The 1,153,433-nt window shown below is 38.4% G+C and overlaps 7 protein-coding genes, 5 long non-coding RNA genes and 1 pseudogene across 89 annotated transcripts; 8 read left to right on the top strand and 5 right to left on the bottom strand.

The window, feature by feature from the left end:
• Window positions 1-37,039: 37,039 nt before the first annotated feature.
• ZNF280D (zinc finger protein 280D) lies at window positions 37,040-163,072 on the top strand. 14 transcript variants are annotated; one of them, XM_086321146.1, is made up of 21 exons: window positions 37,040-37,419; window positions 52,705-52,750; window positions 60,981-61,127; window positions 64,140-64,205; window positions 64,306-64,445; window positions 76,965-77,082; window positions 86,700-86,870; window positions 87,007-87,116; window positions 97,690-97,913; window positions 101,145-101,302; window positions 102,087-102,187; window positions 103,413-103,559; window positions 112,793-112,927; window positions 114,745-115,052; window positions 115,588-115,728; window positions 121,497-121,559; window positions 125,732-125,850; window positions 126,001-126,037; window positions 138,471-138,516; window positions 158,554-158,609; window positions 161,139-163,072. In XM_086321146.1, the coding sequence occupies exons 2-21, from the start codon at window positions 52,738-52,740 to the stop codon at window positions 161,761-161,763; spliced, it is 2,925 nt and encodes a 974-aa protein (XP_086177272.1). In that variant the 5' UTR covers window positions 37,040-37,419; window positions 52,705-52,737; the 3' UTR covers window positions 161,764-163,072. The 14 variants fall into 14 exon arrangements, with proteins under 14 accessions (XP_086177272.1, XP_086177276.1, XP_086177273.1 ...); XM_086321145.1 differs by lacking the exon at window positions 37,040-37,419 and adding an exon at window positions 45,863-46,004; XM_086321147.1 differs by lacking the exon at window positions 52,705-52,750 and having other exon boundaries at window positions 37,042-37,419.
• A 363-nt stretch (window positions 163,073-163,435) lies between these two features.
• On the top strand, window positions 163,436-166,850 carry LOC147364500 (uncharacterized). Its single transcript, XR_015134605.1, has 2 exons — window positions 163,436-166,057; window positions 166,093-166,850. It is a non-coding gene; the product is annotated as an uncharacterized LOC147364500 (long non-coding RNA).
• Window positions 166,851-230,708: 63,858 nt separating this feature from the next.
• MNS1 (meiosis specific nuclear structural 1) lies at window positions 230,709-363,391 on the top strand. 9 transcript variants are annotated; one of them, XM_086321113.1, is made up of 12 exons: window positions 230,709-231,005; window positions 238,501-238,619; window positions 240,337-240,487; window positions 279,248-279,469; window positions 303,848-303,975; window positions 320,797-320,899; window positions 333,115-333,344; window positions 333,708-333,924; window positions 334,014-334,121; window positions 352,624-352,881; window positions 360,228-360,353; window positions 361,710-363,391. In XM_086321113.1, exons 4-12 carry the CDS (start codon window positions 279,368-279,370, stop codon window positions 361,797-361,799), a joined length of 1,362 nt encoding a protein of 453 aa, XP_086177239.1. In that variant the 5' UTR covers window positions 230,709-231,005; window positions 238,501-238,619; window positions 240,337-240,487; window positions 279,248-279,367; the 3' UTR covers window positions 361,800-363,391. The 9 variants fall into 9 exon arrangements, with proteins under 9 accessions (XP_086177239.1, XP_086177245.1, XP_086177238.1 ...); XM_086321112.1 differs by lacking the exon at window positions 230,709-231,005 and adding an exon at window positions 236,254-238,112; XM_086321115.1 differs by lacking the exon at window positions 230,709-231,005 and adding an exon at window positions 237,106-237,750.
• LOC147364499 (uncharacterized) lies at window positions 233,510-236,440 on the bottom strand. The gene is made up of 2 exons (XR_015134603.1): window positions 236,198-236,440; window positions 233,510-234,289 (listed from the first exon to the last, which is right to left on the bottom strand). It is a non-coding gene; the product is annotated as an uncharacterized LOC147364499 (long non-coding RNA).
• On the bottom strand, window positions 362,400-593,608 carry TEX9 (testis expressed 9). 33 transcript variants are annotated; one of them, XM_086321139.1, is made up of 16 exons: window positions 593,248-593,558; window positions 565,958-566,066; window positions 533,046-533,233; window positions 488,803-488,884; window positions 452,813-452,876; window positions 451,190-451,269; window positions 435,464-435,568; window positions 432,276-432,321; window positions 431,466-431,542; window positions 428,616-428,794; window positions 425,858-425,940; window positions 425,427-425,547; window positions 424,747-424,920; window positions 398,124-398,258; window positions 363,170-363,304; window positions 362,400-362,601 (listed from the first exon to the last, which is right to left on the bottom strand). In XM_086321139.1, the coding sequence occupies exons 11-16, from the start codon at window positions 425,881-425,883 to the stop codon at window positions 362,527-362,529; spliced, it is 666 nt and encodes a 221-aa protein (XP_086177265.1). In that variant the 5' UTR covers window positions 425,884-425,940; window positions 428,616-428,794; window positions 431,466-431,542; window positions 432,276-432,321; window positions 435,464-435,568; window positions 451,190-451,269; window positions 452,813-452,876; window positions 488,803-488,884; window positions 533,046-533,233; window positions 565,958-566,066; window positions 593,248-593,558; the 3' UTR covers window positions 362,400-362,526. The 33 variants fall into 33 exon arrangements, 22 of the variants coding, with proteins under 22 accessions (XP_086177265.1, XP_086177255.1, XP_086177249.1 ...); XM_086321129.1 differs by lacking the exons at window positions 435,464-435,568; window positions 565,958-566,066; window positions 593,248-593,558 and adding exons at window positions 468,903-468,994; window positions 485,058-485,171; window positions 536,459-536,598; XR_015134590.1 differs by lacking the exons at window positions 425,427-425,547; window positions 435,464-435,568; window positions 488,803-488,884; ... (1 more) ...; window positions 565,958-566,066; window positions 593,248-593,558 and adding exons at window positions 364,444-364,484; window positions 365,255-365,281; window positions 468,903-468,994; window positions 469,098-469,148.
• On the top strand, window positions 589,159-734,860 carry RFX7 (regulatory factor X7). 6 transcript variants are annotated; one of them, XM_086321108.1, is made up of 10 exons: window positions 589,159-589,173; window positions 594,243-594,408; window positions 661,571-661,604; window positions 689,855-689,937; window positions 692,418-692,540; window positions 721,116-721,236; window positions 722,541-722,621; window positions 723,727-723,934; window positions 726,946-727,241; window positions 728,693-734,860. In XM_086321108.1, the coding sequence occupies exons 2-10, from the start codon at window positions 594,248-594,250 to the stop codon at window positions 731,969-731,971; spliced, it is 4,386 nt and encodes a 1,461-aa protein (XP_086177234.1). In that variant the 5' UTR covers window positions 589,159-589,173; window positions 594,243-594,247; the 3' UTR covers window positions 731,972-734,860. The 6 variants fall into 6 exon arrangements, with proteins under 6 accessions (XP_086177234.1, XP_086177232.1, XP_086177231.1 ...); XM_086321106.1 differs by lacking the exon at window positions 589,159-589,173 and adding an exon at window positions 591,484-591,622 and having other exon boundaries at window positions 594,246-594,408; XM_086321105.1 differs by lacking the exon at window positions 589,159-589,173 and adding an exon at window positions 591,484-591,622.
• LOC147364496 (uncharacterized) lies at window positions 593,314-593,852 on the top strand. Its single transcript, XM_086321144.1, is given in 4 exon segments — window positions 593,314-593,358; window positions 593,361-593,452; window positions 593,454-593,562; window positions 593,565-593,852. Coding segments are annotated over 4 exon segments (534 nt in total).
• Window positions 728,591-729,052, bottom strand: LOC147364495 (uncharacterized). The gene is made up of 2 exons (XR_015134601.1): window positions 728,914-729,052; window positions 728,591-728,795 (listed from the first exon to the last, which is right to left on the bottom strand). It is a non-coding gene; the product is annotated as an uncharacterized LOC147364495 (long non-coding RNA).
• A 386-nt stretch (window positions 734,861-735,246) lies between the features above and the next one.
• Window positions 735,247-737,858, top strand: LOC147364493 (uncharacterized). The gene is made up of 2 exons (XR_015134602.1): window positions 735,247-736,053; window positions 736,357-737,858. It is a non-coding gene; the product is annotated as an uncharacterized LOC147364493 (long non-coding RNA).
• Window positions 737,859-796,460: 58,602 nt separating this feature from the next.
• Window positions 796,461-941,803, top strand: NEDD4 (NEDD4 E3 ubiquitin protein ligase). 14 transcript variants are annotated; one of them, XR_015134584.1, is made up of 31 exons: window positions 796,461-796,564; window positions 811,109-811,836; window positions 817,193-817,266; window positions 823,684-823,762; window positions 823,855-823,893; window positions 842,041-842,094; window positions 889,708-889,758; window positions 891,395-891,456; window positions 894,207-894,309; window positions 899,073-899,239; window positions 901,447-901,564; window positions 901,651-901,818; window positions 906,491-906,556; window positions 909,606-909,725; window positions 910,932-911,135; window positions 912,564-912,644; window positions 912,871-912,925; window positions 913,024-913,082; window positions 914,138-914,203; window positions 918,653-918,882; window positions 919,591-919,712; window positions 928,473-928,543; window positions 930,020-930,115; window positions 930,470-930,543; window positions 930,819-930,879; window positions 934,456-934,515; window positions 934,601-934,708; window positions 935,464-935,560; window positions 938,176-938,248; window positions 938,807-939,180; window positions 941,336-941,803. XR_015134584.1 is itself a non-coding variant. In XM_086321093.1 (31 exons), exons 4-30 carry the CDS (start codon window positions 823,718-823,720, stop codon window positions 938,907-938,909), a joined length of 2,553 nt encoding a protein of 850 aa, XP_086177219.1. In that variant the 5' UTR covers window positions 796,461-796,564; window positions 811,109-811,836; window positions 817,193-817,266; window positions 823,684-823,717; the 3' UTR covers window positions 938,910-938,916; window positions 941,336-941,803. The 14 variants fall into 14 exon arrangements, 11 of the variants coding, with proteins under 11 accessions (XP_086177219.1, XP_086177215.1, XP_086177218.1 ...); XM_086321093.1 differs by having other exon boundaries at window positions 938,807-938,916; XR_015134582.1 differs by lacking the exon at window positions 811,109-811,836.
• On the bottom strand, window positions 809,590-811,936 carry LOC147364492 (induced myeloid leukemia cell differentiation protein Mcl-1 homolog pseudogene; annotated as a pseudogene). The gene has a single exon (XR_015134586.1). The product of XR_015134586.1 is annotated as an induced myeloid leukemia cell differentiation protein Mcl-1 homolog pseudogene (transcript).
• A 7,975-nt stretch (window positions 941,804-949,778) lies between the features above and the next one.
• Window positions 949,779-1,153,180, top strand: PRTG (protogenin). Of its 6 annotated transcripts, XM_086321097.1 has the most exons (22): window positions 949,782-950,008; window positions 956,733-956,841; window positions 958,536-958,762; window positions 1,009,653-1,009,955; window positions 1,078,390-1,078,534; window positions 1,079,782-1,079,921; window positions 1,081,400-1,081,537; window positions 1,081,795-1,081,953; window positions 1,082,571-1,082,730; window positions 1,083,526-1,083,773; window positions 1,085,963-1,086,127; window positions 1,089,911-1,090,216; window positions 1,093,001-1,093,189; window positions 1,129,692-1,129,787; window positions 1,130,447-1,130,633; window positions 1,131,281-1,131,408; window positions 1,136,988-1,137,158; window positions 1,145,136-1,145,318; window positions 1,147,028-1,147,148; window positions 1,148,403-1,148,568; window positions 1,150,712-1,150,816; window positions 1,151,300-1,153,180. In XM_086321097.1, the coding sequence occupies exons 2-22, from the start codon at window positions 956,825-956,827 to the stop codon at window positions 1,151,702-1,151,704; spliced, it is 3,759 nt and encodes a 1,252-aa protein (XP_086177223.1). In that variant the 5' UTR covers window positions 949,782-950,008; window positions 956,733-956,824; the 3' UTR covers window positions 1,151,705-1,153,180. The 6 variants fall into 6 exon arrangements, with proteins under 6 accessions (XP_086177225.1, XP_086177223.1, XP_086177227.1 ...); XM_086321099.1 differs by lacking the exon at window positions 956,733-956,841 and having other exon boundaries at window positions 949,779-950,008; XM_086321100.1 differs by lacking the exon at window positions 956,733-956,841 and having other exon boundaries at window positions 949,808-950,008; window positions 958,536-958,674.
• On the bottom strand, window positions 961,341-962,433 carry LOC147364490 (uncharacterized). Its single transcript, XR_015134587.1, has 2 exons — window positions 962,167-962,433; window positions 961,341-962,084 (listed from the first exon to the last, which is right to left on the bottom strand). It is a non-coding gene; the product is annotated as an uncharacterized LOC147364490 (long non-coding RNA).
• Window positions 1,153,181-1,153,433: the final 253 nt, after the last annotated feature.

Raw genomic sequence — 1,153,433 nt, 5'->3', positions numbered from 1 at the left:
ATCAGTCCTTCCAATGAATATTCAGGACTGATTTCCTTTAGGATTAACTGGTTTGATCCTTGAAGTCCAAGGGGAATTATACAACATGTAGCCTTTGCTTCCTTCACTTTAGTCAATCAGTCAGTTCAGTCACTCAGTCATGACGGACTCTGCGACCCCATGGACTGCATCATGCCAGGCCTTCCTGTCCATCACCATCTCCCAGAGTTTACTCAAACTTATGTCCATCAAGTTGGTGATGCTATCCAACCATCTCATCCTCTGTCATCCCCTTCTCCTCCTGCCTTCAATTTTTTCCAGTATCAGGGTCTTTTCTAATGAATCAGCTCTTCGCATCAGGTGGCCAAAGTATTGGAGTTTCAGCTTCAACATCAGTCCTTCCCTTAGTAATATGCATTTAAGTTTCCTCCATTTCCTTTTATGGCTTGATAGCTCATTCTTTTCAGTGCTATTCCTTTGTCTATATGTACTACAGTTTATTTAACCATTCACCTACTGAGATACATCTTGGTTTCTTCTAAAGTTCTTGCAATATTAGCACAGCTACTATAAATATCCTTGTGCAGGTTTTTGTGTAGACATATGTGTTCATTTCATTTGGGTAAACACCAAGGAACATAATTGCTTGATTGTTTAGTTTTATAAGAAACTGTCAAACTATCTTCCAAAGTAGTCATACCATTTTGCTTTCCAATCAACAATAAATGAGAATTCCTTTGCTCCACATTCTTGCCAACACTTGGCGTCATCAGTGTTCTGGATTTTGACCATTCTAATAGGTTTGTAGTGGTATCTCATTGTTTTAATTTGCATTCCTCAATGACATCTGATGTGATGAATCTTTTCATATGCATATTTGCCATCTGCTTATTTTCTTTCGTGATGTGTCCGTTAAGGTATTTGGCATATTTTAAAATCAGATTATTTTCTTATTGTTGAGGTTTAAGAGTCTTTTGTGTATTTTATATAACAGTTCTTTATCAGATATGTCTTTTGAAAATATTTTTCACTTAGTCTGTGACTTGTCTTCTTACTCTCTTGATATTGTCTTTCATAGAGCAGAAGTTTTAAACTTTAATGAAATTTAGTTTATCAATTGTTTCTTTCATCAATTGTGCCTTTGTTGTATCTAAAAAGAGATCATCCTGCCCAAGGTTATCTAGGGTTGCTCCTAGATGTTTCTTAGTAAAAATAGTATCTTCTATTTTTATATCCATTTCATAGTTTTGCATTTTGTATCTAAGTATATGATTCATTTTGAATTTATGTTTGGTAATCTTTGTCTAGATTCACGGTTTTCAAGTGGAAGTCCAGTGGTCCCAACACCATCTGTTGAGATGGTATTGACTGCTTTTCTCCATTGTATTGTCTTTGTTCCTTTGTCAAAGATCAGTTGACTGTATTTATGTATGTTTACTTCTGGGCTCTTTAGTCTGTTCTGTTGAACTACTTGTTCTTTCACCATTACCACCCTGTCTTGTTTGCTGTTGCTTTATAGTAATTCTTGAAATCTGGTAGTTTCAGTGTTCCAACTTTGTTCTTCTTCAGTATTGTGATGACTATCCTGAATTTTCTGTCTCTCCAGAAGAACATTAGGACCCATTTGTCAATATCCAGAAACTAATTTGTTGTAATTTTGATTGGGATTTCACTGGATCATAGATGAAGTTGGGAAGAGCTGATATTTTGACAGTATTCAGTCTTCCTCAATGTTGAACATGGATTATTTCTCTATTTATTTAGTTTTTCTTTGGTTTTTATTCATAAGAGTTTTTAATAGTTGACTTCAAGTAGATCTTATACCTATTTTATTAGTTTTATACCTAAGTATTTTGCTTTTTGGAGTGCTAGTGTAAATAGTATTGTGTTTTTAATTTCAAATTCCACGTTTTCATTGCTAGTATATAGGAAAGAAATTAACTTTTGTACGTTAATTTTGTATCTTACAACTTTGTTGTAGTCATTCCTTAGTTCCAGAAGGTTTTTTTATCATTTCTTTTGGATTTTCTTCATAGACAATCATGTCTATGAAAGAGTTATAGAAGGATAGGCGTTAGCGCTTCTCTAAATGTCTGATATAATTCTCTTGTGAAGCCATCTGGTCCTGGGCTTTTGTTTTTTGGGAGATTTTTTTTTTCATAGCTTCAATTTCAGTGCTTGTAATTGGTTGTTCATAATTTCTATTTCTTCCTGGTTCAGTCTTGGAAGATTGAACTTTTCTAAGAACCTGTCCATTTATTTCAGGTTATCCATTTTATTGCCATATAGTTGTTCATAAAAGTCTCTTATAATCCTTTGTATTTCTTCATTGTCTGTTGTAACCTCTCCTTTTTCATTTCTAATTTTGTTTGATTCTTCTAATTTTGATTTGCTTCTTCTAATTTTGATCTAATTTTGATTTGATTCTTCTCTCTTTTTTTCTTGATGAGTTTGACTAAAAGTTTGTTAATTTTGTTTATTTTCTCAAAGAACTAGCTTTTAGTTTTATTAATCTTTACTATTGTTTCTTTCATTTCTTTTTCATTTATTTCTGCCCTGATCTTTATGATTTCTTTCCTTCTGCTAATCTTGGGTATTTTTTTTTTTCATTCTTCTTTTTCCAGTTGTTTTAGGTGTAAAGTTAGGTTGTCTATTTGATGTTTTTCTTGTTTTTTGAGATAGGATTATATTGCTATGATCTTCCCTCTTAGAACTGCTTTTGCTGCATCCCATAGGTTTTGAGTTGTAGCATTTTCATTGTCATTTGTTTCCAGGAATTTTTTGATGTTCCTTTTGGTTTCTCCAGCAACCTGTTCCTTATTTAGAAATGTATTGTTTATTCTCCATGTGTTTGTGTTTTTTACATTTTTTTCTTGTAATTGATGTCTAGTTTCATAGCCTTGTGGTCAGAAAAGATGCTTGATACAATTTCAATTTTCTTAAATTTACTGAGGTTTGATTTGTGATCAAAGATGTGGCCTATCCTGGAGAATGTTCCATGTGCACTTGAGAAGGTGTATTCTTCTGCATTTGGATGGAAGTCCTGAACTTATCAATGAGATCCATCTCATCTAATATATCATTTAAGACTTTTGTTTCCTTATTAATTTTATGTTTTGATGATCTGTCCATTGGTGTGAGTGAGGTGTTAAAGTCTCCTACTATTAGTGTGTTACTGTCAATTTCTCCCTTTATGTCTTTTAGTGTTTATGATATGTATTGAGGTGCTCCTATATTGGGTGCATAGATATTTACAGTAGTTATTCTTCTTCTTGTATTGATCCCTTGATCATTATGTAGTGTCCTTCCTTATCTCTTGTAATATTCTTTAAAGTCTATTTTGTCTTATATGAGGATTGCTACTCCCGCTTTCTTTTGCTTTCCATTTGCATGTAATATATTTTCCCATCCTCTCACTTTCAGTTTATACATGTCTTTAGGTCTGAAGTGGGTTTCTTGTAGGCAGCAAATATATGGGTCTTGTTTTTATATCCATTCAGTCAGTCTGTGTCTTTAGGTTGGAGCTTTTAATCCATTTACAAGTAAAGTAATTATTGATATATATGTTCTTATTGCCATTTTCTTAATTGTTTGGGGTTTGTTTTTGTAGATCTTTTTCTTCTCTTGTATTTTCACTATATAAGTTCCTTTAATGTTTATTGTAAAGCTGGTTTGGTGGTATTGAATTCTCTTAACTTTTGCTTGTCTGTAATGCTTTTGATTTCTCCATCAATTTTGAATGAGATCCTTGCCAGGTAGAGTAATCTTGGTTGTAGATTTTTCCCTTTCAGTACTTTAAATATATTCTGCCATCCCCTTCTGGCCTGCAGAATTTCTGCTGCAAGATCAGCTGTTAAACGTATGGGGTTTCCCTTGTATGTTACTTGTTGCTTTTCCCTTGATGCTTTTAATATTCTTTCTTTGTGTTTAATCTTTGTTAGTTTGATTAGTATGTGTCTTGGTGTGTTTCTCCTTGGGTTTATCTTGGATGGGACTCTTTGCACCTTTTGGACTTGATTTACTATTTCCTTTTCCATGTTGGGGAAATTTTCAACTATAATCTCTTCAAAAATTTTCTCATACCCTTTCTTTTTCTCTTATTCTTCTGGGACTCCTATAATTTCAATGTTGGTACATTTAATATTGTCCCAGAGGTCTCTGAGACTGTCCTCAGTTCTTTTCATTCTTTTTACTTTATTCTTCTCTTCAGCAGTTATTTTAACCATTTTATCTTCCTGCTCACTGATCTGTTCTTCTTCTTCAGATATTCTGCTATTGATTTCTTCTAGAGTATTTTTAATTTCAGTAATTGTGTTGTTTGTCTCTGCATGCTTATTTTTAATTCTTCTAGGTCTTTGTTGTTAATTGAGTCTTGCATTTGCTCCATTCTATATTCAAGGTTTTTGATCACCTTTACTATCATTATTCTGAATTCTTTTTCAGGTAGTTTGCCTATTTCCTTTTCATTTATTTAGATTTGTGTGTTTCTAGTTTGTTCCTTTATTTGTGCAGTATTTCTCTGCCTTTTCATTATTTTTCTTAACTTACTGTGTTTGAGGTCTCCTTTTCCCTGGCTTCAAGGTTGAATTCTTTCTTCCTTTTGGGTTCTGCCCCTGTAAGTTTGGTCCAGTGGTTTGTATAAGTTTCATGTAGGGTAAGATTTATGCTTGCATTCTGGTGGGAGGAGGTGAGGGTTTTTTTTTTTTCTCCCTCTGATGGGCAGGGCTGACTGAGGTGGTAATCCTGTCTGCTGATGATTGGGTTTGTATTTTTGTCTTGTTTGTTGTTTGGATGAGGCTTCCTGTACAGGGTGCTACTGGCAGTTGGGTGATGCTGGGTCATGTAAACAAGTGGTTGCCTTTGTGGGAGTTCTCACTATCTGATAATCCCTAGGGTTAGGAGTTCTCTGGTAGTCTAGTGTCTTGGAGTCAGCACTCCCACTCCAAAGGCTCAGGCTTGATCTCTGGCCAGGAATGGAGATTCCAAAGGTGGTTTGTTATGGCATTAAATGGGATTAAAACAAATACCCAAAAACAAGAAACCAAAGATGAAACCCAGACAAGTGGCAATTACAAAATCAGGAAAATAATAATTAAAATAATGGAATATGCACATATACATAAATACCCATAAGCAAAATCAAAACAGTCCAACAAAAATAAAGTACAATAGATTGACCTGGCAAAGAAAGGAAACCAAAAATGATATCCACCAGTTATGAACAAAACTAACTAAAGCACAAACTGGAAAACAAAACTAAAGCAAGGTGCCAACTGGGGAATAAAGCAATGAAAACAAAACTAACAAATATGGTGAGAAATAGAAAGGAAAGAAAGAATAGAAACACAAAGTTAAATAGAGGTAGATAAAGAAGATTTACATATATTAAAGATTAACTGCAAGGGGGAAAGGAGAATAGGAAAAGCAAACAAAGGAATAAATGTAGAAAAAATAATAAGTTAAAAAAAGAAAAGAAAAAGGAAGAAAAAAAAGGAAAACTCCACAGAACTGAAGAAGGCCAATGGAGAGGCAGAGGTTTATAACAGCAATAAAAAGTGATTGTAAAAAAAAAAAAAAAAAAACTTAAATAGATTTCATAATACTATCACATTTCTTTTATTGTCTTTTTAATGTCTGTGGACTCTGTAGTGATGTCACCTCTTTTATTTCTGAAATTAGTTATTTGTGGCCTCTCTTTTTCATCATTAGCCCGGTTGCTGCTGCTGCTGCTGCTGCTAAGTCGTGTCAGTCATGTCCGACTCTGTGCGACCCCATAGACGGCAGCCCAACAGGCTCCTCTGTCCCTGGAATTCTCCAGGCAAGAATACTGGAATGGGTTGCCATTTCCTTCTCCAATGCATGAAAGTGAAAAGTGAAAGTGAAGTCACTCAGTTGTATCCAACTCTTAGCGACCCCATGGACTATAGCCTACCAGTCTCCTCCATCCATGGGATTCTCCAGGGCAAGAGTACTGGAGTGGGTTGCCATTGCCTTCTCCGAGTTAGCCTGGCTAGGGAATTCAATTATGTCTAAAGCTGGTTATCTTTTCAAAGAACCAGCTTTAGACATAATTGAATTTCTTTCTCTTCCTTTTAAGGCTTTTAAATATATTGTATGTATATCTGGATTCTTGTTTTACAGATTAATTGCTTTATTAACTGTTTAAGTCCATGGCAAATATGTGATCAAATTTTTATTCTGTTTCATGAAAATACTGCCTTGATCAGTATTCATTGGCATTTGTTTTCTTGTTCCTTTTCTCTTTTCTTGTAATACTTTTATATACATTCTAAAATGTTTATTTTTGATTTCTCATGTGGATTAAGTGGGATTTTCCTTGACCAGCTATTTGTAAATGTTTTATATATTAGGGAGGCTAGAATTGTGTCCAAGGCTTCCAGCATTCTCTGTAGAGCCGGTAGTTAAGAGTGAGAGTCTGTTTAATTCTTACCTCTTCCTGGCCAAAGAAATAGACAGCTTGTAAGACTCATAGCATTCAGAATTTTTTCTAATCTGCTGCCTCACCAATAGACTGTTTCTTAAAATATGGCTCATCCTATTAGTCCTTGTTGAGTCCTGTTAGCTCTGCTTCTCAGAATCAAACTAGTACACGGATGCTTCTGTCACTGTTCCACACACCTTGTCCCAGTTAGGACACATGAGGATTTTGGTTCTTCATTTTATGCTCCTCATCTTGGGGTAGTGCCAGGTCTCTCAGGGATTTGCATTCACAGGCATCCCCTTCTGCTTCCTCCCACATCCTGTTTGATCTTCACTGTTTGGCATTCCTTCAGTCTATTTGTGGCTTAGGATTTCATATGCATCCTAGCTTGTATTTCCCTCTCATTCTCCCTCAATGTGATTTCCTAGAGGGGAAAGAGGAAATGACAGCTTTATTCCACTGTTTTCAAACTGAAAATCTGTATCCAATTCTTCCATAGTTTAGGATCAATCATTCTCAAGTAAATGCTTTACTGGGTTTGTGAACTTCCAAGTTAAAGAACAATTTCAGGTATTCTTATGGATTTTTGAAGCAAGGAAACCCAGCTCACATTTGCAATTGACAGCATTATGTTGAGAAGGCAAAACAGGAAGCACCACTCACAGAAGGAGATCTGAAATTGATCATTTCTACTTGTGTATGTTATATACAACATCTTTATATCTTTTGATTCTATGATCAGGACCATCGATTTCTTTTCTATCACCCAATCATTCCCGTAAGTTTCAGATTTGAAGAAAAACAGCTGTTCTTAACTGATACTGAGATTGTGATCTAAGAACTCCCGTTCCTTCAGCTAAATACACTCACCATGCAGCTCTGCAAGTCAGTTTTTTATGTCTGTGGACTACTAAGGGCTGCTTTACTATGGAAAAAATAGCTTAGATTCAGGAAGGCTCTGAAATATACCTGTGGTCTATATACACTGTGAAATTTTATCGCATGTGCTTAATTGCTCAGTCATGTCCAATTCTTTGCAACCCCATGGACTGTTGCCTGCCAGGTTCCTCTGTCCATGGAATTCTCCAGGCAAAAATACTGGAGTGGGTAGCCATTCTCTTCTCTGGAGGATCTTCCCAATCCAGGGATTGGACCTGGGTCTTCTGCATTGCAAAAAGATTCTTTATTGTCTGAGCCACCAGGGAAGCCCTGAAATTTTATAAATAACAATTTATTACTTTGTGTTATTATGGCCTCTTTTTAAATGCCTATATTTCTTTGAAAATAAGAAAGTTTTCATTAACTTCTTTGTGTAAATTACATTTTTCAAAATATTGTTTTTAGAGGAAGGAACCCTGGTAAAGGAAACAGAGGAAATGAACATTAAGGAACACCCAAGATAAACATTGGAACACCAAGATAAACATTGCCACTTAACAATTTGATCTTGCTGGACTTGTGTAAAAAGAATGCAAGTCATTTGTTATTCATATTTTATTAATAGTTAAAATTATATAAACATATCTGTATGTGAACCAAACCTAAAGTTTAGTATATGAGCACTTTCTGGTGAGATGGCAAAATCTTTTTAAATGTCTATAGGTAAATTCTTGCTTTCCTTCCTGATTTTATGAAATTTTTAAGGCTTGCATTCCACATAAGTCCGTTGACTTTATTGTTCTTTCTGGAGCATACCTCTGTTCTATTCAGGCTTAGCTGCTGTTCTTTTTATATCTTATAAAGCAGTATTGGCCATACCTCACAAGTTTAAATTCAGTCAAAAAGAATACCACCTTAGGATTTTGAAATATCAACTGCACTTATGTTATATACAGAGTGATGTTAGGATTAAATTTAAACTTTCCCCTACCATGGCTGGCATGGAGAGTTGTTGCTCTAAGTCAGAATTATCAATCCTTTCATTTTTAGAAATGAGTTTTAAAAACATGTTGACAGGGAAATGTGGACATTCAATATGATCTAAGCCCAGCAAGGATTCTAATGTAAAAATACATTTTGTGAACTGGAAACTATCTCCTGACAGAAATGTGGCTTTGATTGACATTCTCATAAGGGTATAATAGGATCATCCATATATTATGTATAAATTTACCATCATTTCCATAGCCACAGAGAACACATTGTTACTTCTCAAAAGTACTCTTAATCCCTTGGCTTAAACAACTGTGGTTATACTGCCAAGACAACCATTTCAATTTCTTACCCCATAAACAGAAGCACTTAGACAAAAATACTTGCCATAAGAAGATATTTCGAAAGGCATTTCATTAATGGTGGTGGCTTTGGAAATGATTATTTAACAGAAGTCATGCCCATACTGAATATCGTGTTTGAAAACTCCTTTATTCAGTCATCATTCACCTAATTGAGATAATTTTCAGAATTCAATTCTTTTTTTCTTCTTGTCTATCTTTTAGTCATTCCATTTTAATACTAATTTCAAGAAAAAGAGAAATGATAATAGGCAAAAAATGGGAAAAAAACTCAAATGTGTATCAGACTGGTAGAATGGACAAAATGTGGAATAGCCACAGAATGAAATGTCATTTGGCAATAAAAAGAAATGAAATATTGATGCATACTACAACTTGCAAGAACCTTGAAAGCATTATGTTTAGTGAAAGAAGCCAGTCACAAGTGACATATATTGTATGCTTCCATTTATATAGAATGTCATAATAGGCAAATCCATAGAGACAGAAGGTAAAGTATTGCTTAAGGCTGAATAGTGGGGAACAGGGTGAGAGTGACTGCTAAAGGAAACAAGGTTTCTTTTGGGAGCAATGAAAATGTTTTAAAATTTACTGTGATGGTGGTTGCATTGCTCTGTTGAATGTACCAAAGATCATTGAACTGCATACTTAAATTTTTTAATTGTTATATAACTGATATGCTGCTAAGTCACTTCAGTCGTGTCTGACTCTGTGTGACACCATACAGCAGCCCACCAGGCTCCCCTGTCCCTAGGATTCTCCAGGCAAGAACACTGGAGTGGGTTGCCATTTCCTTCTCCAATGCGTGAAAGTGAAGTCGCTCAGTCGTGTCCGACTCTTAGCGACCCCATGGACTGCAGCCTACCAGGCTCTCCGTCCATGGGATTTTCCAGGCAAGAGTACTGGAGTGGGATGCCATTGTGTTAATTTCAGATGTACAACATAATGATTCGATACTTGTATATGCTGCAAAATGATCACTACAATAAGTACAGTTAATATTTGTCATCATACATAATTACTGATTTTTTTTCTTGTGATGAGAACTTTCAAGATCCACTCTCCTAGTTACTTTCAAATATGCAATATAGCACTGTTAACTATAATCATAATGCAGTATATTACATTCCCATAACTTACTCATTTTATAACTGGAAATTTGTACCTTCCCCTTCATCCATTTCTCCCATCTCCTACCTCAGGCAGCTACCAACCTATTCTCTATATCCATGGACTCATTTTTTTGTTTGTCCTGTTTTGGTTTTGGTTTTGCTTTTTGACTTCACATATCAATGAGATCATAGAGTATTTGCTGTTGTCTGTCTGACTCATTTCACTTAGCAAGTTCCTCAAGACCCATCCATATTGTTGCAAATGGCAAGATTTTCTCCTTTTTTATTTTATGGCTGACAGGTATTCCAAATAATGTGTGTGTGTGTGTGTGTGTGTATATATATATATACACATATATATACACCACATTTTTTATTCATTCATCTGTTGCTGTACACTTAGGTTGCTTGCATGTCCTGCTGTTATAAATAATGCTGCAATGAATATGGGGGTGCTAGATCTTTTCAAATTAGCTTTTTATTTTCTTCAGATAAATACCCAGAAGTGGAATATTCTGACCAATGGTAGTTCTATTTTTAAATTTTTGAGGAACCTCAATACGGTTTTCCATAGTGGCTGTACCAATTTACAGTCCCACCAACAGTGCAGAAGGGTTCCCTTTTCTCTAGACCCTCTCTAACACTTGTTATTTCTTATCTTTTTGATCATAGCCACTCTAACAGGTGTGAGAGGATATCATTATGATATTTTCATTTACCTGATAATTAGTGATGTTGAGCATATTTTCATGTATCTATCTGTGCCATACGTATATCTTCTTTGGGAAACTGTCTTTTCAGATCTTTTGCCCACTTTAAAATCAGATTATTTTTCTGTTATCAAATTATATAAGTTTTTTATATACTTTTGATTAACCCCTTGTTAGACATATACATTTGCAAATATTTTCTTCCACTTCATTGGTTGCCTTTTCATTTTGTTGATGGTTTCCTTTGTTGTGCAGAAAATTTTTAGTTTGATGTAGTCCCACTTGTTTATTTTTAGTTTTGCCTTTCCTTTTCTATCAACCCCCCCAAATCCTGCCAATATCAAGGAGCTTTCTGTTCTCTTCTAGGAATTTCATGTTTTCAGGTCTTATAGTCAAGTCTTTAATATGCTTGAGTTAATTTTTGTGTATCATGTAAGACAGTGGTTCAGATTCATTCTTTTGCATGTGGCTGTCCAGTTTTTCCCAACATTCCTTATTAAAGATTAACAGTTATTAACTGAGAGTATACTAAAGTTACAGATATAGTTATAGTTAATCTACTCTACAATGCTGCTCACATGGGAGAAGCAAAAGGGAAGAGAAGAAAAGAAATATGAATGCATACTTTGTGCTATGTTCTAAGGCCTATGCCATAACTTAATACAACAGTCTTGCAAGGTAGGTAATGCTTTCCTTGTTTTTGATAGATAGCAAACTGAAGCTCAGAGAGGTTAACAACATTATCCTAGGTCACACAGCTAATAAACAGAGAAGTCTTTGTCCTTCCCAAAGATTGTCTTCATTCTTGGTGCAATTCAGTTCAGTTGCTCAGTCGTGTCCGACTCTTTGTGACCCCGTGAACCACAGCACACCAGGCCTCCTGTCCATCACCAACTCCCAGAGTTCACTCAAACTCATGTCCATTGAGTCAGTGATGCCATCCAACCATCTCATCCTCTGTCATCCCCTTCTCCTCCTGCCCTCAATCTTTCCCAGCATCAGGGTCTTTTCCAATGACTCAGCTCTTCACATCAGGTGGCCAAAGTATTGGAGTTTCAGCTTCAGCATCAGTCCTTCCAATGAACACCCAGGACTGATCTCCTTTAGGATGGACTGGTTGGATCTCCTTGCAGTCCAAGGGACTGTCATTCTCAGTAGTCTCAAATAAACGGAAATAGAAACTTTCTGACCTCAGTCCTTGTAATTGGTGATCAATTTCCACTTTCCTAGGACCTCTCAAGCATGCCTTAGCTCCCATGTTTCAGCCTTATCTGAAAGTGGTCTGGCTTCAGCAACAGCATTTTGTGATGTAGCAAAACCTGGGTTGCTGTACTTCCCTACTCTCCCTGAGACTGTCTTGGCCATAGTCCAGGGGACAGGTTGTCTAATTTAGCTACAGAATCTGGTTTCTTTCTCAAAGCACAGTATTAGTGAAGTTCACTGAAATTTCTGAAATTAGCAATAATGCCTGAATTTGGCTCTATTTCTACTCTAAGTTTTTTTATTAGGTATGATGAGGTATGCACATAGATATTTATAATTCCAGGCAAGTCCCCACATGTCACAAAAGCTGGAATAAAACTTTATGATGACTTGGAGGAAGAATCCAATGAATTAAGGCTGAGACTTAGATTTGCTTTGATATTGGGTATATGATGGTGTAGTTTTTCTAACGGAGAAGGCAATGGCACCCCACTCCAGTACTCTTGCCTGGAAAATCCCATGGATGGAGGAGCCTGGTAGCCTGCAGTTCATGGGGTCTCGAAGAGTCGGACACGACTGAGCGACTTCCCTTTCACTTTTCACTTTCATGCATTGGAGAAGGAAATGGCAACCCACTCCAGTGTTCTTGCCTGGAGAATCCCAGGGACGGGGGAGCCTAGTGGGCTGCCGTATATGGGGTCGCACAGAGTCGGACACGACTGAAGGAACTTAGCAGCAGCAGCAGTTTTTCTAAGACTGAGAAGCACTTTATTGGGAAGGTTGCCAGGAAATGTTCTGTTTTGATTTTTAAACTCTTCTCTCATACCCCGTATCCAATCCCTCCTCAATCCTGTAATTTCTGCCTCAAAATATGCCCTCATTCCAACACTTCTTGCTGATCCACCACCTCCCTCTGCATCAGTCCAGGCTCACCCAGGCAGAAAATCATTTAAAACAGAGGGGATTTAATGTAAGGAATTGTTTGTACAACTGATGTAAGAAGTGATTAGCCAAACAGAAGGTGGGGTGACCCAGAGATTAACAACTGTGGGGAGCTGCTGCCTTTTCTAGGCTGGCAGGACAAAAGGAGAGGTCATGATCACCAGAAGAAGCTGGATCCACAGTGATACCATATGGCAGAGCTGCAGCCATTCTATCCCTGCTGGAAATGCTGCTTGTAGCAGAGATTGAGAGATCGAGAGATTGAGAGAGACACACACAGAGATAGACCTTCTTTTCAAGGTTTATCCATGTTGTAGCATGTATCAGTACTTCATTTCTTTTTATTGCCAAATAATATTGCAGTGTATGAATATATAGGCATACTTTGGAGATATTGCAGATTTGGGTCAAGAACACTGCAATAAAGCAAATATTGCAATAAGGCTAGTCACATGAACTCTTTTGGTTTCCTAGTGCAAATAAATGAAGAAGGAAATGGCAACCCACTCCAGTATTCTTGCCTGGAGAAGCCCATGGACAGAGGAGCCTGGCAGGCTATAGTCCATAGGATTGCAAAGAGTCAGACCCCATTGAATGACTAACACTTTCACTTTCAGTGAAAGTAAAAGAAGGATAAATTAAGAGTCTGGCATTAGCAGATACAAACTACTACATATAAGATAAGCAACAAGGTCCTGCTGTATAGCACAGGGAACTATATTTAATACCCTGTAATGAAGCTGAGCACCGAAGAATTGATGCTTTTGAACTGTGGTGTTGGAGAAGACTCTTGAGAGTCCCTTGGACTTCGAGGAGATCCAACCAGTCCATTCTCAAGGAGATCAGTCCTGGGTGTTCTTTGGAAGGAATGATGCTAAAGTTGAAACTCCAGTACTTTGGCCACCTCATGCAAAGAGTTGACTCACTGGAAAAGACTCTGATGCTGGGGGGTAGGGGGTGGGTTTGGGGGCAGGAGGAGAAGGGGACGACAGAGAATGAGATGGCTGGATGGTATCACCGACTTGACGGACGTTGAGTTTGAGTGAACTCTGGGAGTTGGTGATGGACAGGGAGGCCTGGCGTGCTGCGATTCATAGGGTCGAAAAGAGTCGGACATGACTGAGCAACTGAACTGAACTGAATGAAACATAATGCAAAACAATATGAAAAAGAATATGTGTGTATTTGTATAACTGAATCACCTTGCTTTAGAGCAGAAACTAACACAAGATTGTAAACCGACTGTGCTGTGCTTAGTTGCTCAGTCATGTCCAACTCTTTGTGACGCCATGGACTATAGCCCACTAGGCTCCTCTGTCCATAGGGATTCTCCAGGCAAGAATACTGGACTGGGTTGCCATGTCCTCCTCCAGGGGAACTTTCTGACCCATGAATCAAACTAGCGTCTCTTGCATTGCAGGCAGATTCTTTACCAGGTGAGCTACCTGGGAAGCTGATGGCTCAGATGGTAAAGAAATCAACTGTACTTCAATAATAAAAAAAAAAGTTGTCTTTACACTGTAAATGTATAATAGTATTATGTCTAAAAACACAATGTACATACCTTAGTTAAAAACTACTTTATTGTTTAAAAAATGCTAACAAGCATCTGAGGCTTTAATGGGTTGTGATCTTTTTGCTGGTGGAGGCTCTTAAATCAATGTTGGTGGCTGCTGACTCATCAGGGTGGTGGTTGCTGAAGGCTGGGGTGGCTGTGGCAATTTCTTAGAATAAGACAACAATGAAGTTTGTGGTGTTAATTGACTCTTCTTTTTAGGAACAGTTCTCTTGCATGCAGTGCTATTTGGTAGCATTTTACCCACAGTAGAAATTCTTTCAAAATTGGATTCAGTTCTTCCAAACACTGCCACTGCCTTATCAATGGGGTTTATGCAAAACTCTAAATTATATCTTGTCATTTCAACAATCTTCACAGCTTTGTTACTGGGAGGAGTTTCCATCTCAAGAAACCACTTGCTTTGATCATCCATAAGAAGCAGCTCCTCATCCATTTAAGTTTTATCATGAGATATCAGCAATTCAGTCACATCTTCAGCTCCATTTCTAGTTCTCTTGCTGTTTCTACCACATCTGTGGTTATTTCTTCCATTGAAGTCTCGAACCCCTCAAAGTCATCCAAGAGGGTTGGAATCAACTTATTCCAAACTCCTGCATATTTTGATATTTAAACCTCTTCCCATGAATCACGAATGTTCTTAATAGCATCTAGGATGGTGAATATTTTCCAGGTTTTCAATTTACTTTGCAAAGATCCACCAGAGGAAATGCAATGGAAGCAATAGTCTTACAAAATGTATTTCTTAAAGAACAAGATTCAAAAGTTGAAATTACTCTTTGATCCATGGACTGAAAAATGGATATTGTGTGAGCAGGCATGAAAACAAGATGAATCTTATTGTACATCTCCATCAGAGCTCTTGGATGACTAAGGGCAATTAGGCTTTGATTTTCAAGCTGATCTTCATCCATTTATCCTTTTGATCTATTCTGAGTTAAATTTTGTACATGTTATAAGGTAAGGGTCCAACTATATTTTTTTGCATGTGGATACCTAGTTGTCCCAACATCTTTTTTTTGAAATGACTTCCTTTCTCATTGAATTGTCTTGGCACACTTGTTGAAAATCAATTGACCATAAATGTGAGGGTTTATCTCTGAACTTTGAATTCTGTTTCATTGATCTCTATGTCTCCTTCTTTCAAGGCTTCTATACTTTATTAACTAGTGTCCATTTGGTCATATATTAGTGCCTACTTACTGCACAAACATATGCTTTATTCTAAAGTGATTTTATCTGCTTTTTTTCCATTATATAACCAAAAAATCATAGTCAGTTTCGCCATCTTCAGTTCAGTTCAGTCGCTCAGTCGTGTCCGACTCTTTGCGACCCCATGAATCGCAGCATGCCAGGCCTCCCTGTCCATCACCAACTCCTGGAGTCCACCCAGACTCACGTCCATCGAGTCAGTGATGCCATCCAGCCATCTCATCCTCTGTTGTCCCCTTCTCCTCCTGCCCCCAATCCCTCCCAGCATCAGAGTCTTTTCCAATGAGTCAACTCTTCGCATAAGGTGGCCAAAGTACTGGAGTTTCAGCTTTAGCATCATTCCTTCCAAAGAAATCCCAGGACTGATCTCCTTCTGAATGGACTGGTTGGATCTCCTTGTAGTCCAAGGGACTCTCAAGAGTCTTCTCTAACACCACAGTTCAAAAGCATCAATTCTTCAGCTCAGCCTTCTTCACAGTCCAACTCTCACATCCATACATGACCACAGGAAAAACCATAGCTTTGACTAGACAGACCTTTGTTGGCAAAGTAACGTCTCTGCTTTTGAATATGCTAGCTAGGTTGGTCATCACTTTCCTTCCAAGGAGTAAACGTCTTTTAATTTCATGGCTGCAGTCACCATCTGTAGTGATTTTGGAGCCCCAAAAAATAAAGTCTGACACTGTTTCCACTGTTTCCCCATCTATTTCCCGTGAAGTGATGGGACTGGATGCCATGATCTTAGTTTTCTGAATGTTGAGCTTTAAGCCAACTTTTTCACTCTCCGCTTTCACTGTCATCAAGAGGCTTTTTAGTTCCTCTTCACTTTCTGCCATAAGGGTGGTGTCATCTGCATATCTGAGGTTACCAACTTAGGGGAGAGGAAAACTGAAACTTATAATAAAGGCAATGTCCACTACTTCAAATGAGTAGAAACTTTTCTGAATACGAAAAGAAGAAACTGGATGGTTTCAACCAAGATGGTAATGTTAAAATTATGATTGCCTCATCTAGATCTCAAATGTAGTAGCTATTTCCTTCTTAGAAAAGAGAGACAGACAAGAAGTTATAGGCACAAAGTAGCTGAAATATTTGGAGACAGTTTTATTACTTGGTATGTGTTAGTAAAAGGTTTTAATATTCTGATGAAAATTTAGCTGGTTAGTTTTCCTGCCTTTCTGACAAAATAAATTATTATACTTGGGAAATTGTAGTACTACATTTCACCAACAATATTTCACTCACTCCCACCCCCGCTATTCTCTTGTCCAAGATCCCAGAGTTGCTCCCATATGAGCTATTTATGCCAATGAAAACAATTATTTTCTCTCTTGCACCAGAAGAAAATGATTAATTCTACCTGTTATGAAAATGAAAATTAATCTCATCAGATGTAGCCTTGGACACCACTCTAAAGTGATTTTATATCTACAAAATCAAACATGTCAGATATGCTGTGGTCAGTATTTTCCTTCTAGACAGAGAGAACTTCAAGTGATAATACTCTAGTATCTTAGTGGAGCTTGCCTCATTTGGAGGAGCATTATCTTTAAGAGTTTTAATTTAATTGTGCACAGGAGATATTTTTTTCCAAGTACATTTTCAGTTTTCAAAACCATGTGTTATTTACAGAAAATAGAATTCATATGTTTTTGATTCCTTTACACTTAACTCATTAAAAAATTCCTGTTAAACCACTTGGTATTCAAAGACTTTCCAGCTTTCTAAATAAGTTTCCAAAAGCCTTCTTAAAGATATGAATGGTGTTAAATAAATATGTACATGAGTTTCCAAACCTTGTTCATAATTTCTCTTTAAAATTTTGTGCCTTTAATTAGTAAAATGTGCTTTTCTACTATTCAGAAAGAGATTAATGTATGAAAATATATCATTTTTAATGTGAGAAAAACTAAATTTACAAATAAAAAGTTTTAGATATCATTAGATAACAATAAGTAATTTAATGACTCATATATACATTGCAAGGGCTTCCTTGGTGGCTCAGCTGGTAAAGAATCTGCCTGCAATGCAGGAGACCTTGGTTTGATCCCTGGGTTGGGAAGATGCCCTGGAGAAGGGAATGGCTACCACTCCAGTATTCTGGCCTGGAGAATTACATGGACTGTAAAGTCCAAGGTGTTGCAAAGAGTTGGACATGACTGAACAACTTTCACTTCACTTCATATATGTTGCAAATAAATATCAGATAAAATCAGAAACTAAGGAGGAAAAAAGTGAATTAAGAATTATTAAGCAATTCTTGGGTGCTATGACTGGGCTTATCTATTTATATATAGAATTTAATCCTTTAGGAGATAAATATTTTTATCGCATTTTCTCAGATGAGAAAATTGAGACTCAGACCAGCTAATCTTCTGCAAGCCACATAGCTAGTAAGATAGAGTCAGGATTCAAATAAAGGTGTGATTCTCAAGTCCATGTTATCTCTGCTGTCTTTGAGGATGAGATGGCTGGATGGCATCACTGACTCGATGGACATGAATTTGAGTGAACTCCGGGAGTTGGTGATGGACAGGGAGGCCTGGCGTGCTGTGATTCATGGGGTTGCAAAGAGTTGGACGTGACTGAGTGACTAAACTGAGCGGAGCTGATGCATCTCACCAGATTTGAAGTTAAGAGATCTGGTTTCAAATTATTGTACTTTTACCCATATACTAGTATTAATGCACATGAATAAATCTTAGCTTCCTTGACTATAGCAAGGGAAGAATAATACCCACCTTATAAAACTTCTGTTGCAGTAAATGAGATAAACGAACATATGAACACACCTAGACTGAGTTGAGGACTTCCTTGATAGCTCAGTGGTAAAGAACCCTCCTGCGGATGCAGGAGACAGGGGTTCAATCCCTGGGTCTGGAGGATCCCCTGGAGAAGGAAATGGCAACCCACTTCAGTATTCTTGCTTGGGAAATCCCATGGACAGGGGAGCCTGGTGGGCTACAGTCCACAGGTTGCAGAGTCAGACATGACTTAGCAACTGAAGACAGATGCGTGCAAACCGAGTTGCATTTGTTCTCTTGACTCCAGCCTTTCTCCACATCAGTTAATTTCTCATATAGCACAACTTAACACATTGAAGTTGCAAATTTCATGTTTTCCATCTTCCAAAATTTTCAATGATTCCCCAAGACCTTCTACTATAATTAAAAGTTCATACTTACTTTGTTCTAAATTAACATAGACAGCTTCATTACATTTACTCCCCCAATAAAACTTTAACTTTGTCAGATTAATTTACCCCTACACTTATGAATCAACATGTACACTATACTTTTAAAAAACTTCGGTAAAATACACATAACATAAAAGTTACCATTTTAACTATTTTAAGTTGACAATTCAGTGGCATTAAGCAATTTACATTGTTGTACACTATCGCCACCATCCCACACTATACTTTTCCAAGCAGTATTTCACCATACCCCACATTGAAAATTTCTTCCCAATTTTATTTATCCAACTCTTAGCCCTCTTCTAAGCTTGGACTCACCTTGCATCATCTGTGAAATCTTCCCTTACTGTGCTTACCTGACTTGAATCACATGGTGAAAGCAGTTTAGCATAATGGTTAAAGGTATAGACTTAAGCATTATTGATCATATTGTTTGAGTGTGAAAGGAGAAATCAAGAAGGATTTGAACTGAAGGACAACATTTTTAACTGAATGAAAATGAAAACACAATCAAATTCATTAGATGCAACTAATTCTATAGTTAGAAATTTACAGTGCTAAATATTTATGTTAGAAAATAAGAAAGGCCTCAATTCAGTGACTTCAGCTTTTACCATAAGAAATTATGAAAAGACAAACTCAAAATAAGTAGAAGAACCACCAGTGGGACTTCTCTGATGATCTAGAGGTTTGGACTCTATGCTTTCACTGCAGGGGGCCTGAGTTTGATCCCTGGGCAGGGAACTAAGATCCTGCATCAGCACAGCATGGCCAAATAAATAAATGGAAGACATAGAAGATACAAACAATAGACAAAATCCAGGAAAATTTGTCTCTTTGGGAAAATTTTTGAAAGAATTAATAAGCCCCTAGCCAGACTGATTAGAAAAAGAAAAAGGATACAAGTTAACAACACTTGGAATGAGAGAGGAGACATTAATGCAGTCTTCAGATGTTACAATGGGGTGAAAAGAATGAGCAACTTTATGCCAATAAATCTGACAATTTAGGTGACATGGATGAATTCTTTCAAAGTCAGACTGCCACAGCTCGTCTAAGAAGAAACAGATAACCTAAATGTATGTGTATCTATTTAAGAAATTGAATTTGTAATTAAACTTTCCCACAAAGAAAATCTCAGGCACATATTCCTACACACATAGCTTCCCTGGTGAATTCTACCAAACATTTAAGGAAGAAAATATGCCAATTCGATATAAACTCTTCCAAGAAACTGAAGTGGTGTGAATACTTCTCGATTCGGTGGGACCAGCAGTTTTCTGTTACCAAGACACAGACATTAGAAGAAAAGAAAACCTCTCCTCTTTTTAAAGTTGTATTATTTTTTCTATTCTCAACCCTTCCACAAAGAACCTAAAAATATTAGCAAACAATATTAACTTTTTCCCCTTAAAAATCAATGTAGAGCTCTCAAGGTAGTAAGGAAATTATGCATCAAAATCTGAGAAAACAAGAGAATCTAGAGAGGTAAGCGGGCAATGGATGCACCTAAGATGCTTTTATTCTGAAGGAACTTACTGTCCATGCAGATTCGTGCTTTGGTTTTAGCAGTTTCATGCATGCAGGAATCAGAGGTCAATACCCAGGGCCTGGCCAAGATGGGGAGTCTAACAGTCTTCCCCATTGAAGCAATGTCACTTTCAGAGTAAAAGAAAGCCTGCAATATATCTACCCTCTCACATATCCAGGGTACTGAAGGGGAACGTTATTCTGGCACCAAAAGGAACACTTGTCAATAGAATAGGGGAGAAACCCCTCCTTGAGAAATGTGGCTGTGGACTCATAATCCCCAGGAATTTTAGATCTGGATTTGGATGGTCCAGGGAACATGGAGCCATGAACTTGGTAATTTGGTCCTGAAATGGTAGAAGAAAATTCTCTCTGAAAGAAGGAACATTCATCCTAGACCTGGAAGAACTGTTTCACATAATACTTAAGCAGTGCACAGTGAACACACACACACAGAAAAGATCTCATGAAAAAAACTGCAGAAATAAAATACAGCAGATACTGGTATCCAGCAGAGGTTCTTTTTAAAACCTGACTTACTATATTTCAAGAAATAAAAATGGAAAATAAATGAATATTCCAAAAAGTGACTGTACAGATTTGAAAAAGAAACAGTATTGTACAGAAATGAATACAGTATGTGAAATTTCAAAATGAGTGGATAAATATAAAATCAAGTTGGAAGATATTTTAGAAGAATGACATAGAAGGTAGCATAGACAGACACACACGAAAAAAAGGAAATACAGAAGAAAAGTTAAGAAACATGGAGACCAGGAGATTTAATTAATTTAATCAGAGTTCCCAAAGGACAAAGGAGAAGAATAGAATGGAGCAGAGGCAATACTTGAAACAATAACCAAGGATATTCCAGAACTGATGAAGAGCCTTACTTCTAATGACTTGGCCATCTCACTATAGCTCTGAAATGTTTGCAGTGTGGGCTATTTCATTTAAAAAATACTGCTTCCTCTGTGCTATAAAAATTAGAAACTTCCCTTATGTGTTGCTTACCAGATATATCATTTAAAATGCCACTTTCATACTTGATAAATTGTCACTCTAGCCATCTTGGACCAATATTATATTCAAAACACAGGCCAAGTGTCGGGACTATTCTATAATACGAAAATAATAGTACTTACAGCTTGATGCTGTATGGATATTTTAGTATAAAAAACATTTTAATGGCAATGTGTGGTGGTGGTATTTACCGTTTTCCAGATGGTAAATTATCGTTGCCATGCTTTATGGTGTGGTACTCTAGAATATCAGTTATCCATTTGTCTATAGTTTAGAAGGAACACAAATGAGTTTCTAAAAACAGTCTCATTTTATTCGTAGTACTTTATTTCTTTGGTGCAACTCCAAGTACCAGGTGGAATCACTTTCCGTACAGACAGAAAACATCAGTGCTATCCCCAGCTCTGCTGACTGTTAAAACATAAGGCTCTGTATTTAATTATTGACAATGAATAGCTGTACTGTATTCTCAGGGGGTTAGTCCTAAATTAAGAGTTGTTCGCTATTTTTCAAAAGCTCAGGTTAAAGAAACACTTAGAAGGAGTGCCTAAAGGATTTGTAATTCATACATTTCTCCAGATGCACTGAAATCTACTCCTGGATTAAGGCATACCACCATATATAGAATCTTGCCTATGATGACTTGATAACAAAATTATTTTCTGGTTTGAATTCAAGCATAGTTTTGCATTCCTAAGGAGTTGGTTTGCTTTATGCATTAGGACAGTATGAAACTTGCCTCGCCTCTCTCTTTTAACTGATTTTCTTATTTTTAACTTGTTTGATTTTGCCATATTGTTTGTATGTTTATATACTTTCTTTTTTGAAACAAAGCATTGCTTAGATATATTTCAAAACATTAATTATCTAAATATTTTTGCACTCAACATCAGAGCATCTAAATATATAAAGCAAATACTAACAGAACTAAAAGGAGAAAGAAACAACAGTACAATAATAATTGAAAACTTTAATACTGGATAGGTCAGAGAATTGATATGGAAACAGTGGATTTGAACAACACTATAAACTAAATGGACCTGCTGCTAAGTTGCTTCAGTCGTGTCCGACTCTTAGTGACCCCATGGACTGCAGCCCACCAGGCTCCTCCGTCCATGGGATTTTCCAGGCAAGAGTACTGGAGTGGGGTGCCACTGCCTTCTCCGAATTGGAGTATACAGGAGGAAATATTTGCTTAACAAACTCATATATACAAAGCGCTGTTGGAGAGAGCAGAGAGGGTATTACATCAGTCAACATTCTTGGTCGTAAACAATAGAAACAGACTCTGGCTTATTTAAACAGAAAAGGAATTTATTAAAGAGTTATTGGTTAGTACATAAAGTCTCTTGGAAGGTTTAAAAACCAGTTGCAGAGACCATGCATCCAGGAACAATTTTCTAAATCACACAGAACTAGGCTGGAAAGGAACTAGCACAGACATTCCAGCTAACTGTCCGTACCACTATCGCTATAACTACTGGCACTATTGCCTCGAGAGGGCTACCCTCATAGCTCAGTGGTAAAGAATCTGCCCACCAATGCAGGAGACACAGGTTCAATCCCTGGGTTGGGAAGATCCCCTGGAGAAGGAAATGGCAACTCACTCCAGAATTCTTCCTGAGAAATCCATGGACAGAGGGGCCTGGGGCCTACAGTCCATGGAGTCGTAAAGAGTCAGACACAACTTAATGACTAAACAACAATTGTCTCTAGAACTGATGTTAGGTGCCGTGCCTACTGCTACACATTGTCAGAGTTCTGCCAACCCTCCCCCTCCAAATCCATGCTCTTCAGTGCCATTAACTTCTAATTTGTAAACTGGGGTAGAGGTGCCTGAAAGTGAAAGTGAAAGCGAAGTCGCTCAGTCATGTCAGACTCTTTGTGATCCCACGGACCCTCCATCCATGGAATTTTCCTAGGCAAGAATACTGGAGTGGGCTGCCAGTTCCTTTTCCAGGGAATCTCCCTGACCCAGGGATTGAACCTGAGTCTCAGCACTGCAAGCAGATGATTTTACCATCTGAGGCACCAGGGAAGAGGTGCCTGGCAGATTGTAAATCATGTGCACATTCTCTGACCACAAGGGAGGTGAGAAAGTTAGTAGCTGGCACTTTCAGTTTCTGTGGAGATGGAAACCTCTGTCCCATAAGAACGGGGAATATTTCAAACACAAGTAGGGGATTCAGATGCTGTTGTTGTTGATTAGTCGCCCTATTGTGTCTGACTCTTCACTACCTCATGCACTGCAGCACAACAGGCCTCTCTGTCCCTCACCATCTCCCGAAGTTTGCTCAAGTTCACGTCTATTGCATTGGTGATGCCATCCAGCCATCTCATCCCCTGATGCCCTCTTCTCCTGCCTTCAATCTTTCCCAAGATCAGGGTCTTTTTCAGTGAGTCAGCTGTTTGCATCAGGTGACCAAAATATTGGAGCTTCAGCTTCAGCATCAGTTCTTCCTATGAGTATTCAGGGTTGATTTCCTGTAAGATTGACTGGTTTGATCTCCTTGCTGTCCAAGGGAATCTCAAGAGTCTTCTCCAGCACCACAGTTTGAAGGCATCAATTCTTCAGCATTCTGCCTTCTTTACAGTTCACCTCTCACAACCATACATGACTACTGGAAAGACTATAGCCTTAGCTATACAGACATTTGTCGGCAAAGTGATGCCTTTGTTTTTTAACAGACTGTCTAGGTTTGTCATAGCTTTCCTGCCAAGAAGCAATCGTCTTCTAATTTCATGGCTGCAGTCACCATCAGCAGTGATTTTAGAGCCCAGGAAGAGGAAATCTGTCACTGCTTCTACCTTTTCCCCTTCTCTTTGCCATGAAGTAGTGGGGCCAGATTCCATGGTCTTAGTTTTTTTAATATTTAGTTTTAAGTAAGCTTTTTCACTCTCCTCCTTCACCCTTATCAAGAGGTTCTTTAGTTCCTTTTTGCCTCTGCCATTAGAGTGGTATCATCCATATATCTAACTCAGATGCTATGTGGCAAAAAAAAAAAAAAAAGAAGAAGAATGAGAAGTTTTTATTACAAGACAAATGAGGGCAGAGTTATCAGGGAAGGTTTCCCAGAATAGATAAGATTCAAGTTAAATCTTCCCAGAATAGATAAGGTTCAGGTTAAAGAATAAATAGGAGATAGAAAGCTGAAGAAGGGTAACATAAGGAAAACATGGTACATTTGAGAATCTGAAAGGAGTTTGGTATGGCTCAACTACAATGCATAGGGGTGGATGTAGATGAAGTGGCAGTGAGATCAGGTTAGCGAGAGAAAATGAGGAGACATCAAAAAAAGCCTCATGCGTCAGTTAATTCATCAGGTTGTGGTATAAGAAACAGAAGCTACTTTAGGTATTTAAGACAGAAAGGTATTTAATGTAGGAAAATGTAATTTTAGGAGAAAGGGTGAAGGAATACAAGTCAAGGGGCTGCTATGATTTCAAAGCTGAGATCTAGGATTCAGGAAGCTGTTGCTTCCACCACTGATGTTGCCTCAATTGCCTCTCATGTCTGTGGGGCTGGTGAATAGATACTAGAACATAGCTACTGCAATTGCCTGTAGCAGTCACCTCTTCATAACCTTGCTTGTCTGGAGAAAATACTATAACAGAAGATAACTTCTACCTCATTTTCTTCCAGATTCAGTGCAAGTGCATCAAACTGGCAGAACCTACTACACGTAGAACTCCAGCAACAAGGCTATATGGGGAATATAATTTTTACCTTTCTATCTTCTTCAACTAGAATGAGAGTAGAATGGCAATTTAAGTATCTAATCCACAGTATCTAGCACACCATGCTAAGGAGCACAAATGTTTTTTAAGAACGATGTAAAAAATTGATGTATTTTTAAAGGCTGGGTGTTGTGTACTTAGATTTGCTTTTTAGAGAAGTGTTTTAATGACACTGGAGGGAATTAATTTGGAAGAATTCAATAGAAGATTTTCTCACTCAAATGAGATAGAGTAGAGGAACTAGAAATCCCAAATAGGGGAAGGATCAGAAAGTAGAGAAGGTAGACTCTCCCAAACTCGGTACAGGATTGATGATTATGGTGGGCTCTAGAGAAGGAAAAGATAAAGGTTACTCCCAGGTTTTAGGGTTGGAAAATTGGAGGGATTGTGATATGGTTCAACAAAATGGAATGTGTGTATGCATGCATGCTCAGTCATGTCTGACTCTTTAAGGAAAAAGAGAGGGAGCATAATGGATTAAGTTTTAAAACCATTGACTTTTTTAGTCCCTGTTAGACATCCAAATGGGATTGTCAACTAAGTGATAAGATATATATAGCTCTGATGCTTTGAAGATATAAATTCATGAATCATGAAATGAAATAGAAATGAAAGTCACTGTGCTAGGCAAATTCAGTAACAATGTAGTTGGATAACTCACACTAGCTACCCAAACAAATGACCCCCAAATCTCAGTGACTTCACATATTAAGGTCAATTTATTATTCACCTCATGGTCTAGTGTAGACTAATGTGTTTAGTGGGGGAAGTGTTTCTCTTCCATCAGTCATTCAGAAATTCCAGGTTACTTATGCCCAGTACAGTCTTCCAGGGATTCAGAATACTCTAGTGGATCCTCTGTACCAACTAAAGAACAACAAGATCTTAGAAGATCTTAAGTGATTTCAGGAACTGGGCTAGAAGTGATGTTAGAATAGAGCTCTTCAAACTAACTGTAGCAAAGGACAACTTTTTAAAAAGCTTTCCAATCTGTTACAGACTATTTTGTAAAAGGCAAAAAAAATGTTGTGACACTGTAAAATTTCTATAAAGGTTTCTTTTTAAAATTTTTTATTTATTTAGTTTTGGCTGTGCTTGTCTTTGTCGTTGCTTTCAGGCTTTCTCTATTTGCTAAGAGTGGGGGCTACTCTTCACTGTAGTGTGAGGGCTTCTCCTTGTGGTGGCTTCTCTTACTGTGGAGCACAGGCTCTAGGCAAGCGGGCTCAGTAGTTGTGGCACATGGGTTTAGTTGCGTCATGGCAGATCCCACACCAGGAATTGAACCCATGTCCTCTGGATTGGCAGGTGGATTCTTAACCATGCCTACTAGGGAAGTCCCCTTAAAGGTTTCTAAACACTTTCATTTGCTGTACTTACCTTGTATGGCTCAGAAACGAACAAGTCATAGAATGACTCTGATCTCTGAACTACACCTTTAGTAGCACTGATGTAAATTGCTTTCGATGACATTCCATTGGCCTAAACAAGCCATATGCTGCCACTTGAATGTAAAATAGGAAATGTTCAAAGGAAGAAATGAAGTGATGGTCTCTAACTCAATCCATACTTCTAGTCCCAAATATCCATTTTTCCCTTTCTCCCTTATGCTAACCCATCTCCAAAGTATATAATCCAAAGTTTCATCAAGTTATTGTATGTATCTTAAAATCCTAGATGGTATATACATCTCTCCATCAGATCTAGATGACTTCTTGTGGTCTGGTAACCTATAAACAAACATTATACTTCTCTTACCAGACTTACATCCAACATACAATGGTAGATGTGAGGAGGGATAACTGCAAGACACCTTTGTTAGGAACGGAGAAGAACAAGAGACACAGCAGCCGCTGTTTCATAGCAATTCTGAAATCCTGGTTCCAAACCATTCTGAAGGACCTCTATTCCAGGAGTGAAGAAATTTCCTTGATTAGGTGATTAAACTCTAATTCTTCTTTTGGGGAGATTCTGTATTAGGGTCTAGAGACAGAAACAATATAAAAAACTCACATCTATCTAATAAATTCCCATGTATGATATCTATATATCTGTATATATAGCCAGAGAACCAGGAAAGCTGGTGATATAATTCAGTCCAAGAGTGAAAGCTAAGAACCAGGAGACCTAATGGTATAAGTCATGGTTTGAGTTCAAAGGTCCAAAGCTGATATCTGAGGGTAGGAAAAGGTGAACCTTCCAGCTCAAGCAGGTGGCAAATTGGCCCTTCATCTGCCTTTCTGGTTCTCATCAAGCCTCAGCAGATTGGATGATGCCCACCTACATTGGTGGAGGCAGTCTTCTTTATTCAGTCTACTGATTCAAATGATAATCTCTACTAGAAACACTTTCACAGACACACCTAGAAATAATGTTTTTTAGTTATCTGGGCATCCCTTATCCAAGTCAGGCTGACACACAAAATTAACCATCACATACACTTTCTTTACCTCCTCTGGCTCTACCCCTGGGAGGTTTTTCTTGTCTGTAATCTTCCTTGGCCATATCTGAATGAGAGTGTATAGCTCTCATTAGAGACTGTATAGCTTTCATACTTGAAGAGCCTAGGGTCAACCAAAGATGGCTTTATAGCTTAATCAATTAAAAGTAATTTCAGATTAGGTTTATAGATAACTTTGGCAATACAATTTCCTCAAAAAATATAGTAGAAACTTCTGATCCATCTGTTTCCACTCAGTTCAATATGTCATTAATAACATCTGAAGTTCTTTCTGAGCCTTAGACTGAGTTCCATTGGATCATACAAAAGCAAGGGAATTCCAGTAGAAAAATTCTACTTCTGCTTCATTGACTACACTAAAGCCTTTGACGCTGTGGATCACAACAAACTGTGGAAAATCCTTAAAGAGATGGGAATATCAGACCCCCTTACCTGCCTCCTGAAAAAACTGTATGCGGGTCAAGAAGCAACAGTTATAACTGGACATGGAACAACAGACTGGTTCCAAATTGGGAAAGGAGTACGTCAAGGCTGTTTTTTTATTGTCACCCTGCTTATTTAACTTACATGCAGAGTACATCATGAGAAATGTTGGGCTGGAAGAAGCACAAGTTGGAATCAAGATTGCTGGGACAAATATCAATAACCTCAGATATGCAGATGACACCACCCTTATGGCAGAAAGTGAAGAAGAACTAAAGAGCCTCTTGATGAAGGTGAAAGAAGACAGTTAAAAAACCTGGCTTAAAATTCAACATTCAAAAATGAAGATCATGGCATCCAGTCCTATCACTTCATGGGAAATAGATGGGGAAATAATGGAAACAGTGACAGACTTTATTTTCTTAGGCTCCAAAATCACTGTGGACAGTGGCTGCTGCCACAAAATTAAAAGATGCTTGCTCCTTGGAAGAAAAGCTATGACAAATATAGACAGCATATTAAAAAGCAGAGACATCACTTTGCCAACAAGGTCTGTATAGTTAAAGGTATAGTTTTTCCAGTAGTCAGGTACAGATGTGAGAGTTGGACCATAAAGAAGGCTGAGCACCGAAGAATTGATGCTTTTGAACTGTGGTGCTAGAGAAAACTCTTGAGAGTCCCTTGGACTGCAAGGAGAGCAAATCATTCAATCCTAAAGGAAATCAATCCTGAACATTCATTGGAATATTCATTTGTGACCATGGGGTCCCAGAGAGTTGGACTTAACTGAGCGACTGAACAACAAAAAGACTGAGTTCCCCAGAAGCACATCCTGAGAAGAGAGTTTGTGAACAATGACTTATTAAGAGCACTGCATAGGAGTAGGAAGAGCAGAACAAGGGAGAAGAGGAAGCTAAGTGTATCACCCAGGATCCAGTTAGGTGGCAGAAGCCTACTAATTATTGTCACAAAGAGAATTTAAAATAAAGAATTGTTAAAGCAAAAAGAGAACATTAACTATTATGGATATAACAACTACAGGAAGCAGCAACCACCTCTAGGACTGAGGGAACTAAGAGAAGATGTTTGAATGACTCACACCATTTTGTTCATTTGGGGCTGCTATTACAAAAATACCACAGACCAGGTAGCTTAAACAACTAACATTTATTTCTCACAGATCTAGAGGCTGAGAAGTCAAAGATCAAGGTGTGGCAGAGCTGGAGTCTGGTGAAGAACTGCTTCCTCACTTGTGGACAGCTGCCTTCTGGCCGTATGGAGCGAGAGGGAGGAAGGGGAGAAGGAGAGAAGAGGAGAGAACAAGAGAGGCACCTCCCAAAGGCTCTATCTCCAAATACCATCACACTGGGGACTAGGGTTTCAACACAGGGATTTTTGAGGAGGTACATATATGCAGTTCATAACAAACTCTCTGAAGCTTGAAGGATTGGCTCCATGGAGTTCAAACTCAGTCTCTGAGAAAGGTGCACTGCTCACCTGGTGATCTCTGGTGATCTCAGATCACTGGAATCTCTGAGCTTGGAGGAGAGGAACCACAGAACTGGGACCTTTGGGGAGGGGGTGATGGCTGGTGTTGATATCTCTATAGGGGTGCAATGAGACTAGTTCTGCGAGTGCTGGGAAAACTGTAAACTGGATTCAACCTCTGCTACTGGAATGAATTATTGCTGCTGGGACTATAGAAAGTTGCTGGATACATCATGGCAGGAACATAAAACAAACAGAAGTAAACAGGAAGGAGCAAAGCCCTCTTCCTTCTCCAGCCTTGCAGTCTCCTTCAAGTGTCCTCTGTTGGCTGAATATAACAGGGAGCAGCTGGTAAAGCACAAAACTGATTTGCAGGTTCCCAGCTCCTGCATCACAAAGCTGAGTTAAGAAGGGTAGCTTTGCATCTAGGGTAATACTGTAAAGTGCACATAAGCAGGATAGTTAAGTTGCACATAAGCAACTTTAGATAAAAAGCTACAGAAGTAGCTTCAGCATGATCCTACAGGGGAATTCAGGAGTGTAAAAGATGTCTCAGAGTTTCCCACCCAAGACAGGGGAGCTAGGGCTTTCATATGCCTACATTTGTCAGTCCTTGGTTAGGAGCTTGCTCTAAAGGGTATGTACCAGGCTACTTCTAGTCTCTGTGAAGGCAGGCAAAGTGGCTCCGGTAGGCTAAGCACAGTCCTCTGAAAAAGAGCTGCAGGTCTCGCTGTTGGATGCAAGAGTATCTTGAAACTTGGGCAAAAGGAGCACCTAAAAAGATGGATAGACATCCAAGAGTCATGGTTGAAGTACCAGAATATTCCCTCTGGAGACATCGTTCTAAAAGCTGCCTTATTTCTCTACTTTCTTGATCAAATCTCTCAATTTAATAGCTGCTACTTTGGAGACACCAGAAAAACATCTCTTTCTGCTTTATTGACTATGCCAAAGCCTTTGACTGTGTGGATCACAATAAACTGTGGAAAATTCTGAAAGAGATGGGAATACCAGACCACCTGACCTGCCTCTTGAGAAACCTGTATGCAGGTCAGGAAGCAACAGTTAGAACTGGACATGGAACAACAGACTGGTTCCAAATAGGAAAAGAGTACATCAAGGCTGTATATTGTCACCCTGCTTATTTAACTTATATGCAGAGTACATCATGAGAAACACTGGGCTGGAAGAAGCACAAGCTGGAATCAAGATTGCCGGGAGAAATATCACTAACCTCAGATATGCAGATGACACCACCCTTATGGCAGAAAGTGAAGAGGAACTCAAAAGCCTCTTGATGAAAGTGAAAGTGGAGAGTGAAAATGTTGGCTTAAAGCTCAACATTCAGAAAACTAAGATCATGGCATCTGGTCCCATCACTTCATGGGAAATAGATGGGGAAACAGTAGAAACAGTGTCAGACTTTATTTTTGGGGGCTCCCAAATCACAACAGATTGTGACTGCAGCCATGAAATTAAAAGAGGCTTACTCCTTGGAAGGAAAGTTATGACCAACCTAGATAGCATATTCAAAAGCAGAGACATTACTTTGCCAACAAAGGTCCATCTAGTCAAGGCTATGGTTTTTCCAGTGGTCATGTATGGATGTGAGAGTTGGACTGTGAAGAAAGCTGAGTGCCGAAGAATTGATGCTTTTGAACTGTGGTGTTGGAGAAGACTCTGGAGAGGGTGCAAGGAGATCCAACCAGTCCATCCTAAAGAGATCAGTCCTGGGTATTCATTGGAAGGACTGATGCCAAAGCTGAAACTCCAATACTTTGGCCACCTCATGTGAAGAGTTGACTCATTGGAAAAGACCCTGATGCTGAGAGGGATTGGGGGCAGGAGGAGAAGGGAACAACAGAGGAGGAGATGGCTGGATGGCATCACCAACTCGATGGACATGAGTTTGAGTGGACAGGGAGGCCTGGCGTGCTGCAATTCATGGGGTCGCAAAGAGTCAGACATGACTGAGCAACTGAACTGAACTTTGGAGACATGCTGGTTAAAGGGTCAGTTCTGGAGATCTAATGTACAGCATAATAGTGTAGTGTATACTAGAAATTTTCTAAGAGGGTAGATTTTAAACTTTCTCACCAGACACACACACACAGAATTACTACCTGAGGTATGAATGTGTTAATTAACCTGATTGTGATAATCATTTTACAATGGTATGTATATCAAATCATCATGTTGTTCATTTTAAGTATATAAAGTTTTGTCAATTATGCCTCAGTGAAGCTGGAAACAAACAAAAAAAATAACAGCTACTAACTTGAGGCTATCAAAAGAATAAGTGCTATGCTTATCTGAAATAAAGGAATAATCTGTTCTTACCTAAGGTCTGAGTCATTTTTTTCAAAACTTACTCGGGCTTCCTTGCTCAAAGCCTTTTTAAATCACCTCCCTTTCTCTTTGGAATGTAGAAGTATTGTGTTTTCAAACCCTGCAAGTCCCCCAAATGCTAGATTCTCTATATTCCCTTTCATTTCTGTTTGTAAATTGGTCAATTGTCTTCTATGCTAATCTCTTTCTGGTAAATCTCTTTCTGGTAATACCCTTCTAATCACATAAAGAAATCACCAACATCCACCATTAATACTGCTTTCTGAGGTCTTCCCTTAGAGCTACAAATGATTTACTTGTTCTGATCTGCTTTCTGACATATTATAGGCAACAGTTTCGCCACTGCTTGATATGAATCTACAGTTATTCAGCCTACTATGTTTCATTTTCCACAGTTTATTGTGATCCCCACAGTCAAAGGCTTTGGCATAGTCAATAAAGCAGAAATAGATGTTTTTCTGGAACTTTCTTCCTTTTTCCATGATCCAGCAGATGTTGGCAATTTGATCTCTGGTTCCTCTGCCTTTTCTAAAACCAGCTTGAACAACATCTGGAAGTTCACAGTTCACATATTGGTGAAGCCTGGCTTGGAGAATATTGAGCATTACTTTACTAGCATGTGAGATGAGTGCAATTGTGTGGTAGTTTGAGCATTCTTTGGCACTGCCTTTCTTTGGGATTGGAATGAAAACTGACCTTTTCCAGTCCTGTGGCCACTGCTGAGTTTTCCAAATTTGCTGGTATATTGAGTGCAGCACTTTCATAGCATCATCTTTCAGGATTTGAAATAGCTCAACTGGAATTCCATCACCTCCACTAGCTTTGTTCATAGTGATGCTTTCTAAGGCCCACTTGACTTCACATTCCAGGAAGTCTGGCTGATGACACCACCCTTATGGCAGAAAATGAAGAGGAACTAAAAAGCCTCTTGATGAAAGTGAAAATGGAGAGTGAAAAAGTTGGTTTAAAACTCAACATTCAGAAAACTAAGATCATGGCATCTGGTCCCATCACTTCATGGGAAATAGATGGGGAAACAGTGGAAACAGTGTCAGACTTTATTTTTGGGGGCTCCCAAATCACTGCAGATCGTGCTGCAGCCATGAAATTAAAAGACGCTTACTCCTTGGAAGGAAAGTTATGACCAACCTAGCTAGCATATTCAAAAGCAGAGATGTTACTTTGCCAACAAAGGTCCATCTAGTCAAGGCTATGGTTTTTCCAGTGGTCATGTATGGATGTGAGAGTTGGACTGTGAAGAAAGCTGAGTGCCAAAGAATTGATGCTTTTGAACTGTGGTGTTGGAGAAGACTCTTGAGAGTCCCTTGGACTGCAAGGAGATCCAACCAGTCCATTCTACAGGAGGTCAGTCCTGGGTGTTCATTGGAAGGACTGATGCTAAAGCTGAAACTCCAATACTCATGTGAAGAGTTGACTCATTGGAAAAGACCCTGATGCTGGGAGGGATTTGGGGCAGGAGAAGGGGACAACAGAGGATGAGATGGCTGGATGGCATCACCAACTTGATGGACATGAGTTTGAGTGAACTCTGGGAGTTGGTGATGGGCAGGGAGGCCTGGCATGCTGCAATTCATGGGGTCACAAAGAGTCGGACATGACTGAGCGACTGAACTGAACTGAACGTTTCATTATTTCCTACATCACTGCTCTGCTAAACTAATGCCACATATTTTAGATTTTTGTTACAGTAGGCCACCATTTCTATTATTAATCAGGGTAGGTGATTATTACTAGTGTAACCAACAAGTCTAAAATCCTAGTGTCTTAACCCAATAAAGATGTATGTTTTGCTGTAAACAGTTCAATGAGGATTGATGAAGTGACTGTGCTCTGTGCAATTATTAAGAGACCCAGGGTTCTTCCATTTAATATTACTGCCATTCATTAGTTCCTCAGAGTTTTCCGTGTATGACTGACTGATGTATGAAAAACAAAAGAGAACTATAAATCATTGGAGGTTTTAAGGGTCAGGTTTAGATTAGGCAATCACTGCTTCTGTTTATATTCCACTGGCCAGAAACAGTCACACAGCCTGAAGTAGAAGTAAGGGAGCTAGGAAAAGTGGATTTCCTGGATACACAAAGGAAAATAAGATGGTAAATATTTATCCTTGTCCCTACCGTTAGGATGCTTTCAGTTACAGATAAAGAAAACCAAACTAATGTGGTTTTGTCGGGTAGGAAAGCCAATTTCTCTACTCTCTTATATTTAGTTTTGGAGGGGCCTGCAAGTTAAACTGGGGTTCCCAGGTGGCTCTGCTGCCGCTGCCAAGTCACTTCAGTCGTGTCCAACTCTGTGCAACCCCATAGACGGCAGCCCACCAGGCTCCCCTGTCACTGGGATTCTCCAGGCAAGAACACTGGAGTGGGTTGCCATTTCCTTCTCCAATGCATGAAAGTGAAAAGTGAGAGTGACGTTGCTCAGTTGTGTCTGACTCTTAGTGACCCCATGGACTGCAGCCTACCAGGCTCCTCCATCCATGGGATTTTCCAGGCAAGAATACTGGAGTGGGGTGCCATTGCCTTCTCCACCCAGGTGGTTCAGTGGTAAAGAATTTGCCTGCCAATGCAGAACCCACAGGATACATGGGTTCTATCCCTGGGTTGGGAAGATCCTCTGGAGGAGGAAATGGCAACCCTACTCCAGTGTTTTTGCTTGGAAAATTTCATGGACAGAGGAGCCTGGTTGGCTACATTCCATGGGGTCACTAAGACTTGGACATGACTGAACAACCGTGCACACTTGCACACAAATGAAAGTGACAAAAGACAGGTGAGCAAGAGAAAAGATTTTAAACACATACCACTTTATGGGAGTTCACAAAGAGATGTGACTCAAAAGGGTAGCTAAAATTTGGGGCTTATATGCTATTTTAATAGACAAAGGAGAGGTGGAGAAAGGTACTACTTATATGAAAACAACTTCTTAGAAGCGGGTTGGGGGAGAGAAGGCATTTAGGGGAAAACAAACGACTTTTAGGAAAGATAAATGGGTTCTTAAGAGAATAGATAGAAGATATGATGGTTTTGTGACAATGTCTGTTTAGGTGTGGTGACATTTCTCATAGTCTGCAGTGATGAGTCAGTCTTCCCCAGTTGCTTCCTGGGAGGAGATACATGACAATTGACTTCTTTTGGGAGGTTCTGCTTTTAGTTAACTAAGGGATTTCAGGAACTTAAACACCTTTAACTGAAAATAATTTTTATGCCACAGTGGCTTATTTTGGAACCCTTTAGCCTAAACAGAAAAGGGAATTCATTGGCTCATGTAACAGAGAAGTCTAGCAATAGAATGGGATTCAGGTTAGGTTTGATTTTGGAGGTTTATGATGCTCTCAGGGATTGACTTTTTTTGGTATGATATATTTGCCCAGCCATTCCTCCTCCATCTGCTAGCTTTACTCTCAGTTGGCTCTCAGTAGCACACACGTGAGAAAAGTAGTACCTCTTCTGGTATTCACATTCTAATGCCACATCATCCAGAGAAAGAAAGAACTTCTCTTTTGTTCACAATCAAACAAAAGTCCTGGTTTTTACTCTCACTGATTTATGAAACAGTAACTGGTTCAAGGCAGGGAAGGGTATTCTGATTGTTTTAAGTTAGAGGCAATATTCTTGGAGTTGGGGTGGTGATTATTCTGCCCAAATTCAGGTGAACACAATGGAGTTGTGGAAGAGGTGGGAAATCACTTATAGCCATTACAGTTAGGGAAGAGTGGCATATGATCTCACTTAAGGAGGATGAGTACTATGAGGATACTTAGCATGTACAGAATGTAAAGGGGCAGAAAATACAAGTCAGAGGAAGCCCTTAAAAATGATGGGAAGGTGTGCACAGTGTCAAGAGAACCAAGACAGTTGTGTTCTAGATCTTAGCCTGGAGTTTTGAGGATGAATAGTGAAATACATCATCCAGTTTGTTGATTTCCTACTCTCACCAGGTAACCTTTAAAACGTGGCTTCTCATGGAAACATTCCTTTTGAGTAAAAATGTGTACAGTTTTCTGGTTTTCATTGCAGCTTTGTTTTTCACCGGAGGCAGGGGAGGAATAAATAGTATTTTTTGTTTATACATCAGTCTTTAGTAAGTTTAGTTGGCATAAATCATTCCATTGGATTTAAATTAGCTCTGGAGGTGAACAACATTAAGTTTCTGTCTCTGCAAACTGAGGATCAGACTGTAGAATACAGACTGAAATCTTAAGTTCACTATCATACTGTAACACCCTTTGCTAACCATTAGGAACTATATTTGAAACATTTGAAATATGAGTTACGAATGCCCCAAGATTTTTGAACTTTCAGCTTTCTACGTTTGTCATTTTGCTTATTCTGTCTTTTCCTATAAAGCTTATTTTCAGTGCCTACAAGAAAGGGAAAGCTGGGTAGACTGTTCCTGGCCCAGCTGGGAGAGGAGTCGGTCATAGTCGTCTGTAGCCATTCCAGGTTTCCAGGGCTAATCCAAGTAGTTTTGGAGGAAGACTGACCTGGGAGTGGTAATCAATAAGGAAAAAACTGTAACGATAAACGCTAGAGAAAAGCTGGGGACAGTCTGGTTGAGAAAGAAGAAACTGATTCAAATATGCAAGAAGAATTAGTACGATCCAGTGGCTGAATCGGAGAAGGCAATGGCACCCCACTTCAGTTCTCTAGCCTGGAAAATCCCATGGACGGAGGAGCCTGGCGGGCTGCAGTCCATGGGGTCGCCTAGAGTCGGACACGACTGAGCGACTTCACTTTCACTTTTCACTTTCACGCACTGGAGAAGGAAATGGCAACCCACTCGTGCTTGCCAGGAGAATCCCAGGGACGGGGGAGCCTGGTGGGCTGCCGTCTATGGGGTTGCACAGAGTCGGACACAACTGAAGCGACTTAGCAGCGGCAGCAGCAGTGGCTGAATGGTGAGTGCAGTGATTGGTGTATATTAAGGACCTAACGAGGCAAGATTTCTAATTCAGATCACTCATGAGAGCTAGATCACTACTGTCATCGATCTTGTGAGGACAACTGGGAGAAGAAACTTTCCTTACAGATCAGTACAATGTTTTGCAAGTATTTGTGCAACCAGTATCTTAGCAGGTGTTCTTGTAAATGCACTTATCTTTTGTATTTGTTTTCGTTTTTTAAGTTATTACAAGCACCCATGGAAGCTAGGAATTAAAGGAGACAGAAGCAAAAATCGCGTGTTTGAAACAAAATTGGCAAAATTAACCAATTATTGAAAGAACCTTCTCTATTTCTTTTTTTCATCTTGTGTGTCGTCTCCGCTCAGGCACAGTACTTCTTTTTAATGGCGCCTCTCTTCTTAGACCTTCTTACTTTCCAAGCTTACGGAAAACTAGCTGTTACACACAGGGAGGTCCTGGAACTCGCTTTTCCACGTCTTCAGATTCGATGCGGCCCCGGTTTCGGGATTGCTGGCCAGGGAGTAGGTGGCACCCACGACCGCTCCGACCCCGACCCAGTCCCTGGCAATCGGCGGCGGCTCGCTCGTGGAGAGCCACCGGATCCTTCGAGGGCTCGCGACGCGGTGCACATGCCCGCGCCCGCCTCCCGCGTCGGCGAGAAGAAAGGGAGTCCGGACGCGCAGAGGCTGACCCGGAGCCTACCCATGAGGCAGCGCGCTGGCTCCACGAGAGCCCCCCCCTGCCCACGGCTCGGCCGCCTGCTCCGCAATGGGAGCCGCCGCCGTCGCCGCCGTGTAGTTTTTCGTGCTCCTCCTTTTCCTCCTCCTCTTTCTCCTCCTCCTCAGGGCCCCAGTCAGGCCGATCCGCTCCGCTCACGGTAAGCGCCCCCCGCCCCCGCCCGCCCACGCCCGCCCCGCGTTGTAGCAGGCAGAGGCCCTCCCGCGCGGCCTGCGCCGTCTCACTCCGGGGGCGCCGGGCTGGGGGTGTCGAGGCCGGCGCGGGTCGCCGAGAGCGCCCAGGGCGCGGGGGAGGGGACCGGCTGCGCGGCGACGGCCGGACCGCCATCTTGCGCCGGCCCCGGCGGGGGAGGGACACCGGCGCGACGCGGAGGCCGACTCCGGGTGGCGGGCCGGGGCCGCGCAGGCCGCCGCTGTCGCCTTCCAGCCCCGCCTCGCCCCCCAGGGCTTGTTTGCCCCTGGCCTGGTTTGGGTTTTTCTCTCTGGAGGCTCCTCCCTTGGCCTTCCGTATATTTTGTGCTGCTGTTTGCCAGGAACCCGTGCGCCTCTCGCTTCGGCTCTACCCCGAGTCTCTTCAGTCGGAGGCAGAGAGACCAAAGGGGCTGCCGAACCTTGAGGCCTCCTGGGCCTTAGGGCCCAGGTTCCCCCGCCCAGGTGACCAGTCATTCCCCGTTCACATCCGCCTTCTTGTCAGAGGGCTTCCCCGCTCTGCCCTAGACGTCCCGTTATTGTCTACAGGAGAGGGGCGCTGAGGAGAGACGTGGACTTGATACACAATTTCCTAACGGAGCTTGCAGGTTGCACTTCTGAGATGGAAAGAATGATCTCATTCTGAGGTTTTTATCCTGCTCTAGAGATGGAGGGAGTTCGGAATTCCCGACTTAATTTCAAGTGTTAACGTTTTTATGGAACGGTTGACTAGAGAGGAGAAACGTCAAAGCAAGCACGCGAGACCTTCGTCCGGGGGGTTCTCTTTGTTTACCAAGAGTTGTTAGTTTAAAAAAAAAAATTCTGTGAACCTAAACCTGATTGATTTATTGTTTTCAGTTTGTAACTGTATATTAAGAATTTGACGTCTTTTAGCGGCATTAAACCATTAAACAAAAAATTGAAACAGAGGACCGATGGAAAGCACAAAAGCCACCTTTCTGCAGTTGTGAGGAGTCCTGCTTTGGGGGATTGGTTTTCCTATTCAGGCTGTCTTTAAGCAGAAACTTACTGTGCTCTGTGACCAAGGCACTGATGTGTTTAGAGAATTAAATTGGGGCTTTGTGCTCTCAATGTTTTAAAATATCAGTACAAATACCAGTGTAATTGTGTCCTGCATTTGTATCGATCATTGCTACCACCTTCTGATATGTATCTCCTCCCTTCTATACTGATCTGTGATGCTGGAACTGATTTTGCAGGTGAGGAAGGAGAACTCAGGTGAGAGATCTTGAATGAAGTCATGGCTAGGAAGTGATAGAGCCATTTCTTGAATCTTAGGTCTTCTTATTCCTCATTGAGTGTGCAATTAACTTTAATTTTTTTGTGTGAGAATGAGGTGAGTGAGGAAAAGAGCATAGGCTCACCTGCAAAATTTAAGAAAGAATATTCAGTTGCCCTTTCCTTTGCATTTTTAAGAGTTCATTTCTTAGCTTTATAACTTTTCGTTAATGTAAGTTTTCATATTATTTTTCCCCCCGACCCCACCATTGAAGAATTGATTGAATAGCCCGGTTGAGCCCTCATATTACTACCTAGTTTTTACCGTTGTTACTATTTTGCCACATTTGCTTTATCTACTTATCTCAGGGTTATTTTTGGTGAACATTTTCAAAGCATATTTCATACATCATGGCAGTTCACACTTACGTACTGTGTCAGTATGTATAGACAATATCATAATCACACTTAAAGTTAAGAATAATTCCTACATAATCCCTGATAGTATTCTTGTCTAGAGAATCCCGTGGACAGAGGAGCCTGGTGGGCTGCTGTCCATAGGGTTGCACAGGGTTGAACACCACTGAAGCGACTGAGGATGCATGCATGCATTGGAGAAGGAAATGGCAACCCACTCAAGTGTTCTTGCCTGGAGAATCCCAAGGAGAGGGGAGCCTGGTGGGCTGCCATCTATGGTGTTGCACAGATTCCGACATGACTAAAGGGACTTAGCAGCAGCAATCCCTGATAATATAATGTGTGTAGGTAATATGTATTCTCATGTTCTTCATATGTTCCCTGTTGTCCTCAAAATTTTCTTTTTAGTCATTTATTTCGGAACAAGTATCCAATCATGCATTCCATTTGTGTTAGTTTCTTTTAATTTAGTGTAGTTCCTTTTTTTTTTTTTTAATGGCATTGACATTTTGAAGAGACCAGGCCATAGGCTTGTAGAATAACCTACGTTCTGTATTTTACTGACAGTTTCTTCCTCATGGGGTTTAATTGTATCCTGTATTCCCTATATTTTCTATAAACTTGAAGTTAGGTCTAAAGGCTTGAGTAGATCAGGCTAAATAATTTTGGCAAAAATACTTCACAAGTCATGCAGTGTGCTGCACATTATACAACATCAGAAGGCACATAAAGTGGAGTTATCCTGTTGGTAATCCTAAATTTGATCTCTTGGGTATGATGGTGACAGACTATCTGTCCATTGTAAGCATTTCCCTTTGTAATTAGCAGATAATCTGTGGGCTGATATTTTGGCATTAGTATTTGGTATGAATTTAACTGCAGTGATCTGATAACACAGAGCAATCCTCTAGAAATGGATGTTTGAGAATGAAGGAGGGGAGCAGTTTTGAAGGATAAGACTGACTTACCTAGTTTAGGGATCTTGGAATTGCTGCTCCAGTTGGCATCAGAGCCTATAGTGGATAGGGAAGAGGAGACAGAAAGTAGATATTAGACTTCGCTTCCTTTGAAAGTTTGCTCAAAACCCTCATAGCAGTAGTGAGCTTTGAGAAATAGAAAGTTATGTGTTGAAAGACTACAAACCACAGCTTTCCTAGTTAAGCTCATTCTTTCCAGTTAGGCTATCTGGTCCAGTCCTGCTTCTTAGTCCAGTGTTTTACTACTCAGCATTGGCTTTCTTAGTAGGGGCAAGAAGGTCAAAGAAAATAAATAAATCATTCTGTGCACTTCTTTACCACACTGTTCTTTTTTAATTTAGAACTATACCAAGATTCGGAGAAGGCAATGGCACCCCACTCCAATACTCTTGCCTGGAAAATCCCATGGACAGAGGAGCCTGGTGGGCTGCAGTCCATGGGGTCGCCAAGAGTCGGACACAACTGAGTGACTTCACTTTCACTTTTCACTTTCATGCATTGGAGAAGGAAATGGCAACCCACTCCAGTGTTCTTGCCTGGAGAATCCCAGGGATGGTAGAGCCTGGTGGGCTGCCGTCTATGGGGTCGCACAGAGTCGGACATGACTGAAGCGACTTAGCAGCAGCATACCTGCGTGGAATACCAATTTTTTTTAAGTAGAAAGTAAATGAGATTTTTAGATGACAGGAAATTGGAGACTGTTGACAACATATTTTGTTATTTCAGAAATAACTTTTGAGTGATGAGAAATATTTATGACATACTCACTAATTAAATATATAGTCCTGAATAGTTTATTTTTCCTGCTTTAGGATACTCAAAAATACTTGATTTTTCAGTCAAATTGTTTTAAAGATATATATAATGACTTGATTTACTTGGTAACTTCTATCAAAAATGTGTGCTTGAAATTTTTGCAAAGTAGTTGTTTTAAGGATTCTTTTAATTCTCATTATACCAGGAAAAATTATTATCAATCTTTATTTTCTAGATCAAAAGGAATTATTTTTTTAAACATTTAAACTATTTTGTATAATTTTATATCATCATGTAATTTGAATATAATTTACAGAAGGATAGAGGGGTAATGTGGGCTTATCCCCATTGACTCAATGGTAAAGAACCTGCCAGACAGTGCAGAAGATGCAGGTTCAATCCCTGGGTTGGGGAGATCCCCTAGAGAAGGAAATGACAACCCACTCTCGTATTCTTGCTTAGGAAATCCCATGGATGGAGGAGCTTGGTGGGCTACAGTCCATGGGGTTGCAAAAAGTTGGACATGACTGAGCAACTAAACAGCAAAGTAATAATGTAAAACAACTTATTTGAACTTTTAATAAGAATTTCAACATAACATTTCTTTGTGTGTACTTGGAAATAAGAAATAAAAAATACATTTCATGCATCTAATTAAATACTACCCCTACAATTAATATGTATCACATTTGAATTCTCTTGACAAATACTGTGTTTGTAACATGATTTTTTTTTTCCTGTTTTTTATTCACACGCAGAGCATCTTCCTTTATTCTTCCCGCTTAGACCGTAGAATATTTTGGTTAGAGGGTGAAATAGAATTGTCTTATAGTTCCCATAAGTGCTTTTCCTAGTTGCATGAGGAATGTTCTTGGTAACTTATGGTTTTGTAATTGAAGCTTTCTTCATATAATGATAGTAATATTAGTCATTGGCCATCATCTTCAAGTCATTTTTTAAGTATGCTGCTGCTAAGTCACTTCAGTTGTGTCCAACTCTGTGCGACCCCATAGATGGCAGCCTACCAGGCTCCCCCGTCCCTGGGATTCCCCAGGCAAGAACATTGAAGTGGGTTGCCATTTCCTTCTCCAATGCATGAAAGTGAAAAGTAAAAGTAAAATTGCTCAGTTGTATCTGACCCTCAGCGACCCCATGGACTGCCGCCTTCCAGGCTTCTCCGTCCATGGGATTTTCCAGGCAAGAGTACTGAAGTGGGGTGCCATTGCTATTTTTAAGTATAGTTGACCCTTGAACAACATGAGTTTGAACTTCAGGTCCATGTGGATTTTCTTTTTCAGTAAAAATGCTGCAGTATTACATGATCAGCAGTTGGGTTGAATCCATGTATTTGGAATCATGCATACAGAGGTGTCAACTATTACACACTAATTTTCAACTGAGCAGGGCCTAAACCCTGTGTTGTTCAGCTCATGGATAGGTCCTGACTTTCTTAATCAGTATCTATCCCTCCTTTAGTCTTTTTATATAATATAACTCTCTCCAGGTTAACTTATACAGGGTTTTAAAAATTCATTGATACTTGAGAATGCATTAAGCTGAGAAGAGTTCTAGATTGTTTTTTTTAATTTTAAAATTATTTTATATATTTAAATTTTTTGGTTGTGTAGTGTGTGGGCTTTCTCTAGTTGTGGCATCTGGGATCTTAGTACCCCACCCAGGGGTTGATCCCATGTCCCCTGAGTTAGAAGGTGGATTCTTAACCATGGGACCACCAGGGAAGTCCTGAGAGTACTAATTTTTCTTAGGGCAGTAAGAATCATTAAATATGTTTGAAAACCAGATTATATGCAATTAACTTCTCTTGCTTTTCCTGTGTGAAATTTCACAGAAGTTCAACCTTGTTCTTTCTGATACTGCCAACTAAGGAAAGTTTCTTGATAGATAATACTAAGCCAATTATAAACTTAAAAAAATTTGTCACAAGTTGTATTTCTGATAGAATTTTCAGATTCTTTTGTTAGTTCTTGAGATGTTCTTGGTTCTGCTCTCATCCCTTTTCTGAATCACTCTATGCATTTTTCAAGCTTACAGTGTCACACTGTCATATGTTGCCTAGAGTTTTAGTCTGTGTTTTCCAGTTTGAAGTTTACTTAAAATAGGCAACATTGTCTGCATATGACTAATTCTTCAACTGTCATACATGAAGCTGGAACATAGTGATGAGATTTCAAATATTTCCCTAGTAGGTTCATTCTTATCATTCCTTCTGGGTCTTCTTTTTGCAATGTGCATCCTCTAATGCAATACTTCAAGAAGTTTTTGAAAACTTGTATGGTTCAAAATTTTGCTAAAGAGAAGATGGCCATCTTTACTTCCTAATTGCAAGGTATTTCCAGTTTTAGATTTGTAGACACCAATTAGAATAATTCAATGAATTAAAAAATTCTCTGCATTGCCTGTTTCTTTCTAGTCACCATTGTATACATCTGCATTTAATACTTCTCCACTCAAGAACTGTATCAAGTTAAATTTTAGCCCACAGACATGAAGAATGAAAGAGTACTGTCACGTGTCCTTTTGCATTCTTATAAAAATTTTGCATTCTTATAAAAATTTTGCATGATGAAGCCTTTCCTGCTGAATGAGAATACTGTATTTCCTTTTAGTTTTTAGAAATATATTGTTTACTCATTTTTGAATTTGAGAAAATCTGTTTAGGGATTTAGTCTAATCTAGACTTAGCCTAAGAGTTCCCAAATTTCACTGTCATTATTGCAGTCTGAAGTGCTTCTTTAGGTTCATCTAATAATTTTGAAATGTCTCCTCTGTCAGTTTTCGTCTGTTCAGTATGGACAGAAAATTAAAAGTTCTGAGTTCTTTATTTATTGGCTGTGCTGGACCATTGTTGCTTCGAGGGCCTTTTCTCTAGTTTCACTGAGTGGGGGCCAGTCTCCGGTTGTGGTGTGTTGGCTTCTCATTGCAGTGGCCTCTCTTTGTTGCTGAACCTGGGTCACGTGGGCTTTGGTAGTTGAGGTTTCCAGGCTCTAGAGCACAGGCTCAGTAGTTGTGGCACATGGACTTTGTTGCTCAGTGGCATGTGGGATCTTTCTAGACCAAGGATCCAGCCTATGGCTCCTCCGTTGGCAAGTGGATTCTTTACCACTGAGCTACCAGTGAAGCCCCCAAGTTCTGAGTTCTTAACCATAGTCAATGAAAACTAGAAGCTGATGAAAGGATCTGCCCCCTAAAATACGCCACTTTGACAAAAGGATTATTTTGAGAGGAAGGTAATTGAGAATCAACAAATGTGGAATTGCAGTAAGAGCTGCCACCAACCCCCTCCCCCTGCCCCCCACATCAACTGCCTAAAAGCAGGGCATACATTTCTTTTTTGAAGGTTTTCCCATCACCCTGCCAGAAAGGGAAGAGTGACTCTTAATATTTAAGATGGAGAGTTGATACTGAGATGAGTTTGCATAAACAGACTCAACTAAAATAACCCTTACCTTCCATTAGTTCTACCACATAGTTGCTAATCTCCCCCGCCCCCAATTTATTGTCTCTTAAAGCCCCAATTCCCTTTCCTTTGTTTAAATGATATATACTCTGAATCTAACTGCTTGAGTTTTACTTCTTTTTTGTGAACTCTAGTGTATGTAAATATTAATAAAAATTAATGTGTTTTTTCTCCTGTTGACTTGTCTTTTGTTAATTTAATTCACAGGCCACAGATATTGTATCCTAAAAGGGTAGAAGTAAAGTCTTTCCTTCCTGACACTGCAAAGATAATGCCTCTAGTCTTCTATGCCTTTTTGGAAGCTGATGTAGTATTTTGTGCCAAACAATAGGAAAACTCAAAAGAAGAGGAGAAAGGCAAAGCATAATGTATTAGTGATGATTTATTTCACTTTTGCATTATCCTTCTAGGCAGTTAAATCATTCTTCTGTTTTATTATTTTAGTGTTCTTTTTAAAAGTATAGTTGGGAAAAATTGATGCTCAGCAGTGAAATAACACCTAGAATGAAGGAATTAGCAAAATATTTTAAGGTGCAGGAAAAATAATACCACTCAGATTCCATAATGTATCTTAGATTTATAAAAGTATTCTATGGCTCACATAGTAATCATAAGATAGAATGAGTTTTATTCTATTTTAAAGTAATAAGTAAATTTTCCCTTTGTTGTTTGAAGATCTCTCGGAAACAGTAGAATTCATAAAATGTCAGTTTTTAAAACTAGAACTGCTAAAGAAAGAAAATTAGAGCTGAAACTGTTCCTATGGACTCTGATAGTATGCCGAAGGTTGATGGTTAATTTGGATGGTAAGATACAGAGTTCCACTGCTTTCCAACTCACACGTGAAACCTTCTTGCCTCCTACTACCATTATAGGTTTTCCACTTCTTTGCATTCCTTCGCTAATGGAGTAAGGGTTCTACAAGGCCTTCCCTTTACCATGTATCTATTAACATCCTATGAAGCTGGATTTCCCTCACTTCAACAGAACAAGGTAGTATAACAGATTGAATACAGAAGCAGATAAGGGAATCCAGCTGTCTCTGAACACAGGTATTAAAATTAATAAGATTTGCAAAAATGGAAAACAGTGCCATCCTCTAAATTTTTGTTTTGGAAAAAACAGCTATTTTTCATAAAAGTATTTGTGTTAATATGCATTGTGTTTGTTACAGTCACTTTTAAGTAAATTAATATATATTTCTTAAATTTCTCAGGTTGAGTTTATAGGTTTCATCCTTAGAAAATCAGCTGCACTGTTGGGTTTTATTTTGGCCAGATTTCTTCAGCATGATGTGAATGTCTTTGTATTGAGGGATTTTAACCAATGCAAATATCATTAGTCTATGACATAATTTGCTCCTTGTTTCTAAGGCTTTATCCTGTATTCCTTATTTTGTAGGTATTTGTTCTTAACCTTTGGCAAGTTTGAGAAGCAAAACCTGGAGGGTTTGGTAGCAGTCTGGGAATTTTAGATATATCCTAATCCCTATCTCTTTTGTTTACTCATTTTGCTTTTCCTGTTTAGGGTTTAATATCTGACTTTCAACTTTCGGATTGCTGACTGCTGATAGAAAGGTCCTTATGGAAAAAAGTACAGCATGGAAGTGGCTTTGTTAAATTCCATGAGGAAAAATAAATAATCTCCCAACTTTATTGAATAGAAAAAGGTAAATAAGAAAATTGACACTACATTGTTAGTATTCATGTTCTTTAGAGAGGAAGATATCTTTCTAATCTTTCATTTCTTTATTTAAAATTTTTTAAATTATGAAAATATAATAATGCATTTATAGGAGACTTGAAAAATATAGAATATAGTTCTACTGTACTTTACAATTTTTTTTAAATAGATAAAGTAAGATTTTTAGTTGGAGTTTCAATATCAAACTCTCAAAAATTAATAGAATAAATATATAGAAAAGTAGAAGAATATAGTAGACCTGAAAAGCACCATAAACCAGTTCAACATAATTAAAATTTATACAATTTTCACAGAACAGTAGGATACAAATTCTGTTCAAGTTCCCATAGACTCTAAACTGGGAGACACTAGAACATATTCAAGGACATAAAATAAGGTGCAAGGTTCATTTCATTTTTTTTAATGTAGTATTTTATTGATTATAATGTGTTTCATGATTATATTTCATCCTCAAAACAAATGCTCTTTGGAGATGGATGGTATTATCATCATCTGTCCTTTATAGATGAGAAAATTGAGTCTTAGAAAAAGTTTATTTCAGTCATTGTAATAATTCCTGGGTACCAGACAGTGCATATTTTTTGTAAGATGTGATGCTTTGGCCTTCCCTCACTTCAGCTTCAGTCTTTCTTTTTATTTTTTTATTTTTTTTTAAGTCGCTCAGTCGTGTCCGACTCTTTGCGACCCCGTGGACTGTATAGCCCACCAGGCTCCTCCGTCCATGGGATTCTCCAGGCAAGAATACTGGAGTGGGTTGCCATTTCCTTCTCCAGCTTCAGTCTTTCTAGCTCAGAATTATGTGTTCTCTTCTTGGGTTAGACAGTGCAAGCCAAGCAGCACAACTTCTAGTGGAAGTGTCAGGTCCTAGAGCATTTGGCTTATTCTGTGCTTCGTTGCATTCTGGAAGCCTCTGGCACTGGGATAACCCAGCTCTGCCTGTATTGGTGGAGTTATTGAGTTTGGAATTGATAAGTGACACAATAAAAGCATTATTTCAGGGAATTGATAATTTGATGATTTTATATTAAATGGATGAAAGCAGATCTGGATGCTGAGAGACAAAGTGAATCTTGTAAATCTGTTGCTATAGGTGTGCAGTTTTTAGGGCCTGAACAAGTACTTACAAATGGAAAGGCAAGGTTGGCTGTGGGAAATATTTTGAAGGAAGACTATAGAACTGAGGACTTGATAAGATATGATGAATGAAAGAGGGAAACACTGAAAAAAGTGCAAAAGGATGACAGTTTCATTTGTTACATTGTACTTGAGAGTTTCTGGAAAATATTTAGGTATAGTAGGTAGAGTACTAAAATTCTTCATTTCTAACTCCTAAGATGAACTTTAATAATTCAACTTTTTCAATTAGAGCAGTTTGTTTTTTTTTTAACTGAAGTAATAATAAATTCCCCTTTTCCTTCAGTCTAGGCCAAAAATTTTTGTATACTAGATGTTTACAGTATTCAAGTTGGAAGGATCCTTAGGGATCTTGAAAGTGATTATTTTCAATTCATAATGCTTGAATTTTTCATTTTTCTTTAGTGATCTATCACTCTCAAGTTCATCTAATTTCCTGATATTTTAATTGCTGATTGTTTCATATATGTAATCTGCCTCCCTATTATTCTGATTTTGTTCTTGTTGTAGGCAAATAGTATGTGGTTGAAATCTTCGGCCTTTGAAGTGTCTGGGTTTGAATCCTTGCTCAGCCACTTAATTGTGTTTCTTTGGGGCCGGTACTTAACCTCTATAATTGGATTTCCACAGCTATAAAGCAAGGATAGTAATAGTGTCATAAAGGTTTTTGAGGATTAGATGAAATAATGAGTGTTTAATTAATTAGCTAATGGTAATGATATTATTATACATAATAACTTATAATTATTATAACTTATAGTTGTATGTAATGAACTCAGTAGTTGTTTTTAAGCTCAAACTAGAAATGAAAATCTCTGGTTTACTCAAAAACAAGTAAATATTAGCAGTGTTGTTATTGTTGTTATCATCACTTGAGCCACAGGATCAGGTCTTCCTCTTGCCTTTTTTCTTATGACAAACTTTAAAATATCTGTAAACACCTTTCATTTTTGCCATGCCTGCCCCAGTCTTATGTTTTTTCTATGTTAGAAATCTTAGTCTTTTGATTGGGACAAAGCTTTAATTCTAATTCCTGCTAGTGGGCGTTTGTTGTTCTTGCTACTCAACATCCATTCATCCTTAAGTCCCTTACCTTGGTAACATACATGTTGATTTTCCCTTGGGGAACCACCCCCTCCTCCAGTAGTTAACCTTGTGGTTGTGTGTCTATTACCAGGGGGATCAGTAGTGATTGATTTAGGGAAGGGCATATGACTTTAGCCAAGCCAGTCAACTTGAGTCAGAGCTGGTCCTCTTATCATTGTCCAAGTCTTGAATGTTGGAAGGTGTTAGTTGGAGCTGCGGTTTGTTCTTCGTGATGATGGGGTTTAGTCACTAAATCATGTCCTACTCTTTTGCAACCCCATGTAATTTGCCAAGCTCCTGTGTGCATGGGATTTCCTAGGCAAGAATACTGGAGTGGGTTGCTGTTTCCTTCTCCAGGGGATCTTCCTGACTAGGGATCGAACCCGTGTCTCCTGCATTGTCAGGTGGATTCTTAACCACTGAACCACCAGGGAGGTCCTGAGCTGCTGTAGTCCTTCACAATAGAAGGACCCTTTCGTAGGGTAGAATCAGAATAAAGGAAGTGAAACCTAGAGGTGGAGAGAGAAACACTAGGTTTACCGATCATTGTTTAAAATGTGCCTACAACTAATTCTGTAAAGGAGTCTATAAGTTCTCTTTTCCATAAACCAGTTTGTTGTTGTTTAGTCGCTCAATGGTGTCTGACTCTTTGAGACCCCATGGACTACAGCATGCCAGGCTTCCGTGTCCCTCACCTCTTCTGGAGTTTGCTCAAACTCAGGTCCATTGAATTGGTGATGCCATCCAACTATCTCATCCTCTGTCATCCCCTTCTCCTCCTGCCTTCAGTCTTTCCCAGCATCAGGGTCTTTTCCAGTGGTTGGCTCTGCCCATCAGGTGTCCAGAGTATTGGAGCCTCAGCTTTAGCATCAGTCCTTCCAATGAATATTATGGATTGATTTCCTTTAGGATTGACTGATTTGATTTTCTTGTTGTTCAAGGGACTCTTAAGAGTCTTCTCTAGCACCACAGTTCAAAGACATCAGTTCTTTGGCGCTCAGCCTTTTTTATTGTCCAGCTCTGACATCTGAACATAACTACTGGAAAAACCATAGCTTTGACTACACGGACCTTTGTAGGTAAAGTAATGTCTCTGCTTTTTAATATGCTGTTTAGGTTTGTCATTGTTCTTCTTCCAACGAGCAAGCGTCTTCTAATTTCATGGCTGCAGTCATTGTCCACAGTGATTTTGGAGCCCAAGAAAATAAAATCTGTCACCGGTTCCATCATTTCCCCATCTGTTTGCTCTGAAGTGATGTGACGGGATGCCAGGATCTTCATTTTTTGAATGTTGAGTTTTAAGCCAGCTTTTTCACTCATCTATTTCACCATCATCAAGAGGCTCTTTAGTTCCTCTTCTCTTTCTGCCATAAGGGTGGTGTTATCTGCATATCTGAGGTTACTGATATTTCTCCTGGCAATCTTGATTCCAGCCTGTGCTTCATTCAGCCTGGCATTTTGCATGATGTACTCTGAATATAAGTTAAATAAGCAGGGTGACAATATACAGCCTTGACTTACTCCTTTTCCTATTTGGAACCAGTCTGTTGTTGCATGTCCAGTTCTAACTGTTGCTTCCTGACCTGCATACAGGTTTCTCAAGAGGCAGGTCAGGTGGTCTGGTATTCCCATTTCTTCAACAATTTTCTACAGTTCTTCATCATAACTGTGAAATAAATATATATATATATATATATATATATACACATATATATGCATATATACATAAATGTGTGTGTGTGTGTGTGTATGTGTATGTAGGCAGGGTACAGAGATTACTAACTTGGCCAAGGTCATATAGCTAATAAGTGGTTGAGTCAGAGTTTGAACCTGTTGTTCTCCACTGAGTTTTACTATTTCATAGTTAGTAAATATTTAAAGTATACAGTAAAGTATAAAAAGCTGAATTTAGCCTTAGGGATCGTTCAGTTGAACTGAGAGCTGAGACCCAGAATTGTGAGGTAACTGGACTAAAAGTTGTGGTAGTGCTGGGGCTATGACTTGGTTCTTCTGACTTCTAGCCTAGTCCTCTTTTTATGTGTAGACTCTACAGCTGTGGTTTGTGGAATGGCTTAATTTTTCCTTTTTCAGAGAGTACGTAGGACTAAATTCATTACCTTTATTATTTAACAGTGACATCACATGAGGTGATATCTGTCAGTGGCTAAAAGTAAAATTTTCAAACAGTTAAAAATTTAAACCTCACATTTCCTTTGACTTCCTTAAGATATAGTTTAATTTTAGATACATAAAATCTGAAACAAAAAATAACAAAGTAGGAATTATTTATGCAAGCAGTCTCCAAAAGACAGTGATATAATCTAAAAAGTCTTATAAGTCATTTACTTGGAATTCATTTGGAAACAAGTGTATTAAACATGATCATGAAATTTCTACCTCTGTCAGTAGCTGAAGTGTAGTGTATTCTCTTTTTCTAGCTGTTTTGGAGCCAAGTCTGAGCTGTAGAAGCTGTAGGAGCTTTGAGATTTCCACTGCATATCTTTGTTGGATATTTCATCTCAGTGGTAGCTGATTTAGCCTTCATAGAATTCTATGGCTTACCACCAAAATTCTGAAGTAGTGACTTACAAGATTTTTACTTTGATAGTTTTGGCATGCTCCAGAGGCTGACATGCCAAAGGAATCCATGAAAGTATATATTGATCAGAATGAAATATGGCAGTGACTCTTTAGACTAACGTTGTCCAATAGAAATGTTCTGTAGCTGCACTTTCCAATGCAGTAGCCACCGGCTGTTTGTGGCTTTGAGCATTTGCAGTGTGGTTGGTGAAACTGAGGAACTGAATTTTAAATTTTATTTAGTTTTAATTATATAGTCACATGTGGCTAGTAGCTACTGTATTACACAGTGCAGCTTTTGACTGAAATTGCAATTCTAATTACCAGTGTTTTAGTGTCTTTGCTGGTGTATCAGTGGAGGTTCCTAAGTAGCTACTACGATCCTCAGGCCTTTAAAGTAGATCATCTTAAAGTCATCTTTATAGTCACGTGTGCATACTCTGTCACTAAGTTGTGTCAGACTCTTTGCAGCTCCATGGACTGTAGCCTACCAGGCTCCTCTGTCCACGAGGTAGTGGATATCTTGTTCACATGGACAGGTCATTTATTAATTGAATATTTGTAAATTGCATACTGATTTTAAAGTTCTGCTAAATGATGTTTTTATGATCACTTAACAAAAATGTTATATTTGAGTTTCATAGGCTGTGTAATTGAAGCTGTTAAAGAATATTCTGTATTCTTGATACTAGTAGGTCCTTAATGTGAGCAAGAATTGTATGTATTATCTATACATACCTCTGATGTTAGTATAGGGGCAGGCTACAACTATTCAAATAACTGAGTTAAAGAATAACCTGAGAACCTGGTGAATGTAGTTGATATTAAAATTTACTGAATTTAGTTCATATTTAATATTATATAAATATTCACTAGAGTCTCTTGTTCTTGTATTTTAAACATTTAATAGCAATAGATTCTGAAATTAAAAAAATTTCTTCATAGGGTCTGATTCAATCCAAATAACTTGAAAATTATTGGATAAAATGCAGGAAAATTTGCTTTAGTCAGCCTGAGAATAAAGAGGAATGTGAAGATTGTATTAACTGTGTATCTCAGTATTTTAGGTTTCTGTTATCTGATTTTTTCCTTTTTTTGCTTTATAACTATAACATGAGGTTTTTAAAAATATCTGCATATTTAAAAAATATGTATGCTGCTGTGTGTGTGGGAATCCAGAAAACAGATTGTTTTAAATAAGACGGTTCAAAATTTTGAAAATTTATTTTAGCAACATTTGTTTTGAATTTTAGACATAATAGATTATGAATTTTTGGAGGCAAGTACTATGACTTATTTATCTATGTTTTTCCCCAAGAACTTAGCCCCATTACCTTACATATAGGAAAAAATGACTGTGATTAGTTTGAGTAATTATTTGAATGAAGTAATCTATGATAAAGTACTATATCCAACTAGTTTTTGTCCTTTTGAGTTCATTGATTAGAAAACCCAGAAAAACATAAACTAAAATTGATTTATGATTATGTTTTCTTATGGAAACAGTTATATTTATATCTGAAATGTGAAGACTCAGCAACAGTTAAAGGTTAATGTCAGCATCTGAATGTTCAGATTTAATACAATACTATACTATGAGGTGATTATTCATTTCTACAGAAGGATGCTTTTAAAAAACTTTATATATAGTAATTTCAGACTTGCTCAAATATTAAGGGCTTAATGGAATCACCATTTTACTTAATAAATTTGAGTTCATTCAAGAATGAACCAATTATGTAGAGTGAATTAAATATTTATATTAGACTTATCAAATTTAAACTTGAGCTTTTTATATGAAAAAAGGTTAAACATGTGTGTATTTAATGAAATCCACTTTAATGCTAGTTATCTTTATTTTATAGTAAAGAAAACTGAGGTATAACTTGCTGCCTTGTATGGAGTCACATGGTGAGTTTGAAGATCAAAATTAGATCCAAGAACTTCTGAATTTCAAGTTTCATTTTTCAGTATTTGGCTTTACTTAAAGAGACTCATAAAATTGACTGATATCATGTATCAGTACTTAGATAACAGTTTACAGAAAATCAACTTTTCATCTTGATTGGTGGCAACCTTTTTCAGCCAAAAAGTAAGTGTTGTTGCTAGGATAGATACTAGTGTTCAGTTCAGTTCAGTTGCTCAGTCATGACTGACTCTTTGTGACCCCAGGGACTGCAGCACGCCAGGCTTCTCTGTCCATCACCAACTCCTGGAGCTTGCTCAAACTCATGTCCATTGAGTCGGTGATGCCATCCAACCATCTCATCCTCTGTTGTCTCCTTATTCTCCTACCTTCAGTCTTTCCCAACATCAGGGTCTTTTCCATTGAGTCAGTTCTTCGTATCAGGTGGCCAAAGTATTGGAGCTTCAGCTTCACCATCAGCCCTTCCAATGAGTATTCAGGACCAATTTCCTTTAGGATTAACTGGTTGGATCTCCTTAATGTCCAAGGGATTCTCAAGACTCTTCCAACACCACAGTTTAAAACAATCAATTCTTCGGTGCTCAGCTTTTTTTATGGTCCAGCTCTCCCATCCATACAGGACTACTGGAAAAACCATGGCTTTGACTAGATGGACCTTTGTCGGCAAAGTATCGTCTCTGCTTTTTAATATGCTGTCTAGGTTTGTCATAGCTTTTCTTCCAGGGAGCAAGCATCTTTTAATTTCATGGCTGCAGTCACCATCTGCAGTGATTTTGGAACCCAAGAAAATAAAGTCTGTCACTGTCTCCATTGTTTCAAGGTAAATTAAATGTGTTCAAGCAGGACATGGCAAGAGTGAACATTGATATACTAGGAATCAGTGAACTAAAATGGATAGGAACAGGCAAATTTAATTCAGATGACCATTATAACTACTTCTGCAGGCAAGAATCCCTTAGAAGAAATGGAGTAGCCCTCATAGTCAACAAAAGAGTCTAAAATGTAGCATGTGGGTGCAGTCTTCAAAACAGCAGAATGATCTCAGTTCGTTTCCAAGGCAAGCCATTCAGCATCACAGTAATCCAAGTCTGTGCCCCAATCACTGATGCCAGCGAAGCTGAAGTTGACCAGTTCAATGAAGACCTACTTCTAGAACTAACTCCAAAAAAAGATGTCCTTTCCATCATAGAGGATTGGAATGCAAAAATAGGAAGTCAAGAGATACCTGGAGTAACAGGCAAGTTTGGCCTGGGAGTACAAAATGAGGCAGGGTGAAGGCTAACAGTGTCAAGAGAACGTACTGGTCATAGCAAACATCTTTTCCAGCAACACAAGAGATGACTCTACATATGGACATCACCAGATAGTCGGTACTGAAATCAGATTGATTATGTTCTTTGCAGCCAAAGATAGAGAAGCTGTATACAGTCAGCAAAAACAAGACTTGGAGCTGACTGTGACTTAGGTCATGAGCTTCTTAGTGCAAAATTCAGGCTTAAATTGAAGAAAGTAGGGAAAACAACTAGGCCATTCAGGTTTTGGGCATTCCCAAGTAGCACTAGTGGTAAGGAACCTGCCTGCCAATGAAGGAGACATAAGAGGCACAGGTTCGATCCCTGGGAAGACCTCTGGACGAGGAAATGGCAGCCCACTCCACTATTCTTGCCTGGATCAACTCCCTTATGATTATACAGCAGAGGTGATGAATAGATTCAAGGGATTAGATCTGGTAGACAGTGCCTGAAGAACTATGGACGAAGGTTCATAGCATTGTACAGGTGGCAGTTTACCAAAACTGTCGCGAAGAGAAAGAAATGGAAGAAGGCAAAGTGGTTGTCTGAGGAGGCTTAACAGATATCTGAGGAAAGAAGAGAAGCGAAAGTTAAAGATATACTGCAGTGAATGCAGAGTTCCAGAAAATAGCAAGGAGAGACAAGAAGACCTTTTTCAATGAACAATGCCAAGAAATAGAGGAAAACTATAGGGAGAGACCAGAGATCTCTTCAGGAAAATTGGAGATTACAAGGGAGCATTTCATGCAAGGATGGGCATGATAAAGGACAGAAACGGTCAGGACCTCACAGAAAGAGAAGTGATTAAGAAGAGGTGGCAAGAATATGGGTGGTAAGAGTCAATTCTTCTCATCAGGTGGCAGAAGTATTGGAGCTTCAGCCTCAGCATCAGTCCTTCCAATGAATATTCAGGACTGATTTCCTTTAGGATGGACTGGTTTGCTCTCCTTACTATCCAAGGGACTCTGAAGAGTCTTCTCCAACACCACAACACAACTTCGGTGCTCAGCTTTCTTTATGGTCCAGCTCTCACATCCATACATAACTACTGGAAAAACCATAGCTTTGACTAGACGGCCCTTTGTTGGCAAAGTAATGTCTCTGCTTTTTAATATGCTGTCTAGGTTGGTCGTAACTTTTCTTCCAAGGAGCAAGCGTCTTTTAATTTCATGGCTGCAGTCACCATCTGCAGTGATTTGGAGCCAGAGAAAATAAAGTCTGTCACTGTTTCCATTGTTTCCCCAATCTGTTTGCCATGAAGTGATGGGACTGGATCACCTGACCAGATGCCAGGATCTTTTTTTTTTTAAATGCTGAGTTTTAAGCCAGCTTTTTCACTTTCCTCTTTCACTTTCATCAAAAGGCTGTTTCTTCTTCCCTTTCTTCCATAAGGGTGGTGTCATCTACATATCAGATTTTTCTTTTCTTTTCTTTTTTCTTGAGGATAAAAAGGAGCTATTTATTTGTTGATAAAAAGAAAAATAGGTGAAAGATATGAACAGATATTTTACCAAGAAGACATACAGATGCCAAATAAACCATGTGGAAAAAGGAAGATCAACATTATGATTCCTTGCTGCTGCTGCTAAGTCACTTCAGTCGTGTCCGACTCTGTGCGACCCCATAGATGGCAGCCCACAAGGCTCCCCCGTCCCTGGGATTCTCCAGGCAAGAACACTGAAGTGGATTGCCATTTCCTTCTCCAACACATGAAAGTGAAAAGTGAAAGCGAAGTCGTTCAGTCGTGTCCGACTCTTTGCGACCCCATGGACTACAGCCTACCAGGCTGCTCTGTCCATGGGATTTTCCAGGCAAGAGTACTGGAGTGGGGTGCCATTGCCTTCTCTGTACATAGCAGATTTTTCTCCTGGCAATCTTGATTCTAGCTGTGCTTCATCCAGCCTGGCATTTCACATGATGTACTCTGCTTGTAAGTTAAATAAGAAGGGAAACAATATACAGCCTTGATGTACTCCTTTCCCAATTTAGAACCAGTCTGTTGTTCCATGTCTGGTTCTAACTGTTGTTTCCTGACCTGCATACAGATTTCTCAGGAGGCAAGTCAGGTGGTCTGATATTCCCATCTCGTGAAGAATTTTCCACAGTTTGTTTGATCCACACAGTCAAAGTCTTTAGTGTAGTCAATGAAGTAGATGTAGGTATTTTTCTGGAATTCTCTTGCTTTTTTGATGATCCAGTGGATGTTGGCAAATTGATCTCTGGTTCCTCTGCCTTTTCTAAATCCAGCTTGAACAATCTGGAAGTTCTTGGTTCACATACTGTTGAAGCCTAGCTTGGAGAATTTTGAACATTACTTTGCTAATGTGTGAGATGAGTGCAGTTGTGTGGTAGTTTGAGCATTCTTTGGCATTGCCTTTCTTTGGGATGGGAATGAAAACTCACCTTTCCAGTCCTGTGGCCGTTGCTGAGTTTTCCAAATTTGTTGGCATATTGAGTGCAGCACTTTAACAGCATCATCTTTTAGGATTTGAAATAGCTCAGCTGGAATTCCATCATGTCCACTAGCTTGTTCGTAGTGATGCTTTCTAAGGCCCACTTGACGTTGTACTCTAGGATGTCTGGCTCTAGGTGAGTGATCTCACCATCATGGTTATCCTGGATCATTAAGACTTGTTTTTTTGTATAGTTCTTCTGTGTATTCTTGCCACCTCTTCTTAATATCTTCTGTTTCTGTTAGGTCCATACCATTTCTGTCCTTTATTGAGCCCTTCTTTGCATGAAATGTTCCTTTGGTATCTCTCATTTTCTTGAAGAGATCTCTAGTCTTTCCCATTCTATTGTTTTCCTCTATTTCTTTGCATTGATCACTTAGGAAGGCTTTCTTATGTTTCTTTTATGCATAGGCAAAATCTAATTATTTCTAAAAATATTATAAAGCTGTCATGTATCTTCAAAAATTATTTCTCAACAACATATCCTGAATATATTGACAATGGCAGTGCCATGCTAAAGAGTGAGGTGGAAGACCTTTGTTTTCTCCATGAGTTTGATAGATCTGTCATAGCAAAGTATTATAGAGTAGATGACTTAACAGAAACTTATTTTCTCATATTTCTGGAGGCTAGATGTCTAAGATCTAGGTATTTTTGAGTGACTTGAAGGAAGGATATATTTCAGGCCTCTCCTTTGCTTATAGATGGTCATCTGCTTCCTATGTCTTCAAATGGTCTTACCTCTGTACATATATATGTGTCCTGATCTGCTCTTCTCTTATGGACAATGATCATAATGTATTAGCGCCCACTCTCATAATCTCACTTTAACTTACTTCTTTAAAGATTCTGCCTCCAAATATATACACATTGTGAGGTACTGATGGTGAGGACTTCAGAATATGAATTTTGGAGAAACTCAGTTTAGTTCGTAGCATGTACCAACTAGAAATATAGGATATTTTTAATATTGGTATTTAATGAATTTCCCTAATCTTTTAAAAGTAGGCATTGCTTGACTTCACCTACTTTCCTGGTTTTAGATTATTATATATGTCTGTACTGCCTATCTTATATGTAGAGTGAAATATACTGTCAAGGAGCTCATTTTGCCTTAAATGTAGTAATGTTTTTAATCATTTGACTTGAAGAATTCTATATAACTATTAAAACAGTATAGTTTAGAAAAGAAAGGGATCATTTCATGATATTGATGACATTTGGGAAAATGAGAAGGCCTTATTTATTTATATATTTTTTGGTAGGTGGACTACTAAACATTTAAGTAATTATAGACCAGGAAATGATTTAAGGTACATTTATAGAAGGGAAAATTCTTTTAAATTTGTAAAAGAATGGCACCTACTTTAATAAGGTATTTCCTGTGTATGACATCTCCAAAGTACTGTTTCAATTAGCACTATCTTTTAAGACGGTGGTAGAACATTGTTTTAAGTTTGAGTCAAAAGAGAAATGGCATTGCTTTATTATAATAAAAAATGACCTCTAGAAGTTACCACCTTTAATTCATAATGATATCATTGTCTAAGCCAGAACCTTTGAGCCCTGGAGGTTTTTTCCTTTTGAAGTCTCCCTCTGTCCTATACCCCCACTCCAGTACTCTTGCCTGGAAAATTGCATGGACGGAGGAGCCTGGTAGGCTGTAGTCCATGGGGTCGCTAAGAGTTGGACACGATTGAGAGACTTCATTTTCACTTTTCACTTTCCTGCATTGGAGAAGGCAATGGCACCCCACTCCAGTACTCTTGCCTGGAGAATCTCACGGGTGGAGGAGCCTGGTAGGCTGCAGTCCGTGGGGTCGTGAAGAGTTGGACACAACTGAGTGACTTCACTTTCACTTTTCACTTTCCTTCATTGGAGAAGGAAATGGCAACCCACTCCAGTGTTCTTGCCTGGAGAATCCCAGGGACGGGGGAGCCTGGTGTGCTGCTGTCTATGGGGTCGCACAGAGTCGGACATGACTGAAGTGACTTAGAGCAGCAGCAGCATCCTGTCCTATACAGACAGACAGATAGACAGACAGACATTTTGTTGTTTAGTCGCTCAGTCATGTTCAACTCTTTGCAACCCCATGGATTGCAGCACGCCAGGCTTCCCTGTCCTTCACTATCTCCCTGAGTTTGCTCAAGCTCATGTCCATTGTGTCAGTGATGCCATCCAGCCATCTCCTCCTCTGTCGCCCTCTTCTGCCCTCAATCTTTCCCAGCATCAGGGTCTTTTCCTATGAGTTGGCCCTTGTGTGTGTGTGTGTATATACACACACGCATATGTATATATACCCTCTTTATATATCACTTGTACCCATCTCCATTCCTATTACTTTAGTTTAGAACTTTAATACTGTATCTCTTTTTTTCCCTCCTCTGCTACTCTTACTCTTCCTTTTTCTCCTTCATCTCAGCTTAAAGTATACACATAGTTTTAAATAAAGCAAACAACTTAAAAAGACTATGTGGTTTAGCCTCAGTTTCTTAAAAAGTGCTTATGTGCGTATATATTTGTGCTTTCCGTTGCATAGTCAGTTTTAACCATTTTCTGGTACTATTCTGTCATGAGGATTTTTGCTTTTTACAGCTATCCCTTCCTTCCCTCTAAGTGTCTCCCAATTTTTGGTTAAATCTGTATTTGATATTTTCATTATGATGTCCATATAAACACTATTTACTGATGAGCATGGTAGTATGCTATTCATATGCTATTATATATAGAATAGCATGTGAGGGAATACATTTTTTACTTGTTTGTTTACCCAGCAATTAATACTTTTCATGTTTTTTGATTTGCTAACTTTTATTAACATCTATAGCTAAATCTTCTCACACCCTCAAGAACCTCTCAGTTCAATTTTCAGTATGTTGAAATCTGTCAGGTAGTATAAAATTTTATATTTTAATCATCTTTTCTTTGGCCTCCTGGAGATGTTCCTCCTGAAGGTACTGTTCTCAGGCGTTAGTCTAGACTGGCTGTTCTTTAGGCCTGCTGAACTTCTGTTGTCCTGGAACTTTGTACTGTGTTGAATGCCATGTTTTCTACATCCTGTGTCTTCCTCTTTCTTTACTGAGTCTCTTGTTTTGGTGGATTCTATAGTAACTTCAGGAGAACGAGTGCCTGGGAAGTAAATTTTGTGTGATGTTGCTGATCCTTACTCTTAAACTTAAATGAAAAGTTTGGATTTTCTAAATTGAAATATAATTTTGGTAAGAATTTTTAAAGAATTGTTTTACTGTGTTCTAGTTTCTGTTCTTATTACTCTTAATCTTTTGTATATGACCTGTTTCTGTTCCCTAACTCCCAATCCCTGAAGATATTCTCTTTATCTTTTTTGTTCTGAAATTTGGCAGTGATATGTCCTGGTATAACTTTTTTCTTGATTGTTGTATTGAGTGTTAATGGGATCTTTCAGCTCAGAGATTATTGTCTTCTGATCTTGGAAATTTTCTTGCATTATTTCTTTGATAACTTACCCCCTGCTTTCTCTCTATTCTCTTTCTATAAATTTAAGTGTTGTACCTTTAAATTGATTTTCTAACAACCTTGTATTCTCTGTTTTGTTTGTGTGTGTGTGTGTGTGTGTTTATATACATTTTTTTTTTCAGTTCTGAGGACATTTGTTTTTTTAAGTGAATGAAAAGATTTTGGCTATTGTATTTTAAATCCTATTTTGTCATTACTTTTTATAACATCATTTTTGGTCTCATATCTCTGAAGATGCTAACTATGTTTTCTCTAATATTTGTCTTTCTTTTTGTACCTCTTTTCCTAAAGGTTCTTTCTCTGTTTTATTGATTTTGGTCTGGAAGACAAGAGGTTTTTCTAAAATTTCTGGTGCTTATTGGTTGTATATTTAACACCAAGGCACTAAAATGCTTCTATGCTTGGTCAGAACTTCTAGGATGGTGATATTTTACTGTATGTTCTTTGGTCTGTTTCTTCAGGCAAGAAATTTTCCCTGATTGGAATAAATCTCACTTTGTTCTTTTATTTTAGTCTAGCATCTCATCCTTTCTTTGCTATGTACCTGACATACCTGAATTGGGTTCAGTTTTTCTGTTCTCTCTCCCATCTGTTGCCTTTTATTCTTAGTTTGTCTCTCATTTGTTAGTACATTTTTTCCCAGATAATGGTTCAGTGCAATCTTTTTCATAGATAATCATATTCCAGGTGTATGACTGAAACTGACTTTGTTCCCAAATGTTCTGTCCACTGTAAATAACTACTATCAACCATTATCTATCAATCATCTCTTTATCTAAGTTTTACTAGTTTAAATCTTAGAGAGTGAACTCTGAGTTTCTCACTATTGCTGCCATGTACTAACTGTGAATATCAACTCAGAAATTGCTATTAGGATTATTAAAGTAGATCTTAAATCTCCTACTATGTATTACAAAAATGTATTTATTTTTCTTTTTGAAAATAAGGTTTGCTTCTCTCCTTTTGAAAATTAGATAATTCAAAAATGGCAGAGCTCTTTATGGAATGTGAAGAAGAAGAGTTGGAACCATGGCAGAAGAAAGTAAAAGAGGTTGATGATGATGATGATGATGAACCGATCTTTGTTGGAGAGATATCAAGTTCAAAACCAGCAATTTCAAGTGAGCATTTACTTTCAGTAAACCCCAGTTTTCTAAGATACCATTTCTAATGGAAAACCTTGTGAACTCTCTTATACGCATTTAATTAAGTCCTTGTTCCTTTGTAAGGAGTTAAGGATGAAAGATTGGGTGGGAAATTGGTAAGAATTTCAGAATTAAAGTTTTAAAATCAGGAACTTGTGGAAGGAGCTAAGAAGTTAAAATATCAGATGTGAGAAAACTAAATGGACTAAGACAAACTGGTGACATCAGAAGTTTTTCATAATAGAAATCATAATTTTTAGTGGAGCCAAGTAACCTGTTTATCTTTTTGTTCATTTTCTTTTTTTTCCCCCCTCACTTAAAACCCAGAAACAGAAGAGTTTAGAATATTTTGCTTAAAATGTTAGAATACACTAAGTATGTTTAGGTTAGTCTTAGATAGGGGTTCTCACATGCAAGCAGCTGCCTCATTGCAGTGACATTTATAGTAGCTACAAAATTCATAGGCAGTGAATGATTTCAGTTAAGAGTAATTGGATTTGCCATTGTTATAATGTTAAAGACAAATGGCTCTTGTCATCCACTCAGTAATGTATGGAAGTACAGAGAAGTAATGTATACATTTCAGGGGAGAAAGAGAAAATAGATCCCTTCCCATTGCACTTACATGTGTTTTGTTTGCTTAAGTCAGGAGAATTTACCAAAGCTCATAACCAGCATACTAGTGTTTTGTTTTGTTTTGCCAAAATCAGTGCTTAAAAGTATAGCAGAGAGACTGCTTTCAAATTTTCTGAAAGCCTGATTCTTTCTTCTATTGCCTCTAAGCTTGGAATGACACTTCTTTTTTTTCAGTTTTATCAGAGGGAGACTAGCTTAACTGATGAAATTCTGAATAGCATTTTTTGTGGAAGATTGATAATCACTCAAAAGAGGTTCTGAATGGAGTGCTACTTTGATTATAAATTGAACTAGGTGTGGTGGCATACTTGTTGCTGATAGTGGAACATAATTATACATTCTCTTAATTACTGTTTCTAGTTGCTATAATTATTTTATATGGGAATATTACCATATTGCAAAATTGTTACTCAAGTTGTCTTACTGAAAACAAGACAATTAAGACTTAAATTGAATTTATACTGATTTTTAGATGACTCTTAACAGTGTTCAAATAGAAAAATGTATGTTAATTTTAAAATAATTGTCAGAAGGAGACTGATCCCAGTAGAATTTCTTTTCTGTACTCTTAAGATGCAGAATTTAAATGATTGTATTGTTGCTTTTGTATAAGCCATAAAATATTTTAACATATGGAGTATGAGCTAAATGTTTATATATGTCGCCACAAAGGAAGGTAAAAAATTTTTTATTGTAGAATACAAAAACCAAAACATACTTGAGCAGTAATCCTTTGAAGGTTTGAATAAATACTTAATCTTGAATTTATGCATGAAAGTAGTGTCAAGTTGTTTGAGCAGATTGTTCTCCTTTCAGTTCAGTTCAGTTCAGTTGCTCAGTCGTGTCCAACTCTTTGTGACCCCATGAATTGCAGCACGCCAGGCCTCCCTGTCCATCACCAACTCCTGGAGTTCACTCAAACTCACGTCCATCGAGTCGGTGATGCCATCCAGCCATCTCATCCTCTGTCGTCCCCTTCTCCTCCTGCCCCCAATCCCTCCCAGCATCAGAGTCTTTTCCAATGAGTCAACTCTTCCCATGAGGTGGCCAAAGTACTGGAGTTTCAGCTTTAGCATCATTCCTTCCAAAGAACACCCACGACTGACCTCCTTTAGAATGGACATCTCTAATACTTAGGTATAGAGTACTGCACTGTCATTTTCAGAAAACAGTCCTACTTTTATATGGCCCTTTACACTACAGAATTGGAGAAGGCAATGGCACCCCACTCCAGTACTCTTGCCTGGAAAATCTCATGGACGGAGGAGCCTGGTAGGCTGCAGTCCATGGGGTCGCTAAGAGTCAGGCACGACTAAGTGACTTCACTTTCATTTTTCACTTTCATGCATTAGAGAAGGAAATGGCAACCCACTCCAGTGTTCTTGCCTGGAGAATCCCAGGGACAGAGGAGCCTGGTGGACTGCTGTCTATGGGGTCGCACAGAGTCAGACATAACTGAAGCAACTTAGCAGCAGCAGCAGCAGCAGCAGCTAGTAGCTTGCACTCTCTCTCTCTGTCTATACTACAGAATTAATTTATGGAGGCTTGTTCCTTTCTATTATTAGGGGAAATGAGGAAATTGTTTTATGAGGTCTGGTGTTGGTCCTTTTACCTTTTTCTAAACAATAATTTTAGGCAGATCCTTAGTCTTCTGAATTTTAGTTCTGTCATAGAAAAACCTGTAAATTATTGAGTTCACATGCATGCATGCAATTAGAAACTTTAAACTGATCCTGAAAGTCGTATTAGGCTCTGACTGACTTCTGGTATAGTGATAAATATGAAGCCCGTTAAGTTGCAAGATATTCTGGTAAACTGTATGTTCACTTTAGTCTGCATTCTCTAATAGTTTCCCTTTCAGGACTTGAGTAATGGTGGAGATAATCCAATGAGGTCCCTTATAATGATACTTTAGGGCTTATAAGGGTGTGAATTGGATATGGATGTTGGACAGGATTTGATTTTCAGTAAATAGGAACTTGAATGCATGTATGTACAGCCCTTTCATCTCTCAAAGCAAGATATATACTTCAATTTTAGTTGTATATGAATATATTTTTGGAATATTTTTGCCAATTATGTGAACTATTTCTTTGCCATGCAGAAGATTTTACTTATGGGTAGTCATATTTATCAATCTTTAACTTCTGGGTTTTGGATTTTGAATTACAGTTAGAAATATTATTCTTATTCTATAAGAATTAAGATACTATTTTTAGTAGATAAAGATATATATGTTAACCTGTATACTCCTTCCAGAAATCTTTTCAGTTGTTTTCAGTGTATGATTTCTATTTATATATATACATATAATTCAAACAATGAGCTTTAAAATAATGTAATCTTTTATAGATATTTTGAATAGAGTAAACCCCAGCTCATATTCGAGGGGAATAAAGAATGGTGCACTCTGCCGAGGTACAGTAGTATTTTACTATTTTTATTTTAAAGTGAAGTATTTTGACATCATTGATTATATAGAAATATATTCAATTTGTTGTGTAATTTTAAAATACAGGTATTACTCCTGCATTCAAGCCTACAAGTCAACATTACACGAATCCAGCATCAAATCCAGTGGCTGCCTCGCCAGTAAATTTTCATCCTGAATCTAGATCTTCAGATAGTTCTGTTATTGTTCAGCCTTTGTCTAAACCTGTAAGTGTTTCTGAAACTACACAGTCAGCTCAGGGATATGTTGGGTATTATTTATCTGTGTCAACAATGCACAGTGAAAATTCTGTATTTCCATGGCTAATCATTCAGTGGAATCATTATCAGCATCAGAAAATATCACCATCTTTATGATAGTTTAACCAGTACCCAAATAATAATTGTAGGAACAAACTACCCAGCCTGTTTTTAGATCTGATAATATGCTTAAATAGGCTACAGTATTGAAAACTGTGCTATTAAAACATGAATAAAAGTATATTTAGTAATAATGGCAAGCTATTTCAGATTGTAAACTGGACTAAATGTTCTTAGTTCTTAACTGGGAAAATTGCTAGAGGCTATTGTAGCCTTTTATTCTGAAAACATACCTTCATAGTTTAGTTTAACTTTTATAGAAAGTAATAGTTAATATTGAGTTGTTAATGTGTGTAAGGTTTTGTGCTATCATGAATTAATCTCTTTAAATTCTTAAATGTTCCTATGAAGTAGGCAGTATTATTTATTTTTGTTTTATAGTTGAGGAAACTGAGGCTCACGTAGTTTAAATAATTCACTCAAGGTGGCACAGCTGGAAAATGGTAGATCTGGGATTTCAGTCCATTGCCTTAGTGTAAAAATTTTCAAAGTGTAGTCATCAGTCCCCTGGGGTACCCCTGAGACTGTTTCATGGGCTTTGGATCAACAGTATTGTCAAAATAATGCAAAGGAACTGTTTGCTTTTGTCACTGTGTTGACACTTGCACTGATGATGCAAAAGCAATGGTGAGTAAACTGCTGGGGTGTTAGTATGAATAGTAGTTTTTGTACTAGTCATCATCATGTACTCAAAATAAAAATTGTTTCAGTCATACTCAGTTACTTTGATGAAATATTAAAATGTCATTAATTTTATGAACTCTCTACCCTTGAATATATGTCTTTTAAAATGTTTCACGTATGAAATGGGTAGTATGCATAATATACTTCTATGTCTGAGGTATGATGATTAGCTTGGGAAAAAGTTCTAGTGTGGCTTAATGTTCAGCTAAATTACCCAGAAAACCATTTTTACTTGAAAGGATGACTGAAACCATGGTGTATATTACTATTAACTTAGTGGTTTAAAACCACATACTTCTATTATGTCACAGATTTTGTGAGTTAGGAGTCATGTCATGTCTTAGCTGGATCTTCTGCTTCAGGGTTCCTCCAGGCTTCATTCCAGATGTGAAGCTCAACTAGGAAGTGTCTACTTCCAAGTTCTCATGGTTATTGGTAGCATTCTGTTCCTTAAGGGTTGTCATATTGAGCATCTCAATATTTTACTGGCTTTTGGTTGGCTCCTTGCCGGGTTGAGTTTTCCCACCATGGCTCTTACTTCTTCAGAGCCCACAAGGGAGAGAGAATGCTTAGCAGGATGGCATTATCAGATCAGATCAGATCAGATCAGTCGCTCAGTCATGTCCGACTCTTTGCAACCCCATGAATCACAGCACGCCAGGCCTCCCTGTCCATCACCAACTCCTGGAGTTAACTGAGACTCACGTCCATTGAGTCAGCGATGCCATCCAGCCATCTCATCCTCTGTCGTCCCCTTCTCCTCCTGCCCCCAATCCCTCCCAGCATCAGAGTCTTTTCCAATGAGTCAACTCTTCGCACGAGGTGGCCAAAGTACTGGAGTTTCAGCTTTAGCATCATTCCTTCCAAAGAAATCCCAGGGCTGATCTCCTTCAGAATGGACTGGTTGGATCTCCTTGCAATCCAAGGGACTCTCAAGAGTCTTCTCCAACGCCACAGTTCCAAAGCATCAGTTCTTTGGCGCTCAGCCTTCTTCACAGTCCAACTCTCACATCCTTACATGACCACAGGAAAAACCATAGCCTTGACTAGATGAACCTTTGTTGGCAAAGTAATTATGTAATGTAATCACATAGAAAAAGTCATATGTATCCCTGTCACTTTTGCTCTACTCTGTCAGAAGCAAGTCACATGACTTGCCTTCACTCAAAGAGAGAGAATCACACAGGACATGAATTCCAGGGAGTGGGGATCATGGAGGCTACTTTTAAGAGTCTGTCTGCCACACACAGTGAGTTCTTCACTTTTTGTTGTTTGGTAGACAGTTCTTCAGAATTGAATAAAGTGCACTTGTCAACCTAAAGGAAAACAACTGATAGTATTTCTTGCCACTGATGAAATTTGAGCTATCAAGTAAAAATTAGAATTATGAACAACTTGTATCAGTCATCATGATCTTAACAGCTTCTCAGTACATAAAATCTTTTCTTATGGTTGGTAGTATTAATAAATATGATTTTTTTATATTGTGTAATGAACTCTGTCAACATTTGGAAGATTATGTAATTCAAAGAAATCAGTATTTTCAAAATAATGTATGATATAATAAAATCATGCATGAATAAGATTCATTCAAAGTGCAAGATAATACATTTTAATGTAACAGTTCAAAAAGCTCAGTGATAGGGAGTCAGATTCCACTTTGCAGCAAACCTTTAAGAAAATACTGACTGTTGAGTTTTGGTATTGTATCAAAGAAATATATACACATTTATTGTAATTTGCTATTAAAATACTCCCTTTTTTAGCTGTTAATATTTATGAAACCAGAGTATCTTGATTCTTCAACCAAAATATTTTAACAGAATGAAAGCAGAAGCAGTTATGAGAGTATAGCTGTTTTTTATTAATCTAGACATTAAGGATATTTGCAGAGATGTAAAACAGTGCCACTGTTTTCTCTGATTCTTTTGTGTTTGCTAGATAGCCATTTAAAAAAAAATGTTATTCATGTTAATTTGTAATGGGTTTATTATTTTGAAATTTTCTGTTTTAATCTGTAATATGGTAAATATCAGTAAATATAACCTACCTTTTGATTTTAAATATTTGAAGGGGTTCTGAAATCAAGGACTTAAGAATCCTTAAACAGAAAGTTACCCAAAATTTGACGATTCTTTGCTACTGGAGTTGAATTAACTCAGTAGTTTTTTTCATGCCATCATAAGCTCTTTGACATTGGCCTTACAGAATTAATAAATTTTCCCTAAAATATTTGTTCTTTTTACAATAAGTGAAACAACTGCTGAAGCACCTATAGATTTTATTACAAATATTCAAGTTCAAAAACAGAATTGAATCTAAATATTTTTAGAATAATCCATTTTCCCTGTATTTCATATTACTATTAGGTAAATTACACATATTTGTTACCACAAAAAATTTACATTTTGAGATGTTTCTTTCATAGAGGACCTATTAAATTTAATTTTATATTCATGAAAAGGAAAATCTATGCCTAAACAAAGTCAGCTCCCAATTATGTTTTGAAGAGGTCATATATCATAAAAAGTAAGAGTATCTTTAGGCAAATACCTTCCCCTCCCTGCCTCCAAATCTTTTCTGTGGTTTTAGCATTCTGAAATAATAATACTGATAAGAGTCCAGGACTAGTTGTCTAGAAAACTTATATTGAACCAAGAGACTTGAATGATGATTCTGCCTTTTTTAAAACTAGAGCATTGTCAAAACTTCTCTCAGCCTCATTTTCTTCCTTTCTAAAATGAGAGCTAACTTTCAATCTTGGATCCTAACATGGCAAGCTACCTAAAATGTAAAGATTCTTTGTTATTAGTAGAATCAAATTAACTTGGAAAGTTTCTCATACTTATTATAAGCTGTTTGGCATTTGAGGGATAGAAAATCAGAAAAAGAAACTATTATTTAATTTAGTTTGATATATAAAAATCTTCACAACATTGGACTTAGGGAGAATAAAAAATAACAGTGAGGGGTGGTATCTTTGGTGTTAAAATTAGAAACTGGAGCTTTTTCTAGCTGAAAATATTTTACATCCGTAGGCATAGTTTTTGTTTTTTTTGTAATAATTTTATTTACTTTTCACTGGGCTAGGTCTTCATTGCTGCCTTAGCTTTTCTCTAGTTGTGGTGAAAGGGGGCTATTCTCCGCTGGTGTCTCATTGCTGTGGTTTCTCTTTTGGAGCACAGGTTTTGGGGCCTGTAGGCCCCAGTAGTTCTGGCACGGGCTTGGTAGTTGCAGCTCCTAGGCTCTAGAACACAGGCTCAGTAGTTATGGTGCACAGGCACAATTGCTCCACGACATGCGGAATCTTCGCCGATCAGGGATCGAACATGTGTCTCCTGGACTGGCAGGTGAATTCTTTACAGTTGAGCTACCAGGGAAGTCCTATAGGCATAGTTTTTAAATCAAAACACCTCAATTCACGGTTCCCAAACTTGGGGAAGTTTTTTAAAAAATTTTGTCAGTTGGTCTGGGTGGATGTGTCTTAAAAATAATACATTTAAAAACACTCTATGTGATTCTATTGTGCACAGTTAGGAATGACAGATATTATATACTCTGGAATGAATTGAGAATCCTATGTAAGGGAACTTACTCTGAATTTTAGAAGCTACTGCGTTAAATATATTACAATTTTTCATTTTATGTCATGTTTTCTGTATATGTATATTTTTACTTTTTCATGTAATATCTTTATACTTCTGTATCTCTTTCAAATCTCAGGGAGTGAGGATATACTATATTTTAAAAGTCAATGTGATATAGCTTAAGGGCATAGGCTTTGTAATTAAACAGACCCAGGTTCTAATTACAGCTCCATCAATAATAAGTAGGATTGAATTGGGAACCTTGTGTAACCACACCTAACATTAGTTTCAGTTCAGTTCAGTCACTCATGGACTCTTTGCAACCCCATGGACTGCAGCACGCCAGACCTTCCTGTCCATCACCAACTCACGGAGTTTACTCAGAATCATGTCTATTGAGTTGGTGATGTCAACCAACCATTTCATCCTCTGTCGTCCCCTTCTCCTCGCACCATCAATCTTTCCCAGCATTGGGGTCTTTTCACATGAGTCAGTTCTTTGCATCAGGTGGCCAAAGTATTGGAGTTTCAGCTTCAGCATCAGTCCTTTAGTGAATATTCAGGACTGATTTCCTTAGGATGGCGTGGTTGGATCTCCTTGCTGTCCAAGGGACGCTCAAGAGTCTTCTCCAACACCACAGTTCAAAAGCATCAATTCTTTGGCGCTCAGCTTTCTTTATAGTCCAACTCTCACATCCATGCATGAATACTAGAAAAACCATAGCTTTGACTAGACAGACCTTTGTTGGCAAGGTAATGTCTCTGCTTTTGAATATGCTATCTAGGTTGGACATAACTTTGCTTTCAAGGAGCAAGCATCTTTTATTTTATTTTATTTTTTTTAGCATCTTTTAATTTCATGGCTTCAGTCACCATCTGCAGTGATTTTGGAGCCCTCCAAAATAAAATCTGTCACCGTTTCCCCTCTTTCCCCATCTATTTGCCATGAAGAGATGGGACCAAATGCCATAATCTTAGTTTTCTGAATGTTGAGCTTTAAGCCAACTTTTTCACTCTCTTCTTTCACTTTCATCAAGAGGCTCTTTAGTTCTTCACTTTCTGCCATAAGGGTGGTGTCATCTGCATATCTGAGGTTATTGATATTTCTCCCGGCAATCTTGATTCCAGCTTGTGTTTTATCCAGCCCAGCGTTTCTCATGATGTACTCTGCATATAAGTTAAATAAGCATTTCTTCTAAGGGATTCTTGCCCACAATAGTAGATACAATGGTCATCGGAGTTAAATTCACCCATTCCAGTCCATCTTAGTTCACTGATTCCTAGAATTTGAACATTCACTCTTGCCATCTCCTGTTTGACCACTTCGAATTTGCCTTGATTCATGGACCTAACATTCCAGGTTCCTATGCAATATTGCTCGTTACAGTGTCGGACCTTGCTTCTATCACCAGTCACATCCACAACTGGGTGTTGTTTTTGCTTTGGCTCCATCCCTTCATTCTTTCTGGAGTTAATTCTCCAGTGATCTGTAGTAACATATTGGGCACCTACTGACCTGGGGAGTTCATCTTTCAGTGTCCTATCTTTTTGACTTTTCATACTGTTCATGAGGTTCTCAAGGCAAGAATACTGAAGTGGTTTGCCATTCCCTTCTCCCGTGGGCCACGTTTTGTCAGAACTCTCCACCATAACCCATCTGTCTTGGGTCGTGCTACAGGGCATGGCTTATAGTTTCATTGAGTTAGACAAGGCTGTGGTCCATGTGGTCAGATTGTTTAGTTTTCGGTGATTGTGGTTTTCAGTCTGTTTTCCCCCTAATGGAGAAGAAGAAGAGGCTTATTGAAGCTTTCTGATGGGAGAGACTGACTGAGGGGGAAACTGGGTTTTGTTCTTATGGGCGGGGCCATGCTCAGTAAATCTTTAATCCAATTTTCTGTTGAAGGGCAGGACTGTGTTCCCTCCCTGTTAATTGACCTGGGGCCAAACTATAGTGGAGGTAATGAAGATAATGGCTGCTGCTGCTGCTAAGGCACTTCAGTCGTGTCTGACTCTGTGCGACCCCATAGATGGCAGCCCACCAGGCTCCTCTGTCCATGGGATTCTCCAGGCAAGAACACTGGAGTGGGTTGCCGTTTTCTCCTCCAATGCATGAAAGTGAAAAGTGAAAGTGAAGTCGCTCAGTCGGTCCGACTCTTAGTGACCCCATGGACTGCAGCCTACCAGGCTCCTCCGTCCATGGGATTTTCCAGGCAAGAGTACTGGAGTGGGGTGCCATTGCCTTCTCCAAGATAATGGCTACCTCCTTCAAATGGTCCCATGCATGCACTGCTACACTTAGTGTCCCCAACCTTGCAGCAGTCACTGCCGACCCATGCCTCTGCTGGAGACTCCTGGACACTAATGGGCAAGTCTGGGTCAGTCTCTTGTGGGGTCACTGCTCCTTTCATTAGTTTACTTATTAGGTAAACATTAGGAGAAGGCAGTGGCAAGCCACTCCAGTACTCTTGCCTGGAAAATACCATGGATGGAGGAGCCTGGTAGGTTGCAGTCCATGGGGTCGCTAAGGGTCGGACACAACTGAGTGACTTCACTTTCTTTCACTTTGCACTTTCATGCACTGGAAAAGGAAATGGCAACCCACTCCAGTGTTCTTGCCTGGAGAACCCCAGGGACGGGGGAGCCTGGTGGGCTGCCGTCTATGGGGTTGCACAGAGTCGGATGACTGAAGCGACTTAGCAGCAGCAGCAGCACCAGCAGCAGTTTACCTATTTATAAAATGGGATATAATATTAGGTCTTTGTTAGTACTGTGTGACAACTACTTGTTTTAATAATATAATGTGCCTTGAAGTGCAGGTTTATTTAAAATATGACTGTGACTTCCAGGCGGTGCTAGTGGTAAAGAACCCTGCCAATGAAGGAGACTTGAGAGGAGGGTTTGATCCCTGGGATGGAAGGATCACCTGGAGGAGAGCATGACAACCCACTCCAGTATCCTTGCCTGGAGAATGCCTTGGATGGAGGATCCTGGCAGGCTACAGTCCATAGAGTTGCAGAGAGTCAGGCACCCCTGAAGTGACCTAGCATGCACACTTATGGCTTTTTTTAAGTGTGAAAGGTGAATAACTTCAAGTTCAGAAATGACTTGCCCAAAGTTTTGTAGCTAAATAAATGTGTGGATCTTCTGGAGCCCAGTTGTGTTGATCTTTCTGAACTATTTAGAAGACATTAAAAGTTCTATGTTAGATAATTATTTTAATCTGTTATTGTTGAATAATATGTACCTGCTCTCTGAAATTGTGAGTTGTTTCCTAAGAAAGCATTTAACAGTATTAACTTTATACTTCTGTTAACTGTTTTAGAAAATATAAGTGAATGTTTTACCTTTTTAAGTGTAAATATTTGAAGAAAATATTTATGTTGAAGCAATGTCATGTTTGGTTGCAATTAAGTAATGTGGCATCACTGATTTTTTTTTGTATTACACATTAAGGTTCAAATGCAGGTATCTGCCTCTTAGGGCTTAAATTCTAAGAGTGGGTTTTGGTTACTTCTGTACTTGTTTCCATAACAATTTTTTTTTTTAAACAACAGTAATAATTTATTTAGTGACAGATTGGCCATTTGTGAAGGGTGTGGTAGGGAAGGCTTATGTCTTTTCAAAACTAAGAAAAATTTTTATTGAGGTGTAGTTGACGTACAACATTCTATTGGTTTCAGATGTTCAACATGCTATTAGTTTGAAGTGTACAGCACAATGGTTTAAAATTTGTGTATATTGTGAAATGACTACCACAGTAAGTCTGGTTCTAGTCTGTCACCATATGTCATTATAGAATTTTTTTCTTGTGATGAGAAATTCTAAGATCTGTCTTAGTAACTTTCACATATGCGCTACAGTGTTATTAACACAGTCACCATGCTCAATGTCATGTTTTCATTATTTTATAACTGGAAGCTTGTATATTTTAACTCCTTTCACCCATATTTTTGTTTCTGTAACTTTTTATGGACAAACCCGTTTCAATAGAAAAGTTAGTAGTAAACCAAAATTCTTAAAACTTATTTATACCTTAATTTATAAGCACAGAACAAACAAAACCTTTCTGTTTCTATTTTGAAATACTGTGTATTTTGGTGGGAAAATTTAGAAAGAGAGACGAGTGCATACTGTACTTTGATTTTTTTTCTCACCTGCAAACAGTGTAGGTTATATCAATCAGAAGCAGACTGTATACCCAGATACGTATTCTCTTTTATCCCTGAACATTCTACTAAGAATGTATCATTGGCTTTTTCTCAAAATCATGATATTAGTGGTTGTATGATAGTCTGTCATTTTATTTAGCCATTCTTTCATTGTTGGACATAAAGATTTTTAATTTTTACTGTTAAAAATGCTATAATTACCCAATAAGCATTTTCATTTCTGTACCATAAAATTTTAAAGTAAAATAGTTGAACAAAAGGATGTGAACTTATATAAAGCCTTTGATAGCTACTGCCAAAATTTTCATGCAGAAAAGTTATACCTAAATATAGCCTCTATTTTGCCAGTAGTATGTGTTTTCATTATTTTTTAATTCATAAATTTTAATTCATACTAATTTTAGATTTATAGGGAAAGTAATACAATATACCCCTAACGGAAAGTAGTTTCCTGTATTGATGTCATCTTACTTAATATAACTAAATTGCAGATCTTATTCAGTTTTACCAGTTTTTTCATTAATGTCTTTTTTTAATTCCCAGGATTCTGTTTAGGATCACACCTTACAGTTTGTTATTTCTTCTTAGTCTCCTCATATTTTTCTACAATTACTTATTCTATGTCTATTATGAGCTTGATACTTTTAAGAGAAGTAGCAGTTATTTTGTACTGTTTAACTGCCATTGTCTTTATTTGCATTTCTTTGGCTAAATTGAAAAAAATAGTTTTTGTATATATTGGTCATTGTTTTTTGTTTTTGAAGTGCCTCAGTTTATGTCCTTTGCCCATTTTTCTCTTAAAGTGATTTTTTCTGTTTTAGACTTTAAGTCTTGTTAATCTTTGAGCTTTTACTTGCTGTATATTATGACCCATAGAATAGTCCAAAAATCACTCTAATGAGAGCTCACTCTTCAGTGGTGATCTTATATATACAGCATTGGGATCTATTTTTTTTGTGTGTATCAGTGTATTTAATATATAAAAATTTTGGAGTACATATATACATCTAAATTATATTGACCATATTTTTCATGATTCAGTTCAGTTCAGTTCAGTCGCTCAGTCATGTCCAGCTCTTTGCGACCCCATGAATTGCAGCACACCAGGCCTCCCTGTCCATCACCAACTCCCGAAGTTAACTCAAACTCACGTCCATCGAGTCGGTGATGCCATCCAGCCATCTCATCCTCCGTCGTCCCCTTCTCCTCCTGCCCCCAATCCCTCCCAGCATCAGAGTCTTTTCCAATGAATCAACTCTTCGCATGAGGTGGACAAAGTACTGGAGTTTCAGCTTTAGCATCATTCTTTCCAAAGAAATCCCAGGGCTGATCTCCTTCAGAATGGACTGGTTGGATCTCCTTGCAGTCCAAGGGACTCTCGAGTCTTCTCCAACACCACAGTTCAAAAGCATCAATACTTAGGCGCTCAGCTTTCTTCACGGTCGAACTCACATCCATACATGACCACTGGAAAAACCATAGCCTTGACTAGACGGACCTTTGTTGGCAAAGTAACGTCTCTGCTTTTGAATATGCTATCTAGGTTGGTCATAACTTTCCTTCCAAGGAGAAAGCGTCTTTTAATTTCATAACTGCAATCACCATCTGCAGTGATTTTGGAGCCCCCAAAAATAAAGTCTGACACTGTTTCCACTGTTTCCCCATCTATTTGCCATGAAATGATGGGACCAGATGCCATGATCTTAGTTTTCTGAATGTTGAGCTTTAAGCCAACTTTTCACTCTCCACTTTCACTTTCATCAAGAGGCTTTTTTTAGTTCCTCTTCACTTTCTGCCATAAGGGTGGTGTCATCTCCATATCTGAGGTTATTGATATTTCTCCCAGCAGTCTTGATTCCAGCTTGTGCTTCTTCCAGCCCAGCGTTTCTCATGATGTACTCTGCATATAAGTTAAATAAGCAGGGTGACAATATACAGCCTTGACGTACTCCTTTTCCTATTTGGAACCAGTCTGTTGTTCCATGTCCAGTTCTAACTGTTTCTTCCTGACCTGCATATAGGTTTCTCAAGAGGCAGGTCAGGTGGTCTGGTATTCCCATCTCTTTCAGAATTTTCCACAGTTTATTGTGATCCACACAGTCGAAGGCTTTGGCATAGGCAATAAAGCAGAAATAGATGTTTTTTTGGAACTCTCTTGCTTTTTTGATGATCCAGTAGATGTTGGCAATTTGATCTCTGGTTCCTCTGCCTTTTCTAAAACAAGCTTGAACATCTGGAAGTTCACGGTTCACGTACTGCTGAAGCTGGCTTGGAGAATTTTGAGCATTATTTTACTAGCGTGTGAGATGAGTGCAATTGTGTGGTAGTTTGCTGCTGCTGCTGCTAAGTTGCTTCAGTCGTGTCCGACTCTGTGCGACCCCATAGATGGCAGCCCTCCCGGCTCTCCCGTCCCTGGGGTTCTCCAGGCAAGAATACTGGAGTGGGTTGCCATTTCCTTCTCCGATGCAGGAAAGTGAAAAGTGAAAGTGAAGTTGCTCAGTCGTGTCTGACTCCTAGCGATCCTGTGGACTCCAGCCTACCAGGCTCCTCCATCCATGGGACCTTTCCGGCAAGAATACTGGAGTGGGTTGCCATTGCCTTCTCCATCCAGTTGCCAACTCTGTGGGAGTTTGAGCGTTCCTTATTAATACTAAATAATCTATTTAGTATTTTATACTATTACATACCCTATATCTTTGTGCTAACGTATAAATTTATACTGTCTGATGTTTGACTATGTTATGATTCTTTTCATACTTCTCACTCTTCTTTTCTTGGTATCTTCCTGCTGAGACCACCCTTTGCCCTGATGAAGGACTGAAGCTTTCCTTGAGCCCTAAGGCCTCAAGAAATGGAGCAGATGTCCCAGATCATTCCTATAAACAGCTTCCATTCTAAACCCTGTGTGCCTAGCTTTCTTATTTGTTCATCCTTCTGACAGTTTGTATATTTGCCCTATAAGATGGGAGATTGCCTGGCCCAGCATGACTTTGCATAGGATGGTGGGAAGAGTGGGGGATTCATTCTTTCTCTTCCTGAGACTTGGCTTACAAATTTTGCCAATAAAAGTGATTCCAAAACTCGTACCATGTGATGTGTTCATCCCTAACCTTGATGCACCGTACTACAGAGTAGTTCCCAGTTTGTTTGCCCTTATATTTTATCTATGGGGTTTATAGAGGAATAGAAGCTTTTGAAATTGTACTTAGGTCAGTATGTTTACTTATTTTTTCCTTGCTTTTACCCAAAGATTTTGATAACCTCTGTTATTTGCTCTTTGATAGGAATCCTACATTTTTAGTGACTCTCTGAAGTATATCAATCTTACTGATTTAAAATGGGTTTGTATGTTTCTTTGACCTTGAAAAAAAATCAGGCTGGGATTTTTCCCTAATTGTAACTGGCTAGTCAGGGATAAGCCAACTCTCAATAATAACTTGGAGAAGGCAGTGGCGCCCCACTCCAGTACTCTTGCCTGGAAAATCCCATGGATGGAGGAGCCTGGTAGGCTGTAGTCCATGGGGTCTCGAAGAGTCGGACATGACTGAAGGACTTCGCTTTCACTTTTCACTTTCATGTGTTGGAGAAGGAAATGGCAACCCACTCCAGTGTTCTTGCCTGGAGAATCCCAGGGACGGGGGAGCCTGGTGGGCTGCCATCTATGGGGTCGCACAGAGTCGGACACGACTGAAGTGACTTAGCAGCAGCAGCAGCAGTAATAACTTGCTTTCAGTTTTAGTAGATATTAATTTTGGCATAATAGTAATAATTGCCTTGTGTTTTTTAGCTCATTAGTAATGGAGTCATTAAAGGTTATCCTTGTAATATTGGCATACAGTTACATTTCCGTTTACAAGTTTGTGAAGCAAAATAATTATAACTTTGTTTGACTACATGTAATGTTCTTCCTTTGAAATATTTTAACAGGGTTATGTAACGAACTCATCACGAGTTGTTTCTAATAATTCTTCAGAGTTACTGTTTGACTTGACCCAAGATTCAGGATTACCACATTACCAAGCAGGACCAGCACTTTCTATAACAGGTTGGTTTCAGCACTTTTTCAAAAAATTAGAAAAAGAAAACTTGGTGAATAAGCATATGAAATTGACTTTCTGTTTTGAGGTCTGTGTCTTCATGTTAAGTTTTTCACATATTGTAAGGTGTAATGGCACTAACAATTCTTGAATGCCATTTTGGTGGTTTTAAATGAAATCTTATTTAGTAATATTATATTCGTTTATATATTAATTAATTAATATATATTGTATATTAGTAATGTTATCTTTCTTCCTGTTAATTTAGTATGCTAACCAGCTTTGACCTTGTTCTCAGTTGGCATTAAACGTGGGCTGAGAAAAATTTTTATTTTATTTTTACTTTGTTTTATTGGAGTATAGTTGATTTACAATGTTATGTTATTTTCAGGTGTATAACAACTTGATTCAGTTATACATTATATATATTCATTCTTTTTTAGATTCATTTCTCATATAGGTTATCACACAATACTGAGTAAAATTCTCTCTGCTGTACAGTAGGTCCTTGTTGGTTTTCTGTTGTATATGTAATAGTGTGTTTGTGTTTATCCCAAGCTCCTGGTTTATTTCTCTGTCCCCACATTCCCTTTTGGTAGCCATTAGTTTGTTTTCAGTATCTGTAAGTCTGTTTCTGTTTTGTGAGTAAATTTATTTGTATCTTTTAAAAATTATATTCCACATATGAGTGATATTTTATATTTGTCTTTGTGTGACTTACTTCACTTAACATGATAATCTCTAGGTCCATTCATGTTGCTGTAAATGGCATTTTTTTGTTCTTTTTATGGCTACTATTCAATTGCATATATGTACCACATCTTTATCCATTTCTCTGTAGATGGACATTTAGGTTGCTTCAGTGTTTTAATTATAGTAAATAGTGCTGCAGTGAACATTCGGGTGCATGTATGTATTTGAAGTATGGTTTTCTCCAGTAATATGCCGAGGAATCGGAGAAGGCAATGGCAAGCCACTCCAGTACTCTTGCCTGGAAAATCCCATGGATGGAGGAGCCTGGTAGGCTGTAGTCCATGGGGTCACTACGAGTCGAACGTGACAGAGCGACTTCACTTTCATTTTCACACAATGGAGAAGGCAATGGCAACCCATTCCAGTGTTCTTGCCTGGAGAATCCCAGGGACAGGGGAGCCTGGTGGGCTGCCGTCTATGGGGTCAAACAGAGTCGGACACGACTGAAGCGACTTAGCAGCAGCAGCAGCAGCATGCCGAGGAATGGGGTTACTGGATCATATGGTATCTCTGTTTTGAGTTTTTTAAGGAACCTCAATACTGTTCTCCATAATGGTTGTACCAATTTACATTCCCATCAACAGTGCAGGAGGGTTTCCTTCACACCTTTTCTAGCATTTATAGTTTGTAGACTTTTTGATGATGGCCTTTCTGACTGGTGTGAGATGATACCTCTTTGTAGTTTTGATTTGCATTTCTCTGATAATTTGTGGTATTGGTAAATCCCTTGTTTGTTGGTTTGTTTAAAAATATTTTCTCCCATTCTCTTGGTTACCTTTTCATGTTGTTTATGGTTTCTTTTGCTGGACAGAAGCTTTTAAGTTTAATGAGGTCCCACTTGTGTTTTGTTTGTTTTCATTACCAAAGGAGGTGGATCAAAAAAGACATTGCTGTGAATTATGTCAAAGAGTGTTCTGCCTATGTTTTCCTCTGAGTTTTATAGTGTCCAGCCTTTCATTTAGGTCTTTGATCCACCTTGAGTTTATTTTTTCATGTGGTGTTAGAGAATGTTCTAATTTCATTGTTTTACATATAGCTGTCCAGTTTTCCCAGCATTACTTACTGAAGAAACTGTCTTTTCTCCATTGTCTATTCTTGCTTCCTTTGTTGTATATTAATTGACAATAGGTGTGTGGGTTTATTTCTGGACATTCTATCCTGTTTCATTGATCTATAGTTCTGTTTTTGTAAAAAATCTTCAAAGTAATTTCTTTAAGTTAAGGAAGTTCTCTGATACTCTAAATACTGTGTAAAAAGATATATTTATTAGGTTCTGTAGCTACTAGTATGGAAGAGTATATGATTATAGTTAATAATTTCTCAATTAGGTTAGTATGTTTATATTCAATAAATGATTTAGACGTAAAGTACGATTATAGAGTGCTGTTATAAAGTGGCTGCACTAAATTCTTCTATAGTCAGTACTCAGTAAATGCCCATTAAAGGAGTAATGAAGTTTCCCTGTTGAAGAAGAGTTACCTTTATTATATACTATGATAAAAGTGTCCAATATGCTACTGGGTAAAAGCAGAGGGCAATTACTTGTAACTCCAGAAAGAATGAAGTGGCTGGGCCAGAGCAGAAACAAGGCTCAGTTGTGGTTATATCCAGTGGTAACAGTAAAGTCTGATGCTGTAAAGGACAACATTGCATAGGAACCTGAAATGTGAGGTCTGTGAACCAAGGTAAATTCAATCAGTTCAGTCACTCAGTCGTGTCTGATTCTTTGTGACTGTATGGACTGCAGCATTTCCTAGAGCTTGCTCAAACTCATGTCCACTGAGTCAGTGATGCCATCCAACCATATCATCCTCTGTCATCCCCTTTCTCTTCCTGCCTTCACTCTTTCCCAGCATCAGGGTCTTTCCCACTGAATTAGTTCTTCCCATCAGGTGGCCAAAATATTGAAGCTTCAGTTTCAGCATCAGCCTTTCCAGTGAATATTCAGGACTTATTTCCTTTAGGATTACTGGTTGGATCTCCTTGTACTCGAAGGGACTCTCAAGAGTCTTCTCCAACATCACAGTTCAAAAGCTTCAGTTCTTTGGCACTTAGCTTTCTTTATGCTCCAATTCTCCCATCCACATATGACTACTGGAAAAACTATAGCTTTGACTAAATGGACCTTTGTCGGCAAAGTATTGTCCTTGCTTTTTAATATGCTGTCCAGGTTTGTCATAGCTTTTCTTCCAGGGAGCAAGCATCTTTTAATTTCATGGCTGGAGTCACCATCTGCAGTGATTTTGGAGCCCAAGAAAATAAAGTCTGTCACTGTCTCCATTGTTTCAAGGTAAATTAAATGTGTTCAAGCAGGACATGGCAAGAGTGAACATTGACATACTAGGAATCAGTGAACTAAAATGGACAGGAATGGGCAAATTTAATTCAGATGACCATTATAACTACTTCTGCAGGCAAGAATCCCTTAGAAGAAATGGAGTAGCCCTCATAGTCAACAAGAGTCTGAAATGTAGCATGTGGGTGCAGTCTTCAAAACAGCAGAATGATCTCAGTTCGTTTCCAAGGCAAGCCATTCAGCATCACAGTAATCCAAGTCTGTGCCCCAATCACTGATGCCAGCGAAGCTGAAGTTGACCAGTTCAATGAAGACCTACTTCTAGAACTAACTCCAAAAAAAGATGTCCTTTCCATCATAGAGGATTGGAATGCAAAAATAGGAAGTCAAGAGATACCTGGAGTAACAGGCAAGTTTGGCCTGGGAGTACAAAATGAGGCAGGGTGAAGGCTAACAGTGTCAAGAGAACGTACTGGTCATAGCAAACATCTTTTCCAGCAACCCAAGAGATGACTCTACATATGGACATCACCAGATAGTCGGTACTGAAATCAGATTGATTATGTTCTTTGCAGCCAAAGATAGAGAAGCTGTATACAGTCAGCAAAAACAAGACTTGGAGCTGACTGTGACTTAGGTCATGAGCTTCTTAGTGCAAAATTCAGGCTTAAATTGAAGAAAGTAGGGAAAACAACTAGGCCATTCAGGTTTTGGGCATTCCCAAGTAGCACTAGTGGTAAGGAACCTGCCTGCCAATGAAGGAGACATAAGAGGCACAGGTTCGATCCCTGGGAAGACCTCTGGACGAGGAAATGGCAGCCCACTCCACTATTCTTGCCTGGATCAACTCCCTTATGATTATACAGCAGAGGTGATGAATAGATTCAAGGGATTAGATCTGGTAGACAGTGCCTGAAGAACTATGGACGAAGGTTCATAGCATTGTACAGGTGGCAGTTTACCAAAACTGTCGCGAAGAGAAAGAAATGGAAGAAGGCAAAGTGGTTGTCTGAGGAGGCTTAACAGATATCTGAGGAAAGAAGAGAAGCGAAAGTTAAAGATATACTGCAGTGAATGCAGAGTTCCAGAAAATAGCAAGGAGAGACAAGAAGACCTTTTTCAATGAACAATGCCAAGAAATAGAGGAAAACTATAGGGAGAGACCAGAGATCTCTTCAGGAAAATTGGAGATTACAAGGGAGCATTTCATGCAAGGATGGGCATGATAAAGGACAGAAACGGTCAGGACCTCACAGAAAGAGAAGTGATTAAGAAGAGGTGGCAATACCTACAGAAGTATACCAAAAAAGTCTTAATTACCTAGTTAACCATGGTGTAGTTAACCATAGATCGCTCACCTAGAGCTGAACATCCTGGAGTGTGAAGTCAAGTGGGCCTTCAGAAGCATTACTACGAACAAAGCTAGTGAAAATGATGGAAATCCAGCTCTACTATTTCAGATCCTAAAAGATCACCCTATTAAAGCGCTGCACTCAATATGCCAGCGAATTTGAAAACTCAGCAGAGGCCACAGGACTGGAAAAGGTTAGTTTTCATTCCAAGCCCAAAGATGGGCAGTGACAAAGAATGCTCAAACTGATGTACAGTTGTGCTCTTTTCACATGCTAACAAGGATATAGTCAAAAATCCTTCCAGCTAGATTTCAATAGTACGTGAACCAAGAACTTCCAGATGTGCAAGCTTAGGTTTCAAAGAGGCAGAAGAACCAGAGATCAAATTGCCAACATTGGGTGGATCATGGAGAAGGCAAGGGAGTTCCAGAAAAATAGCTACTTCTGTTTCATTGACTATGCAAAAGCCTTTGACTGTGTGGATTACAACAAACTATGGAGAATTCTTAAAGAGGTGGGAATGCGAGAGCACCTTACCTGCCTTTGGAGAAATCTGTATGTGGGTCAAGAAGTAACACAACTGGACATGGAACAGCTGACTGATTCAAAATTGGAAAAGGAGTATGACAAGGCTGAGTATTGTCACCGTGCTTCTTTAACTTAAATGCAGAGTACATCATGCAAAATGCCTGGCTGAATGAAACACAAGTTGGAATCAAGTTTGCCAGGAGAAATATCAACTACGTCAGATATGCAGATGATAGCACTCTAGTGACAGAAAGTGAAAAGGAACTAAAGAGCCTCTTGCTAAGGGTGAAACAGGAGAGTGAAAAAGCTGGCTTGAAACTCAACATTCAAAGAAACTAAGATCATGGTGTCCAATCCCATCACTTCATGGCAAATAGAAGGGGTAAAAGGAAGCAGTGAAAGGTTTTATTTTCTTGGGCTCTAAAATCACTGTGGACAGTGAGTGCAGCCGTGAAATTAAGAGACGCTTGCTCCTTGAAAGCTATGACAAACCTAGACTGTATTAAAAAGCAGAGACATCACTTTGCCACCAAAGGTTTATATAGTCAAAGCTATGGTTTTTTCCTGTTCAGTTCAGTTCAGTCACTCAATCGTGTCCGACTCTTTGTGACTCCATAGACTGCAGCACACCATGGTTTTTCCTGTAGTCATGTATGAACGTGTGAGTTGGACCATATAGAAAGTTGAGTGCTGAGAACGGATGCTTTTGAATTGTGTTGGAGAAGCCTCTTGAGAGTCTCTTGTACTGTAAGGAAAGCAAACCAGTCAATCCTAAAGGAAATCAGCCCTGAATATTATTGGAAGGACTGATGCTGAAGCTGAAGGTCCAATATTTTGGCCACCTGGTGCGAAGAGTGAGTCATTGGAAAAGACCTTGATGCTGGGAAAGACTGAAAGCAAAAGAGAATGGCACAACAAAGAATGTGATGGTGAGATAGCATCACTGACTCAGTGGACATAAATTTGAGTAAACTGTGGGAGATAGTGGAGAACAGAGGAGTCTGGCATGCTACAGTCCTTGGGGTTGCAAAGAGTCAGACACAATTTAGTGACTATAAAAAACAAAGTTCTTCATTAACTTAAATAATGTAGTGTGTTATGAAACAGTTTTATCTAATTGAAAATTCTTTGTACAGGGAATTATGCTTTGTATACTAGTATTTTGATATATTTCAAATATTTAAAATAGTGATTTGAATACAGATTTGGGGGAGTTTTTGGCTTATTCACTAATAAGTGTGGAAAATTTAGGAAACGTTTCCCCATTTTTATAGTAATATCAGTACCTAAAATGTCTTTCCATTTATATAATATTTAGTTGATGTTCATTTCTTTGGGTGTTTCACCTACATATTTTTAGAAATCTAGTTACTAAAATAGGTAATAACCAGAAGAAATAAGGAGAAAAATTATTGTCTTAAGTCTGGTTTCACGAAACACATGGACTTGTATTTATAGAAAAACCTGAGTTCTTGAAATGACTTGGGACTAAGAACAATGACTCCTGCTCTACTAGCGTTTTAAAACTGCAGAGCGACTTAAAGCTGTAGTGTTAAGCTGCTATTAAGATTTTTGTCGTCTGTAGCATGTCTTTACACTTCAGTTTTCTCAGATTATTGAAATGGAAATGTTATTTTTCTTATTTAATGCATTGATTCTCCAGACCTGCAATCAGCTATTTATAGATACAATTTTAATTCTTGCTCTCTTTCACTTAGGACTTTCTGAAAACCAACTAAGATAAATAAAATGTGAAATGCTTTGTAAGCTTTAAAGGGCTCTACAACAAATATTTGTTATGAATAGTAACAGGTGTATGTTCTCTAGGATGATTAACTGATCAAGGTCAAGTGATCATGGATGTTTGGAAAGAACTGAGTTTGAGTTTGATTTTGAATGAATAGAATTTTTACTGGCAGAGATAGAGCTATTGAGTGTAGGAAATAATGATAGCCAAAGATAACAGAGATAAGTTAAAGGGTCAGAATTTAAAACTCTCAAATTCAGAGTAATTTTGTTTCTCGTGTTAAAAAAATTCTTATCATAAAACAGTCTGTTTGTACTATCTAGCTGTTACATAATCAGAATTTTAATCCAAAATATCCCTATTCATTAACTTTTCAAGTAGCCTAAGCATCTCACAAGAATGCTACTCTGATTATACAGAAGCTTTCCCAGGTACTTATAATAGCCATCAGTAATCACATGCTTTCAAGTTAGAAAAAAAAAAATCATTTTTATGTTATCTCAAAGGATGAAACAGAGGAGCTAGGTATTGTAATACCCTTGTTTTCTGGGCATATTTTCCCTTATTAAGCAGACAGATGAATCTGTTAGAATAATTTTTGCCCTCTAAAGTATGTTAAGATATAAAATATCTTATTAATAATGACAATGGATAAGGCAATGGCACCCCACTCCAGTACTTTTGCCTAGAAAATCCAATAGACGGAGGAGCCTGGTAGGCTGCAGTCCATGGGGTCGCTAGAGTCGGACACGACTGAGCAACTTCACTTTCACTTTTCACTTCCATGCGTTGGAGAAGGAAATGGCAACCCACTCCAGTGTTCTTGCCTGGAGAATCCCAGGGACCGGGGGAGCCTGGTGGGCTACCGTCCATGGGGTCGCACAGAGTTGGACACGACTGAAGCGACTTAGCAGCAGCAGTAATGACAAGATACTATTCCTTTATTATTGAATGCTTTCTGTGTGCCAGATGTTGTGTTGGTTGCTCTTAAAAGTTAAGATATGAAAGGTTTTTTTAGTAATGATAGTAGCTTGCATTTATTATTAAATGCCTTCTTTATACTAAATACTGTGTTGCATGCTTTATTTTTAAATGCACTATAAAGCACTGGGTAAAATAAGGTGTTATAACTCTTACTTTACAAAAGAAGAAACGGAGGCTCAGAGAAGTTAATTAAATTAGCCAAGAATACATAACTTATCAGTGACAGGGCTTTGATTTGAACTTAACCTGTCTGATTTGAAAGCCTGGAGTATTTTTTGCTTCTACTTTCAGTGTACAGTTGTGAGAGCATTAAAATATGTGCAGTTTTAAAATCCTTGTTACCAAGTACAGTGTGTTTTATTTTCAAAAAGAATTTTTACTCAGCCTACGTATAGCCTATTTCCATTTCTCTTGCTAATCCTCTAAGGCTACAGTCCTTTAGGCTTTAAGGTTATAGTTTTCAAAATAAAACTTCACTTAGGAATGAAATCCTTATAAAAACAAAATTTTATTCAAAAGTCTAATAAATAGCATATAAAATCACAGCTTCTCTGTCAAACACACCCAGTATATTCCCTAAGGAAGAGCCCTTTAGGCTCTGGGGAAGCTAAATTTAAAACCGTTGTATAATCCTAACTCTATTATGAGCCCTTTCACATGAATGTGTGAGGTTTTATCATTCAAGATTAGCCATTTCAACTTTGTGTGTAAGAATAAATGGACAATATAACCTAAAGCCATGAATTGTTTAGTCACTCAGTCATGTCCTACTCTTTGCGACCCCATAGACTGTAGCATGGCAGGCTTCCCTATCTTTCGCCATCTCCCAGAACATGCTCAAACTCATGTCCACTGAGTCAGTAATGCCAGCCAGTCATCTCCTTCTCTGTCGTCCCCTTCTTTTCCTGCCTTCAATCTTTCCCAGCATCAGTCCTTTTCAATGAGTCAGTTCTTTGCATCCAGTGGCCAAAGTATTGGAGCTTCAGCTGCAACATCAGTCCTTCTAATGAATATTCAGGATTGATTTCCTTTAGGATTGACTGGTTTGATCTCCTAGCAGTCCAAGGGACTCTCAAGAGTTTTCTCCAGCACCACAGTTCAAAAGCATCAGTTCTTTGGTGTTCATCCTTCTTTATGGTCCAACTCTCACATCCATACATGACTACTGGAAAAACCATAGCTTTGACCAGATGGACCTTTGTCAGCAAAGTAATACTGTCTCTGCTTATTAATATGCTGTCTAGGTTTGTCATAGCTTTTCTTCCAAGAAGCAAGCATCTTTTAATTCACAGCTGCAGTCACCATCTGCAGTGATTTTGGAGCCCAAGAAAAAAAAAGTCTGTCATAGTTTCCACTGTTTCCCCCTCTATTTGCCATGAAGTGATGGGATCAGGTGCCAGGATCTTCATTTTTGAATGTTGAGTTTTTTGAAAGCCATGAGTAGACCACCTCTTTGTTAAGTGGACAAAACTAACTTTTCATTAGACATTTTAAGTTGTTAAAAGCTTCTGAAGTGTCTCTCTAAAATTTTTTTTTTAAAACAAACTCATTTACTTAAGCATCTAAAGTTAATTTATTTGTGGGAACTTAGTTTGGCATACGCTTTGTGTTTTAAGTTTTTTTTTTTGCTTGACATATTTTATTTTGCTCTGCCTTCTTTCATAGTCATTATTTATATATTTATTTGAAGCTGTATTTATTATTTTCCCACATTGAAAGGTATTTTATGAACTATTTGAGTGTATATTGTATATAATAGATATTTTGTAGTTTCTTTTTATCCCCTAACTTTAGATCACATCAATTTTTGCCATTATTTATTGTTACTTGTATGATATGTTGATTATATTACTTTTAATTTGACTCCAAAGTATTTTTTAATTTAGCTCCAAAGTATTTTTACTTAGTTGTAAGCAATATTCTGAAGACTTTAAAAATATTTTTCCACTATTTAAATCATTGTAGGTATGAATGAAAGTTCATTTTTATCAAAACGTCCTTCTACTTCTGAAGTAAACAGTGTTAACCCAAAAAAGTCTAAACCCAGTGAAGGTGTTTCTGGAACAAATTCCTCAGCTGTATTTTCTTCAGTTAAATCTCTTTCAGTGACATCTCCCCAGGCTGTGTCATCAAAAGGTAAATATGAAATGTGGCATATATAAAGAAATTATAGTATTTATATATGAATTATAGAAATTGTAGTACAAATGATTAATAGTGGTTATTGAAGGTTAAAAAGTGATGAATCACATATATTTTGAATTTATTTTAGGTTCAAATACTTCATCAAATCAGTCTAAAAATGGAACACCTTTTCCAAGAGCCTGTCCAAAGTGCAATATTCATTTCAATCTTTTGGATCCTTTGAAAAATCACATGAAGGTAAAATTTTTCAGAATTTAATTTTAAAAAGGTTTGTAAATCCTTAAAAATACTGATTGATTTGTAGTAAATAATGATTTGTTCAGCTCTTAAGATAAATATTCTTGTAATATTTTCATATAAGGTAGAAGTTCATATTCATAATCATTGTTTTCATGTAAGATGAAGATCCCCTGGAGGAAGGCGTGGCGACCCACTCCAGTATTCTTGCCTGAAGAATTCCTATGAACAGAGGTGCCTGGTGGGCTACAGACCATCAGGTTGCAAAGTGTTGGACGTGACCGAGTGACTAAGCACAGCACAGGAAAAGATTTAAAAATTTCTTCTGAGTCATCAAATTTTAAAAACCAAGTTCATATATATTATGCCTACTTATCATATTCTAATTTTAAATGAAAATAATGCATTATTCAAAATATCTTATTTACTACCTTACGCATAGTTGAAACTTTTTAAAAATAGGCATTTTATAATGTGTTTAATGTTTCATATAATGGCTTCCCAGGTGGCTCAGTGGTAGAGAATCCACCAGAAGACTTAGGAAATGTGGGTTTGATCCCTGGATTGGGAAGATTCCCTGGAGAAGGAATGGCAACCCATTCCAGTATTCTTCCTGGAAAATCCTGTGGGCAAAGCAGCCTGGCGGGCTATAGTCGATGGTGTCGCGAAGAGTCTGACACTACTGAGCACTCATGCATGCAGTATTTCATATAAGTTAACAGTTCCTTTAGTTATCTTTTTTGTTCATGCTAATATGTGCATGTCACATTACACAATGAATATCTTAGTTTTACATTAATTTCAACACCCAGACATAAACTTCAAATGGTAGAGCATTTCATATGAAGTCATTGTTTTAACTCAGTCCAGAATATAGTTTGTGTAATGATTATAAATTAATTTGAGATTCTTATTGATACAAGAAGCTTCTGAAATTGGAGTTTAAGAAATTTTCAAAGTACAAATGAAATAGGTTTAGGTAACACTTCACTTAAAATATTTTAGTAGGTATTATAGTACCCTGCTATGTCTGTGTAAAGATAGGCTGTATTCCTCTTCTGTGCTGGGTATAAATGGAAGGAAGGGGTAAAGAGAAGAGACAAGACAAAAGGCAGTGTAGATCATGTGGAGAAAAGGAAGAAGGATGCAATGGTACAGAAATATCTCAGGAAAGATTCTTGCTGTTTTAGTGATTGACAGATCTCTTGAGATGGAGTATTTTATGAAAAACAGAAGTAGAAAAAAATAAAGGAACTTCTTTAGAAATTCAAACATTGTCTCTTCATTTACATACAAAACTGTATTTGGTCTGTCACTACTTTTAGCTTGCAGTATGTACTGTATGATAATTGCACTTTGTGCTTTGTTTTTATATGAGAATTAACCTGTAGAAATGCTTTCAATTTTACTATTTATGTAATATCTTCAGATATCTGGGTGTTTTGTTTTGTTTTGTTTTGCATTTTGGACATAGGGGAAAAAAGAAAAGTGTAAATTCTTTAGTTATCTTTAATTATTTGAGTAGGTAATATATGATTCAAAATTTAAAAGTTCAAAAGTACAGGGCAGACAAGTAAAAACTCTTATCCTTGTCTCTTATTTACCTGGTTTTCAGTGTGACTCTCAAAGAAAATAATAGTTATTAGTTTTTTTGTTTTTAAATCTTCCCTAGTCTTCTTTCTGCATAAACAAGTGAACACAAATGTTCTTATTTCATTTCTGTTTCTTATACAAGCTGTAGCATATTATATATATTGTACCTGGTGAGACTGGCAATTATTTTCCAAAATGTAGCTTTACTTCCAAAACATATTATACCCTTGTTTGTGATTACTCATATTAGAAGTAATCACAACTTCATATAATATTCTATAATAAAACACTATACAATATTTTTTAAAAAGGATGTAATCTCTTGAATGGGAAGATATCTCTAAGACATATTATTGAACTGAGTTGAATGTAATATGAATAATTTATGATATATTTATGTCATAAAAAATCTTACAGACTAATCACTAAATCTTGCTCAGGGAAGTATAAAATTACAAAGACTTTTTATGTTCTAGATTGTGTATTTTATACACAAACAATAATTTGTAATAGTAGTTTCCATTTTGAAAAAATAAGTTTTTTAGATTATTTGTAGATGATTTTATTTTGCTTTTTTAATAGATAAATAGATGACTATGCCTCAGAAATATTGTTTTCTTTCAATGAAAAATACCTAAAACATAATTCAAATATGCTATAATAATAAGAACCATATACTTATTTGAGACCATGGAGAGACTACTAAGCTTTAAAAACATCATTTAATCTTTAGAAAATTATTTTTCTTTTTTTTTAGAAACTAAACATATACTCTATCTTCTTTGGCTGCTCTTTGTTGCTGTGCATGGGCTTTCTCTAGTTGTGGAGAGTGGGGGTTACTCTCTAGTTGCAATGTGCAGACTTTTCATTGCAGTGGCTTCTTGTTGCAGAGCACAGGCTCCAGGTGTGCAGGCCTCAGTAGTTGGAGCACACAGGCTCAGTTGTTGTGGCTCGTGGGTCCTAGAGTGCAGGCTCAGTGGTTATTGTTTATGGGCTTAAGTTGCTGCATGCCATGTGGAATCTTCCTGGACCAGGGATTGAACCCATGTCCCCTACAATATCAGGTGGATTCTTATCCACTGCACCACCAGGAAACTAGAAAATTCTTTGAGATAGACATTTTTATCATTGTTTTAGACCTAGTTAGTTGGTGTAACTGATGTTCAAAACTTTAAGGGTAAGCTCAAGTTCTCAAATACTTTTTACCACCTTTTGACAAATGTATGGGCTATTTAACTTGAAGACAGATATATTAGTTCTTTTTTAGGGTATGGAATTAGATATTTATCAACCAGATCTAGATTACTAATCACATTATTTAGATTTCTGTGTCTTCACTTAGTTTTTGTCTACTTGCTCTGTCATGGATTGAGAAATAACATCTCAATCCACATCTTTCAGTACCAATATTTTCTTTGGTATATTGCAATTCTTTTTTAAGATTGTTGATACTGTTTGTGATACAGATGAATCTCTTTTATAACTATACTGTGAACGTATCCTTTAGGATTTTTATAAAGTGTCCTTTTTTGTCTTAAAGTTTGACGCGTTTTAGACTCACAACCTTTGTTTTCTTCTGGTTTCTATTTACCTAATGTATTCTTTGTTTATCCTTTTATTGGTATTTTCAACCCTTCTGAGTTGCTTTGTTTTAAGCACGCCTCTTGCTTTAAGTAGAGAGTTGTAATCCTTAGTAATCCTACATGAAAATCTTTTGTTTCAGTAGTTGATTTAAATTTCCTTATTTTCATCGATGTGATAGGTTTCTTTGATCTTGGTTCTGTCCCAATTTTTTTTAACTAAGTTGAGTTATCTTTCTTTCTTTCACTCTGTGGTTGCTTTATATGTATGTAGTTTGGATTTTTAGAGAAGTTGTATGTTTGTTTTCATGTTTATCCTCATCCTTCAAGTTTGAATGTTATATGATTCCAGTAGTCTTCTATTCTTATGGCCATTCTCTCCCGTTAAAATGGATTAAAGTAGCTTTAAATTTCCTATTCTTAACCCCATTCATACTTTTTCCTCTGCTACCAGTATTAGTCAATATTAGCATTCTGAATGTAGTATTTCTTTGTACTATTAAAAATGCTCATACCTATACGTCTTTATTTGGTAATTCTAAATTATATTCCTTGATGTGCTGCTACCATGTGGAAGCAATCTGTGAACTTTCTTGATCTCGTATTTATTGTCCTTTTACTTCCTTTCAGTTTTTATTTGTTGGTTATATCATTTTTCCATTGTCAAGGACATATACCATTTTCAGTATTCTTAACCTTATTTTTGTATTTGTTTTAACCCTTTTCCACAGTAAATAGATTCAGTGTTCATCACCAGTCTTTTTGTCATGGTTCCTTTAGGGATCACTTGTTTGATTAAAGTTCATTTAGTAATTTCTTCAAAAAGAGCCTGGAACAGTATTCTTTGAGTTCTTTCATGTTCAAGACATTTGACTATAGTCCTCTAAAACTTTAAATCTTAGCCTGGTTCTCATTTCTGAATTTTGCATTCTGTCTTTTGTATATTTTCTATACTTTGCTTTCCTCTCAGTTGCTAAATCCCCCAACCTTCTTCAGTGCACCTTTTTCATTTTTGGTTATTGGTGGTTTGTCATTCAGCTTTTTTTAATAGGAGTATGAAACATTGTTTAAAAGATACTTTGAATGAGATTTATATGTTTATTTTAAAAATCTGGTCCTACCTTAGTTTTCTGTAGAAAAAAAAGAAAATGGAAGAACAGCAAGCAGTTGATGATCAATTATGGATTTATGAGTATTTAGGATAATAAACTTTTATAGATGTACTAAATTAGACATTTCTGAAGAATATGAATCTTGCAGCATATTTTACCATAGATTACGTAGATTCTTTTGTAGATTTCAGAATAGCCTCAATTCTCAAATATGACTCAGAATAACTCTTCAATCTGAAAGCCAAATTTTTGAGTATAAAGATTATCCACAATTGTAATTAGAGACACTATTCTTTGTATTATAATTTTCCTGATGTTTGAGATCCATCCCCATAGTAAAACCACAGATAAGCTGAGAAGTTTTGTCTGTCAAAATGATGTTACAGATGTACATCATTTGTAGTAAGACACATATTTTAAATCATTTTTCTAATAGTGCTGGTGAGTTTACTCTGATTGATCTTTTTCTCCATTTTTCCTTAAAGTCAAACCCAATGTTTTTAGACAGAACTTAGCTTTCTAAAGTTCTTTTAACAGTTCAAGTTTCCTCAGTTTGAACTCTTAAATATTATGTGTGTCTTAGGAAGAATCGATAAATATAGGTAGCAAAACCTTTGTCATTTCCCTCTTTTTATTGTGGTTTCATTTCAACTGTGTCTTTCAGAGTATAGACCACAGAGGATCATATTGTATTAGAGAACTAATGTACTTATCCTAGTTCAGCTTATGGGTGCAACCTTAACTCCAGAAACAAATTATATCACTTTTGGTCAGTTCATTTTATTTAGTATTTTTTTCTCCTCTCTTTTAGAGGATCTTTTTAAGATTTTTTTGGTGTGCCTTTTTTTTTTTTTTCCCCTTTAAAGGTTTCAGAATTGACAAGTGAGCAAAATAAGTGCAATCAAAGGAAATGTTATAGGTCTGTCATATCAAAAGCCCAGTTTCTCATGTGACATACAAAGTTTCACCAATAATGTAGCATTTCAATATGGCAGGAGAGGAAGATGTTGTTATTTTTATAAATGGAATAGAGTTGTGTTTAGATTGTCAAACTTTCTTATGATGTGACTAAGTTACTAAATAACATGTTTAGGAAGAGTTTAGGAGAAGGCAATGGCACCCCACTCCAGTACTCTTGCTTGGAAAATCCCATGGATGGAGGAGCCTGGTGGGCTGCAGTCCATGGGGTCGCTGAAGAGTCGGACATGACTGAGTGACTTCACTTTCACTTTTCACTTTCATGCATTGGAGAAGGAAATGGCAACCCACTCCAGTGTTCTTGCCTGGAGAATCCCAGGGATGGGGTAGCCTGGTGGGCTGCCATCTATGGGGTCGCACAGAGTCGGACACGACTGAAGCGACTTAGCAGCAGCAGCAGCAGCAGGAAGAGTTTTAAGTCAATGGTTTAAATTGTAAAAGAATTACATAGTTGTTTTTGTTGTTCAGTCACCCAGTTGTGTCTGACTCTTTGTGACCCCATAGTTTGTAACATGCCAGCCTCTTTGTCCCTCACCATGTCCCAGAGTTTGCCCAGGTTTGTGTCCATTGCATTAGTGATGCTATCCAGCCATCTCATCCTCTGATTCCTGTTTCTCCTTCTGCCCTCACTCTTTCCCAGCTGAACTGTGGTGCTGAATAAGACTCTTCAGAGTCCCTTGGACTGCAAGGAAATCAAACCAGTCAAACCTAAAGGAAATCAGTCTTGAATATTCATTAGGAGGACTGATGCTGAGCTGAAGCTCCAATACTTTGGCCACCTGATGCGAAAAACTGACTCATTGGAAAAGACCCTGATGGTAGGAAAGATTGAAGGCAGGAGGAGAAAGGGACAACAGAGGATGAGATGGTTGAATGATATCACCAACTCGATGGACATGAGTTTGAGCAAGCTCCGGGAGTTGGTGATGGACAGGGAAGCCTGGTGCTGCAGTCCATGGGTGGCAAAGAGTCAGACATGACTTAGTGACTGAACTGAACGGATGAATATGCAGTGGAGGTAAGAAATATTCAAGGGATAAGAACTTGTGAACAGTATGCCTGAAGAACAATGGAAGGAGGTCCACAATACTGTACAAGAGGCAGTGAATAAAACCATCCCAAAGAAAAAGAAAAGCAAGAAGACAAAGTGGTTATCTGAGGAGGCCTAACAAATAGCTAAAGAAAGAAGTGGAAAGCAAGGGAGAAAGGGAAAGGAATATCCAACTAAATGCAGATTTCCAAAGAACAGCACAGAGAGACAAGAAGGTCTTCTTCAATGAACAGAGTATAAAACTAGAAGAAAACAACAGAAGGGGCAAGATTGGAGATCTCTTCAGGAAAACTGGAGACATCAAGGGACCCTGTGCCCGAAGATGGGCACAATAAAGGACATAAATGGTAAAGACCTAGTAGATGCTGAAGAGATCAAGAAGAGAAGGAAAGAATACCCAACAGAACTGTATAAAAAAGATCCAGATGAACCAAATGACTGCAATGGTGTGGTCAGCAACCCAGAGCCAGACATTCTGGAGAATGAAGTCAAGTGGGGCTTAGGAAGCACTGCTGTTAACAAAGCTAGTGGATGTGACCAAATTCCAGTAGAACTATTCAAAACCCTAAAGGATGATGCCATCAAGATGTTGCATTCAATATGTCAGTAAATCTGGAAGACCAAGCAGTGTCCACAGGACTGGAAAAGGTCAATCCTCATCTCAATTCCCAAGAAGGATACTACTAAAGAATGTGATAACCATCAGACAGTTGCACTCATCTCCCATGCTAGTAAGGTCATACTTAAAATCTTGCATGCTAGGCTTCAGCATATGTGAACCAAGAACTTCCAGATGTCCAAGCTGGGTTTAGAAAAGAAAGAGTAACCAGAGATCAAATTGCCAATATTTGCTGGATCATAGACAAAGCTAGGGAATTCCATAAAAACATCTACTCTGTTTCATTGGCTAGGCCAAAGCCTTTGACTGTGTGGATCACTAACAAACTATGGAAAGCTCTTAAGAGAAGTGGGAATACCAGACCATCTTACCTGTCTCCTGAGTAACCTGTAGGTTAAACAGTTAAACCCTGTATGAAACAACTGATTGGTTCAAGACTGAAAAAGGAGTACAGCAGGGCTGTCTGCTGTCACCCTGTTTGTTTAATCTATATGCTGAGCACATCATGAAAAATGTCAGGCTGGATGAGTTAAAAGCTGGAATCAAGACAGGTGGGAGAAACATCAACAACCTCAGATATGTGGATGATACCACTTAATGGCAGAAAGTGAAGAGGAACTAAAGAGCCTCTTGATGAGGGTGAAGGAAGAGAGTGAGAGCTGGCTTAAAACTAATATTAAAGAAACAAAGATCATGGCATCTGGCCCCATTACTTCATGGCAAATAGAGGTGGAAAAGGTAGAAGTAGTGACAGATTTCCTCTTGTTGGTCTCTAAATCACTGCAGATGGTGAATGCAGCCATGAGATCAGAAGACGTCTGCTTCTTGGCAGGAAAGCTATGACAAACCTAGACAGTATGTTGAAAAGCAGAGACATTACTCTCTAACAAAGATCTGTATAGTCAAGGCTATGATCTTCCCAGTGGTCACATACAGTTGTGAGAGCTAGATCATAAAGAAAGCAGAGTGCCCAAGAATTGATACTTTCAAACTGTGGTGCTGGGCAATACTCTTGAGAGTCCCTTGGAGAGCAAGGAGATCAAACAAATCAATCTTAAGGGAAATCAACCCTGAAAACTTATTACAAGAACTGATGCTGAAGTTGAAACTCCAGTATTTTGGTCATCTGATATGAACAGTTGACTCATTGGAAAAGTCCCTGAATGGGACTTTCTTTGGGATGGTTTTATTCACTGCCTCTTGAACAGTATTGTGGACCTCCTTCCATTGTTCTTCAGGCATACTGTTCACAAGTTCTTATCCCTTGAATATTTCTTACCTCCACTGCATATTCATCCGTTCAGTTCAGTCGCTAAGTCATGTCTGACTCTTTGCCACCCATGGACTGCAGCACCAGGCTTCCCTGTCCATCACCAACTCCCGGAGCTTGCTCAAACTCATGTCCATCGAGTTGGTGATATCATTCAACCATCTCATCCTCTGTTGTCCCTTTCTCCTCCTGCCTTCAATCTTTCCTACTATCAGGGTCTTTTCCAATGAGTCAGTTTTTCGCATCAGGTGGCCAAAGTATTGGAGCTTCAGCTCAGCATCAGTCCTCCTAATGAATATTCAAGACTGATTTCCTTTAGGTTTGACTGGTTTGATTTCCTTGCAGTCCAAGGGACTCTGAAGAGTCTTATTCAGCACCACAGTTCAAAAGCATCAATATTCATATTCAGAGGGGATTTAATTTAAGTCATACCTGACTCGCCTAGTGGTTTCCCAAGCTTTCTTTAGTTTAAGCCTGAATTTTGCTATGAGAAACTGATGATCTGAGCCACAGTCAGCTCCAGTCTTATTACAGTTTGTCTAATTTGGCTACAAAGAATGTAATAGATTTTATTTCGGTATTGGCTATTTGCTGATGTCTATGTGTAAAGTCATTTCTTGCCTTTGCCCTGCTTCATTTTGTTCTCCAAGGCTAAACTTGCCTGTTATTCCAAGTATCTTTTGACTTCCTACTTTTGCATTCCAGTCCCCAGTGATGAGTAGAACTTCTTTTTTTGGTATTAGTTCTAGGAGGTCTTCTGGGTCTTCATAGAACTGATCAACTTTTTTGGCATTGGTGATAGGAGCATAGACTTGGATTACTGTGGTGTTGAATAACTTGCCTTGGAAATGAACTGAGATCATTCTGTCATTTTTGAGGTTGCACCCAAGTACTGCATTTCAGACTCCATTATTGATTATGAGGGCTACTTCATTTCTTCTAAGGGATTCTTGCCCACAGTAGTAGGTATAATGGTCATCTGAATTAAATTCGCCCATTCCCATGCATTTTGGTTCACTGATTCAAAAGATGTCAGTGTTTATTCTTACCATCTCTTGCTTGACCGTGTTCAGTTTACCTTGATTCGTGGAGCTAACATTCCAGGTTCCTATGCAATACTGTTCTTTGTAGTGTCAAATTTTACTTTAACCACCAGACATCCACAACTGAGCATCATTTCCACTTTGGCCAACTCACTTCATTCCCTCTGGAGCTATTAGTAGTTCTCCTCTGCTCTTCTCCAGTAGCATATGGGACACCTTCAGACCTGGAGGACTCATCTTTTGGTGTCATATCTTTTGTCCTTTTATACAGTTCATGAAGTTCTCATGGCACATATACTGGAGTGGGTCCCTCTTCCAGTGGATCACGTTTTGGCAGAACTCTCCACTATGACCCGTCTGTCTTGGGTGGCCCTACATGTCATGGATCATAGCTTCATCAAGTTATGCAAGCCTATTTGCCATGACAAGGCAGTGATCCGTGAAGGGGGAATTACCTAGGTGGCCTGTTAAGGAATATAGATTTCTGGGCCCTACCTCTAGACATTGTGGTTTATTGGTCTGAATTGGACTCAGCATTTTGACAAGCATTTCTGGTTTTTCTAATGCAAGTCTTCCCTGGATTGCCCTCTTTGTAAAACTGCCTTAGAGAAATTCTAAAACTGAAAATTATGTAGAATAAATTATCTTGTTGAAAGAAAAAGGTTCATATGTGAAAGTATTCTACCTTAGAACTAGTTTATATGACACCTTGATTTTACTCACTAGAAACTAAAGTTCCCCTTCAAATATATGAGCATTCTAGATTTCAAGATGTAATTGCTGAAGCTTTCAAGATGTAACCGATGCTTCTTTATTTTGTCCCTATATATTTTCTAGCACCTTGAGTCTTGGGAATGGCAGATTAACTGTACTCAGTGTCCAGTTCCAACCAGATATTACAAAATATAGTATATCACTTGATAATTAAGCATATACATTGTGGCATGTAAAACTACGTTTCCTTTCTATACTCTTTATGACATGGATATGAATAATTGTTTATTTAATTTAAATATTATTAGATATTTACATATGAAAAAGTACATTATAAGGAAAAAACTATTAGATCAATATCCAAGTCCTGCTTTTAAGATTTTTCTTTTCTTTCTTTAAAAATTTTTTTAAATTTATTAAGATCATAGATATTTATTGTTTGAATTTTTTAGAGTATGTATATGCAGGGTAAACTTCTGGCAAAAATTTTTCCATATATATTGCCAAGCACAGTTTTATATGATCTTACCTTAGTTGTAAGGTAACAAAGAACCGTATTTTGGTTTCTATTTTTTAAAGTGATAAATAAGGTTTCTGCTTTTTTCTCTTGCAGTACTGTTGTCCAGACATGATAAATAACGTCTTGGGGCTGGCTAAAACAGAAATTTCAAGTACAGCAAATAAAAATAAAACTATTGATTCAGAAAAAGGAAAACTGATTATGTTAGTTAATGACTTTTATTATGGGAAACATGAAGGAGATGTCCAGGAAGAACAGAAGACTTACACAACCTTTAAATGTTTCAGTTGCTTGAAAATTCTTAAAAATAATATTAGGTATGTAAGCATTTATTTTTATTTCTATTTGAAAATTGGAATGCTACAGGTTGTATCTTTATCTTGCATTTTTAATGTTATTCTAGATAAGTAATTTTAACACTTTGAGCTAAGCACAAAGGCAAATTCTTTTGTTGAAAAGCTTTTGTTCTTTCTTAGATATTAGACTTGACTCTTAGATCCAGTTAGTTGTGTTTCTTTAAAATAGCTTAAAAAGGACAAACTATATTTCCAAAAAAATTAATTTATTTTCCCTGTATTATCAGTGATCTAGTAATTTTCATGAGATAATTTTCCTAGTTAGCTGCCTTTGAATTTTACTTTTTTCATATCACAAGAAGAACTACTTACTGATATTTTGTCCAGTTTGACTTCTTATATACTCATGCTCAAATCTTGCAATTTATAATTTTTAGAACATTTATCTTATAGTGATCTTGGGAGAAGTACAAGTTCTAGGAAATATGACTGCTTTGATTTTAAATTTAAGCCCTTTAAGAATTAGAGATTTAATTTCAGTGGAATTTTGAAATTTGTACTCATAAATACTTTACATTTTAGGAATTTATGCTTTGTAATCTTTGAATTACATGGGATATTAGTAACTGTCATCCCATAAATAAGTTAGTTACAAGATTAAAAAGACATATTGATTGATATTTTTCATTGGTTACACAGCTTGACATTTATATTTGGTAAGGTTTTTTAACATCATTTTATTATAAAAATTTTCAGCATTCAGCAAATTTAAAAATATTTTATAATGGATACAACTGTATACTTATCATCTTGATTCTACTGTTAACATTTAACTGTACTTGTTTTATTGTGTATCTAGTCATCCTTCCTTCAAACTATTTGGGGTTTTTTTATATGTTTCAAAGTAAGTTGCAGATGTCTGTGTATTTCTTCAGGTGAGATGTGTGTGTACAAAGATAAAAAGGCATACGTTTTTTGTTTATGCCTCATGACTATTATTATATAAGCATTCTTAGGCACCTATAGGTTACTTCTAGATCCAGTATTTATTTTATTTTCCTGTGAGTTCTTAAGGTCTGAAAAGAAGCATATAGAAAAACCCTGAAATAAACTGTGATAAACTCCTGTGATAATAATTTTTTATGATAGTGCTTTATAGTTTTAGAAATTCTTTTACATATATTATTTCATGTGAGTTGTCACATTTATCTCCTTTCATCAAATTTTAACAGCCATTAATAGCTAATGGTCCCAGTAAGTTTAACAGAATGAGCATTGTACTTTGTGATATAATACTGAAGTAGTCCCCTGGAGCAGGAAATGGCAACCTGCTTCAGTATTCTTGCCTGGAAAATTGCACGGACTGAGGAGCCCAGTGGGCTATATATATAGTCCATGGGGTTGCAAAGAGTCAGACACTGAGCGTGCACACACATTGAAACAATATTACAATAGAACTTGGCCTCCTACTTTTATATTTTTACCACTTTAATAGTAAAACATACCAGAAGAATCATGTTAATATAAAATGCATAGAAATATGGTTTCCTGGCTTAGTTCTTTGTTATACTTAAATGTTATATATATGATATTAGAATATATTTCAGTAGTTGTTTTTTTGGATTTTCCTTTGAGATTAACACAGTAATATTAAACATATGAAGGTAAATTTTCTTTTTTGTTATTATTTTAGAATACTAGTTACATATTTCTAAAGAGTCCTAATACTAGAAATTTTAAGCACACAGCATCTGGGAACATCCAGGAATTGAATGTTTTTGAAATACTGATTATTTAGTAAGCATAACCTTAATAGAAAACATTTTATGACCAAAGAAGTTATACGTGTTAAGTAATATTTCACCTTGACAGTAGAAACTGGGAGGGTAAATTGATGTTTGTAGAGGAATGGTAAGAAACTGATAACTGTAGATTTTTATTCTCTTCCCTGTCAGTGTATTGTGGTATGGTTTTTTCCTCCCCTACATTGAGTGTCACACAAAACATGTTTATTTTATTTTGTGAATATATTTGCAAGATGTTTGTGTTTTTTGTTTTCCTTGTTTCCATTTGTTGGTTTAAGTAGTATGTTTAAGTAGTATGAGATCCTGATGGGGGCTCATGTTGAGAGAAAGCATGCTCATTAAGAGATTATATTATATAGATACACTTTAATTTTGAAAATTGTAAGCTGAGAGGTTAATGGCTTATGACATTTTCTCTATATGTAAATATTTAGCCAAGACTAGGATTTATAATAGGTGTTTGTAGAGCTGGTGTTAAAACCAAAGGAATACTAAAAGATATTTCAAAATATACCATAACCTGTACTAAAGAGTAGTGTTATGTGAGATGTGAAAAAAAAAATACTGTAACATTTATGATGATTGCTATCCAGATGGATAAGATCACTTAGTTTTCAACATTATTTCCTTTAGTGTCTCAAAGTGAGTAATTGTTAATAGTTGACCCAGTCTAAAAATTGTTATTTTGATTGAATAACTTTACTTTCAAATTCACCAAAAAGCTTCAGTAAGCTCTTTTAAATAGGTATTCCCATTTATATTGTACTCTCTGCCATTGAAGGTCATAGTTCCTGCTCATAAGAAGCCTTTTAAGGAAGCTGAAATAGCAGAATGTAAAACTGAAAAATGGACTTTGCCTACAAAGGGCTCAGTCTGCAAGTTAAAGTGAAGTCTTCGCTAACAGTAAACCAGTATCATTAAATAAAACAAAAGGTTCTTGTAATTGTAGGCATTAAAATTGCTGTTACACGCATTTAAAAACCAAGACACAAGTAAAAATGCCAGTAATTTGTCTTTTAAGCAGCTGGAATCTATTGTATATCTTCAGAGCCTTAAAAGATTTCTCTCATGATTCTAGCTGATTTTAATGGTAGAGTTTCCTTCCTTTCAGTATTTTATTTTAAAATGTAAGTAGTATTTCTTTTATGGAGAAGAAATCTGCTGTTTTATATTTAAAAAATTTTAATAATCTGAAATGATTAAAATAAATTTCTGATATTTCAAATTAATGCTAATAACTATTTTTAGACAAAGATGAAAACGTGTTTACTTAGCTACTTAATGAAAGTCATTATTTAAAGTGCACACTCTTCTAGAGGACTTTAAGGCTTTTGAAATTTTATTTTCATTAATTTATCTATAATTTTAAGATTTAGATTCAAGTACTTATTAGTGAGATTTTTGTTTTTAAATCTGAATTTTTGCACCTGTTGACAATCATTGATAGGTTTATGAACCACATGAAACATCATTTGGAACTTGAGAAGCAGAGCAGTGAAAGCTGGGAAAACCACACCACCTGCCAGCACTGCTACCGTCAGTTTCCCACACCATTTCAACTGCAGTGTCACATTGAAAGTACACACACACCCCATGAATTCTCTAGTAAGTTACAGTTTCATTTAAGTATTGCGTATTTGTTGATTTTTAACAATATAAACTCTGAAAAGAGTTTGTTACTGAACTCTGAACAAGTGTGGTAGAAAAACAAGAATAAAAAAAAACTTTGGAATTTGAGAGTAAAGTTGAAAAAGTTAATTTTTAACTTATACAGTTTTTTAATAAAATTAGTTACTGAAATTCCATCTTAATAAATAATTCATTATGGTAAATAACTTGTGCATTACATGTGGAGGACTAAATTAGAAGGCTCAGATCATAGTTTTCAAAGTGCAATCAATGCCCTTCTTTTAAACTTGAGTAAGAAAAGTAAATACAGTGTTAGTTAAAATCACATACTTTGGATCAAGACAGCTTGGGTTCATATCCAAGCTCTGCCTCGTAATATGTGATTCTAATGTGATCTCTAGCAGGTCACTTAATATTTGAATAATGGGGATGATAGAAATACCTGCTTCATAATGTTATGATGGGAATTGAGTGAGTTAGTCAAGTCCTTAGAACTGTGCTTGGCCACAGTAAACAACTATGGAACTGTACACCATCACCACCACTGCCAATATTACTACTACTATTGTTGATATAGATATACAAAATGAATTGTAAATGTATGTATCTGATTTTGTTTCTTTGCCTTGAGAGGATTTTTTCTTTTAAACTGAAGTGTAATTGACATTTAACATTGTATTAGTTTCAGGTGTACAATATAGATTGAATACTTATGTGTATGTATATAATGATACAATGTCTTTCCCCCCCCCACTTTTAGCCATTTGCAAAATATGTGAATTGTCATTTGAAACAGAGCATATCCTTTTACAACATATGAAGGACAATCATAAACCTGGTGAAATGCCATATATTTGCCAGGTATATACATATTTTATTGTATATGTTGTGTTTGGTTGGTTTGTTTGTTATTTGTTTTGGTTACAAGATTTAAACCTATTAAGCCAGGCTTCCCTGATGGCTCAGATCATAAAGAATCTGCCTGTAATGTGAGAGACCTGGGTTCGATCCCTTGGTTGGGAAAATCCCCTGGAGAAGGGAATGGCTACCCACTCTAGTATTCTTGCCTGGAGAATTCCACAGACAGAGGAGCCTGGCGGGTTACAGCCCATGGGGTTGCAAAGAGTTGGACACGACTGACTTTTACTTTCAGGCCAGGCATCAGCAAATTTTTTGTATAAAGGGCACGATAGTAAATATTCAGGTTTTGATGATCATAGGTTTCTGTTGGAACAAATCAACTCTGCCATTGTAGCACAGAGGCAGTCATAGACAATAAGTAAACGAATGGATGTGACTGTGTTTCAATAGAACTTTATTTATGGACACTGAAGTTTGAATTTTATATAATTTCCTTGTGTTATGAAATATATTCTTTTATTTTTCTAACAATTTTGATAAAATTAGTTACTAAAATTAAAATCTATTTTGTAAATAACTTAGTAGAAAGTCTGTTGGCATAACTCATATATTGTTGTGTGGGGTCAGCAGAGAGTTGGAATTGACCCATAGGCCATTGTTTGCACACTCCTGTATTAGACAAAGAAAAAGCCCTGTGGCAGAAAGACAAACATAGACTTATCTTAACCTACAGGGAAGAATATAGGCATACAAAGGGGAATATGAAATGCTTTTAATTCAGAGGACCCTACCAAATGCTTTGGGACAAGTTCTTTTCCAGAATTTGGAGAAATGGGAAAGTAAGGTAAAAATAAACTGTCATTCCATAGCCTGGAGACCATTTATAATCTAAGGAAAGATGCTGTTTTATGTAGCAATTAAGAAGGAACTTTATAGGACCAGAGGTGTCAGAGTTAGATAATTCAAGTCAAGATTGGGGGTGATAAAAAATATCTGATAAAAGAGAATCTAGTTATATTTTGAGAAGTATCCTTAAGCTTTGAAAACTAACTCTTCTGTTTCAAAGATTATCTTTTGATGTTTTTATTAATAGGATTCTAGGTTATGTAGGCATTAGACAGAATTAATAGTACATAGTGTTCTTCTGAACAAATGACCTATCACTGTTACTTTGAAATTGGATATCATTATAAATTTTCAGACTAAATCAGATTTTTTTTTGTAGGTTTGCAATTATAGATCATCATCATTTTCTGATGTAGAAACTCATTTTAGAACATCTCATGAAAACACCAAGAACTTGCTATGTCCATTTTGTCTCAAAGTTATTAAAATTGCAACACCCTATATGCATCATTATATGAAGCATCAGGTGAGATCTGCTAGTTCTTATTCATTTATGTTGTTTTAGAGAAAGGATAGATTATGACTTAGAACATTGTTTAGATTTGTTCTGCAAGGGAAGCAGCATTGTTCCAAATGACATGATTAAGTTACAATTTATTCTAAGTTACTGGTGAAACTCCCACTTCTTTTCCTTGCTTCCTTTCTGATGATACTATGGTTCATACATGATAATTTTGAAAGATAGCTAGAAATACCAGGAAATCTCGAATTGAAGGAAAAAAGAGAAGATGAGTGGAGGAATATCCAAAAGAATGGGTATTTCAGAGGCTAAGAGTAGGACTGGGGAAGGTAATTATCATGAGCAGGGGAAAAGATGAGTTCGAACTGATAAAGAAAAGGTTGATAACTCATAATCGTGTTTTATTCTTTCTCTTCAAACTGTATTTCCACTTTTAGCCCCCATATTATAAGAAGACATGTTGGCATCATTGACCAGGAATGGTCTTTTATAGCTGCCCAGAAAATAGTAGTGACACTTACTGCTGATACATGAACTCTGACAGAGAACTCTATTTAGTTCTACTATGTAATTTTGGGGACCCAGTATTAGTGCTTATACCTGTGTCTTGAATTCTGATATTATGCTTACTGGTTGTTTTCCTGAAGCAATTAAGTCATCCTTTGTTTGGGCTGAAAAGTTCAATGCAACACTGCTCCTGTTCTTTTTTTTTTTTTTAATTTAAATTTATTTATTTTAAGTGGAGGTTAATTACTTTACAATATTGTATTGGTTTTGCCATATATCAACATGAATCTGCCATGGGTGTACACATGCTCCCCATCCTGAACCCCCCGCCCACCTCCCTCCCCATACCATCCCTCTCGGTCATCCCAGTGCACCAGCCCCAAGCATCCTGTATCCTGCATCGAACCTGGACTGGCGATTCGTTTCTTATATGATATTATACATGTTTCAATGCCATTCTCCCAAATCATCCCACCCTCTCCCTCTCCCACAGAGTCCAAAAGACTGTTCTATACATCTGTGTCTCTTTTGCTGTCTCGCATGCAGGGTTATTGTTACCATCTTTCTAAATTCCATATATATGCATTAGTATACTGTATTGGTGTCTTTCTTTCTGGCTTACTTCACTCTGTATAATAGGCTCCAGTTTCATCCACCTCGTTAGAACTGATTCAAATGTATTCTTTTTAATGGCTGAGTAATACTCCATTGTGTGTATGTATCACAGCTTTTGTATCCATTCATTTGCTGATGGACATCTAGGTTGCTTCCATGTCCTGGCTATTATAAACAGCGCTGTGATGAACATTGGGGTACACGTGTCTCTTTCAATTCTGGTTTCCTCAGTGTGTATGCCCAGCAGTGGGATTGCTGGGTCATAAGGCAGTTCTATTTCCAGTTTTTTAAGGAATCTCCACACTGTTCTCCATAGTGGCTGTACTAGTTTGCATTCCCACCAACAGTATAATAGGGTTCCCTTTTCTCCACACCCTCTCCAGCATTTATTGCTTGTAGACTTTTGGATAGCAGCCATTCTGACTGGCGTGAAATGGTACCTCATTGTGGTTTTGATTTGCATTTCTCTGATAATGAGTAATGTTGAGCATCTTTTCATATGTTTGTTAGCCATTTGTATGTCTTCTTTGGAGAAATGTCTATTTAGTTGTTCGGCCCATTTTTTGAGTGGGCTGTTTATTTTTCTGGAATTGAGCTGCAGGAGTTGCTTGTATATTTTTGAGATTAGTTGTTTGTCAGTTGTTTCATTTGCTATTATTTTCTCCCATTCTGAAGGCTGTCTTTTCACCTTGCTTATAGTTTCCTTTGTTGTGCAGAAGCTTTTAATTTTAATTAGGTCCCATTTGTTTATTTTTGCTTTTATTTCCAATATTCTGGGAGGTGGGTCATAGAGGATCCTGCTGTGATGTATGTCAGAGAGTGTTTTGCCTATGTTTTCCTCTAGGAGTTTTATAGTTTCTGGTCTTACATTTAGATCTTTAATCCATTTTAGGTTTATTTTGGTGTATGGTGTTAGAAAGTGTTCTAGTTTCACTCTTTTACAAGTGGTTGACCAGTTTTCTCAGCACCACTTGTTAAAGAGATTGTCTTTTCTCCATTGTATATTCTTGCCTCCTTTGTCAAAGATATGGTGTCCATAGGTGTGTGGATTTATCTATGGGCTTTCTATTTTGTTGCATTGATCTATATTTCTGTCTTTGTGCCAGTACCATACTGTCTTGATGACTGTGGCTTTGTAGTAGAGCCTGAAGTCAGGCAGGTTGATTCCTCCAGTTCCATTCTTCTTTCTCAAGATAGCATTGGCTATTCGAGGTTTTTTTGTATTTCCATACAAATTTTTTATTTGTTCTAGCTCTGTGGAAAATACCATTGGTAGCTTGATAGGGATTGCATTGAATCTATAGATTGCTTTCGGTAGAAAATACTCATTTTCACTATATTGATTCTTCCGATCCATAAGCATGGTATATTTCTCCATCTGTTAGTGTCCTCTTTGATTTCTTTCACCAGTGTTTTATAGTTTTCTATATATAGGTCTTTAGTTTCTTTAGGTAGATATATTCCTACATATTTTATTCTTTTCGTGGTGAATGGAATTGTTTCTGATTCTGTTCTTAAATACTTGAAAGAACACTAACAGTGCTTTTGCCAAAACCAGAAGTTAGTGGATTTATTGAATCTGATCATTTTACCAACTTTTGCCACCTCTCGAATTAGCTCAATGCATTTTCTTGTTACTGATTAAACTGACATGTCAGTTTTTTCAGCATTGGTGCTCACCTTGCTTTCCACTCTAGTCATTAGATAATCATGAAATTGTCTTGTGGTTTTTCATTGGAAAAGATCATAAAAGTAGAATTTCCTAATAAATTTGGGATCACCTGTGCTGTGACTGACAAAATGTAACGTGTGTTTTGACAAAATGTGGTCCACTGAAGAAGGGAATGGCAAACCACTTGCCACAAAGTATTCTTGCCTTTATAACTCCATGAACAGTATGAAAAGTTAAAAAGATAGGACACTGAAAGATGAACTGCCCAATATGCTACTGGAGGTCAGTGGTGAAATAACTCCAGAAAGAATGAAGAGATGGAGCCAGAGCAAAAACAGCACCCAGTTGTGGATGACTGGTGATGGAAGCAAGGTCCAATGCTGTAAAGTGCAATATTGCATAGGAACCTGGAATGTTAAGTCCATGAGTCAAGGCAAATTGGAAGTGGTCAAACAGATGAAAAGAGTGAACGTTGACATTTTAGGAATCAGCAAACTAAAATGGACTGGAATGGGTGAATTTAACTCAGATGACCTTTATACCTACTACTGTGGGCAAGAATCCCTTAGAAGAAATGGAGTAGCCATCATAATCAACAAGAGTCCAAAATGCAGTATTTGGATGCAATCTCAAAAATGAGAGAATGATCTCTCTTTGTTTCCAAGGCAAACCATTCAATATCAAGGTAATCAAAGTCTATGCCCCAACCAGTAATGCTAAAGAAGCTGAAGTTGAATGGCTCTATGAAGACCTACAAGACCTTTTAGAACTAAAACCCCAAAAAGATGTCCTTTTCATTATAGGGGACTGGAATGCAAAAGTAGGAAGTCAAGAAACACCTGGAGTAACAGAAAAATTTGGCCTTGGAGAACAGAATGAAGCAGGGCTAAGGCTAATAGAGTTTTGCCAAGAGAACGCACTGATCATTGCAAACACCCTCTTCCAACAACACAAGAGAAGACTCTACACATGGACATCACCAGATAGCCAACACTGAAATTGGACTGATTATATTCTTTGCAGCCAGAGGTGGAGAAGCTCTATACAATCAGCAAAAACAAGACCGGGAGCTGACTGTGGCTCAGGTCATGAACTCCTTATTGCCAAATTCAGACTTAAATTGAAGAAAATACGGAAAACCACTAGACCATTCAGGTATGACCTAAATCAAATCCCTTACGATTATACAGTAGAAATGAGAAATAGACAATAGAGTGCCTGATGAACTATGGATGGAGGTTTGTGACATTGTACGGGAGACAGGAATCAAGACCATTCCCAAGAAAAAGAAATGGCTGTCTGAGGAGGCCTTACAAATAGCTGTGTAAAGAAGAGAAGTGAAAAGCAAAAGAGAAAAGGAAAGATATAAGCATCTGAATGCAGAGTTCCAAAGAATAGCAAGGAGAGATAAGAAAGCCTTCCTTAGCGATCAGTGCAAAGAAATAGAGGAAAACAATAGAATGGGAAAGACTAGAGATTTCTTCAAGAAAATTAAAGATATCAAGGGAACATTTCATGCAAAGATGGGCTCACTAAAGGACAGAAATGGTATGGACTTAACAAAAGCAGAAGATATTAAGAGGTGGCAAGAATACACAGAAGAACTATACAAAAAAGAGCTTCACAACCCAGGTAATCACGATGGTGTGATCGCTGACCTAGAGCCAGACATCCTGGAATGTGAAGTCAAGTGGGCCCTAGGAAGCATCACTATTAACAAAGCTAGTGGAGGTGATGGAATTCCTGTTGAGCTATTTCAAATCCTGAAAGATGATGCTGTAAAAGTGCTGCACTCAGTATGCCAGCAAATTTGAAAAAGGCAGCAATGGCCACAGGACTGGAAAAGGTCAGTTTTCATTCCAATCCCAAAGAAAGGCAATGCCAGAGAATGCTCAACCTACCACACAATTGCACTCCTCTCACACACTAGTAAAGTAATGCTCAAAGTTCTCCAATTAAAATAAATAAATTTATATAAAAAAAAAATTCTCCAAGCCAGGCTTCAACAATACTTGAACCATGAACTTCCAGATGTTCAAGCTGGTTTTTGAAAAGGTAGAGGAACCAGAGATCAAATTGCCAACATCTGTTGGATCATCAAAAAGGCAAGAGAGTTCCAGAAAAACATCTATTTCTGCTTTATTGACTATGACAAAGCCTTTGACTGTGTGGATCACCACAAACTGGGGAAAATTCTGGAAGAGGTGGGAATATCAGACCACCTGACCTGCCTCTTGAGAAATGTGTATGCAGGTCAGGAAGCAACAGTAAGACTTGGAACGACAGACTGGTTCCAAATAGGAAAAGAAGTATGTCAAGGTGTATATTGTCACCCTGCTTATATAACTTATATGTAGAGTACATCATGAGAAATGCTGGGCTGAATGAAGCACAAGCTGGAATCAAGATTGCCAGGAAAAATTATCAGTAACCTCAGATATGCAGGTGACACCACCCTTATGGCAGAAAGCGAAGAAGGACTAAAGAGTCTCTTGATGAAAGTGAAAGAGGAGAGTGAAAAAAAGTTGGCTTAAAGCTCAACATTCAGAAAATGAAGATTCTGGCATCTGTTCCCATCACTTCATGGCAAATAGATGGGGAAACAGTGGAAATAGTGGCAGACTTTATTTTTGGGGGGTTCCAAAATCACTGCAGTTGGTGACTGCAGCCATGAAATTAAAAGACGCCTGCTCCTTGGAAGAAAAGTTATCACCAAACTAGACAGCATGTTTAAAAGCAGAAACATTATTTGCCAACAAAGGCCTGTCTAGTCAAGGCTATTGTTTTTCCAGTAGTCATGTATGGATATGAGAGTTGGACTATGAAAAGAGCTGAGCACCGAAGAATTGATGCTTTTGAACTGTGGTATTGGAGAAGACCCGAGAGTCCCTTGGAGTGCAAGGAGATCCAGCCAGTTCATCCTAAAGGAAATCAGTCCTGAATATTCATTGAAAGGACTGATGTTGAAGCTGAAACTCCAATACTTTGGCCACCTGATGTGAAGAGCTAACCCATTTGAAAAGACCTTGATTCTGGGAAAGATTGAAGGCGGGAGGAGAAGGGGATGACAGAGAATGAGATGGTTGGATGGCATCACTGACTCAATGGACATGAGTTTGAGTATACTCCTGGAGTTGGTGATGGACAGGTAGGTCTGGTGTGCTGTAGTCCATGGGGTCTCAAAGAATTGGACACGACTGAGTGACTGAACTGAACTGAACTGAACTTTGCTGTGACTGGGATGCTACCTATCTTTGAGAAGTTCTGGCAAGATCTCTCTATTTTGTATTTCCCCAGCAGTGTTCATCAGGTGTTCATAGATGTCCCCCTCCAGTTGCTACTGGTAAATAAATTTGGCGAAGCACAGATTTACAAAATTAAATTGTTCTTTTTTAAAATAGGACTCCTCGGAAATTTTAATATGCTAATGGACATTGTACATCTCTAAACAGGGATATAGTGTTTATTCCCCAGACTTATTTGGCCATTGAACCCTTTATTTGCACAGTATTTATTAACATTTTTTGAAGAACAGAATTTGAGAAGTGCTATTCTTGGCACTCTATATTTCATCTTTGGCCTTTAATTTTGAAAGGGAGAATGAAATATAAAACAGTTTTATTTCATTATGGGGCTTTTAACATCATTTTCCTTTATGTTTTATTAAGCTCCAGAGTAAGATTAATATTAAGAATAGGGAAGAATAGTAATTATGAAAGAGGTATGTGGGCCGACCATGTGAACTGTGTGATTTGTAATCAGTTTTTCTACCCTAGGGTTTATGTCATCACTTGCCATAGGTGTACAGTTTTTCTTTTTTGTTTATTTGGAGAGCCTAGGAATTAGACAGCCAGAAGTTAGGAAGGTGAAAATCTATTAATAAGAAGGATCATCAGGCATCCTTCAAGATATTTATAATTTGTATGATTATTTACAAAAGATTGGGAAATTATAGCTGAGCTATTAGTCCAATATGAAATAATGAGAATTGTTGACTTTTTATTGTTTTAGATGACTTTGGTTGTAACTTCTGTCTAAGGCAATGTATTATTATGTCTTGGGTGATTTTAGAGCTAACAATCCAGTTTTTATGACTTTTAAGAAATAATGAAAGTGATTTTGTATGTGTTAAATATGTTCATTATATCTTTAATGAAAACAGTTAAAGTATGCAGTTAACATCTATGCAGTCATTTACCTTCTACCAGTAACAGGTACTTTACATGTATTATCTTATTGAATCCTCACACTCAATTGTGGCTAGAGCAGAGTAGTAAAGTAATAAGAGGGAAAGTCGTAGGAAATAAGGTGGTAGCAATAGAATGCAGGCCAATGCATATAGAACCTTGTAAATCAGAATCAGGACTTTGGAATACTGTCAACATTTTAAGCAGGTGAAAGATCTGCCATGTTTTAAGATCATTGACCACTGGGAGGAGAATAGACCATAGGGAAGAAAGAACATGAAAGGGAGAACAAAGGAGGTTATTATTAGGCAAGATGTGTGTTTTGGATAAGTATGGTAGTGGTGGTTGGAGGTAATAAGTGGAAATACTATGACAGTTTTTGAAGGTAGAGCCGACAGGTTTTACTGATGGGTTGGATATGGGATGTGAGAGAGAGTGACCCAAGTTTTTTGTCCTAAGCAGCTGCAAGAATGGAATGTTCATCTATTGTCATGTGATGAAAATTGAGGAGTAGATGTATTTTGGGGGGCAGGAAGGGAGGGAGGAAATATGGAATTCCATTTTGTCCATGTTGGTTTAAAATGCATACAAGTAGTGATGTCAAGTGGGCTTTCCAAGTGCCACTAGTGGTAAAGAACTTGGCTGCCAGTGCAGGAGAGATGTGAGACCTGGGTTCCATCACTTTGTTGAGAAGATCCTCCCTACATGTAATGGCGACCCACTCCAGTATTCTTGCCTAGAGAATTCCCATGGACAGAGAAGCCTGGCAGGCTACAGTCTGTGGGGTCACAAAGAGTCAGACACAACTGAAGCACTTAGCACACACCCACACACAGTGATGTCAAATAGGCAGTTGGATACAAGATATTTAAAGCCATGAAATGAAGAGAGAACCTAAGGAGTGATTATACATTTTTTTTTTTTTTTAGGAGTGATTATACATAGAGAAAAGATTTCTGGGTACTGAATTCTGGAGAACTTTTTTCTGTCATTGTAACTTGGTATCTGTTTCTTGTCCAAGTTTTCTCTTTCTCTTCCTCCTCTTTCAGTATATATGAGTGAATTAAAATTGCCCGTATTTCCAATATAATCTAATGCATCACATTTCTAAAATAGTCTTAATTTGTACCTAAAATAGTAATGCAAACATATTTATATATTGCTTTGAACTTTGTAAAGAACTGTATGAAATATCTGATGTGTGCCAGTACTGTGCGAGGTACTTCTCAATGTATTATCTGTTTGAATTTTGTAGATGATTGATTGTGTAAATGGAAGTAGTGATATATCTGGCAGATCATAACTTCAGAGAAACCATTCTTCTGAGTTTATATGTTGCTTCAGTTTGTATATATATATACACACACATATATACTTTTTAAATTAATGAGAGCATAAAGGTAAAGATTGTAATTGATATTGTGTAGTAGAAAGAACATTGGATCAGGTGTCTGGCCTTGTCACTGAATAGCTATGGGGAAGGGATTTAGATTTTTCTTGGGTCCTGTTTCCCATCTGTGGAAAAATAATAGGATTAAGTTTGAGGAGGGATTCAGTCAAGGGGTCTCAGCCAGTAAGTAGATTGGTAATAGTTGTTTTGATTTATGCCTCTATATCCACACTATTCAGTGCTGTAGCCTCTAGCCATATGTAGCTATTTAAAGTTAAATTATTTAAAATTTGATTGCTCAGTTGCACTTGGCACATTTCAAGTGCTCAATAACCACATATGTCTAGTTGCTACTGTTTTGAACAGTGCAGCTGAGTTACATTTCATCATTGAAGAAAGTTTTTTAGACAGCACTGCTTTATACATCCATTGTTCTAACAGGTTTCTTTGAAATGTGTAGTTTATTTGAACTTATTTTTCCATCTTGCCAACGAACTGGAAATAGCAAAAATTAAAAATAATTTATTCTTTTATGGGATAAAAATGCATGTAGCTCATTTTCACAGTATCGTGTGTCTAAGTACTTAAAAATTATAACCAGAAGAGCTTTCATAGCACTATTAAGAAATTTTCATTAGAATCTATCGATGGCAACCTTTCATGTTCAATTTCTGTATAGAAACAAATGTTTTTGAAAACTAAATGCTAATAATTAAAAAAATAGTAATATTTTGCTATTATGTGTGATAGGAGATGTAAAATACTAGTTTTAAAATGATTTAGTATCATTAAAATTAAAGTGGCTTCAGAATGCAGGATTTGTGGTTGTAGAAACTATTTTTCTCCCCTCTTTCTGGTTCCTGAACAGAAAAAGGGAATACACCGTTGTACAAAATGCAGACTGCAATTTTTAACATGCAAAGAGAAAATGGATCACAAGACTCAGCATCATCGGACATTTATAAAACCTAAACAACTAGAAGGATTGCCTCCTGGAACAAAAGTGAGTTCAAATATGTTGTATTTTAACATTTTGTATGATAATAGACATTAACTCCTGCCTGGTTTTATTTGTTGGATATAATACTTTAAAAATGATTTGTGATTTAATTAAGACTTTAATTTTAAATTTCACTGTTCTATGTTTAGGGAAAAAACGCCTAACCATTGCTTTTTGGTCAATAGTGTGTGCAAGTCTAGAGCGGTATTCCTTTGTAAAAAGTGTAACTAGATTAACTATGCTGGAGGCAATGGGTTGCATCAGTGTTACATAGGCTATTTTTGAGCTATTCCTGTTGGCAGTGTATTTGTCATTTTTATCTGTTGAACTGTAAGATGCTTGAGGAATCATGTTTTATTTATCTTTGTATCCTCAGCATCTGGTATAGTGCCTGTTGAATGCTGTAGGTTCTTAGGTGTTTATTGAAGGTATTACTGATTCTACTCTTAGAGATGCAAGTTCTGCTGCTGGATAGCATTATGTTTTAAGTGAACCAACACATGTCTGACTGCATACTGATGATTGTAATTTACTTTTCCCTTTTTGCCTTATATACCTCTGTTTTCTCTGACTTCTTTATATACAGTCAGCTCTTGAATATTTGCTCCAGTGGAGGGAAACAGAGGCATGGATAATCCAAAGTGAAATAATCCCCAAAACATTTATATTTGGCTTTGGGTACTTACCTTTGAATGTGGGTATGTCTGTTATTTGAATTAACTATAACAATATTAAGCCATGCTCTGAAGACCTAGAGCAAGAGAAGCTATCCAGCATCCTTCCCTGCAGTCCATTCATTCCATGCTGGGACTAGACATGCAAAACACTAATGTAAGCAGGGCAGTCCTCTCTCATATTTTCCCTTAATAATAATAATAATAATAATAATAATGATACTAAATGTTTTATAGCACCTTAGAATTAGGCTTTTGGTATACTTTTTCATATATTCTATTATTTAATCCAGGCAGTAATCCAGTAAAGTAGATAAGGCAGATATTGTCCCTTATAGATAAAGAAGCTTAGAGAGGGTAAGTAACTTAATCAAGGTCACATGGCTAGGAAGAAATAGTCTTAGCTTTAACCTCAAGTCTTTCATTACTAGTCCAGTGCCTTTGTATGATGCCAAAGCACGTATTTTTCATGATATTTCCTCATAGGCTGTTTCTCAAATACATGGGGTATGTATAGTCAAATGGTTAGTGTGGTAGGCAATTGTGTTTTCCCATTGTCCACCAGCAAATATAATTTCTGAATACCTAATGATGTCTTATATTAGCTCCCTTTAAGGAAATTCTCAGTATTATTAAACTCTCCATACAGTGTAATGAATTTATATAACCCCTCTCATAATCTTTGTAAACATATATCCTGCCCAATGAGCCCCTGAAAAGAAGAAATCATGTTTAGCATAGATTTGCTTGCTTTATAGTTGTTGGTGATGCAGTCCTTTCTAGGTTTTGATATATAAATTTTGACCTTTGTGTTTGTGAATTTCTAAAGTTGAATCAGAGCATAGAAATAGCTAGGGAATGTACTCTTTTAATATTCATATAATTTGCTTTAACTGCTAATTATCCATTAATAACTTAACATATAACTGATATCAGTACAAAAATGTAAGATTACAAGTGAGTAAATATCAAGTTTAATTTCATTTAATTGGTATGAACATTTAACATAAATGAAAGACTTATCCAGTTATAGTTTATACTTGCCCTTTCCAAATACTTGATGTTTAACTTTTTGTTATGCAGTGATATTTTAACAGTAAGGTAATGATTAATTTTCTAAAGCAGATATTATCTTCATTTTTGTAGGTTACTATTCGAGCTTCAGTTGGACCTCTTCAATCAGGATCTTCAACCACACCTTCCATTAGTGCAAGCACTTCTACCCTTCAGCTCTCACCTCCGAGGACTAAAAATATAACTGCTAAAAGTCCCACAAAATCCAACACAAGTAAACCTAATATAACTAAATCCATTGCAAGTAAACCTAATGCAAGTAAGCCTAATGGAAATAAACCTAAATACAAATCAAAAATATCTAATCTGCAAAAGAAACAAAGCACATTGGCTAGTAGCAATAAAAAAAGTAAAGTCAATACAGCATTGAGGAATTTAAGGTAAACTTTTATTCTTGATACCCAATACTAATTTAATCTTAATTAGTAACTGAGCAGGAACATGATAAAAGTTTCATTTAATATAAATTTTACCCTATTATACAACTCTCTTGTATATTTATATGCTATCACTTAATGCCAACAAATAATAAAAAATGTTTTTATAGCTATTGAACAGTACTTGAATTACTATCTTTTTATATTCATTATAAAAAATTATAGTATTTTTTACTATATAAAAATATAATATTTTTAATGTTCATTCAACATAAAACACTGGGATTTTGTGTTGTGCTTATGTCTTGTGATCTTTGAATGGTTAATTTAATCCCTTTTATTCCAGTAAAAAACACTAGCTAATATTAAATTATTTATACTTATTCTAGCTGTTATTCTATAGCAGATTTTTCAAATTATAAATCCCTATTTGAAGTTGTAAACACCTTAGCTTTAATTAACAGACCGTTAATAAGGCTCTCCTTTATTATATTTGTTTTAAAATATATTTTTATCATTTTCTTTGTATCTCTATAAGGTATCGTCGGGGAGTTCACAAGTGCATTGAGTGTTATTCTGAAATAAAAGATTTTGCAAACCACTTTCCTACATATGTCCACTGTAGTTTTTGCAGATACAACACTAGCTGTAGCAAATCCTATGTGAATCATATGATGAGGTAAGATGAGTTAAACAACTATAATTGCCAATTAAAATTACAGTTTAGCAAGTTTGTTCTTGAAAACAGTTGGCCCTAGTATAAGTCAGTTTTGCTCTGTGAGAAATAATTAGAGAACTTCTAAGATGATTCCTCGTACTATTTTTCAACATAGTAATTCATAAAGTTCCTGGAAACTTGAATTGTAAGAACAGTTAGACTAATGAAATTAAGATAGATTTGTTAGGGAAAATAGTTTTCCTATGGGAATTTTTTATCCTATAGAACTTTGAAACACCATTACTTCCAAAGACGGAAAAGTAATGTCACGTGGTAAAGAATAAAGAGTTGGACACAATTGAGTGACTAACACTTTCACTTTTCACTTCCTCGTGAAGCATACGTGTAATCTCATGAGTGTTATTTTCTTCAAAGCAGTCACTTTGTGATTCCAGGATTTTCAGTGATCTTAGATATTTTACTGGATCTTGTTTCTCTTTCTTTCTCTCTCTATTTTTCTCTATAATCCATTCTGTCTGTCTGTCCATCCATCCATCAGGCCATCCATCCTTGCATTCATTCAGTGAGATGAGAGACTATTTCATTATTGCCACTGTTGGAATTATTTTTCATTAATTCATTCAGTTTAGATAACTTCAGTATTTATTCCATGCAGAGAAAACTTTCACAGCCTATGTTATCTTCATTGGTGTCGCATTAGTTGAGGTATCCTTCAGGATGGATTTTTATTTTTAAAAAAATAGTCAAAAATTGTTCCAATATAAGCCAGTTAGGTTGATTATTCACTGAAGTTTTGCTTCCCCTCCCCCCCAAAAGTTAGAATTAGAGTATAACTAACAAAAGTGATTTTTATACAGATCACAATATGACCTTTGTGTTACTTTCAGGTCATAATCAACTGCTCCTTTACAAGGACTCTGCCATGTTTCTTGGTGGCTTTAGCACCTCTCTCACAGTGTTTTAACCCCCTTGATATCTAGCCTGACTTCATGATCCCTGACTTCTTCAGTTGTTGTGCTCCCTTTCTTACCACAATACTATTTTAATCTTATATATGCTTCATTTCTTTTGAATTCCCATTTCCCTGTGACTTTCTGGGCTTTGAAGTCCTTTTTCTGGACCAGTAGCACTCATCTAACTTTATAGTCATCCTTACCCTCAGGGTCATCTGTTTTGACTGTTGCTTTGTTTTTGTTCTAGAATCTTTTACACATTTAGTCTTGCTTACCTGGCTTAAAGGCCAAAGACTTGAACATCATCTTCTACTGAACTTTATGCTCAATTCTAAACTACCAAGTAGTGCTTGATTCAGATCAACTCTGATTCATGATCTTTAACTTGAATTGGGACCTGTCTTTTTATTTTTAAAAATAATAAGTATACTTTTTTATTCTTATCTGTAGTACCTCCAGTTCAGTTCAGTTCAGTCGCTCAGTCGTGTCCGACTCTTTGCGACCCCATGAATTGCAGCATGCCAGGCCTCCCTGTCCATCACCAACTCCTGGAGTTCACTCAAACTCATGTCCATTGAGTCAGCGATGCCATCCAGCCATCTCATCCTCTGTCGTCCCCTTCTCCTCCTGCCCCTAATCTCTCCCAGCATCAGAGTCTTTTCCAGTGAGTCAACTCTTTGCATCAGCTGGCCAAAGTATTGGAGTTTCAGCTTTAGCATCAGTCCTTCCAAAGAACACCCAGGACTGATCTCCTTTAGAATGGACTGGTTGGATCTCCTTGCAGCAAGGTAGTATCTTATTAACGCTTTATCTTAAATTCTCTTAGTTGTCACCCTGGCCTACTATAATTACACAGTTGGAGTCCATCATTTTAATTAATCTTTTCAGTCTCAAGTATTTTTCCTGTTACCTTCATCCAGGCATTGATCTCAGAAATCACACACGTTGCACTTCGCAGTTAACTCTGCCCCTTATCTCCTCTAGTTCTTCCCCAGCTTCTTTCAGTTAATTTACAATTTCGTCTCTTATCTGTCAGGTTCCTTTTGCTTGCACCTATAATCAATCCATTTCCTCTAAACCAGGCCCTGGCATCCTTTGTGAAGAATACTTCTGTGTGGAAAGTCTTTTGTTCTTTGACCAATACATTGCCGCCCCAGTGCAGCTTTAATTCTGCACTTAGTTTGTAGGGGATCGAGTCAGAAAATATTTTATGTTTTCTTAGGCCAAGAGTCATTCTGTTCCTCCCTCTCCCATTTATCACAGGCTTCTCATTTGTCTTATAAAACCTACAAATGCATTCTGTTCCAAAACATTCCCAATTAGCCTGTCTCCCTTTATTATGTTTAGTTGTGTAATACAACTATTATCTCCTTGAGAAGTAGCTCTTTATGTTTACCATGTCACCTAGCACATTACAGACAGCAAGTGAGAGTCATTAGTATAATTACAAAAAAAGGCTCTAATAAAATCTCAAGAGTATATTAAAAAAATCTTACACAGTTGGAACATCTTTGAAATAAGACTCTTACAAAGAAGAGCATCATTAACATTAATTTTCAATGGTTTTTTTGAAGTAGCATTATTTAGGTTTGATTTTTTAAATTATTGCACCTTATTTGCTAATAGCTTTTAGGTGGCAGTAGAAGTCATTTGCAAAAAACTGAATTGCTGTGTGATGTTGCTATTCTTCAACATTATGAATAAGAAAGAAGGCTTTTTCTCTACATGTAATAGAATTGTGGTCACAGACAAGTACTTAATATTTTTTTCTGGCAGAGTTTATTTACTGTTTACTAAGAAGTATGGTAAACTGATGGTGAAGAATCTGACAAATCTGAATTTGAAAACAGAACTCACCATTTATTGCATGTGTCACTTTGGGCAAGTTATTTAACTGATTCCCATTTTTCTTTTCTTGAAGAAAAAGTTACTGTCATTATTGGGGAAATGTACTTAAAATGTTTAATAAAATCATTTGCACTTAGGAGATATTCAAGTAATTATAGGTATTATTTCTAAATTGTCATTACTAGGTATTGTAGATAAAGCTCTTGCCTTTAATTTTCACAATTTAGTAGGAGAGATATATTTACCTAGTTTAATGTGATAAATAAATGACTGTTTGAGCCCAGAGAAGGTAAGGATGAAGTCTTTAAACAAGAAATAAGAAGGTATTGTATAAGTGACATTTCGTTTACGATTTGAAGGATGATTTAAAAATTTTCCAAGGAAAAAGCTGGTATAACAATTTGTTCCTATACAATAAATAAGATTACTGAATTAATTTTTATAAGCTATGCTTTAGTTCATTATATATTTTATATAGATTCATTGGCATGAAATAATAGTCATTAGAAGAACAGATTATTGTGATTACTTCATAAATGGTCTCCTGTCCACAATCCACCACTTGGCCCCTTTTCCATTTTTTCCTTTCTTTTGTTACTAACATCTGGTCAGGTCATTTTTTGGCCTGAAATCCTTCACCTACCTAATATTAATAGGATGAAGTTCAGATTTTCTGGAGAATATGAGACTTTTTAATATCTAATTCCTAACGACTTTTCCAGTGCTTTCAACTCTTATTTGCTTTTCTTGGAGTAAGTCAGTATAGAGACCTTCCTAACTGAAATATACTCCTGACTGTTAGCTGACTTCTCCATTTACCTTCAGCTTTCCCTCACGCAACCACAAAACTATATGTATTGCTGTTGATGTTTATCTTGTGGCAATTATATATTTATGCATATGTACTCATATGTTAAGCCAATGTTTATTAGGCATTTCTTCTGAGCCAGCTGCTTTTTGACTACCTTCCCCTGCTAACCCTGGAACATGATATTCTAAGGCAGACAACCTGCCTTTCGTACTGTATTATTAACTTCTAGTCTAGTGTTTTAAATAGTAGGCATACTGTCAGTATTGTTGGATATTTAGGAAACTGATCCCTTTTGTATTTCTTTGGAAGTAAAGTTTTCACTTATACCAAATCAAGATTGCTAAGAAAAGATGGTCAAAGGGAGTTTTTTCCCCCATCTAATCTTATTGAGGTCTAATTTATATACAATAAAATTCACTTATTTTTAGAAAACAGCTTAATGAGTTTTGATAATTATATATAAATATAAACAGGTGGTGATTTTTCAAAACTTAGATTTAAATGTTATATTTTACTGTATTGTAATAAAAATCTTAACTTTTTTTCCCCTTTCTTAGATTATTTACATATTGTTATTAACTTCACGCAGGTCTAGAAGAAAGGTAGTTTTTCCCCCTCTTTATTTATGAGCTACAGATTCACTTTTCCATTCCTATAATACACAAAACTAGAAGAATGGAGTTTGTGTAATAAATAATAGAGAGTATAATTCATTTTTATAGATTAGGAACTTAAAACTGAATTCAGATGATGAAAATTTTTAAAGTACCAACATTTTAATAAGGTGTAAGTTAGACAGAAGTGGAAGCCATCAAAATACCCTAAAATGTAACTTTTTCCTCTCCTCTTACCAAATAAAGCAATCTGTTTGAGGAGAAGGAAGAAAGAGCTTTTAAAAGTTACTTTAAAATCTCATTTAAAAAATTAATTTACTTGGTTCACCTTCTCTGGTAATCAGATAAAATCTTAGACACACTCCTCTGAGAAAATAACAGTTGTATGAACACATTTTTGCGTATAATTTGTGTTTCCCAACCTCCCTGATGGTCTCTTCCTAAAATAATTATTCAATTATTTTTGTCATATTACATTGAATTTATAAACTCTATGGTAGTAATTATCCCCAGATTGAGGAAATGACTTAGAAATCTTCTGAGGATGTTTTCTAGGGATTAAAACTGTCAGAGTATTTCTTTTCCCATACATACATGCTCTGCTTGTGGTGATTATTTCTATCTGAGACTGAGAATTGACCTGGTGTGTTGGCTACTTTAGATCTATAATTGCAAGCTCCTGCTCTTCAAACTTCAGCTTGCATAAGAATTACTGAAAAAGCTTGTTAAAACAGCTTCCTGGACCTCGCTGCCAGAGATTAATTCAGTAGGTGTGTGTGGGGCATAGACTTTGCATTTCTAAATAAGCTCCTAGATGATACGATGTTATTAGTCTATGACTACATTTTTATATGTGCTAAGTGGTACTGTGCTAAGCTAATCCTGGTTTTCTAGTATAGAAAAGCTTTCCTTATCAGATTAAACGATATAAAAGAAAGCTGTTATCATTGGCTGCAAAGCTTGGTTAGGGGTTTTCTATTCTGTGCTTAGCGGGAGCATTGTTTTAGCTCAAGAGTTCTGCTTTAATTTGTTTTTGTTTTAAAGTCTACTGATAATTGCAAAGAGCTCTCTAAATGCTTGATTTTACAAATGGTATACAGTGGCCTTTAGCTCAAGTACTGTTACTTCCAAGATATTTGGGTTCTTCTCCCCTTCCTCAACACAAACATGTTAAGTTAGAAGAAGATTTTTCTAAATGATTATTATCGGTAATTGTTCATGTTATGGGCAAAAATGTTATTAACAAAATTTTAAATTGTTTTCAACTCTTTTAACAATTCAAAAAAAGAATTTCATGTGACTTTTTTCTTATACTCTTGAGTATGTGAAAGTATGGTACTGATCAAATGAGAATATGCTTAGTAAAATACATTTCACTGGAAAATGGATAACTTTATGTTAAAATACTGAATTAAACAGTATTATTTATATCATGATATTTTATTCAAAACTAGAAATTTAAGTATAGACTTGATGTATAGCTATAAATTAATATGACTTACCATATAGTAGAATTAATAAAATCTATTTTGTCTCTTTCAGCTTTCATAGTAATCGTCCAAGTAAAAGGTTTTGTATCTTTAAGAAGTATTCAGAAGATCTCAGGTAACTAGTTGATCTTTTAAATTTTTTTCTGTTGAAAAATTATATGACTTAAATATGCTATATATAGCATTTTTATCAAGATACAGTTCATATATCATGCAATCCATGTGTTTAAGTTGTACAATTAATAGTTTTGGGTATATTCACAGGGTTGTACAGTCACCACAGTTAATTTTAGTACATTTTTGTCACTTGAGGAAGACACTCTGTACTCATTAGTGGTTATGTTTATTTCCTTCCAACTCCTTTTATCCTTAAGCAACTGCTAATCTACTTTCTGTCTATATAGATTTGCCTATTCTGGACATTTCATGTAAATGGAATGATAAAATATATGATCCTTTGTGTCTTCCATTTAGCATGTTTTTAAGAGTTATCCATATTGTTGTGTATGTCAGTGCTTCTTTTTCTTATTGCTGAATAGTATTCTATTGTATGTATATTATAGTTTGTTTATCCATTTAGGTTATTTTAAATTTGAAGCCATTATAAATACTGATGTTATGAACGTTTGTGTATTATTTTTGTCTGGACATATCTTTTCATTTTTCTTTAGTTATGTATCTAGGATTAGAATTGCTGGGTTATATGGTAACTCTATGTTGAACTTTTGAGGAACTGCTAGACTGTTTTACAAAGTACCTGATTAGTCTATATTCTGTCACTAAATTTGTTTCAGCGGTGACCAGTGGTGTCAAAATGAAGCTTTCATGTATTTGCATTGTAAAATGAGAACAAAAAGTAGGGCTTTCCAATAATATTTGAATAGTGAAAAGAGGCCTAAAATATGCAATAAAGTGACACTTTTTCAGTTTTGAAGTAAATTTCTTAAGCCGCTGAAATTCTTGAAATTAGTACATAGTCATTTTAAATTTTACTTTTTCAGATTAAGGAAAGTGTGCTACTTGCTTACTGTGCAGAAAGAACTGTTGGTGAATATTTCTAAAAACATTGGTTTTACCACACGCTTAATTCAGAATCCACTGAGCACCGTGTTTTTCATATTCTTCTGCATTGTTTAGAACCCACTGCTCTTAATTATTTTGTCTAGCTTGCCAATGCTACTTGAAATATCAGTATCTTTGCTGCACCAAGCTAATATATACAGATATGGTTAACCAGTACTGGTTTTGATATGTTGGGTTAGTGGAAAATCTGGAAGAGAGGATGATACTATGTCTCAGAGCCTTTGTACTTACTATTCTCTGTGACTAGTTTGCTCTTCCCCAGACTTCTGTATGGTTAGCTCCTTTATCGCTTTTGGGTCTTCTGTTGTATCCTCTCTCCTATGCTTTACCCTAGAGTCTTTTATCTCCCCTTTATGGATCATTTTTTTCTGGATTATATTTCATCATCTCATACACTGTATACTTTATTTTCTGTGTCCTCTCACTAGAATGTGTGTGGTTTGGATTTTTATTTTTGTAAGGCATTGATAGTAATTAGGCATTTGGTAGATATTTGTTGAATAAATTAATGATATATTTAAAATGACATATTTGGCAATAGGTCCCATTGATTATTTTGGAACAGTGGTTCACAGGGAGAGGAAAATTTGATTGTTTTAAAAAATATATTAGTACCAATTTTAAAACATTTACTAACTTCAAGGTAATAGATTAAGTCATATTAGGTGTTGCTTATATTGAAAATTCTTATAAGAATGAAGAGTGTTATTACATTCAGAAGAGGTTTTGTTTGATTTTTACCTCACTGTTGTGAAGCTCCATTGTGTGTTTGGTTTTTAAAAAATGACTTACGTGATTTTAAAGTTCTGGGATGTTTTTCTCTCAACTTGAATAGTTCTCAGGTTGAAAATTTGTCAATTTCTGTGAATGGAACATATAAACTTACAACTACATAGAACAGTAGTTTTTGTAATTATTCTTTTATTGGAATGGAATATTCATTTTTTATATATTTACTACATATTAGGTCTGTAATATAGCAGACTCTGTAAAGATAATAGTAATAATGAGGAAGTCTTGGAACCAACCTTCAGAGAAGGTGCATTTTATTGGTGGGAGATAAGAGGTGAATGTAAATAACCACAACAAATCAAAAGGGAATTTAATAAGTGCACTGAGGGTTACTTTTTTCAAAGAGGAGTGAGATTACTTTACTTGGAATGATTTACATAGGTGTTAAGTTACTTGGTTTTCAAGGATGAGTATTATTTATACTGATAGAAGAGTTTGATAAATTTCATTTAAGCTGAACAGACTAAATTTTATTAGTTTCATTTGTACTTCAATTACCTTTAAATAATTTAACGTCATTTATATGTTAAATCTTATTTGATTTTCTTTTAAATAGTTCTTCAGATGCTTGATCCACAAGCTCCCATGTGCTTAACTCTAAACAACATAATAAACATAGTGGTTTTCTAAGTTCTCTGAAACAGTCACATATTTTTGCAGGCTTAATAATATTTTAAACCAAATTAAAATGTTTAAGCACATTTTAAGTTAGAGTCTTAATTTTACATACTATAATATGAAATTGTGTTTAAATACTTCAAATAGCAAATGCTACACAGTTTGATTCAATAACTGTAAAAACTATTGCTGAATTCAACAAAAAGTATTGATGACTATGGGAATTGTTTCCTAACCTTTTTGAAAATTTATAATCACTACATATTTCATTTAAGAACTACATTACCCAGTGACGTTTTGTTAAGGGAACCAGTAGTTTAGGTTCAAGCAAGTGGGCCAGTTGACATTACTGGGATGCTGAAGAACTCAGACTTTGGACTTTGGTAGTGACTTAGCCCTTCAGTTAATTAAGTGTTACATGAGTACCATACCAACCTTGGATGCTTGTGGTGAGAATAAACTAAATTATGTATGTGAAAATCTTTAACACATAGTATACAATGATAAGTGGTTCAGTGGTAAAGAACCCGCCTGCCAAGCAGGAGGCGTGGATTCAATCCCTGGGTCAGAAAGATACCCTGGAGAAGAAAATGACAACCCACTCCAGTATTCTTGATGGGGAAATTCCATGGACAGAGAAGTTTGGTGGGCTGTAGTCCATGGGGTCACAAAGAGTCAGACATGACTTAGCAAGTAAACGGCAACACCATGCAATGGTAGCATCTATTACATGATATATTTTTAGAACCTTCTCATTTCTAATTTTTTCCTCTCCTAGATAAACACTAGATCAGTGTTCTACTAGAGACAGACTATATTTTTTAGTCATCATTATATTCACAATACAATATACTAGTAGTATGCTGCTGCTGCTGCTGCTAAGTTGCTTCAGTTGTGTCTGACTCTGTGCAACCCCATAGATGGCAGCCCACCAGGCTCCCCCGTCCCTGGGATTCTCCAGGCAAGAACACTGGAGTGGGTTGCCATTTCCTTCTCCAGTGCATGAAAGTGAAAAGTGAAAGTGAAGTCTCTCAATCATGTCCGACTCTTAGCGACCCCATGGACTGCAGCCTACCAGGCTCCTCCGCCCATGGGATTTTCCAGGCAAGAGTACTGGAGTGGGTTGCCATTGCCTTCTCCGAAATGCAACCTTAGTAAATATATATTGACCTGTATATATATTGTACATTTATATATACTATACTTTTGTTTTGAAGATGGGCACAGGCTTCCCTGGTGTTTTAGACGGTAAAAAATATGCTTGCTAATGCGGGAAACTGGGATTCAATCCCTAGGTCAGGAAGAACCCATGGAGAAGGAAGTGGCAACCCACTCCAGTATTCATTCTTGCCTGGAGAATTCCATGGACGGAGAAGCCTGACGGGCTATAGTCCCATGGGGTTGCAAAGGGTTGGACATGACTGAGCAACTAACACACACATAGGCACAGATAGATTGTGACTTGTCAAAGTGACACATGTTAGTGCAACCAAGACTAGACTGTAGGTCTCGACTTTTTAGCTATTAGTAACTGGTATGAGGGAGAAAAGTTTATAAAACGAAAATACTTTCTGTCAGTAAATGGTAGTATAATTTGAATATGAAGAGTGACAGACACTTTCATGCCATTTTCTAAAGAATCATTTCAGTTCTGTCAGGTTTATATAACAAAAATTGGAGTGATCGTTATGACACAAAGAGCAAATCGTGAAAAACTATTCATTGAGCTGGTATGTAGGTTTTCATAAAAGATAAAAATGTTTTCTTTTATACTATTTGCTTTGTTTTTTATAGGGGCATTACTCTAGTGTGCCTTAATTGTGATTTCCTAACTGATGTTTCTGGCTTAGATAATATGGCTACACACTTAAGTCAACATGAAACTCATGCTTGTCAAGTTGTAATAGAGAAAGGTATGTATATATAATTGTGTTACTTCAGATTTTTGCTATTTATTCTAGTATTTTTGGTCAGCCACAGTATGTTCTCTTTACTAAATCGTTTTTCTCACTCATCATATTTCATATGCTGTTTTAAATATAAAACTTTTCTTCTAATTTCAGTTTCTGTTTGTATCCCAACTTCTGAACATCTTTCTGAGTAAGTTTAATTTTTATTCAGTGCATTTTACTTTGATGGATTTTAGCACTACTGCATTTTTAAACGTATCATTAATAGAAATGAAAAATATTAAAGTATTTTGTTTTTTTTTTTTAAAGCTGCTTGTTGAAATAGGTTCCTGCTCTTTGGAGCTCGTGACCTGGTGCAAGACAAGTTGGAATTTCCTAAGTTCAAAGTTCTGAGATGTTTTCTTACACAAAGGCAGTTAAGCAGCCAAGTTCATGACATTAGCTCTCATTATTCAGCTCTTTTCAGCTTCAAATGGGACTAGGTTCTTATTCCACCTTATCTTTGTGTCAGGTTGACATATCTTAACATTCATTTTTTCTTTTTTTCTCCAGTTGGCTCTCTCCAAAAATAACTTTTGTTGCTTTGGTCATTTCTTTGCTTAAAATAATTTGTGTTTTTCTCTGCTGTACTTGCCTTCAGAATAATACGTTCCAAAAGATATGGCTGTCTGTCTTTTTGTCTGTTTTGTCTGCTTTTGTAATTTCTTATAAATCTTAAGTTTTTAGGCCGGACGATTGTCTTTTCCTCATTCGTTGTCTGTCATTGTGCTATTTTTCTTATTTTTCAGATGGAGAAGCAGCCCAGAGATTTCAAAAAATGTCCAGGGTACACCTGGACAGTGTCCCCCTTCGATGAACACAACTGATGCCTGTTCTCTCTTTCCAAGGAATGTGACTAATTTGACTGTGGGGCCTGCTCTAGGTTGTGGTCTCAGGAAATCCGATCTTGGGAAGACTCCCATCCTTCATGGCTGGCCTTCCATAAGGCTGATGCTGATATAGCCAGTGATGGTCTCAAGGCCCACCAGTTGAGCATAGCTTCCCACTGGGGGCTTTGGCTCTTGATCTTAAGCTTGTGGGTCACTTCTGGCCAAAAAATAAAATCTGTGCTTCAACGTTGTGGTTGAAGTTTAGTCATTTTGGCTGCTGCCCTTTAATCTTTCTCTAGCATGACTACATCCAAGGAGTACAAAAGCTCTGGTTATTAGGAAATGCTTATTTTCATGTCCTTGGAACAACAGGTCTCTACAATTATGTTCCAAAATTTTACTTGCTTTTATTGTTATTTAAAATATATTACCCAGGAGTAAGTTTATAGTTTTTCAGCAATATCAATTATCAAATTTTTTATTTTAAAAAAATTAATTTTAATTTTAATAGATTGGTTTTATGTTCTCCAAATTTATTGATGTCTATTTTTATATTCTTTTCTTTAAAAATGTTGTTCAGTGTTTGCTTTGTTTTGTTAAGAACTTCAAAATATCCCCTAGAATTCTCTACAGATTTCCTATAGCTGCTTATTTATAGCTTTTTAATTTAATTTGGATGTTGTTCAGACCATTAAACATTATAATATGTTCTTTCTTATTTCAGAATTATTATTATTAATATTGTCTTAATAATTGTGAATTCTAAGGTATAAAGAATTGACAACACCTCTTCTTCCAGACCTTAAAACACGTTTTAAAGTTATATATTTGTACATCTAATACATAATATCTATTTAGCCATTTTAATAGTTCATCTGGTAATGTTAATATTAAAAACTATGGAGGCCAATAATCCATTTGTTTCTATCATATATAAAATGTATTTCTACATAAATATATTTCAAAAATTTGACTTTTGTTTATTTTACTTACATGGACTATAGCTCTAATGAACAGTTTTGATGGTATTATTTTCTTTTAATAAAAATTATATTGTTTAAGTGCCTCAGGAATTATTTACTAATAAAGGATTTCAGATAAAAGGTATAGATTTAATCATATAAATAGCATTGCTTTTGTTGTTTCATGGAAGTCCTATTACTTGGCCTGCACACTGAGAGCTGTATCTACTTAGTGAATCTTGCATTTTTTTCCCCAGCACAACTGAAAGGTCATTTCTTTATATTATACTAGTTTACTGAATTTTAAAGACACACAAAGTACCTTTTATGATCTTATTTGTCATAAGGGTTAGGCAGGCTCTGAAAGTGTGACTCAATCATGTTTTTTACTGTAAAATCAGAACTTCTTCAGTTTTATTTTGAAACAGATTTGAAGCCAATTTAGATGACTACTTATTCTGTAATGTGCTTCTTGCTATTAATGATAGAAAATTTGAACCCATTAATTTAAAATTTCCAAACTAATTTTTACTGTAAATGAATAATTTTTCAAAAGCTCTGAAAATGGCCTCTTAGTAGGTGGATTTGGCGTTAATGCTTTGTTTCCTTACTTGTCTCTAGGAGGTTTTGTCATTTCACCCTCTATTCTACTCAGTTTTTTAAAAAATTTTTAAATTTTCCCCAGAAACAAACTTTACATTTTTAACTTAAGTTCCTTTTTCATTTATGTATATTTGTTCTACCTTGGCTATAGTTAAAAAAAATATGAGAAATTGTATTCTTGGTATAATGATGTGGGAGTACCGATTTGTGTTCTTCCATAGGACTGTATCTTATAATATCAGATTCATTTTCTTCAAGTTTAAGTTCTTAAAGTTCTATCACGGATAACTTCATTTAAAAAAAATGGTTCAAATAAAACACCTTAGGCAGTTAGTACAAAAACGTGTTCATTATAGGCAGTTGGTCAAATTTTAATTTTGTGCTAACAAGTTTTATCTTGAGCCTAATCCCGCCTTGCTATCAGGTTATTCTGACTATTTTATTCACCTGATCAGAAATTACCATTGCATGCATGTGTGCTTTTGGTTACCATTAAATAAAACGTGAAATTGGCTCAGGTTAAGTCCATTGCTATTTTGAGACCCTCAGTTACCCGGTTTGTAAAATGTGAGTGCTGATTGTTCCAGAGTTCTGAGATTCTGTTTTTCAATATTGGTTATTCTTACATTCCGTTATTTGTTCTTATGATGAGATGAATTTAGAATGCTACTATGTATCCTTATCCCCATTAGCAGAAATAGGGACTCTGTGACCTTGAGAAAATTAAATGTTCATGTTATTCCTTAGCACATTTAACTCCTTCATGTACTCTTATAAAAGTAGTTCTCTTACACTTATATTAAAGAAAGTAATTAGGTCAGTTTTTCCCAAGTTCTGTACTGTAGAACTAATGTCCATAATTTATTAAGTTGGGGGGAAATTTTCCATGGTCAAATAAATTTAAGCAATGCAAGTTAAAGTTAAACTGATTCTTTGACATGGAATTTTTCATGCTGTATGTGGCTTGTGAATGTCTAAAGTGAAAAAATGAAGTGAAAGTGTTAGTTGCTCATTCGTGTCTGATGAACTGTAGCCTTCCAGGCTCCTCTGTCCATGGAATTCTCCAGGCAGTAGTACTGGAGTGGTTTGCCAATTCCTCCTCCAGGGGATCTTCTCAACCCAGGGATTGAACCCAGGTCTCCCCGAAGCCCCCTAAGAGAAATATTTATTTGACCTTAGAATTTTTTTCTTTGAATAATTATGAACTTCTTAATCTCCTTGGAATAGTGTGTGGAATACTCATCTGGAGTCCTTCAGATTTTATGAACTGGGAAATAAAAAGCAGCTGTGTAGGGTGTTGCCCAAGATGGGTTTCTAGACATTTCACTTAGGTTATGAATCATTTGTAAGATAGAGTTTGTAAATAGATGCTAGCAATATACATTTTCATATTTTTAGAAATTTTATCAGAAAAATGATAACCTCCTTATTATGTTTGTAAAATCTATTAACTGCATAACAGAGACCAGTTAATAGTTTATTCTGCCTCTGATTACAACAGTAAGGGATTTTTTTTTGTTGGAGAGTATGGTTACTTTACATGATTTAACACTAAGAAGCTTAAGAATCTTTCATTTATTTCTGGCTTCTATCTGTAACTCTTTATGCTTAGCTTATCAGTCTACCCACTCACCTACTTTTCTTGAGACTTATTTTCAGCCTTTTATATTATCTGTTAAGGAGTTTCCTATGTAGTAAAGTTTTACTTCCTATTTAAACAGCCTCAGGAGGTCTTCTTTGACAGAAAGATTAGATGATTTGAAACCCAGCTTCATTTTAAACCCTCTCAGACCCTTAAAGGTACAGTATGGTATAGTAAGCACAGGCTCTGCAGTTGGTTGCCTAGTTTGGAGTTCCTACCCTGCTGTTTATCACAACATGTGTGACTTTGGGTAGGTTACAGATTCCTGTGCCTCATTTCCCATTTGTAAAATACATATAAACAACTACCTGTTCATAAACTGTAGAGGGAATTAAGTGAGTTAATATATGTATATGGTATTTAGAAAATGATTGGCACATAGGAAGCAGCACTATGTAAGTGTAAATTTATCTTCTTCTTACGACTTTTCATGATTTCACCTGTCTGCATTTTATTCAGATAGAATTATCCTAATCTTCAGCCTGCTTTTCATTCTAACTCCTCATACCATTTTCACAAATCATTTATATTAAGTGCACCTAACCCAGTAAATATTTCTTAAGAGCCAGTCATCTGAATCATGTATTAGTTATAACATTAGATTTTTAGTGTCTAAAGCTCAATAAACTTGTATTTTTTAAGGAATGGTTATGAATGCTCCTAGGTTCACCTGTCTTAGTTTCCCCTAAATTATACTGCCACACTATATAGTTCATTTCATATTTTCAGCCTCCCTTGCTGGTTTTGAGATCCTTGTAGAGCCTCACTCTAATCTCTTTGGTACTTATCCACCTGGAAGAGCTTACCTTCCTCTACAAACATGGAGAAGCTATTATGCTTCTCTTTTTCTATATCATTTATTGAAGTGTAGGAACCTACTGTTTTTAATCTTCCACACTGAAAGGTATCTTTATCCTTACTTCTGTATAGTGTTGAGAAAGTAGTACAGCTTTGAAATAAGGCAGCTCTGGGTTTAAATCCTAGTTGTGTATCTAACCAGCTCTGTAGCCTTGTGAAAATTACTTCACTTTATCTTCCTTATTTGTGAAATTTATGTAACAGTCTTGCAGGGTGGCTATAAGAAATAGAGATAATCTGTGGACATTAAATTATTAATTTAAATTATGTAAATAAAATTATTTGGCACTATCCTGACTAAAAGTAATCATTCAGTAAATGCATGCTCTTGGTGCCATTGTTGCTCTACTGCTGCTGGTGCTATTACCACTTCTAGTTACTGCTGTTCCTGCTGCTGCTCCAGCTGTTACTGCTGTTAATAATGTTATTACAGCTACTACTTTCAGGAGACTGGGAACTGCGTATCAGTGAAATCTCATTATTGAGAGTTTCAGTAGCAATCCATCTGTACAGTTATTTGTAATTTGGGTTGATAGTTCACGGATCTTGGAGTATATTCCTCCAAACTGCTGGATGGATGGCATTTATTGCAGTGTTCACTTGCGCTTTATATAATTCTCAAATTTTAGAATTTGATTGTACTTCTGACTTTTCCTGTCTAAAGACTGTGAAACAACAAACACCCTTGTTGTAAACTAGTATGTAATCTCTGTTTAAAAGGACAGCTTTTTTTTTTTTTTTGAGCTTATAGAAGCTCTTTTTTAAAGAAAACCTTTTATTAATTATTAATCATTTTGAATCATCTTGGTTACTTACCTAGTATTACTAAGTTTATGAAAATGTGTAACTATGCTAGCTATCAATAGTAAAGGGGCTCCTCCTTTTGTAGACCTTTGAAATATTTTTATAAACCTACTTTTCTCATATGTGACATTGTAACTCAATCATGGAATTGCCCTTTTCTATGTGTTAATCTCCTATTGTATTTTTCCCTTTCTTCATCTTCTTCTATATATCTACCAAGATAGATTAATTATAACATAGATTGGAAGTAAAATTTTAAATTTTGCAACATTTGTTTTCTTGACAAAAAGTTGAGAATAGGATTTTCTCTTTAGCAGTCTTCAGAGCATAAGAATCCATAGTAAGGCCGTAATAAATCAAGCTTGGAAAACTTGGCTATTTAGCCAAAGTGTGTGTTTATTGACTGAAATAAATGTCCTAAAAGCCACAATTTGAAGTGACTATCAAAGTTGTTTTAGTTCCCTCAATGACTTCCAGTTGTGTTCTAAGCAGAGTATAATGTAAAGGCACTGACCGGAGTCAAAATATCAGAGTTCAAAACCCAGCTGTCTCACTTCATGTTCAAGTTACATAATTCAAGTTCAAGCTCTCTCATTTCATGTTCAAGTTCAGTTTATTCATCATGTAAATAATCTGTACATGATTATTTTGAGGATTTGAAAGAGGTAAAATGTGTTTTATAGATTAAAATGTTTTATATTTGATTAAATTCCCCTAATATAAAGAGTACTAGGAAAAATGGAAACATAAAGCTGACTTTCCTTGAAACTGAATTTCTCGTATTTCTGGCTACTAAACTTTATATTTAACATCAGTGGTAACTACATGGCTCTTTCATAGTATAATATAGATATTATTATTCACATATTCATTGATACCAAACATTGATTCCCTGCCTTCAGTGTGCAAGACTCTTTGTCAAGTGCTGGAATTTGAAACATGAAAAAGATATAGTTCATGCCACCAGAATAACTGCAGGATAGGCAATCGGAAATGGAGACACGGAATCCACATCTTCACAGGGCCACACAGTAAACTGATTTCATAATTAGTTAAACCCCCAATACATGTATATATATCATTATATGATTTTTGTGAAATGCTGTACCAGAAGAGAATAGGACTTGTTCCAAAGAGAAATATCATTTTATTATACCGTTGTCAGCTAAACCAGTGTCATTAACTTTCATAAATGCAAACAGATAGTACTTTTAGAAGCAGAATGGCACCCTTTTAAAAATAAGTTTTATATTTGAAAATAATATATCTGTTAAAAAATGTTTACTTCTACTAACTTTATTTCCATTGAATTTGTAAAGAGTCATTGCATTATTTTCCTCTGAAGTTCTGAACTTACTTGGAGGAATTATTGATCATAATCCAAGTCACTAGGCATTTTAAATGTTCAAAATTGTCAGTGTCATATTTCATATATTTAGTTTAGCAGGGAAAAAAAACTGATTTCATCTATGAGATACACAGAATTTATTTTGGGCTTTTTTCTTTCTCTAAACTTTTGAAATATAACTGGGATTGGAGATAATAAAGGGTCATACCCTTAGATTATTTTATCCTACCATGGATGTTATTATCTCATTACTGTCTCAAATCAGATCTTTAGTAACTGTAAAGTTGGGTTTCCTTTTCAAAGTGGATACAATATACTTGCCCCTGGTATATAATTGCAAGTTAGTAAGTAGAAGCTGTGTATCAAAACACAGTGGTTTCTGGCATTTCAGACTTCTGCCTGTGATAGCTGTTAATCAGGAAATGATGGGAGACCCATTGAAAGGGAAAGATAAATGAGATTTGGGGTCATCCTTCATTTAGGGCAAACTCTACCGACTTCTATCAGTGTTTCTGTGTTTACTACCATTTTTTCAGTTTCCTGATTCTGAGGATAGTTTGTATATGCATTATAAGTATTCAGGGCCTAATTCAATATTGTCATAAAATTCTTAAAAAATGAAGTAAAATTATAGCCCAAATAGGTATTAGAATCTGCCTCCACTGAGGGTCTTATCTTTTGCTTCATGTTATTACATATAAGTATTTTGTTTTTCTTAATTCTTTGTCTTTACCTGGTTCTTTCCTCTGTCCACCTGAAATGATTTTTTACTCTTATCTTCCCTGGTGACCAAATCATACCCATGTCTTTAGAAAAGGGTAGATAATTTCATACTAGAGTAAATTGATGAATGAGCAATGAAAATGAATACCTAATATATTTTGTTTGAGGAAGGGGGAAGTATGGCAGAAGAATCTCAAAATATAGAAGATATTTAGGTAAAAAACTTGAAGAGCCTGTGTAGCACACTCAAATTCTAGACAGTAAGATTGATTCCTGACCTCAACCCATGGTTGTAATAATAGCTAACATTAAGTACATACACTGTGTCTTTTACATTTATTTGTTTAATTCTCACAAACCAGTGAGATATACACTGTTCTTGTCCCAATTTTATGGATGAGACAGCTGAGATACAGGTTAAGTCATTTGCCCAAAGTCACATAGCTGTTAAGAGCCTCAATTTAAATTATGGTCATCTGTCTTGAGAGACTAAACTAAAAAGTACTATAGCCTATTGCTTCCCTGATTGTGCTTGTGGTTCCAAATGTACTTTCCTGCCTTGTTTACTCTCCATGAGTGTATGGATGGGCTTGAGCTTCAAAGTGAAGGCCCTTTGTTTCCCCAGAAGGGTAGGCAACAACTGGTACAGTTGTAACATTGGAATCAGAATCTAAATCTAGCTTCCCAATCTTAGAGTAGTATTTCTATGATACATGGACAGTAGGACATTTCAGCAAACAAATTAGGCATAAATTAGTCTCTTTAGTAAGACTGGATTCTTTGGTAGCTCAGACGGTAAAGAATCTGCCTGCAATGCCAGAGACCCAGGTTCATTCCCTGGGTCAGGAAGATCCCCTTGAGAAGGGAATGACAACCCACTCCAGTATTCTTGCCTGATCATATCTGAGTAAGCAAGCATTAGGAGTGCCAGTGACTTTAAACTATTTGTAGTTGTGGTATGCCGTGCTGTGCTTAGTCACTCAGTCACATCTGACTCTTTTGAGACCCCATGGAATGCAGCCCGCTAGGCTCCTCTGTCCATGGGGATTCTCCAGGCAAAAGTACTGGAGTGGGTTGCCAGTCCCTTCAGGGGATCTTTCCAACCCAGAGATCAAACCCAGGTCTCCTGCATTGCAGGCAGATTCTTTACTTACAGCCACCAGGGAAGCCCAGTTGAGATGCTGTGTGACTTCCCAATTTCTGTGGCTTTTTCATTGACAACTTTGTGTGTCTAACCATTATTTTTTTTTTGAGTCAAAAACTACATCCCATGTTTTCATTAAAAACAAAAACAAAAAACAGCTTAGCCACTTTGTTGTTCTTTATTCAGTCATTAAATGTCTCTTATCTGGGCTCCTTGACTGGAGCTTATCCTCTTCTGATACTGCCTTTTTCTTTTTCTGATGCACAAATCTGATCATACTTTCTTGTTAACCTTAGAATGAAGTTCTTAGCACACTTTACTGTGACACTCAAGACCTTTCCTAAAGTAGTCCTTGCTATTTCTTCAGTTGCATCATTGACTACTCTTTCTTGTTCCCTACCTTCTAGTCATGAGGTCACTCAGTATTATATCATCATCGTCTTGTCATATTCCTTTGTTTTTTCTCTGCTTTGACTTGCCTTTCCCTGCTTTGCTAGCCTCACCTCCTGCTGCAAAACCACGTTCACTGTAGTATCTTCACTGCTTTCTTGCATCTTTCCCCTTCATAATGTCTCAGTCCTTTGTATAGCCACAATATAGATGTCTCTCCTTTTGAACACTTCACAGTTCTGTAAACATTCGCTTCAGTGCATTTCCTTGACAACTTTGGATTGAAACTCTTAGCACAGTACCTGATGTATGTGCTACCTGGTAAATGTTTAGATCATCCTTTCCACACATCTGTTAACACCTCTCAGAATGAACTATGAGAATGGTGCACTGGGTGTTTTATTTGTGGATGGTTAGTGTGAATATGTAAGTGGAAGGTCTTGAGAACTGGTTGACTTTACTACTGGCTTGTTGTAAACCTCCTTTCAGCTTTTTTAGTTGCTTATAAATATTTTTAAAGATTACATTTTAAAAATCAGTAATAAAATTTTTGACTTTTAAGTGGTGTTAGAAGAAAAGAATGTGGTCTGACAGAAATGAATACAAGCATTTCCCCCCTTATAACACTTCCCTCTACTTCATGGTATGTTTATAGTGAATGAAACCTCAAATGAACACAGTGATGTAATTTACCTGTAACTTTGGATTGGTCATGTCATCTGCAGAAAAATTGCAACTAGGGACATTTATTTCATTTTGAACTTTAAGGGGGAAAGTAGGTTTACATAGCAAAGAAAAATCATTTACAATCTTGATCTCTAGTGGTAGTTATTGAAATCCATGATGACCAGTCCTTCTGTTTCCTTAACATTGGAATCTTAAATAGTGTTTGTTTTGAATGCTATGCAAAATTTATTTTAAAATATTGCAGAATTCACAGGTGAAAAGTGTAATTATCTAATGGCAGGTCATTAGCTCAGAACTTTGAGCTTAGCAAATTTCACTGTCTTCTACCAAGCAATTGAATATCTCAAATGATGACTATTTCAGCAGGCATCTTTAATGAGTAAGATTAAAGGTAAGAACATTTTTTCTTTTCAAAATGTTAGTGATGTATTAGTAGTTGTTTAAAAATTTATTGATCTCAAGTATGCTTTTGTACTTACAAGATTGTGGTGTACATTTTAATGATGAATTTTGTAATTCAATGAAATTTCATGTAGTGTGCTTTTTCTAATTTTTTAGATTTGTTTTTCTAATATTTTCACTGGTTATTACAATTCTGTCCCTTAAGCAGAATACCAGTATGGTTAAAGCCACAAAACAAGATTGGGAACATAAGCCTCTTATTGCTAGTTATTTCAATAATTTATTTTATTCTCATCTACCAGTTTCTTAGCCAGTAAAATGAAGAGTAATAAAAACTTGTCACCAACCTCCTTTGCAGAGATATTAAGAAAATTCAGTTTCCCCAGTTGAAATACCAACAATAATAGTAACACATGCTTAATAGCTTTCATTTTAATTGCTGCATAAAATCAGTTTATTAGAATAGCTATATGTGAAAATGATTAGCATGGTAATGTTTCTTTTGCAAGAATTTGAGATCAGTCTTTGATAACATTTCCAGTAATAAGCTGAAAAGGAGAATTCTTTTATGAAATATTTTTAAACTTATTTTATAACCAATAGTTATATTATTTCACCTGTATGAATACTCTTGTTCACAATTAAATACCTGAGAGAATTACAAAACCTTTAACCTGGAAATGATAGACATTTATGTATTTTGTCACTTTTTTGTGCAAATTGTATTCATGTAGATTTTTTTTAGCAGAATTAGTTGAAAATTACTGTAAACACTGCCATATAGTACTTCAACTAAAAGGACTTGTCCTGTTTTAAATTATTTACATCTTCATGTAATAACTAAAATGTGCTTAAGTAATTTTGCTTAGTTATTAATATCTAGAAAAATAGCATCTATAAACCTAGTTTTTTTAATGTGCCCTTGGAGAATGGACAAGGAGGGGTGTTTGCCAACTCCATATTTCGTTAAATAACTATGGGATTAGCTTTTAGGATGGTTGATAATGTCTGTCCTACTGCTGCTGCTGCTAAGTCGCTTCAGTCGTGTCCGACTCTGTGCGACCCCATAGATGGCAGCCCACCAGGCTCCTCTGTCCATGGGATTCTCCAGGCAAGAACACTGGAGTGGGTTGCCATTTCCTCCTCCAATGCATGAAAGTGAAAAGTCAAAGTGAAGTCGCTCAGTCGTGTCCGACTCCTAGCGACCCCATGGACTGCAGCCTACCAGGCTCCTCCGTCCATGGGAATTTCCAGGCAAGAGTACTGGAGTGGGGTGCTGTTTCCTTCTCCGATGTCTTCATTTTTGTCCATGAAATTTAAGTCAGTATAGTTGTTGCTTATGTTGAATATGTTAATCCTTAAGTACAGTTTAAGCCTTTATTAAGTTATGAATCACTTAACTATTTATTAATAACATTTCTGATCAGGTGGACATTCTACATACTCAGACTAAAATTGTTCAATATATCATCAAATAGTTATCAGCAATTTAAAACAAAGCTAGTTTTTATGTTAAATTGATATTAAAAAGATTTTATAGATGACATGTGCCTTTATTAATATTGTAATGTTACAGTTAGTATTTTTTTAGAAATAAAAGTTTACAAATTTATATTTAATATTTGAGCTATGCTTATGAATTTTTAAGAGAATGCATCCTTCAAAATTCTAAATTATTTCTGTAATTTTACTACCTCTAAAGTTAGTTAGTTGTAACATATATTGAAATGACACATTACTATTTCAAACTTTATTAATAGATAAAATATTTATTTTCTCTCACTTTTTGAGTCCTTTAGTAGTAAATACTGATGCATGTTATATATATTAGACATATAAACTTGCTTTCATTTTTTAAAGAGTAATGTCTTTTTGTCACATAGCTAATGTGTTATGTCTTTTTTTGAATTTGTACTTAACATGGAGAACATTTCTTAAGTGCTCTTGTTTTTAGAGAAGGAAATATTTATCTGTATTCATTTATTTAGAACATATATTGAACCTACTATTTATTCTTGTGCATTTTGTTTTTCCCTTAAAGTATTTATTATAGAGGTAATTTACTGTTATAGTATAAATGTACATTAATATGGATCTACATTTAAATTATTTTAGGCATGCAAAAAATTTGTTTCTTGTTTCTATATTATAAACATAAAATTAAACGCTCAATACTTATTTTGTTTTCAAGATTAAAAAATGAAGCTCCCACAAAGGAACAAGAATCTGTGTCTGAGGTAAATTATGTTGTATTTCCTACCTCTTAAAGATTTATACAATTGAAAGTATTGTTGGTGTGATTTATAAAACTTCAATTCAGTGTGTGTACATCCCTAGGAATTATTGTCATGTTATCAAAAAGAAAAATAATTGAGATTTTTGTTTTCGTTAAAAAATATCTAACTCAGTAAAATTATAAAGTGGTTTATTTTGACAAAGACATTATTACGTTTCACATGCTTGTTATTTATTTCAATTAGTAAGTAATGGAGATAATTTTATGACTTAAAAATTCTGAAATCATTAAAATATCACATATTTGACAGATTGGAAAATCTTTTTAGGAAATTCTATTTTCTGAGACTCAAGATTTAAATAATTTTTAATATAGAAATATTTTGAATACATTTTAGCTATCTTAAAAAGGCAATCTGAATATAACACTCAGAGTTATCATATAAATTTTTTACTGGGCAGTCTGGGCTTCTCTGGTGGCTCAGTGGTAAAGAATCCACCTGTACTTCAGGAGACATAGGTTCCATCTCTGGGTTGGGACAATTCCCTGTCAAGGAAACGGCAACCCACGCCGGTACTCTTGCCTGGGAAATGCCATGAGCAGAAGAGACTGGCTGGGCTACAGTTCACGGGGTCACAAAAGAATGGGACATGACTTAACAACTAAACAACAACAAAACTGGGCAGTCTAATGTATGAGTGTAGAAATAATTTTGCTTTTGTAGTTGCTTTCTTGATGTCAGTTCTTAAAATATTGCATAATATAGCTTGTCTCTTTCTGAGTAAAAGTGAAGCAAGGTAGGTTCAGCATTTATTTTTTGAGTAGCATTTCTATGTTGTAGAGTAAATAAGTGAAACCTAGGCAGTACCAGCCTTCTCCCATGTGGCTGTCTTTTACAGAAAGTTTTCTTTTGTTTGATAGATTTTTAGCTACAAATAAATGTCTTTACTAGATATATGATTTCTTGGTTACTGGTTTGTGTTTTTGAGGAATTGGTACATTTTATCTATTATGAATTTATATGTATACAAATGTTTCTAGTAGTCCCTTATTATTTTGATGTCTGTTGGGTCTGCAATGATAATCTCTTTTATTCTTGATGTCGATATTTTATGTGCTGTTCTTGTTTCTAATGTTATCATATATTTTACTTTTAATCTGGTTACAAAGACAATACAGTGTTACTATTTTTGTTTTAAATAGTCTTTTTTAAAGCAATTAAATACTTAAACAATTTTTGTATTCACCTTTATTCTTACCATTTCTAGGGCTTGCTCTTTCTTTATGTAGTTATTGGTTTCTGTCTGGTATCACATTCCTTTTGCCTAAACTTCATTTGAAATATCTCATGTTGCAGATCTACTGGTAATTATTTATTCCATGCTTTTTTCCTTCAAAAAAATCTTTTGTTTTTCATTTTTGAAAATAAATTTTTGATGAGTATAGAATTCTGGATTTACTGTTTTCTTTCAGCAGTTTACAGACATCATTTATTGTCTCTTGGCTTATATATTTTCTGATGAGATGTCTTACTATAATTTTTGTCTTTGTTTCTATACGGGTATGTAAGTATGATTTTCTTTGGTTACCCTCAAGGTTTTTTGTCTTTGTCTTTAGTTTTTATCAGTTTGAACAAGATGTGTCTTAAGTCTGGTTTGTTCATTTGTTTGTTTATATGTTTATCTATTTTTTTTGACATTCATCCTGATTGGTATTCTCTGCCCTGTCCTGTATCTTCTACTTCTGGGGTTTCAATTTCACACATGTTATACCATTTGATGTTAATTCCTGTTCTTAAATGCCCTGTTCTAGTCTCCCACCTCACCTCCCCCCATACTTTTTTTTTTTTTAAGTGTTTCAGTTTGGGTAATTTTTGTCTGTTGACCTGTTTACTGATTCATTTTTTTTTCAGTTGTTTAAGGTCCGTTGATGAACCCATCAAAAAATTTTTGCATTTCTTTTCTGTCATTGTGGTTTGCTTGGGTTATTTTCCCTAGCATTTCATTGGTTATTACAGTTTCTGATCTTTTGATAAAGTTTCCATCTGATCATGCGTATTTCCTCCTTTTTCTACCAAAGCATATAACATAGTAATCATAATAATTTAAAATTTTCTTTCTAGTAGTTCTAATAGCTGGGTTATATCTAAGTATGGTTCTGCTGATTGTTTTATCTTTTGACATTACAGATTTTTTCCCCTTGCATTTTCTGTGAATGTGTGATTGAAAGCAAGGCATTATGTGTTGGACTAAGATAAATAGTATCTGAAAATGGGCATGCCTTTTCTCATCTTAGGCCATTAATGTGAGATTTGGTCCACGTAGTAGTGAGTTGGGAGAAGGTAGTGACACCCCACTCCAGTACTGTTGCCTGGAAAATCCCATGGATGGAGGAGCCTGGTAGGCTGCAGTCCATGGGGTCACCAAGAGTCGGACACGACTGAGCGACTTCACTTTCACTTTTCACTTTCATGCATTGGAGAAGGAATTGGCAACCCACTCCAGTGTTCTTGCCTGGAGAATCCCAGGGACGGCGGAGCTTGGTGGGCTGCCGTCTATGGGGTCACACAGAGTCGGACATGAACTGAAGTGACTTAGCATCGGCAGCAGCAGTAGTGAGTTGACTTGGGTTTATTTTTTATCTCTATGGCTACCCTTCATATACTGCCAAGTTCAATTCCTGTAGTATTTCCTTGTGCTTAATGTGGAAGTTATGTTACTGGAGGGTTTTTTTTCCTCAGTATCCTTGCTCCACACTCAGCTTTAGTCTTTTTTTTGTGGGATTGAGCCATAGAGATTTTCTTTCTCTCTCTTTGCACTCTTGCCTTTCTTCCAACAGTACTGCTCTTGCTTATTATTTGATGTTTGCTATCCTAGTGGGCTTCCCTGGTGACTCAGATGGTAATCAATCTGTCTGCAGTACAGGAGATGTGAGTTCAATCTCTGGGTTGGGAAGATCCCCTGGAGAAAGGAATGGCAACCCACTCCAGTATTCTTGCCTGGAGAATTCCATGGACAGAAGAGCCTGGCAGGCTACAGTCCATGGGGTTGAAAGAGTCAGACATGACTGAGAGGCTAACACTTTCACTTTCTTTTCATCCTAGTGGTGGGTGGTAGGGGTTGGTGTGATGTTCTCTGTTGTCCTGAGGTTTTCAAGCTGGCTCTGTAGAATAGAAATGTTTTCTTCTGTCACCCAGCCACAGTTGGCCCCTATGCCCTGGGGACAACAGGGTTTGCCTCTCTTTTTTCCAAATATGTAAAGGCATGGACATAAAGAAAACCTATGAATTCATAATTTCTAACAACATCCATTGACTCTTTCCTGATATATTCATGTTGAATAAACTCATCAGACTCTTACTTTCCTTTGATTGCCCTGTTGCATCTGTGTCAAGTAAAACCAACCTTTTCATATACATCAACAAACTTCCTGAAGTTTATTTATTTATTTTTTCATTAAAAGCAAAAAAGCTTATGCTAAAAATTTAGCAGGCCATAAGCAGAGTTAAAGGAAGCCATATTACATGGAAGGCTACATAGAACAGTTTGGTCTGGGTACTTCTTTCAAGCATATATGTGCTGTGGATAGTCCCTTAATAGACCCAGGCATTTAAGTACACATGTAATATGGAGGATAGCTTGGATCAAACTTCAAGGTTTTGATCTGATACACTGGAGTGGAATCAGTGTTAAAACTCAATAGTATTTTCCTGTTGTCATATTTTCGTTTGTATAGTTTTACATTTTCTCCATCAAAATCAATTCCTTTCATAGTATATAGACTGTATATGGGAATTCATATTGTATAGTGGTTTTCTAAAACAGCCTCTGTTCTGCTGCTCTGTATACTGCTTTCATATCCTCACTATATGTATACCATAACCCTTCCCCTGTAGTCTTAGAGTTAGTTTAGTTTCATTATAACTAAGTAAAGGCTGAGAGAGAGAAGGTAGGTACAGATTCTTTTCTCTTTCCTTGCTTCCTTCCTTGGCTATTAGGGAACACTGGATAGCAAGTTCTAGGAATTTGTATTGGCAGCAAAGATTAATAAAATTATTTCCCTGTCCCCAAGGTGGTCAGAATCTAGTAGGACAATTAGACATGAAAAACTTATAATCCAATATTTTAAGTGTATCAGCTGTGGTAGGTTCACATGAAAAAGTATTTCTCCCTTTTTTAAAAATATTTTTTTCTCAATTCAAACATACACATAAAAATAGGGGTTCCCTGTTACTTCATTAATGAAATGACAAATTGGTCTATTCCTTTAAGGCTGCTTGGGGATATCCATAAAGAATTTCTAAGGTCTTTGTTTTTCTTTTGTGTTATGTTTTGGTTCTTTTTTTTTTTTTTCTTGGCTTTGTAAGTTTTTCAGACATAAGAGTTTGAGACTTTGTAAAATTACATTTTATCTTTATCAAATTAAAAGTTAAAAATTTGTGTGCATAGTTTATCATAAAAGTAGTGACTCATCTCCTTCACCCTTTTCCATTCAGGTCTTTAGAGGCAGCCATTTTCAACTCTTTCAGCTATTTGATCTCGTATTTATTTTATTATTATTTGTTAATAATATAACCGTATTTTGATTTGTCTTTTTTTGAACTATGACTGATTGTTAATAGTAGTTAAGGATTTACTTCTCTAGACCACCATCCCTACTTTCCTCTTTCCTCCTAACTGCAGCATCCCAACCAGGGCCAGAATTAGAGTGAGGCAAGTAAGGCCTCACCTCTGGCGAAAAATTTAAGGGGGCTTCAAAAAAATTTAATAATCAGATAAACATTTTCATTTATATTTTTAAGAACAAAAATTAATGCAAAGTAATCCATGATGAGCATAATTTCAAAGCTGTAATTAAAGACAGCATCCAGCCCTGCCCTTCTGTGACCCTAGAGTCATGCACATAGGGAACATAAACACAAGGTCTCACTTCTGTTTTTTTTTTATGATCCTTGTTCAGTCATGAGGGAAGGTGACACATTTTCATTGCTTGTAACTTCACGTTACTGCTAAGTAAAAGGGAAAGTTATTATTAATTACAAATCTATGTTTGTGATTTTTTTACATTATTAACAGCACTAAGGTAAGTAATACCGATGTTAGTTATTAATATATTTGACCTTTCATAAATAAGATTGATTTGATGAAATGTGAAAATTTTCTGAAAAAGTGTTTTCTTACCAGGAAACTTTATACTTTCTTCACTGAAAACAGTGAAATTTATTGTTACTCACTTGTTTATATAAAAAATATTTTTCACTACTTTTTTCACCACATTGGTCTGGAAATCTGGTGTATAGTTTTCTGTTGTTTATAGTAACTGATTCTTGTATTTTTCATACAAACATTTGTGTAGACCTGTTTGTTAAATATCATAACAATATTCAGTGTGAAATAATACTGAATGTGTTAATTAAAAATAAGTATTTAAAATTTATACTAAAATTCTTTAAATATAACATCTAAAAACTCAAGTGGTCTATTGTTTAGAAGAAGAAAAATGCATGTAAATGTAAAGGTTAATCAGAATTATAGGGAAGAGTAACAGGTTTGGTATAAAAAAAATTTCAGCTACTTGAAATCTAATGTTAACACTATTAGAGTAGAATTACTATGAAATTTAGAGTTAAATAAAGAATTTTTTTAATTGTGTGAAAAAGACAAGAAAATTAAATGTTAGAAATTTCAGAAGCTAGTAATATAAGCATGTGCAATAAAATAAGAAAATGCCATTGAATTAAAATTATAATTCATTGCAGCCACCTATTTCTAATAAAGTAAAATGATTTTAATAGAGCATAGGCCCATCCAAGAACAAAATGCAAATTTTAAAGTATGTCTTTCACCTGGTGGGCACAGGTTTTTCTAAAGCTGAGTCTTTTAAAAGCAGTCTAGTGGTGAGTTAGTTAATTGTGATTGGATTATTTATTCCAGAGAATCCTTGTCTTTAGTTTTTTTTCCTGTGGATTCTTTTTGCAAAAATGCAACGAAATTAAATATTTGCAACTCAAAAAATGGTTTCAAAGGTTTGAAAAATTTAAACAGAATTTGTGATAATGAAAATTTCATATTTCATCATGATGCTTTTTTAAATGGACATGTTTTTTAATGTGTATCCAAACTGATAGTTTAATAGGTAATGCTTTATAAAATGTGATAAAATACATGAGTGACTTTACATATGTATGTTTTGTACAAAAAATAATTTCTCTCAAAGGATCACAAGAAATTATTGGAAGTTCAGATCCTGAAATACTCTAAATTCAGTTGAACTAAAAACATTAAAATCATATAGCTAATCATTAAAAATATTCTGTGTTTCATTTGTATAGTAAAGTTCAAAACATTTATAGTGTTACTAGGAAATCCTGTTGTCTGAAATACTATGGAGAATGAAAGAAGTAAAACAGTCCTTTTTACTTTTTTATTATAAACCAGGTATAGTACATCATGAGTGAATGTTTTTGATTACCAGGTATATTTACATTAAGAATGATATCATTGCAAGAGAAGAAAGTTTCAACTTAATTGAAATAAAACAAGTTGGATAATTATACCTCAATAAAGCTATTATTAAAAATAAACTAGACATGGTCTAGATTATCACATTTTGATAAGGTAGAAAGGGATACTTATATAAAAAAATGGTCATGGCCAGGATATGATAATGGAATAGATATGGCAGATGTATACAAGTTTATATAAGCCAGTATTTCTCTCCCTAAATAATTATGCCAAATTTGTGCCTTTCTCAGCTCATAATCATAATTTAATATAAAAAATTATACATCTGTAAATTTAAATATCTTTTTTTTAGTATTGTACAAAGGATATATATTTTAGGAGTAGGGTAATATAGCGAGCAGATGAAATATTCTTGTCAGTTCTGAAAACAATATTAAAATCACATACAGATCCCTGATAAGCATCAAGATTAAACTCAAGCAAGATACTTGATACTTTACACACAAATTATAGACATTTATCAGCTATGAGAAGAAATAGTTTCAAATGTCAGAATACTTTATTTTGAGATCAAAAACATCTTGGTAAAAATACATTACAGATTTTTATAAAAATTATCTGTATTTTGAACAAAGTGGCAAAAGTTTAATAAAGTTTTACAGTTAGAAAACATGACCGTGTATAAATCTCCATGCTTTATAAAAATCCTATTCTTTTGCTTTCCACAAATGAGAGAAAGTAATGTTGAAAGTGTGTCCAGTGAATGTAAAACTTGAGCAAGAGATGTGAATATTCTCCCTGAATTTGAAAATAAATGAAAAAGAAATTGGCAATGTATGATTCACTAAATGAGACTATTGATAATTATGGGAAAAGTGATTATTAAGTAAACATTCAGGTTATAAATGCCCTAACTTCATATTCGAAATAGATATATGAAAAGTTAAATAAAATGTCTTCAGATTTTGAACTTTTAAACTGGAGCAAAGTTATTTTCTATAAATTACATCTGATTTACAAAAAGTAGCTGCTGACTCAGTCCTTAAATATTTTGACAATAAAAGTTCTATAGAAATTTCGTATGAAGTAGTTGAAAGCAACATAGAATATAAGCAGTATATTTGTGTCTTCTAAAACTGATTAACAAAGTGATACCCAGATTTTAAAACAATGCCACGGTCACGGTAAAATGAAGTTTCAGTAAGCTAATTTTAAATTATTTAAAATTGTCATTTGATCAAGACAAATTGCCAAATATGATAGTTTACTTATTTGAAAACAAGATAAGAAAAAATTAGATTTTGAAAATATTATTGATGTGCTTGCTTCCACTAAAACCAGTAAAATAAAATAGTAACAAATTCTGGTTTTTGTTGGAATAAAATGTTTAAACTTAAACTACTGTTTGAGTTTAATATACTTACTTTTCAAGTTTTCAACACTTTTCATCTACGTAAGTGTTCTGTGGGGAAAAACTTATAAACTATACAGAGAGGAGGATTCTGAGAAGATGGCATAGTAGGAAGCACCGGGGATCTGGCTTCCCACCTAGACAGCAATTGCACAGGCTGAATCTATCTGATATAACTTTTTTGAAACTCTTGAGTCTGTTAAAGGCTTGTAACTTCCAGGAGAAGACTTGCAGAGTGAATTTCAGTTAACTTACATCAATTTAAGCACTTAACACTGTAGCAACCATATGGCAGGCAACTGTGCCCATGTTCCTAGAGCAGCTTGCATGCAACTTACGCGAGCTAGAGTGGGCAAAAAAGACCTTGTCCTCCAGATACTGGGAATCTGTGCTGTTATCATTGATTGCTGCTTCTTAACACAGAGTTTTGAAGACAAGGAAGTGGGCTCAGTATTGCTGCACCTCCTCCCTTTCTTGCAAGCACCTTCCCCTCCAGCTGAAGTGACTTCCAAGGGATTTAAGTGCACAGTCCTTTTTCTTCCTTCATCTTTCTCTTTTCCCCCTTTCAGGAGCCAGATATTAACAACTTATTGAACAGTGACACAGTAATACATCTTTTATTACCCAAACCTTATTGGCCAAAGTCTTTCAACATTCACTTACAGAACAAATTGCCAGCCACTGGCATTAGTTTCTGCAAAAATCCCCTGGTCAATAATGTGTTTGGGGATTGTCCTAACACATTATTGTCCTAGTCAATAATGTGACTAGGACATTCAAAATCAACTGTATATGTGGGTAAAATTAGAAGTGATTGTATATGCCAAGGGAAAGGCTCAGAAAAGACATGAGAAGACCTCAGGTTTACACCTCAGGCTGATTTGGGAACAGAGATAGCCTACAACAATAAAAATGTTTTAATTAAAATAAAACCAGAAAACGCTGGGCTAGGGGGAGAATCTGATTCTCAGAGTTACTACATTATTAGACTCAGAGTACAACACTCTAGTGTTCAAGAAACAATCACAAGGCGTACAAAGAAACAGGCAAGAATGGCCCATTCAAGAGAAAAAATTCAACAGAAACTTCTGAAAAAGACATGTGCCAGATATACTAGACAAAGACTTTAAAGCAACTGTCATAAAGATGCCCAGAGAACAAAAGAAAGGTGTGGTGAAAGTCAAGAAAATAGTGTATGAACAAAATGGAAATATAAGTAAAGGGATAGAAAACCTAAAAAGAAATTCTGGAGATGAAAAGTGCAATAACTGAAGTTGAAAAATTCACTAGAGGATTCAAAGGCAGATTTGAAAAGAGAAGAATCAACAGACTTGAAGTTAAGACAGTAGAAGTTACAGAGTTTGAGGAACAGAAAGGAAACAGCTTGGAGAAAAGTGAACAGAGCCTACGGGAAGTATAGGCCACCATGGAGCAGACCAACATGCACATGATGAGAGTCTCAGAAGGAAAAGAGAGAGAAAGGGGCAGAGAGACTATTTGAAGAAAAAGAGATTGCAGACTTCCCAAATTTGATGAAATACATGAATATAACCATTCAGGAAACACAAAGAATTCCAAGTAAGGTGAATTCAAAGAGACCCACACTGAGACATATTATAATTAAACTTCTAAAAGGTAAAGCAAGAATCTTGAAAGCAGGAAGGAGAAATGAATCGTCACATACAAGGCATTCTTAATAATATTATCTACAGACTTCTAATCAGGAATGTTGGAAATCAACAGGCAGCGGGTTGATATATTCAAACCACTACAAAGAAAAAAAAGTATCAAGAATTCTATATCCCACAATACTATCCCTCAGAAGTTAGAAATTAAGACATTGTCACATAAACAAAACTAAGAGTTCTTGACCACTAGATCTGCCCTACCAGAAGTGCTCAGGGAATTCTCCATGGTGAGACAAAAGGGCAGTACATGAAACTCAGCTCTGTAGCAAAATAAGTATCTCAATAAAGGTAAGTGCATGGGCGGTTTAAAACTACTACTCTGTAACAGTGATTTGTAATTGTACCTAATACTTTTTGTTTTCTTATGTGGGTTAAGAGATGAATGAACTTAATAAAAACAATTAGTGTAAGACCAAATATTTCTCTAACTCTGCAACTCTAAATTTTGTTTCCTACATAAGTTAGGGTACTAATGCATTTAGTTTATATTTAGGTATATAATGAATAAAGTTGTAATTTTGTGACATTGACAAACAAAAGGAATGGGCATGGAACTATAAAGGAACAAGAGTTTTTGTATTGATATCTTATTGAAATTAGTGGGTATAAATTTGTGTTGGAGAGTTATAACTTAAACATAATCCTCAAAGTAACCACGAAAACAGCTGTAAAATATACACAAGGGGAAATGAGAAAAGAACTTAAACATTTCACTACAGAAAATCAGTTAAACAGAAAAGAGGTCAGTAATGCAGGAAATGAGAGCCAGACAAGTTATATAGAAAACAAACAGCACAATGACAGATAAGTCCCTCCTTATCAATAATTAATCTGAATGTAAGTGAATTAAACTTCCCAATCAAAAGATGAGGTTAGTGGAGTGGATAAAAACACATGATCCAACTACATGCTGTGTACAGGAGACTCACTTGAAATTCAGAGACACAAGGGAAAAGTGAAAGGATGAAAAATAGTCCATGCAAATAGTAACCAAAAGAGCATGGATGGCTTTACTAATAGACTATTAAAATAGACTTTCAATCAAAAAAGCTTATAAGAGAAGAGAGATATTATATATTAATAAAAAGTTTAATACTGCAAGAAGATATAACAGTTATGAATATTTGCACACCTAATAACGGACCATCAATTTATATGAAGGAAAAATTCAGAGAGTTGAAGGGAGAAATAGACTATTCTGCAGTCATAGTTGGAGACTTCAATAACCTACTTCCAATAATTGATAGAATAATCAGACATAAGTAGGGAGCTAGGAAGTTTATTAATAAACCTATTAGATTTTGCATACATACACAGAACACTGTACCCAGCAATGACAGAATACACTTTCTTGTCAAGTGCACATGGGACATTTTCCAGGACAGACCATATAGTATAAGCCACAAATTAAGCATCAGTGAATTTTAAAATATAGATGTCATACAAAGTATCTTCTCTGATCACATCAGGACAATATCAGGTATCAAAAAGGGAAAATGAAAAATTCATCAGATCATAGAAATTAACACACTTTAAAACAACCAGTGGATTAAAGAAATCACAAGGGAAGTTAGAAAATACTTAGATCTAAGAATGCAAGCAAAAACACAACATAACCAAAACTTTAAAAATTCAGTGGAAGTGATACTGAAGGAGAAATATATGGCTGTAAATCCTTACATTAAAAAATGAGAGATCTCAAAGCAACAACCCAACTGTACAACTTAATGAACTAGAAAAAAAAAAAAAAAAAAAACGCAAACTAAACCCAGAGCTAACAGAAGGAAAAAAATAAGATTAGTGTGGAAATAAATAGAGAATAGAAAAGCAATAGAGAAAAATTGGCTTATTGCAAAGACCAATGAAATTGAGAAACCTTTAGCCAGAAATACTTAAAAAGAGAGAAGATTTAAATTATTAAAATCAGAAATGAAAGTTGGGACAGTAGAACTGTTTCTATAGAAACAAAAATGATCATAAGAGAGTACTGTGAACCGTATGCCAGTGAATTGGATAACCTACATGAAATGGACAAGTTGCTAGAAACTTGAAACAGCAGGACTAAATCATAAAGAAATAGAAAACCTGAATAGACACATAACTAGAGTGAATCAGTAAGCAAAAATCTAACAAAGAAAACCTCTTGACTTGACAACTTCTTTAGTGAATTCTAAAAAACATCTAAATAAGAACTAACACCTCTTCTTTTACACTTTTCCAAGCACTGAAGTGGAAGAAATAGTTCTAAACTCATTTTATGAGGCCAGCATTACCTTGATACCAAAGCCAGAAAAAGACACTAGAAGAAAGAAAACTAGACCAAGTTCCTTATGAACATTGATGCAAATATCCTCAACAAAGTTCTAGTAAACAGAATTCAGCCACATACTAAAAGGATTATATACCATGAACAAATGGGATTCATTCCTGAAATGCAGGAGTGGTTCAATATATGAATATGATCAATGTAATAAGCCAAATCAATGAAAGAAAGCAATAAAAGCCACATTATCACCTCAATTGATGCAGAAATTGTGTTTGACAAAATTCAACACACTTGAATAATAAAAATGCTCAGCAACCTAGGAATAGAAGGAAACTACCACAACATGATAAAGCCATATAAGAAAAACCCCACAGCAAACATCATACTCAATGGTAAAAGACTAAAAGATTTAATTCTTAAGATCAAGAAGAAGGCAACATGGCCACTTTCACTACTTTCCAACATAGGAAGTTTTAGGCAGAGCAGTTAGTCAAGAAAAAGAAATAAAAAGCATCCAAACTGGAAAAGAAGTAAAATTATATATGTTGGCAGATGGTATCATTTTATATATAGAAAACCCTGAAGATTCCACACAAAAACCATATTAGAATTAAAGTTAATTCAGCCAAATAGTAGGATACAGGGTCAACATACAAAAATTGATTGTATTTCTATACACAAGAAATGAACAATCTGAAAAGGAAATTACAAAACAATTTGCAATAGCATAAAAAACTAAAGTACTTACGAATTAACTTATCAAAGAGTAGTAAAAGACTTATACAAAGAAACTATAAAACCTTGCTGAAAGAAATTAGAGAAGACATAAATGGAAAGACAACCCATGTTCATGAATTGAAAGACTTAATATTGTTAAAACACCAGTACTACTCAAAGCAATCTACAGATTTATTGCAATCCTTACAAAAATCCCAAAGATTTTTTTTTTTGCAGGAATAGAAAAACTCATCCTAAAATGTATATGGAAACTCAAGGAACTTCAAATAGCCAAAACAGCTTTGAAAAAAAAAAAAAAAAACACAGCAGTCAAACATCCTGATTTTAAAATTTACAACAAAGCTACAGTAAACAAAACAGTGTGGTATTAAGACAAACCCATAGACTGGTAGAATAGAATAGAGAGCCTCGAGATAAACCTTTATATATATAGGGTCAAGTGATTTTTACAAGGATGCTAAGACCAATGATGAAAGGACAGTCTGTTTAATAAATGATGCTGGCAAAACTGGATATTCACATGCAAAGAATTAAGTTGAACTTTTACCCAGCACTATACACAAACACTATATACAAACATTAGCTCAAAATTGATGAGGGTCTTAAGTGTAATACCTAAAATGATAAAACTCTTAGAATAAAACAAAGGACAAAAGCTTCATGATGTTGAAATTGGCAGTGAGTTTTTGGATATTGCACAAAGGTACAGGTAATGAAAGAAAAAAATTGTACAAATTAAAAATTTTGTGCATCAAATCAAAACCACAATGAGGTACCATTTCATGCCAGTCAGAATGGCTGCTATCCAGAAGTCTACAAGCAATAAATGCTGGAAAGGGTGTGGAGAAAAGGGAACCCTATTACACTGTTGGTGGGAATGCAAACTAGTACAGCCACTATGGAGAACAGTGTGGAGATTTCTTAAAAAACTGGAAATAGAACTGCCATATGACCCAGCAATCCCACTGCTGGGCATACACACTGAGGAAACCAGAATTGAAAGAGACACGTGTACCCCAATGTTCATCACAGTGCTGTTTATAATAGCCAGGACATGGAAGCAACCTAGATGTCCATCAGCAGATGAATGGATAACAAAGCTGTGATACATATACACAATGGAGTATTACTCAGCCATTAAAAAGAATACATTTGAATCAGTTCTAATGAAGTGGATGAAACTGGAGTCTATTATACAGAGTGAAGTAAGCCAGAAAGAAAAACACCAATACAGTATACTAACGCATATATATGAAATTTAGAAAGATGGTAACGATAACCCTGTATGCAAGACAGCAAAAGAGACACAGATGTATAGAACAGTCTTTTGGACTCTGTGGGAGAGGGAGAGGGTGGGATGATTTGGGAGAATGGCATTGAAACATGTATAATATCATATGTGAAACGAATTGTCAGTCCAGGTTCGATGCATGATACAAGATGCTCAGGGCTGGTGCACTGGGATGACCCAGAGGGATGGTACGGGGAGGGAGATGGGAGGGGGGTTCAGGATGGGGAACACATGTACACCCATGGTGGATTCATGTTGATGCATGGCAAAACCAATACAATATTGTAAAGTTATTAGCCTCCAATTAAATAAATTTATATTAAAAAAATTTGTGCATCAAATATTCTACCTGGAGAATAAAAAGGCAACCCATAGAATACGAGGACATACTTGCAAATCATATATCTGTAAGGGATTAATATCCAGAATATATAGAGGATTCATAAACACAATAACTACAAAAACCACCCAACTAAAAAATGCATAAAGGACTTGAACAGACATTTTTTTCAAAGATTTATCAATGGCCAATAAACACATAAAAAGGTGTGCAATGTCACTAAATATTAGATAAATGCAAATCAAAACTACAGTGAAGTACCATTTCACACCCATTAGGCTGGTTACTTTTTTAAAAAAGAAACATAAAAGCCCCACAAAATCTCCAGAACCAGAAGACAAATGATGATGATGATGCGAAGATATTGGAGACCTTGTGCATTTAAGTGAGTGAGAGAAAGTCGCTCAGTCATGTCTGACTCTTTGCAAGTCCATGGCCTATACAGTCCATGGAATTCTCCAGGCCAGAATACTGGAGTGGCTAGCCTTTCCCTTCTCCAGGGGATCTTCCTGACCCAGAGATCAAACCCAGGTCTCCTGCATTGCAGGGTGAATCTTTACCAGCTGAGCCACAAGGGAAGCCCAAGAATACTGGGGTGGGTAGCCTATCCCTTCTCCACCAGATCGTCCCGACCCAGGAATCGAACCGGGGTCTCCTGCATTGCAGGCAGATTCTTTACCAACTGAACTATCAGGAAAGTTGGTGGCAAGGTAAAATGGTATATCCATTGTGGAAAACAGTATGGCCGTTCCTCAGAAAATTATATGGTCCAGCAGTTCCTCAAGAGTTGAGATATTTGTACCCCTGTTTTCATAGCAACATTATTCATAATAGCTAAAATATGGAAGTAAACCAAGGGTCCATCAACAGATGAATGGATAAAAAATGTGGTATACACCCCATTTGAAGTAAGAGAATTCTACAATATGGATGAACTTTGATGACATTTTGCTAATCAAATGTTAGTCACAAAAAGATATATGATTTCATTTATATGAGGTACTGAGAGTAATCAAAAAAGAGTATAGTGGTTGTTTCCAGAGTCTGGGGGAGGAGGGAATAGGGAGTTATTGTTTAATTGGTATAGATTTTTCAGGTTTACAAGATGAAAAAAATTATAGGGGATGGATGGTGGTAATGGTTGTGTAACAATGTGAATGTATTGCTATTTAATACCACTGAGCTATACATTTAAAAATGGTTAAAATGGTAAATTTTATATGTATTTTGTCTCTGGTAACTCTGTGGCTTGGCATAGCACTGATCTCAGCCCAGTTAACAGCACAACTTTTTTATTTTTAAAAATTTTTAACTGCTAGGTTTTCATTGCTGTGCAGGCTTTTCTCTAGTTGCAGAGAGTGGAGCTACTCTCCAGTTGGAGTGTGCAGGCTTCTCATTGCAGTGGCTTCTCTTGTTATGGAGCACAGACTCTAGAACATGAGGACTTCAGCAGTTTCAGCTCATGGGCTCAATTGTTGGAGCTCCCAGACTCTAGAGCACGGGCTCACTAACTGTGACACATGGGCTTAGTTGCTCTGCAGCATCTGGGATCTTAGTTCAGGGATCTAACCTATGTCTCCTGCATTGACAGGCTAGTTCTTTACCAAAGAACCACCAAGAAATCCCAACATCACAATTTTTGGTACCACTATACTGAGCGACTTCACTTTCACTTTTCACTTTGATGCGTTGGAGAAGGAAATGGCAGCCCACTCCAGTGTTCTTGCCTGGAGAATCCCAGGGACGGGGGAGCCTGGTGGGCTGCCGTCTGTGGAGTTGCACAGAGTCGGACACGACTGAAGCGACTTAGCAGCAGCATACTGAGCTAGGAAATGTACAATAATTTTCTTTCCTATACTTCATTTTGTTTTTCTGAGGTAAAATTATATTTTTACTGATTTGTTTACTCTTCTGTGTACCTAATGCTTTTTTTAAATGCTGCAGTTTGTTCAGTATCTGGAAGTATTTTTTTCAGAATGTTCACACATATCCAAAAAAATTGTTGGAGGATCTGGAGATCTTCTCTCCAGTCAGCTTTAAACTAGTTACTCTCTAAGCTTGATGCATAGTTTGTTGATCAGGGTTTTACTTTGCCACTTTGTTGTGTTGGATGTCCTGTTTCCTGAACTGTGAGTCCTTTTATTGTTTTACTCCTTATTTTGATGAAATATGTCCTTTAACAATTTCCATAGAAAGGTTGCGTCTTTTTTCACTTCATGTAAATTTATAACTATTTATTCTAATGATATTAATGGTTTGGCTGAATTCATAGAAAACATTTTTCCTATGCATTTTTAAAAGTATTGTTTTCATTATGTCTGATGCCATTTTTGGTCCACTTGGTGTTTATATTATTTTGTTCTTTGGAAACTTTAATGTTTATCTCAAGTGTTTTGAAATTTCATATGTTCACCCATCATCCTTTTTTCTTTCATTATGGTACAAATTTGATAAGCCTTTGTAATCTTAGATATTTATGTTTGGGGGAAATTTTCTTGTTTTATTTCTTTGGTAAATTTTCACTTTTATTTTCTTCTCTGTTCTCTCTCTCTTTTTTTTTTTTTGGAAACTCCTATTGATGACAGCTACTTTCTGCATCAACTTCTCTGATTGTATGGCATTTTCTTTCTTGCCTTCCATCTTTTTGTCTTTTCATTCGGTCTTACAAAAAAGATTTTCTAAACTTAATTACTTATTTTAGTTGCCATATATTTATTTTGAATTGCTCTTTAGTTTTTTATTTGTTCTTCAGTTGTTTTCAGTTTTTTTTTTTTGTTCTTGTTTAATGTATATAATAATATATCATATCTCCAGGAATATTGAATATATATATCATATATATTTATTTTGTTTCCGGCAAAGTCTCTGATGTCTCCTAGCCTCTTTCTTTATTCTCTTGTTTATTTTAATCTGTGTAATGTAAAGGATGTCTACACCTTGAATGTTCATTCATGTTAAAAATTAAAGCACAAAAAAGATGATCAAAAACCCTATGTTTGTACAGGGACAGGTTGTGCAGTGCAGCATACCACAGGGTACATTCCTATTTTATCTATCTATTCCCCCTAGTACTCCTAAAATTTATTGATGTTTATGGTACTAGAAAATAAAAATATGAAATTTAAAAAATATTGTTACTTAAAATATATAAATATTTTCCTGAAAAATAACTATTTGCAAACAAAAAGAAATTTATTTAGAATAAATTGTTCTACACTTTTGCTTATCTTTTTAATGTCTAGTTAAGCAGAAGGAAACTAGATTCTTGTGTTTCTGCATTCAGTCTGTTGTGATATATTTTGATTGAAATATATAAAGAATACCCAGCTTCAACCAGTACTTTAATAATCTCAGATAATTATGATATTCTTTTTATGACATCAAAATTAGACATGTGGAAATTTTCTTAAAGCTTTGTTGCAATGTGGAATCTGACATCATATCACTGAACATTTTGTACTCTGCGGTTCATTAAAATCTACTGGTCAGGCTTGCACTTTGTTTGGATCTTTTATCCGTATGTGATTTTATAACATTGTTCATTAGTCATTTAGAGTATATTTGTTCTATATATTCAATATATAGAATATATACAAGTCACATAGATCCTCCAAGTTTTGCCATGTTTCATATTACAAATCAGGTAATCACATTCATTAGTATTAGCATTTATCTCATGAATAGTAGATACAAGTTATCCTAAGATTTAAATTTTTCTTGAATTTTATTCCTGGCAACAAACACTGTTTGATTGTTTACTTTAATGTGACGTACTCATTTTGTCATTTTTGAAGAAAATACCTTCTGAATACTCAGGTCTAAATATTCATAGTTTGACAGTCATTCTTTAAAAATAAAAATGATGTTCCATGAAAAAAAATTTGGCCAAGTTCATCTTACAACTAAATCACAGACCCAAGTGTTTTTGGTGTGCAGCAGCAGTACTTTATGCATGCTTGGTATTTCATTACACAGACTATTCAAAAGACATATACTCAAGGGTTGACATTTAGTAAAATTAATTTTACTGCTGGTGTATGCCAGTGGAGAATACAGTGACTGGTTCAATGTCAGTGCCTTGATTTGTATTAAAATGTCAGCTTTTTTACTCATTACTGCTTCGTACCAAGAATTTTAACCTCACATGCCTCCTAAAAGTGTCTTGGAGGCCCCATATGTCTGTGAACCAACTTGGAGAACTGCTGACATGGATTATGTTGTGAAGGTTGCTTCATGGATTACTGTGCTGTATGACATGCTCAGTCTGCTTGGCAATTTTTTAGACTTCAGCATAGGAAAATCAGATGCTGAGGTGACTTATTCTTTGGTAGGAAGGATGCTCTCAAAGTTTTTGAGGCTGATAATTTTCTTCAAAGAGGAATCTCCTAGATTCCAGCTGGGGTTGGTGGAGTGATGAGTGGTTCCTCTGGCTGCTAGCATTCTGGGAGCCAGGCAGAGAGATAAATGAGGATCACTTTATTCAGTTTATGGACCTTTACTAAATTTTTCTGTTTTCTTTCAGTACCTCTTACCTGCCCTTTGCCATTCCTGGTGTTCACAAGTCCATAGACAGTCTCCAGTTCAAAGACTTGGCCTTTGGCCTAAGCAGTAGAGGAAAGAATAGGTACCTGTTGTGTGAGTTGGGGAGAGTATTTAGATTTCTCAGCAGTATTCATTCTTTATTTTTACCTTTTATGTATTGAATATTGTACTGAATTTCTCCAAATACCAGATCTGTTAACTTCTCTGGGAAAATTGATTCTCTTTTCCTTGCACTCCCCTGTTCAAATGTTTAGTTATCACTTCCTCCACACTGTGAAGTTAATTTCTATTCCTCCAGCTACTTTGCATCTACAAATTTGTTGACATCTCTTTGACAGTTAGTATGCTTTGATGCTTTCTTGGTCTTTATGAGCGGAAATTGTTTTATTTCCTTGCCCTCATTTTAGTAGTGTTTTTGGAGAGCAGGGAAATACATGTATGTGATTAATACACCATGATCACTTTCACAGACTTGAATCAATCATTCTAGTGACTAAAAGTTGGACCTAGATTTGAAATTTCACCACTTACTGTGGTTTTGCCTTGGGTTTTCTATTGATGCTTAACCCGCACAGTCTTTATTCTCATTTGTAGAAATGGAGTTTATAATATCTAATAATGAAGATTAAATGAGACAGTGAATGTAAAGTTCTTAATATACTACTTCATGCATCGTAAAGTCTCAATAATTTCTAATTGTTATAAAATGTTAAGCTTGCCTCTTTATTACTGAGGTTTTATTATATTCTTTCCTCCCCAAAAAAACATTTGAAATAATCAAAATACTTCATTTGTATATTATTTAATATTACTTGGTTTGACAATGGAAGGGTTACCATGACTCCAAATATAAAATCATAGTTTCATAATGTTTTACCTAAGTACCTGTTTTTAATATGTGTGTATAAAATACTGTGGATGAGACTTATTCAAATTCAAGGTGTGCTTTACTAGTTTTCTAGTAATTACAATTATGGTTCACACTTAGAAGAATCTAAGGAAAGCAGGTATTGTTATAACTGGGTAACTGTTTCATATCCTTGCTTCAAAAACTTTTGGTACACTGAAATTCTTATGAGTTTTTTAAAAAACAATTTTTGAAATCCTGTTTTTAGTTTTAAGAGTCATTCTAAAACATACTTTAAGAAATTGTTTTTTCTCTTTCTTTGGAATACTAGGCAGCACACAAGTTCTTTTTATCTAGAAAGTTTAATAAAAGTAGCAGTTTTGAATATAAACATAATTTGAATGTAAGCTTAGTTTTGAATATAAAAGAAAAATGTTATTAATCATTTCAGGAAATTGCAAGATCTAATTTGGCTGAAGGAGAAACAGAAACATCAAATTCTGAAAGGTAAATATAAGGAAAAGCTGAATCTCTTGAAATTTGTGTATATAAAATGATATTTGAGCTGTATATTATTTCAGTTATTTGGGAAAGGGCTATTTAAATTTTATATATGGTGTTCCTTTTAGTAATGACTTTCAATTAAAATCAAATTTTGAAATTTTAATACAACAGAAATATACTACAGATCCTTAGTTTTGAAGCCTTTTAAATATGTAGAATACATTTTATAAGTTGTTAATTTTTTAGAGTACAAGTAAGTAAAATGGTAATGGATTGTAATTGCCTCTGTTAAATGAAAATAGTTACAAGATGCTGCAGGTTATAAGATGGTGACAATTATTGCAAATAGTTTTAAAATCTTATTTTTAAAGTATTTTTTAAAAGCTATAAGTTACTTGTGTGGTAGGATCTCAACATAAAAGTTTCAAAATTCAACGTGTTTTTTTTTTTAAATTTAATTCTTGAGTAGAACACTTAGAACACGAGATTTCACTATTTTTTAGCAAAAGAGAATCCAATATTCTAATTAGAACTTTATTCCAGTTAAAGATGATTTTGTCTTTTAATTACTTTCCCCATTTCTGTCTTTATGCTGTGTGTTTTACCATAGTCTGCTTGTTAACTTGATGAGATTAATCAATCTATTGCCTCTAAAAAGAAAATTATGGAATAAGACCTTTTGATGATGTTTCTTAGACTTGACCAGGACAATTATCTAGCCCTTTCTTTATCTAGCATTTTTCCTAGAATTTTGGATGAAAAAAGTTAACAGAATTCAACTAAGGACTTAGGAGAAAGACTAGACACATCTATATTATTTAACATTTTCTGTAAATTATAATTAGTTCAATAAGATCTGAACAAAAATAAGAATTTTACAAATTTAAATGAGGGAACTATTATAACTTTTTGAGATAATGTAATTGACCTGTAAGACCCAAGAAAATGAGCAAAGTATGACTGAAATTAACCAAAGTATTAATTAAGGCAGCAGAACCATTCTTATATACCCATAACATGTCATTACAAAATCTAATGCATAACATAGTTAATTCACAATAATAACAATGAGAAATGTGCAATTTAGAAGATTTTAAAGAAAAAATTTACTGAGATACAAAATAATTTATTAGTAACTTACGTGATAGGTCATTTTTTCCAAATTATGGTTAATGAGCACTTAATTGAAAATCCAAATTGGATTTGATTTGGAAATTAGTGGTGTTTCAAGTAGGATTCATATTTTTCTATTTATTAATACCACAATTTAAAAAATCATAGCTGTGTTAGATATTAGATTGTTTCTGTATTCACTATTTTAAACATTGTTTTAATGAGCATCCGTGTAGAAATATCTTTTACTTCTTCAAACTACTAATTTAGGGAGAAGAACAGTAGAATGTAGGTGATTTAACCTATTAGATAATGAAGTACAATGTTAATTTCTAATTGTTAAAACTGGATGGTATTGGCTTGTAATAGTCTAAAGACACATCAGAACAAATTAAATAGCAGAGAAACAGCCTTACAAATATAATTTAGTAAATAATAAATGACTATTTGATAACATTGCTTTGATATATGGGTACTTCATTACAAAAAAGTCTAAATTCCAGGTGGATTAATGTAAGAAATAAGATAAATGTAATCATTAAAATTCTTTTTAGTAAAATAAGCATTGTTACATCTATATAAGTGACCTGAGATCATCTTGGAAATCTGTTTCTAAGGCTTGCAGACATTGAAAACAAACTATGGTTACCAAAAGGGAAAGAGGGTGGAGGAAGGATAAATTAGGAGTTTGGGATTAACATATATATATGTTATTATATATAAAATAGATAAACAGCAGGGTTCTACTATATAGCATAGGAAATTATATTCACTGAATAGTTTCTGTTAATACATCAGAGTTTCTGTTAACACATCAGCGTAACACATCTTACTTACGTATGTCTGTATACATACACAGACACGTATACACGTAAACTTACAGGTATTCAAGTTTTATGCTTACATATTTCTTAGACATGTGTTCATGTTTTTCTAAGTTAGGCTGTTATGAAATTAGTAAAATCTTTGTGAATGCTTACTTGCTTTTGCTTAGGAAAAACATGCTAATCCTAAGAGGACATGTAAATCAAAGAAAAAGAAAATAGGATTTTTCCCACATACATTCATTCCTTATTTAAAGTACTCTTATGAGCTAATAAGCACACTCACATTTTAACTAAAATCAAGCAAGAGTATGAACAGGTAAAGTAATGATAACGAGGATCAAAACTAATGAGTTAACTCCTCAGGACTCCTTTGAATATGTGACTATGGAGTTTCTCACTCTGCTGCCTAAGAAAATGGCCACTTCCTAAATTGTAACATCATGGCAAGGACTGGGGACTTTGATTTTTTGTCTTTTTTGGGTGGGCAAGTGTGCCTTTTTTTCTTTTTCAGAAAATGTCTTTACTTTGAAAGTAAGTATTCAAATACATTGTATTATGAAGAAATAGATAATAAGTAGCTTTATTTTTTCAGTAAACAAGATGAAGCTTCTTCAGAGGAAATAAAAAATGGATGTGATGTGCATTTATTTGAAGGCTCATCAACAACAAAAAGTGAAGAAGACATATCCGTTTCAGATAAAGAAAATGATAACTGTCTTGAAGATCAGGAAACTGGCTCAAAGAATATCTTCGGTTATGATTCAACTATTGATGCAGATAAAGTGGAAAAGGAAAAACAAGTAGAGCACATATGTCAGGAAACAGAGTTGAAGATGTGCCAAAGTTCAGAAAACCTCATTGCATGTGATCAGATTGAGGATCGCAATGCTGGTGAAGCTAGATTTTCTTCCAAGAATATTAAAGATTTGCGGTTAACATCTGGTGATGTTAGTATTGATCAGTTTTTGAGAAAAAGAGATGAACGTGAATCTGTTAGTTCTGATGTCAGTGAGCAAGGCAGTGTTCATTTGGAACCTTTGACTCCATCAGAAGTGCTTGAGTTTGAAGCCACAGAGATTCTTCAGAAGGGTAGTGGTGATCCTTCAGCCAAGACTGATGCTGTAGTGTCTGATCAAACAGATAACGTTCCTGGAGAAAATAGTCTTAGCACAACAGAGACAACAGGAGACCTGGTAGATGAAAAAGAAAGAAGTTGAAATTAACTAGGCATTCTAAGTTTTAGTGTACCAATAGTAAGACCATTTGGAACAGTGCTATCAGGTGACCTCAGTGGTGTTGTTGCAGAGTGCAGACATAGAAAAATGTAAGGGAGGCCATTCATATATTTTACCTGTATGTTGAGCCTAGGTTATTAAATCAATCCATCATTAATAGCATGACTAGGTATGAATTTCCAAGAAGTTTTTAAAACATGAGTAAGATTTAATGAAAGTTAAGTTTGCAATGAAAAAGTCATTTCGCAGTTTTCAAGGACATGGAACTTGGTGATCAATATGAATTGATTATTAGAATATTAGTTATGTTAATGAGGCTTTTGAAATTTCCATCAGTCCTAAGCTAAAAGTCCTTATTACCTGTACATCCTTTTCAATTAACTTAAAGGAAGAAATTTGGAAACCACATGCCTTTTGGGAATAATTGATTTAAAATAATAGCTGATTGGCGTTGTTAATGAGAGCTTCATTTTGAGTATGATTCTGGTAAATGGAGCATGTTTAGAATGCTAAATTAGTTGATCTAATGAGAATTTGGATGAACATAAACTTAATTTTGAATATAATATAACATTCCAGACTGCCAGAAGCATGTGAACAGAATATTTGAATCTGTGTACCTCCGTACAAGTGTTAGCCTGCCAGGCTGTAAGCTTACCTTAATTAAACTTTCAGTGAAAGTGAAATTATTAAAATAAAAATTTATATTTGTGCTTTTTGTCAGTGTGTACGCTGTGCAGAAATCCCTTGATGAACTAGTTGTATAAAGTAGAAATCCATTGTTGAAAATCCTGTAGCTATTATGCTTTTAATATTGTTTTAATGATCTTCTTTAGAAATAGAACCATAAACATGGTCTGGAAACCAAACCAAAGTACAGATTAATGTAGATATTTGTAAAGCAGTAAACTGGCATGAATTCAGCCATGTTTAAGTGACTTTTTCTGTAATTGTAAAATAGAAACTTCAAATGGGACCTAAAGCAGGATGTAAAAAATTGGTTTGGGATATTTAGCCTAATTTATCCTTAAGATGGCTGCTAAATTGATTTTTTCAGTTTTTTTATCATATAGAAAATAATAGATACAGAAATGAATAATATGAATAAGAGTAGTTTGCTTTGAAGTACTAATAAACTTTTATTTAAAATGCTACATTTTTACTTCTTAAAATGTGCTTTGAATTCTTAAATTTTGTTTCACTGTTAAATGTTTTAAATGGGTATTAAAATTATGCTGTATATAGTAGTTTTTTGAGTAAATATTTGCAATAAAAATCTGTCCCTGAATAATTTTATTTTTCAGAAAGCTGCTTGAGTCAGATTACCTTTGGCGCCTCTAGAAATTGTATATTGTTCAAGGAAATTTCATGTTAAAGCTACCGGTAGATTGCATTCTGTTTTCTTTAATTGATGCATGATTTATTTTAAATTGACACTTAAAGTACAGAGGGGAAACTGCTAATATTTACAGAGAATAGATTTACTTTACAAATTCTTCTACTTCAAGAGAATTATAATTTAAAATAGTTTTCTATCTGCTCAGTAAATTAAAGAGGCTAAATGGGCAAAATAAATTATTGACTTATTTTCTTGAATATTTTTTGGGGTGGGGGTAAATATTTTTATAGTTCCTGCTCCTAAGAAAAAGTGGGGAAATAAAGACTTATTAACTGTCATCCTTCACCTTGTTGAAACATAAATCTAGAGCACAGAAGATTTTTGGAGTAACATATTCCTTAGGAGAGCAAGAAGATTGAGAAAGTCTATGTAAGGACCATTTTCTGAATCTGATTCAAATAACCGCCAAGCCTGCTGCCTAATGCTGCAAAAACCTGGAGCACTGTGCCAAAGTAGGTCTGTAAATGATACGGTAATTCCTTGTGAACTCTGAGTAGTTCCTCCTCCTGATTAGATACCACTTCTGCTTATAGTAGTGAAAGTACCTAATCAATGAATTGTTCATACCTATCCACTATGAGAAAAAGAACCTGTACCAGACTATAAATTCTTCACTGAGAAAATCTAGCAATGAAAAAAAAAACAAACAGTAGTTTAAATAAATATTGTACTTGGTAACATAATTGGTTTATGTTTTCACAAAATCTCATTTCTCATTGGGAACAAACAATTCAGATATGCAAACCAAACCTTTGAGAAGTAGTGCCTTAGCACAGTGGTCAGTAGACTTCTGTGTAGAATCAGATAGTGAATAATTGTTGACCATGTGGTCACAATTATCCAACTCTTCCTTGTAGCTTAAGAGTACCTGTAGACAGTATGTAAATGATGGCCAGTTTGTGTTCCAGCAAAACTTTGTTTACAAAAACAGAATGTTGGTTGGGGGTTGACCAGTGGACTGTATTTTGCATTTATGTGCTTTAGAGTGCTATTTTGTCTGGGAAAATGGTGTTCAGGGACTGAAATTTTCTTTGCCAGTAATTAATTTAACACTAGTTCACTGTGAGAATTATAGTTTATAATAATAATATTTCACAAGCCAATACCATATAGAATAATGTCTGTTAATAAGCTAATAAAGAAATAACATGCTTCAAACCAATAATGGTTGATTACACTATTGTTCCAGGCAAAGAAGAGATGAAAGAAGTAAAGTCCAAATCTAGTTGAGGTATACCTCTCTCTGAATTGGTTGTCTGAAGAGTCAGTCCTTCCAACTAAAAGCTGGATATCAGTTGACAGCTTAGGTCCCTTGCTGCTGGGGTACATAGTTTGGGGATGACAGCACGCATGTTGGTAGGCAAGCTTTGCTGCCTCAGATGTTATAACTGCAGGGGCCATTGCATGACTTGCACCACTGCCTACCAGGAGGAGCCTTGTCAAGGCAGGAACAGATGTCCCTTCTCTTCCTGAGACTGCTGCACAGTTTAACACTGCTGAGGACCAAGAGTGGCCTGACCACGGCAGGAACAAGTGTCTCAAGATCTTCAGAGAGCTGTTTTCAGCAAAGAGTAGCCTTGCCCAGGCTAAACACTCTCTGTAAGTCCTCACAGATTCTTGGTGGTTGAAGTTTAAATGTCCATCGCTTGATAGTTGCTCTTCCATATGTTTGTATTGATTAGTACCCCCAGAGGCACCCCTAGTGAGTGAGCTACTGAATACTTAGCTACAACAGCAGATGTCAATCACATCATCCCGGCATACCTTCCTTAGTGTAAACAAATTCACCCTTAGATCAAAACAACTTCACTTAAGTCATAAACAAGTGGATTTGAAATAATAACAAACCAATACACAACAAGCACTTAGACTTTCTTGATTGACTATGAAAGTCAGAAATGCACTCTAGTGACCCTTTACCTAAGAGCTAACTACCAAAGTGTCTTACCATTTTACAGTCCCCTGTTACCTAACAATAGGATTATGATTGATTCCATGTACAGTTAAGTGATGTTAAGAAACTTTCATTTTGCAGATGCAACATTTAATTTTCATTGAAAATCTGAATGCCATATTTTTGTTATTTTTTTCCCCTTTGCATCTCTCTAATGTTTTAGGGAGGAAATTGTAAAATTTTTCACCCTATAAATTTTTAAAGAACTATTCTCAACATTTTTAAAAGGAGTTGACAAAATACAAATCATACTGTTTTAGCTATAAGTAAAAAGATGAGGAAACCAAATATCTGGGCAATTATTTGCCTAAGGTTACAAGCCAAGATTTGAACGCACCACATCTGTAGTTCCTAGCTTTTATATTGAATGTCCCTTTTAAAAATACATGTGTTTGCAAATAACCCTCCCATTGATGGTACTAATTACAGTCTTATCATTCCTACAGTGATTATATGTATATGGAATGGAGGCCCTCTTAACATAAAGAAGAGGACCTACTGATCTGTTTTATTAATAGGGATTGAGGAATTTTACCTTAAGAGGAAGGGTTAGTGAATATTCTATTGACAGGAAAGACAGCATGTGATTTAAAGATATACTTTATTTAATAATTATAAATGTTTTGACATCATTGCGCTTTTAAAGCCTTCTGTAATACCATATTGTTGCTTCATGGTTGACATGATCATTTGTGTTTCATCAAACTTTTTACTCCAGGATCACTCACTTGCTGTGGCTTCAGTGAAATAGGACTTTTGTATGTATCATAGGCACTAAAAGGGCTTCCCTGGTGGCTCAGATGGTAAAGAATCTGCCTGCAATGCGGGAGACCTGGGTTCAATCCCTGGGTCAGGAAGATGCCCTGGAGAAGGGAATGGTAACCCATTCCAGGATTCTCGTCTGGAGAATCCCATGGACAGAGGTGCCTGGCGGACCAGTCCATGGGGTCGCACAGAGGTGCCTGGCGGACCAGTCCATGGGGTCGCAAAGAGTTGGACACGACTCAGTGACTAACACTTTAGGCACTGAAAAGAATTGCAAGTGTTTTATTTTTACTAGATTACTATAACACTAAGACTTCTTTTTCAACTAGGAAATGAAACACAATTTACTGTGTCTAAGCATTAAAAGAGAAATGACTGTCTTAAAAATATTGCTTACTAATGAGGCATATCTGCTAATCCATGTACACAAAAATGAAGTGAGATAGATTTTTTTTAAGTCATGGTAATGTTTAATTTTCAACTCAAAATCTGTAAATTCAAAGGTACTTCACTTGGTTCATCTTTAAGAAATTCAGCACATCTGAAGTAGCATCTGTAATATCATCGAGGGATGAGGTATCCTGGGTGAATTACTTTTACAGTTAGCTAAAGGTAACTTTTAATTGCTTGTAAAAGGTATTATAAAATCACTTGTTATTTACAAGAATATATGATGCATAATTTAGTCTTCTTTGATGACACAGTGAGTCATCATTATGAAGATTTTTGGACCAAGATATAAATGAAGCTATAGTTGCAGATGTTAATGGCCTGAATAACTGCTGATCACAGAAGTGATCTTGGATTTTGATTTTCAGAAATATTTCAGGTATACCTAGGGTCATTTGACTTTTCCAAAAACAAAGCAGGAAAGCTGATTGCATTACTCACCCATTCAAACTTCTTTGTTTTATATTTATTTTTTAATTAAAGGATAATTGCTTTACAGAATTTTGTTGTTTTCTGTCAAGCGTCGACATAAATCAACCATAGGTATACATATATCCACTCCCATTTGAACCTCCCTCTGATCTCCATCCCCATCCCACCCCTCTAGGTTGATACAGAGCCCCTGTTTGAGTTTCCTGAGGCATACAGCAAATTCCTGTTGGCTATCTAGTTTACATATGGTAATATAGGTTCTCATGTTACTCTCTCCATACATCTCACTATCTCCTCCCCTCTCTCCATGTCCATAAGTCTATTCTTGATGTCTGTTTCTCCATTGCTACCCTGAAAAAAAATTCTTCAGTATCATTTTTCTCGATTCCATACATATGTATTAGTATATGATTTTTTCTCTTTCTGACTTCACTCTATAATAGACTCTAGTTTCATCCACCTCATTAGAACTGACTCAAGGATATTCCTTTTTATGGCTGAGTAATATTCCACTGTGTATATGTACCACAACTTCTTTATCCATTCATCTGTCAGTTGATCATCTAGGTTGCTTCCATGTTCTAGCTATGCAACCAACCTCTTTTTAAAAAGACTTTTCCCTCCTAAATATTAAAGTAAAACCTGCCCTTTGTGGAGAATTTGGTGTAACTATAAACTCTAGTTTTTAACTTTCAAAACATTTTAAGCATTTAGTCATTGCCTTAAAATCTTGATTTTAATTGCTGATATTAGAGGCTAGCAAACTATGACCCGCAGTTGGCCACCTATTTTTACAAACAAAATTCTGTTAGAAAACAGCTATGTCATTTGTTTATATATTATCTGTTGTAGCTTTTGCACTGCAACAGCACAGTTGTACTGTCAGAGACCATGTGGTCCGAAAACCTCAAGGATTTACAATCTGACACTTTAAGAAAAAGTTTGCCAACCTCTGCCATATGCCTTTGTATGGGTATGTCATAATTTTATAACCATTCTTTTGTTTTCATTATTATAGACACTGCAGTGAAGTTATTTCCTAAATTTTGGTCCATATTTTATTTACCTGTACTAAAATTCTAAGTGTATAATTTATTAGATTCAAGAGTATTTACTTTTTAAATTGAAAAATAAGAGCCACATACTTATTTTAATTATCTTACAATAATACTTATGGAAAGCTTCTTGGTCCAGCTCTTTAATTGTAAGAGTTTATTCATCTAGATTTTTTTTCTTTGACTCTTCAGCTTATTTTTAGCCTACTGTGGACTTTTTATTCCTGCTACTCACCAAATATTTCTAATGTATGGCCATTTGACTAGTTCCTGGCCAGTGAGTTGTGAGTGAAAGTGACTTCCAGGTTTGAGCATTTGGTTGTTAATTTGAGACTCTTTAGAATCCTCTTTTCCTTCAAACATGATAATTTTTTTACTATTGTGATAATGATTGCTATATCAGGCTTGGTTCCTGAGGGACTATGAAAAGAGCCTTCCCATTTATTTAAATGGACATACAGCATGAAGAAGAAAAAGCTATTGCAGTTAGAGAATTTTTGTTCTGCAGCACACTAAGTCTCTTCCCTACTGATACAGGAATTCATCCTGAAAGTAGATTGTGGCCATTAGGAGAAACACCACTAAACTACATTACACCAGTGCATTGCATAGGCTTAGGTGACAGATGGCAAGGCTACCTGAGGTGATCCACATTCAGCTATAGTGAAAGATTTGGTAAATTTGTAATACTTCAAAGACAAATAGTATACTTAATGAAGTTGTATCTTTTTTGGAGGAGTTTGAATAACAGTGTTAATAGCATGTTTAGTTACTATATTGGCTTCATTTAACAATGTACTTTGAGAAAGAAGTGAACTCAGACAAGAAATGGTAGGATTGAAAGTGGGAACAAAAGAGTATAGAAAAAGTCCATAAATTTAGATACTTGCAGGATTGGAACAGGCCAAGCTTCTCGCCTCCAACCAGTAAAGGGAGAAGGAAGGGCTAAGCAAGAAAAGTTTAATTAACAATATGGTCACCATACCAATTGTTTGGGGCTTCCCTAGAGAATGAAATGGCAACTCTCTTCCAGTGGGTTAAGGAGAGGCCCCAAAGTGTTTCTATGTGGAAATTCCTTCACAGCATTTCTTGGGAATCATATTTTTTCTGAATTTCAAGAAAAACCAGTCAACAAATTGATGAAACAAGAAAAAATATTGTAATTCTCCTATGAGAATTAAAGCTTAGTAATGAAATTAGAGTACATCATGAGAGATGCTGGGCTGGAGGAAGCACAAGCTGGAATCAAGATTGCCAGGAGAAATATCAATAACCTCGGATATGCAGATGACACCACCCTTATGGCAGAAAGTGAAGAAGAACTAAAGAGCCTCTTGGTGAAAGTGAAAGAGGAGAGTGAAAAAGTTGGCTTAAAGCTCAACATTCTGAAAACGAAGATCATGGCATCCGATCCCATCAGTTCAGTTCAGTCGCTCAGTCGTGTCCGACTCTTTGCGACCCCATGAATCGCAGCACGCCAGGCCTCCCTGTCCATCACCAACTCCTGGAGTTCACCCAGACTCATGTCCATCAAGTCAGTGATGCCATCCAGCCATCTTATCCTCTGTCGTCCTCTTCTCCTGCCCCCAATCCCTCCCAGCATCAGAGTCTTTTCCAATGAGTCAACTCTTCACATGAGGTGGCCAAAGTACTGGAGTTTCAGCTTTAGCATCATTCCTTCCAAAGAAATCCCAGGGCTGATCTCCTTCAGAATGGACCCACCACTTCATGGCAGATAGATGGGGAAACAGTGGAAACAGTGACTGACTTTATTTTGGGGGGCTCCAAAATCACTGCAGATGGTGATTGCAGCCATGAAATTAAAAGAGGCTTACTCCTTGGAAGAAAAGTTACGACCAACCTAGACAGCATATTAAAAAGCAGGGACATTACTTTGTCAGCAAAGGTCCGTCTAGTCAAGGTTATGGTTTTTCCAGTAGTCATGTATGGATGTGAGAGCTGGACTATAAAGAAAGCTGAGCACTGAAGAATTGATGCTTTTGAACTGTGGTGTTGGAGAAGACTCTTGAAAGTCCCTTGGACTGCAAGGAGATCCAACCAGTCCATCCTAAAGGAGATCAGTCCTAGATGTTCATTAGAAGGACTGATGTTGAAGCTGAAACTCCAATACTTTGGCCACCTGATGTGAAGAGCTGACTCATTTCAAAAGACCCTAATGATGGGAAAGATTGAGGGCAGGAGGAGAAGTGGACGACAGAGGATATGATGGTTGGATGGCATCACCGACTCAGTTGACATGGGTTTGGGTGGACTCCGGGAGTTGGTGATGGACAGGGAGGCCTGGTGTGCTTCGGTTCATGGGGTCGCAAAGAGTCGGATGCGACTGAGAGACTGAACTCAATGAGTTTAGAGTCATTACTGGTTTGCAGGAATCTTCTGACAGCAAGCTCAAAAATAAGATGAGGGAATGCTGACAGGTGGAGTCCAAGAGTTAAGTCAACATTTCCAGGAACAAGAATAAGAGCCATGGAAGAGAAGTAGTAACAATCTGATCACTCAGTCATACTTATTATACCTTTTGCCATGATATAAATGTGTATTCATATCCCTGTCTGCTGCTAATGGTAATTCATTTTTTCAAGTAAAATAAAAATCAGTAGGTTTATATGCCTAGGTTTTTATACTTTATACAAATCTCATCAATGTTATTCCAAAAATAACATGTTGAGGAAGCAAAATAATTCCATAAATTATCAATTTTGACTTGTTATTCTCTGTAGTGTTACTGTTCTCAAGAGGGGATCCAAATGTAACATTATTCAAGTAACTACCAAACACATTTATTGGTATTTCCCAGTGTATGATTATTTAGCAAAGGGTGCTATTCTTTCCAAATACTTTTTCTTAATCTTAATTTCATCAGATGGTTGGAACCTATGGATTAATATTCAGTGGGAGTTTTTTCCTCTTCTCTTGTGCTCACCTATTTGGCAGTTTTGTTGCTGCCTTCCTCTACTCATCCAGGGCACAAGTCCAGCTAGACCTCCATGGCGGTGCTGCAGTTGGCCCTGTATCAAAGGCAGCATGCAGCTTTGCTAAGATCTCTATGCAGTTTTCTCTGCTTATCATATCAATAATAAAGTTACACAGGTTTATAAAAGAAGTAATGTCAAGTAGTGATCACCAGATATTTTCACAGAGAGCCTAACTATACCATGGTTCCATGCCACATTTGGAGTGATTTTTCTCACATTGAAGGAATAAACACTCCCAGTGGCTTCTGGCTGCTTCCTGGATCTAGGAATCTCCAGGACTGTAGATTTAGCTACATCTTTCTACTTTGTTGCCTTCTATTTATGACCCAGAGAAATGCTTATTTTGTATTTGAGCATGAGTCAGTCTTTTTCTTATTGTTAATTGAATCTATAATTCACATATATAGAGAGCAGAAGAGGAGTTTAAAGTATGGATTTATAATACTCTTGACCTAAAATGTCCCTTTCACATTTCTCTAATTTTATTTTGTTGTCTTCTTTCTAGCTGCTTTCTTTGGATGCTTAGATCCTATTGAATCATTTTTGTTTTCTTAAAATTAGGTCAAGGTGCTTATTTTTTATAACTAACATTTACTAACCATTTATTATATGCAAGACATTAGGGTAATTATTTGCTATAATTGTCCCCCAAATCTTATGAAATAGGAACTATTAGTGCCATTTGTAAATGAGGAAATTGAGGCATAGAAAGAATAAGAAATTTGCCAAAGCTAATCATACAGGTAATCTGTTTCTCAAAAGCCTGAGCTTCTGACTAGAATTAGATCAACAAATGATATATATATATATTAATTAAAAAAAGTAACATTTTCTTTCTCAGTTTTTTACCTCTTACCCAAAAGACACAAAGTAATCGATGATAACCTGGTATGTATCATTCCATTCTGTATGCTCATATAAACATACAAATGCACACATGTGTATGCATGCAAATACATACACATACAGATTTGATCTTATATGCACAAAATAGTTCTTTCAAAGCTCTTTAATCAAGAATTGCAGTAAGGCAGGGAAGTAGATGCCTGGGAGTCTGAGTTGAGATGAAAAGTTTTAACTTTATACCTTTACATACCTTTGGCATTTTGAACTGTGTTAGTGAATTGCCTATCAAAAATCAATTTAAATAAAATACTTATTTTAAGCCAGTAAATTTATAGTAATCTATTATGCAGTGAAGGAAACCAGTAAAGGTTGCTTTCAATTTTTAGCTCTAGTAAGCTGCTCTGAGCTTTGTAATCTAAGTCTTTTTACAGACATATGTTTTCATTTATTTTTGATAAATACCTAGGAGTGGGATGATGAGGTCACATGGTAAATTGCTTAATTCTTTAGGAAATTGCTAAACTCTTTTTCCAAAGGGGCTACATTGTTTTATATTTTCATCAGCATTATATGAGAGTTCTGGTTGTCCCAAATTGTCACCAACAGTTGTTATAGTCAGTCTCTAATTTTATCCACATTACTAGGTGTGCAGTAGTAGTGTCTTTATTGTACTGGTATATCAGAGAATATAATCTACATAATTTTAACCTTTGAAATGTGATTGTCTTCATGGTTTAGTAAATGTTAGTTTTGGTTAATGCTTCCTATGTACTTGAAAGGTATATGTATTCTGCAGTTGTTGGGTACAGTGTTTTATATATGTACACTAGGTCAGTTTTCCTAATTTTTATGATTCAAATCTTTTACATCCTAACTGATTTTGTCTACTTGTTTTATTGCATATTGGGTAATGTTAATTAAAATCTCACTCTGGCCCACATGTTACTTTTTCCAGTTCTTCAGTTTTTTGCTATATTATAACCACTGACATGGTCTCTGTTACTACAGTTTTGTCTTTTTGAGACAAAAGAGAACACACCTTACATAACCTTTTGAGACTGGCTTTTTTCACTCAATGCAATGCATATGAAATACATACAAGCCGTTCCATATATTAGCAGTTTGTTCTTTTTTATGGCTGAATATCCATTAACCTGTTGAAGGACATATGAGTTATCTCTTGTTTGATGATTATAAGTAGAGTTGGTATAAGCGTTCGCATACATATTTTTGTGTGACCGTAAGTTTTCATTTCTCTCAGATAAACACCTAGGAGAAAGATTGCTGGGTCACATTGTAAGTGTATGTTCAACTTTATAAAAAGCTAAAAATCTTTCAGAGTAGCTACACAGTTTGCATACCTAACTTTTCACCTTTTACTTAGGATAAATATTTTATCTCTTAAGGTGAAATGCAGAAAATTTACCACTATATTTCCCATTATCTTCCTTGTGTTGTAATTGTCCAATATACTTCATCTACATTCGTTAAAAACTCCACTAGTGTTATAATTTTTGTTTTTAAACATCAAATACATTTTAAAGATTTCAAGAGAGAATAGTGTATTCTGTTCACTAAGAAATTTACTCATTTCTTTTGCTCATCTATTATTAATAACATGCCAAGTTTCCTTCAGGTATCATTTCCTTTTTGTCTGAGAAACTTCTTTTAATCATTTTTTAGAGTAGATTTGATGACAACAGTTTCTCTTAGTTTTCCTTCATCTAAGAATGCCTTTATTTAACCTTGGTTCCTAAATAATATTTTAATTGGATATAGCATTTTAGGAAGACAGATTTTTTTTCCTGTACTTTAAAAAATGCTGTGCCATTTTGTTTGAGTCTCCATGGTTTCTAGTAAGAAATCAGCAGTCATTTGAATCATTGTTCCTCTATCCTAAGGTGTTGTTTTTCTTTGAACTGCTTTCAACTTATTTTCTTTGTGTTTGTTTTTTAGCAGTTTGATTATGATGTGTGTGGGTGTGGATTTCTGTGGGATTATCATATTTGGGATTGCTAGCTTCTTGAATCTGTAGGTTTCTATCCTTTGCCAAATTTTGGAAGTCTTCAGTCAGGGGAAACCCTTTTTAAAAAATTTTGGGTAAAATATACATAACATAATGTTTACTGTTTTAACATTTAAAGTGTACAATTCAGCATCATTCAGTACATTCACCAGGTTGTACCACCATCACAGCTATCTATTTCTAGAACTTTTTTATCTTCCCAGACAAACTGTACCCATTCAGCTTTGCATTTTTTCCTCCCCCTAGTCTCTGGTAACTTCTATCTACTTTCTGTCTCAATGAATTTGTATATTCTAAATGCTTCATATAAGTGGTATCATATAATATGTGTGTGTCTGTATCATTTTATTTCTATATTATTTCACTTAGCATAATGTTTCCAAGGTTCATTTATGTTGCAGCATATTCCAGACCTTAATTCCTATTTATGACTGAATAATATTTCCTTGTATGTACTTACCACAATTTGTCCATTTATCTGTAAAAGGACATTTGGGTTGTTTCCACTTTTTTTTCTTTCCTTTTTTTTTTTGACTGTGCTGGGTGACTTTCACCAGGGATTAAACACTGAGCCATAGCAGTGACAGTGTCAAGTCCTAACCATTGGACTGCCAGGGAACTCCCCAGGATTGTTTCCACTTTTTGTAGCTACTCTGAGTAATGCAGCTTTGAACATTTGTGTACAAGTATCTGTTTAAGTCTTCCTTTTCTGTTCTTTTGAGTATATATCTAGAAGTGGAATTGCTGAGTCATATTGTAGTTGGATATACAACATTTTGAGACATTGAAAATCTTTTCTACAGTGGCTGCCCCATTTTACAATACCATCAGCAATGCATGTGGGTTCCAGTTTCTCCACATCCTGGCCAACACATGTTAATTTCAGAGTTTTTGATAGTAGTCATCTTAGTGAATGGTTTTAGCAGTTATTTCTTTCTCTCTCTGTCTGGAACTCTGGTAACACAAACATTACACCTTTTTGTATTGCCTCACAGGTTCCTTAAGCTCTGTTTGTTTTAAGAAGTATTTCTGTCTCTGTTTTCAGACATGATCATTTCTATTGATCTATATTGTCGAGAGCCACGGTAGGAATTACTGACAAAATGGAGGCATGGCCCCAGACCCCTCTCTTCATTCCGCAGGCACAGCCCCGGGATGAAGGAGTTAGGCCTTGTAATTCTGATTTGTCTTTTCCTCTCCTCGGCTGAGTTGACTGAAAAGGAATATTAAGGTGCTTATTGTTCTTGAGAGGAGCATGAGAAGGCACAAAGCCTTCTGCAGCTGTGCTCAGAAAATAATTCATAAAGTTAATCATTGACATTTGTTCAAGGACTTTTACAAAAAAGTGTTCTAGGATGAGCACATAGGCCGTAGCTTGAGGCCATGGGAGGAATTGCTATCTGAAGCCTATTTGTGAGGAGAATGTTTATGGCAAAGGAGTTTACTGAATTTAGGGCTTAGAAATAATTAAAACAGAAGTTAAAGATTTAAGGAATGTTGTAGAGTTAGCAAAATTTACTATAGCTTATAGAAGTTAGGAATTTTTAGAGACACTATAGCTAGAAGCCTTTTTAAGAGAGAGTGAGCTCAGGATGTTAGGGGCAAACAGGATTTAGGAAGATAAGTAGTAAACTGAGAAATGTAGCATGAGTTACAATGTAATCATAAGTTAACTATAGGACACATTAGAGGAGGTAGATAATAGATGATAAGGCTGATTCCGAGAGAATCACTGAAGCAGGAACTCTGAAGAGCAACAATAATTTATGGAGATAATAAATCTGGGAGAGGGAGGACTGAAAATGTCAAACCTCTGGCCTAATGTTTTTGTAAAAGTATAAAAGAGAATCTTAAACTTGAAATAAACAGTCCAAAAGAAAACTGAGAGGCTGCCTCATCGCCGACACGGTCCATCTCTTCAGGTTGAATCCCTGGCTGCTAGAGCTGGACTCCGGCGCTATATGCTAATTGACTTTTTTGCCATCCATTTCCACTGAGTGAGATTTTTTAAAATATAGTTATATTTTTTGTATAAAATTCTCATCTGGCTGTTCTTAATATCTTTTGTTTCTTTGCTGAGACTTTATGTCTGTCAACTTAAAAAAATATTTACAATCTAAAAGTTGAGAGCTGTATTTTACTAGGTAGAAATTTTTAGGACTTAAAGCCTGGGAGGCAGCATCTCACACAACCCTGAGAGAACTGCTCCAAGGAGGCAAGGGGGGAGCTAGAATATATAGGAGCTTTGCAATAAATGGCAGGTAGTCAGGAATATGGAGAAGGCAATGGCACCCCACTCCAGAACTCTTGCCTGGAAAATCCCATGGATGGAGGAGCCTGGTAGGCTGCATTCCATGGGGTCGCTAAGAGTCGGACACGACTGAGCGACTTCACTTTCACGTTTCACTTTTATGCATTGGAGAAGGCAATGGCAACCCACTCCAGTGTTCTTGCCTGGAGAATCCCAGGGACGGGAGCCTGGTGGACTGCCATCTATGGGGTCGCACAGAGTCGGACACAACTGAAGTGACTTAGCAGTAGCAGTCAGGAATATCAAAAGATTGTGGTTAATTAAAGAAAACCAGGTATCCCACATTAAGGAATTAAAAATACCCTTCTTTGTATGGGTAGATGCAAGAGTCTGGGCTCACTGACATCATTCCTTTGATGTGTATCTCACCTATCGGGGACAATATCCTGTGTTTTCACATCCTGAGCTTCCTTAGGGCTCACTGTCAGAAGTGGCTGCTGTCTGATGGATGCCTGATGGCAGGTATTTTTTCCTTCCTGAGTTTCCTCAGAGCTCACCAACTCGTGTTGGAGGGCTACAACCACTGATGACTGTGACATCCTTTGTTTAATGATTTGGCAGAAAATACTCCATTTCTCATATCTTTCCACTCACATTGGGAAGGTTTGCCCTTACTTCCTGGAATACTTTTTAATAGCTTCTTTAGTGCTGTGTCAGATAACCGAAACACCTGCATCAAATCAGCTTTGGTAATAAAATAGATAAGAACACAGATATATTGTATAGCACTGAGAAATACAGCCATTGTTTTATAATGTTAAATGGAGTATAATCTACAAAAATATTTAGTCACTATGTTGTACACTTGGAACCAATATAATCAATTATACTTCAGTTTAGAAAATCAGCATTGGTATGTGTTGATTGTGTTTTTCTCATATGAGTTCAGATCTGTCTGGTTTTTCATTTGCTGTAATTCTAGATGGTATGCAGGATATTTTGAATATTATGTTATGAGACTCTGGGTTTGTTTAAATCCTATGGAGAATGTTGATATTTTTATTTCAGCAGGCAGTGAACCTAGTTGGGTTCAGGCTGCAAGGTCCAACTAGCCATCTTTGAGTTTTAGTTTCAAGGTCAGTTCCCCACTCCAGTATTCTTGCTTGGAAAATCCCATGGAAGGAGGAGCCTGTGGGCTACAGTCCATGGGGTTGCAAAGAGTTGGACATGACTGAGCAACTTCACTTTTCCATTTTCAAAGCCTTTAGGTCATATTCAAATCTGTCTCACATGTATACTGATCACTAGCCAATCTGAATCCTGGGCATTGGTCTCTCTCTTAGTTCAGTTCTCAGTCTTTGGTATGTTGTTTATGATCAGAGCCATAGGTGCATTCCTCAGAAGTGATACCAGGAGTATTGTAGCTAATTGTCAAATGTTTCTTATTATATAATTGTCAAAAACTTCTCTTCTTAAATATTCTCCTGAGCACTCCGAATTTCATGGGCCTCCCTTTTGATCCTGGTTTTTTGTTTTTTTTTTTAACTTCATGCTGTCACACTCTTACCATAACTGCCCTTAGGTCCAGAGTTAGGTGGAAGGAAGTCCATGAGAGCTAAAAAAAGCAATGGGAATCACCTCACCCTCTTGAGACTTTAACTCCTCTGATAGGAAAGTGTTCCTTCCTCAATTTCGGGTGCTTATGTGGTCCTGCAGCTACCAGGAGACCCCTATCTTGCTCTTTGAGAGTGATCTGGAAGCTTTCTCTATAACTTCTCTTGGACCACACCAGTGCCTCATTTCAGGCTGCTTTAAATCCAGGCTGAAGGATACCAGAAGGAGAAAAATAGTTTACTCACCCCTGATTAGGTGATACTTTGAATCTGTCCTTCTCCAATCTACCTGCTACTATTCACATTTCAGAGTTTTCAAAAGCTGTTACATGCATTCTGTCCAGGTTTTATAGCTGCCTTCAGTGGGAAAGTCAGAATGAAGTGTGTTTATTCCATCTTACCAAGAATTAGAATCCTTATCATAATTTTGTAATTAGAAATGTTAATAGTAAGGGATACTGTTTATTCCTTAAAAAACAAATAACACAAATCAAGCAAATTTATAATGTAGCACTTACAATACTAGGCCAAAGTTTTCTTAAAACTTTCTATAGATATTTAAGGAAAATTTCAGGTAGAAACCAATGTTAAAATTTTACCAAACCAAGAGCAAGTGAGAGATGCCTTCTTTGTCAAAGAGGCTTCTTAGTTATAGATCACAGAGAAGCTACTCTGATTTAAGATGAAAAACAGCTTACAAAACAAGTATTATAAGACAAAAATGACCAAATAAGAAATGAAAGTGGGACCATAAATACTGACCTAAAAAAAATGAAAATAAAACAGTACTAGGAGAAGACTCTCTAAGAGTCCCTTGGACAGCAAGGAGATCAAACCAGTTAATCCTAAAGGAAATAAACCCCGAATATTCATTAGAAGGACTGATGCTGAAGCTCCAATACTTTGGCAACCTGATGCAAAGAGCCAACTCTTTGGAAAAGACCCTAATGCTGGGAAAGATTGAAGGCAGAAGGAAAAGGGGGTGACAGAGGATGAGATGGTTAGATGATATCACCAATGATGACATACTCAACATCAGAGTTGAGTGGATGCAACAGAGATCATACGTAGCACTCTGATTTGAAACGATGCAGTTATAGCTGAACAGTGTTTCAAGTGTCATGTGTACCTCCAAAGTACAATGTTTTATTTTACTTTTATTACCAGTGCGTCCTCACTCTGTCGAAAGCAGGTTAGGCAGGTGAAAGTGGATTCTAAATGTTACATTTTTTAAGGCAGACTGGAGTGTGAAATATTTTGTTGTCAAATTAGATGGCAGATCATTGTGTTTATTATGCATTAGCATTATAATTGTCCTATAATAGACCCTTGATTTATGACAAAGATGCTATTCCAGATGAGAGGAGAAAGCCCCATCAGAATGAAAAAAAATATGAATCTGACCTTACCTCACATTATACATGAAAACATTTCAAGGTGGATTATAATCCAAGTGTGAAAGACCAAATGATGAAACTTTGAGAGATAATACAGAAGAATGACTTCATGTCTTTGTGGTCTGGAAAGTTTTCTTGCTTGAACAGAATACAAAAATGGAAGGTTGATAAATTTGACTACATTGTACTTAAGATCTACTTATAAAAAGATAACACACAGAGAATAAGGCAAGCCAAAAATCTTTAGAATGTAAGTGACTAATCTTATGACACTCAAGAGTTCAATTAAGTGATCCTTGTAGATATCAAGTACCATTAAAAACATTAGCAGTTACAAAGCTCTAAGTTTGCAGAAAAGAGGGCTAACAATCTTACATTTCTAGTCACAAAAATGTATACTAAATTTTTAATGCATATAAAAGTTAATTTCTCAAATTAGCAATACATAACTTGATACTTATTAACACTGTTGAGCAGTACTTTGAAAAGCACACACAGATGGTGTGAGAACTAATATGTTCAAACATTTTACAATAGTACAAATATATTTTCTTTCATTCATATTACACCAACCACAACATTTGTAAAGCACTAGTTATGTCAAACACAAGTGAGTGACTAACATAAACACACACACACACACACACACAGAGTTATGTGACATACAGAATTAAACCTGACTAATGTGAAAAGAGGGCTGCCCAGTGGCACAACCGGTAAAGAACCCACCTGCCAATGCAAGAGATGTGAGTCACAGGTTCGATCCCTGGGTTGGGAAAATCACCTGGAGAAAGCCATGGCAGCCCACTCCAGTATTCTTGCCTAGAGAATCCCATGAACAGAGGAGCCTGGTGGGCTACAGTCCATAGGGTCACAGAGAGTCAAGACACAAATAAAGTGACTTAGCATCACACAAAGTGAAAAGAAAACACATTACAATGCAATTATCTATATGGTTTTCATTTAGAGTCCTGGATTTACTGAGATAATCATTAGACTAGTAAATAAACCTCAACAAAACCAGCACACTATTTGATGTTAGTAGATGTGTTAGTTTTATTGTAGCTGGTGGGCAAAGACAATTTGATGAAACTCTTGGAGGATGATGTATTTCACAGCAAAATATTTTTGCATCTTTTGTTTCATCTGGTAAGTATAGGAACCATTAGGAATTTAAATGTGGCCAGTTTGGTCAATTAAAAGCAATGAATAAAAAAATTTAAGGTCATTATTTTGAGGTCAGGGGTAGAATCCAATAGACAAATGTTAATGAGACTCAAGTGATTCTATGATGTTCATATATGACTACTAAAGAAAGAATCATTTCAGGAGTAGAGCATTACTCATCAAAATTCCCTTCATGTGTGACCTACTTCTTTATCCTAAAAAGAAGCTTTCAAATCATTCTTCAGCAGAAAGTATATGGGGAATTCACTACCATTCATCTCAGTTTTGCTGTGGACTTAAAATGTGGCTGTGGCACTTAAAAAAATATCTTTAAAAAAATGGCTGAAGACGGCACTCTCCTTTTAAGGACATTTATATTTCCTCACACTTCTATTTCAAGTTATGAAAGGGGAAAAAAACCTACAATCAAGAATACTCTACCCAGCAAGGTTATTATTTAGATTTGAAGGAGAGATTAAAAGTATAAAAGACAAGCAAAAGTTAAAACAGTTCAACTTGATGAAGTCAGCTATCCAAGAAGTGTTAAAGGGTCTTCTCTAAGCAAAAGGAAAAAGCCACAACTAGAAATATGAAAATTACGAAAGGAAAATTCCTGTTGGTAAGGCAAATATGCAGTAAAGTTAGTAAATCAACCACTTACACAGCCAGTAGAAAGGTTAAAAGACAAAAGTAGTAAAATGAATATAGTAGGAGAAAATGTTTTATTTTCATTCTTTTACATGTAGCTGTTCAGTTTCCCCAGCACTACTTACTGAAGAGACCGTCTTTCCCCCATTGTATACTTTTACCTCCATTGTTGAAGATTCAGTTCAGTTCAGTTCAGTCGCTCAGTCGTGTCCGACTCTTTGCGACCCCATGAATCGCAGCACGCCAGGCCTCCCTGTCCATCACCAACTCCCAGAGTTCACTCAGACTCACGTCCATCGAGTCAGTGATGCCATCCAGCCATCTCATCCTGTCGTCCCTTTCTCCTCCTGCCCCCAATCCCTCCCAGCATCAGAGTCTTTTCCAGTCAGTCAACTCTTCGCATGAGGTGGCCAAAGTACTGGAGTTTCAGCTTTAGCATCATTCCTTCCAAAGAACACCCAGGGCTGATCTCCTTCAGAATGGACTGGTTGGATCTCCTTGTAGTCCAAGGGACTGTCAAGAGTCTTCTCCAACACCACAGTTCAAAAGCATCAATTCTTCAGCGCTCAGCCTTCTTCACAGTCCAACTCTCACATCCATACATGACTACATGTTGGAGATTAATTGACCATAAATATGTGGATTTCTTTCTGGGCTTTCTATTCTGTTCTATGGAACTATGTGTCTGTTTTTGTGGCGACACCATGTTGTTTTGATTACTGTAGCCTTACAGTCTGAAGTCAGGGAAGGTGATTTTGCCAGCTCTTTTTTACCTCAAGATTGTTTGGCTATTGGGGGTCTTTTGTGTTTCCATACAAATACTTAAAGTTATTTGTTCTAGTTCTGTGAAAAATGCCCTTGGTATTTTGATAGGGATTACACTGAATCTGAAGATTGCCTCGGGTAGTATTGTCATTTTTAACAGTATTAATGCTTCTAATCCACAAACACAGTATATATCTCCATCTGTTTAAATCATCTTCAATTTATTTCATAAGTGTTTTATAACTTCCTGAGTACAAGTCCTAGGTTTACTGCTAGATAGTTTATTTTTTTTGATGTGATGTTAATTAGGATCGTTTCCTTAATTTCTCTTTCTGATAGTTTGTTGTTAGTGTATAGACATAAAACAGATTTTTGTATATTAATTTTGCATCCTGCAGCATCACCAAATTCTCTGATGAGCTGTATTATATTTTTGGTGGCATCTCCAGGATTTTCTATGTATAGTAACATGTCATCTGCAAACAATAACAGTTTTAGGTCTTCCTATCTAATTTGGATTCCTTTTCCTTTCTTTATTCCTTCCTTCCTATCTCCCTCTTTCCCTCCCTTTCTTTCTTTCTTATTCCTGTGGCTAGGACTTCCAATACTTTGTTGAATTAAAGTGGCAAGAGTGGGCATCCTTGTCTTAATCCTGATCTTGCTTTCAACTTTTCACCATTGAGTATGTTTGCTATAAGCTTGTCATGTATGACCTTTACTATGTTGAGGTATGTTCCCTCTATGCCCACTTTCTGGAGAATTTATATCTTAAATGGATACTGAATTTTGTCAAATGCTTTTTCAGCATCTATTGAGACAGTCATATTTTTTTTCAATTTATTAACATGGTATATCATATTGATTGGTCTTTGAAAATACTGAAGAATCCTTGCATCCCTGGGATAATTCCCACTTGATCATGTTGTATGAACCATTCAGTGTATTGTTGGATTTGGTTTGCTGATATTTTGTTAAGGATTTTTGCATCTATGTTCATCAGTGATATTGTCCCATAATTTTCTTTTTTTGTAATATCTTTGGTTTGGGTATCAGTGCAATGCTGGCCTTATAGAATGAGTTTGGGAGTGTTCCTTCTTCCCTATGCAATTTTTGTTAATAGTTTGAAAAGGATACATGTTAACTCTTCTCCAAGTGTTTATTAGAACTCAACTGTGAAGCCATTATTCATGGACTTTTGTTAGGAGTTGTTCTATTATAGATTCAGTATTATTACTGGTAGTTGATCTGTTCATATTATCTATTTCTTTTTGGCTCTTGGGAGGTCATACATTGGGAGATGGTACATTTCTAGGAATTTGTCCATTTCTTCTAGGTTTTCTCTTTTATTGGCATATAGCTATTTGTAGTGGTTTCATATGTGGCTTTGTATTTCTGCTGTGTTGGTTGTAACTTCTTTTTCATTCCTGATTTTATTGACTTAAGCCCTCTTATTTATTTATTTATTTATTTTACTTGATAAGTCTGGCTAAAGATTGATCAATTTTGTTTTTCTTTCCAAAGAACCAGATCTTAGTTTTATCGACCTTTCCTTTGTTTTTGGTCTCAACTTCGTTTACTCCCCTCTTGAGTCCTTCTAGTGTATTTTTTAATTTCAGTTATTGTATTCTTTATCTCTGTTTGGTTTTTCTTTATATTTTTAAACTCTTTGTTAAAAACTAACTTCTGACTCTGTGGGTCCATTCTTCTCCTGAGTTCTTTGATCATCTTAATAATCACTACCCTGAACTCTTTCTTATGTAGATTGCCTATCTCCACTTCATTTACTTCTTCTGGGGTTTTATCTTGTTCCTTCATTTGGAACATGTTGTTCTCTCTTCCCAGTGCAAGAACCCTGGGTTGAGGAGCCTAACATGTGGTTTGTACCTTTTACTCCTTTGAGATAACTCTCTGCAATTATGATTATTATCCCATTTGTGAGTTACCCACCCAGGGGTATGGGATTTGATTTGATTATACTGTATTCACCCTTCCTGTCTATTTTGTTGTGGTTCCTTCCTTATATTTTTATCTGTAAATCTTCTCTGGTAGTTCCAGTCTTTTTCATAAATTGTTATTATGCAGTAGTTGTGATTTTAGTGTGCCTGGGAAATGAGGTGAGCTCAGGGTTTTTCTATTCCACGAACTTAGCCAATCCTCCATCAATTTGTATTCTATCTCTATAGATTTCTCTATTCTGGGTATTTAATATACATATAATCATGCAATATGCAGTCTTTTGTACCTGGGTTCTTTGACTTTTCATAATATTTTTGAATTTCATTCATGTCATAGCTTGTATCAGTGCTTTTCTCCTTTTTATCACTGAATAATATTCTATAGTATATATATATAATAATGTGTTTATCCCTTCGTTTGTTGATGGGCATTTGGGTTGTTTTCACCTTTTCTCTATTGTGAATAGTGCTGCTATGAGTGTGCATGTACATATGCTTGTTGAAGAAAGTATTTTCATTTCTTTCAGGTACACACCTAGGAGTGGAACTGTGGAACCACATGGTAATTCTATTTTCAACCTTTTGGGGAAACCACAAAACTGTTTTCCACAGTGACTGGACCATTTTACTTTACTGCCAATAATGTGCAGAAATTTCCAATTTCTCCACATCCTTACCAGCACTTGTTATGTTCCATTGCTGTTCTTTTTGTTCTTGTTTTTATTATTATTATTGCCATTCTGGATGGCATGTGAAGTGGTACTTCATTATAGTTTTTATTTGCATTTTCTTAATAGTTAAAGATATTGAGCATTTTCATGTCCTTCTTGGCCATTTGTATATCTTCTTTGGAGAAATGTCTGTACAAGTACTTTGCCATTTAAAATATTGGAGTGTTTTTCTTTTGTTGTTGTTGTTGAGTTGTAAGAGGATTTTTTTTTTTTAGCTAAGAATCCATTGCGATATCCAAGATTATGAAGACTTACTATATTTTCTTCTAAGAGGTTTAGTTTTAGCTCCTATACTGATCTTTTTTGAATTAATTTTTGTATATAGTGTGAGGTAAGAGTATAATTTCATTCTTTTTTTTTTTTTTTTTGCATGTGATATCCAGTTGTCCTAGCATCATTTGTTGAAGAGACTTTTCCCCCATTGAATAGTCTTGACTCTCTTGTCAAAGATTAACCAGTCAATAACACCAAAGACACACGCAACAAAATAGACAAATAGGACTATATCAAAATTTTAATATTCTGTTCATCAAAAGATACTGCAAACACAGTAAAAGACACCCCACCAAATAAGAGAAAATGTTTTCAAATCATATATCTGATAAAAGATACATATCAACAGTATATAAAGAACTCCTACCACCATATGACCCAGAAATCCCACTCCTAGGCAAATACCCTGAAGGAAACCAGGGTGGAAAAAGACACACTTAACCCATTGTTCATTGCAGCATTATTTACAATAGCTAGAACATGGAAGCAACCTAGATCTCCATCGACAGATGAATGGATAAAGAAGTTGTAATACATATACACAATACTCAGTCATAAAAAAGAATGCATTTGAGTCAGTTCTGATGAGGTGGATGAACCTAGAGCCTGTTATACAGAGTAAAGTGAGTCATAAGGAGAAAGATAAATATTGTATTCTAACGCACATATACGGACTGTAGAAAAATGGTACTGAAGAATTTATGTACAGGGCAGCATTGGAGAAACTGACATAGAGAATAGACTTATGGACATGGGGAGAGGAGAGGAGAGGGTGAGATGCATGGAGAGAGTAACATGGAAACTTATATTCAGTTCAGTTCAGTTCAGTCACTCAATCGTGTCCGACTCTTTGCAACCCCATGAATTGCAGCACACCAGGCCTCCCTGTCCATCACCAACTCCCAGAGTTCACTCAAACTCATGTCCATCGAGGCAGTGATGCCATCCAGCCATCTCATCCTCTGTCGTCCCCTTCTCCTCCTGCCCCCAATCCCTCCCAGCGTCAGAGTCTTTTCCAATGAGTCAACTCTTCTCATGAAGTGGCCAAAGTATTGGAGTTTCAGCTTTAGCATCAGTCCTTCCAATGAACACCCAGGACTGATCTCCTTTAGAATGGACTGGTTGGATCTCCTTTCAGTCCAAGGGACTCCCAGGAGTCTTCTCCAACACCACAGTTCAAAAGCATCAATTCTTCAGTGCTCAGCTTTCTTCACAGTCCAACTCTCACATCCATACATGACCACTGGGAAAACCATAGCCTTGACTAAACGGACCTTTGTTGGCAAAGTAATGTCTCTGCTTTTCAATATGCTATCTAGGTTGGTCATAACTTTCCTTCCAAGGACTAAGCTTACATTACCATATGTAAAATAGATAGCCAGCAGGAATTTGCTGTATGCCTCAGGAAACTCAAACAGGGGCTCTTTTTCAACCTAGAGGGGTGGGGTGGGGAGGGAGATGGGACTGAGCTTTAAAAGGGAGGGAATATATATATGCCTGTGGCTGATTCATATTGAGGTTTGATAGGAAACAATAAATTTCTGTAAAGCAATTATCCTTCAATAAAAAATAAAAAGAACTTTTACAACTCAACAACAAAAAACAACCCACTTAAAAATGGACAAAAGAATAGACATTTCTCCAAAGACGATACTAAATTATCAAGAAGCACATGAAAAGATGCTCCACATCACTAAAATGCTGGCTTAAAACTCAGCATTAAAAAAAAAAAAAAGAATCATGGCATCTGGTCCCATCACTTCATGGCAAATAGAAGGGGGGAAAGTGGAAGCAGTGACAGATTTTATTTTCTTGGTGTCCAAAATCACTGCTCATGGTAACAGCAGCCATGAAATTAAAAGATGCTTGCTCCTTGGAAGGAAAGGTATGACAAACCTAGATAGCATATTAAAAACCAAAGATATCACTTTGCTGACCAAGATCTGTATAGTTAAAGCTATGGTTTTTCCAGTAGTCATGTATACATGTGAGAGTTGGACCATAAGGAAGGTTGAGCACCAAAGAATTTATGCTTTGGAATTGTGGTGCTAATGAAGACTCTTGAGAGTCCCTTAGTCTGCAAGGAGATCCAACTAGTCAATTCTAAAGAAAATAATCCCAGAATATTCATTGGAAGTACTGATGCTGAAACTCCAATACTTTGCTCATCTGGTGCAAAGAGCTGACTCATTGGAAAAGATCCTGATGCTGGGAAAGATTGAAAGCAAAAGGATAAGGGGGCAGCAGAGGATGAGATGGTTATAAAGGATCACCAACTCAATGGACATGAATCTGAGCAAACTCCAGGAGATAGTGAAAAACAAGGAAGCCTGGCATGCCGCAGTCCATGGGATAGCAAAGAGTCGGACATGACTTAGCGACTGAACAACAACAACTCAAACTCACAATAGGATAGCACCTGAAATCCATTGGGATATCTGCTGCCCAAAAAACAGAACATAGCAAGTGTTGACAAAGTTGTGGAGAAATTGGAGCACTTGTGGACTCTTGGTGGGAATGTAAAATGGTACAACCACTATGAGAAATAGTGCTTCCTTAAAAAATTAAAAATAGAATTGCCGTCAGATCAGACCAGATCAGTCTCTCAGTCGTGTCTGACTCTTTGCGACCCCGTGAATTGCAGCATGCCAGGCCTCCCTGTCCATCACCAACTCCTGGAGTTCACTGAGACTCATGTCCATCGAGTCAGTGATGCCATCCAGCCATCTCATCCTCTGTCGTCCCCTTCTCCTCCTGCCCCCAATCCCTCCCAGCATCAGAGTCTTTTCCAATGAGTCAACTCTTCACATGAGGTGGCCAAAGTACTGGAGTTTCAGCTTTAGCATCATTCCTTCCAAAGAAATCCCAGGGCTGATCTCCTTCAGAATGGACTGGTTGGATCTCCTTGCAGTCCAAGGGACTCTCAAGAGTCTTCTCCAACACCACAGTTCAAAAGCATCAATTCTTCGGTGCTCAGCCTTCTTCACAGTCCAACTCTCACATCCATACATGACCCTTGGAAAAACCATAGCCTTGACTAGATGAACCTTTGTTGGCAAAAGTAATGTCTCTGCTTTTGAATATGCTATCTAGGTTGGTCATAACTTTCCTTCCAAGGAATAAGTGTCTTTTAATTTCACGGCTGCAGTCACCATCTGTAGTGATTTTGGAGCCCAGAAAAATAAAGTCTGACACTGTTTCCACTGTTTCCCCATCTATTTCCCATGAAGTGATGGGACCAGATGCCATGATCTTACTTTTCTGAATTTTGAGCTTTAAGCCAACTTTTTCACTTTCCACTTTCACTTTCATCAAGAGGCTTTTGAGTTCCTCTTCACTTTCTGCCATAAGGGTGGTGTCATCTGCATATCTGAGGTTATTGATATTTCTCCCAGCAATCTTGATTCCAGCTTGTGTTTCTTCCAGTCCAGCGTTTCTCATGATGTACTCTGCATAGAAGTTAAATAAACAGGGTGACAATATACAGCCTTCATGAACTCCTTTTCCTATTCGGAACCAGTCTGTTGTTCCATGTCCAGTTCTAACTGTTGCTTCCTGACCTGCATACAAATTTCTCAAGAGGCAGATCAGGTGGTCTGGTATTCCCATCTCTTTCAGAATTTTCCACAGTTTATTGTGATCCACACAGTCAAAGGCTTTGGCATAGTCAATAAAGCAGAAATAGATGCTTTTCTGGAACTCTCTTGCTTTTTCCATGATCCAGCGGATGTTGGCAATTTGATCTCTGGTTCCTCTGCCTTTTCTAAACCCAGCTTGAACATCAGGAAGTTCACGGTTCACATATTGCTGAAGCCTGGCTTGGAGAATTTTGAGCATTACTTTGCTAGTGTGTGAGATGAGTGCAATTGTGCGGTAGTTTGAGCATTCTTTGGCATTGCCTTTCTTTGGGATCGGAATGAAAACTGACCTTTTCTAGTCCTGTGGCCACTGCTGAGTTTTCCAAATTTGCTGGCATATTGACTACAGTACTTTCACAGCATCATCTTTCAGGACTTGGAATAGCTCAACTGGAATTCCATCACCCCCACTAGCTTTGTTCGTAGTGATGCTTTCTAAGGCCTACTTGACTTCATATTCCAGGATATCTGGCTCTAGGTGAGTGATCACACCATCGTGATTATCTGGGTCATGAAGATCTTTTTTGTACAGTTCTTCTGTGTATTCTTGCCACCTCTTCTTAATATCTTCTGCTTCTGTTAGGTCCATACCATTTCTGTCCTTTATCGAGCCCATCTTTGCATGAAAAGTTCCTTTGGTATCTCTGATTTTCTTGAAGAGATCCCGACTAGGGATCTCTTCAAGAAAATCAGAGATACCAAAGGAACTTCACAAAAATCAGAGAATTGCCATATGATCCTGCAATTCTACATCTGGATCTATACCCAAAATATTTAAAGGCAGGATCTTGAAGAGATAGATGTATTCCCAAGTTCATAACAGCATTGTTTACAATACCCAAACGGTGGAAGCAACCCAAGTGTCCACTGATATACACATTCAGTGGAATATTACTCTAAAAAAGAATGAAGCTCTGGCACATGCTACATCATGGATGAACCTTGAGGACATTATGGTAAGAGAAATAAAGTGATTACAAAAAGACAAACATTATATGATTCCACCTATATAAGATACTTAGAATGGGGCTTCCCTGGCAGCTCACGGTAAAGAATATGCCTCCAATGCAAGAGACTTGGGTTGGGTCCCTGGGATGGCATGGGTCCCTAGTGGAGGGCATGGCAACCCACTTCAGTATTCTTGCCTGGAGAATCCTATGGACAGAGGAGCCTGGAGGACTACAGTCCCTGGGGTCACAAGGAGCTGGACATGACTGAAGTGACTGAACACAAACACAAGGTACTTAGAGTAGTCAAAATAAACAAACTGAAAGTAGAATGGCTGTTGCCAGAGAGTAGAGGGAAGGGATAATGAGGAGTTATCATTTACTGGGTATAGAGTTTCAATTTTGCAAGATGAAAAGTATTTTGGAGATTGATTACTCAATAGAGTGAACATATATAACACTACTGGACTACATATGCTTAAAGATGGTAAATTTTGTAATGTATGTGTGCATGCATGCTAAGTTGCTTCAGTAGTATCTGACTCTTTGAGACTGCATGGACTATAGCCCACCAGACTCCTCTGTCCATGGGATTCTCTGGGCAAGAATACTGGAATGTGTTGTCATGCCTTCCTCCAGGGGATCTTCTTGACCCAGAGATCGAACCCTCATCTCTTTACATCTCCTGCACTGGCAGGCAGGTTCTTTACCACTAACGTCACCTGGGAAGCCCTCTTAATGTATGTCTTGTTTTAGTCACTCAGTCGTGTCCAACTCTTTGTGACCCCACAGGTTGTAGCCTGCCAGGCTTCTCTGTCCATGGAATTCTCCATGCAAGAATACTGGAGTGGACTGCCATTCCCTTCTCCAGAGGATCTTCCTGACCTGGGGATTGAATCCTGGTTTCCTGCATTGCAGGGAGATTCTTTACCGGTTGAACTACAGGGAAGTCCTGTAATGTATACATTACCATAATTTTTAAAAACTCTATACAATAGGTGACTTTTGAGAGGTAGGATGGGGTTTTGGTGAGGAAGAGCCATACCCATTTGTTGTCATTTTACCCATTTTCTACAATGTTAATGGAATTTTGGGAGTTCAGCAAAATTGTAAATTTAAAGTGTTGTATAGATATTTGTTTTTTGACTTTTTGGAAGGAGATAATATTCAAATACCAATGTGGGAAGGATAGGGTGAAATCAGGAAAACCTGATGGCAATAGAAAGCTATGGGGAACAGTTATAACAGTCAAATTTAATCAAACTCATGGGGTTGGACTCCAGCCTCTAAGAATATTTGCAAATTAGCTTCAATAATTTATCAAGGAAATCTTTCTCACTTTTCCAGTGTCTCTAAGATTGAGAAATACAGCAATAACTCAATTCAAACAACTGACATCTTGGTATGCTCACATTATTGTGATTCTCAAGAGCTTTCAGTTTACCTGGACTCACTGTACCTCTCAGTTTATTTTGTATCCAGTATTGGAACTGGACATGGATTATTTTCTTTCTCCCGTTTTAGGTCAACCTCAGCCTCATACTATTACATAGCATTATCCAACTTACAGATTTAGACAAGTGAAGTCCAAAGTGCATTCTACCTGGGGAAGAGGAAAAGTGGTAGAAAACTGGAAGAGAGATGGAGGGAATGAGCATCCATTGAGTATATCTCTAAAGCGGTACTGTTGATTTTAAAAATGTTGTATCATTTAATATTTGTGAAAACCCTATGAGGTATATATTGCCATTTTCTGTTGTATAAATTAATAAAAAGAGACTTGGAAAGCTTCAATAACATTCCCAAAGTTAACTCGAACAGAATAAGAAAATTGAATTTAGAATTCAGGTGGTCTAAGTCTGTTCAGAGGTTGTTTTCTGACCTTCCAGGGGTGGTTAGCCCTGAGCTTAGCTTAATTTTAACCAGAATATTGTCAGAAATTGACTTTTGATTAAGATAAGAATGTATCACTAGATTTACTAATTTCTTCATGCATATTTTTCCAGTTGCTGTGACAAAGATGCTTTACCAAGTGGAGAACTGATCCACACTTTGCCAACAGGAAATAGGATTCACACTCTACAGTTGCTTCTAGTGCCTAACTATACTATGAGAGGATAAACAGATTCAAATTCTGTATTTTGAAATTTAGAGCTGTAGGATAAAACATCACAAATTCAGTGCTGATTATGTTTAGATGTTAAGTCTATTCTTGCTGCCAAATGACAAAACAAAATAGTGATGATCGTTGAATTTGCACCAAGGCACTCTTTGTGCTTACTTATTCATGAATGCTACACTGATTTTTTTTTCCCAACTCATAAAAGGTTTATAAGAATACAAGAGGGAACATACTGAAAAGTTTTTAAATATTTAGTAATCGAATGGCAAGTTTTCAAATTATGCAAGAAAATTAAAGCCGTCTTTCTTGTTCAATGCAACAAACCTGCATTAAAATTTTGAAGTAGTTCGTTGCTTAAAGAGATCAAACTCCTGTGTTTAGAATTTGCTTCTTTTATGTGGGGATTTGGAAAAGAGTCAATATGTTTCTAAATCTACATAAGGCAAGCGTTTGTTAGAATATCACTTCCTCCAATTTCTCTATCCCAAGCTGACCTATTTAACTGACCACTCTCTAAACTTGTGTTTTCACTTATTGTGAGAAGCACTTGACCATTGAGATGACTGTTAGCTACTAATACTTGAAGAAAGAAAGATACTTCAAACTTCATTCTTTGCAGTATCCAGAGCAGTGCTTCTCAACATTGGTTACAGGTAGGAACCAAATTGTAAGTTAATTATATGTGTCATCTTGACTGGGCTGTGATCCCCAGATATTTGGATAAACATATTTCTTGGTGTGTCTGTGAGGATGTTTCTAGACAAGATTAACATTTTATGGATAGATTGAGTAAAGTGGGTTGTCCTCCCCAATATGGGTGATCCTCATCCAATCCACCAAAGGCCTGAATAAAACAAAAGGTAGAGATGGAAATCTTTCTCAGCTACCTATTCTGAATCAGCTAATGTTCCCTGAGCAAATGTAAATCTCTGAATTCTTATCCTCTATTCTCAATCTATATCTAGTATTTCTTCAATATCTTGTATATTTTTAGATGCTTTTAAGAATCTAATTTTTTTATTGTAGCACTTTTAAAGTTGTCTTCAATAGGAAGATTGATTAATCTTCTAGTTCCCCAGAAGGGGAACTTCTGTTGACACTTAAATTAGGAATTGGGGTTTTAATGTTTTTACAGTGGCTTGGCTAACTTTAGGATACAGCCTTGAATTCAAAAGGAACTGGAACTAAGCACTCTGAAAAAATGTAGGATAACACAAAGGGGACCATAGTTTATATTTCTATGAAAAGGAAACTAGAAAAACTTCATTCATGAAATTTTGGGAGGATGCAAAGTAGCTAGTCACTTGCCTAGTTTTATGACTTGGATATGCTTCAAATTTTAAGAAATTGAGATCTTAACACCATTCCCACCAGTGGTCCCATTGAGGGGTAGTATAGAGGATTGAATTTATAATATCCCATAGGTGGCTCAGTGGTTAAAGAATCCACTTGCCAATGCAGGAGACACATGAGACATGGTTTTGATTACTGGGTTGGGAAGATCCCCTGGAGAAGGAAGTGGCAACCCACACCATTATTCTTGCCTGGGAAATCCCATGGACAGAGGAGCCTGGTGGGTGACTGTCTGTATTCCTGCTCCTGTGTGCTCAGTCCTCTCTGATTCTTCACGACCCCATGGACTGTAGCCCACCAGGCTCCTCTGTTCATGGGATTTTTCCAGCAAGAATACTGGAATGCGTTGCCATTTCCTTTTCCAGGGGATTGTCCCCACCCAGGCATCAAACTCGTGTCTCTGGTGTTTCCTGCATTGCAGGTGAACTCTTTAATGCTGAGACACACAGGGGAAGCCAAGGCTACAGTCCATGGGGGTCACCAAAGAGTAGGACATGGCTTAGGGACTAAATAACGACAATATAGTGTAAGACCTTAATTTAAAATTATCCATAACTATTACAATTTGGGACACCCAGCAGGGAAGAAAAGAAACTGTAAAATTGCTTCATGGAAACCTTTTCATGTTACCAGACACAATAAACTAGAGAATTAACAGGCTAAGAACTTGAGGTAACAGAGCAGTTTTATAAAGTCTACAAATTTGTTTTAATGATCAAAAAAAGGAAAGGAGTAGTAAAAATCACATTGATGTACAAACCACTGTGAAAAAGAGGCAAATATTTAAAAGAACCAAGTATATCTTTATTAATGAATATAGTCATTACAGTCATAGGAATTTAAAACACAGAAATTGTTTAAATAGTGAAAAGAGAACTAGTGACCTAAAAATAAATCTCTGGATATTATGAAAACACAGATTAAAAATGTAGAATGCACAAAAAAGACAGGTTATAAGACATGAAACGTATAATTAGCAGGTCGAACATATCTCAAACAGCTCCACAAGGAAAGAAAACAGATGCATCAATGTTTGAGGAGAAAACGTCTGCAAATTTTCTAGAATTGAAGTAAAAACACACACACACCAAAAGAAAAGACATGAGTCTTCAAACTGAAGGTACACAAAGTTCCCTTTTCTGTAATTCAAATGAAATGCAGAAGTAGAGAATACAAAAGACAGATGGAAAAATTTAGAATATACCAAAAATGAAACCACAGAGAGAAACTGCAAGATGAGGGAGCAGAAGGACATGCACTCATATTCTCCTATGAGAACTCCAAAATAGCAACTAATCTCTGAACAACCATTGACAGGAGAATGTTCAGTTCAGTTCAGTTCAGTCGCTCAGTCGTGTCTGACTCTGCGACCCCATGGACTACAACACGTCAGGCCTCCCTGTCCATCACCTACTCACAGAGTTTACTCAAACTCATGTCTATTGAGTTGGTGATGCCATCCAACCATCTCATCCTCTGTCATCTCCTTCTCCTCCCACCTTCAATCTTTCCCAGAATCAGGGTCTTTTCAAATGAGTCAGCTTTTTGCACCAGGTGGCCAAAGTATCGGAGTTTCAGCTTCAACATCAGTCCTTCCAGCGAATATTCAGGACTGATTTCCTTTAGGATAGACTGGTTGGATTTCCTTGCAGTCCAAGGGACTCTCAAGAGTCTTCTCCAACACTACAGTTCAAAAGCATCAATTCTTCAGCACTCAGCTTTCTTTATAGTCCAACTCTCACATCCATACATGACTACTGGAAAAACAATAGCCTTGACCAGGTGGACTTTTGTTGGCAAAATAATGTCTCTGCTTTTTAATATGCTATCTAAGTTGGTCATAACTTTCCTTCCAAGGAGTAAGTGTCTCAATTTCATGGCTGCAGTCACCATCTGCAGTGATTTTGGAGCCCCCAAAATAAGATCTGCCACTGTTTCCACTGTTTCCCCATCTATTTGCCATGAAGTGATGGGACCAGATGCCATGATCTTGCTTTTCTGAATGCTGAGCTTTAAGCCAACTTTTTCACTCTCCTCTCTCACTTTCATCAAGAGGCTCTTTAGTTCTTCATAAGGGTGTTCTTTAGTTCTTCTGCCATAAGTGTGGTATCATCTGCATATCTGAGGTTATTGATATTTCTCCTGACAAACTTGATTCCAGCTTTTGCTTCCTCCAGCCTAGCATTTCTCATGATGTACTCTGCATTATAAGTTAAATAAGCAGGGTGACAATGTATAGCCTTGACGTACTCCTTTTCCTATTTGGAACCAGTCTGTTGTTCCATGCCCAGTTCTAACTGTTGCTTCCTGACCTGCATATTGGTTTCTCAAGAGGCAGATCAGGTGGTCTGGTATTCCCATCTCTTTCAGAATTTTCCACAGTTTATTGTGATCCACACAGTCAAAGGCTTTGGCATAGTCAATAAAGCAGAAGTAGATGTTTTTCTGAAACTCTCTTGCTTTTTTGATGATCCAACAGATATTGGCAATTTGATCTCTGGTTCCTCTGCCTTTGCTAAATTCAGCTTAAACATCTGGAAGTTCACGGTTCACATACTGTTGAAGCCTGGCTTGGAGAATTTTGAGCATTACTTTGCTAGTGTGTGAGATGAGTGCAATTGTGTGGTAGTTTGAACATTCTTTGGCATTGCCTTTCTTTAGGATTGGAATGAAAAGTGACCTTTTCCAGTCCTGTGGCCACTGCTGAGTTTTCTAAATTTGCTGGCATATTGAGTGCAGCACTTTCAGCATCATCTTTCAGGATTTGAAATAGCTCAACTGGAATTCCATCACCTCCACTAGCTTTGTTCATAGTGATACTTCCTAAGGCCTACTTGACTTCACATTCCAGGATGTCTGACTCTAGGTGAGTGATCACACCATCCTAATCATGTGAGTCATGAAGATCCCTTTTGTACAGTTCCTCTGTTTATTCTTGCCACCTCTTCTTAATATCTTCTGCTTCTGTTAGGTTCATGAATCAAGGTAAACTGCTGCTGCTAAGTCGCTTCAGTCATGTCCGACTCTGTGTGACCACATAGATGGCAGCCCACCAGTCTCCCCCATCCCTGGTATTCTCCAGGCAAGAACACTGGAGTGGGTTGCCATTTCCTTCTCCAATGCATGAAAGAGAAAAGTGAAAGTGAAGTCGCTCAGTTGTGTCCAACTCTCAGCAACCCCATGGACTGCAGCCCACCAGACTCCTCCATCCATGGGATTGTTGAGGCAAAAGTACTGCAGTGGGTTGCCATTTCCTTCTCCCAAGATAAACTGGACATGATCAAATAGGAGATGGCAAGAGTAAACATTGACATTTTAGAAATCAGTAAACTAAAATGGACTGGAATGGGAGAATTTAATTCAAACGAGCATCATATCCACTACTGTGGACAAAAATGCCGTAGAAGAAGTGGAGTCAATGAAAGTCAATTAAAGAGTCTGAAATGCAGTTTTGGGTGCAGTCTCAAGAATGACAGAATGATCTTGGTTTGTTTCCAAGGCAAACCATTCAATATCACAGCAATCCAACTCTATGCCCCAACCACTAATGCTGAAGAAGTTGAAGTTGAATGGTTCTATGAAGACCTACAAGACTTAGAACTAACACCAAAGGAAAGATGTCCTTTTCATTATAGAGGACTGGAATGAAAAAGTAGGAAGTCAAGAGATACCTGGAGTAACAGGCAAGTTTGACCTTGGAATACAAAATGAAGCAGGGCAAAGGCTAACCGAGTTTTGTCATGAAAACGCACTGGTCATAACAAACACCATCTTCTAACAACACAAGAAACAAGTCTACAAATGGTCAATACCAAAATCAGATTGATTATATTCTTTTCAGTCAAAGATGGAGAAGCTCTATACAGTCAGCAAAAACAAAACTGGGAGCAGACTGTGGCTCAGATCGTGAACTCATTGCCAAATTCAGACATAAATTGAAGAAAGTAGAGAAAACCACTGGATTATTCAGGTATGACCTAAATCAAATCCCTTACGATTATACAGTGGAAGTGACAAGTAAATTCGAGGGATTAAATCTGATAGAGTGCCAGAAGAACTATGGATGGAGATTTGTAACATTGTACAGGAGGTGGTGATCAAAACCATCCCCAAGAAAAAGAAATGAGAAAAGGCAAAATGGTTGCTTAACAAGGCCTTACAAATAGCTGAGAAAAGAAGAGAAGCAAAGGTGAAGGAGAAAAGGAAAGACATACCCATCTGAATGCTGAGTTCGAAAGAATAGCAAGGAGAGCTAAGAAAGCCTTCCTAAGTGATCAATGCAAAGTAGAGGAAAACAATAGAATGGGAAACACTAGAGAGCTCTTCAAGAAAATTAGAGATACCAGGGGTACATTTCATGCAAAGATGGGCACAATAAAGGACACAAACAGTATAGACCTAATAGAAGCAGAAGATATTAAGAAGAGGTAGCAAGAATACATTATATAATTATTATTATATATTATAATATATCCTAAAGAAGGAAATGACAACCCACTCCAGTACTCTTGCCTGGAAAATTCCATGGACTGAGGAGCCTGGTAGGCTACGGTCCATGGGTTTGCCAAGGGTCGGACATGACTGAGCGACTTCACAGAGAGAGCAAGAATACACAGATGAACTAAACAAAAAAATATCTTAATGACCCAGATAGCCATGATGGTGTGTTCACTCACCTAGAGCTGGACATCCTGGAGTTCAAAGTCAAGTGGACCTTAGGAAGCATCACTACAAACAAAGTTAGTGGAGGTGATGGAATTCCAGCTGATCAATCTCAAGTCCTAAAAGATGATGCTGTTAAAGTGCTGCCTTCAATATGCCAGCAAATTTGGAAAACTCAGCAGTGGCCATAGGACTGGAAAAGGTCAGTTTTCATTCCAATCCCAAAGAAGGGCAAAAGAATGCTCAGACTACAGCACAATTGCACTCATCTCACTTGCTAGCAAAGTAATGCTAAAAATTCTCCAAGCCAGGCTTCAGCAGTACATGAACTGAGATCTTCCAGATATACAAGCTGGATTTGGAAAAGGCAGAGGAACCAGAGATCAAATTGCCAATATCCGTTGGATCATAGAAAAGGCAAGAAAATGCCATTAGAAAAGCATCTACTACTGCTTCATTGATTCCACTAAAGCCTTTGACTGTGTAGATCACAAAAAATGTGGAAAATTCTTCAAGAGATGGGAATACCAGACCACCTTGCCTGCCTCTTGAGAAATCTGTATGCAGATCAAGAAACAACAGTTAGAAGCAGACTTGGAACAACTGACTGGTTCCAAATTGGGAAAGGAGTACTTAGGCTGTATATTGTCACCTTGCTTATTTAACTTACATGCAGAGTATATCATGTGAAATGCTGGACTGGATGAAGCAAAAGCTGAAATCAAGATTGTAGGGAGAAATATCAGTGACCTCAGATATGCAGATGACATCATCCTTATGAAAGAAAACGAAGAGGAACTAAAGAGCCTCTTGATGAAAATGAAGGAGTAGAGTGAAAGAGCTGACTTAAAACTCAACATTCAAAAAACTAAGATCATGGCATCTGGTCCCATCACTTCATGGCAAATAGATGAGGAAACAGTGACAGACTTATTTTCTTGGGCTTCAAAATCACTGTAGATGGTGACTGCAGCTATGAAATTAAAAGATACTTGGTCCTTGGAAGAAAAGCTATGACCAGCCTAGACAGCATATTAAAAAGCAGAGATATTACTTTGCTGACAAGGGTCTGAATAGTCAAAACTATGGTTTTCCAGTAGTTATGTATGGATGTGAGATTTGGACCATAAAGAAGGCTGACTGCTGAAGAATTGATACTTTTGAACTATAGTGTTAGAGAAGACTTTTGAGAGTTGCTTGGACAGCAAGGAGATCAAGCCAGTGAATCCTAAAGGAAATCAGTCCTGAATATTCATTGTAAAGACTGATGCTGAAGCTGAAGCTCCAATACTTTGGCCACCTTAGGTGGAAAACTGACTCACTGGAAAAGACCCCTGATGCTGGGAAAGATTGAAGGCAGGAGGAGAAGAGTACAACGGAGGATGAGATGGTTTGATGGCATCACCGACTCAATGGACATGAGTTTGACCAAGCTTTGGGAGTTGGTGATGGACAGGGAAGCCTGGCATGTTGTAGTCCATGGGGTCACAAAGAATTAGACACGACCGAGTGATTGAACTGAACTGAACTGAACAAGAAAAGACAGTGTATTTATAGTGGAAAAAAATTCAACTGACTGACTGAAGACTTGTTATATTGAGGGTCATAAGATGATAGAATAATAATTTCAACATATTGAGAAAAAGTAACTGTCAGTCTATAACTCTTACCCAGATGAATTATCTTCAAGAATAAAGAAAAAAGAAAATCCCTTTCAAACAACCAAAGAATAAGTTTACTGCACTCAGATCCTTGAAGAAAATTTTATAAAAGTAAATACTTTAGGAAACTAAAACCAGAGTAAAGTGTGGGCTTGTAAGAATAATATGAGCAAAACAATATATAAATTAATAGTTGACTATATACAAAAGAAAAGGAAGCATCCCTATTATGGAGCTTGGAAAACAATACAGTGAAACTTGAGAAACAACCCAAATTAACATGGATAGTAAGGCTTGTAATCAGAGTCCTTACATTCTAAGGAGGAAGAAACATTGACTAATTTTAGATTTTCAGTCAAGTACAATCAGAATCCCTTAAATCCCTAGAGGGGAAATGTGAGTAAAGAAATTTCAGTCAATCAAAAATAAATAAATAAAAGAAAATAGGCAAAGTCAGAGAGGGAACAAATAAAAAGCCCAGGAACAAGAAAATATAATACAATATGGTAGGAATTAAACCAAATATGTGAGTGATCATGTTAAATGAAAATGGATTAAACTGGTCTTTTGAAATACAAAGATTATTAAATAGGATTTCAAAATACAATCTAGCTATATGTTTTATACAAAGAACTCAACTACAATATTATGACACAGAAAATGAAGAGGACTTGAGGAAATTGTTGTGATAATGACCCCATTAGTAAGCAGGCTGGGGAGGTCATGGAAAACTCCTAATCTGCTGGATTTGTAGACAAATGGTGATTTTTGTTTACTGACCTTGTGACTAAAAAAGATTTGTTCTCCAGCCTTCCAATTTTAACATATTCATTTAGAACAGAAGCATTATCAACTCTTCAATATTTGAAGGAATGACTATGGACAAAGGGTGTCTTTTGGGTTTTCACACGCCAGTCTGGAAATGGTACCAAGGTTCATTTACTACTTGTACCCTTCTGTAGTCTAATTCAAAATGTGCAAGCTCATTCTACTCAAAATGTACAAACTCATTCTACCTCAGTCCTAATGAACTAGATCTGCAGTGCAATCAGAAAATAATTACCAATCATTCCTTGGAGGATGCCATAAAACTACAAAAAGATTTTGTTATGTTAGAGGTTTTAAATAGGGTAGCTAAATATAATACTGTTAAGTTCATTTCACTGATGCTAAAAGATTAAATTTTCTTAGTATCCTATGTAATTATGTTTTTTACTTGGAGTTATTTTCACCTAATATAAATATGACACAGGTATTAAATAGTCTATCTGAAATAGTGATACTTAGCATTTGGTTTATTACAGTACTAAGCTGAGCAATTACTTATCTTTCTCAGGATGAGATACAGATAGAAGATAGATGCACATTCGTTTCTCAGGACAAGATTCAAATATTATCAACTTAAAAATATTATTACATATGACTACAAAGATTAAGGGAATAAAATACTACCTATCAGTTCAGTTCACTTCAGTCACTCAGTCGTGTCCGACTCTTTGCAACCCCATGAATTGCAGCATGCCAGGCCTCCCTGTCCATCACCAACTCCTGAAGTTCACTCAGACTCACGTCCATCCAGTCAGTGATGCCATCCAGCCATCTCATCCTCTGTTGTCCCCTTCTCCTCCTGCCCCCAATCCCTCCCAGCATCAGAGTCTTTTCCAATGAGTCAACTCTTCACATGAGGTAGTCAAAGTATTGGAGTTTCAGCTTTAGCATCATTCCTTCCAAAGAAATCCCAGGGCTGATCTCCTTCAGAATGGACTGGTTGGATCTCCTTGCAGTCCAAGGGACTCTCAAGAGTCTTCTCCAACACCACAGTTCAAAAGCATCAATTCTTCAGTGCTCAGCTTTCTTCACAGTCCAACTCTCACATCCATACATGACCACTGGAAAAACCATAGCCTTGACTAGATGGACCTTTGTTGGCAAAATAATGTCTCTGCTTTTGAATATGCTATCTAGGATGGTTATAACTTTTCTTCCAAGGAGTTAAGTGTCTTTTAATTTCATGCCTGCAATCATCATCTGCAGTGATTTTGGAGCCCCCCCCAAAAAAAGTCTGACACTGTTTCCACTGTTTCCCCATCTATTTCCCATGAAGTGATGGGACCAGATGCTATGATCTTAGTTTTCTGAATGTTGAGTTTAAGCCAACCTTTTCACTCTCCACTTTCACTTTCATCAAGAGGCTTTTTAGTTCCTCTTCACTTTCTGCCATAAGGGTGGTGTCATCTGCATGTCTGAGGTTATTGATATTTCTCCTGGCAATCTTGATTCCAGCTTGTGCTTCTTCCAGTCCAGCGTTTCTCATGATGTACTCTGCATATAAGTTAAATAAGCAGGGTAACAATATACAGCCTTGACATACTCCTTTTCCTATAGGGAAGCTATATTTAGTGCCTAATAAGAATCTGGTCTTATGTTTATAAGCAGCCATAACAATCCTCATAACAATCCCATGAGCTTGCTGTAGTTATCCCAATGAAGCTAATGAAACTAACTTAAAGGGAGATTAAATAAATTCTCCAGGCTCACACGTTAATAAGGGACAGAGCCAAGATTTGGCCCCCAAGGCCTAGACCTCTGATCTCCCCAACATAGACAATGTTGTTTCTCAGAGGTCACACCATTTAGGATTTATAATACTTGGCAGTGGCCCTCTCTCCCATGGCAGGTACAGGAAGATAGGAGAAACTTTTAAAAGGCTTATTAATAAGAAAAAGTCACTGTCATAAAATAAATTTTGAACATAGCTTTAGAGTCAAGGGAAGCATCTTGTATATCTTCACTTGCTGTAGGGAAATTGATCCAAAGAAAACGAAGGCATTGGTGCACATAATATTTTTTTTTTTTAATTTTATTTTATTTTTAAACTTTACAATATTGTATTAGTTTTGCCAAATATCGAAATGAATCCACCACAGGTATACCCGCATTCCCCATCCTGAACCCTCCACCCTTCTCCCTCCCCTCCCCTCCCTCTGGGTCGTCCCAGTGCACCAGCCCCAAGCATCCAGTACCGTGCATCAGAACCTGGACTGCACATAATCTTAATAATAGATTTTAAATGATCCTTAGGCCACCAAATACTACTGAAGTGCTTCTAAATTCTAAAATGCAGGTGAAGTTATTTTAAATTTTTCAATCAATTTACAATACATCATTTATATTTATATTCTTAATGTGCTGTGTTTATAATTTATGATATGTTGTGATTCCCTGTGTTAGCAATATGTTTACAAAAAATGTCTTTGGTACTTGGAACATGGTGGGGGTTTAGTCGCTAAGTTGTGTCTGACTCTTGTGACCCCATGGACTATAGCCTGCCAGGCTCTTCTGTTAATGGGATTCTCCAGGCAAGAATACTGAAGTGGGTTGCCATTTCCTTCTCCAGGGGATCTTCCTGACCCAGGAATCAAACCCAGGTCCCTGAATTGCAGGCAGATTCTTTACTGACTGAGCTATAAGCAAAGCTCACTTGGAACATAAGTTTTCTGTTTTAAAATACAAAGAAAAGTTATAGATATATATATATATATTGCAGGCAAATAAAGCCTTAATCACAAAGCTGTTTCTAAGTGAAAATACTTATGTTAAAATTCCTAGTATCTCATTGTACAGCAATGGCCCAATTTCTCCTTTTCAGCTGCTCCCTGATACCTTTCTGATATCTTAACAACAAAAAAGTTGTAGATTTAAAAATAGTGACCTTTACTTTATAATAAGTAGCATTCCTGTTCTTAGACTACTGAAAACACTTAATGAATATAGTATGTAAGTATAGTTAAGTAAATGACAAAAACTCAATGACTTCTCATTACTTTATAACAAGTTTGATTAGTTTTTTTCCCTCGCAGTTAAAAGAGAAGTCTTAGCAGACTTCTCCAAATATATTTTTAAATATGCTTTTTCCTGTTTCCATCATTTTACTTGGGATTTTCAGAACAGTTTTGCTCTCAGGATCTCATGACCTTTAAAAATGAGACCCTTCACTCCCTGTGTCCTATGTCAAAAAGTCTTCTGTGTATGAATTCTACCTCTATAAATAATTGAGAGTCCTGGTGGCTTTGTTACTCTGCTTGTTAGTATTCAGCTCTCACTAACTTCTCTCTGCCAAAATGGGTTAATAACAAATTGGCTATTATACACTTAAGTGAGTTCTGCATATGAAAAGGATTTTAAAATGTTACAGGAGATATAAATTCAAAAAGTATACAATTATACTGAAAAGCAAGAATATTGCTAAAATACCACTATACCCACTGAATAAACAGGAAAGACATGTCTGAGCTTCACAGCTTTGCTGCCACTAGCAGCCATGAAGTCAGGAGAAGGGTTGGTACTTCAGTAATAATATCCTTGGGGGCATCCCATATACAGGTCACAAATAATTAGACCTGAGTTACAAAGCCACTTGGCCTAACCTACATAATATCAGGGCATGTGACATTTAATAACAGTGTAATTATGCAGCCTTTTAACCTTTTTGAATGCAGCTTCAATTTGAGATAAGAAAAATGACAAATTTACATATTTTTCTTCTGTGAAATTTGCATAAAGCTGAAGAGTTGTATCTGTCATGAATTAATATTGATAGTGAGAGAATAAAATGTTTCATTAGGAACAAGACTGGCTCTAATTCTACTGATTCATTTACTTCTTTTGTACATCTATGTCACACCTTATTTTACCTTTGTAATTTTTCACTTCATTTTAAACTACACAGCAAATTTTCTTAGTGAATCTGAGGTCAGTTAGTTTCTTCATCTGCAAAATGGAAGGATAGTAAAACAGATTGTTTTTTGTTAAATTGTTATTAGAGTATAGTTAACTTATAATGTATTACTTTCAGGTATACAGCAAAGTGAATCAGTTTTCACTGATTCAGGGAAGCCCCAAATGGCTCAGTCGGTAAAGAATCTGCCGGCAATGCAGTTTCCATCCCTGGGTCAGGAAGATCCCCTAGAGAAGGGCATGGCAACCCACTCCAGTGTCCGTGCCTGGGGAAGCCTATGGACAGAGGACCCTGGTGGCCTATACTATGGAGTTGCAAGAGTCAGACACAACTTAGCGATTAAAGTGAAGAAAGTTTTAGTTGTTCAGCCGTGTCTGACTCTTTGCAACCTCACGCACTGTAGCCCACCAAGGCTCCTCAGTCCATGGAATTGTCCAGGCAAGAATACTGGAGTGGGTTGCCATGCCCTTCTCCAGAAGTGACTAAACTACTACCATATACATATTCCAGGCAGATTCGTTACCATCTGAGCCACCAGGGAGGGAATTCTCCAAAATATATTTATTTTGTTGTTGTTGTTTAGTCACTAAGTTGTGTCCAACTCTTTGAGACCCCATGAACTGCAGCATGCCAGGCTTCTCTGTCCATCACTATCTCCGTGAGTTTGGTCAAACTCATGTCCACTGAGACAGTGATGCCATCCAACCATATCATCCTCTGCTGCCCACTTATCCTCTTGCCCTCAATCTTTCCCAGCATCAGGGTCTTTTCCAATGAGTTGGGTCTTCACATCAGGTGGCCAAAGTACTGGAGCTTCAGCTTCAACATCTGTACTTCCAATGAATATTCAGGGTTGATTTCCTCTAGGATTGGTTGATCTCTTTGCTGTCCAGGGGACTCTCAAGAGTCTTCTCCAAAACCACAGTTGGAAAATGTCAATTCTTTGGCACTCAGCCTTCTGTATGGTCCAACTCTCACATCCGTACATGACTACTGGAAAAAAAAATAACTATCACTATATATACCTTTATCAGCAAAGCGATTTCACTTTATATATCCATTCTTTTTCAGATTCTTTTCCATATAGATTATTAGAGAATATTAAGTACAGTTCCCTGTGCTATATAGTAGGTCCTTTTCAGTTATCTATTTTATCCATAGTAGTGTATATATGTCAATCCCAATCTCCTAATTTATCACTTCTCTCCACATTCCCCTTTGGTAACCATAAGTTTGATTTTAAGATCTGTTTCTAATTTGTAAATTGCCGGGAGCCAGCGTGAGGAGCTCCGCCTGTGGCAAACGTCATGAGGAAGGAGGCTCGACATATGCAAAGGTGGGATCGAGCCTCAGGAGTCCCCCTGGAAATTCTCGAGCGTCTACCCCCATAACCAGAGCCTGCCTACTTTACTACTTTGTGCTCTCACCTACACCTCTGACTTTACGGGGGGCTGTCCCCCACCACCTCTTTCAGAGAAGGAGTTAACTTACAGCTCCAGTTAATAATAATTCCTGGGCTTGACAGGAGTGTTTCAATCTACAAACTCCTCTGAAGGTTCTCTAGCCTGCCTGACAGGCTTGTCTGGCCACATGTGATTGTTCACAGCCTCCCAACCGTGAGAGGCACAAGATGCTTTAAACCTTCTAAAAACAGGTTCTTTAGAGAAGTTAGAAAACTATTAGTATAGTATAGTGGGCTGATTAGAAATTATATTGGTGAAGGGTTTTTCATTTGTTGAGCCAATGTTTACTGCTAAGTCTCCACATCCCCTGCCCTTATACACATTAATGAATATATAGAAGAAATAAGTATTAACCTTTGGTATTAATCACGTTGGACCTTAGGCTAAGCAAATTCTTTTCTTAATTAAAACCCACTGCACCCTCACCCTATAGGAATGTAACTTTATCTGGTACCTTTGGAAGGTGGCGTCTGTTTTAAGAATAATCACCCCTGGAGAAATAAGTGTTCTGGTTGACTGACCGCTGTCACAAGGAGAGGGTCATAAATTGTCAGCAGGCCTCCTGGCCAGAAGGTGATGTAACACCTCTAAGATCTCTGTATACATTTGTATGAAGCACCTGACTTTAATAAAAGTCAGGACTGCTGACCCCGCGTGACTTTTGTATAACATCTCAGTGTATAAAAACAGACCCTGGAAAAATAAAAAATGGGATCAGTTCCTCGAAAGACTGGTCTCCCCATGTTGTTCTTTGTCTCACCTTCTGGCTGAACCCCCATCTGGAACGTGGAGGCTCATCAAGCCTACTAATCATGCCTGGGCTTCTAAGATCTGACCGGGGAGGCCTTAGTGTCTCCTCTCCTTCGGGAGAATGGGAGGACACCTGCGGCCTACATAGGTGACGTAAATTCCTTGCCTTGGAATTTTACTAGCTTTCCACACAAACCAAGTTTTTCAGCCTCTTTTCTCCACTGAATTTTCCTACTGAGCTATCCTCATTCTATTACTCTTTATATCTCTAATTAATATTTAATTAAAGCTATCGTATCCTGATCACCGAAGCCATCTCTCCTTTGAATTTCCTTGGATCCACCGGGGCTTGACTCCAGCAGTAAATAAGTTCATTTGTATCATTTTTTATTAGATTCCACATGTAAGTGATATATGATATTTGTCTTTCTCTGTGTGATTGACTTCACTTAGTATGATAATCTCGAGCTCCATGCATGTTCCTCCAAATGGCATTATTCCATTCTTTTTCATGGCTTAGTTATAGTCCATTGTATATAGGTGCCATAGCTTCTTTATCCATTCTTCTATCAATGGACATATATGTTGCTTCCATGTCTTGGCTATTGTATACAGTGCTGCAATGAACATTGGGGTGCATGCATCTTTTCACATTATGGTTTTCTCCAGATATATGTCCAGGAATGGGATTTATGGATCATATTTTAGTTCTATATTTAGTTTTTAAAGGAAACTCCATATTGTTTTCCATAATGGTTGTACCAGTTTACATTCCCATCAACAGTATAGGAGGATTCCATTTTCTCCATACCCTCTCCAGCATTTATTGTTGGTAGACTTTTTTGTGTTTCCAGTATGCTGCTGTGTTTGTAGACTTTTTGATGATGGCCAGTCTAACCAGTGTGAGATGATACCTCATTGTAATTTTGATTTGCATTTCTGTGATAATTAGTGATGTTGAACATCTTTTCATGTGCTTTTTGGCTATCTGTATGTCTTCTTTGGAGAAATGTCTATTTAGATCTGCTCATTTTCGGATTAGGTGGTTTGTTTTTCTGATTTTGAGCTGGATTTGCTGTTTGTATATTTTGGTGACTAATCCCTTTTCAGTCTCTTCATTTGCAAATATTTTCTCCCATTCTGTGTTGGGTTGTCTTTTCAATTTGTTTATGGTTTCTTTTGCTGTAGAAAAGCTTTTAAGTTTAATTGGGCCCCAGTTGTTTATTTTTGCTTTTATTTTTATTACCCTAGGATGTGGATCAAAAAAGATATTGCTGTGATTTATGTCAGAGAATGTTCTGCCTATGTTTTCCTGTGAGAGTTGAATAGTATACATTCTTACAGTTAGGTCTTTAATCCATTTTGAGTTTATTTTTGTGTGTGGTGTTAGGGAGTATGCTAATTTTTTCTTTTACATGTGGCTGTCCAGTTTTCCTAGCATCACTTATTGAAGAGGCTGTCTTTTCTCCATTGTCATAGATTAGTTGACCATAGGTGCATGGGAAAATAGATTATTTGTAATCGATTCCTTTTAATGTTGAAACTCAACATACCAAAAAGATAGAACTAGAGCTGTTATGGCTGCCACTGCGATAGGGAGGAATTTTCTCCCAAAGAGAACACTGAATCATCTCCTTACCCTCCACCTTGGTGGCTGCTGCTGCTGCTGGAGAATCAAGTAAAAACAAAACAGAATGTTTATTAGAAATAAGTGAGGCCACATGATACAATATTAATAAGCAATCCAGTGATGAAATTAAGAAAATATTTCCATTCACAGTAGTATACACAAGAATAAAATACTTACAAATAATGTTAATAAAAGGACAAGACCTATCCACTGAGAACTGTAGTCATTATTGAGAGAAACTAAAGGCCTAAATAAATGGAGATATACACTAAGTTAATAAATTGGAAGAGTTAATATTGTTCAGGTGGCAGTATTTCCCAAATCAGGCAATAGAGTAAATAAAATTCCTATCAAAATCTCAGTAGGTTGAGAAATAGATCCTAGAATTTTTTATGAAAATGAAAAACACCTAGAATAGCACTCGTCCTTAATAAAATCAAAACTATCAACAACCATATTGAAAAGAACAAAACTGGAGGACTTATCCTATTTGATCTCAAAACCTACTACAAAGTTTAAGTAATTATTATGTGTTGGCGTAAAGATAAACATACAAATCAATGTGAAGAACAGTGATTTCAGAAACAAATGCACATATTATGTTCAGTCAAGGCCTTCCCTGGTGGCTCAGAGGTAAAGAACTTGCCTGCAATGCAGGAAACCCAGGTTCGATCCCTGGGTGGGGAAGATCCCCTGGAGTAGGAAATGGCCACCCACTCCAGTATTCTTGCAAGGAGAATCCCATCGACAGAGAAGCCTGGTGGGCTACAGTTCATGAGGTTGGAAAGAGTCAGAAACGATTTAGCAACTAAACCACCACCACCAAGTATATTCATAAGTTAAGACTTAAAATAGTTAAACTAATATAATTTGCTACTACATTAGTCACTGATGAATATGAGCCAGTTTGGGAATAAATGCTATGAAAACAAACACTATGAATAGCAAGAGTGGAACCTTTTGTTCAGTGCTTTGTAAGATCAGAATTTACATTTTATAAACCTGCATTGATATTGTACCTTAAACAAATTAAAAGCATTTTTTAGGTCAATTAACCTTAATCTAGTTTGATTATTAATGAGATTATGTTAGTCAAGCAACTACTATGTGTACATTATCATATTACTTGAAGAACCCTCTTGTAATCATTGTGACAAGAAGTGAGCTTGCAATAAAGATAGTTGAACATAAGGCAGGACATTTTCAGCTTTTTAAAGATATTTAAAAACAAATTTGTATGGAGATTTTGTAGCATAGATATAGATGTGTCAATATATACAAAAGATAAAACAGTTGGCAGTGGTTAGGTATGGTTTATGGGATTATATGGTATCATTTTCTCTTTTTGTTTATTTGCATTTTTTGAATTTTTGACAATAAAAAATTTTAAACAGGAGAAAAACTAACATGTTAAGTTTAAATATTGTTTTTCTCCCAAACTGACTATTAATTGAAAGGCAGCTAGTTGAAGGCGGAAGTAATAGTTGTAATAGAACATGAATACATACTCTGAACTGGTTTTACTTTTGTAAAGGAAGATGAGAAACAACTTCCAGAGTCAAGAGCGCTCTTTAGCTGTAAACATGCCTTTGACTATAGTCAACTCTATTACCCCTGTGAAGGATGGTGATTTTCCACAAGAGCCTAAGATTAAAATGGGGAATGGAAGTGACTGTGATGAACTAAGATGTATTTTTAGGATACCTGACAGTCCAGAGAAGAGCTGACAAAATAACCCAGTGGAGATGTAGGAATACCCTGTAAAGTACAGCCTTAAAATCTGAGGCAGGAGTGTTTGCTTAGGCAGAGCTGACAGGAAAGGCACTTGGAATAGGCTCCTAGGGGACGCTCCAGATCAGAGAAGTGCAGTCTGGACTCAGAACCTGGAGTCTTTTCCTGTGAGGAGAACCCAGGGAAGACTGGCTGAGCTGGGAGCAAAGGCAGCTTCCAGCATGGCTGGTGCAGAAGCCAAGACCCTGCTCTGAGATTTGGAGGGTTAGAAGGAAAGGAATGTGGTGAAATACGGAGATTAGTAATCCCATAGGTTGAGCCGAGAAGAGCACTCTCTGGACAGAAAAAAAAAAAAAGGCACCATCACTAGGGAAAAGCCAAAAAAAAAAGTTCCCAGTTTTACATCAAAGCACTGTGAAATTGCCTCATTGTAAGTTTAAATTGCCTGTCTCAACTGTGTAACTATATGGAGAACATACCTCCATCTGTTCCCCTGGAACAGGAAGTTGTATCTGTAGACTGACACACAGTGCACCCTGATGGGAAAAGAAGCCCTGGTGGAGACCAGAGGGTCAGAAAAGGAAGCATACTAACATCAATGGAGAAAATGCTGCTTCACAAAATTTGGCTACAAGTGTTAAGCATGCAAGCTTGTCTTTAAATTTTCACAAGGACCTTGTGGAGTCAATCTTATTGTCCCTGTTTTACAGACATGAAGAGAAAGGAGTTTGATCATTTGTGGCCTGTTTGACCAGTCAGCTTCACTCTGCTCTGAGCCCAGGCCCGTATTTCTCATTTCACCACACCCATAAGTGCTTTCTGACTTGGAAATGGAGATTAAATTTAGGTGAGTCAAGACAGATAATTCAACTGGGAAGAATCATCTGTTTGGCATCATTATTATTGGATGGTGTGATAGTTTCAGCATATTGCCTAATTTCCCAAAGATTCCCAAGAAGCACTTTGCTACAAGCTATTATATATTGATATAAAGTTAAGTTATAAGGATATATTGTACAACAAAGCCAATACTTTATGATAAGTATAAATGGAGTATGCTGCTGCTAAGTCACTTCAGTCGTGTCTGACTCTGTGTGACCCCATAGACGGCAGCCCACCAGGCTCCCCCGTCCCTGGGATTCTCCAGGCAAGAACACTGCAGTGGGTTGCCATTTCCTTCTCCAATGCATGAAAGTGAAAAGTGAAAGTGAAGTCGCTCAGTCGTGTCCGACTCTTAGTGACCCCATGGACTGCAGCCCACCACGCTCTTCCGTCCATGGGATTTTCCAGGCAAGAGTACTGGAGTGGAGTATAGCCTCTAAAAATTGTGAATCACTGTATTGTACACCTGTAACTTATATAATATTTTACATCAAGTATACTTCAATAAAAAAATCTCAAAAAGAGATACACCTCTCAAGACCCCCAAAAAACAGAAACATTCCGTTCTTCCAATGAAAAATATTTAAGAGGTATTTTTAAAATGCAGCATCATTTTATTGTGGTGCTAATGGAATTAGATACACTCAGCTATATAAACAGGGCACACCATGTCCAACTGGCCTGAGAGGGTGAGGATAACAAATATTATTCAAAGCAATTTAGAGATGTACAAAGATAACTCCCAGAGAGGAAGCCATTAGCAGGTTTATACCATGTCTAGATTTTTCTTTTCTATTTTTGTATTATAGCATAGCTGTTGATAATCAAGAAAGATTACTTGTTTCCAGGGTGAAGGAAAAAAAGCAGCCAATTACACTGAATCAGAAGTGTCATTTGGTGGGGAATAATAACTGATATGCATAATGAGTGACTTAATTGAAGTTCCAACAAAGAATTTTAATGAGGACATTTTTACTCATTCATTCGCTCATCATTTGTTCATTCATTATTCTTTTTTTTTCCTTCCAATGCCAGGCCCTGAGAAGTGTCAGAGAAAAGATAATGAGTCAGGCACATTCCTTCCCTCAGAGAACTTGCAGTCTAGTGAGGGCAATTGATATGCAGTGCTACTACCTCGAGGTGATGGGCTTTGCAAGGACAGGATAAGCAAAGGGCTGTACAAGCCAGAAGAAAAGAGGCCTCTAATGCACCTACAACCGTGTGACTGTTAAAGCGACCCAGGGGCCAGAGACCAGTCCTGATCCCTACCATGGCTGCCAATGTAGCAGCTGCAGAGCTGCAGTTACACTGTGATAGCAACAGCCAGAGAACAAGGTGAAGCCAGGACTGGCAACCTCAGTGTTGTGGTTAACAGGTGTTAAAGCAAGTACAAAGAAAATGTAACAGCAAGCCACAACTGGGTTTTGAAAGGTAAGCACTCTATTAAATGCATAAAGAAATAACACAAGCAGGCAATGATGGTATTTCACAGAAGTTTAAATCCATCTTCAATTACCAGGATCCCAAAACTTTCCCTATGGTTTTTCTAAGCCTTGACACTTATTTTGGCTACAGCTCTGATTTCGGAAGGATGGAAGTGTTCAGAGTTAAATGTTTGGAAGTAAAAGATGAATCTTTGAAAGAAAAAGGCTGGAATTGTGATTAGAGCATCATTTGGAACTTTCTTACCTGCTAATTCCACACACTGTTTTCTTCATTTTTTAAAAATTGCAGTGCTCCATTCATCCACTAAATACACGAGTGTGTGCTAAGTCGTTTCAGTCATGTCCAACTATTTGCAAGGCTATGGACTGTAACCCACCAGGCACCTCTACCAATGGGATTCTTCAGGCAATAATACTGGAATGGGTTGCTGTGCTGTCCTCCAGGGGATCTTCCTGATCCAGGGATGGAACCCTTGTCTCTTATGTCTCATGCATTGGCAGGCAGATTCTTTACCACTAATGCCACTTGGAAGCCCCAACAAGTGCCTGCTGCTGCTAAATCGCTTCAGTCATGTCCGACTCTTAGCGACCCCATGGACTGCAGCCTACCAGGCTCCTCTGTCCGTGGGATTTTCCAGGCAAGAATACTGGAGTGGGGTGCCATTGCCTTCTCCCATCAAGTGCCTCAGATCAGATCAGATCAGTTACTCAGTCGTGTCTGACTCTGCAACCCCATGAATCGCAGCACGCCAGGCCTCCCTGTCCATCACCAACTCCCGGAGTTCACTGAGACTCACGTCCATCGAGTCAGTGATGCCATCCAGCCATCTCATCCTTTGTCGTCCCCTTCTCCTCCCGCCCCCAATCCCTCCCAGCATCAGAGTCTTTTCCAATGAGTCAACTCTTCACATGAGGTGGCCAAAGTACTGGAGTTTCAGCTTTAGCATCATTCCTTCCAAAGAAATCCCAGGGCTGATCTCCTTTAGAATGGACTGGTTGGATCTCCCTGCAGTCCAAGGGACTCTCAAGAGCCTTCTCCAACACCACAGGTCAAAAGCATCAATTCTTTGGTGTTCAGCCTTCTTCACAGTCCAACTCTCACATCCATACATGACCACTGGAAAAACCATAGCCTTGACTAGACAAACCTTTGTTGGCAAAGTAACGTCTCTGCTTTTGAACATGCTATCTAGGTTGGTCATAACTTTCCTTCCAAGGAGTAAGCATCTTTTAATTTCATGGCTGCAGTCACCATCTGCAGTGATTTTGGGGCCCAGAAAAATAAAGTCTGACACTGTTTCCACTGTTTCCCCATCTATTTCCCATGAAGTGGTGGGACCGGATGCCATGATCTTAGTTTTCTGAATGTTGAGCTTTAAGCCAACTTTTTCACTCTCCACTTTCACTTTCATCAAGAGGCTTTTGAGTTCCTCTTCACTTTCTGCCATAAGGGTGGTGTCATCTGCATATCTGAGGTTATTGATATTTCTCCCGGCAATCTTGATTCCAGTTTGTGTTTCTTCCAGTCCAGCGTTTCTCATGATGTACTCTGCATAGAAGTTAAATAAACAAGGTGACAATATACAGCCTTGACGAACTCCTTTTCCTATTTGGAACCAGTCTGTTGTTCCATGTCCAGTTCTAACTGTTGCTTCCTGACCTGTATACAAATTTCTCAAGAGACAGATCAGGTGGTCTGGTATTCCCATCTCCTTCAGAATTTTCCACAGTTTATTGTGATCCACACAGTCAAAGGCTTTGGCATAGTCAATAAAGCAGAAATAGATGTTTTTCTGGAACTCTCTTGCTTTTTCCATGATCCAGCAGATGTTGGCAGTTTGATCTCTGGTTCCTCTGCCTTTTCTAAAACCAGCTTGAACATCAGGAAGTTCACGGTTCACATGTTGCTGAAGCCTGACTTGGAGAATCAAGTGCCTACTGTGAGCTAAATAAACCTTGAGGATACATAGGTGAGCAAGTGCCATCATTGCTCTCTGAGAGTTCCATCTTGATGAGGGGGAAGCGCTCAAACAAGATAATACATTCCCATACAAGATAATAAATGGATGGGACATACCCTGGATAATAAATGGGTGGGACATACCCTGGAAACACAGTGGAGGGACTGACTGATCTACTCAAGAAAGATATCACAGAAGACAATACCTTTGAGCTTCATTCCAAAAGATAGGCAGGAGTTTTTAAATAGAAGATGGCAAAGAGCTGTCTGAAAAGCCTCAGCCAAGATATGAAGGCATGAATTTGCATGAAATGTTAACAAAGGTGACCAGTTCTAGGTAAGAATTAGAGTGACAGGAGATGAGCTGGAAAGGTAAGTTGAGATTCTTCTACAGAAAAGGGGGGGAAAGTAATTGCTTAAAAGTTTTAGTGGGTTCTTTCTGCAGAGAGAGAGGGAATTGCTTCTAGTAGACCTTGGTTTCCCAGGTGGGCGAGTGGGAAAGAATCTGCCTGCCAACGCAGGAGGCACAGGTTCTATCCCTGGGTCAGGAAGATCCCCTGGAGAAGGAAATGGCAACCCACTCCAATATTCTTGCCTAGAGCATCCCATGGACAGAGGATCCTGGAGGGCTAGAGTCCATAGGGTCACAAAGAGTCAGTCACGACTGAAGAGACTTAGCACACTCGCATGACTTTAGCTTGGCATCTGCCTGTTGTCTACTAGCCCAGTCATTTTCAGACAAAATTTTGAAGCAGGCAGAGCGCACATAGAATGTCCCTCTCCACCTTGCTTCTGCTTCCCCTCGTTCATTCCTTCCTTCCTCATTCCTACCCTCTGTCTCCAGACTCCTTTCTAGCTTCTTTTACTCTGGGGATCTAGTCTGCAGCTAAAGACTCCCTTCCTCCTGGCTTTGCTCCAGGCTCAAACCAATTTGATAAACATTATTTTAAAAGAAAGACACAGTAGCTTCACTGTGTCACTTCTCAATACAATATATTAATAGCTGACTCTCAGCAGAATTAATCTTTGTTGTATATACATTTTTGGATCTGGTCAGTGCATGCACACGTGTTTGTGGATGTGTTTGTGAAGATTTGGGGAAGGAGTAAGCAGGTGCCTTTTGGGCTACCAAGGTCATCACCTGGATTCTCATTTCAGTGAAAGTAAGGAGCTGGCCACACCTAGCCACCTATTGGCTGGTGTAGTTATTGCCCTATCACCCATAATCCAGTGGTGAACAGTGGTGTTGATTTACCTTCAAGGTACAAGGTCCCCATGTTTAAAATATTTATAATCAGCACTTGCTAAAGATGTACAAATTACTTATATTAGCAGAACAACCATCACCACCACAAGAGTTCCTTCATAAAGTCCCACTGTATCTTGATGAATCTGTAGGCTTCCTGCTTTAAGGATACTTGGTGTTTGATGAGATGCTTTGAACAAATTAAAGAGAGAAAACATAAATAGATAAAACTATAAATTATATGATGGTTTTATTGTTAAAACTGATTGATGACCTATGAACAGAAGCATCACTGTCATAATCTATTAAACCAAAGATGGTTCCAGGATCTTCCTATTCTTTATTTTACACACAGCCCATTATAGTTGATATAGATTTCTAATATAGTCTCCATGTTCTAAGTGAGTGTTCTAGAAGGTATTGGGATGACAAGAGTGTTTAATATTACCAGTATGGCTAGAGGAATATGTTTATCAGTGCAAGCAAAAACCTGCACTGTGGCAGTTAAGGAAAAGCCATTTGCCTCGCAGTGTGTGTAGTCTAAGATTTTTACAGTCTCTGGTGGCAGCATTAGGAGGCAGAAGTAAGAGATGATACTAATAAGCTCTGATCTTGCAGATGCAGAATGCTGGGCCAAGAATTGACTATAAAAGGCTTTGCCAACTGGGGATCCAGGACTGGCAGTTAAATTAAAATATGAGAGCTTCTCTTTCTCTCTTTTTGCATGACCTCTTTCTTCCCTATAAAGAAACAGAGGCCAATAGCATTCTCTTCCTAATTCTACTGAGGCTGTTTAGCTTCATGAACAAAGGGAGATGGAAGTTTTCTTTTAAACCAGTATCTTAAGCAGGTCAGCAGAGAACTCTTCTACATCTCTGGGGAAAGGTAGAAATAGTAATGTCCTCCCAGGGTCCTCGAGGGAACCATGTCACAAAGCAGGGGTGGGTGTATTGCACAGGTGGGACTTCAGGACAAGTATCACCATCTAGACTCTGGCTGAGAGGAAATATTTAAAATGCTCATTGCCAGAGGTGATGAGGCACCTCCATGCAGTCATGGGGAACAATTGTTGGAGGCTAGAGGAGTGGAGTCTGGAGAGTTTTGAGCATTCTCTCTTCTCCTGAGTTGAAGTCCTTCCCCTCTTTGACAGTTGCTGTGTACAAAGCAGGTTAGCCCATCGCTTTGGGGAAAGGAAAATCCAAACTGAGGGACCACAGAAGCATTATCCATCTGCAACTTGAGCAGGGCTTTTGCATATTAGTACAGAGCTCAATGATCAGCAAGAGGGTTGTTTGTGTTTGGCTTATGTTTGCTGTGTTACAAAACTAAGGTGAAATCTGGCCTGCAATCCCCGAGGTCTAACTAATCCAGTAATGAACTGAGACAGCTTGATAGGCGATGTGTCTACCCAATTCCCAGACTGTTCTGTTCCGAGAAGATATTTTCTAAGTTGAAAATGGGATAATGTAATGCGCCCCACTCAAAAATGACAGATCTCGCTGTAAAATCATCTATGAATGAGTCGAGCTGGTGATGCCTTAACTGTTCCTAAAATTATATTCAGGAGTCTTATTTTTAAGAAGACATGGTAGGTTTATTAAATACCCTATAGAATAATGTACTTGAAGCGCCTGCCTTATGCAGTTTTTTTCTGTTTAATCTGAGCTGTATGTATGCTACTACAGCTTCAAAACATCTGGGCGCAGCAATTTTTTCTTTCCTGCACCTGCAAGGGTAAGAACACACACAAACAAAAAAGAAATTAAATCTTCCGCAGAGCTGGGGAGAAAAAGAACCCGACCAGCCGTGAAGCTCAAGGGAGCAGTGTGACAAGTGCTGAGCTGTAAACAAGCTTGAGAGGGATTAATTCTTATGACAAGTGCCAGTGGTGGCGTCTCACATGGACACAGCATATGCACACATTTCAGAGAGGAGCCACACAGGATTTAATGCAAATAGAAGAGAAGGGGAAAAAAAGAAAAAGAAAAAGCTCTCAGTGCATCAGCTTCTCCTCATCTGTAAACAGCCAAGCAAATCAGGATGAGCTAGTGTTGTAATTATCTTGATTTTTCAGAATTTTGCCACCCAGAAGAGATTTTTTAGAGTTTCCTCCCTGCTCTTTATAATTATAGCTGCTGTTTCAACCTCTGCCAAGGGTTGGTGGCTGCAAAGTAATATTCACCAGGTGGCTGCTTTGCAGCAGAGAAAATCACCAAATTTCCTTGGTTGATCTGGTTTTGTCACTTAGGATTCAAATAAAAACTTCAGAGGGCAGCCATTCATCATCTTGTGACAGCCACTTTCACTTGTACCTTCTTGACTCCGGCACCATGGGGCCCTCCTGCACTTGAGTAAATGACAGGACTAGGATACCAGGTAGCTGTGTTCCAATTTGCTTAGAATCACAGACACCTGTGTCAGGAGAGATTTGAAACCGAGTCTGAGCCCAGAAGCTAGACCCCTTCCAAATGTGAAATGCCATGTTTGCTGATCCCTATTCTCTTTGTGTGTTCAAGAACTAGAATGCAGAATGGAAAACGGGAGGAGAGAGTGATTCTTGAAAACAGACAGGTAGGATGGGAGATCTTGCTTGTTGCTTACCTATTACCTGTCTCCTACATCAAGAGTGGGCAGACTAAGGTCCATAGGCTAAATCCAGCCTGCTGCCTGTGTTTATAAATAAAGTTTTATTGGAACACAGCCTCATCATGTGTTGCCTACAGCTGCTTTCATGCTGCAAGGGCAGAACTCAGCAGTGGCAACAGAAACCATCTGGCCCACAAAACCTAAAATATTTATACTGTATAGCCCTTTACAGAAAAGGTGTGCAAATCCCTGTCTTATACTATCAGAGCCCCATTTTGACTGTGACAGTCATGTGCCCTTAAAAAAAAAAATCACTTTCCTGAAGCTAGGGGTGGACATGTGATCCTGTTCTGCCTAATGAGATGTAAGAAAAAGTGAACTGGGTGGAGGTGGGCTTTAGGAAAACTATTATTTTTCTAGATTGTAATGGGAAGGCTCCCTGAATCTCTTTCCCAATAGTCTTCTGCCTTTGTGGCATACATTAGCTATTCCCAGCAGTCAATAGTAGCTTTACATGATGGTGTGATTCTCTGACTTAGTGGGTAAATGTGGTGGAATTTAGGATGTGGAGAGAAGTGGGACAAGGTGGAATTCTCTCTAGTTCCATATTAGAAGATCTTTTTATTCCATCCATGAGGAGGTTAAAACCATTTCTTAATGACTCCCCCTAGCTCTTCCCGCAGGATTTCTCCTCTCCCTACTCTCTACCTTCTCTCTGCTGAGGTTCCCATGCTTGATATGCAGGGGATGGGCGTGAGATGAGACAGAGGAAAGTGGAAAGGGCGGAGGGTTCATGGGACACACAATGCAAATGTCCCTTACCCTTACTGCCTCCTAACCTCATCAAACTACATCTGTTAATGGACTTTACTCAAAAAGTGATCATCACAGTACAAAATAAGGCCATGCCAAAATGATAGCTTCAGTGGGGACGCCACCAAAACCATCCCATGGCTTTCTCTGCTTCCTTCCCTGGGTTTCAGTAGGACAGCAAAGATTCCGAAAGAAACCTTGAAATTTCTAATCTTTTCTCATAAAATCCAAACAAAATCCAAAGAGACAAAATGAGGTCAATATTTTAATGGAAGATAATACACCTGATACCTTCCTCTGTAGAGTCCTAAAAAGTCAATTATCTCATCTCGTGTAAGGCCCATGTTGGCTTTTAAGATACAAAGAAGGTAAAGTTCCGGAGTTGAATTCCTATTAATATTTACCAGTAGGAATTTTAAATGAAAAAAATCTTTAAAAGGATTCTAATGGTGTCATTTGCATAAATGTTTCTATCTGAGACATATCATTCAGGAAAGCATCAAAAATACTTTTATTTTTGGTGTTAGGTTTCAACATGGTTTGGTAAATTGCCTATACTTGGTTTAACTTTTCATGGTTTTTTCTAAAAATTATCGTAGACTCTGGCATCCAGGCTTGTGAAGTTTTAAAGAAATATGATTGCATATATATGGAATTTAGAAGGATGGTAACAATAACCCTGTGTACAAGATAGCAAAAGAAACACTGATGTATAGAACAGTCTTATGGTCTCTGTGGGAGAGGGAGAGGGTGGGAAGATTTGGGAGAATGGCATTGAAACATGTATAATATCATGTATGAAACGAATTGCCAGTCCAGGTTCGATGCACGATACTGGATGCTTGGGGCTGGTGCACTGGGACGACCCAGAGGGATGGTATGGGGAGGGAGGAGGGAGGAGGGTTCAGGATGGGGAACACATGTATACCTGTGGCGGATTCATTTCGATATTTGGCAAAACTAATACAATATTGTAAAGTTTAAAAATAAAATAAAAATTAAATGTTATAATCTAAAAAAAAAAAGGAAATATGATTGAATCCATAAAGCACGTGGTACTTTAGAAATCTCATTTCCACAATTTAAAGCAATGATTCTCACCTCCTTCTTCTTTGGGGAGTGACATCAGATCCGCCAAACCCCTTCACCAGAAACGGCTCTAAAACACAACCATAGATATGGCTATCCCAGCCTTCTCAACATGCATCTCTGAAAATATAAATGGCCTGGCAATATTGCCAAGTTAAAACATAACAAAACACTCCAGAGTTTAAAGATTTGAGGTCATTATGACAAATGTAAACAGACTGTTTACTTGCAAAAAAATATCTAGGAACTTTGAAGAGCACTAGAATTTGCATCATTGTGGAAAGCAGAAATTTGCATCAGCTCCCAAAATTCCAGCCCCCTGGGGTACACACCCTCCATATATCTTCTCCCCTTGACTACAGGCAGAAACTGTGAATATGATGAGATATTAAATGTCAGGTTACTAATAAATAAGTTGCCTTTGTTTAATCAAGAGGGAGATTGTGTAGGTGGACCTGACAGATTGGAAGTGTGAGAGGACTTATGGGAGAGAACCTTGGAGCTAACCAGATGGTGTCACTGACTCAATGGACATGAATCTGAGCAAACTCTGGGAGACAGTGAAGGACAGGGAAACCTGGTGTGCTGCAGTCCTTGGGGTTGCAAAGAGTCAGACATGACTTAGCAACTGAACAACAACAGCAAGTAGCTAAATTTGAGGACATCCTCTACAAACTGAGAGCAACTGCTGGCCAATAGCCAGCAAGAAGCGGAGGCCTCATTCCCACAGCTGAAAGGAGATGAATCCTGCTAATGACTTGAATATGCTTAGAAGAGGCCTCCAATCTCTAGATGAGACCCCAGCACAGCCAATACCTTGATTTCAGCCCAGTGGAATCCTGAGCAAAAAATCTAGTTTACCCACGCCTAGAAACTTAACCCATAGAAATAATACATTTGTGTTGACTGATTTCGCTTCCCTGAACTCTCACTCTTACAGACCCTGCCTCATGCATGCTGACCACTCAGGGCTCAACTACTCCTTCTGGAACCCTGACCCGAGGAGTCACTCCAAGTCTCTGCTGTGAGGTCTTCTCACCAGTTCCAAGGTATGCCCTCAAGGCCCTCAACTCAGAACTAGGGCACGTGGGAACAAAGGCTCTAGTTTCTTTCTGTTGTACCCCTTCCTGCATTGTACATGCCCCTCAGTTTACTTGGTGTTTCCTTAACCACCCTGTCTTAAAGCTTTGCCCCAAGAAGAGAGGAAAAAAATAAGAACTCCAGTATCCACTGTCTTTGATTTCCTTTTTCTTAGTATCCTCTTAAAAGTAGGAAGTCAAGAAACACCTGGAGTAACAGGCAAATTTGGCCTTGGAATACGGAATGAAGCAGGGCAAAGACAAATAGAGTTTTGCCAAGAAAATGCACTGGTCATAACAAACACCCTCTTCCAACAACACAAGAGAAGACTGTATACATGGACATCACCAGATGGTCAACACTGAAATCAGACTGATTATATTCTTTGCAGCCAGAGATGGAGAAGCTCTATACAGTCAGCAAAAACAAGACCAGGAGCTGACTGTGGCTCAGACCATGAACTCCTTATTGCCAAATTCAGACTTAAATTGAAGAAAGTAGGGAAAACCACTAGACCATTCAGGTATGACCTAAATCAAATCCCTTATGATTATACAGTGGAAGTGAGAAATAGATTTAAGGGCCTAGATCTGATAGATAGAGTGCCTAATGAACTATGGAATGAGGTTCGTGACATTGTACAGGAGACAGGGATCAAGACCATTCCCATGGAAAAGAAATGTAAAAAAGCAAAATGGCTGTCTGGGGAGGCCTTACAAATAGCTGTGAAAAGAAGAGAAGTGAAAAGCAAAGGAGAAAAGGAAAGATATAAGCATCTGAATGCAGAGTTCCAAAGAATAGCAAGAAGAGATAAGAAAGCCTTCTTCAGCGATCAATGCAAAGAAATAGAGGAAAACAACAGAATGGGAAAGACTAGGGATCTCTTCAAGAAAATCAGAGATACCAAAGGAACATTTCATGCAAAGATGAGCTCGATAAAGGACAGAAATGATATGGACCTAACAGAAGCAGAAGATATTGAGAAGAGATGGCAAGAATACACAGAAGAACTGTACAAAAAAGATCTGCACGACCCAGATAATCACGATGGTGTGATCACTGACCTAGAGCCAGACATCCTGGAATGTGAAGTCAAGTGGGCCTTAGAAAGCATCACTACGAACAAAGCTAGTGGAGGTGATGGAATTCCAGTTGAGCTATTCCAAGTCCTGAAAGATGATGCTGTGAAAGTGCTGCACTCAATATGCCAGCAAATTTGGAAAACTCAGCAGTGGCCACAGGACTGGAAAAGGTCGGTTTTCATTCCAATCCCAAAGAAAGGCAATGCCAAAGAATGCTCAAACTACTGCACAATTGCAGTCATCTCACACGCTAGTAAAGTAATGCTCAAAATTCTCCAAGCCAGGCTTCAGCAATATGTGAACCGTGAACTTCCTGATGTTCAAGCTGGTTTTAGAAAAGGCAGAGGAACCAGAGATCAAATTGCCAACATCTGCTGGATCATGGAAAAAGCAAGAGAGTTCCAGAAAAGCATCTATTTCTGCTTTATTGACTATGCCAAAGCCTTTGACTGTGTGGATCACAATAAACTGTGGAAAATTCTGAAAGAGATGGGAATACCAGACCACCTGATCTGCCTCTTGAGAAATTTGTATGCAGGTCAGGAAGCAACAGTTAGAACTGGACATGGAACAACAGACTGGTTCCAAATAGGAAAAGGAGTTCGTCAAGGCTGTATATTGTCACCTTGTTTATTTAACTTATATGGAGAGCACATCATGAGAAACGCTGGACTGGAAGAAACACAAGCCGGAATCAAGATTGCCGGGAGAAATATCAATAACCTCAGATATGCAGATGACACCACCCTTATGGCAGAAAGTGAAGAGGAACTAAAAAGCCTCTTGATGAAGGTGAAAGTGGAGAGTGAAAAAGCTGGCTTAAAACTCAACATTCAGAAAATGAAGATCATGGCATCTGGTCCCATCACTTCATGGGAAATAGCTGGGGAAACAGTGGAAACAGTGTCAGATTTTATTTTTCTGGGCTCCAAATCACTACAGATGGTGACTGCAGCCATGCAAGTAAAAGATGCTTACTCCTTGGAAGGAAAGTTATGACCAACCTAGATAGCATATTCAAAAGCAGAGACATTACTTTTGCCAACAAAGGTTTGTCTAGTCAAGGCTATGGTTTTTCCAGTGGTCATGTATGGATGTGAGAGTTGAACTGTGAGGAAGGCTGAACGCCGAAGAATTGATCCTTTTGAACTGTGGTGTTGGAGAAGACTCTTGAGAGTCTCTTGGACTGCAAGGAGATCCAACCAGTCCATTCTAAAGGAGATCAGCCCTGGGATTTCTTTGGAAGGAATGATGCTAAAGCTGAAACTCCAGTACTTTGGCCACCTCATGTGAAGAGTTGACTCATTGGAAAAGACTCTGATGCTGGGAGGGATTGGGGCAGGAGGAGAAGGTGCCAACAGAGGATGAGATGGCTGGATGGCATCACTGACTCGATGGACATGAGTCTGGGTGAACTCCGGGAGTTAGTGATGGACAGGGAGGCCTGGCGTGCTGCGGTTCATGGGGTCGCAAAGAGTCGGACACGACTGAGCGACTGATCTGATCTGATCTTAGGGTGAGATGCGGAGAAGGCAATGGCACCCCGCTCCAGTACTCTTGCCTGGAAAATCCCATGGGTGGAGGAGCCTGGTAGACTGCAGTCCATGGGGTCGCTAGGAGTCGGACACGACTGAGCAACTTCACTTTCACTTTTCACTTTCATGCGCTGGAGAAGGAAATGGCAAGCTACTCCAGTGTTCTTGCCTGGAGAATCCCAGGGACGAGGGAGCCTGGTGGGCTGCCATCTCTGGGGTCGCACAGAGTCGGACACGACTGAAGCGACTTAGCAGCAGCAGCAGGGTGAGATGGGTCAGGTTTTTCTCCTGACCTATATTTTTCTTCTTTCGGGGCCATGCTGAGTCACTTCAGTCGTGTCTGACTCTTTGTGACCCCATGGACTGTAGCCTGCCAGGTTCCTTTTTCCATGGGACTTTTCAGTCAAGAATACTGAAGTGCATTGCCATTTCTTCCTCCAGGGGGTCTTTTTGACCCACAGATTGAACCTGCATCTCCTGCTTCACAGGTGAATTCTTCACCACTCAGCCACTGGGGAAGCCCATATTTTCACTCTTACCACAGAACAATGGTTTCCTGATATAGCTGCCTTAGTGGAAGGAGTATCTTCTCTGTAATATGAGTGAACTGTTTGGGTTCATTCATCCTTACTTAGTTTTTAGTCTGATCAAGGGGAAAAAGGAATTTTGAGAATCTTATCTTGAGAAAATAATCTTTTTTGTAACATCTTTCTGCAAAATTATTTTTTAAATATTAAAAACTGAGTATTAACTCTTTCACTCTCTTGATATGCCTTTTGGAGCCATCACTATCAATAAACACACAATGCCTTTAGTAGAAATACAAGATTAGGGGGGATGTCTTGTATTCAGGAAAGCCAATAAGAAAAGCACATTAATGTTTTTTCCTAAATACTACTCCTGCTACATGGGCAAACTCTGGGAGATGGTGAGGGACAGGGAGATGTGGCATGCTTCCGTCCATGAAGTTGCAAAGAGTCAGACATGACTGAGTGACTGAACAAAAACAACAGTCCCTATTATAAGGGAAAGCAGAAGCAGAATGAAGAGCTGTGGAAGAGTCACCAGAAAAGCAGCCTCATTCCTCAGTAGTTGTTTTATCTTTCTTTCAAATCGGTATGGATTATTCACCTTTCTTAGTATGGGGGCTCCAAATGACTCTGGGCCGTTTATTCTTCAATATACTTTCAGAAGCATTTCCTACCCAAAGATGTCAGAAACATATACTGGTGGCTCTGAGGCACTTTCTGAAAGAGAGGTATGGAATGGATACATGAACCTATGATTTGGAATCTTAGGGAGCCATGTTCCCATCTCCACTTTGCCATCCAAGTGCCATGAAATCATGGAAGAGTGTTTTACAGTTTCTGAGTCTTATGTTTCTTATTTCTAAAATGAGCTTTGCAATATGTAATGAAAATACAACTGCCTAGAATAGGTCCTGATTATATAGTACATGTTCAATATGTGGACTTGGATAGCTAAAGCTATTATCAGAAGTCTAAATTGTCTTTAATTCAGTCATAGTGGTGGATAGTAACAACTCTGTTTTGTAAGCTTTGTGTTCTTGTAAAGCATTTTTTCATGAGTTGAATTGAACTTGGGTTGAATTGGACAGTGTCTACATAAATCTTTTACCTTTGACTATTTATTCACTCATTACAGATGACCTCCAGTGGAGGAAAGCACTAATAAGTTTGTTGGTACTGGATTTCAAGTACATTTTTTTTTTTACACATAACTGTCTTTTCTTTACAATATTTTTTTTTTGCCTTTTCATTTTAAAAATCATAATTCTTGGTTGGCAAAGAAAACACCACCAGCGGAATGTAACACTTTAATTGGCCAAACTGACATTTAGATCCTGTAGTTCATTCAAGAAAGGAGTGGATTTCAGATGTGTGTGTGCTTAGCCATTCAGTCATGTCCAACTCTTCCCAACCCCAAGGACCGTATCCCACCAGACATCCCTGTCCATGGGGATTCTCCAGACAAAAATACTGGAGTGGGTTGCCATGCCCTCCTCCAGGGTATCTTCCCAACCCAGGAATCGAACCCACTTCTCCTGCATTGCAGATGGATTCTTTACTGACTGAGCCACCAGGGAAGCCCTGGATTTCAGATATGTATGTGCAATTCAATAGCTGTGTTTAGTACTGTTTGTCTCTTTTGCAACAAACAGATGAGAAAAACCTGTCTCCACGACCCCTGTTTTTTAGCTTTGTGCGTAACACTTTCTGGGAAATGAATTGTTAAATGAGGTCAAATAATAAATAGGTACAGAACTGTTTAAAAGTCAATACCAATTGTTACATTTCCCATAACAACGTCACACCAGAAAATAATTAGATTCAGTAGCAAGCTCACTGATGCTGAGTCTTACTCCACTGATTCCTATTCTCCATGGAGAGGCAGACTCAGTGTTATTGCCTGAAGATTGTTTTATGGATTTTAGTTTTTTAATTCCCATGAGAGCATTCAAATGGCCACAGCTGCTGGGCTTATCAAAGTGTAGCTGAAGACATCTGCACTGTGTTTCCTGCTGTTTTTTATATTCTCCATGCTTATTTAAATGTAATGTAACTGACCTTTAGTCCAATCAGTTTAACTCTACATTGAGAGTTTATTGTGGATAGTGGAAGTGGGGAGCAGAGTGAGTTTCATGCTGAAAATTCATGCAAGGAGGTTAAAAAAGACATCTTTGGGGAGACCCTTTGTCTATGAAAATGAGGAAGTAGGTCAAAAAAAGGAAAAAGCAAACCCACAAAGGTTGCCCAGGTGAGAACTCCATAATGAGAATGTTGTTGTTGTCCAGTCACCCAGTCGTGTCTTTGCAACCCAAAAGACTGCAGAATGCCAGGCCTCCCTGTCCCTCACTATCTTCTGAAGTTTGCCCAAGTTCATGTCCATTGCATTAGTGATGCCATCCAGCCATCTCATCCTCTGATGCCCTCTTCTTCTTCCCTCTATCTTTCCCAGCATCAGGGAGAATGAGAATAGAACTATGAAAAATAAGAAATAAATTTGAGAAGTTATTAATATGTGCTTGGTCCACCTTATGCCTGTTTTCTTTCCTTTGACTGTTGACATTTTCTCTAGTGCTTTCCTGGCTGTCCATTTCTGGTCCAGGGACACTTTCCCTAACTTCCTGCTCCTTCTTACCATGTCCTTAATCCTCATTAGGATGTACATACTTCCTCTGCATCCCTGGCCCAGGTAACGGAATTGCTAATGGGATGGTCTGAAAATAGGCGTAAATATATTGGTTTCTGCAAGGCACTGTCTTTGAAGTCTAGAGTGAAGGTTTGGGTAGCCTGGGACTCGTCTGACTCTAGTGGAGAGTCATGTCATTGTCCTACTTCAATCATGGAAGTAGGACAGTCAGGGAGATCATTGTGGGCAGGAAGCTGCACTGAAAGATCAGAGCCCCTCAAGTTATATCTGCTTACTCTAACACACGTAACAGAATATAAAATTGAAGTTTGATGAGGATAAAGTTGCAGGACTGAGGGAAAGTGGTAGGGTTGGAGGACCCAAAGGTGTCAGCAATCACAGCAGCATCCCACTGTCGGAAAATTAGGAGATCAGAGATGCTAAGAAAGCATAGCTCCTCATTTGGTGCCTGCTGCTATTTATTTGTAGCATGCTGCTGCTAAGTCACTTCAGTTGTGTCTGACTCTGTGCGACCCCATAGACGGCAGCCCACCAGGCTCCCCCGTCCCTGGGATTCTCCGGGCAGGAACACTGGAGTGGGTTGCCATTTCCTTCTCCAATGCATGAAAGTGAAAAGTGAAAGGGAAGTCGCTCAGTCGTGTCTGACTCTTAGCGACCTCCTGGACTGCAGCCTACCAGGCTCCTCCATCCATGGGATTTTCCAGGCAAGAGTACTGGAGTGGGGTGCCATTGCCTTCTCCATTTGTAGCACAGTAGACGTGAAATTCCATGAAAAGAAGGAAGAGGAGCAGGGTTATTGACAAGATGGATCTTCCCTGCAATTTAGCTCCACAACTCTCCCTCTCTCATTACTCCAGTCTCCATAACAGTACACATTGGTGTTTTTGCAACACTTCTTTAAAAGGGCCTCATTAGAAATCTCTGCAAATTCCCATCACAGAGTATGCATTCATTCATTCAATTATAGTTATAGGAAGCCTGTGTTTTTTAGGTGTGTTCCAAAATAAGACAGACTCTTTTCTCAAGGAGCTTGTAATCTAATCCAGGAAAGATACGTGAGCAAGTAATGGGACAATGCCATGCTGTGTCACAAGTGCCCAGTAGATATATGTGTGGTAGAAGAGCAGGTGAAAGAGGATAAAAGGCAAAGAAGGTGCTCACAGCAGAGGTCATGTTGAATGAATAGGAGTTTACAGGCTAGACAAGTTGGGGAAAGCATCCCAAGCAATGGAAGGAGCTGGTGTAAAGATACAGAGTATTGAAGTAATCTTGTGCCTCCTTAGGGGACAGATAGATTGAAGTTCAATGAGATAGAAGAGAACAGGGGGAAGATGATGAGAAGTTCTGAATGTATTGCTAAGGATCTTGGGTATTATTTTATAGGTGATGGACAAATTGAAGAATTCCTGACACCTTGGATGGTGAAGTAAGAGAGATTTGCCCCAGGACTCTGCACTGTCCCTTTCTACCTTTCTATGGACTTGTTTCCCCCCAGATGACAAGAGCTGAGTTAGTCACACTCTGGTTCATGGCACTCTGTTGACATAGGTTTATGCACATCCCTTCATTTATTTCATTGTGTTATATTTTAATTTTATTTCATTTTCCCTCTTCAGCCATGATCCCCACAGCCATTCCATCCTCTTCACAGAGGCATCCACTCTGGTGGATTTGCCAGATGTCCTTAGATATTTATGTATCCTTGTAACTTATGCTGTGCCTTTTTGTATGTGTATTTTTCTTGTTGAATTTATTTATAAATTGTAAAAACAATTAACATTTTTTATTTTATCAATACATTGGAGTATAGTTGATTAACAATATTGTGTTCGTTTCAGGAGTACATCAAAATAATTCCATTATACATATGCAGCACAGCGTAGAACACATTCTTTTTCAAATTCTTTTCTCATTTAGATTATTACAGGGTATTGACCAGAGTTCCTTGTTTTTTTAGCTCACACAGACAGTATTGTGATGTAACTTGTTTTCATTCAGCACTATGTTTCATAATCTATCTTAAGGCTTTATGGGTACTTGAATTGTTACTTCCTGTGCCAATGTGCTAAGTGCTCAGTCATGTCTGACTCTTTGTGACCCCATGGACTGTAGCCTGCCAGTTTTCTCTGTCCAAGGGATTTCCCACCCAAGAATTCTAGAGTGAGTGGCCAGTTCCTCCCCCAGGAGATCTTCCCAACCCAGGGACTGAACCCACGTCTCCTGCATTGGCAAGCAGAATCTTTACCACTGAGCCACCAGGAAAGCCTTATTACTCCCATCGAATTACAGAGTCAGAAAATACTATATGTTGGTGAGGATGAAGGGATGTGGTGCTCTCATGTATAATTACTTGGAGTGTGAACTGGTATAGCTGTCCTAGAGGGCAATCTGCCACACTGGTAAGCCAAAGATACATACAGCTCATACCTGCAATCCTAATCTTGATTCCATATCCCCAAATAATTCCTATCCAGATCCATAAGGGGACATATAGGAGGGTGCTTATTGCTGCATTGTTTGTTCTAGAGGACAGTGAATTTCTTGTTCAACTTTAGGGGAAGAGATCAGGAAATGTGAATAGATGTTGTGGGGAAAACTTATATTTTTAAAACAAATAAGTCATTTCATCCATTAACATGAAAAATCTCTACATTTATTTGGGGTCTTTTTTATACCCTTTAATACCCTTTATACCTTTTAGATTTTTCTCCATCAAGGCTTCTTATGCATGCCTTAGTATTTCATTCCTAGATATTATATAGCTGTTGTTGTTATTGTGAGGAAGGCTGTTTGTAAAATTACATTTTCTCTTCAATTGCTATTAGTGTAATGAAACCATTAGCTCTCTTATCATGACAGATTGTTGCTTTTGACGGTTTTCCAAGTAGGGAATCATGCTATCAGGAAAAAATAATATTATTAAGTCTTTTCCCTCTCAAAACTTTTAGTTCTTGCTTTGCTCTTTTTTGTTACAGTGGCCAGGACTTCCAAAGTTATGCTGAACAAGAGTAGTGATAGCTGTTTTCTTTGTTACTGATTTTAAGATGGCTACATTTAGAGTTACTCTAGTAGGTATGAGGTTTACTCCAGGTAGCAACAAACAGACTTTACCAAGACCCAGACGTTCCCTTCTATTCCTAGTTATCTGAGAGTTCATATTTTTATATTACAAATAGACATTGACTTTTTTTCAAATGCTCTTTAGGCTTCTATGAGATAGTGGTTTTTTTTTTCCTTTTTAGTTCATTAATGTGGTGATCTACAAGGACAGATTTTGTTATAAAAGCATTTTTCATCCCTAAGATAAATCTTATTTCATTATAATATATTATTTTTAAAAACTCTGCCAGGTTCTGTTAGCTATTTTTTTTTTTGATTTTACATCTATTTTCATATATGAAATGGGTATAATTTCCTTTTACTATCATCATTTTGTATTGGAATCCAGATTATACAGATTTCATAAAGTGAATTGCCTAGCGTCCTCTCTTTTTCTACATTCCGTAACAACCTACATATGATTGTTACACATTTCTAGAAAATTTGGTAGAATTTGAACAGTCTGTGGCTAGAGGATTTTTATTATTTTCATGAAAAGGTGAATTCTTATTTTTCCAATTTCACTAGTGGTTTTAGTCTATTCACATTTTAGACTTCATCTTACATCATTTTTTGGCATTTGTATATTTTCAGAGACATTTGTTCATTTTGTCCAGGTTTTCAAACATATTGGCTATGCATATCTGGGTGTACAATTTTAAATTTCTAATTTCTTTCTGTATTCTGTTTATTTGCAGTTTCTGGTTGTCACTTTTCCCCTTTAACATTCTTGCCTAAAGCTCTTCTGTTTTATCAATCTTATTAAAAAAATTCTGGTCTTCGTTTAGCTAAATTTTTCTTTTTTGGTGTTTCTGTTGTTCAGTGTTTTATTGATTTTCATCTTATATGTATTATTTCCTCCCTTTGTATATCTTAGGGCTATCTCTGTTGTTCATTTTCCAATTTCCTGATGTAAGCACTTAGCTCATTGGTTTTAAATCTTTCTTATTTTCTGATGGATATGTTTATTAAATCTATAAATTTCCTTCTAAGCAGTGATTTAGTGTGTCATACAAATTTTGACTGGTATATTTTTAATACCATTTAATTTTAAGTTTCCTATTTAAACAAAGGGTTTGGACACATATTTTTAGTTTCCAGACAAGTATATTTTAATATTTCTTTTCTTGTTACCTATTTCTTATTTTATACATATTTCAGGTAATACTATATCATCTGATTGATTGGAATTTATTGTGACTTCTTCTGGGTCCTATTACATAGTTGGTTTGTGTAAATGTTTTATATGTGATTGAAAATAAGTATATTCTCTCAAAAGGATAATACATAGATACACGATCAGTAGAAAGATCCAAGTTCTTAATTTTGTTCTTTGACTCTTTTTTATATTTGATTTTTAAAAATCTGAACAAAATTTGTCCATATGGACTTCAAATTTCCTAATCCAGGGTTGAATGAGTGTCAGTGAAATAAGATTGGGCATGAGCTGGGTAATGGAGGAGGGAATTTTTTTTTTCACCCTTTGTATCTAATTTGAGTGTACTATGCTAGCAATTTCCTGGAGGAGGTCATGGCAACCCACTCCAGTATTCTTCCCTGGAGAATCTCACAGCAGACGTGCCTGGAGGTCCATAGGGTCGCAAGGAGTTGGATTCAACTAAAGCAATTTAGCATGCATGCTTGCCGGTTATTTCTCATAGAGACACATATTTTATTTACAGTTGGTGTAAGAAGAGGGGAGAATAAAAGAACGAAATGAGTGAGATTTGGCTGAGTGCTTCCCCACAGTGGAAGGAAAATTTAAGAAAGTTGCTCCAGTTTGGACCCTGTGGATGGCTTATAACTTGGAGAAAGGTAATGTGTGTGTGTATGTTTGAGTGTGAGTATGTGTGAGTGTGTGTTTGTGTGTATGTATGTGTGCAGGTACCTTTCATGAACTGGAACATTTGGGGGGCTTTGGGACATCTTAGATGGAGAGAAAAAACAAAGTAGAGAGAACATTTTGCTATCACCTCCAAATTTCTCCTTCCTGAACAAAACAAGAAATCTCTGTGCTGTGATGGCAGGAATAGGTAATTATATTGGAACCTTTTTTTTTTTTTTTGGTAATTATTGCTTTGTATGAACAAATCTCAGAATTACCATAAAGGTAGATGGGAGTTATACATTAATTCAGCCATTGGGTCTGAGACTAATATTTGTATATGCATGTGAGCTCCACTGGGGCTCTCAGAAATATTTTGGGAAATAGACTTTGTAAAAGACTGGATAATCAAGCAGGAGAAAAGCTCATGGTCATTGGATTTGGGGCATTAAGTGTTAAAATGACTTAATTTGTACTCATAGGATGTGTGTCTTTGTGTGTGTGTGTATTATGAGATTATATGTTTTTTGAAAATATGTATAGCACGGATGTAACTTATTTTTCACAAGTAGCTTTGTTAACCTGCTTCATCCATTCAACCATATGTCATTGGTAGGGTATAACAGCCAATAAAAATATTATTAGTAATACACAGTTGGAAAGAATTAATACATTTGAAAATTGGAGGTATTCACTACTGGCTTGTCTGATCAGGCCCAGTTTACTTAGCAAAGAAGTATCCAAACATTTAAGTATGCAAGTATATAAAGCCAAATGAGACATCATTTAATTCCTTTATTGTCTTACAGTGAAAGACAGCAAATGAGCAAGTTGATGGCTTTATGCCAATTATTTTTACTACGATTTCTTTTATGCTAAGGTATAGCTGAAGGCAAGCCCTCAAATTCTAGCACGAACATGCAGCAGCAATAACATGAATATTTTAGGGGCTATAAGATTCTTTTCATGGGTTGGAAATAAAAAATTTAAGTTGCAACTGCTTTGCCAAGTGTCATAAATGACTGGGACTAAATGTAAGAGTGTGTGTGGCCTCGATCCCAGACTCACTTTTAAAAGACCCAAGTACGAGGTGGCTCTGTTGCACAATGGATAGCGCATTGGACTTCTAAAAGACCCAAGTTCTAGGTGTCCAAGGCCCTCCACAGTGCCATCCTCTTTCTTCCTATCTTTCTCATCTTTTACCATTCACCATACTTAATGCAGTTCTGCATCTCCTTCCAGTCACATAGACTTACCTAACAGAACATGCATTTTCACATTCAAGGAATATGGCCTAAGGACCATCTTCAAATATCAAAGCCAACAACCTTGCAGGACAATGATGGCAACACCAAGAAACTCAGACAACTGAAGCTGACTAGCTGAGTCCCAGAGAACAAGGCTATTGTCACGACACCCAGCATGACAGCATGACCCCCTACATTTCCTCTGGTCCTCTACCAGACTGCACACTTTCCTTCCCATAGTCCTGCTGCAGATCGTGTCTATTGGTCGGAACAGTGACCACAGCAGGGACCACACAAACATACCTTCCCTGTCCGAATGTGGGAACATCCTGTGCTTGTTGGGGGCGTCCATTCCCATTGAAAGGGAGACATGATTAATCTTGAGGAGAATTAGAGTATTTAACCTACTTGTTGAAGGGTGATTTTTCCCATTCTAGGGAAAAAAATAAATTACGGTATTTCAGTGTTTAAAGCACATCAAGAATTAATGAACATCATTCTTTTTTTCTTACCAAAGGCACATCACTGCTTAAAACCACAAAGTGCTGACCTAGCCAGTGATTCCAGAACCCAGGGCCTCAGCATAGCATTTTAAAGACTCATCCTCATAATAAATTACTATTTTAATGATAGCCCTGGTAACACATGGTAAATGGAAAGCACTTTCTGTAGCTTAAGCAACATAGCTCCCATTATTGGTTTAACTATACTTGAGACCTTAAAAAGATTTAAATAACTGTTAATTTGATGCAGTTTCTGCTGAATTATTTAAAAACACCTCCTTACTGCTTTAACTTTGAATCTGCATTAGAAAGTATAATGCCAATTAGGATTCCTCCACTGCCTCAAATGCTCTAAATATAAATACAAACTGAATCTACCCACAAATACAATTTCTCTCTTTACACTATGATCTTTCATCCTAAACTTAGGCAAAAAAAAGCCCAAAAGTTTACAGGAGAGAGTCAGAAAATTAGGAAATAATTAAGGTAACAAAAATTAAGGCCTAATGGATAGCTTTTTGGGAGTGCTAAAGACACATGGTTCAGAGTTGTGCATTTAGATAGAAAACTCAGTGTTTACATTTGACTAGTACAAGTTCAAGAATTACATAATGTAAAATATAAATGTAAGTACTTATATAAGTACTTATATAAAACCAGAAATGAAAGATATTGGCTCAGTTGGTTGATTTGAATTTTATTTACTGTAATAATCAAAAGTGAAAATCAGATGCAAGGCATACCTTTGGTTGACCATGTTTTATTTTTGTTTAGTTTTGCAAAGCTGAATGTTTCTCCTGCTCCCCTTGCCTGCCCCCGCCACTTACTTCCCATTAAATGAAACTTAGATATTAACTTTAAGCCTCCATCAGATGTTTCTCAGAGTAGACCCAAACTGTTTCATATTCCTTATACATACTTTGGCTCCCAAGAAACCTTTCTACAGCCCACTTCTCCTACCTGGAATGCTTGTTTCTTGCTGCCTCATGTCCCTTCCTCTCTATTCAAAGCACTCTACTTAAGGAAGCTCTTCCACAAAAGAATTCTCAGTGAATCTCTTCTGGTTCCAGGCATTCTTATCTCCCTATTAGGATTGCGCCTTATGTGGTTGTTCAGTTGCTAAGTCACGTCCAACTCTTTGTGACCCCATGGACTGCAGCACTCCAGGCTTCCCTGTCCTTCACTCTCCCGGAGTTAGCTCAAACTCATGTCCATTGAGTCGGTGATGCCATCCAACCATCTCACCCTCTGTCGTCCCCTTCTCCTCCTGCCCTCAATCTTTCCCAGCATCAGTGTCTTTTCCAGTGAGTCAGCTCTTCGCATCAGGTGGCCAAAGTATTGGAGCTTCAGCTTCAGCATCAGTCCTTCCAATGAATATTCAGGGTTGGTTTTTAGGATTGACGGATTTGATCTCTTTGCAGTCCAAGTGACTCTCAAGAGTCCTCTCCAGCACCAGTTTGAAAGCATCAACTCTCCAGTGCTCAGCCTTCTTTATGGTCCAACTCCCACAGCTGTGCATGACTGCTGAAAAAAATAATAGTTTTGACTATATGGACCTTTGTTGTCAAACTGATGTCTCTGTTTTTTAATATGCTGTCTAGGTTTGTGCCCTGTATCCTTGTATTAATACATGCCAACTCTCCTAAAATAGGTTGCCAGTATGGTTTTGAACTATTTTGTTACCACATATTTTCACTTGGATACATCTCAGCTGTTTTGCACACTCTCTCAGCATTACTGCTCACAAAGCGTCTCTGCTGGGCAATTGGAAGCTTAGAATATCAATTTGAACCAGAGTGCCATCTACTGGTAGGAAGGCTATAATATGTCAACATGACTTGTTCAGTGGCTAAGTCGCACTCAACTCTTTGCAACCCCTTGGACTGCAGCATGCCACTACCTCTGCCCAATGTACACACACAGAAACCAGCTCTCACAGTTTGATTAAATAAGGAATATGCTATATCAAATAAAAACCTTGCTCCCACCTTTAGTAAGATCTATGTATACAGAAAGCAATGACAATGAGATAAGATTCCCATTTGGATCCTCTAAATGAAATTGTCATCTTCAAAAGATGGGTGTGAATTTTAGACTCTGTCCTCTGGCTTTTCTGTAACTTTTGCTTTCTATTTATCAAAAAAATCATATATGAAATGAGGAACTGGAGCAATATACAACAAAATGTCTGAATGCCATTAAGTTTCTATGGAAATGGCACTGTTTTATGAAGAAGACTAGTTCTTTGTTTTACTTCAAGAATTTAGGCCTTCCAGAAGGTGAACCAGCCCTCTAGGATGGACCATAATTTTAGATCATGAGGCTCTGAGTGACCATGCTTTCTCAGCACACTGTGGAGGGACTGTATAAAGGAACAAAATGAGAAATATTTAGTCCTTGTGTATCAGGCTGACATTTTAGCCTATTAAATAACTCTTCAAACCCTTTAATAATACCAATCTTTCTACTCACTATAAAGCAAATCACATTGTGGGCAAATTAAATTGCACAGAAGCAGGCCTGTAAATTAAGAGAGAACTTTTCTTTCCCTGCACAAAGGCTGATTTAGATAGCATGGGATCATTAGTGACCAAACAGATGCCCCTCATCTATAACCCAGAGACAGCTCTCAGCTGTACAGAGAACCTTTCTTTTCCTACAGAGAGGTGAACTCAAAACTTGTCACTGATTTTTGCACCCTCTTAATCTTCCTGTTTATTCTGTGCTTCATTAAAGTCAATCTCCATGGGGCAGACTGTCATCCGAGCTCAGCCTGCCCTGCTGTCTGCTCTCTCCAGAGAGCATCCTTCATCCTGATAAACGGGCTGTGAGCTGAACACGTGACTGAGCTCCTTAAAGTAAACAGATTACAGAAAGCAACCCCTTCCACACTCACTCAGCAGAACTGGATAAGTAGGAGCTCTGACGTGGTCGTCGTGGTGGAGACAATGCTTTCCCGATAGATGGGGTTTCAGATTTACTGTTATAAAATGATATAGAGGATATTTATCTTTATCACTGTGTCATCCCATACCTTTAAGGCTGCATTAGCTAATGTCATTCATTGGCCAAATGTTTCCCTCAGGATTTGGCATTGTTATAGGATGTCTGCTGAAGCCAAGCTCTGTGCTAGGCATCGCAGGCACAAATATACACAGAGGAAGAGACCATGATGACTGCAATGGGAAACACAGTGAAGCTCTGTGGGAAGCCAGAAGGCACGCCACCATCACAAGACCAGCCGTGTTGTAAGCTTAGCTTCTGCCTATTTGTTGGACTCACAGACCATATTATCCCGGAGCAAGTGTTTTATCTGCATGAAAAGGCAACACTGGAGCCCACGACTGGTTTTCAGGCAGCTCTGCCTTTACCCTGACTTATGTTGACAGATAAGACTGGAGGGCTACCCGAGGGTGCTTGAGTCCTTCCTACCTAGGAAACCAAATGCAGACGAGACTCCGGAGAAGGAAAGTCTCATCTCTTACAGAGAAGTTCTGGGGCATCTCGGATGCCTGAGCTGAGGACAGTGATGTTCCTGTGACCACCAGCTGAGCATCAGAATCATTCCCCAGTATCTGGATGATGGGAACCTTGAAAAAGACACCCCCTTGTCATGGCAAGGGTTGAGGTCTTGGCAGTCCCACAGGACTTTCGAAGCATCCATCCTGGACGACCAGGGCAATAAACACCTGTTTTGAGTTAAGAGTCAGGATAAATTCAAGGGAGACTCCCAACCACCACACCTCAGTTTTCCAAGGTCTGAGCAGCAGAAATCCAAGAAGGGTCCTGATTATCAGCGCTTCTTAATCATGACTACAGCTTCTGCCTGGGAGGTTTGAAGATCAAAAAGAAAACACGACTCCAAGGAGATGGAGCCCACCAGAGGCTGCTCTGGGCTCCTGACTTGCCTCTAGTTTACTTAGTGAAAACAACAGCAATGAAGAGCTTGCATAGGCAAGGTGTCAAGGGCAAGGGTTGAAATGGCTGTGGGGCTGTGAACCTGTGCAAATCCACCCACCATCAAAGCTCAGTCCAACTACTCTTCCTCTTGGTTCTCCAGGCCCTCGCTGGACCACATGCGTCTCTCCCTCCTCTGAGCCCCTCTCACAATGTGCAGTTTAGCATTTTATTATATTTAGTCTCATAATCTAATTGTTCGTTGTACACTGAGTTACCACAACAAAATCACATTTGTGTCTTTCAGTTCTTTGAAATGAGAGTTACAGTAGCAGGCGTGCAGCAGGTGTTTAATACTTAATCTAATTGGGGATCAGAAAATAAGAGCTTGTGGAAACGTTCATATAACTTCCTCCTTTCACAGAATAGTACACAGATCCAGAGAATTTCTGCTTTATCCATTTCACAGGTGTCTAATGAAACTTTCAAGCCCGTACTGGGTGCTGTGCAGGAGATAGAGATGCCCAACAGAGGGGCCTGGCTCTCATGGACCTTTCTGTGAGGCATGGGTAATAGGATGCTTGCCCCAATCACCAAAGGGGGAACCCCATGAGGAAAGTAAAAATAAGCCTGAGGGGTCTCAGGTGAGGGAGATAATGGGGCTTCTGAGGGACTCCAGGTGGGTTTATGAAAAAGGTGGCAGCTGAATTCCATGTGGAAGGATGTGCTCTGCAGGAACGGGGAAGGGGCATCCAAGTGGGAGTACGCCGTGGCCTTCACCAAGCTTTACATCCAAGTCAACACCAGCCACGGGAGTCCACTGGGACAGGTGTGACTGCGGCTGCCCTCCACGCCCAACCTTCTGGGGGTTCTGCTGAGGAAGAACATGCCTGTGCACCAGACTCAGAGCTCAGAGTTCCTCTTGATGTGGTCACCCAGCTCTCCACACCCAAAGAGCGCTGCCTCTCTCCTCTTCTCAGTTCTATTTACTCCTTCTGGAGCTTCTCTGGTGGCTAAGACTGTAAAGAAGCCTTCAATGAGGGAGACCCGGGTTTGATCCCTGGGTGGAGAAGATGCCCTGGAGAATGGTATGGCAACCCACTCCAGCATTCTTGCCTGGAGACTCCCATGGATGGAGGTGGACTCTGAGCCTCCAGGGTGGGCTCAGCCCCGGAACTCCAGACCGAGGCCCAGCTGTGTGTAGCGCCTCGGCCCACATGTGCTGCGCATTAGCCTCTCCTCTCAGGGCTTGGCGGGTCATCACAAGGTTCACATCGCGCCCCGGAGACAGATGCTGCGGGCTTCTCTCTCAGCTTCTATTCTGCCGGCGCTCCGCCCCAGGGTCTGCTCTTCTGCTAGGGAAGCCAGGCTGGGCCCTGTTTCTGGGAAAAGCAGTGGGTGGCTGAACGAACTCAGACCCGACAGGCCCAGAGCTTCCAAGCTTTCCCCGGTGAGTCCGCCTGCCCCCTCCACTGCTTGCCCCCAGCCCTGCCTTCAGATGGCTCCACACGACCCTCCCACCTGCACAGAAGTGTCCTTTCCTCCAACCCTGCCAGCGATTCAGTTCCGCCTTCCCCACCCACAAGCGTAGCACCCGGGCTTCTGCTCACCCGGCTCCCCTACACTGGGCTTGTCCAGTGGCCAAAGCAGTCTCTCCAGATCTGCTTGCTTTCTTGTGTCTCCTGTTGTTTGTTCCCTTTGGATTTAAGGGGAGAGGGACAGCATCAGGATACCAAGACAGCAGCAAGGGGAACGGAACAGACAGATGCAGATAAAGTGCTTCTCTTGTCTTAGCCTAACAGCCTGCCTCACAAGTTCCCCTCCATTCCTCCCTCTAGGCCTGGATTTTCAGCCTCCCACCTTCAACCTGACTTCTAGCTTCTGATGGCCATGTCAAGGGGAGCTCTGAAAATGGCATCTGGAGGAAAAGGGAGCCTCTTGGGCCCTCCAGCAGCTGGTGAGGCCCTCCTGCCTTGTTTTTATTGTTGCTCACTCGCTGAGCCTCGTTGACTCTTTGTGACCCCATGGACTGCAGCATGCCAGACTTCCCTGTCTTTCACTATCTCCCAGAGTTTGCTCAAACTCATGTCCATTGAGTCAGTGATGCCATCCAACCATCTCATCCTCTGTCGTCCCCTTCTCCTCCTGCCCTCAACCTTTCCCAGCATCAGGGTCTTATCCAATGAGTCGACTCTTCACATCAGGTGGCCGAAGTATTGGAGCTTCAGCATCAGTCCTCACAATGACTATTCAGGGTTGACTTCCTACTGATTGGTTTCTGATTGTTTGCATTTCCGTCTGGTGGCACTAGGGTAGGTACTGTGGGAAGATGGTCCAAGCCAGGGCACCTAAAGTGCTCTCTCTTGGCTGTGAGGCCTCTTGTCCCTTTGGCTTGGGCGAGCTTTAAGTCACTGTTGCTTTAGAGGTATGATATCCTTTTTACCTTTTACATTTTTAAGCTCCTCTGTCCCAAAATTTAGTTTAAATGAACATTTATATATGGCAAAACTATGATTCAGTTCCTATCCTTTTGCAGCTGTGGGTTTCACACTGTCTCATGTCACCCTGTCTGAGGTAGGGCAGTACATCAGGGCTGTACTTGATTTTCTTTTTTCCTCCTTCCAACTATACCTTGTTCTTATGCCCATGGATGGGGGCCTCTGTTTTCCCATCCGTTTGTCTGTCAGGCAGACGTGGGCAGTGTTGATGCTGGCCATACTGAGCTCACACGGTTGCCTCAAAACTTCCAGGTCCTTTTAAACACTCCTGCTTAGGGCTCTCTGTGGATCTAGACTGAGAGAAAAGGCTAGAGGGGTGACTTCTTTGCTGTAATCTGCCACAAAGTCCTCATATTTGAACATACAAGGGCAGCAACCTCTGGTCACCTGGCCTGACAATGTGACCGCCCTGGAAACCAGTGGTCACAGACCACCCAGCTTCAGGCCAAGTCACTGGACAGGGTTTCACTGGTCTTTGTCTACTCCCGGCTCCAAGAAACCACACGAGCTCACAGTTAAGACTCAGGAGATATTCATGGACAAAGAGGACATAAAATATACAGACATAAGTACTTAATATTGATCTCCTCAAAAGAGGTTTAACATTAGTAAAAAAAAAAAAAAAAGAGAGACTAAAAATAATTTTCCTTTTAGAAATTGTCCTGTGGAAGCATTTGAATGTATGATAAAGAATAGCCTTCTCAATCTACTAAGCAAATGTTGTAGAATCTGTGAACCCAAGGCTAACACCCTGGAAGCTTTCTCTCCAGTCTGCAGGCCTTGGCTCCCTCTAGTGTCCCTGACTCAGCCTTTGTTTCAGGCTTAAAATGCCCAAGACCTAAGGAGTCTCTTTATATGGAGATTCAAAGGCAAGTTCAAGGAAATTCTCTTCCTCTTAACCTTCCATGGCATCTCTTGACCAAGTTTATCTCCTCCCTCCATGCATTCCTTTGTTGTTTTCCCTTGCTTACAATTAACATTTTATTCTGTTTATAATTCTTTCATGTGTAGTATTGTCTTGACCCCTGCCCCCCAAATGTGTCTGCAATTTCAGGCATGCAATAAGTAATACTTTAAATTTGGGCATCAAAATAGTAGAGTCTAGGAAAGCTGATATAGCTTCTCTCTTAGAATGGGAAATGGATCCAGAGAATTGATGCTGTATTTACTCCACAGGTGTCTAAGGAAACTTTCAAGGCACTGTGCCATGCCCTGTGCAGGAGACAGAGGTTCTCAAGAGAGGGGCCTGGCTCTCCTGGACCTTTCACTGAGGCATGGAAAATAGGATGCATGCCCTAATCACCAAGGGAGGGAACCCAAGAGGAAGGTAAGAAGCATGAGGGGGTCTCAGGTGAGGGAGTGATGGTCTCCTGGGGGACTTGGTGGTTTTACAGAGAAGGTGTCACTTGAGCTCTGTCTTGAAGTATTTGGATATGAGGGGATAGAGGGATAGTGTGGTGGTGTGAAAGCACATTCAGGAAAGGAAACAGAAGGAAAATATAAGAAACTAGGACTGGAATGCCTCAAGGTCAAATAATAGCAGACCTTGAATGCAAGCCAAGAAGCCTGCATTCTAATGAGTAAGCAAGAAGCGTTATGAAGGAATAACTTCATAAAAATGGAAACTTCTTGAACATGTTTTGAACTCTTTCAAAAGTGAATTTTCCATCCTCAGAGGTTTAAGTACCAATTGGATGTACTTTTATCCAGTTTATGATTATCCTCTTCTGATTTATAGAGATTCATAAAGGAGATTCATGCATAGACCAGGTAACTGTTGTGGTTACTGTTGATTGAGATTACAGACTCAGGATTTTGGAACTAGAAAGTGACCCTAACATCATAGGAGGGGAAACTGAATTTCTTTGTGTATTTAGTAAGCGCTAAATGTATACTTCCACAATTAATGAATGACATGAAGAGAGTTGTGCTTTGTGTGTGTGTACTAAGTCGTTTTAGTCATGTCTGACTCTCTGTGACCCTGTGGACTGTAGCCCACCAGGCTCTTCTGTCCATGGGATTCTCCAGGCAAGAATATTGGAGTAGGTTGCCATGTCTTCCTCCAGAAGATCTTCCTGACCCAACAATCGAACCCTGTCTTATATCTCCTGCATTGGCAGGCAGATTCTTTTTGTATTTAGTAGGTGCTAAATGTCTGCTTCCACAATTAATGAATGATATAAACAGAGTTGTGCTTTAGGAAAAGGAATTCGGCAGCAAGGTTTAAACTATATTAGCAAGAAGGGAGAGACTGGATATACAGAAACTGGTTAGGACACTATTATTCATTTTCAAGGCCTAAACTAGATTAGTGGAAATGGGAATGAAGATAGACATTGTGGATGTAGAATCAAGATGACTACTTTGTTGCAATTATTTGTGACTTGCTTCCTCAGCAGACTGAAAATTCCATGGGAGCAAGAAGCATATCTTATTTTACTCTCTGTCCCCTCTGCCTAACACTAGCACATGTAAGTGCTCAATAGGTATTGAATGAGTTTGTGGAGTCAGTGTTGACTGGCTGTGTGAGCAAGTAGTTGAGATGGTATTATTTGATGGTCTCTGGATACACAAGCTTCTGGACAAGGGGCAGCCAGGGTCTCTGGATCTGAGCCCAGGACTTGGGTGGGGCAGAGCAGACACAGGGGGCAAAAGTGTCTCTCCTGCCTCACTCTCCAGTCTGTCTAATCTATGCTGGGCAGGCCTCCATCTCCACAACCCCACCAGAACTTTTCACCTTTAGGGCACCCCATCCTTGCCCTGTCTTCCTTCTTTGACTTTGCTGCTCATTAGCATTTGACACAGTTAACCATTTCATTCCTGGAACATTCCCTTCACTTAACTTCTAAGGCATTACTTTCCTGGTTTTCTTCCTACCTTGCTGATGGCCCCCTCCATTCTAATCATTTTATTCCTAATCATTTGAATCAATGGTTCTCAACCTGAACTGCACATAAGAATCACTAGGAGCTTTTAAAACTGTAGACTTACTCTAGCTGCACCCCCAGACCAATTAAATCAGAATCTTTGAGAAATGAGTCCAAGTCCAATTCTTATTTAAAGTTCTCCTGATGATTCCAGTGCCATAAACTCTTGTTCCAAATATTAGCATTCCTCAGAGCTTAATCCTAAATCTCTTTCTTTTTTTTAAATTTTATTTTATTTTAAAACTTTACATAATTGTATTAGTTTTGCCAAATATCGAAATGAATCCGCCACAGGTATACATGTGTTCCCCATCCTGAACCCTCCTCCCTCCTCCCTCCCCATACCATCCCTCTGGGTCGTCCCAGTGCACCAACCCCAAGCATCCAGTATCGTGCATTGAACCTGGACTGGCATCTCGTTTCATACATGATATTTTACATGTTTCAATGCTATTCTCCCAAATCTTCCCACCCTCTCCCTCTCCCTCAGAGTCCATAAGACTGTTCTATACATCACTGTCTCTTTTGCTGTCTCATACACAGGGTTATTGTTACCATCTTTCTAAATTCCATATATATGTGTTAGTATACTGTATTGGTGTTTTTCCTTCTGGCTTACTTCACTCTGTGTAATAGGCTCCAGTTTCATTCACCTCATTAGAACTGATTCAAATGTATTCTTTTTAATGGCTGAGTAATACTCCATTGTGTATATGTACCACAGCTTTCTTATCCATTCATCTGCTGATGGACATCTAGGTTGCTTCCATGTCCTGGCTATTATAAACAGTGCTGCGAGGAACATTGGGGTACACGTGTCTCTTTCCCTTCTGGTCTCCTCAGTGTGTATGCCCAGCAGTGGGATTGCTGGATCATAAGGCAGTTCTATTTCCAGTTTTTTAAGGAATCTCCACACTGTTCTCCATAGTGGCTGTACTAGTTTGCATTCCCACCAACAGTGTAATAGGGTTCCCTTTTCTCCACACCCTCTCCAGCATTTATTATTTGCAGACTTTTGGATCACAGCCATTCTGACTGGTGTGAGATGGTACCTCATAGTGGTTTTGATTTGCATTTCTCTGATAATGAGTGATGTTGAGCATCTTTTCATGTGTTTGTTAGCCATCTGTATGTCTTCTTTGGAGAAATGTCTATTTAGTTCTTTGGCCCATTTTTTGATTGGGTCATTTATTTTTCTGGAGTTGAGCTGTAGGAGTTGCTTGTATATTTTTGAGATTAGTTGTTTGTCAGTTGCTTCATTTGCTATTATTTTCTCCCATTCTGAAGGCTGTCTTTTCACCTTGCTAATAGTTTCCTTTGATGTGCAGAAGCTTTTACGGTTAATTAGGTCCCATTTGTTTATTTTTGCTTTTATTTCCAATATTCTGGGAGGTGGGTCATAGAGGATCCTGCTGTGATGTATGTCGGAGAGGGTTTTGCCTATGTTCTCCTCTAGGAGTTTTATAGTTTCTGGTCTTACGTTTAGATCTTTAATCCATTTTGAGTTTATTTTTGTGTATGGTGTTAGAAAGTGTTCTAGTTTCTCTTTCTACTTCTGGGTTTAGTCTTAGTCCCGTGCGATTCATGAGAATCCTTATCATGTTGACATGTAGATCTATATTTACAGCCCCAACTTCTCTCTTGACTGATAGGTGTGTATGTGTAACTGTCAACTCAAGAGCTCCACTGGGGTATAGACATCTCAAATTTAACAGGTCCAAATAGGACTTTTGATTTTTCATGGCTTCCAATTCTATTCCTCCCCAGCATCCTCCAACCCAGTCGATGGCATCATTGTTCATCCAGCTGTGCTGGCAAAGAAAACTTGGGAGGTATCCTTGAGTAAATGCTTTTTTTGTCGTTCCCCACATCTAACCCATCATCAAGTCCTGACAGTTTATTTCTAAAATACATTCTAGACCCAACCAGTTCCCATCACTTCTGCTACCACCATTCTCAACTCTCACTGCTCCACAGCCATGGCTTCCTGACTGTTCTCCCTGACTTCACTCTTGCAGTTTCATAGCGCAACAGCCCTTAGAGGACTCTACAAAAACTTACATCATGTCGTATTTCTTCCTATTTAAAAATCTGTCCAGTGGCTTCCTATTACATTTATTTATTTTTTAAACAAACAAATGTTTGTTTATTTATTTGGCTGTGCCGGTTTGTTAGTTGTGGTTTGTAAACTCTTAGTTGTGGCATGTGGGATCTAGTTCCCTGACCTGGGATCGATCCTGGGAACCCTGCATTGGGAGGGTGGATTCTTAGCCCCTGGACCACCAGGGAAGTCCATTTCCTATTACATTTAGAACAAAATTCAAAGTCTTTGGTCTAGCCCTCGATGTTCTTTGTGATCTGACCTTTCCAACCCCTCCCTCCCTCTCTGCTTCATTTGCTCCATTTGCTCCATTCCTGGTGTACCTCCTTTTTGTTGTTTGTGGAATATAGCCTTTGCATCGGATGGTCTTTACCTAAAGCTTCACATGGCCTGATATTTACTGTTCAGATCTCTGCTCACAAGCTGTCTCTATTTTTTTGTTTTTTGTTTTATTTATTTTTAATTTTATTTTGTTTTTAAACTTTACAATATTGTATTGGTTTTGCCAAATATCGAAATGAATCCGCCACAGGTATACATGTGTTCCCCATCCTGAACCCTCCTCCCTCCTCCCTCCCCATACCATCCCTCTGGGTCGTCCCAGTGCACCAGCCCCAAGGATCCAGTATCGTGCATCGAACCTGGACTGGCAACTCGTTCCATATATGATATTATACATATTTCAATGCCATTCTCCCAAATCATCCCACCCACTCCCTCTCCCACAGAGTCCAAAAGACTGTTCTATACATCAGTGTCTCTTCTGCTGTCTCGTATACAGGGTTATTGTTACCATCTTTCTAAATTCCATATATATGCGTTAGTATACTGTATTGGTGTTTTTCTTTCTGGCTTACTTCATTCTGTATAATAGGCTCCAGTTTCATCCACCTCATTAGAACTGATTCAAATGTATTCTTTTTAATGGCTGAGTAATACTCCATTGTGTATATGTACCACAACTTTCTTATCCATTCATCTGCTGTTGGACATCTAGGTTGCTTCCACATCCTGGCTATTATAAACAGTCCTGCGATGAACATCGGGGTACACGTGTCTCTTTCCCTTTTGGTTTCCTCAGTGTGTATGCCCAGCAGTGGGATTGCTGGGTCATAAGGCAGTTCTATTCCCAGTTTTTTAAGGAATCTCCACACTGTTCTCCATAGTGGCTGTACTAGTTTGCATTCCCACCAACAGTGTAATAGGGTTCCCTTTTCTCCACACCCTCTCCAGCATTTATTGCTTGTAGACTTTTGGATCACAGCCATTCTGACTGGCATGAAATGGTACCTCATAGTGGTTTTGATTTGCATTTCTCTGATAATGAGTGATGTTGAGCATCTTTTCATGTGTTTGTTAGCCATCTGTATGTCTTCTTTGGAGAAATGTCTATTTAGTTCTTCGGCCCATTTTTTTGATTGGGTCATTTATTTTTCTGGAATTGAGCTGTAGGAGTTGCTTGTATATTTTTGAGATTAGTTGTTTGTCAATTGCTTCATTTGCTATTATTTTCTCCCATTCTGAAGGCTGTCTTTTCACCTTGCTTATAGTTTCCTTTGTTGTGCAGAAGCTTTTAAGTTTAATTAGGTCCCATTTGTTTATTTTTGCTTTTATTTCCAATATTCTGGGAGGTGGGTCATAGAGGATCCTGCTGTGATGTATGTCGGAGAGTGTTTTGCCTATGTTCTCCTCTAGGAGTTTTATAGTTTCTGGTCTTAAGTTTAGATTTTTTAACCATTTTGAGTTTATTTTTGTGTATGGTGTTAGAGAGTGCTCTAGTTTCATTCTTTACAAGTGGTTGACCAGTTTTCCCAGCACCACTTGTTAAAGAGATTGTCTTTAATCCATTGTATATTCTTGCCTCCTTTGTCAAAGATAAGGTGTCCATATGTGCGTGGATTTATCTCTGGGCTTTCTATTTTGTTCCATTGATCTATATTTCTGTCTTTGTGCCAGTACCATACTGTCTTGATGACTGTGGCTTTGTAGTAGAGCCTGAAGTCAGGTAGGTTGATTCCTCCAGTTCCATTCTTGTTTCTCAAGATCGCTTTGGCTATTTGAGGTTTTTTGTATTTCCATACAAATTGTGAAATTATTTGTTCTAGCTCTGTGAAGAATACCGTTGGTAGCTTGACAGGGATTGCATTGAATCTATAAATTGCTTTGGGTAGTATACTCATTTTCACTATATTGATTCTTCCAATCCATGAACATGGTATATTTCTCCATCTATTAGTGTCCTCTTTGATTTCTTTCACCAGTGTTTTATAGTTTTCTATATATAGGTCTTTAGTTTCTTTAGGTAGATATATTCCTAAGTATTTTATTCTTTTCGTTGCAATAGTGAATGGAATTGTTTCATTAATTTCTCTATTTTCTCGTTATTAGTGTATAGGAATGCAAGGGATTTCTGTGTGTTGATTTTATATCCTGCAACTTTACTATAATCATTGATTAGTTCTAGTAATTTTCTGGTGGAGTCTTTAGGGTTTTCTATGTAGAGGATCGTGTCATCTGCAAACAGTGAAAGTTTTACTTCTTCTTTTCCAATTTGGATCCTTTTATTTCTTTTTTTGCTCTGATTGCTGTGGCCATAACTTCCAAAACTATGTTGAATAGTAATGGTGAAAGTGGGAACCCTTGTCTTCTTCCTGACTTTAGAGGAAATGCTTTCAATTTTTCACCATTGAGGATAATGTTTGCTGTGGGTTTGTCATATAGAGCTTTCATTATGTTGAGGTATGTCCCTTCTATTCCTGCTTTCTGGAGAGTTTTTATCATAAATGGATGTTGAATTTTGTCAAAGGCTTTCTCTGCATCTATTGAGATAATCATATGGTTTTTATTTTTCAATTTGTTAATGTGGTGTATTACATTGATTGATTTGTGGATATTGAAGAATCCTTGCATCCCTGGGATAAAGCCCACTTGGTCATGGTGTATGATCTTTCTAATGTGTTGTTGGATTCTGATTGCTAGAATTTTGTTAAGGATTTTTGCATCTGTGTTCATCAGTGATATTGGCCTGTAGTTTTCTTTTTTTGTGGGATCTTTGTCAGGTTTTGGTATTAGGGTGATGGTGGCCTACTAAAGGATATTCTCTAGACAGGAAACACAAAAATGGTGTATAAATTCGAACCCAAAACAATAAAGTAAATGGCAATGGGATCATACTTATCAATAATTACCTTAAACATAAATGGGTTGAATGCCCCAACCAAAAGACAAAGACTAGCTGAATGGATACAAAAACAAGACCCCTACATATGCTGTCTACAAGAGACCCACCTCAAAACAGGGGACACATACAGACTGAAAGTGAAGGACTGGAAAAAGATTTTCCATGCAAATAGGGACCAAAAGAAAGCAGGAGTACCAATACTCATATCAGATAAAATAGACTTTAAAACAAAGGCTGTGAAAAGAGACAAAGATGGTCACTACATAATGATCAAAGGATCAATCCAAGAAGAAGATATAACAATTATAAATATATATGCACCCAACATAGGAGCACTGCAATATGTAAGACAAATGCTAACAAGTATGAAAGGAGAAATTAACAATAACACAATAATAGTGGGAGACTTTAATACCCCACTCACACCTATGGATAATCAACTAAACAGAAAATTAACAAGGAAACACAAACTTTAAATGATACAATAGACCAGTTAGACCTAATTGATATCTATAGGACATTTCATCCCAAAACAATGAATTTCACCTTTTTCTCAAGCACACATGGAACCTTCTCCAGGATAGATCACATCCTGGGCCATAAATCTAGCCTTGGTAAGTTCAAAAAAATTGAAATCATTCCAAGCATCTTTTCTGACCACAATGCAGTAAGATTAGATGTCAATTACAGGAGAAAAACTATTAAAAATTCCAACATATGGAGGCTGAACAACACGCTGCTGAATAACCAACAAATCACAGAAGAAATCAAAAAAGAAATCAAAATTTGCATAGAAACGAATGAAAATGAAAACACAACAACCCAAAACCTGTAGGACACTGTAAATGCAGTCCTAAGGGGAAAGTTCATAGCAATACAGGCATACCTCAAGAAACAAGAAAAAAGTCAAATAAATAACCTAACTCTACACCTAAAGCAACTAGAAAAGGAAGAAATGAAGAACCCCAGGGTTAGTAGAAGGAAAGAAATCTTAAAAATTAGAGCAGAAATAAATGCAAAAGAAACAAAAGAGACCATAGCAAAAATCAACAAAGCCAAAAGCTGGTTCTTTGAAAGGATAAATAAAATGGACAAACCATTAGCCAGACTCATCAAGAAACAAAGGGAGAAAAATCAAATCAATAAAATTAGGAATGAAAATGGAAAGATCACAACAGACAACACAGAAATACAAAGGATCATAAGAGACTACTATCAACAATTATATGCCAATAAAATGGACAACGTGGAAGAAATGGACAAATTCTTAGAAAAGTACAACTTTCCAAAACTGGACCAGGAAGAAATAGAAAATCTTAACAGACCCATCACAAGCATGGAAATTGAAACTGTAATCAGAAATCTTCCAGCAAACAAAAGCCCAGGTCCAGACAGCTTCACAGCTGAATTCTACCAAAAATTTAGAGAAGAGCTAACACCTATCCTACTCAAACTCTTCCAGAAAGTTGCAGAGGAAGGTAAACAAGCTGTCTCTTTAGAAGAATGTTCACTGACCTAGTTTCTCACAGCTAAAATAGTCAACATCCTTACTCCTAGTGGTCCTCCATCTTTTAACCTTGCTTTAGTCTCTTCTTAGCTTTTATTATGATCTGAAATTTTGTTTTTGTTTATTTCTGTCTCTCCCTAATAGAAGACAGGTGACTTGTCTGCTTTGTTTATTACCGCTAGGTTCTCAGTAATTATCTGTTGAATGAATTGTTAAATCTAGGCTTGAAATTCAAACTGATAGTGAAGTAGCCTGTACTACCAAGCTGTCACTGTGAGGTAGATGAATAATCACAGCATGAGGTATAACTAATTAAAGACTCTATCAAAGGTGTTTTAGGAGAGTATATGGCTTAGCCTATAGCAGACTATCTGCCTTATATTTCCTTCCTTCCTCTAGTCAAGGTGTTTGAAACTCTTCTATTGGCAACTCAGATTCATGTCTCTACATTGAAAGCTTTTCACCTTCTCTTGAATTCTCTACCAGAATTCAAATGCTTTCAACATTTGGCTAGTAAAAGAATAAAGAAGGAAGATTTTCTGAGACACCAGACCAAGATAGCGACTAAGAATAGAGGGAAGGCAAATGATGGTCATACTAAATTTTCTTCACCGTGCCATCATGGCTTTGACAGAGTCCGTGGAGGGAATCAGTCCTGTAGAAAGCCGGATGGCTTTAGGCCTTGACAAAAAACTTTCCCATTGGGTTCGAATGGGACTAGCAAACTCCTAATTTCTCTCTTTCCTTTGTACTTCTTATTCCAATCCTCAGTATAATCTCCTGCATGTGGGGACTCGACAGTTTTGTATTCTATCCTCCTGATTGTTTTTCTGTCACAATAAATGAAGCAACCCAACCTATATCAATGAGAAAAGTGATTTTTAAATGCCTAAACAATACATTATAGTATTCTTAAATGCTAATTAAAAACATATTTCCTTATAAGGTAATATTTATATTTTAATAACACATTAGAAACAAAGAATTTAATTTCTCTAGTATTCAAATTTGGGTTCCCTGAGAAGCAGACTCAGAGACAAAGGTTGGCATGCAGAGCATGTATCAGGGATCACTCTTGGGATTGACGTTTGTGGAAGGGAAGGAGGCAGGACTAGGCAGAGTGAAAAGTGAGCTCAACCGCCACAAGGGCCTCAACTCAGGCCCTGGAGAGCTTCTCAGAAGAGCGGGGAAGGCCCTTTAGAGTTGACTCTCTTTGTAGTGATGAGGTGGGGCTTTCATACTCCCACATCAGGCAGACATTAGATGCAAGCTGGTCCCCTAAGAGAGAGGGCACACTGTGGCCAAGGACAAGTTCCCGAGGGGACTGACAGCTGAGGGTTATCTAGTGACAGCACTCCTAGCATCTAGGAAAATAAAGTCCTTAGACCGGAAGACAGATCTGGGCAACACGACACAGCATCCATTACATCTACTGTTTTCATGTTGATGTCACTTTTTGGTCTCTAACACTATTCTGGGTATCTATTGCAAAGCAACTGGGCCTTAGAAAGCATCACTACGAACAAAGCTAGTGGAGGTGATAGAATTCCAGTTGAGCTATTCCAAATCCTAAAAGATGATACTGTGAAAGTGCTTCACTCAATATGCCAGCAAATTTGGAAAACTCAGCAGTGGCCACAGGACTGGAAAAGGTCAGTTTTCATTCCAATCCCAAAGAAAGGCAATGCCAAAGAATGCTCAAACTACCGCACAATTGCACTCATCTCACACTCTAGTAAAGTAATGCTTAAAATTCTCCAAGCCAGGCTTCAGCAATATGTGAACCGTGAACTTCCTGATGTTCAAGCTGGTCTTAGAAAAGGCAGAGGAACCAGAGATCAAATTGCCAACATCCGCTGGATCGTGGAAAAAGCAAGAGAGTTCCAGAAAAACATCTATTTCTGCTTTATTGACTATGCCAAAGCCTTTGACTGTGTGGATCACAATAAACTGTGGAAAATTCTGAAAGAGATGGGAATACCAGACCATCTGATCTGCCTCTTGAGAAATCTGTATGCAGGTCACGAAGCAAAAGTTAGAACTGGACATGGAACAACAGACTTGTTCCAAATAGGAAAAGGAGTACATCAAGGCTATATATTGTCACCCTGTTTATTTAACTTACATGCAAAGTACATCATGAGAAACGCTGGACTGGAAGAAACACAAGCTGGAATCAAGATTGCTGGGAGAAATATCAATAACCTCAGATATGCAGATGACACCACCCTATGGCAGAAAGTGAAGAGGAACTAAAAAGCCTCTTGATGAAGGTGAAAGTGGAGAGTGAAAAAGTTGGCTTAATGCTCAACATTCAGAAAACGAAGATCATGGCATCTGGTCCCATCACTTCATGGGAAATAGATGGGGAAACAGTGGAAACAGTGTCAGACTTTATTTTCCTGGGCTCCAAAATCACTGCAGATGGTGACTGCAGCCATGAAATTAAAAGATGCTTACTCCTTGGAAGGAAAGTTATGACCAACCTAGATAACATATTCAAAAGCAGAGACATGCTCTGCCAACAAAGGTCCGTCTAGTCAAGGCTATGGTTTTTCCTGTGGTCATGTTTGGATGTGAGAGTTGGACTGTGAAGAAGGCTGAGTGCCAAAGAATTGATGCTTTTGAACTGTGGTGTTGGAGAAGACTCTTGAGAGTCCCTTGGACTGCAAGGAGATCCAACCAGTCCATTCTGAAGGAGATCAGCCCTGGGATTTCTTTGGAAGGAATGATGCTAAAGCTGAAACTCCAGTACTTTGGCCACCTCATGTGAAGAGTTGACTTATTGGAAAAGACTGATGCTGGGAGGGATTGGGGGCAAGAGGAGAAGGGGACGACAGAGAATGAGATGGCTGGATGGCATCACTGACTTGACGGACATGAGTCTGAATGAACTCCGGGAGTTGATGATGGACAGGGAGGCCTGGCGTGCTGTGATTCATGGGTTCGCAAAGAGTCAGACACGACTGAGCGACTGATCTGATCTGATCTGATTGCAAAGCAGTAGGATTACTTAGGTACTAAGAATCTCCATTGAGTTGGCGTTACTATTGAGGAATCTTTTCTTGTTAATGCTGTGCTTCTGAAATACTTTCATATTTCTGTCTACTCATACCATATACATATGCAGATAAGATTGTTGGTTTTTTATGATTTTGTCATTCTTTTTTTTTTTTTTGACAGAGAAGGGTTTATTGCTTGGGCCAAGAAGGGAGAATAGTCAATTCATACTCAGAAGAACTCAAATCCCTGGTGGTTTTCAGAGAAGAGGGTTTTTGGGGTTTTTCTGTTTGTTTGTTTTGGTTTTAGTTATTTGTTTTTGGCTGCACTGGGTCTTTGTTGCTTTGCATGGACTTTCTCTAGTTGCACAGAGTAGGGGCTACTCTTTGTTGCAGTGCAAGGGTTTCTCGTGGTGGCTTCTCTTGTTGCGGGACACAGGCTCTAGGCATGAGTGGTGGATCTTGTCATTCTTATTTAACATTTTGGGAAGCATTCACAGGATGTACTGGGTCCTCACATTGTTTCTTGGCCATCTGTATTGGTCAGTCTGGATTAAAAAGGTAAGATTTGACTCTTACTAATCCTGCAGTCTCATTTGAATCTGTATCCCAGAAGTTTTCTTTAAAATAAATAAATGAACAAAATAAACCTCTCAGTCTGATGCTGGAGGAACTACTTATTCAGGCTTCCCATTATAGTTTTGTCTGTGTAAGGACTGTAGATAGAGGCCCTGAGTAAGCATATTTGAGAATTAATGTGTTCTGTGGCTCAGAAGTGGGAAATAAAATTGAGATGGCCCACGTGGTTTTTTTCCCACATGGGGGGAAAAAATGATTCTTATTATGTAAGTGAGGCAATAAGGACCCATGATTGTTGGCTTTATTGCTCAGGTGAAGCCTGTGGACAAAGACAAAAGGACCCTGTTTCTACTACAGTTTTTCAAAATGGCAAATTTGGTCTCTGAAATGAGACTAAATTATAACTTGTTCATTTCTGCAAAAACATGGACATGAAAGAGCAAAGTTATACTTAGTAAATCTGACATATGTTCAAGCAAGCACTGAGCAGATAATAGATTCCTATTAGAGATGGTCTGTTGCTGCTGTTAAGTCACTTCAGTAGTGTCCGACTCTGTGTGACCCCATAGACGGCAGCCCACCAGGCTCCTCTGTCCATGGATTCTCCAGACAAGAATACTGGAGTGGGCTGCCATTTCTTCTCCCAGTTTACTGCTAGGCAGGCTCTACTCAGTGTTTTTGTGTGGATGACAATAGGGTCCAATGGCTTGACATGTGACTCCGACTCCTGGCTTCATCATTTAGTAGCTGTATTATGTTAGGCATCCTAAATTATCTGCTTTGATCTTCCTCTCTAAATTTATAGTGACCATAGTGCCTACTCCTGGAGTTAAAGTGATTAAGCAGTACATATAAGGTGCTGATGGTACCTAGTAAAACCAGTAAATATTAGGTATTTTTATTTTCTAGGAGTGAATTTAGAGGTATAAGGTTGAGAGTCACTTGGACAATTTTAGGACAAAGAGAGGGGTGGATAGATGTTTACTGAGTTGATAATTCTCTTTTTTGTTGTCTGAAAAAGTTTTTGTTTCTCCTTCACTCTTTTAATGTTAAGTGAATCCCGTTTATTTACATAATACATATTTTGCCATGCAGCTCACTGAATTGCACTCAGTGTAACAACAACAAGGACAAGCACTATCTATTTGAAAATGGTTTTCTAGAGAAAGATAATTCTTTTAAATGAGTTAACTACAACCTTACAACTCACTATAGACAATTTTAAAAAGCCATGAATAGATAATTCTTTGACTATTTTATTCCTTCTAATTTATTTCTTGATTGTAAATAAAGTAAGTACATTAAGTAAGTAAAACAGCAACAAAGAAGTTTCCATGCAGAGTTAAAACCAATAAGATAGATTCCCTCTTTAAAGCTAAATGCAGCTATGAGAGCTACACCTACAGATTAGATAATTTATTGGTAACAAAGGTAGTATTAAATGTTAAATTAGGAGTGGCCATTGCTGTCTCTGAAAATCCAGGCATAGCTATTTCTGTCAACCACAAAGATATGTCAGTTAAGGAATTGGATTTTCCTACATCAAAATGCCTTCTCTAGCTGAGCAGAACAAGATGTGGACTCAGCAAACTCAGCAAACCATTTTTCTCAAAGAAAGCATTAAAAAAACTTTAACACAATTTCAAATTTTGATCTGATAGCCAACCTAGGCCAACTTAGGCTCTGCCCATCTAAGGTATTAATAACTGGGCAGGAAGAATGGGTCTCTGTGAAATCTAAAACAATTGTAGCATTCTTATACCATGATCTAAGTATTTTAAGTTTAATGTTTAACTTCTATGTTAGAAGACCTATTGATTTTCATGTGTGAGAAAAGTGTCTCTTAAATACCATATAGTTTTTTTCCGGTTGAACATGCCCCATGTTTGATTATCAACAAGTATTTACTGTATGCCTACTATGAACCAATTATATACTGGGTGGATGTTCTGAGTAGGGATAAAAAGGGAATTAAAAAGATTAATAGGCAAATGTCTTTCAAAAAACTATTGAAAATGTGCATTATTTTTATACTTTACATTCATGAGTCTGAGTGAACTCAACTCTTTGTTTCCTTAAAAGCCACATCTCCATGGTATTTTGGTAAAATTTCCATTATCTCTGACAAGCATCCACTTGACACATTTGTTAAGTGATACTGAAGATTGCTGTAGTCAGTAGGGAGGACAGTAATTCTAAGGGCAAGCTGATGACTAGTAACGTAGTTTCTCTTATTAGAAGAAAGTTAGTTACAGGTATAAACTCAGACTGAATGAATGATACAGTCTGTTTTCTAGACATCAGGCTTTAAGAAAGGTTTGAGGAGTTAAGCTTTATTTATTTAAAATGAAACACAAGAAAATCAAGCTGCAATAATCAGAAAAAGGAAAAATGGAATAGTTAGAGGAGGGAAGTTAAAATAAAAACCATTGCATCTCTCTGAAATTATAACTACGTTGGTAAAGGGTTTGGTATCTTGCCCACTACAGGTGAGAATAATTTCTAAAATATAAAGTCAAGGTTTCTCTGAAGGCATCTGGAAAGATTAGCATTCAGTAGAATTGAAAGTAATCAAGCTTTGGTTTTTAATTTCTATTTCATTCCACTATTGCTTCTTCCATCTCACTTCCTTCTCTATCTTTAATGTTTATTTTTATTTATTTGGCTGTGCCAGGTCTGAGTTGTGGCATGCAGGATCTTTGATCTTCACTGTGGCACATGATCTTTAGTTGCAGTATGTGGGATCTAGTCCCCTGACGAGGAATTAGACCTGGACCCCAGACACTGGGAGCTTGAAATCCTAGCCACTGGATCACCAGGGAAGTCTCCATCCTACTTCCTTTCACCTAAGGAAATCTCAATTTATTTTGGCTTCTCTGTGAAGACTGTGAGAGGGATGTGAGGGGCTCTACCCATAATTTCCTGAATCAGACCATCTGGAGGGTGTAATTCATTCACCTGCACATTTTTTGGTAGTGAAATAAATGCAACATATTTTAAACATTTTTAGTGTACAGTTCATTGGCATTAAGTGTATTCACATCATTGTATAACCATTGCATCATCCATTTCCCAAACTCTTCTTCTTGTGAAACCGAAAGTCTGTGCCAAGTAAACAGTAACTACCCACTCTTGTCTCCTGCCCCATGCCCTGGCACCCCTCCCATATCCTAACCCTGGCTTTATGACTGTCACTCTTCTAGGTATCATACACAAGTGAAATCAGATCGTATTTGTCTTTTTGTGCCGGGCTTATTTCACTTAGGACAATGTCTTGAAGATTCATCCATGTTGTAGCATGTGTCAGAGTTTCATTTCTTTTTTAAGGGTGGATAACATGCCCTTGATTTAGGTCATACCTGAATGGTCTAGTGGTTTTCCTTACTTTCTTCAATGTAAGTCTGAATTTGCCAATAAGGAGTTCATGATCTGAGCCACAGTCAGCTCCCGGTCTTGTTTTTGCTGACTGTATAGAGTTTCTCCATCTTTGGCTGCAAAGAATATAATCAATATGATTTCGGTGTTGACCATCTGGTGATGTCCATGTGTAGAGTCTTCTCTTGTGTTATTGGAAGAGCGTGTTTGCTATGACCAGTGGGCTCTCTTGGCAAAACTCTATTAGCCTTTGCCCTGCTTCATTCTGTACTCCAAGGCCAAATTTGCCCATTACTCCAGGTGTTTCTTGATTTTCTACTTTTGCATTCCAGTCCCCTCTAATGAAAAGGACATCTTTCTTAGGTGTTAGTTCTAAAAGGTCTTATAGGTCTTCATAGAACCATTCAACTTCAGCTTCTTCAGCGTTACTGGTTGGGGCATAGGCTTGGATCACCGTGATATTGAATGGTTTACCTTGGAAACGAACAGAGATCATTCTGTGGTTTTTGAGATTTCATGCAAAGATGGGCTCGATAAAAGACAGAAATGGTATGGACCTAACAGAAGCATAAGATATTAAGAAGAGGTGGCAAGAATACACAGAAGAACTGTACAGAAAACATCTTCACGACCCAGATAATCATGATGGTGTGATCACTCACCTAGAGCCAGACATCCTGGAATGTGAAGTCAAATGGGCCTTAGAAAGCATCACTACAAACAAAGCTAGTGGAGGTGATGGAATTCCAGTGGAGCTATTTCAAATCCTGAAAGATGATGCTGTGAAAGTGCTGCACTCAATATGCCAACAAATTTGGAAAACTCAGCAGTGGCCACAGGACTGGAAAAGATCAGTTTTCATTCCAGTCCCAAAGAGAGGCAATGCCAAAGAATGCTCAAACTACCGCACAATTGCATTCATCTCACACGCTAGTAAAGAAATGCTCAAAATTCTCCAAGCCAGGCTTCAGCAATACGTGAACCGTGAATTTCCAGATGTTCAAGCTGGTTTTAGAAAAGGCAGAGGAACCAGAGATCAAATTGCCAACATCTGCTGGATCATGGAAAAAGCAAGAGAGTTCCAGAAAAGCATCTATTTCTGGTTTATTGACTATGCCAAAGCCTTTGACTGTGTGGATCACAATAAACTGTGGAAAATTCTTAAAGAGATGGGAATACCAAACCACCTTACTTGCCTCTTGAGAAACCTATATGCAGGTCAGGAAGCAACAGTTAGAACCGGACATGGAACAACAGACTGGTTCCAAATAGGAAAAGGAGTATGTCAAGGCTGTATATTGTCACCCTCCTTATTTAACTTATATGCAGAGTACATCATGAGAAACGCTGGGCTGGAGAAAGCACAAGCTGGAATCAAGATTGCTGGGAGAAATATCAATAACCTCAGATAAGCAGATAACACCACCCTATGGCAGAAAGTGAAGAGGAACTAAAAAGCCTCTTGATGAAGGTGAAAGAGGAGAGTGAAAAAGTTGGCTTAAAGCTCAACATTCAGAAAACTAAGATCATGGCATCTGGTCCTATCACTTCATGGGAAATAGATGGGGAAACAGTGGAAACAGTGTCAGACTTTATTTTGGGGGGCTTCAAAATCACCGCAGATGGTGATTGCAGCCATGAAATTAAAAGATGCTTACTCCTTGGAAGGAAAGTTATGACCAACCTAGATAGCATATTGAAAAGCAGAGACATTACTTTGCCAACAAAGATCTGTCTAGTCAAGGCTATGGTTTTTCCAGTGGTTATGTATGGGTGTGAGAGTTGGACTGTGAAGAAAGCTGAGCACTGAAGAATTGATGCTTTTGAACTGTGGTGTTGGAGAGACTCTTTCGAGTCCCTTGGACTGTAAGGAGATCCAATCAGTCCATTGTAAAGGAGACCAATCCTAGGTGTTCATTGGAAGGACTGATGCTGAGGCTAAAAATTCCAATACTTTGGCTACTTCATGTGAAGAGTTGACTCATTGGAAAAGACCCTGATGCTGGGAGGGACTGGGGGCAGGAGGAGAAGGGGCCAACAGAGGATGAGATGCCTGGATGACATCACTGACGCGATGCACATGGGTTTGGGTGAACTCCGGGAGTTGGTGATGGACAGGGGGCCTGGCGTGTTGCAATTCAAGGGGACGCAAAGAGTCGGACACGACTGAGCGACTGAACTAAACTGAATATGCCCTTGAGTGTACATATCACATTTTGTTTACTCATTCATGCATCCATGGTCAGTTGGGTTGCTTTCACCTTTTGACTTTTTTGAATAATGCTGCTATGAATTTGGGTGTACAAATTTCTTCAAGACTTGCTTTCAATCATTTTGGGTATATGCCCAGAAGTAGGATTGCTGGATTGTATGGTAATTCTATTTTAATGTTTTAATAAAGAATCAAACTGTTTTTCATAGCAGCTACACCATTTATATTCCCACCAACATGAGCTCTGACTTGCCACATCCTCGCCAACAATGGTTGTTTTCCTATTTTGTTTTTTTAAATAGTAGTTACCCTAGTGGATGTGAGGGCGTATCACACTGTGGTTTTGATTTGCGTTTCCCTAATGGTTAGTAATGCTGAGGGTCTTTTCCTGTACTTGTTGGCCATTTGTATCTCCTTGGAGAAGTATCTATTCAAATTATTTGCCCATTTAAAAAATTGGTTGGGTTGTGTTATGGTTGTTGAATTGCAAGAGTTCTCTATATATTCTGGATATTGACCCCTTATCAGATAGATGATTTGTAAATATTTTCTCCTATTCTCTGTATTGCCTTTTCACTCTGTTGATAGTGTCTTTTGATGCACAGATTTTTATTTTGATGTAGTCAGTTTATCTATTTTTTCTTTGGTTACCTGGGCTTTTGACGTCATGTCCAAGAAAAAATTGCCAAATCTGCTGTCATAAACCTTTTACCCTATGTTTTCTTCTATGAATTTTACAGTTTTAGCTCTTAGGTTTAGGTCTTAGGTTCATTTTGGATTAAGTTTTGTATATGATGATGGAAGGATCCAATTAATAAAACTGCATTCTCATTCAAGACTAAAACTCTTCACAAACAAAATAAAACACCTACAGTGTGAAAACCAGTTTTCAATATGCAACTTTTACGTTACAGAATATGCAGTACAGTCTCTGTTAAAATCTTTATATATGTGGGTGATTCACCAAGGTGTTAATAGTCATAATCTCTGGGTGAAGAAATATAGTGTTGTGTTCTTATATTTAGTTATCTATATCCTTATGTTCTAACAATATACATATAATGCTTTTGTGATAATAAAGCAACAAACAAAATATTGTGCCAACATCATACTTAGAGATAAGATGTCAAGCCTGTAAGTTAAGGTTGCCACTGGTAGTTCTTCTAGTTGATATTTGATTGTAGGTTCGGGTCAGTTCAATAAGGATAGAAAAAATTTTAATGGTTTAAGGAAAGGAAAAACATAAATATGAAAACTTAAGGGGATCCACAGATAAATGATAAGAATTACAAGTGGATTCAGCAAGACTAGTGGATATAAAGTCAATATGCAGAAATGTTTTGCATTCCTATACAACAGCAATAAGCAGAACATTTTGTAAAAGATACAGGGATGGATGTCTGTCTCTGCCTCCAGATTTACTATTCACTCTTATCCATGGTTGGTAATGACTTATTGACTTGTGATGAGAGGCTTCTCATTAACCAGTGGGAGATCAAGGAAGGGTAAAGAAGATGGGTTTTATATTGCCTCACCTCTTCTCCCTGTGATATTGTTCCTGGCTGACTGTATACCTTGACCAGAGATGCCAGCTCCCATCAGGAGCTCTGTCCGTGGAGCAGTTTTTGGCTCTGGGTTCTAGAAAATTGCCTCCTCCTCTTGCCTGTAGGTTTAGAAGTGGTAACAGTTCCCCTTGATACTGAATAATTTCTGGCTTCCCTTAACCCTGCTTGTATCTTTGTAAATTACCCAAATGAGGGCACTGTTTCCTACTTGAACCTTAAATGATATAGATATTATTTGTGGCAGCAACAAAGTAATGAGGAACAAACCTAACAAAAAGAGGCATGAAATCTTTATAAAGAAAATTACAAAACTTAATAAAAGATTTCTTAAAAGACATTATAAAGATGTACCATGTACTAGGATGGCAAGGCATACTCTCATAGAGATGTTGGGTTTTCTCCAAATTGATCCATAGATTATATGGAATTCCAGTCAAATTCCAAATAGTTTTATTTTTTCATGAAACTTGGAAAGGAAATCTAAATTTATATATACAAATTGAGGACAAATAATAGCCAAGAAAGTTTTAAAAACAGCAAATCTGGTAAAGTATTATTATAATTCTATATAATTTTACATTAAAGTATTATTAGAAACATACAGTAATTAAAACCATGAAATTGGTGCATTGTAAATTATTAGGTAAAGATTGTGATGCTGAGACAATGATTATCCATATGGACAAAAGAATAATAAAATTGTGTACTTATGTAACATAAAAAGAGATGTAAATCCTAGCTGAATTATAGATGGTTTATGAAAAGTTTTATGAACTTACATCATTAAAGGATTGCTTAAATAAGGCAACCCCCCACCCCCCCATAAGAAATATAGGAAATAATTGATAAATTTGACTGTAGTAGATTTAAAATTTCTGGCATTAAAAAGGATTTTAGAGCAAGTAAAAATATAAGCCATAGCTTGGAGAAAACAAAGTAGATGTACATGTCCTACCGTGGAGTAATCTCACAAACATGATGTGGAACTAAAAGCAATGTGCAGAAGTATGGCTGTTTTATCATTAAAGTATGCAAAATAATATTACATATTTTTTAGAGGTAGATTCCTGGTATTAGGAGTGTAAGACCTACATGAGAATGGTAAATGCTATTAAATGCAGTGTTATCTCAAGAAGGAAGAAGGATGCAAGTACACAAAACACCTTCCATAGTTTTTCTTATGTTGAGTTATGAAAACTTGGGTGTCATATTATTCTCCATACTTTTCTGTATGTCAGGATTATTACCATTGCAAGTAGCAGTGATATAAAAGTAGAAACTAGATATCAGAAGTCAAAGTTCTATAAATTAAATGTTATGGGATTTAATTTTTAAAATCTAAATTAGTTACTAACTAATATTTAAAGGAAAATAGGAAAATATAGCATTGTCTAAATAAAAAGATGTCAAAAGGGGATAACATTAACTGGAGATCAAAAAAAAATTTTTTTTTTGCTAGAAAATTAACCAACATCTTTTCTACTAATAATTCAGTGTTGACCCAAGGTAAAGGCTATGTAAAGAAACACAGAAGCCAAAAAAGAAAAAGAAACACATGGAATTAGCTGAAGTAGGTGTGGGCAGAAATAAAATCCCTGATCAGATGTCCTTGAGCACTTCAGAAATCGGTTAAGAGTTTCACAAAACCACTATCAATTTATAAAACTCTGGTAGAGTGTCTGATGAGATTCTTAATGCAGAAAAATGTCAGCACAAGGACTTTTTTTAATGGAAAAGAATGGCCTTAGTGTTATGATATGTCTGTCAGGTCAAATTCCTTGCCCAGAATGCTGTTGAACCTGTTGTGAAAGCATTAATTTGTAAATCTTAAAAAATAGTGCTGGACTTAAAGTCAACATGAGTTGGTGAAGATTAAAATCTGTCAGTTGAGTAATTTTCTTCTGTGATGGGTCTGTTAAAGGGCAGCAACAGTGTAATTAATTGCTTGAGGCTGAGAAACTCAATTAATCTCTAAGTTGACTTTTATTTCATATACTGTTAGAGCTAGAAGAGGCCTCAAGGATCATCTACCCCACTCTCTTTGTTTTATAGATGAGGAAACACACATCAGGGAGGTTAAATGACTTGTTCAAGGTCAAAGATTTGTCTTTGCCACTGCATCCTGTAAATAAGTTCAGTTGCTTTCGTGAGTTTATAGTTGCTTTTATGAGTTTCTTTGCAAGTGATCATGAAATACTATTTGATTTGGCATTTTTTTGGCCATGCCATGAAGCTTGCAAGATTTTAGTTCCCCAACCAGGGATCGAACTTGTGCCCCTTGCATTAGAAGCACAGAGTCTTAACCACTGGACTGCAGAGAAGTCCAAAATATTGTGTGAACACGGTTTTCTTCTGATAGTTCATCTCATAAATATCTCCTTAAAAGAGTTTCTAAGCCTCAGTTTTTAAGATTTAAAGCCTGTTTCATAATACTTATGCAGCAAAGGGGTGTGGGGAGGGGCAGACGGTGTCCCAGTCTGCACACTGAACAGGGGAACCCTGGAAACCAAGGACAGCCCTTTTGTGGACTTGTGGAAAGACAAGGGTCTCCATTTGATAGGGTGAATGACACCTAGTCCTGACGGTAACTTGCAGGCCATGCCATTCCCCAAGGATACTATGGGCCTGATTGTAAGATGTAAGTAGAGAAAGCTGGTGTGTAGAGTATTTTTGGAGCCTGGAGGGCTACATCCCATAGGTTCACAAAGAGTCAGACACGACTGAAGTGACTTAGCCCATACACACTACATGAATAGGGTAGCAGTGACAAGAAAGATAACCTGTAAGAAGATCAGCAGATGGGACAGCTACTGAAATGTGGGAAGCATGGTGGCATGCCGTTGTCACTGTGGCAGGACTCAGTATGACAATGCTCTCCTGAAGCTGCTCCCAGACAATGCCTGAGTATTTTGAACCCAGCATGGGAAACCTCTGATGTAAAGTCTTTGCTTGGGGACTGGCAGAGACTCTCAGTTGTGCTACAGTTTGAGGCTCCTCCAGTCTTGCTTATTCTCTCCTTTTACAGGTGTCAGACCTGTAACAGTTCTGAAGCCTCTCGCTGCTTCCCTCTACTTCCCTTCCTCCTTCATCCTTTATAGACCCTTCCCAAAATAAATGTCTTGACCAACCAATTCTGTCTTGCCATCTGCATCTCAGAAGACCCCAGTTGATGCAGAGTGTAGTTATTGCCCTGGTTGATGCCACAGAGGGATAAAAAATAACTTGAAAAAGAATTAGGATTCTACTCTGCTGGTGAGGGTTTCATAGTAATGGTTTCTCTTTGGTTGTTGTAGTTCCCTTTATTACAATTCGTTAACTCTGCTCCTTTGTGGGAAACAAAAATCCATGTTTCACAGATGCTAACATATACTTTCTTTTTTCATTTTAACCTTTCTAAAATTGGGATAGCTCTTAAAATTGACAATGTGCCAATTTAACTGGAAGAGCTTTTTCTTCTTTACTGATGAATAAAATAACAGTGCATCCTACCATTGATGTGTCACAGATTCAATAAAATATATTAGCTTGGTTCAGGTCATCAGATGCCAGGAACTATAATGGATTTTGAAGAACTCAGGGGCTGGATTAGCCTTAGAGGGTTGTAATTTTGCTATTTCTTAGGTATACGTACAAGGAAAGGAAAACCCTAAGGAACAGGATTGTATTATGAAGAGCTGTACAGCAGATAATTGTGGCCATGGATGAATTAATATAGAAATAACTAGAGATCCAATGAAACATCGAGCAATCACAGAACACAAGGCAATATGTTCTTTCACTCTGGCTCTATCTACTCTTATTCTTCCTTTTCTGGCTGCTTTTATGACTGGTATTTCCTCGTAGGCCAGAGTCACCTTGGTTTTCCAGTTGTTCTGTCTCCCGTTAGTACCTTATACACTGAAACCTATGATAATAAAGGTTTTCCCGTTTATGTGTTGAACCCCAAGTTGGTATGTGGGCAAGAAACACTGCACGGAAGACCAGACAAATTCAAGCTTACCAGCAGTCTCTAAGAAGAAAGGTTAGATGAAAGGATCTGGTGCCTGGATTCCCATAAATGTATCTGTTTATCTAGAATTGGATTCCTTGGCACCGACTGCTTCTAAAATTAGGACTGAAACCATTGTTTCCTTTCTCTACAGACACAGCCTTTATGCCTATGAGTTTCCCCTAGCACTCTCCATATTTCCAAAGTGGGGAAGGCTCTGCCTCTGAAAAAAAACATAATTGTTATTCCTTATGTGAACACAGATCAACCAGTACTGGGTACTCAGTAGTTACTATTCTTGTTCCATAAATACTGTGTAGAATATAAATTGTATAATGTGTATACCACTAGTATATTACATATTTTATTGTGTGTAAATTAAAAGTATATAATTTATGATGTATTGCTAACACGTGTGTTTTATTATAGTAATAAGTTATAATGCAAAACTGAAGGCTAGGTTCGCATAGGAAAGAATAAATGAGGATCACTGATACATAATTCATAATCATTGAAAGGATTGGTATAGTTTGTGGAAAACATTCCATAAAATGCAAAACTTGCTGTAATTCAGAAGTGAAGAGAATCTCCCTAAGATTAGAAAAGAGAGGCAATGTGATCTAATTCCGTTTTTAAACTTCTTTGACCTTGACCCATTAAATAAGAAACACATTTTAGGTTATGATCCAGTTTATATACATCCATTCTTTCTTTCAATAACTAAAACGTTTCACAAAACAAAACAACAGTACTAGATTTGATGCACTCGAATATTTTCTATGCTATTCTATTTTTATTTAAATACTATTTGTGATCCACAGTTTGAAAAATACTGAGCTCATGAAAAGAGCATAAGCTGGGGAGACAGACTGGGTACAAAAACTCTGTCCCAGTACGGGCCCTTTTTGTGAACTTGGCAAGTTGTTTCTTTTGAACCTTTTTTTGGTAAAATGAACTGGGTTGTTCTGATGATTATAGACAATTATATACGAAGTGACTGGCATATAGTAGATGGTCAATAGATGATAAGGTAGCAGGATAATACTTCTGATATTGACTGTTTTCCACTGCATTTCCTTATACATGTTGCCATCTATTACCTTAAGGTGGCCCAGTAATAAAGAATCCACCTGCAATGCCAGAGACACAGGCAACGCAGGTTCGATCCCTGGGTTGGAAAATCCTCTGGAGGAGGATGGCAACCCACTCCAGTATTCTTGCCAGGAAAATCTAATGGGCAGAGGAGCCTGGCAGACTGCAGTCCATAGCGTCACAAAAGAGCCAGACATGATTGACGTGACTGAGCACAAGCACAGGGTTGTTACAGAATTTCTGGCCCCTTCTTTTCTGTTAGCTGTATCACTTGATTGATACAGCTTCTCTCTTTCTCTTTCCCTCTCACACTCCCTGCTCCTCTCTCACCTCTGGGAATGGAGAAGCCGGGCTGGGTCTGAAGGCAGAACTATGGAAATATCCTTGTACTTATACTTCTCTGCCTGGCTCCAAGGGCTCACAGCCAGCTTGGGCCCTTTGACTACCTCAGCAGGTAGCTCCCTTCTTCATCTGCCATTCCCCTGGAGGGTGGTTGAGTCCCTCTTCTTCTCCCAGGACCTTAGAATTACTCCTTGGGTTTCAAGTGTCCAGTCATTCTCCTTTCCTGTGAGGGTGCTTCCCACGAACCACCTCTCCCTGGCCTGCTCTCCAGTGCTCTGGACACACCTACCTTTCTCTAGCTACATAGCTGATGTGCTATTATGTACTTAAATCATTCCTTTATATTTCAACCACCCCTGATTTTTTGCCAAATTTAGAAAATTTTACAGTGAATTTGGGGTATCCCTGGTGGCTCAGTGGTAAAGAATCCATCTGCCAATGCGGGAGATGGGGTTTGATCCCTGAGTAGGGAAGATTTCCTGCAGAAGGAAATAGCAACTCACTCCTGTATTCTTGCCTGGAAAATCCCATGGACAGAGGAGCCTGGCAGGCTACAGTCCATAGGACTGCAAAAGAGTCAGACATGACTTAGCAACTAAATACCACCATCAACAACAGTGAATTTAGTGATGCATTTAGTGGTTTATGATTTTGGATCTTACTAATTTTTAATTAGAAAAAATTGCCATAAATGTACCAAATTTGATCAAAATTTCTCACTTTTTTTAAAGTTAAGGCATGAAAAAAATACCTTTATAAAGGTAATTTATGTACATATGTATTAGTGATACATATATTTTAAAAAATCATTAAGAGCTTTATAATTTAGAAGGGAATGCCTCTGCCGTTCACAGTGAGTTAAGTGTGGTCATCTTTCCTTTACCACTAACAAAATTATAGCCTCTGTGCAGCACAGGACAAATTCCTAGGTAACTGTTACTTAGTATCACAAGTTTTATATTCTGTTTATGTATACGTGATTTTTAATATATTCCTGTCCCTTCTTTTACTACTAATTTACATCACTTTCATTCAATTCTGTGCCTATACCTATTTGGCTCCACTTTGCTTTTCTCCTATGCTTAGAATTTGATATTACAAGTGCATAAAAAAGGACAGTTGAGGCAATTGTCTGAGTGAAGGTGATATTTTTCCAATTATATGATATTTTAAGTGAGAGTGACTTTTTACAAAATTACTCAGGTAAACTGTGTTCACATCCACAAAGAATAAGCCTTCTTTCTTTGTAGTGTTCCCCAGCCCTGGAAATGAGTGTATAACAATTCTGCAGTTATTTTCCAGTTTTGCTTGAGAATTCACCAAGTCAGCACCTTCCTGGCCCCTGTACACTTGGTGAGGGTACCTGAGCAGGAGTAAAAGTGGGAGAGCAGGAGAGGAAGAGACCCACTCCTCTAGGTTTAAATGAGGCAACAAATAAGCCATTTAATAGTGCCCTTCCCCCACCAAAAATGATTTGGCACTTTATCCCATCATCACATGGTCAATGTGAGTCCCAGGTTATGGTGGCTAAAATACCCAGAAATAGATTTCATTGTCTCAATGAAACAATCAGGTTCAACATATGGAAGCTGGCCTATTCTGAAGCAACCAGAAAGTAGTCATTTCCTAACTGCATATAAAGGAGAGAAAAAGTACAAAAGGAAGTTACATACAATGAAACCATTAAATGTAGATTTGCCACAAGGCAAGATGGTAATGCTTGAACATTATGAAGAGCAAAAACTGCACAAACACATTATATTTTAAACACTTCATCTATTTAACAAACTATGTACACTCTTTAGCTAAATGAGATGAATTGAGATTCAAGAGGCAGCACCGTACTGGCAAATCTCGTCCTAAAGGCATCCATTAATATAAATCAACAGTAGCAATTTGGTTTGATCATTTATTTGCAAGAATCATTAAGGTTTATTAGCATAATTATTCCCTGTGGGATTTCATGTCGAGGAAATGAAAAATGGCATTATCAATATTTAAAAGATAAGTGTGTAATGTTCAGAGTACTTAAACAGTCATCTGCAGGTGGTGTCCAGCTGCAGCAAATTAGATTAGATTTGGGCATTTTTTCTGAACAAAAGAAAAATTGTTTTGTTCTAATTGCTTCATTTTATAAAGCAATACGATTTTGTAAATAATTTCTACAGTATAGTTGGAACTTACAGTGTATACCTATTAACATGCCTGATTTCCGATCAGCAACTTTGATATGTTCAACCTTGCTATGCTGTAACTATTGGGGAACATTAATCAGCATAATCCATCATTTATTATTAGGGAAAGCTCTTTTCCATCTGATATCTAGACCATTAGTCTAGACCTGTAAGTGAAAAGCTGTATCCCAAAGGGAAATGAACCAGAAGATTTCTCCTTAATTCTGGGAGAGCATAAATCCTTCCTTAACAATGAAATATCATTTATGATAGTAATAGTTTATCATGACACATCTTTAAATGTGATAGTTGTTTTTTTTAAGTCATACAATGAAATGGTATTCAGTGATAAAAATAAGTGTGCTATCCAACCATAAAAGATATTGAGGAACCTTAAATGCATACTGCTGAGTGAAAGAAATCAGTCTATAAAGGCTACATACTGTATGATTCCAACTATATGATTCCAGTCATACATACTGTATGATTCCAGTGTCATTCCAATATGACATTCTGGAAAAGGCAAACTATAGATATAGTAGGAAGATTAGTGGTTTCCAGGGTGTTGAGTAGAAGGAGGGAGAGATGAATAGGTGACCACAGAACCTTTTAGAGCAGTAAAACTATTCTGTGTGACACCATAATGGTGGATACATGACATAATGCAATTGTCAAAACCCATATAGACTTGCAGAAGACAAAGCGTGAACTCTAATGTAAGCTATGGTCTATAGTGAATAGTGTATTAATATTGGTTCATCAACTGTAACTAATGTATGGCACTAATGATAGTGAAAATTGTGGAGGTGGGAGGGGAGAGGGGACATATGGGAACATTCTGTATTCTGTCAGTTCTCGTGGAAACCTGAAACTGCCCTAAAAAAACAAAGTCTATTATTTGTTAATTTTAGGGTAATTCAGGTAAAACCAGCTAATTGTTGCAATTGATTAAATTTGTCTTTGCTTTAGAAGAACAGTCTGGCCAAAATCTCTGCCAACCCCCTTAATAATTGCATAAATTATTGTAGAATCTTTCTACAATACTCATGTGTGGACTGGGCACAAAGAGCTGTAACTAAAATTGCCTTACAATCAAAAGTCCTTAGAGAAACAAATGCATACATGTTTGCTAAAATACTTGCTGCATGACATTTTGCTGTTAGGAACTACTGAATCTGTTATATCCTAAACTTGTCCTCATCTCTTACTCTCTCTATAAAGATCCTAACACTTTGAGGGGAAGATTAAGCTAAGAAATCTGCAGCAGGCTTCGGTTCAGTTCAGTTGCTCAGTCATGTCTAACTCTTTGCGACCCCATGGACTGCAGCACGCCGGGCCTCCCTGTCCATGACCAACTCCTGGAGTTTACTTAAACTCATGTCCATTGAGTCAGTGATGCCATCCAACTATCTCATCCTCTGTTGTCCCCTTCTCCTCCCACCTTCAATCTTTCCCAGCATCAAGGTCTTTTCAAATGAGTCAGTTCTTCACGTCAGGTGGCCAAAGTATTGGAGTTTCAGCTTCAGCATCAGTCCTTCCAATGAATATTCGGGACTGATTTTCTTTAGGATGGACTGATTGGATCTCCTTGCTGTCCAAGGGACTCTCAAGAGTCTTCTCCCACACCACAGTTCAAAAGCATCCATTCTTTGGCACTCAGCTTTCTTTATAGTCCAATTCTCACATCCATACATGACTACTGGAAAAACCATAGCTTTGACTAGACAGACCTTTGTTGGCAAAGTAATGTCTCCGCTTTTTAATATGCTGTCTAGGTTGGTCCTAACTTTCCTTCCAAGGAGTAAGCATCTTTTAATTTCATGGCTGCAGTCACCATCTGCAGTGATTTTGGAGCCCCCCAAAATAAAGTCTGTCACTATTTCCACTGTTTCCCCATCTATTTGCCATGAAGCGATGGGACTGGGTGCCATGATCTTAGTTTTCTGAATGTTGAGTTTTAAGCCAGCTTTTTCACTCTCCTCTTTCACTGTCATCAAGATGCTCTTTAGTTCTTCACTTTCTGGCATAAGGGTGGTGTCATGGCTTCATCTCAGTTCAATTTATACACAATACCTAAAGGGCAACCTTCTCTCTGTTCCTCTCAGACAGTATTGCCAATGGGTAGAGCAGTGGAGGTAATGTTGATATGCAGTCATGTGATCATTGACCCAAGGAGAGAGGGGAGCAAAAGGTTTGCAGCTCCCAGAAACTCTTTCAAGGCTCAACTGAAGCTTTTTATTTGTACTTTGTATTTTTTTCTCATGGCCTGTCTTTGCCACATACAGTGGTTTTGGAGTATCTTCAAGGAATTGTTCTAGGACTTATCCTGGATACCAAAATCCACAGATGTTCAAGTCCCATATACACTCCTTAGTATCCATGGTTTTGCACCTGCAGATTCAACCAACCAGCAATCCTGTGGTACTGCAGTACTGTATGTATTTATTGAAAAAAAAAAAAAAAAAGCCTGTAAAGTGGACCTTTGCAGTTCAAACCCATGTTGTTCAACGGTCAGTTGTATATACCTTTTTGAACAGAATTTCCTTCCTCCATCTTACCTAAAGATGGAGGTCCCTTTGCTAGGGCAACCAGGATTGCAGTGTAAGGACTGTATGACTGAGAACTTGATTTCTACTTGGTCAGAATGCTGTTGACTTTTGTTGTTGTTCCCCTCACTATTGTGGATAAAAGCATAGCAACCAATTTACAAATCCTTTTTTTTTTTCTCTCATAATTTTTGATAACCTACATGGTTTCTCCTTAGTTTATTTGTACTAACTAAATGTAGTGCTTCCCCCTCAATAGATTCCCCATTTGAAGCATCCTTCTGATCATCCTAACATTCAGACTGCTACATTCTAAATGTAATGTTAATCTTTCAATGTTTGTTTATTAAGCTATGCTATGTTCAGGGTTCAGTTAGACAATGAGTATTGCATTTAAACTATTGCTATGTGTGGTGTTCTGAAATATTAATTGCTTATTTTAAGAAGCAAATAGTATTGATATATTTAACTGCCTGATGAAACAGATAATCTATGTATTGATGAATGAAATACTTTGTGTATTTGATTAATGAGTAGTCTTAAAGTTACAAATTTTGTTGTTCAGTCGCTGAGTCACATCTGACATTGCAACCCTGTGGACTGTAACCCACCAGGCTCCTCTGTCCAAGGGATTTCCTAGGCAAGAATACTGGAGTGGGTTGCCATTTCCTTCTCCAAAGCTACAAATATTTCCTTGCAAAAACTAAACCACTATTGTGATTTAGAAGTCCATTGTCATGACAGAGCTTACCTTCATCAAGTAACTAAATATTTAACGATCAGGTTTGTACTCTTTTAATGTTTCAAAAAATCTATATTTATTGACCTGTGAACATTTAAGATATATAATGTTGACTTGAGTCTATCCATACAACCAAAGAATTTGTCATTTGGATGCCAAGCAATCAATTAGATTGTGTTAGGTAGTTAAGGAAATGAAGAAATCATAATGTATCTAGACTTTAGAGAAGTGTTTTTGGAGAATTCCCTCAGTATATTCCTATAGAAGGGTCTGCAAATATTGGTAGTATATTAGTAAAATTTGAGCTTTGGTAAATAGTTGAATGACCTTACTCAAAGTTTGCTGATCTAGTTCCACCTGGAGAGAGACTCTTGTAGTGCATGTCAGGGCTCTGTGTTCTCCCAGTCTTACTCAACATTTTTATCCATGAAGTACTTGAAAATACAGAAGACATTTTATCCAATTTGCAAATGATGTTGACTGAAAATATGCACCATGTAAGAGTTGTGATTTCAGTTTTATTTGGGGCAAGATAAGGGCTATACTCTGGGAGACAGCATCCCAGATAGCTCTGCGGAATTGCTCTGAAGAGGTAGGGAGAAGTTCAGTATTTTATGTGATTTTAGTGGAGGGGGTACATGCAGTCAAGCACACATGTAGAAGGTTACTGCAAGTTTCATGAATGTTGCTGCTAGTCATGTGGAGCACATGTCTCCATTAATGATTTTATTGCTTACTGCATATGAGAAGATGCAGGTATCAATGCTTGAACTCATAAAATCTTCTGAAAATATCTATCTGAAAGCTTGTTCTGCCAGTTGTTCCCAGAGCACAGAGTGCCTCCTTTCTTATCTGCATTCTAAACTCCTTTTCAGGATGTGTTGCAGGTCAGTGACCACAATGGCTGGTGACTTAATCCTTGTGCCAATTTTAGATAACAATTTAATGACTCGGGATTATCGAATTACTGGACAAGCATGCTACATGGATATCCTGGGGTTTTTTTTGCGTGTGTAGTTTTTTTTTTTTTTTTTTCCAATCATCTTTTTATTTGGCTGCACTGGGTCTTAGTTGAGGCATCCGGGATTTTTAGTTGCACCATGCTCTTAGTTGTGGCTTGTGGGACCTAGTTCCTGACCAGGGACTGAACCCAGGTCCTCTGCACTGGCAGCACAAACTCTTAGCCATTGGACCACCAAGGAAGTCCCTGCATAGATATGTTGGAGGAAAAAACAAGAATCAAAAATTGTGATCAAAAAAATAAAAAATTCCTGACTCCAAGATTGCAGGGATTAAGGAAGGAAACTGGCTAGTAACTTCTAAAAGATAAAGAAGGAAGAGCGGCAAATGTGAGGAAGGAAATCTAAATACTCATAATCGTTAAAATCAAACATTAATTTAAAAAGGCAAGGAATACTTCAAATGTTTTGTTTTTCTTCATTTTCACTCATGAAATTAACCAGAGATAGTGATTGTATCAGTTAGGAATTACATTTGGATAGCTAATCGAATCCCAGTGGAACAGAGGACACAGAAGCTTAGACAGATGAGTTTACTTTTCTTTCAGACATGAAGTGCTGAGCTAGGCAACCCAGGGCTGGTGTGGTAGCTCCATGATCATAAAGAACCAAGGTTCCTTCTATGTTTCTGCTATGCCATTCAGAGCATGTGTTAGCTTGTTGGCAAGAGAGCTGGTGGACTTTCAGTCATCACATAGTCTTATTAATAAATCCAGATATACAAGCCCCCCCCACCCCCCGCCAACAAGAAAAAGCTCAGAGAAATCCATTTTGGCCAAAGTTTGAAGAAGAAATCTGAAGGGGTAGACATATAAGCTGTTACAGTTCAGGTTGATGGTTTCAGACTTTCTTTAAAGGCTAAGAGAAAATAGTGAACACTTACCATTAAGAAAAGTTTTTCCAGTATATGAGACCCCCCCAAACCAGAGATCTAGTGTGCCAAGGTCTGTCTAAAGTGCTGAGACTGGATCAAGATAACAGAGGACCCCCTTCTTACCACTTCCTGGCTAGCAAGCAGGAGCCACCAAGAAGAGAGATGTGCTGCTGGGGGAGGAGAAGAGTATGGAGAGACCCTCTGACATGCAGGAACCCAGGAAAGGCCCAAAGCTAAGGGTGAGTCAGGAATGTTGAGAGAAGCTCTCTGGAAAACCAACCCCCAACATAAGCACGAGATAACAGGAGAGAAATTTGAAGATACTGTGTACTGAAGATAATGTTCAAATCCAGTTTAATTTCTGACTCTACAAACTCAGCCTCCTACATTAATGGTAGGAGAATGGACATGCTTATTACCAGGCATAAATATGACTTAACTCAGTCTTTGCTTTCTTACACAAGATGTCTGTCATTCAAAAAGTATGACACACACACCTGCATAAAAAGTACAAAAAAATTATAAAAAGTATATTAAGATGAAGCAATCAACAGAACAAAATTCACATGACCCAGATGGTGAAACTATCAGAAAAAGTTAAATACTATAATTAATATATTAAAGTCTCTAAAGGAAAAGATAGACAATATATGTGAGAAGATGAGTACTTTTAGATGAGAAGATGGAAACTAACAGCTAATGGAAATACTAAATACAAACAGAATGGTAATGAACACGAAGAATGCCTTTGACAGGCTCATCAGAGGACTTAATGCTACCGAGGAATGAGTCAGTAAATTTGAAGATGTAAAAATAAAAATTACCTAAACTGAAACACAAAGAAAGATTGGAGGAGGGGAAAATTGAGCATTTGAGAGCTTTGAGAAAATATCAAACAGTCTAACACTTGTGGTAACATATATATTGTGGATATGATATGTAAAAGTAAAATATATGATAATAGCAGAAAAGATGGGATGGAGGAATTGAAATTAAACTGTTTTAAGGTTTACACATGACAAGTGAAGCAGAATTACAATATCTGAGTATTTAAATATACATATTCATAGTAAATCATAGAGAAATCACTAAAAAAATTAGAGGCATAAATAATAAGCTGATAATGAAAATAAAATGGCATCACAAAAAATGATCAAAAGAAAAAAAAAGAGAAAAATGAATATATAACAGATGCAACAAATATTTTAAAATTTGCAAAATTGTAGATATCAATCCATACATACCCATGCTGCTGAGGCTGCTGCTAAGTCACTTCAGTCGTGTCCGACTCTGTGCGACCCCATAGACGGCAGCCCACCAGGTTCCTCCATCCCTGGCATTCTCCAGGCAGGAACACTGGAGTGGGTTGCCATTTCCTTCTCCAATGCAGGAAAGTGAAAAGGGAAAGTGAAGTTGCTCAGTAGTGTCCGACTCTTAGCGACCCCATGGACTGCAGCCCACCCGGCTTCTCTGTCCATGGGATTTTCCAGGCAAGAGTGCTGGAATGGGGTGCCATTGCCTTCTCTGATACATACCCATAATGATATGTAACTGTAAATAGTATAAACACACCAATTAAAGGATGGTGATTGTCAGATTGAATAAAAAAGCAGCACCCAACTATATGCTATCTACAGACAATCCAATTTAAATATAAAAGATTAAAAGTAAAAGCATGGAGAAAGATACATTATATAAATATTAGTTAAATAAAAACTGGAGTGCCTATATTAATATCAAAAAGACTTCAGAAAAAAGAATATTACCAGAGAAAAAGAGGGTAATTTCAAAATGTTAATGTCAAAATGTTTTTAGGACCTCATAATCCTAAAGATGTATACATCTAACAATAGAGCTTTAAAATATATGTAGCAAAAAAAAAAAAAAAAGAACTGAAAAGAGAAATAAGCAAATTCACAGTTATTCTTGGCTACTTAAACACTCCTCTCAGTAATTGATAAAGCATTTATCAATTGATAAAGCAATTACTGAGAGGAGTTTTGAGGATATAGAAAGCTTGAACAGCATTCCTAGTCATCTTGAACAGCGTTCTCAGTCACCTTGACCTTGTTGAACACCTCACCACAAACACCAGATTATGTATTCTTTTCAAGAACATATGAAACATTCACCAGAACAGACTATATTCTGAACAATAAAACAAACCTCAATTAAAAAGATTTGAAGTCATACAAAGTATGTTCTCTGACCATAATGGAGTTAAACCAGAAATCAATAACAAAAAGACATCTGGACAATCTGAACTGTTGAGAAAGTTAACAAAACGCTCTTAAACAATTCATGGGTCAAAGAAGTCTTTGACTATTTTTAATTGAACAATTGAGAATCACAACACATCAAAATCTGGGGGAGGCAGCTAAAGTTAGGCTTAAAGGGAATTATAAGTTATATATTCATATTTGAAAAGAAGATGGTCCTTTATTTTTTGGCATGTGGGATCTTAGTTCCCTGACCAGGGATTGAATCCTTACCCCCTATAATGAAAACTTTGAGTTTTAACCCCAGTGTGTGTGTCTTAGTCACTTAGTCATGTCCAACTCTTTGCGATCCTATGGATTGTGGCCCACCAGACTCCTCTGTCCATGGAATTCTCCAGGCAAGAATACTGGAGCAAGTAGCCATTCCCTTCTCTAGGGGATCTTTCCAACCCAAGAATCAAACCCAGGTCTTCTGAATTGCAGGCAGATTCTTTACTGTCTCAGCCACAGGGAAACCCTTTAAAACTCTGACCTCCAGGGAATTCCCAAGAAGGATAGTCTTAAAAATTTAAGTTTTCACCTTATGAAACTATACAATTAAGAGCAAACTAAGCCCAAAACAAACAGAGAAGAAAATAATGATAGTAAGAGCAGAAAAGAATGGACTTGTAAATTAAAAAAAAAAATAGAAATGATAAAACCAAAAGTTTGATCTTTGAAAATATAAATAAAATTGAGTTATAGCTGGTAGAGCTTTCTCCTGTGTGCATAACAGTAATACAATTTCAATAATTTGTTCATTTAACAAATATTTATTTATCACTTACTATATGCCAAGTACTATTTTAAATGCTTGGAGAACACCAGTGTTCAAAATAACAAGAACAGCAAAAAATTTTTGAAGAGTACTTGTTGAAGTTGTTAGAATAATGGGATTAAATGCAAATAGTAGTTGCATCCTGATTTCAAAATATTTTGTACTGTACACACCCTATCAACAGTTTTAATTTTGTAATAACTGAGTTTATAAGACTCCCAAAAGACAGAAACATAGTGTTCTCCCTACACACACACATTCACTCACACTCATATAAGTCCTCTTCTGATGTTAGAGAACAACTTGAGTCTAAGGTGAGGTCTAAAAGCCTATTAAGATTATCTATTTGCTATTCATCTCTGCATTTCAGTTTGGGAGGTTTCTACTGATGTATGTTCTAGCTCACTGATTCTCTTTTCAGTGGTGTCCACTCTACTGATATCCTATTAAAGGCATTCTTCATCATTACAGTGTATTTGATTTCTACACTTTCCTTTGGATTCTTAAGAGTTTTCATTTCTCTGCTTAAATTACTCTTTCATTTGTATGTTGTCTGCTTTTTCTGTCAGATCCTTTAGTATATTAATCGTAGTTATTTTAAATTCTTGTTTAATCCCAAATGTGTGTGATGGCTGAGTCTAATTCTGATGCTTACTTTACTTTTCAGAGTGTACTTTCCCTTCCCTCTTAACAGTCTGCCATTAGCCTTCTAATTTTTTATTGAAAGCTGGACATGGTATATTGGGTAACAGGGACTGAGGTAAACAGGGCTTTGGAGTGCGGTTTCTTTATTATATGGCTATGAGTTAGACTGTGTTTAATTTTGCTGTAGCTGTAGGTTCCAGAGGCTTCAAATCCCTCTCATGTTTTTGTCTCCTGTTGTCTTTGGATTCCCTACAAATCCGTTGTTAAACAGAGGGAGCGTTTTCATGTATTTGTCGGGGGGGATGGCCATCTTCCCGTCTTCCTGCTCTGCCATCTTCTGTCTCCCAGAGTGAGTGTTTTGTAGGACTTCAGCTGCAGTCAGCTGTTATACACGGGAGCATTGTTGGTGTGGTGATAAAATGTGGGAAAGGGGAAGCATTCTATGATTTTATGATTAAATCTTTCAGTAGAGCTGTGTCCCTGGGCTATGACCTTCACAAATATTTCTTAGATCCCGTTTTGTCCACTTAGATGAGACAGGAAGGCTGGAGGAGGCTGGAGGCAGAGAGATATCCTTGCCCCAGGTGAAATAAGGTGCTGGTGAAATCTTTTCCTCTGGAAAGTAGGTCTTTATTGCAGACAAGGCTCTAGACATATTTCCAGAGGGTTGAATATTAAATTGTGAAATGCTTCTTCTTCTCAAGCCCCTGTTTGAGCCATGGGAGCCCATTCTTGGTTTTTCATTGTGAGAACCTGCTGAGATTACTGGATGCAAAACCTATGGAAGTGTGGGGACATCTCTAATACTACAGTCCCCACTAGTTTTACTGACTTTAGTTCATACTCGGTCTCTAGAAATCCATAAAAATTAAAATTTAATTATTCCTAATTCATGGCTTCAGGGGCTCCTGGTCCAGATAAGCAGGTCTTGACTGTGACTCTCTGTATTTACCTCTCTCCAGATTTCAGGGTGGTGGGTTGCCCTTTGACCTCGGCTGTATGATGAATGCAAGAAAAGTCATTAGTTTCAACTTTACCAAGCTTTATGTGGTAGTCAGGAGGGAAATGAAAACTTCCAAGTTTTTATATTTTGGAGCTTAAACTACAAGTCTTATTATTAATATTTAAGCAGACATTGCTACACAAGATGGACTTTAATTTGATAGCACAGACTAAGCCAAGTTCACACACTGCTGCTGCTGCTGCTAAGTCACTTCAGTCGTGTCCGACTCTGTGGGACTCCATAGACCGCAGCCCACCAGGCTCCCCTGTCCCTGGGATTCTCCAGGCAAGAACACTGGAGTGGGTTGCCACTTCCTTCTCCAGTGCATGAAAGTGAAAAGTGAAAGGGAAGTCACTCAGTTGTGTCCGACTCTTCGCGACCCCATGGACTGCAGCCCACCAGGCTCCTCCGTCCATGGGATTTTCCAGGCAAGAGTACTGGAGTGGGGTGCCATCACCTTCTCCGAGTTCACACACTAACTACCTTAAATTTTTTTTTAAATTTTAGTTTTGACAAGATTTCTATAAATGTCATCTTTAAAATCAATATATTTGACTAATTTCTCGGACCCATTCCTGTTCTTAAGTTCTTCCATTTAAAACGGACTTCACTGTCTAACTTGCCAGTAAAATAAACATGACCAACATCCTGCCATTATATATCTGCTCTCTTATTGGTTCCTGGAATGAAATCCATGTGGTCATGTTTTTATTCCTTCAGTTTACCAACAGCTTCTGTGGGCCACCCACAGTGTTTATTAATCAATAATTATGCACCGTGACTGTGCCTCCCATTGCTGAGGACATAGGCAGTCATCAGCCCTGTACAACATGCAGTAAAGTGCCTTTGCTCTCATGTCTTACATAGGTGCTTAGTTGCTCAGTCGTGTCCGACTCTTTGCGACCCCAACGACTGTAGCCCACCAGGCTCCTATGTCCATGAGGATTCTCCAGGCAAGAATACTGGAGTGGGTTGCCATGCCCTCCTCCAGGGGATCTTCCCAACCCAGGGGTTGAACCCAGATCTCCCGCATTGTCTTACATAGGAGTTTGCCGTATTTCTCAGTTAACAGTTTCTACATTTCAACTTGGTTCCAAACTCCACTAAGCCCACACTTCGTCCCTTGAGGGGAATCTTGGGCTCCTAACAGACTGCAAAGGTCTTGCACCATGATACATTTGGAACTCCCGCCTGCCTCCTTTAAACCTGTGGAGTAGCCCTCCCTGCCAGCCTCTCAAGAAGCTCAGTACTGATTGGGTGCTGCTGCGTCCAATGGGAAGCTGCGACACTGCGCGTAGTCAAGGTTCGAGCGGGCACTCCGTGGTGGCGGTTGCTGGGAAACCGCGTAGACACCAGAGAGCCCTGCTGGTGTTTAGGTTTGCCGCTGGAGGTTGTAGCCGCCCGAGAGAGAGAAGGGGAGTTTCGTCTGCCGAGATGGTAAGCATTGCCGAAACGACTCGGTTGTATATTGATTTAATTCTAGTTTAGAGCCAGCCTGCTTCTAAAAAAGGATTTGAAGTGCCTAATCTGAGAATTAAATGGGAAAATCGTATCTCAGAGACCTCAGGTGCTGGTATTTAAGCGACGCGCGTGCTGGCTGCCCCGCCCCGCCCCTCTTTAGATCTGCCCGGCAAAAAATTTTGCTTCCCACGTTTCTGGAAATTTGGGAGATGTTTAAGAACTGCTGAACAAATGAGTGGAAATAAAGCTCCAGAAGACAGCGAATGAATAAATATGGGTTGACTTATTTAATGTGTATTGGGAACACGTGAGCAGCTTTTGAACCGCACTTCACGGCCAAGGGGGAAGGAGGAGAGGATGGAATGAAGTTAGCGGTAAAGAGCTGGATATGTAGAACTCAGCTGCGCGTCTTAGAATTCTAATATGGCTGTTTATTGGCTGAGGAAACCTGAGTCAAGTTGTTTTAACTTTCCATGCCTCATCTATAAGATGGGGAACACAAATAGTACCTGCTTCATTAATACATCTTAAAAAAAATTTTTTTTTAATCTACCACATTGCTTTTTTGTTATGTCTCTGAATTTGGAGAGGAAGCCAAACGCCTTTCATTTATTACAGTTTCATTTGTTTCTGGGGCTACATCAATGTATTTTTACAAATTAGATCCTGGAATACCAAAGTATGCTTTTTTTTGTTTTGTTTTCCCTTCTCCATTTTAGGCTTCCATAAGGAGAACTTTGAGCTTCAGTGAAAGGCATCAGAAATTAGTAGATATAAACTATTGCAAAAAATTGCATGTCGAGGCACTACAAAGGCTACAGAATCAAACCAGGGACCAAATGGTGCAGAACGAGAATGATGACCGGGCTGAGCGCAAAAGGTTCCTCAGATTATTACAGGATGAACAATTTGAGCTGGATATGGAAGAGGCCATTCAAAAGGTAAGTTTTACTATTCATTTTCACATCATTTTTCTCTTCATTTTCTCTTTGGAAACAATGAAAGCCAACTGTTAATACTGGAATGGAGCAGATAGGATAAGCATCAGGCAAAGGATGCCTCCCTGTGAGTCAGCCCAGTGTAGTGGTAAAAAGCTGAGGTTTTGGAGCTAGACTGGTGCCTTTGAGTCCTGGTACTGGATATGTTAGCTATGGAACCTTGAGTAAGTTGCTTTTACTTTGTCTGCCTCATTGAGAAAATAAGAATAATAATAGTACCTATGTCATAGGATTGTTTAAATAATCAGTTAGTACTGTTTTAATAATTAACATAGGCAAAGCTCTTAGAATAGTGCCTGGAAGAGTAAGCACTCAGGATTTTTTTTTTTTCCTTTTAAATATGAAATCTCTAATTACTGACTTCCATGGTTTAAGTCTAGTTCTTTGCCTTCCATAAAATTCTAAAGACAAAAATTTAAGAACACCTGTTTTGAATTTACAGATATTAAACATGTATTTTAAGTGGTAGAAAATGAACACATATATTAGCTATGAATTTACTTTGTCTGGAACTACATGGATTTGATCCCTGGTTGGGGAACTAGGATGCCAAAAAATGCTTCCCCCCCAAAAAAAGAAAGAATTATGGTGTAATACATAAGTATGTAACTACTAAAGTTTGGAGATAGCTTTTGAGTGGATTTTTCTGAATATTTTAGAAGATGAGGGAGGTAGAAAAAGGGAAACCAACAAGAAAATAAAGGAGTTCTTATAAATGTGAAAAAGGTATCTGATATTTATGTATTCTTTTAGTGTCTGCTGTATGGTCAACATTTTTGTAAGATATCAGTTCAGTTCAGTCGCTCAGTTGTGTCCAGCTCTTTTCGACTCCATGAATTGCAGCATGCCAGGCCTCCCTGTTCATCACCAACTCCCGGAGTTCACTCAAACTCACGTCCATCGAGTCGGTGATGCCACCCAGCCATCTCATCCTTTGTCGTCCCCTTCTCCTGCCCCCAATCCCTCCCAGCATCAGAGTCTTTTCCAATGAGTCAACTCTTTGCATGAGGTGGCCAAAGTACTGGAGTTTCAGCTTTAGCATCATTCCTTCCAAAGAAATCCCAGAGCTGATCTCCTTCAGAATGGACTGGTTGGATCTCCTTGCAGTCCAAGGGACTCTCAAGAGTCTTATCCAACACCACAATTCAAAAGCATCAATTCTTTGGCGCTCAGCTTTCTTCACAGTCCAACTCTCACATCCATACATGACCACTGGAAAAACAGATGTTGACTAGACGGACCTTTGTTGGGAAAGTAATGTCTCTGCTTTTGAATATGCTATCTAGGTTGGTCATAACTTTCCTTCCAAGGAGTAAGCGTCTTTTAATTTCATGGCTGCAATCACCATCTGCAGTGATTTTGGAGCCCAAAAATATAAAGTCTGACACTGTTTCCACTGTTTCCCTAACTATTTCCCATGAAGTGATGGGACCAGATGCCATGATCTTAGTTTTCATGTTGAGCTTTAAGCCATCTTTTTCACTCTTCTCTTTCACTTTCATCAAGAGGCTTTTGAGTTCCTCTTCACTTTCTGCCATAAGGGTGGTCTCATCTGCATGTCTGAGGTTATTGACATTTCTCCCGGCAATCTTGATTCCAGCTTGTGCTTCTTCCAGTCCAGCATTTCTCATGATGTACTCTGCATAGAAGTTAAATAAGCAGGGTGACAATATACAGCCTTGATGTACCCCTTTTCCTATTTGGAACCAGTCTGTTGTTCCATGTCCAGTTCTAACTGTTGCTTCCTGACCTGCATATAGGTTTCTCAAGATATAGGGAATGGCAAAAACAACTTTTAAAAGTGGTATTCCTCCTTCTGAGTTTCAAATTTCAGACTCTTAGACATGACTTTTTAACCCTGGGCAAGAATATTCTTAGGGATTAGATTTTTTTCTCCCGTTCTTTTTATTCTTATTTTTTCTTTAGTTTTTAAGAAAATCCCAGGTATTGTATCAAGTCTCTCTTGCATACTTCAGTATACATCTTATAAAATATGGATTTTTTTAAACATAGCAGCAAAGTGCCACTATCTTACCTAATAAAATTATCAATAAATAAATTCTAGGCATCATTTAATACCATTCCATAGTCAAATTTCTGTGATTGTGTTAAAAGACAGATTTTACAATTCAGTCAAGATCCAAACAAGGTTCAAAAACAGCCCTTCCCTTGTACTTTATTTCTTTAACTTCATGTTCTTAACTTGTTTTTAACATGTGTTTAACTTGCTTGGTCAGTTGTTTAATAGGATATCCCACTTTCTGTATTTATTTGTTTGCTTTCTCAGTAGTTCCTTTACTTTGTTCCTCTATCTCTTATATTTCCTTTAAATGAAAGTTAGCCCTAAAGGCATGATTAGATTTCAGTTCAGTTGCTCAGTCATGTCCGACTCTTTGCAACCCCATGGACTGTAGCACACCAGGCTTCCCTGTCCATCACCAACTCGTGGAGCTTGCTCAAACTCATATCAACTATCTCATAATAGATTTATGTACAACTTTTTGGCAATCACTCCATGGTGGTGCTATCCTTGATACTGTAATCCACTAGCTGGTGCTAATGTTGATCAGTGGATTTAGAGAGACAACCTGGTTCCTCTGTTGTAAAGAGAGGAACTTGAATCTGTGGTTTCATCAATTAATCTTTTTCCTTTATTAGGGGTTGCGAAACACTGATTTTTAAATTTCGTTGTTTAAAAACAACAACAAAGGGTAATTTAGTACACTAAAATACAATTTTTACTTGAAAGGGAGATCAATAGTTAATTATCAGAGTAAGAATTGGTTCCTAGTTACTTCCATTGGTGTATGCCTGTGTTGTTTTTTAAAATTTTGTTTTCTTTAGCTTTGGACTTTTTCTCTTTTTAAAATTATCTCTGTGGACTCATGGGTCTTCATATACTTGAATTAATTGTATTTATTATTCATTTTCATGCTCAAATTGTTCTACCTTTGGCCAGTAGATGCCTTTTTGTTGCTCTGTGTCCTTTTGACAAGACTTCCTTATCTGTGGTAGCTTCCTTGCTTTTTGTCAGAACAAAATGTTACAGCCTGCTGCTGCTGCTGCTAAGTCACTTCAGTCGTGTCCGACTCTGTGTGACCCCATAGACGACAGCCCACCAGGCTCCCCCGTCCCTGGGATTCTCCAGGCAAGAACACTGGAGTGGGTTGCCATTTCCTTCTCCAATGCATGAAAGTGAAAAGTGAAAGTGAAGTCGCTCAGTCGTGTCCGACTCTTCCAGACGCCATAGACGGCAGCCCACCAGGCTCCCCCGTCCCTGGGATTCTCCAGGCAAGAACACTGGAGTGGGTTGCCATTTCCTTCTCCAATGCATGAAAGTAAAAAGTGAAAGTGAAGTCCCTCAGTCGGTCCGACCCTCAGTGACCCCATGGACTGCAGCCTTCCAGGCTCCTCTGTCCATGAGATTTTCCAGGCAGGAGTACTAGGGTTGGTTAATTTTATGTGTCAACTGGACTGGGCCATGGAGTGCCCAGATATTTGGTCAAACATTATTTTGTGTGTTTTTAGATGTGCTTAACGTTTAAATTAGTAAATTGGGTAAAGCAGATTTCCCCCCTAGTGTGGGTGAGCTTCATCCAATCACTGAAGGCCTATCAGAACAAAAAAGCCAAGTGAGAGGAAATTGCTCCTCTCTGATTGCCTTCCAGCTGGATCATTAACATTTTTCCTGTCTTCACACTTGGACTGAAATATCAGCTCAAGTCTCAAGCCTAAAATCCTTCTGACAGGAGCTACACCACTGGCTCTCCGGCCTTTGAACTTAGACTAGAACTAAACTAACTGGCTGTCCTCATCCAGCTTTCCAACTCACCCTGCAGGTCTTGGGACTTGCCCATTTCCAAAACTGCTTGAGCTGATTCCCTATTATATTGTTTCTGTTTCTCTGGAAAACTAATACAAGGCTCATCTTATAAATTTCTTTATTTATACCTGGAATTGACCATTGTACTAAGGAATTCTATTGTTTTTTAGTGGAAATAATATTTAGAGACAAGTTGGGTTTAGATATGCTTATTATTCTGAATGTTAGATATGCTTATTATTATATTGGTTCCAGGTCTTTTCAGCAGACATAACTTGGAAATAGGTGTATTTTTAACTTTCGGAGATAAAGTTAGGCTTATGGAATAGTTGCAACAATAGTATGAAAAAATCCTGTATCCCCTTAACCTGAGTTCCCTTTATGTTAATGTCTAACATAATCATAGAACAATTATCAAAATGAAGAAATTAGCCTTGGCACAATACTGTTAACTGAATTGTGAGATTTATTCAGATTTCATCAGTTTTTCCACTGACATCTTTTTTGTGTTCCAAGATCACAAGTTTCATTTAGTTGTCAGGTCTCTTTAGTCTCCACCAGTCTTAGTCTCCTCCATTCTATGAGAATTCCTCCCTTTTTCTTGCCTTTCCTGACCTTGACTATTTTGAATACTATAGTTTTTTTTGTTGTTGTTACATTAGTGTTTCTGTTGCTGTGTGTCAAGTTGCCACAAATTTCGCAGCTTGAAACAACACCCATTTGTTACCTCACAATTCTTGTTGGTCAGAAGTCCAGACGTGGTGTAGCTGGATTGTCTGCTTGGTCTCACAAGGCTAAAATCGAGGTGTTGCCTGGGATGCATTCTCATATGGAACTTGGGGCCTCTTCTCAGCTCACTTACTCAGCAGAGTTCGTGTTCTTGTAGTTGTAAGACTGAAGTTTTCATCTTCCAGAGGTTGCTGACATTCCCTGCCACATGACCCTTCTCTACACATGAAGTTTACTTGCTTTCTGGCACCAGAACGTGTTCCAGACTCAGCTTATTCTTTCCTTGCCTTGGAATCAGCCAGTTCTCTAAGGAGACTTGGTTCTTTTCATTGGAGAATGATATTTAGAAACCAAGGTCTGAATGATAGATGTGCTCATTATTAGTGTAACACTCTAAGGGGAAAGAACTAGAAAATAACCACACACACACATCTGTGTTTACATTTACGTCTGTGTCTATCTGCACATATTTATTAATAAAACAAGCCATGAGTCTGTTGGTACTGCTGACTCCAGTCTGCCTCTCCAGGGCTCACTTTTGTCTTTCCCCTTTTGTTATTTATTTGTAATTGCATTCTCCCAACAAAAAGAAATCTGGCTCTCATTATCTGTAATATATTTACTTATCCTTTCAACTCCAGAATACAGATAGTTTCAGAATTGGTAATCTGCACCCTTGTGAACAACAAATTTACTTACTATATTATAGATTTGGGTACAGTTCTTTGTGTCTTTTGCTTTGTCAAACACTTTTTTACAGTTATTTTGGTCCACTACTGCCTGTCTACTTCATTGTGGTTATTTGATTAATTTTTATTTATTTTGTGATTATTTTTTAATACAATTAATTTGTTATAGTCAACATTCATTGTTCTCCCCACATCTGATTCATATATATATATTTCTTTAAATGTTGAACTAGTTATAAATCCTTGGGAAGGGGCAAAGATAGTATGGAGTACTGTCCACTGGCCCCTGAACAGTTTCTTTCATTGATTACATCTTTTATAACTGTACTACAATATCAAATCCTGGAAAGTGATATTGCTGCATTATGCTTATGTACTTCTGTGTCATTTTATCAAAGGTGTACGTTTATGCAACCATTACCTCATTCAAGAAACAGAGCTATTCCATCCCCACCACGACCTCATTCATGATCCCCCATTATAGTCATACTCTTCCTTCAATCCCCACTATGCCAGCAATCACTAATTTGTTTTCCATCTTTATAATTTTGTTATTTCAAGAATGTTATTAAAAAAATGTTGTGTAAACAGTAGTGTGTGATTACATATATATATGGAATCATATGTCTGTCACTTTTGAATAGGCTGTTTTTATTGCACATCATGCTCTTGAGATTCATTTTTTTAAATATTTATTTTTGATGATTGGTTTACAGTATTGGTTTGATTTGTCATACTAGTAATCATTGGTGTATGTCCCTTCCGTCTTGAGTCTCCCTCCCGTTTCCCGCCCATTCCCATCCCTCTAGGTTATTACAGGGCCCCAGTTTGAGTTCCCCGAGTCATACAGCAAATTCCTGTTGGCTACCTATTTACATGTGTTAGTATATATGAATCCATGTTGCTCTCTCCATTTATCTAACCCTCTCCCTCTTCTACCTCACCCTTATCCTTAAGTATGTTCTCTATATCTGCATCTCCAGTGTTCTCTATGTAAGCAGTCTCCAGTGCTGCTGTGCGAACAGATTGATCAATACCATCCTTCTAGATTCCATATATATGTGTTAATATATGATATTTTTCTCTTTCTTACTTACATTACTTTACTCTGCATAATAGGTTCTAGGTTCATCCACCTCATTAGAACTGACTCAAATGTGTTTCTTTTATGGCTGAGTAATATTCCATGATACATATGTGCCATAGCTGCTGCTGCTTTTTTGGGGGGGGACACTATGTTTTAATTGAAGGATAATTGCTTTACAGAATTTTGTTGTTTTCTGTCAAACATCAACAAGAATCAGCTATAGGTATACCCATGCCCCCTTCCTGAACCTCCTCCCATTTCCCTCCGCATCCCTCTCTTCTAGATTGTCACAGAGCCCCTGTTGGAGTTCCCTGAGTCATATAGCAAATTCCTGTTGGATATCCATTTTACAGATGGTTTTGTAAGTTTCCATGTTACTCTCTCCATACTCTCCCTTCTTCCCTTCCCCCGTGTCCATAGGTCTATTCTCTATGTTGGTTTCTCCATTGCTGTCCTGCAAATAAATTCATCAGTACCATCTTTCTAGATTCCATATGTATGTGTCAGTATATGATATTTGTATTTCTCTTTTTGACTTACTTCGCTCTGTATAATAGGCTCTAGGTTTGTCTACCTCATTAGAATTGACTCAAATGTGTTCCTTTTGATGGCTGAGTAATATTCCATTGTATATACGTATCACAGCTTCTTTATCCATTCATCTGTCAGTAGACGTCTAGGTTGATTCTGTGTTTTGTTTATTGTAAATAGTACTGCAATGAACATTGGGGAATATGTCTCTTTTTCAGTTTTGGTTTCTTCAGGGTATATGCCTAGAAATGATATTGCTGGTACATATGGTGGTTTTTGAAAAGTGAAAAGTGAAAGTCGCTCAGTTGTGTCTGACTCTCTGTGACCTCATGGACTGTACATATACAGTCTATGGAATTTTCCAAGCCAGAATACTCGAGTGGGTAGCCTTTCCCTTCTCCAGGGGATCTTCCCAACCCAGGGATCAAACCCATGTCTCCCACATTGCAGGTGGATTCTTTACCAGCTGAGCCACAAGGGAAGCCCAAGAATACTGAAGTGGGTAGCTTGTCCCTTCTCCAGCAGATCTTCCCGACCCAGGAATTGAACTGGGGTCTCCTGCATTGTAGGTGGATTCTTTACCAACTGAGCTATCAGGGAAGCCCTATGGTGGTTTTACCCCTAGTTTTTTAAGGGATCTCCAGACTGTCTTCCATAGTGGCTGTATCAGTTTACATTCCCAACAGCAGTGTAGGAGGGTTCCATTTTCTCCACACCCTCTCCAGCACTTGTTTGTGGATTTTTTTTAGTTGCAATTGTAAATGGGATTGATTCCGTAATTTCTCTTTCTGATTTTTCAGTTGTTAGTATATAGGAATGCAAGTGATTTCTGTGTATTGATTTTGTATCCTGCGACTTTACTAAATTCACTGATTAGTTCCAGTAATTTTCTGGTAGTATCTTTAGGGTTTTCTACATACAGTATCATGTCATGCAAATAGAGTTTTACTTCTTCCTTTCCAATCTGGATTCCTTTTATTTCTTTCTTGTCTCAGATTGCTGTGGCTAGGACTTCCAAAACTGTTGAATAATTGTGGCAAGAGTGGGCATCTTTGTCTTGTTCCTGATCTCAGAAGGAATGCTTTCAGTTTCTTCCCATTGAGAATAATGTTTGCTCTGGGTTTGTTGTATATGGCCTTTATTAGGCTAAGGTAGATTCCTTCTATGTCCATTTTTTGAAGAGTTTTTATCATAAATGGGTGCTGAATTTTGTCAAAAGGTTTTTCTGCTGGAGGTTATCATATGGTTTTTATCTTTTAATTTGTTAATTTGTAAATATGTTTAATATGTTAAACATAACATATATGCAATAATGCATATATTGAAGAATCCTTGCATACCTGGGATAAACCTGACTTGATCATGGTCTATAATCTTTTTAATGTGTTGTTAAATTCTTTTTGCTAGAATTTTGATGAGGATTTTTGCATCTATATTCATCAGTGATATTGGCCTGTACTTTTCTTTTTTCATGATATCTTTGTTTGGTTTTTGTATCAGTGATTGTGGCCTCGTAGAATGAGTTTGGAAGTATTCCTTCCTCTGCAATTTTTGGGAAGAGTTTCAAAAAAAAAAACATTAGCTGTCGTCTAAATGTTTGATAGAATTCCCCTGTCTGGCCCTGGGCTTTTGTTTTTTGGGAGATTTTTAATCACAGTTTCAATTTCAGTGTTTGTAATTGGCTTCTTCATAATTTCTGTTTCCTCCTGGTTCAGTCTTGGAAGCTTGAACATGTTTAAGAATCTCTCCATTTCCTCTAGGTTGTCCCATTTTATTAACATACAGTTGCTCATAGTACTCTCTTACGATCCATTATATTTCTGTGTTGTCTGTTGTAACCTCTCCTTTTTCATTTCTAATCTTGTTGATTTTTCTCCCCTTTTTTCTTGATAGGTCTGGCTAATGGTTTGTCAATTTTGTTTATCTTCTCAAAGAACCAGCTTTTAGTTTTATTAATCTTTACTATCGTTTCCTTCATTTCTTTTTCATTTATTTCTGCTCTGATCTTTATGATTTGTTTCCTTTTGCAACTTTGGGTTTTTCTTTCTTCTTTTTCCAGCTGCTTTAGATGTAGAGTAATCTATTTGATGTTTTTCTTGTTTCTTGAGATAGGATTGTATTGCTATAAACTTCCCTCTTAGAACTGCTTTTGCTGTATCCCATAGGTTTTGGGCCATCCTGTTTTCCGTGTCATTTGTTTCTAGGAATCTTTTGATTTCTCTTCTTATTTTTGGTTAACCTCTTTGTTATTTAGTAGTGTATTGTTTAATCTTCATGTGTTTGTGTTTTTTGCAGTTTTTTTTCCCCCCTGTAGTTGATATCTAGTCTCATACCATTATGATCAGAGAAGATGCTTAATATGATTTCAATTTTCTTAAATTTACTGCTGCTTGATTTGTGGCTCAAGATGTGGTCTGTCCTAGAGAATGTTCCATGTGCATTTGAGAAGAAAATGTATTCTTCTGCATTTGGATGGAAAGTCCTGAAGATAGCAATTAGGTCCATTTGGTCTAATATTTCATTTAAGGTTTGTATTTCCTTATTGATTTTCTGTTTTGATGCTCTGTCTATTGGTGAAAGTGGGTGTTAAAGTACCCTACTGTTATTGTGTTACTGTTGATTTCCCCTCGTATGTTTGTTAGTATTTGCCTTATATTGAGGTGCTCCTGTTGGATGCATAAATATTTAAAATTGTTATGTCTTCTTCTTGGATTGATCCCTTGATCATTATGTAGTATCCTTCTTTATTGCTCATAATATTCTTTATTTTAAAGTCTACTTCGTCTGAAATAAGAATTGCCACTCCAGCTTCTTTTTGATTTCCGTTTGCATGGAATATCTTTTTCCATCCTTTTACTTTCAGTCTGTGTGTGTCTGTAGGTCTGAAGTGGGTCTCTTGTAGGCAGCAAATATATGGGTCTTGTTTTTATATCCATTCAACCAGTCTGTATCTTTTGGTTGGTGCATTTAATCTGTTTACGTTTAAAGTAATTATTCATATATATGTTCCTGTTGGCATTTCTTAATTGTTTTGGGTTTGTTTTTGTAGGTCTTTCCTTTCTCTTGTGTTTGCTGCCTATATAAGTCCCTTTACTATTTGTTGTAAAGCTGGTTGGTGGTACTAAATTCTTAATTTTTGCTTGTCTGTGAAGCTTTAGGTTTCTCCATCCATTTTGAGTGAGATCCTTGCTGGGTAGAATATCTTGGTTGTAGATCTTTTTTCTTGCAGTACTTTAAATATATCCTGCTGTTCCCTTCTGGCCTGCAGAGTTTCTGCTAAAAGATCTCCTGTTAATTGTATGGGTTTTCCATTGTATGTTACTTGTTTCTTTCCTTTGCTGCTTTTAAAATTCTTTCTTTGTGTTTAATCTCTGTTAGCTTGATTAGTATGTGTCTCAATATGTCTCTCCTTAGGTTTATTCTGTTAAAGGACTCTGCACATCTTGGACTTGATTGACTGTTTCCTTTCCCATGGTGGGGAAGTTTTCACCCATAATCTCTTCAAAAATGTTCTCAGTTCCTTTCTCTTTGTCTTCTTCTGGGACCCGTATAACTCAAATGTTGGTGTGTTTAATATTGTCCCAAAGGTCTCTTGAGTCTATCCTCAGTTTCTTTTTGTTCCTTGTCCTTTATTCTATTCTTCAGCAGTATTTCCACCATTCTCTTTTACAGCTCACTTATCTGTTCTTCTGCCTCAGTTATTGTACTATTGATTCCTTCTAGAGTATTTTTAATTTCAATAATTGTGCTATTCATCTCTCTTTACTTATTCTTTATTTCTTCTATGTACTTGGTAATTGTATTAATTGTGTTGATGGTTTCTTTTATTTTCTTCATTCTACTTTCAAAGCTTGGAACATCTTTACTCTCATTATTCTGAATTCTTTTTCAGGTAGTTTGCTTATTTCCTCTTCGTTTATTTGGTCTTGTGAGTTTCTACCTTGTTCCTTCATTTGTGCTATATTTCTCTTTTTATTTATTTGTTTACTTTCTAACTTACTCAGTTTGAGGTCTCCTTTCCCTTTCTCCTTTTAGGGTTATATTCCTTCTGCCCTTGGTTTTTGCCCTCAGAGGGAAAGGTTGCTTCAGTGGTTTGTGTGGACTTCTTTTTAGACGTTATTTGTACCCGTGTTCTAGTGGGAGGAGGTGAGTTTTTTTTCCTTAGATGGGCAGGGCTGTATGAGGTATATTTCGGAGTGTCTGTGGGACTCTGTATGCTGGTGATTGTTTTCGTGTTTTTGTCTTGCTTGTTGTGTGGGTAAAGTGTCCTGCAGAGGATGCTGCCAACAGCTACGTGATACCAGACTTTGTGTCCAGGTGTTGAAGTGCTCAGTAATTAATACCCTTGGGGTTAGGAGTTCTCTGGCAGTCTGGACCCAGTGCTCTCACCTCAATGGTTCAGATGTGATCTTACAGGGGATCCCTACGTTTTTTGTCATAGTATTAAAAGGGGTTAAAGCAAACACACCAAAATAAAAAGCAAAACATGACATGAAATGAAAGATAGATGGTCAGTACAATATCAGACATGTAATTACAAAAATAATGGAGCATTTACACACTCTTACACACACAGAGATAAATAGCCAAAGTATTCTAAAGAAAAGAGAGTACAGGAGATTGACTTTGTGAACAAAGGAAACCAAAAGTGATATCAGCCAATTAAAAGTAGAGCTCACTAACACTCAGTCCAGAAAACTGGAGCCTGAGCAGAGTGCCAACTGGGGAATGTAGCAAAGAGAATACAACAATTTAACTTACATGGTGAAAAAAGAAAGACTGAAGGAAAAAAAGAGAAAGAGAAAAGGAATGGATGGAAGAGGAAGTTAAAAAACAGAAAAGCAAAGATAAATAGACGTATGTGAAAAAGATTTATATATATTCAGGAATAGCTACAGCAGGTAAAGAACAATAAGAAAAACAGAACTAAGACAAAGTAAAAAAAAATCACAAAAGAAGGAAAAAAATCTTAAAAAATTTTTTTAACAAGAGAAAAATTCCACAGCACCGCAAAAGGCTAACATAAAGATAGAAATATGTAGGAGAAATAAACAATGTGACTTTAAAGGACAAAAAAAAAAAAAGAAAATTCTCAAGTTCATAGTTCTTAGTTGTGGAGTGTGCCCCTGTGGATGGGGTTGAATTAGTGTCCTGTGGTGGTTTCCTGGTTAGGGGGACTTGTGCCTGTGTTCTGGTTGATGGAGCTGGATCTCATCTCTCTGCAGGGCAGCAGAGTGTCTAGTAGTTGGTTTTGGGGCGTCTGTGGATTCAGTATGACGTTGGACAGCCCTCCTGGCTTTGGCAGTGTTAGACATGTCTGTTTCTGCAGCCATGTCGAAGTGGCCCTCAGCATATCCTCACTGCTGCCAGGCCCCTACTTGTCCCTTTAATTTTTGCTGAAGCTTCTGTACCCTGGTCCTGCCCTGCACTGCAGGCTGATGCTTGCTAGGCAGGGGCTTGCATGGCGTTTTTCTCAGCTCTCCAAACCTGCGTTCTGCATCGCAGAGACTTGTGTGGGTTTCTTTCCACACCCTGAGCCCGCCCTCTGCACCTCGGGACTTGTGAGCCTTTCTGTCGGCACCCTGGGCCAACCCTCTGCACCTCGAGGTTTGTGTGCACTTCTCTTGGCACCTTGGACCCACGTTATGTGCCGCAGGACTTCTGTGAACTTCTTGGTTCCCTGAGTCTGTCGTCTGGTCGGGGCCAGGGTCTGTGAGCTGCTTATGGGCTGAGAAATGCAGCTTCTCTGAATTCTGCCCTCTAGGTCCCCCACTTTGCCCAGCTCTCCAAGATTCTGCAGTTCCCCCTTGGTCCAGCCTGTGAGGGAGCTTCCCAGTGCATGGAAACTCTTCCTCCTTCACGACCCCTCCCTTCCTGGGGACACAAGCTCCCATCTTGAAGTTCTCCATCTCTTCCGTTTTTATGTCTTTGTTCTCTGTCCTACCTCATTCCAGGGAAGTTAGCTTGCCCCCTTCCCCCCAGAGGCCTCGGGTCAAGAGGTTGTTTTGTAGTTGTTCCCGATCTCAATGAGTTTTTGATGTATCTCTGGGGAGGCTGGCAATCTCCCTGTCTTACTCCTCCTGCCATCTTCTTCTGCTCTCTGAGATTCATTTAAGTTGTTGGATGTGTCAGTAGTTTACTCATTATTAAGTAGTGGTATATGGTATGGATGTGCTAGTTGATTTCTTTTAAAATTTGCATATTATAAAATTCATTCTGTACAGTTCTGTAGATGTGCAGTTCTGTGGATTTTGGCAAATGGATAATTACTGGTTCCACCATTACAATGTCATACAAAGCATTCCTTTCCATTCCTTTCCTTCATGCTTCCCCTTTGTAGTCAACCACTCACACCCACCCAGTCCCCATGCTTCCCCTTTGTAGTCAACCACTCACACCCACCCAGTCTCTGGAAACCATTGATTTCTTTTTTGTCCAATAGATTTATCTTTTCCATACTAACATATAAATGCAATTATGTAATATGTCACTTTTTGGGTCTGACTTCTTTCACTTAGCCAAACAAATTTAAGATTTTGTGTTGTTTCATGAATCACTCATTTTAATTGGTGAATGGTATAATCGTGTTCTGGCTTCCCAAGTGACACAGTGGTAAAGAATTCACCTGCTAGTGAAGGAGATGCAAGAAATGTGGGTTTGATCCCTGGGTCAGGGAGATCCTCTGGAGTACAAGTGGCAACCCACTCCAGTATTTTTACCTGGAGAACCCAATGGACAGAGGAGCCTGGTGGGCTACAGTCCATGGGGTCGTAAAGAATTGGAAATGACTGAGCAACTGACCCATATAAGCCTCTAATAGTATTGTGTTATATGGATGTACCACAGTTTGTTTGTCCATTCACAGGTTAAAGTTGTTTGAGTTGTTTCCCGCTTTGGGCTAATATGAATAAAACTGAATATAAATTTTGTATGAACATAAATTTTCATTTCTCTTGGATAGATACCTGAGAGTAGGATGGTTGGATCAAATGGTATATGTTAGTTTCATTTTATAAGGAACTGCCAAATCGTTTCCCAGAGTTACTGCTCTACTTTGTTTGTCCTTAAGTAATGTATAAGAATTCCATTTGCTTTGTGTCCTCACCAGTATTTGTTGTTGCTTTTTGTTCATTGAAATTTTTATTGAGATGATAGATTTATATATTCATATAGATAATTAAAGATTCATATGCAGTTATAAGAAATAATATAGAAAGATCATATGTATCCTGTACCCAGTTTCTCCCAGTGGTACATCTTGGAAAAGTATAATACAATATGACAAGCAAGATATCAACAATGATACTGTATGCTAGTCTCGTTCAGATTTCCCAAGTTTTACTTTGTGTGTGTGGGTTTAGTTCTATACAGTTCATAACGTGTCGTCATCATTGTTCAGTTGCCAAGTCCTGTCCGACTCCTTGACTACCATGAACTGCATCATGTCAGGCTGCCCTGTCCTTCACTATCTCCCAGAGTTTGCTCAAACTCATATCCATTGAGGTAGTGATGCCATCCAACCATCTCGTCTTCTGAGAGATGAGATTACTCCTCCACCATCTTCTTCCACTCTCTGAGATGCATTTAAGTTGTTGGATGTGTCAGTAGTTTACTCCTTATTATTAAGTAGTAGTATATGGTATGGATGTGCTAGTTGATTTCTTTTTAAATTCATGTACTATAAAATTCATTCTTTACAGTTTTGTGGATGTGCAGGAACTGCACCTCCTTCTCCTCTTGCCCTCAATCTTTCCCAGCATTAGGGTCTTTTCCAGTGAGTCAGATCTTTGCATCAGGTGGACAAAGTATTGGAGTTTTAACTTCAGCATCATTCCTTCCAATGAATTGTCAGGGTTGATTTCCTTTAGGATTGACTGGTTTGATCTCCTTGCTGTCCAAGGGACTCTCAAGACTCTTCTCCAGCACCACAGTTTGAAAGCATCAATTCTTCAGTATTCAGCCTTCTTTGTAGTCCAACTCACATCCATATATGACTACTGGAAAAAGTATAGCTCTATATAGACCTTTGTCGACAAAGTGATGTCCCTGCTTTTTAATACACTATCTAGGTTTGTCATAGCTTTTCTTCCAAGAAAGAGTGTCTTTTAATTTCTTGGCTGCAGTCACTGTCTGTGTTGATTTTGGAGCCCAAGAAAATTAAATGACACTGTTTCCACATTTTCCCCATATGTTTGCCATGAAGTGATAGGACCGGATGCTGTGATATTATTTTTTTGAATGTTGAGTTTTAAGCCAGCTTTTTCACTTGCCTCTTTCACCTTTATCACCTTTCACCTTTAGTTCCTCTTCACTTTCTGCCCGGAGAAGGCAATGGCACCCCACTCCAGTACTTTTGCCTAGAAAATCCCATGGACGGAGGAGCCTGGTAGGCTGCAGTCCATGGGGTCGCTAAGAGTCGGACACGATTGAGCGACTTCACTTTCACTTTCATGCATTGGAGAAGGAAATGGCAACCCACTCCAGTGTTCTTGCCTGGAGAATCCCAGGGATGGGAAGCCTGGTGGGCTGCCGTCTATGGGGTCGCACAGAGTCGGACACGACTGAAGTGACTTAGCAGCAGCAGCAGCACTTTCTGCCATTAAAGTGGTATCATCTGCATGTCTGAGGTTGTTGATATTTCTCCTGTCAGTCTTGGTTCCAGCTTGTGATTCATCCAGCCCAGCATTTCACATGTTTTTACTCTGCATATAAATTAAATAAGCAAGGTGACAGTATACAGCCTTGACATACTCCTTTCCCAATTTTGAACCAGTCCATTGTTCCATGTCCAGTTCTCCAGGATGTCTGGCTCTAGGTGAGTGAATACACCATTGTGGTTATCTGGGTCATTAAGAGCTTTTTGTGTGCAATTCTTATGTGTATTCTTGCTACCGCTTTTTAATCTCTTCTGCTTCTGTTAGGTTCTTTCCATTTTTGTCCTTATTGTGCCTACCTTTATATGAAAGTTTCCTTTGGTATTTCCAATTTTCTTAAAAAGATCTCTAGTCTTTCCCATTCTGTTGTTTTCCTCTTTTTCTTTGCCGTTACTCACTTAAGAAGGCTTTCTTATCTCTCCTTGCTAGTCTTTGGAACTCTACATTCTCTTGGAAATGTTTTTCCTTTTCTCCTTTGCCTTTTGCTTCTCTTCTTTTCTGAACTACTTGTAAGGCCTCCTCAGACTTTGCCTTCTTGCATTTCTTTTTCTTGGAGATGGTTTTGGTCACCACCTCCTGTACAATGTTATGAACCTCCGTCCATAGTTCTTCAAGCACTATGTCTGCCAGATCTAGTCCCTTGAATCTATTCATCACCTCCACTGTATAATCATAAGGAATTTGATTTAGATCATATTTGAATGCCCTAGTATTTTTTCCTACTTTCTTAAATTTGAGCCTGAATTTTTCAATAAGGAGCTGATTATATAAACCACAGTCAGCTCCAGGTCTTGTTTTTGCTGTCTGAATAGAGCTTCTCCATTTTGACTGCAAAGAATATAATCAATCTGATTTTGGTACCATCTGGTGATGTCCATGTGTAAAGTCATCTCTTGTGTTGTTGGAAGAGAGTGTTTGTGACCAGTGCATTCTTTTGGTAAAACTTGGTTAGCCTTTGCCCTGCTTCATTTTGTACTCCAAGGTCAAACTTGCTTGTTAGTCCAGGTATCTTTTGACTTCTTACTTTTGTATTCCAGTCCCCTATGATGAAAAGGACATCTTTTTTTTGGTGTTAGTTCTAGGAGGTCTTGTAGGTCTTCTCAGAACCATTCAACTTCATCTTCTTCAGCATAGACTTGAATTACTGTGATGTCAAATGGTTTGCCTTGAAAATGAGCAGAGATCAGTCTGTCATTTTTGAAATTGTACCCAAGTACTGCATTTCAGACTCATTTGTTGATTATGAGGGCTACTCCATTCCTTCTCAGGGAGTCTTGCCCACAGTAGTAGATATAATAGTCATCTGAATTAAATTCTCCCATTCCTGTTCATTTTAGTTCACTGATTCATGAAATATCGATGTTCACTCTTGCTATCTCCTGTTTGACCACATCCAATTTTAATTCATGAACCTAACATTCTAGATTCCTATGCAATATTGTTCTTTACAGCATCGGACTTGGCTTTTATCACCAGATACAACCACAATTGGGTGTTATTTCTCACTCAGCCCCTTCATTCTTTCTGTAGCTATTTCTCTGCTCTTCCCCAGTGGTATATTGGACACCTACTGACCTGGGAGGTTCATCTTTCGGTGTTACATCTTTTTGCCTTTTCATCTCTTCATGGGGTTCTCAAGGCAAGAATACTGTAGTTTGCCATTCCCTTCTCCAGTGGACCACGTTTCATCAGGCCCTACCTAACAGGGACATACCCTTCAGCTGCTCAGTGTAGCTGGATGACGTGCCTGGTGCCCTGGCTGTCCCACTGATAATCTTCGTTGAGCATTTAAACCTTCACTGGCTGTCGGGTGTCAGTCAGTGTGCAGCCAGGGATCATGGAAAAGGCCCTGCTGTTGTGGCTTGGAAGTGGGTCTGGGGAAGGCTGGAGCCGACGTTGGCGGATACCCAGGAGCAGAGAGCACCCCAGCCTCACTGCTGCTGCTGTCAGCTGCGGAGCCAATTCTCCACTCAGGAGTCTTTGGCTAACAAAAGCATTCCATGATCACAGGGATCCCATATTATGTCCTTTTATAAGCATACCCATATCTTTCTTGTCTGGCCCTATCTTATCCCTAAGTCTAATAATCACTAATATGTTCTCTATTTCTATAATTTTGTCACTTACGGAATGTTCAATGTTCAATTCATCAGTAAACAGACAAAAAAAATTAATGAGGAAGGAATTTCAATAGCCATTACTCCAAAGAATATATATAAATAAACAATATCCCAAAAAACTGCTCAGCATCATTAGTCATTAGGGAGATGCAAATGAAAACCACAATGAGATACCACTTGAGACCCATGAGGAGTGCTACATTTGGGGGAGAAGAGGAAAAAAAGTGTTGGAGCTCTTGTACATTTTGGATGGAAATGTGAAATGGTATAGTGACTGTGCACAGCAGTTTGGTAGTTACTTAAAAAGTTAAACATAGTTACTCTATTACATAGCAGTTCCACTCCTAAGCATATGACCAGGATAATTGAAAATCTATGTCCACACAAAAACTTTTACACAGATGTTCATATTGCAGCATTATTCATGATAGCCAGATAAGTGGAAACAATCCAAATACTCATCAGTTTGTGAATGGATAAATAAGATATGTTGTGTCTATACAGCACAGTAGTATACAACCATAAAAAGGTATGCATTACTGATATGTGCTATAGCATGGGTAACCTTGAAGCATTACGCTAAATGAAAGAAGCCAAACACAAAGAGGCCATGTAATGCATGTGACCGAAAGTGGCTCAGTTGTGTCCAACTTTTTGTGACCCCATGGACTAAACAGTCCATGGAATTCTCCAGGCTAGAATACTGGAGTGGGTAGCCTTTCCCTTTTCCAAGGGATCTTCCCAACTCAGGGATTGAACCCAGGTCTCCCACACTGCAGGCAGATTCTTTACCAGCTGAGCCACAAGAGAAGCCTCATGTATTGAGTGATTTCATTTAAATATCTAGAATAGGCAAATTCCCACAGCTAGAAAATAGATTAATGGTTGAGGGGTAAAGGGAATGATGATTGCTAACAGCTGTGAGGTTTCTTTTGTGGGGTGATAAAAATGTTCTGTAATGTTAAAAGCTTACATCTACCCAAAAACCTGCATGTGGATGTTTATGGCAGCTTTGCTTATACTGGCCAAAACCTGTAAGCAACCGAGATGTCCTTCAGTAGATGAATGAAGAAATAATCCAGAAAATAGAATATTATTCAGTGCTAAAAGAAATGAGCTATCAAGTCATGGAAAGACATGGAAAAATCTTAAATGTGTATTAATAAGTGAAAGAAGCCAATCTGAAAAGGCATATGATTTCAACAATATGACATTCTGAAAAACATTAAACAATGAAGATAGTAAAGATTAGTGGTTGCCAGGAGTTTTGAGGAGTGAGGGATGAGTAAGCAGAGCATAGAGGATTTTAAGGGTGGTGGAATTCTGTATGATACTGTAATGGTAGATACATATCATTGTACATTTGTTCAAACCCGTAGAATATATAACATCCAAACTGAACTGTAAGGTAAACTGAACCCTGGGTGATGATGTGTCAGTGTGGGTTTATTGATTGTAGCAAATCTCCCCGCTGGTGTGGAATGTTGATCGTGAGGGGGACTGTGCATGTGTGTGGGAATAGTGTACATGGGAACTCTGTTCTCAATTTTGCTGTGAACTCAGTACTGCTCCAAATAATAGTCTATCTTTAAAAAGTTCTGAAACTAGCCAGTGGTTTTGGATGTGCAGCACTGTGAATATACTAAAAACCTGCTGAGTTGTGAATTGTGAAATACAAATTGAATGCTATGTGAATTATGTTTCAGCCTTAAAATAGAGCATGTTCCAAGAACATTATATAAATAGAATCAAACAGTATGCTACCTTTTGAGATTGGATTTTTTTCACTCAGCAAAATTTCTAGAGGTTTAGCCAGATTGTAGCTTCTATTAATGCTCATTCCTCTTTGTTGCTGAGCAGTGTTCCGTAGTATGGATATACCACAGTTTATTTGACCTTCACCTGTTAAAGAATGTCTGGGTATTTTCAATTGGCTATTTTGAATAAATCTGCTATAAACATTTTGGGTATAGGTTTTTAAATATGTGTTCTCATTTCTCTGGGATAAATGCTTAAGAATACAGCTGTTGAGTTGTAATTGCATGTTAGCTTTATAACAAACTGTAAAGCTATTTTTCAGAGTGACTGTACCATTTTACATTACCACCCAGCAATGTGTGAATTATCTAGGTTCTCACCAGTGTTTGGTTTTGTTACGACTTTTCATTTTAGCTGCTATTCCAGTATGTATGTAGTGATAAATCATTGTTTTAAATTGAACTTCCTGATGTTTAATGATATTGAACATCTTTTTATGTGCTTGTCATGCCGTACTCAGTTGCTCAGTTATGTCTGACTCTTTTACAACCCCATGGACTGTAGCCTACCAGCCTCTTCTGTCCATGGAATTTCCCAGGCAGGAATAGTAGACTAGGTTGCCATTTCTCTGTCCAGGGGATCTTCCTAACCCAGGTATTAAACCCAAGTTTCCTGCATTGGTAGGCAGGTTCTTTACCACTGAGCCACCAGGAAACCCCTTTTATGTGTTTATTCTTTCCTAAATATAGCATTTAATCAAGGCTCTAGATCTTTCAACCATTTTATAGGAAATACGAAAAAGAAACAAGATAAGTGATATCTTGGGGAAGCAATTGGTCAAATTCAGAATGTGGGGCATCCTGTGGGTCATATGTCGTAATTTCTACAAGTCCGTGCCTTGTTAGGGGGAGTAGGGTGGAGGGGGGAGGAACTGTGTGAGGAGACTTAAAAAATGAAAGAGACTTAAGATAAATAATAACTAGATACAGTATGTGGGTTGGCTTGGATTTTGATTTGAACAAACCCAAAAAATAAATAAACAGAAAAAGGATCTTTGAGACAATTGGGGAAACCTGAGTATGGACAAGTTATTAGGCCTTTCTAAAGAATTATTATTAGGGTGAGGAGATACCCCTCGTCCAAGGTAAGCAGCAATGGCTGTGCTTTGCTGGAGCAGCCGTGAAGAGATACGCCACACCCAAGGTAAGAGAAACCCAAGTAAGACGGTAGGTGTTGCAAGAGGGCATCAGAGGGCAAACACGCTGAAACCATACTCACAGAAAACTAGTCAATCTAATCACGCTAGGACCACAGCCTTGTCTAACTCAATGAAACTAAGCCATGCCCGTGGGGCAACCCAAGATGGGCGGGTCATGGTGGAGAGATCTGACAGAATGTGGTCCACTGGAGAAGGGAATGGCAAACCACTTCAGTATTCTTGCCTTGAGAACCCCATGAACAGTATGAAAAGGCAAAATGATAGGATACTGAAAGAGGAACTCCCCAGGTCAGTAGGTGCCCAATATGCTATTGGAGATCAGTGGAGAAATAACTCCAGAAAGAATGAAGGGATGGAGCCAAAGCAAAAAGAATACCCAGCTGTGGATATGACTGGTGATAGAAGCAAGGTCCAATGCTGTAAAGAGCAATATTGCATAGGAACCTGGAATGTCAGATCCATGAATCAAGGCAAATTGGAAGTGGTCAAACAAGAGATGGCAAGAGTGAATGTTGACATTCTAGGAATCAGCGAACTCAAATGGACTGGAATGGGTGAATTTAACTCAGATGCCAGCAGGAATCCCTCAAAAGAAATGGAGTAGCCATCATGGTCAACAAAAGAGTCTGAAATGCAGTACTTGGATGCAATCTCAAAAACAACAGAATGATCTCTGTTTGTTTCCAAGGCAAACCATTCAATATCACAGTAATCCAAGTCTATGCCCCAACCAGTAACACTGAAGAAGCTGAAGTTGAACGGTTCTATGAAGACCTACAAGACCTTTTAGAACTAACACCCAAAAAAGATGTCCTTTTCATTATAGGGGACTGGAATGCAAAAGTAGGAAGTCAAGAAACACCTGGAGTAACAGGCAAATTTGGCCTTGGACTACGGAATGAAGCAGGGCAAAGACTAATAGAGTTTTGCCAAGAAAATGCACTGGTCATAGCAAACACCCTCTTCCAACAACACAAGAGAAGACTCTACACTTGGACATAACCAGATGGTCAACACCGAAATCAGATTGATTATATTCTTTGCAGCCAAAGATGGAGAAGCTCTATACAGTCAGCAAAAGCAAGACCAGGAGCTGACTGTGGCTCAGACCCTGAACTCCTTATTGCCAGATTCAGACTTAAATTGAAGAAAGTAGAGAAAACCATTAGACCATTCAGGTATGACCTAAATCAAATCCCTTATGATTATACAGTGGAAGTGAGAAATAGATTTAAGGGCCTAGATCTGATAGACAGAGTGCCTGATGAACTATGGAATGAGGTTCATGACATGGTACAGGAGATAGGGATCAAGACCATCCCCATGGAAAACAAATGCAAAAAAGCAAAATGGCTGTATGGGGAGGCCTTACAAATAGCTGTGAAAAGAAGAGAGATGAAAGGCAAAAGAGAAAAGGAAAGATATACCCATTTGAATGCAGAGTTCCAAAGAATAGCAAGAAGAGATAAGAAAGCCTTCTTCAGCGATCAATGCAAAGAAATAGAGGAAAACAACAGAATGGGAAAGACTAGAGATCTCTTAAGAAAATAAGAGATACCAAAGGAACATTTCATGTAAAGATAGGCTCGATAAAGGACAGAAATGGTATGGACCTAACAGAAGCAGAAGATATTAAGAAGAGATGGCAAGAATACACAGAAGAACTGTACAAAAAAGATCTTCACGACCCAGATAATCACGATGGTGTGATCACTGACCCAGAGCCAGACATCCTGGAATGTGAGTCAAGTGGGCCTTGGAAAACATCACTACGAACAAAGTTAGTGGAGATGATGGAATTCCAGTTGAGCTATTTCAAATCCTGAAAGATGATGCTGTGAAAGTGCTGCACTCAATATGCCAGCAAATTTGGAATACTCAGCAGTGGCCACAGGACTGGAAAAGGTCAGTTTTCATTCCAATCCTAAAAAAAGGCAATGCCAAAGAATGCTCAAACTACAGCACAGTTGCACTCATCTTACACGCTAGTAAAGTAATGCTCAAAATTCTCCAAGCCAGGCTTCAGCATGTGTGAACCGTGAACTTCCTGATGTTCAAGCTGGTTTTAGAAAAGGCAGAGGAACCAGAGATCAAATTGCCAACATCCGCTGGATCATGGAAAAAGCAAGAGAGTTCCAGAAAAGCATCTATTTCTGCTTTATTGACTATGCCAAAGCCTTTGACTGTGTGGATCACCATAAACTGTGGAAAATTCTGAAAGAGATGGGAATACCAGACCACCTGGTCTGCCTCTTGAGAAATTTGTATGCAGGTCAGGAAGCAAAAGGTAGAACTGGACATGGAACAACAGACTGGTTCTAAATAGGAAAAGGAGTACGTCAAGGCTGTATATTGTCACCCTGTTTATTTAACTTCTGTGCAGAGTACATCATGAGAAACGCTGGACTGGAAGAAACACAAGCTGGAATCAAGATTGCTGGGAGAAATATCAATAACCTCAGATGTGCAGATGACACCACCCTTATGGCAGAAAGTGAAGAGGAACTCAAAAGCCTCTTGATGAAGGTGAAAGTGGAGAGTGAAAAAGTTGGCTTAAAGCTCAACATTCAGAAAATGAAGATCATGGCATCTTGTCCCATCACTTCATGGGAAATAGATGGGGAAACAGTGGAAACAGTGTCAGATTTTATTTTTCTGGGCTCCAAAATCACTGCAGATGGTGACTGCAGCCATGAAATTAAAGGATGCTTACTCCTTGGAAGGAAAGTTATGACCAACCTAGATAGCATATTCAAAAGCAGAGACATTACTTTTGCCAACAAAGGTTTGTCTAGTCAAGGCTATGGTTTTTCCAGTGGTCATGTATGGATGTGAGAGTTGGACTGTGAGGAAGGCTGAACGCCGAAGAATGGATGCTTTTGAACTGTGGTGTTGGAGAAGACTCTTGAGAGTCCCTTGGACTGCAAGGAGATCCAACCTGTCCATTCTGAAGGAGATCAGCCCTGGGATTTCTTTGGAAGGAATGATGCTAAAGCTGAAACTCCAGTACTTTGGCCACCTTATGTGAAGAGTTGACTCATTGGAAAAGACTCTGATGCTGGGAGGGATTGGGGGCAGAAGGAGAAGGGGACGACAGAGGATGAGATGGCTGGATGGCATCACTGACTCAATGGACGTGAGTCTGAGTGAACTCCAGGAGTTGGTGATGGACAGGGAGGCCTGGCGTGCTGCGATTCATGGGGTCGCAAAGAGTTGGACACGACTGAGCGACTGATCTGATCTGATCTGAAAGAATTATTGTTAATTTATTTCAGTTTGTTAATGGTATGTTTATGTAAGAAGAAATTCTTGTCAAAGATCAATATTGAACTATTTACAAAGCAATGATATATCTACAATTTGTTTTTGAATACTCTGGCCAAAATTAAAAAATGCAGAAAAAAGTAGGAGTGGAGTAGAAGAGTAGGGAAACAAGATTGGGAAAATATTGATAATTGTTGAAGATGAGTGATGGCTTCCTGAGGGCGTGTTTCAATAGTCTTCTTTTCGTGTTTGATGTTTGGAATTTTCCATGACAAAATGTTCAGAAAAATTATTTATGGAAATAATGTTTTGTATTTTAAAATAAAATGTGAATAGTTGACTCTTCAGAAGGCACTTGTAGTTTTCTACTATAAAACAAATTCAGCCTTTATGAAAAAATATCTGATTTTGGAGGACAAATGACTAAAGTTTTGTTTTTTTGTTTAGGCAGAAGAAAACAAAAGATTGAGGGAGCTCCAGCTTGCACAAGAAGAAAAATTGGCTACGGAACTGGCAAAACTAAAACGTGAAAGTCTAAAGGATGAAAAGTTGAGGCAACAAGTAAGAGAAAACAGGTATCTTGACTTCCAAAACCTTTATTTATTTTGTCTTTATCTTTAAGTTTTATGTAATGCTTATCACCTAAGAGTGAAATTTCTTTCTTTATGTCATTGTATTTAGTTAATATTTTGACTGGAAATACTTACTGCTTTAAATCCTACATATACGTGTGTGTGTGTGTGTGTGTATACACATATATATATTCATTTGAGAAAAGAGGCCATATTCATAGAAATAAAGTGATAATATTTGAGGTGAAAATTAATATCAATTCCCTCTTCTCTTTTCTCTAAAGATAATTTTTTAAATGACCTCTTTAAAAAAAAAATAGACTCGTGAATCTAACTCTTAAGAGAAATCTTAGGTGATGCCTAATTTAGTTTTATGCCCCTACATAAATTTCCTACAGTATTTCTGGAAGATGGCTGGTCATCTGTGGTTCAGCATGTCTAGTGACTATAATAGAAACTTTCTTTTTCATTCAGCTCTTTGAATACTCCTTTTTCCTCTGTTTTTTCAAAGTTAATTTCCCGGTAGTTGTCTTAGTTCTGTTATCTGACTGAAAAAGAAATAGAGTTCTTTAGGACATCCTTTCCTATTCCCTGGTGGTTCAGTGGTAAAGAATCTGCCTGCCAAGCAGGAGACCTATGTTTGATCCCTGGGTTGGAAAGATTCCCTGGAGAAGGGACCAGCTACCCACTCCAGTATTCTGGCCTGGAGAATTCCTTGAACTGTATAGTCCATGGGGTCGCCAAGAGTCAGGCACGACTGAGGGACTTTCACTTTCACTTCACTTTCACTTAGATATTTATGAATTCACTAAACATTTCCTTCTATAAGTTAAATATCCTTCATTCTTTCATCTGTTCCTTAGATAACATGACTTCAAGCTTCTTCCCCATCCTGATTATCTTCTGTAGATGTGACTTAGACTTTTAATGTTCCTTAACAAAATATTGGGGGCTTTCCTGATAGCTCAGCAGTAAAGAATCCACCTGCCAATGCAGGAGACACGGGTTCGATCCCTGCGTCAGGAAGATCCACTGAAGGAGAACATGGCAACCCATTCCGGTATTCTTGCCTAGAAAATCCCATGGACAGAGATGCCTGCCAGACCATAGGGGCACAAAGAGTCAGATGCAACTGAGCACACACGATCAAAATACTGCTCCCACAATTCTGTGTAATACTCTAGGGTGTTGTTCAGTACCCCTAATAGTGAGACTGTTAACCACATTGTTCTGGAATATGTTCCTTAATGTTGCCTAAGATTACTTTTCAGTGGCAGCCTATCACACTGTTGATTAAAACTGAGGCTAACTAAATGCCCATGCTGTACTTACATAGTTGAATATATTTGGAATTTACTTTGATAGTAGTTACATTTTGTCTTGACTGAACAAGGCTTCTGTAGAATACTATATGACCCGTGGATGAGCTTCAGAGGTTTTGAGCTTATTTAAATTACATGTAAATATATTTGGAAAATACACCCATGTGTATTTTTCTGTGTCCACAACTTCTATCAAATTCTCTAGAAATTACTATTCTAAAAAAAAAAAAATTTAAAATGACTGCCAGTGTCTTCATAGTGTTCTAGTCTCAAGCTGTCTTTTTTGATCCTAATTCTCCAATCATTGTTAGTTATTATGATACTTTTATGTTATCTGAAGATGAAGTAAATGTTCCGTTATTTCATGGCTTTAACTCATTGATAATAAGAATTAAATGCAGGAGCTTTGTAGTAGTTGCAAACTACTTGATTCAGATAGATGCTCCCTCTGAGAACAGACTATCTGGAGAAGGTATAACAATAAGACACGGGAGAGGAAGGAAACCAGAACAGTGAGCCTGGCATTTGTAGCTACATTTCTTCTGGAAGTTTTTGCAGGTGGCACAAGTATGGCTAAAAGTTAAGTGAAGGTGAGCTTGACCAGTAAGCATATAGCAAGATGGTCAACGTCATTTTACGTGATACGTGCTTGAGAATTTTCTACTTTAGTGTATGTTTTACTTTAATAATCCAGAAGCTAATTAGATTTTACTGGATAGATACAGATGAAGAGATACTATGTGAGCAGATCAGTTGAACATATCCAGAATAAGCATAGAGAAACAAAAGGATAGAAGAATACAAAAGAAAGCTTAAAAGGGATAAGGGCTGTGCTGGCAAGTTCTACCAGATGTATAATTTTAGTTCTGGTAGTAGAAATGAATGAGGATGATGCAGAAATGCAATATTCAAAGAGATATAGGCTGCGAATTTCCAAAAATAGTAAAAGACATAAAGTCACAGGTTAAGACATAATAAATAATTAAAAACATATTTATGCTTGTTCTAGTCAAACTTTCAAAATCTAACAATGGAGAAAAATCATAAAAATGTAGAAAAGTAACCACACAAAAAAGACTGTTGCCGTCAAAGGAACAATAGTAAGAAGTCTGACTGAACTTTGAGCAGCAATGTTAGAAGATGAAAGACAGTGGATTTAAAGGGCCGAAAGAAAATAAGAGCCCATTTAGAATTCTATATATTGTGGAAATTTTCTTAAAATGTAAGACAAAAGTCATTTGTTGAGTATTCTTTCAAATAGAGTATATGTCTTCTCAGCATGGTAAAATAGTGACTGACACAGAGAGTGGGCCATTTTCCGATCAGTGTACTCCTGTGCAGATTGGCAGGTCTAAATTCAAGGAGTGTTTGCTTTAGTCCTTGAAACGTAGCTGAAATAATTGAAAATCATCTCAATCATGATTAGGCTCTTTTCACTTAATTTTTAAAACCCAGGGCAAATTTTTAAGAATCATTGAAATTTATTTTGAAAAGTTCAAGTTCAGAAGTCATGAGACTTTTATTTTGAACACATGATTTTGTTTAATTCAAAAAGATATTTATAAGTTTAATTTTTTCACAGCTTGTAACTAGAATTGAGAAACTGTCTAGTTTTAAAAATCCCTTTTTAATTACACCGTTAGTCAATAATTACAATTAGTAACAATTGTTTACTTATTAGAATTAATTGTATAATTATGACTGAAATTTATAGTTATTAAATAATGGGTAACTATAGATTATATAGTTAACCTATAGCTTCATGAAAACAAAAACAAGTACCTTATTTATAACTTGTATTAGTTCAGCAAAAACTAGCTCAAAGAAGAGTCAGAGACAGCCTTTCCTTGTTAAATGTACAGCCAATTCCTTGCCAATGCCAGTATGATTATAGTCCAGACTGATAATCAAGATGTTAATTATAATAAACAAAGATGAGATGGATTTTAAAAATAACATTTTTAGTCAAACAAAGCAGAGACTTGATTACTGATAACCCTGCATTAAAGGAAATACTAGTAGTTGTTCTGGAAGTAGAAGAATAGTCTCAACATTAATTTCAGAACCTCTGGGAGGCAAATGTGTAGTAACTCCAGGTGAAATTTGAATGTGTTAATCATTTATTGGAATAATTGGATTTGGAATTTAAAATATATGAAGAGTTAAAAACGTTGCTGTTGGTCATTCACTGTTGTGTCTACTCTGAACTGCAGACACAGTGAATATCCTTGCTGTCCAAGGGACTCTCAAGAGTCTTCTCTAGCACCATAGTTTGAAAGCATCAATTCTTTGGTGCTCAGCCAGCTTTATGGTCCAGCTCTCACATCGGTACATGACTACTGGAAAAAACAAAGCTTTGCCTATATGGACCTCTGTTGGCAAAGTGATTGATGTCTGTGCTTTTTAGTACACTGTCAAGGTTTGTCATAGATTTTCTCCCAAGAGCAAGACTCTTCGTGTTTTCAGTCTCCATCCACATTGATTTTGGAGCCCCCCAAAATAAAGTCTGTCACTGTTCCATTTTTTTCCCCATCTATTTGCCATGATGTGATGGTATAAGATGCTGTGATCTTAGTTTTTTGATTGTTGAGTTTTAAGCCAGCTTTTTCACTCTCCTCTTTCACCTTCAACAAGAGGCTCTTTAGTTACTCTCTACTTTCTGCCATAAAGTGGTATAATCTACATACCTGAGATTGTTGGTATTTCTCCTGGCAATCTTGATTCCAGCTTGTGAGTCTTCCAGTCCAACATTTAGTTACAATGTACTCTGCATATAAGTTAAGCAGGGTGACAATATACAGCCGACGTACTCCTTTCCCAATTTGGAACCAGTCCGTTGTTCCATGTCCAGTTCTGTCTGTTGCTTCTTGTCCTGATACAGGTTTCTCAGGAAGCAGGTAATGTGGTCTGGTATTCCAGTCTCTTCAAGAGTATCCCACAGTCTGTTGTGATCCACACAGTCAAAGGCTTTAGTGTAGTCAATGAAGCAGAAGTAGATTTTTTTTGGAATTCCCTTGTATTTTTTCTGTTATCCATCATATTTTGGTCATTTGATTTCTGGTTCCTCTGCCTTTTCTAAAACCAGCTTGTGCATGTGGAAGTTCTTGGTTCACATACTGCTGAAGCCTAGCTTGAAGGATTTTGAGTATTATTTTGCTGGCGTGTGAAATGAGTACAGTTGTGTAGTAATTTGAACATTCTTTGGATTTGCCTTTCTTTGGGATTGGAATGAAAACTGACCTTTTCCAGTCCTGTGGCCACTGCTGAGTTTTCCTAATTTGCTGACATATTGAGTGCAGCACTTTCACAGCATCATCTTTTAGGATTTGAAATAGCTCAACTGGAATTCCATCACCTTCACTAGCTTTGTTCATAGTGATGCTTCCTAAGGCCCACTTGACTTCACACTCCAGGATGTCTGGCTCTAGATGAATGATCACCCCATGGTGGTTACCTGGTCATTAAGAGCTTTTTTGTACAGTTCTTCTGTGTATTCTTGCCACCTGTTCTTAATATCTTCTGCTTCTACTAGGTCCTTGCTGGTTTTGTCCTTTATTGTGCCTGTCTTTGCATGAAATGTTCCCTTGGTAGTTCCAGTTTTCTTAAAAAGATCTCTAGTCTTTCCCATTCTGTTGTTTTTCTCTACTTCTTTGCATTGATCGCTGAAGAAGGCTTTCTTATCTCTCCTTGCTATTCTCTGGAACTCTGCATTCACTTGGGAATATCTTTCCCTTTATCCTTTGCCTTTTGTTTCTCTTCTTTTCTCAGCTATTTGTAAGGCCTCCTCTGACAATCACTTTGCCTTCTTGCATTTCTTTTTCTTGGAGATGGTTTTGATCACCACCTCCTGTACAATGTTATGAACCTCCATCCATAGTTCTTCAGGCACACTGTCTACCTGATCTAGTCCTTTGAATCTATTTGTCACCTCCATTGTATAATCATAAGGGATTTGATTTAGGTCATACCTGAATGGCCTAGTGGTTTTTGCTGCGTTCTTCTGTTTGAGCCTGAATTTTGCAAAATGGAGCTGATGATCTAAGCCACAGTCAGCTCCAGGTCTTGTTTTTGCTGGCTGTATAGAGCTCCATCTTCAACTGCAAAGAACTCATTGTTCAATCACTCAGTCACATCCAACTCTTTGCAGCCCCATGCACTGCAGCAAGCCAAGCTTCCCTGTCCTTCACCATTTCCTGGAGCTTGCTCAAATTCTTGTCCATTCAGTCAGTGGTGCCATCCAACCATCTCATCCTCTGTCATCCCCTTCTCCTCCTGCCTTTAATCTTTCCCAGTGTCAGGTCTTTTCTAATGAGTCGGGTCTTCACACCAGGTGGCCAGAGTATCAGAGCTTCAGCTTCAGCATCAGTCCTTCCAGTGAATATTCAGGATTGATTTCTTTTAGGATTGACTAGTTTGATCTCCTTGCATTCCAAGGGACTCTCAAGAGTCTTCTCCAGCACCACAGTTCAAGCATCAATTCTTTGGCGTTCAGCTTTCTTTATGGTCCAACTCTCACATCCTTACATGACTATTGGAAAAACCATACCTTTGATTAGATGGACCTTTGTTGGCAAAGTGATGTCACTGCCTTTTAATATACTGTCTAGCTTTTTCATAGCTTTTCTTCCAAGGAGCAAACATCTTTTAATTTCATGGCTGCAGTCACCATCTGCCGTGATTTTGGAGCCCTAGAAAATAAAATCTGTCACTGTTTCCATTGTTTCCCCATCTTTTTGCTATGAAGTGATGAGACCAGGTGCCATGATCTTGGTTTTTTGAATGTTGAGTTTTAAGCCAGCTTTTTCACTGTCCTCTTTCACCTTCATCAAGAGGCTCTTTAGTTCCTCTTCACTTTCTGCCATAAGGGTGGTGTCATCTGCATATCTGAAGTCATTGATATTTCTCCCAGCAATCCTGATTTCAGCCTGGCATTTCCCATGATGTACTCTGCACATCAGTTAAATAAGCAGGGTGACAATATACAATCTTGATGTACTCCTTTCACAATTTTGAGCTGGTGTGTTGTACTATGTCCAGTTCTAACTTTTGCTTCTTGACCTGAATACAAGTTTTGCAGGAGGCAGGTAAGGTGGTTTGGTATTCCCATCTTTTTAAGAATTTTCCACAGTTTGTTGTGATCCACACAAAGGCTTTAAGGTAGTCAATGAAGCAGAAATAGGTGTTTTTCTGGAATTCTCCTGGTTTTTCTATGATCCAGTGGATGTTGGCAGTAAGCCACAGTCAGTTCCAGGTCTTGCTTTTGCTAACTGTATAGAGCTTCTGCATCTTCAGCTGCAAAGAATATAATCAGTCTGATTTCAGTACTGACCACCTGATGATGTCCACGTGTAAAGTCGTTGCTTGTGTTGTTGGAAGAGGGTGTTTGCTATGACCAGTGCGTTTTCTTGGCAAAGCTCTGTTAACCTTTCCCCTGCTTCATTTTGTACTGTAAGGCCAAACTTGGCTGTTATTCCAAGTGAAGTGGAATAACACTTCTTCACTTCCTCCTTTTGCATTCCAGTCCCCTATGATGAAAAGAACATCGTTTTTGGGTGTTAGTTCTAGGAGGTCATGTAGGTCTTCACAGAATCGTTCAACTTCATTTTCTTCAGCAAAACTGTGATGTTGAATGGTTTGCCATGAAAATGAACAGAGATCAGTCTGTCATTTTTGAGATTGTACCCAAGTACTGCATTTTGGACTCATTTGTTAATTATAAGGGCTGCTCCACTCCTTCTAAGGGATTCTTGCTCACAGTAGTAAAGTAACGGTCGTCTGAATTAAATTCACCCAGTCCTGACCATTTTAGTTCACCAATTCCTAAAATGTTGATGTTCACTCTTGCCATCTCCTGTTTGACTACATCCAATTTTCCTTGATTCATGAACCTAACGCTCTAGGTTCCTATGCAATATTGTTCTTTACAGCATTGGATTTTACTTTCACTACCAGATACAACCACAACTGGGCATAATTTGTGCCACTTTGGCTCAGCCTCTTCATTCCTTCTGGAGCTGTTTCTTTGCTCTTCCCCAGTGGTATATTGAACAGCTACTGACCTGGGGGGGCTCATCTTTCAGTGTCTTGTCTTTTTATCTTTTCGTACTGGTCATGAGGTTCTCAAGGCAACAGTACTGAAGTGATTTGCCATTCCCTTCTCCAGTGGACCGCATTTTGTCAGGCCCTGTCTAGCAGGGACATGCCCTTCAGCCATTCAGTGTAGCTGGGTGACATGAACTATAACAAAAGTCAGGTAGGAAGTACATACATGGAGTTAAAGTGTCAATAATCTTTTATTATTTAGTAAAAAATAATGAAGAAATTTTTTAGACTTCAAACAAACATCTCTAATAAAAGTTGGAAAAGAACACATAATTAAATTAATGGAGGGAAAATGTTAAAAAGCAGTTGATGAAGCTGTGCAGGCAGGAGATAACCTAGCACACTTCAGACTGATATCTTTAGGAAGTCCTGCTTTTGCAAGTTTGGTCCTTGGCTGATATCTGGAAATTTGGATTTCAGGGTTTCTACCACTCTCTGATAAGAGTGCCTAAATTGTTTGAAGAAACAGTACAGTTTATGCTGAACTCTGTTTCTTCTGGTAGTCGGTAATTTGGTATTTAGTTGGCAGAGGATATGTGTATGATCAGCCCCTAATAAAAACTGTGGGCCCTGAGTCTCTAGTGCAATTTCCTGGAGACAGTTTTCACATACTGTTAAAACTCATTGCTCGGGAAATTAAGTGTGTCTAGTTAGCCTTACTCCACTGGGAGAGAGGACTTTTGGAAACTTGCAGCTTATTTCCTCCGGACTTTGCCCACATGCTTTTCCTCCATTCTGATTCTGCTCTGTATTTCACTATGATTTATCACAGTGAAATAATAAATATAAATCATATCCATAGACTTAATAGAAATTATATCCAAATAATAAGTATAAAATCATATCAAGGAGTTTAACTATATGCTGAGTCCTGTGAATCCTCCAAGTGAGGGATCAGACCCAGGGGTGCGGTGTGGTCTTGGGGACTCCGAACATAGAGACAAGAAGAAGAGAGAACACAAAACAGGTAGGACAAATAGAAAATACTAAGACTGTAAATTTAAACCTGGCTATATTTGTAGTTTTAATAAACATATTTGAACCATTTATGAACAAAGACCATGTGTTATGTCAGAACAGATCAACAGATTTTCAACACATTTAATTCATAGGTATGTACTCTGACCACAGTGGAGTTAAACTAGATATACAATAACTACCACCCCCCCAAAAAAAGAAAGAAACTAGACAATCTTTGTATGTTTAGATATTTTGAAATATGCTTTTAAATAACCTCAGACGAAAGAAGTAATCAAAATTGAAATTAGAAAGTGTTTTTGTTTTTGTTTTTTTTCCTTAGTTTATTAAATTTTTAAAAGAAAATCCATCTTGAACCCTCCTCCCTTCTCCCTCCCCATACCATCCCTCTGGGTCGTCCCAGTGCACCAGTCCCAAGCATCCAGCATCGTGCATTAAACCTGGACTGGCATCTCGTTTCATACAATCATGAAAGTGCCACAGATTAACAGTTGTAAGATTGGAGTGACATCTAGGAAATAGTGTAGAAGCAGCTCCAGGTTCCTGCCCTTTCAGTCAAACTAGCAGAAACTGTCAGAAGCAACTCTGTAAGAACTCTGAACAAGAAAATTTTATAGCAACCAAGTGAATGCTGAAACAAGAAAAAGGCAAAATTAGCAATGGTAGCAAAAGTTTGTAATGTTTTTACTTGTCCTTGCTCCATCCCCTCCCTGCTCTGAGGCAGTCTTGAAGGCAGCAGCCCATACTGCGAGTACTGGTTCTGGAAGAAGAAAAGCAGATATTACAACTTACTGTGTCTGTATATTCTAACCTACCTGGGATCTACCTGAAGGACTGACAGAAGGTGCTCATCTGTGTTTCTCCTAATTCAAAAATCAAACCAGAAAAGTAAATTGTATCTCTGGTTAAGATTTAAGTTCCAGAGTATATAAAGGATTTCTATAATTCAGCAACAGAAGACAACCCAATTTAAAAATGGGCCAAGTACTTTAAGATTTCTCTAGAGAAGATACAGTGGGCAGTAGCACATGAAAAAGTACTCAACATTAGTTATTGTGTCTATGTGCTCAGTTATGTCAGACTCTGTGACTCTATGGACTGTAGCCCGCCAGGCTCCTCTGTCCTTGGAATTCTCCAGGCAAGAATGCTGGAATAGGTTGCCATTTTCTTATCTGGGTATCTTACCGACCCAGGGATCAAACCCACATCTCTTGTGTCTCCTGCATTGTCAGGTGGGTTCTTTACCATTAGCGCCACCTGGGAAGCCCAACATTAGTTATTAGGCAAATGCACATCAGAACCACAAAGAGATACCATCTTAACACCTGTTGAATAACTGCAGTAAGACCAATGGAGAGTAAGTGTTGGTGAAGATGTGGCCAAATTGGAACCTTCAGATACTGTTAGTAAGAATGTTAAATGGTGCACTGTGGAAAACAGTGGTGATTTCTCAAAAAGTTAAACATAGAATTACCATATGATTCAGCAATTCCACAGTTAGGTATACACTCAAGAGAACTAAAAAACAGGGACTCAGATACTTGTATGCCAATATTCTGTGCAGCATTATTCACAGTAGCCAAAAGGTAGAAGCCAGCTAAGTGTCTATCAAACAATGAGTAGATAAATGAATTGTGGTGTATACATTCAATAGAATATTGCTCAGTTATAAAAGGGAATGAAGCTCTCATATATGCTGCAGTATGGTTGAACCTTGAAAAGCATTATCCTGAGTGAAGTAGGTGCAGAATACATCATGCGAAATGCCAGGCTGGATGAAGCCCAAGCTGGAATCAAGATTGCTGGGAGAAATATCGATAACCTCAAATATGCAGATGACACCACCCTTATGGCAGAAAGTGAAGAGGAACTAAAGAGCCTCTTGATGAAAGTAAAAGAGGAGAGTGAAAAATCTGGCTTAAAACTCAACATTCAAAAAACAAAGATCATGGCATCTGGTCCCATCACTTCATCGCAGATAGATGGGGAAACAATAGAAACAGTGACAGACTTTATTTTTTGGGCTTCAAAATCACTGCATATGGTGACTGCAGCCATGAAATTAAAATATGCTTGCTCTTTGGAAGAAAAGCTATGACAGACCTAAACAGCGTATTAAAAAGCAGTGACATCACTTTGCCGACAATGGTCCGTCTAGTCAAAGCTATGGTTTTTCCAGTATTCGTGTATGGATATGAGAGTTGGACCATAAAGGTACAAAAAAAAAAAAGCTGAGCACCGAAGAATTGATGCTTTTGAATTGTGGTGTTGGAGAAGACTCTTGAGAGTCCCTTGGACTGCAAGAAGATCCAACCAGTCTATCCTAAAGGAAATAAGTCCTGAATATTCATTGGAAGGACTGATGCTGAAGCCTAAGCTCCAGTATTGTGGCCATCTGCTGTGAATAACTGACTCATTGAAAAGACCCTGATGCTGGGAAAGATTGAAGGTAGGAGGAGAAGGGGACAACAGAGGATGAGATTGTTGGATGGCATCGTTGACTCGATGGACATGAGTTTGAGCAAGCTCCGGGAGTTGGTGATGGACAGGGAAGCCTGGTGTGCTGCAGTCCATGGGGTCGCAAAGAGTCTTGACATGACTGAGTGAACTGAAGTGAAGTAAGCCAGAAACAAAAGGACAAAGACTATATAATTCCACTTACATGAAATATATAGGGACAGATTTATAGAAACAAAAAGTAAACTAGAGGGGAGGGGATGAATGGGGGGTTATTGCTCAAATAGGAAGAGCACTTCTTTTGGGGAGAAAATTTTTGGAAATAGTGTTGATAGTTGCTGAGCATTATGAATGTAATAACACCACTGAATTTTACACTTAAATTGATTAAAATGGCAAATATTTTAAATGTATATTTTAACGCAATAAAAAATTCTAGGATTTAAAAAAAAAACAAATTTATCCCCATAAGTAGCTAAAGCTCTTTCCTTGAGGTTAGCGTATAATCTAAAAAGACTATTAGGAAAGAATACTCCATATGGAATTATTTGAAAACAAAGAGAAAATTCCCATCTGGAGTGATTTAAAACAATGTAGCAGATACAGATAAGAACAGAAATGAGCATTTTAGAATGTAAACATAAAGTAGAATCAACAAAGCCAAAAATTGTGCCTTTAAAAAGGCCAGTAAAATTGGCAGTCTCTGACAGGAATAATAAAGTGTAAAAGAGAATGCACAAATAGCCAGTTCTGGGAATGGATAATGGGATAATGGATAACTTTAGATTGTACAAATGGGAGATCACTGTAGATCATAGGATATTGTGAACAATTTTATGTGAATTTGAAAATTTAAGTAAATAACTTAGTAGCATATTTGCTAAGCTGACTGGCATAGTAAAATTGGAAATTGGCTCTGTAATGCCAGTTTTGTCAAAAAGTAAGTGTGCATACATGCGTGGATCTGTTTTTGGATTTTTCTATCCCATACTTCCTCAATTGGAGTTCCATAAGAGGATTAAGCCTCACAGAAAGTTGAGTGATTGTATTTTTAATTTTCTCAAAGACAGTATATAGTTGATACTATTTCAGATCCAGAGGAACTAAGTTAATCCATTGTATATAATAGATGCCTAAGGGCATTTGGAAGGAAAGTTATGACCAACCTAGATAGCATATTCAAAAGCAGAGACATTACTTTGCCAACAAAGGTTCGTCTTGTATGGATGTGAGAGTTGGACTGTGAAGAAGGCCTGAGCGCTGAAGAATTGATGCTTTTGAACTGTGGTGTTGGAGAAGACTCTTGAGAGTCCCTTGGACGGCAAGGAGATCCAACCAGTCCATTCTGAAGGAGATCAGCCCTGGGATTTCTTTGGAAGGAATGATGCTAAAGCTCAAACTCCAGTACTTTGGCCACCTCATGGGAAGAGTTGACTCATTGGAGAAGACTCTGGGGCTGGGAGGGATTGGGGGCAAGAGAAGGGGACGACAGAGGATAAAATGGCTGAATGGCATCACTGACTCGATGGACATGAGTCTGAGTGAACTCCCGGAGTTGGTGATGGACAGGGAGGCCTGGCGTGCTGCGATTCATGGGGTCGCAAAGAGTCGGACACGACTGAGCGACTGATCTGATCTGATCTGATCTGAAGGGCATTGGAGCTTACTTAACACTTCTGATTGAGAAGAACTGGTCTATTCCATTGATCCATTTGTTCATTCCTGTGTTAAAACCACACTTTCTCAAATATTATGACTTTATAAAAAGTATTCATCCTGAAGAAGTCCCCCAAAAGATTGTTTTAGCCATTCCTACTTTGCATTTCCATATATGTTTTAGAATCACTGCAGAGCATTCAGAAATAAACATTTAAGAAAATGATACTGAATCACTTAGATTCCCATATGGAAGAAAGTGAATTTGATTTCTACCTCACAACACATGTAAAAATCAGTTCCTGAAGGATTATAGTCTAAAAATTAATGGTGAAATAGCAAAGCTTTGAGCAACTAATACAACTAATTCCGTTTGTGCGTTGGGCAGCATGTCTTAAAACATGACACAAAAGTCATTGACAATGAAGAAAAGATTAGTGGATTAGAAAACTTCTCTCCATCTGAAGAAACCACTCTGAGAGTAACTACAGACCTGGAAGGAAATATTTACAATGCAAATAACCAACAAGAAACTTTTATCCTCAATATATAAAGAACTTTTATGCTATAGTAAGAAGTAGACAATAAAAATGAAAAAAATTTAAATACTGAGCAAGAATGTCCAAGAAGTTATATAAATGAGTCAAACTTATAAAAAGATCTCATTTCCATTAGTAATAGAGAAACAAAACCACAATGATAATTACATCACCACAAGAACAGTTAAAATCTATGACAAGACTAAAGCATTACCAAGGATTTGGAATGGTGGGAGTGCTTAGGCAGTGTTTATGAGAATATAAATCTGACAAAGCTTTGAAAAAATGGCGTTATATACTAAATTTGAACAGTCTTACCCTATGACTCAAATTTCACTTCTAGGTATATATCCAATGAATATGTGTTCCCTTGTCTTTTAAATAGTCATTTATTTGAATGTTGGTTGCTTGCAATTTCTGTTTTATTTTATTAATTTTTATTGCAGTATATTTGCTTTACAATGTTGTGTTGGTTTCTGCTGTACAGCAAAGTGATCAGCTGCAGTATACACATATTCCTTCTTTTTTGGATTTCCTTCCCATTTAAGTCACCACAGAACATTGAACAGTTTTCTGTGCTATACAGTTAGTTCTCTAAGTTACCTATTTTATACATAGTGGTGTATATATGGGGGCTTCCCATAAATAGAGTGGGTAGACAATCTGCCTGCAGTGCAGGAGATGTGGGTTTGAACCCTGGGTTGAGAAGATCCCCTGGAGAAGAAAATGGCAACCCGTTCCATTATTGTTGCCTGGAGAATTCCATAGACAAAGGAGCCTGGTGAGCTAGAGTCCTTGGGGTTACAAAAGAGTTGGACAAAACTTAGTGATTAAACAAGAACCACAGCAGCCATGTATATATGTCAATCCCAGTCTCCCAGTTCATCTCATCCCTCCTTCCTCCTTCAGTATCTATATGCTTGTTGCTGCATCTTTGTCTTTATTTCTGCTTTGCAAATAAGTTCATCTGTATCATTTTTCCAGATTCCACATATGGTCAATGTTGTATGATATTTGTTTTTCTCTTTCTGACTTCGCTCTGTATGACAGTCTCTAGGTCTGTCCATATCTCTGCAAATGGCGCAATTTCATTCCTTTTTATGGCTGAGTAATTTTCCATTGTATAAACCACATCTTTATCCATTTTTCTGTTGATGGACATTTATGTTGCTTCCATGTCTTGGCACTTGTGAATAGTGTTGCAGTGAACATTGGGGTGCATGTATCTTTTTGAATTATGGTTTTCTTTAGATATATGCCCAGAGTGTGACTGCTGGGTCATATGATAGTTCTGTTTTAAGTTTTTTGAAGAACCTGTTCTCTATAGTGGCTATATCAATTTACATTCCTACCAACAGTGTAAAAGGGCTCCATTTTCTTCACACCATCTCCAGCATTTGTTTGTAGATTTTTTGATGATGGCCATTCTGACTGGTGTGAGGTGATACCTCGTTGTAGTTTTGACTTTCTCTTCTCTAGTAATTAGTGATGTTGAGCATCTTTTCATTTGCTTGTTGGCCACCTGTATGTCGTCTTTGGAGAAACATCTATTTAGGTCTTTGGCCTATTTTTTGATTGGATTGCTTTTTTGATATTCAGCTGCATGAGTAGTTTATATATTTTGGAGATTAATTCCTTGTCAGTTGCCTCATTTGCAAATATTTTCTCCCATTCTGAGGGTTGTCTTTTTATCTTATTTATGGCTTCCTTTGCTGTGGAAAAGCTTTTAAGTTTAATTGCAGTGCTCAGTTGTGTCCAACTCTTTGTGACCCCATTGACTTTAGCCTGCCAGGCTCCTCTTTCCATGGAATTTTCCAGGCAAGAATACTGGAGTGAGTTACTATTTCCTACTCCAGGAGATCTTCCTGACCCAAGAAGAATGATGCAGCCTTCTGCATCATTAGGCAGGTTCTTTACCACTAGCACCAGCTGGGAAGCCCTTTAATTAGGTCCCATTTATTTTTGTTTTTATTTTCACTGCTCTAGGAAGCGGGTCAAAAAAAATCTTGCTGTGATTTATGTCAAAGGGTGTTCTGCCTATGTTTTCCTTTAAGAGGTTTATAGTGTCTGTCCTTACATTTAAAGCTTTGATCCATTTTGAATTTATTTTTGTGTATGGTATTAGTGAGTGTTCTAATTTCATTCTTTTACATGTAGCTGTTTCATTTGTCCAACACCACTTACTGAAGAGACAGTTTTTTTTCTGTATTGTGTATCCTTGCCTCCTTTGTCATAGATTAGTTGCCCATAGATGCGAGGGTTTATATCTGGGCTTTCTATCCTATTCCCTGGATTTGTATTTCTGTTTTTGTACCAGTACCATACTGTTTTGATTACTGTAGCTGTGTAGTATAGTCTGAAGTCAAGGAGCCTGATTCCGAAGTCAGGGAGCCTGATTCCTCCAGCTCTGTTTTTCTTTCTCAGGATTACTTTGGCTCTTTGGGGTCTTTTTGTTTCCATACAAATTGTAAAACTTTTGTTCTAAATCTGTGAAAAATGCCATTGGTAATTTGATAGGAGTTGCACTGAATCTTAGATTGCTTTGGGTATTATAGTCATTTTCACAATATTGATTCTTCCAATCCAAGAACATGGTATATTTCTCCATCTGTTTGTGTCATCTTTGGTTTCTTTTATCAGTATTTTATAGTTTTCTGAATACAGGACTTTTGCCTCCTTGGTTGTTTTCAATTTAATGCACATTTTTTTTTTGTAGAGACAGTATTATAAATTGATGGGTTTATGTGTATATTGGTGCATAATCATTATTGTCCAACTCTAACAAGAATTTTTGTAAATGTATCTCAACCCCTTAGTGTGGAGCAGAATATATAAGGCTAACCTGGAAACTTATCCCTCGTTTATAACACTATTTTTATGAAAGACAATAATCTTGTGTCATATACATTTGCATCTATAGTAGTAAGGGCAAGAAGGATCCACACCATAATACCAGGAGTATTGCTCTTCCCTTACCCTTTATGACTGTTTCTTTGTAGGTACCGAGTACCTGTAAGTTGAGTTTATAGGTAGGTGAGTGCCTCTTTGTTCCAGTAAGAATTAACCTGTACATCTTGATGACACCTCACAGTCCTTCCAACTCAGAATTCTCATATTCTGTCATATTCAGAATTATGACTGGCATATTAAAATAAAAAATTTTATGTGGCATATTATAGTATTTCAGAGAGTATCTGAAGTCAGTCCCCATTTTTTAATAGATAAATAAGCAAGCTCAGAGAAGTGAAGTAAACTTGCTCATGTTACTCCCTCTTCATCATCATCAAAAAATAGTTGCCATATGTAGAGTTTTTAGTGTTATACACATTTACTCATTTAATTGCCAAAGCTACACCTTTTATAGATGGCAAAACCAAGGTACAAAATATAAGAAGTAACATGTATAGGTTTAAACCTCTCTGCTGTAATTATCTTTTAGCCTAATAGTATTGGTAACTGCACAGAAATTTTAACCTATATTGATATAGCACCTTATCTGAGCCAGGCACTAGCGAAAAGATTTTTAGTGATGATTATTGACAATAAAAAGGTTGTTTTGTCTAGAAAAATTAATTATAATGTCTCATTTCACATGCATTCTGATTTTCTTGGAATGACTGGAGAAAGGGGTATTTTTTCCAAAATATCTAAAAAATAATGTAAATATCTTTTATACATTTAGAAAAAAATTCTTTTAAATTGTGGATATTATTTTTACAATAGTAGAGATGTATGGTCCTCAAATTTAAATTTCTGTCTTTTTTAAACAGTGCTGAGCTCAGAGAATTGGAGAAGAAATTAAAAGCAGCTTACATGAATAAAGAAAGAGCAGCTCAAATTGCTGAAAAGGATGCCATTAAATATGAGCAAATGGTAATCATGTTTCTGGTCATAATGTTTTCCATATTTTTAGCTTCATTTAGAAAAGCAAAAATATAGCAATTTTTAGAAAATTGTTGCATTCTATAAAGAATTTACACTGTTTTATTTCTCAAGTAATTTTATAGTTTTTAGATTCTTATGGTATAGCAAATTATGGATATTGAGCTCTGTAATTTAATATTAGAACCTTTCAGAGACACACAGAATTAGGTTGCTGGTTAAAATGAACATCTGTATTTGGTAACTCCCAGCATTCTTGATGGTGTCTAACTGATTATTCTTTGTTAAACCAATACAGGTTGTTAGTATGATCAGTTCAGTTCAGTTCAGTCACTCAGTCGTGTCTGACTCTTTGCGACCCCATGAATCGCAGCACGCCAGGCCTCCTTGTCCATCACAAACTCCCGGAGTTCACTCAGACTCATGTCCATTGAGTCAGTGATACCATCCAGCCATCTCATCCTGTGTCATCCCCTTCTCCTCCTGTCCCCAATCCCTCCCAGCATCAGAGTCTTTTCCAATGAGTCAACTCTTCTCATGAGGTGGCCAAAGTACTGGAGTTTCAGCTTTAGCATCATTCCTTCCAAAAATCCCAGGGCTGATCTCCTTCAGAATGGACTGGTTGGATTTCATTGCAGTCCAAGGGATTCTCAAGAGTCTTCTCTAACACCAGAGTTCAAAAGCATCAATTCTTTGGTGCTCAGCCTTCTTCACAGTCCAACTCTCACATCCATACATGACCACAGGAAAAACCATAGATTTACTAGACGAACCTTTGTTGGCAAAGTAATGTCTCTGCTTTTGAATATGCTATCTAGGTTGGTCATAACTTTCCTTCCAAGGAGTAAGCGTCTTTTTAATTTCATGGCTGCAGTCACCATCTGCAGTGATTTTGGAGCCCAAAAAAATAAAGTCTGACACTGTTTCCATCGTTTCCCCATCTATTTCCCATGAAGTGATGGGACCAGATGCCATGATCTTCGTTTTCTGAATGTTGAGCTTTAGGCCAACTTTTTCACTCTCCACTTTCACTTTCATCAAGAGGCTTTTGAGTTCCTCTTCACTTTCTGCCATAAGGGTGGTGTCATCTGCATATCTGAGGTTATTGATATTTCTCCCGGCAGTCTTGATTCCAGCTTGTGTTTCTTCCAGTCCAATGTTTCTCATGATGTACTCTGCATAGAAGTTAAATAAGCAGGGTGACAATATACAGCCTTGATGTACACCTTTTCCTATTTAGAACCAGTCTGTTGTTCCATGTCCAGTTCTAACTGTTGCTTCCTGACCTGCATACAAATTTCTCAAGAGGCAGGACAGGTGGTCTGGGATTCCCATCTCTTTCAGAATTTTCCACAGTTTATTGTGATCCACACAGTCAAAGGCTTTGGCATAGTCAATAAAGCAGAAATAGATGCTTTTCTGGAACTCTCTTGCTTTTTCCACGATCCAGCAGATGTTGGCAATTTGATCTCTGGTCCTTTGCCTTTTCTAAAACCAGCTTGAACATCAGGAAGTTCACAGTTCACATATTGTTGAAGCCTGGCTTGGAGAATTTTGAGCATTACTTTACTAGTGTGTGAGATGAGTGCAATTGTGCGGTAGTTTGAGCATTCTTTGGCATTGCCTTTCTTTAGGATTAGAATGAAAACTGACCTTTTCCAATCCTGTGGCCACTGCTGAGTTTTCCAGATTTGCTGGCATATTGAGTGCAGCACTTTCACAGCATCATCTTCCAGGATTTGAAATAGCTCAACTGGAATTCCATCACCTCCACTAGCTTTGTTCGTAGTGATGCTTTCTAAGGCCCACTTGACTTCACATTCCAGGATGTCTGGCTCTAGGTCAGTGATCACACCATCATGATTATCTGGGTCGTGAAGGTCTTTTTTGTACAGTTCTTCTGTGTATTCTTGCCACCTCTTCTTAATATCTTCTGCTTCTATTAGGTCCATACCATTTCTGTCCATTATCGAGCCCATCTTTGCATGAAATGTTCCCTTGGTATCTCTAATTTTCTTGAAGAGATCTCTAGTCTTTCCCATTCTGTTGTTTTCCTCTATTTCTTTGCATTGATCGCTGAGGAAGGAATTCTTATCTCTTCTTGCTATTCTTTGGAACTCTGCATTCAGATGCTTATATCTTTCCTTTTCTCCTTTGCTTTCGCTTCTCTTCTTTTCACAGCTATTTGTAAGGCCTCCTCCAGACAGCCATTTTGCTTTTTTGCATTTCTTTTTCTTGGGGATGGTCTTGATCCCTGTCTCCTGTACAGTGTCATGAACCTCTGTCCATAGTTCATCAGGCACTGTGTCTATCAGATCTAGGCCTTTAAATCTATTTCTCACTTCCACTGTATAATCGTTAGGGATTTGATTTAGGTCATACCTGAATGGTCTAGTGGTTTTCCCTACTTTCTTCAATTTAAGTCTGAATTTGGCAATAAGGATTTCATGATCTGGGCCACATCAGCTCCTAGTCTTGTTTTTGTTGACTGTATAGAGCTTCTCCATCTTTGGCTGCAAAGAATATAATCAATCTGATTTCGGTGTTGACCATCTGGTGATGTCCAAGTGTAGAGTCTTCTCTTGTGTTGTTGGAAGAGAGTGTTTGCTACGACCAGTGCATTTTTCTTGGCAAAACTCTATTAGTCTTTGCCCTGCTTCATTCCGTATTCCAAGGCCAAATTTGCCTGTTACTCCAGGTGTTTCTTGACTTCCTACTTTTGTATTCCAGTCCCCTATAATGAAAAGGACATCTTTTTTGGGTGTTAGTTCTAAAAGGTCTTGTAGGTCTTCATAGAACCGTTCAACTTCAGCTTCTTCAGCATTATTGGTTGGGGCATAGACTTGGATTACTGTGATATTGAACGGTTTGCTGCCGGGGTCCAGCTCCTGCTGATCCAGGGTATTCGAAGGAGAGATGGCATCGGCGACCTATTTATTTAAATATTCATCAAAGATATAAAGAGTAATAGAATGAGGATAGCTCAGTGAGGAAATTCAGTGGAGAAAAGAGGCTGAATAATTCAGCCAGAAGGTGAGAGAAAGAACGACATGGGGAGACCAAGTTTCGGTGAACAAGGCCCGCACTTTATTTTTCAAAGTAGTTTTTATACCTTAAGTTATGCATAGAGGATAATGGGGGAAGGGGTAGAGTCATGCAGTAAGCCAGGCTTTCTTCCTGCAAACTTATCATATGCAAAAGTTTAGGTGATTTGCATCATCTGCTGGCCCGGAGGCCTGTTAACATTTTAAGACCCTTTCTTCAGAAAACTTATTTTTCTCTAAAGGTGATTAGGCAGACGCCACCCTCCAAAAGCATTGGATAGAGTTGCATTCCTATAGGGCAAAGGTAAGGTGGGCTCAGTCAAGAAAAGAATTAACTCAAGGGTCCAAGGTTACAAACATTGAGGCTACTACTTACATTTCTATACACCCATTATATCAATCAATACACTGCCAAGGACACAGTAGGTAAGGGGTATGGAGACTAAGCAGCAAACATTGGCCCAATAAGTGAAAAATCCTTCACCAATACAATTTCTAATCAGTCTTTTAACTACTCAAAGGAATCTGTGTTTAGACAGTTTAGAACATCTCCTGCCTCTCACAGTTGGGAGGCTCTGAACAATCACATGTGGCCAGAAAAACCTATTCAGGCAGGCTAGAGGATATCCAAAGGAATTTGTAGGTTGAAACACTGTCACACCCAGGAATTATTAACTGGAGCTGTAAGTTAACTCTTTTTTCAGAGAGAGGTAGTGGGGGACAGCCCTCGTAAAGTCAGAGGTGTAGGTGAAAGCACAAAGCAGAAAGTAGGCAGACTCTGGTTTGGGGGTAGATGCTCAAGAATTTCCAGGGGGACTCCTGAGGCTTGATCCCGCCTTTGCGTATGCCGAGCCTCCTTCCTCATGACCTTTGCCACGGGCGGAGTTCCTCACGCTGGCTCCCGGCAGTGATAGAATTCCAGTTGAGCTATTCCAGATCCTAAAAGATGATGCTGTGGAAAGTGCTGCACTCAATATGCAATATGCACTCAATATGCAATATGCCGGCTCCCGGCAGTTTGCCTTGGAGACGAACAGAGATCATTCTGTCGTTTTTGAGATTGCATCCAAGTACTGCATTTCAGACTCTTTTGTTGACCATGATGGCTACTCCATTTCTTCTGAGGGATTTGTACTCGCAGTAGTAGATAGAATGGTTATCTGATTTAAATTCACCCATTCCAGTCCATTTGAGTTTGCTAATTCCTAGAATGTCAGCATTCACGCTTGCCATCTCTTGTTTGACCACTTCCAATTTGCTTTGATTCATGGACCTGACATTCCAGGTTCCTATGCAATATTGCTCTTTACAGCATTGGACCTTGCTTCTATCACCAGTCATATCCACAGCTGGGTATTCCTTTTGCTTTGGCTCCATCCCTTCATTCTTTCTGGAGTTATTTCTCCACTGATCTCCAGTAGCATATTGGGCACCTACTGACCTAGGGAGTTCCTCTTTCAGTATCCTACCATTTTGCCTTTTCATACTGTTCATGGGGTTCTCAAGGCAAGAATACTGAAGTGGTTTGCCATTCCCTTCTCCAGTGGACCACATTCTGTCAGATCTCTCCACCATGACCCGCCCTTCTTGGGTTGCCCCACAGGCATGGCTTAGTTTCATTGAGTTAGACAAGGCTGTGGTCCTAGTGTGATTAGATTGACTAGTTTTCTGTGAGTATGGTTTCAGTGTGTCTGCCTCTGATGATCAGTGTATTTTAGAATGCTGTTAAATTTTTTATTTTTTAAATGTTCAAAAAATCAACTATAAACAGTGCTGCAATGAACATTGGGGTACATGTGTCTCCTTCAATTCTGGTTTCCTCTGTGTATGCCCAGCAGTGGGATTGCTGGGTCATAAGGCAGTTCTATTTCCAGTTTTTTAAGGAATCTCCACACTGTTCTCCATAGTGGCTGTACTAGTTTGCATTCCCACCAACAGCATAAGAGGGTTCCCTTTTCTCCACACCCTCTCCAGCATTTATTGCTTGTAGACATTTGGATCGCAGCCCTTCTGACTGGCGTGAAATGATACCTCATAGTGGTTTTGATTTGCATTTCTCTGATAATGAGTGATGTTGAGCATCTTTTCATGTGTTTGTTAGCCATCTGTATGTCTTCTTTGGAGAAATGTCTGTTTAGTTCTTTGGCCCATTTTTTGATTGGGTCATTTATTTTTCTGGAATTGAGCTATAGGAGTTGCTTGTATATTTTTGAGATTAGTTGTTTGTCAGTTGTTTCATTTGCTATTATTTTCTCCCATTCTGAATGCTGTCTTTTCACCTTGCTTATAGGTTCCTTGTTGTGCAGAAGCTTTTAAGTTTAATTAGGTCCCATTTGTTTATTTTTGCTTTTATTTCCAATATTCTGGGAGGTGGGTCATAGAGGATCCTGCTGTGATGTATGTCGGAGAGTGTTTTGCCTATGTTCTCCTTTAGGAGTTTTATAGTTTCTGGTCTTAGGTTTAGATCTTTAATCCATTTATGAGTTTATTTTTGTGTATGGTGTTAGAAAGTGTTCTAGTTTCATTCTTTTACAAGTGGTTGACCAGTTTTCCCAGCACTACTTGTTAAAGAGATTGTCTTTACTCCATTGTATATTCTTGCCTCCTTTGTCAAGGATAAGGTGTCCATATGTGCGTGGCTTTATCTCTGGGCTTTCTATTTTGTTCCATTGATCTATATTTCTGTCTTTGTGCCAGTACCATACTGTCTTGATGACTGTGGCTTTGTAGTAGAGCCTGAGGTCAGGCAGGTTGATTCCTCCAGTTCCATTCTTCTTTCTCAAGATTGCATTGGCTATTCGATGTTTTTTTGTATTTCCATACAAATTGTGAGATTATTTGTTCTAGCTCTGTGAAGAATACCGTTCGTAGCTTGATAGGGATTGCATTGAATCTATAGATTGCTTTGGGTAGTATACTCATTTTCACTATATTGATTCTTCTGATCCACAAACATGGTATATTTCTCCATCTATTAGTGTCCTCTTTGATTTCTTTCACCAGTGTTTTATAGTTTTCTATATATAGGTAGATATATTTCTAAGTATTTTATTCTTTTCATTTCAATCGTTCATCGCAGCATTGTTTACAATAGCCAGGACGTGGAAGCAACCTAGATGTCCATCAACAGATGAATGGATAAGAAAGCTGTGGTACATATACACAATGGAGTATTACTCAGCCATTAAAAAGAATACATTTGAATCAGTTCTAATAAAGTGGATGAAACTGGAGCCTATTATACAGAGTGAAGTAAGCCAGAGAGAAAAACATGAATGCAGTATACTAACGCATATATATGGAATTTAGAAAGATGGTAACGATAACCCTGTATGCGAGACAGCAAAAGAGACACAGATGTATAGAACAGTCTTTAGGATTCTGTGGGAGAGGGAGAGGGTGGGATGATTTGGGAGAATGGCATTGAAACATGTATAATATCATATATGAAATGAATCGCCAGTCCAGGTTCAATGCATGATACTGGATGCTTGAGGCTGTTGCACTGAGACAATGCAGAGGGGGATGGTACAGGGAGGGAGGAGGGAGGGGGGTTCGGGATGAGGAATATGTGTACACCTGTGGCAGATTCATGTTGATGTATGGCAAAACCAATACAATATTGTAAAGTAATTAACCTCCAATTAAAATAAATAAATTTATATTTTAAAAAATCAACTATAACTTTAGGTGGGTAACTTTTCTGTTTTGTAAACAGAAATCTTTTCTTTTCATGATTTCCTCTAATTTTATCCTCTTTCCTTACTCCTGACCTACTACCCATAATTATTGGTAGTAGTTACTCTTGGGCAAAGGAGTTTCAAACACACTCAGCAGTAGTATTACACAGTTTAAAATAGGGTTTATTAACCCTTACAAGCTGGATGTACATCATCACTTGAATTTTTGTTGTCACTCAGAAAGGCTAGACATAGATGAAGAAGTCTGATGGCAGTATTACATAGTCTTTTAAGTTCCCTCACCCTCATTTCTCTATTATTTTGTAGCGCATTTTAATAGCAGAGTTCCCTCTCTCCTAGATCCCTTTCAGAGATGTTTTACAGCTATTAAAAAGAAGGGCTTCCCTGGTGGCTCAGCAGGTAAAGAATGTGCCTGCTAATGCAGTTGGCACAGGTTCAATCCCTGGATTGGGAAGATCCCCTGGAGTAGGAAATGGCAACCCACTCCAGTATTCTTACCTGGAAAATCCCATGGACAGAGGAGCCCAGCAGGCTATAGTCCATGGGGTCGCAAAGAAATCAGACATATCTGAGCACAGACACACACAGAGAGAGAGGTAAAGGCAAATATTCTGGCTTTTAAAATTGGCCAGAATATATTCTATATTAAGAGGAAAAAAAGCAAGTTGTGAAAAAACATGTTGGAAAATAATAAATTTTATTGACCATTTTATAGACCATTTTTATTTTTGAAAACCTGTGCAAATAGGTATGTGTATACAACATCTGTGGATACCTGTATACACACATACATATGTGTTGTGTATATCAACAAACACATACAGTTAGATGGGTGATATCAAAACACTTAACCAGTGCAGTGTTATATAAGCCTCAGATAAGAACAGTTTCTGGCTGTTGTGACACAAGTGTGCATGTATGTTAGTACAGAAAAAATCTATAGGGTTGTACAGCATGCTGTTAACAATGATAGCCTTTGGTGTGGCAGATGGTAAGAGAGGCTAAGGAAATGTCACTCTAAACGCCATATTCTACCCTTTCAAAAATAAAGTAGAACATGATGTACAGTTTGAACAGTAGATAGCAGTTTTAATTATTTTGATAATTGAAGTTATTCAAGGCAATTGTAGATATTTACTCTGGCTATTGAAATACTTGTTATTTTCTAAATAAAGTTGAGCCACAAAAATTAAATCAAATACTCTTAGACTTGACTAGGTGTCAGGATATTTAGGTGCTAGTTTTGGCTATGTCTCTTAGCCTTAGTTTTCTTATTTGTGAAATAAGATTATTGTATTTCTGTAAGTGTGTGTACATTTGTACAAACATGTTTTGTCATGTCATATTTTTCCTGTAGAGCCTAGTACAATATGTGTTAAGAAAGCAGAGGAAAGAAAGAATTTGAGTCAAGTAACATTTACAGTGTATATGTTAAAGGCATCAATTAGATCAGGAACGGCATTTACATCAGTTCAGATACTCAGTTGTATCTGACTCTGCGACCCCATGAAGCTCAGCACACCAGCCCTCCCTGTCCATCACCAACTCCTGGAGCTCACTCAAACTCATGTCCACTGAGTCAGTGATGCCATCCAACCATCTCATCCTCTGTCGTCCCCTTCTCCTCCTGCCCTCAATCTTTCCCAGCATCAGGGTCTTTTCGAATGAGTCAGTTCTTCACATCAGGTGGCTAAAGTATTGGAGCTTCAGCTTCAGCATCAGTCCTTCCAATGAATATTCAGGACTGATTTCCCTTAGGATGGACTGGTTGGCTCTCCTTGCAGTCCAAAAGACTCTCAAGAGTCTTCTCCAACACCACAGTTCAAAAGCATCAATTCTTTGGCATTCAGCTTTCTTTATAGTCCAACTCTCACATCTATATACTACTGCTAGAAAAACCATAGCCTTGACTAGAGGGACCTTTTTTGAACAAGTAATGTCTCTGCTTTTTAACATGCTGTCTAGGTTGGTTATAACTTTCCTTCCAAGGAGTTCAGTTCAGTCGCTCAGTCATATCCAACTCTTTGTAACCCCATGAACTGCAGCACACCAGGCCTCCCTGTCCATCACCAACTGCCAGAGTCCACCCAAACCAGTGTCCATCGAGTCGATGATGCCATCCAACCATCTCATCCTCTGTCTCCCCTTCTTCTCCTGCCCTCAATCTTTCCCAGCATCAGGGTGTTTTCAAATGAGTCAGCTCTTCGCATCAGGTGGCCAAAGATTTGGAATTTCAGCTTCAACATCAGTCCTTCCAATGAACACCCAGGACTGGTCTCCTTTAGAATGGACTGGTTGGATCTCCTTGCAGTCCAAGGGACTCTCAAGAGTCTTATCCAACACCACAGTTCAAAAGCATCAATTCTTTGGTGCTCAGCTTTCTTTATAGTCCAACTCTCACATCCATACATGACCACTGGAAAAACCATAGCCTTGACTAGACAGACCTTTGTTGGGAAAGTAATGTTTCTTCTTTTTAATATGCTGCCTAAGTTGGTTATAACTTTCCTTCCAAGGAGTAAACACCTTTTAATTTCATGGCTGCAATCACCATCTGCAGTGGTTTCAGAGCACCCAAAAATAAAATCTGACACTGTTTCCACTGTTTCCCCATCTATTTCCCATGAAGTGATGGGACCAGATGCCATGATCTTCGTTTTCTGAATGTTGAGCTTTAAGCCAACTTTTTTACTCTCCTCTTTAACTTTTGAGAGGCTCTTTAGTTCTTCATCACTTTCTGCCATAAGGGTGGTATCATCTGCATATCTGAGGTTTCTGATATTTCTCCTAGCAATCTTGATTCCAGCTTGTGCTTCCTCTAGCCCAGCATTTCTCATGATGTACTCTGCATATAAGTTAAATAAGCAGGGTGACAATATACAGCCTTGATGTACTCCTTTTCCTATTTGGAACCAGTCTGTGTTCTATGTCCAGTCTAACTGTTGCTCCCTGACCTGCATACAGGTTTCTCAAGAGGCAGGTCAGGTGGTCTGGTATTCCCATCTCTTTCACAGTTGTCCACAATTTATTGTGATCCACACAGTCAAAGGCTTTGGCATAGTCAATAATAAAGCAGAAATAGATGGTTTTCTGGAACTGTCTTCCCTTTTCCATGATCCAATGGATGTTGGCAATTTGATCTCTGGTTCCTCTGCCTTTTCTAAAACCAGCTTGAACATCTGGAACTTCACGGTTCATGTATTACTGAAGCCTGGCTTGGAGAATTTTAAGCATTACTTTACTAGCGTGTGAGATGAGTGCAATTGTGCGGTAGTTTGAGCATTCTTTGGCATTGCCTTTCTTTGGGATTGGAATGAACTGACCTTTTCCAGTCCTGTGGTCACTGCTGAGTTTTCCAAATTTGCTGGCATATTGAGTGCAGCACTTTCACAGCGTCATCTTTCAGGATTTGAAATAGCTCAACTGGAATTCCATCACCTCCACTAGCTTTGTTCATAGTGATGCTTCCTAAGGCCCATTTGACTTCACATTCCAGGATGTCTGGCTCTAGGTGAGTGATCACACCATTCTGATTATCTGGGTCGTGAAGATGTTTTCTGTACAGTTCTTCTGTGTATTCTTGCCACCTCTTCTTAATAATTTCTGCTTCTGTTAGGTCCCTACCATTTCTGTCCTTTATTGAGCCCATCTTTGCATGAAATGCTCCCTTGGGGTCTCTAATTTTCTTGAAGAGATCTCTAGTCTCTATTTTCCTCTATTCTTTGCATTGATCGGTGAGGAAGGCTTTCTTATCTATCCTTGCTATTCTTTGGAACTAAGTGTCTTTTAATTAGCATTAACATTAGCCTTTATATTTTATTTTTTTAAACTTTTTATTTTTTATGGTGTGTAGCCAATTAGCAAGTATGATAGTTTCAAGTGAAAATTGAAGGTACTCAGCCATGCATAGACATGTATCCATTCTCTCCCAGACTGCCCTCCCATCCAGGCTGCCACATAACATTGAGGAGAGTTCCTTATGCTATACAGTAAGTCCTTGTTGGTTATCCATTTTAAATATGGTAGTGTAAACATGTCCACCCCAAACTCCCTAACTATTCTTTCTGCTGCTGCAACCATAAGCTCATTCTCTGTGCGTCTTTTTCTGTTTAGTAAGTTCATTTGTAATATTTCTTTTTAGATTTCGTGTATAAGGAATGTCATATGATATTTTTCCTTCTCTGTTCAACTTATTTCACTAAGTATGACACTGTCTAGGTCCATGCATGTTCCTGCAAGTAGCATTATTTCATTCTTTTTAATGGCTGAGTAATATTCCGTTGTATATATGTCCCACATCTTTATCCATTCCTCTGTTGGTGGACATTTAGGTTGCTTCCATGTCTTGGTTATTGTAAGTAGTGCTTCAATGAACATTGGGGTGCATGTATCCTTTTGGATCATGTTTTTCTCCTGAAATGCGCCCAGGAGTGGGATTGCAAGGTCATATGGTAGCTCTATTTTAGTTTTTTAAGGAACCTCCATACTGTTCTCCATAGTGGCAGCACCAATTTACATACCCACCAACAGTGAGGAAAGTTCCCTTCTCTCTACACCCTCTCCAGCATTTATTGTTTGTGGATCTTTTGATGATAGCCACTGTTCACCTTCATACTTTTATCTGTTTCTTATTTTGTGTTTGATACTGCTAACCATTCTAGCATTTGGGATGTGATCATAATGGTAAAGGATAACTTTTTAAGCTGCCCCAGTGTATATACGTTAAACCATTTTGTTAAATGATTTCAAAATGCTCAAAAAAATCAAGGTAACTCATTCAAGATGCAGGATTGTGTCTCATTCAGAAGGAATGGTCTTGAAGAGTGAATTAAAACCTCAGAAAACAGACACAGTATTGTATGTGACCCTTTTTTTAAGTTAAAGTTATTTCAAAGGGCCTTTAATAAATGAGAAAGGGGACATTTCAAAGGCCACTGGCAGCAAAGAAAATTTAGGCTGAGAGAACTTGAGTTGCTCAGAGCTATATTTAATAGCAGACAGGTATAAAAAAGATAGCACCATCCTTACTCCAAATAGCAGCCAGTACCCAGTGGAGCTAAAATTTGTGAAAATTACCTACATCAACTTTTAAATAGATGAGGAAGATGACTGTTGCTTTAGAAACTAACAAAATTATTAATGAAGCACTTCTAATCTTACTTACTGTTTTTCAAGTGTGGAGTTATTCTCCTTATTGCCCTGAGAGCTACTTGAAGAAATAGGAAAGCCTTTAGGGTTTGCTTTTCATTCAAACCCCACTTTTCATTCAAACTCTTATTTCATTCATTTGCTTTTCATTCAAACCCCTCAGGTGACAGTGACTTACCTTTGCTTTTTATCTACACAGATGAAAATATTTTATGAAATAGGCCTTATAGTATTCAGTTCCATGTGCTAAAAGTATTCTGTCATATTTTGCTCAGGTTTGATAATGGAAAGATGAGTTTTGTTTTAATAACAGAAACGTGATGCTGAAATAGCCAGAACTATGATGGAAGAGCACGAGAGGTTAATAAAGGAAGAGAGTGCTGCAGAGGACAAACGAAACCGAGCAAAAGCACAGTACAGTCATGACTTAGAGAAACAACTGGAGGAACAAGAGAAGAAAAAGCAGGAAGCTTATGAGCAGCTGCTGAGAGAGAAACTCATGATTGATGAAATTGTTAGGAAAATCTATGAAGAAGATCAATTGTAAGTTTGCCCCAACTTTCTTACATGCTTAAACATGCTTAAATATTTGTTAGATTTATCTCAGGCTTGTCATGAAGAATAAACCACCTAAGAAGTGCCTGATACACAGTAAGTCCTCAGTAAATGTTATGACCTAAACTGAGACCAAGTCTTATTTATCTTTGTTAGTATAACAATTAATTGATAATTAAGAGATACTTATTAAGTAACAGTGACTAAACCTTTTTTTCCTTAATGCATATCAGGAGAACTTGTTTTCTGTTCAGTTTCCTTGGTAGACAGCAAAAGGAAATGACACTCATGTTTTTTTTACTTTTTTATTATTTCTGTTACTATAGAACTGCACTCACTATTACTTTTTAGGGAAAGACAGCAAAGGTTAGAGAAAATGAATACAACTCGAAGGTATATAGAAGAGTTTCAGAAAGAGCAGGCTCTCTGGAGAAAAAAGAAACGGGAGGAGATGGAAGAAGAAAATAGAAAAATAATAGAGTTTGCCAAGTTGCAGCAACAAAGAGAAGAAGATCGAATGGCAAAAGTTCAAGAAAGTGAAGAAAAAAGACTACAGCTTAAAAATATGGTACTAAAATAATTGTTTTAACACTGGAGAAATTCTTAAATATTTGTCATAGAATTTGATTCCTATACATGTTTTTTTTTTTTTAATAGCTGACTCAGAGGTTGGAAGAAATGCTGCGGCAACGTGAAGATTTAGAACAAGTGCGACAGGAATTATACCAGGAAGAACAAGCTGAAATATATAAGAAGAAACTAGAAGTAAGTTTTGGAAATTGAAGGAATGATTAACATAGTGAAAGTGAAAGCTTTAGTTGCTCAGTCATGTTGACTCTTTGTGACCCCACTGACTGCAGCCCAGCAAGCTCCTCTGTCCATGGAATTCTCCAGGCAAGAATACTAGGGTCACCATTTCCTTCTCCAGGTTAACATAGAGAAGAGTACTATTTTGAGATGAAGCAGTAGAAAGGTAATAGATTTAAACCCAACTATATTGATAGTTACATTACATGTAAGTGTTGTATAAGTGCTACATTTAGAAGAGAGATTTTCAGGCTGGATAAAAGAGCTAGACCCAGACAACATAAAAAAAAACTGCATCAAAAAGCATGATGCAACTATATTGTCTACAAGAGACATAATTTAAATATGAAGACATATATGTTTTAAAAACAAAAGGATGGAGAAAGATATGCAGACAAACACCAATCAAAAGCATGTTAGGGTAGAAATCATGATGATAATAGGCTAAATTCATCTAGAGGATATAATACCCTAGAAGTGTATGAACTTAAATAAAACTTCAACTACAATACCTGTAGCAAAACTGAAAAAACTGAGAGGAGAAAGATAAATCCGTAATTATATTTGAATATTTCAATACTCCTTCTCATTAATATATAAAATAACTAGTCATAAAACCATGGGATATAGCATTGAACAATTTGACCTCAAGTTATGACAATTTGTCAGTTTTCTAATTGGGTGTTTTTTGTTAATTTATTATAGGATTTTGAGAGTCCTTTATGTATTCTAGTTCTTTGTCAGGTGTGTGGTTTACAGATATTTTTTCCTAGTCTACATGTTGTCTTTTCATTCTCTTAATGGGGGTCTTTTCCAAAGCAAATGTTTTCAATTTCTGTGAAGTCTAACTTAGCAATTTCTGTTTATATGGACCATAACTTTAGTATCAGTTCTAGGACGTCTTTACCTAGAACCCAAAGAATTTTCTTTTTTTTTTTTTCCTTAAAAGATTTCCTCTTCAGTTAATTTTTGTTTGTAGGTTATGAAACTTAGGCCAGTTTCTGTTTTGCTTTTCTATGTCCAGTTGGTCTAGTTGCAACTATTTGTTGAAAGGTTTTTTCTCTTCCACGCAGTTGCTTTTGCTACTTTGTTTAAAACACATTTTAAACAAAGATGAGCACATTTGTGTGTATATTCCTGGGATCTCTGTTTTGTCTGTTGATTTATGTGCCTATCCCTTCAGGAGGACCACACAGTTTTGATTACTGTATCTATATAAAGTCTTCAAGATCGTTTTAGTTATTCTAATTCCTCAGCCTTTCCATATAAAGTTTAGAGTAATCTTAACTCTATCTACAAATAGTCTTTGGGGAATTTGATAGGAATTAAATTAAATCTGAATATCAATTTGGGGAAGGTTGACATGGTCACTGTATTGAGTCTTATAGTCCAGGAACATGGTATGACTCTTCATTTACAATTTCCCCTTGAACAACACAGGTTTGAGTTGTGTGAGTCCACCTATATTTGGATATTTTTCAGTAGTAAAATCTACTGTTTACACAGTCCATGGTTGGTTGATTCCACAGATATAGATATAGATCTATGGATATATAGATATCCACAGATATAGAACTGTGGATACAGAGAGCTGACTAAATTTATGTGGTTTAACCCCTGTATCGTTCAAGTCAATTCTGTTTAAGTCATCTTTGAATTTTTTCATCAGTGTTTTATATTCTTCAGCATACAAATCCTGTACATGTTTTGTTAGATTTACATCGAAGTATTTCAGTTTTTTGAATGATTGTAAATGGAATTTAAGTTTTAATTTCATTGTCTACATACTCATTGCTAGTGAATTGACTTTTAAAAAAAATATATTTACCTTGTATCTCATGACCTTGCTGAATTCACTTAGTAGCTGTAGGAGTTTGTAGGAGTTGGTTTGTTTGTTTTTCCATACATAGTCATGTCTTCTGCAAATAGGAACAGTTTCATTTCCTGGTTTCTTATCTATACACTTAAAAAAAATATTTATTTATTTAGCTTTAGTTGTGGTACATGGGATCTTTACTTGTGGCATGTGGGATCTAGTTCCATGACCAGGGATCAAACCCCAGGCCTCCTGCAGTGAGAAGGCAGAGTCTTAGCTGCTGGACCACCAGGGAAGTCCCATCTCTACACTTTTTATTTACTTTTTTGTTTTATTGTACTGGCTAAAAGTTTTAGCACTGGCTGGCACTATATTGGATGAATGATGAGAGTAGATGTCATCTTTGTTATCTCTCAGGGGAGAAGCATTATGTTAACTGTAGTTTTTTGTAGATGCTCTTTTTATAGTTGAGGACATTCTCTTCTATTTCTATTTTTCTGAATATTTTTATCATAAAGAGGTGTTGAATTTTGTCAAAAGCTGTTTCTTCTTTAGCTTGGTTGATTGCATTGATTAACTTTGGGAGTTACTGAACCACCTTGCATCACTAGAATAAATCCCACTTGGTCATGGTGTGTATGTCTTTAAATATGTGACTGGATTTTAATTTTCTAATAATGTGTTTCAGGGTTTTTGCATCCATATTCATAAAGAATATTGGTTTTTAGTTTTCATTTTGTATACTGGTGTCAGGGTAAACTGCCTTCATAAAATGAATGGAGAAGTTTCCTTCTATTTTTTATTGTTTAGAATTGATATTAGTTAATTCTTTAAACATTTGGTAGACTTTTCCAGTGAAACTAGGCTAGGAATTTTATTCTTTTAGTGTTTAAAAATATTTATTCAGTGTTTTATTGTGTATTTTAAGTTAATTTTTATTTTATATTGGAGTATAGTTGATTTACAATATTGTGTTACTTTCAGGTATAAAGTGATTCAGTTATGCATATACATACATCCATTCTTTTCCTGATTCTTTTACTACTTAGATTATTACAGAATAATGAGTATATGGTTCCCTGTGCTATATAGTAGGTCCTTGTTATCTATTATATATGTGTGTGTGTGTGTGTGTGTGTGTATACACCTTTCTCCTTTGGTAACCATAAATTTGATTTTGAGGTCTCTTTCTGTTTTGTAAATAAGTTCATTTGTATCATTTTTTTAGATCCCATGTGTAAGAGAGATATATTTGTCTCCCTCTGACTTTTTTTCACTTAGTATGATAATACCTATCATGCCAGTTGTTATAAATGGCATTATTTCATTCTTTTTTATGGCCAAGTAATATTCCACCACACACACACACACACACACACACACACACACACACACACACACACTCTTCCTTCTCTGTTCCTTTGTTGATGGCCATTTAGGTAGCTTTTATGTCTTGGCTATTGTAAATAGACCTGCACTGAAAACATTGGAGTGCCTATATCTTTGAATTATGATTTTCTCCAGATATATGCCTAGGAGTGGGATTGCTGGATCATATGGTAGTTCTATTTTTAGTTTTCTAGAGAACCTCCATACTGTTCTCCATAGTGGTTGTACCAATTTACATTCCTGTCAACAATGAAGGAGGGTTTCCTTTTCTTCACACCCTGTCCAGCACTTAACTGTTTGTAGACTAATGGTGATGACTATCATCATTGTGACTGATGTGAAGTAATACCTCATTGTAGTTATAGTGATGTTGAGCATCTTTTCATGTGCTTTTTGGCCATCTGTATGTCTTCTTTTGAGAAATGCCTCTTTATGTCTTCTGATTGAAATTCTCTGCAAGAGATTTCTGTGTATTTACCCATTTTTGATTTTTTTTTTTTTTTGGTGTTAAACTGCATGAACTGTTTATACATTTTGGAGGTAAACCCCTTGTTAGTAACATTGTTTCCAAATATTTTCTCCCATTCTGTGGGTTGTCTTTTCATTTTGTTTATGGTTTCCTTTGCTGTGCAAAGTCTTTTAAGTTTAATTAGGTCTGAGTTTTGTTTTTATTTTCATTACTCTAGGAGTTGAATCGAAAGACCTTGCTGTGGTTTATGTCAAAGAGTGTTCTGTATATTTTTTCCTTTAAAAGTTTTATGTTATCTGGTCTTATATTTAGGTCTTTAATCCATTTTAAGTTTACTTTCGTGTAAGGTATTAAAAGAATATTCTAACTTCATTTTTTTTTAACATGTAGCTGTCTGGTTTTCCCAGCATCACTGATTTGAGAGACTGTCTTTTCTCCATGGTATATTCCTGCCTCCCTTGTTGTAGATTAATTGTTTGCAGGTGCAAGGTTTATTTCTGGGCTTTCTGTCCTAGTCCATTGACCTGTATTTCTGTTTTGGGGCAATTACCATACTTTGATGACTAAAGCTTTGTAGTGCAACCTGAAGTCAGGTAGTCTGACTCCCCCAGTTCCATTTTTATTTCTCAGGATTATGTTGGCTTCAGGATGTTTTGTGTTTCCATACAAACTGAAAATTTTTTTCTAGTTCAGTGAAAAATGCCATTGATAATTTGACAGGGATTGCATTGGATGTGTAAATTCCCTTGGGTTGTTTGGTCATTTTAACAATATAAGTTCCTCCAGTCCAAGGTTATGGTATGTCTGTGTATCTGTTTGTGTCATCTGTGATTTCTTTCATCATTACCTCATAGTTTTCAGAGTGCAGGTCTTTTGCCTCCTTAGGTGAATTTATTCATAGGTATTTTATTCTTTTTGATATGATGGTAAATGCAATAGTTTCCTTAATTTCTCTATTTTTCTGTTTTTAGTGTATAGAAATGCAAGAGATTTCTATGTATTAACTTTGTAACTTACAATGTAATTGATTCATTGATGAGCTCTAGTAGTTTTCTGATAGCATCTTTAGGGTTTTTTATGTGTAGTGTGTCATCTGCAAACAGTAACAGTTTACTTCTTTTCCAGTTTGGATTCCTTCTGTTTCTTTTTCTTCTTTGATTGCATGGCTAGAATTTACAAAAGTATATTGAATAAAAGTGATGAGAGTGAACATTCTTTTCTTCTTGATCTTATTGGAAATGCTTTCAGTTTTTCACTGTTGAGATTGATACTTGCTGTGGATTTGTCATATATGGCCTTTATTATGTTGAGGTAGGTTCCCTCTGTGCTCACTCTCTGAGCAATTTTTATCATAAATGAGTGTTGAATATTGTCAAAAGCTTTTTTATACAACTATTGAGATGGTCATATATACAGTTTTTTTATTCTTCAGCTTTTTAGTGTGGTGTATCACATCGATTAACATATGTTGAAGAATCCTTGTATCCCTAGGTTAAATCCCACCTGATCATGGTGTTTGATATTTTTAATGTGTTATCGGATGTGGTTTGCTAGTATTTTGTTGACAATTTTTGTATCTATATTCATCAGAGATATTGACCTGTAATTTTCTCTTTTTGTGTGTGTTATCTTTGGGATTGTGATGGCCTCATAGAATGAATTTGAGAGTGTTCCTTCTTCTGTAGTTTTATGGAAGAATTTCAGAAGCACAGGTATTACCTCTTCTCTAAATATTTTCTAGAATTCACCTATGAAGCCATCTGGTCTTGGACTTTGATTTGTTGGAATATTTTTAATCACAGTTTCAATTTCAGTAACTTGTAGTTGGTCTGTTCATATTTTCTATTTCTTCCTGGTTTGGTCTTGGAAGGTTCTACTTTTCTAAGAATCTGTCTTCTTTTCTAGGTTATCCATTTTATTTGCATACAGTTGCTTGTAGTTGTCTCTTTACTGAGTCCCTGGTGTCTCAGACTGTAAAGAGTCTGCCTGTGATGCAGAAGACCCGAGTTCAGTTCCTGGGTTGGGAAGATGCCCTGGAGAAGGGAATGACATATTCCAGTATTCTTGCCTGGAGAATTCCATGGACAGAGGAGCCTGGTGGACTACAGTCCAAGGGGTCACAAAGAGTCAGACACAGCTGAGCGACTAACTCTAACCATCCAGCTAGTAGTCTCTTACCAAGTTTGTCTTTTCAAAGAACCAGCTTTTAGTTTCATCAGTCTTTTCTTTTGTTACCCTCATCTCCATTTCTGCTCTGATGGTTATGATTTCTGTCCTATTAACTTTGAGTTTCATCTGTTCTTTTTTAGTTGCTTTAGGTCTAGTGTTGGATTGTTTATTTTGGATTTTTCTTGTTTCCTGAGGTAAGATTGTATTACTGTAGACTTCTCTCTTGAAACTGTTTTTGCTGTGTCCCATAGATTTCGGATTGGGGTTTCATTTTCATTTATCTCTAAAATGTTTTGATTTTGATTTCTTCAGTGATGCATAAGTTGTTTAGTACCATATAGTTTAGTCTCCATGTGTTTGTTTTTTGTAGTTTTCTTCTTAGAGTTGATTCTTGGTTTTTTTTTTTGGCAGGGCTGGATCTTCATTGCTGTGCATGGGCTTTCTCTAGTTGTGGCGAGTGGGAGCTACTCTCTAGTTTTGGTGCATGAACTTCTCATTGTGGCCGCTTCTCTTGTTGCAAAGCATGGGCTCTAGGGTGCACGGGCTTCAGTAGTTGTGGCACACAGGCTCGAGAGCACGAAGGCTTCAGTAGTTGTGCCTCGTGGGCTCTAGAGCCCAGGCTTGGTAGTTGTGACACATGGGCTTGTTGCCCCTAGCATGTGGAATCCTTCTGGACCTGGAGTTGAGCCTGTGTTCTCTGCATAGGTAGGTGGATTCCTAACCACTGGACCACCAGGGACATCCCTTGTAGTTGATTTCTAATCTCATAGCATTGTGGTCAGAAAATATGCTTGATAATGATTTTAAGTTTCTTAAATTTAGCTTCTTTTGTTGCTCAGCATATGATCTATCCTGGAGAATATTCCTTGTGCAGTTGAGAAGAACATATATTCTGCTTTCAAATGGAATGCTCTATAAATATCAGTTAAGCCTGTCTGGACTAATGTGTCATTTAAGGTCTGTGTTTCGTTACTGGTTTTCTTTCTGGATGATCTGTCTGTTGATGTAAGTGGGGTGTTGACACATTATCAACTGGGGGAGTTTTGCAGAGACTAACTCCTGTGGCCAGCGATTTGTTATGTAAGTAAATATTGAAACACTAGCGTTTAAGTAAATATCAACAACTCTTTTTGCACTTGATGTATTTATTTGAAATTCTGTACATGTCTCACTAAAGCATTCTAATATTTTGTTACAGCATGATAGGAAGTATAGCAGCACCTCTGTGCAGGGAAATAGAATATCTGTTACACATATACTGCGTGTCACTGGGCTTTCTCCTGGAAGAGCAGACCCTACACTTTCTGGCAGCATTTGCTTAGTCCTGTGGGTATTATTTCCTCTGGAATGTGTTCTTTTATTTTACTTGATAGTCAACAAAGTGGATCTTTGTAGGGAGCTCTTTTAGAAATGCCCCAGAAGGACCAGATGCAAGACCACCACTACATTCACCAGAATTCTCAGTTACTGATTGTTGAGCTACTGCTAACAGAAGTTGCCAGTAAGTCCTTTTACTCTGTGCATTAAGGCTATCATAAAATCTAACTGTATTGTATAAGTCACAGTTACTCAAATAGAAGCCCACTTTCTTACACCATTTTTGAGTTTTCTGGAGGATATTGAAGTTTGCCAGATACTGATCAGATCAATCAGCTCCTTCCATGTATTTAATTATACTCTAATTCTCAAGTGGGCTTGGTTATCCAATGTCCAGTCCTCCTGTCTTCCTTTCCTGTAGATTTTATGGAGGAGTCAGGAACAGTTGTCACCATGCAGACTCGTGTCTTTCCATATAAGAAAAATCACTTCTCCCTTCTGTAAGAATGCCATTTCTCCTCTGTGTAGATTTTAGATTTCTCCTTTAACTGGCTTGGTCGACCCGTGATTCTCTCCTGTAGTCCCACAAGCTCTGGTTTTGTTTTTCAACCACATTCTAGATGTGGACACACTGTTGCCATAATTATATTGGTAAATTATAGTGCCATGGACTAAGATAAGGTTGTACGACCAATAAATAATACTGTTTCTTGCAGTTTTTTTTTCCTTCACTTGTGTAAATCTCAAGGTTTCAAATATATTCAGTTTCACTTCTGCTAACTGTCCTGACCAAAATTTCATATTTTGTAAGTTTCTGGGATTACAGGTTTTGAATTTGAGCTGTTTTCTCCACTTTGCATTGCCTCAGCAAGTGATAGCTCTTGTTTGGGTATATAAATTTTGGTAGAAAATAATCCAGAAGAGGTTTAACTCTTACATTAGGATTTATCTGATCTTTTTTTAAATTAGCTTCCTTGAGGTATAATTGCCATATAAAACTGTAAGATATTTAAAGTGTATATCATGGTGACGATAAATATTTACATTGTAAAAAGATTCCCCCATCTATAGTTAGTTAACACATCTATCACTTCACATATTTTTTATGAGAATTTTTAAGTTCTACTCTCTTCAGAAATTTCATTTATACAATGAAGTGTTTTCAACTACAGTCACCATGTTTTATGTTAGAGCCTCAGATCTTATTTGTCATAGAGCTGGAAGTTCGTACCATTTTACCAACTTTTCCTATTTCTCCCACCCACCAGTCTCTGCCAACTACTTTCCAACTTTCTGTTTCAATGAGTTTGACATTTGTTTTTAAGATTCCACGTGTTACCAGGCAGTATTTGTCTTTCTTTGATCAGCTCATTTCATTTAGCATAAAATGCTCAAGATCCATCTGTGTTGTCACAAATGGCAGGATTTCATTATTTGATGATTTTATGGCTGAATTATATTCCACTTTATATAGCTCTACCACGTTTTGTTTATTCATCTCTTGATGGACAGTTAGGTTGTTTCCATATTTTTGCTATTGTGAGTAATGCCACAATGAACACGGGAGTGCATATACCGTGTTAAGATCCTGTTTTCATTTCCTTTGGATATATACCTGGAAGTGGGATTGCTGGAACATATGGTAGTTCTGTCTTTAATTTTTTGAGGAATCTCCATTGGCTATATCAATGGCTATACCATTGGCTTTGCTTTTCTACCCACAGTGACAAGAGTTCCCTTCTCCACATACCTACCAACTATTATCTCTTTTTTGATGATAGCCATTATTACAGATATCTCTTTGTGGTTTTGATTTGTATTCCCTGATGTTTAGTGGTGCATTGAGTACCTTTTCTTGTCCCTGTTGGCCATTTGTATATCTTCTTTGGAAAAAACATCTATTCAGATCCTCTGCCCATTTTTTAATCAGATTTTTTTTTGTTCTTTTCTGTTGAGTTTTGTGTCATTTTTATATATTTTAGACATTAACTCCTATCAGATACAGAATTTGCAAATGTTTCTGCCATTCCATAGGTTGCCTTTTCATTTTGTTGATGATTTCCTTGTCTGTAGTCTTCCCTGGTAGCTCAGATGGTAAAGAATCTCCCTCCAATGCAGGAGACCTGGGTTCAACCCCTGGGTTGGGAAGATCCCCTGGAGAAGGAAATGGCAACCCACTCCAGTATTCTTGCCTGGAGAATCCCATGGACAGAGGAGCCTGGCGGGCTACAGTCCATAGGATCACAGAATGACACAACTGAGTGACTTTAACTTCATTTTCTTGTCTATACAGAAGCTTTTTAGTTTGATGTAATCCTGTTTGTTTATTTTGCTTTTGATGTCAAATCCAAAAATTCATTGCCAAGGCTGATTTAGAGGAACTTATTCTCTTCTTTTGTAGGAGTTTTATGGTTTCAGTTTCATTAATTTTTTTAAAGAGTCAGCCTTTTGCCTCATTTATATTGTCTATTAGTTTTCTGTTTTCAATTCCATTTATTTCTGCTCTATTTACTCCCTTCTGCTTCCTTTCTATGGGTTTCTGAAGTGTAGTAGCTTAGATTATTGATTTGAGATGTTTCCTACAATGCTGCTGCTAAGTCACTTCAGTCGTGTCCGACTCTGTGCGACCCCTTGGACGGCAACCCACCAGGCTCCCCTGTCCCTGGGATTTCCCCAGGCAAGAACACTGGAGTGGGTTGCCATTTCCTTCTCCAGTGCATGAAAGTGAAAAGTGAAAGTGAAGTCGCTCAGTCCTGTCTGACTCAGCGACCCCATGGACTGCAGCCCACCAGGCTCCTCCATCCATGGGATTTTCCAGGCATGCCCCTATAAATGCATTTTACTGTATGTATACATTTGGTGCTATAAATTTCCCTCAAAGCTGTTTTAGTTGCACCTCACAAGTTTCAGTGTTGTTTTCATTTTCATTATCTTTGATGTTTTCATTTTCTTGAGCCTTTTTCTGACCAATGGATTACTTAAAACTGTTACGTAGTCCCTAAATGTCCAGAAATTTTTCTTTAAAAATAAGTTACTTATAGTTTGATTTCATTGTGATCAGAGAACATGCCCAATATGATTTTATTTCCTTTAAATTTGTTCTGTGGACATTTGAAAAGAATGTTTTCTGCTACTTTGGGTGAAATGTTCTAGAAATATGTTTAAATGTCTAAAATTTCTATAAATGCCAATTAGATTCTATTGATTGATTGTGCTGTTGAATTCTCCTATGTCCTTGCTGATTTTCTGTCTAGTTGTTCCATCAGTTGTTGAGAGAGGATTGTTGATGACTCTAACCATAATTGTGGGCTTGTGTTTCTCCTTAAGGTTTTTTTTTTAATTGAGGCAAAATTCATGTAACATAAAAGTGACTGTTTTAAAGCAGCATTTAGTACATTCAGAATATTGTGCAACCACCATCTCTGTCTAGTTCCAAAACATTTTCATTACCCCAAAAGGATACCTTGCATTAAGCAATTACCACTCTTTCCATGTTTTCCAAGACCCTGGCAACTACTAATTTGCTTCCTGTCTTTATGAATTTGACTATTCTGAATATAAGTGGGATCATGCAATATGTGACCTTTTGCATTGTGATTTCTTTCCCTTAGAATAATATTCTGGAGTTTCATCTGTTTTGTAGCATGTGTCAATAATTAATCCACCCCCCACTTTTTTTTTTGGCTGAATAATAGTCCAGTGTATGGATATACAACATTTTGTCTATCCATTCAATAGTATATGTTTCTACCCTTTTTTTTTTTTTTTTTTTTTTTTTACTATTGTGAATGTTACTGCTATGAACATTTGTGTACAAGTTTTGTTTGAGTATCTTTTTCAGATCCCTTTGGGTGAATACCTAGCCCTGGTATTGTTGGGTCACATGGTAATTCTGTGTTTAGTTTTCTGAGGAACTTCCCAGCTGTTTTCGATAGAGGCTGGACCACTGTGCTCTATTACTGCCTATGTAGAGAGTTCCAATTCCTCCACATCCTTGCCAGCACTTGTTATACTGTGTCATATTATAACATAAAAAGAGCTGAAGCTAAAACATTTCTAGAAGAAAACATGAGAAGGTCATTATGAACTTGGAAATAGCAAAGATTAAAAATTTTTAGGATAAAGGCATGAGCCATAAAAAGTTTATAAGTAGGCATCATCAAAATTAATAATTTCCTAACATTGTTAGGAAAATGAAAATGCAAGCCACTGTTGGGAGAAAACATTCCGTATACATGCATCTTACAAATAACTTTTATCCAGAATATGTAAAGAACACTCAATAAGTTGACAACAGAATATAAAAAACCCAAGTTTTTTTTTTTTTTTTAAACAAACCGGAAGTTTCAGCACTTTGTTTTGATCATGTTGCACGGCTTGTAGGGTCTTAACTTCTGACCAGGGATTGAACCCGCACCATCAGCAGTGAAAGCATGGAATCCTAACCACTGAACCACTGGGGAACTCCAAAAGTTTGAACACTTTATAAAATAAGATATATGAATGTTTATAACAATTAATAGTATTATTTGTAATATTATCAGCTATATTAAAACAACATTGTCTTAGATACACAGTTTCGTCAATGAGGAAGAAATAGATACTGTGTAAAATATCAAAACTTATTTCATTTGAGTCCTTAATTATTAACTGCAGGAACACATGTATACCTGTGGTGGATTCATTTTGATGTTTGGCAAAACTAATACAATTATATAAAGTTTAAAAATAAAATTAAAAAAAGATTGTAAAATTGTCCAGTTCTTTTAAAGAAACATCTTAATAAAATTCTCTTATAGATACCTAATGTCAAATAACCCCCAAAGCATTAAGAATAAAATGATGGATGAAGGCTAACAGGCATATATGAACAAATGGGAAGCAGGTAGGCAGCGTTATTACTAGGTACGTGGAACAGCAAATGAATCCCAGGTATCACAGAGAAAAGGTATAATCATTAAGGGATGTATAATGAACATTTTATCTCCCATGTAACATTGTTGTACTGAAGTACGTAACTGTTATATCTCCAAAGAAAATTTATTGGAAAGGGGAAACGGTGTTTAAACACCACTAGAACTTAATAACAAATAGTTTAACTTACTAACTGAAAATCTGTAAACATTCAATTATTATTGGTTGAAGAGGATATTTGCAGACAATTTAGAGGAGGAAATTATGACATCAAAATCTATTAGGCAATTAAAAAAATTTTGTTTGTTTATTTTTGGCTGTTGTCTTTGTTGCTGTGCTTGGGCTTTCCCTAGTTGCAGTGTGCAGGCTTCTCACTGCAGTGGCTTCTCGTTGCGGAGCACAAACTTTAGGATGCGCAGGCTTCTGTAGTCGTGCTGCACAGGCTTAGTCGCCCTGTGGCATGTAGAATCTTCTCAGGCCAGGGATCGAACCTGTGTCCCCTGCATTGGCAGGTGGATTCCTTATTTTTTTTTTTCTTATTTTTTAATTTAAAAAATTTTTCATTCAAGTATAGTTGACTTACAATGTTTCAGGTGCACAGCAAGTTGATTCAGTTGTATATATACAAATATATTAATTTTTGAAATTATTTTCCATTATAGGTTATTACGAGATACTGTCGTTCTCTGTGCTATACAGTAAACTTTTGTTGCTTGTTGCATATGTTTTTTAATTAGAAATATAGCATTCTACTGATATTAAGTCAAACAAGTGGAATCAAAATGTCATACATTTTTTCATTAGGCAAAAATTCATGTTTTCTAAAATATGTTATACATATTATTTCTATATAGGTATACAAAACTTTTCTACTATGCTTGATAAGGCTGGAGAAAGAAAATTTTTAAAAAGATGAAGAAATTGGAAAACAGAGTAAATGGGAGCACTGAATATGAAATAGAAAAAGTGAAACTAGATGAAAGGAAAAGATCATCGTACAGCCATTAAACATGGCTGTTCATTAGAAATACATCTGGAGCTCTGGAGAAAAAAGCAGCACCTGGGCTTTCTGTTTTTCAAAAACTCCCAAGATAATTCTGATATGCATCTGGAATTTTAAAAGTGATTACAAGTTTTTCTATTAAATTGTACTTTTGGTGATACAGAGTTCTATATTATTTTTCTGTTGACCAATCATCATACAATGGCAGTAAGTGAGTAATAGTTACATAATCACAATAGTAAAAGATGTTTATCAGTTTTCACAGTCAATAGCCAGACAAAAATAAAAGATAATTACAATTTCAAGTCATAATGGGAACATGATTAACCTAACAATATAAAATAATTACATATAATCTGGGGGGTCAAGCAGAGTGATGTGGTAAGTGGAAGTGCCTCCATGCACACGTTTTCATCTGGCCAGCCAGTCTGTGTCTTTTGGTTGGTGCATTTGATCCTATTACCATTTTCTTAACTGTTTGGGTTAATTTTCTGTAGGTCTTTCCTTCTGTTGTGTTTCCTGCCTAGAGAAGTTCCTTTAGCATTTGTTGTAAAGCTGGTTTGGTGGTGCTGAATTCTCTTCACTTTTGCTTGTCTGGAAAGTTTTTTATTTCTTCATCAAATCTGAATGAGAGTCTTTCTGGGTATTCTTGGCTGCAGGTTCTTCTCTATCCTCACTTTAAATATGTCATGCCCTTCCCTTCTAGCTTGTAGAGTTTCTGTTGAGAAATCAGCTGATAGCTTGATGGGAGTTCCTTTGTACGTTATTTGTTGTTTTTCCCTTGTTGCTTTTAATATTTTATCTTTGTCTTTCATTTTTGTCACTTTGATTACTATGTGTCTTGCTGTGCTCCTCCTTGGGTTTATCCTGCCTAGGACTCTGTGCTTCCTGGACTTGTTTGACTATTTCCTTTCCCATGTTAGGCAAGTTTTCAGCTCTTAATCTCTTCAAATATTTTCTCAGATCCTTTCTCTCTCTCTTCTCCTTCTGGGTGCATTTAATGTTGTCCCAGAGGTCTCTTAGGCTGTCTTCATTTCTTTTCATTCTTTTTTCTATATTCTGTTCTGTGGCAGTGATTTCTACCATTATGTCCTCCAGGTCATTCATCTGTTCTTCTACCTCAGTTACTCTATTGATTCCTTCTAGTGTATTATTCATCTCTGTTCTTTAATTCTTGTAGGTCTTTAGTAAACATTTCTTGCATCTTCTCCATTGTTTTCCTGAGATCCTGTATCATCTTCAGTATCATTATTCTGAATTGCTTTTCTGGAAGGTTGCCTATCTCCACTTCATTTACTTGTTTTTCTTGGGTTTTATCTTGTCCTTTCATCTAGGACATAACTTTCTGCTTTTTTATCATGATTAACTTTCTATAATGTAGCTTTTGTTCTAGCCAGCTATGAGACTGGATCTTCTTGCTGCTTCTGTCTGCCCTCTGATGGAGTAAGCTAAGAGGCTTGTGTAAGCTTCTTGATGGGAGGGACTGGCGATGGGAAAAACTGGGACTTACTCTGGTGGGCAGGGCCTTGCTCAGTAAAGTTTAATGCAATTATCTGCTGATGGGTGGGGTTGCACTCCCTCCCTGGTAGTTGTTTGGCCTGACCCAGCCCTGGATTAATGGTGACCTCCAAGGGCTTATGCCAAGTGGGACCTTCCTGGACTGCTGCTGCCAGTGCCCCCCTCCAGTGGAGCCCCTGCTGACCCACCGTCTGCAGGAGACCCTCCAGTACTAGCAAGTAGTTTTGTTTGTGTCTCCTGTGGGGTCGCTGCTCCTTTCCTCTGGGTCCTGGTGCACATTCCAGGACTGGAATCTGTTTCCTGCAGTCCCATGGAAGGCTTACAGTCAAATCCCACTGGCCTTCAAGGTCAGAGTCCTGTGGATTCCCAGTCCCTTTGTCAGATCCCCAGGCTGGGAAGCCTGACGTGGGGTCCAAACCTTCACAACAGTGTGAGAAACCTCTTTGGTATTATTGTTCTCCAGCAGGTAGGGGGTTGATTTTATCATGAATGCACCCCTCCTGCCATCTCGATGCAGCTTCTTCTTTGTCTTTGGACATGGGGTATCTTTTTTTGGTGGGTCCCAGCATCCTCCTGTTGATGGCTATTCAACAGCTAGTTGTGATTTTGGTACTCTTGCAGAAGGAGACAAGCACATGTCCTTCTACTCCACCATCTTGAACTGGAAGCTAGCAGGTGGATTCTTAACCACTGGAGCACCAGAGAAATCCACAGGCAATTATTAAGTGAGAAATACTGGGAAAATTGTGTAGGCAGCCAACTCAGTAACTGAGAAAAACATTATAAATCAAGTATGAGGGAAGAATATGGAAGGAAATAATAAAGATACAAGTAGAAGTAAACTAAAAATCAGGAGAACACATTAGCATTTTTAAATCTAGTTGCTTAATATTTGAAGGGAAAAAGGGTCTGTGAAGAGAAAAGATTAGGAAAATAATGAAAGATTACTCAGTTGTGTCCTAAAAAAATGAAATTTTCAGTGGTGCAATTTTCTGAATTAAAAATGCAATGATTTCAAAAGATGTAGGGAAAAAAAGACAAGATTATTAAAGCCATTTTCCTCTATCAGAAGATTTGTGTGCCCTGTTTCGCATCCTGTCAGCAGGCCCTCTGATTTGTGACCACTGTGGGGAACGGTTGTGAGGGCTTAGACTGACCCCTTGCTGAGAGCTTCCTAACATGTCGGGGTGGGGACAGGGAGGTGACACCCTTTGGGGCATCCCTCAGCCAGCAGTGGACAGGAATTGAGAGATAATGCTTCTCTACCTCTAGCAGGCTTTTGGGAAGGTCCTGAAAGGCACCCCATGCCTTCCTCACAAGGTCCTGGCAGAGTGAAGCCTCAGTTGTCCAAGGTGGTGACCAGTTCAATGATGCACCCTTGTGTTGGCTTCTCTTCCTTCACTTCTGCTTGTCCCTCACCTCTGCTTCCTGAGATTACCTCCATGATAAAATATCTGTATACAAGTCCTTGTTTAAGGCTGTTTTTCAATGGAGAACCCAGACCAAGACATCTCCAAAGAGTTTCTAGACTCAGAGTAGTTCTATAGCAAATTAATCCAAACTTTCGGAGAACAGCTATTCCTCAAACCACATATTGGGTTTTAGAATATCGAAAACTATTCAGTTCATATTATATAACTATATAATCCAGATCCAGACACATCAAAGACTATATGAACACTTTCCTAGTTCAAAAAATATAATGAATGGTGTTTTGTTTTGCCAAAATCTTTCCTGTTCTTTAGCCAGATGTCTTCACCATTGGATTAAACTAAAATTGGTATGGGATATGGATGCCAGGAAATGTCAAGAATTCATTTGGTTCAGTATGTACTGAATCTCTTTGCGCAAGGTATTATTATAAGCTCTGGAGGAATTCAAAGCTAACTGACACAGCATGTCTGCCTTTAATGAGTCTCTGACTTCTATGCAATAGATGGCAAATAAACACAAACTTTTTATTATAAAAAACACTATGTGTCCAGCATCCCAAAGGAAAATAAGATGTGCCTTCTATGAATTTTAGTGAGATGGGGTGTATATTTATGGAATAAAATTAAATGATGAAAGATTAAATGGTATAAGACCCCTGAAAGAGGTAAGAGTGATTAGAGAGAACTAAGAAAAAGATAAGATTTGAAAAGAGGATTGTGTGTGTATGTTAGACACTCAGTCGTGTCCAACTCTGTGACCCTATGGACTATAGCCCGCCAGGCTCCTCTGTCCCTGGAATTCTCCAGGCAAGAATACTGGAGTGGGTTGTCATTCCCTTCTCCAGGGGATCTTTCTGACCCAAGGATTGAACCTGGGTCTCATGCATTGCAGGCTAATTCTTTACCATCTAAGCTACCAGGGAATAGAGAAGACTATGAAAAAGAATTTGGAAAGATAGGGATAAATGAAGAAAAAGAGATTGAATGATCAATATAATTAACAAAGTTGCTGTAACTGATACTTGCAGATTGGCTCACTTAAAACCCATTCTGCCATTTCCAGAAGGAAATGGCAACCCACTCCAGTATTAATCCCATGGACAGAGGAGCTTGGCAGGCTACATAAAGTCCATGGGGTTGAAAGAGTTGGACACAACCTAGCAACTACACAACCAACAACAACACTGTAATAGAGTATTTCATAAAGGAATCAGGATCTGGTGGGCCTCTGAGATATTGTTTTCTGAATTCTATTTTTGTTCTCCTGGATGTGTTACTGATGTGATGCCTGTTAATACAGGGATAAACTAGTTATTTGGGAAAAGCCTTTGGCAGCTTGTCAGGTCCCTAGCTATTTTGAATAGCTATTTGCATAATAATGAATACATTTTCTGTCTCAAAAAAAAACCCATTCCTACCCTTACTACATCCTACCCTGTTGTAAATTCATTTGTCTTGCTTTATTGCAGAGAGAAATGTAGTTAAAACTACATTTATCTCTTACCTAGAATTCTTCATATGAACTAGGTTATCTCCAATAGCCATCACCCTCACTTCAAGGTGTGAAGATGGAAGATGAGATAGTAGTCGGTCACCATAGACAGAGTTACCATGAGACTTGAGCAGTAGGATGAGAGCTTGGTTCCCTGGCCTTCCTGGAAGTTCTGTATGTCTCTGATGGCCTGTAGTAAATCCCTTATAGTTTGTTGTAATCTGTACCCTTGGCCACATGGGTGTTAAGGCAATATTTTGAAGATACTGGCCTACCTGGAACTTGTATTAGAATTGAGCAAAGTTGGTTAGATTAGCAAATGATTTAAAATTTACAACAGTCCTAATTCAGTAGATCAATGATAAAGCAAATATGGGTGATCCCTGTAAAATTTTTGGTTTTGAAATCTTTCATAATAATGTTGGGAAAATATAAACCTTGTAGGAAAGGACTTTTAACTGCTTCAAGTAAATTTGAATTTCTCTAAGCTTCTGATTCTCATTGCTAGATTATTGTTCTGAAAAATATTTATCAATGATTTGAACACAAGGTTCTAGAATGATTCATAGTTGGTACTATGGATTAAACTAAAATTATATAGTTGACAGATTTAATAAACTCACATATACAAATTTTTATACAGCTCTTTTCAAAGTTAATGTGTTAATTCTGAATACAGAAATAAGATGGTAAATATGTATTAGTTAAAATTTAAATAATCAGCAATCCAAAGGTAACATCTACTTTATTAGTTTTTAAAGGATGGGAAAAGTGTTACCTTGAAAAGGTTTAAGTTTTCAGTTTTATTTCTTATTGTAACATTAAGCTTAACCAAACTCTATCTGATCCTATCTTTATAAATCTACTGTAAAGAAACAATTACTGAATTAACTTTTACAGGTTAATTATTAAATTAACTTTTAGATGTACTGTTATTTAGGAAGAAGCAGAAAAGAAATTGAGAAAGCAAAAGGAGTTGAAGCAAGATTTTATGGACCAAATGGCCTTGAAGGAATTAATACTTCAGGCTGCAAAAGAGGAAGAGGAGACATTTAGAAAAGCCATGCTGGCGAAATTTGCTGAGGATGATCGAATAGAATTAATGAATGTGCAGAAGCAAAGAATGAAGCAACTAGAACACAAGAGGGCCGTGGAAAAACTTATAGAAGAGCGCCGCAACCAGTTCCTTGCAGACAAAGTAAGGAAAACTTTTTTAAAATTTTTCATTGAATAGCAACTGGCTAATTTATCCACTAAATAACTGAGAACTGTTTATGTGCCAGATGTTGGAAATCCATTCCCTAATCATATGATATATACATTTTCTGACTACTCATTAATTAATGAATTAGAACATATTTATTGATGCTTTCTATGTATTAGACATTGGTTGGTGTTGAGAACATAAATATGACTAACTCCATGTCATCTATGAGCTTTTAGTGTTGGTTAAGAAAAATACATTAAGATATGTCAAATGTATTGATGATAATCATATAGAATGGACATGTTGTATGGCAGAGAGGAGACTGATCATGAATGTCTTGGCTGCTGTTTTAAAGGTGGATTTTATTCAGGGGGGATCCACTGAAGAATTGAGCTGCATGATGAGATCTGCACTTGGATAGATGATTCAGGTAGCAGTGTTGCAGACAGACATGAGCGGAGTACGACTGGAGGTGGAAGATCAGTTGTTTTTGTTTAGTTGTTCCGTCATGTGCGACTCTTTGCGACCCCATAGGCTGCTGCATGCCAGGCTACCCTGTTTTTCACTGTCTCCTGGAGTTGGCTCAGACTCATGTCCATTGAGTCGATGATGCCATCCAACATCTCATCCTCTGTCGCCCTCTTCTGCCCTCAGTCTTTCCCAGCATCAGGGTCTTTTCCAGTGAGTTGATTCTTCACATCAGGTGGCCAAAGTTTGGAGCTTCAGCTTCAGCACCAGTCCTTCCAGTGAATATTCAGGGTTGATTTTCCTTTAGGATTGACTGGTTTGATCTCCTTGCTGTCCTAGGGATTCTCAAGAGTCTTCTCCAGCAACAGTTTGAAAGCATCAATTCTTTGGTGCTCAGCCTTCTTTATAGTCCAGTCCTCACATCTGTACATGACTACTGGAAAAATCCAGAGCTTTGAATATGCAGATCATTATCAGCAAAGCGATGAATCTACTTTTTAATATGCTGTCTAGGTTTGTCATAGCTTTTCTTCCAAGGAGCAAGCATCTTTTAAAATTTCATGGCTGCAAGTCGCTACAGTGATTTTGGAGCCTAAAAAAATAGTCTGTCACTGTTTCCATTGTTTCCCCATCTAATTGCCATGAAGTGATGGGACCAGATACTGAGATCTTTGTTTTTTGAATGTTGAGTTTTAAACCAGCTTTTCACTCTCCTCTTTCACTTTCATCAAGAGGCTCTTTAGTTCCTCTTCACTTTCTGCCATTAAGGTGGTGTCACCTACATATCTGAGGTTATGGATATTTCTCCTGGAAATCTTGATTCCAGCTTGTGCTTCATCCAGCCCAGCATTTACATGATGTACTCTGCACAGAAGTTAAATAAGCAGGGTGACAATATACAGCCTGATGTACTCCTTTCCCAATTTTGAACCAGTTCATTGTTTCATATCCAGTTCTGTTGCTTCTTGACCTGAATACAGATTTCTCAGGAGGCAGGTCAGGTGGTCTGGTATTCCCATCTCTTGAAGAATTTTCCACAGTTTGTGATGATGCACATAGTCAAAGGCTTTAACGTAGTCAGTGAAGCAGAAGTAGATGTTTTTCTGGAACTCTCTTGCTTTTCTATGATCCAGTGGATTCTGGCAATTTGATTTCTGGTTCCCCTGCCTTTTCTAAATCCACCTTGTACATCTGGAAGTTCCCGGTTCACATACTGTTGAAGCCTGGCTTGAAGGATTTTGAGCATTACCTTGCTATCATGTGAAAAGAGTGTGGTTGTGCAGTAGTTTGAACATTCTTTGAGTATCAGGATTGGAATGAAAACTGACCTTTTCCAGTTCTATGGCCACTGCTGAGTTTTCCAAATTTGCTGGCGTATTGAGTGCAGCACTTCCACAGCATCATCTTTCAGGATTTGAAATACCTCAACTGGAATTCCATTACCTCCACTAGCTTTGTTTGTAGTGATTTTTCCTAAGGCCCACCTGACTTTGCATTCCAGGATGTCTGGCTCTAGGTCAGTGATCACACCGTCATGGTTATCTGGGTCATGAAGATCTTTTTTGTACAGTTCTGTGTATTCTTGCCACCTCTTCTTAATATCTTCTGCTTCTGTTAGGTCCATACCATTTCTGTCCTTTATTGTGCCCATCTTTGCATGAAATGTTCCCTTGGTATCTCTGATTTTCTTGAAGAGATCTCTCTACTCTTTCCCATTCTGTTGTTTCCTCTATTTCTTTGCATTGTTCACTTAAGAAGACTTTATCTCTCCTTGCTAGTCTTTGGAACTCTGCCTTCAGATGGGTATATCTTTCCTTTTCTCCTTTGCCTTTCACTTCTTTTCTCAGCTATTGTAAGGCGTCCTTAGGTAACCATTTTGCCTTGTTGCATTTCCTTTTCTTGTGGATGGTTTTGGTCACCCACCACCTGTACAGTGTTACAAACCTCTGTCCATAGTTCTTCAGGAAGTGATTATAATTATCCCAGAGAGAGGTGATGAAAACCCTTGTGAATAGAGAAGGAATCCATCAGTGAAGTGGTAGGAAATTAAAACTGATGGGTCCCGATGACCAATTAGATCTGAAGAGTTGAGAGGATTCAGTTCAGTTCAGTTGCTCAGTTGTGTCCAACTCTTTGCGACCCCATGAATCACAGCACGCCAGGCCTCCCTGTCCATCACCAACTCCCGGAGTTCACTCAGACTCAACGTCCAGCGAGTTGGTGATGCCATCCAGCCATCTCATCCTCTGTAGTCCCCTTCTCCTCCTGCCCTCAGTCCCTCCCAGCATCAGAGTCTTTTCCAGTGAGTCAGCTCTTCGCATGAGGTGGCCAAAGTACTGGAGTTTCAGCTTTAGCATCATTCCTTCCGAAGAACACCCAGGACTGATCTCTTTTAGAATGGACTGGTTGGATCTCCTTACAGTCCAAGGGACTCTCAAGAGTCTTCTCCAACACCACAGTTCAAAAGCATCAATTCTTCAGCGCTCAGCCTTCTTCACAGTCCAACTCTCACATCCATACATGACCACTGGAAAAACCATAGCCTTGACTAGACGGACCTTTGTTGGCAAAGTAATGTCTCTGCTTTTCAATATGCTATCTAGGTTGGTCATAACTTTCCTTCCAAGGAGTAAGTGTCTTTTAATTACATGGCTGCAATCACCATCTGCAGTGATTTTGGAGCCCCAAAAAATAAAGTTTGACACCGTTTCCACTGTTTCCCCATCTATTTCCCATGAAGTGATGGGACCAGATGCCATGATCTTTGTTTTCTGAATGTTGAGCTTTAAGCCAACTTTTTCACTCTCCTCTTTCACTTTCATCAAGAGGCTTTTTAGTTCCTCTTCGCTTTCTGCCATAAGGGTGGTGTCATCTGCATATCTGAGGTTATTGATATTTCTCCTGGCAATCTTGATTCCAGCTTGTGCTTCATCCAGCCCAGCGTTTCTCATCTACGACTAATGAGTAACGCTGTCACACACTTCCATATTCAGTGAGTGAGTGGTGATGTATGTATGAAGATGTGTGAAGAAAAACAGATTTTGAGGGGGTAGATATATAATTCCATTTTGTCCACATAGATTTTTGAGGCCCAGGGGAAATTTTCTTAGTTGGAAATGTGTATTTAAGAGTTGGTGAGGAAAGTAGGTTTGGGACTTGGGCACATTGAAATGTCTATACTTCATCCATAAAACTGAACTACTACTTTAAGAAGCAAGTAAGATAATGTGTAAGTGCTTTGGAAAGATAAAGAGCTCTAAATATGAAAAGCACTGATAAAGCATGTGGTAAATATTTTTAAGTAGTAATAGAAGTGGAGTAACAATAACATTTATTGTTTTCTTATGTCATTCACTATTCTATATTTATTACAAGCAAATCAATAACTTTTAACTTTCAACTCTGTGATTTAGGTACTGTTACTACCCCCATTTTAAAGAACTGAATTTTGAGAGATGATATATGTTGCCCAAGGTGTCATAGCAAGTTAAATGGTAGAGCTGGGATTAATATATTATCATAATGATTTTCCTGAATGGTGGACAAAAAGAAACCCCAAAATACTCTTATAATCAGCAGATACTCATTAGCTAGCATTCTGCTGAGGGAACCAAAAAAATAAAGCTCATTCTGGTAGCTTTTAATCTAGCAGAAGAAAATAAGGTCTAGATACCCCAAAGACTTGATTATATATACTACTGTACTAAGAATATGTTTCTTAAATGTAAACATTTGTAGAATGTGATAGTGTGATATACTAATAGTGCAATACATATATGGCAGAACTATGAGATTCCCTGGTGGCTCAGATGGTAAAGCATCTGCCTGCAGCGCGGGAGACCCAGATTTAATCCCTGGGTCCGGAAGATCCCCTGGAGAAGGAAATGGCAAACCACTCCAGTACTCATGCCTGGAAAATTCCATGGGTGGAGAAGCCTGGTGGGCTACAATCCTTGGGGTCTCAAAGAGTCGGACACAACTGAGCAACTTCATTTATGTGGATTTATCTAGAAATACATAAAAAGTGAATAAAAGAAGACAGGAAGGCTATTCTTAGTTGGCAGCTTATGGAATTACTACATGGAGAAACATGAATGATAGGCTGAGGAGTTTGGCCATGATACAGTAGAAACTGGTTATTGTACTATGCTCTTTAACAAGAGGAGAAAGGGCACATGTACACAACGGAATATTACTCAGCTATTAAAACGAGCGCATTTGAATCAGTTCTAATGAGGTGGATGAAACTGGAGCCTATTATACAGAGTGAAGTAAGTCAGAAAGAAAAACACCAATATAGTATATTAATGCATATATATGGAATTTAGAAAGATGGTAACAACGACCCTATATGCAAGACAGCAAAAGAGACACAGACATAAAGAACAGACTCTTGGACTCTGTGGGAGAAGGTGAGAGTGAGATGATTTGAGAGACGAGCACTGAAACATGTATATTACCATATGTGAAACAGATGACCAGTGCAAGTTTAACACATGAAACAGGGCATTCAAAGCTGATGCATTGGGACAACTCAAACGGATGGGATGGGGAGGGAGGTGGAACGGGAGGTTCGGGATGGGGGACACATGTACACCTGTGGCTGATTCATGTCAACATATGGCAAAAACCACCACAATACTGTAATTAGCCTGCAATTAAAATAATTAATTAAAAAACAGGTGAAAAAAACAGGTGCCTTAAGAGTTGAAGTGATGATGGCCTGGAGTAGGTTGGCAGAGCAGTGGAAGGAGAAAGGGAAGAGTTTAGATATTTTTAAAGGAAGAATAGATGAGACTTGCGTGATTTTTTTTCTTGGACCATATAGGGTAGAGTGGAGGAAGGTATCAAAATAACTCTCAAGGTTTCAAAAAAGTTATCAAGACAGCTATAAAGGGAAGAAATATGAAAACATTACCTAAGCCATAGATACTTTTCTAAGAAATGTATATCTTAATTTTGAAAAAAATGTGTATGTTCCCAAAATGAAGCTGTGGGGTTAGTTTTATTGGTATCAGTGAGACTGGGTCACATTTCTGCCTTGGCCTAAGGAAAAGGATGGAGTTCATGTTCATAGAATCATGAATCCATTTCATTATACAATCCTGTAAGGCATGCTCTCTTTTTTTTTTAAGATTTCATAGATATTCCTAAATAGCTATCTGTCTACCTCTAATATAAAACCACAGTCAGACAAAATCTGAAACTCCCCAGGAGATACTTTCTACCACCAGAGCTATTCAGAATTTGCCCTCATAGACAAATTGGCTTCATATCTTGCTAAAATATTTACCCTAATTTACTATAAAAAGTTTTTTTATGGTAAATAGTTAATGTGGTCTACCTAAGAAGGAAAACCCAAATTAGAGACCATGCACACAAGTGGACAAAAATCTAACAATGAGCTTTCCTCACAGCAGTAGATAACTTGCTTACACCCCCATTAGAAGGAATAGATCAGTTAGGATGATGTTTGTCTACAAGTAGAGTCTCAAGGTAACAGTGGCTTAAGAGTTTACTATTCTCTCGCATGGAAGTCTAGAAACTGAGGCTTTATTCATAGTCTTCAGGAACCCTGTCTCCTTCTGGGTTTTGTTATGGCCCCTGTAGGGTATAGCCCTCATTTTCATGGTTTAAATTGGCTCTTCAACCTCTATAGCCATGTTTCAAGCAGCAGATGGAAGAAGTGCAGAAGGAACAAAAGATGTAAGACTGATTCCTGGAAACTGCCATACAACATTTGTTTATTTCCTTGGCAAAAACCTAGTCCTGTAGTGACCACATCTGACCCTTTAGCCTTAGAAATGCAGTCTAAAAAAAATTCAGATATAGTGATTCTATAGCAGATTCTGTTACCCCGTTTCATCTTAGAGATAAAATATTTAAGAGCAATTCTACCCTTTGATTCAGTAGCAACATGGGTGAAAGTATCTTCTCAATTAGCTGTTGGTGATACTTCTAATTCTGTAATACATCTCACATGATAGTAGACAGAGAAGCAATTCCAAGTTTAACTGGCATTGGATATGGGTGTGTCCTAGCATTCTTCTTTATTTTCATCCAATAATGAAATATTAGGTGATATAGAAGCAGCTTATCTCTGATTGTAACAGAAAAGACAGACATCCTGCTTTCTGGTTTATATGACTTAAACTGATTATTTCAAAGAAAAGTTGAAACATTAATACTATTTTAACTAATTATTGGCAGAAATTCATCATTATTTCAGTGGCCTGCCTTTAGCATCCTTTGCCATTTAAAAGTCTTATTTGGATGTATTTCTGTAAGAGTTCTTTTAAGCCCTAAAATGAGTTAAAGCTAGTCATCTCTTCCATATTTTCACAGCTCAGAAGTTTGGTGTGGTTATCAATCAGAACATTTCCCTGAGAAATACTGGTTCTTTTGCTGGAACATTTGCTGCTGCTCTTGTACCCTCACACAGGCTTTAAGAAACTTAATGCGTATGGCAGTACTTATCTTTTAGCTATCCTTGTTGTTTTATCCACCTTTTTTTTTTTTTTTTGTCTTATATTGTAAGCTCCCTTCAACACCTGGGGTCTGGTAAGCACTCAATAAATATTTGTTGAATTAATTGGGAAATCACTTCTTTGAACCTTTTTTCCTTGGTAATGAAGATGACTTGTCCTGAAAATATGTACTTGCCTCCCTAACATCAGTCATAACTATTTTCCTTATAACTTTAAAGGAAGAATGACAGTAATATATATATATATATATTCTATACATAATATAATAGAAGATATATAATCTATCAATTTTGTCTTAATTTACTGCAAGAATAGTTTCGTTTGCCACATTCTTAAAAGATTAATGTGTTTTATGAGAATAAGTTCTGTTTACATTTCTAGCAACATGAACTGGAGGAATGGCAGTGGCAGCAAAGACGACAAGGATGTATAAATGCAATTGTTGAAGAAGAAAGACTAAAACTTCTCAAAGAACATGCTACAAAACTACTAGGATATCTCCCTAAAGTGAGTGAGATTTAATTCATAGCCTCTAAGAGTTGGGGGAAGACAGGCGTTAGGATTTCAGAGGGCCTGGGTTTCACTCCGTTCTTGCTGTTACAAAGCAGCAATGTTAAGTGAGTCAGTAATTGAACATCTCCAAAATGAGAGAGTTGGTCTTGGCACTTTCTATTAAATTTGAGCTGGAATTTCTGTATTTAAATTTTAGAGGTTCTGTTCTCCAGTGTAAGAAGTTTAAAACTAAAGCAAATGTGATACGCTGGACACCAAAGCAGGTGATACACAGGTCAGCCTTGTAATCTGTAACGGTAGTAATAGATACAAGCTTGAACTGAGTCTGAGATCTGCTCTGTAACAGGGGGTTACATTATATAACTAGGTAACCCTTTATTTTAAAAATATTACTTCCAGAGAATACATATGAAAATTTGCTATCTGAAATACCTTATGACTATAAAAATAACAACTTGAGTTTCAGAGGCCACATAAACATATGAACTAAAGTAAATAATATTTCTACCCTTCAGATACAGAAATTATGCCATTTGATACTTTATTCTGTCAAAAGAATCAAGTGTATATTTTGTTTAGTGCAAAAGGAAGGAGAAAGAAATGAGAAATTATTACCTGTCCATAGGACCTGATAGTCTAATTGGTTAGAATGAATACAAAATGATATATTAATAACAAAAGCCGTATGGAATTGATAAATAAACTATAAATTCTGAGCATGTCTTAGGGTTTAGATATTTGTGTAGCAAAATAACTGTGGAAATGGGAGAACCTGATAACCTAAAATGATTTTATCCTTTAGATCCTCGTGGCTCCAAATGACCTAAATTAGTCTTTGGATTCTTTAGATAAGTAAATATTTAAGTTTAATTTTGTTTTAAAGGGATTAAGATTAGCTGACTTAACTTTACACCTGGATTCTTTCCTGAAAGATCGAAGTTAGCTGACTAGAGACAGAACTGATGCAAGAGCCAGTCCCATGCATAAATCTGGTGAAGCTCATTTCTTCCCTCATATACTGCAGGGCTGTTTCAAAACAAAAACAAGGGTAGGAGGGTACAGTGTGGATTAAATGGATTCCCGTTCAGTCCATCTGAGCAGTAGTACTTGTAGTAGTAAAGCAGAAGAGTCCAGATTCCTATGACGAGTTCTAACAGGACATCAGGTCAGTCTGAGAATATTCAGTATGTATGTACAGTAAGTCAAAATTACAGAAAAAAATTTTTTACTAATTAATTTCATTATATTAGAAATAACTTTATAAATTTCATGTCTGTATCTCTTAGTCTTGTGAACATTTATTGAAATATTCTGGCATTCAAAGTAACCCACAAAATATTTTTCTTGTAGGGAGTATTCAAAAATGAGGATGATATTGATATGCTTGGTGAAGAGTTTAGAAAAGCATATCAGAAAAGGAGTGAAATTTGTGAGAAGTGATACCGTCAAGGTTTGGTAAAACCTGGGTTCTTCTGTACGTTACCACTAGGTGTCACTGTGACTTTTGTTTTAGAGTTCAGTGAGTAGGACTCCTCCAGTGTCTCTGGATTTTCTAAAACATTTCTGTATCATTTATAAACAATTAGTTGTAAGAAAACATTTGTTTTCTGATAAAAATTAATACTTGTAACTGCAAGTTTTCTTTCAATCACTATTGTTTTTGTACTGATAAAATTGAAGATCTGAATTCTACACCACCCTCCATATATTGAGTTGGCCAAAAGTTTGGATTTTTCTGTTACACATGGATCCCTGTACCTATCAAAACAACCCAGGAGACTAAACTCTTCATACCACGTCTATGTTTGTGTCTAGGAACTTCACTTCCTTGATTTGGCTGGGGAAGACTCTTCCTATTATGAGAGGAGTAAAGTACAGTGAGGAATTTCAGAGTGCTTTATTACCTAATGCAGTTATCAATAAGAACATAGAAACAGTTTCTCTCAGGTAAACATCGTTTACAAACTAAAGCTAAGTCTCTAGAACATATTTTCTATGCATATGCAGCTGAAAGGGGCTAGAAGGTCATAAAAAAGAAAGTTCAATTTCTATTGCTTTATTTTATAAAACATTGCTAATAATTAGGTATCAATTTTATATCCCCAAACCTAAATTTACTTTAAGAGTATATCCACCACACACTAGAGGTTTAAAAGTAGATCACTTATTAATTTCCCCATTCAAGTGCCTTCATAAATTCCTCTTCAGTGAAAGACAGCATCTTGGCAGCTTCAATATGCATCTGTGTTTAAAGAAATCAATATTGTCTAAGAGTAGACCACAGAACAATAGGAAATTTGTGAAAGTGCATGTATAATTCTAATTACAGTAAACAGGTTTAAATAGTAATTTCATTCAGTGAGTAGCCACTAAAAACCCTGCCCACTGGTGGTATTGCACCAACCTGTTTAGAGAACAATTCCATGTTGTAATACCTAATCTTTGCAAAAGGTGACAGTAGCAAAAACATGAATTCACATCCTCTTAACCACAAGGCAAACCTGTGTGGTGACCACAATAAAAGTGGTTTGGAATCAGTTTCACTCCAAGATTTCAAGAGGCAAACTGATCCCTTTTTAAGATAATAGTTATTTTTTATATTTGGTATTTTCTTTAGTTAGGGAGTATCCATACTGTATGGAAAAAGAACTAGTAAACGTTTCTAATTTACTTGCATCAATGTATAGATAACATTTTGTGACTAAGCATGGCAATAAAAACTATACCTGAAGGAGAAATACTAAATGTCTTAGTAGAAAGAGCCAAATAATATCCACGATTTATTTTAACTTTGTTTAAGATAAACTCACCTTCTGCCTTTTTAAAACATCAATTAATTTTAACTGTTTCTTAAATCCTATCATTAATTCTCCTTTTTGTTTTTCTAGCTTCTTGTTTTCTGATTTTAATGCTTCGATTTTTTGGTGTTCTTCATTTGCTATATCCTGCAAAAGGAAAAAATCCCATGTATTCTTTACAGTATTTTAATGGAAAAATTATATCAACAATAAAAACTTAGGTTTAAGTTTCAACAATGCTCACGCTTCTACCATTTTAAAAAACATTTAAAAAATAACAACTTGGTTCTAATTCCAACAATGCCAAAGTAGCTTAGATTTGAAAGCAGAGATGTCATCAGTAGTAAGCAGAAACGAGGTGGTTATGATCCTTGAAAGCATACTGGTTGAGATCCACATTTAACTGGCTCCTGAAAGCATTTTTCATTTCATGGTTCACAAGGGATAAACCCAGAGCAAAAAGTAGCAGTCATACTGGGCTGAGGAAGGGACAGCAGTGCTGCCACGATGGTAGAAATTTCCAGGTAGGAAATCCCTCAAATCCTTTGCAGACACCTAAATAACATGACTCCTAGGAACCTATGAGAGACAGCTGAGATTTAAAGAGCTGAGCAAAGAATTCAGCCACTGCCTATGACAAGGAAGACCAAGTTTGCAATTGTGGTAAAAATCCACTGGATGAGCTCTGTAGCAACTTGGATAATGGAGAAAAAGGACCAGTGAACTTTAAAGACAAGTTAGTAGAAATCATTAAGCATAGGAAGGTCGTGTACTTGGAAAAAATGTTAAAGGACATCTTTCATGCAAAAGGGAAATGATACCAGAAGGAAATCTGAATCTACATACACACTTAAGTATCAGAAATAGTAACGTGGTAAATGTTAGTAGAGTTTTTATTTTAAAACTTGAGAGTAGCTAAGATTTTCCTGCCAAGATGGCAGAATACAAACATCCTGGGCTCACCTCCTTTCACAGGCACACCAAAATTACAACTATTAATGAGAAAGATCAGAATCTAACAGAAACTAAGGATATAAAAAAGGAACCATAGCAAGATGTAGAAGGAACATAGGTGCACTATTGTCAAGACCCATAGCCCCAGATAGAAACCCACAAGTAGGAGGATAATTACAGTTACACAGGTTCTCTGAGCAATGGGTCTAAGCCCCACATTGGGCTCCCTGGCCTGGGCAGTCTTGTACTGGGAAGACAAGCCCCTATGTTTGGCTTTGAAGACCAGTGGGGCTTACTTTCAGGGGACACAGGTGTGGGAAATAGACACTCACCTCCTAAAGGGCACATGTAAAACCTCACATCCTGCAGGACCCTAGGAAGAGGCAATAATTTTTGAAAGGAGCGGAGTCAGACCTACCTGCCGATCACCCAGGAGGCAACTGAAGTTCATCCTTGGGACACAGGCATTGGCAGAAGCCATTTGTGGAGCCTGCTCTATCATGTGGACACCGATGCTGGGAAGCATCACTTCAGAATCATCCTCTAGTGTACTAGCACTGGAACACGGCCCCACCCACCAGCCTGTCAGCCCCAGTACTGGGAAGCCTCAGGCCAAGCAAATTGCTGGGTCAGGACAAAGCCCCACCCATCACTGGCAGGCAGGCTACCTTAAGACCCTGAGCCTTCAGCCACCCTGGAACACAGCCCTGCCCCATAGGAGGGCACAGGCACTAGCTCTGTGATCCCCAGGGCCTTGCAGACAGAGACCCTGGGACCCAGCTCCACCCACCATCGGGCTGATACCAGCCCAGGACCCCTGCAGCCTGCTATGGCAGGATCCAGCCCAGCCACCAATACTCCCCTCCTGCGACCCCTGCCCCCTCACCCCCCATCCCCCCACACACCGCCAGACACTGGCCCTGCCCACCAGCAGGCTAATACCACCTCTGAGACACCTTGGGATCTGTGGCAAGATTCAACACACTTTCATGATTAAAAACAATTAAAACAAGGAAGAAAAGGATTCTACTTCAACACGATAAAAGCAATATATGACAAGCCCACAGCTAAAAACAGACTCAATGGTAAAAGACTGAAAGCTTTCCCTTTAGGATCAGACAGGACAAGGATGTTCACTTTTACCTACTCTGCAGGTTCCGGTCACAGCGGCTAGGGAATAAAAATAAAAGGCATGCAAATCAAAAAGTAGAAGGAAGATTCTCTCTCTTCACAGATGACATTATCTTGTATGTATTAGAAAACCCTACAAGTTCCACAAGGAAACTGTCAGTATAAATCAATTTGGCAAAGTTGCAAAATATAAAATCAACACATAAAAAAAAATCAGTTGTGTTTCTATATACTACTAATGAACATTCTTAAAGAAATTTTAAAAATTACAATATCATCAAAAAGAGTGAAGTACTGAAAAACATCTACTTCCGTTTCATTGACTATGCTAAAAGCCTCTGACTGTGTGGACCACAATGAACTGGAAAATTCAAGAGACCCTACCTGTCTCCTGAGAAACCTATGTGTGTGTCACGAAGCAACAGTTAGAACTGGACATGGAACAACTGACTGGTTCCAAATCAGGAAAGGAGTACATCAAGGCTGTATATTGTCACCCTGCTGATTTAACTTCTACACAAAGTACATCATACAAAATGCCAGGCTGGATGAATCACAAGCCAGAATCAAGACTGCTGGGAGAAATATCAACAACCTCTGATACGGAGATTATACTACTCAAATGGTGGAAAATGAAGAGGAACTAAAGAGCCTCTTGATGAGGGGGAAAGAGGAGAATTAAAAAGCTGGTTTGAAACTTAACATTCAAAAAACCAAGATCATAGCATCTGGTTCCATCACTTCATGGCAAATAGAAGAGGAAAAAGTGGAAGCAGTGATAGATTTTATTTTCTTGGGCTCCAAAATCACTGTGGACAGTTACTTTGTTCAGTGGCCAAGTGGTGTCCAACTGCAGCATGCCAGGCTCCTCTGTCTTGCAGTCTCCTAGAATTTGCTCAGATTCATGTCTGTTGAATCAGTGATGCCTTCTAACCATCTCATCCTCTGTTGTCCCCTTCTCCTTTTGCCTTCAGTCTTTCCCAGCATCAGGGTCTTTTCCAGTGAGTCAGCTTTTCGCATCAGGTGGCCAAAGTATTGGAGCTTCAGCATTAGTCCTTCCAATGAACATTCAGAGTTGATTTCCTTTAGGATTGACTGGTTTGATCTCCCTGCAGTCCAAGGGACTCTCAAGAGTCTTCTCCAGCACCACAGTTCAAAAGCATCAGTTCTTTGGCACTCAGCATTCTTCATGGATAGTGACTGCAGCCAAGAAATTAAAAGATGCTCCTTGGAAGGAAAGCTATGACAAATCTAGACAGAGGCATTAAACAGCAGAGGCATCATTTTGTTGACAAAGGTCCATATAGTCAAAACTATGCTTTTGCCAGTAATGATGTACAGATGTGAGAGCTGAACCATAAAGAAGGCTGAACAATGAGGAACTGATGGTTTTGAATTGTGGTGCTGGAGAAGACTTGAGAGTCCCCCTGAACTTCAGGGAAATCAAACCAGTCAATTCTAAAGGAAATCAACCCTGAATGTTCATTGGAATGGCTGTTGCTGAAGCTCTAATACTTCGGCCACCTAGTGTGAAGAGCCAACTCGTTGGAAAAGACCTCAATGCTGGAAAAGACAGAAGAGAGAGAACAGGGCAGCAGAGGACGAGACGGTTGGATGGCATCAAGCAACTCAATGGACATGAATCTGAGCAAACTCCAAGAGACAGTGAAGGAAACAGGAGCTTGATGTGCTATCATGGGATCGCAAAGAGTCAGACACAACTTAGCAACTGAATAACAACTACTAACTTAGGAATAAAAGTAACCAAGAAGTGCAACAGTTTTACACTGAAAACTTCAAAGAACTGGGATGACCCTGAGGGATGGGATGGGGAGGGAGGTTCAGGATGGGGAACACATGTACACCCATGGCTGATTCATGTGAATTATGGAAAAAACCACCACAATATTGTAAAGTAAAAAAAAAAAAATATTGTAAAGTAATTAGCCTCCAATTAAAATAAATACATTAAAAAAAAAAACTGATAAAAATGGTTAAAGGCAAAAAAATGGAAGGATATTCTGTGGTCAAAGATTGGAAGGCTTACTATTATTAAGATATTAATACTACTCCAAGAGATCTACAGATTCAGTATGATCTTTATCAAAACTCCAATGGCATTTTTAGAGAGACAGGTCATGCTAATATTTATATGGAATCTCAAGGGAACACAAATAGTCAATCAATGAATAACAACAGTTGAAAGTCTCATATTTCTGGATTTCAAATTTTATTACAAATCTATGGTAATTAAAGTAGTGTAATATGGATGTATACAGAGCCCTAAAATAAACCCTTGCATATAAAGTCTAATTATGTTCAACAAAGATGCCAAATCTATTCACTAGGAAAATATGGCCTCTTCAACAAATTGAACTGGACAACTAGATATCTCCATAAGCAAGAATGAAACTGTATCCCTATTTCATATAATATACAAAAATTAACTCAAATTTGATCAAGACCTAAATGTATACCCTAAAACTGTAAACTATTAGAAGAAAATGTAGGTGAACTGCTCATGACACTGGATTTGGTTGTGAATTCTTGGATATGAAATGAAAAGAACAGGCAAACAGAAGTTAAAGAAAAGAAATTGTATTACCTCAAAGGAAACAATCAACAGAGTAAAAAGGCCCCTACAGAAAATATTTGAAGATCATATATCTGTTAATATTGAAAATACAGAAATAACTCCTCCACAATAACAAAAACACTATCACTTAATAAATGGGTATCCACAGTCTCATGAAAGGCACATTTCAAGTGCTCAACAGCTACATGTGGATAATGGCTACTGTATTGGGCAATGCAGATACAGAACCTGTCCATCACCATAGAAAGTTCTATTGAACAGCAATGTACTAGAAGCTCTTTCAGTTGACCATTATTTAACTAATTTGCCATGTTAACTCTGTAAAACGTATCAACTGATGCCCAAAACATACTGAAATTTAATGGATAACCACATATTTCTTCACTCTCCAATTTAACTGTTTGCTTATAAACACAACTGATGAGTTGTGTTTGTTCCCAAACCTGTGTATCCCAGTCTATACTGTAATTATATAACTTATTTTTTTAATATATAAAATGTGGATGGGAAAAGTAAAAAAAAAAAAATAATAATAAATGGGTAAAGAACTTGAATAGACAATTCTCCAGAAAAGATTTACAAATGGCTAATGAGCACATGAAAATGTGGTCAACATCACTAACATTTAGGGAGATACAAATCAAAACCACAATGAGATGCCCTTTAATAAACATTAGGCTAGGATGATCACTATAGAAAAAAAAACAAAAAAAATTGGCAAGGACATTGAAGGAACTCTTGTGACTGTTGGTAGGGATGTAAAACAGTGCAGCCACTATGGAAAAATAGTACAGTGGTTCCTCAAGAAATTAAAAGAATTATATGATCCAGCAATTCCCACATTTAGGTGAATATCCAAAATAACTGAAAGCAGAATCTTTAAGAGATATCTGTACACCCAAGTTTATATCAGCATTACTCACAATAGCCAAAAGGTGGAAGCAACCCAAGTTGCTTTATTTAAATAAATGTATAAATGAAACTTGTTACATATATCCAATGGAATATTATTCAAAAGGAATACATTCTGATAACATGCTACAAAGTGGATGAACCGTGAGGACATTATGCTAAGTGATATAAGCCAGTAACAAAAAGGCAAATAGTGTATTTCACTTACATTAGGTACCTAGAGTAGTCAAAATAATAGAGATAGAAAGTAGAATTGTGGTTGCCAGGGGTCATGGAGAAGGGGATGGGGAATTATTTTTTAATGGACATAGGTTTTCAGTTTTTGCAAGATAAACAAGGAGTTTTGCAGTTTGATATGTAACACTACTGAATTCTACACTAAAAAATTAGGGTAAATTTTATGTGTACTATAATACAAAGGTTTTTTTTTTTTCTTTAATTTAGAAAGTTCATTAACTCTTCAAAGCAAAAAAGTAACTATGTAGAATGTGTATATAAGTACAATGTATGATAACAACAACAGAAAGGGGAGGAGAGAAGTATACTGCTGAAAGGTTCTTTCTTTATTCATAAAATGCTATGTTACTTGAAGTTAGATAGCGCTAAGTTAAAGGTGTATCTGATAAGTGGAGATATACACAAAAAAGTGGAGATAATAAGCCAGTAAGATAAAATGAAATCATTAAAAATATTCAAAAAGAAAAACAAGAGGAAGAAAGAATAATGTATGTGAATGAAAAATATAAAAATTAATAGAGTTAAACACAACCATTATTAATAATCATATTAAATGTAATGATCTAAGCCTCCTAATTAGTGTCAGAGATTGTCAGACTGAGTTAAAACAATAGGAAAACTCAACTGTATGCTGCCTGTAACAACATACAAAGGAGTTACAAATAAAGGGAGAGAAAAGCCAATACTGATGTCAGCAGTAACTAAAAGAAATTACATGCTTTATGGATTTATTATAAAGATGTAACAATCAAGACAATGCATTATTAACATGAAGACAGACATACAGATGAGTGGAACAGAATAGTGATCCCAGTAATAATACATCCACACACATCTAGGCAACTGATTTTCAACAAAGATGCCATGGCAATTCAATAGTGAAAGGATAATCTCAACAAAATATTCCTGCACATGTTCCAATAATGAACCTTGACCCTTATATCATGCACAAAACTCAACACAAAAGATGAAGCTATGCAACTTCTGTAAGAAAACCTAAGAGCAAATCTTAGTGACCCCTTAGGTTTAGCAACGAATTCTTAAATAGAACACAAAACCATAATTATAAAATTCAAAATATTGTTGCTCTTCAAAAAAAAATGTTAAAAAAATAAAAGCCAAGTGATAAGATATTTGCAAAGCAGGCGTCTGCCAAAGTTTTGTAATTAGGATATATAAAGAACTCTAACAAGTCAACTCAGTTCTTAATAATGAACCAAAGAGACTAAGGAAATATGAATGAAGTGTGGTCTTTAGTTAATGAGTCATAATTATTGATTCATTAATGGTAAAAATGTTCTATACTAATGTATATATTCATAAGAAACTGGATTCTAGAAATTTTCTGTACTACACAATTTTATATAAATTAAAACTATTCTAATAAAGTTCATTTAACAATTTTTAGAAGAATAAAAGACTTATAAAGAGACACTTCAAAGATAATATCAGGACTTTCCTGAATAACCAATGGATGAACAAAGAAATCAAAGAGGAAAAAAATGATCTTCAAATGAAAATGGAGACACAACATACCAAAATTTATGGGATGTAGCAAGAGTGGTTCTAAGACGAAGTTCATAGTAACAAATGCCTACATTAAGAAAGATCTCTGAATTTTCACTCCTTCCTGCATGTTTAATGTTTTTGACATTATATGAGATTTTGACCAATGAGATTTTTCCTTTTGTAATTTCCATATTTCTAGTTGTGGTTTTTTCTTTTTCACTTAGAGAAGCCCCCTTTTAACATTTCTTAGGAAGCTAATTTAGTAGTACTGAGTTCTTTCAGCTTTTGCTTCTCTGGAAAACAACTTCTCTCTCCAAATCTGAATGAGAGTCTTGCTGGATAGAGTATTATTGGCTGCAGGTTTTTTCCTTTCATCACACATGTTGTGATGTTGTGTGATGTTTCATCACACATATGTTATGCCATTCCCTTCTGGTCAGCAGTGTCTGACAGTCTTAGAGGAGTTCCCTTATACATAACTAGTTGCTTTTCACTTACTGTCCTTAATATTCTCTCACTATCTTTAATTTTTGCCATTTTAACTTTAAGTCCCTTGGTGTGGAACTCTTTGTGTTGATCTTCTTCGGGATTCTGTTCTTCCTGGACTTGGTTGTCTGTTTCCTTTCCCATGTTAGTAATGTCTTTAGCTATAATTGCTTCTAATTTCTCTGCCCCTATCTGTCACTCTTCACCTTCTGGGACCCAAATAATGTGAATATTAGTATGCTTAATGTTTTCCAAGAGGTTTCCTGAACTCTTCATTTCTTCTAAATTCTGTTTTTCTTTTTCTATTCAACTTGGGTGATTTACACTATTCTGTGTTCCAGTTTAATGATCCATTCCTCTGTATTAACCAACCTAATGTTGATTCATGCTAGTGTATTTTTTATTTCAGTTACTATATTTTTCAGCTTTGTTTGGTTCTTCTGTTTCCTAACTCTTTGTTAAAATTCTCCCTGTATTTACTCACTCTTCTTCCAAATATGTTGAGCATTTTTATGGTCATTACCACAAACACTTAATTGGGTAGATTGCTCATCTCCAGGGTTTTCAGAGTGTGTTCAAACTTAAGACATCATCAACTTTAATATTCACCAGTATATGCTGCTGTATATAAACCTCATGATAACAACAAACCAAAAATCTATAATAGATACACACAAGATAAAGGAATCCAAATATAACATTAAGATGGTTATCAAATCATAAGCGGAGAGGAAAACAATAAACAAGGACAGTCCCCAAACAATTTAATAAAATGGCAGTAAGTACCTACCTATCAATACTTACTTTAAATGTAAATCTACTAAATGTTCCAATGGAAAGACGGAGTGGCTGAACAGATTCAAAAATAAAATCTGTAAACATATGCTGCCTATAAGAGGTATCTTATCTTATCTCCAGATCTAACTACACACACAGACTGAAAGTGAAGGGATAAAAAAGTCTAAGACAAAGAAGGACATTACATAATGATAAAGGGATCAATTCAACAAGAATAAATAACACTTGTAAATATTTATATGCACACAAACTGGAGCATTTAAATAAATACAGAAAATATTAGCAAGTATAAAGAAACATATTGACAGTAAGGACAGTAATGTCAGGGGCTTTAACACTCCACGTACGTCAATGGACAGATCATCCATACAGGAAATGTAAAAGGAAACACAGGCCTTAACACATCAGATGAGCTTAACAGATATATGTATATAACATCCTATTCAAAAGCAGCAAAATATACATTGTTTTCAAATGCAAATGGAACACTCCATAACAGATCACATGCTAGGCCACAAAATAAGTCTCAGTAAATTTTAAAAGACTGATATCATACCAAGCCTCTTCTCTGACCACAATGCTATGAGACTATAAATCAACTATAAAAAAAAAAAAAAAAAACCACCAACATGGAGGCTAAACAATGTGGTACTGAACAACCAAATGAGTCACTGAAGAAATCAAAAAGGAAATAAACAAGAGAAACCCATGGAGACAGAAGCAAAAACACAAAGATCCAGAATCTATGGAATGCAGGAAAAGCAGTTCCCAGAGGGGTTTACAGAAATACAAGCCTACATCAGGAAACAAAAATCCCCAAAGCCCTAACCTAATATCCAAATTAATTATAAAGAAACACCTAGAGTTAGTAGGAGGAAAGATCAGAGCAGAAATGAATGAAATACAGATGGAAGAAAAAAGGGGAGAGAAAGCAAGCAAGAAAGAAATTAAGAGCTGGTTCTTAAAAAGATGAACAAAATTGATAAACTTTTAACCAGATTCATTACGAACAAATGAAAGTGGATCCAAATAAAATCAGAAAAGAAGTTAGAGTTGATATTGCAGAACTACACAGGATAAGAGATTACTCTGAATAATTATACACCAATAAAATGGACAACCAAGAAGAAATGGAGGAATTTCTAGAAAAGTACAATCTCCTAAGACTGAATGAGGAAGAAATACAAAATGTGAACATACCTCAGTTACTACTAATTAAATCAGTAATTAAAAAAAAAAAAAAATACTTGCAACAAACCAAAGTGTAAGACCAGATTGTTTCACAGATGAATTACATACACTGAATATTTAATGGATAATGCTTATCCTTTTCAAACTATTCCAAAAAACTGAAGAGAAGGAAGGTTTCCAAAGTCATTCTTTGAGGCCCACATCACACTGATAGCAAATCAGATAAAGAAAGACACCGCAAAGTATGAAAACTAAAAGCCAATAAAACTGGTGAACACAGATGCAAAAATTCTCAACAAAATATTAGAAAGTTAAATTGAACAGTACACTAAAAGGATTATACATCATGATCAAGTGGAATTTACCCCAGGGAAGCAAGAATAGTTTAGTATCTGCATATCAGTCAATGTCATACATTAACTCATTATTGACCAGGGGATTTCTGCAGAAACACCTGTGGCTGTTGATTTGTTATGTAAGTGAATACAGAAACATCTCTGATAAATAATATTTGGGTAACAAAAGACATGTTAATATGTGTCTCTGGTGAGTAATATGTTAATAGAATGAAAGAAAAAAATCACATAATCATTTCAATAGACAGAGACTAAGCATTTGACAAAATTAAACATCCATTCATAAAATATCTTAATAAATTAGATTTAGAAGGAATATACTTAAATGAAAAAAGGTCATATATGAGAAGTCCACAGCTAAAATCATATGCAATGATGAAATGTTGAAATCTTCCTTTAAGGTCAGGAACAAATCAAGTGCCCATTCCCACCTCTCCTACTTTACAAAGTACTAGAATTCCTAGTCAGAGAAACCAGCAAGAAAAATCTAAAGTACCAGAACTGGAAAGGAAGAAGTAAAATTTCTATTTGCAGTTGATATGATTTGGTATTTAATACATAAAAAATCATATATATGCCACCAAAAAACTGTTAGATCTCATCAACAAATTCAGTAAAGTTGTAGGATGCAAAATTAACATTAAAAATTCAGTAGAGTTTCTATTAGAACACTCCTTAATATGATACACAAAATAAACTCAAAATGGATTAAAGACCTGAATATAAGGTCAGACACTATAAAACTCTTAGCAGTAAACACAGGTAGGTGAGAATTCTACCACTGAACCACCAATGTCATAACCGTTAGTGGAAAACACAGGCAAAACATTGACATAAACTGCAGCAAGATCTTTTTTGACCCACCTCATGGAGAAGGCAATGGCACCCCACTCCAGTACTGTTGCCTGAAAATCCCAAGGACAGAGGAGCCTGGGAGGCTGCAGTCCATGGGGTAGCTGAAGGTTGGACACAACTGAGTGACTTCACTTTCACTTTTCACTTTCATGCATTGGAGAAGGAAATGGCAACCCACTCCAGTGTTCTTGCCTGGAGAACCCCAGGGATGGGGGAGCCTGGTGGGCTGCCGTCTATGGGGTTGCACAGAGTCAGACATGACTTAAGTGACTTAGCAGCAGCAGCAGCATGGAGTAATGAAAATAAAAACAGAAATAAACACGTGGGACCTAATTAAATGTAAAAGCTTTTGCAGAGCAAAAGAAACCATAAAAAAAGATGAAAAGATAACCCTAAGAATGGGAGGAAATATTTGCAAATGAAGTAACCGACAAAAGAATTAACCTCTAAAACATATAAACAGCGCGCAGCTCAATTACCAAAAAAAAAAAAAAATGAGTGGAAGACCTAAAGAAACATTTCTCCAAAAAAGACACACAGACGGCCAAATAACACATGAAGAGGGGCTCAATATCACTAATTATTAGAGAAATGCAAATCAAACCTACAATGAGGTATCACCTCATACCAGTCATGATGGCCATCATCAGAAAATCTACAAACAAATTCTGAATAGAGTGTGGAGAAAAGAGAACCCCCTTACATTGTTGGTGAGAATGGAAATTGGTATAGCCACTATGAAAAACAATATGGAGTTTCCTTTAAAAAGCTAAATATAGACCTATCATATGACCCAGCAATCCCATTGCATATACTCAGAGAAAACCATCATTCCAAAAAACACATGCAACCCAATGTTCATTGCAGCGGTCTTCATAATAGGCAGGACATGAAAGAAACCTAAATGTCCATGAACAGATGAATGGATAAAGAAAATGTTACATATAGGTATAACGGAACACTGCTAAGCTGCTAAGTTGCTTCAGTCATGTCTGACTCTGTGCGACCCCGTAGACGGCAGCCCACCAGGCTTCCCCATCCCTGGGATTCTCCAGGCAAGAACACTGGAGTGGGTTGCCATTGCCTTCTCCAACACGGAAAACTACTCAGCCATAAAAGGAATGAAATTGGGTGACTTACAGGGATGTGGCTAGACCTAGAGATTGTCATACAGATTAAAACAAGTCAGAAAAAGAGAGCAAATATATATTAACATACATATGTAGAATATAGAAAAATGGTAGATGATCTTAATTGCAAAACAGAAACAGACACAGATGCAGAGAACAAATGTATGGACACCAAGTGGGGAAAGTACACAAAGGTGGGGTGGGATGAACTGGCAGAGAGTATCCCTATGTATAAAATAGATAACTAATGAGAACCTGTAAAGCTCAGGGAAGCCTACTCAATGCTCTGTGGTGACCTAAATGGGAAGGAAATCCCAAAAAGAGGGAATGTATTCATACATATAGCTGATTCACTTTGCTATACAGCAGAAACTAACACAATACTGTAAAGTAACTAAACGTCAATAAAAATTAAATATAAAAAATCATATAAACTATCATTATCTTAGTTTCTATACCTTAGCAGGAAATAATCTTAAAAAGAAAATTCCATTGATCATTATATCAAGAAGAATTTAAAACTTAGAAATGATTTAATCAAGGATGTGAAAGATCTACACTGAAACCTTTAAGACACTGGTGAAAGGGATCAAAGAAGGCACAAATAAATGGATTGGAAGAATTCATGGATTGGAAGAATTAATATTTTTTTAAATGTCAATGCAACCAAAGCCACCTATAGGTTCAATCCAATTCCTATGAAGATTCTGAAGACATTTTAAACAGAATTAGGGAAAAAATCCTGAATTTATATGGAATCACAAAAAGCCCCAAATAGCCAAAGCAATACTGAGAAAGAACAAAGCAAGAAGCATCATACTTTCTGATTTTAAGCTACATTATAAAGCTACTGTAATCAAAATAGAGTGGTACCAGCATAAAATTGGAAACATTGATCAAAGGAACAAAATCAACGGCCCAGAAACAAACCCCAGCATATACAGTCAACTAATGTTAAGAGTTTTGCCAAGAGAACACACTGGTCATAGCAAACATCCTCTTCCAACAACACAAGAGAAGACTCTACACATGGACATCACCAGATGGTCAACACCAAAATCAAACTGATTATATTCTTTGAAGCCAAAAATGGAGAAGCTCTATACAGTCAGCAAAAACTGACAAAGAGCGGACTGTGGCTCAGATCTTGAACTCCTTATTGCGAAATTCAGACTTAAATTGAAGAAAATAGGGAAAACCACTAGACCATTCAGGTATGACCTAAATCAAATCCCTAACGATTATACAGTGGAAGTGAGAAATAGATTTAAGGGACTAGATCTGATAGACACAGTGCCTGATGAACTATGGACAGAGGTTCATGACACTGTACAGGAGACAGGAATCAAGACCATCCCCAAGAAAAAGAAATGCAAAAAAGCAAAATGGCTGTCTGAGGAGGCCTTACAAATAGCTGTGAAAAGAAGAGACGTGAAAAGCAAAAGAGAAAAGGAAAGATATACCCATTTGAATGCAGAGTTCCGAAGAATAGCAAGGAAAGATAAGAAAGCCTTCCTCAGAGATCAGTGCCAAGAAACAGAGGAAAACAACAGAATGGGAAAGACTAGAGAGCTCTTCAAGAAAATCAGAGATACCAAGGGAACATTTCATGCAAAGATGGGCTCAATAAAGGACAGAAATGGTATGGACCTAACAGAAGCAGAAGATATTAAGAAGAGGTGGCAAGAATACACAGAATAACTGTACAAAAAAGATCTTCGCGTCCCAGATAATCAAGCTGGTTTCAAAAAAGGCAGAAGAACCAGAGATCAAATTGCCAACATCCGGTGGATCATTGAAAAAGCAAGGGAGTTCCAGAAAAACATCTATTTCTGCTTTATTGACTATGCCAAAGCCTTTGACTGTGTGGATCACAATAAACTGTGGAAAATTCTGAAAGAGATGAGAATACCAGACTACCTGACCTACCTCCTAAGAAATCTGTATGCAGGTCAGGAAGCAATAGTTAGAACTGGACATGGAACAACAGACTGGTTCCAAACAGGAAAAGGAGTACATCAAGGCTGTATATTGTCACCCTGCTTATTTAACTTCTATGCAGAGTACATCATGAGAAATGCTAGGCTGGAAGAAGCACAAGCTGGAATCAAGATTGCTGGGAAAAATATCAATAACTTCAGATATGCAGATGACACCACCCTTATGGCAGAAAGAGACAAGAACTAAAGAGCCTCTTGATGAAAGTGAAAGAGGAGAGTGAAAAAATTGGCCTAAAACTCAGCATTCAGAAAACCAAGATCATATCTGGTCCCATCACTTAATGGCAAATAGATGGGGAAACAGTGGAAACAATGGCAGACTTTATTTTGGGGGGGCTCCAAAATCACTGCGGATGGTGATTGCAGCCATGAAATTAAAAGGCGTTTACTCCTTGGAAGGAAAGTTATGACCAACCTAGACAGCATATTAAAAAGCAGAGACATTACTTTGCCAACAAAGGTCCATCTAGTCGAGGCTATGGTTTTTCCAGTAGTCATGTGTGGATGTGAGAGTTGGACTGTAAAGAAAGCTGAGCGCCGAAGAATTGATGCTTTTGAACTGTGGTGTTGGAGAAGACTCTTGAGAATTCCTTGGACTGCAAGGATATCCAACCAGTCCATCCTAAATGAAATCAGTACTGAATATTCACTGGAAGGAGTGATGTTGAAGCTGAAACTCCAATACTGTGGCCACCTGATGTGAAGAACTGACTCGTTTGAAAAGACCCTGATGCTGGGAACGACTGAAGGTGGGAGACGGGGATGACAGAGGATGAGGTGGTTGGATGGCATCACCGACTCAATGAACATGAGTTTGAGTAAACTCCGGGTGTTGGTGATGGACAGGTAGGCCTGGTGTGTGTCCATGGGGTCGCAGAGAGTCAGACATGACTGAATGATTGAATTGACCTGAATGTTAGACAGAGGAGCCAAGAATACTCAATGGGGAAAGGATAGTCTCTTCAGTAAATGGTGCTGGGAAAATTTGATACTCACATGTAAGAAGAATGAAACTAGTCCTATATTATACCACTCACAATAATGAACTCAAAATGGAATAGAAACTTACATGTAAGACTAGAAACCATAAAACTCCTTAAACACACACACACACACAGGAAAAAGCTCCTTGATATGCGTCTTGGCAATGATTCTTTTGAATGATACCTTTATCAGAAGCCACAAAATAAGAAAAAAAACCCCACAAATTGGACTATGTCAAGTAAAAAGCTTCTGCACAGAACAAGAAATGATCAACAAAATGAAAAAGCAAGCCATAGAATGAGGAAAATACTGTAAACTATATATCTAAAGGATTTAATAATATCCAAGACATAGAGATTTCATATAATTCAACAACAAAAAATCAAATCATCCAATTAAAAAAATGAGCAAAGGACATGAATATACAATTTTCCAAAGATTTGCAGATGGCCAATAGGTGCATGAAAAGGTGCTCAGCATCTCTAATCCTTCAGGAAATGCAAAATAAAATTGCAATGAGGTATCACCTCACAACTGTTTGAATACCTGTCATCAAAAAACAGTTGAGGTTGTGGGGAAAAGGGAACACTGGTACACTGTCGACAGTATTGTACATTATATTCCAACCACTATGGGAAACAGTTTAGAGGTTCTTCAAAATATTAAAAATAGAACTACCATATATCCAGCAATTCCACTGCTAAAAGTATATCCAAAGAAAATGAAAATACTATGTCAAAGAAATATTTACATACAATGTCTGCAGTATTTACAACAGCTAAGACATAGAAACAACCTAAGTGTCTGGTGACAGATGAATGGATAAAGAAGCTATGAGATACGCACACACACACACACACACACACACACACAAAATATTATTAAGTTATAAAAAGAGAAGTAAAACCTGCCATTTGCAGCATCATGGATGAGGACATTATGCTAAGTGAAGTAAGTCAGAGAAAGTCAAATACTATATGATCTTACTTGTACATAGCATCTAAAACAACAGCAACAACAACAAAATTAACAGAAAAAGATAAAGCTTGTAGTAACCAAAGGTGAGGGTAGTAGGAGGTAGAGATTTTGTCAAAATACATAAACTTCCTGCTATAAGAAAAAGCGGTAGCTGTTCTATGTAATATACAACTTGATGCCTAGAATTAACACTGCTGTCTGGTTGGTTTTTTTTCTCTTCTCCTGGCTGTGCCATGACTGCAGCATACAGGATCTTTGTTCCCTGACCAGGGATCCAAACCCATGCCCTCTGTAGTGAAAGCACAGTCTTAATCACTAGACTGCTAGGGGAGTCCTTGTATGGTATATTTAAAAGCTGTTAAGAGAGTAGACCTAAGAGTTCTCAACATCAGGAAAAAAAAACATTTTTTCTTTTTCTTTTTGTAGATATGTATGAGATGATGGGTATTAACTTATTGTGGAAATCATTTCACAAAATATGTAAGTCAAACCATCATGCTCTGTACCTTAAATTTATAGAATGCTGTATGTCAATTATATCTCAATAAAATTGGGCAAAAGATATCAAGATGGCAGATAAGCACATGAATATGCTTATCTAGTCATTAGGGAAATGCAAATTAAAACTATAATATGAAATACCAGGAGGTACCTATTAGAACAGCTAAAATGTAAAAAACCAACCATATTAAGTGGTATTGAAGATACGGAACAGCTGTAACTTTCATCCAGTGCTGTTGAGAATGTAAATTGGTACAACCATTGTAGAAAACAGGTTGGCAGTTGAACACACACATAAAATACACCCAGAAACTGACTCCTAGGTATCTACTCACAGGAAATGAAAAAATACGTCCACAAAAAGACTTATACATGAATGTTCATGGAGGCTTTACTTGCAATAGCTGAAAAGTGGAAACTTTTGGGTAAATCTCAAAAGGAGTCACATTTTTAAAAAGAATATGAAATTCTGGAAAATGTAAATAAGTTACCTGGAGATAGAGGTTGGGAGAAGGGCATGATTATAAACAGGCACAAGGAAACTTTTGGGAGTGATAGATATGTCTATTGTGATTTTTCACAGGTATACACATAGTTACAAATCAAGTTTTATACCTTAAATATGTGTGGGATTATTATGTCACAGTGTGAAAAATAGAAATAAAATACATATAATTAAAGATATGCAAAGAAAAATTGTGACACACAGCTGAAGTTTCATTTTGAGGAAAATTATAGGAAAATAATACAGCATTTGAGGAAAATGCTGTATTAGAAAAGAAAGTTGAAAAATCAGCAATCTAAGTCTACAATTTAAGAAACTGAAAAGGTAGCAGATTAAAAAACAAAGCAAGTAGACAAAATTATATAAGGAGAATTCAGTGAAAATAAAAAGACAATAGAAAAAATAAAACCAAAAGTTGAAAAGATTAAGTAGTAACTGGGTAGCAAGACTTATCAAGGGAAAAAACCTGAAACATGAATGAACTCAACATTATGTCTAGTGAAAGAAACCAGTCATGAGAGAGTACATTCTACGCAGTTTCATTTATATCAAAATCAAGACCAAGAGTATCAGAACATCTTTCACTTACAGAGGATGGAGTCCTTGGAAAGGGAATACAAGGGAACTTTCTAGGGATGAGAAAAACAATCTATGTACTGCCTTACATGGTGGTTTCACAACTGTATAAGAGCCCAAACTCACTCAATTATAGATGTAGTATCTTTCATTGTCTTGTATATAACTAATTCAATTTTTAAAACTAACCCAATTCTTTTATGTCCCTCCAGCTAAGCTTCCTGAATTACACACATCCTGTGTCTCCATCTCCTCACCTGCAATCATTTTTCATCCACCTTGAATTTAGCTTCTTCCCTATCACTCTACTAAAACATTTCTGGCCAAGGTCACTTCTGTGCTTTTAAATCCAATACAATTTTCCCAGTTCCCCCAATAAACTTGACTTCTCAGGAGTATTCGGGTTTGCTGACCACTTTTGAGATGACGGAATTCTTCAAGGCTCAGCTCTTGGCCCTGGCTTCGCTCATTCTCTCCCTCTGTCCCTTCTCCCTGGTGAACACTAACGGCTTCTTCTACTGTCTCTGTGCAGGCTTCTCTCCTACACCTTGACATCTCCCCTTGGATTTCTCAGAATATCTCCAAGGTTAACATGTTCCAAAACAAGTCAGTCTTCTTCTCCAGACTTACTACACTGTTTCCTATTTCAGTGGATGGCACTCTAATTCTTAAAACTTGAAGTCAAAATATCCTTCCTTAAGCTTCCCTTTCTCACAAGCCTAATATCCGGTCCATCTCCACATCATAGTGATACTCTCTCCAAGGTGTATTTTTTGATACTTGGTTTCTCTCCGTTTCTCAGTTTAGTCCAAGCTATATCCTTATCTCTCACTGACACTGTTACTCTGATGCAGCCTACTGCATCCATTCTGGCCTCCTTCCAAATTGATTCTTCACAAAGAAACACCAACAAAGAAATGCAGCTGGCCTTCTGTATCCCCAGGTTCCACATCAATGGATTGAATCAAGTGAGAATGGAAAACAGTCTGGGTAAAAATTTTCCAGAAAGTTCCAAAAAGCAAAACTCAAATTTGCCATGTGTCAGCAACTACTCACATAGCATTTACACTGTCTTGAGTATCATATGTAATCTAGAGATAATTTAATGTATATAGAATGTATGTAGGCTATATGCAAATACTGCACATTTTATGCAAGAGATTGGAGCACCTGTGGACACTGAGAGATGACTATACTTTCCACGTGCACGCCTGATCATGGCATCATCTCCTGTCATCTTTTTCAAAATAACCGTGCAGTGGCTTTACCACTGATCTTTGGGTAAAATCCATAATACTTAACATGGCCTAAAGGATCTGGATGGTTTGGCCCCTAGCTGTGTTTGAAGCCTCACTTTGCAACACTCCCTTCACATCCACCCCTACCTTCATTACCTTGCCTTCTTTCTTGCCACAGAGCCATTCCTTCTGCCCCAATCTCTCCCCTGCTATATAACTCCTATATGATTTTTTCAGATCTTAACTTAGGATTACAGTTTTTAAAATGCACTCACTGATCTGGTTACCTGCTTAAAGCACCATGAACCCTCCTTCATGGTATTCATCACAGTTGCACCTTAGTTTTGCTTGATCTACTGTCGAATTAACATCCAACTTCTCCACTATAAGGTGCATGACTACAAGGGCCACATTCACCTTTTATCTCCTTTGTGTCTCCAGCCTCTAGTAAAGACCTGACAAGTACACGGCAGGACTTCATAATATTTTTAAATGAGTTAACGAAGAATTAGAAATTATCTGTTCCTAAATGAAGTAACATGTAATTGGTGACATATTTTCAATGAGCTTAAAGCGACCATCAGATGCACAGTTAAACCATCACACATTTGTCTTTCATCATTCCTCCCTTCAGCTTGTTTCAGAGGCAATTATTATGTTGCTATTATAATAATTATAATTATGTTCCAGGCACTGAGGCATAGCAATGAGTAAGATTGGCTCCCTGCACTCATTCAGCATCTGGTTTAAGTTGAATGACTTTTCATTTCAAAAGTTACTCTTACTCTAAACCAGTTTAACTTGTTTCTTAAGCTCTGTGCAGAATGACTTTACCATTATTTTTTAAATAAGTCTTTAATTTTCTGATGACTGAGGAAATATTGTTCTATTTTACTATTCTATATTGTTCTATTACTATTACTATAGTAAGGAATCTTACTATTCCTTAAACACATAAACATGAATAATTTTACTTGTCTACCTAACTATGTCTAATCAGAATGAGAAGCAAAGTACAAAGATTTATTAAGGTAGAAAAAAAAATAACTGGTCATAAAAGAAAAACTTACATATACAGATTAGACCCCAAGGAAAATCTTACTGATTGTCTTGAAAACTCCCTCAAAGTTAGAAACAAGGCAAAATGACTTAAAAATCAAAAAGATGCATACACATTTTTCATAAATTTGAAATAAGTTACATTTAAGAATGATGATGTCAAAATGTCTACTTGATACTAAAGAGTGAGTAATATATATTACAAAATGTCTTCCCACTATGTTTTAATCTATCACCTAATGTAGATCTAGGGTCAGAACTTTGTCTTAAACACATCTGAGTTGTTTTTACAGTGTTGATGGCTTTGAACTGAGTCGTTCACATACCAAAGTCTCACTACTTGAGTTTGCAGAATGGCTGGCTAGAGTCATATGTTGTCATGGAAACAAGTTTTTCTTTCCATTTCTCTAATGTATGTGCTAAAATAGAGTTCAAATCTGGAACCAGAATTAGCAAATACTGCAGTTTACATTTACATGATTATTTCATTTTATTTTCTTCAAAATCACTTTAGAATGCATGAAAATTAAAAATAATGCTCTAACAGCATGACAATTATTGGCAAGTTTGTAAAGCTGACTTCCTAACTTGTTCATTAAATACCTTCTATTAATAAATCCCAGTTATCATACCATTGAAAGCTCTTAAATGTGAACACTGTCTGATCGTACAGCATATACTATGGGTCTCCTGCACTGCAGGCAGATTCTTTACTGACTGAACTATAAGGGAAGACCCTAAGTATGGTGGCTCAGTGGTAAAAAATCTGCCTACCAATGCAGGAGATGTGGGTTCAATCCCTGGGTCGGGAAGATCCCCTGGAGAAGGAAATGGCAACCCACTCCAGTATTCTTGTCTGGGAATTCCCATGGACAGAGGAGCCTGTCAGGCTACAGGTCCATGGGGTCGCAAAGAATTGAACATGACTGAATGACTAAGCACACATGCACTTATTCAGTTCAGTTCAGTTGCGTCCGACTCTTTGCGACCCCATGAATCGCAGCACGCCAGGCCTCCCTGTCCATCACCAACTCCCAGAGTTCACTCAAACTCACGTCCATCGAGTCAGTGATGCCATCCAGCCATCTCATCCTCTGTCGTCCCCTTCTCCTCCTGCCCCCAATCCCTCCCAGCATCAGAGTCTTTTCCAATGAGTCAACTCTTTGCTTGAGGTGGCCAAAGTACTGGAGTTTCAGCTTTAGCATCACTCCTTCCAAAGAAATCCCAGGGCTGATCTCCTTCAGAATGGACTGGTTCGATCTCCTTGCAGTCCAAGGGACTCTCAAGAGTCTTCTCCAACACCACAGTTCAAAAGCATCAATTCTTCGGCGTTTAGCCTTCTTCACAGTCCAACTCTCACATCCATACATGACCACAGGAAAAGCCATAGCCTTGACTAGACGAACCTTTGTTGGCAAAGTAATGTCTCTGCTTTTGAATATGCTATCTAGTTGGTCATAACTTTCCTTCCAAGGAGTAAGCATCTTTTAATTTCATGGCTGCAGTCACCATCTGCTCTGCCTCTTGAGAAATTTGTATGCAGGTCAGGAAGCAACAGTTAGAACTAGACATGGGACAACAGACTGGTTCCAAATAGGAAAAGGAGTACGTCAAGGCTGTATATTGTCACCCTGCTTATTTAACTTATATGCAGAGTACATCATGAGAAACGGTGGACTGGAAGAAACACAAGCTGGAATCAAGATTGCCCGGAGAAATATCAATAACCTCAGATATGCCAGATATGCAGATGACACCACCCTTATGGCAGAAAGTGAAGAGGAACTAAAAAGCCTCTTGATGAAAGTGGAGAGTGAAAAAGTTGGCTTAAAGCTCAACATTCAGAAAACGAAGATCATGGCATCTGGTCCCATCACTTCATGGCAAATAGATGGGGAAACAGTGGAAACAGTGTCAGATTTTATTTTTTTGGGCTCCAAAATCACTGCAGATGGTGACTGCAGCCATGAAATTAAAAGACGCTTATTAAGCACTACTAATTTAATCCAAAATAGTATCATCTGTGTATGTAATGAGACCAACTCCTAAATTCATCATCCAGGGCACTGTTAAATAACTTAAATATTGTCCTAAGGGAGAGACTCCAGTGGAACATCAATTTCAGGCTGACACAAAACCAAAAACTAATAGCCAGTATTTATAGTGTATACAAAAGGCTTTCACACACATTGATATTTGAGCCTTGATTTATTCTACATATATTCCAGGAACTGAATGTTAACTTCAATGCCAATCACTGGCAAGATGCTAGAGACACAATGGTGATCCTTACAATAACTGTTTAATGGTGGTTAGCAAAATGTCATCTCAGAATCAGTAGCATCAGCATCACTTGGGCAGTTGTTAAAATGGACATTCAGACTTTCAAAAATGGCAGAGGAGAAGGAAGATATGGAGTTCATCTCTCCCCACAGATGCATCAAGAATACATCTACAAATGGAAAAATTGTCACAGAGCACCTGCTGAACACTAGCAGAGAACCTTGGACACCGAAAAGGATGAGAAGGATCCCTGCATAACCAGGTAGAATGAAAGAAGGAAGAAGGAAAAGGAGAGGAAGCAGAACAGGACCTGTGCATCTGATGGAAAGTTGAAGGTGAGGAGAGGGTCACACATCTGGGGAAGCCCCTTCACCAGTGCAGAAATCACCCAGGACAGAAGAGGAACTCCAGGGGCTCAGAAGACAGACCAGAAACTTGTCTGTGGCAGGCAGGGCCAAGAAGTCCTACGTAAAGGGTCCCTAATAGCTGGGACATGGAAGCAATCTAGATGTCCATCAGCAGATGAATGGATAAGGAAGTTGTGGTACATATACACAATGGACTCTTACTCAGCTATAAAAAAGAATTCATTTGAGTCAGTTCTAATGAGGTGGATGAAACTGGAGCCTATTATACAGAGTGAAGTAAGTCAGAAAGAGAAAAACCAAGACAGTGTATTAACACATATATATGGAATTTAGAAAGATAGTATCGATGACCCTGTGTGCAAGACAGCCAAAGAGACAGAGATATAAAGAACAGACTTTTGGACTATGGGGGAGAAGGTGAGGGTGGGACGATCTGAGAGAATAACCAGTGGAAGTTCAATGCATGAAGCAGGGCACTCAAAGCTGGTGCTCTAGGACAACCCAGAGGGATGGGGTGGGAAGGGAGGTGGGGGGGCGGGGTTCAGGATGGGGTTCAGGATGTACACCTGTGACCAATTCATGTCAATGTACGGCAAAAAATACCACAATATTGTAAAGTAATTAGCCTCCAATTAAAATAAATAAATTAAGAAAACAAAACAAAGGGTCCCTGCCACAGCCCTGTAGGCCCCAGCCTAGGATGGGTGTTCAAGGTGTGCCTGAAGGATAGGTGCTGGAATGTGAGGTTTGGAGAGCAAATCCCGGATGGGAATGGCTCTGAGCTTTGAGGAAACAGCCTGAGGGGGTGGGAATGAGGAGCTCCAAAACTAGGAATGCTTGTGGAAGAAGCCTGGATGGCTGCACAAAGTGCCACTGTTTAGTAATGCACAAAGGGTGGAGTTGCTACCGCAGCTTTTCCCCTCGTGCACCATCCGCTCCAGCCACAGGCTCTGCAGGAGACAGCCTGCGCGCCACTGTCATCACCTCTTCCACCCCTTCCCCCAGCCTGGGTGATCCACTCACCCCAATCACTGCCTAGTGGGTTTTCACTTTCCAGTCGCTATCCCAGCATCCTCCTGCTTGGGTGGCCCTCTCACCCTGATCACTACTTCGGTTCCTTCCGGCCTGATGGGCTTATGTGCCCAGGCTACCTCCAGAGCAGACTCTGATAGGAGACACACAAACAGAGGTGGGGCTGAAACCACAGCGGAGCCCAAAGGGCCATGTGACTAAGAAGTAGAGCTGAAATCTCTCCTGGCCTCTGCGTGAACCTCAGAGTTACACCTCCACTGACAGCTTCCTAAGTTTAGTACCTGCAAACATCTGAAAGGACAGCAAGTGCTCCTGCAGCTGGGATGGGCTGGCTTTAGCTGCTGTAGACTTTGTGGGCACACACTGCAGGGGTTGGGCCAGGCCAGAGTCTGAGCTGCCTCCACAGCCCCCACACCCCCCACAGCAGGTTCAGGTACATAAATAATCACTACAGTCCTGGGACCTGACCTCAGTGGATCTGCATCAGTGGCTGGTGAAAACAAGACCTCAGAGTCACCAGGGCCAATTGTGAGCATACCCATAGTTAAGGTGGGACTGAGAGCAGTGCCAATGACAGGGTATTTTGTGAGTTCACACAATGGATGAAAGGGAGCACAACAGAGCACACTCACAGGTGAACAGCTCCAGAGAAGGAATACTCAGTGGCTTCTCTCCCAGTGGAAGTTGTCCGATCACACCTAGCTAGCACTACAGATCCGAAACACAGCTAAGAAACAGATCTGGGGGTCTCTACTTCCAACAACCAGGGAGGAAACCCCACCCCTGACAGGGCAATGACAACTACAGAGCAAAGAGGAGGCCCTGCTAAATGTCCAGAGCAAGCTCTGGACACCACACCACCAGTCAAATCCCCTATCAAAGGGATAATGGCACAAATCTCTGGACCAATCTCACCCACCACGGGGCAGACACCAGAAGCAAGAGGAACTACCATCTTACAGCCTGTGGAAAGGAGACCAAAAACACAGTTAAGTTGGACAAAATGAGAAAAGAAGTATGTTGCAGATGAAGAAGCAAGATAGAAACCTTTACAAGAACAATTAAATGAAGAGGAAACAGGCAATCTACCTGAAAAAGAATTCAGAGTAATGATGGTAAACATGATCCAAGAATCCAAAAAAAGAATGGAGACATGGATCAAGAATATGTAAGAAATGTTTAACAAATCTAGAAGAACTAAACAAATAAAGACAAACAGTACAATCACTGAAAAAAATACATCAGAAGGAATCAACAGCAGAATAACTGAGGCAAAAGAATGAAAAAGTGAGCTGAAAGAGAAAAATGGTGGAAACAGATGCTGTGGAACAAAACAGAAAAGAAATAAGGACCGTCTGAGAGACCTCTGTGATAACATTAAATGCACCAACTTTCGAACTACAGGGGTCCCAGAGGAAGAAGAAAAAGAGAAGAGCCTAAGGAAATACTTGAAGAGATTACAATGGAGAACTAACCTGATATGGGAAAGTAAACAGTCACCCAACTCCAGGAAGTACAGAGAGTCTCATACAAGATAAACAGGAACACACTGAGACACATTATAATTTAACATATATTAAAAAAATATTAAAAGCAACAAGGAAATACTCATAAGGTTATCAGCTAGTTTTTCAGCAGAAACTCTGCAGGCCAGAAGGGAGTGGCATGATATATTTATTTAAAGTGATGAAAGAGAAAAACCTATAAAAAAGAATACACAGCAAGAATCTAATTCAGATCAGCAGAGAAATCAAAAGCTTAACAGACAACTAAAAGCTAAAAGGATTCAGTACCACCAAAGCAGCTTTACAACAAATGCTAACAGAACTTTGGGGCAGGGGGTCGGCGGGGTGGGGAGGAAGGGACGCAACACCACAACTAGAAACAAGAAAATCACAAATGGGAAAGCTCACTGGTAAGGCCTTTGGGTTCGATCTTTGGGTTGGGAAGATCACCTGGAGAAGGGAATGGCAACCCATTCCAGTATTCTCACCTGGAGAATTCCATGGACGGAGGAGCCTGGTGGGGTCGTAAAGAGTCAGACATGATGGAGCAACTAACACCTCAATTATTCATATTTATATATATATAGATTACTTTATCAAAACCTCACAGGAAATACAAACCAAAAAAATATAATAGACATACACACAAAAAAGAAGCAACCCATATACAACAAAGACAGTCATCAAATCACAAGAGAAAAGAACAAGAGGAAGGAAAAAGACCTACAAAAGGAAACCCCAAAAATTCAGAAAATGGCAATAGGAACATATATATTGATAATTACCTTAATTAAATGTAAACAGATTAAATGCTCCAATGAAGAGAACAATAACAAAGATCAGTGAAACTAAAAGCTGGTTCTGTGAGAAGATAAAATTGTAAGAATTTAGCCAGCCTCATCAAAAAAAAAAAAGGGAGAGGACTCAATAAAATTAGAAACAAAAATGGAAAAGCTACAATGGATGCTACAGGAATACAAAAAATCATAAAAGACTATAAGCAACTACATGCCAATAAAATGGACACCTAGAAGCGGACAAATTCTTAGAAAGATACAACCTTCCAAGGCTGAACCAGGAAGAAAGAGAAAATATGAACAGTTCAGTCACAAGTATTGAAATTGAAATTGTGATTAAAACCTTCCAACAAACAAAATTCCAAGACCAGATGGCTTCAAAAATGAATTACATTAAACATTAAGAGAAGAGTGAACACATACCCTTCTGAAACTCTTCCACAAAGCTGGAGACAAAGGGAACATTCCCAAGTTCATTCTACAAGGGGACTATCAGCCTGATCCCAAAACCAGACAAAAGACATCATAATAAAAGAAAATTATAGGCCATTATCACTGATGAACACAGATGCAAAAGACTTCAACAAAATACTAGCAAACAGAATCCAACAACACATCAAAAGAATCACATACCATGATCAAGTGGGATTTACCTCAGGTATACAAGGATTGTTCAATATCTGCAAATCAGTATGATAAACCACACTGAATTGAAGAATTAACAACATATCATCACAATAGTTGCAGAAAAAGCTTCTGACAAAATTCAACACCCATCTATGATTAAAACAAAAAACAAAAAACAAAAAACACCTATCCAGAAAGTGGGCCTAGGCAGAATCTTATAGTTGTTTAGTCTTTAAGTTGTGTCCGACTCTTTTGCAACACCAAAGACACTGTCGCCTGCCAGGCTCTTCTGTCCATGGGATTTCCGAGTTAAGACTACTGGAGTGGGTGGCCATTTCCTTCAAGGGGTCTTCCTGATCCAGGGATTGAAACCACATCTCCTGCATTGCAGGAAGATTCTTTATCACTGAGCCACCTGGGAAGCTCAGAAAGAACCTAATTCAACATAATAAAAGCAATATAGACAAGCCCACAACAAACATCATTCTCAATAAGTTCAGTTCAGTTGCTCAGTTGAGTCCTACTCCTTATGACCCCATGAATCACGGCACTCCAGGCCTCCCTATCCATCACCAACTGCCGGAGCTCACTCAAACTCATGTCATCGAGTTGGTGATGGCATCCAGCCATCTCATCCTCTGTAGTCCCCTTCTCCTCCTGCCCCCAATCTCTCCCAGCATCAGGGTCTTTTCCAATGAGTCAACTCTTCGCATCAGGTGGCCAAAGTATTGGAGTTTCAGCCTCAGCATCAGTCCTTCCAATGAACACCCAGGACTCATCTCCTTTAGAATGGACTGGTTGGATCTCCGTGCAGTGCAAAGGACTCTCAAGAGTCTTCTCCAACACCACACTTCAAAAGCATCAATTCTTTGGCGCTCAGCTTTCTTCACAGTCCAACTCTCACATCCATACATGACCACTGGAAAAACCATAGCCTTGACTAGATGGACCTTTGTTGGCAAAGTAAGATCTCTGCTTTTGAATATGCTATCTAGGTTGGTCACAACTTTCCTTCCAAGGAGTAAGTGTCTTTTAATTTCATGGCTGCAGTCACCATCTGCAGTGATTTTGGAGCCCAGAAAAATAAAGTCTGACACTGTTTCCCCATCTATTTCCCATGAAGTGGTGGGACCGGATGCCATGATCTTCGTTTTCTGAATGTTGAGCTTTAAGCCAACTTTTTCACTCTCCTCTTTCACTTTCATCAAGAGGCTTTTTAGTTCCTCTTCACTTTCTGCCATATGGGTGGTATATTCTGCATATCTGAGGTTATTGATATTTCTCCCGGCAATCTTGATTCCAGCTTGTGCTTCTTCCAGTTCAGCGTTTCTCATGATGTACTCTGCATATAAGTTAAATAAACAGGGTGACAATATACAGCCTTGACGTACTCCTTTTCCTATTGGAACCAGTCTGTTGTTCCATGTCCAGTTCTAACTGTTGCTTCCTGACCTGCATATAGATTTCTCAAGAGGCAGGTCAGGTGGTTTGGTATTCCCATCTCTTTCAGAATTTTCCACAGTTTATTGTGATCCACACAGTTATAGGCTTTGGCATAGTCAATAAAACAGAAATAGATGTTTTTCTGGAACTCTCTTGCTTTTTCCTTGATCCAGCAGATGTTGGCAATTTGATCTCTGGTTCCTCTGCCTTTTCTAAAACCAGCTTGAACATCTGGAAGTTCACGGTTCACGTACTGCTGAAGCCTGGCTTGGAGAATTTTGAGCATTACTTTACTAGCATGTGCTGCTGCTGCTGCTAAGTTGCTTCAGTCGTGTCCGACCCTGTGCGACCCCATAGACGGCAGCCCACCAGGCTTCCCCATCCCTGGGATTCTCCAGGCAAGAACACTGAAGTGGGTTGCCATTTCCTTCTCCAATGCATGAAAGTAAAAAGTGAAAGTGAAGTCGCTCAGTTGTGTCCGACTCTTAGTGACCTCATGGACTACAGCCTACCAGGCTCCTCCGTCCATGGATTTTCCAAGCAAGAGTGTGAGATGAGTGTGATTGTGCAGTAGTTTGAGCATTCTTTGGCTTTGCCTTTCTATGGGATTGGAATGAAAACTGACCTCTTCCAGTCCTGTGGCCACTGCTGAGTTTTCCAAATTTGCGGGCATATTGAGTGCAGCACTTTCACAGCATCATCTTTCAGGATTTGAAATAGCGCAACTGGAATTCCATCACCTCCTCTAGCTTTGTTTGTAGTGATGCTTTCTAAGGCCCACTTGACTTCACATTCCAGGATGTCTGGCTCTAGGTCAGTGATCACACCATCATGATTATCTAGGTCGTGAAGATCTTTTTTGTACAGTTCTTCTGTGTATTCTTGCCACCTCTTCTTAATATCTTCTGTTTCTGTTAGGTTCATACCATTTCTGTCCTTTATCAAGCCCATCTTTGCATGAAATGTTCCCTTGGTATCTCTAATTTTCTTGAGGAGATCTCTAGTCTTTCCCATTCTGTTGTTTTCCTGTATTTCTTTGCATTGATTGCTGAGGAAGGCTTTCTTATCTCTCCTTGCTATTCTTTGGAACTCTGCATTCCAATGCTTATATCTTTCCTTTTCTCCTTTGCTTTTCACTTCTCTTCCTTTCACAGCTATGTGTAAGGCCTCCTCAGACAACCATTTTGCTTTTTTGCATTTCTTTTCCATGGGGATGATCTTGATCCCTGTCTCCTGTACAGTGTCACGAACCTCCATCCATAGTTCATTAGGCACTCTATCTATCAGATCTAGTCCCTTAAATCTATTTCTCACTTCCACTGTATAATCATAAGGGATTTTTTAGGTCATACCTGAATGATCTAGTGGTTTTCCCCACTTTCTTCAATTTAAGTCTGAATTTGGCAATAAAGAGCTCATGATCTGAGCCACAGTCAGCTCCTGGTCTTGTTTTTGCTGACTGTATAAAGCTTCTCCATCTTTGGCTGCAAAGAATATAATCAGTCTGATTTTGGTGTTGACCATCTGGTGATGTCCATGTGTAGAGTCTTCTCTTGTGTTGTTGGAAGAGGGTGTTTGCTATGACCAGTGCATTCTCTTGGCAAAACTCTATTAGCCTTTGCCCTGCTTCATTCCGTACTCCAAGGCCAAATTTGCCTGTACTCCAGGTGTTTCTTGACTTCATACTTTTGCATTCCAGTCCCCCATAATGAAAAGGACATCTTTTTTGGGTGTTAGTTATAAAAGGTCTTGTAGGTCTTCAAAGAACCATTCAACTTCAGCTTCTTCAGCATTACTGGTTAGGGCATAGGTTTGGATTACCGTGATATTAAATGGTTTGCCTTGGAAACAAACAGACATCATTCTGTTGTTTATGAGACTGCACCCAAGTACTGCATTTCGGACCCTTTTGTTGACCATGATGGCTACTCCGTTTCTTCTAAGGGATTCTTGCCCACAGTAGTAGATAAAATGGTCATCTGAGTTAAATTCACCCATTCCAGAAGCACGCTGGCTGCAACGGACCATGCAGAAGCATGCCAGCTGCAACAAACCGTGCAGAAGCGCAGCCGAGAGGAGCTACCCCTTGCCCAAGCTCGGGGGGGCAACCGAGAGTGCCAGGCTGCATCAGCACAGGAGCGGCAGAGAGGAGCTACCCCACGTCCGAGGTCAGGGGAGGTGGCTGAGAGGAGCAACCCCACGTCCAAGGTCAGGGGCGGTGGCCGAGAGGAGGTACCGCGTGCCCAAGGTCAGGGGAGGCGGCTGAGAGGAGCAACCCCACGTCCAAGGAGCAGTGGCTGCGCGGGCGCCAAGGGCCGAGAGGAGCTACTCCACATTCAAGGTCAGGAGGGGTGGCCGTGAGGAGATACCCTTCGTCCAAGGTAAGGAGCAGCGGCTGCACTTTGCTGGAGCAGCCGTGAAGAGATACCCCAGACCCAAGGTAAGAGAAACCCAAGTAAGATGGTAGGTGTTGCGAGAGGGCATCAGAGGGCAGACACACTGAAACCATAATCACAGAAAACTAGCCAATCTGATCACATGGACCACAGCCTTGTCTAACTCAATGAAACTAAGCCATGCTGTGTGGGGCCACCCAAGATGGATGGATCATGGTGGAGAGGTCTGACAGAATGTGGTCCATTGGAGAAGGGAATGGCAAACCACTTCAGTATTCTTGCCTTGAGAACCCCATGAACTGTATGAAAAGGCAAAATGATAGGATACTGAAAGGGGAACTCCCCGGGTCGGTGGTGCCCAATATGCTACTGGAGATCAGTGGAGAAATAACTCCAGAAAGAATGAAGGGATGGAGCCAAAGCAAAACCAATACCCAGTTGTGGATGCGACTGGTGATAGAAGCAAGGTCCGATGCTGTAAAGAGCAATACTGCATAGGAACCTGGAATGTCAGGTCCGTGAATCAAGGTAAATTAGAAGTGGTCAAACAGGAGATGGCAAGAGTGAACGTGGACATTCTAGGAAACAGTGAATTAGAACGGAATGGGTGAATTTACTCAGATGACCATTATATCATTCTCAGTGCTGAATACTAAAAACATTTACTGTAAGATCAGGAACACGACAAAGATGTCTACTCTTGCCATTATTATTCAACATAGTTTTGAAGTCCTAGCTATGGCAATCAGAGAAGAAAAAGAAAAAAAGGAATCCAAATTGGAAAAGAATTGTAAAACTGTCACTGTTTGTAAATTACGTGACACTATACATAGAAAATCCTAAAGATGCTACCAGAAAACTACTAGAGCTCATGAATGAATTTGGTAAGCTGCAAGGTTAGAAAATTAATACATAAAAATATTTTGTATTCCTGTACACTAACAATGAAAGATGAAAGAGAAATTAAAGAAAATATTCCACTTAGTGTGGCATCAAAAGAATAAAACATCTAGGAATATACCTACCTAAGGAGACAAACATGGATAGAGGAGCCTGTTGGGCTACTGTCCATGGGGTCGCAAAGAGTCAGACATGAATAAGCAACTAAGCACAGCACAGCACAGCAAGGAGACGAAAGAATTGTACTAAGAAAACTATAAAATACTGACGAAAGATATCAAAGATGACACACAGATGGAGAGAGATACCATTCTCTTGCATTGGAAGAATCAATATTGTGAAAATGACTATACTACCCAAAGCAGTCTATAGAGAGTCAATACAATCCTGATCAAATTATCAATAGCAATTTTTCACAGAATTAGAACAAAGAATTTTACAGTTTGTATGGAAACACAAAAGACCTCATATGACCAAGCAATCTTGAGAAAGAAAACAGCTGGAGGAATCCAAGCTGCATGAATTAAGACTATACTACAAAGTTACAGTCATCAGAACAATATGGTACAGGCACAAAATCAGAAATATAGACCAATGGAACAGGATAGGAAGCCCAGAGATAAACCCACACACCTATGGTCAGCTAATCTATGACAAAGGAGCAACAATATACAATTCAGAAAAAACAGTCTCTTCAATAAGTGGTGCTGGGAAAACAAAACAGCTACATGTAAAAGAATGAAATTAGAACACTCCCTAATAACATATACAAAAATAAACTCAAAATAGATTAAAGACTAAATAAATGTAAGGCTTGATACCATAAAATTCCTAAAGGAAAACATAGGCAGAGAACTCTTAGACATAATTTGCAGCCAAGAACTTTTTCAATCCACTGTCTATAGTAATGAAAATAAAAACAAAAATAAATAAATGGAAACTAATGAAACTTAAAACCTTTTGCACAGCGAAGGAAACCACAGACAAGAAGACAACCCTCAGAATAGGAGAAAATATTTGCAAATGAAGCAACTGACAAGGGATTAATCTCTGAAATACAGAAACAGCTCATGTAGTTTTATAACAAAGAATCCAATTAAAAAAAAAAAAAAAAGACTGGGGGACTTCCCTGGAAGTCCAGAGGATAAGACCTCACCTTCCACTGTAGGGGGTGCAGGTTCCATCCCTGGTCAGGGGGCTAAGAACCCACAAGCCTTGTGGAATAAAGAAACACAAAAAATATTTAAAAGACGCAATATTGTTAACAAATTAAATAAACACTTCAAAAATGGTTCAATCAAAAAAAAATTTTTTTAATGAGTGGAAGTTCTAAATAGACATTTGTCCAAAGACATACAAATGGCCAAGAGGCACATGAAAAGATACTCATCATCACTAATCAATAGAGAAATGTAAATCAAAACCACAATTAGGTATCACCTCACACTAGTCAGCATTCAGTTCAGTTCAGTCACTCAGTCGTGTCTGACTCTTTGCAACCCCATGAATTGCAGCACACCAGGCCTCCCTGTCCATCACCAACTCCCAGAGTTCACTCAGACTCACGTCCATCGAGTCAGTGATGCCATCCAGCCATCTCATTCTCTGTCGTCCCCTTCTCCTCCTGCCCCCAATCCCACCCAGCATCAGGCTCTTTTCCAATGAGTCAACTCTTTGCATGAGGTGGCCAAAGTACTGGAGTTTCAGCCTTAGCAGCATTCCTTCCAAAGAAATCCCAGGGCTGATCTCCTTCAGAATGGACTGGTTGGATCTTGCGGTCCAAGGGACTCTCAAGAGTCTTCTCCAACACCACACTTCAAAAGCATCAATTCTTCGGCGTTTAGCCTTCTTCACAGTCCAACTCTCACATCCATACATGACCACTGGAAAAACCATAGCCTTGACTAGACAGACCTTTGTTGGCAAAGTAATGTCTCTGCTTTTGAATATGCTATCTAGGTTGGTCATCACTTTCCTTCCAAGGAGTAAGCACCTTTTAATTTCATGGCTGCAGTCACCATCTGCAGTGATTTTGGAGCCCCCCCAAAAAAATCTGACACTGTTTCCACTGTTTCCCCATCTGGTTCCTCTTCTATTTCCCATGAAGTGATGGGACCGGATGCCATGATCTTCATTTTCTGAATGTTGAGCTTTAAGCCAACTTTTTCACTCTCCACTTGCATGGCCATCATCAAAAAAATGTACCAACAATAAATGCTGGAAAGGAGGTATAGGAAAGGGAACCCTCTTGCTCTGTTGGTGGGAATGTAAATTGTTACGGCCACTATGGAAAATAGTATGGAAGATCTTTAAAAAACTAAAAATAGAGCTTTCATTTGATCCCATTCCTTGGCACATATCCAGAGAAAACTATAATTTAAAAAAGATACATGTACCCCAGTGTGCACTGCAGCATTATTTACGATAGCCAGGACATGGAAGAAGCAACCTAAATGTCCCTCAACTGAGGAATGGATAAAGATGTGGTACATATATATAATGGAATATTACTCAGCCATAAACAAGAATGAAATAATGCCATTAGCAATGACATGGACAGACCTAGAGATTATCATACTGAGTAAAGTAAGCAAACACACAAAGACAAATATCAGATGATGTCACTCATATGCAGAATCTAAGAGAACAAATGAACTTATCTATAAAACTGAAACTGAGTCACAGATCTAGAAAACAAATTTATGGTAATGAGGAAGTAAGGGGTGGGGAAGGGATAAACTGGTAGACTGGGACTGACATATACATACTATATATGAAATATGTAACTAATAAGAACCTCCTATTAGCTCAAGAAACCCTACTCAATACTTTGTAACAGCCTATATGGGAAAAGAATCTAAAAAACAGTGGAGATATTATATATATATATGTATATATTACTCACTTTGCTGTACAGCAGAAACTAACACAACATTGTAAATCAATTATACTTCAATAAAATAAAAAACCTCACACATTCTCAAGTCTCACCCCATACTACCGAATAATAAAATCTGTGGCTGGGACCCAGGAATCTGTTTTAATAAGCCCTCCAGGTAATTCTGACATGTGCTCAAGTCTGACAACCAGTGCCCTGGTAATATAGCCCCTTGTGTTATATATATATTGGAAAACTGATGTTCAGAGAAGGATTTAAAAGACTTGAGAGACAAGAAACATTTTTCCGCCATTTATTCCCACAGTGTCTGGCATGTAATATGGGCATACAATAAAGATTTGTTGGAGGAAAAAATGAATGCCTCCTCCAAAGAGTTGTGCTATCACCTAATGATGGTGCTAGTCCAAACAATATAAACCTAACTTACCAGAAATATACATATTCCTAATGAGTGTGTTTCTTTGAAAAGATATGTTCACCATGACATCAAGAATTATAATTTTTTTTAATTTTATTTTATTTTTAAACTTTACATATTTGTATTAGTTTTGCCAAATATCAAAATGAATCCATCACAGGTATACATGTGTTCCCCATCCTGAACCCTCCTCCCTCCTCCCTCCCCATACCAATAATTTAAAAACTATTACTTTTGAGTGTTGCGTAAAAAAGGAAGTTACCAAAGGTGACCACTAACAAAACTATTCCGTTTTTCCATACCTTGTTATTTTGCCGTAGTTTACTTAACTCTAGTTTATACTTTTCTGCTTCTTCTAGAGCTCTATTTAAGCGAACTTCCATGGCACTTTGACTAGCAACAGCCTGTTTTTGTAGTCTTCTTTTATTCTCTAATTCCTGTACAGCAAAAGAAACAGATAAAACATTTATAAACATAAGTTCTCTCTGATATTTTCAATATTTTCCATTTCTATATTCCTCGCTTTCTCCTAAATTATACACAGACACATAAACGGCCAGAGACTGAACACTGAATGATAGAGGTTTCAGGGAATTCCCACGCTGAATTGGTTTTAGGAAAATATATCCTTAAAGATATAGTCACAAATCAGGCTTTCAGATTGCTTTTTGTTTGGAATTTTCTGCCTCTTTTTACTGATCCCAAGATATAGTATACATTTCTTCTGTATTTACTTTATAAACAACTTTTTATAACCATAGTTCTCTTGGAAACCTCCCAAAACACCAATTTAAGACATAAATTCTCTCATTAATATTGTGCTTGTGTAAACCCGATAAAATATATCATTTAAGAAATATCTGTTAAATACAGAACATTCTACATTAGCCAGATAAGAAAACCCCAATTCTGAGCAAAAACAACAGATTTTAAGGATAATTTTTCACATCCTGGTGTGGGTTTAGACCTGCACTTCTTCAAACAGACTAAGAGCTGCTGTTGAAGAATCTACAGGCCACACAGGAAGAAACATGAACATACAGAATAAACTCCAAATTCCATCCCAATCTGGCACCATAATCTCATCTACTCCTACAAATGTACCTTCAGCTCTATGGGCAGTACTTGCTTGGATCTCTCCTGAAGAGTCATGATGTTTCTTGCCTCTGACCTTTTGCTCATGCTCTTCCTTCTGCCCTGATTTCTCTCCACCCCTCATTTTTAACTCGCTAACACCTATTCATCCTTTAACCCTCAGTTAGGGCTATACACTAGGGTTTTACCTTCTCCCAGGAGCCTTTCCTCACTATCTTCTCAGGCTGGATGAAGTACCCTTTCTTCAGAGATTCTATGGCACATTGATACATGTATCATAGTGCCTGCTTGTGTGGAACTGATCTCCATTTACTTAATTTCCCTCACTATCCTGTAAGCTCCTTGAAGATAGGAAGTACTTTAATTTCTATGTTCCTAGCACTTCGGTGGCAAATAAAAAGCACTAATACCATGTTTACTGAACTGAATTTATTTTGTAATACTTAACTCACTCTACTTTGCATGCCCTACAATGTCTAGTACATCGCATTATACAAAGCAGATAATAAATATCATGGAATTGAAATGATGCAGTTAATAACAGAGTTGTCTGTTTTCTTCTAATTTTTTCTCCTGGCTATATCACTATGTTTTATTTGAAAACTGATCTCCTTGGCTCTGAGTAATTAAGGGGAAAACAAAACAAAACACATGCTGCTCTTTATGCAGGTTTCTAAACAAATCAAACTGTGTCTGGATACCATCTGCTCTCACCAGCCTTCTTCACAGCTTTGTGGGTGGTAGCGACACTAAGAGCAGCCTGACTTCTCTCACTGTTCACATGGAAAAGGCAGATTCTCATTAGCTACCAAGGCCACAGTTCTTGCTGCTTCATTTCAGCCTCTTCTCATAAGAATACAGAAATCAATCTTTGCCCTTCTCTTTCTTGCTAGAGACTCTGTAACCTACTCCACAGAAAAATGAAAACCCTTCTTTACCACATGATGGTCCCCTATCAATAAATCAATACTAAATCAATACTGCCCCATTTCTTGGGAAAAGTGAAAAAGAAAAAGGATACAAGAATAGTAAAGTAGGAAATAAAGTTTTCCTATATGAGAAAATCCACGAAGCAAAGGGTTAATCTTATCAAAAACTTGAAAAGCTTTCTGTTTTCAGCTATGCTTAAGTACTTTTTACAAAAGAAAGTACAGACAAGATACCAATGTTATTATTGAGTATTTTTAAGATGAAAACTCTCTCCTACAACAAGTTTATTATTACCCTATAAATTAAGAAGTTTACATGTTGCTAGAGAAAAATTTTATAAAATCACAAGTCCTGAAGTTTATACTAACTTTAAAAGGAAAAGCTGGATAGCTTATAGAAAATCAAGTCTAACTTTAAAACTCAAATACTAAGATATCCAAGAAGAAATAATTTGTGATTGTTCCATAATTTTTAATGCATTCATAAGGCACTGGGAGAGTACAAAAAAGAGGTATATACTGGTAACCAAGTGAAATGAAAGTCACTCAGTTAGGTCCCACTCTTTGGGACCCCATGGACTATAAAGTCCATGCAATTCTCTAGGCCAGAATACTGGAGTGGGTAGCCTTTTCCTTCTCCAGGGTATCTTCCCAACCCAGGGATCAAAAACCCAGTCTCCATCGAATTCTTTACCAACTGAGCTATCAGGGAAGTCCTAGGTAACCAAAGTACAAGTCAAATATAGCAAATGCTTCAAGAGTCACACAGCCACAGTAATTCAGATGAGGAATAATCAGATAAGGACAAATAAATGAGCAGACAAGGATCTAGAAACAAGTGGCTGAGGCTCAAAACACAATAAATTTGGAACAGAAAACCTGACAGCTGTGATCAATTCAGTTCCTACATCTGAAATTGGGAGTAATATATATGTCTAATAGGTTTTACTTATTCAACACATTTATCCAGCACTTACTAAATTGCCAGTATTATACTACATGATGGGGTGTCCCTGATAGCTCAGACAGTAAAGAATCTACCTGAAATGCAGGAGATCTGGGTTTGACCTGCGTCAGGAAGAACCCCTGGAGAAGGAATTGCTACCCACTCCAGTATTCTTGCCTGGAGAATTCCATGGACTGGGGAGGATAGCAGGCTATAGCCCAAGGTGCTGCAAACAGTTGGACATGACTGCGTGACTAATACAACAGCAACAATACTACATGATGGACACATGATAATTAACCAAAGTTCTACTCTCATAAAGGTTGCACTCTAGAGGAAGATACAGATGATAAACACATACCTACTTACTCATATGTAACATCTTATAGTAATAAGGCCTATGAAAAAAAGGGTAAGAGGACAGAGTAGGGAATTTCCTGGCAGTCTGGTGGTTAGGACTTTGTGTTTCCACTGCCATGGGCCTACATTTAATCCTTGATCAGGGAACTAAGATCCCACAAACAGCTTGGCATGGCCAAGAAAAAAAAAAAAAAGAGGACAGAGCAATGGGTAAGAGACATAATTATTTAAGATATAGCAGTTAGGGGAAGGCTTCCAAATGAGGGAATGATTCATGTCTAGATCTGGAGGAACAAATAAGACAAAGAACCTGAGGTAGAAATCCATGTGACATATTCAAAGATCACATTCAAAGGTCAGTGTGGCTTCACATGAGTGACACATGCAGTTTTAGGCCTTGAGATCGCAGAAACAGTCAGGGAGATGTTAGACAGACCTTGTAAACCCTACCTCAAAGTTTGGATTTTATTCTGAATGACATGAAAAATCTCTGGAGTGTTTTAGTAGGGTGTGTGTGTGTGTATGTAGATCTAAGTTTTTCTAAGGATTGCAATTAACCCTTGAACAACATGGGTTTCAACTATGTGGATCCATTCACATGTGGAAACTTATCAACATTAAATACTACAGGAATACATGGTCTACTGCTGGTTGAATCTGTGGATGTGGAACTATGGAGACACAAGTACAAAGGAACTGAGAACACACAGGGCCTGGGGCTCAAAGAAAGATCACAGCAAGAAGTGGAAACATGGAAGTGATGAACATATGGATGGTACACCAAGCCTTGGAAATGAATGACGTATCTCAGAACTGGATGAAGAAAGAGAAAAGAGTCAAGGACTGAGCCTTGGATACTCCAACATGGAAAGGTCAGGAAAACAAGGAGGCAAATTATGAGTGTGATGCTCCATAAGTTAAATCAAGTGTTTAAGGAGGAAGAATGTTGGTATCAATTACTATGAATAACAAAAACTGACTAGAACTGTCGATGTGAATTACTGAGAAGCAGAGTAGAGATGGAAGTCTAATTTTTAATTTCAAGAGAATGGCAAATGATGAATAGAGAAATTGAGCATAGATAACTATTTTAAGAAGCTCTGCTATAAAGTGGAGTAATGATACAGGGCTAGAGATAATTATGAGATCTAGGGAAGTTTTTAAAAATATACATATTGGAGATCCTATGGCATGTTTGTATGCTAATGCAAATAATTACACAGAGTAAATTTGATTTTTGCAAGAGAAAGAAAGATAGGACAATCATAGGAGCAAAGTCCTTGAGTAACAGAGACTGTATGGGATCCAGTGTACAGTGAGGTGATAAGCTTTAGACGAAAGAGGGAGTAATTCATCATAATGAGGGGGAAAGCAGAGTAGATGAGGGTACAGAGACCAAGAGACTGACAGTAAAATTTGCTGTTTTCTTAGTAAAATAGGGGGGAAAAGTCATGAACTGAGAATAATAACATTGGAAGAGGCACTGGATACATGAGGGGAAAATATTACCTGTTTAAAAATCAGCTCTGACAATGGGAGAGGAAACTGACTTCTCAGAAAGTAGGAAAGGACAGCACTACACTTGATATTTATAAATAAAATTAAAGTAGCACCCATCTGGTTGGCTGTACACTTAGGCAGGGAGTATGGGGGGGATTAGGTTGGGTTTTGCCACACAGCAGTAGCAGGGAAATTAAGAATATATTCAATAGATAACATAAGTCATGTACCATGGAACCAAAGTTGGGGAAGAAGGATATAAACAACATGGGGGAAGGAGTAGAGCTATGTAATAAAATATATAAAAATGAGACTACACAAATATTAATATATATGTTGCTGCTGCTATTGCTAAGTCGCTTCAGTCATGTCCGACTCCGTGAGACCCCAGAGACGGCAGCGCACCAGGCTCCCCCATCCCTGGGATTCTCCAGGCAAGAACACTGGAGTGGGTTGCCATTTCCTTCTCCAATGTATGAAAATGAAAAGTGAAAGTGAAGTCACTCAGTCATGTCCAACTCCTAGCGACCCCATGGACCGCAGCCTACTAGGCTCCTCCGTCCATGGGATTTTCCAGGCAAGAGTACTGGAGTGGGGTGTCACTGCCGTCTCCAAATATATATATATATATATGGTAGATATACAAATATTAAACCAAGCCAAGGGAAGAATCGTATCATGATTTTACAGGACACATATAGGCAAACATGCAAAAAAGCTTTCTTTGCAAGATAAGGAAATGACTTGAAGGAGGTGAGAAAATGCTTTTGAGGAGTTTTTATTATGAAAGCAGAAAAGAAGAAAGAAGCTTTAGGAAATGACACAGAGATCATTTTTCCTGAAGCAAGGTAACTAAAGGGCAGACTTTTTTTTTTTTTAAGTGAGTTACTAATGTTAATAGGAGTGTTAATATGACATATTCACAATAAGAGAAACTTGTGGAGTGTACCAGCAAGTTTATTTTAACCAAAAAACAAAATAAAACTGAGATTAAGTCTTCCAGCCATGAAGAAATAATAAATAGCTAATATAAAAAGGCACTGTAAACAGCTAGAAATAATGACTAAAATATGTTAAGTAACTATTTACAGATACTGGAAAACAGTAGGGTTGTGATTCCTGAGAAAAGGGAAACAAATGAGTTTTACAATCACCCCAGCATTCCTTTGGGAGACAATTTTCACACAGTACCTACAGGGAAGAGAAAATGCAAAAAGAGTCCAGAGGTCCACTGAGTTGAGGAAACAGATCAGAGTTGAGGAGACTGAAGCAGCTGGGAATTTATATGAAGGTTCAAGTAAGGAGGAACTACATTAGGAGAGAGCGTCACAAATCTACATAGGAGGTCCCCTGAGTCTACTGTGGACTAGGCCACACCTTAATACATGAAAACCCAACAAGGCCAGACAAAAAACAATTGGGGAGCTGTAAATACAGCAAATCCCATAGGTCATACAGGGCAGGAAGACATTTGAGCTCTAACTAGCCAGAATGGACAGTCCTCAATGATCATCTGGGGTATTTGGTGGAGATCATGAAAGGTCTCTTGTGTTGTTGGAAGACGGTGTTTGTTAGGACCAGTGCATTTTCTTGGCAAAACTCTATTATTCTTTGCCCTGCTTCATTCCATATTCCAAGGCCAAATCTGCCTGTTACTCCAGGTGTTTCTTGACTTGCTACTTTTGCATTCCAGTCCCCTATAATGAAAAGGACATCTTTTTTGGGTGTTAGTTCTAAAAGGTCTTGTAGATCTTCATAGAACCATTCAACTTCAGCTTCTTCAGCGTTACTAGTTGGGGCATAGACTTGGATTACTGTGATACTGAATGGTTTGCCTTGGAAACGAACAGAGATCATTCTGTCGTTTTTGAGATTGCATCCAAGTACTGCATTTCGGACTCTTTTGTTGACCATGATGGCTACTCCATTTCTTCTGAGGGATTCCTGCCCGCAGTAGTAGATATTATGGTCATCTGAGTTAAATTCACCCATTCCAGTCCATTTCAGTTTGCTGATTCCTAGAATGTCAACATTCACTCTTGCCATCTCTTGTTTGACCACTTACAATTTGCCTTGATTCATGGATCTGACATTCCAGGTTCCTATGCAATACTGCTCTTTACAGCATCGGACCTTGCTTCTATCACCAGTCACATCCACAGCTGGGTATTCTTTTTGCTTTGGCTGCATCCCTTCATTCTTTCTGGAGTTATTTCTCCACTGATCTCCAGTAGCATATTGGGCACCTACTGACCTGGGGAGTTTCTCTTTCAGTATCCTATCATTTTGCATTTTCATACTGTTCATGGGGTTCTCAAGGCAAGAATACTGAAGTGGTTTGCCATTCCTTTCTCCAGTGGACCACATTCTGTCAGGTCTCTCCAGCATGACCCAGCCATCTTGGGTTGCCCCATGGACACAGCTTAGTTTCATTGAGTTAGACACGGCTGTGGTCCTAGTATGATTAGATTGACTAGTTTTCTGTGAGTGCGGTTTCAGTGTGTCTGCCCTCTGATGCCCTCTTGCATCACCTACCGTCTTACTTGGGTTTCTCTTACCTTGGGCGTGGGGTATCTCTTCACGGCTGCTCCAGCAAAGCGCAGCCATTGCTCCTTACCTTGGACGAGGGGTATTTCCTCACCGCCGCCCTTCCTGACCTTCAACGTGGGATAGCTCCTCTAGGCCCTCCTGCGCCCATGCAGCCACGGCTCCTTGGACGTGGGGTTGGTCCTCCCGGCCACCACCCCTGGTCACCAGATGGTCAACACCGAAATCATATTGATTATATTCTTTGCAGCCAAAGATGGAGAAGCTCTATCCAGTCAGCAAAAACAAGACCAGGAGCTGACTGTGGCTCAGACCATGAAATCCTTATTGCCAAATTCAGACTTATATTGAAGAAAGTAGGGAAAACCACTAGACCATTCAGGTATGACCTAAATCAAATCCCTTATGATTATACAGTGGAAGTGAGAAATAGATTTAAGGGCCTAGATCTGATAGAGTGCCTGATGAACTATGGACAGAGGTTCGTGACACTGTATAGCAGACAGGGATCAAGACCATCCCAATGGAAAAGAAATGCAAAAGAGCAAAATGGCTGTCTGGGGAGGCCTTACAAATAGCTGTGAAAAGAAGAGAAGCAAAAAGCAAAGAAGAAAGGAAATATATAAGTATTGGAATGCAGAGTTCCAAAGAACAGCAAGAAGAGGTAAGAAAGCCTTCTTTAGCGATCAATGCAAAGAAATAGAGGAAAACAACACAATGGGAAAGACTAGAGATCTCTTCAAGAAAATCAGAGATACCAAAGGAACATTTCATGCAAAGATGGGCTCGATAAAGGACAGAAATGGTATGGACCTAAAAGAAGCAGAAGATATTAAGAAGAGATGGCAAGAATACACAGAAGAACTGTACAAAATAGAGCTTCACGACCCAGATAATCATGATGGTGTGATCACTCACTTAGAGCCAGACATCCTGGAATGTGAAGTCAAGTGGGCCTTAGAAAGCATCACTACGAACAAAGCTAGTGGAGGTGATAGAATTCCAGTTGAGCTATTCTAAATCCTGAAAGATGATGCTGTGAAAGTGCTGTACTCAATATGCCAGAAAATTTGGAAAACTCAGCAGTGGCCACAGGACTGCAAAAGGTCAGTTTTCATTCCAATCCCAAAGAAAGGCAACGCCAAAGAATGCTCAAACTACCGCACAATTGCACTCATCTCACACGCTAGTAAAGTAATGTTCAAAATTCTCCAAGCCAGGCTTCAGCAATATGTGAACCATGAACTTCCTGATGTTCAAGCTGGTTTTAGAAAAGGCAGAGGAACCAGAGATCAAATTGCCAACATCCGCTGGATCATGGAAAAAGCAAGAGAGTTCCAGAAAAACATCTATTTCTGCTTTATTGACTATGCCAAAGCCTTTGACTGTGTGGATCACAATAAACTGTGGAAAATTCTGAAAGAGATGGGAATACCAGACCACCTGGTCTGCCTCTTGAGAAATCTGTATGCAGGTCAGGAAGCAACAGTTAGAACTGGACATGGAACAACAGACTGGCTCCAAACAGGAGAAGGAGTACGTCAAGGCTGTATATTGTCACCCTGCTTATTTAACTTCTATGCTGAGTACATCATGAGAAACACTGGACTGGAAGAAACACAAGCTGGAATCAAGATTGTCGGGAGAAATTTCAATAACCTCAGATATGCAGATGACACCACCCTTATGGCAGAAAGTGAAGAGGAACTCAAAAGCCTCTTGACAAAAGTGAAAGTGGAGAGTGAAAAAGTTGGCTTAAAGCTCAACATTCAGAAAATGAAGATCATGGCATCCAGTCCCATCACTTCATGGGAAATAGATGGGGAAACGGCGGAAACAGTGTCAGACTTTATTTTTCTGGGCTCCAAAATCACTGCAGATGGTGACTGCAGCCATGAAATTAAAAGACACTTACTCCTTGGAAGGAAAGTTATGACCAACCTAGATAGCATATTCAAAAACAGAGACATTACTTTGTCAACAAAGGTCCGTCTAGTCAAGGCTATGGTTTTTCCTGTGGTCATGTATGGATGTGAGAGTTGGACTGTGAAGAAGGCTGAGCGCTGAAGAATTGATGCTTTTGAACTGTAGTGTTGGAGAAGACTCTTGAGAGTCCCTTGGACTGCAAGGAGATCCAACCAGTCCATTCTGAAGGAGATCAGCCTTGGGATTTCTTTGGAAGGAATGATGCTAAAGCTGAAACTCCAGTACTCTGGCCACCTCATGCGAAGAGTTGACTCATTAGAAAAGACTCTGATGCTGGGAAGGATTGGGGGCAACAGGAGAAGGGGACGACAGAGGATGAGATGGCTGGATGGCATCACTGACTCGATGGATGTGAGTCTGAGTGAACTCCGGGAGTTGGTGATGACAGGGAGGCCTGGCGTGCTGGGATGCACAGGGTCTCAAAGAGTCGGACACGACTGAGCGACTGATCTGATCTGATCTGATCTGATGAAAGGTCTCTTTAGGGGAAGCATTAAGGGTAGAGTTGAACTATCTCTGAAGGCTGCTCTAGACACACTCTCATAAAACTGAAAAACAGGCCTCAAAAGGATTAAACTGGCAAATAACTACCTATAAAAATCCAACACTGTCTTCAAAAAGCACACTAAATAGAATCATTCAACAATAGCATTCAGTAAAAAAGCACTAACCAAGCCAAGAACCCAAGGCAAATATGACCAACATCCAGAAGAAAAAAATCAGTCCATAGAGACAAATCCATAAGTGAGAAATATAACGGGTCCAGCTAACAAGGCTGTCAAAGAGCTACTTTAATTATACATAAGTGGTTAAAGCAAAACATTAATTTAATGAGAAGATAAATTGAAGATGCAAAGGAAAGTCAAATGGAACTTCTATAGATGAATATATAAAAATGAGTATCTCTGCTTAGGTATAGGGGCATACTAGACATTACAGGTAGCCCAGACAGTAAAGAATCTGCCTGCAATGCAGGAGACCCGGGTTCAGTTCCTGGGTCAGGAAGATCCCCTGGAGTAGGAGATGGTAACCCACTCCACTATTCTCACCTGGAGATGAGCCTGGTGGGCTACCGTCCATGGTGTCACAGAGAGTCAGACACAACTGAGCAACTAACACTAACAGACAGTACAAAGAAAAGATCAGTAACCTAATGAAGATAGCAATAGACTATCCAAATAAAGAACATAAGAAAAAAAAAGGCTAAAAGAGCTCATCAGTAACCTAAATACCATTGATATTATTAATGTGGAAATATCAAGTAATTTAACAGAAGTATAATTATAGTCTCAAGTCGGGGAGTGAGGTAGGAACCCACAGATTCAAAAAGCTTAACAAGGGCTTCCCTCGTAGCTCAGTGGTTAAGAATACACCTGCCAATGCAGGAGACATGGGTTCAATCCCTGGTCCAGGAAGATCCCACATGCCAGAGGGCAGCTAAGCCCATGAGCCACAACTACTGAGCCTGTGCTCTAGAGCCCAAGAGCTGCAATTATTGAGCCAACATGCCACAACTACTGAAGCCTGAATGCCTAGAGCCCAGTGCTCTGCAACAAGAAAAACCACTGCAATGAGAAGTCCATAAGTTCAGTTCAGTTCAGTTCAGTCGCTCAGTCGTGTCCGACTCTTTGCGACCCCATGAATCGCAGCACACCAGGCCTCCCTGTCCATCACCAACTCCCAGAGTTCACTCAGACTCACATCCACCGAGTTGGTGATGCTATCCAGCCATCTCATCCTCTGTCGTCCCCTTCTCCTCCTGCCCCCAATCCCTCACAGCATCAGAGTCTTTTCCAATGAGTCAACTCTTGGCATCAGGTGGCCAAAGTACTGGAGCTTCAGCTTTAGCATCATTCCTTCCAAAGAAATCCCAGGGCTAATCTCCTTTAGGATGGACTGGTTGGATCTCCTTGCAGTCCAAGGGACTCTCAAGAGTCTTCTCCAACACCACAGCTCAAAAGCATCAATTCTTTAGCACTCAGCTTTCTTCACAGTCCAACTCTCACTCCATACATGACCACTGGAAAAACCATAGCCTTGACTAGACAGACCTTTGTTGGCAAAGTAATGTCTCTGCTTTTGAATATGTTATCTAGGTTGGTCATGCACTGCAACAAAAAGTAGCCCCCACTTACTGCAACTAGAGAAGTACCCACACAGCAATGAAGACCCAGCACAACCAAAAATAAATAAATAAATAAACTTATTTAAAAACAAGTTAGGGAAGAAAAGCTCAACAAACTTCAGGCAGAATACAAACTCCATACTGAGAAAACTGAGAAAGCACATCATTATGACATTGCTGAAAACCACCAACAAAGACAGTGTCTTAAAAACAGAGAAAAAAGACACACTGCCAAAAAAAAAAAAAGACACACTGCCTACAAAAACTGGAGAAGGAAATGGCAACCCACTCCAGTGTTCTTGCCTGGAGAATCCCAGGGATGGGGGAGCCTGGTGGGCTGCCGTCTATGGGGTCGCATAGAGTCAGACATGACTGAAGAGACTTAGCAGTAGCAGCCTACAAAAATAGAACGAAAAGAATTACTGTGGACTTTTAGTCAGAAACTATACAACATATAAATCAGAGTATATCTTTAAACAAAGAAAACAAAAAACAGTCAATTGATAATTCTATACCTTGTGAAAAATACCCTTCAAAAATTAAAGCACTCAAAAACACACAAGTTTATACAAAAACTGATAAAATCTGAATAATGTCTATGGATTGTACCAATGTCAGTTTCCTCATTTTAATGCTGTACAATTATGTTAGGTATTAGCCTTGAGGGAAACTGAGTGAAGGGCACACAGGACTTCTCTGTACTGTTTTTGCTACTTCACATCAATCTATAATCACTTCAAAATAAAAAGTTTTTGTTTTTTCAGGTAAGGAAAAACAGTCTTTTACAGAGAAACAAAAAAAGAAATAGTGACTAGTAAACTGGCACCACAAAAATTGAAAAGGTAGTTATTTCAAAAAAAAGAGAAAAGGTACGTATTTCAAGCAGAAGCATGGAAAAACATCCAGAGTGAAGAATACAAGAAATGGCAAATATCTTCATCTCTTTAAAATACAAATGACTGTTAAAAGAGAAAATGTTGTGTGATATATGACATTTAAAGATAAATGTATGACCACAAAAGAAGCAGATAGAGTATACTGTGAGAGTGTTATGTTATATGTGAAATACTATAACATGATTTGAAGGTAGACTGTAATATGTTAAATATGTATATTATAAACCTTAAATCTAAACCTAGCTATAGCTAATGTTGGAGAAAAATGGAATACTAAAAAATATTCAATTCAAAGGAGGAAAAAGTAACAAAGAACAGTTCAGAAAAATAGGAAACAAATAGGAAGATAGCAAATTTAAATCTAAACACCAAAAACTGTATTAATGTACATGAACTAAACATTCCAATAAGAGACAAAGGCTGTCAGAGTGGATAAAGAAGCAAAAGTCAATTATGTGGTTTCTGTAACAAACTCATTTTCAGTAGAGACAGATTAAAAGTAAAAAGATGACAAAAAGTCAAGATGGAGGAGTAGGAGAATGTGGAGTTTATCTCTCTCCAGATGCATTAAGAATCATCTATAAATGGAACAGTTCTCACAGAGCACTAGCTGAACACTAGCAGAGGAACTCAGACACCTAAAAGGACATGAAAGATCCCCACATAACCAGGTAGGACAAAAGAAAGACAGGAAAAGGAAGAGCAGAGGAAGAGGGACAGGACCAGCACTTCCGGGTGGGGAGCTAAAGCAGAAGAGAGGTTCCTGCACCTGATGAAGCCCCCTTATTGTTGGGGAAATCAGAGGGGAAAGAAGGGGAGCTTCGGGTGTTATTCAAAGGAGAGCAGAGCAACAGTCTGAGGCAGGCAGGACCAAGTGAGACCTACAGGGAAGACGGGTTTGGTGCTGGAACTTGGCATTTAGAGACGAAACCTGGGGAGAGGACTCTAGTTAGTTGCAGGGAGATGGTCTGAGGGGACAGGAGTGAGGAAATCCACAACCTTGAATGCTTGTGGAGGAAACACTGAAGAGAGGCGTCATTGTTGAGTGATGAGAGAGGGGTGGAGCCATTTGTAGCCTCTCTCCCCAGGCACCGGCCTTTCCTCCAAAGGCACTAGGAAGGGCTCTGGCTAGGGCCAGCTCTCTCATGCCATGGTTGCCAGCTTCCCTCTGAGCCCCTCGTCCCCACTGGGGCTCCAGCAACTCCAGCTGCTGATGCCTCCACACCCCTTCCTCACTGAGGTGGATTCCTATGTTCTGGGGCAGCCTCAGGAGCAGACTCCTATGCGTGGCCCACATGCAGAGGTGGGGCTCAAACTACAGCTGGGCCCCAGGGGCTGTGCAACTAAGAAACCTCTCCTCCCAGCTGGGCAACCTAGAACCGACACCACCACAACAGCCTTTGTATACTAAGTAAGTACCTACAGAACATCTGAATGGATAATGAGTAGTTGTGCAGCCAAGACAGGTCTTACCTTTAGCAGCTTTACACTTTGTGAGCATATACATGGGGGCTGGGCCAGGCCAGAGGATGAACTCCCCTCATCGTGCCTACAGTGGATCCATATCCATGATAACTGCATCCTGCGACCTGACTTCAATGGATCTGTGCTGGTGGCCTGGTGAAAATAACATCTGACAGACACTAGGGCCAACTACCAGCATATCCACAGTTAAGGTGGGGCCCAGAGCAGTGCCAACAGCAGTGGACTCTGAGAGCTCATACAACAGGAATGACATAACAGCCCATACCCACTGGTGAACAGCTCCAGAGGAGGAATACTCAGTGGCTTTCCTCCCAGTGGGAATGCTCCAATTCCAATTTCTTACATATGCAGATCAAAAACACACCTAAGAAACAGACCTGGGGGCCTCTAATCCAACAACTACGGAATAGAACCCACCTCTGACAGGGTAGCGACAACAGAGCACAAGGGAGGCCCTGCTCAACATCCAGTGCATACGCTGGTTACCACAACGTAATCACACCTCCTGTAGAGGGGGTAACTGCCAGCATACACAGCAGAAAGAAGTGGCAGACACCTACACTAAAAACAACACACGCACCAAGAAATAGTACACCTACAAAGGCTACACAGGCATGTTTCTACATAAAATAGCCCTCAAATACAGTCTGAGGGTCTGGCACTGGGTGGAAGAACCCTTGGGGCATAGTCTTAAAGGCCAGCAGGACTTTAGGAGTGTAGGAATTCCACAGGGCTGGGGAAAACAGAGATTCTACTCTGGAGGGTGCACACAAGGTCTCACGTGCACTGGGATCCTGCAAAGAGCAGTACCTCAACAGGAACCCAGGCTACACATACCAAGGGGTCTGAGGTCAACTACGACTCACCATGAAGGCAAAGACACTGGTGGGGGAAGTCCCAGGGAAACAGATCTGAATGAGCTCTCTTGGAGGTCCACATTTTGGCACCAAGATCTGGCTACACCCAACAACCTGCAGGCTCCAGTGCTGAAAGCCTCAGACCAAACAACCACCAAGATGGAACACAGCCCATTACAGAAAATAGGATGCTGAAAGTCATACTGAACTCACAGCCACTGAAAAACACACCCCATGACATGGCCTTGCTCATCACAAGGGACAAGAGCCACCTCTACCCACCAGTGGGTAAGTACCAATCCCTCCCACCAAGAAGTCTGCATAAGCCCCTAGACCAACCGCACCCACCAGGGAGCAGACACCAGAACAAGATGAACTAAGATTCTACAGCCTCTGGAAAGGAGACCTCAAACACAGAAGGTTAGACAAAATGAGACAACAGAGTAATACGCTAAAGAGGAAGGAACAAGCTAAAAACTCACAAGAACAACTAAATGAAGAGGAGACAGGAAATCTACCTGAAAAAGAATTCAGAGTAATGATAGTAACAATGATATCCAAAATCTTAGGGAAAAAATGGAGGCAACCTGAATACACCACCAAAGATCAAATCGCAGGAGAACAAAAGAGGAAGGGAATAAAAAGATCTACAAGTTCAGTTCAGTTCAGCCGCTCAGTCGTGTCCAACTCTTCGCGACCCCATGAATCACAGCACGCCAGGCCTCCCTGTCCATCACCAACTCCCAGAGTTCACTCAGACTCACATCCATCGAGTCAGTGATGCCATCCAGCCATCTCATCCTCTGTCGTCCCCTTCTCCTCCTGTCCCCAATACCTCCCAGCATCAGAGTCTTTTCCAATGAGTCAACTCTTCGCATGAGGTGGCCAAAGTACTGGAGTTTCAATTTTTATATCTTCTTGGATTGATCTCTTAAACATTATGTAATGTCCTTCCCTGTCTCTTGTAATAGTCTTCAAAGTCTATCCTATCTTATATTAGTATTGCTATTCCTGCCTTCTTTTGATTTCCATTTCCATGGGATATCTTATTCCATCACATCACTTTCAGTCTATATGTGTCCCTAGGTCTGAAGTGGATCTTTCATAGGCAGCATATATACAGGTCTTATTTTTTATCCATTCAGCCAGTCTATGTCTTTTGTTTGGAGCATTTAAACCATTTACATTTAAAGCAATTATGGATGTGTATACATACATACACATAAATAAAAATTGTATATATGCTTCCCTGGTGGCTCAGACGATAAAGAATCCACCTGCAATGCAGGAGACACGAGTTCGATCCCTGGGCTGGGAAGATCCCCTGGAGAAGGGAATTGCTACTACTCCAGTATTCTTGCCTGGAGAATCCCATGGAGAGAGGAGCCTGGCAGGCTAAAGTCCATGGGGTCGCAAAGAGTTGGACGCACTGAGTGACTAAGCACCTCAATGTATAAGGCAAATGCTAATAGCCACAAAGGGGAAAACCAACAGTAACACATTAGTAGTGGGGAACTTTAACACCTCACTTACACCAACGGACATCATCCAAACAGAAAATTAATATGGAAACACAAGTCTTAAATGTCACATTACACCAGACAGACTTAACTATTAACTATAGGACATTCTATCCGAAAGTAGCAGAATGCACTTTATTCTTAACTGTACATGGAACAATCTCCAGGATAGGTCACATCTTGGGCCACAAATAAAGCATCAGTAAATTTAAGAAAGATGAAATCATATCAAGCATCTTTTCCAACCACAACTCTGTAGGATTAGAAATCAACTACAGAAAAAAAAAAAAATATATATATATATAAAACACAAACACAAAGAGGCTAAACAACCAGTGGATCACTACAGAAATCAAAGAGGAAATCAAAAAATGCCTAGAGACCAATGAGAACACAACAACCCAAAACCTATAGGAGGCAGCAAAAGCAGTTTTAAGAGGGAAGTTTATAGCAATACAATCTTACCTCAGGAAACAAGACAAATCTCAAATGAACAACCTAAACTTAAAGCAACTACAGAAAGAACAACGAACAAAACCCAAAGTTAGTAGAAGGCTAGAAATCAGAAACCTCAGAGCAGAAATAAATGAAATAGAGATGAACAGAACAATAACAAAGATCAATAAAACTAAAGGCTGGTTCTTTGAGAAGATGAACAAAATTGATAAAGCTTTAGCTACATTCATCAAGAAAAAAGTGAGAGGACTCAATAAAACTAGAAATGAAAAAGAAGTTACAACAGACATTATAGAAATACAAACGATCATAAGAGATTATTACAAGCAACTAAACAGAAATAAAATGGACAACCTAGAACAAATGGACAAATTCTTAGAAAGCTGCAATCTTCCAAAATTGATCCAGGAAGAAATAAAAAATATGAACATATCAATTACAAGCACTGAAATTGAAACTGTTATTAAAACCTTCCAAAAAACAAAAGTCCAGGACCAGATGGCTTCACAAGAGAATTATATGATGCATTTAAAGAAGAGTTAACACACACTCCTCTGAAACTCTTCCAAAAAGTAGTAGATGAAGGAATACTCCCAAGCTCATTCTATGAGGCTATCATCATCCTGATATCAAAACCAGACATCTATCACCAAAAAAAAATTATAGGCCAACAACAAACAAATGAAAAGATGCTCAACATCACTGATTACTGTATTGTAAAAATACAATGAGGTATCACTTCATACTAGTCTGAATGGCTACCATCAAAAAATCAACAAACAAATGTTGGAGAGGGTGTGGAGAAAAGGGAATGCTCTTGGACTGATGGGGGAAATGTTAATTGATACAACCACTATGGAAAACAGTATGGAGGTTCCTTATAAAACTAAAACTATCATATGACCCAGCAATCCCACTACTGGGCATATACCATGAGAAAACCATAATATAAAAAGATGTTAATACATGTACCCCAATGTTCACAGCAGCACCATTTATAGTAGCCAGGACATGGAAGCAACCTAAATGGCCACTGAGAGATGAATGGATAAAGAAATGTGGTACATACATACAATGGAGTATTACTCAGCCATAAAAAGGAATGAAATTGGGTCATTTGTAGTGATGTGGTGAACCTAGAGACTGTCCTACAGAGTGAAGTCAGTCAGAAAGAGAGAAACAAATATTGTATATTAATGCATACATATGGAATCTAGGAAAATAATACCAATGACCCTATTTGCAGGGCAGGGATAGAGATGCAGACTTAGGAGAACAGAATTGTGGACACAGTGAGGGGAAGGAGAGAGTGATGAATTGAGAAAATATCACTGACAAATATGCACTACCATGTGTAAAATAGACAGCTAGTGGGAAGCTGCTGTATAGCATAGGGAGCTCAGTCCATGCTTTTTGATGACCTAGAAGGTGGGATGGGAGGAGGAATTGGAGGGAGGCTCAAGAGCAAGGGGATATATGTATACATATAGCTGATTAACATCACTGCACAGTGAAAATGAACACATTATAAAGCAATTACACTCCAATGTTAAAAAAGAAAAAATAATTACATACTAATATCACTAAAGAGCACTAAACAACTGAATTCAACAACACATTAAAAGGATCATTCACCATGGTCAAGTGGGATTTATCCTAGGGATGCAAACATTCTTCAACATAAGTATATCAATCAATGTGAAAAACCACATTAAAAACTGAAGAATAAAAACCACATGATCATCTCAATAGATGCAGAAAAAGCTCTTGACAAAATTCAACACCCATTTATGATAAAAACTCTCCAGAAAGTGAAGGGTTTCCCAGGTGGTGCCTGTGGTAAAGATCCCCCCCCACCACCTGCTGCCAATGCAGGAAACATAAGAGATGTGGGCTCAATCCCAGGGTCAGGAAGATCCCCTGGAGAAGGAAATGGCAACTCACTCCAGTATTCTTGCCTGGAGAATCCCATGGACAGAGGAGCCTGGTGGGCTACAGTCCACAGGGTCAGAAAGATTTGGACATGACAAAAGCAACTTAGCATGCACTCTAGAAAGTGGGCACAGAGGGAATCTACCTCAACATACTAACAGCAATATACAACAAACCTATAGCAAAAATCATATTCAATGGTGAAAAACTGAAAGCATTTCCTCTAAGATCAAGAATAAGACAAGGTTGTCTACTCTCACCACTATTATTCAACACAGTTTTGGAAGTCCAACTACAGCAATCACAGAAGAAACAAAAGGAACCCAAATTGGAAAAAGAAGTAAAACTATCATTGTTTGAAGATGACATGATATTGTACATAGAAAATCTTGAAGATGCTACCAGGAAACTACTAAAGCTCATCAATGAATTTGATAAAGTTGCAGGATACAAAATTAATACACAGAAATCTCTTGCATTCCTATACACTAATAACAAAAGGTCAGAAACCAAAATTAAGCAAATAACCCCATTTTCTGTCACATCAAAAAGAATAAGACACCTAAGATTATATCCATGTAATGAGGCAAAATTTATACTCATATAAGTATAAAATACTAATGAAAGAAATCAAAGATGACACACAAACAAATGGAGAGATGTACCAAATTCTTGGATTGGAAGAATCAAAATTATCAAAATGAGTATATAACCCAAAGTAATCTACAGATTCAACGTAATCCCTATCAAACTACTAACAGCATTTTTCACAGAATTAGAACAAAAAATATTTACAATTTGTATGCAAACACAAAAGACTGCGAATAGTCAAAGCAATCTTAAGAAAAATGGAGTTAGAGGAATCAGGCTCCCTGACTTCAGACTATACTACAAAGCTATAGTAATCAAAACAGTATGATATAAGCACAAAAACAGAATATACATCAATGGAACAGGATAGAATGTCTAAAGATAAACCCACACACCTACAGTAACATAATCTATAGCAAAGGAGGCAAGAACATACAATGGAGAAAAGACAGTCTCTTCAATTAAGCAGTGTGGGGAAAATGAACAGCTACATGTAAAAGGATGAAATTAGAACATTCTTTTGGAGAAGGCAATGGCAACCCACTCCAGTACTCTTACCTGGAAACTCCCATGGATGGAGGAGCCTGGTAGGCTGCAGTCCATGGGGTCATGAAGAGTCAGACACGAGTGAGTGACTTCACTTTCACTTTTCACTTTCATGCATTGGAGATGGAAATGGCAAACCACTCCAGCATTCTTGTCTGGAGAATCCCAAGGATGGAGGAGCCTGGTAGGCTGCCATCTACGGGGTCACACAGAGTCAGATACGACTGAAGCGACTTAGCAGCAGCAGCAGAACATTCTTTAAAACTATATGCAAAAGTAAACTCAAAATGGATTGTTGTTGTTGTTCAATCACTTAATTGTGTCTGACTCTTTGTGACCCCGTGGACTGCAGCATGCCAGGTTTCCCTATCCTTCACCATGTCCCAGAGCTTGCTCAAACTCCTGTCCATTGAGTTGGTGATGCCATCACCATTAAAGACCTAAATGTAAGCCCAGATACTATAAAATTCTTAGAGGAAAACACAGACAGAACATTCTCTAACATAAATTGCACCAAGATCTTTTTTGATCCACCTCCTAAAGGAAATTAAAAACAAATAAATAAATGGGGTCTGATTAAACTTAAAAGCTTCTACACAGCAAAGGAAACCATAAAGAAAACAAAAATACAACCCACAGAATGGGGAAAATATCTGCAAATGAAGCAACTGACAAAGGATTAATCTCCAAAACATACTAACAGTTTATGCAGTTCAATATTAAAAATAAATAAATAAAAAATGGGCAAAAGATCTAAATAGACATTTCTCCAAAGAAGACATATGGAAAGCCAAGAGGCACATGAAAATATGCTCTGCTGCTGCTACTGCTGCTAAGTCGCTTCAGTCGTGTCCAACTCTGTGCGACTCCAGAGATGGCAGCCCACCAGGCTCCCCTGTCCCTGGGATTCTCCAGGCAAGAACACTGGAGTAGGGTGCCATTTCCTTTTCCAGTGCATGAAAGTGAAAAGTGAAAGTGAAGTCACTCAGTCGTGTCCGACTCCTAGCGACCCCATGGACTGCAGCCTACCAGGCTCCTCTGTCCATGGGATTTTCCAGGCAAGAGTACTGGAGTGGGTTGCCATTGCCTTCTCCGAAAATATGCTCAACATCACTAATTACTAGAGAAATGCAAGTCAAAACTACAATGAGTATCACCTCGCACCAATCAGAATGACCATCATCAAAAAACTCTACAAATAGTAAATGCTGGAGGGAATGTAAACTGGTATAGCCACTATAGAGAAGAATCAGGACGTTCCTTAAAAAAACTAAACAAAGAACTATCATATAATTCAGCAATCCCATTTCTGTGCATATCTCTGGAGAAAACCATAACTCAAAAAGATAGCTGCACCCCAATGTTCACTGTAGCACTATTTACAATAGCAAGGCCATGGAAGCAACCTAAATGTCCATCAACAGAAGAATGGATAAAGACGATGTGGCACATATATACAATAGAATATTACTCAGCCATTAATAAGAATGAAAGGATGCCTTTTGCAAGGACATGGATGGACCTAGACAATGTCATACTGACTGAAGTAACTCAGCCGGAGAAAGACAAATGTCATATGATATCTGTTATATCTGTAATCTTAAAAATGGTACAAATGAACCTACTTAAAATGTTTTGTAAATACAGATGTAGAAAACAATAGGTACCAAGGGGGCAATTTTAACAAAGAATTCAGCACAAGCACTCCTCTCTCAATAGCTGATAGAACAATAAAGACAGAATACTTGAACAATACTGTCAACAAATTTGACCTAATACATATTTATAGAAAACTACTCAGTATAGAATAACACATACTGTTTTCAAGGGCACATTAAGCATTTACCAAGAGAGGCCAAATGCTGGCCTACAAAACTATATGGAACAAATATTCAAAGAACAAAATCACACACCACATAATTCAATTAGAAATCAATTTACAAAATGACAGGAAAAATAATATTTAAAATTAAACAACACATACTTTTAATAATCCAATTGTCAAGAAATATCAGGAAGGAAATTAGAAAATACTTTGAACTTAATAAAAAGCACCAAAATTTGTGGATACAGATAAAGCAGCACTTAGAAAATTTACAGCTTTAAATTCTTATGTGACAAAAGTAAAAAATCAATTATGTAAGCTTTTGCCTTAAGAATCCTGAAAAATAAGAACAAATTAAGCCCAAATAAGAATGAAGGAAATGGTAAAGTTTGTTGTTGTTTAGTTACTAAGTCGTGTCTGACTCTTTTGTGACCCCATGGACTATAGGACTCCAGGCTCCTCTGTCCATGGGATTTCTCTGGCAAGAACACTGGAGTGGGTTGCCATTTCCTTCTCCAGGGGATCTTCCTGACCCAGGGACTGAACTCATGTCTCCTGCATTGGCAGACAGATTCTTTACCAATGAGCCACCAGAGAAGGCAAAGGTAACATTAGAAAGCAATATAGTGGAAAACTGACAAATAGTACAGAAAAATGAACAAAAGTCAAATACTGATTCATTGAAAAAGTCAGTGAATTTGATAAGTATGTAGCTAGACTAATTAAGAATAAAACATAGAAGAGACAAATTATTAGTGTCAAGAATGAAACAGAAGTCATAATCACAGAGATTAAAAATATAAGTAAAAATATAATAAATGATGGGGCTTCCCAGGCGGCACAGTGGTAAAGAATCTGACTGCCAATGCAGGAGACACAAGAGACACAGGTTCAATCCCTAGGTTGGGAAGATCCCATAGAAGTGGCAACCTACTCCAGTATTCTTGCCTGGAAAACTCCAAGGAAAGAGGAACCTGGCATGCTATAGGCCACGGGGTCACAAAGAGTTGGACACAAGTGAGTGACTGAGTATGTACGTATGGACACATCTATACCCATGAGTTTAACTACTCAGCACTGTAAAACTTTCTTAAAAACACAAATTACCAAAACTGATTCCAAAATAATGGAAAATCCAAATAGACTTACATACAATAATTAAATTTATGGGCAAAGATTTCTCAAATAGGATGAAAAAGAGCACAAAAAATGTATTAGAATTCATCAAAGTTTTAAACTGCTACCTTCTGAAAGATACTTAAAAAATTTAACGTCAACTCAAACTGAGAAAAACTATTCACAGTACCTTCTTTCTAGCAAAAAAATTATATAAGAAAACATTAAGGACTCTTAATACAACCCAATGTTTCTAATTTGGGCAAAAAAATTGAACATATACATAAGAAGAGAAGATAATATGAACAGCTAATAAGCCTATGAAAAGATACTCATGATCAAGTTATCAAGGAAATACAAATGAAACTACATTGAGATACTACTTCTGGTCCTCTCAGTTCAGCTCAGTTCAGTCGCTCAGTCGTGTCCAACTCTTTGCGACCCCATGAATCGCAGCACGCCAGGCCTCCCTGTCCACCACCAACTCCCGGAGTTCGCCCAGACTCACATCCATCGAGTCAGTAATGCCATCCAGCCATCTCATCCTCTGTCATCCCCTTCTCCTCCTGCCCCCAATCCCTCCCAGCATCAGAGTCTGATCCTCCAGAGTGGCTAATATTAAAAATGACTGATAATACCAAGTGTTAGTAAGAATACAGAGTAACTAGAACTCTCATACAATGCTACTTGGAATGAAAAATGGTATAATCACTTTAGAACACAGTTTGACAGCTTCTTAAAAAGTTAAACATGCGCTTTCCATAAACTCAGGAGTTCTACTCCTAGGCACTTCATCAACATGATGAATGATACTGAATATGTTTACACAAAAACATGTATCTACACAAAGCACTTGTACGTGTAAATTCATAGTGGCTTTACTTCTCATAGCCTAAAGCTGAAAACAACTCAAATTCCCATCAATTGGTGAACAGATGAAATGTGGTAAATCCATAAATGAATACCACTCAGCAATACATGAAAATGAACCATAAAGCAAGCAACAACACTGATGAATCTCAACATCATGCTGAAGAAAACAGATGCAAAAAAGTACATACTTAGGTTTCCATCTATATGAAATTTTATAACAAGGAAAATGAACCTGCAGCAAAAGAAAGCAAATCAGTGGCTGCTTGGGGTCATGATTAGAGAGACTGGGGACTTATAGGGAAGAGACAAGGGAAACTTGGGGGAGTGACAGAAATTTTATCTTAATCATGGTGGTGGTTACAAGGATATATTAACTTGTCAAAACTCAATGAATTGTACAATTAAATCAAGTATATTGTGTTTAAGTTATTCCTAAATAGAGTTGGTTTGTAAACATATTATTAATAAAAAAACAAAATCCAAAGATGGGGTAAAATGATTTCTGATTTTATATTTTAAGAATGACTCCATCTGTTAGAATCAACAGCTAAAATAAGTTAACATGTATAACAATGTTTTAATAGTTGATTTTTCCAGGTTTATAGAAGCAGCTACTTAAGCTCTGTTTGTATTTCTCTGAACTGTACACTAAGACTTATTTTGAGATAGAGAAAAAATGAATAGAATTAACAAAGAAAGATTCAATCTTGAGTACCACATAACCCAGGAAAACTATGTTTTGTCTGTTTGGCCAATAGGCAGATAGGAATTAAAGCTGGGGAGTTCAGAGTCAATGCAAGTCTTCATAAAATCTTCAGCTAGCCAATGTATCATAATGCCTTTATACATTCACCATGAAATAAAATTTTCAAATACTTAACCCTAAACAACAATGAAATTTTAGAACAGCTATGTGTTTAAGTCCATTTATTAGGGGGTTGGAGAAAGAGTCTACATGATTTGCAGAGTCAAATAAACACACTTTGAATCCTACTCTGCCAATCCTGTTTGACCACAGGCATTCTGCCTGACCTCTCAGATTCAGTTTCCCAGTGTGTTTTACCTGACAGACAGCACTCAAAAATATCAATTCCTTTCCTGCCTACATAAAAGTAGAGTTATAATCAATGTGGTCCTTTGAGAATATTAATCTTTTGACAGAGTACAGGATACCATGGAAAAGAGAAAGAACCCCAGTGAAGAGGATTCAGAAATAAGATATAATAGCTTGAACCAAGAAGTAGCAATAGGAAATGAAAACAAGAGATGAGTGAAAAACATTCAGAATCAAGAAAGCATAGGATTGGGTATGAGGGCCAAGAACAAGAAAAGAATCAAAGATTTAGGCAAGTTACATCTACTTGAGCAGTGACATGATCACAGCTTGGATGCCTGATGACAAATCGTAAACTGACAAACAGTTGTTTCCCAGATATAATAGTTTGTTCTTTCTTAGACCACTTGGCTTTATTTCTTAAAGCAACAGAAATATAGTACAAACTACGTATGTAATTTTAGATTTTCTAATAGCCACCTTAAGAAGAAATAAGTAAAATTAATTTTATTACTATATTTCACTTATCCCAGTATACCCAAAATATTACCATTTCAACATGTAACCAATATTAAAATATTAATGAGATTTTACATCTTTCTTTGTATTTCATCTTCAAAATTAGATGCTGATTTACACTCACAGCACGACACAATTTGGACTAGCCTCACGAGTGGCTATCATTTTCAAAAGCACAGGCTTAGACTACAAGATACTATAAGTAATTTTTCTTCCTAGATGAATAGACAAACAAAATGTGGTATATTCATTCTATGTTACAATCAATAATAAAAAAGAACAGATTATAACATGGATGAATCAGAAATGCATTATGCTAAGTTAAATCAGACTCTAAGAAGTTACTATGTATTTCTATTTATATGACATTCTAGAAAAGGCCAAAATATAAGAATCAAAAACAGAAGAGTGGTTACCTAAGACTGGGAGTAGGGAGAGGACTAAATTCACAGAGAAATTTTTGGGGATGATGAAAGTCTTCTACAACTCAGTTGTGGCAATGGTTATATGATGATGCCCTTGTCAAAACTCACAGAATGGTATACAGTCATCCCTCAGCATGCACAGGGGATTGGTACTGCCAATCTAACGTGTACTCATAGGATGTGGTGAAACTGGAACCCTTATACACTGCTGTTAGAAATGTAAAAATGGTATAGGTGATTCGGAAAACAATCTGAAGTTCCTCAAAAGGCTAAACATAAGGTTGGGACCTCCCTGGTGGTCCGGTGGTTAGGAATCCACCTGCCAATGCAGGGCACGCAGGTTCAATCCCTGGACCGAGAGAATCCCACACGCTGTGGAGAAGCTAGGCCTGTGAGCCACAACTACTGAGCCTGTTCTCTAGAGCCCAAAGGACTGCATGCCACAACTACTGAAGCCCATGGGCCTAGGGCCTGTGTTCCGCAACAAGAGAAACCACCTAAACAAGAAGCCTGCGCAACACAAGGAAGAGTAGCCCCTGCCCGCTCCAACTAGAGAAAGCCTGCACGCAGCAATGAAGATACAGCATAGTCATAGATAAATAAAATAAAAAACAAACAAATAAAACATAAATCCAGTGATTCCACTCCTAGGCAAGAAAAACAAAAGAAAAACAAAAACATATATCCACACAAACACTTGTATATGCATGTTCATAGTACAGCATTATCCAAAACAGTTCCAAAACAGAAATAACTCAAATGTCCATAAACTGATAAACAGATAAATAAAATGTATTTTATTCATATACTCTATAACAAGGAATATTACTCTATAAAAAGCAATGGAGTCCTAACATATGCTACAATGTAGATGAAAAAAACATTAAGCAAAAATGTTGGTTTTGAAGTATCACACACTGTATGAGTCTACCTGTCCAGAAATGTCCAGAATAGGCAAATCTATCAAGACAGAAAATAAGTGAGAAGCCGCCTAGAGCTTGAGGGGATGGGGTGAAGTAGGTTGAGGTACTGTGGCTAAAGGGTACAGGGTGCCTTTCCAGGTGATGAAAACGTTCCAAACTTGACAGTGGTGACAGTTGCACGACTCTGTGAATACTCTGAAAGCCACCGAATTGTATACTTTAAAGGGTAACACGTATTGTATGTGAATTATATTTTAGTAATGCCACTAAAAAATACTGTTCTAATAACAGGGGAAGAGGTTTTAGGAAACACTAACAAAATAACTGTACCATGAAAAGTGGTGTCTAAGCAAACATGTGACTTTTGTGTTTTTGTGCATCTTTGGCATTAGGTTAGGAAAAAATAGAAAAATTATTACCCTTTCCACTGAAGACAACTGTTGCTGTAATCCATCACATTTTTTGTTTGCTTCTTCAAAAAGAGTTTTAAACTTTTCTGTTTGAGATTGTTGCAAATTAATTGTCCGCTGCTGTCTCACACAATCTTCTTCAAAATTTTTCAGTTGAGACTTTAAATCCTGAACTTCATCCTCCTATACAGTCATGAAATTATAGATTATATGAAGAAACACACAAGATTTGGTATCAAAACACAAAAGTAAAAATCATAAAACTGAAAACAGAAAGTAGCTTCATATGATCTTTTTATTTTAAAAGAAGTAATTTATTTTTAATTGGAGAAAAACTGCTTTACAATGTGTTAGTTTCTGCTACACATCAACATGAATCAGCAATTGCTTCCCTCTCTCTTGAAACTCCTTCTCTCCTCCCATCCCATCCCAGACCTCTTGGTTGTCACAACAGAGCGTCTGGGTTTGAGCTCCCCGCATCATCAACAAACTGGCTATCTATTTTACATGTGGTAATGTATATGTTCAGTGTTACTCTTTCAATTCGTCTGCTCCCTCCCCTTCCCACACTGTGTCCACAAGTCTGTTCTCTATGTCTGCATCTCCATTGCTGCCCTGCAGACAGGTTCATCCATATTATCTTTCTAGTGCATTAATATACAATATTTGTTTTTCTCTTTCTGACTTACTTCACTCTGTATAGTAAGCTCCAAGTTGATCCATTTCATTAGGACTGACTCAAATGTGTTCCTTTTTATGGCTGAGTAATATTCCATTATATGATCTTTGATGAGATATTTATACTCATTTCTTAAAGAAAAATAAATTACATTCCATTTTCTGCCTCAAAAATGGAATTCAGATATTTTATTTCTGTTTAATATTATTAGCTTACACATCTCAGTCTAATATACAGCATTCTAATTGCTAACATAAAACTCTTCAGCTCTGGAAATTCAACATCTCAGAACAAAGTTCAGTATTTATACACAATTATTGAATGTAAAAGTTAACTGTGAATTATACCTCAGTGAAGCTATTTTTAAAATAAAATTGAAAACTGCTCCTAAAATGTCTTTGACTATAAGAGCATTTATTCTGAAAGGTTTTAAAAACTTACCGTTTTATTGCGTTCACAGACAACATTATCCAATTCTTCCTGCATAACACGGAGTTTGGCCTTCAGAAATCTAATCTGTGCTTCTGCATCAATAATAATATATATTGTCTTTCATTGAATCTAAGATGCCATCAATTGTAAAACAGACTATTATTTTATGAAGGAAAAAAGTGCTCAAGATGAAGAGTCTAATAGGAGATCCCTTTTAGGAAACACTGAAGAAAACACTAAAGACACAATCCCTAATGTGGAGGCAAATGAAAAATCTACCCAGGTATAAAAGGAACTATATATATCTCAATATAAAAAGAGTAAAGAAAGAAAGGGGGGAAAAATCAAAAATCTTTCCTGAGAATCGGAACTAAAAGCCAGTAGTTTACAGACTGAATTCATACTTACCTATGTCATTCAAAACACCTCAAGCAGAATTTAAAGTGGTTTCAGGTCAATAATGCTCCCAAAGTGTTTGGCAGAAACAAACACAAATCCTCTCTAGCAAAACTCAACTTCAGTCCCAACTACTGCAATCATCAAATGCCACTGACTGCAACACACATCCCAATTTCACCTAAGTTAACATGTAGTGTATGTGTCTGAGAAGCAGAAAAATACACAAATACCTTACTGCTGAAGCTTTTTTCCCCACAAACCCCTAATTAAGATCTACTTTTAGTATTTCATTGCTAGCAAAAGTTCTTTATTCAATAACATCAGTAAACCTTTGCAGTTTTTAGGCGTATAAAAGTACATAAAGTGAAAACTGAACTTGGAACTCACTCATAATTCATCCAGTCATTAATTTAAAAGATATACATTAAGTCTCTACTACATTTCAGGCATAATACGGATATTGTTAAGACAAGCTTTGCCTTCATGAAGCTTATCTTAAGTAAACAATCTTAATATTCAGTCTCTGAAAGATCATTAGGACAAACCCCACAGAGCACACACGTCTCCACACATACTTCCTGCTTCAAAGCTCTTGTTATAAACTGTCCCCAGCATTACTTGGAACTGATGAACTATGGTTGGCTCTAGCCACACCTAGATTTCTCCAGCCTTGACTCTCTTCTAGCCTCCAGGTTAGCAGAGGACAGAAGGGAAACAATCCATCTCTTCTCTCCCCAACTCTAACTTCAGTAGTATCATCAAGGAGCTGAGTGCTCTGTCTCTGGAGGTACACAGCATTAACCTCCCTCTCATCGCACTCCAACTTTAGTCTTACAAAGCAGTGCTTTGTATACTTAATTACATTTTGTACACTTACACAACTTTAAACTTACAAAGGAGTCTTACAAAGTTTTGTGCTACTAAACTACTTTTTTATTGCTTCCTTCCACACATAACCCAGCCATTCTAGGTAATCATGTGGAATAGGCAAGAACTCCCTAAAAGGGGAGACACCTTGGTCAAAGACTGTGAACAGAGAAGGATGCAAAAGTGGCAGAGAGGTCATTAAGCAATAAGAAACAAAGCAGCAATTTAAGGTAGTCTGTGCCAGTTCTTATACCTGGGCGGAGGAACTCTCTAACAAGGCCATGAGTGACTATTAACTGAGTAACAGCCAATATCTGACCACTTAGTCCTTGAAGGCATCTTGAGGCATGAAGGTAATTTTTTCTTTCACTTGCCTTCATTCTTAATGATTAGCCTCAGAAAGCTTGGATAGGTTAGTAAACGTAACAAATGCATAAATGAATTATTCCTCATTTATGACTAATTAGCAGCAGCAGCATAATAATCATTATACATGTAAATCAATAAGATTTTCACAGAATCAGAATATTAAACATAAACTTCATGATCATCTAATATTAATACAAACTGCTAAATTTTCAAGTGAAGACATTGCTATTATAGAGGGACTAAGCAGTATCCCTGAACCCAGTTAATTACAGTTCAACATTAACTATGTTCATATAAACTCAACTGTATTGTTTTTTATGTAAATAGAATAGGTGGCACGTCATAAATTCAACAATTTTAGAGGCACTACCGGTAACTAACATAATGTTTTTGATGACTCAGACTAAGTATTTTTCTAGTGGTATGCAGAGAATGAGTTTGTAAGAAAGAAATCAGTATCAGGGCTAGTGCACTGGGACGACCCAGAGGGATGGTATGGGGAGGGAGGAGGGAGGAGGGTTCAGGATGGGGAACACATGTATACCTGCGGTGGATTCATTTTGATATTTGGCAAAACTAATACAATTATGTAAAGTTTAAAAATTAAATAAAATTTAAAAACAAAACAAAACAAAAAAAATAAATAAAAGCATAAAAAAAATAATATTCATTAGAAAATTCATTATTTTACTTGATGCTAATCAATAATTCATTTATCCTTTAACACATGTTAATTTAATACACAATAAAGAGAATTCAGTAACATCAAATGAAAGGAATTCAAAGAGACATTTTTAAAAAATTATTTCAATGTTTTAATAATAAGCTATGGGGCATTTATTTAACTTTAGTTGAAAATGGGTCAATGAAACTAATCCTAGATAGTTCTTTTTAGTTTTACTTTTTATAATAGAAAATATCAAACATATATAAAAGTAGTGAGACGGGTTCAGTGAAACTCTGCTTACCCATCATCCATTTTTAACAATTACAAACTTAAAAGCAATTTTATTTCATCTATCAAACAAATGCAAAACATCACAATACATTTTCTAAATACAAGAAAAATTGTTCTCAGTGTTGCTTTTTTAAGCAATTGTGATAGAAGAATAAATATAAACAAAAAACCTACCTGTTCCAATGTCTTCACTAACACCAGAAAAAATATCATCATTTATAAAATCAGGTAAGCCTTCTTCCTCTAGTTGCCCTTCAATCTTGCTAATTGTTTTTGCAAGAGAAAAGTCTGAGAAATCCTCTGGAATGGCAACATCACTGGCAGTCTGCACATGAGAGTATTTCAATTTTACACTAAAAAAAAAAAAGAAATATATATATATGTGTGTGTGTATATATATATATATATATAAAATATAAAAAGTAGATACGATTCCCAGATATGACCTTTATTCAAATTAAAAAGCAGATCAAAATTATTATTATAAATTTTAAGTTTATCATGATATCTACAATTGATACTTTCAAGGACTATACTACAAGAGATTTAGTAGACTTTTAATCTTTATGACAATCACAGAGCTGGAGAAGGCTTTATGATGCCAGTTACTCTAGACATTGACAATGTAAAAAAAATAAACAGAAACCTCAATTAAACACTATGGCAAAACCAATACAAGATTGTAAAGTAAATTAGCCACCAATTAAAATAAATAAGTTTACATCAAAAAAATAAATAAATAAAGAGAAGACTAAAATCATAAAAAAAAAAAAACACACACACACACAGTCAGGAGACCAGGAGGGGCAACTTTCACACCATGCGACAACAGCAAAGCCCAAGAGTGTAAAGAAAGACTCCTCTTCCTTTCCAGCTACAGCTCCGCTGATGAAAAGCCTTTGTTCCCTACAGCCTTCCCAGCTTCCTTTTCCCCCTAAGAAAGAGTTACCCTCGCCTTGCTGTGCAGGGACTTGCATGTGGCTCACCATGGTGACAGATCCCAAAGTGCAGTTCTCTCCTGATTCCAAACAAACCCATTTTTTGCTAAAGAATTATGTGTTTTAGGTCAGCACTCTCAACCGAACACCAAAACTAAGAGTACTGAACTTGGCCTCCCAGGTCAAATACAGACTATGGCTTTTAATTTTACCTGCTGCTGGAAAAGAACTGTACAATTTGATATCACTCTAGCCATAAGTCTGCAAACACTGAAGAACAATACGTCTTGAGAAACAATTGCAGAGTAAAGACTTCTTAGCTCAAACTCCACATATTTTTCCACCTAAAGAAACATTATAAGCAGGATCAAAATCTACCAAAAAGTTGTGTTTTGATTTTAAGGGGAGAAATATGAAATAAAAGTCACTATCAAAGGCATTGAGGAATGGGCCAAGACTAACTCATTCAGTCTGTTTCTGAAAGCCTTACTTTTAACTTTAAAGCCTAACTCACTTTTAACACATAAGCAAAGGCTTTACAATTCTTTTGGGAAAAGAACCTTTTATTTAAAATGTAAACTTGAAGTCTGAAAATAAGATAACCCTTTCCAGTTATGTATGTACTTATGTATTCAGCATATGTTCTCTTTTCTTCTATCCATTTTAGATTTTTTTCTTCCTTATCCTTTCACCCTGTGTTTCTGGTCTCTTATATTCAAAAAACAAAAACTTTACTTGGCTTTTCTTGGTGAAGGTGAAAGAAGAGAGTGAAAAAGCTGGCTTAAAACTCAACATTCAAAAAACTAAGATCATGGCATCAGGTCCAATCACTTCACGGCAAATAGATGAGGAAAAAGTGGAAACAGTATCAGATTTCATTTTACTGGGCTCCAAAATCCCTGCGGACAGTGATGGCAGCCATGAAATGAAAAGATGCTTGCTCCTTGAAAGAAAAGCTATGACATACCTAGACACCATATTAAAAAGCAGAGACATTAGTCAAAGCTATGTTTTTTCTAGTAGTCATGTATGGATGTGAGAGGTGAAGCATAAAGAAGGCTGAGTGAGCACCAAAGAATTGATGCTTTCAAACTGTGGTGCTGGAGAAGACTCTTCAAGAGTCCCTTGGACAGCAAGGAGGTCAAACCAGTCAATCCTAAATCAACCCTGAATATTCACTGGAATGACTGATGCTGAAGCTGAAGCTCCAATACTTCGCCACCTGATGTAAAGAGTCAACTCACTGGAAAGGACCCTAATGTTAGGAAGATTGAGGGCAAGAGAAGAAGAGGCCTCAGAGGATAAGATGGTTGGATGGCATCACTGACTCAATGGACATGAGCTTGAGCAAATTCTGGGAGACAGTGAATGACAGGGAAGCCTGGCAAGCTGCAGTTCATGGGGTCGCAGTCAGACACAACTTGGCAACTGAACAATGACAAAAATACACAAGGATTAACAAAGATTTTCCAGAATTATAATGCAGTTATCAGTTTGAATAAGCAATAGACATGTAAAATTAATAATTTACTGTGAATTAGAAGCTGGTTGGTACAATCCACTGCAGGTGTGAGACTCCTTTTCAAGAAGGTCTACTATTCTAAAGAATCCCTTGGGTCTCCTTTTAGTGCTTAAAGTACTAAAAATAGTCTTGAAAGTTTTTTCACCCAAAACAATAGAATGTAAATTACAACTATACTGTAGTTTTATTGAGAGCATGCCAAAATCATTCTATATCTCAATATACACAATAATGCATGGTGTTCAAAAAGTATAAGACTATTCAGTCTATTTGAGAGAACTAGGCAGAAACAGCATCTAGGTTCTAGTTTCTGATCTAAGAAAATAACTAGCTAAAAATAACAGTTAAAAATTTTGAAATGTGGCATTTTTGCTTATCTAATCAAATATTTCTGATTAGAAGATGCTTTAAATTACTAACTGTGGAGAAAAATGTAGAGTGTAATTTTGTATCTTTTGGGATATAAAAAGATCCAAAGAAACAAAACTTACTAGTTAAGAACAATGATACTGTAAATTATGAAACTAAAAAAAGAAAGTAATAATTTAAAAAACTGTACTATACCTTGATTTCCTTCCTTTACTTGCAGAGTATAGTTTGTTTTGAACTTTGTTTATGGGATCAACATTTTTGGTCTTTGGCTAAAGGATAAGAATTTAAATGACTGATTAATTAATTACATTCTAATCAGTTGCCTAGGAAGGCAATTACGTAATACACAGAATCACTAGTTTGCTACATAGAATTCCTATTTTCACATAATTAATAAAACTGTATTTTAAGGAATCCAGAATTGTATAGCTAGAAAAGACCTAGTTATTACTAGGACCAAGAGATTTAAAGATAAGAAAATGAGTCCCAAAGATTTGAAGATATTCAGCTAGTTAGCAGAATGTTCAACTGGATGTTCTGATTTACAGAATTTACTTCTCATCAATTCTTGTTCGGACACGTCTCCACGTATACTATTCCCTGGGTCAAAGATCCCCATGGGTGGAATCTGTACATCCCAGTATGCCCAGCACCTGGAATAGTGATCTCTACACACAGTAAATATTTAAACAAACAAATAAACCTCCCAAATTGCCTTCATTGTATATAAATTCTTTTCTTTTTCAGATCTTCCATCTAATAAATTTGGGCTTCAGAGAGAAAACTAAAAATTAATGTATCTTCAAACTGTTCAGTGAAACTATGAGACAAAAAAGGATTCAATTTATTTTATGAGCAATATTTCATAAACGCATATCTTTTAAATAACAAGGCTAATATTCTATTTCTATAGAATCATACGGTTTTGTCTAAGAAAAATACTAAAAGCCAACCTATATTCTACAGAATGTAATCACATTTCCAAAAAGTTTAAATTCATACCTTAGTTTCTGAATGTAAATGAACTGTCCCTTCAGATAATGGACGTCTACAGATAAAAAATAAACATCATATATTAATAGTAGATGGTACTAAACTGAGACAGAATAAAATTCAACAGCAATTATATCTGAAAGGAAAATATATAAAACTATCAAGTAGACTTTGCTATAATTCTAATTATACACATGTTAACTTACTTTGAGTGAGTGTCACAAACAAGAAAAGTGCTTTGGTCAAATAATTCGTCTTTGGGAAGAAACACTAAAGTGCCAATTTTTTTGTAGGAAAATGTAGCACAAATTTTAATGAATTGAAATCACAATGAGTGATACTGGCTTCACACGGGAATCATCTATTTTACAAAATGATTCACCACAGGGCTTTACATTGTGAAGTCACTCAGTGTTATTGTTTGTCTCACACATTTAAAAACGTAAAAACTTGATCAGTGTGTTCTTCCCCACTATATCATGAACTCCACGAGGGTAGCAATCATACTTCTGCCTGAGTTCACTGCTCTACGTCTAGTCCTTGGCATAGTACCTGGCACATAAGCTCTTAAATTGGCACTAAATAAATATTTGTTAAGTGTATAAATAAATATATCTAAAATACATTTTTTATGCAGTTTGGGGAATATGTTTGTAGCTTAAAACACATAATGTTTATGGGAGTCTGCAAACTACAGCCCAAGGTTTAATCACCCACATCCATTTACGTACACACTGTCCACATCTGCTTTCGCACTACAACAGCCAATCTGTAGTTGTGACAAAGACTGTATAGCCCACAAACCTAAAAATATTTACTATCTGGCTCTTTATAGAAAAAATCTGCCTACCCATGACCGATTTTCCAGATCATCCCCAACACATGTATTAATATTTCTAAAACCCAACCACTTCAGTACCTATCATTGCTATTAAAAAAAACCAAAAGCCCTCTGTATATTCTGAGGACTCCTAACCAAAGTAGAGAACATACAAACAAAATTACTTTCTATCGGATGCCACCTACAGTCACCTAATAGCTATACTTTTTGTTCAATGCTAAACACAAAGATATACTTAAGATAGATATTAAATACAGCCTCTTAAAGAACTAGAAACTGCTCTGTAAAGGGGGGGAAAAGGCCTTCAAATATCTTAAAATTAGAGACCAAAGACTCATTCTCATATATGACATGAAAATGCTTCCAAACTTTATTTATTTGGCTGTGCCAGGTCTTAGGTGTGGCATGCAGGGCATTAGGGATCTAATTCCTCCACCAGGGATTCAAGCCTGACCCCCTGCATTGGGAACATGCAGTCTTAGCCATTGGACCACCAGGGAAGTCTGTTTCCAAATTTTATACAAGATTAAGTGATCTCTTTAAATCATTCTTATTTTAAATCAGTATTTGCCATTTCCTTACATTTTTCTACATCTTCCATCTCCCCCTGCCCACCTACCATATACATATTCATAAGGACCAAAGACATTTAACAGTTATCTGTCTCCCTCAGGTTTAGCAGAGTGCTACTACTTTGTTAGTGTATTTCATGAAAGATAATTTCCACAGTATTCAGATTATTTTTGGTAAACTTCTTGTAAGATTTGTGTGTAATGGGATTAAAATAACTTGTGTGGTAAACCCTGCTTCCAGCAGACTGAAGGACAGGCATGCTATACTATCAGGAAACTGAGGTCTGGTTTACCTACCATATTCACACAGGGGAAGTAACCCTGGATGTTGAAGACCTATTACAATAAATAGTCTGACTACAATAATTTAATTCAATTATCACTGTTCCAAGCTGAAACAGATTGTCGCTTCACAGAATTATCTCCCATCTTTAATTTCCAACCATCAAGTGCCATGTTTGACATGGCAAAAGCCATCTGTTCAAATACTAGCATTAAAAAAAAATGGCCACCTGATCTAGGTAAGCAGAGGTGTTATCACCACTTTGCACTTAAGGAAAATTTAGTGAAAGAAAAACAACAGATTTATTTTCATGCTTGTAAAATCAGTCTCTCACTTGTTTCAACAGAAACCAGGGATTAGCAGTTGTTAACATTATTTCAATCTTTTTTATTTACTGGATAAAAACTGTAATTAATGGTAACTGAATTTTGGAATTTTGGTAACTATTAAACACTATGTTCCATAAAATATCAGAAAGCATTATGTACAATATGGATATGTAGTTTCATGTTATATATTATATATATACACACACAATGTATATATCAAATGATGATATAAAGATATCTTTATGGAAAAAAATTTTAATTTCAAAACATATTAAAAATATGTTCTTTTAATACATTAGGCATTAACTCCTTGGGAGCAGAACCTAGTCTGTTTATTCACCCCAGTGTACCACCAATACATTAATTGTTCAAAATTTGTTATGACCTAATTTATTTTTGGCACTAATCAGATCAGATCAGATCAGTCACTCAGTCGTGTCTGACTCTTTGTGACCCCATGAATCACAGCACGCCAGGCCTCCCTGTCCAACACCAACTCCTGGTGTTCACTGAGACTCATGTCCATCGAGTCAGTGATGCCATCCAGCCATCTCATCCTCTGTCATCCCCTTCTCCTCCTGCCCCCAATCCCTCCCAGCATCAGGGTGTTTTCCAATGAATCAACTCTTCGCATGAGGTGGCCAAAGTACTGGAGTTTCAGCTTTAGTATCATTCCTTCCAAAGAAATCCCAGGGCTGATCTCCAGAATGGACTGGTTGGATCTCCTGGCAGTCCAAGCGACTCTCAAGAGTCTTCTCCAACACCACAGTTCAAAAGCATCAATTCTTTGGCACTCAGGCTTCTTCACAGTCCAACTCTCACATCCATACATGACCACAGGAAAAACCATAGCCTTGACTAGACGACCTTTGTTGGCAAAGTAATGTCTCTGCTTTTGAATATGCTATCTAGGTTGGTCATAACTTTCCTTCCAATAGTGTTCATTATTTTTTTTCAGGCTTACTGAAATAAAATTCATACATGGTAAAATATACCTCTTTAGGTGTACATTTCTATAAATTTTACAAAATTATATGTCATGTAACCATCACCACAACCAAGATAAAGAACATTTCCATCATCCCAAAAAGTTCCCTTGTGCTCTGCTGTAGTTAATTCCTTTCCCAAGTCCCACATAACCACTAATTCAATTTCTGTCCCTATATTTTTACCTTTTTCAGAATGTCAAATAAATGAAATCATACAGTATATACATTTTTCAGTCTATCTTCTTTTACTCAGCATCCATGTTGTTGCTGTTATCAGCAGTTCATTGCCTTTAATTGCAAAGAAAGACTCAATTACATGGATATACCATAATTTGTTTATCCATTCACCACTTTGATCGATGTTTGAGTTGTTCCCAGTTTGGGCAATTATGAATAAAATGGCTATAAATGTTTGCATGCACGTTTTTTCTTGGACACATGTCTTCATTTTTCTTGGGTATATAGCTAGAGAGGAACTGCTGGACTGTATGCAATAATTATTCTTGACTAAATGGATAAGGTCTCAATATTTCAAATATGAGCCAAATATACTGCCACTTAAGTAATACGGCTTTGCTGTTTCTAAGGCCTTTAAGGTGTTTAAACATTAAAGTCTCTCTGTGCAACTCTCAATGTCTGCTTCTTCATCTTAGAAGACTGGGAGATCTCACAGCTATTCTAAGATTTAAAGAATCACAAGCAGGTTTAGTCCACCATTCTTAATGTTCTTTTGCTGATAACGCTCTCAAAAGTTTCTTACCCATTTGATTCCAGTCAGTTACATGTGCCATTACCACACTCATAACTCTAAGACTGCTTCTTTACCCTAAACTCCTCTCTCTCTCCCTTCCTCCCACCTCTTCCCCCAAACTCAGTTGAAAAATAGTTTACTTTGAGGTTGTCAAGTTTCTATAAGGGGACTACTACCTTTAGTTAGATCTTTAATCTGAGACATTTTATCCAAATGGATAGGTTCACTAGGTGTAATTTAAAATGATCCTTGCCCTCAAAAACCTTAATCCACTGGCAACTTTTATCAATAGTTGTGATAAAAGTTTTTTATCACTTTATTTTAAGTCTGACCTTTGCCACAAAGGTGAGCTTTAATATTTAATAGACTTTTATCCCTTAAACATTTTTTCAATTTTATCTCATAATTTTTTAGGTCTAAAAGCAGTTAACTGGGAGGAGCTAAGATGGCGGAGGAGTAGGACAGGGAGAACACTTTCTCCCCAACAAATTCATCAAAAGAGCATTTAAACATCGAGTAAATTCCACAAAACAACTTCTGAATGCCGGCAGAGGACATCAGGCACCCAGAAAAGCAATCCAAGTCTTCGAAAGGAGGTAGGAAAAAATACAGAAGACAAAAAAAGAGAAAAAAAAGGGAAGGACGGAGTTCCGTCCCGGGAAAGAAGTCTTAAAAAGAGAGAAGTTTCCAACACCAGGAAACCTTCTCACTGCCGAATCTGTGCCAAGCCTTGGAAGCACAGAGGGCAACATAACAGGGAGGAAAAATAAACAAACAGTTAAAACCTGCAGATTGCAAGCCCTATGGTAACTCCCCCAGCAGAGAAGCAGCGCAGACGCCTGCACACGCCACTAGCAAGTGGGGGCTGGGCAGGGAGGCGCGGCACGGGCTGCATAGCTTAGAGTAAGGATCTGGCCTGAATACCCCGAGGGCTATCTGAGCGAAATAATTTGGGCTAGCAAACCAGACTGTGGGATATCTACCACGCGAAAAGCCAGCCCTAACCTAAGACACCGCCAGGCCCACGCATGGAACAAAGGACTGAACAGAGATAGCCAGCTGCAGACCATCCCCCTCCACTGACAGGCAGCCAGAGCTGGAAGGGGGCAATCGCAGCCCCAGAGAGACATTATCTATAAAACTGTAAGCAGGCTTTTTTGCTAACTAAAACTTCCTGGGGGTCTGGACGGTCAACATCCGTCTGAGAAGGTGCGCCGGTTGTACACCTAGATAACCAAGCGGCAGGGAGGCGATAAGTCGCAGCAATCGCGCTCGCCAAACACCTCATCACCTGAGCTGCTCGGACCTGGGAAGGGCACAAAACGCAGGCCCAACCGAGTCTGGGCCTCTGAGGACTACCCGAGTGCCTGAACCTGAGCGGCTTGGACCTGGGAGGTGCAGGCAGCCCAGGGCCGGCCTCGGATGGTTCCTGGTGGAGCAACCTAGAGCCTGAGCAGTGTGGGCAGGGAGGCTACACGCGCCATGAACAGGGCAGACCCAGTGTGTCTGAGGGCACTGCAAGCACACACCAGTGTTATTTGTTTGCAGCGTCCCTCCCTCCCCACAGCGCGACTGAACAAGTGAGCCTAAAAAAAAAAAAAAGTGTCCACCACCGTCCCCTTTGTGTCAGGGCAGAAACCAGACACTGAAGAGACCAGCAAACAGAAGAAGCTATAACAGAGGGAACCACCTTGGAAGCTACAGGCAATAGATTAAACCCTGTGGTTAGTACCAACTACATAGGAAGGGGCCTACAGATCTTGAGAAATGTAAGTGGGACCAAGGAACTAGCCGAAAATGAACTGACCCCACAATACTCACAACAAAACCAGAGAAAGTCCTAGATATATTTTTACTATTTTTACGATCATTCTTTCTTTTTTTTTTTTAATTAAAAAAAATTTTTAAGTCCCCTATTATTCCTTTAATTTTCACTTTTATGACCTATTACTTAGCAAAAAAAAAAAAAAAGACCCCTTTTTAAAGCAAACTTCATATATATATTTTTTATAATTTTTGTGACCTTGTTTTTTTTTTCTTCTTTTCTTTAACACTGTATTTTTGAAATTCCAATCTCTACTCTAGATTTTTAATTTTAGCTTTTTGGTATTTGTTATCAATTTTGTACCTATATTTTTTTTTATAATTTTTGTGACTATTTTTTTTTTCTCTTTCTCTTCTTCTTTTCTATAACATTGTATATCTGAAATTCTAAACTCTACTCTAGATTTTCAATTTATCCTTTTTGGTATTTGTTATCAATTTTGTACCTATATTTTCTTTATAATTTTTGCGACTTTGTTTGTTTGTTTTTCTCTCTTTCTTTTTCTTCTTCTTTTTTTTAACATTGTATTTTTGAAATTCCAAACTCTACTCTAGATGTTTAACTTTTGCTTTTCGGTATTTGTTATCAATTTTGTACCTATATTTTCTTTATAATTTTTGTGACTTTGTTTTTGTTTTTGTTTCTCTCTTTCTTTTCCTTCTTCTTTTCTTTAACACTGTATTTTTGAAATTCCACACTCTACTCTAGATTTTTAATTTTTGCTTTTATGTATTTGTTATCAATTTTGTACCTTTAAGAACCCAATCTTCAGTACCCATTTTTCACTAGGGAGCAAGATTAGTGGCTTGACTGCTCTCTCTCCCTTTGAACTCTCCTTTTTCTCCACCGGGTCGCCTGAGTCTCCTCCCTAACCCCTCTCTACTCTACCCAACTCTGAATTTCTGTGTGTTCCAGACGATGGAGAACACTTAGGGAACTGATTATTGGCTGGATCTGTCTCTCTCCTTTTCATTTCCCCCTTTTATCCTCCTGGCCACCTCTGTCTTCTTCCTCCTTCTTCTCTTCTCTGTATAACTCCGTGAACATCTCTGAGTGGTCCAGTTGTGGAGTGCACATAAGGAAGTGATTACTGGCTAGCCCACTCTCTCCTCTATTGATTCCACCTCATCTCATTCGGGTCACCTCTAACTCCCTCCTCCCTCTTCTCTTCTCCATGTAACGCTGTGAACCTCTCTGGGTGACCCTCATGGTGGAGAAACTTTTCATCTTTAACGTAGATGTTTTATCAATGGTGCTGTATAGAAGGAGAAGTTTTGAAACCACTGTAAAAATAAGACCGATAACTGGAAGCAGGAGGCTTAAGTCCAAACCCTGACTCCAGGGAACTCCTGACTCCAAGGATCATTAATTGACAGGAGCTCATCAAACGCCTCCATACATACACTGAAACCAAGCACCACACAAGGGCCAACAAGTTCCAGGGCAAGACATACCAAGCAAATTCTCCAGCAACACAGGGACACAGCCCTGAGCTCCAAGATACAGGCTGCCCAAAGTCACCCCAAAACCATAGACATTTCATAACTCATTACTGGATACTTCATTGCACTCCAGAGAGAAGAAATCCAGCTCCACCCACCAGAATGCCAACACAAGCTTCCCTAACCAAGAAACCTTGACAAGCCACCTGTACAAACACACACACAGCGAGGAAAAGCCACAATAAAGAGAATCCACAAACTGCCAGAATACAGAAAGGACACCCCAAAATCAGCAATTTAAACAAGATGAAGAGACAGAGGAATACCGAGCAGATAAAGGAACAGGATAAATGCCCACCAAACCAAACAAAAGAGGAAGAGATAGGGAATCTACCTGATAAAGAATTCCAAATAATGATAGTGAAATTGATCCAAAATCTTGAAATCAAAATGGAATCACAGATAAATAGCCTGGAGACAAGGATTGAGAAGATGCAAGAAAGGTTTAACAAGGACCAAGAAGAAATAAAAAAGAGTCAATATATAATGAATAATGCAATAAATGACATTAAAAACACTCTGGAGGCAACAAATAGTAGAATAACAGAGGCAGAAGATAGGATTAGTGAATTAGAAGATAGAATGGTAGAAATAAGTGGATCAGAGAGGAAAAAAGAAAAACTAATTAAAAGAAATGAGGACAATCTCAGAGACCTCCAGGACAATATTAAACGCTACAACATTCGAATCATAGGGGTCCCAGAAGAAGAAGACAAAAAGAAAGACCATGAGAAAATATTTGAGGAGATAATAGTTGAAAACGTCCCTAAAATGGGGAAGGAAATAATCACTCAAGTCCAAGAAACCCAGAGAGTCCCAAACAGGATAAAACCAAGGCGAAACACCCCAAGACACATATTAATCAAATTAACAAAGATCAAACACAAAGAACAAATATTAAAAGCAGCAAGGGAAAAACAACAAATAACACACAAGGATATTCCCATAAGGATAACAGCTGATCTTTCAATAGAAACTCTTCAAGCCAGGAGGGAATGGCAAGACATACTTAAAGTGATGAAAGAAAATAACCTACAGCCCAGATTACTGTACCCAGCAAGGATCTCATTCAAATATGAGGGAGAAATCAAAAGCTTTACAGACAAGCAAAAGCTGAGAGAATTCAGCACCACCAAACCAGCTCTCCAACAAATACTAAAGGATATTCTCTAGACAGGAAACACAAAAACGGTGTATAAATTCAAACCCAAAACAATAAACTAAATGGCAATGGGATCATACTTATCAATAATTACCTTAAATGTAAATGGGTTGAATGCCCCAACCAAAAGACAAAGACTGGCTGAATGGATACAAAAACAAGACCCTTACATATGCTGTCTACAAGAGACCCACCTCAAAACAGGGGACACATACAGACTGAAAGTGAAGGGCTGGAAAAAGATTTTCCATGCAAATAGGGACCAAAAGAAAGCAGGAGTAGCAATACTCATATCAGATAAAATGGACTTTAAAACAAAGGCTGTGAAAAGAAACAAAGACAGTCACTACATAATGATCAAAGGATCAATCCAAGAAGAAGATATAACAATTATAAATATATATGCACCCAACACGGGAGCATCGAAATATGTAAGACAAATGCTAACAAGTATGAAAGGAGAAATTAACAATAACACAATAATAGTGGGAGACTTTAATACCCCACTCACACCTATGGATAGATCAACTAAACAGAAAATTAACAAGGAAACACAAACTTTAAACGATACAATAGACCAGTTAGACCTAATTGATATCTATAGGACATTTCATCCCAAAACAATGAATTTCACCTTTTTCTCAAGCGCACATGGAACCTTCTCCAGGATAGATCACATCCTGGGCCATAAAGCTAGCCTTGGTAAATTCAAAAAAATAGAAATCATTCCAAGCATCTTTTCTGACCACAATGCAGTAAGATTAGATCTCAACTACAGGAGAAAAACTATTAAAAATTCCAACATATGGAGGCTGAACAACACGCTGCTGAATAACCAACAAATCACAGAAGAAATCAAAAAAGAAATCAAAATTTGCATATAAATGAACGAAAATGAAAACACAATAACCCAAAACCTGTGGGACACTGTAAATGCAGTGCTAAGGGGAAAGTTCATAGCAATACAGGCATACCTCAAGAAACAAGAAAAAAGTCAAATAAATAACCTAACTCTACACCTAAAGCAACTAGAAAAGGAAGAAATGAAGAACCCCAGGGTTAGTAGAAGGAAAGAAATCTTAAAAATTAGGGCAGAAATAAATGCAAAAGAAACAAAAGAGACCATAGCAAAAATCAACAAAGCCAAAAGCTGGTTCTTTGAAAGGATAAATAAAATGGACAAACCATTAGCCAGACTCATCAAGAAACAAAGGGAGAAAACTCAAATCAATAAAATTAGAAATGAAAATGGAGAGATCACAACAGACAACACAGAAATACAAAGGATCATAAGAGACTACTATCAACAATTATATGCCAATAAAATGGACAACGTGGAAGAAATGGACAAATTCTTAGAAAAGTACAACTTTCCAAAACTCGACCAGGAAGAAATAGAAAATCTTAACAGACCCATCACAAGCACGGAAATTGAAACTGTAGTCAAAAATCTTCCAGCAAACAAAAGCCCAGGTCCAGACGGCTTCACAGCTGAATTCTACCAAAAATTTAGAGAAGAGCTAACACCTATCCTACTCAAACTCTTCCAGAAAATTGCAGAGGAAGGTAAATTTCCAAACTCATTCTATGAGGCCACCATCACCCTAATACCAAAACCTGACAAAGATCCCACAAAAAAAGAAAACTACAGGCCAATATCACTGATGAACATAGATGAAAAAATCCTCAACAAAATTCTAGCAATCAGAATCCAACAACACATTAAAAAGATCATACACCATGACCAAGTGGGCTTTATCCCAGGGATGCAAGGATTCTTCAATATCTGCAAATCAATCAATGTAATACACCACATTAACAAATTGAAAAATAAAAACTATATGATTATCTCAATAGATGCAGAGAAAGCCTTTGACAAAATTCAACATCCACTTATGATAAAAACTCTCCAGAAAGCAGGAATAGAAGGAACATACCTCAACATAATAAAAGTTCTATATGACAAACCCACAGCAAACATTATCCTCAATGGTGAAAAACTGAAAGCATTTCCTCTAAAGTCAGGAACAAGACAAGGGTGTCCACTTTCACCATTACTATTCAACATAGTTTTGGAAGTTTTGGCCACAGCAATCAGAGCAGAAAAAGAAATAAAAGGAATCCAAATTGGAAAAGAAGAAGTAAAACTCTCACTGTTTGCAGATGACATGATCCTCTACACAGAAAACCCTAAAGACTCCACCAGAAAATTACTAGAACTAATCAATGATTATAGTAAAGTTGCAGGATATAAAATCAACACACAGAAATCCCTTGCATTCCTATACACTAATAATGAGAGAACAGAAAGAGAAATTAAGGAAACAATTCCATTCACCACTGCAACGGAAAGAATAAAATACTTAGGAATATATCTACCTAAAGAAACTAAAGACCTATATATAGAAAACTATAAAACACTGGTGAAAGAAATCAAAGAGGACACTAATAGATGGAGAAATATACCATGTTCATGGATTGGAAGAATCAGTATAGTGAAAATGAGTATACTACCCAAAGCAATTTATAGATTCAATGCAATCCCTATCAAGCTACCAATGGTATTCTTCACAGAGCTAGAACAAATAATTTCACAATTTGTATGGAAATACAAAAAACCTTGAATAGCCAAAGCTATCTTGAGAAAGAAGAATGGAACTGGAGGAATCAACCTGCCTGACGTCAGGCTCTACTACAAAGCCACAGTCATCAAGACACTATGGTACTGGCACAAAGACAGAAATATAGATCAATGGAACAAAACAGAAAGCCCAGAGATAAAGCCACACACATATGGACACCTTATCTTTGACAAAGGAGGCAAGAATATACAATGGAGTAAAGACAATCTCTTTAACAAGTGGTGCTGGGAAAACTGGTCAACCACTTGTAAAAGAATGAAACTAGAGCACTTTCTAACACCATACACAAAAATAAACTCAAAATGGATTAAAGATCTAAACGTAAGACCAGAAACTATAAAACTCCTGAGGAGAACATAGGCAAAACACTCTCTTGACATACATCACAGCAGGATCCTCTAAGACCCACCTCCCAGAATACTGGAAATAAAAGCAAAAATAAACAAATGGGACCTAATTAAACTTAAAAGCTTCTGCACAACAAAGGAAACTATAAGCAAGGTGAAAAAACACCCTTCAGAATGGGAGAAAATAATAGCAAATGAAGCAACTGACAAACAACTAATCTCAAAAATATACAAGCAACTCCTACAGCTCAATTCCAGAAAAATAAATGACCCAATCAAAAAATGGGCCAAAGAACTAAATAGACATTTCTCCAAAGAAGACATACAGATGGCTAACAAACACATGAAAAGATGCTCAACATCACTCATTATCAGAGAAATGCAAATCAAAACCACTATGAGGTACCATTTCACACCAGTCAGAATGGCTGCGATCCAAAAGTCTACAAGCAATAAATGCTGGAGAGGGTGTGGAGAAAAGGGAACCCTCTTACACTGTTGGTGGGAATGCAAACTAGTACAGCCACTATGGAGAACAGTGTGGAGATTCCTTAAAAAACTGGAAATAGAACTGCCTTATGACCCAGCAATCCCACTGCTGGGCATACATACTGAGGAAACCAGAATTGAAACAGACACGTGTACCCCAATGCTCATCGCAGCACTGTTTATAATAGCCAGGACATGGAAGCAACCTAGATGTCCATCAGCAGATGAATGGATAAGAAAGCTGTGGTACATATACACAATGGAGTATTAATCAGCCATTAAAAAGAATACATTTGAATCAGTTCTAATGAGGTGGATGAAACTGGAGCCTATTATATAGAGTGAAGTAAGCCAGAAAGAAAAACACCAATACAGTATACTAATGCATATATATGGAATTTAGAAAGATGGTAACAATACCCCTGTATACGACACAGCAAAAGAGACACTGATGTATAGAACAGTCTTTTGGACTCTGTGGGAGAGGGAGAGGGTGTGATGATTTGGGAGAATGGCATTGAAATACGTATAATATCATATATGGAATGAGTCGCCAGTCCAGGTTCGATGCACGATACTGGATCCTTGGGGCTGGTGCACTGGGATGACCCAGAGGGATGGTATGGGGAAGGAGGAGGGAGGAGGGTTCAGGATGGGGAACACATGTATACCTGTGGCAGATTCATTTCGATATTTGGCAAAACCAATACAATATTGTAAAGTTTAAAAATAAAATTAAAAAAAAAAAAGAAGTTAACTCTCCAAAGTTAAGAGTAATCAAGACAGTGTAGTGCTGGCATAAGAACTGATACACAGATCAATGGAACAGAACTGAGAGTCCAAAAATAAAACCATTTTGTATGTCTCCAGTCAGGTGATTTTGACAAAGATGCCAAGACCATTCAACAGAGGAAATAGAATCAAAGCTGACTCTTATCTCACACCATGTAAAAAACACTAACCATATAAAAAACATTAACCCAAAATGGATCAGAGATCTAAATGTAAGAGCCAGAATGATACAATTTTCTTAGAAGAAAAGATAGTAGATCTTAATGACCTTGGATTTAGCAATAGATTCTTTGATATAACTCCTAAAGCACAACGAGCAAAAGAAAAATAAAAGACCAGACCTCATCAAAATTAGAAGCAGGTGACTTTTTGAACATTACAAGGCCTGTAATTCCTAGAATTTCCATATTCCCTTTCACTTCTACTTACAAAACAGCCAATTCTTTCCTAAACTTATCTTTCTCATAATACAGTGTCAATATAGCTAATAACAAGAGCATATACTATAATACTCTGTTTTCTAACCTCTTCCTTAAGAACACTGGTTCATCAGACATTCATTCAACCTTGCAATTTATAAAAAGTGACAAGTTTTACTTAATTCACTGCCACTATTTAACAGCACTCTTATCTTTACAGCCTCCAAAATCAAGTGTCTTTGCTGGTACCGCCTAACCACTAAGTGAAAACCACACTTTTAGAATATTTGTTGTACAGCACCTGACTCAGTAACAACTGCTTTACTAGTTAAGGTAGGCTATGATATTAACCCCAAAATTTCAGTGGCTTACCATACTCAAAGTAGTAGAGAGGGAAAGAGGGCCCTTTTTTCCAATGTTCCATGGCTGACACCCAGTTTATTCATAAATATTTTTTTTGTTCCCTAATTTCTTTAGACATATCATATGAAATCTTTGGGGGGGGGAGATCTAATATATTTTATATCTATTAATTTATTTACTTTTACCTAATTTCACATGCAATTTTAAAAGAAAAAAGGTACAGTTCATGAAGACAGGTTTAGAAGTCTTATCAACTGTAGTCTGGATCTCAGTGAAATCCATCCATCTGTGGGTCCTAGATAAGCTTAAACTTCTTTAAGCTGCAGTTTTCTCATTTATTTTATTTGTTTTGCAGTTTCCTCATTTTTAAGAGGAGGACAGTAACACTGATTTCAAAATAACACTTTGAGAACTAAATGAAATAAAGTAGGTAAAAGGTTTACATTGTGTCTGACTGGTATAAGCCCCCAATTATTAGTATTTTTATAACTTACATTATTCTTCAAATTATAGATTTCCAATACTTACATACAAAAAGATATTATAAACAGATCCACATACACTATCCAGTAAAAATGGTGTTATCCCAGATTTCAAGCTATTATACAAAGCTACAGTAATCGAACAGTATGGTATTTGCATAAAAACAGACACATAGGTCAATGGAACAGACTACAGAGCCCAGAAATGAACTTGTTCAATCAATTTATGACAAAGGAGCCAAGGGTATACAATGGGAAAACAGTAGTTTCTTCAATAAACAGTGTCAGGAAAAATGGACAGTCACATATAAAAAAATGAAAAGAGACCACTATCTTGTACCATACACAAAAAATAAACTCAAATGGATTAAACATTTGAATGGAAAACCTAAAACCACAAAACTCCTAGAAGAAAAACATAGGTGGTTAGCTCCTCGAGACTTGTCTTAGTGATTTTTTTTTGGATTTGACACCAAATGCAAAGGTAACAAAAACAAAAATACACCCATGGGACTTCATCAAACTGAAAAGCTTTTGCACAGCAAAATTTAAAAAAAAAATCAACAAAATGAAAGGTAATTTACTAAATAGGAGAAAATATTTTCAAATCATATATCTGGCAAATGGTTACTATCAAAAAATACATTTTTAAAATCTCATTAAACTCAAAATAATCCAACAAACTGATTTAAAAATGGGCAAAAGATGTGAATAGACAGTTTCTAAAGAAGACATATAGACTGCCACAGATGCATGCAAAGATACTCAATATCACTAACCAACAGGGAAATATAAATCAAAACTTCAATGAGATATTATATCTGTAAGAACAGCTATTATCAAGAAGATAAGATAACAAATGCTGGCAAGGCTGTGGAGAAAAGGGAAACCTTGTACACTGTTGTCAGAAACATAATTTGGTACACTCACTTTGGAAAACAGTATAAAAGTTTCTCAAAAATTAAACATAGAACTATCATATGACCCAGAAATCTCACTTCTAGGTATTTATGCAAAGGAAATAAAAACACTATATATATATATATTTTTCTTTTTTACATATATACACCTCCATGTTCACTGCAACAGTATTTACAATAGCCTAAACATGGAAACAACCTAAATGTCCATCAAGGGATGAACAAGCAAAGAAAATGTGCATGTTCTCTAATATTATATATATGCATATACTAAACTATAATATATATATATATATATAAATATTATTTGGCCATAAAAGAGAATGAAATCTTGCAATCTGTGACATGAATGGACTCAAAGGCAGTACACTAAGTGAAATAAGTCAGAGAAAAACAACTACAAACTGATCTCATACGTAGAATCTAAAAGCAAGCAAACAAAAGGTGGTTGCTAGAGGCTGGCTGGTTGGGAGTAGGTGAAATGGGTGAAAGGAGTCAAAGGGCACAAACTACCAATTATAAAATAAATAAGTCACAGGACGTAATGTTCGGCATGGAGACTACACTTAATAATACTGTACTGCATACTTGAATGCTGCTAAAAATAAAAGGTAGATCTTAAAGGTTCTCATCACAGAAGAATGGTTCAGGATAGCTGTGCAGAGGGACATGCATTCGTCTCCTCCTGCAAGAGGAGGTAGCTAGCTGTTCAGCTAGCTGAAATTGTAGCTAGCTGTTCAGCAATCACCGACAGGAGCATGCTGCTGCTGCTGCTGCTGCTGCTAAGTCACTTCAGTCATGTCCGACTCTGTGTGACCCCACAGATGGCAGCCCACTAGGCTCCTCTGTCCCTGGGATTCTCCAGGCAAGAATACTGGAGTGGGTTGCTATTTCCTTCTCCAATGCATGAAAGTGGAAAGTGAAAGTGAAGTTGCTCAGTCGTGCCCAACTCTTAGCGACCCCATGGACTGCATGCTGGAACCCACCAAAAAAAGATACCCTATGTCCAAAGACAAAGAAGAAGCCACAGTGAGATAGAAGGAGGGGTGCAATCACAATAAAACCAAATCCTATACCCGCTGGGTAGGTGACCCATAGACTTGAGAACAATAATACCAAAGAAGTTCTCACACTGATGTCAAGGTTCTGAACCCCACATTAGGCTTCCCAGCCTGGGGATCTGACAAAGGGACTGGGAATCCCCAGAAAATCTGCTGTGAGGGCCAGTGGGTTTTGATTATGTGACTTCAGGAGGACTGGGAGAAACAGAGATTCCAGTCTTGGAGGGCACAAATAAAATTTTACATGCACAAAGACCCAGAGGAGAGGAGCAGTGACCCCACAGGAGACTGAACCCAAACCACCTGCTAGTAGTGTTGGAAGGCCTCCTATGGGGGTGTGGGTTGGCAGTGGCTCATCACAGGAAGGGGGTGCTGGAAGATGCCCCTTGGCATAAACCCTCTTGGAGTTCACCATTAACCCAACCATAGAGCCCATAGACCCCAGGGCTGGGTCAGGCCAAACAACTACCAGGGAGGGATGCAACCCCACCCACCAGTAGATAACTGTACTAAAGCTTTACCTGAGCAAGGCCCAGCCCACCACAGCAAGACCCAGTTTTTCCCATCGCCAGTCCCTCCCATCAAGAAGCTTACACAAGTCTCTTAGACTCATCCATCAGAGGGCAGACAGAAGCAAGAGGAAGCATTGTCTTACAGCAGCAAAACAAAAACCATATTACAGAAAGTTAATCATGACAAACGGAGAAGGCAATGGCAAGCCACTCCAGTACTCTTGCTTAGAAAACCCCATGGATGGAGGAGCCTGGTGGGCTGCAGTCCATAGGGTCGCTACAAGTCAGACACAACTGAGCGACTTCACTTTCACTTTTCACTTTCACACAATGGAGAAGGCAATGGCAACCCACTCCAGTGTTCTTGCCTGGAGAATCCCAGGGATGGCAGAGCCTGGTGGGCTGCTGTCTATGGGGTTGTACAGAGCTGGACACGACTGAAGCAACTTAGCAGCAGCAGTAATCATGACAAAAAAGTGGAAAGTTACCTCCCAGATGAAGGGACAAGATAAACCCCCCTCCCCCAAAATTAAATGAAGTAGAGATAGGCAACTTCCAGAAAAAGAACTCAGAATAATAGTGAAGATGATCCAGGATCTAAGGAAAAGGATGGAGGCAAAGATTGAGAAGATCCAAGAAATGTTTACCAAAGATCTAGAAGAACTAAAGAACAAACAGAGATGAATAATACACTAGAAGGAATCCATAGTAGAGTAATTGAGGCAGAAGAACAGATAAATGACCTGGAGGACAGAATGGTGGAAATCACTGTCACAGAACAGAATATAGAAAAAAGAATAAGAAATGAAGACAGCCTAAGAGACCTCTGGGACAACATTAAATGCAACAACATTCGCATTACAGGAGAATGTTGGGTCCCAGAAGGAGAAGAGAGAGCGAAAGGACATGGGAAAATAATTGAAGAGACAGTAGCTCAAAACTTGCCTTAATAAGGGAAAGGAAATAGTCAACCAAGTCCAGGAAGCACAGTGAGTCCCAGGCAGGACAAACCCAAGGAGGAACACACTGAGACACATAGTAATCAAACTGACAAAAATTAAAGACAAAGATAAAATATTAAAAGCAACAACAGAAAAACAACAAATGACAAGGAAACTCCCTTCAGGCTATCAGCTGATTTCTCAATAGAAACTCTGCAAGCCAGAAGGGAAGGGATGGTATGTTTCAAGTGATGAAAGGGAAGAACCTACAACAAAGACTACTCTGCCCAGCAAGACCCTTCTTCAGATTTGAAGGAGAAATCAAAAGCTTTCCAGACAAGCACAAGTGAAAAGAATTCAGCACCATCAAACCAGCTTTACAATAGATGCTAACGGAACTTCTCTAGGCAGGAAACACAAGAGAAGGAAAACACCTACAGAAAATAAACCCAAAACAATTAAGAAAACAGTAACAGGATCATACATATCAATCATTACCTTAAATGTAAGTGGATTAAATGCACCAACCAAAAGACACAGACTGGCTCGGTGGATGAAAACATGTGCATGTATGCACTTCCACTTACCACATCAGTCTGCTTAACAAACACTCAAACACCCAAGTTGTATGTAATTATTTTATACTGTTAAGTTAATCATATTTCCATTATGGCTTGGAATTATAATTATCTTTTATTTTTTGTCTGGCCATTGATTGTGAAAATTGATAAACATATTTTACCACTGTGATTATGTAACTATTACTCATTTACTACCATTGTATCATGATTGGTCAACAGACAAATAATAGAACTCTGTATCACCAAAACTAGGATCTAACAGAAAAACCTGTAATCACTATAAAATCCAGATGCATTTCAGAATTATCTTGACACTTTTTGGGGAAAAAAAAAAATGCTCAGGTATTGCTTTTTTTCTCCAGAGCTCCAGATATGTTTCTATGAGTAGTCATGTTTAAAAACAACTGGACTATCTGATTATCTTTTACTTTTATCTAGTTTGTTTCACTTTTTCTATTTCATATTCAGTGCTCCCATTTCATTTAGTTTATGTTTTCCAATCTCTCCATCTCTTCTTTTTTTTTTTTTGATGTTTTTTCTCATGCTATCAAGTGTAGTAAAAAAGCTTTTGTGTATATATATATATAAATATGTATAATATATATATTTTGGAAAACTTATGAATTTTTGCCTAACTAAAAATACTATGACATTTTGATTCCACTTGTTTAACTCAGTTGAATAGAATGCCAGATTTCTAATTAAAAAACAGATATGCAACAAGCAACAAAGGTTTACTGTATAGCATAGAGAACTACAGTCAATATCCTGTGATAACCTGTGATGGACAATAATTTCAAAAACAATATGTGTATTTGTATAACTGAATCGTCTTGCTGTGTACTTGAAACATTGTAAATCAATTATACTTCAATAAAATATATATTTTTTTAAAAAAAGGTTATCACAAGGAAAAAAGATTCTGTAATTGTATATGGTAATAGATATTAAGTAGACTCATTGTGGTGATCATTTCACAATACATACAAATACTGAATCATGCTGTATACCTAAAACCAATATAACACTGTATGTCAATTATACCTCAATTTAAAAAATCTTAAAGCATTTACCCAGTAAAAAGACACTTTTAAGGTGTTTGAGAATATAAGTCACTTACCTAAAGCTGTAATCATCTTTGTCCTCATATGATTTAATTTGTGCTGAAACAGACTTAGATCGGACTTCTTGCTGATCTCTCTAAATAAAACAAAGGTAAGTCATGAAGAAAAAAAACCTCACAAAACTAGGATATATTCAAGTGCCTTTCTGATCATTAATCATTTCAAAATTGTTCACAATTTCTATAAAATCAAAGCACAGAATTCTAAAAGCTATGGTATCAAAATAAGGTCTGTAACAATGTAGTTTCACCTTTCATTCATTCTTGGTTAGGAAAGTCACTCTAAGGGAAAATTCTAAGAATGTTAATGCCTCTAAATGATCTTAGCTGACTTCTTCCCAACTATATTAGGGCTTCCATCTTGTGTAACATGCAAAAGAAGTAAGGTTCACAAGAAATGAAAACATAAATCCATTTAATGGATAGAAAAATTTGTCTCAAATCAGACAAACTTCAATGTTACGATGACCACACAGAACTTAAAGTACTAAAAATGAAGCAATAAGAGTGAAAGCTTTTGAAGATGATGTATCAGTATGAAAGTAAGAAAACAAAAATTCAATATGGCAAGAGTTATATCCATCAGAGGACTAATGGATTTGATCAGAATACATAATGAATCCCTCATTCTACTATAATGTGGGGTTTCTTTGTTCAAACTATTTTCCAGCTCTTCAGAACAGACACAAACAAAAGATGTAATAAAGTATTTATTTTTAAATAAAATATTTAATTACAAATGCAACTAACAAATCTTTAACCATTATCTCCATCTGTTACCTGAAATGTTATGTTCCTATACTAACAAATAATGATAGTTCTGTCTAAGGCATTAAAATATTACCTATTCTTCAGTGACCCCATCAACTCTAAAGTGAGATGGGGATGGGGTTTAAATGAAAGAGAATTATAACTAATTAAAACAAAAAATGAAACAAGTTTGAAAGCAGCTCTAAGGAGTACTATTATAGCCTATCAATTAGGATATTTATTCCTCTAAGGAATACTACTATATCCTATCATTAATAATGGGAATGCTGATGCTTACAGAGGGGCATTTAAAGAAGGAATAACCAATTTGGTAGTCAGAATGGGGCAAATATCCTTATATTGTCTAGTAATATAGCCTCACCACATTTTCCTGACTATAAATCTGATTATGGACTAGCCCTAAGAATTTGAGTTACATCTAACTGCAGAGTTTAAGAAACAGATTACCATCTGAGCATTAGTGATAATCGTTATCCTTTATTCAACTTCTGTCCAGAAACCATATCCTTACTGAACTACTAGTACTAATTCAATATAGCTACTCACAAAACATTAATCTTAAAATACTAGGAAATATTATTAAATATTAATGTAGCTATTAATTAGATGATTGGAATATCAAAATGGAAAACACTTTTTCAGTAGCTTTTAGAAAATGTGTGCTTCTCAAAAAACATATATATGCATATATACACATACCTATGCACATATTGATTTTCAATTTATAATAATTCACTGAACTGAAAATTTATGTTTTGGGCACTTTTTTGTATGTATGTTATACATCAAATTAAAAAGCTAAAAAATTAACACTGACGTGGAAATACTAATAATTGTACATTTACTTACTATTACTTCCTCAGCTTGTCGAACCAGATCAGCTGTTTTTGCCTCTAATTCTGCATTTAAACGTCTAAAAGCAGAAAATAATTTAATAGCTGTGATATGCTGAAGACTGTAACACAAAGCTAAAGAAACTGAATTTCAATAACTACACTTCAGTTAAGTCAACAAATACCAAAACATACACATGACATTTTTACTTAAGAATTAACATAACTATTAGATTATTTCCAAATCCCTATGATTCCTTCTTCTTCGTGGTGGAAATTCAAGTGGTGTAAATATTAGCCTCTCCATATACTAGTACAAATATTTCATTACAAGTGCAACTAATATTGCCCTTACTTTAAGTAGAATGATTTATTTGGAAAGAATAAACTGGGTGAGATCACCTCAGTTTCACTCTTCATGTTCTTGGGATTCTGAGGGGGCTCACTCGTTATATACTTCAGTATAAGCTTCATCAGAAATACAGGCAATTCCTTTGATCTACACCTGCCATTTCTCTTTCTTCCATCTATTTGCAATCTAGCAAAGAACAGGAATACTATTTGGTCCCATTAAGACTGTAAGAGTACCAATGCCATTGAAGGAAACTGTTTTGAAAGGAAAAATTGCCCATAATCCTACCACCATTATCAGATGATTTTTAGTATTCCCTTCTAATTATCATCTGTAAGCACATACACAATATTGTACTGTTCCCCCATAACAACATAGATGGAATATATTTACCTGTATGTAAGTTTTAAAATTAATGCCTTCAGATCAGATCAGATCAGTCGCTCAGTCGTGTCCGACTCTTTGCGACCCCATGAATCGCAGCACGCCAGGCCTCCCTGTCCATCACCAACTCCCGGAGTTCACTGAGACTCACGTCCATCGAGTCAGTGATGCCATCCAGCCATCTCATCCTCTGTCGTCCCCTTCTGCCCCCAATCCCTCCCAGCATCAGAGCCTTAAATGGCTACAAAATATGCTGAAGAGTTGAATTTAACATAGTGTACTAAACTGTTCCTCTTGTTAGTTCAAGTTCCCTTCTCTGTTTTAAAGGTTAACACTATAATAAACATCTTCAAAAGTATATAACTTCTCAGTTCTATTCATAGGTCACATTTCTAGATGATGTAGGCTCTTCTGAAGTTTTATGAAGAAAATATGCAAAACAATTTTTAAAATGAGATATCTTGTGTTTTTTAGATATGTAATTCAGAGGTAATGCACACCAGTGACAACCCCCAGAAAGAAAAAAGCAGTATCATATCCCTTCTTAAAACAGTCTGATGTTTCAAGAAGTATTTTTATACCCTAGGATGAGTTAATCAAAAGAAATAATATCTAATGCAGTCTTAAAGTTGTATTCAAGATGCCTTTACCTTATTTTCCACATTTCCCTAACAAGAACCATGATAAGTTTCTGGTCAACATAGTAGACTGAGGTAACTCAAAAGACTACTCTTCTGCTCCAAAACCCATAGAAATCCTGGATAAACTGTAATAAAGGAAATGTTGCTAAACTTAAACTCAGGCAAAGAAAACACCCTGGCACTAAAAATACAGCAGTAACTCAAAGTTAGAGCAGTAAACAGGAACAGAAGCCAAAACAGCTTAACAGCTAGAAACCAATGCACTTGAGGGAGTCATAAAGGGCTACACCTGTGAACCACAGACTACAAAAACACCACCCACAACCTTAGGTGAACGGAAATGAAACCAAAGCCATGTGTGGAAAAGATTCTCCTATGAGTAATTAGAGCACACAGAAGTGTATTCCAAGTTCGTCTTACCCAGATGGTATAGGGACACTAGGCCAAAACTTTAATATAGAAAGTTGGCTTAGAACCAGTGAAAACTGATAAGCTAATAAACTGAAATGCAAAACCACCCTTAGGAATATTTAGTCATCTAGAACAAATGCAACTCTCTCAGAAAGCAAACTCTAATACTAAAGATGCCTTCACAAAGATAATAAATTGCATTAAGAAATAAGTTTCCAGGATGGACAATCAACAGATACAAACAAAATCTGCACCAAAAGACCTGGAGATAATAAAACAACCTAAGAAAGAATTTTAAGTAACATTTTTCAATAAGAAAGAAAAAAAAAGAATAGAAACCATTAGGCAAGAACCAAGCACTGTAAACATATATTCAAAAAAACACTGAATTTGGAAAACAACCCAACAGAAATTACATAATGAAAATATAGTCAATGTAAATAAAACTCAAATGCAATGGATAAATTGAACAATAGAATGAAGAGGGAATGGATGAATTAGAAGACAGATATGAGAAAATTACCAACAAAAAGGTACAGAGAAACAAAAAGATAAAAATGCAAGACAGAGTTTAACATCTATTCAAGATAGACAATAAGACAAAGATAGATTATAGCAACCTAATAGACACTGCAGAAGAAAATCCCAGAAAGGGAGGAAATGCCAAAATTTAAAGAGATATGCTGAGTATAATCTAAGGAAGTATGACACATCCAGCTCTGTTCTTTCTCTGGATTGTCCTAGCTATTAGGGGTCTTTTGTGTACCTATACAAATTTTAAAGTTATTTGTTCTAGTTTTGTTAAAAAAAAAAAAAAATCCCATTGGTATTTTGATAGGACTGCAACGAATCCATAGACTGGTTTCAGTACTATGGTCATTTTAACAATATTAATTCTACTAATTTATGAATACAATGTATCTTTCACCCTCTTCGTGTTGTCTTGAATTTCTTTCATCAGTGTCTTATAGTTTTCTCAGTACAGATCTTTTACCCCCTTAGATTTATTCCTAAGTATTTTATTATTTTGATGCAATCATAAATGGGATTCTTTCCTTAATTTCTGTTTCTAATAGATTGCTTTTAGTGTACAGTGGTGGTTGGTGGTTTAGTTGCTAAGTCATGTCTGACTCTGGTGACCACATGAGCCGTGCCCACCAGGTTCCTCTATCCATGGGATTTCCCAGGCAAGGATACTACTGTGGGTTGCCATTTCCTTCTCCAGGGAATCCTCTTGACCGAGGGATCAAACCTGGGTCTCCTGTATTGCAGGCAGTCTCTTGCATTGCAAGCGGATTCTTTTACCAACTGAGCCACCAGGGAAATGAGTATTAATTTTGCAACTCTACTGAATTCACTGATGAGCTGTACTAGCTTTCTGGTGGCATCATTAGGATTTTCTATGTATAGTATCCTGTCAGCAAACAGTGACACTTTACTTCCCTTCCAGTTAGATTCCTTTTCTTTTGTTCCTTCTCTGATTACCATGGCTAGGACTTTCAATACTATGCTGAATTAAAGTGCCAAGAGTGAGCATCCTGATCTTAGACGAAAATGCTTGTTTCCGATCTTAGATAAAATGCTTTTAGCTTTTCACCACCAAGTATTATGTTAGCTATGAGCTTATACGTGTGTGTTAGTCACTCAGTCGTGTCTGATTCTCTGTGACTCCATGGACTGTAGCCTGCCAGGCTCCTCGTCCATGGAAGTCTCCAAGAAAGAATGGTGGGGAGGGTTGCCACACCTTTTTTCAGGGGATCTTCCCAAGCTAGGGATTGAACCTGGGTCTCCTGTATTGCAGACAGTTTCTTTACCATTTGAGCTAAACTGGGAAGCCCATGAGCTTATATATGGACTTCATTATGTTGAAATATATTCCCTCTACACAAACATTGTGGAGAAGGAAATGGCAACCCACTCCAGTATTCTTGCCTGGAGAATCCCATGGACAAAGGAGCCTGGTGGGCTACAGTCCATGGGGTTGCAAAGAGACACGACTGAGCGACTAACACACACACACACACACAAACATTGAGGACAGGAGAGTTTTTATCATAAATGGATGTTGAGTTTTGTCAAATTTTTCTTTTGCATTTGATCATATGATCTATTCAGATAAGCATATGATTTTTATTCTCCTTTTGTTAATGTGTGTATCACATTGATAAGATTCCCAGATATTGAACCACCTTTGCATCCCAGGATAACACTCACTTGATCACAGTGTATGATCCTTTCAATATATTACTGGATTCAGTTTGCTAATATTTTATTGAGGATTTTTACATTGATGTTCATCAATGATATTAGCCTATAATTTTCTTTTTTGTAATATCTTTGTATAGCTTTAGTATCAAGGTGATGCTGGCCTCATTCAATGAGTTCAGAAGTGTTCCTCACTCTGCAACTTTTTGGAATTGTTTTAGGATAAGCATTAACTCTTTTCTAAATGTTTGGTAGAATTCTTTATTATTCTTCTTGGTTTGATCCATAGATCATTCTACTACAAAGCTAGGGCAGGTGAAACAGTATGGTACTGGAACAAAAGCAGACACATAGATCAACGGAGCAGAAGGGTGAGCCCAGAAACAAACCTACACTTATGTGGGTAACTGTGACAAAGCAGAAAAAAATATACAGTGAAGAAAAGACAGTCTTTCAGTAGGTCATGCTGGGAAGATGGGCTGCTACATTTAAAATAAAATAAGAACTTTTTTCACAGCATACACAAAAATAAACTCAAAATGGATTAAAGACCTAAATGTAAGACCACAAACCATAAAACCTGAGAAGAAAATATAGGTAGAATATTCTTTGACATAAATCACAATAATATTTTTTGGATCTGTCTCCTAAGAAAATAAAATACATACATACATGCACAGGACCTAATTAAACTTGAAAGGGGAGAAAAAAAAAAAAGGAAAGGAAACCACTGACAAAATGAACATCTACTGAATGGAAGAAAATGTTTGCAAATGATATGACTAACAAGGGTTTAATATTCAAAATATATAAATAGCTAATACTACTCAATACTAAAAAAAACACAAAACAAATAATCTGGTTAAAAAATGGGAAGAAAACATGAAAAGGCATTTTCCCAAAGAAGAATACAGATGGCCAATGGGCACATGTAAAGCACAACATTGTTAATCATCAGAGAAATGTAAAGCAAAGCTATAATATGATCTCATACCTGTCAGAATGGCTATTATCAAAAAGACCACAAATAACAAATGTTGGCAAGAATGTGGAGAAAAGGGAACCCTCCTACACTGTTGGTGGGAATATAAATTGGTGCAGCCACTGTGGAAAACAGTATGGCAGTTTCTCAAAAAATTGAAGATGTAACTACCATATAACCCAGTAATTCCACTCTTGCATATATATCCAACAAAAATGAAAGCACTACTTTGAAAAAAAAATATGCACCCTCATGTTCATAGCAGCATTTACAAGAGACGAGATATGTTCATCAACATGTTCATCAACAGATGAATGGATAAAGAGGATGTGGCATAAAAATACATACATACACACTATGATATACTGTTCAATTATGAAAAAAATGAAACTTTGCATTTGCAACAACATGAATGGACCTGGAGGGTATTCTGGTTAGTGAAACACGTCAGACAGAGAAAGACAAATACTGTGTGTTATCACTTATGTGTAAATCTAAAAAATAAAGCAAATGAATGAATATAACAGAATAGAAACAGACCCACATACATAGAGAACAAACTAATGGTTACCAATGGGAAGAGGGAAGAAGAAAGGCATATGATAGTCGTGAAGAATTAAGATACACAAACTGCTGTGTATGAAATAAATAAGATACAAGGATATATGGGCTTCTCAGGTGGAGCTAGTGGTAAAGAACCCACTGGCCAATGCAGGAGATGACGTAAGAGACATGGGTTCGATCCCTAGGTGAGGAAGATCCCCTGGAGGAGGGCACAGCAACCCACTCCAGTATTCTTGCCTGGAGAATCCCATGCACAGAGAAGCCCAGCGGGCTTGTGTCCATAGGGTCACACAGTCAGATATGACTTACCACAAACACATAAAGATATACTGTACAAAACAGGAAATACAGCTATTATTTGACAATAATTTTAAATGGAATAAATTCATAAAAGTTTTGAATCACTATGCTATAAACCTAAACTACTATAATATTGTAAATCAAGTATACCTCAATAAAACAAAAAGAAAAACAAAAATTATCTGAAACCTGAAGAATACAGTAAGAGACAAAAAACAAAAGATACTACTTTTTATAAAAAGAAATAATGCTGAGAATTTTCCAGAAATGAATAATTACAGGGATCCCAGGCAGAATCAAGAAAACAAATCCACACCCGTACACACTGGGTAAAACTGTATAACTTCAAAGACAAGGAAAATATGCTTTAAATTACAAACCAAACATTTAAAAAGAAGAGAGAAAAACAGTCTCCCAACATGATTATCTTAGAAGCTGACAGCAGATGGCTTATCAATATCTCTAGATTACAATGGTACCTTTGGACAACCAAATGGTACTTTTAATGAACTGTCAGGAGGTGGGCTGCAGGGACTAGCCATTTCAAGTTCTATATTCAGCTAAACTATCTTTGAAGAATAAATACAAAGTAAAATTTTCAGGTAAGACTGGTGAATTTAAGACTCAGATTTTCACATAGAAAAGTAATGAATGCTCTATGCTTCATAAAAAAAGGAAACTGAACCTAGAAAAAAAAGGAATCATGATGCAAGGAAATGACAAAACATGATGATAAATCTAAATTAGCACAGAATATGAAAACACAGGTAGGGGTATGCAAAACAAAGGGGAAGTAACTAGTATTTAACTTGCAAACAAGGGAAACCAAGTTAAACTATTCTGAGGTCTTTCCAAAAACAATAAAGGGAAAATAAAGATATAATGAAAACTCATTCAACAAATAAACGACAGAAAAGAACCAAAGAAAAGGCACAAATAGAAAACAAAACATAAGATGACCAAAACAACTTCAAATCAACAAACAAAATACCATAAATTCACTTATTAGAAGGCAGAAATTATTAGAGAGTAAAAAAGAAATGTTCTTAATAAAGCTACATGACATACAAAGTTTGAAAATAAAAGAATGAAAAAGATGTAAAGACACTACAAATAATGACAGGAATTATTCAAGAGGTTTTAAATAAAATGATATAGCTCCCAAACAAAAATGGACAAATTAAAAGAAATTTTTAAGTTATAATTATAGCTGATTTTAGTACACCTCTGCTGCTGCTGCTGCTGCTGCTGCGTCACTTCAGTCGTGTCGGACTCTGTGCGACCCCATAGACGGCAGCCCACCAGGCTCCCCTGTCCCTGGGATTCTCCAGGCAAGAGCACTGGAGTGGGTTGCCATTTCCTTCTCCAATGCATGAAAGTGAAAAGTGAAAGTGAAATTGCTCAGTCGCGTCTGACTCTTAGCGACCCCATGGACTGCAGCCCACCAGGCTCCTCCGTCCATGGGATTTTCCAGGCAAGAGTACTGGAGTGGGGTGCCACTGCCTTCTCCGTAGTACACCTCTAACAGAAGCCAATATAGCTACTGGAGAAAAAAATGATGAGGGTACTGCTATTATGGACAGCAAAAGTAATTACCTTGATCTAAGTTATTAGTCAACAAATAGTAAATACACTTTCTATCAAAGAATACACTGAATATTTACAAAAATTCCACATGTACCTGGTCATAACTAAGTTTCAAAATGCTTTTGAAAATAAATCATACATACATTCTCTGACCATAGTACAATTAAAAATAAAATTTAAAATAACAAAAATAAAACAAGCAAACAAACAGATGCTTGGCAATTACAAAAACACACTTCTAAAATAAACACTATGAAAATCATAAAATATTCAAAACTAAATAATCAGAAAGAATAGACATATCAATACAGACCTTGAAATACAGATTAGCTATGGTTGCAGAGAATATTAAATGTATTAAATTTAAATGCAAAATTTAAATGTATTAAAAAATTAGAAAACTAAACTAAGAAAAACTAAATCCACAATTAGAAGAAAAAGAAACTATAAAGATAAGGCTAATGAAAAAAATTTTAAATCACACAGAAAATTAGCAATAAAACCAAAAGTTAATTCTCTGAAAAGACCAATAAAACATATACATCTCCCAATAAGACTGACAGAAAATGCCCCAAAAGAAGATATGTATTAAGTTACAGATATAGTAAAGACTTAAAATATAAGAGCATAATTAGAATAAATGTATGTTGCCTCTTGAGAAACTTACATGCAGGTCAGGAAGCAACAGTTAGAACTGGACATGGAACAACAGACTGGTTCCAAATAGGAAAAGGAGTACGTCAAGGCTGTATATTGTCGCCCTGCTTATTTAACTTAAATGCAAAGTACATCACGAGAAATGCTGGGCTGGAAGAAGCACAAGCTGGAATCAAGATTGCCGGGAGACATATTAATAACCTCAGATATGCAGATGACACCACCCTTATGGCAGAAAGTGAAGAGGAACTCAAAAGCCTCTTGATGAAAAGTGAAAGTGGAGAGTCAAAAAGTTGGCTTAAAGCTCAACATTCAGAAAACGAAGATCATGGCATCCGGTCCCATCACTTCATGGGAAATAGATGGGGAAACAGTGTCAGACTTTATTTTTGGGGGGCTCCAAAATCACTGCAGATGGTGATTGCAGCCATGAAATTAAAAGACGCTTGCTCCTTGGAAGAAAAGTTATGACCAACCTAGACAGCGTATTGAAAAGCAGAGACATTACTTTGCCAACAAAGGTCCGTCTAGTCAAGGCTATGGTTTTTCCAGTGGTCATGTATGGATGTGAGAGTTGGACTATGAAGAAAGCTGAGCACCGAAGAATGGATGCTTTTGAAGTGTGGTGTTGGAGAAGACTCTTGAGAGTCCCTTGGACTGCAAGGAGATCCAACCAGTCCATTCTGAAGATCAGCCCTGGGATTTCTTTGGAAGGAATGATGCTAAAACTGAAACTCCAGTACTTTGGCCACCTCATGTGAAGAGTTGACTCATTGGAAAAGACTCTGATGCTGGGAGGGATTGAGGGCAGGAGGAGAAGGAGATGACAGAGGATGAGATGGCTGGATGGCATCACTGACTCGATGGACGTGAGTCTGAGTGAACTCCGGGAGTTGGTGATGGACAGGGAGGCCTGATGTGCTGCAATTCATGGGGTTGCAAAGAGTCGGACACGACAGAGTGACTAAACTGAACTGACACATACAGGAAATGGACAGTTTTCTAGAAAACTAGCAAATAACCAAAATTTATTCTGGAAGCAATAATTATTAAAGAAACAATTCACAGAATGAAAAAAAAAACCTCACACTAGACTCAGTTTCACAATTTTAATCATAGGGCAGATGATCTCTGATTACAAGAAACTTCCAAGAACAGAATAAAACAAAAAAGGAAAGCTGCTCAGTTTATTTTATGAGGTCAGGATAATAATGATATCAAAATCAGAAAGGTAAAGAACTAGAAAAAAACGTAGGACCAATTTCATTTTGTTTATAGATGAAATAAAAAATCTACATAAAATTAAAGCAATCTAACACAGGGGACTTTCAAAGAAAACAATAAACCTGTCTTTGTAGTTCAGTATGTTAAAACATTAGGTGACAGGGTGACAAAATTTTCATTACCTACATAAATTTGGGGGGGGACTTCGTTAAAATTTAACATTCATTCAAAATACAAAAAAGGATATAATATTGTCAATGTGAGAGACCTGGGTTCGATCCCTGTGTCGGGAAGATCCCCTGGAAAAGGGAAAAGCTACCCACTCCAGTATTCTGGCCTGGAGAATTCCATGGACTATATAGTCCAGGGGAGGTTGCAAAGAGTTGGTCACGACTGAGCAACTTTCACTTCACTTCACATCCTAGACTAAAAAATAAAGAATTAATGGAAACTGTGTCCTTAAGCCTGATAAAAAATATTTAGCCAAAATTCTACATCATGATGGGAATGTAAACTGATACAGCTATTATAGAACACAGTATGAGATTCCTTAAAAACTAGCTAGGCATAAATCTAGTTATTGAAAATAGTATGGAGAGTAAGAAACTAGGAATAAACCTTATGACCCAGGAATACCACTACTGGACATACACACTAGAAAATAAATGGATTAGGAAGTTGTGGTACATTTATACAATGTAACATTGCTCAGCCATAAAAAGGAACGATTCTGAGATAGTTGTAGTGAGGCGCATGAACCTGGAGCCTCTTATGCAAAGCAAGATTAAAACAAGGAAGAGAAGAAACACGTATTGTATATTAATGCATATACATGTAATCTAGAAAAACAATACTGATAAATCTATTAGAGAATGGACTTGTGGACACAGCAGAGGAAGGTTAGGGTGGGACAAACTGAGAAAGTAGCATTGACATATATACACTATCATACACTGAAATAGTTAGTGAGAAAGCTGCTAAATAACATAGGGAGCCCAGCCTGGAGCTCTGTGATGACCTAGAGGGGTGGGGTGTGGGGACAGGAGGGAAGCTAAGGAGGGATGATATATATATAATTATGACTGATTCACATTGTTGAACAGCAGAAACCAAGGCAAAATTGTAAAGCAATTTTCCACCAATTAAAAAATAAAATTTTCAAAACATGGATAACCAACAAGGATCTAATCTACTGTACAGCACAAGAAACTCTATTCAATGTTATGTGGCACTCTGGATGGAAGGGGAGTTTGGGGGAGAATGGATACATGTACATAAATGGCAGAGTCCCTTTGCTGTCCACCCAAAACTATCACAACATTGTGTGCTGGGGGCTTCCCAGGTGGCACAGTAGCGAAGCATCTGCCCAATAATGCAGGAGACCCAAAAGACACGGGTTCCATCTCTGGATCAGGAAGATCCTCTGGAGTAGGAAATGGCAACCCACTCCAGTATTCTTTTTTTTTTTTTTTCAATATTTATTTTCAAACTTTAAACTTTTTATTTGTATTAGAGTATGGCCAATTAACAATGTTGTGGTAGTTTCAGGTGAACAGTGAAGGGACTCAGCCATTTTTTATATATGTATCCATTCTCCCTCAAATCTCCCTCCCATCCAGGCTGACACATAACACTGAGCAGAGCTCCACATTGGTTATCCATTTTAAATATAGCTGTGTGTACATGATCTTTCCAGACTCCCTTAAACTATCCCTTTCCCCTGGCAACCATCAATTCATTTTTAAGTCTGTGAATCTTTTTGTTTTGTAAGTAAGTGCATTGTATCATTTCTTTTTAGATTCTACACATAAGGGATGTCATACAATATCTCTCCTTCTCTGTCTGACTAACTTCACTCAATATGACACTCATCCATTTTGCTGCAAATGGCATTATTTCATTCTTTTTAATGGCCAAGTAATATTCCACTGTATATATGTACCACACCTTTAACCATTCCTCTGTTGATGGACATTTAGATTGCCTCCATGTCTTGGCTATTATAAACAGTGCTGTAATGAACACTGTGGTATGTGTATCCTTTCGGGTGTTTTTCTCCAGATATATGCACAAGAGTGGGATTGTAGAGTCATATGGTAGGACATACAGATGGCTAATGAGCACATGGAAAGACATTCAACATCACTAGTTATTAGAGAAAAGAAAATCGAAACTACAATGAGAAATCACCTCATACCAGTCAGAATGGCTATCATCAAAAAATCCACAAACAACAAATACTGGAGAGCGTGTGGAGAGAAGGGAATTCTCCTACACTGTTACATGGTACAGCTACTATGGAGAACAGTAAGGAGATTACTTTAAAAAAAAAAAAAACTGCTCCAGTACTCTTGCCTGGAAAATTCCATGGACAGAGGAGCCTGACGGTTTACAGTCCATGAGGTCCCAAAGAATTGGACACAACTGAGCAACTGAGCACAGCACATACAGCACAAAGCCGATATGGCTGATACTGCTGTCCACCTGAAACTATTACAACACTGTTAATCAGCTATACTCCAGTATACAATAAAAAGTTTTAAAAAAATTCTATAGCAAATCTCAATTGTAGTGACACATTATTAAATGCAGACTAGTGAAAATCGTAACTAAGATGATAATGCTTACCACCATTTTTTCTATTCCATATTATACTGGAGGTTCTAATCAGATCAAGAAAAAAGATGCAGAAGAAATTGTAAAGGAACAAAACTATCACAATTTGCATATGATATAACCATCTTTACAAAAAGCTCAAAGGACTCTGCAAAATAAGAGAGTTCAGCGGTGCTGACACTCTTGACAAATACAGGTGTAGGATCAATATACAAAAAATCAGTAACGTTTCTATACATACAACCAATTAGAAAATGTAGTAGGAAAAAAGCCATTCATTATAACAAAACTATAAAGTACCTTGAAAAGAATATTTAAGACTTTATGTAGTAATATGAGAAAATATTATTAATGGACACCAAAAACCCCTCCATGTAAAATACAGATATATCATATCCATGGAAAGGCAGATTCAATAATATAAAGATATCAGTTCTCTGCAAATTAATCTATATGTCCAATTTAGTTGGCATTTAGCAGCAAGAAGTTTGGGGGAAGGCTTGCCCTGCAAGCTATCAAGGTTAGATAAAACAGATGCCACATAATCTTACTATTTAGCTTTCTCATTTTATGATACAAGCACATGGCTTGGAATATCTATTGATTTGAGTGATTAACATATTCCTTGGTTTACTATCTCATACAGAGGAGCCTGGAAGGCTGCAGTCCATGGGGTTGTTGAGGGTCGGACACAACTGAGCGACTTCACTTTCACTTTTTACTTTCATGCATTGGAGAAGGAAATGGCAACCCACTCCAGTGTTCTTGCCTGGAGAATCCCAGGGACGGGGGAGCCTGGTGGGCTGCCATCTATGGGGTTGCACAGAGTCGGACACAACTGAAGTGACTTAGCAGCATAGTAATTATTTCCTCCAACTATGTGACAAGAGCTGATTGTGAAAGATTCTACATTGGGATCCCTGGGAAGTGCTGTGTTCAGTTAATTAAAACAAAATCCCCATATGCTTAACACCAAGAAAACATGTAGCAAAATACTGTGTTATGATCTTATATTCTTGCCTATAAAGATGGCCAAACATTTCACCTTTATCCATAGTGCTGAGTGATCCACAAACTTCAAGCAGTACCTGGGAGCTACTTTGTTCAAACACCTCAGCACTGCACACCTCAGAGTATGTAGAACAAGTAACAAAAGGAAGCCTTTACCGCAAAACTTTTGCTAAAACAGAATATAGATGCCTGACTTTAAGCTGGACTCAGACATTCTGGAATGTGAAGTCAAGTGGGCCTTAGAAAGCATCACTACGAACAAAGCCAGTGGAGGTGATGGAATTCCAGTTGAGCTATTTCACATCCTGAAAGATGATGCTGTGAAAGTGCTGCACTCAATATGCCAGCAAATTTGGAAAACTCAGCAGTGGCCACAGGACTGGAAAAGGTCAGTTTTCATTCTGATCCCAAAGAAAGGCAATGCCAAAGAATGCTCAAACTACTGCACAATTGCACTCATATCACATGCTAGTAAAGTAATGCTCAAAATTCTCCAAGCCAGGCTTCAGCAATGTGTGAACCGTGAACTTCCTGATGTTCAAGCTGGCTTTAAAAGGCAGAGGAACCAGAGATCAAATTGCCAACATCCGCTGGATCATGGAAAAAGCAAGAGAGTTCCAAAAAACGTCTATTTCTGCTTTATTGACTATGCCAAAGCCTTTGACTGTGTGGATCACAATAAACTGTGGAAAATTCTGAAAGAGATGGGAATACCAGACCACCTGACCTGCCTCTTAAGAAACCTGTATACAGGTCAGGAAGCAACAGTTAGAAGTGTACATGGAACAACAGACTGGTTCCAATAGGAAAAGGAGTACATCAAGGCTGTATATTGTCACCCTGCTTATTTAACTTAAATGCAGAGTACATCATGAGAAACGCTGGGCTGGAAGAAGCACAAGCTGGAATCAAGACTGCCGGGAGAAATATCAATAACCTCAGATATGCAGATGACACCACCCTTATGGCAGAAAGTGAAGAGGAACTCAAAAGCCTCTTGATGAAAGTTAAAGTGGAGAGTGAAAAAGTTGGCTTAAAGCTCAACAATCAGAAAACGAAGATCATGGCATCTGGTCCCATCACTTCATGGGAAATAGATGAGGAAACGGTGGAAACAGTGTCAGACTTTATTTTTCTGGGCTCCAAAATCACTGCAGATGGTGATTGCAAGCCATGAAATTAAAAGATGCTTACTCCTTGGAAGGAAAGTTATGACCAACCTAGATAGCATATTGAAAAGCAGAGACATTACTTTGCCAACAAAGGTCCGTCAAAGGCTATGGTTTTTCCAGTGGTCGTGTATGGATGTGAGAGTTGGACTGTGAAGAAGGCTGAACGCCAAAGAATTGATGCTTTTGAACTGTGGTGTTGGAGAAGACTCTTGAGAGCCCCTTTGGACTGTAAGGAGATCCAACCAGTCCGTTCTGAAGGAGATCAGCCCTGGGATTTCTTTGGAAGGAATGATGCTAAAGCTGAAACTCCAGTACTTTGGCCACCTCATGCGAAGAGTTGACTCATTGGAAAAGACTCAGATGCTGGGAAGGATTGGGAGTAGGAGGAGAAGGGGACGACAAAGGATGAGATGGACATGAGTCTGAGTGAACTCGGGGAGTTTGTGATGGACAGGGAGGTCTGGCGTGCTGCGATTCATGGGGTCACAAAGAGTCAGACACGACTGAGTGACTGAACTGAACTGACAGCCTTAACAAGAGGCTTCCCAGGTGCTTCAGTGGTAAAGAATCTGTCTACAATGTAGGAGACACAGATTTCCATCCCTGGGTTGGGAAGATCCCCTGGAGAAGGAAATGGCAACCTACTCCAGTATTCTGTTTAGGGAAGTCTATGGACAGAGGAGTTGGGAAGGCTACATTCTATGGGGGTTGTAAGAGCCAAGACTTAGCAACTAAATATTAGCCTTAATGAAGGGCCAGGTGCAAAATATACTTCGAAATACCCAGATGAATTAACCTAATGCATGGTAATGAAAACAAATGTTTGTGGTTTAGCTGACTCAGAGCTGTACTGAACAACAGATCCACTGATCAAGTACACTGTTACTAGAATAATAGGCCCATTTTATCAAACAGTGGAAGATGATTATGTTTCTACATGCTATGGGAAGCCAACATGTCTAGCTTATCTAAATACAGTACACTTCAGTTTTAACTCTAAACATGGTTTCATTTTAGGTACAGATCATTTGGTAACTACATTTAACCATCTGAGGAATTGCTGGGATGTTTTGCAAGTTTTAAATTACATTACTTTAAATTAATTAAAAAGAAAGTAAACTTTTAAAATATTATTTTTTTGGTAAGGGTATACATGAGGGCAAATAAAAGACATGGTCTGTGACCTCGTGGAACTCAGTTCAGCACAGAAAACAGACACAAAGTAAACTAACAAATGAATTAACGGTAACAAGTTACACTAATAGCAAAGAAAATTTAATCAGACAATAAAAGAGTAATAGGAAGCCTACTTATCATAGGCAAAAAAGGCCACTTTGGTAGACAGAAACGAAAGAGGTCAAGATTACACAAGAGGTAGAAACCAAGTGTGACAGAGCTTTTGAAGTGCAACTGGAAACCACTGCAAAGTTTTAGGCAAGGGAGAGACAAGATCAAATCAACAAGATTACTGACATCTGCATGACAACCGTGGGATGAAGAGTGGAGTGGTCCAAGAGTGAAAACACGTGATGTCAGGATATCAGTAATTACACTGAGAATAGGTAAGGAAAGGAAACCCTTCCAACTCCAACAAACGTGGATAAGAATGAAAATTCCAAATGCCCTGAGAAACATGCTTTGAGTTTAGAAACCAAACCTAAAAGAAATTTACATACGTAAACTCCAGGAACCTGAAATTAAGTGGAATTCCTTTAACTAGAAACTGAACCATTCGCTGGCAATTCGCGCTATCCAAACTACTTCTAGAAATATCATCTTGCTGACGAACAGGTTTACTTATTTGGGTAAAATTTTCTCCCACTTCCAACACCTACGAGGACGCGGCTCAAGTTAAAGACAAAAGATGAAGGGCAAGTAAATGGGCTGAGAAGAAAATGCTGGACAATGAACGGTCTGAAAGATCCAGTCACCAGGAAAAGTACTTGTAAGCAGCCTCATTTAGGTGAAAGAAGAAAAAGCTGAACCGCCGAAGTTCTTACTTATATTCTTCCTCCTTGGCGAGGAGGTCCCGTCGAGGCGTGGCAGGTTGCTGAATGCGTGGCGGGAGCAGAGTCCCTGAAACGCCCGGTCTCTGTAAAAGAGGCAGACACTTTCAGAACCAAAGTTCAATGAATTTTGGTGTTCTCAGGACGCTGAAACCTAGCTGCTACCCAGGAGAGGCCAGTTGAGCTAACCTTGAAACTTCTCCCGGCCATCTTCCGCGACCACGACGCCGTTACCGCGGCAACGACGCACTTTCCCGCGAGAGTTATCACAACCCCGGCGGCCTTCCAGCTAAGAGCACGATTGGGACCACGCCCCAACTCTCGGCAGAAAACAGCGCGAGCTTAGGACCGGGCTGAGAACTAGGGAGTGTGCGCTGCTGTCTTTGTACCAGACTTGTGGTAAACGCTAACCGCAGTCTTACAGGAACTGAAGAAGCCAAAGTCGTGGACTGATTTATAGAATGGGAAAAACTAGAGATGTCTTCAAGAAAATCAGAGATACCAAGGGAACATTTCATGCAAAGATGGGCTCAATAAAGGACAGAAATGGTATGGACCTAACAGAAGCATAAGATATTAAGAAGAGGTAGCAAGAATACACCGGAGAAGGCAATGGCACCCCACTCCAGTGTTCTTGCCTGGAGAATCCCAGAGACCGGGGAACCTGGTGGGCTGCCGTCTATGGGGTCGCACAGAGTCGGACACGACTGAAGCGACTTAGCAGCAGCAGCAGCAGCAAGAATACACAAAAGAACTGTACAAAATATCTTCACGACCCAGATAGTCACGATGGTGTGATCACTCACCTAGAGCCAGACATCCTGGAGTGTGAACTCAAGTGGGCCTTAGGAAGCATTACTACGAACAAAGTTAGTGGAGGTGATGGAATAGTGGAGGAGATGGAATTCCAGTTGAGCTATTTCAAATCCTAAAAGATGATGCTGTGGAAGTGCTGCACTGAATATTCCAGCAAACTTAGAAAACTCAGCACTGGCCACAGGACTGGAAAAGGTCAGTTTTCATTCCAATCCCAAAGAAAGGAAATGCCAAAGAATGCTCAAACTACTGCACAATTGCACTCATCTCACACACTAGTAAAGTAATGCTCAAAATTCTCCAAGCCAGGCTTCAACAATACGTGAACGGTGAACTTCCAGATGTTCAAGGTGGTTTTAGAAAAGGCAGAGGAACCAGAGATCAAATTGCCAACATCCGTTGGATCATAGAAAGCACATGAGACTTCCAGAAAAACATCTATTTCTGCTTCATTGACTATGCCAAAGCCTTTGACTGTGTGGATCACAATAAACTGTGGAAAATTTTGAAGGAGATGGGAATACCAGACCACCTGACCTGCCTCTTGAGAAATCTGTATGCAGGTCAGGAAGCAAGTTAGAACTGGACACGGAACAACAGACTGGTTCCAAATAGGAAAAGAAGTACATCAAGGCTGTGTATTGCCACCATGCTTATTTAATTTATATGCAGAGTACATCATGAGAAACGCCGGGCTGGATGAAGCGCAAGCTGGAATCAAGATTGCTGGGAGAAATATCAATAACCTCAGATATGCAGATGACACCACCCTTATAGCAGAAAGTTAAAAAGAACTAAAGAGCCTCTTGATGAAAGAGGAGAGTGAAAAAGTTGACTTAAAGCTCAACATTCAGAAAACGAAGATCATGGCATTGGGTCCCATCACTTCATGGCAAAAAGATGGGGAAACAGTGGAAACAGTGGCAGACTTTATTTTCCTGGGCTCCAAAATCATGCAGATGGTGACTGCAGCCATGAAATTAAAAGACACTTGCTCCTTGGAAGGAAAATTATGACCAACCTAGACAGCATATTGGAGAAGGCAGTGGCACCCAATTCCAGTACTCTTGCCTGGAAAATCCCATGGACGGAGGAGCCTGGAAGGCTGCAGTCCTTGGGGTCACTGAGGGTCGGATACAACTGAGTGACCTCACTTTCACTTTTCACTTTGATGCATTGGAGAAGGAAATGGCGACCCACTCCAGTGTTCTTGCCTGGAGAATCCCAGGGATGGGAGAGCCTGGTGGCCTGCCATCTATGGGGTCACACAGAGTCGGACATGACTGAAGTGACTTAGCAGCAGCAGCAGCAGACAGCATATTAAAAAGCAGAGACATTACTTTGCCAACAAAGGTCTGTCTAGTCAAGGCTATGGTTTTTCCAGTAGACATGTATGGATGTGAGAGCTGGACTATAAAGAAAGCTGAGCACAGAAAAATTGATGCCTTTGAACTGTGGAATTGGAGAAGACTCTTGAGAGTCCCTTGGACTACAAGGAGATCCAACCAGTCCATCCTAAGGGAAACCAGTCCTAGGTGTTCATTGGAAGGATTGATGTTGAAGCTAAACTCCAATACTTTGGCCACCTGATGTGAAGAGCTGTCTCATTTGAAAAGACCTTGATGCTGGGAAAGATTGAAGGCGAGAGGAGAAGGGGACAACAGAAGATGAGATGGTTGGATGGCATCACCGACCCGATGGTCATGAGTTTGAGTAAACTCCAGGAGTTGTTAATGGACAGGGAGGCCTGGCGTGCTGCAGTCCATTGGTGTCGCAAAGAGTCAGACACGACTGAGGAACTGAACTGAACTGAAGGTGGCAATGGAAGAGTCTCAACCAAAGAAGACAGGTCCATTTCTAATAGTAGGAAGTAAGCTGGTAAAACACCTACTCTTTTGTGCAAACTCTGCTGTGATTTCCAAACTAAGTAGCCAATTTGATCTTTAGCTTGTTTTGTTTAAAATGAACTATTTGTTGGAATTTCAAGTTTTGATTCCTCACGTTTATTTACAGCATAGTTGAAAGTTCAGGCTCTCAAGGCAGTCATCTTAAGTTCATGTCCTGGGTCTGCCACTTACTAGCTTGGGAAAATCATTATCTCAGCTACTTCATCTGTAAAGTAAGGGTAAGAATAGTGCCCATCTCGCAGAGTTACTTTGAGGAGTAAATGAATTTGAGCTTAGGATTGTTCCTGGAACAAAGTAAACAATAAAAATTCCATTTGGAGGAGAGGGGAATCCAGAAATAAACTTCACATTCAGGGACGCTGGGAGGGATTGGGGGCAGGAGGAGAAGGGGACAACAGAGGATGAGATGGCTGGATGGCATCACTGACTCGATGGACGTGAGTTTGAGTGAACTCCGGGAGTTGGTGATGGACAGGGAGGCCTGGCGTGCTGCGGTTCATGGGGTCGCAAAGAGTCGGACATGACTGAGCGACTGAACTAACTGAACTGATCTGATCTTCAGCAAAGGTGCCAATACCATTCAGTGGGGCAAGTCTAATCTTTTTTGAAAGTGGGAGGAGAAGGGGATGCCAAAGGATGAGATGGTTAGTTGGCATCACCGACTCAATGGAAGTGAGTTTGAGTAAACTCCGGGAGTTGGTGATGGACAGGGAGGCCTGGCATGCTGCAGTCCATGGGGTTGCAAAGAGACAGACATGGCTAAGCGACTGAACTGACTGACTGACTGACTGTGGAAAACAATCTCACATTTTCTCAAAACCATACACATAAAATTACCACGTGATCCAGTAGCCCACTCCTAGCTATATGCCCAAGAGAAATGAAAACATATACCCTTACAAAAAGTTGTACACAAATGTTTATAGCAGTATTCAGAAAAGACAAAAAGTGAAAATGACTCAAATGATACACTGATTAATAGGTAAATAAAAAGTGGTGTATTCATCAATGGAATATTATTCAGGGCCAGAAAGGAATGATGCATACTACAATATGGATGAACCTTGAAAACATGCTATGTGAAAGAAGCAATTCACAAAAGACCACATATTATATGATTCCATTCTATTAGGACCACATATTATATGGAATGTCTAGAACAGGCAAATCTATAGAGACAGAAAGCTGTTCAGTGATTGCCTAGCCCTGAAAGATAATGGGGAACTGACTAAGGTGTTGCTGGATTTTTGGCAGAGTGGGGCGAGGGTAATGAAAATGTTCTAAAATTGATTGTGATGATGGTTGCACAAATCTGTTAATACACTAAAAGACAATTGTACACTTTATATGGATAAATGGTGAGTATGTGAAATACATCAGTCAAGTGGTTAAAACATTAAAAATAAAATTATTAAAATAAAAATGTCAAAAGATGGAGGAAAAGTACACCATACTAACACTAATCAAAAGAAAGCTGGAATAGCCACATTAACTTCAAACAAAGTGACCTCAGAACCGGAAAAACTATCAGAGATAAAGAGGAATATTACATAAAGGATAAGAAGATCAACTCTTCAAGGAGATATAACAATCCTGAATGTGTATGAACCAAACAGTTGAGTGTCAAAATGTATGAGGCAAAAACTAATAGGAGTGCAAAGAGAAACAGATAAATCCACAAGTACATTTGGAGATACCAACACCTCTTTTTCAGTCATTGATAGTTCATGGAGGCAGACAATCAGTAAGGATGGAATTGCCCTCAACAGCATTTTTAGTCCCAAGGAATCAGCAAAAATCTACTTGATCTAATTGACATTTAGAGAATACTCCATCCAACAACAGCAGAATACACATTCTTATCAAGGTCACATGGCACATTTACCAAGATAGACCACATTCTGGGCCATAAAATGTACATTAATAAATTTAAAAGAATAGAAATTATATTCATTTCCTAGAATTGCTATAAGAAAGCACGACAAACTGGATGGCTTAAAACAAAATAAATTTATTGTCTCCCAGTATAGAGACTGGTAGTCCAAAGTCAAGATGTTAGCAGGGCAGTGCTCCCTTTGAAACCTGTAGGGGAGAATTCTTCTGTGCATTTTCCTAGTTTCTAGTGGTGGCTGTCACTCCCTGCCATTCCTTGGCTTGTAGCTGCATCTGGCCAATCTCTGCCTCTACAATCATATAGCATTCCCCCTGTGTGTCTCTGTCTACACATGGCATTTCCTCCAGTCATACTGGATTAGACCCACCTTAATGACCTCATCTTAACTTGATTACAGTTGTAAAAGACCCAATTTCCAAATAAGGTCACATTCACAGATTAAGGGGAGAGGTGTGTGTATGATGGGTTAGTTCAGTTCAGTTCAGTCGCTCAGTCATGTCCGACTCTTTGCGACCCCATGAACCACAGCACGCCAGGCCTTCCTGTCCATCACCAACTCCCAGAGTTCACTCAAACTCACGTCCATCGAGTCAGTGATGCCATCCAGCCATCTCATCCTCTGTTGTCCCCTTCTCCTCCTACCCCCAATACCTCCCAGCATCAGAGTCTTTTCCAATGAGTCAACTCTTTGCATGAGGTGGCCAAAGTACTGGAGTTTCAGCTTTAGCATCATTCCTTCCAAAGAAATCCCAGGGCCAATCTCCTTCAGAATGGACTGGCTGGATCTCCTTGCAGTCCAAGGGACTCTCAAGAGTCTTCTCCAACACCACGGTTCAAAAGCATCAATTCTTTGGTGCTCAGCTTTCTTCACAGTCCAACTCTCACATCCATACATGACCACTGGAAAAACCATAGCCTTGACTAGACGGACCTTTGTTGGCAAAGTAATGTCTCTGCTTTTCAATATGCTATCTAGGTTGGTTGTAACTCTCCTTCCAAGGAAGGACTTCAGCATATTTTTGGAGGAATATAGTTCAATCTGTAATAATAGAAATTATATAAACTATCTTCTGAGGCATAACATAAAAAAGCTGGAAAACCCAAAATATTTGGAGATTAAACACACTTTAAAATAATACATGGATATAAAACATTAAAATAAAATATTTAAATGAAATAAATATTATTTATTTCATTTAAATATTATTTATTTAATAAATATTTATTTAAATTAAATAAATACTTATTTTATTTAAATAAAATAAAAATATTTTAATAAAAATCTATTAAAATAATTAAAAAGTATTTTGAACTCAATGAAAATGAAAATACAATCTACCAAAACTTGTAGGATACAGTGAAAACAGCACTCAGAATGCTTAGCATTAAATGTATATATTAGAAAAGAAGGCAAATCTAAAATCAACAATCTAAGGTTCCACCTTAGGCAATGGGAGAAAGAAGAACAATTTAAGCTTAAAGAGAGCAAAAGAAAAGAAATAATAAAAATTAAAATAGAAATTAATGGAACTGAAAACAGGAAAACAGAGAAAATCACAGAAACCAAAATCTGGTTCTTTGAAAAGATCAATAAATTCAATAAATCTCTGGCCACATTAACCAAGAAAAAAAATGAAGGCACGTAATTACCTATTATATGTTCTTTTATGTGATGCTCAGGTGCAACCACAAGAAAAGGTACAGAAGAGGTTCAAGAAAATAAAGTTCATTATACTCATAAGTTCCATAATAGGAGGTACAGAATGCCATGCAGGGCTCCATGGGAAAGCCCCATGGTAGTAGGAGGCAGAAAACATGAGTCAAGGGAAAACCTAAGCTACCCTGCAAAAAAAGCAAGGCAAAGTGAACAGTTTAGGACTGGCTCAGTTTGAATCATTTGAGCAGGCTTTAAGCTTTAGGGGCTGTTCCTAGCTGTCTGGTATCTGGCCCTGGGATGATTAATAAAACAAAGGAATATTGCCTCCTAAAGTGTACAGGCCAGGTAGAGGGGGTATGACTCCACATTGGTCAGTTGGCATATTTAAGGTATACTCCTGGCTGAGCCCTTTTGCTATCTCTGAGAATTGGCTAGGTCAATAAGTTTCATCATCCAGAAAGGTTATTTTTTTTTTAAGATGTCAAATCATAATAATACACAGAAAAAATTTAACTAAATAATTTAATACCATTATTAAAATGGGATCAGGATCATTATTAATTATCCCATGAACACTGAAAGGAAAAGAAAGGAGTACTATCAACAACTACATATGCAGAAATTTTATAAATTAGGTGAAATGAACCAATTCCTTGAAAGATGCAAACTACCAAAATTCATATAAAGAAAAATAGATAATGAGTAATTAAGGGTGGAGTCAATAATTTTCTAAGGAAGAAAGCAGCAGAACCAGGTTGTTTCACTTATGAATTCAACTAACATTCAAGGATTAAATGATACCAATTCTCCACAATCTCTTCTAAAAAATGGAAAGAAAGGGGATACTCCTAACTCACTCATGAGTCCAGCATGATCCTAATACCAAAAGCAGTTAGGGACATATATAAGAAGAAAAAACTATAGACAATATCTCTCATGAACATAGTTATAAGTCTTTAACAAATAGTAAATTGAATCCAACAAAGTACAAAAAGAATTATTCAACACAAACAAGTGAGATTTATTATAGGTGAGTAAGACTAGCTCAGCATCATAAAATCAATCAGTACAACTCAGTACATGAAGAGAATAAAGAAGAAAAAACACAATCATATAAATTGATGCAGCAAAAGCTTTTGAGAAGATCCTGGTAAAAGTTCTCAGCGATCTAGGAATAGAGGGGAACTTCCTCAACATGATAAAGGACATCTACAAAATAACTAAAGCTGGCATCATACTTAACAGTAAGAAACTGAATGCTTTCCTCCAAAGATCAGTAACAAGGCAAGGATATTCTTTCTCATCATTTTTATTTACTCTCACACCTAGAGACCTAGCCAATAATAAACAAGAAAAAGAAACAAAAAGTATATAGATTTAAGAAATAAAATACCTTCATTTGTAGATGACATAAGAGTAGATGGAGAAATCCAAAGGAATCAGCAAAACTCTCCTAGAACTAATAAGCAAGACTGATAAAATGTTGTATATACATACAATGAATTTGAATATACACTATAAAATGGATGAACCTTGAAAACATGCTAAGTGAAATAAGCCAGACACAAAAGAACAAATACTGTGAAAGTGAAGTCGCTCAGTCGTGTCCGACTCTTTTCGACCCCATAGACTGTAGCCTACCAGGCTCCTCTGTCCATGGGATCTTCCAGGCAATAGTACTGGAGTGGATTGCCATTTCCTTCTCCAGGGGATCTTCCCAACCCAGGGCTCGAACCCGGGTCTCTTGTATTGTAGACAGATGCTTTACCGTCTGAGCCACCAGGGAAGTCCAGAACACAAAAGAACAAATATTGTATGATTCTGCTTATAAGAAGTATCTAGAATAGACAAATACTGAGATAGAAAATAGAATACAGTTTGCCAGGAAATGGGGAGAGAGGAGACTTGTGTGTTATTTTTCTTTAATGGGTACAGAGTTTCTGTTTGGGGGGATCAAAAAATGCTGGAAATGGATAATTGTTATCACTGAACAACATTATGAATATATTTAATGCCACCATATTGCATACTTCAAAGTAGTTACAGTGGTAAATTTTATTTATGTATATTTTACTACCAAAAAAAAAAAAAATCCAGTCAGGACAGTCTACAAAATACCTCATCAGTACTCCTGAAAACCATTAATGTCAGGCAAAGCAAAGAAAGTTTGAGAAACTATCACAACCAAGAGGAGCCTAAAGAAACATGACAAGTAAATGTAAAGTGGTATCCTGGATCAAATCCAGGAACAGAAAAAGACATTAGGTCTAAAACCAAAGAAATCTGAATAAACTGTGGCCTTAGTTAATAACAATGCATCAATAATGGCTCATTAATTGTAACAAATGCATTAGACTAATGTTAATAATAAGGGAAATTGAGTGGAGAATATATGGGAACTCTATTCTCAGGTTTTCTGTAAATCTAATTGTTTTTTTTTTTAAATAAAGTCTATTTTTTAATAAGCTAAAAGAGACTCTGCTCCAACAGAATTGTAAATTAAATCATCTGGGGACACCCTTGTACTGCAAAACAACCAGATTATGTTAAAAAATTCAGAGAAGTATATATGCATTGCTGAAAATTTGAAGGAAGCAGAGAAAATTTCCATGTGTTTTGCTAATGTCTCCCCCTCTAGTTCTTTGCCCTCTCAAATAAAACAAAACTGATTGTGTGAATAGGCAATTAAAAATAAAAGGACTAATCAGAGAAAATGCCCATTAAAGAACTGTGCTCAGAAAATAAAGTCTGCGTTTGGTCAACAATAATATGGAGGAGCTGAAATTGAGACCCTTGCTCGAAGCTTCTAAACCAAATGAAAAAAAGCTAAAGTAGTTCCAGATTGGTAGTGCCCCCAGGCTCCCAGCAGAACCAAAACAAATCCTCTTTAGAGAAAAATATCTCTAATTAATACCCCCAGATTCCTGGAGTAAGATCAAGAAAATGTGTGAGTTCACCAACAAAACTCACCAAGCAGAAAGGAAACAAATCACCATTAGTGAAAAATGAGAAGAAATAATAAATATTTAGAACTCCCAAATGAGATTAAAATTGTATTAGCTGTAAAAAGTAGAATATCTATTTAGAAAATATTTAAAGAAATAAGGGATAAAATCATAATGATGAGCAAACAACAAGACCAAGCAAATGTGACAAATAACCAGATGAAACTTTCAAGCTTTAAATAAATGTTTGTTAACTGATCCAAGTCAATTTTCTGGACACCTAAAACTAACACATCACTGCATATGAACTATACTCCAGTAAAATTTTTTTAGATAAATACATATAATTTGTTGAGATAAAAACACTCAGTGGATGGGTTGAATGGCACAGATAATTTGTAAAGCATAAAATATCTAAGAAAATTATCCAGAATGAACAGAGAATGATAAAAACATGGGAAATATGAAAGAAATGTTAAACAATTATAGAAGATAGACTGAGAAGATCTGACATATAAATAATCAGAGTCCAAGGACAGATTTTTAGAATTGAGAGTGATATTACAAAAGTTAATTGCTTAGAATCTCCCAGGGTTTAGTAAAGAATCTCCCAGGGTTTAGTAAAGACATGAATGCACAGATTCAAGAAGCACAGAGTGTCACAAGAGGATAAATTTAAAATTTATTCTTATGGCTGTTATAAAATCCAAGACACCAATAAAAAAGAAAAGATCTTTAAAGCAACCAAAGATAAAAAAGACAGGCAACCTACAAAGAAGCAATTAGGCTGAAAGCAGATGATTTAATAGCAATTGTGGAAGCTAGAAGACAGTAAAATAATGAGTGAAATCCTAGGATAATAAGCCCTATTTATAAGTGAGAATTTGAGTCAAATATGGTTGGTGATTAATCACCAATTAATGATTAATGATTATCTGCCTTTTATCTAATCCCAGATTGGTTGAGATAAACTTTATCTTCTAGGATAAGGATGTGGATGAGGTGTAGGACATGGAGGAAAGGGTAAAACTGTGTGTGAAAAAAGTAAGCTCACTATCTCAGGAAACTGGGAGGCAGGGATCTTTTATTGCCAATATTCTTCTAGCTCAGTATCTTTTGATTAGACTGACCTACTGGGCCCCAGCTGAACACTGTGTTACTATAAATGCTGGCACTGACCTGGAAGTTCCAGCCAGTGAGACAGGATCCAGAAATGGCACCTCTGATGCTTATTTTGAAGCAGACAGCCACCACCAAGTAGTATTAACCACAACCAGAATGAGCAAAGATTTTAATTATAGAGCTAGACCATTAGAACTTCTAACCAATCAGCTAGTCAGACTCAGATGACTCATTTCTCTTTAATTTTTGCAAAAAGCCCACTCTTCTTTTTACACAATTGAAAATTTTCATCTTCATGAATTTTATTATGAGAGGGTTTTATTATACCTTCAAAGTTATCAAAGAAAATAATTTCGGTCTAGAACCATGTACTCAGTCTCTAATATTATCCTGCGAGAGAGAGGAGAAATAAATATATCTTGAGATAAATAAAGCATAAGAAATTTACCACCCACATACTCATGCTAAAGGAACTTCAAAATGATGTACTTCAGGAAGACAATAGTATCAGAGGTATATTTTGAGGTACCAGAAGACTGTTGTTGTTCAGTCAAAAATCACGTCAGATTCTTTGCAATGCCATGGACTGTAGTCTCCCAGGCTCCTCTGTCCATGGGATTTCCCAGGCATGAATACTGGAGTGGGTTGCCATTTCCTTCTCCAGGGAATCTTCCCAACCCATGGATAGCACCCACGTCTCTTGCATCTCCTCCATTGGCAGGTGAATTCTTTACCACTAGTGCCACCTGAAGAAGCCCCACCAGAAGAACAGTAATCAAAATAAAATGATAAATATGCATGTAGGTCTAAAATAATTTCTCTAAAATTCCTATCAACAGTAATGCCTACCTTGTGGTGTTTAAAAAAAAAAAAAGACTAAAACATTGTATTCTCATCTAACTGGGAGTAGAAAGAAACTTCAACCTGATAAAGAGCATCTCAAAAAAAAAAGAGAGAGAAAAAGTACATCTAACTTCATATTTAATGATGAAAAACCAAATTCCTTCCTCTAATATGAGGAGTAAGACAGGGATTTCCACTCTTACTACTCCTATTCATAATCATACTGGAGATTATAATGATGGTTCTATCCTGCACAATAAGGTAAGTTAATTAATCAATTTTGGAAAGGAGGAAATAAAACTGTTTCTTTTAACAGATGACATGATTATCTATTTTCAACATTCTGAAAACCTACCCCCACAATCTACAGAGCTATTTAATAAGTTTGACAAAATTGTAAGATACAAGGTCAACTTACAAAAACTAATTGTAGTTCTATATACTAGCAATGAACAATTGGAAATTAAAATTTTAAATGCAGCACTATTTACAATGGGACCAAAAGAATATGGAGCTTCCCTGGTGGCTCAGACGGTAAAGAATCCACCTGCAATGCAGGAGATCCGGGTCTATCCCTGGGTTGGGAAGATCCCCTGGGGAAGGGAATGGCTACTCACTCTGGTATTCTTGCCTGGAGAACTCCATGGACAGAGGAGCCTGGCGGGCTATAGTCCATGGGGTCACAAAGAGTCAGACACAACTACAAAAGAGACACCTCTAGGGACTCCTAGTAATAATTAAAGGACACTGCAAAAGTGAGTAATGTCCTCTTTAAGCAGGTGGAGCAAAAGCTAGCCCCATCTAGGTATTAATGTATGATTAATGATTCCCATCCCTGACCCCAAGTGACCTAACTCAGGACGCAAATGTACAAAGTATATAAACATATTTAAAAGCCAGGAAAGATTCCACTAAAATGTCAGCCTTAGTTACTACATAGGATTTTTTTTTAAGTCTGTATGTTCTAATTTACTAAAAAGAACACACATTACTTATGTAATATTTATAATGCTAAAAATAAAATGAAACAAATATGAGGTTACCCATCTAAAATACAGTGCAAAGATTGAGCAATAGGCAAACTGGGAAAAGTTCTCTGGATTTGGCAAGAAAGAAGCTACTGGTCAGGAAGGAGGCCAGTATATTTAAAAATAGAGCAGAAGAAATAGAAATCATGCTATAAGGGAACGAGTGGAAGGCAATTACTATCAACAATAGGTTTGAGAACTTTGGTTCCACAAGATGGGTGCAGAACTCTTTTGAATCAATCCATATCTCAAAATCTGAAACGTAGGCCTGACCAAGTGAATTGCCTCATGCTGCTTTCTTTACGTATGGCACTTTCAGTTTTTAACACATCACCGCTTTTTGCTATATTTTCCCCATTTTTGTTACATTTTATTTTAAATAATTCATTTAAAATCACAATGTTAATCATGGTCTAAAATTTTCTTTTTAATAATTATTTGGTTCTAAGTTAATGTTAACTTTAAAAGAAGCTATTATTCACAACACAGAAAGCTGTAGGTTATAATTTTCAAAAGTGATCTCTATTCATCATAGTTTTATTATTTTTCCCCCAATAGTTGGATAGAGCTATCAGAAATTCAAGAATAATTGTTATTTTCATTTTTTTACTTAAAAATATCCAAAGCTGTACATTTCCTTATGGCATCATTGGGAAGTGACCATTCATTTTATAACCTGGCTGTCTTGAGAGGAAATAAGCAGAACCCAGAACAGCATATACATTAATTAAAACAAGCTTATAAAATCTGATTATTTCTCAACAAACAATCTAATAAACTGAATATATGTTAAAAGGTATAAAGTAGTCATAACTTTCCTTCCAAGGAGTAAGCGTCTTTTAATTTCATGGCTGCAGTCACCATCTGCAGTGATTTTGGAGCCCAGAAAAATAAAGTCTGACACTGTTTCCCCATCTATTTCCCACGAAGTGGTGGGACCGGATGCCATGATCTTCATTTTCTGAATGTTGAGCTTTAAGCCAACTTTTTCACTCTCCTCTTTCACTTTTCACCAACAGGCTTTTTACTTCCTCTTCACTTTCTGCCATAAGGGTGGTGTCATCTGCATATCTGAGGTTATTGATATTTCTCCCGGCAATCTTGATTCCAGCTTGTGTTTCTTCCAGTCCAGCGTTTCTCATGATGTACTCTGCATATAAGTTAAATAAGCAGGGTGACAATATACAGCCTTGACGAACTCCTTTTCCTATTTGGAACCAGTCTGTTGTTCCATGTTCAGTTCTAACTGTTGCTTCCTGACCTGCATACAAATTTCTCAAGAGGCAGATTAGGTGGTCTGGTATTCCCATCTCTTTCAGAATTTTCCACAGTTTATTGTGATCCACACAGTCAAAGGCTTTGGCATAGTCAATAAAGCAGAAATAGATGTTTTTCTGGAACTCTTTTGCTTTTTCGATGATCCAGTGGATGTTGGCAATTTGATCTCTGGTTCCTCTGCCTTTTCTAAAACCAGCTTGAACATCTGGAAGTTCACAGTTCACGTACTGCTGAAGCCTGGCTTGCAGAATTTTGAGCATTACTTTCCTAGAGTGTGAGATGAGTGCAATTGTGCGGTAGTTTGAGCATTCTTTGGCATTGCCTTTCTTTGGGATTGGAATGAAAACTGACCTTTTCCAGTCCTGTGGCCAATGCTGGGTTTTCCTAATTTGCTGACATATTGAGTGTGGCACTTTCACAGCATCATCTTTTAGGATTTGAAATAGCTCAACTGGAATTCCATCACCTCCACTAGCTTTGTTCATAGTGATGCTTCCTAAGGCCCACTTGACTTCACATTCCAGGATGTCTGGCTCTAGGTGAGTGTGAGTGATCACACCATCGTGACTATCTGGGTTGTGAAGCTCTTTTTTGTACAGTTCTTCTGTGTATTCTTGCCACCTCTTCTTAATATCTTCTGCTTCTGTTAGGTCCATACCATTTTTGTCCTTTATTGAGCCCATCTTTGCATTAAATGTTCCCTTGGTATCTCTTAATTTTCTTGAAGAGATCTCTAGTCTTTCCCATTCTATTTGTTTCAGTATACAGCAAAGTTAATCAGTTCTTATTTCCATTCTTTTCCCATATAGGCCATTACAGAGTATTGAGTAGAGGTCCCTGTGCTATACGGTAGGTCCTTATTCATTATATATTTGTATATAGTAGTGTGTACATGTCAAGCCCAATATTCCAAATTATCCCTCCCCCCAACCAACAACAGTGTTATTGACTTCTTTGACTTTAATTGGAACTCACCATTAAAAACTAGTCTTTCATAATTCAATTCTGCAATTATTTGTAAAAAAAATTAGCAATATAATTCTATGTAGCCACTATATTTGTTGTGAAGTGATGTTTTAGGGTAATGAGAAGATATAAAACAGAGCATTTAGCTATGGAAACATTATGAAAACAAACAGGAATTCAAAGGATGTTGTGAATTCTGGACCTTTATCCAATAACGTTCATCACTTTGTGAGTCAAATAAACATTTGCAGTTTTTCCCATGGGGTTGCAAAGAGTCAAACACGACTGAGTGACTGAACAGCAACAATAATATGGACCTTGAAACTAGATACAGAAAAGGCTTATTGAAGGGTGGTTAGCTAATAAGAATTCAGTTCAGTATGTACATGAAGCAAACATAACTTGGTAATTGTGAGTGTCTAAGGTATCTTTTTTTTTTTTTTTCTTAAAATATCTTTCATTTGTATGCAAGGCATGTGGGATCTTAGTTCCCCAACCAGAGATCAAACCCAATATCCCTGCACTGACAGTGTAAAGTCTTAACCACTGGACCACCAGGAAATCTTTAAGATTTCTTTAACATTAGCTAGAATAGAATTCCAATCTACTTAAAGTATTTTTAAAATTTCAGATTAAATTATACTACAGAATCACCAAATTTTAGAGGAGTATATTACTTAGCATAGGCCCTTCACTTTCAGTAATTACGAAATCAATTTTTAGAGAGATTTGGTTACATGGTTCATTAACACTAACTTTGGGGTTAAAAGCCAGGTTTTATGACCTTAACCCCATTGCTTTTTTAAACAACAAACTTTTTAAATTAAAGTAATATTTTAATTTTATAACCAATAATTTATTTTTCTGTAATGTGTTTCAAAATCAGAATTTAACCCTTAGACATGTTAAAAGTGCAAATTTTAAGAAAAAATCCTGCTCTGACACTGTGTCACAGCCAGCTATAAAATGTATAAAAATAAAATTCATGCTATTTCAGAGGTATAAACTGGGCTGGATAGAAAAATCCATTACATGTAAAGCTATATGTTAGTAGTTCATAAAATTTTTAAATGATGTTGGAGGAAAGGAAGCCGAAAAAATATAATAGTCAAGACAACAATATGACAGAATATGTAATCCCAAAAGGGCTAAAACATGTAATAGATGCTATAGGAATTCAGGAAGAGAAAATTCCTGAAATTCTCGAGAATAAGTAAAAAGTTCAAGGGGAAGGAAAAGATACATTTGAAGGATTTGATCTGGGCCTTGAAGAACCTATAACATTTGGCAAACACTGGGGAATAAAAGAATCATTTTGGGTTGGAGGGAAGGAAAAAGGAGACTGGAATGTCCAGAATTGTGGTTAACAGTGGGTAGTAGGGAGTAATAAGGAGTGAAAGATAGTCAGAAAATATCGAAGGCTCCTTGAACCTGGAAGAAGTATTATGTATTTTTTTTAATTATTTCATTCAACAGCAGCAAATAAAAAGAATAGGAGGAGATAAACTGTGCAGAGGCCTCAACTAAGAAACTATTTTGGTAATTAGACATTTAAAGCATTTGAAGAAAACAAAATCATACTTTAAAAGAGTATTAGGCAAAGAACACCCAGTTTAGACTCAGACAGATCTGGGCTAGATTCCTGGTTCTACCACCTATTAGCTGTGCAAACTTGGATAAGTAACTTACCTACCCTGAGTCTCAATTTCTATTTGTAAAATGGAGAAATTCATATTGCAGAGTTGTTATGACAATCACAATAGGTGGTAAAGGTGCTTCCTTGGTGGCTCAGTTGTGGGGTATCCACCTGCCAATACAGGAGACACAGGTTTGATCCCTGATCCAGGAAGATCCCACATGCACCTAAGATCCCACATAAGCAACTAAGATCTCACATGTTGTGGTACAACTAAGCCCATGAGCCACAACTATTCAGCCTGTGTTATGGAGCCTGGAAACTGCAACTACTGAGCCCATGTGCCACAACTACTGAAGCCTGTGTGCCCTAGAGCCCATGCTCTGCAACTAGAGAAGCCACTGCAGTGAGAAGCCTAAGTACCATGGCTAGAGAGTAGCCCTGACTTGCTCCAACTAGAGAAAAGGTCATGCAGCAAGGAAGACCTGGCACAGCCAAAAATAAATGAATAAATAAAATTATTTTTTAAAATAGATGGTAAATGACTATTTTTAAATCCTCTGATTCATTGCTTTTGCACATTTAGATTAGGCTCCACTTGTAGTTAGACCTTGCCTTTGGGAGACCTCATAACCAGAGTTATTCACTAGTATAATGGACAGTCTTATATTTTTTATCACTAAAAAGCATCCACTCAGAGGCTGAATGAGATCACACAGCAAAGACACTGTAGATAAAGATTCTGGCATTGACTGAGACATTTATCATGAACTAAAAAAGTGTGTCCTCCCAAGATTCATGTGTTAAAACCCTACCTCCCAGAGTAAAAAGTGATGGTATTAGGAAGTGCACTCTTTAGGAGGTAATTAGGACCACATGAGGTCATGAGGGTAGGGCCTCATGAATGGGATTAGTGCCCTAGTAAGAGACATTCTAGGAATCAGCTAACTAAAATGGACTGGAATGGCTGAATTTAACTCAGATGACCATTATATCTACTACTGTGGGCAGGAATCCAAGAAGAAATAGAGTAGCCATCATGGTCAACAAAAGAGTCCGAAATGCAGTACTTGGATGCAATCTCAAAAACGACAGAATGATCTCTGTTTGTTTTCAAGGCAAACCATTCAATATCACAGTAATCCAAGCCTATGCCCCAACCAGTAACGCTGAAGAAGCTGAAATTGAACAGTTCTATGAGGACCTACAAGACCTTTTAGAACTAACACCCAAAAAAAGATATTCTTTTCATTACGGGGGACTGGAATGCAAAAGTAGAAAGTCAAGAAACACCTGGAGTAACAGGCAAATTTGGCCTTGGAGTACAGAATGAAGCAGGGCAAGGGCTAACAGAGTTTTGCCAAGAGAACGCACTGGTCATAGCAAACACCCTCTTCCAACAACACAAGAGAAGACTCTACACATGGACATCACCAGATGGTCAACACCAAAATCAGACTGATTATATTCTTTGCAGCCAAAGATGCAGAAGCTCTATACAGTCAGCAAAAACAAGACCGGGAGCTGACTGTGACTCAGATCATGAACGCCTTATTGCCAAATTCAGACTGAAAGTGAAGAAAGTGGGGGAAACCACTAGACCATTCAGGTATGACCTAAATCAAATCTCTTATGATTATACAGTGGGAGTGAGAAATAGATTTAAGGGCCTAGATCTGATAGATAGAGTGCCTGATGAACTATGGATGGAGGTTCGTGACATTGTACAGGAGACAGGGATCAAGACCATCCCCATGGAAAAGAAATGCAGAAAAGCAAAATGGCTGTCTGGGGAGGCCTTACAAATAGCTGTGAAAAGAAGAGAAGTGAAAAGCACTGGAGAAAAGGAAAGATATAAGCATCTGAATGCAGAGTTCCAAAGAATAGCAAGGAGAGATAAGAAAGCGTTCCTCAGCGATCAATGCAAAGAAATAGAGGAAAACAGCAGAATGGGAAAGACTAGAGATCTCTTCAAGAAAATTAGAGATACCAAGGGAACATTTCATGCAGAGATGGGCTCAATAAAGGACAGAAATGGTATGGACCTAACAGAAGCAGAGGATATTAAGAAGAGGTGGCAAGATACACAGAAGAACTGTACAAAAAAGATCTTCACGACCCAGATAATCATGATCACTCACTTAGAGCCAGATATCCTGGAATGTGAAGTCAAGTGGGCCTTAGAAAGCATCACTACGAACAAAGCTAGTGGAGGTGATGGAATTCCAGTTGAGCTATTTCACATCCTGAAAGATGATGCTGTGAAAGTGCTGCACTCAATATGCCAGCAAATTTGGAAAGCTCAGCAGTGGCCACAGGACTGCAAAAGGTCAGTTTTCAGTCCAATCTCAAAGAAAAGCAATGCCAAAGAATGCTTAAACTACCACACAATTGCACTCATCTCACACGCTAGTAAAGTAATGCTCAAAATTCTGCAAGCCAGGCTTCAGCAGTACGTGAACCGTGAACTTCCAGATGTTCAAGCTGGTTTTAGAAAAGGCAGAGGAACCAGAGATCAAATTGCCAACGTCCACTGGATCATGGAAAAGGGAAGAGAGTTCCAGAAAAACATCTATTTCTGCTTTATTGACTATGCCAAAGCCTTTGACTGTGTGGATCACAATAAACTGTGGAAAATTCTGAAAGAGATGGGAATACCAGACCACCTGACCTGCCTCTTGAGAAATCTGTATGCAGGTCAGGAAGCGACAGTTAGAACTGAACATGGAACAACAGACTGGTTCCAAATAGGAAAAGGAGTATGTCAAGGCTGTATATTGTCACCCTGCTTATTTAACTTATATGCAGAGTACATCAAGAGAAACGATGGGCTGGAAGAAACACAAGCTGGAATTAAGATTGCCGGGAGAAATAGCAATAACCTCAGATATGCAGATGACACCACCCTTATGGCAGAAAGTGAAGAGGAACTCAAAAGCCTCTTGATGAAAGTGAAAGAGGAGAGTGAAAAAGTTGGCTTAAAGCTCAACAATCAGAAAACGAAGATCATGGCATCCGGTCCCATCACTTCATGGGAAATAGATGGGGAAACAGTGGAAACAGTGTCAGACTTTATTTTTTTGGGCTCCAAAATCACTACAGATGGTGACTGCAGCCATGAAATTAAAAGACGCTTACTCCTTGGAAGGAAAGTTATGACCAACCTAGATAGCATATTCAAAAGCAGAGACATTACTTTGCCAACAAAGGTTCGTCTAGTCAAGGCTATGGTTTTTCCTGTGGTCATGTATGGATGTGAGAGTTGGACTGTGAAGAAGGCTGAGCGCCAAAGAATTGATGCTTTTGAACTGTGGTGTTGGAGAAGACTCTTGAGAGTCCCTTGGACTGCAAGGAGATCCAACCAGTCCATTCTGAAGGAGATCAGCCCTGGGATTTCTTTGGAAGGAATGATGCTAAAGCTGAAACTCCAGTACTTGGGCCACCTCATGCAAAGAGTTGACTCATTGGAAAAGACTCTGATGCTGGGAGGGATTGGGGGCTGAAGGAGGAGAAGGGGACGACAGAGGATGAGATGGCTGGATGGCATCACTGACTCGATGGTCGTGAGTCTGAGTGAACTCTGGGAGTTGGTGATGGACAGGGAGGCCTGGCGTGCTGCGATTCATGGGGTCACAAAGAGTTGGACACGACTGAGCAACTGATCTGATCTGATCTGATCTTATGGATATATGAGAAGGGGAGGTCATTGAAAGAAATGGAAATGGTCTCAACAGCCATATAGCTAGGCCATGGAGAACTGGGATATCATTAAGGAAACAAGAGAATTTTAGCAATTTGCTACTTAATCACAGACAACAGTAGACTTTTGTTGCTCCACATTCTAGTGCTCCATAACTCAGTCACTGTCTTTATTGCTACTGCTCCTGGAAAAAATAATGAGATAACCCTTTCAAAGAAGGTAGGTGTCTCATTCAAACTCTCTAAGAGAAGCTTTTGTTGGTATTGGCCAGTTATGGGGCACCAGGGCACCATTCTCAGCCAAAGCTCTCATAATAGGCTCACTCATTTCCTTGCCAGGTCATTTGATACCTTTTGTTCTTGTTGTTTAGTCGCTAAGTCATGTCCAACTCTTTGCAACCCCATGGACTGCAGCATGCCAGGCTTCTTTTCCTTCACTATCTCCTGGAGTTTGCTCAAATTCATGTCCATTGAGTCCATGATACCATCCAACCATCTCATCTTCTGTTGCCCCCCTGCCCACCCTCAAAACTTCCCCACTATCAAGGTATTTTCAAATGGGCTGGCTCTTCACATCAGGTAGCCAAAGTATTGCAGCTTCAGCATCAGTCCTTCCAGTGAATATTCAGGGTTGATTTCCTTTGGGATTTAATGGTTTGATCTCCTTGCTGTTCAAGGAACTCTCAAGAGTGTTCTCCAGCACCACAGTTCAGAAGCATTAATTCTTTGGTGCTCAGCCTTATTAATGGTCCAACTCTCACATCTGTACATGACTACTGGAAAAATCATAGCTTTGACTATATCAAAGCTATGTGTGATTGAGCTATCAAGCTCAATCAAAGCTTGACTACTGTGTCAGCAAAGTGATGTCTGACTTTTTAATACCTTGACTAGGTTTGTGATAGCTTTTCTTCTAAGCAGCAAGTGCCTTTTAATTTCATGGCAACAGTCACTGTCTGCAGTAATCTTGGAGCCCAAGAAAAGAAAATCTGTCACTGTTTCCACTTTCCCCTCATCTATTTGCCATGAAGTAATGGGACCAGATGCCATGATCTTAGCCTTCTGAATGCTGAGTTTTAAGCTAGTTTTTTCACTCTCCTCTTTCACCCTCATCGAGAGGTTCTTTAGTTCTTCCCTTTCTGCTGTTATATGCCATATATTCTGCATATATGAGGTTGTTGATATTTCTCCTGACAATCCAACTTGATTGATTTCAACTTGTGAGCCATCCAGCCCAGAATCTGACATGATGTACTGCATATAAATTAAGTAAGCAGGGTGACACCATACAGCCTTGACATACTCCTTTCCCAATTTTGAACTGTTTGTTGTTCCACATCCAGTTCTAACTGTTGCTTCTTGTCCTGCATACAGGTTTCTCAGGACACAGGTAAGATGGTCTGGTCATTCTCTCTTCAAGAATTTTCTAGTTTGTTGTGACCCACACAGTCAAAGGCTTTAGTGTAGTCAATGAAGCAGAAGTAGATGTTTCCTTGGAGTTCCTATTTTTCTATGATCCAACAGATGTTGGTAATTTTACCTCTGGTGAAACTGATACCTTTGGGTCTAATCAACTGTGGTTATGGTATTGAGATCCTATACACCTGAGCATTGTCACCTCTGCTTAAGGGCTGCCACTGGTCTTTTTGTTCAGAAAGGGGTTGTGAGCAGGCCAGGTACCCAAATATTATGCCCTATTTTATAGGAATCCAAATATTTAGTTACCAGTTTTGCATAAGAACAGGAAAGGACTTACCTTAGGTAGTTTAGATAATGAGTTGAACTGGAGATAAAAATGTAAAGGGGAAAATAACGATTCAAAGATATTTAGAAATGTAGTTTCCAAGCACTCTCATATAGTGTGAAATTAAGTAACAGAGCTTAGTCTTTATTAACTATCTTATTTTAGAGTTTGGGTAGAGTAAATAAAGGCATATTTTTAAATTCCAAAATAATATATTTCTGAAGTGACAGCAAACATGTTTCCTGCTATTCAGTGACCTCATAAAAAAGCATCATATTATGGCAAGAATACTGAAAACAACAAGAGATAATAAACAAGAATGGAAGTGCCATCAGCCACTGCACTGTCAGGAGATGTAATAATTTTAATAGGTTTATACTAATGGAAGACACACGGCAGAGCTTGAAACAGAAATGTAACAGCTAACATCTGGATGTGCCTTTAACATCTCATCACTCAACACTTTTCAAACTGCTTCATCTGGGAGACCTTATAAACCTCTACATGCTAACTTCCCAGAATAAAATTAACTCTCCAAAGTACTGAAGTTGTTTCTTTTTTAATCTTGTTCACTTTATAATAGCTTTAAGCTCACTCACAAGGATGGTACCTTCACACTTGGTCATTATGTACTTATCATGCATGCTCTTCCACTCATCTTAAGTACTAAGGAGAACCACAACAGTGTCTAAAGCACCTCATTAACAAAGTTACACACTAGGACTTAGAGAAACCAAGTGGAAGCATATTCCATACCTCAATTTAGGACTATACCTGAAATAACATTTTGAATGATTAAAGAAATATGCAGTACCACATAAAACAGTAGTTCTCCCTTTCACATATAGGGCTTCCCTTGTGGCTCAGCTGGTAAAGAATCACCTGCAATGGGGGACACCTGGCTTCAATCCCTGGGTTGGGAAGAGCCCCTGGAGAAGGGAAAGGCTACCCACTCCAGTATTCTGGCCTGAAGAATTCCATGGACATCCATGGCGTTGCAAAGAGTGGGACATGACTGAGTGACTTTCACTTTCACATATAACTCAATCTTTGTGACTATATTTTAAATGATTTTTTGAGGCCAAAAATTATTTGAGCTCAATATTTTGGCAACTGCTAACTGATTGCTTCGGAGAAGGCAATGGCACCCCACTCCAGTACTCTTGCCTGGAAAATCCCATGGACAGAGGAGCCTGGTAGGCTGCAGTCCATGGGGTCGTGAAGAGTCAGACACAACTGAGCGACTTCACTTTCACTTTTCACTTTCATGCACTGGAGAAGGAAATGGCAACCCACCCCAGTGTTCTTGCCTGGAGAATCCCAGGGACAGGGGAGCCTGGTGGGCTGCCGTCTATGGGGTCGCACAGAGTCGGACATGACTGAAGCGACTTAGCAGCAGCAGCAGCAGCAACTCTGATTGCTTAAGATATTTTTTGAATCTAGAGTTATGCCCAGCTAAAAACCTAGAGATCAGTCAAGGATTACTCTGCCATCCCTTCATTTTTCTCCATTCAAAACAATATGACACAACATGCAGATACAATCACACTGGCTGCAACCCAACTTTTGTGCAGTTTTAGTTCTCTGCTTGGACATAATACTTTAATGTTCAAGTGAAACTACACATTCCTCCTACTCCTCTCCTCATTTCTGGGGCAAATCCAAAGGATTTTTCCTACAATCAGATATGTTCCTCAAAGTAGAATGAGTTCTAACTCTCTTTTATAACTGTTTCCTGGGCTGAAATGTTCAATAATGACAGTCTCCTGTCATAACTCTATTATCTCATTTGAGACAAGTTATTAGGCAGGTTTTTCTTTGTCCTTTACTAGATACAATAAACAGAAACCTGGCATAAATTTCAAACAGTTACTTTGTTTTTTTGTTTTTTTTTTCTAATTTTATTTTATTTTTAAACTTTACATAATTGTATTAGTTTTGCCAAATATCAAAATGAATGTGCCACAGGTATACATGTGTTCCCCATCCCGAACCCTCCTCCCTCCTTCCTCCCCATACCATCCCTCTGGGCCGTCCCAGTGCACCAGCCCCTTCGATGATTGTTATAATGTGCAATTTGTCTTTTATAGAAAAGTATACAAAACCTTTGTAAAACTTATAGAACATAGTTAATAGTCACAAATGATTTTCATCTTTTTCTCAAGAAATAGGGAAAACATTGTATCCTGAGGGCCTGGGCCTTGAAAGTCTATGATGGACAAGGGTCCCCTGAAACAACACAGAAATGTTTTACTGTTGCCTTTCTTCTGTCTTATCCACTCCACTGCCACACATCCTATAGACTATTTAAACTCATCATATGGCACATTCTTGCCTGGTCTTGGTCTCAGTAAACTATCAGTTAATTGACTATCTTCTAAACTGTTACTCCTTCCACTAGTATTTTCATTTTAGTTAGGGCCCTTTTAAGGATAAATACAAGCTTAAGGCCTAATGAAACTAATCAAAAAACATGACATTTCTGGGACAAGGATTGACATGTCCCCTGGAAGAAATAAACTTTAATCATTGAAGATCACCAGACTTAAGGTTCAACTCAGCCAGTGCCAAGGCTATTGCAGACTAGGTGAGGAGAATCTGGAATCAGTTGCTGTGAATGAGATAAGAACCTCCAGGCACCTACCTGCAGGCCCACAATGTGGCTAACTTACTCTCTTGTCCCCACCATCAGTGCCTACTAAATAGGACATAGATTCTATCTCAGTTTATAGGTGGAATTGTCATTCCCACTGCTGGATCTAAAACCCTTTCTAAGACTCCACACTACTTGACTGTCTCCATAACCATCCTACCCTACTACGCCAAGAAGTAGATTGGACATGTCACTTTTAACTCTGTGATTTGAATATCTGGACACTATATCCTTACACACGTGATTTGAATATCTGGATACTATACCCTTACACACTTAACAACAGGGATAGAATAATAAAAATCATATCTCATGGCCTATCGATACAGAATCAATTCAGTATCAATATAGAATATTCAACAAAATATTTAGCTCATGTACTGGATCCTGTACTGGACACTAGGGATATGAAGATAAACAAACAAAGTACCTGAGGTCAAATTATTGCAGTCAGTTGGAAAAAAATGCATATACATAAGTAAGTTCACTAAAATCTAAAAAGTGTATAATCAAATTTGATACAAAGCCCTATGAAAGCCCAAAGAGGGAACACTTAACTAGTTCTTAGGTAGCTAACTAACTTTCAACCTGAAGGAGGTAGGTAAAAGGGAAGGTTTCTCTGAGGAGATAATATCTTAGCTAATTCTAGACAAATAAATAAATGTTCTTTGGTATCAAAAAAAGGGAGAGAGAGAAAGAGAGCAAAGGAGCTAAAATTCTTATATGACCAAGTAATCTACTGTACCAATACATCTGTAGTTTATAGGAGCTATAAGGTCTAAACACAAAATAATCACCTGTAGGCTTTAGAGAGTGATCAAAAGCAGGCAATTTATGGAAGAAAAAGTATAGCTGGGTGAAGGGAATGGCATGGAGTTCATTTGCCGTTTTTATACCTTTTAAACTGAGGGCAAACTATAGTTGGAATAACATAGGTTGGCTAAAACTGATAGAAAACTCACAGTATTTCTGGCCTGAATAACCAGAGGATAGAATTTGGAGCAAGTGGAAAACAGAACCAGAGACAAAGAATCCAAAATTCTGTATATAAATTCTATCCAATTCTTTAATTGACTAATGAATGATACATGCATGGACAGGCTTCAAGCAGCTCAGCTAATGATGGATATATGATCTGAGATATTTCCCAAGACACAAAATTTTCAGATTGAGTCTAACAAGCTTAATTTCATGTTAAAACAACTCTTTGGAGGAATATAGTAGAATCCAGAGTCTCCATAACATTATTTTAGTATTTACATGGTCTAAGTTATTTCTGCTTTATTGACTATGCCAAAGCCTTTGACTGTGTGGATCACAATCTGTGGAAAATTCTGAAAGAGATGGGAATACCAGACCACCTGACCTGCCTCTTGAGAAGCCTGTATGCAGGTCAGGAAGCAACAGTTAGAACTGGACATGGAACAACAGACTGGTTCCAAATAGGAAAAGGAGTATGTCAAGGCTGTATATTGTCACCCTGCCTATTTAACTTATATGCAGAGTACATCATGAGAAACGCTGGGCTGGAAGAAGCACAAGCTGGAATCAAGATTGCCAGGAGAAATAGCAATAACCTCAGATACACAGATGATACCACCCTTATGGCAGAAAGTGAAGAGGAACTCAAAAGCCTCTTGATGAAAGTGAAAGTGGAGAGTGAAAAAGTTGGCTTAAAGCTCAACATTCAGAAAATGAAGATTATGGCATCTGGTCCCATCACTTCATGGGAAATAGATGAGAAAACAGTGGAAACAGTGGAAACCGTGTCAGACTTTATTTTGGGGGGCTCCAAAATCTCTGCAGATGGTGACTGCAGCCATGAAATTAAAAGACGCTTACTCCTTGGAAGGAAAGTTATGACCAACCTAGATAGCATATTCAAAAGCAGAGACATTACTTTGCCAACAAAGGTCCGTCTAGTCAAGGCTATGGTTTTTCCAGTGGTCACGTATGGATGTGAGAGTTGGACTGTGAAGAAAGCTGATCGCCAAAGAATTGATGCTTTTGAACTGTGGTGTTGGAGAAGACTCTTGAGAGTCCCTTGGACTGCAAGGAGATCCAACCAGTCCATTCTGAAGGAGATCAGCCCTTGGACTTCTTTGGAAGGAATGATGCTAAAGCTGAAACTCCAGTAGTTTGGCCACCTCATGGAAAGAGTTGACTCCTTGGAAAAGACTTTGATGCTGGGAGGGATTGGGGGCAGGAGGAGAAGGGGACGACAGAGGATGAGATGGCTGGATGGCATCACTGACTTGATGGACATGAGTCTGAGTGAACTCCGGGAGTTGGTGATGGACAGGGAGGCCTGGCATGCTGCGATTCATGGGGTTGAAAAGAGTCAGACACGACTGAGCAACTGAACTGAACTGAAGTTACAACCCAAAGTTACTTGACATATGCAGAAATATGAAAATGTGACTCAGTCTGAAAATAAAAAGACTTCAATGAAGGGTGACTTTGTGATGATCCAAATACTGGAATTAGCAAACAAGGGGAGAAGGCAATGGCACCCCACTCCAGTACTCTTGCCTGAAAAATCCCATGGACACAGGAACCTGGTGCGACGCAGTCCATGGGTCGCTAGGAGTTGGTCATGACTGAGGGACTTCACTTTCACTTTTCACTTTTATGCACTGGAGAAGGAAATGGCAACCCAATCCAGTGTTCTTGCCTGGAGAATCCCAGGGACGGGGGAGCCTGGTGGGCTGCCATCTATGGGATCGCACAGAGTCAGACACGACTGACTTGACTTAGCAGCAGCAGCAGCAGCAAACAAGGAATTTAAAGCAGCTATTCTAACTATCATTAGTGAAACTTTAAAAAATTCATTAGATGGGCAGAACAGTAGAATAGAGATGACAAAGGAACTTCAGGCAATTTTAAGACAAGTCACTAGAAATTATTCTGTCTGAACAATAAAGAGAAAAAGGTTAAAAATATGAACAGAGACTCAAGGACCTATGGAAAATATCAGTAGCTCTAACATATGTGACATAAGAGTTATTGAAGTTACAGAAGGAGAGAAGATTTAGAATGGAATAGAAGAAATATTTTTAAAATAGTGATTAAAAACTCTCCAAATCTGGGTAAGAGAAACAAATTTACAGCTTTAAGAAGTTCAGTGGCCACCACACAGTATAAAAATGAAGTAAATCATGTCTACTCCTAACAATCAAATCTCTGAAAATTAAAGATAGAGAAAAAATCCTGAAAGTAAAGAAAACTGACACATAAAGGACAACAATAATTTGAATTACTACTGACTTCTTTTCAGAAATAATGGAGGAGTGTGGACAATGGAACATCTTTAAAGTGCTAAAAGGAAAAACCCTTAACCTAGAATTCTTTGTCCAGCAAAAATGTGTTACTAATGAGAGCAACATAAAGATATTTTCACATAAAATCATGCAATCCTGGCACCAGGAGACCTGTGCAAATTTATCATCAGGAGACCTAAATGATAAAACGTATTATAGAAGTTTTTCAGGCAGAAGTGAAATAACACCAGGTAGATCTTCAAGAAGGAACAAAAAGCATCAGAAATGGCAAATACTGGAGTAAATATAAAATAGTATTTTTCTCTGTTAGTATCTTTTTAAAATAAGGTGAAGGGTATTTGAAGCAAAGGTAACAGCATAAACAAACGCCTGAAGACAGAAAAATAAAAACATGGTGTGAAAAGGAATTACAAGCAGTTCATTTCTTGTAATGTTAGGTGTGATAAGAAGACTGATGGCATGCCTGCCATGTTAAGGAACCTGGTCTTAATCTTTATGTGAAGGTTCTCAAGTCTGAAAATGAAATAGTGAGATCTGTATTTATGTGCATCACTCATGTACTCAGTGAAGAGGCAGGAAACTCACACTATTGCTGCAATCCAAGAGAGATATTAAAGAAAGCAAATCACGAGAACTTGATCTAAAGAAGTAATAGCACAGAAGTTCGAGAGAAGAGAGTTAAGAAGTATTTTGGAGGTAAGATCTGTATTAAATAGAGGTTGTGAATAAAGTAGAAGAATATCACTTGGATCATTAAATATAATTAAGGGAATTTTCCCTCATTATAGACCAATTTACTGCCTAAATTTCTGGTAATATTGTATTGGACACTAATTCCTGCTACTTGTCTCATTCATGACCTCTATTTATAGCTCAAACCTCCTATTTAATACCAACTGACTGTGCCCCAGCATCACCTTGACAACTATTTTGACTAGGCTGCATGGTAGGGAGAGGAAATGGACAGTCAATGCATAAACCTAGCAAGATCCTATGACATATCTAGTACCAACAGATATGGCTCAATGAACTGAGTCAATCAGATTTTTCTCTCTTAGAAATCTGAACCAAGAAATCCCAGAAGAATAGGTCATTTAACAATGAAAGCCAAGGCTAAAACTTCATGTCAGAGAGAGACTCTAGAGGACTTGTGAAATTCTAAGAACTGAATAAGAAATATGGAAAGAAGCAGGCACTCTCAGAAGAGAGTGACACTATAGTTACAGAGAGATGCAGAAGGAATAAGCTGCTATGCTAGAGCTTCCTTGGTTTCTGTGTCTGGCATATAATAAAGACTAAATAAACCTTTTGTTGTTATATGGAGGAATAAATAAATGCAAAAACAAATTAACAAATGAATGAGGCTGATTTTCTAGTGCCAGTTTTCATAAGGCAAAATTTCTTACAGTCTTGTTTTCCACTTCCTCAGAGATCACTATTCTCCCTAGTGCTCCATTTCTATTCCTGAACTACACTCATCGCCACTGCATCACATTTCATGAAGATCCTTGAGCATCTGTATTATTTTAAAATTAAAATGCTGAACTAAATGACTGCCAATTTTGTTGCAATTTTTTTCAGCATCTGTCTTCCAAAAGATCAGAAATTCTCAGTATGTACCCATAACAGTGATGAATACATTTTTTATTCTGAACATGAAACAGCTTTTATATAAGTATTAACAGATTTATAGCTTGAAAACCTTCTGCAGTTTTGATTACTCAAAATGTGGAGGCTGAACCCCTTCTGGAATCATTCTCATCCTGCTGAAAGCATCTGTGCTCTCTGTAGGTATCAAGCTTTGAAGGCATCTTTGGGTAGCTCTCCAGGATGTTACCTTTTATAAAGTTTTGGTAGACCAGGTGTTTTGTTTCAGTCAGAGCCTAGGTGGATAAAGAATGATGACAGTACCCAATCATCACTACAGAAAGACTTCCTATACTCAAGCTCTGAAACTTGGCCACATTTATTTTAGAATAACACAGCAAAATGTCTAAACCAAGAGCAGAGACATCTAGCACAGGATTTCAAACTACAGTAGAAAAGTATTCCCTTTTGCACCACTGAGTTGAATAGAGGAATACAGAAAAGTTTTTTCCAAAAAAAAAAAAAAAAAACCACTTCTAAAAACTCTTAGGAGGAAGAAATGGCAACCCTATTCAGTATTCTTGCCTGGAAAAGTCTATGGACAGAGGAGCCTGGTGGGCTACAGTTCATGCAGCCACAGACAGTTGAACATGACTGAGTGATAAAGCTCAAAAACTCTTAAAAAGAAAGGAGATATTTTCTCCCTTCTTCTCCTTAGAACTGCATTCTGCTTGAAGGAGGAAATTAGACAGATGAAGAAGGAAACAGAGGTGATTACCCTGTCACTGAAAAGGAATATTAAAAGGATGGGAAAATATAGAACAAATGTGTCAGTTTCTTAAATAACCAGATAAAATAATTGTATTTAATTGTTTCTGAATTATTTAAGTATGACATGCATTCAAATCCTAGTATTCTTAAGAAAGCCACATTTGCCCCAGAGGATAGTATTTCAGTCCAACGTAATTTTCTTGCTTATTTTCTTGTACAGAGGCTTTTTAAGAAGTAACTTACTGTCTCTTCAGTAGGACACAACTGATGAGACTTAGCACACATGCATGCATAGGCACATGTGATAAACTGAGGTCAATATGAACTCATAACTGTTTTAAAAAGAACTATCTTTTCCATCTCTGCCTCTTAAATTATCAGCATTTTTGCCTACCACTAGCTGTCATGTGAGAGATGGACCATAAAGAAGGCTGAGCGCCAAAGAATTGATGCTTTTGAATCCAGGTGCTGGAGAAGACTCTTGAGAGGCCCTTGGACAGCAAGATCAAACCAGTCAATACTAAAGGAAATCAACCCTGAATATTCACTGGAAGGACTGATGTTGAAACTGAAATTCCAATACTTTTGCCACCTGATGCATAGAGCTGACTCACTGGAAAAGACCTTGACGCTGGCAAAGATTGAGGGCAAAAGGAAAAGGGGGTGACAGAGGATGAGATGACTGGATGGCATCACTGACTCCATGGACATGAGTTTGAGAAAACTCTGGGAGATAGTGAAGGACAGGGAAGATTGGCGTGCTCCAGTTCATAGCATCACAAAGAGTTGGACATGACTTAGTGACTGAACAACAAATCTCATGTGTACCTAGAATTAACATTAAAGTTGTCCTATTAACGTGGACATTTTATATTTATGATGTTTTTATATACTTTATATTAACATATTAATTTTTTCTTTTGGATACTCTTCCACTCACTAACTTTAACAGACTCATGTTTTTCATCAATTCTTAGAATAGTAATGATTAATATCATTATTCTGCTGCTCAAATATCACAGCTTGACCAATGGGAATATTTGAGGGACTATTGACTTTTGGTATTAGTATTACTCTCCAATAAACTTAACTAGGAAGGGACTTCCCTGGTGGTCCAGTGGTTGAGAATCCCTCTGCCAATGCAGGATACAGGAGTTCAATCCCTGGTCAGGGAACTAAGAACCCACATGCTGGGGGACAGTTAAGCCTGTACTCCACAAGAGAAGCCCCTGCTTGCCGCAATTAGAGAAAGGCTGCATGCAGCAACCAAGACACAGCACAGCCAAAAAATTAAACACAAATAAAATAAATAAAAATTTAAAACACTTTATTTTAAAAAATTAACCAGGAAATCTCAGAAGACAGTGAACAGCAGGATGGGCCTGAGGCCACTTTTTTATAAAGTTTTCCAAATTTCAAATTACTGTTCAAAGTACAAAGTAGGCATTCCAGGTACATAGGTTAGTGTCTGGAGTGTTAGTAAATGACTGACTTAAAAGTCTAGAAGCCTGACCCTCTCGCCTCCAGCTGGGAAAACTTTCAGTGTGATTTATATTCCAGAGGGCCCAGCCCCATTGTCAAGTCAGACTTGACCTGCAACCACATCATTTCATGTTCTTTCCCCTTCCTCTCCTGCTTCCTCTATTTCTTTTATTTTTTCTACTTGTATTTAATATAGAAAAATCCAACAGATTTTATTATATTTGAAAACTTTATGAACTCTATGTTGTGGTATCCATAGCAATCTATTCTATTTAATGTCCTTTTTAAGTTAAATTGTAAAACTGAGCTATTTTTCATCAAATTTTTTATTCCATTAAAAAGTCTGCTCTTTTTTGATGTTAGAAGAAACTGTTCTTTACTGACATATGACTTAAAATACATACTTATAGGAGCTTCCCTGGTTGTCCAGGAGTATGGATTCAATCCCTGGTCGGGGATCCAAGATTCCACATGTGTTTTAGCCAAAAAAAACAAAATACAAAACAGAAGCAATACTGTAACAAATTCAAAACTCTAAAACTGATCCACATCAAAAAAAATCTTTAAAAAATAAAATAAAATACACACTCAAACAGTTATTGTGCTGAAATTCAAATCTTTTAGATTGTTTCATATTCATAAGAGTTGTTCAAAACGTTTTCACAGGAGACGATTTTCAGAATGGGTTCAGGTTTCCTCCAAGCTAACATAAAAGACACAGGAATTCTGGGGGGTAGGGTCCCTTAATTAAACGCATATCATTTGTAATGATTTTCTACATCATTATCCCAAACAACCATGGAAGAACAGAGTTTTAGATATAAGTTTTCTTTGGAAAATGCTGAAATCTCTGCCCAGACTCAGTAAAAATACTTCATCATTTGTATTGTTAAGCATAGAACAGAGCAAATTCATGACTGGAAATAGCACAGGAACCAGTGCCTGGGTAGAAACGGTGACTGACAAATTGCTGGAGGCTTAGTGCAGACAACTCTGAGAGTTAAAAATTCCAATGGGATTCAGTCATGCAGGGCACCCACAAGACTGTGAGATTTATCTCCAAGAGTCTGACCAGATTCCCACAGTATATTCTAGAGAGAAATCCCCTTGGTTTTCCTTCAAGGGGAGAGGAAAAGGAAGCATTTTGAAATGCACCAGAGCATTGCCCTTCTCTCTCTTTTAAGTTGCTTCCTGAAGTGCACTCTTTCCATATGTCACCTGTGCACCTGAAACCTTGTCTCAACTCTTGCTCCTAGGTAACCTCAGAATGTGTTAGGAATGGGGTAGGTAGCAGGCCCTAAGGATGGTATTTAGGAGCCGAGTCACCTGCTGGCCGGCTGCCAGTGAGGACTTCATCACTCTAGGTAGGTAGAGTATTGGTAGTACTGGTATGCTGAAGAAGTAAAATCATTGAAAGTGAAAGTAAAGTCACTCAGTCGTGTCTGACTCATTGTGACCCCATAGACGGCAGCCCACCAGGCTCCCCTGTCCCTGGGATTCTCCAGGCAAGAACACTGGAGTGGGTTGCCATTTCCTTCTCCAATGCATGAAAGTGAAAAGTGAAAGTGAAGTCGCTCAGTCGTGTCCAACCCTCAGCGACTCCATGGACTGCAGCCCACCAGGCTCCCCCATCCCTGGGATTCTTCAGGCAGGAGTACTGGAGTGGGGTGCCATTGCCTTCTCCAACAAAAAGGGCTTAGCTGGTCATGAAGTAAACTCTCTTAAGGAAACCAATCGAAAAAGTGGGACATCTGGGAAAATTAGTATTGGTTGCTTCTGAATGCTAAAGTAGATACCCTGATTTATATGGGCCATCAGGACTTTAAACTTTGTCCAGTTTGGTAGCACTACCCATATGTGGCTTAGCACGGCTTGTGGTAACTTAGTTTCCCAACCAGAGATCAAACTTGAGCCCCCTACATTGGAAGTGCAGAATCTTACACTGGACTACCAGGGAAGTCCCTAATTTTACACCAAGATTAGATAAAATTAAGCAAAATTTTTAAAATTGTTTTTTAGTCACTCTAGCCACATTTCAAGTAGCCACATATAGTTAGTAGCTGCCACACTGAACACTACAGTTGTAGAACATTTCCATAATCAGAGAAAATGAATGAGAAAAGAAGGCTCAACTCAGCCTCTTCTAGTTGGAAAGCTACTTTTAAGACGTAGTAAGGTAGAAAAAGTGTTAGTCACTCAATTGCGTTCCACTCTTTGCTACCCCAAGGACTGTAGCCTGCCAGCTTCCTCTGTCCATGGAATTCTCCAGCAAAAATGCTGGAGTGGGTAGCCATTCCCTTCTCCAGGGGATCTTTCTGACCCAGGGATTGAATCCAGGTCTCACATATTGCAGGCAGATTCTTTACTGTCTGAGACACCAGGGAAGACTGCTGCCATGAAATTAAAAGATGCTTGTTCCTTGGAAGGAAAGCTATGACAAACCTAAACAGCATGTTAAAAAGCAAAGACATCTCTTTGCTGACAAAGGTCCGTATAGTCAAAGCTATGGTTTTTCCAGTAGCCATGTATAGATGTGAGAGGTGGACCACAAAAAAGGCTTAGCCATGAAGAATTAATGCTTTTGAACTGTGGTGCTGGAGAAGACTCTTGAGAGTCCCTGGTCGGCAAGGAGATCAAACCAGTCAACCCTAAAGGAAATCAACCCTGAATATTCATTGGAAGGACTGATGCTGAAGCTGAAACTCCAATACTTTGGCCACCTGATACAAAGAGCCAACTCATTGGGAAAGACCCTGATACGGGCAAAGATTGAGGGCAAAAGGCAAAGGGGGCAACAGAGGATGAGATGGTTGAATGGCATCACTGACTTAATGAACATGAATTTGAGCAAACTTCGGGAGATAGTAAAAGACAGGGAATCCTAACGTGCTGCAGTTCATGGGGTCGCAAAGAGTTGGACACAACTTGGTGACCGAACACACACACACAGACAAGACAGAGAACAGACTTGTGGACACAGTGGGGGAAGGAAAGGGAGGGACTAATTGAAAGAGTAAGATCCTACAAGGCAGCACTTAAGTCATCATTGGCTCAGGACCTAATCATAAGAGAAGCAGAATTTCAGAAAATATTGCATTTTCAACCCTAGAAAGTTTCCTATGCCAAAGTCAGGGCCCTGAGATGGAAAGAATGAGACCCTGAGACTTGGGTTAAGGATTCTAGCTAGATCCTGCTCAGAACCTTGAACCCCTGTATGTCTGAATCCTCTGAGCCTGCAGAAATGCTTCATTCATTCTTGTTAGAAGATGACACTGTTTTGCTTGAAGCATACGCAGACGTTTCACACAGATGGGCGAGCTACAAAACAATACTTGCCCTTCTCAGGATCTGCCACCAACTTGTGTCCTGGAAACCAGATTAATAACTAGAGTAAAATCCCAACATAATTGGGGAGGAGGGACATTGGATTTGCTAAGATAGGAGAGAAATTAGGAACAAATGAGCTGTAGCATTTCAGTAACAATGCAGAGGTCCAAAACTGGGACCATGTGCAAGGAAGAAGATCCTGAGGATGCTGAATCTCAGGGAACAGGATACAAAGCAGCCTAAGGGAGAGTTGTTGATACAGAGGCACTCTCCTATAACATTGGATTTAAAACTTACTAGTAAGGATCTTGACATTCAGTTCTAATAAGTTTCTGCGATGGTTCTTAGAAGCTTTCTAAAAGGAACGTACTGTGTTAAATGAAGTAGAAAATTCAACAGCTAATTATATTACCTGAGATGGCCCTGAGGACATTCCATTTACCAAAACAACACAAAATGTAATGGTGAGGATTGGCTGCAGCAGCAGGAAGATGCTCAGTTCTCTGTAAGAAGAGGCTGACAGTTAGAAATTGTGTAACAGAACTAGGCTACTAGGCTCCCTAACAGCAACTTTATAATCCTGGAATAGGAGAGGCCAGGTGGCAGCACCTAATTGTCAGGAGCAAGGCAGGTGTAAGTATTCTCTTGAGTAGCAAGGGACCAGCACCTAGGGAAGCCTAGCCCACAGTAATCTATAGAACATGGTATGTCCAGGAGCAAAATAGGGATCTGACAAAGGTTTAACCTAATTTAAACAATTCATCAGTGATATATATTACTGGATCAGCAAAATGTTAAGATTAGTGGCCCCAGTGGGAAGAAATAATCCCTTACCTAGTTTCCAGATCTAAGACAGTTCTCAGACTAAGAACCCATCAATTACAGAACCCAGATACCTTAAGAACACTGCAATACAATAGCAAGTGTGTGCCATGGTTATTTCCCCAGTCGTTCCCCAGACTTTTCTTAGGAATATTATAAACTGAGGAAAGGGAATACACACAAGGTTTTCAGGGATGTTGGATATAAAGTCTGAATGAATATTGAGGTGGATATCCCATGGCCTGAAATGTAATCACACCTTTGTTAGAATATGGAATCGAATTCTGTTAGAATAAGCAGGCCAGGTAATAAATAGAATCTTGGCCCAAGTCCATCTCATAATGACTTCATTAGTTCCAAGAATTAAAATACACATAAGATGATCTAATGGTGATTTCCCTGGTACATAAATACATTGTTGGAGTGGACATACTCAGCAATGGGCAGAACCCTCACATTGGTTTCCTGACCTATGAAAGAAAAACTATTATGACAGGTCCAAGTGCAAACCCTTGATATTCCTTCCTCATCCTTGGAAGACTGTAAAATAAAAACAATACTGCTCTAGTGGGAATGACAGAGATTAGTACCATTATACGGTACTCATTGTATTCATATGTATTTGTCTTGTCTGACCTCTAAAATACAAGAATAATATCTCAAACTTAACTAAGTAGTAATCCTAGTTGTAACTAATGAAACGGATGTGATATCATTGTTATAGCAGATTAACACAGACCTTATTAAGTGGTATGTGGCTATTAATCTGACAAATGTATTGATTTTCAATACCCAGCAAGCAGGAGGAGCATTAGCAGTTTGCTTTTACATGGAATGGACAGTAGTATACATTAATGGTCTTGCACCAGAATGAAGTTAACTCTTTCACACTCCGTTATGTTGTAGTTGTTCAGTCACCAAGTTGTGTCCAACTTCTTGATCCCATGGACTGCAACATGTCAGGCTTCCCTGTACACTCCATTATAACATAGTGGAAAATACCTAGACCATCTGGACTTCCCACAGAACATCTATCTCATTGTTCTATGACATCAGACATTTCATGTTAGTTGAACTGACTGTGTAAGAAATGGGCAAGTACTCTGTACACCTCGATAAGACACATGCACTCCAGAGTATAGGAGACAAACCCTATGAAAATTCAGGTCTACCCGTGTTAGTGAAGTTTTCAGGGGTCCAGTAGTTGGGGGCTTGCTGAGACATCTCCTCCAAACTAAATATTGAAATCTATTTCAGGTACAGGTTTAATTTTCCTGCCTAAAGTGCCTTAGACAACACCACTATACAAAGAATCACTGTCTCAGACGAAGTGAGCAATATTACCAAAGAGATCTGATAGCGGACCCAGAACTATGAGCGTCACTGGCCCTGTTACATACTACACTCCTCCAAACCTGCAGGCTGGATACAGAAGTGAAACAGATTTACAAATGCACAGTATCATGTACAGATGGGCATGATTCTTCAGGATTGGTCTCACACAAATCAATGGCCATTGTATGGGGACAGTTTCCAAATAGGGAAAAGAAACCCAGGTTATGGATGTAGGAATCTCTCTCTCCAGTAATACCCCAAGTACTTTCTGTCACTGCAACTCCATGCTTTCTTTACAGGCTTGGCATTTCTATATAGTTTGCTTAGAGAAAATGCTTCCAGAGAGGAACACAGTATTAAAAATCTTATTATATTTTACTACGTGGCTGCCACATGGTCATTTTAGAGTTCTTGTGTGAAGAAGCAGGCAGGCAAGGAAACGAGGCCCTGTACTGGGACCTCCCTTGGTCCAATGGCTAAGACTCCATACTTCAAATGCAGGGGGCCTGGGTTCCATCTTTGGTCAAGGAACTAGATCCTACATGTCACAACTTAAAGAGCTCACATGCCACAACTAAAAGATCCCACACACTGCAACTAAAGATCTCATGTGCCCCAACTACATCCCAGCACAAAAATAAATAAATATTTTTTTTAAAAAAGAGTCCCTGTACTGGTGGGGTAAAGAAAGTTGGATGAGATAGCATTCATTGTGTTATATCATTAGGGGAAAGGAAGACTATTCAGCACCCATTGGAATGTCCTTTGATAACTTCCCTAGGGCTTCTCTGATGTCTCAGATGGTAAAGAATCTACCTGCAAGGCAGGAGGCCTGGGATTGATCCCTGGATCAGGAAGATCCCCTGGAGAAGGAAGTGGCTACCCACTCCAGTATTCTTGCCTGGAGAATTCCATGGACAGAGGAGCCTGGCAGGCTACAAGTTGCAAAGAACTGGACATAGCTGAGCAACTAACACTTTCACTTGAAGGCATTTTTAGATAGCAAATGGACAAAGCCTATAGATACCTAGCCAAGCAGAAGGGCTAGTTAAATGTAAAAGGGATACAGGATGTGTGGAAAAGGAGAGAGAATGAGTTTCTGGATCAAATGCAATGTCAGGATTTGAAGTTTTTCCTACTAGCCTTGTAAATTTCTCCAGGAAATAAAAAAGAGTAACACACACACACACAAAGTCCTTTCCATCATAGGTGATTGGAATACAAAGGTATGAAGTAAACAGATACCTGGAGTAATAGGCAAGTTTAGCCGTGGAGTACAAAACGAAGCAGGGCAAAGGCTAAAAAGAGTTTTGCCAAGAGAACTCACTGGTCATAGCAAATGTCCTCTTTCAACAATACAAGAGATGACTAAAAATGTGGACATCACCAGATGGTCAACACCGAAATCAGATTCATTTTATTTTTTGTAGCCAAAGATGGGGAAGTCTATACAGTCAACAAAAACAAGACCTGGAGCTGACTGTAGCTCAGATCATGAGCTCCTTATGGCAAAATTCAGGCTTAAAAATTTAAGTAGGGAAAACCACTAGACCATTCAGGTGTGACCTAAATCAAATCCCTTATGATTGATTATACAGTTGAGGTGGAAAATAGATTCAAGGGATTAGATCTGGTAGACAGAGTGCCTGAAGAACTATGGACGGAGGTTCGTAACATTGTATAGGAAGTGGTGACCAAAACCATTATCAAGAAAAAAATCCATGAAGGCAAAGTGGTTGTCTTGCTGAAGTAAAAGAGGAGGACTTGCTGAGAAAAGAAGAAAAGTGAAAAGCAAAGGTGAAAGAAAAAGATATACCCAACTGAATGCAGAATTCAAGAGAATAGCAAAGAGAGATAAGGAAGCTTTCTAGGTGAACAGTGTAAACAATTAGAGGAAAATAATAGAATGGGAAAGACTAGAGATCTCTTCAAGAAAACTGGAGATATCAAGGGAACATTTCATCCAAAGATGGGCACAATAAAGCACAGAAACAACAAAGACCTATTAGAAACTGAAAAGATTAAGAAGAGGCGGCAAGAAATGCACAGAGGAACTATACAAAAAAGGTCTTAATGACCCAGATAACCATCATGGTGTGGTCACTCACCCAGAGCCAAACATTTTGGAGTGTGAAGTTAAATGGGCCTTAGGAAGTATTACTATGAACAAAGCTAGTGGAGGTGATGGAATTCCAGCTGAGCTATTTACAGTCCTAAAATATGATGCTGTGAATGTGCTGCACTCAATAGGTCAACAAATTTGGAAAACCCAGCAGTGGCTACAGGACTGGAAAAGGTCAGGCTTCATTCCAATCCCAAAGGCAAGGCCAAAGAACGTTCAAACTACTATACAATTGCACTCATTTCACATGCTAGTAAGGTAATGCTCAGAATCCTTCAAGCTAGGCTTCAACAGTATGTGATCTGAGAACTTCCAGATGTTCAAGCTGGATTTAGAAAAGGCAGAAGAACCAGAGATCAAACTGCCAACTTCCACTGGATCATAGCAAAAGCTAGAGAATTTAAAAAAAAAAAACAAAAAAACTACTTCTGCTTCATTGACTATGCTAAAGCCTTTGACTGTGTAGATCACAACTAACTGTGGAAAATTCTTAGAGATGGGAATACCAGACCACATTACCTGTCTCCTAAAAAACCTGTATGAAGTACAAGAAGCAACAGTTAGAACCAGACATGGGAAGGACAAACTGGATCAAAATTTGGGGAAAGAGTATGTCAAGGCTGCATATTGTCATCCTGCTCATTTAACTTATATGCAGAGTACATCATGTGAAATGCTGGCCTGAATGACTCACAAGCTGCAATTAAGACAGCTGAGAGAAATACCAACAACTTCAGATATGCAGATGATACCACCCTAATGGCAGAAAGTGAAGAGAAACTAAAGAGCTTCTTGATGAGGGTGAAAGAGGAGCGTGAAAAATCTAGCTTAAAATTCAGCATTCAGAAAAATGAAAATCATGGCATCCATTCCTATCAGTTCAGTTCAGTCCAGTCACTCAGTTGTGTCCGACTCAGCGACCCCATGAATCACTTCATGGCAAACAGATGGGGAAAAAGTTGAAACAGTGACAGATTTTATTTTCTTGGGCTCCAAAATCACTGGATGGCAACTGCAGTCATGAAATTAAACGATGCCTGATCCTTGGAAGAAAAGATATAACAAACCTAAACAAAGTATTAAAAAGTCAGAGATACCACTTTGCAACAAAGGTCTAAATAGTCAAAGATATGGTTTTACTAGTAGTCATGTATAAAGAAGGCTGAGTGAGCACCAAAGAATTGATGCTTTTGAACTGTGGTGCTGGAGAAGGCTCTTGAGAGTCCCTTGGACTGCAAGGAGATCAAACCAGTCAGTTATAAAGGAAATCAACCCTGAATACTCACTGGAAGGACTGATGCTAAAGCTGAAGCTCCAATACTCTGGCCACCTGATGCACAGAGCTGACTCACTGGAAAAGACGCTGATGCTGGGAAAGATTGAGGGCAGGAGGAGGAGGGGATGACAGAGGATGAGATGGCTGGATGGCATCACTGACTCAATGGACATGAGTTTGAGCAAACTCTAGGAGATGGTGAAGGACAGGGAAGCCTGGCATGCTGCAGTTCATGGGATTGCAAAGAGTCAGAAAGGTCTTAGTGACTGAACAACAACAATCAGAATCCAGGATAAGATGTCTCCAGATGAAGTTTCTCAGAGTGTTTCTGAGCCTACGCCCCATTAAACCTCCCACAGGCATATCTCCATCTCAGTCTATTTCCCCAGAAACCTAACTTAAGACGGTATCATACCTGCTCAGCAAGCTGAGACCATGGGTATATGAGGCATAATTAAGCACTGCCTTAAACTAACAAACAACAAGGGTTCTGAGGAGAAAAGTATTCCAGCTATATAACTGCCCACAGGAAGCCATGATAGCTCTGGACTGCTGGTACTCAGCTCAAATATAAATTAATTTTTGTAAATGTAAATAAATGGATCCTAATTTGTGGTTGTGGTGTTAAATTCATGAAGTTGAATTTCTATAACCTAAATGGCTGTCTCTTGTGATATAATCACAAGGTATAATACAGTATTTTGAATACAAACTTATCTGAGCTATTATTTCTAAACTGCAAAGAAAGTATGAATCATTGGCATTTGAATACACAGTATTCTTTCCCACAGTTTATGTCTTTAAAGAATATTATTATAATAAACATACAGTTGAGCATCAGCTGAACCAAATATAAATTCACCATTCAGTGAGACTGACACAAAGCATCTCCCTTAAGAACTACAAAAACCTGGAACCAATCTAAATGTTCAACCAGAGAATTAGTTAAATAAATGATCGTAGAGTATATCGCCATTAATGATGATGTGAATAGATTTATATTTATTGTCATAGGAAGATATGAAATACTGTATTACTAAGTATCAAAGCAGGCTGCAAGTTAATATTGCAGAATGACATTATTTTATGATAATTTATATTCAGATAGAATTACATCAAAATTTTATTCTTTAATAATTATCATTATTTTGTTCATTATCCCAGATGCTGTCAGTGTCCTATGCAGTATTGCAGCCGACTTCTAATGGCTTCCTCTGTGCCTGAGAGCTTTTTATTTCAGAACTGTGGGAGACAGCTTGTCTGGGAGCAGGCTGGAAATGCTGAGGTAGCAGTTCACCCCTAAGGTGGAATCATTCTGAGGCATTTATTTTACATCATTTCCCAGGATTTCTCTATGAGATTTTTCTCTAGTGGCCCACTGTGATAACTGGCTTACCAACATACCCTGCACTGGTTGGATTCTCTTCCTTACGTTACTCCTCCATTCCCATAAGAATTCTGCATTTCTCAAATAATGTGCTTACACTCAAATCCTTGTTTCATCTGTTTCTGGACTTTCTCATATTACGTATCTATTTGTAATTTTCAAATACTTCTACCAAAGCTCAGATCATTTCTGTAAAAAGTTAATAAAACATTTTACACTTGATGTTTTATACATCAGATGTACAGAAACATAACCATGAGAAAAGAGTTCTTTCTCTGTTCTTCAATCATCTTTAAAGCTGTGATGGGGGCATGAAAGCTTCTTTCAAATAATTAAAGGGCTGATAAGTAAAAGAAAAATTAGAGGTATTCATCATGATACTAAAGAAACCATAGAAAAAGAGGCCAGTGAAAGTCACAAGAAGAAGTATTTCTAATTAAATAAGAACTGTCTGGGGCTTCCCTGGTGGCTCAGTGGTAAAGAATACGTCTGCCATGCAGGAAATGGATCAAGCCCCGGTCTGGGAAGATCCCACACGCCATGGGGCAACTAAGCTTGTGCACCAAAACTGCTGATTCTGCACCCTAGAACCTGGAAGCCACAACTATTGAGCCCACACACCCAAACTACTGAAGCCCATGCACCCTAAAGCCCACGCTGCACAACAAGAGAAGCCACAGCGACAAGAAGCCCAGGCACTGCAAGGAAGAGTAGCCCCTGCTCGCCGTGACTAGAGAAAAGGTCTGTACAACAACTAAGACCCATCATAGCCAAAAACAAATAATTAAATAAAATTGTTTTTTAAAAAAGAAAAGAACTCTCTGGCAGTTAAAGCTGCTTCAAATTGGAATAAATTGTGACTGGTTGAAGAGCATTTTCATTAGTGATAAGTGACAGTGTAAACAGAACCTGGGTGAGTCCTTGACAGGGACAGTTTTCCAGAAGGATGTTTAATATCTCTTTCAACTTAAAGAGTCTCTAATTCTTGAGTTGAATTAATCAAACTATGTGGATATCAGGGAATCATTTATACTTTCTAACTAACGATACTTGGAGTATTGAATTATTTGGAACCATATGCTCGTTCCTAGACATTCAGACATGACATATGAGATCACTGTAGCACCTTGCGGTAAATACACATTCATAAAACATAGAGGGTAGAAAGATTTAGGAGTCTGCATAAATGTGGGTCCAAAAACATTGATCAAAAAACTGACATTACTGAAACTGACTATAGTCAAACCATGAAACAGGTCTTGTTTCATACAATTTTCCAGCATTTGAAATATGTATGCCAGAGACCATCAAGAAGTGGTCAGCTTGAATAAACAGGAAAATTCATTGTGCATCCTAAGGCAAAGGAAACACACTTTTTCCTTGGCCTGCATTATGAGAGTGTAGTAGCAGCAGCAGCAGAAATGGAAAGAAAGAGTCATTGTGTAATATTGTTGGCATTCACCTCCCCAACTTTGCTAATGAGTAACTTCCTAGTGGGGTTTGGGCTTCACTTGTGGCTCAGCTGGTAAAGAATCCACCTGCAATGCTGGAGACCTGGGTTTGATCCCTGGGTTGGGAAGATCCCCTGAAGAAGGGAATAGCTACCCACTCCAGTATTCTGGCCTGGAGAATTCCATGGACTATATAGTCCATGGTGTCGCAAAGAGTTGGAAACAACTGAGCGACCTTCACACATACACAACTTCCTAGTGCTGTTAAAGGAAGTTAGAGAAAATTGGATTATAGAAGCTGGAATACGGGTAAGCACAGAGCAGTAAAGATGGCTGAAAGCAATGGGAGTGTTTTGTTAGCCCCGCTGGGGTCCCAAGTCTTCTGTCCTATCAGCTCCCTAAGTCATATCAGACGTTCTGGGTCACAATCTCATGTATTTTTGTTTGGAAAATATTACTCCATTATCATGGCAAGTGAGCATTCTCGGTCATTAGACCCATGACCCAGTCCCTCCTTCACCACTAATGTGTACACTAACCTTGAGAATGTTACTTAATTGTTCTGGGCCTAAATTTCTCCATGTTTAACATAAAAAAAGCAGACTATATGATTTTGTTTGAACTTCTTTAAGGATGGTACTCAATGCTACATTGATGGAGAGAGCACATACTCATTTACCAAAGAACTAAACCCCTTATAAAGCAGGCTGCTTTACCTAGTATATTTCCAAATTGACTTAAGCCAGTTTAATTATTCCTGATTAGTAGGTTTTATTGGAAGCTTCCAATGGTTACAGGTACTTGAGGTCAGTCAGCCTCTTCCTCCACAACCTATCAAATGGATTTTATAATACCATTAACTGCTAGGTCAAATTCTGCCACACTTTTTTTTTTTTTTAGTAGTAAGAAAGAATAAAAATGTTCATGTCACTTGCAGTACAAGCTTTCTAAAACCCTAGCTTTCTGTCCTCTTAAGCACTTGAGCAAGTATCTTGGATGAAAGATTCACTTAAGGCAGATGCAATATGACTGAACAAATTATCTAGCTGATTTCAGGTCACAAAACCCTTAAGAGGTTGTACACAGGGTGAATTGAAATTCTAAGTACGAATGCCATTCCAAAGGGGAGAGACTAACAGGTTCACTAGGTTTTCATAGCCTGTTCTTGTTCATGCAACTGTGAAAGGGCCAGTATAATATTCCTAGACAATGCACATCTCTTTATTTTTATTTTTTTAATCTTTTTATTTTGTATTGGGGTATAGCCAATTAACAACATTGTGATAGTTTCAGATGGACAAAGAAGGGACACAACCATTTATATACATGTATCCATTTTTCCCCAAATTCCCCTCCCATTCAGGTTGCCATGTAACAATGCACATCTCTTGAATACTATTTATTTTACCAATAAAAAATAATCTGTAATACATATTATGCTAATTAACTGGCCCTCTGTGTTGATTAAAGAATATTAGAATGTGAACTTTTTCTTTTCTTTTTTGCACACTATTCATGTATATATACACCCAACTCAATATTAATTAGCCTAGGGTATAGATTAAAATTATACACACACATATCACACTGTCCTTAAGGAACTATTCTAAAGTAAATTACAGATATGTAACAATATGATGTGAAGAATTCCAGGAAGGACTACTCTCCAAAAAAATTAAAAAAAATCTGAAGTTCTACCATTCATAATTCATTTTTGTTAGATAGCACCTTTTGACATGCTTTCTTTTCCCCCTCCTTCTTTCCACCCTCTCTTTACCATTTCTTTTACTGTCCTCTTACTTTCCTTTATACCTTCCCCTCTTTACCATATAATATTCTTCAGAGTGAAGAAAGTCAGAAAGAGAAAAACAAATACCATATACTAAAATGTAGATACAGAATATAAAAAGATGGTACTGATGAAATTATTTGCAGGGCAGCAATGGAAAAACAGAGATGGAGAACAGACTTATGGACATGGGTTGGGTGGGGAGGAAGGAGAGGGTACAGTGTATGGAGAGAGTAACATGGAAACTTAAATTACCATATGCAAAATAGATAGCCAGTGGGAATTTGCTGTATGACTCAGGGAACTCAAACCAGGTCTCTCTAACAACCTACAATGGTGGGATGGGGAAGAAGATGGGAGGCAGGTTCAAGAGGGAGCGGGGCACATGTATACCTATGGCTGATTTATGTTGATGTTTGGCAGAAATGAACACAATTCTGTAAAGCAATTATCCTTCAGTTTAATTGTGTCCAACTCTGCGACCCTATGGACTACACAGTCCATGGAATTCTCCAGGCCAGAATACTGAAGTGAGTAACCTTTCCCTTCTCTAGGGGATTTTCCCAACCCAGGGATCAAACCCAGGTCTTCCGCATGCAGGTGAATTCTTCATCAGCTGAACCACAAGAGAAGCCTGATTTAAAAAATAAATAAATTTAAAATGAAAAAAAATTATTTGAGAACAAATTCAATGCCTAGATTAAATTAACAGTCTTAGAAAGACATACTACCAAAACTGACTCAAAAAGAAATAGAAAATCTGAATAAAATAATTATATGTAAAGATATTAAATTAATAATAAAAACCCACCTAGGTCCAAATACTTTACCAATGAATTCTACTCAGGTTTTAAAGAATTAACACTAGCCCTTTTAAAATTCTTCTATTAAAACAGAAGAGGAGGAAACGTTTCCAAGCTTATTATATGAGGGCAGTATTACCCTCACATCAAAATCAGACACCACAGAGAAGCAAACTACAGATCAATGTCCCTTATGAATACCAAAGTTAAAATGTTCAATACTAGCAAACCAAATCCAGCAATATATTTAAAGGATTATACACCAAGTGGGATTTATCCTAGGAACACACTGTCAGATTAACATTGGAAAGCTAATTAATGTAATATGAATCAAATAAAAAACAAAACCACATGGTCACCTCAATAGACACATTTAAAAAACTGTCAATTTTCAACATCCTTTCTTAACAAAAGCACCCAAAAAAAACTAGAAAAAGAAGATAATTTCCTCAACTTGATGAAGGCCATTCATTAAAAACCTATCATACTTAACAGTGAAATACTGAATGCTTTCCTTCTAAAATCAGGAACAAGAATAGTATGTCTGCCTTGGCCACTTTACCTCAAAATTGTATTGGAAATGCTAGCTAGGGCAAGTAGTTAAGAATAAGAAATAAAAGGGGGACTTCCCTGGAGGTCCAGTGATTAAGAATCCACCTGCCAATGCAGGGGACACGGATTCAGTCCCTGGTCTGGGAACTAAGATCCCACATGCTGTGGAGCAACTAACCCTGCGTACAACTACTGAAGCCCACGCATCCAGAGCCCCACAACAAGAGAAACCACCACAGTGAGATGCCCGTGCACCACAATGAAGAGTACTGCCCACTCTCCACAACTAGAAAAGGCCTGTGCACAGCAACGAAGACCCTGTTCAGCCAAAAACAAATAAATAAATACATTTTTTAAAAAGGCATTCAGATGAAAAAAAGAAATAAAAATTTTTCAGATAAAATGATCTTGTACATAGAGAATCCTAAAGAATCTACACAATGTACCATTAGAACTAAGTAAAGAATTTGGCAAAGTTGCAAAACACAAGATCAATATTAAAAAAAAAATCAATTCTACTTCTATATACTAGAAATAAACCATCCAAAATTAAAATTAAGAGAATTCCATTTAAAAGAGCCTCAAAAAGAAAAAATACACAGAAATAAATTTAACAAAAGAGCAATATTTACACAATGAAAAATACAGGATGTTATTGAAAGAAATTAAAGACTTAAATAAATGGAAAGACATTCTACATTCCTGGTTCAGAAGACTTAATATTGTTAAGATGGCAATACTCCCCAAAGTGATCTACAAATTTAACACAATCACTGTCAAAGACTTGGGTAGTCTTCTTTTTTTACTTTTATTTTTTGCAGAAATTGATAAGCTGATCCTAAAATTCATATGGAAATATAAGGAATCCTGAGAAGCCAAATTAATCTTGAAAATGGCCAAAGTTGAAGGACTCACATCTTTTCAATTTTGAAACTTACTACAAAGCTATGCTAATCAAGACAATGTGCAGTGGCATAAGGATCAATGGTACAGAATTAAGAGTCCAGAAAAAAAAAAAAAACTTCTAGTTATGGTCAATTGATTTTTGAAAAGGGCACAATTAATTCACCATGAAAACAATAATCATTTCAAAAGTTGGTGCTAGGACCACTGGATATCCATGTACAAAAGAATAAAGTTGAACCCTTTCTTCCCCCAGTATACAAAAATTAATGTAAAAATGGATTACAGACCTAGAAGTAAGAACTAAAATCATAAAACTATTAGAAAAAGCATAGAGATAAATCTTCCTGACCTTGGATTAGACAATGGTCTCTTAGATATGATAACAAAAGCACAAGCAACAACAAAAAATATATAAAAACTGGACTTCATCAAAATTAAAAACTTTTATGCCTCAAAGAACACAATCAAGAAAATGAAAAGAAAACCTACAAACTGGGAGAAAACATTGGCAAATTATGTAGTAACTGATGAATGGCTGCTGCTGCTGCTGCTAAGTCGCTTCAGTTGTGTCCGACTCTGTGCGACCCCATAGACGGCAGCCCACCAGGCTCCCCCGTCCCTGGGATTCTCCAGGCAAGAACACTGGAGTGGGTTGCCATTTCCTTCTCTAATGCATGAAAGTGAAAAGTGAAAGTGAAGTCGCTCAGTCGTGTCCGACCCTCAGCAACCCCATGGACTGCAGCCCACCAGGTTCCTCCATCCATGGGATTTTCCAGGCAAGAGTACTGGAGTGGGGTGCCATTGCCTTCTCTGCTAGTATCCAGAATAAAGAACTCTTACAAGTCAACAATAAAAAGACAACCAATTAAAAATGGACAAAGGATCTGAATTGATATTTCTCCAAAAAAGACAAACAAATGTCAAATACACACATGAAAAGATGTTCAACATCATTAGTCATCAGCTGCTGCAACTCAAAACCACAATAAGATATCATTCCAGACCCATTAGGATGGCTATAATCAAAAAGGTAGACAGTAACAAGTAACAAGACCTTGACATTGGAATACTGATACACTGCTGATAAGATATAAAGCAGTGCAGTCACTTTGGAAATCAATTTGGTGGTTCCTCAAAAGTTAACAGGGCCTCCCTGGTGGTCCAGCAGTTAAGAATCTGCCTTGCAATGCAAGGGACACTGGTTTGATCCCTGGTGTGGAAAGATGCCACATGATGCAGAGCAACTAAACCTGGGCACCTCAACTACTGAAGCCTGTGCTCTGCAGCCCGTGCTCCACAGCAAGAGAAACCACTGCAATGAGAAGTCCATGAACCACAACAAAGAGTAGTCCCCACTCCCCACAACTAGAGAAAGCCTGCTCACAGCAATAAGACCCACCACAGCCAAAAAATAAAATGAATAAATAAATAAATCTTTAAAAAAAAGTTAAACATAGAGTTATCATATGAAACATATTTTCATTCCTAGATTTATACTGAAGAGAACTGAAAGCTCATGTTTACAAAAAAAAGTTCTACACAAATGTTTGAAGTAGTATTATTCATAGTAGATAAAAAGTAGAAACAATCCAATTGCCCATCAACTAATTAATCTATAAATAAAATGTAGAATATTAGTAGGCTATTAAAATAAGTGAAGTAATGATGTACACTACAACACAGATGAACATTGGGAATATTAGGCTAACTTAAAAAAGCTTCTGCACAACAAAGGAAACTATAAGCAAGGTGAAAAAACACCCTTCAGAATGGGAGAAAATAATAGCAAATGAAGCAACGGACAAAGAATTAATCTCAAAAATATACAAGCAACTCCTGCAGCTCAATTCCAGAAAAATAAAAGACCCAATCAAAAAATGGGTCAAAGAACTAAACAGACATTTCTCCAAAGAAGATATACAGATGGCTAACAAACACATGAAAAGATGCTCAACATCACTCATTAACAGAAAAATGCAAATCAAAACCACAATGAGGGACGATTTCATGCCAGTCAGAATGGCTACTATCCAAAAGTCTACAAGCAATAAATGCTGGAGAAGGTGTGGAGAAAAGGGAACCCTCTTACACAGTTGGTGGGAATGCAAGCTAGTACAGCCACTATGGAGAACAGTGTGGAGATTCCTTAAAAAACTGGAAATAGAACTGCCTTATGACCCAGCAATCCCACTGCTGTGCATACACACCAAGGAAACCAGAATCGAAAGAGACACGTGTACCCCAATGTTCATTGCAGCACTGTTTATAATAGCCAGGCCATGGAAGCAACCTAGATGTCTATCAGCAAATGAATGGATAACAAAGCTGTAATATAGATACACAATGGAATATTACTTAGCCATTAAAAAGAATACATTTGAATCAGTTCTAATGAGGTGGATGAAACTGGAGCCTATTATATAGAGTGAAGTAAGCCAGAAAGAAAAACACCAATACAGTATACTAACACATATAAGAAAATGGCAACCCATTCCAGTGTTCTTGCCTGGAGAATCCCAGGGACAGGGGAGCCTGGTGGGCTGCCGTCTATGGGGTTGCACAGAGTCGGACACAACTGAAGCGACTTAGCAGCAGCAGCAGCAGCAGCAGCAACACATATATATGGAATTTAGAAAGAAGGTAATGATAACCTTGTATGCAAGACAGTAAAAGAGACACAGATGTATTGAACAGTCTTTTGGACTCTATGGGAGAGGGCAAGGGCAGGATGATATGGGAGAATGGCATTGAAACATGTAAAATATCATATGTGAAATAAATCGCCAGTCCAGGTTCGATGCATGATACAGGGCACTCAGGGCTGGTGTACTGGGATGACCCAGAGGGATGGGATGGGGAGGGAGGTGGAAGGAGGGTTCATGATGGGGAACACATGTACACTCGTGGCGGATTCAAGTCAATGTATGGCAAAACCAATACAATATTGTAAAGTAAAATTAATTAATTAAAAATAAATATAAATAAATAAAAATAATAAAAAAGCCAGACATAAAAGTCTATACATTATTCCATTTATGCCAAGTGTTCAAAATAGGCAAATCCATAGAGATACAATATAAAGTAGTTTTCTGTGGCTGGAGGAATGGAGACAGGAGTATATGCTAATGAGTACAAGGTTTCTTTTTGGGGTGATGAAAATGTCCTGAAATTAGAGAATGGGGATGACTGCACAACTTTACAAATACACTAAAAGCCACTGAATTATACATTTTAAAAGGGTAAATTTATATATGAATAAAACGTTTTTTTTAAAAAAAGCCTGGCATACAGTGGGCATTTAAAAATGTTGATTGGTTGGTTTTCCCATCAGCCTAAATTTAGATAACGGATCTGAGGCTATGTCCTGTCCAGGGTTTAACAACTTTTATCCCCTTCAGCATTGGCAGTGGTCAGGTGGGACGGACTAGGGATTGCCAGTAAGGGAAACTAGAAACAGCTGTCCAAGTAGCTGGACTGGGACAGGAGCTGTGATAAAGAATGGGGAACCAAAGATAGGCAGTTATACATATACATATATCTCTCTTTTTTAGATTTTTTCCCCATTGCTTGCAAAGTTGCTTCAGTCATGTCCAACCTTTTGCAACCCTATGGACTATAGCCCTCCAGGCTCCTCTGTCCACAGGATTCTTCAGAAAAGAATACAGGAGTGGGTTGCCATACCCTTCTCCAAGGGATCTTGACCTGATCCTGGGATTGAACCTGCATCTCCTGCATTGGCAGGCAGGTTCTTTACCACTAGCACCACCTGGGAAGCCCAGGTCCTTACTAGTTATCTATTATACATATATATGTGTGTGTGTGTGTGTGTGTGTGTGTGAGTTGTGAGTGTGTATGTCAATACCAATCTTCCAATATATCCACTCCCCCATATATACCATATATGCAATATTCCTCAGCCATACAAAAGGATAAAATAATGCCATTTGCAGCAACATGGATGGTCCTAGAGATTGTCATACAAAGTGAAGTAAGTTAAACAAAGACAAATATCATATAGTATCGCTTTATATGTATAATCTAAAGAAATGGTACAAATGAACTTGTTTACAAAACAGAAATAGAGTAACAGATATAGAAAACAAACATGCTTGATTTCTTCTAGAGAAGGCTGGTATCTTACTGCTTATAGTCATAGTTGACGGAGGTTTTTTCCCTGCCAGGAACCTAGATCATTTTTCCTGAGATATTATTATTGATATATTATTAAGATATATTATTGAGATATACCTGACATATAACATTGTATTTGTTTTATGTGTATAACAAATAACAATGTATGTATATACTGCAAAATGGTCACCCCAATAGGTTTAGTTAACATCTATCACCTCATATACATTTTTTTTCTTGTGATGAGAATTTTTATTATCTACTCTCTTAGAAACTTTCAATCATATAATTTTATTAACTATAGTCATTGTGCTGCACACTACACTCCCAGAACTTATTTATTTTATATTTCAGCTAAATAATTATATTAATCAGAATGGAAATGAATTACAACAAATCAGAGTTGAATTTCTAAACTACTGGGCCCCATGATCTGGATATGAGTGAAAAAAACACTATTGAAATGCACTGTGCTATATTAGCAACAGGAAAACCAGGACTGCATAAATTTTCATTTGACTCAATCTTTTACACAGATAAAGAATACTTTATATTTAATCATTCAATCAATAACATTAGACAAATCTTGTGGGAAAAGAATTAAAATGCATTAAGAATTGACTGGTTACTGGGCACTGTGATAAGCACTGTCACAAACATGACCCAGAAAAATAAAGTGTAAGAGAATACCTCTGAATCTCATGACTGGACAAGAGTGACCTTTGAAAAGCAGTTTCATTAGAGAGGTGAACCAGAGCTAGGATTAGAATGAGCGAGCAGTGAAAAAGTGAAAGCGGTAATGTGTGTGGGCTCTTTCCCAAGTGTAGCACCAAAGAAAGGGATAGATAAGATAGCTTGAGGAAGAGGCAGGGTGAAAAAAATTTTAATTACTTATTTTTCTGATTATAAAATGTGGGCCCAAGATAGACAGCTTGGAAGAGGAGAGAAGTGTAACAGAGAAAAAATAAAATGGCTTATGAATTTAAATTTTTAAAAATGGTTTATGATCTTTAAACAAATCTACATTTTCTGCATAACTTCATACCAAAGACACCTGGATACTAAATTTAAAATTTAGTATACAATTAATATTTCTAACTAAACAAAATATATTTCCTTCAAGGGAGGATAAAGAAGGAAAGGTCAAAAAGTGACTTTTGTTTTAAGGCAGATGTTTAATTTGAAGGAAAAGTATTGAAGTGACTGAAGCAATGTGGTATATTACTTAGAGATTATTTTCCTTACTGATAACAAGAAACTTGTTGACAGAAGATCTATCACTTTGAATAAAAACAGAGTGGCACTCCTGGGGATACAGTTTGGCATGGTGACTACAGTTAGTAATACTGTCTTGTTATGCTTGAAATTTGTAAGACAGTAAATCTTTAAAGTTCTTATCACAAGAAAAATATTTGTAACTGTTCACTGCAGATGGTGATTGCAGCCATGAAATTAAAAGACGCTTACTCCTTGGAAGGAAAGTTATGACCAACCTAGATAGCATATTCAAAGGCAGAGACATTACTTTGCCAACAAAGGTCCGTCTAGTCAAGGCTATGGTTTTTCCAGTGGTCATGTATGGATGTGACAGTTGGACTGTGAAGAAGGCGGAGCACCGAAGAATTGATGCTTTTGAACTGTGGTGTTGGAGAAGACTCTTGAGAGTCCCTTGGACTGCAAGGAGATCCAGCCAGTCCATTCTGAAGGAGATCAGCCCTGGGATTTCTTTGGAAGGAATGATGCTAAAGCTGAAACTCCAGTACTTTGGCCACCTCATGCGAAGAGTTGACTCATTGGAAAAGACTCTGATGCTGGGATGGATTGGGGGCAGGAGGAGAAGGGGACGACAGAGGATGAGATGGCTGGATGGTATCACTGACTCGAAGGACCTGAGTCTGAGTGAACTCCGGAAGTTGGTGATGGACAGGGAGGCCTGGCATGCTATGATTCATGGGGGTCACAAAGAGTTGGACATGACTGAGCGACTGAACTGAACTGAATGATGGATGTTAAGTAGACCTATTATGGTGATCATTTTTGCAATAAATACATCTATCAAATCATTATGTTGTGTACCAGAAACTAATGTTTTACATCAATTATATCTCAATTTAAGGAATGATAAAATGAATACATAAGCAAACAAAAATTATATTCCCATGTAATAAACAAAATTATAAACTTCATTTATATTTTAGACTTCTGCTTCCTGTATCTAGCTCAGACTGGCTACATCCAGGGCAGTCTGCAGTTAGAGAAGCCAGGAGTCAGGAAAGGGAATGTGATTCACTTCTCTTCCTTTTCATCGCACTTCTCCTCCCACAGTTTTATTATTCTCCAAGGCTAGAGTGCAGAGGGAGAGGAGAAGAAAGCAGGGCAAGAAAATTCTTACTTAACTGATGATGGTGCAGATTGCGGTTGGCTCCTTTTAGACTTGGCCGCTGTTTACATCTGGCTCTTTCTCTCCTAGATGATGTTTGGGTTATTTTGCAAACCCTATCACCACCACCGCCCCTGCTGCATATCTCAAATCCATCTCTACTCCAGCTGGCCATTTGTTTTTTATTCCACACCCTGAGGGTTCAGCTGGTTTACTTTTGGCCTCCTTTTACTGAGATTTCCTCCAGGGCAGGAACTAAGACAACCCCAAGCTGACTCTCTGTCACATTACCCATCCAGATCTGGTCCATGGGAAATGTCACAAGTCTTGTTGTGATAGACTCTAAAGGGCACTGACTTCTCAACTATAGCCATTGACCACTTCCTCTTAAGCCCTCATTTTTTAAGACTTTTCAAATATAATTCTGACACCGGTCTTGTGTGTCCCCCAAACTGCAGGAATGCATATTAAGCTCTTTCAGTGGTTTCTCTAAGTTCCTCTTTCTCATCCTGAAGTGAAGCGGAAGCACCCAGACTCTCAGGCTCTTCCCACTGTGGAAGAGTGGGAGATGTATATATTTATACGTTTATATTTTCATATATTTATAAATCTATGTATATATTTATAAATGTATATAAAATAATGTGCATATATTAAAATTTTAAAATAAAGAAATAAGGTATTTAAAGAGCCAAGCATAGCGCTGGGAAGATGAATGTTAGTTATCATTGCTAAATATTAACTCTCCTGAAAGGTCATCAATGTGATTGCTAAGAAACCAAAGAAAAGAGTCATTTCTTAAATGCCTAGCTAGCTACATGCCAGCAAATCAATTCTCGTTATTAAAATAAATTAGTCGTTCAATTGCTTAGTCGTGTTCGACTCTTTGCAACCCATGGATTGCAGCATGCCAGGCTTCCCTATCCTTCACTACTTCCTAGAGTTTGCTCAAACTCATGTTCATTGAGTCAATAATGCCATCCAACCATCTCATCCTCTGTCTCCCCCTCTCCTCCTGCCCTCAGTCTTTCTCAGCATCAAGGTCTCTTCCAATGAGTCAGCTCTACGTATCAGGTAGCCAAAGTATTGGAGCTTCAGCATCAGTCCTTCCAAAGAACATCCAGGACTGATCTCCTTTAGGATGGACTGGTTGGATCTCCTTGCAGTCCAAGGAACTCTCAAGAGTCTTCTCCAGTACAATGTGAAAGCATCACTTCTTTGGTGCTCAGCCTTCTTTACAGTCCAGCTCTCACATCTGTACATGACCACTGGAAAAATCATAACTTTGACTATACAGACCTTTGTTGGCAAAGTAACGTCTCTGCTTTTTACTATGCTGTCTAGGTTTGTCATAGCTTTTCTTCCAAGGAGCAAAAGTCTTTTAATTTCATAGCTGCAGTCACCATGCACAGTGAACAAGTCTGTCACTGTTTCCATTTATTCCCCATCCTGTCTGCCATAAGGTGATGGGACTGGATTCCATGATCTTAGTTTTTTGAATGCTGAGTTTTAAGGTAGGTTTTTCACTCTCCTCTTTCACCTTCCTCAAGAGGGTCTTTAGTTCCTCTTTGCTTTCTGCCATCAGGGTGGTGTCATCTGCATACCTGAGGTTATTGATATTTCTCCCAGCAAACTTGATTCCATCCAGCTTGAGCTTCATCCAGCCCAGCATTTCATGTGAAGTATTCTGCATATATAAATTAAATAAGCAGGTGACAATATACGGCCTTGATGTACTCTTTTCCCAATTTTGAACTAATTCATTGTTTCACGTCAGGTTCTAACTGTTGTTTCTTGACCTGCATACAGGTTTCTCAGGAGTCAGGTAAAGTTGTCTGGAATTTGCATCTCTTTAAGAATTTAGCACAGTTTGTGGGGATTCACACAGTCAAAGGTTTTAGTGTAGGCTTTAGTATAGTCTATGAAGCAGATGTTTTTCTTTTTCGAATTCGCTTGCTTTTTCTATGGTCCAGCAGATGTTGGCAATTTGATCTCAGGTTCCCTTGCCTTTTCTAAATCCAGCTGAGAACTTCTGGAAGTTCTCAGTCCATGTAATGCTGAAGCCTAACTAGGTTAAAGGATTTTGAGCATAACCTCACTAGCATGTGAAATGAGCACAACTGTATGGTAGTTTGAACATTCACTGGCCTTACCATTCTCTGAGACTAGAATGAAAACTGACCTTTTCCAGTCCTGTGGCCACTGCTGAGTTTTCCAAATTTGCTGGCATATTGAGTGCAGCACTTTCACAGCATCATCATTTAGGATGTGAAATAGTTCAGCTGGAATTCCATCACCTCCATTAGCTTTGTTCATAGTAATGCTTCCTAAGGCCCACTTGACTTCACACTCCAGGATGTATGGCTCTAGGTGAGTGATCACACCATCATGGTTATCCAGGACATTAACACATTTTTTATACAGTTATTCTGTGTATTCTTTCCACCTCTTCTTAATACCTTCTGCTTCTGTTAGGTCCATATCATATCTGTCCTTTATTGTACCCCTCTTGGCATGAAATGTTCCCTTCTAACGATGTTAAAATAAGTACAGTTAGAAATGTAAAGGACTATCTCCTGTGTCATATATGTATGTATGTGTATGTGCTCAGTCGTGTCTGACTCTTTGCAACCCATGGACTGTAGCCTGCCAGGCTCCTCTGCCCATGGAAATTTCCAATCAAGAATACTGTAGTGGGTTGGCATTTCCTTCTCCAGGGGATCTTCTCAACCCAGGGATCGAACCCACGTCTCATACATCTCCTATAACAGCAGACAGATTCTTTACCCCTAGCACCACCTGGGAAGCCCTATACACACACATATATATACATGTATATATTTGTGTTGTATATATTTACAACAAAGATGGCATGGCATAGTTAAATGAGAGCAGTACATCTGCTGAGGCAAAGAAAGTGTTACCAAATCATGAACCACTATGAAAGGAAAACTGAACATACATGGCACAGCATGTTGCAATGGTTAGGATCTAAAAGAAAACCCAATTGAACAAGTGGCATGGTCAATAAAGCAATTCCGGTGCCATCTAAATATTTTTTGTGAACAAGTTAGACTATAAATGAAGTAAATTATAACAGCTATAACTGTTCTTGCAGATCACACAATTAACATGGCAGAGGCAATCTGGTGGGGCAGTAAAACTGCTGAAACGATCAAATTACTGTGTTCTTGTTATTTGGGGCATCCAGACTTAACCAGAGATACTCATGCATTCTGTATTCATGCCTTCACTCATTCAAAAACAAACACTTACTATGTGCAAGGTGTTTCCCTAGAGCCTGTGATGGGTATAAAGATCTACGAGAGAGTAATTTGCCTTAAGGCATGTACTGTCTAGTTGGAAAGGTATAAACAAAGTATTCTGTCTTTTAGTTTAGAAATCCTGTGGCAAACTAAACTCACTAGGTAGAGTGTTAGGTACTTACCATTAAGAGAAACATTTGCTGTTACTGTCAAATTCTATATATTTTCAAGGAGATCCAACCAGTCCATTCTGAAGGAGATCAGCCCTGGGATTTCTTTGGAAGGAATGATGCTAGAACTGAAACTCCAGTACTTTGGCCACCCCGTGTGAAGAGTTGACTCATTGGAAAAGACTCTGATGCTGGGAGGGATTGGGGGCAAGAGGAGAAGGGGACGACAGAGGATGAGATGACTGGATGGCATCACTGACTCGATGTACGTGAGTCTCAGTGAACTCCGGGAGTTGGTGATGGACAGGGAGGCCTGGTGTGCTGCGATTCATGGGGTCGCAGAGTCGGACATGACTGAGCAACTGATCTGATCTGATCCGATATATTTTCAAATTCAAGGTGTCTATTTTCAAGTTTGTTGTTGGGTAGTAAAAGATACATACGGTTAAAAAAAACTATTCAAATGATACAAAAGAGTATTTAAAAAAATATTGTGTATACGTGCATTTCTCACATACTAGGGCATGACTGAGCGACTTCCCTCTCACTTTTCACTTTCATGCATTGGAGAAGGAAATGGCAACCCACTCCAGTGTTCTTGCCTGGAGAATCCCAGGGACAGAGGAGCCTAGTGGGCTGCCGTCTATGGGGTCGCACAGAGTCGGACATGACTGAAGCGACTTAGCAGCAGCAGCAGGACATAAGAAATGCCCCAGTCTTTAAAGTTTTTATTTCATTAGTTCATTATTTCACTTTCTTCTCCAATTTACCTCTACTTCCTTGATGTGCAACATGCAGAATTTGGTATGTATATTCTAAGCCAACATAATACTGGGCAAGACATCATCCCTGTTCTATTTACAGAATTTCTGCATATTTTCTCTAATTTTTCTTTCTATGGCATAATCCATCTTCCTTTTTCGTTGTTGTTTCCCAATAGGGATCTAAATTTGTAACCCAATAGGGATCTAAAAATCCCTACTTCAGCAGCTTCTAATCTGCTACAGAATTCTTCCCAGACCCATGATTTAACATCTGTGTTCAATATTCTAATCTTCCAATGAGGAATATAGTTCAGCTTAACTTGCTTCTTTTAACCTGGGAAAGCAACTGAAAAAAAAAAAAAAATTGAACACATCAACTTCCCTATTTGAGATCTTTATAATGCAGCTTCATTATTTTGACACGAATTCCCTAGACATCAGACTCACTCATATTCAAATTTAAGAACAAAAGCATCCAAAAGACAAACATAAATTCTTTTTGGATTACTGAACCTCTGCTTCTCTCATTGCAGAAAAGTGAGTTGATGTTGTATTTTACACAGTGAAAACTGATATTTTTGGCTAGCAATTAGTTTTTTATATAACTTTGAGATACTGTAGACCAAAGAGATAGAGACTTTTTTTTTTAAACTTTACATAATTGTATTAGTTTTGCCAAATATCAAAATGAATCCATCACAGGTATACATGTGTTCCCCATCCTGAACCCTCCTCCCTCCTCCCTCCCCATACCATCCCTCTGGGTCGTCCCAGTGCACTAGCCCCAAGCATCCAGTATCGTGTATCGAACCTGGACTGGCAACTCGTCTCTTACATGATATTTTACATGTTTCAATGTCATTCTCCCAAATCTTCCCACCCTCACCCTCTCCCTCTCCCAGAGTCCATAAGACTGTTCTATACATCAGTGTCTCTTTTGCTGTCTCGTACACCGGGTTATTGTTACCATCTTTCTAAATTCCATATATATGCGTTAGTATACTGTATTTATGTTTTTCCTTCTGGCTTACTTCACTCTGTATAATAGGCTCCAGTTTCATCCACCTCATTAGAACTGATTCAAATGTATTCTTTTTAATGGCTGAGTAATACTCCATTGTGTATATGTACCACTGCTTTCTTATCCATTCATCTGCTGATGGACATCTAGGTTGCTTCCATGTCCTGGCTATTATAAACAGTGCTGCGAGGAACATTGGGGTACACGTGTCTCTTTCAATTCTGGTTTCCTCAGTGTGTATGCCCAGCAGTGGGATTGCTGGATCATAAGGCAGTTCTATTTCCAGTTTTTTAAGGAATCTCCACACTGTTCTCCATAGTGGCTGTACTAGTTTGCATTCCCACCAACAGTGTAAGAGGGTTCCCTTTTCTCCACACCCTCTCCAGCATTTATTATTTGTAGACTTTTGGATAGCAGCCATTCTGACTGGCGTGAAATGGTACCTCATAGTGGTTTTGATTTGCATTTTTCTGTTAATGAGTGATGTTGAGCATCTTTTCATGTGTTTGTTAGCCATCTGTATGTCTTCTTTGGAGAAATGTCTATTTAGTTCTTTGGCCCATTTTTTGATTGGGTCGTTTATTTTTCTGGAGTTGAGCTGTAGGAGTTGCTTGTATATTTTTGAGATTAGTTGTTTGTCAGTTGCTTCATTTGCTATTATTTTCTCCCATTCTGAAGGCTGTCTTTTCACCTTGCTAATAGTTTCCTTTGATGTGCAGAAGCTTTTAAGGTTAATTAGGTCCCATTTGTTTATTTTTGCTTTTATTTCCAATATTCTGGGAGGTGGGTCATAGAGGATCCTGCTGTGATGTATGTCAGAGAGTGTTTTGCCTATGTTCTCCTCTAGGAGTTTTATAGTTTCTGGTCTTACGAATAATTCTTTTTAATGTTACCATTTAAAATAACTTTAAAATTGGGTCATAAAGAGTGATTCTTGAAAAATCCCAATTATTTCAATGCCCTAGCTTTAAATAATCCTGAAACACAAAGGCTTCATCTTGAAAATCTGACAACCAAATTGATACTAATTAAAACAACTTGTGCAATTTTCCTAGGGCTCTAAAACAAAATGGAATTTGCAACTCAGTAACAAACTAGAATGACTGTCACAGAATTAGATAATTGGAAGATTTTAAAAGAACACATGTAATACAGTAGATAGCAGGCAGCTCTACAAAGCTCTATATAGAATGTAATTTATGTGAATTTTTAAAAGATATAATACCTGAGTGCATTTATCAATCCTGACGCTTATATGAGTTTGACCCTGAGGTACACTGGGTCATGAATCCAGGAGGCAGTAGGAGGAACAGATCTAGGTATAGGTTGGGTCATGGGGCTGCAAGCTAGTGTTCAAATAGCAAATTCCTCACTGACTCACACTGGCAGTGAGAGTTGGTCCATTTCAGAGGGTAAGGGTATAGAAATGAGAAAATAATGAACTCAGAAGAGGTGGTGGTTTGGGGTCTTGGGATGAGAAAACTAACAAAGCCTTGGTTTACGGAGCACAGGATTCACACCTCAAGGGTAGGCTCATAGGGTCTCATTCACATGGATTTGGTTTAGTGCTCCTGTTCCAAAGGGGAACTAGAGATCTGAATAGTTAATAGAAGCAGAAATCCAGTCAAATGGCCTGGAAGAACACAGAGAAATAAGCAGAGCCTGGGCTTTAGGGCATATGAGAAGCCAGGACTCTTCCCAGGCACACAAAATCCAGGCTTAAGGCAATAGGACTAATCTCGTATTCCAACAACTCTGGTTTGAATCTGATTTTTAAAATTACCTGTTAGAAACAAAGATAAAAGCAACGGCTGCAAGATGGTCAGGAACCTGGTGGAGCTGAACGGCAGGTTGAAAGTATTGGTGCCTTCAAAAGAGTGGGGCCAGCAGAGGCAGAAGCCTATAAAAGCTCAATCCTCAAGAAGTAACCCATGATACAGAGAGGATGGAAACCCGAAAGGAATGGTGTGTACTTGGATACATTCAAAAAAGCATTCTGATTAACTGGTACATCCAATTAGGATGCCAGAGTGGTGTCTCCTTAAGAATACTTGGTGAGATTATTTTTTAAACTCAAAATGTTATGAGAGCTAATAGTAATAACTACATTTACTGAGCACCTCTACTGGCCTAAGTGCTTTTCATAAATTATCTGTAATGCTCCCAAGAGCTGACAGGATACTTAGACTTACTGCTGTTTTACAGACAGGAAACTAAAACTCAAAGACGTACAGTAAAGAGTCCCAAGACACTTAGCTAATAAGGTGCTGAACTGGGTCTGTTGTCAGTAAAGCAGTGGAGGAAAAAATCAGGCTTATATTATGGAATAAAATATATAGATTTATTATCAGTTAAGCAAAAAATTCACTTATGTATATATAGTTAAGCTTACTTTAATATATGTATAGGAAAATGAAAATAAAATACAAGTCTTTGCTACTGTGATGTTCTAATGCTAACCAGTCCTTTCTCATTCAGAATTGAAATCTTTCAATAATGTCAACTCTTCTCAATCTGTGTCTTAGTTTCTTAGTGTCCACTTTTTTACTCTCTCAATTGGTCTACAGAAAATTACCCCAGTTCCTAAACTAAATCCTAAGTGAAAGAGAACTTGTGTTTAAAATCTGCTGGTATTCAAATTCCAAATTAAATTTCCTTCATATCTTTGGGAAATAGTCATGAAGGCTTCTCCCAGCTCCCAACATCAACTAATACCTGTAACAGGGGAAACTAAGGATGAAGTGATATTATGAACTAGGATAATAAAAATTTATAAGAAAATTACCACAGATCTTTAAAAATTATAAACACAATCCTATGGATGCCATACTACCTCTACACAGAAATTTCAATGTAACAAAACACTTTAGAAACTCAATGTCAGAGATAAAAATAGTATAGGAGTTATATCTTTGCATCAGATAAACAAAGATTCAATACTAAGACATCACTGATTTTCAAGCAAAATAGTATTAGATGTGTCAATAAAAGCATACATTGGGCATCTGAAAGGAGGGGGAGTGTCTGTCCCTGATGCAGGAAAAAGACGAAAGTAGAGGAAGCAGCATCAGCAATAATCTGAATAGAAAAGCCAACTTCAGTCTGGGCAGGGCAGATGCCATGTCCCAGAAAATGCTGCTGAAACTAAATATCTCTTTGTCCACTCTGCCAATTGCCCTCCCTCCCAACTCCAATCAAATGTACTGCTGGGTGGCATTCACTTAGCCCTAGTGATGATGGTTCCAGAGGTGGAGATGAGATTCAAGCCAGGTATGAGAGTTTAGCCAACTGAACACTTAGGACGAACAGTGTCCACACAAGACAGCTGCCACTTAGGGTACCAGCTGCAAATGTGAGGAATTCCCCTAACCACCCTCAGTTTTGATAATTCACTGGAAGGGCTCGGGATGCTCCGAAAGCTACTACACCCACAGTTACAGATTAATACAGGGATTAAAATCAGCCAAGGGAAGAGACACATGCATAGGGCAGAGTCCAGGATGGGTCCAAATACAGAGCTTCTGGTTGTCCTCTTCACAAAGAGCCATGGACGGTGTTAACTCTTTATGGCTGTGGTGTGCGACAATATGCACGGCCAGCCATGGATGCTTACCCCAATCTTTGGTATTTAGAGTTTTCTTTGGGGCTCCATCATATACTGTCTATGTGGCTGACCTTTATTCCTCAGCCATTTCAAGAGGTTGGGCTGTTATGTTTAATCTCCAGTCCCTTCTGGAGACAAAACTGGTATCAAGCAGCCCAAAGCTCCCAACAAAAATCACATTTTTAGATTGCTAACTTGTGGGCCAAAACCCTCAGACAGAAACACTTCTGTCAGGCAGGACATTCCAAGGTCACCTCCCTGTGGTTGAGGGGAAAGGCCAGATCTCTCTTTGTGTGTGTGCATGCTAAGTCACTTCAGTCATGTCCAATTCTTTGTCACCCTATGGACTGTAGCCCACCCCGGCTCCTCTGTCCATGGGGATTCTCCAGGCAAGAATACTGGAGTGGCCTACCATGCCCTCCTCCAGGGGATCTTCCTGACCCAGGGATCAAACCCCCATCTCTTACATCTCCTGCATTGGCAGGCAGGTTCTTTACCACTAGCACCACCCAGGAAGCCCCTGACCTCTCTTCAGGTAAGGTTAATTCTCTAATGCATACCAAAGCATACCAGACCATTAAGAATTCTTCCCCAGGAATTTTCTTTCTGGAGATACAGAAGAGGAGACGGTGTTAGTTGGGATCCCTAGAAGCAGAGCAAGGACTCTTATGTATGTGATTTACTGAAGAAGTGTTCTCAGCAGAAAGCCATCAGGATGTGAGGGGGGCACGGTAGTAAAAGGGAAGATGCTAAGCAAAGAAATACTTTCAGGGGACTTCCCTGGTGGTCCAGTGGCTAAGACCCCAAGCTCCCAAAGCAGGGAGCCCAGGTTCTATCCCAAGTCTAAGAACTAGATCCCATATGCTACAACTAAGAGTTTGCATGCTGCAACTAAAGATCTCACTTGCCGCAACAAAGACTGAAGATTCCACACCCTACAACTAAGACCCAAAGCAACCAAAAAAAAAAAAAATATATATATATATATATACACATATATATACATATATCAGTTCAGTCGCTCAGTTGTGCCCGACTCTGAGACCCCATGGACTGCAGCACACCAGACTTATTTATCCATTACCAACTCCCAGAGCTCGCTCATCGAGTCATTGATGCCATCCAACTATCTCACCCTCTGTCATCCTCTCCTCCTCCTGCCTTTAATCTTTCCCAGCATCAAGGTCTTTTTCAATGAGTCAGCTCTTTGCATCAGGTGGCCAAAGTACTGGAGTTTCAGCTTAAGCATCAGTCCTTCCAATGAATAGTCAGTACTGATTTCCTTTAGGATGGACTGGCTGGATCTCCTTGCAGTCCAAGGGACTCTCAAGAGTCTTCTCCAACACCACAGTTCAAAAGCATCAATTCTTTGGTGCTTAGCTTTCTTTATAGTCCAACTCTCACATCCACACGACTACTGGAAAAACCATAGCTTTGTCTAGATGGACCTTTGTTGGCAAAGTAATGTCTCTGCTTTTTAATATGCTGTCTAGATTAGTCATAGCTTTTCTTCCAAGCATCAAGTGTTTTTTAATTTCATGGCTGCAGTCACCATCTGCAGTGATTTGGACCCCCCCCAAAATATGTATATAAATATTTATATACAAAAAATAAAGATATATACAAAATATATACATATATAAAGAAATGGTTTCAGCTAAAGTACTGCACATAGACACAGACTAGGCACACAGCACTGACTGCACCTGAGACCTGACCCACCTTGAGAAGAGGCTTTGTATCTCCAAAGCAGTCAGTCACTGGTTTTGGGCCACCGCAGGGGAGGGATTCCTTCCCACGAGTTACTGGATGAGGCTGCAACTAGTGGCCCAAGGCAGTTCTCCAGGGTTGGGTGCAGCTGTGAGCAGTATCAATCACACTGGCAGCAGCTCAAGGCTAGACGCACTAACCTGGAAAAGCACAAATGCATGGGTCGTCAATAGCAATGAATGTCATCCACACCTGGTACTGCTCAGGTTCAGTCTGCTGTCATGGTGAGTTCACACCATCCAGTCACAGCTTCTCCTACATTCTGGTGCTCATAATCCCTGGGGAAAGTTACAAAAGGAAGGTCAATGTGAGGCTACAGCCCTCTGCTGCTGCACTGGATCACAAGGTCAGATATTCATAATCTCCCCACTTTACCACTCATTCTAGATTTCCCTCTGCATTGGCAAAGGTTTCCATTGCTATAGATTTGCCTGGTGTAGTAACACAGACCCTCCATGTGAACAGGGCTAAGGTCATTCCCAGCCTATAGTTGCTATTTTCATCTATTTACAGTTAAACCAGGCAGGAAAATAATAAGAGATGCCATGGCTGCTGCTAAGTTGCTTCAGTTGTGTCCAACTCCGTGCGACCCCATAGACGGTAGCCTACCAGGCTCCTCCATCCCTGGGATTCTCCAAGCAAGAATACTTCAGTGGGTTGCCATTTCCTTCTCCAATGCATGAAAGTGAAAAGTGAAAGTGAAGTCGCTCAGTCGTGTCCGACTGTTAGCGACCCCATGGACTGCAGCCTACCAGGCTCCTCCGTCCATGGGATTTTCCAGGCAAGAGTACTGGAGTGGGGTGCCATTGCCTTTTCCGGAGATGCCACGGCAGATCACCTGAAAAGCAAACCCATTTCTCCCTGCTCCTTTAGATATCAAGTTCTACCTCTTTGTGATGATGAAAGGCATTACCCCTTTCCACTGTGCTAATTATTTTCTTTGCCTACCAACTGCTGAAGAAGGACAAGGATCACAAAGTGACCAGGAAGCAGCTGTAGCTTTAGGTTTAGAGGTACACTATGCTCTTTGGTGGGCTCCCCTGGTGACTCAGTGGAAAAGAACCTGCCTGCCAATTCAGGAGACATGGGTTCGATCCCTGGGTTGGGAAAATCCTCTAGAGAAGGAAATGGGAGCCCACTCCAGTATTCTTATCTGAGAAATCCCATGGACAGAGGAGACTGGTGGGCTACAGTCCATGGGGTCACAAAAGAGTTGGACACGGCTCAGTGACTAAACAACAATGTTCCTTGGTGGAAGGACCCACCCTGCTGGAAATTTAGAATTCCCAACCTGCAGATTCTAAAGATGCAAAGATAGGAAAAGAAGTTCCCCAAGTGGGTCTTTTGGATGGCTGAGCAGGAATATACTACTATTTCTGTTCCTTAGTTCCTGAACATATGCATTCTAACAACTTGTGACATAGCTCTATACAATAATCATCACTTTAAGATATATACAATAGTCTGAAGAACAGTAACCCTTTCTCACCTGGGAGTCATCTCCCAGCTAGCACCTCAACAAAAGGTTCAAAAAGCCATTCCACCACATTATCAGTCTGACAGCTCCTGGTTTGTGCTATATATGGTAGAACCAGTGGATTCTATATTCAACTACAAGTTGTCTCATCTCCTTTGCCATAAAGTGGGTCCTTTGGTCTAAGGAGATATTATGTGGGATCTCATATCAGTTAATCAAAGTCAAAGAGCTCTCAAAGAATACAGTTAGTGAGTGGTTAAGCCTTGTACCCAACAACACACAATGACAATGGAGCTGATACTATGATACTACGAAGGAGGAGACTTCCACCAGAATTCTTCATATACAGCCTCACCCACGGTGAAGGTCAGGATATGCTATCTAGATTCTCGCTCATGGAAAGAGTTTGTAACTCCAGCTGCTGGAAGCACTGTCAGCAGGCAGTCTTCAGCTATCAGCACTCATGGGATCAGCCTCAGGTACAGATAGTGCCTAACCCACGGTCATGCCCCTTCCAGGGAAGCTCACAGCCATGACTTATTAACAGGGGAGTATAAAGGCCTTGCCCTCTGGGCCCAATAAGGAAAACTCTGATGGGCTATTTTAGCTCCAGAGCTCCTCCCTCCCTTCCACAGGTATCTATCACAATGGCACTCCCTAATAAACAACCTGCAGCCTAAATTCCAATTCAGTGTGCTTCCCAGAAAGCCCAACATGCAATAATTAGTGCCAGGAGTGGCCTAAAAACACAGATAAGATAGGGGTTTACAGTTAGTTCATTCACTACCCGCTTGGTAAAGAGGAAGCCATCACTGATAGTAAACGAAGCACAGCCTTGGAGGCAGGGAGCTATGCAATGGGTCATATTTACCCTCGTAATGAACTGGGAAGGCATATCCGTGGAAAGAAATAACCTAGCTGGTCTGATGTATTAGACATTGTAGAAATATAGATATGTTAGTAAGTACAAGGGCAATGGAATTTTGTACCTAATGCAAAAGAGGATTGATGCTATAGAAAAATACAAGATGCTGAGAACAATTAATACTCAATTGACAAGTGGAAAACCAGGGGGCCCCATAGCAGCATATAAAGTGGCTTCCATTTCCTGCAGCAGGGGGGCAGAGAAAACTTAGGACAAGGCCCAGAACTTAAGAGTAGGTACTTTCCAAAAAAGTTCACCTTTCAAACAAGACTGGTCAAGACACTATTTGAGAAAGAACTGGACCTTATACTTAGAATGAGGAAGTTTGGGAATTTCAAAATTCCTTGAAAATATGGAATTCTCAGATTTCCTGAAAGCTGTCAGCTTTCATAGAGAGCCCAACCTTCCCTATTCAGAGTTATCATAACTCTCTTGCTTTAAGAAAATGTAGATTCCTCTCTCCTACCAAACAATGTGTGCTCCTCTAAGAATCTGTACGGTAGGTAGGTAGGTAGAGGATGATTCTGATGGGGTTAAGAGCAAAACTCAGCTGGGGATGTATTGGGACTAATAAGGACAGAAAGAAAATGCAGGATCCAGCCAGCATGTGCTGGAAAGAGCTGGGGAAACATGCCTGGGACTGTATTCTGGGGACTTGGTCAAGAGACTAGGACAAAAGATGGTAAATAGGGTTATTTATTAAATCCTGAGACACAGGATTTAACAACCATAGGAAAGATCCCAAAAGAGAGTATGAACTAACTGGACAGCACATATAAGCAGAAAAATGATGGACCAAAAAAAGGATATCAAAATGTCAGAATCCTTGTGGCAGATGGAAAATGGGAATGAAAGCAAAAGGGAATAAGCATGCTAGAGTAGGTAGACCATATCAAACAAAGAACAAACCAAAGAAACCTCTAATAACATTCAAGGGGAAGACCTGAAGGATAGACAATTTACCAAGACCACTGGGATGTGCTGGTGGCAGAAGAAAAGCATCACTTGTAAAATTCACTGTTGGTTCTCTTCTTTATGCAGGCACTCTGAGATGAGCGCTTCCAGGTGGCTCAGTGGTAAAGAATGTGATTGCCAAAGTGGGAGACACAGGAGACACACGGGCTTGATCCCTTGGTTAGGAAGATCTCCTGGAGAAAGAAATAGCAACCTACTCCAGTATTCTTGCCTCGGAAATTCCATGGACAGAGGAGCCTGCCGGGCTAAATATAGCCCATGGCGCCGCAGAGAGTCGTAGGCGACTGAGCATGCCTACGCACGCGCGCTCTTGGAAGACCAGGCTAACTCATAGCAATAGAGACATAAGGGCCCTAGAAAGATAGAGGCCAGGTGGTAGTATTCAATGATCAGAAGCCAGGTTGATGCAATTATCTTAATAACTAGCAACTTCAAGCAGGAACTAAAAGGAACTGGAGAATTATGGAGAATTATGGAGATGGTTAGTATAATATAGCATCCCTAGGAACAAAAAAGATGGACAAAACTAAATGTACTATTCAATTTGTGCCATCAGAAGACATCAAAGATAACTATTTAGGAGACAGAGGACAGTTGTCTCAATAAAAATTCATAATTTTTCTTCCCACTTTTCAAAATTGAACCAGTTTTTTAGACCCAGAGGATACCAGCTCCTCAGAAGGAATAGCTCAGCAACAGCAGGGCAGATGTACATGGTAAAAAAAAATCTTTTCCACTAGGACCTATAGTCATTTACTCAGGTATATATGTACTGGGAAAAGGGAACTGTCCCAATATTTAAGAGACTACTGAGTATTGTTTTAAGATGAATATAGCATCCTAAAGAACAATCCCCTTTTCTCACTTGGTAGTCATGTCCAAAAAGAGCAGAGATGGCAGCTGAGGATGACAAGCATCTGGACTGAGACAAGTTGTAATTTTGGGGGCTGCAGTTCATCTCACACTCCTCTTCTAAAGTGTTTTCTCCAGTAGGAGCGATCCATCAGGATCCTAGAGGAGCTTCATTGGGGTTCTATTTTAAGAAGCAGATTTGAGCCATTCAGAAGGTATACAGTGATGGACACTGTGATGCCCAGACCCTTTTTTAGAGAAGGACTTTGCTGTCCAGTCACTGGGTTTTTTGGACCCAGCTCTTAGCTCTTTCCAGGACTGTCTCAGTTGCAGAAAAGTCCCTCACCTAGGTTACAACCCTTCTCAATGGCACACATCCAATGACTGACTGACACTATGGGTAAGGCCCCATCATTTCCACCCAATACAAGGCAACTCAGACAATTGGCTCCAGAGCTCTCTGTGGCATTGGCAAAAGTGTCATCAGGAATGCATTACTGTTTGGATTTTCTCTCTGCATCTACCTGCTGCTTTTTTACCCCCCTTCAGGTATTAAGGGCTTTCCTGGTGGCTTAGTAGTAAAGAATCTGCCTACCAAGCAGGAGACATGGGTTGGGAAAATCCCCTGGAGAAGGAAATGGTAACCCACTCCAGTATTATTGCCTGGGAAATTTCATGGACAGAGAAGCCTGGTGAGTTAAAGTCCATGGGGTTGCCAAGAGAATGACACAACTGATTGACTAAACAACAGGTATTAATCCCAAAGGTATTCTGTAATAAACATCTTGCACTCTAAACTCTGACTCAGCGTCTATATCCTGGAGGATCCAGCCTGCAGTACTGACCTTCTCCAAATCAAATGGAAGAATACAGATATTTTACTGAGATGAGGGTTGAGTGATTGGTGGCAGTAGAAATGAGGCACTGGGTTCTTGGGTTTTGAAATCTGCTCTGTTTTCCATGTAAGGCTTCACTGTTTGGACCTTCAAATGGTAGTTGGAAACTCCAACCCCCTCACTTTGAAAATGTCCCTATCTTTAAACTGGTCTATTTCCCTCTGCACATTCTGTAGTGTTTGCCTCTCCATTTCCTTGGAGTCTGTCACCTGTCCCCACAGAACTCATCAACTCCTAACCCTTTCTTGGGATCCACTGCATATCTACTGCATGTACAAAAATCTACTTGCATCACTTTCATGGTACTTGGCGGGGTGGGCGCGGGGGATGGTAACCACAAAAACGGAAAGCTCATGCTGTCCACTGTGCATACATGAGTAAAATGTCCTTTGTCTCTGACCCAGGAGTCTTGCGTCCTCTGAAGCATCCCTGAAACTTTCAGGTTGACTTTTAGCATGCAAGTAAGGTTTGATCTCAGATCACACTTCACTGTCCCTGACACTTTTCTCCCATGGAAAGTTGGGAAAAGAAGTTGCCACTCTACTGGTGACTTCGATTCTTCTCAGTAATCGTAATAATCAAACATCCATCAATCTTAAAGTTTAATTTTTTAAACACATCTCTCTATACAAAAGATTTCCATTTCTCCTATTGGCATAACTTTGAGTTCTTGCCTGGAGAATCTCAGGGACGGGGGAGCCTGGTGGGCTGCCGTCTATGGGGTCGCACAGAGTTGGACACGACTGAAGCAACTTAGCAGGCCTTACCTTAAAAGAACATAAAATCCTCCTTGACCTGGGCTAAACACTCTGACATTAAATAACGATAAGGGACACTCTGCCCATATTGCATTTCCCTATTTCTCCCCTGATTGCAGGAAGAAGAATACAGAGGTAATTGTCCCAGCTGGCTCTGCCACAGTGGGAATATTAGTGGTATGGTAATATGTAAGCCAAATTTGAGGTGACAGTGGAATACATAACTAGAAATTTCCAGTAAGAACTTGGACGGAACTTGAGGAAAATGTCAGCATTAGAGATAAAGATGAGGTCATTTGAATGTCAGTCACAAACTTGTATAAGATATGCCACTTACTTTCTTTTTTACATCTTTACTTTCTGATCCTGATTCACTTTCTGACTCCATTCCCGTGAGCTGATAGGAAAGCTGATCTCAGCTTTTTTTTAAGGATGCCCTTTTCCCTGGGTTGTACCATAATTTCAAGGTCTTACATAGTGCCAGCGCATGGAGGGGAATTTACACAGTCACCACTGGAAGTTCATTGTCCTGTTTCCACAAACCTTCCAATTCTAGAAGATCTCTGCTGCTTTTGTGCCAGTGTAGTGCCTGGGGATCTTTTTTAGACTACCTACGTTTCATCTGTCTAGATGCTGCAAGAGCCACTTCTCTCTGGCTGTGCTCTTTCTCTGCTTTCTCCTTGATGGTACTAGCTGACAGTAGAATGCCAGTATCTAAGCTCTGGACTTTACAGATCGCCTTCTTATTCCTGCTCTCCAAGAGAATATCTGTTTAGTCTGAGGTCGATCTTTGTTCTTTCATGTTTCTTCTGAGACATGCCATTTATGCCTAGGAATTTTATCCCTGCTTCCTTTTAACTTCCCCTTTAAGTCTTTCATGTGACACTTTTGGAATGCAAAATCCAAGGAGACTTGTGGTCAATTTCTGCTTTCCCTTCTGCTGCATACCTTCTTTAAGGCAATGATCATGGAACAACATGCTTGAATGAGAAGTAAGGAGAATGGAAATATAGAGATGAAAACCCAATAGATTTATATCTCACTGCCACATAGATTTGATCATAAGTTAAAGAAAGGTGAAGCCATGAAGATTAATGAAATAATTTTTATCCAATTACATCAAAATCTATTGGTCTAACTTGCACTTTAAATCACTTCTGCTATTAAACTTGTCAAACTATGGTGATTTCATTTTTGTCTGAACTCAAAAGAAATAACTATCACCATATTCATTCTTTCGGTTATGATCAGTGCTAACTGTGACTTACCTTGCTCTTTAAATATCCTGAGATTTTGCCCATAATTTTTTTAAATTGCAAAACTAATATGTGTTCATTATAAAGAATTTGTTTGGGGATCTAATTTTGTGCAATGGCAGTTAAGTATTTTAACTAATGTTTTAACTGAAAATACCCCCCAAATGCTGAATATATATGTTTTCATTAGGAGCACTAAGAAACTGGTGAGATCATTAGGAACCACTGGGACAAAATCCAAGAGAAAGCTGAAATGTAGAGAGAGAAGGCACAAGAACAAAGCAACTTTTGGCCTGAGGGTGTTGGCATTCCTGGAAATTTTGATTTGACTTGGAAAACTTGCAGGGTGGTGAGGACAGATGTCAAATCCTAAGTGGGAGGGTTGTTGTTATTTAGTCACTAAGTCATGTCTGACTCTTTGAGACCTCATGGACTGTAGCCCGCCAACCTCCTCTGTCCATGGGATTTTCCAGGCAAGAATATTGGGGTGGGTTGCCATTTCCTTCTCCAGAGTATCCTCCCCACCCAGGAACTGAACCCGCTTCTCCTGCATTGGCAGGAAGGTTCTTTACCACTGAGCCACCAGGGAAGCCCAAGTGGAAGGGAGGGGGAGACGAATAGAAAACTTACCCAAATTAAACTGAGGAGAAGGAGAAGAAAAGGGGGATGGAGAGAGGAGGAAGCAGAAAAAAAGAAAGGATTAAAACCCCTAAGAATTTGTAACTATGCAGTGTATCTTCCCATGCATGAGCAGCCTAGATTTAAATCACAAAATGGTCAAGAAAACCTCAAGTCATAAACTTATTTTGAGAGACGGTCCTGGATAGGACCTTGGCAGAAGCAAACACAAATACTCTGTGGAGAAGATACTGTGGTGAGTAGAATCGTACCTCTCCCTGTTCCCCAGAACAAAAGGTGTACATGTTCTAATCCATGGTGCCAGTAAATATGTTAATACTTGTCTTGGTAAAAGGGACATTGCAGATGTGATTAAGTAAGAATCTTGAGACAGGAGCTTAGCCTGGATTGTCCAGGTAGATCCAGTGTAATCATATGGGTTCTAATACAAAAGATGCAAGAGGATCAGAGTCAGAAGTAGGAGATGTGGTGACGGAAGCAGAGTTCGAACTGTGCAAAGAAAGAGGTAGAAGTCAATGACTACAGGCAGCCTCGGAAGCTAAGAGACAAGGCAACAGATTCTTCCAGAGTCCTCAGCAGGAACACAGCCCTCCTGACACCCTGATTTTAAAATTCAGAGCTATTAGAGAATAAAATGTGTGATTTTAAGTGATTAAATTTGTGGTTATTTGTTATAGCAGCAATAGGAAAATTTTACAAGTACCTTAACTATTGTTGTTTAGTCAGTGTCATATCCAACTATTTTGTGACCTCATGGACTGTAGCCCACCAGGGTCCTCTGTCCATGGGATTCTCCAGGCAAGAGTCCTGGAATGAGTGCCATTTTCTTCCCCAGTGGATCTTCCTGACCCAGGGATCCAACCCGCATCTCCTGCATTGACAGGCGTTGGCAGGCCCATTTTTTACCACTGAGCCACCAGGGAAACCCACCTTAATTATAGGTCCCAAAGAAACCCCATCAGTAATTTGCAAAAAGGGTCATACACAATTTTAGAAAAAAAAAAGAGCATAGAAAAAGGCAAAGAAACAATTAATGAAAACAAGGGACTTCCCTGGTGGTCCAGTGGTTTAGACTCTGCATTTTCACTGCCAAGGGCCCTGGTTTGATCCATGGTCAGAGAACTAAGTTCCCACAAGCTACGATCTGCCATCACACAAAATTAGATATCCAAATAAATTCTTTACAATGAACATATATTAGTTTTGCAATTTAAAAAAATTATGGGCAAAACCTCAGGATATTTATGTGATGTGGCCAAGGAGAAAAAAATTAATGAAAACCAGCAGAAAATACATAATAAATAGATGTAGAAATACATAATAAATAGAATACAAAGTATTCAGATATAAACTTGAAACCCCTCTATTCCTACTGTGTTTAAAGAAAGAAAAATATGTTTGAAATTTTATCTATAATGGCACCCCACTCCAGTACTCTTGCCTGGAAAATCCCATGGACAGAGGAGCCTGGTGGGCTGCAGTCCATGGGGTCGTGAAGAGTCAGACACAACTGAGCGACTTCACTTTCACTTTTCACTTTCCTACATTGGAGAAGGAAATGGCAACCCACTCCGGTGTTCTTGCCTGGAGAATCCCAGAGACGGGGGAGCCTGGTGGGCTGCCATCTATGGGGTCGCACAGAGTCGGACACGACTGAAGCGACTTAGCAGCAGCAGCAGGACAAAATAGACCTCAAATGACCAATCAGAAATTTCTAGAAAGAAAAAATACATACTGATCACAATAAAGAATGTAATGGATGTCCTTATCAGCCAGTTGGTTCTAGCCAGCTGAAGAAAGAATAAATGAATAAAAAAATGTTAGAAGAAATTATCTAGAATGCAGCATATAAGAGAAAAACATAGAAAAATTTGAAACAAACATTAAAAAGCATGGGGATGGAGTGACAAGGTCTAACATACATTTGTCAGAATTCTAGGAGGAAGGAAAGAGAGGGTGGACAGAGGAAATATTTGTAAAACTCATAATCATGGCTAAGAATTTTCTGGAACTCATGAACGACAACAATCCACAGAGTCAAATAGAATAAGCTAAATAAAAAGAAATCACAATCTAGGTGCATCATGGTGAAAATGCAGAACACCAAAGAAAAAGGAAGCCAGATATAAAAGATCACCTTAAAGGTCAGCTGTTGACTTCCTTTTCAATAGGAAAAATGGAGGCCAGAAGACAGGAGAATATCTTTAAATGTTCTTAAAGGAAATAATTGCCAACCTTGGATTCTATGTACCAAGACAAAGGTACATTCTAAAGTGAAAGTGAAGTCGCACAGTTGTGTCCAACTCTTTGTGACCCCATAGACTGGAGCCTACCAGGCTCCTGCTGCAGCTGCTGCTAAGTTGCATCAGTCGTGTCCGACTCTGTGCGACCTGACAGACGGCAGCCCACAGGCTCCTCTGTCCCTGGGATTCTCCGGGTAAGAATACTGGAGCGGGTTGCCATTTCCTTCTCCAATCATGAAAGTGAAAAATGAAAGTGAAGTCGCTCAGTCGTGTCCGACTCTTAGTAACCCCATGGACTGCAGCCTACTGGGCTCCTCCATCCATGCAATTTTCCAGGCAAGAGTACTGGAGTGGGGTGCCATTGCCTTCTCCAGGGTATCTTCCCAAACCAGGGATCAAACCCAGGTTTCCTGCACTGCAGGCAGATGCTACTGCAGGCAGATGCTTTACAGTCTGAGCCACCAGGGAAGCGGCTTTATTCTGAAGGCAAATTCTAAAAGATGTACTTCAGGCAAAAAGAAAAAAATCTCAAATGGAAGATCTGACATGCAATAAGGAATAAAGAACAAAAAAGGTGGACATAATAGGTAAATCTAAATGTGAACAATGACTTAATAAAAGTCATTTTACAAGACAATAAAGTCTTGTAAAATTAAAAAAAAAATCACAACACAGAATTTTAAAATTCTACAATATTCCATGGAGATGGAAAATGAACTTAATATGCTCTCAAAAATTAGATAGTGTGCTGGAAAAGACTAAAGGAATTGGTTCATTTTGATAAGTTAGGCACATATTTTCAAATTTCTAGTCACCAGTAGGAGAAGAGAAGCCTAATGTATACATTTCAAATACTTAAGAAGTCAAAAAGAAGGCAAGAAAGAAGAGAAAAAGAAACAGAAAGAGTGAGACAAGTAGAAATCACAGGTAAAATGACAGATTTTAAACCCAAGTATGTCAGGAATTGTGTGACACAGACTTAATGCTCTAGAAAAGAGATTCAGGCTAGGTAAAATAACATGATATAAATATATGATATTTACAAGAAACAGGTCTAAAACAATAAAATTCAAAGAAAAGCACAGAAAAAGGTATGCCATGCAAATACTAAACTCCTTCTTAAAAAGCTAGTGTAGGAGGAGAGAGAGGGATGGACTGGGAGTTTGGTTAGTAGATGCACACTATTACATTAGGATGGATAAACAACAGGGTCCTATTGTATAACACAGGAAAATATATCTGGGATAAACTACAATGGAAAAGAATATTGAAAAAGAATGTATATACGTATATAACTGAGTCACTTTGCTGTACATCAGAAATTAGTATAGCATTCTAAATCAACTATAGTTTTTTAAAAAACTGTTTAGCTTTTTGCTATGTTAATATCAAACAAATAAAATGCCAATACAAAAAACATTACAAGAGACAAAAAGATCATTTCAGAATGAAAAAGGTGCAACTGGCCAGGACAATATAAATGTTTTAAATTTGTATAATCCTAAATAGTATAGTCTCAAAATTTTTAAACAAATATTTGCCAAATAGGCACACACAAAATAAGTATTGATATATAGAAGACATGAATAAAATTAAGGAAAGTGAAGGTATTCAACTCTTCGCAACCCCATGGACTGTAGCCTGCCAGGCTTGTTTGTCCACGGGGTTTCCCAGGCAAGAATATTGGAGTGGGTAGCCATTCCCTTCTCCAGGGGATCTTCCCAACCCAGGGACTAAACCCAGGTCCCCTGCATTGCAGACAGATTCTTTACCATCTGAGCCACCAGGGAAGCCCCCAAATTAAGAAAACTGACCTAAATAAAGGATTAATGTAAAACATACACATTTTTTCCAAACACACACAAAATATTACTTTAAAATTAGGCTATACTGTAGCTCAGACAGCAAAGAATCTGCCTGCAATGCAGGAGACCCGGGTTTGATCCCTGGGTCAGGAAGATCCTCTGGAGAAGGGAATGGCAACCCATTCCAGTATTCTAGCTTAGGGAATTCCATGGACAGACTATGGAGTCGAAATGAGTCAGACAACTCAGAAAGACTGAGCAACTAACACATAACTATAAAGCAAGTCTCAACAAACCCAACATGGTTAAAATTATATAGACAATTATTTTAATTAATAAATCTTATATTTTTAAAGTCATTTTAAGTTTATAGGAAAATTGAGTGGAAAGCAGAGATTTCCCATAAATCTCTTCAACCTCCTCTCTCATCACTCAGTTTCTACTATTATTAACTTAAAAAAAAAAAATGAACACATCCATCACCTCACAGTTGCCATTTTTTGTGTGTTTGTACCCTCGTCACATGGTAAATGGCACTCCACTCCAGTACTCTTGCCTGGAAAATCCCATGGATGGAGGAGCCTGGTAGGCTGCAGTCCATGGGGTCGCTAAGAGTCGGACACGACTGAGCGACTTCACTTTCAATTTTCACTTTCATGCATTGGAGGAGGAAATGGCAACCCACTCCAGTGTTCTTGCCTGGAGAATCCCAGGGACAGAGGAGCCTGGTGGGCTGCCGTCTATGGGGTCGCACAGAGTCAGACATGACTGAAGCGACTTAGCAACAGCAGCAGCAGCACATGGTAAAGAATCTGCCTGCCAATGCAGGAGACGCAGGTCCGATCCTTGGGTCAAGAAGGTCCCCTGGAGAAGGAAATGGCTACCCACTCTAGTAGTCTTGCCTGGGAAATGCCATGGACAGAAGGAGCCTGGCGGGCTACAGTCCATGGGGTTGCAAAAGAGTCAGACAGGACTTAGCAACTAAACAACAACCCTCTTAACAACTTTGAAGAATACAATGCAATATTTTGAACTATAGTCACCACACTGTATACTGTAAATCCAGGACACATTCATCTTATAACTAAATGTTTGTACCCTTTGACTAACATCTCCCCATTTCCCCCATCCCTCAATCCCTGGTTTAGCTAACAATCTACTCTCCGTTTCTATGAGTTTAGCTGCATGTGTAAATGAGATCATACTGTATTTGTCTTTCTGACATTTCACTTAGCATAATACCTTAAAGTTTCATTCTTGTTGTTGAAAATGGAACTATTTCCTACTTTCTTACTGCCAAATAATACATATATGCCACATTTCGTTTCTCCATTCAACCATCAATGGATACTTAGGTTGTTTCCATATCTTGGGTATTGTAAATAAGTGAACATGGGAGTGAAGATATCTCTGAGACAGTGATTTCATTTCTTTTGGATGTACATCTAGAAGTCAGATTTCTAAAACATATAGTAGTGCTAGCTTTAACTTTTTATGAGTCGCCACACTGTTTTTCATAATGGCTGTACCAATTTACATTTTTACCAACAGTGCACAAGAGTTCCCTTTTCTCCACATCCTTGCCACCACTTATTATTTCTTGCCTTTTTGATAAAAGCCATCCTAGCAGGGGTGAGGTGATATCTGATTTTCATTTTCCTGACGATTACTGATGTTAAACACCTTTTCGTGTACCTACTGTCTGTTTCTATGTCTTTTGAAGTCCTTTGCCATTTAAAAATCAGATTATTTGACTTTTTGCTATTTATATATGGGTTCCTTATATATCTTGAATATATGGCTTGAAAATGATTTCTACCATTCTGTGAGCTGCCTTTTCATCTTGTTGATTATTTATTTTGCTACACTGAGGCTTTTTAGTTTGATATATTTCCATTCACTTATTATTTTGTTGCCTATGCTTTCAGTGTCATAACAACAACAAAAAAAATCATTCCCAAGACCAGTATCATGGAGATTTCCCCCTATGTTTTCTTCAAGGAGTTTTATGGTTTCAGGTCTTACATTTAAATCTTTAACCATTTTGAGTTTTTTATGCCAGAACCATACTGTTTTAGATGTTCACATAGTTAAATAATTCCCTAATTTTTTCTATTGCTTTTCAGCTATCTCCTTCCAAAAGTTTGATAAATATTCACTTCTGTTCTTCTTGTTTTAAATTGCTTATATAAATTTGACTCAAACCATCTGGAATTTATTTTGATGTTTTTTTAAGAGGTAAAAATCTATGATTTTTTTTTCCAAATTGCTAAACAATTGCTCCAAAATAATTCACTGAATTACTCCTTTTTCTGTTGATTAATGATATGTCCTTTATTGCTTTCACTTTATATTCAAGTTTATTTCTGAGCTATCTTGTGCCATTGATTATTTCTTCTTGGCCCAGTATTTAGGCATGTTTATAACTGCAAGTTATATTATATTCTTTAATTTTAGTAGGACCAAACTTAACAGATGGTTTTCAAACATATTTTGTTGTTTTTCTTCTAGAAATATTTTCATTGGGGATTATCTGCTAATTGTCTCTGTTTCAAAACAGTGCTATAAAAAATTTACAACACAGTCATAGAAAAATGCAAATAATATTGAAGAGTATAAAGCAAATAAAACAGCTCCCTTCCTTCATGTTCCTTTCAAACTCTCAGTTCTGCTCTTTGACAGTCACTGTTTACATTTTTTTGTGTGTGTGCATTCTTCCAGAAATTGTCCATGTATATATTTATAAAAACACATATAATATCTAGCTCCCCATTACCAATTTTTACACAAATTGGTTCATATTACACATTCAGTTCTCAAACTTGTTTCTTCCTTTCACTAGTCATAATAGTGGCACATTCCTTATCCAGAAAGGACTCTAAAACAACTTGTGAAGTTCCAGAACATTCCATTGAAGTTTTGTCTGGAATCGCACCAACTCCTACGCAAATAAACAGTGAACTTCCTTGACTCCCTCAGGCAGCAGATGCCTCCTCTTGCCCCTGGGTCTTACCAAGGAATTCAGTTCCTGTTTGTCCCACTTCACCTTGGTAACTCTTAACCACCCTTCAGGTATCAGCTTGTGATTTCTCCCACTTTCCAATACACATTTTTCTTATACTCACTGCTTTAATAAAATCATATTAATACTAATGGTTTAGGAAATTCAAATGAAGTTTCTTGATGTAAAATAATATAATTTGCAAATAATGACAGTTTACCTATTTCTGGTTCATCTTTATAGCACTAACCAGAACTTCCAAATCAATATTAAGTGGTAATACCATAATATCATGCCCACTTTTAATAAATATTCCTTTTCTGTTTTCACTTAAAATCTGATATCTACTGGTGGTTTGAAATACACACGCTCTACCTTATTAAGGAAGTGACTATCTCAGTTTAGTTCAGTTGCTCAGTCGTGTCCGACTCTTTGCGACCCCATAAACTGCAGCACACCAGGCCTCCCTGTCCATCACCAACTCTGGGAGTTGACCCAAACCCATGTCCATTGAGTCGGTGATGCCATCCAACCATCTCATCCTCTGTCATCCCCTTCTCCTCCTGCCCTCAATTTTTCCAGCATCAGGGTCTTTTCAAATGAGTCAGCTCTTCGCATCAGGTATTGCCAAATTATTGGAGTTTCACCTTCAACATCAGTCCTTCCAATGTACACCCAGGACTGATCTCCTTTAGGATGGACTGGTTGGATCTACTTGCAGTCCAAGGGACTCACTCTCAAGAGTCTTCTCCAACACCACAGTTCAAAAGCATCAATTCTTTTGCGCTCAGCTTTCCTCACATTCCAACTCTCACATCCATACATGACCACTGGAAAAACCATAGCCTTGACTAGACGGACCTTTTGTTGATAAAGTAATGTCTCTGCTTTTGAATATGCTATCTAGGTTGGTCATAACTTTTCTTCAATGGAGTAAGCATCTTTTAATTTCATGGCTGCAGTCACCATCTGCAGTGATTTTGGAGCCCCCCAAAAATAAAGTTTGACACCGTTTCCACTGTTTCTCTATTTGCCATGAAGTGATGGGACCGGATGCCATGATCTTCGCTTTCTGAATGTTGAGCTTTAAGCCAACTTTTTCACTCTCCTCTTTCACTTTCATTAAGAGGCTCTTTAGTTCCTCTTCACTTTCGGCCATAAGGGTGGTGTCATCTGCATATCTGAGAATATTGATACTTCTCCCAACAATCTTGATTCCAGCTTGTGCTTCCTCCAGGCAAGAGTTTCTCATGATGTACTCTGCATAGAAGTTAAATAAGCAGGGTGACAATATACAGCCTTGACGTACTCCTTTTCCTATTTGAAACCAGTCTGTTGTTCCATGTCCAGTTCTAACTGTTGCTTCCTGACCTGCACACAGATTTCTCAAGAGGCAGGTCAGGTGGTCTGGTATTCCCATCTCTTTCAGAATTTTCCACAGTTTATTGTGGTCCACACAGTCAAAGGCTTTGGCATAGTCAATAAAGCAGAAATAGATGTTTTTCTGGAACTCTCTTGCTTTTTCGATGATCCAGCAGATATTGGCAATTTGATCTCTGGTTCCTCTGCCTTTTCTAAAACCAGCTTGAACATCTGGAAGTTCACAGTTCATGTATTGCTGAAGCCTGGCTTGGAGAATTTTGAGCATTACTTTACTAGCGTGTGAGATGAGTGCAATTGTGTGGTAGTTTGAGCACCCTTTGGCATTTCCTTTCTTTGGGACTGGAATGAAAGCTGACCTTTTCCAGTTTTGTGGCCACTGCTGAGTTTTCCAAATTTGCTGGCTAATTGAGTACAGCACTTTCACAGCATCATCTTTCAGGATTTGAAATAGCTCAACTGGAATTCTATCACCTCCACTAGCTTTGTTTGTAGTGATGCTTTCTAAGGCCCACTTGACTTCAGATTCCAGGATGTCTGGCTCCCGGTGAGTGTGAGTGATCACACCATTGTGATTATCTGGGTCGTGAAGATCTTTTTTGTACAGTTCTTCTGTGTATTCTTGCCACCTCTTCTTAATATCTTCTGCTTCTTTTATTATTTTAGAGAATATGAATGGTTTGAGTTTTATTAAATGCCCTTTTGGCATCTGTTGAGATGATTGTGATTTTTATATGACTTATTTATATAATGTATCACAGGAAAAGCTTCCGAATGTTGAATCTTGATTTCTTTCCTGGAATACAATCTTTTTGGTCTGGAAGATTAAAAACACACATTGTTGCTTTCTCTTTCTCACATTTTGTTTAGCATTTTTTGCACTTATACTAATGAGAAAGGTTAATAATATTTTTTTTATGAGTTGAGAGAAGTAGCTTAGAATGAGAGAACATCAGCATTTAATGGAGTAGCTAGTCTCTCAACTTAGGTCAGAAATGCCTTATATTATAAATGAAAAGCAACTGATAATCTAATTGATAAGAAAGTACCCTGTGAATCTTATTAGCATGAATCCATATCATCTCATCATCTGTGGATAGATCAAATTTCCCAACCTGTAGTTCTTAGAAGGAGGAGCAGAAGTATAAAATATAATAGGCATGAAGACTGCCTATATGCAGTCAGCCATACCAATTGCCACAAATTCCTAGGTCAAAGACCGTCCTTATTTTCAACATGCAAAAATATTACAAAATTACTTCATTATAAAGATATCACAGTTTTCTTCTGCTTTTTAGTTATTTTGACTATCTGAGGACTTAAAGTAAAAAGGAAGTCACTCAGTCATGTCCGACTCTTTGCGACGCCATGGACTGTAGCCTATTAGGCTCTTCCGTCCATGGGATTCTCCAGGCAAGTATACTGGAGTGGGTTGCCATTTTCTTCTCCAGGAGATCTTCCCAACCCAGGGATTGAACCCAGGTCTCCCGCATTGTAGGCAGACACTTTACCATCTAAGTCACCAGGGAAGCTCCCATCTGAGGACTTAAACCCATATACTAATATCTTTTGGGGAATTTGCTTTTCATTTGCCTTAAAAGGGTTCTATTTTTCTTTTTCCCATTCTGTGACACAAATATCTTTAAAGGTCTGTTGTTTTAGGACCTCTAATATTCAGGAACACCAGCACTTTTGTAATGCTGAAGGTAATATGCAAATAACTCAGAGGTCATTCAACCTGTTCAATGCAAGTTTTCTATCACACACACAATAACTTTCTTAATAACCATTTAAAAAAGAATTCCTGGAGTACCTCTAAACTCAAAAGAATTGAAGTCATTCAGTCTTTCTGAAGCTATAAAGGGACAACTTTGCTTTGATTTCTGGCTTAATTCACTGACTGATACCCCAACACAAATCTTTGGCTGAAATTACTTTATCAGATCTATGCCAGGCATTAGTTATTCATGTGGCTTTGTAGTAACATTTGTTTTTCTAATTAATGTTCACTCTTAGGCATAAAATCTGGGTTGAGAATTTAAATGATTCAGCCAGTGACTGACAAATGTGGAAATCATTCCTAGCTCCAATGATTCTGTTACATCTCTCTTCATATAACTTTCTTCAGGACATTGGTTCTCTAAAATTAAAAATATCCTGAGGGAGTTACTTCTTTTGTATCCTTCTTGTGGACAATGTTTCCTTTTCTTGTAAGTCTACTTGAAAATGGTCAAAGTAGGCATAATGTTACTTTTATTTATAGCAGCGAAATTATACATTATTTAACTTGGCTCACATAATTTATCCCTTATGCACAGAAATTACATCTATCATAATCACAACCCCATCTTTGCCTTTGGGTACAATGGCACCCCACTCCAGTACTCTTGCCTGAAAGATCCCATGGACGGAGGAGCCTGGAAGGCTGCAGTCCATGGGGTCGCTGAGGGTCAGACAAGACTGAGCGACTTCACTTTCACTTTTCACTTTCATGATTGGAGAAGGCAATGGCAACCCACTCCAGTGTTCTTGCCTGGAGAATCCCAGGGACGGGGGAGCCTGGTGGGAGGCCGTCTATGGGGTCGCACAGAGTTGGACACGACTGAAGTGACTTAGCAGCAGCAGAATATTCAGAAGATAAAAGGGGGTTACCCCTTCTGTTAAGATTATTCCTGCATAAGAATATGTGTATTTTTCAAGAGTTACACAATGTGAGGGTTTAACAATAAATAACAAACGTCATTTCCCTAATGCCACAGGTACTTCCTGCAAGGCCAGCTAAAGTTATTAGTAAAGATCATAGAAGAGAAATGCCTCTAAATTATCTCTCAATTCTTATAGCACATTTTCTGCTTTTCCGTACACACGTTTAACATTCCTGAGAAGTTTGCTACATGTTAATAGAGTTATCCCCTTCACAGATCACTGCCTCATTGTGGTGGAGGGGCTTGTGTAGCTCAATAAAGTTATGAGCCATGCTGTGTAGGGCCACCCAAGACAGACAGGTCATAGTAGAGAATGCTGATAAAACATGATCCACTGGAGGAGGTAATGGCAAACCACCGTAAGAACCTCATGAACTGTATATACAAAGACAAAAAGATACAACACTGAAAGATAAGTCCCCTCAGGTTGAAAGGTGTCCGATTTGCTACTGGGGAAAAGCGGAGAACGACTACTAATAGCCCCAGAAAGAATAAAGTGGTTGGACCAAAGTGGAATCAACACACAATTGTGGATGTGTCTGCTGATGAAAGTAAAATCTGATGCTACAAAGAACAGTATTGCAAAGGAACCTGCAATGTTAGGTCCATGAATCAAGATAAATTGGACATGTTCAAGCAGGAATAAACATTGACAACTTAGGAATCAGTGAGCTAAAATGGCTGGGAATGGGCAAATTTAATTCAGATGACCATTATATCTATCTACTACTGTGGGCAAGAATCCCATACAGAAAATGGAGTAGCCCTCATAATCAATAAAGTTTCAAACTCAAAAGAGTTTGAAATGCAACACTTGGGTGCAACCTCAAAAATGACAGAATGATCTCAGTTCCTTTTCAAGGCAAGCCATTCATAGTAATTCAAGTCTATGCCCCTATCGTTGATGCCAAATAAGCTGATCAGTTCTATAAAGACCTGCAAGACATCCTAGAACTAACACCAGAAAAAGATCTTCTATTCATCATTGCAGATTGGAAAATAAAAGCAAAAGATACCTGGAATAACAGGCAAGTTTGGCCTTGGAATACAAAATGAAGCAGGGCAAAGGCTAACTGAGTTCTGCCAAGAGAATGCACAGGTCAGAGCAAACACCCTTTTTCAACAACATGAGAGACCATTTTACACATTGATTGCATTCTTTGTAGCTGAAGATGGAGAAGCTGTATACAGTCAGCCAAAACAAGACTTGGAGCTGACTGTGGCTCAGATCATCAGCTTCTCATAGCAAATTCAGGCTCAAACTAAGGAAAGCAGGGAAAACCACTAGGCCAGCCAGGTATACTCTGAGCACATCATGTAAAATGCTGGGCTGGATGAGTTACAAGCTGGAATCAAGACAAGCAGGCGAAACATCAACATCAGATAGGCAGATGATACCACTCTAATGGCAGAAAGCAAAGAGGAACTAAAGAGCCTCTTGATGAGGGTGAAGGAGGAGAGTGAAAAAGCAGGCTTAAAATTAAACATTAAAAATACTAAGATCATGGCATCCAGCCCCATTACTTCATGGCAAATAGGAGGGAAAAAGGTTGGAAACAGTGACAGATTACCTCTTCTTGGGCTCTAAGATCAGAGGATGATGACTGCAGCCATGAAATCAGAAGATGATTGCTTTTTGGCAGGAAAGCTATGACAAACCTAGACTGTGTTGAAAAGCAGAGACACCACTCTGTCAACAAAGGTCCATGTAGTCAAGGCTATGGTCTTCCCAGTGGTCACATACGGTTGGGAGAGCTGGACTGTAAAGAAGGCTGAGTGCCAAAGAATTGATGCCTTCGAACTATAGTGCTGGAGAAGACTCCTGAGAGTCCCTTGGACAGCAAAGAGATCCAATCAGTCAATCAAAATCAACCCTGAATATTCACTGGAAGGAATGAATATTCCTTCAGCATTCCAAAAAGCTGAAGATTCAGTATTTTGGTCATCTGATGTATCTGATGTGAACAGCTGACTCACTGGAAAAGTCCCTGATGCTGGGAAAGATTGAGGGCAGAAGAAGAGGGCATTAGAGCTTGAGATGGCTGGATGGCATCACTAACGCAATGGACATGAATTTGGGCAAACTCCAGATGGTGAGGGACAGGAAGGCCAGTATGCTGCAGACCATGGGGGTCACAAAAAGTCAGACATGATTGGGTGACTGAATAACAATATATTTACATTAAGAAAAATATTTTTATATTTGTAAATAAAACAAAAGGATAGGTACATACATTTTTACTATGTTGACTGGGAAAAAAAAAAAACCACAACCTGAAAGTTAAGAAATATGTTTTATTCAGCAGACTTACTAAGAACTTAAGCCAAGGATATAGCCTCTCAACAGCTTTGAGGGACTGTTCGCAACCAGTAAGGGAGGAGCCAGGATATATAGGAATTCTGGCCAAAAACAAAACAAAAAACCCAGGTTGTCTAACATCAAAAGATTGCTGCTAATTGAAGAAAAACTAGACATCTCAAGTTAATGCGTTTATTACTTTTCTATGTATGGGGACATGCAAGATTCTGGATTTACTGAAATTATTCTTCAGATATGCACCCTAACCAGGTGACGTGTGTAGGCTCCCCACCACTGCCCTTCCTCTGCCTCCAGAATTGGACCATAAAGAAGTCTGAGCATTGAAAAATTGATGCTTTTGAACTGTGGTGCTGGAGAAGACTCTTAAGAGTCCCTTGGACTGCAAGGAGATCCAACCAATCAATCCTAAAGGAAATGAAACTAAAACTGAAGCTCTAATACTTTGGCCACCTGTTGATGGGAAGAGCCAACTCATTGGAAAACACCCTGATACTGGGAAAGATTGAGAGCAGGAAGAGAAGGGGGTGACAGAGAATGAGATGGTTGGATGGAATCACCGACTCAATGGACATGAGTTTAAGCAAACTCCAGGAGATAGTGAAGGACAGGGAAGCCTGGTGTGTGGCAATCCATGGGGTCACAAAGGATCGGACACAACTTAGCGACTGAACAACAGCATGCACCTTAACTACTCGAGCCAGTATCCCGTTTTTCTCAATCCTGAATCCCCTCAGGGTGCACCACTGGGTGGGGGTTCGGGGTGGCTACAGGTGCTGATGGCTTGGTAGCTCAACATCCTTTGTTTACTGATATGACCTAGATAGGCATATTCAAAAGCAGAGACGTTACTTTGCCAACAAAGGTTTGTCTAGTCGTGGCTATGGTTTTTCCTGTGGTCATATATGGATGTGAGAGTTGGACTGTGAAGAAGGCTGAGCACCGAAGAATTGATGCTTTTGAACTGTGGTGTTGGAGAAGACTCTTGAGAGTCCCTTGGACTGCAAGGAGATCCAACCAGTCCATTCTGAAGGAGATCAGCCCTGGGATTTCTTTGGAAGGAACGCTGCTGACAGCTGAAACTCCAGTACTTTGGCCACCTCACGCGAAGAGTTGACTCATTGGAAAAGACTCTGATGCTGGGAGGGATTAGGGGCGAGAGAAGAAAGGGACGACAGAGGATGAGATGGCTGGATGGCATCACTGACTCAATGGACGTGAGTCTGAGTGAACTCCGGGAGTTGGTGATGGACAGGGAGGCCTGGCGTGCTGCGATTCATGGGGTTGCAGAGTCAGACACGACTGAGCGACTGATCTGATCTGATCTGATTCTTTGTCTTTACCTGTTATTCTAAAGCACTAATGGCTCTATCCAAATATTATTTAATTCCTGATTAGGGAATTATATTTTTGCTTGACTTACTATTTGGTCTTCCCAGGTGGTGCTGGGAAGTGGTAAAGAACCTGCCTGCCAATGTAGGTAGATGTAAGAGACACGGGTTCGACTCCTGTGTTGGTAAGATTCCTTGGAGGAGAGTATGGCAACCCACTCCAGGATTCTTGCCTGGAGAACCCCATGGATAGGGAGCCTGGCGGGCTACAGTCCATAAAGTCTAGAAGAGTCAGACATGACTGAAGTGACTGAGCACAGCACAGGAGCTAGATTCTATAAAATTAGATATTAATTTTTGATTTCTCTCTGGAAATAAAGGTAACCCCAGTTGTTTAGGTTTTCTTGCCCTGCGGGACATTAACTAGTTTATCAGATCAGATTAGATCAGATCAGTCGCTCAGTCGTGTCCAACTCTTTGCGACCCCATGAATCGCAGCACACTAGTTTACAGCTGTAAGCAAATTCTTTTCAGCTTTCCTTTCACCGGAAAGGAAAGGAATCTTGAGTTCCTCAGAATCTTCCTTGAATCAGCTTTGCCATCTTCATGATTTCCTCAATAATGGAGGAAATCCTCCTTGACCCATCTTCACTATAATACTTGTATAATAAACAAGTCTTAATTTTTAAAACTTTGATAATTCTCATGTTTAATACAGTTTACTTTTGAATCCAAAGCGTCCTATATGCTATTCTCCTCCTAAAGCTCTTCTCAACACAATATGAAGGCAGGTAGTTTCAAATACTGTAAAACACAAGAACTATAACCCCCTGAGGCATATTTCTAAACACAAACATCAAGTAAACCTTTAAAAAAAAAAAAGTCCTATCCTTGCTAAGCATATGAACAATGTTTTTTCCCCTTAAATTAACAAACTATAAAGTTATACATACAATTTAATAGGTTGCATTAGGCCAATGTTTCAGATGCAACAATTAGAAAAATAAAGAAATTCTTTAAATTGTATTGTTAAAGACATTATAGTGATGTGGAAGAAAAAAGGGCTGAACAATACTCCAAAGCTGGAAGAACCCCTTCAAAAAAGTCATGCTGGCAAGCAGTTTTTTCCCTGGATGAATTGGCTAGTTCTTGGCTTGGATTACAGATTAGATATGGTGCAGGTATTAGAAGTAAAATGGGTGAAAGAAAAACTCATGGGTCTTTGGTGGTTATAGAAGCTGGCATAACAGATTGGAACCTGAGGAGCCTATACAAATACTAATCAAAAGAAAGCCAGGAAGGCAATACTCATATCAGAAAACGGACCTTAGAACAGGAATACTACCTGAGATAAAAAGAAAAATTACATAATGACTAATTATAAATTCACTAAGAATACATCAAAAAATATTAAGTGCACATGGACATACAGAATACAAGAAGCAAAGAGAGTAGAATTGAAAAAATAAAGAAAAATTCCAAGTTGTGATTGGTGATTTCAATATTTTTCTTTCTATAATCAACAAAACAATTACACCAGAAGTCAGTAAGAAATTAGAAGACCTAAACAACAGGTCAAACAAATTAAACTAATTAATTTTCATAAAACATTCAACCAAAAACAACATATGTCATATTTACAAGAAAATATGAAACATTCATCAAGATAAATGATATTCTGGACCATAAATCAAATAACATATTTAAAAGAATTAAAGTCATATAAAATAAGCCTTCATAACATAATTTAAAAGATTTCTGAAAAAAATCTTCTATTTGGAAAAACTTAGAAGTCCTCCTTTTATTTTTTTTTTTTATCTCATGGCTGCAGTCAGATTCTGCAGTGATTTTGGAGCCCAAAAAAATAAAGTCAGCCACTGTTTCCACTGTTTCTCTTTCTATTTGCCATAAAGTGATGGGACGGGATGCCATGATCTTCAGAAAACATTCAGTTGAGCTTTAAGCCAATTTTTTCACTCTCCTCTTTCACTTTCATCAAGAGGCTTTTTAGTTCTTCTTCACTTTCTGCCATAAGGGTGGTATCATCTGCATATCTGAGGTTATTGATATTTCTCCCAGCAATCTTGATCCCAGCTTGTGCTTCTTCCAGCCCAGCGTTTCTCATGATGTACTCTGCATAGAAGTTAAACAAGCAGGGTGACAATATACAGCCTTGACATACTCCTTTTCCTATTTGGAACCAGTCTGTTCCATGTCCAGTTCTAACTGCTGCTTCCTGACCTGCATACAGATTTCTCAAGAGGCAGGTCAGGTGGTCTGGTATTCCCATCTCTTTCAGAATTTTCCACAGTGTATTGTGATCCACACAGTCAAAGGCTTTGGCATAGTCAATAAAGCAGAAATAGATGCTTTTCTGGAACTCTCTTGCTTTTTCGGATCCAGCAGATGTTGGCAATTTGACCTCTGGTTCCTCTGCCTTTTCTAAAACCAGCTTGAACATCAGGAAGTTCACGGTTCACATATTGCTGAAGCCTGGCTTGGAGAATTTTGAGCATTACTTTACTAGCATGTAAGATGAGTGCAATTGTACGGTAGTTTGAGCATTCTTTGGCACTGCCTTTCTTTGGGATTGGAATGAAAACTGACCTTTTCCAGTCCTGTGGCCACTGCTGAGTTTTCCAAATTTGCTGGCATATTGAGTGCGGCACTTTCACAGCATCATCTTTCAGGATATGAAATAGCTCAACTGGAATTCCATCACCTCCACTAGCTTTGTTTGTAGCGATTCTTCCTAAGGCCCACTTGATTTCAGATTCCAGGATGTCTGGCTCTAGGTCAGTGATCACACCATCGTGATTATCTGGGTGATAAAGATCTTTTTTGTACAGTTCTTCTGTGTATTCTTGCCACCTCTTCTTAATATCTTCTGTTTCTTTTAGGCCCATATAATTTTTGTTATTTATTGAGCCCATCTTCTCATGAAATGTTCCCCTGGTGTCTCTAATTTTCTTGAGATCTCTAGTCTGTCCCATTCTATTGTTTTCCTCTATTTCTTCGCACTGATCACTGAGGAAGGCTTTCTTATCTCTCCTTGCTATTCTTTGGAACTCTGCATTAAAATGGGTATATCTTTCCTTTTCTCCTTTGCTTTTTGCTTCTCTTCTTTTCACAGCTATTTGTTAAGGCCTCCTCACACAGCTATTTTGCTTTTTTGCATTTCTTTTTCTTGGGAATGGTCTTGATTCCTGTCTCCTATACAATGTTGTAAACCTCCGTCCATAGTTTTTCAGGCACTCTATCAGATCTAGTCCCTTAAATCTATTTCTCACTTCCACTGTATAATCGTTAGGGATTTGATTTAGGTCATACCTGAATGATCTAGTGGTTTCCTCTACTTTCTTCAATTTAAGTCTGGATTTTGCAACTTGGAGTTCATGATCTGAGCCACAATCAGCTCCCAGTCTTGTTTTTGCTGATTGTATAGAGCTTCTCCTTCTCTGGCTGCAAAGAATATAATCAATCTGATTTTGGTATTGACCATCTGGTGACATCCATGTGTAGAGTCTTCTCTTGTGCTGTTGGAAGAGGGTGTTTGCTATGACCAGTGCATTCTCTTGGCAGAACTCTATTAGCCTTTGTCCTGCTTCATTCTATAGTCCAAGGACAAATCTGCCTGTTAGTCCAGGTGTTTCTTGACTTTCTACTTTTGCATTCCAGTCCCCTATAGTGAAAAAGACATCTTTTTTGGGTATTAATTCTAGAAGGTCTTGTAGGTCTTCATAGAACCATTCCACTTCAGCTTCTTCATCATTACTGGTTGGGGCATAGACTTGGACTACCATGATATTGAATGGTTTGTCTTGGAAATGAACAGAGATCATTCTGTCATTTTTGAGACTGCATCCAAGTACTACATTTCGGACTCTTTTGTTGACTATGATGGCTACTCCATTTCTTCTAAGGGATTCTTGCCCACAGTAGATATAATGGTCATTTGAATTAAATTCACCCATTCCAGTCCATTTTGGTTCGCTGATTCCTTTAGGATCAGTTCTTTGGCGCTCAGCCCTCTTTATAGTCCAACTCTCACATCCATACACGACCACTGGAGAAACCATAGCCTTGATTAGACAGACCTTTGTTGGCAAAGTAATGTCTCTGCTTTTGAATATGCTATCTAGGTTGGTCATAACTTTCCTTCCAAGGAATAAGCGTCTTTTAATTTCATGGCTGCAATCACCATCTGCAGTGATTTTGAGCCCAGAAAAATAAAGTCAGCCACTGTTTCCACTGTTTTCCCATCTATTTGCCATGAAGTGACAGGACCAGATGCCATGATCTTAGTTTTCTGAATGTTCAGCTTTAAGCCAACTTTTTCTCTCTCCTCTTTCACTTTCATTAAGAGGTTCTTTAGTTCTTCTTCACCTTCTGCCATAAGGGTGGTATCATCTGCATATCTGAGGTTATTGATATTTCTCCCAGCAATCTTGATCCCAGCTTGTGCTTCCTCCAGCCCAGTGTTTCTCATGATGTACTCTGCATAGAAGTTAAATAAGCAGGGTGACAATATACAGCCTTGACATACTCCTTTTCCTATTTGGAACCAGTCTGTTCCATGTCCAGTTCTAACTGTTGCTTCCTGACCTGCATACAGACTTCACTCTTGTCATAGCCTGTATGCAAATGTTCCTAGCAAATCTATTCAAAATCACCAAAATTTGGTAGTAAGTTATAGGTGTTATTCGTAATAGTGAAAAACTGGGAATAACTTGATTATTTATCAACAAATAGGGAAAGATTCACTGCAAAGAAGCACAGGCACAATTCTGGGAAGAAGTGTAGAAGTCATGTAAGAATGTGAGAGCAGGACCCTAAAGAATGCTGAGCACCAAAGAATTGATGCTTTCAAACTGTCATGCTGGAGAAGACTCTTGAGAGTCCCTTCGACTGCAGGGAGATCAAGTCAGTCAATCCTAAAGGAAATCAACCCTGAATATTCACTGGAAGGACTGATGCTGAAGCTCCAGTACTTTGGCCCTCTGATGGGAAGAGTCAATTTATTGGAAAAGACCCTGATGCTGGGAAAGATTGAGGGCAGGAGGAGAAAGGAGCAACAGAAGTTAAGATGGTTGGATGGCATCACCAACTCAATGGACAGAGTTTTGACAAATTCTGGAAGATAGTGAAGGACAGGAAAGCCTGGTGTGCTGCAGTCCATGGGGTTGCAGAGAATCGGACACAACTTAGTGACTGAACAACAACATATAGGCATGCCTATTTTATCGTGCTTCACTTTATTGTAGTTTACAGATACAACATTTTTTACAAATTGAAGGTTGTGGCAACCCTACATTGAACAAGTCTCTTAGTGCCGTTTCTCCAATAGCATTTGCTTTCATTTCTCTGTCACACTCTGATAATTCTTCATATATTTCAAAATTTCCTGTTATTAGCATATCTGTTATGTTGCTCTGTGATCTTTGATGTCACTGTTGCAACTGTTTGGGGCACCATGTACTACACCCATGTAAGAGAGCAAAGTTAATAAATGTGTGTGTTCTGACTCCTCTACAGACCTGTGTTTCCTCTATCTTGCTCCTTCTCCTCAGGCCTGTTTGCCAAGACACAACAATCTTAAAGTTAGGCCAATTAATAACCCTACAAAGGCCTAAACGTGTTCAAGTGAAAGGAGGAGTTGTATGCTTTCATTTAAAATCAAAAGCCAGAAATTATTAAGCTAAGTGAGGAAGACACACAGAGAGCTGACACAGGCCCAAAGCTAAGCCTCTTACATCAGTTAACCAAGTTACAAATGCAAAGTTCTAGAAGGAAATTAAAAGTGCTACTCCAGTAAAGGAATGAACGACAGGACAGCAAAACAGCCTTATTGCTGATATGGAGAAAGCTTCAGTGGTCTGCATACAAGATTAAAATGGCCACAACATTCTCTCCAGTGGAAGCCTAATGCAGAGCAAGGCCCAGTGTTCTGCAATTCTGTGAAGGCTGGGAGAGGTGAGGAAGCTGCAGAAGAAAAGTTTGAGGTGAGCAGAGGCTGGTTCATGAAGTTTCAGGAAAGAAGCCATCTTCATAACATATCAGTGCATGGTGAAGAAGCAATGCTGATATAGAAGCTGCAGCAAATTATCCAGAAGATCTAGCTAAGGTCAGTAATAAACATGGCTACACTAAACAACAGATTTTCAGTGTAGACAAAACAGTCTTATACTGGAAGAAGATGCCATCTAGGACTGCCCGTTAAAGAAAACAAGTCAGTGCTTAGCTTCAAAGCTTCAAAGGACAGGCTGACTTTATCACAGGCTAATGTAGCTGGTGACTTTAAGTTGAAGCCAATGCTCATTTACCGTTGTGAAAATCCTAGGGCCCTTAAAAATTACGCTAAATCTACCCTGTCTGTCCTCTATAAACAGAACAACAAAGCCTGGAGAGCAGGACACCTGCTGACAAGATGGTTTACTAAACATTTTAAGCCCACTGTTAAGACCTACTGCTCAGAAAAAAAAGATGCCTTTCGAAACATCACTGCTCACTGATAACACACCTAGTCATCAAGCTCTCTAATGGAGATACATGAGATTCATGTTGTTTTCATGCCTGCTAACACAACATCCATTCTTCAGCCCACTGATCAAGGAGTTGTTTCAACTTTCAAGTATTTTATTTTTTAACGAATACAATTTGTAAGGCTATAGCTGTCATGGATAGGGATTCCTTTGCTGGATCTGGACAAAGTAAATGGAAAGCCTTCTGGAAAAGATTCACCATCCTGGATACCATTAAGAACATTAAGGATTCATGGTAAGAGGTCAAAATATCAACATTAACAGGAATTGGACGAAGTTGATTCCAGTCCTCTTGAATGACTTGGAGGGGTTCAAAACTTCAGTGGAGGAAATAATTGCAGATGTGGTAGAAACGGCAAGAGAACTAGTATTAGAAATTGAACTTAAAAATGTGACTGAATTGATGCAGTTTCAAGATAAAACTTTAACCAACGAGGAGTGCCTTCTTATGAATGAGCAAAGTAGTTTCTTGAGATGGAATTTACTGATGGTAACAATGCTGTGAATATGTAGTGGCAAGGTTTTGAAAGAACCTTCTAATTTTGAAAGAAGTCCTACTGTGGGTAAAATGCTATCAAATGGCGTCACTGCAAGCTACACAGAAATTGTTTGTGAAAGCAAAAGCCTACTGATGCAGCGAACTTCATCTCTGTCTTATTTTAAGAAATTGCCACAGCCACCCCAATCTTCAGCAACCACCATTCTGATCAGTCAGCAACTTCGCGGCATGGGCCTCCCTGATGGATCAGTGGTAAAGAATCTGCCTGCCAAAGCAGGAGACATGGGTTCAATCCCTGATCCGGAAAGATGCCACAAGCCATACAGTGCAAACTAAGCCCAGGAACCACCACTACTGAGCCTGTGCTCTAGAGTCCAGGAATGAAACTACTGAACCCATGTGCCATAACCACTGAAGCCGACACACCTAGTGCCCATGCCCCACAAAAAGAAAAGCCACTACAATGAGAAGTCTATGTAACACAACTAGAGAGTAGCCCCCACTCTTCCATACTAGAGAACAGCCCATGCAGCAGCAAAGACTCAGCACACCCAAAAATAAACAAATAAATAAAACTACTCTTTAAAAAATAATTGAGGCATGACCCTCCACCAAAAAAAAGATTATGACTTGCTGAACACTCATGTGATGGTTAATATTCTTCAGTAGTAACATATTATTTAATTAAATTCAATATATTTTTAAAGATATAATGCTATTTCACACTTAACAGACTATCAGATCAGATCAGTCGCTTAGTCATGTCCGACTCTTTGCGACCCCATGAATCGCAGCACGCCAGGCCTCCCTGTCCATCACCAACTCCCGGACTTCACTCAGACTCACGTCCATTGAGTCAGTGATGCCATCCAGCCATCTCATCCTCTGTTGTCCCCTTCTCCTCTTGCCCCTAATCCCTCCCAGCATCAGAGTCTTTTCCAATGAGTCAACTCTTCCCATGAGGTGGCCAAAGTACTGGAGTTTCAGCTTTAGCATCAGTCCTTCCAAAGAAATCCCAGGGCCGATCTCCTTCAGAATGGACTGGTTGGATCTCCTTGCAGTCCAAGGGACTCTCAAGAGTCTTCTCCAACACCACACTTCAAAAGCATCAATTCTTCAGCACTCAGCCTTTTTCACAGTCCAACCCTAACATCCATACACAACCACAGGAAAAACCATAGCCTTGACTAGACGAACCTTTGTTGGCAAAGTAACGTCTCTGCTTTTGAATATGCTATCTAGGTTGGTCATAACTTTCCTTCCAAGGAGTAAGCGTCTTTTAATTTCATGGCTGCAGTCACCATCTGCAGTGATTTTGGAGCCCCAAAAAATAAAGTCTGACACTGTTTCCATTGTTTCCCCATCTATTTCCCATGCAGTGATGGGACCGGATGCCATGATCTTCGTTTTCTGAATGTTGAGCTTTAAGCCAACTTTTTCACTCTCCACTTTCACTTTCATCAAGAGGCTTTTTAGTTCCTTTTCACTTTCTGCCATAAGGGTGGTGTCATCTGCATATCTGAGGTGATTGATATTTCTACTGGCAATCGTGATTCCGCTTGTGTTTCTTCCAGTCCAGCGTTTCTCATGATGTACTCTGCATATAAGTTAAATAAACAGGGTGACAATATACAGCCTTGACGAACTCCTTTTCCTATTTGGAACCAGTCTGTTGTTCCATGTCCAGTTCTAACTGTTGCTTCCTGACCTGCATACAAATTTCTCAAGAGGCAGATCAGGTGGTCTGGTATTCCCATCTCTTTCAGAATTTTCCACAGTGTATTGTGATCCACACAGTCAAAGGCTTTGGCATAGTCAATAAAGCAGAAATAGATGTTTTTCTGGAACTCTTTTGATTTTTCCATGATCCAGCGGATGTTGGCAATTTGATCTCTGGTTCCTCTGCCTTTTCTAAAACCAGCTTGAACATCAGGAAGTTCATGGTTCGCATATTGCTGAAGCCTGGCTTGGAGAATTTTGAGCATTACTTTACTAGCATCTAAGATAAGTGCAACTGTACGGTAGTTTGAGCATTCTTTGGCATTGCCTTTCTTTGGGATTGGAATGAAAACTGACCTTTTCCAGTCCTGTGGCCACTGCTGAGTTTTCCAAATTTGCTGGCATATTGAGTGCAGCACTTTCACAGCATCATCTTTCAGGATTTGGAATAGCTCAACTGGAATTTTATCACCTCCCAACTTTTATATGCACTAGAAAACCAAAAAATTCACATGACTCTACTGTGGTATTCACTTTATTGTGACAGTCTGGAACTGAATGTGCAATAATATCTCCAAGGTATGCCTGCATCTTGATAGTGATGGTATTTGTAAAAACTCAAAGAACTATATAGTAAAAATGGTGAATACCTCACTATTTTTATTCAGGTATACCTCAGTAAGCCTGAATTTAAGAAAAACTAGTGAAGAAATAATTTTTCATTGTTTAGTAGCTAAGTTGTGTCTGACTCTCTTGCAACCCCATGGACTGTAGCCTGCCAGGCTCCTCTGTCTATGGGATTTCCCAGGCAAGAATACCGGAGTGGATTGCTATGCCCTCCTCCTGGGGATCTTACCAACCTAGGGTTAGAACCCATGTTTCCTGCATTGGAGGCAGACTGTTTACCACTGAGGCACCTGGGAAGCCCAAAGAAGTAATACTGAATTAAAAAAAATTAATTCTAAAAAATAGGAGAGAAAGAAAAAAGAAAGAATAGACGAGAGAAATTAAAAGAATAAGTCAATTATATGAGTAATTATATGAAGTGCAAATGGATTAAACACTTCAACTAAACGGCAGATTTCCAGACCAGATTTTAAAAAAAAACTCAAAGTGTGTGTTGTTACACTTTAAATACGAGTACACAGATTGAAAGCAAAATAATGAAAATATATATCATACAAACCATAATGTAAAGGAAGCTTGTGTGGTTACACTAATATCAGACAAGGTAAACTTCAAGGCAAGAAGTGTACTAGAGATATATGGTAGCATTTCCTAAAGATAAAAGCATAAATTCATCAAAGCAACAATTCAAATCCTGACTTTTTACATCCAAAATAACATAGTTTCAAACATGATAAAACAAAAAACGGAGAAATAGACATAACCCCAATTTTAGTTTAATATACCCTTCTCTGGTATGTTAGACTAAAAAAAAAAGTTATATATGTTATGTAGATTCTTTGAACAAAATTACTAACAAATTTAATCAACTGTATACACTAATCATAAAAAGTGTGTGCCACATTCTGGCCACCTACCTGTGCCACGGACACGGCAGTAGCTAACTGTCCAGCCAGGCAGCAGGGGCAGCGGGAGCTGCTAGGTGCAGAGACCAGTTTTCTCAGTTGGAGCTTCTCACCTCTGTGCCTGGAAGGAGTTTCAGGCATGAGGAAAGAGTGGTCATCCACAGCCACCAGTTCAGCCCCGGGCTCCGAGGCCTCCCTACATCTATGTCAATATGTCTATAACAGGATGCCCCCACAGCTATGTCATACATCATTACGACTGTGATTCGGGAGTCCCCGCAGGCACGTCAGACGTCACTGTGTCCGATTCAGGCGCCCCTATAGCTACATCACTCATCACTACTTCTGATATGGGAGTCCCCACAGCCACGTTAGACCTCACTATATCTGTGATACTGGCATCCCCACAGCTACATCAGACGCCACTACGTCTGTGATACTGGCGTCCCTTGAAGCTACGTCATACTTTGCTACGTCAAACGTCACTATGTCTGTGATTTGGGTGTCCCCACAGCCACGTCACTACGTCTGATATGGGCGTTCCCACAGATACGTTACACGTCACTATGTCTGATATGCACGCCCCAACGGTTACATCATGCGTCACTTTGTCTGTGATTCCGGTGTCCCCAGAGCTACGTCATATGTCACTGTGTCTTTGATTCAGGCATCCCCACAGCTACGTCATACATCACTATGTCTGTGATTCGGGTGTCCTCGCAGCCACATCAGACATCACTACATCTGTGATTTGGGCATCCCCACAGCTACATTAGACGTCACTCTCTGTGATTCGGGTGTCCCCACAGCCACGTCAGACGTCACTACGTCTGTGATGCAGATGTCTCCACAGCTACATCAGATGTCACTATGTCTGTGATCTGGGCGTCCCCACAGCTACATTATAGGTCTATGTTAGAGGTGTCAGGGGGTAATGAGGCTGCTTATAATCATCATCAAGAACTGCCTCCTGGGTCCCTCTGAACCACTGCCACATGTGCTATTCATGTGTCGCTCAGGACTGTGGGGCTGACCGAGCTCCAAGACCAGCCAGCCTTTAAGGTGGGACTCAATTTAGCTGCAAAGGGGGACATGTGGGGGCAACAAACTTGGTCTCCAGTTCCGCCCATCAGCAGGCACCCCAGGCCTTTCCCAGCCTCTTGTGCCATTTGGTTACTACTCAGCTGCCTCATCACTTTGGGACTTCCTGTCCTTGGGGTCTTGCTTCCCAGGCCTGATGCCAAGGATCTTGGGCTCTTTCTCCTACCCAGAGCCCTGGGTGCCATCTGCCCCCAGTGGCTCTGGCTCCTCAGAGCTGTAGGATCTGCTGACCAAATCTCACTAATGGATCTTTCTGGCCATTCCTGTTCAGCTGCAGTCCAGCCATGGTATGGTCTTGTTGGTCATGGAATCTGGAAGTAATTAAGGTTTTATTAGGAATGATAGGGACAAAAATGTCACTTATATATGGAATCTAAAAATGTGATACAAATGAACTTACTTACAAAATAGAGTCAGACATAGAAAACAAACTTACAGTTACCAAAGGGGAAAGGGCAGGGTCATGGGGTATAGATAAATTAGAAGTCTGGGATTAAACAGATATACATTACCAAATAAAAAATAGAAACAAATGAGGTCCTACAGTACAGCACAGGGAAATATGTTCAGTATATTGTAATAATCTATAATGGGTCACAGCCTTATCGTGCCAAGGGGGCTTGTGTAGCTCAATGAAGCTATGAGCTATGTAGTGCAGGGCCACCCAAGACAGATGGGTCATAGGGGAGAGTTCAAACAAAACATGATCCACTTGAGGAAGGACTGGCAAAACACCCCAGTATACTTGTTGTGAGAACCTCATGAACTGTATAAAAAGGCAAAAAGATATGACACCAAAAGATGAGCCCTCCAGGTCAGGAGGTGTCTAATATGCTACTGGGAAGAGTGGAGGACAATTACTAATAGTTTCAGAAACAATGAAGCCTCTGAGCCAAAGTGGAAACAAAGCTCAGTTATGGATGTGTCTGGTGATGAAAGTAAAATGCAATGTTGTAAAGAGCGGTACTGCATAGGAACCTGGAATGTTAGGCCCATGAATCAAGCCAAATTGGACACAGTCAAGCAGGAGATGGCAAGAGGAAACATCAACATCTTGGGAATCAGTGAATTAAATGGACGGGGATGGGTGAATTTAATTCAGATGACCATTATATCTACTACTATGGGCAAGAATCCCTTAAAAGAAATGAATAAGCCCTCATAGTCAACAAAAGAGTCTGAAATGCAGTACTTGGGACCAACATCAAAAACAACAGGATGATCTCGGTTCATTTCCAACACAAACCAAATAACATCACAGTAATCCAAGTCTATGCCCCAATGACTGATGCTAAAGAAGCTGAAGTTGATCAGTTCTATGAAGACCTATAAGACCTCCTAGAATGAACACCAAAAAAAGATGTTCTATTCATCACTGTGGATTGCAATGCAAAAGTAGGAAGTTAAGAAATACCTGGAGTTACAGGCAAGTTTGGCCTTGGAGTACAAAATGAAGCAGGGCTAAGGCTAACTGAATTCTGCCAAGAGAATGCACTGGTCATAGCAAACACCCCTTTCCAACAACACAAGAAACGATTCTACACATGGACATCACCAAATGGTCAACACCAAAATCAGATTGATTACATTCTTTGTAGCTGAAGATGGAGAAGTTCTATACGGTCAGCAAAAACAAGACCTGGAGCTGACTGTGGCACAGATTATCAGCTCCTTATAGCAAAATTCAGGCTTAAGCTAAAGAAAGCAGGGAAAACCACTCAGCAGTCAAGTACAACCTAAATCAAATCCTCTATTTATACAGTGGAGGTGGCAAATAGATTCAAGGGACTAGATTTGGTAAACAAAGTCCCTGAAGAACTATGAACAGAGGTTTGTAATACTTCACAGGAACCAGTGAACAAAACCATCCCAAAGAAAAAGGCATGCAAAAAGGCAAAGTGGGTATCTGAGGAGGCTTTACAAATAGCTGAGGAAAGAAGATAAGCAAAAAGCAAGAGAGAAAGGGAAACGTATACTCAACTTAATGCAGAGTTCCAGAGAATAGCAAGGAGAGACGACCCCGAATACTCATTGGAAGGACTGATGCTGAAGCTGAAGCTCCAATACTTTGGTGACCTGATGCAAACAGCCAACTCATTGGAAAAGACACTAGTGCTGGGAAAGATTGAAAGCAGAAGGAGAAGAGAGCAACAGAGGATGAAATGGTTGGATGGCAACACTGATTCAACAGACATGAACTTGGGCAAACTCCAGGAGATGTGAGACTCCGAGAGACCTGATATGCTGCAGTTTGTGGGGTCACAGTCAGACAGGACGTGGTGACTGAACAACAATAAGCAACTGTAGAATACAATCTCTTTTCACGTGCTCATGAAATATTTACCAAAATGTACTATATGGTATGCATAAAACAAGTCTGAAAAAACTTCAAAAAGTTAAAATCACCTAAGGCATGTTCTCAAGCTATGGTGGAATAAAACTAGAAATCAATTAATAGATAACTAGAAAATCTGATAACATTTAGAAATTAACCAACACTCTTCTAAATAACCCAGTAGTCAGGAAAGCACAATGAAAATCAAATATTGAAAATGAAACACACCAAAATATATAGGATATAGCTAAAAAAGCATGTGTTAGTTATTATTTATTGCCTTTCCCTTCCAAGTTCCACCTATTAGGTTGTTTTGTGAAAATAGGTTTGGGCCCTTTATATATTTCCCCTTGCCAACTGGAACTTTGCCATCAGAGGGCACTGTAAATACACTGCAGGAGGAGAGTTTTTGCTTCCTCGTTCTGGTGTGCTGGCTGAGCAAACTTTGCCAGGATTCATTGCTCTCCCCTACTCTAAACTTGAATAGTCCACTGTGGCAGCAGCATTTAGCAGCCAAGAGCTTCCCCTGGCATGTTCTGTAGCAAAGGCCCTTCGGTGAGACATGTCTGTGAAGTTGTTTCTGGCACCCCACTGGGTGGATTTCCAGGGTGTATCTTAGCACGATGCACCAGAGTAACTTTTCTGCCATCTAGTGAGCCACACTCTGCCTTCTACAGAAAGGTCTGGGTCTCAGGTCTTAGTGGGCCTCCTCTTTGGTGTGTTGTCTCAGTTCTGGGTGAGGGGGAGAAGTGGGGGGGGAGATAGGTGGTAGGAGCTATTCCTTGTATCTACTATTTCCGTATTCTTTAGAATCCTCTTTACTTCTTGCTAACCAACCCCTCATTACTGCAATCCCTTGGTATGGCTAATAAATTCTTTACTGTCTGAGCCACCAGTAAAGTCCAGTAATACCTTATATTATTAATAAAATATTTCTGTTGAAATTACCGTGTTCTTAACTCTCTCCTGAATTGACCTATTGATTCACAGTGCTTAGAATGAAGATGACTTTAAGTGCATATATTGGCGGGGGTGGGGGGAGTTAAAAATCAATTTCTAAGTTACCATCTCAGGAAGTTAGAAAAAGAATAAAAATATGGAAAGAAACTAATAAAAGTGAAAACATATATTGAAAAAAACAGTAAGCTCAGGACTTCCCTGGTGGTCCAGTGGTTGACAGTCTGCCTTCCAGTGCAGGGAACACAGGTTTGATCCCTAATCAGGAAACTAAGCTCCCACATGTCACAGGGAAGCTGAGCTCATGACCACAATTAGAGAGAAGCCCACAAGCCACAACAAAAGATCCCAAGTGCCACAACTCAGACCTGACAAAGTCAAAAATAAAAATAAACATTTTTTAACAGAAAAAAAAGCTCACATAAATAGACAAAAATAAAAAATCAACAGAGTCAAGATTTGTTCTTTCAGAATATCAATAAACTTGATAAATTCTTGGCAAGACCAATCAAGAAAAAGAAAGTATAAACTGCTAACCTCAGAGAAAAAGGAAGACATCACTGCAGACCCTATAGACATAAAAAGATAATGCAGGGTCATGATGAGTAGTTTAATATAAATAAATTTAACAAACTAAATAAAACTGATGCTTTTCTTTAAAATCACAAGTTATCTAAATTGACAGAAGAAAAATTTTTTAAAAATCTGAATAGTTGTTAAATATAATAAATCCAGAGGGGTCCAGATCAAGATGGCACAGTAAGAAGAATAGATTTTCTACAATTAAGAATAGAAAGAAAAGGCCACATCCAGACAGGTAGAAGGGACAGAGACTTGGTCTAGTCAGAATCCATACCCACTATGCTGTGACCCACAAGTGGGAGAGATTTCACAACCACAGAGGTTTCCCCTGAGAAGTGTGGGGTCTGAGCTCCCCACACTAGTCTCCATGGCCCAGAAAATCTGCACCAGGAAAATGAGCCCTCATAACATTTAGCACTGAAAACCAGCATGGATTATGTCTGGGAGAGTTGGTGGGCTTTTGGGAAACCAAGACTTGGCCCTGAAGGGCTCATGCACAAAATCACTCACTCTAATACCCAGTACAGAGGCAGCATCTTGAAAAGCACCTGGATCTCACAAGAAGGAGATTTAGTGACAAGTTTTAGGGCATCTCACACACTAGTAAAGTAACGCTCAAAATTCTCCAAGCCAGGCTTCAACAATACGTGAACTGTGAACTTCCAAATGTTCAAGCTGGTCTTAGAAAAGGCAAAGGAAACAGAGATCAAATTGCCAACATCTGCTGGATCATAGAAAAAGCAAGAGAGTTCCAGAAAAATATCTATTTCTGCTTTATTGACTATGCCAAAAGCCTCTGACTGTGTGGATCACACTAAACTGTAGAAAATTCTGAAAGAGATGGGAATACCAAACCACCTGACCTGCCACTTGAGAAACCTGTATGCAGATCAGGAAGCAACAGTTAGAACTGGACATGGAACAACAGACTGGTTCCAAATAGGAAAAGGAGTACGTCAAGGCTATATATTGTCACCGTGCTTATTTAACTTCTATGCAGAGTACATCATGAGAAACACTGGGCTGGAAGAAGCACAAGCTGGAATCAAGATTGCCAGGAGAAATATCAATAACCTCAGATATGCAGATGACACCACCCTTATGGCAGAAAGTGAAGAACTAAAGAGCCTCTTGATGAAAGTGAAAGAGGAGAGTGAAAAAGTTGGCTTAAAGCTCAACATTCAGAAAACTAAGATCATGACATCCAGTCCCATCACTTTATGGCAAATAGAGAAACAGTGGAAACAGTGGCAGACTTTATTTTGGGGGGCTCCAAAATCTCTGCAGATGGTGACTGCAGCCATGAAATTAAAAGATGCTTACTCCTTGGAAGAAAAGTTATGACCAACCTAGACAGCCTATTAAAAGGTAGAGACATTACTTTGTCAACAAAGGTCCATCTAGTCAAGGCTATGGTTTTTCCAGTAGTCATGTATGGATGTGAGAGTTGGACTATAAAGAAAGCTGAGCACAGAAGAAATGATGCTTTGAACTGTGAACTGTGGTGTTGGAGAAGACTCTTGAGAGTCCCTTGGACTGCAAGGAGATTCAACCAGTCCATCCTAAAGGAGATCAGGCCTGGGTGTTCATTGGAAGGACTGATGTTGAAGCTGAAACTCCAATACTTTGGCCACCTGATGCAAAGAGCTGACTCATTTGAAAATCCCTGATGCTGGGAAAGACTGAGGGCAGGAGGAGAAGAGGATGACAGAGGATGAGATGGTTGGATGGCATCACCGACTCAATGGACTTGGGTTTGGGTAGACTCCGGGAGTTGGTGATGGACAGGGACGTCTGGCATGCTGTAGCTCATGGGGTTGCAAAGAGTCAGACATGACTGAGCAACTGAACTGAAGTGAACAGACTTAATGCAATCCCTATCAAAATACCAATGGCATTTTTCATGGAACTGGAACAAGTAATTCTAAAATTTGTATGAAAGCACAAATGAGTTTGAATTGCAAAAGCAATTTTAAGAAAGAACATGTTCTTGGATATGGAGACTCCATTGGATAAAGATGTTGACTACTCCAAAATTAGTTCACTGACTCAATACAGTCACTGTCGAGTTCCAATCAAAATTTTCTGTGGATATTTATTAAGGAATTCTAAAATTTATATGGGCTTCCCAAGTGACTTATCTGGTAAAGAATCTGCCTGCAATGTGGGAGATCTGGGCTCAATCCCTGGGTTGGGAAGATCCCCTGGAGAAGGAAAGGCTACCCATTCCAAAATTTTATATGGAAATGCAAACAACTTAGAAAGCCAAAAATCAGAAAAAAAAATTGTTGGAAGATTTACAATGTCAGATGTCAAGACTTAGCATAGACCTATGATATTTAAGAGCGTGTGATACTGGTGCAGTGATTGATAAACAGACAGTGAAACAGAAGAGAGAGTCTGGAAATGGCTATGCCTACACAGTAGCCTGATATACGACAAAGGTGCTACTGCAATTTTGTGGTAATGAGATTTTATTTAAAAAAACCGATGCTGAAGCAATTGGATAATTCATATGCAACAGACTTTAACCTTATTTTACACCATTTACAAAACTTAATTCTGATTGGATTATAAGCCTAATATGAAAGTAAATAATTTTTTAGAAGAAGGGTTAGTAAATTTTTCCTGTAAAAGACAAGATAATCAATATTTTCAACTTTGTGGGCCACATGGTCTCTGTTGGAACTACTCAACTCTGCTGTTGTAGCATAAAGTAGCCATAGAGAATACATAAATAAATTGGAATGGCTGTGTTCCAGTAAAAATTTATTTACAAAAACAGGTGGCAGGCCACATGAGCCATATTCTGCTGATCCTTGTTCCAGAAGACAACACAGAATAATACCATGACCTTGATATAGGCAGTGATTTCTTAAATAAGAGCAAAAAAACCATGAACAATAAAAGACTTACAAATTCTGAAATTCTATTTATCAAAGTACACCATCAAGAGCGTGAATCACCAAGACATGGACTAAGAGAAGATATTTGTGATACATATGCATATATATATGCATGTATATATAAACATATCATAGATATAGCATATATATCCAAAAAATATATCTGCAATATCTAAAGAATGTCAACAAATTAAAAAGAAAAAGATAAAACAACTCAATGGAGAAAAACAGCTCAAAGAAAATGAGAAAAAACTTGAGCAGCCATTTCACAAAAGAGACTATCAGCATGGACATAAGTACATGAAAATATATTCCATATGATTAATTATCATGGAAATGCAAATTAAAAAAACACAATGTGATATCAGTACACACTTATTGAAATGGCTAAAATGAAAAGAATTGACAGTATGAAGTAGTAGCCAGAATATGGATCAACTAGAACTGGAACTTTCATATACACTAACAAAAATGTAAATTGTAACAACCACCCTGAATCACTCTACTAAAACCCCCTCTATGACCCAGGAGTTTCAGTGCTAGGTATATGAGAGAAATGCACAAATACTGCAGAAGATCTGTACAAGGTTGGCCACAGCAGTTTTCTTCCTAATAGCTGGAAATAACTCTAATGTCTGTCAAGGGAGGATGGATAACTAAATTGTGGTATATTCAAACAGTGGGATACTACAAACAATAAAAAAGAACTGATAACATGGATTAGTATAGTAGACATGATCTGTAACAAAAGAAAGCCAGACACAAAATTGAAGTAAGCTGTATGATTCTACTTCTATGAACTTCTGGGACAGATAAAATAATCTGTGGTGGCAGGTACAATAGAGGAGCACAATGGAGTATCCTGGGGAGAAGAAATATTCTACATCTTGATCTAGGCAGTGGCTACGTAAGTAATACAACGTGTTAACATTCACTGGGCTATATATACTTTTGGTTTTGCACTTTAGTCTCTGAATGTTAAAACTCAAAAAAAAAACTTTAATAAAACAGAAAAATTTACAGGAATATATTTTCACTGAAAGATTCAAACAACACTGAAATAGAGAGACTAAGCCATTAGCCTTACCTCTTTCCTGTCCCTCGTTCTTGCTGTCCTCCCAAAACAATCCTACTTCCAAATTATTTTTATGCATTTACATGCACATATATGTGTAATATTTAAAAATTCATGCTTTATAATAATTTTATTTTTATCCTAAAAATTCATCTCTCAGCCCTTTCTGTTGAATACATATCAGTTTCATTTTAATAGCTGGATAGCATTCTATTGTATCAATGTAACATAATTGAGTAATTTCCCTACTAGCGGATATACAAATTATTTCTAATTTTTCATTATTTGAAACAATGCTGCAACAAACTTTCTTAAAATTTCTTGGTGCACACAAACAAATATTTTTTGTGCATTATGAACAATTAATTTTGTTTGGCTAAAACAGCAGCAACAAAACTGTTGAGAAAAGAAAATTGTAGAGTAAAAATTTTGGTAAATTCTGCTAAATTGCTTTCTAAGAAAGCCTTACAAATTACATTCTGACCAACTATATATGAAAATACCTGTTTCCACACATCTTTAATAAACACTAGATATTATCAATCTCTTAAAAAGTTGCCAGTTCTAAGGGGGAAAAATGCAATTCTTTGTTATTTTAAATTATTTTTAGTCATTATTTAAATTTCTTCTTACTGAAGTGGTTATTTAGATCCTTGGCACATGTCTTTATTAGGTTGTTTACATTTTTTCTTATCAATTTTGGAGTGTTCCTTATTAAATGTAATAATACATATTTTGAAAATATTTCCTCCTTGTTTGCCATTTCTTTCTTTTTCTTATTCCATAGCATTAGCCAGGACTCTCAGAACAATACTGAAAAAACTTTAGTGGGAAATCTTGTAATATTTTATTAGGTATGATGCTTGTAGCTCAGATGGTAAAAGAACCTGCCTACAATGCAGGAGACCCATGTTTGATCCCTGCATTGGGAAGATCCCCTGAAGAAGGGAATGTCAACCCCCTCCAGTATTTTTGCCTGGAGAATTCCATGGACAGAGAAGCCTGGCAGGCTATAGTCCATGGGGCTCCAAAGAGTCGGACACGACTGAGCGACTAACACATACTCAAAAATTGTGTATGCAGATATCTTTCATTAAAACAAAGAAGTTTCTTTCTACTTCTGGTTTGCAAAGGTCATTTTCTTTCTAATCAAAAATAGATGTCAAATTGTATCAAATGCTTTTTGCATTTCTTAAGATAATTATATCACTTTATTTTGAATGTAATGATTTGCATTAATATATTCTGAATTTCGAAGCAGTCTTGAATACCTTAGATAAATCCTTCTTTAGTTCAGTTCAGTTCAGTTCAGTCGCTCAGTCCTGTCCGACTCTTTGTGACCCCATGAATCGCAGCACACCAGGCCTCCCTGTCCATCACCAGCTCCCGGACTTCACTCAGACTCATGAGCATTGAGTCAGTGATGCCATCCAGCCATCTCATCCTCTGTCGTCCCCTTCTCCTCCTGCCCCCAATCCCTCCCAGCATCAGAGTCTTTTCCAATGAGTCAACTCTTCCCATGAGGTGGCCAAAGTACTGGAGTTTCAGCTTTAGCATCAGTCCTTCCAAAGAAATCCCAGGGCCCATCTCCTTCAGAATGGACTGGTTGGATCTCCTTGCAGTCCAAGGGACTCTCAAGAGTCTTCTCCAACACCACACTTCAAAAGCATCAATTCTTCAGCACTCAGCCTTCTTCACAGTCCAACTCTCACATCCATACATGACCACTGGAAAAACCATAGCCTTGACTAGACGAACCTTTGTTGGCAAAGTAATGTCTCTGCTTTTGAATATGCTATCTAGGTTGGTCATAACTTTCCTTCCAAGGAGTAAGCATCTTTTAATTTCATGGCTGCAATCACCATCTGCAGTGATTTTGGAGCCCAGAAAAATAAAGTCTGACACTGTTTCCACTGTTTCCCCATCTACTTCCCATGAAGTGATGGGACCGGATGCCATGATCTTCGTTTTCTGAATGTTGAGCTTTAAGCCAACTTTTTCACTCTCCTCTTTCACTTTCATCAAGAGGCTTCTTAGTTCCTTTTCACTTTCTGCCATAAGGGTGGTGTCATCTGCATATCTGAGGTTACTGATATTTCTCCCGGCAATCTTGATTCCAGCTTGTGTTTCTTCCAGTCCAGCGTTTCTCATGATGTACTCTGCATATAAGTTAAATAAGCAGGGTGACACTACACAGCCTTGACATACTCCTTTTCCTATTTGGAACCAGTCTGTTGTTCCATGCCCAGTTCTGTTGCTTCCTGACCTGCATACAAATTTCTCAAGAGGCAGGTCAGGTGGTTTGGTATTCCCATCTCTTTCAGAATTTTCCACAGTTTATTGTCATCCACACAGTCAAAAGCTTTGGCATAGTGAATAAAGCAGAAATAGATGTTTTTCTGGAACTCTTGCTTTTTCCATGATCCAGCGGATGTTGGCAATTTGATCTCTGGTTCCTCTGCCTTTTCTAAAACCAGCTTGAACATCAGGAAGTTCATGGTTCATGTATTGCTGAAGCCTGGCTTGGAGAATTTTGAGCATTACTTTACTAGCATGTGAGATGAGAGCAATTGTGCGGTAGTTTGAGCATTCTTTGGCATTGCCTTTCTTTGGGATTGGAATGAAAACTGACCTTTTCCAGTCCTGTGGCCACTGCTGAGTTTTCCAAATTTGCTGGCATACTGAGTGCAGCACTTTCACAGCATCATCTTTCAAGATTTGAAATAACTCAACTGGAATTCCATCACCTCCACTAGCTTTGCTCGTAGTGATGCTTTCTAAGGCCCACTTGACTTCACATTCCAGGATATCTGGCTCTAGGTGAGTGATCATACCATCGTGATTATCTGGGTCATGAAGATCTTTTTTGTACAGTTCTGTGTATTCTTGCCACCTCTTCTTAATATCTTCTGCTTCCATTAGGTCCATACACACATGTTGCTTGTTGTTTTAAGGTGAACATTCCTCCATGGGTCAATTTTGGTGATTTCTGTTTTCCAGAAACTTTTTTAGTCTAGATTTTTCTGATTTATTATCTTAAATTTAGAATTTATCTCAGACTTTTTAAGAATCTACTCTATATTTATAATGTCCCTTCTCATTTCAAATGTTGATAATTTTTTTTTAAACCTTGATTAGACATACTAGACTTTTTATATTTTTTATTCTTTTCAGTTTTATTAAAATTTACTCATTTCATTCATTTCTGTTTTGTTTTTTTTAGTAGTACTTTCCTGGTATGTTTAAATTTTTATCCCTTTAGCTTCTTGAGCTATATGTATGATTTGCTTCTATTCACTCTTTTCTTATTTTCTAACGTATGCACCCAAGGCTATATATTTTCTCTGAGTATGTATAGATTTTGAATTGTATTGATCTCATCGTTCTTCTTGTTGTAGTGGTTAAATACACTGGCTCCAGACTATACTGCTGCTGCTGCTGCTGCTGCTAAGTCATGTCCGACTCTGTGCGACCCCATAGACAGCAACCCACCAGGCTCCCCCATCCCTGGGATTCTCCAGGCAAGAACGCTGGAGTGAGTTGCCATTTCCTTCTCCAATGCATGAAGGGAAAAGTGAAAGTGAAGTCGCTCAGTTCAAACCCCAAATCTGTCATCTATGTGCCCTTGGGCAGGTTATTTAACAGAGTTCTGTGTTTCAGTTCCTCATCTGTGAAAAGAGATGATAACGGAATCAACTTCTCAGGATTATTGCAATAATAAAATGAGACAATCCAAGTAGATCACTCAGCACAAAACTGGTTGTATAATAATGTTGAATAAATTTTGGTATCATTATTTTTAACTAATCAATAACTTCATTTTACATTTCTTTTCACTACAGTTATTCTAAGTTAAAGATGTGGGTTTTTATTTCCAAGTTATAAAAACTGTATTCTTTTGTTTACTAATTTCAAATTTTATTGCAGTGTGATCAAAGAATGTGAACTGAATGATTTCTTATCTGGGAATTTATTAACATTTTCCTTGTGTTTTAGAAGGTAGTTAATGTTGCATGTGTGTTTGATGAGATTATGCATTCACCATTATAGTGTACAAAGTCCTTTACACCTATTCAGTCAAGTTCCTTTATTGTGTTATTCAAATCTTCACTACTCTTGCTTACTTTTTTCCTACTTCATCTGTCAGTTTTTGAGTTGAAGTCTTCCAAAATAGCTGTGTATTTTTCATTCCTATCTGTATTTCTATCAGTTTTTACTTCATATATTATAAACATGACTTTTGGTGTTATATTGTTAGGTTTGTAAAGATTCATTATTAATTGGCCTTCTTATGGAATTGTATCTTTTGTCAACATAAATGTTCTTTATCTTGTCAAATCCTCTTTACATTAAATTCCTTTTTCTTAGTCTGACATTAATATGTTACCACACGTGTTATCTATTTTTAGTTATTAGGCTTATTTCTCTTTGTATGTTTTTTTCTTTTCAAACTTCTTTTTAGATGTATTCTAAATATCTTATGATTAGACATGTTATTATTTTACAAAATTTGAAATTTTCTGTCTTTGCTTAGGAAATTATATCCATTTGTCATATATTTTGATTACTGGTGATTTGACATTTTTCCTGCCATCTGGTTGTGTGTGTTTTACACACTTTCAGAACTTCCCTCTTATCTCTTCATCATGCCTTGTCTCTGCCATCTTTATGTTGTCTTCATCCAAAACAGAAGTGTCCTACAGGCCAAATCTGTCCTGCTTCCTGTTTTGTAAATAAAGTTTTATTGGAACAAAACAGGCTCATTCAATCACATATTATCTATGGCTGTTTTCACACTATAGAGCAGAGCTGAGCAGTTGAGTCAGAGCCTGTATGGACCACAAAGCTGAGAAAATTTACTCTCTGGCCTTTTATAGAAAAAGTCTGCCAGCATATAGTATAGGTTTTAATTTTATGTTATTAATTTTAAACATATACCATAATTAGGCAAGTTAACTAGTTTCTTTCCTCTTCGCTGTTCCTTTAATATCTTCATCTTTCTTGGATTCATTACTTATTTTATTAAACTTCATCCAATAGCCAGTTATCCTTTAAAGAAATTTCTATTGGTGATACACATCTGTTGAGTTTTCTTATTTTGAAAATCTTGTTCTTAATCTCTAAGATCACTATTTGCTTCCACTAATTTAATAACATCCTAATCTCTTTGAAGAAAATTGTTATAATACTTATATGTATTTTACTTATATTTTTCTGAAAGTTATAAGATGAAATTTATAAAACAAATGTCTACATATCTTTTCATTTATCTTTCACAGGTATTTTTTCAGTATTTAGAGAGTTTGATACATGTACAAACTTGTATTATTATTATATCTTGCATTGATTATTCTTGTACTTTGTAAATGAAAATTCCTGTTAGAGCTCTACTTTCACTTAATGTGAGTTGACTCTGGTGATTATAGGAGAAGAGAAGGACATTCTGCTGGATTTCAGAGTGAGGGGTCTTCCCACCCCTCCTGAAGTCCATTGCTATTGTTCTATCTTTAGCTCCCAGGACTTATGGGCTCACTGCTTTAATCTGTGGACAGTTCTAAACAGGAAAAGGGAAGATCAGCAGTCCAGCTACTACAAATGCAGTATCTCCATTCACTGCCCTAATCATTACCCCAGCACCCTCTACTCATTGAATCTCTTTGAAACAGAAGCATCACTGAAATTGCTTCTATTCCTGTAGTAGTTTTAAGCTTAGGAGTGTTTGAGGTTCAGGTGCTCTAGTTTATTTCCCTAAGGCCTGATGTTACTGCTGGTTAGTTGCTAAGTCGTGCCCAACTCTTTAGTGATCCCATGGACTGTACTCCACCAGGCCCCTCCATTTATGGAATTTCCCAGGCAAGAATACTAGAGTGGGTTGCCATTTCCTCCTCCAGGGCATCTTCCTGACCCAGGGATCGAACCCAGGTCTCCTGCATTGTAGGCTGATTCTTTACCTGCTGAGCCATCAGGAAGCCTGCCAAGGCCTGATACCATCTCCTAAAATTTTCTCATATATTGATGATAATTTTTTGTCCTAGAACCTGTTACCAGTTATTCCACTCCCCACTTCCCCTCTCCCCTCTCTCTTAGTCATTTCTGTCATTTCATAAGATTTGGTAGAGGTAAATTTCCTTCAGTCTAATGTCTTCATTTAATGTTCATGTACAGGATTTTAAAACCAACTCTTCTAAAACACCATTAAATATAATTGCTTTGTGGGTGGTGACATGATATTACCATTTTTAAAATTTCAAAACCTTTAAAAATATACTCAGAAAGAGTATTTGTGACACAGAAAGAGCAAGGAAGCCGTACTCCAACAGCATCTGAGGGGATTCAAAATGAGAAAAGGATGTTCACCAACTATAATGAAAAGGGGTACTTAGTCTCGAGTCTCGTGCCTTTAAAAATAGATTAGGTGGTCCATTCAACTAAAAAGTGTTCCTTCATGGGGGTAGGAGACAATGGTTACTGCAAAGCTGTAATCACTTAGCCACGTTTTCTACCTGATAACAAATGACACATTAGGCAGCGATCTGACATCTGTGACATTTGACTAACAAGCTCATTCTCCTGTGGAATTCTACCCTTATCCTGCCATTTCTTGATCCCTGCCTGCCAAGTAGTAGATTTCAGAGTACACCATAAGCTAACTCTAACAGTTTTTAGTCCTGATTTAAGGGTCTCCTCCTAGAACCACTGGAAAGCATAAACCCTGATATACCCTCCCCCACTCATTCACATACATTATCTGGGCTCTTAAGTCCTTCAATAGACTAGCTGGTCTCATTGGGCTTTCTTTCAGGACCTCAGAAGGAGCAGATGTGTTTGAAATTCCTATTAATACTCTTGAGATTTCTCAGTTGACTACTAATACCTTCCTCTCTTTCTCCATTTCCAGCCTTGGGTTCATTTGCAGGGGTTACTGTCAACCTCTGTACACTCTCAGAGCTCTCTGAGACAGCACTAGGTGAATCTCTAAATTTTCTCTGCTTGGAGTAGACAAAAACTTTTTTCCTTGCCATCAATGGTATCTATCTCACCATCAGTTGTGCCCCAATTTCAACCTGGCAGGGACTGAATGTACTTCCATGTTCTGATCAAGGAATCTCCTGTGGCAACTGTCACAGGTGCACTGTGGCTTTGGATGACTAAGACCTGTGCTTTATCAGATTTTCAAGTGGTGGCACAAGGTCCCTAGGCTGCTAGCCCTTTTGATTTTCAGGACTCCTGCTATCGTTAGGGCCCTTGTCCTCTACCATCATCTTATGGCTTTCCTTCCTTTCTTCACCTCCTCAGGAATAAAATACACAGAAATTCACATTTATGTAGCTCTTACTAAGTATAAAACATTGTGCTAGGTATTTTCACAATTATTTTTCAGAAAACCTTCAGCATAACTATGAGGAGTCCTTATATAGTCCTTATAGTTATAGTCCTTAATAAAGGAGTCCTTATTTCCCCCATTTCTACCACCTCAAAGCTGAGGCTCAGAGGGTTGTGAGGGACTTGTCTGGGAGTACAAAAGTGGCAAGGGGTAGGGCTGGGATCTGAGCCCTGGCTTCTCACCTTGGAAGCCCAAGGGATCACCCTGAGAATCAGCCTTGAGCCTGGCCCACCCAAGCGCATGGATCTGAATTCAGATAAGAAACTAGAGGCTAAAGGGAGAATGTAGCCGACTCTTTCCCTTAAAAGGAACAGGGCTGGCCAAGGTACCTTTAAAACTGGAGAATCATAGCACCAGATGTCTAGCTGAACAGACAAAATTTGGCTGCTTGGGAAATTTTTGTGTAGAGACATGGAGACATGAATTTTAAGTATGAAGACCACCTGATCTGCCTCTTGAGAAACCTATATGCAGGTCAGGGAGCAATAGTTAGAACTGAACATGGAACAACAGACTGGTTCCAAATAGGAAAAGGAGTACGTCAAGGCTGTATAGTGTCACCCTGCTTATTTAATTTATATGCAGAGTACATCATGAGAAACGCTGGGCTGGAAGAAGCACAAGCTGGAATCAGATTGCTGGGAGAAATATCAATAACCTCAGATTAGATGACACCACCCTTATGGTAGAAAGTGAAAAGGAACTAAAAAGCCTCTTGATGAAAGTGAAAGAGGAGAGTGAAAAAGTTGGCTTAAAGCTCAACATTCAGAAAACAAAGATCATGGCATCTGGTCCTATCAGTTCATGGGAAATAGATGGGGAAACAGTGGAAACAGTGTCAGACTTTATATTTTGGGGCTCGAAAATCACTGCAAATGGTGATTGCAGCCATGAAATTAAAAGACTCTTACTCCTTGGAAGGAAAGTCACGACCAACCTAGATAGCATATTCAAAAACAGAGATGTGATTTTGCCAACAAACGTCCGTTTTTCCAGTGGTCATGTATGGATGTGAGAGTTGGACTGTGAAGAAAGCTGAGCGCTGAAGAATTGATGCTTTTGAACTGTGGTGTTGGAGAAGACTCTTGAGAGTCCCTTGGACTGCAAGGAGATCCAACCAGTCCATCCTAAAGGAGATCAGTCCTGAGTGTTTATTGGAAGGACTGATGCTAAAGCTGAATCTCCAATACTTTGGCCACGTCATACGAAGAGTTGACTCACTGGAAAAGACTCCGATGCTGGGAGGGATTGTGGGCAGGAGGAGAAGTGGATGACAGAGGATGAGGTGGCTGGATGGCATCACCGACTCAATGGACGTGGGTTTGGGTGAACTCTGGGAGTTGGTGATGGACAGGGAGGCCTGGCGTGCTGCGATTCACGGGGTTGCAAAGAGTTGGACATGACTGAGCGACTGAACTGAACTGAACTAAATTCTTAGTACCTGCACTCTTATTATGGATAAGCTTTTGAGTTTTTTTATTAGCCTATTCTGCTTTTTCTGACATTCTGCCTTTTTTTTTCCCCTTGGTCTAAACAAAAGGAGCTCTCCCTAATTCAATAATTCAACAAACGTTTATTAGTTGGCTACTTTATGATAGGGTCTATTCTATATGTAGGAGATACAGAGAATAAAAACACACATCTTGACCATATATACTGGGAGTCAGTACTGGGAGCCAGAGGTGGGAAGGGTAGGTACAAAAAATTGACAAGTAAATCTCCAATTACCACATAACGAGGTAGTATCTGTGATATAAGGCCGTGGAAGGTCCTAAAGAATAACAAAAAGGGACAGTTAACTCAACCTGGGTGCAGGTGAGATGAAGAATGGATAAGCTAAGACTTCCAAGAGGATGTAATTCTTGCCACAAGATTGCGCCCTTGAGATGGTCAGGACTACAACTGCATGTGTAAGACTCTTTTGGAAAAGAGAGATTCACACCAAAATAAAGCAGCAATGGAAACCTTCTCTTGGAGATCTGAGGAGATAAATCATTTGCTAGAACTTCACTGGAACCTGAATAAACTTATAGTTCCCTAGCTCTCTTCAAGTTACTGCTGCTGCGGCTGCTAAGTCGCTTCAGTCGTGTCTGACTCTGTGCGACCCCAGAGACAGCAGCCCACTAGGCTCCCCCGTCCCTGGGATTCTCCAGGCAAGAACACTGGAGTGGGTTGCCATTTCCTTCTCCAATGCATGAAAGTGAAAAAGTGAAAGTGAAAGTGAAGTTGTGTCTGACTCTTAGCAACCCCATGGACTGCAGCCTACCAGGCTCGTCCGCCCATGGGATTTTCCAGGCAAGAGTACTGGAGTGGGTTGCCATTGCCTTCTCTGATTCAAATTACTATGAGGTCACTTATAAGTCTGCTCCTGGGTTTCTGGGCAGTTATTCTGAATTTCCCCAAAGCCTGGCCAATAACCTGCTCTTTCTCATTTGTGCCCTTACTCTGGAGCTCCATCAAAAAATCTCCTTAGTTTCTTGACTTTCCTAGTGGTCCAGTGGTTAAGACTCCACATTTCCAATTCAGGGTGTGAGGTTTGATCTCTGGTCAGGGAACTAAGATCCCACATGCTGTGCAGTATGGCCAAAAATAAAAATCTCCTCGGTTTCTATCCACCCCTGGGCCTGTTGCTCTTACCATGACTAAGCAATTATCTTATCTTCAGAAAGCCTTTTTGACTTATCTACTCACAGTTGCTTCTTACTTATTATCTCTACTGGCTGCTATTGTCTAATGATATCTGAGGTCTGCCTCTCTTGTCTTTTTGTGTACTTTTTTTGTTAACCACCAACTACCTAACTTTCTCCCTTAATCAATCATACTTATATTCTCCAAAAAAAAAAAAAAGTGAAGTTGCTCAGTCGTGTCTGACTCTTTGCGACCCCATGAACTGTACCCTACCACGCTCCTCCATCCATGGGATTTTCCAGGCAGGAGTGCTGGAGTGGGGTGCCATTTCCTTCTCCAGAGGATCTTCCCAACCCAGGGATCAAACCCGGGTCTCCCTCATTGTAGACAGACGCTTTACCGTCTGAGCCACCAGGGAAGCCCTATAATCTCCAAGAAAGGAATCAATTTGTTAATTAATTACTAACCTCTTGCTTGGGCAAAGATCTTACATTTAGCCAGTTCACAGGTCACTGTCCAATCAGGGGACTGGTTGCCCTTATGTTGGATGCTTAGCCCTGTTCCAGCCAGGGACCCAGGGTTACAAGTCACAAGGATGGAGGCTTACATTGACTGAGCCCCTTAGAGGGTTATAGAAGGCAGAAATCTGAGGCCTTGGTCAATTCAGGAGAATGATGCTAACAGATAACATTAGAGGCACTATAAATAGGAAAAACAAAAAGATTTAAAAAATACTAATATCAAACCATAATTCTTTCTTGGCACAACAACAGATAATGGAAGGGGAAGAGGATAAAGAAAAATAGAAAGTTCCTGGTAATACATATATTTATATACAAAAAAAGCATAGAAAATAAATATACCCAAGGAAGGAACACAGGTTGGCCTACTTCATAGGAAATGATCTTTCCTGAGGTTCAAAGACTTCTGTCTTCTCAGATACATGAGGGATGACATAAAGAGTGTAGTGAATGTGACTGTTAGTTTTAAGTGTCAACTTGACTATGCGAATGTTCCAGTTATTCAATTAAAAAGGTAACCTCGGTGTTGCTGTGAAGGAATTCTGTTACATGTGGTTAACCTCTACAATCATTTGACTTTAAGTAAAGGAGCTTACTTTACTTTGGAAGGAAAGTTATGACCAACCTAGACAGCCTATTTAAAAGCAGAGACATTACTTTGTCAACAAAGGTCTGTCTAGGCAAGGCTATGGTTTTTCCAGTGGTCATGTATGGATGTGAGTGTTGAACTATAAAGAAAGATGAGTGCCAAAGAATGGATGCTTTTGAACTGTGGTGTTGGAGAAGACTCTTTAGAGTCCCTTGGACTACAAGGAGATCCAACCAGTCCATCCTAAAGGAGATCAGGCCTGGGTGTTCATTGGAAGGACTGATGTTGAAGCTGAAACGCCAATACTTTGGCCACCTGATGTGAAGAGCTGACTCATTGGAAAAGACCCTTATGCTGGAAAAGATTGAGGGCAAGAGGAGAAGGAGATGACAGAGGATGAGATGGTTGGATGGCATCACCGACTCAATGGCCATGGGTTTGGTTGGACTCCGGGAGTTGGTGATGGACAGCACAGGTGTGCTGCAGTTCATGGGGGTCACAAAAAGTTGGACACAACTGAGTGACTGAACTGAGCTGAAAGGAGGTTATCCTTGATATTCTAGGTGGGCTCCATCTAATCAAGGGAAAGGCCTTAAGAGCAAAACTAAGATTTTTTCTAAGGAAGAAGAAATCCCACCTGTGAAACTGTAGTGCCTGTTCCTGCCCAAAAGTTTCTGGCCTGTTAGCCTGCTGCTTGCCTTACAGAGTCTGAACCTGTTAGCTCCCACAATCATGACAGTCAATTCCTTTATATTACCTAATAAAATAATTACAATAAATATTACAATAATAAAATAATTACAATAAATATTATGATAAGTATATGATGATAATCAATATTATAAGAAATTTATAATATATCTACTGGTTGTTCTCTGATACAACCCTGCCTTATTCAGTGAGGGTGGAAGAAGACATTTGGAAATTTCATACTCAGCACAACCTTTATCATCAGCTCTTCACTCTGACTGAGGCTTCCCTGATGGCTCAGTGGTAAAGAACCCACCTGTCAACGTAGGAGATGCAGGTTTGATCCCTGGGTAAGGAAGATACTCTGGAGGAGGAAATGGCAACCCACTCCAGTGTTCTTGCCTGGAGAATTCCATGGACAGAGGAGCCTGGCGGGCTGCAGTCCATGGTGTCGCAAAGTTGGACACACACACACATTCACTCCAGTTAGGCCAGTCTCCTGTTTATCTCTTCATAGTGATTCTCCTTTCCCTGCTATGCTCACATTGCTTTTCCGTATGACTTGCTGCCACTCTGTCCCCCACTTTCAAAAACTCCTTTCCTTTCCTTACACTCTAGCTCTGTCAGAAGCCCTCCATAAAGTCACCTCCTTTTGCTTTAGCTCCATTTGCTCTTTTCTTTCTCTTAATTCCCTCAGCAGATGTTAGTTGTGCCATTCACTGTGATTCTTAACCTTACTCTCTCAACACTGTTTTGTATGTTGTATTCACTGCTAGTTAGGTATAAATCTGTAAGAACAAATTTGATTGTGCAAGAAATGTTATGCTTTTTATTTTGTTTAAATCAAATCAAATTCACCTCAGACTTAAGTGATTCCAGCCTTAATTCTGCTTAAGTAGAAGGAAATCCAATCCCAGTTATTACCAGGCTTCCCTCCCTTCCTCCCTAGGAATTCACCAGAGTCTGGAAGATCTATGTTGAGCCAGAAAATGGGGGAAGATGGACTTTGACATCTTCACTGTTTAGGGATGTATGGTCCCCACAAGCCAGACAACAGCTCTGCTCATGGACTGAGTAGCAGTGGCAGGGGGATCCAGTCTTATTGGGGTCACCATGCATCTATCTGATGTTTGGCTAGCTCTTGGGCTCCTTCAAGGAGTCAAGGCTGGTATCCTCACTACTGAAACCCTGACTTTGACTCTTTTCCAGTCTGGGAAATGTTTTCTTTTGCAACAATTCCACCTACGCACAACCCCTCCTTCCCTCTCTCTCTTTCCTCCTTTCCCTCTCTCCCCAGATGCCCCTATCTCTTGAATCCCCTGGCAAAATCATTTTGGGAGCAAGAAACCTGGAGGGCAAATCGCTGGGCACAACTTCAGGGATACCATCGATGTTGCATTCTAAGGAGCTGTGTCCAGGTGGCTTCAATGACAATGCAAGCAGTGCCTCCTGGAGTTGTCTAAGAGAGAATTCCTGTCAACTTCTTTCTGCCTAGAAACACAAACTCCCTAGAAGCCTGTTTGGAATAGAGGGGAGGGAAAATATAAGAACATAAACCAAATTAACATCTCAATAAATTATCCTGTCACACACTTGTTTTTTTGTTTGTCCCCTGTATTTTCACTTGGTGTTTAAAAATATGTGTGGGCTGATATGTGTTCCAATTAGATTATGAACTTCCTGAAGATTAGAATAATACTGTATTTACCGATTATTTTAAAATCTTTCTCAGTGTAATAATTAGTATATGAGGAGGACATAAGTGTGTCTTGAACCACAGAACGATGAGTCTGTGGATTACTGACTAGGCTCCACCAGTTCAAACTGCACCAGGGCTGACCTCCTTGTTGAAGGACTGGCTCCAGTGTCTTTTCACCGTCACTTTTAGGGTTAGGTAAATATGCTTTTACTTTACTGGCTTCTGTTCACAGCTGCTGCTGGCCTGAATTTCCAAGATATCACATTTCTACTTGGGACCTTTCTGGTCCCAAGTAAAAGTAAACATTTCTTTTAAAATTCAGACAGATGATATTAACTTGAACCTTCTTTCACATCAAGAGAATTCAGGTCACAACATAAACACGTCTATGGTAACAACAATGGAGAATTTCTAAATGAAATCAAAGCAGTACCTGGTATGCATTTTCATAATACCTTTCACCTGAAGAGCCAAGTACATTAGGAGAACTTTATCTCAATAATCCTTAGAGATAAGTAAAGGGACCTGACAGAATGACTTGTATAGATAGGGTAACATAACTAGGTTGTTAACACCCTGTTGCCTTGCCTAGTATTTAAATAGCCACCCATGGACTGTACCCACCAAGATCCTCTATGAGATTTTCCAGGCAAGAATATTGGAATGGGTTGCCCTTCCCTTCTCCAGGAGAACTTCCCAACCCAGGGATCAAACCCAGTCTCCAGAGTTGCAGGCAGATTCTTTATCATCTGAGCCACCAGGTAAGGCCATGAATAGTTAGGCTACTTTGCCTTAACAAACCATTGTTTTAATGACATAATGGAATATTTGTGCTCTGACAGGAGAACTCACATTTTCACATCACACTAACATTAGTAAGCACAGTATGGGGAAAGTTTAACCAAATTTGCCAATATGCACTTGGCTTTGAACTTTCCAACCTCTCTCTTTTGTAATCTTGCTTCCTCTTTGTTGTCTGTCTCCCCATTGCCCGCACCTCCCTTGCTCTAAAGCTAGTAAAAGACTGAAAACTCAATTACATTACAGCATTGGAACTTAATAGATCAGCTCCCCTAGGACTCCATGCATTTTGAAAGACAACAGCTTAGCCCAAAGAAAGTGGTTACACCACTTTCTGATATGGTGAAAGATTTTTTTTGGAGGTAGAAAGCTTTCCATTCCTGTTCCCCTAAATAACATGTAGATGATTACATATTCTACTTTCAGCTCTAGAGGGAAAAGTTTGCAACTAAATAAGGCAGAGAAGAGTAATGGTAAAGGAAAAGATGAGGAGGGAAGACTTCGTTTTCAAGGAGAGAAGGAAAAGAGAGTAGAATCTTATCTTTTCCACAACTGTAAATCACCGGAATTTGTGGAAATTAAATGTACACTTTAAGCACTTATTCAGTATTCACCAATGATGAAGCCTATTTGGGTCTCATCTTTTGTCAGAACAATTGTAACTAATAACACAGAATAACATTTTGTAAAATGGGCTGTGTCTCCATCCCCTCCTTTTCCTCCCCTACACACTCTATTAAGGATCTGAGCACAAAGCTAACATTGCATTATGCGCTCATCCCATGTGTCTTTTCATGGCTTCACACCAGTGTTTGCTCTGCTCCTTGGTCTGAAAACATCTTCCCTTATTGCTCTGCCTGTTGAACGTCATTCATCATCATCATTCACCCGATGAGACCCCATTCAAATGCTAGCCAAGAGGTCTTCTCCAAAAGCTCTTTTTGCCCTGAGTAGGACCAATCCCTTCCTCCACTATACTCATCATTTTGTGTAACTAATATGTAGTAATAGGTCTCTCTGCTCCCCAGAATGCGAACTATTTTAAGTTGGGACCAGGTCTTACCTATCTATTTATATTTTCAGTATCTGATGTTCTTATGTATTGGGTATAATAAATGTATGTACAGTTATCATATAAGAAATTTAGTTTCATAAATGACACAAAATTTAGACAGAAGAAAGCAAGATGGCATGACGTACTGGGCTAAGAAAATTAAGGTTAGGTAACTACTGAATTCAACAAATATTTACTTAACACCCAGGAGTAAGGAATTGTGTCCCAGGACTACTAGGATAAATAGAACATGAGGCTTTGAGGTGCTCACAGTCCACCTTATAGGTTATCTTTCTCTGTGCATAGCAGTACCCTGGTTTAGGTATCACCTTAACATGTTTCTCACAACCTGTGAGGTAGGTCATGATTTTCATTTTTACCAAGATGGAAATAGGGGGTTTGAATTTTTAGGTTTTCTGACTCCCAGACTGGAGTCTTTCTTTCCCACTACATCAGGGTTTCTCAACATTTTCCACAGGAGTACACTTTCACAGGGAGAACAGACTTACAATGTTCAGAAACAGAAGCTCAGAATCTAGCATGCTCTATTGAAAGTTCATGATTACTATAATGTTTTCCATTACTTCTCAGTGAGTCAAACAGAAGGTCTGAGGAAATGAACCACATTGATTCTGGGTCCCTGAGGGGCCTTAGTACAGTTTCCTAACAAGAGGGGGGCAAAATTTCAGAAACACCATGGCCACACTGCTGCCTTCACTCAAGGTGTCTGGGTTTGGGTTGAGTCCTCACCCACGATTCTGAGTAACTTCATCAGATTTCTTTAAGGTTTCTACTAGTATAATTAACTATATTGACTGCCCTGTCCGAAAACGGTAACAAGACTGCACACTCTACTCCCAGATTTTAAGTAAGTAGTGGAGGGTGACCATTTACAGCCTTCCAGCAAGGATGTCCATTCTAGCAGTAAGATCTCTTCAATCTGATACTATTTGCCAATCCGTTCTTCTCATTGCTTGCTGAACCTAAGAGTTGGAGATGGCTCTTTGAACCGCCTGTGGGTCTTTGAAGGCCCCATAGGTTCAACGACGCCCTTTCGTCCGCACCGCCGCTAGAGGGCAGCCCAGGATTGCAGCTCTGCTGTGCCCTCTAGTGGCTGGTGGGCTGACATGCTCTTTTATGGAACCTATAAAACCCTCAAAAGTTGCACTCGGGAAGTCAGCCTGTGTGACACCCGGCAGCGAAATTTTAAAAAGCGTCCTGGTTCTCAGCTTCCTTTTCTTAAGGACTTTGGCAGACTCAGATAATTTCCCTTCTTGGACGAATCTCTCACTCCCTAGGGTCTCCCCCTCCCAGGGTGTGGCAACGTGGAGCCATCATCACTCTCTCTTGGCAAGGTAAAAAGTTAGAACCTGGGGGACTTGGCGACTTTGCCCAAAGTCTTTTTACTTCCTCCATCTTCTGCATGGATATAGAGCTTATATAGGCATCCAAGGTCTTTCGATATAACCTCTTTTTCGGCATGAGACTTCAGGATTCAAATCCTGGCTCCCTCATTTACTCTTTGGGTCACTTTAGGACAGTTAACCTCACTAAGCTTCTGGTTCATCTGTAAAATTGAGAGAATAGTACCTACGTTATACAGTTTGCAGATGGTAATGTATAGAAAGTGCTAGGTCTTGCACAGTGAAAGTGTGCATTCATTATTAGCATTAGCTATTTTTATTCCTCAAAGCTTCTGTCTAGTGCACACCTCGTCTTTCAATTTGGTACAGGAAAAAAAAAAGCCTGCCTTTACATAGGACCTTAATTTTATAAAAGTGGCTAAGCTAACAGTGACCTTAGCTTATGGAAAGGGGGGCTCGTTGTGTGCTAGAATCAGTGCCATGGGCTTCAGAGTGCAAAGGAATCCCACAGGCCTAAAATCCTCATGAAAGAGCTATTTTGCACACAGGTGTCCTTCCTCTTTCCTAGTCCCTGTGCTCCCACCACGTGTAAGAATTCAGCGAATCTGGGAGTGGATTCTGTGAGTTAGGCCTGGGGGCACGGTGGTGCAAAAAGCAAAACGGTTCCAGGCCAAGGCAGGGAACTGAGAACTCCAAAGGCCAAGAAACCCAAGCCAATCAGATTCCCCACACCCAGGAGTCTAAAAGGTGGCAGAGACTCGCTGCCCAAAGTCCAAGCAGGGCAGGAAAGTGGCCAGAGAATCTGACAGGTAGAAACACGATAGAAACTGTCAGAAAAGTTAAAGCTGAAGAGCTCATAACACCCACAGGCCCAGAGAAAGGTCAGTATGAGCTGAGCAGCTGTTCCATCTGGTGCCAGAGACCTTGGCTGTAGTCTTCTACACCAGGCAGTTTAGGCCTCCCTGATCAGCCCCACCTAGAAAAGCCAATTCTTCTGCTCTTAAAGGGGACCTGCCTGTTTCTGGCAGGGAATCTTACTCTCAGTGGGCAAAGCTAGCTCTTAAGGATGAGTAGCGGGGGAGGGGGCAGAGAGGACGTTCAGGGGTTCAACTGGATCCAAAAGGAAGGCGCTTGTGAATGGAGCCTGAGCCACCATGTTGTGAGAACTACATGCGTTTCTTTCCGAGGCAGGCAGGGGCCTTGGCAGCCAGGGACCCTGACAAGCCGCGACTTGAGCTGCGCCTTGGAGACTGGGTTGGCTGGAGAGCGGTATAGAGGAGGAAGGAGGGCGTTCCTGCAAAGGGGGTGGGGTGTGGAGGGAGGTGAGAGGAACAGCAGGAGCAAAGGCACGAAGGAAGAATGAGTCTGCTGCGCGTTGAGAATGGCATGGAGACTTCACTGATTGGAGCCGAGAGTTCTTGCAGGGGGATGGAGGCAGCGATGATTGGATAGCTAAAGTGGGGCCAGATTTGGAGGGCTTTGAATGCCCGACCGAGGAGCACTCAACCCAGCTCCTGCCTCGCGATTTCCGTTTAAGACTGAATTACCTAAAGGGTGGTTAATTCCAACGGGTGTTCTTCTTTGGGGGCTTCTGAAAAGTCAGCTTATCCTCTTACCTGATTCAATTCTGTTCTTTTCACCAAGGAGAAAGTAATCCTCACTTGTCGAGGGGAGAGGGGGTAATGTTGACTGATTTCACTTTACTTGCTTGGAGGATGCAAAAAAAAAAAAAAAAAATCCCATTTCCACGCCAAATATTAAATTTGGTTTCTCCTCCTCACGCAAGTTCTCTTTCTCTCGCCAGCACCTCCCCCACGTTTTTCCTGCTCTCCACCAGCTCGGCCAGTTGCCTCCTCAGCCCCGGAGGCGCGCGTTCCGGGGCCAGCGCTCGCCCTCCGCGCCCGGGCGCCCCCACCTCCCAGCCCCCCTCCTGCCCGCGCCCGTACCCCGCACACGCTGGTCCACGCCCCCCCCCCCGCGGCCGAGCGGTAGGTGTTTTGCCGTCTGCGCCGGGCCGCAGTGCGGCTGCGCGCATTGGGCTGCCTCCGGGGCTGGCAGGGCAGCGGCAGCGGCGGCGGCGGGGCCGGGAGCGAGCGGCGGCGACGGCGGCGGCGTGGGGAGTGGCGTGGAGCCGAGCCTGGGGCTGCAGCCGCAGCGCGGGGCCCCCGGAGTAGAAAGCCCCGCGGGCAAGAAAGGAAAGGCCGGGCCGTCGGGTCCCTGAGCAACCGTTCTCCTTGGATTTGGGGGAGCCTCGCCCCCACCCCACCTCATCTTCAGACGCCCCCTCCTCATCCCCCCCCCCCCAAGCCCTGGCCGCTGACGGGAGGAGGCGGCGGCGGCGGCGGGGGGCTGAGGGGAGCCGCCATGCCTCTCCCGCGGTGAAGCGCCCCGGCCGTAAGGAGCCGCTCGGTCTCCCCGGTGATGTCCCCCAGGCGGCAGGCGAAAGCGACTCACTCGAGCCCTGGGGTAAAGGCCTAGCTTATCCAGCTTCCTTCCTCCTCCTCCTCCTCTTCCCCTCCCCGTTCCTCTCCCCCTTCGTCCACCCCTCCCCGTCTCTTCCCTCACCCTTCCCCGCGCCCCCATCTTCCCTCCCTCCCTCCCACCCCTCCAGCAGCGATGGCAGAGGAACAACAACAGCCGCCACCACAGCAGCCTGATGCCCATCAGCAGCTTCCCCCCAGCGCCCCCAACTCGGGGGTGGCTCTGCCAGCCCTTGTGCCCGGGCTGCCAGGGACAGAGGCCAGCGCGCTGCAACACAGGATCAAGAACTCCATCTGGTAAGAGGATCCTCCATCGCTGGGGTAGAAAAGCCCAGGCACATTTCTGCTGCAAAGAGGGTGGGGGGCGGCGGGCTGGGGAGCGGAGGAGGAGGCTGATACATTCATTCAATGTGGGTCTCCGAAGTCGGGTGCGTATTTATAGGACCTCTGGAGGTGTGGGGACTTTGCATCAGCCCCTGGGCTCCGGAGCCAGAAAATGCTTTTACCCCCTCCTCAATTACAAGTGCAGATAAACAAGTCATTTGTGTTTTTCACTTATGTGTAAGAGGAATATGGGTCGAAATTAAGTCATGTTGCACGATGATAGCATGAATTTGGGACTGAGAAATGTGAAATGTGTTTACTCCTTTTTGCAGTCATACTGGGAGGAAGCAGTGTATTGTGAATTTTCACCAAACAGACATTGTGCATAAGACTATTAATATGCAGCACAAAACCTAATGTGTCTCTTTCTTTCAGTTGGCTTAGCTGCTGTTTCTGGATGTTTTTGCCTTCTTTATTCTGAGATTAAATTTCTCTTCCAGGGACCTTAATCTTTTTGCATTGATTGTGAAGAAAGGGTTTCTGTAGTATGGGACATTTTAAGGTGGTAGTTTACACTGTAAAGTGATTTTCTAATTTTAAAGGATGCTTTAATTTAAAATAAATGTGTTGCCATTTCGTGTCTTTTTTTAGAAACCTTGGATGAAATATCCTTTGCTATTCTTGTACTTTCTTGTATAAGAATTTACAATATTTCAACATTAAACTCTGAAAGACTGGTGGCAGTCTTTTAATAATTAAATACACTGAGTTAAGTCTATCCTCTGTTAGAGCCATTGGAAATATTCTTTAAACATGAACTTGCATTATTTTTGTAGGATTCTTCATTAACTTCATAACATACACTTATAAAAAGTGTAGTGCTATTTTTAAAATGGAAAGCATTATTTGGAGTTTGGTCTAAGACTGCTTTTAATAGATGATTAAAAATAGAATTAAATGTATTTTAAAAAGCTCTGATTTTGTGAAATCTTACATGTTCATCATTGAATATGATTACTGAAATACCAAATCTCCTTACTTTTTATATTGCAATTAAAAAATAAGTGTATCATAAGACAACTGGCATTGTAGTACATTTACACATTTAAAAACTGACAATTTTTAAATGCACAATTAAAGTTTGTTATATAGTAATTTTCATTAATTTCTTGGCACACATCCATATTGTCATGATGCTAATATGAAGTAGGTCAGTGCAGGCTTTAATAGTTTGATACTGCACAGTATTTGGCAGATGAGTATCTTGCTTTCAGTTTTCATTTTTAAATGAAGTTTAAATATTTTTAAAAGAGAATTTTTTAGGATTGACAATAGTCATGTTGTCGCAATTTGAATAGGTCAGATAAATAGGATTATGTGTGTGTGTGAGAGAGAGAGAGAAGGGTTTATTCTTCAATGGATGCCCTCACCCCCTTTTTAGAGCTATAATTTAAAGGAAGAGATACTCAATATCCTGATTATCATCAAGGTTTTCAGAAACCAGGTTTCTTCCCCCTAACTTAATGTTACCAGTATCTCTGAAGTCTGAATTGAGCACTTTGGTTTTTACATTCAGGTAAGGGACATCCAAGTTAAAGGACTAAAATATTTTAAGAAAGGCAAATTTTGAAAGTTGAATTAATAATTATGTTTTGAGTTATTGTGAGAACAATAGGGGAAAGGAGCATTCACCTTATATTTTTAAAGTATGAGTAAGTTGTATAGGCTGCAGGCTGAAGTGTTTAATAATGTAGTGGAGTGCTCTTTTGGTAAATCATGTGATTTAATTATTCTTTAATTGATAATTTATATTTACACATCTATTACAACTTAACCGCTGATTTTAATGTGAGGAAAACTTCTAAAGTACAATGTACTTCAGTTTTTGGTACTTACTCTGAAAAAACAAAATGACAACAAACACCTTAATCCCCAAATGTACACTTTTATAACTTCATTTTAAAATTGTACTGGCACACTAGCATTTAATTTTCAGCTTTAGAAATCCTATTTGCAAAATTATTTATTTATATTTAAAACTTTAAACATTCGTGGATCATAAACAGTGTTAGTGGCTATATTTATGTATAGCCTCATAGCCCCTCCTCCACAACACTGGATGTATGTTATTCATTAAGTGACTATATAAAATAAAGACATTACAAAGTGAAAGCTCTTTCACTCCCATCTCCTCCTAAGAAATAGTATGTGTATGTGTGTATGTATAAAATTAAAATGACTTAATAGATAAGATTGCAGTTATTTAGATATCTCATTTCACATTTTTTGAAGCAACAGTATCTTTTTACCAATTATTTTATCACTTGATAATGTTCTGAAAGATGATCAGTTTTGGACTATGTCCTATATCAACCTTTGGTATCATCACTAATGAGACTTTAAAATTACATTATACAGAAGTGTGGTACTTAATAATTATCAAATGAGCTTTGCATTTAGGTTGATCATAGTTTCTAAATTATTGGACTTCATGTCACAAACAAGTCTGAACTTGTCCTCATATTTTACAGATACATAGTATGTAATGTAGGCCTTTAGCTAGAATTATTTATTATCTGTTCATAATTAATCTATTCTGTTCATTAAAGTAAAATACTGTTAGATAACAGTATGTCCATGGTTATTTCAAGCATTAAATGAGTGTTTGGAAAAAATATTGAGTATTCAGAGTTGAAATCATGATGTTAATGATTTAACATCAGGAGCCATATTTCTTAAGATTTGGAAATACGTGTTTTTCAAGATAGTTCTACAAAATAAAGTTACTAACTTGTTAGTGTTGTAATATTTGTATAATATATTTATGGGTACCTTCAGCTTAAGTCCAAGGTAATGAGCATGCACCTTTCTTGATCTCATTCCCACTCCATAGACAGAGATCCAAGTCACTTCCCTTACACAGATCACTTGAGAGTTATTTTCAGAGGTATGTTTTAATACTGAATAGGCTATACAATCATTTTTATAATTTGTAAATAATAGAAAATAATTCTGTTATAAACTTCTCATTAAAAAAGGAAAGCTAGTAGCATGCATTTTTTTTCTTCCCTAAATAAAGACTCATACTGGCAACCTAAAACAAAGCCACAATCTAACCTCACTGTACACTCTAACTTACATTGCACTCCTCTTTGGTTACCTAAAAAGAGTACCGAAGTAAGTTTTTCCTTCCTCTTATCTACCAGTGTCTTCATAGTTTTTTGTTTTTTTTTTTTTAATTTGTATTTTAGACCAAAAAACCTGTGATTTTCTTTCCCTTTAGAAAGTAGTTTTTCTTGAAACCCTGATAGAATAAAATTACTGTGGAAAAATTGCATTTGAAATCTCTCCTGCCTGTTTGTGATTAGTTATGTTTAAGAATAATCATACCTGCATGGTTGGGAGTGATTAACATATTTGAAATTAGATGGTATCATAGATGACAAACCTTTACCTATAAATTCAAAAGAAAGTCTGATGTTCCATTGTAGAAAATGTTCTAATACTGTATTTACCCAACAAATTCAGGAATTCTTAAAAGTATTACCGATTATCCATTATTATTTTTATTTATATACCTCTGTTTGCAAGTAAGACCTATAAACCAAAAGCAATCCTATATGATGTGTTATTCTACTCACTTTATGGAAGGAGATAAATTGAGTGACAAGGAAGCTGTAGGATTCCTCTGATTTCATTATCAGATCCTAGAAGTGGTACTGTGGCTATAGTTCCTTGTCTTGATTTAATCGTGTGAATCATACAGAGGTCTGAATTTGGTATATTTTAGATTTAGAATTTAAACCCAAATTGAGCAACTTATTTCTTAGTTGCAGTAAGCAAAGTATGGCAGTCCCTAAGTTTTTCAGCAAAGTGTGGCGATCCATAAGTTTTCTTCTTAGTGCCATATTTGTCCTCTTTTTTGTCCCTGTGAAAGAACTCGGTAGTTAGTTTTGTCCTTGGTTCTGGTTTAGGCAATTTTTAGCTCTAAGAAATAGTTATTGTTTCTTCAACTGCAGTGGAAAACATTTACTATAAAGCTCATGACTTTAGAGTTTACTTTAACCATAAGCCTAGGATTTTCATTTTGCTTTAAAATTAGAGACTGACCAGTAGTAAATCATCTGGCTCTTAAATATTTTGAGTAGTTGTTTGACATGCTACCTGCCCTGAGTTGTCTGTCTTCCATACCTACACCAAAAATTTAGAGTTCTTTTGGCTTGTCTATATTGAGGCCAGCTGTGATGGTGCATCCTAGCACTGTTTCTGGTTCCAGAAAGAAGGCAGTTCCTTGCTCTCCTCTATAATCTAAAACTGATGTAATTGTCTTCCCCTGTGTTCAGAAAGCAAGTTAAGCAGTTTCAAGCCCCTCAACGTTACAGCCTTATTTAACTTAGGTAATGGATATATGTGTGTATAAATAATTGACCAATTTGCTCTCCCCAGTGAGAGGTGTCTTGAATGATGTAATGTACAGAACTGATTTGGTTTCTGTCTCACTATTAGTTTTTGGTATTATTGAGGGAAATGAACTTCACAGTGGTAGGAAAGACAGAAGTATGGCTTGTTGTTGTTAAAGATGTTTTGAAGAAGAACTTAGGTTAAATCACCTTTTATATTAGAAAAATGTTACACACTAAAATTATACAAATGAAAATAATTAAAATGAGCATTGTCGTTCACTTAAATTTGAACAAGAACAGTGTGTTAAGTGCTCACCTGAGTACCTGCTGTGTATAAAGTAGTGTGCTGGAGACTGGCATTTGAGGAATGCCCATTCACTTGTCATATTAACCTTGTAATGTTAACCTAAGCAATAATGTGTACTAAAACCTCTCTTTTATTCAGTTCAAGGCCAGGGAATGAGGTGACAAGTGCTAAAGCATGGGGAAAGTAGACCCCTTAGTTTCCTTGCGGATAAAATGCAAAATTTATACTAGATGACCTTGCAAGTTCCTTTAGCTTAAATTTCTATGACTCTGTTTCAAAATTAATATTGACAGCGATAGAAAGTATACCATAAGTACAGAGAAAGACTAACATTTAACTAATCAGCAGTCAGCAGAACATTTTCATTGGACGAATTACTAGGTCTTGCTGGTGTTTCCTTGGGTGCTAGCCCATGAGGACTACCTGAAGGTGTAATTCACTTGTTACCTGTGCAAGACTTCTCTTACATGAGATTCAGTCTGCAAATATTTATTGAGTATATATTACATTTAATGTATTCTAAGAGCTGTTGTTGATTATGCAGAAATATGTAAGACTATGTAGTACTCCCTGTTGTTGGGGAGTTTACTAGTTGTTGGTTAAGAGATTGTACTAGTAGGTTGTTTGTGTGACAGTTTTATTTATAAAGAGGTGCTCAATACTTATAAGCACCTCATAGGAACTTTTTTTCCTGTAGTAATATTTTAAGGCAGTGGTGAGTGTTATATTGTAAATTTGGTTATGTAAATAAGCTGTGTATGTTGAGTTGAGCTTCACAGCTTTATTCATCAAGGGTGGACATTTTAATTCATAGTTGTGACTGAGCGTTCTTTATAAGTACTATAAAGTACAAGACAATAAGATACTCTGACCAAACTAGACCACTATGTCCAGTGCCTCCTTTTCCATCAGTCTCTCTGCATTTGGTCTTTTTAGTTGCTTTCTCATCTGCTTCCTTGAGAGTTCTAAGAGTTCAGGTTAAAGATGAGCAGTATGGACCAATAGGAGGAAGACTCTTCCTGTCCTGAGCAGAATATTAAACAAGGAACAATAAGCCTTAATGCACTTGATTGCTGACTCTGAGATTAAGATAGTTAACACTTAACCTTATCCTACATGAATACAAACTTTAAAACATGATTTAATTCCTCTTTCTTGAGACATTTACTTTTTTCTGTTTCATGGACTGTATACTTCCTATTTGTAAGAGGAAATAGAAAACAGTGGTTTGCCTAATTATGCACCTCTATCAGGCATCTATTACAGGAGCTCCTATATGTATTAGAAGAATGTGTGGGAGGTGAGGTTTTATATCTTAGAACAAGCAGAAAACATCCAGATATATTCCTTGCTATTTGCACGCTATTTGGTTTCTTGATTCAGAGAGTGAGAGGTCAGAGTGACAGATTCCAATCTGTTATGTTTTGAAATTTGGGAAAGCAAAAGTCCATATGCTGTGAAACACCATCTCCTCCAAATAGCTTTATCTTGAAAAAAAAATTACCCGAACCCATTCCTGGTCTGGATTTGAATAGGAAGGGTTCAGATAGCAAAAGATACCTTTACACTCATTGTGACACTAGATTCAAATTGACTGGAACTTGCAGATGCTACAAGTCTGATTGATGAGTGATGCTTACCAAGGGCATGGGAATAGGAAGTGATGGTACATATGCCTATAGTTACCACCCCTTTTCTTTCTGAAATCTGTGATTTTTAGAATTTGAGCTCGATTATAGATAAAGCCTCAGAACTATTGGTTATCTTGGAGGGTGGTCCCTAGAGCTTTATAGGATGATTGCCAGTTTTGATGTCTGATTTTAAGATACAAGCTAAGCACGGAGAACACTTGGGTTTGTGTTTTTCATTCTTTTCTTGTCATTTTATTTTTCTATGACTTGCCTAGTTTGATCATCTTTTACTGCCAGGTGGCTTCAAGATGGGAATAGGGAACTACTATATTAAGTGGCTACTTCAGTTTGTATTATCCATAACCCTTATCTTTGCTTTTATTGTCTTGTTTCTCTGCTTAGGTCTGTGCAGGTTTTTTTTACCTGCTACCTTAAAAACCCATTTCATTTTTCTGGTGATGCATTTTAACTTTAAGATCCAACTCATGTGCCACTGCTTCCGTGAAACTTCTTCCTGCTCCTGAGTAACAATGATCTAAGGTGTATAAATTAATTTTTTTCATTAATTTAGACTGGCCTTACCTGAGACAAATCCATTTTAGTGACGTTTTAACTGAATTTAAATGAAATATTCTCATTTTCCAATACATAAAGTTTATAGGAATCCAGAGACTGGGTATACCTGAGACAGAGCAAACACTGCATAATAAGTAGTTTACAATGTGACAGTAAAATTCTATTTGTTATATGGACTAGCCAAGAACTTGCTGTTGTTTTGCAATATACATAATATTTTTAAAATGTAATTGGATAAGAATGTCACTTCAGTGATATCTTGCTTGCAACAAAGCTGGTGCTTCTGAGAGGTTGGGAAATGTATTAGAACAAGGTGCTTCAGTTAAACGTAAGTGAATACTTCCTTACTTTGATTGCATTCATTAGATTTATTAATTTGCATTTGTGTAAAAGCAATCTATGATCAAAAAATTAACTGTCAGATTATTAAATGCATGATCCCTTTTTCTAAAGCAGAAGATATTAGCAAGCGTTATTAGGGCAAATTCTGTACACACGAGTTTCAAAACAGTGAGAAAATCAACGCCTTTCCTATGTTTACATAATCAATTCAATGCCCATTTGTTTTAATGTCTAGTACATACTGGCATAAGTAAGTAAGTGTTAGTCACTCAGTCGTGTGCGATTCTTTGCGACCCCATGGGTGGTAGCCCACCAGGCTGTTCTGTCCATGGATTCTCCAGGCAAGAATACTGGAGTGGGTTGCCATACCTTTCTCCAGGGGATCTTCCTGACCTAGGGATTGAACCTGGGTCTGCTGTATGGCAGGCAGATTCTTTACTGTCTAAGTCACCAGGGAAGCCCACATACAGGCCTAGGAAGATTAAAAAGCAGTTAAGACACTAGCTCTGCCTCACATTCACCCTGTGTGTGTGGTCGTATGCAACAGAATTGAATTTAATAAAGGTTAGATTTTGTGAATGCAGTGATGATGTAATCGATAGTATAAACAAATACAGAATTTAGATGAATGAGAGATTCAGTGAGGACATAATAGTTTTATTGGCAAAATGCAGGATCATGGCCTTAACAAAATCGAAGGATTAGCTTCTGATCCAAATACGTTTAACAGTTTGCTTACTCAGTTCGGTTCAGTCGCTCAGTCGTGTCCGACTCTTTGCGATCCCATGAATTGCAGCACGCCAGGCCTCCCTGTCCATCACCAACTCCCGGAGTCCATCCAAACCCATATTCATCGAGTCAGTGATGCCATCCAACCATCTCATCCTCTCTCGGCCCTTCTCTTCCTGCCCTCAATCTTTCTCAGCATCAGGGTCTTTTCAAATGAGTCAGCTCTTTGCATCAGGTGGCCAAAGTATTGGAGTTTCAGCTTCAACATCAGTCCTGCCAATGAACACCCAGGACTGATCTCCTTTAGAATGGACTGGTTGGATCTCCTTGCAGTCCAAGGGACTCACTCTCAAGAGTCTTCTCCAACACCACACTTCAAAAGCATCAATTCTTTGGCGCTCAGCTTTCTTCACAGTCCAACTCTCACATCCATACATGACCACTTGAAAAACCATAGCCTTGACTAGACCGACCTTTGTTGGCAAAGTAACGTCTCTGCTTTTTAATATGCTAAGTTGGTTATAACTTTCCTTCCAAGGGGTAAGCGTCTTTTAATTTCATGGCTGCAGTCACCATCTGCAGTAATTTTGGAGCCCCCCAAAATAAAGTCTAACACTGTTTCCACTGTAACCCCATCTGTTTGCCATGAGGTGATGGGACTAGATGCCATGATCTTAGTTTTCTGAATGTTGAGCTTGAAGCCAACTTTTTAACTCTCCTCTTTCACTTTCATCAAGAGGCTTTTTAGTTCTTTGACTTCACTTTCTGCCATAAGGGTGGTGTCATCTGCATGTCTGAAGTTATTGATATTTCTCCTGGCAATCTTGATTCCAGCTTGTGCTTCCTTCAGTCCAGCTTTTCTCATGATGTACTCTGCATATAAGTTAAATAAGCAGGGTGACAGTACACAACCTCGACGAACTCCTTTTCCTATTTGGAACCAGTCTGTTTTTCCATGTCCAGTTCTAACTGTTGCTTCCTGACCTGCATACAGGTTTCTCAAGAGGCAGGTATTCCCATCTCTTTCAGAATTTTCCACAGTTTATTGTGATCCACACAGTCAAAGGCTTTGGCATAGTCAATAAAGCAGAAATAGATGTTTTTCTGGAACTCTCTTCCTTTTTCGATGATCCAGCGGATGTTGACAATTTGATCTCTGGTTCCTCTGCCTTTATCTAAAACCAGGTTGAACATCTGGAAGTTCACAGTTCACATACTGCTGAAGCCTGACTTGGAGAATTTTGAGCATTACTTTCCTAGCGTGTGAGATTGAGTGCAATTGTGTGGTAGTTTGAGCATTCTTTGGCACTGCCTTTCTTTGGGATTGGAATGAAAACTGACCTTTTCCAGTCTTGTGGGTACTCCTGAGTTTTCCAAATTTGCTGGCATGTTGAATGCAGCACTTTCACAGCGTCATCTTTCAGGATTTGAAATTGCTCAACTGGAATTCCATCATCTCCACTAGCTTTGTTCGTAGTGATGCTTCCTAAGGCCCACTTGACTTCGCATTCCAGGATGTCTGGCTCTAGGTAAGTGATCACACCATCATGATTATCTGGATCGTGAAGATCTTTTTTGTACAGTTCTTCTGTGTATTCTTGCCATTTTGCTTACTGCGAGATCTTTATTCCCACTATCAGGAATTAATTGTTGATGATGGTAAGCCTTGCCAGTAATGAGTCTAATTAGAGGAGAATAGCTTAGGACACAATTTGCTTGACTGAAGAGTGGGGTTTTCACCGGTCACAGTCCTCTCATGTAAATTTTAACGCACAAAGGTAGAAACAATAACATAAAGTAATAATAGAGAAGAAAAGGATGAAGGTGGGTGGAGCTGGGCCAGGGGACCAGAACTGTTCTGATAGCAGTCTTGGCAAGGAACTGTGTATCCTGCATTGACTCAGTGAATGATGCTACTTCATGAAGAGGATTAGAATATTTAATGTGGGGTCCCTCATGTATCTCATTCAGCCCATATCTTGGCTCCTGTATCTATGTACTTTTCTATTATTGGAGGCAGTTTGCTTTCCCCTTTGGATTCATGTGTGTCCGTATATTTAGGGAATTTGTTTTTTAACACATACCCCTTTTCTGTCAGCATCATCAAACTGTTCTTTTCCACAGGCTGCTTTTTCTGTGACTTTATACATGATTAGGACTTCCTTAAGTCAGCAGCAAGCAACCTTGGAGGTTTTGCAGTAAAACAAACAGTTGATCTCTGAAAAACCTAAGGAGCTCATTCATAGTTGTAAGAAAAAAGTCATTAGGTAAATGAAGAATGTAAATGCTCATTTTAAAGAAAGAATAACATAAACTATTAACAAATATTCAGAAATCTTTACTTGCAATGATGAACACAAAAGTGTTCATAGCAAAAAAAAAAAAAAAAAAGTGTTCATAGCAGAAAAGTACTGATTTTCTGACTACTAAGAAAGGATTTAAGAAATATAGTGATCATCGCTAGCCAGTCTTACTATTTCCTTATCCCTTTACCTTCCTCTAGTCCCTTAGATATTCCATTGTACGATATGCAATTGCACTCAGATTTTTGGTGGATTAAGTTTGAACATATATTTTAAATGCGTTAACTGTGCCTGCACTTAGGTGGTGGAGCAATGTGTGATTTTTTCCCCCTCTGCTTTATTTTCTCCAAATTTTTAAAAATGAGCAAATATTTTTAGCTTGAAAAAATATCCAAACAACTAAATGAATGCCCTTTATCTACCCTGCTGTTGCCTCTTGCTGCTGTCTTTCCTTCAGATCTTTTCTCTGTTTTACCCTTTTTAATTCCTGAAGTCTGGCTTCCTGCTCTCCTTGCCAATTCAGTGACCTTTTTTTGAGTCTTTATTTTTCATTTTGTCTCTAATTTTTCTTCTTATTAAGATTGCTTCATACTTGGGAAATTTTCATTTGTTCATTTTTGAGAGTCACCTTTGGATCGGCTACTCAGAGGCCAGGCACTAGGGGTTCCATGAGCAAGGATGTAGGATCTCCGATTTGGGGACATTTCTTCTTATTAATATTTTATCTTTTCTGTGTCTTTCCTCTAGATACTTTTTAATTATGAATATACAAACACTTATTTCTCAGCCATGCATTCTTTTTTTCTTTTTATGTCTTTGCTAAAGTCAAGAAATAGGCTGATAAGACAGCTCTAACCACATCTGTTCGTTCATTCACCAGAGTACAGGTTGCCCCCAGTGTCATCTTAAACTTGGCCTTTTCACGCTAACCCTTCTTCTGTCCTATGATGCCTTGCCACTTCAATTTGCTTTCTTTTCCAGTTACTCTAGTCCTTTGGTAGCAGATATCACTGTTCCTTCATTCTGTCAGGCTAGCAATATTGGTTTCATATTTGATTTTGCCCTCTTATCCCTTACCCAGAATTTTAACATGTTGCCAAGTTTGCCTTGTCACTTAAGTTTTTCCCTGTCTTCCCATTTCTACTGCCAGGACCATAGCTAAGTGCTTTACCATCTCATTCCTGGATTATTACAGCAGCAAAATAGCTGTTCTCTGCCCCTAGCCTTTCCCCTGCACTCAAATATGCTGTATATTGCTGCCAAAGTAAGTCTTCTGAAACATCTTTTTTTATGTAGTCCCCTTCTAAAACTTATAGTAATTTCATCTTGCCTGCTGTATCATGTCTGAGTGTTTGTCAGGTTTCAAAGGCCTGTGTAGGGACTTCTCTGGTGGTCCAGTGGTTAAGAATCCCCCTTCCATTGCAGAGGACGTAGGTTTGATCCCTAGTCAAGGAACGAACATCCCACATGCCTTGGGGCAACTAAGCCCATGCACTTCAACTACTGAGCCTGAGCACCAGAACTAGAGAGAAGCTGGGATGCTGCAAGAGAGATTGCATGTGCTGCAACTAAGGCTCAATTCAGCCAAATAAATAAGTATTTAAAAAAAAAAAGCCTGTGTAATCTAGCCCTGTACAATCCATCCAATGCTGTTCCTTACTGTTTGCAAGCATTTGATCCACTTCAGTGCAGGAGGCACTTTTCTATTTGCCTTATGTCTTGTGGTCCTGTTTTGTATCTTTTCTGGAATCTCTACTCCCCTGTGTCCAAATCCTGCTTAATCACATTTCAGCTAGCTTGAAGTCATATCTCAAGTCATTGTACTATTCATCATTCTTTACTCTAGTCCACGTATGCTTTTTCTTGACCTCATTTCATATATTGAGGTCTGTACAATTTAGCAGTCAGTGTTAATTTTTTTCTTATGCTGTTTATTATTATTATTATTTTCCTATGCCATTTTATTATTATTATTATTATAGGTCTTCTTGCCTTGTGTGGGCTTTCTCTAGTTGTGGTGTGGGGGTTTCTCTTGTTGCAGTGTGTGGGCTTAGTTGCCCTGTAGTGTGTGGACTGTTAGCTCCCAGACCAGGGATTGAACCCACATCCCCTGCATTGGATGGTGAATTCTTAACCACGAGACCACCAAGGGAGTCTCACCTGTGCTGTTTTAGTAAAGAACAAGTTCTTTGAAGCTAAGGGCAACATCTTTTGCATCTTTTTATTTCTCATGTGACAATAGGTACTATTGCATACCATTTTGTTTACTATATTCTTAAAGATAATTTGTTTTTTCTATATATTAATGTTTCTATATTTGATATATTTAATGTCTTAATTTTCACCCCAAACAAGTTACTAAACTCATGCTGCATTTTATATAGTAGAGGCATTATATCAGTTGCTTTTTTTAAATAATGTTGGTGAAACTGGAAAAAATCATGTATTTTGAGTTTCAGTTCTATTGGTCAAATATTTTTTACTATATTTAGATTTAAAAAAATGTATATCCCAAGTGAGATATACTCATTTAGGTATCTCATTTAAAAAGTGCTGAGCAGAACTTCCCTGGTGACTCAGTGGTAAAGAATCCTCCTGCCAGTGCAGGAGACACAAGTTCAATCCCTGATCCAGGAAGATCCTACATGCCGTGGAGCAACTAAGCCACGTTCACCACAACTGTTGATCCTGTATATCTAGAGCCCAGGAGCCATAGCTGCTGAAGCCCTCACACACTGCAGCAAGAGAAGACACCTCAATGAGAAGCCTGCACACCACAACTAGAGAGTAGCTTCTGCTCACCACAACTGAAGAAAAGCCTGAGCAGCAGTGAAGACAGCACAGCCAAAAATAAATAAATAAAATTATTTAACAGAAAATACTGAGCAGGTAACTACTACATAGTTAAGTAGCCTTTCGTGAATCAGTGTACTGCTTGATTAGTACAGTAGTCCAGGGTATGAACGACTTGGGTATGAACTGGGCAGGTCTACATTTATATGGAATTTTTTCAATAAATACATGATATAGTACTACACCCCATGGTTGGTTGAATCTGTGGATATAGAAACACAGATACTTAGGGTGACCGTGTAAAGTTTTACTCAGGTTTTTGATTGCATGGGGGTAGGCTTCCTTGACCTCTGTATTGTTCAGAGGTCAACTGCATTTAGTTAGGGTTTTCTGGACTGATCAGCTATGTCCCAGCTTAGTTCCCAAGAGATCAACTTGGACTTTTGAAGATTCCGTTAACATTAAAGCTATCTCCCTGGAGATAGCTTCTTGTAAGTTTGGTCCCGGTGAAAGATTTGACCATCTTATTGTAGGAGCCAAGATCAAAAGCTAAAGTAACTTGCTGAGTCATAGCTAAAATCTGAAAACAGCAAAGGAAACCTGTGAGTGAGGGCAAGTAACTGAGGGAGGTGGATTTAACTGGGAATTAAGGAGGGAATGACCAAAATAGGAAAATAATTCTGAGGAATTGAAGTGTTTGCAATTCATAAACAGGCTACTCTGCTGAGCCTATTTATCTGACATAGAGCCTTTTTTGTTTATTTGGTCTGATATTCTTTCAGAGAGGTACAGCAACTACTTTATCTTTAAAAGACCCCTTAAGCTTTAAAATTGCATTTATATGATGCTACTTGGTTTATTGAGCTGAGAAGAGAAGCAAAAGGCAAAGGAGAAAAGGAAAGATACATCCATCTGCATGCAGAGTTCCAAAGAATAGCAAGGAGAGACAAAGCCTTCCAAAATGATCAATGCAAAGAAATAGAGTGAAACAATACAATGGGAAAGATTAGAGATCTCTTCAAGAAAACTAGAGATACCAAGGGAACATTTCATGCAAAGATGGGCACAGTAAAGGACAGAAATGGTATGGACCTAACAGAAGCAGAAGATATTAAGAAGAGGTGGCAAGAATACACAGAACTATACAATAAAGATCTTCATGACCCAGATAACCATGATGGTGTGATCACTTACCGAGAGCCAGACATCCTGGAATGCGAAGTCAAATGAGCCTTAGAAAGCATCACTACAAACAAAGCTAGTGGAGATGATGGAATTCCAGTTGAGCTATTTCAAATCCTGGAAGATGACACTGTGAAAGTGCTGCACTCAATATGCCAGCAAATTTGGAAAACTCAGCAGTGGCCACAGGACTGGAAAAGGTCAGTTTTCATTCCAATCCCAAAGAAAGGCAATGCCAAAGAATGCTCAAACTACCGCACAATTGCACTCAATCTCACACGCTAGTAAAGTAATGCTCAAAATTCTCCAAGCCAGGCTTCAGCAGTACGTGAACCGTGAACTTTCAGATGTTCAAGCTGGTTTTAGAAAAGGCAGAGGAACCAGAGATCAAATTGTCAACATCCGCTGGATCATCGAAAAAGGAAGAGAGTTCCAGAAAAACATCTATTTCTGCTTTATTGACTATGCCAAAGCCTTTGACTGAGTGGATCACAATAAACTGTGGAAAATTCTGAAAGAGATGGGAATCCCAGACCACCTGACCTGCCTCTTGAGAAACCTGTATGCAGGTCAGGAAGCAACAGTTAGAACTGGACATGGAACAACAGACTGGTTCCAAATAGGAAAAGGAGTTCGTCAAGGCTGTATATTGTCACCCTGCTTATTTAACTTCTGTGGAGAGTACATCATGAGAAATGCTGGGCTGGAAGAAGCACGAGCTGGAATCAAGATTGCTGGGAGAAATATCAATAACCTCAGACATGCAGATGACACCACCCTTATGGCAGAAAGTGAAGAAGAACTAAAAAGCCTCATGATGAAAGTGAAAGTGGAGAGTGAAAAGGTTGGCTTCAAGCTCAACATTCAGAAAACTAAGATCATGGCATCCGGTCCCATCACTTCATGGCAAATAGAGAAACAGTGGAAACAGTGTCAGACTTTATTTTTTAGGGCTCCAAAATCACTGCAGATGGTGATTGCAGCCATGAAATTAAAAGACGCTTACTCCTTGGAAGGAAAGTTATGACCAACCTAGATAGCCTATTGAAAAGCAGAGACATTACTTTGCCAACAAAGGTCCATCTAGTCAAGGCTATGGTTTTTCCAGTGGTCATGTATGGATGTGAGAGTTGGACTGTGAAGAAAGCTGAGCGCCGTAGAATGAATGCTTTTGAAGTGTGGTGTTGGAGAAGACTCTTGGGAGATCAGCCCTGGGATTTCTTTGGAAGGAATGATGCTAAAGCTGAAACTCCAGTACTTTGGCTACCTCATGCGAAGAGTTGACTCATTGGAAAAGACTCTGATGCTGGGAGGGATTGAGGGCAGGAGGAGAAGGGGACAACAGAGGATGAGATGGCTGGATGGCATCACTGACTCGATGGACGTGAGTCTGAATGAACTCCGGGAGTTGGTGATGGACAGGGAGGCCTGGAGTGCTGTGATTCATGGGGTTGCAAAGAGTTGGACACGACTGAGCGACTGAATTGAACTGAACTGAAGGTGAAGCTACTGAGTTGCAGAAAGGTTGAGTAATTGCTGAAGGTCACACTCAACAGTGGCTACATATTTGAAGATATATACTACAGAAGATAGTGAAGGACAGGGAAGCCTGATGTGCTTGCATTCATGGGGTCGCAAAAGCGGACACGACTGAGCAACTGAACTGAATATTTGAATATAATTCTGCTATAGCATTGTTTACTCTGCATTGCAAAAGATTTCCACTAAGTCGAAATCTTTAGTTTCAGTGATGAATTGATGAATAAAAATGAAACAGATAGTGCTTAGTCATCATCGTACTCAGCCCTGGTTGACAATTAAAAGACACACAAACACCCACAGACACAATGCGAGGGACCACGTGTGCAAGAAAATATGAGATGTATAATCCAGGAGTCAGCAAGGTTTTGCTCCCAAGGGCTTAATATTAAATATTTTTTACTTTGTAGTACATAGTCTCTGTTGCAACTACATTACCCTGCCAGGGTATTAGGAAAGTGCTGCAACAATATATAGATGAATGGATATGGTCAAATTTATCTCACTGCTGGCAGGATTTGGCCCTTGGCAGACATTTGTAGACCCTATATACCACTGCTACCTGAGAAAACTGTGCAAGGAATATAGATAACTGTTTTCAATCTTCACTGTCTTACATTGACAAAGAATGGACAGTAGTCAGGTATTAATTGTCTTATAATTCTACCTTTGGTAAAACCAGGATTATATGCAAATCATAATAGAATGCTAATGAGAGTTATGTTTCGGTTATAGTCTTACCTCACCTCCCAGTGATGATAATAAAGTCTGTTGACTTTTGATTTCTGGTCTAACATATAAAGAGTTGGAAAGTCTTCATTCCTGTTGTCACAAGAATAAAAGGAGGAGAAAAGTAGCTATTTTGAAATACATCCAGAGCTCTCTGTTCTCTTTAACAAGACCTGCCTCAAGGGAAACTTTTACCAGAGCTAACCACCTGAGACTTTGTTGTTGTTTAGTTGCTAAGTTGTATCCACCTCTTCTGTGATCCCATGGACAGTAGCCGGCCAGGCTCCTCTGTCCATGGGATTTCCCAGGCAAGAATACTAGAGTGGGATGCTATTTCCTTCTCCAGGGGATCTACCCAATCCTGGGATTGGGCCCATGAATCCTGCATTGACAGGTGGAGTCTTTACCACTAAGCAACTTACTAAAGGTTAACTGACCAGAGGGAAAGAAAATACCCAACTTTAGCCCCCTCTAATCTTCCATGTGGGGGAAGGGAAGTATCCCCACTCAAGCCCACTAAATGACCTGAGACCTAATCATAGGACAATAGAATCCGCCTCACCGCCCCCCCCCCCCGAAATTTTACCACATCAGTAGGGCTTCTGTATAATAATGGGATTACAGCTAAAACAACTGTAAGCCTCAGACCTTATTTAGTAAGTACCCTATAGGTACTCTTAAAAACAACACAGGAGACAAAAACAAGTAAGTTAGAGAAAATTTTAGCTTCAGACACCACAGCCGTGGCAAATTAATGCAGCCTAACTTCTAGCCATACGTACATAAAACCTCACAGTAAGGCGCTATCTCAATTACTTTCACCAACATCATCATGTCTGTCTTTCAACAAAAAATTGTAAGGCATACTAAAAGGCAGAAGCCACAATCTGAAGAGGTAAGCCAAGTATCAGAACCAGACTCGCACATGATACAGATTTTGGAATTATCAGACTGAATTTAAAAACACTAGATTAATATGCTAAGGGTGCTAATGGAAAAAATGACTAGCATGCAAGAACATATGTGTAATGTAAGCAGAGAGGTGGAAACTCAAAGAAAGAACCAAAAGGAAATGCCAGAAGTCAAAAATACTGTAACAGAAATGGAGAATGCCTTTGATGGGTCCATCAGTAGACTGACCGGACTTGACTGAGGAACAAATCAGTGAGTGTGAAGATATGTAAATAGAAATTTCCAAAACCAAGATGCAATATGGAAGAAAGAATAAAAAAAAGATGTCACAGAATATCTGAGACTGTGGGATGATTATGGAAAATGTAACGTGTAGTTGGAATACCAGAAGAAGAAAGAAAAAAAGGAACAGAAAAAAATATTTCAACATTTTAATGGCAGAATTTTCTCAGTTAGTGACAGATACCATACCACAGATCCAGGAAGCTCAGAGTAACAAGCCAGATAATTAACAAGAAGAAGGCTGAGCACCGAAGAATTGATGCTTTTGAAGTGTGGTGTTGGAGAAGACTCTTGAGAGTCCCTTGGACTGCAAGGAGATCCAACCAGTCCATTCTGAAGGAGATCAGCCCTGGGATTTCTTTGGAAGGAATGATGCTAAAGCTGAAACTCCAGTACTTTGGCCACCTCATGCGAAGAGTTGACTCATTGGAAAAGACTCTGATGCTGGGAGGGATTGGGGGCAAGAGGAGAAGGGGACGACAGAGGATGAGATGGCTGGATGGCATCACTGACTCAATGGACGTGAGTCTGGGTAAACTTGCGGAGTTTGTGATGGACAGGGAGGCCTGGCGTGCTGCAATTCATGGGGTCGCAAAGAGTCGGACACGACTGAGCGACTGAACTGAACTAATGAAAGTGAAAGTGAAAGTTGCTCAGTCATGTCCAACTCTGTGACCCCACGGACTGTACCCTCCATGGAATTCTCCAGACCAGAATACTGCAGTGGATAGCCGTTCCCTTCTCCAGGGGTTCTTTCCAACTCAGGGATCGAACCCAGGTCTCCCACATTGTAGGCAGATTCTTTACCAGCTGAGCCATGAGGGAAGCCCAAGAATACTGGAGGGGGTAGCCTATCCCTTCTCTAGTGGATCTTCCCCACCCAGGAATTGAACCGGGGTCTCCTGCATCGCAGGTGAATTCTTTACCAACTGAGCTATCAGGGAAGCCCCACACCTAATATCTATATCTAAGCTTATTATGTTCAAACTGCAGGAAATTAAATACAAAGAGGACATCTTGAAAGAAGTCAGAGGAAAATAACCACCTTACCTACAAGGAACAAAAGTAAGAATTGCATCATTACATCAGACTTCGCTTCAGAAACCAAATAAGCAAGCAACCAACAGAGTAGAGTTAAAATATTTAGCGTTGAAAGAAGAAAATTGGAATTCTGTATCCAGTGAAATTATCCTTCAAAAGTGAAGAAGAAATAAAGGCTTTCTCAGACCAACAAAAATGAGAGGATCTGCTTTGCAAGAAATGTTAAAGAAAAGTCCTTGAAGGAGAAGGAACGTGATATAGACCAGACACTCAGGTCTTCATAAAGATAGGAAGAATAAGTAATAAATTAAGTTTAAATAAAATCTTTTATTTTTCCTTAATTGATTTAATGGCTGATAGTTCAGAATAATGTGTTTGGTGATTATAGCTGTGGATAAGTGTAATGAATGACAATAATGTTATAAGGGACAGAAGGGAGGAACAGGGAATACTCTTAGAATGTACTTGCACTAACTGTCAAGTGGTATAGTGTTACTTGGAAGTGAACTTAGAGTAGTCATAAAAATTACCTGGGGTAACCAGTAAATAGATTTACAAAGGAAGTATAATTGACACACCAAGAGAGTATAGAAAATAGAATCATAAAATACTTGAAAGAAGGACCAAAGAAGGGAGAAAGTGGAGAAGACCAAAAAAGAAAAAAAGAAGAGGCAATGAATAGTAAACAGTTACAAATATGGTACATATTAATTCAACTGTATCGGTCACTTTAAATGTGAATATTCTAAATTAAAAGACAGAAGCTGTCAGAGTAGATTAAAAAACAAGCAAGCCCCAACTGTATATTGTCTACAAGTATTATCTTTCTTATACTTTGGTACTTTATCCTTTAGTAACCAATTACTTGTAAAATATCTCAGGAATATGTTGTAACACTAAATTCAAGAAACTTTGCTATAAAAGTTACAAGCAAAAGGTGAGCAATTTAAGTGGTAGAGCTCAAGGGAGAGTAGCCTTGTTTTGTGCCCAGTTTTGTTTATAAACTATTTAATATTCTCTATTTAAAATTAATTTTATAATAAATAATTATTGAGCATTTCTTGTGTAGATTCTGATTTTATTCTGATTTTTACATAGCTTTAATGAGATAATTTGCATACTGTTAAGTTCATCTGTTTTAAGCATACAATTCAGTGGGTTTGTAGTATATTTGCAGAGTTTTCAATCACCATGATCTGATTTTAGATGTTTTAATTTTTTTAAGCAACTGACAAATGAACTATATTGACTAGAAGTAGAAAGATGAAAAAAAAAAAAAAAGAAAGATGGTTTCTCTAATTGTAATTCTGAAGAGTCAAAGGCAGTAGGAGCATTTGAGGTAGTGTTTTTGTTTTATATGTTGATAGATACTTAACAGTAGGACATGGGTTTCTAAAAACTCAGAGATGAAGTTGCATTTGTCTCTACTCTTTTTCTCCACAGTCTTTGCTTGTCTTCATCCTGTATGGACCAGTCTTTCATTACTTTAGGTGTTTGTCTAAGTATTGCTTTGAGCTTCGTCATAACTGGTTAAATACTTGTGTGGGTCTTGTTATGGCACACATTAAGACATCACTGTTTTATGTATTTGTAATTATAAAGCACTGTGTGTCAGTTTTCGCTTTTTTCTTTAACATACTTTTTAAACAAATGAGGTAGTTGTACTATCCTAAATTAATTTTCTCTTTAAGATGGTTAGAAAATTTCTCTGCCAGGCACAAAAACTTACAAAATAGAATAACTTTTAACTTTAAAATCTTACATATTTAACAGTTTTAAAGTGAAAATAATCAGAATCACAAAGAGGCAGTCCAGTGCAGTGATATAAGTCATTATATGATATTCTGAAACTAGTTGCCTTGGTTTGCCACTTAAGTCATATAACCTTTTGAAGTTTTCTCCTTAATCAGTGAAATGAAAACAGTAATAGGTTTACCTGCTAGTATTGTAGTGAAGATTAAATGAGATAATTCATGTGAGACACTGAGTATGAAATCTGGCACATAGTAAGTACTCAATATATGTTGCCTGTTATTTTTTAACCACAGTAAAATTCAAAGAGCTTTTCAGTTTAACACGTAATCAGTTTACACAGAGAATTTGGATTACTTCCTGATTCTAATTACTGAGTTACTGTACTGTAATAGAAGGAACCATATTTGAAGGAAGTTTTCCAGGCTGAGGGAACAGCAAATGCATAAGTTGTGAGAAGGCCACCCCAAGCAGGCCAAGTGTTGACAGTGCCTCAGAGTGTGCAAGTGAGGTCAGAGATAGAGGGGGTGCAGATTTGTGTAGGGCCTTGCAGGCCTAGTAAGCACTAAGACTTAGGCTTTCCCTCTGAGTGAGATGGAAGGCTCTTAGCAGAGGGGTGACATGACCCTACTGATGTTTTAAAAGGCTCACTGCTCCACTGCTTTCCCAACTCTTAACACCTGCTTGGTAAATTTCTACTTATCCTTCAGAACTCAACTCAGTAATCCCAGAAGGAAATGATCTTTCCTGAATAGTTAAGGTAAATCTAAATCAGGTTCATAATCACTCTCCTCTTAGGTTGTAATTCTAATTACCAGGCATTACAGTTATAGTAAAATAATCAGATAACTTCATAGTTTCCTTTGTTAGAGTATTAGCACCATGAAGCCAGGGACTCTATCTCTCAGAAATATTTCCCGAGTGTGGTGAATGCATGCATTATATACGAGCTAACTCAACAGCTATGCCCCGAACTTCTTTTACACTTCAGTCAGAGGTCTTGTGCAGTTTTCCTCCTCTTCCTCCTCCCACCTTCCACTGTCTACCTCTCATGTCATGTTTTAAGTTATAAATTACCAAGTGTAGAAGTTGTAAATAAAAACGGAAAATTTAATCTTTTTACCATTTAAAATCTTGTTTTCTTGATAAACCATTTTCATCAGTATGAAAATATTAACTTATTTTAAGTTTCTGTTTAGAGATGACCTTTTTGAATGCCTAATTTAGTGTTAGTATAGACAGCATTACCAAAATTAGATCATTTTATCAGAATTCAGATTGGTTTGTATAATCTCAAGTTGGTGTTTTTTAGCATGAAGCATGAAACATTTTTCTGAAACTGACCAACATATTCTCTTTTTCCTCAGTGTGGTAGTATGTACGTAAAAATATATACATGTGTATATATACACATATATATGTGTGTGTATGTATATTATGTTTTATTGCGAGGAAGTATTAAGTGCTCTTAATAGAAATTTGTTAAATTTCTTATTGGGGAGGAGAAAAAAATGACTTTGTGTCACTGGCCCACTTGTTTATTTTTAGCCTCTGGAAATGATGGCATGTCAGATTAGTACAGCCTGAACGTATTTATCGGTATGAGGGAAACAATATAAGGGAAAGTTGGGCATATCAACAACCTGTGCACTTAGCTGTGATTCTTAAGGCTTAATTCTCAGGTGATGTGTCTTTCTTGAGGGACACTTCCAGGGAATGCAAGATTAACTAGACACTTAAGTTTTTATGTCTATCTCAATTCTTTAAAAAATCTTTCTGATCACTTTTTTTTCCCTCCCTTGTAGAGTAATGAAGTTTTTTATTCACTGTTGATTGCTTGAGGATTTTTAGAGTTTTGTTTTGTTCTTTTTAAAACAGAGAATTCCAAAACAGTTTCCCCCAGGTAAGATGGATCTGTGAAAGTGAAGTTGCTCAATCATGTCCGACTCTTTGTGACCCCATGGACTATAGCTTACCAGGCTCCTCAGTCCATGCAATTTTCCAGGCAAGAGTACTGGAGTGGGTTACCATTTCCTTCTCCAGGGGATCTTCCCAACCCAGGGATGGAACCCTGGCCTTCTGCATTGCAGGCAGCCGCTTTACCGTCTGAGCCACCAGGGAAGCCCCAAGATGGATCTGAGGAACCTCCAAATATTAAGAAAGCTCTCTTTGTTCTTAGCTTGTGGTTCATCATGCTTACTCCAGTCCCAGTGTTGGGTGCCACTTTTCTTGGGGCTGCAGTCTTGTTTTTATGCTCTTCCTCTCTGGAGGGTTTCACACAGTATGTGCTCAACCACTTTTAGCTTTTCATTCTATGTATCATATATGCCATAATGATAAGGAAATCTTTGGGTATGGACTTGAATTTGTTGTTGTCCTTTGGTTACTAAGTCATGTCTGACTCTTTGTCACCCCATGAGCTGAAGCATGCCACTGTCCTCTGTCATCTGCTATCTCCCAGAGTTTGCTCAAATTCATGTCCATTGAGTCAGTGATGCTATCTAAACATCTCATCCTCTGCTGCCCCCTTGTCCTGTTGCCTTCAGTCTTTCCCAGCATCAGAGTCTTTTCCAGTGAGTGGACTCTTTACATCAGGTGACCAAAGTATTAGAGCTTTAGCTTCAGCATCAGTCCTTCCAATGAATATTCAGGGTTAATTTCCTTTAGGATTGACTTGGTTTGATCTCCCTGCTGTCCAAGGGACTCTCAAGAGTCTTCTGCAACACCACAATTTGAAAGCATCAAGTCTTCGGTGCTCAGCCTTCTTTGTGGTCCAGCTCTCATGGGTCCAGTATATCAGAGTCACACTTTTGTTATCTGAAAGAGCAGGTCTTAACACAATGTGTAAGCATTTACAGTTTTCTCTCTATATTACCTTCTTGTTCCATCTTTGCTTCTAGCTCATTTAGTCTGGGTTTTCATTCTCAGTTTCTTTCATCACTTTCTTTTTTCTCCCAGTCTTACCTCTGCAGTCAGCCTGTAACATCTGATAATCATTCTTCCCAGAGCTATTCCTTGCTCTCTATCCTGCTCTAGTTGATTTCCCTCAGTATAAGTAATGGTGAATATCTGTTCTCCACCACTTCTTAATTTTTATAATCACCAGTTCCTCACTTCTTCTAGTCATTTCTTCAGTCAGACTCTCTGTGGCCCCAGAATATTTGTATTGGTCAATTATTACATTTACTTCTTTAGACTTCTGTCTTATAAATGTAGATCATTTCATCTAAAATAAGATGAGATAATTTCCAGTAATTGGTGAAAAGAAATAATTTCCTCACAGTTCTTATATTAGTACAGTACAAGGTATTATTCATAACAACTAATTTGGAACCTCCTTGTTTGTATCCCTCGATTTTTCTCCATTCTCCCTACCTTTTTTATTGTTTTGTTCTTATACTTTTCTTTTTCCCCCTCTTCTTTTACTTTTTTTTCTGTTTCTTACCTTTCTCTCCCCATCATAAAAGAAAAAGTTCATCTGTGTAATTTGTATGTCTTCTTAAATTTAGAATCTGAGAAGTTGATAGCTTTATTTTCTGTTGGGTTATTTTGAAGCCTAGTCAGGTTTTTATCCTTTTTCCTTTTGGCCTCGTCACCCTGCATTTCGGATCTTAGTACCCCGACCAGGAATGGAATCCATGCCCCTTTCAATGGAAGTGCAAAATCTTTTTTTTTTTTAAGTTGGAGGATAGTTGCTTTACAGTGTTGTGTTGGTTTCTGCCATACATCACCATGAATCAGCCATATGTGCCTATGTCCCCTCTCTCTTAAACCTCCCTCTCGCCCACCCTACCCCTTTAAATTATCACAGAGCATCAGACTGAGCTCCCTATGTTATACAGAAACTTCCCATTAGCTGTTTTACATATGGGAATGTATATATTTCAGCGCTGCTCTCAGAATTTGTCCCACCCTCCTCTTCCCCAACGGTGTCCATAAATCTGTGTTTGAATCTCTATTCTTGCCCTGCAAATATGTTCATCAGTACCATTTTTCTAGCTTCCATGTATATGCATTAATATATTTGTTTTTCTGACTTATTTCACTGCGTATAACAGGCTCTAGGTCCATCTACCTCACTAGAACTGGCTCAGATTCATTCATTTCTATGGTTGAGTAATGTCCCATTTTATATGTGTACCACAGCTTCTTCATCCATTCATCTGTCAACAGACATCTAGGTTGCTTCCACGTTCTGGCTGTTGTAAATTGTGCTGCAGTGAACATTGGGTTACATGTGTCTTTTAGAATTATGGATTTCTCAGGGTATATGCCTAGTAGTGGGATTGCTGGGTTATATGGTAGTTTTATTCCTAGTTTTTTAACATCACCATGCTGTTCTTCATAGTGGCTGTATCGATTTACATTCGCACCAGCAGTACAAGGGGGTCCCCTTTTCTCCATACCCTTTCCAGCATTTATTGTTTATAGATTTTTTGATGATGGCCTTTCTGACTGGTGTGAGGTGATACTTCATTGTAGTTTAGATTTGCATTTCTCTAATAATAAGTGATGTTGAGCATTTTTTCATGTGTTTATTAGCCATCTATATGTAGAAGCACAGAGTATTAACCACTGGACTGCCAGGGAGTCCCTAGTCAGATTTTTAAAGAAAAGATGTGATGAGCCTTTGCTGTGGAAAAGATTATGCAAAATTATTTACTAATGTACTGTAGAGAAGGTGTGAGTCAGCAGGCGAGTATAAAAGGGAAGGACCATGCTTGGCTGATTGCTTTCTTGCTTTAGTCTCCATATATAAGGCTACCAAATTGCCACCAGTTGAAGACAGATAAGAATTGACAAAGAGACATTTTGGGATACTTGACTCCTGAAGTGAGATGTGAAATGTTGTGAATTGTCTAAAATTTCAACCTATTTGGGTAGATATGCAGCTTAGTCTTGCTTTATTTAAATAATATAAGTTCTCTGTAGCTGTTTAAAATCTTTTTTTTTTTTTTAATAAGTGGGAAGTTGTATTCCACCATTGGTAATGCAATATGAAGAATTTAGATTTTGCTCAGACAGTTGCTTTTCTGGATGAAGACAAAGAACTGTGAGGGACTATAACTAAAACCCAACTGTAGAAATTCAGTTTTATAGGAAATTGTTCTGGATGTCAGTATTGCAGTGTGTTTGCTATTTGAATATATAGCTGAGGTTACATGTGTTTAATCTTTGTGATAATTTAAAGAGATGAAAAGGCTTTGGAGTGATCGTGGCAGATTAAAAAACTTTATATTTTGGACCTGTAATATTTGGCTGTTTTGGATTGCAGCTGTTCATCCATTGAGTTCCAAATATAAAACTGTTACGTACATTCATAATAAATTTTTTGTTACTGTCATTTATATTTTTAAAAATTTAAAATCATAATCAAGTTTTTGTTTCAGTTATAGTGCAAGTACCTGATAAAAAGGGCATCACAAATGAGCAGGAGGACTATTTAAGAAATGATATTAGTGTAATTGCTTAAATTTAGAGCCTCAGCTCATAGCAGTGATTAACACATTAGAGATGAGTAAATGGTTAAATGAAAAGAAAAAAATCAAATGGTTAAAAGACTAGAGCAAAATAGAAATTAATTCATGTGGCGTGAAAGATGTGTTCCTGTTAGAAGTAGTAGAAGACATCTCAGAAGAAATTAAAAGAAAAAAAGATTTTACTATTTAAGATAAAAAACAAAAAGCTTAGTAATTTTCCTTACCTCCTAGTCTAAATTAAAACCCAAACAGAACAGAATAAAATTTAAATGGTTATGCTCCCATTAAAAATGGTTGGGGAGAATAAGTGAATAAAACCTTTGATGGAGTCTTAGTGGAATTTTAAAAAAGCGATATAGTTACACAATGTCACAAATATAACCAATCATACAAACACATGCATGCACATAAGCACACACCCACACACAAACCCTATCTTAGAAGAGAAAGTGAAAGAAGAACACAACAAAATACTGCTTTTCATAATGTTGTGAGTGGTGGTGTGGGTGATTTCCAAAATAATTTATTTTTTTAAGATGTACTTTCTAGCCTCTCTGAAGTACGTGCTTACTTTACTTTAAAAAATGTTCCTTACAGGATCAAGTCTAAACACTTCCTAATTTGTCAGCTTATCTTCTCTGTCTTCCTTTCTCTTACACAGTATCTCTATTATTGGGACTAACACAATGCTTTTTATAAAATTTTATAGAAATTTTAATGTGAATACCTTCAGTTTCTTTGATTTCACAATATAGCCCACCACATCCTGTATTAGGTCCTACTGTATCACACATTTAGCTTATATGTCCAGCCCTGGAAGATAGCCTTGCCATGTGCCTCTTACCTGATAGGTGTTTTGCAGTTTGTGCTATTCTGTAATAGGTCTGTCATATAGTCTCTGCCCTGGTTTTGACTTCCTTCTTCCCTCTGCATATTCAGAGACAGTTTTCAAGACCATAATTGGGTCACCCCTGTTTACTGTATTCTTTCCAGTGTTTATTTTCCCCCATTTTACCTATTACTTCCAGTATAGCAATTATCACAGTTTGCTTGTACCATATATTTTTACTGTGTATGTCTTTCTTTCCCAGTAGATGTTGGGCCCCTGATGGGCAACAACTATATCTTATCCATTCATCTTTGTATCTCCCACAGTGCTATGTTAGTAAATATTTATGGTCTTAAATTGATGTAAATAATAATTTGTCATAGATTAAATCACTAGTCAGAAAGATGTTTTAGTTCTTTTTTACTTATATGCATTTATTCTTATTTGATATGTAATCTAAGTACATTGTCTTTTTTAAAAAGATCATTTTTTAGATTTTAAAAGCAAGTAATATTATTTACAAAAACCTTATAAACATGTTTCTTTTTATCCTGTTTTCCTATAAATAATTTTTGTTTATTTTGGTCTAGTTGAAATCATATTGTATATTGTGTCCTTCTTTAATAATCATATAATGATTCATTCATTTAACAAATATTAGTAAGTGCCTGTTGTTAGGCAAGGATTCTTTGAGAACTCTGGGCTTAAAGCAGTAAACAAAACAGTAAAAAAAAAAAAAAGTCTGCTTTCTTAAAGTTTGTATTGTAGTTGTGGGAGACATAAACAATAAAATATATTGTGATATAATATATCACACTAAGTGATATGCTGGTAGGGTCTTCCCTGGTGATATGATGGTAAATTATATATACACAACAATAAATAAATACATATACACTAAGTGATATGCTGGTAAATTATGTATACACGTGTGCCACCATTTCTTTGTTCATTTATCTGTCAGTGGACACTTAAGTTTTCTTCCATAACTTGGCTCTTGTAAATACTGCTGCAGCGAACATAAGGGTGAATATATATTTTTGAATTAGTGCTTTTGTTTTCTTTGGATAAAGACTGAGCAGTTGGATTGGTGGATCATATGGTAGTTCTCTTCTTAATTTCTTCAGGAACCTCCATACTGTTTTCCATAGTGTGCCTGTTTACATTCACCAACAGTGCCTAGGATTCCTTTTTATCCACATCTCTGATAATACTTGTTATTTCTTGTCTTTCTGATAATAGCCATCCTAACAGGTATGAGATGATAACTCATTGTGGTTTTGATTTGCATTTCCCTGATGATGAGTGGTGGTGTGCATCTGTCCATGTGTCTGTTGAGCATCTGTAATGTCTTTTTTGGGGGAAATATTTATTCAGGTCTTCTGCTCAGTTTTTAATTGGATTGTTTTTTGGTGAGGGCTGTAATCCTGAAGAAAAGGAAAACCCAGGAGGTGAGCTCACTCTGACTTTCTAAAGTACAACTCGGGGAAGTAGAGCCCACACAGAAACCAGAGGTTTGTTGAGATGGTGGAAACAGTGATTGATGTGCATGGCTGCTGAAACAGCTGGAATTGGGAGTACTAGAAAGGAAGAAGCTACTTAGAGAAAGAGCTTTAAGAATTTCCACAGGGGTTGTCAGATCCTTCAACTGATAAGTGAACTCCACATGTGCAGGACAGGTCTTTTTTCAGAGAACAGCTACTAGGACCTTTAAGTCAACAGGAGATTCTGAAGGTCACATGGTACTGAGAGAATTTCAACCAGCCAAGTTGGAAAGACCTTGCTGAGTACCTTGGGCATTAGTGGAGACCCCAGAAAATCTTATGTTTTAGGAATAGGGCTATTTTACCCATAGAGTAAGGGCTGTTCTAGACTGTTCTAACAAAGGTTAAAACTACACTTCAACAGAATCAGGTTGAGTTGCCAGTACATTAACTTCCTGCCAAAATAAAACATACTTTGAAGGAACTTCAGACACTCCATGGTATAGTACCCACAACGTCCAGTTATTTAAAAAATTGCTAGACATATGAAGAAGAAGGAGAATACAACTCATCTCTAGAGGATAAAACAATAGGAACAGACCCAGAGGTGACAAAGATGTGGCATTAGCAGGCAGATTTAAAAATTATCTCTGGTAAGTATCTTCAAGGATTTAAAGGAAAAGATGGGCATCATCCATGTGTACAGAAAGGGAATCTGAACAGAAGTAGAAATTTAAGTAATTATAAAAAGAAAAACCTAGAACAGAAAATTCAATATCTGAAACAAAAAATTCACTAAGTATATTTAATGGCAATTGGAAACTTACAGAAGAAAGCTTGAGTAAACTGGAGCATGGAGAGACAAGAAGAGGAAAAAAATGAGCAAACCACAGTGATCCATGGGCCAATGTTGACTGGTAATGGAGTCCCAAAAAGAGAAGAGGCTGGAATAGGAAAATATTTGGAAATAATAATAGTTGAAAAATGTCCAATTTGATAAAAATCCACAGACCTGTGGTGGTAAACAAATTCCAAGTACAGTAAACACAAGGGAAACCATACTAATATTTCAAGTCAAATTGCTGATAACCAAACATAAAGAGAACATCTTACAAGAAGCTAAAGGGAGAGAAAGACAGTTGGATTTTACATAGGGGAACAATAATAGGAATGAACACTGACTTCTCATTAGAAATAATGGAAACTAAAAGGCAACAGAATATATTGTTTAAAGTGCTAAAAGATAAAAATTCAATCTGAAATTATAAATCCAGCAAAAATATATTTTAGCATTGTAGGCAAAATAAAGATGTTTTCAGATGAGCAAAAGCTAAGAGAATTCATCACCATGAGAAGTCACTACAGGTAACACTTGAAGTCCTTCAGGCAAAAGGCAACATCAGTCAGTTCAGTCACTCAGTCGTGTCCGACTCTTTGTGACCCCATGGACCACAGCACACCAGGTCTCCCTGTCCATCACCAACTCCCGGAGTTTACCCAAACTCATATCCATTGAGTTGGTGATGCCACCCAACCATCTCATCCTCTGTCCAGTATTCCTTTTCCTATTTGGAACCAGTCTGTTGTTCCATGTCCAGTTCTAGCTGTTGCTTCCTGACCTGCATACAGATTTCTCAAAGGCAGGTCAGGTGGTCTGGTATTCCCATCTCTTTAAGAATTTTCCACAGTTAATTGTGATCCACGTAGTCAAAGGCTTTGGCATAGTCAATAAAGCAGAAATAGATATAGTCAACATATCAGTCAGAAACTCAGCTCTAAGTAAGGGAATGAAGAGGGCCAGAATTGGTCTTTATTTAGGTAAATATAAAATAACATTTTTCTTGTTTCTTATTATCTATAAAAATTCTATTTAAAATGTTAATGTATTGTGAGTTTATAACACAAGTGAAAAAAATGGGACAGTAAATAGCACAGGATAGTAGGAAGGTACTTTGAATTACATAGTTGCAAGGTGATGCAATGGGGTTGATATAATATTAACGGAAGGTCGACTGTGATATTACCAGATCACTAAAGCAATCACTCAGCAAAGTGGTATGGTATGGCTAAAAAGCTGATAGAGGTGATAAAATGGAATACTAAGCGATACCAGATGAAGCAAAGCCAACCGTAGTATTTACCTTAAGTGTAAATGGACTAAACACTACAGTGTTTTAGAATCTGCTGGCAATGCAAGAGACCCCTGGTTCAGTCCTTGAGTCAGGACCCCTGGAGAAGGAAATAGCAACCTACTCCAGTATTCTTGCCTAGAGAATTCTGTGGACAGACCATAGGTTTGCAAAGAGTCAGACAAGACTGAGCAACTAACACTTCCACTTTTCACCCATTTTAACACAGTTGTGCCACACAATAATGGCACAACAAGCCTTTGAGTCAGGAAGACATAAGTAAATATGTTACTGTATTTCAGACACTGTACTGGGCTTGCTTTTCTTACCTACTGTGAGTTAGGTGGTAACATTCCTATTTTAAAGTAAAAAAAAAACAAAACTGAGTAAAGAAAAGTAAGTATTGTAATTTTTCAATTAATAACCAAGAAATTTAGGTTTTTATAGTAAACTTTAGAAGGGTATTATTTTACCAACCTCTTTTTATCTGAACTTAAGTTCTTTCTCATATTTACATTAGCTTTTTCTCTTTTAAAAAAAAAATTATTTTTTAATTGGTGGAAAATTGCTTTACAGTTTTGTGTTGGTTTCTGCCATACAACTGTGTGAATCAGTCATAATTATATATGTATATATGTGTGTATCAGAGAAGGCAATGGCACCCCACTCCAGTGCTCTTGCTTAGAAAATCCCATGGATGGAGGAGCCTGTTAGGCTGCAATCCATGGGGTCGCTAAGAGTCAGACACAACTGAGCGACTTCACTTTCACTTTTCACTTTCATGCTTTGGAGAAGGAAATAGCAGCCCACTCCAGTGTTCTTGCCTGGAGAATCCCAGGGACAGGGGAGCCTGGTGGGCTGCCGTCTATGGGGTCGCACAGAGTCGGACACGACTGAAGTGACTTAGCATAGCATGTGTGTATGGACCTAATGGAAGCAGAAGATACTAAGAAGAGGTGGCAAGAATACACAGAACTGTACAAAAAAGATCTTCATGACCCAGATAATCACGATGGTATGATCACTCACCTAGAGCCAGATATCCTGGAATGTGAAGTCAAGTGGGCCTTAGAAAGCATCACTACGAGCAAAGCTAGTGGAGGTGATGGAATTCCAGTTGAGTTATTTCAAATCTTGAAAGATGATGCTGTGAAAGTGCTGCACTCAGTATGCCAGCAAATTTGGAAAACTCAGCAGTGGCCACTGGACTGGAAAAGGTCAGTTTTCATTCCAATCCCAAAGAAAGGCAATGCCAAAGAATGCTCAAACTACCGCACAATTGCACTCATCTCACACACTAGTGAAGTAATGCTCAAAATTCTCCAAGCCAGGCTTTAGCAATACATGAACCGTGAACTTCCAGATGTTCAAGCTGGTTTTAGAAAAGGCAGAGGAACCAGAGATGAAATTGCCAACATCCACTGGATCATGGAAAAAGCAAAGAGAGTTCCAGAAAAACATCTATTTCTGCTTTATTGACTATGCCAAAGCCTTTGACTGTGTGGATCACAGTACACTGTGGAAAATTCTGAAAGAGATGGGAATACCAGATCACTTGACCTGCCTCTTGAGAAACCTGTATGCAGGTCAGGAAGCAACAGTTAGAACTGGACATGGAACAGCAGACTGGTTCCAAATAGGAAAAGGAGTACGTCAAGGTGGTATATTGTCACCCTGTTTATTTAAACTTATATGCAGAGTACATCATGAGAAACGCTGGGCTGGAAGAAGCACAAACTGGAATCAAGATTGCCGGGAGAAATATCAGTAACCTCAGATATGCAGATGACACCACCCTTATGGCAGAAAGTGAAGAGGAACTAAAAAGCCTCTTGATGAAAGTGAAAGTGGAGAGTGAAAAAGTTGGCTTAAAGCTCAACATTCAGAAAACGAAGATTATGGCATCTGGTCCCATCACTTCATGGCAAATAGAGAAACAGTGGAAACAGTGTCAGACTTTATTTTTTAGGGCTCCAAAATCACTGCAGATGGTGACTGCAGCCATGAAATTAAAAGACGCTTACTCCTTGGAAAGTTATGACCAAACTAGATAGCCTACTAAAAAGCAGAGACATTACTTTGCCAACAAAGGTCCGTCTAGTCAAGGCTGTGGTTTTTCCAGTGGTCATGTATGGATGTGAGAGTTGGACTGTGACGAAGGCTGAGCACCGAAGAATGGATGCTTTTGAAGTGTGGTGTTGGAGAAGACTCTTGAGAGTCCCTTGGACTGCAAGGAGATCCAACCAGTCCATTCTGAAGGAGATCAGCCCTGGGTGTTCTTTGGAAGGAATGATGCTAAAGCTGAAACTCCAGTACTTTGGCCACCTCATGTGAAGAGTTGACTCATTGGAAAAGACTCTGATGCTGGGAGGGATTGTGGGGAGGAGGACAAGGGGACGACAAAGGATGAGATGGCTGGATGGCATCACCAACTCTATGGATGTGAGTTTGAGTGAACTCTGAGCGTTGGTGATGGACAGGGAGGCCTGGCGTGCTGTGATTCATAGGGTCGCAAAGAGTCAGACAGGACTGAGCTACTGAACTGAACTGAACTGAACTGATCTGATAATGTGTATATATGTGTATGTATCCCTTTGCTTCTGAGCCTCCCTCCACGTTAATTTATTCACTGTTTTAGTGTACATTAACTCTCTAATTTTGCAATTAGGACTTTCTATTACCTGGCATTGGTAAAGAGTGAGTGTATACTTTTGTAATAAGATAAACCTACACTTGAACTCTGGTTCTTTTTCTAGATTGTATTTCTTGTACCTCATTTTATAAGCAACGAATAAAATACTATGTATTGACACTTAGTACATAATAGCATTGGGCTTCCCTGATTTCCCTGGTGGCTCAGTGGTAAGAATCCACTTGCCAATGCAGGAGATGTGGGTTCTATCCCTGGGTCAGAAAGATCCCCTGGAGAAGGAAATGGCAAGCCACTCCAGTATTCTTGCCTCAGAAATCCCATTGACAGAAGAGCCTGGCAGGCCACAGTCCATGGGGTCACAAAATAGTCAGGCACAACTTAGCCACTAAATAGCAACAACAACAACGTAATAACATTATTATCTGAGAGGGTTTTTGTTGTATTTGTTATAATATTATTTTGGTTTGTTTGTTTTGGACGGAGGTGATTAGTTCTTTCTTGTTGCTCACTGTACATGCTCTCTACTTCCTTCTCAAATAGAGAATAACTGTACTTTATCATCCCTTCTTGTCACTAGAGGCCCAGGTACTGTAGTTCCATAAACCAGGCTCACTGTTTTCTCCAGTTGGCCAGGTAATCAGCCTGAGTGAATTGCCCCAGCTGTGGTTTCCAGATGGACTATTCACAGCCAAGGGACACTATGTTTCTTCTGTTTAGGATTTAAGACATAACAGACTAATGATGTAGAATAGTCAGTAGCCAGTGAACTGTTGAAGGACTCCTTAAAGATTACTCTTTAGGGAGGATGTATAAAAAGATTCTTAGTCATTACTATACCAAGGAGGAAGGCAGGATTAAGGAATATTGATATTCCTTTTTAATATGTGAATTGTTCAAGCTGATGGTTAAACTCTGTGCTGTTACATGTAATAGCCGTTGGTGCTGGTTCATTACTGGAGAAATAATAAAAATGAAAGAAAAACTGACAAATAGGTTTCACTGAGTAAAAGAATACTAGTTATCACTTGTGAGCTATTTAGCATTTGTGTCTGAATACTCTGCCACAAAAAATACGCATATCGTTAAATTTGGGTCAAATTAAAGCTCTAATCAAATAAATCTTACATACTGTACAGTTCAGTTAGTGTGTTCTCAGATATCCTGACTGGTGCAATTATATGGACATTGACTCATAACTTAAAATGTTTAATGGAAAAGATAAAGTATTTACTATAAAAAATGCAAGTATTCTTTGCATTCACTTGTGCCATCAGGAGGAAGCAGTCACAAAAATCCAGAATACGTGACTCTCTCTAGTCAGCTGTCGTACACTCTTCAAAAAGTAAATGTCATAGGGGAAAAGTGGTAGAGAGATTGTTCTAGGAAAAGATACGAGAGACACCTATAATGCATGAACCTGGATTTGATCTAGTTCTGAGATAAGAGCTATACCAAGACAGTCTTGAGATAATTAGGGAAAATGGGATGTGGGCTACATGATATATTGTGAAAGTATTGTTAATTTTCTTAGGTGGCATTTGAAATTGTGGTTACTTAGGAGATTGTGCTTATTCTTGGAGAAGGAAATGGCAACCCATTCCAGTGTTCTTGCCTGGAGAATCCCAGGGACGGTGGAGCCTGGTGGGCTGCCGTCTCTGGGGTTGCACAGAGTTGGACACAACTGAAACGACTTAGCAGCAGCAGCAGTAGGAGATTGTGCTTATTCTTAGGAGATGTGTGCCAGGCTCTTCAGGGATCAAGTGTCTACAACTTTTATTTTTGGTTAATTAATTAATTAATTTTAATTGGAGGGTAATTACAATATTGTGATGGTTTTTGCCATACATCAGTATGAGGTATATATGTGTCCATAGATATAGATGTGTCCCCCCATCCTGAACCCCCCCACCCCGACCCTGTCTCTCTGGGTTGTCCCAGAGCACTGGCTTTGGGTGCCCTGCTTCATGTGTTGAACTGGCACTGGCCATCTACTTTACATATGGTAATGTACATGTTTCAGTGCTATTCTCTTAAATCATCCCACCCTCACCTTTTCCCACTGAGTCTAAAAGTCTGTTCTTTACATCTGTGTCTCCTTTGCTGCCCTGCATGTAGGATCATAGGCACCATCTTTCTAAATTCCATATATATGCATTAATATACAATATTTGTCTTTCTCTTTCTGACTTACTTCACTCTGTATAATAGGCTCCAGGTTCATCCACCTCATTAGAAATGACTCAAATGCGTTCCTTTTTATAGCTGAGTAATATCCCATTGTGTATGGCAATCCACTCCAGTACTCTTGCCTGGAAAATCCCATGGGTGGAGGAGCCTAGGAGGCTGCAGTCCATGGTGTCGCTACGAGTCGGACATGACTGAGCGACTTCACTGTCACATGTCAGCGACTTTCCCACTACTTCCTTATCCATTCATTTTCCGATGGACATCTAGGTTGCTTCTGTGTCCTAGCTATTGTAAGTAGTGCTGCAATGAACATTGGGGTACATGCGTCTCTTTTAGTTCTGATTTCCTCAGGGTGTATGCCCATCAATGGGATTGCTGGGTTGTATGGCAGTTCTAGGGGCTTCCCAGATGGCTCAGAGGGTAAAGGACCTGCCTGCAATGCAGGACACATCAGAGATACAGGTTCAGTTCCTGGGTAGGGAAAATTCCCTGGAGGAGGGCACGGCAACCCACTCCAGTATTCTTGCCTGGAGAGTCCCATGGACAGAGGAGCCTGACAGGTTACGGTCCATAGGCTGCAAAGAGTCGGACACCACTGAAGCGACTGAGCACAGCACAGCACTCGACAGTTCTAGTCCCTAAGGAATCTCCACATTGTTCTCTGTAGTGGCTGTACCAGTTTGCATTCCCATCAACCGTGTAAGAGGGGTCCCTTTTTTCGAACCCTCTCCAACGTTTGTTTGTAGACTTTTTGATGGCGGCCATCTAACCGTCGTGAGATGACACCTTATTGTGGTTTTGATTTGCATTTCTCTAATAATGAGTCATGTTGAGTATCTTTTCATTAGCCATCTGTATGTCTTCTTTGGAGAAATGTCCGTTTAGGTCTTTAGCCCCCTTTTTGATTGGGTTGTTCATTTTTCTGGTATTACAACTTACTTTTAAATGGTATAGCAAAATGCATGTGTTATACGTGCTATCTGTGTGTATATGTAGAAAGAGAAAATAAATTTGGCAGATAATTATTATTGAATCTAGGTGAAGCCTATACAATTAATTGTTGGTTGTACTTTTATTTTTATTTTTATCTTTTTAATTGGAGACTAATTATTTTACAATATTTGTTGTACTTTAAAAATGTTTTGCCTTAACTGTTTTATAATGAAACATTTAAGAATACCTCTACACATTTAGCAGTTTTACAGTATCTTCAAAGAAGAAATCATAATGAACATTAGAAAATATTAAGAACTAGATGATAATGAAAAGATTCCCCATTAGAACATATCAGTGTAGCTAACTGGTACTTAATAAAGATAAGAATAGACATCAGTTGGATAGAAAATTAAAATATGATAGAATCCAAAATAAGGTTTCTTTGCAAAATCCTGTTAAATGGTCAAGACTCAGAGAATTAGGGATGAAAAACAAAAATAATTATAGGTGCAGAAGAGATCACAATAAAGAAATTTGAAAGCAACCTTGATGTCAGTAAATTAAAAATTAAATGCAGTGGATAATTTTTTTTTAACTTTAAATGACTTCAATAATATTTAGAAAAGCTGGTTGCCCTTTAACTGTTATGGAGGTTGAATCATTTCTTTAAAAACTGCCTACAAAGAAAATTTTTTGTTGTTGTTTTAATTACTAAATCATATCTGACTCTTTGCGACCCCATGTACTGTAGCCTGCCAGACTCTGTCCATGGAATTTTCCAGGCAAGAATATTGGAGTGGGTTGCCATTTCCTTCTGCAGGGTATCTTCCCAACCCAGGGATCGAACCATCATCTCCTACATTGGCAAGTGGATTCTTTACCTCTGAGCCACCTGGGAAGCTTGCAAAGAAAATACCAAGTCACAATTGTTTTATAAGTGAAACCTACCAAATATTTAAGGAACATATCATTCCAATCTTAAACAAATTTGGAAATTAGAAAAAGAGGGAATACTCTGTGGTCATTGTTAAAGATGTTAAAACTCTTTTGGTGCTCTTTACTTCAAAAGGTAGAGCCTAATTCCCTCCCTTTGAGAGTGGGCTGGACCTGTTGATGCAGCTTTAACAGAATGAAAGCAAAAGTGATGGTGTGAGACTTCAGAGAACAGTTCATAAAAGGAACTGCAGTTTCTTCCTCACTGTGTCTGTTAGATTACTAGTGGGCAGTTAATTATCATGGGGACACTCAAGTCTGTGAAGGAACTCTGTGAGAGGACGTGAGGCCTCCCACCAACAGCATGTGATTGGTCCATCTTGACAATGGGTACCACAGCCCCTCTTGACATCCTGACTGAAAGCCCATGAGAAACACTTAGACACCACCTAGTTAAGCCACTCCCAAGGTCCTGACACATAGAAACTTAGAAATGTTGGTTGGTTTAAACCACTAAGTTTTTTGGCAACAGTAGTATTATACAGCAGTATAATACAGCAGTGGAGAAGGCAATGGCACCCCACTCCAGTACTCTTGCCTGCAAAATTCCATAGAGAGAGGAGCCTGGTGGGCTGCTGTCCATGGGGTCGCTAAGAGTCGGACACGACTGAGTGACTTCACTTTCACTTTTCACTTTCATGCACTGGAGAAGGAAATGGCAGCCCACTCCAGTGTTGCCTGGAGAATCCCAGGGACAGAGGAGCCTGGTGGGCTGCCATCTATGGGGTCACACAGAGTCGGACATGACTAAAGTGACTTAGCAGCAGCAGCGGCATAATACAGCAGTAATTAATATATACCCTTACTCATTTTATACTTTGGCCACCTGATGTGAAGAGCTGACTCATTAGAAAAGACCCTGATGCTGGGAAAGATTGAGGGCAGGAGGAGAAGGGGACAACAGAGGATGAGATGGTTGAATGGCATCACTGACTCAATGAACATGAGTGTGAGCAAGCTCCAGGAGATGATGAAGGACAGGGAAGCCTGGCGTGCTGCAGTCCATGGGGTAGCAAAAAGTCTGGCCTGACTGAGTGACTGAACAACAATGTTTCAGCCAGCTTGAGTTTTGCAAAGTTAGTTCATTAGAAAATTTTTTCATAAAACTGATTGCTTTAACAGATGCAGAAAGACAAATTATTGATTATCTGTGGTGCAGGAAAAAAATTTAATAACATGCAGTACCTGTTTATGATAAAACTTAAAAAGCTTGGAACAGAAGTTTCTTAATGTGATAAAGGGTATCTAAAAAGCTACTTGAAACATGCCTATTAGTGGAAAAGATTTGAAATACCCTTTTAAAAATTAGAAACAAGATGAGGATGTTTCTTATCACTCTTATCCACATTGTACATTCAGAAATAAAGAAAAAAATAGAATGAGTTAAAGTTTGGGATAATTATAAGGAAAAAAGTAAATATATGAGTTGGTTTGTAGAGAAAACTTAGTCTACATAAAAATTAACAAAATTATTAGGATAGTCTAGCAAGTCATTTGCATTCTTATATACAACAGTAATTTTAATCTAAATATATACATAAGTATAAAATTTAATTTAAAAACATTCAATAACAAAACCATTTCTTGTAAATAAATCTAACAAGAAATGTGCAAGCCTTTTTAAGATGGCTTTAAAAACCTAACTGAAAATTTTTAAATAATTTAGAACTAAATAAATGGGAAAACATGTCATGTTTATTTAAACAAAGACTACTATAAAGATTTTTTTCTCATTTCTTACCTAGTAGTTCTACAGATTCAATGCAATTTGAATCAAAATAGTGTTTTTCAATAAATCTAATAATAAGTATTATTTATTATTATTATTTGTTATAATAATATTTATTATTATTTGTTATAATAATAAATAATATTATTTATTATTATTATTATTTGTTATAATAATAAATAATACATATAATTTTAAGCTTTTTGTGAAAGAGAAAATGGCATAGAGTAGTCAAGGTACTCCTAAAGAAGAAGGACAAAGTTAAGAACCAGCAATACCAAATACCAAGGCTAATTATAATTATGACTATAGTATTTATGTCATGAGGGTTCTAATTTCTTCATATCCTTACCAACACTTGTTATTTTGTTTTGTTTTGTCGATACTAGTTATCCCAATGGCTATGAGATAGTATCTCATTTTTCAACCTATGAAATTGCTCCAGCACCATTTGTTGAAAATCTGTCTTTCCTCCATTATTGCTTTTGCACCGTTGTCAAAAGTCAGTTGAGCCTGTTTGAATGGGTCTTTTTAAAGTGCTGTCTTCTATTTCATTGATCTGTGTGTCTGTCACTCTGACAATACAATGATAATCCAAGCTTCATAAAATGAATTGAGAACTCTTCCCTCCTCTTCTATTTTCTGGAGAAGATTGTAGAGTTGGTGTTAGTACTTAAGTGTATGGTAGAGAGCATTTATATTTAATTCTGAAGTTTTGTGATTTAATAGATTTAATTCTGTTAGTCTTGTGTAAACATAATGAAAGTGAAAGGATGAGTCACAAAAAGAAGATGGTTTCCACATAACTGAAAGATTAATGTTTGAAGTGTATAAAGAAATCCTTCAGATTACTAAGAAAAAGAAACAAGTAAATAGAAATTTAGGCAAAAAATGTAATCAGGCATTCTGTAAAAAGGAAACGTGGTTTAAAAAGAAAAAGAAAAAAGACTACTAGACGGGGCTCAGACTTGTTTAGTGCTCAGGGAAAGACGAATCAAGACAACCTTTTCACATCCACCAGACTGGCAAAAATTAAATGTCTCTTCCACAACTGTCCTGAATACTTTGTCTTACCTTTGTTTTATTTTCTTTCCTTTGATCATGAAAGGAGGAACTTTTAATCCAGATTAGGGATTTGAAGAGATCACAGAATATTTTTTGGAGTGTGTTCCTTGTTTTATAGTACTAATGATACCCTCCATAAACCACAGAAAAACCTCCTTCTTTCAGGGAAATAACTTACTTTTGTCCCTTCTTAATTGGCACTCTTACAGGTATTTTAAATTCCTTTTCATTCTAGACAATGTAGCTGTTTCATGTGTTTCAATGACATTAATTGGTCTTGTTGCTTGTTTAACTTTGTGCTGTGAGCTTCACAAAGTTCTTAACCATGCCTGATTTCAACTGCAGCTTTAGAATCAGATTATTTTTTGACCTTCACTCCTATTTAATTTCATAAAGTTTCTCTTTTGTTTTGCAGGAGCATAAAGAACAAAAGATTTGGGAGTGGTGGTGGTAGGATTTTAATTTAATTAATCTTGTATTTCATAGCCATTATGAGTTGAATATAGAAAGAGGGTAGGTATTATAGCTCTCTAGACAGATCAATGCCTTTTATACTTGACCAAAAGATGCTCCTGATAATTTAGTCCTTAGAGTTTATGTTAGAATATTGTTAGGAACCAGACCTTCAAAGCCTTGCCTAACAATTCAGTATACTCTGTTCTTAAAGCCCTTACCAACACTCTAGCATTGATTCTCCCTGGGGTTGTGGGGGGAATCTTTCTTACTTGTGTTTCTAGATCAGTATTTTACAGCTTGAGATGCTAGTTTCTTAAGGTGACCAGTGAGAATAAAATTTCTTTGTTAAATTCGTTTGGAAATGCTGCTTACTATAGCCCTCTTTCCAACCTGCTATAAGATGGAGACAGTGCATGATAGCATATTAAGGTCCATGAACAGTCCTGTATTAAAAAGATGGGGGAACCTAGAACATGTTTAATTTTATTTAACTCAGCAGTTCCTAAATTTGCTTGAACATTGGACACTTTTCCCATGGGATATCTATTTATATTGGGAGGAACAGTCCTCAAAATGCAACTCTAGAATAAATGCCAGCAGTATGTCAACTAAGGTATACTGACCTTTCAGTTATTTCTAGATGTATTTTCATACACTTTTTTAATTTGACAACTACTTTCTCCCTGTATTATGTTATAATCCCTTATTGACTGCAAAACATAAATGGTTTGTCCATCTGTGCCTGTGATTCTTGGTTTTAAGTGAAGTACAGCGGAATATTAGCTTAGTGGCTGCTTTTGTTAGGGACATATATTGGGATACTGATTACTTTATTGTCTTAGTAAGATCTAGAAAAGGAATTATTTCATATGAATTGTGAAGGGAGTCTCCCCAAGAGATTGACAGTTTCATGTACTTTTTAAGGAGTGTGTTAGTGTTAGTTGCTCAGTCGTGTCGGACTCTTTATGACCCCATGGACTGTGGCTCGCCAGGCTCCTCTGTTCATGGAATTCTCCAGGCAAGAATACTCGAGAAGAATTCCCTTCTCCACAGGAGCTTCCCAACCCAGGTCTCCTGCATTGCAGGCAGATTCTTTACCATCTGAGCCACCAGGGAAGATAGTGTAGTCATAACTTTTATGTGTCCTGGGAAACCAAGAAATCTGTGTGACTTCCTTTACTATAGTGGCCTGGAACCAAACCCCCAACAACTCTGAGGTGCCTGTATTTATGGAGAGTTTGAAAACATGTCTCTAAAGGACAGTGCAACAGGTGGGTCATGTGGAAATCGCAAGGAGATGTCAGCTAAGGAGGCACCAAGAAGGAAGGGCCAAGAGGAGCGAGACTGTTGTTATTGCTGTTAGTCACTAAGTTGTGTCTGACTCTGCGACCTCATGAACTGTAGCCCGCCAAGCTCCTTTGTCCATGAGATTTCCCAGACAAGAATACAGGAGTGGGTTGCCATTTCCTCCTCCAACTTTGTAAGGAGTAAATATAATTAAAGAGTAACAGATGACCTATTTGGTCTGTTTGCTTACCTCTGAAGTGAAGTCGCTCAGTCATGTCTGACTCTTTGCGACCCTGTGGACTGTAGCCTACCAGGCTCCTCCATCCATCCATGGGATTTTCCAGGCAAGAGTACTGGAGTGGGTTGCCATTTCCTTCTCCAGGGGGATCTTCCCAACTCAGGGATTGAACCCAGGTCTCCCACATTGTAGGCAGACGCTTTTACTGTCTGAGCCACCAGGGAAGTTGCTCACCTCTGAAGCCATCATCAAACTTGCCTGTGTTCTTTTAAGTGTAGCCCATGAGACACACTGTGCCATTGTTGTTTGGTCACTAAGTCGTGTCCAGCTCTTTGTGACCCCATGGACTGTAGCCTGCCAGCCTCTCTGACCAGGGGATGTTCCAGGCAAAAATACTGGAGTGTGTTGCCATATCCTTCTCCAGCAGATCTTCCCAAGCCAGGTATCAAAACCACGTCTCCTGTATTGGCAGGTAGAGTCTTTACCACTGAGCCACCTGGGAATCCCACACTGTGCCACACCTGTGCTATCCAGGACACTAGCCACTGGCTGCATGTGGCTGTTGAGCAATCAATATATTGAGTCATATTGAGATATGTGAAGTAGAAAATGTATACTGGATGTCAACAATTTAGTAATACTAAAAAATAACTAAAATATTTTGATGATTTTTATATTTAAATACTGAAATTTTAATGTTTTATGTATTATATTTAATTAAAATTAATTTCATCTTTTTTTTTACTACTTAATGTGACTGCTAGATAATTTAAGATTACTTATGTGGCTTGTATTATATTTCTGTTAGACAATGAGGCTACAAATACTTTTCCCATGAACTGACAGGTCTTATTATTTAGATTTTTATTACTATAAAGCTTTCTGGCCCAGGGGAGAATTCTGGTTTTGTTTTGAAAACTTTTGACCTAAGATCAAATGATTCTTCATTCTCTAAATCTCTTTCAAGTATCTGAAGAAGAGATTATTATGAGACCTTAATGGAATCATTCTTTAGGAATAGGGAAAAAGATGAAAACTGTAGACATTTCTAACTATCATTAATAAATTATTTTACCTGTTTCCATTGACAACTATTCTACCTTTAAAATATGACTTTATGTCTTGGTGTCTTCCTCTCTAAAACATCTTCTGAGCATCGAATGTCTTTATCCTCCTTGGATAATCTTCTACTTTATAGATTGGAACAATGTTCTTAGGTTAGGCTCTCTGCTTTTGGTTCTTTTAGTGCTTTGGGGGAAAGAATTTTAGTGTTAATTATAAAATTTTTATTTATGATTTTTGCCTTTCTGACAGAAGTCCTATGATTCTTGAGGTTAAATGGCAGACACTAGGACATTGCACTTGGTGTCTTTTTTATAACATGCTGGTGTACTGAACCCTTTGCAGTCATAAATATGACTGTAGAATAAAATGTAGGAAAGAATAGTAGTAAGTCATGTCTCAAGAAGGCAGTATGCATGAGGGTCATTTCAAGTACAATTTTAAGAACACATCAAGCGTCATTGCCTGCATCTGTTATCTTAGAGGAAATTTCATTTTAAGTTTAGTCATTGGTAGCCATCCTCAGCTTGGTTTCCTTCTTTTAGAATCTCAGTTAAGCAAATATATAGTAATGAATACTATAGGTTGGATAAATGCTTTTTAGTTTAAAAAGACTTACACATATGTCACCTGTTGATCACACATAAGGTGCATTCAAGGAAAATTAAGTTACTTACCTTTATCTCTCTTTTTTTTTTTTTCAATTTAAAGATCTGCCTTATCTCTGACCCAGCCTTTTCATAATATAACATAAGAAGATATGAAGCTGCATGGCTCTATACTCTTTTTTCTGAAACTATGCACAAGGGGAGAAGAATAGTTTTTCCTATTTTCCTATTCCTATGATTAGTTTTTCCTAACATGTGGAATGCCCACATGATTCTGTCTTTTTCATATTTTTAGTTTGTTTATGTTTGTTTTAAAAATTCAAACAAGAACAGAAAGTGTAAAAAAAAATTTTAAGTTTGCAAACAAAGTAAACAGATTTTGATGCTTCTCAAAATCTCATCTCCAAAAGAAAACAGAGTCATCTTTATAGATAGATCTCTCTTTGCATGTGCCTGTCTCATGTTTCATTTCATTACCAGTGTGGGCATTGTTACCTGGTCTGTAGACCAGGAAGGTATATATGCCTGTCTTTGGAACCTAAGGCTGCCTCTTCAAATCAGCACTAGAGGGCATTGAAGCCCAACAAAGAGTATACTACTTGAGAGCTAGCCAAAGCCTTCATCCAGCTCACTCGATGGCCATTCCTAATGTTTTTTGGAGAAGGAAGTTCCCAAGTTATGAGATGAGGAAGCAGTTTTTCTTCTTTTGAAAGTATCAGTGTAAAATAGGGGCATTATTATCAGGTAGTATTTTTACTGTATAATGGAATAAATAAAAATGTATGACCTTGCACAAGGCATTTATTAACCTCTTTGATCTTTAATTTCCTTATTATAAGTGAAAAAGGATTAGAGTATTTGGTTTCATTTAACATTTATCAGTAGTCTGTTACTTGCTTGTTATTGCAGTATGGCTTTTATGTAAATCATCTTGTTTAATCTTCACAAAAAGCTTTGGAGCTGTCATTCCTGAAAAAGAAAAACTAGTTCATCTAATTAACAGGCATAACACTGATAGTGGCAGAATTGGAATTCTTTCTTTCACAAACCATGGTATTTTTTCCTGCTACATGTGTCATAGTGTTTCTTACTACATAAATTTCTTTAAAGGAGTCTTTTTAATTTTAAAAAGTATATTGTATGAGCAAATGTTTTCCCGTTATTTGACTGCACATTTGCATCCTGTTGGCTATTTGAACTTATCAACCTGAAAAATCTGTTTGCATCGAAAAAACTGGGAAAATGCATAGATTGAGACTAAAGAGAATAGCCAATTTTGTTCAGTGCTCTGCCTCTCCAAAGTACAGATTTTTACAGTCTTTTTAGAGCAAATTTTAATGGTGAAAGTCAGCATTTTAATCAACTAGACACGTATAATGAGAGATGCCTCTATGTGGAATAACAGCAAAAATGGGAAAATAACTCATTAGAAAGTTTTTATGAAAATGAATCATTATAATCTAAACTTTCTAATATAGTTGTTCTTCATTATCTTTGGAGGATCGGCTCCAAGATCCCCCCTCAGGTTCCAATATCTGCACCACTGAGGTCCCTGATATAAAATGACATAGTACAGTCGGCCCTCGGGTACTAAAGTACTCAGGGCCTCAGGTACTGAGGGCCGACTGTACTACTAACGTATTTTTTGGTATCACTTAGTGGCTGTTGAATAATGCAGTAGCATTGGTTATAGTGGATGAGTCTGTGATTTTAAGTATGGTGTATAGTCTGCTGCTGCTAAGTCGCTTCAGTCGTGTCCGACCCTGTGCAACCCCATAGACGGCAGCCCACCAGGCTCCCCTATCACTGAGATTCTCCCGGCAAGAACACTGAAGTGGGTTGCCATTTCCTTCTCCAGTGCATGAAAGTGAATAGTGAAAGTGAAGTCGCTCAGTCGTGTCCAACTCTTAGTGACCCCATGGACTGCACAGCCCACCAGGCTCCTCCGTCCATGGGATTTTCCAGACAAGAGTACTGGAGTGGGGTGCCATTGCCTTCTCTCTATAGTCTACTCTTAGAATTTAAATTGTAATCAACATCAGAAGGTTTTTAGGTGTCAAACTATTCTCTTGGCTTTAATACTTAGACAGTTGAACTTGCTATTCTTTTGAAAAGGATCTACAAAGTACTTCCACTTTCTAAAGTTTGTTTTGAAAATTTTCAATTGTATACAAAAAGAGAGAAAATACAATGAACTCTGTTGTCTTTATTCAGTCTCAACAGCTAGTCTCATAGCTAATCTTATTTTTATGTAGCCTCCATTTATAACTATTGATTATTTTGAAGGAAATCTCAGGCATCATATGATTTAATCTTTAAATAAGTAGAGGTATATAATTAACACAAAAATAGTAATTCCTTAATATTAGCAAGCATACAGTCAGTGCTCAAATTTCCACATCGCTTTTTTTTTTCTTTACAGTTTGTTTGAATCAGCACCCATACTCTGCTCTTCGTTGAAATCTCTTAATCTATAGATATTCTTTTAAATTTTTTCTAGTAGTTTTTTGTTTGTCAAAGAAACTGGATCATTTGTCTTCTGGATTTTCCCATGGTCTAGGTTTTGCTGGTTCACTCCTATGGTGCTTTCCCTCTTTTTCCTATATGTTGGTGGTTAGATGTGTATATGGTTCAATGTGTAGACATGGTTCAGTATTTCAGCAAGAATACTCATGGGACATACTTCTTCTGTACTGAGCTAGATACCATAATGTTGCTCTAGGGAGCTATTTTTCTATTGAGGACCACTGAGACAAAAGTCATTCTAGGTCTCATTTTTATTTTGTTTTCTCTTGTCCTCCCTAACCCTCATTTGACCTTCAGGTTAGGAATGGTTGGGAGGAGACTATTCATTCACCTGTTGATTGTTACTGGATTATTTATTTAAGGATATAGAAGCCACATGACTTCCTGAATAGTAGTAAACGCAGCTTACTTTTTAATAACTTTTCTAATCTGTAGACTTCTGTGGTACCTATAGCCACCTTTCCTGCAGGAAAAATTCAGCTCAAGTTACATTAAATTCTTGGTATATCTTTGCCCTTTATACTTAGGCTTTGATGAACATTTTGCAAAGACTTAACATAATCAAGTGATATTTACAAAACATCATGGTTTTCTGGATTTTTGAACCAATTTAGTGCTGCTGCTGCTGCTAAGTCACTTCAGTAGTGTCTGACTCTGACCCAGAAACAGCAGCCCACCAGGCTTCCCCGTCCCTGGGATTCTCCAGGCAAGAACACTGGAGTGGGTTGCCATTTCCTTCTCCAGTGCATGAAAGTGAAAAGTGAAAGTGAAGTCGCTCATTCGTTCCCGACTCTTAGCGACCCCATGGACTGCAGCCTACCAGGCTCCTCTGTCCGTGGATTTTCCGGGCAAGGGTACTGGAGTGGGGTGCCATTGCCTTCTCCGATTTTAGCACTAGCAAGGCCATATTCTCATCCTGGGAAAGAGAGAGCAGAGTCAGTATCAGTTACACATGAGCAATATCTTTGCCTCTAACTTTCCAGAGTTCTGGAAAGTTCATCTTCCTGCAGACCACTCCTGTTTTTCTGGTGGGTTTGTTTTTTGTTTGTTTGTTTTTGGCTATGCTGAGTCTTTGCTGCTGCGCAGATTTTCTCTAGTTGCTGAGAGCTGGTGGAGGGGGCGGAGGTGCTGCACCTTGCTGTGGTGCGGGGGCCTCTCATCAGGTAGGTCTCTATAGTTATGGCACTTCAGCTTAGTTGCCTTGTGGCATGTGAGATCTTCCCGGACTAGGAATCAAACCTGTGTCTGCTGCATTGCAAGGCGTATTCTTAACCGCTGGACCACCAGGAAAATCCCCCGAATCTGTTTTAATACCCTTTGACTTGTATGGTTCTGATATTTAGTTTTCACCAATGACCATGATCTGAATACTTAACCCACACTCCCATCCCCATGTTGCCTTCTTTTCTCTCCTTTCTCTTCCATCTTTTCCTCCTTGTATTGATCACATACTTATAACCACCTATAATAGGCACCAGGAAAAGTGCTTTTAAGAAGCAGATTAATAAGACATAGGCCTTGTCTTCAAGTGAAAAGGTGTACTACTGACCTCTAGTTCTCTGTATGAGAAAAAAACAAAACACAATGTGTATCACATGCAGAATCCAGGGAAATTTAACCCCCTAAATATAAAAAGCAAACACTTAAAAAAAAAAATCTCTGTGGCCTCATGATAAAGAAGACTTAAGACACCAAAAGCACTTCTCATGAAGAAAAATAGTAATAAATTTGACTATATTAAAGTAAAAGCTTTCTGCAAAACCATGAATGCCATAAAAAGATAAACGAGCAGCAAATGGGGAGAAGATACATGTAATTCAAATAACTGGCAAAGGATTAGTATCCAAAGGATAAGAGGACACTTCTAAGTAAATAAAAATATATGTTAATATTAATAGTAATAATATTTATATTGGCAAACAACCAAATATAAAACTGTGTAAAGGATTGAGAGGCAGTTGACAGTAGAAAGATTAATGATCAATAAACATAAATATGTTCAGCCTTACTAATAGGGGAATGAGTATTAAACAACAAAATATTTCACACACATGAGATTGGCAAAAGTCTATCATTACCACATTTTGGAGAGGATAGAAATCATTTTCATACACAGCTGATGGAGTGTACTTTGAAGGGCAATTTAGCGATAATTGGAAAGTTGAAGATCAACCATTCCAGAATTCCCCTGCAAGGTTTGTCTCTGTTTGTTTGTGTATGTGTCTATCTGAGGAAGAGTCTTGGCAGTGTGTATAGTAAGATCTGTGTGCCAAGTGTTTGTTGCAATATTATGTGTTACAAAAATAGAGCTGGAAATATCATAGAAGTCTTTCAGTGAAAAAAGGTGTAAATAAATCTAATATGTTCAAATAATGGACATACCGTGGAGATTTGATTCCAGACCACTGCAATAAAGCAAATATCAGAATAAAGTGAGTTGCATGAAGTTTTTGGTTTGCTAGTGCATATAAAAGTTACATTTAAATATACTGTAGTTCATTGTGTTCAATAGCATTATGTCTAAAAATGTATATACCTTAACTTAAAAATACTATATTGCCAAAAAATGCTAACCATCACCTAAGCCTTCAGCGAGTCTTAATCATTTTGCTGGTGGAGGATCTTGCCTTGATATTGATGGCTGCCAACTGGTAAGGGAGTGGTTGCTGAAGGTTGAGGTGGCTGTGGCAGTTTCTTAAAATTATAGTGAAGTTAGCCACATTGATTGAATCTTTTTTTCAAGGCCAAATTCTCTGTAGTGTGCAATGCTGTCTGATAGCACATTGCCTATAGTAGAACTTTAAAAATTGAAGTAAATTTTCCCAAACCCTGCCACTGCTTTATCAACTGTTTATGTAATATTCTGAATCCTTTGTTATTTCAACAAATCTTCACAACTTCTTTATCAGAAATAGATTCTGTCTCAAGAAGCAACTTTCTTTCTCATCTGTAAGAAGCTACTGCTCATCCATTGAAGTTTTCTTGTGAGATTTCAGCAATTCAGTCACATCTTCAGGCACCACTTCTAATGCTGGTTCTCTTGCTGTTTCTACCACATCTGCAGTTGCATCCTCCACTGAAGTTTTGAACCCCTCAGAGTCATCCGTGAAGGTTGGAATCGCTTCTTCCAGCTTGAATCATGAATGGGATCTGGAATGGTGAATCTTTTCCAGAAGGTTTTCAATTTAGTTTGCCCAGATCTGTAAGAGGAATCACTGACTGTGGTAGCTATAGCCTTACAAAATGTATCTCTTAAAGAATAAGATATGAAAGTAAAGATGACTCCTGATTCATGGGCTGCAAAATGGTTGTTGTGGTAGCAGGCATGAAAGCAACATGAATTGTATCACATTTCCATCAGAGCTGTTGGGTGACCAGAGCAGATAATGACCAGAACATTGTCAATAAGCAGTAATATTTTGAAATTTACTTTTTTTTTTTTTTGAGCAGTAGCTCTCAATAGTGGGCACAGGATGTTCAATAAACCATATATAATAGATGTGCTTCCATCCAGGCGTTGTTGTTCCATTTATAGAGCACAGGCAGAGTAGATTTAAGGCCTTAGGATTTTCATAGTGGTAAATGAGCATTGACTTCCACTTAAAGTCACCCACTGCATTAGCTCCTAACAAGAGAGTCAGCCTGTCCTTTTAAGCCAGGCATTGACTTCTCTCTAGCTATGAAAGTCCTAAATGGCATCTTCTTCCAGTAAAAGGCTGTTTTGTCTGTGTTGAAAATCTTCATTATTGATTTTAGGTAGATCTGGATAACTTGCTGCGGGTTCTACATCAGCACTTACTGCTTCACTTTGCACTTACATGTTATGAAAGTAGCTTCTTTCCTGAAACTTCATGAACCAACCTCTGCTAGCTTCAGACTTTTCCTTCTGTGGCTTTCTCACCTCTTCCAGCCTTCATATAATTGTAGAGCGTTGGAACCTTTCTCTGGATTAGGCTTTGGCCAAAGGGACTGTTGTGACTGGTTTGATCTTCTGTCCAGACCACTCACTCCAGCTTTTTCCATATCAGCCTTAAGGCTGTTTTGTTTTCTTATCATTCATGCATTCACCAAAGTAGCACTTTTAATTTCCTCCCAGAACTTTCCTTTGCATTTGTAACTTGGCTAACTGGTGTAAGAGGCCAAGCTTTGGGCCCTCAGCTCTCTATATGCCTTCCTCATTTAGCTTAATCATTTCTGTCTTTTGATATTAAGTGAAGATCATGGTATCCAGTCCAATCACTTCATGGGAAATAGATGGGGAAACAGTGGAAACAGTGTCAGACTTTATTTTTTTGGGCTCCAAAATCACTGCAGATGGTGACTGCAGCCATGAAATTCTTACTCCTTGGAAGGAAAGTTATGACCAACCTAAATAGCATATTGAAAAGCAGAGACATTACTTTGCCAACAAAGGTCTGTCTAGTCAAGGCTATGGTTTTTCCAGTGGTCGTGTATGGATGTGAGAGTTGGACTGTGAAGAAGGCTGAGCGCTGAAGAATTGATGCTTTTGAACTGTGGTGTTGGAGAAAACTCTTGAGAATCCCTTAGACTGCAAGGAGATCCAACCAGTCCATTCTGAAGGAGATCAGCCCTGGGTGTTCTTTGGAAGGAATAATGCTAAAGCTGAAACTCCAATACTTTGGCCACCTCATTCGAAGAGTTGACTCGTTGGAAAAGACTCTGATGCTGGGAGGGATTGGGGGCAGGAGGAGAAGGGGACGACAGAGGATGAGATGGCTGGATGGCATCACTGACTCGATGGACGTGAGTCTGAGTGAACTCCAGGAGTTGGTGATGGACAGGGAGGCCTGGCGTGCTGCGATTCATGGGGTCGCAAAGAGTCGGACACAACTGAGCGACTGAACTGAACTGAACTGAGGGGCATAGGATTCTTCCTTTCCCTTGAACACTTAGGCCATTGTTGGATTATTTATTGGCCTAATTTCAATATTGGTGTGTCTTAGGGAATTGGTACCATTGACTCAATGGACAGGAGTTTGAGCGAACTCCAGGAAATAATGAAGGACAGGGAAGCCTGGCATACTGCAATCCACAGGGCCGCAAAGAGTCAGACACGACTGAGTGACTGAACAACAACAGAGAATAGGGAGGCTTGCAGAGAGGGAGAGAGAGAGGGATTGGCGGGTCAGTGGAGCAGTCAGAACTCAAAAAACTTTTATTGATTATGGGTATTTCATACCTATGGAATCATATAATATGTGGCCTTTTGTGTCTGCCTTCTTTTAGCATAAAGTTTTTAAGATTCATCCATGTCAGAACTTCAGTTCTTTTTGTGGCTAAAGAATCCCATCGGGTGACTGTGACTCATTTTGTCTATCCATTCATCCATTGACGGACTTTGGGGTCGCTTTACCTTTTGGCTCCTATGAATAGTGCATCTGAATATTTATATACAGGTTTTTGTTGACATAGTTATTTTCATTTCTTTGGTTATATACCAAGAAGTAGAATTGCTGAATTATATGGTAATTTGGTTTTTAACTTTTTGAGGAAATCCCAGACTGTTTTCCACAGCACCTCCACCATCTTGTATTCCCACCAGCAGTTTTTCCATGTCTTCACCAACAGATCCCAGTTATATTTAAGATGACATACTGAGTGAATGAATCAAAATGTCTAGATACTGGGATCAGGGTAGTTTCTGTTTTCTTTTTTATATTTTCTGGCTACACTTTTTAATCTTTATAAAATTAGCTTTTACTATGGTTATTTTTTGTGTGTTTAAAATTTTACTTGTTTTCATTTTAACAAATTAAAAGTAAATGTTTCACATTCATTATTGACAAATATAGGGTAAAAATTTGTTTTCAATGATGAACTGTGAGCTGAGTTGTAATCTACAAAAAAGATCTGAAGTCTTAAAATATTTTAACAGAATTATTTTACAAGACAACAGCGTAAGAGTTTGATTTGTTCTGGCAAGACTAGAATGCAAAAGCTTCTTATGGTTGATGGATTACACAGTACCTCCGCTACCTCACATTTTCTGTGGGTGAAGTCTAGTATCTGGTATTCACAAATCTCTATTTCTGCAACACAGGAGTTTTGAATCAAGTATACTGAAATTGTGAGTCACTCTGAATTCAGATTTGGGGACGCTAAATAAATTTAGAAGTAGTAGTGAACTACTACTTGTAGTGAACTACAATTTGGATGGAGGCCAAATTGGTGTTGGAAGAGATGAGTGGGAGTCTCTTAGAGTGATATCAGCATTAAACAGATTATAAACAATTTGTTGAAAGTGGGGGAAACAGAGGCTCTGAAATGTTTTTAGCTAGAGCAGTGTTCTTTCAGGCATCTTGTTACTTACAGTGTATTATATACTAGTATTTTTGGCTGGTGACTGTTTATTTATTGTATCATATTTTTCTGAAGAAAGGGAAATGCTATACTGTATTTTTGTAAAGTGTTTTGAAATAGGCTTAGATTAAGTTGATTTGTTTTTGTTTCTGTTTTTTAAAAACATGCATATGTTTATTGTCTCTTTTGTTTAGTCCCTCTGGGAAAGAAAGTTTTCCACAGCTTCACTCTGTAATTTGATTTTGTTGTTGCTGTTGTTTAGTCACTAAGTCAAGTTGTGTCCAACTCTGCTTTGACTCCATGGACTGTAGCTTGCCAGGCTCCTCTGTCCATGGGATTTCTCAGGCAGGCATACTGGAGTGCGTTGCCATTTCCTTCTCCAGGGCATCTTCCCAACCCAGAACCAAACCCATGTTCCTACACCAGCAGGCGGATTCTTTACCACTGAGCCATCAGGGAAGCCCACATAATTTGATTTAAGGGAAACAAAACATGCTTTCTCAAACTGTACCTGTTATATGCCCTTCTTGCTGGTGGGTTTTCCCCTTTTTCCTACTCCATTGTTCTAGGATTGAGCTCTATAACATAGTGGTGATCTGACTTGATATGCAAAGATCGAACTAAAGATTTAGAAGATGAATGACTGGCATGTTTCATAATTACAATAGTGTTTCAGTAATTACAATAACAGGGCAAAATTGTGAGCCTGATATTTTGTTTTTATGTAATACCAAAATACCAAGTTGATACTGTTTAATTAAAATGTTTACAAAAGCAATGATTTTTAAAAAATCAGTGACACATTAAGTTTAATGAAACCAGTTGTCATTAAAAATAATCAATTATCAACAATTTAGAAAATATCAAAAACCTTAGAAAAATATTAATGTTAAACTTACATTATCATTTGAATGTAAGTTATTTGTAGATAAAATTAACAAAATAGTTTTATTCAAAAATAAAAATGAAGACCACTTAAACAATGAAATATTTAAAAGTCAAATATTATCTACCTTTTTTTAAACTTCAGATTCATGTATGCATCAGTGGTTCATTATTGAGTAGTGACCATATTTTTGTAGTAGTGCATATTTTTTCTGCTGCTGAAAAAGTGTTCTTAAACTTAACAAGTTGAAGTAATGGTGAAAAAATAATTATATCTCCAAATATATCCATAGATAATCTCATTCCTTATTTGATAGCTTTGAGATGTTTTACTTTAAATTTTATATATTTAATTTTTCATTTTTGAAATGCTCATTGTTTTAAATGATCATAGTTTAATGAGTCAGAATAGGTCTTACAAGACTTGCTAAGAAGAACCACAGGCCCTAACCCTAACTCATGGCCTCATCAGAGAAGAAAGCCAAGTGAAGTAAATACCTCCTCTGTCTTTTGCTGTCTTACCTCCTCCTGGTGACTAATATCAGCCCACTGGAAACCGCAGGGGAAGGAAGCCATACAGATACAGTGCATACAGGCCAGCCTCCTTTTGCAGAGGGTAGGAATTGGATCTGGAAGGGCAAACAGGAAAAATGTAGCCCAATAGTTTTAATTTCTAAGACACCACTTTTTAGTAATATGGTATCTTTCTGTGTGTGATATAGCATCCAGTTTTTGTTTTTGCCCTTTGTGGGGATTAAATTTTTTTTCCTTCTTGCATGATCTTCTTTCTTCCCAGTGAGGATTTCATGCCCCCTTTTTAAGGGGAATGTCCTGTTTTTCATATTAGAGGTTTTCCTCAATTGTATACCCATCTGAGTCAATGTAAGAGTGAGGTACAAAAAGCTAATAGGAGGGGCTTTTGCTTTCTGATTCTGTAGGTGCGAAGTGGGCCCTACAAATTTACATTTCTAACTAGTCCCAGGTGATGCTTGTCCAAACGTCATATTTTAAGAACCATTTTATTAAGGAATGCTCTTGAGAATCACATCTGTGAAAGGAATGGATAGGAAGGAAACAGAGAGAAAGTTAAGCTGCAGTGTGAAGAGTTCTGAAGCAGAAATGGCCCATCAGAGATGTCCCAAAGACAAAGAGCTGGGTCTTTATTTCCCGCATGCTGTGCAGCTCTGAATGTGAGCTGCCCCTAGAAGGAGATATGACCTTAGGGAGTGAAGTTTTCTTCAGCATAGCTATCCCCATTTGTTGTTGTTGTTGTTGTTCAGTAGCTCAGTCCTGTCTAACACTTTGCCACCCCATGGACTGTAGTACACCAGGCTTCCCTGTTCTTCACCATCTCCTGGAGCTTGCTCAAATTCATGTCCATTAGTCAGTGATGCCACCAACCATCTCCTCCTCTGTCATCCCCTTCTCCTGCCTTCAGTCTTTCCCAGCATCAGTCTTTTCTAATGAGTTGACTCCTCACATCAGGTGGCCAAAGTCTTGGAGCTTCAGCATCAGTCCTTCCAATGAATATATGTGTCCTTAGTTGCTCAGTCGCGTCCGACTCTTTGTGACCTCATGCACTATAGCCTGTCAGGCTCCTCTGTCCATGGGATTCTCCCGACAAGAATACTGGAGTGGGCTGCCATGCCCTCTTCTAGGGGATCTTTCCAACACAGGAATCAAACCCAGGTCTCCCACAATGCAGGCAGATTCTTTACCATCTGAGCCACCTATCCAATGAATATTCAGGGTTGATTTCCTTTAGGATTGACTGGTTTGATCTCCTTGCAGTCCAAGGGACTCTCAAGAGTCTTCTCCAACATCACAGTTCAAAAGCATCGATTCTTTGGCACTCAGCCTTCTATATAGTCCAACTCTCACATCCATACATGACTACTGGAAAAACATAGCTTTGACTAATGTCTCTGCATTTTAATATGCTGTCTAGGTTGGTCATAGATTTTCTTCCAAGGAGCAAATGTCTTTTAATTTTATGGCTGCAGTCATGATCTGCAGTGATTTTGGAAGCCAAAAAAATAGTCTCTCACTGTTTCCATTGTTTCCCCATCCATTTGCCATGAAGTGATGGGACCAGATGCCATGGTCTTAGTTTTTTGAATGTTGAGTTTTAAGCCAACTTTTTCATTCTCCTCTTTCACTTTCATCAAAAGGCTCTTTACTTCCTCTTCACTTTCTGCCATTAGGATGGTGTCATCTCCCTAGCTGAGGTTATTGATATTCCTCCCAGCAGTCTTGATTCCAGGTTGTGCTTCATCCAGCCTGGCATTTCGAATGATGTACTGTGCATATAAGTTAAATAAGCAAGGTGACAATATATAGCCTTAATGTACTCCTTTCCCAATTTGGAACCAGTCTGTTTCCATATCCAGTTATAACTGTTGCTTCTTGACCTGCACACAGATTTCTCAGGAGGCAGGTCAAGTGGTCTGGTATTCCAGTCTCTCTAAGAATTTTCCGCAGTTTGTTGTGATCCACACAAAGACTTTGATGTAGTCAATGAAGTAGAAGTAGATGTTTTTCTGGAACTCTGTTGCTTTTTCTAAGATCCAACAGATGTTGGCAATTTGATCTCTGGTTCCTCTGTCTTTTCTGAATCCAGCTTCAACATCTGCAAGTTCTCGGCTCACGTATTATTGAAGCCTGGCTTGGAGAATTTTGAGCATTACTTTACTAGCATGTGAAATGAGTGCAATTGTGCAGTAGTTTGAACATTCTTGGGGCTTGCCTTGTAGCTCAGTCATTGAAGGATCTGCCTGTAATGCAGGAGACCAGGGTTGGATCCCTGGGTTGGAAAGATCCCTTGGAGGAGAAAATGGCAACCCACTCAGTATTCTTGCCTGGAGAATCCCATGCGCAGAGGAGTCTGGCAGGCTACAGTCCATGGGGTTGCAAGAGTTGTACACGACTTAGCAACTAAACCACCTTGAACATTCTTTGGCATTGCCATTCTTTGGGATTGGAATGAAAACTTTTTCCAGTCCTGTGGCCACGGCTGAGTTTTCCAAATTAGCTGGCATATTGAGTGCAGAACAAAGCTAGTGGAAGTGTTGGAATTCCAGTCAAGCTATTTCAAATCCTAAAGGATGAAGCTGTTAAAATCCTGCATTCAGTATGCCAGCTGTCCCCAAAGGGGGCTGATAACTGAGGGCCTTTCTGTTCGAAAGTCCTGGCTCTGCTATTTCGGGATTTCCTGGTGGCTCAGATGTAAAAAATCTGCCTGCAGTGCTGGAGACTCTGGTTCGATCCCTGGGTCAGGAAGATCCCTGGAGAAGGGAATGGCAAACCATTCCAGTATTCTTGCCTGGAGAGTCACATGAACAGAGGAGCCTGGCAGGCTGCAGTCCATGGGGTCCTAAAGAGTTGGATGCAGCTGAGTGACTAACACTCACTTTTTCTGCTGGAAGCACTCCTAGCAGGTGGGGGACAGTGTCCTTTTTTCCTGAAAAGGGAAAATGGGGCCATCTATTACAGAGTCCCGGAGAAGGCAATGGCACCCCACTCCAGTACTCTTGCCTGGAAAATCCTATGGACGGAGGAGCCTGATAGGCTGCAGTCCATGGGGTCGCTAGGAGTCGGACACGACTGAGCGACTGAGCGACTTCACTTTTCACTTTCATGTACTGGAGAAGGAAATGGCAACCCACTCCAGTGTTCTTGCCTGGAGAATCCCAGGGACAGGGGAGCCTGGTGGGCTGCCGTCTCTGGGGTCGCACAGAGTCGGACACGACTGAAGTGACTTAGCAGCAGCATTACAGAGTCCACACATACTCTTCTTCCAGTCAGCCTCCCACGCCTGTCCCAAGACAGCCACTTTTTCTAATTTTTCTTACTCCATTGATTAATTTTGCCTATTCCAGAACATCATATAAATGGAACTGTACAGAGCAAACTTCTGGGTGTTGTCTTGGCTCAGTATAATGTCCTGTGGATTCATCCATGTTCTTTTATATGTCAGAAGTTGTCACTACTGTTGTTTCTTGTTACTGAGTAGTATTCCAATCTATGAATATACAGCATTTTTATCCATTCTTACGTTAACTGCCACTTGGATTGTTTTGAGTTTGGGGGCATTTTTACTAAAGATTCTGTGAACACGTTTGTAAGAGTCTGTTTTGTGGACACAGTTTTGTTTCTGTTGGATAAATACCTAGGGACAGAATTGTTGTGTTATATAATAGGTTTATATTTACTAAAGTTTTTCAAAGTGATTTTACCTTTTTCATTTCCATCAGATATGACAGATGTGATTGCTCAATCCTTGCCAACTTTTGGTGTTTCCAAGTGTTTCTAATTTTAACCATCCCAGTGCATATATAGTATATCCTGATGACTAATGGTGAACATCTTTTCATGTGCTTTTATTAGATGATTTGTCTATCTTTTCTTTGTGAACTATTTCAGTTGTTTGCTCATTTATTAATTGGATTACTTGTCTTGATTTTTGAGTTATAGGAACTCAGTATATATTCTGGGCATAAGTTTCATCAGATATATTTTGCAAATATTTTCTTCTGATTGGTGACTTGTTTATTTTCTGACATCTTTATATATTTTCAGGTCATGATCTTCTTCTAGGCATTCTATAATTTAAATTTTTATGGTTAATTTTATGAGCCAACTCAAATTTTTCTACAGAATGAGATGTGTTCACTTGTTTATAGATATATCCAGTTATTCCATCAGCCTTTGTTGGAAAGGTTTTTCCTTCTATCTTTTGAATTGCTTTGGTATGCCTATTGCAAATTGGTTGACTGTATAGAAATCAGCTATCATTTATACCACTTTTTTTTTTTTTTAACTGTAATAATGTTACTTTACTCTGGCTGCCTTCAAGATTTGTTTTCATCTTTGTGTTTTCACCCCTTTAATTGTGATGTGTTCGTGTGTGATTTTCTTTCTAATTATTCTGCTTGGAATTTGCTGAGCTTCTTTGAATATGTAAGTTTGTATTTCTCACAAAATTTGGAGAAATTTTGGCCATTATCAGATATTTTTCTGTCTCATTATCTTCAGTTGTATATAACTAGACCGCTTGTTATTGTACTATGAATCTCTGAAGCTCTATTTATTATTTTGAAGATCTTTTTCTTTCTCCTTTAGAATCAGTAAAATGTACTGATTTATTTACTGGTTTAGTGACCTTTTTCCTGCTGTATCTGATCTCCTTTAAAGAAATCCAATGAATTTTGCATTTCAAATACTGTCAGTTTTACTTCTAGGATTTCCATTTGGTTCTTTCACTTCTACTCTCAGCTGAGATTCCTCCCATGTGTACATTTATTATGACCATATTTTCCTGAAATACTTGAATGTATTTATAATACTTGCTTTGAAGTCTTTGTCTGTTAATTCTGAAGTCTAGATCATTCAGGGTTTGGTTTCTTTGAGCTGCTGCTTTTTCTTGACTCTGGGTCTGTCTTTCCTTTTTCTTTGTTCTGGCAAATTTTGCTTGTATGATGGGTATCGTGAGTGATATGTTGTAGACTTTGAATTCTGTTATTTTTCTCTGACGAGGTTTTTTTTTTGTCCTGATAGACAGTTAACAGGGCTGAGTTTAAATGCCCCAACATTATCATTCGTGTGTTAAGTAGCAACAGAAGTCTCCTCTCAACTCAGGTCTTTACATGTTTCAGCTGTTGCTTTTTGCTGGACTCCTTGGAGCCTTCCCCAAATGAAGGCCATCTAAATATTTGGGCATAGTTTACACAGAAATCTTGTGGCGCTTTCTAGCCCTAGACTTCATCCTGTGGCTCCTCAGCTAGCAGGAAGGCGCATTTTTGTTTCAGTCCCTACTGATTGTTACTGTGTCTGTAATAAGTGACCTCAGGCAACAGCCCTGTAAATACAGATCCTATCTGGTGCAGTTCCTTCTTTTAAGGTTGATGTCCCTCCAGTTACTGCCTGCTTTTGATCATATCTGTTTTTATATTTTATCCATAGTATATGGTTGTTAAAGATGGAAAAGCTACTCTAAGTTAGCTTGTCAAAAGCAGAACATTAAAATGTTGAAGCTTTATTTTATTTTAATTGAGTCAGTCAAACCATCCATTATTCAGAGAATATTTTAGGAAATTGTAAAATATCCACTAAATGGAATATTGCAATATATTAAATTTTTGAAGCAAAATTTGGAAATGGAACAATGATGTCTGCTGTCACTGCTACTTTTTACCGTTAAATTAGAGATTTTAGTCAAAGTAATTAGATAAGAAGCAGAGGTGGGAGGAAATAGAGATTGGAAAGGAAAAAAATATTTTCACTATCATAAGTGAAATTATATTCTACAAGAGAATCTATATACAATTAGAACCAATAAGAGTTCAAGAAGGCTGCTGGATATAAAGTCAGCATAGCATACCAATAGCATAGAATACCAGTACCAACATTCACCACATCAGAATGTACATTAGCAGAAACCAGTTGGAAAAGATATTAAGAAAAAAGAGATACAGTTTATAATACCATCTATAAGCTACCTAGTACTCATTAACAAAAGATAATAGAGAAAATTACATGACATCTTTAAGGACAGGCAAGAATAAATTCAAATTATCAGTCAACTCCCCCATTTCTGTGATACCTATAGTATCAGTACAGTTGTTGAATATGGAAAAACTAAAAGCTCACCTGGAGTTAGGCATCCAAAAATTATCAGGACCATTCCAAAAATGGTCAACAGGTGTCATGCACATTCAAAGTGTGGTATTGACTCAGATATAGACAAGTAGATTAGTAATAAAAATGAAAAAAGCTTGAAACAGATTCAAGCATGTATGTAAACATGTATGTAAAGCATGTACACATAGTAAAGTGAAAGTCACTCAGTCATGTCAACTCTTTGCCACCCCATGGACTATTCAGTCCATGGAATTCTCCAGGCCAGAATACTGGAGCGGGTAGCCTTTCCTGTCTCCATGGGATCTTCCCAAACCAGGAATTGAACCCAGGTCTCTTGCATTGTGAGTGAATTCTTTACCAGCTGAGCCACAAGGGAAGGCCAAGAATACTGGAGTGGGTCGCCTATCCCTTCTCCAGCAGATCTTCCCAACCCAGGAATAGAACCAGAGTCTCCTGCAATGCAGGCAGATTCTTTATCAACTGACCTCTCAGGGAAGCCCAAGTAAAAGTCGCTCCGTCGTGTCTGACTCTTTGTGGTCCCATGGACTGTACAATCCATGGAATTCTCCAGGCCAAAAGACTGGAGAGGGTACCGTTCCCTTCTTCCAGGGATCTTCCCAAGCCAGGGGTTGAACCCAGGCCTCCCACATTGCAGGCGGATTCTTTACCAGCTGAGCTGCAAGGGAAGCCCATAGTAAAATAGGAAACAATTGACCATACAGAATAAACTATGATTAAAATCAAAATCAAAAAAACTAACTTCAAAAATTTTAGAGCAAAATATGGAATGTCTTTAAAACTTGGCTAGATAGGATTTCTTACAACAAAAAACACAGGTCATAAAGAAAAAAATTAATAAATTTTACTAAATCAAGAATTTAAACTTTAGTAAGTTACTAAAATGTATCCCTAGCAAACTTAAGATGAGAAGACTAGTATCCAGAATATATAAAGAACTACTCCAATCTAATAAGAAATCATCAACTCCACTTAAAAATGGGCAAAAACAAGAACCAGCAGTTTATGGAGGAGAACCCATACAGTCAAGAAGCAAGTAAAAAGTATAAAACATTGCTAGTAATTGGGATGATGACAATTTAAAAGTTTTTTCATACCCATTAGAATGGCAAGTTTTTAATGTATATATTATATGTATCATGTATAAATGGCATATGCATGTACATTTTTTGCACAATAGGCAAATTAACTCAAACTACCACACAATTGCACTCATCTCACATGCTAGGAAAGTAATGCTCAAAATTCTCTAAGCCAGGCTTCAGCGATTGTGAACTATGAACTTCCAGATGTTCAGGCTGGTTTTAGAAAAGGCAGAGGAACCAGACATCAAATTGCCAACATCCGCTGGATCATGGAAAAAGCAAGAGAGTTCCAGAAAAACATCTATTTCTGCTTTATTGACTATGCCAAAGCCTTTGACTGTATGGATCACAATAAACTGTGGAAAATTCTGAAAGAGATGGAAATACCAGACCACCTGACCTGCCTCCTGCGAAATCTGTATGCAGGTCAAGAAGCAACAGTTAGAACTAGAAATGGAACAACAGACTGGTTCCAAATAGGAAGAGGAGTACGTCAAGTTTGTTTATCATCACCATGCTTATTTAACTTATATGCAGAGTACATCATGAGAAACGCTGGGCTGGAGGAAGCACAAGCTGGCATCACGATTGCGGGGAAAAATATCAATGACTTCAGATATACAGATGACACCACCCTTATGGGAGAAAGTGAAGAACTAAAGAGCCTCTTGATGAAAATGAAAGAAGAGAGAGGAGAGTGGGAAAAGTTGGTTTAAAGCTCAGCATTCAGAAAACTAAGATCATGGCATTCGGTCCCATCACTTCATGCCAGATAGATGGGGAAACAGTGGCAGACTTTATTTTTTTGGCTCCAAGATCACTGCGGATGGTGACTGCAGCTATGAAATTACAAGATGCTTACTCCTTGGAAGGAAAGTTATGACCAACCTAGACAGCATATTAAAAAGCAGAGACATTACTTTGCCAACAAAGGTCCATCTAGTCAAAGTTATGGTTTTTCCCATAGTCATGTATGGATGTTAGAGTTCGACTATGAAGAAAGCTGAGCGCCGAAGAATTGAATCTTTTGAACTGTGGTGTTAGACAAGACTCTTGAGAGTCTCTTGGACTACAATGAGATCCAACCTGTCCATCCTAAAGGAAATCAGTCCTGAATATTCATTGACAGGAGTGATGCTGAAGCTGAAGCTCCAATACTTTGGCCACCTGATGCGGAGAGCTGATTGATTTGAAAAGACCCTGATGCTGGGAAAGATTGAAGGCAGGAGGAGAAGGGGTCGACAGAGGATGAGATGGCTGGATGGCATCACCGACTCAATGACATGAGTTTGAGTAAGCTCCAGGAGTTGGTGATGGACAGGGTGGCCTGGTCTTCTGCAGTCCATGGAATCGCAAAAAGTCGGACAGGACTGAGCAACTGAACTGAATAGGAAAATAGAGACCTATATATTCTACTTATGGAAGTATGAATGTATACAGGAGCTTTTGGGAGAGGAATTCTGTAATACATAATAAAACTGAAAATATATATTCATGAATCCTAGAAAATTGACTTCCAGACTTATAACTGGGAAGTTTTTGATTGTGTATACCAGAAGACATGTACAAAGACATTGCAGCATTGCTTGAAGAAAATCTGAAAAGTACCTAATTGGCTTTCAGTAGAGGAATGGATGAATAAGTGTGATATAGTCATTCAGTAAAATACTTTCAGCAGTTAAAATAAATGGACTTCATCTAAAGTGTATCAACATGGAGAGATCTCAAAGACATGGTTGGGTGAAAAAGACATTTGCAGAATATATACAGTGTAATGGCATTTATATAAACATTTAAAAGCTTCTGGTAGAAGGGGAATATATTTAGATCTATGGTTTTTTAAAAAAAAAATCACATTTTCACTTTGATGCAGCCATGAAATTAAAAGACACTTACTCCTTGGAAGGAAAGTTATGACCAACCTAGATAGCACATTCAAAAGCAGAGACATTACTTTGCCAACAAAGGTCCATCTAGTCAAGGCTATGGTTTTTCCTGCATTACTTTGCCAACAAAGGTTCGTCTAGTCAAGGCTATGGTTTTTCCTGTGGTCACGTATGGATGTGAGAGTTGGACTGTGAAGAAGGCTGAGCACCGAAGAATCGATGCTTTTGAACTGTGGTGTTAGAGAAGACTCTTGAGAGTCCCTTGGACTGCAAGGAGATCCAACCAGTCCATTCTGAAGGAGATCAACTCTGGGATTTCTTTGGAAGGGATGACGCTAAAGCTGAAACTCCAGTACTTTGGCCACCTCATGCGAAGAGTTGACTCATTGGAAAAGACTCTGATGCTGGGAGGGATTGGGGGCAAGAGGAGAAGGGGACGACAGAGGATGAGATGGCTGGATGGGATCACTGACTCGATGGACATGAGTCTGAGTGAACTCCGGGAGTTTTTGCTGGACAGGGAGGCCTGGTGTGCTGCGATTCATGGGTTTGCAAAGAGTCAGACACAACTGAGCAACTGATCTGATCTGATCTGATGCTTTCCTAAGTGGTCCCAAAGAGTTTTCTTTATATGGGGGACTAAGTGTATGTTCCATCACTCATTTGTTCAGTGGGTTTTATTGAACATCTAACATGTGCCACATGATAATACAGCAGTGAGCAGAACAGATTGAGCCCATTTTCATGGAGTTTAAATTCTAGCCAAGGAAGATATCCAGTAAACAAATAAATTAATAAAAATACAGAATGGTTAGGGCAATAGTGAAAAGTAAAGCAGGACAAAAGGAATAGAGAGTGATGGAAAGTATTTTGCATGAAGAAGTAGTCAGGGAAGAAGTGTCTGTGAAAGATAATATCTAGCAAAGTCATGAGGAAAGTGAACAGATAAGTTACATGGAGGAAGGGTCTTAGAGGCTGACTGAAAAAGCCAGTGCAAGGCCCTACTCCTGCCTTGAGAAGCAGCAGGGAGGCCAGCATGGCAGGAGCTGAATGAATGAGGAATAGACTAGTATGATATGAGACTAGAAAGATAGCAGAGGACTGGATCCTCCAGGAACATAGGACTAACGTGGATGGTGTTGCTTTGAACACTTGGTTGAGAATAGTTCACAGGACTGATGCTGGAGGGTGTAAGGATAGATGCGAGGAAACCAATTAGAAGGTTATTATAACACTTTTGAAAAGAAATGACGATGGTTTAGACCAAGGTGGTGAGAAATGGTTGTATTTTTTATATCTTATTTTTTAGCAGCAATTCTTAAACTATAGAAAACCCTCTTCAGTTTAGTCACTCAGTTGTGTCCAACTCTTTGCGACCCCAGGGACCACAGCACGCCAGGCCTCCCTGTCCATCACCAATTCCTGGAGCTTGCTCAAACTCCTGTCCATCTAGTCGGTGATGCCATCCAGCCATCTCATCCTCTGTCATCCTTTTCTCCTCCTGCCCTCAATCTTTCCCAGCATCAGGGTCTTTTCTAATGAGTCAGTTCTTCGTATCAGGTGGCAAAGTATTGGAGCTTCAGCTTCAGCATCACTCCTGCCAGTGAATATTCAGGACTGATTTCCTTTAGATGGACAGGTTGGATCACCTTGCAGTCCAAGGGACTCTCAAGAGTTTTCTCCAACACCACAGTTCAAAACCATCAATTCTTCAGCACTCAGCTTTCTTTATGGTCCAACTCTCACATTGATACACGACTACTGGAAAAACCATAGCTTTGACTAAACATACCTCTGTTGGCAAAGTAATGTCTCTGCTTTTTAATATGCTGTCTAGGTTGATCATAACTTTTCTTCCAAGGAGCAAGCGTCTTTTAATTTCATGGCTGCAGTCACCATCCGCAGTGATTTTGGAGCCCAAGAAAATAAAGTCTGTCATTTTTTCCATTGCTTCCATGAAGTAATGGGACTGGATGCCATGGTCTTCATTTTTTGAATGTTGCGTTTTAACACAGCTTTTTAACTCTCCTTTTTCACTTTCATCAAGAGGCTCTTTACTTCTTCACTTTCTGCCATAAAGGTGGTGTCATCTGTGTATCTGAGGTTATTGATATTTCTCCTGGTAATCTTGATTCCATCTTGTCCTTCATCCATCCTGGCATTTCACATGATGTACTCTGCATATAAGTTAAATAAGCAGGGTGACAATATACAGCCTTGACGTACTCCTTTCCCAGTTTGGAACCAGTCTGTTCCATGTCTGGTTTTAACTGTTGCTTCCTGACCTGCATACAGATTTCTCAGGAGGCAGGTAAGGTAGTCTGGTATTCCTGTCTCTTTAAGAATTTCCCACAGTTTGGTATGATCCACAGTCAAAGACTTTGGCATAATATATAAAGCAGAAGTAGATGTTTTTCTGAAACTTTCTTGCTTTTTCGATGATCCAACGGATGTTGGCAATTTGGTCTCTGGTTCCTCTACCTTTTCTGAATCCAGCTTGAACATCTGGAAGTTTTTGGGTCACATACTGTTGAAGCCTGGCTTGGAGAATTTTGAGCATTACTTTGCTAGCGTGTGAGGTGAGTGCAGTTGTGTGGTAGTTTGAGCATTCTTTGGCATTGCCTTTTTTGGGGATTGGAATGAAAACTGGTGGTGAGAAACAGTTGTATTTTTGATATATTATTTCTTTGCAGCAATTCTTAAACTATAGAAAACCCTCTTATCTCAGAGAAACTGTGGGAGTTAAGAAGTGAGAAAGATAGCATGCTTTAGCTGCTAATGAGTGAGAAGCTATACACACAATCCCAAAATCCCCCAAAATTTTAAGCTTCTAAAGATTTTCTATGGAACTGTGAGGAGGGGATTTCAATTCCTCTTACCAAAAGGTATCATTTACTTTTCTTTTTCTGTTAATGATTCTGAGTTTTGCAGTTGAGTTTAATACAGTCACAGTTTGGTCTTTAAATAATGAAATTTGAAATTGAAGTACAGGGGTAAAGTTTTGAGGTTACTGATTGCATTAACTGAATTGTGATTTAAATACTTAATTTTGCTTACTCCACAGATTAAATGTATAGCTATATATAAAGGCAAATAACCATTTTTTGCATTTATATGGCTCTAGAACCTTTTATTGAAGATAATATGGTTTGTAACATCTTTTATGATTGTATATAAACTATCTTTGAACTTTTGTATGATTTCATTGTATTTGCACTTTTGATGTGTTAAGTTTCAATTATTAAATTAGTTTATACTGGCTTCATTTGGTTTATATATATATTGTTCACTTTTTTCAGTAATTCAGTTAAATTTATATATAGTGGCTTTTGTGTTATTTCTAAGTATAGTCTTTTTCTTCAACTTAATTGTCATATTAGCTAATCTTTTTTATTTTTATGTCTAGGGAGTCCATGTTTGTGTGTGTCTGTGTGTGTATGAGAGAGGAGGGAGAGAGAGGGGAGGGGAAGAGAATCTACTTTTTTTTTTTTAATTAAAAAAAAAATTTTTACAGCTCAACAAGCTGTATGTGGGATTTTAGTTCCCCAACCAGGAATCGAACCCACACTCCCCTACAGTGGAAACAAGAAGTCTTAATCACTGTACTGCAGGAAAGTCCCCAAGAGAATCTGCTTTGTAACAAGTCTTTAGATATACTGATAATATTACACCATTATGGCTTTTAAATCCTAAACAAATCATTGTCCAAAGTAGCAGGCATACAGTAAAAATCACAATTCATTGTAAACTCTGTGTTCCATTTCTATATGTACTAATACATCTGCACTTTTATGTATGACTAGAAATTTAATTGTTTGTTTAAAATATCTGTTATAATGATAGAGCATAACAACAATAAGATTACTATAGCAATGAACTTAGAAAATATTCTGATCATGTTTTAGGATTGAATTTAGTACGATGAGTAGGAAATAGGTTTTTGTTTTGTTTTGTGAAAAATGCAGTTTTAGGCTCCAATGCCTAATCTTAATAAAAAATTTAACTTATTTTTTTCATGGATATGAATAGTGAATTACCATGTCTGTTTGAAAATACTTTGAATATTTAATAAATTTAAATTTATTAGTCTTACTAATTTAACTTTCTTTTTCTTTTAGCAAAACTATACAATCTAAGGTGGACTGCATTTTGGTAAGTAAAATAACTAATTTAAAAGTTTTTTTATGATAAGGCTTTTCCCACTACATAAAATATATTATTTTTGAGTAAATACTTATTTTAAATATAACTGAGTTTTAGTGAGTAAAATTTGACGTTTAATTACAACCATGGGGTGAACTGGCTATATGCTGTCTATTTTCCTATATGTCATCAATAATGAAATCATAATCTGAGGTAATTGCATGTTTTTGAAACTTACTGGCTTTTACTAAAGATCACTTCAGCATCTAATGAAGTGAATGTTTAGCTTTCTACTATAGTAATTCTTAAAGGATTTGTTAAAGAAAAAATTTAAGATGTTTGATAGGGTAGTTTTCTTGTGGTGAGTGAAGTGAAAGTCGCTCAGTTGTATCTCTTTGCGATCCCATGGACTATACAGTCCATGAAATTCTCCAGGCCAGAATTCTGGAGTGAATAGACTTTCCCTTCTCCAGGGGATCTTCCCAACCCAGGGATCAAACCCAGGTCTGCCACATTGCAGGCGGATTCTTTACCAGCTCAGTCACCAGGGAAGCCCAAGAATACTGGAGTGGATAGCCTCTCCCTTCTTCAGGGGAATTTCCTGACCTAGGAATCGAACTGGGGTCTCTGCATTGCAGGCGGATTCTTTACCATCTGAGCTACCAGGGAAGCCCTTTTCTTGTGGTAGTGTGTTTTTTATATTTGGGTTGCTAGACTTCAGGAATTAAAGCCACACTAATAGTTTACATTTAGATTGGACTTATGGACTATAAGAATTTGTTTAAATAAAAGCTTTTTAAAATACTTATTGTCTTAGTTTTTGTTGCTATAATGTACTTTCCGTGTTTGGACTGCTGGCCTTTGGGAGTTAAAGCCACAAAATGGTTTAAATTTAGATTGTATTTTCAGTTCCATTGATCTTCTCTTAAACATATAAGGGAAGAAGTATGCAGCTACTGAGACTACTGGAATAGTACTGACTTCTTTCATGGAAAGTTTATTAATGCAATGTTCCCTGAGCTCTAAAATATTCAGTGACTGCACTGTTAGAGTCCCCAAAATGTCACTGTTGTTAGTCCTCTTTCTCTCTTGTGACATTAGGACTTTCTTACTCAGGTTTGTGTCTTCATTATAAGCTACCTTCTTTTTGTTAGGGAGCAGGGGTCTGCAGTGTCTGGTGCTGAAATAGTATATGATCTTATTAGCTTATGATACTAGTTTTTAGGTAGGTGAGTAAATAACATTACTTCATAGGAGAACAGATATGAAAGGTTCTCCTATGCTTTTCTAACCTAATGTTTGAGAAACAGTACTTTGTGGGGATGTTTTCCCCCCTTTTTCCTTTTTTTTCAATACTCTAAAGTAAATGATCTTATTACTTCCCTTTTACAAATGAAGAGACTGATGCTCTTGCATTTACTAAAAAAAAAAAATTATTGGGCCAATGCTAAATATTTGGGAAACAAAAGGACATGTTGCCTTGCCCTCAAGAAATCCAGTCTGCTAAAATAGATTTAATGATTCTCTTAAGACCTAGGAAGGTAGTGATTGGGGATGGAGGGGTAACCTTACCCCCACCCCTGAGAGCATTTTCTGTTTCTCTTTACTCTCAAGAGTTCATATCTACTCTCAGTTGTTTATATCTATCACTCAGTAACTACTGCATAATTACTCTTTGCTAGACCCTGTCTGGGTGTCAAAATGCAATGGTAAACAAGACAAATACAGTGGCTATCTAAGACTCTCGGCTTTTTTTCTTTTAGAATCTGAGATAATATTGGAGGAATATTCAGTTTTTATTTTCATTGAGAAAGTTGAGACAGAACACTGGTATAATTTATTAAATGTAGCATTTATAAAATACTAAATAAGAACAAAAAGGGTTTTTAATCTTTTAAGAATTCAGAAGTGTTTATATTTTAGCATAAATTTTAAAGTTATATATATATTTGATGAACAAGATAGTAAGATCTGTATCTTCATAAAGCTTACATTTTATTGAATGAAGTAGACATTAAATGAATGGTAAAATAAGTAAGCTTTACAACTTCAGATAATAATAAATGCTATTACAAAAATTTTAAAAGGCAAAAGGAGACAACTGACGTTGTATAGGGAATCTTTAGATTGAGTGATTAGGAAAAGTATCTGAGGAAATGACATTTGAAAAGAGACCTGAATGAGAAGCAGCCAGTCTTGTGTAAAGATCTGCCTGTGACAAATACTAGGCAGAGGGAACAGAAAGTACAAAAATTCTGAAACAGAAATGAACCTGGAATGTTTGGAAAATACGAAGAATCCAGTGCACTGAAACTAAACAAAGGGAGGAGAGGATGATAGGAGAAAAGAATAGCTATGGCAAATAGTATGTGTTTTATTCTAAGTGCATGGAAGCCAATTGAAAGATTTATGATCTAGTTTTCTTTTTTTTTTTTTTTTTAATGCCCTAGCAGTTGTTGGGAAATAGGCTTTTAGGGGGATAAGAGTAGAAGCAGGAAAATCAGGCTATTGGAAGAGTCGAAATAAGAATGCAAGGCGGTTGCTTGCTTGGAAGGGGAAGATGGGGAAAAAGTACAGAAAATGGGTTCAAGGCATATTTTGGATATAAAGCCAGTAAGCCTTGCTTGCTGATGTATTGATTGTAAAGGGAGAAACAAAGGAATTAAGGATAATTCCTTTTGGTCTAAAAAATATCCTTTAGTATTTCTTATAAGGCAGGTTTGCTCACGATCAATTCTCTTGATCTGTATTTGTCTGTGAGTGGCTATTTTACTTTCAGTTTTGAAGAATAATTTTACTGGATATAGAATTCTTGATTCATAGGTCCCCCCTCTCCATAGGAAGCTGCCATTACACATAAGTTTAAATGATTGGTTTTATCCTTCTAGTCTCTGGGATTTTGTTCCTTTTTTGTCTGATTATCTTTCTTTATGTTCTATTTTCTCAATTTTTGTTGAGATTCCTTGTTATTTTTTTCATCGTCATCAAGTTTTCCTTGTCATGTTTAAACATAGTCAACCTCATCCGTGTGGAATAGGTCATGGGAGAAGCACCAGACAGGAGTACAGCTGACTCTCGCAGTTAATACCTGAAGTTCAGCAGTTTTTAATGATCCAACACTTCTCAATGTGTTGCCGTTAGTCAGTTTCCAAAGCCCTAAAATCATTTTTCCATCATTTTAGAGTTATTTGGGTGCGGGTGGGGGTCCTGGCCTATTCATTCCATTTGTTCTAGGTATCTCCGCTTTCTCATGTTGTTTTTATCATGTTTCTTCTAGAAGTTTTATGGTTTTAACTTTTTGTATTAGGTCTGTGAGCCGATTCGATTTAAATTTATGTTTGGTATAAGATGAACCTCAGTGTTTATTTTTTTAACCAAATGGATAGATATCCAGTTGTTTCAGCACTGCTTATTAGGAAGTCTGCCATGGGTCTTTGTCTAGTCTCTCTTTTCCCATCAGTTGCTATCTGTCTTCATGACATCACCACACTGTCTTGTTTATGGTAGCTTTGTCAAAAGTCTTGCCATCAGGTAATGTAATGATTTGAATTGGTTTTGGCTTCTCTGTACAAATTTCAGAATAACCTTGTCAATTTCTGTCAAAAAAAAAAAAGTCTACTGGAATTTGTTTGTGTTTCAGTGAGTTTATTGATAGATTTGGGGCCAGTGGCCATCCTAATGACACATTTGCTAATCTATAAGCATGGTGTATCTCCATATTAGTTGATTTCTCTATAATTTCTCTAAGCAGTGTTTTCTGGTTTTCTGTGTATAAGTTTTCTATATATTTTGCTTAAATTATTCCTAAATAAGATTTTGGATTTTATCACAAATGGCATTAAAGAGTGTTTGTTATGTTTTATTGCTGATTTGTATATTGACCTTGTAAGTATGTAGACTTAACTAAGTTCACATATGTTATGTCAAGTTTTTGAATTCTCCACCAAATCAATCATATTATCCCTGAATAAAGAAAAGTTTAATCCCACTTCAGTCTAAATGTCTGTTCATTTTTCTCACCTTATTCGCAACTACAACCTCCAGCTCAATTCTGAATAGAAATGGTGAGAATTGGATTTCCTTTCCCTTGTTCTCAGTCTTAGGGGAAAACCATTTATTCATTCACCTTATAATGTGATATTAACATTAACTTTTATATGAATGCTTTTTTTAAAGTTACTCCCTTCTGTTCCTTTTTTGTTAAGAGACTTTTTATCACAAATACACACTTGATTTTATCAAATTATTTTTTGCACTTACAGAAATAATCACATGGTACTTCTCTGTGGTTCTGTTAACTTGATAAATTATACTGATTGATTTTCCAAAGTCAACCATCTTTGCATTCACCTGGTAAGCTCCATATGGTGCATATACTTCCGTATGTTGTGTTATACTTTTATATACTGCTGCATTGAATTAGCTATTTTTTAAGACTATTTGTGTTAATTATTAGGGCTTTTGATCTGATGGTTTCTTGTAGTGTCTTTGTTTTTGATATCTGGGTAACATTGGCTTCATTAGTATTATTTCTTTTTTATTTTATTTAATTTTCTGGCCACCCTGCACAGCTTATGAGATCTTAGCTCCCTAACCAGAAATTGAACCTGGATCCTCACCTAGGCCCTCAGCAGTGAGAGCATGGGGTCCTAACCATTGACTGCCAGGGAATTCTCTCTTATTTTTAAATATTTACGGTAGAGTTCACTAGTGAAGCCATCTGTGGAAAAGGTTTTCGTTATGAAATCAGTTTCTTTAATTATTATAAGGCTAGTACATTTTTTCCTGATGCAGTTTTGATATTTGTGTCTTTCAGGGAATTTGTTCATGTTTCCTATAGTAGTGAGTTTGTTAGTATAATATTGTTTAATAATATTCCCTTATCATCCTTTACTATCTATAGGATTTTTAGCAGTTCCCTCTCATTACTAAAATTAGCAATTGTATTTTCTTTTATCTTAATCAGCTTAGCTAGAGGTTTAATAACTTTATAAATAAAACTAAACTTTTGGTTTCATTTACTTTCTTTCTTGTCAGTTTTCTGTTTTCTTTCTCCTTTAATGTACATTTTTTTTCTTATGCTTAACTTGGCTTTAATTGACACTTATTTTTCTAGCCCCTCAGTAAAGAAATTTTAAACTTTTTTGTCTTTTCATTGTAAACATATAATGCTACAAATAATCCTCTAAGCACTCGTTTAGCTGCATTCCATAATTTTTTTGTGTGTTTTCATTGTCATTCAGTTAAGTGAAACTTTTTTTTAATTATAATTTATTCTTGTTACCCATAATATAGGATGATCAGTTTCCAAGTAGATGAGTATTTATTGAGGCTCATTTTTGGTATAGCTTAGTGAATGTTTCATATGTACTTGAAAATAACATATATTCTACTGTTATTGGATAGACTGCTCTTCTGTCTCTGTATGTCAACTATTATCAGTTAGGTCCAGTTGGTTATGGTTTTTCAAGACATATTTATCCTTACTGATATTTCACTTTTTCAGTTATTGAGAGGGATGCTAAAATCTTGTATTTGTGATTGTGAATTTTTTTTCTTTCTGATCCTGTCATCATTAGCCTCATGTATTGAAGCTATTAATAGGAGCATAAACATTTAAGATTTTTATGTATTCTTCATGAATTGATTCTTTTATTATTATTTTTTGTTTTTAATCTCTAGTAACATTTGTTACTTTCAAGTCTGCTTTCTCTGATATCACTGTAGCCCTTCCATCTTTCTTATAATTAGTGCTTGATTGTGTGGCATATCTTTTTTCATCCTTTTACTTCTAAGCAAAGTTATATAAACACTTTATAGTTAAAGTGTTTTGTTGTTGTTGATGACATCATATACTTAACCAATCTGACAAGCTTTGTCTTAGAACTGCCTGTAAGGTTGAGTGTATGTATACCATTTTGCTATTTATATTCTTACATTGTAGGTCTACTGTTGATTAATTTGCCCAGTTTTAGTTTATTTGAAAAAAGTCTTTCATTTACAAAAGGTATTTTCACTGGGTATAGAATTCTAGATATTTTTTCTTTCAGCTCTTTTTGCAGTCTAGATCTATTTTCTTTTTGGTTTGCATAGACTCCATTGAGAAGTTTGTTTTCTTTCTTGTTTCCCTATGTGTAATGTGTTCTACTTTTCTCCTCTGGCTTCTTTCCAGATTATTTATTAGTGATTTTCATCAATTTTATAGCCTTATGGCCTTGTTTTTCTTTGTTTTTGACCTGCTTGTGATTAACTGAACTTCCACAACCCTGTGGGTTTACAATTTTACATCAGCTTTCAAGTTTTCCAGCCATTCAAATACTCTTCTTTGCCCCCTTCCATCATGGGTCTCAAAGTTTATTTATGTTACGTTCCTCAGTAATTCTCACAGGTCACTAAGGTTATGTTTAGTCATTTTTTTAATTTTTACTTCATTTTGATAGTTTATATTTCATGAATATTATTATCACATTCCTTAATCTTCTTGACACCTGTGATCTCTAGTTCTATTCAATGAATTGCCCATTTTAAACCTTGTATTTTTTAAGTTCTAGAAATTTCACTTGGTTATTTTCTTTTATATCCTCCATTTCTTTTGTTAAATCCTTGAGCATGCTCATAAGAACTCTTTTAAGGTCTTTGTTTTCTAATTATCTCTTAAGTCTCTTTACTGAGTTTTTGTTGCAATTATGAGATCATGTTTTTCTGCTTCTTTACATGTCTAGTAATTTTTAGTTTAGTAATCATTTAGAATGTCTAGATTTTGTTCTCTTTCTTTAAAATGTATTACAGTTTTCTTTGGCTGGCAGCTAAAGTACTTGCAGATTATCCTTTTGAGGTTGTGTTTAAGCTTTGTTGGGGCAAGTCTAGAATAGCTAGACTTTAGAGTTAGTTCAGCTTTTATACCGGAGAAGGCAATGGCACCCCACTCCAGTACTCTTGCCTGGAAAATCCCATGGATGGAGGAGCCTGGTAGGCTACAGTCCATGGGGTCACTAAGAGTCAGATAGGACTCAGCGACTTCACTTTCACTTTTAACTTTCATGCATTGGAGAAGGAAATGGCAACCCACTCCAGTATTCTTGCCTAGAGAATCCCAGGGACAGGGGAGCCTGATGGGCTGCACAGAGTGGGGTCACACAGAGTCGGCCGTGACTGAAGCGACTTAGCAGCAGCAGCTTTTATACTAAGGTGTTACTGCTGTGGTGTCTATACTGAATTTTTTGGGGTGTTGACTGAGATCTCTCAATGCTGTCTGATTGGAATTTGAACATGTCGTAGTCAGTTGCAATTTTTTGGTATTTCTCTGCATTATATCTGTATTTGCCCATGGTGACCTCATCTACTTTGATGATGTCAACTAATCTCAGTATGCTGATGACTCTTAATTATACATCCCCAGTATATGCTCCAGACCCATATAGCCAGCTACTGTCTATTGATCAATTTTACTAAGATGTCACATAGGCATTTCAAACTCAACTTTTCCAGAACTAGTCTCACTGTATCACACCCCAAATTCTGAACCTATTTGTTTTGTTTCCTATTGCAACTGTAACAAATTATCATAAGTTTAGTGGCTTAACCCAAGTTTATTATCTTGTCATTCTACAGATCAGCAGTCTGACACAGGGCTCACTAAGATAAAATGAAGGTGTCAGGAGGACTGTATTCCTGTTGGAGGCTGTAGGGGACAATCTTTTTCTTGGTTTTTACAGCTTTTAATGGCTGCGTCTTCAAAGCCAGCAATGACTCCTCACATCTTACACTGTGTCACTCTGACATGTCTCTCTTTTGTAGTCAAATCTCCTTCAATTTCCCTCTTATTAGGACTTTTGTGATTTCATTAGGCCTGCTAGATAATACAGGATGCTCTCCCCATTTCAAGGTCCTTAATGTGATCACATCTGGAAAGTCCCTTTTACTGTGATGTAACAGATTCACAGTTCTAGGGATTTGAGGATTAGGACATGAACATATTGGAGGGCCAGTATTCTTTCTGTCATATTATCTTAGTGAATATACTCACTCAGTCAACCTAAAAACATGGTAGTCTTTCTTGTTTTCATCCTCTTTCTCACCTACCTCACATCTAGTCAAGTCACCGCATCCCATCACTTCTGCCTTCAAAATTGCTCCATTTTTGTGTATCCTGACTGCTTCTACATTAATGCATACCATCATGTTTGTTGGAAATAATGGCAGCTATTTTTCTGCTTCTCATCCCTCCTCTTTTATTCCATTCTTCAAAACATCATTACAACATCTTTATGAAATGTGAATCTTTGTATTTTATACACTTGGTTAAGACCTTTTACTAGTTCCCCATTGTTTTATCTTAAGGCATTGAAGATCCTTCATACTAGGCTTTACTTCTCTTATTCAATCTCATCTTTCTCTACTTCCTCTGCAGGCTTGTCAGCAAGCTGTAATAAACGCTTGTGAAGTTAGAGAAGAGAATATATACCCTCTTAGTCTAGAACAACAATGGCCATTAGAACATTCTGCATTGGTAGAAATGTCCAGTATATGTGCTGTTCAGTCTGGTAGCCAGTACAGATGTGACCATTTATTAAGCTCTTGAAATGTGGCTAGTGTGACCGAGTAACTGAACTTTTAATTTTATTAATTTGATTTTAAGTTAAATAGCCAGAAGGTGCTAGTGGCAGCCTTTTTGGATAGCGCAGTTCTAGAACAGTTGTTCTCAACTGGAGGCAGTTTTGCCCCCAGGAAACATTTGACCACATCTGGAAGCATTTTTGTTTTTCACACTCAGTGAGCTACCAGTTGAGTGAGTAGAGGACAAGTATGCTATTTAAACATCCTGCAAAAGTAAAAGTGAAGTCGCTCAGTCGTGTCCGACTCTTTGCAACCCCATGGACTGTAGCCTACTAGACTCCTCTGTCCATGGGATTTTCCAGGCTAGAGTACTGGAGTGGGTTGCCATTTCCTTCTCTAGGGGATCTTCCCAACCCAGGGATCAAACCCGGGTCTCCTGCATTGCAGGCAGACGCTTTACCATCTGAGCCACCAGGGAAGGCACAGGGCACTACTTTATAATAGACTTCTCAGCCTAAAATTGTCAGTAGTGTTAGATGATGAAAAACTCTGGTCTAGACTATCCACTCTCTCTCTCTCTTTTTTTTCTTTTTCTATATGTAGCTCTATTTTAAGATTCATCTTAGATACTACCCCCTTGGAAAGCCATCTGTGATTCTTAGGTCTGAGTCTGATATATCTTCTTTCCCCTAATATCCTGTGCTTACCTTCATTTGTTTTTTGTAGTCACCTCTATGATAGTCATAATTAGTATTTTTACTTGTTCTTGGCTTCTTGAGTGTAGGAACATATTCATTGGAATATGCCCACAGGTACATGAGGATGATCAATAAATATTTGTTAAAGTTATGAATGAGTATAACCTAATGACTCAATTATTAAACATATTGTGATTTAAAGTATCAAGAAGTGTTAACACCTTCAGTTGAGACCTTTCAGAGACCATAGACTTGTTAAAATATTTTAATTTCTTTTTTGGAATTACTGAATACTTCACAGTTTGCCCATAAGAACAGAAACTTTTCTCATTCCTTTAGAGAGAAAGACCAATTTTTTTTTTTTCTGGCATTCTCCTCTTTCCCCCTGTTCTTCTTAGCTTAGGTGTTTCCCTTCCTCACACACTAACCTGCTAAGAGGTAACCACCCCTACTCATCCCCAGAGTACACATGGGGAACTGAAACTTTATTGCATAGATTCAGGAAGGATTTAAACAAGTAAAGTGGAATAAATAGGTCAGAAACTAAGAGTAACTGGCAATAGAATGGCTCAGAGCTGAGACTATAGAATGACACAGTCCTGAATTTGTATCTTTACCCCTTCCTTTATTGCCATTATTGTCTGATTTTGGAAAATTTTAACCTATTTTAGTTGTACTTTAAAAGGTGATAATAATAGTTTCTAATCCACTGAGTTGCCGGGAGTATTAAAGGAGATAACAACTGTACTTGTTACTGGCATGCCTCAGAGATACTGAGGGTTCAGTTCCAGACCACTACAGTAAAGTGAATATTGCAACAAAATGAGTCACACAAATTATTTGGATTTGCAGTACATACAAAAGTTATGTTTACAGTATACTGTAGTCTATTAAGTGTGCAATAGCATTATGTCTAAAAAATATTGTACGTACCTTAATTAAGAGACTGTATTGCTAAACAACACTAACATCATCTGAGCCTCTAGCAAGTCTTAGTAGTAACATCAAAGATCATTGATAACAGATCACCATAAGAGATATAATGATAATGATGGAGAAGTTTGAAATTCTGTGAGAATTACCAAAATGTGACACAGAGACACAAAGTGAGCGAATAAGACTGGAGAAAACATCGCCAGTAGATTTGCTCAGTGTAGGGATGCACAAACCTTCAGGTTGTTAAAAAAAAAAAAAAATGCAGTATCTGTACGGAGAAGGCACTGGCACCCCACTCCAGTACTCTTGCCTGGAAAATCCGATGGACGGAGGAGCCTGGTGAGCTGTGGTCCATGGGGTCGCTAAGAGTCGGACACGACTGAGCGACTTCACTTTCACTTTTCACTTTCATGCATTGGAGAAGGAAATGGCAACCCACTCCAGTGTTCTTGCCTGGAGAATCCCAGGGACGGGGGAGCCTGGTGGGCTGCCGTCTATGGAGTCACACAGAGTCAGACACGACTGAAGTGACTTAGCAGCAGCAGCAGTAGCAGCAGTATCTGTGAAGCATGATAAAAGGAAACTCAACAAAAGGAGGTGTGCCTGTAGTGTAAATACAGGCACACATGGCAGTTTCAGTAGAATGTGCTGTACATGTAAATTGTTCATGTGAAATCTGACTTATTAACCACAAATATGTGTTCCTAGAAGGCTACACATTAGTCAGGGATCACATTTTATGTTCTTCATCATGGAACTTGCCATTTAAGAATGATTGCTTACCATAAGGAACCTCTGAGGGGACAGTATTGAATCCCTCAAACACAGAAAGAGGAAGATAGAGAAGTTGGGAGTCACCTGGCTAAAGCTGTCCAAGAAGCCAGAAGGTGCATGTTGTAGAACAGCTGCCGGTATCAGCCCTCAGTGCTCCCGCCACCTCCAGGACTTAATAGATGCTGTTTCCTCTGCCAGCTGTGCTCTTCTCATTTTTCTTCTCTTGGGTGACTCCTGCTCCTTTCGGACTTGGCTCAAATACCTTTTCAGAATGCTTTTTATCTACTAGGAATGCATTCAGCAGCAGATAACAGAAAACCCCAACTATTGGTGGCTTAAAGAAATAAGTTTGTGTCATCTAATAAGTCCAGAGTTAGGCATCCAAGAGCGGTACAATAGCTCACTGGAGTCCTAGGCTTTTTGTGTTTTGCTGAGTCACCTTTCGTCCCATCACAGCATTGATGGCTGCTGCACGTCCATACCTTCTATCCAAATGCCAAGGCAGGAAGAAGGGAGAAAGGGCGAAAGGGCTTTCTTCTAGGAAAACTCTGTGTTTATTTTCAGGGCACCTACTTCTCTTCCCACTTAAGGAACTTCCACCTCCAGGGTTATGTCACTTGGGTGCGCCTAGCTACAAAGGAAACTAGGATACAGAGTATTTTGTTTTGTTTTCTAGCCACTAGGCCAGAAGACAAAGAAGAAGGGAGTTAACAGTATACTCAGCATGTCTGAGTCTAGCCTCTCTCCTATACCTTCTTCTGTTAAGGCTCTTGCTTTCATGCACCTTATAAAAAGCTTTCTACCCCTGTTGCAGCTCTTACTATATAGTATGCTGATCCCCAGGTTAATTTGTTTCCTTCAACAAAAATAAGCTTTTGGTAGTAAGAAGAACTGTGTCTCATGGTCTTGGTATCCCCAGTGCTTAGTACGTTGTCTAGTACATGGAAGACAGTTAACATTTGCTGAGTGATTATCTACAAACAATAATTATCAAAAACTATGTGTAATATGCACATAATATCACCTAAACAGTTTCTCTCTACATATTATTATTATTAACATTTATTGAGTATTTATTATCATGTGACAGACAAGTACTTTACATATTTTATTATTCAGTCCTATAATTTGCCTATGAGATTAATCTGTTATCATCCTCATTTTACATAGGAAGAAACAGGTTCAGACAGGTTAAGCAACTTACTCAGCGTCATAAAACTTGCAAATTGATAGAATTAGGCTTTTAATCCAGTCTGACTCCAGAGCCAAGACTTTTAAAAACAGTGATAAACATAACATTTTTTAAAGTGTCTAAAATATGAGGTTATTTATATGAATTTTTAAAAATTCTACTTCTTCTTCCTGTAAGAAATGTTTCTGAAAGTAATTATCCACTTTGAAAATAAATCTGAAGAGGAAAAAAATGAAAAGCTAGCCTCATCATCTTACTGAATTTTAGTAATCAGTAATTCTAAATTTAGTCTCTTTTTTGCAAGCAGGTTGCTTGAATGTCATTTAAACATAATATGCTCACTAAAACAAAATAGCTAAAATTATTTTAACTGTTTAAGTTGATTACAATTGTGAAGACTATGGCTCTATGAAATATACTAAAAGTAGATAATAGAAAATTGTATCTACTATTTTTTTTTCATATTTTTTTATTTTATTTTTTTTTCTTTAATAGAAAATTATTTAATTAGTGCCTAGTATTTGCCTGCTTATCAATAAAGACAAATGAAAATATTTTAGAAGCCTATGAATAAAATTTTTATTAAAATTTTAATGCTTTTATAATAAAAATTGATTTTTACTTAATTTTAATAGTAATTAGTGTCTTAAACTAAAGTTTTCATCAGTTGTAACAGCTTTAGATCTATAATGCCATTATACATTTGTAAAGCCTATCCAGTTATATTTTTCATAACCAGTTTAATAGTCAAGGCAAAACCTTACATTGACACATCCAATCCCATAGGATTAGCAGAGTTGAAAGCTGCTCATTCCATATTACCTAATCCCCTTATTTTAGTGGAATTAAATTGGACTACTTGAAAGCTATATCAAGATCAGTATTTGAGAGAAATAATCCTGAATGTTTGATGGAGTAAAAGCCTGCATTGACAGGTGGGTTCTTTACCACTAGCGCCACCTGGGAAGCCCACAAGGCGGGTAGGCACCCCTGAGCCCCATATTGCTCAAGGGTCAACTGTACTTTAAATCCATTTAAGTCCATATTTTAAATCTGTCAGGAAGAGTGTTCAGACTTACTTCTAGGGCTCTCTACTGACCAATATTCTAAGAGAGGAATTATGTATTGCCATTTACTTTTAGGTTTAAAAATATGCAGTATTGGGGAGTTAACATAGCCTAATAAAGCATCTGCTTTACAGAGCTTTCTGTGCTCTGCACCAGGTAGGCCAAGTAAACTCCCCTGGGCAGAAATTGAACATGTCTGATGAGTTCCTTTCACAGATGAGTCTAAAGGCTTCCTGACCTAAATCCATTCTGCTGGGGGAAGGCTTACTTATGAGAGTTGAACCAAGGAGGACTTTCTAGGATAACCATTAGGAGAGAGAAGTTAAATGGAATGCCTGTTCCTTCTGGAGAGCCAGGGAAACTTGAAATTTGGTGACAGATGCCATCGTTCAGATTATTCAGTAGTGAGGCAAGTTCCCTACAAGGGAGCACTCGCAGAAGGGTCCTTTTGCAAGGGGATACAGTAGAAAACTTGAAAGGGTCAGATGGTGTTGAATCAGTAGTCAACGTGTCTTAGTTCTGAATGCTGCTTTAGGATTCTACTCTCTGCCTCCATCCCATGCTGGACTGGCGTTTGTCTTCCCTGGGGAAATGAACAAAAATTAACCGTCTAAGCTGTGTTCTATTAAGAAACTTTCCTTCTGTAATGGACACCAAAGTTTACTATTAGATAAATCCTAAAAACCAGCTTTCTGAGCACACATGAGTTGTCCGTTATAAACTTAGGACACTGAATCCTTATTTTTACATGCCATGCATTTAACTCCTAATCATAGATATTTTTCTTATCTGTAGTCTAATCATTTCCATTGCCCAGCTGGCATTTGAGACTGTCACCTCTGTGTTAGATTCTTTGAGGGCAAGATTTTTCCAAGAGCCATTCTTTATAGTGTTATGGGAGCCGTAACAGGATGTATAGGGACAAATAGTGAGAAGCCAGAGTCCATTTTTTTCTGTTAATAATGTGGAGTTTTTACTGTCAGTTCTTGCCCTGCCTGGCCATTAAAACAGTCACTCAATGGAAAACAAAAGTAGGCTAGAACAAAGAAAATTGGTAACTCTTTTAAGAGTCTTTCCTATTGGTTAGCCACTTTGTCAAACAGTTTATGTTCATACTTTACAATGAAACCTTCCTTGACCACTCTGGGTTAAGTACCCTCACCAATCCTTTTTCCTTATAGTATTTATCATTATCATGCAACAGATGTTTTACTTCTAAATTTTATTGTCCTGAAATGTAAGGTCATGCATGCCTAAAGCATAATTGGCGTAAAACCCAGTACTCAATGAATACATGAATGAAAATAATCTCATTTAACTTTTTTAAACTTTTCAAATCTTTCCCATAGTTAATGTTCTAAGTTAGAAGTCAATTCTTTTATGTGCCTACTGCCGAAGTGGTTAGATGAGCACTGAAAGATATGTGAAGCAGCGTGTAGAATATCTGCTTCTTGAGAACCAGAATAATAATAATGTGAAACTGAAAGTGAAGTCGCTCAGTCGTGTCTGACTCTTTGCAGCCCCATGGACTGTAGCCTCCCAGGCTTCTCTATCCGTGGGATTTTCCAGGCAAGAATACTGGAGTGGGTTGCCATTTTCTTCTCCAGAGGATCTTCCCAACCCAGGGATTGAACCCTGATCTCTGTCTCTGTAGGCAGAGAGTTTACTGTCTGAGCCACCAGGGAAGCCATAATATAATAATGTTAAGGGTGGACCTTTCTAAGATAGATGACACACTCCCAGAAATAAATTCGAATAACTTGCTCAACTCTTCTGCCCTCTAGAGATATATGTTATTGATATATGTTACAAATATATGGTGTATATAGTTTGAAAAGACTGCTTTTCTCCCTTTCCTCCTTTATAGAAGAAAGCATGCCTTTTCACCTCAAATCCTTACTATAATGAATACTAAATGATAGGATCAAAGTCAACTTCCTGACCCAATCTTCATTGACACCAAAAATTTTGTTTGGAATATCTAATTAAAATGTATCAGACTTGGGCTTCCCTGGTGGTTCAGTGGTAAAGAATCCACCTGCCAATGCAGATGACATGGATTCGATCCCTGATCTGGGAAGATCCCATATGCCACAGATCAATCAACTAAATCTGGGAGCCACAGCTATGAAACTTGTGCTCTAGAGCCCGGCAGCCACTACTGACACTGTGTGCCGCGATTACTGACCCTCGAGCCCTAGAGCCTGTGCTCGGCAGCAAGAGAAGCCACTGCAGTGAGACGCCCTCTCACCACAGTTAGAGTAGCCCCTGCTAGCCACAACCAGAGAGAAGTCCACACAGCAACAGCCGAAGATAAGTGTGTATATATATCAATCAGACTTGAAAAAGGCTCCTTTTTAGAAGATAGAGTTTGTCTTGTGATGTGGCACTGAGGTTACTGTTACTAAAGACCTAGCTCAGAATCTGACTTTTTCCTTTCAGTCACTTGGTGAAGAGGAAATGCATAACATTCAAGAGGGCCTTTTTGTTTAGATTTTACATGTCTAGGGAGGGTTTGGGGTGTGGTGCTTGTTGACAAGGGGGCTGGATTTAAATAGTTGGGTTTGGTTTGTTTTTTGAGTATCACAAAAAGAAATCATCTGTATAAGGCCATGCCATCCATTCAGATAAATTTGAACCATTTATTCTTATTTTCATCAAGTATGTGAGTTACTTTATCCCTTAGTATGGGAGGACAATGTAATTATTTTTTTGTTTTTTCTTCCTGTCAGGAAGTCAAGTGGACTAAATTGCCACTAAGGGGACAAATCATGAGTCCTGGTTACTTTTCTCTTTCATAATTGTAAAGATTGTCCCTACTGTTGTCAGCTAGCTTTCGAATTCATTTTATTGTCACAAAAGGGGATAGGAAAGAATAAGATGGCAATCTCTCACCTGAAAGAAATTCAATTTTCATTAGTATCTTTATGTTTAAGGAATGAGATAATAACACAGAAATGTGTTTTGATATAAAACAAATGAATTCTTTTATAGTTTTCTAGTCTCTCTATTTTTGCATCTTAAGTTATTTCAAACCCTTAGGAAAGCAAACTAAGAGGAAAAGAAGGAAAGGTTACTAGGAGCAGCGACAGGAATTAGAGGACTAACTTTTCCTCTTCATGGCCTGTACCTTTGCTGAGGCTGTAGCTTTGTAACCTTGAAGAATCAACTAAAACAAATCCAATTTTTTGGAAAAATAGTTGCTGGGTTCCCAGGGACTATCCTTTATCTCCACGCTATAAAATCAAAAACAAAAAACTTAAAACACAGTGACTGGAAGGATCTAAACCTTGTCCTTCCTGCTAGTGCTCTCAGCCTATCCCACCACTAGTAGAACCCTAGGATCTTTTCCAGCAGTGTACAGAACATTGGTAATAACCTTTGCCTCACCTAAATGAGCCAGAGAAATGTTACATGATCATTCTGTGATGCTCACTTTTTGTAGAATTTAACTATGGGCAGAATTAGTCTCCCTAGAGATGGCTCGCGTTTGAATCCTTTTTCAGAGGTACTCAAATCTATAGGTTTCTGTATTTTCTATTTGGACCCTAGCAGTATGCCCTTCTCTCAGCATTTCAGTTGATTTTTAGTTGCCTGGACATTTATGTAGCCATGATACTTGCTACCATGTTATTCATTATTTCAATTTCAGGGTTTTAGCCTCCCTTTTTTATTAAGCCCTAAAACATATCACAGAGTATATTTTTAGAGCACATTTATAAAAAATGACCACATGGTTCTCATGGCAAGTTAGGAAACTGAAAATTGCTGAAAATTAAGAATTGAAGCAAAACACATTGAAAAATAGAATCCTTATACCTTGACCTTTTTCTCTATCTTCCTTATTCAATCCTATGGAAGAACAGCTTTCACAACTGCTGGGGCCTGAGAGAATATAATATCAGGTATGTTGATTGTTTCCATAAATTAAAAAAAAAAAACAAAAAAACTATAGAGTAAGGTTCCACTTTCCCCATTCAGCCCTTCTGTCAGTAATGCTGGTGAAGAAAGAGGCCTTTTAGTAACTGTGCTCCTAAATCAATGTCTCCTTTCAGGGGGAAAAAAAAAATTAGAATTTTTTTCATGTTTTGTTTTGTTTCTGTAGTTTACAAAATAAAAGACAGACAAATTCAAGTACAATGATCCTAACTTTATATATTTTCTCTCCACGTGTGATAATTTAATGGAAGAAACAAATTGGGGATTTTCAGTTTCTGAATTTTAGACAACCACTTCTAAATACAAATTTAAATCAAAACTTCTTTTAAAACCTTTCTCTGATACTAGTTTGAAAAGAAAAATTTGAAGAACTAATTATGAATATGATACCCTTGGGTTGGTCCTCTTCCATCAAGACTCTGTCAGTGTCAGCCTGACTCGTTCCTTGAAAGGTGTTGATACGTCTCAACAGGAAAGTTTCTGCTTCTTCTGGAAATAAGAATAATGATCCATCAAAGATTTGCATAGAAGATCCTCATTTAAGTCTTCACTGGTTACCATGTTTATAAATATCAACTGTTACCCAGTTTTGTGACCTTGTTTAAAAAAAAAAAGAACCTAATACTTGAAGGGGAAGTCTCACAACAAGAAGCACAGCACTGCAAAGAAATTTATTTCAAACAGGAGAAATCCTTCTTTATTAATGTTTGAGAAATTGTGGGATAAACCTGATTCAATATGTTCCCTAAGAAAGCAGAATCCGGTCTCTCCACTCAGACTACCTGTGCCAGTAAATAGTGGGAATGTGTTTCCTTACCATCTGCTTAGAGGTTTTAAAGTTGTAGTAATAAAATACTGAAAATGCTCCCTGATTCCTCAGTTCATCTGGTATGTTTTCATAGTTCAAAGGCAAATGTCCTGAGCAGACAAGCTGAAACACTAAAAATTAACTCGGTTGTTGGAAATAAAGAATATTGTTTCAGGTGTTTTTTAAATAACAGAAGACAAGTGGAAAGTTACACATTTTCTTTTCCAAGTCCAACCTGGTAAAAGCTTTTGTTTCTGACCTATTCTAGTATCACGGTTGTCAGAAATATCTTCTAAATTCAGTAACATCTTGATGGCTTATGAAGGAATAGTATCCGTGTTTTTCTGCACTTACTGAGGAAAGTCAGTGCAGGTGGAACACTGTCTTCAATAACTTGTGGTCAAGTCTGATACTCACATAGAATCTAGGAACCTTGCTCTTGTGGTATAACTCTTCAAGTTGGTGCAGGTCACCAGGCCAAATGTTTCCTAAATTTCTTAAGATACGTTGCTTTTTCAAATAAAATATTCTATATTTGTTGATAGAATTTGAATTATAAACTCTCTTGCCAAAATGTGACTTTCAGCAAGTATAGATTTCAAAGTAATATTTATGTAATGTGTGCTAAGTCACTTCAGTTGTGTCCAACTCTTTGAGACCCTATGGACTGTAGTCCCCCAGACTGTTTATGTGGTAATAATAACATAGAAATATTTTACAAATTTTTTTTAATCCTCATGAAAATTCATGGGTGTTTTATCAGTGTTTCACAGACTTGAAAATTAATGCTCATCTTGCTTAATATCACAAAGCTAATAAGGGGCAAATCTGGAATTCAGATCCAGGCCTTCTGATTCTGTATCCTGTACCTGACCACTATATCCTGCTGTTTTAGATAGATCAGATTTGAAAGATCCAGCACTCATGCTCAAGTAGCAGCTGCTTTATTTATCTATAATATATACTGTAGGTCGTTTTTCATTATTGGCTACTAATTTATCAATAAGAGACTTGCCTATTAACCTCAAGTTTCTAAAAGCTCCATCAAAGGTGCTTTATTACTATACTAATCAGTTACCAGGTGATTTATGAAAAGTCTGTTCCACAGGTTCAAGAAGGATCAGTGAATCATACATTTTGCTATATGATCCTCTCAAAGATAAGTTGTCAGATTTTTTCTAAATTAAATTCCAACTCAGTTGAAGTTGCTTTTAAATATTGCAAGTAAAAATGGCATTATTTTTAACCTTTGATTTTCAAGGTTCCTGCTCTAGACTGCTGAGTCAGAAACTCTCACCATCTTTAGCAATCTCTCCAAGTGACTCTGATGTATGATGAAATTGGATAGTTATTGCATTAGTATAAACTTAAATGATAAATAGTATGATAGCTTCATCCTCAACCAGAAAATTTAAAATAAAACAAGGCTGGGATACTTGTTCATACTTATAAGATTAGCTAAAATGTAAATCTTAAGCTTTCATAAGAATGTAGAGAAATTGTAGCATTGCTTTTGGAAAACAAATTGGCGTAATAGTTTTGGGGAGCAGTTTGGGAATACCAGCAAAGTTAAAGATGTGCATCTTACATGACCAAGTACTTCTACTTTTAGGGATACGTACTATAACAGAAACTCCTGCACAAGGACACAACAGTCACAAATAAGAATTTTTATTGCAGCACTATTTGAAATAATGAAATTGTCTTATCATAAAGAAATGGATAAACTGGATTTAGTCCATATAACAAACAATACTGTATACTCTAAGAACTTCTGAAGCAAATATGGCAAAAAGTTAGCATCTTTTAATATGGATAGTGATACATATGTACTTTCTGTACTTTGGTTGAAATACTTTATTGTTTACTAAATTTAAAAATTAAATGGGGTATTGAAAGAAGTACTGTCTGGCTCTGTCTTACATTTTCAGTTTTTGCCTCAAAAAGGTGTGGATAAACTAGAATCTTGAATCTAGTTGAGGAGGAAGGTGTAAGTAGACACCAAACAAAATTTCTTTGAACAATCAATAAATGCGAATTAATTGAGTTTAAAATCCTTGTAATTGCTATGGCCCAAAGTAACCAAACAGGCTCTTGTAGGATCATGTATGATCATGTAGGCAAAATTTATTAGAATTGAATTTTTAACTAGGTGTTTTGTTTTTTTTTAAGTAGACGAAAGCATGAAAGCTATATAATCTGAACTGCATATTCTTAACATTTTTTTAGCCCATGTCTCAATTTGATAAACGTAAATAGCTTGGCTAGTATAATTTGAAATTTCAAAATAAGTTAAATACTATTCTAAAAATGAATGAAAGCTTTTGTGATAGAGAGGAGCCCATTTCCTCTCTCAGCATTTTATTTACATAGAGGAAAAGGTCTAACTTTCTATATTAATCAGGAGGGGAAAGGTGATGCTGCCGAAACAAAGGAAGCCTGAAATATCAGTGGCCTAACCAGAAGAACTTGTTTTCATTCACATTATATATATAGCACAAATCACTGGAGGCCCCTGCTCCACATAGTCCCTCAGGAACCCACATTGACACACATTGCCATGTTGTAGCCTCACCACTGAAACACAGGACTCCCAAGGTGCCACAAAGGGGGTAAAAGGATATTCAGTTTAGTTCAGTCACTCAGTCGTGTCTGCTTCTCTGACCCCATGGACTGCGTCACGCCAGGCTTCCCTGTCTATCACCAACTCCCGGAGTTTACTCAAACTCACGTCCATAGAGTCGGTGATGCTGCCCAACCATCTCATCCTCTGTCGTCCCCTTTTCCTACCTTCAGTTTTTCCCAGCATCAGGGTCTTTTTTTCCAGTGAGTCAGTTCTTCGCATCAGGTAGCCTCAGTATTGGAATCTGATTGTTTGCTGTATGCTTTTCTATCTAGGATGTGAAAGGGCAAAGCATTATCTAGGCCATTTGCAACATTAGGTCTGTAATATTGCTTTTCAAAGTTTTCATACTCAAAGTTTCTGAAAAACCACCTGTATAAAGATATGCTTATGTAAATGGGATGATTGACACGCAAGGTCTGCTTACCTACTTGGGAATAAACAAGATTTTTGCCAAAAATTCTTCAGAGTGGTTTCCTAGAATGTATTTGACATCTGAATCAAACTTCAGTTCCAAGATTCCTTTTGGATATCTTCTTGCAAAGATTGAACTATAGGGGAGAAGCCTCATAAGCTTTTGGGCAAGATTTGCAACTGCAGTAGTGGGAACTTATCACCTTAGTTCATTAAACAAACTAGATAGTACTTGAGGTTCCCCCTAAACTTGAAGACACTTTTAATAACTTTGCTTTGAGAACTTCTCTCTTTGTTGAGAACTTCACTTCTTCAACTCAAGAAAATGAAGACTTTTAAGCCTAATAAATAGGGATGTTGATAATTGTCACTGGAAGTTTCAGGTCAGATGCTCAGATATGTCTGCCACATATATCAAGCTCTATTAAAAATTGTAATGTTTATTGTTGTTAAATATATGTAACATAAAGTTTCTCATTAGTACTATTTAGCATATTCACAGTGTTATGTAAACGTCACCTCTACCCAGTTCTGAAGCATTTTCATCACCCCAAGGAAACCCACTAAGCAATCAGTCCTCTTACTGCTCTCTGGTAGCCATTAATCTTTCTCTCGCCATGGATTTGACTGTTCTGGATATTTCATAAAAGTGAAAGCATTTGATAAATGGTTTTTTGTGTCTGACTTCTCTCACCTAGCATAATGTTTTCAAAGGTTCATCCACGTTGTAGCATATATTAATGCATTATTTTATTTTATGGCAGAATTTTAAAATTATAATTTTTTAAAATGTATGCAGTTTTTTTCCTATCCTCTAAAAATAAAGCAGCAAATCCATCAAGCATACTTCTTTTTGACAATTAATGGATCTCCACATGGAACAAAACTTTATTTTGATGTTTAAATCTTTATACAGTATATCAAATAATCTGATGTTTAACATACTTGCCACATGATATTCTTGCCTTGATATAATCAAAGTTAAGGTCTTATACACCACGGATCACTGTTTTGGAGGCCAGTGATTAGCAGGAAGTGACAGGTGTATCCAAAACCAAAATTCTCATGGTAAACTCAGCTTCACTGGACTAGAATGCCATCACTGTACACTTAAGTCATTTTGTTCTCGTTTGCTTCTTAGAATTTTGATGTCAGTTTTAGTGAACTCTCCGATTATTTTCTTCTGTGTGTGGAGTCCCACATAACAAAAGAGTAATTGACAGTAGTAATTTTTCACTGTTTGAAAGACAAACTAAAGGATGCAGCAGTGAGTTTGATCTTTTTCAAAACGATTCCATCTTTGAATCATCTCTTTGGTACTTTATCCTAATTTGGATTATCTTCTGAATTCCTTCTGGGATTTCTTCCCTGTTCTTTTCTCTAGTATATATAAAAGTTGAAAACTATAGAAACCAAGGTTTTTCCAACAACATAAAGTTTTTTTTATTCTTAGTCATCAAAAATGGTGGGGTTTTTTGTTTGATATTTTTAAGTGAGGTGTAACTGATGTAACATTATATTAGTTTCAGGTGTACAACATAATGATTCTGTATTTGTATATATGGGCATACCTTGTTTTATTGCATTTTATTACACTTTACAGATATTATTTTTTATAAATTGAGGGTTTGTGGTAAACCTGCCTGCATTATCAGATGATGGTTAGCATCTTTTTAAGCAATAAAATACTTCTAATTAAAGTATGTGCCTTGTTTTTTAAATATAGTGCTGTTGCATACTTGATAGACTATATTACAGGGTAAAGGTAACTTTTGGAGAAGGAAATGACAATAAATTTTCACATTTTCCAGCATTCTTGCCTGGAGAATTCCATGGACAGAGGAACCAGGTGGGCTACAGTCATGGGGTCACAAATAGGCAGACACGATTTAGCGACTGAGCACGAGCAAAGATAACTTTTATATGCACTAAGAAACCAAAAATTTATGTGACTCACTTTATTGTAGTATTTGTTTTATTGTGGTGGTCTAAGACTGAACCTATAGTACCTCCGAGGTATGCTTGTGTTATAAAATGATGACTGCAATAAATCTAGTTAACCTTTATCACCATCAGATCAGATCAGATCAGTCGCTCAGTCATGTCCGACTCTTTGTGACCCCATGAATTGCAGCACGCCAGGCCTCCCTGTCCATCACCAACTCCCGGAGTTCACTCAGACTCACGTCCATCGAGTCAGTGATGCCATCCAGCCATCTCATCCTCTGTCGTCCCCTTCTCCTCCTGCCCCCAATCCCTCCCAGCATCAGAGTCTTTTCCAATGAGTCAACTCTTCGCATGAGGTGGCCAAAGTACTGGAGTTTCAGCTTTAGCATCATTGCTTCCAAAGAACACCCAGGGCTGATCTCCTTCAGAATGGACTGGTTGGATCTCCCTGCAGTCCAAGGGACTCTGAAGAGTCTTCTCCAGCACCACAGTTCAAAAGCATCAATTCTTCGGCGCTCAGGCTTCTTCACAGTCCAACTCTCACATCCATACATGACCACAGGAAAAACCATAGCTTTGACTAGACGAACCTTTGTTGGCAAGGTAATGTCTCTGCTTTTGAATATGCTATCTAGGTTGGTCATAACTTTCCTTTCAAGGAGTAAGCGTCTTTTAATTTCATGGCTGCAGTCACCATCTGTAGTGATTTTGGAGCCCAGAAAAATAAAGTCTGACACTGTTTCCACTGTTTCCCCATGTATTTCCCATGAGGTGGTGGGACCGGATGCCATGATCTTCATTTTGTGAATGTTGAGCTTTAAGCCAACTTTTTCACTCTCCTCTTTCACTTTCATCAAGAGACTTTTTAGTTCCTCTTCACTTTCTGCCATAAGGGTGGTGTCATCTGCATATCTGAGGTGATTGATATTTCTCCCGGCAATCTTGATTCCAGCTTGTGCTTCTTCCAGTCCAGAGTTTCTCATGATGTACTCTGCATTAGAAGTTAAATAAACAGGGTGACAATATACAGCCTTGATGAACTCCTTTTCCTATTTGGAACCAGTCTGTTGTTCCATGTCCAGTTCTAACTGTTGCTTCCTGACCTGCATACAAATTTCTCAAGAGGCAGGTCAGGTGGTCTGGTATTCCCATCTCTTTCAGAATTTTCCACAGTTTATTGTGATCCACACAGTCAAAGGCTTTGGCATAGTCAATAAAGCAGAAATAGATATTTTTCTGGAACTCTCTTGCTGTTTAGATGATCCAGCGGATGTTGGCAATTTGATCTCTGGTTCCTCTGCCTTTTCTAAAACCAGCTTGAACATCAGGAAGTTCACGGTTCACATATTGCTGAAGCCTGGCTTGGAGAATGTTGAGCATTACTTTACTAGTGTGTGAGATGAGTGCAACTGTGCAGTAGTTTGAGCATTCTTTGGCATTGCCTTTCTTTGGGATTGGAATGAAAACTGACCTTTTCCAGTCCTGTGGCCACTGCTGAGTTTTCCAAATTTGCTGGCATATTGAGTGCAGCACTTTCACAGCATCATCATACATAGCTACAAAATTTTTTTTTTATAGTGAGAATTTTGGAGGTCTATCCTGGCTACTTTGAAATTATATTCACCATTGCTATACATTATATCCCTGTGACTTACTCATTTTATAACTAGAAATTTGTGCTTTATGACCCCCTTCTTCCACTCCTACAATCTACACTCCATCCCCCCACCTCAGGCTGCCACCAATCATCACAGTATCCGTGGGCTCAGGGTTTTTGTCTGTTTTGTTGTTGTTTTTAGATTCCATATAAAAGGAAGATCATATGATATTTATCCTTTTCTGTCTGACTTGTTTTACTTAGCATAGTGCCCTCAAGGTCCATTCATGTGGCCACAAATGGCAAGATTTCGCTCATTTTTATGGCTGAATAATATTCCATTAAGAAAGACAGTTTACCCAAGGGGAAAAAAAAGATGTTTTGTGTTGCATTTTCTTAGACTTTGCCCGTAATAATACTCATGGGTTTTTTGGTAACATAAACTATTTTTGATTTAATGTGAAAGGCTCTGTTGGGTTTAAGTGGGTGATGTTAGTAATATTCAACAAGAGGTATTAAGGAACTATATTTAAGACAGATTAAAGTGGGGAAAAATAGATACAGGCAAAACAGATAGTTAGAAATTTTTTAGTAACTCAAGAATCATTGTGGGCCAAAGAGCTAAACAGATATTTCTCCAAAGAAGACATACAGATGGCTAATAAGCACGTGAAAAGATGCTCAACATCACTCATTATCAGAAAAATGCAAATCAAAACCACAATGAGGTACCATTTCATGCCAGTCAGAATGGCTGCTATCCAAAAATCTACAAGCAATAAATGCTGGAGAGGGTGTAGAGAAAAGGGAACCCTCTTACACTGTTAGTGGGAATGCAAACTAGTACAGCCACTATGGAGAACAGTGTGGAGATTCCTTAAAAAACTGGAAATATTTCCATACAAATTGTGAAATTATTTGTTATAGCTCTGTGAAGAATACTGTTGGTAGCTTGATAGGGATTGCATTGAATCTATAAATTTCTTTGGGTAGTATACTCATTTTCACTATATTGATTCTTCCAATCCATGAACATGGTATATTTCTCCATCTATTAGTGTCCTCTTTGATTTCTTTCACCAGTGTTTTATAGTTTTCTATATATAGGTCTTTAGTTTCTTTAGGTAGATATATTCCTAAGTATTTTATTCTTTCCATTTCGATATTTGGCAAAACTAATACAATATTGTAAAGTTTAAAAATAAAATTAAAAAAAAAAAACTGGAAATAGAACTGCCATATGACCCAGCAATCCCACTGCTGGGCATACACACTGAGGAAACCAAAATTGAAAGAGACAACATGTACCCCAATGTTCATCGCAGCATTGTTTATAATAGCCAGGACATGGAAGCAGCCTAGATGTCTGTCAGCAGACGAATGGATAAGAAAGCTGTGGTACATATACACAGTGGAGTATTACTCATCCATTAAAAAGAATACATTTGAATCAGTTCTAATGAGGTGGATGAAACTGGAGCATATTATACAGAGTGAAGCCAGAAAGAAAAACACCAATACAGTATACTAACGCGTATATATGGAATTTTGAAAGATGGTAACGATAACCCTGTATGTGAGACAGCAAAAGAGACACAGATGTATAGAACAGTCTTTTGGACTCTGTGGGAGAGGGCGAGGGTGGGATGATTTGGGAGAATGGCATTGAAACATGTATAATATCATATGTGAAATGAATCACCAGTCAAGGTTCGATGCATGATACAGGGTGCTCAGGGCTGGTTCACTGGGTTGACCCAGAGGGATGGTATGGGGAGGGAGGTGGGAGGGGGGTTCAGGATGGGGAACATGTGTACACCCGTGGCGGATTCATGTTGATGTATGGCAAAACCAATACAATATTGTAATTACCTCCAATTAAAATAAGTAAATTTATATTAAAAAATTAAAAAAAAAAAGAATCATTGTAAGTTACTTCAGGGCAGGGACTATTGTGTTGTTCATCTATTTCCAGCCTTTATATAGGTTGTGATACACAATATGTTAACACTTACCATTTGTGGAATGTTACACAAAATAAAATTAGTGAATAAATAAATGAGTAAATGAGTTCTCCTTTATTGTTGAAAGAAAGACAGCTAAACACTTAAACTAATAGAGTGGCTGGGAAAATAAAGAGACTGGAAGAACATGGGGGAAAGAGTTAAGAAGTCTAAATGGAGGATTAGAATGGAACACACCAAGAGGAACAAAACTAGGCAGACTCCCAAACTGAACGCTGGGAAACTAGAGAAAAGAAGATGTTAAATAACAGTTTTGAAAGGAAATGTCTGTGTTTCTATAGGATTTTGTTGTTGTTGTTGTAGAGGGGAAAGTTATATAAGATATTGCTGGTCAGTCTATCAGATATTAGAACTATTTGGAAAATACCCCATAGACAGTAGAATGAAAACAATGTAGATTTGAGAGTTGATTGCATGTAATTGATTAAATCATTCTGTGGATAGATTCTAAGATTAAACCATTTTTGAATGAATTCTGGTGAGAATAAGAATAGGCTAAATTATATCAGTTTATGCTTTTTAAATAAATTGGATCTGTGTTTAGTTGTACTTTATTATGTAAGGATTCTGTCACCAAAAATGCCAGTAATCTGTCTATATTTTCCATTGCAGTGCAATTCAATTGTAATGCAGTTCAATTGTAATGAATTAGGTTGCCAAAATGTTACATATGTTTTTATTGCAGTAGGATTTATGGCAGATTTAAAACTATCTTGTGGCAATCTCATCTGGGAAGACAACTATACAGTCCTCTGAATAGTGGAAATTATTTTAAAGGTTACATTTATAGATAAAATGACAACGTTGCAGAACAGTAGTGACAGACAATCTTACAAATAGATTCTGCAAATAGCATCCACTGTTGCAAGTCAGAGAATAATCACATCGGCGTTGTGTGAAAGGGACTGTTGTTTGTACTTTGGTACAGTTGGCCCTGTGGATCCAGAGGTCGTGCACTTGCAGTTTCAACCAACCCAGGATCACATTTGATTCCTTGGTTATGGTGCTTAAGGAGGACCGACTGTATACCACCATTTTATGTAAAGGACTTGTGCATTTGTGTATTTTGGTATCCACAGTGGGGGAGAAGGGAGTTCCTGGAACCAGTTATCCACAGATACTGAGGAATAACTGGATTTTTAAACCTCAGTTCCACCCCCATTGACAGTAGCATCATTAGTCACATGTTCTAGATTTTTGAGAATTAGAAAAGAATCCTAGAAATTGTCTCATTCATTTTACATTTTTAAAGAAAACCTGATAAGGCATGGAAGTCTCACAACCAATTAAATGGTTAGGCTATTAGTAAATAGTCTCTTGACTCCCAGTCTAGTACTTTTCCTGTAACATTGTACAACCCTCCTTCTTTAAATGAGGTTTAAAATGAGGAATTTTTATCTCAGCATTGATTTGATTTTATTTATACCCAGGATGTAAGAAATAATAAGAAAGTACCATTTTCTCTTACTAATCAGCATTTTATATGCAATAAATTTGTCAAACAACATGACTGTATTATTTTACTGATGAGAAAAAAGCCTAGATTTTCTGTGCTTTGGCAAGTGACTCATTCCATCTGGTTTAAATTTAGATAGTATTTTTTTAGGAAGATGTTAGTAAATTTTGTTGAGGGAAAAACAATTTTTAAAATGACCTTTGTTTTTTAATCCTTTTTAACTAACAGCAAGAAGTTGAGAAGTTTACAGACCTAGAGAAACTCTACCTCTACCTTCAGCTGCCTTCTGGTCTCAGCAATGGAGAGAAAAGGTATATCTCTTCTTGTCTTTGCCTCAGTTACACTGTTTATATGTGTGTTGTGCTTATTACCGTTTTGCACTATTTCTAAAATCATCAGAAAATGACTGGCAAAACAGTAGATATTTTAGTCTTTGATCATATTTGGTTAAATGTTTACCTGTAGTTTTTGCTAATTTATTTGTGTACCTGGGTACATTTGTGTACCTGAGTCAGTCAGTTTAGTCGCTCAGTCGTGTCTGACTCCTTGCAACCCTGTGAACCGCAGCACACCAGGCCTCCCTGTCCATCACCAACTCCTGGAGTTTACCCAAATTCATGTCCATTGAGTCGGTGAGGCCATCCAACCATCTCATCCTCTGTTGTCCCCTTCTCCTCCTGCCCTCAATCTTTCCCAGCATCAGGGTCTTTTCCAATGAGTCAGTTCTTCGAATCAGGTGGCCAAAGTATTGGAGTTTCAGCTTCAACATCAGTCCTTCCAATGAACACCCAGGATTGATCTGCTTTAGGATGGACTGGTTGGATCTCCTTGCAGTCCAAGGGACTCTCAAGAGTCTTCTCCAACACCACAGTTCAAAAGCATCAATTCTTCGGTGCTCAGCTTTCATTATAGTCCAACTCTCACATCCATACATGACTACTGGAAAAACCATAGGCTTGACTAGACGGACCTTTGTTGACAAAGTAATGTCTCTGCTCTTTAATATGCTCTCTAGGTTCATCATAACTTTCCTTCCAAGGAGCAAGTGTCTTTTAATTTCATGGCTGCAGTCACCATCTGCAGTGATTTTGGAGCCCAGAAAAATAAAGTCTGCCACTGTTTCTACTGTTTCCCCATCTATTTGCCATGAAGTGATGGGACCAGATGCCATGATCTTAGTTTTCTGAATGTTGAGCATTAAGCCAACTTTTTCACTTTCATCAAGAGGCCTTTTAGTTCTTCTTCACTTTCTTCCATAAGGGTGGTGTCATCTGCATATCTGAGGTTATTGATATTTCTCCCAGCAATCTTGATTCCAGCTTGTGCTTCCTCCAGCCCAGCGTTTCTCATGATGTACTCTGCATTAGAAGTTAAATAAGCAGGGTGACAATATACAGCCTTGACGTACTCCTTTTCCTATTTGGAACCAGTCTGTTGTTCCATGTCCGTTTCTAACTCTTGCTTTCTGACCTGCATACAGGTTTCTCAAGAGGCAGGTCAGGTGGTCTGGTATTCCCATCTCTTTCAGAGTTTTCCACAGTTTATTGAGTACCCGAATAAATGCTGTGAAATGCAATTGGCTTATGTTTTATAAATAGATCAATATATTTATGCAGTGTGGGAGATTTTGAAAATTAAACTGAAAAATCAAAGAATAAACATAACTATTGTGAACAATAAAGTGCAAGAATTTTTTTAGGTTGTCAGGTAAGCAGATCACAGAATTTTAAAAAGGGAGGAAAAAGTGAATTCTCTGTATGGCACATGAATTTATGATAAATGTGTGATGTTTTGAGTGCTTGGGTATTACTTTGTTTTCATTAGTAAAAACATGTAATAGCCTCATTTAGAAAATGTAGAGATAAGTTGTTGGTTCATACATTCTACTCTGAGTTTCTCTACCCTTTTAAAATTTCTCAGAATTCATTTCATTTATAGACGTTACACTTAAGAGTCTCCTACTTTAAAAGTATATGTATGAAAAGAAATGGAGTGGAAAATCTGCTGCTTTTACTTTTTCCCCTTGAACCAAATTTTGTAACTGTTTTAATATTTTTTTTGTCCTAGAAATTGGTCAGTAATTTCTTTGGAAATACCTAAATTATTATTGTTTTTGTAGCTGAAATGAATGTCCGAGTCAAATGAGGAGCTTCCCTCACATTGTCTTGGTTGTTCATTTCATGAAATTAGTTTGTAAGTGACAATGCCAGTTAATAAAAACATATAATGTTTAGTGAAGACATTAGTCTGGAGAGGAGGGCCAATTACAGGAAGGCCCATGGAGGGAGATTTGTCCTGTCAGGATCTCTCGAGTGTGAATTCCATTCCAAAGCATAGAAAGTAAAATTTTAGGGTAGTTACTTGAGAATGCTAAGCAAATAGAAAATAAACAATGTTTTCGATAACTTTCATTTTGTAGTTCGATGATTTCATAAGTTTAGGCAAATGAACAGGCAAGTAAGTGAGCAGATGTCCCCTTAGAGGGAGTTGTGGGCTAAACAAATACCTTATGTTTTCAGTACTCCATCACCTCTGCCGTTTTAGAGACAATGGTAGGGGATGGAACAGGGCCATAACTTCAGCCGAACACTAGGTATAGAAAATGGCTCACAACCATAGGTGGACAATTTGTGTTTGGAAAGCTGGGCATATACTCTAAGCCCAGAGTTTGGTTTGATCATTTATAGTGTGTTTACACACAGTCCTTTAGTGGAACATTTAGGCCTGGCTCAAAAATTATCAGTGAATTGCCGTCTGTTTCAGCTAAAATATGTTCTTGTTTTATGATTAGTGATCAGAATGCCATGTCATCTAGTCGGGCACAGCAGATGCATGCCTTCTCCTGGATTCGAAATACCCTAGAGGAGCATCCTGAGACTTCACTGCCCAAACAGGAAGTCTATGATGAGTACAAGTAAGTTGTATGTGTGTATGTCTGGCATACAATGTATTAAAGAGCTTAACTATGGCTATGATGATTTGTTTATCATTGGTGAATATCATGCTGGTATATGAGAATTTAACTTGGACATCTGTAAGATTCCTCCCATGTCTAAGCTTCGCTCATTGTGTATATAATAAAGAACAACATTACTGAGTGAAAGGATTTCTGTAAAATTCTTCTGGATGACAGGAGTGATATCTGAAGGCATAGAGACCTGAGGAAAAAACAAAGTATATGGAATGTTGTGAATTTTCTCAGACAAAGGAGTTCAGCGCCTTGTACATAGGAGACACTCAGACAGTTTTGATTGTACATGTAATTTACTTAAACGTGGTAAGCACAAGTATAGAGGCTAATGGGCCCTTCTGATTAGAGAAAATTAAGAGATCCTAAATCTAGTCTTGTTTAACATTTTATAATTGATTTAGAGTGTTCTGGCAGAGTAAATGAAACCAAAATTTTCTGAATATTGAAATATCAAAGCAAGGAGATTCTCTGTGTTGTCCTTACACAATTTGGAAGAAAAGTATCAAGTAAATGCTGCTGTTAAACCATTGTATGATGCAAAAGAACGACACTTTCTAAGATCATTGGTATCTAGAAAGAAAACTTTCTATCCTCATTAAAAATTCTGATTCACTCACCTTAAGAAATGTGCTAGAGTTGGAGAAAGTTTAAAGGGACATGTCTGAAACAAATCAAGGGTACGAGGTTTAACTGAACAGCTTTAGATGTTTCCTCTTTAGGAAAATTAAAGCTAAGAGTACTTGTGACCCAAATCTGTAAAGTTCATTTTCTCAATCTATAGCAATCTGCTGAATACCGCCTACATGCCATCTCAAACTCTGTTAAGTTCTGAGGATACAATAAATAAGACACAGCTTCTACCCTCAAGAATATGAATTTTATATATATATATGTAATTTTTTTAAGAGCCTTTTTCTAAAGACCTTTTGGACTAGTCATCTTCCAGTTTGGAGTACCTTAATGAGGTTTCCTGAATAAAAACCTAACATAGAGTAACAAGTCTTAAATTGATTCTGTTCTAAATACTCACTGAAAAACCTTTATTTTGAATTATTTCTGTTCATTGCAATGGCAGATATATTTGTGTGAAAACCAATCCCTTTAACAGTCATTAAAATCAAAATCTCTTTGAGAGAATAAATGAAGTTATAATCTAAGACTGTATCTTTTCTTTTAACTGTATTTTTATGCTAAATTAAGATATTATTAGAACTAAAAGGTTTAAGGGACTTTCCACACGCAAAGACAGTTGACTTACAAACTGTTACAAATTTTTATATTTGTTGAAACTTTTGAAGCCTGATAATCACATGTATTTATGAAAGTGATGACTAATGTGTTAGTTTTTCTAATTATGAAAGTAGTATGTATTCATCATGAAAGTTTGACAGATAGTCATAAATGTATAAGAAAACTAGCACCAGTAAATCATACTACCTAAAAATAAACATTTTGGCTTATTACTTCTTTTTATTTTTTCTAACGCCTTCTTTTCTTATTATTGTTTAATCAAATTTTGACCCCACTGCTTATACAATTCTTAAATGAGGAAACTGTTTACAAATAATACTGCAGTGAATATTCTTGACTATAATTTTGTGTAGATTATTAAAATTGGAATTGCTGGCTTATGACCACTGTATATTAAGGATATTAACTACTAAAATGTAATTGTTCCAAGATTACTGTTTATTCTTTAATTTTAGTTTTTTATACGTAGTCAGATCTGTCTACGTCTTTGCAGCTTATGAAATTGCTATTTTGCTTAGAAAGAACTTCCCAGTGCCCCTAGCTGCTGAATAATCCATGTGTATTTTCCCTTGATGTTACTCATTTCATTTTTCATGCATAACCCTTTAGTCCTTCTGGACCAAGTATATATGTTTATTTTTGTAAACAAATGCCTTAAGATAAGGAACTAATTTTAATTTTTTCTAAATGGTTAATTATCCCAGTCTTATTTATTGATAATAAAATTTTTTTTTCACAATACTAATCTAAATGTACCTTTTATCTTACTAAAGCCCTTTGGACTCAGTTTTCTTTTTTTGTATTTTTCTCTTCTTACTTTAACACCATAGTATTTTTAAGTATTTTAGCCAGTAAATGTTTAAAAAGCTAAAAATTAACAGCGATAGGACCAGCCTTCCCTCATGATCCCTTTTTTTCAGAAATGTCCATGGTTTTATTTTCATACCAATCAATTTTTTATGATGCTTGAAATCACTTTTCTAACTTATATTGGCTGTTTTATGAGAAATTGATACTGAAATTTACCAGAATGCTTTTTGGGCATCTGTTAAAATTATTCAGTCCTTATTCTATGATCTATTAATATGATGTATAATGATAGTACCTAATATAAACCCTTCTTTTATTCCTAGAATGAATGTCTTCTGCATGTCAGGATGTGTAATCTTTTAGCATACTGTTGATTTCTCTTTTCAAGTATATTTTGTAGGATCTTTGCATCTATATTCATAAGTGAATTTTCTTTTTTGTGCTATCTTTGTCAGGTTTTGATATCAGGGTTAGGCCAGCTTCGTAACTGAATTGGAACTCTTTCCCTAATTTTCTGTGCTCTGGAACAGTTTATATAGCATGGGACTTACTTGTTCTTGAAAGTTTTAAAGAACTCAGCTATAATACCATCTAGGCCTGGAGGCTTTGTTGGAGGTAATTCTTTGACAATTTTTTGTATTTTTTCCTGGTTAGATTTTTTTACTTCATTAATCTATTTTGATCATTGGTTTTTCCTGGAATTCATTCAGATTTTCAAATATATTGGCATGATATTACAAATACTATTCTCTTACAAACAGTATCTTCTTTATCTGTTGTATACTTTTTTATATTTCTAGTTTTATTCATTCGAATTTCCTTTTTTTTTTTTTTCAAATTATACTTAGCTATAGTTTACTTTTATTGGTTTTCTTTTAAAAAACAAAGATTGATATGTTGGTTTTATTTTTTTTGTATTCCGTCTCATTTTTAGGTGTCTTTATTTTTGTTATCCTGATTTTTTTCAGGTTTTTTCCTTACTAAAGATAAGAAGACTTCCTACTTAAGATAAAGACATTTGTATCTATGAATTTGCCTCTTATATTTCTGGCTGTATTCCTTAGGTATGGGTACAGTTGTTACATTTACCATTACTTTCTAATAGTGTGCAATTACAGCTTTGATTACTCCTTTGTACCAAAATACTTAGGAACTTTTTATGTGCTTGAGGGAGTTGGACTTTTTTTTTCCATTTTTGCACTTAATTTCTAGTTATATTACTGGGTTGGCCAAAAAGTTCATTTGGGTTTTTCCGTAACATCTTACCCAATATATTGTAGTCAAAGAATGTGGCTCATTCAGGTTTTTATTTTTTGTAATTGTTGAGGTTTACTCTCAGCCTAACACATTATGAATTTTTATAAATATTTCTGGACATTCTCTTTTTTTGCACTGTATATTGGCTTATATTGATAAATACTAAAACTACTTTGCTGTAATATTCAAATTCTGCAAAAAATCCTTGCTCTTTTGTCTATTAGTTGAGCACAAGTAGTGTGTTAATCTTTTACAAAAGTAATGTTTCTCACAATTTCTTATTTTTGATGGGTTTTTGCTTCTGTCTCTTCAAGACAGAAAACATTCATGATTGTGTATCTTTATGATAGTTAAAACCTGTTCTCAACCAAAAAAAAGATCCTTTGTCACATTAAATGTATGTTAAATTCTCTGATACCAGTATTTGTAACCCATCTTGGATATCAGTCTAATATAAGTGTCTATTTGTCCATCCTTTTAGTCTCACCATTTATATCATTTTGTTTTAGGCAGTTCACATTATTACATTTCTAAAAGTTGTAATCTAACATTGTCTCTGGTCTTGAAATCTGACTGACAGAAGAAGCTGGTGAATGAACCAGTCCCAGAACACTGGTGTTTGCACACAACTAGCAACAGAGATGGCAGCAACCACAGTTCCTGCTGCTTCTTCCTCCTGCATGATAGAGAAACACAAGCATTAATCTTAAGTACATTTCTTACAAAATAATATGCAGCCTGTTTTAGCATTTTTGAAAATCTGTTTGCTTTCATTCTGAGTAGAATCACAAATGTTCAGATTTATAAACTTGACAACTTTGGCTACAGTGTTTCCTGGGACACAAATGTCCAAATCCTTTTTTTTTTTTTAATATATTTAATATTTTAAGGAACATGATTGTTTTGCTTTTCAGTTTGTATATAGCCATTAATACAAACTATATTATAACTATATTAATTATTATAACTATATTAATATAGTTGTGATTCTTATAATTATAACTATATTAATATAGTTGTGATTCTTGTGTACTTATGCATGTGAGTTTGTAATTTCTATTGTATTAATCAGTGTAATTTAAATTTTGAGGACAACCTTGAAGTTAGAAATAGATTCTAGTAACATATTTAAGAGCTTTAAATAGTGGACATTTCATGAGTTAAATGGCATATAAATGTTCTCCATCTGCTTAAAATCTAACTCAGACCTAAACATGTGGGCAGAATTTATAAATTTCTTAAATATATATTGTTTAATGTTAGATCATCAGTATAAAGTAAATGAAAGCAGATATTATTCCTGCTTTATAAGTGAGGTCCTTATGATTCAGAAGTAACTGTTCTGGACAAATCTGAAACCAGGATTTCTGACCTTAAAGCTGAACTCTTTTTACATTAATCCCTATTAACTCTAGAAACTTGTCCCAAATGCTGTTCTGTTTATGGGGTAGCATTTTCCAAACCTTAATTGTATTTTAAATATATTTAACTATTTAGAAATAGTAAACTAAAACATAAAAATAATCAGTTTCAGCATTATTAAATTATGTTCTTATTTGACAGCTGAATATGTATATTAAATATACCTAAGACATAAACCGGCAAAAGATTTTTACCATTTAAATTTACATTAATAGTTGTAATGTCTGAGTTGTTAACCTAAATACATTGTCTAGCCTTTAAGTTACAACTTTTCAGGTGTGGTTTTTATTTTTATGCTTCCTTGGTGTGGCCTGTTTCACAGAGGAAGCCTTATCCTGGTTTTCTCTTTTCCCTATGTTTCCAGTGACTTGATTCTCAAGGGGCTAGTTGATAACCTGTCTTTCCTCAACTTCTCTATGTTTCATAGCACTAGTCCCTTTACAGAGTGCTCATTTTTCCTTTCTCAACTTTTTACAGTAATAAGAGAAAGCAGTAATAGTACAGTGGCAGAATAAAGCTAGAATTCTAAATACTGTGTCAGGAAAGGTATTAGTTCTATTATTTGACGCATTTGTAGAGAAGGCTGACTGGTCCCAAATTATGTCAACTATACCAACACATGTTATAGTCATAACAAACAAAGTCTCCTAATTTAAAATCAGTCCTTTCCAGTAACCACTCCCCGCCCCCTGCCCATGGAAACTGCATGTCTATGAACCCAGGTGCTCCATATCTTGAATCTTTATCAATTCATCACTGCTCTTACTACCTTAACTTTTTTATCTGCTCCCAGCATACATTGCAGTTGTTAGGCACTGATTACTTTTCTTTTAGCTAACACTATTAAGACTTCAACTTTACTACTCCTAAGGACAAATTAAAATAAAGTTTTAAAAAATAAATTAATTTGAGTGTATTAATTCACCGAGCATTATATACACAATCCCTACTCTCAAATAAGAGAAACAGACCAGTAAAGAAATGGGTGCAAAGAAAGAGTTACTAGTTCATCTTGGTGAATTGAAATCAGACATCACAGAAGAGGTGACTTGAATAAAAACTAAGATGTTTACCAAGTGGACTAGGGATTCAGAAAGGGCATTCTAGGTGGAAGGTGCAGTACTTAATGCAGGGAGGCTTATGATCAGAGTTCAGGAGAAGATATTGGAGACCAGGCCGAAAAAGTTAGACTACTTCCACATGTAGGTCATGCAGGGTCACTGAAAACTTAGGCAGTAAAAACAACATCAGCAGGAAGTGAGAAACTAAAGTTAAGGAGAGAATTGGTATTTAGGAGTTAGGAATAAGAGCCCTCCAAAAATGAGGTATTTAGGACTTCCCTGGTGGCTCAGACGGTAAAGCGCCTGTCTACAATGTGGGAGACCTGGGTTCGATCCCTGGGTCGGGAATATCCCCTGGAGAAGGAAATGGCAATCCACTCCAGTACTATTGCCTGGAAAATCCCATGGACAGAGGAGCCTGGTAGGCTACAGTCCATGGGGTCGCAAAGAGTCAAACACGACTTCACTTTCATTTTCACTTTCAAAAATGAGGTACAATTTAAAAGAGAAACAAGAAACCATGTTGTGTGATAATGTAAGAAAAGAGATTATTTTGAGACTGGAATTCACCCCAATCTCCTGTGCCTCGGGCAGCTCAAATAAGAGGGAGACAAGAAAAAGTCAGTTAATAGGCCCGTAGACTCTTGCCAGAGCAGTTTCCTTATCTAGGGGATGAAGCCTGATTTCAATGTCATGAAAGGTAAACAGATGGTAAGTAAAGAACTTGAGTAAAGACTTGTTTTTAAAGAGTTAGAGAAAGAAAAAGTAGTTAGAACTAGAGGCTTAAGGTAGTGAGAGCAGTTTTTTTTTAAGTCTCATCCATTAGATATCAAGTTAATTTGCATATAGCAATATCCAGGGAACAGTAGTTGCAACAAGAAGAAGGAAGTCAGTTTTTCTTTCGCCAGCTCTGTGATCAGTAGGGATCCAGGCTTCTAAGTCCCCACTCCACCACCCATAATCTTTAGTCTGGTTTTACTTGTGTTATATGTTGTGCTTAGTCACTCAGTCTTGACTGACTCTTTGCGACCTCATGGATGGTAGCCTGCTAGGCTCCTGTGTCCATAGGGATTCTCCAGGCAAGAATACTGGAGTAGGTTGCCATGCCCTCCTCCAGGGCACCTTCCCAACCAAGGGATCGAACCCAGGTCTCCCCATTCACCTCCACATTGCAGGTGAATTCTTTACCGTCTGAGTCACCAGAGAAGCCCAAGAATACTGGAGTGGGTGGCCTCTCCATCCTCCAGAGGGTCTTCCAAACACAGGAATTGAACCCAGGTCTCCCGCATTGAAGGCAGATTCTTTACTATCTGAGCCATCAGGGAAGCCCCTGGTTTTTTGCCATCCAAAACAAGCTACTATAGCTGAGGGGAGAGCTAAGAAATTTAGAATTCAGATGCATTAAAGAAGGGAGGAAAAGGTTGAAAATCACTGACTGATGATGTTACTTACTTAAAATTAATCATCCTGTCTTCTGCTGGCTTTCTAAATTACCATTTAAACATATGTTTTTCTCCCTCTTCCCAAATAGATACTTAAACAAAACTTTGCACTAGTCTTTGCTTATTATAAAACCACACGAATTCATTTATTTTTATTTGTGATAAAATACACACATAAAATTTACCATTTTTAAGTTTATAGTTTGGTCTTACTAAGTACAGTCACATTGTTCTACCACACCACCATACATTCAGGGAACTCTGCTTGCAAAACTGAAACTCTTACCCATTAAACGAAAGCTCACCATTCTCTTTCCCCCATCCCCTGGCTGCCACTGTTCTGCTTTTCTGTCTGTTGAGTTTGAAGCAGAATCCTACAGTATGCTCCTTTTGGAATAGCTTATTTCAATCAGCATAATGTCTTCAAGGTTCATCCGTGTTGTAGCATGTGTCAGAATATTCCATTATGTGTATTCACCATTTTGTTTTTCCATTTGTCTGCTGATGGGTACTTAGGTTGCTCTTCTACATTTGGGCTGTGATGAATAATGCTTCTGTGAACATGGCTATGCAGAATCTCTTCAGGATCTACTTGCAGTTATTTGGGGTATATGCCTAAAATTGGAATTGCTGGATCATATGGTTCAGTTCAGTTCAGTTCAGTCACTCAGTCGTGTCCGACTCTTTGCGACCCCATGGACTGTAGCATGCCAGGCCTTCCTGTCCATCACCAACTCCCGGAGCTTACTCAAACTCATGTCCATAGAGTTGGTGATGCCATCCAATCATCCCATCCTTTGTTGTCCCCGTCTCCTTCTACCTTCAGTCTTTCCCAGCATCAGGGTCTTTTCCATATAGTAATTCTATTTTAATTTTATGAGGGATTATCATACTGTTTTTCATAATGACTGCACTGCGTAAGTTTCTCCATACCTTGTCAACCCTTACTATTTTCTGGGGTTTTTGGTAGTGGCCGTTTTAGTGGATGTGAGGTGCTATCTTATTGTGGATTTGATTTGCATTTCCTGAATGATTAGTGGTATTGAGCATGTCTTCATATACTTTAGACCTATTGCCTATCTTCTCTGGTGAAATGTATTCAAATTCTTTTACTATTTATGAATTGGGTTGTTTTTATGTTGTTGAGTTCTAGGAGTTCTCTGTATATCATGAATATTAACCTCTTATCAGATATTTTTTGATTCTGCAAATAGTATACACTATGTGTTGATTATAACAAATTAAAACAGTCTGAAAATGAAGCATCAAATTAAAATCTTCTTTATTCACCCCTTCATCTCACTATCTTCTTGAAATTTAAGTATTCCTAAAGCTTAAGTATTTATCTTTCTGTTCTCGTTTTCTGTATACCTGAGTCCTATCAGTTATTCATAAGGTTTTAAGATTCAAATGAAACTATACTGTATATATTGTTCTTACTATTTTATCACTAAGCATATATGTTAGGTAGCTCTCCTTGTCTGTATATGTAGAGTTCTTATGGTTTTTTTTAACTGCTACACAATATTTCATAGTATAAATATTCTATGCTATGTGTTTGTATCTGTGTCTATGTGTGCTTATACCTTTCCTTTTATTGGTGAGCCTTTAGGTAATTCTTGATTTTTCTACTATTAAAAATGCTGTACTCAATAGCCTTGAATTCAATGTCTCTGAACTTGGGTACTTTGATACTTCTATTGAAGTATAGAATATGATTGAGTCCTGAACATTGCAGGGGTTAGGAATGCTGACCCCAAGCAGCCAAAAATCCACTATAAATTTACACTTGGTCCTCCATATCCTTGGTTGTACATCTGGGAATTTAACCATCCAAGGATACTATAATACTGTAGTAGTATTTATTTTTAAAATTCTGCATGTAAGTGAACCCATGTAGTTTAGATTCAGGTTGTTCAAGGGTCAAAGGTACTTATAAGGGTCAAAGTTACTTATAAGCATCAAAAGCTATAGTTTATTGATTTTAATTTAATTTTTGGATGATTACAGTCATGATTATAAAGTATAAAGCATAAAAAGTATACAAAGAAGAAATTCCATCTCATCTTTATCTTTCAGCCATCCATTTTCTATCCCTGTAGACAACAAATCATGTTAGTTTCTTTTCTGTCATGCAGGCAATATTTTGTGACAGTGTACAGGTAAGCTCTATTACAGATTTTTATTTCTGCTTTCTTTATATACTATTTACATGGTTTTTTACTTTGCAGTTGTTCACTCAGCAACATATCCAGAGATCTTTCCATAACAAAACATTGATTATTGTTTTAATACACTGGCATTTCTTTTTCTTGGGGATGGTTTTAATTACTGTACAATGTTAGGAACCTCTGTCCATAGTTCTCTTGTCAAAACTCCAAGAGCCAGTGCTTTCTCTTGGCAAAACTCTGTTAGTCTTTGCCCTGCTTCATTTTGTACTCCAAGGCCAAACTTGCCTATTACTCCAGTTATCTCTTGACTTCCTATTTTTGCATTCCAGTCCCCTATGATGAAAAGGATGTCTTTTTTTGGTGGTAGTTCTAGAAAGTCTTGTAGGTCTTCATACAACCATTCAACATAGCTTCTTCGGCATTAGTAGTTGGGGCATGTACTTGGATTACTGTTATATTGAATGGCTTGCCTTGGATATGAACAAAGATCATTCTGTCATTTTTGAGATTGCACCCAAGTACTGCATTTCAGACTCTTCTGTTGACTATGAGGACTACTCCATTTCTTCTAAGGGATTCTTGCCTACCGTAGAAGATATAATGGTCATATGAATTAAATTCACCCATTCCAGTCGACTTTAGTTCACTGATTCCTAAAATGTTAATGTTCACTCTTGCCATCTCCTGTTTGACCACTTTCAATTTACCTTGATTCGTGGATCTAACATTCCAGATTCCTATTGTTCTTTACAGTACGGCAGTATTGTTCTTTATAGCTTCGGACTTTGCCTTCACTGCCAGATGCATCCACAACTGGTCATTGTTTCCGCTTTGGCTCAACCTCTTCATTCCTTCTGGAGCTTTCTCTCTCTTCACCAGTAGCAAAAGGCAAATTTCTTTTTGCCTTTTCTACTGTTCATGGGGTTCTCAAGGCAAAAATGCTGAAATGGTTTGCCATTCTCTTTTCCAGTGGACCACGTTTTGTCAGAACTCTCCACCATGACCCATCAGTCTTGGGTGGCCCTACATGGCATGGCTCATAGTTTCATTGAGTTAGACAAGGCTGTGATCCATGTAATCAGTTTGGTTAGTTTTCTGTGATTGTGGTTTTCATTCTGTCTGCCCTTTGATGTATGAGGATAAGAGACTTGTGGACGCTTCCATTGGGAGGGACTAGCAAGTCTGAATAAGATGGTGCAGTAGAAGGATGTGTGTTCATCTTCTCCTGTGAGTGTCCAGGAATCTCCCGAGGAGGTGTGGATTGAGAGTGGCCTGCCGCGGGGTCAGAGGCACTGACTACAACAGTCCTGGGAGCTGCGGCATGCTGGCATAAGTCCTTTTGAAGGAGGTCGCCATTACCACCATTACCCTTATGAGATTTGTAACATTGTACAGGAGGCAGTAATCAAAACCATCCCCAAGAAAAAGAAATGCAAAAAGGCAAAATGGTTGTCTGTCTGAGGAGGCCTTACAAATAGCTGAGAAAAGAAGGGAAGCAAAAAGGAACAGTATACCCATCTGAATGCAAAGTTCCAAAGAATAGCAAGGAGAGATAAGAAAGCCTTCCTAAGTGAGCAGTGCAAAGAAATACAGGAAAACAATAGAACGATAAAGACTGGAGATCTTTTCGAGAAGATTGGAGATACCAAGGGAACATTTCATGCAAAGATGGGCATAATAAAGGACAGAAACAGTATGGACCTAACAGAAGCAGAAGATATTAAGAAGAGATGGCAAGAATACACAGAAGAACTGTACAAAAAATCTTCATGACCCAGATAACCACAATGGTGTGATCGCTCACCTAGAGCCAGACATCCTGGAATGCGAAGTCAAGTGGGCCTTAGGAAGCATCACAACAAACAGAGCTAGTGGAGGTAATGGAATTCCTCCATTCCTCCTGTTTCAACTGCTGAACTGTTTCAAATCCTAAAAGATGATGCTGTGAAAGTGCTACACTGAATATGCCAGAAAATATGGAAAACTCAGCAGTGGCCACAGGACTGGAAAAGGTCAGTTTTCATTCCAATCCCAAAGAAGAGCAATGCCCAAGAATGTTCAAACTACCACACAATTGCATCCATTTCACATGCTTGTAAAGTATTGCCCAAAGTTCTCCAAGCTAGGCTTCAACAATACATGAACCGAGATTCTTCAGATGTTCACACTGGATTTAGAAAAGGCAGAGGAACCAGAGATCAAATTGCCAACATCTGCTGAATCATCGAAAAATCAAGAGAATTCCAGAAAAAATCTATTTCTGCTTCATTGACCACGCTAAAGCCTTTGACTGTGTAGATCACAACAAACTGTGGAAAATTCTTAAAGAGATGGGAATACCAGACCTCCTTAACTGCCTCCTGAGAAACCTGTATGCAGGTCAAGAAGCAACAGTTAGAACAACAGATTGGTTCCAAACTGGGAAAGGAGTACGTCAAGGCTGTGTATTATCACCCTGCTTATATGCAGAGTACATCATGTGAAATGCCAGGCTGGATGAAGCACGTGCTGGCATCACGATTGCAGGGAGAAATACCAATAACCTCAGATATTCAGATGGCATTACCCTTATGGCAGAAAGCGAAGAGGAACTAAAGAGCCTCTTGATGAAAGTGAAAGAGTAGAGTGAAAAGCTGGCTTAAAATTGAACATTCAAAATATGAAGATCATGGCATCCAGTCCCATTACTTCATGCCAAATAGATGGGGGAACAATGGAAATAGAGACAGACTTTCTTTTCTTGGCTCCAAAATCACTGCTTATGGTGACTGCAGCCCTGACACTTACTTGCTTCTTGGAAGAAAAACTATGACAAACCTAGACAGCATATTAAAAGCAGAGACATTACTTTGCAGACAAAGGTCCGTATAGTCAAAGCTATGATTTTTCCAGTAGTTACTATGTATGGATATAAGAGTTGGACCATAAAGAAGACTGAGCGCCAAAGAATTGATGCTTTCAAACTGTGGTGTTAGAGAAAACTCTTGAGAGTCCCTTAGACTGCAAGGAGATCAAAACAGTCAGTCCTAAAGGAAGTCAATCCTGAATATTCATTGAAGGGACTGATGCTGAAGCTGAAGCTCCAATACTTTGGCTGCCTGATGCATAGAGCCAACTCATTGGAAAAGACCCTGATGCTGGGAAAGATTGAAGGCAGGAGGAGAAGGGATGACAGAGGACGAGATGGTTGGATGGCATCACTGACTCAGTGGACATGAGTTTGAGCAAGCTCTGGGAGATGGTGAAGGACATGGAAGTCTGATATGCTACAGTCCATAGGGTGGCAAAGAGTCAGACAAGATTGAGCAGCTGAACAACAGCAACAAATGTAACTTTCATTGAGGTGTAACATTCACACAGAAAAGTACACAACTTGTAATTGTATAGCTAGATAAATTTTCCCATAGTGAGTATGTTCCTATTACTCGCTTCTGTATCAAGAAACTGAGCATCACCACCATCCCAGAGGTCCCTTGGTCCTCTTGCAGTCACTGTCCTTCCCACCATCTCACCCCAGCCATGCCAAGAGTAACTGCTCTCCTGTCTTCTAACACCATGGTTTAGCTTTGCTTGTTTTAGAACATTATATGAATGAAATTATATAATGATAAACATTATGTTTGTAAGATTCAGTCATTTTGCTTTCTGTAGTTTTGGTGCATTCATTCTAATTGCTGTTTGGAATTCTGTTTATGAATATCACAATTTCTTTTTCCATTCTACTTTGTGTGGACATTGTTGTTTTTTAGTCATTAAGTCATGCCCAACTCTTTTTGTGACCCCACAGACTTCAGCCTGCCAGGCACCTCTATCCATGGAACTTCCTAGGCAGGAATACTGGAGTAGGTTGCCATTTCCTTCCCCAGAGAATCTTCTCAGCCCAGGGATCGAACCTGCATCTCTTACCTTAGTATGCAGGTTCTGTATCACTGAGCCATCAGGGAAACCTGTGTATGGATGTTAGGTTTTTTGTTTGCCTTTCCTTGATGACTAATAAAGTTGAGTGACTTTTTAATTTTTTTTTTTCTTTTTGGCCCATTGGATATCCTTTCTTGTGAAGAATCTATTTAAGTCTTTGTTTATTTTTCTCTTCTATATAATCATTAAAGGCAGGTAGATATATCACACCTCATTTTCTGCTGACTTGGTTTCTAGAAGAATGCCATACTGTTTACATCATAGCTATATATATTTTTTTTTAATTTGAGACTTTATGAAGCAGATTAAATCAGAAACTGATCGATGTTTTTCAGAAGGATAATGATGTACTGCTACCCATCAACATATATGTATTGAATACCCATTGTATAAAACTCTACTTGCCTCATTGGTGATGCAAAGAACCACTCACTAATGTACTTGCAAATTATCTTCTCCATTCCTTAGTTTCTTCATCAATAAAATGGTGTGAATACACAAAGTGATGTTGGAGTTGTTTGGGTATTTTAAATATATACAGCCTTGTTCCTATCTGAACTTATCCTTTTACTAAAATGATTTCAGAAATATTTGAAACTATTGAGGAAAATTGTGATAAAAATCGGATTTGAGCAGAAACTTAAAGAACAGTAATGGTTAATCAAGAATTAATTGAATCAAAGCCCACTGCTTCAGTTTTTTCATTCATTCTTAAACTGTATGCAGAAACTATATTTATATACTCTGAACATTTTATGTGAAGTTAATTTAATTTAAAATTTAAAACCGAGACAATCTAGAAATAAAAGTAAGCACACTAATATAGTATGTACTTATACAAAGTGATATGTATAATTTTTTAATTTAAAAAAAAATTACAGTTCAATTTGACCAAAAGGATAATTGTTTTAAATAGCTGTTTTATAAACAATAGTGAGAAATCAAGTCTTTCTTAAGAAATAATAAAAGCAGAAATATTTACTTTTTATTATTTAAAAATTGACACAAATTTTTTTCTCAAACTTATTCAGGATTTATCAGTGACTACCTTGAAGTTTATGTTTTTTATTAGTAATTTTAAAACTTCAGGATAATATCCTTAATATTATCAATCATGATTCATCATGACTGAATCTTTTTCATGGGATTAATACCTAAAATCATTTCAGCCAGTAATCCCATAAAAAAGGAAAGGCAAATTAGAAGGAAAGACCTGGTTAGTAAGGTCATACATGATCGTTCATTATATATATTATATATACATATATATATATATATATATGTGATAGTTTAACTCTTCTTTAAATTAATTTTTTTGTTTTCAAACTGATCTTTTAGATAAATTGTTTATTATGTAGTTGCCACAAAAATAAGATTTATCAGCTGAATTTGAAAGGTGATATTTGATCTTAGTCTAAGCTCAACTTGGTAGTACTGTTTAACAGCTCTTAATTTCTCTCCAGGACCTAGACTGAAAGACGCTATAACTAACCAGAGACTTACGCCTTGCTTTTCCAACTGTTCTGTTCTCTGGGACACCAAATCATCATGTACTTTACACTATGTACTTCTGCAGTGTTCTCTGAGTGTTCCTACCAAATGCCAGAGCCTGGTGAACTTCAGCCATGCCTCAGACTCAACTGTGTATCATTGTTCTGCCCAGAACATGAAACAATAAGAAAAATAAAATCTGTTTGTGATCAAGGTTAAGCCCTTTCAAAGAGTTTTCTCTCCAGAGATCTAATTGCACCTTAAAATTACTGGAGGATTTCAACAACTGTTAAACGTTCAAAGGCTCAGGCTAATTAGATGTTTGACCATATTACTTTTTCCTCATTTATGTGTTAGCTAGCAAATACATCATTTTCTTAATACTTGTAAGGGAGTATAATGCTACTGTGTCTTTGGGACTGTTCTAAATTCCCATATCTTTTATTGTCATCTGGAATACATGAATGTTAGTAATACTGTAGGTCTTGGTAAGGAATAGGCTTTTAATAGAAATTAATACTTTTTAATAAATTCTTCTTTATAAATATTAGAAAAATTTCAGTGATATAGTTTTGGTTGCTTTCCAAGCATTCAGTTTGCTTATACTCACTAGTTAGTAATAAAAGCTTCTTATCTGTAAAATGAATGGATTAGGCTGGATGACCGAATTCCAGATGTACCCCTTTATGCAAGTTTCTCATCTATGAAATGTGTATCATAAAAAATACCTGGGAAAATAGTTCAAGATGGTGATATAAGATCTTGAATTCACCTCCTCCCATGGACATATTGAGTCTGTAGTCTAAACAGAATAATTTCCTCTTTAAAAAACCTAAAGGCTGGCTAAGTGATGACTACAGGTCACAGAAATAGGAAGAAAACCACACAGAAGAAGGTAGGAGAGGCTCATAAACGCCACCAACCTTTAATCAGGAGGAAACTCAAAACCTAGAGGTTCTCATAAGAAACAAAGGGTTCAAACCCACATTGGGCAGCCCATGTTTTAAGACCTGAACCTAAGAGACAAGCCCTCAAAACATCTAACTTTGAAAGCGAATGGGGCTCATGTCCTGAGACCCATAAGACTGTAAGTTTCTGAGTAATGGCTATTGGAGGGCCCACATACTTGAAGTTACCCGCCCCAGGGTTCAGCTCAGAGTTGTCTTGCTCAGACTTAAGTGAAAGAGGGTCACCTACTTACATTAAAGTATCAGCCTGGGGGCCAGACACCCAATTGAAGACACATGTAGGAGACAACTGGAACACTCTCCAGGGATAGACTGGTATGTGCTGTCTTTGCACTCTCCCTTTGCTCTGCTCCAGAATACCAGTTATCACCCAGAAGGAAGCTGCTACATGTATCTGGTTCCCTGATTTTTGCGACTTCTGTCCAGTTTATATAATTTATATAAATTACATAGTTTATATAATTAAAGATAAGGTAAGATAACTTGTAAATTTTTATATAAAAAGCAATTTGATAAAGTTCTTATTTTAACTATTTAAGTTATTTTACATAAATTATTTCCAGCCAATCTATTTATTTATTTACTTTTAATTGGAGGATAATGGCTTTACAATATGTGTTGATTTCTGTCATACATCAACATGAATCAACCTACCTTTGGAGGCCAGGGGAGCTTGTGTTCCTGGTCCAATGTAACTGTAACAGTCATCCAAAAAGGAGATTATACCCTTGTCTGGCACTCTGATTTTTATAGCTGCTGCCAGAGGAGACATCTACATAGCATGGGATGGGTGCCAGTGGAGCTTATAGTCCTGGGTCCCATGGAACTGTAACCAACAGAGAAAGAGTTGTTTCATAACTCCTACCTCCAGGCACAACAACAGTCACAGACCCAAGAGCTCGGTTTTTCTGTGAAAGAAACCTGTTACCCGGCTGTGATGGCTGCAGCCTGAGGGGGTAGGCTTCTAAGTAAGTGTGCATCTGGGGACTGATTGTAATCCTTTTCGGAGACATCAGAGAGCTGGTGCTGTCTTCATGCTCTCCCTCTGCCACACTCCTGAGTGCCAGTATGCCCCCAAGGGGAGGTTTACTCGCATCTAGCAGCCTGGGTTTTGTAGCTGCTGCCTAGGGAATGCTGCTAAATTAACTGGCTCTGGTAGTCAGCGGGGCTTGCATTCCTGGGCCATTCCAATGGAATGTGGCAGTTGGAGTGATAATTCTTGGTGAACAAAACACTGCACAGCTAGCAGACTTGGGCACAGCCCCCCAGTTTTTCTGTGAAAGAGGCTTTTTTGCTCTGGCCCAAGGGGCAGGCCTCAGGTTTGGGGTATGTCTAGTGGCCTACGGAGCTACTCAAAAGAAACAGAGGTAATCTCACCTCTTTCCCTCTGTCTTGCTCCAGCTCACCAGTGTCTCACAGAAAAGTGCTTATACTCTTTTCAGGAGCCCTGATTTTTGCAACTGCCCAGGGGACACCTCCAGATTGTTTGGCTCTGGTGCCAGCAGGGCTTATGTTTGTGATCACACTGACCTGTATATACCTGCATACTTTTAAAAGCTGCTACTAGGGTCTGACTTCAGTCAGCCTGATTTTAGGTGCTGAGATCCCCTTCTTTGGGGCCCTGATAGGTCTTGGTACATACTTAAGTAGTGGGAGTTATTAAAAAATATAATAGACCACTTGGACAAGTACAAAAGTTTAAGGGCCAAACCAAGACCTAGGACAGGTTTGAACAACGAGTTTAATCTCCTGTACTCCTTCAAGACTGAGTGGATGGTGGTTTCACCTACTGCATAGAAACCATCACAAAATCAAGCAAAATAAAGAAACAAAGGAATATGTTCCAAATAAAGCATAAGGTAAAACCTCAGCAAAAAAACCTTAATAAAATGGAGATAAGACACATTATAATTAAAGTGTCAAAAGTTAAATACAAGGAGAAAATCTTTAAAGCAGCAAGAAAAAGCAACCAGTTACAAATAAGCAGACCCCCATAAGATTATCTGCAGATTTGTCAGCAGAAACTTTATAAGCCAGATGGGACTGGCACAATATATTCAAAATGCTGAAAGGGAAAAATCTCCAATAAAGAGTACTCTACTCAGTAGAGTTAAAGAGGGAAGTTCATGGTGATAAATGCCTACCTCAAGAAACAACAGCAGCCTCAAAAAACCTTTCTTTTCACCTCAAGAGACTAGTTAAAGAAGAACAAAGCCCAAAGTCAGTAGAAGGAAGGAAATAACAAAGAGCAGAAAAACTGTTAGCTAGAGTCACCAAGAGAAAAAGAGAGGAGTCAAATAAATGACATCAGAAATAAAGGGGAGATAGTACAACTGATACCGCAGAAATACAAAGGATCATAAGAGACTACTTTAGACAGTGACATACCAACATATTGAACAATCTGGAAGAAATGGATAAATTCCTAGAAACATACAACCTACCAAGACTGAGATCATAAAGAAATAGAAAATTTGAACCAACTAATTACTAGTTAAGGAGATTGAATCAGTAATCAAAAACCTCCCAAATGTTCTACCAAACATTTAAAGAATAATTACTATCTATCTTTCTCAAACTCTTTGAAAAAATAGAAGAGGTGGGTGGAAACTCCAAACTCATTTCATGAAGCCAGAATTACCCTGATCCCAAAACCAGACAAGGATGCCGAAAGAAAAGAAAATTACAGACAATATTCCTGTTGAATATAGATGTAAAAATTCTCAGAAAATAGTAGTAAACTGAATTCAACAATACGTTAAAAGGATCATACAACATGATCAAGTGGGATTTATTCTAGAGATAAATGTTGCTGGGTCAACATTCACAAATCAATCAATGTGATACAACACAAAGTGAAGGATAAAAATCATATGGTTATCTCAGTAGCTACAGGAAAAGCATTTGACAGAAATCAACATTCATTTATGATGAAAAAAACTCAATAAAGCAACTGTGAAGGAAATGTACTTCAACATAACAGAAGCCATATACAACAAGCCCACAACCAATGTCATACTCAAAAGCTGCCCACTCTTGCCACTTTTACTCACCATAGTACTGGGAGTCTTAGCCCTTGCAAGTAGGCAAGAAAAAGAAATAAAAGGCATCCCTATTGGAAAGGAGAAAGTAAACTGTCAACAATTTGCAGGTGACATGATATTATATATAGAAAACCCTAAAGAGTCCAACAAAAAACAATTAGAACTAATAAATTGAGTAATGTTGTGGGGTTCAAATGAATACACAAAAATCTTTTTCATTTCTACACACTATCAGGGCTTCCCCGGTAGTTTAGTGGTAAAGAATCTGTCAGCCAGTACAGGAGACACAGGTTTGATACATGATCTAGGAAGATCCCAAATGCCACAGAGCAACTAAGCCTGTGCACCGCAACCATTGAACCTGTGCTCTAGAGCCTGGGAGCCACAACTACCGAAGCCCACATGCCCTAGAGCTTGTGCTCCACAACAGCAGAAGCCACTGCAGTGAGAAACCTGGGCACCACAGCTAGAGAGTAGCCCCCATTCATGCAACTACAGAAAAACCAGTGCAGCAACAAAGACCCAGCACAGCCAAAAATAAATAAATAGAGTTATTGCATTTTTTTAAAAGCTATCAGAAAGCAAAATTAAGAAAACAATCCCATTTACAGTTGTATCAAAAAAAAAAAAAATTTAGGATTACATTTAACCACAGTGTTCAGGACCTGTACACTGAAAAACTACAAGACATCAAGGAAAGTAACTGAAGAAAACACAAATAAATGGAGAGATAGTTTGTCCTCATGGGTTGGAAGAATTAATAGTGTTAAATGTCTGTACTAATCAAAGCAGTCCACAGATTATACAATCCCAATAAAAATTCCAATATCATTTTTCATAGAAACAGAACAAGGAATTCTAAAATGTGTGTGGGACCAAAAAAGACCTCAAGCAGCCAAAAAATCTTGAGAAAGAAGAACAAACCTTCAGGCATCATACCCCCTGATTTCAAACTCTATTTTGTAACAATATGGTATTGGCATGAAAACACATAGTTGAATGAAGCTGAATAGAGGCCAGAAATAAACCCACACATATATAGTCAATTAACTTACAACAAAGAAGCCAAAATTATGCAGTGGGATAAGGACAGTCTCTTCAATAAATGTGTTGGGGAAACTGGAAGCTTCATGCAGAAGAATGAAACTGGGATTTTATACCACACGAAAAATTTCCTCAAACTGGATTGAAGGCTTGAACACAAGACCTAAAATCATGAACTCCTAGAAGAAAAGATAGGTAGCAAGACCCACTTCTTTTTTTTTTTTCCCAATGTATATATGTACCACATCTTTTAATTAATTTTTTTATTGAAGGATAATTGCTTTATAGAATTTTGTTTTCTGTCAGACCTCAATATGAATCAGCCATAGGTATACATATATCCCTTTCCTTTTGAACCTCCCTCCCATCTCCCTCCCCATCCCACCCCTCTGGATTGATACAGAGCCCCTGTTGAGTTTCCTGAGCCATACAGCAAATTCCCATTGGCTATCTATTTTACATATGGTCATGTAAGTTTCCATGTTACTCTTTCCATACACCTCACCCTCTTCTCCTCTCTCCCCATGTCCATAAGTCTATTCTCTATGTCTGTTTCTCCATTGCTGCTCTGTAGATAAATACTAGAGTACCATTTTTCTAGATTCCATATATATGCATTAGAATATGTTATCTTTCTCTTTCTGACTCAGTTCACTCTGTATAATAGGTTCTACGTTCATCCACCTCATTAGAACTGACTCAAATATGTTCCTTTTTATGGCTGAGTAATATTCCATTGTGTATATGTACCACAACTTCTTTATCCATTCATCTGTCAATGGACATCTAGATTGCTTCCATGTTCTAGCTATTGTAAATAGTGCTGCAGTGAACAATGGGTTACATGTGTCTTTTTCAATTTTGGCCTCCTCAGGGCATATGCCTGGGAATGGGATTGCTGGGTCATATGGTGGTTTTATTCCTAGTTTTATTCTTAAAGAATCTCCATACTGTCTTCCATAGTGGCTGTATCAATTTACATTCCAACCAACAGTGCAAGAGCTTTCCCTTTTCTCCATACCCTCTCCAGAATTTATTGTTTGTAGACTTTTTGATAATGGCCATTCTGACTGGTATGAGGTGATATCTCATTGTAGTTTTGATTTGCATTTCTCTAATAATGAGTGATGTTGAGCATCTTTTCATGTGTTTGTTAGCTGTCTGTATGTCTTCTTTGGAGAAATGTCTGTCTGGGTCTTTTCCCCACTTTTTGATTGGGTTGTTTTTCTGGTATTGAGTTGTATGAGCTGCTTATATATTTTGGAAATTAATCCTTTGTCAATTGTTTCATTTGCTATTATTTTCTCCCATTCTGAGGGTGTCTTTTCACCTTGCTTCTAGTTTCCTTTGCTGTGCAAAAGCTTTTAAGTTTAATCAGGTCTCACTTGTTAACTTTTGTTTTTATTTCTGTTACTCTAGAAGGTCGTCATAGAGGATCTTGCTTTGATATATGTCATAGAGTGTTCTGCCTATGTTTTCCTCTAAGAGTTTTATAGTTTCTGGTCTTACATTTAGGTCTTTAATCCATTTTGAGTTTATCTTTGTGTATGTGTTAGGAAGTGTTCTAATTTCATTCTTTTACATGTAGCTGTCTGGTTTTCCAAGCACCATTTATTGAAGAGGTTGTCTTTGCCCCATTGTATATTCTTGCTTCCTTTGTCAAAAATAAGGTACCCATAGGTGCATGGGTTTATTTCTGGGCTTTCTATCTTGTTCCATTGGTCTATATTTCTGTTTTTGTGCCAGTACCATACTGTCTTGATGACTGTAGCTTTGTAGTATACTCTGAAGTCAGGAAGCTTGATTCCTCCAGCTCTATTCTTCTTTCTTAAGACTGCTTTGGCTCTTCAGGGTTTTTTGTGTTTCCATATGAATTGTGAAATTTTTTGTTCTAGCTTTGTGAAAAATGCCATTGGTAATTTGATAGAGGTCACGTTGAATCTGTAGATTGCATTTGGTAGTATAGTCATTTTCACAATATTGATTCTTCCTGCTCAGGAACATGGAATATCTCTCCATCTGTTCATGTCATCTTTGATTTCCTATAATTTTCTGTGTTCAGGTCTTTTGCCTCCTTAGGTAAGTTTATTCCTAGATATTTAATTCTTTTTGTTGCAATGGTGAATGGGATTGATTCCTGAATTTCCCTTTCTGATTTTTCATTGTTAGTATATAGAAATGCAAGTGATTTCTGTGTATCCTGAATCACTTCTGTGTACAAGTGATTTTTTATCCTGCAACTTTGCTAAATTCACTGATTAGCTCTAGTAATTTTCTGATACTATCTTTAGGGTTTTCTATGTACAGTATCATGTCATCTTCAAACAATGAGAGCTTTACTTCTTCTTTTCCAATCTGGATTTATTTCTTTTTCCTCTGTGACTACTGTAGCTAGAACTTCCAAAACTATGTTGAATAATAGTGGTGAAAGTGGACACCCTTGTTTTGTTCCTGATCTTAGGGGGAATGCTTTCAGTTTTTCACCACTGAGAATAATGCTTGCTATAGGCTTATCATATACAGCCTTTACTATGTTGAGGTGGGTTCCTTCTCTGCCCATTTTTTTAAGAGTTTTAATCAAATGGGTGCTGAATTTTGTAAAAAGCTTTTTCTGCATCTACTGAGATTATCATACGGTTTTTAATCTTTCAATTTGTTAATATGGTGTGTCACATTGATTGATTTGCATATATTGAAGAATCCTTGCATTCCTGGAATAAACCCAACCTGGTCATGCATGGTGTATGAGCTTTTTGATGTGTTGCTGAATTCTATTTGCTAAAATTTTGTTGAGGATTTTTGCATCTATGTTCATCAGTGATATTGGCCTGTGGTTTTCTTTTATTGTGTTGTCTTTGTCTGGTTTTTGTATCAGGGTGATGGAGGCCTTGTAGAATGAGTTTGGAAGTGTTCCTTCCTCTGCAATTTTTTGAAAGAGTTTTAGAAGGATAGGCTTTAGCCTTCTCTAAATGATTGATAAAATTCTCCTGTGAAGCCGTCTGGTCCTGAGCTTTTGTTTTTTGGGAGATTTTTGATCACAGCTTCAATTTGAGTGTTTGTAATTGGGTTGTTCATAATTTCTGTGTCTTCCTGGTTCAGTCTTGGAAGATTAAACTTTTCTAAGAATCAGTACATTTCTTCCAGGGTATACATTTTATTGCCATATAATTGTTCATAATAGTCTCTTATAATCCTTTGTATTACTGCATTGTCTGTTGTAACCTCTCCTTTTTCATTTCTAATTTTGTTGAGTTGATTCTTCTCCCTTTTTTCCTTGATGAGTCTGGCTAAAGGTTTGTCAATTTTGTTTATCTTCTCAAAGAACCAGCTTTTAGTTTTATTAATCTTTACTATTGTTCCTTTCATTTCTTTTTAATTTATTTCTGTCAGATCTTTGATTTCCTTTTTGATACCTTCAGTAACCTGTTGGTTATTTAGAAATGTGTTGTTTAATCTCCATATGTTTGTGTTTCTCACAGGGTTTTTTTTTGTTTTTGTTGTAATTGATATCTAGTCTCATAGTGTTGTGGTCAGAGAAGATGCTTAATATGATTTAAGTTTTCTTAAATTTACTGAGGTTTGATTTGTGTCCCAAAATGTATCCTGGAGAATGCACTTGAGAAGAAGATGTATTCTTCTGCATTTGGATAAGACCCACTTCTTGATGTGGATCTTGGCGATGATTTTTTTTTAATCTGACAGCAAAGATAGAATTTTTAAAAATCAAAGATAAACAAATAGAACTGCATTAAAACTATCAGCCAAATAAAAAGGCAACCTAGTGAGTTGCAAGTCATATATCTGTTAAAGGGTTAATATTCAAAGTGTATAAAAAATCATTCAACTCAACAACAACAAAAATAATTTGATTTTTCAATTGGGTAGAAGATATAAATAGACATTTTCCAAAAGAGACATCAAGATGAATAAGAGGTATATGAAAAGATGCTCAGCATCACTAATCATCAGGGTAATGCAAATCAAAACCACAATGAACTATCATCTCACACCTGTCAGAGTGACTGTTATCAAAAAGACAACAAATTACAAGCATTGGTGAGGATGTCAAGAAAATTGAACCCTTGTGTGCTGTTGGCAGGAATATAAATTGGTGCAGTCACTATGAAAAACAGTATGGAGGGTCTTGAGAAATTAAAAATAGAACTACCATGTGATCCAGCTATTCTGCTTCTGGCTGTATATCTGAAAAATGAAAACACTAACTTGAAAATATAGGCACTGCCATGTTCACTGCAGCACTGTTTATAAAAGCCAAGATATGGAAACAACCTAAGTGTCCATCAGTGAGTGAATGGATAAAGACATTGTGCATATACACAGCGGAATATTATTCAGCCTTAAGAAAGAATGAAAGCTTGGCATTTGCAGCAACATGGATGGACCTCAAGAGCATTATGCTAAGTGAAGTAAATCAGACAGAGGAAAGACAAATACAGTGTGATCTCGCATACATGTTGCAACTAAAAATTCTTTTTAAAAAAGCTAACAGAGATAATTTATTGTTGGTTGCGAAAAGGATGATCGTAAAGGCTGGGAAAGATGAGTGAAGTGGGTCCAAGGGTTTAAAAAAAAAAGGCATTTTGAAATCACGCATTAAGTCAGAAGTAGATGCCTTGAATTTGTAGGAGTCCATAACCCAACTAGAACTTTTGGTACACAAATTGAAAGCATGTTCTTATGAAGAAAAGCAGCTGGACTTTATACCATTTCATAAACATGTAATGGTATTTTCCTTTATTTTCTACATAATATACAGATTATCCTTTCATCAATCTTTTTATAGGTAGAAATGTGTCATTGCATTGAGACAGCTTAATTGCACTCTAGGGGCTATTGTCACCATCCTCATTAACTGGCATTTAGGCAGTAGTGGCTCAGCTGGTAAAGAATCCGCCTATAGTGCAGGAGACATGGCTTTGATTCCTGGCTTGGGAAGATTCCCTGGAGAAGGGAAAGGCTACCTACTCCACTACTCTGGCCTGGAGAATTCTTTACAACCCCATAGACTGTATAGTCCATGGAATTCTCCAGGCCAGAATACTGAAGTGGATGGCTTTTCCCTTTTCCAGGGGATCTTCCCAACCCAAGGATTGAACTCAGGTCTCCCACATTGCTTTACCAGCTGAACCACAAGGGAAGCCTGAAAATATTGGAGTGGGTAGCCTATCCCTTCTCCAGGGGATCTTCCTGACCCAGGAATTAATCATGGGTCTCCTGCATTGCAGGCAGATTCTTTACCAACTGAGGTATCAGGGAAACTTGGGGTGGAATTAAATGAAGTAACATGTATGAAGCAGTCCAAAAATGTCTAAGTATTGTTATGTATCCTATGACTGTATTTTGCCACAAGTAGTTTATGATTTTCATTTATATTTTTGTACCTTTAAACAATGTTTACTGTTAACTTACATAGTTTATTTGTAAATGGTATGAATAAACTTTAAAGATAGACTTGCTGCTGAAAATTTTGAGTGACATGTTGGCCATATTAAATGTTAAGCTTAATTTCAAAGTCTGTAAAGCATACTTCAAAAAAAAAAAAAACAGTACAACAAAAAGAGAAATCTGATCTCAAGAATGGCATTAGACTGTTCGTTATCCTGTGAATAGGACATTCTCTGTGCCTTCCCTTTTTTTTGAGTCCTGAATAAATATAATCTGATGCTGAGTTAGATGTTAATTGACACCATATCTTGCTTGATCAAACTGCAGTTAAAGTTATGAAGCAGGAAAACAAGATATAAACTAACCAAGATCTTGACATGGACTGGAATGACCTATGGTGTGTTATATAGTCCTGGTTTCAAAATTGTGAATAAGTAGGATAGCCTATAAATGGCTCAGACAGCAAAGAATCTGCCTGTGATGCAGGAGATCCGGGTTTGATCCCTAGGTCGGGGGGAACCCCTGGAGAAGGGAATGGCTACCCAGCCCGGGATTCTTGCTGGGAGAATGCCATGGACAGAGGAGCCGATAAATACTTGATTATTGATATATTAAAGAGTCATTGAATACCTGGAACTTCTCAGTAGGGAAGAGGCTGTAATAATGAAATTCTTTTTCTTTGGTAATTAGAACCACTGAAGATTGGTTAGACCACCTCACAATCTAGGGCTCTCTCTCTCAAGCAAAGTGCTCAGATACCCATTTGAGGATAGCCGTTTCCATACCTGGCAGAAAGTTGAACTATACAACCTTCTGAACTCATTTCACAAAGAAATTGATGACCTGTTCAGGTGTTGTTATTGCTACTTTCAAACTGAGGCACTCTGTTTTCTCTTAGACGTATAAGATTTCAAAGTGTAGAGTGTTGAGTCATAAGTAGTTTTATTCCCAACATTGCCTTCTGTTTGATTCAGGAGGTATAATTTGAGCTGTTTATATGTCTCCAAAGTACGTTTTACATTTATCTGCTAAAGAATATTTTAAAGGTAAGTTCATTGTTTTAAAAATTTATTCTCCCGATGAATTCCCCTCTTTTAGTGGCATAAATAAGGGTCAAAAACCAGATGAAACTGTATGTTCACATTCTAAAATCATACTCAGGATTAGTTCAATTTGACAAGCAAATTTTGCATCGGTCATCCTGACACTTAGTTTTGCCAACCTTCTGCCTACCCCTTCTGCCAAAGTAAAGAACTTTAGTGTACTAATACAGTGAAAAAAAAAAAAAAATCAAAACCTCAGTCACAAAAGGAGGATAGAATGGATATTATATCTCTCATTAGACTCATTGCTTTCTCTTTATATGATTTCAGGTTTTTTAGGCCCACCTGCCAGTGCTGTTATAGGAGCCAGTGGGCACTGTTTTCTTTTTTGCTTCATTTGCACATTGCTTCAATGTGTTTCTTTAAGGTTTCTTGTCATTTTAAATATGACATACTTACTAAGTCATATTTAAAGTCATATCAAGTTATATGTCATATTAAGGTTTAATGTGATTCTTCAGTCTTGTTCCTTGTTCTAAGAATACAGTGGTGAACCAAATAGACATGGTCACTGCCCTGGTTGAACTTACAGTCTAATGGAGGAGACAAACAACAAATAAATTAGCTGTTACATAATTGGGAGCTAGGAGAATAAAAGATACAAAGTACACAGATAAGGAAGGTGGTGAGGGCATGGCAGGAGAGCGCTGCTTTGGATAGGGAAGACAGAAGAGACCCTTTCAAAATCATACCAGTGTGGAACTTGAAGGGTAAGAAAATATTCGAGGTAAAGGAAACAAGTATCATGGCCCTAAGCTGTAAAAGAGCTTATTCACATTTTCTTGCTGTGCTCGTTTAAATCATAAAGATGACTGATTTAACTTGCTAGTGAAATGGTTATGATTTGATGCAGTTCATTTATTTAAATTGTCAGTTCTGCAGAAGATCATTGCTTCACTTTGCACTTTAAACCTTGGCCCCTGAACCGATGGGATATCACATTTAGTCTCAGCTTAAATATGATGTGTCTAATATTCCTTATAGAGGGAATTCGCAGTACATATCAGCTCCTTTCCCTTCTCCCTGCTCTGCAGCATTGTTGAGAATTCGTCTGCTAGGCACCTCCACTCCTTCCCCCAGCCCCACCCACAACAGGAGTGTGCGGTGCTTGGTGCTGCAACAGGGAGGGTACAATCAAGAAAAACACCAGTCTTCAGACCTACCCATCTTCTCTGTTGAGGCTCCCATCCTTCTCCTGAGTGTCTACCAATTTGACTTCCAAGTTCAGATCACTTCAAAGATGTTGCCAGCATACTCAACCATCCACTACAAGAACTCAAGTCCCAGTTACCACTATATGCTGCCCATTCTAGTGGATTTTCTTGTTTATCCTAAACCTCTCTCCTTGGATCTCTACCACATGACTTCTTCATCAAGAAGCTATATTGGTTGATTCTGAAATGGGGAGTGAGCAGGGAGATTTGACTGAGTTATTTTGCAGTTCTTCAGACTTCCTCTTTGGTATGCCTCAGGTAGTGGTTCTCCCAAAGGCCAAGAAGAAATGGCCTTTTCCTGCTGCTGAACTGGTGAAGGAGGAATTGGTCTTCTACCTAGGACTGGCAGCTGTAGAGAAAGACAGAGTACCTGATTCTAGTAGTAGTTAAGACTTGGCTTGTTTCCCTGGTCCCACTTGAAGTTACTGCCTTATTAATTTTTCTTGGCATTAATAGGGGTGATAGGGATGAGAACACTGTGCCTTCATTTTTTTCCCTTACTGGTAAAATGAGAATGTTGGTATAGATGATCCCTAAGGTTCCTTTAGTCATAATATATCATGTTTGTAATCTAAACCATGTAGTAGTCTTGTCTCTGTCTGACACTCATAATGTTTACATTGGAAATTATTCCAGTATATGAGCTTGAGACATATGTGGAAACATAGAGCCCAACTGGTTGAGTGTTAGTTTCTGCTGTTAAAAGCAGTAATACTGTATGCCCTGAGGATGAAACAAACTAAGCCTGAGTTAGTCTTTAAAGAAGGATGAGCATGTATCAATGAAAATTGTAGTGAATGACTTGAAGATGTGTTTCTTCACTTTGTCATAAGGGTCAGATTTTACTGAAATGACACTGTGCTAATGTGATTCTGAGTTCTGTTGCTCTCTAAATTGATCTCTCCTTCTCTTGCAGGAGCTATTGTGACAATCTTGGTTACCATCCATTAAGTGCTGCTGACTTCGGGAAGATTATGAAAAATGTCTTTCCAAACATGAAGGCACGTCGTCTGGGCACAAGAGGCAAATCTAAATATCCTTTACCAGTTTGATTTTCAGTGATTTCTTAAAGTTCTCACTTATTACTGAACATCTGCTGTTGTAGTTCAACTAGCAACTATATTTTTTTTTTGCAACTATATTTAGAAATAAATTTAAATCAACAAATATAAACAACTCAAAAGTACTTAGAATAATTGTAAATGTTATTCTCCCAGCTATTTATCACACTGAAAGAGAAATAACAAATGGTAGTTATTAAGACTGTGATAGATCTCACCTTACTTTGTCACTGTAATGTGTCCTTAATGGTTTGATCTTCTTTTCCTTAGTAATGAGGATTATCAAGGTATACCATAGGACAGCACTTGAAAATTATATGAGTAAAAGTGGAAAAAGATGTTAGCTTATCATCTTTCCTTCCTCTACCTTAGAAACATAGGGCTCTCCCTGGTGATATATACAACGTTCAAAAAATTTTCTTGTGGAACTTGGCCTGCAGGATTAGTGTTATCTTTAAACTGTTTTTCATCCAATCATCTAAAGGCTATTTTAAAATTAAACCAGGGCATAGAAAAGGCCCCATAGGAGCAAACAGAAGTAAGGAAATTAAAATTAAGACTTTATTATAAAGTTCTTCCTACCCTTGGAAGAAGATTGTCACATGGAGGGTTAGAAATCCTATTAGAAATACATCATTTCTCTCTGCTTAGCTGTTGGCCTCTTTCAAATCATGAAAATTCTTCTGTGGAGGAGATGAGAAGGGGAAGGGGAGAGGCTGCTTTTCTAAAATGACTCCAGGCAGGTGTTCTTTAACTACTAGTTGCACGACCTAGTCTTGTTTCCTGAGTGCAAACAAAAATGTCTTGGTGTGTCATTGGCATGTTACAGGTGATAATCCTGTGTGTTTCAGTGGAAAAAGAGAAGTGAAAAGGTTAAAGCCCTTGTGACACTCTTAAGAGTTGTTTTTGTCCCTGTGCCCTGGCTAGAGTTTCCCTTCTCTCTGCCAGGTTTCCATCTGGATATTCCTTTCCTTCTGACCTGTTTGTTACTGGTGGCTGGCACAGCTTATTAGGAACATTTATTCATAAAATTTATACCAGATGAGAATCATTTTGTTTCCTTTAAGATGGTAATATTCTATAAGAACTGTTGCAGTTTCAAAAGAGTAAAGGTGTCCTGAGTTTCTAATATTAAAGTCTCTTCCTAAAGAACTCAGAAAGTAGATGATGTCTCAGGCCGATTTTATTATCATTTCATATATGGTTGCTTTCCAAGTGCTAACTATATAAACAGTTCATTTAATGTAGAGTACTTTAGACCTTGACCATTTATTACATATTGCTACAGTGGACTAAGAAAAAAAGCTTTTGTTCATATGCCAACACTGCCCAATCTTGATTTTCACAAAACTGGAGATGGGGTAAGAATTTCTGCCTTTTATTTTTAATAAGTAAAATTGTACATTATTATCAACATCGAAATGCATACTGCATAGTCTCATTTGGATAAACAAACAACGATCATGTGTTTGGACTGTTCGGTCCATAGAATTCTCCTGGCCAGAATACTGGAGTGGGTAAGTTGTTCCCTTCTCCAGGGTATCTTCCCAACCCTGGAATTGAACCCAGGTCTCCTACACTGCAGGTGGATTCTTTACCAGCTAAGCCACCAGGGAATCCCAAGTAAAATTGTACCTTATTATCAACATTGAAATGCATACTACGTAGTCTCATTTGGATTAAACCAGGGACCAGGAACTGCGCCTTTTATTAAATAAATGAGCCAAAAACTCAACAATGGCTGGACACTGTTAGCGTACATTACTTATTTCACATGGCTCTTGAAATTAAGGGGAAAAAAAGATGGATCTAAAGTTACTGATTTATAGATATATTCATGGTATATATCATCAAATGGAATATTTGAGCTACAGAGTAATGTGTATAGAATGAATATTTTCAGAAGAGAAAATATAGTTCATGGCATAGTTTGTTTTCTTGATGTTAGAAAAGGCTTTTAGAAGAATTCAGATCTGTTATTCTTCATGTATGTTTAATAACATATGTTTAGATGTTATATTCACAATGCTGCTGATGGCTATGCACCAGTAGGTACAGGCATAGGACTCATATTTGCAAGGATCTACTTTTATGCCTGCCAACACCAGTCACTTAGTACTGCTTTGACCTGACAGATTCAGATTATATCTTCTGATTAAAGGGCTTCACTGGTGGTTTAGACAGTAAAGAATCAGCCTACAATGCAGGAGACCCAGGTTCACTCCCTGGGTCAAGAAGATCCCCTGGAGAAGGAAATGGCAACCCACTCCAGTATTCTTGCCTGAAGAATTCCGTGGACAGAGGAATCTGATGAACTACAGTCCATGGGGTCACAAAGAGTCAGACACAACTGAGTGACTTTCACTCACTCACTTCCTATGTATCTTGAGTGTACTTCAATTTAATTTCTCTTAACTTTCTTTTTAAAAGTCTACCCCCCCCGACCCCCCTTTTTCTTCTGTTTAGTTGGAAGGCGCTGAACCTTCTGGGCAGCTTCAGAACATTGATGAAGAAGTTATCTCTTCTGCCTGCCGTCTTGTGTGTGAGTGGGCCCAGAAGGTGTTAAGCCAGCCATTTGACACAGTCTTGGAATTAGCCCGCTTCCTTGTAAAAAGTCACTATATAGGCACCAAGTCGATGGCAGCACTTACTGTAATGGCAGCAGCACCACCAGGTACAAAATTATTAACAAGCTGAAACTGACAGGGTGTTACTACATCTAGAGTTGGTGGTAAAAAAAGAGTTTAGCCATAAAACTTCTTTCTCTTTTTAGTATTTGTATATGTTCACTCTTCGTTTAATACTAAATTCAGATGGACTTATTGAGCTAACAAAAATAATAATGATAGTTTTTCATGATAAAATTTAAGTTACAGCTTTGTATGTTAATCTGCTTAAATATGAAACCGTTATGATTTGGCAGTTGGTATTTCATTAATTTTTCCATTGCTATTTTAAAGTTTAAGGAATATATATATGTGCACTTTTAAGTATATATGTGTTTCTAAATTAATAAATATTACAAGTAAATAGTAAAGTTAAGTTTTTAAATTACTTGCTGAGACTCCTGTCCCCAAAACTAATACTTATAAATGAAATGATCTTTGGACTATGTGAAAGGTACCTAGTCTCACAAAAAGTAAACCATGTGAATGAAGCATTACTATGAAATAACGAGTGACTTTTTAAATATGCATTCAAATAGCTATTTTTATTCAGATAGGAGCTCTAGAATTGACAGTTTGAGGACTGTCAGTATCACTAGAATAATGACTCCCTTGTAAGTTAATAGCTGCATAAAGTACCTGTTTTCATGAAATTTTTTAAATGTCTTATTTCGGTCATACTTTAATAACCTAAGAAAGAGTGAATAAATTTTGTTATTACTCTAGGAAATTATAACTTTTAAAAAAAAATTTATTAATGTGAAATGGTAGATTTCTGACAGTGAGGACTATAATTATACTCTTGAATAACTTTACTTTTTTATCTTAACTTCATTATTTTAATAAGAAATCCTTTTCCTCTATGTTTAAGAAGCTTTAAGCATTTGTGGTATGTGTGTGAGATTGTTCTGTTATCTCTTTTTTTTGTCATTTGAGGACCATCAGTGTGATCAAAATAGCCTTTTACAAGAGCCTCATCATAATTTTTCTTATCTCAATATAAACTGGATGACTCAAATCCATACATTTACAGTTACACAGGGGCTGAAGTGCATGGGCAGCCTGATGTAGCTAGTTAGTTCACATCTGTTACCTCATTTATTCCCATGGCAATCCTGTAAGAGACATGATATTTATTCCCATTTTAAAGATCAGGGAAAAAGTAAGACTAAGGGAAGTTAAGTAATTTGTCCATAGTCAGATGAATTGTGGAGCCAGAATTTGAATCCTGATTTGTCTGTCTCCAAAACCAAGGTTACTCCTTTACATAAGACTGTTCTAGCTTCTGGCAAAACAGGTTCAAAAAATCTTATGGGCCCTTCAACTTTCAATGTTCCCTTTCTCCTACCCCTACTGACACCCAGAAGAGGAACACATTGAAGATTTAAGAGATAACATAGGTATCTAGATATCATGATATCTATGATATCATAGGTATCTAGATATCATGATATCTTTGATATCATAGATATCATATCAAAGAAACATCTGTCTTATTTCCCACAGTATTCACATAGGCTGACTGAAAAAAGAATGTTGAATTAATAGATTTTTAAGGCATAAGTGTGAAAAAAGGTATATTCTATAAATGAAAATACTGACAATCATATAAATAAACATTTGTATAAATAGATAATATATATTATACAATATATAAATAGACATTTGTAACTTTTTGAAAGTAGCTTGAGAGGCTGTTCTTTTAACAACTGTGTCATTATTCAGTATTTTAGAATCTCCTGCAATTTTGTTCTCAGCCACTGCCACTTTTAAAAATACCTTTTGTAGTGAATAATCTTCATCCTTTGAAGATGAATCTGTTTTTTTATAGTCTCCATATTAAGAACAGGTTGTATTACAGATGTCCTTTTCTAAGTCAGCTGCTTGGAACCCGTTCCTGTCCAGAAACCCTGGCAGGAGGCATCAGAGAGCTTTGGGCGGTTGGCAGAGGCTCTTGGGGTGCAGGTGCTGAGTAGCCGGAGCCGAGGCTACGGGTTGCATGGGAGCAGTGCGATTTGAGTTGGATTTGAGGGGAAAAAATAGTACTTAGGTGATTAAAGGGAAGGTCAGAAAATGAGAGATTGTTGAGGAATGAGTGTGTGGGTGAGAGTTTACAGGTACTTTCTCTTCTTCTCGTCTCCCACTCACCAGGCTGTTGCTGTTCACAAGATGAAAAGTAGAACCGTCTGGGGAAGGGAAGGGCAGGGCGTGCCCTCAGGACGGGGTGTCTTCCCCTGGCCTCTCTCCATTCTTCTTACTGACTCTGCTCCCTTTCTGTTGATCTTAATGCCACTCCCTAGATGTGAAATGAGCTTTTGAAAAATTAATTTTATTACATAACCAGTTTTTCTTAAATTAAAATTTATCCCATATTTATTTTATCATTCCTTTTTCTCAGTGTTTCATCTTACTACTGCTTGAAAAAGTTTCCTCGGAGACGCTTTTTTTAGACTTTATTAACTTCAGTCTTACTAAGAAATTCTGCTTAATTTCTCCTAAGTCATACTGATATAATTGTATCAGTTAAAACTGTAGTACCTATTTTTATGAAATTCTTGTGGAATTAAAGACTTGTTTTCCCCATGCATTCTTTCCTACGATATAGATGGTTTCTGCAAATATGTATTGAGTGCCCCTTGTGGGCTGAATATTAAAATCATAAAAATACATGAATTTCTTAATTAGAGAAGAGAGGAAGGAGATTTTCTGACATCTACTGATAAAATCTAAAACATGTTAGCTTGGCACTGACTTGTCTTAACTTCTGCACGTTAGTGATATAGCTACTATTCTTTTCAAAGTCTTCATCTGTTATTGCTGGTTTGACTACCAAGTTGAGCCATATTTTAAGGTTCAATTAAAACCATATTGGCAAGTATTTATAAACTGTAAGTGTAATGTGAGTTAAAATGTCCTGGGTTTGTTGCTTTGTCCAGTAGATGGCTACATAATCAAAGAAATTGAATTGTAACTGCCTTCTCTAAAGAGTATTTATGCTCTCCTTTCTGTTTATTTTCAGGAATTAAAGGAATTACCCAGCCTTCTGCTTTTATACCTACAGCTGAAAGTAATTCCTTTCAGCCTCAAGTGAAGACTCTGCCATCTCCTATTGATGCTAAACAGCAATTGCAACGGAAAATCCAGAAGAAGCAGCAAGAACAGAAACTACAATCCCCTTTGCCAGGAGAATCCTCAGCAAAAAAATCAGAAGGCTCAGCAAGCAACGGAGTGACTAATCTCTCTAATGGGAACCCTGCAATCCTCTCTCCTCAACCTATCGGTATCGTCGTGGCAGCTGTCCCTAGTCCCATTCCGGTAATATAATTAAACAGCATTTGGCATGACTGGGATGGTGGGAAGTCCATTGTTTAATTAAAAGTAGCACAGGAGAAGGCAGCAAGCAGAGGTATGCTGCTGCTGCTGCTAAGCCGCTTCAGTCGTGTCCGACTGTGCGACCCCAGAGACAGCAGCCCACCAGGCTCCCCCGTCCCTGGGATTCTCCAGGCCAGAGCACTGGAGTGGGTTGCCATTTCCTTCTCCAGTGCATGAAAGTGAAAAGTGAAAGTGAAGTCACTCAGTCTTGTCCAACTCTTAGCGACCCCATGGACTGCAGCCCACCAGGCTTCTCCATAAGCAGAGGTATAAATTCAGGTATAAACTGAGTTTGTGACCACACAAAGATTTCACTTCAGTCAGTTGTCTTTTATTCAGGATATACATTGTTGTCTACAAAATAAGCTATAAACAGAACAGAAGTGAAATTACAAGACACATAAGTTTGCGTATAACCAGTCAGAGCTTTACATAGGAGATGAGTCATTTTCAGAGTTGTCAGAGTTGTCATCTCTAGCTCAGCAAAGATGACACAAATGCAGGCTTTTTTTTTTTTTGGTTTAATTTTTTTTTCTTTTTATCATTCAGATGGAACAAAATTATAATGTGTATCGGTAAAACATTAACATAGTCCCGTCTCTGGCTTGCTGAACACGGGACCTCGGGCAAGTCTCTTAGTTACTCTGAGTCTCTCTCCTTATCAGCAAATTGAAGTCTTGGTATACTCCTTGCCTGTCCCACACTTGTTATGTCACAACATAACAAGGTTATGACAAACTGGCTTTTAATATGAGAGAGTATCGTACTAAAGCAAGATGGTATTTTAGGTTGTTATTTGTGATACTATTAGAAAGATATTGTATCTTATTTTTTTCTTGTTTTTATCATTATCATCGTCATCATCCTGTCATTAAAGCATGGAGTACCTGGGAACCATTCTCTTGCACTGATCATTATACAGCGAACTGGGGAAGGCGGTAGTTTTATCTGAGACCTTATCCACAGTGGTTTGTTAGTAATGTCCAAGGTCAGTCCACGTATAAGACAGTCTCCCCTGTGAGTGAGTCATCTTGGCACAAATTCCAGTTAGTTACCTCTATATTAAATAGTTGTGATAGTTCTTCAGATTTTATCTCTGCTCCCTATAACCTCCTTTAAAAAATCATTGTTTTAGCAATGTGAAGTTTTTTACTGACATCTTAATATTCTTCTTACATATCATTGTATTTGGTAACTATTACACTGTGTTGCATGTATTATAGTGTTTATTTATCTGGTCTAAAAGAATTCTTGTCTAACATAGGAACTGTTTTTTGTTTTTTTTTTTTTAGCATTACATGTATAAAATGCCTCAATACTAATGAATTATATGAATCGCTGTTTATACTCTGGACTTGATAAATCTGGTATTTTTGTTTTCCATCTTTTAACAGGTCCAACGGACCAGGCAGTTGGTAACTTCACCAAGTCCAATGAGTTCTTCTGATGGCAAAGTTCTTCCCCTCAATGTACAGGTGGTCACTCAGCACATGCAGTCTGTGAAACAGACACCAAAGACTCCTCAGAACGTCCCGGCCAGTCCCGGCGGGGATCGTTCTGCCCGGCACCGCTACCCTCAGATCTTACCCAAGCCAGCCAGCACCAGTGCACTCACCATCCGCTCTCCGACTACTGTCCTCTTCACTAGTAGTCCCATCAAGACCGCCGTTGTGCCCACCTCACACATGAGTTCTCTAAATGTGGTGAAGATGACAGCGATATCCCTCACACCCAGCAGCAGCAGTACCCCTCTGAAACATTCTGCCTCAGCAAACAGTGCTACAGGAACAACAGAAGAAGCGCGGACCATCCCACAGATCAAGAATGGTTCTGTTGTTTCACTTCAGTCTCCCGGATCCAAGACCAGCAGCACCGGGGGACCCTCTGCCGTGGAAGTCAAAATGGAGCCTGAGACATCATCAGATGAGCCTCCGATACAGTGCCAAGAGAACTCTGACGGGACCGACGTGCCCAAAACAGCACCTGGTGCCCTCTCGGGACAGAAAAGTAATATAGATGGAGCAGTACAGAAACCTTCCAACGAAGGTGTTGTTGAAATAAAAGCAACTAAGGTTTGTGACCAGAGGACCAAATGTAAAAACCGCTGTAATGAAATTCTGCCAGGCACTTCAACAGGCAATAATCAGAGCACTGTCACTCTCTCCGTTGCCACTCAGAACTTCACTTTCACCAGCACCAGCTCACCATCTAATGGTGACTCAATAAATAAAGACCCTAAAGTGTGCACTAAAAGTCCAAGAAAGCGGCTCTCTTCTGCAATGCAAGAGTCCCAGGTGCCTCCTATAAAGAAACCAATTGTGGAACAGCTGTCTGCAGTTATCCCAGAAGGTCAGAAACCAGGCAGTGTTAAGAAGGACCCAAAGGTTCCACATTCAGGGAAAACAGAGAGCTCAGCAGCAGGTGCTCAGATTTCCAGCAAGGTCTCAACACATGTCAACTCACACATAGTGGCAAGTCAGCCCTTGGATCCCTCTGCTCTTGTTACCAGCGATTCAGCGTTAGAACAGCAAACCACACCATCATCATCTCCAGATATCAAAGTAAAGCTGGAAGGCAGTGTCTTTCTCTTGGACAATGATTCAAAATCAGATGGCAGCTTTAATCCAAATGAGTGGCAACAGGTCACTAAGGATTCTGAGTTTATATCCGCCAGCTGTGAACAACAGCAAGATATCAGTGTTATGACAATTCCCGAGCACTCGGATATCAATGACTTAGAGAAGTCTGTTTGGGAATTAGAAGGAATGCCACAGGACACATATTCCCAGCAGCTGCATGGCCAGATCCAAGAATCTTCTTTGAATCAAATACAAGCACAGTCTTCAGATCAGTTACCTCTACAGTCCGAACTGAAGGAATTTGAGCCTTCTGTTTCCCAAACAAATGAAAGCTACTTTCCTTTTGATGATGAGCTTACACAGGATAGTATTGTAGAAGAGCTGGTGCTCATGGAGCAGCAGATGTCAATGAACAACTCTCATTCTTATGGTAACTGTTTGGGAATGACCCTGCAGAGTCAATCTGTGACTCCAGGAGCTCCAATGTCATCTCACGCCTCCAGCACCCACTTCTATCATCCAATTCATAGCAATGGCACTCCAATCCACACCCCCACCCCGACCCCAACACCCACTCCCACCCCCACCCCAACCCCGACCCCCACATCTGAAATGATTGCTGGGTCGCAGAGTCTGTCACGGGAGAGCCCTTGCTCCAGGCTGGCCCAGACAACACCTGTGGATAGTGCTTTGGGAAGTAGCCGACATACACCCATTGGTACGCCACACTCTAACTGCAGCAGTAGTGTCCCTCCCAGCCCCGTGGAATGCAGGAATCCTTTTGCATTTACTCCAATAAGCTCCAGTATGGCGTATCATGATGCCAGCATTGTCTCAAGTAGTCCTGTGAAACCAATGCAAAGACCCATGGCCACACACCCTGACAAAACCAAGCTTGAATGGATGAATAATGGGTATAGTGGGGTTGGTAATTCATCTGTTTCTGGCCATGGCATTCTCCCAAGCTATCAGGAACTAGTGGAAGACCGTTTCAGGAAACCTCATGCTTTCGCTGTGCCTGGGCAGTCTTATCAGTCTCAATCCAGACATCATGACAGTCATTTTTGTCGTTTGACTCCTGTCTCTCCTGTGCAGCATCAAGGTGCCACTGTAAATAACACCAATAAACAGGAGGGTTTTGCAGTCCCTGCCCCTCTTGATAATAAAGGAACTAATTCATCTGCCAGCAGCAACTTCAGGTGCCGGAGTGTGAGCCCTGCTGTTCATCGCCAGCGTAATCTTAGTGGAAGCACCCTCTACCCAGTATCTAATATCCCCCGATCCAACGTGACCCCCTTTGGAAGTCCAGTAACCCCCGAAGTTCATGTTTTCACAAATGTCCACACAGATGCATGTGCCAACAACATAGCTCAAAGAAGTCAATCAGTTCCATTGACAGTCATGATGCAAACAGCCTTCCCAAACGCTCTTCAAAAGCAAACGAACAGTAAGAAAATAACCAATGTTTTGTTGAGTAAACTTGATTCTGACAATGATGATGCTGTGAGAGGTTTGGGCATGAACAATCTGCCCTCCAATTACACCGCCCGGATGAATCTCACTCAGATTTTGGAAACGTCCACTGTCTTTCCGAGTGCCAATCCGCAGAATATGATTGATTCCAGCACTTCTATTTATGAATTCCAAGCACCATCTTACCTCACCAAAAGTAATAGCACCGATCAGATCAGTTTTTCTCCTGGGGATAATCAAGCACAATCAGAAATTGGAGAGCAACAGTTAGATTTCAGCAGCACTGTTAAAGACCTGTTGAGTGGAGACAGCTTGCAGACCAGCCAGCAGCTAGTAGGTCAGGTAGCACCTGACCTCACTAATCCTGCGTCTGACTTCTCTAGCGACATCAGGTTGTCTTCTGAGCTCTCAGGCAGCATCAACGATTTGAACACTCTAGACCCAAATCTACTGTTTGATCCAGGTCGTCAGCAGGGACAAGATGATGAACCTACACTGGAAGAATTAAAGAATGACCCCTTGTTTCAACAAATTTGCAGTGACTCCATGAGCTCTATGACTTCATCAGGTTTTGAATGGATAGAAAGCAAGGACCATCCTACTGTTGAAATGTTGGGTTAAATTGTGTTTTATAATATGTAGCACACTGTAACTAAAGACATATGTATTGTATTTGTCTTAATGGAAGTGCCTCCCGCAGCAGAAACACTTACTATTAATTGTGACATTTTAAAAAGAGTTTGCTGCCGAAGTGGTTTCTTCTTCAGTAGGAAATGGTTAGACTCGCCTCAGTTCTTACCAAGTTTCTGAAAAGAGTAGGCTGTAGAAAAACATATTAGGTTTTAAATTTTGTAATGTTCCCCCATTTAATCACATTGTTTGCTAGTAAACAAAAGAATAACCAGCTTTTACAAGAGCAGTCTAGATCTTTATTTTGTATAAGTTCATTTTATTTCATTGGTTGATCTGCACAGATTTTAGAGGAAACCATTGATTTTAGATATAGGATATTTTGTTGTTGTTGGCATTATCTTTTTAAGTATGAAATCATAGCTAAAGTGAACTGTAGACAAGAAGGTCTTCCTTGAAACAGGGATAATATTCAGGTTATTATAAGTATTTAGGCTTGAAGCATAGAGCTACTGTAGAATGAAAAAATAAAATCTCTGTAGGACTTTCTGGGACTTCAGTACCATTTGCACCTGCAACGAAGGGCTTAAATAGGAGGAAATAATGGAAAATGAAATATTAATATAAGGAAAGCAAAAGCTGCACTAAAATTATTAAAAGGAAAAACTAGTAGCCATTTTTATTTGTGACCTTGTGTTAGTCTTCTTTTAAAATGTTAGTTTTAATATGGAGCTACCACAGAAGACGTGCACGCATGCAGGCGTGTGCACACATACACACACACGTATGTAAACAAAGCAAGTAAGTAATGCGAAATGTTGTAATTTAATAGAACAAATGCAAGCATGTTAGAAGAATATCTTATGTTTTATTATCTGGTTAGTTGAGATAGGGAAATTTAGAAGGAAACTAAAAAGCATTTTCTTAGTTTCATCACAATATGTCTGTATGCACATATTAAATTCTATTTAAGATTTATTTTGAAGGTTTTTATTTATAGTATTCTTAAGTCCTCAATTTAGCGACTGGCTCCTTCACTCCTCCTGAACATAGAAATGCAGTTTGATCATGGGATCCCTTTGAAACACAAGCAAGCAGGAGAGAAATAACACAAAAAACTGAAAAGACAACATTTCATCACCCGAGGTCCGAAGTCACAAATCTTTATCTCTGATAAAACAAAGGGGATATCTAATAGTACTTGAAGAAGAGGAGCATTTTATAACATGCTTAATTTATTTATTGTGATAACCACAATTGCAAAAAGAAGCACTCAGGATTTGTTTTAGAATGTTTCTCTCTTATAGCTCCCATTTTGTTTTGTGAATAACTATTTATGAATTTCATGCTGACACAAGTCTTCTCACTAGTTGACAGCTCCATTTAACTGAGTTTCAAGATTAGTTTCAAATAGACTTAAAAATTTGCCATTAAATTTATAAAGTTATTCTTAAACCATTGTCTGCTACCTTGAACCTAACTAAGCTTTCCTTTACCTTAATTAGTAAGCCAATCAGAAGACTACAATCAATGAATATTTAACAAATGTGATGAGTTTAATACGGTTTCATTGTTCAGTAAATTTGCAAGGTAGGATATTAACATTTTGATAAATAAATGGTGCTAGGGTTGGCTCAGAGGTTTATATATTGATATGTCCTAGTTACTGACATTTGTGTGTTTGCTGTTATCTTGATTTAATGATCTGTTAGATATTTTTTCCTTGATGCTAGTTATTTCTTCACTGTACATTGAGACACAGCACTACTGCACACCAAAGTATGCAATACCCAAAGGAAACTGTGTGATTTCTCTTAACAAATGATGGGAGCCTTTCTATATGAGATACTCTGAAAAGGAGATTTTGAGGCCATTCTAATCCCTTGTTTACATTATTAGCTTCCTACTAATATAAAAAATAATGGGAATCTTTTTTGATAAAAATATAAAGACTGGAGGATTTTTAACCCCTGTATAGTATTGCAGCAAACACTTTAAATTTGGTTGAATTCGTTCAGCAAACTTTCTGGGATTCATATATTGCACTAAATTTGTTGAACCTGTGGTAGGCACATCTCTTAGGATAAATGCAACCAATACAGTCCACAGATTAAACTTTTTAAATGTGTTTCATTATGAAAAGACAAAATGTCATCAAAGTGACAGATAAAATTGTCTTATGTAGCAATGTGCATTAATCTCAATGAGATATTTCTATTTCTTATTCTCTTACATGAGAATATTACAGCAGGAAGAATTAAGTTTAGTTTGCTTCACCATGTTAATACATGATCACAAAATGTGCATGAGTGTTATTGACTTATCTTGTACAGTACTAGGTATTCCTGTAACCACTTTTTTTTTCTTGGCTGTATTGAAACTGGTTCAGTGTTAACCAGACAGACATAGTTATTCACAAGTTATTTACTTTTTTATGTTTACTAATTCTGCTTAGTTATTGTTGAATATGTTCTTTTCTCAGATTATTTTCATTGTTTTGATGTTTTAAACATTTTGCATACTGTTTATCATGATAAGACTTCATGAAGTAAATAATTTTGCATATAATTGCAATAAGCACTGACTTTTGAACTGAAAAGAAGGAAAGTGTTTTTTTGTGCAGTGCATCAGAGGTTCATATAAGAGTCTTGTACTATAATGTGCTTTACTACACCATAAATGACAAAAACAAGCCCTGTTTCATGTTTTCATTTAGTGCAAAAAGTCAAGATTTCCCCAGTGTTTTGTTGTCTGTTGTACCTGCTGAAACTACAGTAGTTGAATATTGCAGTAGCATTTCAGTTCTCTTTTTTTATTGAAAGTGCTCAAAAATTGTTTTTTAAATGTTTTCAAAAACAATTAAAAACATTTTATATTAAACTGACTGGATTTTAAAGTGATTTATGGGATCTATTTTATGTAGAGCGCATGTCATTTTGTAAACAGACCTGAAGCACTTCTTCCTTTGATCTCCTGAAAGTTGAGGAAATGGGGGGAAAAAATCAACATAAGGAGGAGCAGTGCTGCTAAATCTAGTCTCTGTCATTAATCCAGAAGGCTATATGGATCTTAGCTTGTTCATCCAAACTCTGCTGTTCACTTAATGATTTTTTTTTTTTTTAACTGATGAATGATATAGAGTTTTATGTTGTAACAACAACAACAAATCTTTCCTTTTGTTCATTGACATAAAATGTTTGCTTTAAAATGTTAGTCCATGGTGTACCTAGATATGGGTATTTGGGGATCTTTGAATTGAAAAACCGAAGAAGGCAATGGCAAGCCACTCCAGTACTCTTGCCTAGAAAATCCCATGGATGGAGGAGCCTGGTAGGCTGCAGTCCATGGGGTCGCTACGAGTCGGCCGCGACTGAGCGACTTCACTTTCACTTTTCACTTTCACGCAATGGAGAAGGAAATGGCAACCCATTCCAGTGTTCTTGCCTGGAGAATCTCAGGGGTGGCAGAGCCCGGTGGGCTGCTGTCTATGGGGTCGCACAGAGTCGGACAGGGCTGAAGCGACTTAGCAGCAGCAGTAGCAGAATTGAAAAATAATAGAAAATTGGGAAGATTTTAAAGCATATCTATGTCCAAAAGCATTATAGGCATTTTGGTGAACCAGAAATACAAAGTGATAAGTGCACTGAACTTGTAAGCCAGAACTTGAGTTCTAGGTCTGGAAGCAAGAAAGACCACCTAGAAATTTCAAATCTTAAAGAGTAAGAAGCCACAGTCTGACTTGAAGTTTTCTCACTTTTGATACTAAGATGCAGCAACAACCAGTGCCTAGGACTGTAACTTATATTGATTGTAGCCAGGTCTTGCCTGAGCCAGAGCCTCCTTCTTTGTGAAACAGATCTATGTAGGTTTTCAGTAGCCCCGCTCTCACCACAGGACCAGAGCCCTGAGTGTGGACAGGTGGTAGAAGCAATCATAAAAGGCAAGAAGAGTGGAGATTGGGAAGGGAGGAAGAGAAGAGCAGGAAGACTCATAAGAGAAGCCTGCAAACAAAAATTCTAAAGTACTTGAAGAAAATGAAAAATCCTAAGGAAGACAGTCAGCAGTCACTCAAGGTAAAAGTCATGTACTCTCTGTATAGTTAAGTATTTAGGATTCTCAGTAATAAAGGGGGGTGGTGTAATTTTTGTATGATCAAGAATAGGCAAACAAAACAGGAACCAGTGGATACAATAAACCAGGAAGGCATTCTGGAGGAAAAGTGTTGTGTAGTACTTGAGGTGCTTTTGGCTACAACTAGAGAAAACCCAACAGTGGATTAAGCCATAAAGACATTTATCTTAGCTTAATAAGAATTTTGGTGATAGGAGGTACTGAAGGTTCATTCAGTGACTTGTTTTTCTTCTGTGTTCTATCAGCTTCAACGTTGCTGTTCTGTGTCTGTTGCCTCATGGTCACAAGATGGCTGCCACAGCTCCAAATATTTTACCTTCATACATCCCAAACAAGGTGGTAAGGGCAGCTCTCAGCCTTTTATCAGAGAGAAAAAGAAAAAATATTTCCCAGGCTCTCCCATTACTCCCTCCCACTCTATCCCCAACTTCGTCTTATTAGAAAAAACAAGTTCAGAGACCTACCCTAAAACTGACTAAGATTCTTGATTCATTTTTTATAGCTATGGGAGGGGGCCCATTTTCAGGAGCATGTGATCATCTACCTAAAATAAGTCCCATAACCTAGAGAAGATACAAGGAACTTAAGATTTAGTGCCCACTCTTGAGAGAAGCTCACAGTCTTGTGAAGAACTAATTGTGTGTTCTTTGAGAAGTGCCAAATAGAGGTATATGTGACGTGCTATCTGGAAGGAAAACAGGGAGAATTCACACTGAGGATCCAAGAACTGGGCAAAAGAAGGTTCTTCCTGTTAACTAACCTGTGGTTTGCCTTCCCCCTCTAGAGAAAAATCAGATATTATTGAATATCATAAATGCAAATTGCCTCAGTACCTGCTACTGTCATAGAAGACCAAAATTTTGATTTTTGTTAAGACTGTAGAGATTTATTTTGACAAACATTGCTATAAATGAATTTTAAACAATTAGAATTACAGATTTTATGGATGGGATAATTTATCAATCGTGTATAATCTGAAATTTTTAAAAATGTGTATGACCATCCCTGGATCTCTAATCTGCGCATAAGTTTAGAAAGGGAAAAACAAAAAGACTATGATTTTCTAGATTTTATGTCTAAGAAGTACTTGATTTGGGAGAGAAAGGAAAATAATTTTGTAAATGAAATACATCATGAGGATGGTATTACTACCATATATAGAATATTCTCTTGCACTAAACCCTGTGCTAAATACTGCATGTATATTTTGGTTTTCTCACTGTAACAATTCTGAAAGAATATTGTTTTTCAAATGAAAATTTTAGCTCAGAGATCAACTGGTAGGAGTAATAGCTAATAATAGGAAAAGCTGTAATTAACTTGGTTCCAAAGCCTAGTTCTTAACTATGACACTGTATCTAAAGATACTTCTTCAAATTACCTGCTGTATTAGTTTGATTTGCTGGCTTCTTTGAAATGTTCTTTCTGGCTTAAAATTAAGGTTGATTTTTTGGGGAATTTTCTTTCTGTGTAACTTATCCTTATATTTTTTATACTTCCTTTGCATTTTTATTTTGGGATTTTGCTGTATTTTGTGACTTTCCTCTAAACAAATTCCTTTCCCTTCTCTCTATCCTTGGAAATATATGCCCTCGTGTATTGGAAATCAAGGGGGAAGTAAGATTTAAATAGAAAATTTTATTTTGAACATAGCCTTTCAAGCACGTCTTACCAGGTATGCCTAATCGTATCTACTTTAAAATCACCTTTTAAATGTCACCAGGAAATAAAAACTAGACAAAAAATGTTTTGTTGAACAAATGATAAATTGCCTAAAATATGTCAGTGTCTGTGCCGGGAGTTAGAGAAAATGTCTGCCATTTTGAAATTTTACAGTATGATGAGGAAGAGATGCACAATGAACAGGATTGCAGGATGCAGTCACTGTAGCAGAGACTGCTATTTGCCACTAGCACATTCTCTTAGCCATCTGCACAAAAGACACTCACCAGCTTCCCTCATAGCTAAGTGGAGCTACTTACCAAGTACTCGGCCAAAAAGATAGAATCAAAAGGTTTGCGTGTTTCTTTGAAGTGTTCCTGCCCTCCTTCCTCTCAGCTGGCTGGAGTGTAGATAGGATGACTCCAGTAGACAGAACTCCAGTAGCTCTGCAATGAAGCCACGTGTGGAGGATGATGGAGCAACGAGATAGAAAGAGCCTGAATCCCTGATGACTTAGGAAGCTGCTTTACTAATCCTGACTGTTGGCTCTGGGTGTGTTTTATGTGAGTGAGAAGTTTGTTTCTGGTTTCAGTCTTTCTGAGTTTTCTGTCACACAATGTAAATGCAAATTCTAACCAACGAAGCCACTAGAGGATTTTAATGAGCAGCAGTGGGGAATGTTAGATTAGCATGGAGATCACTACACCATCTTGGGTTCCCCTGTAGACTGGGTTCCCCTTGCATCTCCTTTTCACTGGAAATGGTAATTCAGCAGAGACTTAGAATACCCTGGTTTAGCACAGATTTGAATATTGTTTCATAACTGTACAAAAAAGAATAAATTAGGTGGATTCTAAGCTGCTTAAACAACTAAAGAAAATTAATGGGTTGAACTGAAAGTCACTATAGTTTTCTAGTTATTAGTGTTAGACCTAGGTTTAAGTCTCAGCTCTGCCAATTATAACCATAACCCTAGCAAGTTATATGAATACTAGTGATGATATCCATCTGAGTGCATTTTCTAGTGGTGTGCCACGTGGTTCTGGCCTGTTTGCTGTTTTTGCCAACATCTTGAATGAAGACAAAAGTTTTACCCTGGCAAATACTGTGGAACAGCTTGCTAAATGTCTGTTCCAACCTCTTCCTCTTATGCAGATCCTAGAAAAGCCCAAAACATTTTCTAGGCTTCCTCACAGCTTGGGTTCTGGACATGAATTGCATTCCTTCTATTAGAGGCAGGCTTGCAAGATTTGGAGGATAAAAATGAAACAGAAGCAATCCTCCTACCCATTTTTGGTGGTTTTCTTGCAAGCAAGCTTGTAGTAACAAAATCTTTTAACAGCAGTGTTCTAGAGTCCTTTCTTGAGATTCTTAGATATCTAGAATTTTTAGGTATCATGTTCCAGGGCCAAGTCACAAGTTCTGTGAACATCAAGATGCAGTCAAGTGGGGGCAATGATGGTAACAGTGTCAGTATCAGCAACTTCCTGGTCTGGCTTCCTGATCTCCAGTGATTGCAGGTACGAATTTGTTTCCTCAGTGGTCCACTCTACCACGTTGTTCTGAGAGTCATTTCTGGAGACACAACCTAAAGCTTGTTTCTTCATTTACATAGAAGCATCAAATTCCCTGCATTAACTAGTTTTCTGCTTAAAATACCTAGAATAAACATTTCCTACACTTGGCCTTGACTCATACACCTATAGGCTAGAAGTCATGAACACTGAGCTTGAGATCTGGTTCTGTCGTTCTTTCCCCTCTTTACACTTGATGAAGAATAACGAGCCTCATCCTGGTTACTTCCCAGAATCCTTTGTGAAGTTCAGTGAGATATGATAATGTCTTGTAAACACTAAATATAAGCTCTTATGATTGCTATAAATTCCTACCTAAAAGAATAGACGTTTACCTAAGAGTGGGGAAAGTTCTTGTCCTTTTTAGCACTAAAATGCTATGTTTTACTTAAGCACACACACATCACATCTGTCAGGAGGTAAAGTAAGAATGTATATCCAGACAAAGGGCTGAACTTTGAATTAGGTTATGTGTTATAAGAAATAACCATTAATTTAAATCAAGTTATTGTCACTGGAGCATGTTTAATTGATACCTACTTTAAATCACTATACCTTAGATTTCACATTTGAAATTAAATGTCTTAACACAAATTCACCCCTAGTCAATATAATCTCTTTACTTAATCTTTCATAATTTTACATTATCCTCACAACAGTTCTGAAATGGCTGTCTCAGAAATTACTAGTGATTTCATAATTGGTAAATCCTGCAACACTGTTCTTTGGTTTCTATGATTAAAATTCTTATTCACTTCCTACCCAGAACCCCCAGCTGCCCATCTCTATCAAGAATCAGCTTCCTCTGGTTAGGAATAGAAATCCTTCCACATTCTATGATTGACTTTTCTTGTCATTTCAAACCTTCCTACAACGTTTCCAGATAGCTTCCAATTTTAAATTTTCAGATTTGACCTCTCCCTGACTTCCAGTCTTAAAATTCAACTCCCAAAATTGAAATTCGCTCTCTTTTCCCCAACCCTTTTCTCCTAGCATGTTAACAACATTACCGTCATTGCAGTCACCCAGTTGAAATTTCATGTGCCCTTTCAAATTAGTTTCCAAGTTCTGTACCTTTGAGGTTCCTATCTCCTTGTTCTTTCCCTCCTGATCCTGCCGTGGTACATGTATTCATTTCTCACTTGAAATAATTATCTCTTACTTCTCTAATAATTTCTGTACTGTGTCACCTTTGAAATCCTTAATTAAGCCCTTGATATTCAGAAATCAATATTCTTCATGTATATAAACAATAACCAGCTAGAAGATAAAATGCAAGAGAAAAACTTTTTTATGCTAGCAGCATAAAAGGTAAAATATCCAGTCAAGAACCTAATGGGAAACATGCAAAATTTATATAGAGGAAATTTTGAAAACACTTTCACTGAAAGACGCAAGATAGACTACAGCAAATGAAAAGAGAAAACCATGTTCTTAGATGGAAAAACTCAACATCATGAAGATAATTAATAAACTTAACATGATCCCAACAAAAGTGTCAATCTCCTTTTTCTAGAGCTAGATACTTCAAATATATACTTAAAATAAGAGTGTAAGTAATTATACCCTCCCCCCTGAAATCTTTAAAGAAGCAATGTTTGAGGGGTTGACCCTACTAGATATATTCAATCTTCAATATATTCATTCAATTCAATATATTCAAGATATATTCAATCTTGACTGATTGACTGATATATATGGGTTTCCCAGCTGGTACAGTGGTAAAGAATTCACCTGCCAGTGCAGAAGCCGCAGGAAACAGGAAGATCATCTAGAGGAGGAAATGGTAAACCACTCCAGTATTCTTGCTGGGATAATCCCATGGACAAAGGAGACTGATGGGCTACTGTCCATGGGGTCGCAAGGAGTTGGACACAATCACATGCACATAGGAATTTCCTAAATCCCTGTAAGTAAAGTCAAACAATAAATGACAAAGTAGGAAGAGAGATTTATAACCCATACCACATACAAAGGAGTGATGACCCCAATATGGAAATAACTAAAAATGGGGGAAGAAGGAAAGCCAACAACCACATAGAAAAGTGGACAAAAGATATGACTAGACAGCTCACAGAAAGAAGAATGGTCCTTACACTAAAAAAAAAAAAAAAATTTCTCAAACTGATTCATACTCAGAGAAATATAAATTAAAACTATGCCAAATTACCCTTTCTACATTTGAGGCCATCCTCTTTCAGAAACATTGTGGGGGCACAGGCATTCAATATTGTTTCCTTGCACTTTTTTGTAAAAAATCTAAAGGACTACAGATGTCAACCTAAGGACTGGTGGTGAGCCTTAAATACCTATTTACTTGTAAAAGAGGATTAAAGAAGAAAGCATATACTATGTACTGCCTATACACTCTGAAAATGTCAATAGAAAATGGAGAGAATGCATATAAACAATTTTTAAGCTGTTTCAGTAATACTGGTGGGAGTAGAATGGGTGATTTTGCTGAGACTGTTGTGGGTATAATACATGACCATGAAAACTGTAATTGTGCGATATTCTGTCATTTTCTGGTCTCTACGAACTTGAATTCTCAGAAGAAAGGCTATACCAAGGTAAGATAAGAAGATGTTAAGTAGAAACAATGCAGTCCTGACTTTGCGTTGGAAATACCAGTGTGAACTCATGGAATATCTTGCCATATGAGAGCAAGGAAATTACCAAATGCTGCTGAGGTCATGTCAACAGGACACAGCCAAATTAAAGAAGCTGTCACTGCCAAAGATGGAACAATTTCAACTCAATAAGGATAGTAATTTCAGTGAATTGACACACTTAAAATGTTTAAATCCGTGAGTTTTAATGATCCTAAAAAACTAATTGGTCACCTTTTGAGGGTGATAGGCAAGCAACTTGTCCTTCCTGTGTGAGCTCTTTTGTTCAGTCGCTCAGCTGTATCTGACTCTGACTCCATGGTCTACAGCACGCCAGATTTCCCTATCCTTCACCATCTCCCGAAGCTTGCTCAAACTCATGTCCATTGAGTCAGTGATGCCATTCAACCATCTCATCCTCTGTCATCCGCTTCTCCTCCTGCCTTCAATCTTTCCCGTCATCAGGGTCTTTTCCAATGAGTCGACGCTTTGCTTCAGGAGGCCAAGTATTGGAGCTTCAGTTTCAGCATCAGTCCTTCCAATGAATATTCAGGATTGATTTCCTTTAGGATCAACTGGTTTGATCTCCTTGCAGTCCAAGGGACTCTCAAGAGCCTGGATAATCAAATAATAATGAGAGGGAGCTACTCTATAGTGAAATATTCTAGATAATATATGAAAGTGATAAAATTGGAATATCATTTTGCAATCCCTAATGAATTGAATGGATCTCTACAGTGGGCATTGACAGCTGCTAGTATCACAAAGTACTCTTGCCTGGAAACTCCCATGGGCGGAGGAGCCTGGTTGGTAGGCTGCAGTCCACTGGGGTTGCTAAGGGTCGGACACGACTGAGCGACTTCACTTCAATTTTCACTTTTATGCACTGGTGAAGGAAATGGCAACCCACTCCAGTGTTCTTGCCTGGAGAATCCCAGGGACCGGGGAGCCTGGTGGGCTGCTGTCTATGGGGTCACACAGAGTTGGACACTACTGAAGTGACTTAGCAGCAGCAGCAACCACAATTAAGTAGCCTTGCCTCCAAAAATTTAACTGAAATCTAATTCTCAATAATTAATCTAATTTTCTCTAAGTCTCTGTACCCAATTACCAATTTACAGGAAATACATAGATCATGAAACACTGCATCATGGGAATACAATCATTGAAATCCAGAGTCTGGGACACTCTACAGATGAAACAGTTGAGTTTCTTTAACAAATAACTTTAAAGGGGAAAAAAATAAAACCACAATGGATTAAAAGAGACTATAGATTAAAAGATTTTTTTTAAAGTTCAGAGTAAATTTTTAAAATAGAAGAAAGTTATCTATAGTGTTTGCTGCTGCTGCTAAGTAGCTTCAGTCATGTCCGACTCTGTGTGACCCCATAGACTGAAGCCCACCAGGCTCCCCCATCCCTGGGATTCTCCAGGCAAGAACACTGGAGTGGGTTGCCATTTCCTTCTCCAGTGCATAAAGTGAAAAGTGAAAGTGAAGTCACTCAGTCATGTCAGACTCCCAGCGACCCCCATGGACTGCAGCCTACCAGGCTCCTCTGTCCGTGGGATTTTCCAGGCAAGAGTACTGGAGTGGGGTGCCATTGCCTTCTCCATCTATAGTGTTCAGGGATACACAATTGGGTGATAAAAATAAAGCAAGGAAATGATTATCATAAAAATGAGAATAAGTGAAAATATAAATGGATGGCTTCTGGGTAGCTGCCAACGTTTTATTTCCTCACATAGGTAGTGGTTACAAATTATTGCTTACAATAATTTATGAAGGTATTATTTATTTTATGTGGCTTTCTATATCTATTTTGTACTTTTTAAAGTTATTTTTTAAATACTAGGTTGAAAATTGACAATTATAAGAAAATTTGCCTTCCCTATGTCAGCTGTTATTTATGATAACCAAATTGCCCAGGGACATAAGGAAATTTTTACCTTAGTAAAAAATTTCAAATTATAAATGTGGAAGGAGTGATAAAATTAAAATCACCACTTTGCAACCCCTAATGAAATAAGAGATTCAGGCATAGATCATCAGTGGATGAAACCAGTATGTAGTAGATGAATAGGAAATTTTATAGTGGAAGAATCAGACTGTAACCATCTGAACCAACCGATCAGTCTTTGCATTGCTATTAATAAATGTGGGCAAGCAAGACATTGGGGTATTTCTGTTCATAAATACAGCAGATAGAGGACACCCCAGGAAAGCAACCAGACCAATCCAGAATCAGGAGGATTCTAAGGAATGACTTGCATGGTTTCCTCAATAAAACAACAGCATAAAGAAAAAAGATGGGGTGAAGAGGGCTACTGTAGATTAAATAAAATTAAAAGCTATTAAAACCACATTCCATCTGTAGATCTTGTTTAGAACATGATTTAAACAAGTCAGCTTACAAAGAAATGTTTTAGATAATCAGGGAGATTTTATTTTATTTTTAACTTTTTTTTATTGGGGTACACTGATTAACAAGGTGTTGGCATCAGGTACACAGCAAAGTGATTCAATTATACATGTATCTATTCTTTTTCAAACTCTTTTCCCATTTTAGGTTATTCAGATATGGAGCAGAGTTCTCTGTACTGTACAGTAGGTCTTTGTTGGTTATCCATTTTAGATATAGCAGTGGAGATTTTAATAAGGATTGGGGATTAGTCAATCCCCAATCAAACAAAATAATAGCATTTTGTTTGTAAGAAAATCCTCATACTTTTTAGAGGTGCATGCTAAAATACATAGAAGTAAAAACACAGGATATCCAGGATTTACTTTGAAATACTTTGGCAAAAGTCAGAGAGGAGGATAGAGGAAGAATAGAATCTTAACACAGGCACACCTTGGAAATATTGCAGGTTTGGTTTCAGACCACCACAATCAAGTGAATATTGCAATAAAGAGAATATTGTGAATTTTTTGGTTTTCCAGTACATATAAAAGTTATATTTACACTATACTTGTAGTCTATTAAGTATGCAAAAAAAATAGACTTGTAGTCTATTAAGTGTGCAAAAAAAATTATACCTACCTTAATTTAGAAATAATGCTTTTGGGAAAATGGCACTGATAGGCTTGCCTAACTCAGGCTTGCCACAAACCTACAATTGGTGAAAAAATACATGCATTATCTTCAAAGTGCTATAAAGCAAAGTACAATAAAACAGGTTTGCCTATAATTGTTCAGTCTGGGTGTGAAGTTCATAGAGATTCATCATTTTGTTTGTTTTTTTTTTAACTTCTGTATATGTTTGAACATTTTTCCATTTAAATATTTTTTCATGATTCTCTTGTATTAAATAGAAACTTTAAAATATAGAACTCAAAGCCCAGGCTCTTTTGGATGGCATTCATGGCATTGCACAATCAGCTCCTTCAAATCTCATGAGCTTAAAAGAGGTCTGACGTAGATTCCCAAGGGAAAATTAAGGTGCTGTTTCCAGAAGGAGAATCAAAGCAGGCAAAACACAGTCACATGCCCACCGCTGTTCCCACAACTTTTTGAGCTTCATCTTCCAAAATGCATGTAGCCAAACAGAACCATGTGCTGCTTCCTGAGTTGAGCGCACTCCTATACCCCTTAGTCTTGCTCAGGCTGTTTTCTGTATGTTTTTTTAACTGAGTCATACTTTACTTCAAAATCCTTTGCAACTGCCATCATATGGGAAGACTTTGCACACATGCCTTTAAAATAAGACTCTGGCACTGGATTCATCCTCTGTGACAGTATTCTACCTTGTGTGGGCAAATGTGTGTGTGTATCCATGTGTGCTCATTCATGTCCGACTCTTTGCAACCCCATGGACTGTAGCCCACCAGGCTCATCTGTCCATGGAATTTTCCAGCAAAAATACTGGAATGGGTTGTCATTTCCTCCCCTAGGTGATCTTCTTGACCCAGGGATCAAACCCATATCTGTATCTCTTGCATGGGCAGGCAGATTCTCTACCATTGAGCCACCTGAGAAGTCCATGTGTATCCATGCTGCTGCTGCTAAGTCACTTCAGTCATGTCTGACTCTCTGCGACCCCATAGACAGCAGCCCACCAGGCTCCCCCATCCCTGGGATTCTCCAGGCAAGAACACTGGAGTGGGTTGCCATTTCCTTCTAGCCTCCACTAAATTGGAAGCTCCCTGAATGACCCTTTCACTGTATGTCTCAAAGCATGGAGCCCAGTGACCTGTCTATACCAAGGGATCAACCCTTGTTGCCTAACTGAATGGACACTAGTGATTTTCAGATTGAGTTTCTCAACAAGGCACAAAGTATTAGTAAGCTAAGAAACCATCTGTCTAGTGAAAGCTATGTTTTTCCAGTAGTTATGTATGGATGTGAGAGTTGGACCATAAAGAAAGCTGAGCACTGAAGAATTGATGGTTTTGAACTGTGGCATTGGAGAAGACTCTTGAGAGTTCCTTAGACAACAAGGAGATCAAATCAGTCAATCCTAAAGGAAATCAACCCTCAATATTCATTGGAAGGACTGAAGTTGAAGCTCCAATACTTTGGCCGCCTGATGTGAAGAGCTGACTCATTAGAAAAGACCCTGATGCTCAGAAACATTGAAGGCAGGAGGAGAAGGGGACAACAGAGGATGATATGGTTGAATGGCATCACCGACTCAATGAATATGAGTTTGAGCAAACTCTGGGAGATGGTGAAGGACAGGGAAGCCTGGTGTGCTACAGTCCATGGGGTCGCCAACAGTCAGACATGACTGAGCAATTGAACAACAAGAACAACAACAAAGAAACCATCATCCTTTATAATAGCAAATAAATGGAAATTTCATTATCTAATATTTCTTGCTGATTTAAAGACATCGGATATTGTCTTAGTTGAAGTACCAGATACTAGATCCAAACTGCCTATAGCCAAGATGCCTGCTTTGAGGTCTTTAGGGGTAGACTAAGATGTATTTGCTTTTGAAATATATTAATTTCTTTGCCAACCACAGCAGATAGTCACTCTTACTGCTTATAACAGAAATTTAACTGATTTGTCAATAGCCTTATGGTCTTTCTGGTAGGACTCCAAATATTTGTGTTAAATGAATCTTTGGTTAAACTGTTTTATCATGTGAGTCTGTAATTGGTAACATCCTCAAATCTACTGAATTTAAATAAGAATAGAACATTTTTATAATTTCATTTCTATTTTTATGATTGGAGTCTACTATAGTCTTTGTGACCAGTACTCTTGCCTGGAAAAATCCCATGGATGGAGGAGCCTGGTGGGCTGCAGTCAATGGGGTCTCGAAGAGGCAGACACGACTGAGCGACTTCACTTTTCACTTTCATGCATTGGAGAAGGAAATGGCAACCCACTCCAGTGTTCTTGCCTGGAGAATCCCAGGGATGAGGGAGCCTGGTGGGCTGCGGTCTATGGGGTCGCACAGAGTCGGACATGACTGAAGTGACTTAGCAGCAGTAGCAGCATAGTCTTTGTGAAATTATGCTATGCAAATATAAAATTTTTTAAATTTAATAAGACCTTTTGAAATGAAAGTCTTGACATAGGCTTGTGTCTGCATTTACAAATTAGAGTTGCTTCTCTCTCTTGTCCAGGTGAGGTGGTCCTATATATGGAAGGTGGTCTTCACCTATGGGAAAGAAGCAGGCAGCACATTCACTGAGTACTGTGGCAAGTACCTTCATTTAACTTATTCCAAGAAAGACAATATCAGTTTGGGGCTTTGAATATAACTGCAAAATGAGAAACTAGTTCCTCCCGCTTGTCCATAACCTACTAGCCACCCACAGGAATTGCATACCCAATATTTTTTTTTTTTTTTTTTTTACTGCTGAACAGTTCTTTATTGAAATAAACAGAGGCGGCAGGGCCAAGGGCGTGCTCAGGGCCAGTGGGGTGAAGCGCCCCCCCTTCTTGCATCCCTCTGGCCCAGGGGGCCACAGGTCAGACCCCGAAACCCTTCTGTGTTCGGGGTTTGTGTTTAGACATGCACCGTGGGCGGCGGGGGGGGTGCGGAATTTCTGGATAACTATCTTTCTGTAAGAATAATTTGTCGGTTCAGGGGATGGCTCTGAGGAAGGGGTTGCCAGCCCCGTCAGCGCAGCCCCCAGCGATGGGCAGGGGTGGGGTCACCCATCAGTGGTGCCCGCCGACGTGCTGCAGAAAGCTGGTGGCCCGGGGTGGACCATGTGGGTGGGCGTGGCGTGGGGGAAGCCCCTGAACCCGTGGCCCCCTGAGGCCCTCCAGCGTCCAGTCTGGCTCACTCAGCCATTCCCCAGGACAGCTGTTGGGATCGAAGAGCTCAGGGCCTGGACTCTCAGCATCCATGGTCATGTCCTTGATGTCTGGCCCATCCCCATCACGCTGTGGGATGACAGGCGGCTCGGCAGAGGCCCCAAGGCGCTCTCCTTCTGCCCAGCCGCTGGCCCTGCACAGGGCGTTGTCCTCAGGTGAGGCCTGGCTCAGCCGGATCAGGTTGCTGAAGTTGGAGTCAGACTTGGAGCCTGCCGGTGCCTTGCGGACCTTGTGGCTGCCCACGAGGCAGGTGCCGTAGAAGGCCAGGATGGGCTCAGGGCTGGACTCGGGCAGCCGGCGGCCCACAGCGGCGGCCTTGAGCGGGGCCAGCACGTCGGGGACCACATCGGCATGAGTCTCGCCCCAGAGCCTGATATCTCAGAGAGGTTAGACCATTCCCTCCTTGTTCAAATGGGAAAACAGGGTTTGGAAAGGTGGGAGAAAAGTGATGAGTCAAGAGTAGAACTCAGGCTACCTGGCCCTTGACCCAGTGCTCTTTCCACAGGGCCCCTTTGAGAATATGAAGCTGCCTAGGGAGGTGAGACTGGTTGAGTTAACCCACACTTACAGTTCACTGTTACTTGCAGCTAAAAGCACCCTAAACTGACATGCTTCTCTTACCCCAGGTCTCTGTCCTCCACACAACTCTCTTTCTATGTTTTGACCTTTCTCCAACCATCTTTGTAATTAGACAGTATTAAATGTAGAGAGTGTGTAAACTGTGAGGACAAATCCTCCAGCAAAATGACTTCCATTAAAACAAATTCACACTTGTTTCCTTACATCTCTTCCAGAGGCAGAGATACCCAGCAGAACGGTCTTCCTGAACAGATTTGCCTGGTTGTAATAAATCTGGGGGTCTCTAGGACTGAGAGACCCTATAGCTCTGCCTTGGCAAAAGCCTCCTGGTCGCCTGCCCCAACAACCACATCATTGATTCCATTACTCACTGATGAGTAGGCTTTGTGCTGAATGATTTCAGCCTCCTGGCCCTGATTCCCTAAATGAGTGCCCTGGATATGACAGCCCCCAAACACATAATAGTCTTCTTTGAGTTCTGGATGGAAAATATCATACATTGCTTTAAGTTTGGACTTGTTCCTAAACCTTCTAAATCTTCAGGCTCCTTGATAACAGGAACAAAACCATATTTCTTCTATATTCCCCCAAAGTATTTCTCACATGGAAGACATAATAATTAAAAGTCTCATTAATTGAATTCTGCCAACAGATGAACAGCTCCCCAGACTGATAACAAAGCCAGGCAAAGTGCTGTCAGCATTTCTCAACTCCTGCCTTGAGCTATAATTAGCAGGGAAATCAACAGGAGGTATGAGAGCAAGTCTTCAAAGCTGAATGGAAATCAATGGGGAAATTACTGGCTTTACAGAAATCTGTTCCACATACCAAGTTCCAGGGATATCTTAAAGTAAGTTCTGCTGCTAAGTCGCTTCAATTGTGTCCGACTCTGTGCGACCCCATTGATGGCAGCCCACTAGACTCCTCTGTCCCTGGGATTCTCCAGGCAAGAATACTGGAGTGGGTTGCCATTTCCTTCTCCAATGCATGAAAGTGAAAAATGAAAGTGAAGTCGCTCAGTCGTGCCCGACTCTTAGCGACCCCATGGACTGCAGCCTACCGGGCTCTTCCGCCAGGCAAGAGTACTGGAGTGGGGTGCCATTGCCTTCTACTGCAGGTTAAATGCAGCATCTAAATAACCTCCAGATTATCTAGCCAATGACATTTCTAGATGATCTTTAAAATGCCTTCCATTGTATCTCTTTCTAAAAGATGAAAGAAAAGTAACAATATTAATAGATTAGTTCATGATTGTGAATATTTCTTAGTCTTTCCAATGCTCTTCAGTCCCTCAATAATCTAAATGTAATTTTGAACATTTTATTATGAAAATTTCAAAGTAAGTAAAGAGAACAGTAAATGAACCTTCACATACCCTTGCTGCTGCTGCTGCTGAGTCGCTTCAGTCATGTCCGACTCTGTGCCACCCCATAGATGGCAGTCCACAAGGCTCCCCCGTCCCTGGGATTCTCCAGGCAAGAACACTGGAGTGGGTTGCCATTTCCTTCTCCAATGCATGAAAGTGAAAAGTGAAAGGGAAGTCATTCAGTCGTGTCCGACTCTTAGCGACCTCATGGACTGCAGCCTACCAGACTCCTCCGTCCATGGGATTTTCCAGGCAAGACTACTGGAGTGGGATGCCATTGCCTTCTCCCTCACATACCCTTAGCCCAACTTAAATAAGTATCAATTCATAGTCTGTTTCATTTTATTTGTCCTCTGGCCCATTCTCCCATATTTCCAGATTATCTTGAAGCAAATCTCAAGTATATCATTTATTTTAAATATTTCAGCATTCTATAACCATTGTTAAGTACAGTTCCCAAGTACTTTTCTGGATCACTCATGAATTTTAGTAGTTAATAGTTGTTCAAAACCTTGACACAGTTTCTATAAAAATAAACATATTTACTTATAAATTTTTTTACACTTGATTTAGTTAGTGTATCCATTTGTCCATACATTTGTTCATCCATCATACATTCAGAAACATTGCTGGGAATTCCCTGACATTCCAGTGGCTAGGACCCTGCGCTTCCACTGCTGGGGCCACGGGTTTGATACCTGGTCAGGAAACTAATATCTCGCATGTCACATGGTGCTGCCAGAGGGGGGAAAAATGTTTATTAAGTATTTAGTATGTATTGGACCTGTTTGGAAGTCTGTGAATACAGCTATGAACAAAGCAGACCAGAATTAGAAAATTCATAAACAAGATTATTTCAAATGTCAAGAAAGAAAGGAACAAGGTAATGTGATAGTAATATGGTTGGATGGGAGGTGAGGGGAGGTGTGACATTTCGGCTGATACCTGAAGAATATAAAAGAACAACGGTTTAAAGACTGGATGTAGAATGATCCAGACAGAGGTTAAAAAAAAAACAAAACAGGCAAGGAAGAGATGTCTGTGTCAGGGAACAGCAAGGAACACAGTGTAAATTCAGCAGAGTAAGCAAGGGAGAGATTGGTCAGACATAAAGAGCGTGGTGGACAGTGACCCCCAACCAGTCACCTCTTCCATTGTTCATGGCCTTGGAGTCCACTCCCACGTAGGCTCCAGACTTGATCCTGTGCTTTGCTTTGGCCACTGGGACATTAGCAAGCATGACAGAAGGACACTGGGGAAGCACCTGCCCACTGGGGCTTGTCCCCTAGGAACCCTCTGGAAGCTAGCCACCATTGCTGAAAAGTGACTTGAACTAGACCAAAAAGTGATGAGAAGCCACATGGAGACACTCTGGAGAATCTGTGTTCTTGGACAATGCAGTCCCAGTGAGCTCCTAAAGGAATGTGATCACATTCCTGCAGGCAACCCACAAAGTCAAGAGAAACAATCATTGTATTTAGTTCTTATATTTGAGAGTGGTGATTTACATGGCAATAGAAAGCTGAAATGGAAAGCAATACCTGGAAGTGGGGTGCTGCGGTAAGAGAAACCTATATAACAGGTTATTTTGAGAGTGAGCTGCAGAGGAAGGCTGGAAGGGTGGCAGAGGCAGTGAGAAACTGAGGGCTGGAAAGATGGTCATCTGTATTGTCAAGAAGGGGAACAGTTGATAAAACTGATGACTATGCTTACATTTAAGAGAGAAGATGTTCTTAATGAGCTGGTGGGTGTGGACAAAGGAAGCTTCCAAGTAGAATGCTCAAGGGGCTAGCTTGCTTCTTCTAGCTAGCTGCCTGTCATAAAATATGGGAAGGAGGAATGAATGAGCAGTTCAGTTTTCAAGCAGAATTTAGAGAAAATATGACCTCAGGCTTGCTGGTTTGGAAAATAAATTCTTTCTCTATCCCAGACTCTCCTGACCCCGAGCATTCTCAAAGTAATAAATGGCCTTTGGATACTGCCAGCAAAATGTGATCTTAGTCAAGATCAAGTTGAGGGTGTGGCTGTAAGACCTATTTTAAGACATCAGAGCCCAAAGTGGAGAAAACCCATCCCCAAGAGAGGTGTGGTGTGGACAAGAGTGTGACTCTGACCTAATGGAGTAGATTGTAATTTAATATACAGAACATCCACAAGAGTTTTAAAGGATTTGTAGACACTTGGGCTAAAGGAACAAAACAATTCAAAATGAAGAGTCAGAAATCTCTGGGACTTGGTGAGATCTCTGGTGGTCCAGTAGTTAATTCACCTTCCAGTGCAGGGGACATGGGTTCAGTTCCTGGTCAGGGAACTAAGATCCCACATGCCACAAGGTGACTAAACCCGTTCACCTCAGCTACAGACCCCATGCTCTCTGGAGTCCTCACACCACCACTAGAGAGAAGCCTGTGTGCCCCAACTAAGACCTGAGGCAGCCAAAAATAAATGAATAATTTTTTTTTTTTTTTTTAAAGAGACCTCTGGGCACCCACCTTTCCATGAGCAAGAAGCAGACTGAAAAATCAGCCTTAAAGATGAACCATTTCTCATGGAAAAGGAAAAAAAGTTCTCAGAGGGCAGAGCCAACAGCCAAGAACAATGGATTAGGGAAAAAGTGAACCCATTAGAAAATTCACAAACAGGATCAATTCAAATGATAAGGGAAAAAAGAGGACAAGGTAATGTGATGATAATTTGATGGGGTGTGGTGGAAAAGGGAGCAGAAACAGGCCCCAGTCAAGTCCTTTCTGGAGCCAGGGAAACTGGTAACATATGTACAGTCAGCTTAGAGTTGCTAAGGACCTATGCCAGCTACATGCCTTCAGTGCCCTCCCGCTGAGAATGAGAGCGTCTACTGTTGTTATCTTATCCCTCTGTCACCACAGCATTCGGGGTTGGTGGGGAGGGGTTGGTGATGGAGGCAGATAACTTGAATTTTTAACTCACAGGTCTCCAGACTGAGGAAAGCCACACCCAAACAACCTCATCAAATCCAGACCTGACCCAAGTGATGACATTCTAAACCTTGAGCAGCTGCCATCCTAGGTGAGACTCCAGGAGGTACTGGAAGAGATAAATGTGTTTTGCATAAGGGAGAAATGCAAATGATTTATGGCCAGATTTAATCTATGTAATAGATTAAAGATGGCCACAAAACCTTTACTGTCCTTGCATGGAGACCGGGCATCTGTTTCTACTCCGCTTGAGTCTGGGCTGGTTTTGTGACCTGTTGTGACAACTAGAATGCAGCAGAAGTGATACTGGGCCAGGTCCTACAAGTCTGTGCAGCTTCCACTTTTGCCCTCTTCGAGCCCCAAATCACATGGAAAGAGGTTCGGCCTCCCAGATGGAGATACTGAAAGGGGCCTGGCTAAAAGAAAACTGTTACTCTTCTCACAGCACTTATGATACAAAGTGTATAGGTTTTCCAAACCAAGCAGTTCTCCAGCTCTCTGTGGACACCAACTGGTGTCCCACAGTTTAATTCAATTCTGACACTAGTTATCCAGAGTTAGCTTACAGGTTAAGGGATCAGTCCCACGAGGCTCCCTCCACCTTCAGATGCAGATAGTGAGTCCTTGGGTTACCCACACTTCTGTCCAACTTGGATATCAGTCAGGATTTCCCACAACCTTCTCCTTGGGTTTGATAAGTTGCTGTAATGGCTCAGAACTCAGGGAAACACTGTGCTTATGATTATTGACTTATTATCAAGGATATTGTGAAGGATACAGATGAACAGCCAAAGGAAGAGGTACATGGGGTGGGGTCTGGAAGAGTCTTGGACACAGGAGCTTCTATCCGATGAATTTGGGGTGTGCACCCTGCCGATACATGGGTGTATTCACCTACCTGGACATTATCTTAACACTCTATAGTTTAGTCATTTTATGAAGGTTCCATTTAATAGATATAATTGATTAAACCACTGGTTACTGGTGATTAACTCAGTCTCCAGCTTCTCTTCTCTCCATGGAGGCTGGAGGATGAGACTGAAAGTTCTAGTCCTCTAGTCACATGGTTCCTCTGGTGACCAACTCCTATCCTGGGACTTTTGGCCACCAGTCATTTCATTAACATCAACTCAAGCATGGTTGCAAGGGGCTTCTTATGATTAACAAAAGACCCTTCTCTCACCACATCACTCAGGAAATCATAAAACTTTTAGGAGCTCTGTGACAGAAACTGGGACAAAGACCAAATATAAGAGTCTTATTTTATCACAGTGTCACAGTGGCCAAGTCTTTGATGCTCCAGTTGTCAGTGAGATACCAGACTTGTGAGAAAACTTGTCTTGAATTTTTTGGCAAAAATTTTTGGCCATAGGCAAGAAACTATCCTACTAAGTCCAGTGAACCCAAATTGTTCAACTTTAAGTCAGTGCACAGAGGCTCTTTTAAACCACTAAGTCTTAGGATAGCTAGTCACAAAGCAATAGATGAATGCAACAGAAATATAGTGATGATAAAAATAGAATTACCATATGACCCAGCAATCCCACTCCTGGATACATAACAAACCATAATTCAAAAAGATATATGTACCCTGATGTTCATTGCCGCACTATTTACAATAGCCAGGACATGGAAGCAACCCAAATGTCCATCAACAGAGGAATGAATAAAGAAGGTGTGGTACATGTATACAATAGGATATTGCTGCTAAGTCGCTTCAGTCGTGTCTGACTCTGTGGGACCCCATAGATGGCAGCCCACCAGGCCCTGCCATCCCTGGGATTCTCCAGGCAAGAACACTGGAGTGGGTTGCCATTTCCTCCTCCAATGCATGAAAGTGAAAAGTGAAAGTGAAGTCACTCAGTCGTGTCTGACTCTTAGCGACCCCATGGACTGCAGCCTACCAGGGTCCTCAGTCCATGGGATTTTCCAGGCAAGAGTACTGGAGTGGGGTGCCATTGCCTTCTCTGAATATGATATTACTCAGCCATAAAAAGGAATGAAATTATACCCTTTGCAGAGATGTGGATGGACCTAGAGATGGTCATACAGAGTGAAGTAAGTCAGAAAGAGAAAAACAAATACTATGTATTAATGCATGTATGTGAAATCTAGAAAAATGGTATAGATGAACCTATTTGCAAAGCAAAAATAAAGACAGACCTAGTGAACAAATGTAGGGCTATCAAGGAGGGCAACGGGAATGAAATAAATTGGGAGATGGGGATTAACATATCTATAATACTGTGTATAAAATAGGTAAATAATGAGAACCCACTATATAGAACAGGGAACTCAATGCTCTGTGGTGAGTTAAATGGGAAGGAAAATTTTTTTAAAAGTTATAGCTGTTAAGTATAGCTAATTCACCTTGCTGTACAGCAGAAACTAGCACAACATTGTAAAGCAACTATTCTCCAATAAATGTTTTTTTAAAAAGGAATATAGTGATGGGCTAAAGATAGCTCGGATTTTTGAGGGCTCCTCCCTCAAAAACTAGAGGTTTCGCCTGGGCTAACTCACAGGACTTCATTCAGCAGGAATGTCAGCTGGACTGGAAGGTCCGAGATGGCCTCACTAACAGGACTGGCTGTTGGTTCTCCTCCCTTTGTTCTCTCTTCTTCAATAGGCTAGCCCAGTTTCCTTACATGGTGGTCTTAGGGCAATATTTCCAGAAGGAAAAGCCAGGAGCTGCAAGGCTCCCTGAAGGTGAGTCTCTAAGGGCTTGTAGAGTATCACTTCTACCACATTCTATTGGTTAAAGTCCAACAGTCAACTCACTTTCTTTTCTCACCTTACTGATGTGAAGAGCTGCAAAGTATTGTGGCCAAGTTTTTTAGTCTATCATCGTATCATAAAGATTTTAGTCAAATGCTGGCTATTTGTACTTAGGAACAGAACTAGAATACTGTACACAAAATAACATAGATGACATTTAAAAATTAATCTTATGAAAGCATTATCATTATATTTTACTTTAGCCCTCATGTCAAAACCATTTGAACTTTCTTTTTTTCTTTATTTTTAGAAAGCCAATTTTAAAAAAAAGATACCCAATACTAAAATAGGGTCTCCAAACTGTTCTGAGTTACCAAACATTTCCTCAGGTTGTCTTGAGATCATCCTGCAGGGACCCCATCACTGATGAGGGCTGTTCTCCCTTTGAAATCCTTTCAAGCCTGGGGGAAAGAGAGTAAGAAAAAAGTGGAATGTGAAAGCAGCCATCAGTTCAATATTCTGTCAGATAAGATCTCTAGAGCATTGGGTAGGTCCTGATCTACCAGAAATCCTACTCTAAGAACTTCTGTTAAAAACCTACATTTCAGTGTTAAGCTTAGCTTTTCTGGACTTGCCCATGAGTATTAATAGTGAGAAGCAACTCTTGTAAAGAGTCCTTTAGTTCACAAATTCCACAAATATGGGTTTGCTAAACTAGAAGAATCAGAGAACATCTGCATTTATTCTAAGATATTTATGTCATGGGTGAGAAAGCAATCGTGACACTTATCTAAGCCTGATAAAGGAAACTTACCTATTTACATGAAACCTATATGCAGGTCAGGAAGCAACAGTTAGAACTGGACATAGAACAACAGACTGGTTCCAAATAGGAAAAGGAGTATGTCAAGGCTGTATATTGTCACCCTGCTTATTTAACTTATAGGCATAGTACATCATGAGAAACGCTGGGCTGGAAGAAGCACAAGCTGGAATCAAGATTGCCGGGAGAAATATCGATAACCTCAGATATGCAGATGACACCACCCTTATGGCAGAAAGTGAAGAGGAACTAAAAAGCCTCTTGATGAAAGTGTAGAGTGAAAAAGTTGGCTTAAAGCTCAACATTCAGAAAACGAAGATCATGGCATCTGGTCCCATCACTTCATGGGAAATAGATGGGGAAACAGTGGAAACAGTGGCAGACTTTATTTTGGGGGGCTCCAAAATCCCTGCAGATGGTGATTGCAGCCATGAAATTAAAAGATGCTTACTCCTTGGAAAGAAAGTTATGACCAACCTAGATAGTATATTAAAAAGCAGAGATATTACTTTGCCAACAAGATCCGTCCAGTCAAGGCTATGGTTTTTCCAGTGGTCATGTATGGATGTGAGAGTTGGACTTCGAAGAAAGCTGAGCACCGAAGAATTGATGCTTTTGAACTGTGGTGCTGGAGAAGACTCTTAAGAATCCCTTGGACTGCAAGGAGATCCAACCAGTCCATCCTAAAGGAGATCAGTCCTGGGTGTTCATTGGAAGGACTGATGCTGACACTGAAACTCCAATACTTTGGCCACCTCATGTGAAGAGTTGACTCATTGGAAAAGACCCTGATGTTGGGAGGGATTGGGGGCAGGAGGAGAAGGGGACGACAGAGGATGAGATGGCTAGATGGCATCACCGACTCAATGCACATGAGTTTGGGTGAACTCCGGGAGTTGGTGATGGACAGGGAGGCCTGGCGTGCTGCGGTTCATGGGGTCGCAAAGAGTTGGACACAACTGAGCGACTGAACTGAACTGATAGGTTTGTAGCATCTTTCATCATCCAGAGGAGTTTCTTGGGCAAAGGGTTTTGATCAAAAAATGCTATGAGAGAGCTCCATGTCTCCCTAAGAAGTAATATCGTGCATTCCTCAACAGAGAATAAAGAAGCAAGCTGTAGTATCCATGAATCAGTCTTTTTTTGTAAAATAATTTAAAGAAGGCAAAAGTTGCATGCAGCTTTTTAGTTCTACCACTAGATGGAGAACTTGTCTTCTTAACAACACAGGACAGCCCTCTCCAGTGCCTAACTTGTGCAAAGCTTGATGTTGGGCCCTCCAGATGATCAAAAATAAGATATAGTTGATGTTCTAAATGTCCTAGTAGTCTGACAGGGGTAAGACAAGAACTCGAGTCTGTATTTCAAAGCAGAATATAAATGTCAACACACAAATGAGAAGTTCTATGTAAAGTCAAAAGAAAGGAAAAAAAAAAAAAACATTAGCAGAAGACTTTTGGGTGAGGTAGCATTTGAATTTTAAAGTTCAAGTAGGCTTTCTACTAACTGAGGTGAAGAATGCTGGATCTACAAATACAGAGGTGGAAAAGCATGATAATGTGTTCTTGGAACACCAAGAGATAAGATCTGAGAGGTAGTGTAGGGCTTGAAGCATGTGCTCAGTCATGTCTGACTCTTTGCGACTGCAGTCCACCAGGCTCCTCTCTGTCCAAGGAATTCTCCAGTTAAGAATACTGGAGTGGGTTGCCACGCCTTTATCCAGGGGATCATCCCTAGGGATATAACCTGGGCCTCCTGCATCAGCAGGAAGATTCTTTACCGTCTGAGGGTAAAGGGAAGTCTGGGGGTTATATTGCTTTAAATGCAGAGTTGAAGAGATTACAATTAATTCAACCAGTGTTAGAGATGCCCCAGGTTCTCTCCAGTGGCTCAGATGGTGAAGAATCCACCTGCAATGCAGGAGACTCGGGTTTGATCCCTGGGTTGAGAAGATCCCCTGGAGAAGGAAATGGCAACACACCCCAGTATTCTTGTCTGGAAAGTCCTATGAACAGAGAAGCCTGGAAGGCTACAGTCCATGGTGTCGCTAAGAGTCAGACACGACTGAGCAGCTAAACAGCAGCAAGTTTCTTTGACACATGAATCAATAAACCAAGCTCTGCTCTTCCACATTCCTTCCTTTGGGTGGAGTCAGGACTTCCTTTCCCCACACCTACAGACCTCCTGCTGCTGCTGCTGCTGCTGCTAAGTTGCTTCAGTCGTGTCTGACTCTGTGTGACCCCATAGACGGCAGCCCACCAGGCTCCCCGGTCCCTGAGATTCTCCAGGCAAGAACACTGGAGTGGGTTGCCATTTCCTTCTCCAATGCATGAAAGTGAAAAGTGAAAGTGAAGTCCCTCAGTCGTGTCCGACTCTTCGAGACTTCATGGACTGCAGCCCAGACCTCCTACCTACTAGAATATCCATCCAACAAATGTCTTTGGTGGTAGTGAAAGTGGGAGAGAAAAAAATAAACCCAAACTCATTTTTCCTATTTTTTTCTCTGTTTATTAAAGGTATTCATGTTATTATTATTTTGGCTTTTTTTTTAATTTGGCTTTCCACTAAAGAATGTATCCCCGCATGGCTCAGACACTAAAGTATCTGCCTGCAATGCAGGAGACCCAGGTTGGATTCCTGGGTCAGGAAGCTCCTCTGGAGAAGGGAATGGCTACCCACTCCAGTATTCTTGCCTGAAGAATTCCATGGTCAGAGGAGCCTGGCAGGCTACAGTCCATGGGGTCACAAAGAGCCTGACTGAGCAACCAACACTTTCACTTTTCAAAGAATGTATATTTCATGTGATGAAAATACTCAAAAGAATAGATCACTTTATGAAGGTAACTAAAACATCCACAAATATTATTGAGTTGAGGTAGATTATTTGAAAACATAGTATGTACTGCTCCAAAGTATAATATCTCTAGGACAGAGATTGCTAACTGGTGAATTGGAGTTCTATCTAATCCAAGATATGTTTTGTTAAATTTGCAAAACAGTTAATTTTTTTTTAGTTAGTTGATATTATTTTACAAATCATGAAATTTTCACATACAACCTTGATTCCTAGCTTCTCTTCAAATATTGTAACATTTCACAGCAAGGAGTCCTCATTCTCACACGGCAGTCACTGGAGCTGGGCAGAGACCACCTCTCCACTCAGTAACATATTCCTTTCTAGTTTCCAGGTACCCTCCTCCCTTCTGTAACACACAGGATCTCCTTCCCCATTTATGTTACTGGTCTGGCCCCATAGATACTTGATCTGTGTGATCTCTAGGTCTGCCCATTTGGATTTGCACATTTTCGTATTTTTGTTGGACCTGTCTTTACCAGTCATTATACACTGATATGCTCAGACTCTTTTCCTGCATCCACACTTTGGCCAGTGTATAAAACTGATTTTATTACAACTGAGCATATTTGCCACCACTTCATTAATCTGAGTAGGTTGTGTGACTTGATATTGAATGGAGTACAATCTTTAAGAAAGAGGTAAGAGACAATGTGTAGGATCCAGAAAGATCACATGATTAATGAAACACCTGAGAACTTTGCCCCAAGATTACATAAGGGCAGCAAAAAACGTCTATTCAAGTAACAATACAATGAATTTAATAACTGTGGATGCTTTGGTGGTGAGATATTTTGAAATATATTAATGTGTTATTTATTTCTGTGCTCTTTGCCTATGGCTTTCCCTCTAATTTAGTCTTCATTTCCTTGAGAAGGATTAAGTTTTTGTGGTTTTTTTGGAATGCAAAGTCATTGTTCAATCTTGAAGCCCATTTCAGAAGCAAGAGTCTTGAAAGCCAGGTGTGCAGTGAGGTTCTAAACAGGAAAACAGAAACCCTTTTAAGATCTTACAGTAGAAAAAAAAATTGACTTAGGTAATTGGGTCCACAGGAAATGGAGTAAGTGAGAAGCCAAGGCTAGATGATGAAGTCACCCAGAGATGAGCAACATCAGCCAGACTAGAGGGACAAAGAGAGGTGATGGTCAGGGTAGGAACCTGGCTCCACAGTGCAATAAGGCAACTCCTGCCAGAGGTGTTGCAGAAGCGGAGAGAAATACTCAGACTTCTCCCATTTCCTGTTCGTGTCACCCTATGGCTGAACCCGGCCAGAGCCAGTACCATGGGGACCTTCAGGCATCCAGGGCGCCAGTACCATGGGGACCTTCAGGCATCCAGGGTGCCCAGACCAGAGAGATGGGCAGGGTAGGTCAGGAAAGGACTAGAGAGTGAATGGGCTCAGTGTCCACACACCAGTTACGAAGGCCAGCCACTGGGGTAGAACAGGGTTTTGCACTATTTCGTTTTCATCTTTCAAAACACTCTCTTTAAATCTCTAGACTCAGAGCATGGAGGGCTAAGTTTAGAGTTTTTAATATAAACCATAGGTTTTAGGACGAAAGGTCATGGCAATTTCCTGTCACACAAAAGGCAATAAAAGTCCTTCGTGGCTTGAGAGAAGGAGCTTGGAGAAAAGACCGAGGAACACAGGATTCTCAAATTCTGTGAATGGAAACAGGTTGGGATAAAGAACCTCAACTTGAAATTCATAGAGCTGTGGATACTCAAGCACTATTGTCTGTCTGGAAATTTAGAAGGACACCACCTTACAGAATGCCCCACACTAACAATAGAGTAGCAATGTTGGGGTGGGGTGTTTATGCAGAAAAATAGCCCGAGGTTGTGGTTTTCTGTGAATTTTCTAGGGTTATGTGTGTCCTGGACAAGATCCAGAAGCCACATGCCTCCACGCAGGATGTAGCAGTTCAGAGGGCATTCCTGGGGCAGGACTAGATTCCACAGCCCTCATGGAGGGAGGCCAGGGCAAGTACCATAGGTTTCCAAGCAGGTGGTGGAAGGACCACAGAGCAGGGGCTCCAAGAAGTGGATGGCTCGCGGTGCACACAGCAGAGAATAAGACACCTTAGCTGAGCAAGATGTCATCTTGGGCCAGCAAGGGGCAGAAGTTGGCAGGTCTGCAGGTAGGTCAGACACTCCTCTCCAGAGCACAGTGCTGCCCATGAACCTGCCCCCTGTCTGCAGAGCACAGCCCTGGGGCAGAGGGCTTTGAAAAGCCTAGATACGGAGTTTGACTTTGAATGAACTAAATTTGAATTTTGCATTGTTTATGTATGGAGGAAAAAACATAATTTTCCTGCTATCCTTCTAAATTCTCAGTGGGGACCTTATAACAAAAGACAGATTAACAAGAGAAAACAAGTTTATTAATGTGTATACCATACATGTAACACATGGAAGACCCCAGAGATGAGAAACTCACAGGTTTGATTAGAACTTTAGTTTATGTAATATCTTAGCAAAGGAGCAATAACTTTAGAGAAATGACAAGAAAAAGAAGAAGGACCTAGAATCTCTAGAGGTGGCAAATTGTAGGCCGGCAAGTACACGAGAAACTAATGAGAGACAGAGGCTTGGGAGTGAAGTTGGCGCGTGGATGCCCCTGGTGGCTCCTCCAGGCTGGCAGGGTCTGATGTGTCCAGTGAACTAGCGTTTGTCCTTCCTCATAGAGAGGGGAGGAGGGACACTTGGGTAAATTTATGTCCTGCTTGTCAGCAGATAGGAAGAGGGCAGGGAGCTTTTGTTTTGTTTTTTTCCTTTCTTTTTCTTTTTAAAGAAGAAACTATTTCATAGACAAATAGCATTAAAAATATTTTTTTTGAGGTATGTTGTTGTTCAGCCACTCCATCACATCTGACTCTTTGTGACCCCATGGACTGCAGCATGCCAGGCTTCCCTGTCTTTCACCATCTCCTGGAGTTTGCTCAAACTCATGTCCATTGAGTTGATGATGCCTTCCAACCGTTTCATCCTCTGTCACCCCCTTCTCCTCCTGCCTTCAATCTTTCCCAGCATCAGGGTCTTCACCAATGAGCTGGTTCTTTGGAGCTTCAAGTGGCCAAAGTACTGGAGCTTCAGCTTTAGCATTAGTCCTTCCAACAAATATTCAAGGTTGATTTCTTTGGGACTGACTGGTTTGATCTCCTTGCATTCCAAGGGACTCTCAAGAGTCTTCTCCAGCACCACAATTTGAATGCATCAATTCTTCTGTGCTCAGCTTTCTTTATGGTCCAACTCCCACATCTGTACATAACTACTGGAAAAATAACTGACATCTTAGTTTCATAAGTACAAAGCAATGATTACAATATTTGTATGTACTGCAAAATGATCATCACTGTAAGTTCACTTAACATCTATCCCCATGCACAGTTACAAATTTTTTTCTTTCATGCTTCAAACTTTCAAGATCCTTGCTGTATCTTCATGACTTTCCTTTGAGCTCATACATCTCAGTTGCCTTTAGCTCAGAATAGTCCTAATGTCTATGTGGCATATTTGGGGGTGGCATATCCTGCCATATTCAGTTATTCTTCCAAAAGAGATGAGATTTTAAACTGGAGATATCTGAGTTACCTTAAAGGGGTAACTTAGGATGAAATTTCATCCTTCAGAATGAAACATTTTTCCACCATTTGTAGAAAAGAGTGGCTCTTTCCAGTTTAATGACAAATAAAGATTACATTTATTTGTATCTGCGTCATGATAACCATAAACTTCAAACCTGTTGTGTGTGAAGTGTTTCAGGCAATTTTTCTGCTCTGGAGTTTAAAAGTACAGACTACACACACACACACGCACACATAGACATGCACACATGCGCACACACTCCTTTGCAGTCCTTCTATGCCCTTCTTTGTTCCAGCTGAATCGGCCTATCCCCGAAGCAGTGAATGCCATTCTAATGGATGGAGAATCACTGGGCAACAAGTGTCAATTTTGGAAAGAAAACAAATCCTGATATAAAATTTCCAAGTATCATTCAAAATTTCAAGTCATATCCTCTAATGAATTAACCATGGTCCTCATAAAGACATTTACTCTCATCTGAATGGGCCCACTTTCAGAAAGTTTCTGTATAGATGCTGTTTTCTCTCTCTTCAAAAGCCCTCTAGGTTTACCTAGGTGGACTTGGTCTTAAGTAAAATCCTCATATTCCTTCATCAGTGGCTTCCTTTTTTACCCCCACTGACTCCACCTTGTAGGAAGTTTCAGCCATGATGTACGCAGAGCTTCCTCTGATGGGGGATAAGCTTCAGACAGGTTTTGAACAAGGTACCAAGTGCAGGAATGCAGGATGTGCATTTTTGTCCTCGTCTGAATGTCTGGCATCCCCTGTGAAGTGAAGTCTCTCAGTAGTGTCTGACTCTTTGCAACCCTGTAGACTGAAGCCTACCAGGCTCCTCCGTCCATGGGATTCTCCAGGTAAGAATACTGGAGTGGGTTGCCATTTCCTTCTCCAAGGGATCTTCCCAACCCAGGGATCGAACCTGGGTCTCCTGCATTGAAGGCAGATGCTTTAACCTCTGAGCCACCAGGGAAGCCCCGGCATCCCTGGTAGGGTTGTACATAGTGGTCCTCGCTTTCACATCACTGAAGGTAAGTGGCTATCTTTTCTTAAAAGCAACCCCTGTCCCTCTTCTCCTTGCTGGGGGTCGTGTCTTCCTTGGCTTGTGGCTGAGAAAGGGCTGTGGGTGTTTCCTGAGCCAAGACTTTGCACAGATCAGTATACCCCTGCCCTCGTCAGCACTCTGCCTCCCCAGCACTTCCCAGGTCTGCTCAGCTCTTATCAGTAGTGTTGGGTTCTCTTTCAAGCCTCGCTTTAAAATCTTGTCTCTTTCTCCAAAGCCTAGTATTTCCAGATATCCAAAGTCTCCATACTTAGGGACTGAGTTGCTTTGTGATTTTATTTGGTGCTTCATGTCTTTATCTCTCTGAAAAGAGGCTCAGTTCTTTGAATGATTCAGAGTCCAAGAAAGAAGCTTTAAATATAGTATCCCACTTTTTTTTGCTTTCTTCTTCCACCAGTTATCCTGTGTCTGCCCTCACTTAACTCACCTGGCCTGTCACTCTGGGCCCAAGGAACTCAGGGATCTTGTCCAGATGATGGGGAGCCAGAGACTCAAACACATTATGGTATCATTTATGCTCTACTGAGGCCACCCACAGTGGTGTGAGGCTCTCTGCAGGGGTGTCCTCCGAGGGTCCCATGTGAAAAGTCGGGCACAGGCTCCTGCTGTGACTACTGAACCAGGCTCGGCCAACTTGCCCATCCTTGCAGGTCTGATTGCTCCCCTAGGGGCTGGGTTCTAGTAACCCCATTCAGATACTTTAGTTTCTTTCTCTCCTCTTCTTTCTCTGATTCCTCTCTCCCAGCCCTGGAAAAGCTTCTTTGATTGCCCTCCTGGAGGTGGGGAAATGCCCAGGAGTCAGAGTGTTTTGCTCCCTACTTTATACTTACTTTTTATAAAGCCTAAACCCTAGTCCCGGTCACGGTCACGTTCCTAATTTGAAACCAAAAACCATTTCTCTGTCAGAGACTTGGTTCATACAAATCCATAATACTGTGCTTTCAGACTTTTACCAGGTATGAACTTAAAAATTCATTCAGTCCTTCAATTAAATTACTTGAATTATTTCTTTGCAGGCAACATCTGCCCTCATCAAACAGTGAATGCCATTATTCAACAGTGGAAAACTATAAAATAATTTTAGGAGCAAAAAAGTCCAAGGTTAATATCTCTGAACTCTTATCTCAGTACAATGTTATAGACAAGCTGAGACTTCATTATACTTTGTAATTATTGCTGATTATATGGTTTTGTTTTGACTCTGTATTTCTTCAAGAATGCCAGCAATGGCTTTAAAAATATTTGATGAATCACTTCTTTACTGGTGTGTCTTGCAAGGCACTGTGGAAAGATGGATGTTAAATGGAGTCAAGGTCTAAAGGCTTTATCAAAATTTCTGAACTTAGAGAATTACTGATCATATGTGGTTATTTCTTCTGATATATTTAACATCTCTTTATAACCTGATACTTAGTAAGAGAGAATCCTTACTTAAACTAGGAGATGATTTGCATAGAGAAAGACATGAATTAATTAATCATTGAATTAAAACTTGTTTTGGTAAATTTATGAGGTAATAGGGTAAATTTAAGACTTTATTTAGTAGCCTGTTTTTTTCAGATTTTCATTTTGGCCATACTAGTTACTCCTTGAGAAGAAGATTCTAGAAAGAACTGTCAGTTTTTCTTCAAAAGGGTCTTTAAATAATCCATATAATCCTTTGTTTAATTAACTGGATAATTAAGCCTTGACTCATGTCTCCTGACCCTGTAGATTTTCACCATTTAGTATCTGTGGCTGGTCTTGATTTCTCTCTGGGCATGACCTAATGTTGATGAAGAGATAATGTGTCCTTAAAGTATCTTTTCACCCTTGACAATTAATGAGAAAAATGATGTATTTACCAGATGCTTGCAAATTTTTTGTGCACATTCCATAGTTTTCAAGCGATTGGCTCAAACTGTAGCTCAACAATATTGTTAATAGTGAAATATTTGAATTTCGAGGTAGATAATACCCATTTACTGCAACGATATCAAGGCTAGTTTAGAAAGAAAGAGTAACGCACCTACTGAAAGACCATTTTCTACTTCCATTCCATGAACGTCTTCATGGAATTACGTTACTGGGGAAATCTCTTAGTCTGTCATTAAGGAATTAGCTCCTATATGGGAATTATTCTTTTTTAAAAATTGAAGCATAGTTGATTTACAATATTGTGTTAGTTTCAGGTATACAGCAAAGTGGTTCAGTTATACATACATATTTTTTTTTCAGATTCTTCCCATTATAGGTTATTATAAGATATTGAGTATAGTTCCTTGTGCTGTATAGTAAATCCTTGTTGTTTATCTATCATATATAGCAGACTGTATCTGTTAATCCTATACTCCTAATTTATGCCTCTCCTTCTCCTTTGGTAACTGGAAATTTGTTTTCAATGTCTGTGAGTCTGTTTTCTGTTTTATAAATAAATTCATTTGCATCATTTAAAAAATTCTACATAAAAGTAATCTCATACAATATTTCCCTTTCTCTGTCTGACTTAACTTCTCAGTATAATCTCTAGGTCCATCCTTGTTGCTGCAAATGGCAATCATTTCATTCTTTTTTATGGCTGAGTAATACTCCACTGTATATACCTACTGCATCTTCTTATCCATTTATCATTGATGGACATTAAGGTTGCTTCCATGTCTTGGCTATTTTAAATAGTGCTGCTGTGAACTTTAGGGTGTGTGTATCTTTTCAAATTAGAGTTTTTGTCTTATCTGGCTATATGCCCAGGAATGGGATTGCTGGATCATATGGTAGTTCTATTTTTACATTTTCAAGGAATCTCCATATTATTTTCCATAGTGGCTGCACCAGTTTACATTTCCACCAGGGGTATGAGGGTTCCTGTATGGGAATTATTCTTAGAGAGAGAGCAATCTAGTTCCTTCTAGAAAGGAACAGGGTTATTTTTTGTCTTCAATTATTAATTTATTTGACCAGCTCTCTACTATGGACTTTTCTTTTTCTGTAACAAGTAATGCTGCTTATATATATATATTTGGGAGAATATTTCTGTAGATTAATTCATAAAAAAAAATTTCTGTGTTGGGTAGTAAGTAGATTTTTTAATTTGATAGATGCTGTGAAATCTCCACAAGGCTCTGTGCCATTAGCAGTCCAACACGAGTATGTGAGTGGCATTCCATTAAGGTGTGCACTCCTTAAATTATTCATTGATAAAAAATAATATAATTTACTGTTAGCTGTGTATTATATCACTTTCACCAAAGTAATATTAGTCCATAGTTTTAAAATATCACATAACTATTGAAGGCATGTACCAAAACACAGCAATCTCCTGCCCCTTCTCATCTTCTTATGCTGTGCCTTACGTGCAAATACTTAGGTGTGAGTGCATGCTCAGTCACGGAGTCATGTCCCGACTCTGCGACCCCATTAACTGTAGCCTGCAAAGTTCCTCTGTCCATCGGATTCTCCAGGAAAGAATCCTGGAGTGGGTTGTCATTTCCTCCTCTAGAGGATCTTCCTGACCCAGGGATTGAAACTGCATCTCCTGTATCTCCTGCATTGCGGCAGATTCTTTACCATGGAGCCACCAAGAAAGCCCACTTAGGTGTGTATGTATGTGTATACACACATATGTATGTATGTGTGTGTATATATCGGAGAAGGCAATGGCACCCCAGTCCAGTACTCTTGCCTGGAAAATCCCATGGACAGAGGAGCCTGGTGGGCTGCCTTCTACGGGGTCGCACAGAGTCGGACACGACTGAAGCGACTTAGCAGCAGCAGCAGCAGTGTGTGTATATGTATGTGTATATATATATATATATATATATATATATAAATGTTTTTTTCATATATATAACTCAGGTACTACGAATGAACAGTGCTTGTTGGTTGGTAGTCTTTACTTTAGAGCAAACAGGTGGCCAGCTGCCTTTATCATCATGTAGCCCCAAGGGTCAGTACCTATAGACGTTTTTTTCGTGAGGCTGTCCATCTTGCCATCTTCTGCCTGTGTTTATAAGACAGTTTATTGTTACTTTGAAACTTGGTAAAAAAAGGAGAGCTTAATTTTCAGTACCTGGTGGCTCAGATGATAAAGAATCTGCCTGCAATACAGGAGACCCAGATTCAATCCCTGTGTTGGGGAGATACCCTAGAGAAGAGAATAGCAAACCATTCCAGTATTCTTGCCTGGAAAATTCCACAAACAGAGGAGCTACAATCCATGAGACTGCAAAGAGTTGGACACAACTGAAGCATGTGTCCTAGCACACATGCAAGCCAGGATTAAAACCCATTTATAGTTTCCTCTACTCCTATACAATATAAGAAATGGGAGGATATGTGGATTTTGAATTGTGTGACACCCTAGGATAATCATCAAACCAACATATTCTTTACCTGTTTTCTCTTCTGATCTCTTATTTATATAAATAGTGTTATTAAATCCAGAACAAAATAATGAACTATAAAAGATTTTTAAGACTTGATCATTTGATTTTATCTAAAAATAATCTTAAAACCCCAAATAATTAAGTAAATCCCATTCTTTAAATCCTAAAATGATGAGGGGATATCTTAGATGATAACTCTTTTCCAGTAAAACACTGAAGACAGAGCAATCTGAAACAATTATAGAAAAATAAAATGCTAATATAGTTAAAGGGAAATGTTAGTTTCAAGATTAGAAATGGATGACCAAAAGTTCTGAATTTACTGAGGTATCAACCTCCTCTTTGTCACAGTTCACATTAGACATGGTCTTTTCAAGATCGAGACTTCCTGGAAGACTCAGGCGTGACCTGAGCACTGAAGGCAAAGGCCCTCATATATGGATCTCAAAGAGAAGAATCTTACATTTTTGCTTGTGTGAACTAAAGCAATTACCTAGCATTTTTTGCATCTGAGTTGCCTTGTCTGTAAAATGGGATAATTATCTTGTGGGAGGATTGTGAAGGTTAAAAGAATTAAACATTTAGAGGAGTGCCCAGGCACTCCCCTAATTGTTAGCAATGATCACCTAGCACATAAGAAAACATGGAAACAGAAAAATACTTTTAAAAGGAGGGGGAGGACAGAATTAGCTAAAGGCCAAAAAGTCCAGAGTCCCTTCCTCTGGTTCTAAATTGTATTTCAATTCAGGAAATTCCAGGATTACATCAGCCCAATGAGATAAGCAGCCTGTCACATTACACTGTTGGCCAGCACGTGATACTCTTTTAATATTAGGTCGCTGTTCCAATATGAGTCACACATGTGAGCTCCAGCTACTTCTGCAGATGGAATGGTGTTACGTCAAGGTATAGGAAATGACCTTTCTCCTTTTTTTTTCACCTTTAACCTGAAAATCATGTGGTATTTATTTCCTTAGTATTAACTCTACAATTAACTCTAAATTACCCATGCTAGTAAACAGAAAGAATGATACAGATGTTTATGAAGAGTGCTTCAAAAATCCCTTATAACTTATGATTTTTGTGTTTAGAATATTATATTTGAGAACTGGTATCTAAATGTTGTGGAAACAAAGTGTCAAGCAAAACAACTCTTTCTGGAGGACTGCTCTTAGAGAAGTCAGAAAATTGAATCCATTCTCCATCCCATAATCTGGTACACAACCAGATTATGGTTTTCCTCTTCTGAGCTAGGATGCACTGTAGCATCTGAATGGACAAAACCAAAAGCCTAAGTTTCAGGGTCCACTGTTTGGTTCACACCCTTCCTGGGGATAAGGAAAGATGTTTCATCATTTCTGACAGTTGAACCTAATGGTGAATAGAGCCTCTGGCTCCTTATTCTGGAAGACTGTGTATAATAGAAAGAACTAACAAAGAAGACAATGCATTATCTATGAGTTTAAATTGCTTTTTAAATGCACAAGTTGTATGGTTTATGTAATATGAAGAAATCAGCTCTTTAACAATCTAGCCCTGTGCAAACTCATTGATGAGATGAATTCCCCTTTACATTCCTGACAAAAAGAGGAAGGGAGGAAACAAAGAATTACTTTAAATCAATGATATTTAAATATACATACACACACACGTATAGTTTTACAGAGTTGTAATATTTTTATTGAATGAAGGCATCTTTTGAATTCTTCAGTGCTTTAAATTTTCAAATTTTACACACACATGATTTCATATAATCACATAATAACCCTACCTCCCACCTTGCCCCTCCACCCTTCCCTTGCCTCACTGGTAACCACTAGTTTATTCTCTGTATTGGAGAATCTATTGCTTTTTTGTTTTTTTTCACTAGTTTGTTTTATTTTTTAGAATCCATGTTCTTAGATTGGGGGTGGGGATTAGTAGCCCACAGTAATTCTACAAAATAGAATTCAACAAACGCTGCTAGGTGTAAGAAGGACAGTTTTTTTTATAATACCTGTGTAGTGAAAGTTCTAAACTTTGGTGGGTATTGAAAGCTGCTTATTTCAGCTTCATATTCTAGATGGGGACTCATTTAGATATTCCTGTACCAACTTTGAGTGGGTTATATGCTGAGCCTAACATTCTTCTTGCTCTTTGATCACTGACAGAGAAGTAGGTTCTTCTGCCAAGAAAAAGATTGTTGTTCTAAGGTGTGAGGACAGAGCTGTAAAATCACAATCCTTCAGTTAGATGGTTAATGGTCCAGAGGGCCTAGTTCTTCTGGACTTATTGGTCCCACCCAATCATAGTGAAACCAGCAGAGGGGGGGGGGGTTTAATCCCAATAGCCACATGAGGCTAACCCTCAATAGCCAGGTGGTTCTGAATGAGAGGAATGGAAAGCTGACCTCTGACAAGTGGGCAGACCCTGTAAGCCTCCCCTAGAGCCCTGCTGTAAGCTTCGACTGGCGAGGCAGGATCCAGAGATAAGAGCACCGGTAGGGAACACAGTACCAGAGAAGACGATGGCACCCCACTCCAGTACTCTTGCCTGGAAAATCCCATGGGCGGAGGAGCCTGGTAGGCTGCAGTCCATGGGGTCACTAAGAGTCGGACACAACTGAGTGACTTCACTTTCACTTTTCACTTTCATGCATTGGAGAAGGAAATGGCAACCCACTCCTGTGTTCTTGCCCGGAGAATCCCAGGGATGGGGGATCCTAGTGGGCTGCCGTCTCTGGGGTCGCACAGAGTCGGATACGACTGAAGCGACTTAGCAGCAGCAGCAGCAGCAGCAGGAAACACAGTACAGCTGAGAGTTTGGCAAAACGCCTGCCACTTCTGCTCCATCCTGGGAGTGGCCTTGAAGACTATTGATACTGAATCACGAGTTGCTGGGAGTTGTCACTGCCCTCCAGTCAAAGTGCATCCGGAGCACCCCTGCAGTTGAATGGTTGGGTTTATTGCACCTGCACAGGAGGAGACAACATCCCATGGCATGTGACTCAGGTCTCAGCAACCACGAGGGCTTGAAAAGGCTTACTATAGGATTTGGGCTCAAGTTAGTTCATTTATTTTAAGGAGAGTTTAGAGCTTGCTTTGGGTTAGAAATGGCTGTAGGGAAGCAAGGGTAACTCTGTGACCGGGGATCTTAATGAATCTTATCTGGAAGGAAGGAGGACTAGCATCAAGCTAAAGCCTTAATTGGTATACAAGCAGCAGCCAGTCCTGTGAGGCAGGTTAGGGCATGTTTGGGTCGTCAGTTTTGTAGTTCGGACATGATTACAGAGTGGACTTGTTTTCTGCCTTGACCCACCTTGGTAGCAGGGGCCTGGTCTGATGTTTGTTCTGTGAAATTCTTTATGTTCAACAGGAGAGCACCAAGGACAGCATCAGGGGCTTCTCATCCCCTTCTCCCAGTCAGTCTGCAGTGAGCAGCGGAGTTCTTCAAGATCATGTGGGGTGATAGAAGAACAGGACTGTGGCTGGCAGGAGTGCCAGAGTGCTGTGAAGCAGGAGGGAGGCAGGAAGCCACAGACAGGCTGCAGCCTGCCTGGAGGATGCACTGGGTAGGCACACAGAAGGCACATGTCAATGAGTGAGCTTGAGCCAGGATTGGAGACCTCAGACAAAGCGGGAAGGTGTATGTAAGGAAGATTCTGAGAGGATTAGCAGGGACTAGGGAAGGAGTGAATTCTTTGGCAGATATACTGGGGAATGAATTCCTAGGCAGGTATAACTAAGGATTAGGCTTCCTAGGATAGCTGAATTGGTATGATCAGTTCAATAAAAGTGTGTAATTGATTTGAAGGTGGAGACATGAGCCTTCTGCTCTGATCTTTTATATCCTAGAAAGTGTGGACTGCAGACCACTGAATGCTTTAAAAGATCTATTTGTTATTATTTTGCTGGTCTCAAAAACTTCGTCTCCATTAGCCAGCACATTAATTGTGAACCAGGTGCATCACTCAGACCAGAAAATAAAACTAGTTGGTTAAACCTTGGGTAAACGGTAGGAGTGCCAGATTTAGGAAAATACTAGAAATACACACATGCACAGATAGTTGTAGATGGATATAGGTATAGATATAGAAATAGATCTCCGGTTAAAATTTGTATTTCACATAAACAATGAAGATGCAATACTTAGGTATACTTATACTAGAATAAGATATTAGTTCCTTACCTGAAATGCAAACTTAACTGTCCTGTGGTAGATATGGCAACCCTAACTTAGGGAGGTTTGAACGACAAAACAGTTTAGCTTAGAAATGAGTTGGTGTCACCCAAATGGAACAAGTTGTGTGGGGCACTAACACCTGGCTGAGGGAAGGACTGCCATGAACCAGTCACCTGAGAGAATGGGGTTACCAAAGGACAAGGGAATTTTTGATCCAATAAAGCTAATTATGATTATCAGTATCATTATTCCGGAGAAGGCAATGGCACCCCACTCCAGTACTCTTGCCTGGAAAATCCCATGGACGGAGGAACCTGGAAGGCTGCAGTCCAGGGGGTCGCTGAGTCGGACACAACTGAGCAACTTCACTTTCACTTTTCACTTTCATGCATTGGAGAAGGAAATGGCAACCCACTCCAGTGTTCTTGCCTGGAGAATCCCAGGGATGGAAAAAGACCAGGACCCTAAGTGCAGAAGTAGGAGGCCCATGGGAGAAGAAAGAAAGTCCTAGATGTCCACCTAAGGGAGACCTGGATGAAAAGGTGACTCAGTAGGGAAAAAAAAGAAATATTCTGCATAATCTCTGGCACCACAGACTTGTGCCTCACACACAAGGTAGCATAAAACACGTACTGTTCACACACACATGCTAACAGGAAAATGAAAATTAAAATGTGATCCTACTATATATACACATACCTTTTACACATATTAGAATGGCCCAAATCCAGAACACTGACACAGCTGATGCTGAGGAGGATGTGGAAAACAGGAACCCTCATTCATTGCTGGTGGGACTGCTAAGTAATATAGTGCAGTGATTTGGAAAACAGTTGGCATTTTCTTACAAAACAAAGTATACTCCTATGATTAGATCCAGCAGTTGTGCTCCTCAGTGTCTACCCAAAGGAACTGAAACCTTATGTTCATGAAAAAACCCACATGAGGATGTTTATAGCAGCGTTATTCACAATTGCCAGAACTTGGAATCAACCAAGATGTCCTTCAGTAAGTGAATGGATAGGTAAACTAAGGTATATGTCCCCTCCAGTATTCTTGCCTGGAGAATCCCATGGACAGAGGAGCCTGGCAGGCTACAGTCCATGGGATCTCAAAGAGCTGGACATGACTGAGCAACTAACACATACAGATAGTGAAATATTATTGGTGCTAAAAGGAAATGAGTTATCAAGCCATGAAAAGACTTGGAGGAAACTTAAATGCATATTAGTAAGTGAAGGAAGCTACTATGAAAAGACTGCATACTGTATGATTCCAAGCATATGGCCTTCTGGAAAAGGCAGAACTATGTGTTTCCCCTGTAGCTCAGCTGGTAAAGAATCTGCCTGCAATGCGGTAGACCTGGGATCTATCCCTAGGTTGAGAAGATCCTCTGGAGAAGAGAAAGGCTACCCTACCCACTCCAGTATTCTGGCCTGGAGAATTCCATTGACTGTATAGTCCATGGGGTTGCAAAGAGTCGGACATGACTGAAAGACTTTCACTTCACTTCATGGAGACAGTAAAAAGATCAATGGTTGGTAGAGGTTGTGATGAGGGAGGGATGAATAAGCAGGACACAGAGGATTTTTAAGGCAGAAAAGCTACTTTGTATGATATTCTAATGGTAGATATATGTCACTGTACATTTGTCTAAATTCACTGAAGGTGTAACACCAAGAGTGAGCTCTAATGTTAACTATGGACTTTGCCTGATAATGATGCATCAATGTATATTTGTCAATTGTAATAAATGCATTGCTCTCATGGGAAATGTTGATCATAGGAAAGGCTATGCATGTGTCAGGACAAGGAATATTTAAGAATCTCTACCTTCTGTTCAGTTTTGCTGTGACCCTAAAACTGTTCTAAAAAATAGTCTATTAAAAATAGAGAAAGAAAAAAAAGAAGGAAAGAAAGAAGGAAGGAAGGAAGAGAAAGAAAGCCGGAATTTGGTAATAAATCCTTGGGCTAAATGCCCCTACTTTGGGTCCAAAAATGATCATAGTAACAAAAACAAAAATAATATTTTAACAATACTAATCATGAGAATAAGTAGCATTTATTCAGAACTTCAGAGAAGGCAATGGCACCCGACTCCAGTACTCTTGCCTGGAAAATCCCATGGATGGAGGAGCCTGGTAGGCTATAGTCCATGGGGTTGCTAAGAGTCAGACACGACTGAGCGACTTCCCTTTCAGTTTTCACTTTCATTCATTGGAGAAGGAAATGGCAACCCACTCGTGTTCTTGCCTAGAGAATCCCAAGGACGGGGGAGCCTGGTGGGCTTCTGTCTCTGGGGTCGCACAGAGTCGGACATGACTGAAGCGACTTAGCAGCAGCAGCATTCAGAACTTACTGTACACCAGGTTCTAGTCAAAACATTCTTCATGGGTTAATTCATTTTAAAGGATAATAACTAACAGCTTGTTACAAAAAGAAACATAAAGAGCAAGCCAGGAAAATATTCACATTTTTGTAAGTAAATAACACAAGTTAAAATAACTATTTCTTTATACCTAATAATGTAGCAAAAGCAAATAAAATACTAAAGGTGGAAAGGGGAAATAGGCTCTGATGAGTGGAGCAGCCTTTCTGGCACCAGCGCTGTGCAACAGCAGCAGGGCTGTCCTGTTGCAGGACTCCAGAGAGGATCACCTTTTCTATATCTCATGAGAATGGTGCCTCCTAGAACTGGGCATCAAAGCGGTCCTCGGCGAAACATATACTCATTCAGATCTCTTTCTTTTTTTAAATTAAATTTTATTATTATTTTTTAACACCAAAGACATTTTATATTGGGGTTAGCCGATTAACAGTGTTGTGATAGTTTCAGGTGAACAGTGAAGGGACTCAGCCATACATATACGTGTATCCATTCTCCCCCAAACCCCCCTCTCATCCAGGCTCGTAATATCTGAGCAGAGCTCCATGTGCTATACAATAGGTTTTTTGTTGGTTATCCATTTTAAATATAGCAGTGTGCACATGACCCTCCCAAGGTCCTTCCCCCGGAGCAACCATGAGTTCTGTTCTCTAAGTCTGTGAGTCTCTTTCTGTTTCCCAAGTACATTCGTTTGTATCATCCAGATCTCTTTTATTCTGGCAAGCTTCCTTTCAGGAATATGTTCAAGGGAAATATTTCAACAGAGGACAAAAATTTAACTGTGGGGAACAAAAGTATTCATATTGGAGAAAATCCAGAAATAACACAAGGGTAAAACAAATTGAGAAATATCAAATGAATTATTCAAAATTAATACTGGAGTGATCTATATATGAATTAAAAAGTGAAAAAGCATAAGGGAGCTAATAATAAATTTAAATTGTTAGCTTAGGTGGGTGATTTTAGGAATAAGAGGAAAAATGTTTCTATACATAAAATTGATCCAAAAAGCTCAATGTGGCAAAAGAACATTATTTTTAAAGTCAGTATTTCTGTATTTATTCTGCAATAAACACTACTTCTGTCCTTCAACATCTGCTAGCCATATACAACAAGGGACATGCCCTCTTGCTCTAAAATTCTGTGATTCTATATGTATTTCTAGTAAAAGATATCAAGTTGTTTTTGTACTTTCTCTAGACAGGTATAGTGTTTTAACCTCAAAAATATCTCCTTAAAAGAAGTGACTTTATATTTGGCCTCAAAAATGAGTCAAGAGGAAGAGGAAGAATTCAGATGCAACAAATGTGTTTAATAACTTGCTTGTAAATTATTTATCTGCACTCGAATCTCTTCTCTATCTTTATTGAAAGATAAACAAGTTCGTGCAGGTAGATAAGACCTTTAGCTCAATTTATAAGTGGTTCCTTGCAAACCCCTCAAGCCATTCATGTTATCATTCACTATCTCTTAATAACTAAAGTGGAATGTTAATCTATATTTGGTAAGAAAATGAGAATTTTCCCAATGGTTTAGACACTTCAGGCCATGTGTAACTCAGAAATAACTTCTTTGCCTTAGAAATGTGGCATGAAGAGAGAGAAGATAAAATTACACACACTTGCACATAAACACGCACACCACCATGCGTTACCTACAGCATAGTCTTCACTTTTTAAATAAAATGTTGAACTTCTAATTATTTTCCAGCTTGTCTTCTTGTGTTTATATGGAGGTAATGTCAATGTTATTGAGGGAAGGAGGAGAAGGAGCAGTGTTACAGAATGGCAAAAGTCAGAAATCTTTCATGGCAGTGTTTAAAGAGTATCTCCTGCAGCTTTAAGGAAGGTTGTGATGAAAATAAGTCCAAGCTTTAATGGCAAGAGTGGCAGCGCCACACAGGAAACTGAACAGAGTCTCAACAGGTTGGTCATGTTTTCAAAAGTTAGGACTTAATAGAGAAAATACTGGACTCAATTCTGTGAACGTTAGAAGGGGACATTTGGTTGGAAGAGCCTGAGAAATTTGAAACCCCAATATATTAAACTGAGTAATGGCTACCTGAACATAGCAAGTCCTAATCCTTGGAACTTGTAATTGCACTATGAGAAGGCAATGGCACCCCACTCCAGGACTCTTGCCTGGAAAATCCCATGGAGGGAGGAGCCTGGTAGGCTGCAGTCCATGGGGTCCCAGAGGGTCAGAAACGACTGAGCGATTTCACTTTCACTTTTCACTTTCATGCATTGGAGAAGGAAATGGCAACCCACTCCAGTGTTCTTGCCTGGAGAAGCCCAGGGACGGGGGAGCCTGGTGGGCTGCCGTCTATGGGGTCGCACAGAGTCAGACACGACTGAAGTGACTTAGCAGCAGCTCCCACAATTTAGGCTCTGCTGTATTGAAAGTCCTAGTTCCCATTATGGGGTATGGGGATACTTCCTTGAGGAGACAGTAATAGGTTTCACTATCCCTGAAGCTATGACTGTCAATCACTTGGTCATTTTGAGCTTGTCATGGTCAGTTCAGTTCAGTCGCTCAGTTGTGTCTGACTCTTTGTGACCCCACGGACCAGAGCACGACAGGCCTCCCTGTCCATCACCAACTCCCGGAGTGCACACAAACTCATGTCCATCAAGTCGGTGATGCCTTCCAGCCATCTCATCCTCTGTCATCCCCTTCTCCTCCTCCTGCCCCCAATCCCTCCCAGCATCAGGGTCTTTTCCAATGAATCAACTCTTCGTATGAGGTGGCCAAAGTATTGGAGTTTCAGCTTTAGCATCATTCCTTCCAATGAACACCTGGACTCATCTCCTTTAGGATGGGCTGGTTGGATCGCCTTGCAGTCCAAGGGACTCTCAAGAGACTTCTCCAACACCACAGTTCAAAAGCATCGATTCTTCGGCACTCAGCTTTCTTCACAGTCCAACACTCACATCCATACATGACCCCTGGAAAAACAATAGCCTTGACTAAACAGAACTTTGTTGGCTAAGTAATGTCTCTGCTTTTCAATATGCTATCTAGGTTGGTCATAACTTTCCCTCCAAGGAGTAACTGTCTTTTAATTTCATGGCTGCAATCACCATCTGCAGTGATTTTGGAGCCCCCAAAAATAAAATCTGACACTCATTCCCTATCTATTTCCCATGAAGTGATGGGACTGGATGCCGTGATCTTTGTTTTCTGAATGTTGAGCTTTAAGCCAACTTTTTCAGTCTCCACTTTCACTTTCATCAAGAGGATTTTTAGTTCCTCTTCACTTTCTGCCATAAGGGTGGAGTCATCTGCATATCTGAGGTTATTGATATTTCTCCCGGCAATCTTGTTCTGTTTCTTCCAGTCCAACATTTCTCATGATGTACTCTGCATATAAGTTAAATAAACAGGGTGACAATATACAGCCTTGACGAACTCCTTTTCCTATTTGGAACCAGTCTGTTGTTCCATGTCCAGTTCTAACTGTTGCTTCCTGACCTGCATACAAATTTCTCAAGAGGCAGATCAGGTGGTCTGGTATTCCCATCTCTTTCAGAATTTTCCACAATTTATTGTGATCCACACAGTCAAAGGCTTTGGCATAGTCAATAAAGCAGAAATAGATGCTTTTCTGGAACTCTCTTGCTTTTTCTATGATCCAGCGGATGTTGGCAATTTGATCTCTGGTTCCTCTGCCTTTTCTAAAACCAGCTTGAACATCAGGAAACTCACGGTTCACATATTGCTGAAGCCTGGCTTGGAGAATTTTGAGCATGACTTTACTAGTCTGTGAGATGAGTGCAATTGTGCGGTAGTTTGAGCATTCTTTGGCATTGCCTTTCTTTGGGATTGGAATGAAAACTGACCTTTTCCAGTCCTGTGGCCACTGCTGAGTTTTCCAAATTGGCTGGCATATTGAGTGCAGCACTTTCACAGCATCATCTTTCAGGATTTGAAATAGCTCAACTGGAATTCCATCACCTCCACTAGCTTTGTTCATAGTGATGCTTTCTAAGACCCACTTGACTTCACATTCCAGGATGTCTGGCTCTAGGTCAGTGATCACACTATCATGATTATGTTTGTTGTGAAGATCTTTTTTGTACAGTTCTGTGTATTCTTGCTACCTCCTCTTAATATGTTCTGCTTCTGTTAGGTCCATACCATTTCTGTCCTTTATCGAGCCCATCTTTGCATGAAAAGTTCCCTTGGTATCTCTAATTTTCTGAAGAGATCTCTAGTCTTTCCCATTCTGTTGTTTTCCTCTATTTCTTTGCATTGATCGCTGACGAAGGCTAAACAAAGCCTTCCTATTCTTTGGAACTCTGCATTCCGATGCTTATATCTTTCCTTTTCTCCTTTGCTTTTCACTTCTCTTCTTTTCACAGCTATTTGTAAGGCCTCCCCAGACAGCCATTTTGCTTTCTTGCATTTCTTTTCCATGGGGATGGTCTTGATCCCTGTCTCCTGTACAATGTCACAAACCTTTGTCCATAGTTCATCAGGCACTCTGTCTATCAGGCAGGCGCAGGAGAGCCAAGGGGAGCTACTCCACGTTCAAGGTCAGGAGGGGCGACCTCGTCCAAGGTAAGGAGCAGCCAAGAGGAGCTACTCCATGTTCAAGGTCAGGAGGGGCGACCTCATCCAAGGTAAGAAGCAGCGGTTGCACTTTGCTGGAGCAGCTGTAAAGAGATACCCCACATCCAAGGAAAGAGAAACCCAAGTAAGACGGTAAGTGTTGCGAGAGGGCATCAGAGGGCAGACACACTGAAACCATAATCACAGAAAACTGGCCAATCTGATCATATGGACCACAGCCTTGTCTAACTCAATGAAAGTAAGCCATGCTGTGTGGGGCCACCCAAGACGGATGGGTAGTGGTGGAGAGGTCTGACGGAATGTGGTCCACTGGAGAAGGCAATGGCAAACCACTTCAGTATTCTTCCCTTGAAAACCCTATGAACAGTATGAAAAGGCAAAATGATAGGATACTGAAAGAGGAACTCCCCAGGTTGATAGGTGCCCAATATGCTACAGGAGATCAGTTCAGTTCAATTCAGTCGCTCAGTCGTGTCCAACTCTTTGCCACCCCATGAATCGCAGCACGCCAGGCCTCCCTGTCCATCACCATCTCCCAGAGTTCACTCAAACTCACGTCCATTGAGTTGGTGATGCCATCCAGCCATCTCATCCTCTGTCGTCCCCTTTTCCTCCTGCCCCAAATCCCTCCCAGCATCAGAGTCTTTTCCAAAGAGTCAATTCTTCGCATGAGCTGGCCAAAGTACTGGAGTTTCAGCTTTAGCATAGCAAGGAGAGATAAGAAAGACTTCCTCAGTGATCAATGCAAAGAAATAGAGGAAAACAACAGAAAGGGAAAGACTAGAGGTCTCTTCAAGAAAATTAGAGATACCAAGGGAACATTTCATGCAAAGATGGGCTCGATAAAGGACAGAAATGGTATGGACCTAACAGAAGCAGAAGATATTAAGAAGAGGTGGCAAGAATACACAGAAGAACTGTACAGAAAAGGTCTTCAGGACCTCGATAATCACGATGGTATGATGACTCACCTGGAGCCAGACATCCTGGAATGTGAAGTCAAGTGGGCCTTAGAAAGCATCACTATGAACAAAGCTAGTGGAGGTGATGGTATTCCAGTTGAGCTATTTCAAATCCTGAAAGATAATGCTGTGAAAGTGCTGCACTCAATATGCCAGCCAATTTGGAAAACTCAGCAGTGGCCACAGGACTGGAAAAGGTCAGTTTTCATTCCAATCCCAAAGAAAGGCAATGCCAAAGAATGCTCAAACTACTGCACAATTGCACTCATCTCACATGCTAGGAAAGTCATGCTCAAAATTCTCCAAGCCAGGCTTCAGCAATACGTGAACCATGAACTTCCAGATGCTCAAGCTGGTTTTAGAAAAGGCAGAGGAACCAGAGATCAAATTGTCAACATCCTCTGGTTCATGGATAAAGCAAGAGAGTTCCAGAAATACATCTACTTCTGCTTTATTGACTATGCCAAAGCCTTTGACTGTGTGGATCACAATAAACTGTGGGGAATTCTGAAAGAGATGGGAATACCAGACCACCTGACCTGCCTCTTGAGAAATCTGTATGCAGGTCAGGAAGCAACAGTTAGAACTGGACATGGAACAACAGACTGGTTCCAAATAGGAAAAGGAGTTCGTCAAGGCTGTATATTGTCACCCTGTTTATTTAACTTATATGCAGAGTACATCATGAGAAACTCTGGACTGGAAGAAGCACAAACTGGAATCAAGATTGCAGGGAGAAATATCAATAACCTCAGATACAGATCAGTGGAGAAATAACTCCAGAAAGAATGAAGGGATGGAAGCCAAAGCAAATACAATACCCTGTTGTGGATGTTACTGGTGATAGAAGCAAGGTCCGATGCTGTAAAGAGCAATATTCCATAGGAACCTGGAATGTTAGGTCCATGAATCAAGGCAAATTGGAAGTAGTCAAACAGGAGATGGCAAGAGTGAACATCGACCTACTAGGAATCAGCAAACTAAAATGGAGTGGAATGGGTGAATTTAACTCAGATGACCATTATATCTACTACTGTGGGTAGGAATCTCTTAGAAGAAATGTAGTAGCCATCATAGTCAACAAAAGAGTCCGAAATGCAGTACTTGGATGCAATCTCAAAAACGACAGAATGATCTGTTTGTTTCCAAGGCAAACCATTCAATATCACAGTAATCCAAGTCTATGCCCCAACCAGTAATGCTGAAGAAGCTGAAGTGGAACGGTTCTATGAAGACCTACAAGACCTTTTATTTATTTTTTTTTTCTAATTTTATTTTATTTTTAATCTTTACATAATTGTATTAGTACAAGACCTTTTAGAACTAACACCCAAAAAAGATGTCCTTTTCATTATAGGGGACTGGAATGCAAAAGTAGGAAGTCAATAAACACCTGGAGTAACAGGCAAATTTGGCCTTGGAGTACAGAATGAAGCAGGGCAAAGACTAATAGAGTTTTGCCAAGAGAACACACTGGTCATAACAAACACCCTCTTCCAACAACACAAGAGAAGACTCTACACATGGACATCACCACATGGTCACACTGAAATCAGATTGATTATATTCTTTGCAGCCAAAGATGGAAAAGCTGTATACAGTCACCAAAAACAAGACTGGGAGCTGACTGTGGCTCAGATCATGAACTCCTTATTGCCAAATTCAGACTGAAATTGAAGAAAGTAGGGAAAACCACTAGACCATTCAGGTATGGCCTAAATCAAATCCCTTATGATTATACAGTGGAAGTGAGAAATAGATTTAAGGGACTAGATCTGATAGACACAGTGCTTGTCATGCTAGTAGACAGATAAAGAAGTTATCATATAGGGCATGGTGGAGGGGTCAACTCTGATTGTCATGAAGAGCTGGTGTGGGGCTGTCCAAGAAAGAATACGTATAGAACTCAGGGATTTTACTGCAGCATATCTTAGTACTTGGATGTCCAATGATAACTGTAAGCAGTCTGTTATAGCAACCTTGGCCCGATAAAGTTAACCCAACTGATGGTTCATAGCCCTCGGGAATAAAAACCTGAGTCACCACCAGGCAACAACCCAGACTTGCTGAAGTGCCAGCCAAGCATGGGGGAAATTAGACTGGGTGGAGAGAGATGATGAATATTAATTATGACCCTGAGCCCGGTTACCGCAGTGGGCACTGCAGTTTATCCTCCTAAGCCTTGTAGCAGATTTCTCTTGCACACTCCCTCCTGTCCTCTCAACTAGTGTTTACTTCAGTCCTGCTGCAGCAACCAGCTGGGTGGTGACGCCATCGGGCAGTAATGCCCTTTGGTTGTTTAGCAGGCCTCTCCTTTTCTGCACCTGGGCTTCATTGCCACTCCTGGCCAAGGTGTCACCTGGGGCCTACTCAGCCATCCTACATGCAAGCAAATCTGGAAAAGTAGGAGAAGTGACACCCTGCAAGACAACCCCTGTCCAGTGGGTAATGAAAGCCAGCGGATAAAAACTCCTTTCTTGGGAAGATAATTCTGAGTTATGGGAATTCCTTGGTGGTTAGGACTTTGTGCTTCTACTGCAGGGGACCCAGGTTCAATCCCTGGTCGGGAACTAAGATCCTGTAAGTAGGGCAGCACAGCCAAGAAAAAAGAAATTCTTAAGTATATTTTACATGGCTCTATGACTCTTCAGGGGACCTTAATGAGACTGAGCCCCAAATCAACCAATAATAGTGATCAAGCTCAGTAACTCAAAAACCAGTGCATTGGTTTTACCTGCTTCTCTATTTTACACTTCTTTGGCCCTCACTCATGTTCTCTACGGTTCAGAAGTATGCTGGTCAATGTTTTTTTCTGGCTTTCCAGCAAAAAAAAATTACCCTGGTTTGTAGCATTTGCCAGTTTCTATAGCTGGATAGGGACCTGCACAGTTGGTCCTTGGGAGCATGACCCCAAATAAACTGCTGCTGCTGCTGCTAAGTCACTTCAGTTGTGTCCGACTCTGTGAGACCCCATAGACAGTAGCCCACCAGGCTCCCCCATCCCTGGGATTCTCCAGGCAAGAACACTGGAGTGGGTTGCCATTTCCTTCTCCAATGCATGAAAGTGAGAAGTGAAAGTGAAGTTGCTCAGTCGTGTCCGACTCTTAGCGATCCCATGGACTGCAGCCCACCAGGCTCCTCCGTCCATGGGATTTTCCAGGCAAGAGTACTGGAGTGGGGTGCCATTGCCTTCTCCGCCCAAATAAACTACCTGCATACAAATCTTTGTCTCAGAAGACAAAGGTGGCTCCAGAAGGATGAAGAGTTACCTACCTGTCTGAGCCAACAGGCAGAGAACAGTTGGTACACTGACATGAGCCATGAATACTAATAAGACAACATATTAAAATAAGATTGGAGAGAGAAGAGTTCTATTAACTAACAAATTGGTGGTAGGAAAAGTGGCAGGGGGTAAGAATTTGAGGATACTCAGAAGTTTCTAGCCTTTGATGCTGGATAGACAGTAATGCCATTTCCAGACACAGAGAATATAGGGCAATGGCGAGTTCAGCTTTGTATCTAATAAATGTAAGAGTGTTTAAAGATATTCAACTAGATTTAGCTGGTGAGAAGCACATGTGTGAAGCTTAGGAAAGAGCTAAGGGTGTGGAAGCTGTGCACAGTATTATTTTGAAATGTTATTGTTGATAATTACTTGTTGTTCCTGGAATATCCTGCCTCCCCCTCCCTCCCCCAACAGTGGGGAGGGAGCCCTCCCCCAACAGCAGCAGTGAGGCGTGCTTTCAGTATTTACTGCCCCCAGGGGAGGGCTGTTACTACAGAAATGAAAAGAAAAAGATGAGTCAATGTTCAGTTTATAAGTTTCAAAATAGAGCTTTGAATCTCTTAGTAGGAAAAAAAAAAATAGCCTGAGAAAAAAAGGTTTTTTGAGTCTCAAAAGCATGGAGTTTCAGTACCAATAGCTGGAAGTAATGCCATTAGTGCCCAATATTGGTAGAAAAAAATGATGATAAAAGAGCCAGTTTTCCTAACCTGAAGAGAAAGTTGGTGATAAAAACGAGATATAGATATAGAGTGTCTCTGAGAAAGGACCGTTTCCCTGGCTTGCATCCTCACTGCTGAGCTATCTGTGGAAGCAAGGATAGAATTTCCTAGTAATGGTAGAGACTGAGAGGAAATGTGTGCCCCACTTCCTGTCAGGACCCCTGTGGGATGGTCTCCCAGGCAGTTCTCCTCGGGGAGCACAGCCTGGCAGCAAACAATAGCTGTAGTAGAAACGATGATAGCGTGTGATCTGAAAATATGCTGGAGTCCAGCCGCCAAGATTTGTCTCTCTAAAGTAGTAGGGGATAGCACGCAAAAGTTTCCACAACCCTAAAAGAGGGTGGAAAGTGACTGCTAGAGGGCTAGTGAACCAGAAGAGCCCTGAGAGCTGGGACAAGAGCCAGGAATGATGGGTGACCAGACACCAGCTAGAATTACAATACAGAGGGACAGCATGAGAAAAACCAGACACACTCCTGCATGGCCACGGCCACACGGAAGCTCCTCATACTTAGATTCCACTCGTGAGAAAATGAGGAGAAAAGAAAAATAATTATTTGATTGAGTTAAAACCTTGAAAAGATTGGAGAAATCTGGAATGACTATATCTTTACACCTAAAATTTATTATAACTAATTACTGTAACTTAACCAAAATTTCTGCTAGATGGCATATTGAAAGGCAGAGATGTTACTTTGCCAACAAAGGTCCGTCTAGTTAAGGCTATGGTTTTTCCAATAGTCATGTATGGATGTGAGAGTTGGACTGTGAAGAAAGCTGAGCGCCGAAGAATTGATGCTTTTGAACTGTGGTGCTGGAGAAGACTCTTGAGAGTCCCTTGGACTGCAAGGACATACAACCAGTCCATTCTGAAGGAGATCAGTCCTGGTTGTTCATTGGAAGGAATGATGCTGAGCTGAAACTCCCAGTACTTTGGCCACCTTGTGCGAAGAGTTGACTCATTGGAAAAGATTCTGATGCTGGGAGGGATTGGAGGCAGGAGGAGAAGGGGACGACAGAGGATGAGATGGCTGGATGGCATCACCGACTTGATGGACGTGAGTTTGAGTGAACTCTGGGAGTTGGTGATGGACAGGAAGGCCTGGCATGCTGCAATTCATGGGATCACAAAGAGTCGGACACGACTGAGCGACTGAACTGAACTGAACTGAACCAAAATTTACCACAGTAGAAGATGAAAAGACAATAGAAAGTGTTAGTCACTCAGTCGTGTCTGATTCTTTGCAACCCCATGAACTGTAGCCCGCCAATCTCCTCTGTCCATGGGATTTTCTAGGCAAGAATGCTAGAGTGAGTTGCCATGCTCTCCTCCAGGGGATCTTCCTCACCCAGGGATTGAACCCAGGTCTCCTACATTACAGGCAGATTCTTTACCATCTGAGCCACCAGGGAAGTCACACACACACACACAAAAGATGCTCTCAAAAGATACAAGTAAGATACAGAATATGTTGTTCAGTAAAATCCAATGTTCATTTATGATCAATAATCTTAGTGAACTAGGAATAGAAGTGAGCTCCTTAACCAAATAAAGCCTTCAAAAAAAAGATAAACCCCAAATGAAAACAAAACCCAAAACCCTGAAGCAAGTATCATTCTCTTTAAAGCCAGGAATAAGACAATTACACCTGTTATCACCACGTCTATTTGTTAGACAGGACAGTAAGATAAGAAAAAGGAATGCAAGTTGAGAGAAATGGAAAGGAATAAGCAAAACTGTCCTTCAAAGATGCTAATAAATGCCTATGTGAAAGTGAAAATAATTATTTTAGATATAATGAAGTTGAAGAAGGTTGTTGAATACCAAAGTAAATATATAAAACTAAGTTCATTTCTGTACACCATCAATAAAGTATTAGGGTGTATAATAATATAAAAAGACACTACATTTACAAAAGCAAGGAAAACATAAAGTACGTTGGAATAAATGTGGCAAAATACATGCAAGACCATAGTGGAGAAAACTGTAAAACTTTTTGAAGGACATTAAGATTTAGTTAGTCTTTAAACTTTAGTTTTTAGAACTATTCAGATTTACAGAAAAACCGTGAAGACAGTACAGAGTGTTCCTATCCATGCTATAGTCAGTTTCTCCCGTTACTGCCATCTTATGTTAGTATATTTAGTACATTTGTTATAATTAATAAACAAATCTATTCAAAGAAAATATAAAATACGTCTCTGCCCACAGTTCCCAGCACAGAGCTCCTAAAACTCATGTTATTTCATAAGTGATAAGAACACTAGGAACATTTCTTGTTCTAATACTGATCTTTGATCTCTGTTTCAGACACAAAGCTCCTGAAAGCCTTGTGATTTCCTAATAGGAAATAGGGTAATAGGAGTATCTTTTGGAGAAGGAAATGGCAACCCACTCCAGTATTACCTGGAAAATCCCTCCAGTATTACCTGGAAATCCCTCCAGTATTACCTGGAAAATCCCATGGACAGAGGAGCCTGGCAGGCTACAGTCCATGCGGTCGCAAGAGTCGGATACAGCTTATCGACTAAAGAGAGGAGAGGAGTATCTTTTCTAATGATCCAACTCTGTGTGGGCTCCTGGATGAGGGCTGGGAGAAGGGAGAATGGCTGAATATGGAGTGAATGATACCATTACCAACTCAATGAACATGAACTTGAGCCAACTCCAGGAGAGAATGAAGGACAGAGGAGCCTGGTGTGCTGCAGGCCATGGGGTCACAAAGAGTCAGATACGACTTAGCAACTGAACAACAGCAGCAGCAATGCCTCCGTGGTGAAGCCGCCATAAAATTCCAAAAGCATGGGGTTTGAAGAACTTCCAGGTTTGTGAATGCATCTGTGCTGGGAGGAGTCCCAGCTCCACAGGAACAGAAGCGCTTGTGCTTGGGACCCTTCCAGACCTCTCTTCATCTGGCTATTCATCCGTATCCTTGATCATCTCCAATAATAAACTTGTTAAAGTAATGTTGCCCTAAATTCTGTGAGCTGCTCTAGCAAATTAGTCAAGCCCAAGGAGGGGGTCATTGGAATCTCATCCATAGCCAGTCCATCAAAAGCATGGGAGATTACCCGGGCTTGTGACAGGTGTCTGAGGTAAGGGAAGGAGAGTAGTCTTGAAAGACTGAACCTTAACCTGTGGAGGGGCTTCCCAGGTGGCACAGTAGTGAAATAATCCATCTGCCAATGCAAGAGACATGAGAGATGTGGCTTCAATCCCTGGGTCAGGAAGATCCCCTGAGAAGGAAATGTCAACCCTTTCTAGTATTCTTGCCTGGAAAATGCCTGGAGGGCTACTGTCCATGGGGTTGCAAAGAGTCAGACACAACTTAATGATGAGCATGCAAGCCTTGGTAACCTGTGGAATCTCTGGGTAGACAGTATCAGAATGAAGCTAAATTGTAGGACACCCAGCCAGTGTACAGGAATTGCCTCTTGGCAAGGGGGAGAACCTCTACACATTTGGTGAACAGCAGTGTCAGAAGTGACATTGCCTCTGTAAATGTCAAAGAGATACACAGGGGAGAAATGGAATAGGGAGAGACTGGATTTCCTTACACAGAAAGGAAGAAATAGGATTTTCCCTTTAATGTAATTGTGAACTAAAAGTTATACTTTCTTTAGGTTTTCTTTGTTCTTACCCACTGTTCTTTTTTTCTGTTCCAGGATCCTGTTTAGGATACCATATTACAATATTACATTTAGTCATCCTGTCTCTTTACGTTCCTCACAGCTGTAACTTTCCTTGTTTTTGATGGACCTTGGCTGTTTTCAGAAGTACTTACCAGGTACTTTGTAGATTGTCTATTGGAATTTGTCTGATGTTTTTCTCATGACTAGCCTGGGGTTACAGTTTTGGGCCTCAAAGAGGTAAAGCGCTACCTTCATCCCATTATATCAAGGGTGTGTGTGTGTGTGTGTGTGCGCACGCGTGCATGTGTGTGCATGTGCACACGCGCATGCACACACACACACGTGCAGTCACATCTCTTTGCCACTGCATTGACTATAGCCCGCCAGCCTCCTCTATCCGTGGAATTTTCCAGCCAAGAATTTTGAAGTGGGTTGCCATTTCCTACTGCAGGGGATCTTCCCAACCCAGGGATCGAACCCACGTCTCCTGTGTCTCCTGCATTGGCAGGCAGATTCCTTACCAATGTGCCACTTGGGAAGCCCATATCAAGGGTACATACTATCAACATCACTTATCACTACTGATGTTGACCTTGAACTCCTGGCTGAGGCAGTGTTTTTCATGTTTCTTCACTGTAACTTTCCTCAAACCTTTGGGAGAAAGTTACTAGGCTCATCCTACATGGTAGCAGTGGTAAGTCATGCTCCCTTTCCTTGAGGGTGGAGTAACTGCATAAACTATTTTGAATTCCACATAAATATTTGTCTGTTCTCACCCATTTATTTACTGAATCATTTATTTATATCAAAACAGACTCATGTATATTTATTTTATACTTTGGGTAATAATCCAATACTACTTTATTTTGTTGCTCAAATTGTTCCAGCTTTGGCCACTGAGAGATCTTTGACATACCCCATAATTGTGGGTTTGAATTTTTCAAGCACTTTACTTTCTGGCACTAAAGGATGCTCTCAGCTCATCTTGTGTATTCCCTGCCCTGGTCCTAGAATCAGCCCTTTCTCCAAGGTGACCTGGTTCCTTTCATTGGAGACATTTGTTTACTTTTAACCAGCACAATTTCATTTCTTTGGGAGGGAGGAGGGTTCAGGATGGGGAACACATGTATACCTGTAGAGGATTCATTTCGATATTTGGCAAAACTAATACAATTTTGTAAAGTTTAAAAATAAAATAAAATTTAAAAAAATTTTTTGAAGCAATCTCAAACTTACAGAAAGTTTGAAAGTATAAAGACATTTTTTTTTTCTTGTACCATTGGAGAGTACTTTGTCAGTTTGCTGTCCCATCACCTAATACCTTAGTGTGTACTTTTTATGAACATGATCATTCTCCTCTAGATCACCACAGTACAAACATCATAATCTGGCAATTAACATTCATAGATTATTACCATTTAATCCTCAGCTATACTCATGTTTCAGCCAATGTCCAAATAACATCTTTCCTAGCAATAGAATTCAGAATCATGAGTTGCCTATATGCCATGTCTCTGTGATTGTTAGTTTTATGTATTAACTTAGAGAGTGTTTTTTGTATATATATACACACACACACATATCCTATTGGTTCTCTTTCTTTGGAGAACCCCGATTAACACAACTGCTTTCATCTCTGTCATTCTGGAATAGTTCCTCAAATTTCTTTAACATCTATGTTCTTGACACTTCTGAAGATTCAGTTCAGTTCAGTCACTCAATCGTGTCCGACTCTTTGCAACCCCATGAATCGCAGCATGCCAGGCCTCCCTGTCTATCACCAACTCCCGGAGTTCACTCAAGCTCACGTCCATCGAGTCGGTGATGCCATCCAGCCATCTCATCCTCTGTCGTCCCCTTCTCCTCCTGCCCCCAGTCCCTCCCAGCATCAGGGTCTTTTCCAATGAGTCAACTCTTCACATGAGGTGGCCAAAGTACTGGAGTTTCAGCTTTAGCATCATTCCTTCCAAAGAAATCCCAGGGCTGATCTCCTTCAGAATGGACTGGTTGGATCTCCTTGCAGTCCAAGGGACTCTCATGAGTCTTCTCCAACATCACAGTTCAAAAGCATCAATTCTTTGGCGCTCAGCTTTCTTCACAGTCCAACTCTCACTCCATACATGACCACTGGAAAAACCATGGCCTTGACTAGATGGACCTTTGTGAAGATTACAGGGCAATTATTTTATATTATTTATATATTATTTATATATAATAATATTATATATAATATATATATTATACATAATATATATAATATATAATAATATATAATAAATATATAATTATATATTTATATATTATTATGCCTTAAGCTGGATTTGTAAGATGTTTACTCATGATTAGATTCAGATTGGGCAGGAACAGCAGTGAAGCCACGCTCTGTACTTCTCATTGCTTCCTATCAGATTGTAAGATTTCTGTTTCATTCTAATACTGATGTTCACTTTGACCACTTAATTACATTGGTGTCTTTTAACTTTTCCCCTTATATAATTAATATGTATTTTATGGAAAGATACATTGAATTCTGTAAAAATCTTACTTGCCAAACTTGGAATTTAATCATCTATAATAATTTACATTGGTATGGACTCACAGTACTGGATTTAGTCATTGGATTATAATCTGTTGCTACCAATTTATTTTGGTGCTCAAGTTAGTCCATATTTGGCCAGTGGAAACCTCTTCAAGTTGGCTCCTATGTCCTTTTGACATGTCCCCACATTACTTTCATTACTTCCTGGCATAACAAGATGTCCCATAAAAAGACTTTCCGAACAAGACAGCATTGTTAATAATAGACAAAGCAATAGGGAAATGATCATTAAAAAAAGAAAGGGGAAAAAGGGATGCACTGCCTCTCATTGAAGTGTAAAGTCCAAACTCCTTGACATGGCATGGAAGAGAAACTTAAAGCAAGAAGCACTGTGCTGTATTTGGGTTTCAGTGGGGAAACTTTTAGGATTTACTTCATTAAAAAAAAAAAAGTATAATGGGATCAGACATTTAGCACCATAATTTCAAACTGACATTTTTGCCTTTGAATGTAATGTACCTTTGGGAAAATATTAGTAATATCACTGGTACTTCGTTTATCTTGAGTGATACAAATTTTGAACCATTATTAAATTTCAGAGACACCATGGTAATTTATCTAAACATCATGCTATAAACATTCAAAACAGCTAAATCATATAATAAAAGGTTTTATAAATTCAAGACAAAACCAGAAAACCTGAAATCATGCCAACATCCAATAACAGAAGAATAATTGAGATAGAGTCATCCAATGAAATATTACACAGCAATGAAAATAAATTAACTACCACAAACAGATCAGTGTGAATCCATCTCACAAATGGAATGGTAAGTAAAAGAATTCAAGTCACTTTATGATTGCATTTATGTAAAGAAGCAAAAATGAACAATGCATTATTTAGTAATACATACATCTGACGAAAAAATTTTAAAAAAAACAAGAAAATGGTAAACATAGAATTCAGAATAGTAGTTATCTTTTGGTGAGGGGAGAAAAGGCAATGTAATAGGAAGACATGAAAGAGGTGAAAAAAGTTTCTGGTAATGTTCTTTTTCTTACAGTGGGTGATGAGTATATTAGTATTCAATTGACTTTTATTTTTATAATCTTTGGTATGTACTCAAAATTTAGTTTAAAACGTTCCTACAAATTTGGACATGTTAGACAAAGTTCCTGTGTTGCTTAATATAGTAGTCACTAACCACAAGTGACTAAGTAATTAACAAGTTGCACCAGCCACATTTCAAGTGCTGAATAGCCATATAAGCTAGCAGCTAGAATGATGCTAAAGCTGAAATTCCAGTACTTTGGCCACTTCATGCAAAGAGTTGACTCATTGGAAAAGACTCTGATGCTGGGAGGGATTGGGGGCAGGAGGAGAAGGGGACAACAGAGGATGAGATGGCTGGATGGTATCACCGACTCGATGGACGTGAGTTTGAGTGAACTCCGGGAGTTGGTGATGGACAGGGAGGCCTGGCGTGCTGCGATTCATGGGGTCACAAGGGGTCGGACACGACTGAGCGACTGAACTGAACTGAACTAAACCACATTGGCAATGTAGATATAAAAGATTTCCTTCATTGCAGAAAGTTTTGTTGGACCATACTGGACATAATGACTGTCTCTGAAAACTTCTTTCCCACGCTTGGATTTTCCCTTCAAAGCTAGATTCCTGGAATCCAAGAGTAGAGGTGACCTGTGTCTTGGGTACCATCTTAAGTGGAAAGCTTTACAGAAATGCCCAGTATCCCCAGCTTATTCCATAGTGGAACAGCCACAGTACTGTATAAGTGATGCACAGGATAGGCTGGAGCACATCTCTGCAGCCACAGAATGATGTGGAAGGGCCAGAGGCAGATAAAAGAGGTCGGAGGACCTGAAGGGCTTTTCATCTTTGAGCCTAAAGTTCTACAGCCTGAATACCACAGACAGATGAGAGTGCTGGTTTCTCCATGGATGCTGGAGGGTGCTAGGGCAGAGACTGTTAATTCTCTTCCTAATCCTTCCCTCCCTAGCAAGAGAAGCTCAACAAGGCTTCCCAGGAAAAAAGAAAAAAGTCTCTTCCTGCCCTGTATTTAGACACATCCATGTGACTCAGATCTTCTCTCCGAGTTTGTGTAGAAGGTTTTGTTAGCCTTTCTGAAAAGTAGAACATGAGATCTGAACTCCAGTTTTCATTCCTTCCTCTGTCTTGTGGCCTAAAACATAGATGGAATGGTTAGAGCTTTTGCCTCTTTCTGGACTATGACAATAAGGGCCATACTTACAAATGGCAAAGAAGCTAGTTATAAAGTACCTGGATTTCTGATGCTTTTGTGGAGTAAAATAGCCATACTTATCCTGGCCTCTAGGCCTCCAAAGGCTTCCATGGTGGCTCAGTGGTAAAGAATCCACCTGCCAATGCAGGAGATGTGGGTTCAATCCCTAGGTCAAGAAGATCCCCTGGAGAAGGAAATGGCAACCCACTCCAATATTCTCACCTGGGAAAGCCCATGGACAGAGGAGCCTGGTGGGCTACAGTCCATGGGGTCACAAAAGAGTTGGACACGACTTAGAGACTGAACAACTTGACTTCCATATAAGGGAACAATATAACACGTATCTTTAAATCCTCCTAGTTAGGGTTACTAACAGCCAAATGTCATGGCAATGACAATGGCAAGGCATGAGGTAAAGGGAGTTTAGAGTGGAAGAAGAGAAAGAAAAAATAAACTCCGAAGATCTCAAATATCTAGTATTAGAAGAGAGGCAACCAGCAGATATTATGAGAGAATTAAAGGAGAACTTTCAAACACGACTTTTGTTGCATTCCTTATAGAACTAATAACCAACATTAAAGTACCTTTCATTTTGTGACCCTTGTTAGATCAGTTATTTAACACCAGAATTTTTTTTTATCCCAAAGACTCCCATTAAAAAAATAAAATCAACTGCAACTTCTGCCTTACAATTAACATCATAAGCACAGATAGAGTCGTTGGTACACAAACTACTAGGAAGTCTTGATGAGGTTTATTGATTTTTCATTCATTTACTGCTCCTTTATCAGTTTGGAGACTCATGTAAAAAGAGATTTGAAGGGAGAATAAGTTCATGAACAAGAAATAGCATGGCGATGCCACTGGAGGTTGCTAGAATTGCCTAGCCTTTCACTTGGGGGCAATCCCTAGCAGGGGTGTAAGGCTTGGGACAAATTATTATTCACAATATCACATTCTTCCTACATGCCTCTTACAGGGTTATACACAAAGTTATTCAAGTCAAATCAACATGAACTTAATTGAAGGCAGGCTAGGTGGGCAAAAAGTCTACATGAGAATACCATGAAGTTGAGATGTATATCCAGCTGAAGAGGGGCTTCTCATTTCAAACAGCTTTCTTGACCATAGCACTGGTTATTGGACCACCATCTAATACCACCGTCTCTATTTGAACACCATGATCATTCCAGGTACCAGCTATACAGGGCTTCTCCTACCTTTTGGCTGGGAAATAATAACTACTTTAGTTTATCATATGTCAGTAAATTGCCTGCTTAATTCTTCATTATGATTTTGGGTCCAGACAGAAAGAATAAGAAATCATGAGTCAAATCAGTGGTTGGGGGGATTATCTTCACTACTGCTATTAGCTATATGAGCTGATGCTTTACTTTATAAATCACTGGGAATTCTGGTTGATTTTATTACCAGTTTTAGGTTGTGTGTATCCTTCTCGTCTATTCATTAAATTTTAGTAGGAAGATGGAAGCTATTTCTGTATCTATTTGAAACCAAGACCTGAAATGACATGAATGCCCTACTTAAAATATAAAAATGTGTATCAAGAAGAGATTAGGGAAAGTTATTTCCAAAATAAAAGGGCATAGAGAATACTGTCAGATTATTTTACTCCTAACATACTAAAACCCACAAGTATGTGACAATTTATAAAACAGAAATTAATACTATTATAGCTTTTTAAATTTAGTTAAGCCAACAATTCCTGACCATTTTGGAATTTTGCACTATGTTAATTGCCACTCTTTCTCCCTAATGCAGATGATAAAATCTGAATGATGTATTGATGGAATTTTGATACATAATACAAACTAAATGGGTCCTGCCAAACAAAGTCCAACAAAATCTTAAATAACAAACTATTATTATGGGCTGCAGTCTTATTCTCCTTTCTGCACTTTGTTTATTCTGAATTCCTTAAGGAAAATTTAAATTAGATTTTGAGATTCCAGAGTTTTGCAAATTTCTGCAACTGTAGGAAAAGGACTCATTGGAAAAGACCCTGATGCTGGGAAAAGACTGAAGGTGGGAGGAGAAGGGGGAGACAGAGGATGAGACGGTTGGATGGCATCACCGACTCAATGGTCATGAGTTTGAGTAAACTCTGGGAGTTGGTGATGGGCCTGGAGGCCTGGCCTGCTGCAGTCCATGGAGTTGCAAAGAGTTGGACACGACTGAGAGACTGAACTGAACTGAAGAAAAGGACAAGGTATTAGTCCTAACTTAGACAGTGAGCACTTATCATTTTCCCCATTCCCTTTGGGGTGGTTTATTTGATGAGGATCATCCTGTGACTGTAGAAGTATAAAACCCATCAGATATGGCTGTAAAATAAGCATGATTATTCCATAGTATGCTGCTGCTAAGTCGCTTCAGTAGTGTCCGACTCTGTGCGACCCCATAGACGGCAGCCCATCAGGCTCCCCCATCCCTGGGATTCTCCAGGCAAGAACACTGGAGTGGGTTGCCATTTCCTTCTCCAATGCATGAAAGTGAAAAGTGAAAGTGAAGTCGCTCAGTCGTGTCCGACTCAGCGACCCCCTGGACTGCAGCCTTCCAGGTTCCTCCATCCACGGGATTTTCCAGGCAAGAGTACTGGAGTGGGGTGCCATTGCCTTCTCCGCTATAGTATAGGAGGTCCTAGTTTATTTTCTCCCTTCTTTGCTATCTTCCAGCGGTGCTGCAGATCAAGGCTTACTTAGCTAAGCAGATTTACAGGGTTAAGCCTGAAGGCTGGACATTATTGGCAGACCATATAACAAGAAATATTAATTGGTACAGTGTTTACAAGTCACAGGGAGTGAATTTCAGATCCTGAGTCCAAGGCTGATGCGATCCCTACTAGCGTCCCCATTTGCCGCCATGCTCAGGCTGGGCTTTGCACCTGGGTCCCAAGGTCCGGCTGCTTTTGGAATCCGTAGCCTCAACCCACAAAATACAGGTCTGATTCTTAGCTTATGGAGAGAGTGAGGCGGATCTCAGTGAGACATGTTGCCGAGGAGAGCCGCAGCTTTGCTTTCCTGGGGAAGGGCTGGAGTCCTCCCGGCGCCACTGCCCGCTTGGCGAAATGCCTGGGGGCTGCCTAGATCCCCGAGGCGGCGAGGTCTGGCCTCATCCTCCTGGCGGGGAGACGGAAGGCGAGCCCCCACTCCTCTCACCCGAGTCCCAGCGCCCACGCTCCCCCACCGCGCGCGGCTCCCAGGCCCGGAGCCTTTTCACACGCGCCGCTGCCGAGGCGCCGCAGGCCCTCCCGGCCCCGCTTTCTCGTGTCACTAGCGCTAGTTGGCCGCTGGGGGCGCTGTGCGGCCTGGGGAGGACGACCCCCTCTTCCTCCAACTCCTCCCTCCTCCTCCCTCTTCTCCGCCTCCTCCTCCTCACTACAGTTCCCACTCTGGGTGGGGGCGAGCGCGTCCGGTTTGCAGCAACCTTTCGGAAATGGCAACTTGCGCGGTGGAGGTGTTCGGGCTCCCGGAGGACGAGGTGAGGGGTACGCGGGACTCCGAGCGGGCTTCCCATCGCGCTGCCCATCAACGGGACTGGAGGAGGGGGCGGCGGCCGGAGGGGCGGCTGTCAGCGACCTCCTTCCTCTGCGCGAGACCCGGGAGCGCGCCGGGCGCTGTGGGGACCCCCCGAGACTGCCCGGCTCGCACAGGCTTGTGGGCGGGGGCGTTGCTTTAGGAAGCGGCATTTTCTTCGCGAGCCTGTGGACTCCACACCCCTCTTTTCCCTAGAACCGCCGCCTTCCTTGTCAGTTTCTTTCAGGAAGTGATGAGGAGGGGGGTTAGGCAGCCCTCGGGTTGAGTGCGCGGGGGTACGCGCAGCACCTCGCCTGCCCCTTCCTGCCACCCCGAGCCGAGTATGCGTGAGCTCCGGGAGGGGGTGGGGCGCATTTCCCTGGAGCTTAGCATCCCGGCTGTTGATTAGACTATTCTGGCAAAGAGAAACCCTTTGGGCTTAACTTTATGGACTTTGACCTGAAGTGTCATTAGTTTTTTTTTTCTTTTTCTTTTTCTTCTGCTATCCTTTTAAACTCTCTTAGACGAGATGGGGATGGGAAAGCAGGGAGATAGATTTTTTCCCCCCTTCCTATTTAGCAACAAGTGTCAAGTGTGGAAAGTTCATGTTGTTTCCCTGGTCTTCACTGATATTTTACAGATGAAGCCAAAAAAGTATAAATATTTAAAAGGACTTGCCACAGCTGTTCAACCTTAAAATTCTGTGATTTGAGAAGGCAAAACTGTCTCTTATCAGCTAAATAACTTATGCTGGTTATGCCTTGTGCTTATTAAAAACAAACTTATTTGTAAAGAGTAGTTCTATTTTAAATGAGATGGGGCTTCCTTGTGTTATTGGTGATTGTCTCAAAAATGGGAATGGGTGGAAAATGAAAAGAATGTCTAGTGTAACAGTGACTGGTTAAATTTTGCTCACAAAAAATATGAGCATTCTTGCTGATTGAATAAGCTGTCACATGTTCCTATTATCAAGATTAGACCCAATTAACTGTAAATCTTTCAGCCTAATTTAGATTAATTACTTAGATTGTTCTAAGTGTTGTAATAGTGCTTTCTCTTGGTAACTTGGTGTCTTCAGTCTCTACAAAGTATCTTTATGTTTCTCTTGAAAGTTTTTGGTTTATAAGCAGTGGGCAACTTGTTGATTCAAGCAAGTTATCTCAGAGTGTTTTGAGAATGATTATGTGATGCAATTAGAATTGAATTTCTTAGTTATTGCTACCAGAGGAGAAACAAAGAAGTGGTGGACAAATGGTGGCTTCTTGGCAATCCTAAGGAAAGACTGTCAGTATGTTATGGCTGAAGATAATAGTCTAGCTAATGTCCCATTATTGTTCTGTAGAAGAGATCAGAAGAAACTAATGCAGTATTGAAACTATGATAGCTTTCTTCTTATCAGATCTGTCTCCCTGCTTGCTACAACAAACTGTTCAAGGCAGATAATCTCAGACTGGCAGGCTGGCCTTGGACTTTCTTTCCTTGTTGTTGTTACTACTCAGAGGTAGGCTCTGCTAGTCCAGATTTCTCATCTCACTTTCTTCCAGCAGAACCAATTGATCCTAGATATCATCTTGCCAGAGGTGTCATTCATTCTGTTTCTCTCTCCTTCTATCCCTCTCCCCTCTTGGTACAGATCTGTGTTTTCAGTTATTTGCTTCTCACATCATTCTTCTTCCCAACTGAGATAAATCAAATTATGCCAATTGGTGGGTGGTCAGTCAGCAACTGGTACTAAGGGCCAGAAACTCCACCCTTTGAAATGAGGTTTTCCTAAACTGGCTGAAGGATTTGTACTTCTGGGCACTTTCGTGGTGTGGGGCCCACTCTGTTGGCACGGTGGGCGTCCTGGTTGTCAGACTCAGATTTCCCTCCTGCTCTCTCTGTTCCCTTTTTCCTCAATGAGGAAGAGTGAGATAGGAAGATAAGAGACATGATGATAAAGTGTCATCTTCCACTTCTTCCAGTGTAATTTGGGTTATTCATTCAACAGACACTTTTTAGCAGTCTGTTCTGTATTGTGCAGTATGCTAGGCACCAGGTACACAGAAAAAAAAAGCTGTGTCCGCCTGTTTTGTGAGAAGCTCACAGTCTGTGGGGAAGACAAAAATTGCTTGTATTCTGGTAGAGATTGTCATTTCATCACTATCATTTGCTTTTTATTTTCTGATCTATCACAAAAGTAAAAGAGGGCTTAGAAAAATCACCCACTCATTCCTTTTATTTTTTGAAGAAAAACATTGCAGCGATGTCATTTTCTAAAACTCACAGACTAGCCTTGGAATAGGCAGCCCTCTGCTGTTGGTTATAAGTAAGATAGGGTTCATATGGCAGCAAAAGAGATAATTAGTTTAAATTAGAAACAGAAACAAAGAGAAAAATGAATGGAGATGGGATAGAAGATGGTGAGAGAACTGTAATTTAACCAGTATATACTGGAGAGCCACTGAGTCACACTGTATGAGCATGTTAGTATACCAAAATTTAGGTCATTATACCTCTCTCTCACTTGTCAGTGAGTTTTAGCTCTTCTAATTTAAGTGTCTTTGAGTAAGAGACAGTCCTGGCTCCATGTACAGAATTTTGTCATTAAAGTTTAATAAACTAAGAAAGTAGCATAATTTATACCAAATTTACTCTGACAACCTCTTTTTGAAAAATATTTATTTGTTTGTTTGACTGCCCTGGGTCTTAGTTTTGGCATGCAGGATCTAGTTCCCAGACCAGGGATCAAACCTGGACCCCCTGCATAGGGAGCTCGGAGTCTCAGCCACTGAACCACTAGGGAGGTCCCTCTGACAGTCTCTTGGGATTAATAGTAGCAGATAACTCCCACCCAGCTGTGGTAAGTAGTGTGATATACATGGGACTGGCCACTCAGCATCCTTTCCTCTTCATTTCAGTGGACTTACCTGTTACACAGAGGCTAGAAAGCTAAACACTGTGTTTCTCAGACTCTTGCATTTAGCCTTCCAGAAAGAGTGGTGAAACAGTTTTCCCAGTGAGGTACCCCTACTCGAGATGGGGAAGGTGCAAATAAAGTGATGCTATATAACTTCTTGTTTCTTTGGCTTTTTCTGCTGACAAGCATAGTCATATAGATATTGAGTTTTTCTAACAAAAGTCTTTCAGTGCCTGATAAGTTGTTTTGTGGGCATTGATAGGAAATTACAGAAATAGTGGTGGTGGCAGCTTCCTGGCATCTAGATGGATTATGTTCATAAAGTCAGCAGGTCTGATGGTGGCTCCTGATAACCTTCCTTTCTCAGATGTCGCAGCTTCCTGGGTAGGCCAGTTCTGAGGTGTTTTGGGGTCCTCTAAAGGCACAGCCTAGAGCCTACCTCTCCAGCTCTTTTGGAAGCACCTAATTCCCTGTTGGAGAAGACTCTTGAGAGTTCCTTGGACTGCAAGGAGATCCAACCAGTCCATTCTGAAGGAGATCCGCCCTGGGATTTCTTTGGAAGGAATGATGCTAAAGCTGAAACTCCAGTACTTTGGCCACCTTGTGCGAAGAGTTGACTCATTGGAAAAGACTCTGATGCTGGGAGGGATTGGGGGCAGGAGGATAAGGGGATGACAGAGGATGAGATGGCTGGATGGCATCACTGACTCGATGGACGTGAGTCTCAGTGAACTCCGGGAGTTGGTGATGGACAGGGAGGCCTGGCGTGCTGTGATTCATGGGGTCGCAAAGAGTTGGACAGGACTGAGCGACTGATCTGATCTGATCTGAATTCCCTGTATGAGCTTCTTTCTTCTGAAAATATCTAGAGTACCTTCTATTTCCTGCAGCTGAAACCTGACTGGAAAGGAAAAGAAAAGAAGGAAATAAAGAGGAAAGGATTGAGTCTCCATTGCCAGTTTGGGAGTAGAGTTTGCACATACAGAAGAATGGATGTCTCTGATGCTGACATCTACAACAGTACGTAAGCAACAGGGTTTCTAAGAAGTGCATGTTCTGACACTTCTAGACTGTCACTGAGCAGAAGCAGACCCTTCCTGCCCTGGCATCATACTGAGCATGAGAACCAAGTTCCCAAAACCTGTATTCACTGCACACAAAGAAGGAGAAGCACAGTGTACCTGGCAGCCATGTTAGTGTCTAACCCAGTACTTCATGTGTTGTTCTTCCCATCACTGCTTTTTTGCAGTTCTTTAATTCCAGCATAGGAAAAGGAGTACGTCAAGGCTATATATTGTCACCCTGCTTATTTAACTTATATGCAGAGTACATCATGAGAAACGCTGGGCTGGAAGAAGCACAAGCTGGAATCAAGATTGCCAGGAGAAATATCAATAACCTCAGATATGCAGATGACACCACCCTTATGGCAGAAAGTGAAGAAGAACTAAAGAGCCTCTTGGTGAAAGTGAAAGAGGAGAGTGAAAAAGTTGGCTTAAAGCTCAGCATTCAGAAAACTAAGATCATGGCATCTGGTCCCATCACTTCATGGGAAATAGATGGGGAAACAGTGGAAACAGTGTCAGACTTTGTTTTTTTGGGCTCCAAAATCACTGCAGATGGTGACTGCAGCCATGAAATGAAAAGACGCTTACTCCTTGGAAGGAACGCTATGACCAACCTAGACAGCATATTCAAAAGCAGAGACATTACTTTGCCAACAAAGGTTCGTCTGGTCAAGGCTATGGTTTTTCCAGTGGTCATGTATGGATGTGAGAGTTGGACTGTGAAGAAAGCTGAGTGCCAAAGAATGGATGCTTTTGAACTGTGGTGTTGGAGAAGACTCTTGAGAGTCCCTGGGACTGCAAGGAGATCCAACCAGTCTATTCTAAAGGAGATCAGCCCTGGGATTTCTTTGGAAGGAATGATGCTAAAGCTGAAACTCCAGTACTTTGGCCACCTCATGCGAAGAGTTGATTCACTGGAAAAGACTCTGATGCTGGGAGGGATTGGGGGCAGGAGGAGAAGGGGATGACAGAGGATGAGGTGGCTGGATGGTATCACCGACTCGATGGACGTGAGTTTGGGTGAACTCCGGGAGTTGGTGATGGACAGGGAGGCCTGGTGTGCTGCAATTCCTGGGGTCGCAAAGAGTCAGACACGACTGAGCAACTGAACTGAACTGAACTGAATTCCAGCATCATTCTAATTATTTTTTGTGAGTTTCCATGGGAACAAAGAAGTAGATAAATTTAGTTCATTTTTAATAATTTGCTTTTTAATTATGTTAAACCAACTGAGAAGTTGGAAGTACAGTACAAAGAACTCCAAATCCTCCTAAAGCAGATTCTCCACCTGTTGTTATTTCACCATAATTGTTCCATAACCTTTTAATTGTCATTTTCATTAGTCTTTTTTGGGAACCATTTGAGGAAAACCTGCAGGTAGGATTTCCCATCACCACTAAATACTCTTTATTTTCCTAAAGGAAGAATGTTTTCCTGCATCACAGCCATCCAGCCGTCTAAGGTAGGAAGTCAACATTGTTATGACACTACACCCAATCCACGGATCCCATTCAGTCTTTGACCAGAGTTCTAATAGTTTCTCTTCTTTTACAATGTAGAATCCCATCCAGAAGTGTATGTTGCATGTACTTTGTATCAGTTCCTCAGTCTTTCTTATCCTTAACAACTGTAAGGAGCACAGGCTGTATAACCTGTCAATGTTCCTCAACTTGGATCTGTTTACTGTTTCCTCAGGATGACGTCAAAGCCATGCTTTTGGGGCAGGAATCATCGAGTTAATACTCTATTCTTCTCAGGGTATACCTGTCGATGTTCCTCAGCTTGGATCTGTTTACTGTTTCCTCAGGATGACGTCAAAGCCATGCTTTGGGGGCAGGAATTATCGAGTCAATACCATATTTTTCTCAGGGTATATCAAGGGGTGCTTGATTTTGGCTTATCTCATCATCGTTTAACCTTGATCACTTGGTAATTTTGGTGTCTGCTAGGTTTCTTCTTGGTGATGTTGCTGCTTTCCCTTTATAATTGATTGATATTTTGTGGAGGCATATTCAGAGACTGTGGTAGTATCCCATTCCTCATTCATTACGAAAGGTTGTTGTTGAATGAAAAGATGCCGGGACTCTTGGCCTCCGGAGGAGAAGAATTCAATCCAGGGCCAGAGACGAAGCTTGATCGCTCAGAGCTTTTGTGTAATAAAGTTTTATTAAAGTATAAAGGAGATAGAGAAAGCTTCTGACATAGGCATCAGAAGGGGGCAGAAAGAGTACCCCGCTGCTAGTCTTTAGCTGGATGTTAATATAGTCACTAGCAGTCTGTTAATGAAAGAAAGGAATGTCTTAAAACTCAGAATGGCACTGGGCCCCTCTCCCATAAGATGCATTTTGGGATAATCTTGACCAGACGATTCATCCCGGCCCATAAAATGATTAACTTGAATCTTGTAGAAGGGCAGATTACCATACAAATAGTTTAGTTTACATAGATTAGGGGAACAATATCTGAGTATAACATACTGGTTTGTCAAGTAGGTTCTGAGCCATTAGGCAGAACCGACTTGAAGACAGAGTCTGCGGTAAATGCATAGTACATTAGCATAGCTTAAGACAAACATTTCCATAAGAGAAATGGATCGGTTAACTCAAGGTCTGAGAATAGTTAACTTCAGGTGAAACCAGGTGTCAGTATGGCAACACAGTATTTTAAGAGAAACCTCCTTTTAAATTTGTATAGAAAAGGAAAAAAAAATAACGCTAGTTTGTTTCCTCCTGCCGCTTAAGAGAGATAAAAATGTCTGACACTTGCAGGCTATTTCCTCCGTTTGGAGACCCCTGGCCTTCCTGCCTGTTACTCCCTCAATCAGATCTGCATCCACTAGTTTTAATATCCATCCATGACTTCCACCTGAAACAAATGCTGCTGTTTTTATTTCCATTTTTATTAATTGATGTTTTGTGTAAGAAGAACCTTTTCTTTCTTGGCCATTTGCTATCTGTTTATTTATTTGTATCAGCATGGACCTGTAGAATCCCACCTGTTCAATGGGTTGTAATTAATCTCTATCCTTAAATATTTTATGGCTCAAACTATCTCGGTTTGGCCAGTGGAAGCTTTTCCAAGGAGGTTCCTGTGTCCTTATGGCAAGTCCCCACCATTCTTTGAACTCTTCATTACTTTTCTGGCAGAAGATGTTCTAGGCTCCTCTTATATTTTGCCTGGTCCAGCACTTTCTGGAATCAGCCATTTCTCCTAGAAACACTGGTTCATTTAGTAGGGAAATGGTTTTTAGAAAGGGCTTCCCTGGTGGCTCAGATGGTAAAGAATCTGCCTGCAATGCAGGAGACTTGGATTTGATCCCTAGGTTGGGAAGATCCCCTGGAGAAGGGAATGGCTACCCACTCCAGTATTCTTGCCTGAAGAATTCCATGGACAGGGGAGCCTGGTGGGCTACAGTTCATGGGGTCACAAAGAGTTGGACATCTCTGAGTGGCTAAAACGAACAGTGAAAATTCTGAGTTTCATTATCCTCATTCTATTTACTTATTTGCTTAGTCCCAATTTACATATGTTTCTGGTATAAATGATCTTCCAGTCATGCAGGTATGCCACTTCTGCACCCTGTGTTTAGCTCCCTGGGTGCCAGTGGGAGCACTGCCGTGTATGTCCATACTGTCTTCCTCTCTGTCCTCCGAGGCCCATTCCAGTGGGCATGCTACTGAAGCCTCTCTATATGGCACCTTCCTCTTCTCCTCAGTTCCCCATGCTGTGGACCTGCTGCTCATGCACCTCCATGCACCTTACTGCTCCCCCCAAACTCTGCCTGAGGCCTGCTGTTGATTCCTCTGCACCAGGAAGAGAAGAGAAGGGACTACAATTTTTTTTTTTTTAAACAGCTAACTATTAACAATTCATATATCACATGGGAATAGAATCTTGGAGGTACCCTTTAAATACATCACTTAGGGAGAGGAGGGGTATAAAAATTGGAATTTGACTAGGTTGTAATTCTGGCCCTGTCACTTATAGGACACCTGGCATAAGTTTTTGACATTTGTCAGAAAAGGATATTTAAGTCAGCTATTTGCCTACCTCCTAGCTATATCTGGTATTAAGAATATTATATTCTACCACACCTGGAGACCTATAAGATTGCTGATTCGAATTGCTAAACTCACTGTTCTACTGAATCAATGTTACTTCTTCCTTTTTGAAGCTTCCATTTAGTCTGTATTCTGTCCCAATCCTGTCAAAGTTTTAAGAGGATAAGTGAATTGGAAGGTTAATAAATCTTCAGATAAATGCTGAGAGAAAGACACAGCACAAACAAATACAAAAATGTCTTGATGAGACTTTTGTGAAATAAATATATCTGTAGCATAACTTCCTGGCTTGACCCAAATACTTGACTTTCCTTGAGTGAACCATGTTGGAGTGACGAAAAGACTAATGTGGACAACCAATCATGTCAGTATAGATAGATGCTGTAATGAAAATATCCTCCTCCAGGGTGAAAAAGTCATTTGAAATATAATCATAGTTGCCTTTAATTGAATACTTGCTATACACAGATTTCCAGGTTCTGTGTTCTCTATACTTTGTAATTATCCCAACTGTCCTGAGAAACTAGGTACTGCTATCTTCATATTACAGATGGGAAATCTGAAATTGTGATTTGCTCAAGGACTTAATCTCAGTAGGTAGACTGAGTGACTTCACTTTCACTTTTCACTTTCATGCATTGGAGAAGGAAATGGCAACCCACTCCAGTGTTCTTGCCTGGAAAATCCCAGGGACGGCAGAGCCTGGTGGGCTGCCGTCTGTGGGGTCGCACAGAGTCAGATACAACTGAAGTGACTTAGCAGCAGCAGCAGATGTAGGACTGAAACCCAGAACTCTTTTGTACCAAAGTCATGGTCTTTCCTCTGTCTTACTGTGAATAGTTGCTCAAATAATAGAAATTAACAGATGAGATTCTTGTTCAGTAAGAGGATGAATGGAACATGTGCAGAATTAACTTGCAACTATTCCTCTGTTCTTCTGAATCTTCTGTTTGTTTTTTTTTTTTATAGCTTTTCAGTGGACCTATGAAGTACTTGAATTCTGTATTTGCTTGAAAAATATTTGTTGAACATTTGAGTCAGGCTATTTGGTTATAATGAAGGACAACAGACTTTACTGAATTTATAGCCTAGAGGAAGAGAGGGTCATTAAATACATAATCACACATCAATGTTTTATAAATGTTACAAAGGAAAAGGTGTGTAAGATAAAAGTATATTACAGGAAAAAAAAAGAATTAGTCTTATAGGGAGGAGGGGAGAGAATATGAGGAAAAGCAGAGGAAGTACACTATGGATGGATAGGAGTTAGCCAGGCAGGGAAGGGGAAACGCCTTCTAGGTAAACAGAAGTGCATGTGCAAAAGATGAGATGGAGATGACCGTAAAGACACCTCGAGTGTTGGACAAAGAGGGACGGTATCAGGAGTTGAATCTGGAGTGGAGAGCAGACCCCAGTGAGGCACGGCCTTAAGGCCATTTATTCAGGATTTTGTATGGGACCCTAGGGCTTCCCAGGTGGCACTAGTGGTAAAGAACCTGCCTGCCAGTGCAGGAGACATAAGAGATGTGGGTTCGATCCCTGGGTCGGGAAGATCCCCTGGAGAAGGAAATGGCAACCCACTCCAGTGTTCTTGCCTAGAGAATCCCATGGATAGAGGAGTATGGCAGGCTACAGTTCATATGGTTGCCAAGAGTCCAACAACACTGAAGTGACTTAGCACGCATGCATGCATGGGATCCTAAGTGGAATGGAAACTCACTGATTACCTGTGTTACCTTACACACACATCATCATCACCACCAACATTGCTATTATTTTTCTCATAAGTTTTTCCTCATGTATTTAATATTTTCTTTTCTTGTTATTTCTTCATTTCTTCCCATACCTCTGACTTTCCATCTGGGTTGACTTTTTTTTTCTGCCTGGAGAAATTCTCTAGAATTTCTTTCAGTGAATGTTTCCTGCTAATGAAGTTCATTGGTTTTTGTTTTTGTCTGAAAATGTCTTTATTTTACTTTTCTTTCCTGAGGGCAGGGAGGAGTACAATTTATCCATAGTGAAATGCACATATCTCAATGTACAATTTGATGTACAAGATTTTCAACAACATACATAGCCAAGTGTAGCTGACAATCCAATTAAGATGTAGAACATTTCCTTCACTCCTAAATGTTTCCTTGAGTCTTCTTCCATTCAACTTCTCACCTTCACTCAGGCAACTTTTTATTGCCATGTATTAGTTTTGCCTTGGTCCTGAAACTTCGTTTAAATGAAATCATACAGTATTTACTTTTTGGTGTCTGGCTTCTTTTGTTTAATGTTATGTTTTTCAAAGTAATAATGTGGTTGTTTGATTTAGTAGCTCATTGTTTTTATTGCTGAGGCTTCCCTGGTAAAGAATCTGCCTGCTTGGTAGGAGACCCGGGTTCGATTCCTGGGTCAGGAAGATCCCCTGAAGAAGAGATAAGCTATCCACTCCAGTTTTCTTGGGATTCCCTGGTGGCTCAGACAGTAAAGAATCCACCTGCAATTTGGGAGACCTGGGTTCAAGTCCTGGGTTGGAAAGATCCTGTGAAGGAGGGTATGGCAACCCACTCCAGTATTCTTGCCTGGGAAATCCCATGGAGGAGCCTGGTGGGCTATAGTCCATGGAGTCACTAAGAGTCGGAGACAACTGAGGGACTAAGCATAGCACAGTGTTCCATTGTATGAATTTACCAGATGTTTATGCACCCTGCTTTTGATGGACCCTTCATTTGTTTCCAGGTTTTGGCAATTATGAATAAACCTACTATGAACATTCATCTATAGATCTTTTTTATGGAAATTATATTTTCCACAAATATAGGATATCAACTTGATATGTTTCCTTCCAGACATGTTTTATGTATAAATAAGCATTGGTATTTGTGTGTGTTAAGTCACTTCAGTCATATCCAACTCTTTGCGACCCTATGGACTGTGGTCTACCAGGTTCCTCTGTCCATGGGATTCTCCAGGCAAAAATACTGGGGTGGGTTTCCATTTTCTTCTCCAAGGGAGCTTCTGACCCAGGGATTGAACCTGCATCTCTTTTGTCTCCTGAATTGGCAGGCAGGTTCTTTACCACTAGTTCCACCTGGAAACCCAGAAGCATAGGTATGGTGTGCTGCTGCTGCTGCTGCTAAGTCACTTCAGTCATGTCCGACTCAGTGCGACCCCATAGATGGCAGCCCACCAGGCTTCCCCGTCCCTAGGATTCTCCAGGCAAGAGCACTGGAGTGGGTTGCCATTACCTTCTCCAATGCATGAAAGTGAAAAGTGAAAGTGAAGTTGCTCAGTCGTGTCTGGTATGGTGTAACACATTTTAAAGTAGTGTTAAGATGTAAGGTAATGATGAGATTCTTTTGGGGGGAGGTTCAGATCAGATCAGATCAGTCGCTCAGTCGTGTCCGACTCTTTTCGACCCCATGAATCACAGTGATTGAATAAAAAAGTTATAGTTTTTAAATGAGGAATACTCTTGCAGCTGCATTAACTATAGCACTTCTCTTTCTTACCCTCATGCTCTTTATCTGCAGTTCTAAATTTTAGTATCCTTCATAATCACCTGCAGAGTTTGTTAGACTACTGGCCCATCAGTAGTCTATTTTCAATAGGTTCTGAAAATTTCAAGAGGTTCTGAAAATCAGAGTTTCTAAACTCATACTACTAGTCCAGGGAATACACTTTGAAAATCTCTAATGTCTCTTAAATCTAAGAATTCTAGGTATTCTAGTTTCTATTCTAGTCATTATTGCCAAAAACTCCTGAGGAATTTTGATCATATGTAGCAAATATATAGCAGTCATATATATATTCCAGCATTACTAGGACAGCCCTGATTTCATTTAGTTTTCAATAAAGATGATCTAGCATTTATATTTTCATTTATATTTATACTTTTGTAAAATGTTTCAAGTAAATTTACACAGCAGAGAAGGAAAACTGCCATCAAGCCACAGGTTCCAGTATTTAATTTGGAAAAAAAGTTATATTAAAAAAAGCTAAATCCCTCCCTCCTACCCTAGTAGATTTTTTGTTATGTAAATATTCAGTATTTATATTATTACACTATGTAGATGTAGCATTATTCACATCTGAACCATTGTACCATATTTATAATTATTTATTGTACATTTTTGTTTGCTTTTATTTTCTGTACAACTGTCACATATTAAGGGAATCCTGGCAGTTCAGTAGTAAAGAATCCACCTGCCAGTGCAGAAGATGTCTTCTAGTATTCTTACCTGGGAAATTCCATGGACAGAGGAGCCTGATGGGCTACCGTCCATGAGCTCTCAAAACAGTCAAACATAACCGAGCAACTAAACAACATCACAAATTAGAGTGCAAGCTGCCTGAAAGCTTTACAACTACTCAGTGTGTTTATACACACACACATATGTAATGAATGCTGTCCATTCCCTTTCTGCATTCTGTTAGAGACAGCTTCTTGCTACGTTGCATTCCATCTGACTGGCTTGCACTCTACACCTGTCATATCACTATTGTCTGCAGGATTCCATTTATCAGCATTGTGAGAATTCTCTTGATCTCTTTTCTGTGTTGGATCCACTGCTTTTTTTCACCTCTTGTCTTCCTCTTTCCTGATTTAGTCCCATCCTTTATATGAGTGGGCAGTTACTATTCACTAGAGCATTTCACAATAGGGTTATCTGAACCCTATCAGTATGTGTTATCTGAACCAATCCCATAGTGGTGGGATTCTCACATACAGTATATATCCGCAACCCCTTTGACTTCCTCACAGAGAAGTCTTCCAGTCTTCTGGGCCCAAGAAGTGAAGGGGCTGGGAGCTCACTGTTTGTGCAGACTTTCCCTTGCTTTTAATTTGGTACTTTATTCCTACTTTCAGCTACTTCAGAAAGATTTGTTGTTAATCAAGAATTTATCATCCCCTACTATTTGCCAAGTAATCTTCTGGGTTCTATAGAGGATGCAAAGAAAACATAAAGATGAGTTTCTTGGTCTTCAAAATTTCACAATTTTAATAATAGAGAAAGATACATAGTTTATTGCCTCAGATACAAGATGGTATGTGATAGATGCTATGTAATTGAGCCTCTAACAAAGAGAAGGAAAATTCATATCAAGGGTTTTAGAAAGATATCATTTGGTCTTTAAAGAAAGGACAGGCATTTTTTTAAGGAAAAAAAACCTTAAATTTATACCAAACCTTTTATTTTTTTATTATTATTTTTTTAATGAAATAAGTATTTGTTTTATTCACAGGCTGGGCTTAGACCTGTGTTTTAACAAGCAAGCCTAATAATAGCACCATGGTTAGACTATAGCTTGCTTTTCCAAGCCATTATTGTACAATTTATTAAGCAAATAGGGGTCAAGTGTCTCTCATCCACCTGATGTGATTTTTTTATACATATTCCTAATAAGTCCCATTTGGAACACCTGAAAATCTTTTAGCAACAGCTCTGAAGATGAGCTCATGAACTCAGTTTAAATTGCAACAGTTAAATTAGGACAAATGGAAGGAATTCAAAATAAGTAGTTGCCCAATCAGAGCCCATCATCTGAAAGTCATCAGCCTGTGTGGTCCACCCCCCAAAATAAAACTTAAAACCTTGACTCAATTATTCAAAACCCAGGTTGTAACAAAGTGAAAGGATTAATTTCCATTAATTTCTCAGTCCCAGGTTAAAACAAACAAACAAACAAACAAAACCCCAAACAGCAGTTTAAGAAATACTTACCCAAATCAAGATAGGAAAATTAAAGCCTGCATAGTTATCAGAATTGTTGTACTACACCAGGTTGCATACAATTACATCAGCTGGTTCTGTATACAATCTAGTATTGACTAGAACAAAGATTAGAATAGAAAAGCTGTAAGAAACAGGTTCCTAACTATAGAAACTGAATTTAAGGGTATGAAAAAATGAAAGTAAAATTTTGTTTTTATCTTTTTGATTAATACTAATTTCCAAACTTATAAACAATTTTTATAGATAAACAGAAGTTTTTCAAAATTGAACATTCCAAATTTGTAATTCTATTCAAACTTTCAGTATTCTTGGCCATGACATTAGGCAAATAAGAATCCCTCAAAGTAGAACAGCTATAAACATCCTGAGCATTTGGTCTATTGAAGAATCCCACGTGGGAAAGCTAACTAGAGAGGAAAAAAAACTTCCCTTCACTCTGCTGTACAGTACTGAGGCTTCTTGTCATAGTTGTAGCTTAAATTTTACATATGCCACTGGCATATTTTAACACTATAGAAGTTTATGAATTCAGTGGGCATATCTATGACCAGACTGTCCATTTCCTGTTCTAGGAGAGTTGTCTCTCCACTCTACAGTCTTGAGCAAAATGTCCATCTCCATAGCTTCCCAAAGGTTGCCTGTTGCTGAAACAGAACTCAGCTTCTTTCAGATACTGACTCTTCAAGGGAAATTACTTTTCTCATGTGTTTATTACTGTTAGCCACAATCCTGTCATTTGGTTTTATCCATCGCTAGGTGATGGCCTGCACAGCCTGATGTCCGACTTCATAAATATGTGTGAGTTCACAGTGGTGATTTTGGTGGCTGTTTTGGTGGTTGAAGAATCAATTATTGCACTTAAAAGGCTATCTTATTAGATATGCCAAACCAGCTCCTACTCCGGCAACACCTGCAAAAGCCAGCAGCACATTTCTGATGCCGCCTTCTAGGTCCTCTACGTGGAAGAACTCCACAAACCCATCCCAGCCTCTCTGTTTGACTATCCAGTCTCGTTTTGACCTTACGACAACATCTGTGATGCTTTCTGCTAGTGGTTCGATGCAGCTTTCTTGATTTATACCCTTCAAGTGTTTGGCCACAAAGGCACCAAAAGAAATAAGAGTCACAGTCCTGCCCGTTTGTTACTCCGTCACTGAAAACATGAACCATCACTCGAGACAAAGATTTGACATCGTCTTCGTTTTTGATGTCCAGTTTCCGAAACATGCCTTGGAAAGCCGTCTCGTGGTTGCGCTGCACCCCATCCCCGACTCAGCGCAGGGTATCCAACGCCTTCCGGCTGGTGGCCCCAGACCCGCCCAGGGGCTTCGCGTCCTTGGCGCCGGTTGCCTGGAGGTACTGAGAGATAATCTCCAGGGACTGCCGATATAACTCGTCCTCCTCCTCCTCTGCTGGGGGCCGCGTCGAGGGCAGCCAGCCGTCCGAGCCTGGACTGTTGTTACTGGCTTCTCCGACCAACAAAGGTAAAGGCCGGACGGCAGGCCGCTTCCCGAGAGGGTCTGGCTCGCACCCGTCCAGCTCCTCTTCGGGCGACATGATGGCGTCGGAGATTGGGGATTCCATCTCTTCAGCTATACCAAACCTTTTAAATTAAACTTTAAAACCTAAATTAAAATTTAAAACCTTTATCTCATTATTATTATGGTAGCTATTTTCATTGTTGCATACTTACTTTATCCATCTGAATTTATGATTTTATGGAGTTGTCACAGAACAGATACCATTTGGCAACTTGATTATTCCAATTAACATTATAATTATTTTTTGTCATTAAATAATATTAATAATTCCATTTTTAACGGTCTCTAAAGAATCTGCTCAGATGATGTAGGACTTTAACAATGAAGGGGTAGAGGATGGGGAAGAATCTCCCAGGCAGAGGGACTCCAGCTTGTATAAAAACTCAGAGATAAGTAAACACAGGACATATCTTTTTTAAAAAGTAGACTGGTGGGAGTGGGCAATGAAAGGAGGGGAGAAGGATGAAGAGGTTAACAAAAATTCTCCCAAGACCTTTGAGAGATGGAAAGACTTAAAGCTCTGGATTTCCTGTTCCTGGTTTTTATTTATTTATTTGGTGGGGGAGGTTGACAGAAGATTAAGGCATAATTCATCACTGTTTTCATGAATTGTAGAGAAAATCTCAGCCTTTGGAAAGCTGCTTTTAATTACTGAAGCTGCCTGCATTGATAACATATTACCAGTTTGTTTCCCCCTGTCCTTGAAAAAAGCCACACATCTTTGCCTGCAAGTTGCAACCTTTTCATTTCACTTTCAAAAATCAGTAAAGCTCTCTTATGAGTGAAAGAGGGAGAGAGTCCAGCTTTAGTGAAGAGCCCTGGCCTGCTTGAGGATAAAGACTCTGTTTTGATTAAGGAAAAGATGTTTCTTTTTTTTTTGGTCTCTTTTTTACTCATTTGAGTACTATCTGGAATTCTGTTAATACTACTTTTAGTGTCACAATTCTAAAATTACTAGAGTTTGGTCTCTAGTTGCAACATATATGGCCTTCTTCATTTGCAAAGATAATATCAGTGTGATCTCTGATGATGGATGTGATCAAAGAGAGCAGTGGGGACAATTTTTTAGCATAAACTTATAAAATGAAGTTATAAATGGTATTTCTTATTTAGTTTCCTGAAAGACTCTTAAATCAATATAGCTTTACATCATTTAACCACAGCATCTGAAGTAGTTCTCATTTTTGTGGTTGTGAAATGCAAGGATAAAGTTTAAAAGTTAAATGTGTCTGTGACTGTAAGTTATTACCCCTTGGAATTGTTTTCATTTAATGCTTGCTACATTTCTTCAGGAGACTTCTGGGGGATAGTTTCAGTAGAGGCTAATGTGGATGATTTTTAAGTCAGGAGACGGATTAACAGTAACAAATATGGATTAGCTTTTTTTAGAAGGGAATGATAATTTCTTCCCTCAATTAAGATCATGTACAAATCACAAACAATTGTCTGCACTTAGAAAAGATAAGATTATCAAATAACATTATTTTCTGAGGGCACCTTTGATTATAATTTACCACTTGAAAAAATTTGTATATATTAAGTCATCCCTGAAAAGATATATGATTTTTAGAATCAGTCTTGGGAATTAGTACCTACTTAATTACTGAATAGAGTAGCCACTTTAATAGAGTAGCCACTTCCCAGTCAACTAGTATAGGAAAATTCAGTTGTAGGGCCAATAGAATATTTAATTGACGTAATTATTCAGTGACCTTCCAGAAAAAAATGGTAGTTCTGTAAATCTCTTCAGATTTTTGGAAATCAGTCCCCACAGAAAACAGAAATTTCAGTTTATGTTTTCCTCTCTGATTTTCAATTGCCTTTATTTCTGATACTTGAGGATTTCTCTTTTTACTTGTAAGATCGGCTGTGTATTTAATATTTGGTGATGGAGAAAAGTTATAAAATATCTAGTATCTCTAGTCAAGGATTTTTGTGTTATATGAATTTGTCATCTGAGTTTTATAGCTTAGAGGATATTTCTGTTATCATATTTATTCAATGGAACTTCCAGGAATGAGGGTGGTTCTGAGTATTTAGAAATGGATAAATAAATAACCTATGATATGTATATTATCCGCCACCCAGATTTCTCCTCAGAAAGGAATATGACCTACTACTTGCTGATGGGATAATTTTATTATGTTTTAGAATTTTTACACGGTTTTAAAAGGTTACTTTCTATTTACAGTTATTACAAAATATTGGCAACATTCCTTGTGGTGTACAATACGTCCTTGAGCCTACCTTATACCCAGTGGTTTGCTACTCTGCCACTCTTATATTGCCCCTCCCAACCTCTCCCCACTGGAAACCACTAATTTGTTCTCTGTGTCTGAGCCTGCTTCTTTTTTGTTATATTCAGTGGTTTGTTGTATTTTTTCGATTCCACGTATAAGAGTATCATACAATATTTGTCTTTCTCTATATGACTTATTTCACTTAGCATAATGCCCTGCAAGTCTATCCATGTTGTTGCAAATGGCAAAATTTCATTCTTTTTTGTGGCTGAGTAGTATACATTGTATGTATGTGTGTGTGTGTGTTTGTGTGTGTATCACATCTTTTTTATCTATTCATCTGGCTGATGGAGTAATTTTAGAATAGAACCAGTTGGGTTCCTCTCTGTTAGGCCACATTTGTTTCACATTTGTTGATCTTATAAATGCTATTGTGAAATCGTTGGCTTTATGTATGTCAGTGATAGTTTATCTAGGGCTTATATCTAATAGTGAAATTCCTGGGCTATTGATTTAGAGCTTTCAATAGATATTGCCAAATATCTCTTCAAAATTACTCTCACGAACAGTGTATTAGAGTTCTTGGTTGTGTTTGTACTGGCAGCACATACACTAGAGATCTCTCGTATCTGGTGAAATTGAGGATCTTTTCATGTTTATTGACCATTCTGTATGATTTCTTATATTATGTTGTTTAAATATCACTTTGTGGGTTTTAGAAGTTCTTGATATATTCCAGATGGGCTTGTGTGGTGGCTCAGTGGTAAAGTATCTGCCTGCAATGCAGAAGATGCAGGTTTGATCCCTGGGTCAATCTCCTGGAGAAGGAAATGGCAATCCACTCCACTAGTCTTACCTGGGAAATCCCATGCACAGAGGAGCCTGGTGGGCTCCAGTCCATGGGGTTGCAAAGAGTTAGACAGGACTTACCAACCGAACAACAATAATGTATCCTGGATAATCATAATTTGAACTTGGTATATATATTTTAGATATTTCTACCCTGTGTGTCCCGCCCGTGGTTTTTTCATTTTGCTCATGGCATCTCTTTTCACACAAAGGATACGTAATTTTAGTGTCAGAGCTAACAGCTCTTTCGATTAGAGTTTGTATTTTTTAAAATTCTTTCTTCAATGTCAGAAATTGACATTGAAGATTCAATTTAAGATTCATTTAAGATTCTTAAAATATCTTAAGAATTTTTTAAAGTTTTCTTTTTCATTGTTAAAATTTGATGTGTCTGGAGTTTGTTTTTGTATGTAGTATAAAATAGTGATCAAATATTATTGTTTACTTCTTTACTCATTCTCACTCCTCTGTATGAATTTTAGAATCATTTGTTAAGATCTATGAAAGAATTTAAGGAGGGGAGCTGGAATTGTATTGAATTTGTAATTTACTTTGGAGAAAATATATAATAATATTCAATATTTACTTCTATGAATATAGTGAATTTCTTCATTTATTTATATTTTCCTTATTTTCTTTATTTACAGATTTTATCCATAAAGGTCTTGACACTCTTTCTTTTGTTTCTCTGTATCTAACAGTTTTGCTTATTTGTGAATTTTTTAAATGTGCATTCTGTTTTACAGTATTTTTACCCACCTTTTTATTTTAAAAAATTTCAGATTTATGGGACAACAAAACAATAGTGTAATGAACACTTGATTACCCATCAGTCAGATCCAGAAATTGGCAACAGTTGGTTATTCCCTTTACTTCCATATATACACACATTCACTCATGTTCAACTTTTTATTTGCTGAGCCATTTAAGCATGAGTTGCAAACTTTATCTTACTTTATCCCAAAATACTTCAATATGTATTTCTTTTTTTTTTTTTTTGACAGCTTTAATTTTTCAGCATTTTATTTATTTTTTTTTATTTGATAAATTTAACGCCTTTTATTGCCATACCTCATTTTACTGTGCTTTGCTTTAGTGAACTTTATAGATACATGTTTTTTTTTTTTTTTTCCTTGTTAATTTTCTGTTTAGTTGATCTATCCATAAGTGTGAGTGGGGTATTAAAGTCTCCCACTATTATTGTGTTATTGTTAATTTCTCCTTTCATACTTGTTAGGATTTGTCTTACATACTGCGGTGCTCCCATGTTGGGTGGATATATATTTATAATTGTTATATCTTCTTCTTGGATTGATCCTTTGATCATTATGTAGTGACCTTCTTTGTCTTTTTTCGGAGCCTTTGTTTTAAAGTCTAATTTATCTGATACGAGTATTGTGACTCCTGCTTTCTTTTGGTCCCAATTTGCATGGAAAATCTTTTTCCAGCCCTTCACTTTCAGTCTGTATGTGTCCCCTGTTTTGTGGTGGGTCTCTTGTAGACAACATATGTAGGGGTCTTGTTTTTGTATCCATTCAGCCAGTCTTTGTCTTTTGGTTGGGGCATTCAACCCATTTACGTTTAAGGTAATTACTGATAAGTATGATCCCGTTGCCATTTACTTTATTGTTTTGGGTTCGAGTTTATACACCATTTTTGTGTTTCCTGTCTAGAGAATATCCTTTAGTATTTGTTGGAGAGCTGGTTTGGTGGTGCAGAATTCTCTCAGCTTTTGCTTGTCTGAAAAGCTTTTGATTTCTCCTTCATACTTGAATGAGATCCTTGCTGGGTACAATAATCTGGGCTGTCTAATTTTACCTGTCTAAATAATTAGTACAAGTGATTATGAACTCTGAATTTTGTGTTATCCTGTACCTAGCAAAAATGATGAATCCATATAAGTTCCAGTAATTTGGTTTTGGATTTTCTTGGCAACAATGATAAATTTTTGCTCATTATAATAATTTGACTCTAGCTTCTTTGGGTTTTCTTTGTAGATAATCCAGTCATTACAAATAACAATACAATTTTTATTTTTCTCTATATACTTTTAGTCATTTTAATTCCTGAAAAAAGATTCTTCCAATTAATTTTAATATCCTGTTATTTTATTTGGTGTGTGTATATATATATATATATATATATAAAGATATGTGTCTTAAGTAAGTTATGAATTACATGAAAATAAAATATAAATTTTTGTATTTTAGGAAAATTCCCGAATTGTGAGGGTAAAAGTTATAGCTGGAATAGGCCTTGCCAAAAAGGATATCTTGGGAGCTAGGTAAGTATAATAAGTTGGGATGTAATTTTAAAACTTAGTATTAATTAATTAATTTTTTCTAATTTTGGTTAGATTAAAAATTGAGTGATATTGTTAGTAAACTGTTATATGAAGTTGGTTGTTTCCAGTTGGTGGTTTACCAAATTCCTTGACATCTGAATTGCAGAATATGTGAAATTAGGCAAAGGTATAACTCAGAAAGGTAGTTAGAAAGTACATTAGTGAATTCTGTTTCTGGGAATTAGTAAAATTCTAATCCTTGAGCAGTTAACAACCATAAACTGTGAACGTATTACTGAAAGCAGCAACTTAAAGGCAGTGGAGTGTGAACAGAGCGGGTAGACTCTAGTGAAAGTCTAGTGAAGAGTCCCTGTTTGGAGGTGGGAGTTGCACTGAGTAAGTCTCCAATTTATGAATTAGTCTGAGGTCACATGGAATCAGAACATGGAAAAATTATAATATTCATGGCCTAGGAAATCAGAAGACTTAATCTGAAGAAAACATACAGTGGTGAGGATTCTGGAATGGAAAGAGCTGGAAAGGAGATTCCCAAACTATGTCTACTGTCATTTCTTGCTGACCCTGAATCACACATATGATAGCAGATTCCATACAACTTAACTAAGGACAAAAGATCAGAACAGAGATCAAAGTTGCTGCCCAAGAAACAGAGCTTGTGGTTCTTGTCCAAGTAAGATAATTGATTACATGATAGAATTAAATAAAAACACAAATTCTTATCAAAGAGGAAATGCAGCATCCACAGTCTCTACAACTTAACATTTATAATGTCTAAGATAGAATCCAAAGCTATGTAATCTAGAAAAAAAAACAGGTAAATGGAACACAGTTTCAGAAGATGAAAAAAATATGCTCACGTAAGTAAAAAGATTGGAAATCTCAGGAATAAATTATTCTATGCTAAGTCACTTCAGTCGTGTCCGACTCTGTGTGACCCCATAGACGGCAGCCCACCAGGCTCCCCCATCCCTGGGATTCTCCAGGCAAGAACACTGGAGTGGGTTGCCATTGCCTTCTCCAATGAATGAAAGTGAAAAGTGAAAGTGAAGTCGCTCAGTCGTGTCCGACTCTTAGCGACCCCATGGATTGCAGCCTAACAGGCTCCTCCGTCCATGGGATTTTCCAAGCAAGAGTACTGGAGTGGGGTGCCATTGCCTTCTCCGAGGAATAAATTAGAAACCATAAAAAGTGAAAATTGTAAAACTGAAAATATAGTATATTAAATTAACATTCTTAGATGATGTTAACAGCAGAATGTAGATGAAGAGGAAGAATTAATTAAACTTAGAGGTAGATCAATAGAAATTATTTCTCAGCAGGAGGTGAGAGAGAAACAGATTAAAAAAAAATTTAATGAACACAGAGAGAGCCTCAGGGACTTGTGAAATCATACCACACAGTCTAACATACATGTAATTGGAGTCCTAGAAATAGAGGAGAGAGAATGAGGCAAAACTCTGTTTTAAGAAATAATAGCCATATTTTTTCCAAATTTGATAAATAACACAAGTTTATAGTGTCAAAAAACACAGAGCAGGATAAATATTGAGAACATCATACTGAGGCACATAATAGTCATGCTATCGAAAGCCAAGGATAAAGGACTGACAAAGCACTCAGAGAATGACAAATTATATACAAGGGACCTATAATTTAATTGACTACTGACTTCTTACCAGAAACTACAGAGCCCAGATTAAAAAAAAATGGGACAATAGAATAACTGTCAACCTAGAATTCTCTACTATGTTCAGAGAAACTATTCTTTAGTATGATGACAAAATAACAACATTTTCAGATAAAAGAAAGCTTTGAAACTTTGTCATTAGCAGACCTGCACTCTAAAAAAAGCTAAAGGAAGCTCTCCCAGGTAAAGAGGATAGATAGCAGGTGGAAACTCAGATCCTTACAAAGGAATATAGAACATCAGAAATGGTAAACATCTGGAAACATCTGAAAGACTTTTAGCTCTTTCCATCATAATTTTTTAAAAAGCATGCCTGGTTATATCACAGCTTATTTTTTATTACCTTATAGATGGAATACATGTAATGATTATTGTATAAAGGACAGGGATGGTATGCATTATGAACTTTTTAGTAGACTAATATATTATGTGTAAGTGGAATAAAAAGTAAGAGTGTATATTGCAATATGTAGAGGAACTACTAAAAACTAATGTAAAGAATTATAGATTAGAAAACAATCAAAATTTTAAAATGAGATTCTTGGAAAAAAAATACTTAAAGGCCAGGAAAAGAACACATGACCAAAAAGAGAGAGAGAGAGAAAGGAGAAAGAATAGAAAACCAGTAATAATTTGATACACTTAAATCTAACCATAGCAATTGCATTAAACATTAATGAACTAAGGTGAACATGAGGTAGAAGTTATTAGAATGGGCTGAAAAAGAAGACCCAACTAAATACTGTCTATAAATGATGCACTTAAAATACAAAGACACAGCTAAGATGAAAGAGAAAGGATGCATATGCCATACAAACAGTAAGCATATGAAGACTGAAGTGGAGTTTTGAATGTCTGATAAATGGATTTCAGCACATGAGATTTTTCTTATGAATATAAGATTTGTTCAAGTCAACCACTGTCATATTAATACAGTCCAGAAGAAAAAAATGCATGATCATTTCAGTAGGTGTAGAAAGTGCACTTGTCAATATTCAACATCCTTTTATGATAAAAAAAAGAACTGTCAACAAACTAATAACAAGATGCAGAATTAGTTTAACATCTGAAAGTCAATCAATATAATATACCATATTACTAGAATAAAAGAAAAGCGATCATTTCAGTAAAAACAGAAAAAGCATCTGACATCATTGAGCACCCATTCATGATGGAAACTCTTAGCAAACTAGGGATAGATGGAAGTTGTAGATCTGATTAAGGTTTTCTGTGAGAAAGATAGTAGTTAACATTATGCACAGTGATGACAGTCTGAATGCTTTCTGCTTAAATTCATGAATAAGAAAGTTTGTCTGCTTTCACATTCAGCTCAACATTGTGCTAGATGTCTTAGCTGTGTAATATGACTAGGAAAATAAAAGACAGACTGAAAAGGGAAAAACTTTTTATTTGCAGTCAGATCATGTACATAGAAAACCTTAAGGAATCTACAAAAGAAAAAGCTGCTAAAACTAAAATATAAGGCCACAAGATACAAAGTTGTGGTACAAAAATTAGTTATATTCTTATATCTTCTAAGGGGATGACAGAGGATGAGATGGTTGGATGGCATCACCGACTCGATGGACATGAGTTTGAGCAAGCTCCAGGAGCTGGTGATGGACAGGGAAGCCTGGCATGCTGGGGTCGCAAAGAGTTGGACACGACTGAGCGACTGAACTGAACTGAACTGATCAATCAGTTAATAATTGGAAAATGAATTTTTAAAATTTAAAATTCATTTAAAATTAAAAACTTTGAAGAAATAACTTTAACAAAAGATTTGCAGGTACTGCACACTGAAAACTACAAAACATTGCTAACTAAGGGAAATTGAAGATCTAAATCAATGGATAAACATTGTCATATTCATGGATTGAAGATATATTATTGTTAGAGTTGTATTTCTCTCCAAATTGAATAGATTTGGCTCAATCCTAATAAAAATCTTGGCATTTTTTTTTGAGAAACAGATGAACTGATTCCAATATTGTTATGAAAAGTCAAAGACACAGAATAGCCAAAACAATTTTGAAAAAGAACATAGGCCACATAGGTGGAGAATTTATGCAACACAATTTCAAGATTTTCTATACAGACAATCAAGACAAAGCAGCATTGGCATAAAAGTAGCTATATTGTTCAGTGGTCTAGAATAAAGAGTGTAGAAGTACACACATGCCCCCCCCACACACACATGCATACATGTGTGTGTGGTCAGTTGCTTTAAGCGTTAAGGTAATTCAAGAGAAAGGATAATCTTTTAAATGCATGATACTAGAACAGCTGGTTATAGGTGTGGAACAAAATGAAGCTCTGTCCTTATCACATATAATATAGAAAATTAATAAGAGCTAAAATTAATAAACTTCTAGCAGAAGACATAGGAGAAAATATTTGCTCTACTGAGTTACACAAAGATTTCTTGAATAAGACTAAAAAAATACGCACCATACAATTTTGAAAGAAAAATGTTGAAACAGACTTCATTAGAATTAAAAACTTCTGTTTGAAAGACACAGTTGAAAGTGAAAGTGATAGTCGCTTGGTCCTGTCCAACTGTTTGCGACCCTATGGACTGTAGCCTGCCGGGCTCCTCTCTCCATGGGATTCTCCAGGCAAGAATACTGGAAAGGGTAGCCATTTCCTTCTCCCGGGGATCTTCCCAACCCAGGATCAAACCTGGGTCTCCTGCATTGCAGGCAGATTCTTTACTGTCTGAACCACTGTGTTGATTGAAAGACACAGTTAAGAAAAGGAAAAGGCAAGCCACTGATTGGAGAAAATGTTTTCAAAACATGTATCTGACAAGCACCTTTAATTCACAACATATAAAAACTTATTATAAGTTAGTAATAATATGATAAAATGGCCAATTAAAAATGGGCAAAATTCTTGAACAGATATTATCCAGGTGGAAGTGTCTAGCTGGGTTGTGAGATCTGGAATATATATTTATATTTGCCATTTATGTTTTATATTTATATTTGTGAGTATACAGTTAATTGTTAAAACCATGGGTGAGATTTTGAAGGAAATAGGTAGAGAAAACAAAAGGGAGAACCAGAAGGGTCTTGTGTCATGAAAGCTAAATGAGATGAGTTTCAAGGAGAAAATGGTCAGTAATATCAAACATACAGAGAGCCAGCAAAATAAGTGACTAGAAAGTGTCAATTGTTTTAGCAAGATTGGTGACTTTTCATGGAATGGGTCTGAAAGAAAGAGGTGGAAGCCAGATTATAGGGCTTTGAAGACCACTGGCTGTTGGGGAAATGAAGGAAGGGAGGTTGTAGGCTGTCGTGGTTATGAACAGGGTCTCTGGAGCCAGGTGCTTGAGCTTCAGTCCTTACTGTTCCGCTTCCTAACTGTGTCATCTGGGATGAGTTGACTTTTTTAAGTCAACTTAAAGTTGACTCTTTTTAAAAAATAATCTAACCTGCCTCATAGGTTGTTATAAGGATTCCAAAAGTTAATATATATATAAACCATTTATAACAGTGCCTGACACAGAGTAATTGCTGCATATGTGTTAGTTGTTATTTGTGTCATTATTATCACAGATTTTTCACTTGGGAACTTTGACTGAAACAGGAAGAAAGTCTAGTTTGCTTTGCTGGAAGCATGAAGGAGAGTCAGGGAGTGGAGGAGCTTAAATGACATTTATATGACTGGAAAAACCAAAGTCAAAATAGATGATGCAAGGTTCCAGAGAAGGTGGGAGGACACTGGACAAGGGTGATTGGGTGAAACACCTGAATCATTGAAGTTAGGGGTAGGATGGTCTCTGATAAACACCAGGATGTTGGGAGTATTGTGATGCCTTTGATTTTTGTCAATTAAAGAGATAAGGTTGTATGGGGGCTTCCCAAGTGGCGCTAGTGGTAAAGAACCCACCTGCCAATACAGGAGGCGTGAGAGACATGGGTTCAATCCCTGGGTCAGGAAGATCCCCTGAAGGAGGGCATGATGATCCACTCCAGGATTCTTGCCTGGAAAATCCCTTGGACAGAGGAGCCTGGTGGGCTACAGTCCATAGAGTTGCAAAGAGTCGGACAGGACTGAAGGGACCTAGCAGCAGCAGTAGCACCAAGGTTGTATGCAGAAATGGGAGGAGGGAGTTGGTGGTGGAAAATAGTGAGTACTTGGGATCCCCAAGGGACATGAGAGAAATATGACCATGGAAAAGTAAAATGTCAAGTCTTTTGCTTTGCAAACCTGAATATCATCACAAGGTTTTCCTTCTCCATGTCTCTTTGTACAAGGGTTACCTGGCACACAATTATTTTGAGCTCACACACTTTGTCTTTATTTTGTAAGAAGAGTTTATACCTGTGAGATAACTTGAAACTCCCTTGAGGTCTTATAAAGCTATTCTTGAAAATCATTGAATTAACCTTCTTAACCCAGAAGAAGTCATGTAATAAAAAATTAAACAAAGTTTCCAAAAATATTAAGAGATTGGAAATCATTGAATTGTGATTAAAAAGTTTTCTTTCTAATTCTTTGTCTGTTTCTCTAGCATGCCATTTCAGCTTTTTAGTTAGATACCACAATTACTATAATTACTTACCCCTGCCTAAGGAACCCTTACTTTTATGTGTAGAAAATAATTGTAGAAATTGTTAACAAGGAAAATTCTGTGATTTTTATAGTTTGAGAAACCTGAGTTTGGGAATAAATAACAATTAAATTTTAAAAAATTTTAACAGTGATCCTTATGTGCGAGTGACGTTATATGACCCAATGAATGGAATTTTTACAAGTGTGCAAACAAAAACCATTAAAAAGGTTAGTATTTAAAAATTTTTAAGTATACGTGGTTTTATTTTTGTATAATGAAATATTGAAAAGTTAGTTATACTGTGTTTATTGTCTTTCAGACTTTGAATCCAAAATGGAATGAAGAAATATTATTCAGAGTAAGTATGCATTTTATTTCATTATAACAGCAAAGATTTTTTTCTCAATAGGTTAGAATGATAAGTTCTCACAATATTCTAAAATGTATCTTACAAGAATTTGTAAAAATTTAAGAGTTAAATCTGGGTATCCTCATGATGAGATGGCCTTGGGACCATTTAGTTTATTATGAAAAACATGTGTAAGATAATGAGATAAAGGATGATGTAAGCCTGAATTATCTTATTCTAATTTAATTCTGATGGAGAGACAGTCTTATTCCAATTTTGCAGATTTTTATGTTTTTCTTTAAAGATGATACAATATTTGTGTTTCTCTTAGTCATTTATTAAATACACTGATCCAAACAAGAGATGGTGAGAGCCTACCAACAAGTGGATACATTAAACATCCTTCATTCACATTCCTGCCTTCTTCCTCATCCCACTTCACTGTCCCGTAAGAACAAACTCCAGGCTCCCAAGAGGGCCCTCAAACTGACAGTGACACATGATGTAGATGGGAACAGTGATTCAAATAACTATAGATTGCTCATCAGAAACTGTGTTGAAACAGTATAATTAAGGTTGTAAAGAAAAAAGAATGATCAACTCAGAATTCTGTATCTAATAAAAATATCCTTCAAGAATGACAGTGTACTAAGGTATTCGAAGCTGAGGAAAAATAAGAGAATTATACTTGGAAAACTAAATACTCTTTTTCTAAAACTAAAGCTAAATACTACTTCTTCTCTGGTAGAATAAGTAGACAAAAACATTCAGTAAAGATACAGAAATCCTGAACAACATTATCAAATCAGTTTTACTTAACTGACATTTATAGACCTACCCAACAACAGCAGAACACATGGTCTTTAAAATTGCACACGGAATATATACTGAGTAAGCTGGGCCAAACCCCAAACCTCAACAGTGTTAAAATAATTTAAATCGTGCTAAGTATGATCTCTGACTGTAATGGAATTAAAGTAGGAATTAGTAACACAAAAATATCTGAAAAATCCCCAAATATTCGGAAGTTAAACAACGCACTTCTAAATAATACAGGAGTCAAACAAGAATTCTCAAAAAGAATTAGGAAATATTTTAGTAGAATGTAATAAAAATACAGCGTCAGTACTTCCCTGGTCCCCTGCAGGGGGTGTAGGTTTAATTCCTGGTGGGGAAACTAAGATCTCACATGCCACATGATGTGGCCAAAAAAAAAAAAAAAAACACCAGCATCAAATGAATAAAGGAGATGTGGTATATATATACAAGGAATACTCATGAATACAGTGAATACTCAGCCATAAAAAAGAATGAAATAATGCCACTTGTAGCAACATAGATGGATGGACCTAGAGATTATGGTGGCTTAGAGGTTAAAGCGTCTGCCTCCAATGCGGGGAAACCCGGGTTCCATGCCTGGGTTGGGAAGATCCCCTGGAGAAGGAAATGGCAACCCATTCCAGTATTCTTGCCTGAAGAATCCCATGGACGGAGGAGCTTGGTAGGCTACAGTCCACGGGGTTGCAAAGAGTTGGACACGACTGAGTGACTTCACTTTCACTTTCAGAGATTATCAAGTTGTCATACTAAGTGAAGTAGTCAGAAAGAAAAGACAAACACCATATGATATCACTTCTATATGGCATCTAAAATATGATACAAATGAACTTATTTATGAAACAGAAGCAGACTCAAAGACATAGAAAACAAACTTATGGTTACCAATGGGGAAAGGGGGTGGGGAAGGGATAAATTAGGAGTTTGAGATTATCAGATACAAACAATATATATATAAAACAGATAAACAACAAGGTTCCACTGTGTAGCATGGAGAACTATATTTAGGAGATCCAACCGGTCCATTCTAAAGGAGATCAGTCTTGGGTGTTCATTGGAAGGACTGATGCTAAATGAAACTCCAATACTTTGGCCACCTCATATGAAGAGTTGACTCACTGGAAAAGACCCTGATGCTGGGAGGGATTGGGGGTAGGAGGAGAAGGGGACGACAAAGGATGAGATGGCTGGATGGCATCACTGACTCGATGGACATGAGTTTGGGTGAACTCCGGGAGTTGGTGATGGACAGGGAGGCCTGGCGTGCTGCGATTCATGGGGTTGCAGAGTCAGACACGACTGAGCGACTGAACTGAACTGAATAAATTTTATTGGAAGAAAATATGAAAAAGGATATATATATATGTTTACGTGTGTATGTATAACTGAATCACTTTGTTATACACCAGAAGCTAACACAATACTGTAAATCAGCTATTCTTCAGTAAAACAAAACCCAACAACATCAAGGTTTGTAGGATGCAGCTACAACACTGCTTAGAGAGAAATATATAGCATTAAATTATATTGAAAAAGAAGAAAGGTCTTGAACAATTAAGGTTCTACCTGAAGAAACTAGAAAGTAGCATCATTATAGAACCAACAGACTCTAAATGGATAAGTAAGGGATATTATGAACATTTCTGTGCTTGTAAGCTCAATAACTTAGATGAAATAGACCAATTCATTTAAAGACATACCGTACCAAAATTTTAATAAGAAATAAATTACCTGTTAACTCTTAAAGAAATTAAACTTGAAATTAAAAACCATCCAATAAAGAAAACCTTGATACCAGGTAGTTCCACTAGTTGAATTCTACTATGATTCTAAGGAATAAATAATTCCAATTCTATGCAGTGTCTTATTGAAACTAAAAGAAGGACTTTTCCCAATTCATTCCTGAGGCCAGCATTATTCTGATACCAAAACCAGACTAAAGACTTATATAAGAAAGTTAAAACTGCAGACCATTCATGCTCATGCTCATAACCATTCTACGGTAAGTTTGTTAAATTGGGTCCCTTCCATTCTGAAAGGGCAGTAATTTGTTCTCAAATTACTTACAGAAATGAGGTTTGCCTTTCCTATCTGTAGAACTTAAGCCAGCACAATTTTGTGTGTGTTTACGGAATATGTGTTTATAGGGATGAAATCTATGCAACATTTCATCCTTTCAAGGGGCCCAATTCACAGAGAAGGAGGTGCAAGAATGAGCCCATGACCATGGGATCCATTAATCACATCATCTACCACACCATCTAGAAGCAGGCACTGGAATGGCCTACTGAAAGCACAACCCAAGCACCAATATGGAGATAATACTCTGTAAAGATGGCATGCCAGTTTAATATTTAAGCCAAAAACCTCAATATGAGCTGTATTCACAACAGAAAATATACACGGTCCAGGAACAAAGGGGTAGAAGTAGGCGTAGCCCCACTTGCCATCATTTCCAAAGACCCACTGGAGGATCCCTGGAACTCTGGGCTTTGCCATGTTAGAGATCCAGGCCCCCAGAGGGAAAACACACCTTCTAAGGGACACACCTTCAAGGATCCCATTCAACCACGATCTACGCCTGCTGCCAGGGCACTGTGGACTCCTTGTATCTGGGAACCAGCAGGTGATTGAGGCTGTTACGTGGCTTCTAAGGGACCAACGGGAGAATTAAATGAGCTCATTATAGGAATCACTCTATATCCTTTTAAGTATTTAATGGTGGTACAAATCTGTGATATTCCCACTAGGTTGCCATATTTTTATTTGTTTTTTTAAACAGATTTATTAAGATACAGTTAACAATCATGTGCAATTCAGTGGTTTTTAGTATGTTCATGGAGTTGTTCAACCATCACCAAAATCTTAAAACATTTTCATCACCTGCAAAATAAACCCCATACCCATTGTTACTCCTCATTTTCCCCCAGGATCTGCCCTCTTTCCCAGGAAACTTCCAGTCCACTTTCAGTCTCTTTTAAAGAGATTTGCCTATTTTGGACATTTTGTTTAAATGGTATTATGCAATACGTGGTCCTTTGTATCTGGCTTCTTTCACTAAGTGTAATGTTTTCAAGGTTCAACCATGTTATAGCATGTGTCGGTACTTAATTTCTTTTTATTGCCAAATAATGTCCCATTATATGGATAACCACACTTTATCCATGCATTGGGTGGGCATCTGAGTTGCTTCCACATTTTAACTGTTATGAATAATGGTGGTATGAACATCTGTATACAAGTTTTTGTATGGACATCTATTTTCATTTGGGACGTATATACCTAGGAGTGGGATTGCTGGGTCAAATGAAGAACTGCCAAAGTTTTCCAAGTGGCTTGGTGGGCTGCCGTCTATGGGGTCGCACAGAGTGGGACACGACTGAAGCGACTTAGCAGTAGCAGTTACCATTTTTACATCCCTACCAATAGAGTTGTGGTCCTAGTGTAATTAGATTGACTAGTTTTCTGTGAGTATGGTTTCAGTGTGTCTGGCCTCTGATGCCCTCTTGCAACACCTACCATCTTATTTGGGTTTCTCTTACCTTGGGCGTGGGATATCTCTTCACGGCTGCTCCAGCAAAGCGCAGCCGCTGCTCCTTACCTTGGACGAGGGGTATCTCCTCACCGCCGCCCTTCCTGACTTTCAACATGGGATAGCTCCTCTAGGCCCTCCTGTGCCTGCGCAGCCACGGCCTGGGGTTGGTCCTCCCGGCCACCGCCCCTGGCCTCAGGCCTCGGGGCATGGGGTAGCACCTCCCGCCTGCCGCCCCTGGCCTCGGGCTTAAGGGCGTGTATCTCCTCTCGTCACCGCCTGGACCTAGGAGGCTGGGTATCTCCTCTCGGCGCCCAACCTGACCTCGGACGTGGGGTAGCTTCTCTCAGCCGTTCCTGCGCCGTCGCAGTCTGGCACTCTCGGCCGCTGCCCGGACCTAGGACGTGAGGTAACTCCTCTTGGTCGCCGCCCTTCGGGCATGGGGTTCTCCCGGCTTCTGCCCCTGACCTTGGACTTGGCGTAACTCCTCTCGCGTGCGCTTTAGGGCGCCCGTCGCAGCCGCCTGCACTTTGAAGCAACAGTTAGAACTGGACATGGAACAACAGACTGGTTCCAAATAGGAAAAGGAGTACGTCAAGGCTGTATATTGTCATCCTGTTTATTTAACTTATATGCAGAGTACATCTTGAGAAACGCTGGACTGGAATAAACACAAGCTGGAATCAAGATTGCTGGGAGATATATCAATAACCTCAGATATGCAGATGACACCACCCTTATGGCAGAAAGTGAAGAGGAACTAAAAAGCCTCTTGATGAAGGTGAAAGAGGAGAGTGAAAAAGTTGGCTTAAAGCTCAACATTCAGAAAATGAAGATCATGGCATCTGGTCCCATCACTTCATGGGAAATAGATGGGGAAACAGTGGAAACAGTGGCAGACTATTTTTCTGGGCTCCAAAATCACTACAGATGATGACTGCAGCCATGAAATTACAAGACGCTTACTCCTTGGAAGGAAAGTTATGACCAACCTAGATGGCCTATTCAAAAGTAGAGACATTACTTTGCCAACAAAGGTTTGTCTAGTCAAGACAGTGGTTTTTCCAGTGGTCATGTATGGATGTGAGAGTTGGACTGTGAAGAAAGCTGAGCGCCGAAGAATTGATGCCTTTGAACTGTGGTGTTGGAGAAGACTCTTGGGAGTCCCTTGGACTGCAAGGAGATCAACCAGTCCATTCTAAAGGAGATCAGCCCTGGGATTTCTTTGGAAGGAATGATGCTAAAGCTGAAACTCCAGTACTTTGGCCACCTCATGCAAAGAGTTGACTCATTGGAAAAGAGTCAACTTTTGATGCTTCCCTTCCTTTGATGCTGGGAAGGATTGGGGGCAAGAGGAGAAGGGGAGGACAGAGGATGAGGTGGCTGGATGGCATCACTGACTCGATGGACATCAGTCTGAGTGAACTCTGGGAGTTGGTGATGGACAGGGAGGCCTGGTGTGTTGCGATTCATGGTGTCGCAAAGAGTCAGACACGACTGAGTGACTGATCTGATTTGATCTGACCAATACAGTATGAGAATTCTCACTTTACATCCTTGACAGCACTTATTATTATCTGACTTTTTATCACAGCCTTCCTAGTGGGTGTGAAATGATATTTTATTACAGTTCCCTGATGGTTCATGATATTACGAATTTTTTCACGAGCTTATTGGCCAGTTGTGTATTTTCTTTGGAGAAATGTCTAGTCAGGTCTTTTGCCTGTTTTATAATTAGTTTATTTATCGTTTTGTTATTGAGTTGTCCTAGTTCTTTTTATTTCTAGATACAAGTCTCTGGTCTGATACATAATGTGCAAAAATTTTCTCCCATTCTGTGAGTTGTCTTTTGAATTTATTGATAGTGTCCTTTGAAGCACAGAAGTTTTAAATTTTGATGATGTTTGGTTCCTTGTGCTTTTCTTGTCATATCTAATCAATATCATTTTAATTTACTATCTTCACTGGAGGGAGGACAGTTTCAGAGGCTTCCACTTGGCCTTCTCACTATGATAGTTCTTATCCCACAAGCCATAGATGCAATGTGGTAGTGGTAGTGAGTAGATCCAACTTTCAGTACACTTGAAAAACAGGACAGTGACTTTTGGGTGGATCCGCAGAACCAGTGAACTCAGTATAAATTGAACATTAGTCAGGACCCCGTTTGTAATCAGGTCCCTTCAAGTCCTGCATTTTTGTTTTTAAATTTTGTTTTTAGCTGTGCTGGGTCTTTTTTGTGGCACGTGGGCTCTTTGTTGCAGTGTGCAGGCTTCAGTTTATATCAAAAAATCGATAGAAATTTGGAAGTTAAACAGCATATTTTAAATAAGCCATGATCAAAAAGGAAATTATAAGGAAAATTAGAAATCATTTTAACTGTTTGGCAATTAAAACATACGAGGATATGGATGAGATAATTCAGTGCTTCTTCAAATACTTTTATACAAAAGAAAAAGGATATAAAATTGATGATCTAAGTTTCTACCTTAAAAAATAAAAAGTAGAGGGAAGAAAATAAGAATAGAAATCAATAAAATAGAACATGGACAAAAAGTAGAGAAAACAAATGAAACTAAAGCTAGTTCCTTGAAAAGATTAAGAAAATTGCTACATCATAGCAAGCCCAAGTAAGAAAGAAAACTCAAATGATCAGTATCAAAGAGAAAAGGAATCTCAACATGTGGGTAGAAATAGAGAGGAATTAAAATTACACAAATTTTAAATTTAAAACTGTAATTAAAAACTTTCCCATTATTTTTTATGATCTTGATTTCCTATTAAAAAGGATATTTGAAAGTCTGTGCTAAACTCTTGAATTAGAGATATTACCACAAAAATAAGAAAGATGACCATTTGAAAATGCACACCAGGCTTAGGACTCTATTGCCTTGTACTCATCTCTTTTACCATAATTTCACTGTTATCAAATGTTCTAGCCAATATTACTTTATTCTGGGATCATGCATAGGTCATGCATTTATTTTAATCATAAATTTCCAAATTTATTGTGAGGATAACTAGTTAAATTTGTGTGGATCAATGCTAATTCATCACAGCTAGATACAGAACTGAAAACATGGTGATTTAGCACTTGCTGTCCAAAGGACATAATTATGTGTGGTTTTCTATTTTCTCCTTTGTCATTTCATTATTTATACATAGCACAAACTGTTTTCCATTGAATGTATTCACAGAGAAATGACTATTGAGATAACATAGTATAGTAAAATCTTGGTTATCTGGCATTCAGCCAAATGGATATTGTGACCAGAAGTTGAAAGGAGATTTTATATCTTTTAGAAAACATGAAGTTCGAAGAAAGTTTTTTTTTTGTGGAGAACTCTTGTTGTTTAGTCACTGAGTTGTGTTCTGACTCTTTGTGACCGCATGGACTGACTGTAGCCTGCCAGGCTTCTCTGTCCATGGGATTTCCCAGGCAAGAGTACTGGAGTGGGCTGCCATTTCCTTCTCCACGGAATCTTCCTGAACCAGGGATTGAACCTATATCTCCTACATGGGCAGGCTAATTCTTTACTATTGAACCAGAAATGTTACTGGTAAATTAACAGACAGGACAACTCCAAATTGAAGTTAATGTTCAATCACAAAGTATAGTAACATCTGCACTTAGAGTTGCTCACGTGAGACCAGGAGAGGCAAGTTATCAGGAGGGAAAACAGTCTGACACATTAGGGAACCATATACTCATATGCTCTGCATCAGCATAGCATAGGAGCCTCTGAAAAAGGACCACTCATTCCCTGTACACCCATGGTGATCAGTTTGTATCTTTGGTATTCACACACATCTTGTTATATGTACATAATGTGTATATGTTCATGCATATATTAGTACTATGTTACAGAAGCAACATGTATACCTTAGATATTTTTATAAAAAAATAAAAGTCAGCTGTAATTTAATTTCCATAAAGCCACCACTAATTGTGTGATAGTCTGGTATTTTTTCCTATGTATTTTTATCCATAAATTTATCCTGGCAACCAACTCCAGTATTCTTGCCTGGAGAATCCAATGGACAGAGGAGCCTGGCAGGCTATAGTCCATGGGGTTGGAAAGAGTCAGACACGACTGAGCAACTTAATACTCACTCACTCACAGTCCCTACCCTCAACCAGGGTTACTATCTACTGTGGAGCCCTATGAACTAGTTTCTCAGAAGTATTACCAATGTGCTGAACCTTGTGAAGAGAAAACACGGGTGCTAGTGAGTGAATATCAGGGGATATTAGAGAATTTAGGGGAGTCCCTACATGTAAAGTATTTAAAGTAGGCCCTTCTGTAGTGTATCATTTAGGATGCTTTCAGCTTCCAGTAACAGAGTCACTGTAACAGCTAAAATTGGCTTAAATGACAGTTACATTTATTATTTCTCATCACAAGAGGCAGGCATAGAAGAGAGGTAGTGACTGCAGCAGCTGAACGGGGTCATGTGAAGCCCAGCTTCTCTGGGATTCTCTTGGCTTTCTGTCCTTGGTCACAAGAAGCCTGCAGCAGTTCCAAACGACATAGCCTCCGATGATGATGTCCAGAGGTAGACCCTATCAGTCTCCTTTAAAAAGTGAAGAACCCTTTTTCAAAAGTTTCCCTGCGAGACTTTCATATCTCTTGGGCCAGAATTATGTTGTGTGTATATTTCTAACCCAGTCATGGATAAAGAGAGTGGAATTACTGGGAAGCTTAGAGGAATCAGAAGTAAGCTCATAGGAGGCGAGGTGGGGGAAGTAGCTGCTGGTATCCCTGACATGCATTGCCATCCAATATTTCAATAAAATTAGAATTCTGTTAGCTAGGAAAAAGGATGGGGTGACTAAGCACTAAGTATAGGTTGGGGCTTCCCTGGTGGCTCAGATGATAAAGCATCCACCTGCAGTACAAGAGACCTGGGTTCAAGCCCTGGGTTGGGAAGATCCCCTGGAGAAGGGAACAGCTACCCACTCCAGTATTCTGGCCTGGAGAATTCCATGGACTGTATAGTCCATGGGGTCGCAAAGAGTCAGACATGACTGAGCGACTTTCACTTTCACTTTCATAGTATGGTATAGCCATATAATGAAATCCTCATCAGCTGTTTAAAAAGAGACAGATGTTTATGTATTGATAGAGTGTTAGTTTCAAAATATACTAAATGAAGGAACAAATGTGCAGAACGTTGTATGTATGATTCACCTATTTGTGTAAAAGCAGAACAACTCTCTCATATGCAGGTATTTGAAAAAATACTTCTGGCAGGACCTAAGAAACTGTTCACAGTATTTTCTCTGAGGGTGGGACAAAGATGAAAGATTTATAATTTGATGTTCTATGTATCTTTTTTTACTGCTTGGATTCCCCCTCTCCATGGTTGTGTATCTATAATTTGTTTTTATATTTGTTGATAAGAAATAACTATATAGAGAAACAAAGAAGACACAAAACATGTACATAAAAATGTGAAGATACTTTCTATTTATAAAATGCTTATAGCATTTTATATGCCTATAAAAATACTTACCTAGTTGATGTAACTTTACACAGTTTTTATTTTAAAATCTACTTACCACAGATATTCAAACAAAAAAATGTAGATGAATGCTCATAGCATCATTATTCATTATAGTAAAAAAGTAGAAACAGCCTGTAGGTCCATCAACAAATGAATGGACAAACAAAATGGACAAATGAATGGGATATATACATAAAATGAAATATTATTCAATTATAAAAAGGAATGATGTAGTGACACATGCTACAACATAGGTGAACCTCAAAAATATTTAAAGACCACATATTGTAGGATTCCCCTTATGTTAAATGTCTATAGTAGGCAAATCTGTAGAGACAGAAAATGTATTAGAGGTTGTCTGAGATTGAGGAAGTTGAGGGGAAATTAGGAGTGACTGCCTGGGCTTCCCTGGTGGCTCAGCTGGTAAAGAATCTACCTGCAGTGTGGGAGACCCTGGGTTTGATCTCTGGGTTGGGAAGATCCCCTGGAGAAAGGAATGGCTACCCACTCCAGTATTCTTGCCAGGAGAATTCCGTGGAGTGTATAGTCTATGAGGTTGCAAAGAGTCGGACATGATTGAGCAATTTTCATTCACTTCACTAGGAGTTACTGCTGACAGGCATGGAGTTTCTATTTGAGGTGATGAAAATGTTCCAAAATGGTGAGGGTAGTTAGTTGCATAGTCTATACTAAAACCCATTGAATTGTACATTTTCAATGGGTCACTTACATGGTATGTGTATTATATCTCAATAAAGCTTTTTTTTTTTTTTTTTTAATATACCTGCTTTGTTTTTTTTCCTGCAACCACCAGCATAATTTCCAGGAACATTACTTTAGGTTGTTTATGAATGCTGCTGCTGCTAAGTCGCGTTAGTCGTGTCCGACTCTGTGTGACCCCGACATTTATCAGTACCTTTATCCTTCTTTGAAAAATCTGGTTACTACTTTGGTGGTTTTTTTTTCCTTTTCTCTTTTGTCCATTTATAGACTTACATATTTTTCCACAAACGTCACAATAGTCTTTATTTTTGTTTTTCCTTATACCTTTCATTTAACTATGACCCTGTAAACTGTTTTTTTGTGACCATAGCTTTACTCCTATTTTTAATAGAAATTTAAAAAATAATCTCATCAAAAAATTCACACATAGCTTAAAAAGAAATAGTATAAAGAAAGGGGCTTATAGTGAAGAGCGAAAAACTCTGGTGCCTCATCCTCAGCCCTCCTGTTCTCGCTTCCCAGAAGGAACTGCTCTAAACTGTTTCTGTTTGTCCTTCTGGTCGATATTCCCATTCTGATGAATAGTTCACACATCCCTGTCCCAAACTGACCTCTAGCTGTGATAGATGAGTAGATCGCCAACTTACGTTTGCTGTCTGTCCACGGTCACAAGAAGCTTGCCATGATTCCAAACGACATAGCCTCCCAGGATGATGTCCAGAGGGAGAAAAGGGAGAATTTCCCCTATCGTGTCTCTTTTAAAAGGTGAAGAACCCTTTTTTGAAAGTTTCCCCAGAAGATTTGGCCCCTCATAGGAGTCTAGGTTGGAAATGGTTTTTCTTCAGGAAGTTAAAGCTGTTGTTTTATCAACATTGAACATGGTATTGCTATTGAAAGGGCTGATTCTTGTTCCTTTGAGGGTGATTCTTCTCTCTCTGTAAAAAAAACTGATGATTTATCTTTATCCTAGTGTTTTAAAATTTCAAAGTATTATGCCTTGTGTGTGCAGTGTCATCATATTGGGCCTTTGATAAGCATTTCAGTTTAAACACCACTGTTTCCCTTCAGTTCTGAAGCTTTTATGTGAATAACTTCTCTAATAATTTCCTTCCCTCTGTTTATACGATTGTTTGGAGATTCCAGCTAGTTGGATGCAGGGCCACCTAGTTGATTCTTATCTTTCTCAGTCAAAATTCCCATGTAAACCACAGAACACAGAAAATGATTCGGGTGGCATTTTTCTCACATATTTCAAAAATAACCTTATCCAGTACCTTCCTAGATATATAGGAGAGAAATCAGTAGGTAACATACAGTAAATGTCTTAGAACAGGAGTCAGCAAACTTTTTCATAAAGAGCCATATAGTAAATATTTTAGGTGTCACACAGATAGGAGGCAAAAAGTAAGTCTGCTGTGTAGGTACTCTGATAGCCATTTAAAAGGTAGCCATTAAAAAATGTTAAAAAAAAAGAAAAGAAAAGAAAAACTGTTTTATGGGCTGTTAAAAAAAAAAGAAGCAGGTGCCTGGTGGGATTTGGTCCATAAGCTGTAGCTTATTCAACCTCTGTTTAGGGCATTAGGGCTTAATTTTTTACTGAATCTGTTCAGAAAATCCTCTTTTTATTTTCTCTCATATTTTCCTTCAGCTTAGCTTTTTGTTCTACATTTTGAGAGATTTCTGCAAATTTACCTTAGATTGCTTATATTTGAATTCAGCAGTCATTTTTAGTGGCAACACCACTCAATGCCTCTTAATATAGTGTCCTATTTTTGTCTTATAGATTCAAGATGTCCGTAGATATTTCTAAGAAAACACCTTATAGTTTTTAAAGGTGTTTACTTTTGTTTCCTAAGTATTTTTTTCCTTTGGGGACAGTTTTTCTGGTTATACATCTGTGATCTCTGCTAATATAGTTATACTTAACAGTGACACAATAGAAAAATCATCTATTGCTTCTACATATGAAAAGCGCAAACATGTAACAATTATATTTTTAGTTATCATTTATAAATTACATATTAAAACTGATGGTTGCATTATTATTGAACCTGTATCTGAAATCAAAGAGGAACTCTTTCATAATGTGTGTCTGTGTGTGTTTACCAGAGGTTTAGGTGCCATATGAATATTCTCTCATTAGGGCCATTGACCCCTTTACTTCAACTTTCTGTTCTTGTTTTTAGTTTCTTCAGAAGCCCTGCTTCATTGCTTTCCTCCCCACTTCATCTCTGCCAGAAAAGTGTTGATATTGCTCAGCTGCCGTGGCCCTCGCATGTGCATATGATCTTTGCTGTGTTGCTTTTATGCTGATAGCTTATGGTGAACGATGTCGGATTCATGATCTCCGAAGAAGATTTAACTTCGGGACCAGGGACCAGGCTTGATCACTCAAGCGCTTTAGTAGCAGAGTTTTATTATTATTATTTATTATCACTCAAGTAGCAGAGTTTTATTAAAATATAAAAAGGGACAGAGAAAGCAAAGATCTTACCAGGCCCACTCCCACTATATATACATTTTAAGATAACAGGTTTAGTCAGAAGGTTTTCAGGAAGGAGAAACATGTCCTCAAGCAGGATACATTATTGTTATATAATCCTTACTAAGGAATGTAGAAAAAAAGTTTGTCCTTTCTTCCTCCTTGAGAATTCCAGACCCCTGTCTCTGCTTTGAGAGCCCCAGACCCCTTTCTCCTCCCCAGAGACCCTGGGCTTCATGACAGTTTGCCTAGGAATTGACTCTTTCAGTGCCTTTTACAAATTCCTTTGCTATTACGAAAATAGGATCTCAAGAGGGAGAGAATTAATGTTTGTGTTTAAGCTGTTTGAGCTTCTCTAGTGGCTCAGAGGGTAAGGCGTCTGCCTGCAGTGCAGGTAGACCTGGGTTCGATCCCTGGGTCAGGAAGACCCTCTGGAGAAGGAAATGGCAACCCACTCCAGTACCTTTGCCTGGAGAATCCTATGGACGGAGAAGTCCGGTAGGCTACATACAGTCCATGGGGTTGCAAAGAGTCGGACACGACTGAGTGATTTCACTTCACTTTAAGCTGTCCTTCTTGAATTAGAATTCTCACAACACATTTTAAATTGTATTCTTGCATTTACCGTGTGCCTTTGATATAACACCACCCCCCCTCCCAAAATAAACAAGTGTTTTATGGTGTGTTTATAATTTAGTAGGCACCTATTCCTGGAGGAGGAAATGGCAACCCATTCCAATATTCTTGGCTGGGAAATCCCATGGACAGAGCGTGCTACAGTCCATGAGGTCACCAAGAGTCAGACACAACTTAACTGAACAACAACAACAGAGAGCTATTACATACTATTAACTTCAAAAATGGAAGGATGTAGTCAGTTTTCTAATAACTGAAAATGAAGGGGAGTGACTGGGGAGGTAAGACTTCAGAGTGGAGTTGACATTTGAGCTGAGGTTGAACAAGGGGTAAATTTTGGACTTGTTGAGTGGAGAAGATATTGCACATGGAGTGACCTTAGCATGCACAGAAGTGCAGATCAGAAAGCTCAGTAAGCAGTAATTAGACTGTTGTGGGATCAGAGCATAGGGTGTTGGTGTATCTGCGTGGGCAGGGGACAGTTACAGGACACAAGGCTCGAAAGGCAAGCTGGGCTGAGGTCATGAACAGCATTCTGTGCCCAGGCATTTGAATACTTTTCTTTAGGCCACTGGGAGTATCTTTTGAGTACAGCAGTAAAGAAAGCTGAAATTGTCTTTCAGATAAATCACTCTAGTTACAATAGGAAAGATAGATTTCGAAGATAAGATAGTTGAGGTAGAGCCTCCTGCCCGGAAGCTATTAATTATAGTCTGAACCAGGACAGCAGAGGCCTGTTCAGGTCACATCTGATATCTGTTGTCTTAGCAGTATTCATTAAACATCTGCATTGTCTACCAGGTATTTTGTTAGGCATTGAGACTTTTTGTTTTTTTCTCTTAAAATATTTTTCATGGCCTTCTTCCCTATTCTCACTGGGACCGTCAAAGGCAAAGCTCTCAACCCTTCATGCCTGAATTACTAGCCACAGTCCCTGTGGACTCCAGGGTCTCTCTCTAGTCCTGTTTATTTTGTGCATCACTCACAAAATAATATTTACATGTGATCTTCATCATTTTACTTTTTTCCTTTGAAAGCTTAATTTTCTCCCATACCAATCAAGTTTTAATTCGTTTTCTGGGTATCAGTGCCTTCAGCCTGGCTCTTCCCTAAATAACCAAATTTTTCTTAAGACTTTCTACCATAAAAATGCTCTTATTAGTTGATTTTCTTAGAGCACACTCATTCTGCCCCCTTGCCTTTCTCCCCTGTGATCTTCTTGGTGTGAGTATTCTCTGTATTTTCTTACTCAAATTCTTCCCATCTTTCTAGTCTTAGCTCAAGTGTCATCTCCTCCCCTAAATTTCCTCTACATCTTCCTAGAAAGGATTATTCTCTTACACTGTTTTTCTATCCCCAAGGTGTATCTAGCCCTTAGTTGTGGCTTCCACCCTCATTGTTCCTGCGTGGTTACAGTATGAATGCAGGGGTGCCAGCTGTCCTAACCAAGTTCCACATAGGAAAAAGGAGTACAAAGGGCAAAGGCAGCAGCTCTTCCAGCTGAGTCAGCCCCATTTAAAGAGCTCTCCCAGAAGTCCTACCCAGTGACTGTCGCTAGACTGGCCTCTTTGGTCACCCCTAGGTGCAAGAGAACTCTTTTAGGGAGTCTTACTGAGAGTTTCAATGTTAAACAAGTCCAGAGGGCACTGTTCACACAGAAAACAATACATGAAAAAAATGGAGTGTTTTGTATTTTTATCTGGGTGATGATGACATGGTAAACATGCATGAAAGGTCATCAAGCTGTATATTTAAGATTAGTAAATGTCATACTTTTCTGAATTTGTTATACTTTTCAATTAAAAAAGTTAATGCCCCTCTTCCCCAGAGTTGTGGTGACCCTAGGCAGATTGCTTCTGGTATAATTAGGGTTATGTTATCAGAAGGACATAAGGAAGAGCGGATATTGGTCTGGGTATCTCAATATCCTTGTCACATGTGTAGGACTTTTTTCTGAAGGGTAGTGATGCTTTTGACATATAAGCCAAAGTTTTAATATATTTGTGTTTAATGTGATTTATTTATCATAGTGAAATATGAACTTAAATGTAACAATGTTCTATACACCATTTTAACCTCTGGTATAAAAAGTTATTAAAGATTTTCTTTTTGTTTGATATTTAGTAAATATTGTTAATAACTTGGGAGAAGGCAATGGCACCCAACTCCAGTACTTTTGCCTAGAAAATCCCATGGACAGAGGAGCCTGGTAGGCTGCCAGTCCATGGGGTCGCTAGAGTCGGACACGACTGAGTGACTTCACTTTCACTTTTCACTTTCATGCATTGGAGAAGGAAATGGCAACCCACTCCAGTGTTCTTGCCTGGAGAATCCCAGGGACGGGGAAGCCTGGTGGGCTGCCGTCTATGGGGTTGCACAGAGTCGGACACGACTGAAGCAACTTAGCAGCAGCAGCAGCAGTTAATAACTTGATGTTGAGACATTTCAGCAAAAATAAAAGCATTGGCTTTGAAAAATAAAATATTAATACTATATGTTAATTTTTACTTGCTGTAAGATATAAACAATAAGTGAAAACTCAGTGTATACTTTTTGACTGCTTTTATGTAGTAGAAGCAATATCGGTTTTATCAAGTCAGTACTACAAGGATTCAGAACACTTGCTACCATAAAATCAACATCTTTTCACTAGTTCAAACCTGATAAATAAAAAGTGAGTTCATTGCAGTTCAGTTCAGTTGCTCAGTCGTGTCTGACTCTTGGCAACCCCATGAATCACAGCACGCCAGGCCTCCCTGTCTATCACCAACTCCCGGAGTTCACCCAAACTCATGTTCATCGAGTCGGTGATGCCATCCAGCCATCTCATCCTCTGTCATCCCCTTCTCCTCCTGCCCCCAATCCCTCCCAGCATCAGAGTCTTTTCCAATGAGTCAGCTCTTTGCATGAGGTGGCCAAAGTACTGGAGTTTCAGCTTTAGCATCATTCCTTCCAAAGAACACCCAGGGCTGATCTCCTTTAGAATGGACTGGTTGGATCTCCTTGCAGTCCAAGGGACTCCCAAGAGTCTTCTCCAACAGCACAGTTCAAAACCATCAATTCTTCAGCGCTCAGCCTTCTTCACAGTCCAACTCTCACATCCATACATGACCACAGGAAAAACCATAGCCTTGACTAGACGGACCTTTCTTGGCAAAGTGATGTCTCTGCTTTTGAATATGCTATCTAGGTTGGTCATAACTTTCCTTCCAAGGAGCAAGCATCTTCCAACTTCATGGCTGCAGTCACCATCTGCAGTGATTTTGGAGCCCCCCAAAATAAAGTCTGACACTGTTTCCATTGTTTCCCCATCTATTTCCCATGAAGTGATGGGACCAGATGCTATGATCTTCGTTTTCTGAATATTGAGCTTTAAGCCAACTTTTTCACTCTCCTCTTTCACTTTCATCAAGAGGCTTTTTAGTTCCTCTTCACTTTCTGCCATAAGGGTGGTGTCATCTGCATATCTGAGGTTATTGATATTCCTCCTGGCAATATTGGTTCCAGCTTGTGCTTCCTCCAGCCCAGCGTTTCTCATGATGTACTCTGCATATAAGTGAAATAAGCAGGGTGACAATATACAGCCTTGACATACCCCTTTTCCTATTTGGAACCAGTCTGTTGTTCCATGTCCAGCTCTAACTGTTGCTTCCTGACCTGCATACAGATTTCTCAAGAGGCAGATCAGGTGGTCTGGTATTCCCATCTCTTTCAGAATTTTCCACAGTTTACTGTGATCCACACAGTCAAAGGCTTTGGCATAGTCAATAAAGCAGAAATAGATGTTTTTCTGGAACTCTCTTGCTTTTTCCATGATCCAGCGGATGTTGGCAATTTGGTCTCTGGTTCCTCTGCCTTTTCTAAAACCAGCTTGAACATCTGGAAGTTCACAGTTCACATATTGCTGAAGCCTGGCTTGGAGAATTTTGAGCATTACTTTACTAGAGTGTGAGAGAGGGCAATAAAATTAATAATAAGTTAAAATCCCGTCTGTATTTTTAAGTGGTTGCAAATATTTAAAATTTTGAAATTGTGTCTTTTATTGTATTTTAGAAAAAAATGGGAAAATAAGAAACCAAATCCACTTTGTTATGGTAAAACTTAGAAAATGGTTGACATATGACAAGTCTTGGCTTTTATATTAAGTTTCACATGTAATTTAAACTACATTGTAAGTAACAGGAATTAGGAAATGACAATGTTTACAAGCATTTATTTCTTGGTGTCTGTGGCTTGATGTTCACTTCTTTAAACATTAAAAATAGAGTTGATTTGCAGTGTGTTAGTTTCTGGTATACAGCAACATGATTAAGTTATACACACAAACACACAGGTACGTGTGTATATATATATTCTTTTTCATTGTAGGTTATTATAAGATACTGAATATAGTTCCAGTGTTCACTTGTTTTTAAGCAAAGGCTGTTTTTTCCTTCCTTAGGTTCATCCTCAGCAACACCGGCTTCTATTTGAAGTGTTTGATGAAAATCGATTGGTAAGTCCTACCGTACAAACATAAACTGTGAAGCAAGGGTATACTTGAGTAACAAGCAAAAGTAGGCCAGGAATCTGTGAAGTGAGAGGTGCTTTCGAGGTGGTTATGGAAAGACTGGGCAAAGTGGTGAATAGAAATTTTTCCCCCCGCCTTTCCTGGTGCTCCTCTCTACTCTTCTATTCTCCCTGGCACCTCTCCTGATTATCAGTTCTCAGCAGATTTCATGGTCTTCCTCAAGGTCTCTCACGGCAGGGGATTCAGAAAAGTCAGCCTCTTGGCCTGACCTTCCTGCACACTTATGCTGGTACCCTGGTTGATAGTCCCAGGCTCAGGAGCCTTCCCCTCCACACTCCAGTGGAGGTCTTGAGGTTGCCTGTATCCAGTTATGACATCCCATCCTTTCCCTTATCCCCACTCTTCTACTGAATACAAAGGAAAACCTCTCTAACTGATGAAATTAAGTTCTCTAAAGAATTGCCGATGTTCAGAGAGACAAAAAGCAAATATAACCTGTTTTTATTTTTATAAAAGGATAGTTGTGATTCCTAATTTCCTAAAGACTGTCTTGAAGTCCTACCCTCTTCCTAATTTGTCTTGAAACTATTTCAAACCTTTTTAGCATTTTACATTTACATTTAAACCTGTAAGATTTGAATATGGAGGCATAAGAACAGTGTTATGTAGTCAAAGCTTATCAATTACTAAACAGAAGCACAACAAGAATTAAAACAGTTTTATTCATTTTGTAGCTAACATAGAAACTAGATTTTTTAAAGAATCTGTTTTTAGTGTTGGACTATATAACACTTGGTTTTATAGATGTGATAACTGTACTAGTAACAGAAGATATTGGAGAAGGGAATGGCGACCCACTACAGTATTCTTACCTGGAGAATTCCACGGACAGAGGAACCTGGCAGGTTATAGTCCATGGGGTCACAAAGAGTCAGACACAACTAAGCTACTAAGCTCAGCATAGCACAACTGAAGATATTTCAGATGAAATGATTAATTAGTATCATTATAGGCAAAGGTACTTTTTTGCAGCCAAGGGAGACTTCATCACTAACTTGGCAATCTAATTTTGTAAGGCTCAGTGACAGATGTTGATGATTTGCTTATCATTTGGTTAGTCACAGAGCTTTTTATTTTCTGTTTGTATTTTTGCCTTTTTAAAAATAAAATGGAGAATGTTTTCACTTTTTCCTTCTGTTGCTACAGATCTGTTTTCCTTCTTGATGGGACCAGGTGAAATTTAGTATTGGTGTTTTGTAATCATGAAATAAACATACAAAAATATGTATACTATAATATTTATCTTAAATGATAAGACAAATATCTATATGCTTATTATTCAACTTAAGAACTTGAACATTACCAAAACCTTCAAAACATCCTTTAACCCTTCCAATAACATCTCCTTTTTCTCTCCCACAAGTAGTAACCACTGTCCTGAATGTTGTGCTTATCATTTCTTTGCTATTTAACAACTTTTATCATGTATATATGTATCCCTAAAAAACATAGTGGTTTCCGTTTTCATATTTTTGGATTTACTAAAATAGTAGCAGTGTGAATAATTCTTTCCTCTGTGACATGCTTTTGGCTTAATGATATATTTGTGAGGTCAATCCATAGGAACATATTTCACAAGTGCATAGTTTTCCCTTCATCTGCAAATGCTGTAATACCACAATTTATGTATTTATCCTGCTTAATAGATATGAGTGTTGTTTCCAGGTTTGTGCTATTACCAATTGATAAACATTCTTGTTGTGTTTCCTGATACACATGTATGATTGTATCTCTAAGATTAATATTTTGGGCTTGAATTGCTGGTCATGGTATTACTGTGTTATTTTTCCTGTTGTTCGTGATACCAGTGTGACTTTCTCCCTGATTCTTGGGCACATCATTAGTGAACTTTTTTATTTGAATTATTTGCATATTGTACACAAGGAGGGATAGCTCATGCTGATGCTTTCCACCTGCTTATAGTTATCTAGTCTTTTTGCCAGTAATCTTAGTATGGTGTGACTCTTCATTGCCAAAACTAATATTTGTCATGCTCTGATTAGTGCATTAACACTCCTTGAGCATTTACCGTGTATAGTGTATATACAGGGTATCATGATTTGTCAAAAGAAAAAAGCATTGCTTATGATATTAACAATGGAATATTTCTAAAAGCAAAAAGAAAATAATGCATTGAGCAGCATATTCTAGATCCCTATACCAAAGAGTCAGAATTCTTTGTAGTCCAACTTGTGTTTTGGTATATTAGCTTATAGCTCTATACAAATTATTTAATCCTTCTGAAGATATTTTATGAAAATAAAATGAGACAGTAGCTATCAAAGCACTTGAAAATTTTTCATCATTAATATAATGTGTGATTTAGAGTTCATGGACTTGTGCATTTACGGCTGTCTGATATCACATTTTGTGTGTTAATTATAGTATGCATTTTTGGCATACATTGTGTTCAGTACTCTGTTATGCATTAGAAATATAGTTTTTCTTAAGAAGCTCACTTTACTAGCAAAAGGGAATAAGAAATAATTAAGAGTGGTGCATGTCATTGTAATGCTCTGATTTGTTGCTGGTCCCAGCAGGTAATTGAAGTGTACAGATTACCTGAGATGTCACAGAAGCTATAGCCATTGATGGAATAACAAGCTGGATTGTGTAGCAGTAAATTGACCTGTGCACTGTAAATGCCATTTTACCTTCTCCTGTAGCATTCACAACTAAGTTAGAGACACATCCTTTTCCTAGCAAGGTTCTCTTTGGAATGTATGGCAAAGAGCAAATATACTTTAAGGAGAAAGAATTTCTAGTATTCTGGAAAATGTTTGCAATATAAGTGATATTTTTTCAGCCAGTTTTAAGAACCTGGGGATTATAAACTATCATAGTTGGGTAATGGTGTTGTTAAGGGTGATGGGATGTTTGGGACTGATGTGCCTTTAAATGAATTCTACATATACCAATGCAAAAGTTAGTGCTTCTGTGTCACTCATTTCAGTTCAGTCGCTCAGTTGTGTCCGACTCTTTGTGACCCCATGGACTGCAGCACACCAGACTTCCCTGTCTATCACCAACTCCCAGAGCTTTCTCAAACTCATGCCTATCAAGTTGGAGATGCCATCCAGCCATCTCATCCTCTATCATTCTCTTCTCCTGCCTTCAATCTTTCCCAGCATCAGGGTCTTTTCCAATGAGTCAGTTCTTCACATCAGGTGTCCAAAGTATTGGAGTTTCAGCTTCAGCATCAGTCCTTCCAGTGAATATTCAGGACTGATCTCCTTTAGGATGGACTGGATGGATCTTCTTGCAGTCCAAGGGACTCTCAAGAATCTTCTCCAGCAACACAATTCAAAAGCATCAATGCTTCAGTGCTCAGCTTTCTTTATAGTCCAACTCTCACATCCATACACGACTGCTGGAAAAACCATAGCTTTGACTTTGTGGACCTTTGTTGGCAAAGTAATATCTCTGCTTTTTAATATGCTGTCTAGGTTGGTCATAACTTTTCTTCTTCAAGGAGCAAGTTTCTTTTAATTTCATGGCTGCAATCACCATCTGCAGTGATTTTGGAGCCCAAGAAAATAAAGTCTCTCACTGTTTGCATTGTTTCCCCATCTATTTGCCATGAAGTGCCATGATTTTGATTTTTGAATGTTGAATTTCACTCTCCTCTTTTAGTTTCATTAAGAGGCTCTTCAGTTCCTCTTCACTTTCTGCCATAAGAGTGGTGTTATCTGTATATCTGATGTTATTGATATTTCTCCTTGCAGTCTTGATTCCAGCTTGTGCTTCATCCAGCCCAGCATTTCTCATGATGTACTCTGCATATAAGTTAAATAAGCAGGGTGACAGTATACAGCCTTGACGTACTCCTTTCCCAATTTGGAACCAGTCCATTGTTCCATGTCCGGTTCTAACTTGCTTCTTGACCTGCATACAGGTTTCTCAGGAGGCAGGTAAGGTGGTCTTATATTCCAGTCTCTTTAAGAATTTTCCACAGTTTGTTGTGATCCACACAGTAAAAGGCTTTCATGTAGTAAATGAAGCAGAAGTAGATGTTTTTCTGGAATTCTCTTGCTTTTTCTGTGATCCAATCTCTGGTTCCTCTGCCTTTTCCAAATTCAGCTTGAATATCTGGAAGTTCTCGGTTCACATACTATTGAAGCCTAGCTTGGAGAATTTTGAGCATTTCTTTGCTAGTGTGTGAGATGAGTGCAATTGTGTGGTAGTTGCATTGCCTTTCTTTGGGATTGGAATGAAAACTGACATTTACCAGTCCTGTGGCCACTGCTGAATTTTCCAAAATTGCTGGCATATTGAGTGCAGCACTTTCACAGCATCATCTTTTAGAATTTGAAATAGCTCAACTAGAATTCCATCACCTCCACTAGCTTTGTAGTGATGCTTCCTAAGGCCCATTGACTTCACCTGTCTGGCTCTAGGTGAGTGATCACACCATCATGGTTATCTGGGTCATTAAGATCTTTTTGTATAGTTCTTCCATGTATTCTTGCCACCTTTTCTGCTTGCCATCTTCTGCTTCTGTTAGATCCATACCATTTCTGTCCTTCATTGTGCCCATCTTTGCATGAAAAGTTCCCTTGGTATCTCTAATTTTCTTGAAGAGATCTCTAGTCTTTCCCATTCTATTGTTTTCCTCTATTTCTTTGCATTGATCACTGATGAAAGTTTTCTTATCTCTCCTTGCTATTCTTTGGAACTCTGCATTCAGATCGGTATATCTTCCTTTTCTTCTTTGCCTTTCACTTCTCTTCTTTTCTCAGCTATTTGACTTCTCCTCAGACAACCATTTTGCCTTTTTGCATTTGTTTTTCTAGGGGATGGTCTTGATCACTGCCTCCTATATAGTGTCATGAACCTCTGTCCATAGTTCTTCAGGCACTCTGTCTATGAGATCTAATCCCTTGAATCTATTTGCCACTTCCACTGTATAATCGTAAGGAATTTGATCTAGGTCATCCCTGAATGGTCTAGTGGTTTTCCCTACTGTCTTCAGTTTAAGTCCGAATTTTGCAATAAGGAGTTCATGATCTGAGCCCCAGTCAGCTCCCAGTCTTGTTTTTGCTCACGGTATAGAGCTTCTCCATCTTCGGCTACTACCCAAAGTGACACATGTGTGTCACTACCCAAGAGCTATGTCTGCACACATCCAGCCTCTGAAGCCTTAGGAGACTCCTATATTTCATATTCTAGGTGGACATGCTGTGCATCTCAAGTTTAGTGGTTGTGTTAGTCAAGGTTATCCAGAGAAACAAAACCAATAGGGTACACATACATGCACACGGAGAATAAGAGAGGGAGAGATAATGAGGTGGGGGGGGGATTGATTTATTTTAAGGCATTGGCGTGTCTGAAATCCGTGAGGTGGTACTGGGAGGTTGCAGATTCAAGTAGGAGTAAGGCATCTGAAATCTGTACGGCTGGGCCGCAAACTGGAAACTCAGGCAGGGTTTCTTGTTACAGTCTTAAGGCAGAATTCTTGCTTCCAGAAATCTGTCTTTTTTCTTAAGTTCTTTAACTGATTGAGGTCCACTACCACCCACTCCAATATTCTTGCCTGGAGAATCCTGTGGACAGTGGAGCCTGGCAGACTACAGTCCATGAGGTTGCAAAGAGTTGGACATGACCGAAGTGACTTAGCATGAACGCACAACTTATGGAGGGCATTTTGCTGTATTTAATGTCTACTGATTTAAATGTCAATCACATCTAAATAATAGCTCCATAGCAACACTTGGATGGGTGTTTGACTCAAAACTTAGCCAAGTCAACATGCGCAATTAAGCCTCACAGGGGACATCGACCTTCAGAGTTCTAGTCAATGATTAGTATAATCCTGAGCCTGTCCATAGGGGTATATAACCACATTTATTTTCTGTGTAGATAATCGAAAACTAAATATCTCAGAATGTGGGGTCCTGAGCTTCTGTCTAATCCTAAAATATGATCTGTTTCATTCTAGAATATAAAATGCTCTATGATTTGCATAGATTCCTCCCAAGTGAGGTCTGGTATCACTCTCCAACTCTTCTCCCCTTGAGGTTAGGGTTGATACTCCTCTCTTGGCATCTCTTTGGCCAGGAGGCTACATCTTATCCTAGGTTCTCTAGGTTGCACACTGCTCTATTAGTGGTACAGATCCTGTGCAATCCTAGACCAGAGCCAGGAATGCAAACTGTTTAACCTTTCTAGAATTGAAACACAGCCTAGAGTACAAGGAATTGCATTTGATTATCTTACTTTTCCTTGGCTGAAGCCCTCTTTGCAGATGTTTCAAGTATTTTGCCTTCTTGTCCAGCTGCAGTGTTTTGATATTTCTTTAGAAGTAGTAGCTAGGTCCATCCACCATCCCTCCAGCCTCATCTCTTTGGTGCTTACATCGTTCCAGCGCGATCTCAGGAGGATCAGAAGATATGCTTAGTTGTGATCCTGGAAGCTTAAAATGTAGTTAGGGGACATGAAGCTGATATTTAGAATGAAGCTTACTGTAGCTTTACTATAAGAGAAAGAGAAAATGCTTATTCAATTAATTGTTTCATATTAACACCCAAAAGAGATTTGCTGATTAACTGGAATTTTTAGACTACAGGCATGAGTGGTTGATCTCATAGGTTAGCTTATTAGAAATAATCCATTTATTGAGTCATCCCTAACTTAATTTGAGAAGGAAAGCTGAAGTTTTTTGAAGGTATAGTGAAAAGATTAGGACTCTTCCTTATATAAAGAAAAAAAGATTATAAGGGAATATGTACTGAAGTCTATAAAATCATAATGTAGATTATACCAAACCAAAACAACATAACAATTTTATTACTAAGTTTACAACTGTACACATTCTAAAACATAGTAGTATCTCATTCTAGTCAGAAATAGAATCTAGTAAATTCCATATTTCTGTTTTGTCCTGTCTTAATTGATTAAAAACACTGTTTAGAAAATTATGATTGAGAACAGATCTATCCTAAGTTTTCTTTTTTAAACAAAGTGCAAGTATATGTTTTACATATTTGCTTTTACTTAGGAAAAAAAAACTTACTTAGAAAAGTACAACTTGGGTGTAGTACTATGTGGTGTAAACAACTGAACTATTTTACTTTTTACTTTCCTATGAATGAGCCAGTATATATTTATTACTGGAGTTCCAGCTGTAAAATTCAGGTAAGAAGTTTAAATATACCCTAGAGTATTATTTAAAAATAAATGTGTTTCTTTCAGATAGAATACCAACCTTGGTCTATGACTTTTAGGGGAGAAATTAAAATATTAAACTTTTATTACCTAGTAAACTGAAAATAAAGTAAAGGTTAAATAAATACAAAGCAGAAAAATAAATATATATATACAAAATCACAACGTCTAAAAGGACAAACAGTATATTGTTCTCTCCTGCGGGAGCTTTATCAGCAGTGGTAAGTAATTCCATCTTTAGGTCAGTGCTAGTACTCAAAAATGTAAACAAGTATGTACTTTGTCTATATAAAGAAATATGCCATACGGTTTATGCTTCTTTATAGATATCAAACAACTAAATGAATTGTTTCAATGCACCAGTAGGGGCCAGCAAAGAGCTCTTAGAGTTTTTCAGAATAGAGTTGGCAATGAGATATGTTTATTTGATGTGTTAAATCCTTTTTAGACTTCTTTACTTACCACAACACTCTCTTAAGTGAATGAATTGCATAGACAGTGGAATAAAATATCTTGTGTGCTCAAACTATATTGGGGTATAGTTTTTCTGTCTAATCTGCATATATTTTTAATGGAATGTTTGCTTAGGCTATTTCTTGGCAGAATTTTAATAGTCAAAATATAAATGGAATCATTTAAAGACTGTACTGCTTGGCTGGAAAGGCCTTAAAATTACAGGGGAAAATGCTTGGTGACAGCTTCTCACAAACGTTTTTTTCTCAGACGTATGCTCAATTTTTGCAATAGTATTACTAGGCAAATTTTGTATTTCGATCCTTCAGCTTTCACTTTTTATAAGTACGTAGTGTTTTGGAAACTAAGATATTTATGTTTGGTTTAATGCTAAACTTTTAATTCACCCCCAAAGTTTTGGTATTTCCAAATATATACAAACATTTGAACTTTCTCCTTTTAAAAATATTAACAGTCTATATTCCTTTCTACATTTACTAAGTTGACTGGATTCCTAGTATGGCCACTATTTGGAAATGCAATCCTTGATTTGATACTCAATTACATGGAGTTTCATTCCTACCAACTTCCTGTAATCCTATCCCTATGGGTAAAAATATTAGTGGTCAAACTCTGCTGGAGAAAGTATAGGCACCGTGATTCACAGAGTTAAATGTTCATTTAGTAGAGCTGGAGTGAAAAAAATACTGTTTCAACTTGAAATGCTAGAAGATTGTTGTTCTTGTGTTACTCATTCATGCAAATTGGAGAAGGTATAATTGAAACAAGGTTGGCAGTGTTTGAGGCAGTGTGCTGCAGCTGAGCTCAGCTTAAAGGTCGCTGGAAATCAAGTGCTTTGTAAGTGAAGGCATTTTGACTACAAGCGATTCAAGACATTTTGGAAACGTCAGTCTCAGTAATGGGCCGTCTTTTTCTTTCTATGCTATCTGGTCTTTAAGGTTTTACTTAGGATAAAAACTACTACTTCTGAGCTCTTTCAGGCACCACAAATGATTTTTTCTTTTGCTGCAGTGCAGCTGCTTCTAGCCTGTCTACCGACAGAGATCTTTGTTATGACTCTCAGCCCTTAACATGTTTGGAAATGAGAACAAATGGCACAAAGCTTACGATTGCACTTTGCAGCCAGAAGAAGCAATACTTATCCTTTGTCAGAAACCTCCGGAGATGATTTGGATAGCAGCATTCACATGTGCTTCACGAGACCAACACGGATTTCAACGGCGAACGTGGTTCAAATGAAGCTGACTCCAAAACAGACTGCACTAGCTCCGTTAATAAAGGAAAACCTTAAGTCTCGGGAAAGATCATCTTTTCCTTCACCTGAAAATGTTCATAAAAAGAGCAGCTGTCTGCAGATATCATTACAACCAACAAGGTACAGTGGATGTCTTCAGTCTGGCAATGTCTTAGCTGATGGTGATGATGCTTCGTTTACTTGTGTCTTAAAGGATGGCAGTGCTGTGGTTGATAATGAACTGAATGCCATGGATGATGGTAACCTCTTAAGCAGTCCTGCCATTTGCAGTGGTAGTCTTAGTAACTTTGCAGCCAGTGAAAATGGGTCTTACAGCAGCAATGGTAGTGATTATGGGTCCTGCACAAGTATCACCAGTGGAGGTTCATACACCAACAGTAACATCAGTGACAGCAGTGGTTATACTTTTCCACCAACTGATGATACCTTTTTTGGTGGAAATTTATCTCCTGACAGCGCCTCCAATAGAAGTGTGCCAAACAGGAATACTACTCCATGTGAAATTTTTTCAAGAAGTACAAGTACAGTTCCCTTTGTCCAGGATGACTTGGATCATGGACTAGAGATTATGAAATTGCCAGTGAGCAGGAACTCGAAAATTCCACTAAAACGTTGTTCATCCTTAGTCATTTTTCCTAGGAGTCCTTCAAATACCCCACCAACTTCTCCAACAAGTACAGGTACTCTTTCAAGCAAAGGATCCTATCAGACCTCACACCAGTTTATTATTTCTCCTAGTGAAATTGCCCACAATGAAGATGGCACTAGTGCTAAGGGATTTCTTTCAACAGCTGTCAATGGACTTCGGTTATCCAAGACAGTCTGTACTCCCGGAGAAGTAAGAGACATACGGCCTCTTCACAGGAAGGGCTCGTTACAAAAGAAAATCATTATTGCAAATAATAGTCCAAATCAGACTGTCTGTGAAAAGCCATCTGAAGGATATTCTTGTGTTTCACTGCATTTTACCCAACAGAAAGCAACTGCATTAGATTGTGAAGCAGCAAATGGTGATTGTAAACCAGAGATGTCAGAAACTGAGCTTAATTCTGATCCAGAGTTTATTAAGCTTATGCATAGGACATCTGCATGTTTACCATCCTCCCAAAATGTAGATTATCAAATAAATATCAATGGACAGTTGGAAAGACCAAATTTACAGATAAACAAAAACCATGCTCTTTTACAGAGAAGTATTTCATTGGGGGGAACTTATCCAAATGTTTCCTGTTTATCTAGCATTAAGCACAATTGTTCTAAGGGGGGACCATCTCAATTACTCATAAAGTTTGCATCTGGAAATGAAGGTAAAGTTGATAATTTAACCAGAGACAGCAACAGAGATTTCACAAAAGAACTACCTAATTCTTTAAAGCATTCTTGTAAGGTAAGTTTCCTTTGATTTTGGAAAATGTTAATTTATACTAGAATAGCTCTGTGAAATATTTGGTAAAATTTATTATAACTTGGCTGCTTTATATATTTTTTTGGTCCTTAGCTAGCAAGTACTTTGTAGTCATGAACTTGATATTTGTGAATCTAAAAAATGCCTAATAGTTTTTCACTCTATTTATTATTTTATCAGCATACAAAATATGCATTAAAAAAAAAACCTTTCCAAAGTGATTTAAGCCATAAAACATTCTGTAGCATAAGAACAGGCTTTAACTAATAATTTGTTTTATAATATTTTGCCTTAGTATATTTTCCCCTTGAGTGGCATGGTGTTTTAAAGTCTAACTCCGTATTTCATTCTTATTTTCAAAAATGCTCATTTAGTATTTATTTTAAAGCATTATAAATGCTTTAAGCATTAAGCATTTTGAAAAAAAGCCCTTTTAAGCCCTCTTTAAGCTTTATGAAAAAAGTAAAATATCGAAAGCCACTTAAAGTATTAAACAGTGAAAAGTCTACTTAAATGTGAAACTTTTCTTATAAGTGAACATAGGGAAAATATTTCTTTGAAATACATATATTTATTTGATCATTGATAAAAACTATTATACTGAATGTTTAAAGCAGAGGAAAAATAAATGGTATTTGCATTTGTATATACCCTTAACCACAGGAATTTTGTTCCACCCTGTTTTTCTTTAGCTACCAGTTAAGAATGCCTTCTAAAATGTAACTCATTCCTTCAATAATATTGAACTCTAAATTTTATATTTTTATGGTTTCAATTGCTAGGCATTTCCTAGTTATCTTATTAATTTGTTATTTGGGTAATTTTGCTTTATTATAGTAGTAATTTAACTCCAGTGAATCTTAACCAAAACAATTTTTTGTGTAATTTGGCCATTCCAAAGTATTTTAAGTGTTTTGAACTTGAATAGATTTTTTAAATTTCTGTGTTTGGAAGATCTTGCCAGATTTTAGGAAATTTTTAAAAAAGTATTTCTGACTAAACCAATTCTAGATGACAGTACATAATAGTTTGAGGCAAAGAAACTTATCTGCTTATCTGTGTTTATATAACACTTACTATCAAAATTAAAGTGTTTTTTAAAATTTCTGGGCAAATAAAATATTAAATATTTGCTAGTTTGTTTTCTCTCTTTTGAAATCTGATGAATATAATAATTCTTATTACCAATGCCCAGATGTTAATATAAGCAACTACTTTACTGAGGATGAATAAAAATCACATTTCATATTCCAATGTATGTTTTAGAATTATTAATTCCGTTTGCAAAACTTTTAAAACACTAACTGTTAAGAGATTATAATCCATTCAATTATTTTGTCTCCTAAAAAAAGCAATTAAGTGATACTGTGAAAAAACGTATTAGTAGTTTGCTAATTGAATTACATGTACTTTGCAAATGTATTTTACGTTTAATGAAATAATTAACCTGAAACAAATAATTGACCTAGAAATATTTATAAAAATATTCTTTAAAGAATTGATTTTGTGGTAATATTATAGTTTGTTGTTGTTGATACTTTTGAAAAAATTGTCTTTTTAATGTTTTTAAATTAAATTTGACTGCCTTTTGTGTGGCTAAAAGATATACTTTCACTGGTTTTTCTTTAAAATTGGGTAAGCTAACTTAAACATATTTTGTGACAGCTGAATGCCTAGCTTTCTGCAGAATCTATTTTTTGCTAGATTATTCAGTTATAAAATAGTTGAAGTGTGTCGTTTGCTGGAAAGCTCTAAGTTGTTTTTCCTCTTAATGTTTATTAAACAACTTTTTATATAAGAATTGTAAACAACATAGGACCATTAAACAACACGTGCTAGATCTAAATTGATCTAATTGATTAATGGTAAATTAAGGGCTTGTTTTAAGAGGAAAATAGTAATGTTGTTTTTTCTAAACATAGCAGTGACAACAATAATGGGGTTTTAGAAATAATCCTGTGTTTATCAATAATTATATATTAATCTAATTATAGTGGTATATTGTAACTCACTTATAAATAAACAGCTCCCAAAATATTTCCCATGACTCCAGTTAGTCTGGGTTAGTATTCTGATATGCTGAGTCTGGATTCACATTTAACAAGTTGATATTAGAGTAGCATTTAGTAATGTCAGCTATCTGTACCCAGCAGCCGTGAAATTAAATCACTGCTTTGGTCAGGGACCCTGGTTTTTAAAACATGAAGAGGTCTACAGATTCTTTTCTTCTGTGTTTAGCGTCCAGTCTCTAGCAGAATAGTATCCAGTTTCTAACTCTATAATCAACAGCTCATTAATGGCTAATTATTTAAATCTAGTGAGAACTTTTATATGTATCTGCAACTTGGGTCTGTGTGTTGTTTACAATTTAGAATGAAGAAGAGACTTTGTAATCTGCATGATCATGTTTATCTCACTTATTTGCCTTCAAAGGATGTACCAATAACTGGCATATATTTATGGTATATACTTTTTGAGAGACAATATTACTTTTGTAAAGGCTTTATAATCTAGAAGTAGGCATTTGACATTTTAACATTGTGTGTCTTATCAGCTTGATCAAGAGAGAGATTAAGTAGGTGAGATGGTTTTTATTCAGTTACAAAAATTACCATTAGGTTTCTAAAATCTGTATAATTGTTAGTTTACTCTGTTATTGTTTCACTTTTCCCTATCTATGTTTTTAAAATTTCCTGTGTTGTTAGGATGCTCAGAAATGTCATTGCCCTGTTATTTTAAATACTTTAGCATTTGCCCCAGCTTGTTAATGTCTTCCATTCTTCATGTATATGCATATTTTTTTCAGAAAGTTTGGCTTTACATTTTTCTTTTTATTGTAAAGGTTTTTGTTTATTTTCTGTTATTTAATCTCAGATAGGTAAATTGCTTAAGCCTGGTATGGTAGAACTTTAAAAAACTGTCTCAATTATTTCAAAGCCTTTAAAACTAATCTCAAGATTGTACGTTTCAATAATATATTTAGTTGTTCTTCCCAAAATAACTGTTTTAAATATACACTGTTTTCAGTGTTCCATTATTTTCTGTCCTCATTTTATTAACTTTAGCAGAATATTTAGAGACATTTGGTTAAATTTATTTTGAACACTTAATCTTTCCTATAAAAATCAATATAGTTTATAAATATTGACTCTAAAACTGTGATGCAACAATGTTAATGACCAGTTTTAGAAACTTGGAGAGAAGTATGTGCTTGTACATGTGCATTTCTTAGAACTGAAGAACTAAAATACTAATTTCAGGGTGGTTCAGGGAGCTAAATTGTTTTCTTCAGAAATATTTTATATTTCTCTGGAGATGTTTCTTTAATTCATTCATCTAGCACATGTGTGAGTGCCTCCTGTTTGCCAGGCACGGACTCAAGCTCTGGGAATAAAAGATAATAAAGCACAGTGTCTTCCTGGGGGAAATCCCATTCTCCTTAGAGACATATTGGTAGACAAGAAAATTCTCAGACTAAAATGTGATGTGCTCAATAGAGCTGCATATGAGAAAGTGAGAAAGATGCAACAATATTTGTCTGAAGGAGAGGACCCGGTTGGTAGTCAAGGCTTCACAGGGGAGGTGACATTTGAGTTGAATCTTAATGGGTGAGCTGGAGTTCCCCAGGCAGAGAATCAAGGAGGATATTTAGGGCAGGGATTCTCAATCTCAGCACTTTTTTGTTGCGGAGGGCTGTCCTTTGTCTTGTAGGATGTAAGCAGCATCCCTGGTGTCCATTTACTCAGTGCCAGTGGCATCATCTGCCTCAGTTGTCACAATCAAAAAATGTCTCCGGACATGGCCAAATGCCCCCCAGGGGCAAACCTGACTGCTCTTGGGACACATTGCTGTAGGCAGAAGCAGCCACACGTACAAGGCTGGAGATGTGAAAGAACCACGCTGTAAGTAGTTCAGTGTGACTGGAGTACACAGAGTCAGGGGTTGTGGTAGATGATAACACTGGAAGTGGTGGGAGTTCCATTGCGTGGAACACCTCATGCTGAAGGAAAGCAGCGTGTCTCCTGCCGACAGACAGTAGTTAGGCGACGGAAAAGTTGTTATTGAGAGTGTAGTGTGCCTACTTCTGTGTTTTTAGATGATAATTTTTTTTTATGACACCATGGATTATAAGTGAATTAAACTTTTCTTAACTTGGCCAACTAGGTGAATGGTGACATCATGAACTAAGATAGGGAATTCAGGAGAAGGGGCCAGATTGGGAGGGCAAAGAAGAAACCATGAATCATTAAGTTTTTGTCCTGAGAAGTTACCCTGGTAGTACTGCTGTCAAGTAGGGTAGTTGGAGATACGGGCTCTGGCTCAGGAGAGGAGTGAGAGCTGGAAATGTAGCTTGGGAGTTAAGCATCTAGTCAGATTTCCGTAAGGATGGACTGGAAAAAGCATGAAAGTGAGATGGGAGGAGTGATAAATCAGAGTTCTGGGGACTACTAACTTGGGAGAAGCAATGGAGGAGGAGATAAAAAGGAGACCAAGAGTCACCAGAGGGGCAGAGAGGCCAAAAGAGCTTAGAGGCCTGAGGGCCAAGAGAGTGGAAAATTCAAGGCGGGCAGCATACAATGCCATGGAATTTATGTATCCATTGAATGTAGGAGGTCTTCATAACTTCAGTAGGAGTAGGCTCAGGAGAACAGTGTGAAAGCCTGGATGAAAAAAGAATGAAACAGGTAAGGAAGCAAAACAGGTATAGCTTGTTTGCTCAGTGTCACAAAAATAGTCATGAGTTAGTGTAGGCAAGTTTTATATTTAATGGCTACAATATAGAGGACAAGCATGGTGTTAGGCAGATATAATTGCATAAGACAAATTGTTACAAGAATATTGCAGCCTGTTCTCTAGGAGAAAAAAAGTTCTGTTAGCTCCCTATTATTTCACCTTAGAACAATAGAATAAGTGAGCACAGGCAGAGAAAACTGAAGTGGAGAGTCAGCAATATGAAATGAAGGGAAAAAATTAGGAGTGAAAATGTGAGATGGCCTATGAGTAGGCATAACTCTAGGTGAGCAGGATTATTCAAATTTTCTCCTGCCCCTCCCTACCACCAAAAATAAGACAAAACAAAAATAGAGCTAGGTAGAAAACAAGTCAGGGTTTAAGGCTGCTTCCTAGACACTGCTTGGAGAAGAGGCCCTCTGTCTTGCTGTCACCTGCTTCTTCCAGGATATGGAGCCCACAGCAGCTACCTGTTGTGAGGCCTGGCCCTTCTAGATCCTCTCTCCCCTTACAGGGAACAGGATAGATGAGAAGAAGCTAGGATCAGAGCCTTTGTGGGCAGAAGGGTCTTGGCAGAGTCCCTGGGTGTGGCCTGCCAATGTGTTGAGATCAGGAAGATGGTTAGCAGAACAAATGAGTTCTGAGAAGGGGATCCAATGATCTTGTCAGCATATCCACAAAATACCTGAAATCTTGCTCAAGTGTGTGGTTGGGTATTCTTTGTTGGCCAAATGTGAGACTGGAAGGCTATGCTCAGGTAAAGACCCAATACTGAGAGATATAAGAAAGCCTTTCAAAACAAGAGGTAAACGCATCTGTGCTTGTTCAGTGAGATATTGGGAGGAAGCTCTCAACATAGCAGCAGTTGTTGGAAAGTAATTTTACTTTCACTGAAACTTAAAAAACCTGTATAATATAATTAGAGCAGAACTGAGAACTTCTGAGAGAAGAAGAAAATTCTGAGAACTTGGAAGGGCAAGAAACTAGCATGTTTATGTACCTTGTAACCCAATTCATGGATGGGTCATAATAAAGAACACCTTGACCAAGAGATCCCATGATGTTTCTAGTGAGGTTCTGGAATATCTGGGGGTGGGGGGAGGATCATAATTTCTCTTGATTTAGATGTATTACATCTAAGATAAAACTGTAACATTGTAAAAAATTTTGTGATTTACTATAATAGAAAAAATATTACCAATCAAAAAGAAGTTTGTATCAAAGATATTGGTATTACAAGGGACAGTGGCTTTAAATGCAGTTGTTCATTAAATACAGAAACATTCTTAACTGAATTTTTATCTTTTGTCCTTCTTACCAGAGCTGAAGATAGCATTTTATGATATAGCTAAAATAATATCTAGGACTGCTTCCTTTTTTCTCTCTTTTCTCTCAAATGTTTGTTGGTAAGCTGCCTTCTGAGCTACTGATCTGATCTGAAGCTGCCTTCTAATGCTTTAAGGATTACAATTAGAGAATAGTTCATTAAGTCATCATTTGGACTACCAATTTTCCAATTTTCATGTGTGTGTACCTCTCCTAGAAATCTTGTTAAAAGGCAGATTATGGTATAGTAGGTCTGGGTGGGGCCTGAGAGTTCTGTATTTCTAACATGCTTCCCAGGTCATACCAATGCTGCTAAAATTCCTTAATCACACTTTGAGAAGCAAGACTTAAGACCATTAAAAAAAAAATAAGGACAATAATACAGTTCATAGTTGAAATATCCAGCGAGTCTGTCTTCCACTTTTGCATAAAGAAGAACTGTATGTATACCATGGTCAGGGCTAAGCTAATTTGCAGGGGATTTTAAATCCACTTGGACATTTACACTAGTTATTGGTTGAGACCACGTAATACAGAAGGGATTGTTTGGACCAAAAGCCATTCAAGAGCTCAGTTTAGGGTACTACTGAGAATGTTTGAATCTTACATTGGCTTATGTAATGAAATGAAACGCCATCTATAATCAGTGCTTACTATGAGCTATCCTTTTGATAGATCTATAAGGAGAAAGTGAAAAAAATCCTTTATGTGTAATTTTGTGATGCTACTTAAAAGTATATATTCCTTCTTAAGCATAAATTGATATATGAAAATGTTAGGAACTGATCTTCCATTGGAGCAAGTGAAGAAATCTTACTGGTAGCTGAGTTTATATGGTCTTCATGGCCTGAATTCAGGAAGCCTGTGCGTGTGTGTGTTTAGTCACTAAGTCATGTCTGACTGTTTGCGACTCCATGGACTGTAGCCTGCCAGGCTCCTCTGTCCATGGGATTTCACAAGCAAGAATACTGGAGTGGGTTGCCATTTCCTTCTCCATCAGGGAGTATAAAAGACATTAAACATTTCAAGTAAGCAATGAGAAAAAGGGAGCATAGCAAGAAAAAAGTTGAAGGTGGGGAGATAGGCAGGCAAGGAGGCAGGCAAATATAAATTTTCTAGAATTGATTGAATCTAGAGAAGGGGTTAGCAAATGAATAATCTTTTCTGGGCTCTCATTTACTAGAATATTATTCCCTAAATCAGAGACTGCTAGATACTTAGTACCTAGAACAGTGCATAGCTCAAAATAGACACTATTAAGTATTCATTAAATTAATCTCTGAAGCCAAGGGACCCTTTGTAATGGGGTAGAGATGACTGTAGAATCTGGTAGGTGACTAGAATCTGAGGGTGACCAGACAACCTCGCACAAACAGATAACCAAACTGGGATATCTGAGGGATGACTATAATGATGAGTGGGAGCTTCTTGATGCTTCATCCTCTGTTTGAAAGAGTGGCACTCTTAAATGAATACCTTGTCCCTGGGGTGGATGCCAATGGAATATTATGATCGTGACTCAAGGATTCATTTCCACAGTGGAGTCTGATTCATAGCCTACATATTCCACTAACTGGTGCTGTAGAACTGTGTGTCTGGGTAGAGGCTCAGATCAAATTTTCTAAAAAAGAAGATGGAATGGATCAGAAGTTTTAAGAATATTTAAACACAGGCCATTTGACTAGCTTTAAGTTCATCATTGTTTAATAAAATGACTTCATTTCAGACTTGATGTAACAGCCGATTTCTCACCATTTTTCTTGGGGTTTTAAGTAACTGTTTTAGCTAAGAATGACCTTTACCTTTTGTACCAAACCTGAAAGACTGAACCCTCTTAAGGAGTTTCAGAGCTTAATGGAAACTCAAGTCATCTTCTAAGCAGATGAGCTTAACAAGTATTTATCAGAAATAGAATATGTGCCTACTGTGAGTGGCAAATATTATTCCTGGCTTTGAAGAGTTTGTACTTTAGACGAGAAGACAGCATTATCTGTTTAAATAAAGAACCAGAAAACAACATAATAATATAATAATGTTCATATGCCTACTTCAGGCAGGTGAACACCTAAACTCTGAGTTATGTGATTGTCTATATAATTTTTAATTAATTCAAATTTTTATCAAGATGACACAGGTGCTTGTTTTAAAAATCAGGTGTTTTCTCATTGAAGATTTCCTTTCTGCCTTTTTCTCTGTGTTCCCTCTCACCAGAATTCCTATTAGCCCAAGTTTGTACATCTTGGATTGATCTTATAATTTACTTTTCTCTTCTGTTTTCTGTTTCTTTGCCTTCTTATTCTGCTTTCTGGAAGATTTCCCCCAAGTGGTCCCTTCTGTTTAATTTTAAAATTTTGGTTGCTTTAGTTCCTAAAGTTCTATCTTGTTTTCTGATGATTCCTTGTTTTTATTCTTGCTTTAGAAGTGCAGTCTCTTATTTCTCTGAGAATATTTTACTTAAGGCTTTTTCCTTTGAGTTTTGTTATGGGTCCTATGTTGTGTCTGGTTCCTGTGGGTCACTTTGCCGCTGTCGTTTGTTTCTCTGTGTTACTAGATGAAAAATTTCCTCCAGGTGTCTGGTGAACCTTGGCTGTCTGTTCATATTTGAGAGTGAGTCACTATGAAGTTATCTGGAGGCGCTGTAGTTGGGTGAGGCTTTTCAGATGGTTAGCTTCATTGTCAGGAGTCTTCTAACTGTCAGTATCTGGAGGTCTTGTCTCAGAGGTCAGTTTCTCCAGAGAAGAAATTTGCAATGATTGCCCAGTTATGTTTCATAGCTGTGGTGAGCGATAAACTAGGAATGGAGGTGATTTGTTTCACAAGTTCTGAAACTAAGTTAATTCAAGGTAAATCATGCCTTAAAAGTGATATTTACTTATCAAATTCTTAAGATACTAATTATAATTTAATTAATATACAGTCTGTAAGGTGCCTGATTTGCATAACTTGTCTGAAATACATTGTGTATATATATTCTAGAAGTGAAGATGCTCCCAGAAAGACCAGATTTAAACATCCATTATAATAGAATATGTGGTTTCCTTAACACATCTCCCAACCTCTTATATTTAAATGTAAATGGGGGTGCCTGTCCTCAGAGGAAGAGGATAGAGCTTTTAGAACTGTATTTTGGTGCAGACAGAAGGGAGAGGAGACCAGAATGGCCCCCTGGTGGAGTAGAACATTGGATGCTCACTGGCTCACTGGCATGTCATCACCTCAAATATGATTGTTTTAGCTTGGACAAAATTCTGATATATTCCTTTTTTTTTTTCCCTTAAAAAAATAGACTTTATTAAAAAAAATTTTTATTGGGGTATAGTTGCATCACCAACTCAAATGACGTGAATTTGAGCAAACTCCAGGAGATAGTGGGATGGATGAGCCTGGCATGCTACAGCCCATGGAGTTACTGAGTCAGACATGACTTAGCAACTAAACAACAACAGATAGTTGCTTTATAATGTTGTGTTAGCTTCTGCTGTATGGCAAAATGAATCAGCTATATGAATGCTTATGATATGTTCTTTTTTAAACTTTTGACCCAATATCTGTGAAAGGTTGAATCAGTCAACATATTGTGTTATGTACCACATTTAGAAAAACTCTTTGAGTTAGTGATTATCTCCATATTACAAATAAGAGAAAAAGATCAGAAAAGTTAAAAATTATTTAGTCAGGATCATAAGTCAAATAAATGTCATATTTGGACCAAAACTCAGCTCAGTTATGTATTCTAAAGCCCTTTTCTGCATTTCTAACCAGGAAGACTTCATTCCACACTGCAATAGGGGAAATCTACAAGATAAATAAAACTGCTTGGGGAAGGTTATTCTTGTAAAAATAGCATCAGAAAGGACAAAAAGAGAGTTGTCTAAAGGAAAATTTCCACTTAGGCTGACTACTACCTGATGAATAACTTTTACTCTCTGAAGAACAGGTCGAGTCCTGTTCAAGTCCAGATCAAGTCCTTTTTTTCTTGGCCATTGTTGAGTGAAAGTGAGGTTCAGGGATTAGTTAAGCATATTTCTAGAGAAACAGTTTATCTTTCAAACTTTTCTTTTTCTTTTCTTCTGAGTTGGGACCCAACACTTATAATTACTTTCTTCTTTCTGATTAATTTTATTGATCAAATAATGCATTCTGTGTGTTTCTACCTCCTACGACACTCTTTGAGTTTTATTTCTCTTCAATAACTATTATATCATAAACTACCTAAACCATGGTAAACCATATGTCTTTTTTTCCCCCCAGATATTTTTAAACTTTTTATTGTGGGAAATTTCCAAGACGCACAAAAGTAGAAAGAATAATGCAGTGATCCCCCATGTATGCCCCCAGTGAACTCTCAGTTTCAGTAGTTACTAACGTCTTGTCAATCAGGTGATCCATCCTTCCCCCTCCTTTTTAAACTGATTTTTACTGGAGTATAGTTGGTGTACAATGTTGTGCTAGTTGCTGCCAAGTGAGTCACTTAGACATCCATATATACACACTCTGTACTATACAGTAGGTTCTCACTAGTTATCTGTTTTATTATAGTAGTGTGTATATGTCAGTCTCAGTCTCGTAATTTATCCCTCTCCGCCCACCCCCGATAACCAGGAGATTGTCTTCTACATCTGTGACTCAACTTCTGTGCTGTACATAGGTTCATTTGTACCATTTCTTTAGATTCCACATATAAGCGATATCATACGAATTTGACTTTTTCTGTCTGACTCACTTCACTCACTGTGGCAATCTCTGGGTCCATCCATGTCACTGCCAGTGGCATTATTTTGTTCCTTTTTATGGCTGAGTAATATTCCATCAGCACCATGTCTTCTTTATCCATTTCTCTGTCAATGGACATTTAGGTTGCTTCCATGTCCTCCCCTCCTTTTCTTCTGTTGTTTTTTTTTGTTTTTTGTTTTTTTTTTAGTAAATCCCAAATATCTTATGATTTTACCCATAAATACTTGGAGTGGATCTGTAATGGAGAAGGACCATTTAAATATACAAAATACCACACAGTCATTGTTTTTAACAAAATTAACAATAGTTCTGAACTGTTTTGACTGGATCTCTTTCTAAATCATCTAGGTCATTTTAGTATTGACATAGCTCTCTCCTTTAAGATGTGTCTATCTAATTCTTCATCTGTGTTATGATGTTCATTCACTTTGGGGCTGAGTGAGCCAATTATTAGGCATAGGATTTTCTATCTCTTTAATCAGATAATTTTTGATAATATGTTTGTTACCAACATGATTGAGGCTGTCTTCAGAACCTAAAAGTAAAGTTAGAATTAGGACTTAGAGCTGATCACCTAACTATACCTTACCTCCCCCTTAATTACCACAGAGCTGCCTTGAGAGTTCAAACATCTGGGATACCTACCTTCCTAATTCCCTGGTAGTGTGAAAATGTGCTCAAAACAAATTAGCTGTATTAATTCCTCTTAAAGCTTCTCTGCATCTTAATTTTATGTTTATGGAATGAGAAGGATATGAAACTTGGTGAAGTTGTTTTGAAGATTGGAAATTTTTTATCTGTTTGGCAAATAGTTGGTGATCAGTAAAAAGTGACTATTATTGTTTGCCTTATAATATTGTTGTGAGAGTATATGAAGGTGTATCTTAAACTATAAGGTGATACAGTGCATAACATAATAGTTATTTTTTATATGTACAATCTGAATCATATATAAATCTAAGAATCCAGGTTAACAGTTAAGTAATAGGAAATTAAAAGATGCTTGCTCCTTGGAAGAAAAGCTTTGATCAACCTAGACAGCATATTAAAAAGCAGAGACATTACTTTGCTGACAAAGGTTCGTCTAGTCAAAGCTATAGTTTTTCCAGTAGTCATGTATGGATGTGAGAATTGGACTATAAAGAAAGCTGAGCACTGAAGAATTGATGCTTTTGAACTGTGGTGTTGGAGAAGACTCTTGAGAGTCCCTTGGACTGCAAGGAGATCCAACCAGTCCATCCTAAAGAAGATCAGTCCTGAATATTTGTTGGAAGGACTGATGCTGAAGCTGAAACTCCAATACTTTGGCCATCTGATGTGAAGAATTGACTCATTTGAAAAGACCCTGATGCTGGGAAAGATTGAAGACAGGAGGAGAAGAGGATGACAGGGGATGAGATGGTTGGATGGCATCACCAACTTGATGGACATGAATTTGAGCAAGCTCCAGAAGTTGATGATGGACAGGGAAGCCAGGTGTGCTGCAGTCCATGGTGTTGCAAAGAGTCGGACACGACTGAGTGACTGACCTGACTGAATAGGCAACACATGAAAAGAACACATTAAAAAGTAGTGTGAAAGTACAGACTAGAAATCTGGGGAAGCATTTCTTTCTAAGATTCTAAATCAAATATCAAGACATATTTTTCAAGTGAACACAGTTTTTCTAAAGCCCTATTAAAAATTAAAGCTCAGATCTTTTCACTTAAACTCAGTTTTGACTATGCATATTCTTGGGGACAAAACTATGACAAGACTTGATATTCAAAAGAAAGAAATAACTCAGCAAATTAATAGAAGAAGAGAATTAAAATCTAGAAAGCCCTCCAAGTGGACCACAAACCACTTTTTATGCAGTAACTGGTAGTGCTAAAGAAAGTGGTCCTGTAATTTTTTTCCCCCTCATTGAAAATACTGACTCATAAGAGACAACCTTACTCATCTTATGTCATTGACAGAGTCAGCTTGTAGCCCTAAGGTGATAGATTCCTTCTGTTCAATTTGTAGACTAAACAATTCCAGACCTCTCAAAAGGTGTTTTTTAAATAGACTTTATTTTTTAGAGCTAAAAGTTTTAGATTCATAGCATTAGTGAGATTTCCTATATTCCCTACGCCGACCTATGCAGCCTCCTCCATTATCAGTATTCCCCACCAAAGTGGTACATTCATTACAATCAATCTATTTTGACATAATCACCATCATCCAGAGTCCATAGTTTAATTTAGGGTCCATTCTTGGTGGTCTATATTCTGTAGGTTTGGACAATTTTATAATGTCATGTACCCACAATTATAGTGTCATACAGAGTAATTTCACTGCCCTAAAAATCCTCTGTGTTTTGCATCTTTATCCCTCTATCCCCTGTCCCTGGCAACCCATAATCTTTCTGCTGTCCCTATAGTTTTGCCTTTTCCAGAATGTCACATAATTGAAATCATACAGTATGTAGCTGTTCAGTTGGGCTTCTTTCACTTAGTATTAATAATACTCATTTAAGTTTCCTTCATCCTTTTACATAGTTTGATAACTGCTTGGTTTTTTTTAGTGCTAAATAATATTCTATTGTCTGTATATACCCTGGGCTTTCCTGGTAGTTCAGCTTGTAAAGAATCCCCCTGCAATGCAGGAGACCCCAGTTCAATTCCTGGGTCGGGACGATTCCCTGGAGAAGGGATAGGCTACTCCCTCCAGTATTCCTGGGCTTCCCTGGTGGTTCAGCTGGTATTCCATTGTCTGTATATACCTTAGTTTATTCACCTACTGAGGAACATCTTGGTTGTTGCCAAGTTTGGGCAGTTGTGAATGAACCTGCTATAAATATCTGTGTGCAGGTTTTTGTGCAGACGTAATTTTTCAGCTTCTCTGGAAATATCCCAAGGAGTGTGATTGCTGGATCATATGGCAAGAGTAAGTTTAATTTTTTAAGAAACTACCCAGATGTCTTCTAAAATGGCTCTATTACTTTTTAATCCCACCATCAATGACTAAGAGTTCGTATTATTCCGTATCCTTACCAGCATTTGGTGGTGTCAGTATTCTGGATTTTGGTCATTCTTATATGTATGTAGTGTTTCACTATTCTTTTAATATGCATTTCCCTGATGACATATGATATGGAGTATCTTTTCATATGCTTATATGCCATCTGTATATCTTCTGTAGTGAGGTGTCTGCTAAGGTATTTGGACCATTTCTTAGTCATGTTATTTTCCTGTGGCTGAGTTTTCAGCATTCTTTTTATATTTTGGATAATAATCCTTTACAAATGTGTTCTTTGCAAGCATTTTCTCCCAGTCTGTGGCTTGTCTTTCATTCTTTTGACAGTGTCTTTCAGAGAGTAGAAATTTCTAATTTCTTTGAAGTCCAGTTTATCAGTTACTGTATTTCTTTCATGAATCATGCCTTGGGTATTACATTTAAAAGGTCATCACCAAACCCAAGGCCATCTAAATTTTCTCTTATGTTATCTTATAGGATTTGTATAATTTTACATTTAGGTCTGTGAACCATTTCGAGTTCATTTTTATGAGGGGTGTAAGTTCTGTGTCTAGATTCATGTTTTTTGCATGTGAATGTCCCGTTGTTTCAGCACCATTTGTTGAAGGGACTATCCTTTCTCCATTGCTCTTTGCTCTTTGTCAAAAACCTACATATTTATGTGGGCCTATTTCTGGGGTCTCTATACTATTCCACTAATCTGTTTGTCTTTCACCGTTGGCACACTAGAATATTATAGTTTTACAGTGAAATAATATCAGTCCTCCAACTTTGTTCTTGTCCCTTAATATTTTTTTGGCTGTTCTGGGTTTTTTGTGTCTCTATATAGTAAGCTTTAGAATCAGTTTTCAATAGCCACAAAGTAACTTGCTGATATTTTGATTGGAATTACCTTGAATTTATATGATATCTTGGCAATAATAAGTCTTCATATCCATGAACATAGACTCTCTCTCCATCTATTTAGTTCTTCTTTGAATGCATTCAACAGAGTTTTGTAGTTTTCCTCAAATAGATCTTGTATGTATCTTGTTAAGTCATTTCTTAAGTATTTCATTTTGGGGAGTGCAATTGTAAACAGTACTGTGTTTTGTTTTTTTTTTTATTTCAAATTCTACTTGTGCATTGCTGATACATAGGAAAACAATTGACTTTTCTTTATTAACCTTTTAGCCTGTGACGTTGCTATAATTGCTAATTAGTTCAGAAGTTTTTTGATCATTTTTTTTAGACTTATTTTCTACAAAGATGCTCATGTCTTCTGCAAAGAAAGACAGTTTTGTTTCTTCTTTTCCAATCTGTATATGTTTTATTTCCTTTTGCTGTCTTATTATATAAACTAGGACTTCAGTACAGTGTTGAAAAGGAGTGGTGAAGGGGGACATAATTTACTTGTTCCTGATCTTAGTGGGAAAGTATCTAGTTTCTCACCAGTTAGTGTGATGTGAGGTGTAGGTTTTTTTGTAGATGTTTCTTATCAAGTTGAGAAGGTTTCCCTCTGTTCCTAGTTTATATCATGAATTGGTGTTGGTTTTTGTTAAATGTTTTTCCTGCACCTATTGATATGATCATGTGATTTTTCTTTAACCTGTTGATATGTTGGATCACATTAACTAATTTTTGAGTATTGAAATAACTTTACAAACTTGAGCTAATGCCACTTGGTTGTGGTGTGTAATCTTTTTACACATCATTGGCTTTGATTTGCGAATACTTTTTTGAGAATATGTTCATCAGAGATATTGGTCTGTGTTTTTTTTTTTTGTATATAATGTATTCATCTAGTTTTGATACCAAGGTAATGCTGGTTTCACAGAATGAGAAAGTATTTTCCTTTGATTTTGTCTTCTGAAAGAGTTTGGTGTAATTATCTTCTGAAAGAACTGTATAATTTCTTTTTTAAATGTTTGGTAGAATTCATCAGTGAATTCCTCTGGGCTTGGTGCTTTCTGTTTTGTTAGGTTATTAATTACTGATTTATTTTATAGATAAAGGCCTATTCAGGTTATCTATTAATAGTTGCTTTCAGATCATATCAGATCAGTCGCTCAGTCGTATCTGACTCTTTGCGACCCCATGAATCGCAGTACACTAGGCCTCCTTGTCCATCACCAACTCCTGGAGTTCACTGAGACGTCCATCGAGTCAGTGATGCCATCCAGCCATCTCATCCTCTGTTGTCCCCTTCTCCTCTTGCCCCCAGTCCCTCCCAGCATCAGAGTCTTTTCCAATGAGTTAACTCTTCGCATGAGGTGGCCAAAGTACTGGAGTTTCAGCTTTAGCATCATTACTTCCAAAGAAATCCCAGGGCTGATTTCCTTCAGAATGGACTGGTTGGATCTCCTTGCAGCCCAAGGGACTCTCAAGAGTCTTCTCCAACACCACACTTCAAAAGCATCAATTCTTTGGCGCTCAGCCTTCTTCACAGTCCAACTCTCACATCCATACATTACCACAGGAAAAACCATAGCCTTGACTAGATGAACCTTTGTTGGCAAAGTAATGTCTCTGCTTTTGAATATGCTATCTAGGTTGGTCATAACTTTCCTTCCAAGGAGCAAGCATCTTTTAATTTCATGGCTGCAGTCACCATCTGCAGTGATTTTGGAGCCTCCCCAAAATAAAGTCTGACACTGTTTCCATTGTTTCCCCATCTATTTCCCATGAAGTGATGGGACCAGATGCCATGATCTTTGTTTTCTGAATGTTGAGCTTTAAGCCAACTTTTTCATTCTCCTCTTTCACTTTCATCAAGAGGCTTTTTAGTTCCTCTTCACTTTCTGCCATAAGGGAGGTGTCATCTGCATATCTGAGGTTATTGATATTTCTCCCGGCAATCTTGATTCCAGCTTGTGTTTCTTCCAGTCCAGCGTTTCTCATGATGTACTCTGCATATAAGTTAAATAAACAGGGTGACAATATACAGCCTTGACGAACTCCTTTTCCTATTTGGAACCAGTCTGTTGTTCCATGTCCAGTTCTAACTGTTGCTTCCTGACCTGCATACAAATTTCTCAAGAGGCAGATCAGGTGTTCTGGTATTCCCATCTCTTTCAGAATTTTCCACAGTTGATTGTGATCCACACAGTCAAAGACTTCGGCATAGTCAATAAAGCAGAAATAGATGTTTTTCTGGAACTCTCTTGGTTTTTCCATGATCCAGCGGATGTTGGCAATATCACAGTTTTTTACTAATAGCATTGTTTTCATTTAAATGAGATGGCAACCCACTCCAGTACTCTTTCCTGGAAAATCCCATGAACGGAGGAGCCTGGTAGGCTGCAGTCCATGGGATTGTGAAGAGTCGGACACGACTGAGTGACTTCACTTTCACTTTTCACTTTCATGCATTGGAGAAGGAAATGGCAACCCACTCCAGTGTTCCTGCCTGGAGAATACTAGTGCTGCCATCATTGCTGCTGTATTTTCAGACATTGTTGCTTTGGGGTACTGCTACATTCTACTGGGATGCAGTTTCTCCTTCTTTTCTTGGGGTGACTTCTTAGGAGCATTCTTAAAAAGCTTAACTCAGCTTTTCGTCAGGTAGGATGAGCTAACCTAATAATAATAAAAAGAAAGGAGTCCTGATTCCAAATACAGTATAGTGGAGGAATCAGTCAACTCAGGGAATTCTTAATGAGTCCCAGATAAAGAACTAAAATCAGTCATGAAACCAGAAAGTACTGCTTTCCTGAAAATTCTTCTAGAATGTCACTGTTCAGTACAGTAACTCCATATGGCTAGTGAGATTTAAATTAGTTTAAATGAAATAAAATTTAAAATTCTTAACCTCATTTGCACTAGACACACCAATGCCCACATGTGATTAGTGGCTACTGCATTAGATAGTATAGGTACAGAATATTTCCCTTACTGCAGAAAGTTCTAATGGACAAAGCTCCTCTAGAATATTACATTTCGAGCTACAAGCCATTGACACCTCTGTAACTTTGACAGTGCTCCAGTGTACTGAGGAAGGCGCCTACAGCTACAGTGCTTGGTAGCTGATATGGGTGAAGGAGTTAAACCACATTCCAATGGCCTTATTTTTCTCTACTAGTACCTGCCTTGCTGTTCAAGAAGAAAAATTTGGTTTTAAAGAAATCCACTGAGTTCTTATTTTCTAAAACAACAGTAACCCACATCTTCTTCCCACCACCCCATTTTCACTGATACCTTATTTTCTTCGGTAAACATTATATGAGCTTTTAGCTCTTAGAGAAACTTAAAAATCTATTTATAGATCTGCTAAAGTACACTTGATCAGATAAATAGGTAGTCAAATTATAAGAATAATCAGTTTCTACTTCTGAATTATGAAAACTTAGAGTTGTTTATTTCAAAAAGTGAATATTATTAGAGAAAATATTTCATCCTACCACTGTATAGATACTGTTGTACCAAGGTTTACGAAAAAAAGAAGAGGAAAAATCTTTGGGGGTATCATTTGATAATTATTTTCTTGTTCTTGAGAGCTATTTTTGGCCAGTCCCTTTAGGTTTTGTCCAAATGTATTCATTTTGCTGACAATCAACCTTTGAAAATATTTGCCAGCCACTGTACATTTTTTGTGCTTAACATTATTTTAATACTATTTGCTGATGATTAGGGAAAATGCAGTTGAAACAGCAGATCAAGATCAAAAAGCAGATTTTGCTTTTTAAATGGCTTTTGTTGTGAACACACAAAAGAATAGAAGACATCCTCCCAACTTTTGATAGGCCTATCAAAATAACATGTAAAATAACATATAAAAACATATCAAATAACATAAATATATGTATATAATGATTTGAATTGTAGAAGAGTTGAAATGATTTTAGCTTCAAGGCTGTTTGCTCATGAATCAAGGGAGTTTGCAAGAGGATCACTTCATTCAAGTAGTCTACAAACTGAAAACTTTGATATATTCTGAATCGTCAGCCGTGTTCTCCAGACTCACTAAGTACTAGCTGTTGTTTAATACACTGAAGAAAAGTATTTAATACAAAGTTAAGGGACTTGTAAATTTCAGATTCAGTTACCTTTAAAGATGATTAAATCAGAATCTGGAGTAGTTAACCTAACAATGAGCTAAATAACTTCTTAGCTATGTGTATGGCATTATAGGCCCAGTACCATATGGCAAAATTCAGGAATTATTTTTAACCTTCTTTTTAAACATTGTTTAAACATTCTTGGAGGAGCCTGGTAGGCTGCAGTCCATGGGGTCGCTAAAAGTCGGACACGACTGAGCGGCTTCACTTTCACTTTTCACTTTCATGCATTGGAGAAGGAAATGGCAACCCACTCCAGTGTTCTTGCCTGGAGAATCTCAGGGACCGGGGAGCCTGGTGGGCTTCAGTCCCTGGGGTCACACAGAGTTGGACACGACTGAAGTGACTTAGCAGCAGCAGCAGCAAACATTCTTAGATTATATTTAAACTATTAAGTGGAGTAGTTTTATCTGAATCTAAGTTTATGTATCAGAGAAGGCAATGGTACCCCACTCCAGTACTCTTGCCTGGAAAATCCCATGGACGGAGGAGCCTGGTGGGCTGCAGTCCATGGGGTCGCTAAGAGTCGGACACGACTGAGCGACTTCACTTTCACTTTTCACTTTCATGCATTAGAGAAGGAAATGGCAACCCACTCCAGTGTTCTTGCCTGGAGAATCCCAGGGACAAAGGAGCCTAGTGGGCTGCCATCTATGGGGTTACACAGAGTTGGACACGACTGAAGCTTTAGCAGCAGCAGCAGCAAGTTTATGTAAGTTGTGAATTTCACCTTTCATGGATATATTTCAATTTGAGGATATTGGAGATTGATTCTACTTTTGTGGGACTTGAGTAATAGAGACGCAAGCCTAATACACTGTCTTGACAAACTTTACCAACTATGCAGATTCCAAGAGATATATTCTGTAGACCAAGGATGGGAGCGTAGCTTCCAGACGGTAGAGGGGAAAAAAGGTCAGAACAGTTTGGGAAGGCTGAGACCAAGTGTAGGGAAAAGTTTGCACCATGTCTTCACGAGGAAGACAACGTCTCACAACCGGAAGAAAATATAGTTCAATCCCTGGGGCAGAAAATGATCCAAGAAAATGATCCAAGCCATAGTCAAAGCAATGAGAAATGCGGGCAGGGAATCAGTAAACCCTAGAGGCCAGGCATTACCAAGTTATCACACTGATAAATAAATTGAAGTCCAGGTTGAAGAAGATAGTCAGATTGCTGAAAGTAGAATAGGTCATTTAACCTTGTTGATTACTGCTCCAACACTGTTCAATGTACTGACCCTCTTGAAATGGGCAAGCAGGAATTGAGTCTATTTCCCGAACAGGCAAAGAAATCTGATACTTATTTTGGTATCATTGTATTTCCTGTCACATTGCTGATTAAGATTCATAATGCTAGAACTATTACTCTTTTCTTCCTGGTAAGTTCTCTCCACATCATAGAGTACTTCTTCAGATCTAAAGAGTTAGTTTTTTACAAAGGAAGAATTAATTGACATAAAAATGACATAATTTTCTAGTAAGTCTGGCCCATTTCAATTTTTAATGCTAATAATTTATAATTTATCTCAAATATTACATACCTATAAAAGCAAGGTACATTGGGATATAACAAAGAATAAAAATTTTCGTTAATCTCTCTCTCATATACATCCATGGAATTCTGTACTTTTCCTTGACAGTTTTTACACATATTTTATTTATGTGTGTCAACATGTAGGACTGTACCTCCATGAGATCAAGAACGTTTTCCACATTTATTATGGAGCCTGACTATAGAAGTCAGTCACTAACATTTGTTGACCTCATAAAATTTATGCTCTAGTTAGAGTAGAAGAGAGCTCTAATACAGATGTTAAAAGATACAAAGTAGAGTAGAATTGGGCTTCCCTGCTGGCTTAGTGGTAAATAATCTGCCTGCCTATGCAAGAGACGCATGTTCGATCCCTGGGTTGGGAAGATCCCCTGGAGAAGGAAATGGCAACGTACTCCAGTATTCTTTCCTGGAAAATCCCATGAACAGAAGAGGCAAAGAGTCATTCACGACTTAGAGACTAAACAACAAGAGAGTAGAATTACAGAGAAGGAAATGAGCAATTTAATCTCATAAAGAAAAATTTGGGGATTGATATGTACACACTATCATAATTAAAATAGATAATAAACAAGGACCTACTGTATAGCACAGGGAACTCTGCTCAAAATCTGTAATAACCTAAAATGGGAAAAGAATTTGAAAAAGAAGAGATACATGTATATATATAACTGAATCACTCTGCTATATGCCTGAAACTGGCACAACACTGTTAATCAACTATAATAGAAAATTTAAAAAATGTTTAAATGGTGTTGAACAAGGCCTCATAAGGAGGTAGGATTTTTTTTAAATTGAAGTATAATTGCTTCACAGTGTTGTGTTAGTTTCTTCTGTACAATGAAGTGAATCAGCTATACATATACATACATCCCCTCCCTCTTGGACTTCCCTCCCCACCCAGTCCCACCCATCTAGATCATCACAGAGCACCAAGCTGAGCTCCCCATACTATATAGCAGGTTATATCTCTTTTACACATGATAGTATATATACACCAATCACAATCTCCCAGTTCATCCCACCCTCCCATTCCCCTGCTGTGTCCACATGTCCTTTCTCTACATCTACGTCTCTATTCCTGCCCTGCAAATAGGTTCATCTGTACCATAGTTTTAATGATAGTTCTTTATGTATTTATTTTTTTTTACTGTTTTAAATTGTTTAAAGTTTATTTTTAACTGGAGGATAATTGCTTTACAGTGTTGTGTTGGTTTCTGCCATACATCAGCACGAGTCAGCCATAGGTATACATATGTCCCCTCCCTCTTGAACCTCCTCCCCATCTCCCGCCACATCCCACCCCTCTAGGTGGTCATAGAGTACCAGTTTGTTCTCCCTGTGTCATTCAGCAAATTCCTACTGGCTATCTATTTTCCATATGGTAATTCATGTTTTGATGCTGCTCTCTGTATTTATCCCACCCTCTTCTTTCCCTGTTGCATCCACAAGTCTGTTCTCTGTGTCTGCTACTCTCTTGCTTCCCTGCCAGTAGGCTCATCAGTACCATTTTTCTAGATCCCACATATGTGTGTTAATATATGATATTTGTTTTTCTCTTTCTGCCTTACTTCAGTTTGTAAAACAGGCTCTTGGTTTATCCATCTCATTAGACTCAAATTAGACTCAAATTTGTTCCTTTTTATGAGTAAGTAATAGTCCTTTCGATGTATGTAACACATCTTCTTTCTCCGTTCATCTGTTGATGGACATTTAGGTTGCTTCTATGACCTAGCTATTGTAAACAGTGCTGCAGTGAACATTAGGGTACATGTGTCTTTTTGAATTATGGTTGGTTTTCTCAGGGAATATAACCTGTAGTGAGATTCCTGGGTCATATGACAGTTCTATTTTTAGTTTTTGAAGGAAACTCCATACTGTTCTCCATAGTGACTGTATCAGTTTACATTCCTACCAACAGTACAAGAGGGTTCCCTTTTCACCACACTCTTTCCAGCACTTATTGTTTGTAGCTTTTCTTGATGGCAGCCATTCTGACTGGTGTGAGGTGATACTTCATTGTAGTTTTGATTTGCATTTCAGGTGATTGGGTTTATATAAGCAGAGGGAGAAAGAAATTTTCCAGGCAGTTGAGGGGAGTTTGAGAGGGCAAAATACTGAATTTGTTCAGCACAAGCATGAAAACTCAACTGGGAGTCTTGTGTTAATAGATAAGACTGTAAGGTAGATTAGAAAAACAAAAATAGAAGACCTAAGTCTGTCTGGAATCTCTATCCAGATGAGTGCTTGTGGTCAACCTCAGCACAGGGATGGCGCTGAATGTTTTGTTTTTTAATATTTAAATGTTTTATTTTTAAATGTTTAATTTTTATTTTTTTAATATTTTAACATTTTTAAATGTTCCTCATCAGTTTGTAAGATACCTTTGTAAAACCCATCCCATTGACTAATACATTTGTATAATGCCACATGCTATTCCACATTCTTGGAATGTCACACTGTATACTAGTGAAGTTCCTAAAGTCTTACAGGAAATAAACTTCAGAACTTTGTTTAACCAAATGTTCCCCAATCATGTGACCACCTCTGAAGTCTTTTAGTATCCAGCAGATCCTTTATTCCTCAGAACACCCTTGAAAATGATGTTTCTATGATAGAAAGCCTTCAAAGATTTTGAAAAGAGCATTGCCATCATTAGAAAATATGTTTTTATTTATACATTTTAAGCCAAAAAGAAATGCAGCTATATAGATCCCTGACTCCTTGTGCTTCTTTTAGAGGATTTCTCTTCTGTGTTATCTCTAAGTGCTATTTACATTGTGTGTTATCTTAAAATTACCAAGTCCATTTGGATGTAGGCAGGATAAAAACAGATAAATTTAAATGCCCAGCTCATTCATTTTCAGCTGTTACCAATCACTGTTCACTTGTCTTGGTTTTCAGGACAAAATCCAGAAATTGAATTGAGTAGAAATGTGGTTCTCTAGGTGTGACTAAAAGGTCTTGTAGATCTTCATAGAAACGTTCAACTTCAGCTTCTTTAGCGTTACTGGTTGGAGCACACAGGCTTGGATCACCGTGATATTGAATGGTTTGCCTTGGAAACGAACAGAGATCATTCTGTCGTTTTTGAGATTGCATCCAAGTACAGCATTTCAAACTCTTTTGTTGACCGTGATGGCTACTCCATTTCTTCTACAGGATTCCTGCCCACAGTAGTAGATATTATGGTCATCTGAGTTAAATTCACCCATTCCAGTCCATTTTAGTTCACTGATTCCTAGAATGTCGACGTTCACTCTTGCCATCTCCTGTTTGACCACTTCCAATTTGTCTTGATTCATGGACCTGACATTCCAGCTTCCTATGCAGTATTGCTCTTTATAGCATTAGACCTTGCTTCTATCACCAGTCACATCCACAACTGGATATTGTATTTGCTTTGGCTCCATCCCCTCATTCTTTCTGGAGTTATTTCTCCACTGATCTCCTGTAGCATATTGGGCACCTACTGATCTGGGGAGTTCCTCTTTCAATAGCCTATCATTTTGCCTTTTCATACTGTTCATGGGGTTCTCAAGGCAAGAATACTGAAGTGGTTTGCCAAACCTTCTGCAGTGGACCACATTCTGTCAGACCTTTTAGAACTAACACCCAAAAAAGATGTCCTTTTCATTATAGGGGACTGAAATGCAAAAGTAGGAAGTCAAGAAACGCCTAGAGTAACAGGCAAATTTGGCCTTGGAGTACGGAATGAAGCAGGGCAAAGGCTAATAGAGTTTTGCCAAGAGAACGCACTGGTCATAGCAAACACCCTCTTCCAACAACACAAGAGAAGACTACACATGGACATCACCAGATGGTCAACACCAAAATCAGATTTATTATATTATTTGCAGCCAAAGATGGAGAAGCTGTATACAGTCAGCAAAAACAAGACCGGGAGCTGACTGTGGCTCAGATCATGAACTCCTTATTGCTAAATTCAGACTTAAATTGAAGAAAGTAGGGAAAACCACTAGACCATTCAGGTATGACCTAAATCAAATTCCTTATGATTATACAGTGGAAGTAAGAAATAGATTTAAGGGCCTAGATCTGATAGACAAAGTACCTGATGAACTATGGACAGAGGTCCATGACATTGTACAGGAGACAGGGATCAAGACCATCCTCATGGAAAAGAAATGCAAAAAAGCAAAATGGCTGTCTGAGGAGGCCTTACAAATAGCTGTGAAAAGAAGAGAAACGAAAAGCAAAGGAGAAAAGGATAGATATAAGCATCTGAATGCAGAGTTCCAAAGAATAGCAAGGAGAGATAAGAAAGCCTTCCTCAGTGATCAATGCAAAGAAATAGAGGAAAACAATAGAATGGGAAGGACTAGAGATCTCTTCAAGAAAATTAGAGATACCAAGGGAACATTTCATGCAAAGATGGGCTTGATAAAGGACAGAAATGGTATGGACCTAACAGAAGCAGAAAATATTAAGAAGAGGTGGCAAGAATACACAGAAGAACTGTACAAAAAAGATCTTCACGACCCAGATAATCACGATGGAGTGATCATTCACCTAGAGCCAGATATCCTGAAATGTGAAGTCAAGTGGGCCTTAGAAAGCATCACTATGAACAAAGCTAGTGGAGGTGATGGAATTCCAGTGGAGCTATTCCAAATCCTGAAAGATGATGCTGTGAAAGTGCTGCACTCAATATGCCAGCAAATTTGGAAAACTCAGCAGTGGCCACAGGACTGGAAAAGGTCAGTTTTCATTCCAATCCCAAAGAAAGGCAATGCCAAAGAATGCTCAAACTACCGCACAATTGCACTCATCTCACATGCTAGTGAAGTAATGCTCAAAATTCTCCAAGCGAGGCTTCAGCAATATGTGAACCGTGAACTTCCTGATGTTCAAGCTGGTTTTAGAAAAGGCAGAGGAACCAGAGACCAAATTGCCAACATCCGCTGGATCATCAAAAAGCAAGAGAGCTCCAGAAAAACATCTATTTCTGCTTTATTGACTATGCCAAAGTCTTTGACTGTGTGGATCACAATAAACTGTGGGGAATTCTGAAAGAGATGGGAATACCAGACCACCTGACCTGCCTCTTGAGAAATCTGTATGCAGGTCAGGAAGCAACAGTTAGAACTGGACATGGAACAACAGACTGGTTCCAAATAGGAAAAGGAGTACGTCAAGGCTGTATATTGTCACCCTGCTTATTTCACTTATATGCAGAGTACATCATGAAACATGCTGGGCTGGAAGAAGCACAAGCTGGAATCAAGATTGCCGGGAGAAATATCAATAACCTCAGATATGCAGATGACACCTCCCTTATGGCAGAAAGTGAAGAGGAACTAAAAAGCCTCTTGATGAAAGTGAAAGAGGAGAGTGAAAAAGTTGGCTTAAAGCTCAACATTCAGAAAAAGAAGATCATGGCATCTCGTCCCATCACTTCATGGGAAATAGATGGGGAAGCAGTGGAAACAGTGTCAAACTTTATTTTTGGGGCCTCCAAAATCACTGCAGATGGTGATTGCAGCCATGAAATTAAGACACTTACTCCTTGGAAGAAAAGTTATGACCAACCTAGATAGCATATTCAAAGGCAGAGACATTACTTTGCCAACAAATGTTCGTCTAGTCAAGGCTATGGTTTTTCCAGTGGTCATGTATAGATGTGAGAGTTGGACTGTGAAGAAAGCTAAGTGCCGAAGAATTGATGCTTTTGAACTGTGGTGTTGGAGAAGACTCTTGAGAGTCCCTTGGACTACAAGGAGATCCAACCAGTCCATTCTAAAGGAGACCAGTCCTGGGTGTTCATTGGAAGGACTGAGGCTGAAACTCTAATACTTTGGCCACCTCATGCGAAGAATTGACTCACTAGAAAAGACCCTGATGCTGGGAGGGATTGGGGGCAGGAGGAGAAGGGGAATACAGAGGATAAGATGGCTGGATGACATCACCGACTCAATGCACAAGAATTTGAGTGAACTCTGAGAGTTGGTGATGGACAGAGAGGCCTAGTGTACTGCGATTCATGGGGTTGCAAAGAGTCCGACATGACTGAGTGACTGAACTGAACTGAACTGAACTGAGGAGTGACTACTGGATTGGCTGTCTGAGTATCACTTAAGAGGAAGGAGGCAGTGATCTATCTTTAAAAAGCCCTCCAGGTGATTCTGACACTCTGAGCTTTGAAAACATCTTGAATGGACTAACTCAACCCAAAACTTTGGAAAGTGTTAGGTTGGAAACAGAAGCATCTTGGCTGCTTTCTCAACTGTCACAGCTTCATTGATCCATTTTAAAAGGATGATATTAGTTCATCTTCTAGAACTTAACTCATTTTTAAATTAAATATCTGAGATTTTACACAGCTCTTTGGTTTCTTAGATTTATAGTCAATATATCTTTCTCAACATTGACAGCCATTTGCTAGTTTCTCATTTAAACTACAGGTACAGTTCTCTAGGGAATATTAGCTTCCATCTTCTCAAACGTTTGCCTTTTTTCTTTCCCTGGTAGCTTGGCAGACATTCCTAGAAAGAAAAGAAGTAGTATCATAATTTATTGAAGCTCAAAAGAATGAATCTCTGTGTCTATTTTTAATCAAGAATGAATGTTTTTCTCTCTGAAAGGAAGATCCTTACCCCTTTTATGAGTTGTCTAGCTGTGGGTATTTCCTCATTGAATTATAACTTTATATATTTTGTCCTCTTATTTTCCTTTGTTTAGAAATGCAAATGCGAAACTATGGGAAAAATTGATGAGCCCTTCATCTCTTTTGAAGGAGGGGAAGTTGTAATAAATGCAAAACCTTCTTCACTCCTTTAGTTCTCTGGTTTAGGGACATACATACAATGTAAATTGCTTATAAAATTAGGTTAGATATATTAAAATTTAATTTTGACAATTATTATGAAATCCTGTTTATGCCTAATATGTAGTACAACCTGATAACTGTTTACTCCTGCTTTAGATGCCTTCTCTTCTATACCATATGCTATTTATTTAATGTTTATTTTATAATTAATTTTTTTATGTAGTTGCTTTTCAACGTTGTATTCATTTCTACTGCATAGAAAAGTGAATCAGCTATATATATGCATATATCCTCCTTTTTTTTTTAAATTTTCTTCCCATTTAGGTCACCGCAGAGCACTGAGTGGAGTTCTGTAAGCTATACAATACTGTATTTTTAAAATGGTTTTTGTTTGAAAAGCCTCACAGTAAATTACAAACTACATTTCAAAGGATATAAAGATAGAGGAACAGGTCAAGGTAAATCTTCAGCTTTCACAAGTCTGCAAAGATTCTAGAGTCCTCCAAAGAAACTGAAATTTAGAGGAGGAAAATTCAAAGTGAAACTAATTTAGACAGTGGCTTCCCTGGACTCCCTTCCTACTCCCATCTGTTAGGTTAAAATCCCTTTTAAAATTTGAGAATTGCTAAAGGCTGTAGGATGCAAGTACTGAAATTTTCAAGCAGTATGAAGCTATTATCAAAGAACAAGTACAGTTTGTGTCTTACAGTTAAATCTGCCAGACAGGCTGGCTAGCCAGAGCAAGTCACGAGTTTGGTGTGGTGAGTGTTTGCTTTAAGCAAAGACATCCAGTCTCCACAGCACTGTGATTTTATAGCATAGATCAGATTATACTGTTTGTTTAGCTAACACCATTTTCCCCTCAACATACTAAAAACGATTAAATCAATAAATCTTGAACTTCCAGAAAGATGTGTAAAATAAGCAGATCATAATATAGAGTGAGTCAGTAAGAGGGAAAGTAGAAACTGTAAAAAGTGAAGGAAACAGCAGTTTTACTTACTAAGATTTGTATGTATGAGAAAATAGTTAAGTTGAATTTAGCATGATTTTCATAATCCTTGTTTAATTATAATATTTAGGATGTGGTATACATTCATGTAGTATGAATTTTGAGAGTAAGGATATTCATTAAAAATAATAGTTTTATAAAATTTTGAAAGCAGGAAATATATGGTTTCTTGTTTTTTTAAAAAAATACTGTAAATGAGTCCATTCATAAAAGTTCTGCTTATTTTTCTCAGAGATTCACATGTGCTAATATCCTCTGTGTCAAAATATTGACTTTTCATGTGTTCAAATCAAGAAAACATTTATCCTCTTAAGATAAATAGTAGAATGAGAGTTTAAATTTTACCTTATACAAAGAGGTTTTTAGATAATTTCACTTTAGTGTCTCAGGTTCAGAGTTTTAAATTCTACTCTTCTCTTTTGTGATCTCTGAAATAATTCTTGATCTGTTGCAATATAATCAATCATGGCTTGAGCCTTTTATAGATAGGAATTTGTTTCTTTTTCACTGCCTGCCCCAGTTAATTTTTTTTAGGCTATTAGTGATCTCTGCAGAAGAATCATGACATTTTCGCATAGAGAATTTGAAAGCTGCTGTGTGAAGACAGTAGTTATTGAGCAAGATATTCATGTAAATGCAAACTATCTTAAATCTTTTATCTTGATCTTATCTTTGAAAACTTACATGTGCTTTTCAGTTTACTCAGGACACTACTTCCTTCTGTAACATCCAGTCAGTCATTGAGATCTGCTTCCATTTCAGATTAGTTCAGGTTAGTTTAGTGTAGTATTTATTATTATACAAAATAAAAATTATCTTGGGTGTATATGAAAAATTATAAATACAACTTTATTTGTTGAAGCATTGCTTGTGTGTGTATGCTCAGTTGTGTTCAACTCTTTGGGACTCCACCAGGCTCCTCTGTCCATGGAATTTTTCAGCCAAGAATCCTGGAGTGGGTTGCCATTTCCTATTCCAGGGGATCTTCCTGATCAGGGGACCTTCCCAACCCAGGGATAGAACCCACATCTCTTGTATCTCTTGCAATGGCAGTTGGATTCTTTACCACTGTGCCACCTGGGAAGCCCTGGGCAAAAGACAGAAACAACCTAAATATCTGAACTAGCTAAATAAGTTTCAGTATTCCATACATTGGCATATACTATATCCCCATCAAATATGTAAAATATCTCTTTGTGGACCAAGATTGGACAAGGCGTTAGAGATATTGAAGAGCAAAAAATCAAGATACATAAGAGTGTATCAGAGATCACTCTGAATGGTTTCAGACACACCAAACACAAAAAATAACAGCTATTTTCTCTGGGTGGACAGAGTGTAGAGTTAGATGGATGGAGGCTAGGAATTTTTTTCTTTTAATTTTGTACCCTGTGTGTGTTGTTTTAAAATGAACTTGAAAAATTATCTTGATTATAAATTGCTGATAATAGACTTGATGATAGCTAAATCTGAAAATTGAAACTATGTTATATTTAATGACCAGGTGTAAAGTTCATTTTTAGTGATTAAAATGTATGATTGAAATGAAAAGTTGGATATTACAGCAGAAAACTTTGGCTCTGTTGCTTGGCTCTGATTATAAGGAAGTGATTCTTCCTTTAATATTTTGCTCTGTACAGTAGATTTACCCTGGGAAGTTATCTGTAACTCAGATTTAGTAGAAACACTTTTTAAAGCCAAGTATTCTTCAAAGCTATGACACTTTAACATAGCTGTTTTTAAAATTTTGACTTTTTTTTTTTATAACGTTAGGTTCTTGTAATGCAGAGCATTCAGCCGCTCTGCAGGTTTATCAAAGTTAATGTTTGTCTTGATAAACTTAGAGCCATGTATATAGTTCTAATTGAAGTTTTGCAAAAATAGCAATTTGGATTTTTATCTTTTAATATTACAAAAATTGTTTTAAGAGATTAAAATTTGTATCTTTAGATATTGGAAAAAGTGTTTTTTGCTGACTAAACTGTACCCTAGATGGTTGTTTAAAATCACCCGCTGTTCTAAATTCTTTCTCAGATTTTCAGGCATTCTTAAATGACTTCTGTTTTACCAAATGCAAATTTGCTTTATGAAGTGAGCTGTATGCAGTTCAATATAGGAAATAATTCTTACAAAGAAAGGCTTGAATATTCAGTTTGGAACAATTGGTTGGCTAGGGAAACATTAATGAACATCACAGACTGACTTGCCTTCATAGGAATGAATTTTAAACTATTGCTTTTTCTTTGTAAATGGAAAAAGAACCTCTAATTGTCCTATATTTATAGTAACCATATGTCCCAGACTTTCCAGGATAGTTCCAAGTTTTGTATTCTCCATCGCCTCAGACCATGCACATTGATTTTTAGTTTGGAAAATGTGTTCATTCTTCCAGTGTTAGAAATATGGTTCTTTGGGATCATTTCATTTTAAGTAGATGTTAAGAAGCTCATTTTAGATCACCTCTTTTAAAGAAGGAAGATTTGTTGCAAGAACTTTCTAAAATGCATTTTTACATATCAGAAATACTTGAGACAGGGAACGTTTCAGGATGTGGAATTTTTTGCTCTATGCTCTTATTCACACAGTGCAATCAGTGAAAAAAGGAATATGGGATAAGATGTTTTCTTTCTGTCCCACAGTGACCAGGCACTGCCTCTGTAATGGAGACTGAATCTCTAGGAAAGATTTATAATAAGAAAGAGGTTTTAAAAACTAAGGAGCACAATAAACATGAAAATGTGCTCAGCATTATTGATCATCAAGGAAATGCAAACAAACCTTAATGAGATATCACTTCACACCTTCTAGGAGGGCTGTATCAAAAAGATAGATAATAATAAGTATTGGCAAGGATATAGAGAAATCAAAAACCTTCCTACAGTACTGATGGGAATGTAAAAGGTGCAACCACTTTGGAAAGTCTGGCAGTCCCTCAGAAGATTAAAGAGATACCAAATTACTCAGAAACTCTACTCCTAAGAATATACCCAAGAAAAATGAGATCATGTGTCAGTACTAAAACTTGTACCAGAATATTCATAACAGTCTGATTTATAATTGCCAAAAAATGGGAACAGTCCAAATTTAATCAACAGATAAACAATATGATATGTCCGTATAATGTAATATTTAGCAGTAAAAAAGAAGTGCTGATACTTGCTACAACATGAATGAACCTTGAAAACATTTCTTGTAAGTGAAAGAAGCCAGTCATAAAGAACCTCATATGTAGGACTTCATTTATGTGAAATGTCCAGAATAGGTAAAGCCATAGAGACATAAAGTAGATTGGTGGTTGCCTGGGGCTAAAGAAAGAGGAGGGAAATGGGGAGTGACTACTGATAGATATGGATTTTCTTTTGGGGGTGATGAAAATGTTCTAAAATTGATTGCAAACTTTAAATGGTTGAATTGTATAGGATATGAATTATATCTCAGTAAAGCCATTGTTTTTTAAAGTGGAGTGTCTTTTGCTCATTGGTTGAGACATTCTGTTTTATAGCAGTGGTTCTCAACCAGGGACAGTTTTGCTACCCAAAGGACATTTGGCAATGCCAGGAGACATTTTTGGTCATCACAACTGATGGAGGAGTGCTACTGGCATCTAATTGGTAGAGACCTCATGATGTCGTGAAGTTGCTCAGTCGTGTCCAACTCTTTGTGACCCCATGGACTGTAACCCACCAGGCTCCTCCATCCATGGAATTTTCTAGGCTAGAGTACTGGAGTGGGTTGCCCTTTCAGGATGCTGCTAAACATCCTTCAGTGCATGGAACAGACCCCACAGCAAGAAAAAGTTTATCTGCCTTATATTGTCAATAGTGCCCAAGTTAAGAAACCCTGTTCTCTATGTGTGTTACTCTAGTGATAAGGGACCACATCAATGTTTTTGAAGCACTAAAAGATCATGAATCATCAAACAGATGATTCATGATCTCACTGAATTCATTTTACTGTGGACAGGGTTATTCAGTAAGACTAAATCCACCAAAAATGTTTTGTTTCTTTACCTGGTTAAGCCTAAACCTATTAGATAATTCAGTTAACCAAAATATTTTATCCCTCAGTTATCCTGATTGAGATTTAACTGTATTTTGTTGTGTTTTACTTTGTTATTCATAGCTTCTTAAAGATGAAATTTATGGGATATAACATCTGCTTGCCATAAAAACAAAAAAAGAAATATACCACAGCATAGCCTTGAGGCTATCATTAAAGGCAACTTGTCCATTTCAAAAATTATCATCAGTACATGTTCAAGAATAGGAATATGCCCCTAAACTAAGCTAATTTGCTAGGCTTTCTTCTCCAGTCATGCTTCTTTAATGGTATGTATCTATTTGAAATGTCCAAAGATGGGTCCATGGTAAAGGGAGCAGAGGTTTCATTATAATATCTAGCATTTCAAATATAATGGCTAACATTTATTGAATTCTTCAGTTCAGTTCAGTCGCTCAGTCGTGTCCAACTCTTTGCGACCCCATGAATCGCAGCACGCCAGGCCTCCCTGTCTATCACCAACTCCCGGAATTCACTCAGACTCACGTCCTTCGAGTCGGTGATGCCATCCAGCCATCTCATCCTCTGTTGTCCCCTTCTTCTCCTGCCCCCAATCCCTCCCAGCATCAGAGTCTTTTCCAATGAGTCAACTTTTCGCATGAGGTGGCCAAAGGACTGGAGTTTCAGCTTTAGCATCATTCCTTCCAAAGAAATCCCAGGGCTGATCTCCTTCAGAATGGACTGGTTGGATCTCCTTGCAGTCCAAGGGACTCTCAAGAGTCTTCTCCAACAGCACAGTTCAAAAGCATCAATTCTTTGGCACTCAGCTTTCTTCACAGTCCTACTCTTACTGCATACTATGTTTTATGCAAAATACTTTGTGTATATTAAATAATTTAATCCTCACAAAACCCTTTTAGAGATTCTTTTTTCTTGTCTCCTGTCTTGAATCCCCTGCATCTTTCCTTACCATGTTGTACTCCCTCATTTTGGCAAAATATATCTTCTATTACCTTAGAACACCAGTGTCTTTATTCTGCTTTCATTATTGGGAAAGATGTTTTGGCTGGGTATAGAATTCTGTGCAGGATACTTTTTTTTTTCCCCTCTCAGAATTTTCAAAGCATTATTTCTTGTCTTTCAGTTTGGAGTATGATCTGTTTTGTATCTCTCAAAGCTCTTGGAATTTCTTTATCTCTGGTGCTTTGAAATGTCACAGTGATGTGCCTTGCTGTGGGTCTTTTCTTCAACCATTTTCCTTAATACTCAGTGAGGCCTTCCACTGTCAAAATTCATTTTCTTGAGTATAAGGAAAATTTCTTAAAATGCCTCTTTGATTATTCCTTCCCTGTATTTTTTTTTCTTTCTGGAATGCCTGCTACTTAGAAGTTGACGTTTAGAATTTATCCTGTAATTTCCTTACTTGGGGAATTCTGCTGTCTTTTTCTTTGATGTTTTAGTTCTGCTTTCTGAGAAATTTCTTTAACTCTAGCTTAAACATTTATTTTCAGATAATGTTTAATTCCCAAGAGTTCTTTCTTGTTTTTTAATTGCTTCTTTTTATATATATATAACTTTTTATCCTATTTGCTAGATGTTTGTCTCTTATCTCCAAGGACATTAGTTTTTCTCAAGTATTTCTCCTGCAGTCTGACTTAATCCTTATTCATTTGACTCCCTTCTTGCTGCTTGTTTTTTGGATTAGGTCTCTTATTTTTTTTCTTGTAAAAAACTTTCCTCAAATAGTTAATCATCTTTAACTGTCCATAATGTGTAAGATTCAGGATTTTTGCCTGCTGATACGATTCATTGAGAAGTGCACCAACAGCATTTTTATAGTATTCTTACCAAAAAATGCATAACCTAAATTCAGCCATGAAGAAACAATACACAAACCCAAATTGAGGAATATCCTATAATTAGCCAGTACTCTTTTAAAATGTCAAGATTATGAAAAACAAAGAGACTGAGGTACTTTCCAGATTAAGAAACTAAGGAGACATGGCAATTAAATGTAATGTATGATCCTAGATTGAACCCTGGACCAAGATTCGTGATAGTTTGTGAAATTTGAGTAAGATCTGTAGATTAGTTAATGTTATTCCTGGTTTTTTTATGCAACTCAATAGCAAAAAGCAAACAATCCAATTTAAAAATGGACAAAGGATATAAATAGATGTTTTTCCAAAGAAGACATACATATGGCCAACAGACACCTGAAAAGATGTTCATTATAACTGATAAGGAAAAGGCAAATCAAAAGTATAATGAGATATATAATCTCACACACGTCATAATGCCTATTTTCAAAAAGACAAGTGCTAGTAACAAGTGCTACCAACAATGCCGAGATAAGGAACCCTTATGCACTGTTGGTAGGAATGTAAACTGGTACAGCCACTATGAAAAACAGTATGGAGATTTCTAAAAAAAATTGAAACTAGAACTGCCATATGATCTAGCCATTCCATTTTGGGGTATTTATCCAAAGAAGAAAAAAATACTCACTTGAAAAGATATATGCACTCTCATATTCAAAAATACACACACACACCCCATGGAATATTATTCAGCCATAAGAACAGAATTAAATCTTGCCATTTGCAACACCATGGATGGACCTTGATGGCATTATGCAAAGTGAAATAACTCAGAGAAAGACAAATAATGTATGCTCTCACCTATATGTGGAATATAAAAACAAAACAAGCAAAAACCAAGCTTATGCAGAAAAGATTGATGGTTGTCAGAGGCAGGAGATGAGGAGTCGGGTAAATCGGTGAAGGGAGTCAAAAGATACACACTCACAGTTTTAAAATAAATAAGTCTTGGGGACTTACTGTACAGCATGGTAACTATAGCTAATAATACTGTATCACATATTTTAAAGTTGCTGAGAGTAAATCTTAAAAGTTCTCATCATAAGAAGAAAAAGTCTGTAACTATGCATGGTGACCAATGTTAACTAATTTTGTAATGGTGATTATTTTGCAGTGTATACAAATATTAAATCATTATGTTGTACATCTGAAACTCATAAAATGTTGCATGTCAGTTATTTCTCAATTTTTAAAAAATTAAGTATGTGGATGGATACATGCAAGAAAGTCTCAGAGAAGTTACTTAACGGTTAATCCTAGTTCCCCTGGGGAACTAAGATTGGAAGAGGAGGAACTAGGATCAGAGGGTCAAGGTTTTCATAAGCCTGCGTGTGTGCTAAGTTGCTTCAGTTGTGTCTGACTCTTTGCAACCCTATGGACTTTAACCTGACCCATCTCTTCTGTCCAAGGGAATTCTCCAGGCAAGAGTACTGAGTGGGTTGCCATGCCCTCCTCCAAGAGATCTTCCCGGCCCAGGGATCGAATCTGCATTTCTTCTGTCTCCCGCATGGCCAGACTGGTTCTTTACCACCAGTGCCACTCATAAATTGATTAAGATTATGGGTGACAGATATTTACAGTCTGTTATATATATAGGGTTTTTTTTTTTTTAACAATTAAACAAGCTTAAGAATAAAAGATTGAATAAACAGAAGTGTTAATGAAGTGAAGTCACTCAGTCGTGTCCGACTCTTTGCGACCCCATGGATTGTGGCCTATCAGGCTCTTCTGTCCAAGGGATTTTCCAGGCAAGAGTGCCGGAGTGGACTGCCATTTCCTTCTCCAGGGGATCTTCCCAACCCAGGAATTGAACCCCGGGTCTCCCGCATTGCTGGCAGACGCTTTACCATCTGAGCCACCAGGGGGTTTGCCTAGTTTTGATCATTGTGCTAGGGTTATGTGAGATGTTAATATTTGGAGAAGCTGGTGACTTTATTCTGAAAATATTTTTCTGCCTTATCTTCTTTCTCTGTCTCTCTCTTTTTCTCTTCTCTTTTCCTTCCCCCCTTCTCCTTTCTGGAACTTCACTGCCATATATATTATACTGCTTGGTATTTTACCACAAGTCCTCTTTTTTTATATTATGTAAATTCTATTGATGTATCTTCAGGTTCACAGAACTTTTCTCTAGTCATTTTCAGTCATATGTTAAGCCGATCCACTGATCTTCAATTCCTATATTCTATTTATTAGTTATATATGTATTTCAAGCTATACATTTAACTCACTTTTATAATTCCTATTTCATTTTATATTTTTCATTTCTTTTATAGATTCCTCATATATTTGTTTATTTTGACCTTATTTTCCATTTTATGTCCTTGAACATCTCTGTAATAGTTACTTTTAATTTTCTTTTCTGCCAGTTCCAAGATCTGGATTATCTTGTTGTCTTTTAATTACCTTTTGCTTCTGAGTCCTATTTTTCTATTTCTTAGTATGCTCAGTGACTTTTATTGTATATAAGACTGTGTAAGTGGCACATGATGAAGAAGACATTGAGTTTGATCATCTTTCCCTGAAAAGTGTTGATTTTTGTTGTAGCGGGTTGGTAACTGAATTCTAAATGCTAGCTTCCCTAGGAAAATATCAACTATGAAATCTATGCTGAGTTCTTTCAGCCTTTAGGAATTTGGGTGGAGTTTATACATAGATCTGGAGGGACTCTTATGGCTTCTTCCTTTTGGGAGTTGTCCCCCTCACTTTCCAGTTAGACTGTTGACTTTAAGTTTTCAGACTCCTCAAATGAGTAAGATTTCTGATTTCTCTGTGAGTTCCAGTCATTCAGATGAATTGTGGAGTACTGCCAGGTGAAAAGCCATATAAACAGGAATCCTACCTAGTACAGTTCATTCTTTCAAGGACTGACTCCTTTCTAGTTTCTGCTTGCTTTTGGTCATTCTGTGTTGCTTTCAAATAGTTGTTTAATATATTTTCAGAGTATATAGTTGTTATCTTCAGAAGGCTCAATGTAATTTAGTCTATTCTGCCATTACCAGAAGTTGTACCGTATCACCTTTTATTTTCCATTGATTTTTTCGTAAATATTTCATAGGGTTAAACAAAGAAACACAAAAAAACTTCTATATATTTTTATGAATGATGACAATAGCTATCAAAGTTTTCCAGAAAGATCAAGCATATTACTAATGTTATTTTTTTCTTTTTTCTTTGGTAGACAAGAGATGATTTCTTAGGTCAAGTGGATGTTCCTCTTTATCCATTACCGGTTGGTATAGATGTCCATGATTTTACTTTCTAATGTTTATTCTTTTTATTTTAATAAATCCTTAACAGATACACAATATAGTAAATGTAAGTATTTGATTTGTAAAGTGTATACTGCTGTTAATTCTTGAGCCTCTTATTTTCTGAAAACATCTCAATTTTCCATTTTAGTTTTAAGATTCCCTTATATGAAACCCAGTAAGAAATAGAGTTGGGAAGGGAACTGGGGGGAGATTGGAAATACTATATGTATGGCTGGGTCACTTTGCTGTGCATCTGAAAGTATCACAACATTGTTAATTGGATATATTCCAATATAAAATACAAATTTTAATTTTTTTAAAAAAGGCCTAAGTGAACTTAGAAGGTATGACAAGGGCCTGAATTTTTTTTTAAAAAGAAAGAAATAGAGAGCCCCTGAAGTTGGTTGACATCCTGAAAGCGTTGTTTGAGGGAGATCATTTTGAAAATATTTTACTGAAAAACTAGACTGGGGAAAGCTTAGTTTCACAGAAAGAAGTTGATCAATTACAACAACGTGGGCATGAAACTGAATATGGACCAACCATACAGCAACAGAAGAAAACAGATTCAGGAGATATTTCATTACGTGATATTATTGGACCAGGAGCTCCAGTTGAAAAAAGCAAAAGAAGCAGAAAGTAAAGATAATACATGTTGAACTTGGGAGATAAGGGTGGTATCTCAAGCAAAAAGAGTAGGAGGAAAGCCTTTTTTTTTTTTTTTTAAGATATGGTAAGTTTATTTTTGGCCGTATTGCATATCAGTTGAAAACAAGAAAAATGAAACTTAAAGCAGGCAACCGAAGAGGTATAAAAATAAATTGTGTAGGGAAAAGGGTCTGGAAGGATTGAGAGTTATCACTGCTGAGGTAACTGCAGAATCTCTGAGAAGGATGGGCTGTCCAAATGAGAGGGATGAAAGCGTTGAAGGCCAAACACTGAAAGTTCATCAGTGTGCTTCTGTCAGAGGAGAAAGAAGACAGACCAAGAGAATACAGAAAAGACCCAAGTGAAATGATGTCATGAGAATTTAAGAGTTTCTAGATGTAATGGGTAGTTTAACAATGTCAAATGCAGCAGAGAAGTAAAGAATAATAAAAACAAAGGGCTGTTGAACTTGGTAGGAAAGAGAAGTACTAATTCTTGATCAATCTTTTCAGATGTTTATTGTCTCTCTACAGTCTTTAGACATTGCAAACTTTTAATAATGAATTTAATCCAGTCTTATTTTCCAAGCTGCTTACTTTTTTTGTTCTAGAATTGCCTCTGTGGTCTAACCACGCCAACATTTTATTGAATACATACTCCATATTGTTTTGGGGCACAAATACACTAACCGTTCTCTAGTGTTTTTCTGCTTTTACCCTCCTTTTGGCCTCACAAACACCTGCTCAGATAGTTTTATACTGACTTGTGCTGCCAGGAGCAATTCCTACAGGGCAGGAAGGTGAAAGTATTGTCAAATCACCAATTGTAACCATTTAATAAGCTAAATCTACTTTTTTCTGACTTCTAACTTCAATTATGCCTTAAGTCATAGTTTATGAATATTCTTGAAAAGTATATATTTTTGTTGTTATAGATATATCTTGAAAACCCACTGTTTTATTCTAGACAGAAAATCCAAGAATGGAGAGACCATATACATTTAAGGATTTTGTTCTTCATCCAAGAAGGTCAGTAAATATAAAATAATAGCTTATGAAGGGTTTTTAAAAATATCATTATACTTTACAGTAGCCCCTTTGGAAAATCAGTTTAAACCTTTGTAAATAAGCTACTTTTAAATATTAGTTTTTTAAAGCTTTATTGCTGTTTCTGATTAAAAAGTAATTTCTGGTGATCTAGTGGTTAAGACTTCGCCTACCAATGCAGGGGGTGCAGGTTTGACCCCTGATCAGGGAGCTAAGATCTCACATGCCTCACAGCCTAAAAACCATAACATAAAACAAAAGTAATATTATAACAAATTCAATAAGGGCTTTAAAAATGGTCCACATCAAAAAGTCAAAAACAGTTATATATGCATAGTACAAAAATTCTGAAAATATAGAAAAGTGATCATACTCCTTTGGGAAAGACTTTTCTCTCTAATATTTATCAGACTAGAAGAATGAAAAATGTCATTACTTTATATGTATTTTATATCTTATACTGTGTGTAATTTTGTCATACTGTGTTTTGAAAAATTGCAAACATCAGTTTATCTAAAAAAAAAAATACCTAGGGAGTTCTCTGGTGGTCCAGCAGTTAGAACTCCATACTTTCACTGTCATAGCCCCGGTTCAGTCCCTGTAGGGGAACTAAGATCCCCTAAGCTGCATGGCACAGCCAAAAAAAAGAATCCAACTTGATACAAAAACATTTTCAAGGAAATGTAACTACATTTTGCATACTTTCATTTAAAAAAAATTTCAGAAAACTCAAATATTTAGAGAAAATACATGAGCAAAGACTGTAATTTAAAACCCAAATAGCATGTTCATAATTCCATTTTCCTAAACTGAATTACTTGATTTTTGTCAAAAACTTTTAAGTTTAAGCTTTAAATAAAACCCCTTTTGATCTTCTATACCACATAATCTAGTAAAATCTAGTTAAGACATGTATGGGAATTTACTGACAAAAAGGTCAAAGTAAAGCCAAGGAACGACATCTGTGCAAAACTATTTGTTTTCTCTTTAAAACTAGAAAATGCAATTGAATTTAGTAAAATTTTTGATTAAAAAATTTAAATATTCATTGTAATATAAATTTAAATAAAGGGAACAGTGGTCTTTGACTGTATTCATATTTACTGTCTAAAGTCACATTTAATTTCTGTAGAAGTTGTGCAATGTGAGTCCCTTTTCTTGCTTTAATTTTGAATTGATTGTGACATCTGTATACCAAGAATAACTAACTAGTTCTTCTCTTATTTGGTTGCCCTAATAACCTGCTTTTCAATTTGTTGAATGCTTTCTGGTGTCTTTATCTTTAAAACACTATAACAGTTTACATCTTCTGTCTGCACTGGTATTGCTGCAAGTGCAGAAAGAGTTTTATCCAACTACATTATTAGATTATTTTTGAACATCAATAAATTTAAACCCTCAGGCTTATTATCTAGTTGGAAAAACGTAATAAAACCTATCATTGTAGAGAAACCCTCCTATAAAATATTACCTGAGTAAGTTTTCTGTATCTATCTTTTATAAGAAGTCATAGAGTGTTCATACCCCCTTAACTATGGAGACACGAGTCACATTAGTGATCTGGAAATAAGCACTGGGGGCTTACTGACCAGTCAGGGAAGGATACTTTCCAAATCCATGAGAACTGTGTAGAGAAGAACAACTAAAAAGATTAAGAGAGGCATAGGGGAGTACCTCTTGAAGACAGGAGGAAAAATTAGGACCCTTGTGTCTTATTATATAACTGAAATCTATAAAAATTATCCAGAAAACCAATATAGAAAGCTATGACAAGCAAGGATTTCCTAAGTAAACCGGATGCTATTATAGAATTGGTGGGGGCAATAGACAGAGTTAGGTCTTAAGTTAGAATCTTAAGAAAGACAGGTTTTTAAAAAAAAAAAAATGAATGAGGGGACTTCTCTGGTGGTCCATGGTTAAGACTCCATGCTCCCAATGCAGAGGGCATGGGTTTGATCCCTGGTCAGGGAACTAAGATCCCACATGCTGTGGGTGTGGCAAAAATAAATTAAAAAATTTTTTAAATTAAATATTACTACTCTGGGAAGCAACCCTTAACTTAGACAACTCATTTTTCTAAGAGGTGGTATGAGATACAGTATGAAAGTAGATTAGATAAATTAACATATGACAGATTCAAATAGCTGTCAAAGACATTAGGTTTCAGATAGTTACCTGACCTTGCTCTCTACTTTTCTATTATACAACATGGCTAGATTATTATCCCTAAAGCACATCTGTGAGGATGCCTTTCCCTATCCTCCAAATTCTATGCAAAATAAAATCTAAAAGTTCTACTTCACTTAGACCTCATCAGCTGGACCATTCCCACCTCCTTTAATTCAGCCAACCTCAGCTACTTCCAATTCCTTAAATGCACCCCTGGTTTCCCATCTATTTCCTTATTTTTGCCCTCTTCTCTACTCTTATGCCTTTCCCTGACTGCCATAGATCAAAATCCTCCCCAGTCTTGTAGCCCAACCTAGATGCCAGCTTCTCTTTCAAGATCTCTGTGATCTTTCACTTAAACTTCCATAGTTCCTTATTTATCTCATAACAATTATTTATTTATGGATGTTTCTTTTTCTCCACCATCTATTCCTTTTTCTTCTGCATTGAAACTTGTCTTGAATCTCTCCTAGTAAGCTAGTAGATGTTCAATGAACTCTTATTGAATGAATGGTTTTCTTCCTAGTGTTAAAGTTGTATGAATTATTATTTTCTTTCTACAGTCACAAATCAAGAGTTAAAGGTTATCTGAGATTAAAAATGACTTACTTACCTAAAACCAGTGGCTCAGAAGACGATAACACAGAACAGGCTGAGGAATTAGAGGTGAGATTTTATAAATATTTGGTTAAACTAAGAAGAAAAATATCCAATTTCTTATTTTACTATACTCTAAAGAAAAAATAACTGCTTAATAAAGTTAAATGTGTGCAATAAAAATTACTTCCCTAGACATTTGTTTATTTTACCCAAGAATTTGTTAAACATTTCTTTCCTCTAAGGATATTTCTGTGAAATGAATGGCCATTACTGATGGCATTCTTAAAGCTTAAGGAATAGAGATTACAATGTTTATAAATGAAAGCATTTGTTGTAATTAAGTCATTAACTGTTTCTAGTTTTTCAGAGTTTTCTAAAAACATGTCATGTGCCCCCTCTATTAAAGTAAGAACACAATTTATTGTTTGAAAGTTAAATATATGGAAAATTTGAAGATGCTACTTAGGAACTTCTTTATGAAATGTAATTCCTGTTACTTTTCCTATCATGGTTGGGGTGGGTGTGGGAGGGCTCATAGAAAAGGAGACTAAGAGAGAGAGAGAAAAAAAAATATATAAGTGATCTAATAAAAAGCCACATTTATTGGAGGCCAAAAGAAGTTAACCATCTTCATGGGTGATAGGATAAAAGGAAGTCCAGTCAAGGATTTGGGCAGAGCCACCTACATTTGGGATAAGTGAAGAAGAGGCAGAGAACATGTATTTGGAATAGAATTGGACAGGGATTTGGAACCCTCCTAGTCGCGAGCTCTGCCACTTATGAGCTGAGTGACCATGTGGCCAACTCAACCATGAGTTGAGTGACCACTCAACCCTCTCTGCACTTCAGGTTCTTCCTTTGCAGAGTGACAGGATGTACTGCTACCCTTAGGGTTTCTTCCAGCACAAAAAATTTGTGATCTGAAAAGGGAACAAAAACATTTGCCTCTTGAGGTTCCCACTTAACAAACATTATCATCAGAAGGTAGCACCTTATTCTAACCACATTGACTGAAAGCACCCTTTGTTGTGGCATCAGTTTGCTTTGGAGGGGTTGTGTGTGTGCCTCTTCCTCAGTAGTCATGCTTTTTTGATTAAGGGTCTGCTAAAGTCTCCAGAAGGACTGTCAGGATGAGGGACCCTTCCCCAGGGCTGGGCTTTGCATCACACACCCAAACATCTTGAGAAAGTTTGATAACAAGCAGTGCTTTTGCGACAAAGATTCCTGGGAATTTTTTTTATATGCACTGATGAGATTTTACTTTGTGGGGAAATCTATAACAACAGAAAGAAAGAACTTTTTTCTTTAAATAGTTAGCCGTATTACTCTGGTGACCAAAGAAACTTAATATCCTCTCTCATGTCTAATGCCCTTATTTGATACCTTTTTTTTTTTCTTTTTAGTTTTTCTTTGATGTGTCATATAATAATCTTTTTTTTTTTTTAATTTAGGAATTTATTGAGTAGAATTTTCTCTCTAACTGGCATTTTAGTGCACAGGGAAACCTGAATAATGGAATTCTGTTTGAAATGAAGGATGTCTGCTATAAAGAAAGAAAATTCTTTATTTAGTAACTTAAAAAATTTCTAACAGCATTTCATTATTTGGTAACCTGCTCCAAGTTTTGCCCACACGCATGTATCACAGGTACCTTATTCACAGTTCAGTTTCTGTGGGTAGAGCTGCTTCGCTTCATTTTGTGGTCTCATGTCTCAACTTTGAATTCCCTCAGAATCCACCTTATAATTTCAGTAGATGTAAGCATGTAGGAGTTTATTTATGAAAGGCCCTAGGAATTCAAACACATGAATCTGTGCTTATTTATCTTCTGTGTAGCTAATGACCAGAGAAGTCTTGTCTTTGACATCTGGTTTGTGACTGAATATATAAAATCCTACCATTTAAAGAAAACAGTTGTCATTTTCAAAAGAGGCTCACTCTTAGGCAGTGTATACCCTGGTAGGATAAAGTTTGGTAAAGTGTGACTGTAGTACATAATTATGTAGTATTTTTTTTGTGCCCCTTGTAACTTTAGGTTTAGCTCTATGTATTTTATGTGGTTACTACTACTGTATTTGCTGTACCTCTGAATGCTTTCTTTTTGATCATCTTTGACTGTTAAATTGTGGGTGGTTGCATGTTAGCTTTGAGGTTAGTAAATAAATAACATACATTGATCCTTAGAAAATTATTTTGTGAAGAATATTAGCTGGTACATGTTTAATAGGGAGGCATTCTATACTGAAAATGAAAACCCATTCTTTCTAAACAATGTTTATATTTAGAAATGGGTAAACAAATGGATAACTATACTTCTTCTCAAACTGAAACAGGTTTTTAAAAAAATAGGCCCTTAATTAAATTAGTTTTTTTCCCCTCCAGAAGTTTACTTGAGTAACATAAATTCAATTAAAAAAAACCTTTAATAGAGAAATCTTTTAAGAAGATTCTAAAGAAATATTTTTGGTACCATTTTCCAAGCTCTGAATATTTTTATAATCTTCTACAGCAGTAGTGAGGACCTATTTATTAATAAATTTTATTAATCTGCAGAAAAGTAATCAGTGACCATATTTTTAAAAATTGGTCCTTTTTTTCCAAGAGAGTGAAATATAAAAATTCAACTCACATGCTTTTAAAATTGAGACCAGAGAAATAAAATGTGATTTGATATGTACAGACTGATTTTTAGATATATAGATCTTCTATCATAATCATTTAAGGGAAAGGAAGTGAGAGAGAGAAGGAAGGTAAACATCAATGGAGAGAAAAAGTAGAGGGAAGAGAGAAAGAATGGAGTTCCTGGCAATAAAAAGAAACAAAATTAGCAAGATGTCAGTTCCTATCGAAGAAATAAGAAGAAAATAAAGAAGGAGAAAGAGAAGGAATCTGTTTTACTTCCCATCCATATGTCTTTTCCTGGAATAATTTTGTCTGTCTTCCTCTCTCCTATGCCTCACCTTCCATTCCACCTCAGTCTATAACCCTCTCCTTGGCACTAGCCAAAGATCAACCCTGCTTCAGCCTTATCCTGTTCTGTCTGCTGCCAGAAAACAATTGTTTTCTTCCCAAGGTCTCCCTGACCCTTCCTGTTCAGACCCCACCTTCCAAGAGGGAAGAATTCTCTTCTGTCTTCTAAACCATCACCTGGCTGGCACAGCAGTCCTCCAGTACTAGATCCCCAATGTCTAGGCAGAAAAAAAAGACTCTATATATTAAGGAAATTATTTTTTACCTATTATTATGGTACCAAATATGTTCCCCAGTTTCTCTCTCTCTCTTTTTTTTTTTTTTACTTTTATTTAGTAGTTTTTGCCATGTACAAATTTGGGGGATTATAATCAAATCACTCAGCCTCTTTCAGGCCATCTGGGTTTGATGTCATACTTAATGGTTTTTTACTCCTAGAATATACTTTTTTAATATCCCTAGATTTGTTCTAATACATTTTGGTTTTACTTTGTAACATTTTAAGTATTGCTCAATCTGTAACATTCTGGTTATAAGGTATGAGGTAGCAGTGCAAATAATTTTTCCCTTTTTTTCCTAAGTAATTTGCTTATCTTCCTACAGATTTGAAATGCCTGTATCATATACTGAATTCTATAAATTGGATTCTCTTTCTTAGCTTTCCAATTCTATTAATTAATTGTGGTTTATGTTATGTTTTATCTGATAAAGTTTATCTTCACTCATCTTTTTTGGAATTGTGCTGATTATTTTTGCTTGTTCTTGTTTCTATTTGAACTTGAAAATGGCTTTGTCATGTTATATTAAAAATCCATGATGTAGTCTTATTTAAATCTTGACAACTTTATAAATTAACTTGGGGAGAATTGATGTCTTTGTGAGATTAAATCTCCCTAGCCAAGATCACATTGTCTTTTCATTCACTCAGGTCTTCTCTCGTGTACCTTTTAGGAGAATTTTAAAGTTTTCATTGCTAGTTTATTTATGCTTCCTAACCATATCGGTGTTTAGCAGAACCTTTTACTGACTGCCTTCTCTGTTTTGAGGTTTCTTGTATAAAATCATGTCATTAACCCTTGCTACTTTTTTCAAATAATTCCTTACTCTAACTACTCTAGCTAAGGTTTTTTTGTATGTTTGCCTCTTGCTAGTCTCAGAGGAAATTTCCAGTGCCTTCCTAGCATATAAACAAAACAAAACTTTCTTTCTCTGGCTGTTTTATGACTTGACCAAAATGCCATTCCATGGTCCAGAGGAGAAAGAGAAAAGTCAGACCAGAGAATCATAATGTCTTTTCAATCACCATTTCTAAATCATTCGCCCTTCCCTATCATGCCTCTACATGTTTGACCTTCATACAGCAATTTTTTTCAAGTTTCAGAGAGTTATTTACTTCCACCATTAACAAGGTGCTTTCTCTCTGAGAGAGACAATGCCCAATAAGACACGATCCCTGTTTATATTTTAGAGAATAGTGTGAGGTTGAACTATGCTTCTCCATTTCTTAGTGTCTTCCAATGCTGTTTATTTTAAAGTTTTCCAAGTCCTTTTTCTCCTATTAGACATGTTTTAAATTTTTTCAAAAAAAATTAAATTTTTTCAAGCAAAATCTAAGTGTTATCATTTTGAAAACAAACAAACAAACAAACAAACTTCATTATCATCAGATATTCCTGTTAGGTGTTAAAAGTTGACAGTGTGCTCGTTCTGTCTGTGTAGTTTTTGAAACTGGGTATGCTCAATCTCTTAAAATTTCCTCTAGCATAATTTATGGGCTTTCCAGGTGGTGCTAGTGGCATTAATTTATACGGTTAAAAAAAATTAAGCATAAACTTAATTGTCACCATTCTGTTTTTCAGCCTGGCTGGGTAGTTTTGGACCAACCAGATGCTGCTTGCCATTTGCAGCAGCAACAGGAACCTTCTCCTCTACCTCCAGGATGGGAAGAGAGACAGGATATCCTTGGAAGGACCTACTATGTAAACCATGAATCTAGAAGAACACAGTGGAAAAGACCAACCCTTCAGTATGTGCTGGTGACTTTTGTGTTTGTAATCTGAATACATTTTGACCACTGATTTCCATTATGAAGTCATGACTCAAATGGATTCATAATAGTATGGGAATCCAAAGACTGTAAGAATACTAGGATTTTTTTTTATGGCATTGGGCATAAAAAGTGCTATCTTAGATGTTTCTTTCTTAAAATGATTTGATAGTATTAAAAAGTATTTGAATTACAAATATCACCCTTCTGATTGCTTCTTTAATATTAATGAATTGTCAGTTATTTCTGTTTTAAATTATTATATAGCCACAAAAGGAACATTTTTCTTTCTAGACTGAGGTGGAAAATCTTGGAGATTTTTTAGTTTGTTACTAAAATATAATGAGAAGTTGATTTCTACAGCACAGTGTTTTTAAAACAGAAATTTTTATAAAATATAAAGGACCCAATAATAAGTTCTTTTGTTAAACACCCATTTGCCAGTCTGGTCAATGTGTACATAATTTCTGATGTATCTGAATCAAGGACAGAATGGCCTTTCAGGTATTCTGATTTATGTCTCCTCAGTGATATTTTTCTTTTATTATCATCAGACTGGTTTTTATAAATGGGGCTTTCCATGTGGCACTAGTGGTAAAGAATCTGCCTGCCAGTGAAGGAGATGCAAGAGATGTGGTTTCAGTCCCTGGGTCGGGAAGATCCCCTGGACTAGGAAATGGCAACCTGCTCCATTGTTTTTGCCATGGAAAATACCATGGACAGAGGACCCTGGTGGGCTACGGTCCATGGGGTCACAAGGAGTCAGACACACTGAGCGACTGAACACACACACACATGGTTCAGCACTTTTTTTTCTTACTTTTGGCTGCGTTGGGTCTTCGTTGCTGCACACACAGGCTTCTCTTTTTCCAGTGTGAGGGCTGTAGAGCACGTGGGCTCAGCAGTTGCGGCTCAGGCTTCTCTAGATGCCGCGTGTGGCCTCTCTATTTGTGCCACACCAGCTTCGTTGCCCACGGCTTGTGGAATCTTAGTTCCCTGACCAAGGATTGAACCTGTGTCCCTGCAATTTGAAGGTGAATTCTTAACCACTGGACAACCAAGGAAATCCCCAAGCACTTTTGTAGATGTTTTTTGATCTCAAATGCTTCCAAAGCAAGTTGATGATCCAGCTGCTTTGTGTCACAGAGGCATTGATCTGTAGAATGGCATACAGATTACAAGACTGAATGCATGATAAAATTCTGAAACATCTTGTTGTATACCTGTATTGTGGCAGGCCTGACTTGAGCAGAATCACATTTCTTTCACTGTGGTTGAGGTTGCTTTCAGCCAGCAAAAATCATTTATTTGGGGGGAAAATGTACGAGGCATTCCCTTAGGACCACTACAGTTGTACAGCAAGAATTGGTCTTCTGAATATCCTGGGCGTATATGGTATTAGATAAATTAACAGTAATCTTGTTATTAAATACTTATACAAAATTCTTGATCTTATGGTCTGGCTATATTAAACATGACTAGCTAGAGTAGTATAACTAATGAATGACTGCGGAAAGGATATGCAGTCTGATTTACCATGCCTTTCCTAAATTCAGACACTCCTTTACTACTGTCCTTTCTCAGAACAGGCCCATTACTGTATATGATCAAAAACACATACCATTTAATCTATAATCTATTAAGTTTTTAATTATAGTGTCCTTATACTGTCTTTCCTTCTGCCTTCTGCATTCATGCATGGGAAACTAGAGGGTAGACCCTTGGCTTAAGATCAGTTCTGGAAAATGTTACTTTCTAATTCATGAAGGTGTATATGCAACTCTTAAAAAGCTTCTGTTTTATGAGCTTTCTAGAGCTACTTCAGATTTTACTCTTGTAATAACATGGTTAAATAATAGTGTAATAAAAGTACTTATGCAACACTCAGGTGTTCATTCATTCAACAAATATTTTTGAGTGCCCATACACACGAGACATTTTCCTAGGTACAGTGATGAATGAAAATATTGTGCACGTTACACATTTTCACAAAAATTTTTAACTCCATAAGGTACTCGGAAGGTACTGCTGTGCCTACAACTTAACCTGAGCATGTTGAACTAGCCTTTGGGCCCAAACTATAAATTCTGATCTAATATGGATACTTTCTAAATGAACACAGAATTTTTAGCTATCATTTTAACTCTCTTCAGGCGTGGATGATGGCTTTTACATTTCTAATGCAGGGACAACCTAACAGATGCTGAGAATGGTAACATTCAACTGCAAGCCCAGCGTGCATTTACCACCAGGAGGCAGATATCTGAGGAAACAGAAAGTGTTGACAACCGAGAATCTTCTGAGGTAGAAATCATTTTCTCGTTCTTGTTGGTAGACATATGTTATAGCAATTGATTCAAGTATGTAGCTTAAGCTTCTGTTCATTTTAGAACTGGGAAATTATAAGAGAAGATGAAGCCACCATGTATGGCCATCAAGCCTTCCCTTCATCTCCACCATCAAATAACTTGGATGTCCAGACTCATCTTGCAGAAGAATTGAATGCCAGACTCACTGTTGGTGGAAATTCAGCCACTGGCCAGCCAGTATCCAACTCAGTAAGATGATTCTTAGATTTTGATGGAGCTTCAGGATTTTATATTTTTATATATAAATATTATATATGTATTTTATATATAAATATACGTGGACTTCCCTGGTGGCTCAGTGGTCAGGAATCTGCCTGCCAATGCAGGAAATGTGGATTTGATCCCTGGGTCAGGAATATCCCCTGGAGAAGGAAATGGCAACCTGGGAATATTCTTGCCTGGGAAATCCTATGGACAGAGGAGCCTGGTGGGCTACAGTTCATGGGGTTGCAAGAACCAGACATGATGCAGCAACTGAGTATGCACACTTGCACACACACACACACACACACACACACACACACATATCCATTATTCCGTTCAGTATCTAACCTTTACATAAAAGGTTGTCTTTTTTCTCCATTTTTGTTGAGATATAATTGACATAATACATTGTGTTAGTTTAAGGTGTACAACATAATGATTTGATCTATGTATTGCAAAATTGTAAGTTTAGTTAATATATAACACCTCGCGTTTTTTTTTTTCTTGTGATGAAAAATATTGTCTTAAACTGCACATAATAATGTGTAAGGGACTTTTGTACTTTACAGTATGGCCATTTTCAAATATCCTCACTAACAGTATGGAGCAGAGTTGTGGAAAATCCACATGGTCATTGGACTCTAAATATCCATTACATAAATCAATGCCCTCAGCCACAGACTATCAGGAACACACTTGTAATTGAACAAGTTGAGTTTATTATTCATTTCAGCAAGGGGAATACAAACCATGAACATCTCGGTAATAGTATGTTATGAAAGACTTAAAGGATTTCAACTTGTGTTAGGCGATTTTCAGGAGGGTTTAAGGAAGCAGGACCTCACATTGGATGCTATCAGGAAGCAGGGATAATTCTGTGATGTGATGTCTTAAATCTTATCTGTAGCAAGGCTAAAGCTATGATTAGCAAAAAGCAGCAGTCACTTGTATCTGCCAGGATATAGGGAGATATTTGGTATCTTGTGGCTTGGACAGTGTTCATGTTTTGCTGTGTTTAGGCATGATTACAAAGTAGTCTTGATTTTGTCTTGAATTGTGCTGATGAGTGCCAGGCCAAGTCCTGGGTGCTTGGGGTTACTCTTCTCCTTTGCAGGGATACCACACATGTCACCAACACACATGTGAAAAAGAGCTGATATACTTTGACTAAACAAAGAGATAGATGACCTTCTCACTCCAGCAGCCACTATAAACTTGCTACCTCTGGGGTCCAGAAGCCAGTATTCCAACATAACACTGCCCTGATGGGACCCTTGTGGCTAACTCTCTCATCTGTATCAAAGGAGACATTTCAATGGAAGACAAAGAGGTGTCCAAGGATATTGTGGTCATTTCCTTTTGGAATTCTGCACTTTCCATTCCATTAGTAAATATGGAGGGCTGACTACATACTGGTTGTATGCTGGTTAAAACAGTTCACCCATCTGTTTAAGTATTGCCTGTGCCTGCTTTCACAGTAAATTAAAAGAGACAAGATAGTCAACAAAAACTACTTACTATCTGGACCTTAACAGAAAAATTTGCTGACTTCTGTTTTAGCACCTTTCTCATAATGCTTCAGTGTAGACAGTTCTATGTAAATGCCTGTGTGAATATCCAAGAGCAGATAGGCCTGCCTGCTCCCTTCCCCTCCTTTCTTCCATCCATCTATCTTCCTTTCATGTCATTTCATGTTTTTGTTTGAGGAGTGGGAAAGATCAGTCAAAGACTTAAAGGATAAGCTATATTGATTTGATGGTGACATCCTATTCTCTTTCCTCCTGTTATTTTTATTTTTTTAATTACTAAAGTAATAGGTGACATCTATACAATGGCATACTATGCAGTCACTGAAAAGAATGAAGTGTCTTTGAATACATATGTTGTATGGAACAAAGAAATATTGCTCAGTGGAAAACTGAGGTACTGAGCAGTATGTTTGATGTGTTACCATTTATACAATTATTTACATGACAGAATAAATATGTGTATCATATTTCTTGAAAACTAAACTAGGTAACCTTGCTCAGCTCTGAAGAGAAAAACAGGGTGAGCAGAGCATATGTCTTTCGTACCTTTTGAATTTCTTACCATGTGCATATTAATTCAAAAAAGTTAATTTATTATTTTTAAAGTATTGTATGGTCATGGTTAAAAATTGAAACAGTACTGAGGTGTATAAAATAAAAATTGAGTTTTCCGTCTTACCTCTGACATATGCTCCATCAATTGCCATTAATGGTTTGGCATATACTGTTTTTTAAATTTATTTTATTGAAATATAGTTGATTCACAGTGCTGTATTAATTTCTGGTGTACAGCACAGTGATTCAGTTATTTATATATATATATATATATACACACACACACACATTCTTTTTCGTATTGTTTTCCATTATGGTTTATCACAGGATATTGGATATAGTTTCCTGTGCTGTACAGTGGGACCTTCTTGTTTATCCATTCTACATTTAATAGTTTGCATCTGCTAATCCCAAACTCCCGGTCCATCCCTCCCCCATTCTCCTCACCCTTGGCGACCACAAGTCTGTTCTCTATGTTTATGACTCTGTTTCTGTTTTGTCGATAAGTTCATTTGTGTTGTATTTTAAATTCCATGTGTAAGTGATATCATATGGTATTTTTCTCGTTTACTTAGTTTGATAATCTCTAGGTCTGTCCCTGTTGCTGCAAATGGCATTATTTTATTCTTTTTTATGGTTGAGTAATATTTCATTATGTGTGTGTACACACACACACACACACATGCACCATATCTTTTTTTTTGTTTTTAATTTATTTCTAATTGAAGGGTAATTGCTTTACAATATTGTGTTGATTTCTGCCATACATCAACATGAATCAATCATAGGTATACATATGTCCCCTCCCTCTTGAACTTCCCTCCCACCTCCCATTTTATCCCCTCCCCAGTTGTCACAGAACACCAGTTTGAGCTCCCTGAATCATACAGCAAAATCCCACTGCTGTCTGTTAGATATATGATAGTGTATGCTTCCATGCCACTCTCTCCATTCGTCCCGCCCTCTCCTTCCCCCTGCTCCTCATGCCCACAAGTCTGTGCTCTGTGCGTGCATCTCTGTTGCTGCCTTGCAAATAGGTTCATCAGTACCGTCTTTCTAGATTCCATGTATACATGTTAATATTCAATATTTGTTTTTCTCTTTCTGACTTACTTCACTCTGTATGGTAGGCTCTAGGTTCACCCACCTCATTAGAACTGACTCAAATGCATTCCTGTTATGGCTGAGTAATACTTCATTACATATATGTACCACAGCTTCTTTATCCACTCATCTGTCAGTTGTCTAGGTTGCTTCCACGTCCTACCATTGTCAGTGGTGCTGCAATGAACAGTGGGCTACATGTATCTTTTTCAGTTAATGGTTTTCTCAGGGTATAAGTGGTTTGGCATATATAGTCTTAAACATTTTCTGTGTGCATAAAGATGCATGCACACATATTTGTATATCAGTTTTTTAGCCTGAGATCACCTTGCACACACTTTTTGGTAACTTTTTTTTTTTACATACTGTATCATAGACATTGGACCATTTCAGTCAATATTGAGGTGCTCTTTTTTATAACCACTACCAACAAAATAATCAAACGTCATTCCCTTGTGCAAGTAACCCTTAAGCTGTTTCTCTAGTTTCCTTTGATGGACTTCAGATTGTTTACAGTTCTTTGTTATTGTAAACAATCCTACAGTGGCCCTTCTGAATTAAGTCCTACATATATTATAAATGTTAATGTCATTAAGTAACAAAACTAAACTATTTCAGGAAGTGACAACAGCATGCATGTAAAAGCACAGGAAAGAAAAAATACTGGATTTCTAGGAAACAAGTAATCTTGAATGTCCAGAGGGTGGCTTGTGAGGGAAGAGGGCTGGAGTCAGCCCTGGAAGCTCACTGGAGCTCTTCTGGAAGCTCATTCACGTTGTGTTCTGTACTGTAGATTTTACCCTAGTGACGGAAGAAGTCATTGAAGGGCTCTGAGTGAGAGAATGGCGATGAAATCTGTGCTGCAGAATGCTCTCTGGCTGCAACTCGTGGTATGGAGAGCAGATTTAAGCAAAAAAGACTTGCAGCAGTCAAATCTGTTAGGATGTTGCCACAGTAATAGTCAAAATGACAAGTGATAAAAACTTGAAATTTTTTTTAAAGTGCAAGGGAAATGTATTTGAGAGCTTGCAAAGAAATAGAATGTGTAGGATCTGGTGACGGACCTGGCCGTAAGGGACAGGAGGGGAGAACTCAGGGAACTGACTGCTGTCTGCCTGGGGGGCAGCTGCTGGCCTCCTAGGCTGCCCGCTGAAGATGAGGAATACCTGAGAGGGAATGGATTTGAGTGGGTGTGGACAGGGAAAAACTGAGTCCAGTTTTGAACACAATAAAGGGCTCTCTGTTAGACATTCAAGAAAAGGTGTCCAGGAGACGGTCTAGGACTCAGGTGGAGAATTGTGAGCTGGAATTTGGAAGGTATTTGGTGCTGAGCGAGGCTGAGAGAATCTCCATGTGGGTGGAGTGGGTGTTCGTTTTTCTTCTCCATCACACCTACCCCACTACCTTATCTGCCATTCAGAGACAAAGCAGAGACCTAAAGTTATCATTGTTCTTTTTTTATATATAAGAATCATTCCAGCAGAAGAGGCAGCTTACAAGCCTATACTTTTGAGGAACAGCCTACACTTCCTGTGGTAAGTTTTAGCCCCTCCCCTCAATCCTCAATAAAAATATAAGACTCAGCAACTTTTTTTTTTTTTTGGGAACACTGAATATGAATGTTTGCTCCAGCATAGTATCGGGGCTCTGGGGGATGAGGTTGTGGGAGGAGAATGGGATAGGTAGGCCCTTTAAAGACAAAAGACAGAGAACTGTCTCTCTCATAGTGAGAAAGCCAAGTCCCCACATGGCTGTGGGTGGCGTTTAGGCTTGGCAGGTGAAGTGCTGTGCAGGCTGGATGTATTGCATACTGATCAGGACTGTGGTATCCAGGGGCCTGTGCTCTGTGCCTAGCCTATGTGTCTTGCAGCTGTTTCTGCCCCAGACATGAAGCTACATCAACAGCTGGTCATATGGGTGGGTGTGTACACGTGTCGGCAGGCTCAGCAGCCAGGATGGAGTTTGTAAGCTCCCTTCTCAGTCTTGTTTTCCAGGCTGGCAAACCATCCACTGCCTCTTAGGTAGCATCTCTAAACATGACCTTGACTACAGCTTAGACTTCATAGCTTCAGGCCTTTTAGTCTCCCAGCCTCCATCCTCTTTCTGACTCAACTCTCACCTGGGTTCGAACCCTGGGTTGGGAAGATCCCCTGGAGAAGGGAACAGCTACCCACTCCAGTATTCTTGCCTGCAGAATCCCATGGACAGAGGAGCCTGGTGGGCTGCAGTTCATGGGGTCGCAAAGAGTTAGATACTACTGAGCGACTTTCATTTTCACTGCTTTGAGTTGGTCTCTTCCTTATATGGTCCCCACTTATTTTTTAAACCAAATGTAAATGTCCAGGCTCCCAGCCCCTTGAGCCTCCTCTATCCCTTAGCCACCTACCCACCACCATCACCTTCACTCCTGCCTGGGCTCTTTCTTCCAAATGGGTGTGTGTGTGTTCTACGTCCATAGTTGGAACGGCCACCTCACTTTTTTTCTACCAACAGTTTGTGATTTTGAATGGCAGCCTATATATTAATTTTGAAAAGTAGGGTTTTTTTTTTCACTTTTATGGGGGTTCCAGCAAAGGAATTCACAGGCTCAAAAGGCCTTGAATTGGCTGATCCATCTAAAAAGGTGGCCCTGCACCAAGAGAGGAACATGGGCACTGTGCGGAGGAAGGAGGTGGGGGCACCCACCTGTGCATTTGGCCCAGTCAGTGTCAACCTTCAACACGAAGGTGGATGTCACAGAAAGACTGCCCTCCCTAGCCTTCCTCTCACTTAGTGCCCCGTGTCTAGCCATCTCCACTCACCTTACTGTTCAGTTGCTCAACTCTTTGCAACTTTCCAACTTTCCAACTCTTTGCAACCCCATGGACTGCAGCATGTCAGACTTCCCTGTCCTTCACCATCTCCCAGAGTCTGCTCAGACTCATGTCTGTTGAGTTGATGATGCCATCCATAATGCTATGAGATGTCATCCTCTGTCCACTCACCTGGAGCCACTTGAACTGAGATCCCTAGGTGTCTCTCCCACTGCATTTCACATTGTCCTCTGTGCAGTGAAACTGGTGAACTTCTGATTCACTGACAGGCACTCATCCAAGAAACAATTTTAAGTGCACCAAATGAGCTACAGAATCTAGAGACGATTTACATTTTGTGTACTGGAAAAGCTGTTTCCGTGCCTTTTCCTTCTTAATACACTGATTAGAGATTTGTTTGCTTTCACAAAGCTTTCTTAAGGTATAATTTACATACCATAACATCCATCCATTTTTAAGTACACAAATGAGTTTTAGTAAATTTATACAGTTGTGCAGACACTACCACGGTGAAGTTTGAGAACTCTTCCTTCACCACAAAAAGTGTTCTTAATCCTAATACCTACTCTTAGCCCCAGGTGACTACTCGTCTGCTTTCTGTTGCTAGTTTTGCCTTTTCTAGGAATTTCACTTAAGTGGAATCATACAGTATGCCATCTTATGCATCTGGCCTCTTTCACTTACTACGATGTTTTTGAGATTTATCCATGTTGCTACATGTTTCAGGAGCTTATGATAGTCCATCATTGTAGATGTGTTTACTACATCCCATTTATCTACTCACTAGCTGTTAGACATTTGTAATGCCGGGCAACTTTGAATTCCATTATTTTATAGACTCAGAGCTCATTACAACTGTCAGCATTGTACATCTACCTCTGTGTATCTACAGAACGGGGTATCTAGTGAAGAGACTAGTGGTCATAGTTTTTATATTAATATGCAAGACACATTAGGGAACCAGGCCAAACGTTGAAGAGTCTAATCTAACTCAAAAGACAAAAGGAAGGTCAGACCTGGACTGTTTTCAGTAAACCTGGAAAACTAGACCTCTTTTGTTCATTAGCAATGAACTACAGTAATCAGCACTTCCCCAGCCTTCACAGAAAGAAAGCAGGGGTAACTTTTGACTTGGCACATATGGGTGATAATTTCTATAGTTTGACTACCTGTGTTCAAATCTCAGCTCCATAATAGCAATGTTATCGGTTAGGAAATTACTTCCATTTTCTAAAACTTCAGTTTTCCAATAAGTTGAATGGGCCAGTAATCTTAATTATCTCATTAAGATTTGTGTGGCGGTTAAATGACATGATCTGTGTGAGGGCAGTATGTGGTTGTTAATACTCTCATGTTGTTATCACACTCATCATTATTGTCTGCTCTGTTTTTTTTTTTTTTGTAATTGAAATGCTGTGCACTTTAAAGTATGGTTTAAAACATGATTCATTTTAAAGAGGGTTATCAGTGAAAAAGGAGATATGGTCCTTTAAAAACGATTCTTTCTGGGCGCTTTCCTGGTGGTCCAGTGGCTAAGATTCCATGCTTGCAATTCAGGGGAACTGGGTTTAATCCTTGATTAGGCGGCTGCATCCCACATGCTGCAGCTAAAAGATCCTGCATGCAGTAACCAAGGTCCTGTGTGATACAGCTGAGACCCAACACAGTCAAATAAATAAAATAGATATTTATAAAAATAGTAATGATAAAATACAATAAATAAGAAGGATTCTTTCTTATTAATATTTAATTCTGTTATTCTTCACTGTAGCTTTTGCCTACTTCATCTGGATTACCACCAGGTTGGGAAGAAAAACAAGATGAAAGAGGAAGATCATACTATGTGGATCACAATTGCAGAACTACTACCTGGATAAAGCCCACTGTACAGGTATCCTGCAGTCTGTTCATTATGGAGTTTTCTTAGGTAATTTAAACCATCATATTTCTATGGGAGCTATTAATATATCACTTAGTAGTAGATGCTGAATACTTCTAATTATTTTCTGTTATTGGTGCTGTCTGTCATTTCCTGCAGATCTCTAATATACATGAGTCATTACTGGTTATTAGGTCAAACAAGTCCATTTGGGACTAGGAGGACAAAGTAAATGATCTGGTCTACTGGGTAATTTTGTAATTTGAATGGTTAAGATCATTATTTTGCTAAAAATAATCTTGGTGATTAGCATCTATAAAAGAACTTTGTCATAATGACACTCTGTCCTTGGCAACAGTTTGCCTTTTGTATTAATAATATTTCTTTGTAAGCATTTAGGAAAATATCACCATTTCTCTTGAGAAATTTTTTAAAACTGAAAAGTACAGAGAATAATATAGTAAGTATCCATTTTTTTAACACCCTGAATTTACCACCATTAACAGCTCACCGTATTTGGTTCTAGATTTTTTGTTTTTCAAAATAAAATACAGAGGAAAAGATTTTATCTTTTAACCAAGCACTTGGCCCCGCTACCCAGAGGGACATATCACTGTGAGCTTGTTGGGAATTCTTCCTGCCTATTTTATGACTTAGTAGAGAGCTAAACAATGCAAAATATTATTTATGTCCATGTGTCAAATTTAACAAAGATATTATGTAATTCTAAATATTTTTTGCTCACTATTGTTTTAAAATCCTCTCATGTGGGTTTATATATAGATCTAGTGTATTTTTTTAGCTGCCTTATATTTTATCACAGAAATGTATTACATTTCAGTTATCCATTTCTGTAGTGGCTGTTTGCCACTTATTTTGTCTACCACCACTTAAACCCATTTTTGTGTGTGGGAAATTCCTACTTTATGTGAGTCTTTGGGGTGAGCAAAAAACAACCTTCTCTAGTTGTCAATGCGGCTTCCCTGCAACTAGGGTTAACAGACTGTTAACTGCATCTTACTGCTCAAGAATTATCTGAGAAATTTTAAATTGTTTTAAAAACAAACTTTGACAAAGCACTTTATTGGAGAAATGAGCCTCCAGTCTTTAGGCCTGTTTATAAGTGTGTGCACTGTTTGCAGATCCAGTTACCTTTTTAACCACAGCTATTTATGTGTTCTCTGTAAATACTATTACATAATTGAATTAATGTGCTAGGCCACAGTGGAGACCAGTCAGCTGCCGTCAAGCCAGGGTTCTTCTGCAGGCCCTCAGCCACAGGCCTCCGCGAGTGATGCAGCACAACAGGTGACCCAACCATCTGAAATGGAGCAAGGATTCCTTCCCAAAGGCTGGGAGGTCCGGCATGCACCAAACGGGAGGCCTTTCTTCATTGACCACAACACCAAAACCACCACCTGGGTAACTTCAGTGGTTTCCAGTTTAAATTTGTAATAACAGTAACAATCACTTACGTGTAGTTCTTGATAATCTTTATAAGTATACATTAATATGGGCTTCCCTGGTGGTTTGGATGGTAAAGAATCTGTTTGCAATGCAGTAGAGACCCGGATTTGATCCCTGGGTCCAGAAGATCTCTTGGAGAAGGGAATGGCTACCCAATCCATAGGCTACCCAGTCCTTAGTTAAACTATGTTGAATTCTTAATAGTATTATTTCTATTCAGTATATTTATACCTATTTTTAATATCAGGGGGATTGTTAAGAAGATGCATTTATTTCCTGTTTGCAGTGGGCTTTTGTTTTTGGTCATGCCACATGGCTTGTGGGATCTTAGTTCCGCAAGCAGAGATTGAACCCATTCCACTCTTCAGTGGAAGCGCGGGGTCCTACCTACCAGGGAAGTCTTGTGTTTCTTATGTTTGCAGTTTTTAGCTCACTAGCCATAAATGCCCAGGAAGATATTTAGTCATAATCATTTCCCTTTATATGAGGCCTCTAGTTCCAAAGTACTTTTGAATCCATACCTCATAATATCCAGAAAGCCTTATGAGCTAGGTAGAATAAGTATTTTTATTTTAAGATAAGGCTTAAAGTTGTTGAGTAGTTGGTTCACCACTAATAGAAAAACTACTGAAAATTATCAATAAATGCAGAGATTTTGATTAATTGCTTAAAAGTTATTAATATGCCTAAATTAAAATTATATAATACATTATTTAATAAAACAATATTGAAATGATAATATATAAATAAATCCAAATAAATTAAATTTTGTTCTTTCAATAATTTGAGTTGCCTTTACTAACCTTTTTGAGCTTACCTTCTTATCTCTTAAGATAAATAAATATCTAATAAATTAATACCTTAGCACCTGTCTAGGTACCAGAAATCATGTTCAAGGCCTCAGAAATGACACGTGCTCCAGCTTTATGTCTACTCTTACACCAGTTTTTATTTAGAGAAGAGCCCTGTGTAGTGACATAATCCTTAAAGAGTGGGCAAAATAAATGGTTTTTGTGAAAGAGAAAGTAAGTTAATACGGATCCTCCTCAAAATCTAATTGAATTTTTTTTTAATTTTTAAATTAAAAAAAATTTTTTTTTGGCCATGCCACAAGGTGTGTAGCATTTTAATTTCCCAGTCAGGAACTGAACCCATGCCCCCTGAAGTGGAAGTGTGGAGTCTTAACCACTGGATTGCCAGGGTCCCTTAGAACTGAATATTGTAGACTATGAATGAGAGATTTTAGATAAGAACCTATTATTTCATTGAGTAAGGAAATGAAAGTGAATCCACTGATACTAGAAAACATAGGAACAGATTGACTTTCACGATTTTAAAGTTTGTGTGTATATATTGTTTTCTTTATTTACTCTACCAAAAAAGGAAGATCCAAGACTGAAAATTCCAGCTCATCTGAGAGGAAAGACATCACTTGATTCTTCCAGTGACCTGGGGCCTTTACCTGTAAGTTTATAGAACTGTTACCCATCTAACTTGACTGTCTCAAACATTTGTATTTCGGAATGAAGTAGTTCTTTCACAACTATAATTAATATTATTGTTGAAGTGTTGATGTCTTCTACTAAGAATGGAATATACAAATTAAATCAACCCTATAACCAAAACCATTTTTCTGCCCATACACTGAAAACCTGTTCCTAATATAATTGAAATATGTTCTTCATTATAGCCAGGATGGGAAGAAAGAACTCACACTGATGGAAGAATCTTTTACATAAATCACAGTATGTGCGGTGTGATTTTTTTCCCATTACATTATCTTTTGTAATATTGAATTTTTTGCATGAGAATAAAGAACCTCTTTTTTTCTCTCTTTCTTCAGATAGTAAAAAAACACAATGGGAAGACCCTCGTTTGCAGCATGTAGCAATAACTGGACCAGTAAGTCTCTTTGTATCAGCATCCTCTGATGGGGTTGTCCTCTTGCTTGTCTCTTAAAGGACAGATGATGAAGGATATAGCACTAAATAAAGGTGTTGAGAGGAAAGCACATTTGCAAATCTCTTCTCTCCCCACCACCCACACACCCGGTCTCAGTTATTTGAAAAGGGCATTTAAAGTAGTTACCTTTACTCTACACAACAGCCTTGGGATGCCAGTGAGCCAGTAAGTTAACTCAGTGAAGCTAACTCAGTGAGCTAACTCAGTGAGGCTGCTGTGCTCAGACTGGTACTTGAAATAACCTGAAAAAAGAATGCTGGGCTCCTCAGCAAATCAGATAAGAGCCAAGAGTATATCTGATGAGAAAGCTGACAGTGCCTTGTCAAATCAGGGTCATGTCTTGAACTTTTTGGTTGAAATCATTGTAAATACTGGTATATAAGACATTCATATTTAAAGTACAAGTATTACCATGTATGATGTTTATACTACTCTTGAGTCAGATTAATGATAGGAAAATAATTTTCCTCTTTTATATAGCTTCTTTTTCAGATTATAATTGTTTTCTAATTCACAAAAATAAGTAAAATTGAAGATACAATTCTTTTAGACTACTCTTGTGACTCCATGTTTAGTCTTTTAAAGTAATGGATAAAAAAGGCAACTCCTCAGAGTTCAAGGAAAAAGTACATTTTTCAAATTGTTCCTTTAATGGAGAAATCACTTTGAAAGTCTCTTTAGAAATGGAAATTTTCATTTCTAATATTTCTTTACTTGGAAGACATTTCCTGTTTCTGGCCTATTGCATTTCAAGAATACTGCATGATGAAAATTACAGCCATAAGAATTGCTGGATACAATTTTATCTTAAACGGAGAAATTAAAATTTTTTAAGTTTTATATTTCTTTTTCTTTGAATTAAACTTTTCTTTCCAAATATTCTCTTTTAATGCCCTTAACTTATGTTCATAAAATACCCAGAGGGGAGTTTTTTAAATTGTTCCAGAATAAAATAACTAAAACCTTCTTTATTTTTCCAAAATTTTTAACTCAAGGCAGTGCCCTACTCCAGGGATTACAAAAGAAAGTATGAGTTCTTCCGAAGAAAGTTGAAGAAGCAGGTTAGTGATACTTATAATGAGTTCTTAGGAATGTTTGTCATATGGACTGAAAGCATGGGCAGTACATTTGAAAAAGTAATAGAGAATTTATTATATATGAACAATTTTGGATAGCTTCTTTTAGGGAAAGGATGCTTGTTTTTTGAGTAGCTGTAATATATGATTAGAGTCTAGTTATTTTATGTCTGTGTTTTTCAATATACCTTGCAACAGAGAAAATAGTTTTAAAAACTTGCTTTTGAAGAGCTCTAACTTGAGTTCCTCCTGGGTTTGTGGGGTTTGAGTTTTGTAGAAACAGAGTAATAGTAACTCAGGAGATTATCCGGTAGCCTAGACTTTGCTTGTGTAGGAGGACTCTCTGGATTCTGCTTCTGCTTGGACTATTGTTTTCCAGTGTTAGTCATTCATTCTTTACAGCTTCAAGTATAATATATCTCTGCATAATTTGAATGTACAGCTGTGATTGGAGCAGGCCTCTTGTTGTTTATCTCCTTTTGCTTATCAGATATATTCACAACACTTTTTCCATCACCACAAATTCAGTATGTTTGGAACTAAATCTGCCCGTCTATTTCATTTCTATTGGTTATGACTGTTTTTTAAGTAATTAATTTTTTTAAATTGAAAGAGTCTTTAAGTTCCATAAAGCTTTACAGTTTTCAAAGGTTTCATACACATGGTTTTATATAATTCCATAATAACCCCTTTTTCCCCACCTCTGTATTGCCCCTCCCCCCACCCATAACCACTAGTTTGTTCTCTCTATAAATAAATATTATTTATTTATTTATTTTTGGCTGTGCTGGGTCTTCGTTGTGGGGGCTTTTCTCCAGTTGTGGCGAGCAGGGGCTTCGCTCTCTTCATGGCAGTGCTCGGGCTTCTCATTATGGTGGCTTCTCTTGTGGTGGCACTCGGGCTCTTAGCGCACAGAGGCTTCAGTATTTACGGCACATGGTCTCAGTAGTTGCGGTTCCTGGGCTCTAGAGCACACGTTCAGTAGCTGCCACGCACAGGGTCAGTTGCCCGTGGCATGTGGGATCTTCCAGGACCAAGGATCAAACCCATGTCTCCTCCATTAGCAGGTGGAATCTTTATCACTGAGCCCCCAAGGAAGCCCTGTTCTCTGTGCCTGTGAGAGGGATGACCGTTTTTTAACGCCTTTCTGATTTGCTCAGGCCTCTTCCCTTGCCTGCAGTTTAGGAGTACTGCCACTAGGTGGCTACGTTGGGTTACACTTCCTTGCCTTCCAAGCCGGAAGCCTGGTTTTACAAAGGTTCAAGATGGTTTCTGCTGCCCCCAATTTTTCTCATCCAAAACAGGACAAAAATGAAATACAGTACTTATTTAGTGCAAATATACCTTAATAAAATCTTAAAATATCTTCAGTGTTTTAAACTCATCTTCAATAATAACCTTGTTTTAAAATTGCTCTGGAAATTTGTTTTCTACTTAAAATTCTTTGGGATTCTAAGTCTGTTTTGAATTATTTATATGGTAAATGTTTTCACTCTTAATGACAAGACACTGGTGGAAGAGAAGTACTAGCTTCTCCATTTGCCAGTCTGAACACTTATAAACATGTTACAGTGTCTAATGGTTGATATTCTCTAAGCAGCAGGTCACAGAATACAAAACCATAATGAAAGAAGTAAGTTTTATTGAGTTCTGACCACATACTAGGCATTTTTCTTAAGTTACATGTATGATCCCTGTGTAATCTCTGTAGTAACTCTATAATGAAGGGACTATTATTATCACATCTTAGAGTTGAGGAAGCTGAGGCTCAGAGAAACTAGGCAGTGTGATCCAGTTCCATGGTTATTAGCAGAAAAGCCAGGCACAAACCAAGTGGCGCAGTGCCAGAGTCCATCCTCCTGACTCACATGACGTACTGGACTGGGGATTAAGAGAGGAAATTGCCCAGAATGCAAGAAAGGTATACAAGAAGATGAAATTATGAAAGAAAAGATAAGAGACATGAAGCTGTTCCAGAAGAAGAGCCTGAGGAAGAGGCTGAGAAGCTGAATCCTCAGTTTAACAAAATGTCCCAAGCAGGATTTAAGAAATAAGACTCCTGTCTGGACACATCACATCACAGCAAAAGAACAGAACATCAAGGAGGAGATAAAAATGTGTGAAGCAGTGCTCCAAAGCCTTGAGCTGCCTTTATCCTTCCCCTCCACCTCATCCTTAACATGTCGTTAGTTTGGATTAAGGGTGGCTAATCATTATTGAGACCACTGTGTGCCAGGCACCGTGTCAGCACATGCAATGCATTGTCCCAGTTATTCCTGAAACAGCTCCCTAAGGGTAAATACTTTTATCGTCCGTATTTTATAGATGAGGTAATTAAGCGTTAGAAAAGATGTGCGAGCTGAAGCCAGGCCTTGAACACAGGGTCACTTGACTCCAGAACCCATGGATGATACACCACTCAGCTCTGATGTGGAAATTGCTCCTGTGGCCTCCCTTCTGTTGTTGTCGCTCACACAGAGGGCCCATTTACTTTCTGTCACTCAGGCTGTTTCAGGGGTCTTTCACTGACCAGTGTGTCTTTTGTCTCCCCTTATGTGTGCTTAGTTGCTTAGTCGTTTCCAACTCTTTGAGAACCCATGGACTGTAGCCTTCCAGGCTCCTTTGTCCATGGGATTTTCCAGGCAAGAATACTGGAGTTGGTTGCCATTTCCTCCTCCAGGGGATCCTCCCAACCCAGGGATCAAACCCCAGGGTCCTGTGTCTCCTGCATTGCAGGCAGAGAGCCATTGGGAAAGCTCCATTGAAATACCTTTTAGATCTGATGGTGTCAGCCTCTGAGAACATAGCGAGCAGTCTGATCCTGCAACTTCCTGCTCAACTTCCTAGGCAGCCTTCACACTGTCTACACTGTGGCCTCAGACTGCTTCTGCAACTCCTTCTACTCAAATCCCTCTCTTCTTCCCCTCCCCCTTCTGTACCATCCAGCTTTCAGATGGCTGGAACACTTCTCCCTGCTTGCTGTTCCTCAGCCCTTCTCTCCCTTCCCACCCCAGACAGGACTTTCTCTCAAAGCCTCCTTGGTTGTCTCACTTGTAATTAATAGCTCATTTTTTTTTTCTTTTTTGCCTACAAAACTTTGCTTCTGTTCCTATTGTTAGCAATTTTTGTACTCTTTTAAATCTCAGAATGAGTAACATTTACATTTGTTTCTCACACACACACCACATTGTAAACTCCCTGAAGAAGTGACCACATTTTATGCCATGTTTTCATTCCCTTTTCCTCCCATCTCTGGCCCCTTTGCAGTACCTACCTAGCATGGACCTGGCCCAGAGTGGGCCTTGAGTAAGTGCTTGTTGAGTCACTTACCTGCACTAGTGGTTTGCCCACTGTCTAAAATTATAAAATTGCTTTTGTCCAGTCTTACCAGTTTTTTAAGTTGCATAAGCAGCAGAGGAAATTGTTTATGGTTTACTTCCTCTGCTGCTTACACAGGGGAAATGTACCATACTTCAGTTGCAGCCCTCAGCCTTGGTAGTTGTGGCACATGGGCTTAATTGCTCCACAAAACTCATGTTATGCTTATATTGCTTATATAAACTGCTTATATCATTATGTTTCTAAGGGCTTTCCCACTTTTCCTAAGTATTTTGTGAGTGAAATTGATTTAGAGCTAACCCTCTTTCCTTTTCTTGATTCTACAGAATGTTGATGGCATGTTTTCTTTTCATGGTTTCCACTGGAACATTGCATACAGAGTACTCAAAAACAAAATATTCAGATATGTTTCTATATAATTTACAGTAAAGTCTGCCTAAAAGCATAGTTATCTATATTTGTCATATAAGCAAATTATGTACAAAAGATAAATGTGGCAATGTTGCTCATTCATTAAGAACAGAGGCTCAGAAGCTAAGACTTTCTTAACTTGTATCTTTAGTTTCTTCATCCATAAAATGAAGACAATAATAGTAGGTTCTTCATAGTGTTGTTATGAGGAGTAAATGAGTTAACCCATTAAAATTCTGGTAACAGTGCTGGCACAGTCTGTAAAAGTTAGCACCTGTTAATGAGTGAAGTAGACAGGCTCCAGAGAGGAAATATGGAGGGGAGAACCCTAAGCTGACAGGCAGACAAGTATTGAGAGCAGGCAGTGCTTTGACTGACTGTCGGTCACAGAATGTCTTTCTTGGATCTTAAGGTGGAAATGACTGCTCATGAAATGCCTTCATGTGAGTGTTACTTTCACCATCAGTAGCTGCTTCTTCAGATGTGAAAATGAGAAGTCTTTGTTATTACATGACTAGAGAAAATGTATGAGTTCTTTAATACTGTGGAGGGAATACAAGACAATATACCTAGGCCTGAAAGAGGATCCTGGGCACAGGAATAGAATACAGTGAATTTTATAACATTCATGAAAGAAATGTGTGTTGAACTGATTTAAACAGTCTCTCTTCTCTGGATTTTCAGAATGACATTCCAAACAAATTTGAAATGAAACTTCGCCGTGCAACTGTTCTTGAAGACTCTTACAGGAGGATTATGGGGGTCAAGAGAGCAGACTTCCTCAAGGCTAGACTGTGGATTGAGTTTGATGGTGAAAAGGGACTAGATTATGGAGGAGTTGCCAGAGAATGGTTCTTTCTGATTTCAAAGGAAATGTTTAACCCTTATTATGGGTTGTTTGAATATTCTGCTACGTAAGTACCTTTTCAATGACTGTACAGAAAAAAAAAAAATCACTGTTTTGAAAATAACAGAGTAATGTGATGGGAGGGAAATGTAAGTCACAATGTGCCAGAAAAGCGGAGAGAGTAACTAATGTTGTTTCAGAAATAACTTTTAAAAGTTATAGTGAAATATACATAACATAAAATTTAACATTCTTATCATGTTAAGTGTATTCGTTGTTGTGCACCCATCACCACCACGTACCTCCAGAACTTTTTCATCATCCCATACTGAAACTGTATCCTTTAAACATGATCTCCCCCATTCCCTGGCATTAACCATTCCACTTTCTGTTTCTATGAACTGGACTATTCTCAGTATCTTGTATAAGTAGAATCATACAGTATTTGACCTTTTATAACTGACTTAATTTCATTAGCATAGTGTTCTCAAAGTTTATCCATGTAGCAGTATGTGGTAGAATTTCCTTCCTTTTGAAGGCTGTGTTATGTGTCTATACCACATTTATTTATCCATTTAGCTTTCAGAAACATTTGGATTGTTTCCACCTTTTGAACAAAATGACTATTTTTAAAACCATTAAATCCAGTGGTCTAATATGGTTGTAAAAGAGTTGAACAACTGTAAAAAGAGGGAGACAATTTACAATTACTTGTCATATTAAAATTTTTATATGAAATATAGAAAGGAGCATTTAAATGTGGTTGTCTTTACAGGGATAATTATACCCTACAGATAAATCCCAATTCTGGACTGTGTAATGAAGATCACCTCTCTTACTTCAAGTTTATTGGTCGGGTAGCTGGGATGGCAGTGTATCATGGCAAACTGTTGGATGGTTAGTATTTTTTTTAATTGGAGGATAATTGCTTTACATGTTGTGTTGGTTTCCACAATACATCAACGTGAATTAGCCGTGTGTGTGTGTGTGTGTGTGTGTATATCTCCCCTCCCTCATGAGTCTTCCTTCCACCCAACCCCCTACCCTACCCCCCTCAGTTGCCACAGAGCTGAGCTGAGCTCCCTGTGTTATACAGCAGCTTCCCACTAGCTATCTTATTTTACACATGGTAGTGTATATGTTTTTTTTTCTTTCTTTTTTTATTCATTTTAATTGGAGGCTAATTACAATATTATGGTAGTTTTTGCATTACATTCACATGAATCAGCCATGGGTGTACATGTGTTCCGCATCCTGACCCTCCCTCCCACCTCCCTCCCCATCCCATCCCTCAGGGTCATCCCAGTGCACTAGCCCTGAGCACCCTGTTTCATGCATCGAACCTGGACTGGCAATCTGTTTCACATATGATAATATACATGTTTCAATGCTATTCTCTCAAATCATCCCACCCTCACCTTCTCCCACAGAGTCCAAAAGTCTATTCTTTACATCTCGGTCTCTTTTGTTGTCTTGCATATAGGGTCATCATTACCATCTTTCTAAATTCCATATATATGCGTTAATATACTGTATTGGTGTTTTTCTTTCTGGCTTACTTCACTCTGTATAATAGGCTCCAGTTTCATCCACCTCATTAGAAGTAATTCAAATGCATTCTTTTTAATAGCTGCATAATATTCCATTGTACTACAGCTTTCTTATCCATTCATCTGCCGATGGACATCTAGGTTGCTTCCATGTCCTGGCTATTGTAAATAGTGCTGTGATGAACATTGGGGTACATGTGTCTCTTTCAATTCTGGTTTCCTCAGTGTGTATGCCCAGCAGTGGGATTGCTGGGTCATACGGCAGTTCTATTTCCAGTTTTTTAAGGAATCTCCACACTGTTCTCCATAGTAGCTGTACTAGTTTGCATTCCCACCAACAGTGTAAGAGGGTTCCTTTTTTCTCTGCATGCTCTCCACCATTTATTGTTTGTAGACTTTTGGATAGCAGCCATTCTGACTGGCGTGAGATGATACCCCATTGTGGTTTTGATTTGCATTTCTCTGATAATGAGTGATGTTGAACATCTTTTCATGTGTTTGTTAGCCATCTGTATGTCTTCTTTGGAGAAATGTCTGTTTAGTTCTCTGGCCCATTTTTTGATTGGATCACCTATTTTTCTGGAATTGAGCTGCAGGAGTTGCTTGTATATTTTTGAGATTAGTTGTTTGTCAGTTGCTTCATTTGCTATTACTTTCTCCCATTCTGAAGACTGTCTTTTCACTTTGCTTATAGTTTCCTTTGTTGTGCAAAAGCTTTTGAGTTTAACTAGGTCCCATTTTTTAATTTCTGCTTTTATTTCCATTGTCTGGGAGGTGGGTCATAGAGGATCCTGCTGTGATTTACGTCAGAGAGTGTTTTGCCAATGTTTTCCTCTAGGAGTTTTATAGTTTCTGGTCTTACATTTAGATCTTTAATCCATTTTGAGTTTATTTTTGTGTATGGTGTTAGAAAGTGTTCTAGTTTCATTCTTTTACAAATGGTTGACCAGTTTTCCCAGCACCACTTGTTAAAGAGATTGTCTTTTCTCCATTGTATATTCTTGCCTCCTTTGTCAAAGATAAAGTGTCCATAGGTGCATGGATTTCTCTCTGGGCTTTCTGTTTTGTTACATTGATCTATGTTTCTGTCTTTGTGCCAGTACTATACTGTCTTGATGACTTTTGCTTTTTAGTATAGCCTGAAGTCAGGCAGGTTGATTCCTCCAGATCCATTCTTCTTTCTCAAGATTGCTTTGGCTATTCGAGGTTTTTTGTATTTCCATACAAATTGTGAAATTATTTGTTCTAGTTCTCTGAAAAATACTGTTGGTAGCTTGATAGGGATTGCATTGAATCTATAGATTGCTTTGGGTAGTATACTCATTTTCACTATATTGATTCTTCCGATCCATGGACATGGTATATTTCTCCATCTATTTGTGTCACCTTTGATTTCTTTCATCAGTGTTTTATAGTTTTCCATATATAGCTCTTTTGTATTTTTAGGTAGATTTATTCCTAAGTATTTTATTCTTTTCATTGCAATGGTGAATGGAATTGTTTCCTTAATTTCTCTGTTTTCTCATTGTTAGTGTATAGGAATGCAAGGGATTTCTGTGTGTTAATTTTATATCCTGCAACTTTACTATATTCATTGATTGGCTCTAGTAATTTTCTGGTGGAGTCTTTAGGGTTTTCTATGTAGAGGACCATGTCATCTGCAAACAGTGAGAGTTTTACTTCTTCTTTTCCAATCTGGATTCCTTTTATTTCTTTTTCTTCCCTGACTGCTATGGATAAAACTTCCAAAACTATGTTGAATAGTAGTGGTGAGAGTGGGCATCCTTGTCTTGTTCCTGACTTTAGGGGAAATGCTTTCAATTTTTCACCATTGAGGATAATGTTTTCTGTGGGTTTATCATATATGGCTTTTATTATGTTGAGGTATGTTCCTTCTATGCCTGCTTTCTGGAGGGTTTTTTTTTATCATAAATGGATGTTGAATTTTGTCAAAGGCTTTCTCTGCATCTATTGAGATAATCATATGGTTTTTATCTTTCAATTTGTTAATGTGATGTATCACATTGATTGATTTGCGAATATTGAAGAATCCTTGCATCCCGGGGATAAAGCCCACTTGATCATGATGTATGATCTTTTTAATATGTTGTTGAATTCTGTTTGCTAGAATTTTGTTAAGGATTTTTGCATCTTTGTTCATCAGTGATATTGGCCTGTAGTTTTCTTTTTTTGTGGGATCTTTGTCTGGTTTTGGTATTAGGGTGATGGTAGCCTCATAGAATGAGTTTGGAAGTTTACTTTCCTCTGTGATTTTCTGGAAGAGTTTAAGTAGGATAGGTGTTAGCTCTTCTCTAAATTTTTGGTAGAATTCAGCAGTGAAGCCTGGTCCTGGGCTTTTGTCTGTTGGAAGATTTCTGATTACAGTTTTGATTTTTGTGCTTTTGATGGGTCTGTTAAGATTTTCTATTTCTTCCTGGTTCAGTTTTGAAAAGTTATACTTTTCTAAGAATTTTTCCATTTCTTCCAAATTGTCCATTTTATTGGCTTATAGTTGCTGATAGTAGTCTCTTATGATACTTTGTATTTCTGTGTTGTCTGTTGGGATTTCTCCAATTCCATTTCTAATTTTGTTGGTTTGATTCTTCTCCCTTTTTTTCTTGATGAGTCTGGCTAATGGTTTGTCTATTTTATTTATCTTCTCAAAGAACCAGGTTTTAGTTTTGTTGATTTTGGCTATGGTCTCTTTTGTTTCTTTTTCATTTATTTCTGCCCTAATTTTTATGATTTCGTTCCTTCTACTAACCCTGGGGTGCTTAATTTCTTCTTTTTCTGGTTGCTTTAGGTGTAGAGTTAGGTTATTTATTTGATTTCTCTACTGTTTCTTGAGGTAGGCTTGTATTGCTATGAACCTTTCCCTTAGCACTGCTTTTACTGAATCCCATAGGTTTGGGGTTGTATTTTCATTTTCATTTGTTTCTATGCATATTTTGATTTTTTAAAAATTTCTTTTGTGATTTGTTGGTTATTCAGAAGTGTGTTGTTTAGCCTCCATATGTTTGTATTTTTAATAGTTTTTTTTTTTTTCCCCAGTAGTTGACATCTAATCTTACTGCATTGTGGTCAGAAAAGATGCTTGAGATGATTTCAATTTTTTGAATTTACCAAGGGTAGATTTATGGCCCAGTATGTGATCTATCCTGGAGAAGATTCCATGTGCACTTGAGAAAAAGGTGAAATTCATTGTTTTAGGGTGAAATGTCCTATAGATATCAATTAGGTCTAACTGGTCCATTGTATCATTTAAACTTTGTGTTTCCTTGCTAATTTTCTGTTTAGCTGATCTATCCATAGGTGTGAGTGGGTTATTAAAATCTCCCACTATTATGGTGTTACTGTTAATTTCCTCTTTCATACTTGTTAGCATGTGCCTTACATATTGGGTGCTCCTATGTTGGGTGCATATATATTTATAATTGTTATATCTTCTTCTTGGATTGATGCTTTGATCTTTATGTAGTGTAGTGTCCTTTTTTGTCTCTTCTCACGACCTTTATTTCAAAGTCTATTTTATCTGATATGAGTATTACTACTCCTACTTTCTTTTGGTCTCCATTTGCATGAAATATCTTTTTCCAGCTCTTCACTTTCAGTCTATATGTGTCCCTATGTTTGAGGTGGGTCTCTTGTAGACAGCATATATAGGAGTCTTATTTTTGTATCCATTTAGCCAGTCTTTGTCTTTTGATTGGGGCATTCAATTATTGATATTCAATAAGGTAATTATTGATAAGTATGGTCCTGTTGCCATTTACTTTGTTGTTTTGGGTTTGAATTTATAAACCTTTTCTGTGTTTCCTGTCTAGAAAAGATCCTTTAGCATTTGTTGAAGAGCTGGTTTGGTGGTGCTGAATTTTCTGAGCTTTTGCTTGTCTGTAAAGCTTTTGATTTCTCCTTCATATTTTAATGAGATTCTTGCTGGGTACAGTAATCTGGGTTGTAGGTTTTTCTCTTTCATCACTTTAAGTATGTCCTGCCATTCCCTTCTGGCTTGAAGAGTTTCTATTGAAGATCAGCTGTTATCCTTTTGGGGATCCCCTTGTGATTTATTTGTTGTTTTTCCCTTGCTGCTTTTAATATTTGTTCTTTGTGTTTGATCTTCATTAATTTGATTGATATATGTGATGGGGTGTTTTGCCTTGGGTTTATCCTATTTGGGACTCTCTGGGTTTCTTGGACTTGGGTGGCTATTTCCTTCTCCATTTTAGGGAGGGTTTCAACTATTATCTCCTCAAGTATTGTCTTATGGCCTTTCTTTTTGTCTTTTTCTTCTAGACTCCTATGACTTGAATGTTGGGGCATTTTACATTGTCCCAGAGGTCTCTGAGGTTGTCCTCATTTCTTTTACTTCTTTTTTCCTCTCTGCTTCATTTATTTCCACCATTCTATCTTCCACCTCACTTATCCTATCTTCTGCCTCAGTTATTCTACTGTTGGTTTCCTCCAGAGTGCTTTTGATCTCAGTTATTGCATTATTCCTTATTGATTGACTCTTTTTTATTTCTTCTAGGTCCTTGTTAAACTTTTCTTGCATCTTCTCAATCCTTGTCTCCAGACTATTTATCTGTAACTCCGTTTTGTTTTCAAGATTTTGGATCATTTTTACTATCATTATTCTGAATTCTTTTTCAGGTAGACTCCCTATCTCCTCCTCTTTGGTTTGGTTTGGTAGGCTTTTATCATGTTCCTTTACCTGCTGAATAGTTCTCTGCCTGTTCATCTTGTTTAGGTTGTTATGTTTGGGGTGGCCTTTCTGTATGCTTGAAGTTTGTGGTTCCTCTTTATTGTGGAGGTTCCTTCCTGTGGGTGGGGTTGGATGAGTGGCTTGTCAAGGTTTCCTGGATAGGGAAGCTTTCATTGGTGTTCTGGTGGGTGGAGCTGGATCTCTTCTCTCTGGAGTTCAATGAAGTGTCCAGTAGTGAGTTTTGAGGTGTCTGTAGGTTTGGTGTGACTTTTGGCCACCTGTATTTTTGTGCTCAGGGTTATGTTCTTGTGTTGTTGGAGAATTAGCTTGGTATGTCTTGCTCTGAAACTTGTTGGTTCTTGGGTGGAGCTTGGTTTCAGTGTAGGTATGGAGGCTTTTGGATGAATTCTTGTTGATTAATGTTTCCTGGAGTCAGGAGTTTTCTGGTATTCTCAAGTTTTGGATTTAAGCCTCCTACCTCTGGCTTTCAGTCTTATTCTTACAGTAGCCTCAAGACTTCTCCATCCATATAGCACCGATGATAAAACATCTAGGTTAATGGTGAAAAGATTCTCCATAGTGGGGTAAACCCAGAGAGGTTCACAGAGTTACTTGAAGAAAGAGGGAAGAGGGAGATAGAGGTGACCAGGAGGAGAAGAGGGGGTATCAAAAGGGGAGAGAGCAGTCTAGCCAGTAATCAATTCCCTATTTGCTCTCTACAGTCTGGAACACTCAAGACAGTTTCATGGAGTTCCATAGAGAAGAGAAGAGGAGGAAGGAGATAGAGGTGACCAGGAGGAGAGGATGGGGGAAGTCAAAAGGAGAGAGACCAGTCTAGCCTGTGATCAGTTCCCTAAGTGTTCTCCACAGCCCAGAACACCTAAAGAGATTCACAGAATTAAGTAGAGAAGAGAAGGGGGAGGGAGGAGATAGAGGTGACCTGGGGGAGAAAAAGGAGTGTCAAAAGGGGAGAGAGCAATCAAGCCAGTAATCACACTCTTGAGTAAAAATGGGTACTGATGATTGAATTCTTAAAGGTACAGAATTGATAACAAATACCAAAAAGCAAAGATTAAAAATCTAGAGTAAAGGTTAGACTCTCAAAAATACAGTATTAAAAAAAATCGCAAAAGTTATAAAAAATATATATACATATGAAATGTGCTTTAAAAATAGGGTCCTTTTTTTGCAAGATGATAGTAGGTTTTAAAAAGGAAAATTAAAGGAATAATAAGGAACTTAAAAATTAAAAAATGATAATAGTAAAATATATCTAGGAATGTTTCTGGAGCTGTTGAGGGCAGTGTGGGGTCAGTTCAGTTTCAGATAGTTCCTTGTTCCAGCTTATACTTCTTCCCAGGGTCTATGCTGCTGCTGCTGCTAAGTCACTTCAGTCGTGTCTGACTGTGCGACCCCATAGACGGCAGCCCACCAGGCTCCCCCGTCTCTGGGATTCTCCAGGCAAGCACACTGGAGTGGGTGGCCATTTCCTTCTCCAATGCATGAAAGTGAAAAATGAAAGTGAAGTCATTCAGTCATGTCCAACTCTTTGCGACCCCATTGACTGCAGCCTGCCAGGCTCCTCTGTCCAGGGATTTTCCAGGCAAGAGTACTGGAGTGGGTTGCTGTTGCCTTCTCCCACAGGGTCTATAGGTCCCTTCCAATGTAGCCAATGCTAACTACAGGGTTTTAATCTGTTGCACCTGTCACTTCCAAAGTGGTTCCCTCTTCTTTATTTTGGCTTCCTCTGTTTGCAAGTCTCTTCAGTATGTAACTTCTGCCCTGATACAAGGGGGCGAAAGTGGTCATTTATTTAGGCTCACTTATTCAATTGTGCTGTGGGGAGGGAGGAACACACTGCAAACAAACATCACTGCTGTGTATGGGGAGTGCTCACAGTGTCTTTGCCACACTGGGTTTGCTCCCACTCACAGCATGTGTGCTTTCCTGGTCTACACTGCTCAGGCTCCAGGTTGCTCTGCAGGGGAACTGTCTAAGGCGGCCCTAGGTTGTGTGCACTTTACAGGTCTAAGCCACTCAGGTTCAGGTTCTCGGGTACTCCACAAAGGCACAGACTTGGTTGGGCCTGCGTTTTGTGCCCTTCCCTGGTCCGAGCAGCTCAGGTAACCAGGTGCTTGGCGAGTGCACACTCCCCAGATGGGGCAGTGCGTCTTATCACCTCCCCCATCCTAGACGCTCAGTTTCCTGGGTGCGCAGTGGGAGCGCCATCTCGGGTGTGACCTGTGTCTCCTCTGGGGAGCTGATCTCTGGCTGCGACCCTGCTGGCAGATGTCAACTGTCCAGGATCCCAGAAAGACTTGGTTAGCAACTGGGAGCCTGCTTGCAGTGTGGTGGAGGATGCCATCTCTGGGGCCGAGTTTGCCCCTTGCCTTCTGGCTCTGGCTGTCGCCCGCCTGCCTCTCTGCCTCCGTGGAGGATGGGCTGGTCCACTGTTGGCTAGCTCTCCTCTGGTATTTGCTCTTTGTTCTGTGAGCAGACCCGGCAGTGCCTTAGGTTAAAGCTTTTTGCCGGAAAGTTCTTTCTTGTTCTTTCCTTTTTTTTTTTTCCTCTCTGGCTATCCCATGGTTTGGGTTGCTATCTCACGTTAGCTCCCTCAGATTGCCCTCAGGGCATTCAGGCCCAGTCCTTACCCTACGCAATGCAGCCCGCATCTCCCTGTTCAGCCCCCACTTGCTGGTGGCAGACACCAGCGTCTGGGCTACTTCTCCACTGGGAGTTGCAATTAGGCGCGTAATCTGTGGGTTTTATTTATTAATTTTTTCCTCCCAGTTATGTTGCCCTCTGAGATCCCAAAACTCCCCACAGACCTGCCGGTGAGAGGGTTTCCTGGTGTTTGGAAACTTCTCCTCTTTTATGACTCCCTCCCCGGGATGGGTCTCCATCCCTAACTCTTTTGTCTCTCTTTTTATCCTTTTATATTTTGTCCTACCTCCTTTCGAAGACAATGGGCTGCCTTTCTGGGTGCCTGGTATCCTCCGCCAGCATCCAGAAGTTGTTTTGTGATATTTGCTCAGCGTTCAAATGATCTTTCAATGGATTTGTGGGGGAGAAAGTGGTCTCCCTGTCCTATTCCTCTGCCATCTTAGTACCACCCTCTGTTAGTGTATATGTTTTAATGCTACTCTCTCAATTCATCCCACCCTCTCCTTCCCCCACTGTGTCTGCAAGTCTATTCTCTATGTTTGTGTCTCTATTCCTTGCAAATAGGTTCATCAGTACCATTTTTATAGATTCCATTTATATGCACTAATATACAATATTTATTTTTCTCTTTCTGATTTACTTTACTCAGATTGTTAATATTAAGCATAAAACTTTTTGGTATGTAATTATCTGATTTCTTTTGCTTGGTAATCATTTTAAATATATTTGATTTTTTGCAAGGTTTTTTCATCCGTCCATTTTATAAGATGATGCTGCACAAGCCAATAACACTTCATGATATGGAATCAGTGGTATGTTTTTTTCACTTATCATATAAAGTATAATTTAACAGGCAACTGAATATCTTAAAGACTTACTTTTTAATGATGAAATCAATGGATGTTCTGAATATAAATGAACATTTCCCCCAACATTTTATTTGGAAAATTTACTAACATATAATAGAGTTGAAAAAGTTTTACAGTGGATATGTGTATATCTACCACCCAGATTCCACAATTAGCTTTTTATCCATACTTACTTTATGATATACCTATCCACATGCCTGCTCCCTATCTATCAACCCATCTTATTTCTTTAATGCATTTCAAAGAAAGTTTCAGGTATGAGTAAATTTCTCCCTAAATACTTCAGCATGCTATATACAATAATTTTGTGTGTCTGTTGTGTCAGTATTTGAATTGTGATCATTTATGATGAATGACATGTTTTCAAACTGGCAGTCCAAAGCAAAGTTTTGAAATTAGGCTACTACATAGAAACAGAAACCCAAGAATTAAATCCTTGACTATACCCTTATAACCCATGCTGAATAGCATCATAGAAATGTGTAGAACACATGGATTCCAAGGCCTCTTCCATGGCACCAAGTCCCTTTCTCGTGACATATTATCAGTATGAACATTATGTGCACGCATGCTTAGTTGCTTCAGTCGTGTCTGACTCTTTGCGACCCTATGAACTATAGCCCTCCAGGCTTCTCTGTCCATGGGGTTCTTCAGGCAAGAATACTGGAGTGGGCTGCTATGCCCTCCTCCAGGGGATCTTCCCAACCCAGGATTGAACCTGCGTCTCTTATGTCTCCTGCATTGGCAGGTGGGTTCTTTACCATTAGTGGCACGTGGGAAGCCCCTGAACAGTATAGTTCTTTATAAATCATAACACTGCATAGTTATTGGAGTTAGAAAATTAAGGTTCTGTATGTAATTTGAGATTTTTCTTCAATTTAGGGCCAAGTATAAATAGCAGTCTCCTCAGAGTTACTTAATCATTTCAAACACAGTCTCATTGGCCATATGGACTGGTGCTGAGAGCCCCTGAATGTCATGGAAGTTAGGATATATCTCAGAACTGACCCTTTAACTGGATAGTAAAAATCTGTACCTCCACTGCTTCCAAACAGAAATAGACTTCTAAACTTTTAAGCAGCACCATGCTATTGATAAATGCTTTTTTTTTTGGCTACACCCTGTGGCATGCTGGATCTTACTTCCCCAACCAGGGATGGAACTCGCACCCACCCTGCAGTGGAGGTATGGCATCCTAACCACTGGACTGCCAGAGAAGTCCCAATATCTGTATTTATACTCATGTACTTACTATTCATCATCTCTTTTTGTAACGTGTGTGTGTGTGTGTGTGTAAAAGAGATCCATCTGACCTTTTCGTCTTTTGTCCAGTTATTCAGACCTTGGGTTACTTTCTTTGCAGATTCAGATATCTTCTTTCTGTACACAAATTTTAAATATGCAATTTATCCCATCTAGGATAGTGAGTATTACAATTCATTAAGATGGATTCTTGAAAATGATCCAACAGAATTGGACCTCAGGTTTGTCATAGATGAAGAACTTTTTGGACAGGTTTGTAAATTTTGATTTATTTAAATGGTACATAAATTGTGAAGCTTTAAACTTAAGTTTAATAACTTAAGCAAAATTTTATAAATTTAGACATTAAATAATGCATATACTCAACACATTTCTGCATTCTATTTTAAAATTTATTTTCCTGTAACAAAAGCTGTCTCTCAGAAAGAATTTCTGCTTCTTTGACTTTTGACTCATTCCATACGTATTTTAGTAAAACTAATATTTCAAGTTTCCTTAGCTTTTGAGTGGATTTAATTTAAAACACCAGGCTTCTTGTATAACTGTAATATGTATACTTTATTTTTTTCACTAAAATAATATACAAGGTATCATGCTTAATTTCAGACACATCAACATGAGTTGAAAAGTGGTGGATCAGAAATAGTTGTCACCAATAAGAACAAAAAGGAATATATTTAGTAAGTATTTTGTTATACTTTACTATTTTTAGTAAATACTTCCCTGGAAATAATTTTGTACTTCTTTCTGTGAAGATTCTTTGTATCTTCTTTTTCTTTCTCTAGAGTCAGAGTCTCAATATTCTTTTCTATAACAATTCTATACTTTTACTCACTCATTCAGTTTTTGCCTTGGACTTAGCTAGTCTTTATTTTTTGTTTCTAACCAGAATATGTGTACCTTAACATCTTTTCTTATTCCCTGTGAAAAAGATAAAATGTTTTCTTTCTTCTAGTCTTGTAATACAATGGCGATTTGTAAACCGAATCCAGAAGCAAATGGCTGCTTTTAAAGAGGTATTCATTTTCTTTTGTTTCCTATCCTATAGTTTCAAAGCACAGTCCATTGTCATATCAGAGAAAAAAGGGACCTTATTGTATCAGAGAAAAAAGTAGTATGTGATTTGCTTTTTAAAGCCATCTTGAATTATGTTTTCATACTGAAGTAAAGTGTTACTCGCTCAGTCGTGTCCAACTCTGCAATTCCACGAACTGTAGCCCACCAGGCTCCTCTGTTCATGGAATTCTCCAGGCAAGAATACTGGAGTGGGTTGCCATTTCATTCTCCAGGGGATCTTCCCCACCCAGGGATCGAATCCAGGTTTCCTGCATTGCAGACAGATTCTTTACTGTCTGAGCCACCAAGGAAGCCCATGTTTTCATACTGAAGTGAAGTGAAAGTCACCAGTCATGTCTGACTCTTTGCAACCCCATGTACTATACACTCCGTGGAACTCTCCATGCCCAAATACTGGAGTGGGTAGCCATTGCCTTCTCCAGGAGATCTTTCCAATCCAGTGATCAAACCCAGGTCTCCCAGATTGCAGGTGGACTCTTTACCAGCTAAGCCACCAGGGAAGCCCAAGAATACTGGAGCGGGTAACCTATCCCTTCACTAGGGGGTCTTCCTGACTCAGAAATTGAACTGGGGTCTCCCGCATTGCAGGTGGATTCTTTACCAGCTGAGCTACAAGGGAAGCCCTTGTTTTCATACTAACAGAGTATTAAATGAATAGATGTTGAGTTAAAAAGCAGTCATTCAAGAAGTCCATGCAATAAACAGTCCTCCGTAGCATGGATCCCCCCTCACCTTTTATAGTCCCCTCCCCTCACCTTAAGTAAACATAGGTGAACAAAGGGACAAGAGTGTGGAATATATCAGCAGACCCCAATCTTTTTGGCCCCAGGGACTGATTCATGGAACACAGTTTTTCTGTGGATCTTGGGGTCAGGTGGAGGGATAGTTCAGCAGTAATGCAAGTCATGGGGAATAGCAGATGAAGCTTCACTGGCTCACCCACCCCCACCTCCTGCTGTGTGGCCCAGTTCCCCAGACCAGCACTTATTCATGCCCCAGGGGTTGGGAACCCCTGAAAAGTGAAAGTGTTAGTCACTCATCATGTCCAACTCTTCTCAACTCCATGAACTGTAGCCCACCAGGCTTCTCTGTCTGTGGAATTCTCCTTGCAGGATTACTGGAGTGGGTAACCATTCCCTTCTCCAGGGGATCTTTCCAACCCAAGGATTGAACCCAGCTCTCCTGCATTGCTGGCAGATTCTTTACTATCTGGGAACCCCTGGAACATGCCGTTTATGTCTTTTCCTAAATGGAATCATGCCATACATGTTGGTTTGTGACTCTTTTTCTTCTCTTGTCAAATACTTATTGGAGGTGTTTTACATATCAAGATATATAGTGACCTTTCTTTGTAGCTGTATTTTATTCATCATGTAAATTCATAAGTCACTTAAAGTTCCAAATTGATGAACATTTAGGCTGTTGCCAGGGCACTCATTTCCTAAGCTAATTAAAAGTCTTCTGTTAAATATCACACACTTTTTCATTTATTCAATATTGAGCACTGACCGTGTGTCTGGTGCTATGCAAGGCAAAAGGACGTAGGTCCCGTTGTTGAGGAGCAGAGAATCTAAGGGTGAAATGGACCAGGGAAGCCCATAGTACTAGGTGAGCAGAGAAGAGAGGTAGAAACCAGAGCAGGGAGAGGTGGGGGCAGGGCCATGGGAGGGGTAGAGGGATTGGCCAGCCACAGAGAAGAAGGAAATACAGTTCCAAACAGAGGGAGCGGCACATGTAAAGTCTAGTAATAAGACAAACTGGGCACACATTAGAGAAAATACAGGCAGTTGTACTGGATGAGAGGATGCAAGTGTTAATTGCCCAGTCGTGTTTGACTCTTTGTAGCCCCATGGACTGTAGCCTGCCAAGCTTCTCTGACCATGGAATTCATCAGGCAAGAATACTGGAGTGGGTAGCCATTCCCTTCTCCGGGGGATCCTCCCAACCAAGGGATCCAACCTGGGTCACCTACTTTGCAGGCAGATTCTTTACCATCTGAGCCAATGGGGATGCAAGAGGTGAACTAAGTCTGGAGAGATGGGAGGAACCAGATGATGAGGGGCCTATTTGTTTGGTGTTTTCTCTGAAGTCCAGTGAGGAAGGAAGGTGGCATTAAAGACTGCTAACAATAAAATACCAAGATTCAGTGTATATTTTGCTCAGATTTTTCTGGAAGTGATATGAATGAATAGTAAGCTAGAGGAGGGCAAGACAAGCAGCAGAGGCTAGTTGAACAAGTGCTGGAATCACCCCAGGGGAAATGATCAGGACAGTGGGAACGGAGCTATGCATGCACATGAATGATACTCAGGAAAGGAGATTTATAGCTCAGGGTGATTTAAAGGATGGAGATCTGGGGACTGTCTGCTTTCTGTGAAGCTGTGGACTAAACAAGATGGAAAATTCAAAAGAATGGTAAGAATGGTGAAAGTGGATGGCCACACACGGGGATGTCGGAACACCAACATTTAAGGAATGGACAGGAAGAAAGGAGACATCAGAGAAAATCAGCAAAGGCAGAGACATAAGAGGAAAACCGTCAACAGCAGACAGTTTCAAGAACAAAGGTATTATCAACAATATCATAGTATAGAGAAGTCAGATAAGATAGGGAACTAGTAAGTATTCCTTAGATGTAGCCATAAAGTTGTCTTTGACTTTCTCCAAGACAGTTTCAGGGAAGCATTGGTGAAGAGGTCAGATTGCAGTGGTTGAGGGATGAGGGGGAGCAAGTGGATTTGGTAATGTGTAGTAACACTGTCCAGAACATGGGTGTGAAGAGAAGAAAGAGGGGTTTGCTTTCTTATTTTGTTTTGTAAGTAAATATGGCTTGAACAAATTTAGATGCATCAAGAGTGAGTTAATAGGCACTTGCCTGATGGTCTAGTGGTTAAGACTTTGCCTTCCAATGCAGAGGGTGCAGGTTCCATCTCTGGTTGGGGAACTAAGATCCCACATGCCTCGTGGCCAAAAAACCAAGACATAAAACAAAAGCAGTATTGTAACAAATTCAATAAAGACTTGAAAAATGATCCACATCCCCCAAAAAATCTTAAACAAAAAAAAAATGTGAGCTAGTAAAGGTTTGGTGAAGATATCCTTGGGGAAACAAATGAAGCACAGAGAGGAAGTGGTCCCTCTCTCCACTGCAATGGGGACAAGACCCTCATGGATGTTGGTGCTAAGTGGGGGTGCAGAATGTTGAAGGGAATTCCATCCAGCAGAACTGCTTTTATTTTCTCTCTCAAATAGAAATTGTCTGCTGTGAAGGGTGACGTGGAGAAGGAAGCTTGAAAGGTGTAGGGTGGTTTGAAAATAACCACTTTGAGGAATCAATGGGAGAACAAACGTGTACTTTCTTGCTGACATTGAAATGTCAGTTAAAGAGCCCATGAACCATGTAGGGGTAGGAATCTGTGTGGGTATGGGATTTCTCCATTCCCACCCAGAAACTGAAGTATGGAATTGTCCATTGACCCCACTAACTAGGGTTTTAAATATATTCTTTCTTCTAGGGGTTTTTTGAACTGATACCACAGGATCTCATCAAAATTTTTGATGAAAATGAACTAGAGGTAAGAAATATTGCTTTTATCTTAAAACAGGACTTTTGTACCCCTGATTTTTCTTGTCTACAGTTTGACATGTCTTCTTATGTAGCTTCTGATGTGTGGCTTGGGAGATGTGGATGTGAATGACTGGAGAGAACACACAAAGTACAAAAATGGCTACAGCATAAATCATCAAGTCATCCAGTGGTTTTGGAAGGTAATAGAAGGTTTCCCTTTTCTTATGTTACTTTTTGATAGATTCAGTCATATTTACCTATACTAGTGGATCACATATAGATAAGACAAAAAATATATTGAGTGGGCCAGAAAGTTTGCTCAGTTAGGGAATATGTTATTCAATTAAGTTCTTGGTGAAAATGAAAAATATGTTTTTAAATTTTACTTTTAAACCAAATGAACTTTTTGGCCAACCCAGTACATAGCCCCACAAAAATTGTTTTTTATTTTGTACTATATACATTTACCTTCATACATACTTATTTGTAGATAAGTAAAATGTAGTAAGTGGCAGTATTAGCTGAGAGAGAGGCTCTTGGTTCCTTACTAAAGAAGGGATTCTTCAAGGGAACTTGTAACCTGCAGTGTATTCTCTGGGACTCCTACTTGGCTCCTTGGAATGTGATAGAGAAATGGGTATGCCAGTAAATACAATTTTTAAATAATAATTCCAGTAAATAAAAAATTTTAAAAAGCCACATAGTCACAGCCAAGAGGAAATTTTGTCACTTTGTTAGGCTATAACCCCATTCTCAACAGTTACCATGAAGCCTTGGAAATGGAGTCTCAAGAACTTTGTAAACCACCATAAACACAACTTGAAGTAAAGGAAACATGCAAATTTCACAAGTGATGATTCAGACTCTAACTAAACTCTGGTAACATATTTTTAAGGGTAGTTTTGTTAACATTTTTTCCAGTGATGTTCCTAAATGCTGCTTATATTTTATGCAGGCTGTTTTAATGATGGACTCAGAAAAAAGAATACGATTACTTCAGTTTGTCACTGGCACATCCCGTGTGCCTATGAATGGATTTGCTGAACTGTATGGTATGGATTTTCCGTAGATCATTTAAAAATGGAGCTGATGCCAGTTGTCTTTTTCATGACTGACTAGTCTTCAGTCTTCTTTCATGCATACAAATATTTAATTAATTAAAAAGAATTCATAGTTTTAAATGATTACAGTTAGATACACTGCAGAAGATCAAAATATATGGACACCTTCTATTTTGTTGTTGTTGTTTGTTGTTCAGTTGCTAAATCATGTCCAACCCTCAACCCTTTGCAAGCCCATGAACTGCAGCATGCCAGGCTTGCCTGTCCTTCACTGTCTCCCAGAGTTTGCTCAAATTCATGTCCACTGAGTCAGTGATGCTATCTAACCTTCTTATCCTCTGCTTCCCTCTTCTCCTTTTGCTTTCAATCTTTCCCAGCATCAGGATCTTTTCCAGTCAGTCAGCTCTTCACATTAGATGGCCAAAGTACTGGAGCTTTAGCATCAAAGTACTTCAGCTTTAGCAGAAGTCCTTCCAATGAATATGCAGGGTTTATTTCCTTTAGGATTTACTGGTTTGATCCCCTTGCAGTCCAAGGCACTCTCAGTAAGATAGCAAAAGAGAAAACTGAACACAGGAAATGATTCAAGTTACTTTCCATTCTTGAATTTTAGATTTGATTCCCATTCTGCATTCTGTTACAGAAAAAACATTGCTGTGGTGCGATGGTTTAAGATAGACAGCATATAAAGTTCCACAGGGTACTAATAGGTGTACAACAAAATACAGAGTGTTTCATAGTAGAATACATTTGGGGGAAAGAATGGAATAAAGAAAGTCAAATATTCTGTTTATTGGAATGGCATGTACTTGCTTTTAAAGATATCAAGAAAAACAACTCTTTCAGAGGAGGTATAGCCAAGATCGGAGCCCTTCTATCCCCTCCTTGGCCTATGTGGTTTCCTTGTTAAGCTTAACTGAACATCTGTTTGCAAAACCTGTCAGGCAGCTGCCTCTTCTCTCCCAAGGAGAAGGATGAGACTATAGAGTTGCCACTCAACAACATGCTCATTCCCCACCTGACTGGGTTTGTCTTTCCAGTGGTTTTCCCTGACTTCCATTCTCTCCTCCTGCTCTTTGACCAGTCAGTAGAGAAAAATCAAAGCAGGGCAAGCACCCTCTCCATCTCTAGCTCCACTGTCCTCTTATATGCAGCCCAGACCTACAGTCACCCACTGATGGCATGCATTTTTTGGAATTTGGAGGAGATATTTCACATACAGGCTTCCCTGGTGGCTCAGATGGTAAAGAATCTGCCTATGATGGAGGAGATCCAGCTTTGACCTCTGGTTCAGGAAGATCCTCCGGAGAAGGGAATGGCTATCCACTCCAGTATTCTTGCCTGGGAAATTCCATGGACAGAGGGACCTGGCTGGCTACAGTCCATGGGGTCGCAAAGATTCAGACACGACTAAGCGACTAACACAGTATCTCATACACAGGTCCAGAGTTATTAGTGTTAGACTATAAATTCAAATTCTTATGAATTTACAAAAGAAGTAGAAGTTGCTTCAGAATGTTAATATTACAATACAGTATTATCTAGCCAATAAAAAGTATGTTACGGGGACTTCCCTGGCAGTTCACACTAGCACTGCAGGGGTTTGATCCCTTCCACTCGGGTTTGAGCCCTGTTTGTGGAACTGGGATCCCATATGAAGTGTGGCTTAGCCCCCCAAGAAAGAAGAAGTATGTTATATTTATATTGGTTGACTTAATAGGGAGTGTTTCAAATGGAGTGTTCAGGTGAGAGAATCAAGAGGCAGGAAAATATGGAAAATACAATGACAAAAGTACTGAAATTGTAACTGTAGATATAATTGTGATGGGTGATGTGTGAACAGCAGTGCTTTTTGAGAAAACAGTAGTATGGAAAATAGTATTTTTAGTACTGCTTCTGACAGTTATACTCTCACACACATATTTGGATATGAGTCTGAGACATGGAGAAAAGTATGGAAGGTGACTCATCAGGTTGTTAGCATTGATGACCTGGGAGGTTGAAGGATGTTGAGAATTGCAAAAGGAATAACTGAATAAAACTCCAAAGGAAGAAAAAGTTTCTAAGAATGTTCATAATAAGAGAAAAATGTAGCATGTATAAATGAACACATGCACATAAAATTCTATGCATATGCAGAAAAAGATTAATGATAGGATGTTTACTTAGATTTAACAGTGGAATTTCAGGTGATCTTTACGTCTTTTATTATATAATCTTACTGCAAAAAAATAAAGCAATAGAGAAAAATAATCAGAAAAAAATTAAAGCTGTTTTCAGTGGAACTCAAAAAAACGCCCATTTTCTGTGTACCTATGATAGAGGTGGTATATGGAAATGCAGGGCTGGGGAACAGCAAAAGTCCCATTAGACATGCCCCACAGGTCAGAGTGATACCTGTGATACAGATGAACTGATAGGAGTCCTCATTTCGTGGCTGGACAGTAAAGTCATCAGCCCAAGACAGCATTATTTCTTTCGAATTTAAAGAAACTAGATGAATTATCTGTGTGTTTTAAGTTCTGCATTAGCAAAAGTGAGTTGTGAAATGTTCAGGAGCTCCTATAAAGGCTAAATGAAACCAAAGTAACTTCTCTTCCTTGTAGGCTCAAACGGACCACAGTCATTTACAGTTGAGCAGTGGGGCACACCTGAGAAGCTGCCAAGAGCTCATACCTGGTAAGCAGTTTCTTTGACCCTAGAGAACCAAGTCCTCAGAGAGAGAAGGTCCTTTCACAGTCTAGACACAGAAGGTCTAGTTCCCTCTGTGCTTTGTTGGTGGCAGATAAGGAGGTGGGGGATGGGAGGGAGAGGATGGAGAGACATTAAGACTAACTCAGGAACAGGTGTTTCTTTACCAGGCAGGCTTGGGCTTTAAGTCCAGGTAGCTGAACACTGGAGAGACACATCTGAGCTGTTGATGATATGTTGCCTCCGTCACATGAATGATAAGCCATTCCACAAAGGCCTAGAACATTCCCTCTTGAAGGTTCAAATGACAGGAACCCAAACATTTGGAGGTCAGGGTGGAGGTCAGAGGTCACCACCAAGAAGTCCGGAAGAGAGTCCGCACCTTGAGTCCAATCCTAGACCTTCCTTCTCCCTAAAGAGAAAAGGTCTTGTCCTGTTGTTGGAACATTCTGTCACAAATAGCTGCACTGTGAATAGTTTGCCCTGGGAGCTTGCTTTGTCACTTTGTCACTGTCCGTCATAACCAGCCTCTCTCTGTTCTTTCAGCTTTAATCGCCTGGACTTGCCACCCTATGAGTCATTTGAAGAATTATGGGATAAACTTCAGATGGCCATTGAGAACACTCAGGGTTTTGATGGCGTTGATTAGATTTTAAGTAATCATTTATGGTGTTTTACTGCCACTTTTTTTTAAAGCAAGATCTTGACTTAAAATTTTCCAAGGAACTACTAATCCTTGGCCATTGATGCTTCTCAGATATTGGAGAAAATCATGTCAACGAATTAGAAGAACTAGTATGACAACTTTTCCATTATTTCATTCATTTTAGTAATGTGTTGCATTTACATAGTGGTTTTGTTCTATTTTGAGTTCACACCCAAGGATTGAGTTCACACCCAAGTCCTGTGTGCCTGAAATCGTGAGTTTTGTCCTTGGATTTACCTCTTTTACAGTATTTGCCAGGCAGTTCTTTCTTAAACTACTGAAATGATAACTGTGAATACCTGTGATAAGTGTCATGTGTGAAAAGTGTGATTTTTTTGAGAAGGAGAACTGAAATTTGGGGAAAAAAACTTCAATACTGAGTACACGACAATATATTCAGTGCTGCCTGCAGCTAGTTATTATTTTTTAGACCTGCCTACTGCACATGCAGTAGCAGGTTTTTGGAAAAATATTGGAAAGTGTGTAACCTATATTTTCAGTCAACTGATTCACTTACAAAAAGCTGTTTACTTCTTCATTTTAAAAGTATTTGGCTTTTGTTAGTACGCGGTTTTACTAAACAAGGTAGTTCATAGGACATGTGAAGCAAATTCAGATTTGCGAAGGTTGAAAGGTATCAGTGCCTCCCTCTTGCCTGTATATCCTATGGCTCATTGATAGAGCCATTACTCTTTACTGTTTTCATTTAGTTAAAAGAATTCCTTCTTCAAACTAAAGCTCGACAAAGCAGTATTCCTAAATATGCCTTGAAGAACTAAGTTAAATGTATAATACTTGCCTTTACTAGTCATTCTTTACACTTGCACAATTATGTAGTACTTATATGTTTACAGGGTTTATTATGTTTACAGATTAAGCTAATTTGTGTAGTTGCATTTTTATATTTTTAGTATTTCACTTTAGTCAAAAAAACCAAATAATTTGTTAAAAATTACCAAAGAATAGTTACAGTGCATCATTTTAAATTTATTACCATGTTTCTTATGCTTTTTAAAAAACTGTTTACTATGAAAATATTTTGCTATAAATCCAAAACTCTTTAGGCAAAATGCTAGAGATAGACTTCTACTTTAGCTAAATAGAAGTACATAAAAATCCTGTGCGTGCATTCAACAAAGGTTTACTGAATGCCTGTGATACGCATAGCTCTGTCTAGGCCAAGGGGTGAGAGTTGTCAGCTTCAAAGAAATCCATCCCCATCCTCAAGGAACTTAGAGATGTGTAAAGGAATTTTGAAACAATCAAAAGTCAGGGTGAGCAGAATAAGGCAAAAGGGAAAGTGTTCCAGTGCATCTGCAAAGGTAAAGTGTGCCAAGGCTGTATTTATATATTTTATACCTGAATTGGAATGATTGTAGAGAAAAATGCTCTTGAAAAAAGTTAAAGCTATTTCTCAATATGGTATTTTGGTGATTTAGGGATAATTGTAAATATATGTTATGAATCTTCTTAAATACACACACACACACACTCCAAGAGGTGTAAAAAGTGTATCCGGCTGTTGGTTACAGTTTGCTGGGGTCTAATACCATGTGTACTTTTCAGCACCTGGTAGGGATCTCATAAGTGACAGAAGCAAAGCCACTTTCCAAACATCATATCAGCAGCCCAGGTTAGAGAAAGTAATTCACAGATTCATGCACCCTCTGTCTTATCTTCTTCTGTGTTAACCAGCATTCAGGGGAAACGCCCTGCTTTTATCACTTACCAAATGTTTAAACTGAAGCAACATACTTCACCTCTCTGGGTTCCTGGTTCTTCATCTGTCAAAGGAAAATAACCATGCATGCACGCTCTCATTGTCATGTAAGATTGTTGTCCGTTCCAGAGAGATGCTCTGTAAAGTTTCATACAATCAGAAGGTACTTTGTGCCGGCCATCAGATTTTGTCAAATCAGGTGTGAACATGAACCACACTCCCGAAGAGAAATCTCTTCATTTAAACATGAATTGACTGCTAACAGACAGGGAAGGATCATCTCTGGTATTGAATATATACAAATATATGTATACATATTTTTATCTGTATATGGATCTTACCATCAGAATTCATTTTCTCTACATGAGCAAAGTAGTGTTAAGATGAGCCAATGCATTTTGGAATGTTCTCATTATGTAGAACTGAACATGAAAACTGCTTTTGTTAAAAAATGATTTTACCACATGATTGTTTAAATATCACTTCTGTCAAATATGGCAGATTTCAGAGCTTGAGAAAATATATAGCTTGCTTTTCATCTGACTCATTCACTTGGGTGATTCTGTGACTTAGATAAAACAGCATGTTAATAAGACCAGACACTCCCACCAGCACCCAGCCACAGACCAGCATCTGCTTCATTTTCCAGGTATGCAGTGATGGTCTGAAAGGAGCCTGAATCAAGCAACACAGCCCCTCATCCCAAACAGCAAAGTATCTCAAAACTCATTCTGCAGCTGGAAGTAAATAGGGTCATTTTCTTAAAGCAAGGATGTCATTTTTTTAGAACTTATAAGCACATAATTTTAGCCTGTATTTTCTCTGTAATCAAACAAATTTTAATGGACATAAAATTGTATTACAAATATGTTTCATCCTAATTTAAATGGTTTTATTTGTTTTCGTTTTTTATTTATAATCTGAAATTCCAGAGAATTATCAAGTCAAACAACTCTTTTGAATTATAAGCCACTTGACATTGTTTTCTAAAATCTTCTCATATGGGAAAATATTACCAAGATCAATGTATCAAAATTTATTGCATACTTTAAAATATAAAACCGTTTTAAAAAATCTTGATACCATAAATAAAGTTCTATTCTAGCAAAACCAAAAACTGTGACTTATTTTTCAAATAGAACTGTTTCCAAGCCATTATCCTTGGTGATAGCTTCTGATACAGTTCTTTGCAGCAACACAAAGAATTCTCAAGATGACCTTGAATTTACAGCAGATGACGTAGCATGATTATAAACTCAACTGCAGAGAATCTCCACTTTACAGACAAATCATGTTCCCAAAATCTGGTTGTTAGTAAATTATCCAGAAGACAATGTAATAGTACACAAATGTACTAGATTTCAGACTTGCTATTCATTCAAGATGGGCACAATAAAGGACAAAAATGGTATGGACCTAACAGAAGTGGAAGATATTAAGAAGAGCTGGCAAGAATACACAGAAGAACTGTATAAAAAAGTTATACACACACCAGATAACCATCATGGTGTGATCATTCACCTTGAGCCAAACATCCTGGTGTGTGAAGTCAAGTGGGCCTTAAGAAGCATTACTACGAACAAAGCCAGGGGAGGAGCTATTTCAAATCATAAAAGATGAGGCTGTTAAAGTACTGCACTCAATATACCAGCAAATTTGGAAAACTCAGCAGTGGCCACAGTACTGGAAAAGGTCAGTTTTCATTCCAACTCCAAATAAGGGCAATGCCAAAGAATGTTCAAACTACCATACAATTGTGCTCATTTCACATGCTAGTAAGATTATGCTCAAAATCCTTCAAGCTAGGCTTCAACAGTACATGAACCAGGAACTTCCAGCAAGCTGAATTTAGAAGGCAGAGGAACCACAGATCAAATTACTAATATTGCTAAATCATAGAAAAAGCAAGAGAATTCCAGAAAAAAACATCTACTTCTGCTTCATTGACTATGCTAAAGCCTTTTACTGTGTGGATCACAACAAATTGTGGAAAATTCTTAGAAAGATGGGAATACCACGCCACCTTACCTGCCTCTTGAGAAACCTGTATGCGGGTTAAGAAGTAACAGTTAGAACTGGACATGGAACAATGGACTGGTTCCAAATTGAGAAAGGAGTACGTTAAGGCTGTATATTGTTACCCTGCTTATTTAACTTATGTGCAGAGTACACCATGCGAAATGCCGGGCTAGATGAAGCACAAGCTGGAATCAAGACTGCTGGGAGAAATATCAATAACCTCAGATATGCAGATGACACCATCCTAATGGCAGAAAGCAAAGAGTAACTAAAGAGCCCCTTGATAAAGGTGAAAGAGTAGAGTGGAAAAGCTGGCTTAAAACTCGGCATTCAAAAAATGAAGATCATGGCATCTGGTCCCATCATTTCATGACAAATAGATGGAGAAAACATGGAAACAGTGACAGACTTTATTTTCTTGGGCTCCAAAATCACTGTGGACAGTTACTGCAGCCATGAAATTAAAAGACACTTGCTCCTTGGAAGAAAAGTTATGACCAACCTAGCATATTAAAAAGCAGAAACACTACTTTGCCGACAAAGGTCCATCTAGTCAAAGCTATTGTTTTTCCAGTAGTCATGTATGGATGTGAGAGTTGGACTATAAAGAAAGCTGAGCACCGAAGAACTGATGCTTTCTGACTGTGATGCTGGAGAAGACTCTCGAGAGTCCCTTGGACAGCAAGGAGATCAAACCAGTCAATCCTAAAGGAAATCAACCTTGAATATTCATTGGAAGGACTGATGCTGAAGGTCCAACACTTTGGCTACCTGATGTGAAGAGTCAACTCATTGGAAAAGACAGTGATGCTAGGAAAAATTGAGAGCAGGCGGAGAAGGTGGCAACAGAGGATGAGATGGTTGGATGGCTTCAGTAACTCAATGAACATGAGTTTGATCAAATTCTGGGAGATAGTGAAGGACAGGGAAGCCTAGTGTGCTGTAGTCCATGGGGTTGCAAAGAGTCAGACCTGACTGAGCAACTGAAGAACAATTCATTCAAGAGGCCTGCCATATAATGCATTTATAACATTGTTTCTATATAAAAGGAGTTCCAGGTTTTAATTCAGAACTAAGTGTCTTTTCATCCTTCCTCTGGATACCTGGAAGTTTCCCAGATAGAAGGGAATCCAACACCCCAACCCCTATCAGTGCTGGGAATGTATTGTTCTAGCTCTGTTTCTATTAAAATCAAGACTGTAGTTTTAATCTATGGGGTGCAGACCCCTTTCCTCCCTGCTCCCACCCTTCCAGTGCTTACCAGCTCAGGCAGTAGCTAGCCCTCACCATGTCTCCCTGTACGGGAAGTCCTTGCTTTGCTGTCCAACATGTTAGACACATTCCTCTTATAAAGGATATTGAACTGTGTTGTGGGCTTCCCAGGTGGTCTAGTGGTAAAGAATCTGCCTGCAGTTCAGGAGACCCGGGTTTGATCCCTGGGTCTGGAGGATTCCCTGGAGAATGAAATGGCAACCCACTCCAGTATTCATGCGTGGGGAATCCCATAGAGAGAGCCTGGTGGGCTACAGTCGATGGGATCACAAAGAGTCGGACACAACTGAGCAACTAACGCACACAAACTAAATGTTAGAATGTCAGGACCTCATTCTGAATAGTGGGCTTCAGTAGATTCCTGTGTATTTTTCTTGAGCATTAAAACTTACCACTAAATCAGCCGCGTGTTTGGGTTCTCCCAGTCTTTTCATCTGCTATCCATCCTATGCAATCCATCCCTCCCACACCTGTGCTTCCTTTCTAGTAGACAAATCTGATCAGGTTACTGTGCCAAAAACCCTTTGAAAGCTCCCCAGAGGCAGAAGCAAGGAGCCCAAACCCACTGGCATGAAATGCAGTCTGTCCCCAGCTTAATGCGTGAGTTCCACCTTCCATCGTACCCCACTCAGGCACCCTCTTCTCCCCCCAAACCAGGACACCCTCCAGTCCCTAATCACTGAAAGTTTCTCTGCAACTGCTAATGTCCACTTGCAAAATCACTCCTCCTTTTGGACCAGTACAAGGGTTCTGTGGCCTTGGCCTTTGGTACATAGTAGCATGAATTGCTGGAGAAGGCAATGGCAACCCACTCCAGTACGCTTGCCTGGAAACTCTCAAGGATGGAGGAGCCTGGTAGGCTGCAGTGCATGGGGTCTTGAAGAGTCAGACATGACTGAGCGACTTCATTTTCACTTTTCACTTTCATGCATTGGAGAAGGAAATGGCAACCCACTCCAGTGTTCTTGCCTGGAGAATCCCAGGGACGGAGGAGCTTGGTAGGCTGCTGTCTATGGGGTCGCACAGTCAGACACGACTGAAGCGACTTAGCAGCAGCAGCAGCAGCATGAATTGCATTCTTTCGCTCTGCTTTGTTTACATAATTCTCTCCTACACACGTAGGCAGTTTGAGAACAGGGACTTTGTATACATTTTTAATATGTTCACTTCCCAACACGTAAATACTTGACAAACATGACTACAGTAAGTTCCCTACATGCAAACGAGTTCTGAGAGCACATTCGTAAGTTCACAATTTGTTCATAAGTCCAACAAGTTAGCCTAGGTACCCAGCTAACACAATGAGCTATATATACACTGTATTGTAATAGGTTTATAGTACTTTTTACACAAAGAATACATAAAAACAAACACTGGCTGAGCACATACATATGCATCCTTAGAAGCTTCCTTATTATATAAACAGACCATCGCTGATCTTTTTGTTTGTTTGAAGAATTGGTATTCCTTCCAGTGAAGTTATGTTCAGGATAGTGTGTGTGTGCATGCAAAGTCTCTTAGGTCATGTCCAACTTTTGCAACCTCATTGACTGTAGCCCACCAGGCTCCTCTGTCCATGGAATTCTCCAGGCAAGAATACTGGAGTGGGTTGCCATGCCCTCCTCCAGGGGATATTCCTGATTCAGGGATAGAACCTGCATCTCTTTAAGTCTCCTGCAGGTGGGTTCTTGACCACTAGCACCATGTGGGTGCAAATCAAGTGAAAGTGAAATTTGCTCAGTCCCGTCCAACTCTTTGTGGCCCCACGGACTGTAGTCTGCCAGGCTCCTCTGTCCATGAAATTCTCCAAGTCAGAATACTGGAGTGGGTTGCCATTTCCTTCTCCAGGGAATCTTCCCAACGCAGGGGTCGAACATAGGTCTCCCGCATTGCAGGTGGATTCTTTAACATCTGAGCCACCAGATAAGCCCTAGCCAAAAGCAGAGAAAGCTGTTTGCAGCCCAGAGCTGTTGATTATTTGCTGGCTCTCAGTCTCCAGAGAGGAGAGGGGTGGGAGAACCTTCAGATGCCCCGGGGACTGAAAGGCCAAGAGCAGGCACAAAACTCTGGAGCAGAGTGTTCTCCTTGGGAAGCTAACCAGTTGTTAAAGCCATAACTGTAGGCTGTTGAGGATCAGCTGTAGGCTGATCTGAATTCATTGTTCAGATTCTGATTTAAGTTCTCTTATGAAGAATAATGACTATCAAGGCACACCCTCATACCTGCCTGAGAGTTGTTTTTTCTTTAATATATATATTTTATAAATCAGAAACTCAAGTATATTCTCTCCAGTTAGTAACAGGTAATGAGCACAGTGTGCTAAGGATAATCTGTTTAAACAAACAGGATTTTCATGAATGCTATACTTAAAAACAGAATCCAGATCAATGATGTGGTTAATACTACATCACTGGGCATTAGGCCAAAGTGTAGCATAAACTTCTAGACTTGAAGACAGTGAAATAGCTCCAGTGGGATGACCAGAGTCTCAGTGATGAAGACTGAGTAGCCAAGTACGTTTGCTTTTTCAGTATTTCTCTGTGTTGTAATGCTGTAATGCTTATGAATAAGTGTTGATGATGTGTGATTTTAAGCTATGAGGAATTCAGTGTTTTATTCTTCAAAAGAAGTGTGAGAAGGGAAAAAAGAAAGCTCTGTTAACTCAGTCCCTACTAGAGCTCTGAATATCTGTGGTTGCCCTGTGAGTCAGTTTACATACTTTCCCCATTGCCATCTGGGGACAATGTGGATAGAAATTTGGGGTATATCAGCAAGACATCTAATTACTCATTTAAGCATTGCCAGGGATGGAAAAAAGGGAACACACAGCATACACTGCAGGCCTTTGGAAGGTATATTAAGACATTTAAGACTGAGCCAAGGTCTAGTCCAGCATTGTCCAATAGAAATATAATACAGTTCACATTATTATACAGCAGAAACTTAGCATGGTAAAGCAATTATACTTCAATTAAAAAATTTTTAAGAAATAAAAAAATATATAATGCAGGTGACATATAATTTTAAATTTTCTAGTAGCACATTTTTAAAAGTAAAAAGAGGTAAGTGAATTTGGCAGTAGTCAGATATTTTAATGAAGTATATCTAAAATATTAACATTTCGACATGTAATTAACAATGTTTTTTATCATCTGATACTAAGTCTTCAATATACAGTGTGTATTTTATGCTTCCAGCACATCTCAATTAACAACAACCATATTTCACATAGCCACAAAGGGCTGGTGCTACGTATCAGACACCACTGGAATCAATGGGCCTGGGTCATGCTTCGACATCACAAAAAGGAATGAAGAAGCAGCTAAGAGTGGCTCACCCAGGGAGGTGCTAAATTAGCTTACTTCCTATAGGCAACTCTAGTCTTGGAATAAATTCCTCTAAGACAGCCCAGTGCCAAAAACTAAGCAGCATTCCAGATCTGTGCCAGATAGGAGCTTAAGGATGGCAGTCTGGTTGAAAGGGGAGCTGTATCTGCACTGTGAACACAGTCTCCACATCGATTCTGTCTGCTGGGGATGGCTTGGGAGAGATCCAATGCAGATTATAGGGAGAGAAGCCAAAGCCCCAAATCACACCTGCAACCTCCTCCCTAAAGCTGAAGCTGCCCCCTGACAGTGATGCTGAAAGTGGCCCACAATGAATGTTCTACATGCTGTGGGAGAAAGCAAACGTGGAAATCACTGGCAACCGGCATCCATTGTGAAGCACTGGGTCTAGGACGTGGGAAGAGCGTGACAGAACAGGGAGAGGGGGATGGGGAATGAGGTAGTTTATCAGAAACGGGAGGGTGGTGACCAGACTAGACAACTGGGAGGACAAGGCCACTGCAGAGGAAGGAACTCCATGGGGTCGCAGGGGGTCACCTGGGGGAGAGCCTCTTTGACCTTGGGAGGAAGGCAGAGACTGTGGGAGGGACAGCTGTTTGTTTTTCCTGCTGCAAGGAGAATAACAAAATGCTATCGGGAGAGCTAATAGGCTGCAGATGCAGAACTTCTGGCTGAGCGCTCAGGTCGGTGAAAGGCTTTGAACTGGAACCAGCCCTCTCATTTTCAGCAGTGCGTGTGGCCTGTGAAAAAGAGAGTGAAGTAAAGAAAGAGACTCGCCGGAGATAATTAGTTATTCCTAGCGGATAAAACAACAGAGACGATACTGGGCTGGAGAAAAAGTAGGGGTTTGATTGTGAAAGGACTCTTGTTTGATGCTAAAGAAGTTGATTAACACTGAGGAAGCTATTCAGAAGTTACATGTAAATTATGTATGCTCTAGTATGAACTTTAGAAAGCTAGCTCTGCCTTTTTAAGGGTAGCAAGCCTGGGGTCCAGTGCTAATGTGGACAGCAGTTCACAGATGCAGATGAGAGACAATAGCCAAGGCTTCAGGTGTATGGAGTGAGGTGGTGCTGTTGTTGGGCAGGAAGGATCCTGTCAGTACGCTGACACCTACTCTTACACCTGAATGGGTGCCGGTGCCCCCATTGGTCTACCACATTGACTTTCCATGTGGTGACATCAGAGGGGCAGCTGCTGGTAGGCACTTGTGGATCTAAAGGTGGGTAAAGATTTGGAGGTTATCAGCAAATAATTGGGAGCCTGTGAGGGGATCATATTACATGTGCAGCAAACTAAGAAAGCTGGTACAAATGATCAAACATCACTTTTAAAAAAATTACATTCATTTTTAATTGATGATTGCTTTACAATATTGGTTTGATTTTTGTCATACATCAACATGAATTAGCCATAGGTGTACATATGTCACCTCCCTCTTGAACCTCCCTCCCACCCCACCCCTCTAGGAGAACAGATTTGTGGACAAGTGCAGGGGAGAGGAAGGAGAGGGGGAGATGAAGGGCGAGAGTAGCATCAAAGTATATATGCTAACATATGTAAAATAGATAGCCAGTGGAAATTTGCTGTATGACCCAGGGAACTCAAACATTATTTTTAAAAAATTCCAGTGTCAGATTTTATTGGGCTAACATAAGCTAACAAAGCAGAGGAGAAGTCTACAGCTAATGCTATATATGTTGTATTTAAAACATCAGTTTATTATATTTTAGGTTATACCAAGAAAAAACACTGGCCACTGGTGTCATCCAAGCAAAATTAACCATACAGATGTTTAATATGATTATAATTTTTCCCTAAGAATAAGTTTCTTTGTCAAACATCACTTCTGATAAGTTAATTTTTATTATACTTTGTGTTTAATGGAATAAGTGGTGATTGGGGGAAGATTATAAACAATACAATCCGTAGTGTGAAAGTGAGAGTCGCTCCGTTGTGTCCGACTCTTTGCGACCCCGTGGACTACACAGTACATGGGATTCTCTAGGCCAGAATACTGGAGTGGGTAGTCTTTCCCTTCTCCCGGGGATCTTCCCAACCCAGGGATTGAACCCAGGTCTCCCGCATTGAAGGAGGATTCTTTACCAGCTGAGCCACAAGAGAAGCCCCAATCGGTAGTGTATATCTAGCCAAAACCAAATTTTTAGGTTTTTCTTCACTTTTTGCTAGGTATTCCAAGACTTGTAATTATTGCCAACAGTTTTTGTACTTGGTGTTGATCTTCCTCCTCCTGGCAGGCAAGAACCTAATGCATACTGGTGACCTGGGTCCCAGTTGTCCCTCAGTCAGGCCACATTACTCTTTGCTTGCTTCCCTCTGAGGCCATTTATGGCCCTCTTCCCTGGAGCCCTGGCACCTGCGGATAATGTCGCTGATGGGAGCCACCTGAAATCTCGCGAGGGTGGGTGAGACCCCCCCCCCTTCCCTCCTAATGACGAGAGCCAGATGGGCCAGAAAGGTGAGGAGTAGTGAGCATGCGCTCTCCAACCAAAGAAAGACGCCGGAGAGGAAGGAGGGCCTGGCAGAGGACGAGGGGCCCGAGAGCAGGCGCCGTGGTCACCAGGTGATCTGGACGGAGAGCAGATAAGATAGCAGTCCTGGAGGAAGAAAGCCCCCCCTCTCCCCTTTTACCTCGTGACTCGAGTGAGCCCGCAGCACCCCAAGTGAGTAAATTTAGTTCCCTTGGGACTGGCCTTCCTCAGGGTAGGAGTCAAGGCAATTGGATGAGCCCTCCAACACCCTCCCCCCCGCACCCCCCCCCACACACCTGTTTGCTGATGCCTGAAATTATTTTAACAGCAAATAAGACCTTTCACTTCTGTACTTAAAAGAATTGAATTACAATACAAAGGACAAATATTTCCTCACCAAATGAGTTCGTAGCGAAGTATTGGGGACTAGGGTGAGGCCTGTTCAGTAATGATGGAGATTGGGAAATGGCACGCCTCCCCTGAGTGGAAAAGCTCTGAAAAGGGAGGCTGGGGTTGGAAAAGACCGGTATTCACAGTCTCTCCTGTTCCCTTGGGCTGTTAACCTGAAATCAATCCGAGTCCAGGACAAACGGGGGCGAGGCGAGTGTAGGGGTGCGGAGCCCCCCGGGGTGGGTGGCCGTGTTGTCAGCTGTAATAGCGTCGCTACTTGAGTCATTTCATCTGCATGAGATCGAGCTCAGAACTCCTGTGTTAGAGAAACATTTCACAAATCGCTGCACTGCAGAATGCTTCCAAGTATTAAGTTACTCAAAAGATGCTTACTATTCATGGGCATGAACTCAGAGAACAAATATGCTCACTCCAAAAGGGACAGACATAAATGTTGGGTTTTCTTTAATTATATTGGTTCCTAGTTAAATATAACAGACACTGCTTCTCCGAGTGTCTAGAGAATCTTTTCCAGAGTGACAGTAACTTTTCCTGTTTGATTTAACCTCTTTCTGCATTTCCTCCGCGTCCCCTGCCAGCGGTGCGGGGATGGCCTCATTCCCAGAACTGTCTGTCGGGTTATGGGGCTTGGAAGTCTTTTTAGCAGTGGGGCACAGATTCCTCAGCCCTTTAAAAATGATTTAAGGTACATACAGACGTGGTTAAAATAGTGACTCAGCCACTAAGTGAGTGGATATCTTTTCATCCATGACAAACACGTCTGAAAATTATCTAATTGTTTCCTCACTTCCTAATTAGGACACTGAAAAGTTCTGGAACAGTTCATTGGAGCAGTCTAGGGAGGCCCTTCCATTCAGACAGCACTTTTTGTCTTTAATGTATTTCCATGTTCATTGTCTGCTTTGATTCAATGCTAGTAAAGTAGGCAGGGTATGTGTCATTCTGTTCACTTGACAGACCAGAAAGATAAAACATGACAGGGCAAGGGTTTGCTTTCCTCTCAGAGTAAATTAGGAGCAGACCCGGATCTAGAAGTGAGGTCGGCCACCTTGGGTGGTCTCCTGACCCCAGCTTCACACAACTTCAGACCCTTGTATCCAGGACTCATGAGCTCACCTGAATCTCACTAGGCCTGAGTCAGGTGAGCTGCGGAGGTACCCCCTCCACTAGGTTGTCAGTCATCCAGCCAGCACCCTCCTCCCTCCAGATAGGATGGGGGTCAACCCTGAGCCAGGGATTAGGGCAGGAGGAGGTCTGCATTTGTTCAGGTAAGGTTCTTAAAGTGGAACTTGTAGTGAACAGTATTCTCCAAACAACATGTCAGTGATAGACAAAATTTTCTAAATAGTAAAACATACTGTTAATTAAAAATTAATGTGTCAAGGTGCTTCAGACTTAGAACATGACACTTGATTCACAGGGGCTTTGTTAATCATCCTGTGGCCACGGTGGCAGAGTCAGGGTCTCTGTTCTGTCCCTCTCAGACCTTTGTTTTGTGTCTTGATCAATTCTTCTGTCATTCTCTGTCCTCTGTGGGTATGTTTGTGCATGAGGATAGAAAGGGTAGATGGATATGTATAAATTTGCCGCAGTATATACCGTGCCTGATCTATTATGAGGGCTTTGCTGTCCTGCTTGCATATCCCTACACAGTTCTTTCTCTCCTCCACTCTGTTCAGCAAATTTTTGCCTCAGATCATTGACTCCATTGGTTATACCAGCCTCCCTCTCTTCAACAGATAGACGCTGTTTATGTTTCCCAAGAAATTTTATGGTTTGGGTGGGAAAGATCTTGCTCCCTGCAGAGCTCTGAGAGGAAGATCCAAGAAAGAAAATAACCTTGTATTTCTGGCATTTCCTGGCTGGCCCAGAGCTTTCCTCTACAGCTGACATTGATAAAATTTCAAGGATATTAGTCGATCAAGCTACTGGCTTTTATAATGTCATATTAGCATTTAAGATATTGGTCCTTTTTCTGCAGAGAATATGACATATCTCTATTTTGCATGTTATCAGATTGCTAAAAACTCAATATAGCCCCTACAGTAATTGAAAAGTGATTTTTAAAATAGAATTTGACACTCCTGACAGACACAAAAGTATTCTTAAACAGACACCTCCCTGTTTTTGCATAGGATGATACAACATTATAAAGATGTCATTTTCTCCTAGGTGAATTTAAAAAGCTAATGCATACTGACAAGCTTTTTTAGGCAAGTTGATAATGAAGTTCACGTGAAAAAACAAAGGCATCAATAGCCAGGAAAACACTTGAAAAATACCAACTACTAGAGATGACTTACCCTACCGGATATTAAAGTATACTCTAAATCCTGTGTGATTAAAAGTGTAGTAGTACCACATGAAAAGATACATTGACTAGTAAAATAGAATGCCTAGAAATAGATCCAAAAACATATGGAACGTTAGACATTAAAGATGGCATCTCAAATCATGGGGTGAAGACGGACATTTTATTAAAGGACACTATTTACAAAAACCAAAAAGTGAAAAAAGCCCAAATGTCCATGTAATGGATGGACAAACAAAATGTTGTGTGCTCATACAATGGAGTATCATTCAGTAAAAATGAGATATTGATATCTTCTATAACTGATAAACCTTGAAAACGTTAGGCTAAGTGAAAGAAGCAAGTCACAAAAGACCATTATTTTATGATTCCATTTATCTGAAATGTCTACTGTAGGCAAATCCATAGAGACTGAAGTTGGTTAGTGGATGCCTAGGGCTGGGGATGGGGAAGAATAAGAGTGGATGCAAGGTTTCTTTTGGGGGTGATAAAAACATTCCAAACTTAGACTATGTTAATGGTTACAAAAGTCCCTTAATATACTAAAACCATTGAATTGTACACATAGAGGGTAAATTCTATTCTATATGAATTTATCTCAGAAAGGGTGCTTTTAAAAGGGACAAATGATCCAACAATCAATAGAAAAAATGGTAAAGATATTTTTCAAATATATGAAAAAATGTTCAAACTCACTCAGAAATGCAAATTAAGCAACACAGAGATACAGTTTTAATCCATCATATTGGCAAAATATCAAAAAGTATGATATGTTCTGTGGGCTGTGGGAAACAGGCATTCTCACACATTACTGGTGGAAATCCAAACTGCAAAGAGAATTAGGCAATAATCTAACAAAACTACACAAGGAGTTTGACCCGGCAACACCACTTTTAGGAACACATCTTGCAGATACACCTCTAACAGTATGAGAATATATATGCACAAGGTTACTCATTGCAACACTCCTGGTAATTACACATCTAAATGCTCATTTGAAAGATGAATTGAATCAGCTATGATTCATCTAGAAAATGAAAATACTAAGCACTCTAGAAAAGAATGAGGAAGATCTCTATGAAACTGATATGATTTCCAGGCTATACTGTTAAGTGAAAAAAATAACATGCCCAAGAGCATTTTTAGTATGTTATCCTGCATGTGAGAAAGAAGGGAGATAGGGAAAATATATAAATATTTGTTCTTTCATACAAAATCTGAGGAGAAACCAAAAATTGAGGAGATAGGTTACTGTTACAAGTTCAGTTGTGATTCCCTGGACTCCCACTCCTGAAAAGATATGTCAAAGTCCTAACTCATAGGACCTCAGAATGTGATATTTGGAAACAAGGTCCTCCCAGATGTAACTAGTTAAGATGGGGTCATGCTGGAGCAAGGTGGGCCCCTAATCCAGTGTGACTGGTGTCCTAAAATGATGATCATGTGAAGAGAGAAACAAAGAGAAAGCAGCCTGTGGAGATGATAAGCATCTGGAGCATTGATAAGGGTAATGTGTCTATGAGCTAAGGAGCACCAAAGATCACCAGCAGACCATCAGAGGCTAGGAAACAACAAAAGGTATTCAGAGGGAGTTTGCCCCTGCCATAATCTCCATTTTGGACTCAGAGCCTCCAGAACTGTAAAGATAACTTTTTATTGTATTAAACCAGTCACTTCATGGCATTTCGCATGGCAGCCTTAGGAATTACAGTTCCCTACAGAAGGAGATCCAACCAGTCCATTGTGAAGGAAATAAGCCCTGGGACTTCTTTGGAAGGAATGATGCCAAAGCTGAAACTCCAGTACTTTGGCCACCTCATGCAAAGAGTTGACTCATTGGAAAAGACTCTGATGCTGGGAGGGATTGGGGGCAGGAGGAGAAGGGGACGACAGAGGATGAGATGGCTGGATGGCATCACTGACTCGATGGACGTGAGTCTGAGTGAACTCTGGGAGTTGGTGATGGACAGAGAGGCCTGGTGTGCTGCGATTCATGGAGTCGCCAAAGGGTCAGACACGACTGAGCGACTGAACTGAACTGACAGGCTATAGGTGGGAAAAGGGTTGAAAGAAGGGAGGAACTGGATTGGGGTCATGGGAATAAGGAGAGAGCATACTTCTCTGAATAGACCTTTTTACTATATATATATTTAATTTATTTGGCTGTGTCGGGTCTTAATTGTAGCATGGGGATCTTTAGTTGTAGTTGGCAGCATGTGAACTCTTAGTTGTGGCATGTGGGATCTAGTTCCATGACCAGGGATCAAACCTGGGCTCCTGCATTGGGAGTGTAGAGTCTTAGCCACATTCAGGGAAGTTCCTGAATGGATCTTTTTTTGGAGCTCTAACTCAGAACGGTTGTAATGTTTCACATACCACCCCAAAATAAACATTTAAAAATCAGTCAAGATGTGGGGGAACACAATGTGGCATTCAGACAGTAAAAACCAAACCTGACTGAGGTAAAAATAACACAACTCCACTGAGGAGAGTAAGGGAGAAAAGGAATAACTTAAATGACTTTGTAGAACAATATTGTGGTTGGATATAATAAGGTTAAAGACAAACTACATACAAACTTTGTACTCTGGTTTTTAAGTTTTTTTCACAGTGGTATGAGTTAGCAATTCTGAAACTACTGTAGGTATATATTCAGGATTGAACAAATAAGTAAATATATTGTAAATATTGAAAGCCACATTTATCAAGGCTAGAAGAGGCTCTAAAGGAGTGAGTGGGTTAAATTTGGAGGAATTCTAATGAATCATGGTTTGTAATATATATAAATATAGATAGAGCCATCCTTCTCTACTAAAAAGAACCAAGGTTCCTTAGAGAAAAAGTTGAATCCAGGGTTGGGGCAGGGAAAATTAAAAAATGAGCCTGGACCATCTTGCAGTTACAGAAAATAAATTCTCAAAACATCAGAAGAACCAAGGAGCCGACCTCATGGGTCTCTCAACAGTAAGAGTGGAACAAATTGAGCAAGAAACCGATAGTATTGTCTTACAATCTATAGAAAAAATATCCATGAGTCTGTACTGATAAAAATAATTGAGTAAGTAAAACAGTGGTAGCAGGGGACAGCTCTTCCTCACAAAAGAATTCCAATGAATTAATGTGAGAGGATTTAGAAAATAAAAACTTGGTTAGGTAAACATCATAGTAATAATTGTTGCAGGCAAGGCTCACACTAGTCGATTCTGGAGTTTAAAGAGAAATGGACATTTGCATATTCTTAAAAGTATTTCCTTGGAGAGAGTAGTTACCAAGAGGAAAATAGTAACTTTTGGAGAAGCCCTGCATACACCACCTTAACATCACCAGGGTTAACATCACCAATTGATAAGTCATGTTGATATCAGGTACCTCTGATTCAAGGTAGTGAGAGGGGCACAGTATCACTCATGATCTTCAAATGCATAGTTTCAACCTAATATAATGAGAAAACATCACACAAACCCCTGCAAAACACTACAAAATAACCCTTTCAAAGAGTCAAAGTCATGAAAGACCAGGCAAGACTGAACTGTCACAGATTGGCAGAAACCAAGGGTGCATGACTAATAAATGAATTATGGGATCCTGGATGGGTTCCTAGGACAGAAAGAAAAAGGACAAAAGTGGAAAAACTGGTGAAATTCCGATAAGGTCTCTATTTTAGTTAATAGCATCATATCAGTGTTAACTTGCTGGTTTTGATCATGTGCCATGGTGATATAAAATGGCCAGATTAAAAGTATATGCAAAATATTTGTACTATTTTTTACAACTAAGTTTAAAATTATTTCAAAATATTTAAGGAAAATGATGTAGTTTGAAATGTTTATCCTCAATCTTACCCCCAAAGTTTTAGTTATTTCTCATGATATGTATAAAGAACATTCCTGCTTGTATTCCTTGATTTACCAATTTTACACTTCACCTGGTTCCTGCTATAATAAATGATATAGCTCATTTAATAAGTGATATAGCTCCTACCACTATAAAATCCTAGGAATAGTTATATTCCAATTTTCAGTTTCTCTGTTGACCCATCGCTATGGCCCAAATGTCTGTGCCCCGCCAAATTCACATGTTGAAATCCTAACCAGAGATGATGGTGTTAATAGGTGGGTTCTTTGGGAGGTGATTAGGTCATGAGAGTGGAGACCTCATGAATAGAATTTGCTCTTATTAAAAACTATCCCACAGAGCTCCCTTGCCCTATCACATGAGGATACAAGGAGAAGTCCACACCTGGAAGAGGGCTCTCACCCGACTAGGATGGCACCCTGATCTGAGACATGTATCCTCCAAAACCGTGAGCAGTAAATTTCTGCTGTACATAAGCCACTCAGTCTATGGTATTTTGTTATAAGAGCCAGACAGACTAGGGCAGCCATACTTAAACCTTTAAATACAATAATGTCTTTATCTGTTCCATCTTGGCTTCCCATCAACATCCCTGCTTTTGTCTCCAGCTTGGCTTCTTCTTTTCCTTTCTCCTAACCCAGTTCACCTAACTTTTAGTTTTGTATTTTGTCATTTCCTAACAGTTAACCATAATTTAGTCTTCTTTGAACTGCCTGTTAAGTCCAGTAAGTGAAAACCAGTATGCAACAATTATATTATTATGACCAGGTAAATACTGTTCACTGCTGAGTCACACAGTGTATGCATCATAATTGAACTTCTTTTTGTGCAGCTTTCTGTTGTTCCTGGAATTTCTCAGTAGCTTTCTTTTCTGTTCCATTAGTTGTCTTTATCATATTCCCAATTATTTCCAAGCTCTTCCTAACTTAAGTATTAAGTCTCCATTTTCCCTGGAGACCTCTTTTCAGGGATTTCTGGCTTCCTGCTCAGGTTGGAAATGCTTGCTCTAGAAATCTCTGGTATCCCTTGACTCCTCTCCTAGACTGGTTCCAGTACCTTCTTAGGTCTTATTTTTACCTCAGTTTACTACCTCCTTTTTTGAGAGCCTGTCTTAGTAAATTCCTTAGAGATTGTGTGAAATAAATTTCTTGAGTCCTTGCATGTCTGAAAATACTGTGGTTTCTACCCTTGTATTCAAATGATGGTTTTGTTGAGTATATAGAAGTTGATCATTCTTTTTCCCTGAGGATTTTAAGATCTTTGTTCCACTTCTTCTCGTATTTATTGTTAATATTGTCGTTCTGATTTTTGTGCTTTTGTTGATGTTCTATTTGCCCCTGAAGCATTCAGCATCTTTTTCATTCTCATTATGGTGCACTTTAATGTTATATCTAGATCTGAATCTATTTTTTAAGCTTATTGTACCAGGCACTCAGTGGACCATTTTAATTACATTGTTCATTTACATGGTAACATCATTCAGGCTTAAACATTTTTCTTATGTTCTTCCTTTCATAATTTGCCCCCTTCTGTGTTCTCAGTTTGTTCTTTCAGAGACTCAGAAGACAATTTGGACCTTAATTAGTTGTCTTTCCCCCTCATTTTTGCATCTTAATGTCCTTGTGTCTTATTTTTGTGTCTTCATGTTGTTGGCTTCATCTTACTTTCTGGGAGAGTTCTTTTTATTTCTATAATCTCTATTGAATATCTATTTCCACAATCATATTTTAATTTCCAAGTTCTCTTTCATGTTTTATTCCTTTTAAAACAGCATCCTATCCTTGCTTTTAAGGCATGGTTTCTTCTCACATTTTTCTGAGGATATTATTTACAGATTTTTTCCCCCCAAGTTCTCTTCTGTTCCCTGAATTACTTTTGTTTACTCTGGAACCAGTTTCTCTATTTGTTTGGCTCTTTTGTTCATGTTGTAATTTGAGCCAACTATCTGGCAATCCTTGTATTTCTGTTCTTGTTTAAGAAGGAGACTTAAATTGTGTGAATGGGAGAGGCTTGTCAACCAGCAAGTGAGTGAGCAGGAAACCAGCTGTCCACTGGGCAGTCCCTAAATGCTAAATCTAGAGCTGCTCAACTTCATTAGAAGAGAACCTCTCATTTAAACTTTTTAAACTTTTTCCCCCCTAGGGAACAGATTGCAACTTCCAAGAGTTGTGTGTATAGACAGGGGAGAGATGGTAGGACTCACCTTCCTCCTCACACGGCTTGGTGCAGCACAAGTCTCCAACCTGGGTTCAAGTCCTGGTCCCCTTCCTGGGCAACCTTGGTGAGTGACTGCAACATCACAGGGCCCAGGCTTCTTCCTACTGCAGGTCCGTCTAGGATATTACCTTCAACCTCAGCAAGGTCAGATGGTAAGTGCAGTCTCAGAGAAGCCTTCTCTGTGTGGCAGTAAGCCTGGAGGCCAGCTCTATAAATAGCCACGGTGATTACAGAGTAACACTCCTTTTATATGCTTGGACTTTATAGCTTTCCATTCAAAACAGTTCTGGCCCCCTTGTTTAGTCTCTCCAGGGGGTAGCTATAAAGGCCACCTTGTTTCACAGCTAAGGAGAGGTTACAAGGCAATTAAAATATTTTTGGCTCTTCTGTCCTGTGATGATTATCCCCATGTGGTGGCAGCCACTAGAGTATTCCTGCCTCCATTACCCACGAGGAACTCGACAATGCAGCAGCAAGCTGGGCTAGAATTGAGAGTCTTAGCCTGAAACCTTCCCTTGGTTTTCAGAGATTTTGAAGTAAAAGTCAGAAATAGTGATGTCTCTGGGACTTCCCTGGTGGTCCAGTGGTTAAGACTTTGCCTTCCAGTGCAGGGGGTGTAGGTTTGATCCCTGGCTGAGGAGTTAAGATCCCACATGCATCATGGCCAAAAAAAAAAAAAAACAAAACCAAAAACCATAAAACAGAAGTAATATTGTAACAAATTCAATAAAAACTTTAAAAAATGGTCCATATTAAAAAAAATAATAATAAAGAAACTAGTGATGTGTCTAATTCCAATAGGCAGGCAACTGCCACTTATTTTAAGGATGTTTTTCTCCTGTAGGAATAGGATTAGATCCTTCAGGAACAGAGTAAATACTTCTTGTGCTAGAGTGATTAGATGCTCAAAACTGTCTGTTCTTCAGTCTGATAAATGTAGTATGTGCCTGTGTGCTCAATCGCTCAGTTGTGTCCAACTCTTTGCAACCTGATGGACTGTAGCCTGCAAGGCTCCTCTGTCTGTGGGATTTTCCTATCAAGAATACTGGAGTGGGTTGCCATTTCCTTCTCCAGAGGATTTTCCCAATCCAAGGATCGAACCTGAATCTTCTGCGTCTCCTGGATCGCAGACGGATTCTTTACTGCTGAGCCGCCAGGAAACCCCAATAAAAGTAGTCTTTATTCAAATAAATGTATGTTCAGAGCATGTGGAAATATTTAGGTAAATACGATGTGCCACATCTAATAGCTCTGAATAGCAAATAATGCTGATTATCCTGGTCATAAAAATTATCATCATGTGGAAAGAGTAGCTGTCATACTCTTAAAAATGACCCTGACACAAGCAGCCTCTTCAGTGTTCAAAATCGTGATTAACTCCTCAGAGCATCCACACAGGGCAGGCTAGACAGGTGTCATTACCACCACCCCCCTCCCTGCCCCGCCCCATACAGCTGAATACACAGAGACCTAGAGAAGTTCTAGCAAAACTTAGTAATCAGTTCTGTATTAGGCTTATTAGATGTCAAATGCTCTGCGTAGTCTGTCTCCCTCGGGCTTGGTGGCCAGTGGACAAGAGCCCACATTATACACCTCCCAGTGCTCTCTGCACCAAGTGATGAAGGCTGGTGTTGAGGGTGCTTGTTCCTGTACTGGCCTGAGGTATAGATGACAAAAAAGAGAAGGAGAGAGAGGATTTGGAATGTTAAGAATTCTCCAACTCAGCAGGAACAGATTCTGCAAAACTTTTTTTCCCTCTTTCTCTCTCTCTACCCTGACCCCAAAGAGCAATTATGAAAAATATTTTCAGAAAGGAAAATATTAAAATGCAAATTAAATACAGTTGTGACTGTAAATTACTGAATAAAAATGCCAGCACTGTTTTAAGAGTCCAGTGTAAGCATTGAGGACTACTGGTCATGAGGCCAACGGAGCTGACATCAGATAGGGTAGGACCACAGAGATAATCCAGTCCAGATCCCTCATTTTACAGATGAGAACACTGAGGCAGAGATGGTTAGTAAATTTTCCCAACAACGAGATAGCATTAGTATGGAGAAGGCAATGGCACCCCACTCCAGTACTCTTGCCTGGAAAATCCTATGGACGGAGGAGCCTGGTAGGCTGCAGTCCATGGGGTCGCTAAGAGTCAGACACGACTGAGCGACTTCACTTTCACTTTTCACTTTCATGCATTGGAGAAGGAAATGGCAACCCACTCCAGTGTTGTTGCCTGGAGAATCCCAGGGACAGGGGAGCCTGGTGGGCTGCCGTCCATGGGGTCTCACAGAGTCGGACATGACTGAAGTGACTTAGCAGCAGCAGCAGCAGCAGTATTAGTACAGTAGCCAGCACAGGGCTGGATACAAAGCAAGTACTTATGTCCATTTGGAAAAGTGTTCAGTTGCAAACGGTAGAGAATTGGCTTTACAAGTTGGTTTTTTTCAACATGAGTCTAGAAGTAGGAGTGCATGGCCTGGCTGTTTGGGTCCTAAACAAGAAAATTGAGCCTTGCACGTCAGCAGCTGATTTGCCCAGAGGCTGGGTGGAGTTCTAGCAGTGTGACCAAAGAAGGGTGGCCTTGTTAAATGATGAGATTAACCAAGGAATTTTAACTTGAAGAGGAGGAACCATGGAAGCTTGAGAGAACAGGCCCTGTATTGCCCAAGAGGTCAGAATTAAGACCAATAGTGTAACTGTTAGATGACCAACAGGATTGGACAACGGGAATAATTTTTTAAATATTTTTTATTTGACTGCATTGGGTCTCAGGTGTGGCATATGGGACCCTCGTGTGGCACATGGGCTTCTCTGTAGTTGTGGTACTCAAGCTCAGGAGTTGTAGCAGGAGGGCTTAGCTGCCGCAGCAGGGATGGAACCTAAGTTTCCCTGCATTAGAAGGCAGATTCTTGACCACTGGACCACCAGTGAAGTGCCAGGCATAGTTTTAATGATAAGCACTTACCGAAAATTATCTGCCTCTGAAAACAGTTTCTTAGAGACATTCATGGAATTGGAGGGGGGTGGGAGTGTTGGATGCTGCATGTTGGATGGGGGCAATGAAGGAGAGCTTAGGAGGGAGAGGGAAGTTAACAGCACTGAATGGGCACATGGTCTCCAAATTCCCTTTTGGAACAATCCATTTAGCAAGGATCTGTTGAGTTTCTACTGTGTTCCACAGAGGAACCATATTTTCCAAATAAGAAGCTGGTCTGACATTTACGAAAAAGCTAACGAAGAGAACAGGGTGTCTGATGAGTGTTACATACTGTCTTCTCCGGAACCACTTGGTTCCTCCAGATGCCAGGGCTCCCAGTATCCCCTCCCTCTCCAGGGAACCGGCTGTTTCCATCCAGACTCTCAGGGCGGATGAACAGGGCCAGATGCGTAGTTCAGTAGCAGCATTTTTTCCAGATAGGCTGGAGCCTGGGTTTACTCTGTGTCGCACGAGATGCCCACGTGTCTGCAAGACAGCTGGGAAGTATCAGAAAGGTAGTGGGGAGCTCAGTCACTCATCTGCCATCTCTCCAGGCTTTCTTGCCCTCGCTTTTCCTACCTGGAACATGGGAGAGAAGAGTATCTTCCTCCCAGATTTGCTGTGAGGAAGTTCTGGGCTTTGCATAGTGCTCAGTCCTTGGTAAGGATTCAACAGATGTGGTTCATGTCGTTCCTCAGCTCTGTCACTGATTTTGTCCGGTCACTTTTGCAGACGTGGGTATCCTGTCCTTTACATCGCGGCCAGGTTGGGCTGGAAAAAGCCCCGGGATTCCCCCCAGGGCTGAACCGGCTGGTCCTCAAACAAAATGGCCGCCGCGCTTCCCCCTCCTCGGCCGGGAGGGCATCTCTGCCAGGAGGTGGCACCACGAGCTCATGTTTCGGGCAGAGACGTGTCTGACCATTTGGTAATCGTCCCTCAGCATTGCAATGAGCCCGAAAACTCGCCTATTTAATAGCTGCCTCTACACAGATTTTTAATCACGGTACTGATGGTGTGATTGGATTTTCCACTCTTCTGCTTGCTTCCAGAAGATCAAAATCATCTTCCTGCCAACTGTCCTCAGTATTTACGAAAGGGGTAAAGAGAGAGAATGTGGCAAGGCCAGCTTCCCTGCTGTGGTCTTTCCCTGTGCTCAGAAGCACAACTACAGACTCCAGGGAGCATGTACTGTGGAATCACACCTATAAAAAGCCATTTGCATGCTATTCAGGAGCACAAATGGCCACTGATGCTGGCGGTTGCCTCATTGTCACATAGAAGATCACAGATAGGATTTTGAAGCCTCACAACTCTAGCAGTGGCTAGGCTGGAGAGGTCCAGAAAAAGTGGTTAAGGGGGTCTTCTTGGGTTCCTGTGAGCAGGATCAGTGTTGTGAAGACTGAGGAGGACTTGAACTAGAGGCAAATAGGGCCAAAGTCTGGGCTTCCCAGGTGAGGCTAGTGGTAAAGGACCTGCTTGCCAATGCAGGAGATGTAAGAGGCCAGATTGGATCCCTAAGTGGGGAAGATCCCCTGGAGGAGGAAATAGCAACCCACTCCAATGTTCTTGCCTGGAGAATCCCAGGGTCCTGGTCAGGGGAGCCTGATGGGCTACAGTTCATAGGGTTGCATAGAGTCACCAGGGCTGAAGTCTTAAATTTGTCCTGGGTTTGTTAAGTGAATTGAAGAGGGAATTCCCCAACTCTCTTCCACTCTGTGACATTTCTCAAGAGAAGAAAGAGGAAGGAAGAAAAGAGACTGCATGGGAGGTGGAGTGAAAAGAAAGATTAGTTATGTGAAACAGTTAATGTTTAATTAGATTATCATGCCTTTTCCCTCTTAAGAAGTGCATAACTTTAAGCTTTAGAAAGTAGAAGATATATAAATGTATTATTTGGTCTTTGCTTTGAGCTCTTCCTGTCTCTTGTACATGTGTGAGCACTAAACATGTATTTGGTTGGCAGGCTGGAAAATTAACAGGCTAAATCAAATTATCATTTGGACTGGTTTTGACCTTTTGAATATTAGGTTGTCAAAACTGTCTTTTCTGGGGTACTAGCCTCAACTGAACATTTAGGATGCATTCATTTTGAAAAGGAAAAAATTACTTTCAGACCCCATACAAGATTCTTTTATCATTTAAAAAAGATATAATGATTTCTCATGTATGGCAAAGGAAGTGGTGCAACCACAACAGGTGTCTCTCTGTTCTCTCTTTTTTAACATTTTTTAAATTTAGGTTTTATTTTATATTGGGGTACAGTTGATTTACAATGTTGTGTTAGGTTCACGTGTCAGTTATACACATACATATGTCCATTCTTTATCAGATTCTTTTGCCATATAGATTATTACAGAATATTGAGTAGAGTTCCCTGTACTGTACAGGAGGTCCTTGTTGATTATTATTTTATATATAGTAGTGTGTATTGGAGAAGGCAATGGCACCCTACTCCAGTACTCTTGCCTGGAAACTCCCACGGACGGAGGAGCCTGGTAGGCTGTAGTCCATGGGGTTGCAGAGTTGGACACGACTGAAGCGACTTAGCAGCAGTAGCAGTGTGTATATGTTAATCCCAAACTCCTGATTTCTCTCTCCCCACCCATACTTGCCACCTTTGGAAACCATAAGTTTGTTTTCAAAGAATGAGTCTGTGTCTGTTTTGTAAATAAGTTCACTTGTATCATTTTTTATATTCCATATATAAGTGATATTATATTTGTCTTTCTCTTAGTATGGTATACGTTCATGTTACTGAAAATGGCATTATTTCATTCTTTTTATGGCTGAGTAATATTCCATCGTGGGCTTCCCTCATAGCTCAGTGGTAAAGAATCTGCCTGCTAATACAGAAGACACAGGTTTGAACCCTGGATTGGGAAGGTCCCCTGGAGAAGGAAATGGCAACCCACTTCAGTATTCTTGTCTGGGAAATCCCATGGACAGAGGAGCCTAACAGGCTGTATATTCCATGGGGTCACAAAGAGTTGGACATGACTTAGTGACTAAACAACAAGCACAACAGTATTCCATTGTATATATGTACCACATCTTCTTTATCCATTCACCTGTTGATGAATATTTTGATTGCTTCCATGCCCTGGCTATTGTAAATAGTGCTGCAGTGAACATTGGGATGCATATATATTTTTGAATTATGGTTTTCTCTGGATATATATCCAGGAGTGGGATTGCTGGATCATATGGTAGTTCTATTCTTAATTTTTTAAGGAACCTCTGTACGGCTCTTCACAGTGGCTGCACCAATTTACATTCCCAACAACAGTGTCAAAGTGTTCCTTTTCTCCACACCCTTCCTAGTATATATTATTTGTAGATTTTTTGATGATGGCCATTCTGACCAGTGTGAAGTGATAACCTCATTGTATTTTTTACTTGCATTTCTCTAATAATTAATGATGTTGAGCATCTCTTCATGTGCTTTTTGGCCATCTGTATGTCCTCTTTGGAGAAATATCTGTTTAGGTCTTCTGCCCATTTTTTCAATTGGGTTGATTTTTTTTTTTTTTTTTGGAGCTACATAAGCTGTTTGTATATTTTGGAGATTAATCCTCTTCTGTTAGAGCTAAACTGATTACATTAGGTTGCTAGAGAAATCACATCACACACTGTCAAGTCTCATGGTAGGGGGGTGTAAATCTTGTGAAGCAATCATTTTTCTTCATTACTACCAAGTGCTTTGTGTGTGTGTTTGAAATTTACATTAAAGAACCCATGTCTTGAAAGACTGAAAGTCTGTTGAGGTTGGAGAGGTGGAATGGGACAGGAGATGTGAGAATGATGGTTCTGCAGTGTCTAGTATCATGTGGACTTCAGTGGAGGCTTGTTTTTTTCACTGGGCTGGGACAGAAGGGGTTGCTTCATCCTAGAACAGTCCCTTCTGCTCTTTCCCCCATACCATCTGCAGAGTGGAGCAGGTGGTGTGTGGTTGAGAACACTAGCATGGTTTCATTTGTTGTTGCTTACGGGAGGAGAGCCTCGGGAGGAGAGCCTTCCTGTTGAGGTTTTGGCTTTCTCCTGTCTAATGAATGAGTCCTACTCTAAGATCAGCCTCTCACGGTGCCACCAACAAATGAACTCTGTTAGAGGATTTTGCAGCAACTTTAAAAAATATCATCAGTACCATGCTGCGTCCTTGCAAAACGCATTTCCTTTCTCTTGCTTAAAAGTCACACTTCTCGTGTGCTACTGACTTATGTGACAGCATATAAAAAGCAGAGAATTTTCTATTTTGAGAAGCATATCCAGTCAGATTTCTGACAAACTGGAAGATGCTTTAGGTCCTATTTCCTTTTTGGGGACTTTCCCAGAGTGTCAAATAATGAGTAGGGGGCCAATTCTACAGGCTGTTCTGAGGGGTGGTGCTCTATTAAAATGCATTTGAAATGAGAAGAAACCAGCATTTGCTAGAAACACACTGTAAAGGAAGACGTTTAACACATGATATGAATTCTCTCATTTAGTCCTCACTTCAGTGTATAAAGAAGGTTTTGCCATCTCTTTTCTTAGGTAAGGAAACAGGTTCAGAGAGGAGGAGTAATTTGTTCTGAGTCACCTTGCATGTAGGCTCCAAAAGGGGAGTTGAAATCTAGGTTTGTCTGACCAACTCTGGTGCTGTTTTGATGTTCCATGTAAGTAGATTGCTATAGAAATGCAAAATGTTATTTGTCAATCATTTCTATAGCACATATTTTATACTAAGCACTGTTTTGAGTTAGAGCCTGAACTGGGGTGGCTGGGGGGAGAGTGACTGCCAGAACTTGCAGGAATGGGCTGGAGAAATGGGTTCAGGGGAGTTGTCAAAGGAAGCATTAGTAGCACCCAAGGATGATCCATCGTGGGGTCTGAGGTAAGGAGCGAGCAGTCAGCTTTGGTGCCAGGGTTGGATCTGTACCAGAACATTATTTCAGATGAACTCAGAGTACCCTGAGGTTGAGGAAGATGATCCCCCTTCCTCAGGCTCTAAGCTTTGCAAAAGGTTCAAGAAAATATTGGCCCAGAGGAATGTAAAACATAGATGTGTAGACCAGCTGAAGTGAGTTTTAGGCCCAGCTGAATGTTGTCTTGGCCACATTCCCTTGAAGCAGTGAAGTTCTCGAGTCTGGCTTTCGCAGTTAAAAGCTGGCTTCACATTTCCATGTTTACTTATTTGATATGTGACCTTGCACCTCCGTTTCCTTATCTCCAATAATAGCTGCCTTTTAGGGTTGTGGTAAGGATCCAGTGATATCATTTATAAGATGCTCTTGGTTCAGTGCTGGCCTGAGTTCTGCATATTATACATAGCACCTCTGGGATTTCACTTTCCTGTCTATCCCCCTTTCCTGGCATTTCCAAACTCCATCTCTGTCTCCCCTCAGTCTGAGACCATATGCAGATCTTCATCTTAATACCAAAACAACAACAAACCAAACAGATTTTCTCTCCATTGCTTTGTGGTGCTACCCTCCTAGTTCTCCTGGTTGTTCTCCAATCATCCTCCTTTTTTTTTTTTTTTTTTATTATAGAGGTATAATTGACATATAGCTTTTTTCCAGTTTTCTTAAAAGAGGACTCATGGGCTGCTGGTTCCAAAAAGTAGAGACATGACTATTGCATATGTCTGAATCCCTGTGTCTAGCGAAGTGCCTGGCATGTAGCTGGCACTCAAATATTTGCTGAATGAATAACTGACTGCCTCCATTTCTTCATTCCCAACTTGTATCCTTGCAATATAGCTGCTTGTCTCACCACTCTTCTTAAACTTCTCTTTCCAAAATTACCTCTGACTTAATTACCAAAATCAGGGCTTGTCTCTTCATCCTCTTGTCTCTGAGCTCTCCCTAATGACTGCAAGTCTTTAATCTACTTTGGAGTATAGTGAAGCAAATCCGAAAGTACTCCAGAGGACACAGACAAGGCTAGGCTCTCCAGTTTCTAACTTATCTATTTGGTTAGCAGTATCCTTTGAAGTCTTCTGAGGTCATGTCTCTTTGATGAGGGTGAGTGACATAAGACAGTGAACATCCCGGAAGCCATCTTCCCTGATCTCAACAGCTGGAAACAATCTCCTCCTCTCCTCTGACATGCTGAACTAAGCTTTATCTGTGCTTCTCTAATGGAACTCTTTCAGTTTTGAGTTATGGTTCATTATAACCATATCTGTGTCACCTGCTACATTTATACTGTCTGATGGCAGGAACTGCGCTTTTTCCTCATCTTCCTCTCGTACTCAGCCTATACAATCAGGTAATGCAAATAGGCCATTTGAAAGAACTAGGGACTTCCCTGGTGGTCCAGTGGTTAGAACTCCACACTTTCAGTGCAGGGGGCACAAGTTTGAATCCTGGTTGGGGAACTAAGATCCTACATTCTGTATGGCATGGACAAAAAAAAAAAATGACATAATTTAAAACTTTTTTCTTAAAAGAACGAGCTAATGGTGGAAAGAAGAGGACATGACCTTGAATGACTGACTACAGAGATCCTGCCCATGGAGGGTTTTATAATAAGCCTTTCACTCATGTTAAACTGAATAAAGCCCTGTTTTGTCTTAGCCCTATGTTGGGTACAATGGGAAGAATAAGATAGAGAATAACACTGAGAGCAGAGACCTAGCTTACAGTCTAAGAACAACAAGCTATTACATGAGAAATGTTAAATAGCAATTAAAAAGTGCAAGAAAAAAATATGAGAACAACAGGTAAAGAACATAGTGAAATACTAAGTAGCTACTACGGCTGCTGCTGCTGCTAGGTCACTTCAGTCGTGTCCGACTCTGTGCGACCCCATAGACGGCAGCCCACCAGGCTCCCCCATCCCTGGGATTCTCCAGGCAAGAACACTGGAGTGGGTTGCCATTTCCTTCTCCAATGCATGAGAGAGAAAAGTGAAAGTGAAGTCACTCAGTCGTGTCCGACTCTTCACGACCCCATAGACTGCAGCCCACCAGGATCCTCTGTCCATGGGATTTGCCAGGCAAGGGTACTGGAGTGGGGTGCCATCGCTAGCTATGTGTTATAGAACTAGTAGGGGCTGGGAGGAGAATCTCTGAAGTTGCAGTGATGAGGGGCAGTTTCTAGAAGATACTGGGATTATGCTGAACTCGTTGGATGACTTCTTTCAGTTTTCCACAGTCTTAGATAGATATGTGGTGTTGGAGAAGACTTTTGAGAGTCCCTTGGACTACAAGGAGATCCAACCAGTCCATCCTAAAGGAGATCAGTCCTGGGTGTTCATTGGAAGGACTGATGTTGAAGCTAAAATGTGAATACTTTGGCCACCTGATGTGAAGAGCTGACTCATTTGAAAAGACCCTGATGCTGGGAAAGATTGAGGGCAGGAGGAGAAGGGGACGACAGAAGATGAGACAGTTGGATGGCATCACTGACTCGATGGACATGGGTTTGGGTGGACTCCTGGAGGTGGTGATGGACAGGGAGTCCTGGCGTGCTGCAGTTCAAGGGGTTGCAAAGAGTCGGACACTACTGAGCGACTGAACTGAACTGAGATAGATATGTCCTAGCGTTAATCCCACTCTACAAGCTATGGGTCTTGGGTACTGTGCCCTTTAAAGCTCAAGTGGTTCCACTGCAGTAGGACGGTCAAGAGCAAGAGCTTTGGGTCAGCAAGATCAGAGAGAACACATGGTCTCTCTGATCTGGTAGCTTGCTGCAGTAAGAGGAGTTCAGTCCAGTCTCTAGTATTTTTTTAAATGTCTAAGTGTTATGGTACTGTCTTCCCCCAGAAATATTTCGAAAATGTAAACAGAATAATGCTAATTGTCATTAAGTTGGCACTACAGCTGGGCTCAAGAGAATGCAAGGGTGACCTTTCTGGGCTGTTCTTGGCTGAAATGAGCTCAGTGCCTGTTGAGGGTGGACTTTGCTGCTGGCCCCCTTGCTCTTCTTCCGAGTCTCTACTCCCCTGCTCCTGCCATGGTGCTGGGTAATCAGAAACACAAACTGGATGACTGTACTCACTTTTTATCTGATTTGTTTGGGGTCAACTCCATACTTGTTTGAGGCAAAGTTCTCCAGTTACTAGGTAACTTGACCTTTAATCCCACCATTTTTAAGTTAAAGGTTCTTTATTCTACACTCCATCATTTTACCAGCAGTATGTTGTGTTCAATTACATCCATGTAGGGCATCCTCAGTTTTATGTATACATCTATCAGTTCAGTTTGGTCGCTCAGTCATGTCTGACTCTTTACGACCCCATGGACTACAGCATGCCAGGCTTCCCTGTCCATCACCAACTCCTGGAGCTTGCTCAAACTCACATCCATCAGGTTGGTGATGCCATCCAATCATCTCATCTTCTGTTGTCCCCTTCTCCTGTCTTCAATCCTTCCCAGCATCAGGGTCTTTTCCAATGAGTCAGTTCTTCCTATCCAGTGGCCAAAGTATTGGAGCTTCAGCATCTGTCCTGCCAATGAATATCCAGGATTGATTTCCTTTAGGATTGACTGCTTAGATCACCTTGCAGTCCAAGGGACTCTCAAGAGTCTTCTCCAACACCACAGTTCAAAAGCATCAGTTCTTCAGCACTCAGCTTTCTTTATGGTCCAGCTCTCACATACAATACATGACTACTGGGAAAACCATAGATTTGACTATATGGATCTTTGTTGGTAAAGTAATGTCTCTATTTAATATGCTATGTAGGTGGGTCATAGCTTTTCTTCCAAGGAGCAAGTGTCTTTTAATTTCATGGCGGCAGTCACCATCCAAAGTGATTTTGTAGCCAAAGAAAATAAAGTCTCTCACTGTTTCCATTGTTTCCCCATCTATTTGCCATGAAGTGATGGGACCAGATACCGTGATCTTCATTTTTTGAATGTTGAGTTTTAAGACAGCTTTTTCACTCTCCTCTTTCCCTTTCATCAAGAGGCTCTTTAGTTCCTCGTCACTTTCTGCCATAAGGGTGGTGTCATCTGCATGTCTGAGGTTATTGGTATTTCTCCTGGCAATCTTGATTTCACCTTGTGTTTCATCCAGCCAGGCATTTCACATGATGTACTCTGCATAATAGTTAAATAAGCAGGGTGACAATATACAGCCTTGATGTACTCATTTCCCAATTTGGAACCAGTCCGTAGTTCCCTTTTCAGCTCTGTTGCTTCTTGACCTGCATACAGATGTCTCAGGAGGCAAGTAAGGTGGTCTAGTATTCCCATCTCTTTAAGAATTTTCCATACTTTGTTGTGATCCACGTAGTCAAAGGCTCTAGTGTAGTCAATGAAGCAGAAGTAGATGTTTTTCTGGAACGTGCTTGCTTTTTCTATGATCCAACACATGTTGGCAGTTTGACCTCTAGTTCCTCTACCTTTTCTAAATCCAGCTTGAACATCTGGAAATTCTTAGTTCACATATTGTTGAAGCCTTGCTTGGAGAATTTTGAGCATTACTTTGCTAGTGAGTGAGATGAGCACAGTTGTGTGGTAGTTTGAGCATTCTTTGGCATTTCCTTTCTTTGGGATTGGAATGAAAACTGACCTTTTCCAGTCTGTGGCCACAGGACTGAGTTTTCCAAATTTGCTGGCATATTGAGTGCAGCACTTTCACAGCATCAGCTTTTAGGATTTGAAATAGCTGAACTGAAATTCCATGACCTCCACTGGCTTTGTTCATAGTGATGCTTCCTAGGACCACTTGACTTCCTTCTCTCTGCTGCCAGCCTGCAGGGCCCACTCCCACCCTTCCTTCAAGGCTATTACCTGATCCTTCCTCCAGCCATCCATTTGTTAGCACAATTTTCTGAAGGGAAAAGCTGCTCCTGTCTTTTTTTCATATTTATTCAATCACAGGATTGTTGGTGGGGATCCTACAGAATAAGAAAAGTGAATGTTTTACAGAAAATAGAAGGTCAGACCCTGGAAGGGAGCCCCATTGGGAAGGGGACATCTATGGACTGGCTTCCCTTTGTAACAGATTGCAGCGTGGTTGGGACAGCAGCCCTCCACCGCCCACCCACGCCTTCCAATTCTCCTGTAACTGCAGCCAGAGTCTGCAGATGCCTATCTGGGTAGCCCCGGGCTGCTGTCCCTCATCCCAAAACCTGAAGTTATTCAGGGGCTCTTTTGTGTTAGCAAGCTCCTTTCTAGAAGTTAGGAAGGAAAATTAAGCCACTTGCCTTTTACATCTTAATGTGAATTGTCATAAACTTTGCCTTTCTATTAAAGTCTGAGAGGAGGGGATTTCTAAAGGGGGCTACTCAAGCTGTTTGCCATTCTGACTATGACAGCTTACTAAACAGAAGTGGGAACCAGCCTTTCCAAGCTAATGGGTACATTTTTACCTAACATTTCTTTCTTAGTCTAGTAGCACATCCACTGGAGGCCCTCGAGCTTTTGAGCACTCCCTTTATGGAGCAGTGCCCGTTGGCTGCTATAGAACGATTGACAGAATGACCTGGGTGTGGGCTCTGCAGATGGCCTCTCAGGATCCTTGCTCTGCCACTGGCATTTCCTAGCTGTGCAATTTCAGGCAAGCCACAAAAACTCAATTTCTTTATCCATCAAATGGAACTTATAGTAATGATGCTCACTTACAAAGTTGTGAGGTCTAGACAAATAAATAAAAGTGCTCAGCAGAGAGACTAGCCCGTGGCGAGCTTCCCAGGTGGTGCAGTTAAAGAACCCACCTGCCAGTGCAGGAGGTGCCAGAGACTCAGGGTCAGTCCCTGGGTTGGGAAGAGCCTCTGGAGAAGGAAGTGGCTGCCCACTCCATTATTCTTGCCTGGGAAATCCCATGGGCAGAGGGGCCTGGCGGCTACAGTCCGTGGGGTCACAGAAAGTCAGATATGACTGAGCGTGCACGTGAGCATTGTTACTTGTTAGCATTTATTCCCTGTGTCCTCCACTAGGGCACCAGATACCTAAAAGACCCTTTGTGAAAGTTAGTTGAAAAGGAGAAAAGCATTTTGGAACAATGAAAGGGACACTTGGGAGAGATGTCCTGGGTGTGATTTGTTCATTTCTCCATTCACTCACACTGAATACATAGCAACCAGGCCAGCCAGATAGACATCCTCCCAACCCTAGGGGCCCTCAGGTCTAGATGAGACAAGTATACACACATCACAAATCGGACCAAGTCCAGGAAAGGGATTGAGATTAAAGCACAAAAGAGGAGGTGGGAGGGGAGCAACATCACATAGATACCTCAGAAAGGTGAATTCAAGCTAAGAATTTAAGGATGGATGCTGGGGTGGGGTGGGGGTGTGTGGAAGAACTGGTGCGAAAGAAAGGAGACACATCCATGGGTGCCAGCACTGAGCTTTCATGCCTGCAACTTTGGCTGGGGGGTGAGTGCTCTCCCCTTCTGCTGAGATCAGACAGACAGCTGCTTCTTTCTTAGGCTCCCAAGGAGAACGGGTGCCAGGCCCCCAAAGCCCACGATCCTGTAGGCCATTGGGAATCGAGCTGAGGGTATTAAATCTTCTCCATTTTCCTCGGGACAGCCCTTCACCCACAGCCCAGGGATGCAGCTCCAAGGACAGAGGCAGACCCAATTTCTTCCCTTGCTGCCAGGGGGGATAGAGAAGCCTTTCCTCCCTCCCTCCCTCACGTGCCCCAAGAGCTGGCGCCAGAAGGGAACTCAGAGCCTGGAAAGATTTCTCTGGGACAAAAGCAGGAAGACACCAGAGAACGGACTTCTGACCACTAGGGGCCTCTGGCGGGGACCTCTGTCTGCAACTCATCAAGCAGCCTTTTGTTACCTGCTGCTGGGGGATTATTGACCCAATTGTCAATTCTGAAAGGTTATCGGTTTAACATTCCTGCCTGGCCTGGGGACTGTGTTTTTCTGTGTTTCATTCCTACCACCAGACGTGAGATTTGCCTGTGTGAGTCCATTAGGGGACAGTGTTTACTTCTTCGATTTATGTGGGGCCTTCTCTTTGAAAAGCTAAATCCAGGCTTGCAAATCATGCCAGTAGGTAACTGTCAGTGTCCTGACAACAAAGTCTATTGCTTTTGCCCTGAAAAGGAAGAAGAATTTTGAGAGTAGGCCTTTCCATGGCTTCTGGTGACCAAACTGCTCCCTACCCTCCCACCTCCCACAATTATTCACTGATGGAAATACTCACCTGTCAGGCTTTTTACTGAACTATTTTAAGTATTTAGTTGGATGACTACTTGCATCCCTTCCAGAAGTAACCATGCTCCACACCCACCCTGTACTACTGAATCAGACGGCAAGCAAATAAGATGCACTGGGGCTTCAGAGAATCTCCTCTGGTGGAGGGGGAGGTGGCTGCCATGAACACCTGGGTCCACAGCCAGCTTAAAGATAACAGAAACAGGAGTTGCTGCAGACATACTGGCAAGATGGATAGGCATCCCCAGAAATTCAAGCAGCTATTCTCAGGTGGCAGATGTAGCATCAGAGAACCACTGTGTGTTAATACCCTTCTCTTTCCCATTTTTCTGTTTGCTTACCTATTTGGAGGGAGGCAGTGCTTTTGTTTTAAAGACTTTTTTTTTTTAATGTGGACCATTTTAAAAGTCTTTATTAAATTTGTTACAGTACTGCTTCTGTTTTATGCTTTGGTTTTTGGCTGCCAGGAATGTGAGATCTTAGTTCCCTGACCAGGGATTGAACTCAAACCCTCTTCATTGGAAGGCAAAGTCTCAAGCACTGGACCACCAGGGAAGTCCCTGCTCACCTATTTTTGAACCAGTTTGTCTTGGCATTGCCGCCTCCTAAAAGCCCAAGTTGTGCTACCTGCCCCAGGGGATCCTGAGATGGCAAGAACATGTGACTGGGTGCAGAGCAGTCATATTTGGGGTGTTTTTAAAGCAGGGGGATGGCCTGAAGGGTCCTTCCAGAGCAGGGGTGGGTAGGTGGTGCTGGGAACAAGCTTCACAGACAGAGAAATCTGTTTATCTTCACACTCTGGAGAGGCAATCACTCTTCCCCTGACAGCGGAGAGTACTGTAGGGAGCACATTCCAGGAGCAGAGATGTGTGGGCTCCCTGGCCAAGTGGCCCTTTTCCTCATCATCAGTAGGTCTCCATGAGATAAAATGGGGTGAGAGCAGCAGGAAGCCTGTTCCATCTTTCCCCCTAGGTCTTCAGAAGAAACTTTGATCAAAGGAGAAGTGGTATTTGTGAAGAGCTGAGAAAACTTGAAAGAAAATCACAGTGGGCATGGATATTTGTTTATATTTGTCTGGGTTTCTGGGGCAGTCTGGCCTGCAGCTATTCAGTGGCTCTGCCCTCGCTTCATCTCTCCACCGCTCACCCCATTTATTCCCCTAAACAGAGAGCTTTTCTGAAAGGTACAGCATTTCTTACAATTCTGTCATTTTTCCAAGAACCTAATCCATTCATGATTTTAGAGGCTAAGGAGGTAAAAAAGTAGAAACTCTCAGGAATGTTCTTATCTTTGTCTCCAAGGCCTCAGAAAGGAAGGCTTGTGGACACAGACTGGTCAGAGAGAAACCAAATGCGTGTGTGTGTGTGTGTGTGTGTGTGTGTTGCAGAGGCATTTTTTTTTTTTTAGATCAAAGAGTTTCCTTTGGTGTCCTTTCTCTCCTTTCCTTCCCCTCCCCCCTTCATCTCAGATCAGTTTGAAAGGACTTGGATCTCTTTTCCCACACACACACAGGCTGAACTGATAGTGGAGGAATGAGGGGGGAGGGGTCTGTGCTGGTGTGGAGTAGAGCCGACTCAGCACCCCCAATCTCTGAGCTAAAGAAGAGCCTGGTAAAAGGAGACTGTGTATGATTGCTGGACAGTGTGGAGGTGCAAAAAGTAAAAACAAATGCTCCCAGACCATTCAGTAGTAGTGTTACTTTTTTATTGCTTCACCCAAGACTCCTGACAGCTGCCATGGACTGAGTGTTTATATTCCAGGAACTGTGTTGAGGATGTTCCAGGCAATGTGTTCAGCACTGTCCACAAATTAGCTCATTTATTGCTACTGACCACACTCTGTGATAGAGCCAACCCCTGATTTCCAGATGAGGAAACTGAGGTTAAGGGACATGAACTGACCCAAGACTGCCTGGCTGGTGGAGCCAGTGTTCACACCCAGCTCTGTCCCACTTCAAACCCCCAGGTCTTGGTCACTCTGCAATAAATGGTGCTGAATGGTAATGTAGATATAAATCCAGTGCAAGGACTCCTCTGAGAAGAGTTAGGCAACACACTGTCCACGACAGTGCAACAAAATGAATAACATATGTCAGTAAACATGGAAACCTTTGTGGGAGCAGAAGGACCATGGCTCGGCTGACAGATGGAGACATTATTGTAGTCATCACGGAGCGTGGCACATCTGGAAATAGAGGCCAGCCTTGAAATCAGATGTATTCCAGACATGCACAAGTCCCCCTGCATCCCCCTTGGAAAAACCTTTGCTGGGTCCTGCTGTGCCCTCCAGCTATGAGCCTGTTCTCTCTTCCCTTGCCCTGCCAAACTTTCTGAATGAAAAATGGAGCCACTCATCATCCCGTTTCCTCAACCCCACCCCCTGCACTCCGGCTTCCTCCCACTGCTCTCCTGAAACCTTGAAGGGGTCACCAGTGAACTCACTGCTCATTTCCAAATCCTGTGACATTTTTTCCATCTTCATTCTCTCAACCTTCCCCCAGCATCTGATGCTGTTTATCATCATTTTTTTCTCCCTCGATTTGTGGTTCTGTCCTGTGTGAATCCACTCACACCTTGTCTCCTCCATGTGGTCAAAACATGGTCTTGGTGGACTAGGCTTCTGCCTCTTCTCTCTTTTCTCTACCCTGTGCTCTTTTAGTGATGTCTTGTAGTTGTCACTGCTTCAGCTGTTGTCTGTGAAGAAGACATCTAAGGGGATTCTGGGAAATCTTGGGAAGGTCACATAAGTGCTTTTGTGCCTCACTTTTCCTCATCAGTAAGTTAAGGATGGCCCTAGGTACTGCACAGGAGCATCCTGTACAAACTGTAAAGCACTGGGGAGATACTAGCTATTGTTAGTGTCATAATCTTTTTTTTCTCACCTTCTGCTCTAAAAATAGCACTCACTGACTTTTCCCCCAAAATTGGAGCAGGACTTTTCAACTCCCCAAACTGCCATTCCCATCCCAAGGTGCATAAATATTGTGAGTTATTAAAATACATCAACTGACATTTAATGGTGTAAATCTGTCATGAGAATTTTATGTTGCCAGCTTGACTAAGCCCTTGGCCACTTGGCAATAACGCTACTACTACTTGATAAGTTCAGTGCCCACACTGATTGCTGCTAACTTTCTTGCAACCAGAACTTTCCATGTTCTCTTCATCAACCCTCAGTTCACAGAGAAGGCATTTCAGTCTTTGGTTTAAATTCTGACTCTGACTCTCACAAGCTTGATGACCATGGCAATGGATTTGGCTTCTCTGAACCCCAATCTGCTGATTTATAAAAAGGAAACTGTGAATGGTTGAATAGTGTTTCCCTAACCTAGACAGCATATTAAAAAGCAGAGACACAACTTTGCCAACAAAGGTCCATCTAGTCAAAGCTATGGTTTTTCCTGTGGTCATGTGTGGATGTGAGAGTTGGACTGTGAAGAAGGCTGAGCGCTGAAGAATTGATGCTTTTGAACTGTGGTGTTGGAGAAGACTCTTGAGAGTCCCTTGGACTGCAAGGAGATCCAACCAGTCCATTCTAAGGAGATCAGCCCTGGGATTTCTTCGGAGGGAATGATGCTGAAGCTGAAACTCCAGTACTTTGGCCACCTCATGCAAAGAGTTGACTCATTGGAAAAGACTCTAATGCTGGGAGGGATTGGGGGCAGGAGGAAAAGGGGATGACAGAGGATGAGATGGCTGGATGGTGTAACTAACTCGATGGACATGAGTCTGAGTGAACTCCGGGAGTTGGTGATAGACAGGGAGGCCTGGCGTGCTGTGATTCATGGGGTTGCAAAGAGTCGGACACGACTGAGCAACTGAACTGAACTGAACCTAGACAGCATATTAAAAAGCAGAGACGCAACTTTGCCAACAAAGGTCTGTCTAGTCAAGGCTATGGTTTCTTCAGTGGTCATATATGGATGTGAGAGTTGGATTATAAAGAAAGCTGAGTGCCGAAGAATTGATGCTTTTGAACTGTGGTGTTGGAGAAGACTCTTGAGAGTCCCTTGGACTGCAAGGAGATCCAACCAGTCCATCCTAAAGGAGATCAGTCCTGGGTGTTCATTGGAAGGACTGATGTTGAAGCTGAAACTGCAGTACTTTGGCCACCTGATGTGAAGAGCTGACTCATTTGAAAAGACCCTGATGCTGGGAAAGATTGAGGGCAGGAGGAGAAGGGGACAACAGAGAATGAGATGGTTGGATGGCATCACCAACTCAATGGACATGGGTTTGGGTGGACTCCAGGAGTTGGTGATGGACAGGGAGTCCTGGTGTGCTGCGGTTCATGGGGTCACAAAGAATCAAACATGACTGAGCGACTGAACTGAACTGAAAACAAATATGTGACTCAGAATGTAATCCAGTAACTCAGGGTATGATCTTATATGGAAATAGTGTGGTTCCAGATGTAATTAATTAAGATGGTGTCAGGACTTCCCTTGTGGTCCAGTAGTTAAGACTCTGTGCTTACAATGTGTGGGGCACAAGTTTGATCCCTGGTCAGGGAAGTTCCGCATGCCATATGGCATGACCAAAAATGATTTTTTAAAAAATTAGAATGGTGTCATACTATAGTAGGAAGGACCCCAGTCCATTATTATTGTTGTCATTGTTTAGTCACTAAATTGTGCCTGACTCTTTTTTGACCATATGGACTGTAACGTGCCAGGCTTCTTTGTCCATGGGATTTCCCAGGCAAGAATACTGGAGTGGGTTGTCATTTCCTCCTCTGGTGGATCTTCCCCAGCGATTGAGCCCGTGTCTCCTGCATTAGTGTCCTTATAATAAGAGGGCTGCGTGAAGTTACAGGGAAAACACCATATGAAGGTGAAGGCAGAAATTGGAGTGATGAACCTACAAGCTAGGAATACCAAAGACTGTCAGCAAACCAGCAGAAGCTAGGAGAGAGGTGTGGGGCAGGTTCTTCCTTAGAGACCTTAGGAAGAACCAATCCTGCCAAGTCCCTAGTTTCAGAGTTCCAGCTTCCAGACTGAGAGGCAATGAATTTCTGTTGTTTAAACCTCATAGTTTGTGACACCTTATTACAGCAATCCTGGGAAACTGATACAGGAACAATGCTCATCAGAGAAGAGACCATAGACTAAGTGTTAGGGTGTTGGTATGGGATCATCCCTGCCCCACTCTTCTGGGTCCATGTTGTCTGCCTTTGCAGCCAAACTGTTATCTTCGCCATGGTCCCAAAGGGAGGGAGATGTCCTTCCTCTGCTTGAACACATAATAACCGCCTACCCCAACTCTAGTCCTGACCTCTTCTTTACTCCACAAAATCCTGCCAGCAGTGGGTCTGCTTTCAGAAGCTGCCATGATAGCTAGATGCCCCTCCACCCCATCCCACACACCTTCTTACTTGACCCTCTCTTCCCACTCATTTATCCTGCTGACCAACTTACCTTCAATCACATCCTCAGTTCAGTTCATTCACTCAGTCGTGTCCAGCTCTTTGTGACCCATGGACTGCAGCAGGCCAGGCTTCCCTGTCCATCACCAACTCCTGGAGCTTGCTCAAACTCATGTCCATTGAGTCGGTGATGCCATCCAACCATCTCATTCTCTGTCGTCCCCTTCTCCTCCTGCCTTCAATATTTCCCAGCACCAGGGTCTTTAAGTTTCCACCAACATGAAAAGAGAACAGTCCCTGGAATTTACAGAAATTTTCTCTTTCCATTGCAACTGACTCTTCAATTATATGATTCAAATCAGCAGTGGGTTTAAGATCAGCTTCTTTGCTGTATGTGCTTTTCCCCCCTCCAGCCTCTACCTCTATAGTCTACAAGATACAACAGACTACTAAGAATGAGAGCAACATTTTTATTTTGAAAATAAAGACATGTTTTCATTCTCCAACTTATAGGGGTTGGTCAATGATAACTCTTTTCTTACCCATTATTTGCCTTTTCTAGAGGTGAATTTATCCTTCCTCTTTCTGCCAGACTTTCCAAATGGACTTCTGACTGTGAGGTAGATGCTGCTTGTGATTCTGCGCAGTTCACAGACTCCTCCTCCTTCGAGAGGCAGCCCTACCAGACAGGCCTGGGCCCCAGAGGCCACGTCCTTACTATGTAACCCAGTGACCTTGGCCATAGGTGTGCTAATTCCTCCTTGGGACATGAAGTTGGAAGGGAGAGAGGAGGGATCCTGGGCCTTGTTGAGGCTAAGTCATGTCAATGGAAGGATGCCTAAAAGATCAATGTCTACTGCACAAGCACCCAGAGATGTCCTGGGTCCTTTCCTTTCTTTCATCTGATTTTTCCTTTCTTTTTTAATTTTTAAAAATCGAAGTATAGTTGATTTACAATGTTGTGTTAATTTCTGCTATACAGAAAAGTGATTCAGTTATATATGTATATATACATTCTTTTTTTTTTATTCTTTGGCATTATGGTTTATCACAGAGTATTGAATATAGTTCCCTGTGTTATATAGTAAGACCTTGTTGTTTATCCATTCTGTTGTCTCTCTATATAATAGCTTAAATCTGCTAACCTTCCACTCCATCCCTTCCCCAACTGTCTCTCCCTTGGCAACCACAAGTTTGTTCTGTGTCTGTGAGTCTGTTTCTGTTTCATAAATGCCTTCCTTTGTGTGGTACATATATTCAGTGGGATAATTCTCAGCCATAAAAAAGAACAAAATAATGCCATTTGCAGCAATATGAATGGAACTAGAGATTATCGTACTAAGTGAAGTAAGCCAGAAAGAGAAAGACAAATACTATGTCATATCACTTCTGTGTGGAATCTAAAATATGACACGAATGAACCTGTCATCAGATTCTTTCTTATTCCAAAGTAGACCCTACAGACACTTCCAGTCTCCTGTCCCATGTGTAAGGAGTTGTCGCTTCCATCCACACAAAAAAGAAAAATCCTAAACAAATGGAAAATAAATGTCTTCTTAAATCCATCAGAGAACTGAGGTCACAGGGCAAACTCCTGCCCCCCAAATTGCAGAGATACACAGTAGGATACAGAGAAATACTAGTAATCAGGGTAGAAGCCCCAAAGCAGAAAACTCTGCAGCAACCACTGCCAGTTTCCTTTTACCTGGCACTGACATCTGGCTTTCAGCAAGACAGACCCTATACATTCTTTTCCTTAGTTTAAGATAGACAGTGTTGGCTCCTGTTCATCAGTGTTCAACTCTGATGAACATGGCCTAGACATTTCTACATTCTTTCACATAGTCAAAGCTAACAGGTGCCCACTGGGTAAAAGATTGGTACCAGCCCTGATGAGAAATGTGAAAACATGGGATTCCTTCTCTCCTGGAACTCACAACCAATCAGAAGCAAATTTACAAAATTAATGTTAAGTACAAGTTTGGTTGTGATCTGCTAAAGCAGAGGCACCGGGAAGTGCTATGGGAATTTAAGCTTGTGAATATTTGGGAAAGCTTTTGCAAAGCAAATGACGTTGAACTGGGTCTGGTTTCAACAGACACAGATAGTGGTGTGATGGTTTTCTTGTAAGTGGATGGAAATGAAAATGCAGAGTTTAGAACCAGAACACGAAGGATAAAGAATGGGCATGCAGACATAGAGAACAGACTTGTTACAAACGGGGGAAAGGAGAGGGTGGGGTGAATTGAGAGAGTAGCATGAAAGCATATATGTTACCATGTGTAAAATAGATAGCCAGTGGAAATTTGCTGTAGGATGCAGGGAGCTCAACTCAGTGCTCTGTGACAGCCTAGAGGAGTGGGAGGGAGGTTTAAGACGGAGGGGACTTATGTATACCTATGGCTGATTCATGTTGATATATGGCAGAAACCAATACAATATTGTAAAGCAATTATCTGCCAATTAAAAAAAAAAGAATGGGAAGGGACTGAAATCGATGTGCAGGCCTGGAGTTGTGGGATCAGACTGATGAATGTAATAAATTTGACATCTTGCGGTAAGGTGAACTAGAAAGAGGAGAGATGCTGAGGGAGGTCACTGAAGTACATCAGAGAAGTTCTTGAAACCGAAACTAGATGGAACCTATGGGAAGGAGAGACAGACACAAGCTGTGTGGCAGGTGAGACTCACTAACTGGACGTGTGCACACCAAGGGGACAAAAGGCAGAGATGGGTCTACCTCTACCCATGCCTTTCTTCACCCCACACCCTTTCTAGCCCTGGTGATCTGCTGTGCTTTGTAATCTCAGAGGGCTCCACCTCTCCTCTGAGCCACCAGGGCTGGCCTGGCCTGTGTCCAGAAAGATGTGGGGCCTCAGACTATCTCAGAGTGTGTATCCTTAGCAGAATCTCGCTGGTACAAGTCAGCAACAAGTCATACAGCCTTAAAAAAGGGAAAGAAGGGCTAAGCCATCTGTCACTATTCCACCATTTACATGCCTTGCATTTTAATCACATCCCTGACTATTAAGTCACAGATTTTCCAAACTGAAGGTGATCTTGTAGATCATAGCATCAAGTGCCCTCATTCACCTCTGAGGAGACTGGAATCCAGAGGAATTAAGAAGCCTGCCTTTACCTATTGTATAACACAGGGAACTCTGCCTAATGTTAAATGGCAGCCTGAATGGAAGGGGAGTTTGGGGGAGAATGCGTGCCATGTCACTCAGTTATGTCCGACTCTTTGTGACCCCATGGACTGTAGCCCGCCAGGTTCCTCTGTCCATGGAGTTTTCTAGTTAAGAATGCTGGAGAAGGTTGCCATTTCCTACTCCAGGGGATCTTCCCAACCCCAGAATCAAACCCTCGTTTTTTTGTGTCTCCTGCATTGGCAGGTGGATTCTTTACCATTACGCCACCTGGGGGAGAATGGATACATGTATATGTATGGCTGAGTTCCTTTGCTGTGCACCTGAAACTATCACAATATTGTTAATTGGCTATACTCCAATACAAAAAAAAAATTCAAAAAGTAAAGTGAGTGCATTTTTCCATGTCAAAAAAAAAAAAAACATTAATTTTTGCTATGTTAACAAAAAAACCCAAGCAGATAACTTGACCTCTCTGGTTCTCAGCGTTTTCATCTGTAGATAGAAATACAAATCATGCTTTTTTTTCATAGAGCTATAGCTTAGATTAAATAAGACTGTGAAGATAGAGTGCTGAGAATAGTATCTGAAGCAGAGAACAAATGTCGGCTATTACTATTATTAACTGCTCAGACATCATTATTGTTGTATCATGGCTTTGAATGTATGAGTAATTTCCCCATTCAGTCCATGCATACTTAGTGAGTATCCACCATGTGCCAAACACTATGCTAGGTGCTAAGGGTAGAGTTAGACCCTGCCCTCAACTATTTCACAGGTCACTGATTGCTGGCACAATGCGGACCAGGAGAGAGCTCCGGGAGAACAGTGCTGCCGGCTGGCTGCAGGAAAGCTTTCAAGAGAAGACATTTGATCTTCTTAAAGGATCAGTTGGCGGGCTGGGGATGAGGAGGGAGACAGCCTCACAGGCATTCCAGCCTCAGGGAATATCCTGGCAGAGACTAAGAGCTGAAAAGCAAGGGAGGCAGTGCTAAGAAAAGAGACCACAATGCAGAAAGGTTCTTATAAGTAAATTGCAAGCTTCCTGTCTGTCCCTTAGGGGTAATTAGCATGGTGCTTAATTCAAAAAATGACTTGATTGATTTCTTTTTTCCCTGTAGACACACATGGAGAAAATGGATTCATTCTCAGCTTCCGTTATCACCACACTGTTTTTGATTCAATATGCATTTCCTCTTCTCTTTTCTCTACCATATGGCCAGATACCTTTGTAGTTGAAACATTTAAGATTCCTATATCCCACTATTTCCCATTACCACCCCCCACTCTTCCCTTAATCAGGCAGCTAGACCAGAGGATGAATAGATGTCTATTTCATGGCAAATAGATGGGGAAACAGTGGAAAGAGTGACAGACTTTACTTTCTTGGGCACCAGAATGACTGCAGCTATGAAATAAAAAGACACTTGCTCTTTCGAAGGAAGGGTATGACAAACCTAGACAGCATATTAAAAAGCAGAGATGTTACTTTGCTGACAAAGGTCTGTATAGTCAAAGCTATGGGTTTTCCAGTAGTCATGTATGGATGTCAGAGTTGTACTATAAAGAAAGCTGAGTGCCGAACAATTGATGTTTTTGAACTGTGGTGTTGAAGAAGACTCTTGAGAGTCCTTTGGACTGTAAGGAGATCCAACCAGTCAATCCTAAAGGAAGTCAATCCTGAATATTCATTGGCAGGAGTGATGCTGAAGCTCCAATACTTTGGCCACCTGACGCAAAGGGCTGACTCATTGGAAAAGACCCTGATGCTGGAAAAGATTGAAGGCAGGAGGAGAAGGGGATGACAGAGGATGAGATGGCTGGATGGCATCACCGACTCAATGGACATGAGTTTGAGCAAGATCTGGGAGTTAGTGACAGACAGGGAAGCCTGGCATGCTGCAGTCCATGGGGTCACAAAAGGTCGGACACAACTGAGCAACTGAACTGAGACCAGAGGATATTCGATGCCTCAATTAGTAGAGGAAAAACTTTTGACACTTCAAAGTTCAAGCCATTTTTGGCCTGTTATTTAATTAATGATAATAGATTTCAATTTCTAAAACCATATACATAGGCTTCTCCAAGTGTTATATATTTTTCACAAGATGTAACAGGCACTCCTGTTTGATTTTGAATTGAAATTACAATTTTTGTCTATTAATGTTATTAAAATATTAAAATAATATTTAGAGATCCTTTATTTATTCTTTATTATTTGTATTTACCTGTATCAACTTAAATTTTTTTCTTATTCCAAAGTAATATGTGGTTATTATAGAAAAATATGGAAAAATAGAAAAGTCCACATCAGAAAATTAAATCTATACTTAATCTCCTAGGACCAAAAAGATAATTATCATTACTCTTTTGCTGTGATATTGATATATCTTCATACATAAAGTTTTATTTTTACAATATCAAAGCAAAATTTTGCTTAAAACTATGTTATGAATATTTTTCCACGTCAGCACACAAAGTTCCAACAAATCTTTTAACAGCTGCATGTTATTCCATTGTAGCTATTCATAAATTATTTAACTAGTCCTCATATCGACAGAAATTCAACTAGTCACCAGTATTTTTTATTTTGTAAATCCTCGGATTCAGCTCTTTCAGACAAGTGTGAGTATTTCTCTGGGGTAAATACCAAGATGTAGATTTGCTAGGTATAGAAATAAAATAACAAAGCAGTTATACATAGGCATCAAAAAATTTAGAAGTCACAGGAAAATAAGCATTGGAGTTGCTCATCTTAATCATGAGAAATTTTCATTTATTCCTTTGAAAACAAACTTTCTTAAGTTGCTTAGGGAGAAAAAATGTTCAGGTCTTGGAGGGACCCTCAGAACACAGAAAACAACAACAATAACATAAAAAATTCTGATGCATATATCAAAGCAAGTTTCCCCACTCTCGAGCCAAGAAGACGATCTGCTTTGGAAGGAGGGGGAAAGTCCAGGCTGGGTTGGGAGACAGTGATAAAAATCACTACAGGCAGTTCCCTGAGAAAGGATACTTGCGCCCGCTGGCCTCTTCTAACTTGGCCTGGGATGTGGTGTTGGGAAACAGGAAAACCCCAGATGGGTTTGGGGAGGCTGAGAGCAGAGAACAGTCGTCCTCTTGTCCTTTGGATGACCCCAGAGACAGCCCAGCACAGAGCAGGTATGTCTCTGTGAGTATCTGAGCAGCTGGCCCCCAAGGCACCAGGGTGGTAGGATGAGCTCCCTTGTGCCTCAGAGGCAGAGTCAAGGAATGAGAGACATCTCAGCTGTGAGCTATGTAGATGGGAGACCGAGGACAAGATAGCTGTGAGCCCTCCAGGTCCTACACGTAGTGCTAAGGAAAAGTGGGAGACGGCCCCTAAATTTCTGTCACCCTGAGGGAATAGGACTTATAGAAAAGTAAATTTACTCCCCCCCACCGCCCGCGCCCCCACGTCTAGGGTTTGGGGAATATCCCCAACACCCACCTGAAAAAACTTAACTATGGTAAACTTTAAACTCACCTTGTGTCCTTTTATTTCAATAAATGCCTCTTGGGCATCCACTAATTGCAGGGCACTTGAAGGAGTCCCAGCGGAGGGGACAGACACCCAAATGTGCTCGGACTCAAGGGACAAGCAACACATTGTGAGCGCACAGAGAAATACTCCTGCGTTCTGGCTGGCAGGAGGGCAGAGCCTTGAGGAAGGGGCTGGCATTGGCTGGGGGACTAGAGTCAGGGGTAGGAAATTGATAGGGAAGCAGCAGTGGTTTCTACTGTGAAGAAGCTGGCCGCATTTGTGTTTAGAGCACAAGGCTGGAGGAAAGGGCCACAGAGCACTAAATGTCCCAGATCCTGTCCTCACTTCTGATGCACTGGCACTTCTGTTCTCTAAATCCGTAATCCATATTTTGGGGGGTGGGGGCTGAGGTGGTTCTTTGTTGCAGCGCACGGACTTCTCTTGTTCCAGAGAATGGCTCTAGAGCGCGCAGGCTCAGTAGTTGTGGTGCCTGGGCTTAGTTGCTTGGAGGCATGTGGGACCCTAGTTCCCCTACCAGGAATCGAACTGTGTCCCCTGCATTGGAAGGTGGACTCTTAACCACTGGACCACCAGGGAAGTTCCCTCTTTAAATCCTTAGAGTTGTTTTTTGATACTTTCCTTCCCTCTCTTCTTGGGGGCAAGCACTTTCAAGTCTTGGTTTTTTGAACTTGAGTTTCATATAACTATAATAATAGCAATAAACATAAATTTAAAACAGTATCAACTGTCATTTAGGGGTTTGTCATAATACTAAACTCTTAACCTAAATTATCTTCTTTATCCTTACAATAATCCTAAACATAAAAATTATCCCATGTGGGAATATTATCTTTCCTTTTCTAAGATCTACCCTAATCTTAATAGTGTCTAAATAACTAGGATTTTTCCAATTTTAAACTAATTCTCTAAAATGTATTGTCTTTTAATTTTCTTCCTGTTCTTCATCCAGCTACTATAATTTCATATTTCTCTTCCTCAATGCAATTTCATACTAAAATTTAATTTTTCAAAAACCTACTCCCTCACTCCTACCTGTATGCCTCTCACCATTTGCTTCCTCTGCTAGGATTTCACTCAAGCTGTTTCCTTTTCCCTTTTCCTGGAATATCCTCCCTGACCTCTGTCCCCCTAACAAAACCCATTCATTAAATCATTCCTATTCTTCAAAAACAGGCTAACATGCTGCCTCCTACAGGCAGGCTTCAGGAAGTCTTCCCATCAAAATAATTCCCTTTTTAGGGGGAGAAAGGACACATATATATGTATGGCTGAGTCACTCTGCTATACACCTGAAGCTATCACAACATTGTTAATTGGGTATACTCCAGTATAAAATAAAAAGTTAAAAGTTTCGCTGTGTATGACACAGTGTAATTTCCTTTGCCACCTCATCAGGAGATCTGCAATAAATACCTACATATTTTTTAAGTTAAAAAAAAAGAATAACTCCTTTCCTCCTCTCTGTCCCTGCGAGCATTGTGTCTGTATTTACATGGTTGTATTTAAATTGTAGGGCTTCCCTGGTGGTGCTAGTGGTAAAAAGCCCACCTGCCAAGGCAAGAGGCGCAAGTTTGGTCCTATATGTGTGTATTTTTCTTCCTCTTTCACTAGATTGTGCACCCACATCTTATTTCTTGTTTGTCTTATGCATCCCCATTGTTCATATTTTACTGATTTTTACTCATATAAAAATTTGTTGAATTGAATCAGAGACAAATCCAGATTTCTCCATCAGGTGTTCTGAGCCTTCCCATATTCTGTCCTTCCAGCATATACCCTAGATTTTTGTGAGGCCATGATCATTAACACAATCATTTCCTCTTCTTCCCTTGGTCATTTTGTCCTAAAGTGGAGGCGGAAGGAACTAGATGAGCATCTGGCAGCCAGAAGTGCCCTAGGCATGCCCGAGTCCTCAACAGGCAGACACCATGGTGTGGGGGTGTGTAGAGAGAGGGAGAGGCTCTGGACGTCTAGCCATTGGAGTAGCCTCCTCTGGGGGGACCCTAATGCTGGGGGCAACTGTTTCAGGGAGCTGAGATCCCTGTGACGGGAAGCCTGGAAAATACTCAAAAGTCAGACCCAGATTCCAGCAGATTTTCAAAAGAAAGCAAAAAATGAAGTGCAGAGGTAGAGAGGACTCGTGGTGAGGTCTTGCTGATTTCCTTTTCAGATTGATGGAGAGAGGTTAACAAGGAGGAAATGTCCCTGTGTCAGTTAAGTTACACATGAGCAAATCACTGAATTCCTCTTCAAAAGATGTCTGTCCAAATGTGCTTTAAAATGTTCACAAGGGGGAAAGGCAAAGTTCTTTTAATAAGAAGTCCTTGTCTGAAGTACAGCATAAGCAATGGACAAGTTAGATGCCAGAGAAACCAAATCCAACCATATGCTGAGCATATCTCATGTGCATAGTCTTAGAAGCTTAACGTCCTTAAGTAGTTTGGGGATGAAGGCAGAGGGTTAGCCCTTGGGAATGGTGCTCAAAATGTCTTATTCCACCTTCTAGAATACAAACAATTACACATAAAGAATAGTTTGCAAGAACAAGAGTAATCCAACGTCTTCATTCCTAGAGAGAGACTATGAACAACAAAATGGGTCCTGTCCTTAATTCTTTGTTTATCAGGGACAAAAACAGCCCTGGTGTTTTAACTACCCAGACTAACAAAATAAAAGTAAGAATAACAAAAAGCAATACTGTGTCATGCATTCTCACTGTCTCATCTTGTTGATGAGAAAAAAATGAGTCTCTAAATGGTTGAATGACTTGCTCAAGATCATCAAAGACACTGATTTAAACTCATAATCTCAGAGAAGCCAAAGGGCTTTCCAAAGGGAAATAATGCCAAGATATTAAATGATTCTTATAGCATGAGAGATGGGAGAGTCCCCATGTCCCCTCCATGGTCTTGGCTATCCCACCAAATGGGAAGAGATTTGAATGCCAGCATCTGGTGGTCCATGTGCCCTTAGCCTAGGGAGGTCAGCGAGTAAGTCAGTTTCCAAATAGTGCTGGCTTTTAGAAAATGGCCAAGCAGGGAGGAACCAAAAGTTAAGGCCTTTTAAAAGCTCTTCACAAAAGGCCAAGAGTTCTCCTCAACCAATCCTGACCCCAACCAACCTCGTGACCTTGTTACCTAAGGTCAGCTTAACACTTTAGAAATGGTCCTGGCTGGCTCTGTAACCTCTGTCACTCACAACTAACAAATATGTCTTTACAGAGGTCACCTTGCAGATTCTTTCCTTTCAATTCACATATTATCTCAAAGTCTCTTTGGTTTCTATTAGGAAATTCAAGCTGTCTAATTTGAAACCTTTTTCACTAACACAGGATGCTGTAGTAATTGTCACTAACTCAAAATTCTCTAGAGAGTCAACATACCAATACACACTTTGGTAAAATGAGTACATTTCACAGCGACACTCAGAGAACAACCATAGTGTATGTCCCTGTAAACTTTCATGTGCTGTTCAAGACAAGAGAGCACAGGATGGCAGGAAACTTGCATTTTAAGGGTCCAAATAAGTCTTGTCTTTGGATGAATTGTCAGTAGTCTCTCTGGTTCATAGAGATACTTAGAGAAAAAGAACAGGGGCCTAAATAAACAATCATCAACTATTCTCATGACATTGTCAAATGTTGAAAGATCAAGAACAACCTATTTAGAGTGAGGGGTTTCCATGTGCAAATAGACAATTTAAATGACTACAGCTATTCAACCCAGCTTCTGTTTTAATCAAGTTTCAATTTTTTCAAGGCAGGAGAACAATCAAAAGTTATACCTAAGGGACCTCTCTGACAGCCCAGTGGTTAAGCCTCCACATTTCCAATGCAGGAGGTGTGGGTTCAATCCCTTGTTGGAGAACTAAGATCCCACATGCTGCACAGTGTGACCAAAAAAATTCCTCTCTTAAAAAAAATTATACTTAGTCCCCAGCCTTCAAATTCCTTACATTTATTATGTGTATAAGCAACTTATAGTCGCTGAGTCATGTCCAACTCTTTGCAACCCCATGGACTGAAGCCTGCCAGGCTTCCCTGTCCATGGGATTTTCCAGGCAAGATTACTGGATTGGGTTGCCATTTCCTTCTCCAGGGGAATCTTCCCAACCCAGGGATCGAACCTGAGTCTCCTGCATTGTGGATGGACGCCTTACCAACTGAGCCCGGGAATCCCATACATTTATTGTAAAGATGTCTTATTACTCAAAGGATTTTCCATCTCTCTGGCTGATCTTCCAATTCATTTAAAGTACGTTCCAAATTCAGTAAGACTTCCTTGTTAGAGTGGAGTTGGCGTCCAAGTTCTGGTTTTTAGACCCTTTTTCCTTAACTAAATTTAATCCAACCACAGTGTGCCGGATGTTAGGGATTTAGAACTAAATAAAGTAAAACTCCTGACCTCGGTGAGCTCAAAACGAGGGACAGGGAACCTGACTAGTAAACAAATGAAAGAGCAGTATTTCGGAAGAGGGCAGAGAATACACACACACACACACACACACACACACACACACACGAGTATGGTGAGGGCAGGACAAAGGTTAGTGTGGTAAGCTTGCCTCCTATATGGCCTCCTAGTACAGGGTACTCACCCGCTATACGGGGAATTCCTGCGCTGTGTGGTCTCTCCCACATCATATCAATTACTCTCTATGACTGTAAATACGGTAGAAGTGTTAGTGTGTGACTCTGAGGCTGGATCATAAAAGACATGGCTGCTTCTGCCTTGCTGTCTTGGATCGATCATTCTGTGAGATATTACTAGTCATGACTGGAGGACTCCCAGGCAGCAGAAGAGAGCCTCCATGGGAAGGAACTTTCACCAAGAGCTGACATCAACTTGATGAGTCGCCTGGGAAGAGCATCCTCCAAGCCCAGTTGATATCTTGACTGCAACCTTGTGAGTGACCCAGAGTTAAGATGCTGCTGAATTTCTAATCCATTGTTGTAGGCATAATAAGACCTCTTCTTTTAAGATTTCCATGTCATAATCCCCAGAACCTATAAATATGGAATATTACATGGCACCGGAGGAAAAGGTAGCAGTTGGAATTAAGATTTTTAATCATCTGATCTTGAAATGCAGAGTTTATCCTGGGTTATCCATGTGGACCCCGTGTCATCACAAGTCTCATTAAATGTGGAAGAGGAAGAAAGGAGAAGAGGTCAGAGCAATGTGAGAACTCAGCCACTATTGCTGGCTTTGAGGATGGAGAAATGGGCATGAGAAAAGGAATGCTGTGGTCTCTAGAAGCTGGAAAGTGCAAGAAAGGAAGATTCTCAGTAGAGGTTCCAGAAAGGAAGACAGCCCATCCAACACCCTGATGTTAGCCCAGGGAAACCTATGTCAGACTTCTGACCTCCAGAGTAGGAAGATAATAAACCTGTTGTTTTAAGCCACTGTGTGTGTGGGAATTTGTTACAACAACCACACAAAAATAATACAGTAACTTGAATATAAGGATAAAAAAACTGATGTTATTTTCAGACACTAAAGGGGGGTTATTTATTGATGCATAATTTGTTATGCATCAATAGATAACCAGTACAGATGTTGATGCCTTGAAGTGGGCTGCTACCAAAATAAAAAACAGAATGTGAAATTTGGAGCCAGACAGTGGGAAGAAACTGGAAGGACTTTCAGGAGAGCATTAGTAAAAACCTAAAGGGCTCTGAAGAGACTGTCCATTGAAGCCTTGTGGCCTTTGAGAAAGCTGACACTAAGGTCTTAGAGGAAAGTTAGGAAATTTTTATTAGAAACTGAAGGAAAGGTGATACTCATTATGCAATGGCAGAAACTTTAGCAATGCTGTTGCTTGTAGTAACAGGAAAGTAAAAAATGTGTCTAAAGAACTAAGTGTTCTAGCTAAAGAGATTTCCAGGCCCAGTATTGCAGGCGCCACTGGTTTCCCTTTGCTACTTTAGATAAAATGTGAGAGGAGTGAAAGCAAAGAAAGGACTGTTCAACAGAAAGATCCCAGGACTTATTAGGTTTGAGGATGCCCGGCCTTTCCAGATGACACATGTACTGTGATGTGTACTAAAATGAAGAAAAGGAGTTTTTGGAGGAAAATAAAATCAAAGGCATTTGCCAGAAAACATGGTATATGCAAGGATGAAGTTAGCTGTAGAGTCCTTTGTTAAAAATCTCATAAAAATTCAAGACGATGCTTCAGATAACCTTTCAGTTTTAAAAAATTGGGCTTCTAAGAAACTTAGAAAGTTTGGATGCTATCCCTTACCAATGGGGTGAGACACTGAGGGGGACTTGGATGTTGGCAAATGTGTTTTTTTGTGGTTTTTTTTTTTTAATAATTGTATTTATGTATTTTTGGCTGTGCTGGATATTCGTTGCTGCACAGACTTTTCTCTAGTTGTGGTGCTCGGGCTTCTCATTGCAGTGGTTTCTGTTGTAGAGCACAGGATCCAGGCACACTGGGTTCAGTAGCTGCAGCATGTGGGCTCAGCGGTTGTGGCTCCTGGGTTCTAGAGCACAGGCTCAACAGTTGTGGCACATGGGCTTAGTTGCTCCAAGGCATGTGGAATCTTCCAGGACCAGGGATCAAACCCATGTCCCCTGCATCAGCAGGCAGGTTCTTAACCACTAGACCACCAGGGAAGCCCTATTGTTGACTTCTTACTCTGTGATAGCTTCCCAGGGTATCTGTTGGCTTTCTTTCTGATCTAGCCTCTGGCAGAGACATGTGTTCATTAAAACCTATTTCTTTTACTCATGGGAACCCATCTAGACTACATCTCCCCACCCCCACGTAGAAAGTTTGGGTCAGGGGTTGAGTTCTGGCCACTGAAAAAAATGGGCTACAATGATGTACCCTATTTCCAAAACTGACCCATAAATACCTTCTGCAAGGTCCTCTACTCTGTCTCTCAGTCTGTTGGCCAGATGTAGACTCCTCAGCAGAGGACTGTGCAGCCCTATCTGATGGCAGATCCTGGGTCCCTACATGACCATGTGGATCTTCATCCACTAACCAGGATTTACACTGGACATAGAATAGCATGAAATAAACTTTTATTATGTTAAACTGTGGAGTTTTACAGCAGTTATTGTTCTTTATTACACATAAAACATGGGCCTCCCAGAAGAGCATGCAGAAATGAAACTTGATCTATTCATATCATAAATTGCTCAGCATCTTCCTTATATGAAGTACCTTTCTGTCTGCTAACAGTTGCTGCAAGTATTAATAAATTACTTTAGAATCAAATTCCTATAACCTAAAGTGACTGTCATACACAACGTGGATATCTAGAAGAGATTCATCTAAGTATACTCTACAAATCAATAAGTAACCCTTGTTGTTAGAGCAGGTGGATTTGAAGCTTCTTGGTCATTATAGACATGGGATTGGATACTTGTGCATTGATTTCAATAGTTCACAGGAAAGCTTGCATCAGATATTGTTTTGACCCTTGTAAGACAAGAATTCTCATTATATTCATCTAGAACAAAAATCTCAAATGAACAAAAGTGCGAAATGGTTAACTGAACGTGGAGCTCAGATGCACATTATGTATGCAAATATAATATGGTTTACATTTATTGGGCACTTATTTGCTGTATGCCAGGCACTCTGTCAAACTGTTTTATATGTACCATTTCATTTAGCATTTATAACAGCTTTGTGATTTAGGTACTAATTATCTATTTACCACAAGTAGGGAAACTATAGTTCAGGGGATTAAATAATTTGCCCAATATCATGAAGGAAAACAATTTGAAATCAAGTGGTCAGATTCAAGATTAGAGAATTCATTCTTGATAACTACAATGATTATGAAAATAAAAATGAAAATTAGGAAAGAAAACTTCAGTTATATAGTTAGTTCCAAATCAGGTGTTTCAGGCAAACAACTGAAAGTAACTATTCATAATACAAATTTCTTTCTAAAGTTTTGAAGTCAAGATCAGAGCATCTTGCAAGCTGATAAAAGCCAGTAAAATTACTTTTTCTCTTGAGAAATTTGTAGCTCAGAAAGATCCCACAAGTTTTTGGAATAACAAATGAAAAATAACCCACACCAAATGTAAATTGGTGTAGCCACTGTGGAAAACGTTATGGCATTTATTTAAAAAACTAAAAATAAAATTATGATTTAGCAATTCCACTACTGGGTATAGATCTGAAAAAGACAAAAACTGTAACTCAAAATGATGCTTGCAGCCCAATGTTCATAGCAGTACTATTTACAATAGCTAAGACATGAAAGCAACCTAAATGTCCATTGACAGATGAATGGATAAAGAAGATGTGGTATGTACAAACAATGGACTGTTACTCAGCCATAAAAAAAGAATGAAATATTGCCATTTGCAGTAACATGAATGGGTCTAGAGATAACCATATTAAGTGAAATCAGAGAAAGACAAATATTATATCACTTATTTGTGGAATCTGAAAAAGAATACAAATAAACTTATTTATAGAAACAGACTTACAGACATAGAAAACAAACATGGTAGAAAACAAACATGGTTATCAAAGGAGTGAGGGAGGGATAAATTAGGACTATGGGATTAACAGATATATACTACAAACAAAATAAACAGGGATTTATTGTATAGCACAGGGAACTAACTATATTCAATATCTTGTAATAATCTATGATGGAAGAAAATCTGACAAAAGTGTTTATAGATGTATATAGTTGCTATTTACATCTATATTTATATTTATGCTATTTATTTATAGTTGCTTAGTTTACTAAGTCATGTCTGATTAGTCTGTGACCCCATGGACTGTAGTTTGCCATGCTCCTCTGTCCATGGGATTTCCCAGGTAAGAATACTGGAGTGTGTTGCCATTTCCTTCTCCAGGGGATCTTCCTGACCTAGGGATGGAACTCGTGTCTTCTGCATTGGCAGGCGGATTCTTTACCACTGAGCAACCAGTGAAGCTCTGGTGGGGTTTTATATATAAAACTATATATATATATATATATATATATATATATATATATATATATATAACTGAATCATTTTGTTGTATATCTGAAACTAATACAATATTGTAAATCAACTATACTTCAATTAAAAAAAAATCCACACCAGTTACATGAAATTTAAGAACAACTTTCAGAGCACATCTGGAAAGAAAAATCAAGCCACAAAGAATCAGGAAATCAATTACTTTAAAGGACTCTTCAATACAAACTAATGCCAGAAGACAGTGAATGCCTTTAAAATTTTGCAGAATGGTGATTTTCAATTGAGAATTCTGTTATCTTGCCACATTGCCATTCAAGCATGAGAGTGAAGCAAAAGCATTTTCAGATATTCAAGGACTTAATACCTCCCAAGCACCCTTTCTTGGAAATCTACTACAGAATATACATTAGCAAAATAAAGGAATAAGAAAGAGGATATGGGACCCGGGAAACATGACTCCAACTCTGGAGAACTAGATAGGAAAGTTCCAGAACAAGAACTATGCAGCATCTGATAGATTTTTCTGAGCCCAGATGGAGGAGGGAGATGGTGGCTCTGATGTGGTGGTGGGTGCACGGAACTGCTCATTCTCATCATGACTCTTTATGTCCATGTGTTACTTTAATAACTTTTAAATTATGTCCTGTCTTGGATTATCCTCTCCACCACTTAAACACATTCCTCCCCAGTCCAGTCGTCCTAGCACTGTTACTCACTGCTGTTATACAGCATGTATCATGGAGCCTTATCAGCATTTGTTTATACGTCTGTCTCCAGAGTTATGATGTGAGTTTTATGAAGGTTGGGACTGTGTCATTTCATCTTGATTTTCTCAGCCTCTAACAGAGTGCCTGAGTATGTGTTTGCCCAATTAAACCAAATACTGATTAAGCTAGTTGCCTGAGAGAAATCCCTCAAAAAGAGCATTTTATGTTGACATGATAGGATTTTAAATCAGAGGAAAAAGTCTATTTCAGACCTTTAACATTCTCCCAACATTACTATTAAGCCATCAACAGATGAAATGATTATATCTACCAAATGCACTAATTCATTCATTGAATAGATATTATGTCCATTTTATGCCAGAAAATCTTCAGCTTGCTCTGAGTCAGGTAAAATCCTCTAGTGGAAGAATGAGTAAATAAATAAAGTACAAAGAAATACATACAATAATGCTGTGGTGGGTAAGGGAACAGAGAATGACAGTGGAGGAGAATGGAGTACTCTTTTAGATGGGGTGGCCAGGGAAGCCCTTCTTTTGTCCTTGTTCTTACTCTGTTTCCCTCCACCTTATTAGAAAATGGGGCAGTCTTAGAAAACACACAGTGAGGTTTTAATCAGGACTGCCCTGAGCTAAGTCCAATTCTTTAAGTAGAGATGGAAAAAGAGAGGGCAGCTTTCCTCTCCTTCCCGCCATTTAAGGTGATAAAGCAGAACAACCTCTAAGGGACTTGGAAAAGGCTTTCTTGCATCCTCAAAAGTTGTGAAGGAGCCACTGTGAAATCTTGGAAGAAATTAACACTCCTTTACTAGTATAAGAGCTTTGAACTGAAAGCAAGTATCCAAGGTACCATTCTACCTTAGCTGCTGCCATTTGGTGATAAATGGGATTGGACTGGTATGATGAGAGTATGATTGCTTAGCTGACATCAAACCTCAGGGAAATTTTGAGCATCAAGCTTGAAAATGACAGTCTCTCCTAATTCCTAAAACATTCATAATTAAGGAGGATCAATTTTTGTCAGCACATGTTATAAATTGTATCTGCTATGCTAAGTCACTTCAGTCGTGTCCGACTCTGTGCGACCCCATAGACGGCAGCCCACCAGGCTCCCCTGTCCCTGGGATTCTCCAGGCAAGAACACTGGAGTGGGTTGCCATTTCTTTCTCCAATGCATGAAGTGAAAAGTGAAAGTGAAGTCGCTTAGTCATGTCCGACTCTTAGCGACCCCATGGATTGCAGCCTAACAGGCTCCTCCGTCCATGGGATTTTCCAAGCAAGAGTACTGGAGTAGGGTGCCATTGCCTTCTCTGAAGTTGTATCTACCACTCCCAAAATATATAGTCATAGATTTTCATTCTGGAAAATAAACACATATCAGATTACTCACTCTTTGTTCTGCTGCTGCTAAATTGCTTCAGTCATGTCCGACTCTGTGCGACCCCATAGACGGCAGCCCACCAGGCTCTGCCGTCCCTGGGACTCTCCAGGCAAGAACACTGGAGTGGGTTGCCATTTCCTTCTCCAGTGCATGAAAGTGAAAAGTGAAAGTAAAGTCGCTCAGTCACGACCCCATGGACTGCAGCCCACCAGGCTCCTCCGTCCATGCGATTTTCCAGGCAAGAGTACTGGAGTGGGTTGCCATTGCCTTCTCCGCAGTTATCACTAAACATGCTACAAAAGAAAGTTGCTCTCCATTACAAAATGGATCTTTATCGGTAGGCTATTTAAAAAAAATAAATAGAAGGCAGCTACTAACTTGTTGTCATCAGTCTTAGTTATTTTAGTGATAAATTTGAATTTGCAGAATGTACATTTCCTGAAAAATACTAGCTGAAGCAAACAAATTATAATCTGTATAGTTATCTATGTCCTTGCATTTATTTACCTTTTCTTCTCTAACTCTTGTAGACAAAAGGTCTAAAAAACACCTTGCAAGGATTCAAAAATCTTTTAAAATCTTAATACCTACTTTAAAGATTCTATGTCTATCAGTATAATTAAACTATTCTCTCCTAATCACCTTCATATATCATCTATCCCTTGCCAATGATAGCCACACAATCTGCAAACTAGGGAATGTATCTACATGTTTGTTAGCTGAAAGAATGTGTGCTTAATGTCAAGGATCTACAGGTTTATGAGCTCTTAGATAGAGCTGGTGAACCATTTGGATACAGCCACCCAGCAGACAGTAAACAGAAATGACTAAATAGGACTAGTGCTCTTATTTATGGTAGATAGGAGGAGTAACAGCAAATCAATGTATAGTGACAGGCATAAAATTTCCCACTGATACAAAATGCATTTTCAATGCGACATTAAATCCCTTCTAATTTATAGAGGTCTTTGAAGGGCTGATCAAGAAAATTATTGGTTTATAAAATGTAACTCAGTAAATGATGGGCTAGAAGTTGCTACTCTCTCTCTTTATGTGGGTCATCAACATTTCCATAACAGGGAGTGGAGACAGGTTGAGGCTCAAAGCTTGAGGTTTGAAACACTAGCCAGCTGAGTGGAGGGTGGGGAGGGGGGGACACAATCAGAGGCTTTCAATTGTGAATTATATTCCTTTCCCTACTTCTACTTCAGTCCCACCACACACATACCAACCACTGACTGGAGACTATCAGCACCACTCCACTCATCAGAAGACAAAGTGAAAAGCAGTTTATTTCTCCCTTGGAAAACCTGGGGACCCCTCGGTCCACTGTGTGCAAAGCACTTTGCTAGGTGCTATGTAAAGGTGTTGCGGGATGGTGCACTATTTGAGGACAGTCATAAAAGATTTATGAATGTACTAAATAAAAGCTTAGCATGGGTGTGTCTAGAAATGGAGTGCTGAAGTCCCTTTAGACCCCTGGCGTGTCTCTAATGAAGCATGAAGGTGTTGGGGCCAATATCAGTCCACAGCATTCCCTCTCACCGCCACTTTTCTCTTTTTCTCCTCCACCAAACAGAGCATGAGTAGGAACATCACCTCTTTAGTGGTTTAGGAGACCTATGACAGGACTGGCTGGAAGATGGAGAATTTCTAAATCCTGCAGTTATGTTGTGAATTTATTCCCCAACTTTTACTTTGGTCAAAACACTTTTTTCACCTCTTTTTGTTGATCTCACTTTACAGTTCTCCACTTCCCTTCAGCATCCTCAAACTTCCCATTTTCTAATTGTTTTTCTTCCCCTGGAGTTGTATCAAGCAGAGCTGGACACAGAACTCTTACGTGAAGAAAAGCTCATTGTTAGAAAGAAGGGAAAAGATTAACTTTCAGGTGCTGAAGTTATACTTAGGCCTCCCACTGCCATTGTTCATGCATGTGTGTACTTTGTTTGTTATTTCTTAGATGTATTGAAGTAAAATCTCTGAAATAAATTAAATCTTGTCTACTGTAAATAGTAGACATTTGTCTTGAACATAATCAAAGACAAATATGAATCCAATAATAAAGCCACTCTTGTTGTGGTTAAAAAAACAAATACAGGGAATTTCTCAGATGGTCCAGTGGTTAAGAATCTGCCTTCCAATGCTGGAAATAAGGGTTCAATCCCTGGTCAAGGAACTAAGATCCCACATGCCGTGGGGCAAGTAAGTGCACACTGCAAGTATTTAGCCCATACATTCTGGAGCCTGTGACCACAATGAAGAGCCCACATGATGCACCTAAGACCCAACACAGCCAAATAAATTAGGAAAAAAAGTACAAAGCAATGAAGCATGGATGAGACGAGCCCAACTTTGAATTTTGCATTGCCACTTAACTGGTTGTAAGACCTTGAGTACGTTTTTTTAACCTCTCCAAACCAAGTTCTTTAACCTCTGTGGAATAGATTAGCTATTTCCATGGCTGATATTATTTTGGCCTCCAAACATTTATCCTCTTGGGTTATTCTCTGCTTGTATTCTAGGCCTTGACTCTTAAAATATGGAATTCAAAGATGACTATAATACACTAAACCTAGTAGGACCAAAGGGACATAATGAGACTAATTCTTCCTTATTCTGGTCAGTGTGCATCCACGAACACAACACAGATTTGCACTGGCACAGCTGCAACCACACACAATGTTGCCTCAATTGTGATCAATATCTTCAGGTCATTTTCTCACAATCTACAGATAAATCAGGTTTCCCCATGACTACCCTTGATGTCTGTCCATCAAGTGCAATTAAATTAACCAAAAAGTACAAGGTTATATTTATCACAGTTCAGTTACATGCTATTTGAAAAACAAAGATGTTTCTCACCTGTCACATAGCCCAACAGTACCAACTGTATATGTGTTTACTGGTCCAGGTAAAGCAGAAAAAAGTGGTCTTAGGTAGACTGTGAAAGAAGAAGGGAGAATGTGCCAGCAAGAACCAGTGAACTGTGTTATTTCAGAGCTTCAGTAATAGAGACACAATTCTTGGCTAGTAAAAGTACCTTGGTGGTCCAGTGGTTAAGAATTCACCTTCCAAAGCAGGGGACATGGGTTCAATCCCTGTTGGGGAGCTAATATCCCATATGGAACAACTAAGCCTGTGCCACAACTTGAGAAGCTGGCACATTTTGGAGCCCGTGCACTGCAACAAGAGAAGCACCAGTGCTTCAGTGAAGACTCACTGCACCCAAAATAAATGTAAATATTGAATGACTAAATAGTACTTTTTAAAAAAACTACCATGTTAGATCTGTCTGTAGTTCTAACTGTCCACTTCTAGCTATTATTCCTCTTTCCCTTCTACTTTTCACAAAACGCTCAGAGAGCTAAGAACAAGGGACTCTGAGTCAAGTAGACTTAGAGGAGAAGCATGCTTTTGTCACATATCTGCTATGGGAAATCGACTAAGCTGCTTAGCCTCTCTGAGCCTCTGTTCATCTATAAAATGAGGACAGCAATACCTAGCCTAATCCTGTAAAGATTGGGTGAGATAAATTGCTGTAGCACCTGGCATGGGGATCACAGAAAAGAATGCTCCACAGGTAACCCATCCAAAGGGCAGCTTTTTGGGAAATCATCACCCCCGGGACAAAGGTCAGTCTCCTTAGCATGGCATGCTAAAGGCCTCTTTAGACGTGGTCCTGCCTCTTTTTCCTCCACTCTCCAAGGTGGTCTGCATTTCAGATTGCTGACCTACAGCTAAAGGTCAGCATCCTGAATAAACCTTGCTCTTTTGTTTGGTACTTCAGTCTCATATTCATACCATTCTCTGGAAGGCTCACCCCAATCCAGTCCAACTAGAAAACTTCCACTCATCCTCCAGATTCACTAAAGATGTCAGCTCCACAGGCAAGCACACGTTAGGAGACAATCCTTCATGGTTCTCTTGCATTTCTGCACATCTTGCAAGAGAGAAACCAGCTGCACTTTATTCTGGACTATCTCTTCAACAATGTTTGTGTAGCAAGTAGCCATGGAAGACAGAAATGGTGCCTCCTGCTGAAGCAAAGGGCAGGCATGCCTACCATAAAGATTGGGTTCCTAAAGGCCAGGGCTCCTCTTCTGTAATACAACCCACTGTATGTGCAGGTGACATCTGGTTCTCTTTGTTCTGCTCTGTGGAATTTTAGGCTTAGGGGAAAAATTGAGGCTGATGCAGAATTGCTGGTATTCTAGCTACTGCTATCACTATGCTTAATAAACTGCCCATCATCTCTGATACAGGAGTTGTGTGTCTTCTACCAGAATCCATGAAACAGTGGCAGGCTGATTTGTTAGCTTGCAAGCAGGGTAAAATCTGAGACCTTCTGACTTCTTGGTAGCATGCTCCCTCCTTCCTATTTCATCCCTCTGTAGGCCTGCAATTGCTCCTTAAATTCCATTTTCAAATTATCATGAACATTGCAGACTTTATCACAATATTCAGTATCTGCATCATTTTCTGATAACTGTATCTGCAACATCTATCAGTCCTATAACACGTTGGATGCTCAGTACTTTATTGAGTGAGTGAATGTAGCCAGCTCTCTGCAGTTTCTCAAGACTCTTCACATGGCTAATTTGTATCCAAGGGGATGCTCAGTGCTCTTGTCCTCAGTTCTAAATGCCCTGTGCTCTTCTACAAACCCTTGATCATCTCCCCTTTCTGGCCCTGGAATGACCCATTCATTCCAGGTGGTGGTTGATGAGTTGCTTCTGGTTCCTGTTTCCTGACTCTCTTCTGTTCCCTTGGAAATTCTGTACTAAACAGTAACAAATTCTCACTTGAAAAGACCCCCAGGACACCTCTTCTGAGTTTTCACCTTCTAAGACAACTACCAGGATTGGAAAAACATTCTCATTCTATCATATTAGTTGTGCACTTGTTACATGAAAATTAAGATAAATGTGTCCACTGTACTTTTTATCCAAGCCAAAGGTATTTAATATAGACTAGACAAGGTCAACCCTGGGGACTTCCCTGGTGGTCCAGTGCTTAAGACTCCTTGCTTCCGTTGCAGGGAGCATGGGTTCGATCCCTGGTCAGGGAACTAAGATGCCACATGCACAGTCAAAAAAATAAAAGTCAACTCCAAATATATGACTTTGCAATATTCTCCTAGAGAACTTTCTCCTAATTGCTTTCCATACATTTAATCAGTATTTCAGTATATGAATTCATTATTTCTTCAGTCAGGAAATACCTATTCATTTCCTCTTCATGGTAGTGTCCTTCTCACTATGGAGAACACAAGATGAATAAGATATAATTTGTGCGTACAAAATGCTAGTAATATGAGTTATGCAATGGCATCCCACTCCACTACTCTTGCCTGGAAAATCTCATGGACAGAGGAGCCTGGTAGGCTGCATGCAGTCCAAGGGGTCGCTGAGAGACACAACCAAGTGACTTCCTACTTTCACTTTCCACTTTCATGCATTGGAGAAGGAAATGGCAACCCACTCCAGTGTTCTTGCCTGGAGAATCCCAGGGACGGGGGAGCCTGGTGGGTTGCCATCTATGGGGTTACACAGAGTCGGACACGACTGAAGCGATTTAGCAGCAGCAGCAGCAGCAGCAGCACATTTTTGTGTCACAAAAATACTATAAGGTTTCAGACAAAATAACATCTGTGCTGCCCCTAGAAATATAAATAATATTTGGAAAAGTCTCAATTACAGTGTGGGAGTGAAGGGTAAAGAAAGTAATGTAGGTTTAGGGAGAGATCCTACAAAGGCTTAGAGTCAGGACGGTTCAAGTGCTATTGGGCAATCACCAGATGGTTCACTTGGGCCTGAGTGTCAACTATATTTAGGAAAAAATGGACAGTAAGTTTGTAATGGTAGATTGGGGCCAGATCAGGGGCCATTAGGAATAAGGAGTTTATTGTTTAATGATCATTTGGCATTTTACAGGCCATGAGAGGGAAGTGAAAGGTTTTTGATCAGAAGAAAACCTTGATTACAGACAAATTAATCTAGTAGTCATTGTAGAAATGGGTTGGAGTACGGAAAGATTGGAATATTTGAGAGGAAGTCTCCTGATAGCCCATTCTAATGTGAAGTGAGGTACTGAGAGCAGGAACATGGGCAGGATACTGAGTGTAGAACAGATTTTAAAAGGCTTCAGAGAGAAACTTGACAACGTGGAGCTCTTGAGTGGGAGTAGATGCTTCAGTTGAATGGTATTTTGTATAATCCCCTTAACATCCAGTCAACTTTGTTCATATCATGAGATGGGGGTGGTCAAATGTCTTGTTGAAATGAAGATGTTTTGCTTTTCCATTTTCCTTGACCTACTCTGATATATTCTTAGCAAACATGGCCTTCTGCTGTGTTATTATCACTGCTTTTACTGTATATTTACAACCTGCTTTTTAAAAATTGTGGTTAGAAAAAACAATGTAAATTTACTCTTGACAATTTTAGGTGTGAAATATAGTATCAACTATATGCACATCATTGTACAACAGATTTCTAGAACTTTCTCACATTGCGTAACAAACACTATAACCATGGAACCTCAACTCTCCACTTTCTCCTCCCTGCAGGCCCTGGCAACCACCATTCTATTTTCTGTTTCTATAAATCTGATTACCTTAAATACCTCATATTAGTGGAATCATGCATTACTTGTCTTTTTGCAGTTGACTTACTTTGCTTAGTGTAACTCCCTCCAGGTTTATCTATATTCTGGAACATGACAGGACTTCATTCTTCTTTTAGGGCTGAATAATATTTCATAATATGTGTTGTGATATATATATTTTTTTCTTTATCCATTCATCCGTTGATTAACTTTTAGGTTGCTTCCACATCTTGGCTATTATGAATAGTGTCACAATGAACATAGATGTGCAAGTATCTCTTCAGGATTCTATTTTCAGTTATGTATACCCAGATGTGGGATTGCTGGATCATATTATAGTTCTATTTCAATTTTTTGAGGAACCTCCACACTGTTTTCCATAGCAGCCATACCATTTTTCAATCCCATGAAGAGTCATCACCACTTTTAAAATAATCATTTCAGAATGTTTCTGATGGCAAACTATTAAGCTTATCAGAGAGTCAGTTCTTAAATCACAGGAAGATCATAGCATGTGATACTCATCCAGGCCCTGGCCAGCTAACCAACATAGTAGGAGCTCAATTCCAGGGGGAAAAAAAGTGAACAACTGCAGACTTTCACTGTGTTTTCTCATTTGCTGTGCTTCATAAGCGTATACAAATGGGCCTATGATTCCACAGAAACAGATAACACTTAGAGGTCAGAGGCCTAGAAGATCATTTTGTACAACTCCATAACTTGCTGGGAGAAGTTATGTCATTTTCCCCCCTGAAAGGCTAGGAGTCTTGATTTTATTTAGAGAAATCTGATTTTTTTTTTTTAACCTACCATCATCAGATTTCAATTCTTTTTTAACTATATAGACTCTACCCTCTTTGGCCTGAAAATAATTGTCCTTGTTTTAGAATATGAAAGCAGAATAGGGCTTAGGTAATTGTATTTGTTTGAGATTTTTCCTTCAAAAGGGTATTTGGGACATTAAACACCTAGGCATTTCTTATCTTTCTCAGGACCAGCTTAGGAACCTTTCCAATAAGTCAGTAGTGTCACCAGCAGTGTAATCACCAAACAAATGAATCAGATTTTACTGTTAAAAAACCTGAGTATTGCTAAATTAAGCCCACTCAGAGAGGACACAGATTTGGCACTACTGGGAATATTGACTCACAAAATAATAATAGCGATTATTTATAGAGGTGTGCACTACTATCCATGCATTCTATCACAGCACTCCATTGGTATTATATATACATATTGCCATTAAATGGATGAAGTTTGAGAGCATAACTTGTCTACATTAAATTGAAATTTGAACTCTAGTCTGTCAGACACTCAAAACTACACCCTTAGCCACTGCATTGTTACCTACTATGTGCAAGGCACTGTGGTGGAATCTGGGGGGCATTCAAGAACTGGGTAGCAAGTCCTTTGGTAGCTTATGCAGACTACATCATGATATAAGGCAAATATTTTACAGGAAAGAAAGTGTAACTGTCCAAGAAGACATGTACTGTGTTATTTAAAGACACATGCTATAAATTCTGAAGTCCACAAGAATAGAAGGGACGGGAGGAAGGGAGGAAGAGGGAGAGGAGAGATGGCAGGAAGGGAGGAGGGAAAGAAAAAAAGTTTAAATTTAAGACATAAAGGATTATATGGTAGAAAGGGCAACAAACAAATCAGAAGGCATAGATTTTGGTTTCCAGTTATCACTTACTAATAAATGACTTTGGGTATACTGTAAATTTTATGATATTGTATAATTACATCATCAGGATAAGTTTATTGCTGCCGAACATGGGACCATAAATATATCAGAAAAGTTTAATTTGGGTTATTTAATCTCATCACATTATATATCTATATACATATCACTTATATTATTTCATATTAGATGCAGTGCTGTAATCCTCCCCAGAACAAGTCAAGGTCCAAAGTCATCTTAGGATCAAAGGCTCCTATGATTAATTGAAATGTTAACGAAAGGGCGAAGTAGCAGTTTAAAAAAAAAAGTTCTTCCTTTGCTTTTTAGCTTATCTCTTCCCTCCCCCAATCTTTATTCTTCCAATTTATTCAAAAAGGAGAGCATAAAAGCATCTTGTTAGCAATTCTTATCCAGGAAATATGAGCACTTAGGATCTACTGAAAGGGAACTGGGAGAAAGGGGAGTCAAGAAGAAGGATGTCATACAATAAAAAAATCTAGTTGGCACACAGTTAAGAGTATCATTTTGTGTGTTATTTATCAGATGTTTAGAACATCCTCGCAAATGTTTCATCACCTCTAAACATTTTCCCTTTCCATAGACCTTTATTCTGATGCTTAGAAATACTTGAAATTCATCTAAATTTTAAGTAAATTTTGGGAGGCAATAGAGCCCAGGGTATTACTGTTTTACATGAAGTTAAGGTGAAATTGTTATGTAGACTGATCCCTATCATATAGTAAGCTTCCGGGGAAGGTTACTCCCAGCAGATGTTCTAAAACTGTTGATCCGCTCCCCGCCTTTTTCCCCTGTAAGGAGGACTTTTGGAAGATGCTTTAGCAGTGAATGTGTTGCTGTCCTACTGAAAAAAGCTAGATTTCTGTCAGCAGCTTTCATTAAGGTTAGCTTTTAGCCTGTGCCCTAATCATAGCCGTGGATTTCGTTTTGGATTAGGAAACCCTAATCCACATGTAAATATTCTCCGTGATCCACACATGGTTAGCAATCTGATTACATTTTTAATGTACCTTTTAACGCCTGTTGTTATCCTTAATTACTTTTAAGAGATGTGAACAAATTCACAACATTTGTGTCTTTCCAAGTCAGTTTAACTTGTAGCCAGGTAGTCTATCCACGCCTAGTCCACAGACCCAGCTCGGAGAATCTAGAAATCTCATCTGGCCTCACCTCTCAGGACAGGGCCTTTTGTGTGCACAGTTCTGACGAATTAAAGAACTTGAGTTGAGAGATAATAAAACATCTCCCCAAACGGCAATTGTTCATTTCAGGGCACTTCTCAGAGATGTTTTTAAGCCAGCGCTGCTTCTGATGGGGACGGGGGGGACAGGAACCGTCCCCAAATGTGGGGGCTGATCTCCCGGAGATGCCTCCAGTGGAGCTGACAAATCTCTGAAGTGGGAAATAGTTTTCCCTCCGCAGGGCCTCGGCGTGTGAGGGATGGAGGGGGATGGGCAGGGGCCATCAGGGGAGAAGTCTCCGGCCTTTCCACGTCTCTCAACACCATCCCTCCGCCACCCCGCCTCCTCCTTCCCCGAATCCTAAACAAGCCCAGGAGTGAAGGGGGGTGGTCTGGGGAGGAAAGAGGGGCCCTGGGTTGGGCCTGGCCCCGGCCGGGAGGCTTGGCCTTTATGGCTCTGTCCTCGACGGTGGTGGGGAAAGCCAGAGGGGGCGGGGAAGCGGGCCTGAGACCCTCAGCCGGGGCTTGACCCCCAGCTGCATTGTCCGGCGGGGCCCGTCCCCTCCCCCCGGGGCCACGACCCGGCGGCCACGGGGCCCCCTCCTAGCGAGCGTCTCCCTCCGCGGCCGCACCGACCTCGCGGTCCTCAGACCAGGGGCCAGATGTAGAAAGTAGTCCCCAGGCCAGCAGCAGCGGCGCTGTCCACTCCACCGCCCCCGCCCCCTCCAGCCGTCGCCTCACTCCGCCCCCGGGCCGGACGCTCGGGCCCCCCGCCTCCTGCGAGCGGGTGTCCGTGCGCCGGCCTCGCGCTCCCGCAGAGAGCAGACACCGGCCGCGCCGCGCCACGCCACGCCGCGCCACGCCACGCCACGCCACGCCGGTACCCGAGCGGGAAACGCACGCTGCGTGTGTCCAGCAGCCGCGCCAAGAGGGCTCGGAGTTGGGGGCTGGCAGGCGGACAGCGGCTGAGGGACGCCGGGGGAGCATGCCCGCGCAGCCCCGCTGAATGGCGCCTTCCCTGCGACCCCTCGCCCGGCCGCGGCCGCCAGGGATGCTGCTCAGCGCGCTCCTGCTCCTGCCGCTCCTCGGCCGCGTTCCAGGTGGGCGCGCTTTCTTCTGCGGCGGTGGGGAGTGAGCGGGCGCGAGCGGGCTGGGGAAGGAGGCAAAGGGGTGCGTGCGTTGGGAGGCGGCGGGGTCCTCTGCGGGAGCGCTGACCCCCGGCCTCTGCCCCCTCCCTGCAGCCAGTCGGGAGCCCCTGGGACGCGAGGTGCGCGCGGGTTCTGCTGGGGCGCGGGCGACGGTGGCCGCCTCTCGCAGCGCCCGCCCCTCCTCGCTGCGCTCCCCCGGCCGCGCGCTGGGGGCCGGCGCCCGCTGTCCACTGTCGCCCCTGTCTCTTCGTGCCATTGTCCGCGCTCCGGCCGTGTCCTCGCTTCCGCGCCCAGCCCGGGCACCGCGCGCCCGCCCGCCCGCCTGCCTGTCTGCCTGGGCCGCAGCAGCCGCACGTGGCTTTATTTATATTGTTTCCTTAGTGGCAGCCTCGCCGCGCAGGGGGGCGCCGCTTTTCCGCGCGGCTCCCGGGTTTGTAGTGGGGGCTGCTTCACATTTTAGGGCGGGGGAAAAACTAGGTGAACTCAGCGCCCAGGTCATACCCCTAAGTGCTCCCACTTTCCCGGAACCGGATCGAATGAGGAGGAGACGGGAAGGGTGGCATTGGAAAGAGAAGAGTGGAAGTTTTGTGGCCCATTTGTGCCCCGGAGGGGAGGAAGAAGTGTCCCGAAGCTGAGGAGGAAGGTATCAAAGTAGGATTTACTTCTCACAGCTAGGTATTTGGGGGCAGGATCTGAGGTGTGCACGAATGTAAAGATCCCTCCAAACTCCGGGTTAGCCTTGCGCAAACTTGAATGAACTAATTTTTGGCTGTGTGTGTGTGTGTGTGTGTGTGTGTGTGTGTGTGTGTCCGGGTTGCTTTATCCCCAAACGGTTAAGAAGTGTAAAGTGGAGGGGGGTGGGCGGGGAGAAGAGGTGTTCAGAAGAATGGGTTCTTTTATTTATTTACAGGTTACAAACCCCAGACTTTGGTGTTCTAACCACACCCCTCTTCTCCAGGAGGAGTTAGTTTTCTTTTAGCATGAGAAAAGGATCAAAGTCAGATGTGACTCGGAAACACAACGGGCGCCTTCCGGAGTGGTCCTCGCTGCGCGGGGCTGTTAGGGTCGCTCTTGTCGCCCTGGGCATCCATTAGAAGTCAGCAGCCCGGGCGTGGGAGCGTGACTGGTGTGTGAGGTTTGGAGGACCTGCCTTGATGAGAAACAGATCAGTCCGTAGATTGGTACTGTGAAATCAAGACAATCAGAAGGAATATGAAATGCACACCCACCCCTCCCCAGCCCGACCCTGCTCTAGGGCGCTAATACTCTACTCGGCCCCAGTCAGTATGCAAGACTTTAGTTGACCTTTGCGCTAAATGAAGGAGGTGACAGGGTATTAGTTGGTCATCGGATGCTTTATTCTGGCGGGGACCTGGGCCGATGTGTATACTTAGAATAAAGCCTTTCCTCTGCTCTGATAAAAATGTGTATTGGTTGATTAAGCAATCTCCTCTCTCTATTAGACAGTAAGGACCAATTAGTCACACTTCCCCTCCCCCCCCCAAACAGTTGGTAGTTCTAAAAAAAAAAAAAAAATAGAAGGTTCCTAATCCGATCACCCACTGAGTACAAGCAGCAAGAGTTACCAGCATTTCAGAGTCAACTGTTTGTCCTTTAAATACCTTACCATACTCTGCAGAAATTAAGTAAATGGGTCTCTTTCAAGAAGAGACAGAATCTTTGCTGTTAAAGGGCAGGTATAAAAGTGCAAACTTGTAATTTGTCACAAAAGATAAAACGCACTTCCCAAAGGACTAGGTGCCAAGGGTTTCAAAAACTCTTCAAGGGACAAGGAAATAAACTTGCTTGTTCACAGAGTTGGAGTTTTGCTAATGATTTCTTGTAAAATTAGACTTTTACGACTTACTCTGTTCAAGATCTTTTTGACAAGCTTGTAAAAGTAGCAAACAGCTTTTGCTCAAGAGCTTTCCTGATGATTTTGAAACTCTAGCAGGGCACTTGAGAACAGAATTCTTAAAAGGGATGAAAAGTTATTGAAATTTTCCGAGGTTTTTAGTGTAAGATGTTGTAAAAAGATTTATCTGATTTGTTGAAAAGGTTTGCTGAAACTTAGATTGGTTTATTAAGGTGTTTGTCAGTTAACTAATCTGGTTTGTTAAACTGTGACCCATTACACTCTGAATATGTGTTTTACAATTGTGTTAAGAAATGATTTTACACCTGTAATTCTGGATATGACTTTCCCCCCTTTTCTTCGTAGGAGTATGGTGCTTTAGCGAACTGGTTTTTATAAAAGAACCACAGGATATAACTGTTACAAGAAAGGATCCAGTCGTTTTAGATTGCCAGGCTCATGGAGAAGTTCCTATTAAGGTCACTTGGTTGAAAAATGGAGCCAAAGTGTCTGAAAATAAGCGGATCCAGGTTCTGTCCAACGGCTCTTTATACATCAGTGAGGTGGAAGGCAAGCGAGGAGAGCAGTATGATGAAGGATTTTATCAGTGCTTGGCCATGAACAGACATGGAGCCATTCTTAGTCAAAAAGCTCATCTTACTTTATCAAGTAAGTGCTTAAGTTCTTGATTGTTGTGATGTTTTTCACTGCTACATTTTGATGTTTTTTTGATTTTCATTAATATGCTAACCTGAAAAATCATACATTAGGAATTTTCCTGGAGATAGTTGATGCTAAGGCCTGCAAAAAAATCTGAGGGGAAAATATATATGCATGTATAAATTTGAATGAGTGAGAACAAAAGTCACATTTACGTTTAGAACACCAGAACTTGTAGAGGTGACTTTATATGAATAAACACTTCAAACTCTGAAAAGAGTTGGTGAAAATTTGGTCAACACAACAAAGGTTGTCTAAAATCTCATTTTTAAAATTAATAATTAAATTTTGAAAATCATAAACAGTGTTTTCTGCTTTGTAAATGGTCCTTAAACCCTAAATCTTCCATATAACCCAACCTTTCAGTTCTCTTACTGCTTTAAGATCACCCATGTTGCTTTTTAATTGAAAGAGAGGGCACTGGTCAGTAACTCTCAAGCCTTTGAAGTATTCGTAGGCTTTTCCTGCTGGGAGAGAAAGAGATTAAGGCCATTTCCATATTATGCCTAATGGACTTAAACCAGATCTGCCCACTTTTTCTCAGTTGTCATAAAGTTTGCTGTCTAATGATTTCCTTTGTATTAACAACCCCATCAGATCAACCATTTGTCCAAGTGACCCACTGCTTGGTGGTTGCCCTGATAACCGTTGAGTGTAAACGTGGGCCTACGATAGTTGGAGAACTCCTTGTTTTCACCGAAGCTTTCCATCTCTTCAGGTGATCCCACACCCAGTACTCAAGATTACAATAGACAAAATTTAAAACACAACTGTATCTTAAAAACAGTTTTACAGGCATAGTATCCACATGTTTTTGTTAATCCACAAAAGATAGATTTTGCTCTGCACCTACAAATTGATCATTTACAAGATGAACACTAGAAGGAGGGAGCTCTTGAGATAAAGTCATAATCTTCAGGAAATAGTTTCTTCAAGGTCTCCACAAGTTGAAATTTAGGAAGCTATTGGTGGGGGTTTCCTAGGTGACTTTATTGTAATAGTCCGTATTTATGCCACCTTCATTTTAGTAACTTATTTGTGCAATAATAATTAATAGTAGAAAATAAATTGTAAGCGAAGATCTTTTTGTATTGAAATATGTCAGGAAAGTAGAGACATTTCCAATTCTAATAAGCCTGAGAGAATGTCTGATAAACTTGCCTTTTTTTTTTTTTTTTTGCTGTGATCATTGGTCAATCATCATTTGTTGCTGCTGCTGTTGTTGAGTAATGGTTTTTCACTACCATATTGTTTTCAGGATAGTGTGCTTTTTATGCCTATGTTTTATTCATTTAAATTTTGTCTAATTGTTCCATAAAGTTGTAATTTTTTTCACCTTTTTGGGTTTGTGGAATCTTGTGTTTTCATGTCCAAAAACTGTAACTTGTATTACTTTGCTAAGGAGAAGGGGCAGGGTGGAAAGGTGGAGGGGGACTGATGGCTCTGAAAGATTTGTCATGACCACTCTGTATCAGGACCTCCTTAGCAGCCTGCCAATTCTAGGACACTTAGAAATGCTTTGAAAACATGCAGAGCTTTCAGGTTTCATAAATAGTCTCAATAGTATTAACAATAGTAACTAACAGTGTTAGTAACAGTGAAACGAAGGTTTGTATTGGCTTTTGAGTAGCCTTAGGTTTTTATCTTTATAAAAATTATTAATGACAAATATTTTGTAAATATTTTGAAGGATTTGGTGGTGAAGTAGTTTTGATATTTTAAGTATCAAAAAAACCTTTCTAGTTAAACTATGTAGAACATTGCTTTGCTATTAAATATCAACTATAATATGTTAGTTATAGGAACCACACTTTTCATATGTACACATCTTATTAACTTGGAGGAGGTACTCTGCTCAGAAAGTGCATTAAGTTATTATAGATTTAAAGTAAGATATGCCTAGTGAGTTTAGATTTTTCCTTAAAATATGAAATTTCTTAGAGATTTAAAATTTACTAAGTCAGTTCTGATATCTGAGAAGCAGTGTCCAATGACATTGTAGGCTTGGATGACTTTATCCTGTGTTTAGGGTGAAGATGTAATACATATTAAACAAGAAGAGAATAGGCATTAAGTGGACATTCTGTTTTGTTTTTTTTTTTTAAGGCTGGCTCTCTCCTAGCTATTGATAGCAGCGGGGTGCAAGTATGTTCTTTTTATTTTCTGGTCAAGGGTTTTGTTGCCAAGCATATCATTTAGTTCTGAAGTGTAATAAATATAGCACCTGGAAATCTAAAACTTTAATCGGTACAAGTTTTAGATTTTTAACACAGGCAATAAAGTCTTGGTTTCTAAACTTAGGAACTAGGGGCTGAAAGTTGCACTCTAGGCAAGAATTCCATTATTCATGTGTAAATTAGGAATTCACAGGGTTAAAAGGTTAGAAACTGGCCAGGATGAGGTTTACCCTTGTGATAAAGAGCAGATGACCCTCATTCATTGGCCGAAGCTTTCATGTAGCTCTTCTGCAAAGTTAGTTATTGCCATGAATTGTTCTTGAGGAATGCAGAAATTCAAATGTGAGCAGGCCTTTCCTTAAGTGTCACTGTGGAGCCTTATCTCCCAGGCACATCAGAGCCTGCTGTGGGGACAAGGTTCCTCCCCTAAGGCCTGGAGGCTTTGCTTTCCTGTTCATCCAAGCACAAAAGAATTTGTCTAACTTAGCTTTTCTAAAGCATCCCATTTTTAAAGGAAAGTATAGGGTTAAAGTAATATTTAGTTTTTTTTTTTTAAGTTAATCCTTTTTATTGATAGCTATTTTAGCCATTTTACATTTTCATGTAATTAGAATAGAAAAGGGAGTGATGTGGAGGGCTCTTTTTCCAGTTGTATACAATAGTAGGAACAGGAGATTCAACCTTTACCTATAAATTTCAGTATTTTTAACTTTTGGCAGATCAAATTTTCACTTTCATAGGTGCTAAGTCTTCACTATATAAATAATTTAATTTAAATATTTTAGGAGTAAGAAATAATCTATGACATCTTGACATTTCTTACATTCTAAATGTTGAAGTAAGTAAGATAAATTTCATAGAAAAGCATTAGTGTGGTAAAACGGTCTCATATTTCAACAAGTTTAAATTAAGATAAGAGACATTTGAGAGAAGTAAAGGAGGAGGCGGGTTGTGTTCTGTGATGTGTAAGAGACTGGCGGTAAGCTAGTGATTGAACAGGAAGCTGGTTGTTTATTTCCTTTCCATAAAAGGTGGAAATTGAGTCTTAGGATGGAGGGAAAGAGCTGACATAAAGCTGACTTATATTTGCTGGGTTTTTCATGACTGTTCACTTGGGTGTGAAATAAATTTTAAGTGAGCATTTGTAGCTGGAAGACCATAGGAATTATTACAACTTTATGATGGATTTCACCCCCCACCCCAAATTTTGAGATTAGTTTTAGCATCCATAAAACTAATAGCAGTAGTTGTTTTTCTTTAAAGACTGTAGGTTGTTTTCAATGAATAACATGTTTATCATTTCAGTTTAAGTTCAGATGAAACGACATTTTTTTGGTGAGATTAATGAAAAACTGTTCTATGAGTGTGGTTTCTATTTTAAAGAGTAATACATAAATTATCACTCAAAGCTGATCTTTGAAATGTGAAGGTAAAATATATTCAAAACATTGGAAGTCTTGTTAGAAAGAAAAGAAGGTGGGTGGTATATTGAAAAGAGAAAGATAAGAACTATGAACCTGTTAGCCTAAATTTTGAATTTTATTCATCATCCTCGACCCCAGATGGGCAAGAATTTGCTTCATTGACACTTAGTGAGATTTGTAGATGCTGTAAAAAGGATAACATCTCTTACCTGTGTGCATGTTCACTTCAAATCAAGCTGTTAACAGTTACTTGTCCTAACTCTAGAGTGCTAGCACAAAAGCAAAAGTTGTTTGATTTTGGAAAAATAAGACAAACTGAGATATTTAGAGAGCCTAATCTGCCAGCATTGTAGATAAGGTTCAGATGGTGCTTTCTGGGATCCCAGAAAAATCATCTTTAAATAGAAGAGAGGATGGTATGGTTGAAAAGTACATGTTTAAATTAAAAACTGACCATCCTAAAATTGTCTAAGTTAAGGCAGGGAAGTAAAAGCACGTGTAGTTCTACAGGCTTATTTACAATAACACTTGGTTCTTAAAGTCTGTCTGCCTAAAAGGTTTATCAGGTACCTGTAATCTCTGGGTGATGAAACCAGTTTTTACCACTTTGCACTTGATTATTGAGGATCATTTCTCATTTTCAGAAACCTGTAATACTATCTCACTATTTTTCAAAGTTGTCGGAGTTTTTATTTTTCAGTGAAGCAGAGTTCACTGAGGGATAGAAATATAATTTGGTTTAAGATGTATAAATGTGTTTGTTTATTTCTGTCAAGCTTCTTAATGGAATTTTGACGGGCATTTGGTATGGCCCTGCTGTGTCAACTAGCTCTGATTATTCTAAAGAAAGGCCCTCACTCTCAGCACTTGTTTGAGCATTTGTTGTCATTTCCCCTGAATTTAACAGCTGGGCTTATTGATGAAGTCCAGAGCAGTTTAAAAGAATAGCAGAAAACAAATCTCTTAAGCAGCCGTGTTAGGTTGAATGAGTATTTCAATTAATAAATGAATGTATTTGAGGTTACTTTTTTTGAAAACTTTTATATTCTTGACTACAATTTTGAGACATGATTTTTTCTCTCTCATTGGCAGAGGTGCTCAATTAAGGTTATTTACTTTCAGCTTTTAAACTGGCAATTACTATTAATGTGAAAATAATCAATAATGTTAAGTCAAGCATTTTGCTGAGGATTATACTTGCATTTTACAATCATCTGATTATTGATGTTTTAAGAAAAATTCTAAAAATTATACCACAAATATAAGCTTTTTCCTGTCAATCAGGGCTATCTTAGTACTTCTGACAGTTTATGGTGTTCAGACTCTTTATTAAAACATTTTAAAAACTCATCATTTCCTATATATCTTAGTACATAAGAGAGGAAGAAGATATGGTTGTAATCATTGAAGGAGAATTGACAGTTACCCTAACATGATAATTGGCACAGAGGAAGTTCACAGTCAACAATGGACAATAGTGATGTACAAAAAAGGTAAAACTGTACCAAATTACCTTCAGTGGCTATAATTCTGAAGCCAAGTGAACTGCTTTGGGGATATGTATTACAGAGGATAAAGGCGTCATCCTCACAAAGGTCTCTGACACTAATCTGACAAATACTTTCCTGACTTCTACATTTCTTGTTTTTTTCTTTTTTTAAACCTCTGGTTCTCAGAAACTGCTTTTGATGAGCTTTAAAAGCCAAATTCTTACAGACTGAACAGAAGGTATGAATTAAATTTTTTTTTTTTTTTAGTTTCTGGAGTGTTTGCCTTTTCTGTGTGTATGTGTGTGTGTATTTTATAGCTTTAATATGTGTAGTGATTAGATTAATCAAGTAACTATTGGGGAGTGCAATCATTGTTCATGGTCCTGGTTTCAAACTTGTATCCTTGCTGGACTTAATTTTTAAGACTGATGAAAATAAAATTTTCTTTAAAATTTTTGCTTTATGAAACTATAGTAAATCCCTGTTTGGAACAATGTGACATTTAAAAAAAAATGATGTTGCTTTATATAGACATCTTTCTCTAAGTAAATCATATTCCTTTGGGATAATCCCCCCAAATGCCCCCCCCCCACCTTCTTTTGGTAGTCTTTTTAGTACTACTGAGAATATGATTTAGTAGTATTTAGAATGGATCTTCAACTCCACCAGTATACCAAATATATATATATAGAGAGAGAGTTAATTGATTACATTTCTCAGGGTTTCTCAGCCTTGGTTCAGTTGAAATTTGGGGCTCGGTAATTCTTCATTGCAGATGCTGACTTGTATAACATAGGATGTGTAGCTTCTAGATACCAGATGCCAATGGCACCGTTTTCTAGCTGTGTTGATGAAAGAATATGTTTTGGGAGGCAAAATCACCCCTGGTGGAGAGCCACTGATGTTTCTGAAAATAGTGGCAAACTTCAATCCAAATAATACTTGGTTATTAGTTTTTTTAACTGTTTTTGTCTTAACTTGATATTCAACTTTTCTTGGTGTTAAATTTATTGATTGAAGACTCCTTTCCATCCCTTTTCACACTCGAGTATATTGACAACTGCTATTAAGAGTTTATCCTCCTGTAGGTTCATTCATTTTGATTTCAGTATTTTAGATCTTTTCTTGGGAATATCTAGTCCAAGAGTAAACACAAATTTCATTTAGTCATGTTTATGTAACACTTTTTTTTTCTTAATGTAATGGACACTGTAGTTGAAGAGATGAGAAATCGCCATGTGTGGTAAATGTTAGAGAATGTTAGAGAACATCTTTTGTGAGTGCAGCAGTGCGTGCAAGGGACCTTTTGAAGGAGGTCACCATTATCTTCATTACGTCCCCCATAGTTTGGATAAGGAGATAGCCCTACGTCCAAGGGCAGAGAAGCCCCAGCAAAACCATAGGCACTGGAGCGGCAGCTGCGCAGCACTGGAGCAACTTTGAGGAGATACCCCATGTCTAAGGGCAAAGGAGAAGCCCTAGAAAGATGGTAGGAGGGGCAAAATCACGTTTAGAATCAAACCCTGTACCTGCCAGAGACACTCAGAGGGCTCGAACAAACCTTGTGTGCACCAAGACTCAGAGACAACACACAGACTGAGGCAGAACTGTGTTTGAGTGTCTCCTGTGGTGGTATGGGTTAGCAGTGGACTGCTGCAGAGGCAGGGGCTCTGGGTGCAGCAGACTTGGGTATGGCTTAAGCCCTCTTGGAGGAGGTCACCATTAACCCCACCACAGAACTGCCAGAACTTACACAGGACTGGGGAAATAGACTCTTGGAGGGCACAAACAGAACCTTGTGTGCACCAGGACCCAGGAGAAAGGAGCAGTGACCCCATAAGAGACTGACTCAGACTTGCCGCTGAGTGTCTAGGAGTCTCTGGCAGAGGCGTGGGTCGGTGGTGGCCTGCTGCAGTGTCAGGGGCACTGAGTGTAGCAGTGTGTGCATGGGGCGTTTTGAAGGAGGTTGCCATTATCTTCATTACCTCCACCATAGTTTGGCTCCCAGGTAAATAATAGGGAGGGAACACAGCTCCACCCATCCACAGAAAACTGGATTAAAGATTTACTGAGCATGGCCCTGCCTATCAGAACAAGACCCAGTTTCCCCCTCATTCAGTCTCTCCCATCAGGAAGCTTCCATAAGCCTCTTATCCTTCTCCATCAGAGGGCAGACAGGCTGAAAACCACAATCACAGAAAACTAACCAATCTGATCAAATGGACCACAGCCTTGTCTAACTGAATGAAACTATGAGCCATGCCTTATAAGGCCACCCAAGATGGACGGGTCATGGTGGAGAGTTCTGACATAATGTGGTCCATTGGAGAAGGGAATGGCAAACCACTTCAGTATTCTTGCCTTGAGAACCCCAGGTACAGTATGAAAAGGCAAAAAGATAGGACACTGAAAGATGAACTCCCTAGGTCGGTAGGTGCCCACTATGCTACTGGAGAAGAGTGGAAAAATAACTCCAGAAAGAATGAAGAAACAGAGCCAAAGCAAAAATAACACCCAGTTGTGGCTGTGATAGGTGGTAGAAGTAAAGTCTGGCTGTAAAGAGCAATATTGCATAGGTCCATGAATCAAGGCAAATTGGAAGTGGTCAGACAGGAGATGGCAAGAGTGAACATTGACATTTTAGATATCAGTGAACTAAAATGGACTGGAATGGATGAATGTAACTCAGATGACCATTATATCTACTACTGTGGGCAAGAATCCCTTAGAAGAAATGGAGTAGCCATCATAGTCAACAAAAGAGTCCAAAATTCTGTACTTGGATGCAATCTCAAAAATGACAGAATGATCTCATTTGTTTCCAAGGCAAACCATTCAGTATCACAGTAATCCAAGTCTGTGCCCCTACCAGTAATGCTGAAGTAGCTGAACAGTTCTGTAGCTCAGTTGGTAAAGAATCCGCCTGCAATGCAGGAGACCCGAGTTCGATTCCTGGGTCAGGATGATCCCCTGGAGAAGAGAAAGGCTACCCACTCCAGTATTCTGTCCTAGAGAATTCCGTGGACAGTCCATGGGGTCACAAAGTGTTGGACATGACTGAGCCACTTTCACTTTCAAATGAAGACCTACAAGACCTTCTAGAACTAACATCCAAAAAAGATGTCCTCTTCATTATAGGGGATTGGAATGCAAAAGTAGGAAGCCAAGAGATACATGGAGTAACGGGCAAATTTGGCCTTGGAATACAAAACAAAGCAGGTCAAAGGCTAACAGAGTTTTGCCAAGAGAATGCACTGGTCATAGCAAGCACCCTCTTCCAACAACACAAGAGAAGACGTTACACGTACATGACCAAATGGTCAATACTGAAATCAAATTGATTATATTCTTTGCAGCCAAAGATGGAGAAGCTCTATATAGACAGCAAAAACAAGAGCAGGAGCCGACTGTGGCTCAGATCATGAACTCCTTATTGCCAAATTCAGACTTAAACTGAAGAAAGTAGGGAAAACCACTAGACCATTCAGGTATGACTTAAATCAAATCCTTTACAATGATACAGTAAAAGTGAGAAATAGATTCAAGGGACTAGATCTGATAGACAGAGTACCTGATGAATTATGGACAGAGGTCCATGACATTGTACAGGAGGCAGGGATCAAGACCACCCCCAAGAAAAAGAAATGCAAAAAGGCAAAATGGTTGTCTGAGGAAGCCTTACAAATAGCTGAGAAAAAAAGAGAAGCTAAAAGCAAAGGAGAAAAGGAAAGATATACCCATCTGAATGCAGAGTTTCAAAGAATAGCAAAGAGAGATAAGAAAACCTTCCTCAGTGATCAGTGCAAAGAAATAGAGGAAAACAATAGAATGGGAAAGACTAGAGATCTCTTCAAGAAAATTAGAGATACCAAGGGAACATTTCATGCAAAGTTGGGCTCGATAAAGGACAGAAATGGTATGGACCTTACAGCAGCAGAAGATACTAAGAAGAGGTGGCAAGAATGCACAAAACTGTACAAAACAGATCTTGACCTGGATAAGCATGATGGTGTGATCACTCACCTAGACCCAGACAGCCTGGAATGTAAAGTCAAGTGGGCCTTAGGAATCATCATTATGAACAAAGGTAGTGGAGGTGATGGAATTCCAGGTGAGCTACTTCAAATCCTAAAAGATGATGTTGTGAAAGTGCAGCATTCAATATGTCAGCACATCTGGACAACTCAGCTGTGGCCAGAGGACTGGAAAAGGTCAGTTTTCATTCCAAGCCCAAAGAAAGGCAGTGCCAAAGAATGTTCAAACTACTGCACAATTGCACTCATCTCACATGCTGGCAAAGTAATGCTCAAAATTCTCCAAGCCAGGCTTCAACGGTACATAAACCATGAACTCCAGATGTTCAAGTTGGATTTAGAAATGGCAGAGGAATCAGATCAAATTACCAACATCCACTGGATCATCAAAAAAGCAAGAGAGTTCCAGAAAAACATCTGCTTTATTGTCTATGCCAAAGCCTTTGACTGTGTGGGTCACAACAAACTGTGGAAAATTCCTAAAGAGATGGGAATACCAGACCACCTGACCTGCCTTTTAAGAAATCTGTATGCATGTCAAGAAACAACAGTTAGAACTGAACATGGAACAACAGACTGGTTCCAGATTGGGAAAGGAGTACGTTAAGGCTGTATATTGTCACCCTGCTTATTTCTATGCAGAGTACATCATGTGAAATGCCAGGCTGGATGAAGCCCAAGGTGGAATCAGGATTGTCAGGAGAAATATCAATAACCTCAGATACACAGATGACACCACCATTATGGCAGAAAGCGAAAAAGAACTAAAGATCCTCTTGATGAAAGAGGAGAGTGAAAAAGTTGGCTTAAAACTCAACATTCAGAAAACGAAGATCATGGCATCCAGGCCCATCACTTCATGGCAAATAGATGGGGAAACAGTGGAAACAGTGAGAGACTTTATTTTCTTGGGCTCCAGAATCACTGCAGATGGTGACTGTGGCCATGAAATAAAAAGACGCTTGCTCCTTGGAAGAAAAGCTATGACCAACCCAGACAGCATATTAAATAGCAGAGACATTACTTAACCAGCAAAGGTCTGTCTAGTCAAAGCAGTGGTTTTTCCATTAGTCATGTATGGATGTGAGAGTTGGACTATAAAGAAAGCTGAGTGCTGAAGAATTGATGCTTTTGAACTGTGGTGTTGGAGAAGACTCTTGAGAGTCCCTTGTACTGCAAGGAGATCCAACAAGTCTATCCTAAAGGAAATCAGTCCTGAATATTCATTGGAAGGACTGATGCTGAAGCGGAAACTACAATACTTGGCCCCCTGATGTGAAGAGCTGACTGATTTGAAAGGACCCTGATGCTGGGAAAGATTGAAGGCGGGAGGAGAAGGGGACAACAGAGGATGAGATGGTTGAATGGCATCAGTGACATGATGGAGATGGGTTTGAGTAGGCTCCGAGAGTTGGTGATGGACAGGGAGGCCTGGTGTGCTGCAGTCCATGGGGTCGCAAAGAGTTACACACAACTGAGCGACTGAACTGAACTGAACATGATGATAAGTAAAACTGTATGAGGTTAACAACCATAGAATAACATTTGCTGTGTAGTAGGTGGTTCATTGGGTAAATTGTTAACAGAAGTCTTTCAACTCATTCATTGGTACCATAGACTTATTTTGGGCAGAAGTAATTTAACTTTTATAGATAATAATGTAAAGATGGTAGCATCTTCTGAGGGTATCAAAGGGTTATTAAAAGAAAAAGAATTAGACAATATAATATTTAACTAGTACACAGAAAGTCACATGGAAAATTTTGAGTGATTGTTATTGAAATATTTGTTTTATGTTATTTTTTAAAAACTTCTTATTTTGTATTGGGGTTAGCCGATTAACAATGTTGTGATAGTTTCAGGTGAACAGTGAACGGACTCCACCATATATATACATGTATCCATTCTCCCCCAGACTTCCCTTTCATCCACATAAGATTGAGCAGAATCCATCTTCTGTACAGTAGGTACTTGTTGGTCATCCATTTTGAAATATTTGTTTTACATTACTTAGTAGCAGTGGGCAGGGATTTTGTAGTTTTTAATCTTCTGCAGGATATTACTCTTTGTGTATGCTTCAGTTTTGGTTAAGCTGTTTATGCTAGTAAAAGTTATGATTATTGCTACATGGAGTTAATCACCCATAGAGGCCAGTAGCCACTGGTGACTCAAGGGAGATAGACGAAGAAGGAACCAGAATATTTTAAAGTTGCTCCAGTGCTGAGCAAGGGTGGGTAAATGTTTTTGGTACCGTGTGTTCTATGCCAAAAATGTGCTCAGAGTGGAACAAATCACTGATGAGTTCAAAATAGAAGAATGCACATTTTCATTATATTTGAGGAAAATAGTATTTGGGTCAAAGCAGAATTTTAATTTTGTTGAGTTCTTATTTTCCTGTCCTTGTAGTCATTCATAAAGAGATGATGGAGTTGACAGTTTCCAATAGCTGGTAAATGCTCTTAGCGTTTCTGTGTTTTTTACTCAGTTACTGGGAGGGGTGAGGTGGGAAGGCAGGAAGATTGATAGAAAGGCAGAAGAGCCAAACATTAATGCCTTCTCCATTATTGGTGATGTACACAACTTTAGACAAATCACTTTATCATTCTGATCATTGTCAGATCCTGGACAGATACTTGTCTTATCTGTAAAAACAGGTATCTGGGGAGAAAAAGGAGGAGGGATGGATATTGAGAAACAAAGTGCCCTTAGTTTTGTAATTCTTTTATTATAATTCTAAGTAAATGGCCAAGAGATTATGTTTTTGTAAGGCTGAGTCCAGTGACATTGCAAGAGAACAATTTAAGTCATGGAGAAAAAATTAAAGTAGCTTGTCAGTTATTTGGTACTTTTAAGAATTCATACTCTTGCCATAGACCTTGGGAAGATCTGATTTTGGAGAGGGGAAGCCTTAAAGCTGTACTGATCATTTGAACTAGTATTATTTTTAGGAGTCTAGAAAAGTAGATTACCTTGCCTGAGATTGGACAGTTCAGAATAGTTGTGCTGCTTTGAAGGCTGACATAGTGTAAGAGAGGTATAACTTTACAAATATGTGTCTGGCTCTGCCAGTAATTAATAGTGTATTCTAATGTTTATTGACTTGGTGTTTGAAAAAAGTAGTACCGATTTCATCTTAAGAGATTTTTGCTAGTGTTTTAATAGAAATAGATTAAACTGGCTTCCTGCTGTGACCACCAATTCCTGTTAAGAATGATAAGGTTTAATTTTTCCCCCAGCTTTCAAACTGAATTAGCTTGAATCCCTCTGATTGGACTTAAAGTAATTTCGATTAAAGTAGTGACCTCAAACTGGACAGATAACAAGAAAAAATGCTTTGATGTTGGTATTGCATTTTGGTAGTTCTTTTTAAAAGGGAGATTACTAATTTTCTTGAATAATTTTACCAGCTAAAAGTGTTCACTATTTTCTTAAAAAGAATTCATTTTTATATGTTTTAGAAAGCTGTATTTTCATGCTCTGACTTAGTAATAAGTTTAATATAATTTTAATTGAGGAAGCAGCTTCATTCAATAAAGTAGTAAGGTTACCAAAAGTTTCACCAAAAGGATTATTAAAATTATCCTAATGATGGAGTAATGTTTCTTCAAAGCCTGTTAGTTTTTAGAACTAATAACACTTGAAAGAAAATATACAGACAGAAGAAACTTTGTGAAATTTGAATCTATCGAATGTCAACTCGGAAGTTCTAATATTAAGGGAGAGAATTTTACTGCTTAGCAGGTGGAATAATGAGAAAGTATAAGTGGATTCACAGTTGGTCAGTAGAAAGGTTATCAGTTTCTTATCATACTTGAATCGACTGTGCCATTCTTTTTTTTTCCTAATTGAGGAATAGTTAATGTACAATATTACATAAGTTGTATGTGTACAACATAGTGATTCACAAATTTTAAAGGTTATACTCCATTTACAGTTATAAAATATTGGCTTTATTCCTTGTGTTTACAATATATATTGCCGATTGTTTATTTTACACTTAGTGGTTTGTACGTCTTAATCTCTTACCACTATTTTACCACTCCCTGATTCCCTTTCCCCACCCACCCACTGGTAATCACTAATTCTCCATAAGATCATTTCCTTTTATTATAGTCACTAGTTTATCGTAGTTTTTAGATTCCACGTATAAGTGGTATCATACAATATTTGTCTTTCTCTGTCTGACTTATTTCACTTAGCAAAAAATTCTCCAAGTCCATCTGTGTTGTTGCAAATGGCAAAATTTCATTCTTTTTTATGGATGAGTAGAATTGCATTGTGTGTATGTGTGTGTATACCACATATCCAATTGGACCATTCATCTGTTGGCAGACACTTATGTTGCCGCCATATCTTGTAAATAATGCTGCTATCAACATATATATATATACACATATACATACCAGGGATGGAATTGCTGGGTCATATGGTAGTTCTTAAAACTCAACATTCAGAAAACAAAGATCTGGTCCCATCACTTCATGGGAAATAGATGGGGAAACAGTGGAAACAGTGTCAGACTTTATTTTTTGGGGCTCCAAAATCACTGCAGATGGTGACTGCAGCCATGAAATTAAAAGACGTTTACTCCTTGGAAGAAAAGTTATGGCCAACCTAGATAGCATATTCAAAAGCAGAGACATTACTTTGCCAACAAAGGTTCGTCTAGTCAAGGCTATGGTTTTTCCTGTGGTCATGTATGGATGTGAGAGTTGGACTGTGACGAAGGCTGAGCGCCGAAGAATTGATGCTTTTGAAGTGTGGTGTTGGAGAAGACTCTTGAGAGTCCCTTGGACTGCAAGGAGATCCAACCAGTCCATTCTGAAGGAGATCAGCCCTGGGATTTCTTTGGAAGGAATGATGCTAATGCTGAAACTCCAGTACTTTGGCCACCTCATGCGAAGAGTTGACTCATTGGAAAGGACTCTGATGCTGGGAGGGATTGGGGGCAGGAGGAGAAGGGGACGACAGAGGATGAGATGGCTGGATGGCATCATTGACTCTATGGACGTGAGTCTGAGTGAACTCCGGGAGTTGGTGATGGACAGGGAGGCCTGGCGTGCTGTGATTCATGGGGTCACAAAGGGTCGGACACGACTGAGCGACTGAACTGAACTGAACTGAACTGATGATAGTTCTGTTTTTAGTTTTTTGAGAAAAACCACCTTACTGTTTTCCAATTTATAGTTACACCAACAGTGTGCACAGGTTCTCTTTTCTCCACATCATCTCCAACGTTGTTATTTTTGTTGGTTTTGATGATAGCCATTTTTACACGTGGGTGGTGATAGCTCATTGTGGTTTTAATTTGTATTTCTCTGATGATTAACAATACTGAGCATCTTTTCATGTGCCTGTAGGCCATCTGTATGTCTTCTTTGGAAAAATGTCTATTCAGGTATTTTGCCATTTTTAAAATCAGGTTGTTTGTATTTTTTATATTTAGTTGTATGAGCTATTTATATATTTTGGATATTAACCTTTATTGGTAATACCATTCGCAAATATTTTCTGCCATTCAGTAGGTTGTCTCTTTGTTTTGTCAGTGGTTTCCTTTGCTGCTTAGAAGCTTTGAAGTTTAATTAGGTCCCATTTGTTTATTTTTGCTTTTATTTCCTTTGCTTTAGGAGACAGATCCAAAAAAACATTGCTACAATTTATGTCAGAGTGTTCTGCCTGTGTTCTATGCTAGGAGTTTATGGTTTCTGCTCTACCATTCTCTATCATAACAGAAAGAAAGTGAGTAATCAAAGATTTTTTTCCTGTTAGACAACTTTCAAAAGGGGATGACATTTTTAGAAAATAAAAGACATAGAAAACGCATTATTATTTTCCACTGATCTCCAAACTTTTGAAGACTTGTTTAGATACTAGCTATGAACATTTTAAAGAGAGAACCTTAAGATCCCATAAAACTTATACTACAGTCAGTAGTGAGTCCTTGCTTCCTAATTTGACTTGCAGTATCATTCTGCCTTTCTTTAACATGAGTAAAGATCATAATTTGTAGTCTTAGACATTTCCATTTTGCAAATAATAAATATAAAGCTGGAAGGAGGTAACTGCTTTGTCCAATGACACAGCTACTAGATCTGAGAGCAGAGCTCAGGCTTGCTAATGTGTGGAAGTGTGTCTTACTGTATTCACATATATCTCATCAAGTGCAGAATATAGAAAAGTGAATGATAGTGGAACTGAGCCTGAAGTTAAAGATAATTTCTTAATATTTATATTAAAATTATTTTATCATTGTGCAGCTTACCCTTTACTGTACTTATATGAGGTATTATTTTTGTTGGTGCAGTGAATCGGTTAATTTGAAATAAAATCACTATTTTATTTCATTTATAAATTGTGCTTATATTTTTATCAGTCGTGTGGCACTTCACAGAACTTCTTTCTTGTGGATAATGTCTATGTAGGGATATTGAGCTCCTGTCCTTTTAGAGGCTCAGCGTTTGTTGATACATCTGTCCAAATGGAAGTTTGACTGAAGCAGTGATTTTCAGTGTGTCTTTGAAGAACCTCCAGTGGACTGAAACACTTTTGTAATCAAAAGGTTGAGGGTTTTTTTTTTTTTTTTAAACGAAAACTACTTTCGTTTATTGGCCCCAGTGCCACACAGCTTGTGGGATCTTAGTTCCTTAAACTGTGTGGGATTGGACTTGGACCCTCAGCAGTGAAAGTGCAGTGGTAACTACTGGGCCACCAGGGATTGGATTTTAAATAAATGATCTAGCATGTGTCATTATCTTATGGGAAGAGTGACATAGTGATAATCTATATCTAGCATGGAAATGGATTTATAATAAGATTTTTATTGAGATAGAATTAACATACCACAAAGTTTACCCTGGTAAAGTGTACAAGTCAGTAGATGTTTGTGCATCTATCACCACTATCAAATTCTAGATTATATCCAGAAAGAAAATCCACACCTCCCAATTCTCCCCTCCCCTATCGCTGAAACAACTAATCCTGTTTCTGTCTCTGCAGATTTGCCTCTTCTGGATATATTATAAAAATAGGATCATACAGTATGTGGACTTCTGTGTCTTGCTTCTTTCACTAACCAACTAGCCATATGTTTTCAAGGTTCCTCCATGTATTAGCATGCATCAGTACTTCATTCCTTTTGGGGGCCTGTTTAAGATTCTGTTGTGTGACATACCACATTTTATTTATCTAGCCATCTGCTGATGGTCACTTGGATTATTTATATCTTTAGGCAATCTTGAATAATTCTGCAGTGGACATTAGCACATAAGTAATTGTTTTCTGCGTCCCTCTTTTCAATTCTTTTGGGCACGTACCTAGCAATGTCATCTGAAAATTCTACATTTAACCTTTTGAGGAGACACCAAACATCTTTTATGTGCTTATTGGCCATTTGTATATTTTCTTTGAAGAAATATCTTTTCAAATTCTTTGCTCATTTTAAAAAATTGGGTTATTCATCTTTCTGTTGTTGAGTTGTAGGAGTTCTTTATATATCTTGGACATTAAACCCTTGTAAATTATCTGATTTACAAATATTTTCTCCGGTTCTGTAGTTTTGTCATTTCACTTTCTTGTTAATATCCTTTGATCCTCAAAAGTTTATAATTTTGATGAGGTCCAGTTGATTTTTTTCTTTTGTTGCTTGTGCTTTTGGTGTTATATCTAAGAATCCATTACCAAATCCAGTGGTAGGAGTCCAGCTTCACACTTTTGCATTTGGAAATCCAGTTGTCCTGGCACCACTTGTTGAAGAGACTGTTGATTCCCTCTTGAATGAACTTGGCATCCTTGTTGAAATCAAATTGCCATAGATACATAGGGTTTGTTTCTAAACTCTCAATTCTATTCCATTGGCCTATATCCCTGCCTTTATAGAACCATGCTATTTTGATTATTGTGGCTTTGCAAAGTTTTTAAATCAGGAAATGTGAGTCATTCAACTTTGTTGTTCTTTTCCTAAGACTGTTTTGGCTATTCATGGCTCTTTACAATTCCATATGAATTTTAGGATTGGCTTTTCCATTTCTAAATAAAAGAATGTGGAATTTTGATATGGATTGCATTAAATCTATAGATGGCTTTGGGTAGTATTGATATCTTAATATTAAGTCTTCCAGTTCATAAGCAGTGTATCTTTCCATTTATTTTTGTCTTTATTTTCTTCCTGCAATATTTTACAGTTTTCAGTATATAAATATTTCATCTTTTGGTGAACTTTATTTCTCACTATTTTATTCTTTTAGATGTTCTTGTAAATGAAATAGTTTATTATGGGTGTATATATACACGATGGCTTTATATGTGTCATCTTGTACCCTGAAACTCTACTGAATTCACTTATTAGCTTTAGTAGTTTTCTTACAGATTCTTTGAAATCATATATAATCATGTCATCTGTGAATGATATAGTTTTACTTATTTTTCTCCATTGTATGCCTTTTATATCTTTTTATTATCTAATTGCTCTGGCTAGAACTTCTATGTTGAATAAGTTCTCCTTCCAGTTATCAAAACAGAAATATGGCTATTACTACTGCAAGGACTGCAGCATATTATGGGAAAGTGCTTATGTGTGGTATCTACAGGGTTCTTACAAGGTTTACTTTAAGCAATTTTGCAGAACTTGTCAGAAGTCTTATAACCCTTACCAAGTGGAGAATATCACCTATCATGTAAATCATGGGTTTGCGTTTTGTGTCTGAATTTGTTGGTGGTAGAAGATCTTAGCAGAGAAGGCAATGGCACCCCACTCCAGTACTCTTGCCTGGAGGATCCCAGGGACGGGGGAGCCTGGTGGGTTGCCGTCTATGGGGTAGCACAGAGTTGGACACGACTGAAGTGACTTCACTTTCACTTTTCACTTTCATGCATTGGAGAAAGAAATGCAACCCACTCCAGTGTTCTTGCCTAGAGAATCCCAGGGATGGGGGAGCCTGGTGGGCTGCTGTCTATGGGGTCGCACAGAGTCGGACACGACTGAAGTGACTTAGCAGCAGCAGCAGCAGGAGCAGAAGGTCTTAATGGAGAAGGTGATGGCACCCCACTCCAGTACTCTTGCCTGGAAAATCCCATGGACAGAGGAGCCTGGTAGGCTGCAGTCCATAGGGTTGTGAAGAGTCAGACACGACTGAGCGACTTCACTTTCACTTTTCACTTTCATGGATTGGAGAAGGAAATGGCAACCCACTCCAGTGTTCTTGCCTGGAGAATCCCAGGGATGGGGGAGCCTGGTAGGCTGCTGTCTATGGGGTTGCACAGAGTTGGACACGACTGAAGGGACTTAGCAGCAGCAGCAGGTCTTAGTGTATTTTCTTGAGTGTATTTTCTGAAAGAGGCTAGGTTCCCAATGACCTTAGGTTTTGATTTCTTAGGTAGGAGTTGTAGAAATAATATTCAGCTAGGAAAGTGAGACCTTAGTGAATGTTTCCTTCTGCTCTTGCAAATCTTGGTTTTGTTAACCTCTTTTGAAACTTATCTCACGTGCATTATGGAAGAGTATTTTCTTAACCTACTATTCAGAGTCTAATGTAAATATATATATATATATATATAAAGTGCTTATATATTTACATTAAAATGTTTATACTTTGCTACCATCTATTTCATATATTTCTCTTTCAGTATTTGTTTCCTTTTTATGCTAGTTTAGATTTACTATTTACTTTTTTTCGTATTTCCTCAAGGTATAGTTTAGATTATTGTTTTGAGATCTTTCTTTTTTATTAAATGTTCACATTTACTTATATATATATATATATATATATATATATATATAATCTCCCTCTGAGTACTGTTTTCATCAAAACCCCCATGAGTTTTGGTATGTTTTATTTTTATTTGTCAAAATATTTTCAAATTTTTATTTTGGTGATTTTTTCCTTGACCCATTGGTTAAGAGTGTGTTGTTTAATTTCTACATATATGTGTCTTCTAGGTTTCCTTCTGTGCTTTTACTTCTAGTTTCATTCCATTGTGATTGGAGAAAATATTTTGTATAAGCTTAATACTTAAAATGTATTGAGATTTGTTTCATGGCCCAACGTATGGTCTATCCTGGAGAATGTTTCTTGTATATTTGAGGAAAATGTATGTTCTGCTCTTTTGGTTGTTGGAGAGGGAAATGGCAACCCACTCCAGTATTCTTGTCTAGGGAATCCTGTGGACAGAGGAGCCTGGAGGGCTGCTGTCCATAGGGTCGCACAGAGTTGGACACGACTGAAGCGACTTAGCATGCATACATGCATTGGAGAAGGAAATGGCAGTCTACTCCAGTATTCTTGTCTGGAGAACCCCAGGGACGGAGGATCCTGGTGGGCTGCTGTCGGTGGGATTGCACAGAGTCAGACACGACTGAAGTGACTTAGCAGCAGCAGCAGCTCTTTTGGTTAGAGTGTCTTTGTATGTCTTATTAGGTTTAATTGGTTTATGGTGTTCTTTAAATCCACTATTTCCCTGTTGATCATCTGTCTAGATGTTCTGTTCATTATTGAATGTCTTGTATTGAAGTCTCTGTTATTATAGAACTATCTGTTTTTCCCTTCAATTTTGTCAGTGTTTGCTTCATGTATTTTGGGACTCTGTTGTTTGGTGTACATGTGTTTATAATTGTTTTATTTTCTTGATGAATTGACCTGTTTAGTTGTATTTAATGTCCTCTCATCTCTTATAACAGTTTTTGACTTAAGAGTCTATTTTGTCTGATACTAGTCTAGCCCCTCAGCTTTCCCTAGTCACCATTAACATGGAATACCTTTTTCCATTCTTTGACTTTCAACCTGTTTGTTTCTTGGATATAAAATGACTCTCTTGAAGATAGCATATAGTTAATTAATCACTTTTTAATCCATTTCACCAACTTCTGCCTTTTGATGAAGTGTTTAACCTACTTATATTTAATGTAATTCCTGATAAAGAAGAATTTCTGCCATTTTTATATTATTTTTATATGTCCTGTGTATTTCTTCTTGTCTCATTTTCTCCACTAGTGTATTTTTTTTTGTAATGAACCATTTGACTCCCTTCTCATTTCCTTTGGTGTGTATTTTTTAGATATTTCTTTGTGGTTATCATAGGGATTATATTTAACATTCTAAATTTATAACTATCTAGTTTGAATTGATGCCAACCTAACTTCAGTAGCATGTAAAACTCTGTTCCTATGCAGCTCAGTCTAGCCTTTAAAAAATAATTTATATATTTATTTAGTATTATTATTTTTGGTTATGCTGGGTCTTCATTGCTACACATGGCCTTTCCCTAGTTGCAGCAAATGGAGGCTACTCTTTATTGCACTGTGTGGGCTTCTCCTTGCAGTGGCTTCTTTTGTTGTGGAGCACAGGCTCTAGGCAAAGGGGCTTCAATAGATACAGCCCATGGGCTTAGTTGTCCCATGGCATGTGGAATTTCCCCAGACCAGGAATCGAACCCTTGTACCCTGAGTCTAGCCTTTTATATTAAACTGTGATAAACTGCATCTTTCTGTGGTATGTCCCCAGTAAAATAGATTTATAATTCTTCTATGGTTTTTCTTTAAATTATGTAGGAAATAAAAAGTGGAGGTACAAACCAAAAATATATTAATTCTGACCTTAATGTTTTCCTATTTAGTTACATTTACTGGAGATCTTTATTTCTTCATATGGCTTTGAGTTACTGACTAGTAGTATCCTTTCTGGAGAAGGCAATGGCAGCCTACTCCAGTACTCTTGCCTGGAGAATCCCATGGGTGGAGGAGCCTGGTAGGTTGCAGTCCACGGGGTCTCGAAGAGTCAGACACGACTGAGTGACTTCACTTTCAGTTTTCACTTTCATGCATTGGAAATGGCAGCCCACTCCAGTGTTCTTGCCTGCTGAATTCCAGGGACAGGGGAGCCTGGTGGGCTGCTGTCTATGGGGTCACAGAGAGTTGGACACTACTGAAGCGACTTAGCAGCAGCAGCAGTATCCTTTCATTTCAACATGAAGGATTTCTTTTAGTATTTCTTACAGGGCCAGTCTCATGGTAATGAGCTTCCTTAGCTTTCGTCGATCTACAAATGTTTTAATTTCTGTCTCATTTCTGAAAGATAGTTTTATTGGATATACAATTCTTGGTTTACAGTGTTTTCTGTCACTGTAACTATGTCATTCCACTGTCTTCTGGCCTCTGTGGTCTCTGGTGAGAAATTAACCATTAATTTTATTGAGGAATAATGAGTATATGACCAGTCTCTTCTCTCTTGTTGCTTTCAAGATTTTCTGTTTGCCTTTGTCTTGCAACATTTGGATTATATTTAGGTGCCTATCTTTCTTAATTCATTCTCTTGAAGTTCATAGAGCTTCTTGGGCTTTCATCAAATTTGTAAATTTTTCAGCTCTTATGTCCTCAGATAGTCTTTGTGCCCCATTTTCTCTCTCTCTCACTTGTAGAACTCCCACAATGAATATGCTGATTGGCTTAGTGTATCCCATGTGTCCTTTAGGTTCTGTTTACCCATCTTTGGTTTTGCAAATCATTATGTTTTTTTCTTTATGTGTTTTATTTTTGCCTTTTCTTTCATATCTTTAAACATTTTAAATCCTTATCTTGCAGTTTTCTTCAACTTTACTGTTAATCAGAGTGCTTGAGGTACCAAATTCCTTGTTTACTGTCTGGTGATTTTCCTCAGGGCAGATTGTTTACTTACGTGACTTGTAATCTTTTATTATGAACTCATCTTTACTAGGGCTTAATATATGGAAGTGTTTGCTTTTGTTTGGTGCCCTACAGTTTCACTGGTCATGGACCAACTGGGGATTACTTTTTGGCTGCTCTACATTATTTGTATAATTTTGTAATCTACACAAGTGTGTGGTAAAGTCCAGGGGTTTATGTTTGTCATGGAAATCATTTCTTCTCATCTAGAATTAAAGCCTCCTTGTTGCTGAACTGACTGGTGGTTGAGTGTTTCTACTGACTCTTCCATTGTTTTAGAGATTTCAGCCTCAGGTCTTAGTTATGTTGTGATGGAACAAAACCACTTCTAGAAGCCTGTAGTGCCTATAGCCGACTGTCACTGCATCAGGCCAAAGTTTACTATTCTGTCCTTGCCCTTAAAATTTTGTTAGTGGTGGTGATGTTGTTTTGAATAAGTTTTGTACAACATTTCAGTGTGTTTTTAATAGGAGAGAACATCTATATTTACTCAGCCTATTGTTTTGCAGGAAATGAAAAGGATATGGAATCTTGAAGAATCTTTTCTTACCTCAGAAACTATACAGCTGATCTTTGAGGACTTAGTTTCTAACTTCTCTTAATGTCACATCTCTGTATAATCCTAGCTATCTTCATTTTATTTCTCAACACCTCTTCCAGTTATATTTCTGTCTTTCCTTATTATTTCAGTCCAGTCCTAGTTAATGGGATTTTTCAGTGACCTTGACATATATTCCGTTCCACTGCCAGAACATTCAAGAAAATGCTTGGCATATTGTAGACACTAAATCACTTACTGGCTTCTTGAGAATTCTGTGTTTAGACTTATTTCTGACTTGACATTGTCATTCTTTGCTTCAACAAATACTGATTGAAAGCCTGCTCTGTTGTTAGATCCTAAGAATGCCACAATTTAATTATAAAAACCCCTGACCTCAGTGATAGGTTAGTGGGGGAAAGGAATTAATAAATACATGATTTTTAGAATACTATGATTGTGCAGTAATAGAGTGTGTTTTTGATAGAATTGCATATGTAATATTATTTTTTCTAACTTTATATTGAAAAAGTTTAAATCTGTAGAAAAGTGGCAGGGTAGTATAATGAATACATGAATACCTTTCACCTAGATTCTTAGCTGTTTATTAAAATTTTGCCACAGTTGCTTCATCCTCATTCTCTGTAAAAATGTAAGTTGCAGGCATCATAAAATTTTGCCTCTGAATACTTACGTGTGCATCTCTAAGTAGGTGGAGGTAGTAGGAAGGGTGGAAGGTACTTAGGGAGAGATAATTTGTGGAAGTGATGCCAAAGCTTAAATTTTCAAGGAAAACTAGAGTTTAGTTAAATGAGGAAGAGGGTTAGTCCAATAAGGTGCAACAGTAAGTAATAGCATATTATGTGTGCATTAATAAACTGTTTGGTGTTGCTAGAGAACAGATTTTAAGGAAATGATGCTCAGAAATGGAATTGGAGATGTGGGCAGGATCCACTCAAAAAAAAAAAAAAAAAAGAAAGACCTGTTTCTTATGTACCACATGCCATTTTAAGGAACTTAACCTGTGAATGATGAGGAGCTGCAGGGGATTGGACTGGCCAGTTTGTGTTTCACATTGATTACACTGGAGTCTGTGAGAACAGCGTCAGGTGAACAGGGACGGAGGCTGTGGCAGTAACGCAGTGAGAGCTCCTAAGGGCCTGGACTAGAGCACCAGTAAAGGGATATGGGGAAGACAGAGTTTAGGTTATTGTTAGGATTAAAAATCTGTGGTGCTTGTTAGATGTGGGGAATAAGGGAGAAGAGAGGAAAAAGTTCAGAATGATGTTGATATTTCTATTTTGGGGGCCTTGGTGAATGGTCATGTCACAAACTGAGATAGATCACAGGAGGAGGAGCTGACAGATGGAGCAAGAGTATGAGTTTGGCTTGGAATAAGTTCATTTTTGGTGTCTGTGAGATACCTATGTGGTCCAAGAGAGTGATTGGAGTCAGGAGAGACATGGCCTAAAGATGCTGAGTTGAGCATCACCAGAACTTAGGTGGAGCCCAAGTTGTGGGTACTTTTGAGCAGGATGGGTGTGCAGTGCAAGAAGCATGGGCAACCACCAGAGACAGAAGCAGTTGTCAGGAACGTAGGTGGAAAACCAGGAGGATGTACAAGCACAGAAGCCAAGGGTGAAGTTTCAAAGAGTTTATGAAACAAGATTAGATGGAATAAAGAGTTTCAATAAGACAAGACTTGAAAAATACCCTTTGCTGCAGACTATTAATAGGTCATTAAAGTCTTTGAGCCATTTTGGGAGAGTGAAAATGAGCACAGTTTTTAGGAACACAGAATTTTCCCTAAACCTTAAATTGGGATAATTTCTCATTTTTTTAATATTGTCCAACATGATTTTCAAATTATAAATAATACTCTTATGTTATGATTTAGTAAAGTAATGCCATTTTTTATTTTACTGAAACTCGAATCAGTGTCATGGTTGATACCAAAAAGTTGAGTTATTTAAATAGTATTTGTTGTTCAGTCACCCAGTCCTGTCTGACTCTTTGTGACCCCATGAACTGCAGCACGCCAGAATTCCCTGTCCTTCACTGTTTCCCAGAGTTTGCACAAACTCATGTCTGTTGAGTTGATGTTGCCATCCAACCATCTCATCCTCTGTCACCCCCTTCTTCTCCTACCCTCAGTCTTTCCCACCGTCAGGATCTTTTCCAATGAGTCGGGTCTTTGCATCCGGTGGCCAAAGTACTGGAGCTTTGGCTTCAGCATTAGTCCTTTCAATGAATATTCAGGATTGATTTCCTTTAGGATTAACTGGTTCCATCTCTTTGCTGTCTGTGGAAGTCTCAAGAGTCTTCTCCAGCACCACAGTTCGAAAGCATTAATTCTTTGGTGCTCAGCCTTCTTCATGGTCCAACTATCACATCCGTACATGACTACTGGAAGAACCATAGCTTTGACTCTATGGACCTTTGTCAGCAAAATGATGTCTCTGCTTTTAAATATGCTGTCTAGGTTCATCATAGCTTTTCCTCCAAGAAGCAAGTGTCTTTTAATTTCATGGCTGCAGTCACCATCTGCAGTGATTTTGGAACCCGAGAAGATAAGGGCTGTCACTGTTTCCATTTTTTCCTCATCTGCTTGCCATGAAGTGATGGGACCAGATGCCATGATCTTATTAGTTTTTTGAATGTTGAGTTTTCAGCCAGTTTTTCCACTCTCCTCTTTCATCTTCATCAAGAGGCTGTTTATTTTCTCTTTGCTTTCTGCCATTAGTGTGATGTCATCCTTGTATCTGAGGTTATTGGTATTTCTCCCAGCAATCTTGATTCCAGTTTGTGTTTCATCCAGCCAGGCATTTTGCATGATGTACTCTGCATAAAAGTTATATAAGCAGCGTGACAGTATATAGCCTTGACATATTCCTTTCTCAATTTAGAACCAGTAAGTCTGTTGTTCTACTGTTGCTTCTTGACCTGAATACAGGTTTCCCAGGAAAGCAGGTAAGGTGGTCTGGTATTCCCATCTCTTGAAGAATTTGCCACAGTTTGTTGTGATCCACACAGTCAAAGGTTTTAGCATAGTCAATGAAGCAGAAGTAGATGTTTCTCTGGAATTCCCTTGCTTTTTCTGTGATCCAGTGGTTATTGGCCATTTGATCTCTTCTTCCTCTGCCTTTTCTAAACCAGCTTGTACATCTGGAAGTTCTCAGTTCAAGTACTATTGACTCTAGCTTGAAGGATTTTGAATGTTACCTTGCTAGCATGTGAAATGAGTGCAGTTGTGTGGTAGTTTGAATATTCTTTGGCCTTGCTCTTCTCTGGAGTTGGAATGAAAACTGACCTTTTCCAGTCTTGTGACCACTGCTGAGTTTTCCAAATTTGCTGGCATATTGAGTGCAGCACTTAAACAGCCTCATCTTTTAGGATTTGAAATAGATCAGCTGAAATTCCATCACTTCCACTGGCATTGTTCATAGTAATGCTTCCTAAGGCCCATTTCACACTCCAGGATGTCTGGCTGTAGGTAAGTGATCACACCATTGTGATTATCCGGGTCATGAAGACCTTTTTTGTACAGTTTTTCTGTGTATTCTTGCCACTTCTTCTTAATATCTTTTACTTCTGTTAGGTCCATACCATTTCTGTCCTTTATTGTGCCCATCTTTGTGTAAAATGCAAATTTTCTTGACGTGAGAGTCTTTCCCATTCTATTATTTTCCTCTATTTCTGTGCATTGATCACTTAAAAAGGTTTTCTTATCTGTCCTTGCTGTTCTTTGGAACTCTGCATTCACGTGGGTGTATCTTTCCTTTCCTCCTTTGCCTTTTGCTTAAGTAGTGTAAATGGTAAAATTGCTATTGTATTTTACCTGAAATAACTATTACACTTACATAGTTCTGTTTTGGGGGACATGCTCTTTAAAAATAATGATCAGGGACTTCCCTGATGGTCCAGATAATAATCTGACTTCCAGTGCAGGGAGCATGGGTTTGATCCCTGATCAGGAAACTAAGATCCCACGTGCAGCAGAGCAGCCAAGCCCATGCACCACAACTAGAGAAGCCCCTGTACTATAACTCTGTGCCTCTAGTCACTCTGTAATTAGAGAGAAGTGACCACTCACGGCAACTAGAGAAAGCTTGTGCACTGCAACGAAGACCCAGCACAGCCAACATTTTAAAAATAAATAAAAATAAAAGTAATGATTAGTGAGTATATGAAACTATTAATAGCCATTCATCATTTATTTATTAAAGTGCTTTGTGCCATCCATTAAATTGGTGTTCCCTCAAAATATTCACTTCTAAAATTTTAGCATACCAAGTCTTGAACTTGAAAAGGAAAAGCTTGATTTATAAACAAACTTCCCTGTTCTTTATCTTCTAGTATCAACTTTACAGATAACGTTCATGTGGTATAACAGATGTAGCCATTTCTCAATAACTTGTAAATCTTTAAAATATTTTAGAAAACCAGTTAAGGAAAACAATTAATCCCACAACTCCTGTACTACTGTGTACCTTGTACTGTGGCTTTTCTAAGTAACTGAGTTACTCTGTTCTAGTAAGGAACCCAACTGAGATACTGGTTTGAAAGTGTATGTATTTATAAAAACCGGTTACATGTGTATGTGTACTTTATATAAAGTAATTTGAGTCTTAGACCTATTATTATAAACATGACATAGCCATATTTGAGAAGGCCAAATGAAAATATTGCATTAAAAACTTGAAATTTTTACAAAGCTTTTTTTTTTTTTAAGAAAAGAGATGTCATGTTAACTTTAAAATGCTGGACACTTTCCATATACAGTGACAATTACAGTGGTTTTTAAAACTGCAAAACAGGCAAACAAAATTTCGTCCTAATGAAACAGCAGCATAGGTGTTAATAAGAGAAGGACATTTGGCTCTTCAAGCATATTGTCCCACTACATAATAGTTCACTAGATTAAATGAAATTATTGATTTCTGCTTCATTACTGACATACATTTATGAGCAGTTTCTTTGGCACCACAGCTCTGTGTCAAAGGTCATAACTTTCTTTCTTTGGGAGAATAAAAGCTTTCAGATGGCAACTCCCAGAAACCTTCACGGTGGCCTTTTGCTTTTTCTCTCTTGCATAGAATTACTTGAGAGGCATGATTCAAAGAGACATCTCATAAATCAGCAGGAGAGAGCCTTTACCCTGTGAGGCTTCTTAAAATCATTGATGACTAGTAGAATTCCACTACAGGATAATATTGTGCTTTACCCAGATTTTGATAGTTTGCAGTAGGAAATGGTTTGTCGTAACATGCCTCATTGTGTCCTCTACTTTATGAGTGATGGTGGTTTTGTTGCTAATTCACGTCCGACTCTGTGTGACCCTGTGGACTGTAGCTCGCCGGACTCCTCTGCCCATGGGATTTCCCAGGCAAGAATACTGGAGTGAGTTGCCATTTCCTTCTCCAGGGGATCTTCCCAAGCCAGGGATTGAACCTGGGTATCCTGTATTACAGATGGATTCTTTACCAACTGAGCCACATGGCTTATGGGAAATACTTTGATTTTTAGCAGAGCGTTCAGTATGAAACGTTAGACTGTTGAGTCTGTGTTAAATTTATACGTTTTCTACTTTCCTATAGAAACCAGGTCTCCATGACATCAGAATGGACCAGTATAGAGTTAGGGGTTTGGGAATTCCCTGGCAGCCTGGTGATTGGGATTCAGTGCTTTCACTGCTGGGGGACCAGGTCCAATACTTGGTTGGGGAACTAAAATTCCACAAGCTGCACAGCAAACTCAAAAAAAAAAAAAAAAAAAAGGCATTTGGATGTTTCCATCACTTAACTGGGTCATGTAACCAAAGCTCTTGTATCCATGGCTGTTTTTTCCACTTTGCGTCAAGTTGTTTTGGTATCATGTAGCTAAAACCACGGGAGAAGGCAGTGGCACCCCACTCCAGTAGTCTTGCCTGGAAAATCCCATGGACTGAGGAGCCTGGTGGGCTGCAGTCTATGGGGTTGCTGAGAGTTGGACACGACTGAGAGACTTCACTTTTCACTTTTCACTTTCATGCACTGGAGAAGGCAATGGCAACCCCACTCCAGTGTTCTTGCCTGGAGAATCCCAGGGACGGGGGAGCCTGGTGGGCTGCCATCTATGGGGTTGCACAGAGTTGGATACGACTGAAGCGACTTAGCAGCAGCAGCAGCAGCAGCAGCTAAAACCACAGTTTTTACATAACTGGCACATCACTGTGCACATGAGGATGTTACTAGACATGGATCATATTGGAGAATAAAAAAGCTCTTTCAGTTTCATAAGGGCAGCTTGAGTTTTAGGGATTAGCAAGTTTATAAAGATACACAGGCATACCATGGCAGTATTACAAGTTTGTTTCCAGACCACTGCAGTGTAGTGAATATCACAATAAATTGAATCACATTAATTTTCTGGTTTCCTGGTGCAAAGTTCAGCTTACACTGTACCATAGTCTGTTAAGTGTGCAATAACGTAATGTCTAAAAAATGTCCGTATCTTCATTAAACACTTTATTACTAAAAAATGCTAACCGTCAGCTGCACCTTCAGCAAGTCATAATCTTTTTGCGGTAGTAAGGTCAAAGAACCCTGATAACAGATCACAAGAACAAATATCAGAATAATGAAAAGTTTGAAATGTTGTGGGAATTACCAAAATGTGACAACAGAGATACAAAGTGAGCAAATGTTAGAAAAATGGCACAAAGAGACTTGCTTGATATAGAATGGCTACAAACTTTCTACTTGTCAGTAAGGTCTGCAGAGCACAATAAAGGAAATCACAATAAAATGAGGTATACCTGTGTGTGTATGCGTGTGGTGTCTGTGTATACATAGATACTCTATTACACATAGTATGTTTTATGTAATCTATATTTTTCTTATATATATATATCTATAAAATTACTTACTTAAAACTACTTACTGCTGTGATAAACTTGGCAATCATAATCCTAAGAATTCTTCATTGTATGTTTCATCTATATAGATACAAACGAAAAAAGAGAGGTGAAAGAAACTATTTTCTTCCTCCTTAGTGGCCTGGTCATTTAGAAAGAAATTTAAAACTTAATTATACTGTTTTCTTCAAGAGTAGATCTTCTTATCCCTTGACTTTAAGATGATTTTCATATTCTGAAGATTTTGTAACACCCTATTGAAATGCTCTTAAATTCCCAAACTTCTCCAATGAATCCTGGACTCCCATGCAACTAAGGGTTAACTGACTACCAGTTTGTCATAAGGATTAGAGAGGTAGGGAAAGCATATGTATTTGGCAAAGGACTTGTCATTCTTCAGCCCATTGATTATTTATTCTGAATAAAAAATCAGTCTTTGTTAACAACAAATAGGGCTGCTGTGATTGATATAAAAATTTATTTGGAGAATCAGCTAAATATCCAAATTGACTTATACATTGGTGGCAAATAATTTTTACTTTCAAGCAGAGTGCTATATTCTGACTGATAGTAAATAGCTTTTGGATGTATCTGAAAAACAAGTTAATGTGAACAAATGTTGAGCATTTTAATATCTGTGCACTTGCTGAATAATTTACCTATGCCTCTTCATCAACTTGTGCTAGTTTAGATAGAAATGTTTATCTAAATGTTATATCAAAAAGTTCTCCCTGAATTTTCCTCTCTCTTGGTGTGTTAATTGATAGACCAAGCCAACAGTAGTTAAATAGCTTTTTGAGTTTCTTTCACTGCCTTTTTGGCTTAAAGATGAGCACTTTTTGATGTTAAAAATGGTATTTTCCCTGCAAATTTCCAGCTTGAATCCCCAATACTCAAAAGAATTTTTTGGATAATTCCAAAGGACCCAGGATGCTGTGATTCCAAATCAAAGACATTTATCCCCCTTTTTAAAGAAAAAGGGATTAGGAACTTCCTGCTGCTTTTGTAAACACTAAAAGCATCCTTCAGGGCTTGGAGTTGCCCTAAGGTCACTTTTACAAATGCTTTGAATACTCTCAAGGCCTGAGGTCAGCTCCCAGCTTCATGATCTTGCTTTTATGGGTAAGGGGTAAAATTCCTAATAGTCTTAATAGATTTGTGCATAGGATCAGTAAATCAATCAGGTTAAAAATATATTTGGGATTATCTAAAGAAAGTGTTCTTATTCCTGAAGGCAAATGGAAAATATCCTGATTAGCTTGAAACTTCAGATTTTCCTACGGTTTTGCCACGGATGTGGTAGAAACTGATTCACTAGACCAGAAACAAATGTGAAAGCTTTGGCATTGAGGTTTTAGGATGAAAGTATTTTGTTTTAGCTCATAGTCTGTCATTGTAGCCTCAGTTAAACAGTAGACACATAAATATATAAAGGTAGCTGATGTTATCAAGTGTTTTGGTATTAGATAATTTGAAAAATACCTTACCATTTGAATAAATAGAAATATTAGATTAAAAGTTAATTATATTCAGTATTATCATGATAATGTTTTATCTGTTATTATAAAGCTCTACTCCTAAAAGGTTAAGGAACTCTCTAAATGGACTTTCCTCAGTTGTCTCCATTGTGAAGTTGCCATTTGAATTCGCTAAACACAGAGTAGTTTTTGTTTGTTTTTTGGCTGTGTGTCCTGTGCCTTGCAGGATGTTAGTTTCACCAGCAAGGATTGAACTCAGGCCACTGCAGTGAAAGCACCAGTTACTAACCTGGACCACCAGGAAATTCCCTAAGCACAGAGATTTTTAAAGATTATTTCCAAATTTAAACTTTCAGCAACATCAAAAGATACTTATGTATTTCTTTAAGAAGTGTCTGCTTAATTTTGATTCATAAAAACATATGTTTTAGGTAGGGAAAAAATGTATATCATTTCTTAAAGCTATTTTATGTAGGTTTATTTTTTAAGTGGTTAGGAGATTTAAATAGTCACAATCTGGACTAGATCATGATACCTGAAACAATATTTCAAAGCTGATATGGTGCATAAACATGGGAAATAGCCTTTATTTAGAAACTTAACCTTACTTAAAGCTTTTTTCTCTAGTTAAAAATAAAAGAAGTGTCACTTTTAGTGGTCATGGAGCAGTGAGCTGATGCTTTGGCATATTCTCTCTGCTCCATATACATAGAAATGGTAGTTTAAATATAATAACAGAAAACTGAAAGACATCCTGGCTCAAAAATAAGAAAGATATAGAGAGACCAAAACAGAAGAGAAATGTAGAGGGTTGTGTGGTCTGAAGTTATAGACTTGCCATTAGTTCTGGATACAGAAGGGTTTAAAAATAATTGACAAACACCCTAAAGAAAAATTTTAAACTTATGAATTTTGACAATTAATATAAACCAGGAGTAAAATGACAAGCCACACCGAAAATAAGAAATGTGTAGTGAATCTAAATGACAAAGGATTCATAACCAAAGTATATAAATAACTCCTGCAAATCAATAGAAAAAGACATGTCATAGTGGAAAAAAATATGAACAGGAGACAGTTCACAGATAGCTGATAAATGTATAAAACTGTGCTTCACTCGAAATCAGAGAAATGAAAAAACATTTTTAAATGATACTGTTTTACATCTAATAGATTCATAAAAAAAGTGGTATTTCCAACTGATGGAAAAGAATGCTGATGGTAATCTTAATTGGTAGAACTATTTTAGAGAGTAATTTGGGAATATCTGGAAAATTTGAAAATGTTTATGCCCTTTGAATCACTAATTTCATTTCTAGGTAAATGTCATAGGACAACTCTTGCCCATATATATAAGACAACTTATATAAGAATGCTTCTTGAAGCATCCTTTGTAATAATAAAAAGTTGGGAACAGCTTCAGACCAGATCAGTTGCTCAGTCGTGTCCGACTCTTTGTGACCCCATGAATCGCAGCACGCCAGGCCTCCCTGTCCATCACCAACTCCCGGAGTTCACTGAGACTCACGTCCATCGAGTCAGTGATGCCATCCAGCCATCTCATCCTCTGTCGTCCCCTTCTCCTCTTGCCCCCAATCCCTCCCAGCATCAGAGTCTTTTCCAATGAGTCAACTCTTCGCATGAGGTGGCCAAAGTACTGGAGTTTCAGCTTTAGCATCATTCCTTCCAAAGAAATCCCAGGGCTGATCTCCTTCAGAATGGACTGGTTGGATCTCCTTGCAGTCCGAGGGACTCTCAAGAGTCTTCTCCAACACCACACTTCAAAAGCATCAATTCTTCGGCGCTCAGCCTTCTTCACAGTCCAACTCTCACATCCATACATGACCACAGGACAAACCATAGCCTTGACTAGACGAACCTTTGTTGGCAAAGTAATATCTCTGCTTTTGAATATGCTATCTAGGTTGGTCATAACTTTCCTTCCAAGGAGGAAGCGTCTTTTAATTTCATGGCTGCAGTCACCATCTGCAGTGATTTTGGAGCCCAGAAAAATAAAGTCTGACAGTGTTTCCACTCTTTCCCCATCTATTCCCCATGAAGTGATGGGACCGGATGCTGTGATTTTGTTTTTTGAATGTTGAGCTTTAAGCCAACTTTTTCACTCTCCACTTTCATCAAGAGGCTTTTTAGTTCTTCTTCACTTTCTGCCATAAGGGTGGTGTCATCTGCATATCTAAGATTATTGATATTTCTCCTGCCAATCTTGATTCCAGCTTGTGCTGCTTCCAGTCCAGCGTTTCTCATGATGTACTCTGCATATAAGTTAAATAAACAGGGTGACAATATACAGCCTTGACGAACTCCTTTTCCTATTTGGAACCAGTCTATTGTTCCATGTCCAGTTCTACCTGTTGCTTCCTGACCTGCATACAAATTTCTCAAGAGGCAGATCAGCTGGTCTGGTATTCCCATCTCTTTCAGAATTTTCCACAGTTGATTGTCATCCACACAGTCAAAGGCTTTGGCATAGTCAATAAAGCAGAAATAGATGCTTTTCTGGAACTCTCTTGCTTTTTCCATGATCCAGCAGATGTTGGCAATTTGATCTCTGGTTCCTCTGCCTTTTCTAAAACCAGCTTGAACATCAGGAAGTTCACAGTTCACATATTGCTGAAACCTGGCTTGGAGAATTTTGAGCATTACTTTACTAGCGTGTGAGAGAGTACAATTGTGCAGTAGTTTGAGCATTCTTTGGCATTGCCTTTCTTTGGGATTGGAATGAAAAGTGACCTTTTCCAGTCCTGTGGCCACTGCTGAGTTTTCCAAATTTGCTGGCATATTGAGTGCAGCACTTTCACAGCATCATCTTTCAGGATTTGGAATAGCTCCACTGAAATTCCATCATCTCCACTAGCTTTGTTCGTAGTGATGCTTTCTAAGGCCCACTTGACTTCACATTCCAGGATGTCTGGCTCTAGGTCAGTGATCACACCATCGTGATTATCTGGGTCGTGAAGATCTTTTTTGTACAGTTCTTCTGTGTATTCTTGCCATCTCTTCTTAATATCTTCTGCTTCTGTTAGGTCCATACCATTTCTGTCCTTTATCGAGCTCATCTTTGCATGAAATGTTCCTTTGGTATCTCTGATTTTCTTGAAGAGATCTCTAGTCTTTCCCATTCTGTTGTTTTCCTCTATTTCTTTGCATTGATTGCTGAAGAAGGCTTTATTATCTCTTCTTGCTATTTTTTGGAACTCTGCATTCAGATGTTTATATCTTTCCTTTCTCCTTTGCTTTTCACTTCTCTTCTTTTCACAGCTATTTGTAAGGCCTCCCCAGACAGCCATTTTGCTTTTTTGCATTTCTTTTCCATGGGGATGGTCTTGATCCCTGTTTCCTGTACAATGTCACGAACCTCATTCCATAGTTCATCAGGCACTCTATCTATCAGATCTAGGCCCTTAAATCTATTTCTCACTTCCACTATATAATCATAAGGGATTTGATTTAGGTCATACCTGAATGGTCTAGTGGTTTTCCCTACTTTCTTCAATTTAAGTCTGAATTTGGCAATAAGGAGTTCATGGTCTGAGCCACAGTCAGCTCCTGGTCTTGTTTTTGCTGACTGTATAGAGCTTCTCCATCTTTGGCTACAAAGAATATAATCAATCTGATTTCGGTGTTGACCATCTGGTGATGTCCATGTGCAGAGTCTTCTCTTGTGTTGTTTGTTATGACCAGTGCATTTTCTTGGCAAAACTCTTATTAGCCTTTGCCCTGCTTCATTCCGTATTCCAAGGCCAAATTTGCCTGTTACTCCAGGTGTTTCTTGACTTCCTACTTTTGCATTCCAGTCCGCTATAATGAAAAGAACATCTTTTTTGTGTGTTAATTCTAAAAGGTCTTGTAGGTCTTAATAGAACTGTTCAACTTCAGCTTCTTCAGCGTTACTGGTTGGGGTATAGACTTGGATTACTGTGATATTGAATGGTTTGCCTTGGAAATGAATAGAGATCGTTCTGTTGTTTTTGAGATTGTATCCAAGTACTGCATTTCGGACTCTTTTGTTGACCATGATGGCCACTCCATTTCTTCTGAGGGATTCCTGCTCGCAGTAGTAGATATAATGGTCATCTGAATTAAATTCACCCATTCCAGTCCATTTCAGTTCGCTGATTCCTAGAATGTTGACATTCACTCTTGCCATCTCTTGTTTGACCACTTCCAATTTGCCTTGATTCATGGACCTGACATTTCAGGTTCCTATGCAATATTGCTCTTTACAGCATCGACTTCTATCACCAGTCACATCTGCAGCTGGGTATTCTTTTTGCTTTGGCTCCATCCCTTCATTCTTTCTGGAGTTACTTCTCCACTGATCTCCAGTAGCATATTGGGCACCTACTGACCTGGGGAGTTTCTCTTTCAGTATCCTATCATTTTGCCTTTTCATACTGTTCATGGGCTTCTCAAGGCAAGAATACTGAAGTGGTTTGCCATTCCCTTCTCCAGTGGACCACATTCTGTCAGATCTCTTCACCATGACCCGCCCATCTTGGGTTGCCCTACGTGCATGGCTTAGTTTCATTGAGTTAGACAAGGCTGTGGTCCTAGTGTGATTAGATTGACTAGTTTTCTGTGAGTATTGTTTCAGTGTGTTTGCCCTTTGATGCCCTCTTGCAACACCTACCGTCTTATTTGGGTTTCTCTTACCTTGGGCGTGGGATATGTCTTCACGGCTGCTCCAGCAAAGCGCAGCCAATGCTCCTTACCTTGGACGAGGGGTATCTCCTCACTGCCGCCTTTCTTGACCTTCAACGTGGGATAGCTCCACTAGGCCCTCCTGCGCCGGTTCAGCCACGGCTCCTTGGACGTGGGGTTGGTCCTCCCGGCTGCTGCCCTTGGCCTCAGGCGTGGGGGTGTGGGGTAGCTCCTCCTGCCCGCCTCGGATGGGGGGGTACCTCCTCTCATCGCTGCCCCTGACCTCGTATGCTGGGTATCTCCTCTCGGCCGCCCCCCCTGACCTCGGACGCGGGGTAGCTCCTCTCGGCCGTTCCTGCGCCGTCGCAGTCGTACTCTCGGCCGCTGCCCCTGACCTCGGACGTGGGGTAACTCCTCTTGGCCACCGCCCTTCGGGCATGGGGTCCTCCCTGCTTCTGGCTCTGACCTCGGACTTGGGGTGGCACCTTCGGCCGTGCTTAGCGAGTCTGTCGCAGCCACCTGTGCTTTAGCGCACCCGGAAACAGCTTACATGTCCCTCAATAATAAAATGGTTAATAAATCGTGGCATACTCTGTATAGTGAAATAATCCATTAAAATGATTAGTTATTATACATCTCAATATAGATAAATGGTCAAAAAAAAGTTGAGCATAGAAATTAATTACAGCATAGAATATGATGACTTTGTATATAGATTGAAAGTATGTAGAACCATGTATACTTTTTGTTTATAAATACATAGATATTTAGTAAAAATACCCATGGGACTAATAAATGCTAAATTCAGGTTAGTAGTTACTTCTGGAGAGGGAAGGAAGATGATCAGGTCAGAGAAAGGTATACAAAGAACTTCAACCAAATCAGTAGTATTCTATATTCTTTAAGAAACTTCTGGAACAAATCTGATAAAGTTAATGTTTGATAAAGCTTGGTGGAGTGTACATCATTGCTTGTTATAAGCACTTACATTACTCCCTCTTACATCTGTATGAAATATTTTGAATAAACACTCTTTAGATAAGTGGTTTTAAATACATTTTCCTGTTTTGTCAGAGATAGTGTCCTTTTAATGCCTTTCTGAAATTAGATTATCTTATATTGCTGTAAATACTTTGTTTGCTTAAGTTATTTGACAGCTTATTTAAAGTTTTATCTTTATTGTATTTTTACTATCTTTCTTCTAAGTCTTGAAAGTAACTTGAATTTGTGTATAAATTTATGATATAAAAGGATATTAATAATCCAAAATAACATCTACCCTGGTATATGTTCAAAAATTAAAGCCATAACTGCTTGGCACCAAATTGTCTTAAGTTGTTTCAGTATGTCCTTTGAGTTATCAGTTGTATTGCCGTATATTTAATTCATTTTGAGAGCACAATTATAATGACCAGACCATAAACCATTATTTTGGTTGTCTTAATGATCAAAGTGGATCAACAATTATGGGTTGGATCAGCTGTTTTTCAGTTATCTATTATAGTATCCAAAGAAAGCAAAGCCACCTGAGATTTGTGGATTTGGTTAAAACATACAGACACAAAGCTACATTCTGGAAAATCTTTGCAGGTATAGAAGACAACCCCCTATCTCTGAAGACTAAAGCTATTATTTAAGACAGGACTCTTTGTCTGTCTTTGACCAGTGGTCAGTGAACTCTGACCGCACATTTCATTTCACCATTTTGACCATGGTGTGGGTTGCCAGTGATTGATTCATTAACCCTCTAGTGTTCACATTCTTATGTCAAAGACATCAATATAGGGGGAAAGGTTCCATGTGAGGTTATTCATTTGATTTAAAAGGCTACGATGAGCTGTGTGATCGAGGAGGTTACTCCAAGGCCTGAGAATGCCTTCATTGCTTCATTTTAATTTGACCCAATTCAAGTCTAACACCCAGAATCATTTACTGTTTTCTTAAACATTTCATCAGTTATCTATCTCTTCTGTGAACTTCCCTCTGTGTAACATTCATCTGACAGCTGTCATCTGTTTTTTACTTACAACTTATATCTGCATTGATTAGTAAATGTTTTTGTGTATAGATACATAGACATACACATACATATATACACATATACATAGATACACAGGACATAGATACACATATATACACAGGACTTCCCTGGTGGCTCAGACAGTAAAGTGTCTGCCTATTAATATGGGAGACCCAGGTTCAATCCCTGGGTTGGGAAGATCTCCTGGAGAAGCAAATGGCAACCCACTCCAGTACTCTGGCATGTAAAATCCCATGGACAGAGAAGGCTGGTAGGCTGTAGTCCATGGGGTTGCAAAGAGTTGGACACGACTGAGTGACTTCACTCACTTTATAGGTATACACACAAATACTAAAATTATTTTTATAATATATATACACATACCTGTGCTGAGTCACTTTAGTCGTGTCTGACTCTGTGCTACCCCATAAGACGGCAGCCTATCAGGCTCCCCCGTCCCTGGGATTCTCCAGGCAAGAACACTGGAGTGGGTTGCCATTTCCTTCTCAAATGCATGAAAGTGAAAAGTGAAAGTGAAGTCGCTCAGTCATGTCCGACCCTCAGCGACCCCATCGACTGCAGCTTTCCAGGCTTCTCCGTCCATGGGATTTTCCAGGCAAGAGTACTGGAGTGGGGTGCCATTGCCTTCTCCAACGCACACCTGTAAATATACATAAATGATTACAGGGTAAGAGACAAAGCAAGGAAACCGATTATGGCACATTTCCAATAGCCAACTCAGAGATGGTTGCATACATAACCATGAGAACAAAAAAGACAGTTTATCAGTTAGCTATCACACATACCAAACTACTCCTAAACATGGTGGCTTAAAACTGTAAATATTATCGCTCACAAGTCTATGGATCAGGTGGGTGGCTCTGCTGACGTGAGCCATATTTGGGTGATCTTATCTGGGCTCACACATGTGTTTACAGTGAGCAGGCAGGTCTGCTGGGAGGAGGGGTGCTGGTTGGTCTAGGATTATGTCAGCTGATGTGGCTGCCTGTTGGTTGGAATGATGGAAGAGATTGGACCACATGGTTTTCATCACCCACCAGATTGTCCTGAATTTATTCACGTTATCGTGGCAAGTTCCAAGAGAGTGGGGGGAATCACGCAAACCTTCTCAAGGTGCTCTCGTGGAATTAGCAGGCTGTTATTTCCATTCCATTCTGCTGGCCAAAAGCAATTCTCAGGGGCAGCCCGGATTCTAGAGGTGGGAATGGAGCTCTTTCTTTACAATGGAAAGAACATGGATTTGGAAGAGTGAAGCATCAGTATACTACAGATGGAAAAGATATAAGAGAAAGTGTGGAAAGGAAGATTTGTTGATCTCTACCCTTGAAGATAACTTGAAGATTTATGGCTTTGTTTTTAGATGGTGACATCATTAAGTCACATTGGAAAAAAAGAAGGGATTGGTAGGTGGAAAGAAAGAAGGGATTGGTAGGCAGAAAGAAAGAGTTAAGAGGTGGTAGAGATAGAAAGGGGAAAGTAGAGGAAAGAACATGAATGAATGAGAGAGAGAGTGAATTTAGTCTTATCGTACCAAGCTTTAGGTGTCTTTGGGACTTCTTGTTTAGACATTTAGCCGTATTGTTGGTAGAACTGAAGATTTTCTAAGAGCAAAGTTGAAGCCTAGAAATGTATAGATTTGGCCGTCATTAACACATTAGGTGCTGAAAGTTGATGGGGTTGCTAAGGAAAGAGTGGGGTATACAAAAATAACAGTAAGAGGGCTGCAGACACAGTCAGCCTTAATGTTTAAGGAGTGAGTAAAAGAAGAGTCATCAAAGTAGGTTAGGAAGCAGGAAAGAAAATAGTGATGCGGGAGTCAAAAGGAGAAAGTCTGAAACTGAGTGTATTCCACTTTTGTGGATACTACAGAGTTTGAATAAGCTGAGCATTGAGGAGAAACCATTTGGTTCATCACTGATGGTCATGGTGGGGTTGAGAAGTAGGAGATGTAGTGGTAGAGGGATGAAGTGAGAAAAAGGCAAAGGGCTTTAGACAGAAGCCCAAGAGACCATCCCTATAGAATAGGAAAGACAAGAATATATTTGTAAGCTAGTGGTCCTGAGGGATGAGGAAGAGCTGGAAGACAGAAGTTGTAACAAATCAGTATTATGGAGCAGTGGGAGGGAAAGGACAGAATTAAAATCCTTTATTAGAATATTTCATTTAATTCTCTCTATGACCCTATGAAATAAATTTCTTACCCTTTTATAGATTAAGAAACTAAGACATGGGGACTTCCAGGTGGTTCAGTGGTTAAGACTTCACTCTCCAGTGCAGGGGTTGTGGGTTCGATCCCTGGTTGGGGAGCTGAGATCCCACATGCCTCTCGGCCAAAAACCCCACAACGTGAAACAGAAGCAGTATTGTAACAAGTTCAATAAAGACTTTAAAAATGATCCACATTAAAAAAAAAATCTTAAAAAAGTAAGACATAGAAACATTAAATTACAAAGTCACACAGCTATTCAATTAGTGGCTCTAAAATTACTGTTTTTTCCCTTAACTTCACTCTTTTTGTATTGTTTTTTATTTGTGCATATTTAATAAAAGTGTATCTATTTTTGGAGGGGAAGAGGCAAGTCTACTGAGGGCAGGTATAAGTTTCACTTTTTCTTCTCCCACTGTGTCATAGATAAAATTTGAGGGTTTACTATATTTTTGATTGACAAGTTTTATTAGCTTAGATTATCTGTGTTTAAATTGATCAGGAATTTAATGAATGCATTTGAAGAGGTGTAACATTTTAGCTTATAGATAGAGAAGATCTTTGCATCTGTTAAAAATAGAAGAATGTTTTAAGGACAAACTTAAAGTATTTAAACATACCTGTGGTAGATATCCTTGTACATTCATATACAAGTCTTTTTGTGGATAAGTTCATTTCTCCTGGTTAGATACTTGCAGGTGAAATGGCTGGGTTGTATTTTACGTATTTGTTCATTTTTTTTTAAGAAACTGCCAATGGTTGTAATCCCATAGTATGAGCACTAATTATTCTTCAGCTTTTTTTCTCACTTAACAAACATTTTATTTTTGTTACTGGCCTCCTTAACACTGTTGAATCATTATTGTGTCCTTACATCCATAACTACAGCCATAAAGAAATTTAATTAAACCATCTTTGAGGTCTCTTAGAGCATATAAAAAGTTCTACAGTTTTGTTAACTACTCTTTTTCCAAGATAACTAGAAATTAAAAAAAAAAAATCGATTTCATAGCCCCAGCAGTGATCACTTTGAAAATAATCCTGGCTAAATGTATTTACTAGTGTAGTCAACTCCAGTATTCTATCACCAAATTAAAATGTTCTAGAAGCTATTGTCATAATTGCTTAGCAGGGATTGGTAGAGCCATCATTATCCCTTACAAATTTTTTTTTGTTTCCCTTTATTTACACCATTCATTCTTGATCTGTTCCTTCTTGTTGTCTTTTTACTTGTCATGGAATATTTTCTCCTGTATTTTTTCCATTTTCCTCTTTCTCTTTACTCTCTTTCTCACTAATTCTTTTGCCTCAGTTTTCTTTGCCATCTTACTCCACCTTTCCATAGATATACACACAGACTCCTATCAACAAATTTGTGTTTGTGGGAAAGGAAACTTCTAAAGGGCTGCCTGTCATGGAATAGGAGTTGAAAACTGCTGCTTTAGTGACTTCTGAGCACTGGTACATGCCCTCAAATCATTCAAATTACCTGATGCCACTGATGGTCATTTTTTTGAAAGAAACCCAGAGTTTCTATTAAGCCATGTGGAAATTTTGCATTAGGCTATGAATAGCACTCCACACCAAGTTGGGGAATCCAGCTTTATGACTGGCTCTGAATGTAGTTTTTCTAGTAGTCACGTATGGATGCGAGAATTGGACCATAAAGAAGGTACTGAAGAATTGATGCTTTTGAATTGTGGTGCTTGAGAAGACCCTTGAGAGTCCCTTGCACCGTAAGGAGATCAAATCAGTCAATCCTAAAGGAAATCAACCCTGATCAGTATTTCATTGGTATACCGATGCTGAAGCTCCAGTACTTTGGCCATCTGATGCGAAGAGCTGACTCACTGAAAAAGACCCTGATGCTGGGAAAGATTGAAGGCAAAAGGAGAAGGGAGCAGCAGAGGATGAGATGGTTAGATAGCATCACTGACTTAATGGACATGAGTTTGAACAAACTCCAGGAAATAGTGAAGGAGAGAGGAGCCTGCATGCTGCAGTCTCTGGGGGCTCAAAGAGTCGGACACAACTTAGCAACTGAACGACAACATCTGAATGTAGTTACGTTTATATCAGTCACGATTCTATTGGGGTATCTGTCCAGACCAGAGGACTGTGAGGACTGAACGTGGGTAGCATCGTAATTTTTGTGTCACTATGAAAGATGCATTATGTAGTCAAATGTAACTTTTAGTACATTTTTGCTACTATTATTAAGAAAATCCATTTTATTTTCTTCAGCAGGATCATGTTTATTTAAGTACAAAATCTTTTCTATGACATTCACTGTAAGCCATGGGAAAAAAAAAAAAAAAACACACACACACACAAAAATCGGGTTTCTAGCTCTCTCCACTGCCAATAACAGGCATTTAAAAGCAGATTTCTTTATCAGTTAACTTTCCTTTGCTTGAATGAATGTGACACTTGACAACAGATGAGATATGAGCTGTAAGTTTCTTTGACCCCATTTCTGTAAACTATGGATTCTTTTGATATGGCTCTTTGAACACATTATAGGAGATTTCTTTATGACTATTGTTCAGAATTCTGTGCTCTTACCCTTCTTAGCTTAAGATTGCATATAATTTAGAAAAAAAAATTCTATAAGAGTGTATGCTTTCTTCATTTAAAAACTGGTTTCTGAAGAGCAGATCCAGCCTTAAGCTGCCCTACCCAGGTAATTCAAAAGCTGTTAACAGGCCAGGTAAGATTTTGAGTTAAAGAAATTGTTTAGGAAGCATGGTTTCATAAATTTGATTTAAATCATTAGTTGTATATAGTTAATATATGGATATGGTGCTTTTATCCTACAAAAAGTGCATTCTTGGTGTTTGAGATAATATTAAATGTCTTATCACTGGGAGCCTTTGTATAGGTAAGGAAGTACTTCATAAAAAATGTCAGCTCTACTGGGGTATAATTGGCATAAATTGTAAGATATCTAGATATCTAAAGTGTATGTCACAGTGACTTGATATACATTGTGAAAGAATTCCCTTCATCTAGCTACTTAGCAAATCCATCACCTCACATGTTTGTGCATGTGTGAAAACATTAAGTTCTGCCCCCTTAGCAAATTTCAGTTATACAATTTATTGTTATTAACTGTAGCTTCCATGTTCTCAATTAGACCTTCAGACCTTATTGTATAGCTGAGAGTTGGTATTCTTTTGCCATCCTCTCACATATCTCCCTTACTCCCCAGGTCCTGACAAACATAGAAAAAGAGAGTAGAAACGTGGAAAGCGTTTTTATGAAACAATCATTCTCAAACATCAGAATCCAAAGCAGTTACACCATAACAAAAAACACATTTGCATTTTTGGTTACTCATAGTAAATTTCCCATATTGCTTTCAAATATGATCATATATATCTTTTACTTAAAATGTTTCAGTGGTGGGCTTCTGTGATGGCTCAGTGATAAAGAATCTGCCTGCCAATACAGGAGACTCAGGAGACACAGGTTTGATACCTGGGTTGGGAAGATCCCCTGAAGAAGGAAATGGCAACTCACTGTAGTATTCTTGTGTGGAAAATTCTGTGGACAGAGGAGCCTGGCAGGCTACAGTCCGTGGGGTCTCAAAAGAGTTGGACACGACTTAGCGACTAAAAAAACAGACCAATGTATGAAGAAAGTGGTTGACAACGTTAAAAAAAAAAAAAAGACGTTTCAGTAGCTTCTTATTGCCTTCAAGATGCAACCCAAATGCTTAGAGCCTTGCTTCTCAAATTGTTAAAGCACATATAAGTTACCTGAGTATCTTTAAAAAATGCTGATTGGCATTTGATAAGTCTGAGGTTCAGCTTGATATTGTGTATTTCAAATAAATTCTAAGGCTTTTCCAGGGACCACACTTAGAGTAGCAAAGCATTAGAGCACTAATAGGCAAGGCTCTTCGTTATCCCAACCCTGCCCACTTGGCAGCTGTACCCTTTACTATTCTGTCTCCACCCTACCTCGCCCTCTGACTCTCCTACATGCCTTAAATTCCTATTGCGTGGAATTTCAATTCTGTGAATGCATTATACTCTCTTGCTGCTCTGTGCCTTTGCCCACTCTCTACCCTTTGCCAGGACTACTCTTGATAATCTCTGGCTGCTTCAATTCATTTCAGTTCAGTCGCTCAGTCGTGTCTGACTCTTTGTGACCCCATGAATTGCGGCACACCAGGCTTCCCTGTCATCACCAACTCTGGCTGCTTAGTAGTTCTTAAATCCTCAACTACACATACCAGCTCTTCTGAGAAGCCTTCCCTGATTCTCAAGCTTGATTTGATGGCTGGGGGATGTGAAAGCATCCTGTGGGTTGTCCTTTTATGGAGGACTTTATCAGTTTAATGTTCTTAGGTTCTGAGTGTTCTTATTTTTTTTTTCTCCCTCTTTCATTTTTTAAAAAATTATTTATTTTTAAATGAAGGATAATAGCTTTACAATATGGTGTTGGTTTCTGCCATACATCAAAATGAATCAACCATAGGTATACATATGTCTGCTCCCTGAGTCTTCCTCCCACTTTCCACCCTTCCCAGCCATACTACAGAGCCTGATTCTGAGTGTTCTTTAAAGAATGGCAAGTGATTCACTTGTAATAGACAAATCTGTATTGGAGAATAATATGGAATTAAGATAATGAATTGCACAATTAAATTGATGTTGCTAAAAAATAAGAAGAGGGAGAAAGAATTGCTGACAGAAGATCCTAAAAGTGCTCACTGATGATTTTGAGAGTGATTTAATCAACTGAAGGGTTGGGGAAGTATGTTTTTGCTGTTACTTCTAGGAAGCTTTAAAGGAGAGAAAATTGGGGGAAGGGAAACTGCTTGTCTTCTGGGCATGCATGTCTGTTTCCTGTCAGGAGAAAAGATTCACAAGTCCAGATTTGTGAATCCTTCTCTGAAGTGCCATGATGAACTTCTTGGGTGGACTCCTTATGTCTCTAGGGCTGCAGGTTGGTGTAATTAAAAAAATAAAAAGCACCATTTTGACTCATGTCTCTGCTATTTACTAATTCTATGACCCTGAGCAAGTGCTGGGAGAAATATCAATAACCTCAGATATGTACATGACACCACCCTTATGGCAGAAAGTGAAGAACTAAAGAATCTCTTGATGAAAGTGAAAAAGGAGAGTGAAAAAGTTGGTTTAAAGCTCAACATTCTGAAAACTAAGACCATGGCATCTGGTCCCATCACTTCATGGCAAATAGATGGGGAAACAGTGGAAACAGTGGCTGAGTTTATTTTTGGGGGCTCCAAAATCACTGCAGATGGTGACTGCAGCCATGAAATTAAAAGACGCTTACTCCTTGGAAGGAAAGTTATGACCAACCTAGACGCATATTAAAAAGCAGAGACGTTACTTTGTCAACAAAGGTCTGTCTAGTCAAGGCTATGGTTTTTCCAGTAGTCATGTATGGATGTGAGCGTTGGACTATAAAGAAAGCTGAGCACAGAAGAATTGATGCTTTTGAAGTGTGGTGTTGGAGAAGACTCTTGAGAGTGCCTTGGACTGCAAGGAGATCCAGCCAGTCCATCCTAAAGGAGATCAGTCCTGGGTGTTCATTGGAAGGACTGATGTTGAAGCTGAAACTCCAATGCTTTGGCCACCTGATGCCAAGAGCTGACTCATTTGAAAAGACCCTGATGCTGGGAAAGAGTGAGAGCAGGAGGAGAAGGGGACGACAGAGGATGAGATCGTTGGATGGTATCACCGACTCAATGGACATGAGTTTGGATGGATTCCAGGAGTTGGTGATGGACAGGGAGTCCTGGTGTGCTGCGGTTCATGAGGTCACAAAGAGTCCGACATGACTGAGTGACTGAACTGAACTGAGCAAATGGCTTAACTTCTTAGAATTTTGGCCTATAAGTAGAAGTAGTAGTATTTATCTGTTAAGGTTTCATGAATATTAAATGAATTGATACATATAAAATGTGTGGTAGATTAATCTTGTCCTTTTTAGTACTGGGTGGTCAAGCCAAAAGAAAAGAAGGGAGCTCTAGTATCGTTAAAAAACTCCATTGTATTATAGACGGGTAGCTTAGAACTCAGAGTCTACTATATGAATTCACTTTAACAAGGTCACCTGATGTGTGTGTATATCCATATTTTTCCTGTTATCAGCTATATAGGCTTGTCTTTAACAGTTATTAGAAGATGAAAAAAATACCCAGACATTTCATAGTGATTGATGTCCAGTTTATGAATTGTTTCATACATAGACCATTTAATTAATAAATTATGATTATGCAAACTTTAATGAGTTGTATTAACAGACATTTATTAAATATCCACTGAGTGTCAGGTTATTATGTGAAAAAGAAAGGAAAACCAGGTTTTTTATAATCTGATAAAGCAACATGTAAAACAATAGTGGAAAAGAATATAGTAAAGTTTATCAACAAATAATATACTGCAATTCTTGAATTGTTTTGAATGTCCTTTAAATAGTTATTTGGAAAAGCAAAAGTAATCCTAGTAGAAATATTTCTGCTTTTATTTTGGTGGATTTCGTGATTTTTCTCATTCTAAATTTGTACATGGATGAAGTTGCTAAATAACATGAATTTTGTTACAAAACCTCACTCCCTTAATGCTTTTTGATCCTTCTGTTTCTCTGACTGCTGCAAAGTGTAAAATTGCATGGAATGTTCTTCCTGCACAGTTGAGCTATTAAGCAGAACTAATTCTTTATGGAATGACAACAAGGCGTAAGAAAGGCATCTCTTGGATTAGGCAATATAAGGCAATCACTTGGCAAACGCTGAAGGGGAAGTGGTCTTGGAGAAGACAAAGCAACAGCGCTTTTTCTCTTCCCTCTGAATTCATAGGAACCACACAAGTTGAACAGCTTTGAAGCTGGTTAATGTGGCTTACTATGCATGTTTTTTCTGTGCCATTTCCTGCTTGTTTTTGCCAGCAGAGGGGCCAAGAATAATCACTTGATAAATGCATTAGCATGTCTCATACACTTCTGTGACCACACACTGTTGCTGGGAAGACAGATAATTTGAGAAGAGGAAAATCCCAGTTGGGGATGTCTTTCAAAGCGAGATCAGATTTTACTCCCAAACTAACAGGATCCTGTCTAGATTATGAGAGTACCATATGGAGACTGATTATTTAAAACAAAATTTTTAACTCAAGATTAAGTAACAGTTGGGAAAGATGAAAGGCAAAGTGAACAGTGGTTTATTTTCATTTTATCAGCTTTAGAATGGAAGACAAGAATGTTGGTATTAATTTTATGATGTTTTAACAATTATAGAAAGCTGTTTTTATTTCCTTGGATTTTTCCTGTTGGCAGTGAAGGTCTTCCCAGGTGGCCCAGTGGTAAAGAATCCGCCTGCCAGTGCAGGTGACACAGGAGATGTGAGTTCGATCCCTGGATTGGGTAGATCCCCTGGAGAAGGAAATGGCAACCCACTCCAGTATTCTTGCCTGGGAAATCCCATGGACAGAGGAGCCTGGTGGGCTACATTCCATGGGGTTGCAAAGAGTCAGACATGACTGAACAGCTGAGCATGTGTTTGCTCCTGTTTGTTTATTTGCTGAGGTGTGTGGTTTTTCCTTCTTCCTAACCTCTTCCTTAAATTCCTGCCAAGACAGACCGTTTCTCTTATAGCATCACATTTCCATATCTGCTTCTGGTGCTCTTTATGATTTGGCCCTCAGAAGCCACTCTAATTGCCTGCTATTCTCTACTTACTGCTGATCTCTGCAGGAGGGAACAGAATGCAGCAGAATGCAATGCAGCAGAACGTAAGTCAAGGTGCAGCTGAGGAGATCTAACTGTATGATAGCTGTAGGTGAGGATGTTGGAAGCATAAGTAACTTCACTCTCTTCACCTCTACGTTAGGAGAGTGTAAGTGCAAATGTGGTACAGATGCATGTGTAAAACTGCACCTTTATTTTAGCATGCAGTGGGGCAGTTTAATCCTGAATGTGATGTGCAGGTCTCAGATACATAGCAGTCTTTTTAAAATTATTTTTTATTAGAGTATAGTTGTTTTGCAGTGTTGTGTTTCCACTGTGCAGCAAAATGAATCAGCCGTCCCCTCCCTTTTGGACTTCTTTCCCATTCAGGTCACCACAGTGAATTAAGTAGAATTCCCTATGCTATAATGTATGTTCTTATTAGTTATCTATTTTATACAAGAATTCCAAAAACCCAGTAGCCAATCTAGAAAATCTGTTTCTCACATGAGATACCTTGGATCAAACCGTTTGGTTCTAGGACCAAATTCTAACTAATTTCAAGCCTGGCCCGATGGAACCTGAAACAGGTGAATATTATGAAACTCCTTAAGTTGGGTTCAGAATGCCAGGGGTCCTAGAGCTGACCAGTGTCTGCAGGATACGCTGGGTCAGCAGCCTGTGTAAAAGGTTTGTGCAGAAGTTGGAGCCCTGCAGTGTGCTTCTGGCATCAAGAGGCGGGGAACTGAGCTGGGCTACTCAGGAAAGACTGGTTGTTCAGATGTTTGCCTCTGTTTGTGTTGCCTCAGTGACTCCCCACTCTTCCAGCCTCTCTGCAGAGGTGTTACTGATTTTGCACCGCTTCACTATGTGAAAGGATAGGAGGACTGTAGGTTCCTTACTTCTTCTGTTCCTCAGGCACATATATTCATTTATAGTTATATCTATATGTCTCATGTGTAGTATTCTAAAGAAAATGTAAACTTAGATTCATCGCGTTATACTCCTGCAGATTATTATTGTGTGCATACTATACTGTGTGTACTTAAGATGCAGTGACTGAACTGAATGTATATGCACCCTAGGACGTATTTTATTCATGTGTTTATTAGATATCTATCGAGGGCTTTTTATATTTATGGTATTAATGCCAGGAACATAAAGCTGAAAAGACAGGTTTTGTCCTGTGGGTAGAAGCAGAAAGTAGAGCTTAGAGAACAGTGGGATGGGGTGGAAGGTAGGTTCAGGAGGGAGGGGACATATATATACCTGTGGCTGATTCATGTTGCTACATGGCAGAAACGAATACAATATTGTAAAGCAACTATCCTCTAATTAAAGATATTAAAAAAAAAAACTAAACAGACAAACAGTGTACTCCAAACTCCTGGGAGCATGTAAGAGTTGTGTAGTTTTATTTGGGAAGATCAGGTGTATCCTCACAGAAGAAATGAAATGGTTTGCAGGAGTCAGCAGACCACACATAAATTAAAATTTATCCATGCTGTCAATTTGATTTATAGTTCTTTGTTAAGAATGATTTGAAAATTAACAAGTCTTTCTGCTTTGTAAGGAATACAGTCTTATTGAAACTTATTTTTAAATTTACATACAGTGAAACTTAGTGATTTGGGTCCACAGTTCTATGAGTTTTAACATATGCAGAGTTATGTAACCTTCACTATGATCAGGATACAGAATAATCACCCAAACCTTCTCTCGTGTGCCTTCCCTCTTCCTGACTCCTAGTACCTACTATATTTTGCATTCTCCAATACATCATATAAATGAGATTATACATTATGTAGCCTTCTGGGTCTTGCTTCTTCCACTTAGCATGATATGCTGAAATTTGTCTATATTGAGTGTTTCAGTAGTTCTCTTTTTTATTGCTGAGTACTGTTCCATAGTATAAATTTACTATTGTTTATCCATTCACCTGTTAAAGTTGAAGGACATTTTAGTTGTTTACATTTTGGGCAGTTATAAATACAGCTTTGATAAATTTTCTTGTACAGGTTTTTGCCTAAACAGAAGTTTTAATTTCCATTGAGACCGAGCATGTATACTTTGTTTATTTGCTGAGGTGTGTGATTTTTCCTTCTTCCTAATTTCTTCCTTAAATTCCTACAGAGCCAGACCATTTCTCTTATAGCCTCCAATTTCCGCATCTACTTCTGGTGTTCCTTTAAGGTGACAGTGCAATCAATATGTATTTAACTTTATAAGAAATTGCTAAGTTATTTTCCAAAGTGACTGTACCAGTTTGCATTCCCACCAGCAAGTTATGAAGTTCCAGGTACCCCACACCCTCCCCAGCACTTGGTATTGTCAGTTTTTTTATTTGAGCTACACCAATAGGTGGTTCCAAATAGGAAAAGGAGTACGTCAAGGCTGTATATTGTCACCTTGCTTATTTAACTTATACATCATGAGAACACTGGGCTGGAAGAAGCACAAGCTGGAATCAAGATTGCGGGGAGAAATATCAATAACCTCAGATATGCAGATGATACCACCCTTATGGCAGAAAGTGAAGAAGAACTAAAAAGCCTATTGATGAAAGTGAAAGAGGAGAGTAAAAAAGTTGGCTTAAAGCTCAACATTCAGAAAACTAAGATCATGTCATCTGGTCCCATCACTTCATGGGAAATAGATGGGGAAACAGTGGAAACAGTGTCAGACTTTATTTTTCTGGGCTTCAGAATCACTGCAGATGGTGATTGCAGCCATGAAATTAAAAGACGCTTGCTCCTTGGAAGGAAAGTTATGACCAACCTAGATAGCATAATCAAAAGCAGAGACATTACTTTGCCAACAAAGGTCCGTCTAGTCAAGGCTATGGTTTTTCCAGTGGTCATGTATGGATGTGAGAGCTGGACTGTGAAGAAAGCTGAGCGCCGAAGAATTGATACTTTTGAAGTGTGGTGTTGGAGAAGACTCTTGAGAGTCCCTTGGACTGCAAGGAGATCCAACCAGTCCATTCTGAAGGAGATCAGCCCTGGGATTTCTTTGGAAGGAATGATGCTAAAGCTGAAACTGTAGTATTTTGGCCACCTCATGCAAAGAGTTGACTCATTGGAAAAGACTCTGATGCTGGGAGGGATTGGGGGCAGGAGGAGAAGGGGATAACAGAGCATGAGATGGTTGGACGGCATCACCAACTCGATGGACTCGAGTTTGAATGAACTTCAGGAGTTGGTGATGGACAGGGAGGCCTGGCGTGCTGCAATTCATAGGGTCGCAAAGAGTTGGACACGACTGAGCGACTGAACTGAACTGATTACTGTAACTAATGAAGTTAATCATCTTTATATGTGTTTAGTTTCCATCCTTAATCTTGTTTCGTAAAGTATCTGTTCAAATCTTTTGCCAAATTTTTTGTTGGTTTTCTAACTATTAAATTCTGAGATTTTTTTATGTATTATTGATACAAATCCTCCCTCAGATATGTGATTTGCAAGTTTTCTTCCAGTTGATGGCTTGCCTTTTCCTTCTCTTAAGTTTATTTTTTCAAGAGTAGAATCTTTTTTGTTTTGATGAAAGTGTTTTTATCAATGTTTTTCCTTTATGGATTGTGTTTTTATGTCATATCTAAACAGATCATAAAGATTTGTCTGTGTTTTCTTCCAAAAGTTTTACTGTTTTGTGTTTCACATTTAGTTCTATGACCCATTTTTATATAAGGTGTAGATCAAGGTGCGTTTTTATGTTACAGGCACTGTGCTAAGCACTTTACACTCATTATCTTATGAATTCATAAAAACTTTAAAAAATCCTATTTTATATAACAAAATATGCTTATGAAGAATAAGTAGGGAATTTCTTGGTGGTCCAGTGGTTAGGACTCAGGTGCTTTCACTGTTGTGGGGCCAGGCTCAATCCCTGCCCAGGGTTATGCAATAGGGAGTGATGTAGCCAAAATTATGGTAATCTTCTCAAGGACATAAGAGGCAGAGGTTTTGTTGTAAATACGGAGTGAATGGTGATGTGGTTCACTGAGTTTACTTAATGGTTTCTTTAAGTAACCATTACTGAGTGCCTGTTGTACACAGGCCACCATTCTAGCAATCTGCAGACAAGTAAGACATATCTCTAAACTTCAAGTCATTTAAACTTTTGGTTAAAAGTGGCTGGGAATTTGAATAAATAGGAAAGGTAGAGAATTTCTGAAACCAGTTATTAGTGTGAGTTAAGAAGAGAATTGTTGAGTACCATTGAGTGGCAACATGAAAAGCTTTGTGTCACTCTTTCCAGCCAAAGAAATTGAGTTTGGGGACTGCCAAGTCTGGCATTTGGCAGGATAGGGTTGATAAAATATCAAAGAAGCAAATTCTCAGATGTTATTAAAGATGTCTTTCAATATGGATACAGTAAGAATAGACTGAAAAATAATGTCGTCTGTGGGAAATTTGCATATAGGATCTATTTCTGAAAGGTCCTGGTTCCTAACTTCATTATAAAGTTTCTAGCCTTCATTTTGTTTATATGTCTGTGGACACATTTTGATCCAGATATTTCCTTTGAAAAGCAAACGTATACAGCTTAGCAACTGGATTTTAGAGTTGCCACATATTCAAGCAGGATACTAAATTCACTAGAAGTTGGGTAATAAGCCACTTATAAAATAGCTGTTGCATACTCAATATAGATTTTCAAAAAGAAGTCAATGCCCAAGATGTCGTGATTGTGTTACATTGTTTTTATTAAACAGATGAATATTTTTCTGTAAAATAACTTTTAAAAAAGTTTAAATAGCTACTTGTCTAGTCTTAAGGCTATAATAAATTTTCAGCTTTTGTTTGAAACTTGTACCTTGGTTGATTTTTTTACCTAAGTAGCTAAAGCTTGAGTTACCCTGGTTTGATGAAATGCTGGATCAGGGTCTCTTGCTTACTTCCTATTCAGTTGCAGGTCAGTCTTCAAGGTTTGAAGACTTGAAATGAATTGAACCTGTTGAGGTAAGAAGTTACAACTGTGTTTTGATTAGTAAATCCTGGAGTAGGCAAATGCATGATTTGAATGACCAGCATCATACAAATAAACTTTAAGCTAAACTTTATATGCATAAAATTCTGTAACTGACTCTGGAATTGTGGATATTTGAGAGTCTGAGATAGGAATCTTCCTGTTTCCTTGATGAGCTAGTTATAGAATTCTCCAGAGTTGGGCCGACCCGTGCAGGTACAAAGAGGGTGCTACTGAGAGCCGGGGTTCCTTGAGGTCTCGGGAACTGTCTGGGGTTTGGCAGGCAAGAGCTGTCCCTCCATCCCACTCTGGATATAGCCGCAGCCATTTTCCGCCCAGAGTCAGAGGCTTGTGGGTCTCCCCCCAACTTCCTTGCCCTTGCGGTAGCAGTGGGGCCCTGGTTGATCTGAATGATTGTCACTGTATTGGATGGACTGCTAAACTATTGAATTGCTTCCATCTTTTGACGACACTAGGAAATTGTCCATGGAGTTGAGATATTTATTGTAGTAATTTCTTGTCTTACATACTTAAGAGATCAAGCCCTGAGCCTTTGGAGTGGGAGCATTGACTCCAAGACTCTAGACTACCAGAGAACTAACCCTCGGGGGTATCAAATAGTGAGAACTCATACAAAGGAAACCACTGGAATACAAGACCCAGCAACACCCAAACACCAGTAGCACCCTGTGCAGGACACCTCATCTAAACAGCAAACAAAACAAAAATACAAACCCAATCATCAGCAGACAGGATTACCACCTCACTCAGACCTGTCCATCAGAGGAAAAACAAACAAAAACTCAGCACAAATCTCACCCTATAAGAAGCTTACATAAACCACTGAACCAACCTTGCTGCTGCTGCTGCTGCTAAGTCACTTCAGTCATGTCCGACTCTGTGTGACCCCACAGACGGAAGCCCACCAGGCTCCCCCGTCCCTGGGATTCTCCAGGCAAGAACACTGGAGTGGGTTGCCATTTCCTTCTTCCAATGCATGAAAGTGAAAAGTGAAAGTGAAGTCACTCAGTCGTGTCTGACCCTCAGCGACTCCAGGGACTGCAGCCTTCCAAGCTCCTCTGTCCATGGGATTTTCCAGGCAGGAGTACTGGAGTGGGGTGCCATTGCCTTCTCCGAACCAACCTTAGGAGGGCAGAAACCAAAAGGAAGAAAGAATTCAACGTTGAAGCCTGGCAAAAGGAGACCTCAAACACAATAAGTTAAAAAAGTAATAATAATGAAAAGGTAGAGAAATACTATATAAGTGAAGGAACAAACTAGAAACACAGAAGTCCAAATAAATGAAGAAAAAATAGGCAAACTACCTGAAAAAGAATTCAGAATAATGATAGTAAAGATGATCAAGAACCTTGAAAACAAAATGGAGACAATGCAAGAATCAATTAACAAAGACCTAGAAGAATTAAAGGATAAACATACAGAGACAAACAGCACAATTACTGAAATTAAAAATACTCTAGAAGGAATCAACAACAGAATATCTGAAGCAGAAGAACAAATCAGTGAGCTGGAGGATAAAATGGTGGAAATAAATTCTGAAGAGCAGAATAAAGTAAAAAGAATGAAAAGAACTGAGGATAGTCTCAGAGACCTCTGGGATCATATCAAATGCACCAATATTCAAATTATAGAGGTCCCAGAAGAAGACTAGAAAAAGAAAGGGTATGAGAAAATTTTTGAAGAGATTAGAGTTGAGATTTCCCCAACATGGAAAAGAAAATAGTCAATCAAGTCCAAGAGGCACAAAGAATCCCATACAGGATAAACCTGAGGAGAAACATGGAAAGACACATCACATACTAATCAAACTAACAAAGACTAAACACAAAAAGAATATTAAAAGCAGCAAGGGAGAAGCAACAAGTAACATACAAGGGAAGCCCCATATGCTTAACAGCTGATCTTTCAGCAGAGACTCTGCAGGCCAGAAGGGAATGGGAGGATATATTTAAAGTACTGAAAGGAAAGAATTTACAAGCAAGATTACTGTTCCCGGCAAGGATCTCATTCAAAATTGATGGAGAAATAAAAAGCTTTTCAGACAAGCAACATTTAAGAGAATTCAATACCACCAAACCAGCGTTACAACAAATGTTAAACAGACTTCTATAGTCCAGAAATACAAAAGAAGAAAAAAGATATACAAAATCAACCCCAAACAATTAAGAAAATGGCAGTAGGAACATATGTATCAATAAGTACTTTAAATGTAAGTGGATTAAATGCTCAACCAAAAGATACAGATTGGCTGAATGGATACAAAAACAAGACCCATATATATGCTATCTACAAGAAACCAACTTCAAACCTCAAGACACATATAGACTAAAGTGAGAGATGGAAAAATATATTCCATGCAAATGGAAAGCAAAAGAAAGCTGGAGTAGCAGTCCTCATATCAGACAAAATTAAAGTAAAGAAGTTTACAGGAGATAAGAAAGGGCACTACATAATGATCAAGGGATCAATCCAAGAGGAAGACATAACAGTTGTAAATATTTAAGCACCCAACATAGGAGCACCTCAATACCTAAGACAAACACCAGCAGAATAAAAGGAGAAATTGACAGTAGCACACTAATAGTAGGAGACTTTAACACCCCACTCACACCAATGAACAAATCATTAAAACAAAATTAATAAGGAAACAAAGTCTTAAATGATACATTAGATGAGATGGATCTCATTGATATCATCAGGACATTCCATCCAAATGCAGAAGAATACACCTTCTCAAGTGCACATGGAACATTCTCCAGGATAGACCACATCGTGGGTCACAAATCAAACCTCTGTAAATTTAAGAAAATTGAAATCGTGGTAAGCATCTTCTCTGACCACAACACTATGAGACTAGATATCAATTACAAAAACAAAAAACAAAAAAACTGTAAGAAACACAAACACATGGACATTAAACAACACATTTCTAAATAACCAACAGGTTACTGGAGAGATCAAAAGGGAAATCAGAAAATTTGTAGAAACAAATGACAATGAAAACACAACAATTCAAAACCTATGGGATGCAGCAAAAGCAGTCCTAAGTGGGAAGTGTATAGCAATACATTCCTACCTCAAAAAACAAGAAAAACATCGGACAACCTAACTTTACATCTAAAATAACTGGAAAAGGAACACACACAAAAAAACACACCAAAATTAGTAGAAGGAAAGAAACATAGAGATCTGAGCAGAAATAAATGAAAAAAAAAAAATGAAAGAAACAGTAGTAAAGATTAATAAAACTAAAAGCTGGTTCTTTGAGAAGATAAAATTGACAAACCTTTAGCCAGACTCATCAAGAAAAAAAGAAGACTCAAATAAAATTAGAAATGAAAAAGGAGAGGTTACAACAGACAATGAAGAAATACAAAGGATTATTATGAACAACTATATGGCAATAAAATAGATAACCTGGATGAAATGGACAGGTTCTTAGAAAAGTTCAATCTTCCAAGACTGAATCAGGAAGAAATAGAAATTATGAACAACCCAATTACAAGCACTGAAACAGAAGCTGTGATAAAAAATCTCCCAAAAAACAAAAGCCCAGGACCAGATGGCTTCACAGGAAAATTCTATCAAACATTTAGAGAAGAGCTAATGCCTATCCTTCTAAAACTCTTTCAAAAAATTGTAGAGAAAGGAACACTTACAAACTCATTCTATAAGGCCATCATCACCCTGATACCAAAACCAGACAAAGACAACACAAAAAAAGAAAACTACAGGCCAATATCATTGATGAACATAGATGCAAAAATTCTCAACAAAATTTAGCAAACAGAATTCAGCAACACATCAAAAAGCTCATACACCATGATCAAGTTGGATTTATTCCAGGAATGCAAAGATTCTTCAATATACACAAATCAATCAGTGTGGTACATCATATTAACAAATTGTAAGATAAAAACCATATGATAATCTAAATAGATGCAGAAAAAGCCTTTGACAAAATTAAGCACCCATTTATGATTCAGTTCAGTTCAGTCGCTCAGTCGTGTCCAACTCTTTGTGACCCCATGAATCGCAGCACGCCAGGCCTCCCTGTCCATCACCAACTCCCAGAGTTCACTCAGACTCACGTCCATCGAGTCAGTGATGCCATCCAGCCATCTCATCCTCTGTCGTCCCCTTCTCCTCCTGCCCCCAATCCCTCCCAGCATCAGAGTCTTTTCCAATGAGTCAACCCTTCGCATGAGATGGCCAAAGTACTGGAGTTTTATGATTAAAACTCTTTAAAAAAATGGGCATGGAAGGAACCTACCTCAATATAATAAAGGCCACATATGATAAGCCTACAGCAAACATTATTCTCAATGGTGAAAAACTGAAAGCAGTCCCCCTGTGATCAGGAAGAAGACAAGGGTGTCCACTTTAATCACCACTATTCAACATAGTTCTGGAAGTCCTAGCTACAGCAATCAGAGAAGAAAAAGAAATGAATCCAGATTGGAAAAGAAGAGGTAAAGCTCTCACTGTTTGCAGATGACATGATACTGAACATAGAAAACCCTAAAGATAGTATCAGAAAATTACTAGAGCTGATCAGTGAGTTTAGCAAGGTTGCAGGATACAAAATCGATACACAGAAATCACTTGGATTTCTATGCACTAACAATGAAAAATCAGAAAGAGAAATTAAGGAATCAATTCCATTGCAATGCAATTCCATTGCAACAAAAAGAATTAAATGTCTAGGAATAACCTTACCTAAGGAGACGAAAGAACTGTACACAGAAAATTATAAGACACTGATGAAAGAAATCAAAGATGACATAAACAGATGGAGAGATATTCCATGTTCCTGGGTAGGAGGAATCAATATTGTGAAAATGACTATACTACCAAGTGCAGTGTACAGATTCAGTATGACCTCTATCCAATTACAAATGGCATTTTTCACAGAAACGGAACAAAAATTTTCACAAGTCATATGGAAACACAAAAGACCCTGAATAGCCAAAGCAGTCTTCAGAAAGAATGGAGCTGGAGGAATCAACCTTCCTGACTTCAGATTATACTACAAAGCTACAATTATCAAGACAGTATGGTACTGGCACAAAAACAGAAATATAGACCAATGGAACAGGATAGAAAGCCCAGAAATAAACCCATGCACCTATGGATACCTTATTTCTGACCAAGGATGCAAGAATATACAATGGGGCAAAGACAACCTCTTCAGTAAATAGTGCTGGGAAAACAGGACAACTGCATATAAAAGAATGAAATTGGAACACTTCCTAACAACATACACAAAGATAAACTCAAAATGGATTAAAGACCTAAATGTAAGACCAGAAACTATAAAACTCTTAGACGAAAACATAGGCAGAACACTTGATGACATAAATCAAAGCAAGATCCTCTATGATCCACCTCCTAGAGTAATGGAAATAAAAGCAGAAGTAAAGAAATGGGTCCTGATTAAACTTAAAAGCTTTTGCACAACAAAGGAAACTATAAGCAAGTTGAGAAGACAACCCTCAGTATGGGAGAAAATAATAGCAAATGAAACAACTGACAAAGGATTAATTTCCAAAATACATAAGTAGCTCATACAACTCAATGCTAGAAAAACAAACAACCCAATTAAAAAGTGGGAAAAGGACATAAACAGACATTTCTCCAAAGACATACAGATGGCTAACAAACACATGAAAAGATGCTCAACATCACTCATTATTAGAGAAATGCAAATCAAAACTACAATGAAATATTCCCCTACACTGGTCAGAATGGCCCTCATCAAAAAGTCTACAAACAGTAAATGCTGGAGAGGGTGTGAAGAAGAGGGCATGCTCTTACACTGTTGGTAGGAATGTAAATTGATATAGCCACTATGGAAGATGGTATGGAGATTCCTTAAAAAACTAAGAAAAAACCAGCATATGACCCAGCAATCCCACTTCTAGGCATATACCCTGAGGAAACCAGTGTTGAAAGAAACGCATGTATCCCATTGTTCATTGCAGCATCATTTACAATAGCTAGAACATGGAAGCAACCTAGATGTCCATTGACAGATAAATGCATAAAGAAGTTGTGATACATATACACAAAGGAATATTCAGTTCACTTCAGTTCAGTCACTCAGTCGTGTCCGACTCTTTGCGACCCCATGAACTGCAGCACAACAGGCTTCCTGTCCATCACCAACTCCCAGAGTCTACCCAAACCCATGTCCATTGAGTTGGTGATGCCATCCAACCATCTCATCCTCTGTTGTCCCCTTCTCCTCCTGTCCTCAATCCCTCCCAACATCAGAGTCTTTTCAAATGAGTCATCTCTTTGCATCAGGTGGCCAAAGTATTGGATCTTCAGCTTCAACGTCAGTCCTTCCAATGAACACCCAGGACTGATCTCTTTTAGGATGGACTGGCTGGATCTCCTTGCAGTCCAAGGGACTCTCAAGAGTCTTCTCCAACACCACAGTTCAAAACCATCAATTCTTTGGTGCTCAGCTTTTTTCACACTCCAGCTCTCACATCCATACATGGCTACTGGAAAAACCATAGCCTTGACTAGACAGACCTTTGTTGGCAAAGTAATGGAATATTACTCAGCCATAAAAAGAAGCACATTTGAGTCAGTTCTGATGAGGTGGATGAACCTAGAACCTATTATACAGAGTAAAGTGAGTCAGAAAGAGAAAGATTAATATCGTATTCTAACACACATTACGGAATATAGAAAAATGGTACTGAAGAATTTATTTATAGGGCAGCAGTGGAGAAACAGAGAATAGACTTATGGACATGGGGAGAGGGGAGGGCAGGGTAAGATGTATGAAAAGAGTAATGTGGAAACTTACATTACCACATGTAAAATAGATAGCCAAGGGGAATTTGCTGTATGGCTCAGGTAACTCGAAACAGGGAGCTCTGTATCAACCTAGAGGGGTGTGATGGGGAAGGAAATGAAAGGGAGGGGATATGTGTATACCTATGGCTGATTCATGTTGAGGTTTGATAGAAAACAACAAAATTCTGTAAAGCAATTATCCTTCAATAAAAAATAAAAGAATTCTCCAAAGTTACTGATTGGTGACTTAGAACCATGGAAACAGCAAGAAGTATTGGAGCATGACTGCTGGCCACCATATCTTGGTACTTAGGACTCCCCAAGGAGAGGTGAGGCACTAGCAACTGGTACATTCCTTGACCAGTTGAGACTCCAGATCCTCTGGCTGCTGTGCAGTGTCAGAATCACCAGTGTAAATCCTGTGTTCAGGTTCTCACCAACTGAAGTATTTCCTTTTTAGTGAAAGAATATTTTAAATGTAATTTACACAAGAAAATTATGTTTTCTTAGATTAGGGAATAGTTCCTGAACTTATGAATTGTCATTTCAGATTGTGTATTCATAACTTTTGGGCTTCCTTGGTGGTTCAGCAGTAAAGAATTCGCTTGCAGTGCAGGAGACAAGAATTCGATCCCTGGGTCAGGAAGAGCCCCTAGAGAAGAAAATGGCAACCCACTCCAATATTCTTGCCTGGGAAATCTGATAGATAGAAGAGCCTGGTGGCTCCAGTCCATGGGGTCTCAAAGAGTCAGACATGACTGAATGACAACAATCATTCACAATTTTTAGTTGGTTTTAAAATCAAAATGTGTTAAGTATTTCATTCATTGCAACTTCCATTCTTTGTAACACGTATTAAGTTATTTCATTCATCGCAACTCAAGAAGCATGAATAGCATGTTAGTTTAACATTATAGTCATACATTTCCATGGTGGAAACATGAATGTGTTGCTTTCTGTTCTTCAAATAAAACTTTGAAGAACATTATCCTCTTAGCATTTTTTTTCCTCTTAGCCTTTCTGATCCTTTTTCTCTGACTATAAATCATAGAAGCAAATGCTTAAGTAGACAGGTGAAGAAGAGGAAGTCACAAATAAAATAGGCACTTACATTTATTGTGTTTGCGAGGTTGTTTTTGAGGATGGTGCATGTTTCTTGAGACCTTGTTTCTTGCCTGTTTTATAGAGCTCTGGCCTCTTAACAGCACTGCTTTAATGACTTCTTGTGAGGCTCTCGGTTTATGTTAGCACTGACTATGGAGGGAAGAAAGAGGTCAGGTTTCACAAGGAGGCTGTGGACTTGTAAAATCATACCCAACTGGCAGAAATGAAGTCTGCTTTAAGGAGAAAGCGAGATTTTCATAACACAAGATATTTTGCCATATAAATAAGTGCACGATGTTTTGATGATGCCTAAAACAGTTTGTCAAACGTGGGTGTTCTGGGGGGGGAGGGGGATTCTAACACTCATTTTAAAGGACCTATTCATTTACTCAGTTTAATACCACAGTTAAAAAGTTAAAATAGAAAAATATTTGCTGAGAAAGTTTGACTATCATGATATATGATATTTGTGCATGCTTTTCTGAAGTTTCTAAGTTTTGATTCAAATTTTCATGTAATTTATCTTTTTGTTGAAAAGTAATTTTTATTCAGATGTTCTTTTTCTTATTGTTTTTCACATTGAAGGCACTGACTAGGGAGGGAATCAAACATCCATATAGATGATAGCTACCCAAAGAATGATAAGGTCAAAGTACTAAAAAGGCAAATAAAAATTAAGAATGAGGGATCTTTCTTTTGGCTGCACTGCATGTCATGCAGAATCTTAGTTTCCTGACCAGGAATTGAAAGTTTACCCCCCTGCAGGAGAAGCTCAGAGTTTTAACCACTGGGCTTCAATGGAAGTTCCAGGATGAACGATTTTATAAGTCAGTGGAGCAGTGGTAGAAAATTTATGCAAATTCCTCTTTCAATCCATTCAGCATAAAACTTAGTCATGTCTGACTCTTTGTGACTCCATGGACTATAGCGCACCAGGCTCCTCTGTCCATGGAGTTCTCCAGGCAAGAATACAGGAGTGGGTTGCCATTTCCTCATCCAGGGAATCTTCCTGACCCAGGGGTTGAACTCAGCTCTCTCACAGTGCAGGCAGTTTCTTTACTGTTGGAGTCACACATACAAAGTTTATTTTTAAATATAATTACTTTTTAAAAATTATATAATTTTGTAGGAAAAAATAAAAGTACATAATTTATAGAGATCCTCTTGTAATCTAGCCCTTAGTATTTCATCATTGAAGTAGGGGATTTTATGCTCTTTAAATAATTTGTCTATCACATTAAAAATGAGAAAATTATTTCTATTTCTCTACACTTTATATATACCTTTATGTGAAAACTACATAGTCTGGCTTAGTAGGAAAAAAGAAAAAAATTAAATCTTAGAATATCTCTACCTTTGTTAGGGCTTTAAAATTTATTTTATTGTATAACATTCTGGAAGCAAAACTAGTGTATTCATAGCAAGATATCCTCTGTCCTATGCTTTCATAATACTCCATAATTTTCCTTCGTAATATTTATCACAGTTTAAAATTGCTATATACTTGAATAGTATATAGACAAAAATCCGTCTAGTCAAAGCTATGGTTTTTCCAGTAGTCATATATGGATGTGAGAGTTGGACCATAAAGAAGGCTAAGTGCTGAAAAATTGATGCTTTTGAACTGTGGTGTTGGAGAAGACTCTTCAGAGTCCCTTGGACTGCAAGGCGATCCAACCAGTCCATCCTAAAGGAAATCAGTCCTGAATATTCATTGGAAGGACTGATGCTGAAGTTGAAGCTCCAATACATTGGCCATCTGATGCAAAGAACTGACTCATTAGAAAAGACCCTCATGCTGGGAAAGAATTGAAGGCAGAGGAAGGGGATGACAGAGAATGAGATGGTTGGGTGCCATCACCGACTTGATGGACAGGAGTTTGAGCATGCTCCAGGAGTTGGTGATGGACAGGGAAGCCTGCCGTGCTGCAGTCCATGGGGTTGCAAAGAGTCGGACCCGACTAAGAGACTGAACTGAAGTAAACTGCATGGTAATTTTAGTTAAATCTTTCTCCATTGCTAGACAAAAATCCCTGAGGGTAGAGCCTTAGTTTTGTTTATCATTGGATCCTTGACATGTTGAACATGCTAGGCACAGAATAAACAAGTGTTGATGAATGAATGAATGAATTTAGAAAAGATTCGGTTCAGTTGCTCAGTCGTGACCGAATCTTTGTGACCCCATGAATTGCAGCACGCCAGGCCTCCCTGTCCATCACCAACTCCTGGAGTTTACTCAAACTCCTGTCCATTGAGTCTGTGATGCCATCCAGCCATCTCATCCTCTGTCGTCCCCTTCTCCTCCTGCCCCCAATCCATCCCAGCATCAGGGTCTTTTCCAGTGAGTCAACTCTTCGCATGAGATGCCCTAAGTATTGGAGTTTCAGCTTTAGCATCCGTACTTCCAATGAACACCCAGGACTGATCGCCTTTAGAAGAATGTACTGGTTGGATCTCCTTGCAGTCCAAGGAACTCTCAAGAGTCTTCTCCAATACCACACACAGTTCAAAAGCATCAATTCTTTGGCACTCAGCTTTCTTTATGGTCCACCTCTCACATCCATAAATGACTACTGAGAAAACCATAGGTTTGACTAGATGGACCTTTGTTGGTAAAGTAATGTCTGCTATTTAATATGCTGTCTAGGTTGGTCATAGCTTTTCTTCCAAGGATCAAGTGTCTTTTAATTTCATGGCTGCAATCACCATCTGCAGTGATTTTGGATCCAAAGAAAATAAAGTCTCTTACTGTTTTCATTGTTTACCCATCTATTTCCCATGAAATGATGGGACCAGATGGCATGATCTTAGTTTTCTGAATGTTGAGTTTTAAGCCAATTTTTTCACTCTCCTCTTTCACTTTTATCAAAAGGCTGTTCACTTTCTGCCATAAGGGTGGTGTCATCTGCATATCTGAGGTTATTGATTTCTCCCAGCAGTCTTGATTCCAGCTTGTGCTTCATCCAGCCCAGTGTTTCTCATGATGTACTCTGCATATAAGTTAAATAAGCAGGGTGACGGTACATAGCCTTGGTGTACTCCTTTTCCTATTTGGAACCAATCTGTTGTTCCATGTCTGGTTCTAACTGTTGCTTCTTGACCTGCATACAAATTTCTCAGGAGTCAAGTAAGGTGGTCTGGTATTCCCATCTCTTAAAGAATTTTCCACAGTTTGTTGTGATCCACACAGTCAAAGGCTTTGGCATATCAATAAAGCAGAAGTAGATGTTTTTCTGAAACTCTCTTGCTTTTTTGGTGATCCAGCGGATGTTGGTAATTTGATCTGGTTCCTCTGCCATTTCTAAATCCAACTTGAACATCTGGAAGTTCATGGTTTATGTACTGTTGAAGCCTGGCTTGAAGAATTTTGAGCATTACTTTGCTAGCATGTGAGACGAGTGCAATTGTGCTGTAGTTTGAGCATTCTTTGGCATTGCCTTTCTATGGGATTGGAATGAAAACTGACCTTTTCCAGGCCTGTGGCCACTGCCGAGTTTTCCAGATTTGCTGGCATATTGAATGGAGCACTTTCACAGCATCATCTTTTAGAATTTGAAATATCTCAACTGGAATTCCATCACCTTCACTAGCTTTGTTTGTAGTGATGCTTCGTAAGGCCCACTTGTCTTCACATTCCAGGATATATGACTGTAGGTGAGTATTCGTACCATTGTGGTTATCTGGGTCTTAAGATCTTTTTTGTATAATTCTTCTATGTATTCTTGCCACCTTTTGTTAATATCTTTTGCTTCTGTTAGGTCCATACTGTTTCTGTCGTTTATTGTGCACATCTTTGCATGGAATGTTCCCTTGGTATCTGTAGTTTCTTGAAGAGATCTTTAGTCTTTCCCATTCTGTTTTTTTTCCTCTTTTTTTTTTTTTTTTTGCACTGATTGCTAATAAAGGCTTTCTTATCTCTCCTTGCTCTTCTTCAGAACTCTTCATTCAGATGGGTATATTTTTCCTTTTCTCCTTTGCCTTTAGCCTCTCTCTTTCTCAGCTGCTTGTAAGGCTTCCTCACACAACCATTTTGCCTTTGTTTTTCTTGGGGATGGTCTTGATCACTGCCTCCTGTACAATGTTACGAACCTCTGTCTATAGTTCTTCAGGCACTCCCTCCATCAGATCTAATCCTTTGAATCTATTTGTCACTTCCACTGTATAATCATAAGGGATTTGATTAGGTCATGCTTGGATGGTCTAGTGGTTTTCCCTACTTTCTTCAATTTAATCTAAATTTTGCAATAAGGAGTTCATGATCTGAGCCACAATCAGCTCCCAGTCTTGTTTTTGCTGGTGGTATAGAGCTTCTCCATCTTCAGCTGCAAAGAACATAATCAATCTGATATCACTATTGGCCATGTGTAGAGTCATCTCTTTTGTTGTTGGAAGAGGGTGTTTGCTATGACCAGTGTGTTCTCTTGGCAAAACTGTTAGCCTTAGGCCTACTTTATTTTGTACTCTTAAGGCCAAACTTGCCTGTTACTCCAGGTATCTCTTGACTTCCTACTTTTGCATTCCAGTCCCCTATAATGGAAAGGACATCTTTTGTTTGGTGTTAGTTCTAGAAGATTTTCTAGGCCATCATAGAACCATTCAACTTCAGCTTCTTCGGCCTTAGTGGTTTGGTATAGACTTGGATTACTGTGATATTGAATTGTTTGCCTTGGAAATAAACCGAGATCATTATGTCGTTTTTGAGATTGCCCCAAAGTATTGCATTTCAGACTCTTTTGTTGACTATGATGGCTACTCCATTTTTTCTAAGGGATTCTTGCCCACAGTAGTACATATAATGGTCATTTGAGTTACATTCACCCATTCCAGTCCATTTTAGTTCACTGATTCCTAGAATGTCAACGTTCACTCTTGCCCCTTTTGTTTGACCACTTCCAATTTACCTTGATTCATGGACCTCACATTCCAGGTTCCTACACAATACTGTTCTTTACAGCATTGGACTTTACTTCCAACCCCCATCATATCCACAACTACGCATTGTTTTTGCTTTGGCTCCATCTCTTCATTCTTTCTGGAGTTATTTCTCCACTCTTCTCTAGTAGCCTATTGGGCACTTACTGAGTGGGGGAGTTCATCTTTCAGTGTCATATCTTTTGGCCTTTTTATACTGTTCATAGGGTTCTCAAGGCAACAATACTGAAGTGGTTTGCCATTCCCTTCTCCAGTGAACCACGTTTTGTCAAAACTCTCCACCATGACCCATCTGCCTTGGGGTAGAATTAGAGAACATTTAAAAATTTTCAGTTTAATTCAACAGGTATTGTTTTAGTGCCAAGTCTGTACCATTCACTGGCTTAAGGGATCCTGCAAAGTTATGACCCACTACTTGTCCTTATTGAGCTCAGAATGTGGAATGGGAGACAGTCTTGTGAATATGTGACTATAATACTGTGGGATAAAAGTAGCAATAAAGGTCTTCATTCTACAGGAGTCTTATAGAAGAAAAAAATCAGGAACAGCTTCCCAAAGGGTAAGACAAGAGAACTAGGTTTTAAATGATAACAGGATTTCATCAGGTGGACAAAGGGATCTACAATATTTGAAAGAGAAGGAAAGCATGTATATTGTTCAGAGATGTGAAATACAGTATATTCAGAGAATCATAAATAGTGCAGTGTCTGTGAGACATAATTTCAAGTGGTTGAATGCAAAGTGATAGAGTTTTATAGGGACTAAATAATTCATCAGTAACACAAATCAAATTTGTTTTTTATGACCATCACTCTCGAAGGTAACTCTGATATCAGGACAGATCTCACCTAAAGACACTCCTTTAAGACTTCCAGGCAGTTGGTGATAAGGACCTGAATCACAGAGAGAGTCCAGTGTTCTTGAATTGTGATCCTTAAACATTTTAGTCTCACTCTTTATATGCTTAAATCTTGAGGACTCCAAAGAGCTTTTGTTTAGGTAGGTTATATTTAATAATACTTTATTATTAGAAATTAAAACTGAGAAATTTTAAAAATATTAATTTTGAAATGAAAACACGGATCAATTACATATTAACATAGCACATTTAATGAAAAATAACTGTTTTCCAAAAAATTTTAGTAAGATGAGTGACACTTTTTTTTACATTTGTCCAAATCTTTTAAATTAGCTTAGTAGAAGACAGTTGGATTCTCACAGTGAATTAGATTTGTTGCTTTATATCACCCATCAAGTAGCTTCTGGAAGTACTGTATACTCAAGAGAAATGAAGGTGAAAAAGGCAAAGGATGATTATCGTAAAAATGCTTTTAACCTTCTGAGTCTATTGACAACAGCAGTTTGAAACTGCTGTTTTGAAGTAGTAAGTATTTTTTGTTACATACACAAAATATTAATTTACCCCAACTCCATCCTTTTTGGAAGGAGATATTCCTAAGAGTATTTTCGTTATTACTCACTGACTTTGTTCTGTACCTCTAAAGGCCCATGATCCATTTACAGATTAATGAAGTCACGTCCAAGGCAGAATTCGTTAGTCTTCTGTAACCTCTCACACTTCCCAGTGCAATGAGGCATAAGTCATCCAGCCCTTATTACTTCTATATTTCTTCATAATTTCTCATTTTGTTGAAAATTGTATATATGCATATTTATTTTTTGAACTGGGGTTTGAGGATGGAGAGTAAGACTATTATTGTGGCCCTTTCTTTATATCCTGGAAGACTTAGTAGAGGAAAGGCAAGCTACACTATTACCTGGAGTCTGGGCTCCATCAAAATGTAAAACTTGGAGGCTTGTCTACAAGAGTAAAGAAGAATTATCTCTAGAAAATATCAACATTTGAAGACTTAAGTCTAAAAATAGTCTCTTGAATCTGTGTGCGTTTATTTTTCAGGCACATCATTTGTCTTCACTTTTTCCACTCTCATTCTGCTCCATCAATACCAACCTCATTTTATTCCAAACATGGAATGACATATCTGTGTCCAATAAAAACCAAGTCTGTTTTCATTACAATATCTGCAGAATCTCTCTGTTCTCACTGCCGCCACCCGGTTTTGTCATTTTTATTTAAACAGCCTGTTGGTCTTTTGACTTAAGGCTCTTTTTCTTCAATCCATCCTAACAGTACCTGATTAATTTTCCCACACACTATTGTTACCATGATACTCCTTTGCTTAAAGCTTTTCAGTGATGCCTTATTTTGTACCGTGGTACAAACCTGTTTTATCTCTACTCTCCTTCCACTCTGCCATGAACATTTAATCTGATTTATTCTACAATAGTTAATCCTGGCTGTTGCCTCACAATCCTGTGAACACAGGCTGTACATTTCTTACTTCTGTGCTTGCCTTCGTATTACTCCTTTCATCTGAAATGTCTTATTTTTCTCCTTCCATCTAAACCCAATGGGTTCTTCAAATCTCAGTTTAAAACCAGCCCCTGTTGGGACTTCCGTGATGAAACAGTGGATAATAATCCTTCTGCCATGTTGGAGACACAAGTTTGATCCCTGGTCAGGGAATATCCCATGTGCCACAGAGCAACTAAGCCCATGCATCACAGCTGTTGAGCCTGTGCTGTAGAGCCCAAAAGCTGCAACTACTGAGCCCATTTGCTGCAATTAATTACTGAAGCCCACGCACCCTAGAGCCTGTACTCTGCAACTAGAGAAGCCATCGCAATGAGAAGCCTACGCACTGCAGCAAAAAGTAGTCCCCACTCGCCACAACTAGAGAAAAGCCTGCACAAAAGCAACAAAGACCCAATACAGCCAATAATAATAATTAATTTTAAAAAACAATCCTTGTGAAAGGTTTTTACCTGACTAGTTTGTCTTTACTGATTTCCCTGTCCTCTGAAATACACTAGTATTTGAGATTTTTACTGCACAGCTTAATGTATCATTATCTACCATTAATAATTGCTGTTTTTTGTTTCAGTTATGTTCATTTTTTTCTGAAATCTAAGATTCTTGAGAATTTCATTTTGGGAAAGACTAAAGTCCTTTAGCAGGGTAACTGCCCAGTGGTTTTTCTAAAATTATCTTTTAATTTCTCTCTGTGCTTGTTACGTTGAGTTGGCCTTATGTTTGAGCAGAAGTTCAAGTTTGATAAGTAATACCTAGCATAATTTTATTTCCAAGCATTATATAATAGTGCATATACTTATTCTGAATATGAAAAACTTTATCTTATAGCTATTTCTGCATTTGAAGTTCAGCCAATTTCTATTGAGGTCCGAGAAGGTGGAGTTGCTAGATTTGCATGCAAGATTTCATCAAACCCTCCTGCGGCCATAACATGGGAATTAAATCGGACAACTCTATCTGTAACTATGGACAGGTAAATGCAGCTTTTGTCTTTGAAGATGATACAGAAGGACCAAAGATTTCATCATAAAACTGTATATGGAGAAAGATCACGGTGAAACTGATTTTTGTTTATGATAGCGATAACTAATTTCTTAAAGTGAAGTCGCTGAGTCGTGTCCGACTCTTTGCGACCCCATGGACAGTAGCCTACCAGGCTCCTCCATCCATGGGATTCTCCAGGCAAGAGTACTGGAGTGGGTTGCCATTTCCTTCTCCAGGGGATCTTCCCGACCCAGGGATCGAACCCAGGTCTCCCGCATTGTAGGCAGACGCTTTAAGACATCTCAAACATAGGCAAAGAATTAGATTATCAGTCTCTGGTACATGGGGCATAGTTCCTGGCCTCTTGGTTCAGATCAGAATTCAGATTCTCTTAGTGCTTTGTTCTTTTCCTCAAACATCTTTTCTAACCATGGGACCCCCTGGGCACCTGGATTGCAGCCCAAGAATTTAGGAAACTAAATTACACTTTGACTACTGAGAATAGCAGTGCTGTTTTAAAGGTTTAAGGGTTTCCCATATATACAATAATGGTTGCCCACTTCCATCTTTGCCAATTGCTTAGCAGCCCCCTCTCCACCACACCACACACACACACACACACACACACACATACACACAGTCACGTGCCTGCATGCATGCATATACCTAGTGCTCTGGGGTGGTCAGAGTTTAGGGGTCAGGAACTTGGCAGCAACTTCAAAAGTTTGGTTCCTGCCCTAATGAGTAGCAATATTCCTTAGCAGGCTCAAATTGCTTGCTGAAATGGTAAAGAGCACTAAGATGGACAAACTTATTCAAGGAAGAGCTTTAAAAAAAATTTACATTCAGATAAATCTTGACAAATACCTAGATACTAACAGGCAAAAAGTCAGGAATTTGGGAAAAAAATCATACTAAGCTCTAGATTGTAAGTTCTAAATGTACTAAGTACTAAAAGTACTAATCATACTAAGCTCTAAATGTAAGTTTTCATGTCAAGTGAGATTCTGTGTAAAATTACACCAATAGATTTCACAAGTCACATACAGCATAATTACTTGTGTTTTACAGAGTTATAGCCCAAATGAAAACAACTGAATCAAGCTAGTATTTTTAGTCTTGAAAGTATTGCATCTGGCATTTTTAAAAGATTGACTATATTAATTCTTACCATAGGATAAATGTTAAAATAGAATGTAAAATCTACTACAAAGAGTTTAATCATGTTTCTTCTAGTGACAGGATAACTGCCCTGCCAACAGGAGTACTGCAGATATATGATGTTGACCAGAGGGATGCTGGAAATTACCGTTGTGTTGCTGCTACTATAGCCCACAGACGTAAAAGTATGGAGGCCTCTCTCACAGTGATTCCAGGTACCACATAGAAGTTTATTTTTCAAGCTTTAATTGGCCCAGGTTTTAATTTTCCTTCTCTGGTTATAATAGTATGCTCTAAAGTAGTACTTTAATTTCACTTAAATTTTATTGTAAACTAGTTGGAAAATGATCATTTTTATATATTTAAGCAACCTTCTTCCTCTAACTTGCTTTATACGTTAATATCAACATCTTTAAGAAAGACTGAATTTTTGTTTTATAAATACTTTTGTTTTTAAAATATAAAATGCAGAAAGACTTAAAAAAGAATAATAATCATCTAGTTCTACCAAATTTTTCCATTGTCAATAAAAATGTATTTGTTTCCAGTTTGGGTTTTTCTGTCTGTTGTTTTAGGAAAAATTATCCTTTGTAGAAATGATGCATGCTTTATTATAAAGAGTAATGTCTATGAAAGTAAAATACATTTTTTTACATTAAACAACTTGAAAAGTACAAAGATATGTTTTAAAATGTCCCTAGTCCATATCCAGAGGTGATCATTGTTAACATTGAGTGTATATAATTTCATGTATTTTGCCATACATGAATATAGTTAGAAGGGAAACTAGCTAGAGAGATGAATATGAAGAAATGTGTTTTATTAAAATGGAATTACAGATGCTAGTTTTTTATTTTTAAATAATTAAATTTACTTGAATGTTGTGGGGAAAAAACCTGTCCTAAAGACACTGTTGAACTTCAAATGAATGTTTACTCTTCACAAGAGATATTACTTCCTAAAAGATCCTTTAAGATTAAAAAAATTTTTTAAGAAACATCGAAACTGAAATTAAATTTTTAATGCCATATTTTAATTTGAGGTGGTATCTATTAGCTTCTTGGTATGAAGCATAAAGACAAAAGCACTCTCTCACTTCTTCATTCCCCCCACTGTCACATTAATTCCCAACAAGATTGTGAAAGTATTAAGTCAATGTTTGAATCTCTACGGAAACAACCTAAGTGTCCATCAACCGATGAATGAATAAATAAAATGTATCTTATCCATTTAATTAAGTATTTAATCTATTATTATTATTCAATAAAAAGAAATGAAGTAGTGGTACATGGTACAACTTAAATGAACCTTAAACTAATGTTTAAATGAAAAGAAGCCAGTTCCAAAAGACCATGTAAGATGTGATTCCTTTTTTATTAAATATCTGGAATAGGCAAACCCAGAGACAGAAAGTAGATCAGTGATTATCAGCCTATGGGGAGCTTTGAGAGTGACTATTGATAGAGTGGAATTTGTTTTTGGGGTAATGAAAATGCTTTAAAATTGGTTATGGTAATAATTGTACAACTCCAAAAGTACTAAACGCAGTTGAATTGTGCTTCAAACGGGTGAGTTATATCTCAATTAAGTTGTTTTAGAAAAGGAAAAAAGTGACTTCAGAATAGATATTTTAATTCATTTATTATATCTTATTTATAATATTTTCGCATTTCCTGCCTTTTCCCTCTTAAAGGTAAGGAGTCTAAGTCCTTCCACACACCGACCATTGTAGCAGGTCCACAAAACATAACAACATCCCTTCATCAGACTGTTGTTTTAGAATGTGTGGCCACAGGAAATCCCAAACCAATCATTTCTTGGAGCCGTCTTGGTAAGTCTTCTGAGGAAAAAAAAATACTTTCCTTCAACTTTGTTCATACTAGTGAAATTGATAACGTGTTTATATACAACACGCATGTTTGGCAGTTACATGGCTTTTAACTTTCTGCAGTTACAGAGTGTAGATGAAAGGTTTTAGTATAGAAAATTTTAGACCTTTTGTGATAATGATTGTTTGGATCGTGATCTTCTGTCAAATTTTAGATCGTATATTACATTGTTTTAACTCAAGTATTCTCTTTGAAATAGATCACAAGTCCATTGATGTCTTTAATACTCGGGTACTTGGAAACGGTAACCTCATGATATCTGACATCAGGCTGCAACATGCTGGAGTGTATGTTTGTCGGGCCACTACCCCAGGCACACGCAACTTTACAGTTGCCATGGCAACTTTAACTGTATTGGGTATGTTTCCTTTCTTTCTGCAATTAGGAGAATCTTACATTTTAACACTTGCTGTTTTACCTCAGAGCTTATTTCCACTTTTCTTTAATTCTGTAGCATTTATGTGAAAGTTGATATGAAATATTATAATCCAGTAATGAATTTTAGGAGGAAATCAAAGCCTTGTGTTAAAATATGGCTAGGATCACTCTGAAGTATTCATCATGTTTGCTTTTATAACATCATGGTCCTTCTTAGTTAAGCTTCCCTTTTATTTTCTCACCCACCTACAAATTCATAAACACATTGACCAGTCTACAATTTTAATTTAATGTCTATGTGCATTCACAAGGGCTGTATGTTGGGCTTAGTTAAGTTAGGATCATGGCACACATATTTTTAGTGTGTTTGTATGTTTGGTGTCAATGGGGAAAGCCTGTGGGAAGTGGACATTTAACTGAGCAATGCAGAGGAAAGGCATCCAGAGAGAGAGAGATTTTAATAGATGTAGAGTGCAGGCAGGAAGCTTAGAATGTCAGATATTTTCAGGGATGGGACTTGTATCATTTGCTGTTCTCTTCCTTGACTGTCTGATTTGTGTTTGTACCACAAAAATATTTTCTTTTTTTTTTAAATAGCTCCTCCTTCATTTGTTGAATGGCCAGAAAGTTTAACGAGGCCTCGAGCTGGTACTGCTCGATTTGTATGTCAGGCAGAAGGAATACCCTCACCCAAAATGTCATGGTTGAAAAATGGAAGGAAGATACATTCAAATGGTAGAATTAAAATGTACAACAGGTGGGCTAAGTCACTTTGCTACTGTTTTAGATAAAACATAATGATTTAGTAATTCTTATGTGAAATGGTTATAATTATAACATCAAATACCTAAATTGGTATTTTAAACTGAAGTAACAATAAGAAATTAACTTAAGACTGTAATATCAGCATGCCAGAATCCATTTGTATTTTATATGTGAATCATGGTAGATTATAATAAAAGTTGGAACGGTTCTCCAGACCTGGCTTCTGGTACTGGTAAGCCACCAGCTAAATTTTTAGCAGCATGTAAACCCTTTGGAGTCTTAGTTCCTTGCTCCATAAAGTGAAGAATTTAGAAGGAAATAGTTAAGTCTCTAAGCATTCCTCCACAGTTCAAACTTAATGATTTTAAGAATTCATTTTTATTAGTGTAAATAGGAATCTTCTTGTACCGTTCTCATATGTTGAACAAAACTTCTGAACATTTTTATTGACCTGAATTTATGTAACATTGCAACATTATAGAAATTAGATGCTATTAATGATTAATGTTAATATACTTAATATACTTCCTTAATAAAAACCAAATTTAAAAAAGAGATCAAGCTGTCACCTCAAGACAAAAGGATTTGGATATCACACATACTTACTTATATAGACTCAAAAAACAAGAGTAATTTTAAACAATTCATATAGGTTTTTCTTTAGTAGGGCTGGTTACACAGGTTGCTCTTAGTAACTTGTTATTTAAAGTTTAGAGTGCACTTAGCATAATTTTATTTTTATGTCATCCTTAGACGTTTCATTGAAATAATTTTTTTCTTCCTTCAGTAAATTGGTAATTAACCAGATTATTCCTGAAGATGATGCTATTTATCAGTGCATGGCTGAGAACAGCCAAGGATCAATTTTATCTAGAGCCAGACTGACTGTAGTAATGTCAGAAGACAGACCCAGTGCTCCCTATAATGTGCATGCTGAAACCATGTCGAGTTCAGCCATCCTTTTAGCTTGGGAGAGGCCACTTTACAATTCAGACAAAGTCATCGCTTATTCTGTACACTACATGAAAGCAGAAGGTAAGCAATTTGAGAAGTGTTTATTTTTAAGTGCTACTTACTGTCACGGCTTTGTTTTCAATATAAATGATGTTTTACATAATCCACAAAATATTTTTGAAGTTCTGTGGCATTTACCTCTTTTAATAAAAATAATTACTATATGATCTGTGTATCAGTTTTTTGCTAAATTTTGTATTATTGTATACCTTATATGTATGCATGCCTGCTCAGTCCCTTCAGTCCCGTTTGACTCTTTGCAACCCTCTGGACTGTATAGCCTGCCAGGCTCCTCTGTTAATGGGATTCTCCAGGCAAGAATATTGGAGTGGATTCTTTACGTGTTTAAGGATAGTTTAAGATTTTTCTGTTTAGAAATAAGTACCATCTTTGCCTGTTCCAAAGTTAGAGTGGTGTACTTTATGAATTTCATTTCAGCCAAGGTATCAATTGCTTAAGACTTAGTATACCAATTTAAGTATGCAATCACATAGGAACAATGGTGTAAATACTTAATAAAATAAGGTGAACTCTAGTCACTGCAGCATGTTATTTTCAAGGGGGAAAGTAAACATTTTCAAATTCCCCATAATATGATTTTGTATATTTTGAATGTTTTCTGAAATCTCATAGAACTCTTTAAAAATTGAGCAGGATACTCTTTATTGATATCTCATTTATTATATAAAAGTAGAAATCAAATCTGTCTTAAAATTTTTATTCAGTTCCATATCTGGAATCCTTTTTATCCTATTTTCTTTTAGCAAAAAAATGTAGAGGAAATGGAAAAACTAGTTGTAAATCCTAGAGATTTCACTATTGATTTCTTGTGGAAACCATAGCAGAGGTTTACAGATTTTAGTTGTTTACACAAAGTCTGCTTTTTATGCAGTAGACATTCCAAACAAATTTCAAAGAATAGTGCTCTAATAAAATTGTCTGTAGAAACAGGTGGTTTGTTGTTGTTTGTTTTTTGTATTTTGAAGTAGTATTTTGAATTTAAATCAGAGGTCATGGTAGCAAGAAGAATGAAAATCTGATAACTAAGCATGTTGGAGTATGTTAATACCCTTTTTAGTGATTTAAGAAGGTAAAAGGAATGCTGGCTTTGGTGGAGACCACTCTTGTTCGCTATTATGGCTGTTTCATTAGAGCCTCCACATGCAGCTCAGTGGTCTATTCATAGGCAGCACAAGGCTTTTTAATTTGAACTCAAGGACCTTGTTTGGTAGGTCAGAAATCATACTATGCCGTTCCTAATTAACGAGCCATTAGCTAGTCTGTTGTGAAATGCCTGTAATCTTGTCTAATTAAAATGCTATCAAGTTAATTCAGAAATGTGGGAAAACTTAATAGTGGAATTTGCCTTCTGTTTTGTTTATAAATCCAGTGTGGAGAGAAGGGGCTCTGTCCTTAGAGAGTTTTGATTAAGTTGACGTGCATTTACTGTGAATTGTTCACAAAACACAGTAGCTGCCAGCGCTCTTGTTCCACTTTACAGGTTTGCTCTGTAGGAATTAAATCCCACAAAGACAAATCCTCTTCTATATCTTGCCATGCATATTTTATTAAGAATTGCTGAGAGTATTTTTCCTCTTTGGGCGTGGGGGGGTGGGTACCTCATAGTGGAACAAAACGTTTTGAAGCACATTCTGTGCCTCCCAGTTCTTTTGCTTTTAGTATAAATAAAAGAACAACTTGTGTCAGTCAAATTTAATAGAATCTCTAGGGGCAAAATGAGACCTTTTGCAGGACAACTTTTGGTTTGGTTTATTTTTATAAAGAGTCGAGCCATTACGTTCCCTACTGTCTCTCCATTTATGTTTAAAAGAAAAAAGAAACCGTGATTTAAGCAAGTAAGATTTACACTGTTATGAACTACAGTGTTCTGTAGTATTAAACTCTGTTGTGTTACTGCTGTACATTGTCTCTGATATGGGTTTTGACTAGATGTTAAATGAAGTTTAGAGAAGATTAATTGTTTTCGGTTTGATTTCTTCAGGAAAAATTCAAGCTAAAAACTTGTAGCAAAACATGGTTACTTTTAGAAAATAAAAACCTTCCTATTCACATTTTTCAGAGTCACAAAAATAACAGAGATCCAAGGATCAGTGTATAACAAGACTGTATGTAGTCTTGTTAAATGGTAATGATCTTGTTAATTTAATTTTGAATATTCATAATTTTTAAACACCAATTATTTAATCTAGGTTTAAATAATGAAGAGTATCAAGTAGTCATTGGAAACGACACCACTCATTATATTATTGATGACTTGGAACCTGCCAGCAATTATACTTTCTACATTGTGGCATATATGCCAATGGGGGCCAGTCAGATGTCCGACCATGTGATACAGAACACTTTAGAGGATGGTAAGAAAACGTGATTCTAAGATATCTAAGCATGAACATTAATATGTTTCTTACAACTTTAGAGGAATATGTGTTTTAAGAGAAAATATCCTGGTTTTGGTTTAAAAAAAAAAAAACCAGATGTGATAACTAGCAGGCTAATTTACCGTTTTAGATCTTACCCTCAATTTTTGACAGTAACAGGATATGATAAGGATAAAGAGCACTTTTGTTTATAATTCATACAGTTTTTAATTGGTCATCTGATTTAGTAATAATTTTAAATTTCATGAGCTATAAATATTGAACAAATTCAGACACATAATGCAAATTTTAATAACAAAATTGTCATTATATTTCTTCAAGTTCCTAGTTTAAATTGTAAATGCATTGCAGAGTTTTTTATTTTCTTTACTGAGTGAAACAAAATGTGAGATTCTCTAGGCAGGAATAAATGTAATGACAATTACATTGAGTGTCTGTAAAGACTGGAGGCCAGAGGAATTGAATTTCTGAAACTGAAAGTTTATAAAATTTAGTACTATCAATTAAAATATTCTTATAAAATCAGATAGCTTATTTTTAGAAAAATTTGTGTTTATTCTGCTTAAGGAGGAAAGTACTACTTGTTCAGTTTGTTATCTCCTATTGGAAGTTGAATTGCTGTGCATTTGAGGGCGGGCCTCCATGTACTCTTATGAAAGTGAAAATGTTAATCGTTCAGTCATGTCCAACTCTTTGTGATCCTATGGACTGTATGTAGCCCGCCAGGCTTCTCTGTCCCTGAAATTCTCCAGGCAAGAATACTGGAGTGGGTTGCTATTTCCTTCTCCAGAGGATCTTCCTGACCCAGGGATTAAACCCAGATCTCCTGAATTACAGGCTGATTCTTTACCATCTGAACCACAGGGGAAGCCCATATATTCTTATAATGGTGGGAAATTCTGTCTGTCAAAATAGTCCTGATAGAACTGATTCTCCTCCTCTGACTCTTCATCTCGCTCTTCAGGGCCTCTCCACAGCCCATTTTTTGTACTCTACAGTGTGAAAGGGGGATTATTTAAAATATACTTAATTACACTGTTCCCCCTTTACAAATGTTTTCTCATCCATCCTCAAGAAATGGTCCTCCTTGAGTTTTCAAAGCATTTTAATATAAATGATTCTCAAATCTTTCTCTTCATCCATGTAGTCCTACATCTCTTATATTTGTGTAATGCCACTTGTGTAACTGTTTATTTATAAATTCAGACTTTTACTAGAGGAAAAATTATCACTGATCTGGACGCTGAATTCCACATTTGAGTTTATTCCGTTTTAGGGTGAACCATGACCTACCTCTCTAGTTATCTCATTATGTTTAACAGCCTCTGACATGTATAACTAAAGTGAAACACAGGCTGGTGTTTGCTCCTGCTGTTGCTTTGGGTTTATGAGGTATATGAGGTATTGCATAGAAGAAAATGTGTCTAAAGCATAGCAAGCCACTGGTTAAACTTGCAGTTTAACAGTTCCAGTTCAGTTATGATCTCAAAGTTTTCTCCTTTAAACCTTTCCTTATTTTGCAACTTTTTTGTTTAATTAAATATCATTTTGTTTTCTGGATAACATACAGACTTCTGACACTGCTTTTTCAGTTTCCACATCAGTATCCTCCCCCCATTTCCTCAGCCTGTGCTTGTCAGGCTTCAGGCAAGATACTGGAGTGGGTTGCCATTCTACTCTGTGTGGGTCTCCTAGGGTACACAGCAGACACAGCTAATATTTGTGAAATGTTTACCACTGTCTGTTCTAAAAACCTTTCTTCCAGTGGCTCATTTAATCCCGACCTAGCCCTATGATAGAAGAACCATTGTTATATAAGAGTAGTAAAGTATAGGCGTGAGAATGTAGGCTCTAGATCTACTTCCTTACTTCCAAGCTGTGTGACCTTGGATAAGTGATTTCACCTCTCTACCTCAGTTTTCTTAGCTATAAAGTATAAATAATAGGGACGCTCTCTTCACTGGGTTTTTGTGAGAATTCATGAGTTCATGTAAAGGACTCAGAAATGCTTAGTTTTCCCTTTTCTACCTATTATTTCATTAATTCAACAAATATTTATTGAGTACCTGCTATGTGTTATTCAGTATTCAGTAGTGAATGAAAGAGATGAAAAATTGGCCTATAACTTGTGGAAGAAGAAACTATTACTTTCTACTGTGGGAGAAGAGGGAGAGGAACAATAAATAAGATGAACACCCAGTGATATATACTAAGTTAGATAGTAGTAAGTGTTGAGAAGAAGGAAGAAAGCAGGAAAGGGGAGTAAGTCTTCAGACAGAGATACCTCTTGTCATGGGTTACATTTGAAGACCTAAAGGAAATGAAGGGGCTTCCCTGGTGGCTCAAATGGTAAAGAATCTGCCTGCAAAGCAGGAGAACTGGGTTCGATCCTCTGAAGAAGGGAATGGCTACCCACTCCAGTATCCTTGCCTGGAGAATTCCAAGAACAGAGGAGCCTGATGGACTACAGTCCATGGGGTCGCAGAGAGTCGGACACGACTGAGCGACTAACACACACACAAAGGAAATGAAAATGGGGACTGGCTAAGCAAATGACTGAAAGATGTGCATTCTAGGAGAGGAAACAGAAATTGCTAAGGGCCTGAAGCACAAGCATGGCTACAGTGGAGGGAACAAGCAGAAAGTAGTAGGAGATGAGGCATAGAATGAGGAGCCAACCATACAAGTATCAGTGGATAGGGTTTCGTGTGAAGCTTCAATGAGGACTTTAGCTTTTCCTGTGAGTAAAATGGGAGCTATTTTGAGGAGAATAATGACAAGATCTGACCTGGAATTTAATAGCAAATGTGTTGAGACTAAATGGTAGAGATGAGGACAAAGGCAGGGAGATCTGTTAGGAGGCTATTGGGACAATACAGGCTGAGGGTGATGGTGCAGGGACCATGGGGGTGGCCATGTAAGTCATAGAGCCACGGGATTGAATGTGGGGAGTGTGTGGAGGAGTCAAGAGTGACACCAGGGTTTTCATCTTTTGCGGTTGGACAAATAGTTTCCATCACTTGAGGTAGGAAAGCCTGTAGAAGAAACTATTGTTTTCATACCCATTTTGTATATGAAGAAACCTAGACACAGAGAAATTAATTTGGCTAAGATCACACACAGTAGAAATTGGTATAACGAGGACTCAGTAACTCAGAGGCTAACTCCAGAACTCATCTTAACTTTTAATATTAGACTGCTTCCCAGTATTCTTGACCCATTTTCCTGGAGTGCCAGTTATATTCAGATTATTTATAGGAAAATCATTGTGTTCATATTAAGCAGCATGGAGATATAGTTGGGGATAAAAAAAGTCACACTAATTTTTAAGATACAACTGTTAAACACTTCAAATTATTTGTCAGGTTTTAACCCTGCTGTCCTCAGCTTCTCCATTCTTGTGTAATTCTCTTTTCTATGTTTTAAGGCATCTTGGTGAAGTTATTGTGAAATATTCTCATGTTTTTTATGAGTATTAAGTAAGCTCATATTCATCCCAGACAACATCAAAACAGTCACAGCAACATTGATGAAAATCTTGCTTTCTTTGGTTCTCCACACTGGATCCTCCCTTCAATATTTTTTCCTTCCTTTTTCTGGTTTGCACTCTGCTTGACTGGAAGCCTCAGCCAGGGTTGAAAGGACCTGTTCTTTATTATATGATGTGCTGCTGCTAAGATACTTCAGTAAATACTAGTGTGCTAGTTGATCATTTTGATCCTAAATATTGATAAGCAATCTGCCTTCTTTTATGACTAGTTCCCCTGAGACCTCCTGAAATTAGTTTGACAAGTCGAAGTCCCACTGATATCCTCGTCTCCTGGCTGCCCATCCCAGCCAAGTACCGGCGGGGCCAGGTGGTCCTGTACCGTCTCTCCTTCCGCCTGAGCACTGAAAACTCCATCCAAGTTCTGGAGCTCCCAGGGACCACTCATGAGCACCTCTTGGAAGGCCTGAAACCTGATAGTGTCTACCTGGTGAGGATTACTGCTGCCACCAGAGTGGGGCTGGGAGAGTCTTCAGTGTGGACCTCACACAGGACACCCAAAGCTACAAGTGTGAAAGGTAAATGTGGACTATTAAGGAAGAATAACACAGTATCTTTCTTCTTTGTCTTATCTAACTTAGGTTTATATTTTTAAATTTTGTCTCAAAAATTAAAATATTCCATAGATCATGGGTTTAATTGAAAACAATTTAAACTTTTGGTTCAGATCAGATCAGTCGCTCAGTTGTGTCCGACTCTTTGCGACCCCATGAATCTCAGCACGCCAGGCCTCCCTGTCCATCACCAACTTCTGGAGTTCACTGAGACTCACATCCATCGAGTCAGTGATGCCATCCAGCTATCTCATCCTCTGTCATCCCCTTCTCCTCTTGCCCCCAATCCCTCCCAGCATCAGAGTCTTTTCCAATGAGTCAACTCTTCGCGTGAGGTGGCCAAAGTACTGGAGTTTCAGCTTTAGCATCATTCCTTCCAAAGAAATCCCAGGGCTGATCTCCTTCAGAATGGACTGGTTGGATCTCCTTGCAGTCCAAGGGACTCTCAAGAGTCTTCTCCAACACCACACTTCAAAAGTATCAATTCTTGTGCTCAGCCTTCTTCACAGTCCAACTCTCACATCCATACATGACCACAGGAAAAACCATAGCCATGACTAGACGAACCTTTGTTGGCAAAGTAATGTCTCTGCTTTTGAATATGCTATCTATGTTGGTCATAACTTTCCTTCCAAGAAGTAAGCGTCTTTTAATTTCATGGCTGCAGTCACCATCTGCAGTGATTTTGGAGCCCAGAAAAATAAAGTCTGACACTGTTTCCACTGTTTCCCCATCTACTTGCCATGAAGTGATGGGACCAGATGCCATGATCTTCGTTTTCTGAATGTTGAGCTTTAAGCCAACTTTTTCACTCTCCTCTTTCACTTTCATCAAGAGGCTTTTTAGTTCCTCTTCACTTTCTGCCATAAGGGTGGTGTCATCTGCATATCTGAGGTTATTGATATTTCTCCTGGCAATCTTGATTCCAGCTTGTATTTCTTCCAGTCCAACGTTTCTCATGATGTACTCTGCATATCTATGCTTAATTTGCACATCCTTCAAAGATACATGGGTCCATATTATACAGAGTGAAGTAAGTCAGAAAGATAAATATTGTATATTAACACATACATATGGAATCCAGAAAGATGGTATGGAATAATTTATTTGCAGGGCAACAGTGGAGAAACAGACATAGAACACAGACTTAGGGACGTGGGGAAAGGGGAGGAGACAGTGAGCTGTATGGAGAGAGTAACATGGAAACTTACATTACCATATGTAAAATAGATAACCAGCAGCAATTTGCTATATGTCTCGGGTAACTTGAAACAGGAGCTCTGTATCAACCTAGAGGGGTGGGATGGGGAGTGAGATGCGAGGGAGGTAAGAGAGAGGGAATATATGTATACCTATGTCTGATTCATGTTGAGATTTGACAGAAAACAGCAAAATTCTGTAAAGCAATTACTTCAATTAAAAAATGAATTAAAGGAAGATACATGGGTCTAAATCAAATTGAATTACCAAGTTATTTATTAATAGAGGCCTAATTAACTCCTGTGCTGGCACAGCCGCCACACTCAATGCAAAGAAATAGAACAGTCAATTTTTCTGGGCTCCAAAATCACTGCAGATGGTGATTGTAGCCATGAAATTAAAAGACGCTTACTCCTTGGAAGGAAAGTTATGACCAACCTAGACAGCATGTTAAAAAGCAGAGACATCACTTTGTCAACAAAGTAGTCAAGGATGTGGTTTTTCCAGTGGTCATGTATGGATGTGAGAGTTGGACTATAAAGAAAGCTGAGCACCGAAGAATCGATGCTTTTGAACTATGGTGTTGGAGAAGACTCTTGAGAGTCCCTTGGACTGCAAGGAGATCCAACCAGTCCATCCTAAAGGAAATCAGTCCTGGGTGTTCATGGGAGGAACTGATGTTGAAGCTGAAACTCCAGTGCTTTGGCCACCTGATGCGAAGAGCTGACTCATTTGAAAAGACCCTGATTCTGGGAAAGATTGGGGGCAGAAGGAGAAGGGACACAGAAGATGAGATGGTTGGATGGCATCACCAACTCAATGGACATGAGTTTGGGTAAACTCCGGGAGTTGGTGATGGACAGGGAGGCCTGGCGTGATGCAGTTCATGGGGTCTCAAAGAGTCGGACATGACTGAGTGACTGAACTGAAATGAATCAGTATCACTATCATATATTTTTAAACAAATCATCAATTTAATAGAAAGATCATAGTACTAGGAAGTTCCAGACCCTCTTCCTCTTTTACTAATGTGGAGTGTAATGTGACTGGGCTTTTTGTTGTTAATTGATTAATCACAATTAGATGGTCAAAATTAGGAAATACATATGACTGATTCATTTTGATATTTGGCAAAAACAACAAAATTCTGTAAAGTAATTATCCATCAAATAAAAAATAAATTTTATAAAATTACAAAATACATATTGCTTCTTTGAAAAAACTTAAAATCCACAAATATAATTTTGTTCTTATTTATATATTGGATTGGCCAAAAAGTTCATTTGGGTTTTCATACACTGTTATGGAAAAACCCAAACTTTTTGGCCAACCCCATACCTTAGTTTTTTTTTCTGTAGTATCTTATACTTTTAATTCAGTCTCAAAGTTTAATATCGTTGTGTAATTTTTAATATGAAGGGCAAATGTAATTATTGGAATTGAACTTTTATGCAGTTGTTGATTTAGAATGGAGAGCTCTCCACTCTCCTGTGTTTTCATGTGAATTAGGAGTTTTCTTACACATACACATCTGGTGAATTTTTGTAGCCCCTAAATCTCCAGAGTTACATTTGGAACCTCTGAACTGTACCACCATTTCTGTGAAGTGGCAGCAAGATGCTGAGGATACAGCAACCATTCAAGGCTACAAGCTGTACTACAAAGAGGAGGGGCAGCAGGAGCACGGACCCATTTTCTTAGATACCAGTGGCCTTCTCTACACTCTCAGTGGTTTAGGTGAGTGAACCTGTATAGTGCTTTTCCTTTTTTCCTTCCTCTCTGACCATTTGGGAGAAAAAGTTATTGGATATAAGGCAGAATCACTGACTTAGTGATAAAAAGAAAAGAAGTGACTTTACTACCTCACTGTGTGTATTCTACTGCATAAGTCATTCAGTGGTCCTTGACTCACCGCTGAGTGACTCAGCACAATGTCACAAGTGCTCAGTCATTCAGTCATGTCTGACTCTTTGCAATCCCATGGACTGCAGCCCGTCAGGCTCCTCTGTCCATGGGATTCTCCAGGCAAGAATACTGGAGTGGGTTGCCATTTCCTCCTCCAGGGGATCCTCCCAACCCAGGGATCGAACCTGGGTCTCCTGCATTGCAGGCAGATTCTTTACCATCTGAGCCAATGTATCTTTCTATCTTCTCGCCAGCACTGGGCATCTGACTTTCTTTCTGAAGTTCACTTCTGGTGGAGTGATATACCGATCTTACTCTTGTGATCTATTCTTGTGACTGTATGGTGGATGTAGAATAGAAATGTGAAAATAGCAATATTGTTATGCCAGATGATCAGATTAACTTAGAAATTGCCTGAGAGACATAAAGAGCAAATTAATGGTTACCAGTGTGGTGGGGAGAGGCACTATGGGGTGGGGGAGAGAAGGGTATAAAAATTATTGGGTGTAAGACAGGCTCTAGTATTATGGTACAACATGGGGAATATAGCCAATATTCTGTAATAATTGTAAATGGACTATAAGATTTAAAATTGTATTAACAAATAAATAACCAAATTAAAAAAAAAAGAAATTGCCTAAGAGTTCTCTATATTATATAGAGAGTTCTCTATATTATTTTGCATATGTAAAAAATATGTAAATTGTGTACAAAATAACGCTGTTACATATGAATCATGTAACTGTAAATATTTATTGTATGTAGTTCTAACACAGAAACACTCAAGAAAAAAACCCTTAATTTTATGTTTGGGTTCATCAGAGTTCTGAAAGATACTGTTTTATTTGCTATTCATCCTATCTTTGCACAGTGAAAGGGTTTTGTTATGTAAACATGTTTAGTAGACGGTATAATAAAGACACAACTACAATAAATGCATGAGTATAAACAGATACTCAAGGTGTAGACTGCACACTTAGCTGTTTGTTGCTCATGAGTAGATTTTTACCCTTAAGCACAAAGCAGCAAGTTTATGATCATCAGCTGAATTCCTACTGGATTATTACAGCCCCTTCTGCACATACTGGACATTTACAAGCACTCTGGCTTTCCCCATCACAGACCACCCTTTGGTGTGCGGGCAGGAAGGAGTCATAGTGGTCCCATCCAGGAAGGCTTCATTTCCCTGGCCTTGCAGCATTAGACCAGAGTCCCTGTGAGTAAGAAGCAGTGGTGCAAATCTCTTTTCAGACCCAAGGACACAGAACCCCACCCTCCAGTTCTTGGCAGTAGTTTCCCAGATGGCATTTTGCTTGTAATCTTGTTGTTTTGGATTTTAATTGAATCTGTATTAGGTTAAATAAGTTTCACAGTTGATCCCTGTCATGCAGCTTTATAAAGGATGAGAAGTTACATATGTTCCAGGGTGACCTTCCTTAAGCCATTGATGCTCAGATGACGTTAGCCCAACCTACTGCCAAGCACTCAGCAGCAGTTATCTCTAGCCATGCTTTCTCAGGGTGCCTTCCCTTTCCGTAGGCATGTCATTTCATCTGGAAAACTTTAGTCAGTATCAAGTAAGAAACGGGCTTTGAGACAATTGTTGATGAAAAATCATACATCAAGCTTAATACCTCCAATTTCTTCACTGATAGTTTAGAAATATAAATACACTGAAGATACAAAACAGGAGATTCTTAGAGCAATCTTCTTGAACATATTAGTAGCTTATTCTAAACAGATGAGTAATTTATTGGAAAAAAAAAGTAATGCTCTGCTTGTGAAAAGTTTAAAGAAACATTTTATTAAAACTTTGCCAATTAAAAACAGTTCTTTAAAATTTAATTTTTTTCTGCAGATAGCATACATTTATATATATATATAAGATCCATTGATTTTTGTTAAAATCTTTTATAATCTCTATATAATAGCTTTCGTCCTATAAACCTTTATTTCTTCCTGTGTTTTAAAAATAAATTGCATATGTTTACTGCCTGTGTTTTTTTATGGTATGATCCTTTGCATATGCCATTTGGGGTAATTCAGTTAAAATCATTTTATAGTGTATAAAAATAGGAAATGATTCTGTTATAGTCCATATACCCCATCTGTTAAAATAGCCCCATGTTTCTCGACTGGAGTTAGACTGAGTAGCTGGAGTAATTGCAGTGCAGGGTGGCAGAGGACTTTGTCATAGCTTTAGAGCTTTCTTGTTAGAGGCACGTTCCATACCCCTGGAGTTTCAGGGACAGAGCTGGAATGGTTGACTGCCAGGGATGCAGTTGTACAGATTCACACATTGTACAGCTGTTAACTAGATCACCTTTAAGATGCCTTCTAATTTTTAGAGTCCTGGGATCCCATTTTCCTTTTCTTAAAAGTCACCGTGGGGCCTAGCCCAGCTTATAGCAAGCGAATGGGTTTACCCAACTAAGCAACCAAGTGTTAACAGCTTTCACTCCTTTCCTTCTTACTTTTGGCTGTTGGGGGTGGGCAGTATCTTCTGTTAACTGGACAGCTGACCATCTGTGATCATTTTTAGCGTGAGCATCTGGCAGTAGCTGCCTGTTTAACAGCTAGTGAGATGTCTAAAGGGCAGTAGGTTAAGGGAACACTATCTATGTCTTACATGGCAAATACTTGCTTTTATTGAGCTTCTGCACATTAAAGATACTCTAACTGGAACTAGATTTACTAAGTGGGCTTGGAAATGAAATTTAAATGCTTTTGTTTGCTGATTCAATGTCAGTTTGAGTAGCAAACTAAGGTCTCAAAATTTCATTTTCATACTAATCCCCTTTCTGATGCCCTTTTTTTCTGATAATTAAGTTTTCATTAAAAAAGTATGTTACTGGGACATTCTGTCCGTAGTAATATATATAGTTCTTTGTTTCTGAAAAAAAGAAATAGGTGAAGGAGTTCATGTATTTCAGTTGCTTTAACAGTCATTTAAAATTCTTTTTTATGTAAGGCATTATAGCACTAGATTAAAAAAATGTAGCGAATGTGACCACTGCCTAAAACAAGAAGGATTAAACCAAGATTCAGTTGACTTGTCTAATTTTCTCCTCAATTTTTTCCCAAATCTGATTAACTAAATTTAATTGTACTTAATATTGAAAGTTATTTTAGAACATTTTACTCTAAACCCTCAAAGCTCCATTCCCTGAAATGTAGAATGTTTTCTTTTTTAAAGCGGCTAAAAAGATTCTTGTATATTTGTTAGTGTGATATAAATTTTGTCAGAGCAGTGGAAGTATTTTAATGTTGCTAGTTTGTTCTGGTTTAATGGTTTTAAGATACACAGTTTGATTTTATTGGAAGTGGTTTACTTTGGGGGAGTTGGATAAAAAGCACTGGGCTTGTGATTAAACGTTTATGTGATTTGTTCTAAATTGTGGTTTGTGGTTTTCTTCAAGATTTTGTTAGCTTTGTAGTGATTATTTTCACTTCGGTTTTTTACCCCCTTGGCACTTTCAGTGTTTAGTTCAGTTTTAAATAGAATTTTAAAATGTTTGTTTCATTCATCATACAATAAACCGAAGCAAAATTAATAGCACAGTTGTGCTCCCTGATAATAGGCTGATTGGAATAATTTGTTCCTCTTTTATTGTCTGTTTATTTCAGAAATTGGCTTCACATTTTGAAGTTAGAGTTTCTAATCACAAGAGGACTTTTTATAAGCTGATTGTCAGAAACTGTTCTTAATTGTTTTGTCTGTGTAGAAGAAATTGAAAAGGGGAGGATTACTTATATAGTGCTATTTTAGTTTAGCATTTAGGACACTGATACTAGATCATCTTTAGCTTCTATTTTGTCAAAGAATTTGTGCTATTAAATATTTCACAGCAAGCCTGATTAGTGAGCAGGTTTTTTACACCAATTGTAAAGATCTAAAATATTCAAAATCACACCTTCAAAACTTAGAGATCTCTTTTTGAGAAATCTAAAGTTAGAACTTTATGGGAAATAACTTCATGGGAAAAGGATGGGGAAACAGTGGAAACAGTGTCAGACTTTATTTTTCTGGGCTCCAAAATCACTGCAGATGGTGACTGCAGCCATGAAATTAAAAGACGCTTACTCCTTGGAAGGAAAGTTATGACCAACCTAGATAGCATATTCAAAAGCAGAGACATTACTTTGCCAACAAAGGTCTGTCTAGTCAAGGCTATGGTTTTTCCAGTGGTCATGTATGGATGCGAGAGTTGGACTGTAAAGAAAGCTGAGCGCTGAAGAATTGATTTTTTTGAACTGTGGTGTTGGAGAAGACTCTTGAGAGTCCCTTGGACTGCAAGGAGATCCAACCAGTCCATTCTAAAGGAGATCAGTCCTGGGTGTTCTTTGGAAGGACTGATGCTAAAGCTGAAACTCCAATACTTCGGCCACCTCATGCAAAGAGTTGACTCATTGGAAAGACTCTGAAACTGGGAGGGATTGGGGGCAGGAGGAGAAGGGGACGACAGAGGATGAGATGGCTGGATGGCATCACCGACTCGATGGACTTGAGTCTGAGTGAACTCCCGGAGTTGGTGATGGACAGGGAGGCTTGGCGTGCTGCGATTCATGGGGTCGCAAAGAGTCGGACACTACTGAGCGGCTGAACTGAACTGAAAGTTAGAACTGCCAACTCTAGGAGTAGGAGTCTCCAGAAACAGTCCCTGGTTAATGATGTAATTTTTTTAATTGTAGGAAATTTGCTGTACAGTGTTGTGATGGTTTCTACCATACAGCAACACAAATGTAGTTTTCAAGTCCATTAGCCATTTTTTGTAGAAGCATAATAAAATTAAGTTAGATTTCTGGGTGTTATCTTGCCCTATGGTACTGATAGAACAGGGTTTGGTTGTGGGGCTACATATCTCATGAAAGAAAATAGAGAACTAGCACTAGTGAGCCAAATTGATCTAACCAGAGGAAGTTGTAATCTTTCCTTTCATCAAGGCAGAACAAGATTTTGTGGCATGATGATCAGAGACAGTTCATTGTGAACCTTACTATAATAGAGATTTTGTTTTTAGGAGAATTAGAATCATTAAATGGCACCCCACTCCAGTACTCGTGCCTGGAAAATCCCATGGATGAAGGAGCCTGGTGGGCTGCAGTCCATGCGGTCGCTAGAAGTAGGACACGACTGAGTGACTTCACTTTCACTTTTCACTTTCATGTATTGGAGAAGGAAATGGCAACCCACTCCAGTGTTCTTGCCTGGAGAATCCCAGAGACCGGGGAGCCTGGTAGGCTGCTCTTTATGGGGTTGCACAGAGTTGGTCACGACTGAAGCGACTTAGCAGCAGCAGCAGCAATTTATGACATATGGAAGTCACATTTTTAAAGCAAGCCTAAGTCTTTTCAGAGACTGTATTCCCTCACCCCTCTCAGCCAAGGAAGGCTTAGATAACACTCAGAAAATCTTTAAAAGTATGCTGCAGGTGAAAATCCGTATGATGTGGTTGGTCTGCATGTTTCTGACTGCATCACTTAAGATGGAGTAAAAAAGACATGGTATTGTATAACAAAATCTTCCTAATGGTGAATAATTTCAGTTGTATAATTCTGTACTGACTTTTAGTGTATAAATTCATTTCAGATAATATGGTGCTTTGATACCAACTACTAGCCCAAATACCGTTACAGATGTCAGGAGTCTTTCACTGCTGAAGTAATGTATCAACAACAACATAAATATCATTAACTATTCTGTCCAGATTAGCTTTGACTTCGTAATGCAGCACTCGTTTCTATGAGATCATTTTGCTTTTATTTGTTAACAGACCATGTTTAGGATTGGTGTAAACATTCCATTAACATTATTGCTGTCATTTACCACAGGCAAGATCTTTGAGGACATAGCCTCACATTTTTTGTCTCTCTTCAGTTCTTCCTGTGCTTTACCACAGATAATTCTCACTTTTAGTAGAAAAAGTTGCTCTGAACAGTATCTGATTACATTCTTTTATTGTTTCTTTTCAAATAATTACAAAATAAGTTCATTTAACTGAAGTCAGTAGACTTCTTAAAGGAATGATCTTTGGAAACCACCTACTATGTAGGCCATAAAATTGACTATGAGTACAAATTAAAGGGAACATTTAAAAAGTATTGCATTTCACTTCCTTCATTGTTAAGTATCTCTTAAGTTATCATTTTTTAATTTTGTGTTTAATTTGTTATCAAGACAAAACATGTTGACAGTTAGAGACTTTAGGGAATAGTGAAATATTTTTTCCTAATTTACTGAGAGTGAAAATCTTAAAAATTTCCTTCTCTGTACTGTCCAACAATGCCACATATGATTGATACTCAGATCACATTTTAGAACCTTAATACTTAAATTAAAAAAAAAAAAACTTAAAAAAACCTGTTGCTCAAAAGAAATGGGAGCTTCCACGTCTAAAACATCCCATTACTAAAAAAAATACTGTTTCATTAAGACAATAAAAAAGATTTTTGTTTGACAATTTGCAACTACCTCTAACTAAAGACAGAATGTTTGTAGGTTAATGAAACTGTAAAAACTATACAAAAGTTACAGTTAATCATCCGTTTATCTTTTCTTAAATTCTTTTTCTTGGATGAAAGGTAATCTTCCATTTTAAAATATTTTTTATACTCTCTGGACAAAATTAGAGACCTATACTTTCTGTTTGGAAAAAATCTTGCTCAGCTGTTAAGTCTTAACTCTTCTGGGAGTATTTTTGTGATCCCAAATGGAATCAGGCTTTCCAGTAGTACATCATGTACAATACACTGGTACAGAAGCACTTGGCACTGACAGAGGAAAAGCATCAGATGACAAAGTTTCGTGTCTACTGCCTCAATTTAACTTACAAGTTCCACAGTTTATTAACAGATCCTGGTTGTTTGCCTCAATAGAGATAATAATAATAGTTGTTTTAGAATGTTAGGAAGATTAAGTAACATAATACACATAAGAGTTAACATTGCATTGTAAATTGCATTGTAGGTCCTCAACAAATGTTAGTTGTCGTAACTGTTTTTAAAATGGTTCTTCTCCCATTTTAAATCTTCTCCCAGGATAGAGTCTGAAAATCTGGATTTAAAAAAAATTTTTTCCCATGTTACCTTCCATGATCATTAGATGTGGAAACCACTACTTCTTGAGCTTTAATATGTGTATGAATTTACCCAGGAACCTTGTTAAAATTTACTATGTCTGGGTGAAGCTGGAAATTTTTGTATTTCTGCCCATTTTGAGAAGCAAGGGTCTAGACCAGGACTAGGCAGATTTTCTCTGTAATGAGCCAGATAGTAAATATTTTAGGCTTTGTGGGTGCTATGAGCTGAATGTTTTATGTTCCCACCAAATTCATATGGTGAAACTCTAATCCCTAATGTGACTGTATTTGAAGACATAGCCTTTGAAAGTGTGATAAATGTTGAATGAGGTCATGAGTGTGAGGCCCTAATCTAATAAGGCTGGTGTCCTTATAAGAAGAGGAAGAAATACCAGAGTGCTCTCTCCATCAGGAGATAGTGAGAAAGTAACAGTCTAGAAGCCAGGAAGAGACTTCTTATCAGACATAGACTCCTGCCACACGTTGATCTTGGACTTCCCAGTCTCCAGAACCTTGAGAATATAATTTCTATTGTTTGAGCCATCCAGTCCATGGCATTTTGTCATGGCAGCCTACACAGATGAATACAGTGGGCCATATGGTCTCTTCCACAAATGCCTGACTCTGGCACTATAGCACAAAGCAGCACAGAAAAGTCATAAATGTATGGATGTTGGTTGTGGTCCAATAAAGGTTTATTTATGGAAACTGAAATTTTAAAAAAATATTTATTTGTCTGTAGTGGGTCTTAGTTGTGGCACCTGGGATCTTTGGTCTTCATTGCAGCATGCAGACTTTCTAGTTGCTGCATTCAAACTCTTAGTTGTTGCATGCGAACTCTTAGTTGGGATATGTGGAGTCTAATTCCCCAACTAAGGATCAAACCCGGGCCCCCTGCATTGGGAGCATCTTAGCCACTGGACCACCAAGGAAGTCCCTGGAGACTTAAATTCGAGTTTCATGTAATCTTTGATGTGTCATAAAATATTGTTTAAAATTTTTTTCTGACCACTCAAAAATGTGAAAACCATTTTTTAGCTGGCAGGTTACCCAGAGGCAGTAGGCCATGTTGCTATGGTTTGGCAATTCCAGGTGTAGACTTGATAGTCTTTGCTCTTCAAAATGTGGTCCCAGGATCAGCAGCATAATTTGAAATTTTATTTAAATGTTGAATTTCAGGTTCCCCGTCCCTTCCCCAGATCTACTGAATCAGAGTCTCCACTTTAACACAATTACTAGGTGACTAGTATGTACATAAAAGTGGAAACACTGGTACCTAGTACAGTAATATTTTTCTTAAATAGCCATGTTAGTTTTTTATAACTTAATAACTCTTAGTTCTAGTTTGTTATTCTTGTTGGAAATCTTCATAAATTTATTTTTGTGCCTTCTAGATGCCTATAATTGTCAGGCCAATGATAGTTTTTAATTTTGTTACTGCTGAACCTCTGTTTAGTCCATGTTTATTGTGCTTTTTATTGTTTACCTTGTTTCCAGTCACATTTCCCCATACTTCTCAGCTTGTTGATGTTGTTCAATTGCTGAGTTACGTCCGACTGTTTGTGGGTCGCAACAGCAACTCTTCAGCTGCAGCTCATGAACTGCAGCTCTCCAGGCTTCCCTGTCCTTCACTATCTCCTGGAGTTTGCTCAGACTCATGTCCATTGAGTCAGTAATGCCATCTAACCATCTCATCCGCTGTTGCCCCTTCTTCTCCTGCCCTCAGTTTTTCCCAGCATCAAGGTCTTTTCCAGTGAGTCGGCTCTTTGCATCAAGTGGCCAAAATATTGGAGCTTCAGCTTCAGCATGAGTCCTTCCAATGAATATTCAGGGTTGATTTCCTTTATATAATAAGGAAAATGTGACCTTCATGGTTATCATCGTTCAGTCAGTACATTTCTTCCCAAACATCCAAGGAGTGGATGAGTCACAGGCTCTCACGTATAATCTTGTAGTTTGAGCCCTATATTCCTATATTTTGTTTGCCACTGAGTATTCCTTCACAGATTCATTTTCTGATTCTCAAATATTTACCAAGTTCACCATGTGGTGGTCCCTACATTAGAACCCAACCATATTTAATGTAGACAGATCATACATTTGGGGAACTTAGGAGGAAGAATAATAATTACATAAGCAATTAAAATAAGGTGTGATGAACTCCTTGATAGCGGAAGTCAGATCGCTGCTATGGCATTTGACAGGAACCTCAGACCTAATTGAGGGATAAAATGGGGATGGCTTTCAATAAGAGAACATTTGTGTTGAGATCTAAAGGAAGATCTCAGCCAGGCAAAGGTGCTGGGGCAGATACAGTTCATGGGGGTCTGATAAAATAATATAAAATAGGTTAAAGCAATATAAAAATATACTATAGATACAGGGTCTTTAATAGACCTCTTGTGACCCCATGGACACCAGGCTCCTCTGTCCATGGGATTTTCTAGCCAAGAGTACTGGAGTGGGTTGCCATTTCCCTCTCCAGGGAATCTTCCTGACCCAGGGATCGAACCCAGGTCTCCCACATTGTAGACAGATGCTTTACCATCTGAGCCACCAAGGAAGTCCCATGCAAATAAAGGGTTCTGAAACTCCAGCTTCATAGCTTCTGGGTAAAGTTACCTTTGCAAAGAGGGGATAGCAGAACCCTGGAAGTACTCAAGGAATGCTGGAGTTTATGTGGGTTAGCCAGGAGGTGAGGAGACTGTGTTCTGGAGGAACTAAAATGTTACTATGACCAGAGTGAAATGGGAGAGGAAAGTGCCTGGTAAGGCATGTGAGGGAATTCCAGCTTTATCCTTCGGGCAGTGTGAAGCCATGAAATGATTTTAAGTAAGCAAGCGGCCTGATTAGGTTCATGTTTAGAAATACCTTTCTGTTGCAGTGTGTGGAATATAATACAGAGAAATGAGACACAAATCAGCTTAGAACTTACTTCTTCCCTTAAAGAGGAAATTTTGTGAACTTTCTTTTCACTTTCTGATTCGGAAATGTTATAAATATCTGTACTCCCAAGTTTGCTCTAGACCCTACTATACATGGCGATTTTCATGTACACAAACAGTAAATTAAAATTCCTTTAGAAAACAGCTTATTCTGTTGCTTTAAATCACTTTACACAAGGTTCAGTGGTCAAGAATCCGCCTGCTAATGCACGAGACTCAGGTTTGATCTCTGGGTCAGGAAGATCCCCTGGAGAAGGAAATGACAACCCACTCCAATATTCTTGCCTGGGAAATCCCATGAATAGAGGAGCCTGGAGAGCTATAGTCCACGGGATCACAAAAGAGTCAGACACTGCTGCTAAGTCTCTTCAGTCATGTCCCACTCTGTGCGACCCCATAGACAGCAGCCCACCAGGCTCTCCCATCCCTGGGATTCTCCAGGCAAGAACACTGGAGTGGGTTGCCATTTCCTTCTCCAGTGCATGAAAGTGAAAAGTGAAAGTGAAGTCGCTCAGTCGTGTCCGACTCTTAGCGACCCCATGGACTGCAGCCTGCCAGGCTCCTCTGTCCATGGGATTTTCCAGGCAAGAGTACTGCACTGGGGTGCCATTGCCTTCTACTTAGTGACTGAACAACAAGCAACAACTGTAACAACAACAAGCAACAATTGTAAAAATCTGATATTCACCAGATCAGCAAATTTGGAAATTTTTACTGTGCAGACCCTCTTCAAAAGTCATTTACAAAATATTAGGTAATATTGATCACATATCTGAAAAGCAAACTATTTTAACATATAAGGGGGAAGGTATTTGAACCTTTGGCTCGTGCCTGTCTTTAAGCCAGTTCCATAACTGTCTTAAAGTGTTCTAATTTATCCTTCATTTTGATTGAGGAAACTCTCAGGAGACATCTTGTCATAAATCTAATGACATATTCTGTCCCCTGAGAAAGCCTAGTTAGTCTTGATTTGGTCAGTAACTGTTACAGTGCCAATTAGATGATCAGAGAAATAAAGGAAATACAACCATGGATTCCATAAACCCATAACACAAACTGTTCTTTGAATCCACAGCATGAAGCCAGGAGCATTTAGTAGTCACTCAAATGGAGAATATTTTTTAACTCACTCAGCTGCTATTATTGAGCTTTATTATGGGCCCTGAGACTTGCAGTACTCTTTGTAAAGCATTCATTTTAGCACTGTGTGAATACAGTGAGTACAGTGTTTTATGGAACTTATTAGGTCTCGGATAAAGAGGCTCCTATGAGCTATGGAAAGAGGTTCGTGACATTGTACAGGAGAACAGGGATCAAGACCATTCCCATGGAAAAGAAATGCAAAAAAGCAAAAATGGCTGTCTGGGGAGGCCTTACAAATAGCTGTGAAAAGAAGAGAAGCGAAAAGCAAAGGAGAAAAGGAAAGATATACACATCTGAATGCAGAGTTCCAAAGAATAGCAAGAAGAGATAATAAAGCCTTCTTCAGCAATCAATGCAAAGAAATAGAGGAAAACAACAGAATGGGAAAGACTAGGGATCTCTTCAAGAAAATCCAAAGGAACATTTCATGCAAAGATGAGCTTGGTAAAGGACAGAAATGGTATGGACCTAACAGAAGCAGAAGATGTTAAGAAGAGATGGGAAGAATACACAGAACTGTACAAAAAAGCTCGTCATGACCCAGATAATCACGATGGTGTGATCACTGACCTAGAGCCAGACATCCTGGAATGTGAAGTCAAGTGGGCCTTAGAAAGCATCACTACGAACAAAACTAGTGGAGATGATGGAATTTCAGTGGAACTATTCCAAATCCTGAAAGATGATGCTGTGAAGGTGCTGCACTCAATATGCCAGCAAATTTGGAAAACTCAGCAGTGGCCACAGGACTGGAAAAGGTCAGTTTTCATTCCAATTCCAAAGAAAGGCAATGCCAAAGAATGCTCAAACTACTGCACAATTGCACTCTCTCACACGCTAGTAAGGTAATGCTCAAAATTCTCCAAGCCAGGTTTCAGCAATATGTGAACCGTGAACTTCCTGATGTTCAAGCTGGTTTTAGAAAAGGCAGAGGAATCAGAGATCAAATTGCCAACATCCGCTGGATCATAGAAAAAGCAAGAGAGTTCCAGAAAAGCATCTATTTCTGCTTTATTGACTATGCCAAAGCCTTTGACTGTGTGGATGACAATCAACTGTGGAAAATTCTGAAAGAGATGGGAATACCAGACCACCTGATCTGCCTCTTGAGAAATTTGTATGCAGGTCAGGAAGCAACAGGTAGAACTGGACATGGAACAACAGACTGGTTCCAAATAGGAAAAGGAGTTCGTCAAGGCTGTATATTGTCACCCTGTTTATTTAACTTATATGCAGAGTACATCATGAGAAACGCTGGGCTGGAGGAAGCACAAGCTGGAATCAAGATTGGCGGGAGAAATATCAATAACCTCAGATATGCAGATGACACCACCCTTATGGCAGAAAGTGAAGAGGAACTAAAAAGCCTCTTGATGAAAGTGTAGAGTGAAAAAGTTGGCTTAAAGCTCAACATTTAGAAAACGAAGATCATGGCATCCGGTCCCACCACTTCATGGCAAATAGATGGGGAAACAGTGGAAACAGTGTCAGACTTTATTTTCCTGGGCTCCAAAATCACAGCAGATGGTGACTGCAGCCATGAAATTAAAAGACGCTTACTCCTTGGAAGGAAAGTTATGACCAACATAGATAGCATATTCAAAAGCAGAGACATTACTTTGCCAACAAAGGTTCATCTAGTCAAGGCTATGGTTTTTCCAGTGGTCCATACATTATGGATGTGAGAGTTGGACTGTGAAGAAGGCTGAGCGCCGAAGAATTGATGCTTTTGAAGTGTGGTGTTGGAGAAGACTCTTGAGAGTCCCTTGGACTGCAAGGAGATCCAACCAGTCCATTCTGAAGGAGATCAGCCCTGGGATTTCTTTGGAAGGAATGATGCTAAAGCTGAAACTCCGGTACTTTGTCCACCTCGTGCGAAGAGTTGACTCATTGGAAAAGACCCTGATGCTGGGAGGGATTGGGGGCAGGAGGAGAAGGGGATGACAGAGGATGAGATGGCTGGATGGCATCACTGACTCAATGGACGTGATTCTGAATGAACTCTGGGAGTTGGTGATGGACAGGGAGGCCCGGTGTGCTGCAATTCATGGGGTCGCAAAGAGTCAGACACGACTGAGCAACTGATCTGATCTGATCTGATGCTTTCTTGGGGCTGGTCTCTTGGGCTCTACTAGGAGGCTTATAACACAGAAGCTCTTTGGCTTTGCATATCAGTTGAACTCCATTTAGAAATTACTGAAAATGAGCTGCAGTTAGCATTAAATTAGTGTAAATTAATTACCAGCAAATCAGTTGCAAAATTGAAACCATCCCCACAACATTCAGTTTTGACTTGTGTGAGTTCTTATAACTCCTCACGAAGACATTGCCTGGAAGATAGTGCCAGTTAGAAATGCAAATTTTCTGATGTTAAGGTTAATACAATACACATTTTTCTCAGAAGTTTCTGTGTGTGTTCTCTGTTACTCCCTATTACTTTTAAAATGAAAAAATTAGGATATATTAATCTAATGCACATACTCACCAGGCCCTGGATTGGACATAAGGAACCTGAATGTAAGATGGCATGTCTGCCTCCAAAGTGTTTAACTTCAGCCTAGAGGCCCTATCAGCGTTTATAGGAAAATGTGCTGATAAAATTGAGATGTGATCAGAGTATTTGGTAAGCATGAAGGATAAATGACTAATTTTACTATATGACGAGAACTTCCCCAGTTGAAAAGTGGAGGAAAATCATTCCAATCATAGGAGCTCAAAATGTACAAAAAGATTAAAAGAAGTAGCTTCATTGGTTTGTTACGGCTAAATCATGGGTTGCATGGGTGGGAGCTGTGGAGACTAAAACCATGGAATTAACTAGGGCTGGTGTTTTAAGGACCCTGCATACCATAAAAAGTTATTTAGTTTTTGTCTTATATTGTATAATAAATAGTGAAGAGCCATCAAATTTTGAAGTGAGAAAATGACATGCCTTGTTTAGACACATAACTGGTAATGATACTGTAAAGGGTAGATTTAGAGAATCAGTGAGCATGGGCCCAGGAGAGGGCTACCAAAGACAGGAAATCAATGAAATGGTTGTTGAAATAATCTAAAATAATAAGATAAACTAAAACAGTTCATTGGAGAGAAGGCAGGTGTGAAATTTTGGGGGCTTAGAACTTGACTCATTACATGTGGGCCTGATGGAAGACCTTCATGTATAGCTATTATGCCTAAGGGATCTATGAAAAGATGTACAACATCATTAGCCATTACAGAAATGCAAAGTAAAAAATTTTAACTGTAGTAGGATACCACTGCGTACATATTAGAATGACTAAAAAATTTGTAAATGTCAAAACTGCCAATAACAAATGCTGACATGGATACAGAACACCTGGAACTCATGCATTATTGTGGGAATGCAAAATGGTACAGCCACTCGGGAAAACAGTTCAGTGTGTCTTAATGAAGTTAAATATGCCTGTGCCATGTGACTCAGCCGTCCCATCCTACATGTTTACCCTAGAAAAATGAAAATGCATATTCACACAAGAACCTATACACAAAATGTATAGCTCAAGTTACTGTTCCCACAAACTGGAAACAGCAGTTGTCCTTCACTGGGTGAGTAAATAAACTGTGATATAGCCATATAGTTGAGTTACTCCTCAGCAGTGGAAAGCAATGAACTCTATGGCTACTTGCAGTAGTTTGTTGATGGATATCACTGGCATCATGCTGAGTGAAAGAATCCATTCTCAAAATACACTCTGTATTATTCCAATTATGTGACATTCTTGAGAAGTCAAAACTATAGGGATGGAGAACAGATCAGTGATGGACATAAATTAGGGGTGGGAGCGGGGTTAACTACAAAGATGCAGCACGGGCCATTGATACTATGAAATTGTTCTGTTTTCTGATTGTGGTGGTGGTTGCATAAACCTGTACATGTGTTGAGTAGAACCATACACCACCAAAAGGTCAGTTTTTTCAATTTAAAATAGAAGAATGAGGGTCTTGAGACGAGATGGCCAGGGTTTGAATTCTAGCTGTCCTCACACTTGGTGTGATCTTGGTTAAGTTACTGTACCTCCATAAACCTCAATTTGCACAGTGTCCAGGATATTGAGGATTAAGTGTACTAGAACGTGCTGAACCCTCAACACAGTGCTCTTGTACATAGTAAGTGCTTAGTAGCTGTTAGCTGCTTATAAATCTAATTAGGTGAAGAGGAAGTTGGACTGATTCTCAAGAGTCCTGAATGGATGATACTTCACTGGAGTAGAGCTTCAGGAGTAAGACCGGGTTTGGAAAAGTGGGAGATTATTTAGTTCCGTTTTGCTTGTATTGGGTTGAAAAGTTTGATATTCTGGTGGAGATGTCTCTAGGAGCTTAATATATGGCTTTGATTTCAGAAGATCTGAGATAGTGAATCACTGCTGTACAGTTTGGAGTTAAGCCTACGCACTGATGCTGTCCTGCTCCAAGGGACCCAACATTTTTTGTCTGAGCTACAAAGATTTGAGTGGAAGAAACCACTTGTCAGCATAATTGTAAAATGAAAGACATTTTCAGGAAATGTTTTTCCTGAAAGGTCATTTTCAGGAAAGTAAGGCACTTTCAACAAATCTCATTGAAATTTCAGATGAGATCATATCTATATTCTTAATTTGGTATAATTCTAAACATTTATCAGTTTTTTACTTGCTGCAAAAGATAAAGGAATTTTGATTAAGAAGGAAGCAAAAGGGATCAGGCAAATCATTGCTGCTTTATTATGGGAGAAATATAGCTAGCAAATTCCAAATTGTATTTTGAATTATAGCAGATCACAGAGGATATTTTGCGCTCTTCAGTGTTTGAAAGCCATTTTTTAATTTTTTTGGTAACTCAGTTGAATGCAATAGCAATACTGTTATAATTTGTATTTCTGCCTCTTAAATTCAGAGGACTGCAGAGAGTGTTAAAATGACAATGCCCCATTAAAGAACAAATGCCTTTTACTCTTGTGCTGTATATTGCGTTGTCTTAAAATTGTATCAGTGGCACCTTATGGGATGTTACATTCAATTTTATTTCCCACTTTAGAAAAGATCATTTTGGTGAGAGAAAAGAAAGGGAGCAATAAATGCTTATATTTTCTTAAATATTTTTCTCCTTGTTTAAAAATTAAGGTTCAACTTTCCGTATCAAAACCAAAAAAAAATAATTGGGAAAAGAATTTTGATGGTTTTTCCTGGACTTTTATATGCTTAGTCTTGAATAGTCATCACCTTTCGAAATACTCTAAAACATGAAAAGCTCTGTGAAAAACATCTGTCTTGTTATTAAATGAGGTGTAATTTGTGAACAAAAACCTTACTCCTTTTTTTTTTTTTTTAAAGATAAAGCAAAGTTGTTTTTTTTCCAAGAACAAAATTGGTGCATTTGCCTAAATGGTCATCACTTTTGTAGGTTTGAAGTTGTTTTACTGCTTTAGCAGCTGTGTGTAAGTTTTCTAGCAGACAATAGTGGTGGGAAGGGGGGACTCGGTTGCATCTGGTTTCTCTTTGTAAAATGCCTGAAAAGTTGATATTTAGTACTTTTCTTGAGAAAGAGGTTCATCGGTAGAAGAACTTTTTTAGTACCTAAATTAGCTTGGTGTGTTTCATATGCCTATGTTTTGTTTTCTTAAAAAAAAAATGGGGAGAGAAAGAAAAGAATAAAGAAAATCATCTACCCTAAAACTGCATAGCACAGATAACCCTTTGACCTTTGGCACTGGGTAAAGATTTACAGTACTTGTGGAGCCTCACTTCTCATGCCTGACTGAAAAGAATCCTAAATAAAGTAAGGCCCCTGTGGAGATGGAGAAAATAAGCAGGGTAAGGAAGTTCCATTATTTCAAGTAGCTCTGTTTTTTTTTTTTTTTAACCAGTTTATGAAGTGAAATACCAATTGTGATATGTTTCCGCTTTTGAGTCTTATGTCACTTAAGTATGAGGTCTGATGTTACAGTAGTTAAAGAGTTGGGGATGCAGGAAGCAAAGTGTCTTTCTCCATTTCCTTCATTCTCAGCAAATATCCCTTCCTGCTGCCTTCCTCAAAGTAAATTTCCACCTGAAATTTCTTTAGGGCGATATCTCTTCTTTAGGGAAAGCAGAACAACAGAAAGCTTTAAAAAAAAATGCGCTATTGAAATACAGATGAGAATGGGAATTGCCAGTTGTTTCTTTCTCTGTATGTTAAGTGCTCAAGTTTTATTTCAGATGTCAAATATAAAAAGTCTATGAGAACAAAATTAGTTCCATGGTTTGTCTCCCGAAAAAGTATTCTTAAAATTTTATTTTATTCAAGTATAGTCGATTTACACTGTTGTGTTAATTTCTGCTGAATGGCAAAGTGATTCAGTTTTATATATCACTTTGTCATTCTTTTTTAAAATATTCTTTTTCGTTATGGTTTATCACAGGGTACTGAATATAGTTCCCTGTGCTATACAGTTAGGACCTTGTTGTTTATCCATCCTGTATATAATAGTTTGTGTCTGCTAATCCCAAATTCCCAATCTATCCCTCCCCACAGAAAAAGAATTTTTAACTTCATTCCAAATGACACAAATTAAGATCTTTGAAGAAACTTTTACTATCTAATGATGTTCACATCTATTTAATAATTAACTAACTTCTTTACATTGAATCTTTATGTATCTCTCTCCTAAAATATTCCAGTACTCTCTATAACCCTTTGTATTTATATTTTGAAGGTTGTTAAGTTTATCTTCTGTTACCTTTTCTGCTTCCTTTCTACATGTGCTAATAAAACCTCATTAAAATGGTAACAAATGAAAGCCATGTTTCCTTGGTATTAGGAAGACACTCATAATTTTTGATCAACTCTTGACTGTTTTATAGTGCAGAACATTCCCAGTGGTAATTTTATGAATGAAGGAAAAACTTCAGTAAGCCTTTTCTTCTTATTTTTAAAAATATGTAAAGCATGATAAAATGCTTTACATGAATTGCAAACAGTTTTCCTTCCCAGAAGGGAAAACTCTTGTTGTAGGAAATTAAATTAGGGCTATCCATTAATTGTCAACCTTCAGACCACTCTGGAAATTTCTGGTCAATGTAAAGAATCTTTAGATGTGTGAGGTCTTTAAAAATCTAAGTAAGTTAAAGGAGAGAAGGTTTTTTAAATACCACATTAGCACATGAAAGAAACTTCAGAGTGGAGAGAAAAAAACATTTGCTGCATAGCAGTAATTATACTTGAGGGTTTTGTTTTTTGTTTTAAGCTTGTTCTTAAAAAAACTTAGTGCAAATGAAATGTTAAGCTTTGTACCAATTACACACACCGTGAGGTAGAGGGGAGCTATAAGACAGGCATTGCTGTAGGAAAATATTTTTATATCTTAACGCTTTAAAAGTATTTTTGTATGTTTCATAATGTATATAAAAGGACAGTCACATATGTATATATTATAAAGGGTGTATATGAGTATGCTTGCTAGAAAAAATTATTAATGAGTAAAATGAAAAAAATGTGGAGACCACTATTCTAAAATAGAGAATTGGTTGTTTCTAAGTAACTACCCAAATTATGAAGCTTTACAACAAGAAGAGGAAATAGACATTATAATCAAATCACCATATGAATTATATTAATAATTGTAAGCTTTTGTAGGTGCTGTGGTAGAAAAGTATACAGAGTTGTAAGTTATAGGGAACACTATATAGTTTGCTAGTAAGGATCTGGTTACATTTCCCTGAGAAATTGATAATGAATTAAGATCTAAAGGATAACAGAAGTTAACTAGGTGAAAGACCCGGATGGGATAATGAAAGATTTAAAGGAGGCATGGCATAAACCATAGTCATAGACTAAGAATCAAGACAGGCTAAATACTGGTATATTCCTATTTAAACAACTTGACTTATCATTTGATTTGGATAAGCTGCTGTGATATCATAATCCTGACAGAGTTTATTGATATTGTACTTTTCCATTTTGAGATGTTTGAACTCTTGAAAGATTTTGTATAATATCTCAGAATGTAGGCTGCCCTATAAGCAGAGGCTTCTTAAGTTGGCCAAGATAGCATAACTCTATTGACACTTACATTATTATAGAAACTAGAGTGGATACTTCAGCTGAAGGTGAAAACGGCATCTTAGCTTTCTCAGCATGCCAGACGTTAACAATAACTTAGGAAATCTGTGCAGACAGTAGGCATCACATTTTGCCTGTTTATCACAGTTGATACATCTTTCCTGGTATAATATGTAAATATATCTAGCTTGACATTATTGAAAATTTATGTACCTCCTAACTTCCTTCTAAGGGAGATTTGAAGTAACTCAATATAGAAACACAAAATTCAACAAAATTAAAAAGAAATAGGTGATATAAGGCCAGAGTTAGTGAGGGTTTTGGATTAAAGAACCACTCATATTAATAGTGGGAGTATAAATTGATACACAGCTTTTCTAGAGATAATTAGGCAACTCCAAAAGCGGGTAGAATAATAAATACACACTCTTTTACCCAACAACTCCATTAACAGAACCTGCCATAAAAAGGTATTCTAAACATGCACAAACATTTAACCACAGAGATGCTCACTGTAGTATATGGGGTCATTTATAACTGTGAAAATCTGGAGAAAACTGAAATAGTCAGTTTTTTGTTGTTGTTTAGTCGCTAAGTTGTGACTCTTTGCGACCCCATAGACTGTAACCCTCCTGGCTCCTCTGTCTCTGGAATTTCCCTGGCAAGAATCCTGGAGTAGGTTGCCATTTCCTCCTCCAGGGAATCTTCCCGATTCACGGACCGAATTGGTGTCTCCTGCTTGGCAGGCAGATTCTATACCGCTGAGCCACCTGGGAAGCACTACAGAGGTTTAATAAAATAAGCTATGGTACATCCATACAGTTTGAATAAATGTAGACATTAGAAAGAATTTTTTAGGATAATATGTAATAATATGAATAGTTATCCATAGTATATTAACTGAAAAAAATTATAAAGTACAAAATATACTGAATATGGGTGCATATGGATAGGAAATGGAAGGAAAAACATAACACTAGTGTTCACAGTGCTTATCTCTAGGTGCTAGTTTTAAGAATATTTTATTTTTATTTCTTCTTTTGGCTTGTCTGAGTTATATAAATTTTCTGTAATAGATATATTTTATCATAATGAGAAAAAACAGTACTTCATCTGGATGACCAAGTATGATGATTTTTAGTATGGTTTCCCTTTCTTGAATACACTCCCACTCTTTTCATAAAAATGGCCTTTTGTCTCAGAAGAAAAATCATGGCAGATGGGCCTTAATTCTGACCCTACAAAACTATAGAAACTACTTTGGAACACTCTTTTTCAAGGGCCCATTTCTCTATGCACATATCCACTCTGAGAAATTACAGTGATTGTTTCAATTGTATTAATTTTCTTTCAATCATATTAATTCTCTTTCCCATGTTGACTGAATTGCACACTTTATGGCCATGATTTCTTCGTTTACGCTGTTCTCAAGCTGTGTGTATTACAAATTGGCATTCCATTGTGAGTCGTTGAGAGTTAAGGAAAGAATCTGTATTTGCATTACTTATACACAGAATCTCAGATATTTCTGGAAATCTTGTAAGAACCTAAAACCGTATTGGTACTTTGCATTGTCTTGTCAGGCTAGAGTTCATTACAGACATTCATATGGATAAACGTAGATAAATAGATAATAGAGATAAAATTGCCCACTAAGAAAATTACACTGTTCTGGAGTTAGGAAAGCTTTTGAAACTATGTGAGTGTGTGAAAGTCGCTCCTGTGTCCGACTAGTTGTGTCCGACTCTTTGCGACCCCATGGGCTCTACAGTCCATGGAGTTCTCCAGGCCAGAATACTGGTGTGGGTAGCCATTCCCTTCTCCAGGGTATCTTCCCCAACCCAGGGATTGAACCCAGATCTCCTGCATTGCAGGTGGATTCTTTTACCAGCTGAGCCACAAGGGAAGCTCTATGAAATTTCAAACTATGAAAGCCCTATGTGAAACTATGAAATCTAACAAATTTGCAGTTACAAAAAATGTGGATTTTAAGATTTATTTCCCTTAATAAAACCAAAACCCTATGTTAAAGTCATAGTCTGACCTGTATAATAGTCTTTCCAAAAACATTTAGTCTGAATCTGACAATGAGGAAACAATTATTATAGATAAATCCAGATGTGAGATAGTCTGTAAAACATCTGGACAGGATTCTTCAAAGAATGTCATTGTTACGAAAGATAGGAAAAGGACAGGGAACAGTTCTAGATGAAGAAGCAGTGATCCTTAGTTGGATTTAGGAATTGCAGATGAGGGGTGTAAAGGGTATTATCAGTAGGAAATTTAAAAACAAACTATATATCAGATAAAATCGTGTTTTTGTTAAATCTACTGGATGTAATAATGGTATTCTAGTTATATAAGCGAGGATGTCTTTGTTCTCAGGGGAATCACGTTCAAGTATTTAGGTGTAAAGTATACTGATTACAAAAGAAAAACTGTGTATATGTATACTTGTACATATGCACATACAAATAAGAGAATAATAAATAAGAAAAATACATCAAAATGTTTAAAAAATAATTTAAAAGGTTAAAAAAGCACTGTGTGTGTTCAGTTGCTTCACTGTGTCCACCTCTTTGTGACCCTACAGGCTGTAGCCTACCAGGCTCCTCTGTCCATGGCATTCTCTAAGCAAGAATACTGGAATGGGTTGCCATGCCCTCTTCCAGGGGCTCTTCCCAACCCAGAAATTGAACCCATGTCCCCTGCATTGCAGACAGATTCTTTACAAAATGCCCTGTGCTGTGTGGTTAATCAGTTCCTTCAAATTGAGAGTGGTTATGCAATGATTATGCACATGGTTAAAACAAAAGCACTTATGAAATAACTGATTATATAAAACAGTTTTCTAGTGATATGTGGGATATTTAAAAGTTATGTCAAGTGGTATACATTGTAATATAATTTTACCTACTGAGAAATAAAGTTCAGAAAATCAGATTCTTTATTATCCTGCAGAGTAGCCCCTCCAGTTAAAGCATATTTGAGGAACTAAAAAAAAAAATTATTTCTTTAAACAACTAAATGTTTCTTCTATCCATGGAATATTTATAAAATGATATTTATAATCATGTATCTCTTTTGTGTGTGGGGGGGTGGTCCACCAATGGCTTGTAGGACCTTAGTTTCCCAACTGGGAATTGAACCCAAGCCACGGCAGTGAAAGCGCTGCATCCTACCACTGGACCGCCAAGGAATTCCCTGTAATAATATAGTTCAGGTTGAATGTAAGAAAACTTAGGTCTTCTGTTGAATATTTTATTTACCAGAAAATATTTTTAGTTTAATTCCTCATGCTTAAATTGTTTCTAATTCTCTATCATATGTGTTGAAAACTATTTAAAGACTTATTGAATAACTGCCAAGCACTCTCAAACATTTTCAGTGTCTTTCAGTACCTGAAAGACTTAAGATTTATATAAAATTTGGGTGGACCACTTATAGCCAAGTAACATGGTAATGACCTGCACCTGCTTGTATCAAAAAACTCTCAGAATTCTCTTATCTGTTAACATCAAAATCAATTTCAAAGTGATAAATTCAGCAAAGATGAAATAAATTGCTGTAACAGTGCTTTTTGTGAGTTCTAAAGGAGGTATAAATAAATAACACAATAATGTTTTATCACTATCACTGATGAAGCTTATATTTCACCAGCTTGCATTTCATACTTGAGAAGAAATTTTAGACTGGTTTCAAGCTGTCTACCTGCTTCTCTCCCATCCTGTAAGCATGCTTTTAATTGCCGAGGGCTGAGATTTGGAGGAATGGTTATCAAGCCACAGATGTTTTTGCCATGAAACTCTGCACCTCCAACCAAGTCACCGTGGTTCAGGAGATGATAGATTGTATTTTCATGTTGCCTCACAAAAAGGTCAAAATGGCATGGTGAGCCCATGACAGTGAAAGGGAGAAATGTTAGTCCTGGAAGGAAATTTATTTCATGGCTTCAGGGGAAATGTGGTTGTCATGAATAGGCTCTCTCTGTCAGTCTATAAAAATATTGTTTGTAAGGCAATGATGTATGTCAGACAGACAGTGTCTGTGTGTTGGCAGACAGAGCAGCTACTTAAACAAATGCTAAGCCAAGTATAGTAGCATAAGTCAAGTACTTTGGATGTTTGTAGGGGTAAGGATTGCTCTTGATAGAAATATCAACATAAAGGAATTTACTTCATTTTCTGTAACAACTTTAAGTAAACTTCCTTTGAAAATTTTATAGCCTCTTAAAATGCTTCCCCCCAAATTCTGACACTTTTCTGGTGTTTGAAATTCTTGTCATTGGCAATTGCTCTGTTTTATTCATTTTTATTCATTCATTTATTCATTTTAAATTATTCAGGAACATATAGGTCGGGCTAGCCTTATTAACACTCCTCCTATAAGGATGTTATCAATTTTGAAACTGACAGAGCAGGTAAGCCCCTGCTCTTTTGGAGTCTTTCTGTTTCTCCTCCCAGCCTGTAGGAATTATCAACCACGGGCATAATTCCATGAATTGATGGTTTGGTAAGAGAGGTTCAGTGGCAGTCAAAATTAGACAGTTGAGGTGATTTTCTTCCACAGAAATTCCCAAAGGGAAAGGAATGCCATAAAAAGAAGATAAAAGATCAAAAACTGTGTTTGTTGGAGTCTCCAGTATCATTTTCAGATTTGTTTTCTCAGTGTTTGGATGTAAATCAGATTCACTCATGGCAATATTGAAGAAGAAATCTTCAACCCCAAATATTTCTTATCCAGAGAGCCCTAAGTAATACATTTATCAAAAATGAAAAGTAGATTTTTTTTAAATAGATTTTTAAAGTCTTGAAAATCTAATAGATATATAAAAATGAAATCACATAATTAAGAAAGAAATATCAGTATCACAGTATAATTGGGAAAGCCTTATACTTCTGGATTTTGCTAAACAATCCCAGTCTTTTGGGGAAGGTTTTTAAAATAGAGGTGAACAATAGGGTATACTTACTTTGGTAGGAAACTAATTCTCACACGTCATATACAAAGAACTTTCTTCCAAATTATCCTAAACGCAGTAGGAGAGGGGATGTTTTTACTGGGAGTGAGAGGTGTTATTTGTCTTCAGGCCCTTGGAGCGAGGAGGTACAGAACAAAAGGAACTGAGTCATTTCAAGTTTAGACAAATACTCAACCAACAGCTTCCGTAGAGAGCTATTCTGCAGAACACTTAAGGAAAGTTGGGAGAGTGGGGGATTTCCCACTCCATCTGCCATTCTATCCATTTTACACTCAAATAAATATTCTGTATTATCACAGATCAAATTTATAACATTCTTGGCATGGTGATCATACAAAAAAAAACCTTTTCTTTAAATTTAAATTCAAATGAAGTGAATTATGTTTGTGATTAACAGTCCCTTACAGAAATTCAATTTAACAAAAGAATAAACTTTTAATATAGGTTTAAAATTTGCATTGTTTTAGCTAAAAGTCCTTTGCTTTTATCAGAACACTAGCACGTTTATGTAAGGCATTATTTCAACCTTCGTGAACTAGCTTTTTCCATGCTTAACATAAATCTGATAATACAAGACAAAGAAACCCCTCTTAGAAGAGACTTGCTCTCCTAATTTGCAACATGGTTTAGAGAGAAGAGAAACACTAGTCTTTCACAGTTTAGATAACTTGAAGGCAAACCACATCATTCAAATGTGATTTGTGTTTTTGTTACTTTGCTTAAACATGGCATTTTAGAGTTATTTCACTCTGCTTTCCGTTCCCACCCATCCCCCTTAGCATTTTTTCTGCTCCTCTGCTGTTGGACCAGACTTGGTCTGGCCCCAGATTCTGTGTCAGAGGCCATGACCCAGGTGTCACAGTGGTCCGTACTGCTGGCCTCTTCTCTGAATAATTATATGGGGGTATTGTGTTAGAAGGACAGGCTTGGGGGCAGTGCAGTCACCCTGGCTATCCAGACCAAGGAGCTCTCCAGTCCAACCACAGGGGAACAATGGGTCTGAAAAGGCTCACACAAAACCTTGTAGCACAAAAGATTAAATTAAAAATGGACATTTGGCCAGACACTAGTTTCATCCCTGAAAATGTCACCTTTCTCACTTATTCTGAGCATTTCATACTTATACAGTGTTCATATATTGACCTTCTAGCAGCAGATTTTCAGATTGCTACTTTCAGATTACCTTTGCATGTGTATTCTAATTTATTTGATTATTTTTAATCCTTTGAGGATATCTTGTGACACTGTTGCTAGTATAAGCAAAGCTTTCTTTAGCAGTGGTTTAAGTAAGTATTTTAAAGTAATACATAGTGATTTTTAAGGTAACCCTTTTTGTCCTCTTAAGATGTTTTATTAAGCTGTCTGTAAATTGAACAAGTGGCAGGGGGCTGTCCAGAGGAGACGTGATTGCTTTACCTTACTCTGGCCCTAGGAGGATTATTTTTCCCACCACCTGATAAGTTTCCATTGAAGGATGGGTAATAAAACTCATTGTCTTCATGAGGTTTAAATGTTAGAAATGTCAGAGATGGACTCACTGCTGTGGAGTATGAGTTTTCTCATGGTCCTGATCTCAGGTTTTCCCTTAATTTTGTCCACCTCTGATCTGTCCACATGGGCCTGGCTCTTGTCAAGGCTTCTGGAGCCTCACCAGCAAGCCCCAGCCAGAAGAAACAGAGGCTTGGTTTTCATGACCCTGATGTTATCTCTTATTATTGTCCACAGCTAAATACTTTGTAAATAATTGTCTTCTAGTATGCATTGTCCAGGAAGCCAAACTTCTAGAAATGTCAGTATCATCGGAAAGAATCCATAAATGGTGTCCATTAGTTTTACCATCTGTCTTTATCACCAGAGAGCACTTGGTCTTTATAGCATTTGGGGGAAAGTATTGGTGTAAGAGCTTCCTACAAAGTGAGTCTTCTAGTTTTTACCTTCGAACCTGTGTCTCTTACGTCCCCTGCATTGGCAGGCAGGTTCTTTATCACTGGCACCATCTGTGCCAGTGGAAGCCCCAAGGGTAGAATAGTGATCAAAATCCAGAAGAATTGAAACTCTGTAAATGTTTTCTCCTCAAAGTAAATTTTATTCCTTACTGGTTAAATGTATGGTTTTTTTTTTTTCCTAATTGTGTATTTGATTACTTTGAATGTATATTAATATCACCCACTTATTCAGAGCCTATTTTAGAGATAACCTAAACCCGGAATCAAGCCAGAAAAAGGGTTGAAGTCATAAAACCACTCAGTAGAGAGGATGACATTCTTTAGAATGTGTTCTCTTAATTTTACACTTGTACTCAAATTTTGCTCTCTGATTTCTTAAACACCCTTGATTATAAAACCACGGACCCCTGATTTTATCACATATCCCATAAGCACAGTATTGAAGCCAAAGGACAATAAAAGCAAGTTTTAAAAAGCCCAACTACTCTATGTTGTAGAAGATATACTAAGTGAACTTACAGTAAGCCCAGCTTATTTTTAGCATACTAAAGAATCAAAGAGATTTGAAATAGATGGGGGGTATTTTATATAGAAAAAAATGGTTAATTTTTTCCCCAGTTTTATTTATTTATTTATTTTACTTTACAATATTGTATTGGTTTTGCCATACATAGACATGAATCCGCCATGGGTGTACATGTGTTCCCCATCCTGAACCCCCCCTCTCACCTCCCTTCCCATCCCATCCTTCAGGGTTAATTTTTTGAGGGAAGTCAGTTTACTTATATAGAAGTATATTTATAAAATAAAAATAATAATTCTTATTTTATAGGGTTGTTGTAAGTATTATTTAAGATAAATGCAAATAAACATATAGTAGTTTGTTGGCATATCGGAGAAGGCAATGGCACCCCACTCCAGTACTCTTGCCTGGAAAATCCCATGGACGGAGGAGCCTGGTGGGCTGCAGTCCATGGGGTCGCTAAGAGTCGGACTTGACTGAGCGACTTCACTTTCACTTTTCACTTTCATGCACTGGAGAAGGAAATGGCAACCCACTCCAGTGTTCTTGCCTGGAGAATCCCAGGGACGGAGGGGCCTGGTGGGCTGCCATCTATGGGGTCGCACAGAGTCAGACACGACTGAAGTGACTTAGCAGTAGCAGTTTGTTGACATATAAAAGGTACTACATTTTCCCAACAATTCTTTAATATTATTATCACAGCAGTTCATATTTATTGTAGAACAGTTACAGGAAGCAAAGTAATTAAAATTTTGCCATATAGAGCCAGATACCACTATTAACATTGTTACACATCATAATAATAATGCATTTTCATTCCCTTCGTAACTCTGCCTCAGATGTCCCACCACTTCCTTGCTCCTTAACTCCATGTTTCCTGCTGCCTCTAACCTCACCCCTTTCTGATGAATTTATTCTGTTAAAGGACCTAGATAACCAAATGTCATTCTTACTCTTGATGCTCTCTCTGCAGCTTTGGATATTGTCAACCAGCCTTCTCTTGGTTTCCATGGTATTTTACTTTCCTCGTTCTCCTCATGAGTCTTCAAGTCCACGTCCCTCCCTGCCCTCAGTTTCTAGTCATTGCTGTCTTTTCTGTCCTGTAACACCCCTTCTTCAGTGTGAATGACTGCTGAATGTGGTTCTTCATCCTAACTGTTGGCTCCAGTCCACACTTCCAGTCACCTGCTGGTCAGCTCCACTCCAGTGCTTCTCTGGCATCTCGGATTTGGCATGTCACTGGCTCCGCCGAGCATATCCTCTTCTATTTCTGTTGGTCAACCCAGGCTGGAAACTCGGGAACTTTCATACTCCTTCTTATTCATCCTTTCTCTCAACAGTCTTATTTAGTCAGCTATTTCCCAAGTATATGTATAAAATCTGCAATGTCTAGCCTGGCTCTCAAAGCCCTCTGAGATCTCACCCCCAGCCCAACTTTTCTTTGTGACCCTCACTCATGCACCCTATACTGAGCACTTCTTTATCACTCATCCTTGATCCTAGTGTTCCTGTCCCCAAACCTTTGTTTATACTCTTTCTATTGCCTCCATCTCTTTTTTCCCCATGCCTACTAAAAGGTCAAATTCTGATCAGATGCACTTCTGTGGTGTCCTCTCCATGCCCCAAACTACTAGTAAGCTTCCCCTCTTTTTTAATTCCCTTAGAGTTCCAACAAATCTCTTTGCACCAGTTACTCCTATCTTGCATGGTGCTTATTTGTATCTTTGTCTTAACTCCCCTAGTACATTATTACCTAAACAAATTTGAGAGCAACTGAAATATTTCAATTTCGTAATCTTAAAGACAAGGAAACTGAATGCCAGGATGGAGACTACCTTTGCAGCCACACTGCTACTAAATCCAAGATTAAAATCCAAATCCCCCAATTCTCAAACCAGCCCCCTCCTCTGCATTTATTTATTTAGAACTAAAAAGCACCTACTCAGTGCCAGACATTTTCCAAATCATTTTATGTATATAAATTCATTTAATCCCCATTTTATAGAGGAGGAAACTCAATCTGAACCCAAGTAGTCTTATCTGCTCCCAGGGTCTGTCCTTTCACCATTATACCATTCTGCCCTTCTACATGAGAGGGAAGAGGGATTAGGGGTCATAAGATGCTTCTCGTTGTCATTCAGTCACTAAGTTGTGTCTGACTCTTTGCAACCCCATGGACTGGAGCATGACAGGCCTCCCTGTCCTTCACTATCTCCTGGAGTTGGCTCAGCTTCATGACAATTGAGTTGGTGATGCCATCCAACCATCTCATCTTCTGTTCACCCTTCTCCTCCTGCCCTCAGTCTTTTCCAACATCAGGGTCTTTTCCAGTGAGTCGGCTCTTTGCTTCAGGCCAAAGTGTTGGAGCTTCAGCTTCAGTGTTAGTCCTTCCAGTGAATAGTCAGTGCTGTTGTTTCTAATAATTAGTTTATTACTATCGGTATTTTTATCTGTATATCATTTTTATTTGTAGGTTATTATTATTGTTGATGTTATACACTGTCACTACTTTAAGTACTTCAAGTGAATCAGTTTCTGTCCTCCTCTCACCGCCTCAAGAAAGATGCTTTATCATCATCACATCCATCATATAGATTACTTTAACAAAGGTAAAGAGAGAGAAAATAAACTTCCCAAGTTACACAGTAATGACCAAGGTAAATTGGAATCCAGGCTGTCTGGGTCTGACATCTCAGCCCTTAACCCTTTTGCTAAACCATCTCTTAGCTTCCTAGTAGTGCTGAGCCATTAGATAAGTTGTCTTCTGTTTGTCTCAGCACCCTGTAGAGGACAAGTGACAAAAGCAGCACCTTGCTCACAGGGTTTTTAACGTTCACATGAAATACTTCTGGGTATGACAAAAACTGATCCAGGGCAGCCCTTTCCCCTTTCTCCAGCTTTGCATTTCATCAAGTCTTTATAATATGGTGAAACTAAAGCAGTTGCCCTGGAGGAGGAAACGGCAACCCACTCCAGTATTCTTGCTGGGATAATCGCATGGACAGAGGAGCCTGGCCGGCTACAGTCTATGGGGTTGCAAAGAGTCGGACACGACTGAGCAACTTAGCATGCACAGTCAAAGCAGTATCGCATTTCCTGGACTTGAATTGCTCTTTCATCAGTTTCAGTGGGTATCAGAGTATCTCCCACCTTAATAGCTAGATGAGTCATCCTTGTCCTTACAGGCACACAGATGCCATCTAGTGATAGAGAAGAGAAATGCAAGTTATTTTAAGTAAAACCCTGGAAGAAGGCAGGGGTTTTTTGTTGTTTTGTGGTCTTTGAAAACCTGTTGCAGTGAAAAGTGGGTGATATTATACCAACACTTTCAGTAGGTTACTTAAGATTTTGTGTCAAGATACAATTAATGCATGGTTGTTAAATCATATGATTTTAGAATAGAATTAAAGCAGGTTCTGTTTTAATCTTTGTGCATCTTTAAAAGACCTGTGCATTACAAGGAGTCTCATTGTACTGATCTTTGTTTTTGTTTTTTTTTTGCTGCAAGTTGTTGTCGCTGAAAGGTAATAAACACCTAACTGTTAAAACTGGCTATAATTAACAATAAATCAATTTGTTGTGTCCATCTGCTTGATGTATCTAATGCTAGTCCTCAGATTTTCCCATACTTCATTTATATGAAACAATCTACTGTTCTTCCATTAGGGAAGAAATCTATTAAGTCGCTTTCCTAAGCATTTATCTTCATCAGGTAGTTTCTTTGTTAACACATGATAACGTATTCAATTAATATAGAAGACATAGGTGAAGGTGGATTTGACACTAAGAGGACTATACACCATGTGACGTGGTTGCCAGAACAGCAAGCATTCTTAGTGGCCATAAACATAAAACACAGCTCCTTCAATATGTGTACAACTCTGATACACATTTGAGGGCTTTTGCCAGCTCTGCGAACCTGGGAATGTTCATGAGGACAGAGGGTAGTTAGAGCTCAGCTTCATTGTCTGCTAATTGCTGATTTGCTGATATTCTGGAGTCTGAACCTTGCTTGTATGAACGAATAGCCTTCATATCCATTTGCCTTCAGCAAGATGATCCCCAAATTTAAGTGCACCCTACTTTTGGTAGTGCCTTTTCTGTTATCCCAGGCAACTTTACTCACATAATGACAGCAGTAATGTTGTCTTTACTAATTATAGGAACTGTACAAAGCCCTTAATAGGCATGATTTCATTTAATACTGTCGAAATTCCTATAAGTGATTATATCCCTGTTTTCCAAATGAAAATAAAGCTTAGAAAACTAAGAAACTTACTCAAGGTTATACAGTTGGTAAACAGTACACATATTCATTTCCTAGTCTATCCCTGTTGGCAGATTGAAATTAAGAGTTTTCTAATCCTTGAGTCTTCTGTAAAGTGCCTGACTTTTAGTAGACACTTGATAGATGTATATTTGATACCTGTGAACTCTTTCTTGGCCAGCTAGACTTCTGGTTCTGATTCTCCCTTATGTGAAACAAACTCATATAGAAGAACTGATAGTGAGAATGAAACAAAGCGAAGAAAGAGAGGTGGGTCCTAGGACCAGTGGAGAAAAAATAAAAGGTAGAACCGTAGTCGTGTTTTAGAAAGGAGAGCTTCAATTTTGGCCACAAGTTGACTCCCTAATAAAGACAGGTTAATTTGGCTGAGATCTTGAGCACATTAACTTAAACTGACACTCCAGAGTTAAGTATCAAAATGTTTAACCAGATATGTGTTAAATTAATTTGGGCTTCCTTTCCTGACGCTTCATCTTTATATATTGCTAAAGCTTTAGACAAGTTTAACCATAAATCCGTATGCTACCTGTCACCCCTGGGATCAGTTAAGAAATTAGCCCTGTTGAGGAGTGATTTCTATGCCCCTTGTATTGAGTTTTGAAGGAAGTGGGACCAGCTCTCTCCCCCATTTCTCATTTTCCTTCCCTCACTGGGTTTTGAGGAGGCCTGTGCTGTTCTTTGTGGCTGCTCTTCCTGACTCTGCTGGTTTCCCCTGAAACCACAGAGTTTAAGTCTGCTGAGTCTTTTGTAACCAAGCACCACATACGTGGCAGTGCTTGACTCAAGAAGGCCTCTAACAGGCCCTGGAAACTCGCTCCCCAGGGCATTTCACAACATTGATCCTAAGTCTCTGCTTTGTCCCTTTTGTATCATCACAGGGTCTTTGCAGAACTGTAGAGTTTTATGACTTGTGCTACTTTGCTGAGGTTCATTATGTGTGCACTTAACTGTACTTAACATGTTGGTCCTAAATTTTATTTTTTTATTCTGTATCTTTAATTTTGTTAATTGTGCAACTGTTCTCTGTTTTCTTTCTTAGCTGGTAACTTGTTGCCTGGTTATGGTCATTTTATGGGCTTCCCTGGTGTTTAATGATGAATTTGCCTGCCAAGCAGGAGACGTGGATTTGATCCCTGGGTTGGAAAGATCCCTTGGAGAAGGAAATGGCAACTCACTCCAGTATTCTTGCCTGGGAAATCCCATGAACAGAGGAGCCTGGTGGGCTATAGTCCATGGAGTCGCAAACAGTTGGACATGACTTAATGGCTAAACACCAACAGTGCTCATCTTAATGTTATTTGAGGTCTTCTGGTCCTTGGGTCCCCTCTTAAATTTACAAAAGTAGATGAAATGAAATTTCTAGCGAATTGACAAACAAGAATGAGCCAGGTTTTTCCTGGGGTCTCTGGATTCACAAACCAAAATAATACAGCGACTAGATTTTAAAATTGGAGTCATATTTTTATAGCCTAAGAGAGAGGAATACATGGCAAATGCAAGCGGCCCACAGCTCAGCTTGGTCCCCAGCCTGGTACTTTTTATTTTTTAAAGTAAGATTCTTTATAGAGCATGAAGAATAGATCACATGTGAACAAATGTGAATGGATTTTCCCTTTCCTTTACATTATTTTTCCTACCTAGTATGTCCTCGGAGAAGACAATAGCACCCCCACTCCGGTACTTTTGCCTGGAAAATCCCACGGATGGAGGAGCCTGGTGGGCTGCAGTCCATGGGGTCGCTAAGAGTCGGACACGACTGAGCGACTTCGATTTCACTTTTCACTTTCATGCATTGGAGAAGGAAATGGCAACCCACTCCAGTGTTCTTGCCTGGAGAATCCCAGGGACGGGGGAGCCTGGTGGCTGCCGTCTATGGGGTCACATAGAGTCGGACACGACTGAAGTGACTTAGCATAGCATAGTATGTCCTAGTGGCTCAGACAGTAAAGAATCAGCCAGCAGTGGCGGAAACCCGGGTTCAGTCCCTGGGTTGGGAAGATCCCCTGGAGAAGGGAATGGCAACTGACTCCAGTATTCTAACCTGGAGAATTCCATGGACAGAGGAGTCTGGTGAGCTACAGTCCATGGGATTGCAGAGAGTTGGGCACGACTGAATGATTAACACACACAGTATATCTTAAAAATTTTTTTTCTACTAAAATAATTTCCAAAATTATCCTGGTTCATGTTTTATCTTTTTTGTGTGGAGAGAAAGGAATCTCATTTACTCAGTGTATTGAATACTTATTTGCCTGTCTGTGGTTTACCTTTACCTGACCTCACATGGACTTGAAGGGGAAGGAGCCCAGCGCTGGAGATGGTTGCTCTGGCCACGTGGATGGGTTTCCAGGGGGCCTCAGAAGAGCTGCCTCTCCTGGTGTAGGGCTTGCTGCCGTCTGTGCTGAGTGGGTAATAGCCAGGCGTGGGGCATGTTGAGGAACCAACTGTGTTCTCTCATCTTCCTAGGACATTTAAGCTGCTTCTGTCTGATCGGCAGCAACAAAAAAGGTTAATTCTGGGTTTAAAACTTGGGGTAAGCAGCTCACTTTTTTAAAAGAGGAAAATGAAGAATCAATTTTAGGGCTAAAAATAAGTAACCATTCTGGAGAGGTGTTTATGAAGTGTTGGTTGACTGTTTGCACAGTGGAAAAAAGCTTAATCTCTCTACCTCTACTCATAACCCTCAAAAAAATCAGCTTTCTAGGCTGATTTGTGTAGCTGTATCTGTGTCTGGCTCTGGGAGAACGTGAGCTGCGTTCATCAAATGCTGTTTCATCCTTCCTTTTCTATGTCTCGTAACTCCTGGCATAACACATCACACTCAGGAGGCTGTCCTAAAGGTACTCTTCTAATTGAATAGAGATAGGATAAAGCAATATGTTTGAAGAACTTCTGCAGAGAGGTGATTGAGTTACATTTGTACCCATTCACAGGGAGAATTTGTAATGTGGGTCTCTGGATTCAGTTGACTAATGAATACAGCAATAGGAAGAAAGAAAGAAGAAAACAGATTCAAATGAAGTAGCCACTGATCTGAACAGAAGCCTTTTGAATCTTAGAATTTCAGGGCTGAATATTAGAGATCATTTCAGTGATGAAACTCAAATGTGTTTATGTTTTCTGATAATTATCTTGTAAAATTTGAAAATTTCTGTTTTAAAATGCATTATCAGAAGACATACTTACTGTGACAAAGGCACTTGTATTTGTGTAAATTTAAATGCCCTGTATTTTTGTCATAGAAATATCCACAAGTTCTTGGTTCAGCTTTGTGTGACATTGGACATGCTACTTAACACTTTTGTATGATGGTTTATAAAATAGGAATAACAAACATATGTCTTACAGTGTTTTGTTTAAAAGATATTCTCTATGGGATGGTGAAATGTTAGTCTTCTTACCTTTCTATCTAGAAAGTACAGAAATGTTCTAAGTTGTATACATTTTTCTTGTGTAATTTTGTCAGAACAGAAAAATTTTATGTTTTAGGATATCCTTTTAATGCATTTAATATTAAATATTAAAATGCATCTATTTCAAAAATATTTATACAAAGTCTTAAATTACATTGGAAAATTTAGTAAACTTCACATCTTGTTTTTGGATTTTAAATGTTTGAATTCAGTGTAGAATTTTTATTATATTATTCTAAGGTTTTTTTCGCATTTGATATATCTACTAAGGATGATTGTTTTCCTTTGTGAAATTCCTATGGATTTATTTATATATGTTATTATTATTTAGAGAATTATAATGTAGAAATACATTAGAAATAGACTTGCCATATGACCCAGCGGTCCCTCTTCTGGGTATATATCAAAAGGAAATGAGATCAGTGCCTCAAAGAGTTATCTACATCCTCATGTTCTTTGCAGAATTAGTCACAGTAGACAAGCTGTGAAAACAACCTGAATGCCTGTTAGCAGGTAAATAGAAAAAGAAAATGGGGCACACACACACACACACACACAATGGAATGTTATTCAGCTTTTAAAAAGAAATCTTACCATTTTCATGACTTAAATGAAATAGAGGACATTATGCTAAATGAAATAAGCCAGAAAGACAAATATGACATGATTTCATTTATATATGGAATCTAAAATACTTAAACTCTCAGAAGCAGAAAGTGGAATGGTGGTTACCAGGGGTGGGGAAAATGGGGAGATGGCTCGAGTTTCAGTTATGCAGGATGAGTAAGTTCTGGAGGTCTGATGTACAGCATGGTGATTGTAGTTCTCAATGATGTATACTTGAAATTTACTGAGAGTATAAATCTTAAATGTTTTTACCACATATATACATACACACACAAATGGTTAAATAGTGAAGTAATGGGTCTATCTGTTAATTCACTTGATTATAGTGATCATTTCACAATGTATACCCATATCAAACATCAAGGTTATATACTTTATATATAATGTATACATTTTATTTGTATATTAAACAACTATACCTCAGTGAAGATGTGGGGAAGAAAGAATTACATTATTTCTGAATAATGTTTATTTTTGCCTTAAGCAAGTATTATTCTATAGATGTTATCATAAACACTAACATTTAAATGTATTTATATCATTAAGCTTCATAAATATCTCCTAAAGTATATTTTTTTAAATTTGTAACCACTTAATTCCTCAAAAACCTGAAAAAATTTTTTGTTTAATATGTATGAGAATCCCAGGGTTGGGGGAGCCTGGTGGGCTGCCATCTATGGGGTCTCACAGAGTCGGACATGACTGAAGCGACTTAGCAGCAGCAGCAGCAGCAGCAGCAGCAGACTTTTAGTTTCTGTATTGTGATAGTTAATGATCTCCAGTAGAGGGAGCTCCAACTCATCTTTCTTAATAAATATAGCTCTCACCTGAAATGTGAGTGTGAGGAAAGGGCATAGGATGAAATAAAGTTAACACACGGGTGTAAACATTTTCAAAGGTACTAAAGAATGACAGCTGTAATTCTTAGGGGGAAAACAATCTCAGTTTGATTTCCATGCTTTTAACTTAACTACCATCAAATAACTAAACAGAAAACTATGTAGCTTAACCACTTGTAAGGAATCCATCAGTCAGCCCAAGGCTTTTAAAATCAAGAATCTATGTCTGGTCATTTGAGGAAGGGAGAAAACAGTGGTGGTAATGTTTTTGTTTGAAGTAAGGTTAAATAAAGTAAAATTTTATTAATTGGTATTATTGTGACTCTCTCGTCACAATAGCAAAGGTGAATTGCTGAGTCATTGTGTAGGACAAGGAGAGAGAAAATTTTCATTTTATTTAGAGCTTTTACTCATTCAGAATATTTTAAAACCAAAATCTAGAAAATCTATAGAACCCTTGTTTCCATCTAGAAAACTGGAACTAATTACTACCTGTTGGTTTCTTTACAGACCCGAGAAGAAAGTATCATGTGAGGCTGCTGGCTTACAACAGCATAGAAGATGGCTACCAGGCGGATCAGACAGTTAGTACACCGGGATGCGTGTGTAAGTAAGAGCTGCAGTAGCTTGTTTCACTGTGTAAGACTCATACTCTTTTTTTCTCCTCTTCTTTCTTTAAATTTAAGTCTCTTTACTACTTGGATACCTTGATGGTTTTATTACTTTTGTATCTTCCAGGATACTCAACATAGAATTTGGAACCAAGTACATACTCAGTAACTATTTGAGACTTGTTTAATCATAAGAACCTGTTTTAGTTTTGCATGCAAGAGATCATTAGAAATTAAACTAGGAAAATAACCCTGAATACCTACATATATTTTCTTTTATCTCCTTTAACCTTGAGGCTAATTGTTTCCTTCCAGTTGCTGTTCAGTTTTATTGCTACTGAAAGCTGTTTGGTTTTATTGCTACTAAAGAGGATGTCAGTCTAGTTTTTAAGTCTACTGCTGGCTTTCTGAATATTTTTGGCTGGTAGCTTGACTCCTCTGTGCTTCTGTTTTGCATTTTAAGTATTGATAATATTTAATTCCTTATCTAACTCATGGAAGAGTCGCTCAGGTTTGAACGATGTATCTCTAGACCACTGTGAACCTTTGATGGAATAAAGACCTAAAGGGAGGGGTGTTACGATTTTACCATTTTACGACTTTCTGTATTAAATATTACGCCATGTGCCAAAGTAATACTGTCTTTTTCAATAGCTGTTCGTGATCGCATGGTTCCTCCTCCACCACCACCCCACCATCTCTATGCGAAGGCTAACACCTCATCTTCCATTTTTCTGCATTGGAGGAGGCCTGCGTTCACCACTGCACAGATGATTAACTACACCATCCGCTGTAACCCTGTTGGCCTGCAGAATGCTTCTTTGGTTCTGTACCTTCAAACGTATGTAACTTCTATTAATGGTTGTTTTCTTTGCTCTCCTCCCCACTCACACTTCCTTCTTTACCATCTTGAGCCAGCTTGAGCTTCAGCTGTAAGCAGTTGTCTCAGGACCTGTTTTATGTATACAGTGGTGGGAGATTTCATCTTTACATATTCAATCTGAGAACCATATTTTTTGAAACTGAATTTTCAAAAATGATTTTTTTTGTTTCCCTAGACTCACACAGCAAAATTAGACAAGAAACTATCAATATTAATGACCTTCAATCAGCTAAACTTAGCATTTTTAAAGAAGGAAACGAGACAATTTTCAGATTACATCAAAAAATAAACCTAGTTATTCTGTTTGCTAGGTTATAGTTAGAAACCCATAAAATGCTTTAAAGGAATGATTTGACTTCCAGTATTTCAGAGGAAATCCCTTTGATTTGGGACATATTTATACTCTTAATTTCCTAGTTTCCTCTTGGAGAGGCCGCTTTTAGGCTTATTTCTATAATATCAAATATAGCATTTTAACAGTCAAATTAGATTCCTAATTTTTTTAAAAAGAAAATGAAGAGGTAATAATAACAATAACCTATATTGATTGGAAATACAATCTTTTAGAAACAACGTACTAACAATTTTATTACTACTTATTATAGATCAGAAACTCACATGTTGGTTCAAGGTCTAGAACCAAACACCAAATATGAATTTGCTGTTCGACTGCATGTGGATCAACTTTCCAGTCCCTGGAGCCCCGTTGTCTACCACTCTACACTTCCAGAAGGTAAAGAAAGCAACTCCTTGTGGGTTTTACCTACATATTTGATGTGTGTGTGTGTGTGTGTGTGTGTGTGTGTGTGACTTTGAAGAAGAATCTACCCTGGTTGCCACCTACCAGTCTACCTGTATATATTTGTGTTGCTTCTTAACTTTTGAAGTTTCTTTTCCTTTATTATAGTAAAAACATTTTTCCTCTCAATGTGTTGCACAAGAAGTGAACTTAAATTTAGGGTCATTTTAGGGGGTGCTACATTTTCTAAGAACAAGTATAATGTACAAGGCTGCACCCAGGCAATTTAAAATGGAAGTAAGTAAATAATGTATTTAATGATGTTGTTGTTTAGTTGCTAAGTCATGTCCAACTCTTGCGAACCCATGGACTGTAGCCTGCCAGGCTCCTCTGTCCATGGGATTTCCCAGGCAAGAATATTGAAGTGGGTTGCCATTTGCTTCTTCAATTTAATGATATTAGGAGGCCATATTAGAACCTAATGTGAGTAGTAGCTTGATGCTGTGCATAGTACAGTATACATGATACCTGACTGAGCACCAATTCTGTAGCTTACCTATAGCACTTGCTAAAATGTTTCATGTCTCTAAACCTGCATTTCCTTTTTCTGGAAAAAAAAATTTTTTTTAATTATTTATTTATTTGGCTGCATTTGAGTCTTAGTTGCAGCATGTAGGCTCTTTTGTTCCAGTGCAGGGCTCTCTAGTTGTGGTGTGGGCTCCAGAACTCGCAGGCTCTCTAGTTTTGGCATATGGGCTTAGTTGCTCTGCTGCATGTGGGATCTTAGTTCCCTGACCAGGAATCTAACCCACATCTCCTGCATTGCAAAGTGGATTCTTAACCACTGGACCACCAAGGAAGTCCCAGCATTTCCTTTTTTTAAAAAAATTAACTTTTCTTGGGATATAGTTGCTTTACAATGTTGTGTTAGTTCCTATTGTACAGCAAAATGAACCGGCTCTACATATACATATATCCCCTCTTCTTTAATTTTCTTCCCATTTAGGTCGCCACAGAGCATTGAGTAGAGTTCCCTGTGCTACACAGTAGAATCTTACTAGTTACCTATTTTATACCTAGTTAGTGTATATATATCAGTCCCAGTCTCCCAATTCATCCTACCTCCTCTTGCTGCTTGGTATCCGTACATTTGTTCTCTACATCGTTGTCTTTATTTCTGGTTTGCAAACAAGTTTATCTGTATTCTTTTTCTAGATTTCACATATAGGCAATGTTATATGATATTTGTTTTTCTGATTTACTTCACACTGTATGACAGTCTTTAGGTCCATCCACATCTCTGCAAATGGCATAATTTCATTCCTCTTTATCTTTGAGTAATATTCCATTGTCTATATGTACCACATTGTATATATGTACCATTCTTCTGTCAGTGGACATTTAGACTGCTTCCATGTCCTGGCTTATGTAAGTAGTGTTACAGTGAACATTGGGGTGCATGTATTTTTTTTGAATTATGATGTTCTCTGAGTATAAGCCCAAGGGTGAGATTACTGGGTTATATAGTCGTTCTGTTTTTAGGTTTTTTAAGGAACCTCCATACTGTTCTCCATAGTGGCTGTATAATTTACATTTACTACCAACAGTGTACGGAGAAGGAAATGGCACCCCACTCCAGTACTCTTGCCTGGAAAATCCCATGGACGGAGGAGCCTGGTAGGCTGTAGTCCATGGGGTCGCTAAGAGTCGGACATGACTGAGCGACTTCACTTTCACTCTTCAATTTCATGTGTTGGAGAAGGAAATGGCAACCCACTCCAATGTTCTTGCCTGGAGAATCCCAGGGACGGTGGAGCCTGATGGGCTGCTGTCTATGGGGTCGCACAGAGTCAGACACGACTGAAGCGACTTAGCAGCAGCAGCAGCACAAACAGTGTAAGAGGGTTCCCTTTTCTCCAAACCCTCTCCAGCATTTATTGTTTGTAGATTTTTTTGATCATGGCCATTCTGACTGGTGTAAAGAGATACCTCATTGTAGTTTTGACTTGCATTTCTCTAATAATCAGTACTGTTGAGCATCTTTTCATGTGTTTGTTGGCCATCTGTATATCTTCTTTGGAGAAATGTCTGTTTAGGTCTTTGCTCATTTTTTGATTGGGTTGTCTGTTTTGATATTGAGTTGCATGAGCTGTTTATATATTTTGGAGATTAATCTCTTGTCAGTTCCTTCATTAGCAAGTATTTTCTCTCCTTCTAAGTTGTCTTTTCATCTTATGATTTCCTTTGTTGTGGAAAAGCTTTTAAGTTTAATTAGGTCCCATTTGTTTATTTTTGTTTTTATTTTTGTTACTCTAAGAAGCGGGTCAAAAGAGATCTTGCTGTGATTTATGTAAGTGTTCTGCCTATGTTTTTTTAATATTATTTTTATTTATTTATGTGGCTGTGCTGGGGTCTTAGTTGTGGGATGCGGGATCCAGTTTACCCCACCGGGGATTGAACCCAGGCCCCCTGCGTTGGGAGCATAGTGTCTTAGTCACTGAACCACCAGGGAAGTCCCTGTCTATGTTTTCTCCTAAGAGTTTTATAGTGTCTGGCCATACATTTAGGTCTTTAGTCCACTTTGAATTTATTTTTGTGTGTGGTGTTAGGGAGTGTTCTAATTTCATTCTTCTACATGTACCGGTTCAGTTTTCCCAGCACCACTTACTGAAGAGACTGCCTTTTCTCCATTGTACATACTTGCCTCCTTTGTCATAGACTAGGTAACCATAGGTGCATGGGTTTATCTCTCAACTTTCTATCCTGTCCCATTGATCTGTATTTCTATTTTTGTGCCAGTGCCATACTCTTTTTTAAAAAATTTAACTTCTTAGTTTGTACTGGGGTATAGCTGATTAGCAAACAATGTTGTGATAGTTTCAGGTGAAGAGCAAAGGGATTCAACCATACATATACATATATCCATTCCCCTCCAAACTCCCCTCCCATCTAGGCTGCCACATAACGTTGAACAGAGTTCCATGTGCTATACAGTAGGTCCTTGTTGGTTATCCATTTTAACTATAGCAGTGTAAATAACCCAGCTCCCTAATTTTCCTATCCTTCCCCCGCAGCAACCACAAGTTCATTCTTTAACCCTGTGAATCTCTTTCTGTTCTGTAAGTGAGTTCATTTGTATCATTTCTTTTTAGATTCCATATGTAAGGGATATCATACGATATTTCTCTTTCTCTGTCTGACTGACTTCACTGTATGACAGTCTCTAGGTCCATCCATGTTGCTGCAGATGGCGTTACTTCATTCTTTTTAATGGCTGAGTAATATTCCATGTACCACATCTTCTTTATCCGTTCCTCTGTCAATGCACATTTAGGTTGCTTCCATGTCTTGACTATTGTAAACAGTACTACAGTGAACACTGGAGTGCATGTATCCTTTCAGATCATGTTTTCCTCTGGGTATATGCCCAGGAGTGGGATTGCAGGGTCATATGATAGCTCTGTTTTTAGTTTTTCAAGGAACCTCCATACTGTTCTACATAGTGGCTGTACCAATTTACATTCCTAACAACAGGGTAGGAATGTTCCCTTCTCTCCATATCCTCTCCAGCATTTATCGTCTGTGGATTTTTTGACAATAGTCATTTTGACTGGTGTTAGATGATATCTCATTGTAGTTTTGATTTGCATTTCTCAAATAGTTAGCACTGTTGAACATCTTTTCATGTGCCTCTTGGCCACCTGTATGTCTTCTTTGGAGAGATGTTTATTATAAGTCTTCTGCTTATTCATTAATTGGGTTGTTTGTTTTGATGATGTTAAGCATCATGAGCTGTTTATAAACTTTGGAAACTAATCCCTTGTCAGTCACATTATTTGCAAATATTTTCTCCCAGTCTGTGGGCTGTGTTTTGGTTTATTTATTGTTTCCTTTGCTATGCAAAAACTTTTTTGAGTTTAAGTAGGTCCCATTTGTTTATTTTTGTATTTATTTCCATTATTCTGGGAGACAGATTGAAAAACATACTGCTGTGATTTATGTCAGAGACTGTTCTGCCTATGTTTTCCTCTAAGAGTTTTACAGTGTCTGGTCTCACATTTCCATCTTTAATTGATTTTGAGCGTATGTTTGTGTATGGTATTAAAGAATTATCTAATTTCATTTTTTACATGTAGCTGTCCAGGTTTCCCAGCACCATTCATTGAAGAGACTGTCTTTACAAGAATTTGTAGTCTTGCCTCCTTTGTCATAAATTAATTGACCATTGGTACATGGATTTATTTCCAGGTTTTCTATCCTGTTCCACTGATCTATATTTCTATCTCTGTGCCAGTACCATACTGTCTTGATTACTGTAGCTTTGTAGTATAGTCTGAAGTCAGGGAGCCTGATTCCTCCAGTTCTGTTTTTCTTTCTCAAGATTGCTTTGGCTGTTTGGAATCTTTTGTTTCCATACAAATTGTAAAAAATTTTGTTCTAATTCTTTGAAAAATACCATTGGTAATTTAATAGGGATTATATTGAATCTGTAGATTGCTTTGGGTACTATTATCATTTTCACAATATTGATTCTTCCAATTGAAGAACATGGTGTATCTCTCCATGCTTTTCCTTTTCTCTAGAATGAGGGTGAATGTGTAGATGATCTCTAAGAACCATTGCAGCTCTTTTTTTAATGATGTTGAGAGAAAACAATGGATATTTATTTAAGTGAGCATTGGGCTGTTTTGCTATGGTTTTGACAATATTCCATATAGACATGTTGCTCAAATCCAGCTCTTCACATCTTTAGCTCATAGTGAACATGGGATCAGCTGAAATCCCAAGACTTCCCTACCTTCTGTAGATATAAGGTGTTAGTCTAAAGTCTGTTCTGTAAACTCACTGATTCACAGCATTTGGAGAATAACTGAATATTTCAGTCTCAAAAGTATTTTCTTGAGTGGCTTCCCGCTGCTACTGCTGCTGCTAAGTCGCTTCAGTGCGACCCCATAGACGGCAGCCCATCAGGCTCCCCCGTCCCTGGGATTCTCCAGGCAAGAACATTGGAGTGGGTTGCCATTTCCTCTCCAATGCATGAAAGTGAAAAGTGAAAGTGAAGTTGCTCAGTCATGTCTGACTCTTTGCGACCCCATGGACTGCAGCCTACCAGGCTCCTCTGTCCATGGGATTTTCCAGGCAAGAGTACTGGAGTGGGGTGCCATTGCCTTCTCTGGAGTGGCTTCCTAGATCAGGTTAAGTATACATTATATGCATTTTAGTAGTAAGTGTAGAACTGTAAACCTTTCTAGTTGTCATTGTGGCAAAACAGTATGAAGAGCCCTAAAAATGCTGACAACTTTTGACTCAGCAGTTCCTCATCTAGGAATCTACCACGTCCTTTATTTTCTTTTTAATGCTTTAAACATAATAAAAATAAAATTAGCCTTGTGGTAAAGAAGAGAAACATCATATTTTGGTGTATCACTAATGGTCTGTGCAAGCTGTGATTTTGAGATGTTTTTATAGCAGCTGCTAGTGTTTCTAACTCTCATCTGTACCTATCCAGGTATTTGAGTAACTTAGTGACCATTCTCTCCTAATAATACAATATTTTCTGCATGTGCACACAGCACCAGCAGGCCCACCAGTTGGAGTGAAAGTGACACTGATAGAGGACGACACTGCTCTGGTTTCATGGAGACCTCCTGATGGGCCAGAAACAGTTGTGACGCGTTATACTATATTGTACGCATCCAGGAAGGCCTGGATTGCAGGGGAGTGGCAGGTCCTCCATCGAGAAGGTAAGTATGACCAGAATTTACCAAAGGGCATGAGAAGTAAGACTATTAATGATAAGGAAACAAAGGGAAAGAGGGATCTTGAGTTCATTTTGAATTTATATTTATGAAGTAACAAATGACTAAGGATTTTGGTTTTATTCTAGGGACATTGGGAAGCCATTGACATACTTTAAGCATGAGCATTCATGCTTCAGAAAGCTCACTCTGAGTATTGTGAATAGAAGAGGTTTGGTAGAGGAGAAGTAGGGGTAAGAGTAATGCAAGCAGACTAGAAAATGATTGCTGTGGTCCAGGAAAGAGAGAAGCCTAGATTAGGTGGTGAGGATTGAGATGGAAAGGAGAGAGAGGTTGAAAGACACTGAGGAGATAAAATTAACAGGACTTGGTAGCTAAAGAGGGAGAGAGAGGATAAGAAAGAAAGAATTGTTACAGATACTACTGTATTTCCTGTGGTTGTGTGTCTTGCACTAGAGTAGCAAACAATGGTAGAAAACCTGGTTTAATGGAGAAGACCTTTGTACAACTACTAAAATGGTCCATGTGCAAATAAATTGACCCATATGAATACCAGACAGTGTCTACTTAAGTACAGGGAAAAGTTGATTAAGGCTTAGGAACATTGAATTTAAATTTTTTCATACCAACTGTATTTTGCCTGAGAAAAAAATGAATTCTAGAGCTCAGTATTCTTATTTCATGCTGTTATAGTATGTCCTTTTTAAATTTTTCATTTGGACAAGTCCCACAAGTTTTTGGATGGGTCATCACATAAATATTATAGTTTCATTATTTTGATACTTAAAATTTTTTAAATTCAGATATAGCTCAGCTGGTAAAGAATCTGCCTGTAATGTGGGAGACTTGGGAAGATCCCTTGGAGAAGGGAACAGCTACCCACTCCAGTATCCTGGCCTGGAGAATCCCATGGACTGTGTATTCATGGAGTCGCAGAGAGTTGGACACAACTGAGTGACTTTCACTCACTCATAGTTGATTTTGATACTTTCTTAATTCAGACATGCATGCTAGGAAAAGAACAGTTTTCCAAGCAATTAAAAGCTTAAGAAGAATTTTGAGAAGGAAATTTGTTGGCTATCTAACACTTTACAGTGCCAAGTACTTCCACATACATTTTACCTTTTAAGGGGAATATTTACCCAATTAAGAGAATATACTTTAAGATCACTTATGTGGATTAATTAATATATAACACTTTTGTAACTATAAAATATATAAATGGTAACTGTAGCTGCTGCTGCTGCTGCTAAGTCACTTCAGTCGTGTCTGATTCTGTGTGACCCCGTAGATGGCAGCCCACCAGGCCCTGCCGTCCCTGGGATTCTCCATGCAAGAACACTAGAGGGGTTTGCCATTTCCTCCTCCAATGCATGAAAGTGAAAAGTGAAAGTGAAGTCGCTCAGTCGTGTCCGACTCTTAACGACCCCATGGACTGCAGCCTACCAGGCTCCTCCATCCATGGAATTTTCCAGGCAAGAGTACTGGAGTGGGGTGCCATTGCCTTCTCCAGGTAACTGTAGCTAGTAGTTGTATATTCATACACTAAGCACGTGCCCCAATAAGTAATGATTTCCTAGTTACTGAACAGCCTGGAAAGTAATAAGTACCTGCTAACAATACAGTTTTGTATTTTATCCATTGCTGCTGCTGCTGCTAAGTGGCTTCAGTCGTGTCCGACTTTGTGCAACCCCATAGATGGCGGCCCACCAGGCTCCCCCGTCCCTGGGATTCTCCAGGCAAGAACACTGGAGTGGGTTGCCATTTCCTTCTCCAATGCATGAAAGGGAAAAGTGAAAGTGAAGTCGCTCAGTTGTGTCCGACTCTTCGAGACCCCATGGTCTGCAGCCTAGCAGGCTCCTCCGTCCATGGGATTTTCCAGGCAAGAGTGCTGGAGTGGGGTGCCATTGCCTTCTCCAATTATCTATTGCTAAATAGCACACCACTCTAAAATTCAGCCACTTGATTTTCTCACACTCTGGGAGTCAGCAATTAAGCCTGGGATTAGCTGGGCAGTTCTTGTGTTGGTCTCTCCTGAGGTCACTCATGAGGCTCTAACCATCTCAGAGTTTCAACGGAGTGCGGGTAACATAAAAAACATGAAGAGATTTCCAAAATCAGGGAGCGAGGGAGTAGGATGTTCCACGTACAAAGAATCAGACCTCTGCCTGATTCACATTTGCTAACATCCCACTGGCAGGCAAGCCCATACTTAGCTTAGTGTGGGTAGAGACTGCCCACAGGTATGGAGAGATAGAGGCGTAATTTGTGCAGGACTCTTCATCCTACAGCTGGCTACCATATTCTTAAAATACATAATTCAGTTTTCATAAATTAATTCCAAAATGATCTCTTGACACATTTGTCCAAGTGACTAGCTTGATGTAATGAGTGTTATTTGTAAGTACTAATAGAAGAATTTTAATCTCATGAGCACATACTTCCTTTACCTTTTTGTATGTACCTACCTGAAAAGAAACAGTACTTTGTTTTGGTACTTTTTATTGCATTCATTTGACAGTTTCAGACAAGGCTCAGAAAGCAGTATTTTTGTCTCACTGGTGGCCCAATAACCATCAATGGATTGTAATTGGAGGTTTTTACTTCTTCTAACTATATAATAGTGCATGGAGAGGAGAGAATCCATTTTTGCCATTATGCTGCTTCTGTAATTTTAAGAAACGTTATCAGTGAAAACTTTTTTGTTAAATGTAGGGAACCTTTTTCATAGCTAATGCTAGTAATTTGTAGTGAACAAAAAAACAATATAAGTAAAATGTAATTGAGGTTTTTTTTTCAGAGAGAAAAATACAAAGAGTTTGAGTTGCCTACTTCTAAACAAAAAGCAAAGAATATAACATGGCATTTACAGAAAAAGAAAGCAAAGTAGTCTTGTAGTACCCAATTATGGCAACTTTGGGAAAAGGTAATGGTGTAGAAAAATATGAGGGGAAAAGGGAAGAATATCAGTATCTCTTTCATATATACCTATTAATCATCTTATACATATTATGTTTTTACACATTTATGTGTAATTCACATATTTATTACCAAGTAGAACAAGTTTTTTTCGTTAGTCAAACATTTAAAAAGTGTTCCTGGTGACCATATATTTGTGGCTAAAATGGGACGTGGTAAAATGGTGTAGAACAAATGCAGGGTGAAAGTATGCTTGTGGATAATGTAAAGTGGGTCAGAAATGACAGCCTTCACCTTCCCGATACACGGTAGATTAGCAGAGTACTCAGTTATTTTAAAATCTACAAGGCACTGTAAGAAATCATTCTCTACTATCTACTACAGCAGTTTCTTCATAGATTAGTTTCCCAAGATGATAAAGATACCTTGCTTCCAAAAAAAAAAGTTCCATAACTAAATAAGTTTGAGAAACATTATGCACTATTTCCTATTAAGAAGAATTCCTTTCCTTCAATAAAGGAGTTCATCTAACTTAATATTTACTGAATAAATTGGACTACTGATATTAAGAACCTATTGAATTGTTAAATATTGAGGGATTGCTATGTGTCAGGGTCTCTTCTAGGCATTGTCAGTACCACAATGAACAGAACAATGGCCCTTTCTTATTAGAGCGTACGTGTCAGATAACAGATATGTTCAGGTAGTGTCATAAGTGCTACGAAGAAAGCTACAGTAGTGAAAAGAACAAAGCGATGGAGTTGGTGAGTAAGTTCTTTTGAAAGAAATGGCATCTGAGCACAGCCATATGGATATCTGGGGGAAGTGCAGAGACCCTGAGATAGAGGTGTGCTTGACATTTTAGAGGAACAACAAGGAGGCCAGGGAGGCTAGAATGAAGGGAAGCGTAGGAAGTGGGAAATGAGATGGGGAGGTAGCCGAGAGAAGATCTTGTAGGCAGACTTTTTGGACCATAGACTTTTTCTAAGAGGGATGGAAGACATTGATATCGTTGACATTTTGAAAGGATTTCTTTGTCAGCCTCCTAACAGCCCACCTGAAAAATTGACTCTAGAGAGGTAAGAGTTGAAATTGGGAGACCATTTAATACTCAGGTGTCCGTGTGAGAGTTAGTAGGGGTTTGCGTGCTAAGTTGCTTCAGTCGTGTCTGACTCTTTGCAACTCTATGGACTGTAGCCTGCCAGGCTCCTCTCTCCATGGGATTCTCCAGGCAAAAATACTGGAGTAAGTTGCCATGCCCGCCTCCAGGGGATCTTCCCAACCCAGGGATCGAACCCACGTCTTTTATGTCTCCTGCATTGTCAGGCAAGTTCACAGTGATATTAAGAAGGAAGGTAGTAAGAAGCTATTAGAACATATTTTGAAAGAACGGTCTCCTCAGTTTGCCACAGGTTGATGTGGTGTGTAAGTAAAAAAAAGAGAAACAAAGTTGATGGAGGAAATCACAGGTTTAGTTTTGAGCATAGTACATTGGAGATGCCTGTTAGATGTAAGAGAGGTTGGGTAAGCAGGGAGAGTTAAGTTCATAGGAGAGGTATGGACTAGGGATATAACTTAGAAGTCATCTGTATGGAGATGATGTTAAGACTCTGGAATTGAAAAAAATCACTTAGTGTTGACAGAAGAGAGAAAGGTATGAGATTGCATTCTGAGGCTTTTCTTCATCCACAAAATCTTACCCTTTGCTTTTATATTTTAAATGAACATTCCTTTAATAACAAATGGCTCATATTCTAATGTAAGTTCAATTGGTATTTACTGAGAGTTATCGTGAACAAAGCATCATGCTAGCCACCTTCAATTGTGCAAATGTGAAAAAAATTTCCTGTCCTCCAGAAAGGAAAGGGAATATCAGAGGTGAGGAAAAAGACTTACTTTCATTGATGATATACACTTGTGTCAGACGCTTGTCCATGGTAGTTTATTTAATCCTGGACTGCAAGGAGATCCAACCAGTCCATTCTAAAGGCGATCAGCCCTGAGTGTTCTTTGGAAGGAATGATGCTAAAGCTGAAACTCCAGCACTTTGGCCACCTTCATGCGAAGAGTTGACTCATTGGAAAAGACTCTGACGCTGGGAGGGATTGGGGGCAGGAGGAAAAGGGGACGACAGAGAATGAGATGGCTGGATGGCATCACTGACTTGATGGACGTGAGTCTGAGTGAACTCCGGGAGATGGTGATGGACAGGGAGGCCTGGCGTGCTGAGATTCATGGGGTTGCAGAGTCGGACATGACTGAGCGACTGAACTGAACTGAACTGATAGTAATTATATGAGGTGGGAATTATTGCCCCCATGAGGAAAGTATAGTTCAGTGACATGTCCCAAGTTGCAAATTACTTAGTTGGTAACATGCCAGGATTTGATCAACATTGATCCAGCGCTGAGCCCATTACACTGTCTGGTTTGTGAAGCTCCTAGTCGAGTTAAAGATTCAGATGCATATAAAAGGCTAGAGATTGAAATAATCATGCCAACTAGAATTGGGACTGTTTGCTGAAAGAATACAGGGACAGTCAGATTACTTTAGTACTTGGGCTTGACTGTGCTCATAAGGAAGACTTTCTGTGGAAGAAAGGGGAACATGTGTACACACATACACACATACACACACACACATACACACACAGCTCATCCGCTTGCAATGTTTAAGTTAAGTGAATTTTAATTTCAGGTAGTGATTGGTTTTGCCAGACACTCTCTAAAATTAAATGTATGATAATGATAAATTGGAAGCAATTTACTTATATGTCTATCTGTGAAGAAATTGAAATTTTCTTCCTCCTAGCTAATAGTAACATGTCCCAAACATTGTTGTTTTTTAATTCACCTGCCTAAGAATACTAACAGTGGAAAGACTCTTCCTGATTCTAAATAGAGGTTGGTTTGTTTATTCAACAGTTGTGCGCTCAAGTAGCTCACACTCTCTCCAGGCCAAGTTGAAACCAGAGCACAGGAAAACAAACCACCTTTAGCTCCTCAAATTTCCACTTGGTACAGCTGCCTCCCTCCATGTGACCTGCAGAGGCAGCCTCTGAATCATGACCTCAGCTCTAAGATCAGGCGCATTTCACTTGCATAATGAAATACACTACTGTAGCAAGTGCACTAGAGGAGCCAGCTCTGAGCTGGTGGTGAGTGAGGACTACCAGCAGTTGTAAGCTCTCTGAAACTATTTTAAGGGTGCCCTGCATCACAAAAAATGAGAAGAAAGCACCATAAGGAAGCTAGGTTTCCCTGTGAATATCCACCCACCAATGCAGTGCTGGAATAGCTTCCTGGCTGAATTTCTCTTATATCTGTTTTCTTAACATTAGGGCTAGTTCCTAAGGTGAGAGCCCCTTTGTAAGAAAATACTTAAATGCCATGGCAGGACAAGAGCAGAAAGACCCCTCAAGAAATAGGAGTGCCCAGATAGGAATCCTCGGAGAAGGCAATGGCACCCCACCCCAGTACTCTTGCCTGGAAAATCCCGTGGATGGAGGAGCCTGGTAGGCTGCAGTCCATAGCGTCGCTGAGGGTCGGACACAACTGAGCGACTTCACTTTCACTTTTCACTTTCATGCATTGGAGAAGGCAATGGCAGCCCACTCCAGTGTTCTTGCCTGGAGAATCCTAGGGACGGGGGAGCCTGGTGGGCTACCGTCTATGGGGTCACACAGAGTCGGACATGACTGAAGTGACTCAGCAGCAGATAGGAATCCTTGGCAGTCATGCCATCAGAGGAGATACCCTTCAATACCAAAGATTATATATAAATTCAAATGATAACTACTTCTGGAGAAAAGTAGATGCCAGCCATGTTGCTGGTGGTAATTTTGATAGTTAATCTGGGGTTAATCTAGTTAATCTAGATCTTCAACCCTCTGAGGTTCATACATAGCTTTGGCATTTTCTGACCTGTTTATATTCAAGAAATCTGAAAAAATAATGAGGAAGATGAAAAGCATATTCATAGTTTCAGAAATAATTGTGTTTCTAATTTAAGAAATAATAACAAAATCATCTATCACAGTTGCTGTAAGTGGTTTAAACATTTCATAAAGGAAACAAAAAGACAGCTCTCATCCACTTCCTGGCAGTCCAGTGGTTAGGTCTCAGTGCTGTCACTGCCATGGCCTAGGATCAATCAGTAGTCATGGAATTAAGATTCAGCAAGCCACAGGTGTGGCCAAAAAAGAAAAAACCAAAAAGTCTCACATTGGATTTTTTTTAAAGTGGATGTTTATATTTTTGACTGTGCTGAGTGTTAGTTGCAGCACGCAGGATCTCTGTGACATCATGCAGCATCTTCCACTGCACTGCTTGGACTCTCTAGTTGTGAAACTCAAGCTCCAGAGCGGACAGGCTTCAGTAGTTGTGGTGGCTCAGTTGCTCTGTGGCATGTGGGGATCTTAGTTCCCCAACCAGAGATGGAACCACATCCCCTCCATTGCAAGGCAGATTCTTAACCACTGGACCACCAAGGAAGTCCCTCATATTGGATTTTAAAAATATAATTATAATTGTGGAATCTGAATTTTTTGTGTCATTTTCTCTTTACCTATGTTTGAAATATTCCATAATAAAATGCTTTCAATGCTATTTGTATCCATACCTGTGTGGAGAGTAAAACATTTTATATATATATATGTTTATATTTTTTAGTAAAAAAAAAGTGCTGCTTTTCAAGCTGCTTTTAAAATTACAAACAAAAATATATGCAGCTTTTACAAGCTACTCTTAAAATTACAGAGAAGGATTATATATGGGCACAGTGTTAAATGAAAACTCTAGGATAAAAAAATATGTGTAGTAGATATGTACTCACACATGTATGGTACACACATACACACACACAAATACACCAAAATGTTAACAATAGGAGATTGTTATTGTATTTATATTATTTTACAGGTGTTCTACAATAAATGTGGTGCTTTTATAATCAGAAAAATACTTTAAAAATAAAGGATCATGAATGTGTGAAAGAGTGAATAAAAGATACAGTTTATTTAATTTGTAATTGATGTATTTATAGGAGCAATAACCATGGCTCTGCTGGAAAACCTGGTGGCAGGAAATATATACATTGTCAAGATATCTGCATCCAATGAGGTAGGAGAAGGACCTTTTTCAAATTCTGTGGAGCTGGCAGTTCTTCCAAAGGAAACACCTGAGTCAAATCAGAGGCCCAAGCGTTTAGATTCTGCTGATGCCAAAGGTCTGTATGCTGCCGTAATCACTGATTTTCCTAAAGAAAAGAAAATACCCGTGTTTTTTTCTAGCTCCCTTGTGCTTTATTTCTGCTCCTACTTTGGCCATGTCCCTGAACCCACACTCAGCTCCTTGAATTGTTGCTCGTGAGGTTCACATGATGTGAAGCTGCATGGCTCTGTCTGCACTCCTACATGGAGACACACTTACCTCGGAATTTCCCGCAGTTTTCGGATCACTATGTCCCAGTAACTTCTCCTTCCAGCTGTGCACCCACCAAAACAGATGAACCATACCACCCGTGAACTGATGGGAGTAGGTGTCCAGGGAGGTCCATGGAAATAAACAGCAGTGGTAGTTGCGGTGTTCAAGCGAAGGGAGCATGATTTTCATCAAGAGTTTTCACCACACACACACACACACACACGCGCGCGCGTGCGCGCGCGCACACACACACACAAACCAACAACAACCTTTCCAGAGAGAAAGTTGTTTGTCTCCAGAAAATAGTTGGAAAAAGTATCTTTAAAGAGCCATTGTCGCTCCAGTCAGGGCATCGTCCTTCTGTTTTGAAGGAAACTGGGGCCCCTGTGGGAGAAGGCAATAGCACCCCACTCCAGTACTCTTGCCTGGAAAATCCCATGGACGGAGCAGCCTGGTAGGCTGCAGTCCATGGGGTTGCGAAGAGTCAGACACGACTGAGCGACTTCACTTTTACTTTTCACTTTCATGCACTGGAGAAGGAAATGGCAACCCACTCCAGTGTTCTTGCCTGGAGAATCCCAGGGACAGGGAAGCCTGGTGGGCTGCCGTCTATGGGGTCGCACAGAGTCGGAAACGACTGAAGTGACTTAGCAGCAGCAGCAGGAGCCCCTGTGACGCAGGACTAGATGCTTCCTTTTCTTCCTCCCTGGGGAGGTGTGCCTGTGTGGTAATGCGGGGTGTGGCAGGGACAGCTTTAATGGAGGAAATACCAACTGAACTGGGCAGGATTAAGGGCACTTAGTTCTTCAGAGAATAGCCATTCAGTAATGTGTATGTCTTAAGGGGAACACTGGGGAGGAGAGAGACAGAGAAAGGAAGGGCTGTCAGGTTTAAGCTCAGGAAGGAGGTAGCCATAGTAGCTGCCATATCATCAGGGAAAGCCGAGGGCAAAGCTCATATGTGCTCTCAGATACCTTGCTAGTCAGTGTCCAGGGACCAGCAGCGTGACTATCTCCCAGGAACTTGTCAGACATGCAGGATTGCATATGGGCTTTACCCTAGACCTCGTGAATCAGAATCTGCATTTTAACGTATCCTTTAGTGACTTTTGTGCACATTAAAGTTTGAGAAGCACTGTTATATGAAAATACATAATGAAAACTTATCTTCAATATACAGCTCTGCTTTTAAGGTAATATGACATGAAAGGTATCTTTGGCCCATCAAGGAACATCTTTGCCTTGTGCCTTTTAGCATTATAAATTTTGAACTGATGTTCATATTTGATATAATATCTAGAACTCATATTTAGAATCTTCAATATGAGAAGGTAGGCCAATTTTAAGTTCCCTGATAAAAGAGTAATACATCTTTTTTGGTTAGACACGGATACTGTCAAAAGTTTTCCTATGAGAGGAAGACAAATTATTGAAAAGGTAATATCTAAGAATTATGATATATGGGGTCATTTATTTTTTTGATTGATTCTGATACATGTACTTCCCCTTCTAGTTTATTCAGGCTATTACCATCTGGACCAAAAATCAATGACCGGCATTGCTGTAGGTGTTGGTATAGCCTTGACCTGCATCCTCATCTGTGGTCTCATCTTGATATACCGAAGTAAAGCCAGGTGTGTTTCCATTGCTAGAGATGTTGAGGTGATTAACATTTAAATTACAGTAACCACAGAAACAAAATCAAGTGCCTGTTAGAGGAACTGGGATTTTCCCACTTAAAAATGAATGTTTTATTACTTGAGTTCTTGCAGCTAGAGAGATGTGCTTACTTTGGAAGATTATTCTCTCACCATTTGAAAAAAATTGCTGTGCCAACAAAATATTCTTAAATGAAGACCTAGTTTCTTCATTTTCTTGGTATTTTGAGAAACACAAAGTATATCCTTTGGCTTTTTTTTTTTTTTTTAATGACATGCTTAATCTGATGTATCTCCTGATTGGAGAATTCCTTACTGCCTGGACTATTTTCATATTTAAGTAGCCTGAAATGTCTGAGTCACTTGAGAGCTCTACCCTCACCACCACAGGACACATGGTTGGGATTCTCCAGACGTGGATTAAAAGAAATGTAATACCTGGGGATTAGTTCTCTATAAACTTTGTCAGGCAGTTTTATCTGTGATTTTGACTTCAGCTAAATTCTCAGCATTCAGGGAATTTGTTTCTAAACTTTTATATTTTGACTTTTGCCTTCATTTATTTTCTTAAAGTTCTCTATTAAATTTAAAAAACTGAAGTCAAATACACATCGTTTTTAGGTAATCTCCATCACTAGACTCTCTATTGTTAGAGGTTTTTCAGAGTTTATTCTATATGTTTTTGGTACTTGTGCATAGAAACACACTATGCACAAGTGTGTTTCATTTTACTGTTCAATTTTCTTGTTTCCCAAGAACTTTTTAATGAAATCTTTCTGTACACATCTTTTTAGTGATGCCCGGATCTTGCAGAAGTGCTGCTATAAATTTGTCATCATTAATTGTTCTATTAGTGTGAAAATCTGCAGACCTGAAGGAGAACATGTAGATTTTAAAATTTATAATTTCTACATAAATTATAAATAAGCAACAATAATTAATAGTACTTTGTAAATAAATATTAAGGTTTTTACTAAGTATTTGTAAAAAGTAATTTTATATATACAGACATTGGGGCCAAAAAACAATAAGAATCTTTCTTCCATTATAAAAGTTTGCATCAGTGAGTTGGAGTTAAAATCTAATCATTTCTAAGGATATTTGATAAACAAGCATTAAGGAAGTCCATTGTTTGCAAAGTTGTGAATGTCCCAGATTTCACCAAGTTTGTTACATTTGCCTTTCTCTTCTTGTGGACTTAAAAGATTTCCTTTTCATTCAATATTTCAGGAAATCAACTGTCTCCAAGACAGGCCAGAATGGAACTCAGCAGTTACCTCGTATCAGTGCCTCCCGAGCCAGTGGAAATGAAGTGGGGAAGAACCTGGAAGGAGCCATAGAAAATGAAGAGTCATTGATGCCAATGATCATGCCAAATAGCTTCATCGATGCCAAGGTACTCTGAGCTAACAGGCTGTTGTGCTGCGTAATCTTTCCCACCATTCATCTTCTCTTTATGTGTAAAATCTTAACAAAAAATTATATGTTAAATGTACTATGTCCATAGGCCACATAATGAAATGTGAAACCATTTCACTCAGATTCTTCCTTGCATAAAATTTGGGGAGAAGAAGATAGGGTAAATAAAAGAATAAAAGATGAAAAAGATAAATAAAAAATGAGCAAGTAGCCTAAATTCAGTTAGTTTGGATCATATTGAGCTGAGATATTGCAAATAAGGGCACCAAGGTTATCAGTCCATATTTACTATAATTTGGATTGTTCTGGGTATACTGGATGGAACATTTTTTATTAATCCATTCTAAATTTAGTTTATTTGATTTTAGAACTAAATGGAGCATCAGAATATTCCAGATGTAAATTACATTTTAAAAAATATGAAGTATCTGAATAGGTGTTTTAAGATCCTTCTCTTCATGGCCTTAGGAAGTTGGATACAGTAAAGAAATGTCATTGGAGGATGTCATTTCATGTCCTTCCCACTGCGGGTAGTAGTGGTACAGTGATAAGCATTATGAACACCAACTGAGAATTATTTTTAGTCACATTGCAGCATTAGATATTGTGCATTATTAAATAGTTCTCATAACCAGCATGTTATAAATAAAGTATCTGCAGACTGTAACCCAGCTCAAGCCAGTCCGTGGCCTGTTTTTGTATGGCCATCCTGAGCTAAGTATAATTTCTACATTTTTAAAGGATAGTTTGGGGATGACAAAAAAGGAGGAAGAGAAAATGAAGCAGAGGCCATGTGTGTTCTGCAAAACCTAAGACATTTACTATCTGCCCTTTTATGGAAAAAGTTTGCCAAATCCTGTCATACATTCTTCTTATCTAACCCTTCCCCAAAATCTAGAATATCAAAAATATAACAGAATTTTAGGAAGTTTCAATATTAAATTTTATACAATTAAATTTAACAAATGCAGTTTACATGTATTTAGCTATCATGGTGCTATATATGATACATACAATGGGTAAATAATAGTGAATTGATTGTTGCTATTCCTGTTTTCTGTTTTGTTACAACTTAATTTAGCTTTTATTATCTGATACAAACATAAGCCATTTAACTTATTTCAAACTAATCTAGAACATCAGAACCTAAAACTTTAAATAAGCACAAAACTACTAAAATACACTATTGTTCTGTTATTATTAACTCAGAACTAGACATGAGAAAGGATTGAGGAGAAGTGAAAAGGGAAGGAAGACATGGGAAAGAGAGAATCTAAAGTGAAGGAGGCAGAGCACAGTTGGGGGCCTGAGTGAAGCAGAGGTCAGTTTAGAGGCCAGGTCTCTGACTTCCCTTGGATTATTAGCCCAAGAGTTGATCCCCTGTTTATTGTCATTTTGTTGAGGGTATGCAGGTTCATTAAAAAAAAAAAAATTTTTTTTATAGCACTTTAAAAAATTGATTATTTTTGACTGCTCTGGGTCTCCATTGCTGCGTGCGGGCTTCCTCTAGTTGTAGCAAGCAGGGGCTGCTCTCTGGTTGTGGTGTGTGGGCTTCTCATTGTGGTAGCTTTTCTTGTTGCAGAGCATAGGCTCAAGGCTCGCTCACAGGCTTCAGGAGTTGTGGCTCGCAGGCCCTAGAGCACAGGCTCAGTAGTTGTTCTGCAGCATGTGGCATCTTCCCAGACCAGGAATCAAACCTGTGTCCCCTGCATTGGCAGGCAGATTCTTAGCCACTGGACCACTAGGGAAGCCCTATGAGTCTATTTTTATTGCCTAAATACTTTATAAATTTTTCAGTCATGTGGAAAATTTGAAAAATAATAAATGCACAAATAATTGTCAGTATCTTTTCATAATTCTGTATCTCTTCTATATATTTTTGTTCTTCCTGTCATTTGAAAATAAATTTTGGGATTATTACACTTCACTCCAAATACTTCAGCATCTCTCTCTTAGGAATAAACTTATTATATCTTTTTTATCACTAACAAATACCCCATATTTGTTGTGTGCCACTGTGTAAAAGAAGAAATAAGAATATCTGTGATCATATTTTTCTTTTAACATTTTAAAATTTTGTGTACTTGTAATAAACTGAAATTTTCCTTTTATATCTACAGGGAGGAACTGACCTGATAATTAATAGCTATGGTCCTATAATTAAAAACACCCCTAAGAAAAAATGGCTCTTTTTCCAAGATTCTAAGAAGATAAAAGCTGAGCAGGTAACTCCCCTAAATGGGGAAACTCTTTCAATACTCATGGTGTGTAAGATGATAATTTTAAAAAGAGGAAAATGTAAATGAATGTTTTTTTTTTTTAACTTCAGTATTCTTTCTGGATATGATTTTATTAATTTGGGGCATGACTCTATGGAAAGCCATGGGGATTGATGATTGACATGACAGTTGGAATTGTAATCAGAGCTGTGGTTTTCAGTGGGAGCTGGGGGATAGTGGAGAAAGGGATGAGGCAGGAGCCTGCATCCAAACCACTGAAGAAGCCTTCTGACACTTCACTTGCCCCAGTAACTCTGATGTGTTCCCACTGCTCGGAGAACCATTGACAGTTCCTTCGTGATGATGAACTTTTCACCCACATACTCCATCAATTTGCTATCTCAGAATATATGAAATATGTAAAACCAGATTTATTAGTTTTCAGAGCACTCTGTTATCACTGATGGTGTTTTATGTATTTTTACCTAGCCTCAAAGAAGATTTACTCAAGCGGTCTGCCTTTACCAGCCAGGCACTACCATACTAATCAGCGATGAAGACTCCCCCAGCTCCCCAGGTCAGACAGCCAGCTTCCCAAGACCCTTTGTTGTTGCAGCTGATACTGAGCATTCAGCCAACAGTGAAGGCAGCCACGAAACTGGGGATTCTGGAAGGTTCTCCCACGAGTCCAATGATGAAATACACCTGTCCTCAGTTATAAGTACCACACCCCTAACCCCAAGTTCCTTCACCGGCAGCGATTTGGGTGGGGACCCCTTGGTGAGAAAGTGTGAAGAGACTGCAGTGCGGTCGGGTGCTGAGCAAACTTCCTCTTCAGTTTCTCAGCCAGTCCCTGCCAGGCTTTGCTTTGAGAAAAAGGATTTTCCAATCTAGAAAAGCCACATTCAGGTATTCTCACCTTTAAGTCTGTTCGAAGGACAATGAACAGGGAGCCAAAGCCTTTTGTGAAACTCTTGGTATCTTGGTATCTTATTGGGTATCTCACCTTTTTGAATGTTTTTTTTTTTTTAATCTTTAAGCTCACGTATTTTGAATGTTTCATTGTCAGCAATGTGAAAAGACAGTCAAGGTGTTTGACTGGATTATAAAATATATCACTGGAGCAAAGGGAAGACTTTTGAAAGCCCCTTTGCTGACTATCTACCTCAGTTTGCCAGAGGGCAAACTCAGAAGACAACTTGGTTACCTCATTCGTTGTGGTAGTTGATCTCAGCTGCATAAACGATGATACTTCCTAGTAGCGTTTTGTTTTCAGTTGCTGTATGTGTCATGTGTGTGATCCAAGGAGTCATATAGGTAGGTGAGTAAGAATGTTTATCTGAAGCTCTGAGTTAAAACAATAACAAGAAACTGACCTTTGCATGGGGTTTGGATCATTTAACACCTTTAGCTATGAGGACTGAAACCACTGAGAAGAGAAAAGTGGGCTGTTGACTCTACTGAATGACCAGCACAGAAAAAAGTCTCTCTCTTCTGAGAACAGAACTGTTCAGTAGCATACAGGGAACCCTCTTATATCAAGGGCTTCTGTGTTGTGGGCATTAGAGTCCGACTGCTGTATCTGCTGTGTCCCACACCTCAGCCTGCCTGGAAGCCGTGCCTTTTCAACCTGTTCCTTTGCCTGACGGTTGGCCAAAGTCTACACTGTCTTAGTTTGCAAAGCATCCTCAGCATTTTCAGAATTAGTTGCAAAACGCCTTGCAGAAAACAGATTTTTAAAGAAAATAAGTTAGAGTTTATGGTTTTCTTTTGTATAAATCCCAGCTTGGTGACCCAGGTCTCCTGCATTGCAGGTGGATTCTTTAGCATCTGAGCCAACAGGGAAGCCCAAAAGGGGTAAAAAAAAAAAAAAAGTTTCATTAAATATTAATAATGAGGGTAAATGCAACAGTAGACAGTAAAATGAACTTGAGGTTATCACGGCAACAGTGCCTTCCATTATATATTACGAAGTTCTTTGCCTTATACTTTTTTAATATTCATGAAGTTGTTCAGGATAAGAGTACCAAAAGTTGCCTTAAGAGTTTCTTGGATTTCATCAATAACTGTTTTAATGTACAGTATTTTATAAAAGTATTTGGGTTTGTTTTCGTACAGGTTTTGTTTAGGGATAAGTATTCTGAGCTCTACTAACTTGTTTGTATTTTCTTGAATTCTTAAGAGAATTTGGTACTCTGTTTAATCTTCCTTCAGTGTTGATGCTGTGAAGGAGGAATGCTAACTCCAGTAGTAAGTTAATCCTCTTGCTGGTTTGAAATCCATAAACTGTTTACTTAGCCACACAGAATAGGCCTTCTCTGAGTTTTAAGACTGTAACCTATTAGGTGCCCAGCAGTGGGAGATGAAAAAGAATTAAACCCATGGTGTAGAGAGGGGATCCCCTTATCCTTTAAAAAATATTTCTTCAAATTATCTGGAACTGACTTTTGAGCCTCTTTTTAAAAGGAATCTTTACCCCCCTTGAAACCTTTGTTTATAGACTGGGATGAGGTCATGTTAAATGGTGTTCTAAAGACAAAAAATATTATTGGATAATAGTCCCATCTCTGTCATCTTCTTTCCCAGTATCTGGTGATACAACATTTTTTGGTTGTTTTCCAAT

This window comes from Bos grunniens, chromosome 10 (genome assembly GCF_055505025.1).
Source record: "Bos grunniens cultivar Pamir isolate PY7600 chromosome 10, Bosgru_T2T1.0, whole genome shotgun sequence".
NCBI lineage: Eukaryota > Metazoa > Chordata > Mammalia > Artiodactyla > Bovidae > Bos > Bos grunniens.
This window is presented reverse-complemented; position numbering and strand designations above follow the sequence as displayed.

Coding starts and splice junctions, on each gene's coding strand:
- ZNF280D (XM_086321146.1), top strand. Junction 61,128..64,139: donor TTCAAAACCAGCAATTTCAA/GTGAGCATTTAC, acceptor AATCTTTTATAG/ATATTTTGAATAGAGTAAAC. Junction 77,083..86,699: donor ACCAGCACTTTCTATAACAG/GTTGGTTTCAGC, acceptor AAATCATTGTAG/GTATGAATGAAAGTTCATTT.
- MNS1 (XM_086321110.1), top strand. CDS start 278,340: ATGGGAAGCTGCGACACTGCGCGTAGTCAAGGTTCGAGCGGGCACTCC. Junction 303,976..320,796: donor CAACAAGTAAGAGAAAACAG/GTATCTTGACTT, acceptor TTTTTTAAACAG/TGCTGAGCTCAGAGAATTGG. Junction 333,345..333,707: donor ATCTATGAAGAAGATCAATT/GTAAGTTTGCCC, acceptor ATTACTTTTTAG/GGAAAGACAGCAAAGGTTAG.
- TEX9 (XM_086321120.1), bottom strand. CDS start 469,118: ATGGCCGGGAGAAGTTTCAAG. Junction 451,270..452,812: donor GACAAGCTGAGGAAGTAATA/GTAAGTAAATGT, acceptor TGTTTTATTTAG/AGAGATCAGCAAGAAGTCCG. Junction 428,795..431,465: donor AGTAAAGGAAGGAAATCAAG/GTATAGTACAGT, acceptor TTTTTTTTTTAG/TGTAAAATTGAAATACTCTC.
- RFX7 (XM_086321108.1), top strand. CDS start 594,248: ATGGCAGAGGAACAACAACAGCCGCCACCACAGCAGCCTGATGCCCAT. Junction 661,605..689,854: donor CTAAGGTGGACTGCATTTTG/GTAAGTAAAATA, acceptor TTTAACTAACAG/CAAGAAGTTGAGAAGTTTAC. Junction 689,938..692,417: donor CTCAGCAATGGAGAGAAAAG/GTATATCTCTTC, acceptor TTTTATGATTAG/TGATCAGAATGCCATGTCAT.
- NEDD4 (XM_086321087.1), top strand. CDS start 850,899: ATGGCACAAAGCTTACGATTGCACTTTGCAGCCAGAAGAAGCAATACT. Junction 912,926..913,023: donor AATCTTTTACATAAATCACA/GTATGTGCGGTG, acceptor CTCTTTCTTCAG/ATAGTAAAAAAACACAATGG. Junction 930,880..934,455: donor AAATGGCTGCTTTTAAAGAG/GTATTCATTTTC, acceptor TCTTTCTTCTAG/GGGTTTTTTGAACTGATACC.
- PRTG (XM_086321097.1), top strand. Junction 1,009,956..1,078,389: donor AGCTCATCTTACTTTATCAA/GTAAGTGCTTAA, acceptor TTTATCTTATAG/CTATTTCTGCATTTGAAGTT. Junction 1,129,788..1,130,446: donor TAGTACACCGGGATGCGTGT/GTAAGTAAGAGC, acceptor CTTTTTCAATAG/CTGTTCGTGATCGCATGGTT.